The 1,066,574-nt window shown below is 42.1% G+C and overlaps 2 protein-coding genes and 1 long non-coding RNA gene across 27 annotated transcripts; 2 read left to right on the forward strand and 1 right to left on the reverse strand.

Annotated features, from left to right (window-relative positions):
- Positions 1-93,260: 93,260 nt before the first annotated feature.
- ZBTB20 (zinc finger and BTB domain containing 20) lies at positions 93,261-945,648 on the forward strand. Of its 20 annotated transcripts, none has more exons than XM_053309297.1 (14): positions 151,657-151,973; positions 253,694-253,753; positions 287,575-287,697; positions 295,937-296,022; positions 389,361-389,437; positions 489,018-489,100; positions 545,130-545,212; positions 574,250-574,349; positions 697,880-697,940; positions 796,451-796,586; positions 885,642-885,743; positions 904,917-905,104; positions 933,241-934,833; positions 937,405-945,648. In XM_053309297.1, the coding sequence occupies exons 11-14, from the start codon at positions 885,679-885,681 to the stop codon at positions 937,821-937,823; spliced, it is 2,265 nt and encodes a 754-aa protein (XP_053165272.1). In that variant the 5' UTR covers positions 151,657-151,973; positions 253,694-253,753; positions 287,575-287,697; positions 295,937-296,022; positions 389,361-389,437; positions 489,018-489,100; positions 545,130-545,212; positions 574,250-574,349; positions 697,880-697,940; positions 796,451-796,586; positions 885,642-885,678; the 3' UTR covers positions 937,824-945,648. The 20 variants fall into 20 exon arrangements, 19 of the variants coding, with proteins under 19 accessions (XP_053165270.1, XP_053165274.1, XP_053165272.1 ...); XM_053309291.1 differs by lacking the exon at positions 287,575-287,697 and adding an exon at positions 511,805-511,874; XM_053309290.1 differs by lacking the exon at positions 287,575-287,697 and adding an exon at positions 605,650-605,782.
- LOC128350718 (uncharacterized) lies at positions 464,142-667,557 on the reverse strand. 5 transcript variants are annotated; one of them, XR_008319420.1, is made up of 9 exons: positions 667,486-667,557; positions 631,396-631,780; positions 629,136-629,368; positions 624,976-625,055; positions 602,337-602,413; positions 598,732-598,872; positions 596,784-596,926; positions 574,261-574,318; positions 566,608-567,209 (listed from the first exon to the last, which is right to left on the reverse strand). It is a non-coding gene; the product is annotated as an uncharacterized LOC128350718 (long non-coding RNA). The 5 variants fall into 5 exon arrangements; XR_008319421.1 differs by lacking the exons at positions 566,608-567,209; positions 574,261-574,318; positions 596,784-596,926; positions 598,732-598,872; positions 602,337-602,413 and adding exons at positions 602,459-602,695; positions 603,835-603,930; positions 618,972-619,098; XR_008319423.1 differs by lacking the exons at positions 566,608-567,209; positions 574,261-574,318; positions 596,784-596,926; positions 598,732-598,872; positions 602,337-602,413 and adding exons at positions 464,142-465,443; positions 466,196-466,284.
- A 69,288-nt stretch (positions 945,649-1,014,936) lies between the features above and the next one.
- Positions 1,014,937-1,063,414, forward strand: DRD3 (dopamine receptor D3). Of its 2 annotated transcripts, XM_053304543.1 has the most exons (7): positions 1,014,937-1,015,262; positions 1,022,957-1,023,256; positions 1,047,139-1,047,251; positions 1,051,743-1,051,885; positions 1,053,155-1,053,345; positions 1,057,397-1,057,739; positions 1,058,427-1,063,414. In XM_053304543.1, the coding sequence occupies exons 2-7, from the start codon at positions 1,022,975-1,022,977 to the stop codon at positions 1,058,621-1,058,623; spliced, it is 1,269 nt and encodes a 422-aa protein (XP_053160518.1). In that variant the 5' UTR covers positions 1,014,937-1,015,262; positions 1,022,957-1,022,974; the 3' UTR covers positions 1,058,624-1,063,414. The 2 variants fall into 2 exon arrangements, with proteins under 2 accessions (XP_053160518.1, XP_053160519.1); XM_053304544.1 differs by lacking the exon at positions 1,022,957-1,023,256.
- The last annotated feature ends 3,160 nt before the right edge of the window (positions 1,063,415-1,066,574 follow it).

Consider the following 1,066,574-nt stretch of genomic DNA (forward strand, 5'->3'; position numbering starts at 1 on the left):
GGGAAGAGCAAATGGCCCTATCCAGCCCCAGCACAGCATCCTTCCAGTGACTGGTGTCTATCTTATGTTTTTTGTTCGATTGTGAGCCCTTTTCATCTTTATTTATTTGTATTTCTTTATATAATCTGCTTTGTGAACCTTTGTTGAAAAGCAGTCTATAAATATTCATCATCGTCATCAGTTATTAACTCTTTTTGTGGCCTCTTTGGGTAACTCATTTGGGTGTCGCATGATAGAAAGTGTGGTCTTGGTCTGATCTAGTGTTCTCCAAATATGGATAAATTTTATTGCAGCTTCCTGTTCTTATGCTACCCCTACACACATACCAAGAACACTACTACACTACTCAGATGAATGTGGCCACTTACATACGCACCAAGAAGAGACCTGCTCCAACATCATTTAACAGGGTTTTAAAATGTGTGCAGAGGGTATCTTGGATGATCACCCATGATTAAAGGACATGCCTAGAACACATCAGCATGTCCTCAAGTGACATTGGGAAAGCTGAGGGTGTGCTCTTGCCGAGGCCACAATGCTAATGCATGTGCTCATCGGAACCAGCCCATTGTTAACTGTTTAATGAATTGGTTTTTAGTGACTTGTTGCATTTAGGGATTATGTTTTCTTTCTTTTTTGTTGCTGTAAACCATTTTGCATATAATTGTTTACAAAATAAACTTGACGGCATTACTTAGCACTTTCCTTTCCTGTCATGGTCCCAACAGGAATCCACTCCGCCCCCCGCCCCCCAGATATGCATATTCACACACAACTGCTATTTATTCCAGGAAGAAACCTGGTATTTCCACCAATTGGACAACAGTTTAAAAAAAATCTGAGAAATCCAAGCAGATCTTGCAGATATTACAATCCATTTTTTAAATTCAAATATTTTTGAGATTATAAAAGAACTAACTGTTAGCAGAGTCACTTTGGAGTGCAGTGCATGGCTCCCTGGAGATTTTCTAGGGGGCTCTCTGGGGCAGGGGCTCTCTTCCCTCCCCATCTCCTTAAAGCCAGCACCTAGAGACCTCAGAGAGAAGTTGCAGATCAGGGGCAAAACCCCATTGGGAGGAAGGGAGAGAGCAAAGAGGAGTGAGAGTTCCCAAGCCAACGCAAAAGGAAGCAGCAGCATGGGGCCCCAAATGAAAGCCCCCAGGAGCCCCTCAACTCACCATGTGGCGGCTCCACTTGCAAGGACTCCCTCGCTCTCTCTGCCCCCCTCTCGCTCACTCACTTACTCGCCACTCACTGTCCCATCTCTGTGGCTTCCCATCGACCAAAGTGCAGCGCTGCAGATTGGAAGGGCTGCAAATCACACAGCACAGAAGGTAGCAATGCTCCAGTCACTGGAGGCTAGACTACTTTCAGCTTCAAGCAGCCACTCAAGCTCCACACAATCCAAGCAATCCAAGCAGGCCGGCAAGATCAGCATGCAAAGACATGGAGGCCAGTGCACTGCCTTCCTTCACTTGGGCCGCCCATGCAGAGGCGTATCTAGGGAAAATAGTGCCTAGGGCAAGCACTGAAATTGCGCCCCCTGTCCAAACATCTGACACCCATCTGATTCTCTGTACATAGTGCCAAACTGAATATGTGTACAGTGACTTATATTATATTAATTTTTTTAAAAAAATCTAAATTTTATTTTTATTTTTATTTTTTTAAATTAATTTTTTAAAAAAATTACCTGTAGCCCCTTCGGGGGGCTTCCTAAAGGCTGTGGGGGGGTGTCTGCAAAGGTTTCCCCTCCCCTCTCTGGCCTCGCAGGGACCATTTCAGCATGTGCGGTGGCCATTGTTTTTTTTTTAAAAAATTTTTTAATGGCCACTGAAAACAAAATGGCGACTGCACATGCTCAAATGGCCTCTGCGAGGCCTGGCATGGCCTAGGGCCTCACAGAGGCCATTTGAGCATGCGCGGTGGCCATTTTGTTTTCAGCAGCCATTTTAATTTTTTTAATTTTAGAAAAATGGCGCCCCCCTTTAAGTGGCGCCCGGGGCACATGCCCTGCCTGCCCTACCCATAGATACGCCCCTGCGCCCATGCCTCCCTCTCCCTGCTGCTGCTCTGCAGCTGCCAGTCAGCCACCGGTTCATACAACTTTAATAATCGTGAGAGTAGACTTCCAAATCCCAGTGTTTTCCTTTATAAATAGGGAGACTGTTCTGCCTCACAATAAAATAAAAAAAAATTACCACAGTCCTTGCACAAGGATGCCATCTTATGGACCAATAACACTTTTTTTATAGACTGCAGGAGGGCAGTGAGTCCATCCAGATGGTGTCCTTCAGCAAGGATGGTGGTAAATTAATTTTTTTAAATAGCCAGGCAGAACAGCCTCCCTCTCTGTAAAAGATAATATTGTATTCTAAGCAGTATCTTTTATGTTTTGTTGTTTAGATCCCAGTGGGGATCCTGTAGAGAGTGTGGGGGTGGAGTCAGAAAGGAAAAGGGAGGGAAAGGAGAAGGAGAAAATGGAATTGTTTCTGAATAAACTCTTAGTTAAATCTATATAAGAATACTTTGTGTTTGTGAGAGAAGTAGCTCTAAAGCAGATAACACTGGGATTAGAAAGTCTGCTCTCATTATTATTTAAGTTATATGAAGCAGTGGCCAGTGGGAGTGGCCCAGCCAAGGGAAGGCAATGCACTGGCTGCTGCATCTGGGCTTGATGATCTCACCTGCCCACTTAGATCATGTAGGGCTCAAGTGACTGCTGTAAGCTGGAAGGAGCCTGGCATTTTTTTAAAAAAAAAATTATATCTGCTGCAAACCACGGGCCAAAAGGCCCAGGGGGACCTCCAAGGTCCAGAGGGGCATCTTGCCTGCTGCTGCCCTGCTGCAACTTCAAAAATTCAAGCTGCGCCATGTACACGGCTGTGGGGTGGGGGGTGAGCTGAGCAGGCCTCTCCCACCCCCATGGACCTGGTGGCACTGGTGGGCAGAGTAGGACTCGAGAGCGGTCGCTGGGCTTGACCTCTTGGCCCAGCGGCCCTTGAGAACTGCGAGGAGCTTCCTTGCCATTCTCGGAGGCTCCAGCGCACTGTTCCTCACAAGAACTGCAAGGAAGCTGCTCGCAGTTCTCAAGGGCTGCTGGGCCAAGAGGTTGAGCCAAGTGGTCATGCTATGCACACAGCATGGCTACTAGCAGCGGCATGCCCCCATCCCCACTGAGACCCCTGCCTGGCCCCCATTCAAGCACTGCTACGGCAGCAGCCTGCGCAGATAGCCTCCACCAGCAGCACTGAGGGGAGCATTCGGAGGGCCCCCCAAGAGGTGGCGGACTGGGCCAGATCCCTGTGGCCCGGTCCTAAGAGTGCTCTGAGGGGAGGGTGGCAGAGGTGGGGCAGGGTGGTAAATGACTGGCTGTCCTGAGAAGGAAGAGGCTCCAGTGGGACAGGGAAGCAGCTGCCAAGGAGTGCCAGGGGGACCGCAGATCTGGAAAAGGTCCTCCATATCCCCTCACAGGCCTTGCCCTCTGCATTCTGTGTACAATAAATGGTACACAGAACACATTTTTCAGGGTTTGCTCTTCTGAGGGGTGGATGAGAGCAAGAGTGAGTTATGCCACCTTTCAAAAAGTTTGAATCAAGCCAAAACTAGGCAGAGAAGAGAGAAGAGACCCGATTGCTACTACTACTAATGCTACTACTGATATTTATATAGTGCTTTTCAACAAAAGTTTCCAAAGTGGTTTATAGGAAGGAAGATGGATCCCTTTCCCCAAAGGACTTACAATCTAAAAAGAAACATACACCAGCAACAGTCACTGGAGGGGTACTGTGTTGTGGGTGGATATGGCCAGTAGCTATCTCCCTGCTAAATAAAGAGAATCACCACTATTAAAAGGTGCATCTTTGCCCAGTTAGCAAGGACACTAAAAGTACACCCTATTGGCTGTGCTCCACTGTCCATTTCTCAGCAGTGTTGTACCTTTGCATTGTTCTAATAGATTATTACAGTGTTTGACCAGTACAGAAACATGAAGCAACATAATATCACATCTGTTACAGCAGAAACAATATATTTTTAATGAATATATAACAACATAATTGATTATTCAACTACATTCATCATTAACTGTTGATGTATATTCATTGCTATTAGGCAAAGCTTATGCACTGCTAGCAATGAACTCTGGGAATATCCCATGCTGTCATGAAAAAACCCGAATAATGCAGCTGGCTTTATGAACAGCTTTTTGCTGTTGCCATATTGAAGTCACTGTAAATCCCTCCCTCATATGAACTCCCTCGGACCCTAAGCATAGTGAAGCAGGAGTAAACTGCCACTTGGAAAAGCTCCAGGGTCATTCCCAGACAAGTTTACTTTGAAGTACACTTTTCCCTATGCATTGGAGCTTAGCCCAAATTACAGCCATGTTAAAAAGTTTCACTTTCTACATGGATTTTTGGGATACTTCAAAGTACTCCAGTGTTTCTTCTGAGATGTACGAAGAGGCCATAGTGCCAGAGTGACTTTTCTTAAAGCCTCAGGGTTTTTTGCATTTTTTAAAATTAAAGAAAAATTGCTGGGTGATCTTGTGGAACATCCAGCAAGACCACCATCTTTGCCAGGTCAGTGGTCTTGTGGGACTCAAGATGAAAAAATATATAAATAAAAGAGAAATAAATAAGGATCCACCTGCCTGCCTCCTTGCTTCTCCACCTGCCCAGCTGGCTTGGCTTGCTCTCCTCACTTCTTCTGCAACTACTTTCTGGCCAGGAGGGTGGGGCAGGGTGGGGAGGGATGGACGGAGGCTGCCTTCCCTGGTCAGAGCTCGTTCAACTCCTAGCCTTTCTCCGAGCCCACCCTCAAGAACTAGCTGGGCCACGGAGGCAGAGCCCTCCCTCCCTCCAAGAAAGGCCACTACATGCTCCAGCAGGGAAGCAGCAAGAAGCAAGCCTTGCCTTGGGCTATATTGTGTATGCCCCTAGTGAAAGCGTGTCCTTAGCAAGCACTTTGCTCCTCCAGTAACTTGATTTGCCTTATAGTAAATTGATACGTGGTCCTGGTCACAGAGTTTTTAAATCTTTCTTAATGTGGTTTCGAGCTTTCTAATGTGGGGTTTGGGGAGTAAGCTCATGTGGGATACCCTCCCACCTTTAACACTCAGTGGTCCTAAAGAGGCTGTTGCACCCATTTTCTTCTTCCTTTCCCTTCAATAGCTGCTGTATCCTAGCTGCCATCTTGAATTTGAGCCCTGGCTCAGCTCAAATTCAAGTTGGTACAGGGGGGTTCTAAAGTTAAAAAAAAAAAGTAAGCACTCACTGCCGGGTCTGGCAGCCTCAGGGGGTGCTGCAGGGGCCATTTTGGTTGCAGGGGGCCTCTGCTGTTTATCCCTCCCCCTGCTGGCCTCCTTCTGTTCTTCCAAGGGCTGCTTCAGCCTGTTTGGGGGCTGTTCCGGACCTTTATCCAGTTGCAGCAGCCATTTTGGAGGCCACCATGCATGCTCTCTGGCTATTTGCATGGCCTGGGTCATGACCCAGCTCGAGGCTTGCTCAAGGTGAGCCCTCACGCCAGACTAGTTCAATGGCAAACTGGCTCGACCTCAAGCTGGTTTGCACATCCCTACTTCAGGCTGCAGCTTCTATGAGACTAAATGATTAGTCCTGTAATCATTCTATGCAACTAATGATTAGCCATGTAATCATTTACCTGGATTAAGCCTGCCATCTGGGAAAGACCCAGGTAATCAGCCACACCCACTTTCTCTTTCACCGTTGTCAAAAGTTGTTGGGATACCTGAGTTATCTATATACACACACTCTCTCTCAAGACTCTTTTAAACTCATCATCATGCCTCATCCTCAAATACACTATTCCCCACAGTTATTGGAACCAACACCCTTTTCCATCACTTACCTTTTTTCACATACTCTTTTGTTGTTGTTGTTGTTATACAGAAAAAGTACAGTTTCCCAAATACATACTCAAATACATATTGTGGCTCTTACCCTCAAGTGTCTCATATATATTATAAATTCATTTATATAATAATTCAAATTCATTCTTTAAGATAAAGAAATAATATAATTTTTAAAATATTAAATTATTCTGGCTCTATATTGTATTTTAAAATTTGATAGAAGAAAGGTCACTGTGTTTTTTTCCTTAAAAATTATTTTTAGCTGTTTCAGGTAAGTCTTGTATCTTTAATACTCCGGTAGTCCAATAACCTCATAATTTCTTCATATGCATTGAACATCGTGATCAGAAGGAAGAATCCAAGTGTCTGTTTTTTGAAGCTAAGTAAGTGTTATTCTCTTCTTTTTAAAAAAATAATTAAATACTAGTAGAGAAAACTAGTAGAGAAAAATTAACAGTGGGAACAACAGATGTATTAATGTGCCTGTGGTGAGTTTGATGTGTAAGAAAAATATTTATGTTGTCAAGTAACAAGTCTGTTTCTTCAGTGCAGGATCAAAAAGGACTATCCCTCAGTCTGTGAATAATGAAACAGCCTTGAAAGCTCAGTCACTGCAGTGCAGCAAGTAGCAAGTGGGATGGAGCTTTAGAGCCTTTTTCTGCTGGTAGAAAAAAAGGAGCCCAACCACCTCCCAGGAGCTACGAATGCAGTTTCCATGACAACCCTACATCTGAGTCAGAACTATTAAGTATCACCATGGCAACAAGTGTCTCACTTGCCATTTCCAGAAAGCGGATGGTGTTTGGACTGGAATCATCACACCATATCTAACGGGGCAGGGTTGAGGCTGCACCGGGAACCACAGCATGGATCAAATCAGTTCTGGGTATGTTTCTCACACGATAAATGGGCCAAAGCTACTCCAGGTGTAATTACACTGGATAAAACCATCATGTTTGATAGTGCTGTGGCCAGGAAGAATTTCTTGAAAACCTGAAGTCCCTCTTTATCTCTTGTACCTCTTATATTGTGGGTGGGTGTGACAGGACTGTGATGACCGGATTATTGATGCACACATTCATTAACTTCAAGCCAGAGCAAGAAGAAGGGACATAATCAGCTTCGTAGGTTTCCTCCCATCTACCTGTGTTACTCTTTATACCTTTATTCATAAGTAACAGCAGAATTGATTTTTATCTCGTCATACTTTTTCTGCAAATAAAAATATGGAGAAATTGAACAAACAAAAAATAAAAACAAAAACAACACACACACACACACACACACACACACAAGACCTCTGTCTGAAACCCTGGAGAGATGTTGTAAATCGCACCAGGGCTGATGACACAAGTGGGCCAAGTTGGGTCCAAGAGTTTACACACCCAACCACCTGGGTCCTGGCTAACCACTTTGTAATGGTAGATAGAAGTGGATGCAATTGTGTGGGTCAACTCATGCCACTGTTGCATTAGGAACATAGGAAGCTGCCATATACTGAGTCAGACCATAGGTTCATATAGCTCAGTATTGTCTACATAGACTGGCAGTGGCTTTGCCAAGGTTGCAGGCTGGAGTCTCTCTCAGCCCTATTTTAGAGATGCCAGGGTGGAAACTTGGAACCTTCTGCATGCAGATGCTCTTCCCAGAGCGACTCCATCCCCTAAGGGGGATATCTTACAGTGTTCACACATCATGTCTCCCATTCATATGCAATCAGGGTAGGCCCTGCTTAGCTAAGGGGACAAGTCATGCTTGCTACCACCAGACCAGCTCTCCTGCTTCACTTGACCAATTGACCACTATCTAATTGGCAAATGGAAGCCTTCCCCAGAAAAGGGAGAGACTCCTATTGCCAGATCACCAATGGGGAAGGTGGGAGAAGGAGTTGTCCTGCAACTTTTTAAAGACAACAGGCTTACTCCCAGGCACCTGCAGCATCATGGGAGCCTGTGAAAAAGCCCATTGGCTGGAGGGAGCAGGGAGTTCACCTCCAAAGACCTCAGTATGGCTCTAACTTCTCTTCATTCTCATCCACCAACGGCAGGAGGAGAGAGTGGAGTTGCCACCCAAGTGACCTGAGTTGTTCTAGATTTTATGGGAAAGCAGAGATTGCACAAATGGTAGGCGAGAAAGGCAGCTGCCTAGGGCTCAACACACATAGAGGCACAACAAATGACAATTTTAACTATTAAGTGATATACTTTATAAACCTATTTTTAATATCAGAAAATTCCTTCCTTCACATTACATGTTTTGTGATGCTTTAAGTTTCAGGAGTTAAAATAAAGGCCCAAAGAATTTCAGTGTACAATACTGCATAGATATTTTGTGATTTGCTGTGGGGTGGAGGGAGGGGCAACCCGAACCATTACAAAAGGTGGATATGTGTGTTTACAATGCAAAGTAAGCATCCCACCCCGCTTTCAATAGCAATTAACTAATCCTACAGCCAGAAATATACACACAGTCCAACTGCTTCTCAAGAAAGCTATAAATATGTTAGGGCAGGAAGAGATAGCAGCATCCTGTTGTATATAGGGCTGTATCATATGACTGCCAAAAAGTAAGTAAGAGGGGAACTGGAAGTTACAATCCTAAACAGAAAATCAATAAGTACCTAACTGATAATGAAACAAGTTATATTATCAATGCAATAGGAATATACACAAACATGATACAATAGGTGATCCTTTAGATCAGGGATTCTCAAACTTGGGTCCTCAGGTGTTATTGGACTTCAACTCCCATAATCCCCAGCCTCAGTGGCCTTGGGTTGGGGGTTATGGGAGTTGAAGTCCAATAACACCTGAGGACCCAAGTTTGAGAATCACTGCTTTAGATGGTAATACAAATAACAAAAGGCTGATATTATATAATACATTAAACAATGTGAAACTTGTAGCACTAAAATCAAGATTTGAAATCTTCCTCAGTCAATGAATCAATCAATAATCAATAATCAACATTCAATAATCAATCCAGCCACTTACTTTGTAAATTATAAGCACATTCCAAAGTCCTCCTTAAATCGAAAGGGAGCAAATATTTTTGAACTTTTACTCAATAGATTGACAAAGTATTTTTCAGTCTTCAGATAAGTGATACTTTCAAACTGTGGACTCTTAAAAATAAAAGGCACAAATCTAAAATACCAATTCAATATTTTTGAAGTCAAAAATTACAAAGAAAACTAATAATCCAAAACTTCTTTCATAATATTCCTATTCAATTGGAGTATTCCACAACTTATTATGTCAGTTAGGTACTTATTGATTGCTTGTTCAGGATTGTGTCTTGGTTTGGTACTTTTTGATTGATGGATGGATGGATGAAGTGCCGTCAAGTCGGTGTTGACTCTTAGCAACCACATAGATAGATTATCTCCAGGATGATCTGTCTTCAATTTGGCCTTTAAGATCTCTCAGTGGTGCATTCATTGCTGTCATAATTGAGACCATCCACCTTGCTGCTGGTCATCCTCTTCTCTTTCCTTCAACTTTTCTCAGCATTATGGATTTCTCAAGGGAGCTGGGTTTTCACATAATGTGTCCGAAGTATGATAGTTGAGCCTGTTCATTTTTGCTTTGAGTGAAAATTCTGGATTGATTTGTTCTATGATCCATTTGTTTGTTTTGCTGGCTGTTTTCTTGGTATCTTCAAGAGTATTCTCCAGCACCAAAGTTCAAAAGTGTCAATGTTTTTTCTTTCTTGCATCTTCAAAGTCCAGCTTTCGCATCCATAGAGTATCATAAGAAAAACCATTATCCAAATGATTCTAATCTTTGTAGGTATAGATACGTCCTCGCATCTAAATATCCTTTCCAAGGCCTTCATTGCAACCCTACCAAGTGCTAGTCTATGGCACATTTCTTGACTGCTGGATCCTTTACTGTTGATGGTTGATCCTAAAAGGCAGAAGCTATCCACCTCTTCAATGTCTTCATTATCAGTTCTAAGGCTGGTTGCTATACCCATTGTCATTAGTTTAGTCTTCGTTACATTTAGTCGTAGTCCCATTTTTTCACTGTGCTCCTTGGTACCTACCCCCTTCTTAAACTGGAAGTTCCCAGGAATTGTACGCTTCATGCAGTTGTGTCATCTAAACCTATCAACCTCTGGTTCCTGACTTCTGCCCAAGATTCTCTGTCCAACATCTAATGTTGGTGACAAGTTGGGTAGAGTATCTTGAATGGAAGTCACGAACCAGCATGGGAACTGGTTTTGAGAGGCAAAATTGTGTACTTCATACTTTCATTTGGGGCGTAATTTTCAAACATTGCCTGGGCACCCAAATGCCTTGTGTCTGCTCTGTAAGTAGGGTTGAAGATATTTTATATGATGTACACATAGCCAGCTATGCACACATAATTTAAATGACTTAATCACCCCACTGGAATTTTTAACTGTATATGCTTTTGACTAAATATGCCAATATGCTTTTGAACTAAATAAGTAAAACAAAACTGCTAACTTTACTGGGCTGTTGAAAAGTTGTATATATAGGGGATTTCTTTGAGGGATTACAAAGATGTTGGGAATTCAAAAAATGATGTGGAACAAAAGTGGATGAAAGATTACTATATTTGCACACATGGACTAACCAGTATGGGACATTATTGTAGTTAGGTTAGTGGCATTTTTAGGTTTTTCTCCTCTCTACCCCCTCAAAAAAAAAAAAAAAAAAAAAAGCTCTACTGAGAACAGGATACAGATTTAAGAGCAGACTGTAGCCCTTTTCAGATAATTGTTTGGGGTGCATACTCCTACAGAAGGAGTAGCAGGACCTGCCCCTGATGTAACATATTCATTTGAAGGGCAGAGCAGATCCTATAGGCATAAAACTATAGGCATGTAGGCTTTCTTCAAGTGGCCAGGTGTGGGTGTTAATTCTCCCCAAATGCTTATTTGAAAAGAGCTTGTGTACAAGTGGTGCAGCAGGGAAATGCTTGACTAACAGGCAGAAGGTTGCCTGTTCAAATCCCTGTTGGTACTATATCAGGCAGCATCGATATATGAAGATGCTGAAAGGCATCATCTCATACTGCTCAGGAGGAGGCAATAGTAAGCCCCTCCTGTATTCTACCAAAGAAAACCACAGGGCTCTGTGGGCGCTAATAGTCGAAATAGACTTGACGGCACACTTTACTTTATATTTTGTCTACATGTAAAAATTGCTTGTCATAGACAATAACTGTATTCACAAATAAGATTTCCCTCTCTGCTTTTAATTTCCAAAGTCAAAGAGAATGAAACGTGCATTTTGTCCAAATGAATGTCTGACAGGATTAACTGATTGGTTCCCTTAGGAGCCTTTGAAACTATTCTGTTTCTAAGCAGGAATAATCATAGTGCAAACAATCTTTTCTTTCCCCCCACTGTATTTAAATATTCCTATCTGATATGAGCATGAATTCAAATATAAACAGTATCTACAAACACAACTCCATAAAAACAGTTGTATTAAAATATGTGTAGAATCATGACATTGATAGCCTGGTTGCAGCTAAGATCAAAAGCCAAATTTATTCTAAATTCACTGGCCTTTATTGTTATTCTATTTTACCCTTCATATAAAGAGTTTACAGTGGAATATAGGAAATTATCCTAATAACAATGCAATGTAGCCTTTTCAGAGAGATAAATCCTACTCATGTCTTCTAAACCATGTTCATCAAATGTTTTGGGGGTCAAGGTCACATCTATTGGCCCCACCCTCTTACCCCATGTCCCGGATATTTTCAGTGGAAAGTGTGTATAGGGTCTATGTGTGTTAGAAAATATAGATATAGGCTCTTGCACATGATTGAGAAACTTGTGTGATCAGGGGACTTGTTTGAATGGACAGAGGCTACACATCTATAGTTGTGCATGTGTAAAGCCCTACTCACACTTTCCACTGAATGCACAAAAGGGAGGGGAGGACCAGTGGAGGATTTATATGCTGCCCATCCAAAACTGCTCAGAGCTGTTCACAATAAGGCAGTTGACAGGCCACACTCCCTGATCCATATAATCCATAGGCTGGATTCAGATGAAACACAAAACCAGAGGTCCGTTCACCTCCAGTTTTGCGAGCCAAATGTACAGACCCAGGGAACTAGAGTTAAAATTGTAAAATGGACCCACAGTTTCCCTCTCTTAACTCCATTTGTTACCTTTGGTTTTCATTAAGTTGCGCCACCATAAACTGCATTTCAGTAGTGACTGAGGTACCTCATCCTGGCACTGCAGTTAGCCATTGCCTCAAACCAGAGTTGAGGGAGAAATCTCCTCCCTCACTCTGACTGCTATTGGCTGTATGGGCTGTCCTTCAGGAAAGAAGGAGGCCCACACAGCCATATCCCCCGCCTCTCTGCAGCATCGCTGAGTGCAGATAGCCCTCTCTCCGGTACGTCTGAATGCAGACAGGAGAGCAGGAGGAGGGGGTGTGGAACTGCAGGTCCACTAGACCTACAGTTCCATATTTCGACTGAACCAGGCCATAATTATAATCCATGCAACTAAACTGTGTTTATTGAGGGCATAGAAGGGGACCTCCATACATTAAGTGAACACAGTTTAGAAGGTGGGAACAGGGCTATAGTGATTGGCCCAAGTTCTTCCACTGAACTTCATAAGGGGAATTTGAACCCATGTCTCCCTGCTCTGAGATAAATGTGATAACCTTATTCTTACATTCCTCTCCATCCCCTGTGTGCATTGAACATGGGGGGGGGCAATATTTTGTATTGTTGTATTGTTGTATTGTTTTTATGCTAGTATTTTATAGATTTTAAATTTGGTCTGTTTTTATATATTTTTAGCTTAATATTTTTATTGTCTTTTATTGTATGTTTTAACTTTTGTAAACCGCCTTGGGGTTGTCTTTAAATGAAAGGCACTATATAAATGCAACAATAAATAAATAAATAAATAAAATAGTGTCGGCCAGCTATGCCGCCTGATCCATGTATTCAGCATGTGCATAAAAGGGGTCCTGTGCCCACACAGGCATAAACACATATGGCCTTTTCACACAAACACTGAACACACAATCTCCAGAGGCATGCCACCAGTGGATGCACTGGCATGCAAGAGGAGGTGGATAGGATTTGACCAGCAGACCCAGCTCTCCTTCCCCATTATACATATGCAGGGATATGCATGGGTGGGGGGACCGAAAAAATGAGGATACCATACTGACTCACTCAATAATCAGCCTTATCTCCAAATAAATACATTTATTATTGGAGTATAAAATGCCTTTTTGACTTCCTCACACAGCAGCTGAGGGGAATGATTTGGCCATGCTGCTAGGCAAGCAACAATGACCACAGACTTGACAACAAAGCTCAGGAGGTTGGAGCTGTAAAAGCCAGAGCACAAATTGCAAGCAAACTAAGGCAGCTTCATCTGATTTCTCCTGATGCCAGATATCCCCTGCTTTCCACTCTCTTCTTAGTAATTTTACTGCCCAGAAAACGACAATGATTGACGGAAGAAAAAGTCAGGCAGTCCAGAGTCACAGGTGCCGAGTGTTCTCAGCACCTGCTGAATCAGTGACAGTCATGGGAGCTTAGCCTCATCGGCAGTCAGGCCCCAACAGCTTGGCACTGACTGCACATTTTACTATTAGAGTCATTCTAGGCAGAGATAAGCAGCGAGGAAGATATAATAGTGTTGTTCCTATCTCTCCAGACATCTACCCTATTGTAAATTCACCAGCATTGGTCAGTCACGTGGTATCTCATCCACTACGGAGCCTCAAGGCAGCCAGGCTGGCAGGCTAAACTCTGACTTCTGCTGCAGTTCTCCTTCTATCCAGCCTCTCCAACATTAAATCCTTCAGGAGGACAAGACAGCACAGCAAGGGGAGGAAAAAAATGAGAGAAGTAGAGTATGCCACAGAAATACATTCCCTGACACCTCACAGCCGTCACTGTGACCCTTAAGAGCTATGTATTCAGTAAGGACCATTCATGCACTGCAAAATGCCTAGATGGAAACTAATTCTGTTTAGGAACTAACATGGCACCTGCATGCAGATTATCACATGTGACACTTGTATATGAGGATAAAGTGCTGGGAAATACACAATAACCAAATTCATTCTTCTTGCCCATACGTCCTCCCCCAGGGAAAGTACTTTCTAGGAAATATGCAAGATAACAGCAGATAGGGAGAATGTTTGGGGAGAATATCTCAATCTCCTTGACTGCCTAAACAAAATATAGAAGCTGGATTCAGATTTTGTCGCACTAGCCTGTGTTGTGTTGAGGCAGAGTGAATTAACTGTGCACTGTCTCTTTGAGTACAGTATACAGTGTGCCTCCAGGCTCCACCCCCTTCTCTTGGACTAGGAGACTGATTTGCACTATCACATGACACTGTGAGCTCAAGAGGACTGGGAGAGTTCTACAAGGGCTCCTGGCGCATCCCCACGGACCCTACTAATATGCACACTTCAGTGGTCAGGATGTTAGCCAAAGTCCACAGATTGTACATGCCTCGAACATAATGTGCGAATAGGGCTAGATTGTATGTGTATTTAACATAACGTGTGGGGTTACAGTCACTAGTACTGTTCCTTCTAACAGGGATACCAAGATGTTGTTGACTACAACTCCCAGCAACCCCAGGTACAGGGGCCTTTGGCTGGGGATTCTGAGGGTTGTAGTCAACAACATCTGGGAATCTCTGTTAGAGGGAACACTGGTCACTAACTGTTCAATGGGAAAGCATGTGTTCAAGGCACTCCTGTAATTTGCAAGAGAAAGTCATGTTTGCATCCAAAATGATTTAAGGACATCATATGCCTGCAGGAGGGGAACAGAATCAGAAAGAGTGTTTATGGACCCTCTTCATTATATGAAGCTGCCTTATACAAAGTCAGACTATTGGTTTATCTAGCTTGGTATTATGTACCCTGACCAGAAACAGCTCTTCAGGTTTCAGACATAGGTCTTTCCCTGTCCTACCTGGAGATGCCAGGGACTGAACCTAAGATCTTCTGAATGCAACGCATGTGCTGTACCACTGGGGTACATCTTCATTCCCTTTTTATGCAACAAGTCACAGTAACAAATTACTCCTCTCTGACACTATTTTTGCCTTATGAACCATCTGGCTTTAATAGTACTTGTGGGGTTTCTTTTTATGGTGGATAAATAATCACACACCTGTTATCTGACAAAGTTTAGTGTCTCACAATCACATCCTGGCAGCAATGCCAGCTAACGCTAGGAAGAAATACTACCACCACTAATGTACAGCTAAGTTCTTTCAATCATTTGAACTGCACCCAGATACTTTTTGTGCACCTGGAAATATTCGGGAAAACTTTAGCAGAGTTATCTCACACCATATAGAACTGAATCCATATTTCAAACTTTCCAGAGCAGTTTTGATTTTACAACCATGATTTTGATCTATTGCTTGCCTTGTCCTTGTTTCATCAGAGCACAGCTGAATTTCCATCAGAAGAGTTCTGAATTCTCTTACACTGAAAGCTTAAGAACAGCTTTGCTATATGAGGCCAAAGGCCTAGTCCATCATCCTGTTTCCCACAGTGGCCAACTAGATGCCTCTGAGAAGCCCATAAGCAGGAGATGAAGATATGCCTCCCTCTCATGATAGCAATAGCAATAGCAATAGCACTTACATTTATATACCGCTTTATAGCCGGAGCTCTCTAAGCGGTTTACAATGATTTAGCATATTGCCCCCAACATTCTGGGTACTCATTTTACCGACCTCGGAAGGATGGAAGGCTGAGTCAACCTTGAGCCCCTGGACAGGATCGAACTTGTAACCTTCTGGTTACAGGGCGGCAGTTTTACCACTGCGCCACCAGGGGCTCCTGGTGCTTGCAAGTGATGTTGCTTGCAAGTGATATTCAGAGGCATACTGTCTCCGAACCTGGAGGTAGAATGTAGCCACCATTATTTATAGTCATTGGTAAATTGTCCTCTGTAAATTTGTCTATTTTCTTTTTAAAGCCATTTAAGTTAGTAGCCAATACCAGAACTTGAGGCAGCAAATTCCATAGATTATGTGCTTTGTGAGAATACTTGCTTTTGTCCATGCAAAATCTCTGCCAATTAATGTCATTTAATGGTTTTAGTGCTGCAAGAAGAGAAAAACTTCTCTCTATTCACATTCTCAACACTATACATAATTTTATAAAACTTGGCCATGCCCCCTTAATCACTGTTGTAGTTTTTCCTAGTAAGGAAGGTGTTTCATCTTTTTCACTCATCTTTTTTGGTGCCTTCCTCTGCATTTTTTCATGCTCTCCAATATCCTTTTTGACATGTGGTGGCCAGGACTCTATGCAGTATTCCAAATGTGATCAGACCATAGATTTGTACAAGGGCATTATAATATTAGCATTTTGCAGTTATATTTTCAATCTTTTTCTTAATGACCCCTAGTAATTCCATTTGCCTTTTTTATATTTGCCACACACTAAGTTGATGTTGTTATTGAACTATTCACCAGTAAAACGGCTAGTGCAGGTACCACCAATGTGGTGAGGGTGGAGGGTGAGAGGAACCTTTAAGCATAAATTAGTAGGTGCTTACCTCTGCTCCGAAACCACCTGACACAATGGTGAAATGGCTTGACTATCAAGCCAGAGGTTGCCAGTTCAAATTCCCACTAGTACTATATCGGGCAGTAGTGAAATAGGAAGATGCTGAAAGGCATCATCTCATACTGCATGGGAAAAGGCAATAGTAAACTCCTCCTGTAGTCTACCAAAGATAACCGCAGGGCTCTGTGGGCGCCAGGAGTCAAAATCGACTTGACAGCACACTTTACCTTTACCTTTACCTCTGCTCCAAACACACCTGCAAGCTGCTCTGAGCAGCACTCCCTGCAGTGGGGGATCAGCTCTGCCACTCACCTGGCTTCTACTGAGCCGATCCTCCACGGGCGGCCAGGTGAGTGGCAGAGCTGATTCCCCACTGCAGAGAGTGCTGGGTGGAGCACTGTTGCTCGGGACAGCTTGCAGGTGCGATCAGAGTGGAGGTTATGCTTAAAGGTGCCTCTTGCCACACTGGCCACTACTGCTTTTCACCATGGCCCCAATATTTTTATTAGTCACCAACAGCTCAGTCCTCATCAATATGTTTTATTGATTAAGTCATATTAATCTTATTGGTCACCAACAGCTCAGACCTCATCAATATATTTTTGAATGTTGGGGAGAAAATTCTGCACTTGCACATCTTTTCACTCTTACTTACACTGAATTACATTTGCCATTTAGTTGCCCATTCAACTAGTTTCAAGAGAGCCTTTTGAAACTCTTCATAATCTGTTTTGGTTTTCACCATCCTTAATAGATTGGTGTTGTATATAGACTTGGCCACCTTGCTGCTTACCCCTAACTCTAGGTCATCTATGAACAAATTAAAACACACCCATTCCAATATAGATCTTTTGGGGACCCCACTTTTTACTCACCTCCACTGTGAAAATTGTTTCTTTATTCCTACTCTCTGTTTCCTGTTCTTTAACTAGTTACTATTCAAAATAAAGAGACATCCTTCTATTCCATGACTGCTAAATTTAATCAAGTTCCTTTAATGAGAGACTTTTTCAAAAGCTTTTTGAAGTATACGGTGTCAGCTATATCACCTTTATCCATATACCTGTGGACACTCTAAAAGAACTCTAAAAGGTTACTGAGGCAGGACTTACTTTTGCAGTAGTCATGATGATTCTCCTTCAGCAAGGCTTGTTTTATATGCTTAATAATTATATATTTTAGGGATGTGCAAATCGATTTGGGTACAATCTACCTGTTTGGGTGGTTTGTGGACAAAGCAAATCACCCCTATGCTAGCTGGCCAGATTCGGGTCCAAAACAAATCACCCGGATTTCAGACTTGAAAAATTCATAGATTCGGACCTCCGTTTGGTGGCAATCTCTCTTTCTGTATCCATTTCGTCAGGAATCTTTTTTGAAAATCCCGCTCTCCCAAGCTTCAGATTGGTGATTTACAGTGTGCAAAGACTGGCTGGCGATTCTCCCCTGGGTCCAGAATGGCTCATTTCCATTCAAATCTTGTGTTGCCAGGTGTGACTGAGCCTGCATTGGCTAGGGGAAGGGTCAAAGAAGGGACAACGGTAGAGGGAGTTCAAAGGAGAGATTTTCAAATGTACTTAATGAGGCAGCCAGCCACCATTCTGCCTTCCTCTCTCGTGGGAGAAACAAGAGAGAGAGCCAGAGGAGCTTTGCTTTGCCTTGCCTGCTTGCTGCCTGGAGTGGATTCTCTGCTTTTTGTTCCTGCTTTCCTGATTGACGAAAAGAGAAGAGAATTTTTTTCCATGCCTTTCCTGCTGCTGAGAGAATCATTGCCTGCGCCTGCTGTCTGTGAGAATGAATTTGGGTACAAAACGATTTGTACCCAAATCTACCTGTTCCAGGCGATTTGTGAACAAAACAAATCGCCCCTGTGCTAGCTGGCCAGATTCAGACCCAAAACAAATCGGGGGTGATTCAATGCGGGTACAAATGGAATCGAAAAAATCAATGTGTGCACATCCCTAATATATTTAATTATGGTTTCTACCAGTTTACCTGGAACAGATTTTAAAGTAACTGGCCTATAATTTCCTAGATCCTTGTTTAAAAGTTTAAAAGTTAATGTTACATTGGCTACCTTCCATTTCTCTGGCATGAAGGGACAAACTAAGTATTATGTGCCTCCTTCTCTAAGAAGCCTCTTTCTCTTGCCCACCTGGGAACTTGCACAATTAGGACTTTAAGCTAAAACACTTCATTGCAGTTAAATGTATTTTTGATAGTAATATTGCTTTAATCGCACATTCCTCTCCTCGATTTTTGCGTATTCGCCAATCACCCCAGAGCACTTTCACTAACAAGTGCTCATGATTCCCAGGCAAGAACTAGGTTTGTGATTTCCAGGATGGGGCCTTCTGTGGGTGCATTCTTGGTGGTGTGTTTCACAGCACCATGAGGGGTAAGGTTAGGCAACAGATGGACCTCTGGCTCCAGATTGAGGGTCCTGCTCGTCATTGGCTTCTCCTCTGAGAACTCTTTGGGATCCCAAACAAGGGGCTCTCTGACAGTGGTGTAAGTTAAACTACTTCAGTTGAACAATAATATTGGATTCAATTTTAAATAATAATCAGTGTCAAAGGAGAACAGAAATCACTGGCTGATATACTGCTGACATACTCAAGCCGACCAGCTGACATACTGGTCGGCTTGAGCACTTCCCACACCTCTGTGCATGTCTAAATATGAATGATGAGACTATGCCACAGAGCAGCAGTGTTCAGCAGTAAGTGCTCCATGTACGTAGTTACATGACACTGTGCCCATTGGAAATAATGGGTATCACACCACGCAACTGTGTGCATGCAGCCCTTTCCTCAGAACAGTGCTGCCCTGTGGCACACCCCCATCAGAAGTATTTAGACATGCACAGAGGTGTGGGTAGTGCTCAAGCCGACTGCATCCTCCTGCACAGTATGTCAGCCAGTGGCTTTTGCTCTTCTTGATGTATTTGTTATTTAAAATTGAGTTCAAGCCACCCCCACATCCCCTTGCACAGTATGCCAGCCACATCTCCCACTCTGCCTACACAGCCATGACGGCGCATAAGATCCCAAGACTGTGCTGATGTTATATAGCAACAGGGCTCCAGTGCAGTGCAACCATTGGATGCTTCTGTCTGTCTCTCATTTTCCCCACAAATAAATTAAATACTATATTGCACTAAAATAATGCAAAAAATCATGATAACACCCACTATGTCATTGCAAAGTGTGTAAAGTAGAGTGGTAAGCTGCTGAATTCGTTCTGCATTAGAGTGCAGCTTACAATACTGCCCAGTCAGGAGCGGCCGGTGAGAGCAGCACTGGCAGGGTGGGGTGACAAGAGGCACCTTTAAGGAGACAATAAGCAGGTGCTTACCATTGTGTGAACGGCACCTGCAAGCTGCAGTACTCCGCCTGCAATCCCACACGGGGTCAGCGGCACTCTGCCTAGCATCCAGAGGGGCCCCAGCGTACCCCTAGCCTCTGTGCATGTGTGGAGCCTTCGCATATTCGCAGAGACCAGGGCCATGCCACGACCACACCGGATGCCAGGTGGAGCACTGTCGCCCCGCGTGGGATTGCTAGCAGCTGAGTGCCACAGCTTGCAGGTGCTACGTACACAATGGTAAGCATCTGCTTATTATTACCTCCTTAAAGGTGCCTCTCACCTGCTACACACACACACACACACACTGCTCTCACTGGCCACTCTTGTGCCCAATATTTTACCACTTTGCTGGTATCCCACCCTTTCTTCAGTGGTGTGGGCAACCGGGCTGTCAGATAGTCTGGAGCCTGTGCCATTTCCCTGGAAAGACTGCATTAGGGTGACTTTATTTTCATAGCTGCTATATCAGAAGTTCTTAATATCCACTGATGAATACTTGGCACTCCCATATCTTTCCATTTTTGTGTAAGACCAGATTTAACTGTCATCAATAAGTAGATTATAATATCTTTGTGGCTCTTAAGGAGCTTTTCACTGTTGTCCACATTCAGCAGCATTGATACAAGGCTAAATGGTAAGCATTTTACTTTTTAAAAAATGATCGGAAAATGGTCAGGTAGTGAGAACCTGCCAGTCTTTCAGTGTTTACTGATTATATTTCTCATAAGCACAGATATTATGGAGATTTATCCAACAAAAAAACTGACCAAGTTTGAATGGATTTTAGCTGGTTTATCTTAATCTACATTGTTCCAACACTACAAAACCAGTGGCTGACATTCTGTGCAGTGAAACCTCAGTGTCAGTAAGCTGCTGGGGCTACAGCACACACAAAAGGCCGTCCTGGGGCTTTTGTGGAGGCGGTCTTGGCAGAATTCAGGCATTTCTGCAGCGCTGCTTCCACTGGAAACAATGGACACAGCATGACACGAATGTCCATGCACTGCTTTATGGCACTCTACAACAGCCCACCTCCACAAAAGCTTTGAGGCTGCCTTTTACATATGCCGCTTGCTAACCTGGCAGCTTGCTAACGCCAAGGTTTCACTGTGCAAAATGTTAGCCAGTGTTGTTGTTTTTAATTTCTGAGTCTTACATTTGAGTATCAATTGCATTAGGGATTATAAATAATAATTTTGGAATTTAGAAAAAGATTTGAGCACCTCAACAAAATCGGGGGATGGGTAGGAAATCTGTTGATTGTTCACATAATAACTCTGCCATGCTTTCATCTTCTAGTTGTCTGGCTTCCCAAGGTATCTGGTGGGCCACTGTGGGAAAGAGGATGCTGAACTAGATAGGCTGGACACAGCAAGATTCTTCTTAGGTTCTTATGAAAAACAGAAAGTAGGATGGGCAGAAATGGTCATTGCATATGGCTGTGCATCCCTTGAAAGATTGGAACTGGATCTAATCCAAACTGATTTCAATCAGCTGCATTCGTTCATTGATTCAGCAGTGGGTGCCTGCATTTAACTGAGCCAATACCATAGCATGCTATTGGTGCAAGCTGAAGTATCAGGGGCCTTTTCTGGTGGCAGCATAGTGGGATCTCCTTAAAAAACAAACCCTGAAATTTTTGGATGTGTCGATAGCAAACGGCAGCAGAGTTTTAAAGGTCTGCTTTCCTCCCCAATGGCTAGCTCATTATTTATTATTTTATTTTATTTTATTTTATTTATCCAAAAATGGCACAGGGTGGTTTACAACAAATAATAACAATTAAAATCAATTAACAGTTAAAACCAAAACTAAATCAATTAAACAATTAAAATCATTTAAGCATTAAAAACATTAACATTAAAATCATTTAAAACCCGCATTAAAAATTTAAACCATAAATCTAATTAAAAGCCTGGTTGAATAAATGTCTCTTCAGTGCCTTTTAAAAAGTTGCCAGAGATGGAGAGGCTCTTCCAACAAGGAGTGCATTCCAAAGGCCAGGGGCAGCAATGGAGAATGAGTTGGCGGCAACTACAGGCGAACCTTTCTAGATGATCTCAATAGGCAGTGGGACTCATGGTGAAGCAGACGTTCTCTTAAATACCCAGGGCCTACACTGTTTAGGGCTTTATAGGTAATAACCAGCACCATGTATTTTGACCAGAAATATATCAGCAGCCAGTATAATTCTTTCAACACGGGAGTGATATGGTCTCTACTAGATGACCCAGAGACCAATCCAGCCACCACATTCTGGACCAACTGCAGTTTCTGGACTATGTACACAGGCAGCCCCACATAGAGTGCATTGCAAATCCAGCCTAGAGGTTACCAGCATATGTACCACTGTTTTGAGGTTGTTCATCTCAAGAAATGGACGCAGCTGGCATATCAGCCAAAGCTTATAAAAAGCACCTCTGTCCATCACCTCAACCTGGGACACCAGGGAAAGGTTCGGATCCAGAAGCACCCCCCGAATGTGAACCTGTTTCTTCCAGGGGAGCGTGACCCCATCCAGAACCAACAGGTCAATATCTTCTCCCGTGTTCCAATCCCACACAATATGTCCCTCTGTCTTATCTGGATTCAGCCTCAGTTTCTCATCCAGCCTATTACTGCCTCCAGGCAGGTATTTAGGGAGGTTATGCCTTCTCCCGATGAGATAGACATGAAGAAGTATATTAGGGTGTTATCAGCATACTGATAACACCCTGCACCAAATCTCCTGATGATCTTTCACAGGGGTTTCATGTAGATGTTAAACAACATTGGAGACAATACGGAGCCCTGAGGGACACCATAGGAAAATTCAAGTTTGGAGGAACAACACTGGAATCTGTCCATGAGGTAGGAGCGGAACCACTACAAAGCAGTGCCTCCCACCCCCAATCCCCTCAGACGTTCCAGAAGGCTACTATGGCCAATACTATTGAAAGCCATCGAGGAATCCAAAAGGATCAACAGAGTCACATTCCCTCTGTCAATTCCCAATTGGAGATCATCCATCAGGCCAACCAAGGCAGTCTCCACCCCATAGCCCGACCGAAAGCTAGTTTGAAATGGGTCTAGATAATCCGTTTCCTCCAAGACCGCCTGGAGCTTGGAGGCCACCACCTTCTCAATCACCTTGCCCAACCATGGAAGTTTGGAGACAGGCCTGTAGTTGCTTAACTTTGAGGGATTCAAAGCAGGCTTCTTCAGAAGCAGTCTAATAATTGCCTCCTTCAGATAAGGGGGCATCCTGCCCTCCCTCAGAGAAGCATTTATAATCTCTACCAGGCCCTCTACAACAGCCTCCCTGCCAGATAGTATAAGCCATGTTGGGCAAGGATCAAGAGGACAGGTGGTAGGCCACACCATTCCAAGCAGGGAAGGAAGCAATGCCATGGTGTTATATCCTAACTGGCACATTATGTGTCAGCAACCACAGAGGAAAGCAAAGTGCTTAAATGCCACTGCTGCTGCCTATTGAGGAAGTATGTTTTCCGTATTAAAAGAATGGGGAGCCCATAGTGCCAGGTAAAGCCCGCTTTCCCCACCAATCTGCTCTGATACAGGGCATATCAGACACCCTTGCATTGGATCCAATAGGGTCCACATAAAATTGGGCCTGATTCAGTGCACAGCCCTAATGAATATACTGTGTATACTGGTTTTATATGTCTAACTAAGGTAGGAGAGGGGACAGCAGAAAGATTTGAAGAGATATGGAGACCTTTGCAAATAATTGTAACAGGGAAGACAATGTGCTGCCATGTATAGTTAAATATCTTTTTAAAAGGAATGCATAACTATAATCTTACTTGGAAATCAGGCCTTTAATTAATAAAGGTTCTAAAGAAATTACTAAATGATTTTGTAGGTTACGTAAGAAATAGAAACTATCCAAGCAGTTCAGAACAGCAATTTCACAACAACCCAGATTCTCAAGACACACTGTAGCTCCTCGGGAATATGAGAGGTTTTCCTTTTAGCAGGAAATCCAACACAGTTGTTATGATTGCTTTTTCAGAAATCCTTAGCATGTGCAATTTCCATTAACTTTAGCTGAACTGCTAATGTCCAGAAGCTCTGATATCTGGCTACTTAATGTTCAAAGTGGTTTTAGACTTCCCTGAGCCATCCACACCAACAGTCAGGTAACTAGGATAATCCCGCAAACATTAAGTGCTCTTCTGTAGACCAGAGCAGTTATGTGTTTGGGGGCTTATACATCTGAAACATCTACCAGCAGCTAGAGGAAAGGAGCTACATGCAGAGATGAAACAAAGCAAAACTGCAGGGGATGTAGCAAACACTGGGGAGGGTAAGGGTTGGGAGGAAGCTACTGCAGGCAGCTGGTGTAGCTAAATGAAAGGCTCTGGGGACCCTCAAGATACCGGAAGAGTTGAGGCAGGCAACTGAGGAATGTGAGCAGGGGAAAATAAGAGATGCTGAGAGGGGCTGCAAAAGCTAATAAACTCTGCCTGTCAAGGGATCTATATGACAGGCAGCCTGCCAGAGTAAAAACGCTCTCTTGAATCCATAGACTCATAACTAGGTTATATAGCTATGTAATCCACTTAAGCATTAAAACTATCCTGCCGGGTCCCCTCCTACTATGCCCTACAAACTCCATTCCCTCCAACCCAATAGCAGAAAAAAGATTCCTCAAAGCTTCACAGGATGTCTTGATAATAGTTCAGTTTGGCTGAATTCCTGTCAAGTTCTTCCAAATGGTTTTGGAAAACAGAAACACACAGAAGGGCTAGGTCCACACAATCACAAGGATCCTGGTTAAAAAGTTAATCAGGATTAGTGATCCCTGTGGAGCTGAATGTGAGAGCTCAAAATTTCAGGATAATCCTGGTCTTTGATGAACTAGTAGTGAAACCTTGGTTTAACAAGGATCCTAGCAGTTAACTAGGGGTGTGCATGAAACATGATTCAGATGCCGAATCGCAACATATCCCTTTAACATGGATGGGTTACACATATCCTTTAACGTGGAGAAGAGCAGGTCCACACCTACTCTTCCACTGTTCACCACCACTTCCTTAATTGTGACACACACACACACACACACCCAGCTATCTTTCTCCCAGCTGCCCCTGTGCGATGCTGGCATGCAGGGGCAGCTGGGTGAGAATGCTGCAAGCACATGATGATAGCTGGTGGGTGGGAATGCAGCAATTAAGGAAGTGGTGGTGAGTAGCAGAGGAGCAGATATGAGCCTGCTCTCCTCCATGTTAAAGGGATATGCTGCAATTCAGCATCTGAATCATGTTTCGTGCACATCCTTACAGTTAATCAGACAGATAGCCTAGTTATCTATCTGAGACAGACCCAGGGACAGAATATAGTGACACAATAGCAAAGGTTCGAAAAAAGTAGGGTCGTTCGTTTTGGTTTTTTTCTGTTTTGGTTTTGGCCTGAATCCGAAACACACCCATTTTGGTCTATGTTTTGTTCTTTGTTCGAAAACAGCCAATCCAAAACAACCAAATTTTGTTCTTTGTTCGAAATTGCAAAATCCAAATCTGAAACGTTTTGGATTTAAAAAAACAGCCCTGGGGCAAAACTAGTGGGTGGGGTGATAGTGCCCAATGGGTGGAAGCTACCACCCAAATTTCAGAGGAATTGGGCAAATGGCTGATTTTTGGTGAATTTTTGACGTTTTAAGATTTTTCCCATAGGGAATAATGGAGGTTTCAGCAAAAGTATAGCTTCACATCAGGGGAAAAGGGGTGGCCTAGAGCAGAATAGGGTGGGTGGTAGTGCCCAGTAGGTGCAAGGAAGCTGCCAGAATTATTTCAAAGGAATTGGGCAGAGAGCTGATTTTTAAAGATTTAATGGAGTTTACATGTCTTTAAAGTTCTTCCCCATAGTGAATGATGGAGGTTTCAGCAGCCCCATAACTGCACTTGGGGGAAACCAGGGTGGCCGAGTGGTGGTGTAGAGCACATCGTGTGCCCATCACCCCCATGGGTTGCTAACCCATGGGGTACTGGGTTCTGTTGTTTCTGAGATGCTTTGAATGTAGATTCTCTGGTAGCATATGAGAGTGGATTCATGGTTTGTCATTGACAATCTCATATGCTACCAGAGAATCTACACTCAGAACACCTCAGAAACAACAGAACCCAGCACCCCTTGGGTTAGCAACCCATGGGGGTGGTTGGCACCCTATGTGCACTTGCTCCCAACCACCCCAGTGCCCCCCAGGTGGAGTTATGGGTCTGCTGAAACCTCCATTATTCCCTAGGGGGGAAACCTTAAAGATGCGTAAATTTCAACAGTTCCTAAGAAATCAGCCCTTTGCCCTATTCCTTTGGAATCTGGGTTGTGGCAGGCACCCCATGGGGCACTGCCACCCAACCCACAGTTTTGCCCCTCAGGCCCCCTTTCTGCCCCAAATATGCCCCAAAGACATGTAAGCTTTAGAAATTCTTTAAAAATCAGCCTTTTTCCCAATTCCTTTAGAATCTGGGTGGCAGCAGGCACCCATTGGGGCACTACCACCTACCACTTCTGGCCCCAAAGCCCCCTTTCTGCCCCAAATCCACCCCAAATAACACAAACATCACACATCAACAACAACAGCATAGCTTTGCAAAGAACCAGGCAGATTTCCAAAGGTCATGCACTTCCACATCCCCCCCCCCGAAATGCAATTTATCTACACACAACAGTGTGAAAAAACAACAATGAAATGCACACTGCCCCATGCAGTGTGCACACTGCCCCACTGGCCAATGAGGGTAAATTTTATCCTTAAATTTGCTTAAAAGGAATAAGGAGGCAATTGCCAGCAGATCAGCCCATGCTTTCACTGGCCAATCTGCAGGCTGGAAGGGCCGGAAATTCAAACATATGTCAAAACTCAAAATGGAGACTGAAAGAGAAGTACTTCTCATGACTTCAAAATGGAGTTCCAAAACAGTCAAAACAGCAAAACGTTTTGTATCCAAAACAGGGACATTTTGTTTCAGCGCTACAAAATTTTCTGTTTTGAGCATTGGGTGTTTTGTTTCTGCTACAAAACAGCTGACATGGTCTGTTTTGGGCACAAGACATTTTGTATCCGAAACAAAACACACACCCCCTAAAAAACAGAGCCTTGAGGAGCTGCAGCAGAGATTCCCTCCAAGAAGGAGCACAGCTATGCTAAGAAAGAATAGTGTGAACTGGGATGTAGACACAGTTCACAAGCTTTCTCCAGACATTATTTTAAAAGCTGCTGTAATCGTATACAGTGCAAAAGCAGGTTCCACTCCAGCCTGTCACTCACCCCATTCCCTACACTACTCATGGTTATGGCAGTGTTCATCTGAAGAGGTGAGCGCCATAACTGTGATGGTGGGTGTTTCCAGTATTGGGAGGCAGGGGCACCCCAACTTTCTAATCATGGACATGTCCACCATCAGTTATAGAGTTTGCCTCTTCAGATGAACACTGCCAATACTGTGAGAAATGCATTGAGTGGGGTGAACGATACACCAGACAGGACTTCCAGACCAGCTTTTGGTGCTGTACACAATTAAGTGGCTTTTTAAATATCATCTGAAGAGGGCTTGTGTCTAGTCACACTGTTCTTTCTCAAGATAGCTGTATTCCTGGCTTTGCCCTAAGGGAACTCTTTCTCTGCCAGCCCAATTTCAGTGTAAACTCCTCACGGCTCCTCCTCCTCCTCCTCCTCTGAACCCTTTCTGTTGTATCACTACACTCTGTTCCTGGATGACCTGCCATAACCTTAAATGCCACCTACATATTAATGATGCTCAGATAGACCTCTCTATCCTAGACCTTTCACCCTCCATGTAAGTGAAATCATTTAATGTAATGAATGTAAGTGAAATCATTTTAAAAGTGAACTTGGGTACAGGCCCCTCAAATGCTGGGTCGAGATAGGAACTGAGCTACTAGTCGTGTATGCTATTAGGAGTGTTGAACTTAATGTGTGAATAACTATGTGTGTACAGATATGTATATGCATACAGATCTGTATGTGCAGACACTGTACACAAATCATGTGTTCACTGAACATAAAATGTGAATGGGGCTTTTGTCTGAACTATCATCATATCAAGGGCTTCTGTTTCAAATTATTCTAGAAGTTAGAAAGCTGCTGTTTTCCAACCATAAAGACTGTAGAACAGCTATTGACATCTGGCAGAAAGCCAAGAACGGCTGAGGAGCATCTCTTCCCAGACTTATCCCTTAGAGATGATGTTCTGAATATTCCATGTCTTTGGTGTTGGGTATAGAATGACAATGAGCACCAAAAAAAAAAAAAAAAGATGAAGTCACAGGAAAAAGTACACACCTGCACACACAAATAAGGAATAAAATCTGGATGTGCTTATATGCACTGACTTGCATATATAAGCCCGAATTTTCAAAAAAAGAATCTTAGTCCAATCTTGTGTTCAACAAGCCAGGAAAGAATATAGATTGGATCCTAACCACCATTTGCACGAGTGGAGCAGCCCTTCTTCTCACACAAGTGGTGTGGTATTTCCACTGACTCTCCTTTTCATCAACAGCCTCCTGTGCCATACCCCACACTATTCACTAGGATCCACTGGCCCCCTGGACTGGGTTTTCGGGAAGTGCTGGGAACTGCAGGATGGAAGTGGGTGCAGGAAAGTTTCTTTCTGCAAGCAGCACATTCCTCACAGTTTTTCTGGATCCAGGCCTTTGCCTTTAGCTACACTTATTTCATGGAATGAAAAATGAAGAGTTGCAGAAGATGAGTGAAACGATTAGATGCACACCAACAGTTGCTAATTATCCTCAATAACTAATTTTTCAGTCACTTTGTGATGTCAAGCAGAGCATTCCCAAAGATGCCCTGAAGCCAGACTACAAGGGAAAGAGCACAGAATCTTATGTTGCAAAATAGGGTGAGGGTACTTTTCAGCATACTAAAAACTTCTGCCAGAACCAATGTTTATCAATCTGCCAGAACCAATGTCTATAGCCTTGGTTGAAGTTAATTTCTAATGTGTCTGGATTTGTCTAGAGATGGGGAGACAGGGGGCGCCTTCATTGACTGTGGGGCAGCTATACCGGGCAGTCAGACTTTTAATATCTGTCTTCCCCTCTGGTTGTCCTGCCAGCTCTTTGACCACAGAGAGCACTGCCAACAACCCACATAACCTCACCCTCCTCCTTTGCAATGCCAGGACAGTCCAGAATAAACCTGAACTCATCCATGATTTGATTGTGGATGAAGGGGCCAACCGAGTGTGTATTACTGAGACTTGGTTGGGGGAGGCTAGTGGCCTAGTCTGATCACAGCTTCTCCCTCCAGGATATTCTGTGGAGGAGCAGGTGAGGGGACACGGGCGGGGAGGTGGAGTGGCTGTGGTCTATAAGGATAACATCTCCCTTACCAGGATCCCTGTCGGGGTATCTGACCATATTGAATGTGTATACATAAGTTTGGGGACCAGGGATAGATTGGGACTTCTGTTGGGGTACCGATCACCCCACTGCCCAACAGAGTCCCTTACTGAGCTCACAGACTTGGTCACAGAACTTGCATTGGTGTTTCCAAGACTTTTGGTGCTGGGGACTTCAATGTTCATTTTGGGATCAACTTGTCTGGGGCAGCTCAGGAGTTCATAGCGGCCATGACAACTATGGGCCTATCCCAAGTGATCTCTGGACCGATGGACGTTGCAGGTTACACGCTTGATTTGGTCTTTATTCTGATCAGGGTGGTATTCTGTGGGTGGGGACTCCTGTGATTCCACCATTGTTAGGGACGGACAAACATCTGGTTAAGGTTAGGCTTACAACCACTTCCCACCTCCGCAGGGGTGAGGGACCTATTAGAATGGTCCACCTAAATTGGTTATTGGACCCAACAGGATTCCAAAACGCCTTGGAGGAATTTAATTCCGCTCAGGAGTTCATTGGAGTTTGGCTCTGCCGGTGATCCTGTTGATGCCCTGGTGGAGTACTGGAACAACATACTCACCAGGGCAGGAAAAATGATTGGTCCCAAGCATCCTCCCCGCCCAACTTCAAAATTGGCCCCTTGTTATACGGAAGATCTACAGGGGCAGAAGCGACAAGGTAGGTGACTGGAACACAAGTAGAGAAGTACTCAACTAGAATCTGACAGATTACAACATAGAGCACATTTAAAGATCTATGCTCAGGCAATATGTGTGGCAAAGAAACAGTTATTTTCTGCCCATATTGCATCTGCAAGTTCACATCCAGTGAAGTTGTCCAGGGTTGTGAGGGGACTAGTATGTGCCCCCACTTCCTTGAATCAGAATTTGGAGCCATCAGTTTCCCGCTGTGATGTGTTTAATGAATTCTTTGCAGATAAAAACTCTCATTTCCGGGTAGATGGAGACTCCACAATTACTGTGATGTCTGAATTGGAGGTGTTCAGCAACTCCTCTTATGTGGGTTGACTGGATCAGTTTCACTTTGTGACTTCTGAGGATGTGGACAAGCTGTTTGGAGCGGTGAGGCCTACCACTTGTTCTCTTGACCCTTGTCCAACATGGCTTGTTCTATCTAGCAAGGAGGCTGTTGTAGGGGGCCTGGAAGAAATCATAAATGCTTCTTTGAGGGGGGGCAGGATGCCTCCTTGTCTTGAGGCAATTATTTGACCTATTCTAAAGAAGCCTGCACTAGATCCCTCAGAGTTGAGCAATTATAAGCCCGTCTCTAACCTCCCATGGTTGGGCAAGGTAATTGAGAGGGTGGTGACTTCGTAGCTCCAGATGGTATTGGAGGAAATTGATTATTGAAACCCATTTCAAACTGGCTTTGGGGTGCATTCTACAAGCTAATAACCCACAGTCAATGCATTTTTTTCTTGGTTTTTTGTCAGCTGTCCTGGGCACACCCTTCCTGGGTACACATAATTCCTGGGTACACCCTTCCTGGGTACACAGCTCCAGGTGGTCTTGGAGGAAACTGATTATCTAGACCCATTTCAAACTGGCTTTTGGGCAGGCTATGGGGTAGAGACTGCTTTGGTTAGCCTGATGGATGATCTCCAATTGGGAATTGACAGAGGAAGTGTGACTCTGTTGGTCCTTTTGGATCTCTCGGCGGCTTTCGATACTATCGACCATAGTATCCTTCTGAAGAGTGCTGTGGGTGGGAGGCACTGTTTTACAGTGGTTCTGCTTCTATCTCTCAGACAGATTCCAGATGGTGTCGATTGGAGACTGTTGCTCTTCAAAATCTGAGCTTATGTATGGGATCCCTCAGGGCTCCATACTGTCTCCAATGCTTTTTAACATCTACATGAAACTTCTGGGAGAGATCATCGGGGGATTTTGTGCAGGATGTTATCAGTATGCTGATGACACCCAGATCAACTTCTCCATGTCAACATCATCAGGAGATGGCATAACCTCCCTAAATGTTTGCCTGGAAGCAGTAATGGGCTGGCTGAGGGAGAATAAAGACTGAATCCGGATAAGACAGAGGTACTTATTGTGCGGGGTCAGAACTCCAGAGACGATTTTGATCTACCTGTTCTAGATGGGGTCACACTTCCCCAAAAGGAACAGGTACGCAGTCTGGGGGTACTTCTGGATCCACACCTCTCCCTGGTCTCAGGTTGAGGCAGTGACCATAGGGGCTTTCTATCAGCTCCGGCTTTCTATCAGTTCCAGCATCCGTTTTTTGAGATGAACAACCTCAAAACAGTGGTACATATGCTGGTAATCTCCAGTCTTGACTTCTGCAATGCACTTTATGTGAAGCTGCCTTTGTACATAGTCCGGAAACTTCAGTTGGTACAGAATGCAGTGGCCAGGTTGGTCTCTGGGTTGTCTCGGAGAGAGCACATTACTCCTTTGCTGATAGAGCTACATTGGCTGCCAATAGGTTTCCGGGCAAAATACAAGGTGCTGGTTCTAATCTATAAAGCCGTAAATGGCTTGGGCCCTGGGTATTTAAGAGAATGTCTTCTTCATTATGAGCTCCACTGCCCATTGAGGTAATCTGGAGAGGTCTGTCTCCAGTTACCACCAGCTTTCCCAGTGGCCACACGGGGGCGGGACTTTTTGGTTGCTGCCCCGAGATTGTGGAATGCGCTCCCTACTGAAATACAATCCTCCCCACCTCTGACCATTTTTAAAAAGCATTTGAAAACCCACCTCTTCACCCAAGCTTTTTCAGCTTTTTAAATTGTTTAGGTTTTAATCTGCATTTGATTTTAAATTGTTTTAAATTGTTTCAAGTTTTTGTGTATGTTTTTAACTTGTTTTTATGTTATTGTTAACTGCCCAGAGACGGAAGTTTGGGGCGGTGTACAAATCTGATCAATATAAACAAACAAACAAACGAACAAACAAAATATAATATTTATACCTTCGACACAACTTTCAGCCTGCAGTTTCCCCAGTGCACTACATAAAGACATTAATCATCAAGTCACAAACAAAACATGCATTGAACCAAGAAGAGTAGACCTGCCTACTCATTCATTCAATCAATCAAAATGGAACGTATAAGAAAACACAGTCTTGGGTTGGTCATTGTGGTTGAGGATGATGGGAACTGTAGTCTAAAAACAACAAATTATCCAATACTTTGAAAATATAGAGGTAGGAGGGACATTGGTGCCCTCTGTGTTATTCTGGCTGGTGGTGGCTTTCCTATCCATTTTCATGGCTGGTAGACAGTTTTTGCCCTAATGCAGCATTGTCTCAAAGTGCATCACTTTACTTTCCCCCATCTGAGTGAATGGTAGGCATCAATTTATATGGGAGAATGTTAAAATGTGCAGTCAGCTCAGGGATACCGCTGGGGTGGATACTAAAACTATTCCTGGCCAAAGTCATTACGAATCAAACCCACTCCTATCCACATTGTCTCTAGGGATGGGCAGATCACTCCAATAACATTCCATCCAAACCATACATATTTTCATTTGATTTCCTTTCTGCTCTCTTCTGCTAAAAATCCCCAGATCTGCTTTCATCACCAAAAAAACATGTCTACATATTAAAAGTATTTTCATGCATTTCCTACCTGAAGCATTTCCTTACCACACATTGCAAAGTACTCATTTAAATACATACTTAAACAAATGTATGGAATGCATAGAATCCATAATTTAAAAAAAAAAAATCCAATACAATGGGTAGCTGGAATGGCCTGGAGCCATAAGTTCCATTCTGAATTTTGGCAAGAGAGGAATTAAGTGCTAGAATGCTGGGCTTCTATATACTACTACAATGACGGATATTTATATACTGCTCTTCAACCAAAGTTCTCAAAGCGGTTTACATAGAAAAATAAATACATGAAGAAGATTGTTGCCTCCTGTACCCAAAGAAATCTAAAAACACAAGGTAGACACCAGCAACAGCCACTAGAGGGATGCTGTGCTAGGGTGGGATAGGACCAGTTGCTCTCCCCCTGCTAAATAGAAGAGAACCACCACTTTAATGGGTGTCTCTTTGCTCTTTGCTTAGCAGGGAACTAACACAGATATATACAGATGATCAAAACATGTTGAACAGAGAGTAATAAATCTGCCCGACTATTGCAAAATTTTATATATTTGATGTAAGTATGAATGTGTGTGTGTGATGTGTGTGTATATTAAGCTCTATTTACTGCCTTTCACTCAGCCTTGAAGGGAGTGTACAACATCATAATAAATAATAAAATATCATATAAAAATAATTAAAACACAATCACAAGAACAATAAGCAGCAAAAGCAATCCATACCAAATAACAGACTCAAAACACCCACAACAGGCCATAAGAGGACAGGCAATTAGTGATAATATGGCATAATTAGTCACAACAATTAAAATACCATGCGATTGCTTGGTTGTTTTTCTCAGTTGGCATAAGAACTCTATTCATATAGGGCAATAACTTAAGGCAAATATGTCTAGGAACAGTGCCAGGGGACCATGCTATTAATATTTGTATCTTATTTTTCATACTTTTGTTAAGGTGTTCATGTTTCTTTTTTCTTCATTTGCTGTGTGTTTGAAAAATAGAATAATTAACCAAAAATGCCATTTTGAATTCAAAATTATTGAATTCTTGTTCATGATATTGCAAGCTACAAAAATGCTGGCAACATATGAAGAAATCCTTTGGGTGAAGACAGAAATATAGGCAATACATCATCATGCATCTGTCTGGAAGAGGAGTTCACATTGACTTGGGGGCTTAATTCTCTGAACAGCAAGCCTAAATAAAATGTGTTTGGACTTCAGTCTCCTGAGCCCATTTATTATTACTGCCTCTTACTGATTCAGTGGCAGATTGGTACATCGTGCAATGCTATCTCTGTCATCATCCCTATGTCCCAGGGTTAGGCACAATTTTCTTTCATTGGCTTTTAATGGAAAGCAGTTTATCATGTGCAATAATTTAAAGAAATATCTATCTCATGCTAGCTGTATGCTAGACAATGAATTAGAGGGAGTATCTATTTCAGTCTCTCCCATCACATAGTTGTCACAGACCAATCCATCTCTGATTTTGACACTAGTTTCTTAGTTTAGTAAGGGTTTGCCCTGGGACAGAGGAGGAGTAGGAAGAAGAAGTGGAGTGCACATATTACACTGTGAAAGATGCTTAGAAAACACTGCCAAGCTAGAAAGGGTTAATAAATCTCTCTGTTCATGGGTCAAGCTCGAAAGTACGTTTTTGTGAGCACAGGGCTACAAGCCACAACTGCTCTTCCACAATCTTGTCCTGAGGACCTTACAGATACGCATGGGCATTTTGCTCCATTCTTGGTAGTTGTGATGCTTACTTTTGATAGGTAGAACAGAGATTTACTATGGTTTGGGAATCTAGGAAGCAGGGCTTCTGACAGGATGCTTTTTGTTATGTACTGTAATGTATTAATATCACACCTTTTACATTTAACTCAAGGTGGCTTACAGAACATGAAAAAATATTTAAAACTCGATCAACAATTTTAAAAAACCATGAAAAAACAGAATATAACAATAAGAAAACAACAATGAACTGCTGGTTAAAATGGTTTGTTTGTTTGTTTGTTTGTTTGTTTAAAAGTGTTTCTAACCTGCCCCTCCAGTGCAATATTGCTTGGGGTTGCTCACAAATGGTAAAACAATCATAAAACATAAAAACATTAATGAAAATAAGTAAAATAACTAAAAACAGGACTCAATTGAAACCAGATTTAAAACTGAAAGGTTTTTTTAAAATCCAGAAGAAAACAGCAGTCAGTCCATTTAAAAGGGACCAAAATTTAAAAGGGACCCTTTGGGGACAGGGATCCGTCCTATCTATTTGTTATTTCTCTGTGTAAACTGCCCTGAGCCATTTTTGGAAGGTCGGTATAGAAATCAAACAAACAAACAAACAAACAAACAAACAAATAAACAAACACTCTCTCTCTCTCTCTCTCTCTCTCTCTCTCTCTCTCTCTCTCTATATATATATATATATATATATATATAAAATGCTGCTAAAGGGTCTGGAGGACCACATAGAGCTTGCCAGGCATGACCAGGTGACTAAACAAGATGCCAAGCAATATGTCTAGGAAAAGAGTTGCAAACTCTGTGTTGGATGCCAACACAGAGAAGGCCCTCTCTGTGGTAGCAACACACCTAATCACCAAAGGCAGAAGCACCTGGAGAATGCCTTCTGTCAAATATTTTGATTGGTAGGTAGGTCCATCTGAGAGACCAGCCCACTGTGGGAATGCAAGCTCTGAAGTTTCTCAGAGCTCTATGCTTCCTCCCACACAATGCCCCTCTTTCTATAACCATGGCAAGGACTGTCCAGTTTTTCTGACCATGACTGGTATATCATCCAAATGATACTGTGGCTACTCCCAGGCCAGTCAGGCTTTGTGCGCATTGCACCAGGCAATTGCTTTCTAAAAGAGGATTATTTTGGACTTGAGCAATAGTTGTTACATTGCTCTCTGTATAAATATGCAGAGCAATGTGAGGTAAATACATATGTGTGAGATTAGCTGTCATCTGCTTCTCTGCTTTCTCTCTTTCTAAAGACGTGACTCACATCTACTCTACCCTTGGCATTACCATTTCACATCAGAGCATACAACCATAATTATGTCCGCTACATTATCTTCTTTTGTATAGGAATCAAAGGCATGACATGCATAAGATGGTAAGTAATACACAATGGCTATTTAGCACATAACAATGTGGGCCCATTCACATAACACTGAGCTTATGACAGCCATGTTTTTTCATCAGCCATGTTGACTTTCAGCCTCTCTTCAATAGGCTGAGCCAATACATATTACTGTGTACAATATATGCTGAACTTAGTGTAACCCCTCTTACTCAGGAAATGGGTTTTTTGGGTTCAAGGAGAGAGAGAGAGAGAGAGAGAGAGAGAGAGAGAGAGAGAGAGAGAGAGTATTTCCCAGTGGCTGCAAGAAAGAGAAAGAGAACAAAAAACATCATTTCCTATGCCACACTCTAGGGTTTATAAACGTTTACTTTTTTTTTCCTTTGTAGAACCAAATTTGCCAAGCATTTATAGAGGTAAACTTAAAATACCCAATTACAAATTAAAAGAAAATCATAAAACTGAGCAAAGAGACACCTTTTAAAGTGATGATTCTCTTATATTTAGCAGGGGGAGAGCAACTGGCCCTATCCAACCCCAGCACAGCATCCCTCAAGGGGCTGTTTCTGGTATCTGCCTTATGTTTATTGTTAGACTGTGAGCCCTTTGGGGACTGGGGACCATCTTATTTATGTATTTTTCTATGTAAAGCACTTTAAGAACTTTGGTTGAAGAGTGGTATATAAATAATCATAGTAGGAGTAGTAGTAAAACATACATACAATATAATCATAAGGCCACTAAATAAAACCCAAACCAATCCCCAGTCTCTTTCTTCTAAGGGAACTATCCCAACAGTACTCCTGCATAGTCCATACTGAAAGTGCCATGGGTGAGCAGCCGAAATGATGAAGACCTGGTGCAACGATGTCAGGTCGGCCCATCCAGAATCTCAAACCAGTGTGCAAATCTTGGCCAAAAAAAAACTGCAATATATAAGCAAGTTCATAAAAGAATAGATCTCCAAATCTCTCTTTCCTCCTCTGCTCAGGAGCTTTCTGCTGGGCTTGAAAACTCTAGAAGATTGTAAGGACCTTTTGAGCATGCTCCACAATCCATTAAGAAGGGGGAGGGGAGATCATGCACCCTTTAGTTGCCAGTTAATGGAACTTACCAATAGTACTGGTAGTAATGGTGGGAGTTACATTAGCACCAATCAGGAGGTGGTCACAACATAAATAACAGTTAACCAGTTTTCTCTACTACACTGGCTGGGGGAAAGGACAGTTGGCATTACCATTCAAGTCATATATAACACTGGAAGGCATCATTTACATTTCCTCTGGCAACTGTCAAAATATTGGGAACGCTCTTCAATTTTTTAGAATTACTGATCTAACCTAACATGTATTGACAAGAAGGCAGTAAAAGGGGCATAACATGTTCAAAGGACATGGACTGCCCCAGGCCCCCCTGAGAAGAGAGACCACTGGGCGCACCTTACCTATTCCCCCCATCACTCATCCACTGCAAAACCCTCTCTGCTTTGCCAAGCACCCACTTTCCACCATTCCAATGTGGGGGGCAGGCACTAGCCCCCTCAGTACTGTCCCCTGCTTTGCCACTTCTTGCCACCACCCCTCCTCCTGCCACCACCATATTCCAACCAGCTTGCATTTAGCTGTGTTTAGAGATGGCACAAAAATCACCCCTTTGTGTGCATGGGACTGTGGGAACATATTCTCCATTGTGGATGTTTCAGTTCATGGGCTCATGAACTTTTCACCTGTTGGGTTTAGCAAGATGCAAAGCTGGTCACTCTGCATGAGTATAGCATGGGGGGATGTGCCCCCAGGTTAAGTAGGTGTCCCCATGTGTCCCTACAGCTGTAGCAGATTTGTTTCACATAGGTTAAGTTGTTCACAAGTTAGCCCACTTGTGCCTCCTAAGTGTATGTGTCTGCCATCTTGGATCGGGTTGGATGGCATCATCACAAACTATGCCGTTGAGGTGTCCCTGTGTGTCACTCACTGCAACTGTACCCAATTTGGTTTAAATTGGTTAGACAGTCCACAAATTAGCCTGCTTGTGCCTTGAATGTTCACATGGTTGCCATCTTGAATTGGAATGGATGACATCACACCATTTGGGCATCCCTATGTGTCCCTACAGATGTAGCAAATTTGGTTCAAATTAGTTAAGCGGTTCACGTTAGCCCACTTGCACCTCCAAACATTACACATCTGCCATCTTGGATCGGGGTGGATGGCATCATCACAAACTATGCCGTTGAGGTGTCCCTGTGTGTCACTCACTGCAACTGTATGCAATTTGGTTTAAATCGATTAGACAGTCCACAAATTAGCCTGCTTGCGCCTCAGATGTTCACATGGTTGCCATCTTGAATTGGAGTGGATGACATCATCACACACCAACATTTGGGCATCCCTATGTGTCCCTACAGCTGTAGCAAATTTGGTTCAAATCGGTTAAGCGGTTCATGAGTTAGCCCACTTGAGCCTCCAAAGTTTACACATCTGCCATCTTGGATCGGGGTGAATGGCATCATCACAAACTATGCCGTTGAGGTGTCCCTATGTGTCCCTACAACTGTACCCAACTTGGTTAATATTGGTCCAGGCGTTGTGAAGTTGATTGGGGGGACATATGGACACACGGGCACACACACACAGAATGCCAGGTGATCTCATAAGCCTACTGGAAAGTAGGCTAAAAAGGTTAAAACATTACAACTTAAAATTTAAAACAACATTAAAATTATTAAAAACTTTCAAACTATTAAAACAGTATCTAATTAAAAGCCTGGGTGAACAAAAGTGTCTTGACTGCCTTTTTAAAAGCTCTAAGAGATGGAGGAGCTCTTAGCAGGAAGTGTGTTCCGAAGCCTCGGGGCAGCAGTGGAGAAGGCTCATCCCTGAGTAGCCACCAGATGAGCTGGTGGCAACTTCCGACGAACCTCTCCTCACGATATCAGTTGGTGGTGTGGTTCATAGCGAAGAAGACATTCTCTTAAATACCCAGGGCCTAAGCTATAGTTTATAACCAAGACCTTATATTTTGCCTGAAAACCTATTGGCAGCCAGTGCAGATCTTTTAAGATTGGAGTGATATGATCTCTGCGAGATGACCCAGAGACCAACCTGGCTGCCACATGCTGGACCAACTGCAGCTTCCACACTACATAAAAGGCAGCCCCATATAGAGCACATTTCAGTAGTCGTCTGGACATGATCAGCAGATGTATTACTGTTCTGAGGTCATTTATCTCAAGAAACAGTCACAGCTGGCACCTCAGAGAGCGCCTTCTTCTGCATGATCTCCACCATATGTTAAGGTCATCTGAAGAGGTCCGTCTCCAGTTGCCACCGGTGCGTCTCGTGGTGACTCAGAGGTGGGCCTTCTCTGTAGCTGCTCTTGGACTGTGGAATGCACTCCCAGTAGAAATCTGCAATTTGAATTCTTTATTGGCCTTCAGGAGAGCCCTCAGAACCTATCTGTTTGGCCTGGCCTTCCAGGGTTTTTAAAAGTTTTCAGTGGTTTTAATGTTGTAAGCTGCTTTTTCAGGGTTTTAAAACTCTTCTGATTGTTTAATTGTTGTTTTATGCTGTTTTATCATTTTTGTTTTAGTTGTTAATTGATTGTAATGGTTTTGTTTTAATTGTAAACCACCCTGAGCCTTTTTGGAAGGGCGGTATAAAAATTAATTTAATAAATAATAAATAAAATAAATAAATCAGCCGAAGCTGATAGAAGGCACTTCTGGCCACTTCCTCTTCCTGGAACACCAGGGAGAGGTTTGTGCCCAGAAGCACCCCCAGACTATGTAACTGTTCCTTCTGGGGAAGTGTGACCCCATCCAGAACAGGCAGATCAAAATCGTCTTCTGAGTTCCAACCCTGCACAATAAGTACCTCTGTCTTATCTGGATTCAGTTTGTTATATCTCATCCAGCCCATCACTGCCTCCAGGCAGGCATTTAGGAAGGTTATGCCTTCTCCTGATGAGGGTGACATGGAGAAAAAGATTTGGGTGTAATCAGCATACTGATAACACCCTGCACCAAATCTCCTGATGATCTCTCCCAGTGGTCTCATGTAGACGTTAAACAACATCAGAGACAATATAGAGCCCTGAGGAACACCATACCAAAGTTCAGATTTTTAAGAACAAAGGTCCTTGAGGGACACCACCTGGAATCTGCCAGAGAGGTAGGAGGGGAACCACTGCAAAGAAGTGCCTCTCACTCCCCACCCCCACCCCCTCAGATGCTCCAGAAAGATACTATGGTCGATAATATTGAAAGTTGCCAAGAGGTCCAAAAGGACCAACAGGGTCACACTTCCTCTGTCAATTCCCAATTGGAGATCATCCATCAGGCTGACCAAGCCTGATCCATCAGCCTGATCCATCAGGCTGTCCAAGCCTGCTCCAAGCCTGATCCATCAGGTCGTCTTCACCCCATAGCTTGCCTGAAAGCCAGCGTGAAATGGGATGTAGATAATCAATTTCATCCAAAACTGCCTGGAGTTGGGAGGCCACCACTCTCTCAATCACCATGGATGGTTGGAGACAGGCCTATAGTTGCTTAACTCGGAGGGATCCAACGCAGGCATCTTCAAAAGAGGTCTAATAATTGCCTCCCTAAGTCAAGGAGGCATCCTACCCTCCCTCAGAGAAGCATTTATGATCTCTACTAGGCCCTCTACAACAACTTCCCTTCCAAATAGTATTAGCCATGTTGGGCAAGGGTCAAGAGAACCGGTGTGGTAGGCCTCACCACTCCAAGCAGTTTGTCCATATCCTCAAGAGTAACAAACTTGAACTGATTCAGTTATCATTTCTATAATCTTTACAAGTTGGATTATCTTCTTTCCTTTAAATGAAGAAAGCATCTTGTGGAACATTACACTAAAAAATACGAAAGTAGGGTGGCACAAACCTTCGTAGGCATAATCCACCTTCATCAGATGCAATATTTATCTTTATATTGAAAAAACAAGAGGACACACAGGCATCAGGTTTGCAGGAACTGCTATGGTGGCAGTTAATGTCCCTGATTGTTTCTGACCACAGACTATTTTACCAATGCTAAGGAAGGGGAAAGAAAACCTACTCTGGCATCAAGACACAAGGCACCAAGAGGAGAAACATGGCAAAGGGACATCTCTGTACCACAAAGACAGGAGGGCACATCTAGAGGTGAAACCACATCTAGAGGTGGAATGTGTTTATCTCTACATGGATGGCACAAGTGTAACTAAAGTGACCCTCTAATAATACTGGCAATAACTGAAGAGTTCAGAGTGGGCTTCCAAGGGAGCTTTTAGGAATATGACAGAGAATGAGACAAGTGTTTTTCCTCTCCAGTATTTCCCCCCCCCCATGGCTTGGTCCAGTCACCCATTATTCCAGGCATCAATGGAAATCCAAATAAAAGGCTTTATAGTATGTGCCCCAGCATCCCTTCAATTTACTAATCTCTCACTGAGCTTTTGAATTTATGGTCTGCCTTCCTACTTGCCTCTCCTAGATGCCCATCTTTCTCATCCTATAGATCTGGCTAGTCTGTTGCCTACCTCCCTGCTTGGCTTTCTGTTCCCTGTAATGTCACTTTGATTCATCAGTTTTTACTTTAGCTGTCATGGTCATTGATCAGTCTGGAAGTTCTGCATCTCCATTAAAACTCTTTCATTCAGCTTTACAAGGGAATGGTCCTTTAGCACTTGTAGAGATACACTAAAGCATTTTTTACATTGTAAGATTTCCACGCACTTCATAAACATGGCTATCATCTTTGCATCTCACACGCCTTTGAAGTTTGAGAGGGCCCTGGCCAAGGTGTCCTCTGGTGAGCCCCACCTATAATGGTGAGCCCTGGATGATTTACTGAGACCTGAGAGCAGCAACAGCAGCAGTTGTGCTTCCCTCAGTGCTGGGGTGGTGGGCCCCAACATGCCTCTCAGGAAGCGAGCAATGGCAGGTAGGGTTGCCAACCTTCCAGAACTGACCTGGAGTCTCCAGGAATCAGCATCAATCTCCAGGTGACTCCTTTAAGCAAACCTGAATATCAAAGCAATGGTTTGATATTCTGACCAAAAACGGGGGGGGGGGGATATTGGGCGGGGGGGGGAGATTCAGATACAGTTTAAGTCAGAGTCAACAAATCAAACAGCAAATAGCAGCAGCAGTAGGAGCATTCCTCTCAGCACCAGCATACCTGGAGCTGCCATTTTAATTTCCTCCCAAAGTACTCCCAAGGTAGCATTGCTCCAGATATTGTGGGCGTGGGGAGGGACTAAAATGGCAACTCCAGTGCACTTGTAGGAAGGAGGAGAAATAATTTAATGGACCCAGTAGCAATGCAGGCACCTCACAGTAGTGTGGCCCCTAACATTTGCCCCCAAACACCATAAGCTGATTAAATAATGATACCTGTTGCTGGTAGCTCAGTTGCCAAGTTCAGACTCTGAAAAGGCTCCTGTGCCTTTAAGATTTGCACAGAATGAAAAAATCCACCACTGGCAACTTTGTAATGGACAAACCAATACATAGTGAAATTTATGGTTCTATGCAACTTTTAAAGGCACAGCAGCCTTCTCAGCCTCTGGACCTGGCACTAGGGATGTACACAGAACCGGCTGGCCTGGTTCGGTTCGAGGCTGGACCAGCCTCAAACCCATCAGGGCCAGTTCAGTCTAGCACCCCCCGAACACCCTCCCCGGTCCAGTCCAGGGGGGGGGGTCACAAGCTTTAAGTGTGTGTGTGTGTGTGTGTGTGTGTGTGTGTGTGTGTGTGTGTGTATATATATATATATATATATATATATATATATATATATATATATATATATATATATAATTTATTTATTTATTACCTTTTACTCCCCTCAGGGGAGTTCCTTGAGGCGGTGGGGGTCCATGGAGGTCTCCCCTCCCCCCGCCAGACTTCAAAATGACACCCTCGCCTGGTTCGGGTGCTCTTCGGCTGGTTTTTCGCCTTCACCCAGCAGCCCAGCAGCCATTATGCAGGCCGTGTGCCTGCGCACATGGCCTCAGAGGTCATGTGTGCAGGCGCGTGACCTGCATAATGGCTTCCGGGCCACTGGGTGAAGGCCAAAAACCGGCTGAAGAGCACCTGAACCTCCATGGACCCCCCGCCACCCGCCACCTCCAGGAACTCAATTTTTTAAAAAGAATTTAAAGCTCGCAACCTCCCAAACTTCAGGGGGTGTTCAGTCCCACGTCAGACCGAATGGGGGGTTCGGTTCAACCCCGAACTCTCAAACTGAACCGGTTCAACCTCAAACAGGTTCGTGGTCAAACCTGTTTGCACATCCCTACCTGGCACCTTGCCCTAGAGCTACAGAGCCCTTTTACTTGTTACCCAATTATTATGATAACTTAATGTTATTGGTATCTCAAACAGAGATATTAAAGCAATTACGTTCATCAGGCAGGCAGCTACTATAATAGTAAAGTCGTGCCGTTGAGTTGGGGTCGACTTTTGGTGACTATGGAGCCATGTGGTTTTCTTTGGTAGAATGGTTTACCGTTGCCATCTCCTGCACAGTATGAGATGATACTTTTCAGCATCTTCCTGTACCGCTGCTGCTCAATATAGATGTTCCCCCATAGTCTGGGGAAAATACCAGCGGGGATTTGAACTCTTGCTCCCTAGGCAAGCTACTTCCCCGCTGCACTATTAGGTGGCTATACTATAATAGTACATTCTAATAAATGGTGGTTGCAGTATTAAATGAGTTATCCTCTCTTGTTCCTTGTACAACAGGCCCTAAACATTTTCTAAGCTTCTGACCCACACTTATGATTTTAAATTTTTAATAAAATGTGATTGATTAATGTTTAAATGCAAACACAAAAGCCTCTATCGACCTACACTTACACTAATCAATGTTTCCAAGAAACCAAAAGTCCCAGCCCATTGAAGATGGAGCCTTGTAATGCTTATAGCCAATAACTATCTCATGCTTACATTCTGATTTGCTTAGCTTCAGGCCTTCAAGTGAGTGAACTGTACAGTACAACAGAGTCCAAGAGGAAGTATTATCTTCCGTATCATGTGCACTCCCATCCAGAGCAAGTGTAACAATGGTAACATTTTGGTTGGCACTAGTGAGTTCCCTTTGAGAGGGAGCTGAACAAGGTCCCTTCCAAAGATATCTCACTTTATTTTATTCTATTATTATTTTATTATTTTATTTTATTATTTTATCTATCTATCTATCTATCTATCTATCTATCTATCTATCTATCTATCTATCATTTTTTTACTCCCTGATATATGCATCTCTAAGCAGTTTACAAACTTTAAAAACACAGTGAATATAACACAATATAAAACCAGTTAAAATGCACAAAACAAAGCAACCTCAATAGCAAAATAGCAAATGCTATTTTAAGTTGCACTAACAGAACAGTTCACAATGGAACCAGTTATCTAGGGGATGGTTTTCCCTTGCTGGAGGTCTTAGAGCAAAGACTGAACAATAATATGGGCACTTTCCAGATTGCACGCTATCACAGTGTTGCAATGGGTCCCTTAAGCATGCTTCCGTATTGCCTGTGTTGTGACATCGCAGCCCCTGAGTGGTAGAGAAGGTGCTGTTCATATTTCCGATGCTTTCGTTGGGGTTTTATTGATGTTTCACAGCACTATAACATCGTATCTGCGTTGAAAAAAAAAAGTATTTGCCCATTGTAGGAGGCTTGCCCCCTTACAACAGATCTCTAATGTCGTTTGAATTGGGCACCACAAAACACTGCTTTTTGTGGTGTAAGGCTGGCAATCTGGAAAGCGCCCTGAAGAGAATGTCATAGCTCTGAATTTCCTGCATTAAGGATGGGGTTGGACTACATAGCCTGCAAGCCCCCACCCCAACTCCTTGATTCTATCAGCCTGTTTACACAATCCTCAAAATTAGGGTATGAGGCAGACTCCCCTGGTTTGCATAATTGTGTGAATCATAAAAATCCTTCAAAACCTAGGTTGCTCAAAGCAGAGTAACTAAGCTTTTGTGCCCTGCTCTTAGCCAAGGCAGTAAGAGATGTGAGCTCTCCTACTTTGCTTTTCTGGTCATGTGAATCTGCTTACCTCTTCTATCCAGCCACCAAGACACAGGAGCCTGGAAACAAAAGAGAGCTGTGACTACAGGGGCTGCCATCCATGGATGTGCCACTCTGCAAAGCACATTCTATGATCCTGTAGCTTCCTGTAGCTGAAGCCACTTCAGTGGGGCTGGCTCCACCCCCTGCTCCTACATGACTAATCAGAGGACAGCTGCTGATGTAATGAGGTTTTCCAATCTACTGGCCGCACAATGCATGCTTGGAATGCATGGTGGCCTTGAAGAACTATCAACTCCTGTTTAGAACAATGGATGCCTGGCCTGGCTTAATGATGTGTTTCATGGGTTTGCTGACCCAAATGGAGGTTCTGTTGTGTGCTGCTAATGTGGAAGGAGCTCTGCAACCCTCCAACTCATCCCCCAAATGGTAGGGATGTGTGAGGTGCCCATTTCACCAGATCAGTTCAAAACCAGCCCGGATTTGAACCGACCCAGCCCAGTCTGGTCTTGGGTTCAGCCAAGCCGGATCCAGTCCAGTTCAGCCATCAGATTATGGTGAACCGGTTCATGGGCTGGTAAAGGGGTATCAGGTGAGGATTTCGCTTTATAAGTAAATGGCATTCACTATAATGATGTGAGGAGGCAAGAGAAAGGGTAATGTTTACCTTTAATTTTGAGGCAGCAGGTACAGCAGAGATGGCCGTGGCAACGGCAGTGGCAGGGGCTCCTCCAACCCCACCACCAGCTTCCCAAAGAGCAGCTGAGGTTGGCTGTGGCCTGGACTGCTCTTTGAGAGGCTGGCAGGGGGTTGGAGGAGCCTCCACCACCATCCCTGTTGCCTCAAAATGAAAGGTTACAAGTACCCTTTCTCTTTGCCCCCGCCCCACATTACTATAGAGAATGCCCTTTACTTGTAAAGGTGACTCCTCACTGGATTCCCCTTTACAAGTATACCCCTGAACCAGCCTGAAAACCAGTTCTAGAATCGGGGTCAGTCCCGTTTGAATTCGGACTGGCACCCCCCTTTTGGGAGGCTGGTCCAGTTTGAACTCAGAATTCCCGAACTGGGCTGGTTAGATTCAAACCACAATTTGAATCAAACTGGTTCACACTTCCCTACCAAATGGTTTTGTAAACTGGTATTATGTCTATTAGTGACTATTGGCTACAAGAGCTAAAAATGGAACCCTCATAATCAAAGGCCCCTGATGGCCAGATGTTATGAACAAACCAGTGGTGGCTGTCTTCTGCCTATTATGTAATCTCATAGTGCTTCTTCTTCTTCTTCAGCCATCTTACTTAAACAATCCCACTGTTGGGGAATAGCAGTTTCTATCTCTATGTACTATCTCTATGATGATTTAAAAACAGACTATTGTAGCGATACTACTTTTATTTTATTTATTTAACATATTTATATACCACCCACTACCAAAGTCTCTAAGCAGTTCACAATAACGAAACAAACCAAAAAGATTTAAGACATACAGTATATAAAATTTAAAATTAAAAGTGTCAATAAAATTCAACTAAAAACATCAACTAAAACTTCAAAAGCTTGGCTGAAGAGATTTATCTTAAATTGTTTCCTAAAAGCCATCAGGGATGGAACAGCTCTAATCTCAGCAGAAAGTGCATCCCACAGCCCTGGAGCAACTACAGAGAAGGCATGCCCTTGAGTTGCTGCTACAGACGAACCTCCCTGATAACCTTAAAAGGCAGCAGGGTTCATGACAGAGAATTAAGTCAAAGCTATGGAAAACATAAACAAAAAAGAGAAAGAAATGATGGTCAATACCATCAAACATGGTTTCCTTCTGGGGCACCTAAACCGGTTGGGAGTGGGAGGCATGGCTTTGCAGTGGTTCAACTCCTACCTCTCTGGCATATTCCAGATGGTGTTGTTTGGAGACTGTTGCTCTTCAAAACAAGAACTCTGGTATGGAGTCCCACAAGGCTGCATACTGTCTCCATTGATTTTTAACATCTGCATGAAACCCCTGGAAGAGATCATCAGGGGATTTGGTGCAGGGTGTATGCTGATGATACCCAAATCTATTTCTCCATGTCAACATCAGGAATTGCCTAACTTCCTTAAATGCCTGGTTGGAGGTGGTAATGGAACATAGGTGTTGGAAGTTAAAGGGTGTTTGCGCTGTCTCTTGTCTCAGACAGTGGAGGACAGACTAGTGAGTCAGAGGGCTAGAGGGTCAAGACATTGGTCATCCCTTCTCCACTGCTCTGATACTATCCCTTTGATATGTAGATTGCTAATCTCAGGGACTAACTTCCTTCCTCTCTCTCTCTTCCCTACCTGCCCTTCTACCTTGCAACATGGCAAGCCTCTCTCCCTGAACCATATGTGCAGAGAAGATGCAGAATCCATCTGCATCCAGCTAGATAGATAGATTAGAGATCCTAACTCCTCACTTTCCTATCTAGAATGGAGTTCCTTAATAAATGCCTTATATATTGATTTGAAACTATGAATTGGCTACAAGTTACTTTACTCTCAGGATACATGCATGCCTAACTAAACTACCGCTGTGTTGTGCCTCTGTGCACTCTGCTATAATGAGAAAGGGATTCTCTCACCACAGAGAATTTCCAGCTATAGGAACATTGGAAGTTGCCATATACTGTCAGAACATAGGTCCATCTAGCTCAGTATTGTCTACACAGACTGGCAGTGGCTTCTCCAAGGTTGCAGGCAGGAATCTCTCAGCCCTGTCTTGGAGAAGCCAGGGAGGCAACTTGAAACCTTCTGCTCATACCAGAGCGACTCCATCCCCTAAAGGGAATATCTTACACTGCTCATATATCAAGTCTTCCATTCATATGCAACCAGGGCAGACCCTGCTTAGCTAAGGGGATGCTTGCTACCACAAGACAGCTCTCCTTTCCAGACCAGTTCTCCTCCCCTCTGGATAAGGGAGAACAAACTGAGGATGAATCCAAGCAAGACAGAAGTACTCATTGCGGGAGGTCAAGACTTAGGAAGTGGTTTAGATCTGCCTGTTTTGGAGGGGATTGCACTGTCACGGAAAGAGCAGGTACATAGTCTGGGAGTACTTCTGGACTCAAACCTCTCCCTGATTTCTCAGACTGAGGCAGTGGCCAGGAGTGTTTTCTATCAGCTTCAACTGATTTGCCATCTATGTCCCTTTCTAGAGATAAACGACCTTAAAACATTGGTAGATACTGTATGCTGTTAACATCCAGGCTTGACTGCTGCAATGCGCTCTATGTTGGGCTGCATTTGTATGTAGCTCAGAAATTGCAGTTAGTACAGAATGCAGCAGCCAGGTTGGTCTCTGGGCTTGCCTGAAGAGATCATATTACACACATTTTAAAAGAACTACACTGGCTGCCAATAACCGCCCTGAGACGCTTTGGAAGGGTGGTATAAAAATCAATCAATCAAATAAATAAATAAATAGTTTCTGGGCAAAATACTAAGTGCTGGTCATTAACTATAAAGCCCTAAATGGCTTGAGTCCAAGATATTTAAGAGAACGCCTTCTTCCAATCAACCCTACTACCTGTTAAGACTAGGTTCCAATCAACCCTACTACCTGTTGCCACTGGCTTGGTTGGTGGAGATTCAAAAATGGGCCTTTTCTAGGGTTGCCGTGGGACTCTAGAACACCCCAAGACTCTCCCCCGGGACTCAGGAACCTAATGAAATTAAAGTTTCCCTTTCTCTGAATGTTTTTAAGAAGGACCTAAAAACATACCTGTTTAGTCAGGCTTTTAGTATATAGTTTTAAAGCTTCAGTTTTTAGAGTTTTATTGTCTGTAAATTGTTTTAATTATGTTAATGTTTTAATGGTTTTATATTGTGAACCACCCAGGGATGTTTTGTGGGGGGCGGTATACACATGTACTAAATAAATAAATAACACATATCTCCTATAACAAACATGGTGTTTCCTAACAAACATAACATTTTGCATCAGGACCGAGTGCACTGAATATTTTTGATAAAAAGAAAAATAACATGACCTGTGAAGGCAAGCACCGAGAGTACAAAATGGAGCAGAACTAATATATTTACTGTACTATCCTCTTTTATTATTCCTCATAGTTATATTACTTTAACAGGTTTATTTATGGTACTTGACAAGATAAATATTCTTTTGTCCTTGCTATTCAAACAAACTGGTACAGAATGAATTTCAGAGCTCTTTATCAAGCACTTGCCAGGCAGTCTTATTATCAATGCCTTTATAACTTAAAGGCCAGATGGAGATATTTCACTATAAAGGTCTGCTCAAATCAGAAGCCATTTTTGTGGCTTGTAGCATTCTATGGATAATGCACATATGCCAACACATAACTTTGTACATTTCTGATTTGTACTTCTGAATAGTCAAAGGGAGAGAGCTATCCCAGATTATCAACTGAAATCAATTGAACTCTGTGCGTATCAGAGAGATATTTGAAGTTAACCTGTTAGGCTGCAGTTTCAAAATTCATTCTACAATAAACAAAAGTCAACAAATCAATTCCAACATTGTCTTGAAATCTGCAGGATGAACCTCTCCATGGAGCAACGAATATTGCTTCCAGAACCTAATAATTTGCATCAAGTCTGGTAAATCTCATTAAAACAAAAAGCAAATCGGGTTTCTTGTCCTAGGCCAATGTTTCTCAAGCTCGTCTTTAGCTGTAGTCATACTACAGCTGCAAAGCATGCACCATCATGTCTGTAGTCATGGCCTGGCCCATCTGTTATTCTCCCTTTTCCTCACTGGAGTCCCTTTCCCTTTCTTCATATGTATCAGTGGAGTGAACATAAGTGTAGCATATCCACCAGTCACATCTTGCTATTAATTTTGCAACAGCGGCTGCTCTTTATGCAACCAGAGGTTTCCTTGCTGCTTCTGTACCCATGCATCAGCAGGGAGGGAAACAATTTTCAGCAATCTTCTCTGCCTCTGGAAGTGCTGTATGCCTTCCAAAAATATGTCCCTGATGGCTGTGCAACCCTTGGGCACATATTTCAGACATAGAGCACTTCTAGTGTCTGAGAAAATTGCTTATCCCCCACTGGTCATGTGCAGGCGCAGCACCAGTGAAGAAGCTCTATATGCAACAGAGACATACTCTTTCAGGCATGTCCATGCTGCCTTAGTCAGGATGTCAGCCATTAAGAGTAAGAGTCTAGCTTTAAAGACCTTTTGCACATGTGCCAACAAAGCAGACTGCTCTGCTTGAATGCTGACTGTGCATTTGCAGAGGCCTGTTTTAGATCTATAGCCAGAGAAGAGCTGGGAGAAGTGATGCTCAATTCATAACATATCTGATCATTACAAGCTGGGCAAATTCATATTCCAAACCAGGTAATTGTGAACTTCAGCAATCTGGCTTGTCAAAAGATATTAGAAGAATGCTCTCAGGTCAATCTTTCAAATGAGGCAATGGCTGCCATACCTAATTTCTGAGTCAGGCTGGAATACACTGTCATGCCATCCGAAGTAACACAGTGCCAAAAACAAATGGCTGATACTAGACAACTGGGATTTTATTTACTGTAGGGCCCCTAATGGCTCCTAAAAGATTCTCTTAATTTTTAATGTTACATTTTATTTTAGAGTAAGAGAATGAGTGAGGCTTCCTGAACTTTAATAAACACTCTCAGATTGGCTCTTTAAATTACAGAGTACACTACTGGCTTTAAATTGCAGCATACCATTCATTATTTATAACCACTTATAAATTTTAAGTAATCCACTGAGTCATTATCTAACACTTGCTCTTCAGTGTCCAAAATCTATTTGCTGCATACTCTCACATGCATGTGTGAGCGCGCGCACAAGCGCACACACACCTGTCCCATTCAGTCTGGAACCTTGCTGGTGACAAGTTATTGCCAACACCAGGATCTTGACTAACCTGCATGGATTTGTGGTTCTTTACCATGCCACCAGATGGCTCGCCAGGATTAAGAACAAAGGAAAATAGGAAGCTGACTTATCTCGAGCAGAGATGCTCTTACCCCTGGACTTTGGGGCCAAGGTTCAGGGCCTCCACACACCCTGGGTGCTCCCAAATCCTCTAATCTGCCCTGGGTGGAGTGGTTGCTGCACCACACCACTGGCCTGTGCTGTGCCAGGCAGTCAAGTGCAATTGTGACCTGTGCTGGGTCCTTTAAAGACAGAGTGGGGAAAGAAATGTGTTGGACGGGCATGTTAAGATGCATGTTGAAATGTTTCTGCTAATGCATATTTGCATAAATACACCTCTTTTATATTCTTACATTCTTGTGAGTTCAGTTGCTGTTTGTGCCCTCAAGAACCCACTACATGTATTACGCAGAAAATTGTGTGTGTGTGTGTGTGTGTGTGTGTGTGTGTGTGTGTGTGTGTGTGTAGGGGATGATGCTTAAAATGAAGTTGGGGGGAGGGCCTCTGAAGGCCTTTAGGTCCAGACTCCAAAATTACCTAGGTGCACCTCTGATACTGAATCAGACCATTGGTCCATCTAGCTCAGTATTGTCTACACAGACTGGACTGGCTTCTCCAAGGTTGCAGGCAGGAGTCTCTCTCAGCCCTATCTTGGCGATGCCAGGGAATGAGCTTGGAACCATCTGCATTCAAGCAAGTAGATGCTCTTCCCAGAGTAGATCCATCCCCTAAGGGGAATATCTTACAGTGCTCATATGCAAACCAGGGCAGGACCTGCTTAGCAAAGGGGGCAATTCATGCTTGCTACCACAAGACTAGCTCTCAGTTTAATGGTATAATTAAATTAGCTTGTTCACTTATACAAATTCAGAAGATTTCCTTGATGACAATTGAAACAGTGCCAAAGAGTTGTGGGTCCATATGCTGTCTTCAGCTTTACACAATCGGTCCAGAGGTGTCCTTATCTTTAATACGGAGGCCAATAGTGACCAAAAATTATAGATGAGACTTTTGTCACAGGAGGTCCAACACTCAAAAGGCCATGGTACATGTTATCTAATGGTGGGGAGAAAATAAATTCAACTGGCTGATCTGGCACACAGCATCTGCACCCCTAGTTCTCCCTGTCTCTGCTCCCCATCTTCATCCCTCCCAGTCTGCTTTCCTTCGCCGCCTGGCCTGGCCAGCACTTTCCCTCCCCGCCCGCTGGCAGCGCTTTCCTTCCCTGCCCACCAGTGGCACTTTCCCTCGCTGGCCTCTGGCTGGCCGGCCACCACCGCCATTTTCTATCCCGTCCCCATCACTATCCAGGCCGCTACTTATGAACTCTCTCAAGAGCTGCCACACATGGGATGACAAGTAAGCCTTGGAGAAAGAAAGAAAGAAAGAAAGAAAGAAAGAAAGAAAGAAAGAAAGAAAGAAAGAAGGAAGGAAGGAAGGAAGGAAGGAAGGAAGGAAGGAAGGAAGGAAGGAAGGAAAGAAAGAAAGAAAGAAAGAAAGAAAGAAAGAAAGAAAGAAAGAAAGAAAATGTATGGTCTAAGCCTGGACCCAGTCACCTTAAGTGACGCAGTGGGGAAATGCTTTACTAACAAGCACAAGGTTGCTGGTTCATAGGAACATAGGATACTGCCATATACTGAGTCAGACCATTGGTCTATCTAGCTCAGTATTGTCTTCACAGACTGGCAGCGGCTTCTCTAAGCAGGCAGGAATCTCTCTCAGCGCTATCTTGGAGAAGCCAGGGAGGGAACTTGAAACCTTCTGCTCTTCCCAGAGTGGCTTCATCCCCTGAGGGGAATATCTTGTAGTGTTCACACATCAAGTCTCCCATTCATATGCAACCAGGGCAGACTCTGCTTAGCTATGGGAACAAGTCATGCTTGCTACCACAAGACCAGCTCTCCTCTCCTAGACCAGCGCTGGTACTATATTGGGCAGCAGCAATATAGGAAGATACTGAAAGGCGTCATCTCATACTGCGTGCAAGGAGACAATGGTAAACCCCTCCTGTATTCTACAAAAGAAAACCACAAGGCTCTGTGGGCACCAGGAGTCGAAATCAACTTGACAGCACACTTTACTTTACTTTAAGCCTGACCCACCTTAAAAAGCTAATAGTCATTCTGAACAGAGAAGAATGTATGTTATGATTAATCAGTGCTTAGATGGAACAGAAGCTAACCTGAATGGAGCAGTTGGTGCTATGGGTCATACAGAGTGTGCAGTTTCTGCCATTTACAATATTTGTTTACAATGTTAAATAAGGAGATTCCTGTCAAGTGTCACAATAGCACTGTAGGACTTTTCAAAATATTTCTTCCTGAAAGGTTCATTTTGTGTTTCATTCAGTCAGACTTGCCTTCTCTATAATGACAGCTCTGTGAATTTGTTCATGGAGGGAAGCCGTTCTGAGAACACCAGCAGAGAACTGCAGAGAACTGAAAGTGTGTGTGTGTGTGTATGATTTTACAACAGCAATTTGAAATCTAGAACATTTCAAATTCCCACCATTATTTTATTACCAGACACGTCAATTATAAATGCAATGAAATTCTAAAATACCTGCACAAAGCACTCTGAAACTGAAATTAATGATGACATTTGAATAGAAAAAATTCTCAATAAACTTGAGAATAAATTTGAAGTTTTAGCATTCCAAATGTTAACATTCTAATACAGAAATATTGGATTCTAATGCTTTTCCTATTTCAGTTTTTTAAAAGATGGTTTTAAAAAAGCTTTCCCGCTATTATTAAAACCTAGCCGATTCGGTGCAGACCGTCTGCGCCCCTAGTTTGCTGCCACCAATTTCTCCGCCCACCCCACCCGCCCCCACTTTTTTGTCTGCCAGCCATTTTCTTCTTCTCCCCCTGGCCTCCCACCCACAGCAGCCTTCTTCTTCTTCTTCTTCTTCTTCTTACCCACCCACCACCTCCATCTTCTTTTGCGCCACCCGCCCTGCTGCTGCCGTTTTCTGGCTGCCCACCAGCCAGCCAGCTGCCAGTCACAGCCGGCAACCTATATATTTAATTCTCCCAGCCCGATATAGTACCAGCAGGGATTCGAACAGGCAACCTTCTGCTTGTCAGTCAAGCATTTCTCCTGCTGCGCCATTAGGTGGCTGTGAGCTGTAGCAGACTAATATTGTTCAAAAAGGTTAACTGGAACATACACAGAGGTTTTGTGACTGAAGCCTTCAAAGAGCTTGCTGCCTGAAAACTGGTTTTTCCACTCTTTGCATCCGCAAGGCAGCTTCTATTTGCATTTCTACAGAGTGCTTTGCTCTTATCATGTTAATAATTATGTGAAGACATAATTATTTAATTAGTGCCTCTTCCAGGCAGCTGCTCCAGTGGATCCAGAAAATCTTTGTAAAATAGAAGATTTTTTAAACTCGCACATAAATTGAGATGAGTTGAAATTCAGAAGGGAAAGCCTGATCTGTTTGTGGGGTGCTTCCAAAGGTCTCGCATGGACTTCGGGGTAAATCTGGCCGATGTGTGAATGCACACACTCTCTTGTGGCGGAGATTCATGGTATCAACAGCTCTGTCTGTTAATGCTCCTGGGGGGTTGTCTTAAATTCAGAGTCCTCTTGCTTTGGGGTAAATAAGGGTATAACGTGCATTTAATCTCTATTTTTAAAGGGGCTCATCTTAAATTCAAAGTCATATTGTATTCGGGTAAATTTGGTGTTTATACTGGGACAGAAGCTTCCATTTGTCCCTCCATACCACTTTCTCTATTCCCAATAGGTGTGGAAGAGACTGAACATCATTCCTAACCTGACAGAATAACTATGTACAAAAAGGCAAAGCCAACAGCTGTGGGTGTTAGGACGTTTCCTTCTTCTGCAGCATCTTTACTGTTCATCATATCCTGTCCAGTATTTCCAGTGCTTCTGAAGAGTTATGAGCTTTTGCTCATCTCAAGACCCTTGCCTGCTTCTCATCTTCAGACACCATGCAGTGAATTTTCATCACATTTCAGGGTACACTCACTTAACTTCTTGCTCTCACATCTCTCAGTCATGCCTGGCTGAAGCACAAATGAGGACTGTCACAGCATTTCAGAAATTCAAATGCAAATAAAACAAACCGTGGGAAACTAGCTGCTTCCAAGGCACTGAAATCTGCTGCAGGTTTTCAGTGCTGTTTGAGGCTCTCCTCCCTGTATTATGTGATGCATGGTGGTCTGGGGAACCTTTCCTGTCAAAATCATGGCCTAGTGGGAGGTGTAGACTTATGTGAGAGGAGACATAAGCTTCTTCTTTTTGACTTTCTTCCAGCCTAGGTACATCATTCCTAACCAACAACTTTCCCCATGCAATTCTTATTTATCAGTAAGAATAGTAAATAGTCTTCCCCTGCTGCTGCTTTCCCCTATAAGTAAATGGCATTTCTCTTTCCCTACAATCAAGACTCTCTCATGCTTGAAGGAAAGAAAGTGGCAGAGGTCTTCTTTGTTGAACCTTAATTATTCATATAGACTCCACACAGATGTTGGTAACATAACAGGATTATATACAGCTCCCTGGCAGGACTTGTAATGTGTGGCAACTCAATCTGGACTGCGACTGCAATGTGGAGAGGGCTTTAACCCTTCCCTTGTGAGGCTGAGTTCCAGCAGAAGGGCCAGGCAGACTGGCTGAAGAAGCAAGCAGCTAAGCGAAGTGATCTGAAGGCAGGACCCAGCCGAGCCATAATGCTGCAACCTGCTACAGGTATAGGAAGAGGCTTAGGAGGAATTTACTTGGAGAGAAGCAGAGCAAATGAAGAAAGGGCGTGGCTAGAGGAGGGAGAGAAAGAGAAAAAGGTCCGATAAAAGATGAGAGGAAGTTGGCAGAAGCACATTGGGAGACCTGAACTCCAACCAGGGATTCTGCCAAGGAGATATATGTTGGACATGCAGGCAGTTGTGCTAAGAACCCGGGTGAAACCTGGACCAGCGGAAGGGTGTGACTTTGGAACATTCCTGCCAAAAGAGTCTGGAGAAGCACTTCCCTGGATTTTCCTCAGAACAGAGAGTCTGGATTTGGTAAACAAAACAGAGAGGCTTTAAAGACTGTGAAATGAAGGAAATCACTTGTCAGTTGTGAAACCTCTGGTTAATAAAGAGCTTTAAGTTACTTATATGTGCCTGATAGTGATCTTTTGTTATGTACCAACCAACTGCTCCTAACCCAATTGATGTTGCCCTCCCCCCTTGGGAGGAAGGAGATGTCACACTCTCCTTCTGTGGTCCCCAGCTGAAGCAGAAGGGGACTAATTAAGCTCAGGAGCAGGATTTCTCCAAGACCACAGGAAGGGAAGGGGGAGTCCAGAATCTGGACTGCATGGAAATGGGTATTGAATGCTGGGCCTAACTTGTTACCCAGAGACAGAGTACATGCCAGGCACAGCCTTCTGTTAGAAACTCCAGTTTAGTAATATATAACTCTGCCCCCATCAGCCTACCAGATCTCCAGCACTGCAGGAGATTAATCCTTGGCCTACCACAATGGGACAGTGCACAGTTAATTCACTGTGCTTGCATACAACACAGTCTCCACTCAACAGCCAAAATATGTGTCAGACTGAGAACTGGGGATTGGTATGCCTGGCACTGAGTGGTAAGTGGACTTTTAACAAAAACTCACTGTGGCAGGGAACCCTTGCAGTGGACTAACCCTAGGATTTACACTTTTCATTTTACACTGATTTTTTTTTTTAAATCATCTTATTGGCAGATGCCTTCCATAACATCTTAGGACCTTATAACACCTTATGATTTTCAGGTTTTCACTAAAGATGTCTTAAGTACAGGAAGTCCACAACTTACTAATGGGTTGTGTTCCAATATAGGTGACTACAAATTTATATTTACTAGGCACAGTCTGGGAAGCACCCCAGCAGGGATTCAAACCAACAGCCTCTTGCTCCCTAAGTAAGATGCTTCCCTGCTGCACCAAGGCAGCTGATTGTATTCCCAAAACCTGTTTGTAAATTGGATGTTCATAACTCAGAACACATATACTGTATTTACCTGAATCCAAGATTATTCTTTTTTCCAAGTGTTTTGATACTAGAAACTGGGACGTCATCTTTATCTTAAATTCAAAGTCCAGTTCCTTTTGAGTAAATGGAGATATAACCTGTATTTAACCTCTTTTTTAAAAAAGGGGGTCATCTTAAATACAGTGTTGTCTTTGATTATAAATATGGTAGTTCCTAAGAGTGATGACTTGTTTGTATGTGTGGGCTGGCCTTTTAAACTTGGGGCTTCCTTAATGTAATATGTTATGGAGCTTTTGTATGTACAGATGTTTGTAAGTCCGTTGTTTGTAACTCAGGGAGTACCTGTATCTAAAAATTTAAAGTGGAAATTTGACAAATGCCTGCCTGCAGACCTATGTCTTGTGCAGGTAATGCTCTGTCCCAGAATCAGGAACACCATGAAGTGAGGTAAGGAGAAGAAAGGGGTCAAAGCAAGGCAGGGCAGTCAGGATTGCAGCACCCTGGATAGCTCCCAGTGTGCAACTTCCTCCAAGGGCCAGAGCATGAGGTCTTAAATACTGCCAGGTTCAGACTAACCCACTCACGTTCTGTGTACGGTTCTGGTTATCATATCTCAAAAAGGCCATTATAGAACTGGAGAAGGTGCTGAAGAAGGCAACCAAGATGATCAGGGGCCTAGAGCACTTTCCTTATTAGGCAAGGCTACAACGCCTTCCACTTGAGGTAGTCTTTGGCAGAGAGTGATATGGCAGTGGGAGTAGGACATGCCAGGTGAGGGGAAGGTGCACTGGTTATATGAAAGCCCTCACACCCTCTAGTCCTTCCCCCATCCAAGGAGACTCAGTAATTCTCCCAGCAGCCCACCTTGCTGGTGCTATTAAATGCCAGATCCATAAATGCAGACCACAGCCATCCAGGAGGTTATCCTGGATGAGCACGCTGACCGGGCATGCATTACAGAGACCTGGTTGGATGGGCAGGTGAGATGTAAATCTCTCGCAGCTGAACCCACCAGGTTTCTGGGTGCAGCATCAGCCAAGGCAGGGTGGGCAGGGAGGTGGGGTTGCCTTGGTTCATAGGGAAACCATCTCCTCACCAGTCCGCCATTCTGACCAGTTTGAATGCCTGTATGCAGTGATGGGATCACGAGACAAAGTTTGGATTCTGTTGGTATACCGTCCACCCTGCTGTCTAATAGACCCTGCTTGAGCTTCTTGAGGTGGTGTCAGATGTGGCCTTGAGGACTCCAAGGCTGTTAGTCTTGGGGATCTTTAATGTCCATGCTGAGGCCATCTTGTCTGGTGCAGTTCGGGACTTCATGTCCTCCATAACAACCATGGGCTTGTCCCAACTGATGTCTGGTCCAACACATGTGGATGCCATATGCTTGGCTTGGCCTTTGGGTCAATGACTTTTAGTTTGGGACAGTGGTGCTCCATGGATAGTCCAGGAGGCCTTAATACCATTGCCATGGGCAGATCACTATCTGGTGATGACTGGACAGAGTAGACCCAATACACCTCTGTAGGGGTAGGGGACCAGTTAGTATGGTCTGCCCTTGGAGGCTTATGGATTCTAATGGATTCCTGATGGCTCTGGGGGATTTTGCTGCTGAGAGAGTGTATGATCCTGTTGACACTCTGGTCTACCTTTGGTATGAGGAGATGGATTGGGCGATTGACACGGTCACAACTAGGCGTCCTCTCCCAACCCACCAAGTCCAAGCAACTGCCTTGTTTACAGGTGAGTTGCAGACAGTGAAGCAGGCTGGTAGATGGCTTGAGTGTCAGCAGAAAACTCAGAATGAATGTGACTGAACACAAGCGAGAGCCCATATTAGGGCCTATTCTATGGCAGTGATAGCGGACAAATCCTACTTTTCCGCCATCATTGCGTCTGCTCAGTGTCATCCAGTGGAGCTATTTCGAGTGGTTCAGGGCCTCCTAGGCAAGGGCCTCAAAGACAGAACCCTTGGCAGCCCACTGTGACCAATTTGTGTTGCATTTTGCAGATAAAATGGCTTATATCCATTCTGACTTGGATGCTAAGGTTTTTGTGGCACCAGAATTGGATGATGTCAATGTACCATCTGGTCTTGTTATATTGGATGGTTTTCATACTGTGTTGCCTGAGGAGGTAATCAGGCTGCTTGGAAGTCTGAGGCCTACCACATGCATACTCTACCATTTCCCTTCATGGTTGGTGAACGCTGCTAGGGAGGGACTGGGTCCATGGGTGGCAGGGTGGTTAATGCCTCAGCTGAAGGAGGCAGTCATTAGGCCCCTTCTTTAAAAGCCCAGATTGGACTCAGGTGATTTAAATAACTTTCAACCAGTTTCTAACATCCCCTTCTTGGGCAAGGTGTTGGAGAGCACAGAGTATGGTGGCATCTCAGCTCCAGGCAGTCCTGGATGAATCTGATTACTTAGATCATTTCCAGTTTGGCTTCAGACCTGGATATGAGATGGAAACTGCCTTGATTGCCCTGGTGGATGATGTACTCTGGGAGATAGACAGTGTGACTCTGTTGATTCTCTTGGACCTCTCAGTGGCTTTTGATACCAGAAGGGTATCCTTCTGGGTCATCTTTCAGGGTTTGGACTTGGGGGCACAATTATATGGTGGCTCCACTTCTACCTGGAGGGTTGTACTCAGAAGGTGGTGCTGGGGGATGCCTGCTCCACCTCTTGGCCTTTGGCCTATGAGGTGCCACAGGGATCAATTCTGTCTCCTATGCTGTTTAACAACTACATGAAACCTCTGGGAGTGGTCATCCATGGGCGTGGGCTGCGGTGCCATCAATATGCTGATGACACCCAATGCTGTCTATTAAGTCAGTAGATGCCAGGGAGTCAGTGGATTCTCTGAACTGGGATGTGTAGGCTGCTCTGGACTGGATGGGGGCAAACAAGCTATAACTAAATCCAGATAACATGGAAGTACTCTGGGTTGGTAAAACTGAGTAGTGAGTTGAATCTGGTCTTGGATGGGGTCACACTCCCTCAGAAAGACAAAGTCCACAGCTTGGGGTGTTTCAGGACCTAATGCGGTCCTTGGAGGCACAGGTGGCAGTGATGTGCAGAGGTGCCTTTTACCAGCTACAGTTGGTAAGCCAGCTGCGACCTTATTTGGAGGATGCAGACCTGACCTCAGTCACTCATGCTTTGGTAACATCCAGATTGAGGATGCCCTTGAAGATGGTCTGGAAGCTTCAGCTGGCCCAGAAAGTTGCTGCAAGGATGCTCGTGGGTGAAAGTTGCTTCATGAGTGTCACACCCATCCTGTGGCAGCTTCATTGGTTACTAGTCCGCTTCTGGATTAGATTCAACGTGCTGGTGTTGACCTTTAAAGCTTTCCAAGGCTTGGATCCGCGGTACCTGTCGGACCACATTTGCCCATATGAACCTGCCAGGGCCCTCTGCTCATCATCTCAGGCCCTGCTCATGGCCCCACCACTAACAGAGATCCAGTTGGCAGGGACTAGAGACATGACCTTTTCGGTTGTGGCCCTTCGGCTTTAGACTGCCCTCCCTGAAAAGCTTCACCATGCTCTCTCCCTCAATGTTTTTAAAAAACAATTAACAACACATCTTTTTAAAGAGGCTTTTAAATGTGTTATCTGCTGCTTATATCTGGTAGGTTCTTTTCTTTTTATAGTTCTCTCCCCACTTAGAAGAGTTTTTACCATGGCAAGATGCAATGCCCTGCCTTCAGCCCTGGGGAGAGGCTCTGCCCATGTGGGGAGGGTCAAGTGGAAACAGTCACCCATGTGCTATTGGAATATTTGTTCTATAGAGACCTGCGTCGGGATCTCATTTACCCTTTGATAGCTAAATGCCCAGATCTTGATTCTCCTCAGATGATTGGCAGGCTGTTGGAAGGAAGTAATTCCTGCGCCACCAGACAGGTAGCTAAATTGTGTAGTGCAGCTCTCCGTTTGCGTAAGAACGTAATAACGGGAAAATAGGTGAGGGATTTAAGACCAGAGCAACTTTTGTAGTATAAAGTATAAAGTAGTATAAAGTATAAAGTAGTATGTAGTTTTTGTATAATGTGGCTAACTGCAGGTGGGCACACAGGTATTAGTATCACCTATATATCATCAGTAAATCTAACAATAAAATTTTCCCAAACCCCTGAATTGTTTAACCCCTCTCAGATTTAGGAATCAGTTTTGATTTGTGTGTAATAGGAATCAGTTTTGATTTGTGTGTAATAGGCTCATAAGTATGAAATACTGCTGCCTCCTTTTATTTTTAATTATGTATTTTTAGTATTTTCAGTACCTTGATCTATGCTGAGGAGGAATTTTTAAAATTTATTTGGTTTTTATTGTTTGTAGTAGAAGTTTGATTGTCTTCTCTTCTACATTTGTTTTAATCTCATGCTGGTTGCTGACCGAAACAAAGAAATTTGATTTTATAGTTCTCAGTTTTTAGCATTTAAAATAATGTTCGATTTGAAACTTTTTAAAATGCAATTTTAATTGTGGTTTTATTATTTTTTATTTTTTTGAATTGATTTATATACCGCCCTTCCAAAAATGGCTCAGGGTGGTTTACATCAAAATAAAAACACAATTAAAATAAAAACTAAATCAATTAAAATCATTTAAGCATTAAAATCATTAACATTAAAATAATTTAAAACCAATATTAAAAATTTAAAACCATGAATTTAATTAAAAGCCTTGATGAATAAATGTGTCTTCAGTGCCTTTTTAAAAGCTGCCTGAGATGGGGAGGCTCTTATTTCAACAGGGAGTGCATTCCAAAATCCAGGGGCAGCAACAGAGAAGGCCCATTCCTGAGTAGCCAATGAACGAGTTAGTGGCAACCACAGACGAACCTCTCCAGATGATCTTAACAGGTGGTGATGCTCATGGTGAAAAAGATATTCTCTTAAATACCTAGGACCCAGTGGTTTCATGTAGATGTTAAACAACATCGGAGACAATATGGAGCCCTGAGGGACACCATAGGAAAGTTGAGATTTGGAAGAACAACAGTCTCCAAGGGACACAATCTGTAATCTGCCCATGAGGTAGGAGAGGAACCACTGCAAAGCAGTGCCTCCCACCCCCAGTCCCCTCAGATGTTCCAGAATGATACTATGGTCAATAGTATCAAAACCCACCGAGAGAGCCAAAAGGACCAACAGAGTCACACTCGCTCTGTCAATTTCCAATTGGAGATCATTCATCAGGCCAACCAAGGGAGTTTCCACCCCATAGCCTGCCCAAAAGCCAGTTTGAAATGGGTCTAGATAATCAGGTTCTTCCATGACCGCCTGGACCTGGGAGGCCACCACCTTCTTAATCACCTTGCCCAACCATGGAAGGTTGGAGACAGGCCTGTAATTGCTTAACTCTGAGGGATTCAAGGCAGGCTTCTTCAGAAGCTGTATAATGATTGCCTCCTTAAGACAAGGAGGCATCCTGCCCTCCCTCAGAGAGGGTTTTAGCCTGGGCTTTTAAGCTGTTTTACTTTACTTGTTTAATTTTATTAGTCTCTTATTTTACATTGTATCTATTTTATTAACATTGTGAGCTGCCAGCAGTGTACTGGAGGGGCATGATATGAATATTTTAAATAAATAAATAATAAACAAACACCTGGGGTTTTTTGGTTTAGAAAAAAGATGACTCAGGAGAGACATGATAGAAGTCTATAAAGTTATGCATGGTGCGTAAAAAGTGGATAGAGAGAAATTTTTCTCCCTCTCTCATTAAACAAGGATCAAGGGTCATCCCATGAAACTGATTGCGAAGAAATTTAGGACAGACAAAAGGAAGTACTTTTTCAAACAATGCATAATTAACCTATGGAATTCTCCACCACAAGACATGGTGACAGCCACCAGCCGGGTTGGCTTTAAGAAGGGCTTAGATATGCTTACTAGTCTGGTGGCTCTAGGCAACCTCCAGCCTCAAAGGCAAGATGCTTCTGAATACCAGTTGCAAGGGAGCAACAGCAGGAGAGAGGGCATGCCCTCAGCTCCTGCCAGTGGTCTTCCCAGGGGCATCTGGTGGGCCACTATGCGAAACAGGATGCTGGACTAGATAGGCCTTGGACCTGATCCGGGGGTGGGGGCTGTTCTTATGTTCCCCTTCCTAGCTTGCAGAGGAATTTAAAGGGCCAGTTCAATGGCCTGGGGTCTAGCATTTCACTGCAGCATTAAGTCCCTCCTGGCATTGCCAGCATTGTTGTTCTGGCCGGGGGAAGTGAGAAGTGTGGGATGTGGAAGAGGCCAGTTAATTGTGGAAGTTTGGGCTCAGTCTTTGTGTGTGCTAATTCCAGAGCCTCTAGTTCTGGGGTCTTCAGTTCCAGAGTCTCCCAGATAATAGGCTCAGGCTCCAGACTGGACTTGACTTGGACTTGGGTCCTTCAGCCTGACTGCTCCCCATCTTCGGTGTCAGACTCTGCACTCCATGCTACTGCGCAGGGCTGAGGTCATGGTAGGTAGCCCACCCCTGTAAAACGTACAGTTGCTGATAACCTTAAGCTTGTCAGTGTATAATGAGTAAAACAGCCCTTAGGTGATCTAAACACAAATGCTATTAATAGACGAATAACATGAAATAAAAATTAACAAATACATTACATAATAGCAAGCTTCTGTAAACATTTTCTACAGATATATACAACAAGACCTACAGGGCAAAGTTGGACATTAGACTATGTTCAGCTCCGTCACTGGAACACTGGTGTATTCACCTCTCAGCTAGCAAGCATCAGTTATTTAACAGCCCCATCTCTTCAATGCCACCCAAAAGCATCTGCAGATACTTTCTGTATGCTATTGAAAATGCATAGGGCATGCAGATACTTCCCTGTGGCACTAATGTGCTCATCCCCATGAATAAAGAAACGTGGGGTGGGGGTGGGGAGACACTAGGCTAATTTTCTTCACATCTGGTCTGAAACAGGTCAAAGATATGCAAATCCCCTAATTTCCCAGCTGCAGTAAAGCACTACAAAGAAATCCGTTGGCCTTTGCTCTGACCTTTGCCACGATATTTACAAAAGTTGATTACTGAGTGTGTCAGGTGTGCTCCATCTTTCTGCCGAACACAGTTAGGCTCAAAGCTTTTCAGCGAAGACAAAGAGGTCAATGAATGGCCTCCACCTGCAAGATGCTGTCTAACGGTGCCATAAAATTGCACCCGGAGACTCTTTTCATGATCCATTTTGCTCTGTTTGAAACAAACACTACAGCATTGCTCATGGCACTACACTCTCATGTGAACCTTTCTGTTTTTAAAAGTAGCAATTATTATTAATTAATTAATTAATTAATTAATTTGTGTGTGTGTGTATAATATGTGTGTGATATATATATATAGAGAGAGAGTGTGTGTATGTATGTAGATAGATAGGTAGGTAGGTAGGTAGGTAGGTAGGTATAGTGTGTGTGTGTGTGTGTGTGTGTGTGTGTGTGTGTGTGTACACACACACACATCAGAACACAGGAAGCTGCTGCCATATACAGAGTCAGACCATTGCACTATCTAGCTCAGTATTGTCTACACAGGATGGCAGTGGCTTCTCCAAGGTTGCAGGCAGGAATCTCTCTCAGTCTCAACCCTATCTTGGAGAAGCCAGGGAGGGAACATGAAATGCTCCATCCCCTGAGGGGAATATCTTACAGTGCTCACATGTGGTCTCCCATTCAAATGCAACCAGAGCAGACCCTGCTTAGCTAAGGGGACAAGTCATGCTTGCTATCACAAGACCAGCTCTACTCCCTTTACTATATATAAAACATATAATTTTATATATTAAAAATTAGCTCATCGCATGCGCAAACTCAATTTTATTTAGAGACAGCTTACAAATTAGGTGCTGATGTCCTGTGTTCACGTACTAGATCATATTTCAGCCTGTCCTTGTCCTTTATATGACTGGTTGTGGTGGCTTATTTATGGTTTAGCAAGGCACAGCATTATTGTTCTGCACTGTACTGGAGCATCTCTTCCCCTCTCTCCCCACCGCCTCATTGCTAGAAAAGAGAGACAACAACTGATTTTTTCTAACACTTTCAGGGGGGTTGTCCTTTTAATATACATTTTATAAATTTACTTTATTTTGCAAATGTATGCATTGTGCATGTGTGCGTACTGGACAGAAATTTTTCAGAAGTCAGGGTGTGCATTGCGGCAGCCGCAGGATAAATTTAATCTGTCACTTTCCATATCTCACCTGGTCGATACCCTTCTCCCCATTGCAAGTGGCAGTGAGGAGGAACATGGGTGGCTAACTTGCATGCTTGCTTACAGACTGGCAGTGGAGGAAGAATATGAGCAGTGAAGACAGTGAGATAAAGCCACACTGCACAGAGCTGGGGGAATAGCTCACTAAATTAGAACCAGTCACTTATCACCACAGCCAGCTCTGCACCCACCTGTAAGCCTCCTACAGTCTTCTCATCCTTTTAGGACTGTGGCAGCAGAACGTGCCAATAGCTTTCAGATCTAGGGAGGCTGTGAGTCAGGGCAGAGCTGTAATTGTGCACACATGGGTTCAAAGAACCCATGTGCAGCTGCTGCCAGAGCTGCTATGGCAGCGGTCTCCCTGACAAAGCAACCTTCAATGTGGTGGCCACCTGAGTGGAAGAGGCAGAACAGCCTACCCTGGGCTTCTTCATCAGGGAGGCCACCACCATTGTCACCACGTGCACACACAAGAAAAAAGGGCCAGAGTCGGGGCTGCCACCGCCACTGGATTGAGAAAAATTGTGTCAGTGTGTGTCTGTGTATGAGAGACCGTGTTTCTGGGTTTTTTTAATGCAGAAAAGTGTATAACGGGCAAATGTCTTCTAGATGTTTAATTTATTAACCATATAATAACTATTGTGACTTTACCTGTAATCTGTGGATAAAGTGCCCCTTTCTTTGATACATCTGTTCTGCAAAGGTTTTGAATTATATCCATGGATTTGCTTTCGTTGTCTGTGGCTTGGCTCACTTTTCTTGCTTTTTCAGTCCTCTGTCATGAATACACTGATTATCCTGTGAACTAGAGACTCTCGGTCTTTCCCTTCTGTAAAATATATCCCTTCTGTAAAATGGGTGCATGTTTCTAGAACATTTTCTAAATGCTTAGTTCCTTAATAATATGCTGCATATCTCTGTGCTAGTCAGGTGACTTCACATTTAAACTGCACCTGGGCACACCTGCAGAAGATATGCACTTTTAATTCTTGCTTTGTACTTGTGAGATGGAGTCTAGATTGTGAAATTTATCTTTGCTGGGTGTATATGGATGCCTTCTCTGAAAGGGGAGTTGTAACACGTGGAATTGTTGTACACTTTCGATGAAGAGAGTCAGGGCTGACCCCAAGCTTTTGCTTGCCTGAGGCAAGCTACAAAATGCTGCCTCATTCCCACCCACTCCCAATAATTTAAAGGGAGTGCAGGTTGAGAAAAGGAGACAGCTTGCTGGTTTAAAAGATTGTATGGACATATATAGTCAGTGAAGGAATTCATGGGTTATATTATAGGAGGAAGGACTTATTTTCCGATTTGGTATCTTTCAAATAATGTTTCATCTTATGGGATTTTGGTTGGTTTTTGTCACTTATTCACAAGATGTTTTCTAATTCCAATAATTTTTAGATGTTAATCATATTACTGAATATTAGCCATTTAGAGACATGTAATATTATATGAGTATTGGATTCAGTAAAGGAGTATGAAGAAATTTTATCCATTTTAAAAGTAGTATATCATGTTGTTAGTACTGATCTGATATATAAGGGTGGAAATATGTTTATTTTATAGGATGTGTTGCATCATAAGAGAAGATTTTTAAGTTCCGTGTGAAGAGGATTTATTCCATGTCTTCAAACGTTGTATATAGTTCAGGAGTCACAGTGAAGATATAGTTGATGTTCATGGGAGGCAATATGAAGTTACACATGGACACTTGATAAAGCAGTTTGAAACAGCTGATCACTGGGTTGCAGTCGTTTCGACATATATCATGGACTATACAATTCTCTTTGTATTGGATGTTGTTTAGTGTTATCTCATGTTTTATTAGCATTTTTACTTTGTATGGTCAACTACTATTATTTCTATATGATTCTATTATTTATAATTCACGCCAAGTTTTTATTTATTTATCTATCTATCTATTTATAAAACATTTATGTTCCTTGGTTATGTTGATCCTCACAACAACCCTGTGAGGTAAGTTAGGCTGAGAGATACATGACTGAATCAAAGTCACCCAGTGAGTTTCATGGCTGAATGGAGATTTAAACTCAGGTCTCCCTGGTCCAAGTCCAATGCTCTAACCATCACATCACACTATTTCTTTTCTTATGCATTTTTTGCATTTACTGTATCATTGGATCTGTTTGTGTTGTGATCTGAAGCCCCTTCTTGTCACCACCTTTCAGGGTTGCCAGCAAGCAGTCTTCTCTCCTTAACCCCATGTTCCAAAGCTTTGCAAAGAATGGATGTAAGCATTCCCACCTGATCTTTGCAAGGCTCTCCCTCCATGACACCTTTGCAAAGATTTACAAGGGTCAGGCTGGGAGCTCTCAATACAACTTTTGCAAGCCCTTGAAGAGAATCCCACTTCCACACCTGATCCTCTTCTTCACTGCATCCTCCCACCCTCTGCGAGTTTGAACGGCTGAAGCTGGGGAATTTGAAGCAGGAAGTATGCTTCCCTTCCCTCAATGCTTTGAGCAGCAGGGAGGGAGAGAGGAAGAAAAGAGAGGAGGACAAATTTGGTGGCTTGGAGCACTGCAAGAAAGGATATTTTTGAGTGCATAACCGCATTTGTATGTCTAAGCAGGGTCACGGGCTCGTCGGAACAACCATGGGTGGGGCAGCCACTTGGAGTAAGTAACCACCTCATCATGCCTCATTGGTGAGGCACCCCTGAACAGAGCATCTTCTGTAAGCTCCACCACTTTTCTGTACAGAGCTCTGCCCTCTGAACCTACTGTAACAGGTTCAGCCCTCAAGCCAGAGCCAAATAACAGAACGTTGTATTTCAATACTTGGCAACCCTATGTACAAAAGTGCATAGCAGTCACCCCTAGTTATCTGCATCTGCTTATTTTTACACCCGTAACCAGGCACTTTACAATTAGCATTACCTTATGCCTTGAATCATGTCCCTATTGGGGCATACTATGCCACCAAGGATGAGGGAGACAAGTCTCTACACCCCAAAGAAATGTTCTGGACAGTCAGGCACTAGCATTTCCTGCAGACAAAGTTCCTATAGTTTGCTTTCAGGGAAGATGCTTAGTATTTGAATACACTTCCCTTCTTATTCCAAAAAGCATACTAAATGTATTGACTTTGAGGTATACTGGCTTACATACTGTGCAGTGCCCCACAGATCTAATAATGGGGCATGCATGCCTCTTCCAAGCCAATGGTCCATCCTCATTGCTTATGAATGCAGAGCTGTTTCATGCCTCCTAAGGAGTGTGCTATCATACTTCCATTATTCTCAATGGGTGTAGCAATGCAGCAGCGATGAATATCAATTGCAGGGGAGCCATGGTAGGCGAGGGGGCATACCTTCATCTCCTGCTTCTCTGCTTTTCAGAAGCATCTGGTGGACACTGTGGGAAACAGGATGCAGGACTAGATAGGCCTTGTAGCTGATCCAGCACAGCTTATCTTATGTTCTTATGTTCAGCATGTACATCCTACTCTTTTATCCATAGGGTGCTGTGCAGTATGTAAGCCCTATGTAACTTACCAAAATTCTTTTTGACTGTAAAGCCCTCCATGTGGCTTTTGTCAGAATATTCTCTCATCTAACATGAAACATGTAAACCATCATTGTGATATGTCAGAATTGTCTTTGATTGTTGACTAATACAATTATTATTTCAACACCAAGGATTTTATTTTAGGTTTGGTAAGAAATTTAAAAAGGACATACTGGTGGACATGTTATGCAGTGGTGCTCCTACCCCTGGACCTCTGGGCAAATGTCCAGGGCCTCCACACCCCCTGGGGGTCTCCAAATCCTCTTTAGTCTGTCCCAGGCAGTGTGGTTGGCTCAGCATGACTGTGACCTGTGCCAGGCGGCTGAGCATGAACTCTGCTTTAGAGACAGAGTGGGGAGTAGGCAAAGAAATATGTGAGATGGGAATATGTTAAGTTGCATGTTGAAATGTTTCTGTTAATGCATATTTGCATAAATATACTGGCTTTATGTTCTTACATTTTTGTGAGTTCAGTTGCTGTTTGTGCCCTCAAGAACCCACATGCTTAAAATACTGCATGTGTCACAGTGGGTGGGTGTAGGGGGATGATGCTTAACTTGCGTGGGGTGGCAGTCCAAGGACCTTTAAGTCCAGGCTCCAAAATTACCTAGGTTCACCTCTGATGTTATTCAGGCTTACACCAGCATTTCCAATCAGACCATGCCGCTGCAGGCATCTAAGAAAGCATCAGTGGTTTTGCACAAGAGCACTTTCAGACAAACACACCAGTGCAAACACACTCCAGGAGCACAACTTACATTGTTTCCAATTTAAATTGTGCTTCTGAAGTGCATACGTGCTGGTTTAAAGATTTGCACAAAAGCCTCAACATTTCCTTAGACACCTGCAGGAGCATGGGCCAATTGGAAATACTGGCATAAGCCTGCATAACACGTCAGCCACTATCTATTTTTAGCCTACTTTCCAGTAGGCTTATCAGATCACCCAGCATTTCGTGTGTGTGTGTGTGTGTCCCCGCTATCAACTTTGCAACACCTGGACCAATATGAACCAAATTGGGTGCAATTGTAGGGACACATAGTAACACCTCAACGGCGTAGTTTGTGATGACATCATCCACCCCAATTCAAGTTGGCGGACGCATAAACATTTGAGGTGCAAGTGGGCTAACCTGTGAACTCCCTAACCGATTTGGATCAAATTAGGTACAGTTGTAGTGAGTCACACACAGGGATATTTCAATGGTGTAGTTTGTGTTGATGTCATCCACCCCGATTCAAGATGACGGACACGTAAACATTTGAGGCGCAAATGGGCTAATTTGTGAACCACCTAACTGATTTGAACCATATTTTCTACAGCAGTAAAGTCACATATGGATGCCTCAATGGTGTCATTTGTGAAGATGTCATCCACCCTGATCCAAGATGGTGGACACATGAACTATTGAGGCACAAGTGCACTAACCTGTGGACAATCTAACTAATTTGAACCAAATTTGGTACAGTTGTAGTGAGTGACACATGGACTCCTCAATGGTGTAGTTTGTAATGATGCCATCCTCCCCGATCCAAGATGGTGGACACTTGAACATTTGAGGTGCAAGAGGTTGAAAGTGTGGACCTCGATTTGAACCAAATTTAGTCCAAAAGTGAAAGGAAAGTAGGCAGATTCGTTCTTAAGAGAACATCTTGTTGTTGTTAATATTTTATACTGCTTTCTACAGATGTGTTCATTTGTTCTGAATGCCCAGTTTGAGACAAATCATGTTGAAGCTGATGAGTTTCTAGCATTATCATCTATCTATATCCAGACTATTTGGGAGATGAACCTTTGATTTCAGAGCTTCAGGCTGTTAAAATACACTAATTAGGCCTCCACAGATTATACTAGAACATTATTAAGGAAGAACCGCAGGTAGTTAATCATGAAGGATAGCTCCCCTCAATTAGGCATCAGAAAGTTCCTGTCTTTCGAAGACGGCAAAATACCTTCTCATCAGACAGTCTCAAAGTTGGTCCATTACAGGTCCTAGTCACCCCTTTCTGAGTGTTGCTTGTTCTTTGTTATAGGTTATGGCCATCGGAGGAGCCCTTGCCAGAGAATTCTGAGAAAGGTGCTGGCTGGGAAAGAGGAAGAGACAAAGGAGGGGGCTTAATTCAGGAGGCATTCAGTTTAGTCTGCCCTAGGCTAGAATCAGGGTTAAGCTGGCATGTACTCCTGTCCCTATCCAAGCCCAGCACAGCACACCTCCAGGGGTGGTTGCTGATGTCTATCTTATACTTCCATTTAGATTGTGAGCTCTTTTAGGACAGGGGACTATCTTTCTTTCTTTCTTTTTTATTTATTTATTTATTTATTTATTTATTTATTTATCTATTTATGTAAACCACTTTTAACACTTTTTATTGAAAAGTAGTATATAAATATGTATAGTGTGATGTTTGTTGTACTCTAGGAACACCGATCCCCGCCACAGGGAGTGCTGGGAGGCGCACTGCTGCTTGGAGCAGCTTGCAGGTGCAGCCGGAGCAGAAGTAAGCACTTACTAATTAACGCTTAAATGTGCGTCTCACAGCTACCCCTGTGGCACCCGCACAGGCTGCTACTGCCCCTACACACACACACACACACACACACACACACACACACACCGTGACACATGCAGTATTTTAAGCACGTGGGGTCTTGAGGGCAAAAACAGCAACTGAACAATAATGTAAGAATAAAAAACAGGTATATTTATGCAAATATGCATTAGCAGAAACATTTCCACATGCAACTTAACATATCCCCCTCCCAGATACTTCTTTCCCCACTCTCCCCTCTGTCACTACAACAGAGATCACACTCGGCCGCCCGGCACAGGTCACAGTCATGCTCAGCTGCCTGGCGTAGGGTGAGCCAGCAGCGCAACGACCATACCACCTAGGAAAGACAAAGAGAATTTGCGGGGCCCCAGCAGATGTAGAGCCCCTGGACTTCCAGGTGGAAGTCCTGGTGGAAGTCCAGGTACTTTGGAAGTCCAGGGGTAAGAGCACCTCTGCTTCTGCCAGGTAATCTCTGCATAGCCCTGCAGAAGGAGGGAGGTGGTTGTGTGCAAATAGCCCAGCAAGAACAACCTAGGATTGCTTGCTCCAGGGAAAGCAGCCCTAGACTTGCATCACCACATAGCCTCATATGGAGGGAAGGGAACATAGGAAGATGCCATATACTGAGTCAGACCATTGGTCTATCTAGCTCAGTATTGTCTTCACAGACTGGCAGTGGCTTCTCCAAGGTTGCAGGCAGGAATCTCTTTCAGCCCTATCTTGGAGATGGCAGGGAGGGAACTTGGAACCTTCTGCTCTTCCCAGAGCGGCTCCATCCCCTAAGGGGAGTATCTTACAGTGCTCACACATCAAGTCTCCCTTTCATATGCAACCAGGGCAGACCCCGCTTAGCTAAGGGGACAAGTCATGCTTGCTACCACAAGCTGGACAGACGGGAGCTGCTGGAGAGAGGCATCCAGGCCAACTGTGTTCCTTCCCAGCCTGCAGACCTGGTGAAGGTACTTTGGTGTATTAAAGAGTTTTCTGTATGTCATTTGTAAAGCACTTCAGGGCAAGCTGGCCCTGTCTGCTGCCACAACTTCAAATATGGCCATTTGTGAGGCTTCAGAGAAAGGTGGGGGGGGGGCACACCAATTAATAATGGAAGGAAACTCCTTTCCAGTTCAGTATCAAAGTATCTGTATCAAAGGAAGATTAAAACTCACCCTACGGTATATCTCTCATAAATTTATTTTGCTCTGCTTCAAAGTTAAGGATGTGTTTTTCTTTCCCTTCTTGTCTGATTTCCTATCTGGTAAAAATCACTGAGCTGAATAAACCCCTTTGATGCAGTTTCTTCATGCCCCCTGGTGCAGAAGAGTCACTCACTGGGAAGGCTATAGAAGCCTATAGGGAAATCTATAGGACATTTCCTACTGCATACAGTGCAAATTGTGGATTCTCCTCAGCATCTCCCAAACTGGGCAACTTATGAATTTGCTGCCAGAGTTTCCAAAAGCAGAGCCCCACTGCAGTGCATAGAGTGCTTAACAAACAGGACCATATTTACACAACATTTTGTCTTCTATTTCCATTAACTGATTGCTTTCCCCGCAGCCTTTTTTTTTTTTTTTACATTAATGCATATGTAATTGCAGCAAGAATGAAACTGTGGAGCACCCTTCCACAAGTTCTTCTCTCCCTGCCACCAGTCCCTCCTCACTTGTTCCTCCATCCCCTGTGCATTTGAATATATCCAGCTTCAAAAGAAATGCAGATCCGATGCTTTAGCTTTTGATCCTCCTAGCCATTAACTTAGAGATGCCTGGTCCTTTCTAAAGGGAAGACTGTCACACCCATTGGCTGGTACAAAAGCAGGATGAGGGAGCCATGAGTTGGCACAGAATGAAGGAGCTTTGGGTTTATTTATAGGTGTATGATAAATTGTCCCCAGCAAGTCAAAGGTGTAAATCAGCCTCTATCTCTATAAACAGACACATTAAAAAGGTTTAAAATGAATGCCTGCTCTAAAATGCCATCTGATAATATGTGCCTTTTCCTAGAAAGAAAGGGCTGTGTGATCACCGACTGCCTTTTTTCACCTTAGCTAAGGGAGAATGTTGCCCCCTCTTGACCAAGAACTGAAATGTCACAATCATGAAAAGACTCCTAACAATAAAGACCTTAAGAACCTTCTGGCTCAGCCTCACCCTGATCTTTACACCAAGGTTGTCATTCTCAAATGTGTTGAAAATTCAAATCCATTCCTGGGTGGGTGCCAAGGGGCAGCTACCTACTTTTTGTTAGCAAAAAATGTGAACTCCACCTGAATTTACCACCACCACCACCACTACCATCAAATGGTCTGCATGCATTCCACTCTCATAATGCAGTTCTTTAGATGAAGTTGGAGTGTAGGCAAAAGGAGGACTAAACATGATTAATTTTAGCACTGAAGATGGCTAAATAATTTGGGAGGATGAGGATCACCCTTGCTAAGTGAGCAAGGGCATACCTTTTAGTGGTGATTCTTTTACGTTTAGTAGAGGGAAGGCAACTGTACCTATCCAGCACATCCCTCCCGTGGTTAACATAAGAACAGCCCTGCCGGATCAGGCCCAAGGCCCATCTAGTCCAGCATAGTGTTTCACACAGTGGCCCACCAGATGCTGCTGGAAGCCACAGGCAGGAGTTGAGGGCATGCCCTCTCTCCTGCTGTTATTCCTCTGCCACTGGTATTCCAAGTCATCCTGCCTCTGAGGCTGGAGGTAGCCTGTAGCTCTCTGACTAGTAGCCGTTGATAGACCTCTCCTCCATGAAGTTATCCAAACCCCTCTTAAAGCCATCCAGGTTGTGGCTGTCACCACATCCCGTGGCAGAGAATTCCACAAGTTGATTATTATGGTTTTTCTTAGTGTCTCCTTTGTGTTTCTTTTTAGATTGTGAGCCCTTTTGGGACATGGACCATCTTATTCCTTTATAATTTATCTTCCTATGTAAACTGCTTTTGTTGGAAAGCGGTATATAAATACTTGTAATATAAATACTTGTAAAATAGTCATAATCGAGATGCTATGGGCTACATTGGGGACCTTTTAAGGCTCTCAAGTCTTATGTCTGAAGTCCCTGCTTTACATTATATTCCTGCATGCCTCTTTTGTTCGAGTTTGGAGGGAGTAGATTATTTATCTGTCCTACCTGCAGCGAAAGCAGAAGTGCACAAGTGAGGAAAGCACTGCTAATTAAGATTGTTAAGGTTCAAAGTAAAGTCATTTATATAGGAAATACATCTGATAGAAAGCCTACATTATTATTATTATTATTATTATTATTATTATTACATTTATATCCCACTCTTCCTCCAAGGAGCCCAGAGCAGTGTACTACATACTTAAGTTTCTCCTCACAACAACCCTGTGAAGTAGGTTAGGCTGAGAGAGAAGTGACTTGCCCAGAGTCACCCAGCTAGCATCATGGCTAGCTGGGTGAATGGGGATTTGAACTCCGGACTCCCCGGTCCTAGTCCAGCACTCTAACTACTACACTACGCTGAGAAAACAGAAGTCTGTCTCTCAGGTGAGAGAATGAACCTGAGACTATCAGTCTAACAAAGGGGAATCAGGACAGAGGTCAGAGGGGATTCCCTGACACATTTCTGGGCTAGTCTTGACACCTGTGCAAATTGTCTAGGAAATGCTATTACAGTAGATGAACATTAGTAACGCCATTTTGAATCCTAAGCACAGAGCCAAAGTCTTCTGTGTACTCTGTGATCAGAGACAGGGAAGTATATTGATTAAACTAACTATGTCAGGCTCCGGAATTTAGGGCAATTAAAATGTCAGTATTGTCGCTTCAAAGAACCTATAGATGCCTGGTATTTTGATGTATCACTGGACTGTTTTCTAACCCTTTGATTTGCTGGATGTGTGAAAATTGTATCTTTTTTTTGTATAAAAACCTCGGGCAGATGCCATTTTGGGCTGCCCTGTCTTTTTGGAAAGCTATTTCCCAGGGACCAGGGTTTTTCTTGCTCTGCAGAATCAAATAAGGTTTTTTGAAACAGTCTCCCTTGGTTTGTGGGCCTATTGGCTTAACACGCACCAGGTAACATCCCGGCTTTATGGTTATCAGTCTTAGCCACCCTCTCTATGGTTTCAGGACAGAACCCAGGTTATGATAACAGCAGAATTCAGATGACACAATGACACCTTCTAACCTTAGGTTTTGGCAGAAAAACTCACTACAAACTGAAGGTTCAACTTATGGTTTGGGGTCGGAAAGCTCAGGTCGGTTGGGTGGCAAAACCACGGTTTCATGCATCTGAACTACCACAAAATTTAACCTCTGGCACAGTTGCCTCCAGTTTGGGTCGTGTCCGAAGGCCACCTGTCAGGAACCCACCCTGATGCCCCTCCCAAATCCAGGGAGGTGATTTGTTTTATATGATTTTTATATCAATCTGGTCTCCACATTCAAGGAATTTAATTAGTTATTACTTTATTTCGCTGCCACCATATGATTATTTATTACCCTGCTCTCAATAATTAACTCCTCAGTCACACAGCCTCGCAAGTGCAGGACAGGCATATATGTTCAGTGCATAAAAATAAACAAAAGTAGAAGTATATAAACAAATAAGAACAAGTTTATTATTTTCAAAAGATGGAAATAAGGATTTCTGCAAAGCAGGGCACATCAACTTCACTAAAATGTTGCTAAATAAGTCAGCTGTTGGACTCTCTCAAAGTGTTCGGACCTTCTTTGCAAATGTAGCTCTTAGGGATGTTGAATAACTTAGGGCAGATGTGTTTTAGTTTTGTTTGTGTAACTTGGCGTAATGACCCAGATCTTTTAGTCTGTTCTACGAGGAGTTTTTGCCTCTGGGCACCTTTCACTCACAGGATTCCCCCCAAGGCTTGATTACTTCAGACTCCCAGAGTACTGTACCAGTGACCTACCTGCTATTCATTCTCTGTACATCCACTGACCAAGAACTCTCACAAACCCTGAACAATTTCCCTTGTTCAATCACCACACAGAAACACTCACTCTGAGCTGTTTAACTCTCCAACTGTCACCAGCTGACTCCTAGTCAAACCCTTCTCCCATCATTGCATTCGTGGTCTTCTTCTTCTTCTTCTCTCGCTCTCTCTCTCTCTCTCTCTCTCTCTCTCTAGCACTTTGCATGTACATTTCTTCACACCACCATTGTCTCAGTTCTTGTATGGGACATGTTTGTCTATGTTTGAATGCGCCTGTGTACTGACTTGGGGGTGGAGTTGCAGTTTATTTGTCTGCTCTTCACTTGCTGACTTAAATTCAAACTGAGATGTTCTCCCTCTCTCTGCATAAGAGAGACTGTTAGCCTGTTTAGTGTTTTCTTAGCCTATTTTTAGTAAGTAATAAATATCAACAACAATCAATATTTATATACCACTTTTCAACAAAAGTTTCCAAAGCGGTTTGCATAGAGAATTTAATTAATTAATTAATTAATTAATTTAATAAGATGGAACCCTGCCCCCAAAGGCCTCACAATCTAAAAAGAAACATGATAGACACCAGCAACAATCACTGGAGGTGCTGTGCTGGTTGTGGATAGGGCCAGTTACTCTCCCCCATGCTAAATAAAGAGAATCACCATGTTAAAAGGTGCCTCTTTGCCCAGTTAGCAGGAGTTGGGATTAGAGTCTGAGAACCAAACTCTTGTTTCTCAGTTGGCATCCTGTTCAATTACTACCAGATGGTCATGTGGAGGAATATAAGAACTCTCTTCCCTCCCCTCCCCCTGTCCTCCTCGCCCCCAGGATTTACAGTCATGTGCATCACCTCATTATATGGATTAGAAATGTATTCAGTTTTAAAGGACAGCTCCAATTTCCAGAGGACTGTATATTCCACCTGATTCCACCTGATAGATAAAGATATAGATATAGATATAGATATAGATATAGATATAGATATAGATATATAGATATATAGGGTGTGTGTATGTGTGTCATAAATTAACCACAGTTTTTATATAGATATAGAGCAGGGCTATGCAGCTTTGGCCCTCCTGCAGATATTGGCCTACAATTCCCATAATCCCTGACTATTGGCCACTGTTGCTGGGGATTATGGGAGTTGTAGTCCAAAAACAGCTGGGTGGCCTAAGATGAGCAGGCCTGATATAGAGTGATTAAACATATGATGCTTTGCAACATTTCAATTCAACATTTCAGCTCCTGCCTTCCTCACTAACACACACCTGTGACTGAAGAGAGTCAGTCTGGGTGATGCCACCATCCAGCTCCCCATGCTGGATGGTGGCATCTCCCCATAGCTGAGGTGGCTCCTCAGCCATCTTGTTCTGAGGGGAGAAGAAAAGAGAAAGATTACGACATAGGAGCTGCCATTATCCAGCTCCGCATGTAGGGCCAATTTGACACTGGTTGACACCTGAGGCGTACAAAAATCAACCGCTTCCCCTCCCCCCCCCACACACTGTCCCTTTCCCCAAGCAGGAGCAAATGTCATCCCACCTCCTCACTGCACACACACACACCCATCATACAGATGCCACCTTCCTTCTTCCTCTTTGCCACCAAGGTTTTGGGTGCACCACAGTGTGGAACTTGCTTCCATCTGGCAATGGTGGTGGCAGCTCTTTTGCCAGCTGGACTCTCATTGTCTCAGTGCTATGCTTTCCAAGCACCAGAGTGCAGCCCGCCCCATCTCTTGCTCTAGTACCATCAAGTTGGGTGTTGGAGGGAGCTGGGAGAGAAAGAAAACAAGAGAGAGCTGCCACTGCTGGAGAAACACGTGTATCCAGCAGCAGTGGGAGCTCCTTCACCCACTGGTCTCTCATTCCTGCCGTCTGTGATGCCTTGCAAATACCAGCACTAAGAGTGCGGTGGTTTCTCTTCCCCCACTCCCTCCAACACCTAACTCGTTGGTACTGGAGGGAAGAAATAGAGAAAAAAAGCAAGTGAGAGGAAATGTGCTGGTGTTTACAAAGCATTGCAGTGAAGCAATGAGAGGCCAGCTGACAAAGGCTGCCACCACGGCATGCCCCAGAGGGCCAGTGATGAGGAGGAAGAAGAAGACTCCTAGAAAGTGAGGCAGGGGATGGGCCCAGAAGGCAAAGGGCCTGAAAAAAAACAAGGGCAGAGAAAGAGGCAGTGAAGCAGGGAAGCAGGTCCAGGCAGGTGAGTGATGTCTAGTTCAGGGGGTGGGGTCTCCACACATCACCCTGTGGCACATTCCTACTGCTTCAGACCATTGCTTTACTTTGCCTCATGGATGAGCTGCTGCTGTGTAGATACTTACAGTTTTAATTATTTTATATGTACCACTTTAGGAGGTTTGACAGAAAACAGGAATATAAATGCCAAAAATAAGGTGACAGTTTTAAGAACGCTGACAGTAGTAGGCAGTAGTAAAATTCTCAACCTACTTGCCCTCACCTACCAAGACATTGAAGGTTTTGAACTGGCAGACACTCCATGCCCATACACAAAACGAGCCCTTCCAATTAATTTACTTTAATCAGCCTTAAGTTAAGTGTCATTGTTACAGTGGAACAACAGCTCTCAGAAAGTTCACACAGTGAATGTTCTCTGTTTGAAGAGCAGGGAAAGTAGCTGAAGAAGGGGTGAAAGGGTAAACAGCACGGTGTGGGGAAAGAAAAGACGGCAGATGAAAAATAGGGTGTTGGGATGGAGGACGAGGCAAAGGGAATGCAGGTAAGAAATAAGTACTAGGAAATAAAGTAGGTGGAAGGAAAGAAAGAAAGAAGAATGGAAGAAGGAATTTATTTATTTTATTATTTATTTATTTGTTCAATTTCTAGACCACACTTACAGAATAGCTCAGGGCGGTTCACAAATATCACAAAACAGTTAAAATCAATCAATGATGGGGGACAAAGATTGAAAGGAAACTCTGAAGAAATGGAGATGTAGAGGAGAGGAACAGCAGGAGGGATGCAGAGAAAGAGGAAAAGCAGGGAGATAAATTGGAGAAGGAAAAGAGGGATGGAGGAGGAGGACTTCTGCAAACACAAAGTACAAAGAGAGAGAAAATTGTTGCTCTTTCTCAGCATAACAGAGCCTTGTGTACTATTATTATTATTATTATTATTATTATTATTATTATTATTTCTTGTTTACACAGTCAGACAGGTGTTATTAACTGGTTTGTTTTATCCAGACATCGAGTCCTTCCCAAGGACCTGGGATGGCTAAATTTTATGGTCAGTTGTTATAGATATCGTCGCAGAATATAGGCTGTTCCCAGTAAAGCTGCTTTTTGTAATTGGCTGATGGTGATTTCTGTGGCCCCTATGGTGTTGAGGTGCTCTTATTATTATTATTATATTATTATTACTTGTTTACACAGTCAGACAGGTGTTTTGACTGGTTTGTTTTATCCAGACATCGAGTCCTTCCCAAGGACCTGGGATGGCTGAATTTTATTGTCAGTTGTTATAGATATCGTCGCAGAATATAGGCTGTTCCCAGTAAAGCTGCTTTTTGTAATTGACTGATGGTGATTTCTGTGGCCCCTGTGGTGTTGAGGTGCTCTTCAAGGTCTTTTGGAACTGCACCCAGGGCGCCAATTACCACTGGGATTATTTTGGTCTTTTTCTGCCACAGCCTTTCAATTTCAATTTGTAGATCTTTGTATTTGGTGATTTTTTCTATTTCTTTTTCTTCTATTCTGCTATCCCCTGGTATTGCTATGTCGATTATTTTGACTTGTTTTTCTTTCTTCTCGACTACAGTTATATCTGGTGTATTGTGTGGCAGATGTTTGTCTGTTTGTAGTTGGAAGTCCCATAATATTTTTACATCTTCATTTTCGACCCCTTTTTCAATTTGATGGTGCCACCAATTTTTGGCTACAGGTAGCTTGTATTTTTTGCAGATGTTCCAGTGTATCATCCCGGCTACCTTGTCATGCCTTTGTTTGTAGTCAGTCTGTGTGATCTTTTTACAACAGCTGATTAGGTGGTCCACAGTTTCATCTGCTTCTTTACAAAGGCGGCACTTGCTGTTTGTTGTTGACTTTTCTACTTTTGCTCTTATTGCATTTGTTCTTAGTGCCTGTTCTTGTGCAGCCATTATTAAACCCTCTGTTTCTTTCTTCAAGTTGCCATTCTTAAGCCATTGCCAGGTCTTGGTGATGTCTGATTTTCCACTTATATTGTGCAAATATTGACCATGCAGGGGCTTATTTTTCCATTTTTCTGCTTGGTTCTTGACTTGTTCTTTTTTGTAGGCCTGCTTTGTTTCATTGGTGTTGAATAGTTTCGCGTTATTGACCATTTGAAGTGCATCTTCTTCACTGTGCTTGATATATTCTTCAAGGCCTCTTTTCTCCTCCTCTACTGTTTGATGGACTTGCAGCATTCCTCTTCCACCTGAGCTGCGAGGGAGGTATAGCCTATCTACATCACTGCGGGGGTGCAGAGCATGATTGATGGTCATGATTTTCCTGGTCTTATGATCCAGCGTCTCTAGCTCTGCCTGAGTCCAGTCTATTATCCCTGCAGTGTATCTGATAACAGGTATAGCCCAGGTGTTTATGGCTTGTATGGTGTTCCCGCCATTGAGTTTGGACTTGAGGATTTTTCTAACTCTCCTGATGTATTCACTTCCAATTTTTCTTTTAACTTCAGTGTGTGCAATGTTATCAGCCTGGAGAATGCCCAAGTATTTGTAATGTTCTTTCTCTTCCAGGTTCTTGATCTTGCTTCCATTGGGCAGTTCTATTCCTTCTGTTTTTCTTATTTTTCCTCTGTTCATTATTAATGCAGCACACTCATCTAGTCCAAACTTCATTGCTATATCACTACTGAATATACGGACAGTGCTTAGCAGTGATTCAATTTCTGACTGGGACTTTCCATACAACTTCAGATCGTCCATGTACAGCAGATGGTTGATTTTAATTGATGTTTTAGATGTTTGGTATCCGAGGCCTGTTTTGTTTAGTAGTTGTGAAAGTGGGGTCATGGCGATTACAAACAACAGAGGGGATAGTAAGTCCCCTTGGAAAATGCCTCTTCTAATGCTAACTTGTCCATGTGTCTCGCCATTGATTATTAACTGTGTACTCCACATGCTCATTTTTTTAAATAAATATCTGAATGTTTTTGCTGACACCAGTTGTTTCTAAAAATTTTAGTATCCATGTGTGAGGCAATGAATCGAAGGCTTTCTTGTAGGCAATCCATGCAACACTTAGATTTGTTTTTCTTCTCTTGCAATTTTCTAAAATCATTTTGTCAATCAGCAGCTGGTCTTTTGTGCCTCTGGTGTTCGGGCAATTTCCTTTCTGTTCAACTGGAAGCTGTTTGTTAGTTAATTAGTGTTGCATCACTTCATCTGCTATTATTCCAGTTAATAATTTGAACATGGTTGGCAGGCAGGTTATCGGTCTATAATTACTTGGAACTGCACCTTTTGCTGGGTCTTTCATGATGAGATGAGTTTTCCCAGTTGTTAGCCATTGTTCAATATCACCTCCTTGCAAAATGTGATTGAACTGTTTTGATAGTTGTTTATGAAGGCTTGTTAGGTGTTTTAGACAAAAGCCATGCAGTTCATCGTCGCCTGGCGCAGTCCAATTTTTAATTTTCTTTGCTCTTTCACTTATTAATTCTGGTGTTATTATTAGATCTTGCATTTGTTGGTTACATTTTTTGACCTCTTTCATCCAGCCTGCTTTTTTTTTTTTTAATAATCTATTGGATTGTCCCATAATTTCCCCCAGAATTGCACTGTTTCTTCTTTATTTGGTGTTTCTAGGTTTCTTGCAGTTTCTCCTTCTATGCTTTGGTAGAAACGTCTCTGATTCGACTGGAATTGGAGATTCTGCCTGTGTTGTGTAATTCTGGCTTCATACCTGCTAATCTTCTTTGACACTGCTGTTATTTGCTGCTTTATTATTTCCAGGACTTCTCTAATTTTCCTTGAATCTAGGTGGTATTTTTGGATCAGATACTGTTTGGTGTTTTCATTCTTCAGCTTCTTGTCTTTCATATCTTTCAATTTACTAGCATCTGATCTAAGCCTGGAGATTTTATTTTCTAATCTAATCTTCCATTTAGGTGATGTACTGCTTTCTTTTTTTACAGGTCCGCTGATCTTATATCCAAGCTCTTGTGTTGTTATTGTTGCTGCACTGTACATTAGTTAGTTTGTTTCTTGCAAATTATTGGTTGTTATCTCTGCAAGTGCAGCACTGACATCTTTTAATGCCTGAGCCAGTTGTTTTTTGGCAACTGTTTTTAGAGCTGGAAGTCGAACCCTTGTGGTTGTTTGGTTCATGTGCTCAGTTATTTTTTTCTTTAGTTCTTGTTGCTTTTCTGTTAAACGGTATTTGGGTTTTTGAGGTGAAGGCAAAGGGGTGGTTGCCTGGTTTTGATTTTGAAACAGTTCAGCAACAGTGGCATCCTCAATTTCCAACACCTCCTCCACCTGCGCCTGAGCAGCTTCTTCAATTGGTGGCAATTCTTCTTCCATATCTTGAGCCTGTGTTGCTCTTTGCAGTTCTTCCAGCTCAACTCCTGTGAATACTTTATTTCTTATTATGTATCTTCTCTGGTCTGCTAGCCTTTGTTCTGTTATTTCTGTATCTGAATGCTTCTCTTTCCAAATTTGGTACATTCTTTTTAAATAACCTCTTCTAGTTGGACTAGACTTGTAATAGCAGATCATTATTTCCTTGTTGGCATTTTTCGTATATTTTTTTTTTGGTTAAGTGACGTTTCTTCCAGTAACTTTGCTGTCTTCAGCCCTGGTTGCTCAACTGAAGATCCTGAGCCCTGTTGCCCACTTGCCACCAGATGTCCAGGGACTATAGCACCTGGCGCGGTCCTTGTTGACCCGGGCAATGACCGATCCGGTATAGATTTATTAAAGTTACATCTCACCATATTGTGATTGGAGAGGCACTCTTTGTCTGGCTCCTCTGGTGAGACCTGTCCAGTATGGTTGGACCTCTGGCATAGCTCTCACCTTCCTCAGAGCACACAAGCCCCACAACCACGCCAAGGTAGTGCCTCACTGGGGGATTATTATTATTATTATTATTATTATTATTATTATTATTATTATTTCAATTTCTACACTGCCCTTCCAAAAATAGCAGTTTACAAAGAGAAAGAATAAATAAATAAGATGGCTCCCTGTCCCCAAAGGGCTCACATTCTAAAATGAAACAAAAGATAGACACCAGCAACAGTCACTGGAGGTCCTCTGCTGGGGGTGGATAGGGCCAGTTACTCTCCCCCTGCTAAATAAAGAGAATCACCACGGTAAAAGGTGCCTCTTTGCCCAGTTAGCCGGGGCACTTACTTAACAGTTTTAACAGTTACTTGACAGTTTGCATTTACTTTGCTGCTGAACACCACTTCCCCTCCCCTCCAAAATACTGTTATTTAGATATATTATTTACTCCTCATATATTTGGGTCTGCCGTGATGCCCCTTTTCATGCTTGTATTCTTTTATTTCTATCTACCATTAGTTTAGATAATTTAGACTGTGTTTGTCCTTTTAAATGTCCTCTAAGATTGGTTCCTTTGGTGCTATCTGCCTGAAATTTGTCAGGAACAATCCCATGATTAATGCCTCCAATTTTTATATAAACTTGGTGGATAACAACTAAGGAAGAAGACATGAAACTGATTCAGCCTGTGTATCCAATGGGAAGGAAAACAGGCAAATCGACAAATGAAAAGAGGTGGCTTTTATGATGACATTAATGTCATAGACATAGGCAAAAAATTTAAGCACAAAAATGAACAGAATCTGGAAACTATGACTTTTTCTTGCACACCCCTACCATAAATCAAATACATCCTAATGGATTGTTAGTAATTAGAATATGTCAAAATCAGACCAGATGTGTCTTGTACTTTGAAAACACCCACATAATGTAATTTTAAGATATCTATTTATGATAATATGGGAAAGTGAGGTTGATAGGGAGACCCTACAATTCAGACACTTTTCTTAGTATTCAGTCCTTGACCTGCTGCGCCCAATTAATAACGTTTACTTCCTTTGAAATCAACAGACGTAATATACACTTAACTAGATGCAAGACTGCAACCATAGGATCTTCAATTTCCTATGTTTTCTGCTGTGGTGCTGCCTATATGTATGCATTTATTATTATTATTTTCAATTGTATGTTATTTTATTGCGAGCACCATGAGCAACATAATTAAACCAAATAAATAATTCATATTCCCTATACACTCCTGATCAAAGCAGCTATTTTTCTATGAAAAATATGAACACTTCCTTCTTGAGATCAAGCAGAAACTGTATCAGAATCCTAATTACTAAATAAGGCTTCTTGTTTGAGTTTCACTCCATAAAACACAGGCACCATACTATCTAAACATTTGGTCTGGTTAATGTCTAACGTAAGGTATTTTTTAATATTTGTGATTATTACATTCTTCAGGGAGCAGCTCCTGATCTTGAGCCAAACCCTGATCTCAGTGGCACCAGCAAGGCCTGTACGTGCATTGCGCAATTTGTTCAAGGGTTGTGAGTGTATGATGTGCTGTTTCCATTATTTGACAGTAGGTGGAGCTCTACGGTTTATTTTGTGATTGCAGTTTAAAATGAAATCCACTTTAAAGATTCTAATTTCCCCCACTCTGCAAACAAGATTATATGTTTCCCTTTCACTTAGTTTGTGTCTTTCAACCAAATGATTATGACAAAGTAAAAGAGAAAGCGTTCCTTTATAAATGACGGAAATATATGAGTAGATTTCATATTCAACAGATTGGATTGTGTAACAGGCACCACGTAACAAGTTTTCATGTGAAATGCACTTTTGTTTTGAAGGAGAAATTAACACTTGAAAGCTAGGCAATGGCTAAGAGGGCATGATTTATTTACTCATAACTCTTTGGGACTGAAATATCCTTAGCAATGGTAAAATGTATTACACTCTACATATGTGAGCATTCAGGATCTGCCCAGTACTAGGACACTTGGAATAATTGTGTTAAAGCAGGGTTGTTGTATCCCAGCAATGTAGTTGTTAAAACTTGGGTACTGCTGCCATTGCTGTCCCACAAGGAGAATTCAAGACCTAGTTATCTGGCAAGGAAAAGAGAATTTAGGGATGAGTCACATTACTGTCAGCTCATTACTTCCAACAGAAAACACTCAGCCCATGATTAATTCCATGCAAGCTGGGGCTTAATTTAATTTGATTTATTTAAACACAGTTGTGCTGCACTTAGGTCTCTGGGCAGTTTACAACAAAACCGCCATTGGCACCTATAGTTATGTGACAGTAACTGGCACCGACTGGCCTCTATGCAGACTGGCTTTCAGCATGTCACTGCAACCACCTCTGGTTGCAGTGGTGTGCTAATAGGGCGATGCCATTGAGGAGAGGACAGAATTCCTTTTATATTCTATTATTAGTGGGAGAAGGCAGGTCAGACAACTCTGTAGACTTTGGTCCATGGACACTTAACTCCATAATGACAAACACAGAAATATCCAAGTGATAGATAGATAGATAGATAGATAGATAGATAGATAGATAGATAGATAGATAGATAGATGTTTTACCAGGACATAGGGGTGCAAGGCTCCATTCTCTTGACCCATCCATCTTTGCTCTAGTCTAAATCTCCATAAGATAAACCCTGTGGGTTGATTTTAGCCCCTTCCTTAAATATCTGTGGCCTCCTTGGAGAATTCCAAATATCCACAGAATGCAATCCTTTCCCACTACTTTGTGGGAATATATAAACCACCCCTAAGTAGTGGTAGGGATGGGTGAATGCCTGCATCACTACACATCTGCATTTCTGTTCCTTTGCAAGTATGGTGGAGCTGGCATCTGTGTTTCCTGCCAGCTATATTGCATATCCCACATTAAGGACAGAAAAAATTCAGTTACCTGGATTTATTTTGCATTTCTATTTAATGTGTTGCTGCAGAAATATCCTATTTGTGCTGATGGATTTTTTAATCATGACTTAGCATGACTCAAATCAATGAGTAAGGTTAGTTGGGACTCATTTAAGTCCCATTAATTTCAATGGGGCTTAGTCTTGACTAACTTAGTCTGGATGTTGTTCTGAAACTTTTATACTCATGCCCTTTCAACCATCATACTTTCTGCAGGCTATAATTTGGAAAATCATTGGTGGTATTACTTTATTACTCCGGATAATTATTAAGAATAATCAGAGCAGGAGGTTAAGGTGTGGCCTCTTACAGTTCTACTATAAAATGTTGGGATAGGATTCCCCTACAATACAGGATGGTAGAGTAATTAATATGTGAATACATAAGGCACTATATTGATGCTAATATTGTGAAGTGATGGCAGGTTTGCAAACCAGCTTCTGGGCATGGAAAGTTTCTTTTGCACTTGGCTTCTTGGCTGAAACTTACAGCACACAGCACACACTGTAATAAAATTAGAGATGAGTTCATAGCCTCAGTTCCAGCATGTCACGCTGCCCTTCTTAAAGAAGGAAACAATTATATGTCCTTCCTGCCCATAGATTTACTGGAATCTTGATGGTCACTAGGAGAGCAAATCAGACACCAGCTTGGCCAATGCCTGGCAGGTGCTCTGAGGAATGGTTTGGCCTTATATGACACAATATGAAGTATCAGTTTTCCTCTCACTTTGAATTCAACATGTTGAGTTTGGCTCTCACTTTTTGCAAACGTAAACAGCTTTGGCTTCATACTGTATATCGTAGGAAACTGCACCTTCAGTACATTCTGTATCTAATTGTACAGCTTGCCTGGGGGACTTTTGCTAATGTGTAGCAAATTAGGGCAAGAAAGACCCCTAAGGAGGTGTTGCTCCCAAGTTTGAGGAGTTTCCACCAGACATTCAACAGATCCCAGGCATGAGAATATTTTGGAAGTGCTGCAGGATCTTTCTGTTCAGGCCAAAAATTATTATTTAACCCTGTTAACTAGGAAAAAAGGCACTGTTTAAAGAGTGACAGAGTCTGTCCTGATGGGTAATGTTTTGCACTGATTTCTATGGGAAATGTTGTTGGGGGTTCATACAGCCCTTCCCAAAATGTTTTTGCTCACATTTAACCAACCTGTTTAGGGGCGGGGGGGGGAAATAGTAATTTTTAAATATTATTTTAAATTTAAGTTGAATATGTAGTGCAAAATTTTGCAGCAGGAGGGAAAGGTGTGAACAGCCATAGCACAAACTGCAGAGTGGTTACCTGCATAGGTGGTGACATATTGGAGCTTTGGCTCCCAAGTGTATGCCTTTGCTCACACACCCATATGTGAGCATGCTTTTCTTCCTTTGTGCAGTCCATTTTTCCCCACCTCTACCCCGTCCAGTTGATCAATATTACACTTTTGGTCACTTCTGGCAGAAACCAGGCTAAGCATGGCAGACATGAATGGATGAGTGTGTTGAGTGCTGGACTCAGTAGTGTGTTGAGTGGGGACCTTGGATTCAAATCCCTGCTCAGCCATGAAGCTCACTAGATGACCACTTTCTCTCAGCCTAATCTACCTTACAGGGTTATTGTGAAGGTAAAATGAAGAGAATAATTATGTACTTATCTCTGAGCTCTTTGAAGGGAGGATGCAATAGGAATCAACCTATACAAATACAAGGACAGCTCCATTATATGCTGGGAAGTTGGAGAGTCACAAAATTGTGAATATCAAAGATATAGTTAACTTATAACACTGAACACTGTGTTCCAAAACAAAATTCCTCTGTAGAATTCTCTACTGGCACACCAAATGCCCATAAATTGGACTTTATCTCCAGTATCTTTTCAACACAAAAAAGATTATTTCCCCCCACTATGACTTGTGTTTTATATTAAATACTAGTTTTGCCCACCATAAGTCTTTATCACATATGGAGTGTTTTTGTTCTCAGGTTCTTTTCACACAAAAGGCCCTATAATTTACCACGATCTACTCTTCACATGTGAGCAAAGTACCTTCCTATAAAACCCTTAAAGCTTCCATAGATATTGGGCATTGACCTTCAACTCCATTTCCAGCTAAGGTACTTATCACTGCTCATTCTACTCCTCCTCCAAAGCAAAGAATGTTAATTAGCTACCATCTTGTCCTAGAACACTAAGTAAAAACCTTAAATTCAAAGTACAGGATGTATTCTCCTCAAGTACAAAGCGTAGAGCCTGCAATGAACCAGAATGGCCTTTTAACCAAAACAGAAAATGTTTTCTTAAAAAACAGTAGGCACTATTTGTGGCCAAATACATGACCCAGAATGAGAGGGTTCAAGTAAGGCCTAAGCCCTGCTCAGTCATTTTTGTACCTGGGTAGACGGGAAAAGGAACACACAGGCTAGTCCTTGTACGTCATGCTCTCAGCACTTCCTGAATATAGAATTTATTCGCAGAGGCAATCCTGTACCTGGGGAGAGTTTATCCCCATAATCTGGAGGGCAGAAATTCTCTGAGTACAGAGTTTGGCTCTGTGGACAAATGCATTTGAGGAGGGCAGGCGGCCCTGACTATAGAGCACAATGACAATAGAGTGAGGGTGGGGTAGCCTGTGTGTTCCCGTTTCCCCTGCATCTAGGTATAATACAGGGCCTTCTTTGTTGTTGCCCCCAGGTTCTAGAATGCTCTCCCAGTGACTATCCACTCTTTGACATATGTGGCTACTTTTAAAATACAACCGAGGACCTTTTTATTTGTTCAGGCTTTTACCGCTTAGGGGTTGCCGGGTCTCTCAGCTTTCTTGATTCTGTGTGATGAACGAAGACCACCCAGAAGAATTGATATTTGCTCTCTTGGTCTAGAACTAGTCTTCGTCTCATTCTATCCCCTTTCCATCTCCTTGCATTCTGTCACTGAGTTAATTAATCTATCCCCCTGCCATTTATCTTGTTCATAAATGTTGCTTTACATGATATACACAAAGGTCAGTGTTCTATTTGTGTTTACTGTTGTGTGCACGTAATGGCTGTTTGTACTTATTATTTATTTTTGGATGCATTATATAAACCTAATAAAATCTCAGGAATTAAAATAAACTCTATTGTTCCTATGAGAGTTAATGAACAGGCTGGGAAAGAAAAGTCAAGCAAGGATGCAATTTTTAGGGCAGGCAATTGGAGTGAGTTCTGGAGAAGATTTCTGATGCACAGAATAAGTGTCAGCTAGACATGTTGAACTGTCCTGTATGTCTGATTTTGCCAAGCCTAATTTGAACCACAGCTTAACAGAAATCAATCCTGGACCTATTTATGTTGGCATTAACCCTGAACTACTTCAAGCAGTTAGTAAACAACACACACACACACACACACACACACACACACACACAAGCTAAAGAAAGGCTTTCAGCACAGAGCAATCACAACCAGCCTCTATGCATCCAGAATTGCAGTAGAATTTTTAGGCAGGATTGAGCCTTTGGAAGTGTGCAAAATTGCAAAAAAAAAGTGTGCAAAAAAGTGTTGCATGGTGTGGAGAAAGTGGAGAGAGAGAAATTATTTTCCGTCTCACACAACACTAGAACCAGGGGTCACTCCATGAAATTAATTGCCAGGAGGTCTAGGACCAACAAACGGAAGTACTTTTTCACACAACGTGCGATCCACTTGTGGAACTCTCTGCCACAGGATGTGGTGACAGCCAACAGCCTGGATGGCTTTGAAAGAGGTTTGGATGACTTCATGGAGGAGAGGTCTATCGATGGCTACCAGTCGGAGGGCTGTGGGCCACCTCCAGCCTCAAAGGCAGGATGCCTCTGAGTACCAGTTGCAGGGGAGTACTGGCAGGAGGGCACACCCTCAACTCCTGCCTGTGGCTTCCAGCAGCATCTGGAGGGCCACTGTGCGAAACAGGATGCTGGACTAGATGGGCCTTGGGCCTGATCCAGCAAGGCTGTTCTTATGTTCTTAATTCAACTTTTTGGTAATTAACTACTCACTTTGGTCACTGGGAGTGTTTGTGAACCAGGAACTCCAGAAGATTATATTTAACACTATGAGGATAAACATGCTTATTTATGCCTGGCTAAAACAGACTCCTGGTGATAATTTTGGAGAGATTTTCCATTGAGTAGCAAAATCATCTCTGAACAGACATTTTCTTTGGGCAATTTTGGCCATGGAAATTGTCTCAGAATCAGGTATCCCAGGAACATTTTGGTTATTCTGTACCATAGCATCGTTGTGGTTATTCTGTACCATAGCATCAAGTTTGTGTCCACATTTGGTTTTGATTCCTTCCTCATTGTCTTTCTTGGTCCTGGTTTCTCAGTCTGTTCAATACAGAGTGCACAGAAGAACAAGGGGCAAATTAACATGATTTCCTTGCAAGCAGGCATTCCAGCTTTCCATTTTAGACATCAGTTGTCAATACATAATATCAACCAATCTTTATTGATACAATCACAGACTAGCATACAATACATAATATACATGCAGCACTGTTGACAAGTTTTCAACAAACTTGTCATTTATATACTATTCAATGTATATGTAAAGTGTTACAAGAAGGCAGAAATTTGTGAATCGGTAAAGTGTTAGGAGAGCACAGAAATCTATGTGTGTTGTGTGTATGTTGCATCTGTCTGCACACTCATATTGGTTTGCTCTCTCAATGCTTCTCAAGTATCACTGTGCACATAGAAAATAAGATGATTTTACAAAGAGAATGAATGAGCTTGAGAGAAAATGAGAGGAAATGGCATTCTGCAAATATTCAGAATCAACCCCCGCCCCAACATATTTCTAATCTACCGTACCCTGAACTGAGCTGCCTTATGTAAAAGTGAAGTGTGGTATATTTGGTGAGAGGTAACGGAAAATCACTTTGTACAGGCTCAGAGGCACTCTTATTTATGATGAGCAATAACAAATTCTGGGACTGGGAGCACTTGGCTCAGATCCCATTAACACAATGTACAATACTCATTTTGTAGCCTAATATAAGTAATTTGTATCTTGGTTCAGTCTTGGCAGCTCACCATGTGTAAAATGTGTGTGTGTTGCTGAGTTTACTGATGTTGCTTTTAGAAGATTTTCAGCAGTATAGTATGAATGCTTCTAAGGTGTGGTATTTAGCTTTCGGTATCTGACACTGCCTAGAATTTCCTAGTCCAACTCAATAGAAAGATGGCATTCTGCCCAAGGGTTCTTGTGAGGTTTTCAGCTGTTTACGGGCATGAGCGACATCCAGGTTGTATTTTATGTTCAATTTGAGTAACCAATTTCTGAATTATATATTCCTGGTCATTTACTAGGTTTCAAAACAGTTAAGAACAGAATAAGGGGGTGGCAAAGGAAACCCCTGCTAACTTGGCAAAGAGACACCTTTTAACATGGTGATTCTCTTTATTTAGCACGGGAAGAGTAAATGGCCCTATCCACCTCCAGCACAGTACCTCCAGTGACTGTTGCTGGTGTCTATCTTATGTTTCTTTTAGATTGTGAGCCCTATGGAGAAAGGGATCCTTGTTTATTTATTATTTCTCTGTGTAAACTGCCCTGACCCATTTTTGGAGGGGCAGTATAGACATTGAATAAAATTAATAATAATAATAATAATAATAATAATAATAATAATAATAATAATAATAATATGTTTGCCACCTACTTTCTGTCTCAGAAATATTTTGATATTTTTAAATGTATTCTCTCATATTAGTTTTTTGCTCTTTATGACATATACACAGAATGCCAAGCTCTGTATAGGTATGGATGTCAAATTATTTACATAACATTTAAGTTGTGTAAATTATATGCTTGTGGCTTATTATTTTAGCCATAGGCTTATTTTATTATTAAGCCATAAACTTATTTTATTTTAGCTTATGACTAAAAACAAGACTAATACCATTTAAAGTACATAAGTATAAGTATTCATCGTCCAAAGTATAATTGCTTTCCTCATAAATGGAGATCACACTACTAATAGGTTGCTCTCTCAGATACATACATGCATGCATACATACACATTCCTTGTTCTAAAGCATATGCATTATTCTACGTCCGAGTTCACCCTATCTCCCTCACAATATGGTGAATTATCACAACTTTTGTAAATCATGCCCGTGTTTATTACAATTGACCAAACTTCGGAGATTCCCACCCGTCGCCGTCGGGATTATGTGGTAGGTGCAAAAGCCATGATTATTCAAGAGAGGGAGGGAGGGAGGGAGGGAGAAATGTGCAGCCCAGCCCTGCTCAAAAAGAAGTCACAATGAGTTCAATGGAGCTTACTTCTACGTAAGCGCGCACCAGGACTGGAGCCTAGATTCAGCAGGGGAGGAAGCTGCCTGTTAATGGATACTGTACGTGAGGGGCAGAAGCGTCCTTAAAACAGACGAAAAACTCAGTTCAGCCAAGCAGCGTCTCCCTACGCCACACCCTATACTACCAGCGGTATTTTTGCATGTTTTCAAATATACAACCCCAACCCCCATCATTTGGGTTAAAAGAGTCTAAAACTCTTGTCGCCCCTCCTTTAGTTTTCAATGGTACGATCCTATTCCTCGCCAAACCCAGACGGTGATTAACGCCCGTCGCCGCCACCCGCTGGTGCCGGGAGCTGCGTAACCTGATTGGCTGGCAAATTGCTAACTGCTTAGACTATAGTCTTTTGCCATTGGTCAACTCTTCTCTCAACTCCTCCCCTGGCCTATCTGTTATTGGTCATCGGGCCTCAGCTAGCTTCCTTTCTCCCTCCTCTCCGAGGTCATTTAAGTTTATGAAGGAAATAAATAAATAAAGGAAGAAATAGAAATGCGTAGAAAGGGGGAGGGGGGGGTTGGAAGGTTCGCAACCTAACATGCTATGCAGCGTGAGGAGTATCACTTTTAGCCAATCACTGGGAAGACTGGGTCACCCTGGCCGTTAGCCCGAACAAATAAAACGAGAGTTATTGAGCGGGTCAGCCTTAATCATACAGATACTCGCCAATGACAGCATTGATGTTATTTGATTGACCAATGTCAAGACCAATACACGGGGGACATAGCGGATTTTTATTTTTTTTACCCAAAGGCTGGAGCTACTCCAATGAGAAGACAGCACATATAGGCGGATGGGAAAGGAGGATTCTCTGCCTGTTTGTTGAAGGGGGGCTCACTTTGGAGTGGCAGGGCCATCCGCCAACAGGGAAGGCGAGCGGAGCGGGTGGGCGGGACTAAGAGCCAATGAGAGAACCGCCTGCGGGGAGGGTGGTGGCTCGTCTAACATTAAAGTGTTGAATAGGCGCGGGAGGCTAACAGAAGATGAGAGAGGTATCGCGCTTCCGGGGTCAGTGGGGGGTGAGGAGGTGTGGTTGGGTGTAACCCCGCCCTCCTAAGGGACGGTGAGTGGGGAGTTCTGGGGGGGATTAAGTTGGGGAACAGAAAGGAGGGCAAAAGTTCTCTCGGGGATCAGAGGGGGAACTCTTAGCATAATCTAGAAAGGAGCGGGACGTCTGGTCCCATCTGAAAGACTTGACATGAATAGGCTGCAATCCTGTGCACGCTTGACTTGGAATTAAGTCCTACTTAACCGCATGTGACTTACTTGCGAGTAGATGTGTTTAGGGTTGCGCTGTTTCTTGGAACTCAGCGCACTTTGCCGGATGCATGAAATATTATCGTTAGTTGGCACGTTATGTATCAATACACACGCACGAGTATAAAGAAAAATAAGTTGTAAAAAGAACAAGGTCTCGGCGTTGCTGTAGGCATCCTAGGATTTCTCTCTCCCCCCCCCCCGTCCCGTTCTTTCGTCTAACAGGTACTTTTATCTCAAGAAAGATCTGCGAACTCCCTCCCCCCCCCGCCTTTTTTTTTTTGTTTCAACTATGTTCTCCGTCTACATCTCACTGGTGCTTTTGAGGGAGTGCTGATTTCAGTACGCTGCCTCGTTTCAGGGAAATGCTTTAAATCTAGGTCGTAAGCATGTAGTCCGGTTGCAAATTGTTGATGGACGAGCATCGGCGGAACGGATTTCTACGGTCCTCGAAACAAACTCCCGACGACTAAACAGTACAATCCTGGTCACGGTTACTCTGAGGCAAGCCCCACGGCACGAAGTTCAGTGGGGTTTGCTCTCCGGTAAGTGCATCCTTACCTGGGAGTAAGCCTCGCTGAACACAGTAGGTCTCCTTCTGAACAAATATACATAGGCGGCGATGCAACTTGTAAAAACTTTTTTTAAAGTAAAAAGCAGAAGGTGAAAGACTGCTGTGGTTTTCAGATGAAGTTTAGCTGCAATAGTCTAAACTACACCAATTGTTGCATGGAAGGCGCATGTTCCGTGCTGGGAAGGAGCGGCAAAAGCCGGTGTGTGTCTGTGTGATCCCACTCGCACCGCAGCAACCTTTTGCCAATAATCGCCCATGCACCTCTTCCTCTTTGAGGTTCGAGAGCCTTAGCAAACCTGGAAAGAGTTAAGGCGGCAGTGTGGAAATTCCATTCTTGTCACCTGATTGGGTGCGTGCTTTCAGCGAGCTTCCTTCTGCTGTTTTTCTATAGGCCACCTGGGCTGTTGATCTGAGTTCTATGCAGGTTTGCTGTTCAAGGCGGTGGAATTAGGTTGTATTTGAAAAACAGTACCCTGTTTCCCCGAAAGTAAGACCTAGCAGTAATTTCTGATGTACTGCTAATTGCCCTAGTGCATTTTGGGGGGCTAAAATTAATATAAGACACTGTCTTATTTTCGGGGAAATACGGTAGGACTATGATGGTGAGTTTAGGCAGGGCTAGAAGCTATGTTGAGTGGGAAATGCACTCTCTTCATGCTTTGGTTACCACCCTTCTTACCGATTATGAGAAAAAGATTTTAAAAATTGAAAGCTGAAAGGGCAGCTGATATTCATTAGCACAGAAATATTTTTATAAAAGATTCCAAAAGGAACTGAAAATTCCTGTCAAACTATTTCTCCTGTACTAATGCAGGAAGGTTTCTCCCTATGATACAGGAAGCTCTTTGATGACCTCATACATCTGGGTTAGCAAAAAATGGTGTTATGCTGATTCCCTGCTTTTCAACAAAATAATTCTCAAGGTGGTTTACAAAGTACAGTTTAATCATAGTCTTCCTTTAAGATATGCTAAACAACCTAACTCAAAATTCAGTGGGCTTTCTAAAATCAAATTAAAATGAGTTTACTAACTCTGACTTGTTGAGTTGCCTTGAAGGACAAATCTCTAGCTGTATGCTTGAATACCAGCCAATATTTGACCAAAGGGGCCCCTATATTGCTATGATTTTCATCAGTCTTTTTTGTTTGCCAACATACAGCAGCAGCCTGCAAAGCCACCTGATACACATAATCAGAATTGCAGGTGGTAAAATTCCACAGAATATATTGTATTTATGTTGTCAGTGGGATTAACAGAGTCTCTGTATCTATCTATGTAACAGCAGTATCTAGAATGATTATATGAATAATAGCCCTAAGGGGGAATAGAGCCAGGTTTGCTACTGTTTTTTGTGGGTGGCTGACGTTTTTGTTTCTTGTTTTAACTACCCGGTTGCTGGTGTTTTTAATATGACTATATGACATGATGGGGATCTACCAAGACAGGTGCTTATACTACTAAACAGAAGGCTAAGGGCCAATCTCTTTATTAGACCTACATCTGATTTCAAGTAAATCCTCTCCATGATGATGTACAGCTTGAGTTCTGGAATTCTGTGATACATAGGAGAATAACCCTTATTTCTCAAGTCATATTGTAGTCTGAGTCTTTAGAAAAGTCCTCATAGATAAGCAGTTATATAAGCAGTTTCCTGGTTCTTAGGAAATGATAGTAAGGAAAATTAAGTCTAATATTTAGGATGTGAGCTTTCAAATTCTAAACTTTTTGAAACAAAGATGTCTATTTGACAGCAATATTTTAAAAAATGAAAACATCCAAATAATGGATGCAGTGTAGATTAGTTTAATGTCAAAATGGATGTGTAAATTTCTAGTATTAGTCTTCTTTAATTTTATAAATGGGTTATCTAAACTGCCAGTCTATGTATCTACACCAAAGTTTAAGGAAAGAATGAAAAGAATTCAAGGTGTGAGTGGGATATAAATTTAATAATAATAAATAAATAAGAGGATCTTCAAAAGAGCCTTTATATAAGTTAGCCATCTCTGGGATCATAGAAGAACCTGTAGCAACAACATTGATTTGCTAATATAATTTCTGATTGAAGATAAAGTATTTATAAAGAGCAGTTTAAGCCTATGAAATAACAAAGTGTGTAAGAGGCTTCAGAGAATTAGCTCTACAATTTAGGTTGCTAAATTAGGTTTAGCCATGTTTGCGAAAACATCCTTTATGAAAATATTAGTATACAAAAATGTAACTAACTGCCAGTATAACAAAGATGACTGTCTCAGAAATATGATGTCTTTTCTTATTAATAAAATCAACATATGACATATGATAACTGACAAATTATCTTTAAAAAAGAATCCACATATTTGGACAAAGGTTCCAGAACAGAATTGCATCCTGATACAATGGGTCCTCCTGGTGGAACTTGTATATACTTTATTTATTTTAGGCAATACATAGGAAATAGGTACCCAAGGTTCATGGTGAAATAACAAGTTACATTCCTGTTGAGACATATCCCATAGACATAGAGACTGGACTGTTTGTTCTATATACATGGTAGAGGGGCACTGTTGACAGATAATAGCATATATCATACTGGAGGATGAGCAAGTGCATGAGTCCCTGAGGACAAAAAGGTCAGTCTATAAAATGGACATGAATCTGACCATGAACCTGAACCTGCAATATTCAGAAACCAGTGACATAGTGCTGCAGTCCTTAAAGTAACAAAATTTCAACAGAAACTTTTCAAAGAGATTAGTGTGTGAATCAGAGGTCTAGGTAAGAATTTATGGCTTGACACCATCACTACAGGCCTCAATACACACACAGATTTTTTAAAAGTCACATTATAGGGTTAGTTTAGCATTGCTATTAGGATAGTATTGCAAACTGAGCTTTCACCATGTTTGACTTGAATACTAGCCATAAATCAAGACCTTTCACATTTCCTCTTGCGTCTGACTGTTGCATTCATTCCCACCCCACCACATTCCTAAGTTATTTTTTTAATTGTTAAATTTCTGTACCACCTCTCATTAAAACAATCTCAAGTATATATGCCTGCCACTTGGAGATTTAACTTCATGCATCTTATGAAGCGTTTTAGCCCATGGGTTCTAAATGGGTTAGTCTTTAAAGTGCCACATGATTCTTCTTGTTGCTACAACATACCCACACTCCTCTGGAAGTTGTTTTGCATACATTGGACAACATACAGGCTAAATTAGTCATAACTAAGTCCCATTGAACTTAGTGGCTGACAGTCAGACTAATTTACTGAATAGTCTAAAGGACTACTGAATTTTAATAGGAATTCCTCTAGTAAATTTAGTCAGCATGTCAGCCAATTTACTTTAAGCTTGTCACTACTAACATGTCTCACTGATTTCGCTGGAGCTTAGTCATGACTAACTCGTTTACATGTTGCCTATTTTTAATTAGTTTGTTTAAAAGAAAAAATTGGCAGTATTTAAACAAAATTTCACCATGAATACTGTAGTCGGATAGCTCCACAGGAAAAAAATGACTATTATAAAGATGGTTATATACTGCATCACTTACCTCTCTATGTACTTTTATTATAAAGAGTGCATGTTAACGTAGTCACTGTTTTACTTAAACCTCTGCATAGATATAGATATTGCATTTACTGGCTGACATCCTGACAACCAGTGCAATGGGAGAAGCACCAGTGTATCACCAGAGCTTTTGAAGAATTCATGATTAACACTGGTCTGATTCTAATGTGTCTTTGGGGATTTCTGCAACCTGCCCTGCCCCAGAAGCCCTCTGTGTCAGTAAAAAATATGTCCTTGAGGGCTGTAGGGCCCTGAGGGATGCACAAAAATGTTTCTTTTCATTTCTTGTTATAGGGTCTAACAAGAATCAGAGAAGTCTCCAAAATTGGACAGATGTGTCCTTAACACTCACTAAAAATTGTCCCCATCAAATAAAGCTGATTAATTTACTTATTTAAAAAACCATTAGAGAGGCAATCTACCAGAAAGTTCTCTCGAGCTTTTTTTTAGTTTCATTTGAGCTTTCTCTCCTAAGGGAGGGGACGTAGCTCAGTGGTAGTGTGCATGATTTGCATGCTGTGGAGGATCCCAGGTTCAGTCTTGGCTTTCTCCAGTTAGGGATGGGAGGGATCCCTGCAGTGGTCCCTGTAATTTTTTTTCATCTGTGTGCAGAATGAATTTTCTCCTGGGCAGTAGTATCAAGGCAGTGTGTGCGCACATAAATTCAGAGTGGGACATTCCTGATTCAACCTGAGCGGGATCTAAAATTAACTGAGTGAACATCAAAAAACTTGTGAGTGCACATGCACACTCCTTAGAGGAAACACTGGATCCCTGTCTACAAAATGGTTGTCAGTCAATGTAGACAATACTGAGCTAGATGGACCAATGGTTTGAGTTGGTATAAGGCATCTTAATATGATCAAACCCATTGATTTGAATGGGAGTTGCACAAGAGTAGTAGAGTTGGTCTTGTTCAGCTCCCATTCAAGTCCATGAGGCTTGCACAGGATAATTTTCTGATCATGCAGTGTCCATTCTGAATTACTCTCCTTGCTAAAGTTGGGAAGCATTCTTTTCTTACAAAAGGAAAACTGAGGCACTTAACTCTTTAGTGCTTTGTGATGTAGCTCCCTTTGCAGGCTGTCTTTCATATTTAGTTGAAGTGTTTGTGATAGAGACAACTCTTGTAAAATTAAGCTTATCTCTTTTGTTACCTTGAAACAATGTAAGCATTTTTAGACATAATAGAAGTTGTAAGCTGGTAAAATGGACCAGGACTAAAAAAAAACCCCAGAAGCTAAATTTTTAGATCAAAGGAACAGCTATGGGAAGAGGAAAAACCCTTTATTTCAGAAATGTGATTATTTACAGTAGGATCTGCACATTTCAATGGCCTCTCTGAATTTCTGAAGTGTGTTTTTATATACAAATCATATCTTGAAATTAAGAGGATAAGACTCTGCATTTCAAAAGTGATTTATGTCTTTAGGTCTCAATTGGCTTTGCAAACATTAATAAATTAAGGTAAAAAAGCCCTTTGTGGAATAAAATACCCTCCATTTTAATAGATGAGAAAGCTGAAATATCAAGAGGTTGATGGTATTATAGTCTATGGATCTTCAGTATCTTTTGAAATTTGGAGATAGATTCCAACTTGGGGGAAATTACATCAACATTTTGACAGATACGTAGCTGTATTCTGCAAATGAAGTCAGCAAACAGCTTTAAAGAGGATCTAATGATATAAAATCCCTGGAAATCATTGTAGAATGTCCTTCAAAGTATGCAGCATTTTGGTTACTTAGAAAGCCCACCTTGATATTTAGATAGCACAAATATTTAACTGGATCTCTTGAAATGTTCTGAAAAAGGAAAACAAAGTCAAAGTTCAGTAATTATTAGCAAGGTTGTGAGATATAACGAAGTGGTATTACACTCTCCTTGCTTGTAAATAGTCACTTACCTGGTTACCTGTGTGGATTGCCTACAAGCAGTCAGACAGGGCAACTTGAAATGCCATTTATTTGTTTATTTATTTATTGTTAAATGTATATGCTGCCTTTTATTAAAAACAATCCCAAGGCAGTTTACAAAATTTAAAAAACATATAATAAAAATGACAATAAAAATATTAAGCTAAAAGTATAAAACCAATTTAATTTAAAATCTATAAAATACAAACATAAAAACTATACGTGAGTAAAACACATAGAAGCAGCAATAAAAACAATCATGTAAAGGCCTGGATAAAAAACCAAGATTTAACAATCTTTCTAAAAATTGTGATGGAGTCAGAGGAGCGAATGGCCACTGGGAGAGCATTCCAAAGTCTGAGGGCAGCAACAGAGAAGGCCTTGTCCTGAGTGCACGACAGCCGAGTCTCCATCATTGTTGGCACTTGGAGCAGAGCCCCCTCAGATGACCTTGTCAAGCGGGCAGCAACCCTTGGGAATAGGCGGCTCCTCAAGTACCCCGGGCCCAAACCTTTAAGGGCTTTAAAGGTCAAAACCAGCACCTTGAGTTGGACCCGGAAACGAACTGGCAGCCAGTGCAACTCTTTCAGAATGGGTGTGATGTACTCCCATTGGGCAGCTCCAGATAAAACCCTAGCTACTGCGTTTTGCACTAGCTGCAGTTTCTGGATATTCTTCAAGGGCAGCCCCACGTAGAGCGCATTACAGTAATCCAGCCATGACGTGACTAAGGCATGGGTAACTGTGGCCAGATCTGCCTTCTCGAGAAAGGGACGCAGCTGGCATACATGCCCAGATGACTAAGATATGCATCTGTGGGCAGGCAGGTCTTTTAAATGGGCAATTATTAGATTAGCAATAGCAGCTTAGTTGGGCTTTAAATGGCTATTAACCCACATCTTCCCCATTTCCAGAGCAGTCTTTTTATTTATTTTTAAGGTGAAACACATGCATACCTGAATAAGAAGTGTGGGGGTGGGGGAGGCTTCTGCTCCTTTAAATGAATGGTCTAATCTAGTGAGAAAACTTGTACACTAGCAGCTGTGTCCTTTCCATTAGCTAAAATGAATAGGAAAGAATACCTACTAGGATCCACAATAACAAGTCAAAACTTTTCGATTCACTAAAATAAACAATAATGCAGTTGTACATACCAACCAGTGGTCCCTCTAATTTTTCACATCTCTGTGCGGAATGAGTTTTGTTCTGGGTGGCAGTATCAAGATAGTGTTTGTGCACCTTCAATCAGAATGGGGCCTTCCTGATTCAACCTGAGCGGGATCTAAAATTAACTGAGCGGACATCCCAAAACTTGTGAGCGTGCACACATGCACAAACCTTAGAGAAAACAGTGATGCCAGCACATGCTAAAAATACATGCAGCAATCAAGAAAGGAACAGAAACTCTGGCAAAAGAAATGCAAGGTGACAATAATAATAATAAGAAATTCAATTTCTATACTGCCCTTCCAAAAATGGCTCAGGGCGGTTTACAAAGAGAAATAACAAACAAATAAGATGGCTCCCTGTCCCCAAAGGGCTCACATTCTAAAAAGAAACTTAAGACACACACCAGCAACAGTCACTGGAAGTACTGTGCTGGGGGTGAATAGGGCCAGTCACTCTCCCCCTTCTAAATAAAGAGAATCACCACGGTAAAAGGTGCCTCTTTGCCCAGTTAGCAGGGGAGGCAATAAGGGAGGCAAAAAGAGAGTCAGAGGAACATTTAGCTAAAAGCATCAAGGGGAATAACAAAGGCTTCTTTAAATACATCAGAAGCAGGAAACCTGCCAGGGAGACAGTTGGATCATTAGATGATGAGGGAGTGAAAGGGTTTGTTTGTTTACTTGATTTCTATACCGCCCTTCCAAAAGTGGCTCAGGGTGGTTTACATTAAAATTATTAATTATTAAAAGATTATTAAAGAGGATATGGAGATATGGTCTCAGTTTGAAGCCTACTCTGAGAAGAGCAGATACGGATTCAGGAGGTAAGCAAGCTTTTCTAAACAAAATAACATCAAGCCTTTCCCCTTCAAACTAACTAACAGGAGGATGGGAGAGTTTGAGGGGCTGGTTTCTCTTTAAGGGAGAAGTCCTAGTGTGTTTGTCTGTGTTGGTTTCTTGCCAGGGCTAGCATTGGGGGCTCTGTGGCATTTAGTTGTTTTTCCCTGCCTGGAGAGGGACAGAAGGAGGAGTCAGCTAGGGCTGTAGTGAGTCACACCTGGTGGAAGGGCCCACATTCCTGTGAGCGACATTCCTGTGTCTCAGTTTTAAGCCTACCTTATATATAAGAGGTGAAGGCCGGAGAACTTAGCAAACAGGGATAGCAAACAGGGCATCGGAGTTTTGTGTGGCGTTTAGCGAGGAAGTGTGCGGAGGAGCCTGAAATGAGTCCCACTGATCACAAGGAGCCCAATGAGAGGAGATGGTAAGTACTACTCCCTCCTTCATATTCTTGAGAAAGGTAGTTTGAACGGTTAAATAGCTGACCAATACAGATAAGACTTAACTTTCTAATCTCTAAATACTGTAAACAGCTAACAAAACCAGTTATGAAGGCAGAAAGCCAGCAGGGAAGGGGGACTTCCCAGTGTATTGCACAGTGTTACATGTATGACTGTTTGCTCCATGGGAAGCTGTCATGGGTATGTACTCGGTGCAAGGAGCTCCTGGCTCTCAGGTAACAAGTTCTTGCCCTCAAGACCAAGGTGGTGAATCTGGAGAAGTTCAGAGAGACAGAGAGGCATGCGGATGAGATCAGGGATGTGGTAGAGGCATCCCACTCCAAGGCTTATAGCTCCTCTGGTGTCAGGGAGAACAATGGTTTCGGGGAAGGACGACATCAGTCTGAGGAAGAGGGAAATGCTGCTTTAGAAAGGACCCCTTCCGTGGATGATGAGCCCATATCCTGTCTCACAGGCAATGCTCCCCTGGGGGGGGGGGCTCCTTGTAGTGGGCAAGACATATAGAGATGGGTTTGTGACCCGAGTGTTGACCGCATGGTGACTTGCCTGCCTGGTGAGAAGTTTGCGGACATCACGTAGTGTCTAGATAGGCTGTTGGGCAGTGCTGAGGAGGAGCCAGCCAATGTGGTGCACATCAGCACCAACGATGTGGGAAAATGTGGTCTGGAGGTCCTGGAAACCAAATTTCGGCAGCTAGGTAGCATATTGGTCCAGACCCCCACGGTAGCGTTCTCAGAAATGCTATATTTTCCAAACACAGGTACAGTGAGACAGGCAGAACTGAGGGGTCTCAATGTGTGGATGAGACATAGGAACATAGGAAGCTGCCATATACTGAGTCAGACCATTGGTCCATCTAGCTCAGTATTGTCTTCACAGACTGGCAGCGGCTTCTCCAAGGCTGCAGGCAGGAATCTCTCTCAGCCCTATCTTGGAGATGCCAGGGAGGGAACTTGGAACCTAGATGCTCTTCTCAGAGCAGTTCCATCCCCTGAAGGGAATATCTTACAGTGCTCACACTTCTAGACTCCCTTTCATATGCAACCAGGGCAGACCTTGCTTAGCTAAGGGGACAAGTCATGTGTGCTACCACAAGACCAGCTCTCCTCTGAGTAGTGTAGAAGCTGTAAGTTCTATCTTAGCCAAGTGGTGATCCATCCATGACAATGGGGAGATGTTGCCAGGAGGAGGGGTTTAGATTTGTTAGGCACTAGGATACATTTTGGGGCAAACAGCCTGTACAAAAGGGATGGGCTGCACTTGAAACAGGATGGAACAGGAACAGGACTGCTGGCGCTTAAAATCAAAAAGGTCAGAGAGCAGCTTTTAAAATGATGCCTGGGAAATAGCTGACAGGTGCTGGACAGTATCTGGTTCGGCAGATGCCATCCCTTAAGGTGCGAGGGTGTAAAAGATTCAGATAAAACAGAAAGGGACAGAACTGAATCAAATAAAGAACAGGCAGAAGGCTGTGCTAGCTAGTCAAAGAGTCAAAAGAAAGATTGTATACACCAGGTAAGAGATTCAGCATATAGGTTCTTATATGCCAATGCCAGAAGCCTCCGAGCCAAGGTGAGTGAGCTGGAGAGCTTGGTTGCTAACAAAGAAATAGATATAGTGGGCATAACAGAAACATGATGGAAGAGTGAGAACCAGTGAGACACTGTTATCCCTAAATATAAACTCTATAGTTAGGACAGGGAAGGGTGCCTTGGAGATGGAGTAGTACTCTATATTAAAGAAGGGATAGAATCTACCAAGCTAGAAAACCTCACAGAGGACTGTGAGTTCATCATTCCATGTTTGCACCAGAGCATCAACAGAATCAATACCAGAGCCAAACCTAAACCCTTCCAAGGCTTATTTGAATCCTATTGGATCCAATAACCTCCTTGGGTGGACCAATTTAGTAGTTCCTTTACCCCTGGAGAGGTGAGTAGAAGCTGTAAGTTCTATCTTAGCCAAGTGGTGATCCATCCATGACAATGGGGTGATGACAGGAGTCCCCACCCACAGAACACCACCCTAATCAGAGCAGAAGACCAAATCGAGTGTGTGATGAGTATAATGTGTGAGTCCAGAGATCAGTTGGGATAGACCCAAAGTCGTCATGGCCACTATTAACTCTTGAGGTGCTCCCGACAACCCAGTCCCAAAATGATCATTGAAGTCCCCCACCACCAATAACCTGGGCCAATCCAATGCCAACTCAGCAACCAGGTCTGTCAGCTCAATTAGGGACTCCACTGGGCAGCAGGTTGATCGGTACACCAGCAGAAGTCCCAATCTATCCCTGGTCCCTAGACTTAGGTACACACATTCAATATAGGCCAAATCCCTGACAGGGATCCTGGTAAAGGAGATGGTATTCTTATAGACCACAGCCACTCCACCTCCTCACCCACATCCTCTCACCTGCTCCACCATGGAGTAAACCTCTGGGAGAAGCTGGGACCAAACCAGACCACTAGCTTCTCCTTGAGTGATTATTACTGCCTTGCCTCTCCTTGGTGCCTCCCTGATTTCCTTCTACAGTTCCCAGTGAGGGTGATAGCATGTACCCGGTAGCACATTTCCTTTCAGGCCTTGTATTGTCACCCACAAGGTCTCTGTGGAGGACTCAAGTCTTCCTAGGTTTTTCTGTCTACGGCTTTTGATACCATCGACCATGGTATCCTTCTGGACTGCCTGAGGTAGGTGGGATTGGGTGGCACTGTCTTACAGTGGTTCTGCTCCTACCACTCTGGTAAATTCCAGATGGTGTCGCTTGGAGACTGTTGCTCAGCAAAATGAGAACTGGAGTTCCACAAGGCTCCATACTGTCTACAATGCTCTCTAACATCTACATGAAACTGCTGGGAGAGATAATCAGGAGATTTGGTGCTGGGTGTTATCAATATGCTGATGGAGACATGGAGAAGTAAATACCCAGATTTACTTCTCCATGTCTACCTCTTCAGGGAATGGCATATCTTCCCTAAATGCCTGCCTGGAGTCAGTAATGAGCTGGATGAGGGATAATAAATTGAGGTTGAATCCAAATAAGACAGAGGTACTGTGTGTGGGACCTGAGAGATGGTTTATATCTGCCTGTTCTGGATGGAGTTACACTTCCCCTGAAAGATCAGGTATGTAGCTTGGGAGTGCTCCTGGATCCAAAGTTTTCCCTGGTTTCTCAGGTTGAGGCAGTGGCCAGGAACGCTTTTTATCAGCTTCAGCTGATATGTCAGCTACATCCATTTCAAAAGGTGAATGACCTTAAAACAGTGGTACATATGCTGGTAGCCTCCAGACCTGACTGCAGTAATGCACTCCACGTGCGGCCTTCCTTTGTACGTAGTCCGGAAACTACAATTGGTACAGAATATGGCAGCCAGATTGGTCTCTGAGACAACACAAAGGGACCATATAACACCAGTTCTGAAAGAACTGCACGGGCAGTTTCCGGGTGAAATACAAAGTGCTGGTTATTACCTATAAAGACCTTCATGGCTTGGGTCCAGGCTATATAAGAGTGTACCTCTTTTGTCATGAATCCTGTTGCCTTTTGCGATCTTCTGGAGAGGTCTGCTTATGGCCCATCTGGTGGCAACTCAGGACTGGGCTTTTTCTGTGGCTGCCCAAGGGCTTTGGAATATGCTCCATGAATAAGAGCTTCTCCTTCTCTTTGTTTTCAGGAAGACCCTCAAAACTCTCCTGTTCTTGCAAGCTTTAATTATAATTGATTTTAATGATTCTAATCACTTGTTTTATATTGTTTTTATTGTGTTTTGTATTTTAAGCTGTGATTATTAATATTAAAAATTTTACACCACCTAGAAATGTACACAACAGGCGATATAAAAATATGATAGATAAATAAATAATAGTGGGTGACTTCAATTACCCACACATAGACTGCGTAAATTAATAGGTAATGACAAAAAGATCAAATTTCTAGATATGCTGAATGACTGTGCCCTAGAACAGTTGGTCATGGAACCAACCAGAGAGAAGGCAACCTTGGACTTAATTCTGAGTGGCACCCAGGACCTGGTGCGTGATGTCAGTTTCATGAATCCTTTAGGGAACACTGACCATAGTGCAATCAAATTCCGCATACATGCTGGGAGAGAATAACCAAGGAAGTATAACAAGACACTTTGAATTTCAGAAAAGCAAACTTCTCCAAAATGACGAGTATGGTGAAAAGAAAACTGAACGGGAAAATCAGGAGTCACATTAATTAATTAATTAATTAATTCGATCACCACTTCTCATGGAGTTTACTCAAAACCACAATACTAGAAGCCCAGTTAGAATGAATACCAAAAAGGCAGAAAGGTACCACTAAATCTAGGAGGATGCCAGCATGGCTAACAGGTAAAGTCAAGAAGTCATAAAAGATAAGACTTCCTTCTGAAACTGGAAGGTCTGCTCAAATGAAGAGAACACAAACTCTGGAAAAAGAAATGCAAGGTGACAATAAGGGAGGCAAAAAGAGAGTTTGAGGAACTTTACTAAAAGTATCAAGGAGAATAACAAAAACTTCTTTGAATACATCAGAAGCAGGAAACTTGCCAGGGAGGCAGTTGTACTGTTAGATGATGAGAGGGTGAAAGGGATTATTAAGGAGGATATGGAGGTTGCGGAAAAGCTAAATGAGTTCCTTGCATCTGTCTTCACGGCAGAGGATACAGAGCATATACCTGTTCCTGAACCTGGCTTTTCAGGAATAGAAGCTAAAGAACTGAGTCATATAGAAGTGACAAGAGATGATGTTCTAAACAGTCTGGAAAAACTGAAAATTAGCAAGCTGCCAGGGCCAGACGGCATCCATCCTTAAACAACTCAAATGTGATATTGCCGACCACCTTGCTAAAATATATAACTTATCCCTACAATCAAGTTCTGTAACTGAGGACTGGAGAGTAGCAAATGTAACACCGATTTTCAAAAAGGGATCCAGGGGCAATCTGGGAAGTTACAGTCTGGTTAGCTTAATGTCTGTTCCAGGCAAATTGATGGAAAGCATCAGTTTTCTCAAGGATAAAGTTGTAAAGCACATGGAAGAACTGGAAGAGAACCTGCTGGAGGAGAACCAGCATGGCTTCTGCAAAGGTAAATCTTGCCTCACCAAGCTTTTGGAGTTCTTTGAAAGTGTCAGCAGGTGTGTGGATAAAGTTGATCTGGTTGACATAGCTTTCGACAAAGTTCCTTAGCAAAGGCTCTTGAAAAAACTAAGCAGGCATGGCATAACGGGACAAGTACATGTGTGGATTGGTAACTGGTTGAAGGACAGGAAACAGAGAGTAGGTATAAATGGAGAGTATTCACAGTGAAGGGAAGTAAGAAGTGTGGTCCCCCAAGGATCTGTACTGGGACCAGTGCTTTTTAATGTGTTCATAAATGATCGAATAGTGTGGGTAAGCAGCGAGGTGGCCAAATTTGCAGATGACACCAAACTATTTAGGGTAGTGAAATCCAAAACAGATTGTGAGGAGCTCCAATAGGATCTCTCCATACTGGGGGAGTGGGCGACAAAATGGCAAATGTGGTGCAATGTTGGCAAGTGAAAAGTGATGCACATTGGGATGAAAAACCCCAAGTTCATGTATATGCTGATGGGATCTGAGCTGTCAGGATCTTGGGGTCGTGGTGGGCAGCTCATTGAAAGTGTCGACTCAATGTGCGGCAGCTGTGAAAAAGGCCAGTTCTATGCTAGGGATCATTAGGAAGTGGATTGAAAATAAAACTGCTAATATTATAATTTCCTTATGCAAAACTATGGAGTGGCCACAATTGGACTACTTCGTACAATTCTGGGCACCGCATCTAAAAAAGGACATTGTAGAACTGGAAAAGGTGCAGAAGAGGGCAACCAAGATGATCACATACCTAGAGCACCTTCTTTGTGAGGCCAGGATACAACACCTGCGACTTTTTAGTTTAGAAAAAAGATGACTGCAGGGAGACATGATAGAGGTCTATAAAATCTTGCATGGTGTGGAGAAAGTGGATAGAGACAAATGGTCCTCCCTCTCGCATAACACTAGAACCAGGGGTCATCCCATGAAACTGATTGTGAAGAAATGTAGGACTGACAAAAGGAAGTACATTTTCACACAATGCATAATCAACTTCTGGAATTCTCTGTCACAAGATGTGGTGTAGGGATGTGCACGGAACCGCGGAGGTGCAGTCCAGCACCAGCGGGGGTCTCACTATAAGGGCGGAGGTGTTGCACTTACCCCTCCCACCGCTTTCCCTCCGCTGGTGCTCCATTATCTTGAAATGTTTTTGGGGTGGCAGTGTTCCTCCCTGCCTCCCCTGCCCCCATTGTTTTCCGGAAATAATGGAAGTAGCGATCTCGCACTCCGCCACCACACATGCCTGCCGCCACCAGTTCATGCACATCCTTAATGTGGTGACAGCCATCAACCTGGGTGGCTTTAAGAGGGGTTTAGATAAATTCATGGAGGAGAGGTCTATCAATGGTAATTTGTCTGAGGGCTATAGGCAACCTCCAGCCTCAGAGGCATGATGCCTCTAAATACCAGTTGTGGGGATGTAATAGCAAGAGAGAGGGCATGCCTGTGGCGTTCCCAGGAGCATCTGGTGGGCCAGTGTGTGAAACAGGATGCTGGACTACATGGGCCTTGGGCCTGATCCAGCAGGGCTGTTCTTATGTCTGTAAGAGTGTCATAGTTTTAATAACAGAATTGCTCATGTGCATAGTTTACCTTAAAGGTGGGGGAACCGTAGGAACAAAAGGAACAGTAAGTGCTACAAGCTCAAACTGTACCCACACTGTTCCAAAATGCTTTTTAGAAATTCTGCATGCAAAATCGGAAGACAGAATGTGGAGATAAATATGAAGAAGAACCAATATGTGGATGAATTGCTGAACAAACCTATGGAAGAAGGATGGAACTCTATTCATCCCTAGCTTGATAGTGCCACATCATACATGAGTATGATTAAATTGTACAGCAGTGAAGTGAATCCGGAGCTCCAATGTGTCATTTCTCTGTTGCAATCGTTAAACACATTCACTCCTCTTGTTACAACAAAACATTCATATAAAAGGTTGCTTAGGCACATTAGATGTCCTTAGACATTTTAATAAAGCCCCGAATATGTGGGATGCTCTGATTATGATTTTTTTTTAAAGGTGGGGGCAGAATCCTATTCTTTTCAATTTGGAGCTGATCTTACTACAAAAATACATTGCAATTATCATATATAGGTGACACTGACTATAGCGCGAAAAGGAGAGGCCTGCAAAAATGCTTTTGTTAAACCTTTTTCAGCATTCAAAAGCACTTGATTGGCACTTCACTGATTTAATGGCCTATTTGTAATGCAGAAAGAACATTACTGAAGATTTTAGCATTATCCTAAATCTAATGATTCAGTTTGTAGGTGTGAAAATCGAAGATGTCTAACACACAGGAAATTTTGGAGAACATGAATGAGAGAAGTTGTGATTTTAATGTCTAGTCTTTTGTCCGTATCCTTCCAAATTTGTAGCAAACTAGGATAAAATTATATTATTGCATAGTTCTCTGGTGTCTGAAGCAAAACTCTCTTACCCTAACACTTTGGGTCCCCATCAAACCAGTTTTTAATTGTCTTTACTTTGTTTTAATCACAGCCCAGACCTAGTTGGAAAATTACTTCAAATATATTAAGATCTGTCAATTTTTGAAATTATAGTTATGGTGTGAAATGAGACATTTTGGGGTAGGATGGTCATCCTATATAAAGTCACCGTTCACCATTTGAACTTTTAAGATATAATATTGCAACTGCTTACATTGGATATATTTGGTGGTTTTATTTAGTATGCCATTTGTGCTAGCCACAATCAGGTAAGAAAGTGATGTACTTGTATATGAGTACCTCTATGGGCTATGTACATCATGGAGATGTGCTGCTATCCATAACCTAGCAGCGCAGGGAGCACCATCTCTGTGCTGTGATAGAGAGCCCTTCCCTGCCTGCATCTTCCCAGTTCTCTTTCTACAGGGGAGACACTGGGGGGACAGGACAGAAGGAAGTCGAAAAGTGCAGCTTTAGCTTTCTTAAAGCCACAGGCATGCTGTGTTCTGCTTGAGTTCTGAAAATGATTGGGAGGGGGATGTCCCACCTAAAAAGAGAGGAAAGTGGGAATAGAAATGTGCCTCCTCCATTTCCTATCACATATATAAAATTAATTTTACATATCCTACTAGCCTGTAGAGAGGTTGTGACAGTAGCCAATACATGCCCATGACATTTGAGCTTTCCACATGGCAACGACACTTGCAATGGCTGTCTGTGGAGTGTGGGAGAGAGTTGCTTCACCCCAGCAACTGTATATTGTAGGTTGGGTGCTGGGAAAATGCAATTTCTCTGCAGCAGTTGCAGAGGGAATGTCATCTCAGTTAAGCACAACAGCTTAACAACTGCACATTTCTTGCACTGATAGATCTCATTTTGGAAAGGCACCAAGATTGGGATGCCAGGGCAGTTATTTTAAATGGAATTTTAATTGTAAGGATATTTCTATGTTTGTTTTTTCTGAGAGGCAGCTGGTGGTCCACTGTGTGACACAGGATGCTGGACCAGATAGGCCTTGAGCCTGTCCAGCAGGGCTGTTCTTATGTTCTTATGACCCACTATTGGTAACTACAGACATGCTAGGTATTCATGTCATTTATGTAGGTAAAAAATAAGGAGGCATAGACATCATCTACTTCTGGAGCAGCTGGATCCCCTTTTCTACTATAGTGGTTGTAGTGATGGGAAGGATTTGAGGGAGGACTAGGCCTCACTTAGAGCAACTGTTGGGAGAGTGGGCCTTTACTAATAAGGGAAAAGCCCAGAAAATTAAAGCAGAAGGACTAATCCAAAGGACTGGGTGGGAACTACACACACAGCCACCAGCAGAAGAGAATAAATGGGAGGCCACAGCCTGGAGGCTGGAGACAGCAGGAAGATCCCTGCCTTTAAATAATAAGATAGGGACCAGTTCAGTTAAGGCGTGTGAGGGAAGTTACTTTCCTTTATTGTATTAATAAAAACTTTCTCTCTTACAATCTTCTTTATGAAGAGACGATTATTCTAATTGCATATCCCCTGCTAACTGGGCAAAGAGGCACCCTTTACCGTGGTGATTCTCTTTATATAGCAGGAGGAGAGTAACTGGCCCTACTCACCCCCAGCACAGTACCTCCAGTGACTGTTGCTGGTGTCTATCTTGTGTTTTTTTAAAGAATGTGAGCCTTTTGGGGACAGGGAGCCATCTTATTTATTTAATATTTATATGTGTAAACCGCCCTGAGCCATTTTTGGAAGGGCGGTATAGAAATTGAATTAATAATCATACCTACTCTTCATTTTGTTTCTGCCTTAGTCACATGCCTCTGAAGGTCTAGGAATGCTCAGCTCCTTCTAGGGAGGGTTTTGCCACCACCCCAATTTTATATGGAGAGCAGGGGCATAACTATAATAGGGCAAGGGGAGACAGTTGTCTCCCCCCCCCCAAGGCAAGTCACACGACTGACCCCCCCCCCCCGCCACGCACCCACCCAGGCTTCCTTCAGTTGTATTCATCCTCCGAAATTGATGTGAGTGTTAAGACCTGTAACTATCAGAACAGCATGTCTTTCTCTAGTACCATTAAATGACTTGCATCGTCCACAATTTACAAAAATAATTTAGGATGATGTTCTGTTGTGGCACATAGGTGTTATGTATATAAATTTTACTATGCTTTTTGTTATCACTATTCAGCCTTATTTAAGATTTCTTTAGTTCATAAGCTGAGCTTCAGTGAGGGGGGCGGGCATTTTAAAATCTTGTCTCTGGGCCCGCACCAACCTTGCTACGCCCCTGATGGAGAGAGTGGTTTGTCCCACATTAAAATAAAGTGGATAGTGGCAGCCTACTGTGAATCTTTTACAGTCAAGGATTCACCCGACTGAAAGAAAGGAGCGGGGGGGCGGGACGGCAGAAGAAAAGAATGGAGGCACCCAGGTGAGTGAGCTCTTGTCCTCAGCTCATGAAAAGACCAACAGCCTGAGATAATGTTTCATTAATTTTATGTGACTTCCTTGTTTTTAATTACCTGTTTTTTAAATTTTCATTGTTTTTTTTTTTAACTGGTCCTATCCACCCCCAGCACAGTACCTCCAGTGACTGTTGCTGGTGTCTATCTTATGTTTCTTTTTAAAATGTAAACCCTTTGGGGACAGGGTTCCATCTTATTTGTTTGTTGTTTCTCTGTGTAAACCGCCCTGAGCCATTTTTGGAAGGGCAGTATAGAAATCGAGTTGATGAGGATGAGGATGATAATAATAATAATAATATTGTAAACTGCTTTGGGTGCCTTTGTCAAGGCAGAAAGGCGGTATAAAAATCTAATTAATAAATAAACTTCCTCCTCCCCCTCTGGCTCTGGTAGAAGCTATGACAGTGGTGATGTGGCTAATTCTTAAATGTTTATTTTGTCTTTCCACCAGGGAGCACAATGTTGCAAACATAGTCCTACTTTTATTGTCACAACAACTATATGCAGTAGGTTAGATTCAGAGAGTGTGAATGGCCCAAAGTCGCCCAGTAAGCTGTGTGTAACTGAGCAGGAGTTTGAACTCAAGTCTCTATAGCCATAGACCATAAACTCTAGCCATTATGCCACCAACTGTCCTGTGTGAGTGAGCTGGGAGAAGGGAGGCAAGTGCAGACAAATCTTTGTGTTTGTTTCTGGATTAGCTGAGAGTTGCCTCTTCTGCTGCTCCCTCCTTGTCTGTTCAGAATAACGGATCATGCTCTGTGTGGATAGGACTAGATAGAAACAAAAGTAAATAATAAAAATAGACCTACTTATAATACATGTTGAAAGTGCCACAGATGTGAGAAACTTTTGTCTCGCACATGTATCCTAATTCTTCGGGGTTTTTAAGAAGATTCTCTTTTTCCTGTAAAGAGCCTTGCATATTGAGGTATCAACTTTTAATTGGGCCACTAAAATTGGAAACCTGACTGAGTCTAGTCTGTTGCCAGGGTACTTGACAAAGATAGATTTTTCACAAGGGCGTATAGGTTATATGAGTTTATTGTGATGTTAGTTGTATATTATTTTTATTAATTTTGTTAAGTGTCCATATCTATCCCTGATTTTATCAGCTTAGTTTCTTCAAAGTAAGCTGTCGGCTATTTTGTTCTGTGGCTGACATCCTAACAAAGCATGTCCATAAGGAGGGGCTGCGGGAAGCGCTCTGTAAGATTGTAAACATATCACTGAGGGTCAGTAATATGTTTCTGATCTTACAGAGGAGGAGAGCTGGCCATGTGGCTACAAGTATGAATTGTCACCTTTGTTAAGCAGGGCCCACCCTAATTGCATTTGAATGGGAGACCACATATAAGTACTGTAAGATATTCTCCTTAGGGGATGGGACCACTCTGGGAAGAGCATCTGAGGTTCCAAGTTCCCTCCCTGGCATCTCCAAGATAGGGCTGAGAGAGATTCCTGCCTGCAACCTTGGAGAAGCCACTGCCGGTCTGTGTAGACAATACTGAGCTAGATAGACCCATGGTCTGACTCAGTGTATGGCAGTTGCAAATGTTCCTAGAGTGCTTCTGGAGCATGAGCGGTGTTCTGAGCTCTCATGGTTCTTGCACAACTGCATGCACAGGGGGACTGGGGGAGTTGCAGGTGTCCCTGCAGTCTCTCCTTAGGTGTGTGCTTTGCTAGTTATGATGTCAGCCACTATATGTTGTAGATGGATCCTAAATGAATTTTAGTTATCAACAACATTGGGTCACACCCACTAGGGCAGACAATATGGTTTAAGGTAGAGGTTTCCATTTGAATGGTGGTGTCTTCTTATATTATTTCTATTACTATCACTATTATCATTTCATCTTTTTGCAGGGGCCGTAACTCAGTGGTAGAGTATCTCCTATGCATGCAGAATGTCCTCCCCATGTCAATCTCTGACGTCTTCAGAGATGGCAGAGAAAGGCTCTTGCCTGAAAATTGGGAGGGCCGCTGCTGGTCAATGTAGACATTACTGAGCTAGATGGACCAATGGTCTGACATAGTATAAGGCAGTTTCCTTTGCTCCTGCTTTTGTCACAGTGGATGCACTTCGTTAAGTTTATGTGAGTTGCTCTTTCATTTCTGCAGGTAAAATGTTTGTGACAAGGATGAAACACACTGGAACAGGATTTTGTGGGGAAAGTCAACTGTGAAACACACTTCTTTATTTCTGTGGTGAGGTTGCTTAGAAAAAAGGCAAAAATGTTTGCCCAATTAAAATGAGGGCAAGGAGCATTATCTTCACTTTGGTTTAGCAGTGTTAGGCTATTATATAGCCACATTTGATTGCTACATAATGACGTTATGCTGTCTACAAGATCTCTTATTGGCTGAAATAATCTAATCTAATCCATATCACCAAAGCTTGAGATCAGGTAAGAAAGAGCTGGTGAACAGCATGCAAACATTAAAATAACGTAAATAAGCCAGGGTGTTTGAAATCCTCCCCAATCACTGCCTTTCTCGTGTGTGTGTGTATGTGTACGGAGGGCGGGGTTGATACAGCCCTGGTTGGTGAATATTTTGTGATGTGACAGAGTAGTTGGCAAGTGATTTGTAGGAAATAGGCAAGAATGTTTTAGCCTAACATACATGATACAGCTGAAAATGTACATGATTTGCATGCCTTACAAGACCTCCATTGCCTATATCCTGGGCCGAAATTAATCTTGGTATTGAAGCCTCCTAGGTGGTTTGCTTTTGGAAAGAACCAAAAACTTGGTGGTTTGATTCAGAATTCTAGTTTCGATTAAATTCTGGGTTAGATCTTTATTTTCCTATTTTTATTGCTGGCCCACCCATTGATAAATCTTCGCAGATGTTTTTTAAAATAACCATAACATATGCCCTTTCCCCTCCTCTGTACTATCTTCATAAATCATGTTAATACAAAATCAAATAAAACTAAAAGGAAAAGGAAAATGTACAGGGCTGACTTCCAGGTTGCTTTTTTAACGTTTAAAATAGGGCTGATTTTTCCTCTGGTAGCTCTTGCTACTTGTGCCCACCTCTTGTGACAGTATTTTAGACTGGCTTCCCACAAGAGCTTACAAATCAAGCAGGTTAATGTCTTCATTAAAACTGAATTGCAGTTTACTTTGGGAAAAAACATATTTAATATTTCAAGATATTGAACACTAAACTACTATTAAGCTTTAACTAATGCATTTACTTTGCTGACACTTACTCTCCGATGGGACATGTAGCTCAAGTTAATGTCACTAGAAGTGATGTTTAGGGCTTCAGGAGAGTGTTTCAAACCCACTCTTAGATGATTTTACTTTCAAACCCACTCTTTGCACTTGAGAAAAAGTTTTAAATAAGTGATCCAGCTTGCTCACCAAGATTACTTTAGAAATAGATTGAATATAGATGTCCTCCTTATTGCCAACACAATACTTGAAGTGCACTAGAAGTGTAGAGTACGTAGGCAAGAATCGGGGCGGAGGGGAAGGCATTGTTAGCTTTTGGATGTGGGAGGAATCATCTCTCTCTCTCTCACACACGCACACACACACACGTAAAAAATGATTCCACAAACTTGATAATGCTAGGTTTGTTCATTGTCTGAGATGCAATGTACATCTGTAAAACTGACACTTGCCTGCTAGGGACCAGCTTGTGTGGAAAGCCTGGATGGAACCCAGAAGAAAGTTAGCTCTCCCATTGCTGTGTCCTAGCTCCATGCAACTAAAATGTTGCTGCTGTTTAAAGAGATGGATTTTGAACTCATTCCAGTTTTACATCCCTACCTTTTCCTCCTTAGCTCCATGTGGTGTCAGGGGCCTGATTTGACTCTGTACAATAACAATAGGGATATAACCCATAAAGGTGCAGAAGAGGGCAACCAAGATGATCAGGGGCCTAGAGCACCTTCCTTATGAGGCCAGGCTACAACACGTGGGGCTTTTTAGCTTAGAAAAAAAACAACTATAGGGAGACATGATAAGGGTCTAGAAAATCCTGCATGGTATGCAGAAAGTGGGTAGAGATAATTTTTTTCCATCTCACATAACACTAGTACCAAGGGTCATCCCATGAAACTGATTGCCTGGAAATTTAGGACCAACAAATGGAAGTACTTTTTCACACAATGCATAATCAACTTGTAGAATTCTCTGCCACAAGATGTGATGACAGCCAACAACCTGGATGGCTTTAAGAGGGGTTTGGATGGATAACTTCATGGAGGAGAGGTCTATCAATGGCTACTAATTGGAGGGCTATAGGCCACCTCCAGCCTCAGAGACAGGATGCCTCTTCTTACCAGCTGCAGGGGAGTAACAGTAGGAGGGAGGGCATGCCCTCAACTCCTGCCTGTAGGCTTCCAGAGGCATCTGGTAGGCCACTGTGTGAAACAGGATGCTGGATTAGATGGGCCTTGGGCTTGATCCAGCAGGGCTGTTCTATGTTCTTAGCCCAGGAAAGTCTAGTGGGACTGGAGAGTGGTCGTTGTACACTGGCCAGAGATGCTTACCTGTTGAATCTAACTAAGGGAGATGGACTTTGCCTCTTCTTCTGTCCCAGTTCATCAACAAAGAATTATTGTGATATCAGAACTGGGCCTCAAAAATGGAAAATTGGAATATGCCAGTTTTAGCAGGTTAGTGGTAGCCAGCTCAGGATATTGTTCAACAACTTGTTCCTTTACAATTTATGTATGAATTTATGGTCAAAACGCTTAGGTCCTAATCCATAGGCTTTCATGGGGTATTGTTTCCCATGCTTGAGGCTGTATGTCTGTTCAACAATCTAATGTTGGGACATTTTTGTAGATTCAGATAAACCCCACATCAATCTTATCTATTAGTATGCTCCCTTTCTTCTCTCCAACCTTCCATTGGACGGGAAAGGAGCAACAGATGATCTTGCAGCATATAGAGACCTTGAGTAATTTGATATCTGCATCTCCTGTGTGGCTCCTTTGTGTGCAGCACTGAGAACAATCCTTAATTCATGGTAGTATTCATGTGGGTGGTGGAGCATATGGTCTGGGACACATTCTTACCTTATATCCTAGCTCATATGTTTGCAGTAACTAGATAAATCTGTGACCCCTGTTGCACCTGCTTTTATATCTAGGTGCTGCTTGTTTATAGATTAGTGTATGGGATGGTGTAGGGACCTTTTAAACCTTTTTACAACACCTGTGTGGAGCACCAACATAGGCAAGGCCCTTTCAGGAAAAGTTTTGTACTGTCCCCTTCTTTAATTGGTGTATACATTTGTCATTTTTTCATCTATTGAACATCATGTATACCTGAATCTTTGGGCAGCAAATCCAAATGCCTGAACTTCTACACATTACTTTCATCAGGAAATGTATGCTGAACTTAATTGAAACTGTTGCATGCCTAAATAAGAATAAAATGAAATTTATGGAAGATACATAGCTGTGTACTTTTACATTTTAAAGTCGGATTTTGGTCTTTAAAGATAGAGATGAGTTTTAGGAAAAACCCATGAATTAAAAAATTTTTTTTTATTGCATCAGCTTTGCCAAGAATGCCCTCTGCTTAATCCTCATGGACTTTGTGAAAAAATTGGTTATAGCACACTCCCATATAGCTTGACTACTGTTTTCTACACTGCTTACTTGATGAGCAAAATTTCCAAAATTGGCAAGAAATTTGACTGTTTTTTAGAACAATCTACTCTATTTCTTGGCAAAATTTAGTTTGTGCTAATATGTCTAATATAAGAAGAATGCTGGGTAATATATTTGCTAAGCTGTCAATTCTAGGCAGGAAAAGAGGCATCCCTCAATACTGTTGCTGTGTTTGGCCTACCTTCTTGATTGGGAATGGATTTACCATTATGCTAAACATGCTGTGTGAGGATGCAGCTATTGTGCAAATAAGTATGAGAATCTTTCCTCACCTGCTGAGACTCTTTGCAGTCACCCAGAATGTAACTGGTTGCTTAGCCGCATAGAAGTGTAACATATGGAAGTCCCCAGTTGTGGGAAAACTTGAAATCATTTTAGTCATAAGGAGATGAATGACCATGTTGCCTATAATGGGTTGTTCCACACTTAGGGCAGGTTCAAATGACACACACAAAAACTGAACAGCTGGTTCCCAGAGTTCAACAGTGCTCCCAACTTTCAATGAGAGAGGGGATATTGCTGACATTGGTCGTATAGTCCGAACAAATTGTGGCATATTCTGCCCTACTTGCAGTTCCAAACACAACATCTGGAGCCAACTTCAAAGCTTGGTTATAGATGGCAGGTTCAGAACTGCAAGTAGGGCAGAATTTGTCAGTATTGGCAGGTTTAGACAACACAACCAAAGTTGGCATATCGCCTACCCCCAGAAACCAGGCTTGCAGTCCAACTCTGGGAAACAGTAGTTCTGTTTCTTATGCGTCATCTACCCACATTATTAAAATCCAAGAAGTACCTTCCACCAAGTTCCATTTTCATACATTATAGAAGTAATCTTCATATTTGAAAAGCATCTTGTACCTTGTAATGTATGAATGGCTGTAAGTCATTGTGACTTTTCTGCCTTGACTGCTCTCATGGTAAACTAACATGATAGCATACCTGAGGAATGAAAAATACCGGTAATTCTGTTCATGTGTTATAGAGGTGCAAAGGATTTCAGTGTAACATGGTCCTGAGTATCTAGAATGTAGGAAAAAACTAGCCATGATACACTGGTCGCAGGGGTGTGGTTTCTTATGATATGGTTCAACGCAGGGATTCTGTCAATAGTTCTTGGTTTCTGATACCTATTTGTCCATTGTCTGCTTTTGAGGAAATAATTGTTTTGTCAATTTATTGTATTTCAACATTTGTAAACTGCTTTGGGATGCCTTATGAAATGCAGTATAAAAAGTGAGAGAGAGAGAGAGATGATGGGACTGTACCTGTACCTGTACAAAGTTTTGGTCTGGTATTTTTGAACATAGGAAGCTGCAATATACCAAGTCAGACTATTGGTCTATTTAGCTCAGTATTGTTGTCACAGATTGGCAGCAGCTTCTCCAAGGTTGCAGGCAGGAATCTCTCTCAGCCCAATCTTGGACAAGCCAGAGAGGAAACGTGGAACCTTCTGCTCTTCCCAGAGCGGCTCCATCCCCTAAGGGGAATATTTTACAGTGCTCACACTTTTAGTCTCCCATTCATATGCAACCAAGGTGGACCCTGCTTAGCTATTTAGCATGCATTTAAATGCATAGCCATTTAGCCAAGTAATGCTTGCTAACACAAGACGGCTCAATTGTATTGTATATGCATTTAAAAATTGCTTAAAGCATTTATAGCAAAAATAAGTCAAGTTGTTGCTGATGATGATTCACAGAGCTTACTCCAAAGATTCAAAACAATGTCCTTCAGGGACCAGATATGCCCTTGTTTTTTGGTGGAGATTTTTTTGTAATCATAGATTGATTAAGTAGTGTTAAGGTTTCTATCCATCATTTTCTTGTATTAGAAAATGCTATTTATTTGACTGAGATAGTCTACCTAAACTTTGCTTCTTGTCAGAAACCAACCACTTCATGAAAGGTATGTTAAGTCTAATAATACTTTAGTTATGGACCTTGTATAATTAGTTTCTTTATGTTGCAATATATGTTTGTTTTGAAAACAGTGCCAAAATCCTATTTTCAGGATGGCATTGTCAGACCACTAGCTGACTGGGAATGAAGCAGGTTATTATCTTAGTGCTACAGAACTGCTTAGATCTTATTTAGACAATGCTAGGTTAGAATACATTAAAGTTTATTTCAAACTCAGCATATTTGACCTCAGGCATTCTAAAAGTCGCCTAGAACTTGGCCAAAGCTATTATAGTCCTCCAGTGATCTCCATAATATTGATTAATTTCTTTCATAACTCTCTTCATAATTAATACAGGTTTCATTGTGGCCACTACTATCCTCTTATTTATCATCTCAGCCATTTAAATTGGGACTAGTAAAGCTGTCTCTGTTTACTCTGCTGAGCAGACGTTTATTTTATTTGGATAGCTTTCATAATTTGTAAATTATGTTGGGAATATTGACTGTCATGGAAACTACAGGTATTTCAGTGCTCTTGTCATGCAAGAGCCAGAGCCTTTTTAGCATTTGAGGTTAATGTTCTTCTCTGGTGCATTTTGCACAAAGATTTGGAAGTGCTTTATGAACTCTAATTAGTCAGGCTTTACAGAGAAGCATTAGGAGCTTTGTCTTATGCATAGCTAAGGCTATATCAGTTTTCCATCATCATCATCACAGTTATTGCTGAATGTTGCCTGAGTTTGGGATTATACATATACAAACACATATTGTGCCCACATGTATACCTTACATCTATGCATACTTTGACCATATGATGTAAACAATTACTTTATGTGTAGATGCACCCTACACCTCCCAGTTCTTGAATTCTTGTCCTGTAGTAAAACGGCTACATGCTGGGCTTCATGTTAAGCCATATACAAACAATAGTGAATATTGCAGTAGGGGAGATTTCCCCTATGTTTGTGTGTTTTTAGCAGTGGCATGTTTTTATTAGTTGTACTTCTTTTAAAGAAGGTAGGGCTTCAGTTTTTCCAATTGATTAGTCAGATTAATTTTATTTTTAAACTTTTGATTGACTAAAAAGATGTCCCCAATGAACTGGGTAGCAATTTAAAAATAGACTATTTTTAATACAAATGCCAATACAAGTGCTATCAGTACATCAGTACAAGCATCACAAAAAGCAAGCATTGTCTTCTAAGAGGCATCCCCTCTACATAGGAGGCAATTTCTCTTTTAAGATGGTGCCTGCAATGACACACATCATCTAGAAACAAAGTATACTTTTTGCTTCAGAACTATTTGCCAGTATCCAGACAAGCACTGTGTGGGTGCAGCCAATATATCGATGAGCCAATATCGAGCACTCTGTGGGTGCAGCAGTGCTGAGTTCCAGACTACTAACCGCTATGCTGTTGTGCAAGTGGAAAAAGCTGTAATTCTGCTGGTCTCCCCTCTGAAGCCCAAGGCACATCACACAAATATGTTCCTGATGGTCAAATGTTCAGGGCACTCAACGGACTTCAGAGGGAAGGAGAGGTCAGCAAAAATCGCCCCTTCCACTGCTTGTGCAACACTGCAGCAGTAGTCTGGAACTCAGCACTGTTGCAGCTGTGCAGTGCTAGTCTGGATGTTGGCCATTATTTTACTCATATGCAAAGTTAAGCAAGTAATTAACTGATTAATTTACTAGATTTAATATGATTGACTAAGGTTATTTTAATTGGGTGACAGTCGTACATCACATATGTCTGCTGATTGTATGTTTCAGCTTTTTGATCATCAAATGGCTTAGTATTGCACCATCATCGTTACATTCCTGGATTTAGTCCAGCCTTTTATTTCATGGTGATAATGTAAATAATTACTTATTTTGAGATTAGCAATCCAGACTTCTTAATGTGGAAAGTGGAGCATTGTGAAATGTCAAAATGTGTATTAGTAGAGCCCTTCCAAGATTCTACTCTTAACAACTTGGCTTGCCACAAGCTGTTGTTTTGGACAGATATCCACTGCATCTGTGACAGAAGTGATATTGTCTTCATTTTTTAAAATATAGGCAGCATCTACAGGGCCTGATAATTTTTCTGTGTGCAAAATCTTGGGTAGTCCAAGATTATGATATCAAATAGTTGTGACAGTGAAGGTTCCCACAGCATTTCTACATTGCCTGCATCTTCAGGGACCTACAGAATCTCCAAAGTCTGAGGAATATTATATCTTTTAATATGTACTTTAGTTAGCTTTAATTGATACAGTGGAAAATATATTCTTACACAACTACGAGGGAAGCTATTTAATGTTCCTTAAGGGGAGATTTTTTGCTTTGTTATGCTCTACATGCTCTGTTTTCTTATTCTGTTCACTCTATTACCTATCTCCTTGATAATGGCTTTTATTCTTTGATATAAGCTATCAATTTTAATGTAAGTGTTTTCTGCTTCCCTCTCTGGTGATGTAAAAGATATTTGCATTTTTGAACAAAATGGTAAGGATTTCCAAAGTCATTTAGGCATATAAGACTAGCAAAGATGGCTATGAAGATAACTGCCATTGGCTCTTGCTATTTATTGATTTATGTGTCATGTTTATATACTGCCTGATAGGTGTATCCCTAGGCAGGGTACATCATTAAAAATACAACAAATATGAAGCAGGATGAAACAATTTTAAAAGTATGATATAGAACAAGCAATTCAAAATTAATTAATTAAAAACCTAAGAAAACAGGTGTGTCTTAGTAGCTTTTTAAAAACAGCCAGAGATGGAGAAGCTCTTATTTTAATGGGGAGTGCATTCCAGAGACCTGGGGCAGCCACAGAGAAGGCTCAGTCCCAAGTAGTCATCAAACGAGGTGGTGGGAACCATAACTGGACCTCCCCAAATGATCTTAATAGGCAGGAGGGTTCATGACAAAGGAGGCGCTCTCTTAACTAATATGCTATGCCTTGTGTTGAAAGGATGGAGTGGTCAAAAGTACTCAAAGCAGTTCTGTTTGGCAATTTCTAACTCACTTCTCAACACAGGAAATGGTCTGTGAATCTTTAAGCATGATCACATTTTTCAAAAGCCTAAAACATACTTTGCATTGTGTCTTAACAATAATAAACACATTGAGATTTCTCTATAAACAGATGCATTTGATGATTTTCACAGTTAAAGTATTCTGGACTTGAGCTGGCCTTTTGAAGCTATTTTCTGCTTCAGACTTTCATCTGTCACTTATAAAATAGGATTTATTCTGTTTTCACAGTTTACACCTGAAATTATTTAACTTCAGGGGAGTCTTAGGGGAGCATTGTTGCAAACATCTACTCATGATCACTGCTGAATATCTGTCTGCAAATAACTCAAATGTGAACACCACAATGGAATTAAAATTCTCAATTTTATGATATGAAATTATCACTAGTGGAGCCAGATCACGGGCGGCCCATATCCGGCCACCGCTGTGGTCCTGGTTGCCCCACCTTTAAGGCAGGGAAGAGCTGCTCCTGGCTGCGCTGCAAATGCAGCCCCGGCCATTTAACTCCCAAACGGGGCTGCGCGGCCCCGATCGGGAGCTTAACCGGCACCTCCCGTGTCTGATGTCATATGCGGGGGGAGTATCAGGACTGCCAGGCGCGGCCCCTGAGAGGTGGTGGCCTGGGCTCTTTGAACCCGGTCAGCCAATGGTGACTACACCCCTGGAAATTATTTTATATAAGTTTAATGATGTTTTGTTTGGTGCTTACTCAAGAATATAATTCCTTATCTCTCAGGTGTTAATCCATTTTAACCCCTTTTAAAAGAGGAACTGCTTATTCTGTTGAAGAAGCAGTTGGTAGTTACTTTTGTAACAGAGTCATATCTAGTTAATGTTCTTCTGATAACAGCATAAAATGGTACTTTTTACTATTGTTAAGAACTGGCAGCAATCATGCTGGAGCTTGGAAGGACCTGTCCAAGCCACACAGTTAGTTAGTTAGTTTTGATACTGCCCATCCAAAAGTGGCTCAGGGTGATTCACAATTAAAAAAAAAACAATTTAAAATATTAATAACATAAAATAAAACTATTAAAATATTAACAAAACTTATTTAATAGCCATTTAAACCACTTAAAACTTATTAAAAGACAAGCTGAAAAGGTGGGTCTTTATGGTTCTCTTGAATGCTTCCAGGGATGACAAGGCTCTTATTTCCACAAGGAGTCTGTTCCACAACCTAGGAGTGGCAACTGAAAAGGCCCAATCCTTGTTAAAATCAGCACAATTGGTAAGATAGTGCTTTTGAAGATATGATATGGTGAAGGGCCAGATATTAGACTTTTAGTGAGTTTACATAGTTTGTTTCACAGTGAAACATTCTATCTGTTGAAAGAGTTTTTGTTCCTATAAATGTACTTCAGTTTGGTGAAAAATAGATTATGTTAAGTCATTTGATTGAAAATAACTCTACCTTTTTGTGACTCATCATGTGGAAGTTCCTTTAGAATAACAAATTACCATGTAGGGATGTGCAAAACCTGTCTCTTTATTTCAATAGAATTTTCTGTTCTGTCACCCCAGCTCTTAGATATCCATAGAAAGTTATATTCTAGTTTTTCTGCAAGTGTGTTCTTCGTCCCGCTCCCTTCTCAATCCTCTTAGCTTGTGAAAGAGTTGCACATTTTTATTTATTTATTTACATCCCACAATATATTTATTTATTTATTTATCAATTAAACTTCTATTCCACCCAAACCTTCGTCTCTGAGTGGTTAACATAAAACAGTTAAAACAAATATAAAAAGTTAAAACAATTCAACAATTTAAAATCAACCATAAAATTAAAACAGACAATTTTTAAAAGCTGGGAAAGCTTAGGTGAAAAGATGGGTTTTCAGATGTTTTTTGAAAATTGCCAGAGATGGGGAGGATCATATCTCAACAGGGAGCGCATTCCACAACCTCGGGGCAGTAACTGAGAAGGCCCATCTCTATGTAGCCACCAGACAAGTTGGCGGTAACAGGAGACAGACCTCCTCAGATGACCTCAATGGGTGGTGTGGCTCATAGTGAAGAAGACGCTCTCTTAAAAACACAGGGCCTAAGCCGTTTAGGGCTTTATAACTATATAAAGCCTTATATAGGGGGGCTTTATATAGCACTACATAGTGTTATAACTAGCACTTTGTATTTTGCCTGTAAACCTATTGGCAGCCAGTGAAGCTCCATCAGCAAAGGAATACTGTGGTGCCTCCAAGATGACCCAGAGACCAACCTGGCTGCCGCATTCTGAACCAACTGAAGTTTCTAGACTATGTTCAAAGGCAGCCCCATGTAGAACGCATTACAGAAGTCAAGTATGGAGGTTACCAACAAATGTACCACTGTTTTGAGGTAATTGATCTTGAGTAATGGGCACAGCTGGCCTATCAGCCAAAGCTGATAGCACCCCTGGCTACCGCCTCAACCTGAAAAACCAAGGAGAGGTGTGTATCCAGAAGTACTCCCAGACTGCATACTTGTTCCTTTTGGGGAAGTGTGACCCCATCTAGAACAGGTAGATCAAGATTGTCTCTGGAGTTCTGACCCCGCACAATAAGTACCTCCATCTTATCTGGATTCAGCTTCAGTTTATTCTCCCTCATCCAGCCCATTACTGCTTCCAGGCAAGCATTTAGGGAGGATATGCCAGCTCCTGAAGAAGTTGACATGGAGAAGCAGATCTGGGTGTCATCAGCATACTGGTAACACACAGCTTGAAATCCGCTGATGATCTCTCTCAGCGGTTTCATGTAGATATTAAAAAGCATTGGAGAAAGTATGGAGCCTTGAGGGACACCGTACTTAAGCTCAGATTTTGAAGAGCAACAGTCTACAATTGACATCATCTGGAATCTATCTGAGAGGCAGGAGTGGAACCACTGAAAAACAGTGCCTCCCACCCCTAAGACTCTCAGATGTTCCAGAAGGATACTATGGTCAATAGTATTGAAAGCCGCCAAGAGATCCAAAAGGACCAACAGAGTCACACTTCCTCTGTCCATTCCCAATTGGAAATCATCCACCAGGCTGACCAAGGCAGTCTCCACCCCTTAGCCCACCCGAAAACCAGTTTGAAATGGGTCTAGATAATCAGTTTCCTCAAGACCGTCTGGAGCTGAGAGGCCACCACCCTCTCAGTTACCTTGCCCAGCCATGGGAGGTTGGAAACAGGTTTGTTCAACTCTGAGGGATCTAAGGCAGGCTTCTTTAGAAGAGGTCTAATAATTGCCTCCTTAAGACAAGGAGGCTTCATGCCCTCCCTCAGAGAAGCATTTATGATTTCTACCAGGCCTCCTACAACAGCCTCCCTGCTAGATAGAACAAGCCATGTTGGATAAGGGTCAAGAGAACGGGTGGTAGGCCTCACCAAGCAGCTTGTCCACATCCTCAGGAGTCACAAACTGAAACCGATCCAGTCGAATCGCATAAGAGGAGTTGTTCGACACCTCCATTTCAGACATCAAATTAATTGTGGAGTCTCCATCTAGGTTGGCCCGAATCTGAGAGATTTTATCTGCGAAAAACTCACAGCGGGTAACTGATGACTCCAAATCTGGTTCAAGGGAGTGGGGGCGTATACTAGTTCCCTCACAACTCTGAACAACTCCACTAGGCGTGAATTCGCAGAGGAAATACGGGTAGAAAAGAACCGCTTCTTTGCCGCACTTTTTGCCTGAGCATAGATCTTTAAATGTGCTCTATGTTGTAATCTGTCGGATTTGAGTCGAGTCTTTCTCCACTTGCGCTCCAGTAGCCTACCTTGCCGCCTCAGCCACCATAGATCATCTTTATACCAAGGGGCCAATTTTGAAGCTAGTCTGAGGGGATGCTTGGGAGCAATCATGTCTACTGCCCTGGTGAGCAAGTTGTTCCAATTCTCAACCAGGACATCAACAGGATCACCAGCAAAGCCAACACTGAATCTCTCCAAGGCTTCTTGGAATCCTACTGGATCCAATAACCTCTCTGAGCGGACCATTCTAATAGGCCCCTCACTCCTGTGGAGATGAGAAGTGGTTGTAAGTCCAACCTTAACCAGATGGTGGTCCATCCATGAAAATGGGGAGATCGCAAGAGTCCCCACCCAAGGAACACCACCCTGATCAGAGTAGAAGACCAAATCAAGCATGTGATCTGCAATATGCTTCAGTCCAGAGACCGCTTGGGATAGGCCCATAGTTGTCACGGCTGCTATGAAATCCTGAGCTGCCCCGGACAAATTGGTACTGAAATGAACATTGAAGTCCCCCAGTACCCCCAGTCTGGCAGGCTGCAACGCGAGTTCTGCGACCAAGTCCATGAGCTCAGTAAGGAATTCCGTTGGGCAGCAGGTCAATCAGTACACCAACAGAAGTCCCAATCTATCCCTGGTCCCCAAACCTAAGTACACACATTCAATATGGTCCGATACCCTAACAGGGACCCTGGTGAGAGAGATGTTATCCTTATAGACCACAGCCACGCCACCTCCCCGCCCACGTCCCCTCACCTGCTCCTCTGCAGAATATCCTGGAGGGAGAAGTTGGGACCAGACTGGACCACTAGCTTCCTCCAACCAAGTCTCGGTAATACATACCAGGTCGGCCCCTTAATCCATAATCAAATCATGGATGAATGTGGGTTTATTTTAGACCGAACTGGCATTGCAGAGGAGCAAGGTAAGGCTGTGTGGGTTTTTGGCAGTGTTCCCCGAAGTCAAATAGCTGGCAGGACAGCCAGAAGGAGAGCTGGTCTTGTGGTAGCAAGTATGACTTGTCCCCATAGCTAAGCAGGGTCTGGCCTGGTTGCATATGAATGGGAGACTTGATGTGTGAGCAGTGCAAGATATTCCCCTCAGCGGATGAAGCCACTCTGGGAAGAGCAGAAGGTTCCAAGTTCCCTCCCTGGCTTCTCCAAGATAGGGCTGAGAGAGATTCCTGCCTGCAACCTTGGAGAAGCCGCTGCCAGTCTGTGAAGACAATACTGAGCTAGATAGACCAATGGTCTGACTCAGTATATGGCAGTTTCCTATGTTCCTAAGGGGAGAGAACTAATAAATTTCTGACTACTCTTCCCCTGGAACGGTTTGCTGACCTTCCAACTTTTCTTCTTCTATTCCCCACCACCACCGGGATAGCTTCCTCATAGTCAATGAAGGTGCCCCCTGTCTCACCATCTCCAGACGAACCCCATCTCCTTATGAATATGGGTTCACATAAAGAACAGGCTTGCTACTGTATGCTGCTGACAACATTTATCCCCTTTTAACATTTACTTGTAAGTTTAAATTCCACAGTTTGGTAATTTGTTTCTAATGAATCAACACAGATACCTTTAACTTTATTTTTGGTAGTATTTGTCTTGGTACCAGTATCAAGCAGGAAGTGTGCCTTCCTCTCTGAGGGCACACTTCCTGGTTTGTCCTGATTGTCCACAAGAATCTTTGCTTAAGAAAACATGCAGTTTGACCTTTAGCAGTAAAGGAGTTGTGTGTTTTTTTAGGGCAGGGGAGTGACATCCTAAGTAAACATGTGCCTGTGCAACAGAGTACTTTGCTTAGTTGCACGGCATTAGGTGCACTGGAGGGGATCAATTTCACCAATAGCTCCTTCCCCCATATGCACCCTGTATAGCACAGAAATATGTCCCTGAGGGCTGCACAGACATCAGGGACATATTTTTGTGACATATATAGGCAAACAGCATTAGTTAAACATCCCCTTTCCCAGAACTGCTTCTCCTTCCAATCAGTAGGCCCCCTGCCCAGCTGCTTTGAAAAAGAAAAGACCAGTAGAGTTATCTGATCATACTGGGTTTTTCTCAGTCATAGTGATGTCCTTTTCATTTATGCTGTTTCACTTATTTTTATTTATTAATTTAAAATATTCATATCCCACCCCTCCAGCACATTGCTGCTTGGGGAGGCTTACAATAAAATAGTAAAAACATAATATGCCATTCCATGATTCAAATCCATCCTTTCAACTATTAGCCCCATTTAGGTGAAAATATAAAGGCACTATACTTCTCCCTGTTCAGTGAGACCATATAACAGCTTTGGTAAATCTCACTTTGTATTTTAAAAAGGTGAGGGGGCAGTTAGATCAGGAAAACTGGGTTGGGAACAGAGTTTGTAATTAGTGCTGTTTCCCCAATCAAGTTATCTTTGCTGTGGTTGCTGCGAAGCAATGTTGAGAGATCTGATTATAGATCTCTCACATCACATCTATTTTGGACTTACTAAGGATCACAAATAGTTCAAGAGTTCAGTAAGTAGATTCCCTTCTTTATTTAAAATTGTCTGCACTAAGTCTGTAAACACTGCACCCAATTCTCCTTTCATCAATGGAGAAGTGAGGCCAAGTTCAAGCATTTGAAAAATATGTATCTGCTGTGTGTGTGTGTGTGTGTGTGTGAGAGAGAGAGAGAGAGAGAGAGAGAGAGAGAGAAGCAACTTGCATTCCACTTGAGGGGAAGAGCTGAGATTGCTATTACTCCCTGCAATTGGTATTGAGAGGCATCATGGCTCTGAGGATGTATGTAAAACTTAAGTTTCTCCCATTGGCATTGGTTCCTGGGACTGTGGGGTGAGGAGAGGTGTTAGGCAAGGCAAGTGATGGGTGGAGCCACAAGTAGTGAGAGGTGAACCCAATTGTGGGCAGCTGCGGAGGTGGAGCCAAGACTAGGCAGGTGTCTTAGCAATAACTGGCAAAGTGTAGTTTTTAAACTAAAGAGTGGGATCAAAATACAAACACACACACAAGCACACGAATTTCAATTGCTCATCAGCAGAAATACAGAGAAATATGGAAAACACCAGTTGTTTTATAGTGCTTAACAGTAGGTATGTGCATGGATCGCGATTCGAAGTGTGATTTGCAGCACATCCACGTCACCTTTAAAATGGAGGAGAGCAGGTGCACTGGCTTCTTACGCAAGTTTCTAATCTAATTAATCCAATCTTATGGCTTGCTGTTCCTCCCAATGTTTTATGGCATGTCATTTTGGGAATGGACCATAATGCTTTGCATACACATCAGATCAGAGATCAAGGTAGAGAAGGCAGAGGTTGCATTCCTCCCCTCCAAACAACACAAAGAAGCCAACAAAAGATCAGACTTACCAACCACCAGCCAGCCTAACTGCTCTCTAACCAAAATGGTGATTGTATTCTTCTGAGTAGCTAGAACAAAAAGAGTTCCCCACCAATTTAACTGGCTGTCTAGTCCATCTCTGGTTTATAGGGGAGCCCTAGGACTGCCCATTTTGCAAAACAAAAGTGACCATGCCTATTGGCTCCTGCCTTATTAATTTAATATTTTTAATTATCTCGGGTTTTTCGCTGGTTCTTTGAGGTTGGTACTACCCACCTCACAACTCTTAAAGCAGTACCTGGCTGCCGGCAAGAGCAGCAGGAACAACACAGGAAAGCAGTAGGCACACAAAATGGAGGCAGAGACAACATGGCTGACTGAGAAATTTAAGGTAAGCACTGCCTACTTTGCCCATAGGTAAGATAGGATCCTGGTTTCTCCCCACTTGGAGTTTATGGTGCCTACACTTCCTATTGTCAACAGAAAGGGTGGGACACACACAGACACAGTGTGTGTGTGTGTGTAGGATGACATACAATGTTGCACTACAAAACAGGGGTTTGTGGAATTGCACAAATGAAGCAGGCCACAGGTCCTGCAACTTTTGCAAGTTCTGCAACTGTTGTGCAAGTACTCTTGCTATAGTGTAGCATCATTGCAAGTAGCTAGCACAACAGCTTTGTGCTAGTAGAACACCCTTCTGAAATTGCTTTTGTTAATCGGGATGTCAGCCAGAGATTTTTTCCAAAGTTTGCCATAAATCCTCTTGATAGCAGCATCAGTAGGGAAATATTGAGGAATTTTGTAGAGGTCCCTACTAAAGACTGAAAGGAAAGATTATTAGACGTGGTAGGACAGATTTCTCTTTTGCTCCACTGGTTGTAACGTCTTCCAATTATGGCCCTGCACTAAGAGGTTAGCAACTTTTCCTCTGAGATGAATGAAGAGTATATACCCTGATGCTTCACTGTGAACAGATGCCAGTTTTCAAGATGGTATACAAAACCAATATCACGAATATGAGATTGTTACAGTTACATGGATTGCTTCTGCATCATCAATAAGAAGTTTTCTTAGCTTGTATCCTCTGCATTTGGTTTTGAATACTGCTTGGATAAGATCTTTTCTCTTATCAACCTCTCTGCTGCTTTGGTACAACATCTAATCTACCTTCTTGCTTCTCTACTTGTCTTATCAGTGAAATGTTTTTCTTTTACAGATCAGTACAGCAGTGGAGCTGTAATTGTGTGCATGAGTTCCAAAAACCTATGCACAGCGGCCATCAGGGCCACTGTGCTCACTGCGACAGAAATACAGCAACAGCCCCTGCTCCCCCCCCCCCATTGCCTTTTTTTCTCCCTGCTGTGTGTGGCAGTAGCAGCCTCCCTGAGGGAACAGCCTGCCACTCAGCCACCATGCTCAGCAGGGAGAGAAGCCCCCGCCCCGTGTAGTAGAAAGAGAAGGGGCGCTGTGGGGAGGAGAGGGCCACTACCGCTACCAGCGAGTTAGGAGAGCAGCTGGTCGAACACAGGCAGCCTATATCCTGCATATGCTAAGAGTTTTATGGATTAGATATTTGGTCAAGCCTCTCATCTACTTACCCTCCCTATCCATCCATTCCTTCTTCTGGCAATGTCCTTTAGTCATCTAATAATTCCTTGCATAGGCATTTTTTTCTTTGATGAATTGTAATTGCCTTATTGCTCAGGATTAATCCAACTCCGTTTCTCGAGCAGCGGAGTGTGTGTGTGTGTGTGTGTGTGTGTGAGAGAGAGAGAGAGAGTGAGAGAGAGAGTGATCGTAGAGTGATTTAAATAATGATTCAAATAAAGTTTCTCCATTTTAAATTTTATATTTTTCCTGAACTAGCATGCATACTAACTGGCTGCTTATAACAAACAAAACATAGTGGTTTTCAACTAAATAGAGCTTCTATACAACCAAGGAACATAATCCAAAACCTTTGGTCATGCAGCCCACATGCCTTTTACATTGCAGAGTTATATCTGCTGAGACAAGAGATGGGCTTCTTTCTGCTTGGCTCTCTTTATGCATATGAAAAGATATTAAGAAAATGCATTGAAGGCTAAATCAGCAATCCTATGCACACTGATTTAGAAGCAAGTCCTGTTGATCAAAGTGGGATTTACCTTGAAGTAAACATAGGACTGGGCTTTAAGCATCCAAAACTTCCTGTAAGAAAAGATTGGTAGTCAATATAGGGCAAAATAGCATTTCTCCATAAGATGCAACGTTAATGTCCATTCAGTTAGGTTGGTAGACTAATAAATGTTCATAATTTAAAATGGAACACATTGCAGAGTTCAGGCAGTTAGAGGTGATAAAATAAGAGTACAGCATTACACATGGGTTGTTTTATAGCTGCTTCCCTCATAAACATGAAGTAGTCTTAACTTGGTTCAACTAAGACTTTTTCAGAAACAACTCCATCCCCCTCTTCTCCTTTTCCTCCCTTTTCTTTCTGTTTGTGCGCGCACACACACACACACACACACACACACACACACACACACTCTCTCTCTCTCTACAGGATCCCCACTGGGACAAATTTCTAAAATCACAAAACATAAAAGACTACTAGATAGAATACAACATAGGGGTTAAGCAGATGATCCTGGAATAACACAGGATGGCACCACATCAATCCCCACATTTTAATGATTTGCTAGTATCTAGGCCCTGTAAGGAGCCCACAATAATAAAAGCTGTTCACAACATTTGTCATGTTGAAGTGCTTAACCTCAGAAGTTGAATTCTTTAACCTATGGACTTTTACTTATGGTTCTCTTTTGGACAGAAAAGCAGCTTTTAGCTCAATTTATTTGATAGTCACAATTAAAATTTGAAATATAATATGCAGGTTGTAACATGTTTGTTTTTTATTACCTTTAGATTTCCTAAAGGTAAATCAGGTTATTTTTTTTTTAAATATACCGTTTCTGTGAGTATTTTTTAAAAAAATCCATTGTGTGTGTGCATGTATATTTGTGTTTTAGTCCATCTTGGTTTAAGAAAAACCCTTGCTTCTTTTCAAAACTGAAAAATGGTGGGTTGTAGAAATCCTTGTCCTTGAAGTTATTTATTTATTTTACATTTATATTCCGCTCTTCCTTCAAGGAGCCCAGAGCAGTGTACATAGTTAAGTTTCTCCTCACAACAACCCTGTGAAGTAGGTTAGGCTGAGAGAGAAGTGACTGGACCAGAGTCACCTAGCAAGTATCATGGCTGAATGGGGATTTGAACTCGAGTCTCCCCAGTCCAGCACTCTAACCACTATACCACCCTGGTGTTCAATCCATGTATCTCTTCTCCACAGCTTGTATCCTAAATTATTCTGCAAGTTGCAAGCACTTCTGTTCACAAAGGAGGATGCTTGTTGCTAATCTTCTCTCCTTGCTGAAGTGCCCCATGCTGTCCTGTTCCAGAGGGCCCCCCTCCCCAGTCCTCAGGAGCAGATTTTCAGGACCACAGTGGGCCTCCAAAAGTCAGGAAGGGATTTCCCCTTGCATGAAGATAATGCCTTCCATTCATGGAACTCCAGCTTATGATACAGCTCTAAGTATTTGTGATTAGAGCTGCTCGTCATTCATCATGGTGCTGGTGGACCTTTTAAAATTTGCTCCTTTGTGGATTTTGTTAAATAGTGTTTTCTATGCCAGACCTTTTCAATTGCTTTCAAGATTACCCAGGTGTAAATATCCAGGATTGTACTGAACAGTAAGTGTCTCCATTCTAGGGAAAGAGATACTAATTGTGAACCCCAGTTGCATAACTAAAATCCATTATTTAATCTGCTGCAATATGAATTTGGTCTGTCTCCACATTTTAAATAGGGACATTGCACTATATTTACTGTACTTATAAACTGAGACCCCTGTACAGCTAAGTGGTAGTGATTCAGTCTATTATAGGCTATTTTGCACCATTCTACAAGACAAAGTATTACTTTTTATTTTTAAATAATACATACTTTTACTCTGTGTAAAAACAATCTCCTAACTACTCTTTAGAAGTATTCAGAACTGAATCAAGGAATGATTCATTTTTTCTGTTAGGTGACAAGGAGTTGACTGTTTTAAGTTTTATAGTCCTTCAAAGGTTTGCTTGAAAAGCCACAAGAAAACAAATAATCAGTGGCAGGAAACCTCTGGGGTAAACATGTAATTATGTATAGGGTGGCTTGCTGAATTTGGAATGGATTATAAAATGATCATGCCTCTATAACAGCACGATTTGGGAGTGAGTATTTGATAGCACAGCTCAGCTTTTTTTTCATTATTTTTTCATTTCCCCCCCCAATTATTCACAATTGATCATAATGGTATGCCCACTGATGCACAATAAATGTGAGAAGGATAATAGCAATAGCAATAGCAATAGCACTTACATTTATATACCGCTTTATAGCCGGAGCTCTCTAAGCGGTTTACAGTGATTTAGCATATTGCCCCCAACATTCTGGGTACTCATTTTACCGACCTCGGAAGGATGGAAGGCTGAGTCAACCTTGAGCCCCTGGTCAGGATCGAACTTGCAACCTTCTGGTTACAGGGCAGCAGTTTTACCACTGCGCCACCAGGGGATAATAACCTAGTGCTGAATTTAGTCTGACTTTCTTCTTGCAGAAGAGATAAGTCCTCAAGCTTCTGGTTTCCACAGAAAGAGCTGGTATAGTATTATATTTTGTGAAACAGATCCCATCTTCAGAACCCTCTGGGGGAGGGGCTCTGTTTTACATATGTTGGGTCATATCAGGCCATGCCCACTGCTCAAATTATGGTGGGGGGGAGTTGGGAGACTTAATAAATCTACAAGCCCCGCCCCCTCACTCTCTCCAGTTTTAGCCAAATCATGCCCCCTTTTAAATTAGAAAACCAATAGGTAAGGGAGCCATCACAAAAGGCCATCGGGCTGACTCCCCTTGCCACCATCCCAGTAATTCAAACACTGCAAACACCAGCTGTTTCTTGATTTTAAAAGATGCTGTGGCAGCTGGCCCAGCTTCTGGGGGAAAATGGACAGACCAGTTAAAAACAGTTGGAGAACAACCAACAATTTGCTTAAGGGTAGAATGGAGCACCTCTTCTGTCAGAGGCAGCAAATCCTTTTCTAGCTTCAAAGGAGGGAAGGGTTGATCTCCAAAAGCAACAGAAGCTAGTATGGTAATGGAGCACTTCTTCAAGCTATACTTGTTGAAACTTCCCTAATTTAGGCAACATTATTTGGCTTTTGTAGCAATATGAAAAGAGCCACTGGAAGTTGAGTGGTTAAGTTATGTTTTCTGGGCGGAACCTGGAACACGTTAAGGGCAATTCCTACTTCCTGCCCAACTGGAGAGAGGAGAGGCCACAGACTGAGAGCTCTGTAAACAATGTTGAGATATATATAAATATATATATATATATATATATATATATATATATATATATATATACACACACACACACACACACACACACACACACACACACATACATACACATATACATACATACATGTATGTATGTATATATATATATATATAAAGTTTAGTGTCTCTTTGCTGATTTAAGCAAGATAAATCAAACTGTTATGACAGCTTATTGATATGACACTATTATTTCACAGCAGTATTACTTTTAAAACAAGGTAAAAGCTGATAATCTGCAGAAAGCAAATTGTATTATCAATATGCAGTCTCATTGCATAGTGATTCTGTCATGGTTTGAGTCTTTTGAGCCAGTAAAAATCATGGAGGCTATTCACACGATGGGGTGAACCACAGGGCTCGGCTGCAAGCCCGGTGGTTCCTAGGCGGGTAACCCGCCTAACTCCCCCTGCCCTAAAACCAGGTTTGCGGAGTGAGCGCCTAACTACCCCGCCCTAAAACCAGGTTTGTGGTGCGGCTCCGCGCCATGGTTACTCACAAGTAGACCCCCGAAGGGGAGGTGAAAAGCTGCCTCCCGGCTCCGGGGGTCTCCCCAGTATGCCCTGCGCATTCATGTGGCCCCCGAGCTCCCCAGCCCCCGCCGGCTCTGTCACAGAGCCAGCAATCGTGTGGGTGGCCAATCCAGCCGCCCAGGGCTCACGCTCAGATTGTCTGCGGGGACAGTGGGCTTAGCCCGCTCTCCCCGCTGTGCTTCCCAAACCGGGTTTCACTGATTCTGAGACCCGGCTCATGGTTTGTTAGGGCTAGTCTTTCCTAGGGTTTGATTTCTGGCTTGCTAGGGGTTTGTTTTTGACAGGGCAGTTTTAGTTGTGCTTCCAGAGACAGTGGGCGAGGATTAGCTGCAGGTGAGTCACACAGCATATGATAGGGGCCACATTCTTGAGGAGCCTCAGTTTGGAACCAGCTCTTGAGAAGACAAGGCTCAGACCAGGGGAGGAAGCAAACATTTGTTTTGTTACCTAAAGGAGCAAGCAAGCAAGCGAATAAAAAAACTGATAAGAAAGCAAGGGGAGTAGGACAAGGAGAGTTTGGTAGGGCTAGTCTTTTGTAGGGTTTGATTTCTGGCTGGCTGAGGATTTGTTTTTGACAAGGCAGTTTCAGTTATGCCTTGGGAATCAGTTGGTGACAATTAGCTGCAGGCGGGTCACACAACTTGTGGGAGGGGCAACATTTCTGCGGACGTTCATTTTGGAAGCAGTTCTTGAAAAGATAAGGCTTATATTAGGGGAACTTTGCGATCGGGAGCTTGCTAACAGCTCTCAAAAGGAGTTTTGTGTGGAGTTTAATGGGGAAGTGTGCAGGGAGGTGAACAAGCAATCCCCCTTTATCGCAAAGGAGAAATCCAGTATGAGGAATAGGTGAGGAATCCACTTTTGTCATTTTTCTTGGAAGATGGAGCTTAAAACCTTTAATTAGCTGACAACTTCAGGTAAGACCTAGCTTTCAAGTAAACATGCTCTATATGTTGGTATACGGTATACGGAAGAACTAAGGGGGCTGAAGCAGCAAGGTAGACGACTGGAGCGCAGGTGGAGAAAGATTCGGCTTGAATCCAACAGATTGCAACATAGAGCTCGTCTTGAAGATCTATGCTCAGGCGATACGTGCGGCAAAGAAGCAATTCTTTTCTGCCCGTATTGCATCCGCAAGTTCACATCTAGTGGAGTTGTTCAGGGTTGTGAGAGGGCTAGTATGTGCTCCTTATCCCTTGAATCGGAATCTGGAACCATCGATTATCCACTGTGATGTGTTTAACGAATTCTTTGTGGGGGAAATCTTTCGTATTCGGGCCGACTTAGATTCCATCTCCACAATTACTTCAGTGTCTGATATGAAGGTGTCCAGTGACTCCTCTTATGTGGTTAGGTTGGATCAGTTCCAGTCTGTGACTCCTGAGGATGTGGACAAGCTGATTGGAACGGTGCGGCCCACCACCTGTCCTCTTGACCCTTGTCCCACATGGCTTATATTATCTGGCAGGGTGGTTGTTGTAGAAGGCCTGGGAGAGATTATAAATGTGTCTTTGAGGGAAGGTAGGATGCCTCCTAGTCTTAAAGAGACAATTATTAGACTGCTTCTGAAGAAGCCTACCTTTGATCCCTCAGAACTGAGTAACTACAGGCCTGTCTCCACCCTTCCATGGCTGGGCAAAGTAATTGAGAGGGTTCTGACCCCCCCAGCTCCAGACAGTCTTGGAGGAAACTGATTATCTTGACCCATTTCAAACTGGCTTCCAGGCTGGCTATGGTGTGGAGACTACCTTGGTCGGCCTGACGGATGATCTCCAATTGGGAATGAAGTGTGACTCTGTTGGTCCTTTTGGACCTCTCGGCGGCTTTCAATACTATAGACCATATTATCCTTCTGGAGCGTCTGAGGGGGTTGGGAGTGAGAGGCACTGCTCTGTAGTAGTTCCGCTCCTACCTCACGGGCAGGTTCCAGATGGTGTCCCATGGATACTGGATATTCAAAATCTGAACTTTTGTATGGTGTCCTTCAGGGCTCCATATTGTCTCCGATGTTGTTTAACATCTACATGAAAACGCTGGGAGAGATCATCAGGAGATTTGGTGCAGGGTGCTATCAGTATGCTGATGACACCCAAATCTATTTCTCCATGACAGCATCATCGGGAGAGGGCATAACCTCCCTAAATGCCTGCCTGGAGTCGGCAATTGTCATGGCCCAGACCTCAGAGTCAGAAGAGTCAGAGGAGGAGTGGGAGGATTGGTTGGGAGAGCAGGCTCAGAAGCACAGCAGGATGATTTGGCTGTGAGAACATGTTCTGAACCGGAGGTGGAACGGCAGGAAGGGGAATCTGAACAGCTGGCAGAGATGAGGGCTGAGGAGACTGATCAGGAGGAAGCTGGAATTTCACCATGTTAAGAAGATGTCTCGAGAAAGGCTCAGTGGGAGACATGCAGGCATAAGATCTCGCGGGAGAGGGAATAGAAATGGTGAGTCAGGACAGCCTGATTGGCTGCTGGTTATCTTGAGCCCTATATCAAGCAAATGCTGTTCCTGAGATGGTACTGTCAGCAATGTTGCCTCCTGCAGACAGTGTTCCTCGTGCTTATAATTGTTCAACCTTTTTTGTTTCAGCCTGTCCTTGTTCTGTTCCTTCCTTGCTCCTTTATTTCAATTATTGCTCAGATATCGTAGAGGGGGGTACCTAGTTTAGTTTCAAGGGGACTTTATTTTGTTTCTACTACTTTATCTTTGAGAGTCATCCTTCGCTTTCGTCCGTGCAGCTAAGCTGCTACTTCCTTATCTACAGAATTGCTATCTTGACTCACAGAAGTGGAGCTGGAGGGACCATAAATCCTGTCGGGTCAGCCCTGCCAACATATTTACAACAGTAATGGGCTGGATGAGGGATAACAGACTGAGACTGAATCCAGATAAGACGGAGGTACTCATTGTGCGGGGTCGAAACTTGGGAGACAATTTTGATCTGCCTGTTCCGCATGTAGACTCATTGGTGACTTGTCTTCCTTGTGAGAAGGTTGCAGAAGTCACACAGTGTCTATATAGGTTGTTGGGCAGTGATGGGTCAGAGTCATCTGTCAGCATCAATGATGTTGGGACATCGATGCCATGTTGGAAAATGTAGTCAGAAGGTCCTGGAAGCCCAATTTAGGCTGCTAGGTAGCATATTGAAGTCCAGGACCCCCAGGGTAGCATTCTCTGAAGTGCTACCTGTTCCATGCACACGGCCAGTGCGGCAGGCGGTGCTGAGGGCTCTCAATTCATGGATGAGACAGTGGTGCCAGGAGGAGGAGTTTAGATTTGTTGGGCACTGGGATACATTTTGGGGCAAGCAAAGCCTGTACAAAAGGAACAGGTTCCACTTGAACCAAGATGGAATCAGACTCCTGGCACTTAAAATCAAAGAGGTTGCTGAGTAGCTTTTAAAATTATGCTGAGAGATTGCCAGCAGGAACTGGGTGGAATACTATCCAGCAAGCTAGAAAACCTAGGAGGACCAGAGTCCTCCACTGAATCATTATGGGTTCTTATGGTTTTCAGCTGTCCCATTTTGGTTTGAGAAGACAGAGAATTGAATTTGCTAATTGAGCAAAGAGGCATCTTTTAAAAGTGGTGATTCTCTTTATTTAGCAGGGGGAGAGCATCTGGCCCTATCCAGCCCCTGCATAACGTCCCTCCAGTGGCTGTTGCTGGGGTCAATCTTATGTTTCATTTTAGACTGTGAGCCCTTTGGGGACAGTGGACCATCTTATTTATGTGTTGTTTATTTTTCTATGTAAACTGCTTTGAGAACTTTGGTTGAAGAGCGATATATAAATATCCGTAGTAGTTAATCAGTATCAACCTGATTAAGCCCTTTTCCACTTCCCCACTCCTTTTGGAGGGAAGAAGCTGAGAGGAACCATGGTTCTGGAGTCAGTTTAGTTAGTTGCTGCAAACTCAGATTGGTTGGAGAGTTCTGATTCTTTTTCCAAATTCAATTTTTATTGATTTTAACAATAATATTATTATCATTCATAACAAACAGAATAAATGAAAATGGACTTCCTGCACACCTCTCTTCATGAAAGATTAACTATAAAATTTACCCTTGCTATAATAATAATTCAAAACATAAATTTAAACCCTTAAAAACACAGTTAATCTTCCCAACCTGCATTTTTTTTCTAAATTTCGAATCCTGCTGTAAGATCCATAGTAGGAAAATAATTTTTAAGATACAACAAAAATGGTTTCCAATCTTCTTTAAAACATTCTAAGTTTTGGTCTCTTATCAGTGTTGTAAGTTTTGCCATCTCCGCATATTCCAAAATTTTTATCAGCCAATCTTCTTTTGAAGGCAGTTCATCACTCTTCCATTTCTGTGCATATGTTATTCTGGCCACCATGGAAGCATACATAAAGAGTATTAAGTTATTTATAGAAATTACTCCTTGTGTTATTCCCAGTAGGAAGGATTCTGGCTTCTTAGGAAATGTCATTTTAAATATTTTCTTTAACTCATTATATATCATATCCCAGTAGGCCTTAGCCTTCCCATAGGTCCACCGCATATGAAAAAAGGTGCCTTCAGAATGTCCACACTTCCAACATTTGTTTGAAACATTTTTGTACATTAATGCCAATTTTTTTGGTGTCAAGTACCATCTATACATCATTTTATAATAGTTTTCTTTTAAAGCATAACATGCAGTGAATTTTAAATCATTTTTCCATAACTTTTCCCAGGCTGCCATTTCTATATTGTGCCCCACATCTTGAGCCCACTTTATCATGGTCGTTTTAACCACTTCCTCTCTTGTCTCCTCCAGAAGCAGCAATTTGTACATTTTAGAAGCTAATTTTTCATCGTTTTGACATAATTCCTTCTCAAAATTTGAAATCTGATCCTCAAATCCAACTTTAAAGTCTTTCTTATAAATCTCATTTAACTGATGATACTGAAACCAATCTCAAATCAAATGGAGAGTTCTGATTCAGCAGTTAACTTTGGCCATCTGAGTTTGGCACCCATTAGAAAAGTCAGGATGGTCTAAATTTGGCCCCAAGTCATAGATCCAGCCTCAGTGAGATAGTAATTAAACACTAAGAACTCATCTACTGAGCCTTCATGCTGTATGCTGGAACTACTCAGCACTGCTCCTCCACACACCATACCAAACCCACACACCATGCCAAACCAGAACCACAGGCCAGAACCACTGTACCCATTTTGTTCTTCTCCATGGTTTCAAATGCAAAAGACATTTTCAAATGCAAAAGACATCAAATGCAAAAGAAAACAATAAAACAGGTAAGTAAGACAATAAAATAGATGACACCATACAACATGAATACAATAAAACTTTTATTAACAAATCCAAATAAGCATCTGCTAAAACTTGTTGCCAGAGCAGTGTCACCATAAAAACATCAGCACTACAGGAACATTAAAACATGAGGATCAAACAGGAGAAAACTTCAGAGATACTAAAAATCTGGCAAAGATGGAATTCCTTAACATGGCAACAAAATGTTACCTGTGAGGGGGCCAGATGTGCCTCTCTTGGGAGGAAATTCTATAATCTGGATTCAACAATATAGAAGCCCTGCTTCCACATCCCCACCAGACATCCATCAGATATTGGTGGAATGTGGAGGAGAGCCTCTCCAGCAGATCTTAATGTTTGGGTAGGATTGTATGGGGGAAGGTTGTCCTTTGGGATATCCTGGCCCTAGGTCATTTGGTGCTTTAAACAGCATGGCCAGCCATTTGAATTGGGCCCAGAATTTGACTGGAAGCTAGTGAGGCTGTTTCAACATGGGAGTTACATGCTTCCTGTTCCTGACATTCTGCTCCACTGTATTCTTATTCACAAGTCATGACACTTCTTGATGCCTGTACTGCTAATTTGAATAGAGAAAGTGGCAGAGGAATGGACATAGTGGCAAATGGTAACAATCACTGATGCATGAGGCTGTTTATGCATCCTTCCTGAAGGGCTTAATAATCCTCCTGATATGTGTGAGACTCTTGGTATCTGTTGTGTGAGTTGGACTTTCAAAAATTATTTTCCTGGTTAAATTAAAATTCCCCCTTCTGATTAAATGTGTGTGGCTAGTGCGCGGGGGGGGGGGGGGAGCTAGCTTCATTAAGGCATCTAAAAATGTCTGAGATAAAAACATTAGAATTGTGCAAAATTCTGTTTTATTGTACTGCCTGACACTGAAGTAATGATTGCTGAGGTGAGGGAAGTGGTAAAATATTGCACATGCTGCAATGCAACAAAGCACATTGTATTTCTATCTTTCAATCCTCATTGTATCTTAACTAGTGATTCTATAGGGATATGGAGCATTTGCATGGTCCTTTTACATGTTGGTTGGCCCCTGCTGATCTAAATCAAACACGCTGTCCTCTTGTTATTTGTCAGGTTTAAAACCCCCAATTTTAATCACTTCATAAAGGTATCTAATTTGAATCAGGCTGGCAAGCTGCAGGGCTCTTGTGCTTGTTTAATTGGCATCTTTCTCATCACATTTGAAAGCAGTTGCACACGCACTACAGGACATCAGTAGAGACAACTGAATAGCCAAGGCTGTCACTTTGGAAACAGGATTGTGAGATGCAGCCAAGCTAAAGAGAGAACTGGGGTCAGATATACTTTTTATTATTTCTGTCTATTTAAGCAGGGTAGATAGGTAATGTACATGAAAGAAGAAACCTGTTCAGTCATTAGTAAATCTGTCCTGTCATTATAGTATCATGTACAGCATCCCTGAGAGAGCATCTGTAAGCCTCAGTAGAGTGCTGATGTGCTCTGAAACTTTGCCCCTGCTCTCCACGGTTACAGTTCTTTGTCTGCAGAGACAAACTCATGGACAGATTCTTCCTGTTATAGGAATGCTGGGGCTCTTCTGCATCCTGCATCGTGGAAATAATCTCTCTACATGTACAGCTTTTGTCTTTGCAAACAAACGCTGAAACAATGGAGAGTGGGGGTAGGGTTTTAAGAACATGTCAGCATGGATGCTGTGGATGAGTACAATGTTCACAGGTACAATAATTTTATTTTATTATCATATTTATATACCGCCTGATATGTGTATCTCTAGGCAGTGTGCACAGTTTAAAACACAACAAAATAAACACAGTGAAAACAATTAAAATAATTTCACAAGATCCAAACAATCAAACAGTTTAAAAATAATTTCAGTTAAAAGCCTGAGAAAACAGATGAACCTTGAGGGTATTTTAAAAAGCAATAGGAGATGGAGATACTCTTATTTTGACAGGGAACATATTCCAAAGCCTTGGGGCAGCCACAGATAAGGCCTGGTCCTGAGTCGCCACCAAATGAGGCAGTCAATAATGACTGAACAGGGCTTAGGCTGACATGGCTGGTGCCATTTTCAATGTATGGAGTTGATCATGATTGTAGGATGCTGCTGTAATGTGCAGTGTATGCGTGAGATCTGTGCAACTAGTACATGTAGCAACAATAAAACTATTAAAGTGTAGATTGATAATCCATCAGTCTAGTTTTAACAATTTGGTCAAGACCACTAGTCTGAATGTCAAGATAGACAGTCTGATTGCAACCTTCAGTATACAAGAAAATGAAGTATGTTCCTAGCTACTACTAGAAGTGCCTCCTTCCCCAATTCCAAGTATGAAGATGCAGTGGTACTCACACAGCCTGCTGTTCCATCTAGTATGCCGTTTGGCTTGGTTTGTGCTGGAATGCTGGTTAGGGGTGTGCACGGAACATCTGGCCCAGTTGGGTTCGAGGCTGGACCAGCCTTGAACGGAACTGGGCCAGTTTGATCCGGCCCCCAGCGGAAACCCCCCCCCCCGGTCCGGGACTGGTCCGTGAACTTTTTTAAAAAAAATTTAAATTAAAAGTAAGTACCTGTAGCTCCTTTGTTGTTACCCCGTGTGTGTGTGTGTCTGCAAGGGTTCCCTCTCCCCCCGCTGGCCTCCCTCATCACTGCTGCGGCCGGGTCAATGTAGCCTTTTTGGCCCTTTTGGGCCTCCGTAAAGGCGAGCGGCCGCCTTTTTGGCTGCCAACATGCATGCGCAAATGCCCTCTGCGAGGCCGTAGGTGTAGGCCATGCCCAGCCTTGCAGAGGGCATTTGCCCATGTGCAGCGGCAGCCAAAATGGTGCCCGCTCACTTTTATGTAGGCCCGTAAGGGCCAAAAAGGCTACATTGACCCAGCCACAGCAGTGATGAGGGAGGCCAGTGGGGGGAAAGGGAACCCTCGCGGACACACACACACACACACACACACGTGGCTACAACAAGCCCCCCCAAAGGGGCTACAGATACTTATTTTTAATTTAATTTTAAAAAAAAAAAAAAAAAGTTTGCGGACCTACCGGACCGGCTGTTCGGTCCCAGTCCAGACAGAACTGGGGTGGGTGGGAGGGTTTGGTTCGATCACAAACCCTTGGACTGTGGACCACTGGACCGTTTCTGCACATCCCTAATGCTAGTCTGAGATAAGCTTCAGGCACCACATTTTGTTTGTCACATGCAAAATTGCCCATTTCTGGATTCCTGGTTATCAGTTTCTTGGATGACATATGCACCAGATTTCAGCTTCTTGGTGGCTTGGAAATATCTAACCATTTTGGACGCATGTTGCATTCCCCAGTTTTCATTGGAAAATATATAAATTTTCAGATTTTTCTAGTAATTGAGGTATGTTGGGATCCAGGGCTGACCCTAGGATACCCCAGGCAAGGAGTGCCTTTGGTCTGCATAGTTTATTTTATTACTGTTGCCAAGTTGTGTCGCTTGTGCAAGCTCAATTTGGCAGCCCATTCAGGTAGGTGCCCTGGGTACCTGCCCAGTCCATCAACTCCTAAGGCCAGCCTGCACAGGGGCGGCTCAATGGAGGCTGGGTTCATCATCATGCTGTGTTCATCTCCAAGTTCCCAGAGAATGCTTAATGCTTTCTAGAGGATGTTTAATACTTTATGTGTGGGGTTATAGAATCACCATAGTCTCATCTTGTGGTTGGGCGCTGGCTCACTTCTTCATGGTTGGGCCACCCTTTCTTCTGTATCTCACAGGAATGTTCAAAGTCTGGTGTTTCAGATGTAGTAGCTTCCTGATATCTTTCTGAACTGATGAGCAACACCCATTGCATCTCTGCCATGGGTCCCACAGGTGTCACTCACCACCACCCAGAGTCTCTGCCTACATAGGAAAACCAGACCCCTCCTCCCAGGTAGAGCCCTGCCCTTCTAGTCTTGTGGTAGCAAACATGAATTGTACCTTTGCTAAGCAGTGTCCACACTGGTTTGCATTTGAATGGGACACGTGTGAGCACTGTAAGATATTCCCATCAGAAGATGGGACTGCTCTGTTAAGCATCTGCATGCGTGTATGCAGAGAGTTCCAACTTCCCTCTTTGACATCTCCAAGACAGGGCTGAGAGAGACTTCTACCTGCTACCTTGGAGAAGCCACTGCCAGTCTGTCTAGGTCAGGGCTGCTCAACTTCGGCCCTCCTGCAGATGTTGGCCTACAACTCCCATAATTCCTGGCTATTGTCCACTGTGACTGGGGATTATGGGAGTTGTAGTCCAAAAATAGCTGGGGGGCCTAAGTTGAGCAGGCCTGGTCTAGGTAGACATACTGAGCTAGATGGACCTATGGTCTGACTCAGTATATGGCAGCTTCATATGTTCCTATCCCACTACGATTATGCTGCCAGGATGCTAGTTGGTCTATTGTCTCAGTGCTGGCTGGGGTTTTGGGGATTGCAACATTCCATGCAGGACTCACAAGGTGACTTAAATTATGCATATGACTGAGTGGATCGGAAAAATTCAGTGTCTTATATTTTTGGGCTCTGTTTCATGTGGAAGGACACTGGCAACTTCAGTAGAGCCTAGGTCTTGATTATCTCAGGGAATGTCTTTTCTCAGATGAACTTCCTTGAGACTGAAGATCTACTAATAGAGCCCTGCTAAAATTACCCTTTATATGGGGACCGGATTGGGCTTCATGAGATGTAGGGTGTTTTCTGTTGGAAATGCCAGTCTGGCTCCGTTTTGTAACCTTTCTGGAAAGATTAAGTTAAGACGGCCTTCTTTCTGTGTTGTGTGTTCAGATGCTGAGTTAGCTAAAAAAAAAATCTGTTTTATATGTTGGCTTTTACCTTTATTATTTTGGTTTTTTGAATTGTTTCATGATACTTTATTATTTATGATGTGATTGTTTCAGTTTTTATTTTATAAACTGCTTTGGAACTTTACACTGAAAGGCAATTTTTATCTCATAATTAAATAAAAAAAAAACTAGCTGATCCCGCATAGAGCATCTGTGCAGCAGTACACTCCCCCCTTCTGCCCTACTCCCCTCCCCCCAGCCTTCAGCCCCAGTCTGCTCTCCCCCCAAGCCTTCTGCCCTAGTCCCCTCCCACCCAAGCCTTCTGCCCCAGCTTGCTCCCTCCTCCGTTTCCCCCTCTTTCTCTTTCTCTCTCTCTCATTCGTGCTTCCCCCACCCCTCTGCTTTTTAGCCTGCGCTTGTGTTTTCCCTGCTGGCCATTGCCGCCTCCAGTCCCTGGTGTCGGGCGGCCAAGCCTTCAGCCGGCTCCTTCCTGCACGGTCCTCCCTCTAGAGAGCATCTGCAAAGCAACCAGCCGTTTGTCTCTGCCCAGCCAGCTTCCACCGCTTTCTCTCCCCTTAGCTTCCCCCCTCCCTTCTGCCCCAGTCCGTTCAGTTCTCCTCTCCACTTGTCCGCTTTCCTTCCTTTCCTCCCCAAATGGCCACTTCCTATGCGGCCAACTGCTGCCTAGCCAATCCAGCACCTCCACTGCCCAGCCAATCCACTGGGTTGCTGGGACGCTTCCCCACAGAAGCACGTCTACGAGAATTAATATAATAGATACTCCCATCAGTAACTGGGCCCGGTTGTCTTATTTAATTTAATATATCATACTGACTGGGTAGCATGTAGGACATTAGGAGACTTATAAAGGCAACTTCTGAATAATAAACGTTATGGTTCTTTCAGTGTTGCTGAACCCAGTGCAGAGTTGGTAGCTAAATGCTAGACTGTGACTCTGTTCAAAAGTTACAGTTGCAGCATTGCTGCCGTGAAGAAACACTTGACAAACTGGGGAACATTTCTTATCACACTTGAATGAAGTTGCATGGACATTGCAGTGTGTCAGAGACTGTATCTGTAATCAGTTACCATGTGGGTCTACTAGGTTGTATGGTAACAATCCATGCTAATTCTTTGTATGCCTTTGGAAGCTGATGGTGCTGGCATACGTACTTGCCATGAAATCAGTTTAACTCGTATGGGACTTGATTACAGGCCTGAGTGAAGCATGGAAGCCATATAGCAGTAGTGTGTGTTTGGTGGCAGTCATGCAGGGCTTGTAACTTTAAACTGGGTGCAAGAGTTGGTATTTGGGAGGGTCTTCTCCAAAGACCTGCACTGGTATGAGCTCATGATTATTCCTTACACTTTTGTCTTAAGAACCTAAATCTAACTACAACTAATAATGATTGATATTCTTGCTCATCTTGTTCCCAAACCACAGGCACATAGTTCTGTTAGTGGTGGTTGCACCAGTGGTTGTAATGTATGAGAATGTTGTTAGCCTGAAACTGATTGAACTAGTAAATTCCAGAAAGGTTGAACTAAAGGCCAAAGCCAAAATATATTCATGTGGAAAATGACTTCTACGGTACTTTTTAAATCTGCGTTCAGCCTATAGATGATTCTTTCTATTGGCAATAATATATATGTGTACCTTGAGGTGAAGGTTTGGGAACCATTACTAGATTAATTACTGTAGACCCATTTTGTGACTGTTCAGGCACACAAGGTAGTTATTTATATCATACCCTTAGAAAGTAGACCAGAATCTGAACCAAATTGCAGCTAAATTGCCTATCCCACTGGATAATTTATTCTATGATTACTTGGAGATGGGCTGTGTTAATCTGCTAGACCTCTCTAACCTTAGCCATTGACTTAAAGAAATCAGAGTTTCCTTCTGAGTTCAGTTATTTTGTGGTGCAATAGGACTGTTACTGTAAAATAGGTCATTGAAAAAAATAGTAATCTCTCTGTATTTGTTTCTGCATCACTGTTTAAAGGGAATGTTGTCTACCTCAGTATCATAATATATGCCTGTCTCCATAACTGGGAGAAAATAATTCCCAGCAACAGATTAGTTAAAATTATGAGATCTCTGTGTGAAGCATGTGGACTTGGAGCTGATTCACATGTTAGTCTCTTAATGCAGGAATGTGTGGAATCTATCCCACTGCTGCCTGGTTGGCCTCCTGAAAAGGGAGAAGGCTTTTGCCTTCTCCTAAGGTGAGTGAGCAGTGCTGGGAGATATTTCTTCAGCTGTGGATGCTGCTTTACACCAACCTCACAAGCTGTTCTTCCCACCTGCTCTGGCAGCAATTGCTACTCTTCTCGGGTTGGTCTCCTCTCTCATTCAGAAGGAGGTGGAACAAAGTCTTGCCTTAAGTCTTTGTCATAGTTGGGGGGAATATAGGGGTTTCTGGCAAACAGAACCACCACAAAGCTTTACTTCTCTTCCCTTCCTAATAAAAGGATTGCAGCTCTAGCATACTAGCTCAAGCTGCTCTGTCGGATGAGGGTGTGGCTTGTTCAAGCATAGCAATGCCATGAATGTACCAAGATTTGAATGTATGCCTACGGTGGCTCAGTCCCATGTAATATCTTGTAGTTGTTCTCTCTGAAAGTACTATTCTAATGTAATTTGCAACAATTCTTTGTAGTAAATTTACTTGCAGTGCAACTGAAGAGTTTTTTGTAACTCAATCTTGTAATTATTTGCAGATAAAACAAGAAACAAAACCAGTAGTCCGATCCTTAAATACTTGAGCCACAATGAAGTTAATGGAGCTTGGTTCAGGGGAAACACTCTAAAGATCAGTGAAGGTTATGCACTACGTGTATTAGCCCTTGCACAAGTTGTTGCGACTTTTGTTTCTCAAGATTGCTTCCAATGATGTAGGGGCCATAGCTAAGTGGTAAAGCAGATGCTTTGCATAGACAAATTCCTAGGTTTAATTCATAGTATCTCTGCTTAAAAGACCTTGGGTAGCAGGGCTGGCATATAGTTAGAGAGCAACTGCTAGTTAGAGTAGTCAGTACTAGGGTAGGTGGGCCCAATTATCTGATGGTATAAAGCTGTACCATATGTTTGGTACACAGGAGTGACTGTAAGTCATTCTCATCATGAAAACTATAACATGTGAAGGATTTACAGCTGCATCTACTTTTAGTGTCTACTCGTGTCAGACTTGGATAGGTTACAACACTGAATATCTGTACTGGACTTGTGCGGTTGTAGTTAGATTAGTTATTTATTTTATTTATTTATTGTTATATATACCGCCTTTCATTAAAACAATCCCAAGGTGGTTTACAGCAAAAATTTAAACACAAGATGGTAAAAAAGACACAATTAAAATATTAAGTGAAAAATATTAAACAAATCTGACTAAAAATTTAAAACAAAAGCACAAAAGCAATACAGAGTATAAAGAACAGCAGCAGAGAATCAAATAAATGCCTGGGCAAAAAGCCAAGATTTTACACCCTTTCTAAAAGAGTGAATAGCCACCGGGAGAGCATTCCAGAGTCTGGGGGCAGCAACAGAGAAGGCCTTGTCCCGCGTGCATGACAACCGAGCCTCCCTCATTGTCGGCACCGGGAGCAGAGCCCCCTCAGATGACCTGAATGCTAGACTGTGACTGTGATTATAAGGTGTATGCAAAATCTTCAGTATTGGAAATTTGGAATAACATGAATGTGCCCTTCCATATCTGAGGTGGTTAATTGAGTTTTCAGCCAAAATATTAAAATAAGCTAAGAACCTCAACATGTTGCAGAATACCATTAGTCTAAGCCTCCTTCAGATGTTGGTGAACACAGTGGTGCTCATGGTTACAGCAGGGAAAGTGGGGAGGAAGTCCAGCCCTGGAGCTGTCACTCACCCCCTTCTGCCAGGCGCTCATGGTTAGGTCCCATTTGTGTGAAGGGGGAAGTGTCATAACTGTGAGGACTGGTGCTTCCATAAGCAGCAGGCTGGATTGCCTAAGGCTGTGGTGCATGGAAGCACTGGCCATCATAGTTAAAGCACTTCCCCCTTCGCACAACCATGAGCGCCCAGTGGTAAGGAGTGAGGGGAAACTCCAGGGCTGGACTTCCTGCCCACTTTCCCAACTGTAACCATGAACGCTGCTGTGCTCACTAGCACCTGAAGAAGGCTTATGTTTATTTCCCTATGCAGTCATAACTCTCACCCTCACCCTCAGGGGTAGTTCTGCAGGACATCCACTTTTTCCCCCATAATGGCAGACTGTGTAGTGGATGCACTATTAGAAGTTGTCTACCTTGTTTTCATAAGATGTGAGAGGCTTCCACATGAGTAGATAAATGCAGAAGTCACCTTCCCCCTGGGGCTGGGGCTGTATCTGTATCTTTATTTTCAATGGTCATTCCCTGTTTGTGGCTGTAACTATTCTCGCTTGCTGGTGTTAGAATATTGGGCTTACACTGAAGCAGATCACGTCCCATGTGTTCTCGAAGGCAGGTCACATACGTTGCAGGGACCTATATTTTGAGTAAGAGACTCTTTTGATCCTGATATTTGTCTGAAAACTGGAGGCCCTGAATGGCCAGAATGTAACTTGGGAAGTAGCCTAGCTGCATGTGTTTGTGGTACTGGCAACTTCACTAATAGTATATAAATAGGAAATTTAGTCGTTTCCACATGTGAAATGCTTATTGATGAGGGGATGGAAAATGTTATGATAGAGCAACTTGTTTTGTATTTTTCTGCTCTTGAAGCATGGAAATAGGAACATAGAAATTTATGTCACTGAATGTTTTTCAGATAAGAATACAGGACCAAACTAAACATGATGTTAAATACATCACTGTCTAGTTTGGGTTAAAAAAAACCCCACCCTTAAAATAGTCACATGGGGTCAGGACCATAGCACATTTCCCTGGCAAAAACTGCTACCACCACTGAGAGGCTGCTGTGTGCCCCCAGAGGTGCAATTGCAACAAATGCCTGTCTTGCATCTGGGGCAAAAGAGGAAAGTATGTACATTAGTTTAGAGCAGTATGCAGATATTATACAATATAGATTTAGATGTTGCAAAACCTTCAAAATTTTTATTTTTGTACAACAGTGATAGTGGTTATTGCTTTCCTTTCCATATAGCAAATTGCTGGCTGATAGTGCTGCTTCTGAGACCTTATGGTTTAAATAACCATGTCCTGTTTGCCATTTGAAAAAAGAGTTTATTTCTGTCCTTGCTACAGTATGTACTATATGTGTTACTCTATGTACTATAGTACGTTGCACCTGTTCAGAGATGAGTAAAGGATATTATTTAGCTGTTGTGGAGAGAAGGACACACACACACAAACATATATATATTTGGGGGAAGGGGATGCTGGGACAATGGCGCTCTCTTAATTTGTTTACTGGCAACCTATTCTCGAGCCTTCCTCCTCAGCAAGATCAGTTTTCTCCTCCACTATTGTTTGGGGAAATCTATCTTCAGGAGTTGCTTTCTTAAAAAAGATCTCATGCCCAATCATCAGTGGGCTTTGTGTAGTTTGCCTGTCAAAAGAGATATGTTTACACCTCCCATGCATGTGTTAAAGCTATCAGGTTACAAAGCAGAGTGGTTGGTGCATTTCAGCCCTTCGTGCTAATATGCACAAAAAATGTATTTATGATAATTACATGGACTGCCTGGAACAATGCATTCCAACATCCTGTAACATAAATAAGGAAGGTGGGGCCAGCTGACATTAAACGGTTTGTTTGCCAGCAATCCTGATCTCCACTATATATACCCTTCCTATTACACGGTCTCAGTCTGGCAGCGTTGAACCTGTTGCTGCATTAGCCGAGTTGTATTTTGCTAGATAGGAGAAGGAGGGTTGTCTGCTGTCTGGTAGGAGGGCTTTGTCTGTGTGTGCCTTTCTCTCTCTCTCTCTGTCTCTCACACTCTCGCTTGCTCTCTCTCTCTTGCTCTCTCTCCCTTTCCCGTCTCTGTGGTTTGTAAGGTAGGTTGCAGTGTGTGTATATACACAACATCAAGAGCAGGAAAATGGACTCATTAGGGAGGCAGGCAGTCATTACCATTCACACTGCACTTCCAGGGAGACAGCGACTATGAGGAGACAAACTGAGGACTGGGGAGCAAGGTAGGCCAGTCAACTTTTATGAAAAGAGAGAGAGAGAGAGAAAATTCTGCTTTCCTCCCCCCCCAATACCCTCCCTCCCTGACATTTCTCTATTATCTCATCTCCTCTTGCTTTTTTTATTTTAGAGATGTAAGTTTGTGAGACCTATATGTCAGCTTAGAATTTGGCACATCTATATAAGGCCTTCCCCTCCACAAATGCATTTTCCCTCCTTCCACTTAAGGATGTGCTCCTTTACAATAATTCACTTTAATTACTTTTTTATTTTAAATCAGCGAAAGAAACAAATATGTTTGTTTTTCCAACAGAGTTCCAAGTAAATCAATATCTTTCACTCCTTTAAAACAACCCTCTCCGTATGTTATTGGGTCTCTGCTTTATTTCTTTCTGTTTATGCAGTTCCATCTGTCTGTCCATATATCATGTTCTCCTTGTTTACTGTGATTTTTGTTGTTGTTGTTCGTATTTGCCAGCGAGTTTTTTAACTGTAATGCCGGTAACCAGAGCTTACAATGACTGTTCTTTGTTTGATATCTGTTATTAAGTTAAAAGTCCATATTTACTATACATGAAAATAAATTGCGACCTGGGAAATAGACTGTACTATTCTGAAAGGGATTTAGGAAAAAAATATTTGGGGGATGGATGTTTTTGAATGTAATAGTGTACTTGTCTCTGCCACTTAAAACATTTTGTTGTTGTTGCTTGTTTGTCAGAAAGAAAAGAGAGAGTGTTGCTTTTTTAAGGTGCTTATTTAATATACTATGGGGTCATCTATTGAGGAATAAGAAATCAAACTTTCTAAGAGGTAGCTGGTATCCCTGATTTCTCTTCCCCCCACAACACTCCCCATCCACTTTCTCCCTTGAAGTGGTTTTCTCCTTGTGTTTTTGCTTTACACTGATGAAGGGAAATAATCTTTTTAACAGTGTATCCAACTGTCTTACACAGATTTTTTTTTTAACCATTTCTTAACCCACACCCACCCCGAATAAGCTGTGTGTTGTTTTAAGCACTGAAGATGGCTGTGAGATTATTTTTATTTTGTCAGGGAAGGGGCTGTGATACATGCCGTAGCCCATTTTAAATTGTTTGAGGAGCTTTTCAAGCTAGTCTCCTCCTTCATGGGTTTAAAGGCTGGTTAAACTGATCCATTTAGAAGGGCTTTTAAACCTGAACTTGTGTCAGGGCTGCCACAGAGTAAAACTGCTACTTTGCTGGCTATATGAAAAAAGAGAGTGAGTGAAAGTGGGAGTTACATAAAATGTTCTAGAGAATCCAAGAGTAATTACTATACTATAGAAAATGGATGCTAATCAGTGGAGATCTTTTAACAATAACAATCCATTAAAAAAGCAAGATTATTAAATAACAAGAGACGGCCTTTATTTTAAATTGCATTAGACCTTTCTTGATAGCACAAAGGAGGCCTTAAAGCTACTTACCTAACCCACCTAACACTGTGGACGAGATTGTTCAGCACATGCACCTCATTCATTTTAATCCATTCTTTAAAGATGATCAAAGTTTTTGATGCTGTCGGTGTTGTGTTCTTTTAAAAAAAAAATCCCTTAAGCCCATAAAAAACCCACAAAACTTAAAAGCTTCCCACCTAACTGAGAGTACTTCTTGCTGGACAAGCCAAATTAATTTAAACTAGTGCAAGGAATGATCTGGCAGACATGGCAAATCGAGGTCCCTCCTGCTTTATTACATTGTGTCTAGCCCTTAACACTTTGATCCTAAGCATATTTGGAAGAAAATTTCATTGGAAGCAGTTTGGTTTCCTTCAAAGTAAATGTTTTGGGATTGGTGTTTTTTAAGTAAAACTTTTTACAGCACCCTCTCGTCCCCCAGCTCAAATTATGTCACCTCATATAGTAGTTCAGCTGCCCATGTTCTCTTTTCTCTCACTTGTCATTTAAGCCAAGTATATCAACAGTGGCTGGTCATGCTTCATATGTCGTTCACTATAAACACATATGTATGGATCTTTAGATTTAAAAGTGTGTGTGGTTCTTATGCCATGAATCTTAAACCTTGAAAGTTCAGCATGAGAAGGACAGTGGGGAAGACTATGTGAGAAATCCTAAGTGCCTAGAGCAGTTTGCTGGGCAAACTTGTTGGGTTTCAGCCACAGTGTTCAGCAGCCATTCATCCCATGTGAGGTGAGTGTGCATTTCGAACACCTGATGCTTCCTTTTAAGCCCGTATAAGATATATGCTCTCTCATACAGGATAGCTTTTTCCTCCACTTGCGAGAATTCTTGTAGTCCTGTTTTATTTAAATTTTAAGATTTACTAGATTTATGTGGTGAAAGATGCCATGTTAGCTGTTGTACATCTCCTTTTTAAAAGGATTAAAATAAATTGTTTAATTTTATGAAAGCCTAAGGCAAACAGAGCATAGTGTTGCAGGAAGCAAAGCTATATGTGAAATAATCTTGCTCATTTTTCAGTCAGAAGGAAAATGTAGCATTACAAAAGATAAGTTGCAGTTCAGAATATTATCTGTGCAGAGTGTTTTGTTTTTTAAGCTCTCTTGTTGAGCGAAGTTCGATAGCAAGATGTACTGAGCAGTAGAGAATAAACTTAAGAAGGCAATGTTTTGGTGTAGGCAGTAGAACTGGAATATTAGCCGGCCTTGCTGGACATAACAGTGTACTTTGCTGTTCATTGAAGCCCCTTTCCACCTACCAGTAGAACATCCTACAGCTGGGTTAGTTCGGTCACAGTATGCTTTATTTTAACATTTGAACAGACAGTTATCTAACACACCCACATGAGGAAGTGCTCTGAAGCAGTTATTTCATGCTTTGCCATGCCCTGTAGCTAAAATAATTTGGACTGGCTATGTGTATTCTTCTTTAACTCCTTTGAGAGTTTAGGTAGTAGCTGCTTCTTAATGGGACCAGAATACCAGGCTGTCACATTTGGTCAACAAACTGCTACTAAACTAAAATTTGCTTTGGGGGTTTGTTTTTTGCTGTATTTGGCTTTAGGGTCCCAACCCAAAGTTCACTGACTTCAGTGGACTTTGACTAAAGCTTTTATAGGAGAGAGAAAATCAATCTGGTTTATTTTAATGAAGTCATTTGTAGCAGTTTTCTGATATTTTGATTGTAAATAAATATTAAATTTTCTATATTTCCTCCATAGGGGCAACTTGAATATATGGGTGAATAGCTACGTAGCATTTTAAAAATATTGATAATAGAAGTAAGAACCTACAGAAGCTTTTTAAACCACTGTTTTGTATTCAGTTCTGTAGGATTTTAAAATAACTCTATAACATCTGTATACGCTATAGCAGCATTGTTTGTTTTTAAGGAGAACTTTTCCAAGAAACCTTATTTATAGAAAAAGATGAGAAAATGGTCTGCTTTTATCCTTATGCAATTTTATAGGATTTTTATCTACCGTAATACAGCAGCAATAATTCCCATTGTCAGGAGCTTAAGGAAACAAAGAATTGATATTTTACTCCAAGTTATGTAGGTTTATTTAAAACATTTAAACAAACATTTTTAATGATTTCTTTAAAAAAAGAATTTCAGTGGAAACTGTTCACTTTTAAACAGCTCTTCTCTGCACAGAGTTGGCAATACTGCTCCTGCAGCAACAGGGAAACTGCCAGTAAACAAAAGTGAAACTGGCTTCATATTAAATGTTTGTCCAGCCCAAATAAACACAAAGTAAACAACCAACCAATAAATTCAGTTTTAATACTCTCTCACGTCTAATAGGCTAAGGAATTGTTAAAGAACAATCTTGCTGTATTTTGATGAGCCACGAAATCTTGGGGCCTTTGTGCCGTGTTCACTAATGTCATACCGAGGCAAAAGTTTGTTTCTTCTCAGGCTTGGGACCAATTCAGCTTAATTGCAACGTGTCCTGGCTACTCTTATTTATTTTTAGGTGTTCTGAAAATTCATGCTGAGAACTAATGCTGGTGGTGGTGGCTGTTTTTAAAGTATAAAAGACATGGATACAAATATTAAAAAGTATAAAACTTTGCTGTCCTGCACCCCTAGGGCTTGATCATTTGTTCCCTCAATGTGATCGTCTTCAAAGTAATGAACAGAAGCGCTTATGTTCATGAGGATTCAAAGAGGGCCATCAGGGCCTAAGAGTACCAGAAAATATCAATTTAGATTACCACAGTCATCTTGGAATAGAAAGATGAAATTATGGAATAGATAGGCATGTTCAGTCACTTGCATCAGTCACGGGATGAAGGGTATCTACCTTAGAAGTTTTAGGAGCCTAGTTAAGACATCAGCAACTTCAGAAGTTAGTAGGTACAAACTATAATGCCATTAAAGTCAAGACACTTGACGTAAATTGTATGAATCTTGCAAATTGTTTTATCTAGATTGCATCCATCTATATATGTGTGTTTGTGTGTTTAAAAACAGTGACCATCAAACAAGTATATGACTGATTAAATGAGTCTGGAGGGGGTCTGTCTTCACCCACTCCATTTTGAATCTGCTGTCTCTTTCTTCGTAGTACATTATATGTATAGTGTCATTGGCAAAAAGTTTTTACTGATGCTGCCTCTACCTGTTCTGTAAATATCATAGAATGACAAACTAGTATAAGAAAAGAAGGTGGAGTTACTAACATTTTAATGCTGCTTGTGAAAGTGCGGACATAATGAAATGAGTTCCCACTTTTCTTTACTGGGTGTCCTCTTAGAATTAAGTTGCAGTTGTCTAATTTGGGTTTTAAAAATTTGACTGTTATGAATTCCTCTGGATGTTAAACCATGTAGCAGTATTCAGTACAGTGACAGTTTCCCAACATAGTGGCTTAATTCAGATATTTCTGATTTCCAAACCATGATTTGAAGAGATTGGAAGCATGTTCACAGGCCTCATCCTCCCATCTCCCCTCTCCTCCTCCCTTGTACATGAATTTCTTCCTCTCTTCCATGATTTACTATAGTTGTGGTTTTGGGTTAGGTCTGCATCAGAACAAACCTTGATTGCATTCAAAACATGATTTTGACACAACTCTGGTTATCTATAATAATATATATCTTAAGTAATTGTTTAGTGTTACACTTAAACAATGGCTACAGCAAACCATGAAACAGAGGAGAGAATCTGCATGCAAGAGAAGAGGACACCATCTTTCATACACCATCTGCTTGCTGTGTGTGCTATTGCCAATAGTGAACTCAAATGACCACATTCTTTACTTACTTCAAGTTCTTATAGGAAATTATTTCCATTCTAGTAAAAAAATTTTTTTTGTTAGATTGCAGTCCTTTGCACACCTACCTGGGGAAAGGTCCAACTTAATATAATAGGATTTACTTCTGAATGAATATGCATGGGACTAACCCTAGAGAGAAGTTTTTTATGCATTGAAATTCAGAGCAAATTTGCACCCATAACTTAGTGTAATATAACTAGGGCAGAGAGTTCTGAGTACAGGGCCCTTGCCTTTCACAATGTCCTCGTCGGACACCAAGCTAGTTGCAACCCCTGAAACAAATTGGTTTAAAACCAAAATAAGACACATTGGCTTCAGAGATCATCTCTGTGCCCTGGACCCAATCTAGTTCTCTTTGCTCTGTGAACAACACTTAGCATAGTTGTGATGCAGTAGGAGCACTCAGGAGCAGTTTTGATGTGGGTGCATTCTATTCCATATCACAATTTAAATCTGGAAAAGACAGAGGTGATCTTGGTCAGTAGGGAAACTAATCCTGGGTTAGTGAAAAACCTGTTGTGGACGGGGTAGTAATCCTCTGAAGGATCCGGTTCATAGTCTTGGGTGTAGTAGGCTACAAGAGGAAGTAGTCTTGGGGTGTAAGAGGGAACCCATCTTTCCTCTTGGATGCCTGAGTGTGGGCGATGGTCAGGAGGACCTACACACTCTCTTGCTTGTGCTCTTTTTCTGGAGACTGCAGTTCTGGGTATGATCACCCATGCCTCTGTCACACCTAGCCTATTGAGACTCATTCTACGTGGGATTGCCCTCGAAAAGCATTTGGAAAGTGCAGATAGTTCAAAATGTAGTCGTTAGACTGCTTTTGGGAACCTGATATAGAAACCATGTGATACCTTTTCATCTGCATTGGCTCAATTAATTTCCGAACACTGTTCAATGTGCTGTTTGTTACCTTGAAAGCTCAAAATGGCTTGGACTAGGATGTTTGAAGAACTGCCTCCTACCACATGCACCTCTCCAGATGAACCTTAAAATCATCATCAGGGCCATTGTCAGAATGGCACAGGGTAAGGCCTTTTTGGTAGTGGTCCCTGGATTATGGAAGTCCCTCTTCTGGGGGCCCATTTTGCCCTTTCACTGATGGTGTTTTGTCAGCTTGCAGCTTTTGTCAACTTTCCTGTTTAGACGGGAACTCTTTTATAATGCTGTCCTGGTCCACTGCTGAGTGTTGCTGCTGTATATTGTGGTTTTAGTTGACCATTCATTCATTCATTCATTCCTAATCAAAAATGGCTCAGGGTGGTTTACATTAAAACAAAACAATTAAAATCAATTAATAATTAAAAGCAAAGATTATAAAACACAATAGATTATGAAACATGATAGAATCAGTTAAAATATTCAAAACAGTTAAAAAGCCCTGGGAAATCAGGTAACAACAGATTAAAAACATTTACAACAATTTTAAAACCCTCGAAGGCCAGGCCAAACGGATAGGTTTTTGGGGCTCTTCTGAAGGCCAATGATGAATTCAAATTGTGTATTTCTACAGGGAGTGCATCCCACAACCCAGGAGCAGCTTGATCTTTGCATTTTAAAGAATGAATTATTGTAGGATTGTGCGTTTTGTGTTTTTTTCTGTTTTGTTTTTGGCCCGAATCCGAAACACCCCCATTTTGTTCTTTGTTCGAAACCAGCCAATCCGAAACACCCCAATTTTGTTCTTTGTTCGAAATTGCAAAATACGAATCTGAAACATTTTGGATTATAAAAAATGCCCCCAGAGAAAAATAGTGGGTGGGTGTGGTAGTGCCCAATGGGTGGAAACTACCACCCAAATTTCAGAGAAATTGGGCAAAGGGCTGATCTTTGGTGAATTTTTGAAGTATAGGATTTTTCCCATAGGGAATAATGGAGGTTTCAACAAAAGTATAGCTTCATGTTGGGGGGAAGGGGTGGCCCAGAGCAGGGTAGGGTGGGTGGTAGTGCCCAGTGGGGGCAAAGAAACTGCCAGAATTATTTCAACGGAATTGGGCAGAGGGCTGATTTTTAAAGATTTAATGGAGTTTACACATCTTTCAAGTTCTTCCCCATAGGGAATGATGGAGGTTTCAGCAGCCCCATAACTGCACTTGTGGGGCACCGGGGTGGCCCAGAGCAAGTGGTGGTGTAGAGCACATAGGGTGCCAACCACCTCCATGGGTTGCTAACCCATGTTTTGAGTGTAGATTCAGATTCTCTGGTAGCATGTGAAAGTGGATTCATGGCTTCTCATTTAAAATCTCATATGCTACCAGAGAATCTACACTCAGAACATCTCAGAAACAACAGAACCCAGCACCCCATGGGTTAGCAACCCATGTGGGTGGTTGGCACCCTATGTGCACTACACCACCACTCGCTCCCAGCCACCCCAGTGCCCCCCAGGTGGAGTTATGGGTATGCTGAAACCTCCATTATTCCCTAGGGGTGGGAACTTTAAAGAAGCGTAAACTCCAACAATTTCTAAGAAATCAGCCCTTTGCCCTATTCCTTTGGAATCTGGGTTGTGGCAGGCACCCCTTGGGGCACTGCCACCCAACCCACTGTTTTGCCACTCAGGTCCCCTTTCTGCCCCGAATCTGCCCCAAAGACATGTCAACTTCAGAAATTCTTTAAAAATCAGTCCTTTTCCCAATTCCTTTGGAATCTGGTTGGCAGCAGGCCCCCATTGGGGCAATACCACCTGAACCACTCTTCTGCCCCCAAAGCCCCCTTTCTGCCCCAAATACACCCCAAATAACATCAGTAACACACATCACACATCAACAACAGCAGAGCTTTGCAAAGAACCAGGCAGATTTCCAAAGGTCATGCACATCCACATCCCCCCCGCCCGAAATGCAATTGATCTACATACAACAGTGTGAAACAACAACAATGAAATGCACACTGCCCCACTGGCCAGTGAGGGTAAATGCACACTGCCCCACTAGCCAATGAGGGTAAAATTTTACCCTTAAATTTGCTTAAAAGGAATAAGGAGGCAGTTGCCAGCAGATCAGCCGATGCTTTTGCTAGCCAATCTGTGGGCTGGAAGGTCTGGAAATTCAAACAGATCTCAAAACTCAAAATGGAGACTGAAGGAGAAAGACTTTTTGCGATTGCAAAATGGAGTTCCAGAACAGCCGAAACAACAAAATGTTTTGTATCCGAAACAGAGATGTTTTGCTTTGGCTGCAAAATGTTCTGTTTTGAGCACTGGGTGTTTTGTTTTGGCTACAAAACAGCCGAAATGGCCTGTTTTGTGCACAAAACGTTTTGTATCCGGAACGAAACGCACATCCCTAAATTATTGGCCAATATCCAGACATACCCTTGGCAGATTCACCAAAATTTTCCATTGTGGAGGTGGGGTGTGCATGCAATTTCCTTCTATTTCACTGTAGCTGCCTGTGCCACCTAAAACTATGTCCATGAATTTGGGGGGCCCCATCATTTATTTTAAAGGGAACTTTTGTGTAAGAGTGCTATAGTACAAGAGCACAATTCTGCAAATCCCTGGTTTTTAGTGCAAGTATGTGATCTTCTTGTACTAGTGCAACTTTGTTAATTATGCAAGTGCTTTGTTAGGATGTGAGTCACTGTTATATGTGCAAAACATCTTTTAAAATATAAGGTTATGCAAATATCTAGCATGTTAGAAACATTAAAGTTACGTATACTTAGTAGGGATGTGCACAAATAGATTTTTTTTATTCAATTTGTTCCTGAATCGAATCACTCCTGATTTGTTTTGTGTCCAAACCTGTCCGCCCCCCCCCCCAAATCACCCCAGTTTTGATTTGGAATGGATTTGATTCAAACTGGATTCAGATTGATTCGGACCTCTTATAAATGACCTAGAGGCACCAGATTTGGGTGGCGGGTAGGTCCCCATGGGTGCCACATATCACCCAAATGTCAGGGGCACTTGGTTGATTTTTGAATGATTTTTATTTTAGTTTTTATTGATTTTGTATATATCTAACCTAGGAAATAATGGGGATTCAAAGTTGCCCTATCCTAACCCTAACATGGATCACCAGCTTTAATAAAAAAGAAGAAGAAGACGCTAAGCTCTATCCCTTGTAGAAGTGGAGTTATGGAGCAAAATGTGTGGACACTATTTTTCAAGTGTTTGGATTCTTTGGTGTCTAATAACCTTTCCGCATAATAAATCCCTATGAGGATTCATTGCATACCTTCATTGATTCAGTTCATTTTGACTGTCATTGGACAGTGTCAACTGCCATGTGTCAACTACCCCCCCCCCATTCCTGATAGAATCAGTTAATCATGTTGGAGTATGTTTAGATTCTTTGGTGTCCTCATTACATATCTTCATTTCTTCTGTTCATTTTGACCCCACTGCTTTGCGAGTGGGAGTGGGTTAGAATTAGTGGCATCACATGTGCCAACTATCCTCCAACCAGCAAGCCACTGGGTAATCAGTTTATATTTTAGGGATGTTTGAAGTGTTTAGACTCTTTGGTGTGTAATGATTCCTTATAGAGATTCATTATGAGGAAAGGTTATTGGAAACCACAGAGTCTAAACACTCGAAAAAGCTCCTAGAACATAAACTGAGTAGTAGCCCACTGCATTGAGGTGAGAAAGGGGTGTAGTTGGCACATGGCAGTTGACAGTTGGCACTGTCCAAAGACGGTCAAAATGAATAGAAGAAATGAAGGTATGTAATGAATCATCATAGAGATTCATTGAGGAAAAGTTATTATACACTAGGGATGTGCGAACCAGTTTGGGGTTCCAATGGTTTGGGGTTGAACTGAACCCCATCCCAGTTTGATCTGGACCTGGACTGAACACACACCCCTCCGAAGTTCAGGGGGTTCGCGATCTTTAAATTATTATTTTATTTTATTTTATTTTATTTTATTTTAAAAAGCTTTTACTCCCCTAGGGGGAGTTCATCGAGGTGTGTGGGGGTGTCCGCGGAGGTTCCCCCGCCCCCTGCCTGCCTTGTAAGCCACCCCCTCGCTCGCTTCAGGTGCTCTTTGGCCAGGTTTTGGCATTCACCTGGTGGCCCTGCGGCCATGTTGGGGGCTGGTTGCCTTCGCACATGGCCTCTGCTTTGTGCACAGGTTCAAGCCCCCAACATGGCCGCTGGTGAAGGCCGAAAACCAGCAGAAAAGCGCACAAAGTGGGCGAGGGAGTGACTTACAAGGCTGGTGGGGGGAGGGGGAACCTCCATGGAAACCACCCCCTGCCGCTTCCAGGAACTTCCCCAAGGGGAGTAAAAGGTTAATAAAATAAAACAATTTTTTTTAAAAAAAAAGGATTTAAAGATCACAGATCCCCCAAACTGAACTGGGGGGGCATTGAGGGGCTGCTAGATGGAACTGGCCTGGTTGGGTTCGAGGTCGGTCCAGCCTTGAACCGAACTGGGTCAGCCGGTTGTGTGCACGTCCCTACTATACACCAAAGAATCCAAACACTTGGAAAATAGTGGCCACACATTTTGCTCCATAACCCCACTTCTTCAAGGGCTATTGCTTAGCTTTTTTTTTTTTTTTTTAAATGAAATCTGGGAATCTGGGGGAAATGATAGGAGGAATCCAAATCTTGAAGCGATTCAAATCAAATCCGTCGCGATTAGATTTGAACCTGAATCTTGCCAATGGACCACAAGGGTGATTTGTTCTGTTTCCAAATCACCCGAATCAGCTAGATTTCATCACAAATCAATTCTCACATTTATTTATTTATTTATTTATTTATTTATTTATTTATTTATTTAACATATTTTTATACTGCCCCAAACTTATGTCTCTGGGAGGTTTACAGCCAGATAAAAACAAAGGTAAAACGTTAGTTAAAAACAAAAACATTTTAAAATTTAAAACACATTTTAATTTTTTTTAAATAAAAAAACCCTAAAAATAACTTTAAAACATAACATTAAAACAACATTACTTGATTTACAGATCCCTAATACTTAGCAGAGAAAATCTAGTTCAGCATCCTGTTTCACACAGTGGCCCACCAGATGCTGCTGGAAGCCTACAGACAGGAGTTGAGGGCATGCCTTTTTTCCTGCTGTTACTCCCCTGCAGATGATAGAGGAATCCTGCCTTTGAGGCTGGAGGTGGCCTATAGCCCTCCGATTAGTAGTTGTTGATAGACCTCTCCTCCATGAAGTTATCCAAATCCCTCTTAAAGCATGTTGTTGGCTGTCACCACATCCTGTGGCAGAGAATTCCACATGTTGATTATGTGTAGTGTGAAAAAATATTTCCATTTGTTGATCCTCAATTTCCTGACAGTCAATTTCATGGGATGACCCCTGGTTCTAGTATTATGTGAGAGGGAGAAGAATTTCTCTCTATCCACTTTCTCCACACCATGCATGATTTTATAGACCTCTATCATGTCTCCCTGCAGTCATCTCTTTTCTAAACTAAAAAGCCCCAGGTGTTGTAGCCTTGCCTCATAAGGAAGGTGCTCTAGGCCCCTGATCATCTTGGTTGCCCTCTTCTGCACCTTTTCCAGTTCTACAATGTCCTTTTTTAGAAGTGGTGACCAGAATTGTGTGCAGTACTCCAGGTGTGGCCACGCCATCATTTTGTATAAGGGCATTATGATATTAGCCATTTTATTTTCAACCCCCTTCCTAATGATCCCTAGCAGCTGGCACGTATTGAGTTGACATTTTCAACGAGCTGTCCACCACGACCCCAAGATCCCTCTCCTGGTCAGTCACCGACAGGAAGTTGAAGTTGGGGTTTTTCATCCCAATGTGCAGCACTTTACATTTGCCAACACTGATCCGCATTTGCCATTTTGTTGCCCACTCACCCAGTTTGGAGAGATCCTTTTGGAGCTCCTCACAATCTGTTTTGGATTTCAAGAGCTGAAAGAGTTTAGTATCATCTGCAGATTTGGCCACCTTGCTGCTTACCCCTACTTCTAGATCATTTATGAATAAATTTAAGAGCACCGGTCCCAGTACAGATCCCTGGGGGACCCCACTTCTTACTTCCCTCCATTGTGAGAACTCTCCATTTATACCTACCCTCTGTTTCCTGCCCTTCAACCAGTTAGCAATCCACACATGTACTTGTCCCCTTTTCCTATGACTGCTAAGCTTCCTCAGGAGTCTTTGATGAGCAACTTTGTCAAAAGATTTTTGGAAGTCCAGGTATACTATACCAACTGGATGACCTTGATCTGCACACTTGTTGACACTCTCAAAGAACTCCAAAAGGTTTATGAGGCAAGATTTACCTTTGCAGAAGCCATGCAGGTTCACTCCGAGCAGGGCCTGTTGTTCTATGTGCTTTACAATTTAGTCCTTGGGGATGCTTTCCATCAACACACCTAAAGAAATACTCTGAAGAGATAAACTTTGCGTATTAGGTAATACTAGTGGACCCAGGCACAGAACACCTCTAGTTGTGCCCAGCCGTCCCACCCCCCATGCCTCTGCCATCTCACCCCGGGGGGCCAGGGCCAGGCTGTCCCGCCTCTGCCGCCTTTCTCCACCTCGCCATCCTCCTTCTTGGGGCTGCAGGGCTTCGCCTGCCATTTGTCGTCCTCCTGTCATCCTCTCGCTGTCGTCCTCAGTGCGGCACCGTTGCCTCTCTCCGCCTCACCATCCTCCTCCTTGGGACGGCGGGGCTTCGCCCTCCACCCACCCTCCTTCCTCCACCCATCATCCTCTTGCCCACCACCCCTACCATCTCCTGGTGTGCGCCACACCAACCAGCTCCTGGTGCACATTCCTCTCTCCCGGCACGTGTCACCCCCTCTGGGTCTGCCATTGGTTGTGGCTGCAGTGGAGGCTCAGCTTGCCACATTCTCACACATCCCCTCTATAGGAATTAACTAGATTCTTTTAAAAATGTCCTTCCTCAGGGTCTACAATTTAAATAACATAAAAGAGTGCTATGAAAAATCTGCTGAATGCAATCTTTTCACCTTTGAACCTTTCTCTATAACAGCCCAGATCGATGGTAGAACAATAAAAGGATGATTTGTTAATTGTTGGAATGAATCCACTTGCCCAAAAACCTTCTTAAAATCATTTAACAAAGATATTTTCATATATAATAAAATTTTAAAAGCTATATTTAATACACAGGCTAGCCTCACACACCACAGAGGACTGGAGCCACGACCTAGTTGCTGATTCCTGGAGTGCACCTGTGAGACAGCTTCCAGTGTTGAGAAGGATATGCTGATAATGGGTGTGTCGTCCGAACCCAATAATGTCAGCGCATTCTACCCTTATTGCAATTCCAAACTAGAAAATTTCTAACTTAGATTTGAAGTAGGTTACAGATGTTCTGAACTGCAAGTAGGGTAGAATATGCTGACGTGTCAACATTAGTGGGTTTGGGTGGCATGTCAATGTTGCCATGTATTTCCTGATACTATAAGTCATTGTTTCTGATACTGGAAGACTCCCACATGCATTTATGATTCTCTGTGATGTCTGAATCCAGCTACAGGTAGCAGGTTCTGCAGGTAGCTTCAAATCCAGGTTGCCTCACATGAGTGGCCATTTTGTTTCTTCTATAAGAACTTCATCAAAACATGCATAAAATATAGTCTTTGTAAAAGTAAAGTGTTGTAAATATTGAGAGAGAGATCCATTTACATTCAATGACTGGCATCCAGACTGAGTTACTCAATGGTACTACTCAGGACTACTCATTTTCAATAGGAGTTCTATTCATGTCAGCCAGTATTCTTATTGCCCAGCCTAGCATTTATAGTGAAGGCATGATTCTCCAGATTGCTCCAGCTAGAAAGAATGGCTTAGTAATAGTTCTCATTTGTCCGCAAAAGTATTTTATAAATATATTGATTCACTCTTTGCATTTTTATGGATGAGAGCTTGTAGTTTAAAAATAATGTTCATGATAATTAATCAGTGGGGATATTGACTGTTAATTAGTTTATCAGGGTTTACAATAACTTATAAAGATCAATTTTGTTTTGAGATGAGAGTAAAAATTGAGGAATATTGATTTAATACTTGCTATGTTACTCTCATCTTCATAATAAGCAAGTTACAAGCCTGCTTTGCACCTTGATTCCATTTCCTGCAGTGCACCACCATAAGATGTAATGGTCACCTAAAGAATATATAGTATATATCCACTGCTACTAATGGTGATATCTTCGGATTCCACTAGTAGTATTGCCACTAGTAGAACTGTGTATATCACCAAATTGGAAAAAAGAATATTGATAATATTCCCTTTCTAGGAAGTGATAAGTAGCCACCTAATAGTGCAGTGGGGAAATGACTTGATTATCAAGCCAGAAGTTGTCGGTTCGGATCCCTGCTGGTATGTGAAACACCTATATCGGGCAGCAGTGATATTGGAAGATGCTGAAAGGCATCATCTCATACTGTACGGGAGGAGGCAATGGTAAACCCCTCCTGCATTCTACCAAAGACAACCACAGGGCTCTGTGGTCTCCAGGAGTCGAAACTGACTCGACGGCACACTTTACCTTTTAGGGAGTGATATTTGGTCATATAATAATAAACATTATTTGTTAGCCAACCCATAACAAATTGTTCTCTGTGGTGTGCTGTCATTATTGTGTGTAATTGGATACAGAATTGTTTCCTGATTTTAGTAGATTAGCAAGGGAAAAATTATTGTTTGAGAGTTTGCTTTTAATGCTCTTTTTGTAAACTGCTTCAAGGACACTGGTCAGTTGAGCTGTATGTAAATAATAAGTTAATTAAATATTGTAGAAGTAATAAAAGCACTTACCTAGACAGAGTAATATGTAACTGAGTAACTGGCTTCCGGAACACTTGGCAGTGATAATGCTGGAAGCTGTTGCAATCTTGTACACACTAGGGTTTTTTGCACACTAACCCTTTTCTCTGGAATTGCTATCCTTTGTTCAGTCACTTTTTACAAAAGATCAACATGACATTTCCAAAAAGATGACTACCAATGTTTTCTGTATTCCTCTTTCATGGTTTTTTGAGCCCCAGTTTGTGGTGGTTTTCTTTGTAATGCAATTGCAGGTTCAGCCTCTCCAGTACTAGTAAGGATTTTCCGGGCTCCTGTGCCTTTAAATTGAACATTTCCTCTTCACAACTTCAGCCCATTTTATTACTTCCTATTGATCTTGGCTAAGAAATTTTGCTTTAAATAACTTGTCTGTAATTTGCACCATGTCAGTTTCTACTCCTGTTTAAAAACTAAGCTCTAGCCCTTGTAGAAGTGGAGATAGGGAGCAAAATGTGTGGTCACTATTTTCCAAGTGTTTGGATTCTTTGATGTATAATAACTGAGTACACAGTGGCCTGTGGGTTGTGGGCGGTAGTTGGCAAATGGGATGCCACTAATTCCCCACCCCCACCTGCAAAGCAGTGGGGCCAAAATGAAAAGAAGAATTGAAGGTGTGTAATGAAGACACCAAAGAATCTGAATAGTTCAAACATTCCTAAACAATAAACTGAGTATGCCTGTGTGTCTCTCTCTGTGTGTGTGTGTGTGTGTGTGTGTGTAGGGGTGTAGTTGACACATGGCAGTTGACATCTGAAACTGTCCAGTGACAGTCAAAATGAACAGAAGAAATGCAGGTGTGCAGTGAATCCTCATTAGGGATTCATTATGAGGAAATGTTATTAGACACCAAAGAATCCAAACATTTGAAAAATAGTGAGCGCACATTTTGCTCCATAACTCTGCTTCTACAAGGACTAGAGCTTAGCTTCTTCTTCTTCTTTTAATTAAAGCTGGTGATCCATGTTAGGGTTAGGATAGGCAACTTTGAATCCCCGTTATTTCCTAGGGTGGAAATATACAAAATCAGTAAAACTAAAAAAAAATCATTAAAAATCAGCTGTGCCCCATTGCTTTGAAATTTGGGTGGTAGATGGCACCCATCGGGACCTACTCACCACACAAATTTGGTGCCCCAGGACCTTTATAAGTGATCTGAATCAATCCGAATGGAATTGAATAAAATATGGGTTGTTTCAGGGGGACAGATTCAGACACAAAACAAATCGGGTGATTCAGTTCAGGAAAAAAAAAATAGAAAAAATCGATTAGTGCTAGGGACTTTTGCTGAATGGAATTTGCATGTGAGTAGAGATTATAGAAGGATCTTGGTCATAGGGTAGGCTACTCCTAGTCTATAGTGCTATCTTAAATGCTATGTTGAACTCTATTTTAATTTCATTTCCAGCTAATGGTGGAAAAGCAATTCTCCAGTGTAGCTTCATTTTCAGTGGTTCCTGGGTCTTCCTGAGTTGCTTTGGAGCAGGGAACTATCTTTTCATTTCTTCTGCTATGTAAACTGGTCTGAGAATGTTGAAAGGCAGTGTATAAATATTTGTAGTAATAATAATATAAAATATAAAGAATAAAGAGCTATGGTGTGAAAGCACTATAGGAGTCATATACTGCCATAGGATTCATACATTGCCACTTGGGAAGCCAGGATTAATCACAATACAGGGAGTCCCCAACTTACAAATGGGTTGTGTTCAAAAAGCTTGCTTGTAAATTGAATGTTCATAATCTGGATTGTTTTGGACTCCTGAAGTGATATGCTATGCCTTTCTTGTGTCTACTGAATATTTGACTTTGCAGCCATAGTTAATGTTCATAACTTGAAAGCATAGAGTTCCTACGAGGGACATTATTGTTTGTGTGTGCAGATTGGTGTTTGTAAATTGGGGACTTCATTAATTTAATATGTTATGGAGATTTGTAAGTACAGGTTGTTTGTAAGTCGGGGAATGCTTTTACACTAGTAAGAAGTGGCATGACTCAAAAGGATAGTAAAGGTTAATAACGAATGCTTAAATGTTTTGTATGGTTGGCAGTAGTGAACAGCATGAGGGTTCCCTTAAATGTTGTTTTCAGAGATTCTTGTGTAGCCTATATTGTGATTATGCAAGTGCTCATCACTCCATTTGATGCAGGAACGTTGGGCTGTGATTCATTCAGTTTTGATATCACACCTCCCATCCATAGCTAATGGTATACTGTACAGTCACACACAAAATAATTTATTAAGCAGACATCTAGGCTGGCTGACCGTACCAAAATGCTACAGGATAAACAAAGGCAAAAAGATAATAAAAGTAATTTAGTTAATTAGACTTCTGATGGAATGATAAGATTTTAAGTTTCTGATATACAGATATGATGAAAGTTGCCAAACATAAATTTAAAGAACCAACCAGGAATTTTACTTTCTATGTTGGCTGCTGAAGTTGGACAACACAGAGCAAGGAAGAAGAAAATCCTGTTTTGCTTTTGAATTTTTTTCCAGTGGATCTGTTTTGCTTCTAATTCAGATATATACAGTGTCATGACACATGCATGTGCACTAGGATGACTCATTGAACACTCATGTAGAAGTGTTCTACATTTGTAGTACAGAGCACATGCATTGATCGTGCATGTTGGACAGTCACCTGGAAGCCTTCTGGTTAAGTTTGCAGAGGTGGCTGGTGCCATTTTGCAGAGTGCATTTCTTTTTAAAAACGTGTTCTGCGGTGGTGGTGGGGAAGAAACTTTGCACATGCTCAGATAATCAGATGGTGATGCCAGAATTTCTGAAATCAGAAATTCTAAATTATATTCATTCTAAATTATATTTCATATCTTCAGCTACAAATGGTGTATATCTAAATTATATTCATACATATACAAATGGTGTATATCTAAATTATATTCATTCTAAATTATATTTCATATCTTCAGCTACAAATGGTGTATATCTAAATTATATTCATTCTAAATTATATTTCATATCTTCAGCTACAAATGGTGCTCACTAAAAACTAAAGATCCACCCCCACTTGCATACCTTTTAATTACGACCACTTATTATTTTAAAAATTGGATGATATTAGCAGCCTAGTAGGTTCGTATGATAGAAGACATTCCTTCAGGTACCCTGGTTCCACATGGTTTTTTGCTTCATAGGACAAAGCTATCATTTTGGAACTGGAAATCTGCCTCTATTGTTGCTTCAAGGTTCTGAGCAAAATGGCTTGTGAGAATGCTGCTCCCTCTAAAGAACCCCCTTTTCTTAATGTGCTTTTCGTCTTGCTGCTCACACTCCCTTTTCTTAGTTTGAGTTCTGCATTAGAGTATAGCAGACGCTGTCATCCTGAGCCTTGAAGTCATCAAATTTTATTTCTTCTGCTGGATTTGTCATGCTTATAGGCTTAGATATGCTGGTAGAGATACTTGATTCTGACCTGGGGCATACCTATAATGGGATGCGGGGCAGGGGGAGAGAGCTCCTGGGTCCACGAAAGAAGGGTGTCTTCTGGCTGAGAACAGCCTGATTTCATTCTGTCCTGCTTCTCCAACTCATGGCAAGCAGCTGGCTCCTGACTGAAGTGTGGAGAGTCTGCTATATTGTTTACTTAGGAGCAAGAGAAAGGCCATGCTGAGAACATTCTGGTTTTCACCATGTCCATATAGTTCTTCTGAAGGAAAGACATGGGGCAGGGACGTGGGGGGTGGGGGGGAGAAGGCAAAGGGCCCATCTTCACTTCTTGTCCCAGGGCTCAGGTCAATCTTGCTACAACCTGATCCTTGTAGTCATACAGATTCGGGTATTTCCTCCACCAACCCCTGTTCTATTGCATATGATCCAAGGGATCAAAACCCTGCTGCTTTTTGCATTTGGAGAATTGTTTTGGACTCCTGAAGTCATAAAAGGATGCTATGCCTTTCTTGTGTCTACTGAATATTTGACTTTGCAGCCATAGTTAATGCAAAGGATCTATAGGAACTGATCTAAATTGTTCAAGTTAGTTGCTAAAATATTGTCACAGTTGGGCAATATAATCTCACTTCTTTCCCATTTGCAGATCTGACATCACAGAGATGTCATATTCCAAGCTATTGATGTATTCTGCAGGCTCTCAAACTTGCATCCTGAGATGCTGTTGGACTTCAACTCCCATAATCCCCTGCAACATCTAGGGACCCAAGTTTGAAAACCCCCTGATGTATGTAATTGGCCCATTCCTGTAGCAGATTTCCCAAAATAAATGGGTATTTGAGAATGAATCACTTTCCTGACTCTTTTTTTGCTTCAGTGTCTCTGCAGGTCACAATTAGAATTTGGTGTGTGTTTGGCCAGCTGCTGTTTCTGTCTGGAAATAGAGGGTTTGGCATCAGAAATCTTTAACCTGGCACCTGCACCAGAATTAAGCTGACATGTACTGCTAGAACCAATAGAAACCTGTTTCAAAAGTCCATTTGGTGCTGACTCACGGATGAACTGTTTGAAGTCCAAGCAGCTTGTTTCGTAACTTCCAGCATTTCATTAAAAAAACAAACAAAAAAAACCCTCCTCTTTCCCACCCAATTACTGCCAAGTTTCTAAGGTTTCAAAACCCACTCCAATTGGACACAGAGAGTGTTGGTTGTTGTTTTGTTTTTTAACGATACTGACATTTCCTAAATAAGCTGGTTCTTTCTGCACCATACAGACTTTAAACATTTGTCCTATGAGCCAGTACAGTTCGGCCTGAAATGTTTCACTGCTGTGAAAGCAGCTGCTCCTGCCTGGTTCAGAACATTGCAGTGGTTTTTTCCCTTCTTCTTCACATTATGTTCAGCTAATCGGTACTGATTATTTAAGAATGTGCGTAGAGGAAATCTAGACCTCCCCGCTCCCCATTGTAAGGATTTATTAAAATTTCACTCAAGTCATTGCTTCCATTGAAGCATGTTTTCTCCTTGCCACAAAGTTTTATTTTTATTGATCTGATCTGATTTTTTTTTTTCTGGATAGTTTTCTTTGCAAATAGGTATATTTGTATCTGTAGCAGCACATAGATAACTCTCTTGCTCAACCGATACCCCGGTCTTTAACACTGTACATGGAAATAAGACTGGTTGATAAAAATTCTGGAATATGCCGAGATGGCAAAGCTTACAGCACTTATATGAGACGAAAATTTGGAATGTTTTAAAGAAGATTGGGAACCATTTTTGCTTTACCTAAAGAATTACTTTTCTAATATGGACTTTTCAGTAGGGTTTGAAATATAGTAGTAGGTTGGGTTGGGTAAAATTGAGTAGTATTGTGGACTATGTATGTTTTGAACTATTATAGCAATGGTTTATATATACAGTTATTGTGAACTGCGCAGATAGGCAAGTGGGAAGACAAATTTACTTATGTGTAGAATTAGATAAATGAATGCAATTTGAATGCAAAAGCTATTGTAAAATCCAATAAAAATTTAAAATGCAAAACAACAACAACAATGTACATGGAAATAAACAAAGACTCAGTGAATGAGTGTTCCCTGTAACTTACAAATAGTTGTACTTAAGATCAAGGCAGAACCTGTAGTTAAATATATGTGGTGAGGATGAGGTTGGTAAGGCTTAACTGTAACAAGACCAGACTGGTGGTTCATCTAAAGCAGGACAACTTTGGCCCCTCAGTCATGTTGGACTGCAACTCCCATTATTTCTAGCCACAGTGGCCAGTAGTCAAATATGATGGGACTTGTAATTCAACTGAAGTTGTGCAACCCTGATCTAGTGAGTATCTTTCCATGCTTACAACCTATAACTGATTGTGCAAAGATTGTTGAAGAGATAGGGACCTTTCCTTCCAGGACAGGCTCTGGTGGTCATGGAAAGTCTCCTGAATGCATTGCACAACTTGAAATGATCGATGACAATCCCTATATACTGTTTGAGGTTAGTCATGCCAGTTCCCACATCTGTACTGCGGGGAAATGAGAATGTTGAGCCAGAGATGGTGATTCCCAAAATGAGAACTGTCTGGATGGGCCTGGAAGACAGGAGACATAACCTATTTCCTGTGGAACATGAAACAAGTCTTTGGGCTGGTTCAAACAATCATGGTTGACCATGAACACAGCAGGGAACAGCGCCAAGCCAACATGCTTGTTTCTTCCCCTTCCTCTTTCCTCCTTGTCTCAGATATAGAGCTGTGATGCAAGAATCCTTAAACCACAGTGCTGCATTAGTCTGAACATGGGAGCTGTATTTCAACTGTGGTTTACAAAGCCGGGTATGAAACCAAGATCTTGCTTTGTAAACTGCAATTTAAAAAGTGCTTAGTTATTTAAACATTTCTAATAATAATTAAATATTAAAAAATAGGTGCAAGATAAATGAAAATAGAATATAATTTCTATTTATAGAAATTATAAATAGGGAAAATAGAATTCCCTGATAATTTACGTTATCTTTTCTATACATTTCCCAGCTTTATATTTTTCTTGTTGAAAACTGCACATGCATTTACATCTCTATTAATCTGTATTTTGTAGTAGACTTCTAGTAGACTTCTCTACTATTTTGTTGGCCATTTATCCAGCTTGGAGAGATCCTTTTGGAACTCTTCACAGTTGCTTAGGATCTTATGGCACTGAATAGCTCCCTTTAATACACAAAGGTGACTATCTCACTATATACCCAACTGTAGAACAATAAGTAGGAAACAATACAAAAAGTTGGAGGGCCTCACTGTTTCCTTCCTTGCACTGAGAACATTGGTCATTTATTCCTGTCTTGTACTTACAGAAACTGACATCCAGACTAAGTTACTTAAAGTACTACTCAGGAGTTACTCTAAAGGACTAGTCCGTTTCAGTAGGATACGCAGGAATAATTTAGTCGGGATGACATTCAGTGTTTTCAATTTATTATATTCTGATCTATAAGACTGCCGAGGAGCCTTGGGAGTCTTTTGATATGAGACTTGAACAGAAATTGTTTCAACATGCAAATATAGACAGTCCCCTTACGCTAGTAATAACGTATAAAGCCCTAAACGGCTTAGGCCCTGGGTATTTGAGAGAACATCTTTTTCATTATGAGCCTCACTGTCCATTATGGGTGTCCGTGGAGGTCCGTCTCCAGTTGCTGCCAGTTCGTCTGGTGGTCACGCAGAGACAGGCCTTCTCAGTTGCTGCCCCAGGACAATGGAATGCGCTCCCTATTGAGATACGATCCTCCCCATCTCTGACAATTTTTAAAAAATATTTTAAAACCCATCTTTTTACACAGGCTTTTTCAGCTTCTTGATAATGTATAGGTTTTAATTCTGTGATTGATTTTTAAATTGTTAGGTTTAATTGTTTTATGTGTTTTTATATGTGTTTTTAACTGTTTTATCGCCCAGAGACACAAGTTTGGGGTGGTATAAAAGTTAAATAAATAAATAAATAAATAAATAAACTATATGCTTGTTGATGCACTGAAAGAGTTCTAAAAAGCTATTGATATAAGATTTCCATTTGCAGAAGCCATACTGATACTTTTACAGCAAGGCTTGCTCTTCTAAATGTTTAGCAGTTACATGTTTAATGATACCTCTTTTTCAGTGTAACTGGTGGTGTTAGGTTGACAGATAAATGGTTTCCTGCATCTCTTTGATCCTTTTCCCAATTTTTGATTCTCCTAAAATGCACATCAGCTATCTTTTTAAACAATAGTGTTACATTGGCTTTCTTCCAGTTATATTGCAAAAGAGCAGATTTTAGTGACAAGTTACATATTTTGCTGTAATATTCTAGTAATTTCACATTTTAGTTTTATAAAAACTCGTTGGTGACTGCCAGCTGGTCTGAGTAATTTTGTTAATTCATTTTCAAATGTAATCCTTTTTCTTTCAAAAACCCTGTGCAACATTATACTTTATTTTTTCCAAACACCATGTTAAGTTTTGCTATTGAACCACAAGCACAAGGAGCTTCTCTGTGGACATGCCTTATCTATATGCATCTGATTGCCTCCCATATACATTTATCCCCTCCAAACTATGGTTTTGAGTATCTGCAAATAGGAAATTGTGACAGGTCTTGCCAACCACAATGTGAGTATCTGTGGTTGGCGAGGTTTTTTAGTGATAGTTTTTTTGGGTTTTTTAGCAGTTTGAGGGGGATTCAGAGGTTTGACCTGCTTATTCCTCCTAGTGACTCTTGGTAATATTACAGGATTTTTAATGATTTTTTTAAATTTAGCTTTTTTTTTGTATCCCCCCCCTTTATTTTTAGTCTTTTTGTTGTGCTTCCCCTAACCCCCTGTTTCCCATAGACATTAATGCCTCACCAACCGCAAATCTGACAACAGCGAGGTTTTGCCAGAACCGAACCCTAGTAGTTGCTGAGGGATGACTGTACTTAAAATGTTTTTGTTCAGCTACAATACTGACATGGTGAATATGGCAGTGATTCTCAAATTTGTTTCAAGAGGAGACTAACAGTGTTCCCTCTAACAGGGATTCCCAGATCATGTTGACTACAGCTCCCAGAATCCCCAGCTGCAATTGCTTTTTCTTGGGGATTATGGGAGTTGTAGTCAACAGCATCTGGGAATCCCTGTTAGAGGGACTATGTTCACCTGCCACCAGCTGATTTGTGTCCTGTTTGTAGATTACAGTGTAAATGTTCAAAGAACAAAATGTCTAAGAGCACAACTAGAAATGTAATTTCACTATGTTTTGAATTCTGCTTGGAAGACTTTGGCCAAGAATGTAAGGCAAAACAAAATATTTACAAAATCTTCTTAAAAATCATCCTCCCCTGCACCAGCGTGGAGGACGTCAAAACATGCCAAACAACATGGAGGCATACTTTGTAATAACTTGAGTGGGTTTTGAATACTCCAGAACAAGCTAATTGATCAAAGTCTGGTTTTAAAAGTAATTGCAAGTTTGAAAGCAATTGAAAAATGTTATTTGTTGTGAGGAAAACTGTGCATTTAAATAGAAAGTTGGAAATACTCTCAGTGATAGTAGAAGAGGGAACTGGAAGCTTAACTTGTTGTGTGAAGTAGAGACAAGCAGATTTCCAAGAATTTCAACAATAGTGATCTAAATGGAGTGATGGTAAAACAAGGACATAAGTTATTTTCCTAAATATGAATTAGAATTCTCATTTTACAAATGAGAGAACTATGTGTTGTAATGAGGATGGCAAAGATTGAATCAGTTTAATCAGTAATGGAAGCATTAATTGCAGATTAAAATTCACCCACCGATTAATCAGTAGGGTTGAGGTTGACAGGCGTATTGCCATACAGCTTGTACAGAAGCAATGACTCCTTCTCCTTGTGCCAATTTGATTGGAGGGGGTGGGGAACTAGATGGCTTTTCCTTGTAAAGCTAGCAGAAATTTGCCTGTTTGCGTGAAACCTCTATTACTTCTCTTCCGGCAATAAGTACTGCTGGCAGCTGAAACTGATACTGCTCATTTGAAATCGGTGTGAATATATCTTTTAAACTCAAATCCCCCCCCCACCAAGTAATGATATGATTTGTACTTTTTTGTTTTTAAGCCATTTTTGTCTCTGGTACTTTACTTACATAGGGGAACTTCCATATTGCAATTCCCATATCAATGAAAAGAGGTAAAGTTTTTTAACACTGGTAGATTCTGTTTATTAAATTGTAAACTCTCAAACTTCAAAAGAACTTTTTCAGTTTCTTCATATATTGAGATTTTGGTAATATGCAAATATATTTATTTAAGTTACTGAGTGAAAGTCAGATAATCAACTAAACATTAGCCCTAGGTTTAATCAAACTCTGTTTTACTAAATGCTAGCTTGACTCTGATTAGATTCTTCTTTATCCTTTTGGATTTGCAAATTCTACTTTTTCTTCTGCCTTTAGGGTGCTTTCCAGATTACGCACTGCAATGTACTTGCAGCGTGTTCTCTAAGTGTCCACCCATATTGCCCGTGTCTCCACATTGGTATTGCTGTGTTGTCAGAAGGGTGCAATCCACATTTCCCATGCCTGGATTTGAATTATAATGATGTGATTTTGCCCTACAACGTTGTAAATGTGGTGCAGGAAAGTAGCTGTATTTTTCCATAGTAGGGAGGCTTGAAACTGATTTTATGCATTGCAGCGTGTGGCAGTATGGACAGTTCTCTCTATTTCTTTTAAATATGACTTTTTCTGATTCTTTCTGCCTCTTCAAATGTTTAGCTATCATGACGTGGGGGGGGGGAGTCAATGGGCGCGGCATATGGTGGGGAGGGCGATGGTCTCCCTTCCCTTCCACCCCCACTGGAGGCGGGGAAACGGCGGGTGCTGCTTATGGTGGTAAGGGGGAATAGTCTCCTTACTGCCCCTCTTCTCACCCTCCCTGACCCCTTCCTGCCTCTTCAAATGTTTAGCTCTCATGACGGGGGGAGGAGTCAGTGGGTGCTGCATATGGTGGGGAGGGTGATAGTCTTCCTTCCCTTCCACCTACCCCCGCTGGAGGTGGGGGAGGCGGTAGGCATTGCTTACGGTGGCAAGGAAGAATAGTCTCCCTTCCACCTCCCGATTTATTTTGCTCTTTCTACCCCTCTCTAACCCCTTCTTTTAATTTTTTTAAAAAAATGTTTATAAACTGGTTTTTGCACAAAAGTGCAAGCCCATTCACCGATTCTGTTGGCTGCTGATCCGAAAGCATCTGCTGTTATTTAGTGGAGGAATGGGATTTGTAGAAAAGGGACTGTATTGCTCTTTTAGAACTTCTAAATGAACAGAATTTCCAAATGGCAGTTCTTCCCTACTTTAATATTTTTCATTGGCCTGCCCCTTAATAACAGTGCAGTTTCTCCTCTTTGCTCCACCCCCCATCTTCTGATTGCTCACCCTCACTGTAGGAGCACTCACCTTCCCTTCACCATCTCCCTCCTTCTCAACCATTGGATTTTTTAAAAAAAGTTATTTTTGCTTGCCTTTTGCAAGCCTGCAATGACAAAAAGGCATTGTTTTGGAATGGCGCTCCCCCCTGCCGGCGGATTTGCACAAGTGCACCGAGAATTGTTTTCTAAAAGTTCTGTTGCATCAGCAATCCCTCTCTCCCTCCGCATCCCCATTGGGCTGAAATTGAGGCATAGGAGGGGCCAGTGGATACGCTCCAGAGGTGGAATCTGGAAGCTCCCTGCCTGAAAAAAATGCTGCAGTGACAGGCAATATGGACAGGCAAAACCCTGTCACGTTGCATATGGTACTGCTTGAGAATTGCTGCCCATGTGGGTTCAAACTACAGTGCTGCCTCATTCCGTAACACTTTAAGCATTGCAAATCTCGTAGTCTGGAAAACGACCAGATGAGAGAGGATCAGAGTAGTGGTTTAAAACTGAGAGAAGTTGTGAATGGAGTTCAACTAGAGGGTGGAACACCCTGTCATTGTACAGATCTGTGTGATGTAACTGTTAGTAATTATTGAACTTGTACTTCTACAACAAGTTTTATCCTGGAATCTCAGAATACTTTATGAATAACAATGGGTGTAGCTTTTCCCCATTTTTCTGCTGAATGAAAAGATATAATCTCATAAGTGAAAAGCCCAGGCACACTATGTAGAAATAATAGTTTATCATATAGCAGTTCACTAAGGGAGTAGGGATAGATTATTTACGTTGGAATTACAGAAACTGTGGTATGCATGTTGCGATGTTGTTGTTGTTTTTAAATCAAATGCATATAGATATCCAAGTACAGGTAGCCCTAGTTATTTGTAGGGGTTTCATTCCTGCCAATTTCCACAGATAACAGAACCACAGATAAAAAAACCTTAACCCTTTGTGGGTTGGGGTTGTTAGGTTCCTAAGCAATGTGCTGAAAATAACAAGAAAAAGCAGAGGGGAGCAGAAATAAGTGCAGTACCTTGCTCTCCAGCAATGCCCCCCAAACTTCAAAATTATCCGATTTTTGTTCCTTTTTGAGTTTTTGAAGAGCCACAAAATGGCTCAGCACTACAAAATGGCGGCAGGAAATGACATCAGAAGTCATTTCCGGCCATTCAAGAAGCTTGGATAGATGAAAATAGCCCTATTTTTGTCCCTTGAGAACTGGGTTCCTGTGACCCAATCACAAATATGAGGAACCATGTGTGCCGAGACCTTGGGTAACAAGGGCCACCTATAACTATGCTTAGTCTGTAACCTTTAATAACTTGCTAGAATGTTCAGGGTTTTTTAAAAAGAGTGCTGATATTCTTCAGGTTGTTTTTCTATTTGTAGTGTTCACATGCGCGCACACACACACGATTTGAATGTATTTAGTATAACCTTTTCAACCATCCTTTGAAGCTATTTGTTTGGCCTTTGTACAATCATAACTACCTAATGAACTACAGAGTAGGTTTTGAGCTCTTTGTGCCAAGAAAAACGTTCTACAGAGTTGGTCCAACTGTTGGCTTCTTTTACTGTTCTTTGAATACAAAACATAGAAAGTCTGACTGAATTGTGGTGGTGGGGAACACACCGAGTGGCTGTACTTTTGCTGATTGGAAAAAAAGTAGCACTGTGATGGCTCCTTGCATTTACAATATGGGACTTTCCATTCACTAGGTGGTTCATCTGAATGGAATTTCACACTTGTGCATGAAAATAAGTGCCATTTCTCCTTCTTCAGCAGCAACACCTGCTGCCAGTCATAGCTGCTGAAAAAGGTTATGAGTGGACTGGACTCCATTGGCCAGTGCTCATCTCACTTTAAAGATGATTCAGAATCTGAGGTTTTGCCCAGGACTGAGGCAGATGTTCACTTACAACTCCTAGAATATATCGAGCTGCTCTAATTGTCCTTTTATTGGTCTCCATGAAATATGTAGCTCTTAACTTAGACCAGTTACCAAAGAATCTCTCCTGACTTTTGGTCTGTTTTGGCTTTCTGCTGTGATAACTAGGGATGTGTGAATTGGGTGATTCACACACCCTAATCCAAATCTAGCTGATTTGCGTGACTTGGACACAGAACAAATTACCCTTGTGTTCCATTGGCAAGATTCGGGTCCAAATTGAATTGCACCTGATTTGATTCAAATCGCTTCAAGAGTCAGATTCCTCCTATTAATTTCCCCAGATTGGCAGCATACACTGGGGGGAAAAAAGCTGCGATCAAGCCCTTGTAGAGGTGGAGTTATGGAGCAAAATGTGTAGTCGCTGTTTTCCAAGTGTTTGGATTCTTTGGTGTATAATAACTTTACCTCAGTGAATCCCTATGAGGGTCATTTCTTCTATTAATTTTGATTGTTTTTGGACAGTGCCAACTGTCAATTGCCATGTGCCAGCTACACCCCCCTCCCACCTGCAAGGCAGTGGGGTACTACTCAGTTTATGTTCTAGGAATTTTTTCAAGTGTTTAGACTCTTCGATGTCTAATACCCTGAAGATGTACCTGTTTTCCCAGGCCTTCAACTGAGACTCATTAAAAAAAATTTTAATGTGTTATTAATGTGTTTTTATCTATTATAACTTTATTTTTAATGAATTTTAAATGTGTTCTGTTTATGTTTTTAATTCTGTACAGCGCCTAGAGATTTTTATACAAATTATAAATAATTTGTATAAATTATTTATACAAATCATAAATAATTTGTATAAATTATTTATACAAATTATAAATTCAATAAATAATAATTAATAATAACCTTTCCTCATAATGAATCCCTATGAGGATTCATTACACACCAAAGAGTATAAACATCTCAAATATTCCTAAAATATAAACTGAGTACCCAGTGGCTTGTGGGTTGGGGGGTAGGTGGCACATGGGATGCCACTAATTCCCCACTCCCACCCACAAAGCAGTGGGGTCAAAATGAACAGAAGAAATGAAGGTGTGTAATGAAGACACCAAAGAATCTAAACACTTCAAAAATCCCTCAAAAAAAAAAAAAACAAAACTGAGTACCCCAGGGTTTGTGTGTGTGTGTAGTTGAGACATGGCAGTTGACAGTTTGCACTCTCCAATGACAGTAAAAATGAACAGAAGAAATGAAGGCGCATAATGAATCCTCATAGGGATTCATTATGAGGAAAAGTTATTAGACAGCAACTAATCCAAACACTTCGATATTGCTAAAAATATATTAGTTTTTGTTTTTTTCATGAAAGCTGGGGATCCATGTTAGTGTTAGGACAGGGTAACTTTGAATCCCCATTATTTCCCATGGTGGAAATATACAAAATCAATAAAAACTAAAAAGAAAATAAATAAAAACCAAGTAAGCCACTGCCTTGAAATTTGGGTGGTAGGTGGCACTCATGGAGACCTACCCACCACCCAAATTTGATGCCCCTTGGACCTTCATAAGTGGTCCAAATCAGTCTGAATTGAATCAAATCAAAATCAAATCTGAGGTGATTCGATGGGACACTAAATCAGGGGTGACTTGATTCGGGCACAAATCAAATTCAAAAAATCGATTTGTGCACATCCCTAGTGATAACTTTGAACTGCCTTTATTCAACAATATGGCTTCTAGGAAAATAAAAAGAAAACTAATATTACTGAGTAGCGAAGTTATTAAATTTTTTTATCCTTTGGATTTCGGATATTTTCTCTGGGCCATTTCAAGTAAGGATGGAGATGCATCCTGTGCATTTTTACATATTGTGGACTACTGCTGAGACAGTAAGCCAATTTGTATGGCACTGTCCTACCTGTCTCAATTCCATCAAATTAGGGTCGTGAGTGTGCATTTGTTCCTCTCTCTGTACAGCACAGCACCACTGCCTAATCACATTTGCAAGTGCTTTAGCCCTTCCATCTTTCCAATGTGATTTAGATACTACTCCAAGTAGTATTTAAATCTCACATGGAGAGGTAGTTTGGTCTACTTCTGCATGCAGTTTGGTAATGTTGAAATGAGGTGGGACATGCATATTCAGGATGTGCCTAATCACATGGAAGTAGGGCCTGTCAGACAGTATTATCCAAAGCAGCCGGTAGTGTCTAATTTAGACTAGCAAATTGACTGCTGTGAGCTGAGTTTTGAACCCAGGTTTCTGGATCCAAGTATAGCACTCAGTCTGTTGAACCACAGTGGTTCTATCAATGAAATCAGGGATCAAATTCTTGTATGCTAGCAGGAGATATTTGGTTGCAAGAATACTATTTTAGGCAGTCCTGCAACTAATTGCATCAGAATTTTCCAACTGTACCTTGAACAATGTTGGAAAAAAGAATCAGTAAATCTGATTAATGGCTGCTATACTAAGAAAATTAAACGAGATAACCAGGCCTTGATCCTTTGCCTGCAACAGAGCATTGCAGTTTCTTTGTTGCATTTCATGTTTCAGCTTTTTGAGCTCCCGGTTCAGGTTGCTGACCTTAGGGACTGGGAGAGTGTGCTCTCCAGAACTGGATGGGTGTGGCAACCCTATCCAGACTAAATAAAAATCGACTTTCTTGTGGGTAAAGTTTGTTTCATTTCACTCTCACATTTTGGACTGAAAAAGCTATCTTAAGGTTACAGATCTGAAGGCCTTTGTTATAGCCTATCTTCAAAATAAACATTGATGTCATATGTCTGTGACGGGTCCAAATGAAGTCCTAGAGTGTAGGTCCCCTCAAGAGGAGGCAATATTGAGGTAGATGGCCTGACTCAATATAAGGCAGCTTCAAGGTTGACTCAGCCTTCCATCCTTCCGAGGTTGGTAAAATGTGTACCCAGAATGTTGGGGGCAATATGCTAAAATCATTGTAAACCGCTTAGAGAGCTCCGGCTATAAAGCGTTATATAAATGTAAGTGCTATTGCTATATGTTTATATAATAATCCTAAACTTTAATCTGTACAATTGAGCTAACAGAACTTCTTCAAAGATGCAGAGATCCAATTGATTATTTTCCTTTCTTCCTATGGCTATGTATCTCTGTGTGGTGCTGCGTAATGTTTTGTGGGGAGTTATTTATTGAATATGGTTGCATTTAATAAAAGAACCAAGTGTGTCAGAGCTAGTATGCTATCAAAATGTGGGCTGGCTGAGGGTGCTATTATGATATAGATGCAGTCCACTTTTGAGACCATACGAATCTGTAGAATTGGGGAGGGGGGGAAGTTCTGAAATACAAAATTTTCATTGATGTCTGTGGAAATTCTGCTTTCCAAAGAAGATGTCCTTAACCTCTTTGGATAGAGTATAGACTTGTATTTTGTTGAACTAAGTATCATAGAAGTGGTGGATAGCATCTGCCTTTTAGGATTAGTGATGTGCATGGAGTGGTCTGGAGGCCATTCTACGGGCCTTCGGACTGGTTTGGACATGGGCAGTTCGGGGTTTGGGTGGACTGGGGTGGGGGTTCCTTTAAGGGTGGGGGGAGGGTGTACTTACCCCTCCCGCAGCTTCCCCCCCTCCGGTGCACATATTTTTGTCAGCAATTTGGGGGGCAGGTTACCTCCCTGCCACCCCTTCCCCCGCTCGGTTGCAAAAGGCTTCAGGAAGCCTTTTGCGTGTGTGCACGTTACGTCTCTGCGACGTGCGCGCGGCCACTAGGAGTGTGCACGGACTGGTTCGGAGACCATTCTACTGGCCTCCGAACTGGTCCGGACATGGGGTGGTTTTGATTCGGGAGGGATAGGGTGGGGGGTTCCACTAAGGGTGGGGTGGGGCTTTACTTACCCCTCCCGCCCTTTCCACTTTTTGCGCCGTAAATATTCCAAAAAATCCGGGCGGCAGGATTCCTCGCCGCCCGCTTTTATCCACTACGATGGCTCCACTTGTGCAGAAGGCTTCACTTTCGCAGATGGCAGGGAAGGGGGCGGGTGGGAGTACGTCTCGCTGTCGCCCGCGCCCTTATAGAGAGCGCGGCCGGTCCGGGCGAGATTTAAGGGGGCTTCAGCAGCAGCAGCAGGGGGCTTCAAGGGGGCGGCAGGGAAGTACCCTGCCGCCCGATTGTTTACACATGGAGGAGCGGCGCTGGCAGAGCCATCGTAGTGGATAGAAGCGGGCGGCGAGGAATCCTGCCGCCCGGATTTTTTGGAATATTTACGGCGCAAAAAGTGGAAAGGGCGGGAGGGGTAAGTAAATCCCCCCGCCCTTAGTGGAACCCCCCACCCCAGTGCCGGACCACAGTTCCGCGGTTCCGTGCACAACCCTAGCAGCCACACACGCACAAAAGGCTTCCTTAAGCCTTTTGCAGCCAAGCGGGGGAAGGGGCGGCAGGGAGGTATCCTGCCGCCCCAATTGCTGACTAAAATACGTGCGCCGGAGGGGGAAAAGTGGTGGGAGGGGTAAATACACCCTCTCCCCACCCTTAAAGGAACCCCCACCCCAGTGCCGGACCGCAGCTCTGCGATTCCGTTCACACCTCTATTTAGGATCTATCATCAACAGTAAAGGATCCAGCAGTCAAGAAATACGCCACTGACTAGCACTTGGTAGGGTTGCAATGACGTCCTTGGAAAGGATATTTAGATGCTGTGACGTGTCTACACCTACAAAGATTAGAATCGTTTGGACCATGTTTTTTCCCCATGACACTCTATGGATGCGAAAGCTGGACTTTGAAGAAGCAAGATAGAAAAAGTATTGACGCTTTTGAACTTTGGCGCTGGAGAAGACTTTTGAGGATACCATGGACAGCCAGGAAACCAAGCAAATGGATCATAGAACAAATCAATCCAGAATTTTCACTCAAAGCACAAATGACCAGGCTCAAACTATTATACTTTGGACACATTATACAAAAACCCAGCTGCCTTGAGAAGTCCATCATGCTTGGAAAAGTTGAAGGAAAGAGAAGAAGACGCTGACCAGCAGCAAGGTGGATGGACTCGATTACGACAGCAATGAATGCACCACTGAGAGACCTTAAAGGCCAAGTTGAAGACAGATCATTCTGGAGAGAATCTATGTGGTCACTAAGTGTCAACACCAACTTGATGGCACTTCAATCAATCAATCAATCAATCAATCAATCAATCAATCAATCATAGCTTGGGGCAAAAATAACAAGGCTGCTTTCCAGGACAACCTAGCCCAGGCTAGGCTGCTTATGTAGAATGCTGGGATCCACATGGATCCCGGCACCCTTGCCCAGCCTAACCCCACTCCTAAACCCAGCTCTTAGCCAAGGTTAAGAGAGCAAGCGCTTCCTTAACCCAGCTGCCAGGCTTGTGTGACAGAGACAAGCTCCTAGAGTCCCCATCGGACAGGGGAATCCCTCAAGGCACCATACTCATTGTGCAGTGCCTTGTGGGATATTTGGAGGCCGGGAAAACAAGTGCCAGCATCTGTTGATCTGTGCTGCTGGGAGCAGCAGGTGTCCTGTGGGTGTGCCGCTCATGTACTGAATAGACCGAATGTACCAAATAGAGATCAATCGTCTGGGAGAAGGTAGGTTGAAACCTGTCCCTTTTGATCTGTCTTCACAGTCGTGTGAATAGCCCCAGTGTCTACTTGGATTATAAGTAGAGAGGTCGAGTGGCTAAAGGTTAATGGAACTTCACATGTTACAGTTGATGCACATTAATCGCCTTGCCAGTGTGTGTGTGTGTGTGTGTGTGTGTTCATACCCTCTTACATGTGAGGTAAGATGTCCCTCTCAGGTTCATGCAGTCAGAGTGGTGAGCCATATGTTTCAACAGTATACAGTGTTGTGTGTTTGAATGTGCCCAAGTGGAAATACTATATGTGTCTTTCTCTGTGATGTAAAAGTGGATCCATACTAAATTTATAACACATACTTAACTGCTTTACTGCGTGAAGTGTTTGATAGGTTCGGGGGGAAAGGTACTGTATTTACCTGAATCCAAGACTAGGTTTCCCCCAAGATGTATTTGATATTGGAATTCAGGAGGGCATCTTAAATTCAGAGTGCTGTTCTTTTTGAGTAAATGCAGGTATAACCCACATTTAATCTTTACTTCTTAAGGGGGTTGTCTTAAATTCAGAGTTTGTCTTCTAGCTGAGTAAATATGGTATATAGTGTATCTTCTGCCCAAAAGCACAGCTTTTAGGCTTATTTTGAAGATCGTCTCAGGAAAACATGATTAAAAGAACACTAATAAGCAATAATAGTGCATTTAAGAACATGATGTTGAGATATAAGTGAGCTGAGAAACGGTAGTTCATTAAAAATAAATAGCCAGATTGTTTTTAGGGATTGGTAACCACCCCCGTCTTAATTCCTCTCTAGTTTGGGGGGTTCTGAATGACCTGATCTTGTTTGTGGAATGATGATGATACAAATCCCCCGCTCCTTTTTTAGCCCAGCTGTATACTTTTCTTTTGCTAGTGCAACTTCATTTGTTATTAAAGTGCTTCATTAGCCAGGTTGTCAGCCAATATCCCCGCCCCCCATTACAGGTTTTAAGTTAGCACATTCACTGGTGTGTGCATTGGAAACCAGGGTGGAGGTGGGTGGATAACATACATTGAAAACTTGTAGGATACTGTATAAACCCATTCAAAAGTTAATTTTAGAATGTCTCCTAATTAAGCTGGAAGGCAGGCGGAATAGAGCCAACCCACAGAACAATAATGGAACAATGGACATCTGCTCATCCTAGTTGTGTTCTTGACTTTCTGTGGTGTAGGGATGTCAGAAGAATCTATTGTACTATTCCCTCTAATACCCTTTACTTAAAAAGAAAGTTTTGTGGGATTTAAAAAATAACTTCACTCCTTTTGGTTTGGCCTCTTTTCCATATTGCCAACTGGTAAGATTTTCATCACTTACTCTGCCATGTTTTTTCTCTGTGTGTGTGTGTGTGTGTGTGTGTGTGTGTGTGTGTGTGTGCGCCTGCCTGCCTGCCTGCCTGCTGCTTTCTATACACCAGAATTTTCTTGTCTTTATCAATTTATCATGCCACTCATTTGTGAGAAAACAGGATATTGGCTGTGTTGAGGTTTTTAATACTTTAAAAAAAATGTGTGCCTTTTTCAGATTTTGGCGGCTTAAATTTGCACTCCTGGAGGTGTCAAGCCTTTTTTTCTTTTCTAGCTTTTGCATCAGGAAGTGCCGTGATGCTTTTTGTGTCTGTTTGTCTGTCCATCTGTCTGCTGGTCTTTATTAAGCTGTGCAGTGAGACAGCAGGTTACTATCTGTGTGTGCGTGAAATTAGCTAATTGGTGTTAGCAGCAATATTTTCACATGTTTTATAAGCAAAGTGCAGCAAGGTATATAAATGTAGATATGATCCAGACACACACACACGCACACACACACAAGCCTGTCGCTGCTCATGCATAGATGCTCAGAAGTAATTAATGTTAATAAGATTTTAATGTGCTTGTGAGATCATAATGAGGAGAAATGAATGCTCTGATTAGAAAAAGGTAACTGCGAGTGTGTTTTGGATTAGAACAAGATTTCCTTTTTTTCTTTTTAATAAACTGCAATTTTAGAACTTGTTTGTGATTGCATCAATCGGTTTTTATTTTCAAATTAGAGGTCTGTTTAGCCATTTGAATGATTAGCCAAATAAATGGGTAAACCCATGATCATAAGGAACCATGCAGATTTCTTCATTTGCAAAACAGTGCTTATATAGGTCTGGGCAGGGCTGCCTTGTTGTTTTTGCATTAAATTTCTCCTTTTGCCTTTAAAGCCTCTTCATAAGCTGCTACCAGAAACAATGCTCATTTTAATAAATCTATATATCTTGCAGAGCAAGTAATCAGCTCATGAAACTATTGGGCAAAGATGGATTCTTGTCCCTCTGTCAAGTGTCTTGTATGTGGAATTATTTTCTTTGGTTAAATAACCAATTAGGCACTGATTGTTTTCTTACTAATTAGAATATTTCTAGGAAATCTGAGGCTACTTGCATAATGGTGTTTTAGAAGGTAAGCTTCTCCCTTGTCTTCCTGGACTCGGATACTTATGGTTGAGAGGCATACATCTAGCTAAATATCCAGGCAAACTCTAGGGGTCTTTTCCCAGCCAATTGGTTTGCTGTATTATCTGCCTTAGATTGTTTTCCATTTCTGTGGTGATTGTTTAACAGAAAGAAAGTGAATGTAACGCTTTGATTATCACAGAACACCCCTAGTTTAATAACAAGAAGAATATAGGTTAGAAATAAAGGGATCGCAATATGCAAAGAAACAAAATGCACATTTGTTAAAATGTTAATAACATACATTTTGAATTGTACTTGTTTTGTAGTAGTACTTTTATATAGTATTTGACATTTGTAACATGGCTGCGGTCTTTCTGAGTGGTTCCTTCTAACATTTTCAGTTGGGCTTTTGGCCGGACTTTGGAACAAAGAATGATTTAGTCTCTGTGGTGAGCAATTGCTGGGAAATAGGTCAAGCAAAGGGTGGTACTACTACCTTCATCCGTCAGTGACTAGATAGAGTGGACCACTGAACATTTAGGAGCTAGACCTGACAGCAATACAACTGACCATCCTGAACTGAATAAAGAGCTTTTTGGATTAGTCATGTTCTTGTGGTGCTGGGGGGATATTTTTCTGGTCCCTAGAAGCTATATTGTGGTCTTCCTCAAAAATCTGTATGTTTACTGCTTTGTTTTGTTTAATATCAATATAATGCCACGATGCGAGATTATCTGCAGATTTTGAATTGGGCTTTGCTGCTGTTCTGGTGGCACTTTGCTCTGTTTCTCACTCCCCACTGATCTCATTGCTGTAGGCTACTTACTTTATGACTGCCTGCCTGCCTGCCAGGTTGAGTGGATAAGGTTAAGCTGACTGGTACAATTCAGAGGTAGTGTTGGAGAAATTTCTCAACCAGGTGGTGGCTCTAGCTCTCCTTTGGTTGGAAGCTTCTTGGTATGAGACTTGAAGCATATGAATGATAGTTGAAAAATGGCAACACTCATGCTACTCGCATATGGTTCCTATTTCTCCTGTCGTGGTCTGGGATGAAAAAGATAAGGGAGTTAGTTACCAAGCAGTAAAACTGGAAACTGTACACTTTCATTCAGAAGTATTCCAGAATATTTCTCATACAGTACAAACTGAATGCATATGCATGCCAATAATGCATATGCATGGCCAGGTATGTATTACAGAGACTTGGTTGGGGGAGGCCAGTGGCTCAGTCTGGTTCCAGCTTCTCTTTCCAGAGTACTCTGTTGAGAAACAGGTGAGGGGATGTGGGCAGGGGAGTGGGTGGCTGTGGTTTATGGGAATCGCATCTCACTTACCAGGATCCCTGTTGGAAGTATCTCACCATATTGAATGTGTGTACTTAAGTTTGGGGACCAGAGATAGACTGGTATTTCTGTTGGTGTATTGATCACCCTGCTGCCCATTCTGAATCAGAATGTGGAACCATCAGTTACTCACTGTGATATTTTTAATGGGTTGTTTGTGGGCAAAATTTCTCGTATTCAGGCCGACTTAGATACAGACCCCACAATAACTACAGTGTCTGACGCAGAAGTGTCCAGCAACTCCGCTTATGTGGTTAAGCTGTATCAGTTCCAGATGTGGACAAGCTGCTTGGAACCAGAGATGTGGACTAATCAATTTTTTTGATTTGATTTGTACGCAAATTGAATCATCCCCAATTTGTTTTGAGTCTGAATCTGCCCCCGCCCCCGAATCACTCCAGAGTTGATTTGTACCCAAGGCAACACCTCAGACACTGAAAACAACAAAACCCAGTGCCCCAGGGGCTGGTCATTTTGGAGGTGGTTGGCACCCTAAGTGCACTACAACACAACCTGCTCTGGGCCACTCTGGTGCCCCCCAAGTGGAGCACCAGAGTGGGAATAATCTCCCATTATTCCCTATGGGGGGAATGCTTAAAGACGCACAAACTTCAAGGGGGGGGGAATAAAAAGAATCACCCTTTTCACCAATTTATTTGAAATCCGGGTGGTAGCAGGCGTCTATTGGGGCACTACCATCTGATGCACTATTCTGCCCCTGAAACCCCCTTTCTACCCCAAATCTGCCACACAGCCAACTTCAATTTTTTTAAAAAACAACACCACCCCTTTGCCCAATTTCTTTGAAATCCAGGTGGTAGCTTCCTTACACCCATTGGGCACTACCACCCACCACAACCTGCTCTGGGCCACCGTGGTACCACCCTCCCCTGGGGAGTTATAACTAAGGCTGATGAAATCCCCATTATTTTGTATGGGAAAAAGCTTAAAGATGCACCAGCTTTAAAAATTCTTTAAAAACCACCACTTTGCCCAACTTCTTTGAAACTTGGGTGGTAGCTTCTACCCATTTAGTGCTACTACCCAACCCACTTTGGCCACAAAATGGAGATCCAAATTTCTGAATTTTTCGGTTCTGAATCTGGTGTGATTTGTTTTGTACCTGAGTCTCGGCAATTGAGCACAGGGATTATTTGTTTTATCTGCAAATCACCTGAATCAGCCAGATTCGGGTACAAATCATTTTGTACCCAAATCAATTCACACATCCCTACTTGGAACAGTTTGGACTCCCACCTGTTTTCTTGACTCTTGCCCGACATGGCTCATACTATTGGGGAGGGGATTGTTGAAGAAGGTCTGGTAGAGATTATAAATGCTTCGCTGAGGGAGGGTAGGATGCCTCCTTGTCTTAAGGAGGCAATTATTAGATCTCTTTTGAAGAAGCCTGTGTTGGATAATCAAGTCAAGCAATTATAGGCCTGTCTCCAACCTTCTGTGGTTGGCCAAGGTGATTGAGAGGGTGGTGGCCTCTCAACTCTTGGCAGACTTGGAGGGAAATGATTATTTATATCCATTTCAGAGTGTCTTTTGGACAGGCTGTGGGGTGAAGACTGCCTTGATCGGCCTGATGAATGATCTCAAACTGGGAATTGACAGAGTAAGTGTGACTCTGTCGGACCTCTCGGCGGCTTCCAATACTATTGTCCATAGTATTCTTCTGGAGTGTCTGAGGGGGTTGGGAGTGAGAGGCACTGCTTTGCAGTGGTTCCGCTCCTACCTCTCAAGACAAATCTAGATGGTGTCCCTTGGGGACTGTCATTCTTTAAAATCCGAACTTCGTTATGTTGTCCCTCGGGGCTCTGTATTGTGTCCTATGTTGTTTAACATCTACATCAAAATGCTGGGCGAGATCATCAGGAGACTTGGTGCAGGGTACTGTCAGTATGCTGATGATACCCAAATCTTTTTCTTCATGTCAACATCATCAAGAGAAGGAATAACCTCCCTAAATGCCTGCCTGGAGGCTGTGATGGGCTAGATGAGGGATAACAAACTGAGACTGAATCCAGATAAGATGGAGGTACTTATTGTGTAGGGTTGGAATTCTGCCTGTTCTGGATGGGGTCGCACTTCCCCAGAAGGAACAGGTACACAGTCTGGGGGTGCTTCTGGATCCAGACCTCTCCCTGCTGCCCAAGGTTGAAGCTGTGGCCAGAGGTGCTATCAGCTTCGGCTGATACACTAGCTGTGTCCATTTCTTGAGATAAACTACCTCAAAACAGTGGTACATATGCTGGTAACCTCCAGACTTGACAACTGCATGTGGTCTATGTGGGGCTGCCTTTATACGTAGTCCGGAAACTGCAGTTGGTACACAATGCGGCAGCTAGGTTGGTCTCTGGGTAATGTCGGAGAGACCATATTGTAAGAGATCAGTATTGAAAGAGCTACACTGGCTACCGAATAAGTTCCTGGACAAAATACACGGTGCTGGTTATAACCTATAATGCCCCTGGATATTTAAGAGAATGTCATCTTCTCCATGAACTCTACCACCCATTGAGATAATCAGGAGACGTTCGTCTGCAGTTGCCACCAGCTTGTCTGGTGGCTCAGGGAAGGGCCATATCCGTTGCTGCCCTGAGGCTTTGGCGTGCACTTCTGTTAAAAGAAGAGCCTCCCCATCTCTGACAACTTTTAAAAGGGCAGGTAAGACAAATCTGTTCACCCAGGCTTTTAATTGGATACTGTTTTAATAGTTTTTAACATTGTTTTAAAAGTGAAATTATTGTAATATTTTTAACCTTTTTGATTTTGTTTTGTTTGTATTGCTTTATTGTAAACTGCCCAGAGACTTACGTTTTGGGTGGTACACAAATATGTGAAATAAAAAAAATTATAAACATTTCTAGATTGAAGCCCTCTAAGGAGAACCTTGGAGTGTGTGACATCCTCATTACTAGGGTGTTGTTGTTGTTACGTAGTTGAATAAAGTAACCGTCACACATTCTCTCCGGTGATGGTGTTGGCAAGGGGAGTGAGGCAGGTCTTTGCTGTTCCGTACAAATGGCATTGTTACATGTTACTATATCAGTTATGAACGTTTGTGCTGGCTTGAATACATTTCTTCAGAATTTTGTGTAGTTAAATTGTCTAGATTCGTCCTCTTATCCTGCCTCTACATATTTTTGTGCCACATGACATTTTTGCTTGGTGCCACGACTACATATCTAGCAATACTGACTGTCTCTGAATCATGGGACTGAACTATCCTGCTGTACTGGCATGACATCCTGAATTGGCTTGCAGTGCTGGCACGAGGCAACCAGTTCTGCTACTCTGCTGGTGCAGCATTAATTTTGCTCCATCCTGAATATTTTTCTGCTCAATCGGGTCTTTAGACATTGGAATAAACAAATAATAATATTCAGTTGCCATGCATAGTCTCTTATATTCAGGTAAATCACTGTCTTGGAAATTTTTCAAGACAAGACTGTGTTTGAGGTCATATATTAGAATCACTGGAAGTTTGTGGAGAAAGGCTAATTGCTTCCTTTTGTATGTTTTATTGCCTTTAACCGATTCCCGCCCCCCCCTTATGGAAATCTGTTGTTTTTGAAAACTGGCTAACAGGATGCCTGGGAGGTAGAGTGGGAAGGAACAAAGTAATGCAAAACCCAATGCAGCTAGCTATTGATCTGGAAATGTAAAATGGCTAAATAATTCACAGACATTCTTGTTCATTCCTCCTCCTCTCCTAGAGTTAAACCTTTGCTTTGAAGAATGCTAGCCAGGGGAAGGGAGGAAGAGTTCCTAGGAACTGGCAGTTTAAATCCTGAAAGCACTAGATAAACTTTGCACTTTTCCTAAGGGCAAACAACCATTTTGAGCTAGACATTTCTAAGTAAATGTATGTCCCATTGACAACCTGACCTCATGCTAGTCTTTATGCTTCTGAAGTGTGGGTGCTCTTGCTCTAGAGTGTAATTATTTTGGAACTTTCCTGTGATCTGGAAGCACTCAGAGTGGGAACACTTCCCTGACCCTGTTGAGTTCTTTAATTGAGTGACAAGATTTTTTATTTTCTCTGGGCAACCAAGACACTGGACTGGTTCAGCTGTAATATGGAGTTGGAATAAAATCCTGATTTTGTGTTACATCCCTGTAATAGGGTGCATGGAACTGGTGGGGGGGGGATACCTTGTTAAGGTGGGGGAGGGTGTCCTTACCCCTTCCACTGCATTTCACCCACCGGCACTCCATTTTAAAAATCTCTGCCAGGGCAGCAGCGTACCTCCTTGCTGCCCCATGTCCTCTTTGGATGGAAGTCACAGGAAGTACCAGAATTCTGGTTCATGCACAAATGGATGAGTGGACTGCACAGTTCTGAGGCTCAGATATACTGTACAAAGCCCTAATTTAATCTTGGCTTGTGAAGCAGAGGGGAGAGCACACGCTCCTAACACACATCGATTAGGGATGTGCCTGAACCTGTTTGGAGGACCGGGGTGGCATACCCTTTTAAGGGCAGGGGAGGATGCCCTTACCCCTCCTGCCACGTTTCTCCTGCCTGCACCCGTTTTAAAATTGTCGATCAGGGTGGCAGCTGGGTACTTCCGGTTACTTCCTGCTGAAGGGGACACAGGGACGCAGGGAGGTACGCTGCTGCTCCAACGGACACTTTTAAAATGGAGCACCGGCAGGGGAAACATGGTGGGAGCGATAAGAGCACCCTCCCCTGCCCTTAAAGGTATTCCCCCCTGCCTTTGAACCGGACGATCCTGGCTTATTCTAACCCAAGTTCCAAATTAAACTAGGATCTGAACTCAATATATCTGAACCCAATGGGGGTTCAGATCCTGGTTTAATTTAGAACTTTGGTTAGAATAAGCCATGATCTCTCAGTTCAGATGTAACAGGTTATCATGGCTTTTTCTTATTGAGAATCACAAAGGGGTGAGTAGAGTGCACCGTTCTGAGGCTCAGGAATATTGTACAAAATCATAATTTAATCTTGGCTCCACATTATATCTGAAGTTGTGTTTGTGCGTATGTAAATTTTTCAAGCTGAGATGTTGCCGACTATCCTGATCCTTTGGGAAAGGCTTAGTTTAAATGAATGGATACATTCAATTGAAATACAAATGGAATTTTAAAAAAGTGTTGTCAATCAAGGAAAATCTTCATCTTCTGGACACCAAATATGTGTGCATGATTGGATATGGAATGAAAGGTCCATATTAGTAAGATAACATGTATCTAAAGATCTGGGCAAAGGAAACTCTTCTTCTGACACTCAGAAAAATGAACATACAATAAAATATTATTTAGGACAGTCTGTTGGACTAAGTGATTTTCTGATTGAGTGCTCCAAGGGGGGTACTCAGGGCTCTTACCTCCCCACAGTGCATCTGTGCTATTTGTACCCTACATCAGGATTAGAAAATTAGTATTTAGAAAACTGAATACTTCCATTGAGATGAATAGACTCATTAATTTCAATAACACTGCTTAAGAATAGTTTAGACTGGATGTAAGTAAGTGACTGGAGTAGCAATAACTATAACATTTAAGAGTGTGTGTGTGTGTGTTCTGTCTCTTTCTCTCTCACCTGAGCTGAAGGTTTGCAACAGAAAGAGTATGTTTGTTAAAAAGGGTTGGGAACTCCTGTTCTAATCTGTTCTGTTAAGATTAATTATTGCTAATTAATTATTACTTCCATCAATCATGGGAAGTGAAAAGAAGAGTCCAACTAAAACAAAAAGATGGCTGCATTACTGCAAGTTCATCGGTATACTGCAGAATAACTTGTTGCCTGTAAATGATCTTTACTTGTACACAAATACGTTGTTTATATCATTTGGGATGTGGCCAGTAAGGAATGGTTACTGAGAACAGTATGGATTGTGGTCTGAGTTTAGCATAGTGTTTGTGCTATGATTGAAAAGAAGCATATCCTTCATGATTAGTCTGTGTTTTGTGTAGAATTCTAGCTTGTGCCCAGACACCTTCTTTAAGCATGCTTTTGAAAATTTGCATTACAGAGACCCAGTTATTCACCTTCTGTTTCAGAAGAATGCTTCTCTTACTTACTAAGGATGTCGGGCTATGTGTACCAGCCAGTCTTTTGAGAAGAATCTTTCCCATACTTGCTGGCACACCCCTCTGGCACGCATGGGCAACTGTAGGCTAAACTCTGTAGAATAAGGATTCTTTTATCCCTTTGTCTAACACATTTCATTTTATGAGTTTGGATAATCCTGTTCTGCAAAAGCAAGCAATGTTATTTTCAAAAAAACAGGCTGGATTCGCCAGAGTTTTGTAGGTAGAGATACAAGGTTTTAGAGTTAGTCCTTCTGTGCTGTGTTGCTACAGATCCGGTCATCTTGTTGGCTGAACAGAGTAAAAATAAAAAGAGCAAACTATTCAAAACAAAATGCAGATATAATTTTACATCTCAGTTCCGACTTTTATATGCATTAGATTTAGTAGTGTTTGTGTTTTCTAACTAGGCCAGATTAAGTTAGTCTGTACCAGTTGTATCAGAGGTCCATGGTTCTGTATGTTGTTAACGTACAGGTGGACCTCCAGGCAGTTGACATGCGACCTCAGTATACGTGGTTTTAAAAAAGTGTTAAAAACTGCGTATCCGTGGTTCCTAAGTGGTCACCATTTTGCGTAACAGAGCCATTTGGAGGCTTAACACACACACACACCACAATTTTTCCACAGAAAAATGACAGATTTGTGGCTGGGGGGGGGGGCACTGCTGGACAGCTGGAGACCCGCAGAGCATGGTACAGCACTTTCCCTTATTTCTGCAATTTTTAGCCTCCAGGAACTAAATCCCCCATGCCCATTTTCTCAATGCGTCGTTATCCGTGGTTTTTCTAAACCCCTGAGGATAACAATGTCCACCTGTAGTAAGAATGCCATATTTTATTTTTATTTGCCCATAATAAGAGAAAAAAATTATGACATGAATAATAGTATCTTAATACTGTAATCAATTTCTACCTTCCCTCAAGGGAAACCAGTGCTAACAGCAGGTACTATTGTAACTACTAGTAGCTTGAGTAAACTAGTTAACCATTTTTTACATTTCGAAACTACTCTGTGGTCAACACTGATCCTCAGAATAGCTTATAATGGTAAAGCAAGGTAGAAATAGCTAAATATTTTTATATTTAGGGAAATACTTGCTCTCCATCTGCAGAAAAAGAGAGTAGAGCTGGTCTTGTGGTAGCAAGCATGACTTGTCATCTTAGCTAAGCAGGGTCTGCCCTGCTTGCATATGAATGGAAGACTAGAATTGTGAGCACTGTAAGATATTCCCCTCAGGGGATGAAGCCACTCTGGGAAGAGCAGAAGGTTTCAAGTTCCCTCCCTGGCTTCTCCAAGATAGAGCTGAGAGAGATTCTGCCTGCAATCTTGGAGAAGCCACTGCCTGTCTGTGAATACAGTACTGAGCTACACAGGTCTGATTCAGTAGAAGGTAGCTTCCTATGTTCCTATGATAAAGCAATAAAAAGGTTTCAAAACATTTAAAGCAATAAGTCTAAAACAGGTTTAATGTGTAGCCACATGCAATATTTAAAGTGAACAATCCTTGTAGACCTAGGAATGGAGTTTAATGAAGGCATTACTCCTAAGCCCTGTTTGTTCTGGCCATCAGACTTCTCTGTAAATGATAGAATGGGACCTTAGCTGACTGTGTAGGCAGGGATGGAAGGGACCTCATTACAAGACTAAGTATTCCTTGAGATACCTTGGATCTGAAGAATTTAGGGCTTTAAATGTTCAGTGATTTAAATTGGAAATTGGAAATTGATTGGTGACCAATGCAGATGTGTGAAGATACACTTCCCTCAGCTAAACAATGCTGCAATTTTGTGTTTCACTATTTATTTATTTATTTATTTAATCAGATTTGTACATCGTACCAAACATTTGTCTCTGGGTGGTTAACAATAACATAAAAAGTTTAAAACACACAAAAACTTAAAACAATTTAGATAATTTAAAATCAAACACAGATTAACACCTAAAAATTTAAAAAGCTGAAAAAGCTTGGGTGAAGTTGGTTTTCAAATGCTTTTTAAAAATTCTGAACCATCCTGCAAGGACACTGCCATGTAGAGCGCATGACAGAATTTAAAGGGCATGATTGATATTAGCAGAGTCCTTAGTACAGTGGTCCCTCGACTTACAAACTACTCGACATAAGTATTTTTCGAGTTACAAACGGCAGTTTTAGATCCGGTTTTAGATGCGGTTTTTTCGACTTACAAATTTTTAGATGGGGTTTCCTCGACTTACGAATTTTACATGCGGTTTTCTTGACTTACAAATTTTGCATGCAGTTTCCTTGACTTGCCTGCCTGTTTACTGCCTGTTTATTCTTGAAAAGAAATGTTCCTGTGCAGTTTGCAAGCCTTACTGGGGGTCTGGGTCTTTTTTTTAGGCTCCGGAACGCATTAATCCGTTCCCAATGCATTCCTATGGGAAACCGCTTTTGGACTTATGAACTTTTCGACTTACAAATGTGCATTCAGAACGGATTAATTTCGTAAGTAGAGGGACCACTGTATCTGGGAAGGATTGACATGACCACCTACCAACAACAACTACCATCTTACTGGAATTGAGTTTAACACATTGCCACTTCCAGACCCTTGTCTCGAGTTTCCACCACCTTTCCTGAACCAGGAGAAAAAGAGAAAGATGATACCATTACCCTACACAGGTGTTTCATGTAGATTTTGAAAAGCATGGAAGATAAGAGAAAACCAGAAGTTCAGCAACACCTGTTAGGAGAAAAATTACTGTAAGATGTTGCCTTCAGACCAGCTAGTACTGTTTAGGACTTTTCCAAGTGTCCATTCCCCTATTGAATAGGGGACACTTGTGGGGGGGGGGGAAGAGAACACCCCTGCTTGAATGCTTGCAACCAGTTTGTTGGCCCCTAGAAACTTGTTTTTAGGGCAGGGGGAAATAGTGGCTTCAGCAACAGCAGTGGCAAGCCCTTCAGGTCCTGGTGGAACATCTTTTTTCCTGCTTGGGAACTGGCCTGGAACTGCAAGTTCCAGGATCTCTAGTGGGGGAAATTATGCTCTGTGTGCCACTTTCGTGCCAGGGATACTGGGATTTATAGGCTGAGGCAAGTTCCTGCCTGGGAAAAGATGCTCTGCCGCAGCCTGGAGGTCCTGCTGCCGCCGCTACTGCTAGCTCTTCTTCCCTCTGACCCAAAGTTTCACAGAAATTTAACTTGGGGCAAGAGGCAGTCACAGAGGGGAACTGCAGCAATCCTAGCCAGCCCTTTTCCCTACTCCAGGCTATGTTTCTGGAGACTTTGGGGCAGAGGGATGATGAGACAGTGATGGTGGAAGTGAGCATTTTGTGAGTATTCACATCCTCAAGGATTTGCCCACATTCACTTGGAATGCATACCAATCTTCAGGCTCCTTGTTTGATAGGCAGGAGTGATCATTGTGCATCAGAGGGTGAGGAATTGGGTTTAATTTGTCCTCTTCAGTCCTTGTTCTGTCTTTTGGGAAAAGGCAGCATGGATACACTTGTGCAACACACAAAATCGGGCTGCCTTCTAGCAACCAGGACAGCTAAGGGATTGGCTTCTGGGAGAAGACAACCTGCTGACTATGATGCAGCTAAAAGAAATCCTCCCAGCCATTTGTTCTGGGCAACCTGAAAGAGGCAGTGGGCTATACTTTTTCACATCTCCATCCAGAGAGGACCTGATCACCTAGACAGATGCTCAGCAACTTTTGGATGAAACTTCCTTGCAGCTTGATGATTTATTGTGGGCTTTAAAGCAGGCTGTGAGGTTGTACAGTATGTGCCCCATAACAGAGAGATCACAGATCTTTAAATTAATGTGAAAGTTCACCCCAGCAGTTTAAAGTGGTCTGGGGAATAGTTTACTATGACACATGTGCAAATGTACCCAAAGCAGAAAGACTTATCATGAATCTGCTGGTGCTTGAAATCTGATCCTGAAGTTTTTCCTTTGGACCATTACTAGAATTCTTATACTGGGTGCTACAAACTAGTGATGTGCATGGAACCGTGCCTGCTGGTTCGAAGGTGGGGGAGAGCTCTTTAAGGATGGGGGAGGGTGCTCTTACCCCTCCCACCACATTTCCACCACTGGCGCTGCCTTTTAAAACAGTCTGGCATGGTGGCAGCATACCTCCTTGCTGCGCTGGTGCCTTCTCGGACCAGACGTGACCGCTGCGCTTGTGCACGTCACGCTCGCTTGCATTTTGCAGTGTGTGCATGTGCAGCGGCAACTTCCGGACACTTCTGGTCTTCTGGACTGTTTCTTAAAAGTCAGCATCAGAAGGGGAAATGTGGCAGAGTGCCTCCCCCGTCCTTAAAGAGATCCCCCCACTACCGAACCACGGGTGTTTCGAAACAGTTTGGAGGCCCATAAAGGGCATCTGAATCGGTTCAGTGCACATCCCTACTATAAACCACTGCATAAGCAGTGATGCTTAAAGGTTCAAGCTGTTAGATTGACATGTATTTGATCAATGACTCAGCTGGACTTCAGAATAATTCAGTGGATCTCTTTTGTCATATTTTTATCTCCTTGAGCCTTGGTTAATGAACAGAACAAGCACTGAACAACCACTAAGGCCCTAATTCACTTCCATTGGTTCATATTACTTATGGTGCATATTGTGGTCTTGCTTCATTGCTCCCGCTATAGAAAAGCATCCATTGGCTGACATTCAGACTTAGCAAACACTGGTGCTGCTGGAGAAGTATTTGTGTAGGCATCAGTGCTTCTGAAGAGTCCCAGACCAACGCTGTACTGGTGTGTGTGCACTTGCATGTGTGTGCAATTTTTGACAACCTCCCCTTTTTCTGGAAGTACTCTGTGGAACCTGAAAATACATCTCTGAGGGCTGCACAACCCCCAGGGGCATCTTTTTGGTTGACACAGAGTGTTTCCAGGAGAAGGGGTAGTTGTCGAACCCCCAGCCACCCACCACCCCATATGAATAGTGGAGCTTAGTAGTTTAACTTTTCAGAAGCACTGGAGCTTCCTCAGTACTACCAGTGCATCATTAGACTGGATGTCAGCCATTGTCTGTACATTCTGGTTGTTCTGTGGTGATTGAGATATCCCTGGGAATGCATTTAGTTGGTGTTATCTTCCTAAATTTCCCCCCTTTCAAACACTACATGGCAAAAATTGCTCACTCATGCTGGTCCAGTAAAAACTAAACATCTTGTTAATTTCTTACTTTGGACCCTAGTGGTCTCTAATGTCTCTTCATGGAGCCCTACCTCGCTTTCCCTTTCCAGACCTCATTTTCAAATTAGGAAAGTGGATTTCAAAGAAATAGGCAATGCAGATAAGAAGAATAAAACAAGCTTGCTGCACAGGCAGTAACTAAAATGTCGAGTTCACAAAATATTCTTTCCACATACATACAATTCACTGTGTTAACGGAAATAGATAATCAAAACAGGATTGTTTTAGTACAGTAGTGTGGTGCCACATAGGTCCGCAGGAGTTGTCACTGCAAATTACAAAAGTTGTTTTTGTGTTCCTTTTTGTCCTGCTCTTCTACTTTGAGGTTAACTCAAATTATGTGCTATTTTAAAAAAAGTTTAATTGTTTTAAAAAACCAGTTTGCTTCCTGTTTTCTGAATTAACAAGGAGCAATAAAATAAGTGTCAGGTTGCCAGGGCTGATCCGACTGGGCTTCCGGAAATGACACCACTGTTGCGAGACCTGGGGAGAGAGGATGCAAGGAGCAAGATTCAGGCTGGGGTTGGGGCTTAGAAATGAATGTGAGTCCTGTCCTCTCTGTACAGGTTCATTGAAAGTTGAAGTGCAGATGATGCTTCCTCAAGAATTGGGGTCAGATTTCCCCAGAAAGGGTACTGACCAGAAGCGGCAGGACAGGTTGAGGACCAGGGTAAAAAGTCAGCCTCCTCTTCTGTATCACTCTGAGGCACCTCCAAGCCAGACGGGGCAGAGATGAGACTGGAAGAGGTGTGGTGACTCCTCCACAGGTCACTGCATTTTATAATAAGATAAAAGCTGTTCAAGCATAATTAATAATCAAATGCCTGCCTGAATAGAAAGGTCTTGAAGTCCCATCTTAATGGAGAAGAGAGAAAGTCTGCTAGATCTGGAACTTTCTTGGGCATGTATTCCACAACTGAGAATGTTGTGACCATTGTGCCTGCCAGCTGTAAGTCTTAACACTGATCGGCCAGAAGGCAAGGCCTCTAAAGCTAATCTTGAAACTTGAACAGTTTTTGTATGAAAGAAGTGATCCCAGGCCTTTAGTGATCTTCGATATTAGTAGCAGCATTTTAAATTAAGGTGATGCACTTGGTGAAATATCAAAGAATGTGTTCGGAAAAGCATGTACCATCCAGTTTTCTGGTGGCCACATGTTGTAGGAGTTGCAATTTTTGAACTATCTTTAAAGGCAACCCTACTTAGAGGAGTCAAGCCTGGATGTAACTAAGGTATGTGTAATGAGTCCAGTTTCACTTAGATAAGATAAACTAGAATAAAATGTTTTTTTAAAATACTTCTAGCTGTCAACATCAACTGGGTGTCCAGTAACAGTACTGGTTCAAGGAAATCCTCTCTAATAAAACGCTTGGTGTCCGTCCGTGGACGGACACCAAGCGTGTGTCCGTGCCTCCCTGCCCTGTTCTGCGCCTGCGCAAAGCGCAGGCGCAGAACAGGGCAAGGGAGACACACTCGCCGGCACCCGGCAGCCATCTTGGGCGGCCAGAAGCGGCCGCCCCGAAGAAGCCGGAGAGGAGGCGGCGGGAAAGTGACCGAGGCGGCGGCGGAGCCGCCGCCTCGGCCAAAATAGATGGAGGCCGGGGGCGGAGCGGAGGCCATGTAACCTTTAAAAAAAATTTACTCCCGCCGCCGCCGACCGCCCACCCTCCCTCCCAGCTGCCGAGTCCCCCTTACCCTGGCCGACTGCTATCGGCCGAAGACAGCCCTTAATTTAAGAGGCAGAGAGGAGCTCGCAAGCAGAGCTCCTCTCTGTGCAAAGCCTCTTGCCGAACTGCCGCTTTGGGCGCTTGCGTCCCTTGCGCCCAAAGCGGGCGCTTGCGAGCTCCTCTCTGCTTGCGAGCTCCTCTCTGCCTCTTGCGAGCTTGCGAGCTCCTCTTGCGAGCTTGCGAGCTCCTCTCTGCCTCTTAAATTATGGGCTGTCTTCGGCCGACAGCAGTCGGCCAGGGTAAGGGGGACTCGGCAGCTGGGAGGGAGGGTGGGCGGTCGGCGGCGGCGGCCGCGGGAGTAAATTTTTTTTTAAGGTTACATGGCCTCCGCTCCGCCCCCGGCCTCCATCTATTTTGGCCGAGGCGGCGGCTCCGCCGCCGCCTCGGTCACTTTCCCGCCGCCTCCTCTCCGGCTTCTTCGGGGCGGCCGCTTCTGGCCGCCCAAGATGGCTGCCGGGTGCCGGCGAGTGTGTCTCCCTTGCCCTGTTCTGCGCCTGCGCTTCGGCCGCGGGAGTAAAATTTTTTTTTAAAGTTACATGGCCTCCGCTCCGCCCCCGGTCTCTGTCTCCCCGGCCTGGCGGGGGCAAGTGCCTGGGCCGATTTGGCCCTTAAAGGTAGGGGGGGAATGGCGGAGGGAGGGGGAATGGCGGCGGGGGGCCAGGAGCGCCGTTACTAGCGCCTGTTATTCAACGGGCCAAAATTCACTTGTATATATATAAATCTTCATTGCTGGAAACAGTAGGCCCTAACATGAGATGTAGCCTGTGTTTAATTGGATTCATAATGAATTTTCCATCATTTGCACTCTAGTTTTTGGCTCCTACGTTTCATTGTCTTTGGTTCCTTGATTAAATAAGGAACTGGATGCGCTCTACAGTTTGGCGAGGGTATTAACACTGAGCATATTGACTTTCTGGGCCATCTCCCTATGCCTGAATCTGGCCAAGAAATCAGCACACCTACCAGACATATCGGAAGGATGCTCCCCTAGAGGCACTGAGGAGCTATCAAGATCCATAAGCTTCTGGAGTGGACTACCTTAATAAGCCCCCCCACCCCCGCACCTTATTAAGTTTAAGAAAAGCTGTAAGCCCAATGCTAATCAATCCATGACAAGTGAAGCATTGTATGCTCCTCCACCACAATCACCTTCCTCCGGTCCAATAACAAATACTAAATCAAATGTATCCCCTTCCATTTATGTATTTATTTATCATATTTTTATACTGCCTGATATGTCCATCTCTAGGTGGTGTACGAAATTTAAAATACACAGATTAAAATGCACAAGGCACAATAAAAAGTATGAAACAGTTACTCAAATTATTGTTCGACTACACGTCCCTGTCCCCTTTACCAAGCCTGGCTAGGCTTACCGAGTCTGGCCTCAGAGCAGGGAGGGGGAGGGGGTTGAGTGTCACCCTGTGCCTCCTCCATCCTAGGCTGCTTGTGTCTGCCCCTCTCTGGGGGCCCCTGACACTTTCCACCAGCCAGCCTCTTATCCCTGGCCGGTTCCTTATATGCCTCCTCACAGGCTATGCATCACCTGCTCCCAATTATGGGGCCAGTGCTCCTCTTTATTCCCTGTAATTGACTGCCCTTTACAGCTGTTGACAATGCCTCTCCCCTTCTCTTCCCTCCTGCTCAGACCCCTTCCCTTCAGGAGGCGTGTTGCTGATGTTATCTTCGCACACCTCTCCTTCACACTTTTCAGGGCTCTACTCCGCCTCCACTGGAGCTGAGTCCCTTCCGGTTGGCAGTCTTTGCTCCACTTCTCCCCAGCTGCCACCTGTTCCTTCCACCTTGGACCCACTCACCACCCTGCTCTCTGAGGTAAGGACAGCCGGCCTCGCCAGACAATTATTAAAATTAGTTCTAATTAAGAGCTTGGGAGAACAGGAGAGTCTTGAGGGTCTTCCTGAAAACAAACAGAGGAGATGCTCTTATTTCAGCAGGGAGCATATTCTAAAACCCTGGGGCAGCCACAGAGAAAACCTGGTCCTGAGTCACCATCAAACGAGCCGGTGGCAGCCCTAACTGGACCGCTCCAGAAGTTCATAACAGGCAGTAGGATTCATGACAAAGGAGGCACTCTCTTAAATAGGGATCCAAGCCATTAAGGGCTTTATAGGTAATAAACAGCACTTGTTAATTTTACCCAGAAACATATTGGCAGCCAGTGCAGTTCTTTCAAAACCAGTGTTATATGGTCCCTTCGTGTTGTCCCAAAGACCAATGTGGTTGCCCCATTCTATACCAATTGTAGTTTCTAGACTACTTACAAAGGCAGCCCCACATAGAGCACATTACGTACAATACTGAAGCCTGGAGGTTACCAGCATATGTACCACTGTTTTAAGCTCATTTACCGTTAGGAATGGACGTATCAGCCGAAGCTGATAAAAAGCATTTCTGGCCACTGCCCCAACCTGAGAAACCAGGGAGAGCTTTGCGTCCAGAAATACTCCCTTTTGTGTTCAGGAGTACTCCCACTTGTGTTTGTCAAGATATAATTTGAGAGAAACCCATGCTTGTCATGCCAGCAGTGGCATCCAGATGTGCACCACACATGGCCACAGTATGGGTACTGAAGTATTCCAAGGAAAGAAACTTTGAGGTCCCAAGCACCATCTCCAGGAGCACATGGCATTAACACATGATACATTATTGGTGCAAGACAAATCCTAAATTAGGGATGTTCAGAACCGGTTTGATCATGAACTGCACTTCTGTGAACTGGGCCAGTTTTAAGTGGTTTGATCACAAACTGGTTCAAGCTGGTTTGTCAAACTGACCAGCCCAGCTGGTTGCTTTGACCAAACCAATTCACATACCCAAAGTTTGGTCCTAGTTTGGTTTTAATTTGGACCAAACTGTGCCAAACGGTTCATGCACACCCCTGTCCTAAATACTTAGGTGCAATATAAAGACAGTGGATGGCATTCAGACTAATGCAGCACTGGTGTTATTGGGGGACGGATTTTCATGGATTTCCCCCTACCCTCTGTGTCTCCTGAAGATGTGTTGCTGAGGGTTACATGTTTTCAGGAGGCACAGTGGACTTCAGAGTAAAGGGGAAATTGGTCAAAATAATTCTCCCCTCTCATAGTGCCAGCATTGCATTAATCTGGATATCAGCCAGTATTATCTACGTTTCTCTACATTTTCTTCTGTTGCTGGATGGCATGCAGCAGATAACTATGCAGAATACCCAGTTTTTATTTTATGGCCTAGCTTTTTCATAATTTTAGGTGGTAGTTTTTATCCTCCATTCTTTAAAGATATTTGCTAGCAGTATCTTAAAGGTTTCTGGCTGTCCCTCTAAATTTTCAGATTTTAGGCAAGGATGCTATTCTTGTTAGTGTCATATAGAAGTTTGGATGGAATTCACAACCATTGTAAATTTTTTATTTTAAAAATGAATCTAAAATATAAACATCTTTATATATTTTATAACTTTATATTTTTATATAAAGATTTATAAAAATCTTTATTAATAAATATTCAATTTATTGTCTAGATTAGAAAAATGTTCTATTCTGCATTCTCTATATTACCACATAAAGAGATCACTTACAGTCCTCTTCCAGCATAATCTTATCTAGATTTCTAGCTTTAAAAACTCAGCTATCCAACCTTTATTTTTATAAGTATTCACTGACTCATCTATTGTTAATATAAGGTACTTTTGCTATGGTTTGCTAAAATATAGTGGTTATGTGAGTCAGATGTAGTTTAGAACATCTTTAAATAATCAAAAACATGTTCTGTTAAACACAAAAATATGTACAGTATGTACAATATTAAATGTCTTAATTTGTTTCAGGTGCATTATTAAAATAAGTTATATAAGTATAAAGGCCTGCCCTTTACATCCTTTTTAGGTGTTCAGACCTTCCTCAATTTATGCAAAAAATAAAAATAAAAAAAACCCACCTGCTTAATTATACTTTATAAAGATAATTTTAGCTTAAAGGCATTTGGGGGAGTATTTTTTTCTCTTTAAAACACATTTTAGGAAGGAAGCTTATAAGTGAGGCTGCCAGAACGACATTATCCCAACTGTTGCAACTGCTAGGAATGTTTTGGGGTTTTAAAAATTATTATTATTTTGCATTCCTTCTTGGATCATAAATGATTTTAAAATCCAAAAGAAAAATAGTAGCACATTTAGCTACTAATGAAGTATGTGAATCAGTTTACTTTGAGTGTTGAGATCAGAGGAATTAAAATTGAATACAGCATCGCAGTTTGCAAGAATTATTGTTGATATGCAGAAAGAAATGTTGATAATACTAAAAGTTTGAGAAGAATGCTTAAGGCATTCACTTTTCTATTCTTTCTTTTTTTTTATTGTGTAATAGCAGCATAATTTAATACTGCTGGATTGTAAGAAAATGTCAGACTCTCAAGCCAGATTATGCAACACATTTCCACTATAAAACTGCATTGTCATATGCTTTTTAAAATGCAAATACTTTTGGTTTAATTTTTAAAATAACTGTCCTAATTTATAATTTTTGGACAACACATTAAAATAACTTTTATTTTCAACTGAAATTATTCCACCATATTGATCTATTTATTAATTTAATACCCAAAGGTTTAAATGTATCTTTGGTTTTGCTTTTTAACCTGGTTCTTGGTCTACCTGCTGACCTCCAGACTGCATGGTACTATTTGAAAATAGGTAATTGTGGCAGTTACATTTGCTAGTGTAAATATTTATTTATTTAATTATTTAATTAACAAACCTACGTTTCTGGGTAGTTTACAACAAAATGAAAACAAAGGTAAAACGTTAGTTAAAAACAAAAACAAGAAATTTAAAACACAACAATTTAAATTTCTTTTAATAAACAATATTCTAAAAACAACATTAAAACAATCAAAACAATATCAGTTAAATGCCTGGGTGAACAGATGTGCCTTTAAAGATTTTTTTAAAATTGTCAGAGATGGGGAGGCTCTTATTTGACTAGGGAGCCCATTCCAAAGCCTTGGGGCAGCAACGGAGAAGGCCCACCCCAGAGTAGCCGCCAGACATGACAAATGCAGACAAATCTCTCCTGATGATCTCAATGGGTGGTGGGGTTCATGACGAAGAAGACGTTCTCTTAAATACCCAGGGCCCAAGCTGTTTAGGGCTTTATAGGACCAGCACTTTGTATTTTGCCCGGAAACATATCAGCAGCCAGGGTAACTCCTTCAATACGGGAGTAATATGGTCTCTCCTAGATGACCCAGAGACCAGCCTGGCTGCCGCATTCTGGACCAACTGTAGTTTGCGGACTACGTACAAGTGCAGGCCCACATAGAGTGCATTGTCAGTAATCCAGTCTGGAGGTTACCAGCAGATGTACTACTGTTTTGAGGGCATCTGTCTCAAGAAACGGGCGCAGCTGGCGTATCAGCTGAAGCTGATAGAAGGCACCTCTGGCCACTGCCTCAACCTGGGACACCAGGGAGAGACTTAGATCCAGAAGTACCCTTAGACTGAGTACCTGTTCCTTCTGGGGAAGTGTGACCCCATCCAGAACAGGCAGATCAAGATCGTCTCTCAAGTTTCAACCCCGCACAATGAGTACCTCCATCTTATCTGGATTCAGTCTCAGTTTGTTATCCCTCATCCAGACCATTACTGCCTCCAGGCAGGCATTTAGGGAGGTTATGCCCTCTCATGATGAGGCTAACATGGAGAAATAGATTTGGGTGTCATCAGCATACTGATAGCACCCTGCACCAAATCTCCTGGTGCAGACATATAAGTATACATATTGTGTGCTTATGACAAGAAAGTTTCAATATACATGCAGGAGAACCTTGTTACTCAAGGAACCGCTATTCGTGGTACCACGTATTCTTGGGTGTCTCATTGACACACATTTTCTGTATCCATGGATACTAAAGGGTTGAAACCCGGCTATTCATGGTCCCTAGAGAGACAGAAGTGACTGTGGAGGTCACGTCTGCCCACCATTCTGTCTTCAGGAGCCATTTTGTGGCTGTCCTGTTTTTTAACTGATTATTTTTGGGTGGGGGCAATTTATTTATTTATTTATTTTGCCGTTTGGGTGGGCATTTGTGCTTTTGAGGGCATTCCTGGGAACATGTAGGTCCCAAAGAGCACATCACAGTAATCAATTTCATGTTTTAAAGCTAACCTCCCTTTCTCATAGGCATAATGCCTCATTACTCGCGGTTTCATTACTTGCAGCAGTAGGCGAGGAATGGAACCCCTACGAATATTTAGGTTTGCCTGTATAGCTGGAACGAATTTCATATTCTTGGAATATTTGACTGCGACATGTATTTTTCTGGTTCATGACTCGCTTTTTATCTGTGTATTTGAAGCACATGGCCTGAAGATTTCAGAAGCAGATAGATAAGTCAATGCAAAAGTCACAAATTACACGTTAATAATGAAATGTAGATTTAGGACAAATACAGGCAGTGATCCCAAGAATGCTTTTTTGGATATGTTATTGTCTATCTATTTCCAAGAAAACAAATTTAGGATTTTATGCAGTATGCAAACAAAAGAGCATGTAAATTATTTTGTCATCAGAGATGTGGAATACTTCACCTTATTTTGTTGTTCTTTAGTCCCAGAAAACCTTGAGACAAGCTGAAAAATGTGCTCAAAGATATAGATGGCATAAATAGAGATAAAGTAAGTGTGCCATCAAGTTGATTTCAACTTCTGGTGCCCACAGAGCCCTGTGGTATTCTTTTGGTAGAATACAGGAGGGGTTGACCATTGCCGCCTCCCGCGTAGTGTCTTTCTATATTGCTGCTGCCCAATATAGGTGTTTCCCATAGTCTGGGAAACATACCAGCAGGGATTCTAACCAGCAGCCTTCTGCTTGTTTGTCAAGCATTTCCCCACTGTGCCACTTAAGGTGACATAAATGGAGACAGGGACTAAGGAAGGAAGGAAGAATGGCACTTGCCAACTGCCAGTCTCTGACCTATCACCCCAAGATTCTACTGAATTTCTCCACCCAATGTCAAATCTTGGTTGCAAGTGGGCAGCGAAAGTTGGTAGGATCTCGAGCAGATTGGTTGGTAACCAGTAGTTAGTAGGTTCATCTGACGCTCTCACTGGGAGCCTCTGGTTCCTGGCTTACTGACTTGGCAGCGATCATACAATCACATCCACTGTCCCCAGCACGCGAGGGTCAATATCATGTTCTTGGCAAACTGCCCTGCTCCTACCTGATGGGCCTGAGACAGTTGCCTTGTTTCTTCCACATGAAGGCTATGGACATAGAGGATCAATAGTCGGTCCTTGGCAGTCTGGCCCTTGACACTGGCTGGCAGCAAGGATTCGACCTCTGTTACCTATACCCCACTTCACATTTGCTTTAGAGGAAATAGAGGACACCAACTACCAGTTCTGAAGTCTTAAGGAACTGAAGAAGATTTTATTTTTAAGAAGAAAAATAGAAATACATGTAATGTTTTAATTATTGTAGCTGGTTTGGACATGGAGTGAACCAAGTATGGGTGTGCACAAACCATGGTTCGAACCATAGTTTGAGCACTGTTTGGGAGTGGGGACCGGGAACTTAAAGATAGAGGAGAGGAGGTACTTACCACTCACCACTGCCCCATGCAGCTTCCTGCTGGGGTGGCATGTGTCCCAAGTACCCCCACGTGATGTTAGCATACACATGGTGCCTGCACATGTGCGGATGCTATGTGCTGGCACAGTGTGGTGATATTTGGGATGTGTGCTGCTCCAGCAGGAAGCTGCATGAGGTGGCGGAGAACAGTTAAGGACCTGCTTTCCTCTTTCTTTTAGCTCCTGGTCCCTACTCTCAAACAGTGCTCGAACCGTGATTCATGCACACCCCTAGAGCCAAGAATGATTAGGTTCTGCTCTTGGGTTTAATCATGCTAGCTCCTTCTTCTGTTGACCTGGAGTAAATGAGCCACATTTTCTACTTGGATTCTCCATTAGGATTAGATTCTATTATTTGTATTTGTTATATAAAAATGAAACATTTTTACTAGCTGTTGACGGTATATGCAAAGAGTCCTTTGAAAAACTGAAAAATTCTGTACAAGTACTTGGGAGTCAAACTAAATACGAATGGGCAGCCCCATCTCTCTGTTCATGCATTTGGACTGGGTTACCTGAGAGAGTACCTTGCCCCATATGTCCCAACCTGTACCCTAAGATCTTCAAGGTCTTTCTCCAAGTGCCCCTGCCAAACGAGGTGAGGTGGGTGGCTACTAGGGAAAGGGCCTTTTCAGTGGTTGCACCCCGTTTATGAAATAGCCTCCCCAGTGAGAGTCGCCTGGCTTCATAACTTTGTTCTTTTAGATGCAGGTGAAGAGCTTTTTGTTCACTCAGGCCTTCTAAATTTTGATTTTTAAATTTGATTCTTAACAGATTATATATATCAATCAGATATAATTGCTTTTTATATTATTTTGTATTGTTTTCCCCTTTTGGTCTGTTATGACTAGTGTTGTGTGTTTTTATTTAATGTTTTAATGTTGTGTTGTGAGCCACCCAGAGAACAATTTGTTAAGGGGCGGTTAAAAAAGTTTATTTCTCATTATTATTAATCACCTGCCAAATTCATATATGGATGGGGGTACCTAATCTTTTACCATAAAAGGTGTAATTGTGGGTGGTGGAAGCTAAACTTTCCCCATCTTAGGTCTGTGCTCTGTTGGTGCAGATAAGATCACATTATTATTATTGTTTACACAGGATAGGTGTTATTGATTGGTTTGTTTTATCCAGACATCGAGTCCTTCCCAAGGACTGGGATGGCTGAATTTCATTATCAATGTTCTTGCTGTTATAGATATCGTCGCAGAATATAGGCTGATGGTGATTTCTGTGGCCCCTATGGTGTTGAGGTGCTCTTCAAGGTCTTTTGGAATTGCACCCAGGGTGCCAATTACCACTGGGATTATTTTGGTCTTTTTCTGTCACAGCCTTTCAATTTCAATTTGTAGATCTTTGTATTTTGTGATTTTTTTCTGTTTCTTTTTCTTCTATTCTGCTACCCCCTGGTATTGCTATGTTGATTATTTTGACTTGTTTTTCTTTCTTCTCAACTACAGTTATATCTGGTGTATTGTGTGGCAGATGTTTGTTTGTAGTCGGAAGTCCCATAATATTTTTGCATCTTCATATTCTACAACTTTTTCAGTTTTATGGTCCCACCAATTTTTGGCTACAGGTAGCTTGTATTTTTTTTGCAGATGTTCCAGTGTATCATTCCTGCTACCTTGTCATGCCTTTGTTTGTAGTCACTCTGTGCGATCTTTTTACAACAGCTGATTAGGTGGTCCACGGTTTCATCTGCTTCTTTACAAAGGCGGCACTTGCTGTTTGTGGTGGATTTTTCAACTTTTGCTCTTATTGCATTTGTTCTTAGTGCCTGTTCTTGTGCAGCCAATATTAGACCCTCTGTTTCTTTCTTCAAGTTGCCATTCTTAAGCCATTGCCAGGTCTTGGTGATGTCTGATTTTCCACTTATATTGTGCAAATATTGACCATGCAGGGGCTTATTTTTCTGCTCGGTTCTTGACTTGTTCTTTCTTGTAGGCCTACTTTGTTTCATTAGTGTTGAATAGTTTCTCGTTATTGACCATTTGAAGTGCATCTTCTTCACTGTCCTTGATATATCCTTCAAGGCCTCTTTTCTCCTCCTCCTACTGTTTGATGGACTTGCAGCATTCCTCTTCCACCTGAGCTGTGAGGGAGGTATAGCCTATCTACGTCACTGCGGGGGTGCAGAGCATGATTGATGGTCATTATTTTCCTTGTCTTACTATCTATTATATTATTATTATTATTATTATTATTAGACCTAAGATGGGGAAAGTTTAGCTTCCACCACCCACAATTACACCTTTTATGGTAAAAGATTAGGCACCCCCATCCATATAATAATAATTCGATTTCTATACCACCCTTCCAAAAATGGCTCAGGATAATTTACACAGAGAAATAACAAACAAATAAGATGGAACCCTGTCCCCAAAGGCTCACAATCTAAAAAGAAACATAAGATAAGACACCAGCAACAGCCACTGGAGGTACTGTGCTGGGGGTGGATAGAGCCAGTTACTCTCCCCCTGCTAAATAAAGAGAATCACCAAATTAAAACATGCATCTTTGCCAAGTTAGCAGGGGTTAACTTAGCTGAGTTGGAGAGAAGTGGCTGAATGTAAGGTGGTAACAGGAGACTTCATCTTCCCTCACACACATGCCAATTTTGTGGTAAAAATTCAAAACCCCTGCTCTATTTGTCAGTAGGGTTGATGTGTGAACAGCAAAATTTCCTATCCCCATAAAATCTACTTTGGCTGCTAGTATAATCATTTGACATTCCTATTTTATTGAGGATAAATATTAAATCAAACACTGTAAAATTAATATTTCTTTGATTTATAGAAAAATAATAATAAGCTGAAACAAACAATGAAAAAGTCTCATAAAAATTGATATCCATGTTAAAATGTGTAGTCAAATAATGTACTGTTCCTGTCATTCTGAGGACATCAGAAGTCCCAGAAGACTGGGACGTCTGTTGGTGTACTGATCACCCCGCCTCCCAGCTAAGTCCCTAACTGAGCTGACGTACTTGGTCTCAGTCTTGTTGTTGGAGTCCCCCAGGCTTGTGGTGCTGGGGGACTTCAATGTTCATTTTGGGAGCAAATTGTCCAGGACAGCTCAGGAGTTCATAGCGGCCATGACAACTATTGGCCTATCCCAAGCGGACTAAGGACTGACGGACACTGCAGGTCATACTCTTGATTTGATCTTTCACTCTGATCAGGGTGGTGTTCCATGGGTGGGGAATCCTGTGATTTCTCCATTGTCATGGATGGATCACCATCTGGTTAAGGTTGGATTTACAGTCACTTCCCACCTTCACAGGGGTGAGGAACCTATTAGGATGGTCCACCCAAGAAGGTTATTGGATCCAATAGGATTTCAAAACGCCTTGGAGGGATTTAGTGTTGGCTCTGCCAGTGATCCTGTTGATGCCCTGGTGGAAAACTGGAACAGCAAACTCACCGGGACAGTAGTTATGATCACTCCTAAGCATCCTCTCCGACCCACTTCAAAATTGGCCCCTTGGTATATGGAAGAACTACAGGGGCTGAAGCAGCGAGGTAGATGACTGGAGTGCAAGTGGAGAAAGAAGTGACTCTAATACGACAGATTACAACATAGAGCGCATTTGAAGTTCTATGCTCAGGCGATACATGCAGCAAAGAAGTGACCGTAATTTCATCCGGAAGTTCACGTCCAGCAGAGCTGTTTAGGGGTGTGAGAAGGTTAGTATGTGCCCCTCCTTCCTTGAATCAGAATCTGGAACCATTGATTACCCATTGTGACGTGTTTAATGAATTATTTGTGGGGGAAATCTCTTTTATTCAGGCTGACTTAGATTCCGTCTCCACAATTACTTCAGTGTCCGATGTGGAGGTGTCCAATGACTCCTCTTGTATGGTTAAGTTGAATCAGTTCCAGGTTGTGACTCCTGAGCATGTGGATGAGCTGATTGGAACTGTGCAACCTACCACCTGTTCTTTTGACCCTTGCCCAACATGGCTTATACTATCTGGCAGGGGTGGTGTTGTAGAAGGCCTGGTAGAGTTTATAAATGCATCTCTGAGGGAAGGCAGGATGCCTCCTTGTCTTAGGGAGGCAAATATTAGACTGCTTTTGAAGAAGCCTACCTTGGATCCCTCAGAGTTGAGCAACTACAGGCCTGTTTCAAACCTTCCGTGGCTGGGCAAGGTAATTGAGAGGGTGGTGGCCTCCCAGCTCCAGACAGTCTTGGAGGAAACTGATTATCTAGACCCATTTCAGACTGGCCTTTGGGTGGGCTATGTGGTAGAGACTGCCTTGGTAGGCCTGATGGATGATCTCCAGTTGGGAATTGTCAGAGGAAGTGTGACTCTGATGGTCCTTTTGAACCTCTCAGCGGCTTTCAATACTATTGACCATAGTAACCTTCTGGAGCATTGGATGGGGTTGGGAGTGAGAGGCACTGCTTTGCAGTGGTTCTGCTCCTATCTCTCGGGCAGTTTCCAGATGGTGTCCCTTGAACACTGCTCTTCTTCAAAATCTGAACTTTTGTATGGTGTTCCCCAGGGCTCCGTATTGTCTCCGATGTTGTTTAACATCTACATAAAAGTGCTAGGAGAAATCATCAGGAGATTTGGTGCAGGGTGCTATCAGTATGATGATGACCCCCAAATCTTTTTCTCCATGTCAGCATCTTTGGGAGGGGACATAACCTCCCTAAATGCCTGTCTGGATGAGGTAATGGGCTGGATGAGGGATAACAAACTGAGACTAAATCTAGATAAGACAGAGGTACTCATTGTGTGGGGTTGAAACTCGGGAGTTGAAAATGATCTGCCTGTTCTGGATAGGGGTCACACTTCCCCAGAAGGAACAGATACGCAGTCTGGGGGTGCTTTTGGACACAAACTTCTTGTCTGTTTCTTGAGGTAAATGACCTCAGAACAGTGGTACATATACTGGTAACCTCCAGACTGGATTACTGTAATGCGCTCTATGTGGGGCTACCCTTGTGTGTAGAACTACAGCAGGTTCAGAATGTGGCAGCCAGGTTGGTCTCTGGGTTATCTAGGAGACACCATATTACTCCTGTATTGAAAGATCTACACTGGCTGCCGATAAGTTTCTGGGCAAAATAAAAGGTGCTGTTTATAACCTATAAAGCCCTTAGCAGCTTGGGCCCTGGGTATTTAAGATAACGTCTTCCTCATTATGAACCCCACTGCCCATTGAGATCATCAGGAGAGGTCTGTCTACAGTTGCCATCAGCTCGTCTGGTGGCTACTTGGGGACGGGCCTTCTCTGCTGCTGCCCCAGAGCTTTGGAACATGCTCCCTGCTGAAATAAGAGCCTTCCCCATAAGAATATAAGAACAGCCCTGCTGGATCAGGCCCAAGGCCATCCAGTCCAGCATCCTGTTTCACACAGTGGCCCACCAGATGCCGCTGGAAGCCACAGGCAGGAGTTGAGGGCATGCCCTCTCTCCTGCTGTCACTCCCCTGCAACTGGTACTCAAGGACATCCTGCCTTTGAGGCTGGAGGTGGCCTTTAGCCCTCCAACTAGTAGCCGATGATAGACGTCTCCTCCATGAAATTATCCAAACCCCTCTTAAAGCCATCCAGGTTGTTGGCTGTCACCACAGCCCCCTTCCTAATGATCCCCAGCATGGAACTGGCCTTTTTCACAGCTGCTGCACATTGAGTCGACACTTTCAACAAGCTGTCCACCACGACCCCAAGATCCCTCTCCTGGTCAGTCACCAACAGCTCAGATCCCATCAGAGTATACTTGAAGTTGGGTTTTTTTGTCCCAATGTGTATCACTTTACACTTGCCAACATTGAACTGCATTTGCCATTTTGTCACCCACTCACCCAGCTTGGAGAGACCCTTTTGGAGCTCCTCACAATCTGTTTTGGATTTCAAGAGCTGAAAGAGTTTAGTATCATCTGCAGATTTGGCCACCTCGCTGCTTACCCCTACTTCTAGTTCATTTATAAATAAATTTAAGAGCACCGGTCCCAGTACAGATCCCTGGGGGACCCCACTTCTTACTTCCCTCCATTGTGAGAACTCTCTATTTATACCTACCCTCTGTTTCCTGCCCTTCAACCAGTTACGAATCCACACACGTACTTTCCCCATTATCCCATGACTGCTAAGCTTCCTCAGGAGTCTTTGATGAGCAACTTTGTCAAAAGATTTTTGGAAGTCCAGGTAGACTATGTCAATTGGATCACTTTGATCCACACATTTGTTGACACTCTCAAAGAACTCCAAAAGGTTTGTGAGGCAAGATTTACCTTTGCATAAGCCATGCAGGTTTACTCCCAGCAGGGCCTGTTCTTCTATATGCTTTACAATTTTATCCTTGAGGAAGCTTTCTATCAATTTTCCTGGAACGGACGTTAAGCTAACTGGCCTGTAATTTCCTGGATCACCCCTGGATCCCTTTTTGAAAATCGGTGTTATATTTGCTGCTTTCCAGTCCTCCGGTACAGAGCCCGATTGCAGGGACATCTCTGACAACTTTTAAAAAGTCTTTAAAGATGCACCTATTTACCCAGGCTTTTAATTAAATATTGTTTAAATGGTTTTAGCATTGTTTTAAAATGTTGTTTTAAAAATTTAAATTGAAATGTTTTAACTTTTAATATGTCATTTATTTTGTGTTAACTACTGTTTTAAGTTTTTTGTTATTTATTTTAACTTTTGTATTTTGTTTGTTGTAAACCGTCCAGAGACGTGAGTTTTGGGTAGTATAGAAGTTTGTTAAATAAAAAATAAAATAAATCTTTTTACATTTATATCCCGCTCTTCCTCCAAGGAGCCCAGAGCGGTGTACTACATACTTTAGTTTCTTTTTACAACAACCCTGTGAAGTAGGTTAGGCTGAGAGAGTAGTGACTGGCCCAGAGTCACCCAGCTAGTTTCATGGCTGAATGGGGATTTGAACTCTGGTCTCCCCGGTCCTAGTCCAGCACTCTAATCACTACACCACTCTGGCTCTCTAATAATAATAATAAATACAATAAATATAAATGATAATAAATATATTATCAAATACTTTTATCTTCTTAATCCAGCACACATGTTGTTTGTCCTCATTTATGTTCTTAAAAAGTGGGGTGTGTTGTTTTTCAGAGAGAAAGAACATGATGTGCAAAAGAAACAGAATTCTAAATCTTTGTAGATGTAAAGGACAACAATTTAACTAGCATCTTAAATAAATCATTGCTTTTCTTACATCCCAGTTTTTCATACTTTCCACTTTTAAGATAGCTATAAAACTAATATGTAAGCCTTTTAAAAACTTAGTTTTCTAAATCGGAGCTTCACAGGTAGAGACACGGGATCTGCTCTCTGTAACTTTGCCGTCTAAATGATCCAAAGTAAATTAGTCTAAATTGTTTTATTCTACTACTACTACCACCACCACTACTATCAATATACTGCTTAAAAAAAAAAAAGCAAAGCAGTTTACATAGAAAAATAATTTTAAAAGTGGGGTTTTTTTGGGGGGGGGAAGTGTGGGGGGGGATGTTATCCAGAGGGATCACAATCTAAAAAGTAATACAAGATCTCTTTTTAGAAATCAACACAAGAGCTGTGCTGGGGTTGAAGAGGGCCAGAAGAGGAATCACCACTCTGAAAGGTGCCCCTTAGCAGGGGTAATATTCTGAAACAGATGTGGTGAAAAAGCATATCTGCTGCTGTCTTCAAATATATAAAGAGCAGGGCAGAAAAGGCTGGTCACTAAGTGCAGCTGAGTCACTGCTCTACCAACAATTCACTCCACCAACACACAATCTATTCTCCTCTCTCTCCCTCTCTCTGGAGGGCTGGGCATCTTGCCTTGCCTTTTTAAAAAGCCAAGCCTCTGTGGCCAAAGGTAGAACAGAAGGGGGCTGCTACCTGAGTGAGTAGGTGCTCCCAGTTGGTAGTGCCTTACTCACGTAATGCCCTCCCTCAGCCACCTGCCCTACCCTCCACCCCACCAGCCCCAGTGGGCATCAGGTGCCACTGGAGGAGGAAACCCCATTTCCCCCCAACATTACATCAGGCTTTAACTTTCAGCAAACCTTTTCTTTTAGTAAAGTAGAGGTGAGGAAAGTGAGAGTACAGTATTCCTTATAGGTTCAAGTATTGAAGATGCTCACTTTATACTGACATAGCTGAAAACATAGCTAAATATGATTTTTTAAAAAATGTCTTTGTGTGCCTAACATAGCTTTAAATAGTGAAATTAAACAAAACAAATTAAGAGCACGATCCATGGCTCCGTTGCATCTTTTATCAAGTAATTTAGCCTGCTACATTGCCCTTTATGTAGAGATTACTCTTATTCAAGCGGCTGGTGAGTGCCAGACTGGGTCTGAGAGAACTATCTTGAGTGGCAGCCAGGGGAACCCCATATTGAGTAGGGGTTCTGCACCCCTTTCCAGGCTCCTGGCACTTGTGGCTATGTACAAGCAGAAGCTCACACAGCTAGCCCTTTGCTGTTCTTTCCTTGTTCCTGTAACATGGCATTGTAAGTGTTCCATTCCCCTGTAAAGTCTGGGGCTAGGTACATGGGGTAATTCTGTGGCCTGTGACTATGCACAGACCATAGCAGGCAGTGATTAACCTGGACTTCCTGGCCTGAATGTGGATAGACTGGATTGTGCCATAGAGGGGATTGATTAATATTTAATTTGTTTAACACAGTGTGGCTCACATCTCATCACTGGCAGAGTTATTAAATTGTGGCATGTAGGCCTTGTGGGTGTATCCCACAGAGGAAGTTGGGATAAAACTGTTGCTTATAAAGAGATTAAGGGATTTATGACAGCCTCTCTGGGTTGTAATTCAAAGGAAATAGTACCCAATTCTAGCACATTTGTGTCTTGTATTTTAAATTAGCTTCAGGTTTTAACTCTTTGGCTTAGGTGTTTCATCTTAACCAGTCTGTGTAGAGTTCCTATGTTCCATTGTCTTATGGAAAGATCTCGACCTTTTTGGCCTGGTCTTGTTAATACGCTTGAATTTCTGTGCAAATAAGGGATTGATAGGCTTTGAGCAAGAGGAAAAGAGAATAATTTGGCAAACTAAAGCTATGCATTTTTAATTTGGCACAGGAGTAGTCCTAAAGAATAAACAACAACAAAAGATTCAGACCTGCCAGGATAGTAAGAATTTAGTACTGGACACAAGCCAACATTCTTTGATAGAAAAAGCTCTCTAAATACTATTTAGAAAAATATTAGTTTGCAAGTACTGCATGCTATTTAAAGGAAGATTGTTGAAACATGCCTTCCCAGCATGGCAGATAACATTTGCTGACAAATGTGTGTGATATGTATACTAGAAAGATCCACTTTGTCACTTGTATTTGATCAGTGCCATTGGTTTATTCCTGTGTTTTTCAAATGAAAACCATCCCACTTTCCAAAATGTATTAGTTTGCTGATAGCTGGGTATACCCTTACAGCTCCTACCCCACTGCCTGCTGCTGCTTTGCATAATTCCGTGCCAGATGCAGTATCTCTGCTTATACTACTTTGAGGTAACTGGCCCACAGCAGTTGGGGAGTTGGTTCTTCCCTGAAGGCCAAATGACAGACTGTTATAGCAGAACTAAACCTACAGAACAGAAAAAAGTGATATGGCTCTCCTGTGACTGAACTACTTTAACATGCAACTAGGGGATTAAATGTATAGATTTCCCCCTCTGCACACAGAATATTTGAATATTTGGAAGAAGGTTAGACAAGCTCTTCTTTCTGACATGCTAGCTTTCCATTTGCAAATAAGTTTTGTTTTATTTAATACTCAGACATGCAACTGTTAATTTGTACAGTCCGATGAATATACATTTCATTGCTTCTCAATATAGAATGCAATAGGACTTAACTATAATTTGGTACCTCCCTCCAAGTCCACTCTGGAAATAATCTGGAATAACAGCATTCATTTCCTGAGAATAATAAAATAAGAGTTCTCATATTTTCCAGCTTTCCTTGCTTTCATCATGGTGTTTTTCACTCAGCAGGCTTTACCATGCGTTTACTGCAAGTTTGAAGTTTGAGAACTGATGCAAAAAGTTGATTGTTTTACCCTGGATATAAATCGGGCTGCACTTTTAACGTGCAGTGAAAAACCCAAATAGTGTGTGAAGTGCTCCCCAATAGCTTGCAGGGACTTTGGGGTAAATCTGGCTGATATGTGAATGCAATTGTGCCGTTGAGTCAGTGTTGACTCCTGGCAACCACTGAGCCATGCAATTTTCTTGGTAGTATACAGGAGTGGTTTATGATTGCCTTCCTCCCATGCAGCATGAGATGATGCCTTTGCCATTTTCACTGAAGTGAGCATTCGTCTCCAGCACTTTCCTATATTGCTGCTGCCCAATATAGGTGACTACAAATAAATATTTACTAGGCACAGTCTGGGAAGCACAACGGCAGGGATTCAAGCTAGCAGCCACTTGTTCCCTAGACAAGCTGCTTCCCCGCTGCTCCACCATGAGCTAAAGGCCCTATGTGAAAAATGGAGTGGTGGCAGTGGTGAGGGTCCTATTTGTAGTGTAAATGATGCAGCAATACCTGGAGAGCTGAAAAAACCAATCCAGACTATCAGACCTTCTGGAGTCTGGTCCAAAGAAGAGTGTTAGGGATAGATTGCACAGATCTTGATTTAAAATGTAAGTTTGGTGAGTCTGCCAGCATCTGTTCATCTTTAGATGATAGATACAGAAATAGAAAAAGTTTTAAAACTTGCAGGAGCTTCAAAAGTGTTTTGTAGTTTTCTGTGATGTGTATGTGTTCATGTACTCTGGGAACAATGAATTTAAAACTCTTGGCATGTGCGTGTAAGTGGTTTTGCTAGATTATGGTCTTTGGCTTTAGTATTCTTGACATGGTTTCTTTTTCTGTGTAAGAAACCATTTCTCTTTTCTATTAAGAGTAGAAGAGTTTTTCATGACAGTAAGCTTATATGAATGGGAATCCTTCAACATTTTAGGGTAGATTTGACTGATTGTCTCTTTCTCTTGCCCTCCCTAACACTCCCTTAATCTGGAAGAGATGCAAATGGTTTGGAACCTATTTGTTCAACATAATGTAGACTCCAGTGTAAAACTGCAATGTGGATTTCTTTTGACCTAAAAATTGTGTAAAATGTCCTGGCATGGACAGTTGTACGGAAAACCTCATTAAAGGGATTCGAATATTGGAGGCTTTGGGGTTTCCCCCTCTCATTCCAGTTATAGTTGGAATCTCTGTAGGAGCATTGTGTAATAAGTAGGGATGTACATGGAACTGTTTGGCGCTCAATTATAGGAGCGCCGAACTTGTGCTGTCAACCGGTGTTTGGGTGGTTCGGAGGGTGGGGGTGGGGGGTTCTTTAAGGGGCAGGGAAGCCATTGCCTACCTGCCAGCCCTCGCCCCGCTGCTTTCCCTCTGCCGGCCCCCTAAGAAAGTGCTTCTTTGCCCAGTTAGCAGGGGTTACAGGACAGCTGCTGAAAATGTTACCTCCCTGTAACCTTTAGTACAACTTACTAGGGATCTGCAAATTGATTCAAGTACAAATTGATTTTTACCTGTATCTAGCTGATTTGGATGATTTGGGGACAAAACAAATAATCCCTCTGGTGCATTGGCTAGATTCAGGTACAAATCGAATCATACCTGATTTGATTTGAATCGATTCGGGATTTGGATCCCTCTTATTAATTCCCCTGGATTCCCAGCTTTCATCTTAAAAAAAAAAAAAAAAAAGGTAAGCTCTAGCCCTTGTAGAAGTGGAGTTATGGAGAAAAATGTGTGGTCACTATTTTTCCAGTGTTTGAATTCTTTGGTGTATAATAACTTTCCCTCAATAAATCTCTATGAGGATTCATTACACGCCTTCATTTATTCTATTCATTTTGACTGTCTTTTCGACAGTGCCTACTGCCAACTGCCATGTGCCAATGATACCCCACTCCCACCCGCAAGGCAGTGGGGTACTACTCAATTTATGATCTAGGATTTTTTTCAAGTGTTTAGGCTCTTTGGTGTCTAATAACCTTTCCTCATAATGAATCCCTATGAGGATTAATTACACACCAAAGAGTCTAAACACCTCAAAAATTCCTAAAATATAAACTGAGTACCCCAGTGTGTGTGTGTTGGGTGGGGGTGTAATTGACACATAGCAGTTGACAGTTGGCACTATCCAATAATAGTCAAAATGAACAGAAGAAACAAAGGCATATAATGAATCCTCATAGGGATTCGTTATGAGGAAAGGTTATTATACACTGAAGAATCCAAACACTTGAAAAATAACTGCACATTTTGCTCCATAACTCCACTTCTACAAGGGCTAGAGCTTAGCTGTTGTTGTTTTTTAATGAAAGCTGATGATCCGTTTTAGTGTTAGGATATGGCAACTTCAAATTCCCATTGTATACTATGGCGGAAATGCTAAAAATCATTAAAAATCAATGAGGTGTCCCATTGCCTTGAGATTTGGATGGTAGGTGGCACCCATGGGGACCTACCCACCACTCAAATGTACTGCCCCTAGGACCTTGTTAAGTGGTCAAAACAAATCACGAGTCATTTGTTTTGGGCACAAATTGAATCAAAAAAATCAATTTGTGCACATCCCTACAACTTACGTCACATCATGATGTCACAATATTGTGCATTTCCAACCAGCAGGGAATCAAATTTGTGATATGAGGTATGTTTTACATTCCACTCTCCAGCATGGAGCCAGCGTGGTGTAGTGGTTAGAGTTCTGGACTAGGACCGGGGAGACCTGAGTTCAAATTCCCATTCAGCCATGAAACTAGCTGGGTGACTCTGGGCCAGTCACTTCTCTCTCAGCCTAACCTACTTCACAGGGTTGTTGTGAAAGAGAAACTCAGTTATGTAGTACACTGCTCTGGGCTCCTTGGAGGAAGAGCGGGATATAAATGTAATAATAATAATAATAATAATAATACGGAGATGAGGGGAGAACAAGGGATGTAGCTTCTGTTTTCAGGGGCATGTGTATGTTTTAGACAAAGTTTAGTTCCAGCCCCTGTGTTTCAGAAGCTGAGCACTTTCCTAGGTCTGCTCCTATGTTACATTGTTTGCATATACTGGTGTCTGTACATGTGTACACATTTGTGTGAATGACTGTACATGTGTTCATCTTAAAAGCCCACATGGAGACTGGAATCTCTAAGAATGTACAGTAAATCACTTTGAGTATTGAGCCTTCCCATTCATTACAGATCCCAACTACTGCTATACATGTGTGAATGTACTTGTGAACTACTGTACAATTTACAGAGAGATCAACAAGCATCTGAACACAGATTGTACATGACTGGGAAGGCACACCCATAGTGCAGTTTTTGGGAGCGCTTCTAGAAGTAAGGAAGATCAGCAAAAAATCCTCCCCCTACTCGCCACCTAATGGTGCAATGGGGAAATGACTTGATTAGCAAGCCTGAGGTTGCTGGTTTGGATCCCACCTGTATTGGGCAGCAGTGATATAGGAAGATGCTGAAAGGCATAATCTCATACTGTGAGGGAGTAGGCAATGGTAAACACCCCCTGTATTCTACCAAAGACAAACAAAGGGCTCTGTGGTCACCAGGAGTCGACACCGACTGGACAACACACTTTACCTTTCCCCACCCATCATGCATGCCAAGGAAGCAAAGACGTCTCCAGCTGCAAGGACACAGCCTCTCAATGTGTTATTGGTTGATTAGTCAGGATATCATCTGTTATATGCAAAAAGTAAAGTAAAATTTCCAAGAAATAAAAAAGCTGCTATATGCTTTATTAGGCAAATGGTAATGGGTCTTGAAAAGGATTTTCAGACATAGGTTTGTTGAGCTTTCTTAGCTCGATATTGGCTGTCATCCAGACTAATGCTGCACTGTCATATGAGGGATAATTCCAGAGGACTGTGCAACCTTCAGTGACGTATTTTTGGGAGGCATAGTGGGCATTGGAGGGAAGGGAGATCATTGAAAATTGCTCTCCCCACCCCCCAGTCACGTGTTAGTCTGGATGACAACCACTATTTCACCACTGCAGTGCTAGTCTGGATGATAGCCATTGGATACTGAATTATGGGCCCTATGTGTGTGCAAAGCCTTCAGTTTTTCACAGAGGAGCGGGAGGGAACAATATTTAGATGCACCAAAAGTATATGGCACTTTTCAAAGTACAGTAGGACAGCTCCCTGTGCCAAGGGGCTTACAGTCCAAAATTCAATGTGAGACACAACAGAGGAAGGAACCCTTCTCTTCTAACTTGCCTCTTGTAAGTAGCCCACCAAGAGGTTTTTGTAACTTTTCCATTCTAATGGAATATAGGCTGTCAGGTCATATTAAAATCTATCTTCAACTGTTCCATCCTGGTGGAGCTGTCTCTGAAAAATAATAATAGAACTGTGTGTGGGCAAAAAGGATCAGCTACACATAAATTGCATTATATTATTAGGGACTGAGGTTTTTGATGGACTGCTGGTAGTATTTTGCTGTCTTTGGCAGCAATACTTGAGTCTCACTGGCAGACATCTTGGCTAATGAAGCACTGGTGTTTCTGAAGAACTGCAGACTAATGCCGCATTGGTACTAGTGGGTGGGTGGGGCAATATCATAAGAACATAAGAACAGCCCTGCTGGATCAGGCCCAAGGCCCATCTAGTCCAGCATCCTGTTTCGCACAGTGGCCCACCAGATGCCGCTGGAAGCCACAGGCAGGAGTTGAGGGCATGCCCTCTCTCCTGCTGTGACTCCCCTGCAACTGGTAATCAAACCCCGCTTCCCCTGAAACCCCACTGTGTCACTCAAAAATATATCCCTGAAGATTGTGTGACCTGGTACAGAGCACTTCCTGGGGAGAGAGAGGTTGTTAGAATTTGCCCTCTCTCCTAACTAAGCCCAGTGGAGCTGAATTAGTTGAACTTTTTAGAAGCGCCGACGCCTCTCCAGTTGCACCAGTGCTTCATTAATCAGTATGTCAGTCACTATCTACATCTAAATAACAGCTGCCAATGGAAACAAACTTTTCACCTTGGCTTCTGTGTCCTTTCAGACAATGTGGCTTCCCTGGGAAGTGGGGTGGTATAAGTTTTATTAAGTTGTTGCACATGCTTCAGACAATGTTCCCTGCAGCAAGAATGTTTGTTGGAGAAATGCATTCTCCTTATGCTGAAGTAGCTCCACTGACTTGCTTAGAAAATGGGAAAGTACTGCATGAAAAGTCATTGTGTGTGTCATGGAATCTATTGGTTAGTATTTTTGGCATTATGAGTGATAACTGTGGTGCATCTCCATCATAACTTATATTCTTCTGTGTACTGTTTAATGTTGATAAATTAATAAAAAATATTAACTTTTTATAAGTTCAAGAGGCTGACATACAGCTGTTCATATAGCTTTTTAAAACTTCAAAAGTAGACAGGCATGAGCAAAGCTATGTGATACCCTTGAAATACTCTACCATTGCATGCATCTCTCCATTTTTATTCCTTTCTTTTAGCTTTGTATACTTGTCTGCTAAGCACCAGCATTGTCACCTGATTTAACAAGTGAGCGAGATTCGCTTATCCATCACCCCTGTAGTAAGACTCCTTTACATGATGCGGGGTGGCAAATAATTTTGTTGATGTTGGAATGGGGCCCATGCCAATCATCCTGCTAAAAAGGTTTGAACAGTTTGTTTGGCTGTCTGGAAAGGTGTTGTGTTGGGAGAATATCTAGAAATGTTTTAGTTCAGTGTGAGGTTTTTCGTTTTTTTAATAGTCATGGGAGAAGGTGTTTGGGTTTGCTTATTTACATTTATCTATCTTATCTGTCCACATTTCAAGGATTTCCATGGTACTGACATTTCCATTTGAGGAATTTGAAGAATGTTCAATTATATACATGCCATGAAACATATTTACTCTTTTCATGTTGTGTTCTGCCAACTTTTTCCTGCCTGCCAAAGTGTAAACAGAGCTGTTATAGCAAGAATTTATCTCTCCCCACCCCCCACCTCACCATCCCTTGGTTTTATCTGGTGATTATTTCTTGCCCGCCTATAATATATATAACATTTTTGTTGATGGTGATGCCTATTTAAAACAGAGTTATGTTAATTTAAATAGAAGTTTTAACAGAATAGCATTAAATAAGAAGAAAAAATAGAGTAGCATTAGTTTAAATAGAAATTCCAGGCTTTTTCCATTCCTCTCCCATTGTAGCAGGTCAGGCTTTTAACAGATGCTTTGCTAGTTGTAGGAATTTCTCCGACCTCTTTGTTACATATTGAAATGACCTATATATACAACAGATGGAGAGCAATTTCATTTACCCCAGTGCTGGAAGTTAGAATGTGTCTCCGTTGTGAGACTGTTGTGTTGTATTGTAGTCCATTTTTATTAACACTTCCCTTGTCAGTAAAATTATTTTCAGCCTGTTGTGCAGAGGAAATATCTCAGACTTGTTTTATACCTTGAGTGTACCTTTACGTGTGTGTGTGTGTAGTATATATGTGAACAGTAACAGGCCATAAGTGGAAGGTAGCAATAATCCATGCGCAAAAGTCCATTGTTGTCTGGAAGCTCCTCTTAGGGTTTTAAAGTTGCACCACTTTGTATTTTGGGATGCAGCATTTTTCTTCCTGAGCATTCCCCCCTCCTCTCACCATCCTCAGGGATATGTGTTTTGGGGAAAGAAATTCAGCATTGTGCTATAAGTTTCACTAAAACAACTTATTGACACATCAAGTCATGCCAGCTTTTGTTACTGCCTTCTTGCAAGAGTCAAAAGGGACCCATTTCTCTGAAAACCTTATTGGCTGCTGTGATGTCAGCAAAGCCTAGGGCCCCGCTGTGAAATTGCAAAGTATGAAGAGAGATTTAGTTGTAGATTCTGTTTAGTTGCTGCAAAATGACTCCCAGGTGTTCTGTGTATCAGCACAGGTAGAAATTACTGCTTATTGCTTTTAATGGAAGTTTGATTGGAATGTAACTAATTACACACAAGGTAAAATAACACAGCAACAATGCATAAGCATGGCTATTTAAAAAGCAATACACTACACGTCCATTAATCAAGAGATTATAGAAAAAACACAGTGGACTTGATTGGAGCTACCTCGGGGATGCATTAGTTACATTTTCTCACCCATAAGTAAAGGGACTCATCCAAAATTGTTCCAAGAACCAGTGTGGCTCACTATCTTCAATGCCTTGGTTACCAGGATTGCAATCTTTGAAACTAATTTTACAAACTGTATTTAATCAGATAAGTTTGTCCAATCCTCAATAATGTATTCAAGAAAATCTTGCTGTTAAAGAAATTGTTCTGCAAATTGTGGTGGTGTGTAGTTTCAGGACACACAAACATTATACCTGATTATAGAGAAGTGGATTTCTTCAGCCTATGAATAAATGTGGATGAGTATGCCAGATTTTTCCCTTGCTTCAAAATGAAATTATGAACTCAGAAAAATGTGTTGCCAGTGCAATTTTGTTCCTTTCCCCAGGACGGCTCTCCTTCCAGATTGAGTTGGAGTATGTGCATGTGTGGAGGTTATGTAATGGGGAGGCGAGAGCACTTAGTGATTCACAACTATTAACTTATTATTTATTTATTGTAATATGGACAAATATTCACTAGGGATTAGGCTGAGAACATCAACCCCATTTTCTGTCTGACTTAACCCAAACTGAATTTGAATCTCTACCTTATGGAGAAAATGGATGGTTTGGTTTAACTCTTTAGTGCTGAGAGTTCATTTAAATTTTAAAAAAAAAATCCCCACAATTTAGACCCCTAAATTAGAGCAATTTGGCTTTGAGATTATATATAATAAAATGGAGCTTACATCCACATACAGTATCATTAAAGTATGCTTTAGCATATACCCTCCGTTCTAGGAGTTTCTTGTTGGAAGTGAGAGCATTAGCTGACTGAGTTTATCACTGAATTGTTCATGAGTCTCTTTTAAATGAACTAGGAATTTGTGTGGATTTAAGTTTTTATCCAAGTGGAATTAATTAGAATGAAACCCAACTTGGTAATAGACATTATTCATACATTTAAACTTTTAACATGTTTTATCCCACACACTCATCCATATTTAAATGTGTTGGGTAAAATTCCTTGTCCATCCCTAGCTACTTTCAGTACTTTTATGGGAGTCAACCACTCCCAAACACTCAAATGTTCCTACTGAGCATATTCTTTTAATTTGTAAAGATTTCATGTTCTCTTTGTTTACACAGAAAGATATTAGCGAGGAAATCAAACCAGTACAATGAGTACATCCTGTGCTTGCAAAACGATGTTGGATATATAGATATACATATGGGGTGTGTGTGTGTGTGTGTGTGTGTGCGTGCGCACACAGTTTGGCTAACAAACAGTGAAGATGTAGCAAGAGAACTAACTAACCTGGGGGGAGAGAGCAAAGGCACATAGCCATTTCAAAAAGCTAATGTTTTTGAAAATATTAGTAGATGATGGCTCTTTCATCATAAATGAAATGCCCTGAGGACTTATTAATGCTTCAGTAGCGTTGCAGTGAGGACATCAGTGCAGTCCTCTTTAATAGCTTGCTGGCTTGAACCCCAATACATAATGTTCTTGTAATAGTTTATGGGTGACTGCAGTAAATTGGTAGTGAATGTATCTCCCCCCCCCCTTTTTTTTTTTGGCTTTGGCTCTTATCTGATCAGCTGGTGGAACATTTTGTCCTTAGAATTTTGCATTGTAAAGGCAATTGATTTACTTTTGGATGTAAGCTTACTTTTTGTGTGTGTTAATTTTTTTAATACAGAGCTGCATACTGCGAGATTATGATTTGTAGAAAAGCAGAACATCACCAAAACCCGACAAGAAACCCAAGCAGTTGGTTAAATCCCGTTCCGATCCACCCACTTATACTAATGTTCTTCAAACACTGCCAAATAGGCACACATTTTCTTTCCCCAGTGTTGTAACACTTTCAGTTGTTCAGACAATACTTGGGAAATTGTTTTTGTCCATAACAGGGCATAGTTGTTTCACATAAGTTAATTTTGAACCCATATGGCTTCTTTAATGCCAATACTGCTAAACTGTGTTGTGCTTTGCTGATATTTCTGCTTAAGAATGTGGATATTGAGTAACACTGCTAGAATGTTAAGAGGACTTAACAGAAAGATGGGACTGATTTGGTCCATTAGCATAGATCTGCTCTTCTCTGAATGGAGTATACAGAATTTTTCACAAAGACAGGTTAAGTAACCCATCTTTGCATCATAGAATTTTGCATTTTGCAGACTTTGCATAATAGAATTTGGAGCTGAATCCCACTATAGATAGATAAAATAGATAAGTCCAAGTACTTTAAAATTTCAGAACGTAAATAGTACAGAAAATAACCTATTACAATAGTGTTTTGTCATCCTAATTATTCTGCTCTCATCTTTGTGTGAGAAGCTTACCAGTGCTTCTGAAAAGTTCAACTAATTCAACTCCACTGCTGGCTCAGTGGTTGGGTCAAACTTTAATGTCTCCACCCAAAAATTGGGATGTAGGGCTGTTCTCCCCGCACCACACACACACACCAACTCTAGCACTAGAATTTAAAGGTATTTAAGAGAACTCCTTCTTTGTAATGAACCCACCATCAATTATGACCATCTGAGGAGGTTCATTTACAATTACCACTGGCTTGTTCGGTGGTGACTCAGTGGCGAGCCTTTTCTGTAGTTGTCCCAGGGCTGTGGAATATACTAACTATCCATGTTAGAGCTGCACCATCTCTCATGGCCTTCAGAAGAGTATCAAAGACCAACCTGTTCAGTCAGGCTTTTAGCTGAATTTTAAAATTGTTTTAAATTTTAATAACCTGTTTTAGTTGTTGATTCTATAATTTATAGTGGTTTATAGTCAATTACCCTAGAGAGGGCCTTCTTTTACATGATCCCCACCACACGTTAAGGTCATCTGAAGAGGTCCATCTCCAGTTACCACTGGTATGTGTGGTGGTGACTCAGAGGCGGGCCTTCTCTGTAACTGCTCCTGGGCTGTGAAATGCACTCCCTGCAAAAATCCATAATTTGAATTTGTTATTGGCTTTTAGGAGAGTCCTCCAAACCCATCTGTTTGGCCGGGCCTTCCAGGGTTTTTTAATTGTTGTAAAGGGTTTTAATGTTATAACCCAGTTTTTCAGGGTTTTTAAACTGATTTGAAGGTTTAATTGTTGTCTTATGGTGTTATAACCTCTGTTTTAACTGTTAACTTATTTTAATGGTTCTGTTTTAATTTTAAACTGCCCTGAGCCATTTTGGAAGGGTGGTATAAAAATTGAATGAATGAATACATAAATTGTAAACCTCCATAAGATGTTTGTGTTTTGGCAGTATATAAAAGCTCTAAATAAATAAATAAAAATATATAAATAGAACTTTTCAGAACCACTGGTGCTATTCAGGTGCTTCTCCCAAAGTATTATCCCGTGCATTGTTAGCCAGGATGTTACTCATTGGTCATTAAGCATTGCTGGAACAAAAAGTACTTTAGTAATCTTCATATCGAGTTACATTATCCCAAAGAAATAAAAGAAACAACAAGTTGCATTGGGGATTCGAACTGGCAACCTTCTACTTGTTACTCAAGCATTTTCCTGCTTAGTAGGGTCTAAAATAATAATGTGTCCTATTCAGTGCAACAGGGGAAAAAATGAACCCAACACAGTCAGAGTGTACCCTTTAATTTGCCAATAATTGCAAAGTGATGGGGGTATGAAATGTCATAGGGCAATTGATCTCCCGGAGACTGAAGAGTAAATGTGACTGGTTAGCTCAGTTAGTTAGAGTGTGGTGCTAATAAAGCCACAGATGTCCACATGATTTCCCCACATGCCAGCTGTTTGGGAAAGGTGCCATTGCTTAGTGGTAGAGCATCTACTTTGCATACAGAAAGTCTGAACTTCAATCCATGCATCCCCAGGTAGGGCTGGAACAGATGCCTGTCTGAAACCTTAGAGAGCTGCTGCAGTCACTGTAGACAGTATTAGTTAAATGGCCTGATTCATGGTCAATGGCCTGACTCATTATAAGGCAGCGTCCCATGTTCCTATGAATATTTGGATTATGGACATATAGAAGATTTAAATAAAAGGTTAATTCCCCCCCTCCCATTTTTTTCTGGTCAGTTTGGCCCTACTACTCTGCTGGTTCAAATCCCCGTGGTATGTTTCCCAGAAGCACCTATATCGGGAAGCAGCAATATAGGAAGGTGCTGAAAGGCATCATCTCACACTGCACAGGAGGAGGCAATGATAAACTGCTCCTGTAGTCTTCCAAAGAAAACCACATGGATCTGTGGTCACCAGGAGTTGACATTGACTCAACCGCACAACTTTACCTTTACTTTGCAGAAGGTTAAGAAGGTAGAAAATGGAAGCCCTACTAATAAAGAGTAGGTAGAATTCCAGCAAGGTTTGTCTAAAAGTGTAGGCAAACTCCGACTGTATCATCCTGTCTTTTATAAGTAATAAAATCACACAATCTATTAAATGTAGCTATCATCTTACCTTCACAGGTGTTCAGGTACTTTTCACAGAAAGTACCTGAACTGAAGTGTGCATTGTTAACAGCAGGGTATACAAAACAGATGTCTGATGCTTTGCAGTCAAACGTCTGAAGAAAATAAGATCATCTTTTAAATCTATATTTAAAAAGGTGGCACAAGATAGCCACAGGAGAATTTTCCTGATTATAAAATGAAATGCAGGCACAAAGTTAGGCATTGCTTTTCAGTGCATTATTCCTATTAGCCTGAGCAGCACATAGAGGCAGACATGTTTATACTTCTTCAAACTTTTATTAAGCAGTGTGTTAATATCTTGGTTAGGATCCATAGTGACAAATAGTAAAATGAGTAGATAGTATATTGATTTATGACCCTAACCATGCTGTGATCCATAGTCATAATAGCTTTAATCAACACAGTTAGACTGGTTTTACTGGCTAGTATGAACTAATTTTATTTGCAATATTAAATTATCTTTAAAAGATAATGCTAAACACTACCCTTAGGCCTAGCCTACGGCATACTGGTTATTAGTCTCTTTATCCTCCTCTTACAAATTGTATACTCAGTTATATTACAGGACTATGATACTGCTATATAAAGCACAGGATTTTCATGGTGATGCTTTTTATAATAGTAGCAGCCTTGGAACTGGCTGCTGAAGAAACTCAGCTTTTTTATGTCACTTCAGGAGTTGATGAAGAAAAACAGATTGACAGCCATAGCCCTCTCCTGCTTCAGTAACTGATATTTGGGAGTATAAAGCCTCTGAACATAGATAGTCTATATAGATCTGTCACTGGTGATTAGTCATGATGGCTATCTTCCATGAATTTGTCTAATCCCTTTTCAAAGCCATGCAAGTTAGTAGCCACCACTAACTTCCTGTGACAGTAGACTCCAATTATACGTTCCTTCAAGAATGATCCTATCTTACAGTATAGAGGTTAAAATTGCATATGAGTTTTGTAAATATTTTCACAAGCTCAGTTCAGTCTGTAACCTGGGGGTGGGTGGGTGGTATAAATATATGTTTGTACTCTATGTTGATACTCTTCTATGAAACGATGCAGTCAACTGCTTTTTGCAATTGAAATTGTAGTATTGGACCTTCCCTCCAGAAATGTGTGACGTTATTAAAACTAATGGTTTAGTGTAATCTATGGCCTTATTTGCTGGGATTCCTCATTCAGTTCTAGCACCAAAGTTATACTTCTGAAAATTGCTTGCTTAGGGCTTTCTGATTGTGATTCATTTCCTTAACGCAGCTTTGGCAGTTCCGTTCTAGGATCCTCTTCATCCTCAAAACTTTAGCCTATCGCTGCATGTAAGCCTACAGTTCTGTCACTTCACCTCATGGGAAGATTCCCTGGATTTGATCACCCTGCCTGAGCAGGCACAGTGATCTGCCTCATTCCTCCAATGTGGCTAATAGTTTGTGCTGGGAAAACACTCAGAAAGTGTATTTAAACAGGTAATTTTCTTTTTGGCCTTGCTGATGTTTTTGCAGGACTTGGCTATTGCATAAGTGTAAAAGAAGTCGTGTACTGCTAATTCAGTTAATAAGTCTTTTTATGTTGACTGAGTTGAAAGTCCAGATAACTGCTCTTCTCATGGTGTGTTTCTCATTCATAAAGTCCTGTGCCCTGAACCCAAGCAGTAATGGTACCAGGCACATGGTACATGGTAGCATTCGTGCCTCTGCTGCTATTTCACATGTTCCTGAGCTCTGCCATTGCAAACGTTTGTTTTTTGATCGAAATAAAGATTAGTGGTGATGATGGCATTGCAAACAAGTTCACCTGTTCAGTATTTTTAAATGATCTTTAGCAGTATTTCACAGGTTCTAGAGCAGGATGACTTGGCTTAGACCCTCCTGAAGATGTTGGCCTACAACTCCCCATCACTGTTGGTGGGGATGCTGGGAGCTGTCATCCAAAAGGGTGAGGATGGCCTCAAAACAGTGGTGCATCAGCTGGTAACCTCCCGGCGTGACTATTGCAATGCACTCTACGTGGGGCTGCCTTTGTACGTAGTCTGGAAACCTCAGTTAGTTCAGAATGCAGCAGCCAGATTGTTCTCTGGGGCAACCCGGAGAGACCATATGATGCCTGTCTTGAAACAATTACACTGGCTGCCGATATGTTTCCGGGCAAAATACAAAGTGCTGGTTATTACCTTTAAAGCCCTGAATGTCTTGGGTCCGAGATATCTTAGAGAGTGCCTTCTTTTACATGATCCCCACCACATGTTAAGGTAATCTGATGAGGTCCATCTCCAGTTACCACCGGTTCGTTTGGTGGCAACTCAGAGGCGGGCCTTCTCTGTGGCTGCTCCCGGGCTGTGGAATGCACTCCCAGCAGAAATTCGTAAAGAATTTCCTGTTCTTCTTTACTGACCTTCAAGAGAGTCCTAAAAACCGATCTATTTGGCCTGGCCTTTCTTTTTCCCCAAATTCAATTTTTATTAATTTTAACAATAATAATATTGTCATTGATTACAAATAAACAAAAGTGGACTTCCCGCACACATCTCTTCGTGAATCATCAGCTATAAAGTTTACCCTTGCTATAATAATAGTTCAAAACATAAATTTAAACCCTTACAAACACAGCTAATCTACCCAACCTGCAGTTTTTTACTAAATTTCGAACCCTGCTGTAAAGTCCATAGTAGGAAAATAGTTCTTTAGATACAACAAGAATGGTTTCCAATCTTCTTTGAAGCATTCCAAATTTTGGTCTCTTATTAGTGTTGTAAGTTTTGCCATCTCCGCATATTCCAAATTTTTTATCAGCCAATCTTCTCTTGAAGGCAGTTCATTACTCTTCAGTTTCTGTGCATATATAATTCTAGCCGCCGTAGAAGCGTACATAAAAAAACGTTGAATTAGTTGTAGAAATTGCACCTTGTATTATTCCCAGCAGGAAGGATTCTGGCCTCTTAGGAAATGTCATTTTAAATATTTTCTTTAACTCATTATATATCACATCCCAATATGCTTTAGCCTTCCCACAGGTCCACCACATATGAAAAAAAGTGCCTTCAGACTGTCCACACTTCCAACATTTGTTTGAAACATTTTTATACATTAATGCCATTTTTTTGGGTGTCAGATATCATCTATACATCATTTTGTAATAATTTTCTTTTAAAGCATAACATGCAGTAAATTTTAAATCAGTTTTCCATAATTTTTCCCAGGCTGCCATTTCTATATTATGACCCACATCTTGAGCCCACTTTATCATGGTCGTTTTAACCACTTCCTCTCTTGTCTCCTCCAAAAGTAACAGTTTATACATTTTAGAAACTAAATTTTCATCATTTTCACATAATTCCTTCTCAAAGCTCGAAACCTGATCCTCAAATCCAACTTTAAAATCTTTCTTATATGTCTCATTTAACTGATGATACTGGAACCAATCTCTAACCAAGTTTTGTATTTCAGTTAAACTTTTAAACTTACAATCCTTTTCCTGAAAATGTAACAAATCCCTATAGGTACCCCAGTGCATTTGCATGTTTACTTCTTTACGTGATAAAGCTTCAATCGGAGATACCCATAACGGAGTTTTAGGTTCCAACCAATTTTTATATTTTAGCCACACCCTATTTGGCCTGGCCTTTCAGGGTTTTTAATTAGTTTTAATTGTTTTAATGCCAACCTGATTTCCAGAGTTTTAATTGTTATGCTAGTTTAATTGTTTTTTAAGATGTTTTTAAATTGGTGTTAATATTTATATTTCTGTTTTAATTGTTATTGGTTTTAATGGTTTCTGTTTTTAAATTGTAAACCACCCTGAGCCTTTTCGGAAGGGCGGTATAAACAACAAACAAACAAACAAACAAACAAACAAAAATCCAAAAACAGCTGGAGGGCTGCAGTTGAGTAGCCCTCTTCTAGGGCTTAGCTTTGGCTCAAATTAAATCCTGGACTCCACTCTACACCTGTTACAAAACAGTCATAGAAATTTCCTTCATAAAAACATAAGAAGGACTTTGCTGAATCAGACCCAAGTCCAGCATCCTGTTTCTCACAGTGGCCAATAAGATGCTTCTAGGAAGAGCTACATGTGCACAAATAGACCTACTCCACTGTTTCTTACCAGTAAATGGTTTTTAAGAGACATACTTTGAAACATATTGAAGGCTAAAAAGCCCTTCAATTAGGAAGTAATCAAATAAGTAGTTCTTGACGTAGGCCTTTGAGCTACCAATACCATTTATGTGCAGAGATGGGGATTGTCTTGCTTTTCCTCTACCTTGTAATGTTTGGTTTACAGATGCACTGCATACTAGTCCGCTTAAAAATTGCTAGGTCTGAAAAAAATCCTTATATTGAATACAGCCTTGGGATTTGAATGAATTGTTTTATGGATTATAACTGTTCGATATGGATTTTATATTTGTTATGTTTTAGCTTGTATACCGCCTGGAGATTTCTTTAACAGGCGGTATAGAAATATGATTGATAAATAAAAACAGTAGTCATTTGAAAATCATGTACTTTGAGAAGGAGAAGTACTTGCTTCCCTGCTCCCTAAACCTCCAAGTACTTGCTTCCAAGCCTCAGTTGTTTATGTTGTCACAGGGGCCTAAGGAACTATAAAGCTGCATGGTTGAAAGGAGGTAGAAATAAGCTGATACACTACTCTGAATGAAAGAGCCACTGCTAGATTTACTAGGAATCTCAAGCAGCAATGCACACACAGTGGGAAATTCTTCCTATGAAGGAAATTCTATTCTTAGTTAAGAGGAGCAGTAGGGAGAACAAGAGGAACTGATTCCAGGGGTAATAAGACATGCAGCATTCCTCCAAGCAAGGTTCCACCAAGAAGCTGAATCTTGTGGGGTTTGACCCTCTGGTGTGCACTGACATTTCAGTTAGGTACCTTTATATGTGCCTGCTACAAATTTTACATCTGTTCTGGAGGGCATAAAGATGACATATGCCTCGGTCTCAGTGGAAAGCGGTGTTTTTAAGCAAACCTGCTTTCTGACCGCCTGTTTACTTAAAAGTATAAGAACAGCCCTGCTGGATCATGCCCAAGCAGTGTACCCTCTATTTTTTTTCCCATCTGTGCATGGAATGAGTTTTGTCCTGGGCGGCAGGCAGTGTGTGCACACATGCAGTCAGAACAAGGTTTTCTTGACTCAGCCTGAGTGGGATCTAAAATTAACTGAGCGGACATCAAAAACCTTGTGTGCGCACGCATATGTGCACCCCTTAGAGGGAACACTGAGCCCAAGGCCTATGTAGTCCAGCATCGTGTTTCACACAGTGGCCCACCAGATGCCTCTGGGAAGCCCACAGGCAAGAATTGATGACATGTCCTTTCTCCTGCTGTTGCTCTCCTGCAACTGGCATTTAGAGGTGTCTTATCTCTTAGGCTGGAGTTGGCCTATAGCCACCAGACTAGTGGCCATTGATAGATGTCCTCCATTAATTTATCTAAGACCTTCTTAAAGCTATCCAGGCTGGTGGGTGTCACTACATCTTGTGTGAGAGAATTCCATTGGTTAATTATTCATTGTGTGGAAAAGTACTTACTTTTGTCGGTCCTAAATTTCTTTACAATCAGTTTCATGGAATGACCCCTGGTTCTGCTGTTATGCGAGAGGGAGAAATATTTTTCTCTCTCCACTCTCTCCACACCATGCATAATTACTTCAGTAAACAAGCCCCATCTGTTACATTAAACATGTTAATACAGGTTTACAAAGTACAATGACATTGAGTGCTTAAAATATCCAAATGAAATGTCAGAGTCCAATTGCATATACAGAGTTCAAAAGTGGCAGTGTCCTGAATCCACCTCTGCTACTAAAAGGCCATTTAATAATCCATGTAAGTATCTCACAGACCTCCTTAAGTAATTGGCATGTGTGGGACCAGATGTAGAGATACAGTTACAGCATTAAATCTCAGCAAAAGCTTTTTAACCACACACTATCACAACCACATTTCAGCTGCGGGCTGTTAGGTTTCCTCTCGCGCAACTGCGTCCTGAGATTTACAGAGGCATGTGACTTGCTATGAAGAATATCTGACATGGTTATTTGTAGCCATTGAAGTAAACCGTAAAATCCTCATTGATGAAAGTAGGAACTGTTCTTCTGGTTAAACCAAAACATTTCAATTTACTGTTACTACAATATTGCAGTTTTACAATATTGTACCCAAATAAGCTAAAGCTATCTACAACTTTCCTATGGATCATTGTGTTTAATAATAAAGATGAATGCTCCTATTCATTTAGATCCTGGTAATGACAAAAAAGTTGAATAAAAGTTTTTGTATACCTCATTTCTTTTGTTTTCCTCTCTTTTGTATCCATGAGTTTTTAATTTGCATTGTATTGTGAACGAAAGCCCTTATCTTACATTTGTGGTTTACTCTCCCATTCAAATTTTGCATCAGCACAAAAAGTTTGTTCCTCATATGGTGTTCAATGTTTTGGTCACGTTTGCTGTGAAGTTTATGTGCAAAACACTGAACACAAATGTGTATATTGAATATAATTTATCTTTGTTCCTTCCCCTGATGTTATCTGATTTCTGAGGGCTAGTAGAGAGAACATAATTCTGTGTTCAAAAATGGACTGTTGTTTAACAAGAAGTGCTCTAACATTTGTAAAATATTTTATATATTATTTTCCAAATTTAGGACAGTTATCTTTAAAGAGCTGTTGTCTTGGATAAGATAAGTGTGTGTATTCAATTGTGCCACACAAACATGGAATTTGGTATTGTGCTTGGAATTTGGGGCTGGCTTATCCTGTATGCATTTGTTTGATCAATTTGGTCATGCAGGGAGGCTGCTCTCAGTGTCCCTACATCCTCAGGGATGAGCTGGATAGGAATGTGAGAGCAAGTCTTCTCTGTAGTAGCCCCCACCTGTGGAACACTTTCCCCTGGGAGGTACGTTTTGGCCCTGTCACTGCGTTGAAAAGGAGACTGAAGACCATCTTATTTACTTGGGCCTTTTGGATACACTCTGTCTCTAAATCTCTATTAGTTTTTTGGTCTGCTCTAGATCCTGACGGATGTGCAGCTCAGCATTAGGAGGGCAGAGAAGGAATTGCATCCTCACAGAAAGACTGCTTTGGAGTTCAGCCAGCATGTTGCTGAGCTGCACATCCGTCAGTATCTAGAGCAGACCAAAAAACTAATAGAGATTTAGAGACAGAGTGTATCCAAAAGGCCCAAGTAAATAAGATGGTCTTCAGTCCCGTTTCGGATACAAAACGGTTTGTGCCCAAAACAGACCATTTGGGCTGTTTTGTAACTGAAACAAAACACCCAGTGCTCAAAACAGAACATTTTGTAGCCAAAACAAAACATCCCTGTTTCAGATACAAAACATTTTGTTGTTTTGGCTATTTCGGAACTCCATTTTGAAATAGCGAAAAGTCTTTCTCCTTCAGTCTCCATTTTGAGTTTTGACATCTGTTTGAATTTCCAGTCCTTCCAGCCTGCAGATTGGCCAGCGAAAGCATGGGCTGATCTGCTGGAAATTGGCTCCTTATTCCTCTTAAGGAAATTTAAGAGTAAAATTTACCCTCATTGGCCAGTGGGGCAGTGTGCATTTACCCTCATTGGCCAGTGGGGCAGTGTGCACACTGCATGGGGCAGTGTGCATTTCATTGTTGTTGTTTCACACTGTTGTGCATAGATCAGTTGCATTTCTGGGGGGTGGGATGTATATGTGCATGACCTTTGGAAATCTGCCTGGTTCTTTGCAAAGCTCTGCTGTTGTTGATGTGTGATGTTGATGTTATTTGGGGTGGATTCAGGGCAGAAAGAGTGATTCAGGTGGTAGTGCCCCAATGGGTGCCTGCTGCCACCTAGATTCCAAAGGAATTGGGAAAAGGGCTGATTTTTAAAAAGAATTTCTGAAGTTTACATGTCTTTGGGGCAGATTTGGGGCAGAAAGGGGGTCTGAGGAGCAAAACAGTGGGTTGGGTTGCCCCAAGGGGTGCCTGCCACAACCCAGATTCCAAAGGAATAGGGCAAAGGGCTGATTTCTTAGGAATTGTTGAAGTTTACGCATTTTTAAGGTTTTCACCCATAGGGAATAATGGAGGTTTCAGCAGACCCATAACTCCACCTGGGGGGGGGGGCACTGGGGTGGCTGGAAGCGAATGGTGTTGTAATGCACATAGGGTGCCAACCACTGCATTGGGTTGCTAACCCATGGGGTGCTGGGTACTGTTGTTTCTGAGGTGTAGATTCTCTGGTAGCATATGAGATTTTCAACAACAAACCATGAATCCATTCTCATATGCTACCAGAGAATCTAGACTCAAAACATCTCAGAAACAACAGAACCCAGTACCCCATGGGTTAGCAACCCATGGAGGTGGCGGGCACACTATGTGCTCTACACCACCACTCACTCTGGGCTACCCCGGTTTCCCCCAAGTGCAGTTATGTGACTGCTGAGACCTCCATCATTCCCTATGGGGAAGAACTTTAAAGATGCGTAAACTCCATTAAATGTTTACAAATCAGCCCTCTGCCCAATTCCCTTGAAATAATTCTGGCAGCTTCCTTACCCCCACTGGGCACTACCACCCACCCAACTCTGCTCTGGGCCACCCCTTCCCCCCCCAATATTAAACTATACTTTTGCTGACACCTCCATTATTCCCTATGGGAAAAATCTTAAACTTCAAAAATTCACCAAAACCCAGCCCTTTGCCCAGTTCCTCTGAAATCTGGGTGGTAGTTTCCACCCATTGGGCGCTACCACCCACACCCACTAGTTTTGCCCTGGGGCCGTTTTTTAAAATCCAAAACATTTTGGATTCGGATTTTACAATTTCGAACAAAGAACAAATTGGGGTGTTTCGGATTGGCTGATTTCAAACAAAGGACAAAATGGGGGTGTTCCAGATTCGGGCCAAAAACAAAATAGAAAAGCAAAACAAAACGCACAACCCTAAGCACAAGTGCAATGGGAGGGGCAAACAATTTTTTGCTGCTGTCCCTCTTTCCAAAGGTACATTCTGATTTTGGGAATATGTACCTGAAGGTCACACAGGCATTGGGGCATATTCCTGGAAGCCAGAAGGTACTTTTGCATGGAGGGGAGAGCAGCAAAAATTGGTTTCCACCTCTGATGTGCACTCTCTGCTGCTCGGCAACATGATGGCTAGCCCATCTGTGATTGTGCAGCTTATACTCCACCCACTGAATGCTGTGCTGGATTTCAGGCACTTTGGGTTTTGGTTTTTGATGATGATGATATAAAGGTTGTTGATAGCTGCTTTGAGCTCCTTTGGGAGGATTTAGTGGAATATAACACTTTTTGATGAATAACCATTTAAGAAAAAGATTCTCAAGCCAAGCTTCTAGTCCTTACGATTGAGGATAAGGTTCTAAACCTATGCACAATACCTGGTACATCGTAGATTTTCAGTGTTTGTAGGCTATGGCTTCAGTGCTATACATAGCACTATTCTCCAAACAGAATTTAATTTATTCACATTGGAAAGTCCTTGCAGTGTAATTTGGGTTATCTTGATGTAGATTTCTTTTTAAAATACACAGGTCCGAATAAGCAGAAAAAAGCAAACTAAGTTTATCATTTTTAGTTCAATATGAAGCAACTGCGTTTGTTAACTTCCAACAGGAAGCCTAACCTGCCTCTTGCCACTTGCACTTGAAGTCTTAGCAGAGCATATCTTTCCTTTCTCCCACCTCTTTCTTTCTGTGAATCAAATCCAGAAAGGCAGGAGATATACAAAAGCATACCAATTTGATCTTCACAAATGTATAAGAGGAAATGTGTCATTGCTATACATTACTTTACTTTGCATATTGTTCTGCTTTAAGTTAATGTGTGTGTAATAATTTTCTAGCATGTCCAACATTTTATTTTTATTTGAATGTCCCCTCCCCCATATCATCACATTATGTTAAAATGCACAATTGAGCATGTGACAGGAAAGAAGCTTGCTAACTAATATGCTATCCTTTAAAAAAAAAATCACTCTACCAATGTACATAAGGTCATTCTTTTTGCAGCAGTCTGTTTTAAGTATTCAGTAGAAAATAAAATGTGTCCCATGGGTAGTAGAGAAAGATGAAATCTTCCTACATAAACCATGGAGGTTATCCTTCTATACTTTGCCGTGGTAATGTATGTGGAGCCACTAGTTCTAACCCTGGACATAAAATAAATAGATTGAATAGAAGAGAAGAATGCAAGGTAGCTCCAAGTGGCCTTTCTACCAGCTTGCTCAACTCCAGTTACTAACAGGCTTGTGACAAGAACATGAAGTTCAAGTTAAAGCAGAGCGCTCAATGGCTTTTCTGTAATCCCTGACCTGAATGCTTTGAGCATGTACCTAACCATTGCTTTTTGCCAACAATTGAGTGGAAGAGAGAGCTTTGCACATGCACTCAGAGTTTGGCACTTCAGGAATAATAGTTGGCTCATGTCTAGAAGGACAAATAGATCCCCTTTAGAAGTGAGAAAATGGCTTATTGTGAGTGAAAGCTGCAGTATACCATTGTGTGTTCTTCAGTGAACTGTTTCCCATGACGTATGTGGCAAGAGTACTAAAATGTATTATCCAGCTCTATATTTGTTGAAGTGAAGTATCAGGAATAGCAGAGCCTTGAGTTCATACTTAACAAGAAATAAATACATGAAACATATTCACAAAATTAAATTGCTTTAATGTGTTATTAGACAAGTTGTTTGAAGGCTGAGTGTTCACTGTTCCTAATTTTTATTATGCAATTTATTCATATATATTTTTCTCTGACTATGTGTCATTCGAGGTTTTTTTTAACCTTTTGTCTTTTGTCTCATGCAATGTGCATGCGGTTTCAGAGTCTTCCCATTATTTTAAAGTTTACATTTGATGATACCAGCATACATGCAAAAAACACACACAAAAAAAAACACCACCCAATCCTCCAGCTCCTTTAAAATCTGATTGATACATAAGTGAATTAATTAAGGGACAGCCCACTCATATGCATATTAAGCAAGTCCCACTGATGTCAAAGGGGCTTGTTCCCAAGCAGGTGTGTATTGGATGGCAAACTTAATAACTATTGCGAAACTCTTCCTGCAAAATGTAAACACCATCACAATCAACTACTTTCACAGCAGTAATAGTGTGTGTTTGTTGCAGCAAAAGCTAAGTAATTTTACATCTTAAAGGCTAAGTCATGTAGTGATGTTTATAGTACGATAAGGGATGTGAGATTTTTCTCTGTTCCATTCTCAGTGTGATTGTATATATGGTTGTATCAGGGGTCCTTCTTTTTCAGTGTTTTAAGCTCTACTCATATGTTACATTCAACATTCAGAACAGTCTGTATATAGTGTACATACACATAAATCTTTACACATATACAGTCGTTTGCACATTATTTTCAGTGCACAAATGGTAGTACAATTCCTATCTGTAATCTGCCTTTGAGGGAAGGTTCACTTTTAAAATTTATATATGTAGTCATTTATACAAAAACATGTCCATGTGTACATACACCTATACATGTACAGGTTAATGTCTGAATAGAGCTAGAGCTGTGGGTAGAGTTGTGTGTATTGATAAGATACAGTGGTAAGTACAGTCATATCAATTGCATTTGCCCCCACCCCCGTGCTTTATCCATGCACAAGATATGCATTGCTAATAGAGAGGAGGAAAAAACAATGGTTTGAAGAAAATGAAAGCTGTGGCAGAATGCACATGCTCAGTGTCCTGTACAAAATTTGGAAATTTAAAAAATGGATCTGTAATGCATTTCACTCCTGAAATGGGAAAGGGTAATTTGGATCTGCAAATTCTGAGGATAAATTTTAGGTAAGAAGAACTTCTAAAAGCACTCCTAGCCATAGTAAATCTTAGTTTTTAAGGTGCCAAAAACCTCTTTGTGGTAACTTATGACAAGTTTTCTTGCTTCATTAAGAACTGCTGATGGCTGCACATCTTGCTCAGAGATAAGATAGGTAGATGTCAGTGTAAAAACCATTTTGGTATTATACCCTTTAAGAGGAATTTGTTCATATGTTGAAGTTCATTTTTCACTAGGTTTTCATAATAAATTAATGCAACTCTTTTGAGGTGAAAGGTGGGTATTGAAGTGAGTTTTGCTGAATTGGCATATCGTCACATATTTGGACACTAGGGTCAAGTTGTTGTTAAGATCTGACTTTTGAAGGCACTGAGAATCTGATTCCCTCCTTCCCCACCAAAAAGGTTTCAGTATTTTTGTGTGTGTGTTCATACATTTATTTTATAATCGCTTTATGAACTTTGATTGAAGAGCGGTATATTAATATTCATAGTAGTATCTATCTATCTATCACATTTTATATCCCGCTGTTCCTCCGAAGAGCTCAAATCGGGCGGTGTACATGCTTATTTTTATCCTCACAATAACCCTGTGAGGTAGGTTAGGCTGAGACATACATGACTGGTACATGACTAGAGATACATGACTAGTAGTAATCACCATGGTAAGCTACCTCACAGGGAAAGGACATGCAAATATATATTTTTAGAAATAGGTTATCGTAGTGGGTGCTTTAACAAAAATACTAAACTAAATGATGAGAAGAAAATTAGTTTGGTTAATATTTTTACCCCAGACTGACTCCTTGAGTAAGCATTTTGACGTTTAAGTAATTGTATATTGGGGATGTGCAAATTGATTTGGGTACAAATCGATTTGTACCCGAATCTAACTGATTCGGGTGATTTGGAGACAAAACAAATCACCCCTGTGGTCCATTGGCTAGATTTGATCCAAATCGAATTGCGCCTGACTCAATTCAAATCGATTCAGGGTTCGGATCCCTCCAATTATTTTCCCCAGATTTCCTGCTTTCATTTTTTAAAAAAAGCTAAGCCCTTGTAGAAGTGGAGTTATGGAGCAAAATGTGTGGTCACTATATTTCAAGTGTTTGTATTCTTTGGTGTATTATAATTTTCCCTCAATGAATCCCTATGAGGATTCATTACACATCTTCCTTTCTTCTATTCATTTTGACTGTCTTTTGGACAGTGGGACATAGGAACATAGGAAGCTGCCATATACTATGTCAGACCATTGGTCTATCTAGCTCAGTATTATCTTCACTGACTGGCAGCGGCTTCTCCAAGGTTGCAGACAGGAATCTCTCTCAGCCCTATCTTGGAGATGCCAGGGAGGGAACTTGGAATCTTCTGATGCTCTTCCCAGAGCGGCTCCATCCCCTGAGTGGAATATCTTCCAGTGCTCACACTTCTAGTCTCCCATTCATTTGTAACCAGTGTGGACCCTGCTTAGCTAAGGGGACAAGTCACACTTGTTACCACAAGACCAACTCTCCTCCCATGACGGTGTCAACTGTCAACTGCCATGTGCCAACTACACCCCACTCCCACCCGCAAGACCGTGGGATACTACTCAGTTTATGTCCTACAATTTTTTTCCCAAGTGTTTAGACTCTTTTGTGTCTAATAATCTTTCATCCTAATGAATCCCTATGAGGATTCATTATTCACCAAAGAGTCTAAACACCTCAAAAATTCCTAAAATATAAACTGAGTACCCAGCGGCTTGTGGGTTGACGGGTAGTTGTAACATGGGATGCCACTAATTCCCCACCCCCACCTGCAAAGCAGTGGGATCAAAATGAACAGAAGAAATGAAGGTGTGTAATGAAGACACCAAATAATCTAAACACTTCAAAAATACCTTTTTAAAAAAAAGAGTACCCCAGTGTGTGTGTGTGTGGGGGGGGCGTGTAGTTGACATATGGCAGTTGATAGTTGGCACTGTCCAGTGATAGTCAAAATGAACAGATGAAACGAAGTTCATTTGTAACCAGGGCAGACCCTGCTTAGCTAATGGGACAAGTCATGCTTGCTACCACAATACTAGAGATGAAGGTATATAATCAATCCTCATAGGGATTCATTATGAGGAAAAGTTATTAGACACCAAATAATCTGAACACTTGAAAAATAATGACTGCACATTTTGCTCCATAACTCCACTTCTACAAGAACCTGAGATTAGCTTTCTTGCTTTCTTTTTAAATGAAAGCTGGAGATGCGTGTTAGGGATAGGATATGGCGACGTCAAATCCCCATTATTTCCTATGGTGGAAATGTTCAAAATCAGTAAAAACTAAAATAATTTATTAAAAGTCAACCAAATGTCCCATTGCCTTGAAACCTGGGTAGTAGGTGGCAACAATTGGGACCTACCTACCACCCAAATATGTTGCCCCTAGGACCTTGTTAAGTGGTCTGAATTGACCTGAATCTGAATTGGATCAAAGCAAATACAAATTGAATCAATTTGCGGGGATAGATTTGGACACAAAACAAATCGGGTGATTTATTTTGGGCACAAATCAAATTAAAAATCTATTTGTGCACATCCCTGTTGTATATGCACCCCATCATATGACTGAAAATATGTGCATTGGAATAGCACTTCTTGTCTGGAATTGGTTTTAAATAATTCTAATGGTGCCACATCTCACAGTACCATCAGGGCTTCTTTTCAAGTTGTGCAGCTGCCAGGTGAGTCCCTAATGCTGACGTTCTGTTGCACATTATGTCAGCCACCTTTCTTAGGAGTGTGTGCATAAGGTGCGTATAACAGTGAAAGCAAAAGAGGAAAGAAATGCATCTCCCACCCCAGTTTAAATGTATTTATTTTATAACATTATCAAGAAAAGTAATGGAAACCCTTATGGCTTGTCACATATGTGCTGAGATGGCTAAAGTGGGACTTGGATATGGAAAACCCAGGTTTGAATCCTTGCTTAGAGAAAAACTACATGGTATGTGTAATTCTGTGATACCAGCCCTGCAGTGTGTGTGTCTGTGTAGTGAATCAGATGTGGATAGTTTTGAGCTTGAGCAGTGGATTGGAGGGGCAAAGTGGAGCTAACCCTTAGCTTTCCTGCCATGTCTCTACTTGAAATCGTGCCCCCAAGCTGCTGTTTCCACTACAGAGGGAAAGAAATGCCGCCGCCCCCTGGATGTGCAAAAGAAAAACCTTTTCTTCTTCTGGAAACAACAATAACATTTTATTGACTAGTTTGTCATATTGTTCAACATTTCATAGATGAAAACAAGGACAACTGAATATTTGTAGCACTTCTCACACCTGAGTCCTCACCCCAGTTACATATTGCTATAGCTCATCATCCACTGCACATTGTATTTAGTGACACTGCAGTGAGCTGTTGGACACAGCCTTCCATAGCAGTTTGTGTGAGTAAACTGACCATAACTGTTCACCGCTTTTTTGCAAGCATGTTTAGTCTTACAATCATCTGATTGGATTTGCTATTATATAACAGCTGAAACCCTCATGCAGATAAGTTTACTGAATTGGGGATGCCAGTAAAACAGTGTTCATTTTGCATCTGTGTTGTGCATTTTCATGTATGTGTGCTAGAAGCAGAGTGCATTTGCCTGTCACACTGAGATTTAACTTGAGGAAAGGAGCTGAAACCTGAAGAATAGCAACTCACACTAATTTTTAAAGTCTTGAACCCACCCACCCCCAATAATCTTCTTAAAAGGCAAAATGGTGACAACTATTTATTAGGGACAGGTACCAGAAACTGCCTTGTTCTCAATTATAGTATCCCTACCAACTTCTTCTTCATGGGTTTCTAAAACCTCTGCAGTGGATGTGTCAGCACGAAATACTTTCACCTTATTTCTGCATCACTTATATTAAAAAGGATGCTTGCTGTTGATGAGCTGGCAAATGCTTTTGTGGATCACTGCCCAAATATTTTCTAGATAGCAAAGTAACTCACACACAAACACTGGACAGAATTAGTAACTATTTTGCAGAAACAATCAAACATTGACTTACTCTTGCTGAGCTCCATCAGTCTGACATCAGCTTCAGCTCTCCACTGCAGTCTTCACGAAGAAAGCTCTTGAATGGGTCAGGGAGCCCCAGATATTCTGCTAAATGTGTAATGAGGGATGTCAATCTTGGCCATAGAAAATGTTCTGATTTCTGTTTCCCAGTATATAAGCAATGGGTTGTGAATCTAAAGATCTGAGTAGAAGTTAGCACTGTACTGCAAGTACTTGTGCAAAGGTCTGCACAAGAGTTCTCGCAGAGCTGCAACAGGTAGACTCTATAGTAATTTTCGTTATTTCTCTTGGACAAGCAGAAGAGCATCTTTCAATTTAGCTTTATTTTTCTTGTGCAGCATTATTTTAAGTGTAAAGTGGCCCTTCCATGAGCTGAAGATAGCTTCTGCATGTGGAAGAGAAATTACTAAGAGAGAAAAAGACATCATATACAATGTAGCTTGTATATTAATGAAATAGCTAGATGATTTCCTGTAACAAATATTATATGACTGACTAAAAACAGTTCTATAAAAACAATATATCCTAAAGCATATCTCCTTCAGTACAAAATTGTCTCCTGCTCCAATACAGCTCACAAACATTCTGCAACAAGCTTTACTATGCCCAGCCACTCTCTTTCCATCCTGCAAATGTTTCCCATCAGTTCTGCTCCATGCAGTCATGTCCACTTTTCTGATTTTGGGCTGAAAGTTGGGTTTCTCCATTTATTCCTTTGCCTTGCCTATTGGCTGCCTTGCTCTGTCTCAGTATGGCTGGAAAATAAAAATATATATATAGCCAAGCTGTCAGGAATGGATTGAATCAACATTTCTTGGGCATAACAGTAAATAGGATTTCCCAGTATGTATTTTAGAGTATTCATTTTTATAAGCCTTTTTTTTTTACTACCTTACCTTCAGAAATAGCTGCACTGATCAACCACAAAAACAAGAGGAAAATGTCCAAAAGTACTACAGAATGTTTATTTCAATAGAAAAAGATCATACATTTCAAACCTTCTCAGCTATCTTTCCAAAGAATACATGCTTTCCCAAAGAAATCTTCCTTTCTTATATCTTCTTTTCCCAGTTCTATGAAGAGAGTAGGCCTCCTTCCATTTACCTTTCTTTCTCTTTGGTAGAGTGAGGGGGGCGGTTCTTTCTCTCTGGTGAAGAAAATTTCCCTGCTGCCTTTTCAGATTTTTTTTTGAGGTTTTGCCCCTTCTCTAGTAGAGAGAGAAAACTGAAAAGAAGGCGACCTCTTTTGAAAGAGTTATAATAGGCAAAGAGCTGAAAAAACTCAAAACACATCAGGTCATTTTTAAGAACAAAAGTGTCCCATGAGGGCCCCAACACTTTTTCCAGTTGTACAATTTTTTTTTTTTTACTGTACTGGAATAATTAATTCAGCATTGCCCTATCAGAGCTTATGTCTCCTTGAGCCTTTATTCTACAGTGTCTCTCCTTGGTCTTTATAGCTTTCCTCCTACATGGCTTCCTAAAGAAAAATTACTTTTTCACAACTCACTTTGCATTCAGAAGAAATCTGATGTAAGAGGTGCACTGAAAGAATTACGCACTTGCAAAACAAGTTTGGTGTGCAAAGCAAATGGCCCTTGCAAACATTCGATTCTGAACAATGCTTACTACTGTGCTTCAACTCTCCCCCCTCCCATAGTACAACGGGCAATGGCAGCATGGGGGTTAACTAAAACTTTGTATTCTTTCTAAAAAGGCTTTCCAAAGGAATTGTTTTGCATTCTTAAAGAAAGCACGTATTTCATGCTCTAAAAGTCTGAGGTTTGTAGTTGAAAAAGATTAAGTAAATAATTCAGGATGCGACGTGTTTACCTGTTAATAATTAAGCAGGTTGGTCTGTGTACTTTTTATAGACTTTAGAGTTACGTTATTTTATTTATTTATTTTTGGTTTCTGTGTGCTGACTTTTAAGATGATAAAGCTTCTTCCATGAAGGAATAGAGACTCAGAGTGAAAAGGGGGGATGTAAAGACTAAACCTTGCTAGATGAGTATTTTTAGGGTTTTACACGTAAATTTTTTTGCTTAATGCAATTAATATGAAAATAAACCTCATGAAGGAAATTTTACAGTGAGAAGTATTTGCAACTTTTATAGGTAAAAGGACAACATAAAACACATTTAAAAATTTAGAAGATATTGGTAGACATCTAGCCTAAGGAAGCACTCAGTGGTACTACAGGGGATGGGTGATCTTAGTTTGTCTCCCCTTCCTTCTGAAACCCACTGTGACTCCTGAAGATATTCCTTGAGCACTGCACAGTGCAAATACAATTTCCCCTCCCCCGTAGCATGTGCTTCCTTAGTCTGGATGTTGGTTGCTGTTGTTGTTATAATATGTAATATGTTTCAACAAATAAAAAATGCTCAAAGCGGTTTACATATCAAAAGGTATGAGAAAATGGTTCCCTATACCGAAGGTGCTTACAAACGTAAAAATATAAGAGAAAGTAGAACTACAGCAGATGCCTTCCACTTGAAGCTAAACAGGACTAAGCCTCATTAGTATCTGGATGAGGGGACTGCCAGGAACTCAATGTACACTACATAAAGTCTCTAGGATGGAGCACAGGATGCTAATGTAACAAATAAATGAAATACTATATCCCACTGCAAGAAAAAAAAAAACCTGTTCGTTTTAATAGAGTTAGAATTGTGTGTCTTTATCACATTGGTATTTAGATAGTGGATTAAGATTTCAAGCAGGCAGTGGTGTAACAGAATATTCGCTCTTTGTTCCTTCTTGGCATACTGAAGTAATCCTGGACTGATAGCTTGGGTGAGTGATATCCCCTCATGAACAGAACTTGTAGCATGTGCTTTCCTTCAGTGGCAGTTTGGCACTTCTTATTAAGAGGATGGAGAAAAGGTAGTTTGTTCCTTTTCCAGCCACTCTTTCCATCCTGTGAATGCTTCTTATCAATTCTGCTCCATGCAGTCACTTTGTGGATCTTGGGCTGGAAGTTGGGTTTTTCAGTTTCTTCTTTTGCCTTGCCTGTTGGATGCCTTGCTCTGTCTCAGCATGGCTGCTCCTCCCCATGGGAATTAACTAGTAGAGTGCAGTACACAGAATTTAGTCTTGTCTTCTATACTGTTTTATTTCTACATGAAAGTACCTTGAAAGATCTTCAGATGCTTGAAGTTCAGTGTTGTTGGCATGATAGAGACTCACATTTGTATCCACCCCCCGCTCCAATTCCTTCAATCCAAGTGTGGTTAAAAAAAAATCTCAATATGTGTCTGGAGCAGTGGTGGATTGGATGCTCAGTTTTAAAAGATGATGTTGGTGTGGATAATTTTGACTCTTGAGAGTGGTTTACCTGTTTTAAATGGGGATCCTACTCCAAGGATTGGGTATGCAGTTTGGGATACTCTTCAGTGTGGTTTTGCTCTTGAACTGCTAGGTTGTGACCATGTCTATCCATGTCTATCCTTCTTCTGGATAACAAAGCTCTAGCCATTGTCATAATATGCCATGGTACTTCCAGGCTCGATTATGATTACTGATATACTCATCATATAAATAGTAGCCTTTAGAAGGCTTCAGTTGAATTTGATTTGTTCAGCATAGGGGTGTGCAAAATGTTCCATTGGCAGAATGTTACAACTCGAAATGGGGTGTTTTGGGTGTTCCAAGCTCAGAAAAAAACCACTTCAAATGAAGAGCCTGTTCCAAGTTGGGAACAGAACAACTCCATTCCAAGCGCCATTCCAAAATGGTGGTCTTCTGGCCTCTGCACACACTCATTTGCGTGGTCAGCACCGCCACACAAATGGCTGCAGCGTGTGTGCAGAGGCCAGAAGAGCACAACTTTTGAGTCCAAAATGGCACCCCAAATGTTCCAACTTGGAAAAGTGTTGTTCCATTGGAACAACCAACTAGACTGGTTGTTCTGATGGAACGTTTCGGATATTTGCATTCTGTTCCCAGCTCAGAATGGAATGCAAATACCATTCCATTCACATCCCTAGTTCAGCATGGTAGAGTAGTACAGTCAGAAGACTACGCAAATAGTTAAACTAACTGACATTTCGTGCAGTGGAATATTTGCATTAAGGACTTGCCGGGACTGATGCACAATGTGAAAGGCAGCCCCTATGGTACTGCATGACAGGGAAGCTGTAGAAATATTTAAAACAGCTTCCAGGCCATTGAACAGTGCTACTTCAATTGCAAACAATGTAGAAGTGCTGTATAATTACCTGGAAGCAGTGCTCTCTAACAGAAAATCCCAGATGATCTTGACTACAACTCCCAGCATTCTCAGCTAAAGCCCACTGCAGCTAAGCATTCTGGGAGCGGTAGCCAACAACATCTGGGATTTCCTCTTACAGGGAATACTGCCTGGAAGCTGGTTTAATTAATTCTTCAACTGCCTTGTTGCACTCCACCATCATTATTATCTTTCATGTTGTACAGCAGCCCCAGCGGGTCCATTCTGTGCAGCATATTGGCCACTGAATTTCTCTGAAAAGTTGCAGTTCTTGTGTCCACCGTCCAAATAACCTCGCAGCTAGTTCCATGCCCATGGGAGGTTTGTTCTTGTATTTCTCAGATCACAGCTTCCCATGCTGCATCGCAAACACCCTTGGATACTGAGGGAATTTCCATAAGAAGTTTATATGCCTGTATCATGCCCTTTAAATAAACAAACAAACAAATATTATGTGAGTCCTTGAGCATGCTTGTGTTGCCCTTGTTCAGCCCGGCAGGCAGGGCTGCACAAGCCCGGCAGGCAGGGCTGCACAAGTTCGACCTGTCAGTTGTTTTTGGTCTACAACTCCCATCATTCCCAGCCATGGTGTCTAATAGTAAGGTATGATAGGAATTGTAGTACAACATCTTCAGGAAGGCTGAAGCTGTGCAGCCCTGGTCTTAAAGGCACATGGTACAGTCAACTTGCTGCAACTAAGCAGGTCTTGGTGTGGTCAGTGCCTGGATAAGTGGCCCAGGTATGCCTTCTTTGAAGATGGGCCATAGCTGAGTGGTAGAGCATCTGTTTTGCATGCAGAATGTGCCAGGTTCAATCCCTGGAATCTCGAGATAGGGCTGGGAGAGACGCCTGCCTGAAAGCTGCTGCTGGTCAGTGCAGACTAGGGATGTGCCCGAACCGGTTCGGAGGCCATGCTGGAGGCCTCAGAACTGGTCCGGTTCCGAGTCGGTTCGGCATGGAGGGGGGTTGTACCTTTAAGGGCGGGGGGTAGTACTCCCCCCCCCGCCGCTCTTCCCCCTCCGGCGCTGTGGTTTTCCTTAAAGTTTCTGGGGCGGCAGCGTTCCTCCCTGCCGCCCCTGCCCCCGCTGTTAGCCTTCCAGAGACGAAGTCTGTAACACGCATGCGCCGCGTGCGCTCTGCAGACGTCACACGTCAACGGTCCAGTAGGGCATGGGGGTAATTATACAGCACTTCAATACCAACGGGCGCATGCGTGTTACGGACTTCGTCTCTGGAAGGCTAACGACGGGGGCAGGGGCGGCAGGGAGGAACGCTGCCGCCCCAGAAACTTTAAGGAAAACCACAGCGCCGGAGGGGGAAGAGCGGCGGTCAGGGGTAAGTACTACCCCCCGCCATTAAAAGTACAACCCCCCTGTGCCCTACCGGACTGGTTCAGAGGCCATGCACATCCCTAGTGCAGACAGTACTGAGCTAGATGGACAACGGTCTGATGCAATGTAAGACAGATTGCCATATTCCTATGTTCAGTTTGAGTTGGCATGGGGGTCTTCTGTTCAAAGAAAAGCATTATAAATATAACCGTGCACACTCAAGACTTTGCTCACATATTAAGCAGCTTTTTAAAATCCTGGCTTTTGAGTATTTCAGAGCAATTTTGAGTTTCTGGTTGCAATGTCTTGTTTTAATGGAGATAATTTAGGACTTCAAAATTCCAACCAAAAATATGTATTAGTATCACATTGATTTTTTTTTCCCTGGGAAGCGAGGTAAAGATCTTTTTCTTTTGTTTTTAAAGAAGATTTTGCCTTTTTCATTTTGGCTGCATGCTTTTAAAATAATCTTCCCTTTGGGGGAAAAAAAAGCCCACATCAACTTTTAATAACTTCTTAACTCACAGTTGAGATGCTCATGATTTTTCACTGGTTAATACAAAGCTGTTTGTAACTTGAGGAGATTCTAAAAGCATTAGTTTTTCACATTTTTTAAAAAATGCAGTTTTTAGCTCCTAAATTATTAAAAGTATTGTAACTTCCTCATAAATGCATCTTTAGGCTAAGAAAGAGTGGTATAATTTTCATTATTGCAAGCAATTTCTTTTGTTGTTAATAGAGAAAGAAACTTCACTTTTACTGAAAAATAAGTGGCAATTTTAACTAGGGGTTTATTGACACTTCCATAACGGTGCTGATGTATGTCACCTCTTTGTTCTTTCTAAACTACATAGCTAGTACAATGACTGCTAGTCTTTTAAACTTACCTGTTGATCACCTCCACGTAAAATGTTAATGAGTAGGTTTTTTGTGTGTGTGTTATTCAAACAGATTGATATATTTTTATGTATATATACACAATGAGACATCTAGTTCTAGGCAATGCCCAGTAATTTGAATATTATGAAAACGAAAGACATTGTGTGAGAAGATCCCTAAACACAAACATTTCTTTTCTTTACAGCAGCACAGAAAAGAAGTGTTAAGATCTGCTTTTTACCCTTTTGGAATCCGAAGAAGAAAGGTAACATGAATTGGGATACTGAAAATATTTAATGGTATAGTAAAGCTTAGAAATGTTATGTACCATATTTAAGCAAATAGAAGGTGACTTTGAATGTAAGATGATGCCTTTACCTCTATTTATCCGAAAGAAAGGGGATGCTGAATCTTAGATAAGCTCCCCATATTTATCCAGAAAGAACTGGGGGAAATCTCATCTTAGATTTGGGTAAATATTGGAGTTATATTGCAGTAAGACTTGAAGAACATAAGAACAGCTCTGCTAGATCAGTCCCAAGGCCTATCTAGTCCAGCATCCTGTTTCACACAGTGGTCTACCAGATAAAGTTAGTTTATTTTTAAAGACCGTGCACAGAGACATCTAAAACTCCAAAAGAACATTCTGGGAATTTCGGCAAACCACTGAAACAGTCTTACAAATAAGACATAATAAATAACAAACCAGCAACATGCGTATTGGATTTTAGTTCTTAACATTCTGATATCAAAATATGAGACAAATGCAGTTTATTAAATATAGGTTCTTTAAAATGGCTTCTTCAGAAATCAAGTTGGGGGGAAAATGCTAAGTTCATACAGGCAAATCTTGTTATCCATGGTTTCACGTATCTGCAGTTGGATAATTGATACCCGAACTTGGCATATGTGAAAAAGGGGTCAACGAAGGTTTAGTTCCGCATATCCATGGGTTCAGGATGGCTGGAAAGGACCTCTGAGCACGTTTCTGGCCACCATTTTAGGAAGAGGAGCCATTTTGTGGCTCACTTGTGGAAAAAAGAAAACAAATTTTTCCTCACATTTGGAACTTTTGGGGGCATTGCTGGACATCTAGAGACCCATAGAGCGTAGTAGGGCCCTTATTTCTCAGTTTCCAGGGCCCTTTTTCTCTCTTTTTGCCCATTTTTTGTGACTTCAGGAACCTAACCTCCCGAGTCCCATTGACTCAATACCTGGTTATCCACAGTTTCGTTATCCATGGTAAACTGCAAGAATGGAACCTCTGCTGATAATGAGGTACACCTGTATTTTCAAAAATCTAGTTCAGGTTACTGAAATGATACCTGCAATGACATACAGTCATCCCTCACCAATTGTGGTTTTTCCAGTTGTAGTTTTGAGTATCCGCGACAAGGAAATTGTGGACGGTCTTGCCTAATGTGACCTGAGTATCCACGATTTCTGCCAGGATTTTGCTTGCAAGAGGCTGGAAAAAAGGAGAGAAAGACATGGTGGCGGGGAGGATACTTCCATCTCAACATGCCTCCTTCTCATACCTTCGTTACCTTGCTGCTGCTGGGCTGCTTGCATTTTGCAACCACCACTGCTGTGAGAGCTTCTCCTGTTTATGGTACCCCCTCCCTTTCAGTCTCTTCTTTTCCCATTGGTGTTGCAAGGAAGGGGCTGACAGGGAGAATGGCACAAAAAAAGCAGCCAGTGCCAAGAAGCAGATCTGCTTCTGCCCCCTCCCCGTGTGTGTGTGTGTGTGTGTGTGTGTGTGTGTGTGGTGTTTTGGCAAGGAAATCTCTGGCCAAGCGTGCCACTGGACTGAAGGAAGGAGGCAGGGGTTACAGACAGAGAGCTTGCTTCTCTCTGCTCAGCTTGTTGCTTTTCCCTTCAGCACACTGCCACCCTCCTCCTTCCTCTGCTGCCCCCAGAATGTTTCTGTACAGGACTCTCTTCCGTGCACAGACACACATAGGAGCGGAGGGGGGCAGAAAGCGATCCACTTCTTGGTGCTTGGCGTCCTGTGTGGAAACTCTCCGTCCTCTTTCTCCTTCTTGACCTCCTCCTCCCTTTGTTGCCGCTGGAGAGTTTCTGCACACTTAAATATAAAACATCTTTATATTTTTGCTTCAGCTCCAAAAACATGGGGATTGCATGTTAAGGTAGTCACCTAAGCTTCCACATGATGTAAGCAATAAAGACTTTCTTTTTGGACACATCCTTCCCAGTTCTTAGTTGAGGTGAACAGCTAAACTTATATATAGCCTTGTATATTATGCTGATTTTATAATTAGGTTCTATGCATCCACACTTAGCTTGGGTTGTTCACAACAAAAGGCTGGGGAGGTATGTGTCCAGAAAGAAATTTAACAGGTGCAGGTTCCTCAATTGCTTGCTAGAAATGCACCTGGCAAATTTTTGTCTAATGCATCTGTACAAGGCATAGTGTTTCTCCAGAATTCACCTTCCTATAGTAACTGGTTAGGCAGAAATGTAATAAGTGTGGCATCCCCAGTCATTTGTTACAAGTGCACCTGATGCATTTCTATCTGGACACACTCCTCCCCAGTTCAGTGTCAAGCTGAAAGACCAAGGCAGAGTGTGGATGTGTAGAGATTTGTACTACATACTCATTTGTGATTTGTACTTCAGGGTAAGTTTTCAAACTGCTGTGTCCTGGGCACTTCTCAAAGGAACTGCACCAAATATGAAAAGGTGGTGGCATTTTCTGTCTAGCAACTCCATGGCAACTCCATTTTATTAGTAATACAATGTTCAGCTTAGGCTGCCTTCTCCACATTTGGCTGGCCAGGCGGCCGTCATTGATTAGCATCCAGATTATTATTATTTTTTAGTTTTATTTTTTACATTTTATATTCTGCTCTTCCTCCAAGTAGCCCAGAAAGGTGGACATAGTTGAGTTTCTCCTCACAACAACCCTGTGAAGTAAGTTAGGCTGAGAGAGAAGTGACTGGCCCAGAGACACCCGGCAAGTATCATGGCTGAATGGGGATTTGAACTTGGGTCTCCCCGGTCCTAGTCCAGCACTCTAACCACTACACTGGCTCCTTTACATCACGGTGGCGCCACAGGTTTGCGACAATCTCTCTCAATTGTGCAGGCATGCCTCGCCGTTAGTAATAGTCACTGGGCTGAATGGACAGGCCTAGCACTTGCTCCGTCTGCTGCCGGGGTAGGGGGGTGGGGAGGACTTCTCGGCTCACCCCCTTGCAGCCATCCCTTGGCCACACAGCAGCTGAAATTTTTTTGGCTATCCCCCCCCCGCCAACCTTGGAGGCCATGGACCCCAGTCTAGGAGTAAGAGTGTCTGGGGGTAAGAGTGCCTCTGTGTGCAACCATTGGTGATCTTCTGAACATATACAAGGTTGCATAATGTGCTGCAAAAGGTCTGCATCTACTAGCACAAGAACTAGCCTGGAACAGATATTCCTGACTTTGTGCAGGGCTGTTGTGCTATGTCCTTACTCTTGCCATGCTAGAGTAACACTAGGGTGGGTGTAAGCATTATTTTTGTGGGAAACCTTCTATCATACAATCATCAAAGCTTGCTTCTCTCGTGTTGTTTTAATATTTATACTATTTATATTGGTTTTATTGTAACCCGCTCTGAGACCTTTGGGTATAGGGTGGGCCAGAAATGTAAATAAATAAATAAATAAATAGCTATTAAAAGAATAGCAATATCAAAGGAAAATGGCTCCAGAAATTGCCAACACATTTTTCTTTGAAAAACCCAAGGAATATATACCTCTAAGGTAAAGTGTGCCGTCAAGTCGATTTCGACTCCTGGTGCCCACAGAACCATGTGGTTTTCTTTGGTAGAATACAGGAAGGGTGTACCATTGCCTCCTCCCTCACAGTATGAGATGATGCCTTTCAGCATCTTCCTATATCACTGCTTCCTGATATAGTACCAGAGGGGATTCAAACCGACAACCTTCTGCTTGTTAGTCAAGCATTTCCCCGCTTTGCCATTTAAGGTAGTCTTATATACCTCTACTGACCTGAATTTTTTGGCACGGTTAAAGGAACATGAAAAATATTAAGTTTTCCTTAAAAAAACCCCTCGAACACATGAAATCGTCTTCAGGGTCAATTTTTCAAACTGCCCTGTCTTTCAAACAGCACATGTGATTTGCATGAAATTTTATGCGGTGGTTGTACTTCTCACCTTATTACTCTGTGCCGAATTTTAGGCAGATTGGACGAATGATTGGGATTTTATTACTGATAGAATATTCAGCACTTAAAATAGTATGATGTTGCTGTTATTCTTCTCATTTACATGTACTGCTGTGCCTGTATAATTATTCTGATTTAACTGTTCACATAAGAAATCCAAATTGTTCTGAAGACACCATCAGTACTTTCAAGTACCAGATGTCAAAACTGGCAGTGATCTTTAATGCAAACTCTGACAGTAACAAGCAATTGAACAACCTGCTCACAAATTTGGCAGCAAATTGGCTCAAGACAATGAAGAACTGTTAATCTGCTTTTTAACATCTTTCATTCCCCTTCCTTTATTTGCTTGTTATTATTGGATTGGGGCTGTGGTACTTATATTGTTTTGTAAGTAGTGTATGGATGCTGGAAGAAGCAAAGGGAGGAAACTGCAGGATAAGTATAAATTCATGCATCAGCAATATATGCTGAATACTAGGAGATAGCTATCATGTGAGTACTTAGGGAAGAAGGCTTCTAGTTTTCCAGACTCTTCTAATCAACCTTTTCCATGACTTTCAAGCTCTATATGCCTGCAGGGATGGAAAATGCAAACTCCTAATTCCACATGCCTTTTCAGTTTAATTTTTATGGGGCTTACTTTATGTTTAATTTCCTATACAGTTAATTAAAGGAGCCTTGATGAGTAGAATCAAATGGTCAGACAAGAGATTTTTACAGTTCTATTTTCAAAATATAGGGAGTATTTTAAAAGTTTGGAGTTATGCTTCAGATGCACCTTTTGGGGGTTCTTTAGGGACATTTGTTAAAATTTTAAACAAAGGCATCCTCAGTTCCTTTTCTTTTAGTTTTTAAACATTTATATTTCTGCCTAAAGTTTTATAAGGGTGACTTGACAATTTGTGCACCTGTAAATTAATACACAAGCCAAATGCAGAAGACAAGTATAACAAACTAGCTGGGCTGGGCGCAGAGCATCTGCTCCTCTGGCCGGTCTACCCACTGCCGCTGTTCCCCACCACTACCATGTCGGCATGCCCGGCTTTCTGGCTGCTCCCCCTACACTGCGCACTTCTCCCCGCCACCTTCTGGCTTTCGGGCTGCCCAAAAAGCTAGCCAGCCCGCCACCTCCTCCCACCCCCTCCTCCCGGCGGCCAGGCTGGCCCGCCTCCTCCTCCAGCGTCCAGGCCAGGGCCATGCCAGCCCGCCCCCGCCTTCTCTGGCCAACCGGCAGCCAGGTCAGCCCGCTGACCTGGCTGCCCCCGTCGCTATATTCCAGGCTGCTCCCGTCGCTATATTCCAGGCAGCTGCTCTCGCTAGAACTGCCACACATGGGATTAGCGATGGGTACGTTTAGGAGAATTAGATATAGATAGATATCTAGGTGGGGCAGTAGGTAAGACTGAAAGAAGGACAGAAATAACAAAAACTAATTGACCTTAAAAATGTATTTTAAAGTTGTTTGTTCTGTTTTTAGCTTCATTTAGTCTGGTCACTCAAGAATCTCTGCCACAGGAGTTCCTAGTTATATTTTGTATTATTTTACTAGTTTTAATCTGCTTCTTCCTATGCTTCAGTAATGTACAATTTCTTTTTCTGGCATGCATAGTTTCTGCTGGAGTTATCTAACTGGCTCTGAGCTTTTGGATGTATTGGTAGGGTTTCATACTTCTCATTATGCTAGATCAATCCAACTGCCAAGCCAAGAATGAAATCCTTGATGCAGGGAATATTTCGTACGACGTTGATTTGTACCATGACCTGAAACATTGATTATTTTCTATAACTTGTATAATGCTTATACAAGTTACAGAAAATAATCAACGTTTCAGGCCATGGTACGGCAACCCTGTGAAGTAGGTTAGGCTGAGAGAGAAGTGACTGGCCCAGAGTCACCCAGTAAGTATTTGGCTGAATGAGGATTTGAACTCAGGTCTCCCTGGTCCTAATCCAGCGCTGGACTAGTACCAGGGAGACCCAAGTTCAAATCCCCATTCAGCCGTGAGACTTGCTGGGTGACTCTGGGCCAGTCACTTCTCTCTCAGCCTAACCTACTTCACAGGGTTGTTGTGAGGAGAAACCTAAGTATGCAGTATACCGCTTTGGGCTCCTTGCAGGAAGAGTGGGATAGAAAATGTAAGTGAATGAATGAATGAATGAATAAAATATCTGTAACTTGTACATACTCACTATTGCATTATTCAGGCAAAGGTAAGCACTTCTAAGTGCTTCTGATTTTAATGGAAGATATTGCAGTACTTACTCAACTTTCTTATTGAGCTCTGTAGGATTTAAAAGTTTTACTTTTGGGAAAATATTATATATTTTATTTTATTTAAGTTAGTATTACTGTGTGGATCAGAAAATACTGGCTGACATCCAGACTAACCTTGCACTTGCCCACCAAGAGGGTTTTTTAAAAAATCATATGAGGGTGGTGCATGATTTTCTGCAGCTACTTGGGGACATTGTGAGACACATGTAGCTGCAGAAAGAAGGGGAGATTGCCAAAACTTCTGTGCCTCCTCTCATACAATGGAAAACCCTGGTGCATTGGCACAGGGATGTCTGGATGTTCTGCCACCAAACTGAGGTTTATATGAACTAGTGTTCAACAATGTAACTGTTCAGATTTCCAAAGGCTTCCTAAAATCACAATTGCTTCCAGAAAACAGTGGAATGGTATGTATAACATGCTTTTTAAAAGGGTGGGAGGTGGGGGCAGAAATTGAACATCCAGTTAGGCTTAGCAGGGCTGCTTGATAGGAAGAGGCTACCAATGTTGTTGCTGTGGCTTCTGTTGTTCTACCTGTCATGCATAATAGCTCAGTAGGCTAGTCAATCATTATGTTAAGGAAATAGGAAAAAGTTACAAAACTGACTGTTGCTCAGGGACTTGCAGTCTGTTGTCACAAAGGCATGGTATTAATATATTTGTATTTATTCATATGCTTATAAACAGCATTTTTCAGCTTATGTTCCAGTAAAGTTAACAGAAAGAAGACAATGACTCTCTGTTAACTTAAAAAAAATAAAATACAAAAAAACCCTGCTACTCATGTGCAAAACTATCTACTTATAAAACTGCCATGGTGATGCTCTTTGTCAAACTATAATGGAGTTACAGCAGGCAACTGAAAAAATAAAATAATGAAGTTCCTCCTATCATGGCAACCAAACTTGTGGCTTGTGCCTCTGCTGTGGTGTTCAGCAAGGATTCCTTCCTTCCTTCCTTCCTTCCTTTCTCTTTCCTGCAAATTGTTCTGAACTATTATCCTAACCTGGCAGAAGGCTTACAACTGGGATTCAAGAAAATAGTTAGCATTTACTTGAATATCAGTGTAATCATGGGATGTGTATGAAATTTGATATTTAAATGCAGTTATCTCTGCTTATATACAGAGGACTGAAACAGTTAAAAACTTAAAAAATGAGAAGATTTCAGATATATCAAGCAGATAAATAGTTATTGGGATATTTCTTCAATAATAATGAAGCTGTCTTTGGGTCTTCCATGAACCCTTAAAATTAAGCAGCACTTGTGTTGAGGCACAGCACAGACATCTTACTTGCCTGGCTATTGCCATGACTGTATTTCCTTAAGCCAATCGAGGTTGCATATGACAGGCTGGGGTAAGGATCATGAATACTGTAGCAAAGAATCAGAAGTTACTTGACATTGGTTTGCAACTGTGAAATAACCCATCCAGAATATTTGGGACCTTTGTTTGTTCATTTTATTATAAAGATGTATATCCCTCGTTTCTGTCAAGACAGCTAACCAGGAGTGGCCGGTGCAGGGGCTGCTGGGGGTCGGGGTGGCAAGAGAGGCACCTTTAAGCACAAATTAATAGGTGCTTCCCTCTGCTCCTGCTGCAGCTGCAAACTACTCCGAACAGTAGTGTGCTGCCCAGCACTCCCTGAGGTGGCGGATCAGCTCTGCCACTCACTTGGCTTCCATGGAGCCCATCTCCCACCGGTGGCCAGGTGAGGGGTAGAGCCAATCCACTGCTACAGGGAGTGCTGGGCAGCAGGCTGCTGCTTGGAGTAGTTTTCAGCTGGGGCAGAGGGAAGCACCGATTAATTTGTGCTTAAAGGTGCCTCTAGCCACCCCTCTGGCAGCGCCTGCACTGGCCACTCCTGCTGTATACAATTTTTTCAGCAAAAAAAGTTCTGAAAGCAGTTTACAGAGCAAAACAAAATAGAAGCTGGTTCCCTGTCCCAAAGGGGCTTACAATCTAAAACAACAAGACACACAACTCAGAGGATGCACCAGTAATAGTTACAAGAGTAGAGATGCTGATAGAGACAGCAGCTTCCTTCCCCAACTGCTAAATATGAGAGCCATGACTTTAAAATGTGCCTCTTCACCTAGTTAATATCTCTTAAAGGCCTTCCAGAAAGCCATCTTTTGTCATGTTATGGAAAAGAACTTAGACTGAGCTCGGCAGTCTTATCTTGGCTGAAAAGGATGTGTGCATATGTGTGCATAAACAGTAAAATCAATTTTAAAATAATATTGCAGAAAAAAATGAAGCAGCAGCACTAGCAAAACCAAAATATTGGATGAAATAGGCTCACTTTACAAAAGTGAAGAAGCCTTGGTTTCCTTGAAGGAGGAGATTCTATAACTATGGTAAAGGTAAAGTGTGCCGTCGAGTCGGTGTCGACTCCTGGTGTCCACAGAGCCCCGTGGTTGTCTTTGGTAGAATACAGGAGGGATTTACCATTGCTAAAAAACCACCTAATGGCGCAACAGGGAAATGCTTGACTAACAAGCAGAAGCTTGCCAGTTCGAATCCCCGCTGGTATGTTTCCCAGACTATGGGAGACACCTGTATCAGGTAGCAGCGATATAGGAAGATGCTGAAAGGCATCATCTCATACTGCACGGGAGGAGGCAATGGTAAACCCCTCCTATATTCTATCAAAGAAAACCACAGGGCTCTGTGGGCGCCAGGAGTTGAAATCAACTTGACAGCACTTTTTACCTTACCATTGCCATCTTGCCATTACCTTACCTTACCATTGCCATCTCCCACACAGTATGAGATGATGCCTTTCAGAATCTTTCTATATTGCTATAGGAATATAGGTGCCCGTTATAGGTGTTTCCCATAGTCTGGGAAACATACCAGCGGGGATTTGAACTGGCAACGTCTGGCTTGCTAGTCAAGTCATTTCTCCACTGCACCATTAGGCTGTATAACTATGGTACTGCAGCTCAGAATAAGTTCACTGAACTTCCTACCCCCTGTCCCCTAGTTCATTTCTCCCTCTGCTTAGACATTCATTGACTGTATATATGCAATTAATACACACTTTACTTAGTGCTCTGTTTTTTCAGTTTGAATATAGCAGCCTCATATAAATATTTGTTGTATTCATCGTATTATGTAAATCAAGCAATCTATCTTCACCACAGTTGATCGTTCCTATTTCCTTCCCTCCTGTTTTTTCCCCTTCTATACTCCAGTGATGCAGTCTTGGGATTTCTCAGACAAGCTACTCAATAGCCGCTCAGCTTTTAAGTTTTTGGTCTGCCTCCCTGCACCATGTTACTGCACCATGCACAGCCAGGGGTGCTAGGTTCAGAAACTGGAAGGGCACCCTAGCCATGAGTGAGTTCAGTGGTAGGGAAATTACTGCACTTTTCATTAAGTTCATATGGTAGTTGAAGCTGTTGGCAGACAGACCGTTAGCAAACTACTTAGGAATATGAATACTTTACTGCTTAAGGCCACAGTACTTCTCTCTTATTCATGTACGTTCCCTACGCTTAATGACTACAGAAGTTGTGTCCATGACAGGCAGAGTGAATGGGCATTGTGGCATGAAGAAATTATGACAGTGTAGAAAGCATTGTAAATAGCATCCGCTCTTTATCCACTCTCTGGCATATTATGTGTGTAAGACTGAAGGATAGATTGGATTGCATGAAAAATGGCAATAACTGGCCTGACATACTAAAAGAAAGATCAAACACCTCTCATGTAAGTAATATTTTGTTTTGTAGGTCCTTTCTGTTCTTTTTCAGTGCGTGCCTGGAGAATCAACAGGTATATCTTGTACTATGCAGAGAAGTTAACATTTTCTCTCCTCCAGTCTCTGTTTAAATTTAAACAGGTTTTCTTCTTCTTCTTGGACTAGATTCAAGGATATGCATAGCTTAGTTTTTAGTGCTGCCCAGAGTACCTTCCTAGCAGCCAATTAATCTGTAAGCCTTCCAGCTGAGGAATGTAGTATAGCAATAGTGCTACTATTCTATAGTATGACTATTGAAAGGTCCAAAAGAATAAGTGAGGAATTCGATTGGGCCTCCCCACAAATGCTCTCTCTGCTGTCAGTGATATAAAGTATACTGATATACATGATATAAAGGCAAATCAATTGGTAGGGATCAATGCAACTGCTCCCCTGTCTTGGAACTGGTTGTGGTGAAAGCTAGTGATTAGGATGTAACTTAGTGATCCAACAAGGCCAATATCTTTGTTTGTTGTTCTTTAACTCAGGGAAAGGGAAATTTGTGGTTGTGAATCTGTACATAAATCTTGGATTATGAAAGGTACCCAGGCTCAGACTGGCCCAACCAAAGTCTTAACTTATTATTCTTTTGAACCTTTCAGTAGTCATACAATAGAATAGTAGCACTATTGCTATACGACATTCCTCAGCTGGAAAGCTTACCAATTATTTGGCTGGTAGGAAGGTACTCTGGGTATAAGTATAGTATACTTGTGCTCTTGGTGGTCAGTGACCAGGAAACCTGGTGAAATCTGTGTTCATCCTTGCCGTTCTGCAACATACACCTTGCCAAAATGTTATATTTAGATTATTTTCTCTCATTTTGACAATCAGTCCTTTACTAGATAGAAGTCAACCTGGACCAATATGTCCTTCTGTTCACTAGTATAAAATTCTATAATATTGTAGAGTAGAAAACTTCAAATCCAGTTGAGAGAGTTTACTTGTACTGTATAATACTACAAAATATAATGGTAAATATATTTCAGAGTTTGAGTTTCAGCCTGTTTCTCACATTAGGTTTCTGAGAAAAATGACACTATGCATACCTCACTTTAGCATTTAAAAATATATTCAAACATTGCACCTAGATAGAGTTTGATATTTGGGAGAATTGAACTCTAATCCCCTGCTCTGTGTTTCCTGTGTCCAATAGAATGCGGACTACAAGATGTTTTACTCATTCAGATGAGATGGCTGCCTCATCACTTGAATCCTCTAATCCATAGAGTAAGATTCTTTAGCAAATGATACATTTAAAAATAATCATAATGCGGATATCCTGACTGAGTTACTTAACAAGAAATTATATTGAAATTAAGTGGTCCTTAGAATAACTTCTGAGTTGTACTATTGAGTAACCTAGTCTGGATGTCAGCCACTATTCGTCACTACAAATACTTCTACAGTAAAGATTCTGCTTAAATACAAGCATAATGGCAGCATTTTAATTTTTTTAAGGAGTTCTTTTTATTGCCAATAGCAGAAGTAAAAAGGGAGAGGAATATATAGACTGGATACAGAAATCTCCCAAGGCATAGAATATCCTGAGCTTAAGCAACTATCACACTTTTTCTCTTTAATTAAAGGCATATTTCATTCTCCATTGTACTTTAAAATATCAAAATTTCAGACAACCTTGCAGACAACCTCCTTAAATCCTATTGGTTTTAGAGTATTTTTTGATCAATTTAAGACTGGGAACCAGGATGTCAAAATAATTAAGAAATTATTATTTTGATGATGATGATAATAATAATAATAATAATAAATTATTAAATTGATCAAACAACACTTTAAGACCAATAGAGTTTAAGGAGACAACACTTATATATTTAGTGTTTATACCAAAGGCACATAACAAAAGCAGATTCATAGAAACTTAAAAATACTAAAGAGAAAATACAACACATGATTACAGAATTTGATATAATGGTATCCAGCTCATAAGCCTACTGTGGTAAACATGACATAATTTAAAATATAGTCCTCAAATGATGGAGACAGTTTGTCTTGTGTTTTGTTCTAGGTTTTTATCTAGGCTCCTAATCTGAGGAGAAGATGAGGAAGGATCTTACATTTTAATGTATTACTTGCCAAAAGCTAAGGTCTATAACAACACTATACAAATACAATGGTTTGGATCCTAAATTTCCTTCTATGAATGGAAGGAGGCTTTCTCATCTCCACCTTCAGTTTTCAGCTTCCTGCACCTCCTGAAAATACTCTTTTGAAGTTTGGAGGAATCGCCAAAATAGATGGCATGTACAGAATCATAGGGGGCTGCAGCAGAAATGGAGAGATTAGTGAAAACTCTTCTGCCTTGGCAAGAGCAAAATTGCTTCTACTTTTGGAAGAGCTCCTAAAGAATGAAGTCTGTATAAGTGTTTTGTTCGAAAGACTTGCAACATAAGTAGAAAAAATGTGGAGAGACAGAGTATACAGGGAAAGACGAAAAATGGACTTTCCTGCTACTCATTGAATCTTGCCCACCTCACCAAACTTCCATTTCCTTCATTTTTACCCAGGGAGTAGCCAACCATCCCTCTGCATTACATAAACTTTCAGTTCAGGTGTTGAAATTAATTGCTTTGTATCCAATTTGTCCTCCAGTACATTTTAAAATATAAGTAAGATTTTCTTTCTTTTCACTCTTTCAGTTAGCTGGAATATAATGCTTTAGTGTGGTTGTAACAAGTGTGGAGACAATCCTAGGTGGAATGAACTGTTTTAAGGATGATGGATCTTTGGTGTCATATGTTTCTAAAAGAGTTTTAATTGAGAAAGATATTGGATCAGATTTATAAGTCTCACATTACTTCAACTGCTAGTCCTAAGACTACTTGCATCAGCAAAAGAATGCGAAGAATGAGGACATGCTATCTGTTGCATCACTGTAATGTGCCAGATTCCAATACTATGTCTTGGTGTTGCAGGGATATTACTCTGGTGTTACATGCATAAATGCTGGTAAACCTAAATTTTGCTTAACATAGCGGTACAGAGAGGCAGGGTGAGAAGCATTATTGTATACTGGTGGAATTCACTAAACTGAATGGGCGGGTTATCTCTTACAGGAGATTTTCTTAGGGAGTATCTGCACAGGCTGGAAGGACACATTTTTCTTAGTAACACTGTGTACAGGAATGTGCTAGATAAGAAAGCTCTCTCCTACACACAAGGATGCCATTGTTTAAGATTATGCTGGTTGTACAGCATCTCTGCTGAACAGGTGTTTTACTTATTTGCTGCACCTGAAGAAATGTTATAAACTAAAAACTGCACACACAGTGCTCTGTGGCACTATTACGGTAACTGAATGAGGTTGGAAGGGAAACTCATCTAGGAGTTGCACTCCTAGGTACAGTTAGTAAAGAGAGGCAGTAACTCTCATTAAGCATAATTAAACCTAATATTGACTGTAAACTGTTACTTACCCTTAACTTCTTTGTATATAATGTTGGAAAGGGATTAACCCAGCAGATAGACACACTAATTACAGTCTCCTTTACATTAAAGGTATGATCAGGAAGGTCGGTATTCATAAATAAAACATACTATGGGATGAGAGGCTGAGGAATATGTAAATGTGATGTAGGAAAAAAAGACCAAAGGTAAAAACACACACAGAGAGAGAATAGAGAGTGATGCTAGTGGAAGCAAAATGGCACTCTGGCTAATTACCATGAAAAGCATGATAAATCATGGACATGTATCCTTGACTTCTGACTGATAGAACCTGCTGAGTGCGGTCTCTCATGCATAGCTGCCTTTCCACCTAATTTAAACCAGCATCACTATCGATATAGAAAATGGAGCACATAGAGAAAAAGAGCACAAAAATATTCTTAGGTGTTTTGTTTCTTAAAGCATAAAACATTATACTTCCAGAAATAAATTATAATCACTATGAAGTAATCTCTGGTTTTTGTTTTTGTCTGGAAGGAAGCTTCAGTTTTTCAGGCTGTCTGCAAAGAAAAGGACTTCATAGTTGGTCCTTTGATGAGTTACATTGTGTAAGTGCTGAGTTAGTGATGACTTCAAAGGGGATATGTGTATTGTAAATAGTTTCACTCCCCATGATATTTGGTGATCCCCCCACCCACATCTTTGTGAAAGCATGTGTAACTGTTGACAATGGGGCAGGTGGGATGAGGCTGCCTCTCCATTGGTGAAGCAGCTGGGATGATGTTCCCTCACTCCTATCCAATCTTAGTGAGTTGGCTAGTTAGGATAAAGTGTAGATGGGGCATGCATTTGGATATGTGTCAGCTTGCAGATCATTGAAAGCAGTGCAGATGAGCAGCACCTGGAAAAGAATGTACATACACATGCAGATACAGTCCATCCAAATCACCTTACTTTCAGTAGAATGCATATTTGAGTGCACAGCCAAATGCATGTCGCCACCCACATTGTGGCCCAACTAGTCATATATATCTAGGTGCAACTAGAGTTTGGGTCAAGGTGAAAGTTTTGTTCTGCAGTACTTTTGGGTAATGAAATTGCACAGCATGGCAAATTACAGCCTGATTGCCTAGAGAAATTCCTTCCTTCCCTCTCTTGCAGTTAGCATCTAATTGGAAGAACAATGTCTGCAAATAGGCAAGAAGAAATGCACACAATAATGAAAGTTATGGAGCTTTGTAAATGTTTTTGCACCCCTGGAATGGAAATTTTGTAGCAAAAATGAAATCTAATGAAAATCCATCCATCTAGTGTTCGTAGTACAGACCTCATTACACACCGTCCCGCCATCCCAACAACCACAGTTTCGCTTATCTGCAGTCGGGCAATAGACAGTAGAAAAAAGGGTTAATACTCGCCTATCTGCAGTTCCTATATGGCCAGAAATTGCCTCCAAGGCCACCATTTTGCGGGCTACCTTTTTGCTAAGAGAAGCCATTTTGTGGTGTTCAGCCCAAAAAAAGGTTTTACCCATTATTTTTCATGAAAAATAGGCGGATGTTGACATTTGGTGGGGGGGGGGCATTGCTGGTACAGTATTACAGCACGGTACAGTACTTTTAATTCACTTATTTTGGGGGTTTTATTGCTTTTTTTAACCTTTTTTTGATCTCAAGGAACCTAATGCCCCAATTCCCATTGACCTCAGGTCTTGTTATCCGCGGTTGTAGCCCAGAATGGAACCCCCATGGATAGCGAGGTCTACCTGTAGATATGTATCTGAAGACTGAGCATTGACCACACTTTAGTTATGAAAATAGCTTTTCAGGGACTGAAGTACAGGATTTTAAGGGTAGCTTTTCCAGAGAGTCCATGTATCAAGAATAAATCCCTCTGCCAATGTCCTTATAGGTAAAATTAAGTTGATAAAATGCTTCATAAATATTCCTATTGTTCACATGGCTAATTTAATAATGAACAAATCTAATTCAGAATGATTACACTGCTTAAGCCCATCATTTTCCACACATCTCCTTGAAACCAGTGTCACCAAAATCAATTGAGCCTATGTCCAAAAAATGTTTGTGCGATTAGTTAAAGCATTCAGATCTGGATGAAGAATAGAACCTTGGCCTGAGTAAGCATTTTCCAATGTGGCGATGTTGGACCTTTTCAAAATTTCATCACAGTGTTGCATGTCTTTTTACAATGTTTAACAGACTTGTGCAATAAACTTACCTAAATAAGTTGTCCAATAAACTTACCTGTGTATCACCTGCCTTCTATTGGACTCAGTCATAGCATTGGAAAGGATTTTGGGGCGGTCATCTAGTCCAGGGATTCTCAACGTGTGGGTCCCCAGATGTAGTTGGACTTCAACTCCCATAATTCCCAACCAAAGGTCACTGGGACTGGGGATTATGCGAGTTGAAGTCCAATAACATCTGGAGACCCACATGTTGAGAAACCCTGATCTAGTCTAACCCCTTTCAGTAGAATAACAGCTAACTAACTAACCCTGCTAGATGCTCATGTTATCTTTTACTGAATAAGAAGATTGCGTGACTTCCCTGGTTCAAATTATTCCCTTCATAGTTAGGCAGTACCAAGCCTAATTTGTTTTCTGTGGCTTGAGCCCAGACATCTTGCCTTCCAGTGATCTTGATGGATGTCTGTTCTCCCTCTTCTTTGTTGTATACATTGAAAATGGTTGCCAAATATTCAGCCTTTGTAATGTGCCATTTGCTTAAAATATTTCATTACTTTGTTGCTTCCCTATCAATCCTCTCATTTGATCTTGTCTTTAAAAGCTGTGACCAAAACTGAAATGCAAACACAATATTTTAGCTGAGGCTTGTGCAAAGTAAAGAGGTTGAATCTTGTATGATGTATACATTATTTCTAGTAAAACAAATCTACATGACATTTACTTTTCTTGTAATGGCAATGGCTAATCCATATCAAGACTTTGATATATTGTAATTTCTAGATCCTTCTCAGCTACCTAATTTGGAGTCTAGTCAGTGGCTTTTTTATTGCTTAAAGCTTTGTAATCAATTTATCAACACTATTTTGATTTTTAATCTTCTTAACTCATAGCTTCTCTCAGATTCGTATCATCTGATGATTTGATAATAGTCTTCCTTCTTCTAAGTCTCTTAAAATACAACTACTTCTATTTGACTGCAGTCATACCAATATGCTTCATTTTTTCTTGTGTAAATTTAAAAGGGAATATTTGGAAATGTCGCATTTAAGTCCCTAGTCAGATAGCTGACAGTGACTTAATGCTAAGTGTTTTTGTCTTAGGTTTACCAGTGATATAGCCATGTGGTACTATTTTTGTTAATTCAGATAGATTTTTACAAAATTAATGTTGACTTGTGCCCTATATATTTTTGAATTTATAAGAAACATTTCTAAAGAACATCAATGATACCTGTTGAATGAACAAAATAAGCCCTAATATGAGATGAGTTATCTGACATTGTGGGAAGTTCTTTTTATATATTCTGTGATTTCCTGTATGAGAAGAAGGGTGTCGTTAATTATAATAATGCAGGCATTATACAGGTGAAACTCAGAAAATTAGAATATCGTGCAAAAGTCCATTAATTTCAGTAATGCAAATTAAAAGGTGAAACTGATATATGAGACAGACGCATTACATGCAAAGCGAGATAAGTCAAGCCTTAATTTGTTATAATTGTGATGATCATGGCGTACAGCTCATGAAAACCCCAAATCCACAATCTCAGAAAATTAGAATATTACATGGAACCAAGAAGACAAGGATTGAAGAATAGAACAATATCGGACCTCTGAAAAGTATACAGTGTACTGTGCTTGATTGGCCAGCAAACTCGCCTGACCTGACCCCATAGAGAATCTATGGGGCATTGCCAAGAGAAGGATGAGAGACATGAGACCAAACAATGCAGAATTGCTGAAGGCCGCTAATGAAGCATCCTGGTCTTCCATAATACCTCATCAGTGCCACAGGCTGATATCATCCATGCCATGAGGCAGTAATTGCTGCAAAAGGGGTCCAAACCAAGTACTGAATGCTTATACTTTTCAGAGGTCCGATATTGTTCTATTCTTCAATCCTTGTCTTCTTGGTTCCATGTAATATTCTAATTTTCTGAGATTGTGGATTTGGGGTTTTCATGAGCTGTACTCCATGATCATCACAATTATAACAAATTAAGGCTTGACTTATCTCGCTTTGCACGTAAAGCGTCTCTCTCATATATCAGTTTCACCTTTTAATTTGCATTACTGAAATTAATGGACTTTTGCACGATATTCTAATTTTCCGAGTTTCACCTGTACTGTGCTTTAAAAATGTAATTATTGTACTATGCCCAGTAGGAACACCTACCTAAAACGAGGAGAGAGTTAAAATAATCTTTAAAAGTAGCAAACAGGACTCGCTATCTTCTGAGGGCAACAGTAAAAATATAAATCTGTCAAAATATCCATGTACTATGCAGTCTTCTTTTTCTGATTATCATCTGATTATTTATGCATTTCACTTCATGGCGGTATTCACAATAATAAAATGTATATCCCCAGCACAGCATCCTTCCAGTGGCTGATGCTGGTGTCTGTCTTATCTATCTTTTTTAGATTGTGAGCCCTTTGGGGACAGGGAGCCATTTTTATTTATTTATTTATATCTATGTAAACCGCTTTGAGAACTTTTGTTGAAAGAGGTATATAAATATTCATCGTATATATGAACTTATGTGACTATCTTACACTGAGTCAGAGCATTTGTCCATCTACACTGTCTTACACTGAGTCAGAGCATTTGTCCATCCCAGTACTGTCTACTCTGGCTTAGATTGGCTATCCAGGATCTCGGGCCGTGGTCTTTACAAGAGATGCTTCTTGAGGTCCTTATTTAATCTGGAGTTGCCAGGGACTGAATCAGTCCTCTTACATGCAATACATGTTCTTTGCTACTGAGCTATGGTTTCGAGCATCATAATAAAAAGTGCTTGACTTTCCACCAAAGTTCTTATGTTCTGAGGGGGGTTGGCCTGGTGGCTTTCCAAATGGTGGTAGTTGATGACCTCTTTTGATGACATCTGCCAGACTGATGAAAAATGGAAGCATTCTATAGAGCTCTCAGTAGCTTATGCAACTCTCTTCTTTGTCTCCCATGCATCCTATATAATTATGCAGCAGGGAATTGTAGAGAGCTTTTGACCCCAAATTCATACATTCACCTCACCATGTGGAAATAAACTTCAGAATGACTTTCATGCTCATTGGTTTCCAAAGCTGCTACAAGCAGCAGTGTCTTGAGAGATATCTTTCTAGCAATCTTCTTACCCTGCTCTCTGAGCAAGGAAAGACCTGGTGCTGCTGCTACTGCAACTATCACTGATCCTACAGTGCTTCACTGCCAGAGGGAATGAAGACCCTGTTGTGCTCACCCCTTGCCCCAGCTTTTCCTTTTCTTTGAAATGGACTATTCTTGCTTGCAGTGTAGGGAGAAACAATGCCAGAAGAACAGGGGGAGGAAGAGCAAAGATAGGGATTTCCTTGGATTTTTGTCAGACAAATACAAACACCACAGTGTGACATTGCACTGATGTAAGAGGGAGTGAAAGGTGGCAGTGGCATTCATTGATGGCACTCAGAACACAGTGTGAAGAGAAATCTGGATGGGGAATTTATCAGCATGACCAGTGTTCTCTTTAGTTTTTTTCATCTGTGCGTAGAATGAGTTTTGTTCTGGGCAGGAGTATCAAGGCAGTGTGAGCACACATGCATTCAGAATAGGGCCTTCCTGATTCAACCTGAGCGGGATCTAAAATTAACTGAGCGGACATCAAAAAACCTGTGAGTGCAGGCATGTGTGCACTCTTTAGAGGGAAGCATGTCAAGTCTGAAGCATGACAGTCTGCAGTGGCTCATCCCCCATGTGCAGCCTAAATTGGTACAGTTCATTCCACCGCTTCATTCTACTGCACGTGTAAATCTATCCTCAAGTCCTATTCAAACGTTATTCACCCCAGTGGCGCTCACAGTTACAGTGCTAAAAGTGGGTAGTAGGTTCCACCCTGGCACTGTCACTCATCCCCTCTTTCCAATTTCTCGTGGTTACAGCAGCATTTGTGTGAAAAGGGAAGTGCTATAATTGCGATGGCTACCACTTCCGTTACAGTGGCAGCTGTAACGATGAGCAGCTGGAGAGATGAGGTGAGTGACAGCGCTGGGGTGGGACTTCCTACCCATTTTCAGTGCTGTAGCCATGAGTGCTGCTGGGGTGAACAATGTCTGAACAGGGCTACAATTCAGTTTCAAACAGAACTTTCAAAAGCAGGTTATGATACTGCATGGGGAATTAATTTTTTTTAAAGGCAGAAATCCCACTAGGTGCCTAAGGCAACCTTTTAGATAATGACCTGAAATTATTTTGTGCTGAATCCGCTTCCCATTTTACAAATGGAAACAAGTAAGACTATGAAATAAAGTAACACAGATGCCTGGTGTGATGGTACTAGAACAACATCGGGGTTTTCCATCGCTTGAAACTTTGCTTAGTTTTTCTGACCAAATAATATCTCAGTAGCTGTTTCTTACTTATTAACTGAGTGTGCAAGGTACTAAAGAAGTGGATCGGAAATAGAACTAATGGAATAGATCTTTAAATGATTCAGATTATTTTTAGAATTCTAATTAGAATTCAGATTTTGAACTACAAATACAATTCATGTTTATATACTGCTTTTCAACAAAAGTTTCCAAAGCAGTTTACATAGATGTAATGAAATGGCTCCCTTTCCCAAAGGGCTTACAATCTAAAAAAGAAACATAAGCAACAGCCACTGGAGGGATGCTATTCTAGGGATGGATAGGGTCAGTTTCTCTTCCCCTGTTATAAAATGAGAATCACAATTTTTAAAACATGCCTCTTTGCTCAGTTAGTAGGGGATTGTACCAATTGTACCAATGGCATGATTTTGAATAAGACAACTTCATATGTTCCAGTTATTTTGAACAAAAATAATGTATCTTAAAATTCCCTGAGATCAGGATTAATACATCAAAATCTGTAAACCCTTGTTCCGCCCCTGCAATAAAGTTCTGAGAGAGCTTCCCTTTTCCAGATTAATTCCTGTCATATATAGAGTTTGTTTTTATGATCCACATGATTGTAGTTCGTGTGTTGCACTGAGGCAACACACGATGAAAGGACGCAACGTCCTTTGCGTCCATAGCGGCAGTTTGGGCAGCAGCATAGCACAGAGAGGAGCTCTGTTCCTGAGCTCCTCACTTCCACTGTGCAAATATTTTTTTTTTCTTCGCCCGACTATTGCGGGCTGGAGCGGGTAAGGTGGGCTCGGGCAGCTGGGTGGGCAGGTGGGCGATAGGCGGGGGCGACGGCCTTCTCATGGGCCCTTTTGGCCCGTAATCAATTAGGGGGAGGAGCGGGGAAGGGGATTTTGGAAAGCTGGGAGGGCGGGTGAGCGGGCGGCAGGAGGACAGAGGGAGGAGGGGATAATGGGGGGGGGAAACAGAGAGAGAGACAAAGGGAAAAAAAACACTTTAAAAAAACCACTTAAAGGCGGGAGAGAAAGCTAGCGCCCGTTATCATAACGGGCTTAAAAATACTAGTTATTGAATAAAGCCCCTTACTGTTCTTTTTATCAGGGTTTAAAACTAATATATTTAAACCTTGAATGATCTAGTTATATACTGCCTATCCAAATTATTATCTTTAACTGCCAAGTCAAAGGTTGTTCTCAGTTATTGTTCTGTATTCCATAATCTATCCATTCTTATTCCATTCTTATCGTATTCCATTCTTATCTATCTATCTATATCTTAAGTGTACCTGTCACTAATCCCATGTGTGGCAGCTCTCGCACGAGTTGGCAAGCAGTGTCCAGATAGCAACAGGGATGGGTGGGAGAGAAGAAAATGGTGGTGGCAGCCAGGCCAAGGGCCCTGCGTGTGTGGGGTGTGTGAAGACAGCACCGAATGGCGCCAGCCAGCCAACTGATGGGTGGAGAAAATGGTGGCGGGTGGAAGAAGGTGGAGGGGGCCAGGCAGGAAAAAAACTGGTGGGCGGGTGGGATGCTGGTGGGCAGGGGGGGAATGGTGGCAAGGGAAGTGGCAGCGAACAAAAGGTGCAGATGCTCTGTGCCCAGCCCAGCTAGTATTTAATCTAAAAAGTCTAAATGTCCTAACTATAATAGAATCAGAGTAAGATTACCAGCTGATGCATCTGGAAACAGAGTCTTGCAATGTTTTAATTGTAGGACTTGTGTAATTTCCCTTGAGAGCCAGTCCTGTGGTCCAGTTTCCTTTGGTCTTGTATATATTATGAGTACTCAAAATGCTAAAAAAACTTCTTGTGTTTTTAAGGTAAGTGATTCGGGACTAGAGATGTGCAAATTAATTTGGGTACAAATTGATTTGTACCTGAATCTAGCTGATTCGGGTGATTTGGAGACAAAACAAATAACCCCTGGTGTCCATTGGCTAGATTTGGGTACAAATCGAATCACACCTGATTCGATTTGAATCAATTCAAGATTCGGGTCCCTCCTATTAATTTCCCCAGATTGCCAGCTTTCATCTTAAAAAACAAACAAACAAAAAAACCCTCCTAAGCTCTAGCCATTGTAGAAGTGGAGTTATGGAGCAAAATGTGTGGTCACTATTTTTCAAGTGTTTGGATTCTTTGATGTATAACAATTTTCCCTCAATGAATCCCTATGAGCATTCATTACACACCTTCATTTCTTCTATTCATTTTGACTGTCTTTTCAAGTAGTGGTTAGAGTGCTGGACTAGGACCGGGAAGACCCGAGTTCAAATCCCTATTCAGCCATGATACTAGCTGGGTGACACCTCTCTCAGCCTAACCTACTTCACACGGTTGTTGTGAGGAGAAACTTAAGTATGTAGTACACCGCTCTGGGCTCCTTGGAGGAAGAGCGGGATATAAATGTAAAAATAAATAAATAAAATAAACTATACCTCACTCCCACCTGCAAGGCAGTGGAGTACTACTCAGTTTATGTTCTCAGTTTATGTTCTTATGTTTTTAGAATGTGAGCAATCTTTGGGGACAGGGAGCCATCTTATTTGTTTGTTATTTCCCTTTGTAAACCGCCCTGAGCCTTTTTTGGAAGAGCGGTATAGAAATTGAATTATTATTATTATTATTATTATTATTATTATTATTATTATTATTTATTTATTTTTCCAAGTGTTTAGGCTCTTTGGTCTCTAATAACTTTTCCTCATAATGAATCCCTAATGAGAATTCATTACAATCCAAAGAGTCTAAACACCTCAACAATTCCTAAAATATAAACTGAGTACCCTTTGTCTTGTGAGTGTGTGGGGGGAGTAGTTGTAACATGGGATGTCACTAATTCCCCATCCCCACCTGCAAAGCAGTGGGGTCAAAATGAACAGAATAAATGAAGGTGTGTAATGAAGACACCAAAGAATCTAAGCACTTCAAAAATACCTAAAAAATAAACTGAGTACCACAGTGTGTGTGTGGGATATAGTTGACACATGACAGTTGTCAGCTGGCACTGTTCAATGATAGTCAAAATGAAGAGAAGAAATGAAGGCGTATAATGAATCCTCATAGGAATTCATTATGAGGAAAAGATATTAGACACCAAAGAATCAAAACATTTCAATATTCCTAAAATTTAAAATGAGTACCCCACTGTCTTGCAAGTGTGTGTGTGTTTGTGTGTGGCGGGGGGGTGTAGTTGGCACATGGCAGTTGACAGTCAAAATGAACAGAAGAAATTTAGGTTTCCAGGCTTCTGGGCAAAATAAACAGCTTAGGCCCATGATATTTAAGAGAACGTCTTCTTCTGCATATCCCCATCATCCACTGCATTTGTCAGGGGAGGCCCATCTGTGCTACCTTCAAGTCATCTGGTAGCCACTCAGGGACGGGCCTTCTCAGTTGTTGCTCCGAGATTTTTGAATGCGCTTCCCACTGACATAAGACTCTCCCCATCTCTAGCAGTTTTTAAAAGATCTTTGAAGACTCATCTTTTTGACCAGGCCTTTTAGCTTTTGTAATTTTAAATATTGTAAATTTTTCTTTTTAAGCAGCTTTTTTGGAGTCTGAATTGATTTTAATGTTTTATTTATTTGTATTGTTGTTTTATGATTGTGAACCGCCCCAAGATTTTGGTTTGGGGCGGTATATAAATGTATTTAATAAAATAAATAAATAAAATAAGAAATGAAGGTGTGCAATGAATCCTCATAGGGATTCATTATGAGGAAAAGTTATTATACACCAAAGAATACAAACACTTGAAAAATAATTACTGCACATTTTGCTCCATATCTCCACTTCAACAAGGGCTAGGGCATAGCTTTTTTAAAAAACGAACGCTGGATGTCCGTATTATGGTTAGGATATGGCAACTTCAAATCCCCATTGTTTCCTATGGCGGAAATGCTCAAAATCAGTAAAAACAAAAAAAAAAATTTAAAATATTAAAAATCAGCCAAGTGTCCCACTGCCTCGAAACTTGGATGGTAGGTGGCACCCATGGGGACCTACCCACCACTCAAATGTGGTGCCCCCAGGGCTTTGTTAAGTGGTCCGAATCAGTCTGAATCCAAATAGAAGCAAAGCAAATACAAATTGAATCTGGGATGATTTGGAGGGAGTAGATTTGGATACAAAACAAATCAGGGGTGATTTGTTTGGGGCACAAATCGAATTGTACACATCCCTATTCAGGACATTACCCCGAAATCTCAACAGATTTCCTGTCTATGAGAATTCCAAGATGCGTATATATCTTGTTGCTCTTTTCTCATAGTGTACCTCACCTGAATTGTGAACTCAGTGCAACCATGATATAAAAAATAGTTTTGTAAATGATAATTTGTCAGTGGATTAGGAGCTTTATCTTTGTTCCCATTTCAGTTATTTCTCATTTACTTCTATGCATATTATAAGATCATGTTGAAATATCATGGTTCTTGGTTCTTTAATGTACTCTGCACTCCTGTATACATTCATGGAAATCTCTTTGCATTGCTTGATCATGCAAATTTATGAAACCATCTAATACTGGATCATATCACTCGCCTCTGTAGCTCAGCACTGTCTATGGCTGCTAGTGGCTCTCCAGAAATGTAGGCAGGGAGTGAAATTTCCAGCCCTGGTAACAAGTTGGATTATGTAAGGGCTACACTTCCACTCAGGCAAAGTGAATTTTTGCCTGCCTACAGCCATTTTGTCTGACCAGTCCAGGTCAACAGATTGTGGGAAAGCTGTGTTTGGGTTAACTACCTGCTTGCTTACACAGTGGATCTTTCTACGTGTGTGTGTGTGTGTGTGTGTGTGTGTGTGTGTGTGTGTGTGTGTGTAAAAATCCCAAATTCATAATTTTAGTGGATTTAAGTGTCTGTAATGGGGGCGGGGATAAAAAAGGGCATCCGTGAACTCCAGAAAAAGCAAGTCCTTATATACAGTCAATATAAACTGACATATATACTGTGACATTAGCTGATTTATGCTACCTGAGGGTTTGGACAATGAAAGGTACAGACGGCAGCAAAACTCAGTGGTATAGCCTGAGAATTATGTGAAACAGTAATTTAAGTAATTATACTCTTTTTATCTGTAGTCCAGAAAAGTACTTTAAAATATCCATAGTTTAAACTACATGAATAATCCTGCTGATTTTAGTGAGACTACCATATGCTACAGTTTATATGCTGTAAAGTATTTTGCTACTATGAAGTGTATATCAATGCTGAATTTGATGTGAGAACCAAATTATAATTCCAAGCATAATTCTTTTCCATGATCTTATTTATTCTGTTTGCTGTCGGCATATTCACTCCAAGACCACATAAGTGGTCTCCTGGTGGGTGTGTTATGGTAGTGTTTTTGGCAAATGCTACTTGTAAATACTTGTATAATTCTCAGTAAATGTAACTTGCATAAAAATTTGCCTGTACATATATTTTGGTATGTATTAGTTAAATAAGGACAAACTTTGTAATGAACTCTGTTGCCCTTATATTCAAATACGTAGCTAATTTTTAACTAGAAACTTTTCTATTACAATACAGGAACAAAAGAAGACTTCTTCTGAAGTACATGTAGCTCTTGCAAAATTCTCTTAACTGTTACCTAAGTGAAGTAATGATTTGTAAATAATTTTCCTTGTACATTTTCAAGGTTACTGAGTTCAATTCTTCCCTAAGGAAAGAGTTTTAATATATACTACTACATATACTAGACACTTGCAACAACAACAAAAAATAGTCTGGCTGATTCAAATCCATATGTGAAACTCAGCCAACCCCCACCATTTATTGATCCTTGATGCCCCCTTAGGGTTGCTAGAAAAGTCACAGCTAGCAGAATTCCCCTGTCAGGGTCTAAACTGCATACTAAAAAAAAAACCCCAATGCCGCCTTCTTTTCTCAGCGTGTGTTTTGAGTTTCTTCTTGCCAGTGGTGTACAGCCTATTTTGCCCCAGTCCTGCCTTGCCTTCACTAGGTTTTCAGGTTGCTGCCAACTTTGTATCCTTTTTCAATCTACACTGGCCGACATGTTGTGCAATGCAATGCGGGTGTTTCCAGCCTACCAAGGCTGGTACACACGTAAAAGGCAGCCCCGACAGTATGGCAAAAAACAGCACTTGTTCAGCTACCTAAAGCAGCATGAAGGCACATACATTTACCTACTCCCATTTTCCCCCCAGTGAAAGTATTGTTACACAAGTGCACATGCTGTCTTAGGTAAGTGCACTCTTGCATAACACCGGGCTTAACTTTTACATGTGAAACAGCCCTGTTGGGTTGGAAACATCGAGGTTGCATTGTACAGCATGTTGGGCCTGGTTCCTTGAGCATCTTATTATTTCTCCCTTCTTCCCAGAGCACAAGCTTCTCATGTATGTTGTGTACAGGTTTTTCAGAGGTGCATCTCTAATTACAGTGGTTCTGCCTCAGTTCTCTACCTTTTCTGCCCTTTTCTTCAAGTTTAATTTATTATCTGTTCTTCCTTCAGCCTGTTTCTCAGTACCTTTCCTTCTTCCAAAACAGGCAAGGAAATGCAGAAATACCATGAAGAATGGGCGGCGGGGGGAGGCATTCTGCTGGTTATGTAAAGTGCATTATAATGCTTTAGAAACTCACTGCAGTGTGTGTGTGTGTGAGAGAGAGACAGACAGACAGACAGACAGACAGACTCTTCAATTTTGCATGACGGAGTGTGTGATGTGTGTGATGTTATAAGATCTTACAGTGTGTTCCTTATTTTAGTGCTCTTCAGGTAGCAAGCCTAGTGGACACTTGCAGGAAGTCTTCTGCACATGTAACCCCAGCTGGGTGAAGAATTGTACACACAAGTGTGCAGCTGTACACACTGTGTGCAGCTTTCGTTCCCCTGATCCCTCTGCAGAGTGAAAAAGGGAAGAAATGCAATAAAAAAAAGTTTCTCAACCAACAGAGTATGACTGATTCTGGTTATGAATAAATTTTGAAGAAACAAAATACAAGCAAAAGCAATTGAAAAAGTTATGTTGGTAGGTTAATCTTTAAAGCAGGTTTCTAAAAACTGTCTAAGGGTACTGAAATAGTTTAGTTCCCCTTGTATCATTTTATTTGCATGGGCCAAAGGTTATAGCTGGCATTTTATAAATAATAATGACAATAAATCTAAGATTAAATTTAGGAAATGCAGGAAGAAGTTTTGACAGGCAATTTAGTCTTTATCAGACTTTACTATGCTCTGCAGTCATTAATTCACATTTGTGACTATTCTTTTAGTGTTAAAATACCATAATACACTGAGAGTTATAGTGACAAGAGGTTGGATGAAACAAAGCATTAAAAAAAAATCCCTATCATATGTTTCATAAAAATGAAGTGGTATTGTCTGTGATTAAACCACACAGGCTCAATCTAGCTTCCATCAATGGAAAATACTCCCATTGACTGGATTGAAATGAAAAAGGAACGTAGTTCTCACCAAACTCTGAAATTCCATAATAATATCATACACTTTCTTCACATCCTCCTTGGAAATACAGTGGACAGAATAATAATTACTTTTGAAGACAATACATATAATGACTTCAGAGATTTCAGTTACAGCCACAGAGAATACAAATTCTATTAAAACTACAATAGCAGTGTTGTAGCCCTATTTATCTGTATCTTAAAATCAATCATATTATCTGGTTCTATTCAAGTATATTAGTTCTATTCAAGATTTTAATACTGCTCTCACCCCCATACTATCTGATCACTTTAATCAAATAACAAGACTAGTCTCCATCATGTGCAGCTCATTTTCTCTTCCTTCTCTCTCTTCTTCCCCTCCAAGAGAGGTTTGAAATTGTTTTATGCCTTTTGCCATATGTGTATTTATTAACAAAGTCAAGGTCCAAAGAAATGTGCTTTGTTTTTGAAGAAGAAATGTCGAATTTTGCGGTGGCTCTCTGAGCCTTTTGCGATTTAATGCCACAACCTTATTCCAAGTTGGATGAGCCTTGCACAACCTGTCATCTATGTGTTTCGTCTTGGTGCTTCAAGCAGTCAGTTAGATATCTTGGACTCATACCACTGCATGGCTTGAAGATACAGGGAGGGAAACAGAGTGTTCTTGAATTGGTGTCAATATCTGTAGTGAAATAACTAAAGGACCAGTGTAATGTAGTTATGATAGCTTGTATAGCTGAGCAGATGGGTTCTTCATGAAAGTTTGAATGTAAGAATCTGGAATAATATGCCAGCCAATGGATCTTGTATGGAAAAAAAACAGTAACTTAAAGAGGTTACAACAAAATGAATACCCAGGACTCTTAACATAATTTCCATTATTTTACTACTTCTTTAGGATTGCAACATTTCATCAATGTTAGATTAATAGATTCAAAGTTCTCTTGCTTGATGAAAAAGGTGGATGAAAGGCACCATCTACCTTTTTATGTTTTCGTGTTTAGATGGTAAGCCCCTTCCTAGAAAAGGCATTCTTCCTCCTACCCCATCTCCTCCCTCTTTTAAGATACTTGTTTGAATAATTTATATTATTCTACAGTACTTGTGTGAATAATAATCTATATTATTCTGCAATACTTGTGTGAATAATCTATAAGCACAGTAAGCTTCCCACCCTGCTTCAGAACTGTTGGGTGGGATCCAGACTAGTGCAAGCTGCTGCACTTGTGCATGGGGGTATTTTAGCTCCCCCTGTCAAATGAAACCTGCAAAGCTCCCTGAAAAATTCTATTTCCAGGTCCTTCAGAGTGGCACCTCATAAGGTATGAGTGCTGCCACTGGAATAAGTTGATGCTCCTCCTTCATTCACAATCAGAAACATTTGATACTCACACGCAGAGGAGTGACAATTAATTGTCTGTTTTCTTTGATTGGGTAGGAGTCCTAATCTTTCCCCCCCGGTTATGCTAGCTCTCTAATTATGCTATAGTGAGAGCAAGCAATTTGATTGACACATTTTCCCCTCCCAGGAGCAATTCTTAATTTATTTTTATGTTGCCTTTCTTGATGTGTGTGACCAGGCCAAGAAGACTAGAATTATGTGAAGTTGCACACCAGGGTTGTACAGTTTCTGCAGGGAGAGCTGCATTGAAAGTATATTATAAATTGAAGGATTGCACCTAATCTGCATTTTTGTTGTATGTAATTAACATAATTTATGTATCATTTTCAGGAACATGATAGATGACTGCTTATATTATAATGTTATTGTTCAAATACTGTTGTCAAATGTCAAAAATTGGAGTAAGACCTGCCTTGAAAAGTTATGACGTGTGTATAGAAATCAGAGTTTTCTCCTTTAAATTCTCTTGGACTTTTTGCTTGTCTTACCTTTCTTAGACCTCCACTATTTTTATCTGGGTCTATCCATTTAAGCTCTAATAGGGAAACAGTTGTTCCTATTGCAATGCATTAACTTAGCATAGCCAGGAAAATAGAGACTTTCATTACAACCAGGGGACATGCCTCACCTAACCTGCCCTTGACCAGGCTCTGTATATCCTTGCTAACTGAGGATAACACTTCATGTATCAGATGAATTGGATTCTAGTCCACAAAAGCTGATACTGAAATACATTTGTTAGTATTTAAGGTGCCACACGACTCTTTATTGTGTTTGCTGCAACAAACTAATATAGCTACCTCTCTGAAAGCATTTTTGCTATTTTAAAAAAATCCTACATTTGCAACTATGAGATATTGAAATCTGCTGTTTTTTCCTGCTTACTCATGAGTATATGCCATTGCATTTAGTGGAACCTACTCTCAAGAAAATGTGCATATGATAGTAGTCAGTGTTCAGCTGTACCTCTGCTATTTACTTACCCATAGCCATATATTCTTCCATAACAACCCAAACCACTGCATATGTGATTTGTCTGGGAATAGACAGTAGCTTAGATGTAACATTTGATTATTAATGAGGTCCTGTTTTTACTGAGTACTGACTGTTTACTAAAAGTGAAAACTTTACACATTTCAGCTCAAGCTGCATTCTGCTAAGCTCCCACATTTATACCCATCTTTCTGGCAGTCATCCCAAAATATGTTTGGGTTAAGGTATTACACATTACATTTGATGAGGCTTTAGCGTTCCCTCTTGCTCACATCAATCCTTATTTCTGTTTGCTCTTATAATTTACAGTTAATGAAAGTTCTAAGTTTACCTTTGTTTTCATTGGCTTCTGTACAAGAGACTCTCAGACTTTACAGTCTTCCATCGAAATAGAAAACAGAATTAGGGAAAGCAAAACCTAACTGAATAGTGGCATTTTTAGAAAGGATTTTTTATGTTAACCACTACTGATGTAGTGCTATTGGAGAAACAGTATGGGCCTTGCTTTACTAAGCTTGTATGCTGCATAATTGTATCCTCTGGCCAGATTCATATCAGCAGGATATTGGCCTACATGTGCCACCTGCCAGATCTAATCAATACCTTCATACAAATGTATTCTACCATGCAGGCGTTCTGCACAGCACCCTGCTACCGTTGCTTTCCTGAGTTCGGTTACAAAGCATCTCCGCCTGATTGTGGTTGATTTCGAAGATGCAACCATGGAACTGATTCCTGGCATCTCAACCAGTTGAATGGCTGGTTTCATAGACAAGGAACTGCTAACTGGAAAGAATCCCAAATCTCCCTTATCTTGGCAACTTTTCCCCTGGGATGTGTGCCTGACCTCAAAGGATGAATAACATCTACAACTTCCAAACATCTGCACATTTTTTTTTGATGGAGTTGACAAGTTATGAAATGCTGTGCCATCAGTAAGCTGATGATGCCCAGATGGCACAGATGATGTCTAGCTCAGTTTCTCCTTTCATCAGTTTCTGGTGCAGTAATGGCTTCTCTGAACAAGAGTTGGAAATCAGGAATGTACTGATTAGGGTGAATCTCACTTTAAATTCAATTTGGACTGGCCAGAGATGTCAATAGGAAGGACTAAGTGAACCAGCTAGTTAGGGACATATTCATCCTGGGTGAATGTACAGCCCAGGATGTACTTTTCACTGCTCCTGAAAGGTTATACGTTTCACTTCTCTTGAACCAACAAACTTTTGGTTCACTAACGACACTTGCTGCTGACTACTGTCATTCATGATTTGGATTTTATTGTCTATGTTGATTGGCAGTAGCTCACCAGGATTTCAAACAGAGTCTGCCCCAGCCCTACCTAGAAATGCCATTAATTGACACTAGGAACTTCTGTGCTCTGTGAGTGAATCACAACCATGCTAAGCAAGGAGGGAAGTCTCTCCCCCCCTGCACCCGGCAGAGCAGAGAACATTGCTGGGAGCGAGTGGTGAGTCTGCTCAACTGAGACAACTGTCTCCTTTTTGGAAGCATATAAATATGTTCTTATTCGGCTGCACTTTGAGGTTTTTTTTTTGCAATTGTTTTAAAACTTTTTATGTGGAATGCTGTGGGAAATTTTTGTTGAAAGATGGTAAGTAAAAATTAAAATTAAAAATAAATATAAGTGATGATCAAACCCTGTGGTTTGGATGCCACATCACTTGTGTGCAGTTCGAGACAGTCCTTTTTGGGTGCTACATTTGGCAATATGTTTTAACATGTGCCACAGAAGAGAAAAACATGCTTATAAATAAGTAGCAGGCAAGATAAAAAAAGGGAGCTCAGGAAAATGGCCAGAATTCACAGCAAACTCTTCTCACAGAACTCAGGAATTTAATTTATGCATAAATATATTGTTTATTTTTTTGGAACAGACCAAGGAATTTCCCTGATGTATGCAGTTATCCAATCCCAATGCCCAGGAAGACTAGTAGCAGGTGTTTTTTTCACTGCTGGATATTCTTTACAGCAAGATATTCTTTACACATCACTGGAGATCTAATACAGCTTTACAGTTTGGTGCCTATGGTTTTGTGGCATCTGTTCAATGCAACAGCTTCAGTAAAGTACCTTTCAAAGTGCATTGTATGTCCTTACAGTTTGTTATAAATCAGCAGCACTGTCTTTAAAGAGCACAGCATCCAAACACACTGCTTTCAAGCATTTAAGATGTTAATGGGTTTTGAGGACTGGAACTGATCTTGTATAGCAGCAGCTTTTAATGCCAGGATGAAATGGTCTGTGTATAGCAACTTCTGCTGTGTTTTCTCTTGCATGGAAGTGATCAGAATGATTCTACACATTGAAGTGTTTTTATATGGAATCAATAGTTTCAGAAACCAAATTTTCAAATAAAATGTGTGTGAGGGAGTCAGTTCTGGTAAATACTGTCTCTTATCTTGAAGAATAATATATTTTATTAGTATATCATTTCTTTCACTGTCTTCCTCTTGTGGCACTGAGGCTTGTGGGAAAAATTGGTCACTGAAAGGTTCAAGGAAGTCATTCTCTGGCATTCCCCATGCTTCTGTCCTGTGATTTATTTTTAAACTTCTAATATTGCTCCAAGTCTCTTCCCATCTCTGCCTCTTTCATTGTCCCAGCTTCCTGAACATGACTAGGGCGCTGAAATGTATCATCCCTACTGCAAGAAAAAACAAATACTCAAGTCATCAGTACTATTGAGATATTCTACTTTTTTCCTTTCACCCCATTCCTTAGTTAAATTTTGAGAACAGGGCTGCAGGACCCAGTGGCAGTAATTGACTGATGTAGGATATATTTCTTTTCCTTTTTTGTCCCTGAGATAGCAGAGACTCATATGGGATCCAGGGATCACTTGCTCCCCCATTCATTTTTATGGCATCAGTCGCATCAAGAGAATTGCAGGCAAGTGTTCTTATTCTCGTAAGGTGAAAGAGATTCTCCAACAGACTATTTTGAGTTCAGAAAATATTTCACATTTGAAAAGCTAAAATGTGGAGAAGAATGACAGTGGGTGTATAATCGGTAAATATGTCATTTTACCAGTCCTTTGAAGCAACTATGTGTGCCATCCCTGTGGAACTACCTCCGTTGAGTTACTTCATGTTGCCTTGGTTATTTTCCTTCTTTGACTTAATGGTTTATAAGAGTCATTGAGCAACGTTGGGGCCAGGGACTTCATATTTGTAGTATGTCCCATATTCTGTCATATCTAAAGTGACAGCCCTCTGGAAGGTTTCAGTGAGGAATGTAAATATATTCCACACTCTTCTTCACTATTTTGTTTAGATTTATTATAGTGTAATGGCATTTCCACCAACAAAGTCTTTTCTTTTTTTTTTAAGTTTGGAGGTAGACGATATCTCAAGCAAACATTTTATCAGCACCAAACTACCTGGGATGGCAGCAGACCCATTTATTTAAATCTGGGTTTGACCTAATCACATATAAATTTAATGTGTGAATGCATGCACTAAGAACAGGAATTGTGGGTGGGTGATGAGAGCTGAATCTTCCCAATGTTGTAGCTAGCCTCCCTTCAGCCCATCCTTCCCAGGTATTTTTCTCTCAGCTGTGCTCACATCTAGAAGTGGAGCCCAGCTGGGGAGGGGAAATGCATTTTGAGGATAGACTACAGGGAGGAGAGCCTCAGTGGGGGAACTCTGTACTTTTCCCCTTTGCTCTTTAAATTAAACTTCCCATCTGCCATTTTAAACATGATTGCAGCAAAACCTGGTTTAAACAAACAGTTTTGCCACAATCATATATAGTTTGAGCTTAGCTTGATGATTGTGATTTCCCCCCCCTCATTTCTCTGTTACCTTATCCCAGTAGCTGTCATGAGAGACTTGTTCTGGCTCTCTTGAATCTGATTGGGATTGTAAGCAGGATGGTTGCTAAATGTCGGTTTAGATGTTAGATGTTGGCCCAGTTTATGGATAGAATACTGAGCCAATTCATATCCCAAGTGTCTGTTCAGTTTACTACTTACAGAACTCTGTTCCCCTGTCTTTTAATTTGTTGCCAGCAAGCTGGTGATTTTTCTTTTTCTTTTCCAAATCTTGACCTAGGAAGAAAAAGAACAGCGATTCTATCATTTTCTACGCTACCTTTTGAGCATTATTGTAATAGCGTATTGCTTTTCTTTTTTCATCACATCTTTCAAGTTAAAGAAAATCAATCTATGGAAGAAGGTCGGTATTAATAGCAAATTGTTATATCATGAAGGAGATATGGCTGCCATGCTGTTACTGTAGCCTGACTGTGTTTCTCTGATATATACTCACCTAACATAATACATTTACAACCAGATAAGCATAATACATTTACAACCAGAGGAAGCAAGTCCCATTTATTTCAATGTGACTTATTTCCAAACAATTTATTTAGAATCATGGTGCCCATCCCTTAAGTATGTTTTACTTGTTACTCATACTTTTAATATGAGTGAACATTGCTTTTGTAGAGTTATCAAGACACTCTGTCAGTGTTATGTGATAGGGTATGCTTTTTTAGAGCTGCTGTGGATGTGGATGATACTTCTCCAGCCAGCTCAATCTCATGCGATAAGGATGTGTGGATGCTGTGAACACACACATCCTTCCTCCGACCCACCTAATCACATGCTGGAGTGCCTTTTTCCTAATTGTGTGGGGAGTGTGGGGGCTCAGCCAAACCGCTCCTCTATACTTTGCAGTATTTGTAGTATGTGTAATTGGATGGTTCAGATGGAACCTCCCACATGTGATTAGGAAAGGTGCCCCAGCATGCTGGAAGGAGGAGAAGAATGTTCACACAGCATGTGCATACCCTTATTGTATGTGGTTAGTAGGGCAGAGAAGTGTCGTCCGAATCAGCCCTTAATCTTTAGGTTTGTTGATTAGGTTGACAAAGTTCTCATTTGGACTGAGCAAGTTCTAACTCTTAAGTGTAGTCGCCTTATTTCTTTTTGTATTTCCTTTAATCATGCATTTAAGCAACTAAGTTAGCCTGTTTTGGTCCATTGTAGCCTAATGTGGGAATTGTGATTTTAAAAGCAAGTATTCTTGTAGCCAACTAATTCCTATTCCTGTTATTGAATATTAACACCACCACTAACAACAAATATTTATATAACACTTTTCAACAAAAGTTTTCAAACTGGTTTATGTAGAGAAATAACAAATAAATAAGATAGCTCCCTGTCCCTGAAGGACTCACAATCTAAAAAGAAACATAATATAGACACTAGCAACAGTCACTGGAGGTACTGAGCTGGGAGTGGATAGGGCCAGTTACTCTCCCCCCTGCTAAATAAAGAGAATCATCACATTAAAAGGTGCCTCTTTGCCCAGTTAGCAGGGGTATTAAGTCTTTCTAGATTATATTTGATTTTGTTGTTAATACGCTAACTAGGCATGTGCAATTTGATTCAAGGTCAAATCTATTCGCGTCAAATTGGGCAATTTGCAGCTTTGACCTTGAATCAAATCACCATCAAGATAGCTGGTTTGATTCGGGGTTGAAAGGAATCATTCCTCGATTTGAGCACCATTTTGAGGCCCATTTTGCTGGAAAAATGGGCCTCAAAATGAGTCTATTTTTCCAGGGAGAGCTGGTCTACCAATAAAGGTTGGCAGTTAAACTAGTCCTGAGGTGGGCAGATGCGTTATGTCCAGAATGGAGGGCTGATCTACCTGCTGACCCCAATTGGTAGACCAGCTGTCCTTGAGAAAAAGCACCAATTTTGAGGCTCATTTTTTCAGCAAAATGGGCCTCAAGATGGTACTCAAATCACCTAAATGGATTCAGGTGATTCAAGGGTGATACATCAAGAAAGCTAGCCAAACTGGCTGTTCTTGACAAATCAATTTGATGGTTCTGCCATCTAATTTGATTCGACCTCAAACCACAGAATTTGATTCGTGCACAACCCTACTGCTAACTTCTTGTGTAAACAAAAATCAGTGCACAGAAAACTGTGGAGTGGTGCATCTTCTGAGGCAATCAATCAGTTTGTGTTCAATCCCCAAGTCCCCAGTGACTTCAGCTGATCAGTAGTTCCAGCAACTGATCAGCTGAAGTGACTGGGGCTTGGGATGATAGCCCTGGAGCAATGGGGATCCAGTGCCCTTCATCAAAGTTCTGTCTTGTCTCATCCTCCGAATCCACTCCACTGTCCCCAGTCACTTCAGCTGATCAGTTGCTGGAACTGCTAATCAGCTGAAGTCACTGGGGACTTGGGGACAGTGGAGGGGATTCTGAGGATGGGACAAGACAAGAACTTTGGTGAGGGGCACTGAATCCCCATTGCTGCAGGGCTACTGAGGGCTATCATTTGAAATGGGTATTCAGGCTGAAGCAGAGTTCCCTTTCTCCTAGATTTGGAGTCCGGATGGTCTCAACAGACTCAGAGATCTGACAGTCTTCAGGAATGTTGTTGGGTATGATCTAAGCACATCAGATGGGCAAAAGAATTTACCCATGTGACAGTGCACTCATTTGGCATCTCATTTAAACATGGTCCTCAGCCCCTTCATGTGCAGCATTAGCAAGGCTGTGTTGCTGCCACCTGGCCTACAGATCCATGGGGTGCTAACACAGCATGTACAAGCATAATGACCTAGTTTAAACCAAATGCCAAGCTTGTGCAGCATTGTATAAGTAAGTTCTTGCCCAAACAGCATCATGATTAAATTGAACTCTATTAATGCATGATAGACTTGCACATGAGTGTTCTGACATTACGAAATCTCATGCGTTTGGCCATTCTCCAGCTCCCTATTCATGTGTCTTTTGTCTTTAACTCAAAGTAATAATAATTATAAAATAAGTAACCAGGTGTGTCTCAATAATTCAGGTTGACATGAAGAGCAAGAAGAGTTGTGTACATCTTACACTTCAGTTTCTCTGCCTTATAAATGAAGAGATTCCTCCCTCTCTTTTCTTTTGAAGTTTTAAGGCAGAACTGCTAGTGACCCACTTTTGTTAACAGTTCTCTTAACTAACCCCTGTACTCAATCATACATTTTCCCCTTCTTCCACCCACTGTCTGTCTAGCCTGGTTTAAAATTTTTATATATGTACTTTTAAAAAATTGATTAGTTGGAGAGCTGCCCGTTCTTCTGTGCTGTATAATAAGGATTAAAAAAAACTGCACATTGAATTCTGTATAGTGTAATTAAAACTGACCCAGATTTGGACCTGAGAACACCAGGACTTAGCCAAAGTTGCCATGAGCTGAGTTCTGATGGCAGATGGGAACTAATGAGGACACACTATACTCCAGAATTTCCCAGCTGCTTGGCTGCTTTTTTGTACAAACAAGGTTTGGAGTGAAGTCCTGATCCCAAGAGTATGTTCAGCAAATGTGCTGCACCCAGCATTTTGGGAAGCAAGGCAACACTGACAGCCTGTTTCAAAGTATTTCTAAGGCCTGAGTTCCAACGGGCTTTTTCAATATAATTGAACATTAATGCAGGCACATTACAGGCTAGCTTTCTTCTTTCCCCCCAAGGTCGGAAAAGATTACTGCTCCCAGCTCTCCTTTGGTTTCCTGTTCCTGTTCCTACAGTCACTGGAGAGGTTCAGGCTTTATTTAATAGGGTACACTAACCTCAGGATGTATGGGCTCCTTAACCTATAGGTTTCTTCATCTGGTTCAGCATCCTGGGACTCTTCAGGCAGATGTAATTGAATCGTGCTGAAGCAGCTGTAGCTGGCATGCGGTCTCTCGGATTGCTAGCACCTGCTTATTTTTTTGTAACTCACTAGAGCAAAAGTAGTGCCAAAACCAGCATTGGTCTTGGAGCGGATAAAGCACTCCACATCTTATATCCCATTCCCCTTCCAACCAAGCCACGTAATTACTGGTGCCTGCATTAATAATTCCGGTAGTGAGCAGGGATAGGCTTATGCTGTTTCTTGTCCAAGGCTCCCTTTAACAAGAGCTTTGCCAATACTGGCTTTCCTCTTCATAAGCAATAACTGACAGGCTTAATACTGATCAGGTGCTCTGGATTGCTCTGCCCTCCTTAGAAAACTGGGCAATCCAGGCCTTACTATATCCAATTTGAATTACAGGCATCACATTTATTTGCTGCTTGAACAATTCTTGCTGGCACTGTCAGGTGGGTCTTAATGTGCAGCAAATGAATGTATGCTCCTGAGGTGTTCAAAGCTCTATTCATGTTTCTCTATGCTAAGGAGGCTGTAAATTTGACTCGACTGTATTGTTTCCACAATATAAGTGTTACTGTGTACATTTTGAAAAGTAATATGAGATAAAATAGTATAGTGGCTAACTGGGTGATCCTAAACACTAGTGTTAGGCCAATGTCCTTGCTAGTTGGCCTAAGATAGCTGGGATCCTATACTGGTTCTGTACAAGATGGGAGGAGAAAAGAAGAGTGGAAAAGAACTGCAGACCTGCCATTCATCCCCCTAGCATCTAGGGCAACGCCATCTCACTGGGGCAGTCTTTTCATAAGGCAAAATGAGGTAGTTGCCTCAGTTTGAACCCAGCTGGGAAACTAGCATAACCAAGGCCAAGTTCACGTTTTGCATATCTGCTCAACAATGCCTATGTCAGAGCCAAAATGGGAAGAGGAGCAGGTATTGAAAACATACTACCCAATCTACATGGTGATGTCTTACTATGCAGCCATATGAAGGATACATCAGGAGGCATTTTTCATCATGCAGTCCCACCCCCCCTCCAGCATTACCTAGCATGTATACCAGAGTCACAGAGGCTACATGTGGAGCTCTAGCCCTGTGGAACAGTACAGGTCCCAGGCACAAGATAGCATAGGTTCAAGCCTGATATGTGATCTTTCAGCAGTGGGGTGGGGATTGTACTCCATTTATTTCAATTGCTTATTTTTCACTTACACCATTGCTGCAGTTGGTGGAACAGGCAGTCTGGAGCGGGCTATAGGATTTGTATAGTTGGTTTCCTCTCTCCGCCTGCACGAAAAGCATCAGTGTGGAGGCTCCAATCTGTATTGGGATTGGAGGGGAGAAGCTTTAACCCTTTCTCTTGAGCTACTTTCCTGCTGAAAATTGGTTCCCAGATGCTCTTTGCTCCTGAAGGTACTGTTTGTAGCAAACAGAAGTTATGCGGGGGGGGGATACAGTGAGAAAATGGGTGGTGAAAGGTTTAAAAAACCATACCTAGTCTTCAGCATATATTGAAGGGGCCCACTTCTGCTTTTGGTAGAAAAGCCCCCACCACATAGAGAATCTCAAACACGGGATTCAACAACATGTTTAATTTAATTTAATGTCCAGTTTGACTCTGAGATATGAATCAGAAAATCCCTGGTTGGAATGACCTCAGTCATAAACTTGCTAGGTGGTATTGTGTGAACCAGTTTTGTTGAAGATAATATACGTGAAATGCTATATAAATGCGAAGTATTGCGTTGTGCTTTTATTTACACCATGATTGTTTTTTATTTACAACCGTATTGCCAAAATGTATCCATCAGGATTTAGTTTTTAAAATTATCCTCAATTGAGCTTATGCTATTACCAACAATAGTAAGAGCTGGAGATGAAATTCTGCAGTAGTATAGTATTCGTACTGTTAGAATTTGCATGTGGGCTATTTGAAGAATCAGTTTTATTACTTCACAGATATGGGACTAGTCCAGATAAGCTGCTTCTAACTACTTTTTTCCTCTGCCTATTCCTTTCACAAAGTCCACAGAACACAGATTTTATTCTTTATTTCCATTTCTAATGTTTCCAATTCTGTATGTATATAGCAAACAATCCAAAATAAAATATGTTAAAATAAAATAAATAAAACTAGATTTAAAAACTCGATTTTTTTAAAAAAAAGTTTGTACACATTACCATTTTGAGGTGGGTAAGGATCCAGGCAAGATGTTACCATATAAAGTAGCACACAGCTACTGTCAACCTAGTCAGCACATGATCACAGTTGGTGGCAGGTCCACTGCTGAAATCTGCAGCTTCAAGTCCCAGTCCTCATGGAAGATTTTTTAGGGGCCCACGTGCATTCCCAGCATCCTCTTCCCTTCCAACAGACTGGAAAAGCTCTGCTCTCCCACTGATCAGGGGTGGATTCAAACTGTGCCAAAGCTGCTCTGGTTTCAGGAGCATAGAGTGTGTTTTGAAGGCTAGCACATCCATGAACAGTGGCTGCTGTAGGTGCATTTCTCAGTGGTTGCAATGTAGGTAAGGGCATGCCAAGTGCCTGTAGCCCAGATAAGAGTGTTTTGGGGGTACTCACAACTGAGATAGGAGGCCTCTGCTCTCCTCCACTTTCAGTAGAAAGCTGGGTACAGAAGCAAGCAATGGGCTCACTGGTTCTTATGATCATGCAATCTGGGTAGCCTACCTCCTACCCCTGTTTTAACCTGCATAATATATTTTGCATAGCTAGACTTGCACATCATTGGACTTCTTGATGAGGGGAATTTGGTAATATAGGAGCAGCTGTAGAATTATCCCCTGTGTGAAACTTCACCATTCATGTCTGGGACTCAGAGCTCTAATCAGAGGTGTCTGTGTTGTGTATCATCTTAAGTTGAGAGTCGCTCCAGTTTCTAAAACATGTAGGACATTTGGGAATTTTGAGGTAAAAATTCTCTAGAATTAATGAACCTGTTATAGTTGGTACATAAACACAAAAATCCTGCCAATGGCTGACATGACACCCACTGTAGTACTGGCTTTCCCAATGTATCAAGGCTGCTGCACTTGTAAAGAGCAACACCAGGTGTGCTAAAGGGTGGGCACGTGCACAACTATTTAAAACAGCAGTAGGCACTTACATTGCATTATTTCCATTGTTTCAAATGGCATTGTTTCCAGTGACGAGAGGGCTTTTTATCTTCTAGGTTTGACAGTCCCATCACTAATCACACACACACACACACACACACACACACACACACACACACACACACATCCAACAACAAGCAATTTAAGAACAGAGTACTTTGCTATACGTACAGTCAATAAACAAAACTTGGTATGTCAACCAAATAGGGAAAGTTCCTCGCATCAGTAAAGAATATGGAATTGAAAAGACTTCAGAATGGTATTGTGTTAGTCCCTGCTCAGTTCAGAGAGGGATACTAGTCTATCATTGCTCTAGGCCAGGCTTGTTGCTTCCCAGAAGGACCAGCCCTGCTAGATAATTTAGCTTATTAGGATTAAGATGATGTTTCCAGAATTCCAGGCTTGGCCTGATAATGAAACAGATGGGATAGGATTTTAAATTACTAGGAGCCTTCATGAGTTATATGAAAATGTAGAATATTCTCTAGTTGTGCTTAATCAGGAAATGTGTTATATTGGGTTGTTCTCCCAGGAAACCCATTTAGCTTAATGGCACACTGAAAGACAGTGTGTAACTGGATAATCACAACAATGATGCCAATGCTTTAGTTTTGGCTAATGTCACTGGGTTAAGTGATGTGTAGCCAGTTGTTTAATGACTGAGAAAGTCTTAAATCTAGTATTTTAAATGCAGCCATGATAAATATTTTGTTAGGGTATTTAGTTTCCTATAGAAATCTTTCTCGGTCTCTCTTGTTTTTATACACATATCTTGAATTTCGCCTTAGATTGCCAATGGCCTTGGAATGTATTGGTTGTACATAATCTTTTCTAGTCAAACGTGCTATGATGCCTATCACTTGTAGTTAATTCCACCTGAACTGTGGTAGCTATACTGTGGCAGTATAACAAAGAGTTTATTTTCCCATAATCTGTATTGTCTGCTGTTTGATTTCCGTTGAACGTTTAGCCAGCAGTTGTGGCTGATATACTATTTTACACAATAGGATTATTTAGATTTCAGTGTCAGACACTGCCTTTGTATTCTTACATTCCATTTCCTTGTGTGGAAAATGTGATGAGGTGGTTACTTAGATGGCCTCAGTTCTGTCACATGAGGTTATTAAAAGCTAAGTCACCTCAATGATTGTTGAATATTACTTTCTACTGTGAGTGGTTTGTTTCTTCCTTACAGCCGTGAATGTCAAGGGTGGCACTGTAGTTCTCTATGATCAACCTCCTCCTTATATGGATCTGTTGGCCCCAAATTGAGTGATACTTTTTTCAATAACATGCAAAATGTTTATTGCAAGAATGTACTGTGACTGTGCTTTCCCAAGGTACTATAATAACTGAGAAAACAAAACATATTAATTCCATGTTCTGACAATTGAACTTATAGGTGCCCGTCTCTAAAATTGTGTTGCAATCCCTATTGTTCCAAATGCTATCAAATAGCTTTAATGGCATTTCTGTTAGGAATCTTTGAGAAAGTATTGAGGGTCTGTCACTAACCTTAAACAGTTGAAAGCTGAAAATGGACACACTGGCCATATCTGAATTCCCCCACCCCTTGTTATTTAAAGGAAAGGTTTCATCAACATGTGGCTTTAAGTGTCTTACTTCATCATCTTCTAGGGAATTGCTGCTTCTTCTCTGACAACAATCCGAAGAATTCAACCCTGCATCCCATCCCATCTTGTTGATTCCCATTTGGCTATGTGGTAAGCTTGTATTTGCAGTACATTTTGCTGTAAGGTAAGGTCCTCATAGACTTAGTATACACCTGATAACAACATTGTGCACTGAAATCAATATACTTCAAGCCCACCCAAAATCGTTCAATCATTTCCCAGTTCTCATGGTAGGAAAAGGGTGGGCGTACTGAATTAGCATTGAAGTTGAGCTTTTGCATGAATGTGTATACGAATAAAATATGAACTGAAATATGTGGCAGAATTAAATCCATCAGATCTAATAAAAGAAATAGAGGAAAGCAAAGAAAGCTTGGACCTTAAATCCCATTAACCAGGCCAGAGAGAAAATGTGTTAAAAGGGAGCTGCACTGTATCTTTTCGCATTGTCTGTTGGAATAATCTTTTTCACCCTTTAAGTGGAGTGTTTAAAAATCCTGGTATTTCTGAAACAAAAAGAATACACAGCCACTGAGCTAGCTGGTTTTTATACCTTCCTTTTCTGAGTATTGTCCTTCAGTACAATACGGAGCCATTTCTTTGTTCTCAGAAGCAAGCAGTTAAATTGTATGTAAATGTATGCAAATTAGATGCTGTCTAATAAAGAGAGTCATTAGATGGAAAAAATATTTAGTTTGGCAAAAGAAGAGAAAAGAGAGGAAAAGAAAGCAGGTGTATTTTGGAAGAGATAAATGTACGATTGCTAAAAGCCCTCTAACTTCGGATGAGGATTTCTAAAAAAGGCTATTTAAATTTTGTGTAGGAGGCTTATTTCTTTGTTCTTCCATTTTGTGTATATGTGTGAGAGAGGGATTGAGAGTGTGTGTGTGTGCATGCATATGTGCGTGGAAAATTATATACACATAGTTGTAATATAAATGTGACATTTATGTAAAATTCAGTATAAATCTTTGACATGCTGTGCCTTGTTTTATGTAACTACTTAAATACAGACTGTGTGTGTGTGTGTGTGAAGGCCTGTGTGAAGGCCTGTGTGAAAGATGGTCGGTCTGTCTATCTATCTGTCAGGTTATGTACATTTTGTGTTCAGTCATTGAGATAAATCACACAATCCTCCTATTAATGTGCGCACTAAGGACCTTAGATGGTTTTGCACCTATTTTGCTCATTAATATATTTTATTAGGACTAGGAGCCTGATGCCATGCTGTCTTGTTCAAGCTACACACAGCATAGACTTGGGCTCAAGGTTCCTAATCTCCATTAAGTTCTGAAACTGTCCCTGTGTCAAACAGCAGCAATCATTGGGATATCAGTGAAGCATTGTAGCCATCAACTCCTTACATGCAGTTCTAAGGTTTGCTGAATAAGTCCACAGCTCTAATTCCAGCACATCCTTAAACAATCGGGAGTTGTAGCATTTCTCCATGGTTTTAGACCAAAGCGAAATGGCACTGCCCATCTCTACCCTGTTTGCCTTGTAGGGTGTTCCATGCCACCTATTGTGACGTAAGCTTCGATTTGCTCCACAAAAGCTGCAACGGGCATCAGTTATTTTTATTTATTACATTTATATTCCAGCTTTCTTCCATCATAGAACTCAGGCTTACATGGAGCTTAGGACATCATAGAACTTACAGACAGAGATGCGTCCAGGAACTGACCGGCTCAAGACCTTCTTAGCTGTGCCCTGTGAACATCCAATCAGTTTCAAACTCTTTTATTTGATTTCAGTTTGTTTCTTGCCATTTCTTAGGGAACAAAATAGTCTCACATTGAGACACTTAAATAACAACCTACAGCTTTTATTATTGTTGAGCTTCTTAGATAGCTATAAAAATTGGGGCTCTCAAAAGCAGGGAAATTTTAACACTTCATTAGTTCATATTGATTATATTGTCTTAGAAGGTTTTAAATTCTGGTTAATTTAACATCTACAATGTTTCCATTAAGGTTTAGCATCTCCTTCTGTTCTACTGACTTTTTAAAAAAACATTTATTTCCTGCTCTTCCTCCAAGGAGCCCAGAGCAGAATACATGGTTATGTGTCTCCTCACAACAACCCTGTGAGGTAGGTTAGGCTAAGAGATACATGGCTGGCCCAGAGTCACCCAGTGAGCTTCTAGAATCCTTTAGCTCAGGTTTAGCTGTGGTGTTCTGCCTAAATTGACCCTTGAATTATTTGAAAATTTAAAAAAAGATGAGCTTTTAACTGAGGCACCTTCTTGTGTGTGTATGTTGATGTTATCTTTTAAAAATGTTTTCAATCAGATGTGTGAGTTTTCTCTTAACTGTTAGCTTGTTGCCATGGCAGTTCTGTAGCAATGTATGCATGTAGACATATATGTGTTTAAAATACATATATATTAAAATAGTGTTTTGAAAATATTTACATATATAGCTCAGGAATTGGCATAATTCCCAGAATTACTGGAACTACCTTCCCCAGGAACATTTGGACTTGAATAATCTTGCAAGCAGCACTTTCCTCCTCCAGAACATAACAGTTTATAAAACTGGTTCTTCAATCGGGACTTTTTTTATGGTGATGGGGTCTTTGGAGATATAATGTATTATTTAATTACTTTAAAATGCCATATTTGCTCAATATATGAAACATTGACAAATCTCTGGATTCCCCAATATGTGAAACACTCAGAAAATAAGTTTTTGAAAGTTCTAGAGGGGCTTTTGGCTCTCTTGTCAAACTTTAATCTTTTTAAGATTTAGACAAACTGCAGAACTCTAAGTAGCTATAGATAATTGGGAACCAGTCTAGGCAAAGTACTAAGATATCTCTTGAGTTTTGAAACTTTACTGAAGTCTGAATTCCAATGCAGCAGGCAGCTGCAGGAAAACTGAATTTCAGTATAGTAGCAAGAAGTTGGTCTGTTTCGTTCAGATGTCCATTTCAACAAAGTTCAAAAGGTGGAGATGATCTGTGACATCTAACTTCCAAAGTTGGTTTGTCTTCTGAGTGAGAGCAGATGTTACACCAGTGAAAATGGAACAGGAAGTGTGTGTCTGCCATCCTTCCTGTTCCTATAATTCCATATTTTTGTAATGCATTAAATAGATTTTTTACATCTCACCTGTTGGATGAGATGCAGGTTCCTACTGGCATTGTTGCAAAAAGATTTATTTCATGTGTGTTGATAATGGAGAGGAACAAGCAGCAGGAAGGGATTTGTGTGTATGCCCTGTGTACTCACCATGTGAATTGCTAATTTTCATGTTCACGAAGTTGAAACATGGCATAGTGATGTTCAAACTTGTCAAGTGGTAAGACAGTTGAGATAACTGATATTTGTTTTTGAATAACTCAACAACAGTTATATGACATAATCATTCTGAGCATTTATCAATTTCTGGGTGGTCCCTAAATTATTGATATTATTTCCACAATTAATTCAGAGTTTTGAGATACTTACCCTCTAAAATAGCTTTCAAATAATAAAATATTCTGCACTAAAGTAATCCTAGTGCTAGCAAATTGCCAGTCGGACTAGCAGCTTTTGCTATTGCCTAGTTATTGTTGTTGTTGCTGTTATTTCTTTTTAATTATGCAAAGTGCTAATCAGTTTGATTATGCACCGTGCTAATCAGGTTAATTATGCAAAGTGCTAATCAGTTGTTCTCTAAGCACACGGGGAGTGCAGAGGTGCTGATGGTGAATAGTACTGCTACATGGGGGTAGTCACGGCAGTCGTTTTCTATTAAGAAAGAGGAGCACAGAATGAGATGGCATAGAAAATTTTACCTCTTAAAATTATAAAAGAGATTAAGAAAACTGTGGGGTGAGGAAGTCCGTAGTATGATACGTTCTGCTTGAAATGCCCCCCCCCCCCGCAACTGTTGGATGTTTTTGAACAAAGCTGGTTTGAATTGAGTTCACGGACCTTGTATATTTGAGTGTTCTTTGTCTTGATCAAAGTGTTTTATGATATGCCAGAAAATTAATGGCCACAATCTAGTGCAGAGTTAAGCATGCTTAAGCCCATTGATTTCAGTGGTCTTAAGTGCACATGTCTGTGTTGGATTGTGGGTCTTGTAGGATTTTTTGCAGCTGGTATGCCAATTGTTCTTAGAACAGTGATGGTTGTCATTTCTTAGTGAAGTAGTGACACGTGTTTATATCATTTCTTAATGGAGTAATAAAAAACACCTCAGTATGTACATAAGAACAGCCCTGCTGAATCAGGCCCAAGGCCCATCTAGTCCAGCATCCTGTTTCGCACAGTGGCCCACCAGATGCCTCTGGAAGCCACAGGCAGGAGTTGAGGGCATGCCCTCTCTCCTGCGGTTACTTCCCTGCAACTGATACTCAGAGGCATCCTGCCTTTCAGACTGGAGGTGGCCTATAGCCCTCCGACTAGTAGCTGTTGATAGACCTCTCCTCCATGAAGTTATTCAAACTCCTCTTAAAGCCATCCAGGTTGTTGGCTGTCACCACATCTCATGGCAGAGAATTCCACAAGTTGATTATGTGTTGTGTGGAAAAAATCTAGGACCGTTTGCTGGTCCTAGATTTCCTGGCAATCAATTTCATGGGATGACCCCTGGTTCTAGTGTTATGTGAGAGGGAGAAGAATTTCTCTCTATCCACTCTCTCCACGCCATGCATGATTTTATAAACCTTTATCATGTCTCCCCACAGTAGTCTAAAATAAGATTAGGTAGATAGCACCCATTTTTAATAGAATGCTGCACTTTGCTCTTGCTGTATTTCTTGCTGTAAATTAAGTTTTTATTAACTACTAGTAATTTTTAGCCCGTTGTAATAACGGGCGCTAGCCTTAAGGGGAGCTACTGCCACCTCTTGCTGAGGCCGCGGCCGCCATCGGGGCTAGTCGCCCCGCCACCGCCTCACCCGCACTCTCGGTGGCGTCGCAGCCGCCGCCAACGGGGCCAGTCGCCCCACCGCGGCCACAACTACCTTTGGCCGAGGCCGCGGCTCCGCCGCCGCCTCGGCCACACTCTCCTCCTGCCGTTGGCGGCGGCCGCTTCTCCTTGGCCCGCCGCTTCTGCTCCTCCCGGCCCTCTCGCCGTAACGGCGGCGGCCGCCATCGGAGCCAGTCGCTCCGCCGCGGCCACCGCCTGGTCCAACATGGCCGCCCGTCTCTGGGCGGCCGTATCTTTTTCGCCCGATCTGGGCATGCGCTCCGCGCATGCCCAGATCGGGCGAAAAAGACACGGGCGGCACGGACGCACGCCCAAGGCTTTTATGGGTAAGGATTTAGGATTAAGAAACATATGAAATAGAATAAATTTGAAGATTGGTGGCCAGGAGATTTTGAGGGATCTTCTTGAGGGAGACGTGGCATATGGAGCTACCTAGTTGTATGAAAATGCTAATAATTTTCCATTTAAAATAAAAAGGTCTGTAACCTATTTCAACTTGGGCAAAAAATTAACTGAATTGTAGCACTCTACCAGTCAGAGAGTGGGGCATGTGCACTTGTTCCATGCCTCTTCAAACGGCATCCATGCTATTAATGAGCTGCGAGAGGCTCTGTTGCTGCTAACTATTTTGTCATCACTGTAGCAACAAGACTCCCATTGAGAATAATGGGAGACTCATTGCTACAGCGAGGACACATTAGTTATTAGCAATGGAGACTGTATGAGCTTATTAGCAGCCTGGATATGGTTTGGGGAGACACAGAATGAATGCCCCATGCATGGATCAGTGGGCCACTGTGCTGTATGTAAGCCACTACCATTTATAGGCTTTTTAAAATAATAACAATTCTGACTTTAAGTCATTGTTCTAAGCATGTGAAAAGAAAGTGACTGAGGGAAATTAGAAATGCTTTGCACCAATCTGGGAGATCCATACAATACTTTAGCTGCTTCCTCAGAAAAGTTAATATGTTTTGGTCCTGACTCTTCAGTAGCCTAGCCTCAGGTTTTTACATTTCCACAGACTGCAAGCAAAAGCTGATTCATCTGTTATTAAATGATAATGCAAGGGTTTTCCTAATAAAGATATAAATGAAGGAACAATACAAGTTCTATTTGTATTGCTCTGGTTTTGCTCTGATTTAATTTTGCTTTAAGATTTATGGAGTTGAAGGTTAGGTTGGCACAGGCCCTGATGGAAAAGGGCACCTAAAGACTGCCCTGAATACAGTGGAAATTAGTTCTGAGAAACATGCTTAGGTCTGTGCTGCAGGTCTCATTGAAATGTACAGATCTCTGGTTTTGCTCTGATTTCAGTTTCCAGTGGCTGTTGCTGGTGTCTATCTGATGTTTCCTTTTTAGATTGTGAGCCCTTTGGGGACAGGGAGCCGTTTGATTGTTTATATCTATGTAAACCGCTTTGAAAACTTCTGTTGAAAAGTGGCATGTAAATATGCGTTGTATTGGTAACTCAAGTCAGCTGTCTAGCTTGCAAATAATCTGAGCTGTGTCACGTTGTGTTCTGGTATGATTCTGAATGCTCAGCTTTTGGATAGGCTTTTGCCAACAACATTGCATAACAAACCTGGGGAAAGGAAACTCACCAGTACAAAGGCAAAAGTGGGAGATCAGATTTCAAAATAGGAGGGAGGAACATAGTTGGACCTTTCCAAGAAATTCCAGCCCATGTTTTGTCAGTTCTGCCCCTAAGTATGCACTGAGATCCTTCTTGCTTAATGTGACGTTTCAGAATGTGAAGTTTCAGAACTTCACCTATCTTTGTGGAGGTGAGCGGTGGAGAATGCTCTTTCAGTAATGTTCCAGGCCACTTCCTTGAATTTTCATCTTTAATTTAAAAATAAAGTGTGTACAATTACCTTCCCAACATGGTTACAGACTTGTAGGCACAATTTGACAGAATGATCATGAAGGTACAAACCATCTCCTGCCCTCCATTGTTTTCATAAAGAATTCAGATGATTGAGCAGCTACAGAGAAGGCCAGGCTCTGAGTCACCACCGGTTGTGCTGGTGGTAACTGAGGATGGACCTTTCCAGATGACCTCAATGTGCAATAGGGATCATACAGAAGAGGGAGATCTCTAAGGTAACCCAAACCTAAGCCGTTTAGGGCTTTAAAGGAGATAACCAGCACTTTGTATTTTGCCCAGAAACATATTTGCAGCCAATGCAAATGTTTGAGAACTGGCATAATATGGTCTCTCCAGATTACCCCAGAGACCAGTCTGGCTGGCGCGTTTTGAAGTAACTAAAGTTTCCAAACTACGTACAAAGGCAGCTCCATATAGATCACATTGGAATAAAGCTTGAAGGTTACCAGCTGATGCACTACTGTTTTGAGATCATTCTCTTCAAGGAATGGACCAGCTGTCGAATCAGCCAAAGTTGATGGAAAACACTCCTGGCCATAGCCTCTACCTGGGATACCAGGGTGAATCCTGGATACAAGAGCATTCCCAAGCTGTGCACCTGTTCCTTCTGGGGGAGTGTAACCTCATCCAGCACAGGAAGATCCTTCAAATTCTGAGCCCCCACAAATGAGCACCTCCGTCTTGCTTGGATTCAGCTTCAATTTGTTGTCCCTCATCCAGCCCATAACTGCCTGTAGGCAGGCATTTGGGGAGTGAATGCCATTTCCTGATGATGGTGATGATGATAAGGAGAAATAGGTTTGGGTGCCATCAGCATACTGATAACACCTAGCACCAAATCTCCTGATGACCTCATCCAGCGGTTTCATGTAGATGTTAAAAAGCATTCATTACAGAATGGAGCCCTGTTGGACTCCATATGATAGTTACGATTTCGAAGAGCAACTGTCACCAAGCTCCACCATCTGTAATCTGCCTGAGAGAGAGAAGTGGAACCACTGCAAAGTAGTGCCTCTTATCACCAACTCCCCCAGGTGATCCAGAAGGATACCATGGTCAATGGTATTGAATGCTGCTGAGAGATCCAAAAGAACCAACAGAATCACACTGTTAATTCCCTTGTAAAGGTCATCCACCAGGCTGATCAAGGCAGTCTCAACCCCATAGCCTTATCTAAAGCCAGTTTGAAATAATCATTTTTCTCCAAAACTGCCTGGAGCTGGTTAGCCACCACTCTCTCAGTCACCTTGCCCAACCGTGGGAGATTGGAGACTGGCTTCTAACTTTCTTCCCTGAGGGAACTAGGGAAGACTTCTTAAGAAGTGGTCTAATCATTGCCTCCTTCAAACAAGGAGGCATCCTACCCTACCTCAGCAGTGAGTTAATGATATTAACTAGGCCACCTCCAACAATTTCCCTGCTAGATAGAAGTAGCCAAGTCTGGCAAGGAACCAGAAAGCATGTGGTAGTCCACACCGCCCCAAGCAGCTTGTCTACGTCCTCAGGCATCACAGATTGAAACTGATCCAATCTAATACTGAAAGGGAGATTTCTGGACACCACCTTAATAGACTCTGCAAAAACAATGGAGTCCAAGCTGGCCCGAATACAAGAGATTTTGTCTGCAAAGAACCCATTAAAGGCATTACAGCAGAACATAGTTTCCAGGGACTGGTTCAAAATGGAAGGAGCCTGAATCAAACTCCTCACAACCCGGGACAACTCTGCTGAATGCAAACCTGCAGAAGCAATGCACGCAGACCAGAATTGTTGTTGGGTTGTGATTTTTACTGCATGCACCACTTCTGCATAAACCTCCAAATGGGTTCTATGCTTTGTCCTGTCAGATTTGAGCTGAGTTCTCCTCCACTTGTGTTCCAGTTGCCTACTGTACTGCTTCAGACCTTCAATTCCTCTGTATACCAAGGGGCCACTTTTTAAAGCAGGTCAGAAGGTATGCTTAAGAGCAATTAAAATTAATTATAATCATTTTAATTAAAATTATTTTACATATAATTCAGTTTTAAACTACTTATAATTTTGTTTTGTTGCTTATGGTGCTGCAGGCTTATGGTGCTGCCTACTCTGTCCGTAGGCTGCACCATTATAACCCCAAAATATCTGGCTCTATGGGCATCATGTTTCCTATACTGTAAATGCTAATGTTCTAGCCTTGAAAAAAATATTAGTAATTGAAACTATGCTTCATCAGGTCTGGAATCTTTTATCCAAAGGTGATTTTTCTGAAGTTGCGACACTCCACAATTGCCCAGTACTTTGGTGTGACTTCAGTTACCCTCGCATAGATTGAGTAAATTCACATTCAGGTAATGACAAAGTGCAAATTCCTAGATATACTAAATGTCTGTGCGTTAGTACAGGCAACCTTGGACTTAATCTTGATTGGTGCTCAGGACTGGTGCAAGATGTCAATGCTGTGGAAACATTAGGGAACAGTGACCATAGTGTGATCAAATTCAGCATATATGGAATTAGAGAATTCTCAAGGAAATCTAAAAAAGACACTGAATTTCAGAAGAGGAAACTTCTCTAAAATGAGTTTGGTGGGAAAAAATCTGAAAGGGAAAATCAGGGGGGTCAAAATTCAAAATGCAAACTCCAAAATGCATGGAGTTTATTTAAAACCACAGTAATATAAGCCTAGTTAGAATGTATCTCAAAAAAGAAGTAAAGGTACCACCAAGTCCAGGTAGAGTCAAGGAAGCAAAAAAAAAAAAAAAATCCTGCCCAAATGAAGAGAACAGAAAGGAACACAAATGCTTGCAAAAGAAATGCAAGAAGGCAATAAGAAATGAGAAAAGAGAGTTTGAGGAACATTTAACTAAAAGTATAAAGGGGGATTTAAAAAACAAACACCACTTCTTTAAATACATCAGAAGCAGGAAACTTGCCAAGGAGATGGTTGGACAATTAGACAGCGAAGGAGTGAAAGGGATTATTAAGGAGGATATGGAGACTGCAGGGAACCTGAAATATTATTTGCATCTGTCGTCTTGGCGGAAGATACTGAGCATATACCTGCAACTGAGTGAGCTTCTCAGGGACAGAGGCTGAAGAACTGAATCAAACTGAGGTTATGAAAGATGATGTTCTAACTGTCGAAAAGTTAAAGGTCCAGATGGGATCTACCCAAGAGTTCTTAAAGAAATACCGTATTTTATGGACTATAAGACTCACTTTTTTCCTCAAAAAATATCCGCCAAAATTCAGGAGCATCTTATATGTTTTAACAGTTTAATATGTTAAAACTCTGAAAAACTGGATTAAAATTAAGGTGCGTCTTATAGTCCGTAGCGTCTTATAGTCCGTAAAATACGGTAACTCAAATGTGAAACTGCTGATCTTCTAGCAAAAAATATATAACTTATTCCTACAATAAGGCTCTGTTCTAGACGACCAGAAAGTAGCCAATATAACACTGATTTTCAAAACGGGATCCAGGGGGGATCCAGGAAATTACAGGCCAGTTAGCTTAACATCTGTTCCAGATAAATTGATGGAAAGCATACCTACAGATAATATTGTTAAACATATAGAAGAACAGACCTTGCTGAAGGAGAACCAGCATGTGTCATGAGAGCTCAGAGGAAGGCTAAGATTAGACATTATAGGCTAAGACTAGACAATAAAGTAGTCTTAGCCTATAATGGCTGCCGAAAGCACAGAGGAAGGCAGCCATTATATCATGGCTTCTGCAAAGGTAAATCTTGCCACACTAATCTCTTGGAGTTCTTTGAGAGTGTCAACAGGCATGTGGATGAAGATGATCCAATTGACACCGTATACTTGGGCCTCCAAAAAGCTTTTGACAAAGTTCCTCATCAAAGGCTTTGAGTAAACTTAGCAGTAATGGGATAAGGGGACAGGTTCATGTGTGGATTGATAACTGGTTAATGGACAGGAAACCAAGGATAGAAATAAATGGACAGTTTTCAAATGGAGGAAAGTAAGAAGTGGGGTCCCCCAGGCATCTGTACTAGGACCGGTGCTTTTTAATGTATGAATAAATGATCTAGAAGTACGGGTAAGCAGCAAAGTGGCTAACTAGCACTGTGTTAGCAATGTGGTTGGGAGATGCTCTCCCAAGGAGAGAGCAGCTCCTGGCCACACTGAGAGTGCAGCACTGGCCAGTATTTGCTCTGAAATGGGGCACATGGCCCCGTTTCAGAGAGAGGGCCACACTCCCTGCTGCGTCTGACAGACATCAGACGCAGGGGGTGGGCCCTTTCGCTCCGCACCCCCCATGGATGGCGCTGGAGAGGGATCTTTGGATTGTGGTGGATAGCTCATTGAAAGTGTCAACTTAGTCTGTGGCAGCTGTGAAAAAGCCAAATTCCATGCTAGGGATAACTAGGAAGTGGACTGAAAACAAAATTGCTAACATCATAATGCCTTTATAAAATCTGTGGTGCAGCCACATTTTGAGTACTGTGTACAGTTTTGGTCACCGTATCTTAAGAAGGACATTGTGGAACTGGAAATGGTACAGAAGAGGGCAACCAAGATGATCAGGGGCTTGGAGCACCTTCCATATGAGGCAAGGCTGCATTATTTGAGGCTTTTTAGTTTAGGAAAAAGGTGACTGTGACTATAGATGATAAGGATCTATAAAATTGTTCATGGTGTGGATCTCTCTCTCTCTCTCTCTCTCTCTCTCTCTCTCTCTCTCTCTCTCTCTCTCTCTCTCTCATAACTCTAGACCCCAGGGCCATCTCATGAAATTGATGGCCAGGAAATTTAGGACTGACAAAAGGAAGCACTTTTTCACATGGTACATAATTAATGTATGGAAATTTTTGCCACTGGATATAGTGATGGCCACCAGTGGATGGCTTTATTTGGATGGCTTTAAAAAGGATGGCTTTTTAGACAAATCCATAGAGGTTATGGGCTGCCTTTAGGCTAAGAGGCAGGATGCCCTTGAGTACCAGTTGCAGGGGAGCAACAGCAGGAGAGAGGGCATGTCTTAATCTTTTGCCTGTGGGCGTCCCAGAAGCATCTAGTGGGCTTTTCTTATTTGAAGGCAAATTTGTACTTTCAATACAGTTTGCTCAGTTGCATCCAGGTTTAGGTTATGGTTCTTCTCACAGTATACAACTTATAGTACAATGCTATGTAAGGAGTATCTCAGTTCTAACTACTGTCTCAACACCAATTATCCAACTAAATTGGTACTATACTTAACACAAATGAATCTTTCACTGTTTCTTAAAGTGCAGATAAAGCATAAAATATGCTTATTTTCTGCTAAGATCAGAAGTCTGCTCTTAAAAGGTATTCTCCAGTCTGTATAACTCATCCATGCTAAGGAATCTGTGTTCACTGGGTGTGAAATGAGTTAAGTGAACTTGTCAGCATGCTATTGATGCATGGTTACTGTGATGTGGCATGATACTGACTGTTGCCCCAAGAGTTTCAATTGTTCTCCGTTGCACATATGTCCAGCACATATGTAATGAACTGTCCAGCACATATGTAATGAACATTAATGTTAAAGTTGGAGACAGTTCTAAAGAGTACTTACCATTATGCCCATGTTCTTGAATCAACATCTTAGGTTTCTACCTAGAACTTTGTTAGTTTTTCTGTTGTTTTTAAAAAACAATCTTAAGTTCTACAGTTTTGAGTGTGTAGTCCTATTTTCCTATGGCATTTGTGTTTACTGTATTTTAGAAATAAAATTCCCACTTGGATTATATAATGCTAAAAAATACTCAGAAAACAGCAATATCATACTCACTCATCAATACTCAGAAAACAGCAATATCATAGTTGTCAAGCTTACATACAGGTGGCATTTGTTATTCGTGGGGGTTCCGTTCTTGCCTATAGGTGCAAAATGGCTCTGTGCTGTAAAATTGCAGTCAAAAATAACGTCGGAAGTCATTTCCAGCCACTCAAAACCATGAATAGGTGAATTTTGCCTATTTTAAATACCACGGATAAAGTAACCAGGTCTCCATGACCTGTCCATGGATATGCAAAACTGTGGTTGCTGAAATGAAGGCCACTGTATTAGTACCTTGATGATACTGTGTCCAAATTGACAGAGCATTAGCAATGACATAGAAGAAATAAGGAATTTGGTTCATCCTTAGGAAAAAAGAAATGGCAGTAATAGGTCTATAGACATAGTGAATCTTAAATTTTGCTTCTTGCACAAACAAATTTCCTTCCCAATTCTGAGTTTTTCTAGTATTTTTAGCATAGTGTAATCCACTGATTACACAATGTAGTTGCTTCAGAACAGAAGCAACATTCTGGCTGGGAATTAACTGACAATTACTGGTTGACTGGGTTAGAGATATGAAGCGCCAGAGGCACTGTAAGGTAAAGTCAGACTGGTCAGGAAACAGTAGTCTCAGTTCACTGCTATCTTTGAACTCCATATTTTACATGCCTAAAAGGTTTAACCTTCCCTTAGATTTCTAGGTAGCTGAGTTTCCTCCAAGCACTGGAGATTTACTAAGTCACACTACTCCTCTCTCAATGGGCCTTTGATATAATTCACATATACATTGGCAAGAAAGAAAGGCAGAAATGCTGATTTTACGTGAAATTGTTGGAACAGTTTCATAGCTTCAGAACCAGCAACGTCACTTAGGGACACTGTTTTAAAAACGGGCCTGACAATGAGGACTGGGCATCCTAGGGTATTTCTGTCTCTTAAATTGGCTTTATGGGCTATTTGGTAAAGAATTTGTATAAAAATTGTTCTGCGGTTTCATAGTGAATTAATTTACATGATCTTTTTTAAGCATGGATATCTCACCATAAGATGATATATTCATAAAATTCTTCTTTAGTAAAAGAGATTCATGTAACTCTTGTAATTCCTCTTATGAAGCAGACACAAATTGAAACAAGTTGTTCTAGTAAGAACTAATCTGCCTACTTGGCTTTCACTATTCCTACAACTGGACTAAATTTGGTCCAGATTGGTTAGGCAGTTCAAGATTTACCCCTTTTGTGCCTCAAATGTTCATGCATCTGCCATCTTGAATTAGGGTGGATGACATCATCACAAACTGCATTTGAGGTGTCTCTAAATGTTCATTCAACAGTAACAAATTTGGTCCAAATCAGTTCCCACTTGCACCTGAAATGTTCATGTGTCCACCATCTTGAATCCAGCTAGATGACATCATTACAAACTACATCCTTGAGGTATCCATATGTGCCAATCTCTACAGCTGTAGCAAACTTGTTTCAAATCAGTTAGGCTGTTCACAAGTTAGCCCAATTGCACCTCAAATGTTCCCGCATCTGCCATCTTGAATCAGGGTGGATGACTTCATCACAAATGAAGCCATTGAGGTGTCCCTGTGTGTCACTCAGTATAACTGTAGCACATTAGGTTCAAATTGATTAGACAGCCAACATGTTAGCTCCCTTGCACCTCAAGTGTTCATGCATCTGCCATCTTGAATTGGGGTGTATGACATCACAAACTATGCCGTTGAGGCATCTCTGTGTGGCCCTACAGCTGTAGCAAATTTGGTTCAAATAGATTAGGAGGTTCACAACTTAGCTCACTTGCGCCTCAAAGGTTTACACATCCACCATCTTGAATTGGGCTGGATGGCATCACAAACTATGCTGTTGAGGTGTCCCTCTGTGTCCCTACAGCTATACCTGATTTGATTCATATTTATTGGTCAAGGCATTGCAAAGTTGATGGGGACACACACACAGACACAGACACACAGAATGCTGGGTGATCTCTTAAGCCTACTCGAAAGTAGGCTAAAATGTACTAACTTTCTGTGAAAGGATTTTGTGTAGTTCGATGTCTACACAAGTGTAGTTCTATCTCTGTACATAGACTATTATCTTTGGGGAGCCAAAGATGTGACTTCTCCCATCCTGCTACCATGGCACTAGCGGTGGTGTCTAGCATTGACAGCTTGGTAAATGTGCACATGTAATTGGGAATGGGGAGGAGAACAAAGCTTCCTTGCAGCTGAAAAGGCCTGTTTGCTGTTTTCCTAATATACAAGCTGCTTCCATTAATCCTAAAGTAAATTAAGTAAATTAAGTAGAACAGATTGCAAGCAAATTCACTGGTGTCGTCAATTTTACTTATGCACCCATTTTGAAAAGGAAACATCATGGTAAGTCACTGCTGAAAGCCATGGCAATATTACAATTTAAAGAGGCCATACGTGGCCTTCTCATTATGCATACTAAATTTCTCGGCTTCTCCCACAACTGTGGCAGAACTCCCCAAGATATTTGTGTTTTGCACACGTTGCTCATCATGGTCACTATCTAGTGTGTTTCTTTTGAGCATTACTTTAAAACACAGCACATGTAGCAGGGCTGATCATGGTTTTGGCAGCTAGCTTTAGCTTCTCCATGGTAGAGTTTGAAGGTCTATAGAATTTGAAGGTGGCTTGACCAGAGATGAATTTGTGTATCCTGGGCAATAGCACCTCTGCAAAACTGCCTCCATGACTATATTTAGCTATCATGAGTACAAAGCCAGGCCTGTGTGTTCCCACATTGGGGTGCATTTAGCCAGCAACTGCATTAGGGATTTGTTGCTGCATGGTAAGATTTTCATGTAAAAAGAATTCTGGGAAATCACTTGCCCCTGCCCTTGGGCCAAATGAGATGTAATGTGGGAGTTCTGTGCCTAGAACTTGTGGCATCTTTTTCTTTTTCAAAAAGCAGTTGTGTACCTTCTCTCTCTCTCTCTCTCTCTCTCTCTCTCTCTCTCTCTCTCTCTCTCTCTCTCTCTCTCTCTCATAAAGAGCATGGCTACTCCCTAAAAGCAGAGCGATGTGTACCGTGTTTCTTTTATATTAATATGGATTTTCACACTGTTTGGAAAAGGGGCTATAGGAGTTTTTGCAAAAGGCCAAAATGCAGTTGGCAAATGTTTCAACTGATCATACATCGAGGCCCTGATAGTAGATTATTACTCAGGAGTTACCCATGTTCTATGACCAAATGTTCTGCACTGTTGATGGCACCCCCCAAAAAAGAAAGCACCCTAGAAATACTGACCCACATGATGTGCAAGGCAATGCTGGCGACCAGTATTTCTGCACTCATGGAAGCCAGCCCTGGTGGTGTTGTGCAAGGGCACAGTTGTGCAGCTGCTTAAAACAATGTGTGTGGAGGGGAATTTACATTGGGAAAATGTAAATGTAACATTGGAATTTACTTTGTGTATATTGATTCAATTAAGTGCCCTCTGCCCAGGTCACATCAGCATGACGAGGGTTAAAGAAGCATTTCAGTTGAGCTCTAACTATGGGTTAATAGGGGAAAGGCTCAGTTTATGTAACTGAGTATTTGTGCGTATCAAGCAAGCATTCTGATTAAAATTGTATGGCTCGTATGGCTGCAGAGATGGAAAGCAGAAATGAATGCTAGGTTGCTAGGACTGATCTTTGTCTTCCTGCCATGACAGACGTAAAATAAGAAAGCTCTCTAAACACATACATATCTTATTATGACACACACTTTTGGAAGAAGCCCCATTGGCAAAAACTAACATAAAGTGACACGTTGTTTAAAAAGTTGTTTTGAATGTCGTCTCCTGTTGATCATATGCAACGGGAATAAATAAACATCCAGTGTGTGGTGTAACCAGGCTGAGCATTCATGCTCCAGCAAATGTTTATGTCTTCGGTTGGCTGTGTTGCTCTTTGTTTACTGTAAATATCATACCTGTGTATGTTTGCAATATATACATTAGCAGTTGTGGTATGATTTTGGCTGTATGCTTGTGAGGAGATTTTTCCTAGATATGACCAGATGGGTTTTCCCCTCCCTTCTAATGCAGTGAATTAGTCTTTGTACTTCTTGTGAAACAGAGGGACTGCTTATTCAAGGAGGACATGCTGTGCCCTGCTTAAATTAATGCAGGTGGATATGCAAGAAAAGCCACATAGGATTTGTCTGGTAGGAATCAAGCTAGTTTAGCTTTTTGTCTAATTAAAAAACAAGTCTTTGGGGTCTTGGTTTATTCACTGATGATAGGTATGATACACGTTTCCCCTCAAGGTGAAATGACAATAGTTGTTACAGACACCATGGAAGGCACCCCTCCAGCCACTTTGTCAGTGTTCTTCTTAATTCTTTAAAACAGTACCTTGAAATTCCTTTCAGTGATAATGCTGACTTGGCCAGAATTTCTCTACTGAATTTCTCTACTGTTGGGACTCTGCCTCTTCTTCCATTGGTGTATTTCAGCTCTTCCCTCTTCACACTAATGTTTTCTAATTGATTTTGCACATGTACTCCCCCCCCCCCATTCCTCTTCCCTAAAGTATGTGATATTTCTTACTTCGATTGAAATTGAAAAGGCCGAACCTGTGTCTTTAAAAAATAAATAAATCTAAAATTCCTTGTCCTAGTAGGTGCCCTAGAAATAGTCATAAGCAATACAAAAATAATATCCTTTGCTTATATCCTCATATTATTGGATCAAGGTCTGAACACTTCTTTTAATGTGGAGCTTGTGTAGAAAGGCATTGCACAAGTACTAGTAGTCTGGCTTAGTCACTCCTAGTGCCAAGGGTTTTCCATGTGCTGTCTCTTGTCGGGTTGGTTCTGATGTTTATTAAGGTTGCAACCCAGCTCAATTAGCAGCAGTATGTGGCTTTCCATTGAAGTAAATGAGAGGTGGATTGCATCCTAAATCACATTAATAGCTTTTACAGTAAGTGTTTGTTATATAGTTCCAAAACATGTGATGTATACTATGAGGGAATGCATTCCTTTGGCTTAAAAACAGATTAGAAAATGAGAGACTACTTTCACAAATGGATCTTAAGCAAAAATTTGAAGAAATTCCAGCCCTGTGCATGAAGTTGTCATCTTTTAACATTCACAGTAGAAAAATGGAGTGAAAGGGTGGACCTGTCTCTTTGTACATGCTTTGTTACATATGGTTGTGGCTGCTGTCAGGCCCAAGTTAGTGGAGCTAGTTACACGACCTACCGGGTGGGGGATGGGAGTGGGGGGAAGGCTGCACAAACCTGACCATCCCCTCCGATTTTCAGTAAAAGTGTGCTGGGATTGGGCCTGATCCTGGCGGTTCTCATGCACAGCCTAACCTAGGCCGGGCTAGGCTGGGCTAGGCTGTGCGTGAGAACAGCTTCAGTGGGTCATTCTGGCCATGTAGATCAATGTGGGCAAATTGTAACATTGGTGTCTCTGGCCAGAATGGCAGTTTGTATCATCTTAACCCCTCTTCGGTTAATGACCATTATCAATTAAGTAATGTCTACTTTGGTGAATCCACTGATACAGCCAAAATTTCTCAGGAGCTGTTCTCATGAATACTATAAGTGTCACACTTCCACAATTCCCGTTCGGGACCATTGACTGTGCCAATGGATGCATCAGGTCAGGTGTTACCTTTCCACCTTACTGTGTAATGGGCTTGCTTCAACGGAAGCAATTACATAAATCTGAACCAGCTCTGAGGTGCACTTAACTTTTGTGAAAATTATGTTGAATTACTTCTACGTTGTTTATTTCATTATGATTAGAAACATTTTTAGAAAACTATTTTTAAACGGTGTTACACTGTTTTGAGTTAGGAGTAAACCCAGCTTTTCCCCCCTCTGTGAACATGTAGTGATATAATTGTGCCTCTCTTATTTCCCCCTGTGGAATTGGCATATGCCAAACAGTTTGCTTTTATTATAAAGTCTTGTGACCTGAAACGGTGAGAAACTCAGTGTCAGACCCTTAATAAGATCTTCATTCTCTGTGCATGTTATCAGACATAACTGCTAGGCTGAGCTGATGAGATAGCCATGATGCAGCAAGGGTCAGCCTTACTGTGAAATGAAATGAAGCACATATTTCAGGTAGCAAATTCTAGAGAGAACACCTTTTAAGGCGAGAAAAATAAAAAAAAGTAAGAAAAACAAAATGCACAGGAATAGGACAGAAGAGGCTGGGAGTACATATAAAAAGGGTCTAGTTGGCTTAGTGGATCACAAGAACCACTATGTTGAACATCAGCAAGCAGTATGATGCAGTTGCTAAGAAAGCTAATGCAAAATGAATTAATCACAAGAAGTAATAAGCCTTGTACAGACATTAGGTTTTACATGCGCTCAGGTGTGTATGCATGTACACAACTGTTTATACGTTCATTTGAAAGTGTATCTGCGGACAGTCCACCTCAAATGCAGGACACAGACAGGAAGTGTACTACTGTGCATGCTCTGAACATAAGTACACTGAACATAATTATGTAAATAACTGTACATGCATACAATTCTGTAGAGTTATATTCTATTCTGTACTGGTCAGACCTCACTTTGAATGCTAGCTGACATCCAGAGCATTGTGCACAGCACTTGCCCCTTCACCAATGATTTTCTGGAATCATGAGCACTTTTGCACATGATCACAAATACTTTTCGGAGCTTGCCCATGCTCCAGAATTGCTCTATTAGTGTGGGAACACGCCACTTGACCTCAGCTAGTTGTTCCTGCTCTAGTAGAGCACTTCCAGAACACAGGCAAGTTTCAGAAAGTATTTGCACTTGCAGAATCAAAGGCCTCATGCTAGTGTGGGGGCTAGTGCTACATGCCACTGGATGTTAGGAGCAGCTGTGATATGCTGCTCTGGTTGTCAGCCACTATGTACAATCCTTGGCATCACATTTGAAGAATGTCATTGATTAAATGGAACAGGTTTAGAGGATGACTGCGAAGATGAGGGGCCTGGAAACTAAATCCTATGAAAGACTGGTTTAAGGAGCTGGGTATGTTTAGCTTGGAGAAGAGAAGACTAAGGGGAGATGTGATAGCCATTTTTAAATGGCTTTGAAAGGCTGTCATGTAAAGGAAGAAGTGGACTTGTTTTCTGCTGCTCCTGCAGGGAGGACAATGGGTTGAGATTACAAGTGAGCAGAGTTAAGCAAATCTTTTGGAGGCATTTCCTAACTGTAAGAACTTTCTGGCAGTGGAACAGCCCAGTGGTACATTCTCCTTTCTAGACTTTTCAGATAGGGGCTGGTCAGCCATCTGTCAGGGATGTTGTAACTGTTTCCTTTACTGAGTAGGGGGTTGGATTAGAAGACCTCCAGGGTCCCTTCCAACTCTACAGTTATGACACCTAGAATAAGTACATTAAAAATTTCTAAGCACCATGTGTGGGGAAAAATTTGGTCCCAGTTTGAGCCATAGAAAAAGGATTTTCAGAAAGAATGAATTGAAATGGCTGCAAAGTCACTCCAGGGCCAGTCTGAAACTCAGAAGAAGATAAGATTCCCTCCACCACATCTGTTCCTGAGAATAGCACCACAAGCACTTTCTGTGGTCTTTCATTTCAGACTCTACTCTTTGGAAAAGATCTTCCCTGTTGGAATAACTTACGAACTAAATGTAGGAGGATGGTGTGCTGAATATTTCTAGTTGTGACTGAGATAGAGAAGCTGAAATTCCTTAGCCTGCACTTTGGATCATTCTGGCTTGGGGAGGGAGGCTTTTTCAAAAGCATCAGTTTCTAGTTAAGTAGAAACAGTTGGTTCAGCTACTGAATTAGAGGGCCATCTTCCTTTTATTCTGAAAACAAACTCCCTCTTCTCAGGCAAGTGAATAATAAAATATGACTGTGCCTCCTTGTTCCAGTAAGATTCCTCTGGGAAAGCTTACCTGTACTGTGAGGGGGATCATAGGATGTGGAGTCAGTCCTACACTTGAGGCCTTGGGAGCCTTTGAAAGAATGTGAAAGCTGCCTCAGATCTACAAACTTAAAATACTAACTGGAAGAGTTTTGTCTCAGAGTATAGCCATTGTGTTCCTTTTAAACTACAACATAGGAACACAGGAAGCTGCCATATACTGATTCAGACCATTGCTCTATCTAGCTCAGTAGCTTCACAGACTGGCAGCGGCTTCTTAAAGGTTACAGGCAGGAATCTCTCTCAGCCCTGTCTTGGAGATGCCAGGAAGGGAACTTGAAACCTTCTGCTCTTCCCAGAGCAGCTCCATACCCTGAGGGGAATATCTTACAGTGCTCACACATGAGGTCTCCCATTCATATGCAACCAGGGTGGACCCTGCTTAGCTAAGGGGACAAGTCATGCTTGCTACCACAAGACCAGCTCTCTTCTCTGTAGCAAAATATGTTTTGCTATAACAACAAATGTTCTAAATTTTGCCTATTGATATGTAAAATGCCCATAACTCATTATTCTTCAGATAGTTTGTTCCTCCCTCTCCCCCATATAGTCTCAAATACAACTTTAAAATTGTCTGCTTGACAGTAAGAAGCTTTAAATGAATCCAGTCTGCATCTTTAATAAAAGTATTATAAATTTCGTGCAAAATCACACAAGTCCTCCAGTGTAATTAAAGTTATGGGATTTTTATGCACTTCAGATGCCTACGATCTGCAGTTAATAGTATTTTTCAGACAAGTATTTGGGTACCCCAAAATGATACCAATGTGGGCTGGTGTCTATCACTCTGCAGACACCACAAAGTGGTGGAAATTGCAATGCACTCTGCTATAATTTGTCTTAAAAATATGTATGACAGCAGTGGTTGTCTTACCTACATTTTCAAAGAAAGAAAGCTATTTGAGTTTCATAACTGAATAAGAATGTAAAACAATCTGTCTGGGTTGAGGGGCATAGTTCTTTATTTCCATGTTAGTTAGATGGTAAACTATTGCGCTTCAAATGTGATTGAAGCACAAGTTACGATTAGATTACAGTACTAAGTTTCTGGTGTAAGTGCATTAGACCAGATTCAGCAGACTAGTTAGTAAGTATCTATCCTGTGAGTAGCTTGTGTAGCTCCTGAGAAAGTCTTGTACGTTGTTGGTTTTTTTTGCAGTTGTACAGCATCTAGCTATTTAGGTGCTTAATATATTATTTTTATTTTATTTTATTAATATTTTTATTACCACTGCAGGGGGTAGTATTTAGTTTCTCATACCGTGCTCATTAATTCTGACTTCCCTTCATTGCTGTCCCCAAATTAAGGAATGTGGAATTTATTTGGAAGCTTAGGCCACTATGGGTCTTTAATGTAAAGAAAGGCAGGGTATAAAACTGATCAGCCCTGTCTTAAGCAAATGTGTTGTTGCATTGTAATGAATTCCTGTGCAAAAGGTTGAATGACTTCTGTTAATGTAATGGGATGGCTATTTATTGGCCTATTTCAATGTGAGTCCAAGCTCAAACTGAGCGTGTGGGTAACTGAGGACTCAATTTGGCATCTCATCCAGGGCAGTCTTGTATCAGTACAGATTTAGAACCTTTACTGATAGTAGCAGTGAACAGTTTGTGTGGTAGTTCACAGATAAAGTCGCTCACATTCATTTCAACTTGGACTTCAGATGTTTAACATCTACACAGGAAGCTGCCATATACAATCTATCTAGCTCAGTATTGTCTTCACAGACTGGCAGCGGCTTCTCCAAGGTTACAGGCAGGAATCTCTCTCAGCCCTATCTTGGAGAAACCATGGAGGGAAATTGAAACCTTCTGCTCTTCCCAGAGTGGCTCCATCCCCTAAGGGGAATATCTTACAGTGCTAACACATCAAGTCTCCCTTTCATATGCAACCAGGGTGGACCCTGCTTAGCTAAGGGGACACCTCATGCTTGCTACCACAAGACCAGCTCTCCTCTCTAAGGTAAAGTGTGCCCTCAAGTCGGTGTTGACTCCTGGCGACCACAGAGTACTGTGGGTTGTTGTTGTTGTTGTTGTTGTTAGCTCTATCTCTCTGTGATATCAGATCCTAGGCGATGATGTCCTGAACTGAGGACTGGGGACTGTGAAGGGCTGGATGTGGGCCAACAAGCTGAGACTAAATCTGGACAAAACAGAGGTGCTTGTGGTTAGTAGGAGAACTGAGCAGGGAAAAAGAATCCATCCTGTTCTAGATGGGGTTGAACTCCCTCTGAAGAATACACAGCTTGTGCATTTTCCTGGACCCAGCCTTGCTCCTAGGAGGTCAGGTCATGGATGTGGCTAGGAGTGCCTTTGTACAGCTTCAGCTAGTGTGCTATCTGTGGCCTTTTATTGAGATTTGGCCACAGTTACCGATGCCTTGATCATGTCTCAGTTATAGTGTGTGTTTGTTTGTTCAATTTATATACTGCTTTTCATTAAAATAATCTCAAAGCGGTTTACCATAAAATTAAAACAAAGCACAATAAAAATACAAATATACAAATATATTACTGTGACATGCTCTGCATGGGTCCACTGTTAAAAAACATTTGGAAACTGTAAATTGTGCAGAATGCAGCAACCAGAGTACTACTCTGATGTGCATTACAGCAATCCTGAGAGGCTTGCATTGGCTGTCAATTTGTTTCCAGGTGCAACTTAATTTGCTGGTTATCTATCTATCTATCTATCTATCTATCTATCTATCTATCTATCTATTTCTCTTAGACGTACCTGTTGCTAATCCCATGCATGGCAGCTCTCATGAGAGTTTGGAGAGCTGCTGGATAGTGACGGGGATGGGCAGCTGGTGGGTGGCCTGGGAGTTAACGGCAGCGGGTGGGGAAACAATGGCGCCAGTAGGCGGGAGGGCAATGGTGGAGGTGGGTAGGGAGGAGGAGGCGGGTGAGGGCTGGGAGTAAACTGTGATGGGGGCAGGTGGGGAGGAAACTGTGGCGGAGGCGGGTAGGTGAAGAGGAAGGAAAACAGCAAAGGGGGCAGGTGGGAGGAGGGAGATGGTGCGTGGGAGAAAGTTGCAATGGCGATGGGTGGCGTGGAGGAAAGAAACGGCCAGGCAGGGAGAACTAGAGGCACAGATGCTCTGCACTCGGCTAAGCTAGTTACCTTTAATATCCTTTATTAAGGTTTGGGCCCTGGTTACTTGAAGGTCTGCCTTTTCCCATGAATCTACTCACCAGACAAGATATCTTGGAAGAGCTGTGCTCCATGTACACCCTCAGGGGCTCTGTTATTTTGCATGCAGTTATCATGCAGAGCATGATTGTCCCCAGACTGTGGAATTCCCTCCTTGAGTTCTGGAAATTATTGAAGACTACCCCCTTTAGCCAGGCCGGGGAGCTTAAAGTTTTGACTGGGGAGCTTAAAGTTCTCTTTCTGCACTGTTTCAGCTGTGGTTTTATGGCTGCTGTCTAAGTTTTTTGATATTTTAAAAGTGATTAATATGTTGTGCACTGCCCTGGGGTTCTGAACAAAGGGGTGTTTATAAGTGTAAATTGACAAATAGTAGAGATCTGTGTCTCAAAAATATATATAGTGTACAACCTTACTACACTACACACAATAAGTGTCTGTTGCTGTGTATCCACACTAGCCTCGACTGCCGGGATTTCCCAGTAACTGAAGTTAGCAAGCATGTGTTCTTGTAACAGGCAGGTAAAGGCTGTGAGGAAGCAAGAAAATCAGTGCTCTGTGAGTACTGTTTCTGCAAACCAAGATCACTACTACTTCTTATTAAAAAAAGAAAACCCAAACACCACTGATCTGTTAGACACATGAAGCTTGCTGTGTCCTGAGCTAAAGTGTTTGGGAGAAGAGGAGCTGTCTGGTTCATGAGCGATATCAAACATGTATTAAAATATTATAAACATTTATTGTCATGGTTCTCATCCCAATGTCAATGTACTTGTGGATGCAAGAGCGAAAGCAATTTCGCTCATTTGGTCAGTTCAAATATATATATATATACACATACTTCATTTTATTTAATTATTTAATTTAACATATTTATGTACTGCAAAAACTTGTGTCTCTGGGAGGTTTACAATAAGACAATACAAATTAAAACAATATTAAAATGTTAAAACATTAAAATTTAATGCAATGTTAAACATTGTAAGTCTAATTAAAAGCCTGGGCGAACAAATGCATCTTAATTACCTTCTTAAATGTTATCAGAGATGGGGAGGCTCTTATCTCAGCACGGAGCACATTCTAAAGCCTTGGAGCAGCAACGGAGAAGGCCCATCCCTGAATAGGGATGTGAACAAAACCAGCTTGGCCTGTTTGGTTCATATTTGAACCAGCTTCGAACCAGGGTGGATAGGTTTGGTTTTGGTTTTGCTTGAAACCCCCTCCCCCCGGTTCAATTCGAATTTGAGACCAATTTGAACTGGTTCTAAAAGGTTCTACATAGGATATAATAGGGACTCAAACCAGCCCATTACTCCCTATATAGAGCACCTAGGGGCACAAAACCTGGGCTGGTGGTAGGCACCCAGGCGTGCTTACCACCCACCAAACCCCAAAGCAATCAGACGCTTCTGTGATTATTGATGAATTTCTGAAGAGTTTTCCGATTTTTATATTCCTCCCATAGAGAATAATGGGGATCTGAGGCAGCCCAATTCCCCCCTTTGGGGGTGCCAGAGCACCCCAAAGTGGGTCTGGTGCATGGCAGGTCTGGCCTCAACTCTCCCTAGGCAGCCCCAAGTTTCTAGGATTTAGTGTTTGTTTTTTAAAAAATATTTTTTAAAAAGAATTTTCCCTCTTCATTGCAATGCATAGGAAGAGTATCTCCATTCATAAGTAGAACTGTGTGTGGCCTTAATTGCTGTGAACTCTGAGTTCAGAGTTCACAGCAATTAGGTCACACACAGTTCTACTTATGAATGGGGTGAGAACCCAGAATAAAATAAAATATAATAAAAACAATTGGCAGTGGCTGCTGAGCTGAGGAGGAGGCTCTCAACTCAGCCAACAGATTTTAAAGCTGCAGCCAGCCACCAAAAGCAAAAAAGGTGGGGGAAAGTTGGGACTGGGTTAGGGAAATGGATGGGCCAGAGAAAGGCCTCAGGCAAAAGGGCCTGGGTCCCCCTGGCCCAGAGGAGATGGGGGCGGGGGAGAGACACACAACCAAACACTCACTCAGGGACAAAAAAATTAAAGCAGCAGAACAAACACACAACAGAACAGACACATAGTGGGGGGAAAAGGTTTAAAGCAGGGGCAGAGAGAAGCAGGCAGAAGGGAACAGGGGATTGGGAGCAAAAACACAGCAGCAGTCTGCCAAGCAGACTTTCAATGCACAAGCAGAACCAGCAGCAGCAGGCCAGAGGAAGACAAGCAGCAAGGAGAGGGAGAGGAAGAGGGAGAGGATGGGAAGAGGAAGAGAGGGAGAGGAAGGGAAAAACATTCTACGGGGCAGTCGGAGCTGCCTGAAATAATTGGCAGAGAGTTTGCCCGGGCTCTCAGCGGCCCGGGCGTAGTAGGGAGAAGTTCACTCTGGGCTCCTATGGAGCCCGAGCCACGCCCCGTGCATGTGATGTCATGGGCATATTGGAAGGGGCCGCCAAGCAGGGCTGGATGCGGGCCGCCGCTCAGTTGGCTCCGCATCTGGTGGAGCTCATGGTGAAGGAGACATTCTTTTAAATGCCAAGGGCCTAAGCTATTTAGGGCTTTATAGTTTATAACCAACACCCTGTATTTTGCCCGGAAACCAGTATCAGTAGCAAGTGTACCTCATTTAGTATGGGAGTAATATGGTCTCTCTGAGATGACCCAGTGACCAACCTGGCTGCTCCATTCTGTATCAACTGCAGTTTCCGGATTATGTACAAGGGCAGCCCCATGTAGAGCGCATTGCACTAGTCAAGTCTAGAGGTTACCAGCATATGTACCATTGTTCTCAGGTCGTTTATCTGAAGAAATTGATGCAGCTGGTTTATCAGCCGAAGCTGATAGCACCTCTGGCCACCACCCCAACCTGGGGCACCAGGGAGAGGTTTCCAGAAGCATCTGCAGACTGCGTACCTGTTTGCCTTTCCTTCCTTTCTGAAACTACATAGGAATAGCAAGGTATCTTTCACAAGCATCATTCAGCATGCACAGAGCAGCCAGAGAACCCTGAAAGCTGCAGAAAGCAGAGGCCAAACAGTTAAAAAACAAAGTACAGTATGAACATTGTATAGGTATGGGGTGGTTTTTAACATTGCTCGCTAGCAAGAACTCTAGCCTCATTATTCTGCCTTAGTGTACCTTGAGGCTACAGTAATGTCCTCTGCCTGGGCTGCCTTTGATAGTAGGATCCAGAAGCTTCACCTTGTACACAGTATCACCCACCTCCTGATGACTGTGGGCTGCTAGCAGCATGTTAATCTAGAGCTCTGCCATCTGCTCTGATGTTGCATTGCCTTCTGAGCAAGTCAAAGTACTGTTTCTGACTTTAAAAGGCCTAAGTGGCTAGGGCCCAAAAGAAGAACTTGACTAGTTTAAAACTAAACATAAGTGCCAGGCCTCAGGGGCAGCACAGACTTTTCATATGGAACCTCCTTCCTGAAGGAGAGTTGATGTACCTTATTAAATGCACATTCTTTTAAATTATGATTTTCAGATTTGATTTGATTTGTAACTAATTATAAAATGCATTTCATTTTGCATTTTCTTCTCTCTCATTTTGCCTGTGATGTTTTAATGTGTTATGTGTTTTTATTGTATGTATTACAAATTGTTATGGGGTGGCTAACAAATAAAGTTTTTAGTAGTAGTAGTAGTAGTAGTAATAATAATAATTTAATAATAATAATAATAATAATAATAATAATTTTTCTCAAGCTTTTCTATGTGGTCTTTTCTCTGAGATGTTGACAATCCTCTCTAATAAAACGCTTGGTGTCCGTCCGTGGACGGACACCAAGCGTGCGTTCGTGCCTGGCCTGTTCTGGGCATGCCCAGAACAGGGCAAGGGAGGCACGAACGGCAGGACCCGGCGGCCATGTTGGGGCCGGGAGAAGGAGAAGTGGCCGCCGCCTACGCCAGGAGGAGAGTGCGGGAGAGGCGGCGGCGCAGCCGCGGCCACGGCCAGAGGTGGCGGTGGCCGCGACGGGGCAACTGGCGGCGGGAGTGCGGGTGAGGTGGCGGCGGGGCCAGAAGTGGCCGCCGCAAATAAAGGAGAGAGGCGCCGAGGGAAGAGGCGGCGGGGAAGGTGGCCGAGGCGGTGGCGGAGCCGCCGCCGAGGCCTGGCGCCGCCAGTAAAGCCGGGCGGGGGGGGGGAACCTTGGGGCCCGATCCCACCATTCCCGTCCCCCCGCCAAATTACTAAGGGCCAAATTGGCCCTGAAAAATGCCACCGCCGAACCGCCCTCCCGCCGCCAGTTGCCCCGTCGCGGCCACCGCCACCTCTGGCCGTGGCCGCGGCTGCGCCGCCGCCTCTCCCGCACTCTCCTCCTGGCGTAGGCGGCGGCCACTTCTCCTTCTCCCGGCCCCAACATGGCCGCCGGGTCCTGCCGTTCGTGCCTCCCTTTCCTGTACAAATGGTGGGATCGGGCAGCTGGGAGGGCGGTTCGGCGGCGGGGCCGAAAGCATTACTAGCGCCCGTTTTTCAACGGGCTAAAATTCACTTGTTGTATAATAAATTACACTGGTATTTTTTTGTCTTCTGTTTGCTGTATTTCTGCCCTCACACTTCCCTCGCCCCCGGCTGCCACTCTTTAATCAAGCTGTACTTCCTTTGACTTCAGTGAGATTCTTGCCTTAGTAGAAACTGCAGGACTTTGCTCATCCAGTACTGGTTTATTAAACTCTGTGGGGGATTGTTCTCTTGGTTCTCTTTTGTTTTAGAACTTAGGATGAACTTGGAGAGGGAGGGAGAAACAAGGGAAGAAATAGCTGTGATGGCATGACTATTTCAGCACTGGCAAAGGGCTGTAAGATTACATTTGAGGGAATGTACTATATTCGAGAAAATGACAAGGGAATTGAAATTAAAACAAAGAGACTGGAAATAGACCAGTAATCAATCTAGCCTCCTATCTCAATAAATGAGGACATTTTTTTTCATAGCAAATTCAGGGCAGATATCTCAGTAGTACCACGACAACAAGCCTCTCCCCCTTCTATTAAATCTACATTTGGAAGGTGGATGGTGCTAACTCATAAATTAAATTGGAGTAATACATACAGTGTATATATATTTCTGTCACTTTGTCTCAAATTAAACATGAACCTTCTCCCCTGACAAGATGATAGAAAAGTTAATTGCTCGCCCTGGCTTTAAATTGGAATTTGAATTTGCAAAATGCTAAAGGTTTATGAGATCTAAATCATGAGGAGCTTAAATTACATTCCTGTGATAAAATATTAATAAATCAATTAAAACATAAGCCGAGTATAATATTACTTTTCGTAGGAACCTTGAACACAATAATTCATTAAAATGTGCAGTAGCAATTATTGTATCTTTTTAATATTAGGTTTTAGTAGTTTTTGAATGTGGCCAAGACAACACCAGATAATAACCGGTCGCATAGAAGGTACACTGGAATTATGCCAGAAGAGAATCTCAAAGCCCTTTGACCACATAGCTTGAATAATGGGGAGCATTTTCACAGTGTTGAATCCAAACACTTCTCCTCAGGGGTATAGCAAGACATTTTTCATTGCAATGTTCATTGGAGAGACAAATACGGGGGAGACAGGAGGGTTGGGGAAAGGCCACCATAAAGGAGGTTTCTGCTAAAATGTTTTGATAGGTAATGATAACCAAAAAACCCCCACCCAATTGGTGCATTTTAATTAGGACATTTAAATACAAACGGACACGCTCTCTGATATCCACAGAGATATCCACACACTGTGCAACCATTTATTATATGCAGAACCAGTATATAATTTTATATCTTATTCTATTAATTCTGTTTTCCTACTTTCCAGAAAATAGGAACTGGCTCATTCCATCTAGTCCTGTATTCTGTTGTCCTCAGTGCAAGTGCATCACATGCAAGAGTCTGCCTCTATACATGGAGAGAGTCTGTAAGGTAGAATTTGTGAGCAGTGCAAATTCTGGCTCTGTTCACTTCACCTTTATTTACTAAGTCCCAACTGCCTCACAGCTTTGAGTTGTCCTGAAGCAACTGCTTCTGAACCAATAACTGCCCTGGTGCCACCCTTTGCCCTGCCAGGAAATCATTTAAGAAGTTTCACTTTAAAATTAAATGAATTGCTATAAACCTTTCTTTGCACAGGCAAATGGTCTATAGCATGTCGCATAAGAACTGTACATCTCTCTGAACTACAAGTCCTAGAATTAACTGTACATTCTCTGTTATACGGAAGGGCCCTGGGCCAGCCAGTGAACACTACTTCTGATCGGCTCAACTAGCAAATCACACACATCCTGTTTGGTAATAGATAAATTTGCTTAAGAAAAGTTAAAGGAGGTGAATTATTTCAAACTGTTTCCACTTCAAAACTGTTTTTAAAAATTGCAGTATGTTGGCTAGAGCCTGTATGCCATGGGCTGCGGGAAAGACAGGAGCTCACCTGCTTTCCCCTGTAGACAAGCAGCGACCATCCCTTCCTCCACCATGCTGCACACCCACATGACCAGCGGCACAGAGGAGGACAAAGCTGGGATGATGAGGAGGAAGTCCTCCCGCATCACAGAGAGACCCACACAAGCAGCACAGTGGCTATTCTCACTAGATCAGCCTCTGTGCTCAGCATGGCTACTCATTTCTCCCAGCTCACTGCCCAAGATGGTGGTGGGCCAGGGGGAAGCCTTCTACCAGGCGGTGATTGTCGAGATGATGAAAACCCACGATTTGTTCTACCTCAGTAAAAAGCTGAGTAGAAGTATTGGGCTACCCTTGGCTGAAGCAGCCAGGAGCAGAGGGCAATCGGCATGCCAAACGACATGAGCTGCCTGGGTTACCCCAGGCGGTTTGTGTTGCGAGAAAAGCCTTAGTACTTAACAAATACATTTTTAAATACTGCTTAATTTTAATTGTACAGTCAGAGGCACGTGTAATAAGTGAAGAAGCTAATTGCTAACTGAGCAAAGAGACACCTGTTAAAGTGGTGATTCTCTTATATTTAGCACAGGGAGAACAATTGGCCCTATCCAACCCCAGCACAGCATCCCTTCAGTGGCTGTCTCTGGTGTTACCTTATGTTTCTTTTTAGATTGTGAGCCCTTTGGGGTCAGGGGACCATCTTATTTATGTGTTTGTTTTTTTCTGTGTAAACTGCTTGCAGAACTTTGGTTGAAGAGCAGTATATAAATATCCGTAGTAGCAGTAGTAGTAACAAATAAAGAAAGGAGGACTAAATAAAATAAATTATCATTGGCACTGTAATGGTTAACTGGTCAAGGTTATGGCTGAAATCCTGACTTGACAAGCTAACCATCATGATGAGTCTGCTCCACGTAGGGCTAAGTCAGGATCCTGACATATATTTTTCAGTTGATTTAATAAACTGAGAAAGAAATATCCCTGCCACCTCACAGTCAGACAAACACACAGCATTCCAACTCCTCATTGCCTAAGCTATGTAAGGGCTCCTTCAGGCTTCCTGGGCCTTGAAGAACTTGACCACACTCACCTCTCTGCTTCTGCCCTGTGCTGGGCTCCCCTGACACTGTGCACTCTCTGCGTAAGGCTGTGAAGGGTTAGCCACTCCTGCTGCACTATACCACCTACAGAGGCTGGCTGAGCACGGCAGGGTGAGATAGCAGTTTCTCCAGTGCATAGCAGTAGTGTGTTCTCCACCTTTCCTTTCTCCAATGGCAAAGCCCTAGTTTCGTCAACTCTTCCCTATCCATCAAATTTTGTTTTAACACCTATTCTTTTGAATGGGTCCAGTTCTTTTCTCTTCTTCTGGCTTCCCTTGCTTTTTGTAATCAACTTCCTACCCCAATTTTGGGTGCATGCATTAGCCCTATTTCTCCAAACATCTTTGTACTTTATTTTATAGTTATATGTTGCTCTCCTTATACTGTGTTGTACAGTAAAGGGTATTTGATACAAACACCAAATATGTCTGGCGTTGTCCCATCTTTTAATGTTGTCATAGGTGCACTATAGGGGTGCTAATGGTGCTTATCAAGCATGCATGCATGTGTGCACACACAGATACACAAGCGCTCAAGGCATCAGCAACAATAGCCAATGTGGAAGCTGCAGTATTCTGACTGTGCAAATTACAATTTAAATTTTTTTTATATACATCCAGTATACTGCTGCTCAAGGTGGCTCATAATTGTATAAAAAGATACAATGTAAAATAAGACTAATAAAGTTAACCAAATTTAAGTTAAACAAGTTAAAAGACCAGGCTAAAACAACATTTAGAATTACAATTTTAAAAAAAGTTTCAAATAAAGTTATTTTAAAAGCTAAAAATGGAGAACTATAAAAACTAAAGAATCTACCAGGTATAAACAGAGATGAAACATTTAAAAGCCTCTTTAAAAAGATGTGTTTTCAATTTCTTTTTTAAAACGATGAAGGAGGGAGTATGGCAAAGCTCTTCGGGGAGGGTGTTCCAAAGCTTAGTGGCCACAACCAAAAAGGCCTAAAGTTTTGGGTGTTCTTCCTTGTTCAGGGCACCGCGTATGTATTGGAATTCTTCTGACTGCAAAGTGAGACATATAAGATCAATCACACCTTTTTGTTCATATTTGTTATAATGTTCACATTTTCTTTGCCCCACCCCAACCCCCTTTGTTTGTCCAAACTGTATTTCTAAAAGCTGAAATTCTAAGTTACTGAAATGTTAGAAATGTGAGGACTGAAAGACAATTTCATTTGGGGAGGCAGAATTTTTATTGGAGAGGTATTGTCTCAGTTTGCCTCCCTGGTGCTACACCTGTGTCCCTTTGTATTGTGCAGTACCTGCAACGCAGAGGTTGGCTTTTTAATTAAAGAGTTCGGACATTCTCTAGCTGTGGATGCTGCAGAAGGGTGAATATTGCTCCCTTTTAGGAAATGCCATTGACATCAGTGGGAGCATTTCCACTGGCTTCAATGGCCTCTGGATCAAGCTGACAGAATCCAGCCATTTCATAATTGCCCACATCACACTTAAGGGATACTTTTAGAACCCATGATGCCAGAAAGTCAATTCTATAGCAGATGTCATAGTATTGGTGCTGTATCACAAGTAGGCTCTCTGTGGCAGAGAGGCATGCATTAACCCCATTTTATGGGAAAACTCAGAAGGCAGTTTTCCTGTTCTGGAAAAATAAAATGCTACTGAATTTGAGAAAAATGAAGTATGATTATAGTGGCCTATTTTTTTCCTATCCTCGTATACCCCTCCCTTTTGTTTTCTTCATTGTCAATGAAATCCCTGCATTCCATTATGAATATATACATCACCATAGATTTGGGTTAGTAGTATGATCCCATGCTCTCAGTTTTTACCAGATTTTGGTTTGCTGTGAACAGTTCTCACTTATCTCTAATCTCTATAACATTTGTTTTTAGCACCGTATAATGAGCTCTTGAAGGCACAGTATGAGGTGCAGTTATTATTTGAAGGCGGTATACAAGATCAGTATGCATTTCTCTATATGCAAACCTTAGGGATATCCTACATATTTGCTCACCTTTGATGTCTGTCAAATTGGGTATTGATGTCAAGTATCAATTAGCGTGTTTGTTTATATATTTGTGAAATATGCCACATAAATATGCCACATAAACAATCAGGGAGATTGAAGGTCCCTTGTTTTATCCATATGATATTATATAGCAAGATCAGTAATGTGACGGTCATTTCCTTACAGATAGAATAGCCCCAAAACTGATTGTTACTTGTTAGTTGTCTTCAAGTTCCCTAATAACTGGCTGAGTTGCTCTGTTGTCATGGAATGTTCAGACAATAGTGCAAAAATAAAATAAAAGAGGTTTAGGGCTTAAACCCCAAACAGTTTTGAAGCCTTCAGTTATGACTTTATACCTCAGTTTCAAATGGGAATCTGGGTATCTGAGATTTATCCTCATGAAAATGAACAGTGTTACTACATAATTAAAACAGTGGAGACAAAATCAGTGTTTCTGAACATATTTATTTGGTATTTAAGCATTTGCAATATTTATATTTATACACATTTACATTATTTACATGAGAGTTAGGGCAAGGTAAATCGTACTGATTCTAGTTACACTTATAGAAGATGTGATGTAGTAGGTGTTGAGTAGATAAAAGTTTAAGTAATTAAAAGTGTGTGTGTGTGTGGGCACAAATTTGTTTGTTTGTATATATAAAAAAATCTTCCCTAAAGCAGTGTTTCTGACAAAACAGGCAGGCTTGGACTAGGGTTGGGAGGGGGCCCAGGCAGTGGTGGGAGGGTGGTTATAGCAAATAGAGTTACTGCTGAGGTTAGGAACTGGACCCTAAAGGAGAAATTATAGGTTCTGTTTTGACCACGTTATGTAAAATTCAGTTGTTGAATGATACAGCTCAACTTAAAGACTAGGGATGTCCATGACTGCGATTTGAACAGTGATTCAGCGCGCATCCCCGCACCATAAAAAAGGGAGGAGAGCAGGTCCATACCTGCTCTTCCACCACTCACTGCCACTTCCTATTTCAACAGCGCTCCCCGCAGCTATCCTCGTACACTGGTGGTATGGTTGCTGACCATGCAAATGGCCACCATGCATGCATGGAGAGAATAATAAATTAAGGAGAGTTTAGTTTATGTGCTTGCCATGTGCTTGCTGGCAGTGTGTAAGGGCAGCTGGGGGTAGCACCGCAGGCATGCAATGATAGCTGGACGGAATGCCACTGAACTGGGAAGTGGCAGCAAGCGGAAGAGGAGCAGGTATGGATCTGCTCTTCTCCCTTTTAAAGGTACGTGGGTGCGTGCTGCGAATCGTGAATCTCAGTTGTGTTAGTTGCAACATGAAGCTTCATATGGGAGGGGTTTTTTTCACATGATTGGTCAATAGAAGATAGTCGGCTGTTTTAACATCAAATGGCATATTATACACTGAGCCACTATTGCTGCTTCTGTCTAGAGAGTTTCTGAAACCAAGTTGGTTTGTATATAAAGAATTGGTCAGTGTGAATGCACTGTAGATGTGCAGATCGGGGCATGTTGTTAATAGGGAGCCTTCTTAGGATTTTGGGACTAATGGGATCAGATTTCAGTTCTTTGGTTCCCTCCCAGGGCAGCCTGCATCAGTGAAGACATAGATTAGAACATAAGAAAAGCCCTGCTGGATCAGGCCCAAGCCCCATCTAGTCGAGCATCCTGTTTCACACAGTGGCCCACCAAATGCCGCTGGAAGCCTACAGGCAGGAGTTGAGGGCATGCCCTTTTTCCTGCTGTTACTCCCTTGCAACTGGTATTCAAAGGCATCCTGCCTCTGAGATGGAGGTGGCCTATAGCCCTCCAACTAGTAGCCATTGATAGACCTCTCCTCCATGAAGTTATCCAAACCCCTCTTAAAGCCATCCAGGTTGTTGGCTGTCACCATATCTTGTGGCAGAGAATTCCACAAGTTGATTATGCATTGTGTGAAAAAGTACCTCTGTTTGTTGGTCCTAAATTTTGGGGCAATCAGTTTCATGGGATGACCCCTGGTTCTAGTGTAATGTGAAAGGGAGAAGAATTTCTCTCTATCTACTTTCTCCACACCTTGAATGATTTTATAGACCTCTATCATGTCTCCCTGCAGTCAACTTTTTCCCCCAAACTAAAAAGCCCCAGGTGTTGTAGTCTTGCCTCATAAGGAAGGTACTCTAGGCCCCGATCACCTTGGTTGCCCTCTTCTGCACCTTTTCTAGTTCTACAATATCCTTCTTTAGATGTGGTGACAAGAATTGTACGCAGGACTCCAAGTGTGTCCGCATCATAGTTTTGTAAAAGGGCGTTATAATATTAGCAGCTTAATTTGCTGCTAATTAGCAGCTTTATTTTATAGCAGGTCAGCAGGCCATTCCAGGGGAAAGGTAGTCAGAAATTTAATAGCTGTCTACCCTTCCAGCTGTCCTGCCAGCTCTTTGACCTGCCAGCTCTTTGACCCGGGAAGCACTGCCAACAACCCACATAGCTTTTCTCTGCTCCTCTGTAATGCCAGGTCAGTCCAAAATAAATCTGAACTCATCCATGATCTGATCATGGATGAAGGGGCCGACCTGGTATGTATTACTGAGACTTGGTTGGGGGACGCTAGTGGTCCAGTTTGGTCCCAGCTTCTCCCTCCAGGATATTCTGTAGAGGAGCAGGTGAGGGGAGGTGGGGTGGCTGTGGTCTAGAAGGATAACATCTCCCTTACCAGGGTCCCTGTCAGGGTATTGGACCATATTGAATGTGTTTCCTTGAGTTTGGGGACCAGGGATAGATTGGGACTTCTGTTGGTGTAACGATCGCCCCGCTGCCCAGCGGAATCCCTTACTGAGCTCATGGACTTGGTCGCAGAACTCGCGTTGGAGTCTCCCAGACTCTTTGTGCTGGGGGACTTCAATGTTCATTTTGGGACCAATTTGTCCGGGGTAGCTCGGGAGTTCATAGCGGCCATGAAAACTAGGGGCCTATCCAAAGTGGTCTATTCCAAGTGGACGCATACTGCAGGTCACACACTTGATTTGGTATTTTACTCTGATCAGGGTGGTGTTCCGTGGGTGGGGACTCCTGTGATTTCCCCATTGTCATGGACGGACCACCATCTGGTTAAGATTGGACTCACAACCACTTCCCACCTCCTTAGGGGTGAGAGGCCCATTAGAATGGTCCGCCTGAAGAGGTTATTGCATCCATTAAGATTCCAAGAAGGCTTGGAGGGATTTAATGTTGGTTTTGCTGTTGATCCTGTTGATGCCCTGGCTGAGAATTGGAACAACCTGCTCACCAGGGCAGTAGACACGATTGTTCCCAAGCGTCCCCTCTGACCCGCTTCAAAATTGGTCTTTTGGTATACGGAAGATCTACAGGCACTGAAACGGCAAGGTAGGCGACTGGAGTGCAAGTAGGGAAGACTCGACTCGAATCTGACAGATTGTGACATAGAGCACATCTAAAGATCTATGCTCAGGCAATACGTGCGGCAAAGAGGTGGTTCTTTTTTGCCCGAGTTGCCTCTGTGAGTTCATGTCCAGCAGAAATGTTCAGGGTTGTGAGGGGATTAGTATCTGTCCCCCCTCCCTTGAACCAGAATTTGGAGTCATCAGTTACCCGATGTGATGTGTTTAAAGAGCTTTTTGCAGATAAAATCTCTTGGATTCGGGCCGACCTAGATGGAGATTCCACAATTAATTTGCTGTCTGAGCTGGAGGTGCCCAACGACTCTTATGTGATTCGACTGGATCGGTTTCATTTTGTGGCTTCTGAGGATGTGGACAAGCTGCTTGGATTGGTGAGGCCTACCACTTGTTCTCTTGACCCTTGTCCAACATGGCTTGTTCAATCTAGCAGGGAGGTTGTTGTAAACAGCCTGGTGGAAATCATAAATGCTTCTCTGAGGAAGGGCAGGATGCCTCCTTGTCTTAAGGAGGCAATCATTACACCTCTTCTAAAGAAGCCTGCACTAGATCCCTCAGAGTTGAGCAATTATAGGCCTGTTTCCAACCTCCCATGGCTGGGCAAGGTAATTGAGAGGGTGGTGGCCTCTCAGCTCCAGGTGGTCTTGGAGGAAACTGATTATCTAGACCCATTTCAAACTGGTTTTCAGCCGGGCTTTGGGGTGGAGACTGCGTTGGTCGGCTTGATGGATGACCCCCAATTGGCAATTGACAGAGGAAGTGTGACTCTGTTGGTCCTTTTGGATCTCTCGGCGGCTTTCAATACTGTCAACCATAGTATCCTTCTGGAATGTCTGAGAGTGTTGGGGGGTGGGAGGCACTGCTTTACAGTGGTTCCGCTCCTACCTCTCGGATATTCCAGATGGTGTCGAATGGAGACTGTTGCTCTTCAAAATCTGAGCTTAAGTATGGTGTCCCTCAAGGCTCCGTACTTTCTTCAATGCTTTTTAACACCTACATGAAACTGCTGGGAGAGATCATCAGGGGATTTGGAGCTGGGTGTTACCAGTACGCTGATGAAACCCAGATCTACTTCTCCATGTCAACTTCTTCAGGAGCTGGCATATCCTCCCTAAATGCCTGCCTGGAAGCAGTAAAGGGCTGGATGGGGGAGAATAAACTGAAGCTGGATCCAGATAAGACGAAGGTACTTATTGTGTGGAGTCAGAACTCTAGAGACGATTTTGATCTGCCTGTTCTAGATGGGGTCACACTTCCCCAAAAGGAACAGGTTCGCAGTCTGGGAATACTTCTGGATTCACACCTCTCCCTGGTTTCTCAGGTTGAGGCTGTGGCCAGGGGTGCTTTCTATTAGCTCCGGCTGATAGGCCAGCTGCGTCCGTTTCTCGAGATCAATTACTTCAAAACAGTGGTACCTCCAGACTTGATTTTTGTAATGCGCTTTACGTGGGGCTGCCGTTGTATGTAGTCCGGAAACTTCAGTTGGTTCAGAATGCGGCAGCCCAGTAGGTCTCTTGGTCATCTCGGAGAGACCATGTTACTCCTTTATTGATGGAGTTACACTGGCTGCCAATAGGTTTCCGGACAAAATACAAAGTGCTAGTCATATCTTACAAAACCCTAAACGGCTTAGGTCCTGGGTATCTAAGAGAGCGTCTTCTTCATTATGAGCCCCACCGCCCATTGAGGTCATCTGAGGAGGTCCATTTCCAGTTACCGCCAACTCGTTTGGTGGCTACACAGAGACGGGCCTTCTTGATCGCTGCCCCAAGATTGTGGAATGCGCTCCCTGCTAAGATACCATCCTCCCCATCTCTGGCAATTTTCAAAAAACACTTGAAAACCCATCTTTTCACCCAAGCTTTCTCAGCTTCTTAAATTTTGGGGGATTTAATTTTTGGTTTATTTTAAAATTTAAAACGATTTTGGGGTTTTTAATCACTGTAATTGTTTAATTGTTTTAAAATGTTTTTAAATTGTTAATTGTTATATTGTTTTTTAATTTGTTTTAGCTCTTTACTGTTTTAGTGGGTTGTTTTAATTGTAAACCGCCCTGAGCCATTTTGGAAGGGCGGTATGCAAATCAAATCAAATCAATCTATCATCATCATCATCATCATCATCATCATTTTGAACCCCCTTCCTAATGATCCCTAGCATAGAATTGGCCTTTTTCACAGCTGCCACATATTGAGTCAACACTTTTAACAAGCTGTCCACCACGACCCCAAGATCCCTCTCCTGGTTAGTCACTGACAGCTCAGATCCCATCAGCGTATACGTGAAATTGGGATTTTTCATCCCAATGTGCATCACTTTACAATTGCCAACACTGAATTGCATTTGCCATATTGTCACGCACACCCCCAGTTTGGAGAGATCCTTTTGGAGCTCCTCACAATCCGTTTTAGATTTCACTACCCGAAAGAGTTTGGTATCATCTGCAAATTTGACCACCTCACTGCTTACCACAAATTCTAGATCATTTATGAATACATTAAAAAACACCAGTCCAAGTACTGATCCACTTTTCCATTGTGAAAACTCTTCATGTATACTTACCCTCTGTTTCCTGTTGTTCAACCAGTTAACAATCCACACATGTAAAGGTAAAGTGTGCCAACAAGTTGATTTCTACTCTTGGCGCCCACAAAGCCCTGTGCTTTTCTTTAGTAGAATACAGTACCTGTGCCTCATCCCATGACTGCTATGTTTTCTCAAGAGTCTTTGATGAGGAACTTTGTCTAAAGCTTTTTGGAAGTCCAGGTATACTATGTCAACCAGATCACCTTTATCCACACACCTGGGACGCTCTCAAAGAAATCCAAAAGGTTCATGAGGCAAGATTTCCCCTTTCAGAAGCCATACTGGTTCTCCCCCAGCAGGATCTGTTCTTCTATTTGCTTAACAATTTTATTCTTGAGAATGCTTTCCATTAATTTGCCTGGAATAGACATTAAGCTAACTGGGCTGTAATTTCCCAGATGGCCCCTGGATCCCTTTTTTAAAATCGATGTTACATTTGCTACTCTCCAGTCCTCTGGTACAGAGCCTGATTTTAGGAAAAGTTATATATTTTAGCAAGGAGGTCATCAATTTCACATTTGAGTTCTTGGATGGATGCCATCTGGCCCTGGCGATTTGCTAGTTTTTAATTTTTTTTGACAGTTTAGAATATCATCTCCTGTCACTTCTATCTGACTCAGTTCTATAGCCTCCATCCCCAAAAAGCCTGGTTCAGGAACAGGTATATGCTCAGTATCCTCTGCTGTAAAGACAAATGTAAAGAACTCATTTAGTTTCTCTGCAACCTCCATAGCCTCCTTAATAATCCCTTTCACTCCCTCATTGTCTAATGGTCCAACTGCCTCCCTGGCAGGTTTCCTGCTTCTGATCTATTTAAAGAGGTTTTTATTATTCCCCCTGATTCTTTTAGCTAAATTTTCCTCAAATTCTCTGTTCGCCTCCATTATTATCACCTTGCATTTCTTTTGCCAGAGTTTGTGTTCCTTTCTGTTCTCTTCATTTAGGCAGGATTTCCAGTTGCGGAAGAAAGTTGTCTTCTCCTTTATGGCTTCCTTGACTTTACCTGTTAGCCATGCTCGTATTCTCCTGGACTTAGTGGTACCCTTCCTCCTTTTTGGTATACAATCTAACTGGGCTTCTACTATTGTGGTTTTGAGTAAACTCCATGCATCCTGGAGTGAAGTGACTATCCTGATTTTCCCTTTCAGGTTTCTTTTCACCATACTCCTCATTTTGGATAAGTTTCCTCTTCTGAAATTCAAAGTGTCTGTTTTAGACTTCCTTGGTGATTCTCTCCACTCAGGTATGCTGAATTTGATCTCTGTATGGTCACTGTTCCCTAAAGCGTCCATGACACTGACATTATGCATCAGGTCCTGGGTGCCACTCAGGATTAAGTCCAAGGTTGCCTTCTCTCTGGTTGATTCCATGACCAACTGTTCTAGGGCACAGTCATTCAGCATATCCAGAAATTTGACCTCTTTGGCACTACCTGACTGTGAATTTACCCAGTCTATGTGTGGGAAATTAAAGTCACCCATTATTACTGCCATACCTCTCCTTGACGCCTCCCTTCTTGATGTTTCCTTCTGCAACTCTCAGTCACTGTCAGCATTTTGATTCAGAGGGCGATAGTACATCCCCAGTAGCACATTTCCTTTCAGGCCTTGTATTGTCACCCACAAGGTTTCTGTGGAGGTCTCCAGTCCTCCTAGGTTTTCCAGCTTGTTAGATTCTATCCTTTCTTTAACATTCAGTGCTACTCCACCCCCAAGGTGCCTGTCCCTGTCCTTTCTATAGAGTTTATATCCAGGGATAACATTGTCCCACTGGTTTTCACTGTTCCACCATGTTTCTGTTATGCCCACTATAGCTATTTCTGTGTTAGCAACCAAGTACTCCAGCTCACCCATCTTGGCTCAGAGGCTTCTGGCATTGGCATATAAGCACCTATACGCTGAATCTCTTCCCTGTTGTATGCTATCTTTCTTTTGGCCTTTTGATATCTTTGATCAGATAGCACAGCCTTCTGTGTGCTCTTTATGTGTTTCTGCTCTGTCCCCTTCTGTTTTATCTGAATCTTTTACACCCTCGCACCTTAAGGGATGGCATTTAGATGACAGATTGATTTAGATGACATAATGCTTTCATTGTACCAAATAATATATTATTTGTTTGTAATTCATTTGATCTGTCCCCTTTATACCAGAAACTATTACCTATTATTAATTGTGTAGTTTTGGTTTATTATACTAATTTAAATACACTTGGTTTTTCTGTTTTATTACCTTCTGGGTTTTTTTGGTTCTAAGCACTTCAAATATAAGTACTAGTGTTTTGCTAATATTCATGTTCCTAATTTTCAGTTTGCATGTATGGAAATTACTGTATTTTCATTCATTGGCCCCACCACCCACGTGGAATCCACACCTGCCGAAAGCACACAGTTCGTTAGGATCTTTGTTATACCTTTTTCTGCTTCAGAGGCAGGTTTGGAGTACAAGGTGGGCAGCAAGCAGGAGGAATGCTGCACCAAGGGTGCATATGAAAGGGATAGAAGTGGTGAAAGAAATGGGAGCAGTGGTGACAACACGGGAGAGAAACAGGGAGGTAGGGAGAGAAATGGGATGATGGAGAGAGAAATGTGGTGGTCTGTGTTAATGTCTTGCGGGAAAGCCTGCCCTCGATAAGTCTCCACACCTCCCTTCCATTTGCAAAAAAACAGGATAACCCACAGGAACTATGTGTGAAAATACGTAGACAATGTGAACAATGCTTTGGTGTGTCCTGGTCAGCATACCCGATACATAAGAACAGCCCTTCTGGATCAGGTCCAAGGCCCATCTAGTCCAGCATCCTGTTTCACACAGTTGCCCACCAGATGCCCCTGGAAACCTACAGGCAGGAGTTGAGGGCTTGCCCACTCTTCTGCTGTTACTCCCCTGCAACTGGTACTCAGAGGTATCCTGCCTTTGAGGCTGGAGGTGCTCTGTAGCCCTTCCAACTAGTAGCCATTGATAAACCTCTTTTCCATGTAGTTATCCAAACCTTTCTTAAAGACATCCAGGTTGTTGGCTGTCACCACATCTTGTGGCAGCAAATTCTACAAGTTGATTATGCATTGTTTGAAAAAGTACTTCTGTTTGTTGGTCCTAAATGTTGTGGCAATACATTTCATGGGATGACCCCTGGTTCTAGTATTATTTATTTATTTATTTATTTATTTATTTATTTATTTATTTATCAAATTTGTACACTACCCCAACTTTTGTCTCTGGGCGGTTGACAATAGCATATTGTTATTATTATGTGAGAGGGAGAAGAATTTCTCTTTATCAACTTTCTCCACACCATGCATGATTTTATAGATCCCTGTCATGTCTCCCCAAAGTTGAAAAGCCCAAGGTGTTGTAGCCTCGCCTCATAAGGAAGGTACGCCAGGCCTTTAGTTTTGTAAAAGGTCATTATAATATTAGCAGGTTGTGGTTTTTTCAAACCCTTTTGAAATTGAAGTTTTTCACAGCTGCCACACATTGAATCGACATTTTCAACGAGCTGTCCATCACAACCCCAGGAACATGGTGTGCTTCCCCTCCTGCCTCCTAGGAAAGTATCCTGGAATACGTTTTGTCCCTTTTGTTATTTTTTGCAGCATCTCAAGAGATGGGTATATCATGATGTGGATGTTAGTGCCACTGGAATATGAGCATGTTTGCATAGTGTCTTCATGTATGCAACTGAATTGCTTTTAGATAAGAGTAATTACTGATCACTTCACTGTCAGTATGGGATTATGGTGCGCAAGGGGTTAACAGACTTTGGCCCTGGTTGCTAGGGTAGATGACATATGGTCAGACCACACACCAAACTCTGTAGTTGGCTGCAGTCTCCCCTATGAGAACCAAATATATCAGTTGGCTTATTTCTCTCTTTTTGGGAGGAGGGGTTTAGCTTCTTATGTGTGTCTCAGAAAGGGTTGAGAGTCAGGTGTGGGGAAGGAGAGAAGAGAAGGTGGAAATGTTCTTCTCTGTCTCTCTCCCTGAGGCCTTGCTCAGCATAAGCAGGGGGCGTTATATTGCCTGTGCAGTATAACAGCCCCAAGGGCACAGGACAAAGGATATTGTAGGGACAGTGCTTGTAATCAGTTTGCGTTAGGTTGTTTTTTATTTTCTGTGTCGCCTGAGTGTATTGATAAGGCTGAGGCCTTAAAAAAAATTTTTCCCCCATTTTCTCCAATTCATATCCTATTGTATCCAATTCACATCCCAGTTCATATCCCATTGTAACAATAAAGCTTTCTGGGTGAATACTGCTTCCTGAGTGCTTAGTGGTGAAACGGGGCCTCCGGTCACATGTCTCCCAAGGCCAAAGGAACCACAGTTTTCTATTATTATTTCCCAAGTGATCAGGAGAGGAGAGCTGGTCCTGTGGTAGCAAGCATGACTTGTCCCCAGAGCTAAGCAGGGTCTGCCCTGGTTGCATCTGAATTGGAGACTAGAAGTGCGAGCACTGGAAGATATTCCCCTCAGGAGATGAAGCTGCTCTGGGAAGAGCAGAAGGTTTCAAGTTCCCTCCCTGGCTTCTCCAAGATAGGGCTGAGAGAGATTCCTGCCTGCAACCTTAGAGAAGCCACTGCCAGTCTGTGAAGACAATACTGAGCTAGATGGACCAATGGTCTGACTCAGTATATGGCAGTTTCCTATGTTCCTATGTTCCTACTTTACAGTTTCAGGTATTTGGAGAAACGGTGAGGTAGACTGGGTATCCTGTTTGATCCAGTCTGGTGAACTGTAGGGGTAACCACAGCAATAAATATTTATATACCGCTTTTCAACAAAATGTCCCAAAGCAGTTTGCATAGAGAAATAATAAATAAATAAGATTGATCACTGTCCCCAAAGGGTTCACAATCTAAAAAGAAATGTAAGATAGACACCAGCAAGAGTCACTGGAGGCATTGTGCTGGGGGGTGGATAGGGCCAGTTACTTTCCCCCTGCTAAATAAAGAGAATCACCACGTTAAACATGTGACTCTTTGCCCAGTTAGCAGAGGTAAGGGGTCAATAAACTTTTTCCAGGTTATGAACAGGTGGTGCAGCAGTATACCAGTCAGGGCCAGCCCAGAACGTTCTGGAGAGTTTGAAGAACAGCCAAAATCCATTGCTACAGGGATAGTCTAAGAATGTGATGTAATGTAACTGACAGCCTCTTGTACACAAAGACTATCCATATTGTTCAGTGAAAGAAAAAGTTCATATGTGTTTGGAGTTCCTTGCCATAGTACTCGGGGACTTGTAGAAGGCGACTCCCCCCATTTTTTGAGTTCCAGTGAATCACTAGCCCCTCCTGCCCTGTCAGTCCTTGTACTAGTAGCCAGTATTCTGGATACCACCAGAAAGGAAAACAGCAGTCCTTTTGTGGCTCCTCCTTCTTAGTGTTTCTAAACACTGGCTGTTGAGAATGTGCCTATAATTTCAATTTTAGTGCAAAAGATAGCTTTACCAGTTCACTATATTCCATTATGTATGGTATGTAGTTGGATTAATTTAAAGCCGCAAGCCTGTAAATTATTTAGCACATGGGATTGTCTAGAATGTTTCTTTCTGTAGTTTCGTAAATTTAACAGAGTCGGGGTGATGGTCGTGCTGAAACAGTCTGCTGCAATTACAATGTCTGTTTCTGTTGATCCACTCTTTTGATAGTAGTGCTTTTGCAGCTAATACGCTGCCTATCAGATGCTGCAGATAATGCAAAGGAAGTCACCGTGCATAGGCAAGTTCTTTGATCTAGAATGAGAATATGGAGTGAGTGTGTGTGTGTAGGCTTTGTGCTTTAGATAGCATAAATAAATGGTTCGTGAAGGGAGTGGGCTTGAGATCAGACTCCTTATTTTCCATAGTTTGATAGGGAGGATCCCTATAATGGAGCAGAGAGATCAGCTTTCTCAGTTGTTCTTGTGTACCTGCTTCCTTTCCTGGTTCTAATAGGAAGCACACTTATTTCTTACCTCTGTCTCGGGAAGCTTCCTCTCCATTTGGACAAGAGCTATTGTAAGAATTTCCAAGTCTGTTGAGGGCACAGAAGTTCTTCCAGACTATGGTAAACAGGATTTGGCTTGTATGCTTTCATAATCAGGCTTACTTGCACTGAAACAGAGATTGCTCTATTGCGGTGCCAGGCTTCTAGCAATACCAACTGTTAAATAATAAACAGGCCCTGGTTGTTGGCAGCCTCTTCTCCCCATCCTGACAACATGGAATACCCATTTTCTGGGTTTACCTGCCTGTATGTCTGCCTGTATGTCTTCTGAAACACCGAACTGTCTGCATGGAGGTAGAAGTGACACAGAGGCATCAGTCTAAGTCTAATCTGCTTAGTTTATTATTCTCTCAGGACCTCGGGTGATATAGCAAACATGCAGTGCCTTGGCAGCACTAACAATGGCTGTGCTGTCATTGTAGATAATGTTACAGACTTTTGCCTAATGCCTAGGATAATAGTTTTTGCTCTCCTCATTTCCCCCCTCTTCTTGTATGGGGATTTCCCCCCCTTCTGTTTGTTTTTCTTTGTCAGGTTGTTCCATAATCAGCTGTGTGTGTTTTTTCCTTCTATTTTCCCTATGAATTAAAAATAATTTCTAAAGAGATTTAGCTTGCTTGTTGCCTGTTGGTGAAATTAGTTTTGCTGTCTTGTTGCATTAGCAAGCTTTATTGTGTCTTGATGTTCCATTGCTTCATTGGTGAAGCAAGTGTGGCATGAATGGGATGTGGAAGGAGGAAAGTGGGTTGTGGGGTGGGGGGAACGTGTGTGTGTGTTGTGCTTATTCCCTCCTAAGATTCCAAGTACCAGGTAACAGAAAGGATTGTGTGTTCTTAGCACAAAACATAAGCCATACTCTAGCCTACGCATTTAGTGCAGTACATGATAAATTATCCTTCTAGCCAGCATACATGCGCTTTAATTTTTAAATAGGTAAATTAAGTTTAAAATGTCAGAAAATTAAAAACCTCTTTTCCAAAAATTGCTCTCAACCCAAAAGATAATTTTCACAATATACTTATATTTTTATTACCCCTATATCCATGCACTGAAGTGGAGGATCATAAGATGTGGGCTTTGATGGAAATAAAACAGAATGTAAAGGAGAAAATATCAATAACAGAAATTGGTTTTATTACAACAAGATTATTCCTTTCATAGGAATTCTACTGAAGCTTTATGATCAGGTTGAAGAATATGTGGATTCCATTTTTATCTAGTTTCTTGGACTCCACCCATTTCAAGCTCTAGTGACAAACATATAATCACAATAAAATCCGAATGCCAGATAACTCCTTGTGGGCCTATTATCAGCTTCCTCTGGAAATTGCAGCCTTAGAAAATTAGCTCTTTAATAGGTGAGTTTGTGTATGGCAGCCAGATTGAATTATTGATTTAAAAGATCACCATTCCTTAGAAAGGGCTGATAGTTACCAGTTTTCAAACTCACTGTAATGTATACATTATTGTAAGAATCAATTAAGAATGGAAGAAAGTTTTAAATTATCTACCACATATTTGGGCCCAATATTGAACCCCTTTACCTCGAAAAAGCTATACACAATGCATAAGGAGACATACGGTATATCTACGTGTAGACATTTTGTCCCCAGGAGATCTCAGTAAAGGAAAGTCAGAGGTTTACATGCTACTCAGGGCTCCTCCTCCCTGTTGATCTGCTTCACGTGGTCAACCCCTTATTAGGGAGCATGATCACCAGCTACCTTTTTGGTCTGCTTCACAAATATCTTTCCACCATCCCCACAGTCTTGTGAGAGCTCTCCTCATTCCTGCTCTCATGAGAGTTTCCATATGAATTCATAACTTGTCATTCTGATTGTTGCTTTGGCAACACATCTTTGATGCGTCTTTCAGACCTTCTGGCCTATGCTGGGTGTGGACCCTGCAAGTAGATCTAGTTTCTCTGCTGGCGGCAAATGAAGAGGTAAGTAATAGGGATGTGCACAAACTGGTTCGGCAGTCTATTCACTGACCACCGAACCAATTTAAAAGACTGGTGTCCGAGCCAGTTCGAAGGTGTGTGTGTGCGGGGGTAGCTTTAAGGCATAGGGAGCCGTGCTTCCCACTCTGGCACTGCTTCAAAAACCGCTGGCACGGGGCGGCTGTATGCCCTCTTGCTGCCCCAGTCAGCTTAATTCTGGAAGTAGCCAGCACGCATCATGCACATGCACTGGCCACCGGTATGATGCTGACCAGGGCAGAAAGAGGGTTTACAGTCGCCACGTGGCAACAATTTTTGAAGCAGCACCAGAGGGAGAAGTCTGGCAGGGGAGGTAAGGACACCCTCCCCACACCTTAAAGGAGCCCCCCTGCCCACCCTCCCCACACCTTAAAGGAGCCCCCCCGCCTCCCAGGTGTGCATGGAGCCAGTTCCCTGAATATGAATTGGGTTAATTATATCCCTAAGTTGTAGTAAAAATAGAACAAACAAGGGTTTGATTTTCTGCTAGGAGAAATTGGAGTATATTTATGTATTTCTCTTAGGCTTATACTTGCTTCTGAAAATTTTCAGAATAAAAGAATTGTAAATTCAGTCTTAATATCAGGAAGTCTTAGACCTAAACCTGTCCCTGTGGCAGCTTGTAAATATGGCTGTCATAAGATTTTCAGCTGAGACTAAATCTTTTTGGAATTACTTTTCATAGAAAGCCCTTTGTAATAAATTCTCTTTTGATGTTTTATGTTTTCTATATGTTGTGTGTTTTATAGTGCTTTCCTAGGAATTATATAAGTAAATTGGAATCTTTATTTATTTATTTGTTTGTTTGTTTTTAGTACTACTTTATACTGCTTTTCAGCAAAAGGAAAAGAATGAGAAGATGCTTTCCTGTTCCCAAAGGGCTCACAGTTAGGCACCAGCAACAGCCACAGTTCTGAGACCATTGCTAATCTAGAGCAGAATTAAGCTAGGTAATCTCTTAAATGCAAATGAGAACTCTGATTAAATCTGAGCATGCTTGGTATTTTTTTAAAAACTTGGGTAGGCAATGGTTGCATTTAATATTGAACCCCCAAGTAGAGGTTTTTCAAGGTAGGGTAAGGCGTGGCTGATCCTACACCCTAATATATACTGGATATTAATGTGGTCTAACTGTCAAATGGTTTAAAATTACCTATTCCCTAGTTCCATTATTTGCATCTCATTCTGCACTTCTCCAAATCTTATCACTATCAAGTTCTGATTTTGGTAGAGGTCCCATCTTTTTAAAAGTAGCAACATTTATCTCACTTCTTGGTCTGTTCTTGCACTGAGATTGATTTGGTGTCAGAAGATAATGCTCAAAAGGTTAGAATATGGCAGCTACAGGTATTTAAGAAGAGACAATGCTCCTGTATGAGGTTAATGAGCCACTTTTGCAGCTTCTACTTTAGAAACTAAAACTCATATTCCCTGAAGCTGAAAAACGAATTCTAGAAACAGAAGACACCGCCTTCTCTCTACAAACATTTCCTTTCATAAAATGCTTATTTTAATCAAGTGGAAAGAAGCTTTCCTTAACGGCTGACACATTCTTCATATTGTTTCTAGAAAGTAAGAAGTCTGTACAGATGAGTGACATTTGCCAGCAACTGTAACAACCATATAACTTTCCTGACATTAAACATCTTTTGTATCACCAAACACATTTATAAAAATATATAAAGAACATCAGAAACTAATACTTCAACCCTGGGAATGGGCGGGGCTGGGAGGGGAAACCCATCCAGTGTTATGATAATACTAGCCCAGATCCTATTCTATTAGTATGACATATTATCCTGATAATGTGTAGTGCTGCTGAGTGTGGTGTTGGGGACAAGGGTGTTCACACTTTCTTTTTGAAAGAGCGGGGAAGTATATTTGGGACTACAGCAAGCGCCTTAAATGCATCCCAACTCCTTAGGAAAGGAATACTGTATTCCTGGATTTCACACCTAATGTGGAAACTCGGGGCTTGGAATGCAGAATAGATTTGGGTGTGTTATTGATTGAATGTGGATGTCAGTTTTTGTGCTGATGTTTTTATACAGATTTGTAAACTCTGAGCTTTCAGACAATAGAGGAATTGGGGTTTGTCAGAACTTGTTAAGTGCCTCAAATCGCACCCATACACAGTAGATGGAGTCTGGCAATAGTATCTTTAGATTGCTTGCCTCAAAGTTTTTAATTGGGGAATTAAACTTGCTTATGTTCTCAAGTTCAAGAGTTTAAACACTGGACAAGATGTGAGACCCAGATGTTTTCTTACCTTTGTTTACTGTGAAGAAAAACAGTTGTAATAATTAAGGGAATCTTATGTTAAATAATGAAAGATCAGTAACCTTTTGGATCCTGAATGCCCACTGAAATGTTTTTAAAATAGTGCTAAAAGACAGTGCTTTAAGTAATGGCATGCTCAGATAATAACAGGACACCCCCACCCCCCGCAATCTAATCCACAGGCATTTCTAAGGAATTCTAAGCAAAAGCTGAAATCTGTTCTGAAAATGAGTCCTCCGTCATCTGTTCCACTTAGTAGTGATTGTTGTGTCTTCAGCCACCACAAAACAAAGCTATAAACTCTATTAATCATATCTGTCCTGCATGGTTATGCTTATAAAAGGTGCATGAAATTTTGGGATGTTCTCACAGCCTTCACACTTCTGTGATGCTAATGGTTGCTCTTGCTTCTCAAACGTATAAATTTTAAAAAAGAGAGATTGTGTGATTACATTAAAGTCTAGCAAAGTTTTAAAATTTTGATTTTGTATCAAATAGTTGTTTTTTTCTTTGACTTCAAGGGTACAAAAGATGCCAAAGCTGGGCTGAGTATAAGCTGATTTTTTAAATAAAAACAAAAAACTCGGAATGATGATATATAAGGCTGACCTACTTACAAATAATTCAGAACAGAACTTTAATTGATGTTATTTACAGACGATGAATTTTAGGAGCTAGTGGTTGCAGCTAAACATTTTGCTGGTTTTGCGACCTGTGGCACTACTCGTGTGAAATTCTGCTTGTTCTTAGTTGGAAGTCCAGAGCATGATGCTTGTTCATAGAATTTCCCTGTGATAGTACATATGGATCTAACAGTGAGGGCACCATCATATGGAGTTATTGTTAGGTTGCATCAATACATCAGTAACACACAATTATGCTTCACTTTTTAATCTGAACGGGATAAAAGTTCCTGCTGTTGCCAAACGCCACACACTTGATGTTAAATATTGGTGCTGAAATACTTAAGTTTTGTTTTCTAAACAGCAATTGCTTGAGTAAACAATGCAGAGGTACCATGTCATGGGGAAGAGGGCTTTAACCATTTGCCTCCTTGATGGTCCATCCAAGTCAGGATTGGGAGCTATTATTTGCTCCCATTGACACCAGTTTGTAGTTTGACCCTACCTACTGGTAGGGATGTGCATGAACAGGTTTGGTGCTCCCTTTCTGGAGCGCCGAACCTGTTCAAATGCTGGCATTCTAGCTGGTGCAACGGTCGGAACCTTTTAAAAAACAGGTAAGGAGCTCCTTACCTGCTCGCCCTTTCCCTGTCATTTCCCCTCCAGCCCTCATTTTAGAAACAGCCGTGTGGGGCTCCAGCTTTTCTTCCTGCAGCCCCGTTTGGCATCGGCATGCACATCGCTGGAGCGCACATGTGCCAGCCATTTGTATGGTCAGCATTGTGTTGCTGACCATGCAAATGGCCAAAGTGTGTGCGTACCAGTCATGTGTGTGCTAATGCTGATTGGGGCTGCAGGAAGAAACACTGCAGTGCTGTGTGGCTGTTTCTAGAATGAGCACCCATGGGGGGGGGAGTGGCAGGGAGGGGGTGAACTCTTTACCTAGTTTTTAAAGGCACGCCTCCCTGCCGCAAGGGAGTACACAAACAACTCATGCACTTTCCTATCCACTGGCTTTGGTGGAAAACTAAGTGTGAAGGATCCAACTGACACTGAATTCTAATAAAATGCTAGTAGTTGTGGCCAGCAGCTGGTGACAGAATTGGACTCCCATAGATAAGGGTCACTTCACCAGTCAGCCAAGTCATAATTTGATAGTGACTTCAGAGTTTAGTCTTTGATAGTGGGTACATAAGAACAGCCCTGCTGGATCAGGCCCCCGGCCCATCTAGTCCAGCATCCTGTTTCACACAGTGGCCCACCAGATGCCGCTGGAAGCCACAGACAGGAGTTGAGGGCGTGCCCTCTCTCCTGCCATTACTCCCCTGCAACTGGTAATCAGAGCACCCTGCCCTTGAGGCTGGAGGTGGCCCACAGCCCTCTGACTAGTAGCCATTGATAGACCTCTCCTCCATGAATTCATCCAAACCTCTCTTAAAGCCATCCAGGTTGTTGGCTGTCACCACATCCTGTGGCAGAGAGTTCCACAAGTGGATCACGCGTTGTGTGAAAAAGTACTTCCGTTTGTTGGTCCTAGACCTCCTGGCAATCAATTTCATGGAGTGACCCCTGGTTCTAGTGTTGTGTGAGAGGGAAAAGAATATCTCTCTCTCCACTTTCTCCATGCCATGATTTTATAGACCTCTATCATGTCTCCCCGCAGACGTCTTTTTTCTAAACTAAAAAGCCCCAGGTGTTGTAGTCTTGCCTCATAAGAAAGGTGCTCTAGGCCCCTGATCATCTTGGTTGCCCTCTTCTGTACCTTCTCCAGTTCAACAATGTCCTTTTTAAGATGTGGTGACCAGAATTGTGCGCAGTACTCCAAGTGTGGTCGCACTATAGTTTTGTATAAGGGCATTATAATGTTAGCCGTTTTATTTTCAATCCCCTTTCTAATGATCCCTAGCATGGAATTTGCCTTTTTCACAGCTGCCGCACATTGAGTCGACACTTTCAACAAGCTGTCAACCACAACCCCAAGATCCCTCTCCTGGTCCGTCACCGACAGCTCGGATCCCATCAGCGTATACTTGAAGTTGTGGGTTTTTGTCCCAATGTGCATCACTTTACACTTGCTAACATTGAACCGCATTTGCCATTTTGTCGCCCATTCCCCCAGTTTGGAGAGATCCTTTTGGAGCTGCTCACAATCCATTTCGGATTTCACTACCCGGAAGAGTTTGGTATCATTGGCAAATTTGGCCACATCGCTGCTTACCCCTGCTTCTAGATCATTTATGAATAAATTAAAAAGCACCGGTCCCAGTACAGATCCCTGGGGGACCCCACTTCTTACTACTCTCCATTGTGAAGACTCTCCATTTATACCTACCCTCTGTTTCCTGTCTTTCAACCAGTTAGCAATCCACACATGTACTTGTCCCCTTATCCCATGACCGCTAAGTTTCCTCAGGAGTCTTTGATGAGGAATTTGTCAAAAGCTTTTTGGAAGTCCAGGTAGACTATGTCAACTGGATCACCTTGATCCACACACTCGTTGACATTCTCAAAGAAGTCCAAAAGGTTGGCGAGGCAAGATTTACCTTTGCGGAAGCCATGCTGGCTCACTCCCAGCAGGGCCTGTTCTTCTAGGTGCTTTACAATTTTATCCTTGAGGATGCTTTCCATCAATTTGCCCGGAACGGACGTTAGGCTAACCGGCCTGTAATTTCCCGGATCGCCACTGGATCCCTTTTTGAAAATCGGTGTTACATTTGCTACTCTCCAGTCCTCTGGTACAGAGCCCGATTTCAGGGATAAGTTAAATATTTTAGCAAGGAGGTCGGCAATTTCACATTTGAGTTCTTTGAGGACTCTTGGATGGATGCCATCCGGCCCTGGTGATTTGTTAGCTTTCAGTTTTTCCAGACAGTTTAGAACATCATCCCTTGTCACTTCTATCTGACTCAGCTCTCTAGCTTCCATCCCTAAAAAGCCTGGTTCAGGAACAGGAACAGGTATATGCTCATGGATGGTATGTCCCATCCATTCTGCTCAAAGAGAAAGTTGCATACTTTTTTTAATCAGAAGGGGACCTAGCAACTTACGATGTTGCTCTTCCTGAATTGTTAGCCCTTTACAAGAAAATTCTATGTGAATGCATGAAAAAGCCCTTCCTATATTAAAATGAATTGAAACTAGAAAATAATAAATTGTAATATTCTTTGCCTCTTTTATTCTGATTCTTACAGTTTTTTGTTATCAAAGTTTAAAGTATAATGTTGATGGCAAAGATGTCATATAACCCAAATTTACATCTTGCATGAAGAACACAGTGAAATAATCTCCAAGAGTGAATTCATATACTCTTCCCACCCCACTTTTTGAAGGGAATTATAATCATGACGTTTAAGAGCCCTGTGTATGCTTCCTTGTTATAATTGCTATAATACTCTTATAATTCACTAGCATGTGGTATAATAGAGGTACAACCATAGAGTCTTCCACCTAGAAAAATTCAGTCATTCATGGTTTGACCTCAGTTTCACCATGTGGAGGTGGATTTACAGGCGCATTAGCCAGGGAAGGACCCGGATTTCAAACCTTACAAATTAGGGTTCCCTTAAAAAGGAAGGAAGGAAGAAATAACGGCAGGGTTCATGACAAAGACGATCTCTTAAGTATCCTGGACCCAAGCTGTTGAGGGCTTTATAGGTAATAACCAGCACTTTGTATTTCACTTGCAAACAAATAACAAAAATAGATTTCCAGTTTTGAGCTTGTTTCTTAATGATAAATCCATCATAATGTGCAGTTTGACCCTGAGAGTAAGGATTTTTTGTTTGTTGAATAAAAAAGAGGGTGTGGTGTTGAAGAGCCTGGTGTTGCATGCTATTGGTCTAATAGCTAGTATTATACTAGTAGTATATGTGAGTCTGTATTTAGAGGTTCCATGCAGCCAAGTGTAAAATCCATCGAAAAAGCATTAGTATGTAAAGGATTCACTAGCTTAGAACTATGCTTTCATATTTTATGCAACAGCAACCTTAGTCTTTTGGACCTTGCAATGAAGAAATACTGCTAATTAGGAATACTCCTTTATAAAATGCTTTTGGTTTGTTCAAACCATGTATAATTAGCAAATATTGATCACTGTTGGGCCAGGGACAATTTCTCTCTGAACTTTCACCAACTTGAGGAAAGATACAACACACTAAGTGGGAAGCTAGGAGGATGGTGGTAACTGACTTGAAATTTCAGGAAGACTCCAGCCGCTCGCCACCCCATCTGGAGTGGCGTGGCCCGTTTGCCCCAGTCTCATTTCCCAGGGAGCACGTGGCACTGGGAGAGAGCTCTGATTGGCTCTCCGGGCACTCCTGGGGCAGGGCTAGGGTGGCAAGCATCTGAACATGCATGTGCCCGCTCAGTCCGACTCTGGTCGCAAACCCACCTCCCCATTCCTCAGATATAGGCTGGGCTTTGCTGGTCACCGTTTGGGGCCAGGCAGGAATTTTTTGGGCCTACACTTGATTGGCTGGCAGTGTGCACCTTTTTTCACCTGCCTCAATCTATATCTGTATGCCCGGTTGTCATTTTGCTTCACAACTTCATGGTCACATTTGGCAGGTACAGTGCGGAGGGAAAAACAGTTTAAAATGGGTGATGCACCTTAGGTAAGCGTTTGGCTGCAAGAAGGGCGAGGGGATCCCTTGAGGCTTGAAAGATCAGGGATGCTGCTCACCCCTTCTTATCTGTAAAAAGCAACTTCCTTCTGTATGGCTGTGCAGTGTCAGAAGGGTGTCGGGATCTGACCTTAGGTCGGCTAGGAGGGGTGGCCCCCGCTTTTGAGTGATGGCGCCATCCAGAGCCAAGGTGCTAACGCCACTGTCTCTAGGCCTAGGCAGCCACGCCATGGCCGGCCTTCTGGGAACCGCACTGTGGTGGGAGGAGCGCCAATCCCACCTGAGTGCCATGTGGGTACATAATAAATTATGTTCAATATACGTGGCCAATTTCAGCAAAGAATCATGTGTCTGTGTCTCCTTGGGTCTGGGAGCAAATGGGTTAGTGATCCTGGATAACACAGGCTGAGTAGGGTTTCAATTTGGTGTAGTCTCAGGCAGCCAAGTTTAATGATGCTTCTTCGTGCTAGTTAAGCAGGGCAGATTAAGACATCACTTCTTAAGTTGCTATTTGCACAGGCTGACATGCCCTGCAGCCTAACGTGGGTGATTCAGGGGAAGAAGAAGAAAAGAACTTCTCATTCTGCTGCAGGGCTCTAAAACTCACACCCATGGTGCTGCACAAGAGGGCTGTTCTGGTACGACTCACTCTTGTGCAGTTGCAGGTCATGTGCTACATGAATTACTCCCATGCAAGTAATGTGTGACCTGTGGAGGGTGAGTTATGCCAGAACAGCAATCTTGCACAGGACTATGGCCATGTGTGTTAAGAGACCTGCAGTGGTGTGGGCAGTTCAGCCCCAGCCTCAGACTTTTCACCCATTCCATTGCTATTATAACATGCTAGTAGGCTTGACTCTCCAATCTGGGCAATTTGTCCTTGGGAGAAGAAATTAACAGACTCTTGCCTCACCTTGTCCTGCTTCAGTTCCTTGTCTGACTGCTCTGGAATCTGACCACACTCTATCCTCAATAATGTCATATGCCTCTGACCCTCGGATCTCTGGAGCCTGACCACCAGCTCGCCTTCAACCATCTTTGACTGTTTGGATCTTCATATCCCTGTACTGGAACCTGATCCCCAGCCTGTTTGACTGTGCTGTTTGTTTGGACCCCACTGAACCCTGACACCCACACAATGAGCCAGTGCTGAGGCAGAGACACAACTTCTTTGAAACATCTGTGAAATGTGTGTGTGAAGCCACCTCCCTCCTTTGCTCTTGCAGAATTCCATTGTGCAGCTGAATTGTGCCATCTTGGAACTTAATGGAATTATACTGGCACACTGTGCCAGTGGTTCCTGTTAGATTTTCATAGGAGATAAACAAGGAGAGAAGTTGCTCCTCTGTATTGGCACTGGACTATATTTTGGTAAATCCTTATGCTGCAGCTTCAGTGCAGACTGGGGTCTTTGTAATTTAAGTGCCATCTGTATCTGAAGTTTGGATTCAAATTCTTGTAATGACTTGCCAGGGTTAAGATATTTGCTTCCATGTCATTCTATATGAATCAAAAACATGCAAAACGGCAATTGAGGACCAATCAAGACAGCAACCATGGTGGAGAGGCTCCCCATACATAAACTCTATAAGGCTCTGAAATCTTCTTTCAGGCAATCCAGCCCCAGGGAAATATGTATATAGATATATTCTGCAGAATATTTTTTTATAATGTATTCATTCTTAGTTATCATTATACTTAATTATTATCAGTTTATCTCTTGCTACTGTCATTATAACCTTTTTGCCTTAAAAGTTATTCCAGATCTGACATAGTATTTTTTCTGTCTTGAGCTAGAGAGATTCATTAAATCCCCACCCCTTCCTTCATTGCTTCCTTCCTTCCTTCCTTCCAAAAATGGCAGTGAGAATAAAATGTGAGAATAATTATGGCTATACAGTTATAGCATCCCTGAAAGACAGGGTAATTTTAAGACTCCAGAGGAACTGCTAACAATACAAGTAGTGTTTGATAAAAGTATGAGGTACTGTCAAACCAGAAATTAAAACAAAGAATAAATAAAGAGTTTAATGCCACCCAAGGCCAGCTGAAAAAGCAATTACCTGTGTGAACAGCCAGGAATGATATTTGAATATATTTCAGTGCCATCAAAAGAAGTACCTAGTGTGTTCTTGGAAAATTGGTGTTGGGCCTCACGTGTTCAAAAGCATAATGTTCCTACCTCTTTAGTGAAATAAGTGTGACAAATTCTGTAGGAACTAACTGCAAAGGGGCAAGTAGGATCTCCACTGTGTACAAGAAGAAATGCCAGATTTATACAAATTATACATATTATACTATGCCTCCATCAGGTTTATTTGATAGCCTTACTTTAAATAATTTATGGAGAGAACTGATCACTTCATAATGCCACAAACTCACAGCAGGCAAAACTAATTTTACACAATATGAAAACAGATTTTATTTATTTAAGAGTAATATTTAAAAACAACAACTTTTTTGACACCAGCTGCTGAGAAATAAATAGAATATTTTATGACAAAAAAATCTAAATGTGTTAAAAGCTGTTCTGAACAGACTGATCATTTTCAATTGACAGATATCCTTTTTTTTTTTTTTAAATGGTCAATGCTAACGTTTTAACTCTTAAAAGGAATGATTACGCTAGGGATAATATTAAAAGGACTATGTTGTGAGGAGGAGCTGTTCAAGGCAAGCTTGCTTTAATGTGTCTATATGAGGTGACTGGTGTATGTGAAGAAATGAGAAGTAGGCTTGATTTTCCAAATATAATATCCCATCTATGTTTTACACACACACACACACACACACACACACACACACACACACACACACACACACACACACTATACTGTGCCCACTTTACCCTAATCAGAATGCAATTATTTATTAGAAAAAATAATTAAGGAATACACACTTTAAACATCGAATCCCAACAGTGTGTTTGATATGGTTTTAAAGGGGTTGCAAGGAATACGTTGAAATTTTTTGGCAATACTGTGCATTATGGCAATACTGTCACAATTATGGCAATGTTTTTCTCCTCCCTGAAGCAATAAGACTGAGAGTCTCCCAGCAATGTGTGCTGTGGCACGGGGTAAACTGAAGTGTGATATGTGTTATCATTTTGCATTGCAGGAATCCCCGCATTGGCACTAGACTTAGGTTTGGCCTGGCTCCCTAGTTGGGCCAGAGTTTAATATCAGTGGTCTGAAACTCTCAGGATTCAGTAGGTTTGTAGGCAATGTTGGGAGACAAGAACAGAAGAATTGTATAGTGTTATAGTAAAAGGCCAGTAGGAGGAAATTCCATTGCTAATATAGATAGTTGTTTGTTTCGTGTGTGTTTTAGTTTTACATACAGTTCTTTAAAAAAAACTTGTTGTGACATTAGGAGTGCTAATCTGTGTTTGAGAGCTTGAGTCACCAGCAGAAGTTTATTCTCATTTTTCTAAAAGCCAAATTTCTTAGGGTTCTTGAAAATGATGAGGCAGTTTTGTCTAATGTTGGTCTTTGTCCCATAAGTACCTTCACAGTTTATGGGCTCCATTTATCACTAACAACAACAACAACCTTCAAGATGAAACATTGTGTCACAATTTAGATATCAAGTCAAGCCATAGTTTGTACTGCTGTAGTTTAGAACAAAAACCTTTATTTATATATTATTCATACCATGTTATATTTGGCTTGAGATAATCTTCCAAATTAATAAGGAGACTGTGGTTTAAAGATATAGGTTGACTTCCAGTTTCCATTAGCTCAGACTGCAGCTGCTAAATGCAGTGGCCCGCGTGTTGCCCAGAATTACACAGGCGTTTCTGATTGGCCTCCGCTGCTGCAGGCATCTAAGGAAGCACCAGTAATCTTGCGCAAGAGCACAGCTGCACAAATACTTGCATGCTGGCATTTTGGGAGCACAACTTACATTGTTTCCAATGATTTACATGTCCTGAAATATAACACAGGTGGTGCAGACGTGCCCATACCACTCTAGGACTCTAAATTGTTCAGTGCTGCTGCTGTGCAACAGGGCAGTACCGGCACTGCTGATTCTTGAGTAATTGTGCATTGTGTTGCAATGGAAATAACATGCAGTGCGCGATCATGCAGTAGTCAACAGTGTCGATGCTTCCCTCTTGTGCAGCAGTTTTGCTGGGTAATTTAGAGCCCCACAACAACCTGAGTGGAGCTGCACCACCCATGTTATGCTGTGGGACATGTAAGCCAGTGTAATTTGGATTCCTGAGATGTGGGGACATAACTTTTCTGCACTTGTGCAAGATTGCCTGTGCTTCCTTAGATTTCCACAATGTCATGACCCAATCTAAATACCCATGTGACACAACACCAATGTGAATCTATGACCTCTAGAGGTTGGGAAGTGATTGTATGTATGTATTGTCATTATGCCGAACCATGGGTAGCACACAACATGGTTTGCAAATCCACTTCAGACTATGAGGCTATTCTCATGAGCAGCAGGAACTGGGCTAAGGGAACCCAGCCCTGTTCCTGATGCTTGTGTGATGCAACAGGGGCTGTGCGGCTCCCAGCAGCAAACCTCTGTTAATGCCCCCACCCTTAAACCAGGTTTGCGGAATGAACGCTCCACTAACCCCATTTACCTGATTGTGAGTCGCCACAGTGTGTCTCCGTGCTGTGGCGACTCATGAAGAGACCTCCGACCAGGAGGCTAAAAGAAGCCTCCCAGAATGCCCCACACACTTGCACAGCGCATGCTGGGAATTCTGGGGGCCAGGCAGCCCTCAATCCTCACCACCCCTACCAGTTCCATGACAGAGCCAGTAATTGTGTGGGTGGCCAATCTAACTGCCTAGGGCGGGCTAGCTGCTTGTGTGCAGGGAGAGCGGGCTTGACCTGCTCTCCCTGCCAAACCCCATACAGCTCTCTACGTTGCTCATGTGGAGAGCCTCTATATGTTTTTGTTTTTTAAAAAATGAGGGTTTGCCAGCTGATCACAAAGCATGGTTTGTCAATTCAGGCATCAGATCACTGCACCACTGTGTATATTGAGGCTTAATTTCAACATATAATCCTGGTCTAACATCTTGGTGTTAAAAGTTTCAGTGGTAGGCAAGGATGGTGAGAATATTGCATAGAATGTAACCTTAGGCATCTGGTTATTTATTATTTATTAAAAATTTCTTGTATACCGCCTCCTCCAAATTCTCTAGGCAGTGAACAATAACAATAACAATATTTTTTTTAAATTAAAGGACAAAAGCCTGGCGAAAAATGTAGGTCTTAAGAAGGACCTTAAAAGCCACTAAGGAGGGGGCTGAACAAATGGGGGGGTGTATTTCAAAGAAGAGGGGCAGCCACAGAGAAGACCCTCCTACGGGCCCAGGTGTGGGCCCAAGCACCATATACTACACCAGGGCACTAAGGAGGGCCAACTGAGAGGATCTCACAGGATGGGATACAACCGGCTGAAAGAAGATATATAGGTGCTAAGCCCGTAAGTAGGTGAGAACCAGCACTTTAAATTGGACCCGGAAGCGAACAGGTAACCAGTGCAGCAACCATAAAAGAGGTGTAACTATCAAATCTGTTGCCACCCATGAGGAGGTAGGCCGCTGCATTCTGGATTAGTTGAAGCTTCAGAATAATTTTCAAAGGCGACCCTAGGTAGAATGTGTTAAAAGTAATCCAAATATGAGGTTTACTGAGTTAAGGCATGAGTTACTGTTGCCAGGGCCTGCTGGTTAAAAAAAGGCCACAACTGGCAAACCAACCAAAGCTGGCCAAATGCATCCCTGGTCATGGCCTCCACCTGGTTATAGCAGGTACTTATTTAGTTGGTTTCCTAATTTTTATTTTTAAATACCATGTTTAACCGAGTGGCATCTTTGTGAAATAAGGTGCATTTGAATATCTTTTCCTTTATTTAATTTTTTTAACATTAGATAACCATTGTTGTTACTCCATCTTCCATATTAGTACATCTTGAACCTGTCTATAACATGCTTCAGTAAATGCTCCCCATTCCCCCTGCTCACCTCGTGACTGGGTTATCCTATTGGCAGAACTTGACGGCTGGAGTGGCCCTGTTTGAGCAGTCTATTTGCATTTGGTGACTTCCTGACTGTTCTCATGCCAGTCACAAAATACTGCTGGTGGGGAAGGATATGGCAGCAGCTGCAAGAAACAGGAGACCCAGTGGGCTGGGGGGATTATGTATCCCTGGACATTATTAATAAGCCTGAACACTGATGTTTGTGATTTTTCATGGTACCTTCCTTCTTTTTCCTAAGCAGTTACAGAGGCAAGATGTCAAAGCTAGCAAAGCAGAATGTCCCACACTACTACTACTACTACTTCTTTTTACTTCCAACCATTTCTACTGTTTACCTCTAAATTCTCTTGTGTCAGCATAGTATGGCACACCTACAAGTATTTGCTGAAATGCCTCTGTAATACATACAGAAAATACAGTGGCTGACATCCAGACTATTGCTGTTTTAAGCAATAAACAAAGTTGCACTCAAAGTTGCACCTTGGGATTGTTTTAATTAAAGGTGGTATATAAATTTAACAGTAAATAAATAAAATGCAAGAAGATCATGTAACTTTGTGGGTGCTCAAAGTTGCACAATTCCTTGAGCTCTCAGTCTGCTTGCGCAAGCTTTGTACATGTGGAACAAGGATAGCAGAACATGCACTGACAGCCAGACTAATAATGCGCTAGTAAGAAATAGATTAGCCACACTTAAGAATTTTATGTAATTTACTAAGGGTGTGCATGAATTGATTTTTGCAATTTGATTAGACCTTGAATCAAATTGCAAAAATTTGTATTGGTTCATCAAATGAGCCAATTTCTGACAAGTTCAATGAATCAAATCAGAAATTCATGGAAAAAAATCACGATTCAATATGAATCACTCCATTGTTCCCTATGAATAAGTCCTAGGGACACCAAAGTGGGTTGGGTGGTAGGGCATGATGGTGCCCACCCAACCCACAAAAGAAATAGCTCTGGGAGAAACAATTTTGTTATATCTGCCCAATGCTCCAATGTGTTTAAAAGGTATAGAGTGTATTATTTGGTTGATACATCCAGGAGGATGACTGGATGATAATTAGAAGGCTCCTGCCTGTTGCCCTTTTTGTATATTGGATAAATAATACTTTGTTTCCAGTTTGAAGGGACCACACAGGCGTTATCCATTTTTGAGAAAAGCCTCTCTGAAATGGGAGTCTACCAGTGGGCTTTCAATTTAAATACCACAGGATGCACCATGTCCTCTCCAGAGGCTTTTCCCAGGGTTCGCAATAATATACTTAGTGCTGAGAAAATAAAACCACACCTTCCTTGCCACTTCTGATATAAGGGCTCTCTTTGTCTCTCACGCCCTTTGAATACATTTTAAAATTCCCTCCTTTTTGTCCCCCCTTTGTCAATTGGAGATCCAGCAAAACAGTTATTGCAGCAATAATATACTCAGTGCTAAGGGGAAAAACCCCACAAAATTAAAACTTTCTTCCTCCTGATGTATCCTCTTTTTGTATAAGTGCTATTTCTCTGCCTCCGTCCCTTTGAATACATGTTGAAATTCCCTCCAAAAGTGGTCCCCTCCTCTTCCCTCCTCCCAGCCAATGGGGACACAGTTGCCCATGCCAACACTTTATTTTAATAACAAGCTAACCAAGAAACAAGAAGATCTCAAGCCAATCAGAAGCCGGAGCCAGAAAACCAATCAGCAAGGGGGAAAGCCCGCCAAAATGGCCACACGAATCAATTCACACCAAATCTGGGCTGATTTGATATGACCTTGAATCAGCCCCTTCTTTTAAGGAGCAATTTGATTCAGGGTTGAATCCGTGAATCACCCCCAATTTGGCATGAATCGATTTGCACACTAATTGAATTGCATATCCCTGTAATTTACCTAGCTTGCTATGCTGTTTCACTTTGTATTTCTTTAGTTTGAAGCTACTCTTGCACATCCTCGTGAGAGAGTTGCAGAGGGCTTGCTTAGAATCTTCTTTGTTTGGAAACACCCCCAAAAAGACTTCAAAAAGGCTTGCCAACACAAAACTAATATCTTGATAATGAACTGTGTACCTGACTGCTCAGCTGTAGAAATTCAGTTTTGCATTTCTTAATTAGTTTCAGGATTCACTCTGAAAACATGATTAATATGTGAGATTTGGGGTCTTCCCCTCTCCATTTGAAGCTTGTTTATCCGTATTCAATGGAGGCTGCTTTATTTTTTACTTTTATTTTTCTGTTATATAATACACATGTGAAGTGGCTAGTGGTGGCAAGGCAGGTCATTAGACAGCCTCAAGTATTTAACAAATGTCATGATTATAGTTGTCTGAGGCAACTTTTTTCCCTCTTTGGTTGTATTTTATAATCCTGATTCCAGTGCTTTCACATTTTTGCAGAGGGTGACAAGATAAAATTTATATTTGTTTCCTGTATGTAATGAAATGTTCCCTTAGTTTTATCTACATGCATTTGAAAAACATGTAGTTAGTTAATTAAGGTTTCAATTACCTCCCATTAATCAGTTAAAGCATCTTCTGTGTAACTTTTTGAACATTATTCTCCATGTATATTTTAAGTATAGTATTATTATTTCAGAACAATAATGATACAATCAGTACTTTGAAGCCCATGGTACTTGTGCATGGTTGTGGTTTATTTATTTATTTATTATTTATTTATTTAGCATATTTCTATGCTATGCCATATTTCTGTTTCTATGCCAAAACGCAAGTTCTCAGTTATGCAACCTATGGCCTGATCCTTTCAAAGCCAAAATTTCAAAAGCATTCTGTAATCATTTTGAAAGACTGGCGCTGATGTGTGTTTGATATTAAATGAAAATACAAGAATTACAAATTTTATGAAGGAACATTCATGTCTTAGTCACAGTTTGTCATTTTTGTCTCCATTTCATGTAATGCCAGCAAGATCATCATATAAAACATTTTAACCTAGTCTTAAAATGCTCTAGTTATTAAACAATACATATTCCCATGTGTCCTGCAAACATAATAGGCACATTTCTAACAGTCCAGGTGGGTTGTAAAAGTTATCAGTTGTGACTTAGCACAATACCAAGTGAATGGGTTTTGCACTAAAATAAAAGGCTGGCCTGAAAAATGAATCTTTGTCCACATCAGTGGCAGATGTATGTATAACTGTCTAGCAAATATACAAGCCACTGAATTCTAGCTAGGATTGTAGATGGGATCAAATATATGCGTATTTTTGTGAAGCACGTATGACAGAGATATTTACTACCATTAATTCTGTGTATTTGTTAAGATACATTCAGGTTGCCTATATTTAAAAATTGGACTGACTGGACAATATTATTTATTGCTATAAATTAGAAGGCGCGAAAGGAATTTTTCCAGGGTTGGGTGTAATCTCAACTAATTCTCTGCAATGAAGGGTCTTGACAATTGGTAGTGACAGATCTGGAAAGAAACAATCTCTTTCTTCTTGTATTAATATTTTATTATAATCACCCTATGTTTTAAAAAGTGTTTTGTATGTTGCTGATTTTTACATCCTATTGAATCATACAAATGACAAAACTTATAATTCCTGTTCCTTGGAAATTATGGGAAATAATTTTTCTCTCCCTCATTTTCCAAACACAATGTAGCATTCCTTGTTTGTGAAATACTAGTAATTTTATTTTTAGTATATATATTTGCACTTAGCTACTTTAGACATGTTATAAGAAATAAACTATGATTTTATTATTTAGTATTAGTATTTACTGCTGCTTTTATTTTATACTATTATTTTATTATTCATTTTCCCTGTTAAATACTTAATGTAACTTGAAAATATTTTCAGAGAACCTTGTATACATTAACCAACAGAGAAATTTATAATCCTCTGAAATGTATTTCAAAGGGTTTCCAGTAAAATAAATAGGTAATAACTACAGATGTGTTTGAAATCACAATCTTAAAAGCCAAACATTTTTCAAATGTTTGGTTGTTTATATCCAGGTTTTTAGTTCAAGCTGGTTATATAGTTACTGTGACCTGGAAGTAATTTCTTGTTTCGGCCCTAAACTTTCATTCTTTCTTTTTTTGGTGTTTCCAAGAAATGATATGCCGAGATTACAGACAATCTTTGGAGTACTTTAACTATAATAATGTTTAGTGTTTTCATTTCATTCACTTGGTGGTAATGATGGCAAAATAAATGAAAGTGACTGAGTTTAGGAAGCTGTATAAGGTGGAATTTCACGAACTGATATTGAGTCCTTAGTTTAAAAAGCGTCATTAACTCAGTGTTACCTTCAATTCATTTCTAAAATCTTTCATTTTAGATGAGAAGCCCATCTGCAAAACCTAAGAGGCTTACTCTTTTACATAGAAATAAGGCTGCTAAGCTGCTAAAAATCTCAGCAGCTTAATATAAATGTTCAAATAAAAATTAGTGGTTTTAACTGTATAACCTTCAAATATAATGAAAATAAGGAATAATGAAAGCCTAAGCAGAAGCCTAGGGGGAAAGCATTTGTATCCTTTTGGAAAGTAGAATAGGTGCAAATTTCTTGTGTGTAGAAGGAAGAGTTTGGATGGGAATATGTGAGAGATGGGTATGTGGGGCAAGGGTTCCCAACAGGGGATACTAGCACCCCTAGGGGTATTTGAAGGGCTCCCAGGGAGTGCTTAGAGCCCTCCTGCCTCCCCATGCAGCAGCTGTGTTATTTGTTGTTCCCCATCTGAGAATCGCCCACTTGAAGCCGACATGTCCTCAGTGATGTGTCCACTACAAAAGGGAAGAGGCTGAAGACCCTCCTCCCCTGCTCCCTATTGGCTGGCTACATGCTGATGCATAGTGTTCCCCTTCTGAGATTGACTGGCAGGCTTCAGAAAATTTTCACTGAGTATTTAAGTAGACATCCTATTAATTTCAATAAGACTGTTTATGAGTAACTTGGTCAGGATTGAAGTGTTATCCAGTCAGCAACTGGAGTAGCCTGTCTCATAACTGGTGTGTGTATTTGTGTGTACACATGGATCTCTATGGGCATAAGAGCTGAAGGTTTGCTACGGAAGGGGTACACTTGTGAAAAAAACTGGGAACCCCTGGTCTAGTAGATAATTCATGTCAAAATTCCAGCCACAGAACAATCTTGCAAATATTATTTTATAGCATATGTAAGGTGCATATCAGGGGTGACCTCTCCATGAAGCAAACTGAGGCAATCACTTCAGACAATGCCTCTGGGAGCCTCTTCTGGGGCAGCAGAATGTACCCCCACTACCTTTCCTGCAACCCCCCCCCATCCCACTGCTAACCACCATATGCCTCCAGCAGTCCCTGTCCCCACCTCCCATTCTGGGGTTCCACCTTTGTCCTCTTCACTGCCAGTGTCAGCATCTGGGGCTTGACCCAAGGGAGGGCAGCATGGGAGTTCCCTTAGGCAGTGGGAGGAACAGTTTGGGCTCTCTTTCTCATTGCATCCCCTTTCCTCCAGCACATTCTGGAAGTAAGGGGAAATAGAGAAAGAGAGCTGTTCTTGACCAATTTAGCAAAATTCCAGTGAAAAGGAGAAGCCAGGACCATCTCTTTCTCTCTTTCTCTCTTGCTATCCCTGCTTCCTTCCAGCACTGTATTGTGGAGGCTGGGGCAAGTGCACCACAGAGGAGGCAGTGTGGAACTTGCCTTCAGCACAGGCAGTGGAAGCTGTCTCCCCTTACTTCAAGCACCATGCTGGCAGGAAATAGTGAGAGAGGAGGAGAAAACATACTGTTAGGGATGTGCAAAAAATTTCGGGCACAGATCGATCTGTGCCCGAAACGAGCAATTTCAGGTGATTCGGGTCTGAACCGAATCACCCCCGATGTCCCCCGATATTTTTCGGGGCCGAGCCGAATCACCCCTGATTCGTGCCCAAAAAATTTGGGTGATTCCGGATGACGTCTCTTTGAATTTCCCGCCTTTTTGCATCCATTGATTTGAATGCAAAAAGGTCTGATGTGACGTCAGCTTGAATTTTGGGTCCCGGGGCAAAATAGTGGGGTGGGGTGGGGTGGTAGTGCCTAATGGGTGGAAGCTACCACCCAAATTTCAGGGGAATTGGGCAAAGGGCTGATGTTTGGGGAATTTTTGAAGTTTTAGTGTCTTTGGGGCAGTTCAGGGGCATAGCGTGGGATCTGGGCAAAAAGAGTGGGGTGGGGTGGTAGTGCCACTTCAAAAATTCCCCCAAAATCAGCCCTTTGCCCAATTCCCCTGAAATTTGGGTGGTAGCCTCCAACCATTGGGCACTATCTCCCCACCCCACTATTTTGCCCCTGGGACCCATTTTTCTTACCCGAATGGATTCAGATTCAAATTTAATCCGAATCCGAACCGAATCAGGGGTGATTCGGGTAGCCCAGATTCGGGCACAGAACAGAACGGGGGTGATTCAGTTCAGGTCCTGAACCGAATCACTGAAAACCTGAATTGCACACCCCTACATACTGTTCTTCTATCCATTGCTGGTTTCACTAAGGTGGCCAATAGGAGAAGATGCTGCAAGTTATCTCTGCCTCCCCTCATCTTCTTTTCCCTAACCTTTTTGTGAAAAGCAGTCTTGGGTGTTGGGAGACAATAATCCTTTCCTATCCAGCTGCTTTTCTGCTAAAAATAATTCACCTAGTTTTTTTCTTCCTGCAGGGGAAAAAATACAGGGTTCCTGTATTTCCCCTCCTATGGATGAGAAAGAATCTGGGGGATTTTTAGCACATAATCTGTGGGTGGGAAGGGCTTTTCTTCTCCTGATCAGAATCTTCCGTAGCTGCTTTGCATTATATTATATTATATTTTATTATATATTGCTATTGCAGAGCTATTGCAGAACCAATGATTTTGTCTGTGTACAAACTGTTGCTTTCCAAAGAGTTTAATGTGGAGCTGCATACAGTGTATGCAATTGTTTTTTTATGTCCCTCTAGTTAAACTCCTTTTTCAGTTTTCTGTTGTGCTTCAAGAAATAACTAGGAAAGCTCAAGCTGGATGATTAGCAATGTTATTTTTTTATTATTATTTCTTGTTTACACAGTCAGACGGGTGTTATTGACTGGTTTGTTTTATCCAGACATCAAGTCCTTCCCAAGGACCTGGGATGCCAGAATTTTATTGTCAATTGTTATAGATATCGTCGCAGAATATAGGGTGTTCCCAGTAAAGCTGCTTTTTGTAATTGGCTGATGGTGATTTCTGTGGCCCCTATGGTGTTGAGGTGCTCTTCAAGGTCTTTTGGAACTGCACCCAGGGCGCCAATTACCACTGGGATTATTTGGGTCTTTTTCTGCCACAGCCTTTCAATTTCAATTTGTAGATCTTTGTATTTTGTGATTTTTTTCTATTTCTTTTTCTTCTATTCTGCTATCCCCTGGTATTGCTATGTCGATTATTTTGACTTCTTTTTCTTTCTTCTTGACTACAGTTATATCTGGTGTATTGTGTGGCAGATGTTTGTCTGTTTGTAGTCGGAAGTCCCATAATATTTTTACATCTTCATTTTCTTAATCTTCAACTTTTCCAATTTTATGGTCCCACCAATGTTTGGCTACAGGTAGCTTGTATTTTTTGCAGATGTTCCAGTGTATCATCCCTGCTACTTTGTCATGCCTTTGTTTGTAGTCAGTCTGTGCGATCTTTTTACAACAGCTGATTAGGTGGTCCACGGTTTCATGTGCTTCTTTACAAAGGTGGCACTTGCTGTTTGTGGTGGATTTTTCAACTTTTGCTCTTATTGCATTTGTTCTTAGTGCCTGTTCTTGTGCAGCCAGTATTAAACCCTCTGTTTCTTTCTTCAAGTTGCCATTCTTAAGCCATTGCCAGGTATTGGTGATGTCTGATTTTCCACTTATATGATGCAAATATTGGCCGTGCAGTGGCTTCTTTTTCCATTTTTCTGCTCGGTTCTTGACTTGTTCTTTCTTGTAGGCCTGCTTTGTTTTATTGGTGTTGAATAGTTTCGCATTATTGACCATTTGAAGTGCATCTTCTTCACTGCCCTTTATGTATTCTTCAAGGCCTCTTTTCTCCTCCTCTACTGTTTGATGGACTTGCAGCATTCCTCTTCCACCTGAGCTGCGCGGGAGGTATAGCCTATCGACATCACTGCGGGGGTGCAGAGCATGATTGATGGTCATGATTTTCCTGGTCTTACGATCTAGCGTCTCTAGCTCTGCCTGGGTCCAGTCTATTATTCCGGCAGTGTATCTGATAACAGGTATAGCCCAGGTGTTTATGGCTTGTATGGTGTTCCCGCCATTGAGTTTGGACTTGAGGATTTTTCTAACTCTCCTGATGTATTCACTTCCAATTTTTCTGTGTGCAATGTTCTCAGCCTGGAGAATGCCCAAGTATTTGTAATGTTCTTTCTCTTCCAGGTTCTTGATCTTGCTTCCACTGGGCAGTTCTGTTCCTTCTGTTTTTGTTATTTTCCCTCTATTCATTATTAATGCAGCACACTTGTCTAGTCCAAACTCCATTGCTATATCGCTACTGAATATACAGACAGTGTTTAGCAGTGATTCGATTTCTGACTGGGACTTTCCATACAACTTTAGATCGTCTATGTACAGCAGATGGTTGATTTTACTTGATGTTTTAGATGTTTGGTATCCGAGGCCTGTTTTGTTTAGTATTTGTGAAAGTGGGGTCATGGCGATTACAAACAACAGAGGGGATAGTGAGTCCCCTTGGAAAATGCCTCTTCTAATGCTAATCTGTCCAAGTGTCTCGCCATTGATTGTTAACTGTGTACTCCACACTCTCATTGCTTTTTTAAATAAATATCTGAATGTTTTTGCTGACACCAGTTGTTTCTAAACATTTTAGTATCCATGTGTGAGGCAATGAATCAAAGGCTTTCTTGTAGTCAATCCATGCAACACTTAGATTTGTTTTTCTTCTCTTGCAATTTTCTAAAATCATTTTGTCAATCAGCAGCTGGTCTTTTGTGCCTCTGGTGTTCGGGCAATTTCCTTTCTGTTCAACTGGAAGCTGTTTGTTAGTTAATAAGTGTTGCATCACTTCATCTGCTATTATTCCAGTTAATAATTTGAACATGGTTGGCAGACAGGTTATCTGGTCTATAATTACTTGGAACTGCACCTTTTGCTGGGTCTTTCATGATGAGATGAGTTTTCCCAGTTGTTAGCCATTGTTCAATATCACCTCCTTGCAAAATGTGATTGAACTGTTTTGATAGTTGTTTATGAAGGCTTGTTAGGTGTTTAAGCCAAAAGCCATGCAGTTCATCGTCGCCTGGAGCAGTCCAATTTTTAATATTTTTTGCTCTTTCACTTATTAATTCTGGTGTTATTATTAGATCTTGCATCTGTTGGTTACATTTTTTGACCTCTTTCATCCAGCCTGCTTTTTTATTATAATCTATTGGATTGTCCCATAATTTCCCCCAGAATTGCACTGTTTCTTCTTTATTTGGTGTTTCTACGTTTTTTGCAGTTTCTCCTTCTATGCTTTGGTAGAAACGTCTCTGATTCGACTGGAATTGGAGATTCTGCCTGTGTTGTGTAGTTCTGGCTTCATATGTGCTAATCTTCTTTGACACTGCTGTTATTTGCTGCTTTATTATTTCCAGGACTTCCCTAATTTTCCTTGAATCTAGGTGGTATTTTTGGATCAGATACTGTTTGGTGTTTTCATTCGTCAGCTTCTTGTCTTTCATATCTTTCAGTTTACTAGTATCTGATCTAAGCCTGGAGATTTTATTTTCTAATCTAATCTTCCATTTAGGTGATGTACTACTTTCTTTTTTTACAGGTCCACTGATCTTATATCCGAGCTCTTGTGTTGTTATTGTTGCTGCACTGTACATTAGTTGGTTTGTTTCTTGCAAATTATTGGTTGTTATCTCTGCAAGTGCAGCATTGACATCTTTTAATGCCTGAGCAAGTTGTTTCTTGGCCACTGTTTTTAGAGCTGGAAGTCGAACCCTGGTGGTTGTTTGTTTCATGTGCTCAGTTATTTTTTGCTTTAGTTCTTGTTGCTTTTCTGTTAAACGGTATTTGGGTTTTTGAGGTGAAGGCAAAGGGGAGGTTGCCTGGTTTTGATTTTGAAACAGTTCAGCAACAGTGGCATCCTCTATTTCGAACACCTCCTCCACCTGCGCCTGAGCAACTGCTTCAGTTGGTGGTAATTCTTCTTCCATGTCTTGAGCCTGTGTTGCTCTTTGCAGTTCTTCCAGCTCAACTCCTGTGAATACTTTATTTCTTATTATGAATCTTCTCAGGTCTGCTAGCCTTTGTTCTGTTATTTCTGTATCTGGATGCTTCTCTTTCCAAATTTGGTACATTCTTTTAAAATAACCTCTTCTAGTTGGACTAGACATGTAATAGCAGATCATTATTTCCTTGTTGGCATTTTTCGTATATATTTTTTGGTTAAGCGACGTTTCTATCAGTAACTTTGCTGTCTTCAGCCCTGGTTGCTCAACTGAAGATCCTGAGTCCTGTAGCCCACTTGCCACCAGATGTCCAGGGACTCCAGCACCTGGCGCGGTCTTTGTTGACCCGGGCGACGACCGATCTGGTATAGATTTATTAAAGTTATGTCTCACCATATTGTTGATGGGAGAGGCACTCTTTGTCTGGCTCCTCTGGTGAGACCTGTCCAGTATGGTTGGACCTCTGGCATAGCTCTCACCTTCCTCAGAGCACGCAAGCCCCACAACCACGCCAAGGTAGTGCCTCACTGGGGGTATTATTATTATTATTATTATTATTATTATTATTATTATTAATAATTCAATTTCTATACCGCCCTTAGAAAAATGGCCCAGGGCGGTTTACACAGAGAAATAATAAATAAATAAGTTGGATCCCTGTCCCCAAAGGGCTCACAATCTAAAAAGAAACATAAGACAGACACCAGCAACAGTCACTGGAGGTACTGTGCTGAGGGTGGATAGCGCCAGTTATTCTCCCCCTGCTCAATAAAGGGAATCACCACGTTAAAAGGTGCCTCTTTGCCAAGTTTCACAATGTTGCAACTTGTGATATACTGGTATACTGTGACTGTAACGGGCAGCTTTTTTATGTTGCTTGTAGTTGTTTACATGTACATTCCATGCTCAGAACACTTTTGGAAATGTTCTTAAACTCTCTTTTTTAAAGTTTTCTTGAAGGGATAACTGGTTATCCATATATCTGTGGCAAAACAGTGGAAGGCTACCCTGTTTTAACAGTGCTTTCCAATTCAAGAACATTTGCTTGTTTGATTTTTAACTTTCCTTTTGGAGTGAAATTAACTATTTCAGAAGCTGCTTCCAATTAGAGTTGGCACTGAAATGTCAAAAAACTAAAAAGAAGAAGAAGAAGAATTTCAGGATTTCTCCCAAGGTGAAACATAATAATTTTCAAGGGAAGCCAAATGAGTTTCTGTAAGCTAGTAAAATTCTTCAGGACAATTTTGCACACCCCTGCTTCCAATATGTATAAGTTAATTTCACCATTCTACTGACGTTATTAAAAGGAAAATGGAGTGAACAGGCTTCACCCATCCCCATTTAAACCATTTAAATCATTTAATCTGCATCACATTTCCAACCCAATGCTGGTTCAGGATCCATACCACTATAACAGTAATTATAAAGTTGCTGCTGCAACTTTATAACTTCAGAAGTTATCATTTGCACTCAATCTTTGTAACTTTTTTGTGGGTGGAAGGTTCCTCAGTTCATAAATAAAGGTGTGTATTAATACCCAAAGTTAGTATTTTTTATTCATTTGGCATACATCAGGAAACAGAGTTGACTGCATTACTTATTTTCTAAACTCAGCAATTTGAGTAATAATACTTGGTAAAGAAGGGAAAGTATAAGTAATCAAAATAATAAAATCGAAATCAAATTTAAAGTGATGAGAAAGCTGCAATCTTATTAGATCCCTCTAGCCATCCAGAATTTCTTTTCCCCCTCTTAACTTATTTCTGTCAATAAATGATAGCAACAACTTATAGAGCTCTGCCAGTGTTGAATTAATTTGTGAAAACTCAAGGTGGATAATTAAAAATGCATCATTTGTCTTCCCTTCCTACAATGAAAGACTGTTGCCCAAAATATCAGGTGCATTTTATTTGTATAAGTGCAGTGGTTTACAGCTATGTGGAATACTGGACTATAATGAACAACTTAGTTTGTTGTTTTGCACAGGTAGGGGTGTGCAAAATTTAAACCAAATCAATCTGAGTTTGAATCAAATTTGAATTGATTTGACTGGAATCTGCTAGTACAAAATGGGATTCATTCAAATTGAGCCATTTTTGAGCCATTTTTGGAAGGGCGGTATAGAAACCGAATGAATGAATCAATGAAATTTACCTGAATTTAGATTGAATTCGCTCAAATTTGATGTGAGTTCAGTTTGAATTCATCTGAATTTGAATCGATTCACACAAATCCTATTCTGTGCAAGCAGTTTTAAGTTGAATAAATTCAATTCTAATTTGAATTGACTTGGTTGAAATTTTGCACATCCCTACTTACAATGGAGGGAGATGTCTGAAAGATGTACAAAGCAGGAGAGGCCAGTCAGGAATCTTTAATTTCAGGACAAAATTTCCATTCCTTCCTATATTTCAGACACATTGTAGAATGCTTGAGAAGCAAAAAGAGACCACCCCACCCCATGCTTTATCATATTTTAAATGCCCACAATTTCATCACTACTTCTGTCTTCTCATTAGTTGGTCTACTGACATTTTACAGGGGGAGAAAATGCAATATGTAATTACTCTGTAGATCGATGGGTGTGCTTCATTTTTACGTAAATTTTATTAGAAATAACATAAGACGTTGAACTAAGAAAACATGTCTTCATTTAAATTGTTTTAGTTTTTGATTATTTTATTGGTTTTAATTAGGTTTCTATTTCGCTCATTGTGAACCACTCAGAGCTGACAGATGGGGCAGTATAGAACTATAACAAATGAATACTTTAAAAATAAGTAACACACAATGAGATAAAACAAAACCATGTTTTAGACACTTCAAATATTTGTCACATTACCACAACTCTTTCCACTGCCACATATTTATTGGCAGTGCTGTATTAGGTGTTGTACAGATTAAAAAGTGACTTGCTTCCAGCCCACAGGGCTTACTTTGGGTTAGCAGCTGTAAATGTGAAGGTTCATGAGCAAAAGATAGGAACATAGGAATCTGCACTATAGGTACCAACTCAGGCTGTTGGGCCATCTAGTTTGAGATTTTGTACGCTGATTGGCGGTGGATCTCCAAGATTTCACATAGGGGTCTTCTCCAGCCTTACCCGGAGATGCCAAGGATTGCATTTGAGACATTCTGCATTCACTACCACTGAGCCGTGGCCCTTTCCCTAGGACAACAAATACAGGAACAGCAAAAAAATAAAGCTGGAAATGCTTGTCTGGTAGCTCATGGAGCACTCTAATTTTAAAGTGCTGTCACTTTAAGAGAAATATTTTTAGCATATTGCTTTTCTAAAGTACTCTAGTATAAACACTACAGTGGAACATTTCATTAGCATTTGGAGAACAATAAAGAAACCAGAGTTTAATAGGCTAATATGTTTTAGTGGCCTTAGTAGAACCCTACTTAACACAGTGGGATTTTCTACAGCACACAGAGGTAGGAAACTGTTCTGTATACATTTACTGTGTGGGACTTCCTTCTTCTGGGCTGCATGTGGTTTAGAGCAAAGAGAAATAACTTTCTTCCTGCAGTTCACCAATGAAAGAAGCATTTTTAAATACAGTGTTTTGAGAATTAGATCTAAATTTGTCCCTGTGAGGGTCAGGGGCCAAGCAGCCCTGCTATCTTTTGTAAAGAACACTTCTAGGTATCAAAGAGAGGCTAAGAAGAGTTAGTTTAAAATCTTGCATTGGATTTGATCAATATAGATTTGGTTATGCCAATTACAGTAGTCTTTCAATATTTAAAGATTTAAGTCCAGAAGATCTTTACCTCTGAATTCCAGAAACTACAAACAGAGGTTGTGCTCATGCCTTGGTTATAAACTCACTAGTGACCACTTTTGAAAAACGACTCTAGGATTAAATTGAGACTGGCATGATCCAGCAAGGTTCTTACGTTCTTAAATTAAAATATAATATTGGGTATTGTGTGTGAAGCAGAAAAATGTGGAAGTTGCTACCTATGGCAATGAGCTTCCCTATTTTTTTTAGGTGGGGGCCACTTTGACAAAAAATCTATGTGAGAGCCATTTCCCACTGTGCTGACCTCCGTACAGTACTGCACTTTTCTCATTGCTGGGTGAGTAAGAGAGACTGAGCCCTCTCTTAAGCGTCTTGTGGGGAAAGTGCTGGGAAGGGCTCCACTTGCCAGCACTCTGGGTTCACCTTCCAAGATAGTGCAGGGCTCAAGATGGCTCTGTTTCCCTTAAAAGAGCCCCTTCCCAGCACTAGGCACAGCACTGCATGGTGGGAATGGTCACCTCTGCATGGTGTCAAGGGAACCATGCAAAGTATTCAGCTTCAGCCTTTTCATAGCCCCTATAAACAATTAGTCAGCTGCATTTAGAGTTGATGGCTGCCATAGCTGGCTTTTATAATATCACCTAAGATCTGTAAACAAGTTGTTATAGTAAGAACTAATCTGCCTACTTTCCTTCCACTATATCTACAACTGGACTAAATTTGGTCCAAATCAGTTAGGCAGTTAACAAATTAGCCCACTTGCACCAAAAACCATGCATGCGTCCACCATCTATAACTGAGGTAGATGACATCATCACAGACTATCTGTTTGAGGCATGCCTCTGTTTCCCTCCAGCTGTACCAAATTTGGTCCAAATAGGTTCACACTTGCACCTCATTCACATGCCCACCGTCTTGAATCAGGGTGGCTATAATTACAAACTACACACTTGAGATGTTCCTATGTGTCCCTACACCTATAGCAAATTTGGTTCAAATTGGTTAGGCTAATTGTGCCTCAAATGTTCATGCATTCTCCATCTTGAATTGGGGTGGATGACATCATCACAAGCAACACTGTTGAGGTAGTGTCACGCCCTCGATCTCCGACAGCGAGGAGGAAGGGGAAGCTGTCAACTTTCCAGGCGATGCAGGAGTGTCTGAGGGGCAGAGCTCGGCTGTCAGTATTCATGAAACAGCTGTGGATAATGACTCTAAGCAGGCACAACAACCTGAGGCAGCAGAAATCATGAAAGACCAATCGGAAGAAGAGCTATGTAACCAACCCCCGCCGACCCCCCCCAACAGTGGCGTGTCACGAGACGCAGGGATCAATTAGAGACTCTTAGGAAAAGCAAACGCCTATTGCAGAGGGCTGATAAGCCTTAAATCCCTGCCAGCTGGGAGCTCTCGTGGCTTGCACTATATATCACGTCGTCAGTCGGCTACTCCCTGCTGAAAAACAACATTCGTCACTATATGTTGACAGCGTGCAGCCAAGTCCGGTCAAGACCCTGACAGGTGTCCCTGTGTGTCATTCACGACAACTTTAGCAAATTAGGTTCAAATTGGTTAGGCAGTCCTCAGGTTAGCCCTCTTGTACCTCAAATGTTTAAGCATCTGCCATCTTGGATCAAGGTGGATATCATCTTTACAAATGACACCACTGAGGTGTCCCTATGTGTCGTCACTCACCACAACTGTACCAAATTTAGTTCAGATCAGTTAGATAGTTCACAAGTTAGCCCACTTGCACCTCAAACATTCACACGTCTGCCATTTTGAATTGGGGTGGATGACATCATCACGGACCACACCATCAAGGTGGCTTATGTGTCCCTACAGCTGCTGTAGCAAATTTGGTTCAAATCGGTTAGGCAACTTAAAAGTTAGCACACTTGTGCCTCAAATGTTTATGCATCCACCATCTTGAATTGGGGTGGATGACATCATCACAAACTACACTGTTGAGTTGTCCCTATGTGTGCCTGTACTCAGTTTGGTTCATATTGTGTCAACTGTACTTAATTTGGTTCATATTGGTTCAGGCATTTAAAAGTTTATGGGGAGGACACACACACACGGACACAGAGGCAAACAGACAAATGGAATGCCAGGCGTATGATCTCAGTAGGCTTATGATCTCATAAGCCTACTGGAAATTAGGGTAAAAAACTATAAAAATAGTTAAGATTAGGATTACATTTTTAATTAAAATTAAGATAAAAACTGTAGGACTTAGGAGCCGGCCCTTAGAGGCATTGGTATAGGTATGAGCCATGTCAAGCCTGATTAACTCTTGTTGGCAGTCAGATCCCGATGCATTTTGAACACTGCTGTGCAGAACTTGGCAACATTATGTGTTATGAGGGGATTTAAGTCAGAGAGTAGTAATAATACATAGAACTGGTCTATGCAGCCTGGCAACCTTGTAAGTAGTACGAGGATGAAAATATTGCGGCGGTGTCTCTAACAAAAATCAGTGGAGGACATGTTTGGTGGTTTCAGCTTGCCCAGCCTCATAGGGGCATAAGTGTTCTGGGAAGGGGATTTTCCTATATCTTCCATCTAACATGGCTGAAGGGAGGGTGCTGCAGTTGGCCAGGGTGAAAGTTCTTCTGTGGTTAGGGACCACAGTGGATGACACTATGTACCTTAGGTTTTTAGTGATGGGGAGGTTGGGGCCCTGCCTAAGACAGTTTGGTGCTCTGGGTCCATTATGTGCTGTTCAAGAAGTGTCCTGGCCTGCTCCTATCCCAGAGAAAGTAGGTGGGGTGGGGAGAGCCCAAGTGGTGATAGCTTTGCCCAACAGAATTCAATTCTGTGTGGATTGGTATTCATCCTCCAGCATTAGAGGGACTAGCCTTAGGAGGGTAGTCTTAGCCAGAAATTGAGTATGGACAGCCATACTTTGACCTCTGCTTTCACCAGGCCTGTCTCCAGTTGTAGACTGGCATTGAAGACACAGTGGGGTACCTGGAATACTGCTTTTAGGAATTTGGACTGGATAAGCTCCAAGGGGGACAGTGTTGGAGAATGGGCCAACTAGGCTTTGTAGAGAAGTTGTCTCAGTGACTTGGTCTTAAATAGTTTAAGGGCTGCAGGTATATAGTAGCCTCCTTTTGACTGGAAGAATTTTAGTATGGCTGCGTTTTGGGCAGCATAGCTGCTGTGGGCCTTCCTAGTGCCAGATGTATGAAAGACCACCCCCAGGTATTTAAAGCAGGAGACCTGCTCGGTTGTGTTCCCGTTTATGCGCCAGGAGTGTGTCTTTGGTCTCCTGGCAAAGGCCATGATTTTGGTTTTGTGATAGTTTGTTTCCAGTGGTGGTTGGTCCTCCTTACAGTAATGTGCAATAGGCCCCAGAGCTCTTCTAAGTCCTCTTGGGGTCCTGGAGAGCATTGTCTTCATAAAGCAGAATGGAGATGTGGTTCTCTGCCAGTTTGGAGGGGTGGGGGTGAAAGTCCAGATTACTTAAGTGAACCACCATGGCGTTTATATAGAAGTTTAATAGGAGCAGGTTGAGTATGAAGCCTTCTTTGATGCCCTTATAAGTGGGGATGGTGCTTGACAGATTACCTTTGGGGTTGCATCTGACTTTCAGGGACGTGCTATCGTGGAGGGTACGAATGAGAGATAGAAGGTGCTGATCGATCAAAGAGGCTTTCAGCTTTCCCCACAATTTGGCTCCGGAGGTGGAGTCAAATTCAGACTTGAAGTCTATGGAGTCTGCATACAGGGAGACTGTGCTGTGAATTGATTATTTCTCAAGTGCTGCAGAACTAGGGATGTGCAAAAAATTTCGGGCACAGAACGATCTGTGCCCAAAATGAACAATTTCGGGTGATTCGGGGCCGAACCGAATCACCCCCGATGTCCCCTGATATTTTTCGGGCACGAGCCGAATCACCCGAATTTCAGACACGAAAAATTCGGGTGATTCGGTTCATGGTTGATTTTTGGCGCTTCTGAGGTGTGAATTCTCATTGTATCATAGCAAATGAGATTTTTTTTCAATTAGACAACTCTCATGACCCCACTTTCACTTTTTCACACTCTCTATTACTATGAATAATATGAGGAAGTAATCAATTTAGCACACTTCACCTTATGAAGACAAACCTCATAAAAATAAATTCACCAAAATTCACCCCTCTGCCCAGTCACTCTTAAATTGGGGGTGGGTGGTAGCCTCCACCCATTAGGCACTATCTACCAGCCCACCCCACTCCTTTGGGGCAGATCCACTTTCTGCCCCCAATCTGCCCCAAAGACACCCAAACTTCAAATATTCCCAAAAAATCAGCCCTCTGCCCAATCCCCCTGAAATTGGGATGGTAGCCTCCACCCATTAGGCACTACCACCCCACCCCACTATTCTGCCCCAGGCCCCACTTTCTGCCTCAATCTGCCCCAAAGACATGAAAATTTCAGAAATTTACAAAAAATCAGCCCTTTGCCCAATCCCCCTGAAATTGGGGTGGTAGCCTGCACCCATTAGGCACTACCACCCCACCCCACCCCTTTTGCCCAGATCCCATGCTATGCCCCCGAACTGCCCCAAAGTCACTAAAACTTCAAAAATTCACCAAAAATCAGGACTTTGCCCAATCCCCCTGAAATTGGGGTGGTAGACTCTACCCATTGGGCACTACCACCCCACCCCAAAATTTTGCCCCTGGGCCCCTTTTTACCCCCCCAATCGATTCGGATTCAGATTAAATCCAAATCCGAACCGAATCAACGGTGATTCGGGTGACCCAGATTCGGGCACAAAACAGAACAGGGGTGATTCAGTTCGGGTCCGAGCCGAATCACCCGAAAACCCAAATTGCACACCCCTATGCAGAACTAGGCACTGGTCAATGGTGGATCATCCCTCCCTGAAACTGACTTGCTTCTCTTGTTCCAATAGGACATCTTGGCTGATTTTCTTGCTCTATTTAGGGCCCAATACCTAGAGCCCACCATGAAGAGTTAGTTTTGATTATCTCAGGGGGAGACTAGGGTTGTCACCACGGGCTTTCCCAGGTCTTAGCTGAGAGATCAGATCCATGACCTCTGCTGATGTTACTGGCGGGCAGGTGGGCAGGTCTTCTGTGTCTTGCCAGGGACATCTGAGGTCCCCTGCTTTGTCAGTGTACAGTTCACAAAAGTGCCTTTCCCAGACCTCTGGTGGAGTATAGCTGTCCAGGTGTGTCAGGCTGTAGCTGGGGTGATCTGCAGTGATGCGCCAGAATATTAATTTATTATTTTATTATTGATTTATTCAATTTTTATACCACCCTTCCAAAATGGCTCAGGGCGGTTTACAATTAATAACAGAAACCATTAAAACTAATAACAATTAAAACAGAAATATCAACATGAACACCAATTAAAAACATCTTAAAAAGCAATTAAACTATCAGAACAATTAAAACCCTGAAAACCAGGTTAGCATTAAAACAATTAAAACTAATTTAAAACCCTGAAAGGCCAGGCCAAACAGATGGGTTTTAAGGGCTCTCTTGAAGGTCAGTAAGGTATTAAGATTGCAAATTTCTGCTGGGAGTGCATTCCACAGCCTGGGAGCAGCTACAGAGAAGGCTCGCCTCTGAATTGCCACCAAACGAACCAGTGGTAACTGGAGATGGACCTCCTCAGATGACCTTAACATGCGGTGGGGATCATGTAAAAGAAGGCGCTCTCTAAGATATCTCGGACCCAAGAATAGGGCTGAGTCATTGGTTCTGACTGCTTGGATGAGACGTGACCAAGAGTCTTTCATGTCGTCCCTTTTCTTGTGTTTGAGTAGTTGTTTGTATTGCCTCTTTTCCTTAAGAATATCATGTGCAGTAGGTTTTATAGGCATTATAATTAGCAGTGAGCTTTATTTTGTTTTGGCTTAAACTCATTCTAGGTCACACCATGGTTTGGAGCTGTGCAGGTGTCATTTGGGGCAAGCCGTGTTTTCTTGGGTTGGGTGCTTTTGTCGTTCCTGCACTAAGTTGCTGTAGCCCTCTAGAATTGAAGTGGAGGGCTCTGCAGAGAGCAGGGAAATGTGGATGCATTGAAAATGTTCAGAGGTGAGTTGTTCTGTCATTGCTTTGTCCAGTTGGGGAGACCATTTAATGCGACAGGCTATTCCTGATGGTAGAATTTGTGGTTGATATAGTGCCTCAGCGTCGGGCTGCTGGACAAAGGGTTTTAGGCATAGGGAGACTATGCCTAAAGTGACCACTGCCAAATTGGGGGATGACCTCAAAGTGGGTCTGCAAATTGGAACAGTTTTCCAGAGACAATTACATAGTCAATTGCCTATGTTGCCAATATCCTATGTTGACACAAACAATTGTCTATGTTGTCGTTGTTATTAATAATTACATTTCTAGACTGCCCCATCCAAAGGCTATGGATGGTGCACAAGTTTTAAAAAACATAAAACCAAACACCATTTAAAACACACTGCTTAAAACAATATAAAAACAATTTTAAAACAATTCAGAATCATTTAAAACCAATTACATATACTTTAAAACAATTTTAAAACCTTTGATGGCCCGGCCAAACAAGTAAGTTTTTAGGGCTCTCTTTTTAAAAACCAACAATGAGCCTAAATTGTGTATATCTGGCGGGAGTGCATTCCTCTAAAACTGCCCGGAGCTGGTTAACTACCACTCTTTCAGTCACCTTGCCCAGCCATGGGAGATTGAAGACTGGCCTATAACTATCCATCACTGAGAGATCTAGGGAAGTCTTCTTAAGAAGTGGTCAAACAAGGAGGCATCCTACCTTTCCTCAGTGATGAGTTAATGATGAGTTAAAAGAGCTGTAACAGTCTCATTAGAGAATACAAAGAACAATCAAAAGGAAGAGCTATAGCATTGGGACAAAGAAATGGTTACAGATTTCCTTTTAAGAAGAATGGCAAGAATTAAATTTGTACCTGGTTTACCTGTTTTGAAAATTCCTTTTGTATGTGACAATTTCATTAGACAGTGTCACAAAACATTACATAAGTATGACATTAAGGATTAATGTAGTGGTTCAGTCAGCTAAGACCTTAAAACAACAACTGGTGAGAAAGAGGTTATACGATAGATGTGACAAGACAGACTGCCCAGTATGCGAACTGGAGGAGGGGAGTTGTATCTTAAAAGGAGTAGTGTACATAATAACTTGTAAAGAGTGTGGGGAATTTTATATTGGAGAAGCAGGAAGAGAGTTAATCACTAGATTTAAAGAACACTTGGCAGATACAAAGTATGTGAAGAGAGAGAGGCCATGGTCAGGATGTATGACCAAATATCATGAAGAAATAACAATGTCTATTAAGGTGGATGTATTGGAGGTGGAGTGTTGCCTAGTACAAAGAAAGATTAGAGAGGGAATATATATAGATAATCTCAAACCAAGTGTAAATGGCAGGGAAGAGTTAAAGGAAAATGTTAAGTATGTTGGCTACTAAGGAGTATGTAATGTAGGAACACAGACACACAGCTGTATGACCTTGGTTCCCTTTGTCTCTTGTCTTCTAACCCCTCCACTTTTTACCTCACTTGTTGATTGAAATTACTGCCAGAGTGTATGTAATTAAAGTTGTGAATAATATAAGCTGGTGATCCACAGAGGATGGAGGAACAACACTGAGGTTGGCGTTTGGCGCTGAAATATTTATTTTGTTTTTCACTATGTTTTTAACAACATTTTAAATAACTTTTTACAAGGTATTGTTATCTGTTTTTACGTAACAAATTTGAAGGTCTTAAAAGAATACTTGGGAGTTAATGAGATTAACCAGGGCACCTCCAACAATTTCCCTGCTAGATAGAAGCAGCCAAGTTGGGCAAGGATCCAGAGAACAGTGGTAGGCCGCAACACCCCATACAGCTTCTCCACGTCCTCAGGCATCACAGATTGAAACTGATCCAGTCTAATACTGCAAGAAGGATTTCTGGACACCACCATAATTGACTTAATCTGCAAAAACAGTGGAGTCCAAGTCCACCCGAATACAACATATTTTGTCTGCAAAGAACCCATTAAAAGCATCACAGCAGAACATACTAGTCTCCGGGGACTGGTTCGAAATGGAAGGAGCCTGCATCAAACTCCTCACAACCTGGGACAGCTCTGCTGTATGCGAACCTACAGAAGCAATGCATACAGACCAGAATTTGTTTTTTGCCACATGCACCGCTTCCGCATAAACCTTCAAATGAGCTCTATGCGGTGCCCTGGCCATTTCGAGCCAAATTCTCCTCCACTTGAGTTCCAGTCGCCTACCTTGCTGCTTCAGACCCTGCAACTCCTCTGAATACCAAGGGGCCACTTTTAAAGCAGGTCAGACTGGATGTTTAGGAGCGTGTCTACTGCCCTGGTGAGTTCCCTATTCCAGGTTCCCACCCGGGGATTGACAGAATCACTGGAAGCACCAACATTAAAATCCTCCAAGGCTTTTTGGAATTCTACTTCTCAGGCGGACCATCTTAATAGGCCCACCACCCTTGCAGGGCTGGGTTGTGGCCGTGAAACCAACCTTAACCAGGTAGTGGTCTGTCCATGACAATGGGGAAACTACGGGACACTCCACTGATCTGAACAAAAGGCCACAGAAATCGAGTGTGTGGCTGGAAACATGACATGGACCTGAAACAAGTTTGGATAGGCCCGTAGTTGTCATGGCTGCTATGAACTCTTGACCAGATGAGTCAGTCTCACAATGGATATTGAAGTTCCCAGCACTAAGAGTCTGGGTGACTCCAGCACTAACTCTGAGACCACCTCCGTCAGTTCAGTTAGGGAGTCAGTTGCAAGTGGGGTGGATGGTACACCAACAGTGACTGTTGCTGGTGTCTATTTTATGTTTCTTTTAGATTGTGAGCCCTTTGGGGACAGGGATCCATCTTATTTATTTGTTGTTTCTCTGTGTAAACTGCCCTGAGCCATTTTTGGAAGGGCAGTATAGAAATCAAATTATTAATAACAATAACAACAACAACAATAATAACAGAATCCCCAATCTGTCCCTAGTTCCCAATCTAAAAAATACACGCTCAGTATAAGACAACTGTTTCACAGGGGCCCTGGTAAGAGAGATGGTATTCTTTTAGACCACAGCCACTATACTCCCCCCCACGCCCCCACTTTGCCAAGCCTGCTCCACAGCAGAGTAGCCTGGTGGGAGAAGCTAGCCCTAAACTGGGCCACTAGCCTCTCCCATCCAGGTCTGTTATACAAGCAAGGTCGGCTCCCTCATCCATGATCAAGTCATGGATGATTTCGGTCTTACTTTGAACCGGTCTGGCATTGCAGAAAAGCAAGGCTAGGTTCTGTGGGTAGCTGGAACTGCTCCCTGAGGCCTGAGAGCTGACAGGGCAGCCAGAAGTGGAAACAGGTACTAAATTACTGGTTTCCTTTCCCATGTAAGAGCCAGCTGCTCTGGCCACGCCAATTCTTCTGTTCTCCACCACAGCAGTAATAGCTACCCCAGAGCTGCCAGACGCAACCCCCCGCCCCACATCACCCTGCCTAGGAGAACCCAAGCACATGGCAGCAAAAGGCCTGACATCACCCAATAAATGGAGGACCATGTTACTATGCTGACAACCCTTTTGTTCCCCGCCCAGAAGGTGAATGGTTTTATTAATATATTTTTATTAAACCATTAATTTATTAATGGTTTTATTAATAGCAATAAATATTTTAAGGGGCAATAAATATTTTAAATAAATGCCCCTTCCACCCAAAAATATATCACATAGCCCTGGGGACATCTTTCTTGAGTGGCACATTAGATGTATAAACCTGCATGCAGTGTATAAGCTGCATGGAGGTAAATTTTGCATCGTTACACACTAGGTATAAATTCTAGGGATGTGCAATTTTATTTGCGTGCAAATTGGGGGTGATTAATTGATTTGACCATGAATTGAACTGCCCCTTAAATAAAATGAAGGGGCTGATTCGAGGTCAAATTGAATCAGACCCAGTTCGATGTGAATCAATTTACGGGATTCGAACAGCCATTTTGCAGGCTTTCCCATAAACCCTTGCTGATTGGTTTGCCAACAGTGGCTCCCGATTGGCTTAAGATCTCCTTGCTGCTTGGTTGGCTTGATATTAAAATCGTGTTGGCATGGGTGACTGTGCCCCCATTGACTTGGGGGGACACTTTCGGAGGGAATTTAACAACTTATTCAGAGAGACGGCAGCAGAGAGGGAGAGCCCTCATGATAAAGAGGAAACAGTACAGGAGGAAGGAACTAAGGTTTGAGCTTTATTTGATTTTCTTTGCCAGGCTTCATATGCTCTGTTACCAATTGCTGCTATAACTCCCCCCCCCCCCCGCCCTTTAACTTAAACCCCATAGGATCTATGGATTTTTTGGGGAAAGTTTTTTTAAAAAAAACTTTTTTAAAAAATTGCCCACTTGCCCGTTTCTTTTGTGGGTTGGGTGGTAGGTAGCACCCATCATACCTACCAACCAACCCACTTTGGTGTCCCTTGGACCTACCATGGAGAACAATGCGAGTTCACCATTTTCCCCTATGGGCGAATCACCATTTTTTTGTGTGAATTTTCAATTCAGTTCATTGAACCATCCAGCAGTTGCCCCCCCCCCCACACAGTGCAGCTCTGGATTACTAAACACTGTGGAGGTACATTGTTTGGTGTGCCTCAGCAATTGCCAGTCGGTTCAACAAATCAATTTGAATTTTTGCTTTTCGATTTGAGGTAGAATCAAATTGCAAAAAAACGATTTGTGCACACCTCTAGTAAGATTCCTATTTGGATTCAGGAACACTAACTGCTTTCCTCACTTATTTCCCTATTGTAAAATTATTGTTCCTTCTGGTATTTGTACAACATTATGTATGTACATATATTTGGGCAAAGATCACTCTTCAACAGGCTCTTAAGGACCATGCATATGAGTTCCTTCCCCCTTGCAATGCTGTCATTACTTTTGTCTTTGCAGATCATTGGATAGAGAGCTTTTCTTCTGCTCTCAGCTTGGGTTCAACTGTTGAAAATGATTGTCAAGAGATTCAGAGCAGACAAGAAAAAGTACTTCTTCATTTGAATACATAATTAATTTATCCCTAGATCTTGTAAATCTATCTCCTATCGGTGCTGATAGTCCTTGTGTGCTTCTCTGAACTTAGCTTAGTGGTCTTTGTATTCTGTTTATCAGTTGTAACAATAGAGTTCAAAGCAATGTCAAATGAAGAATTAACAAAGGACTTCTCACAGTCCTTTAAAATCTTCCCAAAGACTCTCCTTTGCTGAAGATTAATTATTTGGTCCAGTTCATGCAATACATATTTTGTCTACATTGGCAGTGTTGACCATTCCTAGGAACATGTTACTATTGACAAATGTAACCTGTGAATAGGACAATCACAGATATGCCTGGCAGCAATTCTAGTGGCTGTGTTACCTAGAAAAAAACTGTACCAAGATAATAATTTCCAGGATTGTTTGGTTCACATATTAAATTTTTCCATGTGAACATGTGCCTAAAGAAGGGCAAGTCCTATGAATGGAAATGAATTGGTCATTTATCCTAATTATTTCTGAGATAATAGCTCCCTCTTTTAATCTGAGCATATCATCAACAGAGTCCACATCATCACTTTATTAGGCTTGTTCTCAGCATAGAGGTACTCCTAAAATTAATAAAATCAATACTAATATACTGGATGTCAGCCAAAGGTATGTCTCTGAGGGCTACATGACCTTCAGGGACATATTTTTTGGTGGCACAAATTGCTTTCTGGGGATGGGAAGTCATCAAAATTTGCCCTCACCTCTGAGCCATCATGGAGCTGAGTTAGTTTAACTTTTCAGAAGCTCTAGTGCTTCTCATGTTGCATCGTACTTTCTTAGGATGATCAGTTCTATTGAGAAACCATTACCAGTCTGAGGTAAAGTTATGCTTATGCTAGGAAGCAAGGAGAATTGTATTTTCTGCTCTGATGAACTTGAGTCTTTGGGAAAACTCCATGAGCTGGACACCTCACCACCCTTACACACCATCCTCTGGGCCTTTGTAGGATCTAAAAGCAGACCTACTTTTCTAAACTGTAGAAAGCTAGATAATATTGCTAGTGTTGTCACTGTTGAATTGTGTTGCTGGAGGAATAGAGAAAGTCATTCTATATATAAATCATCCATGACATTTGGCTGACCCAGCCTTCTTGAGCAAAACTATAGGGAAGTAGGTTCCTTAGTTTTCCTTGCAGAATGTTATCTTATGTACTTAATCCCCATTGGTATCATTTTCTTGGGTTCTTAATAGCCTCTTCCTCTTTTCTTTCTTTCTTATAATTGAAATACACTATTCTCTGATACGGCAGTGCTTACCAGTTAGAAGAAACATATAAGTATGCTGCATAGAAGAGTGAAACATTATTTTTTAGCCTACTTTCAGGTAGGCTTATGAGATCCCTCAGCATTCTCTGTTTATATTTATTTATTTATATTCATCATATTTTTATACCACTTGATATGTAAATCTCAGGTGTGTGTCCGTGTTTCCTCCCACCCACCCAACTTCTCAATGCATGGACCAATATGAATCAAATCGGGTACACTTGTAGGGACACCACAACGGTGTAGTTTGTGATTATGTCATCCACCCCGATCCAAGATGGCGGACACATAAACCTTTGAGGCTTAAGTGGGCTAACTTGTGAACCACTTAACCAATTTGAACCAAATTTGCTACAGCTGTAGGGACACATGGGGATGCCCTAATGGCGTGGTATGTGATGATGTCATTCACTCCAAGATGGCAGCCACATGAACATCTGAGGTGCAAGCGGGCTAATTTGTGGACTGCCTAACTCATTTTAACCAAATTGGGTGCAATTGCAGTGAGTGACGCACAGGGACACTTAAATGGCATAGTTTGTGATTATGTAATTCACACCGATTCAAGATGGCAGACGCATAAGCTTTTGAGGCGCAAGTGGGCTAACTTGTGAACCGCTTAACCATTTTGAACCAAATTAGCTGCAGCTGTAGGGACACATAGCCTCAATGGCATAGTTTGTGATGATGTCATCTACCCCAATGCAAGATGGCAGATGTGTGAACATTTGAGGCACAAGTAGGCTAACTTGTGGACTGTCTAACTGATTTGAACCAAATTAGGTACAGTTGTAGTGAGTGACACACAGGGACATCTCAGTGCTGTAGTTTGTAATGATGTCATCCACCATGAATCAAGATGGCAGAACCATAAACTTTGGACACGCAAGTGAGCTTATAACTTGGCAAAGAGGCACCTTTTAATATGGTGATTCTCTTTATTTAGCAGGGGGAGAGTAACTGGCCCTATCCACCCCCAGCACAGTACCTCTAGTGACTGTTGCTGGTGTCTTATATTTCTTTTTAGATTGCAAGCCCTTTGGGGACAAGGATCCATCTTATTTATTGATTATTTTTCTGTGTAAACTGCCCTGAGCCATTTTTGGAAGGGTAATATAGAAATCAAATAAATACATTTGTGAACCATTTAAAACCAATTTGAACCAAATTTGTTACAGCTGTAGGGACACATAGGGACATTTCAACAGTGAAGATTGTGACAATGTCATCTATCCCTATTCAAGAAGCTGGGCACATAAAAGTTTAGTGCACAAGTACACTAAATTGTGGACAGTCTAACTTATTTGTACCAAATTTGCTACAGCTGAATGGACACATAAGGATTCCCCAATGTGTAGTTTGTGATGTGTTTGTCACCCCGATCCAAGATGGGGGATGCATAAACTTTTGAGGCACAAGTGCATTAACTTGAGGACTGTCTAATTTAAACCAAATTTGGAACAGCTGTAGTGACTGACACACAGGGCCAACTCAGTAGTGCAGTTTATAATGATGATATCCATCCCGATCCAAGATGGCAGACACATGAACATTTGAGGCGCAAGAGATCTAACTTGTGGACCTTGATTTGCACCAAATTTAGTCCAGATGTAGACACAGTGGAAGGAAAGTAGGCTGATTAGTTCTTACTTGAACAACCTTTTATTTTGTAATTGAGTTACAGTGTTGTTGCTTGATATTAAGAAAAGATGAGAGAACAGAACACCACTTCATAGCATATTATAGTTATCATGTTAATTATGAGCATGTAGCTCATAGATGATGGGCAGATATTGTTCAAGAACATAAGAAGTGCCTTCTTGGATCAGCCAACTTGCTTATTAAAGCATCTGATTTCTCTCTCTCTCTCTCTCTCTCTCTCTCTCTCTCTAGGCTTTTCATGAAATATACTGTCCTCCTCTGCAGTATTTTAGTTTTCTGTGTTCTTAGACTTTCAGTGGTTCTTTTGTATTTTGTAGAAGTTCCCCAATTGAGTAATGTACCAAATTTCAATAGTGAAAATGTGTCTTCTCTTTATTATGTTTAATAATAATGATCTGTGCACCCAGACTGGTGATTCCCAATTAGATATTTTTCTTGGCTCCCTTCTGGCACAATCAATTTTCATCTGTCAGGCAATTTGTGTCTACATTATTTTATTATTATTTAGACCATAATTTTCCATTCACTTCCTTTGTTGGAGTTGTGTGGAAGGCTAAAATTCAAACAATTTATATCCAGAACATTTCCTTTATCCGTCCAGTTTCTCACTACAGTATAGTACACCACTGATCACACTGAAATATTTCTTCGTATATGTTTATGTTGCATCAGAGCAAACATAAAGGTGCTGCTGTGGCTTTATGATGGAACCTTCTTATTAACTGGTATTATTATTTTATGCATTGGAAATAATTTAAGGCATGGGAGACAATATTATCCAGTATAAGCAATGGGGTTGTAAAGATCATGGCATTATGAATCTTGGAAAGAAATAGGAGAGCCTTATATGCTGTTATGACGTGAAGAGCATATGCAGACCTTGCAAGCGGCATTCAAGAATCTCAGAATGTCAGCTTCAGATCTGCCATAGCTAAGAATTATATATTTAGCAGAAGAATTATTTGGGCAAGACCTCGCCAAAGCTGCATGCTGTCAACTGTTCCTGTTCTTTGGGAACATAAACAGGATCTAGGGACAGCTTGTGCAAGAAAACAGTTGGAATACAGAATATTATAGTTTTTCTGAAGCCAGCTTGATTATCATCATCACCCTGTGTACAAGGAAAGTGTCAAGAGGTATTGTGAAGAGTACTCAGACCCACCACATCAGCAGCCATAAGTATGGTTTAGCATATTTCACAAGGGCAGTCCAGGTTTTCTACAAAGCCAGCAAATTTAAGAAGGTTGGCTACTGCTTTGTTTCAGTAGTTGGACTTCTAAAGAGACATAAGTTTTGGGCAGTATAAAAATATGTTAAATAAATAAATAAATAGTTCTTAGAAAAATCTGAATGTCTTGAAAATATGAGATTGATTTCAATGTCGTTCTGACAATGCAGGTATTCTAATAGACACACTTTTTGTGAAGCAGCCATATACATTATGGTTCCATATCTGTTTGGTGTAAAAATAAAACAAAAATAATTTTGAAAGAGGTAATGTTTGACAGTGGAACCTGGACTACACCACCAAGCAATGAAAGACATTTATATTAAGTTGGTCCCGTGCTAACTGAGCAAAGAGGCACCTTTTAAAAGTGGTTATTCTCTTTATTTGACAGAGGGAGAGCAACTGGCCTTATCCAACCCCAGCACAGCATCCCTCCAGTGGCTGTTGCTGGTGTCTATCTTATGTTTCTAGTTTATATTGTGAGCCCTTTGGAGACAGGGACCCATTTTATTTATTTGTTTATATCTATGTAAACCGCTTTGGAAACTTTTGTTGAAAAGCGGTATATAAATATTTGTTGTATTTGTATATTTACAACTCTGGCTGATTGTGTGTTTATGTTTTCAGAATGCCATTCTAGAAGAGTTTGTAAGTAATCAAACTACAGCCTTTTCTCGGCTTCTGACATTGACATGGGATCCATTAGGACTTTTTCCCCCTAGACATAAACAATCTTAAATCTTTAGCCCTCTGGTAAATAATTATAATACAGAGATTTTTATAATTAAAGATCCATTGAGATCAAGCTGTTTTGTCAGAAATGCAATAAGAGCAAACTTCCAGAAAATGATACACTGATTATATTATACATTTTCCACATGTGAATTCCTAAATATTGATTGGAAAATAAAACAGTAATTTATAGTTCAGAATATCTGTGAGATTTATTAAACTTTTTCTAAAAATTTCACAAATTAACTCCAACAGATTCCTGTCTGCAACCTTGGAGAAGCCGCTGCCAGTTTGTGTAGACAATACTGAGATAGATGGACTTATGGGCTGACTCAGTATATGGCAGTTGCCTATGTTTCCTATGTAACTACCACTGCTATTGTACTGAGAGAATGGAGCCCATTGGATACTGAATCAATAGGTGGTCTTAGAGTAGTTAACTTTTTTCTTAATCTGTATTCTTCATCTATGTTTAATTAAGACACCCGTCTTAGGTTGGAGAAATAAATATTCTTATTTCAATGCAATTCAGGAATAAAAATGAGAAATATAACAACCTGCTTCAAAAGATGCTGCATATATATATATATTTAAAAATATTGACTGTATTATTAAATTCAGACAGCCTTCATGCTTTTCATTAAATTCATTTTAAAATGCTTGTTAAGTAGATTTTGGACTTGTGTTCCTCAGATTGCAGCTTTCTTCATGACATGTGGCCAATATTTTCTTTAAAACCAGGGGACTACCAAAGCATGTAATATAACACAGGGGAAGGGGGAGGGCAGAGAGTCAGTCAAGGCCTTGCTAAGAGTAGCTTTGTGGAATGGATCTCAGTCAATGTAACCAAACTAAGTGCTGCAAGAAAATCATATACAAGGAACATATCTTGCAATGAGTGCTTAGAATGAAACAGGCAAGACACTTGGTACAAATTGTTTCACCATGATTTGTGTGTCACACAAAGGTTATGTGACTGTCCATCCTATGGCGCTTGCATGGCAGTTAAGAGAAATCAGTGTGCTTATTCTATCAGTGTGCTTATTGACAAGTTGTCAATACAGAGCAAATCATAAATAAAAGGGAAGAACTTCTCAAAAATATAGATATTCTTAGCCTAAACCAAAATGCAGGACTGAAAACAACAACAGACTTTGGATGTTGAAGGCAGGATATGAAACTGCTTCAGACTGCATTCTGGCTCGCAGACACAAATGTTTACATTGAAGTCAGTGGGACCTAAGTGCACATGATTGCATGCAAGATTTTCAGCTTTAACATTTTGGATTCATGTGATTCTGGGCTCATGGTATGTGACGCTATGAGGACTGCCTTTATGTACTCAAGAGAGTGGTGCACATACATTATGCAATACTTATCAACATTTTAGTGCCCCATCAGTAGCTTTATTTAAGAAGCTTTTGCTGTAGAGTAGAAAATGTATGCACTATTGCAAACTCTGCAGCTGGCCACACCAATATGTTATCTCATCAGCAGGAGGAACACTTTCAGGCCAACTTGCACATATTTAAGGCTGTGGTTGTGTGAATTGGCTTTGTGTAATGTGTACTGTTGCTTGTGTAGGCAGCCCAATGGACAAAACTTTCCCCTGGAAATTTAACACCATTCCATTTGTGCATATTAAAAAAAATGTTTTTAAAATTTGGTTTCCTGTCCTGAGGTAAATAGCACTAGCACTAGCAATAGCACTTACATTTATATACCGCTCTATAGCTGGAGCTCTCTAAGCGGTTTACAATGATTTAGCATATTGCCCCCAACATTCTGGGTACTCATTTTACCGACCTCGGAAGGATGGAAGGCTGAGTCAACCTTGAGCCCCTGGTCAGGATCAAACTTGTAACCTTCTGGTTACAGGGCGACAGTTTTACCACTGCGCCACCAGGGGCTCTGTAAAAACAAACAAACTAGCTAATCAGCTGTTTCATCTTTATTTAGTCTCCTGCTAACTGAGCAAAGAGGCACCCTTTTAAAGTGATGATTCTCTCTCTCTCTCTCTCTCTCTCTCTCTCTTTTTAGCAAGGAGAGAGCAACTGGACATATCCAACCCCAGCACAGCATCTCTCCAGTGGCTGTTGCTGGTATCTATTTTATCTTTATGTTTAGATTGTGAGCCCTTTGGGGACAGGGAGCTATCTTTATTTATTTATTATTTCTCTATGTAAACTGCTTTGGGAACTTTTGTTGAAAAGTGGTATATAAATATTTGTAGCAGTTATCTACCATTTTCAGAACTCTGTTATAATTTTGCATGACAAAGGAGATTTGCAACTAGCTGTCTTGAACAACATTGTAGGCTACTGATGCCGATGGCTCCTTTTTGTGCAATTGTTTGAAAGTGAAGTATTTTACTTCTTTTTTTTTTTTTTAAGATTGTGGGGGGGATGTGAGTGTTAATTGGCATCAGTATTAAGGGTCAGCAGCAAGTCTATAAAGCAAAGATTTCTTGCAGATTGCCTGGCCCTATTGAAAAGTACAAATTCTCTTTCATTACAGCTTTGTCCTAAAATGTCCCTAAGTTTCTTTTCTTTTCTTTTTCTTTTTTTGTTATTGCTCATTCCTCCCACAATCATGGGTATGTAATTTCATCTGTCTTTTTAAATTGTTATCCCTGGTTCTTTTAATAAGTTAGGTTGTTGATATAAAGGTGCAGGGATTTTTTTTAAAAAAAAATTTGCCGCACTATTTGGAATCCTTTAATGCATAGCTGTATTTTTCTATTCTGAATTGCCTTCTTTATTTCCTTTCTTCATTACAAACTACTCTGGAAAGAGCTTTTCTAACTAAAAAAAAAAGCTATGCTTGACTGATAATGCATTGCTTTGGATGGTGAAACATTATGAAAGTTTAATTTTTAATTAAATCTGAAATAGCAATTATAACTGAAAGAGATTTTAACCTGCTTCTTTTCAGAGTGCCTGAAGTTACATTTTAGATGCTGAAATCACTGCACCTTAAAAACAAAAAAGATTGAGCTGCACTGCATTCCTGTAAGTAAAAGCTTTTCAGGGTACCTTTTGTCAGTCATTTTGTAATACAAAAGTGTTAGCATAGTAGCAGGACATGGGGAAGGGTGGGGGAAGGTCAGACTGTCTTTGAATAGGGTTTAGAGATATTGTATATCTAAAGCATATATTTTGGCAACTCCAAGTTGTGCTAGATTTTTAGCGTGGTTTATGTCAGACCCTAAATTGCTAATCTTTTCTGCTGGCTGTTTCAAATTTTATTAGGAACGGTGTAGAGCTTTGCTTCCATTGACATACACTTTCTGTCATCCTGTCACCAGCAATTCCTGAACTTTGGTACAATAAAAGATAATATAAAGTATCAGAAGGTTCCTGATGGCATCATAAATAGTATTCTTTCCCCATGGTGAAATCATTGGAAATGTTTGTCCCTCATTGTAATGAAAATAGAAAGGAAGAAAGAGCCTCTTCAATTTTGATGCCTCAAGACAATGGAAGATACATAATTCCTTCTGTGTGCATCGGTGCCCATCTGATTTCTGTTGTGGCACAAAACCGTCAAAATACCATATTTCTCACTCTTTGATGAGACAAGCATAGTTGTTTGTAGGAGTCCTATTACCCTTTAGGTGCATGATAATTTACATTTTTTTGATTTAAATTGGGAAGATGTTTTCAGCAGTACCTGGAAGAGCTATCAAACTGCCTCCATAGTTGCTAGGCTGTGCAAAACATTTTGATGTTGAAATATTCTATGGATCTTATGGGAGTTTTGGGGAAAGGTTAAAAGTTTGTTAAAAATTGCCCACTTACCCATTTATTTTGTGGGTTGGGTGGTAGGTAGCACCTTCATGCCTTACCATCCAACCCACTTTGGTGTCTCTAGGAGCTACCCATCGGGGACATTGTGGTGTTTCAAATTTCCCCATTGTACCCTATGGGCGAAACTCTTGAAATGTTTTGAGTTTTGTATTGTCAAAACAACTGGTTCAAGTGCTGTTTTGATGAAATGTTTCAGCCATCTGCATTTTGTTTCAAGCTTGAATAGTTGCCTCTAACTTGATGTACGTATTCAGTAAGTAGGTAGGTAAAGACTGGAGGTGTTCCCCAGCAAAAGTGGTTGTCTTGTCCCTTGCGTTCATCACTGCATGGTGACAATGTACCAGAGTTTCGGGATTCATGGCCAATAGAATCCCCCTTACAAAAAACTGCATGCTTTTCCTCAGCTGCTAACATGCCTTTAAGGAGGGAGGGCTATTTAGCCAGTAGATAATTTAGCCCTGATTGCAAGGGGTGGGTGGGCTTTTGAGCACTTAGGGGGAAGGGATGAAGAATGCACATTTTCATATGGGTTCAGTATGGGTTTTCCTCTACCTGTTCAGACCTCTCTTTCTTGCTTCTGTGGGAACCTTGTAAGTCTAGTGCAAGGTTCCTGATGAGCATTGGCATCTGGAGTCCCAAGGCAGGACATCTGTAAGGATTCTGAGAAGACAAGTGTTGGGAATATTCCCTTCACTTCCACTGTTGCTGCTGCCATTAACGGTTGTTTGCAGAGTGCCCCAAGTTGCCGCTTGTGTACATGGGGGCAGAGGGATATAGTCCCATGTTGCATGACTTCATATGAGTTCAGTATTCCCTTGCTTGGGTTTTATGTTTTCCTGATATTGTGCCAAGATTGTCTGCAGAGTTGGTCAGAATCTTATTCTCCATGGTGACTGTGGCGAGAGAGTGAGAGAGAAGCATGGGGGCAATTCTTGAGGCCCTCAATTATTTGTATCTGCAAAAGAGGTGGTGTAACATCAGTGGAGATGGGACATGCCCTGAGTGAGCAAAGAATTCCATCACATTTCTATTTCTATTCCTCTCCTACCTTACCTTCTAGTCTGCCCATTTGTTGTCCTTTGCACTGGATTACCACCAAAGCAAGGGTTACACTGCTGGGAGGGTACCATTATGCTGGTTTTTTTTTTTTACACGAGAATAGCAATATGCTGTCTGTTCAGAGGGTTTAGGGTGCCATCTTATCTAGCCCAATTGGCACAGTTCAAAGATAGGATTGGATTGTAAATGTCTTCCAGTACAGTGAGACAGTATTGTGTCTTTGTAGCTGTATTGTTGTCATTCTATGGAAGATCACAGATCTCTTGACACTTAATTTAGATCCTGCAGTTACTTGAGCAGTTTCTTGTAACAAGTGACAAATAGTTCTTCCAAGAAGATGAGATGTGCATATTTTATTGTTTCTAAGGCACAGAGATCACAAGTGTGAAATGAAATATTGCAGGAGGCATAAAAGTGCAGGGATGGAGGTAAAATTTGCATTGGCTTCACTTCAGCACAGATGGTGAAAAACTTGAAACTACTTTTGGGTCCTGAGACCTTGCCCCCTCAGGCTAATAAATAATGGAAGAAATGGGAAAAATTAATTCTGCAGAGATCTAATGATTCATACTCCTTAAAATACGAGCCATGGGAAATCTGCCTGAGTTTCACTGTGTTCTTGTATGCTTTGGGATATTTATTCAGTGTGGTAGCATTTCTAATCAACTGTTAATCAGTTAATCAAGGCATAATAAAATGAAATATACTCTAAGTGCAGCATAAGCTTCCCATGTTTACTGTAGTTAGTAATACCAGAACCACTGTACTTTTACCACACTTTAGTATGCTGAAGAATATTTGTCTGAAATATTTCATCTACAGATACTGATTGATTTTATTTAACAAATTTATATACCACCAAATACTTACTCTCATGGTGGTTTACACACAAGTAAGAACAATAAACTCACAATTAAAACTAAACAGTTGAAACAGTTAAAATTTAAAAGCAAAAAAAAAACCACAGCAAAGTAAACTATGGGTAGCTGAAAACTTGATAAAATAAATGCATATTGAGAGCTCTTCTAAAGGCTGCTGGAGATCATGGATATTGTCAGGATCAGACCAGGGCTGTGGGGGGAGCAAGTATTTCCATCTGGGTGTCAAAACCCAGCTATACCCAGACTTTGATGGGATCCTCTCCTCTCAGAAGGGGAAGGATCAGGCCCCTACAGGAGCCTCTAGCACTAACCAGGATCCTGTCGTAATTGCAACTCTTGATAGCTGGAGTTCATCCTTTCCATGGAGTTTTCTCCTTAGGAGCCTAAGATTTTACACACACCCGTCAGGGCTTCTGGTCCTGCACTATGCCCTTCAATGCCAAGAACCCCAAGGATAGCAACAGCATTAGGCCAGCTCCAGAAAAGGTTAGGGCTTCTTGTTACCTCCATTTCAGCCAGGTATTTACTGGTGCAGCTGAGAGATCCTCTAGAGTCAGCTCCAAAGCCTCTGCTTCTGTTACCTGCTTTGGCTTCCTATCCAGTCCCCTGTTCCTTCCATCTATGCTTTCAAGTTCCAGCCTCCTGCTCAGCCACATTGCTCTAGCTCATTGAACTGGGCCAGCTCGATGGCTCAGCCCCCACCCCACCCCCCCAGACCAGCTCTGAGTTCTAAAGGAGGAGATGTTTTTTTTAGAAACTTACACTGGGTCCAGCCGCCTCCAGAGGGTGCTGACATGGGGGGTCTCTGAAGGTTCCCCCTCCCTCTGGCATTTTTGGGGCCTTTTAGTGCCTCTCCCTACTTGTGGAGAACATTTTGAAGACTACTGTGCATTCATATGGGCCATCTGCATGCCTGGGTCATGACCCAGGCATGCAAACAGCCCATACACACACGCGGCAGCCTTCAAAATGGCACTGCAAGCAGGGAGAGGGTTGAAAAGACCTGAAAATGGGCCTTAATGGCCCAAAAAGGTCTAGAGGGAGGAAACCTTCAGAGACCACCCCCGTAGACACAGCACCCCCACCCCAAGATTGCTGGACCTGGTGGTGTGTGTGTGTGTGTGTAATAATAATTATTATTTTTCGTTAGAACCCCGGACCAGCTCAAGTTTGAGCCAAGCTGGGGTTCTAGTTTGGAGGTGGCAAAACTGAACATGCCCAGTCTGGTAAGAGTCCAGTCTGGACTCGAACTGAACTGGACAAACCAGTTTTGGGCAAACCAGTTTTGTGCACACCCCTACTCAGATGACCCGGTGGGCCCAAATGGTGTATGGGTGCCGTTGCCACCCACCTCCCAGGCCTGATGGAAATATAATGGGTGAGTGGCAGGAGTGGTGCTGAGGTGGTGCACTACTGTGGAGGCTCTGCTTCTTCCCCTGACCTGAGCCCTTCTGCTTCTGTTAGGACTGGGAGCCTTCTAGGAATGAGGATGTGCATGTGCTCGGTATCTCTATCAGGTTGCATGCATACTCTTATCCCCAGAAAGCTCCCAGCTCTGATTGCAGCAGAGGGGCTCAGTATCCAGGGTTGATGGTGCACGGTAGCAGGCCCCCCCACCCCCTGCAGTAGTGCCCCACCTCACCACTCCTGAGGTGCTCCTGCTGCCCAGTCACCACGGTTAGTGGTGGTGGAGGCAGATGACATCATGTGGTGACACACCCGCAGTAGCACACTGCTTCGCCACCGCTCCTGCCACCTGCTTGCCCACCAGCTTACTCACCCACCAGGGCCAGCAAAAATGCTGGCTCCATTGCAGTCTAGGAAGCACGGGCTTGCAGGCTGTTTGATGTGTAATGTTGCTCTAGCCTCTCGTCCTAGCTCCCAACTCCAATTTCAACCTCCAGCCTTGACTCACATCCTGAACTGCATCAGTGGTCAGTGGCTAGAACTTCCAACCTTCACAGTACAGCAAACAGAAAATACTGCAAATAGCAGCACAACAAACAGAAAATACTGCTTTTGTTGACCAAAGGCAGACATCCAAGTTCCTGTTATTTATACCAAGCTTGTCCAGTCCAGAGGCCTTCAGATATTTCACTACCACATCTCCCCTTAGACTTCTTTTATCCAGGCAAAACATACAACCATTCTTCATAGGACTTGGTTTCCAGACCCCTTACCATCTTTGTTACCCTCATCTGAATATCTTCCAGTTTATCAATGCAGTGTCCAGAGCTGGACAAAATATTCCCAGTGAGGTCTAATGTGTGCAGAATAGAGTAGAGGTGTGCATGAAACTGGCTGGCCTGGTTCAGTTTGAGTGTGAACTGGGCCAGTTCGATTAGGGCCCCCCTCAACCCCCCCCCCGGTTTGCTTTTGTTTGGGGGGCAGGGTTCGTGAGATTTTTTGGTTAAAATCTTTTTAAACATATATATTTGTATTTGTCTCCTCCAGGGGTTTCTCCAAGATTCCCCTCCCCCGCAGGCCCACATTATGGCTCAAATCCGCCTTGGGATTTTCGTAATGAAGGGCAGGGTATCAATTTAACAACAAAACAAAATAAATCTCCCTGTTCTTTGCCTCACTTCCATCGTGGTGGCCATTTTGGAAGCCGCTGCATATGCCCAGTGGGCCTCTGTGTGGCCTGGGTCATGACCTGGCCATGCAGAAGCTGATTGGGCATGCATGGCGGCCTCCACAATGGCCACTGGGATTGAGGTGAGGCCCAGAACAGGCCAACACCCGCCCAAATAGAGTGATTTGAGCCATAATGGAGGCCAGTGGGGGTAGGGGGAACCTCCATAGACCACCCCCCAGCCTTGGAGAAGCCCCCCCCCGAGGGGGTAAGTACCAAAAAATTCCCCAGAAAAAGCTCGCAACTACGCCTGAACAGCTGGGCGGGGTACAATGTTGAGCCAAACCAGGGGGGTTCAGCTCAACATCAAGCCATCGAACTAGTTTGCACATCCCTAGAACAAAGACGAGCTATTATTACTTGTCATCTGGATGCAATGCCTCTGTTAATGCAGTCCAAAATTGCATTCACTTTTTTAGCAACTGTATCATCCTGCTGGCTCATAGTCAACCTGCAGTCTAGGAAGACATCTAAATCCTTTCTATGTGCACTGCTGTCAAGCCAGGTCTATTCCATCCTATTGTGTATTTGATTTTTTCTTATCTACATTCAGGACTTTATATTATCTCTGTTCAGCGTCATCTTGTTGATTTTGGCCCATTGTTCCAAGCCTGTCCAGAAAGTTTTGAACCTTGATCTGCCTTTTAATGTGTTAAAAATTAACACATTAATTCATAACACATTATGAATTAATTCACTCAGCTTTGTGTCATCTGCATTTATTTCCTCATCCGAATCATTCATAAAAACATTGAGTAACATAGAATTAGGCTTAGATGAATCTTTGAGGTATGAATGACTCTAAAGAAAGGCTGATAAATAATGTTGAAGATAAATGTGCTTGAAACACATAAGGCACTTTTGAATATCTTAATAAAAATACTATATTAGCACCTTGAGTTATTCTCTCCCTTGTTGGCATATTGGTGCTTTTCTTCTTCTCCCCTTTTCTTTCTTCAGCAGCACAGGGCTTAGGACTTAATACCCCCCCTTCAGGCTGATGTGAAGCTATTAAAAAGCAGATATGGTGCTTCAAACAGCAGTGAATCCACTCAACACAGTAATATAATTCAACCTGCATTTTGTGATCTTGTTATCAAGAATATCATGGGAGATTTTTATCAAATGCTTTGCTGATATCAAGATATACCATGTCCACAGCATTTCCCACTATGTACCAATTCAGTGCCTTTGCCTTGAAGAGAAAAGAGGAGTGTGACATCATCTGTTAAAGATGATGGCTTAATGTGTACATTCAACTTCACCCTGAGTCATCAGATGTCAGATTTCACTGTCATGAAACAGGGCACCCTTCTCCTCAGAACCAGAGTGCTCAAGGTGAATTTTGAATTGAATAGGATTAAGTTACAGGAGTAGAAGATGACTACAGCTTGCTCGAGAAAATAGCCCCAGAACTCCACAGACCTCCAGAAGACAATATAAGTTCTCTTGATGGGGGTGGGGGAGATGGTACTGCTATGTTGGAACAGTTAAGCGCTTTTAAAAAGAGAGATGAAAACAGTGTGGGTGGTTGTGTGATCTTCACTCATACAACACCTTGATCAAGTTCTTCCAAAATCAACAATATAATGGCAATAATTGAAACAGCTTTTGGACTGGGAGTCTGAAACTAACCTGAAATAGAAATGAAGGAAAAGGAAGACATACTGTTTAAGACAAATTTAAAATTAAAGAAATGTGTAAGTGTGTCACTTCAAAAATAGACTTTTCGGAACACTTAACTCTCCAACTACCTTTCACTGAAGATTGCATGGCTTAGGTCACTCTTGTGCAATGTATGCCTCTAAAAAGCATTCCTTTACAAATCAATCATTACTGAGGGTTAACAGTGATTGATTCAGGAAATTATTTTTAATCTAGTATGATAATTTCTAATGTAACTTTTTATAGATCTGATATGCTTCATAAAATATGCAGAATAATTATTCTTTGGCAAATTGCACAAGTCACTTGTACAACCTGCAGCCATATTTGCCCTTTCTGCTGGTACATTTCCCTCTTGTATGATTTCTCTCCAGCATGAGCATTTCCTTGTTTATATCAGTTTTCTTACTCATCCTGACTGTAGCATCTGACTTTTCCATATGATGGGACTTCATGTTCAATTTCCACCATGTTAAGTTGATTTTCAATTACTGTTTACCATGTCACTGTTTGCTTAAAATACTTTGTAGCTTTAAAGTGATGCAATCCTTTAATAAATTTAAAGGATTTATTTACATTGGTCATAGCTTTCTCAATTCTATGAAAATAATCATGCTAATTAGTATGTGCCTAGATTAATCCAAAAGTTTGAATTTCCTTCGTACCTCTTATCATCCCTGCAACCATTAGTTTAGTATGAAGTGTTGGGAATACCACCATCTTACTTCCCATAGAACTATATTCTTCAAATAAAAAGAGAATGTATGTACCAGTTTACATGATCAGCAAACCATGGTTCATTGTGGTCACGAACATAAATAAATAAAACTTCTGATCCTCTGTAAAATCATTTTCTTATATCTTGAACTCTCAGAGTTACAGTATTAAAAATGTTCATGTCCCTTTGGGATATGTCTCCAAAGTATGGAACTTACCTATATATCAAGAACAATGGGTTTATTCGAGCATGGGGAATTGCCAAAAGGATTGTGGAGTATAATTAGAAGTACATAAATAAATACTAAAAAAAATTAAAAAATTGGAAGGAGAACTTTACTCCTGATAAACAGTTGTGGATTATGGATATGTGTTCCCTAGCAACGTTTGAACAAGTTTTTGCCCCTGGCAGAATGGAAAAGAAGAGGAATTTGTTACTACAGTGGTCCCTCGACTTACGTAAATAATCCATTCCGAACGCACGTTCGGAGGTTGAAATTTTCGTAAGTCGAGGAGCGCACCACGGAAGTCTCAAAGCACTCGTAATTCGAGGAAGCCGCATCTAAACATTCGTAGGTTGAGTAAGCAACTACTTCCGGTAAGCAACTACTTCTGGTCTTTTTTGTCGCTCGTAACTCGAAAAAAAGTAAGTTGAGTAGTTCGTAGGTCGAGGGATTACTGTATTTGATCTAAATTTGATGAACTATATGGATTTTGAATATATATATATATAAAATTCTCTAAGATGCACCTGTGGCTAATCCCTTTTGTGGCAGCTCTTGTGAGAGTTCGTGAGGAGCTGCCAGATAGCCATGGGTACAGGCAAGAAAGTGGTGGCGGCAGCAGCTGGCTGGCCAGTGGGGAAAGAATGGCAGTGAATGGATGCTGCCACCAGACAGATAAAGCGGGTAATAGCAGGTGAGAAAACTAAGGCGGCAGAGATGGCAGTGCACATCCTCTCCAGCTGGCCTGCCGGCCAAAAGGAAAGATGGCCCAGCCCGCCAGGTGGAAGAAGGCGGCTGGCAGGCGGGCAGCCAAAACCGCCAGGCGGGTGGCAGAGAGGGCAGTGCACTCCCTCTCTGACCCGCCTGCCAGCCAAAATGAAGGATGGCCTGGTCACCAGGAAAAGCAGCAGGGAAATAAGGTGTGGAGGGCAGAATGAAATGGGGCTGAAGGGGGAGGATGAATTTATTTATTTATTTACATTTTATATCCTACTCTTTCTCCAAGGAGCCCAGGGTGGTGTACTACATACTTACATTTCTCCTCACAACAACCCTGTGAAGTCGGTTAGGCTGAGAGAGAAGTGACTGCCCCAGAGTCACCCAGCAAGTATTACGGCTGAATGGGGCTGAAGGGGGAAGAACAAAATGGGGCTGGGGAGTAGAATGAAATGGGGATGGTGGGGGGAGAGACATGGACAACTAGGTGTGGCCACAGCATAGTTTTGTAAAAGGTCATTATAATATTAGCAGGTTGTGGTTTTTTCAAACCCTTTTGAAATTGAAGTTTTTCACAGCTGCCGCACATTGAGTCAACACTTTCAACCAACAATCCACCATAACCCCAGGAACATGGTGTGCTTCCCCTCCTGCGTCCTAGGAAAGCATCCTAGAATACGTTTTGTCCCTTTTGTTATTGTGATGATAGACCTCTCCTCCATCAAAACAGATCCCAAACAGAAAAGTTACAGAATAGTTTAGATGAATTGTGTGGGGAAAAGAACAATGGACAAAACAAATAGTGAAATTAAAAAAAAATTGCAAGGAGTTCCAAAAGGATATCTTCAAACCGGGGGAGTGGACAACAAAATGGCAGATGAGGTTCAATGTTAGCAAATGTAAATAGATGCATATTGGGGCAAACCCCCCAACTTTGCATATATGCTGATGGGGTCTGAGCTGTCGGTGAATGATCAGGAGAGAGATCTTGGGTTTGTGGTGGGCAACCTGTTGAAACTGTTGACTCAATGTGTGGCAGCTGTGAAAAAGGCCAATTGCATATTTGGAATCATTAGGAAAGTGAAAATAAAACTGCTAATATCATAATCCCCTTATACAAATCTATGGTGCAGCCACATTTGGAGTACTGTGTACAGTTCTGGTCACCATATCTTAAGAAGGACATTGTAGAACTGGAAAATGTGCAGAAAGGGCAACCAAGATGATCAGGGGCTAGAGCACCTTCCTTATGAGGGCATGCCCTCACTTCTTGCCTGTGGTCTTCCCAGAAGCATTTTGTGGGCCACTGTGTGAAACAAGATACTGGACTAGATAGGCCTTGAGCTGATCCAACAGGACTGTTCTTATGTTAGTACTAGGGATGGAAAACTAAGGATAGTAACGTTGCTAGTGAGGGTGTATATAATATTAAAAGAGTTAAGGAAGAGGAAAAGAAGAGGAGAGATGTTACTTATGAATCCGTTCAACGGTGCTTTGTTCTGCATGAGTGTTTTAATAGAGCAAGTATAATATAAGAATCAGATGGGCTCATGGGAATGAAACAAAAGGTTTTGTAAAATTAAAGCAAAAATAATTATAGCTCTAGGTAGAATGTGAGCATGCTCACAACTATTGATCGAGGAGACCAGCTCAATTTGTACAAGAGAGGAGGGAGATAGAAATGTGTGTCTGTGTGGAGTAGTGGTGTGCATAAAACTGGTTTACTCGGTTCAAACTCGGACTGAACTGGGCATGTTCAGTTTTGCCTTCCCCAAACTAGAAGCCCGGCTTGGTTCGAATTTGAGCCGGTTTGGGGTTCAAAAGGGAAAACCCAGGTTTTTTAAAATCTTACCCCTGAGTATGGTGGCCTCTGGGAGGTGCTACTGCCCGGGGGGGGGGTGTCTCCAAACATTACCACTCCTCTTGCTGACCTCTCCCCCAGCTTTTTGGGGGCCATTTAGGCCCATTTTGGGGCTTTTTTACTCTCTCCCTGCTTGTGGTGGCCATTTTGAAGGCCACTATGTGTGCTCATGGGTTATTTGAGTGCCTGGGTTGCTGATTTTTGCAGGGTGTGTGTGTGTGTGCGCATTTGTATATACATGAGTCACAAAATGGCTCCGCACTGCCACCGGACAGGAAATGTGATCAGAAGTGATTTCCAGTTGCCCAGGAACCATGGATAGGTTAAAATAGTCTTTTTTTAATACGGCGTATAATAAAACGGAGTCTCTTAAGACCCATGCACTGATATGCGATAACGCATTTGCCGTAACCATTAATAATGAGGTCCACCTGTTTATCATATGTAAAAGAGGCAATCCTGTTAAAAATTAAATTAGAACTATCCCACTAAAGTCAATGGAATAGTCATGTTTTCAAAGTTAAAATGGAAATCTTGACAGAGAGGCTCAGAGACTAGAAGGCATAAAATGTTCCCTAAACATAAGCTTTCTCGTTTGTTTATTATGTTTGTACATCACCCCAAACTTCTGTCTCTGAATGAATTTGATACATTATTCAGTGTACCAAATTCATGGATACGATTTAGTAGTTTGACAAAAGATCTCAGAGATTTTTCGTATTAAATCTAATAAGATTACCTAGAGAGCAATTTTATGTTTGTTTACTGTACCACTGAGTTTGATGGGACTTAGTTCCAATTAAGTGTTCATAAAATTATAGCCAATAGCTTTTCAGGTTAAAAACAGTTAAAACATGCTGGGGGAAATTGAAAATCTCCCCCAGACTAAATTATTAGTCTGTCATAGTTCACTTTGAAATGCATTTAGTGCAACTGGAGTGTAGATCTTCTACTAGTTTACATGTTACAACTGTTGATTCAATACCACTGATTGAACCAAATGAGTACAATTGAGGATAGCCATGGAGAGCCCATGGAACTTTTTGAATTTCTCCTGTGATGTGTTCACAAAAAACAATCAGGAAACCATCTCTTGAGAATGTCTCAGTTATGATGTGCTAAAAATGACCTTGAATATTCCCCACTTCAGTATTCTCTCTAATCTTTTTCATCTTTGTCTGGAATGAATTTTGTTCTGAGTAGCAGTATCAAGTGCATGTGTTTTCAAAGTGGGGCCTTTCTGAGCAGATCCTTTAGATCCTGAGCAGGATCTAAAATTAACTGAGTAGACATCAAAAACTGTGTGAGCACATGCACGCTCTAGAGAGAACACTGCCCACATGATTGCCAGATGAAACTTTACATCTTAAAAATCTGTTCTACCTAACCACTAGGTTCTGTTTACTTGCCCTAAGCTCCAAATTTCCATATATCTGTGCTAACTCAAATTGTGCTGTTTCTTTCTTTGGTGTTATTCCAAAGGAACAAATAACAACAAACCCTTAACTGAATGTAGAGCCGTGCAAAGTACACTTTCCAGCTCCAAGATTAGAGTTCAGCAGCAAGTATAGCAGGAATAGTATAGCAAGTGCAGCACTGAACATTTATAATGAGTTACAGGTCAGTGCTAATTTGCATATTTTATTGACACAAATTCACATAATTAATATAACAAGCATAAATTACATGCTATGTCCCATTTTGCTTACAGGAAGCATTTTCTAGCATTTTTAGAAGTGTCCCATCTCACCAGCTGAATCTTTCAGGTAGCATGGAGATTAAACAATGTGGTATTTAGAACAGCAAAACAAATGGATGTCAAGCCCTCAAGACCAACAAGATAAGCTTAGAAGTAATGCGATTAGAAGCATGTGTTTTAAAAAAAATTCTTATGTATTTTGAGCTTTTAAGTAATTTCTAGTGTACATCCATATTTAAATGTTGACCTTAGTGGGAATGCTTTAAAGGACTATGGAATCAATTGACAATGGAATCACATCCATATTTCACAAGATTCCACAGACTCCTTTTTCTAAGTGCTTTCCTCTTCTAGTATCTCCTCTTACTAGTTTTCATATTTTCCATAATTCATTCACTTTGCTCAAGATGTGATAATTTAGTTCTGATACAGTTTGAATCTGTGATCCTAGGATGTTCAAAGAGGGGAACATTTCATTTTACACAAAGCAAGTACATTCTTCTTTTTCAACCCCTAACCTTGCTTTTCTGCAACCTTTAGTTGGCTGTTATCTCATTTTCTTAAATGTAATCCTTCAGATGTAATCCTCAAAACCCAAGCATTAGGGATGTGCACGAATCAAGATCTGTGTACAGATTTGAAGCACTGATTCCGCACCTTTAAAAGTGAGGAAAGCAGCAACCATGCTGATCACACAAATGGCCTCCACACATCATGTGTGTCCTACCACTGTGCTCTGGTGGGTGTCTTGCTGCCCCAGGAAGCTTCATGGAGCAGTGGAGAAATAGATAAAGACATGCTTTTCTTACTTCTAAAGGTGCCAAATCTATGCATTAATCTTGATTCGTACACATCTCCCTACTGAGCATATATGTTTTCTCTCTCCTAGCTTTTCCTTATAACTAATTTTCTCCCTTAACTCTATTAATTATCCATAGGTTTGCAAATTCTCTTTTCCATGCAGATTCATTTTCTCTCTTCTTTTTTCCTTCTTAAGCTCATGATTGAGCCAGGCGCTAGTGGGACAGCTGCAGGGACTTGTAAGTTATGTTCTTTGCTCTGGGTCCATACCCATCGGGTTTCAGGCCAGGGTTCACAACTGAAGTCATCCTAGTTGTTCTGATAACTGATCTTCATGTAGAGTTAAAAAGGGTGTGCATGACCCTCTTAGTTTGTCTGGAACTGTTGGCAGTTTTATAAATATATACTACTAATACTATGAATACTAATACTAATATTTATATACTACTCTTCAACTAAAGTTCACAAGGCTGTTTACAACGAAAAAATAATAATACAAAAATAAAATGTCCCCAAAGGGCTCACAAAGAGCTCACAACTGAAGTCATTCTAGTTGTGCAGATAATTGATCTTCATCTAGAGATCAAAAGAGTGGGCATGACCCTCTTAGTTTGTCTGGAACTGTTGGCAGTTTTATAAAAATATACTACTAATACTACAAACACTAATATTAATATTTATATACTGCTCCTCAACTAAAATTCACAAAGCTGTTTACAAACAAAAATTAAATAAAATGATTTAAGGCACCCTTTAACGTGGTGATTCTCTTTATTTAGCAGGGGGAGAGTAACTGGCCCTATCCACCCTAAGCATAGTACCTCCAGTGACTGTTGCTGGTGTCTATCTGATGTTTCTTTTTAGATTGTGAGCCCTTTGGGGACAGGGAGCCATCTTATTTATTTGTTATTTTTCTGTGTAAACCGCCCTGAGCCATTTTTAGAAGGGCGGTATAGAAATCGAATGAATGAATGAATGAATGAATGAAAATGGTTCCATGCCCCCAAAGGCCTCACAGTCTAAAAGAAACATAAGGCAGATACCAGCAACAGCAACTGTAGGGATGCTGTGCTGGGGCTGTATAGGGCCAGTTGTTCTCCTCCTGCTAAATATAAGGGAATTACCACTTTAAAAGGTGTATCTTTGCTCAGTTTCCAGGGATTATTTATAATATATAATCGATCATCAACTTCTCAGCCATCTGGAATGGTTGGGAGTTGCAGAATTGCATTCTGACCTAACCAGATATACTTACAGAACTGCTAATATTATGAGAAAGGAAGAATGTTCTCTCCACAACATACATAATATTACAAAACTCCGTGATGTCTCCCTCAGTCAACTTTTTTTCTAAGCTAACACTTTGAACACTTAACACCTAAACACTTTAGCCTTTTATCATATCATTTTGTTACCCATTTTTGAAAAGTTTTTTTGGAACTGTTCACAGTCTGCCTGAGCTTCCACCGTCCTGAATCAGAACATAAGAACAGCCCTGCTGGATCAGGCCCAAGGCCCATCTAGTCCAGCATCCTGTTTCACACAATGGACCACCAGTTGCCGCTGGAAGCCTACAGGCAGGAGTTGAGGGCATGCCCTCTTTCCTGCTGTTACTCCCCTGCAACTGGTACTCAGAGGCATCCTGCCTTTGAGGCTGGAGGTGGCCTGGAGCCCTCTGACTAGTAGTCGTTGATAGACCTCTCCACCATGAAGTTATCCAAACCCCTCTTAAAGCCATCCAGGTTGTTGGCTGTCACCACATCTTGTGGCATAGAATTTCACAAGCTGATTATGCATTGTGTGAAAAAGTACTTCCGTTTGTTGGAGCTAAATTTCCTGGCAATCAATTTAATAGGATGACCCCAGGTTCTAGTGTTATGTGGAGAGAGAGAAGAATTTCTCTCTGGCCACTTTCTCCACACTATGCATTGATTTTATAGACCTCTATCATGTCTCCCTGCAGTTGTCTTTTTTTCTAAACGAAAAAGCCCCAGGTGTTGTAGCCTTGCCTCGTAAGAAAGGTGCTCTAGGCCCCTGATCATCTTGGTTGCCCTCTTCTGCACCTTTTCCAGTTCTACAATGTCCTTCTTAAGATATGGTGGCCAGAATTGTATGCAGTACTCCAGATGTGGCCGCACCATCGTTTTGTATAAGGGCATTATAATATTAGCAGTTTTCTTTTCAATCCCCTTCCTAATGATCCATGGTATGGAATTGGCCTTTTTCACAGCTTCTGCACATTGTGTCAACGCTCTCAACAAGCTGTCCACCACAAACCCAAGATCCCTCTCCTGGTCAGTCACCAACAGCTCAGATCCCATCAGCATATACTTGAAGTTGGCGTTTTTTGTTCCAGTGTGCATCACTTTACGCTTGCAAACATTGAACCGCATTTGCCATTTTGTCACCCACTCACCCAGTTTGGAGAGATCCTTTTGGCGCTCCTCACAATCTGTTTTGGATTTCATACTTTAAATAGTTTGGTATCATCTGCAAATTTGGCCACCTCACTGTTTACCCCTACTTCTAGATCATTTATATTTATAAATAAATTAAAAAGCACTGGTCCGAGTACAGATCCCTGGGGGACCCCACTTCTTACTTCCCTCCATTGTGAAAACTCTCCATTTATCCCTACCCTCTGTTTCCTGTCTTTCAACCAGTTAGCAGTCCACACATGTACTTGTCCCCTTATCCCAAGACTGCTGAGTTTCCTCAGGAGTCTTTGATGAGGAATTTTGTCGAAAGCTTTTTGAATTCCAGGTATACTATGTCAACTGGATCACCTTTATCCACACACTTGTTGACACTCTCAAAGAAGTCGAAAAGGTTGGTTAGGCAAGATTTAACTTTGCAGAAGCCATGCTGGTTCTTTCCCGGCAGGGCCTGTTCTTCTGTGTGCTTTACAATTTCACCCTTGAGGATGCTTTCCATCAATTTGCATGGAATGGCAATTTGGTTTAATTTGTAATTTGGAATAATTTGATGTAATCTGCAAGCTTGGACACCTTGCTGTTTACCCCAGCTCCAGATCATTTATGAATAAATTAAATGGCATTATACCCAGGACTTATCCTATCAGTGCCAGTACAGTTCCCTGGAAGATCCTACTACTCACTTCCCTCCATTGTGAGAATTCCACCCCTACCTCCTGCAATTATTTGATTCCTGTTGTTTAACTAGTTACCAGTCCATAAAAGAACCTGCCTTCATTCCATGACTTAGGTTTGCTCAGGAGCCTCTGGAGAGATACTTTGTCAAAAGTGTTTTGAGGCCAAATTTGTACAAGATTGCTATATCTACCTGTTTGTAGACACACTTAAATAATTCTAATTATTTTAGAATTCTAAATAATTCTAAAAGATTTATGATGCCACCCTTTGCAGAAAACATGCTGCTTCTTTGTCAATAAGACTTGTTCTATATGTTTTACAATGCTGACTTTAATAATGCTTCCAATCAGTCCATAGATGAGCTTGTAATTTCCTGGCCAAAAATTGGTAATGTGTGGGCTACCTTCCAGTGTTTAAAATCTTATCTTAAAAATTTATCTCTGAAAGCTGTGATTTCTCTCATTTGCTATGAGAAGAGACTAACTTTTTTTGGCTCCAACCATATTGAGCAAGTTCTTGCGAACTGCAATTTAGGTTTGTAGCAAACAAGCCATTTGTTGTAAGAAGACATGTGCCACAGTCACATAGTCCTTAGGTGAATCTTAATCCTTACTTCACATTTTAAAGTATATTCTATTCTATGGGTCCGTGTATGTTTCAGCCACCCATGTAGAGGCTGTTGAAAACTGTTTTTGTGTGGCAGAGGTCCATCTGGTGCAGTAACACTGGTAAGCCTTTTTTGTATGTGCTGGCTCAACTGAGTGGGAAGTCTCCATGCCAGTATCAGTGGCCGCCAGGAACAAGGCACTTCATCTGTTTTTAAGTATTTAATGAAGCTATATGGGGCCTTTATCAAGTATGTTCTTTGTTGTCACGCAGTACGAATGTCAAGACTGCATAATTAATTAGTCATTTTGGAGTAAAGATACCATATCCCCTATCTTTAATATTTATCTTTCCTCAGGACTTGCTTAGATTTTTTAAAAAAACTTATAAGAAATATAATTTTGGGCACCCAGAATATGTGAGACTATTCGACTTGGAGGGACTAATATCTTAGGTTGCAGATTCTGCCAGAATGTGGAGGCTGATATCATACTGAAGCTTTGAGCTCCATTTGGTGCCTTTTACTTCTGTCTTGTTTCTATCTGTGCAGGGGATGTGAAAACTAGATTTGTCCTGTTTCCACAGCAGGGTTTTAGTTTATTTTGTTTTTCATAGCATTTTATTCCATGGCCCAACTCCAGAGGAGAGCGTATTGCAAAGATGGATTTGAATGTCAGATTTAACAAAATGACTTGAGTATGAGACAACCTTTACTGCTATAAAATTTAATAGCTGATTAATTAAGGGTACAGTGTATTATTATAATTATTATTATTATGTTGGCTAATACATTATTGTCCTTAGTTAAATAATCTTCCAGATTAAAAAATGCTGGTTCTTTGTAGTTATAGAAAACTCCTGTTTCTATAAGAAATTTCCACACAACATCTTATCATTGAGAGGTTTCTACTGTTAAAAAAACCTTACTTTTGAAGAGCAACCATCTACCATTATTACTAAATACTTCCCTCTCTCCACAATTTTGAAAATAAAGTGTTGCTTCTGCTGCTAGACGGGAATATTGTTTTTAGAAAATATTGGTTCCCTTCAGCAAATGGGAAATATCTGGTGGAATCTTAGAATGCTTATTTCATATAATCTAGAGGAGAAATAAGGGAAATGCACAGTGGTGTCTTGTTCATCAAGAAACCAACAGTGACCTTCAGTGACACAGTTATAGCTGCCTGGGATACTGGAAAAGATTTTTTAAAATGGCCAAAAGTTCAAGTTTATGCAAGAATGCATGAGACTATCCAAAGGACTGAGTGAAATATAATAATATACCAAAAACAGAACACATGAGTAAGGCTAATCAATGCTAAAATAGAAGGTTGTTACAAAAGATGTTTCTTGGGTTTTTAAAATTTGATTCCTCAGTGGCATGTTTATTATTATTATTATTTCTTGTTTACACAGACAGACAGGTGTTATTGACTGTTTTGTTTTATCCAGACATCGAGTCCTTCCCAAGGACCTGGGATGGCTGAATTTTATTGTCAATTGTTATAGATATCGTTGCAGAATATAGGCTGTTCCCAGTAAAGCTGCTTTTTGTAATTCGCTGATGGTAATTTCTGTGGCCCCTATGGTGTTGAGATGCTCTTCAAGGTCTTTTGGAACTGCACCCAGGGCGCCAATTACCACTGGGATTACTTTGGTCTTTTTCTGCCACAGCCTTTCAATTTCAATTTGTAGATCTTTGTATTTGGTGATTTTTTCTATTTCTTTTTCTTCTATTCTGCTATCCCCTGGTATTGCTATGTCGATTATTTTGACTTGTTTTTCTTTCTTCTGGACTACAGTTATATCTGGTGTATTGTGTGGCAGATGTTTGTCTGTTTGTAGTCGGAAGTCCCATAATATTTTTACATCTTCATTTTCTTCAACTTTTTCAATTTGATGGTGCCACCAATTATTGGCTACAGGTAGCTTGTATTTTTTGCAGATGTTCCAGTGTATCATCCCTGCTACCTTGTCATGCCTGTGTTTGTAGTCAGTCTGTGCGATCTTTTTACAACAGCTGATTAGGTGGTCCACAGTTTCATCTGCTTCTTTACAAAGGCGGCACTTACTGTTTGTGGTGGATTTTTCAACTTTTGCTCTTATTGCATTTGTTCTTAGTGCCTGTTCTTGTGCAGCCAGTATTAAACCCTCTGTTTCTTTCTTCAAGTTGCCATTCTTAAGCCATTGCCAGGTCTTGGTGATGTCTGATTTTCCACTTATATTGTGCAAATATTGACCATGCAGTGGCTTCTTTTTCTGCTCGGTTCTTGACTTGTTCTTTCTTGTAGGCCTGCTTTGTTTCATTGGTGTTGAATAGTTTCGCATTATTGACCATTGGGATTATTATTATTATTATTATTATTACTATTTAGATTTCTATACCGCCCTTCCAAAAATCGCTCAGGGCGGTTTACACAGAGAAATAATAAATAAATAAGATGGATCCCTGTCCCCAAAGGGTTCACAATCTAAAATGAAACACAAGACAGACACCAGCAACAGTCACTGGACGTACTGTGCTGGTGGTGGATAGGGCCAGTTACTCTCCCCCTGCTTAATAAAGAGGATCACCACATTAAAAGGTGCCTCTTTGCCAAGTTAGCAGGGGTTTAGTGTACTAAATTCCATTTTCTACAATTCCATCATGTTGAATTATATTTTCAAGGTTTCAAGTTCCCTCCCTGGCTTCTCCAAGATAGGGCTGAGAGAGATTCCTGCCTGCAACCTTGGAGAAGCCGCTGCCAGTTTGTGAAGACAATACTGAGCTAGATAGACCAATGGTCTGACTCAGTATATGGCAGTTTCCTATGTTCCTATATTGCAAGCAGATTACAAATATGGGGACTTTGAGACCTGATGTCCAGTATGAGATATTATACTGGCTTACAAAATCATAACCATGGAAACAGTTTGGCTCGGTCCTCAGTGCCCCAGTCCACTACCTGTGTAGGCTGGTGGCAATAGAAACATCTGTGGAATAGTGTGACAGTAAAGTTTAAGAAGAATTTGGTAACATGTACCTCTGAGCATATAGTGAGTACTGTACTGTTACCTAATACACAGTCTATGCAGGTAGTGGGCTGCTCTGGCCAAGGCAGGTCCAGAGCAGGCCCCGTGGCCAAAGCAGGCCTGGCAGTGTCAGCCAGAGCGGGGACAACGGTGGCACTAGTGTCCAGGAGCAGGGCCGGTGGTGGCAATGGTGGTTGGAGCGGGGCAAACAGAGTGGGAGCAGTGCCAGCAGCCAGAGCAGAGCCATTGCTTTGGTTCTGGCTGTCAAGCAGCTGAAGTACAGGCAGAGAATATCAAGAGGTGCTGCTTGCATCCTCATATGTTAGTCAAAGTTGCACGTTTCAAGTTTCTGCCTGTCATGCAGCTGTTAAATGTCCTGGCCTTCTGGCCCTTACAAGGCACTCAGCAGCCCTCCCCACTTACTGTATGAGGAACAAGGCTGGAAGATAGTAACAGCCGTTCAGGAACATTGAGACATATCCGTTCTGAGGTTAAATGAACTAAAAAGAAGCACTCAGAGGTAAGAAGTGAGGCTTGTTCTCCTGTTGACCTCAGAGACACAAGTAAAACCGTTCAGTTGTAATGGTTACCCTTTCAAGTCCTTTATTTATTTTATTTATAAACTGCCTGACTCTGGAGGCACTAGGCAGTTGACAAAAATGAATACAATACAAACTGTTAAAACAACATTTTAACACAATTTAAAACCTTCAACGATTACCAAAAGCCAGGCTAAAAGATGAGTCTTAAGGGTGCTTTTAAAGGCTGATAAAGATGTTAGGCCGCGAATGTCTATAGAGAGTGCATTCCACAACCTCGGAGTGACTACAGAGAAGGCCCGCTCCCAAGTCGCTGCCAGACGAGCTGGTGGCATCTGGAGACAGACCTCTTTTGATAACCTTTGTGTTCTGATCATGTAGAAGAAGGCTTCACTGGTCTGTGACCATATCAATAAAGATTGACTGATGCAGAAGAAGGCACTTTCCCAGGTAACCAGGTCCTAAGCCCTTTAGGGCTTAGAAGGTAATTACCAGCATTTCTCCTTCTTTGGGAGTGTGGAAATATTTCCCCAGCCAACCATGGCAGAGCCCCTTTCAGAGGGCAGCCAGAGCAGAAGCTGTTTACTCCCTCCTCCCTCATAGGAAGGAACATAGGAAGCTGCCATATACTGAGTCAGACCATTGGTCTATCTAGCTCAGTATTGTCCTCACAGACAGGCAGTAGCTTCTCCAAGGTTGCAGGCAGGAGTCTCTCTTAGCCCTATATTGGAGGTGCTGCCAGGGAGGGAACTTGGAACATAGATGCTCTTCCCAGAGCGGCTCCATCCCCTAAGGGGAATATCTTCCAGAGCTCACACTGCTAGTCTCCCTTTCATATGCAACCAGGGTAGACCCTGCTTAGCTAAGGGGACAAATCATGCTTGCTACCACAAGACCAGCTCTCCTCTCCTCCTCCTCTGTCCATTCACCCACCCCCCTTTTCACGAACGTTCCAACTGATTAAGCATTTATTTATTTATTTTATTTTAACATTTAAATCCCGCTCTTCCTCTGAGGAGCTCAGAGTGGTGATGTACATGGTTATTTTTATCCTCACAACAACCCTGTGAAGTAGGTTAGGCTGTTGTGGGGGCTTTTTTGTCCTTAATTTGTAGAAATTCATATTTATTTATGTAGAAAAACATATTTATTTCAACTAACCTATAAAAGCATGTTGTATGGAAGACAGACCATCTAAATAAACCTTTCCTGAAGCAATTGAGTCAGTTTGTGCTTCCCTATTTGAACTCAAAAAATCCCATTATAAAGATAGAAGGGGAGGAAAGACCCAACTGTGGTCTTGAGGTTTCATGCAGGGGCAGAGCCACCACTGGGCGAACGGGTTCAAAGAACTCATGGCCCCAGACATGCCCCCCACATCTGATGCCCCAGACACGCCCCCCAATCTAATGCAGGGGGCATTATTTCGCTCCCAAATAGGGCCACGCAGCCCCGTTTGAGACCAAAATCGGCCCACACTGTTATAGCAGTGTGACCAGAGTCACTTTCCCTGCCTTTTAAAGGCAGAGAGACCTGCTCCTGGCGTCGCTGCCAACACAGTGGGGCCAATCTCCCTCCCAAACGAGGCTGCGCGGCCCCATTTTAGAGGGAGATCGGCCCGCGCTACATTGGCAGCATGACCGGAATGGCTCTCCCTGCCTTTAAAATGCCCCTTTTAGGATGGAGACCACGCCCGCATGGACCCATTTTGGATGGAGACCATGCCCCCGTGTCTGATGCCAGACGCAGGGGTGTGGCTAGCTGGGCCCCTGCATCTGACATCAGATGCGGGGGGTGGGGCCAGGGGGGTCACAGCTGTGGCTGAACACGGGCCACTGCCAGCCTCTCTTCACGCCTGGTTTCATGTCTGCTTTTCAACTTTTAGTCCTCATATCGTAATTGTTTTTTTCACAGATTCGATTAAAAATAAACCTGAATTGCCTGTTGAGTCTAACAAGGCCCATTCTAGTGCAAATAGTGCAAACAGAAAACTTTGAGAAGCCATAGAAGGTTGGATGGAGGGATCCGGTAAAATAACATGGCGGAATGTTGTTTTTACCTCTCCACCCATACTACACAGTCACTCTCATGCCTGTGTAATCTATCTATTTATTTCTTGTAGACGGGCCATGCGCGGCGACATGGTAGGAAGGAGGCGATTGGCTGAGTTTGCAAGCAGAAGCACCTGATAACTGGGCAAAGAGGCACCTTTTACCATGGTGATTCTTTTTATTTAGCAGGGGGAGAGTAACTGGCCCTATCTACCCCCAGCACAGTATTTCCAGTGACTGTTGCTGGTGTGTGTCTTATGTTTCTTTTTAGAATGTGAGCCCTTTGGGGACAGGGAGCCATCTTATTTGTTTGTTATTTCTCTTTGTAAACCGCCCTGAGCCATTTTTGGAAGGGCGGTATAGAAATTGAATTTATTATTATTATTATTATTATTATTATTATTATTATTATTATTATTATTAGGCAGTGGGGATTCCATATGCAGATAAGGAGGAGGGGCCTGTGATGGTTAAGGTCAGTTGGAATGAAGCTGTTACTGGTCGGAAGATGTTCTTGATATAAAAGGATAGCAGGCAGGGGTCTGCAACAATGACAGGTCGTGAGGGAGGAAAGAGCCCCTTCAGGAGAAGGAGGATGCCGTTGTGTAAATGAACAGGGAGGGAAGAAGAAAAAACATGAAGGGAGGGGGAAGGAAGAGTGGAGAAGAGCGAGTGGAGGAGAGAGAAAGAGAAAAAGAAGGGAGGGGGAAGAGAGACAGAAGGAAGGGCAAGGGACGGGCCTGAGCCTGTCAGCAGCCTGAGGGGAAAGAGTGGCCATGGGGCACTGGCAGCAAGGAAGGGTCCAGGCAACCACTGCTGCTGTTTGGGGCTACTGAGGCCATTGTAAGATGGAGGCAGTCAGGAAAGGGATGGGCCTGAGCCTGTCAGCGGTCTGAGGAGAACGAGCAGCCATGGTGATGGTGGCAGCGAGGAATGGCCCGGTCAACCACTGCTGCTGCTCTTGAAGGGAGGAACACGAGTGGGGCTCGGGTGAGGATGGGGAGGTCTCTGGTGATAGGGGGCTGCAGCTTGGCCAATAGGCAGCAGCAATGCTGTGGCCATGACCAAGAAGGGTGAGGAGGATGGAAGCAATGGGATAGAGGAGGAGCAGGAGTGCAGACCAGGTGAGGGTGGGAAGATCTCTGAGGTGAGGGGAGCAATCAAGTACTAACGCGCAGATGCTCTAGAGCGTGCAAGAGTTCCAGCATTGAAGTGGAGAGAAATAATGGCAGTGGTCAGGATGCAAAGGTGGAGGGCCGGCAGGCGAAGCCCCTCTGCCCAGAAGAGGTGGGTGGATGGCGGGCGAAGCCCCGCCGGCCAGGAAGAGGAGGCGGTGGTGGGGAGAAATGATGGCAGTGGTGAGGAGGTGGGCAGACAGCAGGCAAAGCCTTAGCAATCAGGAGGAGAAGGTGGGAGGCGGTGGTGGGATTGGATTACAGCTGGATGGCCTGGCCCTGGCCCACCTAATGGGGAGAGCTGCGGGGGGGAAAGCGAGCGAGCTGCGGGGGGGAGAGAGCGAGCGAGTGAGCTGTGGGGGGGGAGAGAGAGCAGGTGAGTGAGCTGCGGGGGAAGAGAGCAAGCAAGCTGTGGGGGGAGAGAGCGAGCGAGCTGTGGGGGGAGAGAGTGAGCGAGTGAGCTGAGGGGGGAGAGAGCGAGCGAGCGAGCTGAGGTGGGGAGAGCGAGTGAGCTGCGGGGGATCTCACAGGCTCAGTACACAACTGCACAGATGCTCTGCGGGGTCAGCTAGTAATAATCTAAAAGCCAGTTTTAAGAATATGAAGAGATTATACTGTGGTTATTTTCATATGTCCAGCACAGAACAAGATACTTGCAAACAATTATTATAATACATACAGATGTTGTACTATTCATAAATATGAGGGACATGGCTTAATTTTGTATTATTCATTAATGTTTAATGAAACTGGCCAGTGAATAGAGATGCACTAGATCCAATTCTGCGCTCCTTTTCTGGAGTGTTGAACTGGTTCAGAATTCCGAAGTTTGAGCCAGTTTGGACGAGGGGGGCCTTTAAGGGGCAGGGAGGGTGCCCTTACCTGCCCTGCCGCTTTCCCCCTGCTCGCGCTCTCCCCAAAAGTGTTGGTGCTGGACTACAGCGTACCTGCTTGCAGTCCTGGTGAACCCCCCCCCCCCACATCCTGGGAGTGCATGAACCAGGTCATGCACATCCCTACTAGTGAATAAGATTTGCTGATTGAGGGAATGGCAATTCTTGCTCTAACTACAAAATGTCTATATATTTATAAGTTTCTGTCCTATGCCTCCACAAAATCACCAAAATGACAAAATTATTCCCGATGGAATGATTTTGAAATTTCAAACATGTCCCTTAAATTATCTGGCCATAATTTCAGCAGAGGAATTCTTGATCTTTTCTTATGATTTTTAGCTGCTACTAACAAAAAGATACAAGGTTTTCATTTTGCATTAAGTGGGTGTCCATAAAGGGAAGAGTATTGAATAAGCAGATAAACAGCACCAGTACAATGTTACTAATGGAGATTGATCTATTAACATCCTTCCAAAATAGGAGCCACCACAACATATGGGAAAAGAGCCCTTTATGCGCAGCTTCTCCAACATACTGCCATATTATTAGAAACAATGTGTTGGATTCTGACTGGAGACAGAGACCATCTGTGGGATATTTTGTAGACTTTTCCATGTGATAAACTCATATGGATGACAAATAATCCTATCCCATGTATATTTTACCACTACATCAGCATTTCTTTTCTGAAGCACCTTTTCATTTCTAGTGGCTAGCTCAGAGTTATGCATGTTTACTCTGAAGTTCCACTGAGTTCACTGGGATTTTTTCCTACCTGTAATTTTTTAGGCTCACATAACATCAATTCCCAATGTCTAGTGAAAATATTTAGCCATTAATATGAAGTTGCTAAGAAGAAAAATGCTGACATAAGGATTGTCCCAATTATACTGGGAAGATTAAATATCCATGCAAAAATAGTAATCTTTTGAACAATCTTTGCCCTTAAAAAGCACTATAATTAATCTCTGTTGTGTGTGTTGTGGGTGGGATTATACCATAGGAGAGAATGACAGCACTTGATGGAATGCTAGATTGAATTAGTATCCCACTTCTTAGTAGGAATTTGAAGATCGAAGGCTCACACAAACCCATCAAAAGTGAAAGATGGAGGCGGGGGTGGGTGGGTTATACCTGATTCACTACATCTGCATTGCTACTTCTCTCACTGGATTCAGATGAGTTGGTAGCAGGTTTTTTTTCCAGCTTATAGTCACACCTTTACCCAAGACTTCCTTGAGCTTATTCTAGATGATATGTTAAATCATCTCCCCCATGCTTTTTTTTCTCTGGAAATGGCCACTGCACAGGAACACACACCCAAACTGGATCAGGACCATAGCACATAGGGAAGGGAGTTTCACTTTTTCCTTTTGTGCCATTTCCCCTCCTAAAATCTTTTGAAGCTGCTGTTTGCCACCAAAGATGCCACTGCAGCAAATAATGGCTGACATCCAGACTAGCACTGTGCTGGTGCATGACTCTCGGGGGCTTACTTTCGGAAGGCACAGTGAGCTTCAGATGGAAAGGAAAGGAGATAGTTGAAAATTGCCCATCCCTCCTTGCACAATAGTGCAATGTTAGTCTGGATGTCAGCCACTGTTGCACCAGCATAGTACTAGTCAGGATGCTAGCCAGTGTCTTCAGGGGAAACAGCAACTGAGAGGCCTTTTCTAGTGGGAAAACAGCTTAGAATGAGCTGTGGTATGTGGGCTACTCTAATGTATTCTATGCACGGCTGCCCTTGAAATACATTCAGGAACTTCAGCTAGTGCAGAATATAGCTGCCAGACTATCACCTTGGGTTATTCATGTTACAGGCCAAGAGGGACCACTGGTTGATGGCACACTTGTGCTGATCAACTGGAAGGTCCTTCTTTGCCTTACATGCTGTCAATTTGTAGTGTCTCTTCCCTCTAGCTGGCTAGCTCAGTCCTCTCTCCCTAGCCATACCAAGGAGGGGGCACCTGGAGAGCCAAGCTAGACAACTTGTTGGATTGTAACGTCACCTGAAGGGTCAGAAGGAGGCTCTCCCCCTTTCTCACAATTAAGACTTTTCTGGTCTCAACTGAAGTGCCAAGAGGGCTTAGTCCTGCACAACTGAGATGTCTTCAAGCCTCAACCAAAGTGCCAGAAGGGGCTCCCAGATCTCCTGCACAACTGAGGCTTCTTCAAGCCTCAACTGACTTCAGTTGAGGCCTGTGACTGTTGTGGCTTTACCAACCAGCCTTCATTCCTTATGCTCCTTCCCCCTGGGCGGCACAGGGCTACCTCCCCTTGGGAGTTCTTACCTACCCAGCATCTTATCCCAGGAAAGAAGAGAAGCATGTTTTTTGCTCCCTTCAGGTAGGCTATGCTTATGGGACATCACAGACAGATGTTTGGGCAGTTGCCTTTTAAACTTGAGTGGGGGAGTTATTTTCAGTCGATGTGTGAGGCGAGAGACAAAAATCAAACCAGAAATTGTCTTTTGGTACTTCTACTGAAGGAAAACAGGAATCACACAGAAAAGAGGCTAGGCAAGCAGGCTAAAGTCCCCAGCCTATCAGATTTAATTCTGAAGGGAGGGGAAGGGGAAAGGATGAGGAATTTGGGAAACTGGAGAAATGTCCAATTCAGTGTGTTGCATGAGTCAGTCAATTGGCCAGATTGATTTAATCATCCTGGGCTTAGCAATGGTGCTGCATGCAGGTTGTAGAGATGAGGCGAAGAGATGTACAGAGTAGCTGGGAAGCAACACAAGTGTTGGAGACAAGCGATCGAGGCAGATTGCCTCAGTTTACTCCTCTCGGCTCAAGATCCAGAATGGTTATACCTTCAGTCCTCCTTTGATGAGTCAGTCAGCACTCAGGCCATCAGGTCAGTCCAATGCAAGCTGGCCATGTCCATTCAGATGTGCTCAGATGCCCAAATTCATGATTCCACCCCAGGTGTTGTTATTCCTCTAAGCAAAAAAGGAGACAAAATCTCGCAGTGCTGTGAAGGATTTATTGAAGCCCAACATGTTTCTGCCTCAGTGGCCTTCTTCAGGGGCAATACTAAAATAACATTTTTTAAAATTACAATTAATCCACTTCATAGAAACAACTTTGGAACAATATAAAATGAAGTCAGTAACATGTCAAGCTCATGGTTACTGGCGTTTGTAATATTTCAAAGTAATTATATTTTATTCTCAGGAATTGTCCAAATGGTAAGTTTTCCCTGAGAGACTTGCAATGAGAACTATCAAACCTCAGGTAGTATTCCTATCCATAGGTTTCCTGTATAATGATGTGCAAATAGCCATTTACATTCCTGATCGACAGATCCAGAAAATTGATCCCTACACTATTAAATTGTGTGTCATATTTGATATTCAGATTCCTGGAACTGACCCAGTAACAAAAGGAATGTAACTGCTGCTCCAAATGAAAAAGACTTCATCAATAAATCTGTACCACGTAACCAAATTAGAATGAAAATCGTTATCAGAGGAAAAATATAGTTCTGTTCATAAGCATCCATAATACGGACTTGTTATTTCGGGGGCCATGGGTCATCCCATGGCCACTCCCTTCACCTGCCAAAAAAGTGACCATTGAATTGGAAATAGTTCTTTGTGGCTGAAATGCGTTGGGCTTCAGTATATGTTCCACAGCACCATGACACTTTGTCTTTTTTGCTTGTCTGGTTGGGTGTTTCCTGGGTTTTTTTCTCTGTGTTATCATTCCTCTGCCACCTTGACTCCAACATGTCTTGGACCCTGGTTCCTTATCAACCACATTATGTTGTTGTTTCAGTAATGTCAAAACAGCATTGTCAGTCTTCTGGCATCTTGGTCCATCTTAGCCATTGTCCGTTGAAGGGAGTAACTGTGAGGAAGGGGGCTAGGGTAGGAATTTTGTGGGGAGCTAAGCCATATAACTTCTCTTACATACAATTAAAGCATGTCATAGCCTTGAAAATTGCAGCAATAATACAGAAAGTGTCAGTTCTGCTCTAATCTATAGGCCTTAATTGCAATGATTGTTGCTCTTACAAAATGTTCCTTCTACAAGTTGTTTAACATCTGCCATCCTGCCTAATCTGAATGTACAGGAGATATAAACCACAATCTGGCAGAAAACAAGGTCATTCCTAAATACTTCACAAGCCCATTATACAAAAATGTTGAAGACGGCACTTTCCCTCTTTCTTCCCATGGTGCTTTACATGAACCCGAGTCTTGCAGCTTCTACTTTAAGAGAATAAATGAGAATAAAGAACTGAACAATTAATACAGTATCAAAATTTGAATATAGTGGTCTATAAGGCATATAGTTACATTAAAAGGCATAGGAATACAGCTTTCAATGTAGAAACATAGAAAAGGACTCAGTCCCATGGTGATATGAGAGAAGAGCCGTGGTTTGTGGTTTTAATGTAACTATAACACGCAGATCATATCTCTCCAGTTCTGAAGGAACTGTACTGACACCCACGTTTTCTTTCTGGTTCAATTCAAAGTGCTGATTTTGACCTTTAAAGCCCTGAATTCTTGGATCCCAAATATATTAAGGGTTGCCTACTCCCAAATGAATCTACCTGCCTCTGGTGAGGACTCTGCTCCGCATGCTAACAGCAGCTAAGGCCTGGTTGTTGTGGATGCAAGACAGGTCCTTCTCGATTGTTGCCCCTAGATAAGAGAGCCAGTGTGGTGTAGTGGTTAGAGTGCTGGACTAGGACCAGGGAGACCCGAGTTCAAATCCCCATTCAGCCATGAAACTAGCTGGGTGACTCTGGGCCAGTCACTTCTCCCTCAGCCTAACCTACTTCACAGGGTTGTTGTGAAAGAGAAACTCAAGTATGTAGTACACCGTTCTGGGCTCCTTGGAGGAAGAGTGGGATATAAATGTAATAATAATAATAATAATGAAGTGAAAGAGTGACGGCTTCTCTTTTTATCCAAACCTTTGGGCTAGATAAGGATCCTGGTGGCCTTGCTTAGTTATCACTGCTGCAGTGTGTATTCCCTGCTCTTGCACTTCTGTTTTCTTTTGCTTCCTCATGTCTGCACACCAGCATTGACAACAGGCCAGGAGGGACTTAATAGGAGGAGTGTTAGACTCCAGGCCAAAAGATTGCTTCTTTAAATCTATGTGCTCTCCAGACAAGATGGTGGAGCCTAGGAGAAGTAGTCTGAGTCTGGAGGTATTTAAGACTTCATTCCACCTTTGGCCTTTGTTGGAGCAAGTTGCTCTTGTAAGCTATCCAGGATTTTCCTTCTGCCTGGCATTGCCTTACTTCACTTTGCTTTGCCTTGTCTTGCCTTGCCTCACTGGTTTTTGATTACAAAACAGGATACGTCCCTTGTAATACACTGAGTCACTGAGGTTCTCCACACTACCCATGTGGAGAGCCTGCTCTCCCTGCACATGATCAAACACCTAGGCCTGGCAGCCAGATCGACTGCCCACACAACTACTGGTTCAGTGATGGAGCCGGTAGGGACTGCAGGGATCAGGGGCCGCCCGGGACCGGGAGACCCTCAATACCGGGAGGCTTGTTTAAGCCTCTCATCATGAGTCGCCAGAGTGTGGAGCTGTGCCATGGCGACTCACAGTCGCCAAAATGAGCCCTCCGCTAACCTCATTAAATGGGAAGACTACTTTGGCAGGCTACTTTGGCCAGAGAACCACAAGGCTCGCCCACAAGCCTGGTGGTTCTCATAATGGGGGGAAACTGGGCTGGACTCCTGTAGCCCGGTTTCCCCCCATCATGAGAATAGCCTCACTGTCTTTAATGCGGGAGGGTGCACACCTAGTTCACACAAAAAATGCGGCTCCTCATAGAGACTGGCTAGTATACTGCATGAACTGCATTCATGGAGTTGTAGCCAGGGTGTGGCCAGGGATTTCCCACCCCATCCGGTTTGCCCTACATAAGAATTGTTAAAAGTAGGTTTTTTTCATTTGTTTCCCCCCATCCCTGCCTCAGGTATTTTAATTTGTGCCGCGCACAGACACGAGCTTTTGGCACTCGCTGAAGGGCAAGAGCTTAAAGGGCTCTCTTCCTGTGGTTCTCAGCCTGAGGCACCAAGACTGTGGTCTTGAAAGTCTTATGCTCTGCAGCAGGGGTAGGCAACATGTGACTCTCCAGATGTTGCTGAACTACAACTCCCCATCATCTCCAGCTGTAATGCATTTTGGCAGGGGTGATGGGAATTGTAGTTCAGCAACATCTGGAGAGCCACAAGTTACCACACATGGCATGCTTGCTGAAGAAGAAAAAAGGATAAAATTTGAAATCTTCTTTGCAATATATTTGAGTCACACACACACACAAAAGCAAGTCTACAACATATTTAACAAGAACCAGGTGTTCCTGCCCCTCCCTTTTTCAAAAACAGTGGCTTTGGGTTTGGCACCTTCCGAAAAGATTTACATTTAAAAGAGAAGCTGAATTCAGCATTGCTGGTGAAAAACATTGTGCTACTTTGACACTTTCTCTCCCAGTCATACAGAAAGGAAGGGACTGCTTTACATTACTGTCATTCCTAAGGGGAAGAATGAGAAAGAACTAAGCACTTCAAAGAGTAAGAAGTCTGAGAAGTGACAGCTTTTTTCACTGAATACAGCTGTATGAGGTTACCTGAGGACAGTCTGCTCTACTGTCTGTTTATGGTGTTTAACTAATTATAGGTGCAGTATAGATGTTTTTAAAGGCTGTCCTTTCCATGTAGTTCTCTCTTGAGAATTGCTTGCAGTGTCCATTCAACAATTCCTTTTTAGGTCTATTAATTTCAATTAGCAAGATTTATTTATTTCAAATTGTCATACAGTAATCTCTGCCTAGCACATCTGTAGCACCTGAAATGGTATACAACATAGATGAAACAATATGAATCACAACAGCAGAATTTTAAGATCAGAAATCCCAATTTAAAATCCAGACTACAGAACAGGCCATTTATTGTCATTTGAAATTTTAATAACAACAACAACAACAACAACAACAACAAAATAATAATAATAATAATAATAATAATAATAATAATAATAATAATAATAATAATAAATACATTGCATGCATTTTAGATATCTAAATTAAAGCAACAAATGAAAGGGGACACTTGGGTTTAAGTGTGGCATTAAATGCATTTTAAAACAAATACTCCTACAAATGGTCTTGAGTATTTGTGCAAATTAATATTTTTTAGTTTGATTTTCAGTCTTTGATTCTTGCTTTAATTCCTTGAATGTTGGGCAAGGGAAACAGACATTTAGAGCTGGGCTTGTAGCCTGGGACAATCCCATCTGTCTGATGGGCAAGCCAGCCCTGCAGACATTGTAGCTTTATCTTGGTTTAGTTTTTTTTTAAAGTTGTGATATGATTTCATTCTTAGTCACATTAATAATTTCATTATCTATATTAAAGCATGGGGGGTGGGGTGAGAAACATGTACAGATCCAATAAAGAGTTTCTAAAGCACTTCAGAGCTCTTCAACATGACACAAAACTAGATTTCAACACTCCAGTGCAAATACTTCACTTTGCACTTCTTATGGTAACCTTGTTTATAATCAAAGTGCTAGTAATAGGGTTTAGACACTGACATCTCACAGAGATTGTCTGGGCTGTACTGCAGGCTGCCAGTGGAAGTCACATAACGGAGTGCTTTTTTGTACAAAAACAAACAACTCACCACACATAGGAAGCTAGATGACAGCAGAATACAAAAAAAGCATTCTGTTTGACATGTACTAAGAAAACAATTCATACATATAGAAAATTTGCTCATCAGGGAGACTAGATGAGAATGCTTCTCCCTAACATCTAGTTTTTCTTTTGTGTGTGTGTGTGTGTGTGTGTTTAGGAGCACTCTGTTTCTGTATGTTAGCCCCCAGCTGCAACTAAATGGTACAGTCCAGCCACAAGTTTACTGTCTCAGTGAGAACTAGGCCATTAACAAGTGTAAAGAGTTGGCAGTGTTTGGTTGCTTATCCTTAAGTGATAGAACCACATCTGGGAATGGTTGCTATAAGTCTGTCATCCCAGGCCCTTCTTTGGATCAATGGTTTGATATAATAGTTCTGCTCTCAATCAGCCAAATATCCTAATATTTCCTTTGAACATTGTTTCTTTTTAGCCTTTCTCCAGTCAGAGGTCCATGTGCAGCACAAGTATATACCATGTAGGCAAGCTCTAACAATGCTAGGGAAAGCCCAGGAGTGCAAGATGAGAGAGAGCGCCCCCAACAGCAGTCAGCTGCCATGCAAAGCTTGACCTAGAGGCCGTGTGTGTGTGTGTGTGTGTGCACATACGAACACGCACACATGCAGGTTTAGGGCCTGGGAGCAAGTTCTGAACTGGAGATTATCACCATCATTTACAGGTGTAAGGATGCACCACACCAAGCAACTTATTCATATACTCAGGGCGGAGTTTCCTGCTTAAGCTGTGTGTACTTCCCCACTCCCTTAGATCTGAAAGGAAGGTGCTGCTCTGTGTCTCACCTCTTCCACAAGTAAGAATTGGAGGAGTCCAGAACAATTACTAAAAATGCAAGCAAGGGTGGATGGGAGAGTTCATGAATCAAAGGGGGCCTGATCCTTCAGTCCAGTTCTGATCTCTACACTATGGTGTATGTTGCAGATTCACTGACCCAGGGAGATTGTTTAGATGGCAACAATCCCCTTGAATTGCTGGTAATTGCATATAAAGCCTGCTGAGATGTGTCTATTTCTGCTTTTATTAAACTGACATAGCATGTATATTAGCAGGAAATTAGTTGCAGTGTTTCCTGGCTCATGATCACCGTACACAAAGTGATAAGGAAAACATGGAGAAACAAGATGGTATATTTTTCAAGGTAGAAATTAGTTTTAATCTCGTTTGTTCCATTAACTATAGGATCATAGATTGCTCTAGACTGGTGTTCCTTATCATTATCTGTGTCCTTTGTTTGCAAAGATTCAGTTGCTTAGCTACAGTCTTGTGAAACTATTTTTATTTTTAATTGTTTTATTTCAAATTAATATATTGCATTCTCTGCCATCATGATGGCACCCAAAGTAGAGTACAGTCATAATAAAAAAGCAGCAAAAAATAACAATAAAAACAGTTTAAAACCTAATACCACAGTTTTAAACTGATATCAAAACAAACACAGCCTAATTAAAACACAGCCAAAAAGATGTCAACATAAGACCCAGCAGAAGAAAAACCATCTCCAACAATTATTAGCTAGCATAAAATGTCTTCTGAACAGACCATTTTCCAAGGAAATATTTAAAAGCTAGCAGAGCAATAGTCAGACGTGTTTATGCTGAGAGAGTATTTCACAGTGTGGGCACCACTACAGAGAAGGCACAGTTCTGGACCCTTACAGGTCTTACTTGTGGAAGAGATGAGACACAGAGCAGTGCCTCCCCTAGAGATCTGAGGGAGTGGGGAAGTACACACAGCTCTAGAATGAGACTACGTCCTGAGAAAATGAATAAGTTGCTTGGAGCAGTGCTCCCTTCCACCTGTTCTCTTAACCCTTGCCCAGCTTGGCTTATACTATCAAGCAGGGAGACAATTGGAGAGAGTCTGAGATTATAAATGCTTCTCTGAGGGGAATTATAAATGCTTCTCTTTTGTTTCAAGGAGGCAATTATTAGACCTCTTTTTAAAAAAGCCTACATTGGATCCCTCAGTGTTAGGTAAGTATAGGCCCGTCTCCAATCTCTCATAGTTGGCCAAGGTGATTGAGAGGGTTTGTGAGGGAAACAGATTATCTAGACCCATTTCAAACTGATTTTGGGGCAGGCTCTGGCATGGAGACTGCCTTGGTTGGCCTCATTCCAACTGGGAATCGCCAGAGGGAGGTGACTTTGTTAGTCCTTTTGGATTTCTTGGTGGCTTTTGATACCATTGACCATGGTATCCTGCTAGACCACCTGAGGGGGTTGGATGTAGTAGGCACTGTTTTATAGTGGTTCCACTAGGGATGTTCATAGGGTCGGTTTTGCTAGTTCGGTTTGAATCTGGATCAGATTCAAGCCAGCTCGCGGGCTGGCTCTGGGGGTAAACTTGTAAAGAGGAATCTGACCTTTACAAGTAAAGCAGGATTCTCTAGCCCAAGGGGGTTGTGAAAGGAGAATCTTTTACCTTTAAAATGGGGGTGGCAGGCGGCGGAGGCAGCTGCGGTAGCTACAGCCACACCAGGGGCACCTCTCACCCCTTACTGGCCTCCCAGATAACAGCCTGGGCTGCCTGTGGCCTGATTTGAGCCTCTGTGCATGCGCGGAGGACCAAACCATGCTGCAGTCAGCCGAAACTGTCATTTGGGAGGCCAGTGGGGGTGGAGGAACCGCCGCCGCCTCCTCAGATGTCTCCGCTGCTTCTGCCATCCCCACCGCCCCTGGTGCCTTTATTTTAAATGTAAAAGATTCCCTTTCACTCACCCCTCCCCAGCTAGGGAATCCTACTTTTCTTTTGGCTGTCATTGGCTGGATTCCCTTTTACAAGTATACCCCACCCACAAGCCAGTCCGTGAACCGGTTCTTTGAACTGGGGGAGGGGAGTTGTCTGGTTCAAACTTGGACCAGCACCCCCCTTTGGGGGCCGGGCCAGTTCAATCCTAGACCACCCGAACTGGACCACCTGAAATGCATAAGTTCCACTCATACCTCTTGGGTAGATTTCAGATGATGTTGCTTGGAGACAGAGTAAAAACAATTTCACAGAATAAAAAGTTAAAACAATTTCATGGGATAAAAACAATTTAAACAGTTTCAAATTAATTTCAGTTAAAAGCCTGACGAAACAGGTGTGTCCTGAGATGGAGAAGCTCTTATTTTGATAGGGAGCATATTCCAAAGCCCCAGCGCAGCCACAGAGAAGAATAAACTTATTCATATATTTAGATGAATAAATAAAATAAGCATGAATCATTATAGCTGCAACCATTGAGTGCAGATACTCAGACATTGTTAGTTACTCCTTGTCCTGGCCCCTTCAATTCTATTAAACAATCAAAGTTCCATGATTAGAATGTGCTAGATATTCCAAATATAGTTTTTCTGAAACCAAGGTTGGGAAGTTTGTTACCTGCCTTCATAGTATTTCTTAGGCTGTACGTTTTTCACATTGAGGTGTGAAGCTAGGCCCGCTCTTCCTGTTGTTGCATGGTGCTAATCTAGCTCTATGTTGCTTCCTCCACAGATTTGATACTGTCTTCAAAGTGGAAGTCATTGATTTTTATTCTTTAACTTCCTCAATGTGATTACCTAAACAGTGTATATTTCATGGTATGCTTACAGCAATTTGAATATTTATTCCATATATTTACCATAAAGCGGTTTGCCTGGCTACTTCTCATTTTTAAAAACTGATTCAGTATGGATTAAATTAGTCACATCCATCAATTTCTGTTTTATAAGAAATACATTATTTTTCATAACCATTTTTAAAAGCAAAATCATAAAAATATGGTCCCCTCATTTCACATACTGTAAATGTTTAATTTTTTGTATTTATTGGGAATGGGCATTGTTAGAGGAACACTATCGTGTCTTCATTGTACTGGTACTTTTGCTTTGGTACCATGGTGAGCATATACATTCCCGTCCACACTTCTCTTAACCTGAATGCAAATAGGGTGTAAAGCTGTGACACAGCTGAGATGCCCTTAATGCTGTAAGGAAGGAAATTAGCAGAAATCTCCTGTGCTAGCTTGCAGTATTCAGTTTTTCTATGCTTGGGGTGTAGTTTGAGAGCATCATTGTAGGAAGGAACCCATGTCAGCCTAGATCTTGAAATTCGAACCGTATAAAGAAGCATGTCAGTTAGATAAGCTAAATTTAATTCCATCCTAATTTCATTTAATAAGAGGCATAAACTAATACAAATAGGTCAGTGGTAAATAAAAGTCAGATTAGTGTAACAGAAATGGGGACAATCAAGCATTGTAGATTCTTAACTTATAATGTTTTCAGGATCACAGTCCTGCAGTGGTTTAATGATGACCTGACCTGTTGCTTCTGTTGGAGATTCATATTCCTTCTTTTACCGTAGACAGCCCAATATCCTGGAGTAGGTGGGAGCCTTGTAGGCCATCTTGATACAACTTACCTTGAAGTCACAAGATCCATTTGCAGCAAAGTAAATATTCAGTGGAACACCTTTCTGCTTTATCTTTCCATGTATTCTTTTCTTTATACAGAATATTTTGAGTTTCTTTCTGAACTTAGTGCTTTCCGTCTTAGACCAACTGGAACACACCCTTCTGGCAGACTATTCTGAGGGTCAGATATATTTTTGGGAGGCACAGTGGGCTTCAGGGGAGAAATTGCCCCTCCCTGCTCACATGACTGTTCAGTGTTGGTGTGGATATTAATACTGTTGCACCAACGCAGTGCAAGTGCAGATGTCTGCAATTATTCCAGATATAGATGACTTTTTTTAAAGGATTAGACAAAGATATGACTTTTAAAAGGATTAGACAAAGATATGGAGGATGTCTATTAATTGTTATTAGCCCTGATATCTAAAATTAGAACCTTCCTGTTAAGAGGCAGTATACCTGTGATGCTGTGGACAAATGACGGGAGAAAAAGAATACTGGAACAGATGAATCTTTTGTCAGATCCAACAAGGCAGTTCTTATTTTCTTAGATGCTTGTAGATCAAGCAGATTGAATAACTTGGCAAAAAATTGCTCTCCTAAGCTGTGGCTCTTGACTTAAATCTTTCTCATTCCTAGCAACCAAAGATACGGGGGTGGGGGGGAATGATTGTTACAAAAGGTAGATTAAAATGCCAATGTCACAGGCTTCTTCAGGTCTGAAAACTTTTGCAAGTGCATGAATGAGTCATGTTTTCCAGTTTTAGATTAGGGAGTTGTTTACTATAACATTGTGCCTTCTGTTTCCAAGGGAATTGGGAAGTACTTTGAAGTAGAAGTTTGGAAATTAAGTTGAAGTCACATCAGCTTTGCATATCACCATTATTGTTATGTATTAATACCTTTTTTTTAAAAAGCCAGAACACCTATGCACTTTTTGTGCATAGGCACACTTTTCTTACACGTTTGTGTTTGTTTATTTATTCATGCTCCTGTCATCTGCCTTTCAGTTCTTTATCAAAAATATAAAACTGAACATGAACTTGCTCCCAAGCCCATATATTATGTGTTAATGTGAAAAACAATCTCATGTTTCATAATCTACCAGAAGTTTCATGTGTTTCTACAACTATGACCAAGTATTCATTCACTTTTTGTTGGTTGTATACATAACTTACTGATTGGCTGAAGAATTCACAGCCAACTTAGTGGATCTATGCATATATGTTTGTGATTTCTCTTCAGTTCAGTTCAGTATACTTCTTTATCTATAGAAAGACAACCAGTGCCCATTTCAAGCAGAGGCGTATCTAGGGAAAATAGTGCCTAGGGCAAGTCCTGAAATTGCGCCCCCCCCCAAACATAGTTTAGAGAACACTAATACTATTAATAATATTCTGGAGATGGAGATTTATCTCATTTAGAAAAAGGAAAGATATACTTTAAACCCTGCAAAACAAAAGCAAACCCACACCACAGATGTTATGGCTAGTAGTGGGTGCGAAAAATGCCTTGCCTTCAAATAATCCATCTGCAACTGGGCAGTGTCTTGGGGCTCATCTCCGCTTTAGGCTGTGCAGAAGGTCCTCAACTGGGCCTTCAAGACAGTATTCTCTACCCATGTCTGCTACCCAAGTCTCCTTGGCAGCTCCAAAGGCATGGAGTTCTATGGCATTTTTGGTATATCTGTTATATTTACAAAAATAAACATGGAGCATGGAGTAGCAGCCAAACACTCAGGCAGGCAATGATGGTCTTTCAAGCAGCATCAGTCCCCATTCTATTCCAAATCCAGCAGTGCGTATTAGCCCCCCCCCCCCCGGCTGCTATCTGCCAGCAAGCAGCAACATTCATACATTTATTTATTTAGTTATTTAACTTTTTTAAAAAATATCCCGCTCTTCCTCCTCCTCCAAGGAGCCCAGAGCGGCGTACTACATACTTAAGTTTCTCCTCACAACAACCCTCTGAAGTAGGTTAGGCTGAGAGAGAAGTGACTGGCCCAGAGTCACCCAGCAAGTCTCATGGCTGAATGGGGATTTGAACTCAGGTCTCTCCGGTCCTAGTCCAGCACTCTAACCACTACACCATGCTGGCTCTAGTCCATGAAAGCCTGTGCTACAACAAATGAGTTAATCTTTAAAATGCCACAAGACTGCTTGTGTTCTTACTGCATCAGACAGCATGGCCCCTCTGGAAACTGTTACTACAGAAGAGCAGCAGCCCAACTTTTTAAAGTGTGATCATCTTGATTGCAGTCAAGATTCAGAAGACTCTTATCTTGACTTAACAATTTGATGGATTTTGTGTTTGCAATCAAGATGATCACACTTTAAAAAGTTAGGTTGCTGCTCTTCTGTAGTAACAGTTTCCAGAGGGGCCATGCTATTAAGCAGTCTTGTGGCATTTTAAAGATTAACTCATTTGTTGTAGCACAGGCTTTCATGGACTAGATGAAGTGAGCTCAAGTCCACAAAAAGAATAGATGGAACTCTTTGGGGACAGAGGAAGCCAAGTAGATGTTATCTTTGCTTTTCTGTAGCACTGAACTAAAAAGCTAATCAAATCATTCAAAAAGAAAAAAGATCCTTACGAATACCCCAAACCAGAAACCAGCACTCCACTTCTGTGTTGTGTGACCCCCCACCCCTTGCTTTACTTTTTAAACTCTTCTTCTCCATCCCAGTATCACTATGCAAGAAGAGAAAGAGATCAGTCCATCTTACAGATTTACATATTTAAGTACTGCGGCCAAAGCAGCACTTTGTCTTTGAATGGTTTTAAATGGTTTATTCTTCTGTTGGCTTTGGGGTTAAGATTTTGTAAGCTGCCTGCCTCAAATAGTTTTGAAGAGTTGAAACAACAACAACATTAGGCAAAAGGGGAGCAGGGGAGGAAGAGGAAGAGGTCTAAAACATACCAAACCCCAGAGACTGGAAGCCAAGGATCACCAAAACACACCCAAGGCAGGGAGGGCTTGCTTGCTGGGGGAAGCACTGAAGAAAAGAAGAAACCCCTCCCCACACCTTCTGTTCCGAGCGAGGCAAGAACTGAAATGTGTGTGTGCGTGCGCTACCCAGGCAGGGGACAGACACACGCCGGACTGATTGGGGAGGGGGGTGGAATTGGGAAAAGCGAGCAAGGGAACAAAAAGTAACACGCTTGCCTCCTAGCAATGCAATAGCTCTGGCCAGCAGATCCAAAAGAAAGGGCAATCGCACGCACCGCTCCCCCTTCCCACCTCCATACAACCCACTATCACCTCCTCCTCCTCCAAGTGGAGGGAGGCGAGAAGAGCAGATTTACAGTGAATCAGTGTGATGGCAGCAGAAGCAGGCATTAGGCAACATTTCCATAACAGAGAAAAAGAGAGTCTGACACAAAAGTTCCTGCCTTGGGCTGAAGTAACCATTGCACTGCACGACTGTGCTCCGAATATAAATGAAGCAGCATATAGAATAGAGAATCAAAACGCTGCAGAAACACACCCACGAGAGAGATAGTAGATTATTTTGAGAGCAGTTTACTTACTTGTATGCATCTAGGTATGCAAATACAAGAATCAATAACGAACAGTCAGCAGGCTGGCAGGAGGCAGCACACGAGGAAGTATCTACAGCAGCACGGGAACACCCAGCAGTTGCTGCTCTCTCCCCAACCTAGTCCACGTGGTCGTGGTGCCGGCATGCTCTGATTGAACTGGCGCAGCTGGGACGCGCACGCTCTCCGCCAGCCAATGAGAGCCCGCAAGTCGCCCCATCACCCACCCAGATTCAGAGCTGCTGCTGCTCCTGTGTGAGCGGGGTGACTGGGGGGCGGCAGGGGCGCCGCACTGAGCCAGAGGCGGCAGCGGTAATGCAGTGAGCCTGCTGGGCGGCAGCACAGCACAGCAGCACTCAAACGGCCAGCATTTGCTGCTAGTCCCACGTGGTCATGTAGGCATGCGCTCTTTGCGCAGCAGTGCGGGGGGGCGCTTTTCCCACCATCCAGTGGGAGCACCCACAAGCCACCCTCCGCTGCCCGGAATTTGGGGAGAAATGTTTTTTTTGGGGAAAATTTTTTTGGGGGAAATTTTTTTTTTGGTGGTGGAGCTTTTGTGGGGTGTCATGCTGTGCCCCCTCCCAGAGTTGTGCCTAGGGCACGTGCCCTGCCTGCCCCACCCTAGTTCTGCCTCTGATTTCAAGATGTATGTCAAATAGTTCAGGGAAATGATAGAATGAATAATGGTTGAGCCACCTGTGACTGTAAGGAATCCCCCCACCCCACAGTTAATCAACTGCTTCATTTAGCAGCTGTCTTTTTATTAAGACCTAAATAGCACTTCTATTTGTAATCCATATATTAAAAAAATTATTTGCCCAGGAAGAAGGCTCAGGATGCTGACTTCGGGTTAAATAAGGTCACAACTTTCTTTAGTAGCAGTTTTAACATTAAGATAGAAAAGGCTAGGCAAATATTGTATCCAGGGGAGCTGTAAGCACATTGCTGTGTAGGAGCTATGCTAGATGTAGCTACCATCCATTGGATTCCCCAAGTTGGTGGCTTATCATGGAAACTCCAGTGAGTTTCCAGTGCCTCATCCCCTGAATTGACACCAAGAAGGATCCTAAAGGGGTATGACACAGAGCCACTGCCCTGTGTGACTTGCAGATGGATAGTTGCTCAGCTACATAAGGCAGTGCCTACCCAGTGGGAAGTACAGTCTGCTCTGAGAAGACTAGTAATAATGTTAACCGATGTGCAAATCACTGGTGGCTGTACTTTTCTGGACAACTCTTCTTCTGCAGGTAATTTGCACACAGGTGACTGCAAAGAAAATGAAATTACCGTTCATGATTCTCTCTAGGTGGAGATTAAGCTTAGTAATTGACTCCCTAACTAACAAAGCACTGGTACAACAGGAGAAGCACCAGTGTAGCACTAGTGCTTCTAATTAATGCTGCACTGGAGCTAGTGTGTGTGGGTTGGGGAGGAATTTCATCAGATCTGCCTTCCCCCAGAAGCCTCTATGTCATCTGAAAATACGTCCTCGGGGAAGGGGAAGTCTTTGGAATTGGCTTCCACCACTAAGCCAGCAGTGGAGCTGCATTAGTTGATCTTTTCACAAGCACTGGTGCTTCTTCATTGCATCATTAGTCAGGATGTTATTCATTAGTCAGGATGTTATTATTTTAAAATTTTATTTATTTATTTATTCGATTTTTATACCACCCTTCCAAAAATGACTCAGGGCAGTTTACACAGCGAAATAATAAATAAGTAAGAGAAGATGGCTCCTTGTCCCCAAAGGGCTCACAATCTAAAACAAATATTTTCTTTTACAATCACAATCTAAAAGAAAAGAATATTAGCCACTGTAAGGAATATAATGTATGGAGTGGCCCTTTGTCGAATTCTTTTTAGCTCAAGTGCTGCATCTTATAAATGGACTTTATCCTTTTAATAGAAATTTTCAATGCTATTCTTAAAAGTTTATTTGTTATACATCTGTGCTAAAATTTGGCTTACTAAAACTGACTGCAGTCTTCACTGTAAAGGTATAAGCTTATGACTCCTCAAGTTTTTCTACTCCTTTCTTTGAGAAATATTAAAAAAACCTCATCAGCAATTTCTACTCAGCTGATTGTAGTGAGTCTCATTTATTTTTTGCCTTTATAGTATATTAATAATCTCCCAATATATGAGTTATTCAGACTTAGAGGCAGCAAGGAAGAGTGGCATCTCTTTGCAGTATTCAAAATAAATAAGTAGAAAGCTCATGAAGTGCACTGAAAATTAAAAGTTTGTGGGAAACTTGCTGTGCCTTGTGGTGAGAGGGACATATTCCATAAAATGGTGATGGCTGGAACTAGTATGAAGTACAGTTTGTTCTGTGGCTTTTGGACCATCTGCAAATGTCTTGTAAGAGACACAAGGATACCAAACAAAAGTATAATTGTGATATAATGGAAGTATGAATCAGACATTCGGACACTCCAACTGGAAAAAACAGGCAGAGTCTGTGAGTATTTCTGGGGTGACATTATAATTATTATTGACTGGAAATATGTGAATTTTCAACACTAAGCCGAATACTCATGATGTTTGTAATACCTATGTTGATAATGCTAAGTCCATGTTGATAAGTCCATGTTGATAAGCTGATTGATATAATTCAGATCATTGGTGATTAATGAAGTGATATGGAGGAGATTTTTTTTTAATGGATGCCCATTTGGACTGATATAAACTGCATAATACATAATACAGCATAATAAACAGCGTAATAAGAGATAGGAATGGATTTCTGTTTCTCTCTTTGATCATGAAGACCAGGGTTTGGAAGAATCACAGGTCAATATGTGGATGAAGAATGAAACTGGAACTTAAGGGAGAGTAGGATATGTTAGCCGAGCAATTAATACCCTTACTATTCTTATCGTGATTTTGCTTACATATGTAGGTGAGCATACAAAAACTGCCTTATACTTGCTGATAGCCAGACTAATGTGAGTGCAATGAACAAAGATCTACGCAGACACAATAAGGTAACATACCTGAGCAGATGCTTCAAATTGTCCTATCTCGTGCTCTCTGTCCACTCATAGTTTTGCACAATTCCCTGCAACATATATAGAATGAGAAGGAGATTTCACAGCAGGTGACATGCCACAGGTTGAAGAAGCACACCCGATTGCATCGGTGCAACATTAATCTGTAATGCAAGCCCCCGACTTAATGGAAGTAGCTAGTGAAACATCCTTGCACAAGTGCAGCATTTTCACACTAGTGCTACATTATTTATTTGTTCCATTTTTATACCACCTTTCTGCTTCAACAAAGGCACCCAAAGTGGTTTACAATACTAGAACATACTAAACATACTAAAACAATACTAAAACAAGGAAATTACATAAGATTGATAAAACATTGTCTCAGACTGTTGGTCTTTCCAGGAGCTGAGGACAAGAGTTCCTGGCCTGGGTGCCTGCTTTCAGTACTCCTGGGGAGGGGCTGCCCCAACCATCCTCACAACCCAGAGCTGGTCTCTACGAGAGCCGATGTTATGCTCTCCCCTGGCCTGAGCGTCTCTCTTCTTGCCTTTCTTTCAGGGCACACAGGACTTTCAGTACTCCTGGGAAGGTGTGGGAAGGGCAATGATGAACAACCTTAGTTTGAATACCAGCCAATGAGTCAGATCATCGGTCTTTTCAGCTCAGTTTTGTCTACACTGACAGGCGGCAGCTCTCCAGGATTTCAGACAGATGTTTCTCAGTCCTATCTGGAGATGTTGAGGATCGAAACTGGGGCCTCCTGTATTCAAAGCATGTGCTTCGAACTATGCTCCCCTCCCCATGCTTATTTTAGTTTCTTTCTTTGTGCCCATTATCTCGATCTTCTGAATGATCATTGGGCAGTATCCAGACAAGTTAGTCATGATTAAGCACCATTGAAATAAATGTGAAAAGTCAGTCATGTATAAGGCAAGTCTCATTAATTTCAGTGGAATTTATTCTGCATGCTGCCCAACATGTTCTGTGCATGATCAGAGTGCTATTAGGACTGTTTTGATCCTCTTTCCCATTCAGTGACATATTTCTGATCTTGCAGTGCCCTTCTGGAGCTGAGGAAGCACTCCAAAATCTAGGGGCTCTTGAGCAACAACACGATCAGGGAGTTCCAGGGGAAAGGGGGCGTTGCATGAGGGCGCCCATGCATTACTGCAGTCCTTCAAAGTGCACATACTTCATTGGCCAGTTTGTAAGCCACTGTTTCGCAAGTTTTGTACAAGGATTTGGGCAGTAATAGTATGATGATAAAAAATGATTATCTTCCACTTGATTATGTAGTACTTTCATGTGCAGTACTCCAGCCAGCAGAATATGGGGGCTTTATACTCCTTTTTATGACGATTTCCCATCTTTTTAACTTAGCTTGCTCCAGAGTTTATTGTTTCCTGCATGTGTATGTATAACTAGAATAACTTCATTCCATTTCATGTTTCTGATGAAGTTAGCTATTGCATACAAGAGCTTATGCCACAATAAAGCTTCAGCATTGTGTACTTTTTTCTGTTGCTTGAGAAATGTAACTATTCTGACATTATATGAGGTGGAAAGAGTGAATCATTTTAAACGGTACATCACAGAACCATTATTCAATTTATGGTTCCTGAACTCTATTCTTGAACATCACCTAAAATTTTGGCTTGCCTAGCATTTGGGCTTAGATTATTTGCAATACACTGATGCTGAGTTGTGTTTGGCTTGCTTATTAAAAGGCTGTTGCTTTCCCCATCATACTATATTCTAGACGTTGAAATTTATTTTTTAAATTAGGATTTTAACAAACTCAGTGTTGGTAACCTGAGGAAATTTGCAAGGATTCAAGCAGATGGAAGCTATGGAGACAAAATTAGTTCATCTCCTCCTCTGAATTCAGAGTAATAAATCACAATATATTTTTCATCCTCAAAATATGTCTTTTTTTTAATTTTATTGGTTGTCATTTCTTCATTTTTAATTATTACACACCATATGACAACATCCTGCCCAATGTGCAAATATTATGTAGTCCAGAGTTCTACTAAGTCATCCTTTTGGACCTGAAAATATTGTCTTCTCCCTCATGATTCCACCAGTGCAATCATGTATGCTAAAATTTTATTCCTCTCAAATGATGGCATGGGAGAAATAAAAAAAGCGAACTACCAGGTTCTGAAATAGTTACATTTAAATGCACTCCCCTTCTAATTCCAGGTTAACTACACTAGAATAAATACAGTTCACTACTTTACTTTTCATAATCCCTTTAAGTTGATCTGTATGAGCAATTTACTAGTGGTGGTCACTTCTTTCCTCAGCCTTTGGCAGCTTTGTGCTTATTCATCTGTCTGCTTCATTACTTGAGCCACATTGAGAAGATCAGTGTAACTTTTTATTGTGGACCTGTACTTTGCATATTTCACTTATGGAACTATCTTCTACAGAATGTAGTAATGGCCACCAACTTGGATGGCTTTAAAAGGGTCTATGAATTTTTCATCAGGTCTATCAAGGGCTACTAGTCTGGTGGCTACAAACCACCTCCAGCCTCAGAGGAAAGATTCAGGGGGGAATACCAGTTGCAGGGGAGCAGTAGCAGGAGAGGGGACAAGCCCTCACCCTCTGCCTGTGAGCTTCTTGAAGGCATCTTGTGGACCACTCTGTGAAACAGGATGTTGGGCTAGATGTGCCTTGAGCCTGATCCAGCAGGGCTATTCTTATGGTCCATGCCCACACCTGCTTAGTATCAGTGGAATTGCTCTTATCGTTTACTGTGTCAGGCCATGTCCTTAGTTTTTCTCTTACTTTTCATGAACTTGTAGGTCCTCTTTATTGTATCTAATATTGTTTTAACATGCTACATAACTTTACCTTCCTGATATGTCCTATCCACAGTTAGGAACATAGGAAGCTGCCATATATTGAGTCAGACCATCTGTCTGTCTAGCTCAGTATTGTCTACACAGACTGACAGCAGCTTCTCCAAGGTTGCAGGCAGGAATCTCTCTCAGCCCTATCTTGGAGAAGCCAGGGAGGGAACTTGATACCTTCTGCTCTTCCCAGAGCAACTCCATCCCCTGAGGGGAATATTTTACAGTGCTCACACTTCTAGTCTCCCATTCATATGCAACCAGGGCAGACCCTGCTTAGCTAAGGGGACAAGTCATGCTTGCTAGCACAAGACCAGCTCTCCTCTTCCGAAAAGAGTTGTCTCTTTTCTGCATATGGTTCTATAATGATGTAGCTTTCCTTCCTTTTTTGTTTCTATTTTGGTTTGCAGGGAATCCAGATGTTTATTAATGTAATCCAGTCTCTTGTAAGCCATTTTATTTTTATTTTGCATCATCCTTACTTCCAGCTGAGTTGCCTACCCTTTTCTCTTTAGCACCTGCCCCCCCCCCAACTTGTTTCTGGCCAGGGTCAAAATATATCCCCCCCCCCACAAAAAAATGATTAACATCCAGATTAGCACTGTGCTGTTGTAGCAATACCTACATACAAACTAACTTTGCACTATCATGTGAGGGGGAAAGGGAGAGGAGATCCTCTTCCCTCTGAAGCCCACTGTGCCTCCTGAAAATATATCCTTGAGAGTCATGCAGTTAGGACACATAGAGGTCATTCACACAATCAAGAACTGTGTTCTACCCGGGTTTGGGAGCGGTGTGTGCTTCCAATTTTCTATTGTGTAGAAGCTAGGTAGGAGGAAACCCTGGATAGATGTGGAAGACAAACCTGTGTAGCTTTTCCTCTAACCTTGCTTCCACACAGTCACCTCTACCCAGGTTTTCTTCCTACTGTGATTCCACACAACTGAAAATTGGGAGCCCACACAGCTCCCAAGCTTGGGTAGAACACAGTCCTAGATCATGTGAATGACCGCATAGTGAGCTTCAGAAGGGAGGGAAGATTTTCAAAATTCGCTCCTCCCTCCTCACGTGATGGTGCAGCATTCGTCTGGATGTCAGGAAGTGCTGCATCAGTGCAGTGCAGTGCTAGCTTGGATATTTATTAACCACTACGTTAACGGAGTTCAAATCAATGCTTAAAAATGCAAATATGATCAAATTAAAACATCACAAAAATTTCTACTTTCATCATCTATATTCATCAGCAATTACTATATGTTCAAATAGTGTGCAAAAGCAGCCCCCATAGTACTTTGCAAAAGCAGTCCCCTCAGTACAATGCAATGGGCCAGTTGCAGAATGACTTAAAACCGCTTTCAGGCATTTGTTCAGCGCTACTTCCACTGCTTCCAGCCAAAGAATATTCTGTTGTCTTCTAAGAAAAAAGATGAGTAACTCACTTGCTTCAAGAGACTAGGCAGTTTATTACTGCATATAAACGTAAGTGTTATTTGCTGCCAAAATAGTGGTGATTTTTTTTTAAAGTAATGACTATCAAACCTAGATAGCTGATGTCACGTTGGAAGTATCTACAGTTTTATGTCAAAGGGCATGAAAAGGGTAATTCTGTCAGATAAAAGGTTTCTATGAAAGATTTAAGGGAGTTATGCCTTCTCTCACGTTTGTCATCCCTGTTTCACCAAATATCTTCAGAGACCAGTAACGTCCAACGTTTTGAAAATTATTTAAGAGAGAGTGGAAAAGAAAGTTTAAGAGATAAGTGTGATGCTGTCATTTCCTAGTCTACTCCCCCCCCCCTTCAGTTTAGGTTCAGGAATTTTCTGAGTCACTAGCAATAGTCTAATGTTTTGTCCCCAAGCAACAAGTTGAATATTTACTTTAGCTGACTAATATGCTGTTCTAAGTGTATTAATATCTAGGTGTCTCTAGTAAGATAGTATTACTACTTACAGTAATATTGGATCTGCTATTAAGAGTTAGTTTTACATTTCCGGAATACTCTTTTTTGTATTACCAGTTTTCCGGTATTCAGCTCAGTTTAAGCAAACCCAGATTTAGTAAAGGCAAATGTCAGTATTCAGATATCTTATATGTACTGCAGATCTGAAGCAGAATACTCCCTATTTATTTCACATAAAGGTTTAATAACATATGTTTTGATATGCTTAAGAGAAGAAAAATGGTCTCTAGGAGAGAATTAAATGTGACATGGGAGACTCATATAGTGACTGACATTCAGACTAGCACTGTCATATGATGGGGTGGAGGAAGTTTTTACCATCTCCCCTTCTCACTGTGCCTCCTGAAAATATGTCCCTGAGGGTCACACAGCATACAGGGGCATATTTTTGGAAATCACAGTGGGCTTTTGAGGGGAGAGAGTGCTGAAAATCACCGCCCAACCAATCATATTACAGCATAGCATTAGGCATTGCTGCACCAGCACAGTACTCTACATGTCAGCCACTTTTTCCTGGTATTTTTACTTTGCTGCAAATGTGAGGGTGCAATACTTGAATTTACTTGGTGCAGAAATATAAGGGGAAGGGGGTACCTAACCTTTCCAATGGCAAAACTGATCAAATCTGATCAAAAACCTGAATATGATCAAACCATCCCTTAAATTGCTTTTCTCTGTGTAGTGGCAAACATGGATAGTCGGGTAGCTTGAGGGTGGGGTTTTGATCAGCAGAATGGCCTGTTTGGAAATGATTGACTACTCTTCTTCTCCATGCTACTGTGTCACCCCTCTGCTCAAACCTACAGCTGCAATAAAGCAGTTTTAAAAACATCAGTTCAGAGACACTCTGCATGTCTCCCATGTCACATCTGATTTGGCTCTAGATCTGCTTTAATTGTGATAAAGCAGATTAGTTTTCTGTTTTCCCAGCTGGAGATTTAAAATAAGGTATATTTCTTAAGATATATTATAAAAAGTAACTGAATGCAGCAAGTGATTTAAGATATCTATTGTGATTTGAGCAGACTGAGTTGTAGGTGGATAGAAACCACTTTCATGGCATGGATAAACAGACTCTGTTTTCTTGTTGTTGTTGTTGTTGTTGTTGTTGTTGTTGTTGCTGCTGCTGCTGCTGTTTTAGTTTAGTTGGTCAATGAGTTTTCATCAGTGTAACCAAGATGTCATGTGATTTTGTGCCTGCTGTTAGTTTATTTTGCACAGCAAAGTCAAATTCAGTACACTTGGCATTGGCAATACGTGTTGATTATTTACAACCATAATTTTATGCAGGTTTCCGTATTGTAATCTTTTGCCATGATAAAAAAAAGATTGCATTTGAAATTGCTCTGGACTTAGAAGAGTTAATTAAAAATCAGTGCAGAGGTGGAAATATATAATCAAGACGCAGATTTCTTAACAATATGGACACCGAGTGCAGAAACATGATGATATACAGTGATATGAGAACTGGCACATGATTTGTTGATTATACCACTCATTTGACAGAGCATCTCATAGTTAATGTTAGCAAGCATTATCAGAATCTTTTTAGCTCTTTATTTAAATTGCTTAACTTGAGCTAAACAGAGATCCTCAGCTGGTGTCAATCAGCACAAGTTTGCTGAAGTCAATGGAATGATGCCAGTTTATATAAGAAAAGGATCTGAGCTAAGCTCTTTATTATGAATTACTAGAACACACTGTACTCTTTGCTGGGCACTTGTATGCTAGGAGTTCAAAGTACATAGAATACATGAAACAATTCTCTCATTTTCAATGCTAGGCTTCGTGAACTAGAAGATACAGCTTGTGAAGTTCAAGCTACAAATGAGGTGCATTACTTTTAAAGTTTCAGCCTGTCATTTGAAGTAACTTGTTTGCTTGTAGTTCTGCTTGATTGAAACAAATTTATTTATTTATTTTGTTTAAAATATTTAGAGCCCACTCTTTAGGACAAATTCTCTCAGGGTGGCTGAAAACAATTAAAACAACTCAAGTAAAATTACAGTATGAAAACAGCAAAATGGAAGAATAGCCAGTTGAAAAGCGCTAGCTAAAATCGGTAATTAAAGGCTTTCCAGAAAAGAGGAGTTTTCACAGCCCAAGTGAAAGTAGAGAGAAAAGAGCCTTGAGGGACAGTGGGTCCCAAATATGAGGTGCTACAACTGGATTTGCATCAGGTGAGGCAAAGATCATAGTTTGAGAGGCCAATTACAAGGTCTGGGTAGGTCCATAGAGGCAAAGGCAACCAGGTCCCAGGTGTGAGCATCAGCCCTTTAAATTTGACCCTGAAACAAACTAGCACTCAGAATAGTTGGTACAAAATCAGAGATACCTTACTCCTATGAGCACATGTGTGAAAGTTCCCAAACCATCTTTAAAGGCAGCGCCATATAGGTCACATAGTCCAGCCTGGATGTGAACAATATACAGTATGTGTAATTGAAGCCAGATCCACCTTTTCAAGCAAGGGTCACATCGGGTAAACTAGCTGAAGCTGGTAAAAAACACTCTTGGCAATGGCTGTCACTTGAATATCTATTATAGCACTGGATTCAGGAGAACTCTTATGTTACAGGTGTGATTGTTTGTTGACTGGGGGAGTGCAGTGCTAGGTTGCACATCACTTGCCAGATCAATGGAATTTCCAACTACAATACTTCATTTTGTCTGGATTAAGTTTCAACGTGATTTCCCTCATCCAAACCAGAACTGTCTGGGGGGGGGGCGCATTTTAAAACCTTGTCTCTGGGCCCACTCCAACCTTGCTATGCTCCTGGATTTGCATGCATACTTTTGTAATTTGCAAGTTTTATATGACGCCTCAGGTAACTTATATTAGCCCCACGATTCACTAGATTTTGAAATGCCAGTGACATTGTTTGTGAGATACAGTCACATAGTGATTAATCTTTGTGGTTAAAGCAAAATATTTGAAATATAATAAGAGGTTTAGGATCTGTCTCTGATGCTTTCTGTGGCCTTGAACAATTTTATTCATAAGTATAATTGAGCATTAATGTAACATCTACATTATATTAATAACAGATTAAATATCTTTAAAGGGGTGATATTTTCTGTAAAGGACTCCTTTTACAGAAAATACCTGTGACTCATTGGAAAGTAATGAAGGCTATATCTTTAACTTAGAAAAACAGAATTTTAATCAGTGAATCACAGTCCCTACAATTTTTTTTGTTCCTAAGAACATAACATAAGAACAGCCCTGCTGGATCAAGCCTAAGACCCATCAAGTCCAGCATTCCTTCTCACACAATGGCCCACCAGATGCCTCTGGAAAGCCCACAGGCAAGAGCTGAGGGCATGCCCTCTCTCCTGCTGTGCTCCCCTGCAACTGGTATTTAGAAGCATCTTGCCTCTTAGACTGGAGGTGGCCTTTAGCCCTTAGACTAGTAACCATTGATAGACTCGTCTTCCATGAATTTATCTAAGCCCTTCTTAAAGCCATCCAGGCTGGTGGCTGTCACCACAACTTGTGGCAGATAATTTCACACAGTAGGTTAATTATGCATTGTGTGAAAAAGTACTTCCCTTTGTTGATCCTAATTTCTTGGCAATCAGTTTCATGGGATGACCCCTGGTTCTAGTTTTATAAGAGAGGGAGAAAAAAAATTATCTTTATCAGTTCTCTACACATCATGCATAATTTTATAGACCTCTATCATGTCACTCCTCAGTCTTTTCCTCCCTAAACAATAAAGCCCCAGGTGTTGTAGCCTTAACGTTTAAAGAAGATGGTCTACGCCCCTGATCACCTTGGTTGCCTTCTACTGCACCTTCTTTCCCAGGGAAATCTGGTGGGTCACTGTGTGATGCACTGGATGGACCTTGGGCCTGATCCAGCAGGGCTGTTCTTTTATTCTTATGTTATGTTCTTATGAACCAAAAATATTGTGGGGACTGATTCACTGATTAATGGATTAATCTTACAGGTAATCTTATTTCATTCATCCAAAGGGCTAACAGATGGGCTAAAAACTAAATGCTGACAGCTTCTTCTGAGTCTTAGGAGAATAATGGACACACTTTGGTGTAAATGTGTGGAAATTTCTCTTCCTTGCTGGTGGTGGGGGACCTGACTGAGATGCATTAACTCTTTTTTAACCCTTAAAGACATCATTTATTTTCACAGAGTTACAGATATTTTCTGGTAAGGATTTACCCTTTAGATGCAAAATGTGCTAGGTTTTGTTGTTTTCTTTTTTGCTGGAAGGCATATTGGACTTGCTTACTCCAGACTGTTAGTAAAAAAGAAAGTAGGAAAAATAGGACTCCTTATATATCATTATGCAGATTTACAAACAAATCTCTGTATCTTAGATTGATCTCAATTCCCTTACATAATTTATGCTGGGTAGAGATGTGCACGAATCATGATTTGTCACAGAAGACATCCCCAGCCCCTTTAAAATGGAAGCGAGCAAGTACATACTTGCTCTTCCGCCACTTGCCGCCACTTCCTGAATCAGCGGCATTCCTCCCAGCTATTTTTGTGCAACCTTGCTGACCACACAAATGGCTTGTGTGCATTTGTGGAGGCCATGTGCGTACTGGAGTTGCATGAGGGCAGCTGTCATGCAAAAATACCTGGAGGAGCACTGCCGATTCAGGAAGTGGTGGTGAGCGATGGAGGGACAGGTATGCACCAGCTCTCCTCTGTTTTAAAGGGGCTGGGGAGATGTTCCAAATCACTTGTCGAATCATGATTCATGCACATCCCTAATGTCAGGAATTTCCCATTGATTATAATTATGTGGGTGGAAATGCCTGTAAGTTGGGACCTAATCTTGGAATGTTTTTGTATAACTAATGGACAATTCTGCTTGTCATGTGCATGTGCTGCATGCACAGAGCTTCTCATATGACCCATTGGATAATTGATAACAGTTGTGCTAGACTTTCAAATCAGAAGTTTTATTTTAATTTCTCTGTGTTTCTCAGGATGACAGAGAAACACACTTAGGCTATCTAAATTTTTCTTATTATCTTTATATATTTTGGGTGATCCTGATTTTGTGTCTACAAAAGTAATATAAAAATTTACACTCATTGTAAATCTGTTTTATAATATATATTCCCATTACAGATTTTGTAAAAATTAACAGACTTAATGGGGTTTTGAATGAATTATACAGTTATTGGTTATTTTAATGATTGTCCATTATTTGAGGGTTCAGTTAGAAGTGATGATTAACTTGAAGGATATTGGGGTGGGTGGTAGGTGAAAACAGACTATAATTTGCCCTGCATTTTTTAAACTTTACATCTCCACAAGGCTCTAATCCTGTACTGGTATTAGTGGCCATGATCCAAAGAGCCATATGAGAAGCTCTGTGTGTGCAGCAGGTGTTCAAGGCCTTTCCCTTCTGAAAACAAAAAGCGATAATTTGAGATCAGCTTTATGCAGGATAGTTAGCAGTAATTGGAATAAAATAATTATGGGAAGCTAAAGTGATTTGCATGGCGAAAGTGCTTTTGCACAAAGTAATTTCTTTGGATCATGAAACCATTTCACTGTCCAACTTGCAGATTTAGATTTGAATTAGAAGTAATCCTACTTGCATTTTGTCTCTTTCAGTGTGTTAAGCCAGAAGCAGACATTTCATAGCCCAGGAGCTACTGGTCGCTCCCGGGCTTATCTGAAGTATTTCTCCAGGCCCTTGGGCTTTCCTTACCAATGCTGCAAATCTGATTGGTGGGCTGAGTGGCGGCATGGCCACACCATTTTCAATTTCTCTCTCTATCCAGGTGCTCATGGTTGTTTCTACAAAAGGACATAGGAAGCTGCCTTATACCGTCAGACCATTGGTCTATCTAGCTCAGTATTGTCTACACTGACTGGCAACAGCTATTCAAGTTTTTGAGCAGGAGTCTCTCCTTGCCTACCTGGAGATGCCAGGGAGTAAACCTGGGATCGTCTGCATGTAAGCAGATGCTCTTCCACTGAGCTACATCCTTTAAGGGAAATATGTTACAGCAGACAGTGGCCATAAATAGTTTGCCACCCAAATGCAAACTAAGGCAGCTCCTGTTTAGCACAGGGGGCAATTCATGCTTGCTACCACAAGATCAGTTCTCCTCCCAAATGTGTATTTACTTATTGTTAAATTTGTATACCACCTTTCATTAAAACATTCCCAAGGCAGTTCACACAGAAATATTAAAACAAGACTATAAACATTACACAATAAAAATATTAAACTAGAATATAAAAACATAGATCTCACTAAAAAGATTTAAAATACAAGCACAATATAACCATACAAAATGCAAAGAAGCAGCAGTAGAGCCTGGGTATATAAAAGCCTGGGTAAAAAGTCAAGATTTCACATGCTTCCTAAAAACTATTATGAAGTCTGAGGAGCAAATAGCCACCGGGAAAGCATTGCAGAGTCTGGGGGTAGCAACAAGAAGGCCCTGTCCTGCGTGCACAACAGCCAAGCCTTCCTCATTGTAAGCACCTGGAGCAGAGCCCCTCAGATGACCTCATCGAGCAGGCAGCAACCCTTAGGAGCAGGGGGTCCCTCAGGTATCCAGGACCCAAACCATTAAGGTCTTTAAAGGTCAAAACCAGCACCTAGAATTGGACCCAGAAACAAAATGGCAGCCAGTGCGCTCTTTCAAAATGGGTGCGATGTGTTCCCACCAGGCAGCTACAGATAAAATCCTAGCTGCCACATTTTGCACTAGCTGCAGTTTCCGAATATTCTTCAAGGGCAGCCCCACGTAGAGTACGTTGCAGTAATCCAGCTGTGACGTGACTAAGGCATGGGTAACTGTGGCCAGATCTGCCTCCGCAAGAAAGGGATTCAGCTGGCACACTAGCCGAAGCCGTGCAAAGGTACCCCTGCCCACCGCCTCCACCTGAACTTCCAAAAGCAGAGTCGGGTCTAGCAATACCCCCAAGCTGTGTACGTGCTCCTTCAAGGGGAGTGCAACCCCATCCAGAACCGGTAGAAACTCCTCATCCTGTTTGGCTCTCTTACTGACCAACATTACCTCCATCTTGTCCAGATTCAGTCTCAGTTATCTATCTATCTATCTATCTATCTATCTATCTATCTATCTATCTATCTATTTATCTATCTATCTATCTATCTATCTATCTATCTATCTATCTATCTATCTATCTATCTAATTTTTATACTGCCTCAAACTTTCATCTCTGGGCAGTTAACAATAGCATAAAACAAGTTTAAAACATTTACAAAAACTTAAAACAATTTAACAATTTAAAAATAAACCAGAGATTAAAACCTAAACAAATTAGGAAGCTGAGAAAGCTTGGGTGAAAAGATGGGTTTTCAGCTGTTTTTTGAAAATTGCCAGATATGGGGAGAATTGTATCTCAGCAGGGAGCGCATTCCACAATCTCCGGGCAGCCACCGAGAAGGCCCATCTCTGTGTAGCCACCAAACGGGTTGGCGGTAACTGGAGATGGTCCTCCCACAGCTCACCCATCACGGCCTCCAGCTCCCGATTCAGGACATCCACCACCTCCCTAGGATCAGGTGACAAGGAGAGATAGAGCTGAGTGTCATCTGCATATTGCTGACAACTCAGTCCAAGTCTCCAGATGACCACTCCCAGTGGTTCCATGTAGATGTTAAACAGCATGGGTGACAAAAACTAATCCTGTGGGACCCCATAGGCCAATGGGACCCCATAGGCCAATGGCTATTGTACCCCATAGGCCAATGGCCATGGAGCTAAGCAATAGTCCCCAGAGCCACCTTCTGGACCCCCCCCCCCAAGAAAGGACCAGAGCTACTCCAAAGCAGTACCTGCGATTCCTGTACTTGAGAGATGGTCCCGAAGGATTCCATGGTCAATGGTATCAAATGCCGCTGAGAGGTCCAGCAGAACCAACAGGGAAACACTCCCCCTGTCTAGCTCCTGGCATAGGTCATCCACTAGAGTGACCAAGGTAGTTTCAGTCCCATATCCAGGGCAGAAGCCAGTTTGAAAAGGGTCTAGATAATCCGTATCATCCAAGACCCTCTTCATCTGGGACGCCACCATAGCTCCATCACCTTGCCCAAAAAGGGAAGGTTAGATACAGGTCTGTAGTAGTCTGGGTTGACGGGATCAATGGAGGGCTTTTAAAATAATGTTCCACTAATGTTCCACTCTTTCATTTTCTTACTTTCGTACCTCAGCCATCTTTGCATACTTTCTTTAAGTAATTATATTTTTCATTAAAGCAATGAACTTTTTATCTTATCTGCCGTCTTTTAAAACTCTGGTTCTCCCAGAACCCCAAAGTCTATTGCCTGAATTTCTATATTGGATTACATGTAATTGAGTTACACAACTTCATGCCTAATCTTCTGCATGGTTGGTCTTTGTGTGTGCCTTGCCTTACATTTTCAACTTAGTGACAGCATAATCTATTGTCAGAATGAGCTAGTATTAAAGCTTTGATTCAATCTCTGTTTTGTCATGAGCTATCAGAACCTCTCTAAACAAGCTCTAGAATGTTGTTTTCAAAACACTGTGATATGAAAACCACAGGAGTATCTTTAATATCGGAATACCTACTCTTGTCTTCCTTCTGAGCTCTTGGTATCCAACCTTTCCTCATCAGTTATGATTCCTCAGGATTCTTCATGTTAGCTACTAATGAAGGGTTTGACAAACCCCAGGTGCCAGTAGTCATGTGCACCGGACCGCGGAGCTGCGGTTCGGTGCTGGGTTGGGGGGTTCCATTAAGGGCGGGGGGGGCTTTACTTACCCCTCCCGCCCTTTCCCGCGTTGGCGCCGTAAATATTGTAAGAAATCCGGGTGGCAGGATCCCTCGCTGCCAGCTTCTATTACCGATTATGGCTCTGCTCCTCTGAATTTTAAACATTGGGGGCGGCGGCAGGGTGCTTCCCTGCCGCCCCCTCGAAGCCCCCTGCTGCCGCTGAAGCCCCTTTAAATCTCGCCCAGACCAGAGATTCCGGCGGAGAAATGGCGCTCGGGCGGGCGGCAGCGAGACGTCCGTCCGCCCGCCCGCTCCCTGCCTTGCCAAGTGCAAAGTGCAGGGAGCCTTCTGCGCATGCACGAAGAAGGCTTCCTAGTTCCTTCTTCGCGCGTGCGCAGAAGGCTCCCTGCACTTTGCACTCGGCAGGGCAGGGAGCAGGCGGGTGGACGGATGTCTCACTGCCGCCCGCCCGAGCGCCGTTTCTCCGCCGGAATCTCCGGTCCGGGTGAGATTTAAAGGGGCTTCAGCGGCAGCAGGGGGCTTCGAGGGGGCGGCAGGGAAGCACCCTGCTGCCCCCCGATGTTTAAAATTCAGAGGAGCAGAGCCATAATCGGTAATAGAAGCGGGCGGCGAGGGATCCTGCCACCCGGATTTCTTACAATATTTACGACGCCAACGCGGGAAAGGGCGGGAGGGGTAAGTAAAGCCCCCCCCCGCCCTTAATGGAACCCCCCACCCTAACCCTCCCGAACCAAAACCACCCCTTCTCCAGACCGGTTCGGAGGCCAGTAGAATGGCCTCCGAACCGATCCGTGCACACCCCTAGGTGCCAGGAAGCCACCACAACACCTAGAAATTTACTGTGACACATTGGCACCTTGACTTGGATATTCAGAAGTAAAGTTACCTAATAAAATTTGTATTTCTTCCGGGCAGTCCTGTTTGTGTTCCAAGTACATTAGACAATCCCTCCATAATGTCTGTCACTAAGTCTGGTAATTTTGCCATGTATCCATTGTCTAGCTCCTACATTTTTCAATTGGATCCTAAATCCAAAGGAAGATTGTCGAGGCCTGTATTAGTGAGAAGTAAACTAATCACGATAAAGTGTGTGTGTGCGCATGCATGTGTGTGTGTATATATACCGACACCAACTTGACAACACTTTGTCTATCTATCTATCTATACACACACACAGAGTAATACTTTGCAGCTCCAGCGAATGAAAGAGTGTAAGCAACACTTATATTCATTCTTGAAGAAATGGCTCTTTTACAAAACACATTACCTCGTTACAACATTGACTAGCCTGCAGATTTTCTGATAAATTCCAGAGTTGGTCAGCAAAATGGCAAACATTGTGAAGATGTGAACTCTGCAATCTGTCAGAAAGCCCTGTACGCAATTCTTATGTGGTTTTACAGTCTGGAAAATATTCCTTAACTGTATACGCCGACACAGCCATCATTGTATAGCAGAAACAATGTGTTATTTCTTTTGTGAAACAGAAGAAAATTTAAAGATGAGAGAAGTTGCTTTTCAGATAATTTCTGTTGCCATTTGTGTTGCAAGCATACCTAAGTACCTAAAAATAAAATCTATGACAGGGACTATGCAAAGTGAAAGAGGATACCCAACTTTCTGTATGGAAGGTTTTACTTTAAATAGTGAATGAAGAGAAGAGTCATATAGAATGAAAAGAAAAGCCATATGATTAGTAGTACTGCTTGTCATGTGAAGGCAACTTAAGCTGGAGACAGTCTATAAAGAGATCTGGAAGTGGTGTAAGAGAGGGATGACTTCATTCATGTTGCCTCTGGTCAAAAAGGCTTTGCAGTTTTGCAAAACCAACATAGTGTCCTCCCAGGGTTTATTTTCAAATTGTGAGCCCCTTTAGGACAGGGAAATGTTCTCCTTTCTTTTGTTCTGTAAATTTCTTTAAGAGTTTTGTTTTTGAAAAGCGGCATATAAACCTAATAATAATAGAAGTAGATGCTGGATTCCATGAAACCATGAGCAGCAGCCCCTCCTTCAGTCTTCATATGGTTCCCATGGTCCATGTACAGGGACAAAATAGACATTATGATAAGTCTTTTAGGACTGATGGGTTTTATCCCTCCCCCCAACATGGCACCTGGGGGTGGGATCCAGATCAATCATATGGTGAAGGGAGGGGCCTTTGTTCTCACCACATTTGGAGTGATTCTTCTGATTCTGGGAGAAAGCTCCTATTGACACCAGTATTAGCACCATTAATTCCCAACAAATCCAGTTGTGCAGAAATAGTGCTTTCTGAACACTAAGCAGCAGTTTGAGTGAGTACTTGGAAAATACTGGTTTTCCCCCTACAACTGGACTTCCTTGCTTGGGTAAAGACACTTGGATGTTCCAAACTCAGATGTGCTACCACAGTAGGCAGATCTGGACTCCTCCTCCTTGCAACTGTGAAATTACTAGTATGCTCAGTGATACAATCATCAAGTAAGTAAGACCAAACAGGACCATAGCACCATCTTTCAGCACTGCCATCTTGATGCTCACTCTGCTTAGAATTGAGGTTTAGCCACTGCAGCACATACAGTACTACTGTTTGTAATACAGCAGCTAAAGTGTCTGTGTGTGATTATCAAGGTGCCCATTAGTGCTGGAAGATAATATTTTCAGTTGTCATTCTACTGATGTTTGGTAAAGCAGTCAGTAGAAATTGAAACTCTAAAAATGTAGGAAGACAATTAGTCTGTCTAGCTATCTATCTAATTTCTGTACCGCCTGATATGTACATCTCTAGGCGGTGTACAAAATTTAAAATATTTAAAAGTTGTAGATTAAAACACATGACAATAAAAACAATAGAATACAAATTATTAAAAGAAGTTTTTGGAATTATTAAAATTCTAATTAAAAACCTTCGAAAACAGGAGAGTCTTGAAGTTCTTTCTGAAAACAAACTGTGAAGGAGATGCTCTTATTTCAGTAGGGAGCATATTCCATAGCTATGGGGTCACCACAGAAAAAGCGAGCTGGTGTCATCACCACCAAACGAGCTGGTGTCATCCATAACTGGAGCTCTCCAGAAGATCATAACAGGCAGCAGGGTTTATGACAAAGGAGGCGCTCTCTTAAATAACCTGGAGCTAAGCCGTTAAGGGCTTTATAGGTAAAAACCAGCACTTTGTATTTCACCCAGAAACATATTGGCAGCCAGTGGTCCCTTCGTGTTGTTCCAGAGACCAATCTGGCTGCCCCATTCTGAACCAATTGTAGTTTCCGGACTATGTACAAAGGCAGCCCCACGTAGAGCGAATTACATTAGTCAAGCCTACTCTTTGTATACTCTTTGTAGTTAGCATTTGCACACAAAAGTATGAAAAACTGCTATATTTGTCACTAGTGCATTGTTGATTATAGTTTCCCATAACAAAAGAGAAACTCAAGTATGTAGTACACCGCTCTGGGCTCCTTGGAGGAAGAGTGGGATATAAATGTAAAAAATAATAAATGTTAAAAAAATCTCAAACCACTATATCCTCAAAATCTAGAATATAGTCCTAGAAATCAAGGATCTAATCCTAAATTAGTGTACATGATGGATTTAGTGACTTGGCTCTTAATTTATTTAATGTGGCAACAACAGGGAAACATGTATTTACAGCAACCATGTTCTCGTTTGTGATTTTAATGAAAGGGAGAACTCTTGAATATGTTCTGTAGATACTGTGGATTGTAGGACAGGGGTGCAATTTTGCATTACAAGACTGTCAAAGTGCCATGACTAGCAACCAGTGAGAAAGACACTGCATATGTAATTCTCTGAAAACCAAAGGGACGAGTAAAACCTTGCAAATGCATGTTGATATTATGTTATTTTTTCAAGTTAGACAAATGTGCAACCACCCATCAGCTATTGCTCAAGACTAGCTATCAAATCAGGAATCTGCAGACTTTCTCTTCAAATCCCAGCACTAATCGTAATGATAAAGAGCTACCTTTGATTAATCCTGCTCTAGACTTCAGCTGAAAGATACTGCAGTTTAATTACTGAGTGAAATCTACTTTGACTGATCTGCTCGTCTGCACTGTAATTTTATAGTATAATCAGCATTGTTCCTGTCTGAAGCTGTAAGGCTTTAGAGTCCAAGGACCTGTTGGACTGGATGAACAAGATGATGTTCAAACAAGTGTTTTAATTACCAAAACATTTTTTCTACTTTTCTAGCAAATCTTGCTACCGGTTTTTGACATCAAAACAGAGACATCATTATGTAGAAGGAAATAGGGCAACTTTTGCAATTGTTTAAAACTGAAGAACCTCCTTGGACCATATTGCAATTTTTAAAATGGTCAGTGGACTGCACCAAAAAATTGGGAATCTGACTGCCGCTCAGTGGTGGACCATATGTTTTGCATGAAGGAAGTCCCAGGTTCTATCCCTTGCATACACAGGTAGGACTGGGAAAGACCCTTCTGGAAAAATGGAGAGCCACTGCGAGCCTTTATCAACAATACTAAACAAGATGGATCAGTGATATGAATCAGTATAAGGCATCTTCATGTGTACAAGCTCATCCATCATACATCCAGATATGCATGTGCACAGGGGCAAGTCCTCCATGAGGCAAGGTGAGGAAAGGGCCTTGGTGGTGAGTGTGACCACTCTGACCCTCCACACACACACACCCCTCTGCATCATCTACCTGCCTGGGGCCACTCCCTCCCCATTCTCCTTCACTGCCCTTGACTGCAGGCTTTTCTGGTCCTCTCAATAGCCTCACCTCTGCCTTCCTTGAGAGCCCACTTTGCAGGCCAGATGTCACCCTTTATTCATTCATTCATGCAATTTATATACCACGTTTGATTAAAATTATCTCAAAGTGGTTTACAATATTTTACAATTAAAATACACAATTAAAATACAAAAAGTCGAGCTAGTAATATAAATATAAATATAATCACTTTATTTTTAAAAAATGCTATAGAACAATAATACATAAAACACAGAGCAATAGCAACAAAAATGTTTGTAAAAAAAGAACTAATCTCATATAAAAGCCTGTGTGAAGAGCCACATCTTTACTTGTTTTCTAAAAACTGTGGTGGAAGCTGAGGAGTGCATGCCAGCAGGGAGAGCTGTCCAAAGCCTGGGGGCAGTGAGTGAGAAGGCCCTGTCCTGCGTGCTTGACAGCTGAGCCTCTTCCACCAGAGAAAGAGCAGAGCCCCCTCTGATGATCTTGTCCAACAGTCAGAAACCTTGGGAGCAGGCAGTCCTTCAGGTATCAAGGGCCCAAACCGTTTAGGGCTTTATAAGTCAAAAACCAGAACCTTGAATTGGACCTGGAAACAAACAAACAATTGGACCTGGTAGCCAATGCAGCTCTTTCAGGATAGGTGTAATATTCTCCGAGTGAGCAGTTCCAAGAGAACCGTGGCAGCTGCATTCTGCACCAACTGAAGTTTCAGAATATTCTTCAAGGGCAGCCCCACATAGAGTGCATTGCAGTAATCCTGACATGATGTGACTAAGGCAGGGGTAACTGTCGCCAGATCTGCCTCTTGTGCAAAAAAGGGCCGAAACTGTACAAAAGCACTTCTGGCCAATGTCTCCACTTGAGCATCCAAAATTAAATTATATATATATATATTTGTAAACTGCCCAGAGATGCAAGTTTGGGGCGGTATAGAAATATTTTAAATAAATATTTAAGCAGTCTTTCAAGGGGAGTGAAATCCCATCCACAGGGGACAAGACTGAACCCTGTGGGAACCCACAAGCCAAGGATCCAAGCAGTAGTCCCCCAGCAACACCTTCTGGACACTCCCTCTGAGAAGGGACAAAAGGTACTCTAGAGCAGTGCCTCCAATCCCCATATTTGAGAGGCAATCCAGAAGGATACTGTGTTTGATGGTATTGAACGCCACTAAGAAGTCCAGCAGAACCAACAGGCACACACTCCCCTTGTCAAGCCCCTGGCATAGGTCATCCCCTAGGGTGGCCAAGGCAGTTTCAGTCCCTTATCTAGGACAGAAGCCAGATGGAAAGGGATGTAGAAAATCCGTATCTTCCAAGACCCTTGGCAGCTGAGACACCACCACGCACCCTATCACCTTGCCCCCAAAGGGAAGGTTAGAAACAGGCCTGTAATTGTTCCGGTTGGATGGATCAAGGGAGGGCTTTTTTAGTAGTGGTCTCACCACCACCTCCTTAGGGCACGATGGTATCCTGCCCTCCCTTAATGAGCCATTAATCCAACCACCTGCCTTTAATTTCCCTGACAGATTTTATTAGCCATGAAGGGCAAGGGTCTAGAGTGCACGACATTGCCCACACACTGCCCATGATCTTGTCCATATGCTCAGGCTGCATCAACTGAAACGATTCCAATACAATAGGACCAGATGGTCTCTGAGGCATATCTGCTGGAACTGTCAAAACCCTGGGGTCCAAATCGGCATGGATATGAGCAACTTTATCTGCAAAGTGGCATGCAAACAGGTCACAATGGGCTATAGATAGTTCCTCCCCCATTACCTGGGGGGATGTGTGGAGTAATGCCTTTGCTACAGAAAAAAGCTCCGTTGGCCTGCACTGAGCAGATGCAAGGGAGGTGGACAAATAAATGTTTCTTCCCTGCGCCACCACCAGCACCACGGAGTAGTCCCAAAAATGGGCTCTAGCCTATGTTTGGTCAGATTCGTCATTGTTCCAGCCATCATCCGAGTTGTTTCATTGCCCTAAGCTCCTCAGAAAACCAAGGAGCAGGCTCCACCAAGCCGGAGAGAGCATTTAGGAGCAACTGCCCGGGTTGTCTCCGCATTCCAGAGATTCACCAGGGCCTCGACAGAGTCACCAGCCCTGGACACTGGAAACTCCCCAAGAGCTATTTGGAAACTGAGCAACCCCATAAGCTTCGGGGAATGGACCATTCTAATTGGTCCACCACCCCTGTAGAGGGTAGATGGAGCAATCAAACTAAACCCCACAATATAATGATCTGTCCATGACAAGGGAGTTATTTCAAGCTCCCCCACATCCAGATCATTTATTCCCTGGTCAGCAATAAACAGATCCAGAGTATGTCCTGCCATATGGGTAGGGTCTGATACCAATTGAGATAGGCCTATGGTTGCTGCCCCTAGAAGGAAGTACTGAGCTGCCCCAGGGGCCCCCCAGCATGGACATTAAAGTCCCCCAAGACAATTAGGGAGAACCCAATGCCACCTCCAAGACCACCCCTGCCAACTTAGGTAGGGAGACTGAAGTGCAGAGGTGTGGTTGGTACACCAACAAAATCCCCAGCCTATCTTGGAGGCCCACCCTTGAAATCAGGAGATTGCCTAACTGGGCACCTGGAAACGGGCAAGGTCTCATAATATATGACCACCATGCCCCCTCTTTGACCCTGAGGGCGAGGCAGCTACAGGATCAGAGAACCTGGAGGACAGAGATGAAAGAGGCCAACCCCATCCAGCTCATCCAACCTACTCTCCGTCACACATACCAAGTCCACAATCAAATCATGGATGAGAGATGTTTTTCCATTTACTGACAGAGTCACCAGCCCTAGACACTGGAAACTCCCCAAGAGCTATTTGGAAACTGAGTAACCCCATAAGCTTCGGGGAATGGACCATTCTAATTGGTCCACCCCCCCTGTAGAGGGTAGATGGAGCAATCAAACTAAACCCCACAAGATAATGATCTCTCCATGGCAAGGGAGTTATTTCAAGCTCCCCCACATCCAGATCATTTATTTCCTGGTCAGCAAAAAACAGAGTATGTCCTGCCATATGGGTAGGGTCTGATACCAATTGAGATAGGCCTATGGTTGCCACCCCTAGAAGTACTGAGCTGCCCCAGGGGCCCCCCAGCATGGAAATTAAAGTCCCCCAAGACAATCAGGGAGAACCCAATGCCATCTCCAAGACCACCCCTGCCAACTTAGGTAGGGAGACTGAAGTGCAGAGGGGTGGTTAGTAAACCAACAAAATCCCCAGCCTATCTTGGAGGCCCGTGCTTGAAATCAGGAGATTGCCTAACTGGGCACCTGGAAACGGGCAAGGTCTCATAATATATGACCACCATGCCCCCTCTTTGACCCTGAGGGCGAGGCAGCTACAGGATCGGAGAACCTGGAGGAAAGAGATGAAAGAGGCCAACCCCATCCAGCACATCCAACCTACACTCCGTCACACATACCAAGTCCTCATGCTCATCCACAATCAAATCATGGATGAGAAATGTTTTTCCATTTACTGATCTGGCATTCAGCAGCAGCACCCTAATCTTTGAGAGAGTGTTCCCAGAGCTCCCTGGAGCAGCAGGCTTGGGATAAGAGCCAGAAAAAGGAACATACCTCAGTTATCAGGACTGTTTCCCCCTGTAACGGCCTGCCCAGCTCCCACTGCCATATCTCTCTCTGCCTGTTACCCAAGACCCTCCCCAATCTTCCGATCTCCCAGACCTATCCCCCAACCTTTCCACCTCAGCTCCTATGGGTCCTCAACACCAGGCCCAAACTCCCTTGGTCATGCATGAAGTGCCCAGGCCATGCAGCAAGCCCTCCCCCACCCAGGAATGCTCACACCAATCCCGGGCTGAGTAAAGCACTATAACTGCCCACCCAAACACCACCCTATGAGCTGGAGGAAGGATACTTTAAATAAGGCTTCCAAAATGAGGCAAGCCCAGAATGAGAACCCATCTCACCAATCCTCACCCTGCTGTCTCCCCACACTCGAAGTGATAATAGATCCCCTCCCATGACAACCTAGAGGGGATGCCCACATAGATCTCAAGCCACTCATAATGATCCTGACCCACATTTCCAACTAGCCACTCCATGTGTCTGGTCTTAAAGCCCTTCCACAGCGTGCTCTGTGTTATTCCGTGTTGCTGAATTTGCCCGGATTAGCCTGATGATCTTCCTACCGGCAGGACCTCAGTCTTCTCACCTCAAGACTGAGAGCCACAAGGACGAGAGCCCTTGTTCTCTCGCCCTTGGCTTGTACCAGAAGGCTTGTGCCCCTCCCTCTGGGAGGTCTTATATAGATGTTACCTGCAGAGGGGGTGGAGCAGAACAAACACACACTTCAGGGCCCCACCCAGACAATCTCCAACAGCACCCTTAAGCCACTCACTGCCAGCCTTCTGCAGTGCACTGGTGCAGCAACATGGGACTTAAAACTGGCAGTGGTGGTTGTGGGGGGACTCCTTCATCATCTGGCCTCTTATCACTGCCCATTGAACTGATTTGCTAGCACCAGTACTGCACATGCTGTCTCTCCTCTCCCCACAGCACTAGGAGCTGCCTCCACCACTGCCGCCAGATGTAAGCTCTACACTGCCACAGCACACCCCAGAAGGTCAATGGTGAGGGGGAATAGGCAGCAGTGGAGCGGCGAGACAGGCAGGGAGTGGAACTGTGACATGGAGGAAGCTGACACTGAAAGAATTGTAAACCAAAATGCAGTTTAGAATGCTGTTCTCGTTTGGGATTTGAATAACGTTCATGCAGAAAGACTGAAGACAATTAAAGATTGTTTCCAGGGGCAGCCGATATAAACTGATCTATAACGAACTCTTTAAAAAGTTTTGGGTGGTATAAAAATATCTATCTATCTATCTATCTATCTATCTATCTATCTATCTATCTAAATAAATAAATAAATAAATAAATAAACGGCCAAGTTGAAGACAGCTCATCCTGGAGAGAATCTATCTATGTGGTTGTTAAGAGTCTACACCTACTTGACTGATCTTAATCAATCAATCAATCAACGAGCTCTAGGTACACACATTTAAATAAGAGGAAGAGTAATGATGTTCCAGATTTGATTGAATCTTAGTTTGAATGTGATCATTTTTTTGGGTTGGTTTAATTTTTTTAAAATCGAAAAATAAGCTTCATTCATGATAGGATGGTATGGATATTTTGTTTGCCAATACTAAATGAGTGATATTTAATGATTACACACACACACACACTGTATATACATGCTGGCAACTGACTTGAAGGCCATTCAGATGTCATAGACCCAAGGATGTGCGTGTGACTCACGTGTCTGAGCACGAATATAGGATACTGGACTGAGGGCTTTGGGGCATCAGTATACCACATAGCCAGCTGTGGCACAGTAGATTTGAACATTTGTTTATTATTTTCATGTATATGCTAATTTTTAGCCATTCAGTTGCCATGCAAAACCCAGGTTCCAATCCTCTGTAGATTACTGGGCCAATCACTGTCTTGCAGCCTGACTTACTTAATGAGCACTTTTGTGAAGCTAAAATGAGATTCTGGGAAGAAAGATGGGATATAATTGTCACTAGTAAAATAAACTTGGCTTATACACAGCAGCAATGTGTGATTCTCCCACTCACTAATGTCAGTGAATCAGACCTGAAGAGGTCATCTTGGTGAAGAGAGGAATGTTAATTCACTAAGGACATTTCAGTCTTTGGTCTCTATAGTAAATGCATTAGGAACAGAGGTACTGATTGCCAGGTTATCATCTGCAATGTAAAACTATTAGAATAAGATTATTAATGGACCTCTGAAACACATGAGACAGTAGCAACTATTGACTGCCTCTAATTTTTCCTGGTTTGATTGAAAAAGAAATATGTTCAATCTGAAACTCTTCCACATTTCTCCTAAAACTTAGCATTTATATAAAGTAGGAAACATTGAATAAAATAGAAAAATAAAAAAATAAAAATTCGGTGGCATTACACAAACAAAAAGACTAGAGTTTGTTAGTATCTTATGGAAGCACTTACACTGGTATCTTTTACACATGCACAGATTGTTTTGTATTTGTTTTAATGTTGAAATGTTATTTATTTTCATTGAAAGCTGCTTTGTGTGGTTTTGGTACAGCTAAGGGGAGGGAGGCCAGGGAGGGACTGTTCCACTGTGAGGGTTACCACTGGCAGGCAAGGGGATGGTATCCCCCTCAGGGACCCATTGCTCTCCACCTGACATAGCAAGGATGTATATGACCAATCTTCAGTTTTCCCCTTCCCATCAACTTGGCATCTCCTCCCAGCTCCAGCACCAATCAACTGGTCTTCTAACTGATTTGCACCATTCCCAGTGTCTTCCATGGGAGTACAATTTTTGGAGTGGGCTTTGTATCCCAACTTCCACTGGTCAAAGATAGAACCATAAAAGGAAAGCCCCTTCTGACCAAGGGCACCCTTGGTGAAGGGCTGTTCTGGGGCCACCTATGCAACCCTTCCCATTCCAGCCACTCCCTGTTCACGTGTTGCACATGCACACATTCTCTTCTGTCTCCCCAAGTGGGCAAGCATCATTCGATACATACACAGGATTGTAAAGAAAAAAACATTGTGAACCATGGGGCCAAACATTCATCACGTTCAGCAGATGGGGCAACTGATCACATATGTTTTTCTCCTTTGTACTAATGTGTATATATACCTTTACACTCCTAAAGAATACAATTTCATGCATCTGACAAAATGGACTCTAGTCCATGAAGACGGATGACACAGTAACTTCTTTAGTCTCTAAGGTGCCACAGGTCCTTTTGTTTTCGAAGGATTAGAAAGTACCTTGGACTTAAAAAATATTCACAACCACTTTCATTAAATGTTTGCACAGTTGTCACCATAATTTGAAATACCCTTCACCATTGCAAGCATGAAGAAAAATGTTTATACTGTTGCTTTCCTTTCCTAGCACTGTTTCCCTCTGTAAGTGTTTCTGAGGTTCTTGTAGTCATCTTTCTTGTGATAGCGGGAACTTTGGGGTGGGTGGGTGTGCCTATGGACAAAAATGTAGCACTGGGAGTATTAGAAGAGGTACTAGGAGGACACATAGCCTCATACAATGCTTCTAGGAACTATTTTTTGGTAGAGAATTAACATTGGGGCATCACTGGCAGAGGATAACAACTTCCTAAGGGTTGACATTTGAGTTCTCATCTCTGGTTTATTTTCTCATAAATACATTAATTTAAGGAGGGGATGTAGAACAGAGAGGAATGAACAGTGCTTACTGAAGACACTGCAGCCTGAGAATTTCTCTTTCTAAGGCTATTGATTTTTGCAGCAGCTGATATTTCAATCTGGGTGCAGCATGTCTGTGCCTCTACGCACACTGTCAAGAAGAAATATGATAGTGTCTTAAAAGATTAATAATATCGCTGGTCCTCAGGAGGCCTGTCTTAATTCACTGGCCTGTTCCTTGACATGTACTGTAATTTATCTAGTCTGATTTGAATAGCAAATGGCAATCGGCTGCCATTAGGGAAATAGGCATCATTCTTATTGATCCACCATAGGCTGGATTTTATTTAAGGGGAACTGCAAAATGTTATTAACTTCAGGATGAGAAGCTAGAACAGTTCCTTCCCCATGCACCCAAGTATAAGGGGTAGAACAGCATCTTAAAATAACAATGAAATGGGTGATAGAGAAAAGAGGAGATTTCTCCCAATATATTTGCAAGGACAGGAAATACTTTAATCTCACTTATTGGCAAATATATATTCTTCAGCACTGAGAAATATTTCAAGATAGATGGAGGTAGTGGGACAGAGATGTACATGGATTTTAAGATGGTTATATGACATTTATTCACTTTGGATGCAACTACAGATTTTTTAATTTTGATCCATGTTCATGACAGTTCATCTCTCAGTGTGCTAAACTATAACAAGGCCCCAAGCAGTTACATTACCAGTGTATATGCACCATTGTGGACAGTGGAGAAAAATCAGTGGAAATTTCATGCATATTTTGACTTTTGGAGGAAGAACTACTACCAGTAACTCAACAATTGGTGTTGTGAGATCCCAAGTACTATATGAGCAAAACCACATTGGAGTAGTTTGTGCGAAGTGGCTTCCATGCGGGTTGGGTTAATTGTGGCCACATCAATGGAACAATTCTGGCATACTTAAAATTGCTCCACTCCATGTAAGAGGCACTTCCTATTATTCTGTTATCCAGCTGTTTGGGAGCTCAATCACACTATTGCAATACGTGTGAATTGGGCCCAGAAATAAACACAGTGGCTAACATCTTGACTCATGCTACATCTGTGCAATGAAGAAAGTTGAGTTTGTGCAAGACGATCATGTAGTTATGCAAAGACTTGGGGATGTCTGTAGTTGTGGTCTTGCACAAATGTTCTCTGCAAAACATATGAAGTAGTTTCACAGCAGGAGGTGCACTACTTTTTGCACGAGTGCAAATGTGTTTACACTAGCGTGTTAATGAACCTGTTCCGGAGTGCTAAATAAACACTCAAATCGGGTTTGGGGGCTAACATGGGAAATCAGCATGACTATATGGAACAATTTGTTACAGAATAAATTTGATTATCAGGGTACAGGAGGAGAAAAAGATTGATTAGGCAAGGTGAGGAGACAGTACATTCCTAAATAACGGTATTAACTTGAGTCTCACATAGAGGAATTTTAGCTTAAGGTCCAAATTGTCAATTGAATCAGCTTAAGGCTTTACTTGAGAAAGGACCAAGAATATAGGCTTAAAGAGGAGAAGTGAGTGAGGAGATTTAAAGAGATAAGCAGTTAGTATTACTTATCCCAATTCATTGGTGTGCTGGATACACTTGCAGGTTGGAGTGCGCAGTAGATTTCCTCTTGGGTAAGGCAGCAGAAAAGCAGGAAGAAGAAAGGGTGAAGAGTAAACAGCTAGAACTTGAATCCTTGAGAATCAGCAGGGCAGAGATCCATGTAGAATCTGATTCCAATTCTGATCCCACTTCTGATCCTGAGGCCATGTGGTTGGGCCAGGGGTACTTGTACTCAGAAACACATCCTGAGGCAATGCATAAGTCAGGCGCCCTGACTGCAGGGGCTGAAACACACGTGAAACAAAGTAGTTCATGTTTACATGGACCGATCAAGTGGTTGTGATCTTTAAGAAACAAAAGGTATGATGACTGATCAAGATGTGTATGTAGGGTACTGGATGGATGAATTCAAAAGCTTTATCGGAGACCAGAATATCTCTTCTTGAGAGAAAGAGAGAGGTTTCTTTTTCTGTTAATGATTCTGCTCCTGGGCCCACTCCAGCTCATTAACACAGTGATAGGAGACTGGGTGTGTTTCATGCTTATCTAAGTAGTTGTGAAAGTGATTGGCTAAACTAATCCCATTGCAAAGGGAGTTAGGTATTTCACTTGTGAAGGTCTCTTTGACCTGAGGCTGCTTGCTAGCTTCCTCTCTTTTTGCAAGAGAGGCCATGGGGTCTTCCTTCAGTCAGGGGAGAGCTGATCTTGTGGCAGCAAGCGTGACTTGTCCTCTTAGCTAAGCAGGGTCCAACCTGCTTGCATTTGAATGGGAGATATTCTCCTTAGGGGATGGAGCCGCTCTGGGAAAAGCAGAAGGTTCCAAGTTCCCTCCCTAGCATCTCCAAGATAGGGCTGAGAGAGATTCCTGCCTACGACCTTGGAAAAGCTGCTGCCAGTCTGTGTAGACAATACTGAGCTAGATGGACCAATGGTCTGACTCAGTATATGGCAGCTTCCTATTTGTTCTCCTGATTTTGGGCAGTGTTGCTCCCTGTTTGCTTGTGCCAAATGACCAACCTGCAGAGTTTGTGAAATATGAGCATGTGAAGAGCTCACAGTTTAATGAGCTCAGGTAGCCAAGATGGAGATTGCAAGCCTGCAACTCCGAATCACATAGAGGGGTGCTGTTTGCAGTCCCAAGACAAGCTGTTTCATTAACAAGCGCAACACTAGTCTTACTGCTACTGCTGCTACTATTTTTATTTTACAAGTGCAGCATTAGTCTGGATGTTGGCCACTGTCAGTTCTATGCTATTGTTCATGTAGTTCTAACTTTTCCAATAGGGAGGACTGCAGAAGAAGGGAAGGAATCCTTCCATACTTGTATTTCAATCCTTTCCTTGAGTGTTATGTGAAATATTTATGGATTATTTGAAGGGAAATCTATAAGGAATTGAAAGAAGGGAAGAGGGGAAGAAATCAGAAAAAAATCTGGAAGAGTATCTTGACACACAAACTAATCTGTAAAATAATATGTAAAGTAGTTTGTAGCATGCATACAACGCATTGTTATGAAAATGGCTTTATGAACCATAGTTTACTTTATATACCATAGAATCACATATCTGTATGATGATTTTCCATCCACTTATATGGTAGAGTACAGTAAGCTAGATTGGGAAAGACAGGGTATACAGTACTGTGGTGAGGAACCACCATCTCCTTCTATCACAGCTGTGAGGGACAAGGAGCTCTTGATTCCCTCCACTTGGCTCTCCCTTTATGCTGTTTCCTCATCTCACTTCCCTGACATACCTGTAATAGGCCCTCTCAGGCAGTGCTGCTGCACAGCGGGGAGGGGGGGAGGGATGGAAGGAGTGTGAAGTAAACTAAAGCTGAATCAGTATGTAGACAGAAGCCTAAACCACAACATGTCTTTGCTTCCCTCTTTCATCCACAGCAATAGCCTTTAGATTATGCTGTCCCTGCTGAGGGGCAGGAGTTAACAGTGGCTTTCAAGAGTAAGCAGTAGGCCTAGGAATCTTTTTGCCCTTACTCATCTGCAAGAGTACACTCATGAGTACACTGAAGTGTGACCATAGGACACTCCTGCTTTTATCTATCTAATAAAAGGGGTCATGCATGAATGATGCACATCCGTCATTCCTAAACTGGCAATATCTGCCCAACGAAGATGCTATATTGTCAAGGCTAGAGTGGTAACCACGAAAAACCTATTACAGGACAAACCTAGAAGAGAAAGTTACAGAACTAGTTGTCACCTACAGTTCCCCACGAAAACTACTCCAGTCTGTCATCGGTGACCAACATCCCATTCTTGACAATGATACTTTCCTCTAAGAGACCTTGGGTGGTAGGCCTGTTCTTGATTACAGGCAGCCTCCCAACCCGAAGCAGCTGCTCACCAGAAACAATAGACAACATAACAGAAACATGGAAATAGAGACAGGACCCAGCAGCAAGCTCAGATGCCAAATTTGTCCTTAATATTATTTGTTATTATTTGATTCCTATACTTATATCCACGAAGACAACTTTATTATACAAGATCAAATAGCATCAGCCATCCCATTAGAAGGTATAAGTGGCATATAGTATGGTCCCAGAGCACAACAAAAAGCACATTGGGGGGATATTGTGCATGTACCTATGGAAAAGAAGCGATGGAAAGCTTAGGTGGATGCAGTGAGAAGAGAAAAGGTGTTCAGTGAGAAATCCATCTTGTTTGTGTGTCAAGACCATTTCATATAAATAAATAAATAAATAAGTAAGTAAGTTCATTACTCTCCAATATTGTATTTTTATTTGTCGCCCCCCCCCGCCTTTTTTTTTTAAAGGAAGCTATTGTGTGGAGAAGGGCAGGGAGTGAACAGTTTCATAGGAGTGGAAATGAGGGGAATGAAGACCACAGGGTTAGTATTAGAGCTAGTTTTATAACTCAGAAAACCTCCCCTCCTCCTGTTCCTTCATTTTATTTCAATTTGTCATCCTCATATGGTAGATAAAGTTATATCAGTTGGCTGTCTGCCTATTGTGCCTAAAGGTCCTGGGCCCTCTGGCCCTTGCAAGGAACTTAGCATCTCACTTATATTTAGGAGGTACAAGGGTGGAGGGTTGTAAAAGCCAAGTAGGAGCACTGAAACCTAGCAGTTCTGAGGTAAAATAAAGGAAGAGGCCAGTGTCAGGTAGAAGGAATGGAGGAAGAGACCATTGTTGAAGAGACCACTCTGAAGAGACCGCTCCTTCAGGATGCCAAGGCCTATGTAGTTGAGCGGTTTCCCTATTTACTTCAGATACCTGGGTTAAATCATTCAATTGTAATAAATGTTGCCCATTATTTTCAAGAGATTGCTCATCCCCTGAGAGTGTATTTCACCAGATTTCAGCAGCCCTGACCGAAGCAGACCTTGTGGTCTTCACTCTCCTCATCTCCATTCCAACATTATCTTCATTGCCAGTGAAGAAATCTTCGATCATGCAGGACTCTACAAAATGGCAGATTTCCTGAACTTCCTTTCTCAAGTCTTTTCCCAGTCATTTTCAGTAATCAACACAAAACAAATCCACACAACTCAGCACCCCGCCCCACACACATATCAGAAGACTGCAGGGATGTTGCGCAGCGTGGATGTCATAATCATCTCAGCCAATGAGAGAGTGTTTTTGCTCTGCCAGGAAAATGTGAATCTTCAAACAGAATTTTTAAATAAACTACTTCATATAGGACAAAATCTTCTTGCAGCATTACTTAACGGTGAGCTGCTTAATGGATTAAAACTACTAAAACGGTTATATGAGAGTTAGGAGACATCCCCATTGCCACAAAAGCAGATCTTGGTTGGTTGGTTTGTTTCTTTTCTCTTGCACTGAAAGCTATTTTTGAATAAGACAATGTAATGCTAGGCAAAAAAAAAAAAAGGCAAAGTACAAAGGAATAAAATAGACTGAAAATGACTTTGTTATTTTGAGCGGCAGTAATTGCTATACATTGTGATGCTTGCATAAGAAATTAGTTAATGTGTAGGAGAATGACATGTGATCCTTTTTATTTGCCTGATGACTTTCGTCTCTGAGTGAATGACTTATTAAGGTTAATAAAGAAAAATTTGCTTGTGACTTGCAATAAACTAGAATTTAAAATACCCTTATGCATCCTTGCCTAATGAATGGAAGAATAAACCAAATATAGGTTCTAATGCTTGGCTGTCTATGATTTTATTTATTTTCTAATAGAGACCCAAGAACAAACAATGTATTCCAAATTGTTTGTCTGTCTTTTGCCTGCCTGCCTAGGCAGGAATGCTATGGCTTTCTTAATTCTCCCGTGTGATTTATCATCCCCAATTCATTGTTTTGCATAACTCTGCTCAAAATGAAGAAATGTCATTATTTTGCAGTGAAAAAGTTGTCATTTACATAATGCCTGCCATTAATTATTGTGAGACTAATGCAGCTGTTGATATTTTTAGGGCACAGTGGTACAGCCTGCACCTTGTATAATGTCATTCTGAAAACATTGGTAGTTAATAGGTGCCACAACATTGCACAAATGCAAGAAAGAAAAAGAAAAAGAAGCGGACATAATAGAACAGGCTGTGATCTTTATTTAGCATTTTTCCCTGAAATATTTGGTGAGAGACAGTTCTAAAAGGAAATCAAGAGAACAGGAAGGTGCAAAATAGAAAAGGAAAAAAAGAATGTAACTGCAGAAATGTTTCTACTCCTTAGCAGGGAAATGTGGATCTAATAATCTAAAACAACCCTCTGAATAAGTCCTTGAAAAAGGAAGGATGCCCCCAAATTTAACTACAGGCAGTGCTGTTTAAACTTTCTGCAACTCTGCATGGAACAATGGCTATGTTATTTAGTAGTTCTTTGAATGTGTAGACTAGAGACATTTTTTGATTTGATTTGATTTGATTTGTATACCGCCCTTCCAAAATGGCTCAGGGTAGTGTGATCATTTTGTGATCATTATTAGTTTAATGTGTGCTTGTTCTCTGATGACTTAACTTTTCTTCCTGTTTCACCCCCTAGCCCATAGGGGAGACAGTGTATTTTATCCAGGTGTTTCATAAATGGACACTTCTAATTTTTCTCCAGGGGGGCAGTGTTTAGTTGATTAATTGGCTAATTTTTCAATTAAACCCCCTTTGAGAGACAAAAAATGACATCCAGATTAATCGGAGAGCAGATTTTTTAAATACCTGTGACTATTTAGCAATTGCTATAACTTTGTTTTAGTGCAACTACTTACAAAAACTGCTGGTGGCCAATATCATTTTAACAGAGCCATTCCTCCATTTCTTTCTCTCACACAAACCCAGACACACACACACATGGAATGCCTCTTATTTGATTGTAAAGTAAAGTGTGCCATCAAGTTGATTTCATCTCCAGGCGCCCACAGACCTGCTATGAAATGCATCGATGTCATATACAAACAAAATAATGCTGTTTTATTCAGATGCACATATATGCAGATTTAATCAATTAATCAGTTAAAACTGGTACATTTATTCAAAGAAACTTTGTTTAATTGACCCAACTTACCTGACTGTCAGGTTAACCAGCAGCCCCTAAACCTGTACCTAGATTTCACAGAGATTTGCCTACAAAAGAAGGGTATCTTAAAAGTTAAGATTTGCTTTTCAGACTCTTGATGTATGTTAACAGCTTAGAATGTTGGTTGATGTTCCTTTCTTTTCTTTGCTATGAACATTAAAACAACAAAGGAAATTAAACCACAAACCCTGAAATAATAATTTTAGAAGTCCACTTGAATTCTGCAAAGGGCAGGAAATACAACTTCAGAGCTGCCAGTCTGTCCTCAGATCACCCTGTTGTAAGCTGGAGTCTTAAAAGTTGTCTGCTGAATATAAGAAGCATCTGGTTGGCTAATATAAAAGTAAAGGGGAAAGATGTATTGAGTGAGTCTTACTGCAATGTAGCTTAATGTTAAGAACTATTTTTAAACATATGTTTCCATATGAAAATCTGATGGGAAACTATTAAAAAAAAGATAGCTAGCTTTTTTTCTGGAGTTCTAAAAAGTGTCCATACAGTTGTGATGCCAGAATGTATGTAAACCACATTGAGAACTTTGGTTGAAGGGCAGTATATTATCCGTAGTAGTCGTAGTAGTAGTAATAGTAGTAGTAGAATGAAATCAGGAGATCTAGATCTAATTTTTGTTGTTCAACATACTTGTCATTAGAGTGTTAGCACAGGATCTTTCAGTCTTTATGGCTGTACTGCAAAGATAGAAAAATGCCAGGCTTCAGCAAGGTTTGCTTAGGATAAATTGATGAAACCTTGTGAGATTCTGACATTAAGTGCTGAGCAAGGCAGCAAGCATGTGCACACGCACATGGGGAGATGTCTGTGTGTGCTTGTGCACATACAAGCATATAGCAAAGATATTTGTTTGATGCCGAACCATCTTAGAGTTTTCTTTACTATGACACTGGCCTTTTCATAGACTAATATGATCAGTTATTCTGTATGCCAAGCATAGCATAGAACTGGCAATAGGTGATATCATGGTCCTACTAAAAGCTATTACAAATTTCATGTATTCTTCAATGATGCAAGGCTTTACTGCTCATCATAGTGTATAGAATAATTTTGTTGAATGGCCTTTGCTCACCTTTGCCTTCAGTTTTTTACTTTGTAGTCCTGGTCTTTGAAAGCTGTGCAGGATCTCATTATCAGTGCGCGTTCCGTTTTCTACTGAACCTGTGGATAGTGAAGTCACAGATAACAAGGCATTGAGGCAATAGGAATCGGGGGGTTAGGTTCCTCAAGGCTAAAAACAAAGGCTAAAAATGGCTAAAAACAGAATAAAGTTTCGTACTGTGATCTGCAGGTCTTCAGCTGTCCAGCAATGCCCCTGAAATGCCACAATTCCACCATTTTGCCATGAAAAATCACAGGCCTCCCCCCCCCAAAAAAGAGCCACAAAATGTATCTGTGCAGCAAAATGGTGGCCAGAAATAACCTCAGAGGTCACTTCCAACACCTAGGAGCTACAGATATGCAGTTTTTAACCCCTTTATTTACCATGCACACCGAAGTTGGGTGTAAATTGCCCAACCACAGATACATGGAACCATGAGTAATTAGGTCCACCTGTATATGCATTTAATGGTTAATGGTGGTCTAATCTGCTCCAATTGAAGTTGATACAAATTCTTTCATTCATCAGGTACAGCTAATAAGAGATAGTGGACCTGAAAAGGTATGAGCATTTGCAGCTCTCACTGAAATTACTGCTAGGCCCAGGCATTCAGCGCTTTTCAGTATAAGATTGTATCATCGATAGTAGCTGTCCGAGTTGCATTATTTAGTTTTACAATTATGGTGTGGCACATTAATAATTCCATACTGGAAAACATGATTATCACATTGGAATCTATGTGTTTAGAAGGACTTATTCTCATAGGCACCAAACCTGGTTAAAAAAAATGCTGTTGTAAGCGCATAGTAATCATAGTATTTATATTTCATTATATTACACACATATTCACAGACTGCACACAGATTGTGTTAGGGCTGGACAAAAGGCTACCATGCTGATCTTTATGTGTGGGGTGAGGCTAATGGTCTTTAATCAATACCCAGCATGTTATCAGCACAGTAGTAAATCAGGAAGCCACTGTACACAGTCTGTAAATTCATTTTAAAATGGACTCTTCTCTCAGAAATAGAACACAAGCCTGCATTTTAGATGTTGTAACTGAGTTTTGTTTGGTAGAAGTTGAAGGCTTGCCTTTCCTGAAACAAAGAGATCTGTAGGCAGATTTCCCCATTCCTCATTTCCCATGCATGCTTTCTCTGAGCACAAAGAGATAAAATTGTAGAGGTGATACAAACAGTGCACAAGGAGTCTGTGCAGTATTTATTGGCACCATGCATAGGAACTAGAAGCCATCATCTTTCTAACTGTGTAGACATAAAGATTTATCTTGGTTATTTTTCTGGAAGGTAAGCTAGCCATGGCTTCTGAACCCCACTATAGCATGTATTGAAAGCAATAGGGTAGTTGTTTTCTCCTCATTTTCCTTTTTATTTGATTCCTCTATTTTGGGCACATTTTGATCTGGTATTAAAATCCAAATGCTGCATTTAAATAGTCAGATTTATTAAAACAAACACCTAAACATGCTATATGTCTCACTCCTGTGTAGAAAAGTTGGCTGCCTTAATGAGTTTTCTGGGTATAAAGCAAGCCATGAGTATCTGCCTTGTGAAATCTCGCACGGTAATGATAACATTAACACAGTAAAAAATAGAATTTCACATAACACCACCGTCAGGATCTGATTCTGATCTCATGTACCTGGGTGCATATAATTGCTTTCTGTAGAGTTAATTTGGGACTTCACAACAGCTGTGATCAGAGCTTTGTATGACTATTTGGAACACTTTGTGACAGATACTGTCTTTTTGCATGGTCCACAAGATAGGAAATAACACAAACATCAGCATGCTTTGTCTGGCAGATCTTTGGGGTCTGCATCAAAATGGAATTTTAAAAAAGGAAGGTGATACCTCTTGGTGGACCAATTTCTAGTGAAATGGACTGCTTATTTCTGGGATAAATACAAAAGCAGTTTTGCAGTGTGTGTGTGTGTGTGATATTGTAAGAAGTATATCCTCTACTGCATGTCTGTATATGTTTCTGATATCAAATCCATAATAAATGTTTCCTTCTCAGATATGAACTTGTAATTCTGTATTGACTGAGACTTGATTAGTAACTTAGAGGCAATGGTGTTTTGTTCATTTATTTAAAAGATTTATATGCTACCCTTCATTTCAGCAATCTTACAAGACTTCATTTTGGCAATCTTATAGATACATTTTTTAAAATCCTAAAAAAACCCAGCATATTTTCATGATGCCAGCATAGCATAATGGTTAGAGTGTTGGCCTAGGACTGGGAAGAGCCAAGTTTGAATCCCCATTCAACCATGAAACTCACTGGGTGATCCTGGGCCAGTCACGTATCTCTCAGCCTAACCGACCTCACAGGATTGTTGTAAGGATAAAAAATAAATCATGAGCTCCTCGGAGAAAGAGCAGGCTATAAATGTAAAAATAAAATAAATTAAAATAAAATATAAATTAAAACTGTAGAAACAAACAAAAACCACTAATGGAACAATACAATGCATGCAGTAAAAGCCCAGCAGAATCAAGTAAAACAATTGTCAGTAACATTAAAATTAGCTGCATGCTGGACATGCTGGAAAGTATGGGGTATAAAAAAATGCCTTAATCTGGCACCAAAAAAGCATCATGCTCTGTGCCAGGTGAGCCTCCCCGGGGTGATCATTCTACATGCAGGGTGCATAACTGAAAAGATCATTTTTCCAGTCACAAACCACCTTACTTCAGGGTCCAACAGGAACTGGTCCAACAGTAGGCCCTCTGAAAATGACCTTAATACTCAGGCAGGCTTGTGTGGAAGCAGGTGGTCTTTTAGATTGGTGGTCATTTAAGGGTTTGCACATAAGCACCAAGACTTTGAATTTTGTTTGAAAATAGACTAATAGCCAGTGCAGTTAAGGACTGACAATGTGTATTCCATTTGGCCAGTTCCAGATAGCAACTTAGCAGCTGTATTTTGAATAAATAAACTTTCTGAGAAGTCTTCAAAGGCAGCCCCAGGTATAAGGCATTGCATAGTCTAATCCAGAAGTAATCAGAGCAGACCCACCAATGAGCAAATGAGTTCAAAGAACCCAGGTGCTGCGCCTTGTGCCCCAGACATGACCCCGCATCTGATGTCAGATGCAGGGGGCATGGTTTAACTCCCAAATGATGCCCCATTTGGGAGCTGGATTGGCCTGCGCTGCATTTTCAGCATGGTTGGAGCGGCTTTCCCTGTCTTTTAAAGCTAGAGGAAGAGGGTGAGGAGAGCTGGTCTTGTGGTAGCAAGCATGACTTGTGTCCTTACTTAAGCAGAGTCCACCCTGGTTGCATTTGAATGGGAGACCACATGGGAGCAATGTAAGATATTCCCCTCAAGGGATGGAACCGCTCTGGGAAGAGTAGAAGGTTTCAAGTTCCCTCCCTGGCTTCTCCAAGATAGTACTGAGAGAGATTCCTGCCTGAAACCTTGCAGAAGCCACTGCCAGTCTGTGTAGACAATACTGAGATAGATAGATCAATGGTCTGACTCAGTATATGGCAGCTTCCTTTGCTCCCCCATCTGATGTCAGATGCAGGGGGCATGGCTAACCGCTCCCTGCATCCGACATCCAGCAATGAAGCAGGGAATGGGTCTGGGGGGCTGCGGCAGTGGGTTGAGCCCGGGCTGCCGCTGGCCTCCCTCCACACCTTTGTGTGTTCCCAATTTTTGGTTGTGTGGAAGCAAAGTAGGAGAAAAACCTGGGGAGAAGTGATTGTGTGGAAACAAAGTAGGAAGAAAACCTGGATAGCTTTTCCTCCTATCTTGCTTCCACACAATCACTTCTACCCATGTTTTCCTTTTACATTGCTTCCACACAACACAAAATTGGGAGCACACAGAGCTTGCATGCCTGGGTTGAATACAGTGAGCCCATTCACACAACCAGGCAGGGTGGGAAGGGGGCAGGCTTTGCTCCACTTACATTCCCCCTGAGATGATCAAGAGATTGTTGTTGGGAGCACCGTCTGCACTCCCACATGATCCATCCCCCAGAGAGCTGGGACAATGCATCCCAGTCACCTCAGCCTCCGCCCATCTCTGTGTCAGTGCAAGCAAGAAGTAGTTTACACTGACACAAAATCCTGGAAGCCAGGTTAAGCCGAAACCTCAGCTAAGTGCCAGGCTTTGGCTCTGGGTTTGGTGCCACAGCGCTGCCAGGATCCACACAGATTTTGGCAGTTCTCATGGGCAGCCAAGCCCAGGTTTGACTGCCTAAACCTGGGCATGGCTGCTTGTGAGAACAGCCTCAGTTTTTGATTGTGTGGCTGAGTGCATAGATTATCTTTTAAACTACTGGAACTGTGTGAAGCCTCAGAGGCCAAAGTGGATCCAAAACAAGGCCAGATCAGGATGATGAATAAATTCTGAACTGGTTTGGCCTCCCATATTCCCCACTGCCCTCCGCTCCTTGTACTTGCATTACTAGGCTGGAGTAGAGGGAGCAGTGGCCACAGTGGTGTCTTTGGTTAATCCATTCCTTGATCCAGGCCAGCTTTTGAATGGGGCTTTAGTTACTTGTATTACAGTCCTGGAATAGAGGCCGGGCAAAAAAAACCAAAAAAACAGCCAGCAGCAAGAGCACTGAAAAGCAGTCTGCACTTGCCTCTCTCGTCCATAATATCTACTTCATGAAACTATTAATATTCCTGATTACACTCCACTGCCTTGTCCTTGCATACCACAACTCTTTCCCTTGGCTTCTATAGCTACAATGAGTACCTTCTGTTTAAAATCAATCCAGGAACAGCAACTCCCCCCACCAGCCTAGAACCTTGGAAAATACATGAGGTTTTGGGAAACTGTAGATTTTTCAGAGGTTTTGGCAATTGCAGATTGCTGAAGGGGTTAAAATCTTTCCAGGACTACAAATGAAAACAACAGCAACCTTCATCTGGATTTGTTTGAAATAGTTGTGTGCATCACAACCACTGCTCTCTCACTGGAGTGTCCTGACTCTACTCCAACTTGGTAAGGAAACTACTGAGGAAGGGAGATGAGAGGAGAAGCCTCACCTATGATTCATTGCTTCATATTGGATGAGGTCAAATTGGCCTGGCCCCTTGAAGCACTGTTTTGAATCAGAGTCCCTTTTGAAGCACTAAGGTGGTCTCCGAATCAGTTTCCCTCCTGATGCATTGTACATTTCTGCTCATTGCATTGAACATAATGTGTACAGGAATTGATGATTCACATAACTAAGCATATGAGAGAGATCAACTGACATAGTTTGATCATCTGTATGGGCTAATTCTCAGTTTTTAGTGTGGGGTTTGTGATTTCCAGGTGCCCAACAAGGGCCTCATTCTTCTTATATAAATGACTAGTGATTTTAAGCCCGTTAAATTAACGGGCGCTAGTTGGGTTACGTTTTCCCCCTCTCCTCCACCCGGCTGGGCCCACCGCCTCCTCTGGCCCCACACTCTTGCCTCTCTTCCCCTCCCTCCCACCCCAATCTCTTGCCCCTCCCCCCTGCATTTTTAATTTTTTTTCTTACCGGCCCGCCGCTCCTCCTCCCGGGCAGCAAACAGTTTACTTGGGAAGCGGCGGCGAAGCAGCAGGAGGAGGCGGCGACTGATTCCAATGCTGGCCGCGGCGGGCCCGCCACGCCACGCGGCCTGCTGTGGCCGCTGCCGCCGCTTGTTCATCGTTGCGGGCGGCTGCCGAACAGCCACCGCTCCCCCCATTCCCACCTTCAGCCCCTGGTATCGGGGCCCACTGCGGGCTGCCCTTCTGCTGCTGGGCCTGCCCCGCAACCACCAACTGCCGCCGCCGCCATGGGCCCCACTCGCCGCCGCCGCCATCCAAACCTCAGCCATCTTTTGGACTCTGCTCCCTCATGGCCGCCAGGCTCCATACGGCCGCTTCAGCGGCAGGGCCAGCCCCGCTGCTGCCGCCTCCACCCTCCCCGGTCCCCGCTTCTCCTCCTTTCGCTTTGGGAGCCAACATGGCCGCCTGGTGCCTGCGGCCGTATCTTTCTCGGACGTTCTGGGCATGCGCTCCGCGCATGCCCAGAACAGCCAAGAAAGACACGGGCAGACACGGGATTACACTTTAGCCTTTTATTATAGAGGATGGTAACCCACTATTGGAATTTTCAATATTAGAGGAAACCTTACTAACCTAAACCTAACTGCATGTAAGTGAGTGTATCCTTGGCTGTATATCAAGCTATTTTCTTTTCTTTTCCAGCATTTCCTGGACTATAGATAGACTTTCATGTTGTCTAATCATTTCAGGTGATAGAATATATCCGATAGAAATCAGGCTGAGAAAAGAGAGGAATATGCTTCTTTTGTGACTTGCCATGTGGGGCTGTCCTTGCACAATGTAGCCAGTTCCAAATATATCAAATTACAGCTGCCCAGTTATAGAATTTCCAGTTCTGACGGTTTATAATTTATTTCTGTCTTTGGAATCTCAGTGCTCTTTATTCTTGGTATCATTCCATGCTATATACAATTGTCCCATGTTTCAATTTAGAATTCATAATTTAATTGGATGAGCTCTGTACCCCTAGCTATTTGAACTTCTCATAGTACTGCTGACATGGAAAATTTGACTGTCACTTCCTAGATTATCATCATCTCGTTTAGTCATATTTACATTAAAACTAAATATAGTGCTGTAGACCTCTAAGGTATTTTAGTCCACTGAATGGCCCTTTACTGAGCAGTGAAGAATTTTTGTGTACAAAACAAGCTGGCTTTTCTTACTGAATTACAACATTGCTGAAGCCATGGATGCTCTTTTACACTGTGTCTTATACACATGGGGTGAGGGAGCACACAGAGGATGTCACAACTTTTTATAGTGCTTTTTGAGGCCTGTTTCAAAAAAGAATTGAAATCAATGGCTGGCTTTGAGTTCACAACAGCAGTCCTTGTATAACAGCATGCATATCTGGTTGGGAGTCTTGGGAATAAAGGAATACTAATTGAAAATTGTGAAACCGTTTAGATAACTTCATTTGTTTTTCTTAAAATTTTAAAATAGAATCTTCATCTTATAGCATACTCTGCACTATATGTGACATTAGGAAAACATGTGTCTACATGTACTTCGGTAAATTATTTATGTCTGTGCCTCTATATTTTATGGTTCTTGTTAAGTAAATTGGCTGACATCCTGACTAACATTGCACATGTGCAAGCAAAAGAAACACATATGCAGTGGCTATACATCCTGCCTCAGCAGTGTGGATGCTTGGGTGAAATAAAACATAACAAGATCAATAAAATATAGAGTCATATAATATTGTATTGATTTCCATATATATGTTATTATTATTATTATTATTTATATATACTGTGTTTGTGTGTCTCTGTGTGTGCAGATGGATAGATAGATTAGATTAAGTGCAGTCAAGTCAGTGTCAACTCAGTGACCACATAGATAGATTCTCTCCAGGATGAACTGTCCTCAGCTTGGCCTTGAAGGTCTCTCAGTGGTGCATTTATTGCTGTCGTAATCGAGACCACCCACCTTGCCGCTGGTTGTCCTCTTCTTCTCTTTCCTTCAACTTTTCCCAGCATGTTGGACTTCTCATGGGACCTGGGTTTTTGCATAATGTGTCCAAAGTATGATAGTTTGAGCCTGTTCATTTGTGCCTTGAGTGAAAATTCTGGATTGATTTGTTCTATGATCCATTGGTTTGTTTTCCTGACTGTCCATGGTATCCTCAAAAGTCTTCTCCAGCACCAAAGTTCAAAAGCATCAATACTTTTTCATCTTGCTTCTTCAAAATCCAGCTTTCGCATTCATAGAGTGTCACAGGAAAAACCATTGTCTGAACGATTCTAATCTTTGAAGGTACAGACACGTCATGGCATCTAAATATCCTTTCCAAGGCCTTCATTGCAACCCTACCAAGTGCTAGTCTGCAGTGTATTTCTTGATGGTCAATCCTATAAGGCAGAAGCTATCCACCACTTCAATGTCTTCATTATCACTTCTGAGGCTGGTTGCTGTTCTCAGCAACCAGCTAAAAGAAGAAGACTAAAAGAAGTTTTAGTCTTCTTTACATTTAGTCATAGTCCCATTTTTTCACTGTGCTCCTTGACTTTCATTACTAGAGCTTGCAGATTACCCGCATTCTCAGCCATCAGAGTGGTGTCATCAGCATAGCACAGGTTATTGATGTATCTTCCCCCAACTGTAAAACCACGCTCATCTTCTTCCAATCCAGCTTCTCTTAGTATAAGTTTCGCATATAGGTTGAATAAATAAGGAGAAGTTATACAGCCTTGTCTTACTCCTTTGTTGATCTGGAATCAGTCTGTTTCACCATGTTCTGTCTGGACCGTGGCTTCCTGTCCTGTGTATAGGTTTCTCATGAAAACAATGAGATGTTCTGGGACGCCCATTTTCCCATGGATATTCCACAACTTGACATGGTCAATGCAATTGAAGGCTTTTCTGTAGTCAATAAAGCATATATTGACCTCTTTTTGGTATTCTTTGGCTTTCTTAATGTGTGCATCAGCAGTGTGCATCAGCAATGATGTCACTTGTTCCTTGCCCTTTCTGAAACCAGCTTGAACATCTGGCATTTCCCTTTCCCCATAAGGCTCTAATCTGCATTGGATGATCCTGAGCATTATTTAGCTAGCATGTGGAATTAAGGATATTGTGTGATGGTTTGCACAATCTGTTAAATCTCATTTCTTTGGTATGGGTATTTAGACTGACCTCTTCCAATCTGTTGGACACGTGTCGTTCTTCAGATTTGCTGGCATAGTTTGGTTAGAGCCTTGACTGATTCTTCTTCTGTTGCGTGCCATATTTCTGTAGCTATTCCATCAATTCCTGTAGCCTTCTGACTTGGTAATGACCAGAGTGCTGATCTAACTTCATCTTCCTGTACTAGAGGTACTTGCAAGTAGGAAATATCTCCTAGAGTATCTTGAATGTTGACGTCCCTGCTGTACAGATTTTCAGTATACTCTTTCCATCTCTGTTTGATCTTCTCTGAATCAGTTACTATCTGTCCTTTGGCATCCCTTAACATACCAGTTGGAGGTTGGAACCTCCTCCTTAGTTTAGAGATATTTTGGGAAACTTCCCTTGTTTTTCCATTTCTGTTTCCATCCTCAAGGTCTTTACAGATGTCATTGTAGTACTGCTCCTTGTCCCTTCTTAACAGCTTTCAGAAACTCCCTATTAAATTCCTTTTTGAGGTCTTTATCTTTCTTGACTTTGGCTTCTCTCCTCTTCTTGGCAATTTCCACCGTCTGTTCTGACATCCATTTTGCTTTCTTCTGTTTCTTGGTCTTTGGCAGTCTCTGTTCACATTCATCCTTAACGACTTCTTTAATTTCATTCCACAGTTCTTCTGGTTCCCTATCAATGAAGTTCAGAACTTCAAAGCAATTCCTTATGTTCTCCTTGAAAATGGTGGGTACATTCTCAAGATCATATCATGGAAACTGGATAGCTTTGTTTTTCTGCTTTAGCTTGACTTGGAACTTGCACACACAAAATGGCCATGTTTTTGCTATTATAACTGAGTTCTTCCACCTCCTTGTGGAAATAATGTAATCAATTTGATTTCTGTGTACTCCATCTGGTGATGTCCATGTGTATAGGCATCACTTTGGTTGTTTGAAGAATGTGTTTGCAATGAAGAAATCATTGGCTTGGCAGAAACTAATAAGTCATTCTCCTGCTTCATTTCTGTTTCCTAGGCCATACAGTCCAACTGTGTTTTCCTCCTTATCATTCCAACATTGGCATTCCAGTCTCCAACCACCAGCATCACATCTTGCTTGCATGTTCTGTCAATTTCAGACTGAACTTGAACATAAAACTCATCATCTTCCTCTTCTTCTATATCTGTCATTGGGGCATAGATTTGAAAAAATGTCATGTTAAAGGGTTGACCACGAAATCTAATTTATATTAGTCAGTCACTGACCACATTGTACCCAAGTACTGTCATTGCTATATCCTTCCTGACTGTTAAAGCAACACCATTCCTCCTTTGTTTTTCTTGTCTTGAGTAGTAAACGGTATGATTTCTGACTGTCTTATTCCAGTCCATTTTAATTCACTGATGCCCAAGATGTCAGTCTGTAGTTGATTCATTTCATCTTTCACTGTGTTGAGCTTTCCCATATTCTCGTTTCTTACATTCCACGTCCCCATTGTAATTGTGTCTTTGAAGCTTTGGATTTTCTTTTCCCGCATGGCAACATCAGCCGCTAGACATCCAAAAGGTTTTAATCTAACCGCGTCATAAACACCATCAGTACTCTGAGATATCCTCAGCTCTTCATCAGTAGCATGTTGAGTAGCATCTAACCTGAGGGGCCCATCATCTGTCATTACATCAACAATCATTCTATTTTGCCTATCCATGTAGTTTTCTTGGTAAAATATAGGTGTGGTTTACTATTGCCTCATACTGTTGTATGAAATGATGGTGATGTCGTTGTCACTGAAGTGATCATCTGTCTGCAGCACCTTCCTATGTTGCTGCTGCCCAATATAGGTGCCTGCTTGCTTTAGCTGGGCAGCTAAGATGACTTTTGCGCTTTGGGCACTTACAAGTATACCAAGTAGGTATACTACCAAAGTATACCAAGTAGGTATATGTACCCTACTGGGAGTATACCTCCTGGCATACTTCGTTCATCCCTCCCAGGAACAACCCCACCCCCATGATGAGGCAGCCTAGTAGGACGTGTGTGCTCTCTCTCTCTCTCTCTCTCTCTCTCTCTATCTCTCTCTCTCTCTCTCAAATGTTATGATAAATATTTCTGTGGAATAATGCCAAGTTCATCAGTTGCCATGATAGCATGAACTACTATGTTTGAATGCACTGGCCAGCATATTGTCATTTTTGTTAATGCTGACAAATATAACATAGATTTCAATCATTTTATAGTGGTTTCCAGTAGGAATGGATTTAGTGAAGCTTTTTTCCTTTTCAAAATAGTGAAAAAACATTTGAAGTATTCAAAGCACAGGAAGCTCCTGAAAAGATTTATAGAATTCATTGCAAAAGCCCGGGAGATTTGCCATTTGGACGGTCCTTTATACCATTTTGAACTTCATCTGTCGATATTTCTGTTTCAAATAGAACTTTTTGTTCTATAATCTGTAGGGGTTTTAGTTTTTCCAAAAAGCTATGCATTCAAAGCTATGAATTTCTGTCATCATAGAGATTCCTGAGGGTGAAAACTTTGTTGTTGGTGTTGACAAATGTTTCTTTTACTGCTTCCTTATAATTAATTGCTTCTCTACAGTTGAGGGTGTAATGGGTGGGGCATTAGTGGGATAGCTTATTTTTGAAAGCATACAGTTGGCTTTCTTTCCAAATTAAAAAAAAAATCATTGGGCACATGAGAGAGCTGCTAGTGCCTAGAGATGTGATAATGTGCCAAGTTGCACATGAATATCTTCAGCTTAAGCTTTTCTTTCTTGGGAAGTACCAATGATCAGTTGTTGAAGAGATTTTAGCATCTTTTCCAGGATGATCTTCTGAAAGTGCTGCTTTGGTTTTCATCTTCTAGGTAATGGCCTTCATCTAATAATATGCTTTAAATGACCTGGGGGAAATGCTGTCCTCTTGTCATTTATTTCAAACCTTTGCTATATATGTTCTCTGATAAATTAGGAAGAGGTCTCCTTTTTTAGCTGTTCAGAAAAGATATCCAGATGAGTTCACTCATGCTGACATCTTGAACTTTGTAGATAGGAGGGAAATGTTTGGTAGCAGGTAGACAGGGATGGATCGTGGGACATGATGTGACATAAATATCATTTGTCTAGGAAGTTCTAGACCTTGATATTCTTATTGCAAATCAGTTCAGGGCTATTTCTCTTCCAGCATTACAAAACAATGCAAAGTAAAATCTTAACCATTTATGTTTGATCAAATGTGAATTTTTTCATTCTTAGCAAAATGGTAAATTTAACAGTTATTTAGATATTACATCAATGTGTGATTAGGTTCAGTTAACATTTGGTTTTATGTTATGTGTGCAGCTCAATGCTATACATAAATCAGAAGTGAGTTTAGTGGGACTTACTCCTAAGTAAGTGGGCACAGGATCGCAGTCGAGAATGTCAAATAAATAAATAAATAAATAAATAAATTTGATTTCTATACCGCCCTAACAAAAGTGGCCCGGGGCAGTTTACGTGTGTACACACACACACACACACACACACACACACACACACACACACACACAGTATGGATATATACATTCAATATCTCACTCATTGCTGACTGCTTTTTATAACTCTGTGTGTGTGTGTGTGTGTGTGTGTGTGTGTGTGTGTGTGTGTATACACACACTTATAAAAAGCAGTCAGCAATGAGTGAGATGTGGAAAACATAGAGGTTCTTTTAAAAATACCTATATTTTCAGGACATGAAAATAAGCTGCCAATAATGTAGGAAAAATCAAAAGGAATTGTGTATTAACACAATCCAACTCTTGAAGTAATGCAAGATGCTTCTGATTTCTTGTCTATGCCAAATATTTATTCAGTATTATTTGTATGAGGATTCATATTTGCTTCCTGAGCTTGAATGATAGTCATCATCTTTTTCTAAAATAGATAAAAGGGGAAATTTTGTGCGCATTTTATCTAGTTGTAAATGGCATTTTGTTATTTACAGACTTTTAAAATAATGAGAATAGTAATATGAGATCTCTTGAAGTAGCTATATCTGGAGAATACTTTTTGATAGTGCTATTCTGTCCAGGATATTTGTGCCACTATCTGCTAATAAACAATTGGATCATTACATTCATGATCATATATACTCTTCTTAATTTTTGTTTAAATCAGATTCATATAGTTAATGATAAATCAAACTTCATCCTATATCCTGTTTTTTTTTAAATTAGTTTTCCAATGTGTGTTTGTATTTGTTTATTGTGTTTAGAATTAGCCTATGTCAAAAACTAGGTAATATCACTCAGATTTATGTAAATGTATATTATAGTTACAGATCAGTGAAATTCAATAACTTTCTTATATTGGAATTAGTAATCTTGGACTTCCTTCTGTTAGATTTAGCTGTTTTCATCTACACACAAGGGCCCCAATCCAGGTAAATTTCATGGTGAAGAAGTCCCACTGAAAGCAATAAGGCTTATGTTACTTGCAACTAGTTTTATTCCATTTGTTTCAAAGAGTCTCGGTCACAATGAACTTTAACTGAATTGGGAGCCATTGAACATATTGCCTACCACATATCATAGATGCAGATATGCAGCTTTCCAAATCCACCCTAAACACATTTACTTGGAAACAAGTCCCACTGAGTTAAGTGGTGCATACTCCCAAGGGTGCCTAGAATTGTAGTTTTGACAATGCATATTGATGAGGTGGTGAGAGGTTGAAGGCCCTAAATATGTATCATGAAAGTGTTAACAGGTATTGGCAAAATGCAGAAAGAGTAGTGTGTTTATAAAGCTTTTATTTAATAGTCACTAGCCAATAGGGGGGAACCCTTTGAAAATAAAGGTTTAAACCCGAGTACATTTAATATGCAGTCAGCAAGTTACTGTGTACTAATGGAAAGTAAATACCCTATAATGGGGGGAGGGGAGAGAGACTGTACAAATATATTTTATGTATCCCTTGACAAATCTTTATGTATAAACTTCGAAAGCATGATAATAGTATAACATAATTGCTCATTTCCAATCCCTTAGTACTTTTTGCAATCTCAATTCCAGATATATCTATATAAATGTAAGGGCTATACATCTACAATATAGTTTCTGGTAAAAGCTGAAATTCTGTAGGTTCTAATAAGATTGTTAAAGTAGGGCTTTGAAGACTCCATCAAACCTGAATATTGTTTGTTCCATTCATATTTTGAAATTTTATAGAAATGTTTTCCTGAAGGTCTTGTAGTAGCAGACCTTCCTACCAGCCACCAAGAAACCAATCATGGGTTTGGATAATGGTGTAATTTACTCAATTAACCAGAAGTACCTTAAAGGGGATGTTATGTTTAAATATTTGGGATGGTCCTGACATTAAAACACAGACTAGAAGAAGAAAGAATTAGATTCCACTTTGAGTTATGGGCCTGACATACATAATGGATTGTCCTGCATTGGTGGCTTGATGATTTCTCATGATATGGCAGATTAAATAATAACAGCACTGAATCCACTTCTTTCTCGTTCTTCTCGTAACAAATGTTTTAGTTACATCTGATTATTAAGGATGGTCTGGATGTTTTAGGTAAAGATTCATGTGGTAATTGAATAAGTTTTGTTCTTTAATATAAACCAATGGATATATATCAGTGGTTGTTTACTTCAGGTCCATGAGATCAGTCCAGGTGGCCTGTGGTAAATCTTTGCTGCACTCAATTTAATGTGCTTCCTGGAGCCAGAATAAAGTTCTCTCTTGAGTACTTGTTTTTAATGCAAATTTTACTTTTATATTTCCATATATAAATGAGGTGGGATTCATGGGTAATACTTGAGGATATGGGGGATGTAGGTGCAAGAAGGTTAAGAAACCCTGGTTTATAGTATTAGATTAGCATTCCTAATGATAAGGAGATCATGCATGCCTTATTTCAATATATTTGGTTGATTAAGAATGTTTACCCACGGTGGGTTAATTAGGTCTTTGGCCCATTATACTTTGCCTATAATGAAGAGACCATTTGAGGGTTGCACCACAGACTGAGATCACACTTGGCAATGCTGCCATAGACCTTTGAAAAATGGCACAACCATTTGCAAAATGGTTGTGAAAAATGACTCTTAGTTTTTGGCATCGCTCTGCTAATGGTTCAATTCAGAGGCAAAAGTGCAGGCAGTTTGCCAGTGTTTCCAGCACGGTGTCAGTGAGACTCATTCATAGTAACCCTACAACATAGCTGTAAAAGAATAGACAGCTGTTGCCTTGCATCAATGCATAATTGCAATAGAGAATAAATTTAAGGTAAGAACAATTAGCCTATAGCTCAGTAATGAACAATACTTTCAAATCCTACCTTACAAGACAGCTCATTTAGATTGTGTCATTTAGACACAATCTTCTTCATTGCTCAGCTGGTGTGTGTGTGTGTGTGTGTGTGTGTGAGAGAGAGAGAGAGAGAGAGAGAGAGAATGTATGTCTATGCCATTATATAGTAATATGCATATTTTCACTTCTCTTGCTCATGTTTCCATTCTTGGAAGCATGGCATGATGTACATTCATGCAGATTCTTAAGTGCAGTGGAGTGCGTGTGTGTGTATTTGTAAGTGTGTGTATATATATTATCTGTGTGTATGAGAAACAGATGTACTGTAGGCAGATAAAGTTGATAAATATAGATTCAAATAGAAGCATAAGTGTATAAATATAGACAGTATATGAAGTGAAAGCAGGCAGATCCGCATAGTTTCGTTATTACTTGTATTCTGTATAATAAAAGGGTAGCTGACATTAAAATGACTGACTGAATGACACTGTCAGATTGCAGAAGACGTAGTGTAAGGTAAGAAAATAACCTTTCTAGCAGTTTGAAGAGCAATTAAGCAGGAAGATTTAGTGCCTTTCACGTATTTGCTTAATACATTTTTGTTGGAATTTATGTTTGCAATTGAAGGGTGGAAGCAAAGTGTGAAGTCTTATTCTATCCTAAAATAAATTACTAAATAAACGTAATAGCTAATAATAATCTCAGCTCTTGTAACATTATGAGGTGCAGCTATCCCATCTATTAAATCTGACTCTCCATTTCTTTAATTATGATGAGTCTCGTCTGTGGTGATTTTTGACTTTTTGCTTCTACTCTGACCAGATACGCCAGAGTTTTAGATGGCATTTTAGGTGGAAGTGGAAGAAAATTTGAAAATAAGGGATTGGTTTACTAGAGACTGTTGTTAGATATGTGTCAAAGTCTTTGTGTTGTAAGACTTGTCATCATGGTGCCTATTATATTTTGATCCTGTCACATCTGCTTTTACTAGGAAAATACTTTTTTATATAGTTAGACCTCAAATATAAATGTAATTCAGTAATCGAGATGGTTTAAACCAATAACTAATGCTTTATGTTAACTTTAACATAAAGTTAAAGAGTTAACATTTTATGTTAACTTTAAAGTTACATTAACTTTAATGACTGGGGAAGCTGCAACTATTTATTTATTTATTTATTTATTTAATGCATTTTTATACCGCCCTAACCCAAGGTCTCAGGTCTTCAACCCAACTGTTGAATTTCTGCCTGGATGCAGCCATCTCCATCCCAAGATTATGCTAAAAGGCTAAGGCAAAGTGTTGGTTCATAGAACCTCTTTTGTAAAGCCAACATAATATACAAGTCTCTACAAAGTCTTTACAGCTTATATAGCGCAGAAGTTAAAATGGGCACCTCAACTTCTAATTTCAATGCTTTTTAGAGCACACGTGAACATTGAAAATGTTTTAACTCTAATCTGAAACAGAAGGTTTTTGGATGACAAGATTTCCAGGCTTTTAAAAAAGGATAATCTGACTGGCTGCTGTGTACAAAGAGAAAATGTAACTGTGGCTCTTATCCATGGTGACTAAGTGGAATCTCCATATTCCTTTGAAGTAGAAATTTCATGATTAAAGGCATAATTATTTGTGCCCATAGGAGGCAGTATATTTCTGATGTAGAATCCCTATGTACAAAAGCAGCCCTCCACCACTTTGTGTGGCCTTGAAATGCTCACTGCCATGTTGATGCTGCCTCATATTCCCTCAGAGTTCCATTTGCCACTTCACATCACCTTGTGTACCCTCTGCCTTCTTACCATCATCTCAGTGGACGGAGAAAATAAAAGCCTGGAAAAGGGAAGGGAAGGAAATATTTGTTTAACTATAGAAGTTCTAGCATGCTCTTCTATAGATTCAGCTATGTTCAGAACCAGGAAGTCACTCTCCAGAACTTGCCAGGACTTACTTTTCCTACTCTGGCGTCAGTCCCCTCGGTGGGAAAAATGGCTGATCTGTGCTCTTAGTGGATTTCACGCTGTTACTCTTGGGACTTCAGAGGTTAATAATTCAGGAAATAATTGAAACACCCCCCCCCCCAAAATATTCCAGCAACAACACTGAATTATACTTCAGCATATGCCTGCATTATTAAAAACAGTTAAAAACCATTGTAAAAATTATGAGATCTGATAGCAAATAAAACCAACACATATACACAGAGCCAACACTTGTTTTCTGAGTTTAAGGATCAATCTTTAAACTGCTGCATGCCAACTATTTTACATCTGATTTGCACCAGATATGGAGGGGTGGTGTCACTTGTCACCTGGTTGAGGTCTGCAAATGTCCACACAGATTGGACAAGTAGTTTCAATATGACCAATAGAATATTTAGGGCATATAATGATAGAATATTGAAACAGTTCATCTTAACTCAACTGATACTACTGTGCTTGTATATTTTACAGTTGGTTAATGAAATATGGCATTGGATTCTAACAACTAACTTAACCAGTCTTTACTGGACTAAATTACTTTCCCAAGATATCACACTTTACCTCTCACATTGCTAACAAATTATTAAACCCAAAAGAAACACACACACACACCCCCCAAAAAAGGGGGAAACAGAGAGAGCCTGGGAAGGCTGGGCACCAGGCAAAAGTCACAACACAGCAGCATAAATAAATAAATAAATAAATAAATATCCAGTCCAGAGTGTAGCAGCAAATAAAAGCGGAAGCTTAGGGCTACAGGAGGGGGTGAAAACAGCACAGCGGCACCCCAGTTATTAAGGCCATCGGAGTTTGGGACTGGCTAGAAGCAAGGATAAGAAGATAAATTTCCAAGCAACACCCAGTTAAAGCCACTGGTGCTGCTGGTACAATTAAAAAATAAATCAGTTGTGGCACTGCAAATTAAAAGGTTTTAAAAAGTGAAAAAGAGATAAGCCTAGGGGGCAGGCACTCTCTGGCCACATTCACACGTAAGTGATACTGGAGATTGATGAGCCTGTGGTTTCAGTTTGAAACAATGAATCGCATTGCAGACATTTGCCCAGCCACTGTCCGACAACCTCCAGTTTCAGGAGAGGGGAGCCCCTACCTGCTCCTCAGCCCCCAAAGCTGATCCAATCCATGGCCAGACTGTGGGCAGAGCATCAGCACATAAGCAGGGTGGCTGTTATTGCCAAAATTTTGATGGAGGGGAGGGGGTGCCTGCCAAGTGTGATCCAAGAGGAAAGGGAAGAGAACATGATGTCTTCCTAGGAGCAGATATGTATTTGAGGGAGGCAAAGGATCTTGGGCGGGTCTGTCCTGCGGTGACCTAGGATGCTCTTGTGACAGCTCACCCCGGCAAAGCAGTCCATGCAGACCAAACCACATTCCTGCTCTGCTGGCAGGTTGCTTCTGATGGGCTTGCACTGTCTAGAGAGCACCAGCTACTGGGGATGACCATAAGGGTAAAGACCCTCCATCTTCTGAGGACTGTGTGCTCGTGAGTTGAGCTAACCCACTAAGGCCCCCCCCCCCCAACACTCTCCATCGTAAAAGATAGATCTTTTGCACTGCCTCTCTCTCCTCCCCTAGGAAACCTTGCATGCACCCAAAAGAGATTTTGACGCTTTTGGCTGCATTTGCAGACGGGGGAACACAGGTGTGGGGATGGATCTTTACTCCTATTCAGAATTCCCGGGTTCAGGTCAGTGTTATCCTGTATGCAGATTTCCCACCATGGGGGATTGTGGGAGAGGGGAGCACCAATTTCCAGTGACCCCAAGGGAGCAGTGTCACCACTTTGTGGCACAGGCAAAGACGCAAGTTCACATAGCAGACGGGCTGGCAGGGAGTACGCTTTAATAGCTACTTGGCAGACGTCACCAAGACAGGGAGAGCAGTTGCCAGGGTACCCATCCCCACTTCTTTCCTCCAGAGAGCAAAGTGGCTTGATATAGAGCCCCAGTGGCCTGACAGTCTTGTGAGTGAGCGTTCCATAGGAGAAGGAGTTATTTTATCATTGTGCATTATTAATTATTCTGCCTGGCAACCTCATCTCCACAGTCAGTTTATCTCTTAAGTTGTAAGGGAGTGTCCCCATGGCCTGACACTCTTGTGAAAGAGCTGTCAGTGGGAGAAGGGGTTGTTTTGTCATCACACATGATTAGAGAGTGTAACTGACACCCCTGTCCAGTCCCTGCTGACAGTTCTTCTCATAAGTTTTCAAGGGGTGTCCCAATGGCCTTACACTCTCATGAGTGAACTGTTCGCTCGGGATCAGCATCTGTCGTCAACACATATGAAGAATCTTCCTTCTCAGTGTTGGCAATGCTGTTCCTGCTGCCCTGCAATTTTCATGAGTAAGTGTAGGACCTGCACAGGGTTGGACCCCCTTCCCCAAATCTTTTGTGATGGGGGAAAAATAAATTGGCTGCTCAAGAATCCCAGTTTGGGGCACCTTTTAAACCTGACTCCAGGTACCTCCCCCAGCCATATGTCCCCATCCCAGTGCTGGGATGGGGGTGCCCTGCTTATGTTTTCATCTGCAGTGTTTGTGCTTGTGAAAATAAATCATTGTCACAAAATTGTCACATTGTCACAAAATACCTTTGTTCTCGGGGAGCTAAGCACTTTATGTCCATCCTGTCATCTCATCCCCTTTCCCTCCTTGAAAGGAGTGGGGAGCAACGGACAGAGTGGGAAGAGGGATGCCCTTGTGTCACTCTGCTGCTTGACAGGTGGACAAGCTTGGATGGGATGTGGCACCATGCAACTGCATTGCTGGATCAGTGACAAGAAGGGAGGGGCTGGTGCTCAGACAGGCAGCCACCAAGAAGCACAACAGACATGGAGCAGTCGCAATCCTGGTCTGGTCTGCGCCACATCTCGATGGTTGCAGTTTAAAAAAACAGCACAAAACTACAGTAATGGCGGCAACCAGGTTCTGATGTAACACTTTGGCAGCCAAACCTTAGGTCTTGGTGGCTAACTTCACTTCAAACTGAAGATTCAAACTGGAGTTTGGAGAGACAAACCAAAGGTTGCTTTCAGCTTGAAAACAATGATGCACAAATTCAGATGTAATGAAGTTCCAACCTCTTCCCCGTTTAACTCCGAATTTGTGTTACATCTGGATTTGCCCCCCATCTCTCCACTCACTGGCGGCCAGGTAGGCCAGCCCAGACCACCAGCACCACTCTGCTCTCAGTGTTGCTGCAGTCTCTCTCTCTGATCCTTCTCTCATAAGAACAGCCCTGCTGGATTAGGCTCAAGGTGTATCTAGTCTAAAATCCTGTTTCACACAGTGGCCCACCAGATGCCTCTGGGGATCCCACAGGCAAGAGGTATGTGCATGCCCACTGCTCCCCTGCAACTGATATTCAGAGGCATTGTGTGCCAGCCACTTCCAGAATTATGCTGACTGAGACAGCAAGAGGGTATACAGCCACCGCATGCCAGCAGTTTTGACAGCAGCCCTGGCAGGGGAAACGTGGTGGGGGAGGTAAGGGACACCCTCCCCACCTCTGAACCAGCTCAAACACTTGTCTTTTGAACCAGTTCAGTGGTCTGTGAATAGACCTCCGAACCAGTTCATGCACATCCCTACTGCCACTACTATTAAACAAAACATTGTTATACTGCTTCTCAACAAACATATCTTAAACCTGGATCATGCAGCAAAAAGGCATGAGAAACCATGCGACAAAAAGGCATGAGAAAATGATTCCCTTTCCTAAAAAGGTTCACAACAACAGCAACAAAACACAAGACAGACGACAGCAACAACCCCTGGAAAGATGCTATTCTTTCGGAATAGGTCTGAATAGGACAGTGACTGATATCCAGAGCAACAAATTGCTTGTAGGGGTGTGCACAGATGGTTTGTTGCTGAATCAATTCACCTCAAACTGGGCTAGTTTGGAGGTTCAATCACTGACCAAATCGGTGGGTGGCTCTGCCCATGGTCGATCCGAACCAGGCCTGGTTTGGTTGAACCGGTTCAGCAGCAACAAATGTGGGGGAGGGGGGGAGAGACAGCAAAAGAGGTAGTTAAATATAAATGCATAGCTGGCCAACACAGCTGCCGGTGCTCACCTCTACTCCCCCCAACCCTGGTGTGGTCCCAAGCACGCACTCTCTTCCTTCTGAAGCTGCCTGTGGTGGAGAGGTTCCAGCATGTAAATGGCCTCCATACATCCATGGAGGCTAGAACTGCTATGCTGCCACCTGGGTGGCTTCCTAAAGAGGACAGACTGTGCACTTGGGGCCACGTCAGGGGGGAGCACCAGTGTGTGCCGATAGCTGCTGTGGCCAGGTAAGCATCAGGTGTCCCTGCCTGGCTGCCCCTTCATTGCTAGGGTCCCCCACCCCTGTACTTGTAAAGGGGAATCCTCATTGGATTTCCCTTTACAAGTTTTAGCCACCAGAATCACAGAACTGGTTTGGTAAAACAGACCGAACCAGTTTAGTAGCAAACCATTATGGCTCGAACTTGAGTCAGATTCGAGCCAAACCATGATTTTTGGTTCGTACACAATCCTAATCACTTGTAAGTGAACAAATTTATACTAGTGCTTTTGTGCTTAAAATGAATTTCCAGAATTGTGCTACAACACTCTTGCAAATATGTCCCCATTAAAACAAATAAGCCATGCTGCATTTGCACAATTGTTTGTGCAAGTATGCTTGCAGTGTTGACTAGTGCAACTAGCTAGCACAAATATTTTCCACTAGTTCAGTGTTCTCCTACAAGCAGTTTGTTGCTCTGAATGTCAGCCAGTTGCTTTCCCTCTGCGAAAACTAAGAGAATCATCACTTTAAAAGATGCCTCTTTGCCCAGTTTCAGGAGTTAAGTCATGGTGTGGAAATGTGGGAGCCCGGTATAACCATTGGATTTTCATGAATTTTTTTTTATTATTTTTAACTTTATTTCTTATTTTTTCTGACCAGCATTGATATCACACTAGTATTTCATGTTGGATAAAACAATGCAAATAGATGTATATCACCCTCATTTCCAGCCACACGCTAAAGCCTAAATGGTTTGGAGCTCGGAATTAAGGATGATCTTTTCCTGTATTTTTCTACCTGATGTCAGCTGAGGAGACTTTAAAGGGTCCCACCACTGACCAAGTTGTGGTCTATGGAAATGAGAAAGGGCCTTCTCTGTGGTGGCAGCAGATTTTGGAACTTAAGCCACTTGCATTTTTAAAAAACATTGTTGCTAGACAAGAAATTGGCTTACATGTATTTGAGTGTGTCTCTTTTTTTCTGGGTTTCGTTTTGTTGGATTCCCCACCCCCCGTGGCTCTGCTGGTGTCTTACTCTGACTGATTTTTTTAAAATTGATTGTATTTGTAGTTTGTGTTTTGTTTTGTATTGTATTGATTGTTGTAATTGATCTAAACTGCCTTAAGAGTTTTTCATAATGGAAAGGTCAGGGTACAAATAATGAAAATAAATTTAAACCTTGACATTTCTCATTGCATTATTTTACAAACGTTCACCTTCTTTTCCACTGATTCTTTCTTTAAGTTAATGAATACATACAACATGATTTATTTTGCTTTATATTTAGTGCTCTACATACAAAATGATGTGCTCATTATGGAGTTATCCTGGGCTGAATAAGATTTATACTAGAATCAGAGAGAGTGGTGTGTGTGTGTGGGGGGATAACCTCAAAGTTCTGCTCTACTTACTGCGGATGTTCTTTCTGACCTTTTCCTAAGCATAATGGAATTGGGTTTAGTTACCATCCTATTTATATAATTTTCTATGTATGATGATGCAACATCAAGGTCCACTCTAATTCACTGTTTTCCTTTAATAGCTTCCATCATGTTATGATGAATTCCAGAATGATGGAGTTTCGGATGTCCCTGTGACTAATAAAAACCATACAAGAAAGCAAAGGTAAGTTGCAAAATTAAGGGCCAAACTAGACATTATAAGACATGGAGCTGCAGTAATTCTCTCTCTATTCTCAGTTTGCTATTGCTCTTGTAATATTGCGTTATTAAGCTTGTACTTTTTTCTCTGTCACCTTATATTATTGGCAGCATTGGAGATACACAGCGGAAAAATGTCACAAAATACATTATTTGGTATTAGACATTACAAGGCAGTGTATATATTTCTGTAATAGAAAGATTTACTGTTTGTCTGCATGGCTTTGGTTACTTGATGGATTGCAGAAATGATTATACATATCCTTTCTTTTCTGGGAGTATAATTTTGTTGCTCTGTAGCAGGAAATTCCATAATGCAAGGAACTATAGTTCTTTCCTTTTAAGGTGGATGCCTTATGAAACTTTCCATTTTAATGGATCAGAATTTTCTCCTTCAAGTACAGTACGGTGGTCTAGATGTTGCACAGCATTACATTGATGTTTCCAATAGTCCCAGAAAAGTGTTGCTGTAAATGCTACTGATTGTATCAACTAGTCCTGATTCTTAACTCCTTGCATGCTTTCCAATTGCTGAGGGGGTGAATGTAGTGATGGAAGAGATCTTGCGGAAACCTGCTTTGTTCAGCTCTTGTTTGCTTAATTCAATTTGTTTCATGAAAGTCCCCGTTTTGTTCCCTTTGATGTCAATAGAAAATGGTCTGTTGGTTTGTGGAAGGACAAAAATCCTGCCTACATTTGAAAATCCCACTTAAAATTTTCACGGTCAATGGAAAGCTTTCTGCTCTGGGGCCTCATAAAATTTGTCAGCGGGTGAGACAATGCACAGTGAATGAAACAAGACTCCTGCCAGATTTAATCTTTCTGCCTTCCTGACCGAGTTGATTCAGTATTACAGCTATTCAAAAGAAATGGTGCAAATAAGTGTTTATATATATATATATATATATATATATATATAAATGTTTTATTATACTCAAGCTTATTTATTTATTATTTCTCTGTATAAACCACCCTGAGCCATTTTTGGAAGGGCGGTATAGAAATCCAATAAATAAATAATAAATAAGCCTAAATTAATGCTTTTTTATTTTCATATTCTCCCCAACATTTCACCCTTGGTGGTTGGAATTAAGTTTAAAATGCATTTATAGCCCCACAAAAAAATTTACCATTAGTAGTTTGAATGCCTTTCAGTTTTTGAGGGAATAGGCACTGGGCAGGCAGTCTTAGTAAGGACTGTAAATTGCAAATGCATGGCCTATACTACTGAATAATCTCAGGGGTTGGAGGGAGAATTACAGTATAGAAACATTAATAGCATATCTTAATAGTTTGCATTTGAAATAACTGTGCTGTCTTCAGTGATGGAGTAGAAAGGGGAAAATTGTGTGTCTGGATTATTGGATCTGTCATATGACCGGAGCTGGTTCCTATCTGTGAACCTGGACCACATGTTGAGCCAAAGAGAAACCCAGATGAGCTGCTGTGAAATATTGTACATTAGTATAGTAAAGTACTTTTTTGTGAAATCTGATTGCAGGCACCATTATTTATACCATTATATACTAACATACATGCATTTCCTGCACCCACATGTTTTTTAGGTATTGGTCTACACTAAATATATCCAAATTCAGTGACCACAAACCCTTAAAGACATAAATTGTACTAAGGAGTCTAATGAGCATAACTTTATTTCTGGGGTGCAAGCACATTACAAAATTTACGAACCCATGAGATTCTCTGGCAGTCAGATTAGAGGGAAAGAGAGGTAGAAATCTGAGCACACCAGTGAATGGAGAAACCATGTCCTCATTAGCATGTTCTAGCACCCTCCCTCCTGCTGCTTTCCTTCCAGGTAGTAGATAAATGAAAGGTGTAGAGATTCAACCCTACCTGGAAATGAAAGCCACTAACTTGCAAGCTCTTCTTTCAATGAGTGGCTTCTAATTGAGATTACTCAGAGGTGGAGAAAAGTACTCTGCATCTGCTGTTAGTTACTCTTATTAATAATAGTACTGCTCTGGAAATCCTTGGTTCAAACTAAGCCTTTCTTAAAATGAGGAAAATTGAAGCTGAAAAGGATAATGCCAACAGGCCTTACAAATGGCAGCATACAGGCGAACAGAAGAGAGCTGCTTCTTGCCTTCTTCATCAATGATCATCATGGTATCAATTTTCAGGCCAAATGTGTAAGCCCCACCACTATTGGGCACTTGGATTTTTGCTCACTGCCAAGTAAAAGGTGTTCTTTAAATATACCCATGAATGACATTTCTTGCTTAGACATTAATGAATTGCATGAGGAAAACTCCCCAACAAGCATAGGTTATTAAAAAACAAAAAAAAAGTTCTGGCACAAATTGCTATGTTTGGCCATGAACATAGACTAAAGGTTTATATCAGGGGGCGTGCCATGGTGGTAAAGGCTGTAGCCCTCATCCAACAGCACAGCTAAATACTCAGAGCTGATGCAATTTACAGTAATCAGATAGTCTTCTTCAGCTGCGTATGGAGAAGGAAAACCAATTTCTGCCACTTCAGCTTTTTGTTTGTTTTTAAAAAGGCACTGCAGGTATACATCCTGATATATCCTTTTGCCTCTTCTCAAACACTGATACATAGTACTTTAGAAAATTCAGATTTATGTAAGCAGAAATATCTTTTGTATCACACCCAGTTCCAATCTTGTTTAAGGGCTTTAAATATGTTGTAAAATAAAAATTACATTTTTCATTCTTACTGTTATTGACAACATTATTATATGTTTGTTTACTAGCTCAGCTTAGATTATATCAATAAGTTAAGGGATCCAAAAGTAATTTGATCTAATTTTATAGAGACTTGGTTTTCCCCCCCTTTTCAAATCATGGGATATGTGGAATGAAAATATCACCTTATCCCAGCCTACCCATCCACACACATAATTATTTTCCACATGATGATTACAGGATCACAGTGAAATTTGTATGCTAAGTTTTTGTATCTTGGTGAGGACCTTTTTATTTCAGCTACATGCCCATTAGAATAGAATAGAATAGAATAGAATAGGGTTTTCAGAAGGGGTTCCTGCTTGTTTTGTACAAGGGATGTCAAATATATGTTTTGCTCTACAGTTTTTGTTTAAAATGTAATAGTAATATCAATAAGAATAATATGTCCAGTAGGGATGTTCATGGAACCGGCTGGCCCAGTTTGGTTCGAGTCTGGACCGGATTCGAACCTGAACGGGCCAGTTTGGTCTGGCACCCCCTCAAACCCAACCCCAGCTCGGTCCGGTCCAGGGGGGTTCGTGGACCATTTTAGTTAAAAGAATTTTTTTAACCTTATTCCCCCTTGGGGGAGTTCCTGGAGGTGGTGGGGGTTTGTGTCCGTGGAGGTTCCCCCTCCCCCTGCCAGCCTTCCTCATTTGGCCACTCTTCAGCCAGTTTTCGGCCTTCACCCAGCGGCCATTATGGAGGCCATGTGCCTATGCACTTGGCCTCTGTGTGGCCCAGGCCTCTCAGAGGCCAAGTGCGCAGGTGTGCATAATGGTCGCCAGGGTGCTGGGTGAACGCCGAAAACTGGCTGAAGAGTGGCCGAACTGGCTGATTGTACTATTTTCATGTCTTCTGAATGTATGAGATTAAAGCTACGTTACAATGCACACTTTCCTGATACTGATAGTGCTTACTTAACTTGCCTTTTAGCAGATCAAAATGAAGTTAAGTTATATAAGGTTGCGAAGTTCTGTTATATTGCTAGTAGGATTCGATTAGAAGTTACAAACAGTTAATAGATTGTTATCTGTGGTTTTAATATTACAAATTGCTATTATAACTATCTGACAATTTAAATTTTTATCTGTGATTTTAATATTACAAATTGCTATTATAACTATCTGACAATTTAGATTTTTTTATTATCTTGTTAGCTTAGTTTACTATTATTACTCTCTGTATGTATTTAAATGCTTATACTTATTTCTTGGTCAGTAATAAAGACTGACTGACTGACACTTTCCTGAAGTATTTCTGTGTAAATACGCATAAGATTGTGCTGTCAGTCATGTTCAACATTTGTATTTTGCCTCTGGTCTTTTTCTTGGGCTGCAGACTCCTATGGGCCCAATATGGGCCACAGACTCCTCCCCCACACCTTAAGTATAAATGAAATTTGTTTTCATTTGAAGATCCAGTGAATTTTAGTGGTATTTCTAGGTATCACTAAAGGGATAATGTAGGGGTTTTAACAGAACAGTTCAATTAAGTTTTAAAAAAACCCTACCAACTTCAATCATCTTGGTGGTCTACTTTCCTGTATCACATGAAAAATCAGTTGGTCTGGCAACTTGCTCATGTAGAAGGAATTTTCTTGCCACAGGCAGGTAACCAGCTGAAAGACATACACTTACGCTGTATTTATCTAGTGTGACTGCTGTTTTAAAGAGTGACTGTTATTGCTATGAATAGCACAGAAATTAGACACGAGCATTGCTTTTATCAGTAATCCAAAAATCTTTGGTTTGAGATGAGAGTTAAGATGCTTTACATTTTCACGCATGCTCTAAAAAGAATGGAAATTGCAAGATAAGGTGCCCATCTTAACTTCTGCAAAATATAAGCCATAAAGACTTTGTACAGTCTAGTATATGATTATAGCTCTAGAAATAAGGTTCCATGCACCCACACTTTGCCTTGATCAGAGATGCATCAGGCAGAAATTCATCAGGGGCATCTCTAGGAAGTGATTGGGGAAGCTGCACCTGTTAACTGTCTACCTGGATGCATCCCAGCCCAATTCCCAACTGAAAGACTAAGGTAAAACATGGGTGCATGGAGTCTCATTTCTAAATCCATCACCATATGCCATGCCAGTACAAAGTATTTAAAGCTTATATAGTGTGGAAGTTAAGATAGGCACCTTAACTTGCACTTTCGATTCTTTTTAGAGCATGAGTGAAAATGTAAAGCATCTTAACTCTCATCTTAAAATGAAGGTTTTTGGATTACTGAATTTCAGTGTATTTTAAAAAGGGAAATCTGATTAGACCCTATGGGGAAGAGCTTACCCGTGTTGGTTAAGTGGAGCCTTTCTGTTCTTATGCAGTATACCTCTGAAGTAAAACCTGTGTTCAAAAGCAGTCTGTCACCACCTTAAATGCCACACAAGGCCCAGCCATCTTGCTTCTGCCTTGCATTGCCTGGTAAATACAATTGCCACCTCATTGCTACCTTACATGCCTTCTCAAGTCAATTCGTCACCCTGTCCCCACTGCCTATATTGCTGGTAAGGACCCCTGTTACGTTGCCATCAGCTTGTGCTTCCTCATAAGCATTCACCTTAGCTTGAGTTCTCTTCCACAATCTTGTAATCCCTCACAAGTTCATACACCACTCCACCACAGCCATGGAAATAGCACTGGGAGGTAGTATACTTCCCAGATGTCCCCATGTGCTTTCCCAGTGTCCCTGTGTGAATACTTAGCCCCATGGGCTCTGCTTCTTGCAGAAGAGGCCCTCCCAGTACCAGGAATATGATGAACTGCACCAGAGATGGCCATGGTGGAAGCAGCCCTAGTAGCCAACTCTAGTTTTCTAGAGTTTAAGGATCAGTTTTTTTAACTGCTACATCTTAGCCATTTTCTGCACCGGATCTGAAAGGGTGGTTTCCCCTAGTTGATGCCTGAAAGCTTTCAGTTAGATATGGCAGAAAAATTAGATTTTATCACCAAGAAAATATTAAGGGCTTATAATGTTAAAATGCTGAAACAACTCTTAATTATATTGATGGAACTGTGACATAAGGAAAGGTTATCTGGTAGGAGTTTTCTGGTAGGAGTATTTCTTTGATGATAGCTCCAACAACCTCCCTGCAAGATGAAATAAGCCATGTTGGGCAAGGATCCAAAGAACAGGTGGTAGGCTGTACCGCTCCAAGCATTTTTTCCACATCTTCAGGAGTCACAAACTGAAACTGATCCAATCTAATCTTTCAAGAGGGATTGCAAGGGATTGCTAGTCATTCCCCTAACTGGACATGCAGAAATACTGGAGTCCAGATCAGCCCGAATGCGAGAGATCTTATCTGCAAAGAACTCGTTGAATGTGTCACAGTGATACATTGTTTCCAGAAGCAGATTTGGAACAGAAGAGGTTTGAGTTAGTTCTATAACAACTCTGCTGGAAGATAACTTGCAGATGCAATATGCACAGAATAAAACCGCTTCCTTGCTGCACATGTTGCCACAGCATATGCCTTCACATGGGCTTTGTGCTGTGTCTTATTGAATTCAAGATGAGTCCTCTTCCGTTTTCACTCCAGTTGTCTACCTTGCCACTTCAGCTCCTGTAACTCTTCCATATACCATAGAACTAATTTCGAAGCGGATCAGAGAGGACACTTAGGACTAATAGCATTGCAGACCTCAATAACTGGACTGGGTACATAATTGACCTTCAAACTCACAGAATACCACCCCCACTTTAGTAGCCCCCATATTTTCTTTCTTTCTTTCTTTGACAACACACAGTTATTAAGGGATATTTTAAGTCTGCACACTTGGCAACACTCCATTCAGCCCAACAGAGAGATAAGGATCAAAATGATAAGATTTTCAAAGTTCTATTTTGACTGAAGTTCCATAAATTACCTACCAAATAATATAATCATGTGAGTTTAAACCACAAGGTAGAACTTCCTGGTGATGTTTTGGTGACACCAAAACCTTTGTAAAACCAAATTACACTCCCTCCACCCCTCCTGAAAGAACACAATTAAATGAAATTAGTGGATTCAGTAATAGTGGCAGTGTGATCCCACTTCATGATTATTTAGCAGTGAATAAGGACATAGGCAATTTGTTAACTTTAGTCTGTAGTTCATTTTTTTCATTAAAGAACACACACACACACAAACAACAATGATCATTAGAAATAACAAATGCTTTAACAATTGTGTCCAAAACTACAGATTCCCTCTCAATAATTTCCCATAAACCTCACCATTCTCCTGCTTGATTTAATTTCCTTCAGGATAGTGTTATCAACAAAATAGTGCTGATTGCCTTAAGCCAATCTGACTGAAATGCATAGGAACATAGAACATAAGAAGCTGCCATATACTGAGTCCGACCATTGGTCCATCTAGCTCAGTACAGACTCACTACAGACTAGCTCTATAGACTGGTAGCAGCATTCTCAAGGTTACAAGCAGGAGTCTCTCTGAGCTTTATCTTGGAGATGCCCGGGAGGGAACTTGGAACCTTCTGCATGCAATCATGAAGATGCTCTTCCCAGAGCAGCTCCATCCCCTAAGGGGAATATCTTCCAATGCTTACATGTAGTCTCCCATTCAAATGCAAACCAGGACATACCCTGATTAGCAAAGGGGACAATTCATGCTTCCTACCACAAGACCAAGTCACATTTGGAACTTTTTCATATGTGGTGGTCTTGCGGGAAGCAAAGGCCTTTTGGGATATGTTATATAATGAGTTGAAGAAAATTTTTAAAATGACATTTCCTAAGAGGCCAGAATCCTTCCTGCTGGGAATAACGCAAGGAGAGTTTTCCAGAATAAACTTAACATTTTTTATGTATGCAACCACGGCAGCCAGAATAGTATATGCGCAGAAATGGAAGGACAATGAAATGCCCTCAAAAGAAGATTGGTAGATAAAAATTTTGGAATATGCTGAGATGGCTAAACTTACAGTATTGATAAGGGATGAAAACTTGGAATGTTTTAAAGAAGATTGGAAACCATTCTTACTATACTTAAAGAACTATTTTTCTAATATCGATTTTTCAGCAGGGTTTGAAATTTAGTAATAAATAGCAGGTTGGGTAGAGTAAAATCGAGTTTGCAATGTGTAGGATATATGTTACTATAGCAATGGTTGACTTGTATAGTTAATGAATCGTGCTGATTGGTGAGCGGGAAGTTAATATTTACTCAGTTAGATGTAATGGGATTGTTAAGATATTGTAAAAACCAATAAAATTTTAAAAAGCAAAAAACAAACACAAGACCAAGTCACATTTCTTTAAAGGAAAACAGAGAAAAGATCAACAGTGAAAAATAGTAGGCCTTAACCTCTGAATTGCACCTTTTTACCATATATAGTGACTCATATGCTGCTTTATGAGCCCCCTAGAAAACAAAAGCCAATATGGGTACATGATCCATATTGTGTATTCAAGACATTATCATAATTTATTCCTAGAACATGAACTGTTACACAAAGTCCTTTATTTATCAAGTGATGAAAATAAAGTTCAGATGAGGCCACAGATACTTATGGTGCACAGTGTGTTGATTTATTTTGTAAACACACCATAGGTAATTAATCACAAAATTAAACTTTGTTTTAAATCTCACATAATGTCATTAGTTTCTTTACATGCAATGTAAAGTTTCTTTACATGCATTCTTAGTTTCTTAATTAGTTTCTTTACATGCATTCAGGATAAACAGTCGTTCATGGCCAGATACAACTAGCTAAACCAAAGAAAGCCAAATTCAAGTTTAGCCTGAGAAATATATCACTGAGGTGCTAAATTCAGAAACAAAAGACATAGGTATAGCATCTGCCCAGTAAGAGGAAGTGTATATTGCATCTGGTGTCTTTATAATATCATGGTTTTATCATTTTAATGAGTGAACCCTGAATGCACCTGTTTCTTTCAAAGAAATTATATGGTTGAATTGACTTCCTGAGTTTGTCCATAGTGGTGCTAAGCTGCTTTTTATGAAGAGACTCTTGATCTCCATTAGATGCATAGGTCAAATATCTCCAAAGCTTTGAGACAGTGGGGTATAAACCCACCTGACTGCATTCCAGGTTGTTGCCTATAGCTGCAAACCAGAAGAGATGGTTTGTGCTCAGAGTGGAGAAAGAGACCAGATTTTGTTTTTACTTGGCTGCAAAAGAGTATTATGTATGCAGCCCTGGAGTTATACTTTGTATTGGCCCCAGCCTAGTTTAAAATCTATTGCAGACATTTAGATCTTAAGAATCTGTAAGAGAACAATCTATACAGATTGTACAAGAATCAGTACGAGAACAATCTTACAGATGTCCCCAGCAAAAACACAGCCTAACCAGCAGTGTAACCAGTCCTCAAAATGCTACCCAAGTTAATACTTTCCAACTTTTGGTTGGTCAGATCATCACACATTTTAAGGCTCTCAGTTTTTGTTGCTCAACTTAGCTAGAAGCAATATACGGTATTTCCACCTTTATTTCCTGTTATAAAATCCTACATAGCACCCCATGTGGTTAAATGAGTACAGCCATTTAATCTCATTCATAGTAGCACTTATCTGAAAAGTGTAAATGTGGTTGGTATCAATCTAATTTTGTGAAGCATGTTGGGATGCATTTAATTTAAACAAGGTCCATAAACTGAAATTAGATTAAATAGGTCAAAGTTCTCTTATGCTCAAGGGTACTTTATGGAAAAGTTGCATTGAGGTCAACCATTTAAATAAATTGAATTGCATACAGGTCGGTATCCACCAGGGTTCTATTCTCTGCTACTACCGTGGATACCGAAACCGCAGGTCCTAAGGCATTAAGTCAATGGGATGGGGGGCATAGGTTCCTGGAGGCTTGAAAATTGCAGAGAAAAGTTAAAAGGCAAAGTAAAGTGCCCTACTATGTTGCATAGGCCTTCAGTAGTCCAATTATGCTCTTCCCAGTCTCAAATCCCCTGTTTTCCCATGAAAAATCATGGGGAAAATGCTGGTTTTAGTTCAAATGAGCCACAAAATGACTACTCATCATAAAATGGTGGCTGAAACTGGCCTCCAAGGTCATTTCCGTCCACCCCAAAACTGTGGTTATGTGGGTTTTGACTCTTTTGTATCCACAGATAATGAGGTCAGATAACAATTGGTGGACTGCGGATATGTGAAACCACGATTACCGGAACTGCATATAGTGAGATCCACCTGTATAAGTAAGGTGCTAATTAGTAAAAAGGGGAAAGGAGAGAGCGAGAGAGAGAGAGAGAGAGAGAGAGAGAGTGTGTGAGATAACCTGGCACTGCTTAAATTAGTCAAAAGTAACATCGAAGTGTCAGATCAGGGAACGTCTCAGAATGAAGGCCATTTGTGTTATCTGACTTGTGTCTAGTAGCAAAAACTAAACCTATATAGCCAAGATTAAATGATTAAATTGTCAGGCATTCATTCATTTTATTTCAATATTATTACGGGGATAAACTGTAACACAGAGGAGCATATCTGCTATATACCATGAGGCATAAAGTACTTCACCAGGAGTATGGTGAAAAGAAAGCTGAAAAGAAAAATCAGGAGAGTCACTTTGCTCCAGAATGCATGGAGTTTACTCAAAACCACAATACTAGAAGCCCAGTTAGATTGTATACCCAAAAGAAGGAAAGGTACCACTAAGTCCAGGACGATGCCAGCATGGCTAACAGGTACCGTCAACGAAACCATAAAAGGGAAGAAGACTTCCTTCTGAAATTGGAAGGCCTGTCCAAATGAAGAGAACAGAAAGGAACACAAACTCTGGCAAAAGAAATGCAAGGTGACAATAAGGGAGGCAAAAAGAGAGTTTGAGGAACATTTAGCTAAAAGCATCAAGGAGAATAACAAGAACCTCTTTAAATTGATCAGAAGCAGGAAACCTGCCAGGGAGGTAGTTGGACCATAAGACAATGAGGGAGTGCAAGATATGATTAAGGAGGATATGGAGGTTGCAGAGAAGCTAAATAAGTTCTTTGAATCCGTCTTGATGACAGAGGATACTGAGCCAAGATACTGTTCATGAACCAGGCTTTTGGAGGATGGAGGCTAAAGAACTGAGTAAGATAGAAGAGACAAGAGATGATGTTCTAAATTGTCTGGAAAAACTGAAAATTAGCAAATTGCCAGGGCCGGATGGAATCCATCCAAGAGTCCTCAAAGAACTCAAATGTGAAATTGCTGACCTCCTTGCTAAAATATATAACTTATCCCTGCAATCAGGCTCTGTACCAGAGGACTGGAAAGTAGCCAGTGTAACACCGATTTTCAAAAAGGGATCCAGGGGCAATCCAGGAAATTACAGGCTGGTTAGCTTAACGTCCGTTCCAGGTAAATTGATGGAAAACATCCTCAAGGATAAAATTGTAAAGCACATAGAAGAACAGGCCCTGCTGGGAGTGAACCTGCATGGCTTCTGCAAAGGTAAATCTTGCCTCACAAACCTTTTGGAATTATTTGAGAGTGTCAACAAGTGTGTGGATCAGGATGATCCAGTTGACATAGTATACCTGGACTTCAAAAATCTTTTGACTTTGATGAGTTCATCATCAAAGACTCCTGAGGAAACTTAGCAGTCATGGGATGAGGGGACAAGTATATGTGTGAATTTCTAACTGGTTGAAGGATAGGAAACAGAGGGTAGGTATAAATTGAGAGTTTTCACAATGGAGGGAAGAAAAAAGTGGGGTCCCCCAGGGATCTGTACTGGGACCGGTGCTTTTTAATTTATTCATAAATGATCTAGAAGTAGGGGTAAGCAGCAAGGTGGCCAAATTTGCAGATGATAAAAAACTCTTTCAGGTAGTGAAATCCAAAATGGATTGTGAGGAGCGCCAAAAGGATTTATCCGAACTGGGTGAGTGGGTGACAAAATAGCAAATGTGGTTCAGTGTTGGCAAGTGTAAATTGGGATGAAAAACCCCAACTTCAAGTAGACGCTGATGGGATCTGAGCTGTCAGTGACTGACCAGGAGAGGGATCTTGGGGTCATGGTGGACAGCTCGTTGAAAGTGTCTACTCAATGTGTGGCAACTGTGAAAAAGGCCAATTCCATGCTAGGGATCATTAGGAAGGGGATTGAAAATAAAACTGCTAATATTATAATGCCCTTATACAAAACTATGGTACAGCCACACCTGGAGTACTGTGTACAATTTTGGTCCCCATATCTAAAGAAGGACATTGTAGAACTGGAAAAGGTGCGGAAGAGGGCAACCAAGATGATCGGGGCCTCGAGCACCTTTCTTATGAGGCGAGGTTACAATACCTGGGACTTTTTAGTTTAGAAAAAAGATGACTGCGGGGACACATGATAGAGGTCTATAAAATCATGCATGGTGTGGAGAAAGTGGATAGAGAGAAATTCTTCTTCCTCTCACATAACGCTAGAACCAAGGGTCATCCCATGAAATTGATTGCCAGGTAATTTAGGACAAACAAACGGAAGTACTTTTTCACACAACACATAATCAACTTGTGGAATTCTCTGCCACGAGATGTGGTGACAGCCAGCACCCTGGAAGGCTTTAAGAGGGGTTTGGATAAATTCATGGAGCAGAGGTCTAAAGGTCTACTAGCTGGAGGGCTCTAGGCCACCTCCAGCCTCAAGGCAGGTTTCCTCTGAGTACCAGTTGCAGGAGAGTAACAGCAGGAGAGAGGGCATGCCCTCAACTCCTGCCTGTAGGCTTCCAGCAGCATCTGGTGGGTCACTGTGTGAATCCGGATGCTTGACTAGATGGGCCTTGGGCCTGATCCAGCAAGGCTGTCCTTAAGTTCTTATGAGGATACAAGCCTTGGTTAGAACCTGCCCTTATTTGGTACAAGTTCAAGATATTTTGACGCCTGTAGCAGTGCACCCCTGCCCTCCCACCCTGATACTTGTTGTTGCATTGGTAATATGTTTTGCCCTACCAGTAGGCAGGAGAATACCATCTCCTTCACCTTCCATGGTGAATTTCAAAAGCAGGGGGGGAAGAAGCAGAAGAGGAGATTGCTGGGCTAGAGCATTGACTCTGCTCTTCTTAGGAGCACTGGCACCCAGTAGCAACAGGCAGAGGGTGGTGGAATACCCCAAAATTTGCTAGCCCTCACAATTCACCACCCTGTATCACTAACCTCAGGTTGCTTCAGGTTGCACAGACCGGATTGCTCTGCCCTTAGTTTTAAAAAGCTGCTTGAAATTTACTGAATTCTCACAAGAGATCAGAGGGCAAAAACCTTCCTCCTTTATCACTCTGGAAGGCTCTCCACATGAGCAGTGGGAAGAACCTGAATGGGGTTTGGGGGGAGAGCGAGCTTGACCCTCTCTCCCTGCTGATGGAGAAATTCCGGGAATTCTGGGTTCATTTAATGGGTGGAGGCCCTCACTACCCATTAGGTTCAAGCTTTATTGATCACGGCATGCCAGGTGTCTCTCTTCCAAAAGCAACGCCCAGGCTTTTGGCAAGATTCTTTTATACTATTTACATACAGGCTATAGGATTGAGTACAGAGCCTATGAGAGGCCAAGGTTTCATGATATACACCAATCATACTAGTACAAACAGAACCAATTACAAGTCATAAACCAGCAATAATGCATCAATCAGCTTTAGAGATGCTTATGCCTCGTCAAGACAGGGCAAGCTGTGGTCAACAGGTGTCTGTCTCTACTCAGGCGGGGCAGAGTATGGTTTCCAAGAAAAGAGGCCCTTGTAACAGCAGGGTGCAGAAATTTGAGACCTGTAGGTTACTCACAGGTGAAAGGGGATAGTGGAATTTTCCTTCATCACCGCACACGAGTAGGAAGCCCTTCCCGGGGGGCTGTATCGGACGCCCAGACGATTACAGGCTCTGTCACAGAGCCAGTTGGAGTGTGACCTTTGGGAGTGTGTGTGGCATTCTGGGGAGCTCCCCCCAGCACCGGGAGGCTTGTTATAGCCTCCCCGTCAGGGACTCTCATGAGCTGCTGTGGCATGGAACTGGCTGCAGCAACACATGAACAGTTAACTCCCCTTTTGAGTGCTCCTGCACCTGAAACCTGGGTTAAGTGATGGGCTACCCAAGAGGGTTTGCCGCCGCATAACCACCAGGAGCTACACAGCTCCCAGCTCTTGCCTGGCTCCCTTTGCCCAGTTCCCACTGCACATGAGAATAGCCTCTGGGTTTAATAAGAACATAAGAACAGCTCTGCTGGATCAAGCCCAAGGATCAGGCCCAAGTCCAGCATCTTGTTTCACAGAGTGGCCCACAAGATGCCTCTGAGAAGCCCACAGGCAAGAAGTATATGCATGCCCTCTCTCCTGCTGTTGCTCCCCGCAACTGGTATTGAGAGGCATCATGCTTCTGAGCCTGGAGGTGGCCCACAGCCACCAGACTAGTAGCCATTGATAGACCTGTTCTCCATGAATTTGTCTAAGCCCCTTTTGAAGCCATCCAAGCTGGTGGCCATCACCACATCCCATGGCAAAGAATTCCATAGATTAACCATGTGCTGTGTGAAAAAGTGCTTCCTCTTTTCGGTTAGTCATGTGCACGGACCGGTTCGGAGGCCATTCTAAAGGCCTCCAGACCGGTCCGGCACGGGGTGGTTTTGGTTCGGGTGGGGGGTTCTAAAAAGAATAGGGGGGGGGCTTTACTCACCCCTTCCAAGAAAGTCCGTATTCTCTGTAGTAATCGGGCGGCAGGGTGCCGCCCACTTCAATCTCCGGCGCGGGCTCCTTTTTGTAAACATAATCGGGCGGCAGGGTCGCTCCCAGTCCCTGCCGCCCGCCCTCCTCAACTTTAAACTTCAAGCCGAGGAGGCCTCCCTCGGCTGGCGGCCGCCCCCTGTAGGTATCAGGGGGTTCCCCCCTCCCCGCCGCCCCCTTCTTGAAAGATGGTCCCCAATTACCAGGGGACGGCAGGAGAACTCCCTGCCGTCCCCTTCCCCCTTGCCGGCTGGGCTGCAACTGGCTTCTAGGAAGCCTTTCGCGCGCCTGCGCGAAAGGCTTCCTAGAAGCCAGTTGCAGCCCAGCCGACAAGGCAAGCGGACGGCAGGGAGCTCTCCCACTGCCCGCTCGCTAAAGTAAAGTAAAGTAGCGAGCGGGCGGCGGGAGAGCTCCCTGCCGTCCGCTTGCCTTGCCGGCTGGGCTGCAACTGGCTTCTAGGAAGCCTTTCGCGCAGGCGTGCGAAAGGCTTCCTAGAAGCCAGTTGCAGCCCAGCCGGCAAGGGGGAAGGGGACGGCAGGGAGTTCTCCTGCCGTCCCCTGGTAATTGGGGACCATCTTTCAAGAAGGGGGCGGCGGGGAGGGGGGAACCCCCTGATATCTACAGGGGGCGGCCGCCAGCCGAGGGAGGCCTGCTCGGCTTGAAGTTTAAAGTTGAGGAGGGCGGGCGGCAGGGACTGGGAGCGACCCTGCCGCCCAATTATGTTTACAAAAAGGAGCCCGCGCCGGAGATTGAAGCGGGTGGCACCCTGCCGCCCGATTACTACAGAGAATACGGACTTTCTTGGAAGGGGTGAGTAAAGCCCCCCCCTATTCTTTTTAGAACCCCCCACCCCAGTGCCGGACCGGTTCCGTGCACACCCCTATTTTCGGTCCTAACTTTCCCAACCTTCAGTTTAATGGGATGACCCCTGGTTCTAGTGTTGCTCCCCAGAATGCCCCACACACTCGCATAGGTCATCTGGGACTTCTGGGGGCCAGGAGGCCCCCAAACTCTGACGGGCTCCATGACTCTGTAGAGAGAAATTTCTCTCTGCCCATCCTCTCCACTCCATGCGTAATTGTATACTCCTCGATCATGTCTCCCCTTAGTCACCTCTTTTCCAAGGTAAAGAGCCCCAGATGCTGTAGCCTAGACTCATAAGGAAGGTGCTCAAGGCCCCTGATCATCTTGCCCTCTTCTGCACCTTTTCTAGTTCTGCAATATCCTTCTTAAGATACAGTAATCAAAGCTGTACGCAGTACTCCAGATGTGGCCACACCATAGATTTGTATAAGGACATTATAATATATAATATTTCTACCATGTTCCGTAATGACTCCTAGCATGGAATTTGCCTTTTTCATAGCTGAGCTCTCCACTACAACCCCAAGATTTCCCTCCTGTTCAATCACCAACAGCTCAGTTCCCATCAGAGAATGTGAATGTGTATGTGAAGTTGGGGTTTTTGGCCCCAATATGCATCACGTTACACTTGTTTACATTGAACTGCATTTGCCATTCCCGCCCCCTCTCCCCCAGTTTGAATAGATCTTTTTGCAGCTCCTCACAATCTGTTTTGGATTTCACTACCCTAAATAGTTTAGTGTTGTCTGCAAATTTGCCTACTTTGTTGTTTACCTCAACTTCTAGATCATTTATGAACAAGTTAAAGAGCACTGGTCGCAGTACAGTTCCCTGGGGGACCCCACTTTCCATCTAATGTATATTATCCTTTCCAGTTCTTGTTTAATGGATAGTCATTTCATAATTTGAAAAGCATGTTATAATTGTCAAGTGCCTGTGAAAAAAAATAGACCAGTTTATCGTTTCATCTATTTGCTTGTATCTGTGAAAAGCTGTAGCACGTGAATAATCATGTGGCGTGCAATCTTTGTGTAAATGTATGGTTAAGCACTTGATTTCCTCTCTAGAATATGTTTTATAGTAACCTTGAAATGCAGTAGTTCAGATACTGATGTGCTAAGACCATATTTAAAGGTTCTCCCATTTTAAAAACCTTAAAATACACAGAAATAAATATTGACTTATCAGTAGTGTTGCCATGTATTCTGCATACTGCTGGTGTATGCACATTAAAAAAAGTAATTCAATAAATCATCCTAAGCTGCAGAAAGATTTTTCTTCACTGGCTAGTATAAACAATAAGAAGTCTAATTCTATTTTTTAAAAAAAAATCTCTTCCCTCACACACCCCACTTCCAAAGCTATAGCCTTTAAGAGTTGAATTCATCTTTACTCCCCTGATTCTAGGGCAATAGCTCTTGCCTTGTTGTTGCTTAGTCTGCAGAAAGCCAAAACGTTTTGTACTCAGGACATGGGTACGGTTCAGTGAATGTGTAAATATATATAAATAAAATATGTGGGTTTGTGCCTATGTAGCAGTTTTAGTTTTTAACACTTTTGTCTTTCTGCGATTCATGGATTGTAAAATTAATACCTTGTAGAGCTAGTCCAGTGATTAAGAGTATGAGCTGGAGTTTCCCAGTTCAAGTCTCAATTGAACTTTTAACTTGCAGATATCCTTTGGCAAACCTCTGTGTCTTGGTCTCCCACAATCTTTCTCCCACTGTATAATTCAGGGATTACTATTTCAACCTGCCTAACAGTATTTGTGAGGAATTTTGAAAATGTATGTCAACTGCTTTGGATATTGAAGAAAGAGCACTGTATAAATAGTGATGCTGATTAGAATGCAGATGGTGCCACTCCATAGAAAAGAAGTGCATTGCTACAGAAAGGAGATGCATGTCGAGACTTGTCCAGATCTGTCAATGACAGGAATTGATTCTGGATTAAGTTTGTTGTGAATATGAATAATTCAGAGAGTTAAATTTAGGGCACATATATCTGTCTGTTGGGTTTAACAACAGTGATTACGTATCTGCCATCATCTCCATGGTGCTAGGATCTTTCAGGAATAACTGCTGATCACATTATCACACTTTAACTCTTTACTTTTAATGTAGTTGTGGACATGCCTCCAAGTCTTACAGTGTGATTGGACTGGCCTCTAGGCTCAAGATTAGTTTGGAATCCTGATGGATAAATTTCAACAAATTAGATAACATTTACTTCTGTTCTGCTGGAGTTTTGATTTTATTTGTATTACACATCCCAAGACTTCAGGGGAGTGGCCTATAAATCTAAATAAATAAATAAATAGGTAGTTGATTTCATGATGATTCTGATAATAAAAGAATGTCACTGATTGCTTTTATGCCACCAGTTGAACTCCATCAAGAAAATGCTACCTCTGCAGTTTCCATTATCCAGTCACATGAAGACACTAGTTCATGAATTACTGATTTATCTGGTCAATGAACTTTAACCACACTGATATGCTACAGATGATCGATGGTTTTTTGGATTAAGGATGAGATCAAGCATTCCTTCCTCCCCTCTTCTTTTTTCTCCGTCCCTTCTACCCAGCTGAATTGAAAACTTCCTGGTGTATTAAACCACAATTCCTATGACATCCAGACTGGAAACTGTGTTTTAATACTGTTTGTAGGTTGCAGTACTCAAAGGACAGTTTCCTGGTTTGGAATATGATGACAAACTGTGGTCTAAGAAGCCAAGATGCTTTCAGTTTGGTCAGGCACTGTTCATCCTCACTCATGATTCAACAAATCATGGTTTGTTGAATCATTTGTAACAAGCCCTCCATCAGGGCTCATACATACTTAGAAGCCAGCACACTAAGGTTATTTCAGTTGCTTCTGTGGTGTGTTTCCATTGTATGAAGTGGTTTGCTGAGGTGGCTCATGCTCAGATCTGCCATAGCCAGAACCACAGCTGTCGTAGCCACCACACCACTGTTGACCTATCTCCCTGTCCCCCAGCTCACCTGCCAGCACTGCTTCTCCTCCTGGACCCTGCGTCGCTTTCCCACTTCCCTGCTGCCCCTGTGGTAACTCCAACAAGCATGTAGTAGCCACAGGGTGTGGCTTGCTTGCTTAGAGTTACAAGCAATGGCTCTGTATTCTGGTGGTGACTCTGTATAATGATGTAAGACCATTACATCATTATACAGAGACATGGGTTGTAAACCTTAGCAAGCAAGCCATGCCTCATAGCTAATGTATACTCATTGGAGTCTCCTCAGAGGCGGCTGGAAAGCAGGCAGTGGGGAGAGGTAGCAATGAAGCTCAGGAGGGAGAGGTGGCCTCATTTCTTGTCTGGGCCTGTGTACTTGGAATGTCAGTCCAATTGTAGTTAAAACACTCGTTTGCCATATACATCAGGATAACTTTAATCTTCAAGAACAGGCTTGCTATAGCATAGAGACAGTCCAATTTGAAAGCCACTGTTGCACAAATAACTCATATGGAGACAGTCCTTAAAGGGAATTTAATGTGGTAGCAATTTGATGCACACTAGCCCTGACCTTTGACTTGAAATGCTTCCCTTGTGTTGGAAAACTAGATATCCCAGAAGTGTTTCTTATTTGCTCCTCTTGGAATTTTGTGTAATTTCTCATTACCTTTGGGGGGAAACTGGCCATTTTGTAGATGCTATGATTCTTCCCCTCTCGTTAGGATCTCCTGGGATTAGAAATGTTGAATTGTAGACACTTTAGTTGAACACTTAGCTGTGGGAGGAACTACTTTGTGAGGCAGCACTGTCCCCCTCTCTCTTTGTGCAAGGATTCTTCAAAGAGAACATTGGCTGACATTTCTCACAGACTGACGTGGGCAGTTCTCAGTTGACCATACTACAACAGGTGTCTAAAACAAATGCCTGTAGTGTTGAGCAAGAGAACTTTCCCATGTTGCTCTGTGCCTTGAGATGTATATGTGTCTTCAGAATTTGTATTATAGCTTGTGAGTTGTGCAAACGAAGGTGTGAAATGCCTCCTGCTATTTTTGCCCTATGGCCTTCCCCATGGAAGTCATTTGAATTTCAGCCACTTTCTGATACTGGAAGCAAGGAGAAGAACATTTGGGGATAAAGGGAGAGGGGATTGGGGGAAATGTGAGGGGCAGGAGAGAAGGTCCTTCCACTCAAATACCCCTAATGTATTTTAAACCAGAAAATCTTTACTATTCACCGTATACCACTTTTAAAGAAGTAGGGCACCTGCTGTCACAACTAGTTTGAGAGAGAGAGAGAGAGAGAGAGAGAGAGAGAGAGAGAGAGAGAGAGCGAGAGCGCACTAGTTAAGAGTTTAGGTGAGTTAAGAGCAAATCATTCCTTCCAAGATAACACTGGCTACAGAAAAAAAATAAACCTATTCAAATGAGAAATACACAAAATGTATTGGATAAATTAAGTTTTGCTGTTTCACCCAGGATGGACATGGTGAGATTATTTTTCTTTAAATTTTCACTGGCATTTCAAATTAATGTACTGAGTGGGCCACTCAGCAATTTTGATTGTTTTGCTGTTGAGCACTTGCAGCATAATAAATCTGTCACCCAGCCCTGCATACGTACTTTAAAGTAGTATGTAGTCTCTACTACATACTCACCTGTAGGCTCCTAGCTCTGTAGGAGGAGTATGGGCAAATCTCCCACTGAAGAAAATGACTGGGGAAATTGCTTTAAGCACAAACAAGAGAGAGAGGAAAAGGAAGAGAACTAAATAGTATCCCAATAAGACTTTAATAGTATGATGGTCTCCCATAGGTCTGTGTTTGTGAGTTGGGTAGGGGAATAGATCATGGCCTGTTTCCCTAGGGGAGTTGTGACCCATGCCTAATATACAATGAACATTTGTGGTCCGATCCACTTCTATTGTTTTTGTGCAGGAAACCTTTGTTGAATTCAGTATGTTGTCTGCACAGGTTAAAATGATTTATATTCAGAATAGCCTCAAATTTAATAATTTTCAATGGAAAAGCCCAATTTGGGCTAATTTGATTTCAAAATTGAAGAAAAGTCCTAAAATATATGTGCAGAAACAATGAAAGATTGTTTATGACGTTACAGGTTGGGCAAATGTCATAATAAAAGCATTGTAGTAGCTATAGGAATAAACTTTAATGAATAATTTGCATCAAATTATTTATTTAATGCAGTTAGAATGTTATTTTTACTCATGCAATATTCATAATTAGATGGTAGTCTCCTTGAGCTATGGCTGCATTTGAATCGGGATTTGTATCCTATGGGAAATGTGAACATTGCAAATATTACTTTTTAAAAATCAACATGGTTTTCCAGATAAAAGTTTGACCACTACATTTCCCCAAGCCAAGTCATTTGAACCAATTCATTGTTTCTGTACTTTCTTTGGAAAAATATTCATTTAAAACCTATTGCAAATTAAACAATTACAATTTATTTGACCAGCATTTCTTTTCTGTTTTATGCATTCTTAATGAAAGTGGAAAGCTATGATATTGTACTTCATCGAGCATGGACTTTTTATTTTATTAAAGTTTAATTTTATTAAAAGCATATAATAAATAAACATGCTAGAGTATTTTATGTAGTTTTTTGTTGTTTTGATGGTTTGAGACACCTTTCAAGTAAACCCTTTTAAATCTTGATCTTATACATATGTACTTGGAAAGAAATATGGATTGCCTTCTTTGGTATGATCCCCACCTCACTTTAAGGCCGTCAGGAGAGGCCCATCTTTGGCTGCCTCCTGCTCACCTGGCAGCAACTCGGGATTAGCCCTTCTTTGCAGCTATTCCTGGGCTCTGGCATGTGCTCCCTAGGGATATGAGAACCCCAAAACATATATTTTTAGTCTGGCCTTTAGTGAGTACTGAAATGGTTTTTAATTGGTTTTTATTTTGTTTTAATGAGTTAGTTTTTTATCTGTTTTTATATTTGCGAACTGCTTACAGCCATCTTGGTGAGGCGGTATAAAAATGCAATAAATAGATAAGCAAATCCCACTTGTGTTCAGTGAGATGTTTTTTAATCCCAAGAGGGTGTGCATAGAATTATACACTTGGGCTTATATATAAATTTATTTATTTGTTTGATAAGACTGCCCTTACAGAATAGCTCAGGGCGGTTCAAAAATATCACAAAACAGTTAAAATCAATCAATGATTGGGAGCAAAGATTTTAAAATACAATAAAACGGAAAAAAAATCAAAACCTTATAAAAACCCGTTACGTTAAGAACTCTTTAAAACAATTTAAAAACCCTGGAAGGCCAGGCCGAACAGGTAGATATAGAAATATAAAAATTTCTGTATATGGGTTGGTTCTCATTCTGAAGTTCTGTAGAGACTGCACTATTTCATAGAAATGGCATAGAATAACAAAAAAGCCGACCTTTGTATCTGATGAAATGGCCTCTAGGGTTAACAGTAGTAACAGTAGTTAATTATTAGTAACAGTAATTTGTTTGTTTTCCAAATGTGAAGGCCGCCCCAAACTACTGTCTCTGGGTAATTTACAACAACATATAACAGATTAAAAATGAAAACTGTAAAACAATTTAAAACCACAGTCAAGTTAAAAAGCTTGGGTTAAAAAATATATCTTTAAAACTTTTAAAAAGTTGTCAGAGAAGGAGAGACTCTTATCTCAGCAGTACTGAGCGCATTCCAGAATCTTGGGGCAGCAACAGAGAAGGCCAACCCTGTGTAGCCAACAGAGTAGCTTAGTAACAGTAGTTAGTGTGCTAGTAAATGTCAGTCTTTAAGATGCCACAGCATTCCTAGTGATTTTTGCCGCTACTGACTAATACTGCTACCCTCTGAAAGTTGTTCTCACAATGACTGGCAGATCTTTGTGCATTCCTTTATTCCTCATTGTCCAATGGAAGTGTGAAATTAAATTATTTGACTGACATCCAGACTAAGGAAGCACATGCACAGCAAAGGAAGCACACGTGCTGTGCTCCAAACTAAAGCCAGGTCAGTGACGAAAATATTTTCGGCTGGCACAGAGCACTTCAGAAAGAAGGGGAAATTGAAGGACCCTCCCTCCCCCGGTACCTGAGTGTCTGCACTTTTTTATTCTGGAACACTGCAGGTGTGCTTCCTTAGTCTAGATGTTGTCTGTGGTAGACAAAGAAGCAGATTTTGTTCATTTCAGAAGCAGAATGAATTTGTGTGTGTTTTGATGGAGTGTGGAGTTTTTCCTGTTAATCATAACTAATAATCTTAATTTTGTTTAATTTTTGTGAGTTGATTTCTTGTTACATAACTGTATTTTTCAATGATCTTTGATTCCAATGAATCAGCAATCCAGTATTTCATAGTGAAATTAAAAAATATATATTTGTGGACTTTAGTTTGGTTTTAATTTTAATGGGAGTGGACTTTAAGATCTTCATGGTCCACTGTGCAGGCCCACAGCTGGGATTGGACCTACATAGTCAGTCTGCTGGGGAAGACTGCTGGAAGTCCATCAGTTATAGGTGAGCAACCTATATTTGTTCATTTTGTCATGTACATTTCCCCTGAATTTCCTAACTAGTAACTAAGGCGGGTGTCTGCAACCTTTCAAAGGAGAGCCTTTATTGGCATCTTCTATTAAAATACTTCAAGAACTGTGAGGCCACTCTTGGCCTTGTGGGGTGTGTGTGCTTTGCCTACCCCCTCTGGCAGGCAGCACAGTGGGCTTCCTGATGGGGTGGGACTGGGAGGGGGTGGGGCAGCCACGAGGTCAACTTCCCCTCCCTCCCTCGTTACAGAGCAGGCTTCGGCTGGTTTACCTTATTTATTTATTTATTTATTTATTTGCTTGATTAACATATTTTTATACTGCTGAAACACACATCTTTGGGCAGTTTACAACAAAAAATGGCAACAGAAAAGTTAAAACATTAGTTAAAACAAATAAATGACAACAGAGAAATTAAAACATTGGTTAAAATAAATGACAGCCAAAAGTTAAAACATTACAACAATTTAAAATTTTAAAACAATATTTTAAAACAATGTTAAAACAATTAAAACAGTATTTAATTCAAAGCCTGGGTGAACAGATGTGTCTTTGAAGATTTTTGTTAATTGTCAGAGATGGGAAGGCTCTTATTTCAGCAGGGAGCATGTTCCAAAGCTTTCAGGCAGCAGCACGAGAAGACCCATTCCTGAATAGCCACCAGACAAGCCGGTGGCAACTGCAGACGAACCTCTCGAGATGATCTCAATGGGCAGTGGGATTCATTACAAAGAAGACGTTCTCTTAAATACCCAGGGCCCAAACCGTTTAGGGTTTTATAGGTTATAACCAGTACCTTTTATTTTGCCTGGAAACTTATCGGCAGCCAGTGTAGCTCTTTCTATACAGGAGTAATATGGTTCTCCGAGATGATCCAGAGACCAACCTGGCTGCCGCATTCTGAACCAGCTGTAGTTTCCGGACTACATACAAAGGCAGCCCCACATAGAGCACATTGCAGTAATCCAGTCTGGAGGTTACCAGCATATATACCACTGTTCTGAGGTCGTTTATCTCAAGAAATGGACACAGCTGGCGTATCAGTCAAAGCTGATAGAAGGCAACTCCGGCCACTGCCTCAACCTGGGAGACCAGGGAGAGGCTCGGATCTAGAAGCACCCCCAGACTGCATACCTGTTCCTTCCGGGGAAGTGTGACCCCATCCTGAACAGGCAGATCAAACTCATCTCCCAAGTTTTGACCCTGAACAATAAGTACCTCCATCTTATCTGGATTCAGTCTGTTTGTTATCCCTCATCCAGCCCATCACCACCTTGCGGGAGCCGAGTAGAAATTTTTCCATTTCACCTGATTGGCCTTGTGTGATTTGGGGTTTGTTGTTGTTGTTTGGGGTTTTGTTTTTGTTTTTGTTTTGCTTACTCTGTTCTGTAGCTGGTTGGGGTGGTTAGCTAGTTAGACAGGTCTCGACAGGCAGGGCCAGTGTGGGGTGGGTGTTCAGCGGGGGTGGGAATTTACATCAGTGAACTTCCTGGGGCTAGCTAAATCAGGGGAGAGTGCAGTGTGTCCTTAGATGCTTCATGGCTCAAGGGCTACATTGCACACTCTTACCTGCTTCTAGGATGTTGCAACTTCAAAGGCTGTGTGGCCTTGGGAGTGGGAAGTCCAAGAAAGAGCCCTGTCCCTATGGGGTTGGCCATGATGGAAACATATCAGCACTGTTATGTTGACTAATTCGGAGTCAGGGTGTGTCTCCTTTCAGGCATTGTCCGTCCAACTCCGGCATATGTTTGGCCCACACTGACTCAGGTAGATTCTCTTGCAAAAATCTAATCTGAATTAATTTAATAAAGTTGTGGCCCTTTCTCCCTAGCAGAGGGAGGGTATCTAGGTGAGGGTAGCAGGGTATCTAGGGAAAATAGCGCCTATGGCAAGCACTGAAATTGCGCCCCCTGTCCAAACATCTGACACCCATCTTTCAGATAACCTTACCATAATATCAGCTGAAAAATACAAGTCAAGCTCGTCAATCTTTTAATATTTCAAAAACTATTTAGCAGTGGACGTAGTCAGACCAAAAAATGCTGCAAAACTACAAATTTGAGTATGCTCAGGCTCATTAAAAAACCCAAATACTATGTGGAGGTGTAGCAATAGCAATAGCACTTACATTTATATACCGCTTTATAGCCGGAGCTCTCTAAGCGGTTTACAATGATTTAGCATATTGCCCCCAACATTCTGGGTACTCATTTTACTGACCTCGGAAGGATGGAAGGCTGAGTCAACCTTGAGCCCCGGTCAGGATCGAACTTGTAACCTTCTGGTTACAGGGCGGCAGTTTTTTACCACTGCGCCACCAGGGGCCAGAGGTGTACTTGGAAAACTAAACAGAGGTGCCTGTCTAATTCTATACTATGCATTGTAGCATCACTATTACATAAGTTTTAAAAATAAATGTAGAATTTTTGACTTTTCCCAGATAATCTGAAAATAATTAAAGGATATGCAGAGTAAACTGTGTCACTGTATACATATTCATTTTGGCACTATGTACAGAGAATCAGGGCTTGTGAATATTGAGCTGAAGCTTATGAGCTAGGATTGTATTCATTTGCTCTTACTTTGCTTCTTGTTATAAGTGAGTTAAATGTGATGTCTTAATAATATGGCTATTAACGATGAGTTTGTCTTTGGATCAGTGTGAAATCCTTAGTATTAAGGCCCACTGGGAGTTTCTTCAGGACAAGGGTGCACTGGGTCCTGGAGCAAAGTCCTGTTCTGAGCATCTCCCTATTGCATGATGGTCCCTGCACCACACACACACACACCCCACCGCATCAAGCTCACTGGGCAGCAGTGTATGATGTACAATGGCAGCTGCTTCCCTCTCCACCTTTGCAAGTTGAAGAGAAGAGGAGCTTCCACCTTGTTGAGTCCTTTGGCTGCTTCAGTAGCAAATCTCCTCCCATACATGCAGGATGGGAAGAGGAGGACCTGTTGCTGTTACCAAGTCGCAACTTCTTCCACTAGCCAATGGGCTTTCTCTGAAAGGTACAGAGTAATCATACTGGGAATGTTTCATTGGTAGGAGGCAGAAATTGAAATCCAGGCCAAAACAAAGGGGTTCTTGTATTTCTTATCTATGGATAGCTTTTTTGATTTGGCTTTTTAATTTTAATGTGTCACACAACTAAGTGTGAATACATTTGAACTTTTATTGAGCAGAGGAAACTATATATAACACATCCTCCCAAGCTGATTGCTTAGCTTACCATAACAAATATGCTGCTGTCAAGAGGGCAAAATATGGCAGACATTTGCATTGGTACAACAGGTAGTTCCTGAGCCATATTATTCCCTTTCTGATATACAATGGAAACTAGGAATATATTGCCCTGGTGTTTTCAAAAGCATTAGTTCTAGGTGGGGTGGTCAGTAGAAGGAGCTGGAGTCTAGAAGACTCCTAAGAATGTCATCATTTCGTTTTATGAGAAACCTTTGCTCTCTCATAGCAAAATAAAACTATATGACTCCCCTCATACAGGGTAGAGCCCATAAATTTCATGTACAGTAGAAAGCCACTCACTAAGAACTGTTGATTTGCCTGTGCCTCTGAGAAATTTTCTCACAGTTCTGCCTGTGGAGCCTGTCACTAGCAGTCAAATAAGGACAATTTTACCATTCTCTCCTGCTGCTCTAATTTTTTTCCAGTGCCAGTACATGTATTTGTTATTCTTTATAACTCCCTTTGAAGTTGGGAATCCAAGGGGAATCTAAAACCGACCAGATGTTTCTGCTGCTGGAGATGCAGAAGACGGCAAGTATTCCAGTTTGACGGAGACTTAGTACTGTATGAATGCTGTTGCAACTAACAGCTTCTTCTTAAAAGATTTATTTATTATTTATTTTTATTTGCACTTGCCTTCCAGAAGAGGTGATGCCTCATGTCACTAACTTAGGAGAGGAAAATGGGTGGATTATCCAAGTAAACAGCACATCAGCAGCTGCCTGTGTTGATTTCCCTTTTGGGGTTTTAGTTCCACTACACTGCATCTTTCCCACCCACCCTCTTTTATACTACATTTCTAGCTAGGAGAAAATAAGTTCTATGTTGCATTGGGTCTGAAGAGCAGATACAGAGAGCAGTCCAGTTGGGTGGTCAGTGTGTAGCAAATGCTTTGGGGGTGGGGGGTGAAGTGAGAAATTTAAAAAAACTGAATTGGGTTTAACTTTCATGCAGAACCCTCCACTGTGATGTGTATGTGTAAGGGGGAGGAACCGACTGTTGTTTTTAATATATGAGCTGAAAAAGGCATGTTAACATTAGATTTGAGAGAGGCTGCAGAGTATAAGTGCTCTGACTGATGGAAAAGGCCATAGTCAGAGGTGAAACTAGGTAATTTTGGAGCCTGGGCCTAAAGGCCTTTGGAGACCCCCCCGCTGGCTGGAGGCCACCACCACCCCTGCTGTACGTTAAGCATCATCCCCCTACACACACACACACATACCGTGACACAAAGAGTATTTTTAACACATGGGTTCTGAGAGCACAAACAGCAACCTAACTCACAAGAATGTAAGAATATAAAACAGGTATATTTAGGCAAATATGCATTAGCAGAAACATATTAACATGCAACAACTTATTCCTATCCCACATATTTATTTCTCCATTCCCCCCTCTGTTTCTAAAGCACCCAGCACAGATCACAATCACACTCCGCTGCCTGGTGCAGTGCAGGCCAGCAGCGACCACAGCACCCAGGACAGACTAAAGAAGATTTGGGGTCTCCCACGGGGTGCTGAGGCCCTTACTTTGGCCCCGAAGTCCAGGGGTAAGACCACCACTGGCCACAGTTATTTAGGAAAGGATCTACATCACAGCGAAGAGTGCAAAATAAACTCAAAAGCAGTTCATATTGTTTCATTTTCTCTCCTCCCCGCTCCCCTCCATAATTCAATATGGTACTGAATTACTTTCGACAAAAGTTCCTTATCAAAGACTCCTGAAGAAACTTAGCATTCATGTGATAAAGGGACAAGTACGGATTGCTAACTGGTTGAAGAACAGGAAACAGAGGGTAGGTACAGTATAAATGGAGAGTTTTCAAAATGGAGGGAAGTAAGAAGTGAGGTCCCCCAGGGATCTGTACTCGGACTGGTGCTTTTTAATTTATTCATAAATGATCTAGAAGCAGGGGTAAGCAGCGTGGTGGCCAAAGTTGCAGATGATAAAAAACTATTTAGGGTAGTGAAATCCAAATAGATTGTGAGGCGCTCCAAAAGGATCTCTCCGAACTGGGTGAGTGGGTGACAAAATAGCAAATGCGCTTCAGTGTTGGCAAGTGTAAATAAAGTGATGCACATTGGGACGAAAACCCCCAACTTCAAGCATACACTGATGGGATCTGAGCTGTCGGTGACTGACCAGGAGAGGGATCTTAGTGTCATGGTGGACAGCTCATTGAAAGTGTCGACTCAATGTGTGGCAACTGTGAAAAAGGCCAATTCCATGCTAGGGACCATTAGGAAGGGGATTGAAAATAAAACTGCTAATATTATAATGCCCTTATACAAAACTATGGTGCGGCCACACATCGAATACTGCATACAATTCTGGTCACCACATCTAAAGAAGGACATTGTAGAACTGGAAAAGGTGCAGAAGAGGGCAATCAAGATGATCAGGGTCCTAGAGCACCTTCCTTATGAGGCAAGACTACAACACCTGGGGCTTTTTAGTTTACAAAAAAGACGATTACGGGGAGACATGATAGAGGTTTATAAAATCATGCATGGAGTGGAGAAAGTGGATAGAGAGAAATTCTTCTCTCTCACACATAACACTAGAACCAGGGGTCATACCATAAAATAGATTGCCAGGAAATTTAGGATCAACAAACGGAAGTACTTTTTCACACAACACATAATCAACTTGTGGAATTTTCTGCCACAAAATGTGGTGACACCCAACAACCTGGAAGGCTTTAAGAGGGGTTTGGATAACTTTATGGAGGAGAGGTCTATCAGTAGCTGCTAGTTGGAGATCTTTAGGCTACCTCCAGACTCAGAGGCAGGATGCCTCTGAATACCAGTTGCAGGGGAGTAACAGCAGAAGAGAGGGCATGCCCTCAACTCCTGCCCATAGGCTCCCAGTGGCATCTGGAGGGGCACTGTGTGAGACAGGATGCTGGCCTAGATGGGCCTTGGGCCTGATCCAGCAGGGCTGTTCTTATGTTCTTATGAACTGTTTATCATAAGAGTACAAATATATTAGGGTGTCTTTGCTTTCCTATCTGTTTTGAAATGAAGAACATGTTGCCTAATTTATTTAACTCTGCCTGGAAAAGAACAACACAATATGAAAATTCACAGGAGACATATGCAAGGAAGGACTATAAATTAAACATAACACTTCCTTTGGCGGATATGTATCGAAACCACAGAATTCTGATCTTAATCCTGACCTGAAACTCCTCCAACCTTTCGCAACAATTTATTCCAGAGTAATTTAGTAAAATCTCTTTTATTGATGGATAAATAGATTTCTGATGCTTTAAAGTGTGCTTGTGCACACACAGACACATCTCAGTTGTAGGCATAGCAGAAACACCCCTGTGTGTTTGCTTATACAGCAGTTCCCTTTTGTTTCCCTACTAAAAGTTAAAGTCAGAATTCAAAGGTCTTTGTCACAGTCATCATTCTGTCTTCAGACTCTGGTGTCCTCTGGGTGCACTCAAACCATTTTAAGATCTCTGAGGGATTAACTGTTTTGCCATATAAGACTTTATATCTTCTCGTCTGAAAATAGATGTGTTGCTTCTGCAGTCCATTTAACTTGTACCCGCTTCCAACATGTTTTCAGTTTTCAGTAGGGGAGAAAAAGCATCATAAAGAATTACATGGACACTTTGTAAGCATTGAATATACAGTGCGCGCGCGCGCACACACACACACACACACACACACCTTTACAAATATTTTGGTTATTGAATCACATACTTCAAGCACACAGCAGTATATGTTTGCTCAGTTCCTGGAAAACCTGATATTGTTATTCTACAGCAATATGGAAAAATGTTTTATGAAGTGTTCTTTACTGTAATATTCAAATCCCTAGATCTTAACTGAAGGGAGAAACAGGTGAAATCAAAGTATTTCCCCAAATAATGATTTCTTATTCTTTTAATTTGTTTGAGAGGAGTTTTAGTTTTTTGTCAAAACACATGGTATGCAAAGCATTTATATTGCTCTTGCTGCTGCTGAGCTTAGCAAGATTTGGAACTTTGGAATTGAATCAAGAAAATGTTCTTTAGAGCCCCTCTTCCCCACTTCAGCATGCTGTCAGAGGTTTTTGTTGACACCATCAGAAATTAATGTCCTGACAAGACAGAGATTTTCATGACCCTATTACCAGAAAATGACAAAAGTAGCTCCCATTCTGTTTGAATAATGTAGCTGCTATTGTTATCTATAAACATCCTAGATATACAGTAAGTAGTCCTCAAAACTTTCCATGTTGCATATTAGAATTAGATATAGCAATAGCACTTACATTTATATACCGCTCTATAGCCGGAGCTCTCTAAGCGGTTTACAATGATTTAGCATATTGCCCCCAACATTCTGGGTACTCATTTTACCGACCTCGGAAGGATGGAAGGCTGAGTCAACCTTGAGCCCCTGGTCAGGATCGAACTTGTAACCTTCTGGTTACAGGGCGGCAGTTTTACCACTGCGCCACCAGGGGCTCAGATATAAAACTGGGTTATCTTCTTTAGCATGATGGTTGATTAATTTAAATCAGTAATGCTTCCCTTATTGGGACATCCACATTCCAACCAACATGGAATATCTGAAATAAGATTTAACAAGTATGTTGCTGGTGCTACTACTGAAACACTGCAAGTCACCTATGTAGATATGGAGTACACAGGGATTCAGAGCCCTGAGTGTCTGTGCTTTCTTTAAAATCTAAGCAGACAGCCTACTACCCCCCCCCCATTTCTCTTTCTGTGCCTCCTGTTGGGACCAAGACTTGCCGTGGAAGCAGAGCCAGCAGTGTGAGCTGACATTTTAATGCCTAAGAAACGGTGTTTTGCAAAGGTTTAAAATGGCCACCAGAGCAAGGAATGTGCAGGGGAAAGCCACCTGGGAAAAGGAGGTTCCAATCTCTGAGTTATCTGCTTCCTGGAGGAAGTATGAAGTTCCATGGGACAAAATAAATGTGGATGTTTCAGAGAGCATTTAGGCCATGCGAAGTGCAGCGCATTTCTTAATATAACGAGGAACCCCTTTTAAGTATGCAAATTAGCATACTTAATAGCACCTTGTTGTCCTGGGCATCCATGGTATGAGTACCATACCAGGGCCCACACCTCCTCCAGCCCCATCACTTGAATAGGGGAATGTTTCCTCAAACTTTCCTACTACTAGATTTGCACCAACAGATTAAATAAAACCTATCCTTCTCCCTCCCCATTTGATTTTTGGAATAGGATTCCAAACCCTGAAGAAGCCACTGGGTTATTTTTCCTGCCTGTAACCCTGGAGAAGTCTCTGCAGACAATCCTGAGCTAGATGGATCAATGGTCTGGCTCAGCATATGGCAGCTTCCTGTCTTCCAAAGGGATGTGCTGGCTGGATTGCTGGAGCTCTGATCAAACTTCCTTTAGGACACGCCTCTTTAGGCCTGCTTTTGTGGGAGTTTAGTGGCATACGCTGCTAGCTACTTCACAAGAGCTCCACCAGCCATGTTCCTTTTCCCAGAGAGCTGGAATCTCTAGGTTTCTGAGCCCTGCTGGAAAACTGGATCATGGAATCCAGAACCCTTAGCCTGAAGTGTGAAGTGTGCACTGTGTGGGACATCCATACTGCCTTGGCTGTTTCAGACCCCTGAGTTGTTGGGAACCTTCTCAATAGTGGGTACCCATGGGGTCTTATGGGTTGACTGCCTGAGAAGAACACAGAGAGAGAGAGAGACCCTTTTGAGGCTGAGATCCTCCTAGTGTGGGCTTGTTGTGAGTCCAGTACTCTCACACCAGACTGCCCAAGGCTCTCAGTGCTCTTCCCAGTTGACATGAGCTTGCACAGAGCTACAGTCTTGGGTGCTATGCTTGCACCTCATTGCCTGTCCTCAGCTTCTGCTGGGAAGACTTAAAGGACAGCCAGCATCTCTAAGGATCATACATTAAATTAGCACAATAAGAAAGGTATACAGTCTGTCTCTTTACCTTGAATTCTGTGTTCTGTTCTGTATTACTCTCTCCCCCTTCCCTGCTCATGTAATTGTTCCCCCTCCCCTTTGGTTATTCATTTAGCAGTTTTAATTGCATTTGTACCCTTAGCTATTTACCTGCAGAACTGGTCTGTGCTTTGGCCCTAGTTGCCAAATACTTCTGATTTGCATTGTGTTTCTGTTTCAATAAACTTTGTTCCTGTTTTTCACATGCCTTATGTCTAAGTCCATTGCTTCTCTAGGCATATTCTAATGTTGCCTTTGCCCAGTCCAACAGTCCTATGTTATTTATTTCTGTTATTGCACACTTGCAAATTGGTTTTGTAGCTAATTCTCCCAACTAAAAAAACCAACATAATTATAGATTGTGGTAACATAACTTGTTAGAGCAACATGGTGACAACAGTAAGGACTAAGGCAGGGGTTCTCAAACTTGGGCCCCCAAATGTTGTTGGTATTCAATTTCCATAATCCCCAGCCACAATGGCCTTCAGTTGTTTTGGTTGCTGATTATGGGAGTTGAAGTCCAACATATCTGGGCACCCAAATTTGATAATCCCTGGCCTAAGATGAACGTAAATGGGCACACAGCTCTGCCATGCTTATTTAGCTTAGGATGCTACTCAAAATGTAATATGTTCAAGCCAGTGTTTGCACCTGAAATGGCAATTTTGTTGTTGTTTGTTTTTAAGGGGTAGCACTATAATGGTTAGCAACTTTTGCCGCACGTTTTCACACATGATTCCTGTCATTAATCATTGTAAAAGGTTCAGTTGGCTCCTTGGATAATTGAGTTTTTCCACATTCGTGCTTACCTTTCCTGACTGATTAAAAGTTGCCAGTGAGATGTAACTCTGTCCTATCAGTCAAAGTGGGCAGATGATCTCAATGCAAACATACCGGAAGACATATGGTAAAAGATTTGGTCATCATACTCTCTCTCTCACACACTTCTCCTTGAATATCAAAGAACTTGCTCTTATCTTCTTACAAGGTGGCATATGAACCTGGTAGACTCGTAGCAGTTTCTCCCAATGCATCATCTACTTGCTGGAACTGCGGCCAGAAAGGTTCCTTTTTGCTTGCTTATTTATTTATTTATTTATTTATTTGTCGTATTTCTATACCGCCTGATATAGAAATCTCCAGGTGGTGTACAAGTGAAAGCATAATATAAAAACAATATAAAAGAGTTAAAATTCATAAAACGGATGAAAAATCTCAATGAATAAAAACAAATTAAAATTTTGATTTCAATTAAAAGCCTGGGAAAACAGGTACATCTTCAGGGTCCTTCTACAAGCAAAAAGGGGAGGAGATGTTTTTATTTCAGCAGGGAGTGCATTGCAAAGCCCCAGGGCAGTCACAGAGAAGACTTGGTTGCGGGTTGCCACCAACCGCATTGGCAACCACTGTAATCAGGCCTCATATATGGTGGTCATGTCCCATCATACAGAAAATCTGGCCACAGGTCCAATTTCACATCTCTGGCATCCTTCCAATTTGTTTTCCTGTGCTACCTATCTATCTCTTACTTGATCTAATTTCACCGGAGTTAATGCCTAGAGGACCGAAAGAATTCTTCTCCCTGCTTGTTACTGCTGGTAGGCTCTCTATTCATCACTGTTGGAACAAGAAAGGACATATTCCTATCAATACCTGGTTTTCTAAGATCTGGCAACTGATGTTACAGGACAAAATATCAACAAATTTAAAATATGATAAAATACATGCTGGTGAACAGAGTTATTCCAGATGACAGCCATTAGTGATGCTTGAAGCATTTTAGCACCTCTATTTCAAGGCACCAAAATGCTTTAAGCTGCCCCAGCTGAATCGTTTCAGTGGGGACAAGCTGATCATTTTAATTGGAGGGAAGCAGGTCTTACTTGCCCCTCCGTTGCTCCTCCGCCTCCCCTGCCGCCCCAGCATGACACTGTTTGTATTAAGCAGCTGGGTTGTCTATTTGAAAAAGGCATGCTGCTCCAGCTGCATCAGTTACCTGTTCCCAGCAGCCTTTGGGCAGTGTCTGGAAGGAAATAGCATCTGGGCATCTGTGGACACCATCTTGAGTGGTCTGCAATACCATGTCACTGATGTAGCCGGAGCAGCATGGTAAATTGCTCTCTATTTTAGGTTATAGTTTATATTATTTGTATGAATCTTTATACATTTAGCAGTTGGTGAATTATGGTACTTGAATTTGATTGGGGATGCGCTCCCAGCAACATTGGAGCAGTCATCTTCGGGGAAGGTGAGTTAAACTAGCCTTTTCCCCCACCTGCCCAGTCGTGTGAATTACCTCCTTATGTATTATTATTCTTTTAATTCTTTTTAGCTGCCTTGAGACTACGAAAAAAGGCAGGGTGTAGAATTTTAACTATATAAAATAAATTATACTGCTTTCAAACACAATGTAGCTGTCAGGTTCCTCCTTGCTTAAAACTGGTTTCTACTGTTGCTAACTGGAATTCTGTACATATGGCGGACATCAGGATTGTCCATACCATTTCCATTCTGTATACAAAATCACAGTTACCTAAGCATATATAAGTACTTACATGCTATTTCTACAGTTCACACTGTCACACAGTGGGAGGTTTGTGCATAGTACTGATACCACACTATAATATGAGTCTACAGAGCCAGCAATATCACAAACTAGTACAGCACTAAGAACAAGCAAGAAAAACTCAGGACAGTTGAGGACCACCTTTAAATTCCCATTATGTCTAAGAGCTTCCATTGCAGCTGATATTCCTGGGATCCATAGCTTCATTAATAGTGTCTCCTAAACAGTGGAAACTTAAAGCTGTGTCCTCTCTTCCTCTGTTTTCCTTAGACTTTGCTGCCACTTGCTATTCTCCACAAGGTACATTTAAGAAAGGGGGAAGGAAAATTGAAACCTGTGACAGAGAAGATTGGGGATGAATGCATCGTGAGCTAGTTAAAAACCAAGCTGGATGTCAGAATGAGATTTGGCTTGTCTCATAACTAGTCCAGTTTTTCCAAATGGGGGCCAGAATTTGCTTCCAACCCACCATTCCAAAATTCGGCATCATCCCTACTTGGACACACTATTGAGCCATGGCCCCTCCTCAATTGCTTGGGAGACTAAAGAAAAAATAATTTCTAAATTGACAGCATGTTCCGATTGAGGATATCATTTTGCATTTAGTAGCATGTATCATCTGGAAATACTTATCTACAGTTTGCATATGGCATTAGCATTGATGATTCAACAGTAAAACAACAACAACAAAAACCATTTAGACCAAAAGTTAGGACAACTTAAATGCCAAAATCAAGGCAGTCCAAAATTGTGCAATTGCTCCTTTCAGCATGGCAACTCTGTGGCATCAGATAGCAAAAAGAAATGAATCCCCTAAAAAATGGAGAAGGTAACTGTGTAACGGCCATTGAAAATGCGGATGTAAAACATGTGGTCAAGTTGGATTTTTGATGGTATTTGAGCAAAAATACATGCACATAATGGGAGGTGGGTTGAAAATACATTTGAAGACAACATAGACTCCTGTTGCTTCTTAAAAGGCTAGCAAGTTTCTTATGCCATAACCTTTTGTGGGTCAGAGCCCACTTCATCAGATGAGAATGTACTTTGTCAGATTCCTTAAAGCTGCCACAAGAGTGTTATTTTGCTACAGCAGACTAACTTGGCTGTCCTATGGCATTTTATACAAATGGGGCATCCAGTTAACACATTTTATTGGTCTTTTACTTCTCATATGCAAACAGAAAGTTAGGGTTATCTTGCCTACCATCAAAAGGAAGACTTTATCACTTTTTTGGCATTTATGTTAACTATCTTAAAGCCTTAACTTAGTTTAGGGTGGTCAAGTGTTTAATAGCTGCTTGCCTCGTAAATACAAAGTAACCTTATGGTTGTCTAACTAAGACTTTATTCCAGGAACAACTCCATTTTTTCCCTCTCCTTTCCCTCCCTTTTCTTTTTGATTCCATCCCCTACACTACAGGATCTCCACTGGGACTACTAGAACATCAAGTTCTCTTCTCCCCTAAACAGATCCAGGGCCTTCTGTCCATTCCATGTTTTGAATGCTTTTCTCTAGCTATCTGCATGCTTTAGTAGTCATCTAGCTGTCCAGCACATGATTAGTATTTTGCAGAATGGTGAGAGTCTCTCCCCCACCCGCCCCCAAAAGAAACTTGAATCAAAGCTCACAAGTGAACTTTTCTACTCCCTATGAATTAGATTCTCTATGAATTGGATCCAAATTTTTCAGCTGTTTTTTGTCAAACATAAAGCATTTCCAAATGCACATAAAATTTTGACAAAATTGGCTTGAGAATATATGCCTAAGTATAGTAGCTATTTATTTTTCTAAATTTCTTGAACTCTGATAATAGTGTTAAGTGACAATAGTTCAAGGGCTTGGGGAAAGAAGAAAGAAAATTTAGCTTGGTGATTCTGCACTGTAACACCCTCTAGAATACTTTCCCCCCCTCTCCATAAAAGCCTACTAGTCTTCTGCCACTTAGCATAGATCTGCACAAGTTCTTCTTGTCGGATTTTATTTACATTCAGTTTTCTTCCCATTCTAATATTAATCTCTGTGGGATTATGGATTTGGGGCTTCCATCCCCTAAAGACCTTGCACAGTTTCAATCTTATTGTGATGTAGCATTCCAGAAAAAGTAAGGGTCCACAAAGTAGCCAGGCTTGTGCAAAGTGACTCTCTCGCACACACGCACGTGCTCTCTCACGCTCTCTCTCTCTCTCTCTCTCTCTCTCACACACACACACACACACACACACCCTGCCTGGCCCGCCAAAATAAATTGGCAGTAATATTATCAAGGTGTCTGTGGCAAGTGCACATATTTGTGGAAATCTAATGTAATGGCTGGAAGAGCAACATTTTAAGATGTCTAGATTCTGTCTAGACAACTTATTTTCATTTTATCTTCTATTGACAACATTGCTAAGAACTGTTCTGCACCTAGAGATCACTGCAATAACTGTAAAAGTGACCACAGAAAACAGAATAAGCATTTCAAATGCACACTACAAATGGCCTCAGTGTTCATTATACATCTGAGCTGACCCACTGACTGCATGTTTAGGGACACTCAGGAGCATGCCCCACTCACACTTCTAATGCCTGTTCTCCTCCCCATCATTGCTTGGGGGATTTCATCCAAACCTCTCCATCACACACAATCTAAATACTACATTAAATCACATGTGAGGCAGACAAACCTACCATTAGTTCGTGATTAGAAGAATGGAGAATGAATGTTGGGAGGGGAAATGGGAGATGTGTTAGGCAAGTCAACTCAAATATATCATCCAAACCAGCCCCAAGTTTATAGACTCATGATAATAAATCACATGGTTCTTATATTTGTTGTAGACATTTCAGTGCAACAGTTAATCAACTGAACTTGCACTAGCAGTTAAAAGCAACGTTTGTTCTTGTCTTGAGTCCTAGATTTCCCTTTCACAATTACCCAGTGATCTTCCCCAGAAGCAATGTGGATTTTTAAAAACCTTATAAACCTTTATTATCTATATATATAATTCTCTAAGGCGTATCTGTGTGTGACAGCTCTCGAGAGAGAGTTCGTGAGCAGAAGCACCAAGGTGATTGGGCAGTGGGGATTCCATATGCAGATAGGGGGGAGTAGCCTGTGGCACCATGGTGATTGGGCAGTGGGGATTCCACATGCAGATAGGGAGGAGGAGCCTGTGATGGTTATGGACAGTTGGAATGCAACTGTTACTGGTCAGAAGATGTTCTTGATTGTAGAGGAGAGGAATCTATCTATATAAAAGGATAGTGGGCAGGGGTCTGCGAAGATAGGGGTCGTGAAGGAGGAAAGAGCCCCTTCAGAAGAAGGAGGCTGCCATTGTGTTGATTAGATGATGAAACAAGATGAACAAGATCTGTTAACTCAGGAAGGGAGAGAGAAAGGAGGCAGGGAGGGGAAGAAAGACAGAGGGGAAGAAGGAGTGGAGGAGAGAGAAAGAAAGAAACAGAAGGGAGGGGAAGAGAGAAAGAAGAAAAGGTGAGGGATGGGCCTGAGCCTGTCAGTGGCCTGAGGGAAACAAGTGGCCATGGTGGCACCTATTGGCAGTAAGGAAGGGCCCAGTCAACCACTGCTGTTGTTTGGGGCTACCAAGGCCATTGGTGAAAGCAGGCAGGCAGGCAAGGGATGGGCCTGGGCCTGTCAGTGGCCTGAGAGGAACAAGCGGCCATGGCGGTGGCGGAAGCAAGGAAGGGCCTGGTCATACGCTGCTGCTGCTGCTCCTGTGGGGAGGAGCAGGAGTGGGGCTCGGATGAGGGTGGTGAAGTCTTTGGGGGTAGGGGTTGCAGCTTGGCCAATAGGCATCAGCAACACTGCAGCCGCGACCAAGAGGGGTGAGAGGGGATGGAAGCAATGGGATTGAGGAGGAGGAGCAGGAGTGTGGTTCAGGTGAGGTGGAGATATCTCTGAGGTGAGGGGGGCTGAAGCAGGGGGTATGGGGAACAATCAAGTACTAGCACGCAGATACTCTGCGTGGGTTAAGCTCGTTTATTTATTCTTTATGTTTCTATGTAAACTGCTTTGAATGTTTTTCTTGAGAAGTAGTATATAAATATATAAATCACAGTGACTGAAGTCATCTCTCTAAGTACCGTGATAACCTTGCTAGGGTGACTTTCTTCACTAACTCATTGTTCTCAATTGACCAGCTGAAGAACGCTCCTATTCCCTTCTTGCCAAGTCTGCCATTTTATAACCAAACTGTTGATGTAACTAGTATTATATATTTTGTCCTCTGCCATTTTCACCAGTAAATGACCAGACCAAGATTATTTTTGAGCCTGATTCACATATGTGTGCATCACTTGATTCTTTTTAACCTTAATTTTATAAACTTAATGATAGGCAGCTGGATGTGTTCAATGACTCAATTGTAGATTGCGTCAGTGAACGTAGATCTTTGGGATACATTTGAGCTTGTGGAGGCTGATGATGTGGATAGGGTTCTTTGTGGTATGAGTATGGCATATTTTTCGCTTGATCCTTGCCCCTCCTGGTTGATTCGTTTGGCCAGACGAAAAGTGGGGTAAGGTCCTGGCAAGGAGCTAGATAATTCATCACTCAGGGAGACGGAGGTTCCTCTAGCTTTGAAAGAAGCAGTGGTCCACCCTCTCCTGAAGTCTTCTTCCCTGGACCCAGAGATATTAAATAATTTGAGACCTATTTCCAATCTTCCTTTTATAGGGAAGGTTTTGGAGAAAGTCGTTGCAGCTCAGCTACAGAGAATCCTAAATGAAGTAGATTTTCTTGACCCTTTTCAGTCTGGGTTTAGGCCACGGCTCAGCACGGAAATGGCATTTGGTGGATGACTTCTATCGGAGCCTCGATGAGGAGAGTGTGCCTTTCTTGATTCTATTAGATCTCTCAGCGGCTTTTGATACCATCGACCATGGTATTCTTCTGGATTGTCTGTGGGGGTTGGGAATCGGGGGCACAAGTTTGAGCTGGTTCCATTCCAACTTTACTGGACCGTTTCAGACAGTTTGCATTGGAAGTGAGTGTTTTAGCCCATGGCCTCTCTCTTGTGGAGTGCCACAGGGCTCAGTCCTTGCTCCAATGCTTTTTAACATCTATATGAAGTTGCTGGGTGAGGTCATCCATTGGTTTGGGGTGAGGTATCATCAATATGCTGATGATACACAAGTGGTACATCACCACCCCAGGCCAATCCGGGGATGCCATGAATGTGTTGGCCCAGTGTCTGGAGGCTGTAAGGATTTGTATGGGCCAAAACAAGCTCAGGCTTAATCCCTCCAAGACAGAGTTGCTCTTGTTCAGTTCTCGATCTGGCCAGGTTCTGGTTTTGAGTGTTTCCATTGATGGGGTCGCACTCCCCTTGAAAGAGCAGGCTTGCAATTTGGGGGTCATCCTGGATTAACAGCTCCTGCAGGAACATCAGGTGGAAGCTGTGGCCAGGAGAGCCTTTGCCCAGCTTCATCTGGTGCGCCAACTGCGGCCTTACCTCAACCGGCAGGCCCTGACAACCATAACTCATGCCCTTGTCAACTCTCGGTTGGACTGTTGCAATGCTCTCTACCTGGGGTTACCTTTGAAGATAACTCGGAAGCTTCAGCTGGCCCAAAATGCTGCAGACTGGCTGCTTATGGAGAGCAGAAACTATTACCATGTTTCACCTTTGTTGAGGTCCCTGCATTGGCTGCCAGTTCACTTCTGGGTCCAATTCAATTGCTGGTTATCCCCTATAAAACTCTTCAGGGCTTGGCTCCTGTGTACCTTCAGGACTGCCTCTCCCATCCAACTTTGACCCTCCCTTTAAGGTCATGTCAGGTGGGTCTTCTCAGAGTTCTGGGCCCAGGGAAGGTATGTGGGGCCTGGGTGTGTGGGAGGGCCTTCTCTGTTGCAGCCCCCTCCATATGGAACACCTTGCCTCCTGAGATTCATAATGCCCCCTCTCTTCTGTCCTTTAAGAACTTCTGAAAACTTATCTATTCTGCCAGGCATTTAGTTTTTTGTGTGTGAGTGGGTTTTCCCTCCCTTTCCCCGCTGCTGTTTTAATTTATGTAAACCGTCTTGAGTCTGAGGAAGTCAGGTGGTCAATAAATTTGCTAAATAAATTAAAATTAACCTTGAGCTGATATGAGGAAATACAGGAGTTCTGTCTCTGCTGTTACATCTGTGATTGCCCATTCACACAGACAAGCCATCACTTGATATTGCAGTCATCATATGTGACTTAGCCAAGATGGTTTTCAGGTTCAAAGATAAATGTAGATCTAATTTTTCTTTCTTGCTTTTATTGTCACATACAAATACAAATACGAACTAATGTTGAGTCATTATTCTCTTTGAAGAACAGTAGATTGTCAAGGGAGAAATGTTTTCTTTTGTGGATTAGCTAAGAAGTTCTATTCCTTCTTTCTTTACCACACCATGTGATTCTCCAGTTGTCCCTTTACAAAACTCCTGACATTCCTTTATACTTATAAATTGTTTGCACATACCATCTTTTTTGTTTGTTGCAGAGCATCCAAAACTTGTATCCAAAACATAAAAGTTATCCTATATTTATACAATATGTGTTTATATTTTATATGCTATCAGCTTGTTTAGTTTTATTTAAAAAATGTAAGCAAGGAATAAGGGGCAACATCCATACTACGTGAATTTTTAATTTAATTTAAATTTAAAAAATTTAAATTTAAAACATTTTTATACCGCCCAAAACTTAAGTCTCTGGGCGGTTTGCAACAGAATAAAAACAAAGTAAAACATTCGTTAAGACAAAAATGGGGGGACGGACATTACAACATTTAAAAAATTTTTAAATAATACTTTAAAACAGCATTAAACCATTAAAACAACATTAATTAAAAGCTTGGTGAAGAAATGTGTTTTTAACTGTCAGAGATGGAGAGTCCAGGGGCGTAGCAAGGTTGGAGTGGGCCCAGAGACAAGATTTTAAAATGGGTCCCTGTCACTGAAGCTCAGCTCATGAAGTAAAGAAATCGTAAATGAAGCTGAATAGTGGTAACCAAAAGCAGAGTAAAATTTATATATCTCTCTCTCCTATGTGCCACAATAGAACATCATCCTAAATTATTTTTTTAAAGGTTTTGTAAATTGTAGACGATGCAAGTCATTTAATGGTACTAGAGAAAGACATGCTGTTCTGGTAGCTCCAGGTCTTAACACTCACATCAATTTTGGAGGATGAATACAACTGAAGGAAGCCCGGGTGGGTGTGTGGCTGGGGGATTCAGTCATGTGACTTCCCTCTGGGGGGCCCCTCAAGGCAGTGGGCCCCCAGACAACTGTCTCCCTTTGCCCTATTATAGTTACGCCCCTGGGAGAGGCTCTTATTTCACTAGGGAGCGCATTCCAAAGCCTCGGGGCAGCAGCGGAGAAGGCCCATCCCTGAGTGGCCACCAGACGGGCCGGTGGCAGTCTCAGACGGACCTCTCCAGCAGATCTTAGTGGGCAGTGTGGTTCATGACGAAGAAGGAGTTCTCTTAACTACCCAGGGCCCAAACTGTTTAGGGCTTTATAGGTTATAACCAGCACCTTGTATTTTGCCTGGAAACGTATTGGCAGCCAGTGTGACTCCTTCAATGCAGGAGTTATTTGGTCTCTCTGAGATGACCCAGAGACCAGCCTGGCTGCCACATTCTGGACCAGCTGTAGTTTCCAGACTACATACAAGGGCAGCCCCACATAGAGTGCATTACAGTAATCCAGTCTGGAGGTTACCAGCAGATGTACCACTGTTTTGAGGTCGTTCACCTCAAGAAACAGACACAGCTGGCGTATCAGCCGAAGCTCATAGAAGGCACTTCTGGCCACTGCCTCAACCTGGGAGACCAGGGAGAGGCTCGGATCCAGAAGCACCCCAGACTGCATACCTGTTCTTTCTGGGGAAGTGTGACCCCATCCAGAACAGGCAGATTAAAATCATCTCTCGAGTTCCAACCCCACACAATGAGTACCTCTGTCTTAGCCAGATTCAGTCTCAGCTTGTTATCCCTCATCCAGCCCATCACCGACTCCGGACAGGCATTTAGGGAGGTTATGCCCTTTCCCGATGATGCTGACATGGAGAAATAAATTTGTGTGTCATCAGCATACTGATAGCACCCTGCACCAAATCTCCTGATGATCTCTCCCAGCGGTTTCATGTAGATGTTAAACAACATAGGAGGCAATATGGAGCGCTGGGGCACACCATATAAAAGTTCAGATTTTGAAGAACAGCAGTCTCCAAGGGACACCATCTGGAACCCGCCCAAGAAGTAGGAGCAGAACCACTGCAAAGCAGTGCCTCCAACTCCCAACCCCCTCAGACGCTCCAGAAGGATACTATGGTCGATAGTATCGAAAGCCGCCAAGAGGTCCCGAAGGACCAACAGAGTCACACTTCCTCTGTCAATTGCCAATTGGAGATCATCCATCAGGCCGACCAAGGCAGTCTCCACCCCATAGCCAGCCCGAAAGCCAGTTTGAAATGGGTCAAGATAATCAGTTTCATCCAAGACTGTCTGGAACTGGGAGGCCACCGCCCTCTCAATTACCTTGCCCAACCACGGAAGATTGGAGACAGGCCTGTAGTTGTTCAAGTCCGAGGGATCCAGGGTAGGCTTCTTCAGAAGTGGTCTAATAATTGTCTCCTTAAGACAAGGAGGCATCCTACCTTCCCTCAGAGACGCATTTATAATCTCTACCAGGCCTTCTACAACAACTCCCCTGCCAGATAATATAAGCCATGTGAAACAAGGGTCAAGAGAACAGGTGGTAGGCCTCACCATTCCAATCAGCTTGTCCATATCCTCAGGAGTCATAAACTGGAACTGATCCAACCTAATCACACAAGAGGAGTCGCTGGATACCTCCACATCAGACACTGAAGTAATTGTGGAGATGGAGTCTAAGTCGGCCCGAATACGAGAAATTTCCCCCACAAAGAATTCATTAAACACATCACAGTGGGTAATCGATGGTTCAAGATTCTGATTCAAGGGAGGAGGGGCACTTACTAGGCCTCTCACAACCCTGAACAATTCCGCCGGATGTAAACTTGCAGATGCAATACAGGCAGAAAAGAATCGCTTCTTTGCCGCACGTATGGCCTGAGCATTGGTCTTCAAATGAGCTCTATGTTGCAATCTGTCAGATTCAAGCCCAGTCTTTCTCCACTTGCGCTCCAGTCGTCTACCTCGCCGCTTCAACCCCTGTAGTTCTTCCGTATACCAAGGAGCCAATTTTGAAGCAGGTCGGAGAGGACACTTAGGAGCAATCACGTCTACTGCCCCAGTGAGTTGGCTGTTCCAATTCTCCACCAGGGCATCAACAGGATCACCAGCAGAGCCAACACTAAATCCCTTCAAGGCTTCTTGAAATCTTATTGGATCCAATAACCTTCTCGAGCGGGTCATCCTAATAGGTCCCTCACCCCTGCGAAGGTGGGAAGTGATTGTGAGTCCAACCTTAACCAGATGGTGGTCCGTCCATGACAATGGGGAAATCACAGGATTCCCCACCCACGGAACACCACCCTGATCAGAGTGAAAGACCAAATCAATCGTGTGACCAGCAATGTGCGTCGGCCCCGAAACCACTTGGGATAGGCCCATAGTCGTCATGGCCACTATGAACTCCTGAGCCGCCCCGGACAAATTGATCCCAAAGTGAACATTGAAGTCCCCCAGCACCACAAGCCTGGGGGACTCCAACACCGAGACCAAGTCTGTCAGCTCAGTTAGGGACTCCGTTGAGCATCGTGGCGATCGGTATCCCAACAGAAATCCCAGTCTATCCCTGGTCCCCAGACTTAAGTACACATATTCGATATGGTCCGACACCCTAACAGGGATCCTGGTAAGGGAAAGGTTATTCTTATAGACCACAGCCACTCCACATCCCCACCCACGTTCCCTCACCCGCTCCTCAACAGAGTAGCCTGTAGGAAGAAGCTGGGACCACACTGGGCCCCCAGCCTCCCCCAGCCAGGTCTCTGTAATACATACCAGGTCAGCACCTTCATCCAGAATCAAATCATGGATGGTTTCTAATTTGTTCTGGACCAACCTGGCATTACAGAGGAGCAAAGTGAGGTTCCATGGATGATCGGCACTGCTCCCCAAGGTCAAAGAGCTGTCAGGGCAGCCAGAAGGGGAAACAGCTATTAGATTTCCACATCCCCTTCCCCTGTAACAGCCCACTGACCTGCCAACATTACTTCTGTTCCCCACCATGACCGGAATGGCTGCCCCACAGTCAGTGGACATGCCCCCTGTCTCCCCATCTCCAGTTAAGCCCAGACACATTCTAAGAGTATCTCACCCAGAACAAATTAAAACAAAAGCTCCACTATTTATTTATTTTATTTTATTTATTTTATTTATATACCGCCCTTCCAAAATGCCCCCCATATACAAATACCTAGGCCAAGAGACCTGGCCCTTGCCCTTGCTGTCCCCTGAAGGGGCTCCCTCAAAGGGGCGACCCCCTTTGGTGTCACCCCTTTGGTGGCGGGCCCACCGCCACTGGCCTATATAGCCCTGAGCAGGTGGCTCTAGGCAGATGCAGGAAACTGCCAAGTCACCCTCCTCCCCAGCCCCAATCCTGCAAGGCCTCACCTCAGCACAGCAGCCAGTCCTGGGGGACAGATAACAGGCAGAGGGGCAGTAGAATAAGCAAACAGGGAGGCACCCAGTCTCTCACCCTGGGATCTACCTAGGAGCAGATGTTGTCTCTCCTCTTCTCTCTCATGACTAACTAGTCAGAAGCTTGCAGGAGAGAGAAGAGGAGAGACAACATCTGCTCCTACGTAGACCCCTATGAATAAATATTAATTTATTGGGCGTAGTCATGACTAACTAGTCAGAAGCTTGCAGGACTACGCCCAATAAATTAATGGGATTTAAGTTAGCAATGACTAATTTGTCTCATTGATTCCAGTGGTTCTAGTCATGACTAACGAACCTGGATATTGCCCAGCAAGTGTTCATATTATATGTTTTAGGGTAAATTTGAGTGGTTTGGGGGCTTTGTGGCAGTGGGGGAGTTTTCTTTCATGCTTGAAATTCACTGTTCAGTGAAATTCACTGTTCAGGTGAACAGTGAAGAGAGACAGTTGTTTCCAAGGTGATAAATGTTGCTTCTGTTGAAATGTATTGCTTTTGTGTAATATGGAAACAAATATTATTAGAAGTAACTATGAAATTTTACTGACAATGAAAACCTTAGACCACATAAGGACTCAAAAACATAAGCCATTTTGGAAGGGCGGTATAGAAATTGAATTAATAATAATAATAATAAGAAGAAGAAGTGAAAATGGCAAAGGAAACATAACTCAGTGGATAGAGTAAGTGTTTGCCATAAATGAGTCTCCAGGATCAAATCCTGACATGTACAGTAAATGAATCTGAGGTAATAGAGCAGAGAAAGATCTTTCCTGAGACACCGTTAAGAGCTATTTTCAGGAACTACAGAAAGTTTATCAGTACCATGCTAGAGCAGCAATTAGGCCCTAGCTGTATAAGGCAACTCTGCCTGTGTTTGACAATAGCTTTGGGTTTGAGCTTACTTTGCCTATGGTGCACATGTTCATTTTTGGTGTCCCACCAGCTAGTCTTGTAAAACTAGTTGCAAAGGTTGTTGTTTCAGGATGTACCCTGGAGATGTAGGGAAAATATCCCTGAAGGCTAGGACTATTTGAATAGGTGTGCTAATTTGGGTTCTTTCACAGTGGGTGCCTGTTGTGATGTTCCCCACATCCCTGCTTTCAATCCTCCCAAACAACCTGGTAAGTTCTCCTCCCTACCCAGCTCCACTTCATTGTATTTGAATAGTTGTCAAGCATCTGATGATAGATTAGGGCTAGAGGAAGTCATGCTTTTTGCTCCAGAAAAAAATGTTAGGGCTTTACCTTTCCAGAGTTTAGATCATGAGATTAGCTGGAAGGCAATGTTGTGTAGTGGTTAAAGGGTTGTATTTGGCCATAAAAATCAGAATTCAAATCCCCACTCAGCCATGAAGCTCACTGGCTGATCTGGGCCGAGTAATTCTCCTTCAGCCTAACCTTCTTATAGAGTTGTGAGGATAGAGAGAGGTAGCCATATTCATGCATGCCATCTTTCATTACAGTTTTGCCACCCTAAAATTACCTACTTTCCCCAGCTACACTTCACAGGTTTTTTTGCCACCATGCATGTGAATAATAATTATAAAATATTAACATTTTATAAATTGACAAACAATTAAAAATATTGAGTCTGGTGTGTATGTATGTATGCATGCATGCATGCATGCATATTTACTCCTCAGTTTTCATACAGTAAAGAATATAATTAAGGAAGACAATTGTGAATATTAAGTTAAAGCTTTGGAACAGATGTTTCTTCTCAAACTAGTCCCCTATATTGTGATCCATTACATACAGTTCCATAAGGGAAAATAAATGTTGTCTGTGATTAAACCTTTAGGAATATGGAAAGGTGCAGTATCTTTGTCACAGGAAAGAGTATGATAATATTAATTGAAAGAGAAATTACAAGGAGCAATTACCTCATGCTGTGCCTTTCATGCAATGCTGTCAGTTTTTCCACTTTGATAAGAAAAGCCGAGCATGTGGTGTCACTAGCAAGCATTCCCAGTGGTTGGAAGCCTGGTGGATTGGGTGCAGGCCTGTCTTTGAGTAGTGGCAGCCAGGAATTTAAAAAGAAGAAAAGAAAGGCTCCACAATAGAAGCTGTATACTTCTGTTGTAGCAAAAAGACAAAGAAGGCTACAACATCTTAAGGAGTAATACGTTAGTCGGGGCAAGAGGCTACTTAATCTGTTGTGCTAGTGGAAAGTAAAGGTGTTGGACAATATACACACAGACACAGCTCTAAGGAGGAGAGAGGGGCTGCAATGCAAGGTGAGATTAAAATTTAGTAGAATATATCTTGAGAGTATGAGATGCCATACCCAATTCAATCAATTGAAGTTAATAAGTTTCTCTCAGTAGGCATCAGCAAGCTGAGGTATTGGTAGGCTCGGGAACCTGCAGCCTTTGCAGGTTCTTAAATCTACTGAGATAACACCTACGGTGTGTGCGGATACACACTCACATGCACATACGCACATATTCTACATTTCTGTATCTCTCTGCTAATGCACTCAGGGTGGTTTGTGATGTTATATAGAGATACTAGCTGAACTGGCGCACAGCATCTGCGCCGCTAGTCTCTCCTCGCTGCTTCCCCCACCTTCCGCCCCAATCTATTCCAAGTCATTTTCACCCGCTGGCCGCCTCCTTTGCCAGGGCCCGCCACCTCCTCCACCACTCTTCTCCCTCCCAGCTCCCATGCCCGCCACAACAGCCCCAGTTGCTGCGCCAGCCTCCTCCCGGCCATTTTCAGGAGCCCGCCGCCGCCCGCCCAACCAGTCTCCTCTTGGCGGCGTGGCTCAGCCGCCCGCCGCCTCTTCTTCTCTCGCCACCCCTCGCTAGCCTCCCCCAGCCGCCGGAGCACCCCCCCGCCTCTTCCTCTGGGCTCCTCCAACCGACGTTCCCCTCAGCTCCGAACTCTCGCAGCGTGTCACGAGAGTTCCGCTGCTAAATCCTGGGCACGAATGGTCCCAAGAGAATTAAATAAATAGATGGCATGTCTAATATACATGATATGGGAAAAGCAAAATAAGCAAATACAAGCACCATTTCTTACACAGTGTTACATCATGATATAATGACCAGTGGAATGCCATTGAGGGGAGGCAGTTCTAGAAGGAAAGGAGCCAAATGGCAGTTGGTTCCAGCCTAGCTGGCTCACTGTGCCACCTCTATTTAAGAACCAGCAGGTAGAAAGTCTGTTAATATATATGTCTGAGTTAATCACCATTCATAGTAATGTTTGTTTGTTTGTTATATACCGCCCAGATACATGCGTTTTGGGCAGTATATAAGTATGTCAAATAAATAAAATAAAATATAGTGAATCCCAAGCCTGTTAATTTGTAAAAATGGGCCTGTGCACTGCAAACATAATGTTTTGGGGCATATTAACTGAGCTTAAGAGGTTTGAACATTTAATTTTTACTAATCTTGCATCTTTAGGAAAGGTGGCACAGGAATTTCCACTTCATTACATTGGAACTGATAATTCATCACAGTTAAGAGACTGGAATTTGGGAACACAACATGGAAACACAGATGCCCTCCCCCAGTTGCTCTTCCCTTTGGAGCCAGCTCCTTGATACAGCCAATCTTCCACTATGGAACACTAGTTTTAAGAACAATTGTCGCTAGCAGTTAAGATGTATGAACAATATATTGTATGTAAAAAAAATTGTAACAGAATCCTAATAGTCTGGAGTTTTGTTTTAATGAAGAACACTTTTGGGAGGGAGTACATAAACCTTTGTACTTTCTTAAACATGTTTGGAACTAGTCAGAAGAGTCAGAGGAAGAGCAGGAGGATTTGGTTGGGAGAGCAGGCTCGGAAGCACAGCAGGAGGATTTGGCTGTGAGAACAGACTCTGAAGCAGAGGTGGAACGGCAGCAGACAGGGGAATCTGAACAGCTGGCAGAGATGAGGGCTGAGGAGACTGATCAGGAGGAACATGGAATTTCACCTGTGTGAAGAAGATGTCTCAAGAGAAAGGCTCAGTGGGAGACACACAGGCGTAAGATCTCGTGGGAGAGGGAATAGAAATGCTGAGTCAGGACAGCCTGATTGGCTGCCGGTTATCTCGAGCCCAATATCAAGCAAACGCTGTTCCTGAGACGGTACTGTCAGCAATGTTGCCTACTGCAGACAGTGTTCCTCGTGCTTATAATTGTTCAACCTTTCTTGTTTCAGCCTGTCCTGTTCTGTTCCTTCCTTGCTCCTTTATTTCAGTTATTGCTCAGATATCGTAGAGAGTGGTACCTAGTTAGTTTCAAAGGAACTTTATTTTGTTTCTTCTGCTTTATTTTTTAGAGTCATCCTTCACTTTCGTCCGTGCAGCTAAGCTGCTACTTTCTTATCTACAGAATTTCTGTCTTGACTCACAGAAGTGGAGCTGGAAGGACCATAAATCCTTCCAGGTCAGCCGTGCCAACATATTTACAACAGAACTAGGTGCTGCTGGAATATATTTCCTGAATATAATTTGCAAATATATGAGCAGTGGTGGGTGGGGTTCAGGTGTGGAATGGTGAAACTTGGATACCCATAAAACTTGGGATGTCCACAAAACTTGGACAAACTATTGGTGTGGGGGTGGCTTTTCTTTCTTTCTTTCTTTCTTTCTTTCTTTCTTTCTTTCTTTCTTTCTTTCTTTCTTTCTTTCTTATGCTAAACTTTCAAGCAGCCCACACATACATACCTTTGGATTTAAAGCTGATAGCTTTACATCCAAATGGAAAACAGCATTAAAAATAAAGTTGCATCATCTTCGTACATCCCAGGAAGAACGTATAGGGTGGGGATTCGATCAGGCTATTCAATTTATCAAACAACAAGCTCTAGATATAGAACTGCAAGAGGAATCTGCATGCATGACAAGAGGGCTATATATAGGCCCTCAAAGTTTTAATCTTAAAACCTCCAATTATCTAGATAACATTTTAGTATCTAAATTTAGGAGAGCATTGACTCTGGCCAGCCACAATGTACTTGGAGGGGAAATACAAGCGGGTACCTTATGTGGCCCACCTTTGACCCTGTGGTGGATGTGAAATAGAGACTACTGCCAATGTAATTCTTTATTGTGAATTTTATAGGGATAGTCGTTCTAAGTTTATTTTACCTTTGCTAAAGAATTGTCCTGGCTACACCAATCATTTCTACTTGGAGTATCTACTGTCTGTTTTTAAACCTGGGATGTCAGTTAACATGGCCAAATTTTATTATTATTGTTTACACAGTCAGACAGGTGTTATTGATTGGTTTGTTTTATCCAGACATCGAGTCCTTCCCAAGGACCTGGGATGGCTGAAGTTTATTACCAATATTGTTGATTTATTATAGATATTGTCGCAAAATATAGGCTGTACCCAATCCCAATAAAGTTGCTTTTTGTAATTGGGTGATGGTGATTTCTGTGGCCCTTATGGTGTTGAGGTGCTCTTCAAGTTGTTTTGGAATTGCACCTAGGGTGCCAATTAGTACTGGGATTATTTTGGTCTTCTTCTACCACAGCCTTTCAATTTCAATTTGTAGATCTCTGTACCTTGTCATTTTCTCTATTTCTTTTTCTTCTATTCTGTTATCACTTGGTATTGCTATGTCGATTATTTGAACTTGTTTTTCTTTCTTCTCGACTACAGTTATATCTGGTGTATTGTGTGGCAGATGTTTGTCTGTTTGTAGTCGGAAGTCCCATAATATTTTTACATCTTCATTTTCTTCAACTTTTTCAATTTTATGGTCCCACCAACTTTTGGCTACAGGTAGCTTGTATTTTTTGCAGATGTTCCAGTGTATCATCCCTGCTACCTTGTCATGCCTTTGTTTGTAGTCAGTCTGTGTGATCTTTTTACAGCAGCTGATTAGGTGGTCCACAGTTTGATCTGCTTCTTTACAAAGGTGGCACTTGCTGTTTGTTGTTGATTTTTCTACTTTTGCTCTTATTATTATTATTAATTAATAAATAATAATAATAATAATAATAATTTGATTCCTATCTCTATTTCTATATCATTTTTGATTCCTATATCAATTTCTATATAATTTCTATATTTTACTGTATGTAAGCTTCGTAAAGCCTGTATTACTTAATCGAATATTTTGTAAAATGTAAAGATTAGCTGGTCTAAGACCGTAATAAACTCTATCTATCTATCTATCTATCTCTCTATCTATCTATCTATCTAACTATGATTCAAGCACTCCTGCTCTTCCTGGTGGCCAGCTCTTCCTAGTCACATTCCCCCTGCCAAAAAAAATGCATCGGGAAATGCCACTACTAGCATTTGTCAAAATCTTGTGGGCCTGGCCCCACAAAACTAAAGTCCCTCCATGTTTGCTGCCAATGAAAAGGGTAGTTAAAATGGGGGAACATTTTGAGTTAGCGGTAGTTGGATATACTACCATATATACTATATGGTAAAATGATATACAGAGGGGGAAACAGCTTGAGGAGATTATTTCAAGAGAAGTGGTGTCAAGTGGGGGAAACGGAACACAACCCATTTTTCTCTGCTTCTCTTATTTGAAGTGGAGAATTGACAGGTGAGGAGAAAGTATGGCAACTTTTATACTCCAGAAAACATCAACCCCATGCTGTTTTTTCAATAACAATGAAACAAGAAGGAAGAAAAGTAGCAGTCAGATTTCTGTCACATACCCTTGTGTTTAACATGTAGTTTGGCCTAATAAAGAAAGCAAAACATCCTTGAAATTTATTGTTATTCAGAAATGTTACTTCTCCTAGGCACCATCTGTTAGCTCTTCCCTTGCGCTGCTCTTTTCATAGAAAAAGGTCTGAAGGGTTTGGTGGTTGTTTTGTCATGCAAAATTTACACAAATAGCAGCATATCTGATATGCAACATAAATAAGATTGAATCTGAATCCAAAATTCAGAATTAGGTTTATGGTTGGGCTTCTGAGGTTTTTCTTTCCAGGGGGGTGGGGGCGGGGAGACAAAGCACAAACTCACTGGGCAGCAGCTGTAGGAAATCCCTCACTTTCCCTTTGTTCTCAACCAGGTGCAGAGTCTTGTCTGAAATAGTACCCAGGGGCAGGGGCGTAACGACGCTGGAGTGGGCCCAGAGACAAAATTTTAAAATGTGCCCCTCGCTGATACACACACACTCACTTCACATGCGACTTGCCTCTGGGGGGGGGGCCTCGAGGTGTGGGGGGCCCCAGGCAGCCGCCTCCCCTTGCCTAATGGTAGTTATGCCCCTGCCTAGGGGGTGGGGGGACAAAGCACAATCTCTTGATTGTAGGAGATTCTCCACTTTTCCCCTGGTCTCAGCAACACCAGAGTGGCTAACAGGCATAGTGAATCAAGAAGATCTTTTTCCATAGATGCATGGGTTACCCTTGGAATCAGTTTTACACATCCTGAATGTTAAAGCTACTAAATTTGCTTACATGCGAATTATACTGAAATAAAAAAGTTCAGCCATGATATGATGGCTTTTCTCTTGGGTGGCTATTGCATCGTTTTATATGTTGAGAAGATTTCAAACTCTGGTTTGTGATTACTTATTTCAGCCTTATTTTTTGTTACATTGACACATTGTCAGAAGGGATGCCTTTTGACCAGCACATCTAATTACTTTGGCTTTAATGTGCTCCTTATCCTTAATGAGCAGAATAAAGCGTCCCTATTCTTATCTCAGTTTTTCAAGACAGCCCTTCAAAGACTTGGCTTTTAATGTTTTATGGTTTCTCCCTTGATTGCTCCAAGGTTCTGAGTAAATCACTAATCAGTTAAATAGTTCACATAATGGACCCCCCAAAATGTAGGTTGTTAATTATTTTTTCATTTCAATGGCAATTTAATGTACCTCAACAGAGCATCTTGGTAATACCTGAAATAGCTTTGGACCTACTTTAAAACTCTAACAATTATTTTGGCTTACATAGCACCAGACTTTTGAGGATACTGATGCACTTTGAAGTCACTAATGGATAAAGTTTTATGTACATCCTGGGGAGGTACTTAAGTAGTATTAGTATCACTTTCCGGTAAGGAAACTAGTGCATGGAGAGGACAAGTGACTTTTTCAGTGTCTTAAGTCGTATTAGTTGTACTGCTGGGAAATCAAATCTTATTAGGTTTGGTAGCGGAATGCAACAAAATTTGAGATGTACACCTAGTTCTTCCAAATAGTAGATAAGGTGGCAAACCTATGTCTCAACTCTACCACTTCAGACTACAGGTGGGGCGGGGGTCCTCACCCACAAAAATGTCCATGCGCATAGGGTTGGTTTACATGCAATGTTTTCAGTCCTTCAAACTATATTTTACAATTATTGTTTCACAGGCCTACAACTCCCATAATCCCTAGCTATTGACCAGAGCTGGGGATTATGGGAGTTGTAGTCCAACTCTAGGAGGAGGTGTCTAAGTTGAGCAGGCCTGGTTTAGATAGGGAATGTTGCCTTTGAACCAGCGCATAAAGCAGTGTGTCAGGATGATGGTTAGGTTAGAATTATTTTTCACCTTTACATCAAGCTTTCTATGTGCAAGGATTTATTTTATATTGACAGTCTGGAATGGCATCGTTTGGACAATGTTTACTCCTTCATCTGTGGTTTGTAAGAACTAGGCCTGACACATGTCAGGCTGGCACTTGGCTCCTAAATTACCATTTCCCTGCCATATTTCCCCCCTTCCTTCATGCAGTGGTAACCTGAGCGTTTTTGCAAGAGTGACTTGCCTGACATAGCTGCACTGAGTCTTGTACACAGCACAAATAAGTACAATATGGAATGCAGAGATGTCTGCTTTCAAAGCAAACAAAATAATCAAAGGAAAGGAGAATGTTCCTTATTAACAAAGGCATGTTCCACTTACTACAAAATGTGTGATAGGGAGCATGATGGAGGTTTATAAAATTATGAACAGTGCGGAGAGTGTAAATGGAGAGAAACCATTCTGTCTCTTCAAATACTTGAACTTGGGATCATCTACTGAAGCTGATAAGCAGTCAGTTCAGGGCAAACTAAAGGAAGTACTTTGTGCAATGCATAATTGTTTTAATAGAATTCATTGTCACAGGATATTGTGATGTTCACTAGGATTGTTGGCTTTAGTAAATATGTAGACAAACTGATGGAGGATAGTTCCATGATAGCTAAGAATAGACATTGGATCTTTAGAGTCAGAATACCTTTATTTACTAGCTGCTGGCAATGACTCTGTCCATCATGACAGAGTCTATCATGACTGACACATTCATCATTGTGAGAAGGGCCGGCATCAAAGGTAAGTTTTGTTGGGCAGATGCCAAGGACCCAGGGCTCTCAAAACGGCCCACAGTTGATTCATTCCTGAGACCACCACTGTGCCCACAGCCTTCGTGTCATGGTGCTAGAGCAGGCCTACACAACATAAGGCCTGATTTGGCCCACAGAGACTATTTTACTGGCCCCCAGGTATCCTGCAGCAACACAGGAGCTGGAAACTTTTTTATAGTGCCATCCTATGCATGTTTTCTCAGAAATATTTTCCATGGTGTACTACCCAGTGAGGCTTACTCCCATGTCAACATGCCTAGGATTGCAGCCTAAAAGCAACAACAATTTAGGGAGAGGAGAGGACTTGGCATTTGTTTGGGGCTGGTGTGCACTCCAGGCAGAGGTGTAGGGAGGCTGGTGGTGGCCCGTGTGTGGCTGCCGTGGCTGGACCTGCCCCCTGCATCTGACATCAGATTCAGTGGGGCGGCTAGCCGTGCAGCCTCATTTGGTAGAGAGATCTATTGGCCCCGCTTCATTGGCAGTGAGACCAGGAGCAGCTCTCCGTGCCTTTAAGGCAGGGAGAGTTACTCTGGCTGCGCTGACAACACAGCACGCACTGATTTTGGTTCCAAACGGGGCTGCGCGGCCCTGTTTGGGACCAAAATAATGCCCCCGCGTGTGACGTCAGATGCGGGGTGTGTGTGTCTGGGTCCATGTTTGTGGCCCCTGATTGGTGGCGGCCTGGGTTCTTTGAACTCATTTGCCCAATGGTGGCTCGCCCCTGACTTCAGGGGCCCCACTGATTGAGCAGGGACAGGACCTATTTTCTGGCCACTATCCTTGAGTTCATTGATAGGGGGAATAGATCCACAAGTAACTAATACTATTTTTAATTTTAATGTAATAATGTGCTAAAAATTGACCTCGGCCCCTGCATGCCAAGCTGTGGATGGTTGCAACCCACTAGGGCATTTGAGTTGTGCAGCCCTGTGCTAGAGTGACTCAGATAGGAAGGGGCCCATGGAAGGCAGTCTGTAGAGAGCCCCTTGAAGCCTGAAGCTGGCCCTGCATGTGAACTTTCCTGGGAGCGTCTTATTGATCTCTGTTGGATACTGTGCTGTGAAGTTTCTTCAGTACTCCCGCTCTCATTTATGCCATCTTATCTCCTCTGTTCTCTACGTCTTCTCTTCTGTGTACCTTTTCCTCTTGTTGGTCTTTCTTTGTTCATGGCTTACTTTTCATTTCTTCACCCACTTCCTGGTCTGTCTAGACTTGTATTATCTCCTCTGTTGAACAGCAGCTATCTAGCCCTCCTTTCTTTCTTTTTTTTAATTTGAGATTGTACCAGGTTTTGAAACATGGAACCACATGCATGCAAAGCATGGAGTCTGCCAATAATCTACCAGCCTTTCCCCCAAAATATGTAGGCTTTTGCTAGAATCAGGCAGGTCAGTCACACATTATAGTGCTTCAAACTAGTAATGATCCACTGTCAACTGTTAGGGCGCACATACCTATAGAGTTAATATATTGTTCGGATCCTTACAGAATGAATTTGTTGTTTCACTTAAGGTAAGGCAGAGTCTTCCTGGAAACAGTTGTAATTAATTTCCTTTTTGTGCAGATTTGTCCATTTTGTGAAAGAGAGTTTCAGCATTTGAGACATATTATTTCTCCATCTTAAGGGAAGAGAGAAAGCATCTAAAGGTAAACTACCATCAGCATTTTAATTCTTCTTGAATGTAATATTGGCTTTGTGGCTAATGTGGTGTAGTCTTAATGGATTAGCTCCTAAGAGCTCCAGACAATATGTGGTGTGTTTAGCATATGCAGACAAAAGATGAAGGGATCAATATTTATTCAGTTGCATTGAAATCCAGAGACAACAGACAGCTATAGATGTAGGCCATAGTGCACAAACTATTTCCTCAGCAGTTCTGTGTTACTAACTGTAAATGTTATGACCAGTTTGTGAACTCTTGCTGAATGTGGTGGATATGTCTGTAGTCTCAAAAGACTCATGTCAGAAAGAAAATCCACAAAGAAAATTAATTACACCTTGCTTTTCAGCAGATGAGTCTATAAGCTGCTACTAAAAATAATCAAGGCTAAATTGTGAATAGCCTAGAGTGGGTGTTGAGCGAAGGAGAAAGGCCAAGAAAGAATGCTCTGCTTTTCCACCCCATCCTCAGTTTTACTAGCATGCAGATTTTCGTCAACAAAGCTTTGAACTTTAGGTCATCTGCAATAGGCAAACGTCTCTGACTCATTGCAGGATGGGGGAAGGGGGCAACACTTTGCCTATAGCAGAATATGGATAAAATTGTTAATTTCCAGAGCCAGGATACTGTGCTCTGAAAATAATAGGGAACAAATAATATAAAGGTGGCCTAATGCTGCATGAGGGAATGGGCCAGATCTCAATGGAGCACATGCTCAGCATGCAAGAAGGTTTGAAGTTCATTCCCCAGCATCTCCATTTAAAGGTGGGCAAGTCCTCTGCCTGAGACAGGGAGAGCCACTGTAACTCAGAGTAGATAATAAAGGTAGCAACTGGTAGACGCTAAAGAGGCATGGATATGTCAAGGCAAACTAGATAGCATATTTGTGGAAACAGAATGGGAGGTGTAGTGAAGGGATGGAATGAAGCATGTGCTCCATTGCATTCTGACTCCCTTGACATTCAACAAGTTCAAGAGATGGTAAGATGGATTTGACTGATAGGGAGACTGTTTCAGTATTTACCCTAGGGTACCAGAGTGCCTGCTGTTCATTGTCTGTGTCTGAGCTTTTACAGCATTAGATTTGCTCAGAAATAAGCACTAAGAATCGAAGACAGGATAGCAGCAGACCCAAATTTGGTCCTGTGGAAACTATAACAATTGGGGTGTGTGTGGAAAATGTGATTGAAATCATAGCATTGGTAGGCAGGAGGGGGGAACTGAACCCTTTCCCTGTCCCAGGCCTCAGGCAAATGTTGGGACCCAATGATCACTACTGATGGCTACCCTGGACCACATAACTGATGCTGCTTCCCTCCCAAAATGGAAACTCCAAGACTGTGTTTCATCCCTGTCACCTCCTCCTCTCCTCCCCAAATGGAAGCTTGCCCATTGTCATCACCTCCTGATGTCCCTCCCATTTGAAAGTCCCCTGTATCACCACATGGTTTTTGAGTAAACTCTCATTTCTGGGGTGGGGGGAAATCAGGAGAGGAGGAAGTGGAGGTGGAGGATGATGGAGCATGAGTTTGGGAACTGCCATTTTGGAAAGGGAAGGCAGAGATGAGGTAATGATGCAGTATGAATCCTTTGCATTTCTTTTAGCCCCACCAGTGCTGGGGGGAAGAACTGAGGTCACAGAGGGGAGAAAAGGAAATAAATATTTCTAAGAAAATGGCATAAGGATAAAGAAAGAAGGAAAATTCTATCATCAGACTGGGAGATTGCTTACTCTGACAAGCCCCCAAGGACCGTATGATGCATTTCACCATTGGCAATATTTGCAGCAGGAGCTCCTTCAATCACTGTACTCCAGATTCATGGAGGAGGAGCTCATCAAATCAGTGAAGCCCATCTCTTTCCCCTAACAGAAGTTACTTCAGAGTCCTATCAGGAAAAACAGCTGGAGTCACAGTTATGGGGGAAACTGTGGACTGGAAGAGGGTTCTGTTCCCCTCTCCTGCACACCTGTGCTGCACATTCAATACTCTTTCCCCATTTAATACAGATTCAGAAGCTTGCCTCATCTGAACAAATCTGTCTGCTGACATAATATCTGGATTGGCCATGAAGAGCAAGAGAGCTTCTCAAGAGAAAGAGAGAGAGAAGTCTGTATTTCTCAAGGAACAAGTTCACCACTAGGAAAGTGATGTGTAGTGTTTTAAAGCCATGTCTTAACTTATAAGATTGGTGGATCTGCATTACACTACTGATGCTTTATGTCAAGGTTGCTTCACACACCTAGCGATTAATCTCCTTTAGGAGAGCCAGTGCCTCACAATGTCTGAATGCAATATTTTTCTATCCATAAATACATGCATCCCTATCTTGCTGCAAGTACTGCCAGTGTTGAAGTCCTTATGTGGCTTGTCAGAATAAGCAACATAATGCAGTCCTTAGTGGCTTGTCAGAATAAGCAACATGCACACGTGTGTGTCTTCATCTCTTTCAAAAACGTGAATCCACCTTCCTTATGCCATTTTCTTAAAAAATTAAAATGGCACATGCATATTTCTGTAGAAATTTTGCTGAATTTTTAGATCAGTCTCCATAGGAGCCAGTGCAAGTTTTCTAGTGCAAGTTCTGTTTTCTTGTTTTTGCTTCTTTATCTGTCTCTGAACCTAGTATGGATTTCTGCCTTTCTCCTCATGCTGTGGGCAGGCTTCTGACATTTTTGTTTTAAAAATGACATTAATTTAAAAGACTTGGGTCAGGGAGTACCCAGAGTGTTTATTCGGTTAAATGTTTGTTTATTTATTATTTATTTATTCAAAATATGTATACCCTGCCCCTCCAGTACACTACTGCTCAGGGCGGCTCACAACAATAAAATAGATACAATATACAATAAAAGTAATACAATTAACCAAATTAAGTAAACAAGTTAAAAGTCAGGTTAAAAACCACAACCAAGATTAAGTTTCTCATTAAAAGTGACTTTAAAAGCTAAAAATTGAGAATTATAAAAACGAAAGAACCTACCAGATATAACCAAAGATGGAGCATTAAAAAGCCTCTTTAAAAAGATGTGTGTTTAGTTGGTTTTTTAAAACACTGAGGGAGGGAGCATGGTGAAGCTCTTCAAGGAGGGCGTTCCAATGCCGAGGAGCCACAACCGAATAGGCCCTGTCTCTAGTCCCTGCCAACCAGATCTCTGTTAGTGGCAGGGCCATGAACAGGGCCTGAGACAATGAGCAGTGTTATTCAGTACCTTTGGTTAATAATGCTAATAAATTTTTAAAATTTGAAATATGTATCAGGGTAGGGTGGATAGTGGCTTTGTGATCATCGCAAGGGGCAGCTCATCAGCACTCTGCACAATCTGCTGGGGAGCGGGAGGAAGGTGGAGTCATGCTTGTCAAAAGGGTCAGCCAGCCAGTATTCTACATAGCCAACTTCTGCTGGAAACATGGTTAACCTGTTGCTCTTGAATTTGGTTTTCTTCAGGTTGTACATTTGTCCAAAACAAGGTGAATGCAGATCCACAGCAGGAATCCAGAACCTCCCACACCATAGCATTTAAAGACCACAGGAAGCTGTCTTATACTGAGTTAGACCATTGGTCCACTTAGCTGAGTATTGTCTCCACTGACTGGCAGTGACTTCTCCAATATTCTCTGCCCAAAATATCTTTCCTTCCCTTCTCTCCACATTTTATTGATTATTGAACTTTCCCTCTCTCTTTACGCCTGATCCATGGCAGTCTCACCATGTGCCTGTATGCAGTGTGTTTATGTCTGCTGACCACTATGTATTTGAATATCCTTGTCTCATGTCACCAGCTAAAATGATCTCCTGGTTTTCAATACTCATCTTAACTCATGAGAAAGCACATTCTTGAGTCCTCTAGTAATCAGACTACACGTGGAATCAGTTATACGTTTACTGAAGTTTACAGTGTAGGGTGTGGAATAATGTGGAGTTAAGTGTTTTTACTATTTCCTTTCCATCTTCGCAGAGTAACGTGTGTGTGTGTGTGTGTGTGTGTGTGTGTGAGTGACATATGTAACTGGGTGCACATAATAAATGTCACTATGCAGTATTATAATAGGATTAGTTTAGGATAATAGCCAACTTGCAACTCCTGCCTTTTATGTTAAAAGAAATGTGGACACTGGATGGAAATTGTGTTCAGACTAATCTTTTTAGCAAAACAGGTTACAGTGAAGTGAGTATCTTCACTGTGTGCTAAGGCTATCCATGAGATAAGGAAATCAGACCTCAGAGAATATGCTAAATTCTTTTGTAAACTGGTTTTGATAGCTTTGGATTTTTTTTCAATCACTGCAATGAAAATGTTATTGCTTGAGCATTACTTCTAAATTATTCACTCCCAAGTCCCTTCTTCTGCTCTTGCTTTCCTCCCACCTCCCTTTTGGTAGAAAGGAGCCTTGTTTTTCAGCATGCTAGTAAAAACCCTGTTATAGACCCCATAAACAGCAAGTGCTTGCAGATGTGGTAGCTTCAGTGTTCACACCAATTAAATAAATAAGGCAGATAGCAAGATGCCAATTAGCAAAAATATGTCCGCAGACTTCACAGTATGAAGGGCGGGGGCGGGGTGAGCAAGGTCAGCCACAGTAAGCTTTTAAGCAACCTCTAGTAGCCTTCCAAATACAGTGTACGACTCCAGTATGGAGTCATTCATAGTTTACATACCCGCTTTGTAGGGCTCTAGGCTTTTCTTAGGTTAAATTAAGAAATGTCACCTCCTTTGGAAATGCTGTAACTTACAATTGCACGGCACATGCCATGTTTATACTAGATAGCTTTTTTATTTATCACTAAATGACTTTAGCTAAAATGAACCATTATAACTATTCTTTACTTTGTTTCTTCTCTTTTTTTTCCTTTTTGTTGTTTTGCTTGAAACCTTTTAACCCCAATAGTTATTTGGCATAATTTGTTTTGATTTTCACTTCTAGCCCATTTGTTTCCACATTTTCTTTGACACAGAGCAGTGCAACACTTCCATAACCTATTTTGCTTTTTTCCATAGGTTTTGTACCTTGGGATGTGCCCTAGTTCTGAATGGATGCACTAAGTTTCTGTTCTGCCTTCTTGCTGTGATTCACATGTACACAAAAGTTTAGTCATATTTAGAATTATCCTCCCCTGGAATTGTTCCCAGAAATGCTTTATATGCTTTGGGAAATAGATCAATTAAAAAGGCAACAAGAAAGAGAAAGACAGTTTTTCTCATGAAAAGCTTTGGATTACATAACAATGGCCTGGTTCTTGCTGGGATGGTAAACCCATGGCTCAGCTCTGCCACTTTAGACGGCAGATGGGGACTTGCATGACTGAAAGCTCCTCCATAGACAAACATTTCTGGGACAGATAAGTAGCATAAAAAAGAGAAGGCTAGGCTATACTTTCCCCATTGACATCTAAAGGTCATTCTCACAACCTTTGCTATGTGGCTGGGGAGTGTTGTGGGGTGTGTGTGTGAGGCAGTCCCTGCCTTCCCCCCACATGAGCAGTGACCGACTTGGATGTTGCCATGCCACACGTCCACACAGTCAGCTCGGATACAGAGTCCCGAGCTCGGATCATGAGGAGGAAGTCCTCCCACATCCCATTGTGCACCACACAAGCAGTGGAGTGGCTGCTCTCAGTTGAGCAGCCACTCCGCTCTGTGTGGCCACTCCTTTGTCCTGAGTCGCTGTCCAAAATGGTGGCAGGATTGTGGCGGGGGGTACATACACACAATCGCCTGCCAAAGTAAAACAAACATTTGGTTTGTTCTACCTCAGCAAAAGGTGGGTAGAGAAGTCAGGCTACCCAGGACTGGAGCAGCCGGGACCACAGGGCTCCCAGCACTCCATACGGCATGAGCTGCCATCATGAGAACAACGATATAGTGTTCTATGTGGAGCGTTGCATCTGAAGTGATCTTGCTCATTCTCTTTCCTCAGTGAGGATTAGGCCTATGTCTGTACAGTATAATCTTAGAGGCTTCCACCAATCTCCTTCTCTCTCTCTCTCCACACACACACACACATTTCGGTTTTTGCTTTCATTTTGCATTTTTTTCATGTAACACATGGATTGATTGGATTTCTTCTTATTGGTGTCCATGTGTATATTGTCAACTTTAATTCTGTTCTCATTTTGAAGACTTCAGGTGTTTATAACATTGTCCCTTAGGAGTAAGTCATTCTGATAAGGATGTTTCTCATCACCAGTCAGCATTTCCCCAGGTGTTAGTCTATAAGTTACTGTCTTGTTTTAATTTTAAGTGCCAGCAGTTGGGTCTCATCAGGGTTCACATAGGGCTCATCTTTTCTATACAGATTACTCTTGATGAAAGATGTTCCCTCAGTGTCTAACAAATCTAACTAATGCTTGACTAATTTCTGTTGAAGTCCATAGAAAACAAGCCTTTCCATCTGAAATGATTCTTTATAATGGTTATGCTGGCCTCTAATGTGAACATTATGGCATGTCACCATTCTTCAATACTGAACATTTGAAGCTGCCTTATACTAAGTCTGACCACTGATCCTTCTATCTTAGTGTTGACTGTAATGCTGAGCAGTGACTCTGTAGGTTTTCATGGAGAGATCTTTCCCTGCCCTACCTGGAGGTGCTGAGACTGAATGTGGGACTTTGTTCGTGCAAAACACGTGATCTGCAACTAGCCCCCCAAGCTGTTACTTGTTCACCTAAGTTCCATCACACATGTATCTTGAAAATATTTGTATGGTTATTATTGCAATTATTAGTGGACATATACTGAATCAGACCACAAGTGGACATATACTGGACATATACTGGACATATATATAAGTGGACATATACTGAATCAGACCACAGCTCCATCTAGCTCAGTATTGTCTTCACAGACTGGCAGTGGCTTCTCCAAGGTTGCAGGCAGGAATCTTTCTCAGCCCTGTCTTGGAGATGCCAGGGAGGGAACTTGGAACCTCCTGCTCTTCCCAGAGCGGCTCCATCCCCTGAGGGGAATATCTTACAGTGCTCACACTTCTAGTCTCCCATTCATAATCAAACAGGGCGGTCCCTGCTGAGCTAAGGGGGCAAGTCATACTTGCAACCACAAGACCAGCTCTCCACTTTATCAAAGTACAGGTTACTTTGATAAAAAACTGAACTTACTGCTGTTATTTCCATGATGCTTTCCATTTTCAGCTTCCAGTTGCTCAGAAATGAAGTGGTATGTGTCTCCATCCATCTTGGCACTGTTGACTGGCAGTGCCATCTGCTCTTGGGGGAAGAATAGTTGGGACTTGTCTGCCCCCCCCCCTTTTTTTGCTCCTTTCCTGCTTGGATTTGCCATCTTTCAGCCATGAAGAAGTGTACAGTACCACCAGCTCATCTGTCCTTGTTTTGTCTAAGTTGTATCTTAGATTGATCTAAACATCCCCTCCGCACTTGTCCTAGGGAGGCTTATTATGATAGAGATAGCCTGGAATACAGTAGAGAATTTGACTGCTCTTAAATCATCACTTCTGTCATCACTCCTTGACAGATCACAACATTTAACAGATTATTTCTTGTAGTTAAATGTGTTCTGGTTGATTGGTTGTTTAGTTCCAGATAGAAGCTAAATGCTTACTATAAACAAATGATTTGATCCAGGCTCCTGTGGGTTCAGTAAATGCATGTGGATAGATTCCCCAGAGGGCACAACAGGGCCCTGCCATCACCCCTACCCCCATCCTGCTGTATAAGTGTACCATGGTGGGAGTAGTTAAATGGGGCTATTTTACTGTATGGAGATTTATTTACACATGAGTGCTATGTCCACAGTGGACTGGGTCCTGCCCACAATATTTTGATTTTCCTGCTAAATGAAAGAATAATCTTTCATTGAATTGGCAAACGGAGGTTTGAAGGACTTGGGGGAGGGGATGTTTTTCGGGCTCAGATAAAGGTTTCCTTTAAATACAGAAGGCTTTTGAAAATCTTAGGCTTTTAAAAAACCCTCAGAATTCTAACACAAATTGTGTGTTGTGTTTTGGAATTGCATGCTATTTTATGAAGTCCAAAATCAAGAATGCAGTTCTGGGATATGGAAAACTTACAAAACAGATAATGAACAGATATGGAAACTGACAACCCTATTTTCATTTCCCTAGATGCTTTAAAAAAGCCAATTGCCTAAATGCATAAAGTAGTAAATTAGATTTAAAAAATTGTTTCTGCTTAATAACCCAAAGTGTTATTAGTAATACAGGTAAGGAAATTACTTAATTAAAAAAAACCTATGGTTTTTAACCTGGCAGTGTCCCTTTTAATTAAGTCATAAGAAGTCTTCAGATGAAAGATATTATAAAAGTGCAGTGTGTAACTTCTATTATTTATAACAGTATGCTAAAGGTCTACCTGAAATCGATTAAGCCTAGAGCAGCAGCAGCAAAAGCACACATACATGCTCATCTCTCTCTCTCTCCTCCTTTCTTTCTTTCTTTTGTCTATTTTTCAGAAGTTTTTCACAATAGTGTGGTCAAAACAGTTGCTGTGTAGGCTTCTGTGTTCCAGTTACTTAAACTGGAGAGTTCCAACTTTTGCCGAAATTTTACCTGTATTTAAAGTATAATTACATGCATATCAAATCATTTCAAAGCTGGCTATTGTTATACAGTAGAGCTTGAAAACTATGTAGGCTAAAAGGTGCAGTAGGGAGAGAAATTAAATTTGAAAAAGTCAAATGCATAATGTTTTTTAAACCTGTAAAATTCTGAGATCCTTGTTACTGTGCTGAAGGCTAAACCATGCATGATGCTGAACGTGTCATTAGAAAATGTGCTTAACTTGGAAGTGGACCTGAAGTCAGCCTCTGATCTGGGTTGGAAATGTGGCATATGATGAAGAGGGTTAGTATTTTTGCCCTCCAAATCCTCCCCAAAGCAATGATTTGTCCCTAAAGCAGCAATTTGCTGCTAATTTCCTCTTTGTCATTTAGGTTAGGGACATAGGAAGCTTCCATATACTGAGTCAGACCATTGGTCCATCTAGCTCAGTATTGTCTACACAGACTGGCAGTGGCTTCTCCAAGGTTGCAGACAGGAGTCTTTCTTAGTCTTATCTTGGAGATGCCAGGGAGGGAACTTGGGACTTTCTGCTCTTCCCAGAGTGGCTCCACCCCCTAAGGGGAATATCTTACAGTGCTCACACTTCTAGTCTCCCATTCATAATCAACCAGGATGGACCCTGCTGAGCTAAGGAGACAAGTCATGCTTGCTACCACAAGACCAGCTCTCCTCCAGGACTGCTGAGGTTGGGTGGGTTCTTGGGGTGAATGTGGTGCAGGGAGAAAGTACTAACAGCTCCTCACTGCATGACACAGTACTGGTGTAGATCAGCATCCCATTTGGCTTATTTTTAAAGATCACTGTTGGAAGTCTCACTTCTAGTCCACTTCTGGGTTACACATGTCTTCTAAAGATACATTCATCATCATATGTAGTTTGACCCTGAGAAAACAGCCTGTAGGATTTGATACTAAAATACTCTACAAGGGCAGTCACAGATTCTGGCATGTGCCCTCTCTCAATCTCCTTGTGAAGTATATGGTTAGGAGTTAAGTTGAGCCACAGTCTTTCAGTGTCCTGTTGTGTCTGGGCTCATTCCTGGAAATATGAAGGAATAATGGGGTAGCTTTTGGTGTCTTCCTTTCAACATTACCTATCCATAGCTAGTTCCTCTTCATCTTGGTTTAGGGATTTTGGTTTCTAAACAAGCTTCTGCCCTCTCATTGTTATTTTTAGGGAAATTTGTCCCTACTTGTGGTCCATGGAGCCTGACACAAAATCTGCTTCTGACCATATTCAATGGTTAAGAGAGAATGAGGGAGGGAAATCTCTTGCCAGATTGAGCAGAGTTTTCTGTTTTGCTGAGTTAAGCTGCAGTGACCTACATTGCTTGTGTTACACAAGTTACTACTTGTGTTAATCTAAATTTGTTGCTTGTGTTACACAAGTTACTACTACCATAGTTTAGCTGGAGCAGGGTGTTATCAATATGCTGGTGACACCCAAATATATTTATCCATGGATCAGGAAATGGCATAATCACCCTAAATGCCTGCCTAAAGGCAGTAATGGTCTGGATGAGGGATAATAAATTGAAGCTGAATCCAAACAAGATGGAGGTTCTCAAGATGGAGGTACTCATTGTAAGTGGTCATAATTCAAGAGACATGATGTAACTCCTGTTCTAGATGGCATTGCACTCCCCCAGAAGAAACAGGTACATACTTTGAGCGTGCTCCCTGGACACAAACCTCATTCTGGTTACTCGTTGGCTATGGCCAGGAGCACTTTCAATCAACTTTGGTTGATATTATAGCTCCATCCGTTCCTTCAAGAGAATGATCTCAAAACTGCAGTGCATTCACTGGCAACCTGTAGATTTGCAACTCTCTCTACATAGGGTTGCCCTTTTGTGTAGTTTGGAAACTTCAGATAGTCTAAAATACAGCAGCAGATTGGTCTCTAGGAGTTCCCAGAGAGACCATATTATCCCTGTTTTAAAATAGCTGCACTGGGTGCCAATATATTGCCAGAAAGAATACAACGTGCTGATAATTACCTTTAAAATCATTGAGTCCTGGAAACACATTTTTTTAGCCTGGCCTCCAGTGATTTTTAAATGGTTTTAATTTCTACTTTTAAAAATTGTTTGGTTTTGTTTATGCTTCCTAGAGCCATTTGGGTTAGGAGGTATAAAAATTAAACAAATAACTTGCCTATCTATTAAATTTTTCAAGTTTTCACATTTAAGATTAACAATATCAATATAACCAAATTATAAACAAGTATAATGTATAGCTTTAGTTGCTGCTGCTGCTGTTTGGCTTCCCAGGGGCATCTGGATGGCTACTGTGTGAAGCAGTTTGGACTCTTAGTCTAATCCAGCAGGTCTGCTCTTAGTTTTTTATGTTTATGACTGTGCCTTTGCAAGCTATCAATCTAGTTTCAAAGCCAGTACAATGCCCTGCTGCCATACAAGACCCCCAAACTACAAAGATTGCACGTGAACATTTCTACCATGCCACTGAGGAATATTCCTGGCATCTGAACTTGCAGGTACTCAACTTTGACTGCTGGGGGCCTGCAGCAGAGAAGCATTTGCAAGGGGAGAGGAAATTGTGTTCTGAAAATTCACAACCTGTGGCAAGTCCAGGCCAATTCCCCCTCATCCCTAAAGGATCATTTTGGCATTGAGGGGATATGCCCCTTCACTACCAAAATGATCAGCAAGGGAGAAGGAATTTGGTTTCCCTGTGAATTTTAATGGGTTTCCACATTATTGTCATGATTGAGGCGGCCAAAGTTATACTTAGTAGCCATAAAGTGGTCACCCTCCATCTACTATTAGAAGGCACTAACTTTAGGAACAGCTGAATGGTACAACAATGGTACAATAGTTTCTTTTGCTATAACAGGTGTATGAAGCTCCATTGTGTGCAGCTGTTTTCTCTTTTGCGACCTGCAGAACCTGAGATTATAGTGGTGATGATGATCATAACAACATCAACAAAAATATACTTTGGATATGAACCTTTTGAACAGCTGTATGTGATGTGAAGAGTTGTAGAATTCCTCTTCATATATTTGGTGTTCTGAAAATTTTGCTTTTCTACCTTTAATTTCTAAAACATGAACAAACCAATTTTATGTTAAATTGTTTACTCTGTCAAATACCGCTGATGCCATCAAAACATATTATGCATTCATCTTGTTTTCAGGAAGATGCATTAATATTTTAATATGGTTCTTTTAGGCTAATTTTTCTATTGTGGGTCAATCTACAATTCTTAGATTGTAATCATGTTTTATGACAGTCATTGATGAAATGACAAATTAATGGGAAGGAAACTTTTGCTTCTCAAGTAAGGGATGCTGCTGGCACATTAGGCTAAGCTGTGCAAAGGTACCCCTGGCCACCAGCTCTCCCTGAGCATCCAAAAGCAGAACCGGGCCCAGCAGCACCCCCAAGCTGTAAGTCGATCTTTCAGGGGGAGTACAACCCCTCCAGAGTCGGTTGAATCACCCTGTCCCAATTGGCTTTTCTACTCACCAACAGCACCTCCATCATTTCTGGATTTAACCTCAGTTTACTAGCCCACATCCAACCCATCCCAGCCTTCAGCCCCCAGTTCAGTACATCCACTGCTTCCTTAGGATATGAGTCAAGTCAAGTCAAGCTTATTTACGGTCAAAGGCCAGGAATCAAACATATGTACAAAAAAAATCAACAGTGCTTAGAGTATTTAAAGTATGTCTCAGCATAACAAATAAACCCCAAGATACATGATATACCTTAGGATTTTATGTCAGGAAAAGATAGAGCTGAGTGTCATCTGCATATTTTATTGATTTTGATTTGATTTGATTTTTATACCACCCTTCCAAAATGGCTCAGGGCGGTTTACAATTAAAACAAACTGTTAAAACAGTAAAGAGCAAAAACAAAATTTAAAGAACAATATAACAAGTAACAATTTAAAAACATTTTAAAACAACAATTAAACAATTGCAGTAATTAAAAACCCTGAAACTGGGTTAAACAGATACGTTTTAAGGGCTCTCCTGAAGGCTAATAGAGAATTCAAATTACGGATTTCCGCAGGGAGCGCATTCCACAGCCCCGGAGCAGCTATAGAGAAGGCCCGCCTCTGAGTCGCCACAAGACAAGCTGGTGGTGACTGGAAACGAACCTCCTCAGATGACCTTAATGTGCGGTGGGGATCACGCAGAAGAAGGAGCTCTCTGAGGTAACTCGGGCCTCTTGATTGATGACACTTCAGTCCAAACCTCCTGATGACATCTCCCAGTGACAGGGGCATGGCAAGGTTGGAGTGGGCCCAGAGACAAGGTTTTAAAATGCGCCCCCCCCCAAAGCTCAGCTCATGAAGTAAAGAAATCTTAAATGAGGCTGAATAGTGGTAACAAAAAGTATAGTAAAATTTACCTTTTACTATATTTATATCGTAAATATAAATAAAAGTATATTTATATTTTATTTATATATAATTAGATAGATAGTCCCCTGCTAACTTGGCAAAAGAGGCACCTTTTAAAATGGTGATTCTCTTTATTTAGCAGGGGGAGAGTAACTGGCCCTATCCACCCCCAGCACAGTACCTCCAGTGACTGTTGCTGGTGTCTATCTTATTTTTCTTTTTAGATTGTGAGCCCTTGGGGACAGGGATCCATCTTATTTATTTATTATTTCTCTGTGTTAACTGCCCTGAGCCAAGAAATCTCTCATATAGATAGATAGATAGATAGATAGATAGATAGATAGATAGATCTGTAAATTGTGGATGAGGTTCTGTAAATTGTGGATGATGCAAGTCATTTAATGGAACTAGAGAAAGACATGCTGTTCTGGTAGCTCCAGGTCTTAACACTCACATCCATTTTGGAGGATGAATACAATTGAATACAGGGATACAGGATGAATACAACTGAAGGAAGCCCGGGCAGGTGTGCAGCTGGCGGAGTCAGTCATGTGACTTGCCTCTGGGGGCCCCCCAAGGCAGTGGGCCCCCCAGACAACTGTCTCCTCTTGCCCTGTTATAGTTACGCCCCTGCCCAGTGGCTTCATGTAGATGTTAAGCAGCATGAGGGACAATACTCAGCCATGTGGGACCCCAGAGGCTATGGAGTCAAGAAGAAGTCGCCCAGCACACCTTTTGGAACCTCCCCTTAAGGGAGGCAGTCCAGAAGAATACTGTGGTCAGTGGTATTGAACACTGTTGAGAGATCCAGTAGAACCAATTCAAGGTGGTGGTTATTATCTTTAAAGCCCTTAACTATTTGGGTCCTGGATACCTGAAGGACTGCCTGTTCCCAAGGGTTTCTGCCTGCCCAAAAGGATCATCAGAGGGGCCTTTGCTCCATGTGCCGTTGTTGTTGTTGTTGTTTCGATTTCTATACCGCCCTTCCAAAAATAGCTCAGGGCGGTTTACACAGAGAAATAATAAATAAATAAAATGCTCCCTGTCCCCAAAGGGCTCACATTCTAAAACGAAACATAAGATAGACACCAGCAACAGTCTCTCTGTTGAGAGAGTCTAAATTGTCATGCACACAGGAAAGGGCCTTCTCTGTTGTCCCCAGGCTCTGGAATGCTCTCCCAGGGAATATCCTCTCCTTGACATCTGTGGTTGTTTTTGAAAAACAACTAAAGACACTCTTATTTGTTCAGGCTTTTACTCCTTAGTGGCTGCCAGGTCTCACAGTTCTCTTGCTTCAGTTGTCTTTTTAATGGGTTGTTTTTGTGTGTGTGTGTGTGTGTTTGGTTTTTATTGTTTTACTGATTTTAAGGTTTTAAATGTAACTTTTATGGAATTTTATTGTTTTTTAGCTTTTATAAACCGCCTTGAGTTGCATTATGAAAGGCTGTATAAAATGGAACAATAAATACATAAATATATGGATATGGAAGCTGACAGGGTAAAAGCAGCACGGAATGGTGCGGGGGAGAGTAACTGGCAGGAGAAGGATTAATCACTTCATTCCTCTCATCCCTTCTGCAATTCAAATTGCCTTCATACCAGGGGCTTTTTGCAGTTGAGAAGGGTCCTTTGTGGGCTTCATTATATGTGGCTGCAGTATAACATGTAGTCTGTTCCTGTGATTTGAAGAAAAATTTGATTAGGCTGCGCTTGTTTGTTGAGTTATACTTCCTTAGTTATAAAGATAAATCTGAAGAACTGGATCAAAAATCTCTGTAGCCCTGTGTTTGTAACATGGGCATTCATTATATAACATTTAACATACAGGACTTTTTGTGTTTTTGTACAATTTAAACAAGAGTATAAGACCTCCAAATGCACATACAGTCCTGCTCCTCTCTTTCTCTTCCCTTTTTCTTTTCTACCAATCAGTAACCATTTGCCACAGTTGCAGCTGTCACTGAACCCTTCCCTTTATTTATTAAAAGCATTATACCATCCCAAAAACAAACTGCTCAAGGCAGATACTATCTTTCAGAGATGATAACCTGGTTGATAGCAAAAGGGAACAGTAGTTGAACTTTCCCACTTCCAGTAACACTTTTTTGATTTGTTCTATTGGATGGAGCTAAATTCTTCCGCATAGTCAGGAGTTTTATTTTGAGCAGTAGAGGAGACATCTTCTTTTGGCAGTGACTTATTTTGAGAAGCACCTTAGAATATCTTTGATATCACCTTCAGGTGGACCTGGTCATTTCCTTGGCTGTCTCAGAAAGGATCTAGTTATGAGTGAGTGATTCAGCGCAGTGAGAAAACAATCTCCCAGAAATGTGTGTGTGGGGGGGAAGGGATTTAAAGTGTCTGCTTGTTCTCCTTTTAAGACTTTGGGGATTAATGAGACCTGCTTGTTGACAAACGAGAGCTTATGTTAGAACAGAAGGGAAACAGAGTCAATTGTTAAAATATGCTCCAGTTTGGGCCATAATAGGCCTATCTGCTCTGTACAATAAAACCCCTTATATACCTATCCACCTACCTACCTACCTAAGGACCTTTAGGTAGGAGTGGTATGGCAACAGATCCATCACATGAGCCTGCTAATAGTGTTTCAGCTTACAGAGGAGGAGGTGGAGGAGTGAATTTTTGTTTTATTATTCAGAAGTGCTGAGCTGTTAATGCTCACTGAGGTTGATATTTAAGCTGAAAATACTCGGACATTCTCTCGTGATATCATTACACTGAATGAATAAATCCTTTGTCTTAGGCAGTTGATTTGCGAGCAAGGCACCTATGAGAGCTACAATCCAGAAAATATGCATAACTATGACAGTACACAGATTAGTTTGCCCTGACATAATTGCAGCTAGATTCTTTCTTAAGCAAGTGGCTACATGCATTCTGAAAGAAAGTTCCAAACCCATTTTTGTACTGTGCTCCAAGAAGCTAATCGTGTGTGTGGTTGTGTCAGTGTTGGTGGGTCTGTGGTAACTGAGATGTTCTCCTTTAGGGCCAGACTACATGTGATGTGGAAGATCCATCATCAGCTCTCAATACAATTCCTTTTTTACTTTAAAAAACCAAGGGATGGAGCTGCCAATTTGATCAGGGTTGGGAGAGGAGCTGTTTAACTCTTCTCCCCAGTACTGTTTTGATAATCTAAATGACTCCCCCCTGAAGCTGGTTTGCTCCACTGGATAAAATAATAATACCAGTAGATATATCTTTCCCCAGCAGGACAAACAGCAGTCATGGTGGGGAAGGATTCCTACTGGGAAAATGGTATGTGCATGATGGTATGTCCCTGATGGTAGAAGGGATCTCCTGCATCTTGTGGAGTTTAGGCGCAGCCAGTTTGTTTGTGTTATTCCTGATCCCATCCCTGTTCTGCCCATGGTATACCTTGCAGAGATGTGCACAAATCAAACTTTATGATTTGATTCAAGCTCAAATTGAATTGCAATATACTCCAATTGAATAGTCAAAACAGTGGCCATTGCTGGCTGTTTTGGTGAATCAACTCAAATCAATCGTAGTGATTTGGCCATAGGGAACAATGGGAAATTTGAATCACCTCATCATTCCCCATGGATAGCTCCTAGGACACCAAAGTGGGTTGGGTGGTGCTGGGTGCTACCTACCACCCCACAAAAGAAATGGGCAAATGGTATATATATATATATACACACACACACACAAAACTGTTTAAAATCACCCATTTGCCCATTGCTTTTGTGGGTGGGGCGGTAGGTAGTACCTTTCATGACGTACCACCCAACCCACTGGTGTCGCTAGGAGCTACACATAGGGAACAATGGGGTGTTTTGAGTTCTCCATTGTGCACTCTGCAGAAACAAGCAGAGTGCACAAATTTTGCAATCCTTCCTTGAAAAACACTGCAGAAATGAAGCACACAGTCTCTCCCAACACAGGACACCACATCTTGCTAAACACATAGTCCAAAAATGGCCAAAATAGAATCACTGACCCAGAATCCACTCACAGTCATAGTGCCTGCAATGCAGCAATGTCATTGGCACAAGTTGCTTTCTCACACACAATTATGACTATTTACATTAGCATTGCCACAGCAGCACCCTTAGCAGCCAGCCAGCAAGCATAGACAAAAGTTCAACTAGAATGTCTTCATCCACATTTTGACAGAGTATACCTTGCAATGCAGATGGTAGAGCAGACCAGAGCAGTGAGTGAAGCATAAGTTAGTATCAAGGCCAGACATGGATCTCATCTCACAGTAATTACCAAGAAATATTACACACACACACGAAATGTCAATTTCTCACCACAACACCATCTCACAAACAGACCAAACCACAACGCAAGGAAGGAAGGCAAGCACCCAAGTTCTGCCTTTGTCAATCTGAGATCCAGCAAAACCAGATAGCTAATAATACAGCAGCAATAGCACAACATATCATACTCCATGCTGAGAAAAGAAAACCACTAAGAGCTCTCTCTACCTCCCCTCTCCAGGCCCAGCATTCCCTCTAACAGGGAATTTCAGATGTTGTTGACTACAGCTCCTAGCATCCCCAGCTGTGATGGCTTTTGGCTGGAAATTATGGGAGTTGTACTCAAGAACATCTGGGATTCCCTGTTAGAGGGAACATTGTCCAGGCCTTTTGAGAACATTTTGAAATTCCCTCCTTTTTTGTCCCCCCTCCCTTATCCTTCCACCCAGCCAATGGGGGCGCAGTTCCCCATGGCAATTCTTGATTTTTATCATAACAAGCTAACCAAGAAGCAAGGAGATCTTAAGCCAATTGGATTCCAGTGCCAGAAAACCAATCAGCAAGGGGAGAAAGCCTGCCAGAATGGCTTTCAAATATCACTTGAATAAATTCAAGCTCAAATAAGGGTTGATTCAATTCAAAATCAAATCAGGGCCTTTATTCTAAAGGTGGTTCAATTTGAGTTTGAATCACTCGAATTGGCCCAATTTGAGCTCAAATCGGTTTGAGTCGAATCGATTTGCACATTTCTAAGCCTTGTGTCCTCTTTGCTCTGTCCATAGAACTGTTTCCTTTCATTTTGGGCTCTGTCATCACAGGAGCTCGAAAACTGTAGTGGCTTTTGAGTCTTCTCTGAGTCTTTTGTGCCTCATCCTAATCATTACTTCATCGGAGCAGAAATGCATAATGGAATGCAACAGAATGTGCATGCAGTTCAAGAGGATTCTTGTGCAAAACACAAGAATTGTGCAAACACAGTTCAATCGTGTTTTGCACAAGTGTGCAGACATTCTGTTGCAACATGTGCAGAACATTATGCAGTATGTGAGCCAGTATTCCTGGGCTGAAGGTAGCAACACTTCTCTCATGCTTTAAGGTAATGTGTGAAGGTAGAATTTCTACATCTCCCCGTCTAGCTAGATAGGTGTGTTGCCAGTGTGGTTGGGTCCTGCATATCCTGGTATAGAGAATACATTTAAGCTCTCTCTTCACACACTCCTCAGGGTAAAAAGTGGAAGTGCAAGTCAGATATCCATCCATGTTTTGCTGTTTCTCTAAATGTGCAAAGCAGCTCTGTACAATGAAAGGATTATTGCTTAATGCTGATTTTAATCTAATAAAGTACCATTGCTTTTAGTGGAACTATTCCCAGCTTATAGCAAGCCAAAGAAGGTCAGAATCAGGCCCTTGAGTAAGAACTTTAAGATTTAGCCCCATGACTCTAATCCTTCTGTGTTTTAATTATTTAATTTTTTTAAACACAACTATGCTTAGTGTTAATAGCCTTTGCCTCAAAGTTCACTTAAAAGCAAACTAATAAGATTTTTCCCCCTATAAAATGCCAAAAAAACTAAAAATAAAAGTTGTGCTGTGCTCAGCCAGGGTGGGAAATTCCATTGTGGCTTCATGCCCATGGCAGGTAGAGTGGAATTTAATGAAGGAAACTGCTGTGTTTTTGTGTCTTTCTGTATGTTTTTCCTTTAAAACCGAGAGCTGGGCAGCCTTCCCATTTGACCTGATATGACCCAAACAAATTGCTTCTTATATAAAAACAACTGCAGACTTAGAGAATGTGAAAATGCACACTGTATCCCTTTTCTCCAACTCTTGAAAAAATGAAAGCCTGAGAAACAGGATAGCCCTTTCAGGATTTGTTGAGTGCAGCTATCACTCAAGTTTGATAAGGGAAAACTTGAACAGATTTCCTTACACCAGAGGGTTTATGTAGAAGTGAGATTTTCTTGCAGGTTTTTGGTGGGGTTTTTGGTTTTTGGTTTTTTGGTTTGGTTTTGCTTTTTTAATGAGTGAGGGTTGGTTTTTAAGCCAAGGCTTTTTACTGTTTTTCTTTTCTTTTTAATGACATGTCATCATAAGGAGAAAATGTGAATCTGAAGAAGGGAAATATTTTTCCATTATTCCAAGGCTACTTTTTTTAAAAAGAGAGATGACAAAGAAAGTGATGGTGGGACAGAGAGAGTGTTTATAGTTTGTGCTTCAGATGTAGATGATTTAGGGTGTGTCAACTGATATTGTATTCAGATGTGTTGCCTTGGCATGTGTACTGCCAGATTTATTTTAAAAACAAAGCAAAGGGGGCATTGTGTGCTCATGAAATCATTTAATAAATCCCTTCCCTTTATGAATTATTTTGATCACAAGTCCTGTTGTTTAAATTTTCTAAAGTACTATGCTTAAAAAAAAAAAAAGTCCTCCTCTACAGAACTGTCTGTTCTGAAGTTGGCACCTTCCACATAACAGCATGCAGAGATTAAAGGCGGGGGAGTAGAGAGGCTTTAATCAGACCAGAGGGCTAATGTAATGCATACTGAAGCTCAAATCTGCTATGAGTAACAAATGAAATGAATTTCAAGGTCTTGGCTGATCTTACAGCATGTAGATAAATATAAACAGGGGAATATCTCTCCCCTCCCATCATAAATAGTTGCTCTTTGACCTCAGTAGAACTTTTATATAAGTGCTGCTTGGAATGCAGGATGACATCCTTTCTTATGAAAGCACTGACTGTAAAAGTATTTTTAAAGCTCTTGAAAGAAACTTGAAGAAACAGTTCCTTTAAGAAGTTTGTAGCACCTATATTGATAGATGTATTGCATAACAAAGGAAATATCCAAAATGTGGGAAAGCACACAATCATGTTAGTGGAGGCTTCAGTTATGATATATGTTTAGATATAAACACAGCAACTTCGGGCAAGCAGGGTCTGCTCCTGAAAAACCAATCGCTTTCCTTTCCAGAAAAGGACCATACCATCTATAAGTGTCCTAATGTGAGGTGTTTAAATCTGATATATCGCTTGCTAAGTTCAGAATCATGTTAATATGTTAACATAAATCACTCCTCAGAATGGAAAGCCATTTAGCAGTACCAAAACATACATATAAAATGAGCACAAAGTGCAAACATGAAGTACTATGTCGGAGAAGGCTCAAAATAAGTCTTCAGTCCAGGCATGGCTTTGCAAGAAGGGAGAAAACAGCTTTTCTAAAACAGCAAAGGCCACGTTCAGATATCCTGGGAAACTGGAGGTCCCTTCACCTTTAGTTTCCAAAGCCACACATCCAAACCCAGCAAACCAGAGTAAAGGGTGAAAAGGAACCTGCAGTTTCCCTCGCCAAACTCCACTCTGTACCTTTGGTCAGCATTGAGTTTTGCTGCCCTTAACTGTGGTTTAGCAGTGCAAGTGCTACATTTGAATTGATTTGCTGGGTGGGCTGTTCTTCTGTCAAGAAGGAAGCCAGCACAGCCAGCTCCCCGCCTCTCTGTAGTCTTGCTGACTGCAAAGAGGCCCCTCTCCACAATGTTTGAACGTGGACGGGAGAGCACAGGGAGGGGACGTAGAACCACTGGTCTGTTGGACCTGTGGTTGCGTGCTGTGTCTGAACCTGGCCAAAGAGAAGCATTCTTTAGCATTTGGTCCCTGTTCTTTTATTGCTTTGTTAACAACAGACACTCTACCTATCCTACCCACAAACATAAATATCTTCTTTCCCACCTTCCTTAACTATTTATGCTAGTGAAATCCACAACGGAGTGTGAGGAACTCCACAAAGATCTCTCTAAACTGGGGGACTGGGCGACAGAATGGCAAATGTGGTTTAATGCAAGCAAGTGTAAAGTGATGCATGTTGGGGCAAAAAACACCAACTTCACATATACGCTGATGGGATCAACAGCAGGAGAGAGGGCATGCATATCCCTCTTGCCTGTGGGCTCCCAGAGGCATCTGGTGGGCCACTGTGTGAAACAGGATGCTGGACTAGATGGGCCTTTTGCCTGATCCAGCAGAGCTGTTCTTATGTTTTTATCCCATTGTGAAGGAATAGCGGTCTATCCCACCGCTTTGCCACTATGTGTGAAGAATCCATCCTGTTGCTAAGATGAGATATGGATCTTCCTGGCAATTACTAGTTGAACTGCTGCCACCAAGTAGACTTTTGTGCTCTAGGCTGAGTCTACCACAAAAGCCTTTCAAACTTCTGTTGCAAAAACAAACTTTGGTAGAGTGGTAAGGCCTATAGGCATAGGGTTGAGTACACAGAAGCTTAAAAAAAACTTTTAAAGATAAGTAATTTTACTTTGCAAATAGTTCAATTTTAAATCAAACGTTCCTCCATAAGTTTAGTACAAAAAGATTATTAATTAACCAAAAGAGCATAAAGAATAAACAAAATGTGGTCAAACTCTCACTGAGCCCTTACTTAGAATCCTTGATGATCCACCTTAAGCAACTATGGCTTTTCCTCAATTCAGCCTCAGGTTCTGTTCTTTCCGGTTCTTAGTGATTTCCTTCTGTAGACATTTCATCGCTCTGCCACTGATTTTAACAGCAGTTCTTTAGTTCTGCAGTCTCTCTCAGACTGTCTTTCTCCAAGTTTTCTGCTTTGACTGCAAGCTGAACTCTTCTCTGATTCTGCAAGGCACACTTCTTTTTCTTTTGACTCCAACTTAAACTCTTTCCAACTCTTTCCAACTCTTTCCAACTTAAACTCTGACTTCCATCTTGCAACTATTGGACTCTGACTTTCCTCAGGACTCTAACTCTCTGCTAAAGCCGCCTCCTATATATACACAAATTGTTCCAACAGCTTTTCAAACTATCCAATCTATATAACACAAAGTTCCCTCCATTTTCCAAAACATCTCTTCCCTCCCAAACCAAACTGTTATACTGACATTCTCAAAATGAAACGGAGATACACCAGGCATGAACTCTTGACCTTGCCAGTTTTTTCATACATAGGGACTTCTAAGCATATTAAAACAGCAATCCTATTTACAATAATGAAGAGATTTTAAGAATATCAATGCAATAACAACAACAACAACAACAATAATAATACATTTCATTTACAAGGGCTTATTTTTAAAAACCAAGAGGTCTAGGCCTCGTTCCGCCACACCCTTATTTCATTCTTTTGTTCCTACATCAATGAGTACATTCCTCATGATACTCTAATTGCATAATAATGAATCTACAAATGCATGCTGTTCTCTTGGGAAGGTAGGGGAGAGAAATATACAGGAAATCACTAAATAAATGGTATATATTTGTATATAGGCATAGGTTTGTAAATTGCATAGGATCCAATTGTCCCTATTCATCAGGGACTGTCCCTATCATCTGGAACTGGTTCCTGATAAATAACTTCCTGCTTTGCTCCTATTTTTGTTGCTTGAAGGTGCCTTGCTGATTTCAGCTCCCTCCTCAGAGTCTATAAAAATTACGTGGGTGGGTGGATGGATGCATTGCCTGTGCGACCCTCAAGGACATATTTCCAGGAAGCACACTGGGCTTCAGAGTAAAGGAAGACTGTCAAAAATTGCTCCTGCCTCGGTAGATGTCAGCACTGCTCTAGATATTAGCACTACTGCACCAGTGAAGTGCTAGTCTGGATATCAGCCATTGTGTTTCTATTGCAATTGCCTGTAAATGAGTGCACAGAACTAAGGCACGATGCAGTGCACAACATATAGTGGATGGAAATATTCCTCTGTGTAATAGTGATTGGGGGTCTTAGGCAGTAATCCTTGATATAAAGGATTAGATGTGTAGCTTGGGAGTGTTTCTGGACCGAGGCCTCATTCTGGGTTCTCAGGTTGAGGCTGTTGCAATGAGCGTCTTCTATCAACTCCGATTGATACAACAGCATGTCCATTCCTTGAAGATAATGATCTCAGAACTGTGGTGCAGTCTCTGGTAACCTCTAGGCTTGACTACTGCAGTGCTCTCTATATGGAGCTGCCTTTGTATATAGTTCGGAAACAACTACAAAATGCACTGGATAGATTGGTCTCCAGGGTTTCTCGGAGAGACCATATTATGTCTATCTTAAAACAATTGCATTGGCTTCCAAAAGGTTTCTGAGCAAAATACAAATACTGGTAATTACCTTTAAAGCTCTAAATGGTTTAGATGCAGTGCACAACATATAGTGGATGGAAATTTACCTGAGAGAGCGTCTTCTTCTTCATGATCCCCACCACATATTAAGGTCATCAAGAGAGGTCCATCTCTCAGTGCCCCCAGCTTGTCTGGCAGCGACATTCTCTGTAGTCGCTCCTGGGCTATGAAATGCACTCCCTATAGAGGTTGGTGGTTTAACATTTTTACCAGCCTTTAAAAGAGACCTTTGTTTTGGCTGGCTTTTAGTAATCTTTGAATGTTTTAATTGTTTTAACAGTTTGTCTTATTTTGTTTTGTTGAGTTTATATTCGTGAACCACCTAGAACCTTTGGAGTCAGGTGGTATATAAATCAAATACATAAATAAAATATAAGAACAGCTGTGCTGGATCAGACCCTAGGCCTATCTAGTTCAGCATCCTGTTTCACACAGTGGCCCACCAGATGCCTCTGAGAAGCCCACAGGCAGGAGGTAAGGGCATGCCCTCTTTATTGCTTTTGCTTCCATGCAACTGGTATTTAGAGACATCTTGCCTCTGAGGCTGGAGGTGGCCTATAAATAGACTAGTAGCCAGTGATAGACCTGTCCTCCATTAGGCCTGTCTAAGCCACTTTTAAAGCCATCCAAGCTATTGGCCATCGCCACATCCCGTGGCAGAGAATTCCATAAATTAATTATGTGCTGTGTGAAAAAGTACTTTCTTTTGTGGGCCCTAAATGTCCTGGCCTTCAATGTCATAGAGTGACCCCTGATTCTAGTGTTTTGAGAAAGGGAGAAAATTTTCTTTCTACTCTGTCTACTCCATGCATAATTTTATATACCTCTATCATGCCCCCGCATAGTTGCCTCTTTTCCAAACTAAACAGCCCCAGATGCTGCAGCTCTGCCACATAAGGAAGGTGCTCCAGGTCCCTGATCATCTTGGTTGCTCTCTTCTGCACCTTTACCAGTTCTACACTGTCCTTCTTAAGATATGGTGACCAGAACTGTATGCAGTACTCCAAATGTGGCTGCACCATAGATTTGTATAATAATTTTATCATTCTTATTTTTAATCTCCTTCGTAATGAAGCCTAGCATGGAATTTGCCTTTTTCACAGCTGCCATGCACTGAGTCGACACTTTAAATGAGCTGTCCACTACAACCCCAATGTTTCTCTCCTTGTCAGTCGCTTTTTGTAGCATTTGTATCCAGGAATAACAGTATCCCACTGCTTCTCACCGTCCTACCAGGTTTTTGTTATGCCCACTATATCTATGTTTTCATTAGCAACCAAACACTCTATTTCACCCATCTTGGCTCAGAGGCTTCTTGCATAGCCAGAAATCAAATCCTAGAAAAGACTAGCCCTGACAAACCTACCTTGTCCTTTCCCACTTTTTTACTGTTGGTTTAGTTATTTAGTAGTTGGTTATTTATTATCTGTTCATTTATTTTGTTTATTAGATACAAAAATTAGTCATTAATTTTGTGTATCCTTATTTTTCCCCTGCTAGACATTGGAGGGTATGAAATTGTCTACTTTTTTTAAAAAAAAGTCTCCATAGAAATGCATGAGGCATTCCTATTATTTCTTGTTTACACAGTCAGACAGGTGTTATTGACTGGTTTGTTTTATCCAGACATCGAGTCCTTCCCAAGGACCTGGGATGGCTCAATTTTATTGTCAATGTTGTTGCTGTTGTTATAGATATTGTCGCTGAATATAGGCTGTTCCCAGTAAAGCTGCTTTTTGTAATTGGCTGATGGTGATTTCTGTGGCCCCTATGGTGTTGAGGTGCTCTTCAAGGTCTTTTGGAACTGCACCCAGGGCGCCAATTACCACTGGGATTATTTTGGTCTTTTTCTGCCACAGCCTTTCAATTTCAATTTGTGGATCTTTGTATTTTGCAATTTTTTCTATTTCTTTTTCTTCTATTCTGCTATACTTAGGTATTGCTATGTCGATTATTTGAACTTGTTTTTATTTCTTCACGACTACTGTTATATCTGGTGTATTGTGTGGCAGATGTTTGTCTATTTGTAGTCGGAAGTCCCATAATATTTTTACATCTTCATTTTCTTCAACTTTTTCAATTTTATGGTCCCACCAATTTTTGGCTACAGGTAGCTTGTATTTTTTGCAGATGTTCCAGTGTATCATCCCTGCTACCTTGTCATGCCTTTGTTTGTAGTCAGTCTGTGTGATCTTTTTACAACAGCTGATTAGGTGGTCCACAGTTTGATCTGCTTCTTTACAAAGGTGGCACTTGCTGTTTGTGGTTGACTTTTCGACTTTTGCTCTTATTGCATTTGTTCTTAGTGCCTGTTCTTGTGCAGCCAGTATTAAACCCTCTGTTTCTTTCTTCAAGTTGCCATTCTTGAGCCATTGCCAGGTCTTGGTGATGTCTGATTTTCCACTTATATGGTGCAAATATTGACCATGCAGTGGCTTCTTTTTCCATTTTTCTGCTCAGTTCTTGACTTGTTCTTTCTTGTAGGCCTGCTTTCTTTCATTGGTGTGGAATAGTTTCTCGTTATTGACCATTTGAAGTGCATCTTCTTCACTGTCCTTTATGTATTCTTCAAGGCCTCTTTTCTCCTCCTCTACTGTTTTTTTGGACTTGCAGCATTCCTCTTCCACCTAAGCTGCGAGGGAGGTATAGCCTATCTACATCACTGCGGGGGTGCAGAGCATGATTGATGGTCATGATTTTCCTGGTCTTACGATCTAGCGTCTCTAGCTCTGCCTGGGTCCAGTCTATTATTCCTGCAGTGTATCTGATAACAGGTATAGCCCAGGTGTTTATGGCTTGTATGGTGTTCCCACCATTGAGTTTGGACTTGAGGATTTTTCTAATTCTCCTGATGTATTCACTTCCAATTTTTCTTTTAACTTCAGTGTGTGCAATGTTATCAGCCTGGAGAATACCTAAGTATTTGTAATGTTCTTTCTCTTCCAGGTTCTTGATCTTGCTTCCATTGGGCAGTTCTATTCCTTCTTTTTTTGTTATTTTTCCTCTGTTCATTATTAATGCAGCACACTTGTCTAGTCCAAACTCCATTGCTATATCACTACTGAATATATGGACAGTGTTTAGCAGTGATTCGATTTCTGACTGGGGCTCTCCATACAACTTCAGATCGTCCATGTACAGCAGATGGTTGATTTTAATTGATGTTTTAGATGTTTGGTATCCAAGGCCTGTTTTGTTTAGTATTTGTGAAAGTGGAGTCATGGCGATTACAAACAACAGAAGGGATAGTGAGTCCCCTTGGAAAATGCCTCTTCTAATGCTAATCTGTCCAAGTGTCTCGCCATTGATTGTTAACTGTGTACTCCACATGCTCACTGCTTTTTAAATAAATATCTGAATGTTTTTACTGACACCAGTTGTTTCTAAACATTTTAGTATCCATGTGTGAGGCAATGAATCGAAGGCTTTCTTGTAGTCAATCCATGCAACACTTAGATTGGTGTTTCTTCTCTTGCAATTTTCTAAAATCATTTTGTCAATCAGCAGCTGGTCTTTTGTGCCTCTGGTGTTCGGGCAATTTCCTTTCTGTTCAACTGGAAGCTGTTTATTAGTTAATAAGTGTTGCATCACTTCATCTGCTATTATTCCAGTTAATAATTTGAACATGTTTGGCAGACAGGTTATCCGGTCTATAATTACTTGGAACTGCAGCTTTTGCTGGGTCTTTCATGATGAGATGAGTTTTCCCAGTTGTTAGCCATTGTTCAATATCACCTCCTTGCAAAATGTGATTGAACTGTTTTGATAGTTGTTTATGAAGGCTTGTTAGGTGTTTAAGCCAAAAGCCATGCAGTTCATCGTCGCCTGGAGCAGTCCAATTTTTAATATTTTTTGCTCTTTCACTTATTAATTCTGGTGTTATTATTAGATCTTGCATTTGTTGGTTACATTTTTTGACCTCTTTCATCCAGCCTGCTTTTTTATTATAATCTATTGGATTGTCCCATAATTTTCCCCAGAATTGAACTGTTTCTTCTTTATTTGGTGTTTCTATGTTTCTTGCAGTTTCTCCTTCTGTGCTTTGGTAGAAACGTCTCTGATTCAACAGGAATTGGAGATTCTGCCTGTGTTGTGTAATTCTGGCTTCGTATCTGCTAATCTTCTTTGACACTGCTGTTATCTGCTGCTTTATTATTTCCAGGACTTCTCTAATTTTCCTTGAATCTAGGTGGTATTTTTATTATCATCATCGTTGTTGTTGTTGTTGTTGTTATTATTATTATTATTATTTCAATTTTTATTAAAAAAAACCCCACTTCCAAAAATGGCTTAGGGCAATTTACACAGAGAAATAATTAATAAATAAGATGGATCCCTGTCCCCAAAAGGCTCACAGTCTAAAAAGAAACACAAGATAGACACCAGCAACAGTCACTGGAGGTACTGTGCTGGCCAGTTACTCTCCCCCTGCTAAATAAAGAGAATCACCACGTTAAAAGGTGCCTCTTTTAAGTTAGCAGGGGTGGGATCACATCTAACATCAGTGTCTCCTATATTCTAAACACTTGGGTTCTAAGTGATAATGATATCAGGACCTAAGTCACTGTAAACTGCCCAGAGATGAAATTTTGGGGCAGTGTACAAATTTGATAAATAAATATTCATATTGTTGTATGACATTGTTATATTTTTCAGCTTCTAATTTATGTGTTTAAGGGGGACAATGTAAGATTAGAGAGATTCTTTGCTATAGTCTGAATTTTCTTCATTCCCTCATCTTCTCCCCTCCCCACCCAAGATTATTATATTTTGGAATGTAGAGCTTTGACTAACTCTAGAACTTTGTGGTTTTACTACAAGTTTTTTCTTCCTGCAGAATGCACACATTTCCACTTTTGCTCTTTAAAGTTGCATTAAGTTTCATGTAGTGCAGTGGGTTGAGGAGAAATGAACATGCTTTCTGTGATGCTTTTGAAGTTCATGCCCTCACTTAGCATATACAAGGAGACGATAAAGACAAATGTTAACTTTTATGTATTTCCTTTTTTTATATTCTCTTATGTGAAAAAATCAGTATTATATGATACAAAAGTGAGCTTATAAGGAAAATAACTTCAAATAAGATATGAATGGTTTCTACTCAACTTGATGGAATTTACTGGATGCTTAGATGTTTAAAATTGTGAATGAGGATGTAAAACGACAACAGTATCCTCCACATAATGCAAGTGTTTCTAAGATAGAATTCAGACCTGGAAGTGGGTCCCTTAGGACTGCACAACAATGTGCGCAAAGCACCAGCACTTCATTAGTTAAAATGTCAGCAAATCATAATGATATATCAAAGAAAGTAAAATTCCATAATGGAAATTAATGAGGAGACACTGAATTTTTTTTAAAAGCCAAAATGCTTCTTTAGGCAGATTTTGGAACTGATCCCGATTGCCAAATACACACTCAGTTTTAATTATTGATACACATTGAAGACAAATGTCTTCAATATGTATCTCTTATCACTTCTACATTTAGCAGTGTGCACTGGTGTTTATTCTGCTGGTAGAAGATCAGTCATTTCACAAAACTTTATTTTTGTGATATATATGGAGAAAACCAAGTGCTACCTAAATGACCATTTTTACTGCTCTTCAAAGAGACTTGGCTTTTTCAAATAAGATATCCTACTCATATGAACATATTATTCTGCTTTATACTGAATCAGATCATTAATCTATCTAGGTCAGTATTACCTGCACAGACTGGCAGCCGATCTCCAGGGTTTCAGAAAGGAGGCGTGCCCCATCCTACCTGGAAGGAGAGAAACTCCTGAGAAGCTAAGGTATTATATGTTCTACAGTTTTAATAGTTTTCACTTTAGGATCTAGCCTGAGCTGAATGATGTTTGAATTTAAAGTCTAATGTCCAAATCCAGAGTTGAAAATATATTACTGTGTATAGGTACTGCTGCATACAAACTACCTTTTTGTTTTCCATGGAGATAGCATATCCTCTTGTGCAAAGTAACTCATCAGTTATACATAGAAACATGGAAATGTTAGACTTTGTAGGTCTTGTGTTCCAATTCCCTGCTTAGTGCTAGGGTCTGCTACAGCATTCCTGACAGATGGCCATCTGTCAGATGGCTGTTTGAAAATGTCTAGAAAAGGAGAGCCCACCACTATACTAGACAATGGGGACACTGTCAAAACAGCTAATCTGCATCCCTGTAATTTCAACACATTGGTTCTAATCCTACTCTCAGGAGCCACAGAGGACCTGTCTGTTTCTTCTTCTTATGAAGTCTGCTCCTTCAGATTGTTGAATCTGAAGGACTCTATTCTTCTCTTCTCCAGGCTAAACATACCCACATTCTTCAGCCGTTCCTCTGTACTTGGTTTCCAGACTCCTCATCATCTAAGTTGCCCTCAGTTTGTTTATCAGTATTGTTCTTAAAATGTCATGCCCAGAATTTCATGCACACAGTGCTGACTAACAAATCACTGGTGCAGCAAGAGAAGTACTTGTGCTTCTGAAAAGTTCAACCTCCTTAGCTCCACTGTTAGCCCCGTGTGGGGTGGGGGTGGATTTCAGTGGCCTCCCCTTTCCCAGGATGTGCTCTCATGTCCTTGAGAGTTACACAGTCCTCAGGGACATACTTTCAGGTGACACAGAGAGATTCCAGGGAAGGGGAGATAATCTAAATTCCCGCATGCATACACAAGCACTGATGCAATGTTAGGTTGGACCTCTTCAGAAGCACTGATACTACACTGGTGCTTCTTCCATTGCACCAGTGCTTTATTAATCAGGATGTCAGCCATTATTCCATATGAGATCTGACCTACACAGAACAGAGTGAAAGAGTTGCTACTTATGATCCAGACAGTATGCTTCTGTTAATGTATCCTCAGATTGAATTAGAATTTTTAGCAGCTATGTCACATTGTTTGCTCATGTCAACTTATGGTCCACTAAAACATTTAGATTCTCTTCACATGCTGAGTATGTAAGGATTGTATATAAGAGTATATAGGATTGTGACCCAAGAGTGTTTCTGTGGGAGGCATTGCTTGGAATTTAGCAGAACTTACTTCCAGGTAAATAGAGTTTGTAGTCTAGCTTTTGATACATTTTTCTAAATAATGAGAGTTATAAATATAGTGTTTCTTGGCACAGAACCTTCATGTTGTTTAATTTTCCAGGACTGAGAAATTGTTATCATAATTTTACTAGGCATGCAATCATATTATTAGGGATATGCAGAATGTTTCAACTTGCAATGGGCCGTATTGAGTGTTTCAAGCTTGAAATAGAATGCCCTCTTTTAAAAGGGCCTGTTTCGAGCTTGGATCAGAACAACCCTGTTTTGATCGAAACAGTTCGAGCACCATTTGGGAGGCCTATTTTTCCAATGCTGTTTTGATTTCTGCCACTGGCTTCTGATTGGCTTGTGATCTCCTTGCTTTTTGGTTGGCTTATTATAGAAATCAAGTGTTGTCATGGGCAACTGTGCCCTCATTGACTGCAGGTGCCCTCATTGGCTGTGGGGAGAGAAGGAAGGGGGAAACAAAAAAGAAAGGAATTTCAAAATGTATACAAAGGGACTGGGAGACAGAGAAAGCCCTTATAGTATGCCTTTCTTGAAGAGGATATATCATGAGCGGAGGAGGAAGGTTTGATTTTGTGGTTTTATTTTCTCAGCACTGAGTATAATATTCTGTGCACTGCTATAACTATCTGGTTTTGATGAATCTCAGATTGACAAAGGCAGAACGTGGGTGCCTTCCTTCCTTGTATTGTGGTTTGGTTTGCTCATGAGATAGTGTTGTGGCAAAAAATGGACAGTGGCAGCTCTGTCTGTCTGTGTAGTAATTCTTAGTGACTGCTGTGATGTGGTGACTGGACTTGTGACTAACTTATTGATTGATTGATTGATTGATTGATTTTATTTTATTATATTTGATTTTATTTATATACCACCATTCCAAAAATGTGCGTCACTCACTGCTCTGGTCTGGTCTGCAATCTGAATTGCAGTGTGTAAGTCAAAATGTGACTGAAGTTGCTCTAGTTGAGCTTATGGCAATGCTTGCTGCTAATGGTTCTGCTGCAGCAGATCTTGCAATGCTAGGAAGTAAGGAGTCATAATTGTGTGAGACAGAACAACATGCCAATGATGTTACTGCATGCAGGCACTGTGGCTGGCAGTGGATTCTGGGTCAGTGATTCTTTTTTGGCCATTTGAACGGTGTTTGAAATGTGTGTTCTGTAAATAGAGTAAATAGAGTTTAAATAGAGTAAATAGAGTTGTGTTCTGTGTTGGGAGAGTCCTCCCCAACCCTTTTACTGTGTGTTTCTGCAGTGTTTTTCAAGGCAGGGCTGCAGGGGCGTACCAAGGTTGGAGTGGGCCCAGAGACAAGATTTTAAAATGGGCCCCTTGCTGCCTTCCTCTCCTTCTCCTGGCCCCACGTCTCTGCTGCAAGCATGCAGTTGCTTCCCCCCATCCCCTTAGGGGTATATCTTACAGTGCTCACAAATGTAGTCTGCCATTCAAATATAAACCAGGGTGGATCCTGCTTAGCAGACAATTCATGCTTGCTGCCAAAAGATCAGCTGTCCTCCCCAACTCAGGACTCCAGGAAGAGGAATGTAAGTTGGGCTGAACCATAGGGAAATGAAATGGGGCAAATCTTCTTCTCTTAAGTCCAAAATATAAGAAATGCTAGAAAAGTCTGCAAAGGGGATTTTTTAATACCTTTTGGGGGGAAAGGCTACTTCAGGACAGAGGCTACTTTATAATAGTGACCAGCACTCCAGTAAAACACACTTTCAAGCAAACTACATGTGTAAAACACACTCTCTCTCTCTCTCTCTCTCTCCCCACACACACAGAGATATTATTTCTATTTATTTAAGACACACACACTGGCTAAGCAAGGGTTAGGATTCTTGGTTTTACTTTCCTGGGGGGGGGGGACTCCTACAAGTCGAACAGCCAACTTCTGACACATCCCAACTCACTAAGCAGCAACTCCGTCGTACAAAATGCCAGCCAGAGCAGGAGTGGGGAAGAAGGAGCATAAGAGCCCAGGAGAACCAATCAGGAAGTTCCTTCTGGGAGAGGGCGGGACTAGCAGAAAGAGTATTGACCCTTTCTTGACTCTGCCGCTGCCCAGGAAATGCTGGTCGGGGTCGAAATTCACAGGGAGTGCAACTGCCCTTGCACACACACCACGACCCACCCCCAGAATGGTGAGCTGAGCTTCTGCCTCTCTGCATGTTGCTCCTGCAGCTGCAGTGACTTCAGAGAGAGACAGCAGCACAACAGCACAGCAGCAGGCAGGGGCAGACTGCTCAGACTCTTGGAGGCTCTCGGGACGGAGGCTCAGTCAGCTTGGCCATTTGCTCCCCTGCCAGTGCAGGGCCTCTTGCAGCACAGGGCCTGAGGTGACCATCCCTGTTGGGGGCCAGAAGACATTTGTCTCCTTTTATCTTATTAATGGTATGCCCATGCAGGGTTGCAAAATGTATTGCACTCTGTGATGTAGCTTTTTCTGGCCATAGGGAGCAATAGGGAAACTCAAAACACCCCATTGTTCCCCATCGGTAGCTCCTAGAACACCAAAGTGGGTTATATGGTAGGACATGATGGGTGCTACCTACCACCCAACCCACAAAAGAAATGGGCAAGCTTATGGTTTTTAACAAACATTTAACTTTTCCCCAAACCCCACTCAGAGGCCCATTAGGCATGTGTGTCCAGGCCACGCAAAGGCCCATTAGGCATGTGCGGCAGCCTCCAAAATGGCCACCGCGATAGGGGTGAGGCTCAGAATGGGCCAAAGAGTTCTGAACTGGGTGAGGGGGGCAATTTTGGAGGCCAGTGGGGGGAGGAGGCACCTCCAGAGGTCCCCCCATGACCACGCTAGTGACCCCCTGAAGGTGACCCCGCAAAACTGAACCAAATGGGTGGTTCAAGGGCATGCCAGACCAAACTGGCCCAGTCTGGTCCAGGTCCAGTTTGGATTTGAACCGAACTAGGCCAGCCGGTTTTGTGCACACCCTTAGTTGTATGGAAAGAGGGTGATGAAAATGAAATATTTTCTGAGTTGTTCCTAGTGCTTTCAAAAGATATGTCTGCAATGTAAAAATAATTTCAGAGCTCCTTCAAAAAAATACCCAGAAGTGTTATCTAGATAGATAGATAGATAGATAGATAGATAGATAGATAGATAGATAGATAGATAGACTGCTATAACCTTTCTGAAGTGTTGAACACATCACCTTAGTGGCAACAATCCCTGCTAAAGTGAATAAAAATTAATTAGCAGCATCTCAGATAATGCATATTATTCTTGCAAATGAACTAAAAGAGGACGTGTTGCATTTTTTCTTCTATCCTTCATGTTGTACATCATGCCCTGCAGGTCATTTATATTGCATGAAGAAAATTCTGAACAATGCATCTTCAGGGACCTGGAAATCAAGAGATATTTGCCTTGTCCTTGTGTTGTTTTATGGAGGCTTCCTTTTTGTTATTGTTGTTTCTGGCAAGTTAAAAACTTTCGCAACATGCAGGTTCATTTTTACAAATCTAGAGAGGGAAAAATAATAATCCTTCCAGTGCTTAGAGCAGACACACTGCCATTCCAGTCCTTTGGGCGGGTCCAATATTTCCATGCTGGAGTGTAAAAATAATTCCAAGCACTAGAAATAGCTGTTACCTTATGATACTACCTTTCAGAAGCCAAGTGACTTAACAGAAACAGTGATTTTATTGACTTCAGACCCAAAAAGAGGAAAAAACTGTCTATAGTAAAAACTTTGCCTATGCTTAGTCATTTATTTGCTTTAAAAAGTAATATTATTTCCCAGTGACTCAACTCCTCCTTGCAGTCATTGGGAATTTTAAGGAGAGAAAAAGCCACATAAATTCCTGTAGTATAACAGTATCATCCATTGTAAATGTGTGCCAACCAGGAAGCAATGCATTAGTTCAAATATGTAGGTATTTGTTCAAATATATTTGTCAATTCCCAGGATGTTTCAGGGTTTTGAGGGTAGTTCCGTGATGATGTTGATGTCTAGTGTGCTTGAAGAGGCATAATGAAAATTTCCATTTGGAGCTGCTGGACTTGAATATCAGGTACACTTGGGAAGGGGAGCTCAGTGACAGGTTGCCTGTTTCGCAAGTTTGATTGGTAACTTCTCCAGTTAAAGAAGCTTGAGTTCAAAAGATATTTGCCTGAAAGATCCTGGGGAACCAGTCATGATGACAATATAGGACTAAGTGAGCAATTGTATGAAAGTTACTCTTACCTTAACTCTTATTTTATTTCTCTTCAGATGATTATGCCTATCACATAGTTAGTTAGTTAGTTTAACATATTTTTATACCACCCAAAACTTACGTCTCTGGGCGGTTTACTTAGTTCGTTAGTTATGAAGGTACAAAAACAGTCTGGAAAATTCTTAAGAGTTGAAAATGGTCTGTCCATCTTATCTGTGATAATTACTTTTGTGTAAAACAAGGATGCAGACATGGACTTTCTAGTCAGTATAATCTTTCTTGGATTTGCTTTGTTAATGTTATATGACTAGTATTTATTTTATACCCTTGCTCTTAATTGTATTCCTGCTCTAATGCTCTGGTAACCACAGGTACAGATTTAACTGTTCTTCTGTCGATTGATTCAGTAAGCAGTTGTTCCAGCTGATTACCTGTTCATCATGTCAGCATGTCCTTCATATCTTCTTTCCTTTCAGCTTGGTTCAAAAAACACTTATTGCTGACTTAAAAGGAGCCCCTGGTGGCGCAGTGGTAAAACTGCCGCCCTGTAACCAGAAGGTTACAAGTTCGATCCTGACCAGGGGCTCAAGGTTGACTCAGCCTTCCATCCTTCCGAGGTCGGTAAAATGAGTACCCAGAATGTTGGGGGCAATATGCTAAATCATTGTAAACTGCTTAGAGAGCTCTGGCTATAAAGCGGTATATAAATGTAAGTGCTATTGCTATTGCTATTAAGTCCTATTCACTTGAACTTCTGGTTATCTTGATATGATTCTGGATTTCTGCCGAACAGTGCACTTGTAATGTTAACAGCTTCATTTCAAGAGGGAAGCCCCAGCAGAAATCTTAGGTAGTGCTTGAATTGCAGGGGTTCAGAGAGGGCCCAACTCCTGAATGTCTGTGTCAACCTTCTAAGCTATTGCTTTAGAAGTCTCTGGGGGCATAATTTGGCTTAAATTTGTGAAGAGGCATGGGATAGGCCTTGTAGATTTTATTAACACCAACACCACCCACTACCTTTTCCTCCATAATTCAGACACTGACCTCAGGTGCCTCAGCAGCCAGCTTAGGGTAGCACAATACAAGTTAAATATGTTCCAAGCTTGAATGCTCTGAGCACTTACGAAAAAGTGCTGGGGAGTGGGGGACAGAATGGGATAATCCTTCTTTATTATAGGCTTGTGCATTTCGATTCGGGTACAAAATGTTTTGTGCCCGAAAATGGCAATTTCAGAGGTTTTGTAACCAAAACAAAATCAAAAATTAATAAACAGATATTTTTGTTTCCAAATCAAAATGACTGTGTTTCAGACAGAATGCTTTGTTCTTCGGAAAAGCATTGCAATTCAAATTGACTTTTCTGATTCTCTTCACTCCAGCTGAGGCACTGAGTGATTAGCAGAAGATAAGATATGCAAAAACTGTTGAGCATGAATGATTTAGTTAAGTATGTGTTGTATTCAGTGTGACTGAAATACAAACTGACCTTGCAAAGGGATTTGGAAGACAGCATTTTGAGACAGAAATACCCAAATATCTTTGGGAGCTCAATGCAATTCCAAAGCTCTTGCTAAAAGCCGTGGTATAAGTTTTGTGGAGAAGCTTTTTGAGAAGCTGGTTAGGAAAGTTCTGAAATTATACAGGTTTTTCTTTCGAAAGGTTTAGAAAGAATCTCTTGACTTGTTCAGGGGTCTTTTGAAGACTATTTTGTTTTTCTTCTGATTTTTATGACTTATAGTGGTATCTAAGTTTTGTTGCCCAAGTTGAGCAGTCTAATGTAATTTAGGCCACAATGTAATTTGGTGGGACATGATGTCTAAGCCAGTGGTTCACAACTTTTGCCATTGCAGGGACAGGTCATCCACATTGGACTACAGGAGACAAAAGGAAGGGAGTGGGGAATATCCCTGTCAATCTATTGACATCCCCAGGAATCTTAGTTGCTTCTCTCTTTCTTGTAACCATGATCCATGGTTTTGCACTTTCTTAAATGCAGTGATGATAAATCTCAACAATTCTGAACAGTAGGCTGATTCGTTTGGGCTACAGCTCACTCCACTTCAGTTAAATGAACATTTGAAGCTGTTCCATAGTACCAAGGCAGTTTTATTTTATTTTTATTTATTTTTTTACATTTTATATCCCGCTCTTTCTCCAAGGAGCCCAGAGCGGTGTACTACATACTTAGGTTTCTCCTCACAACAACCCTGTGAAGTAGGTTAGGCTGAGAGAAGTGACTGGCCAGAGTCACCCAGCTAGTATCATGGCTGAATGGGGATTTGATCTTGGGTTTCCCCGGTCCTAGTCCAGCACTCTAACCACTACACCACGCTGGCTCATTGGTCTATCTTGCTATCTCAAATGACCTGTGGTCACTGTTCCATGGGGAGGGAGTGTTTTTATTGAAAGATTGCTTGAATCCACAAATGGGTTGTGCTGCTGTGCTAGTGCCACAGGGACAGGCTGCCACCCGCTGCAAAGTTCTCAAATAAAAGTGCCAAAAAATTAAGTGTCGCTGTTGTTCATCATTCTCTTCACTCTTTCAACTTGTTTATGTGGGGCTTCAGGGGCAAAACAGTGGGTTGGGTGGCAGTGCCCCAAGGGTGGTGCACCCAGATTCCAAATAGGGCAAAGGGCTGATTTCTAAGGAATATTTGAGGTTTACTCATCTTTAAGATTTTTCCCCTATAGGGATTAATGGAGGTTTCAGCAGCCCCATAACTCCACCTGGGGGGCACTGGGATGGCTTGAGTGAGTGGTGGTGTAGTGCACAGAGGATGCCAACCACATCCCTGGATTGCTAACCCATTGGGGTACTGGGCTTTGATGTTTCTGAGGTGTTGAGTTTAAATTCTCTGGTAGCAAATGAGATTTTTAATGAAAAACCATGAATCCACTCTATATGCTACTAGAGAATCTACTCAAAATCCTGTACTTAATGGATTGGCAACCCATGTGGGTGGTTGGCACCCTATGTGCACTACACCGCCACTTGCTCTGGGCCACCCCAGTGTCCCTCAAGTGGAGTTATGGGACTCCAGAAACCTCCATTATACCCTACAAGGAAAATCTGAAAGGCTCATAACTTCATTAATTCTTCAAAAATCAGCCCTTTACCAAATTCCTCTGAAAAAATTGTGGTCGCTTCTTTGTACCAGCTGGGCACTACCACAAACCACACTCCACACTGGGCCACCCCTCCCCCTCCCCTGCATGAAGCTATACTTTTCCTGAAACCTCCATCATACCCTATGGGGAAAATCTGAAAGACATGCAAACTTCAAAAATCAGCAGTTTGCCCAGTTCCTTTGAAATTTTTGTGGTAGCTTCCACTCATTCGGCAATATAACCCCCACCCACTCTTTTGGGCACATATCCCATTTTTTAATCTGAATTAATTCGGATTCAGATTCGGATTAATTCGGATACAAAACAAAACTGGGGTGCTTTGGAAGGCTTAATTTCGGACAGAATACAAAATGGGGTTGATTCGGATTTGGTACAAATCAAAACAGAAAAAATACAAAATGCGCAACCCTACTTTATTATAAAATTGAGCCAAGTTTTTGCTGACATAATGAAACAAATAAAAGCAGGTGATACCTCTACAAAATGCAGAGATGATAGTTTATTGTCCAGTGTGATTTCAGTATTGCAGCTCTTTGGCTCTAATAAACAAGATCCATGTACAAAAAATGCACTAAAACTCAGTGTTTTTAAGAAACAACTGAAGACGCATCTTTTTAGAGAGGCTTTTAAATATCTTCTGCTTTTATCTGGTAGGGTTTTTTTTAGTGTTTAGCTTTTTATTGATAACTTCTAATTTTAATTTTTAAAATTTTTTATTTTAATTGTGGTTTTAGTCTGGTCTTTTAACTTTTAACCTTATTCATATTTACTAGTGGGCCCGGGTGCAGAACATCTGCATCTCTAGTTGTGCTGCCGTGGCCGCGGCCGGGCTGAGTGCTGCCGCTGCAGCTGGACCTGTCATCCATGACCCGCGGCTGGGCCCACCGCCACGACCACCATGCTGCCGGTCCGGGCCGCCGCTGCCGCACCACCACCACCGCACCACCACCACCACACTGTCGGGCCGGGCCGCCACCAAACATATTCTTACATGTTTATTAGAAGACAGGGACCCAACAATATCCTTGGCGGTTGCCAAATTCTGTTATACATTGATCAAACTAAGAGAGGCTAGAGCACAGCAAACACACACACACAATGTGCAATTCTTTTCAACCTTGAATCAATTCGGTTTGAAGCAGGGACAATTCAGTGATTCGACCTTGAATCAAATTGCCTTCAAAATAAATGGTTTCATTTGGTCAAGGAGAAACACCCCAGATTTGACTCAAGTCAATTGGGTTATTTGATGGCCATTTGGAGGCCCATTTTTCCGGGACAAGCTGGTCTACCAGTTGTGGTTGGCGGGTAGACAAGCCCTCCTCTCCAGACTTAGCACATATGCCTGCCTCAGAGGACTGGTCTTCTACCAGGTAGACCAGTCCGCCGAGGTGGGCTGATGGAGTGGAGGGCTCGCCTACCCACTGACACCAATTGGTAGGCCAGCTTTACCTGGGGCAATAGGCCTCAAAATGGCACTGTTTTTCTGGGAAGAGCTACTCTACCAATTGGGGTTGGCTTAGTGGATTTGTCCATCTCAGAGAACTGGTCTACCTCCAAGCTGGGCTGATGCGTTAAAAGTGGAGGGTTGGTCTACCCACTGACCCCAATTGGTAGACCAGCTATCCCCAGAAAAATGGCATCATTTTGTGGCCCATTTTTCGAGCTCTCCCCAGAAAAGCAGGCCTCAGAATGGTGCTCGAATCCCTTGAATCAATTAAAGTGATTCGAGGTTGATTCATTGGGACAGCCAGCCAAGCTGGCTGTTTCCTACGAATCAATTTGAGTTTTTGTGATTCTATTCAAGCTCGAATCGAATAGCAAAATTTGATTCCAACACACCTCTAATATATACCACAAACATGCTCTCATTATCATTTATATGAATGGTTAGTAAATGAGCAACATAAGTTCTAACTGCTTACATAATCTCTGTTTTTATGGTGTGATCCATGTTGACACGACAGCTCATAATAACACCTTACACTGAGAATCATCCTACTCCAATTTCATTTCTGATGCTGCAGCAGCCATCATCAGCATCCAAAGAGTTTAGAGGCCCAGGAGCTATGATCACTGGGGCACTCTTAGGAACATAGGAAACATAGGAAACTGCCATATACTGAGTCAGGCCATTGGTCTATCTAGCTCAGTATTGTCATCACAGACTGGCAGCGGCTTCTCCAAGGCTGCAGGCAGGAATCTCTCTCAGCCCTATCTTGGAGAAGCCAGGGAGGGAACTTGAAACCTTCTGCTCTTCCCAGAGCAGCTTTACCCCCTGAGGGGAAGATCTTGCAGTGCTCACACATCAAGTCTCCCATTCAGATGCAACCAGTGCAGACCCTGCTTAGCTATGGGGACAAGTCATGCTTGCTACCACAAGACCAGCTCTCCTCTCTTGCATCATTACCTCTTTTATTTATAGTACAACTTTATTTTGGGAAGAGGTAAGTTATAAGCAGCTAAGTTAAGTTTCATGAAGCAAAAACAAGTGTTTTGTGGTACTTTGAAGACTTATTATGGAAAGAGTTTTCATTAGCAAAAACATGAAGTGAACAGCTCAGGAATATGTTTGTAAGTTGTGTGAGCTTATGCTGAAATCAAAGCTAGCATATATTAGCAACAGTCACAAGTTGTCATTAGATGAATGCAGGCAAACCCAAAGATTATGTGTTGGGGCTCAATTTGTATAACACTACATCTGAAATTATTCCTGCTTGTAGTGAGGTAAGCAGCTTAAGTCACAAGTAATGAAATTATGTCAAACTTACAGATGCACTCCAGTTCAACGTTCTCATGTTCATTGTTTTTGTGACCTTGAAGTCAGAAACTGATTGCCCTGGAAGACTGAAATATTCACTCACTGGTTTTCCTAAAATGTATGATTTCTTTCTGCTCATACTGTGACACTGGCAAAAGGAGTAATCATTCCAGCCTTAGTTTTTATGTCCAGATCCCAGCTGGCTGCTTATTCCTCTCTAGTGTGAACTACAGTTCTCACTCTGAATGACTTCTAAATGTCAGTCCTATGTGATTGATATGACAAATCTGTGTTCAGTTCCTTGAGCTTTATAAAGTTCATGTTTTCATTCTAATGTGCAGCATACAGGTGGAGGCAAAAGCATATTTTTAAAAAATCTGTTCAGACAAAAGCTGTAAACTGTGGAAAGGAAGACAGCAAAAAAACCCTAAACACATTTTGTGCAATAAGTAGAACTATTTCATGAGTTAAAAACAAGATTGTTCAAAACATATGTTTTCCATGCACCAAAAAAGGCTGTTTAATAGCTTTCGAATGCATTTGACAGTGGAAAGTCTAAAATTAATTTTCCAAGGAAACATAAATTTTAAGTAACAGAGATTGCCAGTAAAATTTTCAGTTAGCAGAATTTTTCTTTTAAAGTTTAGATCCAGTTAAAAAATTAAGGTATTCTGTCTAGTGAATGAATGCATGTAGGCCTTTCAGAGCCAATAGGTAATTTTGGATGAAACTTTGACTTCAGCTATGAGGGAATTTTCTTATTTATTTAACAGTGTATTCCCTTTCCTCTCCACTTTCAGCTGACTTCTACATTTAAAACAATTATCATTTGAGTCTAAGATTAATAGCGAAGTTGTAGAAATCCTCAAATGTCACGGTTTCAGTCTGACAACCTCTGGAGTCCTTTTGAAAATGGGACAAAATTAATTTCAAAGCTTTGTGAAAATCAGTAAATCGTTTGACCATTATTTTAAAATATGCATTTTCACTGAATCTTGATTTTATCTGTATGCAAAGTTTTCTTGAATTGTGTCACAAGACCTTCTTGATTGCTTAAATTACATACTGTGATACTTAAATTCAAGGTTATTGTTCTCCATTTTCAATTTAGTCTTCAGCTCCTCTCTGATGGGCAATACACTGCATCTGAGTTTTATTTTTGCTGCATATGTGATCTTGTTTGTAGAATGTTCTTAAAGAATTCTGACTTGTTATTGGCCACTCAACTTTCTTCAGGTGTTCTGATAGATCAAGCCTCTGAGTTAAATTATGAGACAGAATTGCCTGAAAGGTCCTGTTATAAGATTTATTGTGGTTTGTGTAAACAATCGAAATGAATAGCAATCTTGATCTTGTCAGTTGGCCTAAATTATTATTTTATTTTATTTTATTTTATTTTATTTTATTTCTATACTCCCCTTCCAAAAATGGCTCAGGGTGCTTTACATTAAAGGAACCGAGGGACATGATTTGGCTCCTGAGTTGCCAGTTGCCTATTCCTACTTCAACCTTTCCCTTTCTCTCAGGTTTTCAGTGTGCATTTGTCCAGCCAGAAAGCAGAATGTTCGTTCTCAGTCAGTTGCAATATGGACAGCTGTGTGACAGCTGCAGGTGATTCAATCCATCTTCAATCCCAGCTTGATTCCATTGACAATCTGTGGCTGCTGGACAAAAGGGAAGGTTGCTTCCCCTTCCTGTCTCCCTGGGTTGGAACAAGGACCAGCCTGCAACCACCCAAGAAGTACTGTTACACTTGTTGAAGCTCAAGCAAATTTTTAAATTGTCTGAAGAAGGTTTGCTGAGCAGAGAGATGGGATTTTGAGAGCTGCTTCCCTAGCATGAAATTCTCCCCACTTCTGTTACAACATCTGTCAGGGTCTTGTGGGACAGAGGAAAATGACAGAGTTGAAACCTTTTGGGGTTTCGGGTTCTAGAGCAGGCAGAAGTAGTAGTTGGAGATGAGCTGGTGGTCAGATACTGTATCAAATAGATGAAGCAGGATGAGGTACAATACAGCAGAGGATGAATCTGTGTAGTTACTTGACTCAGACTGCGGAGCCAAGCCCAGGAGATTTGTGATAGAAGGCCAGTAGGGTCCCAGTTGTTTTCCCGGGTGACCTTTTTGTTTTTGTTTTGTTTTGTTGAGACTGGCTGACTGACTGCAGTGTTCCTTCCTGCCCTGATAAGGGGGTGCTGTGGAGCAGCAAGTTTCGGGCCAGCCAGTCCCTCTCTCTATAAGCTTGCTTGGTGGCATGGGGAATAAGGAGCCTGCTGTCAGATTCCCTCCCATATCTCCCATAATAAAACAACAGCATACTACTATTCAGTATCTGGCATATATGTGAGTACGATGCTTGGAAAATGCTTGGCTGCATAAGAAAACACAACTGGTAGACTAGTGTTTGCCTAGACTCCTTGTGTCTGTGTCTGTGTCACCTCTCAGCTTTATGTTTTAGGTATCAGGATTAGCCCCACATCTCCCCAAAACAGCAGCATTTTCCCACTGCAACTTCTATAGTCAACAAAAAGAGTAATTTCTACAAGCTTTCAAGCAGTGCTATTACTGCTTTGCAAAAACAAAAGTGATATAGGGTCACTTTAAGCCTAATGTGTGATAAGCATTCAGTGACTGAAGAGTTTATCTTGGCATGAATTTTTGTAGGCAACACAGAACATTTTGTCTTGTTGTTCCAGACTAACATGGATATTTTTTCTGGAGTCTGTGCCCAGAAACATTCTAATCATCAATAATTTCAAACTGAAGATTTCGTCTTCACACTTGTTCTGGCTTCATACTTAAAAATCTACTATATTATAGTCTATTCTCAGGTCTAGTTCAGCTACCACTGAAGATAAAGAGGTAGATATATATGAGACTTGGTCTGAAACACAATTTAGTTACAGAGTACTGGCTTCAGGTCCCAGAAGACCCATAGCTCTAATGCCGGGGGACTAAACTTGGCAGGTGGGGGGGATTAAAGGGGTTGTGGGGAGAGGAGGAGGAGATCCTCCTCTTACCTTGTGCCCCTTCAGATCAAGAGCTCCCCAAACAACCTTTGCAGGCTTTAAACTAGTTGTGGGGTGAGAAGAGGAAGTTGCCTGCAGCTCCTTAACTCCTTTCAGAGCCTGCAAGGGTCAGATTGGAAGCTGGGAGTTCACAATCTGACCCTTGCAGGCCTTAAAGCGGGGGATGGAATGCGGTGTTGAGGATTGGAGACTTCTGGCAGCTTCCAGTCCGACCCTTCCAAGCTTTAAAGGAATCATGGGGTGAGGAGAGGAGACTGCAAGAGCCCTTGCATGCTTTAAAGGAAGTGAAGAGTGGAGGCTGCTGGCAGATCCTTCCTCACCCACCACCCCTTTTAAAGCCTGCATTTTAAAGCCTGCCGATTGGGAGCGGAGAGTTCTGAATCCAACCCTTGCAGGTTTTGAAAGGTACATAGAGGGGGCTTGATCCAAACCTAGCAAGGCTCTGATATAGATGCGGTATGAGGAAGAAGGCTGCTCCTTCTCATCCCAAATATTTGAAATATCTTATTTGTTTGACCCTGGTTCGATAAGGACTACATAGACGCAAACAAAGCCCTTACATCCACTTACCTCTCCTACAGTGCTGACATTGGGGCAGACACCCTAGATGGACTCTTACATCTCAAGAAACAATATAAACACCTATTGATAAACAAGAAGAGAGAGGCCACGAGGGCCACTTGGTCACAACTCATCCAGGCAGCCAAGGATAAGGACTCGTCCACATTTTGGTGCATCACGGCCAATTCCTCCTACAAGAGCATGACCACAATATATTCCCACATCTCTCCAACAACCTGGGAATTGCACTTCCAGAGCCTATATGAGGATGCGATGGCAAACATAGGTCCCCCTCCAGAGGATATAAAAGACTTGCCTAGCTGGCCACTGGTCACTGCAGTGGAGGTTGAGTCCCTTGTCGCACAGTCTAAGGTGGAAAGGCCCCAGGAGAAAACCTCATCCCTACAGATCTTATAAAAAGTAACCTGGAGTGGTGGGCCCCAGTCCTGGCCTCGCTATTTACCTATATTGACTGCTAGGGCTGCATCCCCAAGGCCTGGGGGCAGGTGACCATCATCCCCATATTCAAAAAGGGCCAAAGGGATGACCCTGTCAATTATAGGCCCATTAGCCTGCTCAGCACCATCAGCAAGCTGTATGCCAGGCACATACATGGAAAATTCAAAGACTGGCTAGAGCAAGAAGAGATACTGGCAGATGAACAAGCGGGATTTAGGGAGGGCAGATCTACTACTGATCAGTGCCTGGTGCTTCAACATCTCATTGAAAGATACTCTTCTAACAAATCTATCTCCCTCTATGCTGCCTTCATAGACCTTAAGGCTGCATTTGACTCAATTTCCCGAGTCAAGCTTTGGCGAAAGCTTGAATCCTCCTCTATTGATTGATGCCTGCTGTATCTGATCCACACGTTTCACACAGAAACATCACTTAAGGTGAGATGTAGCCCCCAAGGATACCTTACGAATCCTATTTCAACCCAGAAGGGAGTTAAACAAGGATGTATCCTGGCCCCGCTATTGTTCAACTTCTATATCAATGCCATGGTGAGCTGCCTCAGCAACCCTGACTTCCATCCCCCCAGAAGACCCATCTCCATCCTACTCTATGCAGATGCTGCTGCTATCCTCTCGAGGACCCCTGTAGGTCTCAGAAGGGCACCAGCAACACTATCTCAGCATTGCAAGAGTGACCAATTTGAAATAAATTATCAAAAACCCAAGGTCATGGTCTTTCCTAGAAGACCGGAGATCCACCGTCGGACTATTGATGGGCACAGAATTGAGCAGGTTGCCTGCTTTACGTACTTGGGAGTGGTCCTTCATGCCTCTGACTCAAGAAGGGCCCACTGTGAACACATTGCCCTAGCAGCACAGAGGAGCTCCTCTGCCATCGTGAAGTTCCTACGTACTAGAGGCAGCCATTACGTATCTGCAGTGCTCAGACTATATGAAGCCAAGTTGTTGGCACAGTTACTATATGGCACCCACCCAGGATCTCCATCCAAACTTGCCATACTGGAATGTGTTCAATCTACATTCCTGAGAGGGACCTTACAAGTGCCTTGCTGTGTCTCCAATACCACTCTACGGCTGGAAACTGGCATGATAAAAGTGGAAGCAAAGGTTTGGATGACAGTTCTCAACCACTGGCTCAAACTAGCCCTTTGCCCATGGGTCCTGGCCCTGCTAACCTTGCAAGACAACTTTCAGTCCTCATGGAAACGAGTAGTCGCCAGCAAAGTGGCACAGCTGGGCTTCTCTCCGTCCATTTCGCTTACAATGGGCTGGGGCAAGGTAAAAATGGCCATCAAACAGAGGATTCACACACAATGCCAGGCTGATTTAAGTAAGGCGACAGGCTTTCTGGACCCAGACAGTCGTAGGTTTACTGTCTCCCCCTCTGCATATCTGGCACAATTGGAAGTAGCAAGCCACAGAAGGACATTCACCCTTGCCCTGTGTCATGCCCTTCCCTCTGCCGTTCTGCAAGGCAAATACAAGAAGATCCTATTCACGGAAAGGCTCTGTCCTTGTGACTCCGGCGAGGTGGAAACCATAGACCATGTGCTCCTGTTGTGTCCTTTTATAAAGATGGTCAGGACAGACTCATATCTCCCCTGCTTCTTAAATACCTCAGCGACTCTAGTCAAGTCTATACCAAGATGCTGCTCTCAGATGAAAATCAGTCCTTCACATACAAAGTTGCCAGGTTCTGTTGGGAAGCGTGCAAGATCCGCAGGGTCCTGACCACCAGTTAATATCTGGCAGCAGATGTTTGACCTTTGAGCATATGATTTGCTTGATTGTATAATAATTTTAATTTGCCTTTTACTTCACTGCTTCTATATTGCTTTTATGTAGCTTGTATATATTATTTTTACCATTTTTTACTTTCAGTTGCCCTACTTTTAAAGATAGCTATTCATTTACTCTATTAATCCTCCTACAGGTTTTAGGCTTGGCTGGTAGAATTTAGGGTCGTGGTTTTTGTGTGTGTGTTTTTCTGTTTTGTTTTTGGCCCAAATCCGAAACACCCACATTTTGTTCTTTGTTCAAAATCAGCCAATCCAAAACACCCCAATTTTGTTCTTTGTTCGAAATTACAAAATCTGAATCCAAAACATTTTGGATTTAAAAAAACAGCCCCAGGGCTGTACTAGTGGGTGGGGGTGGTAGTAGCCCAATGGGTGGAAGCTACCACCCAAATTTCAGAGGTATTGGGCAAAGGACTGATTGTTGGTGAATTTTTGAAGTTTAAGATTTTTCCCATAGGGAATAATGGAGGTTTCAGCAAAAATATAGCTTCACGTTGGGGGAAGGGGGGTGGCCCAAAGCAGAGTAGGGTGGGTGGTAGTGCCCAGAGGGGGCAAGGAAGCTGCCAGAATTATTTCAAAGGAATTGGGCAGAGGGCTGATTTTTAAGATTTTTAATGGAGTTTACGCGTCTAAGGTTCTTCCCCATAGGAAATGATGGAGGTTTCAGCAGCCCCATAACTGCACTTGGGGGGCACGGGGATGGCCTAGAGTGAGTGGTGGTGTAGAGCACATAGGGTGCCAACCACCCCCATGGGTTGCTAACCCATGGGGTACTGGGTTCTGTTGTTTCGAGGTGTTTTGAATGTAGATTATCTGGTAGCATGAGAGTGGATTCATAGTTTGTTGTTGAAAATCTCATATGCTACCAGAGAATCTACAGGCTGGGCACAGGCTGGCAACAAGGCAGGCATAGGCAATGTCATGGCATCTCTCAAGGGGGTGAAAAAAATTCTTCTGGAACAAAAAAGCAATGCAATAGATAAATCCATTCCCAGGCTGGCATGTAGTAGCCATAGCAGGCTGTGCTCAGGCTGGCAACAAGGCAGGCAAGCATAGGCAATGGCATGGCATCATCATGGCAACTTGAGGCATGCCATGCAATGCAAGCTACTTCTCTCTCTCTCTCTTCAATGAGGAAGAAAGGCAGAATGGTGAATGAGTAACTAAGTTGTTAAATGAATTGAAAACACCTCCTTGAACTTCCCCCACCCTTGCCCCTTCTTCAACCCTTCCCCTGGCCAGTGTGGGGTCAGTAAAGAGTGGCAAGAGACAAAAGAGCCAATGGGGAACAAGGAGGGAATCGTCAACAGGTCAGACCATGCTTTAGGTCACCGATCGGAAGGCTGGAAGGGTGGGAAATTCAAAGAGATGTCAAACACAAAATGGAGACTGACTCAGAGATCACTACAAAATGTCCAAAACAACAAAACATTTTGTAGCCGAAACAGGGATTTGTTTTGTGTACAAAACTTTCGGATTTGGAAAATGGGCATTTTGTTTTATCTACAAAACACCCAAAATGGCCCGTTTTGAGTACAAAATGTTTTGTACCTGAAACATTCCGCACATCCTAGTAGAATTTTACTTCACTAATTCCATACAGTTTTTAGAGTTGTTTTTTACTATTATAATCATCCTTAGCTTTTAGAGTTATATTTCATTTAGCATGTGTTTTATTATATTGCATCTATATCGTATCCTGTGCTGGTCTTTGACCATAATTATGATGATTGATTGATTGTTTAATTGATTTATATACCGCCTGACTCCAGAGGCTCCATGCAGTTCACAAAGACAAACAACACCAGCTATTAAAACAGGAATTTAAAAATCTAACATCTTCAGACATTACAGCAATATAAAAATCTAAACAGCAATTAAAAATTTTAAAACATTCAAAAATCACAGCAATTTAAAAAATCTAAACAGCAATTAAAAATTCAAAACTCAGAAATTACTAAAAGCCTAGCTAAAAACAAATGTGTCTTAAGGGCTCTTTTGAAGGCTGTAAAGACGTTAAACCACAAATGTCTATAGGGAACGCATTCCACAGCCTAGGAGCTACTACAGAGAAGGCCTTTTGCCTCCTTCCTCTGTTCCTCCACTCAAATGGAAATGGATATATCAAGACAAATGGATGGAAGCATTCAGAGTTAATCTTTGGAAAGAAGTTTGTGTTTATTGCTTTTGAACTCATGCATACTGAAATTCTATATTGCTCAATTGCAAAAAGAATCTGCGCTGCTGGCAGATTAACAACTCCTTTTGCTGGTCCAAGTTTGAGTCTACTTCATTAAGAGATTTAACTAAGGATTTGAAGAAAAATGATAGTAAACATCTATGTCCCTTATGGGAGCCCCAGAGACCCAGAGATTTCATTCTTGGGACTGAAATCTACTCCAACCATTCCAGACCATTCAGCACCTTTTTCCAAGTGCCACCATTCTGCTGGAGGAGCAGAAAGAACATTCCAGTTGTGAATGAAAATCTTCTTAGTTTTTTAGCAGAGTTAGAGAAAGCCCACCATCACCCCACCTTGGGACTCATCTGTTCTTCATCTTCTTTGTTGTCTTCTTCAAGAATGTGAGTTCTTTGGGGACTGGCTATGAGCTTTTAGAAAAATGCTGTAAGCCACTCCACTCCAAGCCTCTCAGATAGAGCAAAAATATCAAATAACCCTTCTGGTGACATTTGAGAGAAAATACTAGTAGTGGTGATAGAAAGGACAGGATATGTTCTCCAGTCTATATAGGGTTGTTGGGGTTTTTTTAAAGATTGAAATAATTTTATTCAGAATATTTTAGCTATTCAGATTTTTAAAGCAAATTCAGTTGAAGAAGCAATCATTTTCTTTTGATCTGAATTATTGACTTGATAATCTGAGTTGCTGCTAGCATAAGCAACTCATGGGATCATCTGATGTGCCTGATAAAATGCTCTTTGGAATTATTTGTGCAAGGGTTTTGCTCCTATTTAGCTCAGGGAAATTGCTGTTTTTAGGGCTGAGAAGGAATCCTCCCCACGTCCCCAGACTAGTAGTGTTGCTTTTGCAGTTTCTGTGTTGTATAGATTGGTTTGTGATGGATGGATGGCCCTGTTGCAGCAGGTGGTGGAGTTGCCTTGGTGCCATTACAATTCTGTTAACATAATATGCCTTTATACAGTGCTGGGAGGAGTCCCAGTACCATCCTCACCACTGATTTAGCATTACCTATCAGTGCTTCTGAGCCCCAAAATGGTTTTGGTCCCAGGTAACTCCATGGCATCTCTAGGTAGGGCTGGGAAACATTCCTGTCTTTAATATTGGATAGCTGCTTTCAGTCAGTGTAGACAATACTGAGCAAGATGGACCAATGGTCTGACTCAGTATAAGGCAAATTCCTATGTTCCTAATGGGAGTGACATTGCAACTGTGCTTATGCAGTGGAAGTAGCCAGGGAGCAGCCCCACATCTACAAGCAATGTGGGTGTGCTTAGAGTGGCTTTCAAGAGGCACACACACACACACACACACACACACACTCTTGGACCTTCACGTCTCTGTGTGGTTGGTATGTCAGCCCACATCTGTAACTACGGTCAAAGAATACTTGTGCAAGACTGGTGGGTATCAAAGGTTGGGCAACATCCTAAAGGGGGTAGGAGTAGCTTTGAATAGAATCAGGGCAAACCTGTGCAGTATGGTAGTTTAGCTGCTTAGGTGCAAGTTATTGTTTTCTCTGCAGCAAATATAGTACCAGGTGGGCTAGTCACAATCCCAAGTATATTTGTTTGGAACAATGTTATACTGAACTCATTATGATTTAGTCCTAAACTTCTTTACTTGAAAGTAATCATTATGCCACTTTAACCATTACATTTTCCCTACAAGAGTGCTGCCAGCCATAGCTTCCCAGGGAGTATACACACATGGAAAAATGGACAGATCTTTACAATTTATGATCTGTGCTACCTGCCCCCCACCCTTCTTTCTATGACTGTTTTTCAGATCACCTTTTGGCCACCATTGCAAGCTCAAGACTTCTTAACAAATGGCAGCTCGCAATATCTTTTAAAAGCAGAGAGATAATGTTGAGCTGGATGCACTTCTTAGCTCTCCAAAGAGAAATTGTTTAAATAATGTAGATTTGTAGGGGAATGGGGGTTGCCTGAAGCCTGCTTATTAGTTAATAATCTCCTCCTACCTCCCAGCACTAATCTTGTAAAGAACCTGATTTAATAAATCCCAGAAATTATTAAATAAACTAAGTATTTTATATTACTTGTCCTCTTTGAATCCAAATTGCAATACAACAGAATTACATTTTATAAATAACACCTTTCGTACTAGCACCACAGGGCATGGTACAAAAGAATCTAAATAGAACATGAATGCTGTAATCAAATGCAGACCCCAGGAAAGCAGATTGAAAAGGCATGTCGCTGGTTAGAGGAACAGACAGGGTAAGTATAGAGGGTCACAGCAGAGAAGTTGGTTTCTAATACAAGGGCACAATAGAAGGAAAATTGTTTGCTTGCCTATTCCAAAACATGACTGATGCCTCTTGTGTAAATGACCCCATTTTTTAAAAAATGGGGGAGGGAGTCTATAGATGTAGTACCCCTTGTATTTCCTTTGCTTAGCTTTCAATTGTCATGGTAGATGGCCTCTTTTGTATTTTATTTATTTCAATGATATGCTGCTTTTCTTCTGTGAAACTCAAGACAATGCACATGTGCACATGCACACACTGTTTGTACCTATCCTGCTTAGCCTCAGCATGTCCCTTCAGACCACTGATCATGGACATTTTTTTATCATGGATGTTGATCCTGCTGTGAATGTTTTTTATTTTAACCATGAAAGTTGCCATTGGGGAGCAAAGGTTTATGAGTATCTTTCTCTGTTTTGTGCATTTATCACACCTGTTTGAAGTGTTCCCCACTCTGATTATTTACTTATTACACCAATCATTAAATCTCAAGGCAGTTTACAAGACAAATGATGCTGCTTTGTTGCTTTAAAAAAAATTGAAATAGCTTTTTCACCGCATGATCCCAACCAATCAAGTTTCAGATAGTGGACATAACATGTGACTATGCCACATAGTTAGACTGACTACATGAAGACATCATTCAGGACAAAGAAAACCATCCTATGGCCCTCACCCTGGATCATTGGGAGCAAAGAAGAAGCTACACAGAACTAGTTGGAACAGAACGTGGATGGAAATGCACATTCAGATACCTGTCTAAGGCTGCATGTCCATCTGCATTCTCCCTCGAATGAGCAATAAGGGATGAAAGTACCACAGTTGCCTCAGCAACGGGAACACATTCCTTTGTCCTTCCTCATTTCCTTTACCTACTTCCTTGCAAACAGTTTCACACCTATTCATGAAGAGCAAAAAGAAATAAAGAAAATCCCTGCAAAAGGGGACACATTTCACTGCAAGCAAAAATATTTTCAGAATGCAGCCTTCTCGTGTCCTGGTTTCATCGCATCACAGTAAATTATAATAGCTTATTGTATTGATGATAATAATAGAGATCTCTTTAATGGTTTTATATATTTACAAAGACCTACTTCTTAAGTCTGGAAGGTGAATGTATGAAGTGAGTTAGACCATTGGTCCATCTAGTTCAATATCGCCTGTTCCAGGAATACTTAAACATATTACACTCACAAAGCCTGCTTCACCTGATCCACAAGAGTTACCCATCAGCCCCCCACATCATTTATATAATATATTATCATTGGTAAAAATTAGAGGGGGAAATAAGTATTCAGGATAGTTTTCAAAAACTTTATTCTGGCTCACCAGGAAGCAAATTAAATTCAGTGAAGCAAACAAGTTGCATAAAAAAGCTCTGAGCCCATTTCATATGCATTGTTGGGAACGGCTGGGAACAGTAGAGCCTTTTATGCTCTAGTGTCTCTTGTCAACAATGTCAATAGTGTCAACAGTGAAGGTATAATTAAAATTCAAGAAAAGTAAAGATGCACCATATTTGATGTTTCTGGGAAGCTAACTTTAATTATATATATAATTTTTTGCAGACCACTGAACCTATCCCATGGACTCCAGGCTAAGAATCTCTGGTCTGTTCTGATTAGCAGAGGCTCTCCAAGGTCTCATATAAATAATTCCCAGCCATGCTACCCAAGATCCTTTGAGATGCCATGGGTCAGGGATGATCTGCATTCAAAGCATATGCTCTATCAGAGAGCTGTGACCTCATTATATAGCATGTGTAAACCACTTCCCCCTCATACCTGGTTCTATTTCAGTAGATGATACTAATAAAAGAAAGCTTACTGTCAAAGCCTTCATGTTGCATATTTTGTAAAGCTAAGTTTAAAAATAGTAGACAGGGCAGGTCTAAATTTCTACTGTTCTTTGGAAAACATGTATCTAGGAAACCTTAACCATTTAGTTCTACCCACTAATGCAACAATGTCAAAATGCAGCCTGCCAGCTATTGTTGGCCTACAACTCCCATCATCTCCAGTCACAGTGGACAGTAGCCAAGGACAAGAGTGTAGGGAAGCCTCCGCTGGCCCCGGTTGAGCTCGCTGGTGGCAGGCCCCACCCCACCCCTGCCACGTCCCCTGCGTCTGACATCAGACACAGGGGGGCGTGGTGCACTCGCAAACTGAGCTGCACACCTGGTTTCAAGCATATTCTGCCCAGTGCCGCGTATGCAATGAGGTTGGGAGAGGCTCTCCTTGCTTTAAAAGGCAGGGAGCCATGTTCCCAGCCAGCCAGCAGCTTCCCAGCCTGGCTGGGAACACAGCTTCCTACTTTTTGCCCTTGCTGCGCAAACATGGCGCTGGGCAGCATGTGCTTGAAAACAGGGTGTGCAGCTCCATTTGCAAGCATGCCAAGCCCCCTGTGTCTGATGTCAAGATGCAGGGGAAATGGCTGGAGCACAAGCCACAGCCCCCGAGCGTGGCAGCCCAAGTTCTTTTAACCCGTTCGTGCAATGGTAGCTCCATCCCTGGCCAAGGATGATGGGCAGAAAGGCCAGTAGCCAGGGATGATGGGAAGCCAGCATCTGCAGGAGGGCCACAGTTTGACACACCTGCACTAATGACTTTGTTCTCGTTCCTATGGAAGATTGCTGTACCCACCACCACCACTTGTGGCAATATTAGTTGTCAATCAGTTATGGAATGAAGAAAGAGTGCTTACCATCACAAACATGTAGATCTGAATATCAATGTGGATATAACTGGATTATGAGTTAGCTCAGTGCTTGAGGTTCGTGATACGGTCTTTCACTAAAAATCCACCATGAACAGAAATGTGGATGGTAGTTATCAGAGATAAGTCCTTGGAATTTTAAATGAAAAGCAGGGTTAGGGGTATACATTTAGAAAATGAATATTTCTTTTGGACCAGATTACAGCCTGCTCAATGCAAAATGTCTCCCACATGGTGGCTGCACATTAGTGTGCAGAAGTGTGCCAAATTTATTATTTGTTTTTATTTGTTGCATTTGCACCCCACCTCTTAACCCCAACATTTTATGAAGCAGTTCAGACTGATAACGTGCGTGCTTCAAGCACTAGCAAACAAACAGTACTAGCTCCCACGTTAGTCCCGCATCATGGGGACTAGTGCTGCATGTGGGCTGGTGTTTGGAGCATGCATGTAGTCAGGATGCAGTTTGGAGCCCTACACTAGTCAGGATGCCAGTCAGTGCAAGGGTGTTCCACAGCCAAGGTGCTGCAGCCAAAAGGGCCCTGTTCCTTGTTTTACTCTGTATCTCACTTTACCCTTTGCTCCTGAAAAAGATTTTAAAGGCTGGATTGGCTATTGCCACATGGCTACCTCCCTGGCACTGTAAACCAGCAACAGGAATATTTTGCAGTGATACGAAGATTAACTATGGTGGCAGTGGCTGTTCTGCATAGTAATCTGATGCAAAAGAACAGCTTGCAGCATGCCATTTCAAGCAGGCTCCACATGCTGACCATTTTGTGTGAAGTGAACATATGTGGATCTTTTTACCTTGCACTTATTAAGGTGCCTTCTCTGGAAAGGGTGAATTATAGGCAACTAACTGAAGAGATCTCAGGTAGCAGAATTTGCACAGCAGCTTAAGACATAAGTACAGTCAGTGCATCTCATATATTTAAATGACAAACAATTGTCAGTTCTTTAATAGAACAGATCCGTCAGGTATAGTAAACATTTATGAAAATGAATTATGCTGCAGGTGAATATTAAACTATTAACAGTAGTTTCCAAAAAGGTGTACATTTTACAAAGGGCAGAATTTTCCACCTAGTTATTTGTATGCTTGCAGTCGCCATTGTCTGTGACTATTAATGTATAATTGTGAGCCCCTGGTGGTGCAGTGGTAAAACTGCCGCCCTGTAACTAGAAGGTTACAAGTTCGATCCTGACCAGGAGCTCAAGGTTGACTCAGCCTTCCATCCTTCCGAGGTCGGTAAAATGAGTACCCAGAATGTTGGGGGCAATATGTTAAATCATTGTAAACCGCTTAGAGAGCTCTGGCTATAGAGCGGTATATAAATGTAAGTGCTATTGCTATTGCTAATCATATTAAGAAGGGAAATACAGTAGGTCTCATTTTGTAAATGAGGAACTGGAGGACAATATTAAACTCTGTTTGGAAAACTTTCATTCTGGGATAATTGTGATCCTTTTTATACCAATGGAACTTCCTTCAGGAGATGTGGCGGTAGTTCAGTATGCAGAAGATTGCAGGTTCAATCTCTGTTATCTCCAGGAAGGGCTGGGGAGAGACCTTTCTGAAACTCTGGAGAACTGCTGATGGTCATCTAGCTCTCCACAAGCTAGATGAATCAATAGTCTGACTTGGTATAATGCAGCTTCATATATTCAGCCTAAGAAGCCAGAGGCGCTCTTACCCCTGAACTTTTGGGCTGATGTCTAGAGCCTACACAACTCCTGCCCCCCCCCCCCATCCTCTTTAGTCTATCCCAGGTGGTGTGGTCGCTGTGCCATGTTACTGGCCCATGCTGTGGGCACACATTACCTGTGCTTTAGAGTTGGGGGAATGGTGAAAGAAATATGTGGGGTGGGAATATGTTAAGTTGCATGTTAATTCATATTTGCATAAATATATCTGTTTTATATTCTTACATTCTTGTGAGTTCAGTTACTGTTGGTGCCCTCAAAAAACTACATGTTGACAATACTGTATGTATCACTCTGTGTGTGCATGTAGAGGGATGATGCTTAACTTATAGGGGAGCAAGCTAAACATCAAAGGCCTTTAGGTCCAGGCTTCGAAAGGTGCACCCCTGTAAGTATCTTCAGGATGGCAAACCAAAAAATTTATTTGAGGACCCTGGAAAACTGCAGAGAAGAGAACGAGTCTCCAGTAATTGAAATCATTTTTGCATTGGCTATAAAACAGTTGAGAAATATTGAATAAGCATTTGAAAAAGCATAATGTATTTCTGAGTAAGAGTACTCCAAAATACTATAACCTGAAACGGAAGAATGAAAAGTATTTTCACCATATATACAGGGGGCTCTGTATAGTAAAATATTATTTCGGTAGTCCCACATTAACACATATAACTTGCATACATTTTAAAAAACTGTCCCTAAAAGGAGTCTCTCTGGACACATCACAAGAACATACAGGACCAGTGTTGTGCTGTCTCTGTGGCTGACTGATTACTTTTGCTTAATTAGGTATGAACGAACTGGTCTAATGTTGAAGAACAAATCCCCAGAACCAGTGTGCAAACAATGTCAGTGAGGGGGGAAATATAGAGGCTTCTGAAGCAGCCTGCTGTTTTAAAGGTAGATAAAATATTTAGCGGCACCAGCAGGAGAAAATGAAATATGAGATCTTGCATCCCAAGTTATTTGTGACCTGTTAAAAGACAAGCTGCAAAGAACCTTTACCAAATTAAAACTTTGAAGATGAGCACAAATGGGAAATGTCACAACACTGGAGGAACATGATTGCCCTCCTGTCTCTTATTGTTTTGTGAATTGGAGCTGTGGCCACAGCAAGGGAAGTGATAGCAGAAATTTCATGATTCCATTTTTCTTTTATTATACTGAAACCTAGAAGAGGAGCTACAAGATCTGCCTATTGGGTCAGGTATCTCCCCTTTAGTTGTCTTCTTGGGTTGCTCTTTAGGTTTTCTTAAGGGAAATTTAATTTTAATTCCTTTCTGTTCCCTGTGTGTACAAGAACAGTGACTGACATCCTGACTAACGCTGCATGCATGCTTCAGACAACACCAAACATACTATGCAATTGCCCACACTAATCCCCGTGGTTCCAAAGGACAGTGCTCTTGTGCAAGAGCCCAACCATTTCACAATTCTCTCCATACTCCAGAAGCACTCTGTTACAGCGGAAACATGTCCCCAACCCTCAGAGGATGTGCTTCTGCTATAAGAGAGCACTTCCGGAGCACGGGGAGAGCTCCAAAATAGCTGCTCTTGCTATCATAGCTGATCCCCACTGATATCTGGAAATGCAGATTATGTGCATAGGGTCACATTTTCCACTATTATGCTGGTTCCACAGTAAGTTGACAATGCCCTCCGTTGGGCCTGCTTGTCTGAAAATATCAGAAGCAAGTGTTTGACTTCTTTTTTCAGACTGAGGTAATCAGAGCAGTAGTGGGGGAAAGACATTTCATGCTTTCTGTGATTTTAACCTAACTACCTTAAGAACAAACAGGGTGCAAGTGAACATAATCTGTTAATAAAAAGTATGGGTAGTTAGGCACTGAAGCCTGAAGAAGGGTTGTGAAAAACTCAAAACTGCTTACATTTTTTAAAAGCCTGGATGACCCAATAATTGCTGGTATCTCACTACTTGGTGTTCTTCTTTCTGTTTATACAAGCACTGTGGTAGTAAATAATAAGAATGTCAATGCTGTTAATTTAATTTTTTAGTATTTATGTGTTTTATACACAAAACACCAAATTATAGTATATTTATACCTATACAGTTCTATTATTACAGGCATTATAGATTCAAAATCCACTTATCCTAATGTGAACTTTCATTAGATAAAGTTGGCTCTGAGTTCTGAGGCTATTTCAAAATTGAATTGCTGACTCCTCAGGTGCTAATTCATTGTTCTGTTCATTGCTGTTTGAAGAACTTATCTTCATGAATCTTCATCTGTTTATATTTCAGGAAAGTAAAAATAGACATTTGCTTACAATGTATATGAATCATCCTCTAAAATCACAAAAGTAATGACCTCAATTCAACTCAAACTAGTCATAATTAAGCCCTGTTGAAATCAGTGGGACTGAAGTTGGTCACAACTCACTTGTTCCATTGGTTTCTGTGGAATGGGTTGTTACTAACTTTAGCTAATTGAGGAATGTTGTGTGGTATAAAATAAAGGGTGAAAAATAAGTCTTCACTGAGTGAAGACTTAATTCACCTGAGTTGCTTATAGCAAAGCTTGATACAGCGATGTATAAATTAACACCAGCTAAATAAAGGAGGAAGGTTTTCCATCTCACCACACAGTGACCATCATCCAGACTAACCAAGTGCTGCTACAGATATTGCAGATGCTATGAGAGAAGAGTGATTTTCATCAATCTCCACTTCCCCCTGAAGCCTTCTGTCCTAAAATATGTCCCTGGTGATTGTGCTTCATTAGTCTGGATGTTGGCCAGTGATTTTGCACTCTGAACAAACTTTGATTTGAGCATCTTTGACCTTCAATTTGTTTTCTGACAAAAGTTTGAGCAGTGTTAATGGTATACCTTTTTGTTAATTAATGCATTTGAATCAGTTTAAAACATGATGATGATTATACTAAGTTAACAATGGCAATTCCAGTCAGAGAGATTTCCGTTTAAAGCACACAATGACCAAGGAAAGTGGCAGGGGAGTAAAAGCAAAACATTAAGAGCAGTGTTCTTAGTCAACAACATCTGGGAATCCCTGTTAGAGGGAACACTGATTCAGAGTCTTATTTTTCTAGGCCCCGGACAATGGCTGCTAGATCCCAGGTCCGGCCAGGATTTTGTCTTCCCCATGGTGTGAGGCAGGTCTGGGACCATCTCTCTTCCCAACAAATACATAGCAAAACAGTTTATTCTTTTCTTTAAAAATTGAGTTTGACCAAGTGTGCAGAATGTTTGTGGGCTGTCCAAAGATACCTGTACCCCCAAACTATTTATATTCACAAATACAATTAATTATATTAAATTGTGAATTATATTCGCAAATACAGTTAAGAATGCTGCAGTACAGGGTAGGATAAAATAATAACTTTGAGAAGATTAGCTCTTATTGACCTTGGTCAGACAAGAATTCTCCATTTACATCTAAAGAGTTTGGATAGCAGTCTGGTGGCCTACCCTTAGGTCAGGACGGTCATTACAATGGACAGTCTGGAAGAAAGGATTTGGACTCACATTACAAATAAATAACTACTTAGTGTATATCATATATAAGCCAGATGGTCACATCTAGAATTAATCAATTAGTCTGGTGTGATCGATTGGAGTAAGATTTTCCATTACTGTATGTCACCATATATTTTGTTTCCAGTGCCACTGTGTTTATGCTATATTCTAAGAAGTTTTATAATTTTCAACAATTGTTTTTAAGGTCAATAATCTCAAGCCAGAATATGCTTTGCGAAGATAATTTCTGCAATTGAGCAAAACTGAAACTCCCTGAGTTTTGCTTGTTTTGTTACTCACACTTTGATCAGACCTTTCCTCTCTCTTTTGGTGCAACTGAACCCATAAAGGATTTTTCTGGCAGCTGGTCAACTGGCCAGTGGTTTGGCAGTTTCACACAGGTCTTTCAGGCAGTCTGTAACAGTTCAGCCTGTACCAACTGACAAGTTGCTCAGTCTGGTGACAACCATTATGTAAGACCACATGTTGGTCTTTCAGGTCCTGAAAGGTCCTGATCCTGCTGGACTTGAATCCTGTAATACAGGTTTTTGAAATCTCCTGCTATCTACAAAGGTGGCAGCAGAGATCAGACCAACAATTGCCTCTGTCTGCAAACTGCCTTGGTGAAACACAGAGTAAGGTACCTGTGCCCCATTAGCAGAGTTCCCAGCTTGAGACCGCCAGAGCTTTTTAGCATCTGGCCCTGTGTTCTCCAGATGAATGTCTGCGCTTTCTGCTTTCTCTGTATACCCTGTCATGTGTTCTGGAACCACCTGCATAGCTCTGCTAAGCTTTTTTCTGAAACCTGTTAAACTGTTACCCCAGTCACATAATCTGAAACTTCGATATCCAGGCTATATAGTCTTGGATAGTGCTCAAACTATCCTGAAGAATGACTGAACAACTGGTACATTAAGACTTGTGCTAAACTATGGAGTAGTTTTATATGTACAGCAATCACCAAATGAACCACTTTGTAGCCTGTGATATGGCATAGGAACATGGGAATCCCATGTTCCTTTTCCTTATCACAGGCTACAAAGTAAAGTACAGACTGACTCCATGATAGGAGTCAGACCATTGGTCCATCTAGCGCCATCTAGGTCCATCTTGCAAGTAGATGCTCTACCACTGAGCTAAAATTCCTAAGAGCCAGTTCTGTTAGTGTCAGTGGTTTGGAGAAGAATTAATATTTTTTTCCTAGGCTATCAGTGCCTCTGTATATAATTGATTTATTCTCTTCTCGTTCCCCTGCCTTGAAATCCACAACTTCTGAATTGGCAGAACCTGTTTCTGTTTCACAAAATCACTACCAATGAAGCTCAAATATATCTATCCATTGATTAAGTGGTGATTAGTGCTGAAAAAATGTAGTTGGTAGGCTACTATTCTGGGACAGCGACATCTGTTGAATTCAGTTTGTTTTTCTACTGGGAAACTGCATGAACGTCCCAACAATTTTTGTTCTCTCTCTCTCTCTCTCTCAATTTCAGAGAAGCAGTTCCAAGATCCATGGCTGCTTCTCTGATGTTGTGTAAAATGCTCCATCAAGAGGCAATAATGTACATTCCTCTGGCAGGACGAGATGGATTTTGTTTTGTTTTTCTTTCTGTTTATTTATAAGACATTTCCTCTTAGTTAGTGGAAGTTTGATCATTAAGAGGCTCCAGTGATTTTCCTTCCCACTTCTCTCTCCTCCCTAAGTTCTCTGCCTCGGCACTCCCTGTGGATCCTTGTGAACTCAAAAAGCTGAGGCAGGCATAGCAGCCAAGCCTTGTCACTCTCGAGAGGGAGAGAGGCTCCTTCGTCATCACTTGGAACAGGAACTACAACCCTGGTGAGTGCTGAGGATTTAGAAGTTGTTATATGGAGGATGCTGTTGGTGCTTCTGAGGCAAAGCAGGACATTTTGTTGTTGTTGTTTTCTTATCACACTTAGGGGAGGAAGATGTTAGCAGTTTCGATGAGAAAGCTTTATTGTATATTCATTGTTAGTGAAAGACCAATCAATAGTGTTTAGGTTGATTTCAGCTTGCAATGGTGGGGTTTCCTGCTGTCACCAGTGGGTGTCAGCCTTGGCAGTAGCTAACAAGGTGCTTGTAGGAGACGAGAGTGTGCTGCTAGAGGGGGTCGGGAAGGGGGGAAATGTTAATCTTTCACTTGGATTCTTTGTCTGGCAACTTTTCATGCCTGTGTTTCTGAGCATTTACATTATGCTCTGAATACCTGATTGCCCAGCCAAGCAGAAAAGAAACTCTCCAGTGAATGCATAGTAAAAGAAAATGCTTCTATAAAAGCAACCTCTGGGAATAGGAAAAAGTAATTCATTTATAGATTGGAGGTCCATGTTTTTTGCATTGGAGGATTTTTTTTAACTCTCCCCTTCTGTTCTTTTTCCTTGTGAGATGATATGAATAATTCACACAAGATAAATATACTTAGAGAAAACCTTGTATGCATATGTTTGATGGGTATATATATCCCTTTCCTATGGAAGGACTAGAGGAAGTTATTTTAAAAGGCAAAATGGCCAGACAGGGGAACACCCTTTGCCCCCCACTGCTCCTCCAATCACATTCACAACCTCTCACTGATGCTTTTTTAAAAAATTGAGGGACTGTTACACATCTGTTATGTAACATCTAATTTGGCCTTTGAAGGCATTAAAAAGTTAAAACCCATGAATAATTAAGACAATTAAGTTAGATATACCCTTTTAAAAAGGGAAATCTATGAAGTGATTCCATTAAAACCAGATTTATTCAGAACTGAAACCCTGTTGCCAAATAATACATTCACATACGATTGTGCAAATGTGGAACAGGGGTTAAAAAATTCACATTAATTTTTGGCGAGAAGAATAATCCAGCTCTAAACTTTAAAGTTTAATTCTTTAGTTAGCAGAATGGCAACACCATTATTTAAAAGAAAAAAACCCCAAACCAATGAGAGGAATTATGTTAATTCTAAACACATATCCTGTATTGTTTGTTTTGAAATGGAACAGCTCTTCTACAACTTTAAAAGATTTTTGAAAAAAATATTTTTATTGTGTTTGTGAGACACCTTTAGCATTTGAAGAAGGAAAATTATGTATATGTTAAATAAGACCAATGAAAGAGAGGTGATTGTCAAGAGGAAAGGCCATAGATCAGTGGTAAAATAGCTATCTATCTATCTATCTATCTATCTATCTATCTATCTATCATATTTTTATACCACCTGATATGTACATCTCTAGGCAGTGTACAAAATTTAAAGCAGAGTAAAAACAGTTAAAGTTCCACAAAATACAGTAAAAACGATCTGATAAAATAAAAACAATTTAAAGTTGAATTTCAGTTAAAAGCCTACGAAAACAGGTGCATCTTGAGTGTCTGTCTAAAAGCAAGCAAAGAAGGAGATGCTCTCATATTCCAAAGCCCTGGGGCAGCCACAGAGAAGGCTCGTTCCCGAGTCACCATCTAATGAGTCGGCAGCAACCTTAATGAGATCTCTGCAGAAGGTCATTGAAGGCAACAGGGTTCATGACAAAGAAGGTGCTCTTTTAAAACCCTGGACCCAAGCTGTTAAGCCTTGTGGAACTCCATACTTTAATTCTCGCTTTGCAGAGCAATAGTCTCCAAGTGACACCATCTGGAATCTACCAGAGGTAGGAAACACTGTAAAACAGTGCCACCCAATCCCACCCTCCTCAGGTGATCCAGAAGGACACAATGGCTAATGGTACTGAAAGCCTCCAAAAGATCCAAGAGGATCAGCAGAGTCACACTCCCTCTGTCAATAGCCAATTAGAGATCATCCATCAGGCTGACCAAGGCAGTGTCAACCCCATAGCCCACTCAAAAGCCAGCTTGAAATGGGTCTAGATAAACTATATCATCCAAAACTTCCTGGAGCTGAGAGAATACCACCCGCTCAATCACCTTGCCCAACCACGGAAGATTAGAAACAGGTCTGTAATTAGCTAACTCAAGAGGAACTCCATGCATGTAGAACAAATAAGTTCTAATTATTTAGAACAAATAAGAACAAATAAGATAATATTTGTTAAATAAGATAAAATAACAAATAATTATTAGAACAAATAAGTTTTAATAATAGCCTCCTTAAGACAAGGAGGCATCCTGCCCTCTCTCAGAGAAGCAATTATATTTTTCAGACCCTCTCTGATAATATGATTAACAGATGAGATAAACCAGGTTGGGCAAGGGTCAAGAGAACAGGTTATAGGATGCACAGTCTGAAGCAGTTTGTCCATGTCTTCAGGAGTCACAAACTGAAAGTGATCCAATCTAATAGTATAAGAGGAGTTGCTGGACACCTCCACAGTAGACTCTCCAGTAACTGTGGACAGAGGCGCTCTTCTCAGGGCCGAAGTCCAGGGCCTCCACACCCCCTGGGGGCTCCCAAATCCTTTTGAGTCTGTCCCGGCTGGTGTGGTTGCTGCACTGTGCCGGGTGGCCTTGCCTGACATCTGCTTTAGAAACAGAGGGGGCAGTGTGGAAATAAATAATTAGGATGGGAATATTTTAAATTGCATGTTAAAATGTTTCTGCTGATGCATGTTTGCATAAATATACCTGGTTTATATTCTTGCATTCTTGTGAGTTCAGTTGCTGTTTGTGCCCTCAAGAACCCACATGTTTAAAATACTGTATGTGTCACAGTAGGTGGGTGTAGGGGGATGATGCAAAATTTGCAGTGTGGGTGGGTGGGGGTCTCAAAAGTCCTTTAGGTCCAGGCTCCAAAATTACCTAGGTGCACCTCTGACTGTGGAATTGAGCTCGGCCCAAATATGAGAGATTTTATCCTCAAAAACATTGTTGAAGACGTCACAGCAAGTGACTGATGGTTCCAAGTTCAAATTCAAGGGGAAGGGGTACATACTAACTCCCTCATGACCGTAGACTACTCAGCTAGATTGAATTTGCAGAAGCAATGCAGACAGAAAAGAACCAGTTCTTTGTCGCCCACACTGAGCATAGATCTTCAAATGTGCACACATTTGCTCAGATTCACACCAAGTTCTCCTCCACTTGCACTCTAGTTCTCTACCCTGCCGCTTCAGCTCCCATAGTGCTTCCAAATACCACAAGGCTGACTCTGAAGCTGGTTGGAGAGGATGCTTAGGCGCGATTGTCTTTACTGCTCTGGTGAGTTCATTATTCCAAATTTTTACCAGAGCATCAACAGAATCACTTGCAGAGCCAACTCTAGACCCTTCCAAGTCTTCTTGGAATCCTATTGGATCCAATAACCTCCTTGAGCAGACCAACCCAATAGGTCCTTCACTCCTGAAGAGGTGGCTTGTGGTTACAAGTCCTACCTTAACCAGATGGTGATCCATCCATGACAATGGGGAGATTACAGGAGTCCCCACCCACAGGGCACCAGAGCAAAAGATCAAATTAAGAGTGTGACCAGGATCCTGTGTCGGTCCAGAAACCAGTTGGGATAGGCCCATAGCCGTCATGGCCGCTATGAACTCCTGAGCTGCTCCTGACAACCTTGTCAAGAAATAACATTGCAGTCCCCCAACCAACAACAACCTGGACCATTCCAATGCCAACTCCACTACCAGGTCCGTCTACTCAGTTACTCCATTAGGCAGCAGGGTGATTGGTACACCAACAGAAGTCCCAGTTTATCCTTGGTCCCTAGACTTAGATACACATATTCAATTTAGGCCAATCCCCTGACAAGGATCCTGGTAAGGCAGATGTGGTTCTAAGAATATAGACCACAGCCACCCCACTTCCCCACCCACATCCTCTTACCTGCTCCAACATACATACTTGCTTGCATAAAATTCCATATTAAATCCTTGATATGTCTGGTTAAAAGGACTACATGTTACAGGGCTGCAGGAAATTTCATACTGAGAATATCAAGAGTTACTACATATTAGATAGACTACTGTCTGACTCTAAACATAAGGGAAGTCCTTATATCTTAAAGCTGTGTTTTTGAAAGAAACACTTCCATAGGCACTGTTCCACATCATGCTGACATTCTTGAAAAGTGCATTCTAGGAAAATACAGAGCCACACAAATTTAAAAACATAATTATCAAATATAGACAATATATAATTAATCTGATCATATATAAAATAATACTTTTACTATGTAGTTCTTAAATATATGCCTCCCAGTAGTTGAATACAAAGTGTTTATAAATGTTACCTCTTTCTGACCTGGGTTATGCTCTGTTGTGCTACAGAATATAGAAAGTTAATTGGAATAGTATATAAACATTTTCTTGATGTGAAGTTTTCCAAACTGGATATTCCAAATTGTATGGTTTTTTTTAAAAGGCTGTGGGTGTGGCAAGAGAGGCTCTGAGACATTTCAAGGGATTCTCCTCTGGCATACAGAGACATATTAGATAATGGAAGTGATATATGTTTCCTAGTTAATAACATACCTGGGTTTTTAAAATGTGAATAGGTAGGGAGTGTTTTGGATTTTCATAATGATTTATATATTTTTTGCCTTCAGTATTACACTATTTGTGGGAGCAAACAGATGTGATATTTTAAGTGTGATAGAAGTGATTTGAATACCCTGAAAATTAAACCATTTAATGTATTTGTGCCACTTTTTTGCCCTATGAAGGGTCCCTAAGGCAGCTTCCAACAGTGAAATTAATAAATAAATAAGCCACTAAATATTTTGGGATGCAGTTAATGTGTGTTCATGCCATTTCCACCACACTTAAAATGCAACATTTGTCTTCCCTTAAGTTATTTCTGAGCATAGGAACTATTGATGCTGAATTTGCACTATTATGCACATAAGCCATTGTTGTGATATTTTGTTCAATCATCTCAGCACTACTGTTTATTTGTGTATTTATGTAGCGAATTAGCCCAGATACATTCACTTAAAATTTAGTTCTTCGTTTCTTTTAGTTTCTTTAGTTCTTCGGGGCACACTGGTAATACAGGCCTCCAATTACACACACTTCGCATCTTGCTATAGATTATATAAGCTATAATAATTTCAATAGTGTTTCACAATTTGAGTCCAACATTGCTCAAGATTGTTGGAATAGATCCTAATTATTAGTTCAAATAATTAGGTAATCATGACTAGGCAGGACCAATGGGGGGACAGGAAAGTGATTGTAATATTTACAAAAACTGCTAATTGTTAATGCAAAATCATTTAGGGCAAATGTTTCAATGTTTTAAGAGGGCTGGGGCATAGCAACTTTGGAGTGGACCCTGGGACAAAAAGTGGAGGTCGACCACTTCTTTTTCAGAGAGGTGTAAGGGGGAGAGCAAAGAGCAGGCTGTCACATAGCCAGTGGGCCTCCCTCCCTCAAAGACCCAAGGACATTCCCCCCAGTTCAATTATAGCTGTGCTCCTGAATTGTATTGTATTGTATTGTATTGTATTTCACCTCTCCTGTTCTTGTGAGAAAATAGTGTTGCCGTAGAGAGTTCGGAATACAACATGTTAAATTATAGAACTTTCATATATGGGTCTGTATCTGAACTGGCCAAACCTGCCTTCATTCCCCTGCGATAAGGCTGGATGTAGCTGCCATTTACAGCTTTGTTTCTCCCCAAAACTGAATGGACAAACTGAGACTTTGTCCTGCCCCTATGTCCTATATCATGGAACCATTCCTGCATCAGGTTATGCATCAATCTGAAAGTGAAATTTCATATAAATATATAGTATTTTGTGAAGTGGACATCACTCTGGAGCTAGCAGAAGCTGTGTCTCCTTGAACCAATCTGTGTCAGGGCTAGGGACTAGGGACTTTTATAGAGGATATGTGATTGTTTTGGGACCCAAACAACTTTTTTTGTGTAGCGTCCGAACTTTTGGAGAGCACCTGGAACATTTTGTTGGGTCAGAACACTTTGCTCTCATGAGTAGCTTCTCTTCCTCTGTCTCCTTCTCCTTCCTACTGACCATCCATCTAATACGGATACTAGGGCAGGGGGGAGGTTTGCTTCATTGGCAGATTGTAGAGCCACATGATTCAGGAGCACAGATAGGTGGACCCGACAGGTGCAGCTTGCTTCTTTCATGTGTGGTGGCGGTGAGAAGTTACCTGACTAATTTTACTTAATTAGCAGCTGCCCCTGCTAACAGAGTTTTTAAAATATAGAATCACATTTTAAAGTGGCGAATCTCTTCTATTTATTATGGGGAGAACAGCTGGCCTTTGTTCAGTGACTGATACTGGTATTACTTTGTGTTTCTTTTTCGCTTGTGAGCCCTTTGGGGACAGAAGAGCATCATATTATTTATCTTTCTCTGAAAACCACTGTGAAACCTTCTGCTGAAAAGCAGTCTATAAATGTGTGTAGTTGTAGAGAACAGCAAGCAAGTGGGAGACTGTGCACGCACCACTGTGCCAGCATGCAAAGAGGCTGTCCCGGTAGCTAGCTGGCTGCCCTGCCTCAAGCCAACAGGTGAAGTTGCTGGCCTGGCTGGGGAGAGCAGGCTGAGTGACCCATCGGGGAGGAAGACAGAGGACTTGGTGTGTGGTAAACCTAACCAAGAGATGACTTTACAGTTGAGAAGCAGGGGCCTTGAGAACTCAGCATCGAGACAGCAGACTGAGCAGACATACAGCTCACCTGGTCATCAGCTTCACAGTGGTGAGCTGTATTTATTCTCAAATTATACAATTTTAATCAAAATATGCATATATAATACCAATAAACATATGTAAATCTTATGCAAAGTGGATACTTTTTTTGTAAAAAGCGTCTTCTAGTTCCACTTCATTGGTGATGGGTATTGACTTTTTTCACCATCTGGACCTGGCAACCATAGTCAAGACTCAGCTAGGTTGAGGACAGGGGCATAGCAAGGTTGGAGTGGCTGTGGGGACAATAGTGAAGATGCCCCCGTGTCTTTGCTGCAAAAGAAGTGCAAGGGCCTGATGAAAAACAAAACATCTTCAGCACACCCTTTCTCTGGCTCCTATGCAGATAATATAACATGCACTTCCCATGCAGCGGATTCTCTCTCTCTCTCTCTCTCTCTCTCTCTCTCTCTCTCTCTCACACACACACACACACACACACACACACACACATATGTGCATTCCCCTGACTCAGGAATATCGGTATTAACATATATATCTACTACCTACCTACCTCCTGGAAATGGGTTGTCTTTTTTTGGAAGCTGAGATCAGGGGTGTAACTATAATAGGGCAAGGGGAGACAGTTGTCTGAGGGCCCACTGCCTTGGAGGGGCCTCCAGAGGGAGGTCACATGACTGACTCCCCCAGCCACGCACCCACCGAGGCTTCCTTCAGTTGTATTCATCCTCCGAAACTGATGTGAGCGTTAAGACCTGGAGCTACCAGAACAGCATGTCTTTCTCTAGATTTCTTTACTTCATGAGCTGAGCTTCGGTGATGGGGGCGTGGGGCGTGGCATTTTAAAATCTTGTCTTTGGGCCCACTCCAACCTTGCTATGCCCCTGGCTGAGATGCATCCTCTGATCAGGAGCCAACAGCCCAGTCTGTGGGCCCCCTTCCCTCAGGAACCCAGGGACAGATCCCTCCTGTTTGTTCAATTATAGCTACACCCCTGGTTGAGCTCAGTACAAATCAGGCTCCAGAGCAGGCAGGCAGAGTTCTGGGGATGTTTGTGTGTGTGCTAAAGGCAGGCACTTAGGTAAGGGCAGATGCTGAGTTCCCCAAACTGGCAGTTCAGGAGTAAGGATGGGGAAAGAAGGCAAAATAAGACACAAGAGACTGTGTGACTATTGACAGAGATGAATAAGTGAAACTGAGAAACCAGGTTTAAAGCACCAGTTGTATAGGACCAGCTAGACCCTACTGGTTCCCCAGATCACCTGGTCATTACTTTCTTGCCATACACTGTATGGCACTGCAGTTCAGTCAAGATAGTGGTACAGGGAGCAAGACACCTGAACATAGCTGCTGACAGCCCTGGTTTGAGAACTTTCCCCAGCACTCTAGACTTTGCACCTTGTACCAGTCTAAATGGTGAGCAAAACGTCCTGTCTCAAAATGACTGCTTTTTTCAATGGATCTTCTGTAGCCACATAAGATACAACATACTTGCCTGCCTATTATACCGTCTAGAGGTTTTGAAATTTTATTTTCTTGATTTCAGTTCTGTATTCTTCATGTGTTAATGAACCTAATTTATTGGTTATAAACTGGTATGTTCTGAAGAAGGTGGGGATCCTAAAAAATCTTGTCTCACCTCATGTTAATGCCTTTGTCCTTCTGGCACAGTTATTGCAAAGTGTATACTTGCTTTTTAGAGGAGTTGGGTGGTTAGAGATTGAAAGCTGGCAAAGGTTTACTTGGTACCTAGTTGGGTGTCTCCCCCTTAATATGTGAGAGTTCCACTGATCTTTGACTCAGTAGGTGGAGCCAGCCAGTGAATGTTGTGTGTTTGGGGGTAACTTCAATCCAAGCCATAATGCTGGTGTAACAAGACATCCATCCAATCCAGTATATTAAGTAACTCCCTGGAATGTCACGGTAAGGAGAAGGGTTGAGAACTCTCCAAAGGATCAGTGGGACAAAACTCTGTCCTCCTTAGTGGCAACTTGAAGAAAATGTACATATTGCTAAATGCTTGTAAAACTGCTAAATGCTTGTAAAACTGTCCATTCAACAATCAGAGGGCCAATTTGGACAGTGCTGCACAACAGATCCTGCTTCCACTCAGTTAGGAATGTGAGCACACATATCCCACCTCCCTCCTATTGGGCTTTTGCCTAATTGCATAAGAAGGGTGGTTTATCCAAACTGACCCGCCACCTGTGATTTAAATACTTCTTTAATACAGTATTTAAATTATGTATCGAGGGGCAGTTCAGGTGCATCACCCTCCAGGTAAATAGGCAACGATGCTGTAGCATGCCAGGTGGAGGTGAGACATGCATGTTCACTGTGTGCTCACATCCCTAATTACATAAGAGTGGGGCCAGTTAGACAGTATTTTTAGAACCAGCCCTTAAAAGTTATTTGTTGGAAGTGATTTTTTTTTAAGTTCCGAAAAAGGAACAACAAGCACTATATCCCCTACATTCACATGGTGTCTTGCCCAAAAGTAGTCACAACCCAATGAGCTTCTCTGGCCACAACCCGGAGAGCTTCTTTAGAAATGCAATTGTGCTTGTGTACACCCAGCACTACTACTAATACAAATCCGATGATGATGGCGACAACATTAGGAACAATCCTCCATACTGCATTACAAGCTACATTTAAAGTTTCACAGAGTTTCCATACTGTTCAGAAGATGCTTGGATGCTTTAATGACCAGTGTCATAAAATAAGACTGAGAAATGCATATAATCAGATATCCCCACATATTATTTGGTTTTATTTTCCTCTCTGCATGTTCCAGGATTTGTTTTTTATTATGTGTATAGGTTCCTGTGCCTTGCGTGGGTTTTTGCTGCTGGCAAAACAAAGTCAGTGCAAATTACAGAGGAACTGTATTGTTGAAAGCTTGTGGCAGTAGATTGCCCAGTGTACTTCAGGGCACATGTCTGAGTTCACTAAAATATGGGTATCATGCACACCCTGAGTCATTAGATGCGTTATCCAGCAAACAACAAGCCTAATCACATAGTAGGGGAAACACGCTTATGATAAAGTCTGCTTTAGTGAACTGCCATACATAGAGCAATTTCTCCTAGCCGTGTATATTACACAGTGCAGAAAAGATACCCTGCTGCATATCAGAAGGTTGTAATTTCATTTAGGTGTTCTATTGACATGGTAAACTGCAAGAGCAGAGCTCAAGTGGCTATTTAAATCATAGGAGTTTTAAGCTGAAAACACTGCCTGGCAGTAATTGCCCCACTCCTCAGACTTGCATGCCTGTATGTCTCTGTTTAAAGTTTTCTCTCTCTTCCTATAAGCAATAAACGGATCTGGTAGGAAGAAAGGCGTGATGTTCCAAAACATAACAGGCAAATGCCAGTCATACAAACAGAGCGAAATCCAAAGTGGGGGAAGGGAGCATAAAAAAGAGTGAGACCAATACAACACATTGTCATGCACAAATACATCTGAAACTTGGTCAGAAGGAGTTTCATCTTAGAAAATGAAGTACATGTCTATGCTTAATGAGAAACTTTGCCACATTTTATGCTTGTAAGTTATAGATATGCAGCCTTTTCAGAGCGTGGATACTATGTCATCCCATGCTGTGCAATGGTAGGACACATCTCCTCTTGTCTGATGCCCTGCCCAGAATTATCACCCAGTAGAAGAATACTGCTGAGTCACCTGAAGTGGTGCAGCGGAGAAATGCTTGACTAACCAGCAGAAGGTTGCTGGTTTGAATCCCCGCTGCTACTATATCGGGCAGCAGAGATATAGGAAGATGCTGAAAGGCATCATCTCTTACTGCACGGGAGGAGGCAATGGCTCTGTGGGCACCAGGAGTCGAAATCGACTTGACGGCACACTTTACCTTACCTTAGAAGAATACTATTTTGAAAAATGACTATTAGAAATAAGGGTGAGGAAGGAGAATGTACTCAAGAGAACTTTAAAAAACAACAACGTATCAGCTTGCCATGGGGAGTGTGACCTGGTTAATACAAATTGAAAACTAAGTTGTTAAAAGTTCAATTGTTGAAAAGATGCTTAGGATCAGAATTCAACTTAAGCTGCAATGCTATGTACATGTATTTTGGAATAAGCTCCATTGAATTCATGAGTGATAGAGCTGTAACTGAATCTAGGATTTCCTACATTTCAGTGAAGTTAGGGTCATACATCAAAATCGAAACTTAAAAGCTGGGAGTCATATCATTTGAGTACATTTAGTTGTGAACTAGTCCACATGGAGGGCCAAATTACTTCAAATAATTCATTTTCCCTTGTGATTTATTCTCTAAATAGCAGCTGTGAAGGCCCTGATCAATGGCAGGAGTGTAGCATTGAGAGAGGGAGATTTATCTAACCCTTTGCTCCTGCCACTGTCCTCCATGACTGCTGTTTACCTGGGAGGGAATCTGCGATGGCACCAGTGGCAAATAGCAGCTGGGGAGGAAAACCCATGCATGAAAAGACCAGTGATATGCTTGACGTAACATGTAGTTTGGGCCTGAATCACTCTATTAACTGCAGGAGTGGTCTTTTCTGTTTATGGAGGGGAGATACATTCCTTTATGAGCCTCAATTCAAAAACCTTCCTTTTGATAATGGGAGTGCATATATCGTTCCCTCAATTAAACCTACTGTTTAGTAGTTGGGTTTTTGAAACCTGCAGTACCATGGCCCCAAATGCTTGTCAGAATCTGGCAGCCAAAAGAGAAAGGCAGAATCTACATTGATACCAAATTCAGGATTTTCTTCAAGTATCTGATTCTAGTGAATCTGTCATCCCACTTTGAGATTTTGAAATATCTTCCACTGAGCCCTTCCACCACACCCACGCTTCCCTCCCAGCACACCATTCCACTTTTTCTGGTCATGAGAGAGGAGTGTTTGTCTGAACTACACCTTCACACACCAGTTAAATACTAAGTAATATTTAAATGGTGTGTAAGTAGTAGTTCGAATGAACTGTCACCTCCTCAGTTGTCAAGAGTGGAATGGTGCTCCAGGAGGGAGAATGCGCCTACATGCCTAACCATGTGGTGAGTGGGGTTGGTTTGACATTTTGCCCAAACTAGCTCTGTATACATTAGGATTGAATTGAAATGGCATTATGTTTGGTGAAATTTTTCTCCCCAGACAAAAAATGCCCTCCTTTTTGTATGACTGGGGGATTGGGGGCATTATTTCACAAGAGGATGCTATGAATATAAGGCCCTCAGCACACATCTAGATGTCACACACACACCCCCCACCCCCATGAACATCCAGACAACCCCTCCATGCCATACTTAGTATTCAGGGGCTGGCACTGTCTGTTATACCCTTCTTTGCAACTTCAGTGCCAGGTTTTTTCTTCAGATCACTCATCTACTTCCTACTAGCAATGACATTATTACATGGCCTATCAAACATTACTGGTTCTATAAAGAATGACAAGAATAAAAAGCAAACAAAATAGGCACCAAAACACCAGTTGATTGGATCTGAAAGCAGCAGCAAGCATGTAATGTAAACATTTGTGGGCTTTCAGGAAATTTCCCCTCATTTCCCCACCCCACTTTTCATGTCAGAAATGTTTGTTACAGAATGTTCCGCTGTAATAAACAAAGTATGGTCTACACATACTTCTACCATCACATGGAACCGAGTCATTTCACTCTTGTCACTGGTGAGTTTCCTGTGACTCAGTAATCAAGAAAAGTTGTGACCAGATATAGGCCACCTTGTGTCCAAAACAGAATATCTTGGAATTGAAAAGATGCCTTACCAAAGCATTTACAAGAGTAGTAGCTTGACTAAGATCACTCATTGTCCAGGTGTTCCAGGAGTACTCACTGGTTAGAATCCTCTTCTCCTCCAGGCCAAGAAGATTAATGGAGAAGATTAGGTTTATCTGTTATATCTTTTACACAATAACTGCCTTCTAAGCTTGGGCATGCATGCATTGGATTGTATTTTTAGGCAATGCTAGAGGGCAGGATAAATCAAAGCCATACTATCACCTTTTATTTTCTTGGCCTTTGTCCTGGAACAAGTACTCTTGTGGCAAAGACATAAATTAATTCTGCGATGAATTTGTAGTTTCCATTAACAATATTTGTGTGTTGGTGAAGAAACTAGGTACTGTTTTATGCAAAGCAATTGTCTTACCCTCTGCAGTATTTAGCTCCTCCTCAAAGGCTTTGTATTGCTTAACACTTCTTCCCTTGTGCTCCCTAACATTCTAGTGCAACCCTCTGTCATTTGAGTTCCTTAGACAAAATGCTATGCTATTTGATTGGTATCTTTCCAAGAGTGATATGTGTTCTGCTTGTACCATGTGGAAAAATGAATAAAATATCTAAATGTTAAAAGACAGTTTATAAACACCATATGCACATACACACCGTGCAAAAGAAAACTTTTCACTGAAAATATCATAATCAGATCGTTCTTCTACTTACCCCAGTGAAAGGCTAAAGAGCTGTACCTTCCCTTAGCTACAAATTTTCGGTTAGGATAGAGGTTGACAAAGACTGTTTTTCTCTGGATTCACATGAAATTGTGATTAGTGTAAACTGTTCTTAGTTTCTGAAAAAAATCCAAAGAGTTTGCTGCTTGTTTCAAGGCACTTGCTGTGTGGCTATAGCAAGACACTTTACTTATTGGTGTCTCCGTTGAAGTTCTTTATAGGAAGTATAATGTTAATGAGGCATTGCACTAGGCGAGGTGAGACTGAATTTAATGTTTGCAGTGTGTTTGTATGTAGACGATCAAAAGAAAAATTACTTTCCTGTGGCTATACTGCCAGTCTGCACCAGTCAGAAATATAAACATACCAGCCAGATTTCTGCCCTGATAATTATATCCTGTAATTCTATAGCATTAAGAGAAAACCAGTAACTGATTACAATAGTGCATTCATTTTAAAGATACATTTATTTTATTATTTATTTATCATATTTCTATACCACTTGATATAGACATCTCTAGGCAGTGTCTAGATACATATCATGTATCTTCAAACTTCTATAGGGAATAAAGTTACATGAGCACAGTTTGTTTGTTTGTTTAATCTCTGCTTTTTTTCCTTCTGAGCTATTGAGTGTTCCAGGGCAGGGCTGAATTATGTGTACAGAACTAGCCTGTTGGTTGGGAAACCAACCCTATAAACAAGAAAGGTATAATAAAAATTCGAGCAAGAGAGGGTTGTGACAGGGTGTTTCAGAGCCAAAACATTATATAATAAGGCTGAAAGTAGAAATTGATCTTTGTGTAATACACGGCAAACTGTTTTAGAGGAGTATGCATGACCCTTTGCTAAGCAGGGTATGCCCTGGTTTGCATTTGAATAGGAGACTACATGTGAGCACTCTAAGATATCCCCCTCAGGGAATGAGGCCACTCTGGAAAGAGCACCTGCATGCTTGCATGGAAAAGGTTCCAAGTTTCCTCCCTGGCATCGCCAAGATAGGGCTGAGAGAGACTCCTGCCTGCAACCTTGGAGAAGCTGCTGCCAGTCTGTGTAGACAGTACTGAGCTAGATGGACCAATGGTGGCCTCCTATGTTCTTGGTTAATGCTGAAACCCCACAATATGGTTTAGACCATGATGGACCAATAGTCTGGCCCCGTTCTGACATAACACCAAACCGGAGGTAAATGTGCCAGAGGTTTGAGTTTGTGATCATCCGGAACTGTGAAGCCCTGGTTTCATCATCCAACCATGACTCAGTTTTCACTCCCAAACTCAAATTTGAGTGCTTGGTTTGTAGTGAGTTTCACTGTTGAAATTTGAGGTTAGAAGGCAGCATTATATCAAATGGATTCTATCACCACTATAACTTGGGTTTCATGTGCAAGCTCCTCCTGCCATCACAGAGAGGCTGGCTCAGAGCAGCCTATAAATGTATAAGTTCTAGAGTGGCTGCATTTCTCTCTGGCCACTTCTTGGAGCTGATGCTACACCCTCTGCTGTCTCCTTGCTCCTCCTGCCTCTGCTTGGCAACAGGGATGCTACGTCCCTGTAGTTCCTGCCTTTAAAGGGATGGAACAACATTGGGGAAAGCACACTTTAAATAAAAGGAGAATAGAGACACATGCAAGGAGCCCTTTCATTGACCTAACACCAAATCTAGCCCCATTCCTGGGACTTTCTGATGTTATCAATGGTATGTAGTGGCTTTGGTTTTAATATACACAAAAGATGTGAGTTGGGGGGCAGGGGGAACCAGACCGAAGGACATGCCTGAGAATCCCGGTTGCCGGACCACAGAAGGGCCAAGGCTGCTCATCTGGTACTCCAGGAACATATCTTATTGACTTCCTAGGAGGGGATATCTATATTAAGGCAGGCAAAGGACCCTGGTGTTTGGTTCACTGTAACCAAGGGTACCACTAGGGTAGCAGACCTGGTCAAAGCAATGATAAAGACCCCACTCATTCATCCTCGTGTCAGCATGTTTGCTGGGGTGTGTTTGTTAGTGTGTGTGTTTAGGAATGGGGCTAGATTTGCGTGCTCATGAGAGGGCCAGTCTACCAGAGTAAACAGAAACACCAATGTTTTTCAGCTCTCTGATTGACTGCACTCTCATGAGATAAACTTTCCAATTATAGATAAACTTTCCCCACTGTTATGGGGCTCCCAAAAGCACTGATTAACAACAGAACTCACACTCTAGACCTTCCCCCTTGCACCCAACCCTTCCAGATTTCAAAGTAGTCTGGGCTGCTTCAGGTGTCTGGGCAGTTTCAGGTTGGGTGGACAGACAAGGAGAGATAGGATGAATCCCATGTTCCAGGCTAATCTGTACTGGCAGAGCCCAATGTGGTGAATGTAAAGAACCCACCACGGGGCACTCTGGAATGGGTGCCCCCATCCCGCCACGCATTGGCCTTTTCAAAGGTAAAAGGGGGGGAACTCTCCTCTCCTCACCCCCACCCTCCCTCCCTGCAGCCACTGCACTCTATCCCAGTGTTTTTTACAGGGCAAAGGGTGAACTTGCCACTTGCCCCCCCACCCTGCAGCTATTCACAACGACGCACAGCGACACTTTTATTAAGGTTAAAGGGTGGGTTTAAAATGGTCCATGGATTAGAATGGTCCATGGCTAGCCAGGTGACTGTGAGAAGATAAACTGAGCATGGAGATGTGCTGTGTGGAGACCAGGCTCTTTTAAGGTAATATAAAGGAACGCTTTATGTTCTCAGTTCCCTGCAGTCTCCAGATCCGGGAGGGATGTTGCTGAGGGACTCTTCCCGGGGCTTTGGTGGAACTGTCAACCAGGCCATGTGGTAAAAGCCCTCCAGCCTGCATGCATGCTTCTATGGCCAGGCACTCTCATGAGAGAGTTGTCCACTCCAGAGCAGGATCCATTTTCATTGCAAAAGTAGAATATCTTATGCGATTTAATCCTGCTCTAGATGGACAGTTCTTCTCTTGAGGTTTGGCCAAGAACAAGCATGCTTGCACCCAGGAGAAGGGGCTGGGCCCCCCTTCCTCTACCAACTTGTACAAAAAATAGAATGGGTCCATCGTTTTGGTATAAGGAAGTTACCATTGCCTGTCAGCTATAGGCTATTTTTAAAAGGTTTAAAACTGCTTGCTTACATGGTGGTTCACAAAAGCATAAAGGAATTCCGCATAAGGTCTGAATCAAGGAAAAGACTGGGAACCACTGGTTTAAAGAAAGTTTTAGACTATTATCTGTTGCGGAAAGAAGAAAGTGGTAAAACATACAGGCAAATGAGACACATATTTCTTACTCATCCACAACAAATGTCCTGAATCCCAGACTAACCATATGTGCTGCTGTGACCTCATGTAAATGAATTTACAAATGTACATTTTTCATAAATGTCCTTTTCTAGCTCTTCATATGCTCAGCCTCCCACTTTCAAATGTCTGTGTAGCTCTTCTCTTTCATTCCTAAATCAGTATTACCCACAATGTCTGCCTGTTGAAAACCTCATTGCTCCCCCTATCCCTTGGCACATACTTGGGCCTTCACAATCATTGCTTAATCTTCATGTGCCACGTAAAATTAAGGAGGAGATTCTTGTGATGCCAGCAAAAAATGTCCTGTTTTCCCATGTAAAACTTTTAGCTTTTGAGGACCGTGACAAGCCAGGTGGGATTTTGCATGCCTGATTTAAAGACTCTTGTAAAATTTTCTTTCAAGGCGTGAGAGAACTATAAATAGCTTTAAAGCATGAAAGCCAAAGATTTGACATGCCACATAGCCATATTTGGAGCACAAAAAGAGGATGGCAGCTAGAAAAAAAGCTTTGCAACAACAACAACCACCCTAGGCTATCTCATTGGTGTTTCCTTGACTTCAGTGACACTGTGCTGGTGTGCCTTTAACTCACATATTTTCTGAAAGCTAGGCCATTGATATTCCCATTTTACAGGTGGGTTCATAAGGCTGAGAAGTAGTGATGACTCAGAGCAATTGTTGAGCTAATCTTGTTGCTGTGCCAAAGCCAGTTGTTGAACTGGTAGACCACTATCCATCAATTTTTCTAGCCCCTTTTAAATCCATCTAAGCCAGTGACTATCACTATTACCTTGTGGCAGCGAATTCATACATTCATTAGCTATTATGGAACTAAATTTAGTAGCTGACATCCAAACAATGCTACTCATAAGTAGACTAACTGGCCCATTAATGGCAGTGGGACTACTCATGAGTAACTGAAACATGTCAGCCAATATATTTAGTTTAAAGTATTTATTTTAAACTTATTGACCCACATGTTGCACAGCCTAATATGGTCAACGCCAATCCGCCTGCACTTTTGTGGGCTCCTAGCAACTGCCAGCAGTAACTTAAGTAACTAGGTTATTTAACTTAGCAACTTGCATTTTTGTGCAGGCTTGCAAATACTTACAATAGTGCGCCCACACTCCGAAAGTACTTCTTAGATTAGAAACACGTTGCTTGACCATCAAAAGTGTAAGATTGCTAACACCTCAATAGCAGCCTGGAGCAGTGTGGGTGGATTGGCACTGCCCATGATAGGCTGCATATGTGAACCAACAAATGTTTTAAAATATATACTTCAGTTCTATACAGTGTCAAAAAAAACAACCCCTAATGACCATCTCAATATATTGGCATAAAAGGTGTAATCCTGCTACCTGTTAGGTATTGGTAAGTCTCATTTGACATGCTCAGGATTTAACAAATGAATAGGTATAGGACTGCAGCCAAAACAGTAGGTCACACTGACATTAAAACCCATAGTTTCCTGTTAAGGCACAGGGGTGGTGGAGATGCTATTTTGGTTTAAGACAAAACAAAAACAAATCTGAAAGCACCCTTTAAAAGCTTGAAATTGGTAATCTAGACTGTCTAAAAGGAAAAACATAGACTAACAAAACTGATAAATAATATACATATCTGAATGCTCCATAATAAGTATCCTGATAACCTCAGTGGCGCAGGGCACATAAAGCTAGAAACTAAACATTTTTATATTAGCAGTAATCAATAATACAATACTTCTAAGATACAGCATACTAAAAAGACAATTCTGCAAAAACTAAAGGACAAATAGCCCCAGTCACAATGCCCAATCAAAATAGTTCTAGACTTTGTGTGAACTGGGATCTGGAACTGAATTTTGTTCCTAAATCTCAGTTTAATAGAAGCAGCATTTCTGGTAGAGGCAAGCAGTTCATATGCTCTTTAAAACTACAGAAAGGATCCTGCTTTCCTTTTTTCCCTCCTCTTTAGCAGTGGGCAGCCCTTAAAACTTTTGATCATCCCGACTTTGTACATTGCACGACTGAACTCAGCTATGCCAAACATCCTCTTAGGAAGTTGACATTTGTGTCGTTTCTCAAAAAAGGGGAAGAATGAATCCTAACTGTTTCCTCTTGCCCTTTTGATTGAGAGAGCAGTAAGTCAGCAGGAGAGGTGCAGCTTTTAACAAGGAGGGGTGTGTAGAAGCTGATTCCAGTCCTTCCACAGGCAAAACAGAAAAGAAAAGGGAAGAGACTGATGTGAAGCAACACTAATCAGAGCTGATTATGGGGGAATGAATGGGCTCATTGATGAGGACAGACACAACAAAGAGATTAGGCAGTAGAAGAGAAAATCTTGCACTAGGGTAAAGGAAGTTGGTTTTATGACTTAGGAGGCTCTTTTGAAATCTAATTTGTATTATTCTGCAACTGTTTCTTTTTCTGCTTCTCTATGCACAGATAACTGTAAATATCCCAAGCTGAAACACTCCTTGATTTATGCTTACGTGTAGTTCTATCTGACCTCCCAGTGTTGGGAGGCTACAGACTCTACCTGTGGAAGCTGTTAGTAAGCATAATGTTGAAAATAAATTTTAAGATATTAGCACTGTTGTAGAATGGCTTTGTTAATTGTGAATAGCAATGAAGGATCCATCATGGTGACAGTTACTATAAGCCACCATTTCTTACAGTTTGGGGAATGGGACAGTTGCTTACCATGGGCTTCTCTTGGTAGCACTTCCATCTGGAAATCTCTTCCTGAGCAACTTCTCCTTTTAGTCTAACAGATCTGTTACCTAGGGATACATTAAACATTTGTGATGCTAGAGATCATTATAGATGGCCTCTGTGATAGATCTTTCTTGCTGCTGTTGCAATAGATCTGGGAAATGAAGTGCTGCGTCTAACTGCAAGACAGCACCAAACACAGCACAGCTCGGCAATGTTATACCAGAAAAGCTCTGGCTCACTTTGATGGCAACATTTTGAAAATACATTTCAGTTAAGTTGTTGGAAGCAAAAATAAAAGAGAGGAAATGAAAGAAAAGGGAGCAAAAGGTGTTTAAGCAATGCATTCGGAATCTAAAAAGCCTTAATGACCCATTTATTGTCAAAAAGCACACCATTATTGAGCATTTGGCAAAATGATTCCCTCTTATGAAATCCTGAATTTTAAAATCTTGTGAGCTACTTTAGACATTGGTTATATTGCTGTGGTGTTGCAAAATCATGCCAAACATTCTGATTGCTTAAGAGGAAGGGCCTGCCATGAATGTTCAGCACAACTCTTCTGAGGCAATGGCTGAGGGAAAGGCCCTTTGTGATATGGCATAGGGACAGGAGAAGCTGAGATGTCAGAAATTGGGGAGCAGGAGAAGCAAGAGTACTGGCGAAGTTTTGCTAGGGATGGGTGGGTCTTAAGCTATAGAGCTGAATGGGAAGGGGTTCTAGGAATCAGGGAGCCTGGGGTGGCAGCGGGGAGCAGTAGACAGACTTGCCTATGTGCTGTTGATGGGAAGGAGTACAAAGAGGATGAAACTGGAGTGAGGTCAAGGAGGTGAGGGGCCAGTGCAGGAGGCTGAATTTCATATTTTGTTCTGTAATAACAGGACATTTATTTGTATGCAGGTTTCTAAACCAGACATAATTTTAGAGAAAAATATATCCTACTGCTAAAAAACCCATTTGTGCTACCTAACATCGAGGCATCATGTGCATATGTCAGCTGCAAAAGTAAACCCCTCTTTCTCATGCCTACCCACTAATTGCAGATAATTTGTTAATACTCTAAAGTAGAGCCTATAAACTGCAGTCCTGCGTTATTAGCAATATATGACAGCAAATTTGGGCAGGATTTTTATCCTTTTTTTTTAGCTCCAGTCATAGTCATCTTAGCAGGACTAAAATTCTGCTTTTAAATCTTGATGATGACCAATGGAGGAAGAAGCTTACCTTATCCATCAGATCTCTTTGAAATTTGACAGTAACATCTATACTTCTTAAATCACCTTTTACAATTTGATTCCATTCAGAACCTCACCCCTTTTACTAGACATTGCATCGCTGTTGAAGTGTCTCTCAGGAGCTCACTGGAATTAATCCTGAGAAATGTGTATTAAGTTGTGAAGAAAACATTTGCTGCCATATTTGTGAATTCTAAGCTGTTGAAAAGACAGCTGTAACACCGCAACACTGTACATAAGAGAAGCCCTTTTGGATCAGGTCCAAGGTGTATCTCATCCAGCATCCTGTTTCACATAGTGGCCCACCAGATGCCTCTGGGGAACCCATGGGCAAGAGGTATGAGCATGCCCTCTCTCCTGCTGTTGCTCCCCTTGTATCAACTGGTATTGAGAGGCATCATGCCTCTGAGGCTGAAGGTGACCCACAGCTACCAGACTAGTCACCGTTGATAGACCTGTCCACCATGAATTTGTCTAAGCCCCTTTTAAAGCCATCCAAGCTGGTTGCCATCACCACATCCCATTGCAAAGAATCTATAAATTATGCACTGTGTGAAAAAGTACTTCTTGTCAGTCCTAAATTTCACAACCTTCAGTTTCATGAGATGACCCCTGGTTCTAGTGTTGTGTGTGTGAGAGAAAAAACTTTCTCTGTCCATCCTCTCCACTCCATGCATAATTTTATACACCTCAATCATGTCTCCCCTTTAGTTTCCTCTTTAGTTGCATGGCATGCACATGTGATTTTAGAGGCATGGCATGCATGTGCCTCTTTAGTCGCCTCTAAGTTGCCGTTCCTTAGTCGCCTCTCTGTAGTAGCAGAGAGGTGCAAAGAATGTTTCAGAAATGGGTAAGGGTGCTGTAACAGTAAAACCTTGTGAGCTTTTAATGGATATTAAAACACCAACAAAAGGGTACTGTGCGACTGCAGTAGTAGCTATATTACTGGTACTTAGAGCCCGAGACCAAAAAAGAAGAATGAGTTTGCTTCTGCCTTAACATTCAAATAGAGCTCTCATGCTAGCTCCTAATGTAAGAAGGGGAAAGTCAATTTTCACAGACTATCCAGCCAAAGAGATAATCTGGACAAGCAGACTCTGTTGAATGTCACCCATGATACCTTTTATCTTTAAAATTAAAGTCAGTGGCAGCCATTGAATCGAGCAATGCCCAAGGGCCACCGAAGTAGATTTATGCAGTTATTATTCCCCAGAGGAGAGGCTTTCTTGTCTTGTAGGCACTTCTTATGGCTGCACACTTGATGTAAACATTTACAGTATATAGAAAGAAAAAATATTCATTTAACTTGTGCAACTATATAATTGCTGGGTATTAACTGTTCACAGCTGGCAGCATGACCAACTGAACCTATAGTCTCCCTCAGTGTGCAAGATGCAGTTACTTTTAGTGCCATTGTACACCAGGGTCAGTTGAAATTTTCCTTCATGGATGGGTAGCTTTCAAGATAGATCTTTATTTTATTTTGAAATACATTCAGAGCATTCCCAGGTCTCTATTCAGATGCTCAGTTAGCCTGGATGAAATTTGTCATTCCTGGTGCTAAGAATCAAGTGATGCTTTTCAGAGGGGTTTTAAGAGTATAGAAGTGAAACAATCATTTGAAGAACTCTACTTACACTCCACTAGATGTCACCACATTCAGTTAAAATGTAGGACGGAGTCACGTGATTACATGACCTTAAACTTTTCCTGCACCCAGGAAACACTCCTGTTTAGGAAAACACATGAAACCTGCACTTCACATGAATGGATGAGGAGTTTACTGAATGTTCAAATAGTTTATATGCATTGGAAAACTGTGGTCAATTGCAGCTGCCCAGTAAGTGTATTTGCAGCAGTATATACAAGTGTGTGTGTGCGCGCGCACGCATGTGCATGCAGTTATGAGATGTGGCAATATGTAATTATAAGGGATGGTTCATTCAACTACTTGCATTTGATTCCTTGACTGTATTTTCCATGATTTCATTCTAAAGACGCTTGATAATTTTCTGCACACTCAAATTGAGTGCTGGCAGTGAGAGTGATAGCTTTACTCAGCATCTGAAGTAAAAATCCAACAACAATATCTCTAAAATTGGAACTCTACCATAAAAGTCATTTTAACCTAATGCTTAAAGGTGTTCCCATTTAAGAAGGTTTTGGACAGTTCTCCAGTACAGATTTGAATTGTTTTGGTTTGCTTTGGTTTGTTTCTTCAAATCCAAAAAGCAAATGTCTCAAAAACATTATTGTCTACAGCTCTCCCCATAAATAGAAATGAACTAGGTTATCTAATAGTCCTCATGCTCATAATATTTAAGTGTATAAGTGTTGTTGGTTTGGTGTTTTGTTGTTGTTGTTGTTGTTGTTTGCAAGTCTGTTAAGTTGTGCAAGAGGATGAAGGATACTTACGATAGTTATTGTTTTGAATCGCTCTCTCTCTCTCTCTCTCTCTCTCTCACACACACACACACACACACACACACACACACACACACACACTCACACTCCGTTTCATGAAAATTCATTAATCTGTGACATTTAAAGATTCTGTCTGATAGGTGTCTGGAGCAGAGGCTGGCTGCGTACATCAATAGTTTCTTAGAGTCTGGCACTCTGTCAATATTTGGGGGCCTCAGTAACAGCACTTAAATGCAGCGCCTGCTAGACGTCATGCTCTTAGCATGTCTGTAAGTGTCTGAAAGAACAGATATTAGCACGTCAAGTCCCTTTATGACTGGCAACACTTCAGAAACAAAACACTTAGAAGATAGCTTCACCTTTCTGCCTTCAGTTTCCTTTCTGTCTTTTGGTTTGTTGTTTATCTGATGGAGTTCAAGTATTTCAACCAAATATCTATCCCTCAAAGAGTCTATTATCAAACAGGATGGCAAAGATGACGTTACGTACCCATTTATTTAACTTTATAACTTGGCTAAGTCTCTGTTTCAACACAGAACTACACTATGTTTAGAGAGAAGTTGAGGCCAGTTGTTTCAGATAGAAGGCCTGGTTTCTTGTCTCTGATTGCAGACTGGGGATATACTCAGTTGTTGAATGGATTCTGCCCATATAGTTGGCGGAGGACGGGGATAAAATGCACTCCTCCACACGCTGCGTTTCCCTGGAGGTGTGTTTGAATCCTGCAGCAGGGAGGGAAAATATCTTCACAAGGCAATTCAGAATGGGGAAATGGTAGAGAAAGAGTTAAGCACCACTGTCCTCACGGCATCTCTGCTCTAAATTCCGCCCTTCCAAAGCTACTTTTTAAAAAAGACAACATAGTGCTGGAATTCTAATACATGTTAGCTCCTGAAATTCTGTGATACATGTTATATTTACAGACATTCATACTTCTGAAGAGAAATATATGAAATATTAGCAGACAGTAGGTTGTGTGAGGAAACTGAAAGATTAGTTTAGTAGCAGAGAAACCTTACACAAGATACTGGAATGGGAGAGTGATTTCATGCAGTAATTTTGATCAGAGGCTGTCTTCCTGTACAGATGGGGGTGGGCTACTGGATGGGAAATCTGCTGGGATGTGTTCCCAGAAATTGACAACTGAAGGAAAACGGAAAGAGTAGGCCTCAGGTTTAGAAGTAGGGACTGATAACCAAAATAATGCAGTGCCAATGCTACGGTAGAAGCTTCTGAAGAGTTCAACTGGTTCTGGTTCTACACTGGTACTTCATTTGTCTGGATATTAGCCAGGAATTTGAGATGATAGGTCAAAGACGCAGGGAAATAGTTATAAAGGATACACAAAGCTGAATAAGGAAGAGGCCAAGAACGAAAACAAGGGAAATCTCATTTGAGGCCTAGGGACTGGAGGGCTATATGCTGTTTGTGGAGATGGAAGTAAAGTGATAAAAAAAGGTAAAGGGATGGGATTTACTTTCACATTTTATTTATTTATATCTATCAATCCAATATTTATTTCCCACCTTTTGGCCCCCAAAGGCAAGGCAGAGACACCTCTTTAAAACACAGATCTGAGCATGCAATTTTTGCTTTCCAAAATGACAAGTATTCATTCCAATCGTATACTTACTGCCTCTGTTTTTTTTCTTTTATAAAACTACCATTTGGACTATTTGGGGGTATACCTAACTTTCCTGGAGCAGCCTTAAACCCTTGAGGTAATATGACACCTCCAAAGGTCAAGACATATTTTAAAGCCTATGGTTCACTCCGATAAAGATGGTGTGAGAGGGCCCTTACAGTATCTTTTACGTGGGAAGGGAGAATGGAGGGCAACAACTGGATTGCAACAACTAATAAACAGCAGGCCTGAAGAACTCGAAAAGTTGTGGGTCTTAAATTTTGATAAATTTAAAGCCCTGCCAATAATAGAGGTGATACCTAGAAGCAAGTAGTAATTTGTCTTGAACTTATAATTTTTCTTGTCACCGTTCCTAGTTCTAGAGAAATAGGACCAGTCACTCCATCTTGCTATGTTGTGTGCTGAAATCAGCAAGCTTGCACTCATGTAATGTAAGGTAATGTAATGTCCCTCTCATATTTATTTATGTATCCGTCTGTTTATTTATTTGCACACACACACACCCCAATTATCTTCTAAAGACATTTTCCTGGAAACAGTAGGGATCCTGTGTTATATTGGAACTGCTAAGCAAGGAGAAGAAAACCTCTGTTCCAATTGCACCAACTTTTGCTTCCACTTAAGAGACATTTAGTGTCATATTGGTAACTGAATGGGCAGTAATTTAGCTACAGTTCTCATTATCACTAATGAAGCTTTCATCAACTTATTTAAAATTAGTTAATGATAAAGAAAGAGGAAATATGTTCAGGCTAGAACACAATGGCTAATATAATCACTAAAGGTGTGGTGGTACTACATGCAAATCATCACCACAGCGTTTGGTAATCCAGAGTCCAGGGCATGATTTGTACTTATTTCTCCTTCCCTCAGAGGCACTTTTTAATTGTGAGGGAAATTCTCTCTGTGAGCAGGAACTCTTTTCACTGCTCCACTCAGATTTCCAAATAACTGAGATCAGTATTCCCTTCCCCTTTCCTTTGCAGTAGGGTTCTTCCCTTCAGATAACATGAAGGAGGAATTATCAACAGCACTTCATGAAATCAAACAACAAGGTTTTCATTTGTTTCATCATAGTACTTCAAGCTTGATGGTTACACTTACAAGAGATGCTCATGCATAACGGCTTTGTTGAATCTGGTTACACATACGTTAGTAGAAACAGTTGTTTTCTATCTTCTCCTTCTGTATTCTTGTGGGAATGATGTCTAGCTTGTTCCTTTATTTTCCCCCATTCCTCTGATCATCTTCAGAGTTCACCTTGAACTAAGATCCAGCTTTTCTTCAGAGGGCAGTCTGGACCACCTGCCACTCTTTTGGCCAGCTCCTCCACATCTGTTTCTTCATATCTGAGAAGTTCAAGCTTGCAGCTCCTTATTCCCTCTCTCAGTCTTCCTTCTCCTTCTCCAACCACCAGCTGGCCTTAACTGTTCCTCTCCTGTCATCAACATTCTGAGATTTCCCTTTTCCACCAGCAGAGGTCTCTCCACTGCAGGTGTCAATCAAACACAGATTACACTATAAAATAACTACCAAACTTCTGTACAATTAACCCACTTTACAACTATTATAAAAATGTCATACAATCTATTACATAGCTGAGCAGGCTGTGCAACCCTCAGGAACACATGTATGAGAGTTAAAAACCAGGTGAAAGAGTGATCACCAAAAACCACCCACACAGTGGGGCATCTCTGCACAATTAATAAGGAAGTCGGCCATTGTTTATATTTTGTAGTTATAGTAGGAAATGTTTTTCAAATATTGCTTTGTTAAATTAAATTAAACAGCAATTCCTTGTGATGATGTAGGGTCACATTTCTAAATTCTAATTGTCCTCTGTATAATGTAGAAAGACAAACTTGGTACATTAACAGTTTTCCATAGTAAAGATAATACTGGGTTCCCAGAATTTTAAATGTGAAAAGTACAAAGATAACACCATACCATTGCCATGCCCTACTTGCTTCACAACTCTAATGAGATTTTCATTGCTGGAGGTTTTAGAGGTGTGTGTTCAACCCTAAAAAACCCAAAGATACTTCTCTTGCTCAGAGGATACTTCTCAGTTGGTTGGGGACCTCCTAGTAGTGGATGATTAAATCGTTAGGGGCATAGAGAGATGGGTTTGTAACCAGTGTATAGACCTCATAATGACTTGCCTGCTTGGTGCAAAGGTTGCGGGCGTCATGTGGTGTCTAGATAGGCAGTGCTGGGGAGGAGTCAGCTGCTGTGGTGCACATCAGCACCAACAATGTTGGGAAATGCAGTCAGGAGGTCCTGGAAGCCAAATTTAGGCTCATAGGTAGCATATTGAAGTCCAGAACCTCCAAGGTAGCATTCTCAGAAATGATCCCTGTTTCATGTGCGAGACAAGTGGAGTTGAGGGTTCTCAAAGCATAAATGTGATAGTAGTGCCCAGAGGAGGGGTTTATATTTGTTAGGCACTGGAATACATTTGAGATGGGCTCCACTTGAACTGGTATAGAACCAGACTGCTGGTACTTAAAATCAAAAAGGCCTCGGAGCAGGTTTTAAAATGTCACCTCGGCAATAGTTGGCAGAAGCTGGGCAGTATACAATTCAGCAAATGTAATCCCTTAAGGTGTGAGGGTGTAAATACTTCAGGTAAACCAGAAGGAGACAGAGTAGAACCAGGTAAAGAGCAGACAGGTTTTGCTTGCTGGTCAAAAAGGTCAAATGACACTAAGAAAGATAGTACATGCCAACGCCAGGTAAGAGATTCGGTATATAGATGTTTATATACCAATTCCTGTAACCTTTGAGCTAAGATGGGAGGATGAGTTCTTGGTTGCTAATGAAAATATAGATATGGTGGGCATAATGGAACACCTGGTGGAATGGTGAGAACCATTAAGACACTGTTATTCCTGGATACAAACTCCACAGAAAGGATAGGGAAGGGCGGATTGGGGGTGTCAGTAGCACTCTGTATTTAGAATCCAACAAGCTAGAAAACCTAGGAGGATTGGAGTCCTCCACAGAATTATTATGGGTGACAATATGAGAGACAGATGTGTAATAATGGGTGACTTCAATTACCCTCACAAGACTTGGCAAATTCATGTGTGGGTATTGACAGAGAGGCCAGATTTCTAGACATGCTAAATGACTGTACCTTAAAACAGGTGGTCACAGAACCAACGAGAAAGAAGGCAACCTTGGACTTAATCCTGAGTGGTGCCCAGGAGTGTGAGATGTCAGCATTATAGAGCCATTGGGGAACAGTGACCCTAGTGTGATCCAATTCAGCTTATATGCACGTGGAGCATTGCAACGGAAGTCCAACAGATGTGTGGGACTTCAGAAGAGGATAAAGTTTAGAATATCCTCTATCATCACCTCAAATTGGGCCAGTTCTTCAGCCTCCAAGGCTGAGAAGCTCAGTTCTGGAGCAGATATATGATCAGTATCCTCTGCCATGAATGCAGATGCAGATAACTCAGTCAGCTTCTCTGCAATCTGCTTATCCTTCTTAATAATCCTTTTAATGCCCTCATCATACAAAGGTCCAACCACCTCCCTGGCAGGTTTTGTACTTCTGATATATTTAAATAATTTTATGTTATTCCCCTTTACATTTCTAACTATATGCTCCTCAAACTCTCTTTTCAGGAGAGTGCTAAACTGTCTTAAAAAACTAAAAATTAACAAATTGCCAGGGTCAGGCGGCATCCACCCAAGACTTCTGAAGGAACTAAAATGTGATGTTGCTGATCTCCTAGCAAAAAATATGTAACTTGTTTCTACAATCAGGCTATGTACCAGAAGACTGGAAAATAGCTAATGCAACTCCAATTATGGAGAGACAGAGCTGTAATAATAGGTGACTTCAATTACCCACACATAGACTGGGTAAATTCACAGTCAGGTAATAACAAAAAGGCCACATTTCTAGACACACTGAATGACTGTGCCCTAGAACAGTTGATCATGGAACCAACCAGAGAGAAGGCAAACCAACCAGAGAGAAGGCATATACTTAATCCTGAGTGGTGTACAAGATCTGGTACAGGATGTCAATGTGGTGGAGTCTTTAGGGAACAGTGACCATAGTGTGATCAAATTCAGCATACATGCGAGGAAGGATTGCCAAGAAAGTCTAACACATATACTTTTAATTTCAGAAAAGCAAACTTCTCCAAAATGAGGAGTATGGTGAAAAGAAAACTGAAAGGGAAAATCAGCAAAGTCACTTTGCTCCAGAATGCATGGAGTTTATTTAAAGTCACAATAATAGAAGCAGGGCTGTCCCTAGGGAGGTGCCGGGCTGGGGGCAAATCAGCATGTGTGGGGCCTCTTTAACATTTCCAGCCAGCCACTCGCCACCTGCCTTAGCCAAAGTTCGCTCCCCCGCCCCATGGGCCCACTACCAAGTATGCATTTTGAAGACTGAAATCCCATTGATAGATTTATTCCCTTTCTTCCCTCTCCCCTCAAGAAAAGGTTGGGGGGAAGGGAAAGGCCAGGCACCGATTGGCCAAGCAAGCTGCAAGCAAGCAAAAGACGCCCCTCTCCAGCCAGCTAGGTGGGCTGGGGTTGCTGTGCATTGCTGGGGGACCGTCTAGGGAAGGAATGATGTGATGGCTGGCTGCAAACTCGCAGCTACAGTGCACTGGCAGTCCAAAAGGTTCCTCATCATAGACACAAGAAAACTTAGAAGTCATGGGATAATTTATTTATTTATTATTTATTCTATTTCTATACCGCCCTTCCAAAAGTGGCTATGGGTGATTTACACAGAGAAACAACAAACAAATAAGATGGCTCCCTGTCCCCAAAGGGCTCACAATCTAAAAAGAAATATAAGATAGACCAGGGTTTCTTAACCTTGGGCCCCCAGATGTTGTTGGACTACAACTCCCATCATCCTCAGCCACAAAGGTACTTTTTTTACACAACACATGGTTAGTCAGTGGGATTCTCTGACACAAGATGTGGTGATAGCCAACAGTGTGGATGGTTTTAAGAGGGGTTTAAATAAATTCATGGTTTATCAATGACTACTAGTCTGAGGGCTATAGGCCACTTCCAGCCTCAAAGGCAAGATGCGTCTAAATACTGCAGAGGAATAAAGGCTTCTAAAGACCAGTTGCAGGGAGATAACAGTAGGAGAGAGGGTGTGCCCTCAGCTCTTGCCTGTGGGCTTCCCAGAGGCATATGGTTGGCCACTGTGTGAAACAGGATGCTAGACTAGATCAGACCTTGCGCCTGATCCAGCAGGGCTCATCTTATGTTCTTAGGTTGAAGGACAGGAAACAGGGTAGGAATAAATGGACAGTTTTCACAATGGAGGGAAGTAAGAAGTGTGGTCCCCACTGGGACCAGTGCGCTTTAACTTGTTCATAAATGATCTAGGAGTTGGGATAAGCAGCGAAGTGGCTAAATTTGCAGATCACACTAAACCATTTAGGGTAGTGAAATTCACAGCAGTTTGTGAGGAGCTCCAAAGGGATCTCTGCAAACTGGCTGAGTGGGTGACAAAATGGCAAATGTGGTTCAATGTAAGCAAGTGTAAAGTGATGCATATTCGGACAACCCCCCCCCCAGCTATATAAACTGATGGGGTCTGAGCTGTTGGGGACTGACAGGAGCGAGATCTTTGGGTCATGATGGATAGTTTGTTGAAAATGTTGTCTCAGTGTGTGGCATCTGTGAAAAAGGCATATCCCATGCTAGGGATCATTAGGAAGGGGATTGAAAATAAAAATGTGAATATTATGTGCCCATATACAAATCTGTGGTGCAGCCACGTTTGGAGTACTGCATACAGTTCTGGTTACCATATCTTAAGAAGGACATTATAACAGTGGAAAAGGCGCAGAAGAGGTGTAAGAACCAAGATGATCAGGGGCCTGGAGCATCTTCCAAATGATACTAGGTTACAGCATCTAGGCTTTTTATTTTGGATAAGAGGTGATTACAGGGAGACATGATAGAGGTGTATAAAATTATGCACGGAGTAGAGAGAGTAGGCAGAGAGAAATTTTTCTCCCTTTCTCACAACACTAAAACCAGGCATCAACACATGAAACTGAAGGCCATGAAATTTAGGACCAACAAAAGGAAGTACTTTTTCACACTGCACATAATTAATCTATTGAATTCTCTGTCATGGGATATGGTGATGGCCATTAGCTTGGGTGGCTTTAAAAGGGGCTTAGACAAATTCACGGAGGACAGGTCTATCAAGGGTTACTAGTCTGGTGACTATAGGCCACCCAGGGCTGAACTGGGGGCACTGAGAGGGTGGTGGAATTATGTGGGGAGGGCACCGGGTTTTGAGCAGAATGGGTGGGTATATAGGTTGCTTGATGGAGGTGGGAGAAATCAGCCCTGTCTTGCTCCCTGACCCATACAGACCCCCCACTCAAAGGATGAGATTCCTTTGGCAGAACAGCCCCCAGTCAGTGGGGAGCAACAGAGCAGCCCCCAGTCCCTCATTGGCACCTGGCTTCTTCTCACTCACTTATGCAGCAGGAGCCCTCCTCCGACTCTTCCTCATGGTCGTCCTTGGGAGCGGCACAGACATGCAGCACAGCTAATAGCAGCAGCAAGGAGAGCCCCAGCCAGTGGTCTGCAGGGCCATCTTGGCTGCGGCCGCTCTGCACATGCTCCCTCCTAGCAGGGCTGAGCGGCAAGTGAGCGAGGTCATGAGCAGCGCTGCCACAGGGGAGGGCCTGAGCAGCATAGGGTAATGCCCGATGGGTCAGAGTGGCTGCTCTGGGTGGCTGCCGCTGCCGACCTTTCATTGCCATGGAAATGAGCCTCCCTTGCGGCAGCAGAAATAAGAAGCCCACTCACAGGTTGCACCAGGAATCGGCCCAGCGGCCCAGTCCAGCCCTGAGGCCACCTCCAGCCTCAGAGGCAAGATGCCTCTAAATACCAGTTGCACGGGAGCAAGAACAAGAGAAAGGACATGCCCTCACCTCTAGCCTCCTATTCCCAACTTAATATCTATTGTCCTTATGGAAAGGAGGAGGACCAAGGGGAAAATAAACTATAAAAACTCATGACATCTCTAGGCAAACCTTTTATCCTTTTGAGGAAAGTGCATCCTTTTAAGTTCTATATAACTTGTTGATACAAAGCTTTTGTTGTACACTGAAAAAGAACAACCTCAGAAAGAGCCTCTACTTTGGATCTTCATTTTAAGGTGGCAAATATTGTGCTATTAGTGGAGGCGGGTGCTTGGGGAACTATTACTTACAGCAAATTTGGATTTGCATTTATTGGAGCTGTCAACAAATAGGATCCAACGCAAGATATCATTAAAGAGAAACAAAGCAAGGAGGAAAAACAAAGCGCATTTTGCCTGTACAATTTAGAAATGTAGATATTTCCAGTGTTCCTTTTCACCGCAAGCCTGCTCCCTACCCCCTTTCCAACTACAGTATCCTCCCCCTACTCCAAAAAGGTAGTATATATTCCTTCTGTGAGGATAAGATGGTGCATTTCTAACTGAATCTTCAATAATAAATTTCCCATGGTTGCCATACATATGAAAACTACAGTTGATCTCATGAAATAGGCCCATCTAGCCTAAGAGAGCTCATATTACAATAGGTTTGTTAACTTTTAAGGTGCCAGAGTACTCTTTGTTGTTTCCAGGTTAAAAGTGTATCTTAGGACTTCTTACTTTATGATTATTAACTTCAATTAAAAACAATGGCTGTTTATGAACCTGTTTATGAATGGTCCCATACAACGTCTGCCAGCAGTCAAACAAGATCATAAGAACAGCCCTGCTGGATCAGGCCCAAGGCCCATCTAGTCCAGCATCCTATTTCGCACAGTGGCCCACCAGATGCCGCTGGAAGCCACAGTGGCCCACCAGATGCCGCTGGAAGCCAGAGTTGAGGGCGTGCCCTCTCACCTGCTGTTACTTCCCTACAATTGGTACTCAGAGGCATCCTGCCTTTGAGGCTGGAGGTGGCCCACAGCCCTCCAACTAGTAGCCAATGATAGACCTCTCCTCCATGAAGTTATCCAAACCCCTCTTAAAGCCATCCAGGTTGTTGGCTGTCACAATATCTCATGGCAGAGAATTCCACAAGTTGATTATGTGTTGTGTGAAAAAGTACTTCCGTTTGTTGGTCCTAGATTTCCTGGCAATACATTTCATGGGATGACCCCTGGTTCTAGTGTTATGGGAGAGGGAGAAAAATTTCTCTCTATCCACTTTCTCGACACCATGCATGATTTTATAGACCTCTATCATGTCTCCCCGCAGTCGTCTTTTTTCTAAACTAAATAGCCTCAGGTGTTGTAGCCTTGCCTCATAAGAAAGGTGCTCTAGGCCCCTTATCATTTTGGTTGCCCACTTCTGCACCTTCTCCTGTTCAACAATGTCCTTTTTTAGATGTGGCGACCAGAATTGTACGCAGTACTCCAGGTGTGGCAGCACCATAGTTTTGTATAATAATATTAGCAGGTTTATTTTCAATCCCCTTCCTAATGATCTTTACCGTGGAATTGGCCTTTTTCACAGTTGCCGCACATTGAGTCAACACTTTAAACAAACTGTCGACCACAACCCCAAGATCCCTCTCCTGGTCAGTCACTGACAGCTCAGATCCCACCAGCGTATACTTGAACTTGGGGTTTTTCATCCCAATGTGCATCACTTTACGCTTTCAAACATTGAACCCCATTTGCCACTTTGTCTCCCACTCCCCCAGTTTGGAGAGATCCTTTTGGAGCTCCTCACAATCTGTTTTGGATTTCACTACCCAAAAGAGTTTGGTATCATCTGCAAATTTGGCCACCTTGCTGCTTACCCCTACTTCTAGATAATTTAAGAATAAATTAAAAAGCACCGGTCTCAGTACAGATCCCTGGGGCACCTCACTTCTTACTTCCCTCCACTTGAAAACTCTCCATTTATACCTATCCTCTGTTTCCTGTCTTTCAACCAGTTAGTAATCCACATATGTACATGTCCCCTTATCCGATAACTGCTACGTTTCCTCCGGGGTCTTTGATGATCAACTTTGTCAAAAGCTTTTTGGAAGTCCAGGTAGACTATGTCAACTGGATCACCTTTATCCACTCACCTGTTGACACTCTCAAGAACTAATAAAGGTTTGTAAGGCAAGATTTACCTTTGCAGAAGCCATCCTGGTTCTCTCCCAGCAGGGCCTGTCCCTCTATGTGCTTTACAGTTTTATCCTTGAGGATGCTTTCCATCAATTTGCCTGGAACGGACGTTAAGGTAACCGGCCTGTTATTTCCTGGATCGCCCCTGGATCCCTTTTTGAAAATTGGTGTTACATTTGCTATTCCCCAGTCCCCCGGTACAGAGCCCGATTTCAGAGATAAGTTATATATTTTAGCAAGGAGGTTGGCAATTTCACATTTGAGTTCTTTGAGGACTCTTAGATGGATGCCATCCGGCCCTGGTGATTTGTTAGTTTTCAGATTTTCCAGACAGTTTAGAACATCATCTCTTGTCACTTCTGTCTGACTCAGTACTTTAGCCTCCATCCCTAAAAAGCCTGGTTCAGGAACAGGTATATGCTCAGTATCCTCTGCCGTGAAGACAGACGCAAAGAACTCATTTAGCTTCTCTGCAACCTCTAAATCCCCCTTAATAATCCCTTTCACTCCCTCATTGTCTAATGGTCCATCCGCCTCCCTGGCAGGTTTCCTGCTTCTGATGTACTTAAATAATTTTTTGTTATTCCCCTTGATAGTTTTCGCTAAGTGTTCCTCAAACTCTCTTTTTGCCTCCCTTATTGTCACCTTGCATTTCTTTTGCCACAGTTTGTGTTCCTTTGTGTTCTCTCCATTTGGGCAGTCCTTCCAGTTTCGGAAGGAAGTCTTCGTCCTTTTATGGCTTCCTTGATGGTACCTGTTAGCCATGCTAGAATCCTCCTGGACTTAGTGGTACCTTTCCTCCTTTTGGGTATACAATCTAACTGAGCTTCTAGTATTGTGGTTTTGAGTAAACTCCATGCACTCTGGAGCGAAGTGACTCTCCTGATTTTCCCTTTCTTTCATCATATTCCTCATTTTGGAGGTTTCCTTTTCTGAAATTCAAAATGCCTGTGTTAGACTTCCTTGGTGATTCTCTCCCCGCATGTATGCTGAATTTTATCACACTATGGTCACTGTTCCCTAAAGGGTCAATGACACTGACATCGTGCACCAGGTTCTGGGTGCCACTCAGAATTAAGTCCAAGGTTGCCTTCTCTCTGGTTGGTTCCAAGATTCTATGCCTTCTTTGATTCTGTGCCTTCTTTGACATACAGTGCTACTCCACCTCCAAGGTGCCCCTCTCTGTCCTTTCTATAGAGTTTATATCCAGGGAGAACAGTGTCCCACTGTTTCTCACTTTTCCACCATGTTTCTGTTATGCCCACTATATCTTTTTCTGCATTAGCAACCAAGCATTCTAGCTCACCCATCTTGGCTCGGAGGCTTCTGGCATTGGCATATTAGCACCTATATACGGAATCTCTCACCTGATTTGTGCTATCTTTCTTTTGACTCTTTGACCAGCTGGTACAGGCTCCCATCTTCTCTTTATGCGGTTCTGCTCTGTCCCCTTCTGTTTTATCTGAATCCTTTGCACCCTCACACTTTAAAAGATGGCTTTTGCCGAATGGGATACTGCCCAGCTCCCATTGGCTGTTCCCCGGGCTTCATTTTAAAAGCTACTCTGCAACCTTTTTGATTTTAAGCGCCAGCAGTCTGATTCCATCTTGGTTCAAGTGCAGCCTGTCCCTTTTGTACAGGCCTTGCTTGCTCCAAAATGTATCCCCTTACCTAACAAATCTAAACCCCTCCTCCCAACACCAACGTCTCATCCATGCATTGAAACCGCTCAGCTCTGCCTGTCTCACTATACCTGCGTGTGGAACAGGTAGCATTTCCGAGAATGCTACCTTGGGGGTCCTGGACTTCAATACACTACCTATCAGCCTAAATTTTGCTTCCAGGACTTCCTAATTACATTTCCCCATATCGTTGGTGCTGACGTGCACCACCCAAAGACCCAAACCCAACAAGTTGTTCTAGTAAGAGCTAATCAGCCTACTTTCCTTTCATTATCTCTACATCTGGTACAAATCAAGGTCCACAAGTTAGATCTCTTGCACCTCAAATGTTCATGTGTCTACCATCTTGGATCGGGATAGATGTCATTATTACAAACTGCACCATTGAGGTGTCCCCGTGTGTCACTCACTACAGCTGTTCCAAATTTGGTTCAAATCGGTTAAACAGTCCTCAGGTTAGTGCACTTGTGCCTCAAACATTTATGCATCTGCCATCTTGGATTGGGGTGGGTGACATAATCACAAACTACACTATTGGGGCATCCCTATGTGTTCATTCAGCTGTAGCAAATTTGATTCAAATTGGTTACACTGTCCACAAGTAATTGCACTTGTGCCTCCAGGGTTTACGTGTCCACCTTCTTGAACTGGGGTGGATGACATTGTCACAATCTTCACCATTGAGGTGTCCCTATGTCTCCCTACACCTGTAGCAAACTTGGTTCAAATTGGTTAGGCAGTTCACAAGTTAACTCACTTGCACCTGAATAGTTTATGGTCCCACCATCTTGAATCAGAGTAGATGACATCATCACAAACAACACCACTGAGGTGTCCCTGTGCGTCACTCACTACAACTGTACCTAATTTGGTTCAAATCAGTTAGATCAGGGATTCTCAACGTTGGGTCCCCAGATGTTATTGGACTTCAACTCCCATAATCCCCAGTCCCAGTGGCCTTTGGTTGAGGATTATGGCAGTTGAATTCCAATAACATCTGAAGATCCAACACTGAGAATCCCTGAGTTAGATAGTCCACAAGTTAGCCCACTTGCACCTCAAACGTTCACACATCCGCCATCTTGGATTGGGAAGACCACATCATCACAAACTACGCCATTGAGTTGTCCCTATGTGTCCCTACAGCTGCAACAAATTTGGTTAAAATTGATTAAGCAGTTCACAAGTTAGCCCACTTGTGCCTCAAAAGATTATGCATCCACCATCTTTAATCGGTGTGGATGACCTCATCACAAACTACGCCATTGAGGTGTCCCTGTGTTTCATTCAGTAGAGCTGTACTCAATTTGGTTCAAATCGGTTGGACAGTCCACATATTTGCTTGCTTGCACCTCAGAAGTTCACATGGCCACCATCTTGAATTGGAGTGGATGACATCATCACACAACACGCCATTTGGGCATCTGTATGTGTCTCTACAGCCATAGTAAATTTAGTTCAAATTGGTTAGGCGATTCATAAGTTAGCCCACTTGTGCCTCAAATGTTTACACATCTGCCATCTTGGCTTGGGGTGGATGACATCATCACAAAGTATGCCATTGAGGTGTCCCTATGTGTCACTCACTGCTAATGTACCTAATTTGGTTCAAATTGGTTAGACAGTCCACAGATTAGCCCACTTGCACCTCAGATGTTCATGTGGCCACCATCTTGAACTGAAGTATATGACATCATCACCCACCATGCCATTTGGGCATCCCTATGTGTCCCTACATCTGTAGCAAATTTGGTTCAAATTGGTTAGATGGTTTACAAGTTAGTCCACTTGTGCCTCAAGTGCTTACACGTCCACCATCTTGGATCGGGGTGGATGACATCATCACAAACTATGCCATTGAGGTGCCCCTATGTGTCCTTACAGTTGTACCCAATTTGGTTCATATTGGTCCAGGCATTGCGAAGTTGATGGGTGGTGGGACACACGGAGGGACACACACACACGGGGACACACACACAGAATGCCGGGTGATCTCATAAGCCTACTGGAAAGTAGGCTAACAGATTCAGAGAGGATTTTTTGAAAAGTGATAACTGGTTCAAAACCTGTTCAGTAATAAGACACTCGGAAGATTCTTTTGAGGGGTGGTAATGTGCTTCTCTTTATTCCAGCTATATTCAGAAAAATTGTATTTTCCAGTAAATCATTTGAGAGGGAGGAAGAGGAGGAGGAGTGATTGGTAGGCAGGGCCTAGAATTAAATGACCATTCTTCTGGATGCTTTCCAGATTATACCCTGCAACGCAGTTACGTTGTATCTTGGAAGTGTGCTTCCACACTTCCTGCGTTGTGAGACTGCAGTCCTTATGCAGACAGCAGAGTGCCGTTCACATTAACAATGCCTTGTTTCAAATTTAATCCCTGTGATATAGAACTAGGACGTCATATATCTGGCATTAAAAAGTTACTGGGTTTTTTTGGGGGGGCGGTTTAGTTTCCTCTGCAGTTCCTCCTGATGTTTACGTTTTGAATGCGACTTGCCTGAACAGAGGCATTTTGCTGCTGTTGAGCAGCTAGGCTGGAAAGCGCCCTGATTCTCAAGTAGAGGCTAGCCCACCTACAGGCTACTCTCCCAGAAACAGTAAACAGGATGTTTGATTATTATTATACCACTTTTCAACAAAAAAGGGTTCAACATAGTGATTTACACAGAAGAAAAAAATAAGATAGTTTCCTGTCCTAAAGGGGACTCACATGCTTCTTGTGTCTTTGGCACTACAGTTCTTCCTCGCTGCTATTTTACTATTCATCATAAACCGGACATTTTCCTGGTTTTTATCCTGTTGTATGCATTTTGTGTGTAAAAACCTTTACTGTATTAAAAATAAACAGTAAAAATAATAGTATTTTTCTCAAGTGAAACATTTTATACCTGCATTGCAGGCAAAGGAGGTAGGTGTTGTTACTCTGCATGAAGTTTAGCTATAAACTAGTTCAAAACCAATTCAAAGTTCCCAAAGTAGTTACAGAACCCCTTTTTAAATTTAGTGACTGAACCAGAATTGAAATGAAGGGTGGAAAAAGACTGATGAACCTGAATCAGAACTGCACCCAGATTTTTGAGGGTTCATCTCTCTGACCAGAAGACACATTTAAATAGTCAGTGCTAGTCTTGTGTTGGGCTTTTCAGAGTCATGCAGCTATAAACAGATTTTAAAAGTTTAAAACTGGAAAAGATCCTTCAGATCTGAGAGTCTAAGATCTTCAAGTTAATTCCATAAGTTTTGTGTTACATGTATTTGCTCTGTTAACAGCTGTTAGTTCCTATGGTGTGTCTTGTAGATTCATGTAGTTTGTTTCCCCAAAAAGATTTCCACTGACATTTATAAGAGATTTGAGATTTTACATTTATTTTAAAGAGTACATCGTTTGTCTGGAGGGTATAACTGGGTACTTTCTAAAGACCTGAAATAATTTCAGACATTAGAAAAATGCAATCAAGTAATCAGAATCTTGTCAAATATTTAGGTTTCTGAGAAGGTTAAGATATTTATAATATGAATACAAATCCCACCCCCCAACTTCAAAAATTAAGATCAGAGAGGAAAGACATGATATCCTCTTTCCCCTAAGAGAGACTTTAACTGACATACTGACAAAATTTACTATAGGAAGTCCTTTTGAAACTTAGTCCTTTAGAGTAACTCCTGAGTAGTAGACGTATTAAGTGATGTAGTTGTTAGCCAATGAATTTCATATCATTACAACACACTGTTTTCAGGTATCAGATCACTCTTGGTTATCTTTCCATGTTATTATTTTCAGTCATCTTTGTATGGTTTATTCCACAGTCTGGTGTGGAACCTGAAAATCATATTTTATACACATTTGCTCTTATGTGTATAAGTTTGCTGTGGGTGTATGTTATTCATTATGTAAAACAAATATTTTATATTTTGATGTGAACAAAGACCTTTTCATCAATTGGATAAGAATTTGAAATATTGATTGCATTGCAATCATGCAAAAATACAAGCAATTTTAAATTTGTTTTGCAGTGAGTCGTGTAATATATTTACTTTTCTCACCAGATGTAGCAATTGTACATACTGCTGCATTGTATTTGTCATTTGTATTTGTCATTTGTGAAAAATGACAAATTTTGCACAAATCGTATTTCTCATTTGTGCAAAAGAAATTGTCTTCCATAATATCTCTTCCTCTTCTATTCTATTCCCCCCCCCCCCCCGCAAAAAAACACACAACAACATCTACCTTCTGGCTTGATGGGGACAGTAGCATCGACTGGAATATTTTCTTCTGTGTTGAAAGAGACAGAGCAAGTTGGCTGGAATGAAACCTTCCTTTCCATACAGTTGGCTTGAAAGAAACTATTGAAGAGGCATTGTCCTTATCCCCTCCTCATCGCATGGAACCAAAAATGAAAACCCACAAGGAAGTAATAGTCTTGTTGCCAAACCACCTGTTAATTCATAACAGAAAAGCCTTTGGCAAGACCCATGCTTTACTTTATCCAGTTGGAGACAGTTGAATAGCTGACATTTGTATAGCTTTAGAACCTCTTAGCACCCTAAACCCCCAGACCACAGCAAAATATAGTCGTTATTCAACTGAAGAAAGCTGGGTTCAAGCTGAGTTTAAATCAATAACTAAAAAGTGTTTATCAGGATAAGAACTTTCTGTCATTAACATTTATCTGCTTCCCATAATCACCTTATGAAATTTAGCATGTCATTTAGACACTCTCTTTATCTAGGGTGTTACAGACAATTTGATATGTGGCACAGCAATATTTGGAGCTTTTGCAAAAATATTGAACCAGCAATGGTTGAAGTGCTTGGATTAATGGACTTTAGATAGTAAAATATAAGCAAAAAGATGTCTCCACCAAGGAATATACAGTCTACATGATGGCAAAAGGCAAGGTGATATAGGGAAGGGAGGAAAGGACAACATAGTAGCAGGGCAAAACATATGCATCAACTAGCCAACCCCGCACAGAGCATCTGTGCGGCGCTTTGGGGCTGGCTGTTTCCCCCTCCTTCTTCCTCCTGCCCCGTCTCTCCTTTCTTCCCCTTCCCTCTGGCCTGCGCTCTCCAGCCCTTCTCCCCTCCCGCTGCTCCCCCCACACAGAGCCGTGGCAGGTGGCCAAGAAGGGCCCCTTCGCCGCCTTTCTCTCCCCCCCCCGGTGGCCCACCGCCGCCTTTCTATCCCCCCCCCGTGGCCCGCCGCCTCCTTTTTCTCCCCCCTTCTCTGCCAGCCAGCCAGTCAGCCACTGCTGGCACTTCCTTCCCCCTCTCCTCCTCAGTCCTCACTTCGGAACTCTCGCAGCGCGTCACAAGAGTTCCGCCACCAAATCCTGGGCACACATGTCCCAAGAAAATTAAATATATAGATGTTATTTCAGTGTTTGTTTCAGGAGGACATAAGGACTAAGAGGTTGACTGTACAGAGAAGTATTAAGACTGCGTCCTTGAATCTCCAAACTAATCTGTGTAACTAATTTGCTGTGTAGGCACACTCTAAATAGAATGAAGTGCCAGAGATATAGGAAGTTCATGGTGGAAGGAGTTATTCTACAGCCTGCAACAGAGGGATAAATCTGTCTTTCTGTACTGAACATATGAGCTAGCCAATTGCATTTCAGTTTTGAGTTTTGTTTTGTTGGTTTTTCTGCATTCAATTTGTGATTCATATAAGGATATGTTGCTTTCGATTTTGAAATTTCAATATTACTGCGTCCTTGAGAGCAACCAGTATAATTTCCTTCAAGTTGATAAGGCCAGGAAATTTCTCTGTATGAGAATGTTAGCCTCAAGGGAATGGAAGAAGTATTTTGACTGATCTTGTTGATGCTGTTCTGTCTAGAACCTGTATTTGTTGCAGCTTTGAGAAGTTTTTGATTTGTTTTCCCCCTGTCTCTGGCCTAATTAATTTTATGAGAGTTCCCTATGGACATAATTTATATGACAAATGAATTATAGTAGCACTCACTGATGTGGTATGAAACTCCTTGTTTATGGTAAATTTAATATGCTACTGCATTTTTTCCCTCTATAAACTCTGATCTACAGTGATAATCTGTTTTGTTTCTCTTCCTGCACTTCTACTTGCCCCCCAATAATTGCAAATATGTAATGGTGTTATTGTTGGGGGTGGGGGAAAGCTCAGCATTTAAAAACAATTAATTATCACATCTATAATTGATGATGTTTCGTTCCCCATACCTGAACCATTTATGTTGCAAACAAAAACGAATTCTCTTTGCAGATCATATCCAAAGTAGTCAATCTTCAATTTAATGCATTGTGAATGGGTAATCTTGCTTTGTGTTATTGAAGTTGGTGGCTAGTGTACAGAATGCACTGAGTGCAGGGGAAGGGCTGTAGTGGGTCACCGTGGCTGGAAGCAATCCTGAGGTATATGGGAAAATCAAAGCCTCCCGCAAACCAGCACAGACTGAGAGCCGCACATGCATGCTTTCCCTTATAGTGCCAGCCTGGGACTCAAAGGGAGGAGAGATTTGCCCTTGCTGTGCATGTATCTGTGGGTGGATGTCTTCTGAACCCTATTTTCTCCCCCAGTAGAGTGGTTTAGTAGCCTGCTTGCAAGTCCCCTGAGGAAATTCTCCCTGGAGAATACATGCCTTTAGGTTTACATCCTCTGGAGCCAATTCTCTTCCCTTTTATAGAACAACACAGGCTCCACAATGGTTTTGGACCTTAATAAAGGGAGAGGATGGAAGTTCTGTCTCCTATTGATGCTATTGTGGTAGTTTGAGCCCTTGAGCACAGATAGGTTTGCCATGTGCATTTCTGTACCCAAGAACTTAGCGAACAGGGGGAGCAAACAGGGCATTGAAGTTTTGCATGGAGTTTTGCAGGGAAGTGTGCAGGGGAGGCTGAAACGAGTCCCCTTGATCACAAGTAGCCCAGTGGGAATAGAGGGTAAGTACTACTCCATATTTCTGAGAAAGGAAGTTTGAACAGTTAAATACTTGACCAATACAGCTAAGACCTATCTTTCTAATAAACCATCTCTCAATACTGTAAACAGCCAACCAAACCAGTTATGAAGATAGAAAGCCAGCAGGGGAGGGGGCACTTCCCAGTGTATTGCACAGATTGTGGCATATATGACTATTTGCTCCATGGTCAGAAGTCATGGGTGTGTGCTCAGGGCAAAGAGCTCCTGGCTCTCAGGGAACAGAGAGGCATGCGGACGAGACATTCAAGGATGTGGTAGAGGCATCCAACTCCAAGGCTGATAGCTCCTCCGCTGTCAGGGAGAATGAAGGTCTCAGGGAAGGAGGACATCAGTCTGAGGAAAATGGAAATGCTCCTATAGAAGGGACCCTTTCCATGGATGATGAGCCCATATTCTCTCGCACAGGGGATATTCGGGGGGGGCTCCTTGTAGTGGGTTATTCAGTCATTAGAGGCATAGAGAGATGTTTGTGACCCATGTATTGACTGCACAGTGACTTGCCTGCCTGGTTCGAAGGTTGCGGACATCATGCAGCATCTAGATAGACTCTTAGGCAGTGCTGGGGAGGAGACAGCTGTTGTGGTGCACATCGACACCAACAATTTGTGGAAATGTAGTCGGGAGATCCTGGGAGCCAAATTTAGGCTGATAGGTAGCATATTGAAGTCCAGGACCCCCAAAGTACAGGTTCCACGTACAGGTTCAGCAAGACAGGCAGAGCTGAGGGGTCTCCATGTGTGGATGAGACCTTGGTGCCAGGAGGAGGGGTTTAGATTTGTTAGGCACTGGGTTACATTTTGGGGCAAGCAAAGTCTGTACAAAAGGGAAGGGCTGCACTTATACCAAGTTGGAACCAGACTACTGGGGCTTAAATCAAAAAGGTCTCAGAGCAGCTTTTAAAATTACGCCTGGGGAATAGCAGACTGGAGCTGGGCAGTATCCGATTTGGCAAATGCCACCCCTTAAAATGCGAGGGTGTAAAGGATTCAGATAAAACAGAAGGGGACAGAGTAGAACCACATAAATTAAATTTTAATTGTTAACTGGTTTTAATTGTTTTTATTTTGTTTTAAACTGCCCTGAGCCATTTTTGGAAGGGTGGTATATCAATCAATCAAACAAATAAAAATAGCAGACAGGAGGCAGTGCTAGCTGGTCAAAGAGATCAAAGAGCCAAAAGAAAGATATCTCACACCAGGTAAGAGATTCAGCATATAGGTACTTATATGCCAATACCAGAAGCCTCCCAGCCAAGATGGGTGAACTGGAGTGCTTGGTTGCTAATGAAGAAATAGACACCGTGGGCATAACAGAAACATGGTGAAACAGTGAGAACCAGTGGGACACTGTTATCCCTGGATATAAACTCTATAGAAAGGACAGAAGGGAGCCTTGGAGGTGGAGTAGCACTGTATGTCAAAGAAGGGATAGAATCTAACAAGCTAGAAAACCTAGGAGGACCAGAGTCCTCAGCATAAGCCCTGTGGGTGACAATATAAGGCCTGTAAGCAAACGTGCTACTGGGGATCTGCAGGCACCATCTGGATCATAACGCTTACAGTGACTGGAAATTGCAGGAGTAAATCAGGGAAGTGTCAAAGGAGAGGCAGGGCAGTAATAGTGGGAGACTTTAATTACCCACACACAGACTGGGTAAATTCACAGTCAGGTAATAACAAAGAGGTCAGATTTCTAGATACGTTGAATGACTGTTCCCTAGAACAGTTGGTCATAAAACCAACCGGAGAGAAGGCAACCTTAGATTTAATCTTGAGTGGTGTGATGTCAGTGTTATGGACAACTATAGGGAATGGTGACCATAGTGTGATCAAATTCAGCATACATGCGGGGAGAGAATCACCAAAGAAGTCTAACACAAACACTTCTGTGGATTTCAGAAGAGTAAACTTCGACAAAATGAGGAGTATGGTGAAAAGAAAGCTGAAAGGGAAAATCAGGAGAGTCACTTCGCTCCAGAATGCATGGAGTTTACTCAAAACCACAATACTAGAAGCCCAGTTAGATTGTATACCCAAAAGGAGGAAAGGTAACAGTAAGTCCAGGAGGATGCCAGCATAGATAACAGGTAAAGTCAAGGAAGCCATAAAGGGGAAGAAGACTTCCTTCCAAAATTGGAAGGCCTGTCCAAATGGAGAGAACAGAAAGGAACACAAATTCTGGCAAAAGAAATGCAAGGTGACAATAAGGGAGGCAAAAAGAGAGTTTGACGAACATTTAGCTAAAAGTATTGAGGGGAACAACAAAAACTTCTTTAAATACATCAGAAGCAGGAAACCTGCCAGGGAGGCGGTTGGACCTTTGGATAATTAGGGAGTGAAAGGGATTAAGGAGGATTTGGACGTTGCAGAGAAGCTAAATGAGTTCTTTGCGTCCGTCTTCACAGCAGAGGATACTGAGCATATACCTGTTCCTGAACCAGGCTTTTTAGGGATGGAGGCTAGAGAGCTGAGTCAGATAGAAGTGACAAGAGATGATGTTCTAAACTGTCTGGAAAAGCTGAAAGCTAACAAATCACCAGGGCCGGATGGCATCCATCCGAGTCCTCAAAGAACTCAAATGTGAAATTGCCGACCTCCTAGCAAAAATATATAACTTATCCCTACAATCAGGCTCTGTGCCGGAGGACCGGAAAGTAGCAAATGTAACACCAATTTTCAAATAGGGATCCGGGGGCAATCTAGAAAATTACAGGCTGGTTAGCTTAACTTCTGTTCCAGGCAGATTGATGGAAAGCATTCTTAAGGATAAAATTGTAAAGCACATAGAGGGACAGGCCCTGCTGGGAGAGAACCAGGATGGCTTCTGCAAAGGTAAATCTTGCCTTACAAACCTTTATTAGTTCTTGAGAGTGTCAACAAGTATGCGGATAAAGGTGATCTAGTTAACATAGTATACCTGGACTTCCAAAAAGCTTTCAACAAAGTTTCTCATCAAAGACTCTTGAAAAAACTTAGCAGTCATGGGATAAGGGGACAAGTACATGTGTGGATTGGTAACTGGTTGAAGGACAGGAAACAGAGGGTAGGGATAAATGGAGAGTTTTCAAATGGCGGGAAATAAGAAATGGGGTCCCCCAGGGTTCTGTACTGGGACTGGTGCTTTTTAATTTATTTGTAAATGATCTAGAAGTTGGGGTAAACAGCAAGATGGCAAGATTTTCAGATGACACCAAACTGTTTCGGATAGTGAAATCCAAATCAGATTGTGAGGAGCTCCAAAAGGATCTCTCCAAACTGGGGTAGTGGGCGGTTCAATGTTGGCAAGTGTAACATGATGCACATTGGGACGAAAAACCCCAACTTCACGTATATGCTGATGGGATCTGAACTGTCGGTGACTGACCAGGAGAAGAATTTTGGTTTTATGGTGGACAGCTCATTGAGAGTGCCGACTCAAGCATGGTGTAGTGGGAGCCAGCGTCGTATAGTGGTTAGCGTGCTGGACTAGTTCAATCCCCATTCATCCATGATACTTGCTGGGGGACTCTGTGCCAGTCACTTCTCTCTCAGCCTAACAAGGTTGTTGTGAGGAGAAACTTAAGTATGTAGTACACTGCTCTAGGTTCCTTGGAGGAAGAGTGGGATATAAAATGTGCTAAAAAGAAAGAAAGAAAGAATGTGCGGCAGCTGTGAAAAAGGCCAGTTCCATGCTAGGGATCATTAGGAAGGGGACTGAAAACAAAACTGCTAATATTATAATGCAGCGGGGAAGTAACTTGGGAGCAAGATGTTGCTGGTTCGAATCCCCGTTGTTATGTTTCCCAGACTATGGGAAACACCTACATCGGGCAGCCGCGATAGAGGAAGGTGCTGAAAGGCATCATCTCATACTGTGTGGGAGATGGCAATAGTAAACCCTTCCTGTATTCTACCAAAGGAAAAAAATGTGGCTCTTGGGTCGCCAGAAGTCGACACTGACTTGATAGCACAACTGTACATTACTTTATACAAAACTATAGTTCAGCCACACCTCGAGTACTACGTACAATTCTGGTCACATGTAAAGAAGGACATTGTAGAACTGGAAGAGGTGTAGAAAAGGACAACCAAGATGATCAGGGGCCTACAACACCTTCCTTATGAAGCAAGACTACAACACCTGGGGCTTTTTAGTTTAGAAAAAAGACAACTGCGGGGAGACATGATAGAGGTCTGTAAAATCATGCATGGTGTGGGGAAAGTGGATAGAGAAAAATATTTCTCCCTCTCACATAACACTAGAACCAGAGGTCATCCCATGAAATTAGTTGCCAAGAAATTTATATCCGAAAAACTGAAGTACTTTTTCATACAAAAAAGTATGAATATACATATCAGACGGTATAAAAATATGATTGATTGATTGATAAATAAATAACCAACCAACCTTGTGGAATTCTCTCCCACAAGATATGGTGACAGCCAACAACCTGGATGGCTTTAAGAGGGGTATGGATAACTTTATGGAGGAGAGGTCTATCATCGGCTACTAGTTGGAGGGCTAAAGGCCACCTCCAGCCTCCAGAGGCTGGATGCCTCTGAGTACCAGTTGCAGGGGAGTAACAGCAGGAGGGAGGGCATGCCCTCAAATCCTGCCTGTAGGCTTCCAGCGCATCTGGTGGGCCACTGTGTGAAACAGGATGCTGGACTAGATGGTCCTTGGGCCTGATCCAGCAGGACTGTTCTTATGTTAAAGTAAGCCTCTCTCTCTCTCTCTCTCTCTCTCTCTCTCTCTCACACACACACACACACACACACACACACACACACACACACACCATCTCCAGTTCCTGTACTGGCCAGCCATTGCAACCCCTCTGTTCAAGCCAGGAGAACCAGCTGCAAGTCACACTTGATGAGGAGAGGAGAACTGGTCTTTGGTAGGAAGCATGACTTTTCCACTTAGCTAAGTAGGGTCCACACTGGTTTCATATGAATGGGAGACTTGATGTGTGAGTACTCTTAAGATATTCTCTTTAGGGAATGGGGCCATCTGGCAATAGCATCTAGGTTTCACGTTCCCACCTTGGCATCTTCAAGATAGGGCTGACAGAGATTCCTGCCTGCAACCTTGGAGAAGCTGCTGCGAGTCTGTGTAGACAATACTGAGCTAGATGGACCTATGGTTTGACTCAGTATATGGCAGCTTCCTATGTTCCTATGATATTACTTTGGAAGTTCCAGCCTTAAATGAGGAGCTTCTCAGCTGGAGCAGATTTTATTATTTGTTTATTTATTTATTTTTACATTTTTATACTGCCTTTCGTTAAAAGAAAACCCCAAGGCAGTTTACAAAAATTAAAAACATACAATAAAAAGCAGTAAAAACAACAAGCTAAAAACAAGCATAAAAACAGACAACAGATTTAAAAAATGTGCTACTACTACAGATGTGCTACTACTACTATTTATCTACAGCTTTTCAACAAAAGTTCTCCAAGCAGTTTACATAGGTTGTGCTATGAAGTTTGCCCAGATGTGGCTCCATTGAGCTGATCAGCCATTGCCCCTTGGTTGGACCTAGATGTTTCCCTTGGTTGAGCAATGGGACTGCAGATTATATTCCCAGGGCATGTTCCATGGAACCAGGAAGCATGGATGGAGAGGCAGTGAGGAGCAGGATAAAGGTGGTGGAGGGAAAAGGTTATGCCTGTCCTTCCCCCCCTTCAAAAAATTGTCCGTAGGTTTGTGGGATTTTCAACCTAGAGCCAGGATTGTAAAGGAATGCCTTAATCAGGGATTTCAGTCATTTTGTTTTTCTACTTCAGAAATCACGTTTATAGAATAAACATTATTGTTCTTCAACTTTTGGAGCTTGGAGTTCTTGGGTAGAACTCAGGGTTTTCTGCACAGCTCAGCTGTGGATTTTGTTTTCAGAAGCAGAATACAGTATATACAATTGGGTATTTTGTGCATTTGTATTTTTTTTCTGAAAGGGGCAATCTCCTGCATCTTGAAAGCACTTGATAGCTGTTGTTGTTTTTTAAATTATGTTCCGTGACTGAAATCATATATTAATATAGCCTAAACTGTATTTTAGCTTAAAGAAGGGTGCCCACTCAACAGACGAAAACCTCTGGCTAGGTGTATTATGTGACCGGGTTGCAGTTACAGCTAGTGCAAAAGAACTCTTCTGTGCATAATTACAACCAGGTGTGGTGATGTTGAACCCCAGAATATGTCTCACCAGCTGGTTTCCAAACCCTGAATCCAGAGCCTACTTTAATAACATATTGTGCTTCCCACCAGGGCGTAGCTATAATTGAGTGAAATGGTTCAAAGAACATGGGCCCCCAGTTCCTGAGGGACCTACAGCTCCACCCCTCTCTATTTTCTTCATTATCTCCCTCACTCTGGGTGGCCTCCAGAGAGAGGGATGAACACGGGCCCCCTCTCCCCTAGCTACACCTCTGCTTCCCACTTCCCTGAGTACTGAGAAGTTCCAAGGGCAACACTATCTGTGTGTGTTTGGTTTCCTTTGGAGGAGAGCTTACTGGAGATTACTGGATGTTTCTGTAATATCTTGTTTATTTCCACGTCTACAAGTTGAGTAGGTGGAGGCAAACAGCATGTATAGTCCTTCAAAGCAGCAGATCCTCTGCCCAAATTAAAGAGAACCTGCACACCAAGGTGCCTTCCAGCCTTCAGGTTTCTCTCGTTACCATACCATTCAGTGGCCCGGTTCATACATAATGCCAAACCAGAGGTAGGCGAACCCTTGGTTTCTATCTTCAACTCCAAATAGCACTGCAAACATTTGGCAAAATGTGGCCTGCCAAAGAGAGCACCTCCCTGCTGCTTGGCCTCCAAAGCAGATCTCAGCAAGCTATACAGCCAGACTGTGGGCAAGCGTCACCATGTTAGTGGGGTGGCTGAGACTGGCCACGATCTTGAAGGAGGCATGCCAAGCGTGATCATGCATTTTCAAAGCACTCTGCCTGCCCTCAGCAGGGGAAAGGCTTTTATATCAGTTTAAATGGCCTGCAATGCCCTTCCATGCCATGCCAGGTCAGTGCTGCTTCTGCAAATGATGGTACCGCCACCCCCCAAGGAGCCCTGCACCCTTGTAGTCCCATATGAGCAAAAATTCTGGGTGGGGTAGTCCAGGTGAGTGTTTAGTGTTCCGCTCTTACTAAGGGAGGAACATGGAACATGGAGACTTCCTAAGCAGAGAAAGTTAGATGAGGGAGGGCAAAATATGTCGGTGGGGTGGAGGATGTCCTGTCCCACCATTACCTGGGAAGATGTTGTGAGGGATAGTCCATGCAGACTCAGCTGAAATCCTGCTGACAGGCAGCTTCCTGCCAAGCGGGCTTGCCCTCTCATGAGAGGGCCAGTCTTCTGACCCAGCCCACGCACCCAAGGGGCTGCCTCTTGTGTGGGGCCTAGGGACTGATAAGCCCCAAGGGAGAGGGGAAGGGTCCCCTTCCCCAGTGTTTCTGGGGGGGGGGGGGATAGAACTTGGCTGCTTGAGAATCTCTGCCTGCTGCTGCCTTTTGGAGCTAATCCCGGTCATCCCCCCTTGACCTATGCTCCCCTGCTTATGTAGCCACAAATGTATACCACTATTGCTTCCTTATCAGGGAGCAAAGAACTTAGTGCCCATCCTGTCATATCATCTCCCTTCCCTCCTGCTTGCCTGGTGGAGGGAACAAGGGACAGTGTGGGAAGAGGGGAATCACCTGACTGACTCTGCAGCTTGATAGGTCGACAAGTCCAGGATGGGGCATGGCGGTATCCCTGTTGTCTGCATAGCTGCCAGGAGGGGTGGGGCTGGTTCTCCGAGAGGCAGCCAGCGAGAAGCGCCGAAGGCCTGGATCAGCCACATTCTCTGGTGGGTCTGCTATGATTGTGGTTTGGAAATTGGCGCAGAACTGTTGTTATGGCTGCATCCTGAGTAATACATAACACCTCAATGGCCAAACCTCGGCTCTCAACAGTGAACCTTTGTGCTAACCAAAGGTTCAATTGGGAGTTTGGCGAGGCAAAGTGGAGGTTGCTTTCAGTCCAAAGCTACAATTTTGCGTGTTTGGACATACAGTACTGCAGTTCCAACCTCTACCCCATTTAACTCCAGTTTGGTGTTCCATATGAACCAGGCCACTGTCTCTATTGCAAGACTGCAAACTGCTATTACTTTACACTCTTACATCTGCCCCTCTCTTTAGCTTGGGAATAATCTCTTCCCAACTGTGGTGTCGTTTTCTCATTTCAAGCATTCCAGAAAGATCCCTGGATATATCTCAACCAGCCACACCTACGGACCATTAAGGGGCATTACAAAAGTAACGTCTAGACAGTAGCATTCCAATAAGGTTATAGACAAGTGCATAACCAGTGATTCAGAAGAGGTTAGCCTTCCAGACCTTCTGCCTGACTATCCTTGCATACTGCCTTTCCTGCTACAGTATTATTTATTAGGATGTCAGATAATAATATGAACTGGCCTTACATTTCCATCTTTTCATGGTTACTGGCTGACATCCAGAGCAGCATCCAGAGGACATGATGTCCTCACAAGGAGAAGCTGTTCTTAATTCAGGCAGAATCTTTCCAATCTTTGTCGCTCTCCCCTGCCTCCATAAATGTTCTTTGCCTTCCAGAAATGTGTCCTTGAGGGCTGTAAAACCCTCAGGGACATATTTCTGGAAAGCAAGGAGCACACAGGGAGGCAGAGGAGAGGCAGAGTTTGTTATCCTGATGCACGCACTCTGCTGCTTGGAAAGATTCTTCCTGCATGTTTACAGCCTCTTGCTGCATCCTCTAAATGCTGCTCTGAATGAAAGCCACTGACTCTCAACACTAATCTCCATTTCTGTATCCTCCTTACAGTTCTCCCAGACCCCATTGCGTTGCTTCTAACCACTGAATAATTTGGTAAACTGACATTTGGAAGCTGAATACTTTGTGTTCTGTAAGGAAACATAGGAAAATGTGCTTGCTTTGCATAGTTTTTTGTGATCATAGAATTTTGGTTTCCTTGGTTGCAAAATTGGACTTTTTTTCGTACAGTAAACAATACTGCTTATAGTCTTATAATGAAATCCACAATAGTGTATTAGAGACAAAGATCTGGTTTTAAGGAAAGAAGATAAAAGGTGAAATATCAAGCTTTTTTTGTTCTGAAAATGGACATGTGATGAGATGAAGTCATTTTCTATGGCTGCCTTCATTGAGAAGTTTGCAAAATATTTTAACACCCATTCACAGCCTAGGAGGATGGCTGAAAGTTTCATATTTCAAAATCATTAAAAGCACAGTTACTCTACCATTATATAAGTTTCAATTTCATCATTCAGGCTTTTCAGTTCACAGCAGAACTCTTCTTATTTACTTGATGTCCCCAAACTTTCATCAACAATGAGTGAAACATTTGTTGTACCCAGTAAATACAGATTGTTCAGTCAAAATGCAGGTTTAAGGGTGCACAGCTCCAAATTAGACAGCTTTAACATGTTTCTTTATGCAGTGGAAGTCCTTTTCGGCTCCATGCTTTGCAGCTGAGCTCATCTCTGTCGGACATTAACTCCAGTATATCCTTTAATCCTGGACTGCAGCCTCTTGGCATTTCATCTATGAAAGGGGATATTACCTATGTACCTCTCCATGTACATTTTGAGGCTTAATTAATGAATGTTTGCCAAGAGCCTAGAGCTCCTTGAATGAACGTCCCTATATAAGGGCATAGAATTATTATTGCTGTTATTATTAACAGTATGCCAAAACCTAGACAATGGTGTTTGTGCATGTAAGTAATTACAATGCACTTCAAGGCATTCTGTTTTGTAATGCTTTTCTCTCCATTTCCTACAAATCAAATTACTGAGGGGTAGATTTGATTTCCACATCATTTTGAAAATATTTTCTTTTTGTTTTTTTAATTTCCTTTGTATTAATTTTTTTCAAAGTTCAAAACACAAGCAACCATGACTAAATGCTTGAAACCAAGCAACCCCCTCCCCCAAGCATAACAAAATTAAGAACATCATAAGATGATATGCCACTACACAGTGTAAATCATACATAAGAAACATGGTTGTAATAATATACTTCATTCATATCTGATCCACTAATAACAAATGCTTATTCAAATAACAAATAGCTTGCTCATTTTTCTTAGAAAAGACGTGATGGAGGAAGAGATACAGAAATGAGTTTTTAATTGAAACTGAATTGTGTAATGTTCTAGATCTGTGGCATGCTATAAGTTCATATAGCAGCATATTGACTGCTCCTCTACTCCCTAAGACTATTAGCAATATTAAAGAACAAAGAAATTACATAAGATTAAAAACATTGTTGTCTCCTGCTGTTGGTCTTTTCAGGAGCAGAAGACAAGAGCTCCCTGGCCTGGGCACCTCCTTTCTTGCCTTCCTCTCAGGGTACATTGCTCTTTCAGTACTTCTAGGAATGTCAGCGGGGGGGCTGCCCCAACTGTCCTCATAGACCAGTGCTGGTCTCTGTGGGAGCCAATGTTATGCTTTCCCCTGGCCTGGGCATTGCATGGAACTAGAGGTGCACCTAGGTAACTTTGCAGCCTGGACCTAAAGGCCTTTGGAGGCCTGCCCCCTGCAAATTAAGCATCATTTTTTAACACGTAGGTTCTTGAGGGCACATACCACACCACCCAGGAGAAACTAAAGAGGATTTGGGGGCCTCCAAGGGGTGTGGAGACCCTGGGCTTCGACCCCAAAGTCCAGGGGTAAGAGCACCTCTGCATGGAACCATTATTTAAACATGGTTTTGTGTGACATATAGCAGAATAACCCAAAATTGAGTGGTTTGGATGTCACTGCTGATTTTGGTTTGTTTTTAACATAATTTGAAAGTAGATTTCTGGTGAGGCTTGCAGGGAAGGGGGGGGGGAATGCATGCAGCCAAGGCTTCTTTTGGGAATGTCATGAGGAATCAAGATTTAACTTTGGTTTCACATTACATCTGAATCGATTTTACCAGGAATAGCAGGAGATGAATTATGCCAGTCTCCTTTTGGCTTGACTTGCAATTGGATCATTGTAATCCAAGAACAGTTGAAAAAAATCATATCATTTTGAGAGTTCTAGTTGGTGCATATGTTGTTCCTTTCTGAGAAGTATATGCATTGTCACAATGCCACATTGGGACTTCAGCAGAGGGATGGGAGAATAGAGCTCTGGTGGCCTTTGGGGCATAAGCAGCTAAATTAGAGTAGATGTGTGGTGGCTGCCACCTGAGATAAGTTGCCTGTTGCTGCAGTATGACTTGTTCAGTTTTCTCCCAGGGTGCAAGTAGATCCAAATCCCATTAAGTGACACTGTGGTGTTTCTTTAACAAGGTATTTCCCCCTTAACGGTCAAACTGAGGAGTTGCTTTAAAGGTCATGTTTTCAGTGCTGCATGCCCATGAGGTGTACTTGACTTTTCCAAATGTGGAAATTTCCAGGCCAATTGGTTGCTCAGTAGCCAAAGTATTGTTCAGTAAATCACATTTTCATTTTTAAACGTTCTAGTCGATCGCAGCAAATAACTGTTCATCAAGAGCAAGGGATTAAAGTGATCATATTCTGAGCATGCGCTGAAAGTGGCTCCAGGCTTTGAGCACCTAGTCTGATGAATGCAGGCTGCGCGGGCACAAAATTGGCACAGAAACCCATAATAGTCTCATTTTGTATTCTAGGCACAATAGGAATTTCAGGGCAACAAAGCTTGCTTCAGAATATAGCCTGTTCCGAACACATTACATTCCTATTCTGGGTTTATGATTTCCCAACTTTGGCAGCATTCTTATGTGAGTTTAAATCTCCAGTTTTGACATGGGTGACCCCACTGTCTTAATGTGATGTTGCATTCATCAGGATATAGATTTGGCTCAAGTTCTAGAAAAAAGAAAGTATTAGTATTTACCTGCCCCCCCCCGCCCACCACCAAATACAGTCAATTTTTACTGTGACATCAGCAAGTACCTCATGTATTTGTCATCTTACTACAAGATTTAAAGGAAAATGTTACTGTGTCTGTATGTTCTTCAGGGTTCCTGTACCCTGATGTGTGGATGGGGAAATATAACAGCAACAACTCAGTTCTAGTAACTGTACTGTTCTTTTAACTCAACCAATGAGCCAGCGTGGTGTAGTGGTTAGAGTGCTGGACTAGGAGCGGGGAAACACGAGTTCAAATCCCCATTCAGCCATAAAACTAGCTGGGTGACTCTGGCCCAGTCACTTCTCTCTCAGCTTAACCTACCTAACAGGGTTGTTGTGAAAGAGAAACTCAAGTATGTAGTACACCTCTCTGGGCTCCTTGGAGGAAGAGTGGGATATAAATGTAATAATGATGATGATGATGATGATGATGATGATGATGACGGCGACATTTATGGAATGCCTCTACAGCAAAAGTACGTTCCTCATCCACACTGAGACTAAACTGGTGGTTTGCAAGAGGGTTGAGGAGATACCAGAGGTATCCTCAGACAGTGTTGATTCTCTGCACCTCTCCTCAGATAATTCAGACTCACTCTGAAATTTTTTCTCAGATGTCAAGCATACAGTCTTGCTTTATCTGTAAAGCCAGCCTCTACTTGGCTCTGACTTTTGTACTCTGCACTACATTGAAACCAGACGCCATTTATCATTTCTTCCAAAACCAACAAGGAAGAAATGACAAATGGAAAATCACTGTCTCTTGGTGGGTATCTATGTGATATATGGCAAAAGAAGCCATTCAGAGCCACCTCCAGCCTCAGAAGCAAGATGCCTCTGAATACCAGTTTCAGGGGAACAACAGCAAGAGATAGGGCATGCCCTCACCTCTTACCTGTGAGTTTCTCAGAGGCATCTGGTGGGCCACTGTGTGAAATAGGATGCTGGACTGGATGGGCTTTGGGCCTGAACTAGCAGGGCTGTCCTTATGTCTCCAATCTCCCAGTTTACTTCTCCCTAAGTTCTCACCATTTATCACATAGATACTGATGAAGGAAAATTCTACTATCCCCTTTCACCTAGTTGTGTCACCTACTTAAGCCCTAAAGGTCACAGGTTTCTTCACCCTGCTGTTACAGGGCCCCCTTTTCTGGAAACAATACTCTGCCCCTCCTGACTAGAGATAAACACCTGTTGACTAGGGATGTGTGAAACGTTTCGGATACAAAACGTTTTGTACCCAAAACAGCCTGTTTCGGGTGTTTTGTAGATAAAACAAAACACCCATTTTCCAGATCCAAAAGTTTTGTATACAAAACAAAACGTCCCTGTTTCAGCTACAAAATGTTTTGTTGTTTCAGACCTCCATTTTGTGGTGATCTCTGAGTCAGTCTGCATTTTGTGTTTGACATCTCTTTGAATTTCCTACCCTTCTGATTGGTGACCTAAATCATGGGCTGGCCTGCTGACAATTCCCTCCTTGTTCCCCATTGGCTCTTTTGCTTCTGCCACTCTTTACTGATCCCACATTGGCCAGGGGAAGGGTTGCTAACCCATGGGGTGCTGGGTTCTGTTGATTCTGTGGTGTTCTGAGTGTAGATTTTCTGGTAGCATATGAGAGTGGATTCTTGTTTTTCACTGAAAATCTCATATGCTATCAGAGAATCTACAAGGAACACATCAGAAACAACAAAATCCAGTACCCCACGGGCTTGTGGGTATGGGGGTGGTTGGCACCCTATGTGCACTACACGACCCCTCACTCTGGGCAACCCCAGTGCCTCCCAAGTGGAATTATGAGGCTGCTGAAACCTAAACCTCCATTATTCTCTATGGGAGAAATCTTAGACACGTAAACTTCATCAAATCACAAAAGATCAGCCCTTTGCCCAATTTCTTTGAAATAATTCTGGAAGTTTCCTTGCCCACATTGGGCACTAACACCCACCACATTCTGCTCTGGGTCATCCCTTTCCCCTTGATTTGAAGCAATACATTTGCTGGAATCTCCATTATTCCCTATGGGAAAATTCTTAAAGATGTGTAAACTTTAAAAATTCACAAAAAATCAGCCCTTTGCCTAATTCCTTTGAAATTTGGCTGCTAAGCTTCCACCCATTGGACGCTACCACCACCACCCACTCTTTTTGCCCTGGGACCCTTTTTAAAAATCCAAATCGATTCAGATTCAGAAAATTCGGCTACAAAACAATACAGGGCTGATTTGGATTCAGAAAATTTGGGTACAAAACAAAACAGGGGTGTTTCGATTCAGATACAAATCGAAACAAGAAAATTCCAAAATGCACACCCCTACTGTTGACCATACCTTGCCCTGCCTGACTAGGGATAAGCACAGCTAGATGTGCTTATTTAGCACATTTAAATAATGTACTAAATTATTTTTAATAATATTAAAATATTAATTTTTAATATTGATATTTAAATCAATAGATTTAATTTTATTAAATTAAAATTAATTTTAATTAATTGAAAATTAATTAATTTTAAATAATTATTAAATCAATTGGTGCATTATTGCTGGTTTCTGCCTTGAAATGTGTCACCTTGTCTACCAATGGCTAAGCTTTCTTCTGCTTGTACTATTATGATTGATGTATACTATGAAACATTGGCCTCTGATGGGCTCTGTACTCCTATAGCCTGTATGTAAACAGTATTAGAGACTCTTGCCAAAAGCCTGAGTGTGTGCTCTTGGAAGAGAGACACCCGGCATATTGTGATCAATAAATGCTTGGACCTGATGGATGGTTTGGCCTCTGCTCTTTAAACGAACCCAGAATTCCCAGAATTTCTCCATCAGTACCCACCAGGAGAGAGAGACTTCCCATTTGTCATTTTTTCCTTGTTGGTTTTGGAGTTGAATGCTGTCTGTCACAATAGCTGTATTTTGTTTTACAATGTTACAGAAACCTTGTTTATGATTAGAGTGAAGAAATAACTTTATTTAATTAGTAATATGGCCTGGTCAGATTATACATCCTGTCTCCTAAGATTGTACCCTAGGTTGAGACCAGGAGTGATTGAGCTGAAGCTTCCTCACTCCTGCCTCTACAGGCCACGTTCAAATAAACATGGCACGTTCCCTGTTCACAAGATATTTTCATCCCATGGTAAGGGGAATGAAGAAGGGAATTATTTGAGTCTGGAGCCTGCTCCCAATTTTACCCTGGGTGCCACCCATAGTACTGTCTGAACAAGATATCAGTTGCTGAATATAAAGAATCCCAGATCTGAATAGTGATAACAGACATATTCGAACTCGAGGATATGGTCTTGCCCTCGGCTAGCATCTTCTACTTGGCTGAGAAGTCAACATGTATAATATGACACTTTGACATGGAGATGAACAGCAGTAACTGCACCAGCCTTTTACTGATGTTCTCCTCATTCTTCAAGTGTCAAACTGAGGAGTGGTCTTTCTGTTCTGCTCTGATCTCAATTTCCTTGCATGTCTTTCTGATAATGTTAGCAAACAGGTAATAATTGTGGTCTTGTTTCCCTGGTCCTGGTCTAAACCTTTTTAAGCCCACTTTCCTTAAGAAAAGTAAGCTTATGAAATCACCCGGGAGTGTGTGTGTGTGTGTGTGTGTGTGTGTGTGTGTTTCCCGACCAATTATGCAATCCCTGGACCAATATGAAGCAAATTTGATACAGTTGTAGGGACACATAGGGACGATTCAACGGCATCGTTTGTCATTATGTCATCCACTCCAATTCAAGAAGGCAGACATGTGAACGTTAAAGGCTGAAGTGGGCTAACCTGTGAGGATGGAAATTATCAATTAAGATTATAGTGAAGGGTAGATTAGTTCTTACCAGAACAACCTGTTACCATTTGAGATGGCAAAGGAAAAGGGACTCGGCATGTGAATGCATTCTCTGTGTAAGTGGTTCCTCTATGGGTCAAGTTAGATTATATGCTGATTGTTTGATTTGAGCCTGCATGTCTGTTTTTTAAATGTAAATAGCAGGTGTAAGGGGTCCTAATCTGGACTGGGACTAGGAGAGGGAGGTTAAATCTTTGCCTCTTATACTGCTCCAATCCAGATCCCTCACCAGTGCACTTATTTTTTTGTTTTTGTTTTGTTTGATATACCACATGACTCCAAAGGTTCTAGGCGGTTCACAAAGATGAATATAATAAACACAAAATAAAACAAACTGTTAAAACAACAAGTTAAAACATTAAAAATTACTAAAATGTGTCTTAAGGGCTCCATTAAAGATGTTCAGCCACAAATATCTATAGGGGGCGCATTCTCAGGAGTGTCTACAGAGAAGGCCGCTCCTGAGTTGCCACCAGATGAGGTGGTGGCATCCAGAGATGGACCTCTCTCAATAATCTTTATGTGTGGTGCAGATCATACAGAAGAAGGCTCTCTCTCAGGTAACCCAGTCCTAAGCTGTTTAGAGCTTTAAAGGTAATTACCAGCACTTTGTATGTTGCCTGGAAGCCTATTGGCAGCCATTGCAGTTGTTTTAAAACACGCTTTATATAGTCTCTCCGAGAAACCCTGGAAACCAATCTAGCGGCTGCATTTTGGACTAACTGATGTTTCTGAAGCGCATATAAATGCAGCCCCCTGTAGAGTGCATTGCAGTAGTCAAGCCTAGAGGCTACCAGAGAGTGCATCACATTTCTGAGATCACTTGCTATTTGGTTCAGGATCGGAGCTTTCCTCCTTGCCCATATAGCATCCATAGGAGTGCAACTGATCTGGATCAAGATTATGGTGGGACAAAGCATTAAAGCCTCCCCCACCCCCATGATTCCAATCCAGATCAGGGCCATGCATGGTTGCTATTTACATTTACATTTTAAAAACCTAGCACACAGCCCCTAATCTCAAAATCTGTGTATTGTCTATGCGTACTGAGGTTCACTATAGGATTGCTGTGTAGGGAAGCAGAAAAAGCCATAGTGTTTACTATAATATTCCTATTTACCTATTTTTTTAGCATCACAGTTCTTGTTTTGTTTATTTTTGTTTTACTAGATGATTGATTCAGTTTGTCTGCAGTCTTAGTTATAGCTACATTTTGTACATACCTTCAACACATTTCCTGAATTGACACAAATATGTCCCTGAGAATCATGTAGCCCTCAGGGACACATTTGCGTGCATCTGGGGGAATTGGAGACTGATGAAAATTGCTCGCCTTCCACATGTGTGAGCAGCACCCACAATTCAGAAGACCATCTGCTACACACATGCTTGTTTTGGTTGCTTACACACAGTATTTGTTAGTGTAGAATCCAGAGGAAAGAGTTGTGGCACACAAGGACCAGGCAGTGGAGTAGAATCATGAATATTAATAATTTAATGAAATAGATATTATTTACAGACAAGCAAGTGCAAACTGCTTTCCTTTTTGTTAGCCCCACCTCTAGTCCAGGACTGGACTAAAAGTAACTAAAACACCATTCAAGAGCTGGTCTGGAACACAGAATGTATTAACCAACAACACCATATCCCTTCTTTCCCCCCAAATAAAAGACCAGTCCCATCAATGTACTAACGGAATTTGAAACACTAAACTAATCACATACAACAAGAACACAGATTGGAAGTTGGTCTACAGATGCATGACCAGCTACTGCTTTGTAGTGTAGTCCTGCAGATAGTTTGGAGGTCGACAGTTGATCCTTTGCAGGTAACATGGTTAGCACTGCTCAGGAGCACATGGGGCTCATGGGACGACATTGTCACTAGGTATGGAGTTATCATCATCTGAACTTGAATCTTGATATGTGCTCTGCACTAGTTTGAAGTGAGATAAATTTCTTTATGATTACTCCGCCGGGCTACGATCATGGTACCTTTAATCTGCGTTATTTGATGTGGTGCAGAATAAAAAAGCAGTGGCAGTTTGTTCCAAAGCCAAAGATTTTTCACTAGAGCCAGGTCACTCACTTTCAATGATAGTACGTGGCTTGCCTGCGTTGATCAGTGTACTCTTTGCATGTTTATCATATTGACATAAAACAGTGTCCTGACATGGAAGGTCAAGTTGAGGCAGTTTTATCCTAACTTGTCTGCCAAACATAAGGGAAGCTGGTGCCACACCAGTAGAGCTGTTGGGAGTGGACCTGTTGCTGCGGAGGGAACAAAACATTTCTTGTTTCAGATGAGCACTCTCTGCTGTGACAATCTGGAGAACTTTACTGCCTGCAAAATGTAACAGCAATACCCACTTGGTGGTGGGGTCATTTCCTTTTATCACAAACAATAGACTTTCCAGTCTTTCAAGCCACTGGTCCCATCTAGGTCCCAGTGTAAAGTGGGAGTCATGAATAGCAAATTCAGGCAAAGCAGGAGGCATATTGATAACAACCGAGGCAGAAGCTCATAAAACTGGAAGAGGAACCAGTCACTGCTGGAGAAGTATGCTGTGCTAACAAATAAAAGAAGCACTCAAAATGGCTGCTACTCCACTCCTTCAGGAAGAGCTGGGAGACTATACAGTAGATAAGATGGCTGCTGCACTCCCAAACAGGCTACTACAAAAGGCTTATGTTACACAGTATGTTATGTCTATGAAGAAAAAGTCAGAATTCCAATTGAGGCAGGGACAGAAATACCTGGTTAGAAGAATGGTGTGTCTTTGTTTCTGTCCCTTGCCTTCCTTTTGTCCTCTCTATGTCTTGTAGACCCAGGGGCGTAGCAAGGTTGGAGTGGGCCCAGAGACAAGATTTTAAAATGGGGGCCCCCCACTCAAAGTCCAGGGCCTCCGCACACCCCAGGGCCCCAAGGATTTAAGTCTGATATTCCAAAATAAGTATGCTGCCTGGAAATACATTTCACTGAATACACACACGCACACGTCACAATATATAGTGATATACATTGAGTACTATACATTTGTTTTATTTTTAATGCCTAGAACACACTAGAAAGATGAATGATTAAAATGGGCCCCTCGCTGCAGATTAGCCAAGGAGACTTTCAACCATGCAGGGTGAGCCTATGTTTGTTTTCTCAGAATTCTGAACAAATTCAGTCAAGTTTGATTCCAGGAGGTTTTTCACAGGAGGCTTTTAAAGCCCTTTAACACACATCTCCTCTGGAAGGGAGGTGCTGCATTCACATGTTGGCCAGATTTACCCTGAAGTCCCTGCAAGTTATTGGGGAGCAGTTCATACACAAGAAAAATAAAATAAAATAAAAGCAGAAGGCATGCTTCACAGTTCTCACTCAGACCTTCTGGGTTGCAAAACAACTTGAACATAAGTGCATTTATAAATGAATGAATAAAATAAATATAATACTGTTTCTTCCAGAAGTTTTTGTAATTTTCTGCCATGAAACAAGCCACTTATAGGACTTTTTAGATAGTTTTTTTTAAGCCAGCAAATTTTCCAAGCTGTTTAAAAATAAATATTCAGAGACTTCTCAGTCCCCCCCCCCCCCATATCAAAGCCCTATGGCAAGCAGATCCCTATATATCCGGGTGGGGGTGGGGGTGGGGAAGGTAACCACAAAAAGGAGTTCACACTCTACCTGGCAGCAGGGGGTCTTCTGCTGCAGAGAACAGTGGAGGCCTCTCTGGCTGCCTCCTCCTTCCTGGCTGGCTTGGGCCCTACTCGAGTTCAGGCTTCACTGCGGCCTACACGGAGGCCTCCGTGGAAGCCCCGCCCACCCGCCGATCAGCTGAGAGGCGGGAGAAAAGGAGCTCTTTGCAGCTTGTCTGCTCCCTCGATTGCCGGCCAGGAGAACAAGCTGGAGAGACGGCGAACAGGGCAAGTGGCTGAGGAGCCTTGGGGCTGGGCAGGGGGCAATGGGGAGTCACGTGAGGTGCCTCTGGGGGGCCCCTCCAGGCAGTGGGGCCCCCAGACAACTGTCTCCCCTTGCCCTATCGTTGTTACGCGCCTGTGTAGACCTTTCCCTCTCTCTTTTGCTTCATGTTATTGTGAAAGTTTTGTTGGTTTATGGAGGGGTTCTTAGCCACTCTCGTCGCCAATGTAAAATCCAGACACACAAGGACCAGGCAGTAGCGTAAAATCAGGAATATTAATAGTTTTATGAAATAGATATTTTTTACAGAGAGGCAAGCGTAGATTGCTTTCTATGCTCTTGCTGCTGGTTGTTTGTTAGCCCCACTTCTAGTCCAGGACTGGACTAAAAGTAGCTGAAGCACCATGCAAGAGCTGGCCTCGATCATGGAATGGATTTACCCAAAACACCACAGTTAGAATGTCAGCCAGAGTCCTGTTCATTCAAAAATATACACATTTCTTTTTAAAATAAATTTTAAAATGGCTGCTTTAGTGTACAAGGTTGCCCCAATTCATATTTTATTTATTTATTTATTTATTTAAAATATTTTTATACCGGCCAAAACATGCGTCTCTGGGCGGTTTACAATTAAAATCATATGATGGGAAGCTAGTAACTGCACTACTTTTACATTAACTTTATACACCTTTTTTGCACAGCAATATTTAACAGTAATGTGAGGATCAGCCCAATATTTCTGATCGAAGAGATTATACTACTAAGGCCATAGTGTATACTGGTATTCCTTGCAATTTTATCATTGGGGAAAAGTCTAAAAGTTGGCATGAAAGTTCAACCTGTGATGTTCTGGCCTAAAGCCAAGTCCTTTGATCGGAGCTGAACTGACACCTCCAGTTTCTCTTCCCAGATCAAGAGAGTAATTTACTTGTCTTTCATGGTCCCATGTGTTTTGTATTGTTCCCAGATGCCGCCCAGCTTATTCATATAATACTTGTTTAAATAGTCTTGGGCTTTAACCTTCCCAGATATTTCTTGTTTAAGTTACATTATCTTATTCAGGTTGGATGTGGTGCCTTCAGTGTTGTGTCATATTGTTTGTGTTGTTACTGTGCTCCCCACTTCCCTGAATTGTGAGAAATTCCAAGGGCAGGACTATTTGGATTCTGGCTTCATTTGGAGGAAAGATCACTGGATGCTATTGATGTCTTTGTAATGTTCAGGTTATGTGCAAGTTGAGCATTAGGATGAGTTGAAATAGCAGAGCACTCCTACAAGCAGCAACAGGTTACGTCAGATCCCCAAATGGAAAACCCTGCATCCTAAGAAGATTCATTTCTCTGCCCAGCATTTTTCCCCATTCTCTTCAAAACTCAGTCTTTGTGTCTCATTAATCCCCATTCAGAATATTCCAGGTCAGTTCCAACCATTAGCTCACCTTAAGGAACATCCACTGGCCTCCTGAGCTGTTAGCCTAACAACATAATGACCAGCCAGCATTTGTGACTGCAAATTGTAACGGTACGAACCTCTGCATTTGTATTTCCAGATGGGCAGCAGCTGATTGCATAGGGATTATTTAAAGAAATATTCCTTTTCTGGTAGCATAGTCAAAGACTTCAGAGCCAAATGACTAATTATGGAACACATTGAGTCCTTTCTCACAACCAGTGAGAAAGGGATCGAATCTGCAGGGGAGGAAGCCTTAAAATGCTTACCGCCCCAGCAGATGATTGAGAGCTCCTTCCTGGGTGGCAAAAATAGAAACACAAAAGGGACACCCTTAGTGAAAGGGTATCCAGGGGCCACCTGTGCAACCCTTCCCATCCCTGTCTCTCCCTGTTCACATGTCACAAATCACACACACACACATACCCCCTGTCACCCCAAGTGGGCAAGCAGCATCCCATTTAGTCTCATAGGCGGTGGCTGTCGCATGAGCAGTCAAGGTTCCCTGCTGGCATCTTTCAGTGGAGTGTGGGGCTGCTGTCCATGCATTTATGGCCATAGCATGCTGTGCTGCAGCTTGAAGGAGTGGGAGTGTGGGTATTGGGGCAGATGTGGGCATGTCATGCAGGTATGGATGACATGGTGTGTTGCCAGACAGAGTGCAGCTGAAGATATTCTGGAGTGCAGATGGGAAACTAGAGTGTTAGGGGCATGGCCTACTCTGGGTGCAGGCATCTATCTCCAGTGCACAGGTGAGAATAGGGCACATACAGGTAGCCAGGATTAGGAAGAGGCACAGGCTCACATGATCAGTGGATCCTGGTCAGGGTTCTGACTAATCTAGAACTGATCCTAGAGCATAAATCTTTGTTAACTCTGCAGAAGTTAGCTGGGATTGCTGCCGTACATGGCTTCACAATCACATAATCACACTCAAGTTGGTCAACCTAATCTAATCAGTATTAACATGAACATGGGTACCCGGCCTAAGACAAGGAGGCTGTTCATACAACTGGAAGCTGGGTAGGACAAGTGCTCTACCCAGGTTTAAGAGCTGTGCGTGCTCCCAATTCTTGGTTGTATGGGAGCAAACAACTAGGTAGGAGGAAGAAGAAGTGGTTGTGTGAGAAACAGGAGCTGGGTAGGACAGTGTCATCCTACCCAGCTTTCATACCCAGCATTTGACCAAGGTAGGAGTCAAAGCACACATCTCCCAAACTTGGGTAGGACAGTTGTCCTATCCAGTTTTCTGGTTGTGTGAACAACCTCAAGGTGTTTGGAATTGTGCTTGATAACTTTTGCATTTCCTAACTTGGTGTTTTGGGTATCCTTGAACAGTTGTGCTGACTCTTAGTCATTGTAAATTTAAGTGGGATTTGACTAAATCTGTGACTGCTGAGATCTTTCCCTAATTATGCTGCCTCCATGATATCAACTAGAGATGGCATTGCGTGTTTATATCTTGCAAGATTTTACACTTTAACAGTCCTATTGAATGCTGCAATAGAATTCCTACAGGTAGGTCTGCAACTTTAAAAGTGCCTTCAGATGTTGTCGTCCTCTGTGCTTCTAGATTTCATCCACATGGGTGAGGGTTGGGCATGGGGAAATGATACATGGTCTCCTTATACATCTCACTTTGACATGATGTGTCTTTGCACTTATTTCATTAGTCTGGAGAATGTCTCAAGTGATGCTGATATAGAAGAAGACTAAGTCCTTTCCCTATAAACTTTCTATTTGCCTCCAGCAACAATTATTCTCAGGTATTAATAATAATTGTAGCATTTGTATAGTGTCTTCAAATGCTCAAAGCACTTCACACCAATTATCTTGTTGTAGTTCTTACAACAACCCTATAAATTAAATTACTATTACTATCATCCCCATATTGCAGCAGGGGAGCTGAGGATAAGCGACATACCTAAGGCTGACTAGTGAGTAAGGCAGATGCAAGATTCAAACCAAAGAAGTCCTAATTAGTAGTTCGTTATCATGGCTATTCTGAAACACCAGTTCTAAGGTCTCTCTTTATAACTCCAGAGTGTCTCTTCAGAGATTAGTGGATGTGGCAATACACATGAATTGTCTCCTTTGCTAAGCAGGTTCCACCCTGGTTTGCATTTGAATGGGATACTACATTTGAGCATTGTAAGATATTACCGCTTAGGGGATGGGGCCACTCCAGGAAGAGCAAGAAGGTTGCAAGTTCCTTCCCTGTAATCTCCAAGATAGGGCTGAGAGAGACTCCTGCCTGCAACCTTGGAAAAGCCCCTGCCAATCTGTATAGACAGTACTGAGCTAGATGGACCAATGGTCTGACTCCGTATATGGCAGCTTCCTATGTTCCTGTGTACTCTCTGGCATGATTAAAAAGGGTGAACATTCACTTCACCCTTCACTCAGGAGAACGTTCATTTTGGCCATAGGCACTCACAAGGTCATAAGATTCAAATAAATGCAAAGCTCACCTTTATGAGTGAGTAATTACCTCAAAAACAAACCAAAAGAATCATCTGTCTATCTATCTATCTATCTAGATTGTGTTGCCCCTGCTAACTGAGCAGAGAGACATCTTTTAAAGTGGTGATTCTCTTATTTAGCAGGGGGAGAGCAACTGGCCCTATCCAACCCCATTACAGGATCCCTCCAGTGGCTGTTGCTGGTGTCTACCTTATGTTTCTTTTTAGATTGTGAGCCATTTGGTGACAGGGGACTATCTTATTTATGTCTTATTTATTTCTCTATGTAAACCTCTTTGATAATTTTGTTGAAGAGCGGTATATAAATATTAGTAGTAGTTGCAGTAGTAGTAGTAGGTGGTTCGCAAATATAAAAACAGATAAAAAACAAACAATTCATTAAAACAAAATTAACACCAGTTTAAAATCATTTCAGTATTCACAATAGTCCAGGCTAAAAAGACACGTTTTTAGGGCTCTTTTAAAGGCTACTAAAACTCTGAAGCCTCTCATATCCATAGGGAGCACATTCCAGAGCCCAGTAGCAGCTACAGAGAAAACCCGATCCTGTGTCACCACGAGCCAAGCTGGCAGCAGACTTCTCCTGATTACTTTAAAGTGTGGTGGGGATCATACCAAAAAAAGCGCTCACCCAGGTCCTTAGCCTGGTCCTAAGCCATTTAAGGCTTTAAGTGTAATTACCATCACACTGTATTTTGCCTAGAAACATATCAGCAGCCAGTGCAGCTGTTTTAAAACAGGCATAATATGATCTCTCTGAGAAACCTCCGAGAGCATTCTGGTTGCTACATTTTGAACTAAATGAAGTTTATGAATTGTCATTCATAAAGGCAGCCCCACATACAGTACGTTGCAGTATTCAAGCCAAGAAGTTACAGTTAGTGCACCACAGTTTTGAGATCCTTATCTTCAAAAATGGACTGAAATGGATAGAAATTGCCCCTTGCCATAGACTCCACCTGAAACACCAGGGTGAGACCTGGGTTCATAAGCACCCTCAAGCTACATACATGTTTCTTTAGGGGGCGTGCAACCCCATCCAGAACAGGAAGTGCTATCGCATCCCTTGAATTGTGACCCTTCACCATTAGTACCTCCATCTTGTTTGGACTCTGCTTCAATTTTTTATCCCTCATCCAACCCATTACTGCCTGAAGGCAGGCATTTAGTGGTGCTATGCCATTTCCTGATGATGATGTCATGAAGAAATAGATTTGGGTGTCGTCAGCATATTTTATTTATTTATTTATTTATCAAATTTGTACACTTTCCCAAACTTTCACCTCTGGTGGTTAACAATAGCATAAAACAAGTTAAAACATATACAAAAACTTAAAACAATTTAAAAATTTAAAAATCACCCACAAATTAAAACCTTAAAATTTTAAAGAACTGAAAAAACTTGGGTGAAGAGGTGGGATTTCAAATGCTTCTTAAAAATGGTCAGAGATGGAGAGAATCGTATCTCAATAAGGAGCGCATTCCACAGTCTCGGGGCAGGAACTGAGAAAGCCCGTCCCTGTGTGGCCACCAGCTGAACTGGCGGCAACTGGAGACGGATCTCTTGTATGACCTCAATGGATGGTGTTCTCTTAGATACCCAGGGCCTAAGCCATTTAGGGCTTTATAAGTTATAACTAGCACTTTGTATTTTGCCCGGAAGCCTATTGGCAGCCAGTGTAACTCTATCAGCAAAGGAGTGATATGGTCTCTCCGAGAAGACCCAGAGACCAACCTGGCCACCACATTCTGTACCAACTGAAGCTTCCGGACTACATACAAAGGCAGCCCCACATAAAGTGCATTGCAGAAGTCAAGTCTGGAGGTTACCAACATATGTACCACTGTTTTGAGGTACTCAAAAAATCTCAAAAAACAGACGCAGCTGGCATATAAGCCGAAGCTGATAGAAAGCCCCTCCTGCCACCTTCTCAACCTGAGAAACCAGGGAGAGGTGTTCATCCAGAAGTACTCCCAGACTGTGAACCTGTTCCTCATATAGAACAGGGAGATCGAAATCGTCTCTGGAATTCTGACCACGCACTATAAGTACTTCCGTCTTACTGTATCTGGATTCAGTCTCAGTTTATTCTTCCTCATCCAACCCATTACTGCTTCCAGGCAAGCATTTTGGGAAGTTATGTCATCTCCTGAAGAAGTTGACATGGAGAAGTAGATCTGGGTGTCATCAGCATACTGATAACACCCAGCTCCAAATCCCCTGATGATATCTCCCAGTGGTTTCATGTAGATGTTAAAGAGCATTGGAGAGGCCTATAGTTGCTCAGCTCTGAGGTATCAACTGTCTTAAGAAGTGGTCTAATAATTGCCTCCTTAAGAAAAGGAAGCATCCTGCCCTCCCTCAGAGAAGCATTTATGATTTCTACCCGGCCTCCTACAACAGCCTCCCTGCTAAACAGAACAAGCCATGTTGGACAAGGGTCAAGAGAACGTCTCACCATTCCGAGCAGCTTGTGCACGTCCTCAGGAGTCACAAACTGAAACCAATCCAGTCGAACCTCATAAGAGGAGTTGCTGGACACCTCCAGTTCAGATCTCAAATTAATTGTGGAGTCTCCATCTAAGTCAGCCCAAATCTGAGAGATTTCATCTGCAAAAAATTATTTATCAAAAAATATTAATAATACTCTCCTCCAAATCCCTTGATGATCTCACCCAGCAGTTTCATGTAGATCTTAAAAAGCATTACAGTACAATTGATTACAGTACAATCAGTTGAGCACTCATTGGGAAAGTACACACATGCACAGTACCTAAAGTAGCCATTACTTTGGGGAAAATATTATTTCACATACTCTCATTAGGTAGTTACCAAATGACTACCCTGACTATAAAATAATGATGAAACCATTTTTCCTCTTTTCCACTCCCTGGCTTTCTCTCTTACACACTCTCTGTCTTTATTGTACCTGATCTCAAACTAAAACATATTTCATATGTGCATGTAAATAAATATTCCTGTATTCCTGTACATTGATAAACAATGTTCTTTTCATTCAGTGGGAAAATGCAAGCACTCAGTTAACTTTGAGCAACAAACTCAGTAGGAAAAATATATTCACTTGTTTTTGCAGATATTCCCATATTGTGAAAATACATGCATAAATGACGTATCACACATCAGGGAAAAACACTGAGTACACCCGGTGCAGTCATCACACCTTGAAAATTGACATAAAAATTTAAGTCAATATGAATACAGCACTCCTAAAAGCCTAATAGAATAGATCACACCACATCCAGGTACATCTGTTCTCAGCACTAACCGTTATCATTAACATAAAACACTTAAAATCACTAAGCTTCAAGTCTGGGGACAGATTATTCCAAGAAGAATCTGCTAAATAGATTTTAGCAGTGCAGCAAATGGGGACCTTGGCTACATTAGAGTTATACGATTTTGCATCTCAAAGGCCTGTGAACTGTTTTCAGAGGAACAGTCTGAATGAAGAATAACACTCACACTGTATAGCAATTTCTCTTTCACTGTTTAAACGTGGAAGCAAATGTCTTCGAGCTGAACGATTTACACTTTCAGACCAGAAGGAAACAGATATTGGGAGAAGCAAGGATTTAAAAAATGCATTTTGTTAAAAGTCACCAAATCAAATCTTCATGTTTAATATAAGACAAAAATCTTACTAAGGTTCTACTTTGGAGTCTTTCGGTTGAGACTGAGAAGACATTATAGTGTTTGTTTGTGAAACAAACTGGCTTCAAAGTGTTGCGGGAAAATCCTCTGGAACTTTGCCCTCCTCTTTAATTCAGCTCCTTGCGATCATCCTTCCATCAAATTGACAGAGAATGGGGTGTCTAACTGAACTAAAGAGGATTAGACAAGGTTCTGGCAATAGAACTTGTTGCCTGATGGAGACAAGTCAACACAACAAGGGTGTGTGCTCAAGTTAGCTTTTATTCATGATCATGAAGGCAGAGTACAAGTCAGAAGTCTGACAAGCACTGCGCCCCGGGATATGCTGTTGCCAGTTTATATGGGTTAAAAATAAGCAAGCAAATCGGTAAATCTATCAATACATGTCATTTGTGATTAAACATATGTTTCCCTGTGGTGAAAATTAGAGCCTTGGACATGAGTTACTGCTTGGCCTTTCTGCTGACTCTACTCCTTATCCTGGTGCCAGCTATTTTTCTTTCTTGTGAGTGGGGGATTTGTCTCATGACCCTGATTACTGTAAGCTGAAGGAGGAAATCAGGGAGGCATCAAAGAGAGGCAGGGCTGTAATAATGGGTTACTTCAATTACCCACACATAGACTGGGTAAATTCACAGTCAGGTAATGACAAAGAGGTAAGATTTCTAGATACGCTGAATGACTGTGCCTTAGAACAGTTGGTCTTGGAACCAACCAGAGAGAAAGCAACCTTGGACTTAATTCTGACTGGCACCCAGGACCTGGTGCGTGATATCAGTGTCATGGACCCTATAGGGAATAGTAACCATAGTGTGATAAAATTCAGCATACGTGCAAGGAGAGAATCACCAAAGAAGTCTAACACAGACACTTCTGTGAATTTCAGAAGAGGAAACTTCGACAAAATGAGGAGTATGGTGAAAAGAAAGCTGAAAGGGAAAATCAGGAGAGTCACTTTGCTCCAGAGTGCATGGAGTTTACTCAAAGCCACAATACTAGAAGCCCAGTTAGACTGTATACCCAAAAGGAGGAAAGGTACCACTAAGTGCAGGAGGATACCACCATGGCTAACGGGTACTGTCAAGGAAGCCATAAAAGGGAAGACTTCCTTCTGAAATTGGAAGGCCTGCCCAAATGGAGAGAACAGAAAGGAACACAAATTCTGGCAAAAGAAATGCAAGGTGACAATAAGGGAGGCAAAAAGAGAGTTTGAGGAACATTTAGCTAAAAGTATCAAGGGGAATAACAAAAACTTCTTTAAATACATCAGAAGCAGGAAGCCTGCCAGGGAGGCGGATGGACCATTAGACAATGAGGGAGGGAAAGGGATGATTAAGGAGGATATGGAGGTTGCAGAGAAGCTAAATGGGTCCTTTGCAACCGCCTTCATGGCAGAGGATACTGAGCATATACCTGTTCCTGAACCAGGCTTTTTAGGGATGGAGGCTAAAGAACTGAGTTAGATAGAAGTGACAAGAGATGATGTTCTAAACTGTCTGGAAAAATGGAAAACTAGCAAATCGCCAGGGCCGGATGGCATCCATCCAAGAGTACTCAATTTGCCGACCTCCTTGAAAAAATATATAACTTATCCCTGCAATTGGTGTACACTGGCTACTTTCCATTCCTCTGGTACAGATACCAGAGGAATGGAAAGTAGCCAGTGTACACCGCTTTTCAAAAAGGGATCCAGGGGCGATCTGGAAATTACAGGCCGGTTAGCTTAATGTCCGCTCCAGGCAAATTAATGGAAAGCATCCTCAAGGATAAAATTGTAAAGCACATAGAAGAACAGGCCCTGCTGGGTCTGAACCAGGATGGCTTCTGCAAAGGTAAATTTTGCCTCACCAACCTTTTGGAGTTCTTTGAGAGTGTCAACAAATATGTGGATCATGGTGATCCAGTTGACAGAGTATACCTGGACTTCCAAAAAGCTTTTGACAATGTTCCTCATCAAAGGAACACTGAGGAAACTTAGCAGTCATGGGATAAGGGGACAAGTACATGTGTGGATTGCTAAGTTGAAAGACAGGAAACAGAGGGTAAGTATAAATGGAGAGTTTTCAAATGGAGAGAAGCAAGAAGTGAAGTCCCCCAGGGATCTGTACTGGGACCGGTGCTTCTTAATTTATTCATAAATTATCTAGCAGTAGGGGTAAGCAGCAAGGTGGCCAAATTTGCAGATGATACCAAACTCTTTTGGGTAGTGAAATCCAAAACGGATTGTGAAGAGCTCCGAAAGGATCTCTCCAAACTGGGGGAGTGGGCGACAAAGTGGCAAATGCGCTTCAGTGTTGGCAAGTGTAAAGTGATGCACATTGGGATGAAAAACCCCAACTTCAAGTATATGCTGCTGGGATCTGAGCTGTTGGTGACTGACCAGGAGAGGGATCTTGGGGTCATGCTGGACAGCTCATTGAAAGTGTCGACTCAATGTGCGGCAGCTGTGAAAAAGGCCAATTCCATGCTAGGGATCATTAGGAAGGGCATTGAAAATAAAACGGCTAATATTATAATGCCCTTATACAAAACTATGGTGCGGCCACGCTTGTAGTACTGTGTACAATTCTGGTCACCACATCTAAACAAGGACATTGCAGAACTGGAAAAGGTGGAGAAGAGGGCAACCAAGATGATCAGTGGCCTAGAGCACCTTTCTTATGAGGCAAGGCTACAACACCTGGGGCTATTTAATTTAGAAAAAAGATGACTGCGGGGAGACATGATAGAGGTCTATAAAATCATTCATGGTGTGGAGAAAGTGGATAGAGAGAAATTTTTCTCCCTCTCCCATAACACTAGAACCAGGGGTCATCCCATGAAATTGATTGTCAGGAAATCTAGGACCAGTAAACAGAAATACTTTTTCACACAATGCATAATCAACTTGTGGAATTCTCTGCCACGAGATGTGGTGACAGCCAACAACCTGGATGGCTTTAAGTGGGGTTTGGACAACTTATGGAGGAGAGGTCTATCAAAGGCTACTAGTCAGAGGGCTATAGTCCACCTCCATTCTCAAAGGCATGATGCCTCTGAGTGCCAGTTGCAGGGGAGTAACAGCAGGAGAGAGGGCATGCCCTCAACTCCTGCCTGTGGCTTCCAGCGGCATCTGGTGGGCCACTGTGCGAAACATGATGCTGGACTAGATGGGGCTTGGGCCTTTTCCAGCAGGGCTGTTCTTATTTTCTTATGTTCTTACATACATTGTCTCCTGTCAGGCTCTGGGGTTTTTTTACCTCTTGGCCGATAGGCCTCACATCCTTGACTTGAACAATTTTGTTCTGGCCTACTGGCCTTACACTCTGTTTAGGAGCCCTGAACCAAACTTTTATACACCTATTTGTGGGCCTGGATTAAACATTTCCTTATCAAAAGGAGAATTTGACAAATTGCTAACCTCTTTCAGTTTCTACGTGGTGGTGTGTGCTAAAGGGAATAGGGCTGCAGTTTATGTTACTGAAATCAAAAATGGCTGATCATCCCCAACTCTCCTCAAAAACATGTAGGCTTACACTTTAACTCTCTGACAAAGGAGGTAAAGAAAAGAAATAATGCTGTTACTTTCTTGTTTCATTTATGTCCATTTGCAATTCTGGTATGTCTGTGCCATTCTAAGGCTTGTGGAAAGGAATGTATAGTCAGTCTCATAGTAGCAGAATGAGGTGTTGTCTGGACTGCATAGTTCTGGTGGAAATTGAGTAATTAAAATATTCTTATCATCTGTGTGTTAATATTCTAATAAGAGGATAAGTCTAGTTTGCCAGTTCAAATTATTTCATAAATTAACAAGAGGATTTATTACAGGTTTGGTTTGGGATCACAAAAGTAACCAAATCTAAATGGCAAAGAATGCTGAGGCATCTTGGCTGTTCTCTTGCAACTAATAACTGATCAAAAGATATAGGGAACTGAGGGTTTCGCAGCTCCTCAAGATCTGTAGGTTTTAATGGCACTAAGCCTTCCTTTACCATCAAGTAAGTCTCATTGGATTCAGAGGGACATATTCCTGAATCTGACATTCAACCATTTTTCAGGTGAAGTAGTATGGAGATAAAGTGAAGGGCCAGTTAAAGAGTTGGCAGCTTTAGCTAACATTGCCAGTGCCATGCTCTATCACTGTAAGTGTAATGGAGAATCAAGTATTTCCCATTAAAGCCTTTCATGGGGTGGGGAAGGGGGTGCATGCACATGTGTCAGGAAGAGAAACAGAGAGAAATTGATCACCGTTTAGCAGATTGCAGCAGGATAAGCCAATCTTATAGCTGATACAATTGCAATGAGCTTCTATATGCCTGATCCACGATTTCTGATGTGGGGATAAGAGAAATAAACTTTTGCAAGGAAAAAAAAAATAGCTGATAAAGTTGCCAAGAACAGATATTTTGTAATCTGTGCTAAATCTTTGCTGGAAAAACATGAACAGCAATGAAGCTGAGAAGACACTAAAAGAAATTCAGGGCAAAGTGCCAGACGCCCAGACGGAAGCAAAATGTGGACCAAAAAGATTGCGACAATCGGGTAATTATGGTTTATGAATTTCAGCTTTAATCTGTAGTTCAGTGAATCCTGATTAAATATCTGTTAAACACAATTAAAGTTTGTTTTTGTATTTCACCGTCTTGATCAGAATAATTAGAGACTGCGTGTTTCATGTCAAAAGTAGCAAGAGGAATTTAGTGAATGAACATCGTTTTTAAAAGCCATTTGTAGCACCAGCTGTTGGCATTATTTTATATTTTAGTGTTATCAGCATAAAGATGGGCCTTCTCAGTGCTGAATGTTTTCCAGCAGGCCAAGGATATTCTTGCTCAACTATGAGCCTATGGCAAAGTGGCAGGGGGAAATGGCAACCATGCTGGCCAGAGACCAGTCCTGGAAAAGTGTGAGAGAAGTCATTAGTCCTCATTCAGAGGTAGCTACGTGGACCTATAGGGAGCTATCAGCCTATCTTCTTGTCATTCCAGATAAGCAGTGTTTGCAACCCTCATAATCACACCAGTATTTCAACTACCTGCTAATGAAGACCTGCATCCTGAACAGAACCTTACAATCTCTATATCTCAGACATCTACTATAGATTCCCTGGTAGCAAATGAGAGTGGATTCATGGTTTGCATTGAAAATCTCATATGCTACCAGAGAATCTACACTCAGAACACCTCAGGAAAAAAAAACCCAGTACCCCTTGGGTTAGCAACCCATGGGGGTGGTTGGCACCCTCTGTGCACTACACCACCACCCAATCTGGGCCACCCCAGCACCCCCACAAAGCAGTTGTGGGGTTGCTGAAACCTCCATTCTTCCCTATGGAGAAAAACCTGAAAGACGTGTCAAAAATCACTGGAAAATTAGCCCTTTGGCCAATTCCTTTCAAATAATTCTGGTAGCTTCCTTGCCCCCCCCCCCACCTTGGGCACTACCACCCACCACACTCTGCTCTAGCCACCTCTTTATCCCCGATGTGAAGCTATAAATTTGCTGAAACCTCCATTCTTCTCTATGGAGAAAAACCTTAAAGATCCTAAACTTCATAAATCACTTAAAAATCAGCCCTTTGCCCAATTACTTTCAAATAATTCTGCTAGCTTCCTTGCCCACCTTGGGAACTACCACCCACCACACTCCACTTTAGGCCACCCCTTTCCCCCGGACGTGAAGCTATACATTTGCTGGAAGCCTCATTATTCCCTATGAGGAAATAAAAAATACTTTAAAAATTCACCAATAATTGGAGGAGTGTCTGATTGCCTTGGGGTTTTGTGGGTGGCAGGCACCCCTGGGTGCCTACCACCTACCCCACTTTTGTGCCCCTAGGTGCTCTGCAATAGGGGATAATGGGCTGGTTAAAGTCCCATTATAACCTATGAGAAAAATAATTAAAAATATTTCAAATATTCATTAAAAAATCATAGGAGTGTCCAATTGCTTTGGGGTTTGGGTGGTTGTTGGCACCCATGGGTGCTCCACAATAGGGAATCGACTGGTTTTAGTCCCATTATACCCTATATGGGGGGTAAATTCAAAAATTCACAAAAAATTGTACGTGTGTCTGATTGCTTTGGGGGTTGGGTGGTAGGTACCCATGGGTGCCAGCTACCACCCCACCAACCTTTGGAGGTTCAAACCAGTTCAAATAAAGCCCCCCAGTTTGATTTAAATTCAAACCTGCAGCTCTAACCAGATGGCTGGTTTGGTTCGAATTCAAACTATCGAACTGAATTGGTTCGAATTCGAACCAGTTTGCACATCCCTAGCGTATTTATGAAATATGTACTAGCAGAAAACATGCAAATTAACATATTCCTATGCCACATATTTCTTAACATATTTCCATCCCCACCCCACTCCTCTGTCTCTAAAGTACCCAACACAGGTCACAATCACACTCGGGGGGCCCAGTGCAGTGCAGGCCAGCGGCGACCACACAACCCAGGACAGACTAAAGAGGATTTGGGGGCCCCAGGGGGTGTGGAGGCTCTGGACTTTGGCCCTGAAGTCCAGAGGTAAGAGTGCCACTGCACCCAAGCAGGTTCCTGTGCTGAAACCAAACCAAATGTGAGAGCAGCAGCATATTTTAAATGTAAGTCTACTCCAAACGTATATAAAGCAGAGGATGAAGCTCCCAATTTTAAGAGGAAAGGGAATACAGGGGTAAGTAATGCTCTCAAACTTTCCTCCCTGCAGCTTCTTCTTCTCTTGCTCTGCTGTGCTGCAATAACAGAAGTGAGCCCAGCTGCTAGAAAAGTGCCCAGCTGGGAGACATAGACTGTGGGGGGTAGAAACTACAAAAAAGGGGGGAAGGTTCCATGTCTGACCCCCATGAGCCCCTGTTGGTTTTGAAACTTGGTTTGCATCTCCTGCTTGTGTGTGATTAGGGTGGATTTGCATTAAAGAGATAAGTCTGCCACTGCCACATTTTGTCCTGATTGAGGATTTGAATCTGGGTCTCCCTGGTCCATGCCTACCACTCTGTGCACTGCACTACAACAGGGAGCTTGATTGATTGATTGATTGAGTGCCATCAAACTCTTAGCGACCACATAGGTAGATTCTCTCCAGGATGATCTGTCTTCAAACTGGCCTTTAAGGTCTCTCAATGGTGCATTCATTATTGTTGTAATTGAGTCCATCCACCTTGCTGCTGGCCATCCTCTTCTTCTCTTTCCTTCAACTTTTCCCAGCATTATGGACTTCTCAAGGGAGCTGGGTCTTCGCATAATGTGTCGGAAGCATGATAGTTTGAGCCTGTTCATTTGTGCCCCGAGTGAAAATTCTGGATTGCTTTGTTCTATGATCCATTTGTTTGTTTTCCTGGCTGTCCATGGTATCCTCAGAAGTCTTCTCCAGCACCTAAGTTCAAAAGCATCAATACTTTTTCTGTCTTGCTTCTTCAAAGTCCAGCTTTCGCATCCATAGAGTGTCACAGGAAAAACCATTGTCTGAACGATTCTAACTTTGTAGGTGTAGACATATCATGGCATCTAAATATCCTTTCCAAGGCCTTGCAACCCTACCTAGCTTAGAAACTATTAAAAGGGCTCTTCTGAATTATTTCATTTCATTGTAAATAGTTTGGTTGCTTTCAGACTGTTTCCAGGGAACTATGGGGCTTGTCAGTGAGAAGATCAGTGATGGTGTCCTTGTAAGGCAGCTTACCCACCAGTACCCATCTCCTCCAGCTGTGTGCAGTTACGAAGGGTTTTTTTAAAACCAGTAGCCATGATAAGACTCAATAGGACCGATAAGCACTCTGCGTTAACTGTATGCTTTAGAATGTTCCCAAGAATTCTGTGTAGCATCTATGGATCCCTTAGCAGAAAGTCAATGTGAAAAGTGTTCCATGGAGGAATATAGTTTGAAAGCCTCACTGAGGGGAGACCATTAAGGCAGCAAGCCTATCCTGGGGCAGGATAGTTGAGCTGAGCTGAAGGTTATCCAGCTATCTCCAAAAAATGGGGGAGGGAGTGTATAGATAGTGAAGCCCCTGCCAATTTTTAGGGTCAGTAGGGTGGAAGTTGGGGTGGTGGTGCTGGTGCTCCTACCACCTCGCAGCAGCATATTTTTCACCAAAGCACCAAGGTGATACAGGTCAAGGTGATACAGTTTTTGTCTGGCAGGATCTCCCTCTGAGATAAAGAAATAGTGTTCACCAGTGGAGGTGGCAGCTCCCTGTCAGAGCCAGTGTTCTCTCTATTTTTTCCCCCCTCACCTATGTGCAGAATAAGTTTTGTTCTGGGCAGCAGTATCAAGGCAGTGTGTGTGTACATGCATTCAGGCTGGGGCCTTCCTGACTCAACCTGAGCGGGATCTAAAATTAACTGAGTGGACATAAAAAACATGTGAGTGTGCGCACACATGCACACCTTAAAGGGAACACTGGTCAGAGCAATAGTACATTATCATATAGTACATCATCATATAGTGTTGTTCTGTTGGCTTTGGGTTAGTAATGGCTGTGGGTGAGTAATGGCTGTGAGTTCCCTCACACACCTTTGTGGCCTGTAAATGGAGTCCACATAGAGGGAGAGAGAGGGGGAGGGAGAGGGAGAGGGAGGGAGGACGCAGTTTTGGCCAGCCCTTACCACTCTTACTTTGCCACTGAACACTGTAACATGATTGCATGTTACCTAGGAACATTAATAGTTTTCTCAAAGTAGTACTATTCCAGTAACAGAATGGTGAAATGTATATTCAGAATGATGACATTTATATTAACCCTTTAACATTCCTATACAAAGAGAGGCAATGAAGAAAAAGTAGTCAGCTATGTGAGTGCAGATTTCGCAACTAGCCTTTTGGGAGAACCACAGTCGTTCTAATTCTAAAATGAAATCAAGGTTAATGAAGAAAGTGTTGAATACAACTTTAAAATCAAAGCTATGTTTAAAGATAACATCAAAGGCATATAAAATATGGTTGCCTTTTTATAAACTACAGGCCCTGCAGATATGGTGCCCCTAACAGAGCAGAGAGAGAAAGGATCAAAGCAGAGGCTATCATTTGAGTCTGTTTATGCAAGAAATTATATCTAAGTCGTCTGTGAAGACACATGTTAAGAGTTGGAACTTCCATAGCAATGACATTATTTACTAAAATTTGCAGGCTTCGATTTAGGACAAACAATCCTATCTCATTGGGGGAAAGGAAGAGGACATTATCTTTGGAAGAGGAAAATGAAGGGCAGCTTTGGCTGGTTGGTAGCAGAAAGAGGCTAACACATCCACACAAACATTTTGTTATTGAAATGCCAGAAAGCTGAATGTCACTGGTTTTTATGAATGTATGCTCCTAATACCATATTTTAGAACTCATTGTCCAGGTATTATGAAATTACAGAGTCTTTACATGATTTTATTAGAGTGTTGCCTTTGAAATACGTGGAAGCTTTCCCGTCTTTTGGGAATAGATAGATATAGTTATAGATACAGATATAGATAGTATAAGACAAAAGCTTAGAATACAGTGTTTAAATAAGGGGTGTCAGTTCGGTAGTGGGTGGCATATAGATTTATTAAATAAATAAATAAGAAAGGACCTACAGCCTTACCAAGATCATTGCAGGTCCCTACTGTGGCCTTTCCACACACTACACAATTATTGCATCATCACTGAGATAAGGAACCACATTCTCTTAGAATTAGCCTCAACTCCCCATCCCATAACTCATATTCAGGCTGCTGGCCATTCGAATAATCCCTCAAATGATTGCTGTCATTTGTTTCCCCCCACTAACAATATTATATTAAGGCAGTTGCTTGCCTTAAGGGCTTCCAAGACTTAACTACCCTGAGCCAATTTTGGAAGGGCAGTATAAAAATTGAATAAATAATAATATAATAATAACCGGCAAAAGAGAGGTAGTGGTTGAGCATTATTGGGTCAAAATATCTACAATAGGCCCCTTTGTGCTTAGGTGATCCAGTCCAGGTGGGGCAGGCATGCATAATCTCAGGAGCATAACATAAGAACATAAGAAGTTGCTTTATACCAAATCAGGCCATTGGTCCATCTAATTTAGTGTTGTCCGCAATGACTGGCAGTGGCTCTCCAGGTTTTCAGACAATGGTCTTTCCCCGCTCTGCCTGGAGGTGTCAGGGATGGCACCTAGGAACATTTGTATGCAAGCATCAGATATGTCTAAGTGACAACTTTCAGAGACAGGTCAGGGGTGCAACTGTTGTATCCAGACGTTTGAGTAACAGCCCTTTAAACCCAATAATCCAACAAACATTTTCACAGCAGGACAGATATTAATGATCCCACTGTTCTACCATGGGTTAAGTTTATGCAGGTGAGAATACAGTGATGAGACATTGATTCAGTTCATTCGTGCATGTATGAACCAGACCTCATGCAGATCTTTCTATGGACCTAGAGCTTTGTGTTTGTGCTTTTCATATGCTGCATATTGCCACTCAGAAATTAACTAGGGCAAAAATCCAGCCTACTATTATGTATGGCAGCACATCACGTATTTGGTTTCTCTAAATCAAGGAGACTTCTGCTTTGGGGAGAAGAATTGAAGGCTACTGCAGAATATGTAAAGGAATAATATCTACTAAGTGATCAGTTTATAGACTACCAATAAAGTGATTTTTTTTAAAGGCTTAATAAGAAGAGAGGCATGTTACTTCCTACAGGATGAAATAAAGCATTGGAAATGTGTGTTGCAAAGAATCCCAGAACACCACATTCATTGTGTGTAGAGAGGAAATCATTCGGAAGAACAGCAGCCTTGTTTGGTGTCATGTTTATTGTACAAACAAATCAACCACAGTTAGTACTTTGGCCAGACAGCAGTCAGCATGGCTTGGCTTGATAAACTAATATGCAATAGTAGATCCTATCCACATTACCAGACCAGTTAGAGGGAGCCACTGATTATACAGTATATTCTGTACCAAGCATAAACTGGTAGCAAAGGCACTAAGGCTGCCAGAACATTCACACCCTTGAAAGATGGTTCAAATGTTACATAGGAATAGGGAAATTTTAAAAACGGAGATTTCAGTCAGTGCCGTCAAGAATCCTAGAAGTTCACTACTCTTCATTAAGCTATGAATTTCATCTGTTGTGATAAGAAGCTGGAAGAAGCTCTTCTTTAATTGTTCTTCAGAATGAAATGTCTGCAGATATTTTTCGAGAGCTTCCTCTGTTGGTTTGCAAATCTCCCCCTCTCCTCTACAATGAATGAATGAATGAATGTCGTTTGTTTGACAAGCTACTTAATGTTATCAAGAGAATTGTTTGGGAAGAGCCAGTGTGGTGTAGTGGTTAGAGTGCTGGACTAGGACCGGGGAGACCTGAGTTCCAATCCCCATTCAGCCATGAAACTAGCTGGGTGACTCTGGGCCAGTCACTTCTCTCTCAGCCTAACCTACTTCACAGGGTTGTTGTGAGGAGAAACTCAAGTATGTAGTACACTGCTCTGGGCTTCTTGGAGGAAGAGTGGGATATAAATGTTTTTTTTTAAATTACCAAATGGTTTCCTCAGGGGTGTTTCAATCCATTTCAACCATGCCATATCGTTTTTCAAAATGGGTGAACTCAAGACTTTTTAAAAGGGATTCAAGCTGATTATCACATAGGGCAGATATTTCAAATGAGTGTGTTGGTTGGACCTTTCAGACTATTACAGACAAGATTTTTGTCTTGAAATATATTGACATATCTGAGTGTATATTAGATTTTGGTGCTTGAAATCTTCATATCATTGCCCATCTATCTGTGAAACTACCATTGGGAAAATATGCTATATACTGTATCACAAGACTTTTTATTATTTCTTAATTATTTCTTGTATGTTCAGAACATAGCTCTTTGCTGTTTCTGATCTCTAAGCATCTTTGTCAATATATTTTAATTGATTTCAACAACCAGAATATTAGCATTTTTTTAAAAAAACCTAAGACTGAGATTTTCAAGGATTGTTTAAGAATTATCAGGAATCTAGCTTTACGTAATTTGGTCAAAGTAATACTGAGTCTGACCATTAGTCCTTCTAGTTCAGTCTACTCTTACTGGCAACAGCTCATCATCAGACAGTGGCCTTTCCCATCCTTGTTACCTGAGATCCTTTATAGCTGATGATGCAAGGAATTGAACCCAGGACCTTGTGCATACAAGGTATCTGCTCCACTTCTGTACTGCAAACCTTATACTTATACTGCTCCATACCACAAATGAAAAAACATATGTTGTGCCCGAGTCTATTGTGGTGCAAGTACTAGTATGGAAAGTAAAGCAGAGCAGGATCCTGGCCTAAATTAGAGGGCAAACATTATTTAGCACTGAAATAACATGCATCCTCCTCCTGTGGCTATATAAGCCTACATCAGTTATGATGGAAAATTATATTTCTTTAGCTCTTAGTGGTTATTGATGCTCTGTAGATGCACAGAACCAGCAATGAAGTTCTGTTTGGAATGGACTCCTCTGAAACAGGACAATCTTTCATGTGACATTTTGTCACTTGGTTACCTTCCTGTACTTTATAGGGCACATCAGTGTTGCAAATTTTATTTAGTCTTTCAAGAATGCACTTCTAATTCATTAGCTATGTTTGTTGTAGTTATAGATGAGACACTTTCATTCTGAGCTCTCTGTCTACAGTGGTTCATAACTTCTGAAACAATAACCTTTTTGGCTGAAATTTCCCATTCTTTATTCTAAGCTCAAAGTTAATGTTGTTTTGGAAAGTCTGAAAAACGGAATCCATTAATCCATTTGTGAGGCCTAGACATTACAATAAGGGTATGTACAGTTATTTTTAATGACCTACTTATTTCAATAAAACTACATAATTTTCTTGTCCTTTAAATTTTCTCTCTTAAAAATATCAAGGGCATTTTTACTTTAATTTTCAAACAGTCCAACTTAATTTATCTGTATGTAACTGTGTGCCAGTTACATTTGGCAGCTAACCCTTTGGTGAAAAAAATTGGAGATTACAGGAATATTCTGTGATTTTGTGTGGTAGTGGACTGGAACTTCACAAAGCTAATGTGTTCATAGAAATACTATTTTTGAGGTCCAATATTGATATTTTAAAAACATGTATTTGCAATGTTGCAAATGCAATTTTAAGTCTGCCCAGTAGTTTGACTTTATATATTAAAAACACCATTACTATTTTCCATTGTTGACCTGATTGTCTAGCCTTCCCACATGTTAGAAAGCATTGAGGAATATAGGATTTATTTGGCAAATAAACCAACATATTACTCCTGTTGTAGAGCTCCCTGAGCTCCCTGATGCATACACAGAGCTCCAGAATGGGTGTTTTTACCATTCAATTTGGCAGTGGGGCAACTCTGCTTCTACATTCCGTTCCCCATGTAGATCTGCTTTCTCCACTGGTGTGAAAGAAAGAAGCATTTGTAGGCTGGAGAGTACTACTGGCACAGAATTGATCTTGCCTTTGCGATTAAGTATTTCAACAGATTGTAGTAATGTGTGCATTTTAAATATCTACATAAAATATAGGTACTGTTCTATATCTTGGTTTACATGAGGGGCAAGCAGATTCAAGGCTTCTGGGAGTTCCTTTTTTCTTTTGTCAGAGCCTTGGGAGCTAACACCATGAAATAGCAGCTTGGGAGTTAGAGCCAATCACAAAATGGTGGCTTTGGGAGGTGGAGCTAGTCACAGAATAGACTCTTGTACAAAATTTTACATGGACACAATAAGGGATTTTAACATCAAAATTCCCGAATTCTAGGATAATTTTGCTGCAGGACAGGAGGAGAGCAAGAGAAACTGTTTTGTGAGAGAAGAAATGAGAGTGAAATTAATAGAAGAGGAAGGAGAGCAACCCTGAGCACCCAGAGAGAGAGAGAGAGAGAGAGAGAGAGATTAAAAGTGGTACAGCCATGCCCCCACTCAGCCTGATTTACAGTATTGGCTGGAAGGGAAGGGGAGCTTAAAGTCCTAGTGAAATACTTCTGAGAAATCCAGGAACTACCAGTAGCTCCCAAGTTACCTAATGTCCACCCATACTTTACATGAAACTTCTAGATTTCTCTTGTATCCATACCCACAGACTTTATTGGTTCTTGGGTTGCAATAAATACAATGAAATTAGTACATATTATTTTCATCAGCGCAACCCCAGCGTGGGATCTATTGGGTAAACTTTAACCCCAAATTTCTTTGACTTCTGCACAACCAAAAACATAATTGATAAACCTGTGTTGACCTAGCTTTTTGTGTTTAATTATACATATTGAGCTAAAAGCTCTAAAAGTTGTTAATGTTTTAAGTCTCTGCTACTTTTGGCAATTGAAAGTTGTTGTTGGTTTTTGTATGATTATTTTCTACAGTAATCAAAAGGACATTAACATGGACAGGAAATTAATCTTGCACTCTAGAGATTAATATTAATCTGGTAATGTACTGTTCTCATGATTTCGGGAATCCTTTCTCTTATGGTGCATTATGGCAGTGTATTTATAAGCTGTTGAGGTAAAGGTTCTTCATGCTTAAAATATGTCAACATGTCTCTTTTCTTTTTGGCTTTGTGGAGGAATGATGTTTGCTTTCTTCCAAATAATGTTGCATGTACAGTTAATTTTGTATACAGTTAAGCATATTGGAAAGCCTCTTAAAGATTATGATTTGTGGAAATTAACCATATGTTACATTTTTTCTATAATATGTACCACTTTATGCTGCTTTTAATTCTACTTCCAAAGTACTTTCATTTGGTGTTATTAAGTTCTCTAGCTGTAGTATATGTGGGAACTGTAGCCAGTTGTGTTACTTTGCCCATATCTTTTGGTATAGACACTGGCCATGTTGTTACTGGAGAATACGATAACATGTTGCCTTATTTATTTATTTATTTATTTATTTGCAATATTTCTTTACCACCCAAAACTTGCGTCTCTGGGCGGTTTACAATTAAAATAATTTAAAACACTAAATCAATTAACAATCAAAATAATTTAAAAGATTAAAAACATTTAAAACCCAGTATTAAAATTATTTAAAACTATAAATCTAATTAAAAGCCTGGGTGAATAAATGTGTCTTCAGTGCCTTTATGGCTGTGGCATTGTTGTCTGCTAACAATGAACTTTTGTTTCATTCTGCAGTTGCACTTTATGAAAGGAGACACAAAAGCACGTATGGAAGATCATACCATTAATTGGGGCATGTTGAAATTCCTTGCCATCTGAATGTTCTGTGTAGGGATGTGCATGAACCTGTTCAGAGGTCCTTAAAAGGGCCTCCGAACCAATTCAAATGGCCGGCTGTTTGGCCGGTTTGAAGGTGGAAGGAGCACCTCTAAGGGTGGGGGAGGGTGCCCCTACCCCTTCCGCCACGTTTTCCCCATCAGTGCTCAATTTTAAAAGTGTCCATCGGGTGGCAGTGTACCTCCCTGCTGCCCCGTGTCCTTTTGGCCGGAGGTAACAGGAAGTACCTGGTACATGTGTGTATGCTGGGCGCATGCATGTGCACCAGGTACTTCCTGTTACTTCTGGTCAAAGAGGACACAGGGCAACAGGGAGGCACGCTGCTGCCCCGATGGACACTTTTAAAATGGAGAGTCGGTGGGGAAAACACAGCAGGAGGGGTAAGGGCACCAACCCCGCCCTTTAAGGTATGCCACTACCATGCCCGGCAGTTCCGTGCACATCCCTAGTTCTGTGTTGACTGCTTTATGTGTAGTAGTCATGAATATGCTTAGGTTATACAGGTTACTAGTCTAAAGAAGCAATGCAGATACTATGAATTTGATAATCAGTGCAAAGTGAAATTGAGTGTCAGTTCCGAGAAACTCCACTGTTGGCCTGAGGGGGCAATTTTTAAAAGTCTGGTGTTTTGATATGAGGAAGCCCATGTAATCAGGCAATCAAGAGGAAAAGAAATGTCAAAATCCAAACTCAGGAATATTCATTGATGTTACCATTTTGTGTAGGGATGTATGGGTAATACTGTACTGGTCCTGGATTGAGTTACTGTGATTATAGAACTAAGAATATTCCCAAGCCTGGTATGGGGCCATAGCTCAGTTGAAGAGCATCTGCTTTGCATGTAAAAGGCCCCAGATTCACTCCCTGGCGCCTCTGGGTAGGGCTGGGAAAGACTGGAAAAGCCATTGGCAACTTCCCGTGTTTCTGTGTAATAAAATCCAGGTTTATAGAGTTAAATAAATAAATAAAAATAGACTGGATGTGGAACCTTCATGTTTACCAGATGCAGGATACGTCTGATTTTCAGGTGCTGAGGGCAAAAAAGAGGGGGGAGACATTATCTTTATGTCCTGCTTTGGACCACCAGAAACACCTAGTTGGTCAGTGTTGGAAGCTGAATGATTTACTGATTGCTTCTTGGTTTGATCCAGCAAGGCAAATCTTAAGTTGTTACAACAGATCAACCACATTTTCTCCAGGGTGCTACATAATTCTGGGTCAAGCAGCAGCAGCTCCTTTCTTCTGATGTGATGCATTTCCAGCATGAACTACCCGCAGTCATTCCTGCCTTACTAACATTTAGATTATACTGCAGTAATGTGCTATGCTTACTGGTCTTTTTGAAACTGGTTCAAAATGTGATTGTCAGGATATTAACCATGTCAGGCCATTTAAGATTGCATAATGCCATTTCTTCAGCAACTATATTGGTTCCCAGTTTGTTTCCAGCCCATTCAAAAGTGCTAGTGATTATGTGTAAAGCCTTAAATGTTCTGGGGCCCAGGATACTTAAAGGATACTGATTTAGGAGTGGATGGCTACTGAAGTCAAGGCCTTCTCAGTGATGGCACCAACATTATGGAACTCCCTCCATGCAGAAGATCACCTCGCAAAGGGGGCACCAGGGGCCAAGAGGAGTGAGCCAAATAGTTTGCCCCCCCAGCTGCCCCCAATTTTCTTTTTAGAAATCTAGCTTGTGAGACATTGCTTGCCCATCCAGAAATGCATTTTGCTCCTTCTTTGCCTCCCCCACCCCCCCAGTTTTTCCCCTAATGCGGCTACTGTCACTTTGCCATTCCCCTGGTAGTTTTTAGGTGCCTAGCAAAGGCAATATTACTTGAGAGGACTTTTGGACCTCTCTGGTTGTTTAATGCTGTAGTATTGATTTGATGGAATTATCCTGGTTCTCTCTAGGTTTTCCACAGGAAGTAAAACCTAGAGAGAGAAAAATCCACAGGATTTTTGTTGCTAAGGTTTTGCTCTTTCATGTTGTTGGGCTTTTTATTATGGGTTTTATTATGGGCTTTTAATTGGCATCAAGCCACTGTTTGTATTAATTAAATAAAAAGGTGAGGATTCAGTGTTACAAATAAATGAAAGACTTGGCATCAAATTACAAACAAATCATAAAGTTCTTGTGGGGTGGGTTTAGTTCCAAGGTATCTTAGAGCCTCTCGGTTGTGCTCCATTATATTCTCTAAGGTCAACAGAGTTTGCTATATGAAAGGTACTATATTTGTGTCAGGTGACAATCCTCTCTTTCCTTGGAAACCTATCAAGGCTCAGCATTTTTCAGAAACATTGTCAAGTTTGGCCTGTTTGGGTTATGTTTGGAGCTCCGATTTAAGCGGGGTAGGGACTTTTCATCACGTTAAAATATCACTAGATTTGATTTTGTTTCATTGAATTGTTATGCTTTTTCTTTGTTACCTGCACTGAGCCATCAGAATGATAGACTATAAATCTAAAGAAATAAGCAAACTGTAGAGCAAAAGAAAACTGATGTTTCATTTGCATTATGAAGGGAACTTGCTAAGGTTAAAAAAGTACATTATGAGCAGGGCTTTGTAAAATCTGTAGGGGAGAAACCAGATAACAGAAGAACAAAAAACCCAAAACTATTCTTGGTAGGTTTTTTTTACTTTGAAATTGTTCAGTCATATCCCGTATAGACCATAAGTGTTCAAAAGCCATTGTCATGCAACAGCTGTTGTGTGGCCTCTGTGAAATTATTTAGAGAACCTGTACTTGGTGAGCAGGTGTCCACAATGCACAAAACCATCTGTACTAATTTTGCCCTTTGCCCCAGCGTCCTCTCGCTTGGCCAGCTTAAGCAGCACAGAAAGCTACATAGACCATCTTCTCTTGGAGATGGAAAATTTCCATCCATGGAAGTGAAATAGCTGGAGTTGATTTTCAAGGGTAGGTTAGGAAGAAGATATGTCCTACCATTCCACTGATAAACTTGAGCCATCAGTTTTCAGGACTGTAGAAGTCTCACTAGCAAGGAAATTATTTTTAAAAAGAAAGCTCCACAAAGAACATTGTTTGTGCCTGACAGCTCGTATATACCGTTTGGGATATACATCCATGGGTTTTAACTTTAGGAAGATTTAAGGAAGATTTAATGAATTAAAAATCTAGCTTTCCTGTTTGTTTGTTTGTTTGTTTGTTTGTTTAAACAGGAAAGCTATATTTTTAATTCATTAAATCTTCCTGCACTGTTTATGAAAGATAAAAAAGAGTCTAGGTTTTTGTGTGAGAAGAGGATTGATTGGTGTCATGTACATATTCGTTCACTTCTGTTTATGCAAGATAATAAGAGTATTAACATGGAGGTGGAATAATGGTGTTTATAATTCCATCACCACTGTTTATATAAGATAAAAACAGTGCTTTTTAAAAATAAAATGGTGAGAGAACATTTACTGTTATGTACATACATTCATTTCTTCCTACTTCTGTTTATAAAGAATGAGGATGAAAAAGTTTAACAAGTTGAAGTGAAGTCAATGCTGTTTATAACATGGTCCTTGCTGTTTACCTAAGATAAATTAATTTAGAGTTCGTAATTTTTGCTCTTCAGAGAGGGGAATTGGGGTGACAGCTATTGGGGCCATGTTGTGTACTTTTAGCAGCCTCAGAATTCTTTCCCTTATTAGGGAATATGCAAGATGTATGCTAAATCATGCCAGTCTGAATATGATATGGTTTCTTAAAGCTGGGGAGACATGGAAGTGGCTTGCAAGGCAGTAGAACATACATTGCCTGAGGGTTTCTGAAAAGGCAACAACAGACAACAAAGAGAAGATGGTGAAGATGTCTAAAAAATGACCTCATGAAAATAAACTCCCTTGTATTCATGAACTTTATTCTGTAATTGTTTTGGCCCCCCCCCCCCATGATCCTGTTCAATACCAGAAAAATTAACACATTCAATTAGACTCATAACTGGACTGTCAAACCTAATGATTATTATGAGACTTGATGCAATTTCATTAAATTTACTAATCAGAATAATTTTTGTCGACTGCCACCCAGTCAGTAGGTTTCTGTTTGGAAGGACTTGGGACATTGACATGTCAATGCTGAACAATGCCACTAGACATCAACTATGGGGGAAAATAAACAGATATTCACGCTATTTGCAGCCTCATCCTGACTACCATGCTGTTGAGTTTACTGCTTGCATATTTTCAGTTATATAATATGCACTCAGTTCCGTAAAGATTGAATCTTCGATATATTTAATTCTTGTAGACATGCCGCTGTGGATGCGTGGGGATGCATAGCGCAACTCTTGTGAGAGTGGCAGCACCACTCACGAGAGTTCCTGACTTTGGGCAGGCGGTGAGGAGGTGGCCAGAGGCAGCCAGCGGGAGGAGGTGGTGGCAGGCCGGCTGGAAGAAAATGAAATGGAGCTGAAGAGGGGGAAGAGGTGTGAGGAGGTGGCCGGCCAGTGAAGCTACGCCAGCCAACTGGAGGAGGAGAAGGCCGGCTAGCAGCTGACATGCATCCGGGCCAAACTAGGGGCGCAGATGTTCTGCGACTGGGCCAACTAGTTGTTTATTAATACACTAATACAATTACAAATAAAGAGGAACAAACAACAAAAGGCCTGCTCTGGTTTCCAAGTCTCAACATCATTTTGAGACTTGGGCATCAGGGCGCTTCTCTTTATTGTGCTAAGCTGAGTTCCTTGCATTTTCTGAGGGAGAGAGAGAGAGAGTACTTGTCTTGTTTTCTAGACATGTGTATTCCCAAATGTTCTTTTCTAGAGTGAAAATGATGGGGTAGCTCAAGTGGGGCAGTAGTTCAGTGCTAGAGCATCTGCTTTGCTTGCAGACGATCCCAGGTTCAATCCGTGGCACCCCCAGTAGGGCTGGGGAAAACTTCTGTCTGAAAGATTGGAGAGCCATTGCCAGTCAATCAATCAGTCCTTATTACGGTCATAGACCAACATAAATTCTAAGGGTGATTACATGTTAAAAGTGAGAGTAGATAAAAAGTGATTACATATAAAATGGTACATATTAATACTAAAAGGACTAAAAATACTAAAAGTAGTAGATAAAGCATGAAAAAGCATGAAAAGTAATGAGTCATAAAAATGCATAAAAGGCATAAAAGGTGGGGGGACATAAAAATGGATGTAAAAAAGGTTAAAAGACATGATAAGATAGAAATACATAAAAGCCTGACTAATAAAACTGGATAACAGCCAGACTAAAGGCTATAAGGAGCAGTAAAAAAGGGAGGAGTGTAAGTCTTTCTATTGAATCAGTACTGATTGAGCAATTGTAGAGCCCGCCCCGGCTGTTAGGACTCACTGCCTACCATCTGCCAATGAATGCTGATCACAGTCGCACGGTACCTGGTGAAGCTGTATGTGATGGCAGTCAGAGAGCAGCAAGGAGCTGTAGAATTGGTTCAGATGACCTGGATACTTGCGCATAGTCACTCTGCAAATGGAGTCCTTCTATAACGGCCTTCTAGCACTGCTGAAGGGAGGCCATGACAGTGAGCCAAAGTGAACGCCCTTCTGTATTTTGGAACTTCCAGTTGGGGCCATTGCCAGTCAGTGCTGATAATACTGAGCTAGATGGACCAATGGTCTGACTTGACATAAGACTGCTTCCTATGACAAAGAAATATTTGTGGCACCCTGATCTTAAATATCTTGTCTGACATCCAGACTAGCACTACACAAGTGTAGCACTCCAGAGTTCCAGACTACTGCTGCACAATTGTATGAGCAGGGGAAGGGGCAATTTTCAACAATTTTCCTTTCCCTCTGAAGCCCATTGCATGTCACCAAAATATGTCTCTGAGGGCCGTGTGACTCTTAGGGGCAATTTTGATGTTGCACAGTGGGCTTCAGAGGGAAGGGGTGGTTGTTCCCTGCTCTTATGGAGTAGTAGAAAGGAACTCAGCAGTGCTGCTCCCTCACAGTGCTAGTCTGGATGTCAGTCATAATGTAGAAATTAGTCCAATTTAATTGAAATTATTTCAATGTAAGTATGGTTGGTTAGGATCGTGGCCTGCAAGAGATAAAATGTCCCTCTAGTGTTATCTCTTGCAGGCCATCTTTTAAAAGAGAAATTATTCAGATTTTTTAGATAAGCGTTTCAGAAGGGTGTGTGCACATCAGGTGATTCTATGGCTGCTCTTTGCAGGGCTGTAACTGTCATGGTCTGAGGGCACATGTTACAGTCACTTAGTTGAAAATAAGCAGGTCTAGCTCTGGTCAGTGCCTCAATGCGTGACCACTTGAGAACCTCATGCAAACCACCTTTCAGAACTGCGTCTGTGAAGGACCCAAGTTGCCATCCTCTCCATCTCTTAATCAATTCAAGAATATGGATGGACTTGAACTGATAGTATGGTACTGACTTCTTGCACTGATCATTTAAACAGTCTTCCTTTGTATTTATTCTGATGGCTTTGTCTACTGCTGAAGCTAAACTAAGAGATCTGTAGTCCTCTGGGGCATTGTTATTTTCTTATTTGATTCTAAATATATAATTAACTTACTTCTGTGTTAGTACTTCTCCCTATCTCAGTGGATTGACTGAGTTTGAATATTTTCTATGTGGCTTATTATTTATTTATCATCAAAAGGTGTGAAAACGCTGTTGCACTGCTCAAATGTCAGACATGAATAATAGTTTGGGGAAGGAATAATCAAAACCTGGGGGGGGGAGGGGGAGACCATGATGAGTTACAGGTGTTTTAGTGACCTTTAGTGAGGAGCCTAGCACTGGAAATGAAAGAGGCATTATGGTATGAATGATCAGACCAAAAATGTATAGTGCATGAAGGAAGCAGAGCATTCTTTGTAACTCATTTGCTTGTGCCAAGGCTTTCATGTGAGGTCTAAATTTGAAGAAAGTAATAAGAGTAGGATCTGTTTAAGAGGTAGCTTTATTGGATCTTATTTTCCATCCTGAGCAGATGTATCCTTCAATAAGATTGTAGTTAGCTGCTGAAAACAGCCCAACCCCTTTCTTATCATGTACCAGAGATGACAGACTGCAGAAACCCAATGGCATTTTATAAAGCATCTAACAAGAACGGGGACTTGCCAGGTTCCATTTATCTGGCCAAGAATATATTTCTATGATTTATCCCAAGAAAGATTTTCAGCAGAGCCTTACACTTAGTGTCTAAATTAATGATACTACTTTTTCCCCCTTAGCCATGACAAAAGCCACTCTGCACTTTTATACATTATGCTAAAGTTTTTGTCGTGAACATATTCTGTAAAAGCTTTTTATGCTTCATCATTCTGACAAGCCAATTCCACTAAATCTTCCATGATCATAATGTTCTCTTTTTAACTTTTCCAATTGCAGAAAACAGTGAATGCTGTGGAGTTATACAACACCAAACAGTAACAGGATCATTTGTTATAAGGTAAGTCATCTGTGTATAATCTGTGTATCTGCATCTATAATATAAAATGTAAAATCAAGTGCATTTCCAGTGATCAGTCATAAACTCAGCTTTTTAAATTATGGGGTATCCATGATTATTCAATGAACCCTGACTCCTCAATATAGCAGGCATACCTTGGAAATGGCATACTGTGGAACAGTTAACCTCAGTAGCTTTGGATCTGTCAAAATGTTTGTCTTGTTGAATTTATCTCTGATATTGGGTTGTGGACTCAAAGCGCTTGTGTTTTATGTTACTTTTCATAAGTCAGGTTTGGTTTTCCTGCTGCTTTCTTGGCTCTTGTAATTTGGAAGGCAGAAACTGTCCTCTTGCCATTCTCCCCCGCCCCCGCCCTTTTTTAAGATCATCAGTCTTAACTATGGTTTTAGTAGCAAAGGGTTCCAGGGTGTTTACTCCTTGGATATTTCCAGATGGAAATGTCAGCTGACAGAGAATCACAACTTGGGCTTTCAAATAGTTAAACCTCCCCCGCTTGCATCAGCTTGGCTTCAGAAATGAGCTGAGTGATTTACCTCAACTCATTTCTGAGCCAATCTCATTTCATTGGTTTGCAGAAAGGAGAGAGAAAGAGAGAGAACAATTGGAGAGCAAAAAACAACACCAAACCCCCTCCACTGAAGAGTTGTGTTCCTCTGCCATGACGAGGAGAGGGGGAGGAGGGCTTGAACAAAAAGAGTGGGGAATTTCTCAGCTTGAATACTCCTTCAAGACAGTCACAACCCCTTCTGCTTCCAAGGCGGAAGGTGAAAGAAAACTTTCACTGTGTCAAACATGGGCTCAAGTAACACATGAACACAAGAGATATATCGCAACATTTTGTAACAGGTCCATATTTGTTTTTCTAACATTCCTTCAAACCTCTGTTACGTCCCCTTGACAGTGAGGCAGTACTTAAAATGATACTCAGTAGTCATGGATAATGTCTATTTAATGTAGGGGATTCTGTCCGGATTCAACATCTTGGTAATGCCAGCTTTAATTTGTGTCTGGCATTTTGTAAAATCCACACTGTATATTTTATATTCTTTTTTTGATATTGACGATATTTATTGATTTTCACACTGGAAAAAGTAACCCAAACCTTAGTGCTTGAGGTATGTCTACCGTAACGTCTGTCTGTTACTGTGTTTTCAGTTTGTTTAGCTTGTACCTTGTTGCCTGACATCCTGACTAAGGAAGCACCAGCACATCTCACAAATCACTGGTGCTGCTGTGCTTGCAGACCTATGCAACTCTGCTGTTTGCACAGATCAGGGCAATGTCCACCAATCTCCCCTGTCCCCAGAAGTGCTCCCTGTGACCTGGAAGGAGGACCCTGAAGATTGTATGGCCTTCAGAAACCTAATTCTGGGTTGCAAGGATCACTTCCAGAGCCAGGGAAAATAAGTAAAAATTCCACCACCACTCTACATGTTACCTTAATGCGGAATACAGCACTACTTGTGAAGCACTTCTGAAAAGTGCTTGTGCTTCCTTAGTCAGGATGTCAGCCAATGTCTTAGAGTGCCCCTTATTGTCTCTCTACTGCTTTTCAAAAAACTGAATTTCTCGTATATGTGGACTTCCTTGACTGCATTTCCATGTCACAACAATCCTTTGGGATTTAAGTAGCATGCTGCTGCACCTCCTCTAAAGAAAATTGATGTGAAAGGAGGCATAGCAGTATGCCATTTGAATTCTCAGTGTGCTGCTCTGTCTCAAATAAATTGAGAAGAGGTTTGACTGCATGCCTTAAAGGATGTGTTACATTCTCTACCATTTCTACAAACATTGTAAAGTATTATATAGGAAATTATTACCTCCTGAATGGGGGAGGCTTACTTCCCCATGAAGAATCTCAGAATTTGACAATCAGAAGCTGCATCAACTTTTCATGGTATGTCTTGGGACATTTTGTAGAAAACCCAGATTGTCTGTGCTTTTAGACAGCTGAATAAGTAGAGCTGGACTCACAGGAATGTATTATTCTGCTTCTAAAGGTAGCCAGTTTCCAGGTATACCAATGAAAAGTATTATATAGTCCCATCTTAGTTTTTCTGAAACAGCTGTACTGATAATTGTTTTCTTATGCTATAAAGCATAAGAATATAAAGCATACAATTTATGCTATAAATTGTTTTCTTATGCTATAAAGAGTAGGGGTGTGCACGGAACTGCCAAACTGTGGTCCATCACTGGGGTGGGGGTTTGCTTTAAGAGCGGGGGGAGGGTTTACTTACCCCTCCCGCTGCTTTCCCGCTCTGGCGCCCGTAATTTTAGTAGTTTCCTTCCCCACTTTCGCTATGAAAAGCTCCCAGGAGTCCTCTGTGTGCACACAATGTGCGCGCACTTCACGTCTCTGTGACGTGTGCACAAGCGCAGAGGACTCCTGGGAGCTTTTCATAGTGAAAGCGGAGAAGGGGCAGCAGGGAGGTATCCTGCCACCCCAATTACTACTAAAATTACGGGCGCCAGAGCGGGAAAGCGACGGTAGGGGTAAGTAAACCCTCCCCCCGCTCTTAAAGCAACCCCCCGAACCGAACCACCCAGGTCCGGATCGGTCCGGGCACATCCCTACAAAAGAGATGAATATCCTATGTAGTAACAGTGCCATATAGGTACGTTATTTCCAATTCTTAATTAAAAAAAACAAACACTGTTAAAGCTTTGAATGGTCTCATGATTCACTGAGGCTGTCCACACATGCAGCCTAACCCAGGCTAGGGAAGACCAGCCTGCGTTAGGCTGTGCATGAGAACCACCAGGATTGGGGCCAATCTGCCGCCTAGCATGGTTTTTTAGCTTTGTTTTTAGTTGAGGTTAAGGGAGCAAGCTCTCTCTTAACCTGGGCTTCCTGCTCGTGTGCAAGCTCAGGCTGCTTCCATCCTGGCCACACACAGAGATGGGTGCCTAGAGCGCTCGTCTCTTGGGGCAATCCCCCAATGCACTACGCATGTCATGCGGTGCATTGTGGGATATCCTGATGCGTCCTGGTCTCCAGAGCTGCGTGCTGCATCACACAGCACTGCTCATCCGGGAGTGCTATCCACGCTCCCAGAAACATGTGATCGCTCGTCTAGGGGGAAGGTGAGTTTAACCAGCCTTCCCCCATCCCATCTACTGCCCTGCCCTCCCAGTTGTATGAATGAGCTCATTGTGATCTTACTGTGTGATGTATTGTTTGCTTGTGCTGTTTTTATACCACCCTTGTTTCCCTGCCATGACTCCTGCAAAACCAATTAACAAGGAATTTTTTTTAAATGCCGAGGTCATGTACACAATCAAAACACAGTTTCACAAAATTTCCACACAATTTATGGTTGTGTGGAAGCTTTCCCTCCTACCTTGCTTCCACATAATCACTTATACCCAGGTTTTCTTCCTACCTTGCTTTCACACAACTGAAAATTAGGAGGATGCACAGCTCCCAAACCTGGGTAGAACAGTTTTTGATTGTGTGAATAACCTCATTATTTATTTGCATTTGCAGATAAATGTTGTGAATAAAGCAACAGGTTTGTGAAGTTAATCCCCATTACACAGAATTAGGAAAAATGTAGAATAACCAGTTCTGTTCTTACAGGCCTATGCTTTCTAACAGGTGACCATAAACAATTAAGTTGAGTCTCCATGTCTTTAAATGGCAAATGGTGTAAATTAACATATCAAATAATCATTTGGAACAAACTAACTTTGCAAATCAAACACCTGCTTTGGTGGATAATGATCCCAAGCCTGCACTGTCACTGTTTGCTACGTGGAAATAACCACAAATAACAGAAGAGTTTTGCACATCCCCACATGTGGTCATTTTCATCACCTGACATAGATAATTTTGCTTGAATATGAGAGGTTTGCATTGTGTCACAATGTAATTTACTGTCAAGGTAGAGTGAGGATAAGGTGAAAAGTGAGTGAAGTCAGAGGCATAGCCATCATTGTGCAAATGGGTTCAAAGAACCCGGGCCGCCAATAGTTGGGGCCGAACGAACCCCCCCCCATGCCTGGGCTACTAAGAGCCCCGAGCAAGGGCTTGCCCATCCTTTTCAGGCAGTGTTTGCTGCCTGAAAGCATCTATTCCCCTTTCTCTCCCTCCAGAGAGGGAGAGAAGGGGAGAAAAGATGCTTTCAGGCAGCAAGCACAGCCTGAAATGACAGGTAAAGGCTCGCTCGGGGTCTTTGGAGCTCGAGGCTACGCCCCCTTGCACGTGATGTCATGCACAAAGGAGGCATGGCCTCAAGCTCCAAAGAGCCCGAGCGAGCCCTTCCTCTCTGGAGCTATTTCTCTCTGGAAGGAGAAAAAGGGGAATAGATGCTTTCAGGCAGCAAATAGTGAAGTTAATCTACAGCATTTACTTTTCATAGATTTAATGGCTTATTGATTTGCGGAACCAAAGACCTAGTTGGCCCACCTCTTCAGCTTCTGCTCAGTTTATTTGAATTATTTAAAACAGCAAAAGCACTGACTGTGCACACAAACCATTATCTTGGTTGAGTTGTATTAATGCTGACTTTCTCTACTGAGATACTACAGAATATATCCTTCCAGCTTCTAATCACTGCAGTAACTAACCTCAAGGAAGGTTCAGACAAGATCCTATAATAAGTCGATTCTGAAGAAACTGGAATAAACTAAATCTCCTTGATTTATGTTCTTGTGAAAATAATGGGTTGCAAAATAACATTGTGCTTTACAAAATCTTTACAAGCTATGTTGATATTTTCCCCTAACAACTGTTGGACAGAATTACATAAAATCCTTTAATAGACAGATTCTACCTACAACTTTGCATATTCCTAGAAATGGTGGCCAAGTTGTTGTATTGAGAAACTAACAGTGACTAGCCAAAATCCTCTAGTGGCTATAAATGGTTGTATTTCTTACTGGAGCTACACAAATAATTTTAAATTCAAATTCAGTTCATATGAAAACAGTTTTCAATCCTTCACCATAATGCACATGGTAGGATAAAGTGAGTGGTATGTTTGTAACTGTGGGAACTCCTGCCTTCCGGTTGCAAAAATAATCTCTCCACAGTTACAATGTTTGTCTTTGTTGACAAATGCTGTAACCGTGGACAACAGGCGAGTAGGGCTTCTGAGTATATCAGTGTAGGGGCCGAGGCTACAGGGTGCACCCTTGGATGCTGTACACAAGTACAGCTTCCCTGCTTTAAAAAGAAAAAAAATGAAGAGGGTTTGGTTGTGTTTATGTTCCTGTACTAGAGTTAATTCCAAATGTGATGAATTACTAGTGGTAAATATGATGCATATAGTGCTATATATGAACACTTTTTATTATAGATACCCTATCTCATGAGAGAGCAATCCTGATCAGTTATAATGCATATTATAAACAAATCTGCAAGGCCAAATTAGTGGTACTGCTGGACAGGACCAGCAGGAAAGGCCCAGAACTGAAGAACATTTCTCACTAATGTTTCTCTGCTAAAAAATTTCCAGTGTATCATCAAAGTAATATAGCCCATCCTGACAGATTCCCTCTCATAGACCTTGGGTAGTAGACCTATCTTTGCTTATAATTCAGGGCTGCTCAACTTTGACCGTCCTGCAGATGTTGGCCTACAATAATCCCTGGCTATGGCCACTGTGACTGGGGATTATGGGAGTTGTAGTTCAAAAACAGCTGTGGGACCTAAGTTGAGCAGACATTCTATAAATAGTGTCCTCTCTTCAGCAATGACAGACTACCTAATGGAGATAGAAATTCAGGAACAATCTGTTGGAGACGATTGTTGGAGACGATTGATTCCAGTGCATCGACCTTTTGCACCAACTATCCTAATGACCACTAGGGACATTGGGAGTAGAGGTAGTTAAGGAGGGTCTCCTTACCTGTCCGAAATGTCTCTCTCTCTCTTCCTATTCATTATGTAGCCGATAGATAGGACTAGGTCTTTCCTATCTTAAATGTACTTCACCAATAAACCTATTGAGTTTAGATTGTACAACAATTTCCATGCATATTCTTTAAATAACTGGAACAACTAAACTCTGCACTCTACTCTGTAACTTGAGTGGGTAGCTTCTTTTGGTGCTTTGCTTAATAATCACAAACTGCAAAACAAGCTACCTGAGATAACTCTATCATGGGGCCAAGAAACATGTCCATGAGAGTGTTTATTTCTGATTTAAGTTAGAATAAACTAAGATTAATCATGATCTCTGAACCAACCAACTTAGATTTATTCTAACATCAAAGGAATGTTGCGTGGAGCTAGACTTTGACTGAGGTTCTATGTGACATCTGAACCAACCCATAGTGACACATAGCAGCCACCCAAATCCTAGTACACTGTTCTTAACTCTGCTATGTTAGCTAAATCCTGTCTGCAGTCTTTCCAAATTAAGGCAGATAAGAGCAACACTGTATTAAACAGGTTTTGGTTAATACAAACCAAGTTAACAGCCAAGTTTTGTTGGGTCTTTCCTGTGGCAAATATTATGCATTATGGAATATTTATATCAAATGTTTTACTGGAAATGTTAGACAAGTTGGAAATACACTTTTCTTACTAAATGATGCAAAGTTAGGTCTCTATGTTGTGACCATGTAAACCTATCCCTTTTTCTTCAGTACAGTTACTTGGGGGTAAATGAAAAAGGGTTCTTATCAGAAAATTATCACAGAACACTGAATTTACTGATTCACCCACAGATAATCTTTACGATCCCAAAGGAGGGTATAATTACCAATAAGAACCAATCAACTAATGACTTAATTCATCTTCTAGGGTCATTTCCTCACATTAGTAACCTATTTATATGAATTACTGGACCTTTAAAGTAATTACCTCATTATTAATAATAAATAACAAGCAAAATTTCAATAATTGCTTTTATTAACTGTCAGCAAATGTGCTCATTAGTACAATGTGTGCCAACTTCTCAATATTTAGTGCTTCTATTATTCATGTATTCAGTTTTCTTTAAAACTTCAATTCTAAATTTCATTAACTTCAACACATGTTCAGAGTTAAAGCATGTTTCTGGAGTGATGTCCTGAAATAGAGCCTTAAGATGCTTGAGCCATCTGGAATGGATTTACTTGCTAAACTGCTTCCTGAACTGTAATGGTTTCTTTGGTGAAACTTGATGCAAGGAAGAACAGTAAATTGGTTATAGGACTAATTGGTTTGGATTAATGGGTCCATAGGTCCCTTTATTTTATTTATATTTTATTACATGTATCCCACTCTTCCTCCAGTGAGCTCATGGCAGTCACATGATGTCCCCCTACCAATTCATTCTCACAGCAACTCTGTAAGGTAGGTTAGATAGACAAATAGGAACTGTCCCAAGGCCACTCACTTTGCTCCATGGCTGAGTAGGAATCTGAACCCAGATCTTTCCACTCAGGTCCAGTCTAAAGGTAAAGGTAAAGTGTGCCGTTGAGTCGGTGTTGACTCCTGGGAACCACAGAGCCCTGTGGTTGTCTTTGGTAGAATACATGAGGGGTTTGCCATTGCCTCCTCCCGTGCAGTATGAGATGATGCCTTTCAGCATCTTCCTATATTGCTGCTGCCCAATATAGGTGTCTCCCATAGTCTGGGAAACATACCAGCAGGGATTCAAACTGGAAACCTCTGGCTTGATAATCAAGTCATTTCCCTGCTGCCCCGCTGGTGGCTACCAGGTCCAGTTTGCTCCACTCTAAACACCCTAATCGCTTCACCACACTTGCTCTCTCTTACAAAGTATGGCTGTCTTTTTTCAGTGTTTCCAAGGTAATCCCATGTTGTGAAACTTGTTTATTTGAGCAGAATTTTGCTGTATAGGGTGCCAAATTTTATTAGTTTTATAGGGATTTTAGGGGATTGTTTGTATGAATAGTTATCTTTTTAAAATATAACTATTGTAACCCTTTTTAAAAGTGTAATTTGTACCAATTGATCTAGCAGCAGCAAAAGAAGGATATTGTAAGTTTTAATAAATAAAATGTTGTATCTTTCTACCAAATGTTTTTACAGAGGGATTTTTTGGGAGGTGAGATTGCAGCTAGTGCCATTACAAATGATAATTAATAATGCATCTTGTCACTGCTAAGTCAAAACACCTGTGCCAGCTGCAGGTAGCTTACATGGGTAAAGATAAACTTAACTCTTTGTGGTACATTCTTCAAACTTTTCTCATCACACAGTTATTTCAACTCCTTGCCTATAGAAGTAATGAATATACTCTCATACAGGAGTATTCTCCAGCTCTTTGAAGATTCTTTTCTCAAAGGTGCTTTGCATAGAGACTTGCTCTTGATTGAGGATTCTTTTTAGACAGCTGGAAATTCCTGATGGATGTTAATTGGAGTTCAGTTTGAAGATACAAAACTGCTTTTATTGCATCTGTCTTTCATTTATTTCTGTGAAAACCATAATTAGACTTTTTTGTGGGTGGAGATATCCAAGGAATGTTTCAGTTCGGTGCCTTCATCCATTTAAAAGATGGACTCTCTCTTCCTTTACTTTTCTTAAAGCTACTTTAGCTAATCTTTACTAACAGTGAGATTTTTATTTCCCCCAAATTTCTCCCAATATATAGTGTTGTGTACACAATAATACACTATATCCTCATCAAATGTATTTGAATTGTTGATAAGTATTGTGCATTTATTAAGAATATTAATATGCATCCATGTATGCATGCGCATGCGTGTGTGCGCGCACGCACACGCACACACAGAGCTGAAGATCACTTTTGCTGTCTGCAAACAGAAATTACCGGTGGAGTTTTGCTGTGAGGAGCAGGGCATGGCTTTTTTCAGTCCCTCAATTGATGGGAGCAATTGCAATAAGAGCCCTTGAATAAAGACTTTGCCAAAATACATTAGGCCATAAATAAAATCTACTTGGAGGTATTTGGGGACTGCCCTCTCTTTTTGGCTTACAATTTCCAGGAGCAAACTTTTTCACTGACCCAGGAAACAAATTAGATCATAAATTCAAGGGCACTGGACAGTCATTCCTTGTTTGAAAACTAGGACATTGAGGTATGCATTACTCACACTGCAGAAATAATATTTCTGTTTGTAATAATAAGGGTTCAGATTATCTGTAATAAAGATAAGAGAAACAATAGGGTACAGAAAGGTTGACTTGTATATCCTTTTCCTAACTGATCCTACTTAAATGGAAATTAATATAATATAAAAACTTCATTAAGTTCTACAAGAGAATGATTGGTCTCTTAGAAAATGTCCAGATTGTTTAAAAGGTTAAATCATTCCTGCTCACATACTTCATTAGCCTATTTAGTACAGATTATTATTAATACACAGGGGAAATGTAATAGCACAGTGACATGTTAACAGCAGTCAACAACAGAACACCAGATTTTTACTCTGCGGTTGCATGGGAAATCCCTTAATTGCTATGTGGAACAAAAAGTATTTCTGACTAGCTTTTGTGTTATATAGGTTTTCCATATGTGTTCTCGCATCAAAGGTCCAATGCGTACTGACAAAGTATGAAGTTCTGGTTAAAATTGGAAACACTTTCTTTTTCATTCCTGAAACCAACTCCAAATCCTAAAACTAATGTCCTGTGTGTATTGGTTGTGATGCCCTTTATCACACATTTAGGTAAGTCACTGAGTTAAGATGTAATGGGTTGAGCTGACTATGCAATTTATTGTTGTTGAACAGGGCTGCACAACTAGGGCCCTTCTATAGATGTTGGCCTACAACTCCCATAATTCCTGGCTATTGACCACTGTGGCGAGAGATTATGGCAGTTTTAAAAAAGTTTTTTAAAAACGATTTCACACATTTCTGTGCTCTTTGATGATTCTGGTTGAAAGGAACATTTAGGGGAAAGCACAAATAATCAAATACAGTGTAACCTTTAGAATTATAAACCTATGTAAATAAATCCTTGCTTCCTAAATTGTATGTTAGGTTATAATTCATTCATGGGAGTAATGGAAAATATGACTTTTATGAAGATTTATGGATAGCAAGAGAGCTCAGATTAAATGTTAGCCCACATGGCCAATTCAGAATCATACATTATTATTGTTCATTAGTCCATGAAGGTAACAATTGCATCCACTAAAATCCTCAATTTAATTTTTTTGTAATTGTTACTGGCTGTGTCAGACATGAAATGACCTTTTTTCTTCCTCATAATCAGAATATTTGGGGGGCTTGGCTGGATTTAAGTTTAAAAATATCTAATTTCAGAATTAGTTTTTAAAAAGATCCAAGCGTGGCTTGTTCATCATCTCCCTGCTGCCCTTGATAATTGAGTTTTTTCTTTTGGAGTGGTTTCCTGTGCCTTTTTTTTTTGTTTGAGATGAAGTTGTGAAATAATATATACTAATAGGCGAGGCTCGCTGTTGACTGGACAAAGTCATTTTGTGTAGGTTCAGATTGTGTAGAGTCAGATTGTGTAGGAAAGTTCAAGAAATTAAATATTTGTAATAGAATGTTTAATTAATATGCTTGTGAAACATAAGTAAAAGAACAGTTTGAAATCTGTAGGATTTCAACTTCAAACATTCATTTTAGTGAATAATTACCATATATGGTAAATTTGATTTTGAGAAAGATCTCAATTTGAATCTGCAAAAATATCTTCTGCTTCTCTTGGGCATGATGTTGTTTTGAAATTTTTGATCTGATTATTTGAGCTTAAAAATCTGTTGAGAAAAATAACAATTAACATGATTATTGTATTCTGATTTTCTTCTTTAAAATACAGGAAAAGGTTATTTAAAGCTTTAGCAGCATATTCTAGTATAAAAAGTAGTGCATTCAGCTAATTTAAGTGGCAGGATTGTTCATGCAAACTTTTATCTGTAGCTAACTGGGAAATATGATATTCAGAATTTCTTCTAAAAATACAACAAAACTTATTTAAAATTTCACTGAGCATATTCTGGTGTAAACAGTAGTGCATTCAGCTAATTTAAATGGTAGGATTATATACGCAAGATTCAGTATCTGTAGGTCTGACTTTATCTCACACAAGCTAACCAGTTCTTCAAAATATGTAATAGATGTAATAGCAGCTGTTCTCTCTGCTCTGTGGCTTTCCTATACCCCGTACTTGTGACTTTCAGTCTTTCTACCTACCTTCAAATAACCCTTTCCAAATCCTTTCCTTGTTGGCTTGTCTACCATGAATCCCTTGGACTCTTCTATAGAAGCCTTGGGAATTGCAAAGAATTCTGGAGCAGGCCCTAGGGCATAGTCTCAGATTATGTAGGGAAATTGTTCAGGCTGCTGGCCTTTATCTTTGCCTATGAACTGTGAATACACTCTAGAAAGCACCAAACATTGTCCCCAGACCCCGGCCCAAGAAGACACAGAGACGTTAAATGGATGAAATGGGCCACGTTTATTAATAAACAAATAGGCATAGGCGGACTGTAAACCAGGTGATTAATCACCAACATAGAACAGTGCGGGCCCCTAGGCGTGAGCTAGGATGCTACCATCCTATTCATCACCTGACATGGGCGACACACCCTGGCTCAGGAAACAAGCGGGTATACCCCACCTGTCTCCTTCAAAGCCAACCGCCCTCCAGAGAAGAGGGGATCTGGACAGCTCAAGGTCTTCACCCACCCCGGACCGCACAGCCCAAAGGTTGATGAAATCCTTAAGCAGGTTTCCTGGCAATCAATTTCTCCCCGTGCCGCACAGGCTACAAAGGAGCGATTGACCATTCCACCTTACAATATCCAAGGGTGCTCACCATACTCTAACCAACCACTTACCCCTTAGCCCGCACTGTTACTGCCCACGTGGCCAACCTAAAACTAACTAACAACTGAGTACAGAACGGAGTAGGCGAAAAAACCCCCAACAAAGGCCAATACGTTGGGAGCAAAAAATTCCTACTCGGCCCCAAAGCGACCAGTCACTGAACCCGCTCTGCATCAGGGAGGGAGGGAGGGAGATCCTGAAAAGAACTGAAGAGTAGAGGCGTGGATCGACCGTGCTGCAGCCGAAACCACGCCCCTTTTTGCAAATTGGCCAATCAGGCCACTTCTAGGGCCTCATGTCCAGGGTGGCTGAGACAAACTCCCTCCCCCCCCGCACAAGGCGAAGGGGAGGGGAATTGTCCCCAGACCCCGGCCCAAGAAGACACAGAGACATTAAATGGATGAAATGGGCCACGTTTATTAATAAACAAATAGGCATAGGCGGACTGTAAACCAGGTGATTAATCACCAACATAGAACAGTGCGGGCCCCTAGGCGTGAGCTAGGATGCTACCATCCTATTCATCACCTGACATGGGCGACACACCCTGGCTCAGGAAACAAGCGGGTATACCCCACCTGTCTCCTTCAAAGCCAACCGCCCTCCAGAGAAGAGGGGATCTGGACAGCTCAAGGTCTTCACCCACCCCGGACCGCACAGCCCAAAGGTTGATGAAATCCTTAAGCAGGTTTCCTGGCAATCAATTTCTCCCCGTGCCGCACAGGCTACAAAGGAGCGATTGACCATTCCACCTTACAATATCCAAGGGTGCTCACCATACTCTAACCAACCACTTACCCCTTAGCCCGCACTGTTACTGCCACCCAGGGAGGTCAGCCCTTGCTTGGCCTCCCTGCCCCATGCCATCCAACAGTGCAGCAAGCCCATTCCGAATATTACGTAAATACAAATCGCATCCAGCCTCAGAAAGGTGAACACCATCTGGGCGATATAGCTCGTGGAAGCGAGCTGCTAAATCAGGTTGCCTAATGATGTCCCCCCCAGCCGCCAAAACTAACTTACCTATGGCGGCCGAAACCTTGCGCCCGGCCTTTTCTAACTTAAACCCGTCAAACGCAGCGCGCCAAACCCTGCGCTGAAGCCAATTGACCCAGAGGATACGAACCCCGGGCATCCACCTGCACAGTATGGTCAAATCGGAGGCGGCTTGCTGCACCATGGACAGGCCAGTCCGCCTGCCTAAGTCATTCTCACCCAAGTGAAGGACAAGAACGGTGGGCACAGGGAATCTAGCTAAGTGATCCTTAATGGCCGGGAGCAGCTGACTCCACAGCATGCCCCGCATGCCCAACCAATACACCAGGGCTCTTCGTCCAAACCCCAGCTGTGAACCCCAGTGGGAGGTGCTGGTTCGCTTGAAGGCCCAAAAGACCAACGAATGGCCACAGATCAGGACCCATACAGGAGCCGCTGCCCCACCAGCACCTGCCAAAAAGAAAATTCGATCAATCCAGATAATATAGTCCGCTGTCAGTGCACATAACGCCTGACCGCCACGGACTTCCACCGGCCGATCCGCCGTACCACGGCCTCTTGTAGGCCCAACCGGGAAGCTGTAGTTACCGCCCCAATCCTGAAGGAGTGTAATGTGAGCCCTTCAGGCAGCACCCCAGCTGCAATGAATGCCCTTCTTACCACTGCCAGGAACTGGTATTGGGTAAGAGGTGCTTGATCCGCATGGACAAACAGGCACCCCGCTGAGGCAGGCCCAAGGGCCGCGTAGTGCTGCAAGGCGATCACCGGGCAAATGCCAGGGTCAGAGGCAGCCGCCAAGCGCACCAACTGCCCTTTACTGTGTTGATCCGTCTTAGAACGGCGTAGAAAAAGCTGTGCCACCCCGCCACTGAGTGACAAATCAGAAAATTGCAAACAACGGTCCCTCAGGGAGCCCCTGTTCCATGGTAGCAACTCACCTGGACGAAAGGCGCCGAAAAAGGCGACTAAAACAGCTGCCCGAAAAAGAGTTACCTCCCACTGATTAGCGCAGCAGGCCTCAAGTTGCTGCAGCACTGCGGCAACCAAATCTATGGTGAAAGGACGTCTAGAGTCGAGGCTGCCCGGGTTCTCCCTGGACCAGCCCTCGAGCATGCGCCGTACCCGAGGATCCGCTGAAAAATCACTAACCCCTTTTACCTGTGCTGTAAAGGCCAGAGCAGCTAAGTAGCCGCCAAGCATGGACACAGCCCGCCCCGCCCTACGTAACATAACGAGGAACTGTTGCAGCTGGCACACTGGAACAGGCCAAACCTCCTCCAAAGCTTCAGAACCTCAAAACAAGGAAAAGGCCTGAAGCTTAGCCGCATAACTGGCTCTGGTGCTGGGCGCCAGAGACGCTGCTATGGCCTGTTGTGCCTCCAACTGCCAAGCTGCCACAGAAAGGTGGGCATGAGATCCAGTCGCAGTGCCGCCTCGGGAGCTAACTGTCTGAACCTGTGCAACTGAAAACGAGACAGAGCATCAGCTATGTCGTTGCGCACGCCCGGAACATGCCGGGACCGGAACAAGATGTTAGCCCGGAGGCACTGCAACACCAGGGCCCCTACCAGCCCCATAACCCTCCGGGAGCGAGAGGTTTGTGAGTTGATGACCTGCACTACTGCCTGGTAGTCACACCAGAACCGGACCAACGAGTTAGAAGACTCGTCGGCCCAAATGTGCACTGCAACTACGATAGGAAAAAGGATCTTACGCCAGAAACGTAAGATCCCTACCTAACCCTTGTCTCACCCACTCGACGGGCCAGAGGGCCGCACACCAGCGACCCCTAAAATAGACCCCAAAACCCACTCCACCTGCTGCTTTGGAATGGACTTGTAGGTCAGCCTCCACTAACAGTTCATTTCTCCAAAAGGCTACCCCATTGAAACCCACAGAAAGGATTCCCAAAGGGAGAGGTCAGCTCTAGCACCCTCAGTAATCCTGACCCCATGATGGGGGGCCCAAAGGCCAGCCATCATATCACACAGCTACCGCAAAAATGCCCGACTTGGGGCCACCACCCTACATGCAAAATTAAGATGGCCCACTAACACTTGTAAATCCCTCAGGGTAATTTTTTGGGCTCGGCCAGCTGCCCTAACTAGGTCCAGAAGGGCCAACAATTTTTCCTGGGGTAACCTTGAACAACCGCAACTGAGTCAAGTTCAATCCGCAAAAAGGAGAGCCTCGTGATGGGGCCTTCCATTTTGTCCCTTGCCAAAGGGACCCCCAGCTCGTCCGCCAGCTCCATAAAGGAGCGAAGCAAATGCTGGCATTCCTCAGAATAGCCCTGCCCTACAAAAAGAAAATCAGCTAGGTAATGCGAGGTGGATATAAGCCCCGCCCTCCGCTGCACTGCCCATTTCAGAAATGTACTGAAAGCCTCAAAAGCTGCGCAAGAAATGGAGCAGCCCATGGGCAGGGCACGGTCAAAATAAAATCACCCGGCAAAGGTGAAGCCCAGCAGCTCAAAATCACTGGGGTGAACAGGCAGCAAGCGGAAGGCGGACTTGATATCACACTCGGCCATAAGGGCCCCTGGTCCCAGGCCCCTAACCACCCAGACAGCAGCATCAAAAGATGCGTATCGTACTGAGCACAAACTATCCGGGATGCCATCATTCACTGATGACCCCCGAGGGTGAGATAGATGGTGAATTAACCCAAATTCACCAGGTACCTTCTTAGGGACCACCCCCAGGGGCGAGACCCTCAAACCCGGGAAGGGAGTGCTCTCGAACGGGCCCCAAACCCTACCAGCTGCCCCCTGCTTATCGATTTTCTTGAGAACCACCTGTTCCTTACCTATGACAGACCTCAAGTTACGAGAGCTACTAAGCCCACGACGGGCCGAAGACGGTATCCTAAAACCTTCCCAGAAACCTTGGTTCAAATAGGCAGCCACAACCCGATCCGGATAGTCCCGGAGCAAAAGCTCCAGTACATCAAGCTTGATGGGGCTGGGGCCCTTTCCCTGCAGGGGGTGGAGGAGGGGCACCCTTCTTGTTGTTGCTGCTGGGCCGGAACTTGGACCCTGAGCTACTGAACTTGGCCCTAGGGCAGGCAGAGCTAGGATGCTTGGCCCCACACACGCTGCATGCGCGTTTGAAGCGGCAGGGGGACCGGGTACACTTACCGTGGGTATTGTACTCCCAGCAGACCAGGTGGGGTTGAACCCACTGCTGGCCAGCCCCGCCCGATGTCGATGGGACCGCTGCCCTAGATAACAGGTGGCCACTGTCTAACCGATCCCCTTCTACGAGGCGGGGCGGGGACATAATAACTAACCACAATTCCTGTAAAGGGGTGTCCCACGGTAGGGAAGGGTCCAAGGCAGCCCTCATGCAAAAACTCTCATCATACTGGATCCAAGAGGCGCCGGCAAAATCGGACACTGCCCTATGGATCATATCTATGTATTTTAAAAGTGCCAGGCCACGGGCAGGCTGCGCCTGAACTATGACGCCCATATAAATGGTAAATCCTGACAACCAGTTATTCCACATCTTCTCAACTGGCTTACGCTTAGTGGCCTCGTGGTCCTTAAAGGATTCCCCTTCTTTATGTTTTACTCCTGTCTCGCGAAAAAGGAGACTAAAAATGTCAATATACTCTCCCTTCAAAATCTTTTCCTTGGTAGCAGGCAGTAAGTGGTCACCAAGCAGCAGCCCCATGCCACCGTATGGGGCATGATAACCGGCGGGGAGAATCCCCATGGGATAGTGACCGGTGGTACCAGAAATCGCTAGAACCGGGCTAGGGATCACACCTGCAGGTGGGGCAACCGGAGTACCCGGGGGCACAGCGCCCGTCCATACCCGCTCAGCCGCCCCTTGCAGCCCAGCAGTAACCCCCGGTATACTAACAGGGGGACCTAAACCCCAAGGATGTGTATAAGGAGGCCAATATGAGTGTACTCCCCAACTCCCGCTCGCTGGCATCGGCCAGGGTACATAGGGCCACTGGCCAGTGCCGCTGGGAGGTGTAGGTGCTGCTGGCTCACCCGGGGCCACCGGTACTTGAGGGTCCACAGGCGGAGGTTCAACCGGCGCAGCAGGCAGTGGAAGCGACGGAGCAGGCAGCACAGGAGCCGGGTCCTCAGGCGACGGCAATGGAGCCACAGGCGCAGGCCTTCCAGGAACCAGGTCATCAGGCATGGATGGATCTTGCGGACCTTAGGGAGGAGCCGGGCCGGCTGGCCCCCCCCCCCTTTTCCAACGCCTCCAACCTACTAGAGAGTGATTTTAAAAGCTGATTCCGGGCAGCCCCCCTGGTCCTGCGAAGCACCTTGGGAGGAGGGACACCACCACCCCGCCAGAAGGACCAGCACCCTTATCAGAAGGAGCGCTGCGAGACTTCTCCAAGGCCTCCATCCTACCAATCAAGCCCCTAATAAGGGCCATTCCTTCATCATCCTCATCCGAGGAAGAAGGGGGGGGGGGCTTTGGGCTGCCTAACAGGCTTCCCACCCTATTTCTCCTTAGCTTTCCTGGGCATCGTGAAAACACCCACAAGCCCTCAACCAATATTAGAAGGAGAAGCCAACCCCCAATTCTTGCTCTACAGAGCAACCCTATGGATGTGGGAGAGGTTTGCATGAAGGGAAAAAACCTTAGCCACCCCCAGGGAATACCAAAGCTCAAGGAAAAAACCCCAGAAGCCAACTCGAAAGCCCAGCAACAACCCCTCACAACAAGGCCCCCAAAAGCAGCCAGAAACCCCTTCCAAAGATCAGGAGAGCAAAGAAAGCTGTAGAAAAACTTGCAAAATGCCCCACCCCACGGCCCTCCCAGGCCTGCAACAAACCAAAGGGCCAAAGCCCTGTCGTGATGCAGATGCCGGAACGGGACTCTGGAGAAGGCTGCGATCGGGCCCACAGGCCACAGAGCCCCGCTGGTATTCTGCAAAGCCTGGAGACTTGTCTACCTAATGCCCTGCACAGCGGGACCTGAAGGAACCCGCTGGAGAACTGCCACGCCCGCTCCTGGGCGAACCCTCCCCAGGCCTAAGTGGAAGGAGCCCAAGTAAAGAGCTCCTTCCTCATGCAGATCCTGAAAAGAACTGAAGAGTAGAGGCGTGGATCGACCGTGCTGCAGCCGAAACCACGCCCCTTTTTGCAAATTGGCCAATCAGGCCACTTCTAGGGCCTCATGTCCAGGGTGGCTGAGACAAACTCCCTCCCCCCCCCCGCACAAGGCGAAGGGGAGGGGAATTCTTCAACATTTGAATATTGCAGGGAGACCTAAGTAGTGGTGAGCAATCTGTCCCTTGGGGAAGCTTGTTCACCATTAAGAATGTTTCATTGAGGAATTTCTTATAGGCTTCTGAGAAACCACCTTGGGGGTCCTTGAAATGTAGTTTGAACCATGGTCCAATACAGAAAACATCTCTGTCTCACCATTTATAAAAGCAGAAAGTAAGCACATAACCTAGGCATATTACTATGTTTAATCGAAGTCTGTTAAAAATGTAATTCATTCTAGAAAATGTATTGTTCATGACTTATATGGACAACAGCTATTTCCTCTGTTTTTTCTGGCGCGTTTCAGGAGGCAATGAGGTCTTAATCTGCACTGATCAGGTTGCAGGAAGCACAAAAACCTCCATCATATCAGTGATAATTTTGGTAGAAGACAGCACCTAGAGACCTCAGAAGTCTGACCTTCAGGCTTTGGTACAATGTGGTAGCAATTCTGCCTTTGTCACCATGTTTGTTTGCATACAGAATGTCCATATTTGTTTCATACTGGCTTTGTCAGAGTAATCCATATCCGGGTGTTCACAAGGCTTAATTTTCAAAATTCAATTTTAAGTGGGTTTCTAAAAGGTGTTTCATAGCTGCTTCCCTCATACACATATAGAAATATTATGTAGATTTAACTAATAGTTTATTCAGCAACAACTCCATTTTCTTCTTCTCCTTTCCCTCCCTTTCCCTTTCTGACTCCATCTCCCACATTCGCTACAGGATCCCCCACTGGGACAAACATCCAAACAACTAAATACAAAAGATTACTGGATATAATACAACAGAAGGGCTTTCTCATATCTTGTAACTAGTTCAGAAAGTTGGATTACTTACTAGTTTAGGCAACCATTATTATATTATGCTCACTCTGTTATGTTGTATAGTAGAGAAGCAGACCAAATTTAACATGGTGGGCCAAACTGTTACTGTGACAGATGTGTGTCAGAATTTGGTCAATGCTGAATCTCTATAAAGTGGGGGAGATTTGAAGTACAGCAAGCAAGGTGGAAACTGAGTTCTCCTCTCCCCCATGCTTCACCCGGCGCCCCACCAAAATAGTTTCTCTCCAACTATTTTTCTTCCAGTGGGGCTCTATAATACAAAGTAATCCCCACTAGAAGGAAAATGACTGAACAGGAGAAGTTTTTTGGGTGAGGGCATAAGCAGGGGAATGATGCAGCTTTTCCCTCTCACCCTTCCCTCTTGAGCTTTAAATCTCTCCCCCAGTTTTGGTTTATCTAGTTTCAGCACAACATATTTCAGACTGTGTTGTCATCACATCTCCTACTTTTCAGATTGTGTTGTCATCATGCCCCTCTGGTTTGGTTGTGTTTGAGACATAAACTTGGAACCTCCTCCTGGTGGCTGTTGTCAGATCCCATTGTATGGGAAGCCAGCCATTATACCATAAGTTGATGCTTAGTCAGTTATGTTTGTTTATATATTACAAGACCTATCTGGCCCCAGAAAGGTTTACAGAGGCAGTTTGTATCACAAACAGAGCATGCGAGTCCAAGAAAGAGTTTCTTGTATAATCAGAGTTTCAGAGGTTTTTGTAGTGAATAGAGCATTAGCAGTAGCAAATGATTACTTTGAGCGCATATTTAACTAAAATAGTTGTTTAGGTAGAATTAAAAAGAAAAATGAATTAATAATAGTTCAAAGCTTAAAATTTATGCATTGGAGGGATCTATGTGCATGTATTTTATTTTATTTTATTTTTAAATGAAGTGAGTTGAGACAAAGTGCCTGAAATCTTCCAGGTCTTTGTACTAGAGTAAGTAGTAGGGCTTTCAGTATATTTCATAAAGAGTCATGATACTGTACTGAAGCCGAGGAATGTTGTTGACTCCTGCCTCCTGTAACTTAATGTATTTTTTTCCTCATTCATATGATTTCCTATGGTGTGTGTTTTAAGCCATTGTTTTATGGAAAGTTGGCAAAGGTTTTTATTTGTGGAACACAGTTATTCCAACAGATAACAAGGATTCTTCTGAATTAGCTCCTTGTCCTTGTGAACTGAGTGACTTAGATGTAGCTCCAGGTAACTATTGTTTTGTAATATGATCATGGCTTGCGGAGAGAAACGGAAATCATATGAATGAGGGAAAATGATGATTTTTGAATAATTTATTTAAATAAATAATAATAAATAACAACAACAGCAACATATTTGCATTCCTTTCGAGTTTTGCATCAGCTCTAGACTAGCAATATCCCCTTGTTCCACTAATTCATTTATAAAATATTTAAACCACATTGCTTGAAAACTGAGTACTATGGGATCCCTGGTGAGTCTTTCCAGTCTGAGGCCACTCCTTCAGCTTGTTTTTTGGTGGTTCTATTCGTCTGCATTTCTCAAGCTTTCTTAGGGATGTGTCACACCTTGCTAAAGTCAAAACACACCAACTGCATCTCGTCTGTGTACTAAATAACCTGCCTTATCAAAGAAAGCAGTTGGATGCTCATATATTATTGGTTATAAACAAATCCACATGTCCTACTACTAATCATCATATTTCCTCACATTACTGCTTTTAATTTTATCTAGTCTCCTCTCATGGATGAATGGATTGATGAATGTATTAATGGACAAACATATATTTGTAGCATTTTTATTGAGGATCTAATGTACTGAAATCCTTTTAGCCAATTTTACCATTGGTTGTGTTTATCCAAAGTTAGAAACATTACCTGTGTTCTGGTATTATGTTAGTTCCCAACAATTTCTCAAGTTGTAGTATTTGTTTCCAAGATTTTTCTAGCTTGTTCCTTAATATTGGTTGAATATTAGTATCTGGTTGATTTGAATTTATTCAAACTGCCCAAACATTTCTTGATGTGCTTCTTTTTATCCCTATATACGTTTTTATGCTTTTTATCTCAAAGTAAGTATCATGTGTCAGCATTCTTTCAAGATCTGTCACCATGAAAGTCCTTTTTGGTATATCTAATATCCTTTGTTAGTTACAGACTTTGTGTCCTTACTCTTCCAATTTTATTTCAACACAATCCTGCTGTACTAGAAAACTAATTTCAGCCGTCTGTTCCTCCTCCTACTTCCTGTACTATTCCCTTTCTGTTTTCAAAGGGCTAATAAAGGCCTATGTTGTGATTTCCCCCATTATTCACAGTATCTTCACTGCTGTTACTATCTGACTGTGGTATCTAAAACTTCTTTTTCATTTTGTTTATTTCTGAAGAATGTTGCTTTCTTTCTCTTCGACCATGCCATCCTGCAGGTCAGAACTATACAACTATATTGCAAACAGATAGGAATGGGCCAGATTCTTGAAGAAGTTACAAATGAATTTGAATTTTGCCTGTCTTGATGCCTGAACTCAAGCAATCAACTTTACTTGGCAAAAGATCCAACAGGATGGAAATAGCAGTGTGTTCTTTCAGTTTGTAACTCCGCTTACCCCATCTTGTTGGATCTCTTTTTAAGAAAAGGCCAGAACATAACAACATAACAACAGCCCAGCTGGATCAGGCCCGAGGCCCATCTAGTCCAGCATCCTGTTTCACACAGTGGCCCACAAAATGCCGCTGGAAGCCTACAGGCAGGAGTTGAGGGCATGCCATGCCTCCTGCTGTTACTCCCCTGCAACTGGTACTCAAAAGCATCCTGCCTGAGGCTGGAGGTGGCCTATGGCCCTCTGACTAGTAGCCATTGATAGACCTACCCATTGATAGACCATGAAGTTATCCAAACCCCTCTTAAAGCCATCCAAGTTGTTGGCTTTAAGAAGACCTACCTTGTCTTGATTTGCAAGACTGATGCCATTGATAGGAGTCACTGGACTGGTTCAAATGATGCCGGAGAAGAAGGGGTGCACCAAGAGCGCACCCATCAATGTGTCTTCTACGGACAGCCTGATGCCCTCCCAGCATATTTAAACAAATACTTGTTTAAAGAAATATTTGGACTGCATGCTTAGTGGCCATTGAGATTAACAGCCCCTGCATGCAATCAAGGGATGTGGTGAGTGAGTGTTGGGACATCTGTGGAGAGCAACCCACCAGGCACATTCCCAATGTGCTCACTCCTTCAAGTGTGGTGGGGCTGGTATCATTTGTATCGGCTTGTTGGCTTGCATATAGAAGAACAGATACATACATTCCAACATTTAACAGTTGATAATAGAAAATTTGTGTACTAACTTGTAACATCCTTATTCTCACTGCCTGAGTTCCCCTACCTCACCCCCAGTTACACATAGCTGAAGGCTATCCCCTACACTGTATTCACTGACAAATAACCTGTCTTCCACTGGTTTCTGAAGCAACAAGTGTAATAGATGGTGAGGTCATTTACACAATCAAAAACTGTGTTCTACCTTGGTTTGGGAGCTGTATGTGCTCCCAATTTTTAGTTGTGTGGAGGCAAGGTAAGAGGAAACCCTGGGTAGAGGTGATTGTGGAAGTAAGATAGGAGGAAAAGCCACCCAGTGGTTCCCTGGGAAACAACCTTGCTTCCACACAACAAAAAATTGGGAGAACACAGAGCTCCCAAACTCAGGTAGAACAGTTTTTGATGGTTTGAATGACCTCGGTGGGTTCAAAAAACAACTAAGTATGTTTAATTTAATTTTAGAAATGGTTAATCCCACAGTCAATCTGATTGTAATTTGTAATCTGTCCAGACAAATTCAGCAACATTTGCTATCATGATAGACAATTATGGGGAGAGGGGCAGATGGAAAGAATGCAGTATCCTGACTTTTTGTGTCCATGTGCATACATTTGCACATTTGTGCATCAAAGTCAAGATATATCTGTCCTCACCAAAGATGTAACTTCTAAAGATTCAGGGAAGGGTGCTGACATCTTAAGAAATCTAGTGCATTTCTGTGTGTTTTTTTTAAACTTTATAATTCTCAAAAATCTCCTGAAGGAGCAAAAAAAGGCAAAAGCATACAAAAAATCAGGGACTAGTACCAGAAGTAAATAGGTATAATTGAAATTTATGAAAAAACCATAATCTTGTTGAAACACCGCAAATGAAACACATAGTAAGTGTTGCAATAGCACATATACCACTGGAGAAAACAACATGTTTGAGGCACGTAACAGGTATTCAGCATCACAACAATTCTGTGAGGCGTTTTCATTAGTCCCAGTTGACGGATGAAATCTGAATGAGAAATTGTGAATTGCCTAAGGCTACCATTTAATTCATAGCCCACCTGACATTTGAACAGAAGTTTTCTGGACCATACTAGCTCTTAATAGATTTTACTACTATCTGGCTTTCCCAAATTGAAGAAACTCAGTAAATTAGCAACCTCTGCTAACTTGGCAAAGAGGCACCTTTTAATGTGGTGGTTCTCTTTAATTAGCAGGGAGAGTAACTGGCCCTATCCACCCCCAGCACAGTACTTCCAGTGACTGTTGCTGGTGTCTATCTTATGTTTCTTTTATATTGTGAGCCCTTTGGGGACAGGGATCCATCTTATTTATTTATTATTTCTCCATGTAAACTGAGCCATTTTTGGAAGGGCGGTATAGAAATAGAATTGATGATGATGATAATTAGTTAATTAAAAATCTAGTCTCTCTGCTCCAGTGTAAGCCAGGTTAATATTTCAGTACTTTTCTTGTTCACTTCAGCATACTTCTTAAAGTAGTTTTCAAAGATGGGTGTCATTATTCCATCATATAGGTTGGGAAACAGGTGATGAGAAATTAAGTGTTTTGAAGTGCTTTGACGGTTCTGCAAAGAGAAGTGCCAAGAAAAGAGGGCTGTATTTTGGTGTCTTCACTTCTATTAACGATTGTCTAACTCAAGGTCAACCCTACTGTAAGATCTGAGGTGACTCTCTCAGGTGGCAGACTTAGCAAGCCATTACATGGCAGCAAATTGTCACTTATTTAATATATTATATTTCTTTACTGCAGGGAACAGCACTATTTGGGTGTTGTTTTTTACTCCTAGAGTAGTCTTGTTGAACTGAAGAACTATACTGGAAAATGTATTATAAGAATAAGGTACAGCCACTGCCAATAAGTTTGACAAACATACTTATAGAGAGTAAAAGATAGGTGATGGATTCATTTATCTGACATGCAAGCCAGTAACGTGTACTAAACTGTTATGCCCCTTCATATAATCTGCAACATCTGAGGTCCTGTCTTATGTGACTTTACTGAATGACGCTTGGCAGATGTCTACTAGGAGCAGGGCCTTTCAGTGGTGAATCCGTCTTAGTTGAGTGTCCTCCCCAAGTTGGCCCACCAGGTCGCAACACTGTATGCCTTCAGACACCAAGCCAAAGCTGTCTTTAGCAGGCTTTTGGACCAAATGTGTATGCCTCATGCAAACATCAGTCTCTTGTTTGTTACATGCTGTTTTATCCTCTTCTTTAAAAAAATTTCTTTTTAATCGCATTCTTAGTTTTTCCTAGTTGTATTCTTGTATCTGTTTTCTTGTGTGTTTTGATTTTATTATTATTATTATTATTATTATTATTATTATTATTATTTTAGCTGTAAGCAACTTTGAGTTATTTTTTATAAAATTAAATTGGGATATAAGTTTTCAAATAAGTTATCGGCCAGCAATCTACTTGCAATTGAAGAATTACGACGTTTTCACTCTGCTCATTTTTTAGGCTGAATTTGATCATTCTAGCCGCCCTGAGCAGTGATGTACTGGAGGTATTTTAAATAAATAAATAAATAAATAAAATCGTGTAGATTTGCTATATGGTAAAAACTAAACAACCCTAGGCTTTATCGTTCTAAATACTATTGTTTAGATGAAATTCTGTTCATACCGAAAGATGCTTAGGAAAAGTAAACAACATTGTCAAGTTTAATCGGATCATATTTTTTGTCTTTACCAAGCATATTAATTTTACATTGACAACACATGACTGAAAAGTAACAGCAGCCATATCATACAAGTAAGATGATTATTCTACTTCTTGCATGAAGTATTGGAAAGATGTTCAATTGTCATAGATTTTAATTTTTGTACATGTTATACAATAGCAGTGTGTTCTGGAATTATCTACCATGTTAATGTAATGTAATTAGGTTAAGTGTGTCTCTAGTGGAAGCAGTGCTATGTGATTTTTTAAAAAAAATAAAGTTAGATCCTAGCATTTTAATGGGTCAGATTTTATTCTTTGTCAAAATAAAGCCCATAATATTGCAGAAGAATAGGAGTATAGAATTTGCACTAGATTCTCAGTCTATTACCTGTTTTTAATGCTCAGCTGAATCACACTTTTTTGCCACTTAAATATACCTGTTTATAAGTGCAAAGTTTTATGTTACTTTCCCCCTTTTTAATGCAACTTTTATACTACCTGTGACTTTTAGAAGCATTGGCCAACATCCTGTTATGAGGCATGTAGCACAGGAAGCAAGTGCACATTTGCTGTGTTCCATAGTAAATCATCTGGGCATTTCATGGGGGAGGTGATTTTTGCCAATCTCCATTTCGCTCTGAAGTTCTTTGTGACCCTGAAAATATGTCCCTGGAGGTCATGCAGCCCTCAAGGACATCTATTTTGGAGTCACCAAGTGCTTCAGAGAGAATACGAGATTGGCAAAAATTGCCCGGCGTGTCATGCAACCGCTTATGCTGCTGTACTCTGGAATGTAGAAAAACGGCCATAGTTCAGTGGTAGAGCATCTCTTTGCATGTAGATGGTCCCAGGTTCAATCCTGGCATCTCCAGGTGTGAATGGAAATACCCATCCAAAACCCTGGAGGGCTAATGCCAGTCAGTGTAGACAATACTGAGCTACATAGATCAGTGGTCTGTCTTGGTATAAGGCAGCTTCCTGTGTAAATGTGGCCCTGTGTAAATGTCCACATGCTTATTTTGCTGCATGCACACTTCATAAGTCAGAATGTCAGTCATTAATTTTATTGCTTGTGCATTTCCCACATTTTAGTATATTTAATAGTATAAAACAGGCACTTGTTCATAAAACTGTTTGGAATGTTTGTTCAGGCTGTTATCTTTTTGTGGGTTCTCATCCATTCATAAAGGTTTCCGCTACAATCTTAACAGTCAGGAATGACTGTCTGTAAAGGATTGAATGACAGTCCAAAAGGAAAGGGGCAGATGCCAGCATTGTATTGTAATAGACTGTACAGTACAGCATCTCTCAAGTTTTCTACCCATTGTAACAATGTGATACCTGTCAAGGGGTTATGGGCCACAGTAAACTTGACTTTAAACACATTTTTTTGCCTTGTGTGCTTTTATTTTTGAAGATAATAATTATGGCCAGCCCAATACAGATTGAGACAATGGTATGAGGTGGGGTGTGTGTGTTAATGGTTTCCCCCACTGCAGTCCTGGTCCAGATCATAACTGCATCCAGGAAAAGGACTAATCACCTTTGCCCCATGCCATGGTCCTGATGCAGTTGCTCCCCGCCCGCATGGGTGCTATTAAAGAAAAAATCCATGGAATGCCAAACAACGTGTTTAAAATAATATATAATTTGTCCCAATGACAGAACAACTTCCACTCCCCAGATCAACAAATATAGTAAGGTTTTTCTCTTCTCACCTTGTATCCTATTTGAATGGTTCTCTGTCTAGTCTTTACAGTTTCATTCTTCTGAATATATGATGAATGATCATAGAAGCCTTCTATGATCATTCTGTGTGTAATGACTTCTATGATTGCACATACCATATTGCAATCTAAAACTTCATTTTTAATATAGGCTTGGAAGCAGAGTTGTGTGTAGCAAGAGTGTACAACAAATTATGTGATTAACAAGGAGGTATTTCACTTATGGTTTTATAGCACTAAGATAGTGTACACTATAATACAATACATTGTATGTGCAATTTAATTTTCCATGAAAATCTTTATTTATTAAAAGCAAGAAATCACGGTCATTTCAATATATTATATCCACTTTACGTGGTAAATATGGATGCTATTCCAAAACTCTTCCATCTTGAACTACCAGTTAAAGATTCCTTACTTGTTACACTGGCATTGGTAGGGGTGCAGTTTATGGCCTGATTTGACCCTATCATTATGCTGTCACTTTCTTCATGAAGATGATTCATAGGTCAGTCTCACAGGCTGATATTTTCCTCCTTTGTGTAGATACCTGCAAAATTTTCCTCCTTTGTGTAGATACCTGCCCCATCCTAGTATTGAAACCTTCTAGATACCATGCAATGAGGCTATAGTGTGGCTGCCTGTGTGCACCGCCGGGACTGAGCCTGATTCCGCCGCTGCCTCGGCCCCAAGCCCAGGGACTTACCACAGGCTTTAACCCATTTCAAACTAGCTTTCAGGCAAGCTATGGGGTGGAGACCGCCTTGGTCAGCTGGCCTGATGCATGATTTCCAATTAGGAATTGACTGAGGTAGTCAATTGGCAACATTCGATACTATCAACCATAGTATCCTTCCGGAGGGGTTTGGGGACTGCTTTGCAGTGGTTGTGCTCCAGCCTCTGGGACAGCTCTGGACTGTTGCTCTTCTAAATCTGAACTTTTATATGCCATTCCTCAGGGCTCCATATTGTCTCCAATGCTTTTTAACATCTACATGAAACTGATGGGAGAGATCATCAGGAGATTTGATTCACAGTGTTATCAGTATGCTGATAACACCCAAATCTATTTCTCCATGTCAACATCATCAGAACAAAGCATAACCTCCCTAAATGCCTGCCTCAGTGATGGGCTGGATGAGAGATAGCAAACTGATAACTTGGGAGATGATTTTTATCTGCCGGTTCTGGGTTGGGTCACACTTCCCCAGAAGGAACAGTTGTGCAGCCTAGGAGTGCTTCTAGATGCAAACCTCTCCCTGGTGTCCTGGGTTGAGGCAGTCATCAGAGGTGCTTTCTATCATCTATGGCTGATACAACAGCTGTGTCTGTTTCTTGAGATAACCTGAGAACAGTGATACATATGCTGGTAACCTCCACACTTGATTACTGCTATGCACTTTACATCGGGCTGCCTTTGTACATAGTCAGGAAACTGTCTTTGGTACAGAATGCAGCAGCTAGGTCATCTCAGAGATACTATATTATTCCTGTAGGGAAAGAGCTACACTGGCTGCTGATAAGTTTCTGGGCAAAATACAAGGTGCTGGTTATAACCTATGAAGCCCTAAACAGCTTAGGTCCTGGATATTTAAGAGAATTTTGCCTTCACCATGAGCCCCAACCCTCCTCTGAGATCATCTGGAGAGGTTCATCTGCAGTTGGGTAGAAAATGGAGATAGTTGTGGCAAAGATTGTGCCAGTCCTACCATGAACCAGAGTGAAGCGGGCAACTTCAGGTGACAGGTTTTGGGCCAGTTCTTAGAGACAGCAGAGCGTCCTACCCAACACCCACCAAGGCTTTCCTCTTCCCTTCTCAATAAAAAAGTGAAGGAAAGAACTGGAATTGTGGTTTTAATAGATTGATTTATTACAATCTTGGACCAGCAGAACATACAAATATAAAGATTTTAACAGGAAACAAGAGATTGCATGGGGGCATGATTTGGCGCTCTGCTTCAGAAAGCAAAATGTCAAGGGCCAATACTGGGGAAAGGAACACTAAATTAGGGAGAATTATTTAAATTAAGAGTAATAAGCTCCCACCTGCCTGTGTGTGTGTGTGTGTGTGTGTGTGTGTGTGTGTGTGTGTGTGAGTTGACAGGAGAGAAGGGAAAATATTAGGTTTACCCTTTGATATTACTGCTCTGTTCCTAAGAAATACCACTGTGAAAAAGGAGGCTAAAGTCTAAAAGAATGATAACTTGCCCCCAAAGCACAGCCAGAAGAAGTCAGGTCAGGACCAATACAAGAAAGGGAATGGATAGAAGTGAAGAAGAGACACAGCTTTTGCCTTTTCCCCTCCATGATCTGAAGCAAAAAAAAAAAAACTATTCCATTGGAAAGCATGGGGAATTATACCTCATAGAGATAGAAACATAAGAAGCTGCCATATACAGAGTCAGACTATTGGTCCATCTAGCTCAGTATTCGCTACACAGACTGGCAACGGCTTCTCCAAGATTGCAGGCAGGAGTCTCAGCTCTATCTTGGAGATGCCAGGGAGGGAACCTGGAACCTTCTACATGCAGCTGCTCTCTCACAGGTAGTCTCCTATTTAAATACAAACCAGGGCAGACCCTGTTTAGCAAAGGGGACAATTCTTGCTCGCTACCACAAAACAGCTCTCCTCCCTCTAGCAAAAGACTAGAGTCACAGAGCAAATATGTTAATATGCTTGCAAACAGCACGTTCTGACTCACTAACTGACCGACATGACACTCCCAGACCAAACCATGAAAGACAGAAAAAAATTAAAATCCCAGAAAAATTAATTAATGTCCCGGAAAAACTCTCCCGTTGAAACGCATGGGGACTGAGACCTCATAAAGCTAAAAGAAAGACTAGTGAGAAAAGATGTTCACACACTAGCAAACGACAATCCCTTACTGATTCACTGCCTGCCTGACATAAAACTCCGGACCAAACCATGAAAGATAGAAACATGCAATTTTCGCACATAGGTTCCAGACCTTGGCCACACTACAACAACAATCCAAACCCTTGAAAAATTTCTAAGGGACCCCCCCACCACCACCATTGGAAAGAATGGGGAATGCCACCTCATAGACAGAGAAAAAGACTAGAGTCACAGAGATAAGACATTCATATGCTTGCAAACTGCAAGCCCGCATGTGTGTGTGTATAAACTCTGCAAACACAACATTCTTAACTGCCACCATTTGAGTTGTATGTGCTCACATAACCTTGTTTTGTAGTCGATAAGTTGCTGATGAAGGCACAAGCCAAAATTTAAAACTCTTTTCTTCTAATTGATTTATATCTCTGTGATTGATCATCTTTTTGTTATCTCTACACACACACACACGCACACACACACACACAGAGCTACAATTCATCAAGTGGGGAAAGATGTCCCTGGGCACCGCCAGCTGAGTGATGGTTTGCTCTTTGCTCTCTCCCTTGTACCTCTCTGAAGAAGGGGTACAGGGGTGTACTCCCACATTGCTACACCCCTGCATGCATACATAAATATCAGCGAGATTTCTAGGAAATCTTGGATTTTCCCCAAGGAATCTTGGGGGTGCTTCAGGATTCCATGCTGTCCATGGAGTCACAGGTGGCAGCAGTGTGCAGGACCTTTTACCAGCTATGGCTGGTATGCCTCCTGCTATCCTACTTGGAGAAGTCAGACTTGACTTCAGACACTTCAATCACGGATGCACTGATAACATCCAGATTGGATTACTGCAAGACACTTTACGTGGTGCTGCCCTTCAAGGCAGTTCAAAGGCTTCAGATGGTCCAGAATGCTCATGGGCGCTAGTTGCTTCTCGAATATTACACCCATCCTGCAGCAGGTTCACTGGCTGTCAGATTGCTTCCAGGCTAGATTCAAAGTGTTGGTTTTGATTGTTAACGCCCTACATGGCTTAGGGCCAGATATCTGCCAGATATCTGTCGGACCATATTTGCCCATATGAATCTGCCAGGGCCCTTCAAGCATCATCTCAAACCCTGATCACAGTCTCATCATTGACTGAGATTTGGTTGGTGGGAACAAGAGACATATTCCATACCATACTCCTTCCCTTAGATCTTAAAACATACTTATTTAGAGAGACTTATTTAGGAGAGGAGAGCTGGTCTTGTGGTAGCAAGCATGACTTGTCCTCATAGCTAAGCAAGGTCTGCCCTGGTTGTATCTGAATGGGAGACTTGGTGTGTGAGCACTGCAAGATATTCCCCTCAGGGGTTGAAGCCGCTCTGGGAAGAGCAGAAGGTTTCAAGTTCCCTCCCTGGCATCTCCAAGATAGGGCTCAGAGAGATTCCTGCCTGCAGCATTGGAGAAGCCACTGCCAGTCTGTGAAGACAATACTGAGCTAGATAGACCAATGGTCTGACTTAGTATATGGCAGTTTCCTATGTTCCTATGACTTTTAAATGTATTTTGTTACAGCCTAATGGGTTATTAATTTTTAATTGGGTTTGTTTAAATTGTTTTTATTCTACATTGTATTATTGTTTTAAATTTTATATTACTTTTATTGTTTTACTGTTGTGAGCTGCCCTGAACAGTATTGTATGGGAGGGTAGGATATAACTATTTTTAAACAAACAAATAGTAATAAAGGCCTAGTTTAGAAACCTTCCCTTTCACATATAGAGGCGGGTCTCATGTGAGACCCGCTTTTCCCCAAACTGAGTGAGACCCACTTTTCCCCAAACTGCGGGGAGAGCAGGCTAAGCCTGCACTCCCCGCAGACGACTGGGCAGGCAGCCCTGGGCAGTGGGATCGGCCGCCCACACAGTTGCCGCTCCGTGACAGAGCCGGTGGAGTCTGGGAATCTCCCCTGCGAGCGCACAGGGCATACTGGGGAGACCCCCGGAGCCAGGAGGCGGCTTTTCGCCTCCCAGTCGATAGCCCGGGTTTGTGGAGCGTTCGCTCCGCAAACCCGGACTAAGGGCAGGGGTTCTTGAGCAGGTTACCCTCTCTAGAACCACCGGGCTCACAGCCGAGCCCGGTGGTTCTGACAATCCACAAAAATCGGGCTAGGCTTTCCTAGCCTGGTTTTTGTGATCGTCAGAATAGCCCCATAGTTTTCTAGGTGGATAAACTTTTTTGGAGGAGCATTTAATCATGTAAACCCCACTTGCAGGTTGCAGTGGCCTGGACAAAGGTTTTACTACCTTAGTGAGGATGAGGCCTCAGTTACCATAGCTAATCCTTACATGCCAGAGATTAGGGAATAGACATTCCAGTCATGTTTTAGACCATTATCCACTGTTTTCTTTCAGCTTTCTTTTGCTTTCTGATATGGTTATATTTACATCACCTTCCATTTTCTTTCTGTGCCTGACGTATGTACATGTTTCTGTTGGTGTGAAGGGCTGTACAGACGTAAATAATAATTAGTTCTGCACAAGTTTCGCAGATTCTTATATCTTTTACTAAATCATTTCCTGCTGCGGTACGTGTGATATTTCTGGGCTCAGCTCCTAGAAGAGGAGTTGAGCCTTTTCTCTTTTCTTGTTTGCCTCCTCCTCCTCCTCCTCCTCCTCCTCCTCCTCCCCCTCCCCCTCCTCCCCCTCACTACATTGGTGCATTCTTCATCTTAGTCTGGAACATTTGTAGGCACACAGAAAGTTAACTTCACATCTAAAATTGCATTTCTGTTTCAGACCTATGTATCAATGGGAGCTGAGGCCTACATTCAGTGTAGAATGCTTTACATCTAATGTGACATTTATTTGAAGGTGGATGGAAATTGATTCAAGTCCCACCAGACCTTTGCCATCATGTTTTATGTATTTATCCAGCCGTGGTGGTTCACAGTGTCCCTTGACAAATCCTATTATTCTGTTGGCAATAAAGTGATTGAAAGTGTTCAGCATCTTCAAATATGCATGTTTAGTAACCCTTTCTGAAACATGCCAAAAAGGGGGGGTGTCTTTGTGTGTCCACCCACATATATATTTTTGAAAAACTAGATATTTGGAAAGCTATTTTTAACAATTTCTGGAAACCAGTGTTTAAGCTGTGCTAGTTTGACTTGGATATTAAAATTTTCCATTAATCTGTATAATAGTTATTGTTGTAGCCTGTCCTTTAAAAATGTACTGTACTGATAAGTGATCTTAAGGTAATGGCAGTGATAGAGGAAATTCACTATTTTTTCTCTTTCATTGTTTCAGTCTTGCTGCTAAATCAGCCAATCTTGGCATCCACTGCCACGGTTTTGAGCATTTATTGGGACATAGCGCTAAAATGCAGATACTGTATATCAAGACTGAAAGCATTTTTATAGATGTTGGGAATTATCAATGGTCTGAACTCTTCCAAACATCAGTGCAAATATTTGTTGAGGTCAAATGAAACCTTTACATTAGTGCTATGTTTAATTTTCATGAAGTTTGCTTTTCGCTGAAAAAGTTTGCCATTTCAGAGGGTACAGAAATATTTGCAAAACAAACATCAGCTCTTTCATGCACTTTTGATGTCTGCTTATAGCCACTTCCCCTGTTCTGTTGTTGCTTAGCAGAAGGGGAAGTCGAAGTGGGAATACACCCCACTGATCTGCCAGCCGGACCAACACTCTCTGCCTTGCTATACTATGCTGGCAGTTTCATTGCCCACCAGTGCTGTGCAGCAAAACATTTGCATTGATCCAACTCTAGTCAGCAGGATGTAGATAGATGGAGATTGCATGTTCAGATGCGTAGCTGAATATGCATGCCACTGAAAGTGATGTAGTGTAGATAGACAGCATCCATATTAGGTTGTACAGTGGGGTGTGTATTTTGGTTTTTGCCCCAACTAGTCACTCAGTGTGACTGGACTGGGGCATTGAAATGTTGGCCCGGTTGCCTTGGCAATGATGGAAAGGAGACTCTTTCTTTCTTTCTCTTGTCACTTGTCCACTTACACCATATGAACTGTGGAAAATAGCTGAAAGTGGGCAACACATATTTTGTGGGGGACAACAGTGTTCATGAAACCTACATGACTTAGCACGACAAGTTCAAATGTCATGAGCTTCACTGCTCAGGCATCTGAAGAAAACTTTTAGTCTGTATAATGGATACATCCATAGGAACATAAGAATTTGCCATAGGTTCATCTAGCTCAATAATGTCTACACAGACTGGCAGCGGCTTCTCCAAGGTTGCAGGCAGGGATCTCTCTCAGCCCTATCTTGGAGATGCCAGGGAACCTAGATGGAATGGAACCAAGATGCTCTTCCCAGAGCGGCTCCATCCCCTAAGGGAAATATCTTGCAGTGCTCACACTGTATGTCTCCCATTCATATGCAACCAGGGCAGACCCTGCATAGCTAAGGGGACAAGTCACACTTGCTACCACAAGACCAGCTCTCCTCTGATTCCTCAAAGGTATCTTTTCTTCAGTACCTTCCTACACGGACACACCAATTAAAAATATTACAAGAAACGCATTCCTATGGCAATTATAAAAGGCAGTTTTTAATGTTTTCATAGGCTACAGTTCAATGAGGAGTAATTTAAAAGCCTTCTCTTGTATTTCATTCAGGCTGTTCCAGAGTGGCTTCTGGATAACATAGTGAGACAAAGCAACCCCTCCAGTGCCCCCTTCCGTATGCATTCATACTGTTCTGTAGTCTAGAATATGAAGGATTGGAGCCAAAGTGTTGAAATACAGTTCACGTGACAGCAGTTTATATGCTCATGAATTGTGATTAGATTTGGCTTGTGTACAAATACCTAGGAGATGTATATGCCAAGCCAACCATTGCTATGAATGAATTAATTGAGATACATCCCAGTAGCCTTGGAATTTTGTTTTTCTTCTAAAAGCAAAATACTCTGTGGAGTGCATTTTACCTCAGATGTAATAATGATAGTGTTCCTCCTCTTGGCACTGTTTAGGCACTGCCTGAAATAATGTGCACCATTTTGGATACTGTATTTTAATACAGATGTTGTCAAAGTGGAGCAGGGTTCACAGAGAAGCTATGCATGTCATTAAGCCTTTAGAATGCAAAATATGTGAAGAAAGGTTGGAAAACATTAAATTATAACTTTAAGAAAAGATTAAGTGGGAGTTTATAACAGGTTTAAATGCTCAAAATGTTACAGTTAAAAAGATATTGAATTGATATTGTCCATAAAAAATAGGACAAAAATGTGTTAAGCTACAGAGATATGTATTAAGTTGAAAAATATTGTCCTATAAAATAGAAATCGCTGTGGTCAATTCTCGGTATAAAACCAGGTTGTATGTTCCCCATTTGAGAATTTAAAAAACCATAAAAGCTTATGTTCAGTGTTCTGAACATCCATCTTCTAGGTCAGGATCAACGTTAATGAGGTTAAATGTTCTGTGGTGTTTCATCCAGAATAAAATTGCACTTTTTACTAATATGGATATGACAATCCCAGTTGCACTGCATGACAAAATGAAAGTACTATGCAGTTATGGCACTAAGGGTTGAATAGACCCCACAAAATGCTGTCATCATACTGTAAGCTTTTTAGAAGCACAACCAGAAGCACACTTTTTAGATGCATAACTAGAAGCTGTTCTTCCATACTTTGTAGGGGAAATGCTTAGAGGCTGAAAACAGAGATCAGATCTTCCCTAGATTCCTAACAGTGTATGTGTTTTCTCTTCTCATGCTTGTCTACAAATGTTTTTTTCCTTCACAAATGAGGTATGATCTACCCTGATATCAACTGTTCTCTGTATTGCAATCCCAAACCATGACACAAGAGGTAAAGTTAATGAAAACAAATTAAATTGATGCTATCCTTATTATTCCTTGCTCAATTATTTTGAATTGTTTTATGTACTATTTATTTATTTATTTATTTATTTATTTTACATATTTCTGTACTGTCCTAAACTCATATCTCTAGGTGCTTCAGACTAACAATATAGCATGAATTAAAACAACAATTAAAACATTTTAAAACTATTTGAAATGTAACTAAAAGCTTGATTGAATAGGTGTGTTCTTAGAGTCTTCATTTTACTATCATTCTTCATACTGTCATTCTTTGGGCTCTCGGCCTTGCACACTCAGGTCAGTAACACAAAGAACATGTTTGCAAAACAGGAACCATAGAAGAAGAAGAAGAAGAAGAAGAAGAAGAAGAAGAAGAAGAAGAAGAAGAAGTGCCCAGTGAGGCACTACCTTGTCGTGGTTGTGGGGCTTGCGTGCTCTGAGGAAGGTGAGAGCTATGCCACAGGTCCAACCATACTGGACAGGTCTCACCAGAGGAGCCAGACAAAGAGTGCCTCACCCATCAACAATATGGTGAGACGTAACTTTAATAAATCTATACCGGATAGGTCGTCGCCCGGGTCAACAAGGACCGCGCCAGGTGCTGGAGTCCCTGGACATCTGGTGGCAAGTGGCTGGAGACTGCAGGGTTACTGGAAGAAACGTCACTTAACCAGAAAAAATATATGAAAAATGCCAACAAGGAAATAATGATCTGCTATTACAAGTCTAGTCCAGCTAGAAGAGGTTATTTAAAAAGAATGTACCAAATTTGGAAAGAGAAGCATCCAGATACAGAAATAACAGAACAAAGGCTAGGAGACCAGATAAGATTCATAATAAGAAATAAAGTATTCACAGAAGTTGAGTTGGAAGAACTGCAAAGAGCAACACAGGCTCAAGATATGGAAGAAGAATTGCCACCAACTGAAGAAGTTGCTAAGCGCAGGTAGAGAAGGAAGTGTTGGAAATAGAGGATGCCACTGTTGCTGAACTGTTTCAAAATCAAAACCAGGCAACCTCCCCTTTGCCTCCACTTCGAAAACCCGAATGCCATTTAACAGAAAAGCAACAAGAACTAAAGCAAAAAATAACTGAGCACATGAAGCAAACAACCACCAGGGTTCGACTTCCAGCTCTAAAAACAGTTGCCAAAAAACAACTTACTCAGGCATTAAAAGATGTCAATGCTGCACTTGCAGAAATAACAACCAATAATTTGCAAGAAACAAACCAGCTAATGTACAGTGCAGCAACAATAACAGTGCAAGAGCTCAGATATAAGATCAGTGGGCTTGTAAAAAAAGAAAGTAGTACATACCCTAAATGGAAGATTAGAAAATAAAATCACCAGGCTTAGAATGGATGCTAGTAAATAGAAAGATATGAAAGACAAGAAGCTGAAGAATGAAAACACCAAACAGTATCTGATCCAAAATTACCATCGAGATTCAAGGAAAATTAGAGAAGTCCTGGAAATAATAAAGCAGCAAATAACAGCAATGTCAAAGAAGATTAGCAGATACGAAGCTAGAATTACACAGCACAGGCAGAATCTCCAGTTCCAGTCGAATCAGAGACGTTTCTACCAAAGCATAGAAGGAAAAACTGCAAGAAACATAGAAACACCAAATAAAGAAGAAACAGTGCAATTCTGGGGGAAACTATGGGACAATCCAATAGATTATAATAAAAAAGCAGGCTGGGTGAAAGAGGTCAAAAAATGTAACCAACAAATGCAAGATCTAATAATAACACCAGAATTAATAAGTGAAAGAGCAAAGAAAACTCATCTCATCATGAAAGACCCAGCAAAAGGTGCGGTTGCAAGTAATTATAGACCGATAACCTGCCTGCCAACCATGTTCAAATTATTAACTGGAATAATAGTAGATGAAGTAATGCAACACTTATTAACTAATAAGCAGCTTCAGTTGAACAGAAAGGAAATTGCCCGAACACCAGAGGCACAAAAGACCAGCTGCTGATTGACAAAATGATTTTAGAAAATTGCAAGAGAAGAAAAACAAATCTAAGTGTTGCATGGATTGAATACAAGAAAGCCTTCGACTCATTGCCTCACACATGGATACTAAAATGTTTAGAAACAACTGGTGTCAGCAAAAACATTCAGATATTTATTTAAAAAGCAATGAGCATGTGGAATACACAGTTAACAATCAATGGTGAGACACTTGGACGGGTTAGCATTAGAAGAGGTATTTTCCAAGGGGAGTCACTATCCCCTCTGTTGTTTGTAATCGCCATGACTCCACTTTCACAAATACTAAACAAAACAGACCTCAGATACCAAACATCTAAAATATCAAGTAAAATCAACCATCGGCTGTACATGGACGATCTCAAGTTGTATGGAAAGTCCCAGTCAGAAATCGAATCACTGCTAAACACTGTCCATATATTCAGTAACGATATAGCTATGGAGTTTGGACTAGACAAGTGTGCTGCATTAATAATGAACAGAGGAAAAAATAAGAAAAACAGAAGGAATCGAAGTGCCCAATGGAAGCAACATCAAGAACCTGGAAGAGAAAAAACATTACAAATACTTGGGCATTATCCAGGCCAGGCCTGCTCAACTTCGGCCCTCCTGCAGATGTTGGCCTACAATTCCCATAATCCCTGGCTATTGGCTGCTGTGGCTGAGAATTATGGGAGTTGTAGTCCAAAAACAGCTGGGGGGGCCTAAGTTGAGCAGGCCTGATCCAGGCTGATAACATCACACACACTGAAGTTAAAAGAAAAATTGGAAGTGAATACATCAGGAGAGTTAGAAAAATCCTCAAGTCCAAACTCAATGGCGGGAACACTATACAAGCCATAAACATCTGGGCTATACTTGTTATCAGATACACTGCAGCAATAATAGACTGGACCCAGGCAGAGCTAGAGATGCTAGATAGTAAGACGAGGAAAATAGTGACCATCAATCATGCTCTGCACCCCCGCAGTGATATAGATAGGCTATACCTCCTTCGCAGCTTAGGTGGAAGAGGAATGCTGCAAGTCCATCAAACAGCAGAGGAGGAGAAAAGAGGCCTTGAAGAATATATAAAGGACAGTGAAGAAGATGAACTTAAAATGGTTAATAACGAGAAACTATTCCACACCAATGAAAGAAAGCAGGCCTACAAGAAAGAACAAGTCAAGAACCGAGCAGAAAAATGTAAAAAGAAGCCATTGCATGGTCAATATTTACACAATATAACTGGAAAATCAGACATCACCAATACCTGGCAATGGCTTAAGAATGGCAACTTGAAGGAAGAAACAGAGGGTCTAATATTGGCTGCACAAGAAAAGGCACTAAGAACAAATGCAATAAGAGCAAAAGTCGAAAAATCAACAACAAACAGCAAGTGCCGCCTTTGTAAAGAAGCAGAGGAAACCATGGACCACCTAATCAGGTGTTGTAAAAAGATTGCACAGACTGACTACAAACACAGGCATGACAAGGTAGCAGGGATGATACACTGGAACATCTGCAAAAAATACAAGCTACCTATAGCCAAAGATTGGTGGGACCATAAAATTGAAAAAGTTGTAGAAAATGAAGATGCAGACATATTATGGGACTTCCGACTACAAACAGACAAACATCTGCCACACAATACACCAGATATAACTGTAGTTGAGAAGAAAGAAAAACAAGTTCAAATAATCGACATAGCAATACCAGGTGATAACAGAATAGAAGAAAAAGAAATAGAGAAAATGACAAGGTACAGAGATCTACAAATTGAAAGGCTGTGGCAGAAAAAGACCAAAATAATCCCAGTACTAATTGGCGCCCTAGGTGCAATTCCAAAACAACTTGAAGAGCACCTCAACACCATAAGGGCCACAGAAATCACCATCACCCAATTACAAAAAGCAACTTTACTGGGATTGGGAACAGCCTATATTTTGCGACGATATCTATAATAAATCAACAATATTGGTAATAAAATTCAGCCATCCCAGGTCCTTGGGAAGGACTCGATGTCTGGATAAAACAAACCAGTCAATAACACCTGTCTGACTGAGTAAACAAGGAATAATAATAATAATAATAATAATAATAATAATAATAATAATAACTTTATTTTGTAACCACCCCATAACAAATTGTTCTCTGGGCAGCTCATGACAACATGGAAGGACATGGGGACAGTGTCTCAGTAATGAATGTATCGTTTCCTGTACCTTGTTAATGAAACTGCTCTTGGGGTATTGGCAAACCACCCCTGACTAACCTATGGGCTTGTATGGGGAACCAGCAAATCCAGAGTGAGCAACTCATTACAGAATAAATTTGTGCAAAGCTTCAGTCTTGTAAACGACTGGCAAAGAGTTGAAGTCAAATACAATCAGGTTTGTTTGTTTGATTTATATACCACCCTTCCAAAAATGGTTCAGGGTGGTTTACATCAAAATAAAAACAAAATAATTAACAATTAAAATCAAAACTAAATCAATTAAACAATTAACATCATTTAAGCCTTAATCATTAATATTATAATCATTTAAAGCCAACATTAAAAATTTAACACCATAAATCTAATTAAAAGCCTGAGTAAATAAATGTGTCTTCAATGCCTTTTTAAAAGTTGCTGGGGAGGCTCTTATTTAAACAGCGGTGGGGGTAGGGGTACAGAAAGGAAATCTTGATTAGCAAATAACACAATATTAACTAGCAAAACTAACCAGGCTAATAATATCAATAGTACTAAACTGAAACTAACTAAGAGACTTTTTAGTTTGAGATCAGAATTAAATCCACTCAAGGATTGAATGGGCCGGTTATGGCTTATCTTGTGGCCAGGAAGACCTTGATGTGTGCTTGTAATGTTTTAATGAGAGCTCTTCCTGAGCCTCAAGCCAGCCATTAGTTCTTCTGTTAGAGGGATGAGCCTGATCAGAGAAACAGTCTTAGAGAACAGCTTTAGACTTTAAAGAGAGCAGGAAGAGCGGGGGGCTAGAGATTTCAGAGCAGAGATTTGTATACCTAGTTCCTTCCGATGTGTGTGTGAACACTTCAAACACACCAACTTGTAGCTTGGCCAATGCCATGGGACCTACAAGCAGGGAAGCAGCTTGAAAAAGTGGAGACCCATTTGCCACATGTGGGTCAGGAAGCCAGGAAAACTCCAAAGAAGGCCTGATCTCAGCATACCAGTTCCCTGATGCAGACAAGTATGCTGCTCAGCTTAGGCCTGGAAGCAGGACCGATCTTGAGGTGAAAAGCGGGACAGGCGCAAGAGCCAAGGCATGGCGGGGTGGTATAGCTGGTGCCCAGATGCACACACATGAAACAAGTGAATTTAGAGAAGAGATGCACTGCTTGGTGGTCTCGATGACAGAAATAGACAACATCTTGCCTTGTACCCAAATGTTTACCACACCTTTCTGTTGCAAGGGGTGAAATCCGTGATAGATAAAAGAATACATTTTGTCCTGTTCAAACATTGATAGGTATGCTCTAAAAGCACAATGAAGTAAACAGGTTTGAGAAACCTGTGTGGGGTGGAATGAATGGGCCCATTACAGCTTATCTTGTGGCCAGGAAGACCTTGATGGGTTCTTGGAATGTTTTAATGAGTTCTCCTCCTGAGCCTCAAGCCAGCCATTAATACTTCTGTTAGAGGAATGAGCCAGTTATACCTTATCTGTTGTTCTTGTGATAAGCTGGGAGGCTACTCCAATGTGCCAACATAGAGGGGGATTCTTGGCTGTTCCTGTTAGAAGTATAGCACTTAATTAACGTGTTAATTGATTAATTAATTGTCTGTCTTCATGGCAGAGGATACTGAGCATATACCTGTTCCTGAACTAGACGTTTTGGGGATGGAGGCTAAAGAGCTGAGTCAGATAGTAGTGATAAGAGATGTTGTTCTAAACTGTCTGGAAAAACTGAAAACTAGCAAATCTCCAGGGTAGGACTGCATCCATCCTATAGTCCTCAAAGAACTCAAATGTGAAATTGCCAGCTTCCTTCATAAAATATACAACTTATCCCTGCAATCAGCCTCTGTACTGGAGGACTAGAAAGTTTGAAAAAGGGATCTAGGGGCGATCTGGGAAATTACAGGCCAGTTAGCTTGAAGTCCGTTCCAGGCAAATTGATGGAAAGCATCCTCAAGGATAAAATTGTAAAGCACATAGAAGAACGGGCCCTGCTGGGAGAGAACCAGCATGGCTTCTGCAAAGGTAAATCTTGCCTCACCAACCTTTTGGAGTACTTTGAGAGTGTCAACAAGTGTGTGGATAAGGGTGATCCAGTTGACATAGTTTACCTGGACTTCCAAAAAGCTCTGGACAAAGTTCCTCATCAAAGACTCCTGAGAAAACTTAGCAGCTATTGGATAAGGGGATAAGTACATATGTGGATTGCTAACTGGTTGAAAGACAGGAAACAGAGGGTAGGGATAAATGGAGAGTTTTCAGATGGAGGAAAGAAAGAAGTGGGGTCCCCCAGGGATCTGTTCTGGGACCAGTGCTTTTAAATTTATTCTTAAATGATCTCAAAGTAGGGGTAAGCAGCAAGGTGGCCAAATTTGCAGATGATACCAAACTCTTTAGGGTAGTGAAATTCAAAAGAGGTTGTGAGGAGCTCTAAAAGGATATCTCCGAACTGGGGGAGTGGGCAACAAAATGGCAAATGGGCTTCAATGTTGGCAAGTGTAAAGTGATGCACATTGGGACGAAAAAACCCCACTTCAAGTATACGTTGATGGGACCTGAGCTGTCAATGACTGATCAAGAGAGGGATCTTGGGGTCATGGTGGACAGCTCATTGAAACTGTCGATTCAATGTGCAGCAGATGTGAAAAAGTCCAATTCCATGCTAGGAATCATTTAGAAGGGGATTGAAAATAAAACGGCTAATACAATAATGCCCTTATACAAAACTATGGTGCGGCCACACCTGGAGTACTGTGTACAGTTCTGGTCACCACATTAAAAAGGGACATTGTAGAACTGGAAAAGGTGCAGAAGAGGGCAACCAAGATGATCAGGGGCCTAGAGCACCTTTCTTACAAGGCAAGGCTAAAACACCTGTGGCTATTTAGTTTAGAAAAAAGGCAACTACGGGGACACATGATAGAGGTCTATAAAATCATGCACCATGTGGAAAAAGTTGATAGAGAGAAATTCTTCTCCGTCTCCCATAACACTAGAACCAGAGGTCATCCCATGAAATTGATTGCTGGGAAATTTAGGACCAATAAATGGAAGTATTTTTTACACAATGCTGCATAATCAACTTGTGGAATACTCTGCCACAAGATGTGGTGACAGCCAACAATCTGGATGGCTTTAAGAAGGGCTTGGATAACTTCATGGAGCAGAGGTCTAACAACGGCTACTAGTTGGAGGACCACCTCCAGCCTCAAAGGCAGGATGCCTCTGAATACCAGTTGCAGGGGAGTAACAGCAGGAGAGAGGGCATGCCCTCAACTCCTCTGTAGGCTTCAAGTGGCATCTGGTGGGCCACTGTGTGAAACAGGATGCTGGACTAGATGTCCCTTGGGCCCGATCCTTCAGGCCTGTTCTTATGTTCTTATGTGTCTACTTTAGCTTCCTCATCTGTTCTGGAACCAGAGAGAAGAGCACAAGGAATAGTCCTCTTTCGGCCATGGGTTAGGCTTGACCCGGAGTTACCTTTCCCCATGCTGCCTGCCAAGCAACGTACCCTTGGGTGTAAGGCTATATAAGCAAATGGTAAGCACGCTGAGTTCAGAGAGTCCAAAATGGAGACTACAAGCCCGTAGTACCAAATCATGTGTATGGGTACTGCTGGGAACCCCCGAACAGGCTATCCTCGTAACAACTTTGAAACAGGAAAGTCAGTTGTGCACACTGTACAATAGGTATTAGGAACAGAAGTGAGGCTAGCAGTACCAGCACCTTCGCAAACAATACAGCTTCAAACCTTTTCATAACTTGCCAACCCATTCTTAGTCCAAGTGTTTTTACTTCATGTGGGCATGGCTTTGGGCTATAGCTTTTATCAGGCAGAAATTATGGCAAGAAGTTTTCAATAAGAAGCAGAATTATTTAGGTTAAGTATAATTAATCCATTATTACAAGAAGCCAGAGTAAGGGATTTTTAGTTGTCTATAGCACTATTGTATTTATATGGAAGCAATGATGGATTGTTTGCAGGCTCAGACCTAGGTGGCCAGATTTGGCTTTCTTAAGCCAAATTCTGGCTTATGGCCCATTTGACCCATGAGTACACACCTTAGGTTCTGGCCACCCTGGAGCCTCAGACACCTTTTAGCTGTTGTATCTACAAATGATGAAAGGCTGAAAGAGATGATGGCTAATCATGTGGTGACTGGTTAGAATTTAGTTCTGTAATAATATGGAATGGCAGTTATCTGTGTCTGATGATAAGTCCAGTTGTTTCAACTATTCATAAATCCAGAGATGTCATAATGCTAGGTTGACCATATGGCCACAGAATACAGATTTCTCCCCGCTTTCTGCAGTTAGATACTTCCTTTCATCTCCACCTACAAGTGGTAGATCAGCAACATCTGGAGTACCACAGGTTGGGAATAGGGATGTGCATGGATCGCAGTGCATGAACCTCATGTGCGGATGCCATGTGCATGCTGACACCACATGGGGCTTCTTGGGATGCACAGCGGGGATGCACAGCAGGAAGCTGCATGGGGTGGCGGAGAGCAGGTAAGGACCTGCTCTCCTCTTTCTTAAAGTTCCTGGGCCCCACTCCTGAAATGTGCTTGAACTGCACATTCCTAGTTAGGAACCCCTGTACTACTGCATATACTCCTGTTTCATTCAGAGTGTAATGTTTATTACACTCTATTTTTATTTACAAATATACATATTGAGCAGGCAGACACCCAGTGCAAAGATTTAAAGCAGTATCATAAGAACATAAGAACAGCCCTGCTGGATCAGGCCCAAGGCCCATCTAGTCCAGCACCCTGTTTCACATAGTGGCCCACCAGATGCATACTGTCTCTGAGGCTGGAGGTGGCTTATAGCTCTCAGGCTAGTAGCCGTTGATAGACCTCTCCTCCATGAAGTTATCCAATCCCCTCTTAAAGCCATCCAAACTAGTAGCCAACACCACATCTTGTGGCACAGAATTCCACAAGTAGATTATGTATTGTGTGAAAAAGTACTTCCATTTGTTGGTCCTAAATTTCATGGTAACCAATTTCATGGGATGACCCCTGGTTCTAGTGTTATGTGTGAGAGATAAAAATTTCTCTCTATCCACTTTCTCCACACCATGCATGATTTTATAGACCTCTATGTCTCCCCGCAGTCGTCTTTTTTCTAAACTAAATAGCCCCAGGCCTTGCCTCGTAAGAAAGGTGCTCTAAGCCCCTGATCATCTTGGTTGCCCTCTTCTCCACCTTCTCCAGTTCTACAGTGGCTTTTTTTAGATGTGGTGACCAGAATGTGGTGACCAGGGAGTCAGGCAAGAGTCAATTTCTGGTCACTAGATCATAACTACAGATGTTACCAATTGGATACGTGGTTTTGAGCATGAACAAGTATTTATTCTCAGCAAGGTACAATTGCTAGAGCAAGCAACCTTATGATCAACTGTAAAAATACTTTATATGGGACACCAAATGTAGCTGTACTGTAAGCTTTCTCTTATTTTAGAATAAGTTATGCAAACAATATGTTATTCAAAGAATTTTTGTATTGTATTCAAAAACTTTGAAATGTGGCCCAGAACATATTGTTGACTTTTCTCTTTCATGGTATACCAGTAAAAACCAAGTTGCGGGATGGGTGGTGGGGGAATGTAATAAAGTCAGTGGAGGGGCTTCAATATAGGACAGGTGTGAGATCAGAATAGAATTTATCATTTGCTGCCTTTCAGAAATACTACCTCCTGTAAGGGTTTACTGTCTTTGTCAACATACAGTTTTAAAATAATATTTTTGTCCTATGTTAGCAAAGGACAGACAAGCAGATTTTGCTTCTTGGATGGTGAATATCTGGTGATTTTGCAATGCTGAAATCTATATTTAAGGCAGAATCAGAAATATCTACCTGCACATGAGAGAGTATTTGAACACATACATTTGTAAAATCTTAATGCATGTATCAGTAATGAAAATCTTAATTAAGGAAGCTGAATCATTGTCCATGAACATTCTTTCTTCTCCCGTGAAGTCCTTTGTGTATTGCAGCATCTACCTGGCCAGACAGACAGAGCTCTCCAAGAGCTTGTCTGGCAGATCTTCTCTTGATTATTAACAGCTAGCAAATAACAAAGTCTCCCTCTTCTTTTGTCTTGTTGCTGAGACTGGGAACAACAGAGCACACAGTGTTCTGTAGGGTTTGTTTATTTTTGGAGCTTTAAAAAAAATCTTGCTTTTTTATTATGCCAGTAGGTTTTAAATAAAGCAATGTTGATCAGAACTAATTTAGACAGTTATATAGATGTTGAAATTTGTTCAGATGTATACATAGCTCTACACTATAGAAAGAATGAACTTCTGTTGACTGATTCTTGTGTAAGGAAAACGATGCTTGTGATCTGAGAGTTATTTTTAATGTTGGAGATTTGAGGTTGGTTTGTTATTTTAAATGTGCCTTGAGTTTTAACCCTTCTTCCCTTTAAAATTCATTTAGCAAAGAAATAAGGCCTTCCAGTACATCAAGTGTTATCAGATTTGGGTCCCCAGCAGTGGTGAAGCTAATCAGGTGGAACTGGGGATGCTGAAAATTAAAATTATTTAGGAAAAACATATAGCAGCCTCATCATCATCTGGCAAATGGGATGGGAAAGGGGCACAAATTGATCCTGCTAGCTGCTTTTTTAGTGCTGTCATTTACCCCTGCCTAGCAGAATCTGCATGAGAGCGGATACGGAAGTGATGACTAAGTCTTCACTGTCAGGGTTTTGCGCCTAGAGGCTAGCCTCAGATCATGACATGTTAAGCTAAAGTACTAGCCCCTCTTTACAACACGCCCTCACGTTTTTTCCAATGCATGCCAGCCATGCTGCTGATAGGGATGTGCACATACCTGTTCGGAGGCCCATTTACGAGCCTCTGAACAGGTTCAAACACCGGGGGGGGGGGATGTTTCAAAGTTTGACGCAGGGGGTGCCGCTTTAAGGGCGGGGGGAGGGTGCACTTACCCCTCCCTCCGCTTTTCCGTTGCTGGTAAAAATCTTTGGGGCGGCAGCATACCTCCCTACCGCCCCTTCCCCCTCCTCAGCCAGAAGTGGCCAGAAGTACTGGGTGCACCCCGATGGTTTTTACTGACAACGAGCGCTGGCGGGGGGGAAGCGGTGGGAGAGGTAAGTGCAGCATCCCCCGCCCTTAAAGCAGCACCTTCGCCGGAATCAAACTGCCCCGCCGCGCTTCTGTGCACATCCCTAACTGCTGATTCTATATGGAGTCTCCCAGTAGAGGCTGGATTTCATTAGCCTCTCATCAGCACACAGCGGTGTTGCAACTGGAATTGGGAAATACAAATACAATGAATGAACAATATATTTTTGTGATTGGTTGTTGGCTTCTGGTAGATGATTTATTTATTGTATTGCATTTCTTTTTGGGTTGGCTCAGCCTCAAAGCCTCATAGGACGCTTCGCCACTGAGATGTTGTTGGACTACAACTACAACATCCCCAGCCACAATGTTTTTGACTATTGTGGCTGGGGATGATGGGTTATAGTCCAACAACGTCTGGGCCCCAGGTTTGAGAACCCCTGCACGCACGTCGGGGAGATGTAAAGCTCGCGCGCGACGTGCACGTGTGCAAAAGGCTCCGTGAAGCCTTTTGCACTGAAGAGGGAGAAGGGGCGGCAGGGAGGTATCCTGCTGCCCCAATTATTACATACAATACGCGCGCGAGGGGGGAAAGTGGCGGGAGAGGTAAGTAAACCCTCCCCCGCCCTTAAAGGAGCCCCCGACAAAGTGCCGGACCGCAGCGCTGCGGTTCCGTGCACACCCCTACCCCTCACATCATTCTTCAGACATGAGAGGGGCAAAACATTCGTTGAAAAAACTCCACCTAGACATGTGGCTGTGCCACGTAACAAGAAAGACTGGCTACAGGGCTGCCTGACATGCTAATTCTGCATGCATAGGTACCAGATATATGAATTAAAAGAGATGTTCAGCACATGCAACCCTGCAAGAGTAATTGTTTTATACACCCAGCATCACATTTCAATCTGGGTGACTCTCTACCCACTTCATTTTCTTTAAACCAGGAGTCAACACATTCTGGCTGACTTTGGTGACCAACCAAACATTTGTGGTGGCCAGGCCCCTTCTCAAAAGGATGGGGTCTTCCCGCTGAGATTGTGCTGAATCTCTAAATTGCAGAGGCAGTTCAGAGACCATCCCCATTCTTCTACCATTCGAGCCTTCCATTCTCACTTGGAACTAGAAACCCCGTGGTCAGTTTTCCATAAATATAGACTTTTAGAGCTGCTGTAATTTTACATTGCATATAATTCTGGAGATCATTAGCAAAGTGAGCACTTCTTTCCAAAAAGAGAAAAAAGAGAAACCCAACAAACTTTGAGATGATATTGAGATGGCAGTTACTATTTGAAAATGCTAATTTATTTATTTTTCTAAAGAGTTTTCAAACACAGTAGAGCCACTGCTATTGCTTCTTCTTCATGACTATGTATATGTCATACCTGACATTTTAAAACACAGCCGTTTCTTAATTAACTGAGCATGTTCAAGGAGCAAAAAAAAAAGATTATGGAAAACTTAACAGCTGGAAACAGTTCTACATAGCTGGATGACTTTTAAAAAGCTGAATTAATTTTATTGTAAATTTTTCCCCCAAAATGACATTTTGGGATTGAGAGAAGACAGAAGAAACTTCTTGCTCACTTAAGGCAACACTTTTTGAATGTTAATAATTGGAAATTCCTCAGTTTCTACATTTGTAAGACAGAAATAGTAATGACCCAGCTCATCAATATTATGCAAGATGCTGTTATTAATAAGCATATTTACATAGCACATTTGGGTGTTCAGAGCACGTCACATACATGAGGCTCATTCACATGACTGCCGACAGCATAGGAGAAGCACCCAGCCTAAGTAAGAGAGCTGGGTGCACTCCCAATCAGCAAGGAGCGTGACCGTGTGAGTGGTAGCAGCTGGGTAGGACGGACATGCCCTACCCAGGTTCTGACCCCAATATTTTACCAAAGTAGTAGGCAAAGCCATCCTCCCTAGCTGCCACCTTGCACATGGTCATGCTCCCTGCCTCCTAGCTTAATGTTTGGGTTCACACGACTGCCCATTAGGAGTGTGCCTGACTCTTCTATCCAGGCAAGGCACTTCTCCTACCCAGCCAGTGGTTGTGTGAACGAGCCTATTATTTCAGTAATGCATGCAACAGTGTAGGTTCATATTTTAATCACTATACTGCACACATTGGGGTTCCACCTGAGAGAATAGCAGCTTACCTAAGGTCACTTTTTAGTAATTGACTATTAAATGTATATTCTTCCTTTTCAGCAGGGAAGATTTGAACCTTCATGGTTCATACAGTTCAGTCTCTCTCTCTATATATATTTATTAAAATATCATTTTGAAATGTGCAAAAAAAATCTACTCTACAAATATGCTCCCACTATGTATAATAAAGTCTGTTTTCTTTTATTTACTAAAATAAGATTTGACTGCAGCTGTTCACACTTGTCAAATCTGTAGAGCCATTAGCTGTATAGGAGGGACTGGGCATTCATTTTGGTTTCTGAATGATCAAAAAGGCGTATAATGCATTTTTTAATTGACTGATGGGTATGCATATTACTATTCAGAAGTGAAAAACATCTTTTAAAAATTCTGTTGAATCAATGTTTTTATCAACTATCAGCGAGACCCATAAATCTAAAGCTTCATTTTCATTCTGTTATCTTACATAAGTTGCTTTTTATACTAAACTAGATTCTGACTTTAAATTATTAAAATCTCAGTATGGAAATAGGTCATAGTTCCTTATTGTCAGTAATGGTGCTAAGTCACACCTCATAGAGTTAGAAGATCTTGGAGCATCCTGCACAGAAACATCAGCAGCAAGGTATCTTCTCTTCCTTTAGAGAGCTCTATGAAAGAGAGAGGGAGAAAGGATTTAACCATTTCTCTGTAGCTAATTGTATGTGTCTAACTAGATGTTATGTGGGGAAGCACGACTGTTTCTCCCCCATGCATTGTGTGTGTGTGGGGGGGTGTCGGAGGTTGTAGTTCATTATGCAATTTGAAAACTTGACATGATACTGCTATTCCCACTATCAACATGCGTTGCGGGGGTGGTGTTGAATTCGGAAGTTGACTTATATTCCCTCTTGAGCTTAGGCTGGAGTCTCTAGCTCAATCTGGGCTCCTGTGCCTCTCCCAGTTCATTTGTTTCACTGACATTAGCTGAACCTTTTGTTTCATTTTGGAAGAAAGCCCTGTTCCGGAAAATTTTAACTCTGGGTTCTTCCCCTGCCACATTGCTTGGGATGAATTGTGCCCACGCCAGAGTGATAACTAAACAAGGGATCTTAGATATTGACAGACATGACATGTTAGCCTTAGTCTGAGTTCGCTCCCCACTGACTTTTGAGTTAAGTTTTCCTAATCCAAGTGAATCTGTATTCTATTTGAATTGTCTGTCAGTTCATAAGTATAGAAGGGCTAAGTTTGATGTTATGCCATCCATGTATCTTGAAGGTCGTTTCGTTATTTTTTATTGTAGATTTTATTCTGATGCAAGGGCAAATTTGGTTTTTCCACTTATGGAAGCATTGCCTGGGAGGTCCAATGAGCATTTAAATCTTGTGATCAATATCAGACCAGTACTAGTTGATCAATAATGTTATGGGGTCCTGATCCTGGTTTTGCTTATGTGTTCTTTTTCTTTCTCTCCTGGACTGTGGATATGGTCAATGGACTAATAACATTTGATTGGAACTTACCCTGTGCCATGACATGATTGTTTTGTTAATTTCTTCCCCTTTATTCATGTTATTGGCTAGCAAGGTCCAGGAAACTAACACTTGATATAAGGACATGGGGCTAATTATACCATGAAGCCTGACTCACGATTGGTGAGAAGGGCTACATTCTTTTGCGGGGGGAAGCCCAGAAGCGCTTACCTCCCCTCAGACAATCACAGAGACTCTCTGAGTGGGCGAATTGCCCACCCAGACAAGTGGCAGCTCTCCTGCAGGCCACCTGCGCCTCGCCGTGCCTCAACCAGCCACTCCATGGGTTGGGCATAGTGAAGCACTGCCATGAGGTGCTCTGCCCCCCAGAGCCTCCATGTGAGTGTGCAGTGCATTACCGGGAGCCCCCCTCCCCCCACCGAGAGTGTCCGCTACATGATAGTGGACATGGGGCGCCTTCATTGACTGTGGGGCAGCTATACTGGTAGTGGTGGGGAATAGAAGAAGTAACGTTGGCAGGTCAGCAGGCCATTCCAGGGGAAAGGTAGTCAGAAATTTAATAGCTGTCTCCCCTTCTGGCTGTCCTGACAGCTCTTTGACCTCAGGGAGCACTGCCAACAACCCACATAGCCTTACCTTGCTCCTCTGCAATACCAGGTCAGTCCAAAATAAGGCTGAACTCATACATGATCTGATTATCGATGAAGGGGCCAACCTGGTATGTATAACTGAGACTTGGTTGGGGGAGGCTAGTGGTCTAGTCTGGTCCCAGCTTCTCCTGCCAGGATACTCTGTAGAGGAGCAGGTATGGGGATGTGAGCAGGGAGTTGGAGTGGCTGTGGTCTATAAGGATAACATCTCCCTTACCAGGGTCCCTGTTAGGGTATCAGACCATATTGAATGTGTGTACTTAAGTTTGGGCACCAGGGATAGATTGGGACTTCTGTTGGTCACCCCGCTGCCCAACGGAATTCCTTAATGAGCTCACAGACTTGGTTGCAAAACTCGCTTTGGAGTCTCCCAGACTTTTGGTACTGGGGGATTTCAATGTTCATTTCGGTACCAATTTGTCCGGGGCAGCTCAGAAGTTCATAGCAGCCATGACAACTATGGGCTTATCCCAAGTGGTCTCTGGATCAACACAAATTGCAGTTCACACACTTGATTTGGTCTTTTACTCTGATCAGAGTGGTGTTCCGTGGGTGGGGACTCCTGTGATTTCCCCATTGTCATGGACGGACCACCATCTGGTTAAGGTTGGACTTACAATTACTTCCCACCTCCGCAGGGGCAAGGGGCCTATTAGAATGGTCCGCTGGAAGAGGTTATTGGATCTGGTAGGATTCCAAGAAACCTTGGAGGGATTCAGTGTTGACTTTGCTGGTAATCCTGTTGATGCCTGGTTGAGAATTGGAACAACTTGCTCACCAGGGCAGTAGACACGATTGCTCCTAAGCGTAGGGTTGTGAAAAAAGTTTCGGGCACAGAACGATCTGTGCCCGAAACGAACAATTTTGGGTGATTCGGGGCTGAACCGAATCACCCCCGATGTCCCCCGATATTTTTCGGGCACGAGCCAAATCACCCGAATTTCGGACCCGAAAAATTCGGGTGATTCGGTTCATGGTTGATTTTTGGTGAATTTTTGAAGTTTTAGTGACTTTGGGGCAGTTCGGGGGCATAGCATGGGATCTGGGCAAAAGGAGTGGGGTGGGGTGGTAGTGCCTAATGGGTGCAGGCTACCACCCCAATTTCAGGGGGATTGGGCAAAGGGCTGATTTTTGGCAAATTTCTGAAATTTTCATGTCTTTGGGGCAGATTGGGGCAGAAAGTGGGGCCTGGGGCAGAATAGTGGGGTGGGGTGGTAGTGCCTAATGGGTGGAGGCTACCACCCCAATTTCAGGGGGTTTGGACAAAGGGGTGATTTTTTGAGAATTTTTGAAGTTTTAGTGACTTTGGGGCAGTTTGGGGACAGAAAGTGGATCTGCCCCAAAAGAATGGGGTGGGGTGGTAGTGCCTAATGGGTGGAGGCTGCCACCCCAATTTCAGGGGGATTGGGCAGAGGGCTGATTTGTATTATAGCAAATGAGATTTTTTTCAATTAGACAACTCTCATGACCCCACTTTCACTTTTTCACACTCTCTATTACTATGAATAATATGAGGAAGTAATCAATTTAGCACACTTCACCTTATGAAGACAAACCTCATAAAAATAAATTCACCAAAATTTACCCCTCTGCCCAATCACTCTTAAATTGGGGATGGGTTGTAGCCTCCACCCATTAGGCACTATCTACCAGCCCACCCCACTCCTTTGGGGCAGATCCACTTTCTGCCCCCAATCTGCCCCAAAGACACCCAAACTTCAAATATTCCCAAAAAATCAGCCCTCTGCCCAATCCCCCTGAAATTGGGGTGGCAGCCTCCACCCATTAGGCACTACCACCCCACCCCACTCTTTTGGGGCAGATCCACTTTCTGTCCCCAAACTGCCCCAAAGTCACTAAAACTTCAAAAATTCTCAAAAAATCACCCCTTTGTCCAAACCCCCTGAAATTGGGGTGGTAGCCTCCACCCATTAGGCACTACCACCCCACCCCACTATTCTGCCCCAGGCCCCACTTTCTGCCCCAATCTGCCCCAAAGACATGAAAATTTCAGAAATTTGCCAAAAATCAGCCCTTTGCCCAATCCCCCTGAAATTGGGGTGGTAGCCTGCACCCATTAGGCACTACCACCCCACCCCACTCCTTTTGCCCAGATCCCATGCTATGCCCCCAAACTGCCCCAAAGTCACTAAAACTTCAAAAATTCACCAAAAATCAGGACTTTGTCCAATCCCCCTGAAATTGGGGTGGTAGACTCTACCCATTGGGCACTACCACCGCACCCCAAAATTTTGCCCCTGGGCCCCTTTTTACCCCCTGAATCGATTCAGATTCGGATTAAATCCGAATCCGAACCGAATCAAGGGTGATTCGGGTGACCCAGATTCGGGCACAAAACAGAACAGGGGTGATTCGGTTCGGGTCCGAGCCGAATCACCCGAAAACCCGAATTGCACACCCCTACCTAAGCGTCCCCTCCGACCCGCTTCAAAATTGGCCCCTTGGTATACGGAAGATCTACGGGGGCTGAAGTGGCAAGGTTGGTGACTGGAGCGCAAGTGGAGAAAGACTCGATTCGAATCTGACAGATTACAGCATAGAGCACATTTAAAGATCTATGCTCAGGCAATGCATGTGGCAAAGAAGCGGTTCTTTTCTGCCCGTATTGCCTCTGCGAGTTCACGTCCAGCAGAGTTGTTCAGGGTTGTGAGGGTACTAGTATCTGCCCCACCTCCCTTCAACCAGAATTTGGAGTCATCGGTTACCTGCTGCAATGTGTTTAAAGAGTTTTTCGCAGATAAAATCTCTCGGATTCGGGCCGACTTAGATGGAGACTCCACAATTAATTTGATGTCTAACTGGAGGTGTCAAACAACTCCTCTTATGCGATTCAACTGGGTTGGGTTCAGTTTGTGACTCCTGAGGATGTGGACCAGCTGCTTGGAGCGATGAGGCCTACCACTTGTTCTCTTGTCCCTTGTCCAACATGGCTTGTTCTATCTAACAGGGAGTCTGTTGTAGGCGGCCTGGTGGAAATCATAAATGCTTCTCTGAGGGAGGTCAGGAGGCCTCCTTGTCTTAAGAAGGCAATTATTAGACCTCTTCTAAAGGAGCCTGCATTAGATCCCTCAGAGTTGAGCAATTATAGGCCTGTTTCCAACCTCCCACACCTGGACAATTGAGAGGGTGGTGGCCTCTCAGCTCCAGGTGGTCTTGGAGGAAACTGATTATCTATACTCATTTCAAACTGGTTTTCGGGCAGGCTATGGGGGTGGAGACTGCCTTGTTCGGCCTGATGGATGATCTGCAGTTGGGAATTGACAGAGGAAGTGTGACTCTGTTCGTCCTTTTGGATCTCTCGGCAGCTTTCGATACTATCAACCATAGTATCCTTCTGGAACGTCTGAGAGTGTTGGGGGTTGGAGGCATTGTTTTACAGTGGTTCAGCTCCTACCTCTCAGATAGATTCCAGATGTTGTCGATTGGAGATTATTGCTCTTTTAATCTGAATTTATGAATGGTGTTCCTCAAGGCTCCATACTCTCTTGAATGCTTTTTACCATCTACATGAAACCGCTGGGAGAGATCATCAGGGGATTTGGAGCTGGGTGTTATCAGTATGCTGATGACACCCAAATCTACTTCTCCATGTCAACTTCTTCAGGAGCTGGCATATCCTCCCTAAATGCCTGCCTGGAAGCAGTAATGGGCTGGATGAGGGAGAATAAACTGAAGCTGAATCCAGATAAGACGGAGGTACTTATTGTGCGGTGTCAGAACTCCAGAGACGATTTTGATCTACCTGTTCTAGGTGAGGTCACACTTCCCCAAAAGGAACAGGTTCGCAGTCTGGGAGTACTTCTGGATTCACACCTCTCCCTGGTTTCTCAGGTTGAGGCGGTGGCCAGAGGGGCTTTCTATCAGCTTCGGCTGATACTCCAGCTGTGCCCGTTTCTTGAGATCAGTTGACTTCAAAACAGTGGTACATCTGTTGGTGACTTCTGCAATGCGCTCTACGTGGGGCTGCCTTTGTACGTAGTCTGGAAACTTTAGTTGGTATAGAATGCAGCAGCCAGGTTGGTCTCTGGGTCATCTCAGAGAGACCACATCACTTCTTTGCTGATGGAGTTACACTGGCTACCAATAGGTTTACGGGCAAAATACAAAGTGCTAAAGCCCTAAACGGCTTAGGCCCTGGGTATTTAAGAGAGTGTCTTCTTCACTACAAGCCTCATCGCCCATTGAGGTCCTCTGAGGAGGTCCATCTCCAGTTACTGCCAACTCATCTGATGGCTACACAGAGACGGGCCTTCTTGGTTGCTGCCATGAGATTGTGGAATGCGCACCCTACTAAGATATGATCCTCCCCATCTCTGGCAATTTTTTTTAAAAAAATCTGAAAACCCATTGTTTTAACCAAGCTTTCTCAGCCTCTTAAAACTTTTTGGTTTTAATTTTGTGATTGATTTTAAATTGTTGAATTGTTTTAACTTTTTATATGTGTTTTAATTGTTTTATGTTAACCTCCCAGAGACGAAAGTTTGGGCAGTATATACATGTGATAAATAAATAAATAAACAATTATCAAAACCTGGGTTAAGCAGCAGACTACAACAGAGGGCTCGCTGCTGAGCCGCCACCAGGAGCCACGCAGCTCCCAGTGGTTCTCACGAGCGAGCAAAACCAGGCTTGGCTCCCTTAGCCCTGTTTTGCTCGCTCATGATATTAGCTTCCATGTATTACAAGAGACCTGGAGAAATCAATATGGAGTTGATATTTTGGTAGCATTGTTTCTTGTAATGTGTAGTTCTGTTCTCCGTTTTGGTTCTTAGTTAGCTGGTTTCTTGCTTCCTCTGAAAGAACTGGACTTCCCTATTTTCTGCCAACCATTCTTCATTGTTCTTGGAGTGGTCATCTTCACTGCCTGATTTCCCAAACTGATTGCAGATGAATGGCCCAGAATTCTTCTCTCATTATTAGCCTTCTCAATCTGTCTATTATGTTTACCCAGAATCCTTTGAGTATTTATATCTACAGTCACATTTTCAAAGTGTGCAAATGTACATGTCAGTGCTCAACCGTTGGGCCAACTTAGCTATTCTGGTAGCTCATAACCACCCATTTTACATTCCATGTTTCTCATGTGGCCTGCCAGCATATTACTGGGAAACCATAGCTTCAGCACATGAAAGTTTCTGTTACAGTGATCATCAGAAGACATCGTCTGATGACACATGATGCAACCATCTTACTGAAGCTAAGCAAGTCTAGGCCTGATTTGTGCCAGTATGGGTGACCACTTGGGAAACCCCTTGTATGCTTCCTTGAGTTCCATGATAGAAGAAGGGCAAGATATACATGCAATAAAATAAATAATAAAATCAGCTTTGTGATAGGATATCACCCTCTGATGTGATGGGGAGAGTTTGTTTATCCACATCTGAATTAGCCCCCTGCTAACTGAGCAAAGAGGAACCTTTTAAAGTGGTGATTCTCTTTATTTTTCAGGGAAAGAGCAACTGGCCTTATCTAGCCCAGTACAGCATCCCTCCAGTGTCTGTTGCTGACGTCTATCTTGTGTTTCTTTTGTAGATTGTGAGCCCTGTATGGGACAGGAAGCCATTTTATTTATTTGATTGTTTATTAATATCTATGTGAACTACTGTGGGAACATTTGTTGAAAAGTGGTATATAAATATACGTAGTAGTTGCAGTAATCAAAATAGGGCCTTTTCTTTTGAATGTGGTTGTCCATCCTTGGTCTAATGTTAAACCACAGAGAAACAGGATCGTCAGCATATCTTGCATTCCATGTGTGGGTGGAATAAAGAAAAGGTTATAATATTTTCTTTGATCAGTGCTTACATTATCAAATAGTTTAACTGGATAGGATCATTCTAATCTGCAAGAGCTCTATTGATGAGTGCTAGAGACTTTTGTTTCGTGATAATTAGGAATAAGAACTGTTGTCAACACAAAGCCCACAGGAGGCCCTTTCCCCAAAAACGTTAAATGTAGCTTGAATATCTGTGGTCATCTGAAAACCAAGGGCTTCAAGTGCTATTAGGTGTTTACGTGATAATATCCATATTCAGCTGGAATTGCTTCTTGCACTGCCTGAAGGGGGAACTTGTAGGGAGTAAATGCATGGACTGCAGGATGCAGCTTTTGCAATATCCCATTTGAACATTATATGAAACTCTACTAACTGAATGCAGAAATGACCATTCATTTGGCTTATGGTGCATCATCTGAAGCCATTCTCAGTAAAGGATTTTTCAGGTTGGAACAGTTTTGATTATGGAGACTTAAAAGTTCAAATCCTCAGCATTTTTAAATTGTCAAAGAGTTCTGCTCAAGAAATTTCTCCTGCTGTGTGGTGATACTTTGTGTATTTAATTATGTCCCTACACTTTTATATATAGGATACTTTTTTTTTTTAACCCACACAGTTAAATTGTGTGGATCCATATCTGGGATGTATCATGACCCAAGTAAATTTCAGATGACAGAGGATGAGGATCTCAGGAGTTCCTAAAGAGAGAGACAAGATTTTGCATGCATTCCCAGAGTACTGAGATCAAGAGTCCCTGGACCTCTGCAGATTCTACCCAGAGATTTCAGCGCTTTCAGACAGTGGGAGAATGGGATCTTCTGACCTCTTAAAGAAGCAGAGTCTTTTCATGTTCCCATCCAGCAATGTCTAAGGTCTGTCCTGTCAACTCCTACAGATGCAGTGCCTAGAAGCCTAAGCAAAATCGCCAAGTAAGCCTAGGCTGAAATGTCACAGTGATGCTGAATTGCTGCTAAGATCATGGTCTGGCTTCTTTCTTTCTTTCTTTCTTTCTTTCTTTCTTTCTTTCTTTCTTTCTTTCTTTCTTTCTTTCTCTAAGTTCTCTTGTTGCAGCATTTGCTTAGCTGATCATACTGTTCAGCCTAAACTCCAATTCAGATGCTGTAGTGCAGGTTGGGACAGTTCAAGCTCAGAGTTCAGTTAGATATAGCTAGTCTGACAAGTCAGCCCTCTGTGAATAGGAGAGTGTGTTTGTGTGGGTCTTATCCTATGCACAGGTGAAAGGAAACATGTTTCTCTCTGTACGTTCCTTGTCTAGGCTCTGTATGTGTGTATCATGAGTATGCCTGTGCTTGTTTTTGTGTCTTTGTTTTGGGAGAGTGAGAATGGCCCACTGCTGTTTTGTTGTATAAAGCCTACAAAATAGGGGTGCACATGAATCTAATTCTGCAGTTTGATTCAAGGTTGAATAGAATTGCAGAGCTCTCAAACTGATTTGTTGAAAACAGCCGGCTTGACTGGCTGCCTCAACTAATTACCCTAAAATCACCCAAATCAATCTCGGTGATTTGAGTGCCATTTTGAGGCCCATTTTGCTGGAAAAACAGGCCTCAAGATGGTACTTTTTCCCCAGGGAGAGCTGGTCTACCAACTGGTCAACCAAGACATATAGACCTGTCTTCCAAGGCGGGCTGCTGTCATAGCTCAGACTTCTGACTCAGAAGAGTCAGAGCAGGAGGATTCGCCTGCTAGTGAGGGCTTAGAGGGACACCAACAGGATTTGGCAGGGAGACCAGACTCTGGAGCTGAGGATTCGCAACAGCTGCCAGACATGATTTCTGATGGGGAGGAGCCTGGGATTTCACCTGTCTTGAGAAGACATCTCAAGAGGCAAGCTCAGTGGGAGTTACGCAGGCGCAGGAGATCACAAGAAAGGAAGCCGAAGTGTTGACTTAGGGAAGCCTGATTGGCTGCTGGTTCTCTTGAACCATATATATTTAGCAGTCGCTCACTTGCTCAGATGCTGTTTGCAACTCTCGCTGGCCACAGACAGTGTGTTATTTAAATTCCAGACTTTTCCGAGTTCCAGTTTGCCTTGTTTATGCTTTCCTGCTTTGTTCAATTAATCCCTTATTCTCGTGTCCTTTGCTCATTTCATTCCTTGCTTTGTATTTTCTTTTCACTTATTACTCAGTTATTGTTACAGTGGGGTACCTAGTTCAGTTCAGGGGACTTAATTCATTTACTATTTTCTTTGTGAGCCTTTTCTTTTCTTTTCCTTCTTGCAGTTTCGCTGCTGCTTTCTGTTATCTCACAGGGGGAGTGCTGAAGGGGGTTGTAAATCCTATTGGGTTAGCTGAGCTAACAGATTTACGGCAGCTGCTGTTCTAAGTCTGAAGTGGAGGGCTGGTCTGCCTGCCAACCCCAATTGGTAGACCAGAAAACCGGGAGAGCTGATCTACCAGTTCGGGTTGGTGGGTATACCAGCCCTCTGCTCCAGACTTGGTGCATCTGCCCACTTCAGATAGACCAGTCCTCCAAGGCAGGCTGACACACTAAGTCCAGAGTAGAGGGCTGGTCTACCCGCTGACCTCAATTGGTAGACAAGCTCTCCCCAGAAAAAAGTGCCATTTTAAGGCCCTTTTTCTCAGCAAAAAGAGCCTCAAAATGGCATTCAAATCACCTGAATCGATTCAGGTCAAATTGGGGGGTGATTCTCTTTGCCCCAAATTGGGCCCTCTATTTGATGGCAATTCGATTTGGGGTTGAATATGCAAATTACCCTTATTCGACCAAGTCGATTCAAGGTTGAATTGAATTGCACGCCCCTATTACAAATAACTAAATCTGACCCTGTATAGCCTTTTAGGAAGCCAAGAGGAAAGCATAAAACTGACTTTCCATTAATCACTACAACTTAAAGCACTGGTTAATTTCTTATTCTACTTTGACTTTAACTTTGTTTCAGCTCAACTTGGCTCTCTGAGCCTTAATATTTACTGCTCTGTGATTAACTCTGTTACTTTGACCCATGGCTCCTTCTGTTTTGATACCCTGCCTGTTCATGATTAGTCCTTTTGTGTCAGTTTTTGTTTGCCTGGAGCTTATCCCTTGCCTGTCAATGATCCATTCCAGTGTTGCAGTCCTGGCTATCTTGCATCTGAAGCCTCTTGCAACTCTATGGAAGTCAGGCGTAGAAGACAGATGGTGTGGAAAAGGAAAGAGAGCTATTAGCCCATGTAGCCATCTCTTCTGCTTGTGAAAGAAAGGATGCCATTCATTTCAGTGGCAGCTGAAGGAAAAGAAAATAATTAACCTTTAACCAAGCTGCAAGCTCGTTTCCATAATGTACATCCAGTTCAATTGTTGACTCCCCCACTCCCTGCCTGATGTGTTACAACACATATTCTTAATAGCAAACCATATATATTTAGAACTTTTAGAATATGCCAAAGCTAAACACTTTTCTTGTTTGGGGGTGAGGGCATGCACGGAAAGTGCCGTGAGAGGAGCCCCTCTCTCTCTAGTGGCAACTCTGCCGTGGCGACAGCAGTCAGGGCAGGGCTTGCCCACTCAGGACCAGGGCACGTGTCGCATTTGCACATGCAGCATGAAGTTGGGTTCATGGGGCAAGTCCGAGGCTGGCAGCTGTGGCGGCAACTGCATGGCTTCTCCTGGCTCCTCACCTGCACACAGCATGGCTGGGGGAAGCGAGCAGCTCCTTTCCCTGGCAGGCTGGTATCATCTTTATGGTGCTTAATCTTGTAGAAGAAAGACACTCTTTATTTAACTTGAAATACTTGCCACTTAAGGTTTGGTTGTATTCTGTGCTGACTGTCATGAGCCAGCTTTTGTTCAGTGCCCCAGCAACCCATCTAAAGATAGAAAGGATCCTGGGGATGCTCATGTAGAATCCAAAATTTTCTCTGTGATGTAGTGGTTCACTTCAGAGGATGTGCTGCACTTTCCAGAACCTTCAGCAGGCCCTACAATTGCTCCAGCTATGCAACCCAGATCTTTCCAGATGATAGGCTATCCATCCTAAACCCTGCATAGCTCCTCTTGCCTCCAAGAAAAGACCCCTCCACATCTCCATCTTCATTAAAGTCACTACCCGCAAGGCATCATCCAAAGCAAACTCTTACAATGACATTGCAGTACCAGATGAGCTGCCCAAACTGTAGCCCTTTAAGAACCTCTAGGAAATTGGAGAAAGGAGGCATAGAGCTTAGGAAGTGTTCTGGTAGTTCCCAGCTAAACATGTTAATCGACAGGTGCTAGAATAACAGCTCACTCTGGGCTTCTTTTCCAATTTATTGCTTGGTCCAACTCCTGCACTGTGCTGTACCATGTGCTGCCTTCCCCTCCTGATCTCAGTGCTGCTTGTTACCTCGTCACTCCCTTGCCGTCCTGCAGATTCTCATCCAGACCACTCAGGGAAGCATTTACTTCCCATTTCTTGAGCATTTCTGAACATACATTAAAAAGAAAACATAGAATTGTGTTTCTTTTGTTAATCTTTGCAGCTAACAAATACCAATAAAATGCTTGTAATAGTATGATAGTCCAAGACAAGAATTTGCAAATTTCTCTCCTTCACTGGATAATAATCTGACTATCATTTGGCTTCCCTCTTCAAACTTCTTTATGAGAGAAATGTTAAAAGTGTGACGACTCAGTTAAATGTGAAAATTGACCACATGAAACTTATTTTTCAGATTGCTGAAACTGATACGTATTGAGGTTAAACGACTTGAAAGTCTAATCCTAAAATTTGCTGCACCAGAATATAAGTGTTTAGGATATCTGTATCTGCACTAATGAAGCAATAGAAAAGGCCTGTAATATTCCAAAACTGGAATTCACAATCCTCATCATAATTGTTTTTGTAGTCCACCATCCATATACAGGGTGCTTTACAAAGAATGAAAAGACAGATCCCAAGGAACTACAATCTAGTTGCTGTTATGCTTTTAACAGGTCTTCAACTTAATTGGTTCTTTATTTACTTTGCTCCTGTTCCTGAGGTGTTTGTGTTTTGCAGCTGTGTAATTTAATGTATTTTTATAGTTGCTATTTTATTACAGTTCTATTTTGTTGCTTCAATCAATGTATTTTGTAATGTGCACCACTTTGGGATGATGAAGAAGAATTATTAATTATTATTATTATTATTTTACATTTATATCCCACTCTTCCTCCAAGGAGCCCAGAGAGGTGTACTACATACTTGAGTTTCTCTTTCACAACAACACTGTGAAGTAGGTTAGGCTGAGAGACAAGTGACTGGCCCAGAGTCACCCGGCTAGTATCATGGCTGAATGGGGATTTGAACTTGGGTCTCCCCGGTTCTAGTCCAGCACTCTAACCACTACACCACGCTGGCTCTCTTCTTCTTCTTCTTCTTCTTCTTATTATTATTATTATTATTAGTAGTAGTAGTAGTAGTAGTGGCCAACATCCAGGCTAAGAAAGCACTGGTGTAGCAAATGTGTACCATAGCACTACGGGAAAGGACAACTTCTGTTGATTTCCCCTTCCTTCTGAAGGCCATTGTGACTAGAGATGTGCATAACATTTTGAGCGCAAAATGGTCCTTTCGAGTGTTTCTGGTTCAAAACAAATCACCCTTAAAAGGGCCCTGTTTCAAGCTCAAAACAGTTTGAGTTTCAAGCACTATTTGGATGAGCTGTTTTTCCCTTGCTGATTGTTTTTCTGGCACTGGCTTTCAATTTACTTTAGAGCTCCTTGCCTGGCTTGTTATCATACAGATCAAGTGTTTTCATGGTCAACTATGCTCCAGTTGGCTGTGGGGAGGGAAGGGAAACAAAAAAGGAGGGAATTTAAAAATGTATTTAAAGGGATGTGCAGAGAGAGACCTTAGTGTGCCCTTGAAGAGAAGGGAGGAAGGAAGGAATTGAGGAAGGTTTGATTTTATGGTTTTCTTTTCTCAGCACTGAGTATAATATGCTTTGCTATTGTTGCTGATTTTGCTGGATCTCAGATTTACAAAGGCAGAACTTGGGTGCCTGCCTGAGTTGTGGTTTGTTTTATTTGTGAGATAGTGTTGCGGTGAGAAGTGGAGATTGGCAGGGGTGTGTGTGTGTGTGTGTGTGTGTGTGTGTGTGTGTGTGTGTAATATTTTCTTGGTGATTACTGTGATATGAGCTCCATGTCTGGCCTTGAGATTAACTTGTGCTTTACGCACTGCTCTGGTCTGCTCTTCAATATGCATTCTATATTGCAAGGTTTACGTCAAAATGTGGCTGAAGACATTGTTTGCTCTATCTATCTATCTATCTATCTATCTATCTATCTATCTATCTATCTATAATATTTTTATACCGCCTGATATGTACATCTCTAGGCGGTGTGCAAAATTTAAAATATTTTAAAATCACACATTAAAATGCATGGCACAATAAAAAAACAGAATAAAATAGTTATTAAAACAAGTTTTTAAAATTATTAAACCGTAACCAGACCTTTCCAGAAGATTGTAACAGGCAGCAGGGTTTATAAAAAAGGAGTTTTCTTAAATAGCCTGGACCCAAGCCATTAAGGCCTTTATAGGTAATAACCAGCACTTTGTATTTCACCGGGAAACGTATTGACAGACAGTGCAGTTCTTTTAAAACCGGTGTTATGTGATCCCTTCTTGTTGTCCCAGAGATCACTCTGGCTGCCTCATTCTGTAAAAATTGTACTTTCTGGACTACATACAAAGGCAGCCCCATGCAGAGCGCATTACAGTAGACAAGCCTAGAGGTTACTACCATATGTACCACTGTTTTAAGGTCATCCACCTCTAGAAATGAACATAGCTGATGTATCAGCCGAAGCTGATAAAAAGCACTCCTGGCCACTGCCTCAACCTGAGAAACCAGGGAGAGCTTTGGGTCTAGTTGATTTTGCTCTAGTTGATATTAGGGCTATGCTTGCTGCTAAGGGTGCTGCTGTGGTAGCTGTTGCAATGCTGAAGTAAGGAGTTATAATTGTGAGAGAGAGAGCAACTTGTGCCAATGATGTTACTTTAGCGCAGGCATTGTGGCTGGCAGTGGACTGGATTCTGGGTCAGTGATTCGTTTTTGGCCATTGTTGGACTGTGTTTGAAAAATGTGTGGTGTTCTATGTCAGGAGGGACAGGTTCCCTTTTGTATGCTTCTAATCTGCAGTGTTTTGCAAGTCAGGGCTGCAAAATGAATAGTAAATTGCATGGGGAATTCAAAACACCCCATTGTTCCCCATGGGTAGCTCCTAGTGTTACCAGAACTGCTCTAGAGTGCTGGCTATAGGTTACAACTGTGCTTTTTGGCATAAAGTGATGAAAGGTTAGCTGGCGGAGCAATTAGTTCCAGTATTACTTTAAGCAGGTTTTGTGTTTTGGAAATGATGAGGAGGCATGAATACAGTTTAAAGATTTATTTGTGGAATAAGAGGTACAGAGAATGAAAAACTGGTTAGGCAAAGCAATAGAATATTAACTAACAGTCTTAAGAATCTCATGAAGAGGAATTTTAGCTTAAAATTCAATTTAGTTCAAATTGTAGATCAGTCAGCTTAAGGCTTGCAGTAGAAAGGGCTAAAATGCAGAAATACGGAAGAAAAGAGAGGGGGCAAGGAGATTTAGAGGGATGGAAGGTTAATATTACTTATCCCAATCCGTGAGCACGTCCGGTGCACTTGTAGATGGTGCATGTGGGCAGGTCTCCTCACAGGGAGAGAAACAGCAGAAAAGCAGGGAGAAAGAAAGAGCAAGTAACAGAGTTACCACTCACAAACTTGAGAACCATTATGGTGTAAGTCCAAGTAGACTTTCAGGCAGATTTTGATTCCAGTTCCGATTCTGATTCCAATTCTGAGGCCACGTGGCTGAGCCAAGAGTACTTGTACTTCAAAACACGGCTGGGGGCAATGCATGGGTCACACTCTCTGCCTGGAGGGGTTGAAACTTGTGCTGAACAATAAAGTTCATAATTGCAGGAGTTGGTCAACTTGGGTGTAAACACACTGAACAAAAAGCTGGAATGGCTTTGGAGAAGTGTACGTGGAGGTCTGAATGGGTGACCTTAAAGCTTATCTGGAAAAGGAGATTTCTCTCCAGTTGCAAAGATAAATTTCCCTAAGTCTGAGGAGTTCTCTCCTTCTAATCCTTGCCAGTTCATTAGCTGTTGATGGTGTGGTGGAGAGCTGCCACGCTTATCTGAGTTACTGCGGAGAGGAAGGATTAGTTGAGCAATTTATTTTGTGAAAAGGGAGTTTGTTACTCTCCTCTGGGTGAATGCCTTTGACCTTTCTCCTCTTTGACAAGGGGACAAATAGAATTCCCTTTTTTAGGGATGACTCCCTTTCAGTCTTTGTGTTATGACCTTGGAGTAGCATTGCCCCATGCCTTGCTTATGCTAAGCAGCCATTTGCAAGTCTTTCCACATATGAGCATGTGCTGACTTCACAATCCTGTGAGTTTAGGTATCCAGAATGGAAGCAGTGGTCCCATAGTTCCAAGAATGTGGTAAGGTGCTGTCCTAATAAAGCTGTTTTGGCAACACTAGGCACACCAAAGTGGGTTGTGTGGCAGAGCATGATAGGTGCTACCTACCACCCAACCCACAAAAGAAATGGACAAGCGGATGATTTTTAACCTTTCCCCCAAACCCCCATAGGATCCATTTCTTTTGTGGGTTGGGTGGTAAGTAGCACCTATCATGCCCTGCCACCAGTGTTCCCTCTAAGAGAGATTTCCAGATTTTGTGGACTATACTCCCATAATTCCTAAACAAAAGCTACTGCAGCTGGAGATTCTGGGAGTTGTATTCAACAACATCTGGGAATCCCTGTTAGAGGGAACACTGCCTACCACACAACCCATTTGGTGTCACTAGGAACTACCCACGGAGAACAATGGGGTGTTTTGAGTTCCCCGTTGTTCCCTATGTGGCCGAAACACCTGAAACACTCAAAACGTTTCAAGTTTGTTTCATCAAAACAGCCAGCTTGGTGGCTGTTTCGACAAATCATTTTGCATTTAGTTTCAAGCTTGAAACAAAATGCAAGATCCATTTCATGCATCCCTAATTGTGACCCCTCAAAATATATCCCTGAGAGCAGTGCAGTCCTCAGGGATGTGTTGTAGGAGGTCATAGTGGCTTCAACAGAAAAGGGAGATTGACAAAAATTATCCCTCCTCCATAGTGTGTGCTGTGTGTTCCCTGCACCAGAAATTCATTTGTCTAGATACCGATTAATAATAATAATAGTACTGGCACTCCAGAGGCAATATAGTAATGTTATGAGCAGAAGTTTTCCTTAACCAGGTAAAGTTGGTCCTGCTGCTGCTGCAACAAACACAAATCAAAACAAACCACAAAAACATCATATCAGAACTGTACCAGCACAGGGGAGAAAAGAATCACACCAGCTTCAAGAAAGCACACTGAAAAATAAGAGGACGCAGGAGCCTTTGGAAGCAAGCTAATTGACCAGTGAGAGGGGAAGAAGCAGTGTCCATGGGCAGAAAACATAGGAAGAAATATATTTCTCCTCAATAAATTTTAAAGAATTGTAAAGAGGAGAATTTATTCAATGTTGCTAAATTTTGTTATATTTGTGGTGTTATTCGGAATGAAGTTCTTAATTCTAAATGATTTTATTCTTGTAATTTTGGCCATTGGCTGTACTAATAAAGACTAGACTGTGGGAAGAAGACAAGTTGCTGCAACTGCTGCCAGTTCTTTCAGCAGCCACTCATCCCCTCCCATCTTTGGAGAGTGGGAATCCTATGCTTCAAGAGGGAGAGGGAGAGGGAGAGGGAGAGGGAGACCTGCCACCCACCACCACTGTAAACTGGGGAAGGGTGGCAAGCTGGGGGGGGGTGTCTGGGGGCCCAGCTGGCACTAGCCCTATTCCCTTAATTTAAATAATATTAGGTCAAGGCCTAATATTCAGGTAAAGCAAACATCCCAAATCAAATTGATGCTCTCTTTGGAGATTATTGTCATCTGAATTCTTTGCTGAATTCTCAGCATGAGCTGCTAGAAGAGTAGGTAAAATTGAGAGAACACTCCACCCAACTGCTATGAAAATGTGAATGTGAGGTATGCATACTTAATTGAGCTTGAATCCAATATTTTATGGAGAAAATAAATTAAAAGAAAGTCTATACTTTTGAAACATTATTTTATTTAATATTTCAAATGTTATATTTAATAAATGATTTTCCCATGAGAACAGCTGTAAGACCTCTTTTTATTATCTCACATCTCCAACACCACTCAGTTTCTAAGCACAAGAAAGGAATCTCTGCTGTACAGGAGTGTTTTGTTTTCTTTTTGAGGAAGAGAGTAGAGTACTCTTACTTGTTGCTTCTTCCTTTCCTCTAATGGCTATCATCACACCTCCCAAATTCTACAATTAACTGCAAGGAAGTGGCCATAGTCTTGTAATGGAAATTAACTATAGGACTTCTGGACAGAGTTGTTCTCTCTCCCTATACGTCATTTGTATTAATCTATTCTTGCTTCATAGATCAAATAATGTGCACTCTTCCTGTTGAGATGTAAACATCGGCATTTAAGGAGCATCAGCACTGAAGCTGTTTCAGTCCAAGATCCCTCAAATTGCCTGACTCACAAGCCAATAGGTTCCCTGTGAAAGGCAGGCACATATTCATATAGACAAAGACTTCAGATGGAAGTAATAAACTTGGCTGGTTTATCACGAAGACTTCATCTGAGAGAAAACAACCCAAGAGCAAATATTTTGCTGCTACTTACAGATGTATGTGTCCCAGGATATCACAAAATCACACACATCAGCTTTCAGGTTACATATTCAAATTACATGTGTGTCTCCAGGAAACAAATTAGGAACATAGGAAGCTGCCTTATACCGAGTCAGACCATATGTCCATCTAGCACAGTATTGAGAGAGCCAGTGTGGTGTAGTGGTTAGAGTGCTGGACTAGGACTGGGGAGACCCAAGTTCAAATCCCCATTCAGCCATGAAAACTAGCTGGGTGATTCTGGGCCAGTCACTTCTCTCTCAGCCTAACCTACTTCACAGGGTTGTTGTGAGGAGAAACTCAAGTATGTAGTACACTGCTCTGGGCTCCTTGGAGGAAGAGCAGGATATAAATGTAAAATAAAATAATAATAATAATTGTGTACACTGACTGACAGTGCCACTGTCAGTCAGTGTACACAATTATTATTATTATTTTACACAGTCAGTCAATAACACCTGTCTGACTGTGTAAAATAATAATAATAATAATAATTGTGTACACTGACTGACAGTGGCTTCTCTAAGGTTACAGGCAGGAGACTCTCTCAATCCTATCTGGAGATGCCAGGGAGGGAACTTGGAACTCTCTGCATGCAGATGCTGTTCATAGAGTGGCCCCATCCCTAAGGGATATGACAGTGCTCACATGTAGTCTCCCATTCAAATTCAAACCAGAGCAAACCCTCCTTAGCAAAGGGGTCACTTCATGCTTGCTGCCACAAGACCAGATCTCCTCCCACTGTGTGGCAGTGTTCAGAAGCTTCATTGTGAAGTAACCTTTAGCCAAATAACCTTTAGCGGTGAAAAATTGCCAAGGAGTAGCAGGGATTGTTACAGCAAATTAAAAGAGTCTTGGGGCATCTATTGTAAATCTATGTCACAATAAATCTGTTAGCTTTTAGGTTGCCATATCATTTGTGGGGAGGTATCCTTTATAAGCTTTTGTTATTAGAGTTAAGGAAACAACAAATAACCAATACAATGCATATTATTCAGCTAGAAACCTGAGCAATGCTTTCTGCTGACCAGCATCTTTGCATATTTTTATTTTATTTAACAAATTTCTATACCGCCCAAAAGCTGCATCTCTGGGTGGTTTCAGATGTTAACTCCTAACTCATTAACTCATGGATGTAGTGTTAAAGTTTTCAAATCTTTAACTAGCTGAAAAGCTACTGTCAGGGGAATAATCCTGTCATTCCCAAATATACAGTACCTGCCCAAGGAAAGCTTTCTAGTTTCCTCACAACATCTTCTGCAAGAATAGCTAGAATAATCTCTCTTTTATCCCCCAGCTAAGTAAACTGTGGTTATACAGACAACAGTGTCTTGTGTGCTGACAGAAACTCCAGCTTGAGCATCCTGTAAGTCTTTTCTTAACAGACTTATGCTAGCTTTTAGGTCAAACTCAGGACAGGCAGGCCAAGAGATCACAAGCCTTTAATATCAAGTACAATATGAATATATGGCAAGGGAATATAAATCCAGATCCACACTGCATCAAAGTCTTACCTGTCTGTAGAAATTACTGAGATAGTTTGAAAAGTTAATCCTTGTTCCTGTCAAAACATTTGACTCTTGGAAATAGAGATCAGAAATGGAAGATCCCTACCTCCTTGCTCTGTGTTCAGTACTCTGCTAGTAACACTGTGATATGGCACTTAAAGCCCTAGGGGGCCTGGAGCTACTATTAGAGATGCAACCAAAATGCTCATGGAAATTAGCTGTATAGTAGCCTATGAGCTGGTCTGCAATGGCCTCAGGATATCCCCCTGGCTGTGCTGCTCCTTTTTATCAGCTACATAACTCAGGCCCAAAGGAAAACCCCATGTCACCTTCCTGACCAGAATTGATCATACCTTATGTCTGAGATGTAATGTGTTATCATCTCATTTCCAAGCAATTATATCTCTCACTTTCCTCCTGTAGGAAACATGACACATTCCTTGCTGTTCTCATGACTTTAAGTATCTAGGACCCACATTTTGCTCAAGATTCTTGAGTCTTGAAACAGGACTGGCATCAGTGGGAGTGTGGTATTTGTGATAGTAATACAACTAATGTCCTTGTAGATGTTTGTTAAAAGGGGTGGTCAAAATAAAGAGTTAGTTGAATTTTGATAGTTTCCTCTTATTGACTTGGGTCCGGGCTACCTTAGAGAGCGCCTTCTGTATGATTCTCAACGCTTGTTGAGGTCATCTGGAGAGGTCCGTCTCCAGTTACCACCGGTACTTCCGGTGGTGACTCGGAACCGGGCCTTTTCTGTAGCTGCTCCTGGTCTATGGAATGCACTCCCGGCAGATATCTGCAGTTTAGGCTCGCTGTTGGTCTTTAAGAGAGCCCTAAAAACTTATTTGTTTTGCCTGGCCTTCCAAGGTTTGTAAAGTGTTATTTAAAGTTTTTTAATTGGTTTTAAATGGTTCTAATTGTTTTGAATTGTTTTTATATTGTTTTTAGGACTGTTTTTTTAGGATTGTGTGTTTTTATGTCTTTTTAAAGTTGTTGTACACCGCCCAGAGCCTTTGGATGTGGTGGTTTATAAACGTAGATAATTATTATTATTATTATTATTATTAATTAAATATTTATTATTATTATTAGTCAAGTTATTATTATTAGTCTGACTGTAAATAAATAATAATTATTAATAAGAATAAGAATAAGAATTCTACTTGGAAATCCATATTGCTTTGGAGGTATGGATACATTTTGACACAATTGGTTGCATGTCTTACCATTTCTGGCATGTTTGAAATTGTGATGATTTTGTATCAGTCTGTTTGCCTATTCCTATCACAAACAAGAATAAAAAGCAGCACATTTCAGGACCCACCCAGACTCTGACCCAGAGGAGCTCCTATAAGAAGAGGAGGAGCCCATCCCAACTGAGGCCTTGGCCCCAATGAAAGCCCCCTACGTATATCAGATGCAGAGCAGCCAGAGCTTGTTATCTCTTTTCCAGTTGTCCCATTGGAGGAGCCTTGGAGACCCCCATTGGGTCTCCTGTCCTATCCCTACCATCTCCTTTGTTGCTCCCAAGACCACAGGAGCACCTCTCCACACTGCGCACTTGACACAGTTGAAAATACCAAGCCTCAGAAGGGCCTTCACCCTTGCCTGTTGTCATGCACCCCCCCCCCACCCCTGTTTTAGAAGGCAAATACAGAAAGATTCCAATCATGGATAGACTTTGCCCCTGTGGCACTGGGGAGGTAGAAACCACATAGCAGGTACTCCCCTCTTGCCCCTTTTTATAGAGACAGTCATACCAAGCTTATACTTCCACTTCTCTTCAAGAACCCTAGTCTTCCAAGCCAATCCTACACCTGGATGTTGCTATCAAAGACCGGGCCTTCACGTATAGCACTGCCAAGTTCTGCACAGCAGCATGTAGGATCTGGCGGGCCCTGACTCCCAGTCCTTAATCATTTATCAGCCTTGTATTGCTTTTAACTACTGACTATTTTACTTGCCTGCTCAGTCCTCCCAGTTAGCTAGCCTATTTTACACATCTTGGTTTAGCCACATCATTTTATGTATTTTTATATATTCTATGTTCTTATCCTTTTAAATATAGATAATTATGACCATCATTTTAGTGATTTTATTCTTCATAATCTTAGAATAGTAATTTTAAAGTAATATGATTCTACTGTCTGATAACTTGTTATTGATTCATGCTCTACTGTTTTATCTTATTCTGGTCTTGGACTGTAATAAAGAGGATTGATTGATTGACCCCAGGAGCAGAGGTGACACTGTAATGGCCGCGCTCCAGCTGCAGAGGTGGAGCACTTGCTTGACTGCTCAGGATCTTCTACTCAGTGGGTCTACTTGGGAGGGCAGCTCTGGCATCTGCTTTTTTTCTTTTTTCAAATTTTTAATTAACTTTTAACAATAATAATAACCATAACAATCATGATAAACACAATTACAAGTTGACTTCCTGCACACCTCTCTTCATGATACCAACTATAAGTTTTACCCTTATTGTAATATTAATTAAAAAAGAAAAACACAAATTTAAACCTTTCACCACCATTAATCTGCCCAACCTGCATTTCAAATTTCAAATCCTGCTGTAAGATCCATAGTAGGAAAATAATTCTTTAAGTAAACCAAAAAAGGTTTCCAGTCTTCCTTGAAACGTTCTAAACTTTGGTCTCTGATCAGTGTTGTAAGTTTTGCCATTTCTGCATATTCTAAAGTTTTTATCAGCCAATCTTCTTTTGAAGGCAGTTCATTAGTCTTCCATTTCTGTGCATATAATATTCTAGCCGCCGTAGAAGCATACATAAAAAAAGTTAAATTATTTGTAGAAATTGCTCCTTGTGTTATTCCTAGCAGGAAGGATTCTGGGTTCTTAGGAAATGTCACTTTAAATATCTTCTTCAATTCATTATATATCATGTCCCAATAGGCCTTAGCCCTCCCACAGGTCCACCACATATGAAAAAAGTACCTTCAATATGCCCACACTTCCAACATTTGTTTGAAAAATTTTTATACATTAATGCCAGTTTTTTAGGCGTTAAATACCATCTATACATCATTTTGTAATAATTTTCCTTCAAAGCATAACAAGCAGTAAATTTTAAATCACTTTTCCATAACTTCTCCCACGCTGCCATTTCTATATTATGTCCAACATCTTGAGCCCATTTTATCACAGTTGTTTTAACCAATTCCTCTCTTGTCTCCTCCAAAAGTAATAGTTTATACATTTTGGAAATTAATTTTTCATCATCTTGACATAATTCCTTCTCAAAGTTCAAAATCTGATCTTCAAATCCAACTTTAAGGTCTTTCTTATGCATCTCATTTAATTGATAGTACTGAAACCAATCTCTGACCACATTTTGTAATCCAGTTAAAGATTTTAACTTACAATCCTTTCCATGAAAATACAACAGATCTCTATACGTACCCCCAGACATCTGCATATTTACTTCTTTACGTGATAAAGAGCTCCGGCATCTGCTTTTGATCAGGGCTGGCCAAATGAGTTCCAGGAAGGGGCAAGGCTCCTGACTACTATAGAATACCTTCTTTTAGAGCCAGCCTTTTCTGGATCAATGCTTTTTCTTTTGAGCTCTGCCTCCGGTAGTCTCATTAGTCCTGCATGTGGACACATATCTCCCACTGGGCACCTTCATTGAGGACCACTATGGATACTTCTAGACAAACAAGAATAATGAGTGGCTAGTGCTTTCTTTATTTCTCTGTACTTGTGCTTTAAGTCACAGCAGGTGTTGGGGTCAGCATCACTAGGCAACTGCCAAAATCCCTCAGGAGAGCCCATTGCTGGTTGGGAAGACCACCTCTCTACCTATATCCTCCATGTGGAGGTGCATGAATTACTTCTTGGGTGTCCATGGAGGGCCGTTTGCTGAAGACCCCCTGAAACCTGAAGCAGGTTCTGTCTGAAGATAATGTCTTCACACCTCTTTCTACCCTGTACTAGATGGGAAGAGAGCTGGTCTTGCGGTAGCAAGCATGACTTGTCCCCTTAGCTAAGCAGGGTCCTCCCTGGTTGCATGTGAAAGGGAGACTAGAAGTGTGAGCACTGCAAGATATTCCCCCTCAGAAGATGGAGCCGCTCTGGGAAGAGCAGAAGGTTCCAGGTTCTCTCCCTGGCTTCTCCAAGATAGGGCTGAGAGAGTTTCCTGCCTGAAACCTTGGAGAAGCTGCTGCCAGTCTGGGTAGACATTACTGAGTTAGATAGACCAATGGTCTGACTCAGTATGTGGCAGCTTCCTATGTTTGTGTGTGTGTGTGTGTGTGTGTGTGTGTGTGTGTGTGTGTGTGTGTGTGTGTGTGTGTGTGAGAGAGAGAGAGAGAGAGAGAGAGAGAGAGAGAGAGAGAGAGAGAGAGAGAGATCCCTGATACAAGAACAGCTTGCATGAATTACCACCCATGGGATGCTCATGGATTAAAAAGAAACACAGAGAACAGGGAAGCACAACTCGCTCACACTTTCTGGTTGATCTGCATTCCATAATGTCTGAAGCTGATCTATAGCTTATATTAGTCTACTAGTATATGCTCCATCGTTGCTGAAAGACAGAGTAGGGTGTGGGATCACCCTACTCAGCATCAGTATTTACATAATTTATTTTACAACCTGTTCTTTTGAGATCTCCTGGTAATTTCTAGTTGAATGTTCCTTTCTGATTCTTTGTTTAGAGTCTTCAACCCAGAATCAGTCAGCTTCAATAAATGTGCTTTGAACATTGAAATTGTGTAATTGTTGGCAAAACTGGTGAAATGTGAAACTTCTTCCAGAAGTTTCATGGTCATCTTTAGCAATGCTGCCTCTTTTCATATGAGAAATAGATCCTTGACAATTTAAGGTGGAAGTCACCTCAGTTACATCATTCTTTTTGCTTTTTTGTTACATTTACTGTTACACATCTATTTAGCTACAACCTTGCTCTAGGTGCATTCAAATACTCAAAGGCTTGTTTCGTTTATTCCCAGGGAGCAATCCTCTAGTTACTTTGCTTTACATGCATATTGCTGGGGGTCCTCAAAGCTTTGCAAAAGAACCTAAAAAGTAGAACTGAAAGGGGGGGAAATCATATAAACATCTCCTGGTACTTGTATTTACATAAGATGGTGCTTCAGCAACTGTGATTTAATCTTTTCTGACATACATAAGGATTCCCTGAATTACCATCCTCCATTATAACATCCTGTTTTCAGTGGCTTATAACATTGTCAAATTTTAACAATTCATTGAATTTCTGCCTTGGGCTGATTTCTTTTATTTGGAAAGTTTCAGCAAACATGGCTCAGAATGTTTAGAGTACAGGGAGATGGAAGAATATTCTTTTTTTGCCAATGAAATAAAAACCTTGCACCTGTTCCTGTGCAGTGCTCTGAAGCAGGAGTGTCAAACTTGCTCTTTGGGGAGGGTGAAATAATTCATTCATTTAGGGGTTGTTGATAGGGAGTATTAAAAACTCAGTGTTTCTGAGCTGGTGATTTCATTACTAACAGCATAAATTAGCGTTCAGCACCAGGTGATGGCTTTAGTCTGCCTATAATGTTCCTCTTTCTGATTGGCTCCCTTCTCGATTCTGCCTTTGGCAGGGGCTGGGTGGGTGGGTGAAGGACACAGCTACTGTGATGTGATCATCAAATCACGATATTTTAGGCCCCAAAGGGCAGGATGTATATCTAGTTTGATCCCCATCTCCTCATAGGGAGCAATAAGGTGAAGTAATCTTTTTGACCGTAAGCAAGAGATACTGCTTAGAGGGAATTAGTTTTCACATCAGTCCATATGTCGTACCTTACTTTTGTCACCCCCTCATTCCTGATTCTGGTCCCATCCTGACAAAATTGCAAATTTTCTAAACAAATTTTTCTAAACAAATAGCAAAAGAGATGGGAGATGGAAATTCCAAACAACATCTGTCTTTCTCAAAAGCAGCCATGGGGGGCAATTTGGATTGGGCCATAGTGCAGAGGAGATGATCTCACCTCCCCACCCCCACCCCGGAACATGACTCTGATCCAAATCACACCTTCCCTCAAAGCTGTTGAACAGCACTCTGCTATTACCTTTGAAATTCCTCTGAGTCTCAGAAGAGGTTTGCCATGTATCATTGGGGCTTCTGATGAATAAACACATGTCTGTAATGCCTCTGGGCATGTGCAACTAGTTACACAGCTATTCAGATCCAGGCAGCATCAGGATTTCATTCAATTTTGGGTTTCAAAAGTAATAGTAGACAGTTTTGAATTTTATTTTGAAGATTTTTACACTGAAATTTCACTTTACCATTTGTTTTGAAATGTGAAGAAATGTTCTTTTGCAGATTTTTACACTGAGATGTGATTCAGAATAGCAAAAACTGATAATTTTTATACCTTGTTATCGTTGGGAAAGGTCAAGAGGTGCTGTAGTCCAGGACTTATGCAGCTTTTCTATGCCCATACCAGGCTGGCAACCAAAGGTAAAGCAGGGAGTGACAAGGCAAGGCATTGCCAGGAGTTGGGCAGACGTGGAACTCTGGGATTGCATTCAGAAGGACTGGGGAAAGGGAGGGGTCAAAAAATCACCAGCAGCCAAAACAGCAAATCTCTGCTTGTTTTTAGAAGCTTGGTTAAAATAAAATTTGGCTCTGTATTGCATCTTGTAAGTCCTTAAGTGTAAGATATATTCATATCTATAAGAATATGACTAGATGCATGATTGTGGCTTAAAATAATCATAGTGAGGTCATTAACACAATCAAAAACGGTGTTCTACCCCGGTATGGGAGCGCTGTGTACTCTCAGTGTTAAGTTGTGTGGAAGCAACGTAAGAGGAAAACCTGGGTAGAAGTGATACCTGTGTAGTTTTTCCTCCTACCATGCTTCCATACAATCACTTCTACCCAGGGTTTCCTTCTACATTGCTTCCACACAACTGAAAATTGGGAGCACGCACAGCTCCCAAGACTGGGTAGAACACAGTTTTTAATTGTGTGAATGACCTCAGTATATGCAAGTAGTCATAATTATTTAAAAGGAAAGATCTGTACCAAGAATCTCATATGTGAGATTCCAATGACATATCTGTATATAATCAATGGCTCAGATCCTAACAAAGCATGGATACTTTAAGCAGCTGTGGGGACACAGTGAGAGTGCCTTTGCCATTCTGTTGAATTTGACATTTTAGCACCATTGCACAAGAGCACTAATATTTGGGTCACTCTCACGTGCCCCAGAAGCACTCTACAAACGCAGAAACACATACCTGCCTTAAGGGATGTGTTTCTAGTTTTACAGAGCTGTTCCAGAGCGTGGAGGAGTGCCCCAGACTATTAGCGCTCTGGCACAATTGTGCTAAAATGCAGAATACAATGGAACAGCATGAGCATTTTTGCTGTGTCGCCACAGTTGCAGCTGCTTGAACCATCCATGCTTCATTTAATGAAGCTATGAGTCAATGTCTTGTGGAGGGAAGTGGTATTATGTCCTCTGGTCTTGCCTCCAATCTTCAATACAGTCCTATTTGTAATTTATCTTATTGAGGTAAGATATATTATGCATTTGCTAATTTCTGGCATCTTAACTAGGGATGTGCACAGAACCGGGTGGGGGTGGCTCAAAGTGGGGGGGTTAGGACTTTAAGGGCGGGGGAGGGTGCACTTACTCCTTCCCCCACTTTCCCCCCGCTGGCGCTGCAGTTAGGTAAAATCCCTCGGGGTGGCAGCATACCTCCCTGCTGCCCCTTCTGCTTCTTTGGCTGGAAGTGGCTGGAAGTACCAGGCGCGCAGGCACATGCCGGCCACACACTCATGCACAGCAGACGGCTGCGCACAGTCATGATGTGCGTGCACACAGCTGGTGTGCACACGTGCACCTGGTACTTCCAGCCACTTCCAGCCGAAGAAGCAGAAGGGGCAGCAGGGAGATACATTGCTACCCCGAGGGATTTTACCTAACTCCAGCGCTAGCAGGGGGAGGAGTAAGTGCGCTTTCCCATGCCCTTAAAGTCCTACCCACCAAACGTTCGAACCGGCCAGTGTTCGAACCTGTTTGGAGGCTCATAAAAGGGCCTCTGAACAGGTTCGTGCACATCCCTAGTCTTAACCCTTTCTGTTATAACCCTTTATATTGTTTTTATGTTCTATAACAGCTCGGTATCATTTAAATCATTTACATTAGGACTGAATACAAATCAATTAATTGCTGTAAATTAACTAATCCATTAGTTAATTAATGTATTTACTGATCAAAAGTCCAGCACAGATAAAACATGCTGCAAATAAAGGGAGTCTGTGCCTGCTACATACTCTGTGAGAAAATGTTTTGTTCTGCCAACCCTGTTGTTTTGTATGTCTCTTGATTGCTCCAGCCATAAAAATTGGTGTGCTTAGAATGTTGGCTGAAGAACACAAGAAAGTGAAGTAAGCGAGACCTAATAGGTTGTGTCTACTGTTGTGCTTTTAAATTTAAATTATAATTTTGTTCACTTGCTGAGTGGGTTAATTCATAAATATTACATTTGTATTATTTGCTTCCTCCAAGGAGCTCAGAATGGCCTTACAACCTTCTGAGATAGATCAGGTTGAGAGAGAGTAATATTTTCAAAGTCCTCTAAGTTTAGAACCTGGTGAGGTTCTCATCAGTAAGGTTTCACAGTTGAACTGGGCTTTGAAGTTCACTTACCTACATCCAAACACAGCACTCTAGCTAGTGCAGGGTACTAGCTCATTTGAGTAATGTAACCTGAACTGTTTGCTTAAAAATAGAGAAAACACAAGCTTACTAATAAATAACCAAGGTTGGGTTCAGATTTAATGTGGAACCAGAGCTTTGTGCGAAGCCCCTCAACCCCAGTGCATGCTCCCCCCATCCCATCCCATCCCACCCCTTCCCTGTGTTTGTGCCTACTTCCTTTATAGCTTAGGATATGCTGAGATTAGTAGGTTTGGACGTATAGTTTAGGATATGCTGAGATTAGTAGGTTTGGACATTGCAACCAAACTCAGCATTTTCTAACTTACTTGCGTCAAGGAACCTGAGATCTGAACCCAAGAGTTGAAGTTAGTTTTGGATCTCAGGTTTCCTGAAGCAAGTAGTTTAGAATAAGCCAAGACTGATGGATTTGGACATCATGACCAATCTCAGCATTTGCTAACCTACAAAGGAAGTAGGCATTTGTGTGGGGATGGATAGGGAGAACATGCACTCTTGGGGCTGAGGGAGGTCATGCAAACCTCAAGTTCTGCATTAAATCTGAACCCGCCCAAAGTATGTAAAGGTAAAGTGTGCTGTCAAGTCAATTTTGACTCCTGGCGCCCACAGAGCCCGATAGTTTTCTTTGGTAGAATACAGGTGGGGTTTACTATTGCCTCCTCCCGCACAGTATGAGATGATAGCTTTCAGCATCTTCCTATACCCAATATAGGTGTTTCCCAGTCTGGGAAACATGCCAGTGGGGATTTGAACTGGCAACCTTCTGCTTGTTAGTCAAGCATTTCCCCGCTGCACCAATTTAATGCAGTAATTTAAGTTACCCTATGTTAAGTAACTTTCTTAGACATTGGACCTCTCATGTAGATGATATTAGGAGTTTTCATGCTTCTGAAAAAGTATCCTATTTAATTAAGAAAAAAGGGTATTGTACAATCGGAAGAATTTTACTTGAGTTGGTAAAAAGAAACCTCTCTTCTCTTGAAGTTCTCAAAATTTATTTTGATTGACTCAATTATTGCAATTTTTATCAATGATCTGGTTTATTAATTATAGTTAATCAATAATTGGTTCAATACACACTTGAGCTGGTCCAAAAAAGTTGAACTTTTAATTAAGTTGGATTGAGTTGGTTTAAATCCAAGTACTACAATTTAAATGGGCTCTAGTTTGAGCTACATACATAGAATGTTTCACAAACACATTTTTTTTTGCAAATCCTACTCTTTCCTCTGCTACCCCAAATGTATGTCCCTGAGGACACACACACACACACACACACACAATCCTCAGGAAAATATTTTCAGGGAGCACCAGAGGGATGGGGAGATCAACAATCCGTTGAATATGCAAAACATTCTAATTGAGCAAGGAGGCACCTTTTTAAAGTGGTGATTCTCTTTGTTTAGCAGGGGGAAAGCAACTGGCCCTATCCATGTCCAGCACAGCATCCCTCCAGCAGCTGTTGCTGGTGTCTATCTTACATTTCTTGTTTAGACTGGGGACAGGAAGCCATTTTACTTATTTATGTATATCTGTGTAAACCGTTTTGGGAACTTTTGTTGAAAAGTGGTATATAAATATTCATTGTTGTAATGGAACATCAGTGTTAGTTTGAATGTTGCTTATCAATGATTATGGCATAATAATATAATTGTGTTATATGTATTTGCAAATTTGGTAGGTTTTTATTCTAAACTATGAGATAGGATTGTGCTATAAGGTATTAAAGAAGGGCTGCATCTGAAGTTGGACATGGGAAGTATGACACTTCTGTTTCTTCCCTAGACCTCTTAGCAGCATTTGATATGTTGATCATCAAATCCTTCTAAGATGTTTGAGATTATTGGGAGGTGAAGACACTGCTTTGTATGGGTTCTATCTGACAGGTCAATTCTGGAGAACAACATTGGGTGATTGCTAGTCTATGCCAGGGGCGTATCTAGGGTGGGGCAGGCAGGGCACGTGCCCCAGGCGCCACTTGAAGGGGGCGCCATTTCTTAAAATTAATTTAAAAAAAAAAAAAAAGGCTGCCAAAAACAAAATGGCCACCACGCATGCTCAAATGGCCTCTGTGAGGCCCTAGGCCATACCAGGCCTCACAGAGGCCATTTGAGCATTCGTGGTGGCCATTTTGTTTTCAGCTGCAATTTTTTTGAAAAAACATTATTTTAAAAAATGGCCACCGCACATGCTTAAATGGTCCCTGTGAGGCCCTAGAGGCCAGCAGGGGGGAGGGGGAACCTTTGCAGACCCCCCCCCAGTCTTTAAGAAGCCCCCCGAAGGGGCTACAGGTAATTTTTTTAAAAAAAAATAATATAATATAAGTCACTGTACATGTATTCAGATATGTGACTTGTATGTGACCTTCAGACTTGTATTTTTCCGCTGATATTATGGTAAAGTTATCTGAAAGATGGGTGTCAGATGTTTGGACAGGGGGCGCAATTTCAATGCTTGCCCTAGGCACTATTTTCCCTAGATACGCCTCTGCTCTATGCCATAGCATCTGACCTGCAGAGTCCCTCAAAGTTTGTCTTGTCTCCAGTGCTTTCTAACATTTATATGCAGTTGTTGAAGAGATCATTTAGGCAGTGTAGAGTGTGGTGCTATCAATTTGGTGATGGCACTCTGCTCTGTTGCTCTTTCCCATCAACATTAGGAGCAGTAGTGGATTCCCTAAGAAAATGCTGGCTGAGTATTAACAAACTGAAGTTTAATCTGAACAAGATGACGGTGGACCAATGCAAAACATGGATGTTTTATTTTTTATTTGCTAGTCATAGAGGTCATTCACAAAATCAAAAACTGTGTTCAGCCTAGGTTTGGGAACTGTGTATGGTCCAAATTTTTTGGTTGTGTGGAAGCAAGGTAGGAGGAAAACCTCGGTAGAAGTGACTCCTGCTGTTGCTCCCCTGCAACTGGTATTGAGAAGCATTGTGCCTCTGAGGCTGGAGGTGGCCCACAGCCACCATACTAGTAGCTATTGATAGACCTGTCCACCATGAATCTGTCTAAGCCACTTTTAAAGCCACCAAGCTCGTGGCCATCATCACATACCATGGCAAAGAATTCCATAGATTAATTATGCGCTGTGTGGAAAAGTACTGGACTTCATACTGTGTTTGAATTCTCAGGTGCAGCAGTGGCTAGGAGTGCTTTTAGGCTGCTAAGATCACTGTGGTCACTCCCCCCCATACGGGTTTTTTGTAGTGGGTACTAACATTATGGGATGACCTGCCTACTAAGGGTTGTCTGGCCCCTATATAGTTGACCTTTTGGTGAATAATAAAAACCTGGCTATTCCCTGGCTCATAAGGATGATTGAATGTTTGAATTATGGTCTGTTTTAATTCTGAAATGTGGATTCCTGTATCTGGTTGAGTTGCATAGTAGTTTATTATTTTTATTATATCTTGTTTGCACAGTCAAACAGGTGTTGTTGACTGGTTTGTTTTATCCAGACATTGAGAACTTCCCAAGGACCTGGGATGGCTGAATTTTATTATCAGTGTTGTTGCTGTTATTATAGATATCGTCACAGAATATAGGCTGTTCCCAGTAAAGTTGCTTTTTGTAATTGGCTGATGGTGATTTCTGTGGCCCCTATGGTGTTGAGGTGCTCTTCAAGTTGTTTTGGAATTGCACCTAGGGCGCCAATGACCACTGGGATTATTTTGGTCTTTTTCTGCCACAGCCTTTCAATTTCAATTTGTAGATCTTTGTATTTTGTTATTTTTTCTATTTCTTTTTCTTCTATTCTGCTATCCCCTGGTATTGCTATGTCGACTATTTTAACTTGTTTTTCTTTCTTCTCGACTACAGTTATATCTGGTGTATTGTGTGGCAGATATTTGTCTGTTGTAGTCGGAAGTCCCATAATATTTTTGCATCTTCATTTTCGACAACTTTTTCAATTTTATGGTCCCACCAATCTTTGGCTACAGGTAGCTTGTATTTTTTGCAGATGTTCCAGTGTATCGTCCCTGCTACCTTGCCATTCCTTTGTTTGTAGTCAGTCTGTGCAATCTATTCACAACAGATGATTAGGTGGTCCACGGTTTCCTCTGCTTCTTTACAAAGGCGGCACTTGCTGTTGGTTGTTGATTTTTCTACTTTTGCTCTTATTGCATTTTTTCTTAGTGCCTGTTCTTGTGCAGCCAGTATTAAACCCTCTGTTTCTTTCTTCAAGTTGCCATTCTTAAGCCATTGCCAGGTCTTTGTGATGTCTGATTTTCCACTTATATTGTGCAAATATTGACCATGCAGTGGCTTACTTTTCCATTTTTCTGCTCGGTTCTTGACTTGTTCTTTCTTGTAGGCCTGCTTTCTTTCATTGGTGTGGAATAATTTCTTGTTATTGACCATTTGAAGTGCATCTTCTTCACTGTCCTTGATATATTCTTCAAGGCCTCTTTTCTCCTCCTCTACTGTTTGATGGACTTGCAGCATTCCTCTTCCACCTGAGCTACAAGGGAGGTCTAGCCCAGAGTTTCTCAACCACCGGTCCGGGGACCGCTGCCGGTCCCCGAAGGGTTGAGCGCCGGTCCCTGACTGGGAGTCAACACCCCCCCCCCAACAACTGCAATCAAGGCACTCGCTTCCTCAATTTTGCACATGGTACGGAAGAGGAAGAGTATCACCTTCTTGTCCCTTGCCTCCACGTGCTGCTGTGATCTTCCTACAGCTATTTTATTCCCTATCTTTACAGCTTCAAACTGTATGCGGTGTGGGGGCATGAAAAGGTATGCCACCTGAAGGGCTGCCACTTGAAGGGCTGCTGGTTCTTGCATGCTCATTGTTTGCAGCCAAAGGTTGATTGATTGAAACCCAGCTGCCTATTGTGGTCGAGGCGCCTTGAGAGGGAACGCTGTTTCCCTCTTGCATCGGTGGGGTGTTGTGGTCCCTCTGCCCCCTGTAACCCCCTGGTCTGCACCGCCGGTGGAGGACGGCGGTCCCCTTTATGACCTCGCCGGGTGCGGGGGACAATCTCTGGCCGGGATCATGCCGCGGTGAGGGCTAAGCAGAGGAGGGAGGGAGGAGGGCCGCCTTGGCTCACCTCACAGGTATGCGCGGGCAGCATGTGGGACCACGTGAGCTGCGTGGCCCCAAAGGCAGGCTGGTGTGATTGGCTCCCGCAGGGGAGTTGGGAGGGGGGCACAGAAGTGCACATTGTGAGAGAGGATGGGGAACACTTGCTACACTCTGGTGCGCAAGCACAGTGGCGGCAGCTCTTGGACCCAGGCGACCTTCCGAGTGCAGTCCGGTGCACCATTGCCTCACCCACCCTGAACAGTGCCTCGTCTCCCCAGCGAGGAAAATGAGGCATCTACCACTACAACGCCCCACACCCTCCGCCATCTCAGAATCACCCCCTTTCTTTTAATGCCAGGTCTCCACCGCTCTTCTTCACATTTTCTTTCACCATTAAAAAAACCCCAATTCCCAGCACCTGCCATGTAACGAATTTAACGAGTTTTGGAGGAGCTGCACGGGTTTCATTAGGTCCACCTCACAAAGTGCACATCTAAGAGCAGGATCCAGATCAAGTCAGGTGATCATGACCAAGCAGCATTGACACAAATGAGAGACGATTAAATTAATTTCAGTGGGTGGGCGTGACTAACGTTGTCTGGATCCTGCCCTGCGACTACACAACTCCTGCTAAAACTCCACCTCCATCATGAGAGGGTTAAACTGTAGATTTCCGGCTCTACTGAGCTTGCCCTGCTCTCCTCTCCTCACCTCCTTTTTGCTTTGCTTGACATCCAGCCTGATGAAGCATTTTGGGGGATTCAAAAGCTTGCTTGTGTGTTGTTTTCATTGCCCCCATGTAGCTTTTGAATTTTTCTAATGGCCCAACATCCCCTCTCCATTGAGTAATCACAAGCACCTCCACCCCCACCCCACACATACTGAAGACATACTGGTGACAAATTTGTTCACCCAGGCTTTTAGATTCAGGGGTTCTCAACCTTGGGTATCCAGACATTGGTGGACTTCTACTCCCATAATCCCCAGCCATAATGGCCAAATGCCACTGTGGTTGGGGGTTATGGGAGTTTAACTGAGGGACCCAAGGTTGAGAACCCCTAATATTCCATGTTTGCAAAAGATTCCAAATTTAATTATTTTAATGCTTATATTATTTTAATTGTAAACTGCCCAGAGATGCAAGTTTTGGGCAGTATAGAAGTCTGATAGATAGATAGATAGATAGATAGATAGATAGATAGATAGATAGATAGATAGATAGATAGATTTGAAACCCCTTTACTAACTGCCGGTCCGGGAAACTGCGCATGAAGAATGTAGCAGTCCTTGAAACTCTGCACGAAGAATTTAGCGGTCCTTGACTCCAAAAAGGTTGAGAAACACTGGTCTAGCCTATCTACATCACTGCGGGGGTGCAGAGCATGATTGATGGTCATCATTTTCCTGGTCTTGCAATCTAGCGTCTCTAGCTCTGCCTGGGTCCAGTCTAATATTGCTGTAGTGTATCTGATAACAGGTATAGCCCAGGTGTTTATGGCTTGTATGGTGTTCCCGCCATTGAGTTTGGACTTTTAGGATTTTTCTAACTCTCCTGATGTATTCACTTCCAATTTTTCTTTTAACTTCAGTGTCTGCAGTGTTATCAGCCTGGAGAATACCCAAGTATTTGTAATGTTCTTTCTCTTTGTAAATTTGTAATGTTCTTTCTCTTAATAATAATAATAATAATAATAATAATAATAATTTTTTTAATATACACATTTCAACAAAAAAGTTATCAGAGTAGTTTACATAGCAAAAGGTTTGAGAGCATGAGTCTCTGTCCCCAAGGGGCTCACCATCTAAAAATACACACAAAGTAAACATCAGAGGACAGTGGAGGGACACTGTCCTGGGATAAATAGTGATCGTTGTTCACCCTACTTCATATTGGAGTCACCTCATTGCCCAGTTGGCAGAGTGATGTTTTTAATGTTGGGCACCGCTTTTGGGTACAGAACTGTGGTTTACAATAGCTTAAACAAATAAATCAAATTATATTGTATGGTTGATGTTAACAAAATGGAATAGTAATTTTATGGAATGAATGCTATACTCCTAATCCTCTTTAAAATATATAGAGAAAACATATTATACCTCTTGTGGGTAATCTATTCTCCCTTTCTTGTTTCTTGACATCAGAGATGTAATAATAGAGCTCTGTCTGTATACTAAACTGGGTTATTGCTTGCAGCCCCTCATATCACCATCATACTGACACCAGTGTGCTAAATGGATACCTTGCCAATACAATGTTAGACAGTCAAATGTGACACACTTTGTAATAGCAACAAAAACATTATGTTTCCCTATTTGAGGTACCAATTATGGCAGGTTTTCAGAAGTGTCATAAATATCTCACCTGCCTGCTGTACAGCACTTCAGTGTGATGTCTATCACTAGGATTAATCCATTTGTACCTCAGATTGCATCCAAGGTCTGAATGAATAAATTACTCTGCACCTGTTTTTTTTAGTGAGATTTCCCCCCGTTTTCTTAAATACTTTCTTCAGTGCAATGAATTGCTTATTCATAGTACCTAGCATCGCCTTACTGTCTATAAGACTCATGAACCTCTATCTATTGCCAATGCCAACTTTGCCAATGGATTGCTTGGGTTTTTAAAATCTATTTTTGTTTTGCTTTGCATAAGTTGAGGGGTAGTTAGTGACCAATATAAAATATCCATAAACTTAAATGAGTTAACATTTACAAATAAGCAGTAGATCTACTGCTAGGGCTTTCTATTACTTAATATTTATTAAGTGCCAGCAGTTTCCAAAGCTCTATAAAGAGCACATAGTCTTGTTCAGAAAGCTCTATGGGCTTGTCCAGGAATCAACTTCTGATATGCCCATGAAGTTTTTCACATGGGGCTTTTAAAGCCCTTTAACATGTATCTGCTCCGGAATGGAGGGGGTGCATTCATATATTGGCCAGCTTTACCCTGAAGTTCCTGCGAGTTATCGGGGAGCAGTTCACACACAATTCAGGGTTTTCACTGTGCGTTACAGTGTAGCCCAATTTGTATCCGGGGTACAAAAATCCACTATTTGCATCGGTTTGGGAGTACAACTTCGAGTTCTCAATAAAGCCTCCCAGTAAATTCACGGTAAAGCCTGCTGTGTGTAAAAGTCCAAGTATATCACTAAAAAGCAGGGAGTATCCTGCTGAAAAACAGATTCTGATTCTCTGGAATGCCATTTAACTCACAGTGGGAGTCTGATGTGGTTCATTATGTGTCCTGAACCAGTTCCTCTGACCAATGCAGACCATCAGGAACTAACACAAATTGAACCATCTTGCACATCTAGATTGTGTGGATTGGAATTACTGAAGTAGGCATTGCTTCCACTCTCTGTAGTTTCAGCCCTAGGGAAGTGCCTAAGTAATGCCCATTGCTTATCACTGGAAAATATGGTGGCCCTATTATCTTTCTGTTCTAGCTGTCCTCCACACACATGTAGGTCTGACCATATTAAACTCCACCTGTTCTGTAATGGGAATTGCAATAAAGTTTTTGCAGTTGTAAAAATGCGCCTGCTAGATAGAGCTCCCCTTTCTGCCAGAATTACAGGGTGTGCGTGTGTGTGTGTGGTGGGGTTTTTTTGGGGAGGGGGCATTCTGAAAGCAATATATCTAATTGGAACCTTCTAATCAGAACCTTCTTCTAATCAGAACCTTCTATTAGAAAAAGAGAGGAAAAAAGATTGGCATCTCTCCACTATTTAGGAAATGTTTTATTGTACAATGCCATTTGCATTTGTACTTTTTGTTTGGTGGCAAGTTTTAATAGTTACCCTTTGAGGATTTCCAGTCTAGCTTATCAGAATCCACCAACAGTCTTTTTTGTAATATTCGCGTTTCCCTTTTGGTTCAGCCGAGCCCACTGACAGATCATTCAAATTCAATTGTTTTATGTCTAAGCTGAACAGCTAATTAAAGTAGGGATGATTAACCTGACTGGCAGTGTCGCTCTCTCACTCTCTCTTGCTTTCTCTCTCCCTCCCTCCTGTTCCAATCAGTCTCTCTCTCTCTCTCTCTCTCTCTCACACACACACACAACACACACGTACGTTCTCTCTCTGTGTCTTTTGCTCTACCGTGTGTGTGTGTGTGTGTGTGTGTGTGGGTTTTTCCCCCCTTCCTCTCTCCTAAACGTGGTCTGCTTGCTGATGGCAGAATGGCACTCGGAGATTTGTGCATTGTGTCTGGTTTCCTACGGGCAGGCTGACCCAGTGCCTCTAGGGACTTATCAATAGACCACTCAGAAGAGACAGAGACAGGAGAAAGGAGGAGGGGTGGGGGGAGACAGAGAGAGAGGGAGAGAGAGAATCAATATCAAGAATAGAAGGAGCTCCGAAGCCATTTTTTTTATTTAAAAAAAAAGTGTATCAGGACTTGGGAAGAGGGTGACAAAGAAGGTTTTTCAAAGAGGCAGTGGAGGAGGTTCTAATAAATTTGGAAGGATACAGTTCCCTGTCTTGGGGAAAAGGAGAACTCCTGGCTGATTAACATTCACACCAGGTATGAGATGTTCGCTACCCCTTATCACTGTGTCGCAACCGAGAGGGAAAGGCGCCTTTTTTTCGCTTTTTTTTTTTTTTTAAGGAGATGGAGCGAGCGTGTATTTTGGTGTGTTTGTTGTTGCTTTGAGGGGGGAAAGAGGAGCTGTGGGCATGGTGTGACGGGAGCAGGAAGAATGAAAGCAGGGCAGCAGCGGCTGAAGGGGGAGAAGAGTCTAGAGTAGGTTCTTCTCCTCAGGCACCCCGAGGGGTTACCCAAGTTCATTCCGAGCAGGTGGATTTAGGCGGGGAGTTACTTAACGCTTGACCGCCAGTTTTGAAAAAAAAAATCCCGCTTCCTATGTCTATTAAAGGAAGCGCCAATGCCCCCCCCCCTCTCTCGCGCACTGCTTCTGTCTCTCTCCCGCTCTCTTTTTTCCTCTTTTCCTAACCAGACAGCGGGAGGGTTTCTGGCTCCCAGCCAGCCCAAAAGCCTCTAAGTGTTTTGCACTTGTTTCAGGGAGTCGCTGCCCGGGGATTTTTTCTCTCTCTCCAGCATTTTCACTAGAGAACAAAGAGTTCTTTACAAAGGAAGGGGGGGGGGAGTGCAAGCTTAACGCCTGAGATAGGTTTCCCCCTCAGTTTAAGGGCTTTTTTTCCCCTAAAAGAAAGGAAGCAATGGCAGCAACACCCGCCCCCCCAGGGGAAAAAAAACACCATAAAAAATAAAAGGGATGTTCTTTCCCCCCCACTCCTAAAATATATTTTCGTACTAATAATTGAAGGGATAAAACTAGCTTGTTCTTTTTTAATCCATTGAAAAATACAGATTTAAAAAATATTTAGTTATTGCTTTGCTAACTTTTACCTTGTGGGGTCCCCCGACATAGAAGTTAGGCTCCGAAGAAGTTCTCTCTCTCTCCCCCCCCCCTTTTTTTGTGTCTTTCTCTTCCTCTCGACACATTTCACCAGGGGCATGATAGGGGGAAGAAGTGGAAGGGATACAGTGAAGGAACAGTAGGGAAAACTTACTTTTTTCACTTATACTTCCCCACCCCCAACAAAAGTTGGTAAAGACAGGTGTGTGTGTGTGTGTGTGTGTGTGTGTGTGTGTGTGTGTGTGTGTGTGTGTGAGAAAAAGATGAAGCAGTGGTGCACTCATCCAGAGGGGCACATTTTTCTTGGATGGTATCAAAATATGTGTGTCCATCTGAGGTTAGAGGTTTGCAATTTTTGTCTCTCCTGTAGATGGAACCATACATATAGTACCTATCTGTCACCTATGCACCCTGTGTAGCCATATTTCTATTCAGGATTTCTCCCCATGTATCTATATTTTATGTGCACAGATACATTATTGTGTGTATTTCAACTCATGTGTATATGCAGCATTGCACAATATATAGTTTCTTTAGTATCATAGTGTGATAAAATAAAAGTTGGACCAAAATTCAATAACATATGGTATATGAAATATGATAAAGTCTACAATTCTTCCTGTTGTTAAATATATCGGAGTATATAGATTTAAACATTTTACAAGCACAAAGAAGAGGTTCTTTTCATTAAAGTAATCCCCATTAATTAATTACTACTTTTAATAAAAACATTATTTAAAAACAGTGCATCTACGAGCAGGTGTGGGAAATCTGTTCACCATCACTTGTGTGTGTGTGTACACATATGTATATCACACAAATGTGTGGAACTAGGTTGGCAGTAATTATAGCAATTGTTTGGGGACACAAAGGCTGATTATCATTACCACTACTGCTTTTCTTTTCTTTTAATTCTATCTTCTCCTTGAAGAGATGATCCATTACAGTAATGTATATGCTGCATGTATTTATATAAGACAGATTTTGGCAGCCCCACATACTTACGAGATATTATTTCAGAAGGAATGTGTTTATGTTTACTCAGGAGATACAAAGACAAGTTTGTTCTACAGTTAACTGCTGTAATTCTGGAGTAATTTAACTGTAGCAATTGGAGTGAAACCAGCTTCATGGTGTAAATGCAGAGCATTTTTTGGTCCAGCCTTACCCTCAAGGGCTCCATAGTTGAGCATGAAATGTCTCAATAAAGAAAATAAGATATAGAACATGCTGATACCTCTAATGTTTCTTTCAGTCTCCTTCCTGACAGTAGAAATTAAATAACTTTTGGCAAATTCTTTTCTTTTCTTTTTTAAAGTTAATATTTACTTCCTTTATCCCAAGCACAGAAATACCTTTGCATTTTTGTTATTTTGTAATTTGTTTAGTAATCTAATATTAAAATAGAAACAAACAAGTAATGAACACACGATTTGTCATTTTTGTAGAAAAACCCACTTGTCTATATCTCCTGTATGTATCTCAGTTCTTAAGATATCCTTTTTGTTTTTGTTCTATAACATGGTATGTGTCCATGTTGTGTTTGTAATCCCAGAGGTGGCAACAGGAGGGAGGGGTAGTCCATGCCAAAATCTACATAAGTCCCTTCAGTCTCAACTAAGAGGCATCATCCACCAGCTCTCTTTGCATCCAGAAGTACGGTGAAAGATGATAGTTCTTTTTCAGAGATTCTTCATGGACCTGATCTAAGACCAAGGCATTCACAGTAGAGGAGAAAAGAGAGAGAAAGAGACGAAGGGGGGAAAAAGAAAAGAAAACAGGGAAAGAAAAGCTCTTTGAGCAAGAAGACACTGGCTCTTTCTTCCTGCAGGCAATCCGCTCCAGCTCCTGGCGACGTGTCCTGCACTATCAGATATCATATGACTCTTTAGTTGGACTCCTGTTAGCAGAGTGGGCCTGTTAGAACTCTGTTTGTTTTCTTTTACTTTCATTTCCTTCTCCCCGTTCCCTCCTGTTTTTTTGTCTCTGTCTCTGTGTGTATTCTTTTTATTTTATCTGCTTTTTGTTCACATGCTTTACATAAAGACAAAGCATTAATTAATCCATAGTCTGTTTTAAGTTATCTACCCAGATTTAATTGTGTGTGTGTGTGTGTGTGTGAGATCCTTTCCCCCAATCCAATGCTGTTTCTTATGTACGCATGTTTACTTCTGCACATGTGTACCTTTTAATATTGTTTATTTTCTTCCTTTTTTGGAAAATGGTAGGTAGGAATCACATTTCCAGATCTGTGTAAGAATTCCTATCATTATTTCATCTAGATATTTGTGGTCATTTACATCTTTGTAGACTTGTTTATATGAACATATATTTAACAATAAGTTTTCACTACTTGAACTATACTGACAGTTCATGCAGGCCTGGTAGGAAAGTTTTGCTAAAAGATGTCAATTATAAACTCTAGAATTCAAGTTAAGATGAAAGGTGTATGTTTCCATTACAGCCTTTAGCAATAAATTGATGTTTGCTAATATAAGAGAAAAGAAAATAGTCAAGATGAATGTTCTTACTAACAATTTTTACAAGGTCTCTCATTATTATAGAGCACTGCCTGTGGGAAGTAAAATGTCTCTCACCTTTCTTCTTCCTCTTTTTTCATCTCCCATTCCCAAGCTCCCCAGCAAAATTGTTTAATGGTTTACCTGTAACATATTGCATTTAGGTAGAAATCAGAAGTCAGATGCTCCAGTATCTGTTTTTCTTGTAGACCTGCCTAATTATCTCCCCTGACTTAGACATGTGATCTGATACCACTGATAAAATAGGAGCTTGGAGCACTCTCTTTGAAAACACCTTCCTGCTTTAGCCTGCATAGTGTTCCTTACTTGGACCAAGTATTGTGTCAAGTAAGTAGCACTGAATTTGGCCAGACTTGGTTTAATGTAAAGATGAACAGGACTGGGCTGTAAACTGTGTACGTGGTAGCAACTGGAAATCATTGCATGTCTTGGCCTCTTTGAGACATGTTGTATCAATATGTTCCATATTAATTAGTAAAGTTAGTCTAGTTTTTATATTAACTCCCCCAGACTTAATATCTTTCTACAATTAGTATCTTTCTACAAAATACACTGGCTGACATCTTTGCTTAAATTACTTTACAGAGGTCTTTTTAGAACTAAGCAGTCCTCTAGAGTAACTCCTGCATAGTACTACTGAGTAACTTAGCCTGGATGTCAGCCATTGTTTACATGTGAGAATACATTGCTTTTAATTTTCTGTAGTTTGGTGTGTGGCTTTTACAAAACAAAACATTCAATTTTTCATTTTATGAAACAATAGTTTGTCTTTCTGCTGTGAGTCAGTGTATGAACATATATAATGTCAGTGTTTCATTATTATTTTTTGTAGTTATTCCTTTTTGTCTTAAAGTGTAACATTTTTAACATTTCCCCCTGATTTGGGCAAACTGTAATTAAGCGTTTCTGAATTTGTCTGATTAAGGACTATGAACAGAATAGTTACTTTGGGATGAAACTTGCAGCATGTTTGTGTAGTGGCTAATGCTATGATCGGGAAGGTCTTCATTCTAAATTTCACTCTTGTCACAAACTCACTGGGTGTCCTCACGCAACACACTTCACAGCCTTAGCCTTCCATTTTTAATACAGCAATAATCATATTTCTGGCCTATCCCGCTGTGGTATTGTAAGGATTACTGAGATAATGTAAGAAAGAACTTCATTGCTTGAAATGTCCCATTTTAAATGCTATATTTATTATCTATTACATTGTCAACTAGACACTGTCTAGAAATGCAGCATTCAGCAATTGTAGTAGAACAGTCATGGTAAACATTCTCTTGTCTCCTGTTATTTAGCTGAAGCACACTTCCTTATGAAATTACCAACTCTTGTTCTTAACAGTTTTTGGAAACCTGTTTCCCTTCGTTTCCATCCCTGTGTCATTTCAACATGACTGCAGAAACTCTCTAATCACAGAAGACATTTTAAAGGCTTTTTGCACTCTAGCTTCATTTTAAATATTTCATACATTGGCATGTACACAATCTAAACCAAAGAACTTTCATTGTCATCCTTCTGGGAAAACAGTTGGTTTGGAAAAGTGTTATCAACATTTAAAAATTGTGCACACCTAATATGCATAATGTATGTTTTCCCTACTAGTTTTTACAAATATTAGGGCTCTGAACAGTCATAGCTATTGGTTGGAAACGTTGGAGACAGCTGGTTTCCTGGGTTCCTAGCAATTTGACAGTGGCGCCTGTTTGGGGCTGGCACCTAATACATTTCATGCTGGATCCCGAAAAACTGAGGCTGGCACTTTGGAATTAAGGATATTTTTACAGCCCTGCAGGCAAGTGTTAATCAAGTTGATTTGGCAGTCAGGACAAAGATGCAGGGAAGAGCTAAAATTTTAGAGCTTTACCATATATGGGGGTGTGGAGACATGTTCCTGTTAATAGGGTTTTGACCAGGTGACTTTTTAAAATTATCTATGTTCTCAGAATAATTATCCTCTCCCCCACCCCCAACATTGGAGTCTTGGTAGCACTTTTTAAATGAGTTCAGCAAATCTTACACAATGGCCCAAATGATGTTCAGTTGCCACAGCTGATGAACATGCCATGGAAGTTGCAGAAGTTATAGCTGTCAAAGAATAGCAGCTGGTTTGCAGAAGTAATTTGCTTTAAATAGGGCCAAATACATTGCTGTTGTAAATATTAGTGAAATCTAGGACTATGTCTAGGTAATGTGTACTCCCATGTTATTTTTAAGAACCAAGCATAGAAGAATCTGATGAACATTTGTGGATGTTTGCCAAGGGGAAAACCAGCTTGTGTAACACGAGTGTCATTGGTGCAACAGAGTGTTGCTTAAAGGCCACTAACAGGATAACTACTGAGAAGAGAAGCAGATTTTCCTTTAGCATGATAAGCTGCCCTGCTGCTCTCAGATGCCAGAGACTTCTAGTTTAATTTATTGCTGAAATTGAGGTTTTGTATATAAGAAGAATCTTTCATTCAGCATTTGTTCACTTGGTTACTTTCTTGTATTCAAGACCCGACCAGTCACAACAAGCTTTGCAGTTTTAGTTTAGTGTTGCTAGTTTTATTAGTACTGTATGTGATAGTATTTCTTCATCCTATTTTCAGTGATTTATAATTTTAATAATTATGATTATGCTCAATAGATATGCAACTAACATGTGCAGTGGAATTTTCACATGCTTGTTTTGCTTGTCCAATCAGAAGTAAATCAGAAGTGGAAATCAGAGAGTACAAATAAGCATAGGTGTCTGTATTAAATAATAATGAACACTTCACTATATAATTTGAGATTAAAGATAAGATTCTATGCAGGGTTTTTTTCTCCTACTATAGCAATTGTACTTTTGTTACATTGTACACTGCTGTTTATTAAAATCAGGTGTATGTTCCTAAATCCATACTAGCTATGTTTCAGCATTAATATATTCGATCTTTTCAGGACTGCTTGAGCCTTAAGATCACTGAAAACCCAGTTCCAAATCTTAAAGTTTTATCTTGTCTCTGGGTTGCATATGACACAGGTGATTTTTCTTATTTTTTCTGCAGTTAAGGATCTTAATTGTAGTAAATATATATATTACATAAGAGTTTGTGCTGACTGTTGTTCTCAGTGAAATCAGAACTTAACTGAATTGGGTCCTTCCATTAAGAATTCTCTTGGCATTTCTCAAAGACTTGTTTTATGCTCAGGCAGCCTTTTAAAGTTCTGACCATATTAAGAGTAAAAAAGGAGCTACTCTGTTAATGCAGTCTTTTCATTACCCTAGATAATAAAATTTCTCTGTGACCTGTTAATCTCTACTATGTATCCCAGATCTAGCGTGAGAAACAATTTCTACTCCTTCCCTGCAGAAAATAAGTTCTGTGATTATTTTTCTGGCCAAAGAATCAGGAAATACCAAAGAAAATTATGTGTATTTAGAAAGTTGCCAAAGTCTTTGCCTGTGAGGAGATCAGCTGTTGGTTTATTTTTTAATTTTTTGCCCTTTGCTTTATGAGTCTTCAACATATCCTTAACATTTCAGAGACTATACAAAATTCCCCTGTGCTACAACATACAAAAGGCAAGAGCTAGCAAAATAGGGCAGATCTGCTGCAGGTTTTTCTGCTGTTGGAGGTACCTAGTAAGTTACCCATGTTATGTACACATTTTTGCCTGGGCTAATTGCCCAGTACCAAGATTTCCGTTTTTAAAATATTTATTTATTATACTTCTATCCTGCTCTTAGGTGTAAATTGCCCATTATACACACATGGGTAATAAAATCTCATTTTTAAATGAAATTGAGCTTTGGGAGGTTGTAATTTTGATGAGAGGTAGTACACGAAACAGGGATGCTTAACAAGTCTTTTCATCTTTTCAAAATCTTCCCCACCCTAAGGTGCTCTTCTCCCCATGTAAACACATGTAAAAACACTGCAACTTCCTGGCACAGAATAGTTTGACCCTTGCAGAAGACTTTCATCCAAGGGACAGAACAGGACCATGAGCACTTCATTTCACGGCCCTTAAGCAGCGTTGGGTATTCCCAGACTGCCCACTCAGGTGACCATTCACTCAGCTCAAGGTTCTTGCTTTATAATCATTAGTAGCTTCAGGATCTGATTCTATAAACATTCCATTTTCAGATTCCAATGTATGTGAAAAGGTATAGCAGAAATAGGCTTTAACTTCACTACTTAGTAAAGTCTTAAAGTATCTAGTGGCCCAGTGCCAAATCCCATGCTTGCATTGTACAATCATGTGTCCATCCTGTTCTTACATGCTTTTCCTGGCACTTGATGGCCTTTTGGATTTTAGTCCTGGGTCCTTTAAAAAAACACACAACATGTTTTAAAACTTAGTTTTATTAAGTGTGGTTTTATTTGTTTTTACCTAATGGCTTTGCGTAATTTTGTTTTAATGTGGTTTGTTGATTGTTAACTGTTGATTGATATTTTGAAGCTTTGTGATAAGGTGAAGTATACATCCCTTACATAAAGTAAATGCATATTTATCCTTCAACCCTCTTCCATACCAAAATATTTCCACAATGTTCAGCGCATTATAAATAGATGCAGATTGTAACCTGCTACCATATCACCTTGCTTTGAATTCACACCAATTGATCATTCTAGGCTAGAACCTGGATTGAGTGATATCTCTGAAATGTCGAGAGTTACACTCACTTGGAGCTGTTTTACGCACTACATGCTAATAAACTTATTTTCTGAGGTCCACTTGACAGGGAATAAGTGTGTCTGGATTATTTGTGGTTACTTGTATTTGCAGATTATATTTTTCAGGAAATTGTCAAACCTGTTTTTAGTGTATATCTAAAACATATACTGGGGCCATGCACGTGATCTACCAGGTGGGCAGGAGGAAGGCTTCCCAAGCTTGGCTCTCCCCCCCCCCCATTATTATTATCCTGGTGGGAGTGTGCTCCATGCTTCCACATGACCAGCTCTGCTCCATGCAATGCGGAGCAGGGCTGATCACTCTGAGGCTGGGACATGTCATCCTGGCCCCCAGAAATCCAAGTGTGTGGTGCATTGTTGCGATCCCCCCAGCGACGGGCAGGTGCCCATCAATGCTTCAGTGGCTGAAAGCAGCCGATGCTGACACACGATCAGTTGAATGAGGTTAAGGGAGCACTTGCTCCCTTAACCTCATTTACATGCCCAGCTTTTTAGCCGGGTTTGATGCCGAGGTGCCACTGGGATCCACGTGTCTCCTGGTGGTTCCCACAGGCAGCCAAGCCGGGACTTAGATGCCCTAGCCCAGTCTTAGCTGCTTGTGAGAACATCTTCAGTGAGTGATATGGTAGAAATCCTTAAGTGGGATACAAAATGTTTAAAAAATTTAGTCAGAAATGCAATTTATGAAGGTCAATCTGTACCATTATCTGTGACCTCCATAAATTATTTCTGAAGATTCAGTTGAATAAAACTTTCTTTTCCTTTCCTAAATTGTGATGAAGTATGATTGGATACTGTTAGAATCCTACCCATTCCAGAATTAACTGTGTTTCATTGAGAAACACAGATGTATATGTATGTAGGGAGAGATGGCTAAATTATGGAAAATCTAGATCTTATACAGATTATGGAAAACATTTTGACAAGACACTTCTATCATTAACGGTAATATTCACTTTTATAGCACCATCCACCAATCAGACAGTGTCAGGATGTTTAATAAATATTAACCATTAGCCAGAGACATACTACATCATTGTGCTGCTAGCATTATTTTGTTCTTTTAAACGTGTATATGCAACCACTGGGAGAGATCATTTGTCATTTTGGAGTGCAATGTCATCAATATGCTGATGACACCCACTTTTGTTTTTCTTTTCCATTAAGTCCAGAAGCAGTGGTGGATTCCCTGAGCAATTGCCTGAATACAGTTATGGTCTGGATGAGGGCTGATGCATTGAAGCTTAATTCATGATGGGGCAGCCTAGAGATTGTAGGACTATGATTTTGCCTATCTTTGATGGTTACAGTCCCCATAAAGGACAAGGGTTGTAGCCTGGAAGTACCTCTTGATTCTGTATGGGTGCTGGATTATCAAGTAGCAGCGGTGAATGATATAGGGGTGTTAAGAACTGGTTTGACTCAAACTGGGTTCTATTCGAACCGGTCCGGTTTGATCAGTTTGAACTCAAACTGAACCAGCTTTAAGAAAAGGTGGCCAGCCTGAGTTAGAACCGAACCAGGCCCAGTCATTTAAGGACCATTTCAACCCATTTCAAGGGATGAACCTTGTAAAGGGGAATCTAGTGAGGATTCCCCTTTACAAGCAAAGGGAAATCATGCCTTTGTAAGGGAGGCCGGGGGGGGGAGGGGGCGGCAGAGGACACCTTACTGGCACCAGCACTGGGTCCTCTAAACCCCAGCACATTCCCCAGCAGCACAGGCCCCATCCAAAGAGGCCATTTGCAGGACCACCCAAATGGCTTCCGTGTATCTATGGAGGCCGGAACTGTGCCGCTGGGGGGGGGGAGTGCCGGGGTTTAGAGGAGCTGCCGCTGGCAAGGTGCCCTCTTGCTGCCACCAATTGCCACCCTTAGAAACCTTTTAAAGGCAGGATTCCCCTTTGCTTGTAAAGGAGAATCCTCACTGGATTCCCCTTTACAAGCATTGCCTCTCGGACCAGTTTGACTTGGTTCAGTTGAATGGAACGGACTGCTGGCTGGTTCGATTGAACTGGTTTGTGGACTGGCAGTTGAGTTATAATTCAGTTCTAATTTGAACTGAACTGCCAAAAAAGGTTCTGTGCACACCCCTAGAGAGCGAGAATGTCGTTTAGCCTGGTAAGCAGGCTGCAGTTACTCCTGTCAGGCTAGGAAGTTGCCCAAAGTCATCTATGCTTTAGTAACCTTCAGTTTAGATTGCTGCAATCTGCTCTGGAAGTTAGTTGAAAGCTGTAGTCAATATGGAATGCTGCAGGCATTAAGGCAGTGTTAAGTCACAGGGTGCATTTTGCTCCTGTCTTAGCTTACCTGAATTATTTGCTTCTAAGCCCAGTTCAAAGTGCTGGTGAAAGTGCTACTGATTATCTTTAAATATCTGAACAGTCTAAATCCTATGCAACTGAAGAAGCATCTCCTCCCATATTAAATTCTCTCTGCCCTTACATCTGTGAGGAGACCATACTTTGCATTGTACACTTTGCAGTCATCCATCTTATTTATTTATTTCTCTGTGTAAACTGCCCTGAGCCATTTTTGGAAGGGTGGTATAGAAATCAAATAAATAATAATAATAAATAATGAGGACTGCAAGGAGAGAGAAACAGGATTTCTCTGTAGTGGTACCTACGCTCCAGAATGCTCCATTTGTCACGGTGTGCCAGGATCCCTCACTGTTGATTTTTTTTCACTGCCAGGTGGAATATTGACTTTTCCAGAAAGCATTCTCTGAAGATCAACTTGTTGTGTTTTAAATGCTGCATTGTTTTTATTTTAACTAAAATGACTCACATTCTAACTGACTAACCAAGGATGCAACAGGAGGCTGCACTTTGAAGGCTTCTGCACTTTCTCAGTATGAGAAAAGTAGAGCCCCTTTTGCTCAGTAGAGCACTTTTTGCTGATCTTCCCTCACCTGGAAGTGCTCTGTGCCTTCCAAAAACAAGTTCCTGAGGGCTATGCAATCCTCAGGGACATATTTTTGAAAGGGACAGAGCACTTTCCAGATACTTTAAAGGCAGGAAAGATCGACAAAAATCACTCTCTCACGTGCACGCACTCACACCACACACTGAGAAAGTGGGGAAGCTACTGTCTGCAAGGAAACAGCTGCCATTGCATCCTCGGTTGGTTAGTCAGAATGTCAGCCAGTTCTTTGCTGGCTGTTTTATTACTATTTTACAATAAAGTGATTTTTATTGTGACTGTTTTGCTTGGAGTGAGCTGCTTTGGGTGCTATGTGAATGGCAGCAGGTAGGATATAAATAATTTAAATCAATAATTTGTAAAGTTAATCAATAATTTGTCTTTTACAGACAAGCAAGCACCTTCACACAATTTTGCTGAAGGCCCATGCATGACCAAGTTTGCGTAAGAGCCAGCAAGCAGACTTTGCAAATCCCACATCCTGGACTCTTGCTCTCATAAAAAGCCCACGCTGCTTCATCAAATGTAAGTTGATGTTAATACATTGGTTTTTGTTTTGGGGGAAAATGATAACCTTTTTGCATTAGTTTTTATTACAGCTCAGAAAAGAACATTGATTTTATGCAGTTAAATATAGATTAGCTGATGCTAATGTAATATCTGTGTTTCATGCATTTCTTGTCATTTATTTTTAAACAATAAGACTGGGGTGATAATGCCTACCTGTGGAATTCCAAAGCATAGCGGACACCAGTAATAATTTTTCACACACTGCAGACTGCCATTTGTCTCTGCCTAAATCACTGGAAGATGATTTAGCCAAGGTAGAACCAAGGCCAAACTGCATTTAAAAATATTACTTTCATCTTCCAACTGTGCCCAAGAATTTAGCAATATGTGAAACAGCTCTTTATTTTACAGAAAAAATAAAGTGACTGTTTAGAATACCCAAAAGCGTGTTCACCCACAGTAAATTTTATTTGTGGTATTGAGGGCATTTCCATGTAGGAGACATCACTACTTCTTCGTCTCTGTACATCACATGCATGGGATTTGCCCCTGCGTAGTAGGGATGTGTGAATAAATTCGGGCACAAATTGATTTGTACCCAAATCGAGCTGATTTGGGCAATTTGGAGACAGAACAAATTGCCCCTGTGGTCTATTGGCTAGATTCGGGTCCAAATCGAATCGTACCAGATACGATTTGAATCACTTTGATATTCGGATTCCTCCTATCATTTCCCCCAGATTCCCAGCTTAAAAAAAAAAAAAAAGCTAAGTTCTAGCCCTTGTAGAAGTGGAGTTGTGGAGTAAAATGTGTGGTCACTATTTTTCAAGTGTTTGGATTCTTTGATGTATAATAACTTTTCCTCAACAAATCCCTATGAGGATTAATTACACACCTTCATTTCTTCTATTCATTTTGACTGTCTTTGGACACTGGCAACTGCCATCTGCCAATTACACCCCCCTCCAACCCACCAGGCAGTGGGGTACTACTCAGTTTATGTTCTAGGAATTTTTTCAAGTATTTAGACTCTTTGGTGTCTAATAAACTTTCCTCATAATGAATCCCTATGAGGATTCATTACACACCAAAGTGTCTAAACACCACAAAAATTCCTAAAATATAAACTGAGTACCCAGTGGCTTGCTGGTTGGAGGGTAGTTGGCACATGGAATGCCACTAATTCCCCACCCCCACCTACAAAGCAGTGGGGTCAAAATGAACCAAAGAAATGAAGGTGTGTAATGAAGACACCAAATAATCTAAACACAAATTCCTAAAAAATTGAGTACCCCTGTGTATGTGTGTGTGTGGTGGGGGAGTGAAGTTGACCCATGGCAGTTGACAGTTGGCACTGTCCAATGGCAGTCAAAATGAACAGAAGAAATGAAGGCATATAATGAATCCCCATAGATATTAATTATGAAGAAAGGTTATTAGACACCAAAGAGTCTAAATTCCTAAAAAAATAAACTGCCTTGCAAGTGGGGGCGGCGGTGTAGTTGGCACATGGCAGTTGGCACTTTCCAAAGACAGTCAAAATGAACAGAAGAAATGAAGGTATGCAATGAATCCTCATAGGAATTCATTATGAGGAAAAGGTATTATACACCAAAGAATCCAAACACTTGAAAAATAGTGGCAACACATTTTGCTCCAGAATTTCACTTCTACAATGGCTAGAGCTTTGCTAGAAGAAGAAAAAAATTAAGCTGGCGGTCCATGTTAGAGTTAGGATAGAGCAACTGTGTATCCCCATTATTTCCTATGGCAGGAATATACAAAATCAGTAAAAACTAAAAGAAATCATTAAAAATCAACCAAGTGTCCCACTGCCTTGAAAACTGGATGGTAGATGGCACCCATGGGGATTTACCCAAATCTACCCATCACCTAGATTTGGTGTCCCGAAAACCTTTATAAGTGGTCAAAATTGATCTGAATCCGAATAAAATAGAATCAAATCCAAATCAAACCTGGGGTGATTTGGGGGTACAGATTCGGACACAAAACAAAAATTGGGTGATTCGATTTGGGCACAAAACAAATAGAAAAAAATTGATTAGTGCACATCCCTGCTATGCAGAGACCAGGCAATCATGCCTGATTAGCACAAGCAAAGCCACACAGGGCTGTATCAGTGAGTTGCGGGAATTACATAATCTCTTCAAATGCTTGAATCAAACTTGGAATAAAAGAGAAGATATTTGCAGTAGCAGCTAGGTGTTTGTATCTAGGCTTGCAGAATGCAAGCTCTGTGTGTGTGTGTGTGTGTGTGTGTGTGTGTGTGTGTGTGTGTGTGCGCATTGTAAGGCTCAGGAGGCAGCTGTGACTCCCATCGACCAAAGATCTGTGTGAAGCTTCAGCCAAAGCTGAATACTCCACAAAACCCTCCCCCCGGCACTACATGAAGGTGATTGTTCCCTTCACATGATGTTGTGCTTTCTCCAACATTAGTGTGGCTCGTTTCAGTAAAATAGAGGCCTCTCAAGCCCCAGTGCCATCTTGAACGATGTGCATAGAGCACTGGGAAGTGTAGTTCTTCCCATTGCTCCGCACATAGAGCTCTGGGAAGGACTACACTTCCCAATACCCTAAGAAAATGCTGGGGATTGACAGGGCTCTGTTTGGCAAAAAACATGACACGCAATTTTCCACTGTGCTGACCTCTGCAAGTGCTACACTTTCCCCAGTGCTGTGGGTGCAAATGGAGAAACAAATGGAGGCCACATTGGCAAAAACAAACAAAAACGTATAGTATGATAAGCCATTTCCAACTGTGCTGACCTCTGCAAATGCTGCACTGTTTTTCAGCAGCGAAGATCATTTCTCTACAGTATATATAAACATACATATACACCAACTGGTTTTACTATACAAGCACTCACATAGCCTTTTAAAAATAAAATCTGTTTCCACTTATAACACTAATAAAAACATTTTAAAAAATAAAAATATAACGTGCAATTCTTCCCCTTACCCCAGATCAGTTCTCCTTTTTAAATTAAATTATGTAAAACTTTTAAAATATATATTTGAACAATATTATATACCATCCTTCCCTCCAGCACTAGAATGACCATCTTCTGTTTTGGTAAAGAAGCAAAAATGCTTTTCTTCTGTTGAAAACCTGCTCCCCTCTATTGTAAAATTACTTTCCATAGTGATATAGAAAATGAAAGTACTATTAATTACTTTTCTGCAGAGAACATGCCACAAGTGAATGCTTAATTTAATGCAGTTAATGCTAAGGGCGAATCCTCACATTATACCCCCAAATGGATAGTCTGTGCAAGGCCCATAGACTGACTGCTTTTTTTAAAATGACTTTTATCAAAGAGTTGGGAAATGGTGATTGCTTTCTAAATACACTGGCATCTTGATTACAAATGTGCAATGATGAGCAATGAAAGAGCAATAGACAGTATCTCTAGCTGGATATATGTTAACCAGGGTTTGCTGATGACAGAATGGGACCAACACTAGTGGATAGAATCTGCTCATTTTACATGTAAGAATGGTAATGGTCAAGTCTGGTGATCATTATGCCACTATAGTTCACATGCAGTTTGTTGTGTTGATTTGCATTCTAATTGGGGACTCTTAGACATAGTATTGCATGGGTAGTAGACCATCTCCTCCCATATGAAACTAACTGCTTTCTCTGAGGCCCTTTCCCATATTGTGCTGCTGTTGGGTGTAGATATGCAGGATACCCTGCGAAGCTCATTTGGCACCTGTAGGTATTTAAAAGCCAGGTAAAAACTTCAGTATGCTCTTTGGATGTGCCTTTAGCATGAAGAGCTGTTGAAAAATGATCTCCTTCCCCCTCCCTTTTCTTTTCTTTTCTTTTCTTTTCTTTTCTTTTTTTTTGAGTTGGCTCTCTTATGCTGTTCGTTCATGTTTGTTATGAAATTCCTAGTTGTAGGTTGGAAAAGTGATATAAAATATTTTAAAATAATGCAGGGCTGCTCCAATTCTAAGCTTGATTTTATACAGACACCACAACTGAAATGCATACATTCTTGTAACAGTAGTGCAGGCAAGTCTTGGGATTATTGTACAAAACATGTAGACTATTCATATTAGATGCAAAGTCAGTGATGCAAATAGTTCATCCAATGGCAATGATTATTATTACAGTACTTTTAAAAAATAAGCTTTTCTGCTTTTTCACTTCTACTTCTTTATGTTCCTAAGGCAAATATACAGCTAGATTTTGCAAACATGGCAGGAAACACGGAAAACTTTAACATGAAAAACTTTTAAATTTAATACCCTGGTACAAATGTAACTCTGTCAATTTCTTACCATGGCAAAGAGATCAAGAATGAGCAGCAGGCTCACAGGCTTTCCATTAAAAATAGTATGACATTATTCCTGCACCAACATTAATCAGGGTTAACTGTTATTAATACTAATAACTTTACTTATATGGCTGCCCCATAACAAATCATTCTGTGGGCAGCTCACTGAAACCTGTTCTCAGGCTTGAAGCTAGGGTAGAACCTGCAGTCTGCTTTCAATCTGTTAACTGTGATTAAGACGGTGGCACTGTTAAGTCTGTGCCAGACTAATATGTATACTTATTTTCTTATATGGCGTATTTATCATTGCAACAGATAGCTCAGTACCAGATCACTATATAGTCAGAGTTTCAGAACATATGTGATTTTAGGCTCTCTCCCCCTTTAAAAAAAAATAGTGAAATCTCACAGTAAAAAAATGGTTTAGAAACCTTTCCTAGTCCTTTTAACCTTGCCCTAGTCCTTTCTCCACTTTGTGAATTGCTGTTATATTCAGTATGTTTGCTGTTGCCAAGTTTTCATCACAGTTAAGTTTACAAATTTAAAATAACTGACAAAGGAAATAGAGGGGAAGAAGAGTGGTAGGTGTGTTGTTTGAAATGTAACATGTCATATTAACCTTATTTATTTCTAATATTTAAGAGTCACCACTCTCCCAATTTATTCAAGGCAACTTACAACTGTAATGTAAATACAAAGTAAACCAGAACAAAAGGAGATCTGGTCTGGGTTACTTGCATCTATCAGGAAGCATGCTGCTTGAGAAGTACCAGATGCTTTCATTGTTGGCAGTAGGAGTTCATAAATCACCTGGCACTGATCCACCCACTAAAATTTCAAAGTTGCTAACGCTTATTTTTTTTAACAAAATTAAGAATACAAGCTGCATGTTTTAACCTATGTGAATCAACTACAGCCAGAAAATAACAGTTGTTGATAATGGAGACTTAAGTGTGTGGTGTCTGAGATGGAGAGTTTTAAGCTTTACAAGTGTTGCAGGCAGTTGGCATTTTGGAGGGGAAGGTGAGATGCCTTTTGCAAAGAAAAGTAAAAGAAGTAATCGTGAAATGTTGCTAAGGATATGTATTTCTGGATGTAGTTTACATACACAGCATACTGTAGAAAGGTGGCTTATAACTTGAAGGAGGTAGGGGCCTTGCTTTTCCCTTCAAATGATGGCATTTTATTATATTTTTAATAATGTAATCAAGTTTAGACTGTATCAGAATAACATCACAAAAGCCAAAAAGTTTTTCAGAAATCAATTTGAGTGTACTTGCTACTACTAGTATTTCTGGTAGGTGGCTGAATCATCCTGATGGCATTCAACAGGAACCAGCTGCTGAGAATATTAAAATGCATGCATTTATTCCTCTAGAGAGACAGTAACATCTGCAAAGTTTTCCTGTCTTCATAATCCCATAGAGCATTCTCTAGTAGTTTTAACTTTTCTCCCTTTCTTTCTGCATTTTCTTTGGAATCTTTGTTGCCTTTGGGATCTGCATCGGGGTCTGTTATACTTAGGCATGCAGCTGAGCCCCAAATTTAAGGTTAAACTGTTTTAGAACAGTTGGAAGTTCAAATCTATTTTAGGTGGTCTCCTGTCATGCACACTTCTCCTAATCCTTGCATTTTCTGGCACAGGAGCTGTTAATGATGTTTTTTCTAGTACCAGGGATTATCCATCATTTTCATCAGCCTCATCTGTGAGGTCCAAACTGGAGGCAAAAGTCCTCTCCAGTTCCTCTCTCAAGATTAGACTCCCTTCTGTCTTTTCTCGTAGTATGCATGCTGGACAGTATCTCAAATTGTTGCATTTCTTTCCATCGTCCAATATGACAATCCCCTCGGATTTCGATTAGTTGTTTTGGCCCAGAAAATCGGGAACATCCCTTTCTCATCTGTATTTAAACAAAATCCCCAACCTGAAATGTTTGGTGTTCTGCGCCCCATTTCTGATCTACATACAATTGGTATGTTTGTTGCTCCTCCCTTACCCGATCTCAGATCTCTGCATCTTTTGAGTGAGATGGCATGGAAAGCCCTATCAGTTGTTGCCATTGGTAAGTTTGATGGTACCTTTGAGTCCTCTCGGCACATCAAAAGGTGATTTTCCTGTAGTAGAATGAGGAATAGTTAAATAAGAAAATAGAGTTTCACAGATTGCCTCTTTCCAGGATTGTTGTTACATAGTAGTCAGTTTTAAACTTCCTTTCACTAATCTGTTCATTCTTTCCACTAAGCCATTCCCTCAAGGATGGTACAAGGAAAGAGTCTTGTGTTTTATCCCATAGCTATGCAAATATTGCTCCATTTCATATGAGGTAAGCTGTGTCCCATTGTCAGTCACTAGTTCTTTAGGAAGACCTTCTCTCGCAAAAACAGCACCAGTTCACCTTGTTGTCAGCAAATGAAACTTCTGGCTACCTGGATAGTAACCCATTATCACTATAACAAATGTTTGTTTTGTGAGTTGGTTATCAAAAGGCCCCATTATATCCAAAGCGAGTTTTCTCAGGGACCATTGGGATACTCTGTTGGAATCAAGAGGGTGCCAAAAGCTTTCTGTGACTTGTCAGATACAGCACAAGCCATACAATGCCTGAACACATCTTGAATGTGTTTGTCCATACCTGGCCTCCAAAAACTTCCACCTTTTAGTCAAGCTCATGCCCAGGTGACCTTCATGGATAATTTTGATCACTTTTGATTGAAAGGAGGTTGGCACCAATCAGCCCTCAGCACCAGCCCATTGAGAAAGGACCTCTCACTTGCTACATGTATATATGGTTGAAGATGTTCAGGTACATTGTTCTTGAATGACCATCCATTGGTTATGTAAGGTTTAAGTTCAGTAGGCACTTGAACAGCACTGAGGGCTGCTTTCCATTCAGAAGATGAGCTCACTCCATGAGTGGATGAAGCTATTTCTACAATTCCTACTCCTTCATCTTTTGGGATCTCCTTTTGGCCTGGAATTGGAAGTCGAGATAAACAATCTGCAGTTGTATTCCGAAGACCTGGGAGATATTTCACCTGGCAATCAAAATCTATAAGTCTGGTGATCCATTTGGCCATTCCTGGAGTTGTTTGACTTAATCTCCGTGTAGTAAATAAAGCAGATAGGGGTGTGTGGTCTGACTGTAAAGTGAATTTTCTTCCCTACAAGAAAGTCCTGAAGTGCCTCACTGCCCAGAAACTTGCTAGAGCTTCTTTTTCAATGACAGAATACATCTTCTCCTAAGCAGTAAGCACTCTGGAAGCAAAAGCAACTTTATCTTCCCTGTCCCCTTTTTGCTGGGTCAAGACAGCACCCAAACCATATTCAGAAGCATCAGTGGTTACAACAGTATGATTGTTGGTGTCAAATGAAGTGAGAGCAGGGCTTTCAACAATCGCCAATTTGATAATCTGAAAACTAGCTTTGCAGAATTTTATTTATTTATTCATTAACATTTATATCCTGCTCCCACTCAAATGCTACATTCTTTTTTAAAAAAAATACGCAATGGAGTAACTTTTGAGGCAAATTGTCTGACAAATTTAGAGTAATACAGAGTCATAAAAATGAGTGAAATGCATCCTTGTTGTATGGCTCTGGTGCTTCTCGAATATATTTCACCAAGTCTGTTTTGGAATGTATGCCACTCTGAGATATTGTGTGTCCCAAGTATGTCACCGAGTATGTGCAAAACTGACATTTACTTGCAGAGATAGTAATTTCATGTTGTCAATGTTTTCTTAAGACTTCTGTCAGTTTAGCATCATGCTCTTCGATAGTTTTGCCATAAACTAATCCTGAAAGTAAGTGATGGGACTAATTTTAGTCCCAAAAATTACATGCATCATTCTTTGAAATACTGAAGCTGCAGAGGCTAATCCAAAGGGCAGTGTTTTGTATTGAAAAAGACCCTCTGGGGTAATGAAGGCTGTGTATTTTTGAGAACTTTTGAGCAGAGAAGTTTGATGAGATGCCGAAGACAAATCCAAAGTTGTGAACACTGAGGCCTCTTTCAGAGTAAGTAGCATTTCCTTGATACTGGGTAATGGAGGACAGTCCACTACCACATTGGAGTTCACATCTCTTACATGTACTCACATTTGAAGTGTACCATTTTATTTCTGCACAAGAACAATGGGAGAGACCCATTCTGATGAATTAACAGGCTCTATGTACAGTATGTGTAGTCTTAAGAGCTCCTCTAAGTGGTTAGCACAATGCTATGGGTACATTCCTCACTTTGTATTTTACAGGTATTGCATTTTCCTTCATCTGAATTTTATGTTTGAAATGTATTACAGTGCCAGGAGTATCAGCAAAAACGTTTGAGAAATCAGCAATCATATCAGTCTATGGATGTTCCGTAATCTGTAATATGAGTTCCGTGATATTTGGGTCTAACACTACCCATAGATCTTTTATGATGTTTCCATCCCAATATTGAGACTCCTCTTTGTGACACACACACTTTCCCTTCTGCAGTACGTCCTTTATACTCAAGGACAGCAGTGAAATATAGGACCGGGTCTCACGATCCGTGAGGCCCGGTTTAGGGAAGTGAGCGGGAAGAGCAGGCTAAGCCCGCTCTCCCCACTCACGAGCGGGGAGGGAGCCCTGAGTGGCCAGATTGGCCGCCCACACGATGGCCAGCTCCAAGACGGAGCCAGTGGGGGCTGGGGAGCTCGGGGGCCACGCAGCCCCCGGAAGCCCCAGTATGCCCTGCGCGAGTGCGCAGGGCATACTGGGGAGACCCCCAAGCCGGGAGGCTGCTTTTAAGCCTCCCGGCCGGGTGTCTACTCACAAGGAACCACGCCGCGTAGCCGTGCCACGGCTACTCACAAGCAGATAGCCCGGGTTTGCGGAGCTAGAGGGTGGGCTACAGAAGCGGATTAGCCACTCCAGAACCACCGGGCTCGGCTGCAAGCCCGGTGGTTCTTACGATCACAAAAATCGGGCTAGGATTTTCCTAGCCCGATTTTTGTGATCGTAAGAATAGCCCCATAAATTTATAGTAATAGGGGAACCTCCATATCCTCATGTGTGGATATCTGAAGGCTACAGGTGCAGATCTGATGTAGTGAGGAGTTTCTTGTAAAGCAGGTGGGAAATGATAGTGTACAGAGGAACAGCCAGCACCTGCTATTAAGTTTAACTTGACAATGTAGAGAAGCAGGCTCTGATTCTGTCACACTTAAAATGCCATCAGGAAGTGGTTTGTCTGCTTCATCCTCATCATATGGTAAATCAGTAATAGAGTGGACAGCAGATTTGCAAACCTTAGCAAAGTGTCCCCTTTTTTGCACCTGTTGCAAGCGACCTTCTGTGCAGGACAGTGAGCACAAAATTGGCTTTGTGGGCAGAGTCTCCACATCAGTAGCATTGGTAGCGCTTCTTTTCTTGTGCTTCCACTTTCTCAGGCAGTGCCACATGAGAAGATTGGGTTTGGAATTTAGACTGAACAGCCTGGATATCAGGAGGTGGGTTTTGGGGTACCGAAGAGAGCAATTTGGCACAGTGAAGAGCATTTTCCATCCTCCTAGCCATCTCTATAATTTTATCCAATAGCAGTTTTTCACACAGTTTGGAGCAGTTTGCTTTCATCACAATGTGATCCCTGATCAGTTTATCAGTAAAACTGGCAAACTCGCAGGTTACATTCAAGGGTTTAAATGATCATTTAAGGCTTGAAGAGCAGCTTCATAAGAACTGGCATCCCCTTCCAAGTTGACAGGAAAGGGCAAATTGTTATATATTATTTGGCGTTCAGGTCCTAAGCAGTGAAGCAATATAGGCTTCCGCTTTGCTGGAGTAAAATCAGAGGTCTGTATACTGAGGAGGTAATTGCAGAAATAGGACCTCCATTGTTTCGGAGAAGAGGAGCTTCTCCTGGAGTGGACAAGAAAAATGATGGTGGTGGGATCTGAGCCATGCTGCAGTGAACAACAGAGTCCAGGTCTGATGAAGAAGTACCACTTTCAGGGGTTGTGCAGATCAGGAAACGGGAGAACAACCACCAGCAGCGATAGTAGAAAGCAGTTCCAGAATGTAGGCCCAGTAATGCAAAGAAATGAAGTTTGAAAACAATGAAAACAATGAAATGAAGACTTTGCAGCCTCACACAGCCTTAGCTAGTTCAAAATCTGTTCGCCAAATGTGTTATAGCTGCTTCCCTCACACAGAGAAAGTAATATTATGTAGATTTACCTAATAGTTTATTCAGAAACATCTTCATTTTCTCCTTCTCCTTCCCATCCCTTTTCCTTTCTGACTCCATCCCCCACACTCTACAGGATCCCCACTGCGACATACTTCTAAACAACAAACCATACAAGATTACTGGATAGAATACAACTGTCCTTTATTGGAGGAAAGAGACCAGGAGAATTGCTTGAATTACCAGAATGCAGAGTAGGAGAAATGAAAGGGATTAATGGGTGAAGGATTGGATGTGGGTCATGACAGGGCTACACAGACTATTAAGGTCAGGAGGAGGCCTGCAAATCTGATGCTACAAGGGACTGAAAACTAATTCAGGAACTGCAAAATAAATTTAGTGTTCTTATCCTTTAACATACTAACAGTGCAATTAGAGGCGGAAGTTTAGAGTGGTATACAAATGTGATAAATACATTTTAAAAATCTTATGCATATTTACTCAGAAGTAAGGCACTGGGTTCTGTGTGGCTTACTTCTAGGTAAGACTGCAGATGATTGCAGCTTGAAATACTTCTTTAACATGTTTACAGTTAAGCATACATTAGTTGGAATTTCAGCATGGAAGATAAATAATAAAAATTGAAGGCTAGGGAAGGGGAAAAAATTTGTGGCCAACATCCATACTCAGGAAGAACCTATGCTATGTGATGTTGGCAATTACATTTCCTCTTCATAATGGTATGGAAATTTGGTACCATATTGGTCTGAGAAAATAAGCAACATTAAAAAAAATTGGCATACTCTTTTATTTGATCAGATGACCTGATGTAAGACTAGACAAGTTTTAAAATTACTCAGACTTTGCAGCAGGCAGGCTGAAAAGGAGCTCTAATTTTCTGTCAGAGCAAATGAATCAAATCTATATATTTAATCCTCCTGGGTGCGCCTTTAGAATGTGTGTCCCAGCGCTTAGCTGATTGGCTGGGCGGCAGAGGCGCCTGATAGGCTGAGGCGCACCCAGGAGGATTGGTCATTGCGTTGGCCAGACTGTCCCAGGTAAGGGGGAGGAGGAGGTGGTGCCAAAGCCCGGCCTGGCCACTGGAGGTGGGAAAGGGGCTGAGTGGGAAACGGGTGGCATTGGAGCCTGGGGCGAGAGGGAGATGGGCGGCAAGACTTCCCTGTTTGCCGGCCAGGAAGAGGAATGGCGGTGGCAGAGCCCTTTTCGGCCGCCGTTAAGGAGGGCCTGTGGTGGCGGTGAGGTCCAGATGAAAATGGCCACCTGCTGCCCGGTGAGGTAAAATGCTCAGTGTGGGTGGTGGGGGAGGGACGGCGGGCAGGAGGGAGGGGGAGGGAGGGCAAGAGAGTGTGGCAGGAGGGTAAGAGAGAGTGAGGCAGGAGGGAGGGGGAGCGAGGGCAAGAGAGGGGAGTGCAAGAGAGTGGGGCAGGAGGGAAGGGGAGGGAAAGTAAGAGAGAGTGGGGCAGGAGGGGGAAGGAGGGTGAGAGAGGGGTGGGAGGTGGAGGGAGGGCAAGAGAGAGTAGGGAGGGAGGGGAGGGGGGCAAGAGAGAGTGGGGCAGGAGGGAGGGGGAACAGCCGGTGTGGGTTGGCTAGTATGCAAATATTTGTGATCAGTTCAGACACATAGCCTAATTCACAATGAGCCTGGCGACAAATATCTTAGAGCAACTGCCCCCTTGAAACTAGCCCATCTGAAAGAAAAACTATTCAAGGACAGTTGGTCTCGAGTTTTTTTCAATGGGAAAGCAGAGGTAGATAAAGTAAGAAAGGGAAGAACTTGCCAGACTATTCATCCTTTGAGGCGGATGGTCTTAAACAACTATGAGTCTACCTATGATTTGCATAAGACATCAGGGGAAAACAGATAAGTCGCTGCTTCCTGTGTTTATTGAAACTTTATCCTGGGTGTCCTGATCTTTTTATGGATGTTTTTTTACCTCCTCAAGACCCCCAGGGCCTAGAGGAGGTACTAAAACTGCTGGTTTTACCAAGTCATTCTGCCACAGATTTGTCCAGTTATTGCACTGCTAGCCTTCATAATTGGTTGTAAAACGGCTAGAGACGTGAGTTTTGGGTGGTATAAAAATGTGTTAAATAAATAAGCAGGGCCTGGCTTGATATATTCTGGGACCATGTGGGATCCCACTTTTCTGTTGATATTACATGATTTATTTATTTTATTTATTACATTTATATATTGCCCCATCCAAACGGCTCTGGGTGGTGCAAAACAACAAAATTTGGGAGCCAGCATTGTATAGTGGTTAGAGTGCTGAACTAGAACCGGAGAGACCTGAGTTCAAATCTCCATTCAGCCTTGATACTTGCTGGGGAGGCTCTGGGCTAGTCACTTCTCTCTCAGACTAACCTACTGCACAGAGTGGTTGTGAGGAGAAACTTAACTATGTACACTGCTGTGGGCTTCTTGGAGGAAGAGCGGAATATAAATGTAAAAAAATAAAATAAAAACTAAAACCCACAAATAAATCCTTTAAAAAACAATCATTACTGATCAATTTTAAAACAGCATAAACCCATTAACAATTAAAACATTTAAAACAGTTTAAAAACCCTGGAAGGCCAGGCCAAACAGATAGATTTTAAAGGCTCTCCTGAAAGCCAACAATGAACTCAAACTACGGATTTCATCTTGTTCAAATGACCAATAGTCATGATAATATGGAGTACATTTGTGTTTGAGCTAGGGTGTTCTGCCTTAGTCTAGCAGCTGAGGAATTCTCCTGGTCACCTGTCAAGACTAATCCCTAGTCCAACTCTGTTATACTTACTCTGGGAAGCATCAAGCAAATCAAACCTGCTGCTTGGCCACATTTCCCTATTTTCCCCTACTGTCAAACTACTGGCAAGCAGGCCAATAACTGCTTCAGCTCTTGTACTTCACATCTTTACTCTGCTGGCCTTTGACTGCTTCTTTGGACCGAATTCTTCCTCCCTTTGGAACTGGATTATTGTTGGCTTCTTTGGGGCATTTGCTTCTGATTGCCTGCTCTGCTGGCCTTCACCCCTAGCCTGTTTCTGTTTGATCTGGATGCTGTACAGACTTAAAAACGTTGAGGGAATACCAGTCCTGAAAGAAAAAGAAGTTAGTTCAGTACCAAATACTTCCATACTAAAATTGCAGTTGAGATGGCCTCCTCTTGATCTAGAATAGTTATAGGCAACTGCAGGCCACCAGACTCAAATACAAATAAAACAATGCATTGGCCATCAGACAATTACAAACTTTTTAAACAATTCACTAATGTAATGTTTGACATAACTAGAAAGTTGTATAGAAAGAAAGAGAGAATAAATGATGCACTTTATTTTGGAGTTAATCCTTTTCTCTTGCTGTTTTGCATCAATTACATTTCTAGGATGTTTTGTGGATTGTTTCTGATTTATTTCATTGTACATTGAGAATTACACCCCAGCTTTAATAGAGAATTTTTGCAAATTTACATGGCACCTGCTTTGCTTATTTTACTGATACAGGTTTTGGAGCTTGCATTTTTAGTAGACCCATTCTTGTTTCTACCTTAGTTGATTCATAGGCATCTTACTCCATGCTTGTTATTTTGCAACAACCGTTGTAACTGATAGGATGTCAGCTAGTCAAGGTTTTGACAGCATTTTAAATACTCAAAGACAGAGCTGCAATCCTCCCTTTACAAAATTTATTGATAGCCTCTCTAAGCATGTGACAGACTAGGAAAGTTGTTGTAGAACATTTTGGTTCTAACCAGCAGTGACTTTAATGTCATTCTTGATTGCTGTCTATCTTTATTTAAAAAATACCAAACACCTGTCAGCAACTCTATTGTAGGCCTAGAGAGAAGAGTTTCTTTGGTAGGGTTATTTTGCAAGACATAAAATTTGTAAATTAAATCTAAGGCCCCCTAAGAAATTGGTTTATTTATATTACACACATGTTAAAAGATATGGCTGGGGTGGTGTGGACCCAGAAATCCTAGAAGTTCTTTCCTGGTGCCTGGTTCTTTGAAACAACCCTGCTAAGAAAAACTAAAAGAGTCTAGGAACATAGGAAGCTGCCTTATATCGAGTCAGACTATTGGTCCATCTAAATCAGTATTGTCTATTCAGGCTGGCAGTGGCTTCTGCAAAGTTGCAGGCAATGGCTTAGAACATAACTGCCCTACTGGATCAGGCCCAAGGCCCAGTTAGTCCAGCATCCTGTTTCACACAGTGGCCCACCAGATGCTGCTGGAAGCCTACAGGCAGGAGTTGAGGGCATGCCCTCTGTCCTGCTGATACTCCCCTGCAACTGGTACTTAGAGGCATCCTGCCTCTGAGGCTGGAAGTGGCCCACAGCCCTCCGACTAGTAGCTGTTGATAGACCTCTCCTCCATGAAGTTATCCAAACCCCTCTCAAAGCCATCCAGGATATTGGCTGTCACCACATCTTGTGGCAAAGAATTCTACAAGTTGATAATGAGTTGTGTGAAAAAGTACTTCCTTTTGTTGGTCCTAAATTTCCTGGCAATCAGTTTCATGGGATGACCAATATTATGGGAGAGGGAGAAGAATTTATCTCTATCCACTTTCTCCACACCATGCATGATTTTATAGACCTTTATCATGTCTCCCAACAGTCGTCTTTTTCTAAACTAAAAAGCCTTGCCTCATAAGGAAGGTGCTCCTGGCACCTGATCATCTTGGTTGCCCTCTTCTGTACCTTCTCCAGTTCTACAGTGTCCTTCATTAGATGTGGTGACCAGAATTGTACGCAGTACTCCAAGTGTGGCCTCACCATAGATTTGTATAAGGGCATTATAATATTAGCAGTTTTATTTTGAATCCCCTTCCTAAGGATCCCTAGCATGGAATTGGTCTTTTTCACAGCTGCCGCACATTCAGTCGACACTTTCAATGAACTGTCCACCACGACCCCAGGATCACTCTTCTGATCAGTCACCGACAGCTCAGATCCCATCAGCATATACTTGAAGTTGGGTGGTTTCATCCCAGTGTTCATCACTTGCCAACATTGAACCGCATTTGCCATTTTGTCGCCCACTCCCCCAGTTTAGAGAGATCCTTTTGGAGCTCCTCACAATCTCTTTTGGATTGCACTACCGAAAATAGTTTGGTATCATCTGCAAATTTGGCCACCTCACTGCTTACCCCAACTTCTAGATCTATGGTCACTGTTCCCTAAATGGTCCATGATCTTGCTTCTGCAAGGTTGCAGGCATTGGTCCATCTCAGGCATATCTTGGAGATGCCAGGGAGAGAACTTGGAACCTTCTGCATGCAAACATGAAGGTGTTCTCAGCCGCTCCATCCCCTAAGGGGAATATCTTACAGTTCTCACATATAGTCTACCATTCAAATGCAAACTGGGGTGGACCCTGCTTAGCAAATGGTACAATTTATGATCTTGATGGGGTTTTGATTTCGAGAAAGGTTTGACTATGCTAGAGGACGGTAATTTGGGCATGGAGGCAAACCTGTGCCTTTAGATTATAATGGAACCTATAGACAAGTATGGAGGAATATGTGCTGCCTATCTGTACTTGTGATTTCTTACTCACAGGAGAAATGCTGGTCCAGGTATGTGTACATTAGTATGGGCAGTTTTTTTGTAGCGATGGTGGCAGAGTTCTTAATTACCTGGTCTGGTATATGAGTGCTTTTAACGCTCAGCTATATTATGAACTGAGCAGCAGAAATTCTTCTCCAGCTTCAGATATGCAGTAACCCTTCACCAATTGCGAAGGTTCCCTTCTGGCAAAACCTCACTATTGGCAAATTTGCGGTTGACGAGCAATTGAAATCATTGGGAATCGGGGGTTAGGGGTTGCAAAAAGACTGGGGGGAAAAAACTTTTTGCGGTTGCAAAAAGACTGAAAAATCAAAGAAAAAATACAAAAATATTGCCCCAAATCACCCGGAATCCCTTAAAATCACTAAATAATAAGCAAGAAGAGTGAGCAAATTTAACCTCTGAAAAATTTTGAATCCCCCACAATTGCTTGCATGAACTTTTGAACCCCCCAAAACACTCAAAATCATTGTAAATTGTGAGGAGTTTGCAGGGTCCACAAGAGGAATGAGTGGAATTAACCTCTGAAACCCCCAAAATTGCAGAACACCCCCCCCAAGAAATCACTAAAAAATCTCATCAAACCATTGATACTTGGGTTGCAGTTGGTGAGACCAGTCACAATTTCACAGTTGCGCATACTCAAAACCACAATTAGGAAAACTGTCATTCGTGAGGGATGACTGTAAAATGAGATGCTGCATATTTGTGTTAGCAGATCAGGTGTTCCAACTCTAGGCAAATGTGCGAAGTTAATGCTAACTCCTTACTCCCACTAAAATGCCCATTGATTGCAGTGTATTGTGTGACTGTACTACCCAACCAAACAACCTTTTGTTTTGTGAATAGCTTCTCTGGTTGGTCAGTTCTCTTGATTGTTTCATGTAAACTTTATGTATGCTGGTTGTCCCAGACAAATCCTGATCTGAAACCCTCTTGCATCTACTCCAAGTGTTTGGCAAGTGGTTTCTCACCAAGGCGGTGTTGTGCAATAGATGCAGGACTGATGAAACCAAACTACATTACCCTCGGGCAAATATTTGCATGCACATTATTATTATTATTTCACTTTGCAACAGAAAGTTCTGAAAGCGGTTTGCAAAGAAAAAGGAATTTGGCACCATCAGCACACATACACGAACTTTATGAACTGGAGGGAAACTCTGGGGAAACAAATCAGCTCTTTCTGAACACTCTCTGAGAAAGCTCAAAATTTACTGGCTGATTCTGAATTGAGCCGAGGGAGATCATTCCCCACCCTCTGCAAAAACAGCAGCAGCAGCAGCAGATCTCATCATCCCCAGCCACAGTGGCCTATAGTCAGGGATGATAGGAGTTGTAGTCCAAAAAGAGGTCCTTTTTAAGAATGTTCAATCCCCACAAACTGTGTGGCATGCATCTTCAGCCTGTTCTAGTCTTTCCATCTGTCTATACCACAGCTGCAGAACTTCGACCCTCCTACAGATGTTGAACTACAACTCCCATCATCCCTGACTACTGGCCACTGTGGCTGGGGATGGTGGGAGTTGTAATCCAGAAACAGCTTGAGGAAGCTGTGTAGCCCTGGTCTACACTGAGATGTGCAGATCACAGTGCCAGTGCAACAGGAGCTGTCTGCAAGAACAGCAAACTTCTGCATCACAATGTACTTCTCTATTTAAGTTCACCATCCCACAATTCCCATTTGAATTATATTAATTCTCCTGGGAGTGCCTTGGAATGTGTGTCCCAGAGCTCAGCTGATTGGCTGGGCGGTGGACGTGCCTAATTGGCTGAGGCTCACCCAGGAGGATTGGTTGCTACCGTGGCGGCCCAGCCATGGAGGCCAGAGGTGGCAGACCCAGCCTGGCCGCAGAGGCAAGGCCCAGGAGGGGGGAAAGAAGGGGGGCAGAAGTGGCAATGGGGAGGAGAGGTGGTTGGGCCCGGAAGCAGAGACTGGGGCAGAAGCGGGTGGGGGGGGAGAGGTAACTGCCTACCCCAAAGAGCACACAGATGCTCTGTGCGGGGTCAGCTAGTGTGATGCTAAAGTGCCAAATCCAGAATATGGGAAGATCCTGTGTAGACTTTGCCTATGTTAAACGCATAGTTTTTTCTGCATGTTTGTGTTTTTGTAAGGTAAATAGCCACAGGGGGACCTAATCAGGTTCTGAATGGCCCTCTGTGATTGCCATTTGGTCCAGGAAGAAAGCTCCAATTTAAATCTCCCATCATGCAATGGACCCTGTTCTGGAACACTTACTTTACCAGGTTATTATTAGGATTACAAGATAAATGTGAAACACTTTGAACATTCGAAAGCTCTATACAAATGCTAAGTATTATTATTTATTGATTCCCCACCTCGCAGCTGCTATTTACCTTAGACAAACAAGCATGCAGAGGCCAAACTAAGCATTTTAATATAAATTCTAGTTTGGTCCTGATGGAATAGGAAGAGGCAGTGAAGCTGTTGTAGAAAGCAATATCTGAGTGTGCCAAATGTTCTCTCATTCTGCAGAATCAGCAAATTAATATCCAGAATCTTCTAATGAGGTACCTGACTTTTTCTCACATTCCTTATACTTCTGGTATTGGAGTGAGAATCCTTCCCTTCTTTACTGCCTTAAATGGAAACATGTCTATTTGGGGGCTGTAAAATTTAGGTTGTTAATTCAAGTAAAATAACAAATACCTTTGATGACAAATATTTACATCCTGCTTTTCAACAAAAAGTTCCCGAAGTGGTTTACATGGAAATAAAAAAATAAATAGATAGATAAATAAATAAAGTGGCTCCCTGTCCCCAAAGGGCTCACAATTTAAAAACAAAACAAAACACATTAGACACCAGCAACAGCCACTGGAGGGATGCTGTTCTGGGATTGGATAGGGCCAGTTGCTCTTCTGCTAAATAAAATAAATAAAATCGCCACTTTAAAAAGTAGGGGCCTTTTTAACAATATAAATTGAATATAAATATAAATCTCTGTTTGCTAGATGTCCTTTAGTATCCAGAGATGCACACACCGCTCACTCCCTTATTCAGGACCAAGCTACGTGTTATTCTAAACACATAATTGGCCTGTGTATTCTTTTTTCCTTTACAAAAGAAACCACAGGGGCCATCAGAACTGGGACTGTAGTGTGGGAGGAGATCTGGCTGCGACATCTGTCACCCCATTGATCGCCAGGGTTGATTCAGCTGATCTGGCTGGCTAGGCGGGTGTCCCCTTCCTCCCTCACCGCTCCATGTGCGTCCCTCCCGAAGCTGCACGCTCGGTGGAGGAGGACAACCATCCCAGATAGAAGGAGTGTACCGTTCTTCGGTCAAGGGGAGAGGGGTTCCTCCCACCTTTCATGGCCCTGATCTCATCTGTGTCCTCTCCTATGACTTCTATTTGTTTACGAGAGAAACTGCTATTCCAACGACTGTGGTAAGGGTAAAGGGTTGCATCCACTCCCTCCACATACATATCGCAGTGCCAGTCCTGATCCTCTCCTACCTCTAACACCTGCTTTGTAGGAGAGCTGGTATGGTGGTAGCGAGCCTGAATTGTCCCCTTTTGCTAACCAGGGTCTGCCCTGGTTTGCATTTGAATGGAAGACTACATATGAGCATGGCCAGAGATTCCCCTCAGGATGGGGCCACTCTGGGAAGAGCAACTGCAGGCTTGCATGCAGAAGGTTCCAAGTTCCCTCCCAGGCATCTTCAAGATAGGATTGAGAGAAACTCCTGCCTGCAACCTTGGAGAAGCCGTTGCCAGTTTGGGTAGGCAATACTGACCTAGATGGACCAATGTTCTGACTCTGTATATGGCAGCTGCTTATGTTCCTATGAAACAATCAATTTGATCTGATATATTGATTGATTGAGTGAGTGAGTGTATATACCACCTAGTATAAAAATCTCTAGGCAGTGTACAGAATTATCACAAAATATAACATTTAAAATTCATAAAAACCATAGAGAAACACATTAAAAACACATTAAAATTTAAAAATCAAATTTCATTTGAAGGCCTGGGAAAACAGGTACGTCTTCAGGGTCCTCCTAAAAGCAAACAGAGAAGGAGATGCTCTTATTTCAGCAGGGAGTATGAAAATAAGCCCTGGGGCAGCCACAGAAAAGGCCCAGTCCTGAGTTGCCAGCAAACAGGTTTGCAGCACCCGTAGTCAGACCTCTCCAGATGATCTTAATAGGCAACAGGGTTCACGACAGAGAAGGCTCTCTCTTAAATACCCTGTACCTAAGCCGTTAAGGCCTTAGTAATAACTAGCACTTTGTATTTTGTTCGGAAATCTATCAGCAGCCAGTACAATTCTTTTAGAATTGTTATATGGTCCCTTTGGGTAAACCCAGACACCAGTCTGGCTGCCTTATTCTGTACCAATTGTAGTTTCCGAACTACGTACAAAGGCAGCCCCACATAGTGTGCATTGCAGTAGTCAAGCCTAGAGGTTGCCAGCATATGTACCACCGTTTTAAGATCACTAGTCTCCAAGAACTGACATATCTAGCGTATCGACTGAAGCTAATAAAAAGCACTCCCGGTTACAGCCTCAACCTGAGAAACCAGGGAGAGTTTGGGATCCAGGAGCACTCCCAGACTACGAACCTGGTCTTTTAGGGGGAGTGTAACCCCATCCAGAACAGGCAGATCTAAACCATCTCTCGGGGTCCTGACCCCCTAAAGACAGTACCTTCGTCTTGTTTGGATTCAACTTCAGTCTGTTATCCCTCATCCAGGCCAATATTGCCTCCAGACAGGCACTTAGTGGGGGTCATGCCATTTCCTGATGAAGTTGGTATAGAAAAATAGATCTGGGTGTCATTAGCATATTGGCAGCATCCAATATGGCAGTATCCAACAAGTCATCTTGCCCAACCAAGGAAGATTAGAGACCGGCCAGTAATTAGCTAACTCTGAGGGATCCAAAGCCTCTTCAGATAAGTTCTAATAAGAGCCTCCTTAAGACAAGGAGGCATCATGCCCTCCCTCGGTGAATCATTTATTATATTTACCAGACCCACTCTTATAATATGACTATCAGGTGAAATAAGCCAAGTTGGACAAGGGTCAAGAGAGCAGGTGGTGGGGCGTAGAGTCTGAATCAGTTTGTCCACATCTTCAGAAGTAACAAACTGATAATGAGCCAATTCAGTCCTACAAGAGGAGTCGCTGGGCACCTCTACGATAGACTATGCAGTAACTGTGGATTCTAGTTCAGCGCAAATACAATATATTTTATCTGCAAAAAAGTTGTTAAACACATCACAGTGAGTGACAGATGGTTCCAAATTCAAATTCAAGGCAGAGGGGCCATGAACTAGCCCCTTCACAACCCTAGACTACTCAGCTGGATGTGAATTTGCAGAAGCAATGCAAACAGACAGAGAAGAACCTCTTATTTGCCGTCTGCACTGCCCAAACATAGAAACGCAAATGAGCTCTGTGTTGCAATCTATCAAATTCACACTGAGACTTCCTCCCTGTGCTTTCTAGTCATCTACCTCTCCGCTTCAGCTCCCACAGTTCATCTGAATACCATGAGGAAGACTTTAAAGCAGGTCGGAGAGGACGCTTAGGTGCAATTGTGTCTACCACTCTAGTAAGTTCATTACTCCATGTTTGCACCAGAGCATCGACAGAATCACTAGCAGAGCCAGCTGGAAACCCTTTCAAGGCTTCTTCGAATCTTATTGGAGCCAATAATCTTCTCGGGCAGACCAACCTAATGGGTCCTTCACCCCTACAGAGGTGGGTTGTGGCTGCAAATCTTACCTTAACCAGATAGTGATCTGTCCATGACAGTGGGGAGATAACAAAGGCCCCCACCCATGGAACACCACCCTGATGAGAGCAAAAGACCAAGTCGAGCATGTGACCTGCATCATGCGTTGGTCCAGAAACTACTTGGGATAGGCCCATAGTTGTCATGGCCACTGTGAACGCCTAAACCCACCTGACAACTTGGTCCCAAAATGGACACTGAAGTCCCTCACCAACAACAACCTGGTCCACTCCAATGCCAACTCAGCAACCAGGTCCATCAGCTCAGTTAGGGACTCTGTTGGACAACGGGGTGATGCGTATACCAACAGAAGTCCCAATCTATCCTTTGTCCCTAGACTTAGGAACACACATTCAATATTGGCCAACTCCCTGACAGGGATCCTAGTAAGGGAGATAGTATTCTTATAGACCACAGCCACCTGACCTCTCTGCCAGCATCCTCTCACCTTCTCCACCACATAGTAACCCACTGGGAGAAGCTGGAACCAAACCAGGCCACTAGCCTCTCCCAACCAGGTGTATGTAATGCACACCAGATCGGCACCTTAATGCAACATCAAATCATGGATGATCTCAGGCTTGTTTTGGACTGACCTGGCATTACAGATCAATAAGGTGTGGTTATGTGGGTTGAAGGGACTGCCTCTTTAGGTAGTAGGCCTGATTGAGGGGGAAACCACAATTAAGTTACTAAATTCTCTCCCCCTGTTATGACCTGCTGATCTGTCAGCACCGAATATTGGTCAATTCCCCATCACAACTGGAATAGCTGCCCCAGAGACACACCCCCTCCCCATCTTCCAGTGGCCCAAGATGCATACTTACACCAGGCTCAACTAATCACAGGGCAACGACAAAACAGGACTGTCCCTACCAGGAGTCTAAAACAATGCATAGACCCCACCCCTCAGTCCCATCCCCAAAGGCCACCACCAAAGGCTTGCCCCCTTTGGTGGCTGGCTTCGGTGGCCTCCTGCAGGCAGCCTTGCTGCCAGCAACCTGCACTGGAGGCTTCCTTCTTTTAAAGGCCACAGAGTTGGAACCACCCAATCAGCTGTCTCTCACACAGCAATGAGCTGAGGTGGCCAGCTGCTCAATGTCAGAGCAGTCAGGAAAGACAAGCACCAGCCAGGTAATTGTGCAAGTAAGGAGGGACTGTGGGGACATGCATGCTCTTATTTGTTTTTAAGTAGCAATGTAGACCGGGGGACTTCTGGCCTGTCCACACAGTCCCTCCATACACATGCACTTCGTTAAGATGTCAGCCACTGAACTTTGATGGGATATGTCTTATTATTGGAATATAGCACTTAAAGGGTATACCTGGTTCAAAAGGAATTTAGACACAACAGAAATGGAGGGGAACTTGCATTATATTTTTTTAAAATGTATACACCTGCACAGGAGTATTGAACCTGAGCATGGAAGCCCTGTTAAAAGTATCTGAGTTAAAATAAAAGGAGAGAGAAATAAATGTGATACAATTATGGGAGCTGACTATGGACTACCTGGCCAAGCAGAAGATGTGTATGATGAAGTGAAGTGCTGGATGACTTGAGAGGAGCAAATGTCCCTGTCTTCAGGGCAGGGGGAGAGGGGGGGAACCACAGTCCGACTAGTTTAATACTGATATCTGGCAAGATCCTGGAAGAGATTATTAAGTTATTTATGAGCACTTAGAAAAGAATTTGGTGATTAGTAGGAGCCAGCATGGGTTTGTCAAGAACAAAATACCACACTAATCTTATCTCTTTTGTTGATGAAGTCACTAATTTGGTAGATCATGGGAATTTTATTGACTTATTGTATCTTGATTTCAGCAAAGCATTTCATACATTATCTCATCCTTATTGATGAAAAGGAAGAATGTGGGCTGATACTGTTAGGTGGACTCACAGCCCTGCTGGTTCAGGCCAGAGACACATAAGGGCATTATAATATTAGCATTTTTATTTTCAATCCCCCGCTTAGCATGGAATTTGCCTTTTTTCACAGCTTCTGTGCACTGAGTTGACACTTTCAATGAACTGTCCACGATGACTCCAAAACCTCTCTCCTGGTTAGTCACCGATAGCTCAGACCCCATCAGTGTATATGTGAAACTGGGTTTTTTTGCCCCAATATGCATCACTTGACACTTGCTTATAGTGAAACACATATTTCATTTTGTCGCCCACTACCCAGTTTGGAGAGATCCTTTTGGAGCTCCTCACAATCTGTTTTGGATTTCACCACCCGGAATTGTTTAGTGTCTAAACAATCTACTTCACTGATTACCACAACGTCTAGATCATTTATGAACAAGTTAAAGAGCACTGTCCCAGAATAGATCCTTGGGTACCCAACTTCTTACTTCCCTCCATTGTGAAAACTGTCCATTTATTCCTACCCTTGATTTCCTGTCCTTCAACCAGTTACCAATCCACACATGAACCTGGCCCCTTATCCCATGACTGCTAAGTTTACTCAAGAGCCTTTGGTGGGGAACTTTGTTGAAAGCTTTTTGGAAATCCAAGTATACTATGACAACCGGATCACCTTGATCCTCATGCCTGTTGACACACTCAAAGAACTCCAAAACTTTAGTGAGGCATGACTTTCCCTTACAGAAGCCATGCTGATTCTTCTTAAGCAAGACCTGTTGTTCTACATGTTTGACAATTTTGCATGCTTTCCATCAATTTTCCAGGCACAGAAGTTGAGCTAACCAGCCTGTAATTCCTGGATCCCCTCTGGATCCCTTTTGGAAAGTTGGAGTTAGATTAGCTACTTTCCTGTCCTCTAGTACAGAGCCTGATTGTCAAGACAAATTACAAATTTTTGCTAGGAGACCAGCAATTTCACATTTGATTTCCTTCAAAACTCTTGGGTGGATGCCATCTGGCCCTGGCTGTTAATTTTTAGTTTTTCAAGACAGTATCGTCACCTCAAATTGGTACAGTTCTTCAGCCTCCAAGGCTGAGAAGATGAGTTCTAGAGCGGGTATATGGTTAGTATTTTCCACTGTGAAGACAGATGCAAAGAACTCATTCAGTTTCTCTTCCATCTCCTTATCCTCCTTAATAATCCCTTTCACACCCTCATCATCTAAGGGTCCAGCTGCCTCCCTGGTAAGTTTTCTGCTTCTGATATATTTAAAGGGGTTTTTTTAATTCCCCTTGATACTTCTAGCTATATGTTCTCTTTCTTCATTATATCTTAAGAAACATCAGTTGGCCTCCTGAATTATTGATCTGCCTAACAAAAGAGTAGACCAGCTAGCATTCATGATGTCAGATTCATTATATTCTCCTAATGGGAATAATATTATCTGAAGCCTATTTATGATTTGTGCTAGAAGCTAGGGTCACACAGTTAATCCAAAGGATTATTCCATGAAGTGATGTTGTTCTAATCAGAATTTTCTCAAATAGTATAGTCACGTAGAAGGTCATGCCACTTCTTATAGATCCTCAATTAAGCCATATTCTATTGCCAATATCAGAATAGGTTTCCAAATAAGGTAAATGGGGTAACAGAATTGAGTGACATGTGGTAGGCATGTTAGTAAAGTAAACTGTATGCCATGCACCTGCTTTTTGGCTGTGCCATGCTACAAGTTAGCATTTTGGATGAGCAATTTCCGTTCTGTTGTTTTCTCTCAACACATGGTGTTCAAAACAGTTAAAAGAAAACTGTGTCCATTTGCTCATCCCAGAAGCCTGCAATTTCTGAGGATGCTGCCAGATTAATTTTTTATATATATACAGCATTTTTAGTTGATACTTGGAAAATGAGGTACAGCTTTTCCTTTTGAAGTGAAAGCGTAATAGCTGTAAGAAAATAGCTGGGGTTCTATTTAACTTCCTCAGAACACATATGAAAAAGTTTAAATCTTGTGGAAACAGGATTTTTAATTGTAATTAATGTTTTGTCTCAGATGCATAGAAAATACTGTATTATTACCATTTCCAGTTACACTTGTTCAGCTACTAAACACATGTACAAATATGCCTTTTCATTTTTCAGCAGGCTGAACTTTTTCAATTCTGTTTGAATCAGAGTTCATTTACATTCTGGAACAGTGGTACGTTTTGTCAAGTTACTTTTTCATTGTCTGTGGGTATTCATGAACAGTAATACAGAAGTTTGCTGCTCTGATACTAGGCATTTTTCTAGAAGATTAGATAATTGGAGTGACAAGGTCAGATAGGAACTGTCCAGTTCTTCTCTAATTTGTACTGCTATGAGCCTAATGGAATTCTGAAGCTAATGAAATGTGTGAACCAGTGTAAAACCCATGTGAAAAATAAGAACCAGACCTGCTTGTTCTACTAAAACCTTTTACCTGAGATCAAGTTCATAGATCTTATAGTACACTTTTGCTCTTTGAAATTTGTTGGTTTATAGAGAGGGTCAATAATTTTATAATTTTGAAAATGAAGGGCTTCCCCTCATCATGTCTACACTAATGCTTGCTCACTACCATTAAGAGAGGTAAAAATACAAGTAATGTAATATCTAGCTGTACTTGACAGTCTGATTACAAACACCTTCTATTGTACTCAGTGGCTGCAACCCAGGAATCATTAAAGTGAGTAAGAACACCATTGATAATAATGGAGATGGACTGTACCCCATGTTGGAATATTTTCATCTGAAAACTATTCTTGCTATTCAAGAATACTAGAAACTTGCTCAGCCAGCAGCAACTTCATTTCCATTCACCCATGTAAAGTTCTTTCTTTAAAAGTAATATGCACTTTAACTGTATATGTATAAGTACTGCTATCTGTGTTATAGCAGCTATGTTTTCAAGCCATAGCGAAACAGATTAGTTAATGCACTGGGTGGATATGTAAAAAAAAAAAGGATGCTGCTGGTTTGCTCTGCTGCCATAGTCCCTAGAATGAAATACCAACCTTATCTGGAGGGGATGTTCCCTGTCATTGTCCAGTGGTATTAGTGGCTAACAATGCGGAGGTGCAGTGTTTAGTAATCCAGTGCCATGCTGCACTCACAGGGACACATTTTTTGCTGATTCTCCCTCCCCCTGCAAGTGTTCAAGAAGTAGGTCCCTGAGGGTCATGCAACTCTGCACAAAAATTGTTATCCCTTTGCACACAGCACAGCTCTGGATTACTAAATGCTGCAGAGGCATTCTGCATGTTGTGCCGCTGTTCCATTGGTCAGGATGTCAGCCAGTAGAGAGAATGTGGCTAAATCTTTCATGCTTCACTTATTCTTGTGAATGTATGGATGTATGAAGAATATTTGCTGCTTTTCTACAACAAGTACCCAAACTCTCATACAAAAGCATTAACCACACTAAATTCAGTATAATTTTTTTACATTCAGTGTTGAGATAGGTGTACAGGCAGCAAATTGAATTAACAACAATGGTGATGGTATCAGTCAGGCCACAATCTCTCTCTCTTCTCTTTTTTAATTTATTTGCTATGCAAACCATTTTGAGAACTTTTTTGTTGAAAAGCAGAATATAAATTGTTTACAGTAATTATAGTAATGAATATTATTGTTTTTCATCCTAGTGCTAAAGTCTGTTATAGTATTGATCTCTCTGGCAGTGGTCCAGCATAGTGAACTCCTGTACAATCAGAAAGATTAAGCTTCAGGCTAGTGGTGCAATAGATTATCATTAGGTTGCTGAAAGTTGTATCATCCATAGGAATGGGATCACTGATTGACTTTGATCTGTGAGGCGTGCTCATGGGTCTAAGGAACTTGATTTCAAGTTGCATCTCATTGCTGTATTTGTTCTTATTTTATTTTTAATTTTAGTTGCCTTGGAAATTTTACTGAAAGGTGAAGTGTAAGTGTTTTAAATGAAATAAATAAAATATATATTACTTGACTTAACCTAGTAAATATCTTTATATCTTTATAAAGATATAAATTCTTTATAGGATTCTTTATAGTCCTGCACCATATACTTTATAGAGATACATAGGATTATAGAAGTCTTCTCTCAGTGAGGGGAAGAAAAAAAACATTTGGAGACTTTTTGTTAATAATTACTTTGCCAATAGAAGCAAATTCTTAAAGATTTCTGTGAATGCAATTTTGCCCTTGCCAATAGTATTCCCTAAAATAGGTTGCAGGTGCACCTATATTTTAATATCATATTGTGATCATTAAAGCAGGTGGCATTTGTGCCCACTGTATGTATGTAAGTATGTATATTAATTAATTAATTAATTAATTAATTAATGTATTTGTATACCACTGAAAACATGTGTCTCTGGGCAGTTTATAATTAAAATCATTTAAAAATTAAATCAATTAAACAATTAAAATCAATTAAACAATTAAAACATTAAAATTGTTAACATTAAAATAATTTAAAACCCCACATTAAAATATTAAAACTATATAGCTAATTAAAAGCATGGTTGAATAAATATGTCTTGAGTGCCTTTTTAAAAGTTGCCAGAGCTCTTATTTCAACAGGGAGTGTATTCCAAAGTCCAGGGGCAGCAACAGAGAAGGCCTGTTCCCTAGTAGCTGCCAGACGGGTTGGCAGCAACTGCAGATGAACGTCTCCAGATGATTTTAACAGGCAACGGGCCTCATGGTAAAGAAGATGTTCTCTTAAATACCCAGGGCCTAAGCTGTTTAGGGCTTTATAGGTAATCACCAGCACCTTGTATTTTGCCCGGAAACATATCAGCAGCCAGTGTAGTTGTTTCAACACTGGAGTAATATGGTCTTTCTAGATGACCCATTCTGGACCAACTGCAGTTTCCAGACTACATACAAAGGCAGACCCACATACAGTGCATTGCAGTAATCCAGCCTGGAGGTTACAAGCATATGTACCACTGCTTTGAGATCATTAATCTCAAAAAACGGACACAGCCGGTATACCAGCCAAAGCTGATAAAAAGCACCTCTGGCCACTGCCTCAACCTGGGAGACCAGAGAGAGGTTCAGATCCAGAAGCACCCCAGACTGTGTACCTGTTCCTTCTTGGGGAGCATGACCCCATCCAGAAATGGCAGATCAAAATCGCCTCCCAGGTTCCGACCACGCACAATAAATACCTCTGTCTTATCTGGATTCAGCCTCAGTTTCTTATTCCTAAACCAGCTCCTTACTGCCTCCAGGCAGGCATTTAGGGAGGTTATGCCTTCTGATGATGTTGACATGGAGGAATAGATTTGGGTGTCATCAGCATATTGATAACATCCCGCCCCAAATCTCCTGATGGTCTTTCCCAGTGGTTTCATGTAGATGTTAAACAACATCGGAGACAGTATGGAGCCCTGAGGGACACCATAAGAAAGTTCAGATTTTGAAGAAGAGTCTCCAAGAGATATAATCTGGAATCTTCCCATGAGGTTGGAACAGAACCACTGCAAAGCAGTACCTCCCACCCCCAACTCCCTCAGACGTCCCAGAAGGATACTATGGTCAATAATATCAAAGGCCACCGAGAGATCCAAGAGGACCAACAGAGTCACACTCCCTCTGTCTATTCCGAATTAGAAATCATCCCAGGCCAACCAAGGCAGTCCCGAAAGCCAGTTTGAAATGGGTCTAGATAATCAGTTTCCTCCAAGACCTCCTAGAGCAGGGGGGCCACCACCTTCTCAATCACCTTGCCCAGCCATGGAAGGTTGGAGATGGGCCTGTAGTTGCTTAACTCTGAGGGATCCAAGGCAGGCTTCTTCAAAAGCGGTCTAATGATTGCCTCCTTAAGATAAAGAGGCATCCTTCCCTCCCTCAGAGATGCATTTATAATCACGACCAGACCCTCTACAACAGCCTCCCTGCCCGATAGTATAAGCCATCTCGGAGAAGGATCAAGAGGGCAGGTGGTAGGCCTCACCATTCCAAGCAACTTGTCCACCCTGGGGTTCCTACAGACTTCAAAGCAAGCTGTAGTGATCAGTCACTGACCAGCCACTTCTCTCCCCCAAAGAGTAACCGGAAGTGAACCCTGTCCTGACTGACAGGCTGGTAAACTCCAGGGATCAGCCAACCAGCACACCAAGTGGGAGAGACTTAGAGATCCATGAGGAGGAAGAGAAGGTCTCTTTGTTTGTTGAAGCTGGCTAGGATGGTAGAGAGGAGAACATGTGCCATAAGCTGCAAGAAAATCTTTTGGCAGGTCTGGGGGAAGCCAAAAGGGCAGCAAACTTTAATTCTCTACCATGGTTTTGCTGAGTTCAAGAAGGAAGCCAAGACTTTTGGGCATCTGGAAGTTAATCTAGGGGAAAGTTTGTTGAGTCAGACTGTGCTTTATACTTTTGTTTGCTTTCGTGTGCTCTGCATATCTCTGAAACCATTCTGTTGTTGTTTACCTGTAATATAACTAAGCTAAGCCTGCACCCATCCACCAGGGCATTGCAAAAGACTCTGCAAGCTTTTTAAAGGTGCTTTTCTCTTTTCTTACATCCATGTTCTTGGCAACTGGGTAACCACAATTTTTAAAGTGTGCTGCCCCAATATCATCTGGCGTGCTTTTTGAAGTATTCCTGTAACCACTGATTATTGCTTTTATTTACCTGTTACAAAGAGCTGAGAGAGACTCAGTCAGAAGCTGTCTGTAGTATTTTGAATTGATTGATTGATTGATTGATTGTGCTGTCAAGTCGGTGTCGACTCTTAGCGACCACATAGATACATTCTCTTCAGGATGATCTGTCTTCAGCTTGGCCTTTAAGGTCTCTCAGTGGTGGATTCATTGCTGTCGTAATCAAGTCCATGCACCTTGCTTCTGGTCGTCTTCTTCTTCTCTTTCCTTCAACTTTCCCCAGCATTATGGACTTCTCAAGGGAGCTGGGCTTCTGTATAACGTGTCCAAAGTATGATAGTTTGAGCCTGTTCATTTGTGCTTTGAGTGAAAATTCTGGATAGATTTGTTCTATGATCCATTGGTTTTTTTCCTGGCTGTCCATGGTATCATCAAAAGTCTTCTCCAGCACCAAAGTTCAAAAGTGTCAATTCTTTTTCTGTCTTGCTTCTTCAAAGCCCAGCTTTCGCATCCACAGAGTGTCATGGGAAAAACCATTGTCTGAATGATTCTAATCTTTATAGGTGTAGACATGTCACGGCATCTAAATATCCTTTCCAAGGCCTTCATTGCAACCCTACCAAGTGCTAGTCTGTGGCGTATTTGACTGCTGGATCTTTTACTGTTGATGGTCGATCCTAAAAGGCAGAAGCTATCCATCACTTCAGTGTCTTCATTGTCAGTTCTGAGGCTGGTTGCTGTACCCGTTGTCATTAGTTTAGTCTTCTTTACAGTTAGTCGTAGCCCCATTTTTTCACTGTGCTCCTTGACTTTCATTACTAGAGCTTGCAGATAATCTGCATTTTCGGCTATCAGAGTGGTGTCATCAGCATAGCGCAGGTTCATAGCGCACGCTCATCTTCCAATCCAGCTTCTCGCAGTATATGATAGATAGATAGATACTTTATTTCGGTCATTGACCAGCAAGATATCTCAGCATATAAATTGAATAAATAAGGAGAAAGAATACAGCTTCTTCTTTGCCAATCTGGAACCAGTCTGTTTCACCATGTTCCATCTGGACTGTGGCTTCCTGCCCTGTGTATAGGTTTCTCATGAGAGCAATGAGATGTTCTGGGATGCCCATTTTCCTAAGGATATTCCACGACTTGACATGGTTGATCTAATTGAAGGCTTTTCTGTAGTCAATAAAGCACATATGACTTCTTTTTTGTATTCTTTGTCTTTCTCAGTTATCCAGAGTGCATCCTCAATGATGTCTCTTGTTCCTCAACCTTTTCTGAAACCAGCTTAAACATCCGGCATCTCCCTGTCCATGTAGGGCTCTAATCTGCATTGGATGATCTTGAGCATTATTTTGCTAGCCTATGAAATTAAGGATATTGTGCGATGGTTTGGTCTGTTAAGTCTCCTTTCTTTGGTATCTGTATTTAGACTGACCTTTTCCAATCTGTTGGCCATTGTGTCATTCTCCAAATTTGCTGGCATAGTTTGGTTAGAGCCTTCACTGTAGCATGCCATATTTCTGTAGCTATTACATCAATTCCTGTAGCCTTCCGACTTGGTAATGATCAGAGTGCTAACCTAACTTCATCTTCCCGTACAAGAGGTTCTTGTAAGTAGGGAATATCTTCTAGAGTATCTTGGATTTTGATGTCCCTGCTGTACAGATATTCAGTATACTCCTTCCATCTCTGTTTGATCTTCTCAGAATCAGTTACTATCTGTCCTTTGGCATCCCCCTAACATACCAATTCGAGGTTGGAACCTCCTTCTAAGTTCAGAGATCTTTTGGAAAATTTCCCTTGTTTTTCCGTGTCTATTTCCATCCTCAAGGTCTTTACAGATGTCATTGTAGTATGGATCCTTGTCTCTTCTAACAGCTTTCTAAAATTCCCCATTAAGTTCCTTCCTGAGGTCTTTATCTTTCTTGACTTTGGCTTCTCTCCTCTTCTTGGCAGTTTCCACCATCTGTTCTGACATCCATTTTGCTTTCTTCTGTTTCTTGGTCTTTGGCAGTCTCTTTTCACATTTGTCCTTAACAACTTCTTTGATTTAATCCCACAGTTCTTTTGGTTCCCTATCAATGAAGTTCATAACTTCAAAGCGGTTCCTGATGTTCTCCTTAAAAATGGTGGGTACATTGTCAAGAACATATTGTGGAAATTGGATAGCTTCCCCACCCCACCCACCCCGCTTTAGCTTGATTTGGAACTTGCACATGAGGAATTCGTTATCTGTTCCACAATCAGCCCCTGGCCAAATCCTTGCTGTTATAACTGAGCTCTTCCACCTCCTTGCACCAATAATGTAATCAGTTTGATTTCTGTGTAGTCCATCTGGTGATGTCCATGTGTATAGGCAACACTTTGGTTGTTTGAAGAATGTGTTTGCAATGAAGAGATCATTGGCTTGGCAGAAACTAATAAGTTGTTTTCCTGCTTCATTTCTGTTTCCAAGGCCATACAGTCCAACTGCGTTTTCCTCCTTACCATTTCCAACTTTGGCATTCCAATCTCCAACCATCACCAGCACAACTTGCTTGTGGGTTCTGACAATTTCAGATTGAACTTGAGCACAAAACTCATCAGCTTCCTCTTCTGCATCAGTTGTTGGGCCATAGACATGAAAAACTTTTGAATAAAGCTTCCCCCTCCCCCTTTCCCCCCTTTGTATTTTAAAAGTCTATCTGAGTGGATTTTTGACTCAAAAGAAAGGGTGCTGGGAGGGGTTCTCACTCTGGTGCACACACATGCCTCAGGAGCTTGGCATCTGTTAGTTTTCTCATCACGTGGAAGCTTGCACGTGGAAGCTTTTTGCATACTTTTCCACATTGGATGTCCAGTGTGTTGGAACCAAAGCCTTCAACAATCTATATTCTGAACTTAATTTTGAGAGCATATAAAATAGCTTTTTGAGGCTATAGAGGCCACATTGTATTTGTCAATATGTTTTTAAGCCCCTATTAAAATCATTTAAAGCAAAACATTTGACAGCCTCCTATATTTCACATGCTTTTCATCTTCACTGAAGGATGGGAATTATAGTGTGGTTGCCTGCATTCATGTGGTACTGTTAAAACTCCCAAGTAAAAGACTAGTATACTATGATTATGGCTCTTTGCCTAAGCTCTCCAGTTCCTGTGGGGGACAACTGTTGTGAATGTCCTAGATTATCTCTTCTTCTTCAATTGGATAGTTTAGGGGCAGCCATATAGTTTGTGGGAAAGAGGAGAACTGAATTCCATAAGTTTCTAGCAGAGGCGTAACTAGGGAAAATGGCGCCCGGGGCAAGCACTGAAATGGCGCCCCCCGCGCCACAACATACTACATTATACTTAGGTTTTTTCCTCACAAGCGCCCGCCGCCGCCGCCAAGCCAGGCCACTGACTGGCCGCCAGGCGCCAGCAAAGCAATGGGGGGGGTGTGGGTGGCACGGAAGGGACCGCTCATGGGGGATGGGCTGCCTACGCGCTCCCTTGACTGCTGCAGCGCTGCTGCACTGAGCAGGAAACATTTGTATTAACAAAAAATTTTTAAAAAATTAAAAAAAAATTTTAAAAAATTAAAAAAAAAATTTTGTCATGTCGGCGCCCCCCATGTGACCAGAAAAGATGGCGCCCGGGGCACGTGCCCCCCCTGCCCCCCTATAGTTACGCCTCTGGTTTCTAGGTGCTTTCATTCAGCTGCCATACAGCCTCATAACAGACATTCCCAAAGGGTTCCTTACATTCAGGTATCTGTTGAATGTTGCTAGAAGCTTGCACAAAAATATTTAGAATGGTACATATTATGGTTGAACTTGGAATAGTAAGGCTTGTTCCTGGAAGGCAAATAATTTTAGCATTCTTGGCTGCTAGCATTCTAGTTCGTCTAACTGGAAAAAATATATAATACCAGCAACAGTCTAAAGAGCAGAAGAAGCCTAAAGTAACACAGAGCATGAATCTTGTGTTCCAGTTACTATTGATAATCTCCAGAAATGTAACATTAGGAACATAGGAAGCTGCCATATACTGAGTCAGACCATTGGTCTATCTAGCTCAGTGTTGTCTTCACAGATTGGCAGCGGCTTCTCCAAGGTTCCAGGCAGGAATCTCCTTTAGCCCTATCTTGGAGAAGCCAGAGAGGGAACTTGAAACCTTCTGCTCTTCCCGGAGTGGCTCCATCCCCTGAAGGGAATATCTTACAGTGCTCACACTTCTAGACTCCCATTCATATGCAACCAGAGTAGACCCTGCTTCGCTAAGGGGAGGGGACATGCTTGCTACCAGAAGACCAGCTCTCTTCTCTAAAATGAAGGCTGTAAAAATTTATGAACACTCTCAGAAAACGCATATATTTATGCCTTCATTTAATAGTTAATATTGCTACCTGTGGCAAGTGTTGCACCTCTATACTACAGCCCTAGAACACCTGCCCAATTCTCTTATGAAAGTATGTTCCATGTACCCTTGCCTCCATGTTCATTGGTCCTGCTGCTTCTGACTTGTAGCTTGTCCCATCTTGCAGGGCTCCAATTCCTGTCCTTACCTTTGGTTTGGGGATTGAAAGGATTGGATTGGAAGTGGATATAAGGGAGGACTGAGACTAACCTCGGACAACAAGAATTGTAGCCCGGAGCAGTAGCACTTGAGCTTTACTCATGATGACAAACCTCACAGTGAGAGAGCATAATTCCTGCTTTGGTCATATCTATTAACCTTTCTTATCACTGTTCTCATCTTCCTTGCTATGGATGGTTGTTCCTGGTGGTCATATCATACCCAGAACAAAACTGATATTATGTTGATTCTATTCATTTGTTTGCTGTTGTGTATTTTAAAAATTGTTTTATCTGTATTTTATATTGTTTTATTTGTTTTTGTAAGATGCTTTGGAATTCTTAAATGAAAAGTGGGGAATATGTTTTGAAAATAAAATTTATTCAGCAAGCTGCATGCCTCAGGCCATAACAGAGCCACCTGCAGCACCTTGAGATGAGCCCATCTTCTACACTGAGTGGCACTTATTTCCATAGGATTTTTCATATATTTTTAATAAGCCAGTGCTTGAGAGTCATTAGCTCATCCTGTCACAATTAATTTCTAATAATGCACTAAATGAAATAAATATTTTGTTCTTCTTTATATTAATTCTGTAGGGTAAGTTGAGGGTAAAAGTAGGCACATGCTTTTTATTCAGTTTCTATAAACTGTTCGTGTTTGCATCACGTGCCTCCTTAGCCATCTATTTTTTTACTCCTGTCGAAGCTCTAGTTGCTCTCTGGAGTTGAGAGATAGTTTGGGCAGTTGACATGATCACTCCCAAGTGCCCTCTCCCACAGTGCCTTGGTATGCACCTGAGCTGAGGGTGATGAAGCAAGCTGGGAGATGGCTGGAACACAGGTGGAGGAAAACTCGGGGTGAGTCTGAGCAAACACAAGTTAGAGCTCATTATCAAGCCTATTCTGTGGCAGTGCTGCAACAGGTCCCCTCCCCCCATCATTGCATCCTCTTAATGCCATCCATTGCTGGAAGAGTTTCAATTATAGATGCCGAAGAATGTGGACAAGGTCTTCAGTCAAGCTTGGGTGACCACGTGCATGTTTGAACTTTGCCCATCATGGCTTATTAAATCTAGTAGAGAGGGAATTTTTGTCTGGGTCCAGCAGGTTCTAAATGCCTCATTGAAAGAGGGAGTGGCCCCACCTTTGTTGAAGAAAGCTAAAGAAACCTTATCTGGACCCAGAGGGTAACAACTATAGTCCTGTGGCCAATATTTCCTTTTGGGCAAGGTGCTTGAGCGTATAGTGGCTGACCAGCTCCAGACACTCTTGGAGTCAGGCTTCAGGCCTGGCTTTGGAACAGAAACTGCTTTGGTTGTCCTGTGAAATGACCTATGTAGAGAGTGGGGCGGAGGGAAGAGTGTAACACTGTTAATTCATTTGGACATCTCAGCGGTTTTCGATACCATTGACCATGGTATCATTTTGGATAGGCTGGCTGAGTTTCGTTTGGGAGGCATTGCTTGGACATGGTTCCGCTCCCACTTCAAGGCCCGTTTCCAAAAGGTGGTGCTGGGGGGTTACTGCTCAACCCTTGGAAATTGTGCTTTGGGGTTTTGCAGGGTTCAGTTCTTTCCCCTATGCTGTTTGACATCTACATGAAATTTCTGCGAGATGTCAGTCAGAGATTTGGCCTAAGATGTGTCATCAATATGCAGATGACACTCAGTTGTATCTCTATTTTTCATCAGATGCGGATGAGGTGGTGACTCTTCTGAATTGGTGCCTGTATGCAATAATGGTGAACACATTACTGTATGTAGTAATGGTGAGGATGAGGGTGAACAAGTTGAGACTCAATCCAGAAAAGACCAAAGGAGTACAATGTCCTTCTTTAGATGTGGTGACCAAAATTGTACGGAGTACTCCAGGTGTGGCTGCACCATAGTTTTGTATGGTGTATATAATCAACATTTTTGAGTGGTGCAAGGCAGTTCTAGGGGAAATGAGCTTGGCAGAAATTACATACACACCAACATAGCTGCAGCAGAGCTCCAGATGATCTCAGCAACAGGGATGCTTCTTCCTCGTGCACAGTTAGTGAGGATGTTAGCAACCCCTTTTTATTGGGAGGATGACTTGGTTTATTAGGAGGAAATTGGGGGGAACAGATTTTAATCATGAACATAAATGATTGTTATGTTGCAGGTAGGAATTAAGACTTGTAAAAATGTACGTATCTATATGACCGTTTAAGGTAATGAAACTTTTTGTGCAAATTCGTATTGCAACAGCATTAAATACACAGCATATGATAACAAGGACTGTTTGGTTATTCTTTGCAGAAACCAGGATAAATTCCTTACTTTCATTTTGTAAAGCTTGGCAAGGATAAAATATAATGTTTGCCAAATTATGTATACAACTATAAACTTATGAACCTCAGTCCATCTATGCCAAGATGAAAAGAAGAAGGCTAGTAGAAGAAAGGGAACAGAAAAAAATGTTTCTAGGGAGCAAGTGAATTATCATTCACCTAGAATTTTAGAGTTTGTCCCTGAAAAGAAAAAATAAGGTGCTCTCTAGATGTGACTTCTGGATGTTAGGGGTTTTGGTGATCAGGTTGGCATCCTGTGATAATTATGTTTTATTTAGACCTAAGGGGTTACTCCTGGTATCTCCCTGGTGTTGGATGGAGCTGGATCCCTAATTACCAGATCTAGAATATGGATTTGTGCTGCTCCCAACACACAGTTGGTTTCTAAATCAATTTCCTCTCCATAGCTCTTCAGCAGGCTGGAATGTAATTGTTAGTGTTAATGGCAGCAAGGAAATTGTTTTGTTTTTGTTTTATTAAACTGAAATTAAATCTCAGCTTTGGATATGTTGCCTTGATAGAATAGTGAGAAAGAGGTATTGGAAGAAATGTTCATGCTTCCTCAAAAATAATGAAGTAGAATGCACTTGCATGACGTTATGTGAGAATTAAAAAAGCTAGAATCCTGAGATATTTTTTGTTAATATTTTGTAGCAGAAAGACAGAGAGTGAAACAGAAAACAGAGAGTGAAAATTAAGTAGGCACCAGTGGCATAGCCACCATTAGACATGGGGGGACAAATGCCCCCTGGGCCGTGGGAGTCCAAGGGTACCCCTTTCCCCCACAAGGCACTTCCTTTCCTCCACCAGTGCACCCTCTGCCATTGAGCACACTACCACACACCAGCCATGCTCCTTCCCCCTGTGTCAGCCTGCTGATGTATGCTGGCCTTGGCCCGAAATAAACAAATACATACAACATGCTGACGTTAGATGCGTTGCCAGTGCTGGGCATGGATGCATGGCCTCTTCAGCTAGCAAGCACCTTTTTTGCCAGCCTGGCTAGGTGCTTCAGGAAGGAAGCACGCAGCCAAGCCAGTGAAGAAAATGCTCACTGGCTGAACAGGCCACGTATCCATGACCAGCACTGGCAATGGTCCCCGTGTCAGCATGCCGGCGCAGCCAAAAGGGGCATGGTTGGCGCGGGGTAGTGTGTCTGGCAGCAATTCTGATGGTGCCAATGCTCACACCCTGTCCTGGGGCCACCACCAACCTTCCTATGCCCCTGACACATTTTCCAGAAATCGACACCAGAACTCTGATTAGTGCAGAATTGTGGCTATATACAGTCAGCCACCTCCAGCCTCAGTTGGCCACCTCTAGCCTCAGAGTCAAGATGCCTTTAAATACCAGTTGCAGGGGAGCAATAGCAGGAGAGAGGTCAGGTCATGCCCTCACCTCTTGCCTGTGGGCTTCTCAGAGGCATTTGGTTGGCCACTGTATGAAACAGGATGTTGGACTAGATAGGTCTTGGGCCTGATCCAGCAGGGCTGTTCTTATGTTCTTATGTACACACCTTGAATAAGAAGAAAAATTCCTGAACTGGTTTTTGTGGATTTAAACAGGGACAGTGAATAGTGCCATTTGACTACACACATTTTCATTCTTATAATGTGCACAACTGTACTGTATTAGCACTGATCTAATGACTTGGGTGGGATCTGGAGAGGAGCTCTTTGTTGATGATGTGGATCAGACCTAAGCACAATAGATCTATCATCAAAAGCTGGTTCCCTCCCATATGCTATCATATAAAAACAAGGGCATGAAGCAGTCTACCTCAAACAGTGCAGTAAGCTCTTGTCATCAGCTCCTCTAAAGACCAGCAGTGAAAGACCTGTTTGCCCTGAGGGGAAGGCAAGAAAGGAAATATCCAGGCTAAGGAGCTCTTGTCCTCAGCTCCTGGAAAAAAAAACACCAATGGCCTGAGACCGCACTGCTTTTTAAATCTTCTCTGACATGTTTATTTTTAATAATGTAAACTGCTTTGATTGTCTTGGTCAAGGCCAAAAGGCAGTATATAAAAGCAACAAGTAAATAATTTGTGGTTCACAGTCCTCTTCACTTGTGGCAGGCTTCCTATAACATGTATACCTAAACTATATGCTGTCTTTATTTAAAAACAAAAAAACAAAAAAACACCAAACCCAGTAATGTTTCTCTTCTCAATTTTTAGGCCACTTTATGACCCACTGGACACATTTCCCAAATGTCTTTCCATTTTACAAACCACTAGTTCACTGCTGTAGCCAGGACTGAAGTTGTTTACAGCTTCGTGCTAAGTAGAAAGTTCAAATCAATTATTGTCCATTAGAGTTAGGTATAACTGATGGAATATCCCCAGAGGAGCACTGTAAATGTATCAAGACGTCTTTACCCATTATAGAAATGGGAAGGTATGGTGAATTACTTACCTTCTCTTTTACACTTAATGCCTCTGAAGTGCTGCCAGGCAGAAAAAGCTTATGTTGTCTCACTGGGATTTACGAGAGGTCAGTGTAGTACCCTGGGTATGGAAATCCAGAAAAGCTCAAAGTGTCCATCTATTTCAGCTTCATTCACAGATAGGCCAAAGTGCAAAAGATGGAAAGCACACTTAACAATTGGCAATGGATTTTTATTCAAAATTGAAATAAAATATATCTAGCCCTAACCTTAGTACTCGGTGTTATAGGATTTTTCATAGCAGCAAGCTGAATAATAAATTCAAGCACTGAAAGATTCACACACCCCAAATTATATTGCAGATGGAACACAGGAGTAATAGCAAGATGACATCCATGATTATAGCCACTAATGCTGAGCATGCCAGAGCATCAAATATGCTCTTTGACGAACATCATTTATTAAATCCTCCTTTTATTGGACTTGTACAAACATGCTGAATAATAATGTCTTCCCCACACGATCATTGCTTTGATCGTAGCATTATTATGTATTTTAATGTTGTTTTAGCAAGTAGTTGCCTTCACTTCATAATTTTATGTTAGTTTCATTATTATGTAGACATACAATTTTTAACTCTGTGGCTTTGTTTGCAACCTCCTGTGGAAGGGAAGGGACAGGTTTGCTGTGGTTCCGATTGCACAGAGTTTATTGTTTTCTCTTAGATGTTGGTCTACAGTTCTTATAACAAAGAGATATTTTGCGATTGCAGGGATTTCTCAGCTGCTCTGTAGTAAACTGTTCCTCTGTTTTGAGTATCAGTTACCTGTAGAATAACTGTACAATAGCTTCTACAGTGCATTTATGTTTTTGGTTTCATATCAGTAAGTCAGCATTTATTTAGTATGCAAGTGCTTCTTTGTGTGAAAGCCAGGCAGTAGTTGGCTGTAAATTAATAAAGGAAGAAGAATGTTGTCCATACCTTCCTTTTTTGTTATCACAGTGAAACAGAGTTAAGCAACAGGAGGTGATTGTCCAGGGAATTGTGACAAAGAGAAGGAATTTGCCATGTACTTACTCTTGAACAGTGTAAGGCTCAGGATCCAGTGGTGGTTCCCATCAACTCTAAGTATGGCTTCCTGACTAATTGTTTATTGGGCCTGTGTGAGGCTTCAGCTAAAACTGAATAATCTGCACAGTTTTCCTGACCCCATGTGTAGACGACCATTCCCAACGTGAAGTGCTGTACTTTACTGAGTGCCAGGTAGAGATGCTCCTTTAAGGGGAAGAGAGCTTAAAGTTCTGTTTAAGGCATAGAAGGCATGCACATAATGCTAGGAAGTATAATCCTTGCTAGGATTTCCTTATAGACTGCTTAAGAGAGGGCTTACTCTCTCTTAAAAGGTACTTTCAGCACTGAGAAAAATGCACTACAGAAGGCCCTCTTTATTCGCGGGGGCAATGTTCTCACCAGTAAACATGACTATGGAAAGCACAAATGAAGAAACTAAGGGTATACACAAAACTGGTATGCCCGGTTAGGCTCAAGTCCAATCCGGACTCAAACACTACCGGCATGTTCAGTCCCCCCCCCCAACAGACCCCCCTGCTTTGGCTCAAATTTGAGCTAATCCAGGGGTTCTAATATTTTAAAACCCCACTTTTTTTAGAGCTCACTGCTTCCAGCCTCCCCCAGTCTCAAAACGGCCTGGTACAGGCAGTTTCGGCCCATTCTGGGCCTCTTCACACTGGCAGTGGCCATTTAGGAGGCCACTGTGCATGCACACTGGCCATCTGCATTAGGGATGTGCACTAATTGATTTTTTGTTTGTTTCAATTTGAATTGAATCACCCCCAATTTGTTTTGGGTCCAAATCCCCCCATACCCCATTTTTATTTGTACCCAAATTTTCTGAATCCGAATCAATTCAGGGCAAAAAATGGGTCCCAGGGGCAAAAGAGTGGGGTGGGAGGTAGTGCCCAATGGGTGGAAGCTACCACCCAAATTTCAAAGAAATTGGGCAAAGGAGTGATTTCTAAAGAATTTTCCCCATGGGGGGGTTTCAGCAGCCTTAGTTATAACTCTCCGGGGGGGGGGGTACCAGGGTGGTGCAGAGCAGGTTGTGGTGGGTGGTAGTGCCCAATGAGTGCAAGGAAGCTACCACCCCAATTTCAAAGGAATTGGACAAAGGGATGATTTTTAAAAGATTTTTGAAGTTGGCATGTCTTTGGGGCAGATCCGGGGCAAAAAAGTTGTTTGGGGGCAGAAGAGTGGGTTAGATGGTTGTGCCCCTATGGGTGCCTGCTAACACCCTGATTTCAAATAAATCGGTGAAAGGCGTGATTCTTTATTAAGAAATAAAGAATTTCTGAAGTTTGCGTGTCTTTAAGCTTTTCCCCCATTGGGAATAATGGGGAATTTCAGCATCCCCATTACTCCATTTGGGGGGCACCAGGGTGGCCCAGAGCGGGGTGTGGTGTAGTGCACATAGGGTGCCAACCGCTCCCAAAATGACAAGCCCATGGGGCACTGGGTTTTGTTGTTTCTGAGATAGTCTTCTGAAAGTAGATTCTCTGGTAGGAAATGAGAGTGGATTCAATGACAAATCTTGCCGCAAAATATGGAGTGGATTCAGTGACAAACATTGCCGCAAAGTACGGTAAGTATTTCCCTAAAACTAAAGCAAGTGGTTTTAAAGCCTGGATGGCTTTAAGAGGGCTTAGATAAATTCATGGAGGACAAGTCTATCAATGTATACTAGTCTGAGGGCTATAGACCACCTCCAACCTAAGGGGTAAGATACCTCTAAATACCAGTTTATTTATTATTATTATTTATTTATTATTAAAACTTGTATACCGCCCTTCCAAAAGGCTCAGGGCGGTTTACATTAAAATACCATTAAAATCAATTAATAATTAAACAAAAATTATAAAACATAAAACAAAAACATCATAAAACAACAATTAAATAATCAAAACAATTTAAAAACAAGTTTTAAAAAGCTGAGAAAGCCTGGTTGAAGAGATGTGTTTTCAGGTGTTTTCTGAAAATTGCCAGAGATGGGGAGGGTTGTATCTCAGCAAGGAGCGCATTCCACAATCTCGGGGCAGCAGTCGAGAAGGCCCGTCTCTGTGTAGCCACCAAACGAGTTGGTGGCAACTGGAGACGGACCTCCTCAAGTGACCTCAGCGGCCGGTGGGGCTCATAGCGAAGAAGACACTCTCTTAAATACAGGGAAGGGAAGCAACAGCAGGAGAGAGGGCATGCCCTCACCTCTTGCCTGTGGACTTCCCAGAGGCATTTGGTGGGCCATTATGTGAAACAGGATGCTGGACTAGATGGGCCTTGGGCCTGATCCAGCAGAGCTGTTCTTATAAGTATCGTATAACCATACCCAAAATGGTTTCTAAAAGCATTCCAAAATGGTTTCTACTTCTTGGTCACTGGAAAGCTGAAATGTGGCATATACATATTTTACTTTTAACCTTTCTGCTGAAAGGTTTCAGCAGAAACTTCAAGATGCTCTGATTAATAGAAGTGTGTGTGCACACTCACATATATATGTAGAGAGATATTTTATGTCATGTGGGTGTGTGTCAAACTTTACTGCAGCAGATGAACAGTAACTATGGATTCAGCTCAGAAAACACATTTGCATTAATGCTAATGTAATATAGATATATAAGAATAATAAATGAATGAACATGAAGAATTCAATGGCTATTAATAATATATGTATTTAATCAATATTATATGCAAGAGGTGAGGGCACTATTTTTGTTTTCTCAACAAAATGTTTTTATTGTTGCTAACTTCTCTGTCCATGGTGCTAACAAACTGCTGTATTTCTTTGCAATTCTTGCCTTGTAATCAGCACAATAGACCAGAAGTCTGAAGAGAATGAGCATTTTTGTAAGCAATAATTATTTTATTCAGTTTATCCTAGCTTGGGTCCACATGGACTATAAGTGAAGAAGAAGAAGAGGAAGATGACAATAATTTTTTGTGGAAGAAAAATTAAACCATTGAATATCGTGAACTTGTATAATAGGGACAGATGGAAGTAGAAACAATTCATAGATTTTCCCCAACTCAAGGAAGGAAAAACCATTTTTATATCAACTTCTCAAAATGCCCACTGATAGCAGTAAAGAATTCCAGCTTCAGGCATAGCTGTAGGACTTTTTATTGACATGTTCCCAACCTATGAGAATAGACTTTATTCCCACTCTCCACAGTTCTAATGAATGCATATATATCAGAGTATTTATGTGATTAAAGAGAAGAATAAAATGCCTTTCCATTTCTGGAACAAAATGGCCAACATTCTCACTAACCATGCAGGGATGTTGCATACAAAACTCATCTGCAGCATTTTGTATTCCGCAGTCCTGCTGTGCAACCCTCAGGCACACCTCTATGGGTGTTAAAGAGCACTTCTGAGGAAAAGAGAGATCGGCAAAAATCCCACCCACCCTATTCGCAATGGGACTCGGGGACAGGAAGACAATGTCAGCTATTGTCTTCCCTCAGTCAAATGGCAATCTTTGTAAATAAATCTATCCCAGATTGTGATGAACATCTGGACAAATCATAAATCAGCATTATTCTTCATCTGGGAAATGCCACAGCAGACCAAAATAGTTCAGAAATTATGGCTAGACTTTCTCAGATCAATGCAATCAAAGACCCCATAATCAGAGAACTGATCTGGTGTGGATTGGGAACCCCAAGGGCTGAAGAATTAGAAAAGGTTTTATGGTAAAATTATTAGTGGTTAGTGCTAGGAGATTTACATGCCTCAGGAAAGGAAATGTCCTATGTGGAGGTTTTGTGTGTGTTTTGATACAATGCTAATTTCCACAGTCCACCATGTAAATAGTACTGTCAAAACCGTTTTTCCAATCCACCACTTAAACTGTAGATGCCTTAATTTCAGAATAACTATTTAAAAAGGGAATTTGGACATTATCTATCTATCTACATACCATGTTATGAGTATAGTAGTGCAGAACAGTGGCGTGTATACAGAATCTTCAGTACAGAAGTACTGAAACCATAAGCATAAAAGAAGCTACAAAAACATTAATGTTTTGTTTTCTTTATTCTGGAATTTATCTTCTCCATTGGGATGATGCTCTGTGTTGTATAATACTAGCATTTAAGACAATGTCATAAGTACATTCAGAATGCAAGCTAAGGGTGCAATCCTATGCATGTTTTCTCAGAATTGAATCCTCCATACAGCGGGATAAATATGCATATGATTACAGCCTAAATATTTAAAAGTAGCAATGGTTGTTAAACTGCATATGAGAATTGTACGAATTTTAACAACCTAGAAATGTTAAAAGAACATTACAAACCCTAGCATTTCAGGGAGACTTTTGGATGTCAAATGTTAATCATTGCTTGTCAATTTAATAATCTCTTATCATGGCTCAGGGAAGGTGTTCAAAAATACTGAGCAGAAAAAAATGAACATTTTATGAGTCTCCCACTATATCATGAGTTAAATTTGAGCAAAACTGTCTAAAAATCCTATGTATGTAAGCAGATCCTATGCAAGTTTGCTCAGATGTTAGTTCCACTGAATTCAATTGGATTTTCTTTCAATACACAGAATTTGTATTTGTTCCACATGCCAAATGATAGGACTATCATTTGGCATGTGGAACAAATACAAATTCATTTTAAGTCCAGAATTTTCTCCCTCATTGTCAACAGCCACCATCCAGACAATAAAGTGCTAGTGCAGCAAGGTTGTGTTGGTGCTACAAGGGAAGGAGTGATTTTCATCAATCTATCCTTCTCTCTGAAACCCACTGTGACTCCTGAAAATATGTACCTTTGAAAATCACCCTTCCCCTGTAGCACCAACACAACATTGCTACACTAACACTGTTGTTGTTGTTGTTGTTGGCCAACATATTATAATAAACTAAAGTTTAATAGTTTTGTTGAGTAGGAAGTTGCAGATGTAACTATGTATGAGGCAAAAATGAAGAGGGGGAAAACCTTTCATAGAAAATACAAATGTACACATATATACTGCTTATCTATGTGTATACATACTAGACATTCCCTTAAATGTATCTAGTATATGCTGTGTACCATTATACTACAGTACATGCCAGCTGTTTGCAAATGTGAGTCTATATCTGCTGTAATGGCATGTATTTCCTTATGTGCAAATGCACATGTGAAGATGTACACCCCATATTCCCGATATAAGTCCTCTTGTAGCTGTATCCAAGGATTCCAAGACGTTTATCTAAGCATCTCCATATGCATGCCAGGTTTCAGCATTTCTTCTGACTGCATCTTCTCATGCTTTGTTGGAGACTGCTCCACCTAAGAGGAGGTGGCTGTTAGCCATTTTGGAGAGATTATGGTAGGTGAGAAAGTCTCTGTGTGTGAGCAGGGACTTCATCTGTGTCCTTTTGGATTCCAGGTTTATTTCTGTTGTGAAGTGATAGACTGTGAGCATTATATTCACTATGAGAAATATGCACATTTTGGAAGATGAAGTTAGAGCCAGTCTGCTGGACTTCCCTGGGAAAGGAATTCCAAAGAATGGGTGCTACAGCTGAGAAAGTCCTGTTCCAATCTGACAGGAAAGGGTCCTAATTCAGAAAGGGTCTCTCATTCAGAAAGAATTAGAGCAGGGTCTCTTTGGAAGCTCTTGGTGTATGGGGATGGTATATAGCCAGGCCTGTCCTTTGGTGGGGTATGCATGGTGATCGCCCCTAGCTCTGCACTCTCCCAGGCCCCGCAGCTGGGCCCAACCACCCCTACCTGCCCCGTCAGCTGCTGCTCCTCACCCTCCCGCTTAGTATCCAACACGCATAGTGCTAAAGAGTTCCATCTCTTCTCTCTTAATTTGAGCAAAGAGAAAGGTGATCGAACTTCCCAGCCCTGTGCAAGCGGGATACTAAATGAGAGGCCCACGTGTGCCCTGATTAAGCATCGGGGCACATGCACACTGCTTATTAGACACCTCTCTCCACACTGGAGGGGAGAGGTGAGCTTCCCAGTGTCACACGAGCTGGATACTAAATGAGAGGCCCATGTGCATCAGAGTGCACATGGGCCTCTCATTTAATATCCAACTAACGTGGTGCTGGGAATTTTGGTTGCCGCTTTCCTCACTGGAACACCTACTGGATACTCAGCAGGGCGAGGGTAAGGAGGAAAGAGGAATGTGGCTGAGGGGAAGTGCCACTTGCCCCCAGCCTGACACCCTCCTAGGGCAGGCCCTGTCACCAGCTGGAACTACAACTCCCATCATCCCCACCTATAGTTTATTGTGGCTGGCTATGATGGTAGTTCACTATCATCTGGAGAGCCAAGGTTGCCTACCCCTGTGTTAGACTAGCACTTGGTATTGCACTATTGTTGCTTTTGGGTTACTTAAATACATTCTGTTTTTATTTTCACTGTTCCTTAACTCAAAATCAACTTAAAATCCAAATGAGTTCATGCAGATTATCCCTTACCCTGGTGTACTATGCTGGATGCTAGTTTGATACATTTCGGAAACACAGCTACAGGATAGCTCTCTAAGCATGTTTTGAGCAGCTGTGGTGGTCCTTGCAACTACAGGGAGCAAGCATCCATGGAAACATGTGATAAGGGGAAGGATAGTTTCACTCTTTTATAAGGAGTATAAAAGCCCTGTTACAGTGTCTGAGGGAGGGAAAGCCTATGTGTTCATGGGCCAAGGCTGAAACGGCACTATAAATGAACTATTGTGAACATCAGGACAAATTGCTCTGGTTTGCCATAGATAGATATACTGTACGTGCAATTTATCAGGCAGCACTCTGTCTGTATGCAAAATATCTTTCCCATGAGACCTTGCAAAAAGAAAAGAAAAAAGCAATTCTTTGTAAGTGCAGTAATTGTGATCTACTGAGCTATGTAAACTAAAACTTCTCATAAATTTGCCAATAAAGCAAAAAAAAAGTTTCTGCCTCTGTTGTCTGCCTTTTAACTGATAGCTAGGCACTGTAATTCCTAAGAGGTTTGTACAGTGTACATCCTGCCTTATCACTGACTGAGATACAGAGCAAGAATGCACTGATATAGCAAGAGAGCAACGTAACAGAATTTCTCAATCAACTACACCTGTGCAGCAGAGAAGTGGCAATATTGATACCCTTACCTTCCCCATGAAGCCCTTTATGCCACCTCAAAATATGTTCTTGAATGCTACAAAACCTTATGCCCTTAAGGACGTATTTTCAGGTGGAACAGGAGATTTCCCAGGGAAGGGGAGAAAGTCAAAAATTGCAGCTTCCTGGCTGCACCAGTGCAGTTAGTTAGTTTGTTAGTTAGTTAGTTAGTTTGTTTGTTTAACATAGTTTTATACTGCCCCAAACTTACATTTCTGGGCGGTTTACAACAAAAAATGACAACAGAAAAGTTAAAACATTAGTTAAAATAAATGGCAACAAAAGGTTAACATATTACAACAATTTAAAACCTTAAAACAATATTTTAAAACAGTGTTAAAAACTATTAGAACGGTATTTAATTAAAAGCCTGGGTGAACAGATGTGTCTTTAAAGATTTTTTTTAAAATTGTCAGAGATGGGGAGGACCTTATTTCAGCAGGGAGTGTGTTCCAAAGCTTCGAGACAGCAGCAGGGAAGGCCCGTCCCCAAGTAGCCACCAGACAAGCCGGTGGCAACTGCAGACAGACCTCTCCTGATGATCTAAATGGGTGGTGGGGTTCATGACAAAGAAGAAGTTGGCAAATTGTGTTATGCTTGCTCTCTCACTATACTGGTGCATCCTTGCTCTGTATGTTAGCCACTGAGTTGCCTAGTGGCGTCTATAATAAGCACTTCACTTAGCTGAATTGGCCTGGATTAATTATTATACTGGCACTACTTTTGCTATTATATGCCCTAGATGTTCTATTGGTCATAAAATAAATCCCAACTCTCCAATCTGCCTAAACAGTTGCAGACATCAGCTAGGTAACAAGTGACACCACCCTTCCAAATTTGATGTAGAACTGAGATGTAGATGTAAATCTGATGTAGGTAGCTGAGATCAGTGTTCCCTGTAAGAGAGATTCCCAGATGTTGACTACTATTCCACAGCCAAAGGCCACTGCTGCTAGGGATTGTGGGAGTTGTAGTCAACAACATCTGTGAATCCCTCTTACAGGGAACACTGGCTGAGACGCAACAGTTTAAAAACAAATTCTAGAAAACAACTTTTGGCTACCTTTTTTGCCATCAGATAACACAACTTACATCCATTTAAATGTGGTTTGTTTTTTTAAAAAAATTCAGGTATATTCTGAAGCATAACCTTGTGTTGTCGGGGACGGTGGGGAGATCCATCCAGTATTTCCTGAGTTACTGGCCTCCGAAGTTCCAATAATAGCAGGGTAAATCAACTAATGGCACAGATGAGCAATATTGCCCACTGAGGCTTCTGAAGCCATTGTTGGGAGGGGCAATTCCTGGCATGTAGCTTCAGTAGAATCTTCTTGCCTGATCATTCTAAAATTAAGGGTTTTTTGTCCACCCTCACATGTAATTCCCCAGCTTTCTCCCATTTCACCATTTCATCCTCTATCCCTGTACCAGATTCACCCCATAAAATACATTTTTTAATTTGCATATGTATTTATTTCACTAATTGATATACCACCTTTCATCCAATTATACTAGGGCACTATTTTTTTAAAAGCAGCGTAGGATATATACAGCATCACAGATCGAAGGTATGTTGTTACTTGAGGCATAAATAAATAAATATTTTTAATCAGTAAAAGGAGCAGGAGAAAGTTTAGTCAGAGGGAAGCAAGTATGGTTGCATACCCTGGATAATATACTTCTCATATTCATTATTCGTTTTTAGCATTTTCAAGTGTATGGGCACCAATTGGAAAAGCTGTAGTTTCTCTTGCTAGTCTGACAGCCTGAGAGGAAGAAATGAGGAGGATGGAAGGAGGCTCTGGGCTAGCCATGATCAGCAGTCATACTGTAAATGCCTATCCAATCAAGAAGGGCATAACAAGCACAGAGGTCTCACTTTGCTCTGCAAATCGTAGCGTCTCGGTGCTTACAGGCGGCATGCTTCCTGTCAATCAGTCTGTGACAGATAACACTTGGCTCCACGAGTACTTAATTCCCTCTGTGCTCAATGTGAACTGAACAGAGTAGAAAATCAGTGTCAAGTTAAGGTGAGAAAGTGAGGCTGAGATAATTTATCATAATAAATGAAAAGCTAGATGTAAACATAAACACTCTGGCCAAATGCTTAGATGCTGCAGCGATGTGTGACACAGAAGCGCCTATGATTGACTTAAGGACTGACAAAAATAAAATGACATGATGACAAATTACAATGAGTAGATATTCTTGTAAGGAAAACAAATTTGACCCTGGAAACTAGAGCGGAGTTAAGTTTTGAAACTTGTAAAAGATAAGAAAGAACAAGAGAAAGTGAGTGCTAAATAGCAACTTCTGGCTGAGCATTCTGGTTGAGCTCAATTAGGGCTAAACTATACATTACATTCAGCATATGTTTGGTCTTTAAATGCTTATTGCACGCCCAGGCCCCCAATGAAGACAGGACATGCTTAGTTGGCGTAAATAAGGGCCACTTTTATTATTGTACAGAGGTAACGACACTTGCAATGGGGTCCCAATTAACCAGAGTGCAGGTACTCATCTCCCGTGGTGGCCCTTCCTAGTGAAGGCACCCCACACCAGGGCAAAGGGCCGGGTCCTGATTTGGTCAGGCTCCAAGTCCTGACCTTCTCTCACCATGGGGCTCCACCCTGCTTGGGGGGGGGGTCCGACACCCCCCCAACCCAAGCCGTCAAAGCTCTGAGCCGGTGAGTCACGCCCACCCCCCGAGTGGGGGCCATTCCCAACCTTACAGTCCGCCAAAGCCCTGAAAGGCTGTTCCTTAACCCCACCCCACCCAACTGGCTCTCCAGCCAAACACCGATCCCTGAATATACCTACCCAACACCCGCACTCTCCTGACACAGAAATGGGGCAAACCTCTGTTTAGCCCCACTTTCCCCACCCCGCTAGTACCTCTTGAAGACCACGTTGCAAGTCCCGGAGGAGCACCTCATTCCCCCGGTCGGAGAGATGCACTCCGTCTCCACTATACAGGGTCGCATCCTGCACTTGTATGTCAGGGTGCTGTATTACTGTCCCCCCTAAGGCGGTGATCGCTGTCCCGACCACCTTATTTACTTTCTTCCGTGCCCTAATGAAGCACAGGGCGGGGGCCTGGCCCCTCCAGCATGTCCTTGGGAGCAGGTTGGACCAGACCAACCGCATCTCAGGCCATCGGGCCACCAGGCCCCGAAAATCCTTGATTCCCTGCAGACTCAGGGCCCTGCCTTGTAACAAACCCAAGTCGTTGCCTACCAGGTGAACAACCAAGATGTGTGGTGCCCCCTTTGCAGCGATGTACTCATCTAGAAGCGGAAGGAAAAGGTTCCACAGCATTCCTCGGCGGCCCATCCACTCCACTCCCACCGCTCCTGCCAGTCCCAACTGGGTACCCAAGCTGGTCTGCCGAGCTTGCCGACTGGCCCAAAACACATAGCTGTGCCCATAGATGAGTATCTGCAAAGGGAAAGGAGGCGCCCGACCATCTGCAAGACAAAATTGGGTGTTACTTCTGCCGGCCATCACTGCGGCAGCGGGCGTATGTAGTGGTGACATGTGGATGAACGCCACCTCCCTAAGTCCTGGATGCAGTTTTCAGGCAGCCTCACCAGCGCCTCTGAAAATGCTGCCCCTATCCGAAAGGAGTGGGTGCCATAAACCTGCGGGTCTAGACCTGCTCTCCTCAGAGCCTCCTTAACCAGAGCCCAGAACTGGAAGCACGTCAAGGGCGTAGCATCCACATGACAGAACAACTGGCCTTCTCCCTCCCCACGCACCGCCATGTAATCCTTCATGGCCCACACCGGGCAAAGGACCTCGTCAGACCCCTCTGCCAGGGTGATAGTGGCTCCCTTGCCCTTCTGGTCGGTCTTAGCCCACCTCAGGTGCAACACCACCTTGTCCCTCTCCACCCGGGCATCCCTGCACTGCAGGGCCCACGCCGACATATCAGACCTGGAGGAGGCAACCAGCTCACTGGTTCGCAGCGCACCGAAGGGGGCCACAGGGCAGGAAGCCCTAAGGAGCCGTACCTCAAAGTTGGAAAAACAAATTTCATTAAAAAGTGGGAGCACCTGTTGCAGGGTTGTTGGCGCCAGAGGAACCTTGTATCTGGACGAGGGGGGTGTTCCTGCGCCCATCCCTTGAGCATTCTGCGCACCCGGTATTCAGCCGTGGAGTCTGCAAACCCCTTCATTTTTGCCTGGAAAGCAAGTGCTGACAACCTACCCCCAATAGACCCCAGGGCCAAGCCCCTCCCATGTAAATGTGTGCTATAGCGCATTACATGTTCGACTGGGATAGGCCATAGGTCCTCCAGCCCTGTAGCAACCCTGAATGCATGGAACTCACGGACAGCCGACGCATAGCGCCCTCTTGTGCTAGGTGCTAGGGATAGGTGAATGGCTTCCTCTGCCTCTAGAATCCAAGGTTCCACAGGTGGGGTGGAAAAACTTCGGGAAGCTCCCTGGCTGCTGGGGCGAGAGTTCGAAAGCGCTCCTCCTGCATAAGAGAGCGCATCCGCAATGCTGTTATCCCAGCCCAGGCACATGCCGTGCAGCGAAAAGAATGTTGTGGCGCAGGCATTGCAGCATGAAGCAGCGAACCAAGCGCATTACCCGGGGACTCCTGGAAGTCCCCAAGTTGATCACCTGCACCGTGGCCATGTTATCACACCAAAACTCAACAACCCTGTCTTCAAAATCCCTGGCCCAGATGTGCACCGCGACCACTATCGGGAAGAACTCCAGGAACATCATATCTCGCGTCACTCCCCTTTCTTCCCAGTCTGTGGGCCACCTGGATGCGCACCACCGGTCCCTGAAGAAAAGCCCAAAACCACCACCCACCCACCCCGCGCTGCATCAGACTGAATTTGGAGTTCTGCTTCTAGCAAGAATTTGGAGCGCCACAGGGAAATGCCATTGAAGCCCCTCAGGAACTCCACCCACATCCTGGCGTCCTCCCTAAGCTCATGGGTCACCCGCACCCGGTGATGCGGGGCAAGTGTCCCACTATAACCTGTAAGTCCCTCAAGGTGATCTTCTTGGCGTCCAGCAGCTGCCCTGGCACCACTCAAAAGCAAGGACCTTCTCCAGTGGCAAGCGGCAGCACTGAGCCACTGTATCTATTTCAATTCCGAGGAAGGCCAGCCGGGTGGTTGAACCCTCCATTTTTTCCGGTGCCAATGGCACACCCAGTTCCTTTGCCAGCTCATGAAATGTGTCCATTAGATCCTTGCAGGTCGATAAAGACCCTGGGCCCGAAAAAAGAAAGTCATCTGGCTAATGTACCACGGAGACGAGCCCTGCCCTCTCCCGCACTGCCCACTCCAGAAAGGAACTGAAACACTCAAAGGCAGAACAGGAGATGGAACAGCCCATGGGCAGGGCCCTATCGATGTAGTAACCACCCCCAAATGCAAAACCCAAGAGGTCAAAGTCATCTGGATGGACGGGAAGGAGCCTGAAGGCTGACTTGATATTGCACTTCTCCATCAACACGCCCCTCCCCTGCACTCAAACCATCTCCACTGCTGCCTCAAAAGTCGTGTACTTAACAGAACATAGCTGTTGAGGTATGGCATCATTTACCGATCCGCCAGCCGGGAAGGATGGATCAAACGGTATTCCCCTTTTGCCTTCTTAGGCACCACCCCAGAGGGGAAACCCTAAAGCTGGGTAAGGGCGGCTCAGGGAAGGGGCCCAGCACCCACCCTTCCTGTACTTCTTCATCAATTTTTGCCCTTACAATCTGCTCCAACCCCTTAACCGAACGCAAATTTTCTGCCCAGGAACTAACCCTGGGACCCTGATAAGAGATCCTGAAATCCCTTTGAAACCCTTCCCCCAGATAACCCCTACCCCACACTACCGGGTACTCCTGCAGAAGTTGTAACAGAGGACTCAGCCTTATGGGGTTAGGTCCCTTTTGCCAGAGCGGGGCTACCCCCTTTTCTGGGAGCATACCTATCTCTGGGGCAGGTCCAGGGCCAGTGGCCCTTCGGACAGGAGTTGAATGAGTGGGGGCCTCTGCAAATAGTGCATATGTGCCGAAAACGACACGGGCGGCTCGAGCACGTCCCTGCTGATACAAATTCCCAGCAAGGCTGGTGAAACTGGCCCGCAGCACCAGGCAGCTGGCACTTGGTGGGTGTAGCAGCAGATTTTACTATTAAGTGTCCACTGTCAGAGAATTCCCCACCCCCGGGCCGGTTGGGGCCCATGATCCTCATACAGAGTTGTTGGTGGTGACAATCCCAAGGGAGCTCTGGGTTAATGGCTGAGTGTCTCCTAAAGGCCTCATCGTAGCGGGCCCAAGCGGGCCCACTGTATTCTGAGAAAGCATGATATATGATGTCCAAATACTTCACTATAGATGCTCCCCATGCTGGCTTTTTCTGTGCACCATGTACCACCCCCATGTACACCATGTAACCGACCAGCCAGTTGGACCAGTTTCGGTCAACTGTTTTGTATCTGATTCTTTCTTTGTCCCTCAGGTCCCCCTTTCCCCCCTCTCTGGGTTCTGTTTCCTGGAACAATAATGAGAACATATCAACGAATTCATTCCTCCATATCTTTTCCTTGGTGGCAAGCAACAAGTGATTGCCCAGGGGCAGGGACACCTCACCCTTGGGGTAGTGCTCAATCTTATCATTAGTGGCCACTGGTCCCTTGCCCTCGGCCACCTGCCCTGGGTCTGCACCGGCCACCTTACCGCTCTGCCACTTCTGCTCCCAGGGTGTGAGCTGCTGCTGTCATGCAGCTGGTTCTGGTTTTGCCTTCTTTTCAGGTGCCCCAGCAGTCCCTGAAACTGGGGGGGGGGAGTAGCCTAGTCCTGCCGGCCATGCCGGCATCCCCCCCCCACACATGCTGGCCAGGTGCCCCACCCAAGGTGGATAGGCCATCCCCAATCAGACTCACCAAAGGACCCGACATCTGCATCCAAGGTGTTCCGGTTGGCATTTTCCGTTGATCCAGATGCCTTCTCTTTGTCACGCTCCAGCTCATCCAGCCTCGCCTCAATGGACTGTAAAAGTTGCAGCTGCTTATTAGGTCGATTCCCTGCCTTCCTTGACCCCTGTTTCCCAACCGTCTTGGACCCCTCCCCCCGAGTGGCCTTCTTCCTGGACTCCAATGCATCTAAGCGAGACAAAATCCTCGCCATTACCAGCTGCCCTTCATCCTCTGACCCCGAGGAGGGGTCGGATTCCCTGGGCCATGCTGGAGGCCACTTAGGGGCGGGGGCCTTCCCCTTGCCCTTCTCCTTGCCGGGCCCTTTCCTTGTTGGCATGACTCAGCAGGCCTGGCAGAACCCCTTAAAGAGGCTGCACTAATTCCCAACTCGCTTACGTGGCCAAAGGAGGGAACGGGACTGGGGGTGGGGCGGTTGAGATAGCTGTAATTTATTATTATTATTATTATTATTATTATTATTATTATTATTATTATTATTATTATAAATTCGATTTCAATACCGCCCTTCCAAAATTGGCTGAGGGTGGTTGAAACTTAAACGAAAAGAAATAAATGATTAAGGCCTCTCCCTCTCTCTCCTTTTTATTTTATTTTATTTTTATTTTGTTTTATTTTAATGGGAACAAATATAACGCAACTGAAGTACCATTAAAGGGGAAAAAAACCCTGCCTTAGTGCTTACATGTAGGCACCCATTCAAATACAAACCAGGGCAGACCCTGCTTAGCAAAGGGGAAATTCCTGCTTGCTACCGCAAGACCAGCTCTTCTAAATGCTCAACTGGCGTAGAATGCCTCGCGCTGCTCTGGCAAATTGTGGGCCAGGCTCCCTGAACTGGCAACCTTCTGCTTGTTAGTCAAGCTTTCCCACCTCAGTCCTTCTCCAAGTTAACTGAATCTGGTAACAATCAATCGGCTCCCCAATTAATCAAACAATCCAATATAACAATGCTCCCACATCAAATCCCTCAACGCTCCCCAAGCAATGAAATGACCTCAAAAGAGCATTCCCCAATGAAAGAAGCCCCCTTCAACGTTCCCCAAGCAATGAAAGAAGCCCCATACAGGGGCTCTAATATCATCCCAGGCCCCTGAAAAGGTCTTTGTCTGCTTGGTCCCTCGGCGCTCTGACTGCTGCGAAGGGCCGCAGCTCCCTTCTTGCTGCAAAGTGCGCCGCTGCTCCCTTCTTGCTGCAAAGCGCGCCGCTGCTCCCGTCCTGCTGCAAAGTGCGCCATTGCTCCCTTCCTGCTGCAAAGCGCACTGCTGTTGCCTTCCAAGTCAGGTCCGTCAGGCCGTGAGGAAAGGCCCAACTAGCGATCAGCCTGCGCACGTGGCTGATCGCTTCTCTAATCCCCTCACCGGCAGGCTGCAAGGAAATCTGGCCGGAAGCTTGGGGGGGGGGCCCTCGCGATCAGCCTGCGCACGTGGTTGATCCCTGCCACCCCCAGGAGTGAGAAGTAACCGCTTGCGATCGGCCTGCTCCTGTGGCCGATCGTGGCTGCCGCTCCCACTGCCAACCAAGAGGAAGAGCCCCGTTCGTGACCAGCCTGCACGTGGCCGATCGCTTCTCGCTTCCTTGCAGCAGAGAGACTCTCCGACCGTCCCTGTGAGGAGTCTGCCGGGCTAGCTCTTTTCCCCGGCCCCCTCTCCTGATTGGCCAGGCCCCCTGGCCACGTGGAGGGGGCCAAGATGGCGCTGCCCTGCCTGCTTCTCAGGCTGGGCGCTAGGGGTGTGCACGGAACCGCACAGCTGCGGTCCGGCACTGTGGAGGGGGTTCCTTTAAGGGCGGGGAGGGTTTACTTACCCCTCCCGCCGCTTTGCCCCCTCCAGCGCTCGTATTTACTGTAGAAATTGGGGCGGCAGGATACCTCCCTGCCGCCCCTTGCCCCTCCGCAATGCAAAAGGCATTTTTCTTTCCAAAATTTTCTTTCCACGACTATGGTGCACAAGAGAGAGCTTTTGCCCCAGCACAATCCTAATGCAAACCACCTTGTCACCTGTGGCTATTGCCTTTTCTTCACATGCACATCGCGCGCGAGCTTCATGTCTCCCCGATGCCAGAGGCCTGGTCTACCCGGCCTCGGACCCTGCCGGCAGGTAGACTGGGCCTCCGGTGGCCGGAGGCCCGGTCTACCCGGCCTCGTCCTGGCGGGTAGATCGGGCCCTCCGGCGTCGGGGAGACGTAAAGCTCGTGCGCAACGTGCACGTGCGCAAAAGGCTTGCCGGAGCCTTTTGCATTGCGGAAGGGCAAGGGGCGGCAGGGAGGTATCCTGCCGCCCCAATTTCTACAGTAAATACGAGCGCTGGAGGGGGCAAAGCGGCGGGAGGGGTAAGTAAACCCTCCCCGCCCTTAAAGGAACCCCTTATACCCGGACCCAACTGTCCAGGTCCGGACGGTCCGGACCCATCCCTACTGGGCACACAACTCCGCTCCACCGCTCTGGCGCGGAGGCAGGAAGCGACATTTTTCTTTCCAAAATTTTCTTTCCACGACTATGGTGCACAAGAGAGGGCTTTTGCCCCAACACAATCCTAATGCAAACCACCTTGTCACCTGTAGCTATTGCTGATGTCTTCCTTGTGTTTCTTTTAAGACTTTCAGCCCTTTGTGGCCAGGGGACCATATTATTATTATTATTATTATTATTATTATTATTATTATTATTATTAACATAGTGTGTAAACCACTTATATAATGTTTTTTGGTTGAAAACTGGTGCATAAATAAATTAATATATCCGCTATGTGCATTAGGTGGCAGGGGTCATGATACAGATTGGGATCATGGTAGGAACAAAGGGACAAAGTCCCCTTCTCCCACATGGTCCTAATCCATATCCCTCCCACAAGCTGCTATTTAAGGAAGAAAAGCATATCAGATTCAAGCATGTGCTTAACATAACATATAGTTTGGCCCTTAGAGAAAGATGGGAAGCTGGAAAGACTCTTTTAAAGGGAGCAACTTTACAAGTAAGGAAAAGCCAGGGTGACAACACATAGGAAACTGCCCAAGGTTGATTTGATGTCATAATGTGCCCCCAGCCTCATCCTAAAGGGTTATTCCACTGCTGCAGTACTTGATGATTGACACATTTGCCATGTGTGGGGCAACAAGACTTGGTGACAGGAAGTAACCACCAAAGGTAAACTTTAGAGAACAAGCAGTAGCAGCTAGGAGTGGCAGGGATCTATTGAAGATTCTTGTTGCAGATTTTCTAGGAAATCTTCAGGCCAGAAGAAAATCATTTGACTTGTTGAGCCAATGGAAAAATTAGACAGACAAACACTGCTTAGTGCTGCTAAAATAGTTCTCTTATTTGTCACTCACTAGTAAGTAAAACTTTATTTCAGTCGTAGACCAGCAATACAACAATATAAAACAAATAAGAAATAATAATAATAATAATAATAATAATAATAATAATAATAATAATAATAATGAGGAGGAGGAGGAGGAGAAGAAGAAGAAGAAGAAGAAGAAGAAGAAGAAGAAGAAGAAGAAGAAGAAGAAGAAGAAGAAGATATAAAATCAGACTACATTTATATGCATTTGGCATATTATATAACAATATTTGGCCACAATATGAATAACATCCGAATTAAGATTAGTGAGCAAATAGTTTAAATAAAAATCATCTCCACAACCCGGAAAATTAATTAAAAGTGGGGCAATTATTTGGCATCTTATGTCTCTGTAATAATCACAATACAGAAGAACATGAGCAGTTGTTTCAATGTTACTAGATCTACAAGGGCATATTCTTGATGCATATGATATACCACTCACTACTGATGTATTATTTGCAGAGATAGATAAAAGCTTGGCTAGCACCTGTGTTGCATACACTTCAGATAAGTCCTGCAAGTTCTGATTCAAAGGCAATGATGTAAGATCCAGTCCACAGATGATAATGAGGGAGTGGCCTTGATGCAAAATGACTAGACTTTCGGGCCATGGATAGCCATGCTGCTACCATCTTTTAAAAAGATGTTAGAGAGACATACACAGCCTGCAAAAAGAGGATCCACATGGGAGTTCTGAGAACATCTGAAGAATCCATAGCTATCTCAGCAGATTCCTGTCAACTTAACTTCCCACAGTCCTGAGGTTTGAAACTTTGCCTTCAAATTAGGCAGTTTGAGCTCCTGTGCAAGTTGTCTCTTTGTAAGCAGGTCACTAACACTAGGGGCACAACATAGCATGAACATGGATGCTCATGTACTCTGCTCCATGACCATCATTCATTAGTGCAGGTACTTTAAACAGAATTAATCTGTGTATCTGGACGACCAAGCTACTAGCCCTTTTTGCTCAGATTTGTTCATCAGAGTTCTATATAGCAGTTCAAAACTGCTATGGTTTTGAACTGCTATATTCAAAACCCACATACCTGATTGGTCCGCATGGTGTAGTGGTTAGAGTGCTGGACTAGGACCGGGGAGACCCGAGTTCAAATCCTCATTCAGCCATGAAACTTGCTGGGTGACTCTGGGCCAAGCACTCCTCTCTCAGCCTAACCTACTTCACAGGGTTGTTGTGAGGAGAAACTCATACACCGCTCTGGGCTCCTTGGAGGAAGAGCGGGATGTAAAAATAAAAATAATAATAAATAATTATTATTATAATACATGGAATTAGTACCAAGAGACACAGGCAGACATCCAGATTAATGTTGAATGTGTGCAACAAGGAAAGAGCATTTTTCGCAGATTTCCACTCCGGAGTCTCTGTGCCTCCCAGAAATATGTCCCTGAGGGTCCCAAGTGGGCTCTAGAGAGAATGGATGATAAATGAAAATCATGCCTCACTTATTGTGTGTTTTTCAGTGATGGCAGTGTTTTTCAGTAAGCGCAACATTAGTCCGGATGCCCTGATGGGCAGAAATCAGTTAACAGAGCTGCCTGTTCTGTTCAAGCCTTCAGAGTAGTTGCCCAGCAGGCTTGATAGGCAAGGCAGCATGTGGGAAGGGAGATCGGGGAGCTATTTTTGTTTTTCTCCCCTCCCTCTCCCTCCCCGCAAAAAGTCAGTTCACTGCCAGAAATATGTCAGTGAAGACTGTACACTACCCCTACCTTGTTTTTTGTGGCCCTCTTTCCAAACAAATATTATTTACACAATAATGAACCTGAGTTCACTATTAGAAGGAATGCTCATCCTTTCTGGGTTATCATGCTGTCATATGAGGCTTTTTCAACTTTCCCAGGGCTAGTTGGAATTCTAGTGGTATTTTATGTAAGGCTACTGAAGAAAGCTTGTATTTCCAAAGCACGAAATATGTAGAGTGCAGTAGTCTTCTTCACAATATGAAAGAGGAAGGAAATGTACAGGCATGTCTGGTCTATAACATTGATTTGTAACCAACAAAGGAAATGTCTACTTCTGAGACACAAATCAATGGAACCATGCTGTGAAAGTGCAAACAGAGATATGAGAAAATTATTTGATCATTAGTCTTCCTTGGAAAGGAAAGGGGGCCAAATTTTAATCTCATTTTCACTGACTACAATTCCTACTAAAATCAATCAGAGATGCACCCAAGTAATTGAGAAGAAAATTTCAGCCTTTTTCTATGAGATTACTGGTTGATACACATTAGACCAGGAATGGAGTGCCTTTAATCTTGTATGTTCTACTTTACATTCTGTATATAAACTAGAATGCCCATAGTCTATCCATGTAATTTGAGCTGCATACATACGCAGGATGCACACTTACTGTTAGCAATTGTTGTGTAACTTATCTGTGTTAACTGATACTGAGTGTGCACTCTTGTTTAACAACAGAAGAAATTTCTTACCTTATAAAAGCTAGGTCTACCTAATCCAGCATTATTTGCAAGAACCCAGCAACCAAGTAAAGGTAAAGTGTGCCATCGAATCGGTGTCGACTCCTGGTGACCACAAAGCCCTGTGGTTGTCTTTGGAAGAATACAGGAGGGGTTTACCATTGCCATTTCCCGCGCAGTATTAGATGATGCCTTTCAGCATCTTCCTATATCGCTGCTGCCCGATATAGGTGTTTCGCATCGTCCGGGAAACATACCAGTGGGGATTCGAACCGGCAACTTCTGGTTTGCTAATCAAGTCATCTCCCTGCTGTGCCAATAGGTGGCTTAGTAGTCTACTGGCAATTGGCCACTGATGCACCAATGAACCTCCACCCACATTCTCTCCACCCCTGTATAAGAATAAAGGCTAGGTTGACTAGACAGGATGATAACTGAATGAAAAATTCAGCAGATATATGAGGCCTTGGTTCTAGGGAAGTGTGAAACATTTCAATTCAAAATGGTCCATTTCAGGTGTGCTGAGCTCAAAACAAAATGCCATTTAAATAAAGGGCCTGTTTCAAGCTCGTAATAAAATAAACTCCTTTTCATGTTTTGATGTTTTGAACTCCATTTTGGAGGCTTGTTTTTCCCTTGCTGATTAGCTTCCTGGCACTGGCTTCCGATTGGCTTGCAATCTCCTTGCTTTTTGGTTGGCTTGTTATCATATAAATCAAGTGTTGACATGGGCAACTGTGCCCCCATTGGCTGGCAGGAAGGAACCCAAAAAGAGGGAGTTTCAAAATGTATTCAAAGGGACTGGGAGGCAGAGAGAGCACTTTAGTGTGTCCCTCTTGAAGAGGATACATCTGGAGAGGAGGAAGGAAAGTTAGATTTTGTGGCTTTCTCAGCACCGAGTATAATATGCTGCTATAACTATCTGGTTTTGCTGGATCTCAGATTGACAAAGGCAGAACTTGGGTACTTACTTGCCTTCTTGAATTGTAGTTTGGTTCGTTAGTGAGATAGTTTTGTGGCAAGAAGTAGAGAGTGGCAGGTGTGTGTGTGTGTGTGTAATATTTCTTGATTATTGCTGTGAGATGAGCTCCATGTCTGGCTTTGAGGCTAACTTATGCTTCACTCGCTGCTCTTGTCTGCTCTGCAATCTGCATTGCAAGGTATACTTGGTCAAAATGTGGCTGAAGGTGCTCTAGTTGAGTGTACGGCTGTGCTTGCTGCTAAGTAAGGGTGCGGCTGTGGCAGCTGTTACAAGTGAGGATGGAGTCATAATTTTGTGTGAGAGAGAGAAACTTGTGCCAATGGTGTTACTGCAGCACAGGTGCTGTGGCTGGCAGTGAATTCTGGGTCAGTTATTCATTTTTGGACTGTGTTTGAAATGTGTGTTCTATGTTGGGAGGAACACATTCCATTTTACTGTGTGCTTCTGCAGTATTTTTCAAGGCAGGTTTGCAAAATGAGTGTAGTTTGCTCCGGCCATAGGGCACACTGGGGTAACTTGAAGCACCCCATTGATCCCCATAGATAGCTCCTCGAGACCAGTGGCGTATCTAGTGTGGGGCAGGCAGGGCACATGCCCCGGGTGCCACTAGAAGGGGGCGCTTTTTCCTAAAATTAAAAAATATGGCAGCCAAAAACAAAATGGCCACTGCACATGCTCAAATGTCCTCTGTGAGGCTGTAGACCAGACCAGGCCTCGCAGAGGCCATTTGAGCATGTGCAGTGGCCATTTTTTTTAGCAGCCATTATATATAGATATAGATATATAAATGGCCATGGCGCATGCTCAAATGGTCCCTGTGAGGCCCTAGAGGCCAGCACGGGGAGGGGGGACCTTTGCAGACACCCTCCCAGCCTTTAGGAAGCCCCCCAAAGGGGCTACGGGTCAAAAAAAATAATATAATATAAGTCACTGTACACATATTCAGTTTGGAACTATGTACAGAGAATCAGGGCTTGTGAATACTGAGCTGAAGCTTATGAGCTAGGATTGTATTAATTTGCTCTTACTTTGCTTCTTGTGATAAGTGAGTTAAATGTGATGTCTTAATAATATGGCTATTAATGGTGAGTTTGTCTTTGAATCAGTGTGAAATCCTTAGTATTAAGGCCCACTGGGAGTTTTTTGCTCTCTTTCTATGTCTTTCTGAAATACTAGAATATATCCCAAGCAGTGACACCGTTTACTCTGCATATCCTTTAATTATTTTCAGAGTATCTGGGAAAAGCCAAATTCTCCATTTATTTTTAAAACTTATCTAATAGTGATGCTACAATGCATAGTAGAGAATTAGACAGGCAATTCTGTTTAGTTTTCCAAGTACACGTCCACGTAGTATTTGGGTATTTCATGAGCCCCAGCATACTGAAATTTGTAGTTTTCCAGCATTTATTGGTCTGACTATGTCCACTGCTAAATAGTTTTTGAAATATTAAAAGATTGAGCCTGACTTGTATTTTTCAGCTGATATTATGGTAAGGTTATCTGAAAGATGGGTGTCGGATGTTTGGACAGGGGGCGCAATTTCAGTGCTTGCCCTAGGCAAGCTAACTGGGCAAAGAGGCACCTTTTACCATGGTGATTCTCTTTATTTAGCAGGGGGAGAGTAACTGGCCCTATCCACCCCCAGCACAGTACTTCCATTGACTGTTGCTGGTGTCTATCTTATGTTTCTTTTTAGAATGTGACCCCTTTGGGGAGAGGGTTCCATCTTATTTGTTTGTTATTTCTCTGTGTAAACCACCCTGAGCCATTTTTGGAAGGGCAGTATAGAAATCAAATTATTATTATTATTATTATTATTATTATTATTATTATTATTATTATTATTATTATTATTTTCCCTCAATACGCCTCTGCTAGAGACACCAAAGTGGGTTGTGTGGTAGGACATGATGGGTGCTACTTACTACCCAACTCACACAAGAAATGGGCAAGCGGGCAATTTTTAATACATTTTTAACCTTTTCCCCAAACTCCCATAGGATCCCCATGAGAACTGTCATTCAGCAACAACTGGAGAGCCAAAGTTGCCTATCCCTGACTTAGGACATGCCTATTCTCTAAATATGGAATAATTTTCAAGTAATAAACTATGGCTACAAATTCTAGCAAATAAAAAAGAGATAATGCTCTAAGAAGACTTAATTAACAAAGTAGGGGGGGAAGTATCATTTTCTCTGGAATTCTGAAGATCTCACTTGTTCATACATAACTCTTTTAACTGTTGATGCTAAAGAGTGCATATAAGCCTCTCTCTCCTACATCCACTTAGCTATGGTTTTTTAAAAACTCCTGGACATATTCAAGTTCTGAATATATAGACAAACCATGATTATATTCCACAGTCTTCCAATTAAGGAACAAATTTTCCTTTAACTTGCAGGGATGTCTCAGAAAAGCAGAATATATTATTTTATATGAGCAGAATCATCCACTTAATGCTAGCCTTCCATTTAGCCTTGTATACAACAATTCCCATGATACAATTTGTTTCATTGTGCTTTGTCCACATTACTTGGTTTTGATCTAATCTAATCTGGTGAATTAGTTAAGAGAGACAGATTTATGTGACCTAATTTTTCTTTCATATTTAGTTAGAGAGAAGAGTTTTACACTGATGCAACTCAGTTCAGTTGTGCTGAGTTTATTCCTCTTCTGCACCAGTCTCAGTCTGTGGATCATTGTATTCACTATATAAGTAGATTAGACAAAACCAGCAAAACCAAGCTGTCCTATGGGAGAATTTGAATCAGTATTGAACCTAGATGTATTAAAAACAACAATTTCTTAAAGAAATATGGCTGACATGCAGCTCAATTAAAATTTCTGCTGTACTTTATCATAGTCGTATTGTTTCAGTTATCCCCCCCCCCATGTGTTGTTTTTTTTAAAGGAATAGTTTTGGAATGTAATAACAGTTAAGTCGAAGCTTTAGGAACATAGGAAGCTGCCATATACTGAGTCAAACCATAGGTCCATCTAGCTCAGTATTGTCTACACAGACTGACAGCAGCTTCTCCAAGGTTTTAGGCAGGAGTTTCTCTCAGCCCTATCTTGGAGATGCCAGGGAGGGAACTTGGAACATAGATGCTCTTCCCAGAGCGGCTCCATCCCCTGAGGGGAATACTTTACAGTGCTCACACATCAAGTCTCCCATTCATTTGCAACCAGGGCAGACCTTGCTTAGCTAAGGGGACAAGTCATGCTTGCTACCACAAGACCAACTCTCCTCTCCCAAGTTGCTCCCAAGTTTCAGACACAGAGGATATTTACTCCTGGGTCAACTTTATGTCATAATCTTTTTTGTTCAGAGTCTTTGTATCATGAATTGTTATATAATGCATGCTGTGAACTAGAGTGATGCACAGTTGTGCATGTTTAGGTGGTTTATTTTGCAGTGCATCATTTCAAGTGACCAAAATGTAGTACAGGAAGTTGTATTCTTTTTTCTTTTCTTTTCATGGTTTATACAACTCCCAGGCAGAATATGTTCTTGACACCAGATGGTAAAGCACATCCAGTTGCAAGTTCCATTTTCCAGATGCATTGATGTTTCTTGTGTACTTGAAACCAGTTCAATTGTCTTGTAAACTTTCATCCAAGTTTTTGTTTTAACTCATCACTGTGCAACTTTCAGGAGAATTTGTAGAAATCATCACTGAACAGAACACCCTAAGTTGTGGTTGAATTAAAGATTACATATGCTGTACTGTAGAGCTGTAGTCAAACTGGGGTACCTCATGTCATGTAACTATTTAGTATAATTAATTAGAGTGCTGCCATGGAAAGATCTCTGGGCTTCATTATAATTTCCCCAGAGCTCAGAACACGTATTCCAAACATGATGGCATTTCCCTTATCATGTGACAGGAAAGCTATATTCCTGTTCTCTTTTATAGGAAACTTTTTAAAATAGTAATTGGAACAGTATAACTGCATATTAGCAGTGTGGGATTTCAGCAAATGGGAAAGGATATATTCTGCCTCATTCAGCTTCTGTGATTTTACGTACACGGAGGAGTGTCTGTGTTGTATAGTTAAAAGAGGTATGTGACTCCAAAATGTAATTCAACAAAGCCCTCCAGCTCTGTGGGGAACAAAAGTGCATGTTAGTGTAGAGGAGAAACATTTTGAACAAAACAGTGCTATTCTCAATTGTTCTGCACACGTTTTAGAGGCTTGCAGCACAATCCTGTGTATTTCTGCTTTGTAGTAAGCCCTAATGAGTTATATGAGATTATATAACAGTTTAGAAATGCAGCCTTACAAATCTATATCCATATTAATATTTCAGTGGCTTTTCCTGCTTTGCTTCTCAAACCACCAAACAGAGAGATGTCTGGAAACTATGGAATTGTACAATTTTATACTTATGTTTCAAATCTAGCACTGTCTTAATATTTTGACTCTAAAGATAAATCAAGTGAATCTCTGATTTTAATAAAAGGACATTCCTAGCACTTTGGGGATGGAGAACAATTTGAAAATGAGGAACTAGTATTATATTTTCAAAATCAGAATATGATGGCCCAGTCCTTTGCTACAGCAGAGAGCAGAGTTTTTGTTTTTTTAAATTGCTTCCGTCTACCCTTCCCTACCCTTCCCTTCCCTTCCTTTCTTCCTTTCGTGAGGCACTAGGAATCACATGAGACAGCATATATGTATGTCTAGAAGGTAGACAGATTTCATACCTGAAAATGACTTGCTATTATTAGGTGTTCAGTTACCAGGGGTTATGTAAGACAACTGAAGCTCTGTTTTTAACAGAGACATTATTCATGTTAGTTGTAACAGTAACCTCCTCCAAATAAAACACAGACAAAAGTCTGAAGAAATCATTGTCGTCAGAGTACAACCAATCTCCTGATACCTTCTAGCTCTCATATGGAGCACAGGTTATCGAGAGTGGAGATTACTTCTAATTCTGGATCTCTTGAAGTCTTCCATATTCACTGTGGTGATGCATCTGTCAGTGGTATTCTGTTGGAGAGGTTGAGCCTGCAGGAGCTGTAGCTATGGACAGAAACCAGCTCTTATTGCATTATTCCTAACACTTGCTTGTTGCATAGAGTAGGACTGAAGTAGCTGAGAGCCCTGGAGAATTAGCACAACTGTGTTTTCTCAGTTACTGCTGCTGTGAGAGAATGTAACCTGAATAACTCGTGATTCTCTTATAATTAATATATCATACATAATTTTCTTAGCAGTGTTGAGATCTAGAGTAGCTTTCAACCTCACTTTTTATTGTCCTTCATAACAAATTGTGAACTGATTGCTTTGAGAGCAATGAGTTCCTGTAGACAGTACCTTTGCATAATTTCCTACAGTGAATAAAATCAAAATGTGAGAATTAGAATGATCTGTAAGATTCATACAGCAGCAGTCTTTGCACCTAACTTGGTGATGTTTAGAAGGAAAAGCTGTGGAGTCTGGCACAACAAACTCTTCTGTGTCATCCTTAGCAGTTAACAGACCATTCTCAGCAGGTGACTACTACTCTTCTGCAGTAATGTATATATAGTCTTTCTAAAGCCAGTGTTCTTTCTCCAGTCCCAAACATTTGTGAACTGCCTAGAGCCATTTGGGTGAGGCAGTATAAAACTCAACCGCAAATGCCGGGTTGACCTGGCCTCCGCCACAGAGGACTGGTCTACCCACCGGCCCCAATCGGTAAACCAGAAATGGTGCTCAAAACACTAGAAATGTTTCAAGTCGAGGCAGGGTTATTTTGTTTCGAGCTCAAGCCTCTTTATTTGAAAGGCAATTTGTTTCGAGCTCAAAACACTCGAATTGGTTTATTTGTTATGTATTTATCAAATTTGTACACCGCCCCAAACTTTAGTCTCTGGGTGGTTAACAATAGTACTTAACCGCAAATGGCACTTGGAACACTTGAAACATTTTGTGTTTGTTTCGTCGAAACAGCTGACTTGGCTGCTGTTTCGATGAAACGTTTTGAACATTTTGCATTTCGTTTCAGTCTCAAAAAGAAACACAAAATCTGTTTCGTGTACACTTCTAGTCACAAAATATGTTGGGCATGTTCTCCAATAGTTCTCATGCATGATTCAATTCTTTTCACAAAGCTTTTCAATATTTTTTACAAAATCTGAGGAGTAATTTTACATATAATTTCACATGACAAGAGCCAGCATGGTGTAGTGGTTAGAGTGCTGGACTAGGACTGGGGAGACCCGAGTTCAAATCCCCATTCAGCCATGAGATACAGTGGAGTTCATTTGGCTTTTCAGCACTCATAGTAATGATTGTTTGTGGAATTAACATAGCCCGATAAATGGAACCAAACTTCATTGGTGAAGAATGTCATACAAGTGCAAAGTTGTTGTGCTGGCTACTTGTGCTAAGTCTGGAGCTTGCATTCCAGACTAGTTTTGCACCACTGCATAAATGCTTGGGCAGCAGTGTGCTACTGTGGAATCTTTCATTTGTTTTAAATGGGTTTTTGTGTAGTTGTGCAGCTGGATAAATCCCTGTGGCTTTTTAAAGCACAACTATGCTAGTGCAGCTTTGCTTATTACGCAAACACTTTGTTAGGATGTCGGGAATGCTAAAGCGCAGAGTGAGATGAAGTTGCTTAGGGATGATAAGAGCAACAAAAAGGACTTTTCCAGGTATGTTCAAAGTAAAAGGAATAGGAATACAATGGTAAACCCATTGCCTAGGTCTAGTGAGATTGGTGAAATGTTAGAGTGACAAAGAGAAAGTAGAATTGCTCAACTCTGATTTTTGCCTTCAGTTTGCTTTCAACTCCCCAAAGGGAAGCTATGTTCAGTCTCACAAAAGCAGCATGAATTGTAAGGATTGCATTTCAAGATTGAAAGGAGTTGGTCAGGAAACACCTTTCTACCTTAAATAAATTCAGATCTTCTGGGCTGGATGAATTACATCCTTGAGGACTTAGAGACTTGCTGATGCACTCTCAGAAACTTGGTCATTTTTTTAGAAATTCTAGAGGATGGGTGAGGCGCAACAAGACTTGAGATTGACTAATTTCATCCCAGTTTCAAAAAGAGGAAAAGGGAAGCTCTGGGAAGCTACAGATCCACCATTATGTTTTGGTAGCAGGGCAGATACTAGAACAGATTATAAAGTAGTCATTCTGCAATCATCTTCAAAATAATGCAATGATTAGAAGTCCGCATGGATTTGTCATGTACACATCCTGCCAGAATAATCTTACCTCTTTTTTCGATCAGGTTATTAGCTTGCAGGATTGTGAGAATTCTGTGGATGAAATTTATCTTGATTTCAGCAAAATTCCTCCTGATATTTTGGTTAGCAAACTAGTTGAATGTGAACTAGGTAATACCATCAGGTACATTCACAGAGGTTGGAAAAACATATTTTTAAAGTGCTAATCAATGGCTCCTCATCAAACTGGAGGAGATTTCAAGTGAGGTGCTACAGGGCTCTGTTCCTAGGCCAGTACACTACAACATGTTTCTCAGTGACTTCAATGAAGGGGTGAAAGAATTCCTTATCAAATTTGCTGATGATACAGAGCTAAAACCTCAGATGAATGAAATAAAATTAGAAATGGCCTTGATAGAATGGAAATCTGGTCTGAAATGAACACAATGCAGTTTGACAGAAACAAATGCAAAGTTCTTCATTTATGGAAAGAAAGAAAGAAAATCACATGCATATGTATAAGTATAGGTTGGAGATAACTGGTTTGGCAGTAGTATGCATGAAAAGGATTTCAAGATTGCAGTCAATCACAAGCTGAACATGAGTCAGCAGTGTGATCCAGTTGCAAAAAGGCAAATGCGATATCAGATAGATTAATAGAACTATTGTTTCCAAATCACAATAAGTAAAAAATTACATGTTATTCCACACTAGTCGATTCTCATCTGGAGTAGTGTGTCCAATTCTGGGCACGACACTTTAAGAAGGATGTAGTCAAACTGGAATGAGCTCAAAGGGAGGTAACAATAATGGTCAGGGACCTGCAAAACAAACCTCATGAGAAAAGATTGAAGGAACTGGGTATGTTTAGGTTTAAAGAAGATTAGACTGAGGGGGGTGGCATTATAGTAGTCTTCAAAGACCTAAAGGGATATCACATGGTAGAGGTGTTCTTGGTTACCTCAAGGGGAAGGACAATTTCTAATGGACTTAAGTTGCAGGAGAGTAGATTTTGATTGAACATAAGGAGAAACTTCTTAACAGCAAGAGCAGTTTAACAACTGCACCAATGCATGTGTATGACGTGGAGTGTTTTTCCCTTACTGGAGGCTGTCAAGCAGTGGCTGAACAGCTCTCTGTTGGGAATGTTCTAGCTCTGGATTTCTTATATCAAGCAGGGGGTAGACTAGATGGCCTAGAAGACACCCTTCAACTCTGTTGTTGGAAGTTGAAACAGCAGCCAAGTATCAGTAAATTGAACTAGTTTGAAGAAAATAGGCTAGTCGTTCTTTTCTAATGTTTTTGTTTTTGTGCTTCCTGAAAAATAATGTCCTCCTCTCAGACTTCAGTTGACATCTCTGTGATTTTGAACAGATTTGGAAAAATCACCAATATTTTGACAGGGTTCCTTGGCAATTAAATGTTCCTAAAACTCATTTGTGATAACTAGCCAAAGCAATGGATTGGATGGATACATTGTTGTGACGCAGCCAATTTCTACTCATTTTTGCATTTCTGGTGATTTTAGGTGGCGGAAATTCTCTTTCAAATAGTGAAAATCGTGCTCTCTCTGAATGAAGAAGTTTCAGTCTCTGCCTCAGGACTCTGTTTACCAAAGTATTTTCTTGAGCGATAAAGCAGTTGCTCTTGGATTACAGTTCTGAAGTAAATAATTACTGCAATCTATTGTCTGTTTGCTCAACCAGAGATACTGTAAAATTGTTTCTCAGCTCATTTGAAGTACCAGTAAACACTTTTATTGAAGAACAATTAGCTGATCATTAATTGGGATGCATTTTTATGTAAGCGGGACAAATATGGGACCTGAGTCTTAAACCAGGACTTTTCTGTGATCAGCCAAACTCATTGAATAATGATACCAAATATATAACATCACATGCTCCCATGAGTTCCTTCAAACCTATTGGTTGGTCCATAGTAACCCCTTGTGCTAACTGATCTGTTTGCTTTGGACCTAGCTCTCTACTTTAAGGACTCCTTCTGATCATGCCTCATGGATGATCCATGAGGCATGATCTTCAAGTATCAAAGATTTCCCACAACTCTCCAAGTATCATATTTTTTAAAAAACATAAAATTAAAAAATGTATTACATAACTCGGCATCAGTTTTCTTCCACTTGCATATGAGGTTATTTAGGGCTCTTTTATCCCGTCTCCTCACTCTTTCCAATCACATCTTCTGAGGAATTTTCTGATTTTTGTCATTTTTTGTTTGACTCCAAACTTGGATCCAGCGCCTCACACTTCTATCGCTTCTATTGCATTCTTACTCGCTGCTACTAGAAATTTCAGACTTTCTTAACAAAGATATTTCCCCAGTTCTAGAAGTATAAGTTGCTCAGTTGTGACATGTAGATTCAAGTTTTGTAGATTTATCCAGGACATGGAAAGACTGCTAGTCAAGACCATTTGTAGTCATCTAGTCCAATGATAGTTTTGTCAGTTTCTTCAGGTAGAATGATCAGTTTGGGGTAATGAATGTGCTTTGGTCAAGAAAATGATATATTATGTTCCTTCCTCAGACCCTGAGAGGTGGTCGTTTTGTGCCAATTCTCAAAACGAAGTGGATACATGGGAAATAAAATTTACCCAGTCCGAAGCAGTATTGTGGGTCTATCATAGGAACTTAGGAAACTGCCATATACTGCCATATATAGACCATTGGTCTATCTAGCTCAGTAATGTCTTCACAGACTGGCAGCGACTTCTTTATGGTTGCAAGCAGGAATCTCTCTCAGTCCTATCTTGGAGAAGCCAGGGAGGGAACTTGAAACCTTCTGCTTTTTCCAGAGCAGCTCCATCCCCTAAGGGAATATCTTACAGTACTCACACTTCTAGTCTCTTTTTCATATGCAACCAGGATGGACTCTGCTTAGCTAAGGGAACAAGTCATGCTTGCTACCACAAGACCAGCTCTCCTCTCCACTCTGTCTGTGGCATGTAGTAAATATCCCTACTTTCCATTTGGGGCCTTGAGCTCTGGAAATAGCTTAGGCTGCTAAAATTGTTGGATTACCTCAGCTGTACCCATAGATTACAGAGCGGAGTTTCCTGGGCTGCTCTTTCTGTCAGGTATGCTTTTCAACTCGGGTATAAGCAGCTGTCCAGCATGGGAATTCCTGGACCTACAGTAGCTCCCTACCTTCCTGGACATCTGCTCAGAGTATAACAGATCCACAATGGTCTAGGTTATGCCTGATTCTAAATCTCCAGTGCCAGAGAGCAGTGCTAAGGATACTGGTGCTTTCACTACTTTTGAAATTCAGAGTACTCAGTGTAAAGATCTATAAATTTTTGACCTAAATAGCACAAGTCTTCAAAATCAATTTTATCAGTGAGTGGAAGGAAGGAAGGAAGGAAGGAAGGAAGGAAGGAAGGAAGGAAGGAAGGAAGGAGTTTTAAAATAAACGTTCTCCCCTTGTCCTTGCCTAGCAAGCATGAGGTTGCTGGTTCGGATCCCCACTGGTATGTTTCCCAGACTATGGGAAACCCCTATATCGGGCAGCACTGATATAGAAAGATGCTGAAAGGTATCATCTCATATTGTGCAGGAGGAGGCAATGGTAAACCCCTCCTGTATTCTACCAAAGAAAAACCACAGGGCTCTGTGCTTGCCAGGAGTCGACACCGACTCGACAGCACACTTACCTTGTCCTTGCTTAACCGCTAGGAACTAAAATTTCATTTGATCGAGTTGCAAGCTTGTGTTTCTAAGTGCCAAATCCGAGCTGCAGTTAGTTAAGCAAGAACTGTAGCTTGAGCAAAGTGAAATTTTATAGGGTGTCGGATGAAAATGCAACAGAAAACTAGTTACAAATAAGAGGGACTGTGTGACAAACACTAGGAATGTAATGTGGACTTTTACTGTATAAACATTCATTGCATTTCCAGATTTCAGTAGAAGAGCTTGTGAATAGAAATGAAGCATTTCTCTTCACTTTTTGTAAACGCTTCCAGGAAACTGGCCCATCCTTTAGCAAACTGTAGTAGTAGCCCGTTCTATTGGAACAGTCCACCAACAAATAATTGAAATTTTTGATTTTCAGATGTATACTCTTTTCTGAATGGTAGAGAAATAGTGGCAAATGCTCAGCTTCTTTTTTTCATATGCAATTTTGCATTCACTGTGATGGGTGTGTTGTGTGTGGCATTGTCAGTAAAGCACTAAAAATATCTTCCTCGATGCAAATAACATAGCTGGTGGTTTATCCTCTTCAAGGCCACCTTCTGCCCTAAAAATCACAATATGTTGGCTATGACACAGAGCACAGTATGCAAGCTGTACTAGTCAATGTATTAGTCAAGGGTATAGGAAACCTTTCCATTAATGATCAGGAAATACCATCTTACTTTTTTTCATTCTCTGAGTTTGATGTGCAGTTGGATGTTGTCTAGAGCTTTTTATGAGCCTGAATTTGCTCTTCTTTCCCAACACAAGCTATCTAGAAATAAGCAGCAACCTATCCAAACCTCAAATATATATTTAGGAGAGCTCATTCTATATATGCACTTTAGATGCAGCTTAAGCCTTTTACTAGGCATAACAGCACCTTAATATTTATAGTAGAATAGTGGATTTGTACCAAGGCTGGCTCCATGTTTTGGCAGGGTAGGAATCAGCAAGCACAGAGGGGTGGAGCATGTGAGTGAGTAGAGGCTGCTGCTCCAAGCCACTGTGGTTGCACAGGTGAGCAGTCAGTGGTGCCAGGAGCCACAGCCACTATCAACCTTCTTCTTCTGTGTAGTGGCCAGGGAGAATAAGCTGCTGCACAGGGGGCTACAGAAACAGGCCCAGACTTCTCTCTCTTTCTCTCTCTCTCTCTCTCTCTCTCTCTCTCTCTCTCTCTCTCTCTATATATATATATATATATGCGCTTTTTCAACTCTGTTCGAGAATACCTTCAAGAAAAGCAATTTATTTATTTATTTAAAATATTTATACCCTGCCACTCCATTAATAAAAAGATACAATGTAAAATAAGACTAATAAAATTAACCAAATTTCAGTTAAATAAGTTAAAAGACCAGCTAAAACCACATTTAAAATTACATTTTTAAAGTTTCAAATTTAAAGTTATTTTAAAAGCTAAAAACAGAACTATAAGAACTATAGAACCTTCCAGATACAAACATATATGAAACATTAAAAAGCTTCTTTTAAAAGATGTGTTTTCAATTTAAAAACACACAGACACTGAGGGAGGGAGCATGGTGAAGCTCTTCAGGGAGGGTGTTCGAAAGCCGAGGGGCCACAACTGAAAAGACCCTGTCTCTAGACTCCACCAACCAATTCTCTGTTAGTGGCAGGGCCATGAGCAGGACCTGAGATGATGAGTGGAGGGCCCTGGCAGGTTCGTATGGGTGAATGTGGTCGGACAGGTACACCAGCCCCAAGCTGTGTAGAGCTTTAAAGGTCAAAACCAGCACCTTGAATCTAGTCTGGAAGTGGACTGGTAACCAATGAAGCTTCTGCAGGATGGGTGTGACACTCATGTGACACTCAAAAGCAATACATTTCTTCCATTATGGGTTGTATTTGATCCTGTCTGCTCTCTTTCCTTTGCAAGTATCTCTGTTGTAAAACTGCAGTTCCTATAGGCAAGCATGGATACTTTGCTTGCAAGCAACAACATGCAAACTTGGGCAATAGCTTGAAGCCAGATTCAAATCTGCCTGAGTTGTATTTTATAATCTGCTCCAGACCAGTTGAGTTCAATTTAGGGCTCTAATTAGTCTTTTCAGCTCCTATTTCTCACCCAAATTTCCTAGAAAATGTAAGTTTTTCATAACACGATTGTTACTTCCCAAATAATATTTGTAAGTAGGTTCTTGCACCCAGATTCATGGAGACACGGACACACTCAGCTTTGGTGAAATTGGCCACTTTATTGGGGGTTACAGATGAACCAGTGCCCGCAAGGCACTAGAGTTGGGATTGGCACTGCACCCAGTAACAGTGCGGTCCCTAGTGGGTCGGCCACACCAAAGGCCGCCCTAGCCTACAAAACCCATGGCGCTAGCACCTTGGCTCCAGGCGGCCCACCGCTCACAAGCGGAGGGCGCCCTTCTTCACTGACCTAAGGTTAGGTCTCTGTTATTAACGCCACCCCTCCGATGCAGTCTAGCAATACGAAAGGATGCCGTTTTGCAGAGAGGTAGGAGTTAAGCAGCATCCCTGATCTGCCAAGCCTCAAGGGATCTGCCCCTCCTCCTTAAAGCCAAATGCTTACCTAAGGTGCTGCACAGCTTTTCTCCCTGTTCACTGCCGCACTGCACTTGCCACGGCGGGCATTAGCCTCACTTAACACACCGCACACCCCACAAACCTTCCAGAACCAGAGCCAATCTCAGACGCAGGCCATCAACAAATAGCTTCATGCCCGTGGGCGACAGATGAACCCCGTCACCTGGATACAGGAGGGGTAGTGAGAACCTGATGTCGTCATGCGGTATGCAGCCGCCGCCTTTAGTGGACAAGAAGCATGCAATCGCTGCATTAACCACCCATCTGGCCCTATCCACCTTGTTCTGTTTACCTGCTCCCCTCCATACTCTGCGTTGGGTGATATCAGACCAAATTAAAATCAGACCAGGGCACCAATCTAATATAACCCCCAGGTCCTGTATTATCTGCTGAGAAAGTGAAATACCGGATTGACTAACTAGGTCATTCCCCCCGAAATGTAGCAGTAGGATATCCGGTGCTGGATTTTCCTCCAGGAATTCACGCAGCATGGGCAATAGCTGGGCTCTTCTCATGCTCCGCTGTCTGCGCCAATCCATTGAGGCCCAATGGCCTAGGCCCAGTTGTGTTCCAGGCTCTGCGCCCTGCGCCCACTTGAGTGCCCAGAAAACGAAAGAGTGGCCCAGTACGAGGACTCTGGTGCATCCAGCCGTCAACTGTGCCCCTGTGCGAGAGAAGAAACGTGGTGAGAGAGATGAGAAGGGAATAGCGGTGAGGAAGTGGTGGGTGGGGGCTCGCCCCAACCCACACCTATCGCACATATTTGCGGTAAACCCCGGACAACCACCTATCCAGACATTGAATTGATGCACCACGGCTGAAGGCCGCAAGGTGAGGTCACCCAGCTGCAGAGCTCTGCCAGCTGGACTGCGGGTGCCCTTGGGGAACATCTCACCAACACTGAAGGCCCCGAAAAAGGCAACTAAGGTCGCAGCCCAAAACAGGGCCTCCTCGTAGGGGGACGAACAAACCTGTCCCAGATCTTGGAGGGCGCGCTGCAGCGCCCCCGGTGTGATTGGCTGGTGCTGATCGGATTGAGCTGGTGTCTCTCTAGCCCAGCCCTCCAGCATGTGTCTCACCCTAAAGTCAGCCGAGTGGTCTGGAAGCCCCCTGGCCTTCCCAAAGAAAGCCAGTGCCGCCAGATGGCCAGCCATGGTTCTTACCGCCAATCCCTTCGCCCTGAGATGCACCAGGTACTGCATAAGCTGCTCAGGCGGGACAGGCCACGCGTGTTCAATTCCTACCTGATACCTAAAGTGGAGAAAGGCCCTAACCCTTTTGTCGTAGGCTAACCATGTCCTGGGTGCTATCGAAGCCTCGATGGCCCTGAAAGCCTCTACACTCCAAGGCTCCACAGCCATTTGGGCACCTTTTCGGGCAGATTGGCAGCTTCGGGGGCCTGTTGCCAGAAGCACTGCATCTGAAAACGAGACAGGGTGTCCACCACTTCGTTCTGCACCCCTGGCACGTGCTGGGCAGCAAACAGTATGTTATGGTGTAAGCAGGTTAATACCAGTGCCCGGACCAGCCCTATGACACACTGTGACCTGGAGGTCTGATTGTTGATGATCTGAACAACTGCCAGATTATCGCACCAGAAGCGTACCACGGAGTTCCTGAAAAGCTCCGCCCAGATGTGTGCTGCAACGACTATAGGGAAGAGCTCGAGAAATGTGAGGTCCCTCATGATTCCCTTCTCAGCCCAACCGCTTGGCCAGCGCTCAGCACACCATCGCCCCCTCAGGTATAGGATGAAGCCTAGGCCACCGGCCGCGTCAGACTGGACCTGGAAATCAGACTGGACCTGGACCTCTAACATCTGCTGTGAACGCCAGAATGATACCCCATTAAATGAGTCCAGGAAGGTCTGCCAGAGCCTCATGTCTTCCCTCATGGCAGTGGTCACCCTGATCAAGAAATGGCGCTGCCTGCACCCGACAGCGGTGTCGCAGAGACGCCTCAGGAAGGGGCGGCAAGGGGCCACTGCCCGGCAGGCGAAGTTGAGGTTGCCAATCAGTGACTGCAGCTGGTGTAGAGAGACCTTCTTGGCCCCAGAGCACAGCCTCAATCACTCCCTCAGGGCATTGAGTTTGCTGTCAGGGAGGCATGAAAGTTGGCCTACTGTGTCTAGTTCAATACCCAAAAAGGTTAACCTGGTGGCCGGCCCCTCAGTTTTGCCTTTTGCCAGTGGCACTCCCAGATCGCTACAGAGGGCCATAAAAGTGTGCAGCAAGTGTGTGCATTGGTTAGATCCGGCCCTTTCTCCGAAAAGGAAGTCATCTAGAAATGAGCCGAGGAGCTGAGCTGGGCCTTGCGGCGCGGCACACATTCCAGCATTGTGCTAAAGGCCTCGAACGCTGTGCCTGAAATAGAGAACCCCATGGGTAAGGCCCTATCGATGTAATACCCCCCCCCCTGAATGCAGAGCCTAAAAGATCGAAGTCAGCAGGGTGGACAGGTAGCAGACGAAAGGCTGACTCAATGTTGCACCACCAATAGAGCCCCCAGTCCGCACGCCCGGACCATTGCCACTGCTTTGTCAAAGGAGGTATACCAGACCGAGCAGAGCTCAGTTGGTATGCCATCGTTGACCGAGCTGCCCTTGGGGTAGGACAGATGGTGAATGAGCCTGAACTCCCCAGGAGCCTTCTTGGGTACCACTCCCAATGGGGATGCCCTCAGGGTTGGCAGCGGGAGCTGGGCAAAAGGGCCTAACACCCTGCCCAGCGCCACCTCTTTAGCAATTTTCTTAGCCACTATATGTTCCAAACCAGCTACCGATTTTAAATTGTGAGCAATACTATGGGTGCGTGTGAATTGACATGGTATCCTAAACCCCTTTGTGAAACCGGCCTCTATGTAGCGTTCCCTGTCAGGGTAGTTGCGCAACAGGAACCGGAGTACCGGAATCCTAATTGGGCTGGGGCCCTTTTCCCACACCGCCCCCTTGGGCAGTCGCGGGTCCTCTCCCCCGCCCCGGATGTTGGTAGCCCCCCCCTCGCTCTGAAGGTTTTTGCCCGCGGGCAGTTGAGGCCTGCATGCCGGCCTCCACAGAAGCCACAATCGTGCCTGTATTTGCATGGGGAGCACGCGCACTTCCCGCTTCTATTGAACTCCCAGCAGACCAGGGGACTTTGAACTCCCTGGGTGCCTGCAGCAGAGGCCGCCGATGCTGCTGGAGTCCTGGAAATCAAATGCCTGCTATCCACGCGCTCCCCGACCAAAGGCCTGGCATTTGGATGCTGCTTCTCCCAAGAAATAGCCATGTTATTTGAGACACATTCCCTGAAAGCCTGGTCGCAGTGCTCCCAGGCATTGCCTGCAAAGTCCATGAAAGCCCTATGAATGATGTCAAAGTACTTGATGAGTGCAGGGCCCTTCTCAGGGTACTTCTGCATGACCAGTCCCCTGTATACTGTGAACCCTGACACCCAATTGGCCCAGTTATGCTCAATGGGTTTCCTCTTAGTCTTCTCCTTGTCCTTCCCCTGTGCCCCATCTTTTTCTACCGGCTCAGGCTCTTTGAAAAGCAACTGGAATATATCCATGCATTCGCCCTTCCAAATGCGTTCCTTGACCACTGGCAGCAGGTGATCGCCCAGTGGTACTGGCACATTGCCTGCGTGACCACTGGGACATGCCCATGAAACTACCCCATAGGGGGCAGCACCCTCAGGGGCCGCCCCGTGGCCCACCCCGCCTTGCCAGACCTGATTGCAGGTGGCGTGTGGTGACACCCAGTTCATAGGGCCAGGATACCACCCATATGGCCCACAGGGGGGACTGTATGGCATACCCCAAGGCCAGACCCCTTGTGCTGACTCACCTGTGCCAGATCCTTCGCCACTGGGGTCCTCACCACTGCCGCCTAGTGCGGGCTCAGGTTGGGGGGTCCCGGTTCTGGTTCCTCCAGGGCCACTGCCTGGTGTGGGCTCAGGTTGGGGGTTCCCGGTTCCTCCTGGGCCAGATGCAGGTGTCCCGGCTGCCTCGAGTGCTGCCAAATGTTCAGCAAAACCTTGCATTAGTTTTGCTTTTTTGGCCACCCTGGATGCTCTATAATGGTGTGTCGGAGCCCCAGACGGGCCACCCTCTGCCCCGTCCCCCACGGGAGCTGCGCATTGCTTCTCTAGGGCCTGGAGGTGTGCGATAAGCGCCCTGATGGCCCCCAGTTCAAGGTCCCCGTCATCATCGGAAAAAGAATCTAGTGGAATGTGCGGCCTCTTAGGAGGCTGCACGGGCCTACTGCCCTTCTTAACTGGGACCTTCTTTGGGCCCATGCCGCTAAGAGACCACCCCATGTGCCCAAAATTACGTTCAAGGGCATGCCTGTGACTCCTCCCTGGTGCCAAGTCCTGCCTTTTTGCGACACTCCCCGCTACCGCCCCCCCCACGGGGTATTTCTGCCCCCCGCCCTTGACCGTACTCCAAAACTCGGGCCGGGCCAACCTGGCCTGCCACGTCCTTGAGGCGCGCTGATCCAGCAGAGCGAGTAGTGTGGCCAGGGAACCAAGGCGCCACCATATCCAGGACCCGCCTAGGGCCCCTCAGGCCCTTGAGGCCACAGGCAGGTGCAGTCCATTCAGGCCCATGCTGGGCCCAGTGACTGGGGGTGCAATGTCCCAAATAGGGGGCCTTCAGCATCCCTGCTGGCCTGCACGATTAAGCAAAGATAGAGAGGGGGGTTGCCAGGAACAGCCAAAGCTGCGAGCCTCATCCTCAAATGTGGGGGGACTTAAACACCTCCCCGAGATCCCGGGCACTCCCCGGGGCTTCCCCTTCCTGCCTGAAACCTGCAAGGTTGGGGGGTGAAGGGGGTGAGGGGACAAGACCTGCTCGGTCCAAGGCCGAGCAACAAGGCCCGCTCAGGTAGCAAGGCCTGTTCCGGCCTGTCCGCAGCTGGCAGCAATGGCGCCGCATCTGCGGCAATGGAAAGGAGGCAGCCATGGGTGGAGCTTAAAAGCCCGTCCGCCTAGAGGCTAGCCGCCTGATATGGCCCTCCGGGGGCTTGCTCCGGTGCGGCCCGTGCCACCAGGTGGCCCACAAGGCCCACGCAGGCCTCGCCACAGCCCAGAATGGCGCCGCGACCAAAAGAGGCAGGCGGCCAAGGGCCGGGCTTAGAAGCCCGCCCTTGGGGCGGCCGGCCATCCAAATGCCTCCCTCAGCAGTGGGGCTCAAAAGCCCTCAGCCGCCGATACAGCCCCCGGCGCAGCCCGCTCCCACCAGGCCCGGCCTCCCTATGGTTCATGCCTCCTGAGCTAAACAATTTGAAATTTCTACTTCTTGAAGATAACACAGGAATGAAAGAGTTTTTAACCTCAGATTGCACTAGGTGTTTCTAATTTGGTTTAGTTTTTGGTTTAAAAAACTAAATCAATCAAAAATCAATCCAGACTGAAGCAGCGCTCAAGCTGCTAACAGCCCGAGTGGTAGGGAAGAGGGACGGTTTTTATCAGTTTCCTCTTTGCTCTAAGATCCTCTGAACTGCTATATGTACTGTGCAACCCTCAGGAATATATCTTTGGCAGGCACTGTGAGCTTCAGATCTAAGGGGAGATTGACAGAGATTCCACCCCCCCTACACACTGCTGGTACAGACACAGCATTAGAGCCATTCTCTTTATTCTCACTGCCAGTTAGGCAAGGTGAAGGATAACTTCAGCTGGAAAAAGCATGTTCCGTGGGTAGACAGTTGTGCATAAACTATCCAGGAAGGGAAACAGTTGGCTAGATGTTGGTTACAATTTACATCCTTGGGGAAAGGAAACTCTGAAAAAATGAATGTAGATACTTTCCAGGGTGTGTGCGTGTGCATGTGTACTCTGTTAAGTACTACAGGGCAGATGCACCTTCTGCTTATATGCATTGTAAGTAATAGGATATGACAGACCATATCACAGAAGTGGTACTGATTAATGAGCAGCTCAGGAAAGGAGACCAACAAGTGATGAAGGGTCACAATCCAATTTATGGAAAAAGGAAAGAGGAGTATCAGAGCATTAGCATGAAGAGTTATGTAGAAAGCCCATTAATCAGCATTGCCATATCAAATACCAAAATATTTTTGCCTACTTGATTCCCCTTGCAATTCTATTGAAGTCAACACTGTACATAACTTAAAAATAAGCAATTTAAAAAACAGCTTTAAGGACCTGACTGCTATAACAAAATGGGACATCCTTTACTGAACAATGGAGGAATTATTATTGGCTCTGACATCCTGAGTAGCACAACGTGGACATGCCCAGAAAACACATCCATCCTGGGGAGACCTTCCCCCACTATTGCAGTCTGCATGGAAGGGAGACATTTTTGCTAATCTCTCCTGCCTTTAGAAGTACGCCTTCTGAAGATACATTGTTATGGTTGCACACAGAGCACTTTTGAAGGCAGGGAAGATCAACAAAAACTGCTCTTCCTCAAATGGTGTGTGTGCTCTGGTAGTGGGAAAAACTCCCACTCTGAAGATGCAACTCCTGCTATATCTCCACTTCAAGATGTCAGCCACTGTATTTATTAATAGTTATCATTCATAAATTGTAAATGAGTGACTGTGTGCCTCTTGGGCAAGACCTGAGTAATTTACACAGCAGTGTCTATGTATGTCTTTCTCTTTTGTGTTAAGCCATGATTTCTTTGGTGTCAGAAGTTCTTCATGATTCTTTAAAGGCATGAGAGGTAACTAGACACATATATATTCCACAATCCCATGCCAGCACAAAATTTGATATTGGGGACAGAATTCAGCATCCTAAGAATCTCTGCCTCCATTTTTTTCAAGCAAAGTTCAAGGCCTTATGGTTGTAAAAAAAGGCTTTAAAATATGTAGCTATCTGGTGAGGTGCCCAAAACCAGAGAAGACTGGCAACCGTAGTAGACATAACAGCAGCAGCCACACCTGTTTAATCAGTTTTCCTTGTCCATCCATAAAGTCGGGGATGGGTGGAGTCTAATCTGACCATCTTAATGTGCTGATGGGTGAGGAGTACTGAACCCACAGTCATTTGCCCTGGACACTTTTTTCCCAACCCAACTCACTTCCAGTACCGAGTAGGCCTTGTGGGGCAGGGGCGGGTAGCAGTTTGGGTGATGGACTGCAGGGAGGGAGAGGAGGAGGAGTTCAGCAGCTTTCACCTACATCCTTCTTTATTTAATATTTCTATCTGCTCTTCCTCCAAGGAGCCCGGAACAGTATACATGATTATGTTTATTCCCATAACATGCCTGTGAGGAATGTTAGGCTGAGAGATATGTGACTGGTCCAGGGTCATCCAGTGAGTTTTATGGCTGTATGGGGATTTGAACTTGGACCTCCTTGGTGGTCTTAAGGGCAGACAGCCTTGGTGCTACCCACGTAACAACTGCTAGCATGTTATTATAGACCAGGCATTTCACTTCCAGTTAAAAGCTTCAGAACTTTGTCTCTACCAAAGGTATTTGAGCAGGTCATTTGTAATTCTTTTATGCATGGATAGATTATTATTATTCAAAAATATGTACAGTGGTCCCTCTACTTACGAAATTAATCCGTTCCGAATGCACATTTGTAAGTAGAAAAATTCGTAAGTCGAAAAGCGGTTTCCCATAGGAATGCATTGGGAACGGATTAATGCGTTCCGGAGCCTAGAAAAAAGACCCAGACCCCCAGTAAGGCTTGCAAACTGCACAGGAACATTTCTTTTCAAGAATAAACAGGCAGTAAACAGGCAGGCAAGTCAAGGAAACCGCATGTAAAATTCGTAAGTCGAGGAAACCCCATCTAAAAATTTGTAAGTCGAGGAAACCCCATCTAAAAATTTGTAAGTCGGAAAAACCGCATCTAAAACCGGATCTAAAACTGCCGTTTGTAACTCGAAAAATACTTATGTCGAGTAGTTTGTAAGTCGAGGGACCACTGTATATCCTGCTCCTCCAGTACATTACTGCTCGGGGCGGCTCACAACATTAATTAAATAGATACAATATATAACAATATTAAAAAAGTTATTATATTGTTATATAAGTTAAAAGATCAGATTAGAACCCCATTTAAAAGTTACAAAGTTGTATTTATTATTTAAAATATTTATACCTTAGATTACGTTTTAACGCAGGCATCTACAAATCATAAGATAAGTAGTGCCTTGCTGGATCATGGCCAAGGCCTATCAAGTCCAGCATCTTGTTTCCCCACAGTGGCCCACCAGATGCCTCTCAAAAGCCTACGGGCAAGAGATCAAGGCATCTCATCTCTCCTGCTGTTGCTCCCCTGCAACTGGTATTAAGAGGCATCCTACCTCTGAGTAGAGGTGTGCACTGAACCACGGAGCTGCGGTCCGGCACTGGGGTGGGGGTTCCTTTTAGGGTGGGGGGAGGGTGTACTTACGCCTCCTTCCGCTTTCCCCCCTCCTGCGCAAATGTTTTAGTCAACAATTGGGGTGGCAGGATACTTCCCTGCCACCCCTTCCCCCGCTCTGCTGCAAAAGGCTTCAGGAAGCCTTTTGCGCGTGCGCATCATGTCTCCTCAATGTGCGCGTGTGTGGCCACCCGCACGTCGCGGAGATGTGACGCACGCACGCGCAAAAGTCTCCCTGAAGCCTTTTGCAGCCGAGCCAGGGAAGAGGCGGCAGAGAGGTAACCTGCCACCCCAACTGTTGACTAAAATACGTGTGCAGGAGGGGGGAAAGTGGCGGGAGGGATCGGTCCTCCCTCCCCCCACCCTTAAAGGAACCTCTACCCCAGTCTGTCCGAACCCCGAACCGCCCATGTCCGGACCGGTCCGGAGGCTTGTAGAATGGCCTCCGGACTGGTCCGTGCACATCACTACATCTAAGCCTGGAAGCAAGGGCGCTCTTACCCCTGGACTTCAGGGCCAAAGTCCAGGGCCTCCACAGCTCCTGGGGGCCCCCAAATCCTCTTTAGTCTGTCCCAGGTGGTGTGTTTGCCCAGTGGAGCATGATGATGCTTAATTTGCAGGGGAAGGAGCCCTCCAAAGGCCTTTAGGTCCAGGCTCCAAAATGACCTAGGTGCACCTCTGCCTGGAGGCAGCCTATAGCCATCAGACTAGTGCCATTGATAGATCTGCCCTCTATTAATTTGTCCAAGACCCTTTTAAAGCCATCCACACTGATGGCCATCACCACATCCTGTGGCAGATAGTTCCATAGATTAATTATGTGCTGTGTGAAAAAGTACTTTCTTTTGTTGATCCTAAATTTCTTGGTATTTAGTTTCATGAAATGACCCCTGGTTCTAGTGTGGTGAAAGAGGGAGAAAAATTATCTCTCTCCATGCTTTCCGCACCATATTATAGATCTCTATCATGTCTCCCTTAGTCACCTTTTTTTGGAACTAAAAAGCCCAGATAAGAACGTAAGTTTAGACCTGCTGGTTCAGGCCCAAGGCAGGGCTGTGGTCCACCTCCAGCCTCAAAGGCAGGATGACCCTGAGTACCAGTTGCAGGGGAGTAATGGAAGGAGAGAGGGCACGCCCTCAACTCCTGCCTGTGGCTTCCAGCGGCATCTGGTGGGCCACTGTGTGAAACAGGATGCTGGACTAGATGGGCCTTGGGCCTGATCCAGAAGGGCTAAACTTATGTTCTTATCTGGGGCCAGAGGCATAACTATATGGGGGCAGGGGGGGCATGTGCCCCGGGCGCCATCTTTTCTGGTCACATGGGGGGCGCCGCCATGACAAAAAAAATTTTAAAAATTGTTAATACAAATGTTTCCTGCTCAGTGCAGCAGCACTGCAGCAGTCAAGGGAGCGCATCGATGCCCCCTTCCCCACGAGCGGTCCCTTCCACGCTGCCCGCGCCCCCCCCCCCATTGCTTTGCTGGCACCTGGCGGACAGTCAGTGGCCTGGCTTGGCGGCAGCGGCGGGCGCTTGTGAGGAAAAACCTAAGTATAATGTAGTATGTTGGGGGGGCGGGGGCGCATGGGGGGGTGCCATTTCAGTGCTTGCCCCGGGCCCCGTTTTCCCTAGTTACGCCTCTGTCTGGGGCTTTTTATGTTCCTATGTAAGGCTAATAGCACACACACCCTTCCCTGAGCTCTCATCACACTGTGGTTTTTAAAAGGTAAGAATGCACCACTGAGAGACCTTAAAGGCCAAGTTGAAGACAGATCATCCTGGAGAGAATCTATCTATGTGGTTGCTAAGAGTCGACACCGACTTGACGGCACTTAATCAATCAATCAACAATCACAGGAGTCTCTCCCACTATCTCTCCATTCCCCACTATATGTGAAAGATGTCCCTCCCTCTTCCTCCTGAAGTTGCAAATGAGAGCAGACCTGCCTCTTCCTGCCTCTCCTGGTATGTTTGGCAGGGTCTTACCTCACTTGCCCAGAGGTTTGGGTAAGGTCATATAGAGTGAGAACCTCCTGCTGTTTCTCACGTTTTCCAGACACCAGCACAAATGAGATAAATCTCTAATTCCTCCACAATTCCTTGGTTCTTACAAGAGTAGTCAGGAATAGAGAGGCTTAGTGGCAAGCATAAATAGAGCCTGGTAAATCAAGCCAGCACTCTCCCCAACGCACACACGTACACACACATCTTAGTGCCATAGATAGATCAGTCAGTGGTTATAAAAATAATACAAATTAGGCAAATATTTATATACCGCTTTTCAACAGAAGTTCCCAAAATGGTTTACATAGATACAAATAAATAAATAAAATGGTTCCCTATCCCCAAAGGGCTCACAATCTTAAAAAGAAACATAAGATAGACACCAGCCATAGCCACTGGTGGGATGCTGTGCTGGAGATAGATAGGGCCAGTTGCTCTCCCCCTGCTAAATAAATAGAATTGCCACTTTAAAAAGGTTTCTCTTTGCTCAGTTAGCAGGTGATTGCTAACAATATTTATAAAAATAAATATTGGCTGACATGATGTGCAGCCTCAGTGGGGATGGGCTGTGAGCGCAGAAGCAGTGGTGCCACTAGGGAGAACAGTGCTTGTGCTACCAGTGTGACCAACTACAGTAACACTGGTAGTGCTGCAGTGCAACCCCCATCCTCCCCAGCATTATCACTGCTTCTCCACCCAGAGCTGCATTGCCCCAATACCCTCCAATCCTCATTGAGGCTGAGCATGTCAGCAACTATTTTCAGCAATATAATTTTAACATTGAATAAAAATAACAGATGCACATATGAGCTGATTCCTTTTTCCTTCCTATATATTTTATGTACATGTACACTCTCCCAAGTTTAATGTTTTCCATCACACTCTTCCCTTTCTTACAAGCCTTTGGGAAAAAATTCACTCTGAATAGTCTTTGATGTTCAAGTTTTTATATTATATTTGAAATGCCGGCTGACATGATTGTTCACTTGGCGTTTAGAGAGCATGTTGAGAATTATTACTGTCAAGGACAGACTGCATTGAGGATCGTAAGAACTTGATTTCATCTAACATGTGAAAGGTGACAGAATATACAAACACCTGGGGGGATTTTCACCTAACTTGAATATCTTCTAAAACAGCCAAACACAGATTGTAGCTGAATGCTTTCCAGCACTGTATATTATCTGGGGGGGAAGCATGTACTTGTATGTCTTAAAACATAGGAGTCCAATTTAAGAACATAAGAATCACCTTCTTGGATCTTTGAACACGGTTCATCTTGTCCAGAATTTTCTCTCAGTGGCCATCGAAATGGAATTTTCTCTCAGTGGCCAACCAAATGCCTCTGGGGAACTCATTAGCAGGGCATCATAAGGATGCCTATCCCCTGTTGTCAGCAGTTCCTTGTGCTGTAATGAATTCCTGAATTCTAGTACTTAGGACCATCTTAATTATGTATTATTTATTTTTCTATGTAAGCAGATTTGAGAACTTTGGTTGAAGAGCAGTAGATAAATGTTCTTCTTCATCGTACTATGTACACCAGCTAAAAACAACATTTGGTATGCATAGTCAAAAATACCATGATTACTAGAAAGGTCTCAGAGAGGGTTATTTCTACATCTAATGGCAAAATACAAGCTATGGAGGTCTGCTCGTGGTCAAACCCAAACTTCAGCTCAAAAAGAGCCAATTCAAGCCATAGACGGGCAGTGTATGATCCATTGCTCCTTCACTTGAATAAGCCTTGGAGGGATTTCTAATAATAGGAACATATATCTCTGCTTGCAGAATGTAATTTTATAAAATGCATACTGTTCTGCTCTATGGGAGGAGAGCTGATCTTGTAGAAGCAAGCATCAATTGTCCTCTTTGCTAAGTAGGGTCTGCCCTGGTTTGCACTTGAATGGGAGACTATATGTGAGCACTGTAAGATATTCCCCTTAGGGGATGGGTCCGCTCTGGGAAGAGCTCTTGCATGCAGAAGGTTTCAAGTTTCCCTCCCTGGCATCTCCAGATAAGGCTGAGATACTCCTGCCTGTAACCTTGAAGAAGACACTGTGCCAGTCTGTATAGACCAGGGATTCTCAACGTTGGGTCCCCAGATGTTATTGGACTTCAACTCCCATAATCCCCAGCCAAAGGCCACTAGGGCTAGGGATTATGGGAGTTGAAGTCCAATAACATCTGGGGACCCAACGTTGAGAATCCCTGGTGTAGACAATACTGAGCTATTAGATGGACCAATGGTCTGACTCAGTTTAAGGCAGCTTCCTATATCACTAGTCATTTTTAATCAACTAAAAACCTTCAACTTGTTCAGGCTTTTGCTCATAGCAAAGATGCTTCAACCAGTGTTCTCTCTAATTTTTTTCTTCTGTGTGTGGAATGAGTTTTGTTCTTGGTGGCAGTATTAAGACAGTGTAAGCACACATGCATTCAGAGTGGGACCTTCCTGATTAAACCTGAGCGGGATCTAAAATTAACTGAGCGGACATCAACAAATGTGTGAGAGCATGCACACCTTGGAGGGAACACTGGCTTCAACCCTTTGTTCATTGTAGTTGTTTGCTTCTGTACCTTCTTTTGCTCTATGGCATCCAGTTGGAGATTGGGCAACCAGAAGAGTGCATATACTAGAAATGTGAGCACATCATAGATTTATATATTGGTATTATCATACTTGCTTTTATTTGCAATCACTTCCTAATCATTCGTAACATTGAATTTGCCTTTTCACAGCATTTTGTGATGACGTTTTCTATGAGCTTTCCACAGTGACTGCCAAAATCTCTTTTCTGGTTTTTCACAGCCAGTTTAGATCTCTTCAGCATATATATGAGAAGTTAGGATTTTTTGCCACCAAACGTATCACTTTGCACTTACATTGAACCTTATCTGTCGTCTACAGGTGAAACTCGGAAAATTAGAATATCGTGCAAAAGTCCATTAATTTCAGTAATGCAAATTAAAAGGTGAAACTGATATATGAGACAGACGCATTACATGCAAAGCGAGATAAATCAAGCCTTAGTTTGTTATAATTGTGATGATCATGGCGTACAGCTCATGAAAACCCCAATTCCACAATCTCAGAAAATTAGAATATTACATGGAACCAATAAGACAAGGATTGAAGAATAGAACAATATCGGACCTCTGAAAAGTATAAGCATGCATATGTATTCAGTACTTGGTTTGGGCCCCTTTTGCAGCAATTACTGCCTCAGTGCGGCGTGGCATGGATGCTATCAGCCTGTGGCACTGATGAGGTATTATGGAAGACCAGGATGCTTCATTAGCGGCCTTCAGCAATTCTGCATTGTTTGGTCTCATGTCTCTCATCCTTCTCTTGGCAATGCCCCATAGATTCTCTATGGGGTCAGATCAGGCGAGTTTGCTGGCCAATCAAGCACAGTACACTGTATACTTTTCAGAGGTCCGATATTGTTCTATTCTTCAATCCTTGTCTTCTTGGTTCCATGTAATATTCTAATTTTCTGAGATTGTGGATTTGGGGTTTTCATGAGCTGTACGCCATGATCCACACAATTATAACAAATTAAGGCTTGACTTATCTTGCTTTGCATGTAATGCGTCTGTCTCATATATCAGTTTCACCTTTTAATTTGCATTACTGAAATTAATGGACTTTTGCACGATATTCTAATTTTCCGAGTTTCACCTGTAGTTGCCCAGTCACCCAGTTTGGACAGCTTTTCATAGTTTCCTGGGGACTTCCCCATCTAGTGTCATCTGCAGGTCTGTCTACCTCACTGTTTATCCTGATTCCCTATCTTGTATGAACAATGCCCTCATACTTCATTTTGTTGATTCTTTCCAGTACAGGCACAGCTTTTCTCCATTCTCTGCCCCAATGAATGTCTGCACTAGGCCCAAAGCTTCGAGTGATTTTCCTGAAGAGTGATACCATTCAGAAACCACTGTGAGTAGATTATGTAAAAAAATTAATTTTGGTACAAAAAACAAATAAATAATGGCCATGGAGCAGCCCTGCTGTTGGAAGCAGCATTGGTGGACTGCAGAGTCCTGTCTCTTGGATCAGTGGCTCACTGCACAGTGTATGGGCCAGCTGATGTAATGAATATTTGTTGTCATTAGAAATAATGAAGGATTGGTTGTTGATCCTCCAAATTATGGTTTAATGGATTGGAATTGAGCTCTCACATCTATTACATCTAAATGAATAAACTATGGTTTCCAATCCTGGTTTTAAGGCCAAGCAGAAAGTGTGCCAATTTGACATAACAGGAAACTATGTTTTGCCTGAACCAGGACATAAATAATTGACCCTGGATGTAGGAGGAGAGAGGAAAAGAGAGAATATGGAAGCAGAAGGCAAAGTTGATATGCACCAATTCTGAAATTTAATTTTAGAAATTCTCGAAGTCAAACTGAAAGGCAAGCAGGCATATTGGAATGTAGGAAAGAGGCAACCCATGGAACAAGAGAAAACTGTTCATCCCTAGTTTCTACAGCAGCAGATATATATAGATGAAGAGTGAAAACAACATTCTTCCGTTATAAAACCTGAAGCTTCATAAAATCCATTCAATCCACCTGAAATTTAACACAGAACAACTAGGTAACAAGCAACACATCTTGAAATTTGGTGCACATATGTTGATAAATACCAAGATGAAATAAGAAGCAGTCTCTAAAAGTTGATTACTTGTATTTGGCCAAGGAAACTTATTCCCACCACCTAAATATGTCCATTATTGACTCATTTGGTAGGATGTGTTATTTTGTTGTTGTTGTTCTGGTGGGGCGGAATCTGTTTAAGTATTTATTGAGTTATTAGTCTTTAAAATCCCCATTATAATAGGTTAAGTAACTGAAAATGCATATCACAGCCTGTGTGGTGTAGTGGTTAGAGTGCTGGACTAGGACCGGGGAGACCTGAGTTCAGATCCCCAGTCAGCCATGATACTAGCTGGGGGACTCTGGGCCAGTCACTTCTCTCTCAGCCTAACCTACTTCACAGGGTTGTTATGAGGAGAAACTTAAGTATGTAGTACACCACTCTGGGCTCCTTGGAGGAAGAGCGGGATATAAAAAATGCTTTTTTTTAAATGGTATGATTAACTCTTTCTTTATATAAAGATGGTTTGTGCCTCCACTAGTGTGTAGTAAGCTGTGTAAACCAGCTGAGGACAGTACGAAGCTTAGCTGTGTGGCTTAAATTGCCTTTTTTTCAGAGTGGAGCCTACTGGTTTGCTGAGCTTCTTTTATATCTGTAACAGTTGTCTAACAGTACATTCCTTTGCATGTTTACCCCAGAATAAATCTTAATTAATAAGGGGGATGGGAGGAGTATTGGAAAGATCCCTGTAGAAATGGAATAATGAAAAGGCTTTTTAAAAACAGGGTGTGCCAGGATATTGAAAATATCCTTTCAAAATGGGTGAGGACTAAGGAAATGATCTTTGTGAAAAATGGGGGGGGGGATGATGGAGCAATCCCTGTAAAATTTGTGGAGAATAGAAAGATCCTTTTTAAACATGTGGATTAACTCTTATATGGAAATAATGGAAAGATTTTTCCCCATAATGGAAATATTGGAATAATGGAAAGGTTCCTTTATAAATGGGTGTGGGGTGGTATAATGGAACAATAGTGGGAAAGGGGAAATAATGGGGGGAAGTCCCTGTAAAAGCTGGAGGGTAAACAATAATGGAATGACCCCTATTAACAAGTGGGAAGATACCCTCTTAACCAGTACACAGACTGCTTTCAGGTAATTGTGACATCTACAACCTCTCTCGGAGAATAGAATCTGTTTGTATATTTAGAAAAATAATGCCAAGAACTTCTCTCCTACTTTGTACAGCAAGAAAGTCACTAATGAGTGGAAACCTATGATTTAAAGGAGGCAAATTCACTTTAGAAAGTTTTACACTGTGTAGTACTTTCTGTTTTACTTTCTGTGCCATCTAGAGACATGAGTAAGTGGCAGCCTCTTTGGACCTTGTCCCCCTTAGGGTTTAAGGAAGAAAAATGCATTTTGTGTATGCCCAGAAGTTGTGCCTTGTGCTTTTAAAATGTACTACTTTGTAGAAAGCAGGGAAAGAAAGACATACTGATAAATGTGATTAAACATGCCACAACTTTATTAAAATAGCATCAGCTTAGCAACCCAAGACCAGTGTGAATGGGTAGCTAACATTCTTTCTTTATAAGTTAGTAATGCATGTTAGCATTGATAGTTTTCTACAATGCACCTGACACTAATTCTTTGAACTCAAATTATGCCTTTTGAATTGTTAATCTATTTTCCTTCTAGGGGAAGAATATATGGAAGTAGGTTTTCAATATTACTGGTATAGAAACTGTGTTGACTCTTTAGTGAACAGCATCACAGGGTTGTTGTAAATATCACTGTACTTATGTTGGTAGAGTGCTTACACACACACACACACACACACACACACACACATATACACACACACATCCTTGTGTTCACTTATTCTGAACACCCATTTCCAAAATTGTGACAATCATTCTATTACATATTTTTAGATGACAGATTTTCCAGATTTTGAAATTAATACACTGGATAGATATTAATACACTAAATGTTTCACTTTATTAGTACTTTTTAAAATTGCTTCCTAAATATCGAATATTACATGTACACTTTATTTGGAATGGATTGTTCTACCATTGGTATAGGAGACGTTCTTTATGAGGCTGTCATATGATCAGGCAGGATTCCTGCCATTCATTGAAGTTCTCTGATTGTGAACTGTCTTTGTTGCTTTCAGTTTTGAGATCTGTGACTGGATTTCTGCACTTTTCATTTAAATTTCAAATGATCCTGAGTAGCGCTCTTGCGTTTTCCTCCAAAATGGTGATTCTTAACATTTCTTGTATTGCAGACCATTATTTGTGGACCATTACATTTTATCAGGAATGCCATGTGGGAGGCTGCTTTAAAGGCTTCTGAATTAAAAACCCAGGGTAGTAGTGTGGAACATGTGGGGCGAAGGCAAAGGGGACTTTAATCAATCCTGAATAACAATCTTGACTGGACTGCTAGAAGTCTTAGAGATGTAAAGCATGTACAAACAGAGCAATGTCTAACCCAGTACCTAGCAACGCTCCCCCCTTCGCCTTTGAAACCACATGCTGCATCAGGGTGAAGACAGAACGGAGTTTTAATTCATTATTTTTCACTATTTGATCTGAAAAGAGCCTTTAGCCTTCTCTTTTATTTTTGCTATGCTCTCAGGGACCACCTGTAAGTGCACCACATACCACCAGTGGCCTGCAAACTACCAGTTATGAATCACTGCTTTTAATACACTCTTCAAGGACGTATTGTTTGCAAAGCCACTTTATTGGAGTCTCTTAATTTTTCTGCTGTGAGCATGAGATCTTGATCCCCGGGATTGGCTCCTTTGATCAAGTATTTGGTGTCTGTTTAGTTTTGACCTTTATAATTCTTTGGTCATGGAGTAGATTCTGGTGTTCATCTTTACTGCGTTTGTGGCTTTTCTGCACTAACAAATAATGTATATATAGATAGATAAATACATAAAGTGTTTTTCCTTGCTTATAGCAATAGCAATAGCAATAACATTTATATACCGCTCTATAGCCGGAGCTCTCTAAGCGGTTTACAATGATTTAGCATACTGCCCCCAACATTCTGGGTACTCATTTTACTGACCTCGGAAGGATGGAAGGCTGAGTCAGCCTTGAGCCCCTGGTCAGGATTGAACTTGTAACCTTCTGGTTACAGGCGGCAGTTGTACCACTGCGCCACCATAGTCAAGGTTGTGTGTCTTCTCATTTTTGAAGCAGATTAAAATATTCATTTATATTTGTATAGGGCAGATGAACTGTCATATCAGCCGATAAAATGAAACTGAATGTTTGTGGGACAGCAAAGCTAGCTTTTATTTTGTGTGTGTGTGGCATGATGATACATATACAGAAAAATAACTTCACAACCCCATAGTCACTAGGAAGGGAAATCGGGGCTATAGGTATATCTGCTTTAAAAATCCAAATTTTGTGTCAAGGTAACCCAAGCCCTATGTCAGTATAAACTAAATTAGGCAAGCAGGGCAGAGTTACATATATTTTCTACTACCACTACTACTACTAGTAGTAGTAGTAGTAGTATGAATATTTATATACTGCTCTTCAACCAAAGTTCTCAAAACGGATTACATAGAGAAATAATGAATGAATAAAGAAAGAAAGAAAGAAAGAAAGAAAGAAAGATGGCTCCCTGTCCGTGAAGGGCTCACAAGCTAAAAAGAAAGGCAGATACCAGCAACAGCCACTGGAGGGATGCTGTGCTGGGGCTGGACAAGGCCAGTTGCTCTCCCCCTGCTAAATAAAGAGAATCACTACTTGAAAAGGTGTCTCTTTGCTCATTTAGCAAATTATTTTGCATAATTTATTCTGCTTTTGCTGCCAGTCATCATAAGGAATGGCAAGGAATTGTGATGGACCCTGAAATTCTGGTTCCTGATCACTGGGGACTCTATGGAGCTCCCCTCTTATCTGGAGATTTCACCAATGCTTCCCACACACTGCAGCCATCGGGGCTAGATAGTTACTTTTTTGTGGGGCCAGGGGGAGAGACAATGTGCTAGTTAGGAGGGCAATGTGAGGCAGACCAGCTTCAATTCGGGACTGACTCGTTATTTCAGCCCCTCCCCTTTATTTGATTCAGGGCTTTGGAATATAAAGGAATATCTCCCCCGCCCCCGCGGCAAGTCATCCCCCTACACACACACTGACACACACAGTATTTTTAACACATGGGTACTTGAGGGCAAAACAGCAACTGAATTAACAAGAAGGTAAGAATATAAACAGGTATAGTTATGCAAATGTGCATTCACAGAAACATTTCAACACGCAACTTAACATATTCCCATCCCACATATTTCTTTCCCACTCCCTCCTCTGTCTTTAAAGCAGAGGTCACGGCTCAGGTCACAGTCATGCTTGGCCGCACAGCACAGTGCAGGCTGGCGGGACGGCAACCGCCCCACCCAGGACAGACTAAAGGGGATTGGAGGGTCCCAGGGGCTGTGGAGGCCCTGGCCTTCAGCCCAGAAGTCCAGGGGTCAGAGTGCCACAGCCAACACCTACCACCACCACCACCACCACCACCACTCTTTGCAGGAAACTTTGACAAATGTCCGTCCAGCCTTTGTTTGAAAACCTCCAGCAAAGGAGAGCCCATCACTGCACAAGGCAGACTGTTCGACTGTCAAAAAGCTCTTATAGTTAGGGATTTTTCCTTCTTTCTAGTCTAAGAGGTCATGCACACAACCTCTCTGAGGAGGGCTCTTCGCACACAATCTCCCTCCCAGGATCACTCTGCCGCCCACCATGGCACATGAGCGGCACCACTGCCAACGGCAGAGCAGGGAGCCAGAGGAGGAACTCAGTGCTTTGTGCTCCTGGCATGGCTCATTGAACAGCTTAGGCCCTGGGTGTTTAAGAGAACGTCCTCTTCACCATGAGCCCCACCACGTTTTAAGATCATCGGGAGAGGTTCATCTGCTCGTCTTCTCTGCAGCTGCCCCTGGACTTTGGAATGCGCTCCCTGTTGAAATAAGAGCCTCCCCATCTCTGGCAACTTTTTAAAAGGCACTGGAGACACATTTATTCACCCAGGCTTTTAATTAGATCTATGGTTTTAAATTTTTAATGTTGGTTTTAAATGATTTAAATGTTTAAAATATTTAGTTTTGATTTTAATTGTTTTGTTTTGTTTTGATGGCCCTGAGCCATTTTTAGAAGGGCAGTATATAAATCAAATAATGAAATAAATAAAAATAAATGAAATGGAGGGATCCCAGAGGACTTCCTCCCACCCGCCTCCCACCCTCCATACATCCCCAGAGGTTTGCACGGCCTCTTAGACAAGAAAGAGGTCTAGAAAGAGCCCCCTCCGCAAGCCAGGTGCTCTAGCTGCCCAGTTCTGTGTGTGCTCGGGCTGCAGGCCAGGGAGAAGGGTGCACTTGTGCCCTTCTGCCTGGGGAAAAGCCTGGAGGGGAGATCTTGGGCTACCCGGCGCAAGCCCAGGTAGACTGCTCATGTGAACAGTCTTTAAATCTGTTTCTTTTTCATTCCAAACTACCACTCCTAGTCCAGCCCTCAGAAGCAACAGGGGGCAAGTCCACTCCTCCTTCTAGCTGCACTTCAGTTTGAAAATGGCCTTCATATCTCCTCTTCTCTTCTCCAGGCTCCTTCAACTGGCCCTATCGACCCCCAGCACAGTACTTCCAGTGGCTGTTGCTGGTGTCTATCTTGTGGTGTGTTTTTTTTAGAATGTGAGCCCTTTGGGGACAGGGAGCCATCTTATTTATTTATTATTTCTCTGTGTAAACTGCCCTGAGCCATTTTTGGAAGGGCGGTATAGAAATCGAATTGATAATAATAATAATACCGCCTTTGTAAAGAAGCAGATGAAACCGTGGACCACCTAATCAGCTGTTGTAAAAAGATCGCACAGACTGACTACAAACAAAGGCATGACAAAGTAGCAGGGATGATACACTGGAACATCTGCAAAAAATACAAGCTACCTGTAGCCAAAAATTGGTGGGACCATCAAATTGAAAAAGTTGAAGAAAATGAAGATGTAAAAATATTATGGGACTTCCGACTACAAACAGACAAACATCTGCCACACAATACACCAGATATCACTGTAGTTGAGAAGAAAGAAAAACAAGTCAAAATAATCGACATAGCAATACCAGGGGATAGCAGAATAGAAGAAAAAGAAATCGAAAAAATCACCAAATACAAAGATCTACAAATTGAAATTGAAAGGCTGTGGCAGAAAAAGACCAAAATAATCCCAGTGGTCATTGGCGCCCTGGGTGCAGTTCCAAAAGACCTTGAAGAGCACCTCAACACCATAGGGGCCACAGAAATCACCATCAGCCAATTACAAAAAGCAGCTTTACTGGGAACAGCCTATATTCTGCGACGATATCTATAACAACCGACAATAAAATTCAGCCATCCCAGGTCCTTGGGAAGGACTCGATGTCTGGATAAAACAAACCAGTCAATAACACCTGTCTGACTGTGTAAACAAGAAATAATAACCGTTCCTCATAGGGCTTGGTTTCCAGACCCCTCACCATCTTTGTTGCTCTCCTTGGAATCCATACCAGCTGATCAATCTCCTCCTTAAAATGTGGGATCCAGAAATAGACACATTATTCCAAGTGAGACCTGACCAGCACAAAATAGAATCACATGATTATTTCTCATTATCTTAAAACATGCCCATGCCCATACTACAACTTCCCCCAAAAGCAAGTGTGCCTGCAGAAATAGCAGCACATCAAATAACAAAAAGGAGCACCAGTATTCCAGATAATTATGTAGGTTTATTGCATTATTGCGTAGTTGTCTAAATTTATTTATAACTACTAGCCAACCCGCACAGAGCATCTGGGCGCTCTTTGGGGGCATGCTGTTCCCTTCCTCCAGCCCCACTCTCTCTTGCCCCCTCCCCTCCCCCCTGCCCCACTCTCTCTTGCCCGACCCCCTCCTGCCCCACTCTCTCTTGCCCCTCCCTCCTGCCCCACTCTTTCTTGCCCCCTCCCCTCCCTCCTGCCCCTCTCTCTTGCCCCCTCCCCTCCCTCCTGCCCCACTATCTCCTGCCCCCTCCCCCTCCCTCCTGCCCCCTCTCTCTTGCCCCCTCCCCTCCCCTCCTCCCCCACTCTCTCTGCCCCCTCCCCTCCCTCCTGCCCCACTCTCTTTGTCCACCTCCCTTCTGCCCCACTCTCTTTGCCCCCTCCCCCTCCCTCCAGTCCCCTCCCCCACTCTCTTCTTCCCTGGGTTGCAGCGGACCGAAAAGTTTCCCTCTCATCCCGGACTCTGTTGCCTCCTGCCTCCGGCAGCTCTTCCATATCTGGGATGGCCAGGTCAGGCTGTCCCGCTGCCTCCCGCTTGGTCGGGCTGCCGCCACCACCGCCTCTCATATTTGGGATGGCCTGGCCACTCCAGGCCATCCTGCCGCCTCCGCCTCCTGCTCGGTCACACCGCCGCCACCTCTCATACTTGGGACGGCCTGGCCAGGCCAGGCTGTCCCGCTGCCTCCGCCTCCCACTCGGTCACGCTGCCGCCTCTCATACCTGCGACAGCCTGGCCAGGCCAAGCCGCCTCGCCACCTCCCACCACCAGGTTGGGCCGCCGCCACCGCCTCTTCCATACCTGGGATGGCCTGGCCTGGACAGGCCAGGCCATCCTGCCGCCACCGCCTCTCAGCAGTCAGCTGAGTCAAGGCCACCTCCTCTGGCCGATTTGCGGCCCGCTCACACCACCGCAATTTTTTCTTCCCCCTCTCAACTCTCGCAACTTGTCAGGCCCAGGAACTCTTGCAATGTGTCACGAGAGTTCCGCTGCCAAATTCCTCAGGACACGCTCTGGCTAAAAGAATTAATTATATAGATAGCTGCCTGTCTACATCAACCCAAGAACAGTCAACACTCCATATAATCAAATAGGTCATTATAATATAATCAAATAAGTCCAGGGATTGAATCAAGGCTTACAATGGCAGAAATGCAAGGAATCTTCCCCATCTCTTTCTCCCATTGCAGCCCCCTCAAGAAATTCTCCCAAAAAGCCACCTCTGAGAGTCAAGTGGCCCTTAGGAACAGTGTAAGATATAGCATGGGTGCTACAAGAGGAAGGGGGGAATCTTCAAAAACCAGACAGGCACCTTCTGTGAGCAGAGAAGTAAATAAAATTAGTATCTACAATGTTTTTTATTTCATCACATTACATCTTTTAGGTCTCTGATGATCCTTGTACCTCTCCTGTGATGGTTCCTAATTCCATTTTCTCTCTAAGTGTGATGCCTGAAGTGAATACTGTACTCCAAATATGGTCTTGCCCATGCTAAGTAGAGCAATATTGTTTAATCAATTCATTTGATTTCTGAGCCACTTCTCATACAACCAAGTTAAAATTATCCAGTCCTAAGCCAGAGACTAGGCTTGACTTCAGAAAATAAAAGAAATTTCATATTTATATCTGATTGTGGAGAAACCCTGTTCATGCAATTTATTTCTCTCCACAAAAGAAGAGAGAAATAATGTCTATGGTCCTTCCATATGATCAGGTGCCAGCATGGAATGCCAAGTGTGGTGTAGTGGAAGGGTGTGCTTTTTCCACCCCAAAGCAGAGAGGATGCAGGTATAATATAAACCAAGGCACCTTTTCTGGATTGAGCCTGAAATTCATCCACTTGACAAGACAAAGAATTCAAGGATAGAATTAAGAACATGTGTGAAAGAAGAGAGAGCCAGCGTGGTGTAGTGGTTAGAGTGCTGGACTAGGACCAGGGAGACCCGAGTTCAAATCCCCATTCAGCCATGATACTAGCTGGGTGACTCTGGGCCCGTCACTTCTCTCTCAGCCTAACCTACTTCACAGGGTTCTTGTGATGAGAAACTCAAGTATGTAAGTACACCGCGCTGGGCTCCTTGGAGGAAGAGCGGGATATACATGTAAAAATAAATAAATAAATCTTCCTATACTCTACATGTGACACTTTGGCACAAACCAGGAAGTACATCAGGCCTCTAGAAAAATGGGCCTAGGGTTTTTTTAATACCCATATCCATTCCTCATAATTCCTTGTTTGTCATATGGATAGACTGGAGTCAATTGAGCTAGATAATGGTGCCCATATGATTCAATACACTGAACAATTGCTTTTGAGACCCCCCAGAATCCCTGCCCAGATGTATCCTCGGAGTTCAGAATTGTTATACAGGACTGCAACCAGAAAAACAAGAGCAGCCTCGTGATTCAATCAGCAACGTATACTTCAAAATCAAATCAGAATGAACCAAGATGCCTGACTGGACATGATACAGGGTGGATGTGGTTTGGAAAACACTCAGTCTAAGGAGGCGTGGGTCAAAGGCAGAGTGTTTGATCTAAAGTGTGTGTGTGCACTCACTTTGATGTCCACTCAGTTAATTTTAGATCTCGCGCAGGTTGAATCAGACAAGCCCCACTCTGAATGCACATGTGCACATACTGCCTGGAACAAAACTCATTCCACACATAGATGGAAAAAAATTAGAGGGAACATTGATCAAAGGACAGCAAAATTTATCATATGGAGACTTCATGAAAAGCTTTAAGAATCACACATGCAAGGGAAGATTCCAAGGTCAAGACGTGAACGAATAGGACCCATGTTTAACATCTACATGAAACCTCTGGGAGAGAGCATCAGGAGATTTGGTGCAGGGTGTTATCAGTATGCTGATGATACCCAAATCTTTTTCTCCATGTTAACATCATCCGGAGAAGGCATAACCTCCCTAAATGCCTGTCTGAAGGCAGAGATGGGCTGAATGAGAGATAACTAATTGAGACTGAATCCAGATAAGACGGAGGTACTTATTGTACGGGGTTGGGACTCAGGAGATGATTTTGATCTGCCTGTTCTGGGTGCGGTCATACTTCCCCAGAAGGAACAGGTAAGCAGTCTGTGAGTGCTTTTGGACACAAACCTCTCCCTGGTGTCCCAGGTTGAGTCAGTGGCCAGAGGTGCCTTTTATCATCTTCAGATGATACACCAACTGAGTCCGTTTCTTGAGGTAAATGACTTCACAACAGTAGTACATCTGCAATTCTCGCTCTTTGTGGGGCTGCCTTTGTATGTCGTCCGGAAACTGCAGTTGGTCGAGAATGCGGCAGCCAAGTTGGTCTCTGGGTCATCTCAGGGAGACCATATCACTCCTATCTTAAAAGATCTACACTGGTTGACAATAAGTTTCCGGGGAAAATAAAAAGTCTTAGTTATAACCTATAAAGCCCTAAACAGCTTGGGCCCTGGATATTTAAGAGAACGTCTTCTTCGCTACGAACTACACCACCCATTGAGATAATCAAGAGAGGTTTGTCTGCAGTTGCCACTGGCTCGTCTGGTGGCTACTCTGGGACGGGTCTTCTCCGTTGCTGCCCCAAGGCTTTGGAACGTGCTCCCTGCTGAAATAAGAGTCTCCTCATCTCTTACAACTTTAAAAAGGCAGTCAAGAAACATTTGTTCACCCAGGCCTTTAATTAGATATTGTTTTAATAGTTTTATAATTTTTAATAGTTTTAACATCTTAAGATTTAGATTGTTGTAATGTTTTAAACTTTTTATTTGTTGTTTTTATTGTTTTGTTGTGAACCGCCCAGAGACTTGAGTTTTTGGTGTTATCCAAATATAAAAAATTAAAAATAATAATACATAATAATTTTTAAATGAGGAAGAACTCAGACAGAGTGAGGAACAAGTTGTTACCATCAGAACAACTGATGAGAAGCTGCCTTCTAAGCTTCCAGAAGACTCTCATGTATTCCTAGTAACAAATTCGGTTGCTATAACTTTCTTACAAAACTTTCTCATATTAAACAAAAACTTTTGCTTAGAATCTGCATCATATTACCCTTCTAAAATAAATGTGGTGTATGCTTATTGATAACACTGTTTCTATAATATTTCTAGAGAGAGCATAATGATAGGAATAAAATGTGAGATTAGATCAGTGTGGACTGAAGGTATAACATTGGTCTTTGTTTTGGTTGCTTTTAGATGTAAAAATAAAAATAAAATGATAGATCCATTCTTGAACTGTACCACTTCAGAATGGAGGGAGTCTTTGGAAAGTTGCCAGTCAAAGGGGAACCATATTCTTAGCTTCTCTTACTCCTCTCCCTGATATGCTAGTTTTCTGTATGTCAGACATTTTGGGAAATAGGATTCAACATGTAATCCATCATTTGGAATCTGAAGTGACACAGTCATCTGACTCACTTGGACTTGATACATTTTGCTTTGGAGGTATTTATTCCTTTCCATGTGAAACCTGAGATGATAGTACACTCCTGGGCAGAGAGACTACCATATCATCATCTATCTTTCAATGCATTCTACATGTTTTGCTTTCCATCATGATAAATTCCAGAGGGGTTAGGCAGGCAGCTGGGTTAAATCTGTTGCAGAAAAAAACAACCAAGAGCCCTGTGGCACCTGACAGACTTATTGGACATAAGCTATTGGGTAGACTAGAACTGATTAAGTGGGCTCTATCCCACCATCGTTAATTCCACCATAAGTCTGTTAGTCTCTTAGGTGCCACATGACTCTGTGTTGTTATTGTTTTGTTTTGTTACATTTATATCCCTTCTCTTCTCCAAAGAGCTCAGAAAGACATTTTATCCTCAAAATAACAAAATTTGACACCTTGAGGATTCACAGGCAATTTTGGCATGAGAAAAGTCATTATCTGGCCCACATTCCTCTTGACTGTATGGATGCTATGGAGGGATTTTGTTTAGTCAAGCAACATGTTTATTTACTTCATTTGTTTACCCAGTCCATTTTAATATGAATTTTAGAGGAAGAGAGAAGAAGGGAAGCTAGGGATATTTCCCCCCTCTTTGTTCTACCAATTTGTTTTACTTGAGCTTCATTTTCCGGCTGAGCAGAAGCTTCATTGGGCTGTATAATTTTAACACTTATGGCTGCTGCTTCTTTTTTTTAAAGGGGAGCTTAGCAGACTAACCTCTGGCATGATGACCAGGAAGAAGTCTAATGGAAGTTCTCTGTATTTGTAATGTAGCTACAATGTAGCCAGGAGTCAGCTGGTCCTCTGCTGCCCTCTGAAGGCTACGTGCTGTAACTGGCAGCCACCAAGGTTTCACAAGAACTTTCACATGCTGTTCTCTCAAACATACCAAGTGTATATAATCCCTTTATGTAATCAGAGACAATGTTCTTGATTAACAGCAAAGTGGCTTTTCTGTTGTGTGATAAGGTGCTTTCTTGCATATTTCTCCGTTTCTGGTTCCTTTAGATACAATCTTTTCTCTCTCGCTCTCTCTTTCTTTCTCTTTCTGATTTTTGTGAGTGGGGGGAACTTTTGGGGGGGTGGGGACCCAAAGGGGCAGAAAATTATATGAATAATTGTTCTTACGAAGTTTTGTTTTTCTGGTTGGAATTTTATTTCCTTGCACTCCAAATTTCTTTGGTGGTTTCTGCAGAGAACTATTCCAGGCTGTCATATTTGGCTTTTATGTAATGTAAACATCTCATGCAGCACAACAAATATTTTAGGTGTGTTTTACGCAAACAACTCAAAACCCAAATTCCTGCCTTACAACATCCCTCTGTTAATAAATGTCTGTTATGTAGCACACTCCATGATTACTCAGAAGTAAGATTTACAGTGTTCAGTGGTGTTTACTCTCAGGTAAATGTGCACAGGATTGTGGCCTTAATGATATGTATAAAGCATAGTTACTAACATTTCTCATCACACTATTCATTGTTTGGGGGGTGAGGGTAGAAATAGTTCATGCTGTTAACCAGAAGACATTCAATAAGATTCTCTTAACCAGACTTCTCTGTTTTTGCTAACATGTTTTCTCTGCCTTTGGAAACAACTTCCAAAGGGGCAGTCCTAAATCTCATCATATTGAACATTCTTGTTGAATTCATTTTCTTGGTTTGTCGCGCTAACTCAAGGCATTACCTGTCTTGATTTTTCACTGCTTTCTCCTTATCAGCATGAAACAAAAACCACCCATTTTCATAGAACCATTTACTTTGAAACCTGCACCTCCTTCCATTATATGGCATTAATTTTTTTTCTGATTCCTACTTCATCTTTCCCCATCTTCAAAATATACCTCATACGTTGTACTCCTTCAAGCCCTATTTTTTGAAATGTTGGTTGTCCTTTTAGAATTCTACAGACTCCTCAAAATCTTCATACACACTCCACAAGCTTAAAATTGATCATTATTCTTTGATGTATTAGCATATGCCATAGGTTTCTGATGAAATTATTGCTCTGGACACTTTAGGAACATGCTCTGGAACATTCTTCCCAGCCAGATTCGTTCAGCCCCCTCCCTGGCTGCTTTTAAGGCCCTTCTTAAGACCCACCTGTTTCACCAGGTGTTGGCCCTTTAATAATTTTTTTAAAATTGATAGTTGTTGATATTTCTGTTGTTCACCGCCTAGAGTCTTTGGAGGAGGTGGTATAGAAGAAGTTTCAATAAACTAAATAAATAAATAAAATGGCATTCCCCAGCATGTGGTTCTGTCATTTCCAGTGCCTCAGTTTTAACTATCAATTCTTCTCTGTCACTTATGAAATGTGGAGTGGTTGGCTGACATACCGCACAATGTGCCTTTTAACATGTGCCTTTTAACAAAATGTGTATGCAGTTGCACAAAATGCAACATCTTGTACTTGTGCAATGTTTTGTTCTTGCAAGAATTGCGCAAACACAGTTGTGCAATGGATGGCTATTATTTCCAGTGTTTCGCTTAAAGGCATGCAGAATATTATGCAGTGTGTCAGCCAGTGTTTTTATTTTTCTGTTTGCTATATTCCTGTTGTTTGTAAAATATAAAATTACAAATAAATTTTTTAAAGGAGCTTGTTTTTATATTAACTATCGTAGTCCCATCCAGAGCCAATAGCACCTTTTTCCATCTTCACTTAATAGAAAAGGATAGGGATAGCCTTGCTGTGGGAAGAAAAAAAAGTGATGTAGGGGATCTCCAGGTATGTTGGAGGATGTGCACTCTGAACAGCAGGACTCTCCATAGTTCTGAGGGGGGAATTATATCCATCGATTTTTTAACACTGTTTGTGTTTAGGATAAACATATCCATGCTCTGGGCTCCATGGAGAAAAAGCAAGATATAAATGTTAAGATAAAATTAATGTGATATGTATAACATTACATGTTTTAAAACTTCAAAGTGGCATAGGAACAGAGGTTTGTCACACCTTAATGTGATCATAGGTATCACCCAACCAGTGTCTGTGACACCAACACAAGTGTAGTAGGCACCATTGTTATCAACAGGTAATAACCCACTTCAGAGATTTAAAAGGGGGCCCGTACTTGCTCACAGTGTCCCAAGAGTGCACCTGTAAGCCCCGCCCTAGCACTAAGCCCAGAAGTCTCACCCCTGCACTAAACATGTTTACAACATTTGTCTGCAGAGAGATTCTTTCCATGATCAGAAGGCTGGTTGCTGCCCCCAATTCTGTTTATTTTATGAAGCTAGAGGAGCAGGTGCCTCTGCAGGAGCACATCAGCTGGCAAATCGGTGGGGAACCATTGGACAGTGCACCAACATGTTGGAGATCCCATCAGAGAATACCTGAGTGATGCTGAGTGAACTCCAAGAAGTTGCTGCAAGTGTTGGGCCTGGCCACCGGTATCTACACTGCTACACCAAGCCAAAGCAATAGTAATCACCCAGGCAGTCCCTGATGTTGCCACCCACATGGTGGAGTTGTACAAGTAGGCAGCGGACCTGAGAGACTTGCAGTACCCATATGCCTCCACCTCTTCAAGGAAGACCAGGGCGGGTGGACTGATGTGCAATGAGAGTGCAGCAGGGAAGAGAAGAAGAGCAGACCCAACCTAAAAGCAAGGGGAGGCACTTTACTCCAAAGCCCCTTACTCCACAGTAGACCCATAAAGAAGACATTGTCTGAAAAGTACTGAGAAATACTTCTGGCCGTCGTTTCTGATAAGCATTTCAGTTAAAGAATGAAATTATATCACAAATCCAATAGTATAGCTCTAGAGTTTCCGGAATAAAAATATGTATCCTCTTTGTTATAAAAAATATCTATGTGATGCACAAACCACTGAATTAATAGCAATGTTCCCATAGATTATTTACTTGAATTGCTTCCTGTATTTATAAGAAAGTTCTTTCTGTAACTGTAACTTTGGAACTATGGCCATACTAGTTGATAAAGAGCTGATTTTTCAATAGGTTGCACTGAAAATAAAATATACACATCAAGAATTAAGTTGTATCAATGAATGCGGTTGAAGAGCAAGGGTCTATCATGCTATACCAGAATAACTACCTTTGTTCCATCTCTTCATATAGCCTCATAGTTTGTCGATTGCCATGGAAACTGCTCAGACTCTCTGAGGTCTTTTTCCTTACATAAACATGTCAAGTGTGTCAAATAAGGAGGACTAGCTCTTGGAGGGATGTATTCAAACCCCTATTCTATGTATTTCTCTTTAAAATGACCTAGTGTTTAAGATTTAGCGACAACAATGTGCAGTACACTTTTCATAATTTTGTAGAAGAGGAAATGTTGGCAGGTACTACAGCTTGTCATACTGTATGGAGAAAATAATGATCTTAAAAGTTCTACACAAGTACAGTACTGCATGTACAAACACCTTGCTCCCCATCTGGTTGCCCTGGCGTGCAATATGCTCCTCTCTTCTAGATCCATATTACTTATTCTCCATTTACTTCCTAAATTTGCAAAAGTAATTTTGCAATTAAAGTAAATTTCCCCTTTACTTTTGTGACCTATGGTGGCTGGCTATTTATTTAGATTTATATACCACCTTTCATAAAATCATCCCAAAGCAGTTTGACCAGTTCCAAAGAGGGAACAAGCAATGATTGCTTAGCACCTTCTAGCACAGAATAGAGAGCATGTCTGAAGTGGGAGGGGCACTCCCTGAAATTCAAAGGCAACTAATCAGGTGTTCAAACGCTGGAGTACAGTAGAGTATATGGGGGCAGAAGTGATGTGAATGGCAGGAACTAGGCAATAGACAGTTTTTGTAACTGTCCAGGGAGGAGATCTGTTCTGAAAGCAAGAATTAAAGCAGAGCTGCTGTTTTGCTGACTAAGAGTAACAAGTAGCTTCTGCTTCAGCATAGCTGTGTTTTTTCAAATAGACTTAAAGAACCACTTGCATCCTTATATAATACAGAAATTGAGAAACTTCAGCTCTCTTCTGGCTAGTTCATAATTGTTTTTTATATTACATGCAAATTTCCCTGCTAGTAAAAGACACCTAAAACTACCTGAATCAAACTTTTATTGAGCTAATTATTAATTAATAATATCATTACGTATTTAGTTATTCTGGATCATGAGTGCAAAGTCAACAGAGTGCAAAGCATTATGAATAATAGTAAGGGACTCCATTTTTGTTGTTGTAAGGCTATATAAAATCTATATACTGTATAGATGACAATAATGATCTAATTTGAAAGCCAGTGTGATATCGTAGTTAGAGGGTTGACAGAGTAGTCTGACAGGGTACACTTGTATTTAAATAAATACAAAAATCATTTAAATAAATGATTAGTCAAGTGACACACTGGGTGGCTGAGTGGCAGATTGCCGTCTATCAGGCTAATCTAGTTGTAAGGGTTTTGTGAGAATAAAATGACCCCACTCCACATGTTCCATTGTAAGCTCCTTAGAGGAAAGATAGGCTATATATTTCATAAACTGTAATTTATTATTTAATATTTTATTTATTTTGTGTATTTCTGTACTGCCCAATATACACTAGAGATGTACATGAATTGTTTTTTGCCATTCAATTTGAGGTCAAATTGAATCAGTCAGATTCTATTCGAACTCCCCTCGAATCAGCTCAGATTCTATTTGAATTAAGTTCTATTTGGATTCAAATCAATCCAGGAAAAATTTAAAGGGCCAGGGGGCACCAGAGTGGGTAGGGTGGTAGTATTGGGCAACTACTACCCAAATCCCAAAGGGCAAAGTGGTGATTTTTTAGGAGTTTTTGAATTTGAAGTGGTTTTATTTTTTCTGCCAAAGGGAATATAGGGATATAAAGTGGCCTAATTACTCCCCATGAGTAGTGCCAAGGTGGTCCAAAGTGGGTTGAGGGTAGGGCACATTGGTGCCAACCACCCCCAACCCACAAGCCAGTGGGCAACTCAGGGTTTTTAAAGGAATTTTTGAAGTGTTTCGACTCTTTGGTATGTTGTGACCTTTTCTCCCTTTGAGAATCCTCCCTATGAGGATTCATTGCACACCAAAGAGTCTAAACACTTCAAAAATTCCTAAAAACTGAACTGAGTACCCCCAACCTTGTAGGTTGGCGGTAGTTGGCACATGAGTTAGGGGTAGATGGCACATGGCCACTATTTCTTCGCAACCCCAAATCCTATTTTTTGGATTTTTTTGGAGAGTTTAGACTCTTTGGTGTATAATGAATCCTCATAGGGATTCATTATGAGGAAAAGTCATAACACACTAAAGACTAAAGACGTCAAAAATCCCTTTTTAAAAAACTGAGTACCCCACTGGTTTGCAGGTTTGGAGGGTAGTGGCACCCAATGTGCCCTACCCAATCCTACTTCGGACCACCTTGGCAGTACCCACAGGGAGTAACAGGGCTTCTTTGATCCCCATTTTTCCCTATAACAGACAAAACCAAACCACTTCAAATGGGAAAAATCAAATCTCAAATCAATTCAAATTGGATCTGGGGTGATTCGATTCAAGTTTTATTTTGGCCAGGGGTGACAGGGCAGATTCGTTTCAAGCTCAAATTACTTGAATCAACCAGATTTGAGTTGAATCAATTTGACCTCGAAAAAATTTGCACATATCTAATATACGCATCTTGGGGCAGTTTATATAATGTATATCAAAATTTTAAAACACAAACAGCAATTAAAACATTAAAATAGTTAAAACAGTTTATAGATTAACTATAAACTTTAAAACTTTTTGACTAAAAGCCTGATTAAACAGGTATGTCTTCAGCTGTTTCTTAAAAGCAACCAGAGATGGGGAAGCTCTCGTTCTATTATGGAGCATGTTCCACCTATTCATGTGTAAAACTACAAAATATGTTTGTTGCCTGTATTGGTTTATAGAGCGTGCAGATTTGCCTCTGTCGTCTTAATCGAGATAGATTTGAGGGTGTGTTTTTTTAATCTGTTTTCCTTAATTGGCTATGGCTGGTATCTGTTGCATAGAATTTGAACTGTCCACCGGCTTTGCCTTCTGTGAACTCTTCAGAAATAGAATGGAGTTGTTTTTGTCTTCCATATGCTTTAAAATGATCCCGAGACTATTGTCTCAGTGTACATACAAGGACTGGAATATTTCCAAATTAAAAGTATGCAAAAGAAGATTTCTCCCTTTGAACAAAAAAGAAAAAAGAAAGTTTTCTTTTAACAGATTCTAAAAATGCCCTTTCCTGCATTTGCAGCCAGTTTCTTCAAAGGTCTCTTTGTTTGTTTTCAGGAAGAAACCCAAGACAGCTGAAAAACAGAAGGAGTCTGAGGAGAATGAGATTACGCAGACGGGTGCATACAGCGCCAAGTTGGGCCTTCCCTGCCTGAACTTTGAAACTGTCCCATCTCTTAGCCCAGCTTTCATCCATTCATCACATTCACCAACAACTCTGCAGGCACACACAGGGTCACCTGATTGTGAGTACAGTAGTGCAATTATGGGCTATAATTTCAGCATGTATGCTGAAACCTGTTCTTCTTCCCACTTGACTGTTTTCCTGTGTCATCAGAAAGACCTCTTCATTTCTTCACTCATTTGTTCTTACTGTTAGATAAGATCATATCATTGGGTTTTCAGGACATATGACTACTTCATGCAGATGGACTCTAATATTTTAAGAAGTAACTTTTCATGAATTCATTCTCACCTCCACTCTTTATTATTCATATCCTCTATTATTCATGTCAATTATTATTCATTAATTTATATAGTCCACCTCACCCTGATAGCTTTGAGCAAGTACTATATAGTGGAAAAATAGCAGCATTGCCAGTTGAAGTGAGTAGGTAAAATACAGCACATTATAAAAGCCTTTTGCCATTGGCTGAAATGTTTTAATTGAGCCAACTAAAAGCCAGTTCCACAACTACAGAGCAACCACAATTAACACTGTGGAACTCTCCTCACTTCATGGGCAGGTGGAAAATGAAGACTGCACATTTTCGATATCATGGAATGATATTGGGAAGGAGGCAATCCCTTATGTGTGTTGGTTTTCTGACATTAAGGTCCAACTATTATTTATTTATTTATTTATTTATTTATTTAACATATTTCTATACCACCCAAAACTCTGGGCGGTTTACAAAAGCAAACAAACAAAAAGTTAAAACATTAGTTAAAATAAATGACAACAGAAAACTTAAAACACTAGTTGAAACAAAACAAATGATATATTAAAAGTTAAAACATTACAATTTAAATTTTAAAACAACATTTTAAAACAATATTAAAATTGTTAAAAGAATATTTAATTTAAAGCCTGGGTGAATGGGTGCATTTTTAAAGACTTTTAAAAAGTTGTCAGAGATGGGGAGGCTCTTATTTCCGCAGGGAGCATGTTCCAAAGCTTTGAAGCAGCAGCGGAGAAGGCCCGTCCCTGATTGGCCCCAGACAAGCTAGTGGCAACTGTAGATGGACCTCTCCTGATGATCTCAGTGGGCGGTGAGGTTCATAACGGGCCTTCTCCGCTTCTGCACCTAGGCTTTGGAATGCACTCCCTTGTGAAATAAGAGCCTCCCCATCTCTGACAGCTTTTAAAAAGTCTTTAAAAATACAATTCTTCACCCAGGCTTTTAATTAATGTTGTTTCAGTGGTTTAATGCTGTTTTAAAGTATTTTTAAAATTTTAAAATGTTGTAATGTTTCTCCCCGCCCCCCATTTTTGTCTTAACAAATGTTTTATTTTGTTCTGTTGTAAACAGCCCAGAGACGTAAGTTTTGGGCGGTACAAAATTTTTTAAATAAATAAATAAATAATGAAGGGCGGTGGAGTTCATAATGAAGAAAACGTTATCTTAAATACCCAGGACCCAAGCCGTTTAGGGCTTTATAGGGTTATAACCAGCATCTTGTATTTTGCCCGGAAACTTCTTGGCAGCCAGTGTGAATCTTTCAATATGGAAGTACTATGGTCTCTCCGAGATGACTCAGAGACCAGCCTGGATGCCACATTCTGAACCAGTTGTAATTTATGGACTACACACAAGGGCAGCCCCACATAGAGCACATTGCAGTAATCCAGTCTGGAGGTTACCAGCAGATGTACCACTGTTCTGAGGTCGTTTATCTCAAGAAATGTATGCAGCTGACGTATCAGCCGAAGCTGATAGAAGGCACATCTGGCCACCATCTTAACCTGGGAGACCAGGGAGAGGCTTGGATCCAGAAGCACAGCCAGACTGTGCACTTGTTCCTTCTGGAGAAGTGTGACCTCATCCAGAACAGGCAGATCAAACTCATCTCCTGAGTTTCGACCCCACACAATTAGTACCTCCATTTTTATCTGGATTGAGTCTCAGTTTGTTATCCCTCATCCAGCCCATTACTGCCTCCAGGCAGGCATTTAGGGAGGTTATGCCCTCTCCTGATGATGTTGACATTGAGCAGTAGATTTGAGTGTCATCAGCATACTGATAGCACCCTGCACCAAATCTCCTGATGATCTCTCCCAGCAGTTTCATGTAGATGTTAAATAACATCAGAGACACTACGGAGCCCTGAGGGACACCATTAAAAAGTTCAGATTTTGAAGAACACAGCAGTCTCCAAGGGACGCCATCTGGAACCTGCCCGAAAGGTGGGAGTGGAACCACTGCAAAGCAGTACCTCCCACTCCCAAACCCCTCAGACTCTTCAGAAGGATACAATGGTCAATAGTCTTGAAAGCTGCCGAGAGGTCCCAAAGGTCTAACTTCCTCTGTCAATTCCCAATTGGAGATCATCCATCAGGCCGACAAAGGCAGTCTCCACCCCGTAGCCCGCCTGAAAGCCAGTTTGAAATGTGTCCAGGTAATCAGTTTCCTCCAAGACTGTCTGGAGCTGGGAGGCCACCACCCTCTCAATTACCTTGCCCAGCCACAGAAGGGTAGAAACAGGCCTGTAGTTGCTCAACTCTGAGGGATCCAAGGTAGGCTTCTTCAGAAGCAGTCTAATAATTGGCTCCTTAAGACAATGAGGCATCCTGCCTTCCCTCAAAGACTCATTTATTATCTCTACCAGGCCTTCTACCACAACCCCCCTGCCAGATAGTAGAAGCCATGTCAGGCAAGGGTCAAGAGAACAGGTGGTAGGTCGCACCGTTCCTAGCAGCTCACCCACATCCTCAGTATTTTGAATCAGCTCATCCAAACCACTATCTTGAATTGGGCCTCAGAAGAGTATAGTGACTGAGTGCAGACATCAGAACTTTGTGCTATCAAAAACCTATCCTGTCCCAGTCAATCATTGGCCAAGCCAGGGTTTAGCCAAGGCAGGGATCTGAGTGTAGGCAAGAGCCCCAGGCAGGCCCCAGGCTTCAGTTCCAAGAGAGAATGGGGTCATACATTTAATTATGTGACTGTAATCAATTATATAACTGTAATCTTTCTCTTCTGTTTTGGCTTGTGGCTGTAACATTAAAGAACTTGAACTTAAACTTGAATGGGGTCAGGGTTTAGAACCTTGGGCAGCTCCAAGCAGACAAGTGAGCTGGGTAGTTGTATCAAAAGCAGGAAATAATGTTGCACCAGCAAAGATCTGGATCTGAATATAGACTTTTGCAGGTAATTGAGTTGGTAGAGTGATGAATGTGGGGGGCTTTTCTGAGGCCACCAGGGGGCCACCCTCCCCCCGCTAGCCTTCCTTGTGGCAAAAATCGCCTGGTTTGGGCGTTCTTCAGCCCTTTACAGGCCTTTCCCCTGCCATGGTGGCCATTTTGGAGGCTGCCGCGCATGCACAAAGGGCCCCTGTGTGGCCGGGTCAAGACCCAGGCCATGCAGAGGCCCAGTGTGCATGTGCAGCGGTCTCCAAAATAGCCAATGTGAGGGGGGAAGGCCCAGAAAGGGCCAAAGAATGCCCGTACTGGGCAATTTTTGCTGCAAAGAAGGCCAGCAGATGAACTTCCATTGACAAACCATGCCCCCCTCCCCATGGCCTTAGAGAAGCCACCCCGAGGGTATAAGTCCTAAAAAAAAAATTAATTTGACTCACAAACCCCACTGAACTGAACTTGGGTGGGGGGGTTAATGGAGGGCAAAACCGAACTGGCTCAATCCTGTTCAGGTCCAGTTTGGACTCAAACTGAACTGGGCCAGCCGGTTTCGTTCACACCCCTAATCCAAACTTCTGCTGTTTCACTAAGGGCACATACTGTTCTTCTGCAATACTGTTTCTGGTCAGCAGGTGGCTGTTGAACTCTTTCTCTTGTGCAAGAGGAAAGAGAAGTTATAGTCATAAGTTTGCATTCACAACTAAGCCTTTTTTGTGGCGGGTGCCGGGGGGGATTGGCTTGAAATCAAGATATGCAATTAAATTTAGCTTCCCACAAAAATTGTCCATTTGGAGATTCTTTTCCTCAACCTGGCCACCATGGAGAAATTGTCCAGGAGATTTCAAATAAGACCATCTGATCTTACAAAACCGTAAAACATAGCACAAACTAATATATCATTGAACAATCTCTGCAGCTGTGATAAGGGACAGTGCAGCTCCCAAAAAGTCTTCAAAAGCAACCACACTTAAAATTTATTGTAGTATTTGATCCCTAGAACCCCAATCAAAATAATTTCCACTTTGAAGTCAGTTTGATCTGTTTGAATTTAATAACTTAGTTACTGCCCAACAGACATTGGTTCTGACCTATGATTTCTAGATTGTGATATAATGCAATTGTGTCATCCACACAACATCCACACAACATTATTAAAAGGTGCAAAAAGATCAAATAAAATCAGTCAAATAAAATTCCCTTGGCACAGTTGCAATCTCAGTGCCATCCCCAAACTGAATGTCTATAGGAAGAGAGGCTGGGTCTTGTTCTGACCTCAGTTTTGAACTACACCATAGATAAATGACACCAAACTGGATGTTATAGACCTGTTATAGGCAGTCAGGTGGATCTCCTTGCATGTTTAATTCAAAGATGAATCAACACAAGCTCTTCTACTTTTATGTAACTGTACTTTTCCCATTTTATTTTCAGTTCAAAAACTGAAATTGGATCACAAATGGATTGTCCACTTTATGAATTAAGTATACATAGGGCTATGCAAACTCTCACTTTGATTGAGGATGTCATAATTTCCTTCTTCAGTAGGACTCAGAAGCCAGCCAGACTTTATGGAAGCAAAAAAAAAAGAAGAAGAAGAAGAAGGTTGCTGCAATAAAAATAACTAGTGGGCCCAGGCACAGAGCATCTGTGCCTCTAGTTGGGCTCTGCCCGGGCCCACCACCACCGCCCGCGGCTCCGGCCGGGCCCTCCACCGCCTTGCCCGGCTTCCCCCGCCGCCTCCTCCCGCTTCCCCCGGGCTCCGGCTTCCCCCGGGCCCGCCGCCTCCTCCCGGCCGGGCCCGCCACCTCCTCCCGGCTTCCTCCGCCGCCTCCTCCCAGCCAGGCCCGGCGCCTCGGCTCCTCGGCCTGTCCCCGTCGCTGCCAGGCCAGGCCCACCAGAGGCCATGGCCGCCGCCACCGTTCTCCTGGGTGTGCTGCCAGGACCAATCAAGCGCCCCCGCAGCCCAGCCAATCCGCTGGGCTGCCGGGACGCATTTTTCCTGGGCACACCCAGGAGAATTATATATATAGATGGTATTGATTTCTTTTTTAATTTAAGGAAAACCTGCCTAAGTTTGAAAGTAATTATATTATTGGGATTTTTGTTCCTGAAATCAGTTTTGCTACCATTCATTCTTCATTCCTTCTTTCCAAATAATGTGCATGGAACCGGTTTGGCCGGTTTGGCTGTAATCTGGACCAGATTTGAGCTGACCCAGCCCGGTCCAGTTATACTTGTAAAGGGGACTCCAGCAAGGATTCCCTTTTACAAGTAAAAGGCATCCCCTACAGTAAATGTGGGTGGGGGGAGAAAAGGTAGTCTTTACCTTTAAAATTAAGGTGCCGGGGGTGGCGATAGCAGCTATGGTGGAGACATCAGAGGCAGTGGTTTGGGACTCTGCACACGCGCAGAGGCCATTAAAGTGACCTCCATGCATGTGCAGAGGTCATTTTCATCACCATGGCACAAATGGCTTCTGTGCATGCATGAAGGCTCCTGCTAACTTGGCAAAGAGACACCTTTTAACGTGGTGATTCTCTTTTTTTAGCAGGGGGAGAGTAATTGGCCCTATCCACCCGCAGCACAGTACCTCCAGTGACTGTTGCTGGTGTCTATCTGATGTTTCTTTTTAGATTGTGAGCCCTTTGGGGACAGGGATTCATCTTATTTATTTATTATTTCTCTGTGTAAACTGCTCTGAGCCATTTTTGGAAGGGCAGTATAGAAATCAATCAAATAAATAAATAAATAAATAGTCTCCGTCTTTGCACAGAGGCTTGAACTGGGCTGCAATTGGCCCAGACTGGCATTTGGGAGCCTGGCGGGGTGGGGGTTGAAGGAACCACACACACACACACACACACACACACACACACACACACACCCAGCACCTTAATTTTAAAGTTAAAGGCTACCTTTTTTCTCAAACCCCCTCCCCCATTTACTGTAGGGAATGCCCTTTTACTTGTAAAGAGGTCCTGGATTCCCCTTTACAAGTATACCCCCCAAGCCAATTCTTTGGACTGGAGGTCAGTCCAATTCTAACTCGGACCGGCACACACACCCCTTTGGGGGCCAGGCTGGTTTGAACTCTGACTGCCCGAACTGGGCCAGCACATTCTTAGTGCATGCCACACACACTTTCAAATCTAATATCCATCTTCTCAGCAAACTAAAATTGTAGTTTTCTTTAATGTTCTCTATGATAAATCACTAAATGAACCTAAGAATGGGAAATTGTGGACCTAGAACAAACAATTTCAACTTTCAAACAGGCATAACCTCCCTAAATGCCTGCCTGGAGGCAGTGATGGGCTCGATAAGAGATAACAAGCTAAGACTGAATCCAGATAACACGGAGGTACTTATTGTGCGAGGTCGGAACTCAGAAGATGATTTTGATCTGCCAGTTCTGGATGGGGTCACAGTTCCCCAGAAGGAACAGGTACGCAGTCTGGGGTGCTTCTGGACACAAACCTCTCCTTAGTGTCCCAGGTTGAGGCACTGGCCAGAGGTGCCTTTTATCAGCTTCAGCTGATATGCCAGCTGCGTCAGTTTCTTGAGATAAAGGACTTCAGAACAACAGTACATCTGTGGTTGCCACTGACCCATCTGGTGGCTATTCGTGGATGGGCCTTCTCCACTGAGGCTTTGGAACATGCTTCCTGCTGAAATAAGAGCCTCCTCACCTCTTATAACTTTTAAGAAGGCAGTCAAGACACATTTGTTCACCCAGGCTTTTCATTAGATCCTGTTTTAATTGTTAGATTTTTAATAGTTTTAACATTTTAAATTTTAAATTGTTGTAATGTTTTAACCTCTTTATTTGTTGTTTTTATTGTGTTGTAAACTGCCCAGAAACTTGCGTTTTGGGCGGTATACAGATATGATAGATAGATAAATAGTTTAGTGTAATCTGCAAATTTGGCAACTTCGCTGCTTTCTCGACCATTTCTCGACCATTTATGAACAAGTTACTGTCCCAGTATAGATCCCTGGGGACCCCACTTCTTACTTCCCTCCATAGTGATAACTATTTATTCCTACCCTCTGATTCCTGTTCCTTAATGAGTTACCAATCCACACATGAACCTGTCCCCTTATCCTGTGACTGCTAAGTTACTCAAGAGCCTTTGGTGGGGAACTTTGTCAAAAGCTTTTTGTATAAGGGCATTATAATATTAGCATTTTTATTTTCAACCCCCTTCCTATTGATTCCTAGCATGGAATTAGCCTTTTTCACAGCTTCCGTGCACTGATTCATCACTTTCAATGAGCTGTCCAGCAGGACCCGAAGATCTCTCTTGGTTTGGATCATCAGGCCATCCAAGACTGAACCTCATAGCCCACTCTAAAGCCAGTCTGTAATGGGTATTGATAATCAGTACCTTCCAAAACTATCTGGAGTTGGTCAGCCACCACCCTCTCAATCACCTTGCCCAACCTAAGGAGGTTGGAGACTGGCCTATAATTATCCATCACTGAGGACTCTAGGGCAGGCTTCTTAAGTAAAGGTCTCAAAATTGCCTTCTCCAATCATGGAGGCATCCTGCCCTTCCCCAGTGAGGAATTTATGATGTCAACTAGCCCAATAGCCTCCCTACTAGATGATATAAGCCAGAAAATAGGTAGAAGCCCTAACAGCTCCAAGAAGTTTTGTCCACATGCTCAGGAGTCACAAATTGAATCTGATGCATTCTAATCAAACAATGGGATACTGGACACCCCTACCATTAACCCTGCAGTAATGGTAGAGCCCAGGTTGGCCTAAATCCAAGAGATATTATCCACACACAAAAGTTATTAATGGCATCACTTGAGGATGCAATACGGGCAGAATAGAATTTCTTCTTTGCTGCATGCTTTGCCACAGTATAAGCCTCTAAATGAGCTTTGTGTTGTATCTTGTCAGATTCGAGTCAAGTTCTCCTCCACTTGTGTTCCATTCTTCTCCCTGGCTGCTTCAGCTTCCATAACTGTTCTGTATACCATAGGGCCGATTTCCAGTTGATGGTGAATGGCAATTATCCCTCCCCCGCCCCCATCCTACTATTGCAGGGGTTCCCAACCTGTGGTACTCCAGATGTGGCTGAACGATGACTTCCTCTCATCCCCAGCTACAAATGGTAGATCAGCAACATCTAGAGTACCACAGGTTGGGAATGGGCATGTGCATGGACCGCAGTGCATGAACCTCATGTGCGGATGCCATGTGCATGCTGACGCCACATGGGACTTCTTGGGATAAACACCCAGCAGGAAGCTGCATGGGGTGGCGGAGAGCAGGTAAGGACCTGCTCTCCTCTTTCTTAAAGCTCCTGGGCCCCGCTCCTGAAATGTGCTTGAACCGCAAATCCCTAGTTAGGAACCCCTGTACTACTGCATATACTACTGTCTCATTCAGAGTGTAATTTTTATTACACTCTATTTTTATTTACAAATATACATGTTCAGCAGGCAGACACTCAGTGCAAAGATTTAAAGCAGTATCATAAGAACATAAGAACAGCCCGGCTGGATCAGGCCCAAGGCCCATCTAGTCCATCATCCTGTTTCACATAGTGGCCCACCAGATGCATCCTGCCTCTGAGGCTGGAGGTAGCCTGTAGCCCTCAGGCTAGTAGCCGTTGATAGACCTCTCCTCCATGAAGTTATCCAAACCCCTCTTAAAGCCATCCAAACTGGTAGCCAACACCACATCTTGTGGCACAGAATTCCACAAGTAGATTATGTACTGTGTGAAAAAGTACTTCCATTTGTTGGTCCTAAATTTCCTGGTAACCAATTTCATGGGATGACCCCTGGTTCTAGTGTTATGTGAGAGAGATAAAAATTTCTCTCTATCCACTTTCTCTACACCATGCATAATTTTGTAGACCTCTATCATGTCTCCACACAGTCGTCTTTTTTCTAAACTAAAAAGCCCCAGGTGTTGTAGCCTTGCCTCATAGGAAGGTATTCTAGGCCCCTGATCATCTTGGTTGCCCTCTTCTCCACCTTTTCCAGTTCTGCAATGTCCTATTTTAGATGTGGTGACCAGATTTGTATGCAGTACTCCAGGTGTGGCCGTACCATAGTTTTCTGTAAGGGCATTATAATATTAGCAGTTTTATTTTCAACTCCCTAATGATTCTGTCATGGAATTAGCCTTTTTCACAGCTGCCGCACATTGAGTCGACACTTTCAGTGACCTGTCCACCACGATCCCAAGATCCCTTTCCTGGCCAGTCACTGACAGCTCACGTCCCATCAGCGTATACTTGAAGTTGGGGCTTTTCGTCCCAATGTGCATCATTTTACACTTGCCAACATTGAACTGCATTTGCCATTTGGTTGCCCACTCACCCAGTTTGGAGCTCCTCACAATCTGTTTTGGATTTCACTACCCTAAATTGGTATCATCTGCAAATTTGGCCATCTAGCTGCTTATCCTAACTTCTAGATCATTTAGTTTAATGAATAAATTAAAAAGCACTGGTCCCCGTACAGATCCCTGGGGGACCCCACTTCTTACTCTCCTCCATTGTGAAAACTCTCCATTTATACCTACCCTCTGTTTCCTGTCCTTCAACCAGTTAGCAATCCACACTTGTACTTGTCCCCTTATCCCATGACTGCTAAGTCATGGGATCAGTTCCCCAAAAGGCAACTATTTGATATAAAGCTATAAAACCTGATGGCCACATTTCAGACTGAAAAACTGTTTCTTCCAGTTCTGCCTTGGCAAGAAAGTATGACCTGCATTATTAATCCTATGTATCTCCACTGACTGTTAATATTAATTAACAAAGAACCATTTTAAAGCTATACCAAAGGCTTTACAAAAGTTGTCCCTTCACTTGATACAACACATTTACTCTCCCCCTGCTAGATAAAGAGAATTACCACATTAAAAAGGTGCCTCTTTGCCCAGTTAGCAGGGGGCATCTAGGTAAATATGGCTTCTTAAGAAGGCTTTAGGGAAGTTGGCAAATTGATTATTGGTGGAGCCTGTTGGTGTTTTCCCCTGCTGCTTGGTGGATCAAGTTTGGTAGAGGGAATACCTGTCAGACAGAGCAGTTCTTACCTTTAGGTAAGAGAACCCTTTAGGGTTCTCTGATGTAAGCTAATTTGATGTGGGGAAGTGTTCTAAGTTTTAATTGGGCTGGACAAAAAGCATTTACCGATTTTGTGATTTTAGACTAAATTAGTATGAATTGCACTTGCCATTTTTATACAGGGGATGATATATGAGATAATGTGAGTTTTAAAATTAAGCCTTCAATTTATTCATATACTTGTGATACCACACAGGGACACATCTTAGACTAGACTGTTGTGTCTTATAAATGACCTTGGCTATCTGAAGGGTAATGGTAGAAATTCATCATGGTATGGCTCATTTAGTACTTGGAATTTGTGCTGAGCAGCTTTCTTTTCTTTTTCTTTTTTTAATATGTATTTTATTTATTTATTTATTTATTTATTTATTTATTTATTTATTTATTCGATTTCAATTATTGTAAATAAATATCAGGGTAGTACCTAAAGCTCCACTTAATGAATGTTCTCATCTTGTGACTAGATCAAGGGAGGGAACTTGAAGCCTTCTGCCCTTCCCAGAATGGCTCCATCCCCTGAGGGGAATATCTTACAGTGCTCACACATCAAGTCTCCTATTCTTATGCAGCTAGGATGGACCCTGCTTAGCTAAGGGCACAAGTTATTCTTGCTACCACAGGACCAGCTCTCCTCTCCCAAGTCCGGCTCTCCTCTGGTCCCCTTTCCTCCACATGCTTCTTTACAACATCCATGTGTTAATATGGACACGCCCTATGTTTATTACCACACTCATGCTCTGCTTCCATGCTCAACTAGTTTTGAAATCTGACCTCAGACATACTAGGTAGCCTTACTACCCACCAGCCCTTTGTAATAAGGCGTAATAATATTGACCTGTCTTACAGAGATGTTTGAGGGTTACTGGCTGACATCCTCACTAACTGTGTGGCTGCATATTGGGAAGAAACACCCCACAGCAAAACCCTGTGCTACCCGAAAATATATTCCTGAGGGTCACACAGCCCTTAGAAACATAAGGGTGAGCGGGACATTTCTGAGGAAAGCAGGGATTGGCAAAATCTCCCCTGCCTTGCATGATCAGCTTTGTGGAGCTAAGGAAATTATTTGCTGCAGGGACATTTCTCGGCAACTGAGATTATGTAGGTGAAGTGTTTAGGCACTTAAGAAAAGTTCTACATAAATATATGTTAAGGTTATTTCATAAAGACAGATTTTGTCACTTTCTTGCTCTGTCTTGACATTTAATTCACATTTAGGACCTTTGTAACCTCTTTATCTACAAGTTTTTGTGCATTCAGTGCCTAAAGATGCAGCCCTATGCACACTTCCCTGTGAGTAATTCCCACATAAAATAATAGTTGACAGCTACACTGAGAGCCCCCTAATGATGCAGCAGGAAAGTAACTTGCCTAAGGAGCAATGGGTTGCTGGTTCGAATCCCCACCAGTATGTTTTTGTTTCCCAGACGATGGGAAACACTTATATCAGGCAGCAGCGATATAGGAAGATGCTGAAAGGCATAATCTCATACTGTGCAGGAGATGGCAATGGTAAACCCCTCCTGTATTCTACCAAAAACAACCACAGAGCTCTGTGATTGCCAGGAGTCGACATCAACTCGATGGCACAACTTTACCTTGACTTTACACTAACAGTGAGCACATGCAATGGGGGAAAGGTTTTTTGACAATCTGCCCTTTCTTCTGAAACCCACTGTGGCTTCCAAACAAATTGTGGGGCCTTCCTTGAGGCTGCACAACCCTCAAGGGACATATTTTGGGGACGCACAGTGGGCAGCATGGGAAAGGGGATATCAGCAAAAATCACCTCTCCTCCATTGCACATGTTAGTCTGATGTCAGATGCTGGGATTACTTTCAAGTCAATCATGCATTGGATTGGATTGTAAATTACTTCGCTCAGTAGGTAAATTCTGTAGTTTGGCACTTGTATTGGACCAGTGCCCAAGCACAAAGCAAAAAACACAGCAGTGATGAGACTAAAATAATTAATGAACAGTTGAATTTATAGTCCTGAGTAAGAAAGATAAAAACCAAAATTGTTTAAGTGATACCTTTTATTAAAGCAAAATGTTTTGGAAATATAAGGTAGCAAGCTTTCATTTTGTACAGATTTTGCTCAACTAATGAGTTCCATTCAGCCCAAATGTCTACAGCCTTACCAGTATGTTTCCTCTAATAAAAACAACATCTGAGACAATACGGAGCCCTGAGGGACACCATACTGAAGTTCCGATTTTGAAGAACAGTCCCCGAGGGACACCATCTGGAATCTGCCAAAGAGGTAAGAGTGAAACACTGCAAAGCAGTGCCTGCCTCCCACCCCCAATCCCCTCAGATGCTCCAGAAGGATATTATGGTCAATAGTATTGAAAACCGCCGAGAGGTCCAAAAGGACCAACAGAGTCACACGTCCTCTGCCAATTCACAATTGGAGTGACCAAGGCAGTCTCCACCCCATAGCCCGCTCGAAAGCCAATCTGAAACGGATCTTGCTAATCAGTTTCATCCAAGACTGCCTGGAGTTGAGAGGCCATCACACTTTCGATTACCTTGCCCAGCCATGGAAGGTTGGAGACAGGCCTATAGTTGCTTAGCTCTGAGGGATCCAACGGTCTCATAATTGCCTGCTTAAGGCAAGGAGGCATCATGCCCTCCCTCAGATAAGTATTTATGATCTCTACTAGGCTTTCTATAACAACTTCCCTGCGAGATAGTAGAAGCCATGTCGGGCAAGGGTCAAGAGAAACTATTCATAGTAGTGAAATCCCAAACAGATTGTGAGGAACACCGCAAGGATCTCTCCAAACTGGGGGAATGGGCAACAACATGGCAAATGCAGTTCAGTGTAAGCAAGTGTAAAGTGATGCCTATTGGGGCAAAAAAAAAAAAACCAGCTTCACAATTACACTGATGGTGTTTGAACTGTCAGTGAATGACCAGGAAAGAAATCTTGGGGCCGTGGTGGACAGTTCATTGAAAGTATCTACTCAGTGCGCAGCAAATGTGAAAAAGGCAAATTCCATGCTAGAGATCATTAGGAAGGGGATTGAAAAGAAAAATGCAAATATTATAATGCCCTCATACAAATATAAAAAGTATTGATGCTTTTGAACTTTGGTGCTGGAGAAGACTTTTGAGGATACCATGGACAGCCAGGAAAACACACAAATGGATCATAGAACCATTCAGTCCATAATTTTCACTCATAGCACAAATGATCAGGCTCAAACTATCATACTTTGGACACATTATGCAAAGACCCAGCTCCCTTGAGAAGTCCATAATGCTGGGAAAAGTTGAAGAGAATGACCAGCAGCAAGGTGGATGGACTTGATTACGACAGCATGAATGCATCATACCTTAAAGGTCAAGTTGAAGACAGATCATCCTGGAGAGAATCTGTCTATGTGGTTGCTAAGAGGTGACACCGACTTGAACGCACTTAATCAATCAATCAATAATCGATCATGCAAATCTATGGTGCAGCCACACTTGAAGTACTGTGTACAGTTCTGGTCACCGTATCTTAAGAAGGACATTGTAGAACTGGAAAAGGTGCAGAAGAGGTGCAAGAACCAAGATGATCGGGCCTGGAGCACTTTCCTTATGAGTCAAGGCTACAGCATCTGGGGCATTTCAGTTTGAAAAAGAGGCAACTACGGGAGACATGATAGAGGTGTATAAAAATATGCATGGAATAGAGAGAGTGGACAGAGAAATTTTTATCCTTCTCTCACTACACTAGAAACATGGGTCATCCCATGAAACTAAAAGGTGGGAAATATAGGACCAACAAAAGGAAGTACTTTTTCACATCATTCATAATTAATCTATGGAATTTTCTGCCATGGGATGTGGTGATGGTCACTAGCTTGTATGGCTTCAAAAGAGGTTTAGACAAATTCATGGAGGACATGTCTATTAACGGCTATTAGTCCGGTGGTTATAGGCCACCTCCAGCGTCAGAGGCAAGGTGCCTCAAAATACCAGGGGAGCAACAGCAAGGGCATTCCCTCACCTCTTGCCTGTGGGCTTCTCAGATTAATCTGGTGGGCTACTGCGTGAAACATGTTTCTGTGTTAGACAGGCCTTGGACCTGATCCAGAAGGACGGTTCTTATGAATAAATTGACAGAGGGAATGTGACTCTGCTGGTTCTCTGAGGTTTTTGATACTATGGTATTCTTCTGAATCATCTGGGGGATTTGGGAATAATGGGTACTGCTTTGCAGTGGTTCCGTTCCTATCTCTCAGGCAAATCTCTCAGGTGTCCCTTGTGAATAGATATCTGAAACAAAAGCTATTGTACAGTGTCCCTTAGGGCCCCATCTTATTCCCAATGTTTTTTTAACCTCTACATAAAACCGCTGGGTGAGATCATCAGGGGATTTGGAGAAGGGTGTTAGCCATATGCTGATCAAACCCAAATCTATTTCTCCATTATAGCATAATCAGGAAATGGCATAGCTCCCCTAAATGCCTTCCTTCAGGCTCTAGTGGGATGGATGAGGGATAATAAATTGAAGCGGAATCCAAACAAGATGATGGTGAGGGGTCATAATTTGAGGGATGTGATAGAACGTCATGTTCTAGATGAGGTTTTACTCCCCCTAAAGGAACAGGTACATAGCTTGGGAGTGCTTCTGGACCCAGGCCTCAAACTGGGGTCTCAGTGGAGATTTTGGCCGGAACAGTATTCCCTCTAACAGGGATTCCCAGATGTTGTTGACTACAACTCCCATAATCCCCAAGCAAAAGCCATTGCCGCTGGAGATTCTGGGAGTTGTAGTCAACAACATCTGGGATTAGAGAGAACACTGGCCAGGAGTACTTTCTATCAACTTCAGATGATACAACAGCTATATCCATTCCTTGATGATAATGCTCTCAAAACTGTGGTACACTCACTAATAACTTCAGCTTGACTACTACAATGCGCTGTACATGGGGCTGCCTTTGTATGTTGTTCGGAAACTTCAGTTAGTTCAAAACACAGCAGGTAGATTGGTCTCAGGGTTTTCTTGGAAAGACTATATTATGCTTGTCTTAAAACAGCTGTACTTCCGCCGAAATGTTTCTGGGCAAAATACAAAGTGCTGGCAATTACCTTTAAAGCCCTAAACAGTTTAGGATTGGGTTACCTGGGACAGTGCCTTCCTCATTACGATCCCCACCACACTTTAAGTTCATCAGGAGATGTCGGCCGATTGGGCCTTTTCTGTAGCTGCTCAAGCACTCTGGAATGTGCTCCCTATGGATATATATGGCAGCCTTTTAAAAAGCCCTAAAAACATATCTTCTTAGCCTGGCCTTTAGTGAGTACTGAAATGTTTTTAAACTGGTTTTAATTTTATTTTAATGAGTTTTTTAAAATCTGTTTTTATATTTCTGAACTGCCTAGAGTCATCTGGGGGAGGCAGTATAAACATTTAATAAATAAATAATAAATAAACTTGAAATGGCAGCTTGAGCACTTTCAAACTCACTTTTCTCCACAACAGAAATACCTGTTTGAAAAAAGATGTCTGACCCAATGACAGGAGTTGTGAAAAAACTTCTGGCTCTCTTCCCTGTGTGTGCAATGTCTTTGCATGTATTGCCCGGTGGGAGAAACAATGTAAATTGCATCGTGCTTTTAATGACAAACCATTCTGATAGCATTGCTAGCCTCAGCTGTCATCCATATTTAAAGTTATTGTCCCACACATTTCTTCCCTATTGAAACTAAGTGATAGGCTAATTTACACTACAGGTGACACTCGCTCATCTCATGCAAGTATCTCAGGAACACGTTTGGCCACCACTGAGTTTGCAATGCGTGGGTGCTCATATTGATGTGTCATTGGGGACGATCATGATTTGTAGAGTCATGTGGCCTTTTATCAAGCTACAACAATTGCATAATCATAGTGGATAAATGTGCATGAAGGTGCTAATTCATACAAACAGTGCCTCCACATGAACACCAAACATTCACTTTCTTATTTTGTTTTTATTGCTGTAAGCCGCTTTGTGGGCCCTGTGAAAAATCTGAAGTAAATCTGAAAATCTGAAGTAAAATGAAATAACCAAAGACATGCAAACAAATTATACCGAACAGAAATTCAGTAACAGCACTGAGCATCAAGTACTTGTGTGTGAGCTTATAAGTAGTACCTCTGTGTTTGTGGTCATGAGCCTGGGCTGTTCTTGAGGAGTTTTCTCCCTCCATGCCTCCTCTCTCTTTCATACCTTCTGACTCAAATCCTGGGTATGTCAAGTTACAAAAGCACAGGAAAAAGTAAATTGAGATTATCTCAACCCAGTTTTTTCATCTGTGCCATGGCTCCTATTTTAGTACTGCTGAGAAGGGACCAGAGTTAAAGCAAAATAGCTACAGCTGGATTGAAGTTTGAATTGAATTCTATGGGTCTGTGTCCAAACTGCTTTCCTGATCTATTTAAGAAAATGAGTAGGGGATGTGACATTGCTGATGGCCCTCAAACAGATATTTTTCAGCACTCTTAAGAAAAGATAATGGGGAATCAAGCCCCATACCTGTAAAACCATTCCTTTTCCAGGGATATAAACCATGAAGCGCTTCACACGATTGGTGTGAAGCGCCGGAGGGGGTTCTGCAGGGAGAGCGGCCTGTGAGCCCGGTGCTCCCAAGGCGGCTAGCCCACCTAACTACTCCTCCCCTTAGATGAGGTTAACGGAGTGAGCGCTCCGTTAACCTCATCTTTGTTCCGTGTGTTGTCATGGCACGCGGCGACACATGAGCAGACCCCCAACCGGGAGGCCGCAAGCAGCCTCCCGGGCTTGGGGGTCTCCAGGATGACCCGCGCACTCGTGGCACTCAAGCCCAGTGGTTCCCACGATCCCTGGAAAGTGGGCTAAGCTCCCTTAGCCCGCTTTTCAGTGATCGTGAGAATTGCTTCCATGTTTTGTTAGTTTGTTTCTTTTTGCTACAGAGGCTGTCATGGTAGAAGTTCAACAGGTATCAATTTCTCCTGGCATGAAGATGTAATGATGGGGGAATCTTTGTGTTGAATTTCTGTCTATGATACATCTGTTCAAATGAACTAGAAAAAGATAACATTAGAGTTTTAATATCTTCCAGATGATTTGAGTTCATTCAAACTGATTAGTGAAACTGTATGCATGTACTAACTTTTCTTAAGAAATGATGCCATCATGTGGCCAGTTTTTACATTTATACAAAAGTCACTTTTAGAATAGTGTTTTCTCCCTATTAGTTTGTTTGTAACCCATCAATCTGTTAACCACATAAACTGAACAGCATTTTTATTCGGTGCAGGTGATATTGTAAGGATATTTGATTTGTTCTCAGATAAACAATATTCTTTGAAAAATCATCTTAAATGCTTGCCTGAATCAAGAGATGTATATGGACTGTTAACAACACTGCACCGAGTATTGAAATTGTTTCACGGGAAGTTTTGATAAAACCATGTTGAAAATCCATACAATTAAACCTTCCATAACTTCCATAATACTTAAAACAGAGCTCTAGCTCAGAGTTCTTTTTCCTAGGGATGTGCAAAAAAATTGAACAAACCAAATCGGATTCAATTCAAAACAGCTTCTCCATGGATGGGATTTGTTCAAATTGATTCAAATTCACCTAAACTTGAATCACATTTGCTCAAATTAAATGTGAATTTGATTTGAATTTACCTGGGATTGAAATATATCCCATTCTGTGAAAACAGTTTTGAAGCGCCCCGAGACTTTATTGTGAACTGCCCCGAGACTTTGGTTTGGGGCGGTATAGACATGTATTAAATAAATAAATAAATAAATAAATAAATAAATATCAAATCGATTTGAATTTGATTCAAATTAGAATTGATTCAGTTGGAAATTTTGCACATCTCTAATTTTAATGCTGTTTTGGCATATCAAGAGTTTTGGATTCTCTAGTTGATTATTAGAGTTTAGCCTAATAATTAGAGATGCAACTATATTAAGTTATATGTTTGGTTAGTTAATCTATAAAGAGAAGACAGTAAGGCAGATTTATTTCATACAATTCCTTTTAAAAAAAACATTTTCCACTTCCCCACCTTACATAGTCTTTGTGTCTTACCAGCTGCATAACCGTGAGAGGATCAACTGTGGGACACATTTTAATGTGTGATTAAAACTTTTTTTGGTTGATTACAATAATTAGAACTTGCTACCTAAATTTGAATTCCACCTTGTTTGTCTTTATGCCACAGCTGAACTCACAAACTTTCATTTGTGAGTATAGTAATCAGCTGATGTAAAAAAAACTTTTTATGGTTTGTTTCTCTGGGTGGATTCAGACAACCATGTTTTTTTCCACACCATGGAGAAATTATGTGGAAAGACAGGTTACTATTGCATATCATATAGGTTGCTTACTTGTAATTAATAAAGTAGTCATCTATGCAGGCATACATGTGGTTCTGTGCTTGCTGAGAGCAAATTCAGAAATATTATAGGGGAACATTCTGTAGCCAGAGAACTGACATTTGTATCCCCTGCCCTGGAAAGACTTTTTAGCATCTGTGTAAACCATGAAGGGATGTGGTGATTACCTTCTTGCTTGGTTCCTTCAAAACAGCTATGCAACGTGTCTCACAACTGTGAGACACACAGCAGTCATGGAGAAGGAAGGGAGACTCTGTTGTCAAAGAACATTATTTATACATCAGTAATCTGTCTTTCTTCTTTATTTCTTTTTTATTGATACATCAGCAATCTATCTGTCTTCTTTATGGTTCTTGGATAGCTCTTCATATGGGTGACTAGTCCATTTCCTGCCAGGAGGGACTATTTGTGTCCTCAGGAAAACAAAGCATGAAAAATTGCTCTACCAAAAGCTCTCACATGCATGCCTAACGAATCTGACAGTCTTGACAGCATTTACTAGGTTGTAGCTTTTAAAAAGTGAAGTAGGAAAACACGTATTTAAATAGCAGGAAAAGTGACCATTGGCCTGGTGAAGTCACCTTAACGCCTTCAGGTTTTTGCTTAGAGAGTAATCACAGAAACTGTACAGTATGAATGTCACTGTGGAGACCAACAGAACCTTCACTGAGAACCCAGCCTAGAAGAAGAATATATTGTTATTTTGTCAATTCTATGTATTATATTTAGAAGGCCCAGGCCCTCCGTTTATCAAGTATTTAAAGCCCCTTTCTTGTCATTCTTTTGAAAGAAGACAAGAAAGAAAATATCCAGAATGAGATAGAACTCTGATACTACTTTGGTGGAGAAGGCTATATCATTCATGCCACCTTGTCTTTATGTACATAGAAAAAGCAAACCTCATGCCTCAGGATGCAGAGTTCTGCTTAGTTCTTGTAACAGAGATGACTTATACAAAAATATATGTATTAAGATACAAAAAGTGTACAGTCAATGAAGCCATGAGCTCAAAAGGTTTTTGTATCCACTAAGAGAGCACAAGAGAGAGGCTCCATTCTATAGTGGGGAAGGCATTTAATTGATTGGTATTTATTTATTTATTTATTTATTTATTTATTTATACATTTTATATCCTGCTCTTCCTCCAAGGAGCCCAGAGCGGTGTACTACATACTTAAGTGTCTCCTCACAACCACCCCTGTGAAGTAGGTTAGGCTGAGAGAGAAGTGACTGGCCCAATTCTTTCTTAAGCAAAGACAGTAAAATGTGTCAATTTGTTTGCATAAGATTTTAGCTGAGGGTTTCTTGGAATTCAGCAAGAGTTCTTGAAGTAACTGAGAAACACCTATGAGAGCTGGATTGTCCAAGCTGACAGTTTCAGTGTCAGACCACTATGTTGGAGAATTCACCCATGACACAATGGCAGCAGTTCCCAGTACAGTCTATAAGCAAACATACTGAGGTGATTCTCACGAGCGAGCAAAACCGGGCTGGGCTCCCTTAGCCTGGTTTTGCTCGCTCATGAGAACCACCGGGTGAGCCTGCCCATGTCAGCAAGCCCGCCTAAAATACCCTTCCCCTTAAATGAGGTTAACGAAGTGAGCACTGTGTTAACCCCGTTTTAACCCGCAAGGCATACTTGAGGAGGGGGATCCCAGGAATGCACTGTGCATTACTGGAACTCGGGGTGGGGGTGGCGGCGCACGGTGGTGCTTCCCTTCGCCTGACCCCTAGAGCTTCCGGAAATGCCACGGCCAGGCACGGAAGCACTGGAGCCAAGCCACCACATCTGCCTGCCCGAGGAGGGGTGTGTGATCATCTGCAAAACCCCTTTTGGCTCTGCACACTGATTGTGTGTAGAGCTTTGCTGTCTCCTTGTGATATGGGGAAACCAATCAAACAACAACTGGTGGGGCCACCATGAGGCTATTGGTCTTGGTCTCTGCAGATTTTGTGGGCTTCATCATTAAGGGAAGGAGGAAACACATACATGGGGGTACCTTGCCACATACTTTGTCTGTGCAGGGGGGAAACCCAGAATTATGCACTAACAAAGGAATGCCACAATTCCCACACACTTTGCAAAAATCCTTGGTGCAGTGAAGAAGCGAAAAGGGAGAATGCAATACTGAAAGTAGTCCATTCCAACCTCATACCCGTGAAACTTCCCGTGCTGTGACTGAATGGAAATATATATCCTTTAAATCTATTGACACAAACCAAATTGCTGTCATGAAGTGGGATAATGTCTCCAACACAAGGAATTTCCTAAAAACATTTATTCCTTAAAGGCTGGGGACTGAGCAGAGATCTGTATCCTCTGGGGCACAGTAAAACAGCAGGTATAAAAGCCCAAGCTGTTGAGGTTCCATAGTTGCTTTCTGAAACAGAATGGCTTCTTGGCACTGATGTAGTGACACAAAAATCTCCTATAGGTGGAAGGATTTTGAATTTGACCACTCTCATGATAAGTTAGAACACAATTTTTGGATTCCTGGATGGAGAAAAAACATGAGCCAATGTGACATCTTGATTAATGTACTGGACTTATATCAGAGGGTTCCAGTCCTTGCTCACCTAATGAAGCTTACTGGGCCAATTACTGAGGTCATTCACACAGTCAAAAACTCTGTTCTACCTGGGTTTTGGAGCTATGTGTGCTCCCAGTTTTCAGTTGTGCAGAAGCAAGGTCAGAGGAAAACCTGATCCAGGTAGGAGGAAAAGCTACCCAGCTTTTCCTCCTACCTTGCTGCCACACAACCAGAAATTGGGAGCACACACAATTCCCAAACCTGGGTTGAACTAGGGATGTGCACAAAACTGGTTTTTGCCAGTTTGGCTCAAATCCAAAGTGAATTCGACCTGTTCTGGAACTGGCCCCAGTTAGAGTTTGAACTGAGCTGGTTCGAGCCTGCTAGGAGCTCTACTGGTAATGGGGAATCTGGTGAGGATTCCCCTTTTCCAGTAAAGAGGCAGCGGGGCGGCTTGCCTAAGGGTAGAGCAGGCAGGAAGGGAGTAAGTAACTACTTACAAGTGCCACCAGTGGGACACCGCCAGTGGTGGCTCCGCACCCACCAGCCTCCCCCAGAGTAGGTAGGGCCAGCAGCAGCCTGGTTTGGGCCTCTGCACATGCATGGAGGTCATTTTAGTTACCTCTGTGCATGTGCAGAAGCCATTTGCGTGACCATGGTTCAGTTCGAACTCGGACTGGCTGAGGCCGGCCCAGTTCAATCCCAAACCTGTCGAACAAAGCCAGCCTGAACACCCCTAGGTAGAACACAGTTTTTGATTGTGTGAATGTCCTCACTGCCTCAGCCTAATCTAGAATTGTTCTCAGAATTATTGTGAAGAAAAAATCTATGCTGCCTTGAGCTGTCTAGAGGAAGGGTGGTATTAAGATGTAATAAAACAAATAATAAATTAATAATTAAACATGTATACTGTTTTTTCATAATTTTATTTCTTATTTTATTATACATTGCTCTTAATGTTTATAGATGGAAAGGTGATAAATGCATCCTATATACAAGGATATTAAACCAACTTAACATTTGTGAACCAAAATTTTACTTCTGTTGAAATGCTATTTAGGAGTATTCTCCTAGAATCCCATATTCCTTTATACGGCTATACAGAATGTAGTTATCCTCAGAAGATCCTTTGAGATTTGAAAATACCATTATCACTGTCTTATGTTTGGGAACAGAGATATTATGTTAATTGCTTGTTAAGTATGGTATATCAAAGAATCTTTGATATTAAGATTGCAAGGCACAGATAGGCAATCAATGGCATGTGTTGCTAGGTAGCCTAGTTAAGAGAACCTAAAAAAAAATGAATGCATCATTTGTCAGTCCACATTCAGAATATATTTGAAACACTAATGTTAAATAAGTACAAAATACATTATGTTTTGTTGGATGTAGTCTACTACATATTTGGTTCAAGTAACAATCTGGTAGGGTTAAGGGTATTTCATACAGTGTTTGTTTTATCTAGTTTGCTTTAGATGGTTATTACATGTTTCAAGATGTTCAAACAGATGATTATGTGGAAATTCCAGCAAATCTCTAAAATGAACAAAATAAAAGTATGAGAAAAGTATCAGCCTTTCTTGAGAGAATGTAAATATTTCTTTCCTCCTGAAGAATCTTCACAGGAGGCCTTATGTTCATGAGAGTCAACCTGAAGAGAGAGGATCGTAATGAGTCTTAGTAGAACAGAACCTGTCTGAAATCAGGGCATGAGTGCACTGCTAATAATCCAAGTATCTACATGCTCCTTTTGTGAACAATGTTCCTGGAAGGAGTAGTGTGAGAAATATGCACATGGGCACATGGAACTCTGCGCTAATATCACTTCTACTGTGTATAAACTGTATATATTGTTAGCATTCATCTGCAGTGCAAAACTGGTACAGGATTCTGTGCAGACAAACAGATTGTTCTGTGATGGGTGGTGGCTATGGCCAGGAGCACTTTCTATCAGCTTTGGCTGATTCGACAGCTGCGTCCATTCCTTGAAGAGAATTATCTCAAAACAGTGGTGCATCAGCTGGTAACCTCCAGGCTCAACTACTGTAATGCACTCTACGTGGGGCTGCCTTTGTATATAGTTCAGAAACTTCAGATAGTTCAAAATGCAGCAGGCAGATTGGTCTCTGGGGTAACCCGGAGAGACCATATTATGCCTGTCTTAAAACAGCTGCACTGGTTGCCGATAGTGATGTGCCCGGACCGATCCGGAAGCCATTCTACAGGCCTCCAGACCGGTCCGGACACGGGGCGGTTCGTTTTGGAAGGATTGGGGTGGGGGTTCCATTAAGGGCAGGGGAGAGTTTACTTACCCCTCCCGCGCTTTCCCAACTCCGGCGCAGTATTTACTGTAGAAATCGGGCAGCAGGATACCTCCCTGCCTCCCGTTTCCCTGCTTGGCTGGAGGGAAGATGGGGGGGGCAGACTTTTGCAGAGCTACCTAGGAGCAGCAGAGCAGGCTTTTGCGGGGCAGGCAGAAGAAGCAGCACGCGGTGTGTGCGCGTGGGGTGGGTTTGTGTGTGGGTGCACAGAGAGAGCTTCTTCCTCCTTGCAACGGCTCTTCAAAGTGCTTTGGCCGCCTCCCCTCCTCCGGCCCCCGATCCCGCCGCCAAGGCATTGCAACCACTCCTTCTCCTCCTGCGCGCCTTCTCCTGACAGGAGATCTCTCGGCACTCACATGGAGTTCAACGAGAGATCTCCTGTCAGGGGAAGGCGCGCAGGAGGAGAAGGAGTGGTCGCAGTGCCTTGGCGGCGGGATCGGGGGCCGGAGGAGGGGAAAGGGGAAAGGGGCGGCAGGGAGGTATCCTGCTGCCTGATTTCTACAGTAAATACGGCGCCGGAGTTGGGAAAGCGCGGGAGGGGTAAGTAAACTCTCCCCTGCCCTTAATTGAACCCCCCACCACAGTGCCGGACCGCAGCTCTGCAGTTCCGTGCACACCCCTAGTTGCCAATATGTTTCCGGGCAAAATACAAAGTGCTGGTTATTACCTTTAAAGCTCTGAACAGCTTCGGTCCGGGCTACCTTAGGGAGCGCCTAATGTAGTAATGGCTGGGTGAGGTATAATAAACTAAAGCTGAATCCAAGCAAGATGGAGGTGCTCATTGTTGGCGGCCATAATCTGCAAGATGAGATAGAACATCCTGTTCTAGACAAGGTTACACTCCCCCAGAAAGAACAAGTTCGGAGCTTGAGAGTGCTTTTGGACCCAGATCTCACCCTGGTACCTCAAGTTGAGGCTGTGTCCAGGAGCACTTTTTACCAGCTGCGATTGATTCGACAACTTCGCCCATTCCTTGAGGAGAATGACCTGAAAATAATGGTGCATGAGCTGGTAACCGGACTGCTGCAATGCACTCTATGTAGGGCTGCCTATTATGTAGCTCAGAAACTTCAGTTAGTTCAAAACGTGGCAGCCAGATTATTGTTTGTTTGTTTGTTTGTTTGTTTATAAACTGCCCCATCCAAAGGCTCTGGGCAGTGTACAACCAGTTTTAAAAGACATAAAAACATACACCATTTAAAACACAATGCTCAAAACAACAAAAACAGTTTGAAAACAATTCAAAACCCTTTAAAACCAATTAAAATACTTTAAGAACAATTTTAAAACCTTGGAAGGCCAGGCCAAACAAGTACGTTTTTAGGGCTCTCTTAAAGGCCCACAGTGAGCCTAAATTGTGGATATCTGCTGGAAGTGCCAGGAGCAACTACAGAAAAGGCCTGGTTCCGAGTCGCCATCAGATGACTCAGACAGTTGGTAACTGGAGACGGACCTCTCCAGATGACCTCAGCCTGCGATGGGGATCATACAGAAGAAGGTAGCCTGCTCTCTAAGGTAGCCCAGCCCCAAGCTGTTCAGGGCTTTAAAGATAATAACCAGCACTTTGTATTTTGCCCAGAAACATATCAGCAGCCAGTGCAACTGTTTTAAAACAAGCATAATATGGTCTCTCAGGGTTACCCCAGAGACTAGTCTGGCTGCCACATTTTGAAGTTTCTGAACTACGTACAAACATTATTGCAAACCTTATGCCTTTTCTTAAGCAGTTGCATGAGCTGCCGATATGTTTCCGGGCAAGGTACAAAGTGCTGGTTATTGCCTTTAAAGTCCTCAATGACTTAGGTCTGGATTACCTGAGAGAATGCCTTTCTCAACAAGATCCCCACCATTCATTAAGATCATCAGGAGAAGTATATCTTGGTGTGCCACCAGTTCAGTTCTCAGTTGTCACCCCCCTGGGTTGTGGAACACGCTCCCCATGGATATAAGAGGATTCTCTTCCTTGGAGGTCTTCAGGAGAGCCTTGAAGACACATCTTTGTAGCCTGGCTTTTAATGATATCTAGTTTTAGTTTTAATTTTAATCTGGTTTAAATTCTTTTTTAAAAATTTAATTGTTTTATGTGGTTTTGGTTTTGTTTAACTGTGTGTGTTTTATTTTAATGTAAACCACCCTGGGCCACTTTGGGAAGGGTGGTATATAAATTGATTGAATGAATGAATGGTGTGCCATGAAACATCTTACCATGGCACCACTGTATTTCACATGTCAGTAGTTATTTGATAGCATGGAAACATTGAGGGGGGAAATGTTGTGCTAATGTAATGTTCTCCACAGGTTATGATATTGGCTTGGTATGGCAGTCCATCCCATTTATGTAACTGCTTTTTAAGTATCTGGAACTATATGGGCTATAAGCAGTTTTTAAAAAATAAATCCTGGACTGTAAGAATCCAACACAACGCAGACATTAGCCAGAGTTGAATCATACTTCTGTGGCTTACTAATGGCAGGCAAGTGTCTCTATCCCTACCTTTAAAAGACAAGGATGGTCCACTATGAACATTGGTTAACCTCAAGCCAGAAGGACCCAGTTAACTGAAATAAAGTCTTCCATCTTAATAGGGTCATGGATCTACAGCCTGAGTCACCCTTGTAAATCATAATTACTATGCTCTCAGCAGCTCTCAGCAACATTGCATGCACACTTGAAAGACTACAATTAACTGTTCCACTATTCAAAACTCAATACCTGCTTCTTCTTTTATAGTAGTTGTGTAATATAAAAGATCTGCCATGTCCTGATGTTTCTTTCCAAAACAGAATAGTCCATGTATATTCCTGATTCTTTAGAAGCAAGCTTTAAAAGGAGAACAAAACCCACTTCCAGACCCTCACAAACACGATAAAATACCCTTATCCCACATCAATCTGAAAGTATGGCACATGTGCACAATCTGTGTTGTCCCCGCCTCCCTCCATGGACTATATGCCCATTCATTGCCTGCCTCGGTAAGAATAGCCTTTGCATTTTCACACCCTTTCACTCCTGTTCCATTTCTGAATACACCTTCAATCAGGACCTGCGCTCACAAAAAAGAACAAGGCCTCCTACAGTAGTTTCTCATGCAGAGTCCATTGGGATTTCTGTGTTGATATTCACTGGGCAAAAGAGGATTGCTTAACAAAGAATGCTTCAATTCCACAAAAACATTTCCCACTGTATTAACTTAAAAGAGAGTGGCAGGTCTGGGAACAGAATGAAACAGAGGCCCTCTCCGAGTTCTGGATTTTCTGTACAATGACAATTAGGTGAGTGAGTGAGTGAGTGAGTGAGTGAATAAGAATGTGTAATTGATTTAATAATCAAAACATATTTTTCATATGGTTATTTAAAGTGTGTTGGGTATAAAGATAATTTTTGGATTTTCTCATTAGCTATTGATGCATTTTATTTCCTTAACTATCAAAACTAAAAAACAGTGTGACTCCACAGGAATATAAGGTTTGTCATTGCTTGTCGCTGAGCTACTTAAGCCTGATTCTTGCATTAATGTTTGACAAGGTGACGTTTTACATGTTGTTTTCCGCGACAAGCTTTCTTCTGTATGTACCCCATCTGGTAATATATGGATCCATGAACTTGATCTCCTTGTATATTTCTTATATAGTGGAGAATAAGAGAAAATTACAATTCATGCATTTGAAGCCTTGCAAAGGAGTACAATTTGGAATGGGGAAATTATTGGCAGGGAAAGATTTAAGTGCCCCTTAATATAATCACCTCTCTGATCTCACTTGCCCCTCTGAAGCTGCTTTTTTAAAAAAAAAAACAAACCATGCTGATGATCTAATATGCAAATGTGTTTTACCATATTCCAAAAGCCTATATTCCAGCCAATATGAGTTGCACAGCTACCATTCTTCTTTGTGGGCTTTGACCTATGAGACACCTATGAGAACTGCATATGCAGCAAGCTTCATACAGAACCTTCTAGAACTTACCCCCAAGTTTTTTGATGTGAGCCCTGCCTTTATGAGTTATAGTGCATATCTAACTAAGTATGTGTGGTCTGTGTTTCCTCCCTCAGTTCTTTGACCACCATACAATAGTGTGGAGAAGAACCTCCTCTTTGCTGGTTTCTTCCTTCCAAATGAGCTTAGCTTCAAACATCCTTTTTCCTCATTTTATTTTATTTTATTTTATTTTATTTTATTCATCTATTCTGTTTTTCTTGCCATTACCAGCTTATCTGTCTTTTCATTTGTGTTTTATTTCTCCCACCATGCACCCTTCTCGCTGCCACTTTCTTCAGCAAATAGAAAATTAGAGATTTGCTTATGATACAGACCTTAGAAGGGATTTTCAATACCTCTTATACTCAACAAAACAGAGTGCACATGTTTACATCTTTCAGAGTGTGCATATTTACTGCAGGTTCTTATTGAAGGTATATTCAGAAAAGGAATAGGAATAACATGTGTGAAGAAACGCAATGATTTTTCTTACATACGCAGGCAGTAGTTGGGCACATACTGTAGTGGAGGTAGAGTGGGAATTTAACACAGATTAAGCTGAAAATTGTTTTCTCATTAATAAAAATGCATTTACAACTAAATATAGTTAATCTTTTATCTGTGTGTGGTAGTGGGAGGGGAGAAAATCAGCTTGCAGCTGCCAAACTCTAATCTGTCCTTCTGTTTTGTCTTCGCTGTAACTGCAGGTAACATTAGTTGCAAGGGGATGACAGAGCGCATTCACAGCATCAACCTCCACAACTTCAGCAATTCTGTGCTCGAGACCCTCAACGAGCAACGCAACCGTGGCCACTTCTGTGATGTGACGGTCCGCATCCACGGAAGCATGCTGCGCGCCCACCGTTGTGTGCTGGCGGCTGGCAGCCCCTTCTTCCAGGACAAGCTGTTACTGGGCTACAGCGACATTGAAATTCCCTCTGTGGTGTCAGTCCAGTCAGTGCAAAAGCTCATTGACTTCATGTACAGTGGGGTGCTGCGAGTCTCACAGTCTGAGGCCTTGCAGATCCTCACAGCAGCCAGCATCCTGCAGATCAAGACTGTGATTGATGAGTGCACACGGATTGTCTCACAAAATGTGAGTGACATCTATCCAGTGATCCAGGATTCTGCCCAGGAGACACCCCGAGGGACTCCTGAATCAGCCACTTCGGGGCAGAGCAGTGACACAGAGTCTGGCTATCTGCAGACCCATTCACAGCACAGCGTAGACAGGATCTACTCAGCTCTGTATGCCTGTTCTATGCAGAATGGCAGCGGAGAGCGTTCATTCTACAGTGGTGCAGTGGTCAGCCACCATGAAACAGCACTGGGGCTTTCCAGAGACCATCACATGGAAGACCCAAGCTGGATTACACGGATCCATGAGCGTTCACAGCAAATGGAGCGGTATCTCTCCACCACACCAGAAACAACACACTGCCGGAAGCAACCACGTCCAGTTCGAATCCAGACCCTGGTGGGCAATATTCATATTAAGCAAGAGATGGAGGATGACTATGACTACTATGGACAGCAGAGAGTGCAAATCCTTGAGCGCAATGAGTCTGAGGAATGCACTGAGGACACTGATCAAGCAGAAGGCACTGAGAGTGAGCCCAAGGGGGAGAGCTTTGATTCTGGAGTCAGTTCCTCTATTGGCACTGAACCAGATTCTGTTGAGCAGCAATTTATGGCTGGTCTCAGCCGAGAAGGTCAGCAAGAGCCTTCTCAAGCAGAACAAAATGATGCTTCTGCTGAAGGCACTCAACAGCAGCAACTAGTAGCCAACTCTTCCTCACCAGAGAGAGGCAATGACATTGAAAGGGACAGCACAGTGCTTACCATTACTAACAGTACTGAAAAGGGGACTTTGCAGCCTTCTATCACTACAACTGTTGCCCAACCATTGCCAAGTACCCAGCTCTACTTACGCCAGACAGAAACCCTCACCAGCAATCTGAGGATGCCGCTGACCCTGACCAGCAACACACAAGTCATTGGCACAGCTGGCAATACCTACCTGCCCGCACTCTTTACTACACAGTCTGCTGGCAGTGGCCCTAAACCTTTCCTCTTCAGCCTGCCCCAGCCCTTAGGTCAACAGACACAGTTTGTGACTGTGTCGCAGCCTGGCCTGTCTACATTTACTGCCCAACTGCCAGCCCCACAACCCCTGGCTCCTTCTGCAGGCCACAGCACAGCAGGTGGACAGGGTGAAAAAAAGCCTTATGAGTGTACCCTCTGCAACAAGACTTTTACCGCCAAACAGAATTATGTCAAGCACATGTTTGTACATACAGGTGAGTGTATGGCCTGATGGCTTATGTGTCTGAGACCAGGGAGGAAACACATTTTTGAGCATGCAGATCATTTGGAGAAGTATTTTTCTGTTACTCTAAAATAGGCAAAAAGATCCCGATGTTAAATACTTAGTCTAGTTGTTATACATAAGATGCTGAAATATTCATAGTAAAATAGATAATCTAGTTCAACATCCTATCACAAAGAAAAAATAAAAATCCTCTTGAAAACTTGTAATAATTAGGATGATTAAAGATATATCTATACATTTTAAACAGCTGCTTCTTATTCTACTTGAAAGTGAGAACAGTTGTCCCTCTTTTATCAAAGATATATTTGAAGACCTTCAGCCTATCTTTCCACAATCATCCCCCCTACCCACACACACCACTGTCCAACAAGGCTAAATATAGCCAGAAGTATCTGATTGGCCACTACCAGAAGCAGGATGCTGGACTAGACCTTTATTCCAATCCATCAGGGTTCTTCTTATATTCTCTTAACAGTCCTTAAAGGTTTGTCTTCCAGGCCCTATATTATTTATTTATTTCCAATATTTAAATCCCACATTTCTATACAAGTAGAATAAAAGTAGTTCATAGGAGCTCTCCTCTGACTCTTTTCCAGTGTGTCAACATCCTTTTGGAGCTCTGGAGCGCAGAACAGAATACAAGACTACTGATGTGGTTATGCAGTTTAAAATTTAATGCATCCAAGTCTTGTGAATAGTGCCCTGTTTGAACTAAAATGACATTCTGAGAAAAATTACTCAAACTAGTCTCATTGAAATTAAAAGTTTAGAATTAACTTGTCTTTTTAATTTCAATGGGACTACTTTTGGAAATTTTCCTCAGTAAGTCAGCCACACCACTAACATTATATGCCCTTGTGTCATATTATGGAGCCACATTCAGTTTGTTAGGCTATAACCCCCAATTTATCTTGGAAGTGTTTGTACATTGCCAGTTTTCCCCCATGTTATGTTTCTGCATTTGGTTCTTCATTCCTTTTTATAGGAATAATCTAACTCTTGAGTGTATTAAGACCATTCTGAATGTCCAGTCTAATCTGTAGAGTTTTTAAAATTTCTCCCAATTTTTTATAAAGACATTTTAAATCTATAGGGCCCACTCCTTTATCACAGTCATTAAAATAGCACCAGGTCCCTCACCTCTGGAATTTCTAGTTACCTTTTTTCAGTTAGGTACCAGTCTATTTAATATCTTTTATTTGCAGTTTTTAAGCTAGTTCTATATCCCTCATATGATAGTTTATTCACTTATGTGTATACCACTCCAAACCTGCTTCTCTTGGCACTGGAGGGAGATTAACCTCCTAGGCTGAAGAAACTGCCATTATTTGTTGACTAAAAATAAAAACTCTTCTAGTTACTGGAAATAAATTAATAGTTCTGTAATTGCCCAGATATTCTCCATTTTTAAAGCAATATATTTGCTCTCCTTCAGTCTTCTGAGACCACAGTAGTTTTCCATGAATTCTGGTAGCTAGTGATTCTGTGATAATGGTCAATCTACCTCCTTCAAGGTCTTCTTGAATATGCTCCCACCGCACCGCCCCCATCAAAGTCTCTACCTTTTGCTATTTATAGTAAAGAGTAACCCCCTTTCTTGTTTCTAACATTTCTCAGCAAGGCAGAGGAAAAAGGGTCATGATTCATAATACTGTACTAGAGAATTTAGACTGTCATTTCATAGATTTAATTGTTGAGGCTACAAAGACAAAAATGTCCCTCCTAACTTCCAAATAAGTATATCTACAACAAAAGTACTTCAGACAATTTCTTCTTAAAACTCTCAAGAGGTGAAGCATAACCCAATGGGTTGGGAAGATGAAGGCTTAGGTGGAAGAGTTATAGGGAGGCTTATGGGGGGAGACTAAATTCAGAGATCATTCTGCACCCTTTCTCCATTGCTTGCAATACAGCTGCCCCATGCTTCACTATGAGTATGGCTAAAGCCAAGGCACTATCTTTTTTTCCCTATGCCTTGCTAGAACTCTCCCAGCTACCATTTACTGGTCACTGTTACACAGTATGGGTGGAACTGTTAGCCGAGGAACTTTATGGATTTACAGAAAATTTGAGTTTGTGTTCCTGAATATTATGTCCCCTATAATATAACTAGAATTAGTATTGTATTGGCACTCATTCAATAATGCAACCAAACAAAATACAGTGATATCACCTCTGCTCAACTATATTTTCTAATTGGTGTCATTCATGGCATAATAACAATAATTTTTTAAAAGGGCTCAGATAAAAACCACTATACAAAGACACCCAACTCTGTACTTTGGTCAACTTAGTTCATCTTTTTGTTCTCCTGTTTGAGGAAATAAATATTCACTTTTAGTTGAGACAAAAGAAAAACATATATAATAAAAGCAGACATTAATTTCTAAGAAAGCAATCCTCCCCTAAACATTGTTCAACAGTTAGAACAGCTAGAGCTAGCCTGTTCATTGGAGAATTTCAATCAGTTGGTGTTAACTCTTTTTTCTGGTTCCTTCTTCCTCCCTATCTCTTTCCTCTCCCTTATGCCAATATGCAGGAGAGAAGCCTCACCAATGCAGCATTTGTTGGCGATCTTTCTCCCTAAAGGATTACCTAATCAAACACATGGTAACACACACCGGTGTCCGAGCCTACCAATGCAGCATCTGTAACAAGCGTTTTACCCAGAAGAGCTCCCTAAATGTACACATGCGTCTCCATCGCGGAGAGAAATCCTATGAATGCTACATCTGCAAGAAAAAATTTTCACACAAGACCCTGCTCGAAAGACATGTGGCTCTGCACAGTGCCACCAATGGAACACCTAGCACAACAGGCACTGGAGCAAGGGCTCTCCCTGCTGGAGTGATGGCCTGCACAGAGGGAACCACGTATGTCTGCTCTGTTTGTCCAGCTAAGTTTGACCAAATTGAGCATTTCAATGACCACATGAGGATGCATGTTTCAGATGGATAAGTATTCTCTGTTATGAACAAAACCCAACCAGAGAAACAACAAAAAGCTATGGCACTAGAATTTAAGATTTTATTTTTTTTTTCATTTTTACTTTTGGTTTATTTCATTTCATTTTTGTATTACATGAAGAACTGTTTTTTGCCTGCTGGTACATTACATTTCTGGAAGCTGGGTGAATAGTAATTATTCCAGCCTTCCTTTGATGGTGGCCTTAAGGCCAGATAGTGCTTCAGGAGATCTACTGGTTGGATCTCTAGCTACTGGCCTCTAAATACAACCCTTCTTTACTACAAAAAAAAAAAAAACTTTAAAAAAAATCTTTTTTGTCACTTGTGAAGAGCACTACAAAAAAAAAATCGACAAAAGCAGAAGTATATAATGAAATCTACAAGGCCTACTGTCGTAAGTACACCACTTGCAGTGTTTCAGTGGACAGATTCACAATTCTGACCGCTTTGGACTTCACAGTATCCAGTTAAATCTGTGGAATAGAACTGTATGGTTGAGCAACAACCACAGAAAACAGGCCCTACTGGATTCCAACATTAGTCTTGCTATCATAAAAAGGGCTGTGGAGAAGGGCAAGGGAGTTTGGGTTGGTTGGATGGTGTGGAGTCCCTGCAGGATGGGGAAGGCGAATCATAGGTTCCTCTTGTGGATTCGGTTCCATTCCACACATTCTGATTTATGATCCCCAACTTCTTTCCCCCCACTAACACCAACTCCATCTTTAATCAAAACCTAGGAATAAGAAGGTAAGAATGAGGTGAGAAAAGGTGGCTTTTTGTAATTTATTCAGTGTCTTTGCTGAGCCTAGGGCCTCAGCACAATCAATGGGACTTTGTCAACTATCAGAAAGAAACATCAAAAGGAAAAGATTTCAAGTGTTTTTTCACCTAGTGTTCTAGGTACAAGAGAAGGATTAGCTCCCACACCTTAGGGGTAAAATCAAAAAGGCTGCATCAAGATTTACTCTTGTGGAGGGAAGTAAAGTAGAAGTGAGTGGGGAGTAACTAAAAAAGAGTTCTCAAGATTTTTTTTTAATTCAAAATTTTATAGAGGGACAGAAGTGGTGTTTACCAGATAGAGTGCTGATTTTTTAAAAAAAAATATATTTACCACAGTATTTGTGTAAAAAAACAAAAAAAAACAAAAGTGTAACCTTGTTAAAGTAATTTTTGTTTTCTCTTTTGTTTTGCATACACTGCCACTAATACCTGCTCAATTTGCTCCATGTAACTGAATATATATGTGTGTGTGTATGTTTATATATTATTTATATATACATACCTACACACACACACACACACTCACACACATATTTTATTTTAGATAAGGACTGTTAAGATTAGGTATCCTGCTTCCAAATAGCAAGAGGGAAAAGAAGGGAGAGGTGATCGCAATGTGTTGTTTCAAAGAAGACAAAACTTATGCCAACTTTTTCTATTGTTTATTGTTTTATTAATTTGAAAATAATAGCCTGGGAGTAGAATGTGATTTCAGTTATATGTGATTTCATCCACCATATTCTGTCCACCTTGGAGTGTCATTTGAAAAGCCATTCTGAATTTGGATTTACAATGTTCTTAGGCTTTTAGTGGAGTTCCATCCAAAAATATGATGAAAGGAGGTTAGTTTTCAGAAGCAAGATTTTTAACACTCAGCCCTTGGAATTTGATTTTGCTCATAAATTCTGGAAGCCCCTAGAATAAAAGCATTCTTTTACTTAAATGATCACATGTACAGACAAATGTAGATTTGTCTGTTTTATTGTTCTTATACATCCATCTGTAATCTTCCATAATTATATGAGAAATGGATCCCAGCTCTCTAGTTTACATAAATGCAAAAAAAAAAAACAACCCTTTGCCCTTACAGTTAAACTTCCCTCTTTTTCACCTGCAAAAATTTAAGCCTAAAGGCCACACCTTGCATTCTCTGTTTATCCAAAGCAGCATAAGGCATGCAAGATATACATTAAAGGTTCCTTTAATTTTGTGTTTTTATTGATGAACTCCTCCCCTTCCTAGAGGAGTTTTAAAGAATTTATCACCCAAGATTGATTCTCATACTTTTTGGGTGCTACATAAAACTGGACCAATGTCTAATAATTATCTAAGTAAGCATTTTTCCTGTGCCCAGGCACAGCAATTTCTAGTGCAGGCAGAAAAGTATCTAATAATTATATGCAAAAAGAGGGACAAAGAGAAAATGCTTATAATGATTTTAAATGTATCTCTGTTTCAACCAAACTTTCTGAGACTGGATTTCTAAGCATGCTAATCTGGAAATAAGTTTCATGGAAATTCATGGGACTGATTCCATGTAAAGTATTCAGGAGCGGCATGCCAGGTTTATGCCAGTCTATGGTTTTCATGAAACACTCCTCCATTCTAGATGTCTTTTTCATTATTTATTCAATACTTAAAATTTTGATTATTCCATGTGTAAAATCTTCCTTTGCAGTAGCTGACATTCTTAATAACCTTGTGGAGATGCAGTGTACAAACTACCTCCACAGCATTTAGTAATGCAAAACATCACAGTAGCAATTTTTGCCAATCTCCCTTTCTCATGGAAGCGCTCCCTGAAACCCAAAAGTAGGTTCCTGAGTGTCATTCACCCTTCAGGGACCTACTTCCAGGTCACAGGGAGTGCTTCTGGGGCGAGAGGGATCAGCTAAAATTGTACCTCCCACACACACAACACGTGCAGTGCAACACTGTATTACTAAATGCTGTAAGGGCACTTTGCATGCAGTGCCTCTGCACCATTAGTCAGGATGTCAACCACTGTATCTATAATTTAGCTGAGATAAAATAATTATCAGGTATGCCATATATCACTAAAAGCTGTCATTCCTCCAACACCAATATTTTAAAATGATCAAGCATGCACTGTTCTAACAAATGATTCTAATAATATTTATTCTGTTTCACTCACCAATCAGGAAGTATAACACCTCAGTCACAGATAAATTAAATCTATCCCACAGATTTCAGTATAAATTAATTCCACATATAATTGTGGATCAAGCAAAGGATCCACACATAGAATTGGTGTTCTGTTGAATAAATGAGGAAGCCCACCTACACAGCAACTGCTTCCCCATGGGGCTCTGAATGGTGGAAAATTTGTTTACGATATAGATGTAAAATACTGATTCTCAGTATGATTCCCAGGCCATGGACAAATAATAGCTGCATCAGGAAATGAAAAAAATGAGAGCAAGGGACAAGAACTTGACAAAAGTATATGACAGTGTATTTTGGAAGAGCAGCATCTTTGAGTGCAAAGATTAGACAGTAGTGTATCTTTTTCATTATATTTTAAACAGTATTTCAATTAGTCCTATATATCCTGCATGCCACATTAAGCCTGGTGATGGGGCAGCTGTCAACATTATTAGATATCCTAGCAATTTTGGTCCATATGTTAACTTTAGAGGGACATTTTGTGACGTGCACACATTAACTACAGAAGTCTTTGGAAAGAGAGAAAAAGGTTTTTCTTTCTTTCACAGGATATATAGAACTAGTTGAGATACTGTTTAAAATATAATGAAAAAGTCTCACCTTCAACTGATGCAAATATTCTCTCTAAAATGGAAATCTATATTACAATAGAATCAATAGGTTCTAGTCATATCCACTTTTTCATATTCAGTGCACTCAGAGTGGCTCAAAAGTAAAATGAGAATTACACAAAAATAGCAACATGAATGCATATTCTAGTAATCTGATGTTCAATTGCAAATGAATAACACCCATCAAAAACTAAGAGCTGCTCCAGACATTTGCTGGGCAACAAAAGGCTTTGCTTGGTGAAGGAGTTGTAAAGGTGCCCCTTTCTTCCATCTTGCACCTGAAGTAATGCATAATTTGGGTATTCTATGCATAAGCTTATATGTGCAGCTGCCCCATTAATGCAATCTTATCAGCATCCTGTGAAGAACCATATAGAATTGGGTGTTTACATGATACATGCTCAGGGTTGCCTTTGCCACTCAGTTTAGAGATGCAGCCTAAAGCTCTGTGGAGTATCTGTGTGGACATAAAGCTCCACTTGTGCAGAGCATCCCCAAGTACAAAAGAGAACAAAGCATCCCCTGCAGTGTCCTTACCAGAACCACTTGATCAGGACATGATCTTGCACTCAGATTGCTCCTACAGAGTCAGCCGAATACTTTTGCTGCTCAAGAGGCAAACTGATCTTTTCGTTCCACTGTTTTCTCACAGGGGTCAGTTTACAATGTTTTAAGAAATATAGCAAATTCTCTATAAACAACAAATACAAACGAATCTGACTTTATGAAAAAGTTCTTCTAACTCAAGCATTTTAGCTCTGGGTTTATAACACCACACAATATATAACCTTGTCATAATCAAACACATAAGCAAATGCCAAATGGTTTCAACTGCATTAAGCAGACCTAACCTTATGTTGGCTTATGGATTCTTAATCTGAAGCTCTTCTCATATAAGTACAGATTGTTTACTAGTTTTTCTGAATCAATATAATTTCATGGTCTCAGTGATTATTTTGGCATTGAATTCTACTGGACAATTAGTACTGTGTAAAAAAATATTGTTTTCTGCTTTAAATATATTTGCACTGAACTTAATTGAACTTCCATTAGTTTAATTATTGAAGGGCTGAATAACAGCGCCAGCATAATCTTCCATTTTATAATGAATTTTTTAAATCCTCACTAAAAGCTTTGTAAAGAATAGAAGATCAATACTGTGCCTCATTGTCTTTGCTGAGAAATGGGGAGAAAGCACTAATTTGCCTGTAAGTAATTTTTGCTGCTATTCTCTGATTAAAGGAGTTAATTCACCTACTGGCAGCATTGTATACCAGAAGGTACTCAGACTATAGAAAGATTATTTAAGAATAATGTAAAGTTTATGTCCCCATAAGAGCTTCCTGTGTTCAGTGACATGCAGCACAAATATATGTATGCACAAGCCTCAGAAGCTCTATTACTGCCAAGTAAATATACATAGAATTGGAGCCTTAGCACTTAGTTTGCATATTACAATATGCAGGGGGAAATAGTGGAGGTATTAAAACGTAGAAATGGAATCCAGTCATGGAATCCTTTTCTGCCTCATAACATATTGTGCAAAAGAGTTTTGGGGTTGCCCCCAAATTACAGAAGACTAGTAGAGGCGAGTGGTGGGAGCGGATCCTATGGCTTGTGGACTTCTTTCTGCCCCTAGAGAGCCTTTGGTTCACTATATAGAGTCAGCAAAAGTGGTTTGAGGAGATCACTCAATTAACCAGGGACCTAATATTGACATGCCTTTAAGATGGGCATTAGACTGAATTTATAGCTTCACATTTCAGATGCATTGCATAACTGGTAGGACTGTTGGAGCTTAGAGAGTACATCCACTTTACATCTGAACCCACATCCTCTAGGGGCCACTTCATATATATCTATTTCCCTGTAAAGGTAAAGTGTGCCGTCAAGTTGATTCTGACTCCTGGCGCCCACAGAACCCTGTAGTTTTCTTTGGTAGAATACAGGTGGGGTTTACCATTGCCACCTCCCGCGCAGTATGAGATGATGCCTTTCAGCATTGTCCTATCTATATTGCTGCTGCCCAATATAGGTGTTACCAGCGGGGATTCAAACCGGCAGCCTTCTGCTTGTTAGTCAAGCATTTCCCCGCTGAGCCACTTAAGTCAGTAGTTGCTGCCAAAAACCACAGACAGCAACCACAGACTCCCACTCAGTGAGTCAGTTGCTCATTCTGGTAATCTGTGGATACAAAATAATATTTCAACTCCCCTATTCCATCCATAGAGTGTTAACATTAATGATGGACATGCCTTCTCAGTCTCGATTCAGACTGGGTCACCTAAAACAAGCAAATTTGTCCAGATCTGAGTTCCAGATGCTTCTGATGTCACTGGGAAAACAATAACTGGAGGCTCACAGGCCCCCCACTACTGCCCCCTTCCCTCCAAATGTATCTGTTGGTGATGAGAAGAACCGCTGCTGTGGTCTTGATTAAGCCTAGAATGCAGCATCAGTGTCCCGTGTGCCAAGATTCTGGGGCACCATTGTTGCCCAGGGCTTTTGGGCCCTTTATACGTACCCAGATACATTTCCGCTAGAAAGGCTGACAGGTGGTGGTGGGAGTTCTGAGGAGTGCTGGGGCCCAAAACTGAGCTAATTAGCTGAAACTGGACATCAAAAAAGTTTGGGTTCAGTTCATAAGTAGCTCAGGAATTCTGAACTTGAATAAAGCCTAAATCGTTTGCACTATAAACTCCCCAATACTGCACTTCAGTAGTTCATTACGGCATGTCTCAAGGTAGTGGCTCTGGTAGTTGCATAATGATGGTGCATGCAACTGGAACAAAACTATAGCGGGTAAGAACTTCATATCCTATTGCTTGTGGGTAGATCACCAGTACTAGCAAAGATATACGTAGGTGAATAGCCCTAAAAAGAACTTGGATTATATTTGGCACACATGAAAATGAAAACTTTAGTGAACATTACGTCTGGCTTTTTAAATAGGACACTGTCATATACTTTTGTTGCAGAATTTTAGGTTATTCATTTCACAAAAACATTTTAGAATGGCTAATATTGTTTTGAATGCCCAATGATTTCAGTTTGGATATCAAACTATTTTTATATGAATTTAAACCTTTCCAGGCAGTGCTGTTTATCCAGGAATGTTGCCCCTTCTCTAATATATGAAAGCTAAAAATCAAAGTAGTTTGTTTTCACTTCCACATTAGTTTCCTACTTTACCAATTATAGGAAGTGGCAAATGGCAGTCACAACAGATGAGAATAATGCAGCACTGGGGGGTGTGTGTGTGTGTGTGTGTGTGTGTGTGAGAGAGAGAGAGAGAGAGAATGAATTTCAACTACCTTTCCTTTCCACTCAACTCCTCTGCCACTCAAAAATATGTTGCTGAGGATCACTGAGTCCTCAGAGGCATATTTCTGGTGGCACAGATGCTTCCAGGGGAAGGAAAGTCGTTGAAATTCCCCACCCTGCTGCTCTGTGAGCATGGGTGCTGCTTTAGGCAGGAACTCAGTAGCAGCTCTGGTAATACTCACATAGCACCCATGCTTTGTTAGTCTAGGTGTCAGCCAATGCTTCTGGCAACTAAATAACTTAAAATAAAAATAGTTAATAAAAATAGTTATTATTACCAGAATTCAGTAAAACTGTAACATCTTAAAAGCTAGATTTTCAGTTGCACAGATATAGTGTGTGTGTGGCAATGCCATCTGAAAAATATCCCAATTGACTGTAAAAGCAGTAAAATAAAGGCTGGTTTTTCATCTGTTAAAACACTTTGATTATGCAGCAGGATGACAGACAAGCAATGTTAACTACCCACCTTTTGAACATAAAATGCACTCCCTTTTTTGAATGGCTGGCATTAATGCTGTTCCTTGGTTCTGTTTTCCTTCCCACATCAATAAAACAAATCTCTATTCATAATCAAAAAGGCATCCTGAAAGCTCCTGACTTCTTTTTTTAAGTAAAATTTTAAAATCACCTGTGTATTATTTCCCCATCCCACTCTCTGATTGCTACTTCTTGGAGTAGCACCTACATGAAACAACCAGGTATTTTAAAGCAAGGAAGGAAAAGATTTACAGAATTAGATCCTTGGAGAAAGGGAGAGTACTGCTGACCTTGCTATCCCTGAAAAAGTACTTATCCCAAATCTGATGGGAGTCTTACGTTTAACTTCACAAAATAGTCCTAGAATAACAAGACACAGTCACATAATCCTGGTTAAAAGGTTAACCAGGGTTTTTGAGCCCTGCAGAGCTGATTGTGAGAACCCAGAATTTCCAAGCAATCCTGGTCAAACTGCTGTGGTTAAACTGCATTTAACCAAGATAGATAACCAGGATCTGATCCTGCTTGGAAAATCTGGGTTCTCACAATCAGCTCTATGGGGTTCAATGATCCTGGTTAACTCTTTAATCAGGATTGCCTTGATTGTGTGAATGCAACCTAAATAAAACACTCCCTAATACTGTAATAGAACACTGAAGAAGGTGGTGAGATGAAATGGAAATTCCATTGGGAAGAAAAATATATTGCAGCCTTTTGTAGGATTGCTGCCTTAAAAAAAAACACCCTTTAAAGAGGGAGGAGTGTATTATTTTTTATACCTACATGAATATATATGATTTTAAAATGTACATCTGTGTGAAATGCTGCATATTTGTTTTAAAACTGTGTGATAGCACGTGGGTAGGAAGTGTTAAGTGAGCTGTGAAGAGTCCACTAGCTGGGAAGTATTTGTGCTACTGTCAAGGTAGCGCTTAATCTATTTGCACTGTACTGTGCCTGTTGGGTGTCAGTTAAATAACTTAAAACGTTTTGGATTCATCATGGGCAACTTCTTTTATAATAATAACTTTGCAACCCATGTCCCTAAGTTAGTCAAATGGCTTATCAGTGGAGTTAACCTAATGTAAGCTTCATGGTTTGGGCAATGGCATTAAGGGTGGTAAAACTAGATGTAACAGTGGTGGATATGTGTTTAATCATGGGGAAAGAGACTTGGGGAGGGAGTAAACTGTAGGCAGGAGGAGGGCTCTGCACTCCTCATGCACACACCCCTTATCTCTGTTGAAAATTGAATTCACCCCTCTGCATGATGGGGCAAATCTGTGTTTAATCACACAGATCTACCACTGTCATATCAAGTTTGGCTGTAGCTAATTACCATTTGCAATACATTTGAAGAAGATCCAGTTTGCCTACATTTTCATTCTTATTCCTTCTGATTATTTCTTCTGATATTTCTGTACAAGTATTGTGCAGTAACACTTTTCCTTTTACAATGGAATTGCTACAGCAAATATATACAACTAGACTACCACATTATTTTTCTAATACAGTTCTCCAAGACCCAAAGCTTGAATTTTATTCACATTACTGGAACTTTATTATGGTGGTGAAAGCAGGAAGATGGTACTAGGGACAGAATGCAGTTTGCTGTAACATCTAATTATTGCCATGCTATAACTGCCCTACTATATCAAGGAGCTGCTATATGCAAAGTTGTACCATGGCAATGATTAGACATTACAGCAAGTTATAGGTCATACCTGAATTCAGATGAAAAATCAAGAATTGATTCTGGAGTCAGTTATTGCTGCTAGTACTAGTGCAACTGAGTCAAGCAATTTTCTAATGTAATTGTACTTTTTGGAAAAGCATTGTGATAATATTCAGCCTCTTATCTGGCTAGTGCATTTGGTAATTTCCACCTAATCCAGTATTACAAAAGTGCTTTCACAGACTGTTAATTACTGACAAAATATTAATTAAATAAGCATAGTGCTTTGTACAGTTAACTCCCTGCTCTTTAGTAAAAGCCAGGTGTTTTACAGATTACTGTACTACTTTTAACTAGACCATCTAATATTGCTCTATGTTATCAAGTAAGTGGTATTTATACCATCATTGTCATTTCAAATGTTCAGTTATTTAAAGATCTTTGAGATATAGCATTATATAGTGTTTGACAGGAAACTCTGCTTCATGGAAAATTACAACAAATGTGCATGTTGTCAAAAGCTGATGATAATCCTTTCCCAAATCCCTTTTGTAAATTGACTAGTTCTATTTTAATGGAACTTGTGACTGAAAAAGGACCTTTATATTTAAGGGAAACTAATTGCAACCTTGATTGTGGAGGTATTGACATCCTTAATTGTAACGCACTTGTGGCTATGAAACTGCACCATGAATAGTGCAAGTGTGGCCAGTATCAGCTGCCACCCTGTCCACCACTTCTTCCTCTGGCTAGGAATGGGAAGAAGAAATCTCCCTGTATGATGATTTCACTTTGTGCTGGGCACATAAGAAAGAAGGAAGCTATGCCATATTCTGCCTTCCAGGGACCCCCTGAACAAAATGAAAGAATAAGGATTGGCACCTTCTTTCCCCCTGTATGTCACAGAGGAGGAGAGGGAGCTTGGTTGTCTTTTCCTTTGTGGAGAGCTTAAAGCAAGCAGCACAATGAAAAGATTGTTGCTCCCCCACCTCACCCTCTCGCTCCTTTGCATCACACAGGGTAAGAGTGCTCATCCGGGGACACTTTCTTAGCCTTTCCCCTGCTGCAGAGGGCACAGGGGCAGCAGTGGTAGGCAGGAGCAGAGTCAGGCAAATTGAACGGTGAGAACTTGTACCCAGATTCCACACAGGCAGGAGCAACACTTGTGCACTGATTGTGACACTTCATCCTCCTTCACCCCATCCCCCACACACAGCTGCTTTGTTCCCTTCTCCGCCCTCCTTTTAGATTCACATGAGATGCTGATGGCTGTATTCATCAAGGAAGGAGGGAACAATGAGTCAGCATATCCAAAGCCGCAGGTCCCATTTACCCCACTTCTCTACCTAGTGGTGTGTCCTGATGCTTTGCCCCACACACTTCTTGCAGCCTTTTTCTTAGCATCTGTATCAGGAAGTAAGTCCTTCTGAGTTCAGTGGTAATTACTTCCAAGTAAGTGTGAACAGGCTTGTAGGCTTAGCTTGCAATCCTATCCAAATTTATTTGGGAGTAAGTCCTATTGAATTTAGTGAGACTTTGAATTGAATTTAGAATTGAATTTAGTGTGTTATTTGCCCTGGGACTAAAGAACAACACATGACTTCCGCCTTGCTATGGACCTCTGTGACTAGGGATGATGGGAGTTGTAAGCCAACAACTGCTGGAGGGCCACAGTCCGACAGCCCTGCTCTAGGCAGTGTCTCACCACAGAGTTCCCTTTCACACTCCTACCAATAAGAAGTTGTTTTATTTTGGCATCAATACCCAGATGTTTGGCACACAAAGGAGAATTTAAAAATTTTTGGAGCCAGGAAACCCAAACAAGTGGGCTACAGCTGGAGGGGGCTGGGTCTCACACACTGATTGTAAGTCAGGCAGCCAAATCTTTGGCTGCAGGTCTCTACTGACTGCATACGGCACAATGGATACACACTTTTAGAGCAACAAATCCATCTTTATGGGACAGTGTCAAATGGGTGTTTATCCAAATATAGTCTAGGTAAATGCTAAGAATTGGCCTCAGATTTGGTCTGCTGTGCTGTATCATGTGTTGACATGCCAGTGTTGCAGGAGTGGATGAAGCATGCCTCCCAGAGCCTTTAATCTGGCCTTAAAGCAACACTAAGAATAATGGGCATATTTCCTTCAGTAACAGACATATTTTACATGTTAATATCTGGTAACTTTCCTCTACTGATTTTGGTAGTTTCAAACAATTGGTCATAGCATGTGCAGGACTTAAAGCACAGAAGTAGCAATAGTATGTTTCCAGTGTCACATTCAACAAGGATGAGAGTTGTTGTTAGTAAACTATCAGAATGAGCAGCCTAATGCTGCCAACAGAATAAGTAACTTTGGGACACAGCCATCTGTGGCCCACTTTGACTAGGTCTTTCCCTGTTTCATGTAATATAAATTGAATAGATATGCGTGTGCACATTTATATCTTGTCCTATCTATCAGTAACTAAAGCTCCTGAAACCAATGTGGCCTTTGGCAATGTCTTTCCAAGAATGAATGTTCTTATTTAATCTAGCAGACCAATATATAATCAGGTGAAGAAAGAAATGGTTTCTCTGTATATTTGAGAACTCACTCCTCAAACTTAAACTACGCTTGGTTTAGTAAGTGGATTAGGTGAGCCAATTAGTCTACAGCAGCCTATTTTAGGAGCATAGTGGGTCTAAGAATGTCTCAAGTAGTTTCTTTGCTCCAGAATTCTTTTATTTCATTGAAGATTTTGTGACATACATTTTTTTCTTCCAAAACGTTTTCTTTTGTTAGTGGCATTTTGCCTCCCTCTTCAAATATGACAATGAATGCAACAAGATTGCTTATTCATTTGGGGAGGAGGGTTTTTTTGTTGTTGTTAATAATTGTATGTTGTCTTTTTATAATCAAAAGTGTCAGTGATTGTAAACGTATTTTTTCCCTGGAAGGTTTTAAAATAAAATAGTACTAGTGGCTTAGTGGAAAAGGATAAATTGCTATTTAGCGCTGCTTAGTTAAGTTCAATACACTACAATAAACTACAGTACAGTATTTCTGCAGACTAGAACATACATACACAATATATACATCTGTATCAATATATAACACATCCGTGTGTGTGTGTGTATATATATATATACACACACACACACTACACTTACAGTATAGTCATTTGTACTTTTGAATCTGCTTGTTATAGAGTAACAAGAATTTTCACATTTATCCATCATTCACCTGCAGCAGTTAATGAGATTTAATGATTAACACACTAAAATTAGATTGCTTTTATATTAACAATTTCTGTATTATCTGTTTGGGTTTTCCCAATTTTTCAAATTAATGCTTAGCGAAAGAGAGTGAGACTGAAGGGGGGGGGAAGCAACAGTATTTTTATGAAAAGCCAACATTTATTCTTATCATGTATCAGAAGGTCAAGAAAGCAAAAAGAAATAAATTCTATAATTTATCTCTGCAAATATTAAATCAAGGGTTGTATAAGCCAAATATATGGATAGGTTTCCTTCTACTATAGATGCTGACCATGTCATTTCTTTTTCCTCTTTAAAAAAATATTCTGAGTGGCTCACCTGCACCCTATTGAACTTTTCCTTTGAGTGTGCCAGACTGGAATCAGAGGCACAGTTTATCAGTAGCCCAGTTTAGACATAATGCTGAACCATAGTTCATTGCAATGATTGTGAGCTCTGGGCTCATGCTCTTCCCTCCTCTTCACGTGTGAGGGGAGAAATTTTTCTACTTATACTGTAGGTTTCACACAAGGGAAATTTGTTATTACATCCAAACCCAACAAATCCCAGTTTGCTCTAACTTGTAAAGCCATGATTTTCAATTCCCGTTTATAATCTGGTTTGTTTTCAAACAGTGGTTAGAACAAACTGGGATTACCAAATTTGGCATCATTACAATTCCTGGCTTGTTCAAAGCTAGCAAAAAATCAAAAACATCCTCCCATCACACAAATGGGAGAGGAGAGTACACAAGCCAAAAACGTATTATTTTCATGCTAAACCATGATGAAACGCTGGCTTAATGTGGCACCTGAACCAGGATAAACTTTATTTTATGAGTAAATCAGAGGAATAAGTTCAAGAATGATGCCATCACAGGAAATTGCACAAAACCTTTCAAACCCTTTAACAAATTTTATCCTTCTGGCTCAGTGGTCAGTTCAACAAAAGCACTCAAAATTCATGGCCTAATTTAGTGATCTGAAAAGTTCTAAAGTATCTGGATTTGAGACAAGACCTCTGTATTTTGCTTGGGCCATTTCTGATTAACTTTACTCCATTGCCTATTGTTTATTATTCACCAATCAAGTTAATTTAGCCTTCTAAATAGCTACATAACTGGTTGCCTTTGACAAGTAAGACTCATCTCAAACCCTTGGTATTTTTGTTTCTTTTAGGCCATAAATGACAACAGAGGTACTTCTGGTGTTATAGGCTAGAACACTTTTTATAGGCGAATTAGTTTTGTTGACTTAATTAAAAAGCTGGTACAAGTCATTAAAGCCAAGTAAATAGAGATAATTATCCCCTTATATATACAAGTGATGGTACTGGTGTGTTATTGACAAGTCATGCCCCATTTCAAACCACTGTTTCTTGGATAATACATTCTCTATTATCCATTTAACATCTTAGCTTTGCAACTATGATCATATCTCCTACAGTTTTTAGCTCATTGTTAACAAAAACTTGCAATTTCAGTCACACATATCTAATTTGATCAAGTTAGAGGAAGGGGAGGAAAAAAATTTTGGCAAGGTATCTTATCTAATCAGATTAAGATAGGATTGATCGCCATATTTATAATATTATTTCTATATAGCTTAGAATGTTGAATCAGACCTTGATATTTCCACACAAACATTATCCAGGCCTTCTGTTGGCTTCTAATATACTCTCACAGAGTGTTTTCTGGTTGACTTCTGGTTACTTGCTTAAAGAACTACATTCCCTCCCTTCCTCTGTCACCTTTGCATTGTAATCAGTTGACTGTTGTAAAGGGACTGCACCTGATGCTGTGTCTCTTGGCCTCATTGTTGCCTTTGAAAATGCATAATTTTTCTGCAGGGCCATGGTGCCTATTTTACACATGTACATAGTTTGCTGCTTGCATATCTTAAGTAAGGATTGGTCTCACAAACCAGATGGTACCAAATTTGTACATACTCTCCATGCATTTTCACATTGCAGTGTGTTCAGGGGGCAATTCTTTAGCAGAAAGTGAAACTAACAAAATCACTGGCTGGTGAAAACTACTTTTATAAACATGTCCAACATAGTCAATGGTTAATGAACAGTTTTGCTTTTCACACCAGTATTTTGAGGTTTATTATTTCTCTTTAATTCTGAATAGAAACATGTACAGATAGAGAATGTATGATAATCTAGGAAACCATTTAAACCAACTGCCCTCTATTCATTTCTGCCCTTAATAGAATGCAGGTTTAGGGATTTATTTACTTCCTGATTTGATGCTTTTATTTGTATATCAACAGGTCTACAGACAGACAGCTCTTGCTTCTTTTATATTAGTACATCACACATTATTGATTTCCTTTCCATCATAATTGATTCATTCTGGTTATTGAATGAAATGTATATTGTGGGCTCACATTCCTATAAAACATTGCCTTGAATTCAGTGGACATATTTGTTCATTCCTCTTCAAAAAGGTTAGATATATATAACTTCTTGGACTTGAGTCTAGAAAAAGACATCCAGACTAACTAAGCATTTGAATAGACATGTTGCACTAGCTACTAACGTTAAGTCTAGAGCTTGTGTCGCAGCATTGTGCTAGGGGGAAAGCTGTGAAACCTGTGGCACACTTCATATGTTTTCCAGGGAACTTTATGCAGTAGTGCAATTTTGAGCATCACCATGACTTCACACAGTTATACAATCTAGCACTTGTGCAATTTTGTTGTGGAAGTACTTCATTAGACTGGATGCCAGCCAGTCGAAATCAGTTGGCGTTCTTGAATTGAACCAGTGTTGTTCTCTCTAGCATTAGATAGTCCTGAAAGCACCCAGAATATATTCAAGCTTTTCACATGCAAGGCTGAAGATCTAGTTCATTTTAGGTGATGACATACATGAGATTTATCCACCAAAAAATAATAACAACAATAATAATAATAATAATTGGAGGGACCCTAGCAAGTTGTCTGCCTGTCTGATGATGTACACATTGTAGTGGAAGCATACAAGCTGAAGCCACACACCCCACCACGTATAAACCCATAATCCCAAGAGCCTGTGTGAGCCACCTTCACTAAAACTCAGACAGTTTTTTGTTGAAACTCCTTCACCAAAATGAGGCACTTCACCAAAGAATGAGAGCAATAAAAGTTTGCACGGAACACAAGGGATTTCTATGCTTTGTTACCAGTAAAGGCTAAGGGTGAAAGACTTTTGATGAGATGTAGGTGCTTCTTTAACCGTTTTAGTGTCGTCATGCTTTCTCTTTAAACAGAAAAGTATCTGTTTAGAACATCTTTTACATTCTTAAATCTTGTATTTGCTGCAGTGAGCTTCAGATTCTTTTTTTCTTTTTAGCATAGAGCAGAATGAGAATTATTCAGATATCATGAAACCACAATGGACAGATGTAGTTTAGTTACATGAAATCGGAAGGCATTTGATAACTATGAAGTAGTGGCATAAAGGTACTCAATTTCCAGACTTCTCTGCCTTTGCATGTAAACCTTTATTCTGTGGCCAGGTTCTGTTGGAAAATACTCTAGTGTGTAAGAAAAGTGCTCTGTAGAAAAGACCAATGGTTCTTCAAAAATAATTTTGCTGCCTTGTTCTATACAGCAAGTCATAAAAACAACAGTAGTTCTATTGAGATTTTCAACACAAGCACACACACCACCAACAAAACTAGGCCTTAACTTTTTAATCTTGGATTTGTTTACATAATCAAGGGATTGAGACAAAATACAAGAGTTCAATGAGGCATAATTTGGACCCTTTGATCCAGCATGTAATTGATATTTTGCTCCTAATGCATGCAGCAGTGCCCTGATGTCTTTTTAAAGAACAAAAATCCATGCCAGATGAGGGTGCTGTAGAGCAGATAACTAGCAGGGGAGAGGGGAAACACAGAGCCCTTCTCACACACACACACACAACATTTCAAATGAGTGTTTGTCCTCATGCATTATTGATATAGAGAAACAGGCTGGAAAAGTATCCTCTCTCCTGTTACTTCTCCATTTTAAATCCACTCCTGACACATACAAGCAGCTTTGCTTTTTTATTAAAGGCACTGGAGCTCTGTAGCACATGTTAATGTGTAATCTTTCATTTCCCCATTGCTTCCATTTCATTTGTCATTGATGACCCTGTAAGCAATACCATGATCATTATTCCTGGTATATTAAAGTTAGGCTCACTGCAAGCAGGCTATGAGCTGAAAGCAAGTTTACATATTAAGGGTGTGTAGCTAAAATTTCTGATTCCCAACCTGTGTGTTGTTTAATCAAATCAGATTTGTTGTTTAATCAAAATTCACATAGCATATAATAACTGGTTATTAATCCATTATTAAAGTTATTAAGAAAAAATGCTTATTATTATTTGATTGAATCCAAGCCATCCCATCAAAAGGCTTATACAGCTAAACAAGCATCTTTCCACTAGTTTATGATTTTGTTATTAAAATCTAGAGTGGTATGTCATCCATAAATTTCTTTAAAGATCTGCTGGGGGCAAGGGAAAAATGGAGGAATTTGTACAGCTTCATCATCACCTAAATCCTTCATTAATCCCGTAGCATTTAATTTTAATATTTTAATCATTACTTAATCATAATAGGGAAATAACCCAGATATCCTAAATTTTGGACTCTTATGTCACCTGATATTGTTTTACATAAAGAAATTCAGTATGCAATGTCACAATTTTAAAAAGTATTAAAACAGGCACTATAAGATGCTTTAAAAATACAACCTATCAGTCAATAAACAATTTTCTGAGTGAATTGATCTTGATGCTAAGGAGGCTAGCACAATTTTTGTCATAAAATAAAATATAATTATGATAGTACTGTATATCCCATCATAAAAAGCTAACAGAGTAAAGGCATGATATATCCCAGTGCACACATTGTGCCTATTCTAGGATCAATCAGGTTCCTGGAGTTCCACATGAGTGGAATATGAAAGCCTGCACTCCTGAAGGCTGGAGAACCTGATGGAGGACCTGTAGCTGAATGTGAAAATTGGCAGAGCACCTGTGCACTCATGAAAGCACTTTAAGCATGCATATTTGATCCCATGGTTATACTAACTGAATTCATGGTTATTGAATTCATGGTTATACTAACTGAAAGGTGAAAAGCACATTTCAACAAAATATGGCAGTCCTGAAATTATTGCTGCCAAATCAATTAACTCAGAAAGATGTTAGAGAATAGGCTCATGGTTAAACATTTCCATTTCCATCTTTACTTAACTAGTCTACAGATGCTTAGAACCTAAAATCTCCAATACCTTACAGGTTTTATCATAATAAGGGCTTGTCTTCCCCCCCACCCCACCCCGTAACAGGACAGGTTTAGAGCTGTTTCCCAGTATCCCACAGCGAGGCGTTATTGTTTCTGCTCACATCTGTTTTCATTATTTCTGAACCAATGAATCTCTCTTAAATCTTTCGAAATAGAACAAAGTATGTAAAATGCTTCTGTCTTCTTGAGGGAAAGAGAGATAGACAAGGTTTGGTTTATTTCAAACTCAGGAAAAAATGAGGTTGATAACAGTATCCTGCAATAATTCTTCTCTTCCTATACATATTTCTTTTCAAGTACTTATCTATTTGTTCATTGCTCACAAATACAACCAGTTCTGCTTTACAATTTTCATGCCGTCTTGTTTGATTATGTGGCCAACATCATGGTTAGGTGTGTTGCCATGCGCTGGGAAGCAGTATCCCTCCTGCTTAGAGCTTCTTAGCTCTGCAGTGCCTATCACACAAGGGACAGGTGATTGTTGCCAATCTCTGCTTCTTCTGGGAGTACCGTGTGCCACCTGAAAATATGTCCTTGAGGGATATACAGCCCTAAATGGCATATTTTTGGGGTGACACGGTACTTTCAGGGGAAGGAGAGGTCAGCAGAAATCATCCTTCTCTTGCTAATGAACTCTAGGAACACTTCTTCATCGCATGTGGCGACATAAGTAGTCAGGATATTGGCCTATGAGTTTAGAAATTTGTTGCTGAAGGCTGTAAAATGATGGAAACAGTCTCCAGTTATAGGTCTTTTCTGTGCTTTTTGAAATAATGCGCTACTGATAATTAACAAAGTAGAAAATCTCACAAGATTCTAATTTCTTTTCATGAAAAAAGAACGGGGAGAAATAAGAACAGGACATGTAATTAGGGCCTTCTAATCCACTGGTACACTTTAATGTAAGTTGTATTATAGTTTTATTTTAGATTTTTGTTTTCTTGTATAATAAATTAATTACACTCCTGGCATGATCATCCTGAGAAGGGCCTTGGAGGGGGGAATGCACGTGTAAGAGAGATCCATAAGCAAGGTTCATGTTAACCTGTTTGTTTTAGGATATCTACTGAGAGTTGCTACTTTAAAGAGTTGTTTGCACTGTAGAACCTTAGAATGGGCACTGCTAAAAATGTGCTTTGGGAACAGAAAAGCTATATATTTTATCTACAATCATATGCCCATTCATTGGAGCCATCTGACAACTTAGAACCACTACTGACCTTTGCTTTATCCACTTAACTCTCCCATCCATGAGGCACTCCTTTATGATGTCTTCCTAGGCTTTATATATTTTCAATCTTTGAAATGAAAGGCTTTATTGTAAAACACTAGAGAAGGAAGATGGAATGATGACCATGTATTGAGTAGAAATAAATAAATAGGAATTGAGATGAGGGGTATGATGGTGTGACTGGGAGGCTGCAACTCCTGCTTTAGTTTTGGATGTTTGTAATACCCAGAATGGTATGGGAATCATTTTCCTTACTTTTGGAAAAGGCTTTTTTATTTTTGCACTAAGACTGCATTGTATTGCACTACTGAAATGTATTTATGGGATCAGAATGCCTGTGCATGGGTCATGTAAAGGAGAAAGGAGTAAAAACAGATAAATGGGTAGGAGCAATTCTCTGCAACCAGTTCAGATCCAGTCTCATCTGTCATGGTAGAAAAAAAGATCTAAGCAATCTATACTTACAGACACTGATATCTTACCTGAGAGTCTTCTTTCTAGCACAGAAGTTGGGGGGGGGGGGGGCCTCTGGCTATCATTAATTTAACAAGATAGTATTGCCACAAAAACAGAAGGAATAGTCTGCAGAAAGTAGCCTCCAAGTTAAGCATTTTTGTTGAGCATTTTTAACAAAATTACCAGATTAAATGAATTTAATTTAACCTCAATTTAATTGAGCATTTAATTGTATAGTTAGCATCGCAGAGTTGGAAGAAGACCAAAAGTCTATCATCCACCTTCCAGCCCCAAAGGCAGAACTATCCAACAATCAGCATCTCACAAATCTTCCTATGCAATGTAAACCATGCTGTGCCACAAGCAGAGATAAGATGCTTGCAGAGCAGATAGCTTCAGGATACAAGAAATCAAACCAAGTCACACTCTGCGGCGGGGGGGCGGGGGGGGGATGAACATCCCAGGATCACTGATTAGTCTGTCCTGGGTAAAATTTCCTTTCCAACTTCAAATGAAATAGGGTGAATTCAGATGACCATATACCCAGTGGTAACATGTCACACAAGCACAGGTAACAACTTGGTAAGCCAATCACATGTAATGCCCTTCCAAGCAATGGAAATTTTTACTACACATCCGCACCCAAATAGAAGCACAGAGAAACAGGAATTATCCTCCCCAACTCTCAGGGTGCTAAGGATAGCTGTCTTCGCTACTGGAAGTTACTTCTTGGCAGTTACTTAATAAATGGTCATCTGCGTTCACCCTCAGACTTTTAGTAAAAGCCAATCCACTATGTCATTCCAACTAATGTCATTAGGAGTTGATCCCATAGCAACTACCATTCCATCTCTAGCTTGGACATCTGATGACCCAGAAAAAGGAGGACCCGTAAGATCCTTCCTGACTCAGTGACACAACTGCAAAGTAGCCATCACAAAATGGGGAAAAAGGAAAAAAACCACCACCATAACATATCGCCTCATTAGAAGTTTGCAAAGTAAGAGCCCATGTTAGGATCAGTCAGTTGGAACTAGTTCAAGTCACTTTGCACCTAGTTATGTTCTTTGTTCTTTTCATCAGAAGCAAGGCATTTGGAATACAAAATTTATCAGATATGCTTACCAAATGAGAAGATAATCAATGAAAAATATTAACAATTTTAAAGTTACATTATAACATATTCCAAGAAGTGGAGGAAGGAAATAGTCTGGATCTTTATGACAACTTTCAGTATCCTTCAGACAATCAACAGAGGCAATCCTTTAAATCTCTTTGGGAGTAGAAGAGTGAACCATTGTTCAGATTATGAGATTTTGCAGGAGGCATCACCTGGCTTTTAGGTTTAATGGGATTATTGGGCTGAAATCAACAATATACTATTTAGTATCATTGCTGTTGTTTTTAATCATTCTTTTGGAAGAATTACATTTCTCTTTGCAACTATTGTTTTATGACTCTATAAGTGCTCATTTTATCTAGTTTAATTAGGAAAGGATTGCAACTTTTGGCAAATGGTGAATAATAATAACTTACATTATTGAGAAAGGGAGCACTGGGTCATTTTTGATGAAGTTGCCTTGTTCCCATCATCCTCCTGTATTTTTTTTTTTTAATCCTTCCTCACCAGTGAACAGTTTTCGCTCAGCTCCAAGATTGCTGATCAGGGAATTAGATTTAAACCAGACACATAGATTTAAGCTAGCTAGACACCTACACACTAACTGTACAGTTCTGTTTGAAACTCATTGATGCATTATTTGGAAGTAGCTTTCCATCCTGAACTGTGTGGTGCAGTTTTGTTCTCATTCTGCATGTATTAATTTGATAGCTTAATTGTCAGGGAACATGTGAAGACAAAAATGTCATTTTCCAGACATTTCAGAACAAAAACTGCACCGGAAATACAGGAGGGAAGGAGACATAAATAAAGAGCTCTATCTAGTTTTCTAAGGAAATACTTTCCCACTGATCAGTTATTCTAGAATCTGTTGAACACCTGCAGTGCTGTCTTAGCAGCAATAGAAAAGTAAGTAAAGTGAGCTGATGCTTTCAGTAAGTAAAGTTCTTCTTTTCAAAAATAGAGAGATGGTGCTAGTCAAACAGCATTACATCTCAATGCAAAATATTCCCATGCACTGATTATTTGTACTTCCTTAAAGGAGGAGGTTTGGAAATCTTATCTGCTCACAGTATCCAGTTCAAATTCAGCTTGAATACTGAGCCTGGAGGAATTTTTCTTTTTGTAGTCTTGTACAAGAATTCTCCTTAATTGGCCCAAGATGCAGAATGTATTATGAAATCTAAAACTCTCTTGGGCTCCAAATACATATCTTGTTCCATTTCGATTTTCCGTTAGAGTGACACTGTTTAAGAAGTCAGTAGTTGACACTTGTTGATGTTCTAAAGTAAAGAAATGGCCATATGAGTTGTGTTTGTACATTCAGAATATTTTAACATGGTAGCAAAATCCAGAAGCCAGGTTCAGTTTTACCAGGAATTTAAAACAAATCTATGGCTTTTGTGCCAAGGTGGTTTTGCCCTTCAATATATTTAATGTCCATTCTAGTTCCACATAGGTAGGGTCTCATAAATATGCTACTAAAAAGTTTCCTATGTTTTTGTTATAGTTGTGAATATGTAATTCTACTGTAGACCAAAAAAGATCTTTATTAAATTTCAAAAGCTAAAAGGCCAGTAAAGAAAAAGGAAACATCCGAAACAATAAAGAAGCAGAAAGCAGGGGAGCAGTGATTAACTATATTGAGATATAAATAATCAAATAGCCTTACCCATTTCTTACCAATGCTTATAAATCATCTGGTTATGGAGGGTTAGATAGCTTTCTGAGCACATTCTTGCTAATAGTCTATGTTTGTATGGTTGTTTGTTTTTTTTTTGTTTTGGCTTTGCATTTGCACATTGTGTTCTCTTTATAAATGCCCAATTTTATAGTATTGTACCTTTATAAATCTGGGGGTTTGGTTTTTTTTAAGGAGGAGTGAAATAGTCTTTATTTGTGAGGGGGGCTGGGAAAGATGCACTGGAAGTAAAATTTGGAAAAACGTTTTATTTTAACAAGGAGAATGCACACTTACTGACAAGCAGGCTAAGCAAGGTACCTTTTTCCATTATTTTCAGGTTTCTTTTGTAAAGCATCTAAAGCACTAGAGTCTAGAAATAGAAACCCTCAAATTTTGGGCAGCCTTATTGGTCCTGACCCTACCTAGTTGGAGCACCACCTCTCAGAGGTTTGCAGAGTCAGAGCGAAGATATGCATAAACCAAGAGTTGTGTTTTGTTTTCATTTGTGAACAAAACAAATCAGCTATAAAAAGACCAAGTACGACAACATGTGGTTCACATGAGGTGCAAAACTTAGTTATATATATATATATTAGTTTGCAATCAGACATCTCAGTTTACCAGTGTCATCACAGCCATTTCAATTACTGTAGGGTAAAAGTGCAGTATTATATAGTATCCACTAGAGAGATTCTTGGGCTAGGTAAAACCCATTGTAGAAATCGCTTCAATCTTTTGTGTCCCACTTTTGCTTAAGTATCAGATATGCTACCAAATAATATGACTTGACTTTAATTTGATATTCTGTCCTGAATATAAAATGGACTTCCTCGTATTTGACTACTGTGATTTAAAAAAAAAAGATCCCAGGCCTCTTGCACTTTGAGGGTATATGAAAACACCTTCTACGCCATAGAAAAATGGCTACAAAGTTTAATAATAAATGAAATATTTAAGATCAGCTTGTTGTGCCCCTAGACTTTTCAACAATTAATGCCCTTTTTCTTTCCTGTTTCTCTCAGTCAAGTACAGTGGAGTTGATAGACTTGTTGAAATATAATTCACAAACCACCTATTTTAAAAGACAGACAGTTTTCCCCTCATGTCACTGTATCTGGACACTACTATCACAATATTTTCAAAGCCCATTAGCTCAGAAATCTCTTATTTAATCATGGCTTTGTTTTGTTTTGTTTTGTTTTACTTTGTTCTAGGAATATATGGAACAGAGTGGGGAAGTTGGCTGTTTTTTAACTTCAAAATCTTAATAGTTGGTTTATATCTTCCATATTTTATGCAAAAATTAAATCAATAAATATTTGTGCCCTACGTTGAAGGTTACATGTTTAGGAAAGCAACAAAATGGTTGGAATTTTTTCTACATTTTTTTGTGAAGACACTTTTGGAAAGGAAGGGTACATATTTTTGTTGTGTAATATTTTCTATTTTTGAATGCATTTTCTTGGTACAAGACTGTTTTGTGGATTTTTTTGGTGAAAACATTATTTAAAAAAAGAAAAGAAAGAAAAAATAATTGAAAAGTTTGCCCTTAAGGATATGCTGCAGTCTTGAATTTAAAAAACAAAAAAGATGTTAAGGTTGGGGGATTGTATTGTTGTTTTCTTTTGTAATTGTTACAAGAAGTTTGTATCCACTGCTGTTTATTTTGTTTCAGATGAGTAAGTAAAGGGATTGTTTTTTTTTGGTTTTTTTTAAGTATTTATGAAATGTCTAAAACACTGGACTGTGAGTTTGTGTACTACCCCTGTGTCTTCATAGAGCTGTTGGTAATCCCATTTCTCCTCCTTCCACCTTAAGTCTGACTAAGTTAGGTGCATACAGTAGTAGATTTAGAGCAAACATGAACTTTCAATTCAACGTCTGGAGAAAAAAACAACCAAAGGTCAAAAATGTGTTTTTATTATTTATACATTTAATGTACATACTGATCATCTAGATAGATCTCTCCTCCTTCCTAGTTTATTGTTTCTAATGAGAAGAGGGGCACCATGACAAGTTAACAGCATTGCATGGACCATATATTCTGAAAAGGTTTACTGAGTCATTGTGACCAGATAAACCATTTGAGTTTCTTGGTATATATGGATTTCATCGGCATAAATATTGGATTATTTCAGATACCGGGCCAACTTTGACTGGCAGCCCTATGACTGATGGGGCAATAAGAAAGTACTGCTTTAAACACGTTTTTTGAAAATGAAAGAAGGTGGAGAGGTAGTGGAGCCTGAGGGTTGCCAAATAGTTTCTTCATACATAGCCAATGTTTGAAGAAAGGGATGGGAATGCTTAAACTAGGAAGACTATAACTGTGATCTAAATGTTCCTTTGGTGAGAAGGAAGGGAACAGGGAGACACCAACAGCCATACCACCATAAACTGGAGATATGTAACTGGGCTATGTTCAGGGCCAGGCAAAATCTTTTCCATTCTTGACATAACACTGCCAAATCCTAAGCATGTCAAGCAAACAGAAATCTGAAGAATGGTCTTCATTTCTCCTTCACTTTCTTCTCCCATCATTGACTCCTTCAGTCTTTTTCCTTTGTTCTCTGCTCCAGTATTCTCTGCTATCTGCTCCCATGAGCACTTTTTCACCTCCCAGAAAAACTTTCCTTGTTTTCTCAACCTGAGTTCAGTCAAGACTAAGTAAAATCATGTGCCTTCTTTTCCTGTTTTATAATAAAACTAACCTCTTGCCCTTCCTTTAAGCTATATATAAAAGACACAGGTGGTTGTCAAAAATGCTACTTGTCTAACAATGTCCAGCAAAATGATTGGTAAAAGCTGTGACAGTCAACTCCCTGTTCATATCCATGTCTAGGTCTTCCCAGAGAAACATCTTCCCTAACCCCTGTGCAGGCTACTCAACTCACCCGAACTAACACTAAAGGGCTTGAGGCATTTTACTCCCATTTCCACTGTAGCCCAGTGAAAATTTCCTACTTGGAGTTCACACCTTTTGCAAAGGTATACAGCAAAGACAACACCCAGTGTGGCCTTATAACTTATACCACTAAAAGTGGCAGACCTGCTGCTGCCCATATTTTGTGGTGTCCATTCAAATGTTTATTAACCCTCAAGCTATTCTGAGGTCTAAGCTTGATAGCCTAAAGATCAAATATATTTAGACTTCATGATTTTGTGCTTCCCTTCCTACAGCCCAATCCAGTTCAGTTCAGAGCCTTGCTGCCTATTTGTTTTCCTCTCATACTTTTCTGCTATACTCTTTGCTTAGTCATCTCATGTATTTGTGTGAATGGGTAAGGGAAGCCAAAGGGAAGTCCCTGGCGATCAATAAATGGTTTGAGAGAATATCTCATACGAGTATGGGCCTCTGGAGGTGGAAGGGTATCTTAGCTGCCTCAACAACGATGAGCTAAGTGCAGCAAACTTGGCTTATGGTCCCAAAATCAGAAACGGGGGGTGAAAAATAACTTAATTTGGGCCTAAGAGAGACTCTGATGTTGTACAGCTGCTCCTGTGCAATAATATAAGAACTCACAAAGTTTTCCAATATCAATAAAAATTACTTTTACCCCCATATTATTTTAATAATTAGAAGTATTCACATATTTCCTATCTGACCGTATGTGTGCATGTGTGTATTAAAAAGGGTGCTGATCTAGATAGAGGTCTTTGGTGCTGATAAAACTAAAGATTAAATCCTTTTTCCAAGACCTCATTTTGACACACACAATAATACAAGAATAAACAGTATCACATGCAATATCTTAACATGTGGAGGGCAAGACAATGATGAGATTTCTACAGTGCCTTATACCTTATAGATGTTGGCACGCAAACACATACACATGCCTTTCTTGCAGTATGCATTCTCCTTCAAAACTGAATGTGGCCCCAAGTATGCCACAGTGGCAAAAGTTGAGGAGAAATCACTAAAGCTCTGTACAAATTGTTCCAAATTTTAGAGTTCAGCTTTTTTAAGAAAGAGATTCAAAACAAATCCCTTCCACCTTTTTTGTGTCTCAAATTTTTGCTAAATTATAAAGAAAATATTTGTCTGAGAACAGCTGCTTATTTGATCCTGCTATTACCCATTTGCTGTTGGCATTGCAAAATAAGAACAGCCCTGCTGGATCAAGCCCAAGGCCTATTTACATCTACATGAGTCAGACATTTTCTCTTCTGAAGTGTTTTCCAAAGGGCAATTGTATGCCCAGTTTATTTCATGTTTAATGCACTTTAAAAAACGTTGAAGACTGTTTCAAATGCACAGGGGAAAGATAGTGCACTAATGTCTGAACCCAGTTTCACTTTATCTCCAGTTAAAATAAACTCTTGTATGTGATGTGGTTACTGATATGTATTCACATGCACACACAAAGTCTGAAATGTGGAAAGAGATTATCTGCTTTTTCCACAACTACAAAACCAGATCTTACGCAAACATAGAAGCAGCAGAGGAATTAATTGTTCAACTCTTGAAACAGATCACAAATACAAACAGCTAATTGCAAGTGACTTTGGTCCTTTCTGTATGTTCAATAACTACAGTAGGAGTGGATTGTAACCAGAAGAAAAAGGAACGGTGCTAAACGAAAGCAACTGAATGATTGGGCAAAACTATTACAGTCTGACACAATTCAGGTTCTGCACCTTGGATTTGTTTTTTGTTCATTGACCACCCAACACAAAATAATAAAAGAACTGTAACAAAAAGTCCTTGTTCATGGAAGATGTCAAAAATCTCTTAACTTTTGGCCTTGCTCTCAATCACCACGTGCAAAAATCTGTACTTTTATAAACAAAATGTGTTTTTTTCCTCTCCAAAAACAAAAAAAACAAAAACCCTTTTTGAAGCACCTTAATGTGGCCTCCCATTCCAAGAGTGGTAGCCACCTTTTTTCCTTTGAGCACCTTATTGATGTGTTAGGCTATCTGCTGTCTTTTTATTACCTGTTGGCTGAATGGCTGGCTGTTAACATGTACAATGTGTGCAGGAACAAGGTATGGCTCTGTGTGTGCTCAATGCATTCCACACGCACAAGCCATCATATGAGACAATGCATATACACTTGCACACGTGCAAACACACACTAGTGATATCTTTCTGTGCGTGGAGTTCCATACATGTTTTCCCACTCCTCAGTGCATCATTTTGAGGGGTTTGACTACATAATCCAGGAGGTACCTTCCAGTGCTATGATACTTACCCTGTCTCTTTCCTTTCTAATATATTTTTTAAAATCCTACATGTCTGAGGACCTTAAAATTTCACACGTTGGGCAAATCACACACACACCCCGCAAAATCATTAATAACTGAGCGAGTGGGAAAAACTACATTCTAAACTAAATCCTGCAGTCTTTGCACAAATAAAGGCATTTCAAGCATAAAGGCTTCAGGATACGTTTCCCTTTGGGCAAAGATGCTTCTCTGAGCAGACTAGTTTCTGCCTAATCCAAAGTGTGTTGTAGTGGCTGTAAGTGTACTTATACATACACACAAAAACACACCCCTATACAGTGCAACATAGTTTGAGAAAATGAGACGAGCAGGTCAAAAGTTTTGAGGGAATATCTAGTTCCTTTTTTTTCCTCTCATTTTACTCTGTAAATGATATGTCAGTTATAAAGCAAGTAAACTGAAAATTGTTTTTAAAAACCTTGCATACGCCTTTTCTATCAAGTGCTTTAAAATATAGAATAACTACACACATCCTGCCAGTTTTTTCTTACAGTGAGAGTATCCTTACCTGCCATTTAATATTAGCCTCGTATTTTTCTCACGTATATTTACCTGTGACTTGTATTTGTTATTTAAAACAGAAAAAAGGAAAAAAAGAAAATTAACTGTAGCGCTTCATTATACTATATTATTATTATTGTGACATTTTGGAATACTGTGAAGTTTTATCTCTTGCATATACTTTATACGGAAGTATTACGCCTTAAAGATACGGAAATAAATTTTACAAGGTTTCTGTTTTGTGTGGAAGAGTAATCGATGTTGCTAAGAATGATGTTTGTTATTTTGGGTTTTTCTTTTTCTTTTCTTTTTTTAATGTTACCAGCACTTTTTTTGTAAGTTTCACTTTCTGAGGTATTGTACAAGTTCACACTGTTTGTGAAGTTTGAATATGAAGGAATAATTAAAAAAAAGAAAGAAAGAAACTGCTGTCTCTGTTGGTTTATTATTCCACTGTCTTACAGCAAAGTTGGAAGCACAATCCACATGAAACCTCTCCTTCAGGACATACAGTGAGACCATTCACCCAATCAAAAACTGTGTTCAACCTGGGTTTGGGAGCTGTGTGTGCTCCCAATTTTCAGTTGTGTGGAAGCAAAGTAGGTGGACAACCTGGGTAGAAGTAATTGTGTGGAAGCAAGATAGGAGGAGAACCTGGGTAGCTCTTCCTCCTACCTTGCTTCCACACAACCAGTTCTACCCAGGTTTTCCTCTAACTTTGCTTCCACACAACCGAAAATTGGGAACACACACAGCTCCCAAACCCAAGTTGAACACAGTTTTTGATTGTGTGAATGACCTCAGTGTGGTGCAAGAACATGTGTATCCTCTTCAGTGGGTGCCCAATGTGTATCCTCTTCATGCCCAATATTCAACCCCAAAGTTACCATCTTCATTTAAACTGAGACAACTGATTCAACCTAACTTGCTCCTTATGGCACAAGAAGCTTCTGTCATATGCAGAGCATGCAGGCACATTGCTCTTTAGAGCAGCGAATTTGTACTGAGACAATGATAACTGAGATAGTGATAAAAGGATTAAATGTTATCACTGGCAATGCATGACTATCACAAAGAATTACTAAAGTCGTATACCTAAACAACTAAATGCTACGCTAGTAATAGGGATATTATATCCATTTAGTCAATTTGATATTCAGTTCAGACTGAGGAAGAGTTATTCCCCCCTCACCACCCAGATGGGACATGCCAACGCTGCTTGCACACTATGTGGCAGCAGTTAGTATGAGTCCAAGCACCACCAGTTTTGTGCGCTGGACTCTTCTTCACTGCTGCTTTTTTTTTTTTTAATTTATTTAATTTATCAAATTTCTATACCGCCTAGTACAGAAATCTCTAGGTGGTATACAGAATTAAAACATAATATAAAACATTTAAAATTCATAAAAAGATAAAAATCATGATAGATAAAAACACATTAAAATGACTTCAGGGTCCTCCTAAAAACAAACAGAGAAGGAGATGCTCTTATTTCAGCAGGGAGCGCATTCCAAAGCCCTGGGGCAGCCACAGAGAAGGCCCAGTCTCAAGTTGCCACTAAACAAGTTGGTGGCGACCGCAGCCGGACTGCTCCAGATGACCTTGATAGGTGACAGGGTTCACGACAGAGAAGGCACGCTCTTAAATACCTTGGAACTAAGCTGTTAAGGGTTTCATAGATAATAACCAGTACTTTGTATTTCGTTCAGAAACATATTGGCAGCCAATGCAGTTCTTTTAGAATCGGTGTTATATGGTCCCTTTTGGCAAACCCAGAGACTAATCTGGCTGCCGCATTCTGTACCAATTGTAATTTCTGAGCTACGTACAAGGGCAGCCCCATGTAGAGTGCACTACAGTAGTCATATGTACCACCATTTTAAGGTCATTTGTCTCCAGAAATGGACATATCTGGCATATCAGCCAAAGCTGATAAAAAGCACTCCGCCACAGCCTCAACCTGAGAAACCCGGGAGAGTTTGGGATGCAGGAGCACTCCCAGACTATGAACCTGATCTTTTAGGGGGAGTGTAACAGGCAGATCTAAACCATCTCTCAGATCTCAACCCCCTACAGACAGTACCTCCATCTTGTTTGGATTCAACTTCAGCTGGTTATCCCTCATCTAGCCCAATATCACCTCCAGGCAAGCACTTAGAGGGGGTCATGCCATTTCCTAATGAAGCTGGTATGGAGAAATAGATCTGGGTGTCATCAGCATATTGATAGCATCCCAGACCCAACTTCCTGACAATCTCTCCCAGCGATTTCATGTAGATATTAAAAAGCATTAGCATCAGCACTCCCCACCCCGCCTCTACAAGCACCAAACTAATTTACCTTTTCTCTCTGGAAAAATTTGGTGCTGTAGAGAGAAGAGAGAGCAGGAGAAAAAAGAGAGCTCTGGCACTCACATAGCAACGAAGAAGACAGCAGGTAAGATTGCAAGTGCTTGGATGCACCTAAGTGCTGCCTTGGCATGTGCAAGCCACCACAGTACCCACCGCCTCCCCCCCATCCAACCCCAAGGAGGGTAATGTCTGGGTCAGTGACAGACAGGGCTGGAGAGGGCAGTGGTATTAGTGCTTGATTCTGACCCAGGGGTGGGGCAAAAGGTGGGCAAGATGGCTTACTGCCCTCCGCTTCAAGCAGCAAATGGCAACGACCAACACTGTTTACCACTGGTTATAAAAATGCACTTCCCACTGCCAAGCTATCAGTGGCAGACTGTAACACTTTACTTACATTTCTCGTTGTTGAATATGGAAGACTATTTCTGTACAGTATCACAACTTTTCAGATTCAGGTTAATACCTGCTGTCAGGAAGAAATAATTTTATCTAGACTCCCGGGGCGGGGGGAGAGTCACCCAAAGAGTCATATCTCTTTGGGTTTTCTTTGTAATATTCTGGCAGATGATGGCTATCTGGAGAAGCAATGGAACACTATGCTTTTCCCATAATGTTTATTGCATTGCTAGTTCCTTCAGCTATGTTCTCAAAAGAGAAGGCCACTGCCATTCTAGCACTTGAGAGACCTTATGAAAAGTTAATTAATGTTTCACCCACTCACTACCATTAGTACTCAGTAAAAATGTTATTTTAATGAAATTTTATTGTATTTTAACTTTTCTAAACTGCCTTGGAATGTGTTATGAAAGGCAGTATAAAAATTGAACAACAATAAATAAAATAAATCCTATACCAGTTGTTTACATCTGCTCCATAGCTCTGCAATTCTTTTTTAGTACATTGTATGATCACGCATTTCCCTTCTGAAGAATTGAGTGAGAGACAAGAATACACAAGTTGCGTGTTCTTGGTTTAGGCATTCATTTGCTTAGAAACAATACTCCTGTAAAAATCAGGACATTTCTCTTCTGGAAGAGGAAGTTTCACCATTTTACACAGGGTATTTACAAGATGAAATTCCAAAGTATACTGTTTATGCACTAAATCTATATGACGAGGGCACATAAGTGTTCATTCTGCAGTTGTGAAAATTATTTTTCTTACAAACCTTGCCAGTACCCAATTCTATGCATGTTCTGGATGGCAGTGGCCTTCAACTACCCACACTTAGATTGGGTAAATTTTCATTCACATTCAGGTAATGACAGAGGTGCCAAATTTATAGATGTGCTAAATGACTGTGCCTTAAAACAGTGCCTGTGCCTTAGAACAATGACTGTGCCTTAGAGCAGTTAGCAATAGCAATAGCAATAGCACTTACATTTATATACCGCTCTATAGCCGGAGCTCTCTAAGCGGTTTACAATGATTTTAGCGTATTGCCCCCAACATTCTGGGTACTCATTTTACTGACCTCGGAAGGATGGAAGACTGAGTCAACCTTGAGCCCCCGGTCAGGATCGAACTTGAACAGTTAGTTGCGGAACTAATATGCAGGTTGCAGCGACACCCTGTCTCTACCGGGACAGCACTGCAACACATCCGCCCCAGGCACCTCATGGATCCTGTCGGATTCCAGGAGGCTCTTGGGGACATTCCTTGCAATCTGGTAGGCTTTTCTCCATCACAGCTCGTGGAATCTTGGACCATCGAGGCCATGAGGGCGTTAGATGAAATTGCTCCCAAGCGTCCTCTTATGGTTCGTGGATCTCGGCTCCCTTGGTTTTCTGAGGAGCTTAGGGAGATGAAACAGACCTTGGAACGCCGTTGGAGGAAAACTGGTGTTGAAGATGACCGAATGCAACTACTTGCTCATAGTCAGGAATATTCTAGGACGATAAGAGTGGCGAAATCCCACTACTTCTCCACTCTTATCGCATCAGCTGACTCTCGTCCAGCAGCCTTATTTCGGATTACCCGCTCCCTTCTTAGGAGAGAGGAGCCGGTATATGTTCAATCTGGCTGCAGTGATCAATTTGCTCAATTCTTTGCTGATAAAGTCACCCGCCTTTGGCTAGAGTTGGACTCTACTTCTGTAGGATCTGATCAGATAGAGGAGATTCTGCCCTGTGATTTATATGGGACACCTTTGAGTTGGTCAAGGATATGACATGATTCTCTCGGGTATGGGTGTGGCAACATGTTGCTTGGACCCTTGTCCCTCCTTGCTGGTTAGAACAGCTAGTGGGAATGTTAAATCTTGGCTACAGGAGTTGGTTAACTCTTTGCTACATGAGGGTTTCATACCAGCAGCCCTTAAAGAGGCGATAGTTTGCCCTCACTTGAAGAAACCTTCCCTGGACCCTAAGGTCCTTGACAACTATAGGCCGATCTCCAACCTCCCTTTTGTAGCGAAGGTGTTAGAGAGGGTTGTATGTGCCCAGCTTGAGAGGGTCTTAGAGGAAACTGGCTACCTTAATTCGTATCAGTTGGGTTTCAGGCCTCGGCATAGCACAGAGACAGCATTGCTCGCTCTGGTAGATGACCTTCTTCAGGAGCTTGATGAGGGTAGTGTCCCTCTCTTGGTCCTTTTAGATTTGTCAGTGGCTTTTGAGACTATCGATCATGCTATCCTCCTTGACCGCCTGTGTGGGTTGGGTATTGGGGGCACTGTCTTACAGTGGTTCCATTCTTACCTTAGCAGGCGTGTCCAGCCGGTATGCACTGAGGACAGATGCTCTGACCCATGGCCACTCCTTTATGGAGTTCCCCAGGGTTCAGTTCTTGCCCCTGTCCTCTTTAACGTCTATATGGAGCTGCTGGATCAGGTCATTTCCCAGTTTGGGGTGAGATTTCATCAATACTCTGATGATACTCAGCTGTATATTGCCATCCCAGATCATTCTAGAGCTGTTTCTGTGCTTACTCGATGCCTGGAAGCTGTTAAGGTCTGGATGAATCAAAAGAAGCTCAGACTGAATCCCACCAAGACTGAACTACTCTTACTCAGCCCTCATACCGGCCAACAGCTGGATGTGGACCTTGTTTTAGATGGGATGGAACTGCCCCCGAAGGAGCTTGTACGTGATTTGGGGGTCCTTTTGGACTTACACCTCCTGCTTGAACAGCAGGTGGAGGCTGCAGCCAGAAGTGCCTTTGCCTAGCTCCATCTGATTCGTCAATTCCACCCTTACCTTTATCGGCAAGCCTTAATGAGAGTGACCCATGCCCATGTTATCTCCCGCCTAGATTATTGTAATGCCCTCTATCTAGGGTTACCTTTGAGGATGATCGGAAAGCTACAACAGGTCCAGAATGCAGTGGCTCATTTACTTATGGGTGCCAGAAAATATGACAGGGTAACACCTCTCCTACAGTCATTGCACTGGTTGCGTATTCGCTACTGAGTTCAATTTAAGGTCCTGGTTTTGACCTTCAAAGCCTTGCGGGGTTTGGCACCTATTTACCTACAGACCCGCCTCTCCCATCCAGTAACATCCCGTCTGGTCAGATCTGCTCATGTGGCCCTTTTGTCGGTCCCCGATTTCTGAGAGGTTTGGGATGCTAGGACCCGTGAAAGGGGCTTCTCGGTTGCTGCTCCACTTCTCTGGAATTCCCTTCCCATACAGATTTGTTTAGCTCCTTCCTTGTCAATTTTTAAATCTCCATTGAAGACTTTTCTTTTTTGCCAGGCTTTTACCCTGTAGTTTACCATTTTCCCCCCGTTAGTTACTTTAGTTTTATTTAGAATGTAATTTTAATGCTGTCTTGTTTTGCATGTTTTTGTACACCGCCCAGAGACTTCGGAGTGGGCGGTATATCAAATGTTTCTAATAAACAAACAAAAAACCAGAGAGATGGTGACTTTGGATTTAATCCTGAGTGGTGCCTAGGACCTGGTGCAAGATGTTAGAGTTGCAGAACCATTGGGTAGCAGTGACCATAGTGTGATCCAGTTCAGGATATAAGCAAGTGGAGAATTATCAAGGAAGTCCAACACAGATGCATTGGACTTCAGAAAAGGAAACTTCTCAAAAATGAAGGGACTAGTAAGAACGAAGTTGAAAGGGAAAGTCAGGTAGGTCAAATCACTCCAGAAAGCATGGAATTTATTTAAAACCACAGTACTAGAAGCACAGTTGGAATGTATACCAAGGAGGAGGAAAGATACCACCAAGTCCAGGTACCACCAAGTCCAGGAGGACAAAGGTGATCCGGTTGACATAGTATACTTGGACTTCCAAAAAGCTTTTGATAAAGTTCCCCATCAAAGGCTCTTGAGTAAACTTAGCAGTCACAGGATAAAGGGACAGGTTCATGTGTGGTTCAGTAACTGGTTGAAGGACAGGAAAGAGAGTAGGAATAAATGGACAGTTCTCACAATGGAGAGAGGGAGGCGGTGGGGTCCCCCAGGGATTGGTACTAGAAAGAGTGCTCTTTAACTTGTTCATAAACGATCTAGAAGATGGAGTGACCAGTGAAGGGGCCAAATTTGCCCATGACACTAAACTATTTAGGGTAGTGAAATCCAAAAGAGATTGTGAGGAACTCCAAAAAGACTTCTCTAAACTGGGTGAGTTGGTGACAAAATGGCAAATGCAGTTCAATGCAAGCAAGTATAAGGTGCTGCACATTGGGGCAAAAAACACCAACTTCACATATACGCTAATGGAAACTGAGCTGCCGGTGACTGACCAGGAGAGAGATTGTGGTGTCATAGTGGACAGGTGATTGAAAGTGTTGTCTCTATGAGCGGCAGCTGTGAAAAAGGCTAATTCCATGTTAGGAATCATTAGGAAGGGGATTGAAAATAAAAATGCTAATATTATAATGCCCTTATACAAATCTATGGTGTGACTGGAGTACTGCATACACTGGGTGACTTGGCAGTTTCCTGCATTCCAGCTGCCTCAGAGCTGCCTGCCAGTGACTTCAGCCCCCAGAAGCTTGCAGGAGAGACAACATCTGCTCCCAGGTAGACCCCAGGGTGTGAGACTGGGTGCCTGCCTGTTTGCTTGTCCTGCTGCCCCCCTGTCTGTCTGCCCCCCAGGACTGGTTGCTGTGCTGAGGTGAGACCTTGCAGGATTAGGGCCAGGGAGAAGGGTGACTTGGCAGTTTCCTGCATTCCAGCTGTCTGCTCAAGGCTATGTAGGCTTCTGCCAGTGGCAGTGGACCCGCCACCAGCAGGGTCACCACCAAAGGTTCTCCACCAAAGGGGGTCACCACTTCAGGGGACAGCGAAGTCGAGGGCCAGGTCTCTTGGCCTAGGTATTTGTATTGGGGGGGGGGCATTTAATAGTGGAGCTTCTGTTTTAATTTGTCCTGGGTGAGACATTCTTAAAATGTGTCTGGGCTTAACTGGAGATAAGGAGACAGGGGGCGTGTCCACTGACTGTGGGGCAGCCATTCCGGTTGTGGTGGGGAACAGAAGTAATGTTGGCAGGTCAGCGGGGAAGGGGGCTTGGAAATCTAATAGCTGTTTCCCCTTCTGGCTGTCCTGCCAGCTCTTTGACCTTGGGGAGCAGTGCCGATCATCCTTGGAACCTCACCTTGCTCCTCTGTAATGCCAGGTTGGTCCAGAACAAATCAGAAACCATCCATGATTTGATTCTGGATGAAGGTGCCGACCTGGTATGTATTACAGAGACCTGGCTGGGGGAGGCTGGGGGCCCAGTGTGGTCCCGGCTTCTTCCTCCAGGCTACACTGTTGAGGAGCGAGTGAGGGACCATGGGCGGGGAGGTGGAGTGGCTGTGGTCTATAAGAATAACCTTTCCCTTACCAGGATTCCTGTTAGAGTGTCGGTACATCGAATGTGTCGGTACATCGAATGTGTCGGTACAGAGTGTCGGTACATCGAATGTGTGTACTTAAGTCTGGAGACCAGGGATAGACTGGGACTTCTGTTGGTGTACCGATCGCCCCGCTGCTCAACAGAGTCCCTAAATGAGCTGACGGACTTGGTCTCGAACTTGGTGTTGGAGTCCCCCAGGCTTGTGGTGCTGGGGCACTTCAATGTTCACTTTGGGACCAATTTATGCGGGGCGGCTCGGGAGTTCATAGCGGCCATGACGACTATGGGCCTATCCCAAGTGGTCTTAGGGCCAGCGCACATTGCTGGTCACACGCTTGATTTGGTCTTTCACTCTGATCAGGGTGATGTTCTGTGGGTTTCGAATCCTGTGATTTCCCCATTGTCATGAATGGACCACCATCTGGTTAAGGGTGGACTCACAATTGCTTCCCACCTTCAGAGGGGCAAGGGACCTATTAGGATGATTCACCCGAGAAGGTTATTGGATCCAATAGGATTTTAAGAAGCCTTGGAGGGATTTAGTGTTGGCTCTGCTGGTGATCCTGTTGATGCCCTGATGGAGAACTGGAACAGCCAACTCACTGGGGCAGTAGACATGATTGCTCCTAAGTGTCCTCTCCGACCTGCTTCAAAATTGGCCCCTTGGTATACAGAAGAACTACGAGGGCTGAAGCGGCGAGGTAGACGACTGGAGCGCAAGTGGAGAAAGACTCGGCTTGAATCTGACAGATTGCAACATAGAGCTCATTTGAAGACCTATGCTCAGGCGATACGTGCGGCAAAGAAGCAATTCTTTTCTGCCCGTATTGCATCTGCAAGTTCACGTCCAGCGGAATTGTTCAGGGTTGTGAGAGGGCTAGTGAGTGCCCCTCCTCCCTTGAATCAGAATCTGGAACCATCGATTATCCGCTATGATGTGTTTAATGAATTCTTTGTGGGGAAAATCTCTTGTATTCGGGCCGACTTAGACTCCGTCTCCACAATTACCTCAGTATCTGATGTGGAGGTGTCCAGCGACTCCTCTTGTGTGATTAGGTTGGATCGGTTCCATTTTGTGACTCCTGAGGATGTGGACAAGCTGATTGGAATGGTGCAGCCTACCACCTGTTCTCTTGACCCTTGTCCGACATAGCTTATATTATCTGGCAGGAAGGTTGTTGTAGAAGGCCTGGTAGAGATTGTAAATTTAATTTTTTTATTTTTTTATTGTTGCATTTCTATACCGCCTTTCGTTAAAAGACAACCCCAAGGCGGTTTACAAAAGTTAAAAACACACAATAAAAAGGCAATTAAAACATCAAGCTAAAAAATATAAAAACATATAAAAAACAGGCATAAAAACAATACAAGTAAAAACACACAGAAGCAGCAGTAAAAACGATTATGTAAAAGCCTGGGTAAAAAGCCAAGTCTTTACAACCTTTCTAAAAGCTGTGATGGAGTCCAAGGAGCGAATGGCCACTGGGAGAGCATTCCAAAGTCTGGGAGCAGCAACAGTGAAGGCCCTGTCCTGAGTGCACGACAGCCAGGCCTCTCTCATTGTCGGCACCCGGAGCAGGGCCCCCGCAGATGTCCTCGTCAAGCGGGCAGCAACCCTTGGGAGCAGGCGGTCCCTCAGATACCCTGGGCCCAAACCATTAAGGGCTTTAAAGGTCAAAACCAGCACCTTGAATTGGACCTGGAAATGAACTGGCAGACAGTGCAACTCTTTCAGAATGGGGGTGATGTGCTCCCAACGGGCAGCTCCGGATAAAACCCTAGCTGCCGTGTTTTGCACAAGCTGCAGTTTCCGTATATTCTTCAAGGGCAGCCCCACGTAGAGTGCATTACAGTAATTCAGCCGCGACGTGACTAAGGCATGGGTAACCGTGGCCAGATCTGCCTTCTCGAGAAAGGGACGCAGATGGCGAACTAGCCAAAGCTGTGCAAAGGCACCCCTGGCCACCGCCTCCACCTGAGCTTCCAAAAGCAGAGCCGAGTCCAGTAGTACCCCCAAGCTGCGTACTTACTCCTTCAAGGGGAGTGCAACCCCATCCAGAACCAATAAAATCTCCTCATCCCGATTGGCTCTCCCACTGACCAACAGTACCTTCATCTTATCCGGATTCAATTTCAGTTTATTAGCCCACATCCAACCCATCACGGCCTCCAGCCCCCGATTCAGGACATCCACCGCCTCCCTAGGATCAGATGACAAGGAGAGATAGAGCTGAGTGTCATCTGCATATTGCTGACAACTCAGTCCAAGTCCCCGGATGACCTCTCCCAGCGGCTTCATGTAAATGTTAAACAGCATGGGGGACAAGACCGATCCCTACAGGACCCCACAGGCCAACGGCCATTGGGCTGAGCAGTAGTCCCCCAGCACCACCCTCTAGACCCTCCCCCCAAGAAAGGAGCGGAACCACTGCAACGCAGTGCCTCCGACTCCCATACTCAAGAGGCGGCCCAGAAGGATACCATGGTCGATGGTATCAAACGCCGCTGAGAGGTCCAGCAGAACCAACAGGGACGCACTCCCCCTGTCTAGTTCCCGGCCTAGGTCATCCACTAGAGCGACCTAGGCAGTCTCAGTCCCATACCTGGGGCGGAAGCCAGATTGAAAAGGGTCCAGATAATCCGTATCATCCAAGACCCTCTGCAGCGGGGACGCCACCACACGCTCCATCACCTTGCCCCAAAAGGGAAGGTTAGACACAGGTCTATAGTTATCCAGGTTGGAGGGATCAAGGGAGGGCTTTTTTAATAGTGGTCTTACCGCCGCCTCCTTGAGGCACGATGGCATCCTGCCCTCCCTTAATGAAACATTAACAATCACCTCCAGCCATCTGCCTGTCCCCTCCCTGGCAGCTTTTATTAGCCATGAAGGGCAAGGGTCAAGAGCGCACGAAGTCGCCCGCACACTGCCCAGGATCTTGTCTACATCCTCAGGCCGCATCAACTGAAAAGAATCCAACACAACGGGACCAGATGGTACCAGAGGCACGTCTGCCGGAACTGCCAAAACTCTGGAGTCCAGGTCAGCACGGATGCGAGCAACTTTATCTGCAAAGTGGCAGGCAAACTGATTACAAAGAGCTGTAGATGACTCCTCCCCCATTGTCTGGGGGGATGTGTGGAGCAAGGTTTTTACCACACGAAACAGCTCTGTTTTGTCTGCTTAAATGTGTCTCTGGGGGAAGGTAGGATGCCTCCTTGTCTTAAGGAGGCAATTGTTAGACCGCTTCTGAAGAAGCCTACCCTGGATCCCTCAGACTTGAACAAATACAGGCCTGACTCCAACCTACCATGGCTGGGCAAGGTAATTGAGAGGGTGGTGGCCTCACAGCTCTAGACAGTCTTGGATGAAACTGATTATCTTGACCCATTTCAAACTGGCTTTCGGGTGGCTATGGGGTGGAGACTGCCTTGGTCGGCCTGATGGATGATCTCCAATTGGCAATTGACAGAGGAACTGTGACTCTGATGGTCCTTCTGGACCTCTCGGCGGCTTTTGATACTATCGACCATAGTATCCTTCTGGAGCGTCTGAGGGGGTTGGAAGTTGGAGGCACTGCTTTGCAGTGGTTCCACTCCTACCTCTCGGGCAGGTTCCAGATGGTGTCCCTTGGAGACTGCTGCTCTTCAAAATCAGAACTCTTGTATGGTGTTCCCCAGGGCTCCATTTTGTCTCCAGTGTTGTTTAATATCTACATGAAACCGCTGGGAGAGATCATCAGGAGATTTGGTGCAAGGTGCCATCAGTATGCTGATGACACCCAAATATATTTCTCCATGTCAGCATCATCGGGAGAGGGCATAACCTCCCTAAATGCCTGCCTGGAGTCGGTGATGGGCTGGATGAGGGATAACAAACTGAGACTGAATCTGGCTAAGACGGAGGTACTCATTGTGTGGGGTCGGAACTTGAGAGATGATTTTGATAGGGGTGTGCAATTCGGATTTTCGGTGTTTCGATTCGGATCCAAACCGAAACACCCCTGTTCTGTTTTGTACCCGAATAGGGCCCGTCCGAATCACCCCGATTCGATTCGGATCCGAATCTAAATCGATTCGGATTAAAAACCGGGTCCTGGGGCCAAAAGAGTGGGGTGGGGTGGTAGTGACCAATGGGTGGAGGCTACCACCCAAATTTCAGGGGGATTGGGCAGAGGGCTGATTTTTGGTGATTTTTTGAAGTTTTAGTGTCTTTGGGGCAGATTGGGGGTATAACGTGGGATCTGGGGCAGAAGAGTGGGGTGGGGTGGTAGTGCCCAATGGGTGGAGGCTACCACCCCAATTGCAGTGTGATTGGGCAGAGGGCTGGTTTTTGGTGAATTTCTGAAGTTTACGCGTTTTAAAGGTTTTCCCCCATTAGGTATAATGGAGGGTGTATTGCTTCACGTCGGGGGGAAGGGGTGGCCTAGAGAGGTGTGGGTTTGGTGGTCGTGCAGGGTAGGGGCAAGGAAGCTACCTGAATTTTTTTCAAAGGATTTGGGCAGAGGGCTGATTTTTGGTGAATTTCTGAAGTTTACACGTCTTTTGGGCTTTTCCTCATAAGGTGTAATGGAGTATAGATTCTATGATAGCAGATGAGAGTGGATTCATGGTGTGTCATTGAAAATCTCATTTGCTATCACAGAATCCACACTCAGAACACCTCAGAAGCAACAAAACTCCAACAAATGAAATCACCAAAAATCACCCCTCTGCCCAAATCCTTTGAAAAAATTCAGGTAGCTTCCTTGCCCCTACCCCGCACCACCACCAACCCCACACCACTCTAGGCCACCCCTTTCCCCCCAGCGTGAAGCGATTATACCTAAAGGGGGAAAACCTTAAAACACTTAAACTTCAGAAATTCACCAAAAATCAGCCCTCTGCCCAATCCCCCTGAAATTCTGGTGGTAGCCTCCACCCATTGGGCACTACCACCCCACCCCACTCTTCTGCCCCATATCCCACTTTCTGCCCCCAATCTGCCCCAAAGACACTAAAACTCTCAAAAAATCACCAAAAATCAGCCCTCTGCCCAATCACTCTGCAATTGGGGTGGTAGCCTCCACCCATTGGACACTACCACCCCACCCCACTCTTCTGCCCCAGATCCCACTTTCTGCCCCCAATCTTCCCCAAAGACACTAAAACCCTCAAAAAATCACCAAAAATCAGCCCTCTGCCCAATCACTCTGCAATTGGGGTGGTAGCCTCCACCCATTGGGCACTACCACCCCACCCCACTCTTCTGCCCCAGATCCCACTTTCTGCCACCAAGACACACACCAACACTTCAGGAATTCACCAAAAAGTAGAGCAGAAGATGAGCTAGGCCGGCCCTAAGTCCAACAACAGTGCCCTGCCTCTTCCAAACTTTTTTTGTCCACCACAGACAACAGAAAGGCACAGCCAGGAACACGCATTCAGTGAGGAGGACGCAAAACAACATTCTGCAAGTGGAGCAGCAAGGCTTGGCATGTTGCCCCCTCCCAGCACCCACACAACTTTGAAGAGTGATGCATTGATGATGATGGCAGACAACAATGGCAGCGCGCATGTTTTTGGCACATTTCTTTTCCGCAACCTGTGGCATGTGATCACTGTGCAGTGCAGTGCACAACTATGTAGCGGCAAGCAATCTTTGAATTAAAATGCTGACAACTCACAATATGACCCGATCTTCATTGCAAAAAAAAAAAAAAATCCCCCACACACGGAAAGACACAGTGAATTGCACCTGTCCTGTCCTTTGCCTGGCCCCACACCACACCATGAGAAGAGGTCTCTCCAACAAAGCCAACTAGAATTGGCAGGCATTTTCGGATTGCATTCCAATGCATACTGCTGGGACTGGGGAGAAAGACTGTGCAGTCACATGACACATTACTACTAGTATACCATTATTACCTGTGTGTGCGGGCATGCTCGCTTGTGAGAGGGTTAGTGGATTCAGGGCTGAAAAATTGGCTGTGTCACCTCAGGTTGCAATGTGTGCTCTCTCTGTCTGCGTGAGACAGACATTTGTGAGGGCTGCACCAGCATCAAGCTCATCATTGGCGACACAGCTTTTGGGGGGTGTGGGGGGTGCATGTGTGTATGTGCTGCTGCTTCAGTCACAGTACTCCTCATGGGCAGAAAAAACAAGCAAAACATATAAGAAATTAAAGTCTCAGACAGCAGCAGAGCAGACAATGTTACTGACAACTTTAGTTAAGTAATCCAAGCCACATTTTTGAATTTGAACAGAGAAAAGCATGAAGAACACCAGCAAATCAAAATCAGAATCACATTACATTGAGAAATGCATCAGACAGACATTTAGAATTCAACTTCAATTCAATTGTTCATGGGAGGAGGCAATTGACAGTTTGGGGACAAGCACAAGAAGCAGGCAAGCAAAGCTAGCAATTGGCAAACCCTCTCTGTGACAGTGTTCCCCCCCCCACCCATATGTGTTTGTGAGTGTGTGTGTGTGTGATGTAATCCACACATATGAGTGCATGCCATTGCACAGAGGTACTCTCCCAGGGATGTTCCTGACTGTGCCCCCTACACACGCAGCAGCAGCCTGTCTCTGAGGTGGATGGTGTGCTGCCTTCTGGCCCTCATCAGGACCGGGCAAGTGGGTGCTCCTGCCAAAGGGAGGGATCCACCACAGATTTCTTCTGCTGAGACAGCGACTATAGCTCCAATTGTCCCTAGTCTCGATGGTGGCCAGCCGTCGCAACAATGGGAAATGGGAGTTGTAGTCTCTCTCAGCAACATCTGTGAGAACCCATCCCTGATGCAGGGAGCACTCACTTGCCCTAGCCCTGATTGCCAGCACAGAAGCAGTCCACCATCCCAGGCTGACAGTGCAGCGGTGCCTGTGTGTGCATGCGTGTCTGGATGTGCCAGCAGCACTAAGGGGCAGGGAGGGATGGACTGTGACACATCTTTTGGCCGGGATGAACCGCCGTGGCGTGGGAGGCGCTGCATAGGGGGGGTGACGCGAGTCACTCGCCCTCCACGGCCAGCTCGGGGTAGCCCAGCAGGGGGAGGTTCGCCTTCAAGAAGATGAGCTGCTCGACCAAATCAGCATCCAGGCATGTGCGCAGAGGAGTCACCACGTCCCCAGCCATGGAGAACAACCTCTCGCTTGAGACGCTGGTTAGTGGCACAGCACAGCAATGGTCGCCAAGTCCGGCCAGACTTTGTGACGCGTTGCCCAAAAGAGGAACGGCTCACTCTCCTCGTCTTCCACCGCCTCCTCCAGGTACTGCAGAACACTCTGCTCAGCACAGCTGGAGCGAGGGGCAGGCTCCTCCCACCTCCCCGGCAAGATACCAGAAAAAACTCTGAACTATTGGGTGGTGGTTCGAGGTTTCACTGGCTACTCCGCTGGTGCCACTGCCAGAGAAACCACGCCGCTGGACTGGGAAGAAGTGGGGGTGGTGGCAGTGCTGCTGGGGGTGGGATGCGCACTGCCAGGCTGCGACCCATTCCCCCTCCTCCTGGCCACCTGCTGCATCACCTAGCCCTATCCTCCTATCCTCTTCACGCTTCACGTGTTCAACCAGGAGGCCCCTCCACTTGGGCAGCTCGCCAGGAGGCACAGTGTTGCCCTTCATCCTTGCGTCGCAGATGCATGCCAGGACATGCCATGCAGATGCACCCAAGGGTTTCTTGAGCCGCTCCACTACCCCAGTCCTCAACCGACCTGCCAGGGCAATTGCGTCCCCAGTGGTCAGAGTGGTCTGGAGATCACTCATTGCCTTCTCCAGGAGAAGAGCAGCGGGCAAAGCCTGTCTCAGCGTGGCTGTCTGAGTACACAAGTCGCTCGTTGCATAATAGAACGGCTCAAGTACTGAGACCAGCTCAGAAATGATCTGCCAGTCATCATAGAGCGGCTTGCACATTTCCAAGCAACCATGCCTTGCCAGGCTGTGGAGAGCTCCCTCTTGCTCATGCATGCGCCGGAGCAAGAGAAAAGTGGAGTTCCACCGGGTAGGAACATCCTGGGGGGTAGGTGTTCAGGCAGGCCCAGCTCAATCTGCTTGGCCTTGAGCAGGCGCCTTGCCTTTTCACTCCGGTGAAAGTGGCCTGCTAACTTGTGGCACCGCTCTACAAGAGCGGCCATGGGAGCAGCAGGATCCTGAGCTGAACTAACACCCTGCACACGCAGCTTGGACTTCGACGCCTCCTTGAGCCCAAGCGCATCCTGCACCACCAGGTTCAAGGTGTGCACAATGCAAGCAATGTTCACACCGTAAACCTGCCTAGCTGCCTTGCTGATGTTAGCTGCGTTGTCTGTCACCATGAAGCCTCGGCGGAGGCTTGGCTTCCCGGCCAGCCAACCCCCCACCTGGCGGTCCATGATGGCAGCCAACTCATCTGACCTGTGGCCTGTATCCATCGCCTCCACATGCAACACTGCCCAAGAAGGCGTGCATGCATGGGAGGAGCTGGATACAGCACCAGCAGAACCAGATGTCCCCTCACCCCCATGCCCCCACCAGTGGGCTGTCAGGGACATGAAGGCAGTGTGCAGCCCACTGCGGCTAGTCCAGATATCCGCAGTGAAATGCACACTGGTGCTGGGCCCAGCTGCACCCAACTGGGCCAACACAGCCTCCCTGCACACACGGTACAAGGAGGGGACCACCCTCCTGCTGAAGGTGGTCCTTGAGGGGATCTTGTAATCTGGAGAAAGCAGCTGGAGCAGACGGCAGAAGCCGACATTTTCAACAATGGAAAACAGTTGGTCATCCAAAGCGATCATCTCAGTAATGGCCCAAGTCACGAGATGTGGTTTTAGGCGATCAGACTGCTTTCCAAGAGATTGCACCCACTGGTGACGATTGGTCAGTTTTTCCTGCCTAGGAGCAGGAGCCACTGGCTGCTTGCTGCTGCTGTCACTACTACTGCTAGTTGAGGCACTGGGCCTACTGCCAGTGCCAGCAGAGGTCTCCACACCTGGGTGCCGCCGGCACAGGTGCGACAACAGACCCGAGGTAGTGAAGTGCTTAGGGTCCTTGCCTCTGCTGACCAGCGCCTTGCAGTGGGTGCACTCAGCATGGGTGGGATCACCAGGGCGAAGCTCAAAGTGATCCCAGACCACACTGCTGGACTCCCCTGCGACACGAGGTCGCTTGATTGGTGGCAGCTTTGCTGGTTCCTTCTCGGGCATACCACCACCACCGCCCTCAGAGCTGGCCTGGGAAGGCCCAGGGACAGATCTTCCCTCCTCCTGAGCCTCCTCAGATGCAACCCTGGGCCCCCCACCCCCCACATGGACCGGTGGGGAGGGCGGCAAGGTGGATCTGGCTGGACTGCCAGCCTCCTCCACCAGCACCACCTCCTCAGCTGCCCCAGGAAGATCTTCTTCCCTGGCAAGCTGGGAGGTCCCCCCCCCCAAATTCTGCCCGGCCGCAGGCCCTGGCATAGGGCCAGGTTGACTCGAGAAGTCTAGCCTGCGTGCCGAAGCAGGGCCGGGGGTGACTCAGGGAGTAAGCCCCTCTGGCCGCCCCCTGCCACAACCAGCAGGGAAGAAAAGCCTCCCCCATCCTTGCACCCTCCCTCTTTCTGCTGCTCTACCAGCCCTCCCAGCCATCGTTTTGGGGCTTCTTTTTAAAACGTAAAAAAGGGGGGTGGAGTTGTCTCAGGGGGCAAGTAGAAGGCCAAAAACAGGGGCTGCTTTGCTGTGATGACTTGTGGGATGTGGACTGGAGTGGAGTGCCTCCTTGCTTAAGGCTTGTTGGCACAAATATACTGTGGCTGGCTAAATCTCAGAAGTTGCTGTGTAATGTATCACACAGAGGGACTGGGAGTTAGATGTGTGTGTGATACAACAGAAGCAGGCTGTGCCACAGAACAAGAAATAAAAAAATAATGCCACTTAGCTTGTGGCGCTGCTGTGCGCACAGCCACACACAGTGCAGTGACTGTGTGGAGGAGTGAAGGCTGGCACAGTGCACTCACCAAGAATAACAGGGAATTACAGTTATTCTCTGTCTGTGGTTCTTGGAATGGAAGTTAGTTACACAAATGTATCAAAATCTAATTACACAATTCTCTGGATGTGGTTCTTGGAATGGAAGTTAGTTAGTTACAAATGTATCAAAACCTAATTATGTCTGTCAATATCACAGGCACAGAAGATGAAAAACTAAGTAACTGAATTGTACAAGTCAATCAAAAAATGTGTGTTTCAACTCACAAATGTTGGGCAAAGAAATGACTGGGTGGGCACTGGGCAGGCTAGGGGCTTTAAATATTTTTGAAAAAGCAGCAACACAAAAGTGTAATATGCGCAGGACTCAGGATAGGAGGAGTCAGTGCTGAGACAGCTGAATATAATATCCTATCCTTTATTAGTGCAAGCACCAGAATAGGCTCAGGCTCCTTTCCTCTTTAAAAAAAAAATTCTTGGGAGGGGGAAAAAGAATTATTTATTTAAAGCACTACTAGGCTACGCTTCCAGTCTACTCTACAGTTGAACCACCACCTACTACCTAGCTAATGGGGATCCAGCCTATAGACTCTAAGGCTACACACACTGAAGAACCCCTATTTAAAACCCAATCTTCCAAATATCACAAAACTTTTCGAGAACAGTTAAACCCCAAAACCTTAACCTCCCTCCAAACAGAGATAAAATAATAAACCCCAAATACACAATTCAAGGGGGACTAGAGAAAGCCGTGTGTGATGTGCGTGCATGTGTGTGTGATGGTGTGGTGTGTGCATGTGTGTATGTGTGTAAAATATAAATGGCTGGGCCACTCTCACTCAGTTGAAGGCTTCTCCAACGCTGGGTCTCTGTAGTCCACCTCTGAGGGTCTGGTCACAGGAGGATGGAACACTGGGCCTGGAGTGCAGGCAGGCAGGCAGTGCAGGCACAGGACGCAGTGATGATGAAGAATGATTTTCTCTCACCACAGCAGGAAGAAGTTGCAAAAAATCGGGGGGGGGATTTTAAAAGGAGAAAAAAAACCCTCCTTTTCTACCAATATTCTCTCTTGCTCAATTTTTTAAAAGGCAGAAAATGCAGGAGAGAGAGAATGGCTGCAGGCTGGCGTTGTAGCAAGGCAGATGTTTGTTGTTTTTTTAAAAAAAATTCCTCCTCCTCTTCTCTTTTTCTTAAAAAAAGGATGAAAAAGGCAAGGCTGGGAAGGCAGATTTTTTTTTCAAAGAAAAAATTCCTCCTCCTCTTCTCTTTTTCTCAAAAAAAAAAAAAAGGATGAAAAAGACAAGGCTGGCAAGGCAGAGGTTTTTTGTTTTTTTTAAATTCTCCTCCTCTTCTCTTTTTCTCAAAAAAAAAAAAAAAGGCTGAAATCAAGCAGGAAAGGCAGGCAACCGGCAAGGCAGAGCAATGGTGTAAATGCTGAACAATAGCACCCACACGAATCACTGAGCAAAATGGAGGCAAGGCTGAGTAAGCAGGGCAATAGAGCTCTCTCTTCTCCCACACAAGGCAGCAGAAAGGAAGAAAATGGCTACTGGTAGCCCTTTAAATACCCTACTGCAAAGCCCTCCAAAAATTGCCCCCACCCTTGACCCTTCCTCCACCTCCCCCTGGCCAATTGGAGGGTGTTATTTACTAATCAACACCCTATATGGTCATTTCTCTGCAGGTCGGACCTTTTCAATTAAAGTGAATGGGAAGCAATTTCTGCATTGAAATCAATGGAGGCAAAAAGGCGGGAAATTCAAAGAGACGTCATTCTGAAAATGGAGGGGGAAGAAGAAGGCAAGGCTGGCACTTTCTGGGGCACAAAATGGAGGTCTGAAACACCCAAAAATTTCAGATCCGAAACAGGGGTGATTCGTTTCGGACCCGAAATTTTTTGGGGATCATCGGGGGTGATTCGGTTTGGCTCTGAATCACCCGAAATTGGCCATTTCGGGTACAGATCGTTCTGTACCCGAAACGTTTCACACATCCCTAGATTTTGATCTGCCTGTTCTGGATGGGGTCACACTTCCCCAGAAGGAACAGGTACGCAGTCTAGGGGTGCTTCTGGATCCGAGCCTCTCCCTGGTCTCCCAAGTTGAGGCGGTGGCCAGAAGTGCCTTCTATCAGCTTAGGCTGATACGTCAGCTGCGTCCGTTTCTTGAGGTGAATGACCTCAAAACAGTGGTACATCTGCTGGTAACCTCCAGACTGGATTACTGTAATGTGCTCTATGTGGGGCTGCCCTTGTACATAGTCCGGAAACTACAGCTGGTCCAGAATGCGGCAGCCAGACTGGTCTCTGGGTCATCTCGGAGAGACCATATAACTCCTGTATTGAAGGAGCTACACTGGCTGCCAATATGTTTCCAGGCAAAATACAAGGTGCTGGTTATAACCTATAAAGCCCTAAACAGTTTGGGCCCTGGGTATTTAAGGGAACGCCGCCTTCTGCATGAACCCCACCATCCACTGAGATCTGCTGGAGAGGTCCGACTGCAGTTGCCACAGGCTCATCTGGTGGCCACTCAGGGACGGGCCTTCTCCTCTGCTGCCCCGAGGCTTTGGAATGCGCTCCCTAGTGAAATAACGGCCTCCCCATCTCTGACAGCTTTTTAAAAGTCTTTTAAAAACACATTTCTTCACCCAGGCTTTTAATTAATGTTGTTTTAATGGTTTTAATGGTTTTAATGCTATTTTAAAATATTATTTTTAAATTTTTAAATTGTTGTATAGTGTGTGTCCCCCCATTTTTGTCTTAACGAATGTTTTACTTTGTTTTTATTCTGTTGTAAACTGCCAATAAACGTAAGTTTTGGGCGGTATAAAAATGTTTTAATAAATAATAAAAATAATAAATAAATAAATACAGCTTTGATCACTGTATCTTAAGAAGGATATTGTAGAACTTGAAAAGGTGCACAAGAGGGCAACCAAGATGATCAGGGGCCTGGAGCATCTTCCTTATGAGGCTAGGCTACAGCATCTGGGGCTCTTTACCTTGGAAAAGAGGCAACTAAGGGGGACATGATCAAAGTAGGAGTGGAGAAGGCAGAAAGAGAGAAATTTTTCTCCCTCTCTCACAACACTAGAACCAGTGGTCACCCCATGAAACTGAGTGGTTAGGAAATTTAGGACCGACAAGAGGAAGTACGTTTTCACACAGTGCATAATTAATCTATGGAATTCCTTGCCACACAATATGGTGATGGCTACTAGCTTGGATGGCTTTAAAGGGGGCTTAGACAGATTCATGGTGGACAGGTCTATCCATGGCTACTAGTCTGATGGCTGTGGGCCATCTCCAGCTGAATCTACCCACACAACCAGATCGGCTGGGAGGCCTCTGCTTTGTGTGAAAACACTTGCCGAGGTCCATTTGTTGAGTATGCTTGGCTCCTTCTCTCCCAGCCTTTAGGAGGAAATAGAAGACTGCCCTTTTTATCCAGTCTTTTGGCCAATGAATTGCCCCCTGCTCTCTTTTCAAATTATAGCTGTGCTTGGTTTTTGTTTGGTTTTTTTAGGCTGTGTTTATTGTCTTGTTAACTGCCTTGGGATCTCAGGACGAAGGGTGGTATAAAAATATAAATACAAAAATATAAATAAACATCAGTGTTCTAATTATAAAAATCCTTTCCAAAATGTTGACAAACATGAATATTGCTTCACCTATAATTTTGGTACTTAAAAAGTTAAAAATACTTGTGAAAATACTTTTGAATTTATAATATTATCCCTCTTCTGGACTATCAAGGAAAAACAATACACTATATACCAAACACTGATGCAAAGTATACTGCATATTTCCATCGGGTTTCGTTCTCTCAAAATGTGAATTTTGAGATGGGTTTTCATGTTTTTTACTTTATAAATCACTTCTTGAAAAATGTACATCTACTGAAAACACACATCAATACACAATAATAATTCTTGGAGCTTATAAATAGATTTAAGAACAAAGAGACAATTATACATATTTCAATAGGCACTGTTAGAATACTGCACTCTTGGATAAAAGTAGCTAGTTGTAGCAAAGTATTTATAGCACAACTGAAAGTCACATATGCCTTACACTTGGTAATAAGCATAGTTCCAAAATAAATATTTTCAGTGAATTTCTAAAATTTACAAAAATCGCTATTTTGTTGGTTTCAAAAGGGGGAAAAAGGTCCAGAGGAAATGTACTGGTATGTCTGGGATGAATGGAACTCATTAGTTGAGCAAAATCTGTACAAAATGAAAGCTTGCTACCTTATATTTCCAAAACATTTTGATTTAATAAAAGGTATCATTTGAACCATTTTGGTTTTTATCTTTCTTACTCAGGACTATACATTAAACTGTTCATTAATTATTTTGGTCCCATCATTGCTGTGTTTTTTGCTTTGTGCTTGGGCACTGGTCCAATACAAGTGACAAACTACAGAATTTACCTACTGAGCTAAGTAACTTACAACACAATCCAATGCATGATTGACTTGAAAGTAATCCCAGCATCTGACATCAGACTAATATGTCATGTGCAATGGAGGAGAGGTGATTTTTGCTGATATCCCCTTTCCTATGCTGCCCACTGTGCATCCCCAAAATATGTCCCTTGAGGGTTGTGCAGCCTCAAGGAAGGCCCCACAATTTGTTTGGAAGCCACAGTGGGTTTCAGAAGAAAGGGCAGATTGTCAAAAACCTTTTTCCCATTGCATGTGCTCACTGTTAGTGTAAAGTCAAGGTAAAGTTGTGCCGTCGAGTTGATGTCGACTCCTGGCAATCACAGAGCTCTGTGGTTGTTTTTGGTAGAATACAGGAGAGGTTTACCATTGCCATCTCCCACACAGTATGGGATGATGACTTTCGCATCTTCCTATATTGCTGCTGCCAAGGATAAATACAGTTCAGTTTAGTGCTAAATTGCTTGAAATAAGAATATTGCAAAATTACTAATAATGTGCTGAATCCCACTTATAAGACTTTTCACTAACCTGCATATACAGGCTTCCACATTTTTGCTTGCCACACTCACTGTGATGAGTGAGTTGCCACTATCAGATGTGTGTGACAAGCCATAATCTTCTTCCGAGCTTCTTTTAAGAAATTCAATAAGATGTTGTTTTTTGTTTTTTAATGTATCCTCAGCCCCTGCAATTTGTATGATAATATTCTCCTTAAATTAATTTGCTGTAATTCCCTGAGTGCCCACTTGGTGGCCCAGTGGGACTGTGAGGAAGCAATCCACACAGGATTGAAAGGTAACCCACAAAAGAGAAACTGCATCTTACCTTAAAAGCACCATCAGAGAAAGATGTTCTATTACTCAGCAAGAACATAGCCTGAATATCCAGAAAAGGATAGCAAAACTTGGGGAGCATATGGACAGCAATGTATGTGAAACACCATGAGGGATTTACTAAACATCTAGTCATTTTACAGACACACTGCACAATTCAAATATATTTATACTCACTATAGTCTTGACTTCAGCATCAGAGAGCTATTCCTAATGGGGATCTTCCTTCACTTCTCAGGAAGACTTCTTCAAATCATAGTCCAGAAACTATCAATTTAAAGAAAAGGCTCTGGAAATTCTCAAGAATCGCTTGAATACTCAAAAGGGGGGAAACATAGGAAACTGCCTTATACTGAGACCGTATATCTAGTCAGTAGATATCTAGTCAGTCCATCTAGTCAGTATTGTCTGCACAGACGGGCAGCAGCTTCTCTAAGGTGGCAGGCAGGAGTCTCTATCTTGGAGATGCCAGGGGGGAAACTTGGAACCTTCTGCATGCAAGCATGCAGATGCTCTTCCCAGAGCAGCCCCATCCCCTGAGGTGAATATCTTACAGTGCTCACACATGTAATCTCCCATTCAAACACAAACCAGGGTAGACCCTGATTAGCAAATAGGACAATTCATGCTTGCTACCACAAGCCCAGCTCTTCTGCCACTGGGTTGTGCAACTTCTTCCCATGGAAGTACACAACTCTCTCAGTGGGGGCAGGTGGACAAAAATCAGCTTCTGTGTGTAGGGGGCGGGGAAGTGATTTTCACTTGCATGGGATAAAGGGTTATACACCTGCCTCCCAATATGCCAGGTTCCCATGGCTATTTTTGTTTAAAGGCGGCAAAATATAATGAATGTTTGTCATGTGTAGCTTGATCCCCAGCTCTTCCACTTTGCTATTAAAGGTAAAGGTAAAGTGTGCTGTCCCTGTGGTTTTCTTTGGTAGAATAGAGGAGGGGTTTACCATTGCCTCCTCCCATGCAGTATGAGATGATGCCTTTTAGCATCTTTCTATATCTCTGCTGCCTGATATATGTGTTTCCCATAGTCTGGGAAACATACCAGTGGGGATTTGAACCGGCAACCTCTGGCTTGCTAAGTCAAGCATTTCTCTTTACTACTAATACCATAAGCATATTTGAGACAGCAATCCCAGACTCAGACAATGACTCAAGAAACTGGATACAATGGAAGAAGTAGAAGCAGCTGTTATTAGGCTGCAAGGCAAACCTTTCATATCTCATCTTTTAAAATATAAACACTTTATTCAATTGCTTTATAATTATCGGTAGTACTTATATGCTGTTTAGCCACTGCAAGTCACAACGCTTTGCTGACCTTGCAAACCGAGAGCTCTGCCCGTAGAATGACAGCCACGTTCTGCCTGGCCCCCTCCTAGAATACTCACAGCTGTGCATTGCAGGGGAATATTGGTAAGCGCTGGGTAAGCTGACTTTGAGGGAGGTCAGTCCACCATGAATCATATTCTCACTGAGGAACCTCTGGTAAGCTTCTAAGTTTTTAAAGCTCCCTGCAACATAGTTTGAAAACTGACAGCCTTAGATTACATTCCCCTATAAAATTCAATTTACTTTCTTGGGGAAGGGGGTGAGGTTGCAAGAGCTAAAAGTCAACCTATGATTTGCTTTAACATAAAAATTTCCAGTCTCTTGTTATCTCTCTTCAGCATTAGCAATCAGCCATAGTCATTTGCGACACTTTGATCCACAATGGCACTTACAAGTGCGTGTTTCCTTGACTGTCTTTCCAGTAAGGCATCCCTGCAATTCCTACATTTATGTACATGCTGTGCTAGCCGCTCTGTACGGTGATAAAAGCAGACCCCATTGAACTCTCTTCTCAGGGTAGAGCTGCACGTTAACAGTGAAAAATTCTAGTTAAGTCAGTTCTTTTCACACTGCTCTGGTATTATGGAAAGAAAGAAATTAGCTCCAGACTGCAGTTGGATTCCAAGAATGACTCAGAGGCATCCTGATTAAACTGCCACTAGCGCTCCTGGGAATGGCCCTTTTTTAAAAAAAAAATTAAAAACTGAGCAGAGTGTACATGGGAGCATGTAGATAAAGAATAGAATGCTAAATTGTTTCTCCTCCTTGATGAACTTTTGGAAGAATAGTCATCAGGGGATTTGGTGCAGGATGTTATCAATATGCTGTTAAGAGTGTCACCTATTTGGGGGGTCCCAGAAGCACCACTACATGTGATTTGGAACTACAGGCTTGTAGTTTCCGTTTTTGTCTCGTGGGAGCACAGGCACACCATTGGTTTACATGAGCTAACTCACGAGGGTAAGTCACTTAGCAGGTAGCAGGGGGAAGGTAGCTCCGGGTCAACCTTAACCACAACTCAACGAGGACTATTCCTCATGCTCTCCTCTCTGTTCAAGCACAGATGAGGATGTTGAAATAGGCACGAGTTAACAAAACATTATTTCTCTAAAAGGTGTAGTTGAGAACTCCCCTCAATGTTGGCGTAAAAGATTAGCATTCTGAGCTAATCATCTTCCCAGGAAGGAACTGATAAGATTGTAACAGGCTCATCTCTCAGATTCAAGTGTTAACGACTGGCATGAAGTATGTGAAGCACACTCATTATGGTAAACAAATCAGTTATCTGCCCCTCCACCCAGGTCTTCCTGACCTGAGATAAGCTCTGAGTCCGCCTATTCAGAACTTTTACATTCAGGTAAAAGTTTTCACTTCATTGTGTTCCAGAGCATACCCACCTAGAATTGAAGAGGACAAAATGTATTCTTTTGTCCACCATGGATGTCACCCTCATCACCAACAAGGTGTGGTCAGCATTTGGCTCCAAGACAGGGCTTTGCTTATTTATATCACAGACACCATCAAGAAGTATGTCTCTTCTCTGGATTCACCCATTACATGTACGTGCATCTGGGCACCAGCTATTCCATCTGGCTGTGCCTTAGCCCTCATGCCCACCCCGCTTTCTGCCTCCAGGTTGGCTGTGTCTCCAGGACCAATCTGTGCAGCACGCTTGGCTGCATCAGGGAACTGGTCTCTTGTGTTAGACCACCTTTAGACTATTACTGGCTTCCTGACCCACAAGTGGCACACATGGGTCACGCTTGCAACAACCCGTTTCCCTGCTTGTTCCGGGGAAAATAAGTCCCTTGGCACTGGCTGAGCAACAAGTGTTTAACACACCATCGGAATGGATCCAGGAATACTAACAAACCTCTGCTCCAAACTATTCTACTCCCTCCTTATTCTCTTTAAAGTCTAAAGCTGTTCTCTAAACCTATTTCTCTGGTTAGCCTTGAGCTGATTGTAATACGGACCTCAAACTAAAATGCCTCTTCGGTTTAAGTTTTATTGGTATTATTAGTATTGTTAGTTTTATTAGTTAATAAATCAATATTTCCTTTCTGTACCCCTAAAACCCTAAATAAACCTGATTATATTTGACCAACTCGCTTTAAGTAATTTCCAAGACTGAAGCTTTGCACAAATGTATTCTGTAATGAGCTGCTCACTCTAGATTTGCTGATTCACCACACTCAGATCTATTTCTTCATACCAGCTTCATCAGGAAATGGCAGAACTTCCTTAAATGCCTGCCTGGAGGTGGTAATGGGCTGAATGAAATGGGTTGAATCCAAATAAGGGCTGAGGAAAGGGAGAGAAGCGGAAGGAATCTCTTCCACTTTTTACCTCTTGTTGCTCCTCTCCGCGCACATACGTGCAGTGGCAGCCCCACATGGAGCACATTGCAGTAATCCAGCCTAGAAATTACCAGCATATATACCGCCATTTTGAGGTCTTCATTTCAAGAAACAGATGCAGCTGCCGTATCAGACGAAGCTGATAAAAAGCACCTCTGGCTTCCAACTCAACCTGGGACACCAGAGAGAGGTCTGGATCCAGAAGCACCCCCAGACTGCATACCTGTTCCTTCTGGGGGAGCGTGACCCCATCCAGAACTGGCAGGTCAAAATCATCTCCTGACCCCCCACAATAAGTACCTCTGTCTTATCTGGATTCAGCTTCAGTTTGTTATCTCTCATCCAGTCCATTACTGCCTCCAGGCAGGCATTTAGGGAGGTTATACTTTCTCCCAATGATATTGACACGGAGAAATAGATTTGGGTGTCATCAGCATATTGATAACATCCCACACCATATCTCCTGATGATCTCTCCCACCAGTTTCATGTAGATGTTAAACAACATCAGAGTCAGAATGGAGCCCTGAGGGACACCATACGAAAGTTCAGATTTTGAAGAACAACAGTCTCCAAGAGACATCATCTGGAATCTTCCTGTGAGGTAGGAGCGGAACCACTGCAAAGCAGTTCCTCCCATCCCCAACCCCCGCAGACGTACCAGAAGGATACTATGGTCAACTCCTGCTAACTTGGCAAAGAGGCACCTTTTAACGTGGTGATTCTCTTTATTTAGCAGGGGGAGAGTAACTGGCCTTATCCAGGCAGGCTTCTTCAGAAGCAGTCTAATGATTGTCTCCTTAAGATAAGGGGGGAGAGGGAGGCTCAAAAGTTAAGCCTTCTGGCAAGCTTGTTACAGAGAACCTGTAGTGATCCAGTGAGCAGCAGAGAATCAAATATGTCATGAAGCCAAGTAGTAGCTCAAAACTTGCAGTTGTTACTCCTTCACACCTGAGTGGGATTTCCTGCAATTATAACTGAAGCTATAATTTGTACAGGAAAGTTACAGTAAAAAGCTGTGAACTGATGCAAGTTGGAGTTCAGTTAACACAATAATTAAAGCAGCACAAACAGTTCAGAAAAATTCAGTTACAAATAATTTTGCTGTGCAGTCAAACCAAGTATCAATCAGCAAAAAATCTAGAGAGGCAGAAAGTCATGGAAACAGTACTGGTCACAGTTTTCATGGTTCTTGAAGAAAATAAAAAAACCAAGCCCGTGTCATAAGGCAAAGTATTAATTCTAGTAATCAGCACATATCACATTAATTCCCCTATAAATCAACACACATTATTCAAAGCTGACCCTGGGCCAATGGGAGAGTTACTTGCACAGGAGAGGTATCTCATCCAGGCTTTCAAAGTACAGTGGTCCCTCGACTTATGAACTACTCGACATAAGTATTTTTCGAGTTACAAACGGCAGTTTTAGATCCGGTTTTAGATGCGGTTTTTTCGACTTACAAACTTTTAGATGGGGTTTCCTCGACTTACGAATTTTACATGCGGTTTCCTTGACTTGCCTGCCTGTTTACTGCCTGTTTATTCTTGAAAAGATATGTTCCTGTGCAGTTTGCAAGCCTTACTGGGGGTCTGGGTCTTTTTTCTAGGCTCCGGAACGCATTAATCCGTTCCCAATGCATTCCTATGGAAAACCGCTTTTCGACTTACGAACTTTTCGACTTACAAATGTGCATTCGGAACGGATTAATTTCGTAAGTAGAGGGACCACTGTACACAAGTATTCCATATGTGCATGGAATACTTCAACAAACCTATCTGGGTGCCTTAAAGTCATAGCATACAGGGAAAGGTAAGCCTCTCTCCATCTCATCTACTGGTCAGTATTTATTCTGAGAAGAATTTGTTCCTGTCTCAAAATATAGCACTCATGCTGTTGGATAACCTCAGCTCAGTGGAAGGCCTCAGAAGATCATGAGCATTAGCTTCAAGCTTCAAGGATCTCATGGCTTCTGATTTAGCTGCAGCAGTCTTTGTATTTTATTTTATTTTTGCTGAAGTTTTGTGTTGTGCAATTTGAGTTTGCAAGTGTGAATATATATTTCAGTTCACTTTCATTATACTACAAACTACATGCAACATTAAGCTCATTATAAACTGATGGGCTTAACATCAAAAGTAAGCTGGAACTGCTCCCTTTGATGGAAAAAGCAGCCATGGGGTCCAGTAGCATTCTTCTGGATTAAATGGATGGTGGATTGGTTATAGGTGGTGGATTTTTGGTTTGTTTTTTTTAAACTACACATAGATTTATTTATTTTTTAAGTCCTTCCTTTATGAAGAGCCAGGCACTAGAACAAATTACCTACAGCACGTGAAAGTCTCATCATTTGATAATCATATGTTAGGAAACTTCATCATTAAATAAACATGTTATTACTTTAGCTTTATTCTGTAGGTGCAGAGGTGCACCTAGGTAATTTTGGAGCCTGGACCTAAAGGCATTTGGAGCCTCGCCCCCATCTCCCGTTAAGCATCATCCCCCTCCACATGCAGCATTCTCGTGGGTTCTTGAGGGCACGAACAGCATCTGAACTCACAAGAATGGAAGAATATAAAGTTGTGCCGTCGAGTCGGTATCAGCTTCTGGTGTCCACAGAGCCCTGTGGTTGTCTTGTAGAATACAGGAGGGGTTTACCATTGCCATCTCCTGCACAGTATGAGATGATGCCTTTCAGCATCTTCCTATATTGCTGCTGCCCGATATAGGTGTTTCCCATAGTCTGGGAAACATATCAGCAGGGATTCGAACCAGCAGCAACCTCTTGCTCCCTAGGCAAGTTACTTTCCTGCTGCACCATTAGGTGCTGTTAAGAATATTTTTTAAAGGTATTATTTATTTGTGCAAATAACCATTAGCAGAAACATTACAACACACAACTTAACATATTCCCATCCCACATATTTCTTTCCCCACTCCCCCCTTTGTCTCTAAAGCAGAGATCACACTCGGACGCCCAGCACAGATCACAATCACGCCTAGCACAACATGAGCCGGTGGTGCACCAACCACACCATACAGCACAGACTAAAGAGGATGTGGGGGTGCTCAGTGGGGGTGGAGGCCCTGGACTTTGGCCCGGAAGTCCAGGGGTAAAAGCGCTTCTGTGTCGGTGAACTGGATGATCTACATTTTCCCCCATTCTCTGATGATTATTCATATCATATCTTTTCTCTGGTTATCCAATACTGTGTCTTCACTTTTTCTCCTCATTCTCCTTGAACTTTGTACCTGCACTTGTTTATTATTGTTTATCAGTTAACACTGCAATTTAATTTCTTAGCTTCATAAACCAGTGCACTATGCATTTAGCAGGAAACATGTGGTGCAGTATAAAATCATGTTTCATTGTATTAGAATGACAATTCCAATCAGGGAGTTAGTAGCTTAGCTGTGATGGGGGAAGAAGACAGAGGGAACAGCTTGGGTGGGGCATTGACTGCTTTGCTGTCTCTGCTTCTGCCCCTCCTTTCCTCAGGTGTGTAACATCATCTCCTTGGGCTGTTGCTGTGCTGGGGCTTCTGCTGCTATATAGGGCTAGCTGGCCCAAGGGCTCTCGTCCTTGTGGCTCTCTGCCGTGGGGCAAGCTGCCTGGGGCCCAGAAGATCTCTTTCCTTCTGCCCTGAAGATCCGTCTTCCCACAGTCAAGAAGCCAGCAGAAGATTACGCAAGTCTAGTTCAGGTTTTTTATTAAGCCAAGAAGCCGTGGTGGGTTAGTCGGGGGAGATGTGTCTGGGAGAGCGAAAAACTGGGTATGGAGTGGGGACAGCAATATCATGGGTAGCGGGCAGAGGGAGGTATGGCGGTGGGAGTTGGGCAGGCCGTTACAGGGGGAATCGGTCCAGGCAATTGAGGCCTGTTCCTTTTTCCGGCCCTTCTCCCAACCCTCTGACCCCAGGGAGCTCTGAGAACACTCCCTCAAGGATTAGGGTGCTGCTGCTGAATGCCAGGTCAGTTAACACAAAAACACCTCTTATCCCCGATCTGATTGTGGATGAGCATGCTGACCTGGTATGCGTGACGGAGACCTGGTTGGATGCGCTGGGCGGGGTTGGTCTCTCTCAGCTTTGTCCTCCAGGTTTCCAGATCGTGCAACAGCCCCGCCTTGAGGGTCGGGGAGGAGGCGTTGCAGTCATCTTTCGAGAGACTCTTCCCGTTTCCAGGTGCCCGGTCAGGCAATCTCAGAATTTAGAGTGTTTGTCCTTGAGGGTGGGCCTCCAAGATAGGCTGGGGATTCTGTTGGTGTACCGACCACCCTGCTGCACTTCAGTCTCCCTACCTGAGCTGGCGGGGGTAGTCTCGGAGGTGGCCTTGGGTTCCCCCAGGCTTATTGTTTTGGGGAATTTCAATATCCACGCTGAGGCCCCCCTAGTGGGTGCGGCTCAGGATTTCATGGCCTCCATGGCAACCATGGGCCTGTCTCAATTGGTATCGGGCCCTACCCACGTGGCAGGACACACTCTAGATCTGGCTTTTGCAGACCAGGAAATAAATGATCTGGAGGTGGGGGAATTTAAGATCACTCCTTTGTCATGGACAGATCATCATCTGGTGGGGTTTAGTTTGACTGCTCCGTCTGCCCTCTGCAGGGCTGGTGGGCCAATTAGGATGGTCCGCCCCCGGAGGCTTATGGATCCGCTTGGATTCTAGACGGCCCTCGGGGAGTTTCCAGTGTCCAGAGCTGGTGACCCTGTCGAGGCCCTGGTTGACCTCTGGAATGGAGAGATGGCCCGGGCTGTTGACACGGTTGCTCCTAAACGCCCTCTCCGGCTTGGTGGAGCCCGATCTGCTCCTTGGTTTTCCTCGGAGCTTAGGGCGATGAAGCAACTCGGACGACAGCTTGAACGACGCGGGAGGAAGAGTCATCACAAATCTGACTGAACACGGGCTAGAGCCCATTTTAGGAACTATGCTGTGGCGGTGGGGGTGGCGAAGAAATGCTTTTTCTCTGCCTCCACTGCGTCTGCTCAGTGCAGACAAACAGAGCTGTTTTGTGTGGTAAAAACCTTGCTCCACACATCCCCCCAGAGAATGGGGGAGGAGTCATCTACAGCTCTTTGTGATCGGTTTGCCTGTCGCTTTGCAGATAAAGTTGCTTGCATCCGTGCTGACCTGGACTCCAGAGTTTTGGCAGTTCCGGCAGACGTGCCTCTGGTACCATCTGGTCCGGTTGTGTTGGATTCTTTTCAGTTGGTGTGGCCTGAGGATGTGGACAAGATCCTGGGCAGTGTGCGGGCGACTTCGTGCACTCTTGACCCTTGCCCTTCATGGCTAATAAAAGCTGCCAGGGAGGGGACTGGCAGATGGCTGGAGGTGATTGTTAATGCTTCATTAAGGGAGGGCAAGATGCCATCGTGCCTCAAGGAGGTGGTGGTAAGACCACTATTAAAAAAGCCCTCCCTTGATCCCTCCAACCTGGACAACTATAGACCTGTTTCTAACCTTCCCTTTCTGGGCAAGGTGTTGGAGCGTGTGGTGGCATCCCAGCTGCAGAGGGTCTTGGATGATACAGATTATCTGGACCCTTTTCAATCTGGCTTCCGCCCCGGGTATGGGACTGAGACTGCCTTGGTTGCTCTAGTGGATGACCTACGCTGGAAACTAGACAGGGGGAGTGCGTCCCTGTTGGTTCTGCTGGTATCCTTCTGGGTATCCTTCTGGGCCGCCTCTCGAGTATGGGAGTCGGAGGCACTGCGTTGCAGTGGTTCCGCTCCTTTCTTGGGGGCAGGGTCCAGAAGGTGGTGCTGGGGGACTACTGCTCGGCCCTATGGCCATTGGCCTGTGGGGTCCCGCAGGGATCGGTCTTGTCCCCCATGCTGTTTAACATCTACATGAAGCCGCTGGGAGAGGTCATCCGGGGACTTGGACTGAGTTGTCAGCAATATGCGGATGACTCTCAGCGTCTATCTCTCCTTGTCATCTGATCCTAGGGAGGCGGTGGATGTCCTGAATCGGGGGCTGGAGGCCGTGATGGGTTGGATGTGGGCTAATAAACTGAAATTGAATCCGGATAAGACGGAGGTACTGTTGGTCAGTAGGAGAGCCAGTGGGGATGAGGAGATTTTACTGGTTCTGGATGGGGTTGCACTCCCCTTGAAGGAGCAAGTACGCAGCTTGGGGGTACTACTGGACCCGGCTCTGCTTTTGGAAGCTCAGGTGGAGGCAGTGGCCAGGGGTGCCTTTGCACGGCTTCGGCTAGTGCGCCAGCTGCATCCCTTTCTCGAGAAGGCAGATCTGGCCACGTTTACCCACGCCTTAGTCACGTCGCGGCTGGATTACTGTAATGCGCTCTACGTGGGGCTGCCCTTGAAGAATATCCAGAAACTGCAGCTAGTGCAAAACACGGCAGCGAGGGTTTTATCCGGAGCTGCCCGTTGGGAACATATCACCCCCATTTTGAAAGAACTGCACTGGCTGCCAGTTCATTTCCGGGTCCAACTCAAGGTGCTGGTTTTGACCTTTAAAGCCCTAAACGTTTTGGGCCCAGGGTATTTGAGGGACCGCCTGCTCCCAAGGGTTGCTGCCCGCTTGACAATGACATCTGAGGGGGCCCTGCTCCGGGTGCCGACAATGAGGGAGGCCCGGCTATCGTGCACTCGGGACAGGGCCTTCTCTGTTGCTGCTCCTAGACTCTGGAATGCTCTCCCAGTGGCCATTCGTTCCTCGGACTCCATCACGGCTTTTAGAAAGCTTGTAAAGACTTGGCTTTTTACCCAGGCTTTTACATAATCGTTTTTACTGCTGCTTCAGTGTGTTTTTATCTGTTGTATTGTTTTTATGGCTGTTTTAATATGTTTTTAGCTTGATGTTTTTTATTGCTTTTTTATTGTATGTTTTAATTTTTGTAAACCGCCTTTGGGTTGTTTTTTAACGAAAGGCGGTATAGAAATGTAAAAATAAATAAATGGTTCCACAATCTGAGATATGCAGAGCAATTGATAGTTCAAACGCTCAGTTGTACTCATTTCAAACAGGAGACTCAAGGGATAATGTATTTGAGGGGTTCCCGCCTCTCTTCTATTCCCCTTGATAGTGAAATGATATATATTTTTAAGGAGGTTGCAGTGGCCTTGACTCCATAATGAACATCCACCTTTTCAGTTCATATGCAAATACACTGGATTTATGGCAATTGATTTTTCCTTAGCCAGGAGCACAGCTGCTTCTCATGAATACAAGAGATTTTACCCTTATGAATTGCCAATGGGTGTCTTTATTTGTGGAATAAATGCCAATGGATTGCTGTATTTTCAGTAGGAGCTCTTAAAGAGTCTCACCATTCTCTTTATTACTATCATCACATTAAACAAAGCCAAATTAGGGCAAGGTCTACTTACTATGCATAATAATGTAGAGTTGGTTGTATTGAACACTCAGAAATTTCTTTCAGAATTGAGACTGTTTAAATGCTGTATAGGTTCAGTCTGAATAAGAAAATTCACATAGTGAAAGGCTTTTAATCTAAGAAAAAACTTTAACGTGAACAACCATATAAACTGGGAAAGGCACATGACATGAGATGAATTGTCAGAAGAATGTGTCCTTAAATAGGGCAGCTCCCTATATAGTTTTTTAAAGTCACTTTTTAATAAAACCCAAGATATAAATAAATCAGATAAATATCACAAGTCCCCACAGACCATCTACCTAGCGGTTATCATTTGGCATTTTCCCAATGGCATTTTCCCAATCTTGAGGAGAGTTATAAAGGATAGAGTAGCAGCTTCATGTATAACATAGGAAAGGGTGTTTCAAACAATGGAAACACTATACTGAAACTCTACTCTCTTTAACTAAACAAGCAAAATTTCTGCAACCATTCCATTTCCGCAAACATTTTTTGTGCAGTAAAAAAAAGTTTCTAACACTCACTATTTAAGAAATCCTGAAATTGCAACAGCCGTGTACACTCTAAGGACATTTACTGAATGCAATTGCTGCAGACACATCTGAAGACCATCTAGACTTCTCTGTCATAATAATATGATAAGCATGCCCTTCAGCTATCCAATTATTTGAAAACAAAAAATCATGTGAGCCCTATTCAGACATTATGTTGCACGAGTGTACAGATGTCTGTGCAGCCATACGTTTTGTGTGAATGGCTGCACCTGCTGTCATTTTAGAAGTGAACCTGGATTCAGTTGTTCAAATGCATGGCACAGATAGGAAGTGTACTGCTGTACCTGTGCTCAACGTAACATGTGAATAACTGTACCTGTGTACACTCATTGTACAAGTGTTGAACATAACATGTGAATAGGCCTATGGTCAAAGTTGCCAGTAGAGTAAATTCCAGGAGCTATGGAACTAAAGAGGTAGGAGAAAAGGATTACAGAAAGAGACATAAAGGAAGAAGAGAACCAGCGTAGTCTAGTGGTTAGTGCAGGATCAGGACCAAGGGGACCTGAGTTCAAATCCTCATTCATCTGGGTGACTCTGGGCCAGTCACTTATTTCTCAACCTAATCTACCTCACAGCGTTGATACAAAAACAATCAAACAAAAAACCACCATACAGGAGACCCTCGTTAATTGCGGGTCCAGCACCTGTGGTTTTGCATATCCATAACTGGGTAATGGACACCCGACCGGTATACATGGGGTGGGATGGGGGAGGGGTTAAACCCATGTATCCACAGGTCGGGGTGTTTTGTGTTTGGTCATTTTGTCTTTGGGAGCCATTTATTTTAAAGGGGGGGCACGATTTTCAGTGCCATTTTAGTTAGTTAGTTAGTTAGTTAGTTAGTTGTTAGTTAGTATATTTATATACTGCCCATACAAAAAAAAGTCCCTGGGCAGTTCACAATATAAAACCATTAATACATTAACATAATTAAAAGAGTTTAAAATACAATAAAAACTCTAAAACCAAATCTTTAAAACTATAAACTAAAAAGCCTGACTAAACAGGTATGTTTTTAGGTGCTTCTTAAAAACATTCAGAGAAGAGGAAATTCTAATTAAATTTGGAAGCATGTTCCAGAGTCCTAAGGGAACTCTAGAAAAGGCCCGGTCTTGTGTTGCCACCAAACAAACCTATGGCAAGCTCAGCCAGAAGAAGGTGGCACTCTCTTAAATACCTAGGACCCAAACTGTCTAGGGTTGGGGTTTTGCTTGTGGGTGACTCTAGGGCATGGTAGGGCACTTTATTTGGCTCATTTAGTGGTTTGGGGGCGATTTTGGGCAGTGCAGGAACCTAGTCCCCTGATTCTCATACCCCAAATGCTCCATGGATTCACTATCTGCACCCCCACCACCCCGAAATGGAACCCCCGAGAATAATGGGGTTCTCCCATAACCATGTACTGCGAATAATGGGGTTCTCCCATAACCATGTACACTGCTCTGGGTTTCTTGGAGGAAGAGCAGGATATAAATATACAGTAAATATAGAATAATATAAAGAAGAGGAATGATTAGTGCAAGTGTTACTGTTGTAAGATGCCAACTATAACTTAGAATTTTCCAGTGAAATTGATTGGCAGATATGGACAAAAGAAAGTACTTCTTCACACATTTTATGTATGGAATTTCTTGCCAGAAGATGTGGTGACTATCGCTAGCTTAGATGGTCATAAAGAGAGATTAAAGAAATTCATGAAGACAAGTCTATCAATGGTTGCTATTTATGATGGTTATACATTCCCTTCCTGTTCAGAGATAGTAGGCCACTGAATACCACTTGAGCAACTGTGGGAAGGGCTATTGCCTAAAAACCCTGTTTGTGGTCTTCCTAGAGGCATCTAGTTGGCCTCTGTGAGGAGCATGTTGCTGGACTCGATGGATTTTTTGTTTTGAAGTCTTTAGTGTACACACACACACACACACACATACACACCACCCGCTTCTGCAGTGGTTCTCCTTTGATTCCAGAGAAGCCACCCTGTGTCACAAAGGGAATGAGCCAAGTATCTGCAGTGGCCATGTAGTGTACATGAATAGGTTTCCATTTCCAGTGTGGAGAAAAAGGAATCATCATTGCCTACACGCTTTTTGTGTTTCTGGTTTAGCTGCCATGGTGCAGAAAGGCCCAGGCGCTGGGTCAGGAAAAGAAGTGGAGAAATTAGCAGGTGAATATAGAAGGCTCAAGGGGAATTTGTCTTTCAGAAGGGTGACCAGTTACTGGGACATTTCATGTACAGCACAGCTTTTGCTAAATATATGCTTTAGAAGGCTAGCAAACATAAACATCCCATTTGCACTGAAGGTGCAAAGATGGCTGCAGTTAGAGCATACATTACAGGCTGTTTTTAGTAGAGCAGAGAGGCAGTGAAAATGATCAATAAAGAAAAATGCTGGGAAAGCTGCCTATGGCTTATGCTGGTTATGGAGTAAAGAAAGTTGAAGTTAATTCTTGGCTCTGGCACAGATTTCCTGCTTGACCTAACAGAAACCATTTAGTCACTCTCCATCTCAGCTACTCCATCTGTTACCTAAATATGATGGTGCCCAATTCTGCAAATCCTAGTTTTCAGTATCCTAGTTTTCAGTATCCTGTCTTTTGTAATCAAGAACTGCAGTATCTTCAATAAAAGTTTCCCAATAGGTCCTAAAAGATACAGCCATCACAAGAAGCAGTCTGTGTTTGCAAGATTTTATTAATGTAACTTTACTTCCAACTTTTACTTGTATCATGCCATCACAATCCATGCAACCTATGGCACAGACTGAAATGCCCTTTGGTTTTGTTTAAAGGGACCCATTTCTACACTGAAAATCCTCAGTTCTCTCACATCACCCCAGGATAAAGTTCCTTACAAAATGGAGATTTTCCTAAAAAGGCTTCACTTGTATCACCCATGCCAAACCTTGATGGCACTCAAAAATGATTTCTCGAAAAAAGCAAGCAAAAATATTCAACATTTTCTTCATTTGTTTGGCACAAGGAAGTATATTCTGTGGGAGTATTAGGCTCTTCTCAGCTCCAAGCAGCAAATGTTAAGAATTAAACTGTCTGTTCAGATCTTGTTATTAAAGCTATGGGAAATGGACTGGCATTTTTGACAGTAAAAGTTCCTATTAATTCATGGAGCATATACAAAAGAAGCAATTAAAAACTTCAGCCATGCTATTCACCTTGTACATTGTCCTGGTGGGAGCAACTCGGGAGAGAGGATAGCTCTGGCTTCTTGCTCTAATTGTGCTACTCATTTCAGTGTGAATATTTACAGAAGGAACTATGGCAATAAATACCCCATACAGCTTACTGAATGCTACAGTGGTCATTTGCATTGTAAGCAACCCACTCTTAGAATACCAGTAGGGTAGGAAATAAACACAAAAACATATTCCCAGTTTAATCCGAATTTCAAACTCTTTACTTTAAAGTGTGTGTGGGGGATTCAAATTTATCACTCTACCTTGAACCACACTCTCACCTAAAACTGATTTAACTTACTCCCTATTTGAACATCTGAAGTGACCTTGTACTAAATCAGAGTGGTGGTCCATTTAGCTCACTAGTGTCTATAGTAATTGGTGGCAGCTCTTCAACCAGAGTTCTTTTAGCCTTACCTAGAGATGCCAGGAATTGAACCTTGGACGTTCTGCATACAAATAACATGTTCTACCATTGAGTTACAACAGAATCCCCATTCCCACCAAGCTGTCACTTAACCCCTTTTTGTTATCTTCTCTGAGTTTTCCCAAAGGTATCATCAAATAGCTTCAGGCAGGGCTGTCCTTAGGACAGGGCAAGCAGGGTAACCACTCCAGACCCCGCTCTTTTAACCACCATTAGAATTAACTGGAAGGGGGCCCCACACTGGCTGATTTGCCCCAGGCCCCTGGCCCGCACCCCGCCAGGACTCTCTAAGGACGACCCTGGCTTCAGGCTTCTGACATTGATATTTCTAGGACATACTGCTCATATACATAATTTCTGTAACCTACAAACAGCCACCACATGATTCTCCTACCTTTGATTCCCTAAGCTGTCTCCATGTTGATCAAAAATTCTTGAAGTGTCTGTTGGAGGAACATTGCACATGTCCTTTGTTTTAACCTAGTACGCATAGTACGGCACCCTGAATTCCTATTTTGTCAACAAGTCAGATGGATTTAAAGCCTGCTCATTTATTTAGAAGCATATAATTCTCACATGCAGTCTGGTGTTTTAAGACAGAGGGAAAGTACAAAGATCATATGCAGATAGGTGGCAGCATAGAACACAGGCCCTTTTTCTCTTATCTTCACTATTGAGCCATTTTGGAAGGGCGGCATAAAAATCGAATAAATAAATAAATAAATAAAATTCCTTTATTTATCATCTGCATTCTGTCCTGTTTTCATTTAGAATGTTCTGAATGGGGATCATTCAGTTTGGTATTGATGTTGCTATTCTGAACAACTGAGAACACTACTGGTGAAAAATAAGTGCTAATAATAATGGCTGTAATAGTAACAGAAACATGCCATTTGATTAGGGGAGGAAAATTACAAGGCAAAGCACCACCAAGCCTCAAAGATGGTCTGCTCTTCGGTCTTGTCTTTGTTTCTCAGAGAGCAATATTTTACCTCAGAGATGTCATGGCTTCATTGCTAGGGCCTCATGTCACATTTGGTTGAGAGACACCCAAGTTCAAATCTCAGCTCAACTAACATCACCACCAGCTGGCCATACATAAGTCACTATTTCAGTTTGAATTAGTACATGTGTTATCTGTTGGAGATGCAGCTTCCTAATGGCATAGACTCTTAGCACCAGCAACCCTATTGACTAACAGGGGCATTTGCGGTAGAGATTCCTAGTAAAGGCATTTCCCCTCTGACCATGCTTCCTCTACTCCGATTCCCCTTCCAATTCCCTGATAGTCTCAGGTTTCATACTCTCACCTGAGAGGCTTCCGTCCTCTCCCTTCCCTTCTTCCTGTATCTAGCTAGCAATGAGGCATGATAGGTCTTACCTATCTCCCTGATGGATTTCCTAGCTAAACAACTTTATTTTGACATTAACTCCATGTCCCCAGACAATATTAGTTAGCAGTGCTCCCTTACCTGCACACTCCCACTGTAGCTGGGCTAGATGTAGAAATCTCGCTTCTTGAGCTCTCTAACAAGGATTATGGCCCAGTGAACCCAGAGAAAACAGACAAAGAGGCACAGTAAGTAAGTGGAAAGCCTGCTTGATTGGAAAGGACTTCCAGAGAAATGGCAGGGAGCCTTTTTGCCCTGAAGACTACAGCACAGGGACAGGCAGTGATCCCAAGGCTGGATGGATTTAATTTTGAAATGTGGTTATTCAGGATGGAGTCCTTTCACATGGCTCAGGAACTGGAAAATGTCTTGCAAGAGGACAGACCTTAAGCAGCTGGAGAACAAGCACCATGGGATGCCAAAAACAGAAAAGTCTACGGATTCATCTGCTTGCATGTAAGTGACTCAGTAATTGTGCATCTAAGACAGATAAGGATAGCTAAGGAAGCTTGGGAGATTTTAAAATGTGTAGTGAACACCCTGGTTGAATTGGGACCAGCATTGAGAGCCCAAAGGGCTACGCTTAGGCCTGTATCTGAGATTGTCATTTTGCAGGAAACTGGAGTGTGAACTTTGCTCTGCTGAGCCAAAGTAATTGAATGGAATTGTTTATTCTATATTCAAGGCTTCACAAGAGGGGAAAAGACTCGCCCCTCCCTGCTCTGAAACTTGTTTATGCATTGTGCTATGCCAAGGGAAATCATGGGACCCAGCTTGAAATTTGCAAATGTTAAGAGTAATCGTATTTAGGTGTAGGGATGTGCACGGAACCGCGGTCCGGCAGTCCAGCACTTGTGTGTGGGGCTCTTTAAGGGAGGGGGAGGGGCGGAGATGTGATGTGCGCGCACAACGTGCACACACGCAAAAGGCTTTGTGAAGCCTTTTGCCGACGACTGGGGGAAGGGGCGGCAGGGAGGTATCCTGCTGCTCCAAAAGCTGTACTAAACGAACGTGCCGGCAGGGGAAACAAGGCGGGGGGGTAAGTACACCCTCCCCCACCCTTAATGAGCCCCCCCCCCACAAGTGCCGGACCACCGGACCGCCCTCATGCCCGGACCGGTTCGGAGGCCTTCAGGACCGGTCCGGGCTCATCCCTATTTAGGTGGACTTAGGAAGTAACACATAAATAACAGAACCTACATATTTTATGGATACATTATATACACACAGTTAATTGCTGAAATGCTTTGCATGTTATTTTCTAACACTTTCCTTGGGACCCCAAAAACGGTGCTTTAAGTCTGCTTCAGGCTGACCACAAACCTGTCAATCTGGGCCGAGACAGGAATGTTTTGAGAACATTAAAAGGGAAACATCTCCATCTGATTCAGTAAACAAGTGCTGGATAGGACCCCCCAAATGGCAGGTTCCTTAACCAGATATGGTAAGAGAGTTCCAGGGGGTGGGGCGGAGTTGCTGATATCAGACTGGAGAAACAGAGAGATATGACTGTTTCTGATATGAGATATAGATAACGAGCCTGGGAAAAGGTATAAGAGCCCACCACACAGAGAGACACAAAATGAAGAGAGACAGACAGAGGGGGAGGATAGGGGCTACATTCTACTCCTCCCATGGAGTGAGAGCATGCCTTCCCTTGTTCTCCTTTACTGGGTGCTGGTGGGTGGGTTGAGTGGAATGTAGCCCCTATCCTGAGAAGGCAACTTGTACTTAACAGGACGGCTGCTGAAGTTGCTCCGGTCTTTAAGATCGGAGGGACTTCCGTTTCTTCATATTTGAGTACTCTGCCAAGCCACCTGGACAGGTGGAAACCACTCTGCACACTCAAGCTTTCAATTCCTGAGTCTCACAGCCGTACGTTGACCTGCAGTATCTGCTAAATATATCTGCAAACATTGCCTTCAGCCCAGCATCTTCTAAACTAATATCCCTGCCCAACTCCCCCCCCACCGCCCTATGGATCTCTTTCTCCCCCCCCTTCTGCTTCCCAGAAATCAAATCAAATCTCTTTATTTTGGTCAGTGACCAGCATGAGATTAAAATGAATGTAGAAGAGAAAACAATCAAACTTCTACTACAAACAATAAAATGAAATAAAATTTTAAAAGTCCTCCTGAACGCAGAGATCAAAGTGCTTCCCAGAAAAGTCTCTGTCTCTTCCTCAGCCTGTGCCTGTCAGCTTTCAGTGAGTCAGCTTACCCACTTCAGCCCACTCTCCCCCATCCCTCCTCCCCTTTCTCTATTCTCATCTCATTCACTCTGGACTGTCCGCTCAAGGCCAGAATGGGCATCTCCTCTCTTCTCTGCTCTTTCCTCTTCACCCATTTCCCTCCCCCCTTTTTCCTCAGGCCTGGATCTTTGCTCTCTTTCTCCTCTCTGCTTAAAACCAAAACTGTAAACATTGTGTCTTATCTAAAGAACAGCTGTGAGATAACACAAACACAGAATTCATTGCTAGTGAGAGAAAATGATTTTAACTGCTACTGGAAACACTATACTATGCTGGGGGGAAATCAATTGATTGATTTGCTTGTGTATTTAATTGCTTAGATGTAACCTTAATTTGCCTTAATTTGCCTTAATAAAATTTATAGAACTACAGTTGTGTGTGACATCTTTTCCCCTCCTCACTCCCGATTTGCTCATGATTTCAGAACCAGAGCAGGAGTAGCCTCTGTTGGCTAAGTTGGGAGGGGCTGTGTGCTCCCTCTCTCCCTTGTAGGGAGGGCACTACAGCCTGCTCACAACATATTTGGTGTTTCCACCCAGTTTCTGAGTCTAAAGTCATGGCTTTTTGGAAAAAGAAGGGGAAGAACGTCCTCACAGCTGGAATGGGAGGAAGTTCAACGAAGCATTTCTCGAGTTTAAGACAGATAGATGGAAGCAGACCTTGGAGAGTTTTGGCGCTTCTCCCTTCCCTAACATGACTTTTCTGCAGCAGGAAATACACTGACTTGCAGATTGCAAGACATTCTCTGATGCATTTTGTGACAGACAATCAGGGAAGGCGACTAAGATTACTCTGGGTAAGTGAAAAATGGCCTTGGCCATGCTCTTGATGGTTTGTTTAGACAAACAGGAACAAAAACTGAATAGCAGAGAAATGAAGATCCAAGCACTGATGGATAAAAATGGGGAGCTAATGGCCCAAATTAAGAACATGGCAATAGAGGCAGGTACGAATTTAGCTTTGAGGGAGAGTGATAGAGATGCTGCAATCGAGAGGGCACGCATCTCTGAGACGAAAGAGAGCATGGCTGTGAGACAACTGGAACAAACTACAGCTAGACTACAAGATCAAATTCATAGCATAGATCCAGTGAATCAAAGACTGTTGGAGGAAAATGCAGAGTTAGGAAAAAAATAACATGGCCATCCCAGGATTGAAAGACCTTGTTAAAGAGTTGTCTTTGCCAAAGAAGCACCCCCTGAGAAAGGACAATCCTTGTGGTTGTCATGCACAAGTCCAAGAATTAAAGAGGGCCCTAGAACAGAAAACTTTGCAATTGGCCAGTTTCACTTGGGAACCGACCTCAGCTCTCGAAGGATGAGTCTATGGTGGCAGGAGCTATAGTAGTTACTACCCGCATAGCAGGGGATGGAACAATGGAAGGGATATCTACAACAGTTAAGAACTTGGACATTCTAGAAGCCCAGGAACTGGCCAGATCCACGCCTCCCCTGACCCATGGGACAGTTGTGGAATGGATGTCAGACTTTATTCACCTGCAGGCAGAGTATGAGCTTAACCTAGATCAGAGCAGCTGCCTCCCCAAGTACACAGGCAGAATTGATTGCTAAACTAAATGCCAATGTGAACAACCAGAATGTCCTAAACCTCCTAAACGTCTGGAAGGTCATTAGGGACATGTGTGGAGTTGCAGCCTGCTCACAACAAATGCCTGCATACTAGGAAGACACCTTGGGATTGTAAACTGCCTTGGTATTCTTTTAATGAAAGGCAATATATAAATTTAACAATAAAAATAAATAATTTTTTTAAAAAAAACCCTAATACTAGCATTGATCTGATAGTCAGACTGTGTAATATGAGACTCAGAGAAAGACAGAATTTAACTGAGCATACTGGAAAGCATATTGGAAACTGAGCTGCTTGGAAAGCAAGAGAACCAATAAAGGCCCTCACCAGAAAACAGAATCACAGCGACTCCTAAAGTTTTCACAGTGATGTCTGTGGACTAATGCAGGTTGAATCATCACGAGGAAGTAGATATTTCTTGACTTTCATTGATGACTACTCCAGATACACTTTTACTTATATGCTAAAAGAGAAAAGTCAAGTTCTGGAGAAATTTAAGGAGTATGTTGCAATAGTGAACAAGAAGTTTGGCAGATAATGGGCTTGAGTCCATATCAAAGAAAATGGCCAATTATCTAAAGGAACAAGGTTTTCAACATACATTAACAGTGCCTTACACCCCACAACAGAATGGCATACAAGAAAGAAAGAATAGTTCCCTATTAGAGATGTTGCAAGATGTATGATTGGCAAACAAATTTTGAGGAGATGCCATTATGACTGCCAGTTATCTACAGAACAAACTGCCAACCAAAGCAACAGATGCAACACCTTTTGAATTATGGCATGGGAACAAACACAACTTAGGACATATCAGAATGTTTGGATCAAAAACGTATACATATGTTCCTAAAGAGAAAAGGAATAAACTGAACTGCAGATGTGAGGAAAGAATACTCTCTAGATATACACTAGGAGCAAAATGAATATAGTATCCTTGATGTGGCTACTGGAACAGTGAGAATATGGAATGTAGTGTACTTTGATGAAAGTCAAAGGCCAAACACAAGTGAAGTGCCAGAAATTGTACTAGAGACCCAGATGGAAAATGAATCAAAAGTAGAATTCCCATAAGCCTGGAGCTAACCAGTGAACCAGAACCTGAAGGAGAAGCAGAAGTTGAGCCAGAAATGAGACACTCACAAATACCAAAGGGGTTCCACCCAGGAGAAGGCCAGAAATGAAGAGGCCAACAACAGTGCACATGGGAAGACACTGAAAGACTGCCAAACATGAAGCTAAAAGGGGGCAGAGGGAAGCTGCAGAAGAAATAGAATCTCTACACACACAAATTAAAACTTGGACACTTGTGGGACTACCTGATGGAAGAAAGTCAGTAGGATGCAAATGGGTATTCAAAACCAATACAATACAGAAAGAGACATCAAGCACTACAAAGCCAGATTAGTAGCTAACGGATACTTTCAAAAGTATGGTGAAGACTATGATGAGACATTTGCACCTGTCATGAAGCATATTTCAGTAAGAACACTTCTCAGCATAGCAGCAGCAAGAACGATGCAAGTTGATCACCTAGATGTGAAAACTGCATTTCTGTATGGAGAAATAGAGGAAGACATCTACATGCAGCAGCCACCAAGATTTGAAAAACCTGGAAAAGAAATGCTTGTATGCAAACTCTAGAAAAGCACCCCTATAGCTTGAAGCAAGCTGTTAGAGCATGGAATGACAAGCTGAACCAGATGTTACTTAAGGAGGGGTTCACAAAAGGAAAAGCTGATCATGCCTATACTCAAGGTTCAAGAATGACAGACGGACTTACATTCGGACTTACATTTTGACTTGTGTTGGTGACTTTATTATTTTCTATGAAAGGAGACAAGACAGTGATGAGATTGTGGAACACCTGAACAAAGAAGTACAAGTGAAAGAATGAGGAAGCATTTAATAGAAAGAGAAGGGGGTGGAGGTTACCTTCTCAACCAGAAACAAAAGATAAAAGGATCTCCTAGAATGCCTGAAACTGACAGAAGCCAAAGAGGTCAGTACACCAATGGAGACAAACTTCTTGAAGCAAGATCAGAACAGTGAGTCATTGCCAGACAACAGTCTATACTGTCTATACCAAAGAGCAATACGGAAGAGCTTCTGTACATAGCAACGGTCACGAGGCCAGACAGAGCTACAGCACTTATTCTTCTAAGCAGAAGAGTATGTGTATGAACCAAGAATGACTGGACTACAGTCAAAAGGCTGGGAAGATACTTGAAGGGTTCAGCACACTTGAAACTCTTGATACCAGCAAACAGCAACCCTAGATTAGTGGTTGAACATGGATTAGGCTGAAGACAGAACTGATTGCAAGTCCACAAGCTGACATCTGTTTTCTATGGAGGCAGAGCCATCAGTTGGACTAGCTGAAAGCAGTCAATTGTTGCACTTTCATCCACAGAAGCAGAGTACATATCAGTTGGCCAAGCATGTCAAGAAGTGACATGGCTACACAAGTTACTGTTAGACTTTGGAACTGATGAGCTAAAGCCAACTGAGATGTTTGAGGACAACCAAGGGTGCATCTAACTCTCTCCTATGGAAAGGACTATGGAAAGCTCTTGAACAAAGCACATAGACACAAAGCACCACTATGTTCGAGAAGCACAAGAGAATGGGCTAGTTAAGCTGAAGTACTGCCCAACTCAAGATACAGTAGCAGATGAGCTGACCAAGCCACTACCAAGAAGGGGTGTTGGAGTTGCAGCTCCTGATGGCATCAACTCTTAGCACCAGCAACCCTATTGACCACTAGGGGCATTAGGGGTAGAGATTGCTGGTAAGGGCATTCCACTTCTGACCATGCTTTCTCTACTCCAATTCCCTTTTGTTAGACTCATAATCTCAGGTTTCATTCTCTCACCTGAGAGAAATGCTTCAGTCTTCTCCCTTCCCTTCTTCCTGTATGCAGTTAGCAACAAGGCAGGATAGGTCTTATCTATCTCCCCAATGGATTTCCTAAATAAACAACTTTATCTGGAACATTAACTCCATCTCTCCAGACATTATTAATTAGCAGAGATCCCTTACCTGTGCATTTCCACTGTAGCTGGGGTAGATGTAGAAATCTCCCCACCTGAGTTCTCTAACATTATCCACAGTAATATAACAACTAAAAACATTCTATACATTAAACAGAATGAGGTAGTAAACTGAACTGTTTGAATTATGGACTATATCTCTTCAGACTGCTGGTAAGAGCCACATTTCTTTAATGCTCTTCTCATGTAAAATGCTTCCTGCATGCAGTAAACTGGCACATAAGGAAGACGGCTACACTAAGCCTGCTTTCACCAATGTGATAATTTACTACAAAGGGTCAGTTTAGGTGATATTTTGTCCAACCAGCCTGGCCCACATGATAAAGACATGAGTGCAGACATCTCCCCCACAGTACACCATTCCTCAATCAAATGGTGGAGGCCCTCTACACATGTTCCAAACACTAATAGCATTTGGTGCATGTGTAGGGGTGAGGCTTGGATTAACCACCACCCAAACGATCAAGGATTGATACATTGGGCAGTTGGCAGGGATGGGAACATATAGATCAGGCACGTGGTGAGGACAGATTAAAGCTTCCTTCCTCCCATGCCATGATCCTGATCTCTGGTCATTCTGACCCAGGTTCTATTTAATAATTAAGAATAACCACATTCACATTAAGCGTGTATCTAATATAATGTGCAGTTTGATGGATTGGCCTCTATTGTAACAAATTTTTTTGACAATATATTTTGTACCAGAGAAATGTAGTACTATCCTCAAATACACCCATTGGAATTTTGGATGGCAGTATGAAATATCAAGTGTTCTGAACACTTTCTGAGTTTTGTCAACAACATTATTAGCAACAAGCACTACAGTTCTCTATGTTATTACCATTTTGGGAACTTTTAAAAATGTTTAAAATGCTAATTCCTAAAAGTTTTTCAGTGGCTCCAGGTGCTGGGTGGCAAAGATCAGCAAATTTACCCCACCCCCGCCATCCCAAGATTTTATTAATCTTTATTTTTTGTTTTCCTTTTCCATATTATACTCTGCAGGTTGTCCACTCCCGCTCCCTCATGAACATTTAATAATAGCCACTACCTTAGATATCTTTAAAAGGGAGTCAGGTCACTTCGTGGAGGATTGGTATATCAATGGCTCTTATCCATAATGTCTACAAGAACCTCCATGTACAGGGGCAGCATGTCACTGAATACTAGTTCTGGTGGGGCAACAGTAGAGGAAGGCTATTGTTTCTTATCCTACTTGTGGACTTCCAAGAACAATATGGTTGGATGAATACTGTAGAAAATTGGATGTTGGACTAGATATGCCTTTGGTCTGATCCAGCAGGGCTCTTCCTTTATTCTTATGTTTCTACATCAGCTCTCATTTTAAAAGAAGGAAGAACATCAACACGGCCTACCTGATAGTCAACAAATCTATTTCCACCTTAATTACATGGGGATGAGATGTCATGCTATTAGCACTGAGGATAGGAACTTTCAAGAGTATCACACTAAATATAAAATCTGGTTGTGTTACCTTTTTTGGGTTGTACAAAAGAGGCATGGTTTATTGAAATATAAATATACAGTATGGAATGATTATTGCATGTGGAATGAAGTATCACTTGCCATTCACAAGCAATCTGATGCTGAAACAGAAAGAAGCATGGATTAATGAAATGTGGCATGAATATGATATATGGAATGAAGTATCACTTGCCATTCACATGCAATCTGATGATGGAATGGAGATTTGGGCCAGGCCTCTGCTGTTTCACAAAGTGCTATGGAGGTGTAAAGGAAAGCTTTCCAAACCCAGCAGCCTAAATTTAGATTTTGAAATCCAAATGCAATTATAATCCAGACTTCAGACATGCAAAATTTATCCTGAGTTCACTAGGAAGTGTTTTCATTAACTGCTTCATCATGAATATTTGATCTTTAAATTTGTTATTTGTTGAACTTTCCAGATAGAACTTTTGTTTGTAAGGTTATCTCCCCTTAAAATGTCATTGAAAATAAACTGAATCATACTGGAGAGCATGAAGAACTGATCCAACATTGATCAAAACTCAGCACCCTGATTGGAGCCCACTTTAGCAAGATTTTAACTCTCAAGCAGTCTGTGAAAACCAAACATAATTTTTCACCCACTAGCCTGTTCCATATTGTTATTGTTTTTTCCTCCTAGGTAAACTCACATTCTGAATTTGTATTCTGTATTGCATTTCAGCTAATGGGTTTTTAAAATGTCAACACATGAACAGAGCGAATAAGACAAAGACAACAGACACCCACCTATCAAAATATCTGAGAAGCACAGAACAGCAGAGAGAGCAAGCAGTATGTAAAACAGACTTATAAAGTTAGAGGAAATACAGAGAAAGAGGCAGAGAAGTGATGATGTAGAACTAGAATACAAAGAGTGGGGGAAGAGGAGACAGAAGAACAGCAGCTTATTCTATCAGCACCAAGGACAGAGACACCAAGAGGCTGGTCTATGGTAGCTTATAAAAATCCTCACAGAGCCATCTGGGAAATGTATGGATATCGAAAGTGCACAGCACGATGTAAAGGCATGCCGAAGAAGTTGTGGCACCACTGCCAACACCTTGGAGGCAAATCTGGATGATTTGTTTTTCTGTTTTCACACATAGTTGCTGTGCCCTAGGAAGGGCAAAGTTTGAGTTCCCTAGGGCATGTGGTTTCAGAGCCACACAAATCTAACATGTTCTCCACAGTATCCTTCCAGAGCTGAATCAGACTGACACCGGTAAGTCTTTGTTTTTCTCTTTTGCATCTCTGCCTAAGATTTTCTGCTTTTAACTTATGCTCATTGCAAAAATTAGATATACATTTACAGAAAGAAAAGCTTTATACATAAAAAAGCAACATGTCAAGACTGCATGCTACCTACACTGCAGAACAAATGCTGTCTTCCATCTATCATCATTTAGAGGACAGGATGGCAAGAGTAGCAGATTGGTTTTCTTCTTTACCTCTCTTCTAATTAAGGTGAAATTAGGGTTTGTTTGTTTGTTTTCTGGGCTTGTAACACCTGAAATTAATAGACTTGTGAGAGGAAGGTAGTTGCAGTAAGTTGGTGTTTTCCACTTTCTATAGCTGGCAAAGTGGCTCAGGTAATGTTGAGATGATTTTGCTTTGAATAATGCAGCTGTAAAAGGGACTATTCTATGTTAAAGAATAGTACAAAGTTTCAGCTTTCTGGGCAGAAAATATTACTCCTTGCCCCCAAAGGAAGTTATCTTGAAGAAAAGTATTGTTTTAACATTGGTGCTATAATTAAAATAATTTGGTAGAATTTGAACATCTAGTAACTCAGAATGTTGAAATCCAGTTATTATATGTTATGTTCAGATAGCACTCTCTCTCTCTCTGTGTGTGTGTGTGTGTGTGTGTGTGTGTGTGTACACACACACCTTCAAACAGTACATAAAATTTGAGAAGATCAGACTGATGAGCACTGGACTTTCAGGGAAATCCTTTGAGATCAAGTATTTCCCTTGAGATAAAGGATGAAACATCTATATTTGAAAGGAAGGAAGACACTGGGAAAATGTGACAAGGAGAGGGAATCAGGAGAAGTAATAAAGAGAAGTCAGTGAGACAGATTTATAGTGAAGTAATGGGGCAAGGAAAATAATTGCAAGGTTCAGGAAAGCACAGGTAAAAGCCCAGTTGGTCTTCTTGATAATAACTTGTATTGGTCCAACCACACTGTAGAGCAGTGGTTTTTTAAATTGTAGTTGAGTTGAAGAATTGTGCCTTGCAGTTCTAAAGCTATCTTACCAGAACAATTATCCAAAAAGCATCTTTGAAAGCATATTGGCTGGTTCCTGTCTGTTTTTAGAGCCTGCAAAAGTGCACATGCATGTATAAGCTGGGGTCATGGTAACAGCCAATGTCATTCAGTAGGATTTCCAATATAAAAAGGTAATAGCTAAAGCACACTGGGCTAATTGTTTTACTATATCAGTGAGCAGCATATCAAAGAGCTGAAGAGCTGGAACTTTCATTGAGGGAAACTAGTTTGATCTGAGGTGCTCACTGCAGGGGGGAAATGGGGAGGAAATAAGAGATGTGGATACAAAACAATTTACTGTTGGTGTATTGTTATAGACTGTTGTTTCTAATAAACCATTTCACTCAAGGAACAGGCTACCAACCCCAACCCCATCCCCACTCACACTGAATGTTAACTTGATATCATGTTCCTTTAGCTATTGTAAAGGGAACAGAATGAAGTCATGACTTGCATGTGCGAGACAGCCGCCACAGACCAAACGCTACAAAAAGAGCTCTCATATCACCTCCAAATACAGCATTTTTTCGTGGAGGCAGTTCACACATTCAACTGTGAGCATTAGCTGATGAGATATTGAATGACACATACATATTTATGTGAATCAACCCTTAGAATCATGAAAGGAACCTGAAGGTCACACAGTCTAATTTCTTCAACTGACTTCGGGTCCTCCCTACCAGAGCTGTCCTTTGGGAAGGTGATATTCGGGGCAAGCACCTGAAGTCCCACACCAGCGGTGGTGTGGAGATGCCTGCCAGAAGTCTTCCTGACCTCACCACTGCTGTCCTCTGAGTGTAGCTACTGCCACAGCAGCTGAACTCCAAATCAGATGGACCCCGTGGCATACTCTGCTGCATGCAGTGGTGGATCCAGCTAGGCTGCTCTCCTCTCTGGTTTGCCTGGAGATGAGTGCAGCCCAATTGGAATGCCATTGCACTCAGCCGAGCAGGCACACTGCAGGGCCCTACTAAGTTGGAGCACAGTTTTGGTGGCAGTAGCTATGCTCCAAGGACAGCAGCAGTTGGAACAGGGAGACTTTAGGCAGGAATCTCCATGCCACTGCTTCACCTTGCCAGGGTCCCACATCTCCACACCACTGCTATTTTATCTCGCTGGAGCCCTGCATCTCTGTGCCACTGTCATTTCAGCTTGCCAAGGCCCCATACCCCCAGGGCCAGTGCTACCATTAGGCCAACTAGACAGCTGCCTAGGGCGCAGACCTCAGAGGGGCGCAGAGTGTCGAGTGTCAATGTGTTAAGAGTGTGAGAAACCAGAATAATGAGTAGAAATATGAGAATAAAACCAGTTCATTGTTTTCAACACTAAATAAATTTAGCAGTTTCAAGTTTTGTGCTTTTCATTTTTTCTACAAAACATCTGTTTTTGAAAAAGTTGAAATTTGGGGGGGGGGGAGGTGGTGGTGTAAGTTCTTAGCCTTGCCTAGAGCACAAAGTAGTCTGGCACTGGCCCTGAATACCCCACCATTTGTCCTGACCCAGCATTTCCCTAGGAACAGCCCTGCTCCACACCCAAACCATCAAAGCTTTAATTACATTTAGATTTTACGAATATAGCACACAATTTGGGGCTGCCTCTGATTGAAGACTGTTCAGAAATTTCAAAATGCTGCTACAAGTGTTCTGGTCGGTGTTGTGTCTGGGTGTGTGTCTGTGTGCATGTGTGTCAGGAACAGTTTGTAAGGAGCAAGCAGCAGGTTAGAAACCAAGAAGTCAGTACATAAAGCAAGCAGAGAAAACATATAACAGGCCAGAGGTTAGAAACCAGGGCATCAATGCGAGTCCTCTGCACTTTCCACAGGGCCAGACTCAGGGGTTCACAACAAACAGGGTCAGGTCTCGGGAGCATGCTGCGATATCCACTGCATTAGTTACCAATCTGCTTCCAGGCACAATTTATTAAAGCCATCATCTTTAAAGCCCTAAATGGCTTAGGACCAGGTTTCTTAACGGACCACATGCTCCCATATGACACTGACTGCTCTTTATAATCATCATCCAAGGCCCTCTTACAACATGTTCATTTGCCTTCTACAGTGTGGTTGGTGGGCAAGGATGTAGGAGAGGAACCTTTCTGTTTGTTGTGGCATCTAGAATATGGAGCTCTGTGTTCCAGGAGTTTATTTCCCATTCTGGCAGCATTCTGCTACCACTTAAAGATTGTTTGGGGCAAGCTTATAATTTGTCCGCTACACAGGCTATGTTTATACTTCTACTTTTGGCTCTTCAGTTTTTAAGCATTTTTACTGGGAGTTTTAAAATTTCTGGGATGGTTTTTTGTGTTATTTAGTTATCAACTGAAGATTAACTAAGAATAAAACTGTAATCATATATAGGCTGTCTTGAGTGCACTTCTTTTGAGTACCTCCATTTGGGGGTGAAAAAGAGAGGTACAAATTGTATTTTAAACAAATAAAGCAGAGTCTGGTCTACATAATACAAAAATACAGATGGCAGTGAAGAACAAACCATAAGCAGGAGTGAGCAATATGTTCCAAACTCAGATGACTAAAGTTAACATGTACAGTTAGGGAAGTCATACTGTCATATTTTTCTGTATGTGTTTGAAGCACTGTGCAGTCTGGCATTCATTAAAGAAAATTAAATACAGTTATTTTGTAGAAATAATCCCTAAAATAACACAATGAGCCAGTACAAAAATTCAGTCCACATTTTTCTTTGTAAAGAGGACAGCTGGGAATTCCTTCTTAGCCACATACATTGCTTTCCTCTAAGTGAGCTGCTATGCCATGGTTACATCCCCAAAAGAGATGCCAGTAAGTAGCCAGTGGCTTTCTTGGTCTCCATCACACAAAAGGCTTCCATCTCTTTAGAGATGTCCCTTGGGCAATCTCTAGAAATTCTCAACAGACTGCCCTTTTCTCTTCAAGCCTTCAGCCCAGCTAATAGCATGTGGAAATGATCCCCAAAACTCTCCTCCTTCCTGCCCAGAGGGAGCTAATCTCTAGATGTGTCACTTGTTTACCACCAGTCTTAATTTGAAAAACCACAAAACTTTCACAATTTTTGAAATCTTGCATTTATAGAAACAGATATATTTTGGAGGTTCCTGAACTGGCCCATAGCAGTGAATTATTTTTAAAAAATGACAAACAAAACTAGACCATAACTGCATCATTTGAGCCTTCACGTTTGTTTTTAAATGTAGCCACAGGCCGCCCCCTAATCTAGATTGGGGCCACAGTATGGGGAAAGGGGAGCTTTAGCCATTTATACCTCATGGTCTTGATCCAAATCATGGCTCCCAGTGTGTGCTAGTTGCCCTACTGGCAAACAAACTAACACACACCCCGATTCAGAAAGGGACCATAGTGAGGCAAAGGTTAAAGCCCCCAAACCATGGTCCTGATCTGGAGCTCACCTGCCACTGCTATTTATATTAAAAACAAATGTGGGGACAAACAACATGATTAATGCCACATCTAGTTTGGCCCCAATTCACCTCTGGTAAACTTTTACTTAGTTTCACTATTATATTTTTTTAAAGGATTGAAACTAAAGGAGTTTGGATTTTATTCTTTGTATGGAATATTTGACAATCTCAGAGAATGGATTCTATTTCAAATATGTTCTGTGTTGCTAATAGGGAAGGTATCCAAGTACCTCTAATTATTTCCAGCAGGTACTGTATATGCATTGACAGGTTACGCCTCCTTCACACTCTTTAGTCCATGTGCATCATTCATGCCCTAGAGTGACACCTCATGAGAAGGAGATTCATTCTTTGGCTTGTCTCTTGAGAGTGCCCAGAACAAAGCCAATTAGCATTTCCATGGCAGTCTTAATAAAGGGGATGCTAGCCCCTTACTGATACATTATGAGAAAGGGATACATTGTTTGGCTTATATATTGCTCAGAAATAGAGCAATTACAATCATAGTGGTTTTAATAAAGGGAATGCTAACTCAACTAGCAGACACCCAGCATGCTATGTATGACAAACATTTATCAGAGAGTAAAGCATGCTGAGAATGTTCTTATACATGGTTCTGTAAAACTGTGAACTCAACCTAATGTTCTTACCTATTTTAATAAATCGCATGCCCTCATACAACCATGGTGTTGGATGCAAGTAAAAGGGAGAAAACTTGGTATAAAACAATTGGGTTAAGGTTGCAGCTTAATTCAAGGATACAGAACCTGTCAATAGATTTGGAGTTCAGGCTTGGTAGAACCTCCAGAGAACTGTGGGGAGACTCACTGGATTCTGCATGGATCTAACTCAGGTCCCTCGACTCAACAGGTTACATGAAACTTGCCCTAAACAGAATCTCAGTCTGATACCAATGGTGCACCAATGGTGTCAGCAGCATGTAGTAAATCCTAGAGGCCTTTGCGCCTACATTGACAGACATAGGGCAGACTGACCCCCCTCTGTGGCCTCTATAGAATTGTTTTAAGAAAGGAAGAGAGCTCCATCTGTGCCATGCAGATTTCAGTGGCTTCAATATCCTGTATGCTTCTTGTATATAAAAGGGGCATCTATGGATGCTCTGACGCTGTGGATATTTATATACTACACAGGAATCCACCGGAGCATTCCAGATCTCTATACAGGCTGCACAAAGCAAAGAGGGCCCTTCCCTCTCTCCTGCATCAGTATGCAGGGCAAAAGGGAAGGCCCGGTCTATGTTTTTTACACTGCACAATGCAGACCTAACAGGTAGGTGCTAAGGCTCAGAAGCCTCTGGAGCAGCCTAATGCAGCCTGGCATGACAGGGGACTCATGTACCCCAATTCAGATGTTGCACCTCATGGAAGTTAAATGGGATTCTGACCCAAACCTCGGAGAGGACAGATTATTTTATGGTATTCTCCTGGGACTGAAGTGTTAAAAACAATTCAGTACCTCCTCAAGAAATCACATCAAAGCGAAATGGAACACAATGGCCTGAGAAACTGATTGGGAACAAGAAACTTCAGGCACCCTACAGTGTGCCCCCTGCTGTATCTTAGCTTGGACTGGGATTGTATTAAATGAGTTCAACGGTGCAGGAATTATGCCTCTTTCTCTCCTTGGAAACTGCTCAGCACTGTGCAGGAATACTAATAATCAAGTAGCATTAGATTTCCATCAAGGCTGAAATCAGAATTCTCTCAAGAAGAAGAAGCAGGTACTCTGCAGTTCAGTCCAGAGCCGAGTTTGGCTTTAGAATACCCTGCCCAATGCATGGAAGTTGTTCTTCAGCAAGCCATTATTCACTATAGTCACAATTCACAAATATCAACAAATGTGCAACAGTTTTGCTTAAAAAAAAAAAAGGTAATGACACCGCCATGAATGCTGTCCACAAGTTGTGGGTCAGATTTATTTCCATCAGTTTCCCCCCCCTACAAGAATCGTAATATATGCTTCCACTTTCCCTAATTGCTCGCCTCCTCTGCCAGTGGCCCCAAGATAGCCTGGGTATGACACCGATGATGGTTCTTCATGGTTGATATGTGAAGGCTGCATCTCTGCTTAAGAACTGTTGGAGATGAATGTGGCTACCCCTGTTTGCTCTGGTGTCCGTTCAGTACATGCAGGATGCAGAGCTCAGGAAGCACTGAACTTGAGAGGCAGGGCAGCACAGAACCAGAATGCTGTCTAAAGCAGAGAGCTAGTGTTGTATCAGAGTACTGGATTAGGACTGGGAAGATCTGGGTTAAATTCTCACTCAGTCATGAAGCTCACTTGATGACCATGAGCTAATCACAACTCATGTCACAGGGCTGTTAAGAGGTTAAAAAGAGTAACTGTATGCAAAAGGGTAATCATGCCCTGAGCTCTTTTAAGGAAGAGTAGAACATAAGAGTGAATGAATAAAAAATAATTACTGACATTCTTTGCAGTCTTGGGAGAGAGGAGCAAGAGCTCCACTCTCGAAAGGAGCAGGTAGACTAACTGAGCTCAAGTCGCGCTGAGATCCTCGTAGTGCAGTGCATAGGGAGGGGGTGGAAATGTGTTTTTGCTTCTCTCCTCTTCCCACAAAAGCCCCATTTGCTTGTAGAAATATGTACCTGAGGCTTGAGTGCAATTAATCTACCCGCTCCTTGCTAGGGCAGAGCATGTCAGCCAATAGACAGACAGACAGACCAACTGAATGCCTAAGACACCACTTGCCTCAGGAGTGCATTTCGCTGGTCAATCAAAAGTACAATGGGATAATTAAAATATAAATAATAAGCATTTCTTTAGTGCTTCTGAGTGTTCAAAACACTCCATGTGTGTTACCTTGAGGTAATCCTTGCAACAGTCCAGTAAGTATTATCATAATCTCCAGACAGCAGATGGCGGGTTGGGGCTGAGAAGTATAGTCTGTCATGAATTCATGATAGAGGTCAGATTTGAACCAGGGACTTCCCATCAGTCTCTTAACTACTTTGTTATACCACCTCTTTAGGTATGCCCACACCACCACATGCACGCATGGCTAGATGAGATTTTTCCCAAGCAAAGTGTATTGGTAAGAGCAGGGCTGTTTTTATGTTCTTATTAAGGAAAGAACAGGTGTTTGGAGGTCTAATTTGTATTCAGCGGAATGACTGTGCTACTAAAATGTCAATACGTGCATTATTCTGGTTGCTCTGTATACATTTTTAGGAGATCTCGATCTTTTGCAGATTTCATTGTGTCTTGGGATGGCACCCTTCAGTCGAATCAATAGCTATCCCAATTCCACTGTATCAATTCCACATTGGCAAGGTAACTCTACAGCACCTGGATCACCACAGTCTCATGCCTACTATGCTCTTTGTTACTGTGTCTTGATTTTGGCCATAGTTTTTGGGAATGTCCTGGTCTGCTTGGCAGTTCTGAGGGAACGCAGCTTACAAACCACCACCAACTACCTTGTGGTAAGCCTGGCAGTAGCAGACCTGCTTGTAGCCACTTGTGTGATGCCGTGGGTGGTATACCTTGAGGTGAGTACAATTTAGGCTGCCAGTTCTAAGGCATGTCTTTTTTAATGCATGACTGAGCTACCCTCAGAATTCATGGCCATTCATTTCCCATTGTGATATCTTAGATCCACATGTCAAGTATAAAAATCACTGGTCTACAGGGAGGTGAGTGTTTGCATATATTGTTTTTCAATATGGACAAACCCATCACCAAGCTTTAAGACTGCAATAGGCTAGGGAGCTAATGGAATAAAAATATTGAGATTATAAAAATAGACAAAAATCCAATTATTACAGCAGAACGTAATTCAAACAAGTGTATTTAGGAATGAGCGCTAATACTGTTGCAAGAAACCTGACCCTAGAATTAAGTTGACAGCTCCTGATCTGGTATCATCATTAGTTGCTTTAACTACTCCAAGGAAAGAAGACGTTATTCAGGACTGATTTCTGTCTCACAGCTGCAGAAGTCTAGTCTCACATCTACCTTCCTTGCCTACTTCAGCAACAGCCTGCAAAACTGTCTACTTTAAAAAAAAAAAAAGGTTTACATACATCACCAGGGTCTTTTGTATTGTCCTAAGTGGAAAGGACTTGCAATGAGCTGCCACTCACACTCTTGACCCAGTTAAGATGTCCACAGGGAGGATCCATAGAGGAGCTGACTGGGGATGCCATTTTCTGAGGGAGGCTCCTGCACCCTCAAGAGCTGTATGATAGGGAGAGAGAAATTCAACAGGTGAAACTTTATGGCACAGCAGGACAATTTGCACCTGATGAATTTCTGCATGTTATACACTGGTAAGAGAGAAAGGAGTCTGTAAGGAAAGAACCTTAGAACTCACATCTTCCTAGCATCTGTCCTGTCTCACTATTTATTTTATTTATTTATCTGTTGCATTTATATCCTGCTCTTCCCAAAAAGCTCAGAGAGGCTTATAGCATTCTTTAGAATTAATAATACTGTCCACAAAGGACTCACAATCTCACTAGGGAAGTCCACTTCACACTTTTAGATCCACTAAAATCTGTAAATGAATTGACATATAAGCGAGTTGTAAAATTCTAGAATTGGAAGGGGAAAATATATTCTTTTTGCTCTGTATATGCTGACAGCAGCTTTAGGGAACATTCACATAAGAGCATGGAAATAATCTAAGTTGGACTGCAATCTTGTATACAAGTGAGCTGCTTAGTTTCCATTGATTCCAGTGGGGTTTAAGCATCCTGACTGTGTGTAAGATTGCAGCCTTTCAACTTCGTCCTTGAAACAGGCCTATACAACATAAGGCCTGGGGGATGGACCTGGCCCACATTTTGACTGCCCTCTAAGTAGGAACATCCTGCAGCAACAGCAGGAGCCATGAAGAGCTTGGTGTGTGCTCAGTGCAAGGAGCTCCAGGCTCTCAGGGAACAAGTTCGTTCCCTCGAGACCAAGGTGGCGGATCTGGAGAAGCTTAGAGAGAAAAAGGGATATGTGAACAAGACCTTCAGGGATGTGGTTGAGGCATCCCACTCCAAGGCTGATAGCACATCAGTCTGAGGAAGAGGGAAATGCCCCTTTAGAAGGGACCACCTCTGTGGATGATGAGCCCATATCCTCCCGCACAGGGGATAATCCTCTGGAGGGTAGTGGGGGCCTCCTTGTAGTGGGCAATTCAGTCATTAGAGGTATAGAGAAATGGGTTTGTGACCCGTGTGTTGACTGCACGGTGACTTGCCTGCCTGGTGCGAAGGTTGTGGACATTGCACAGTGTCTAGATAGGCTGTTAGGAAGCACTGGGGAGGAGACAACTGCCATGGGGCATGTCGGCACCAGAAGCCTCCATGCCAAAATGGGTGAGCTGTAGTGCTTGGTTACTAACAAAAAAATAGATATAGTGGGCATAACAGAAACATGGTGGAACAGTGAGAACCAGTGGGACACTGTTATCCATGGATATAAACTCTATAGAAAGGACAGGAAGGGGCGCCTTGGAGGTGGAGTAGCACTGTATGTTAAAGAAGGGATAGAATCTACCAAGTTAGAAAACCTAGGTGGACCAGAGTCCTCCACAGAAACCCTGCAGGTGACTAACAATACAACACTTGAAAGGAAATGTGCTACTGGAGATGTGTTATCACCCTCCAAATCAAAACACTGCTAGTGACTGGGAGTTGCAGAAGGAAATCAGGGAGATGTCAAGGAGAGGCAGGGCAGTAATAATGGGTGACTTCAATTACCCACACAGGATTGATTTGATTAAGTGCCATCAAGTCGGTGTCAACTCTGAGCAACCACAAAGATAGATTCTCTCCTCGTCTGTACCCACTATGTCTTTACATACATAGACTGGATAAATTCACAATCACGTAATGACAAAGAAGTCAAATTTCTAGATACACTGAATGACTGTGCCCTAGAACAATTGGTCTTGGAACCAACCAGAGAGAAGGCAACCTTGGACTTAAATCCTAAGTGGCACCCAGGACCCATGGACCCCTTAGGGAACAATGACCATAATGTGATCAGATTCAGCATACATGTTGGGAGAGAATCACCAAGGAAGTCTACAACAGACACTTTGGAGAAGAAGAAGAAAGAAACTCCTCCAAAATGAGAAGTATGGCGAAAAGAAAACTGAAAGGGAAAATCAGGAGAGTCACTTCACTCCAGAACGCATGGAGTTTACTCAAAACCACAGTACTAGAAGCCCAGTTAGAACGTATACCAAAAAGGATAAAAAGTATCACTATGTCCAGGAGGATGCCAGTATGGCTAACAGGTAAAGTCAAGGAAGCCATAAAGGAGAAGAAGTGCTCCTTCCAAAATTGAAAGGCCTATCAAAATGAAGAGAACAGAAAGGAGCACAAACTCTGGCAAAAGAAATGCAAGGTGACAATAAGGGAGGTAAAAAGAGAGTATGAGGAACATTTAGCTAAAAGCATCAAGGGGAATAACAAAAACTTCTTTAAATACATCAGATGCAGGAAAACTGCCAAGGAGGCGGTTGGATTGTTAGACAATGGGGGAATAAAAGGGATTATTAAGGAGAATATGGAGGTTGCAGAGAAGCTAAATGAATTATTTGCATCTGTCTTCATGGCAGAGGATACAGAGCATATACCTGTTCCTGAACCAGGCTTTTCGGGGACGGAGGCTAAAGAACTTAGTCAGATAGAAGTGAAAAGAATTGATGTTCTAAACTGTCTGGAAAAACTAAAAACTAGCAAATCACTAGGGCCAGAAGGCATCCATCCAAGAATCCTTAAAGAACACAAATGTTAAATTGCCAACCCCCTTGCAAAAATATATAACTTATTCTTGCAGTCAGGCTCTGTACTGGAGGACTGGAAATAGCCAGTGTAACACCAATTTTCAAAAAGCAATCCAGGGGCCAGTTCGCTTACAGACAAGTTAGCTTAACGTCTGTTCCAGGCAAATTGATGGAAAACATCCTCAAGGATAAAACTGTAAAGCACATAGAACAAGCCCTGCTGGGAGAGAACCAGCATGGCTTCTGCAAAGGGAAATCTTGCCTCAAAAACCTTTTGGAATTCTTTGTGTCAACAAGTGTGTGGATAAAGGTGATCCAGTTGACACAGTATACCTGGCCTTCCAAAAAGCTTTTGACAAAGTTCCTCATCAAAGACTCCTGAGAAACTTACCAGTCATGGGATAAGGGGACAAGTACATGTGTGGATTGATAACTGATTGAAGGACAGGAAACAGAGGGTATGTATAAATTGAGAGTTTTCACAATGGGGGAAGTAATAAGTGGGGTCCCCATCTGTACTGGGAACGGTGCTTTTAAATTTATTCATAAATGATCTAGAAGTAGGGGTAAGCAGCGAGGTGGCCAGATTTGCAGATGATACGGTACCAAACTCTTTTCAGTAGTGAAATCCAAATCAGATTGTGAGGAGCTCCAAAAGGATCTCTCCAAAATGGGTGAGGGGATGACATAATGGAAAATGCAGTTCAGTGTTGGCAATTGTGAAGTGATGCACATTGGGACGAAAAAGCCCAACTTCACATATATGCTGATGGGATCTGAGCTGTCGGTGGCAGACCAGGAGAGGGATCTTGGGGTTGTGGTGGACAGCTTGTTGAAAGTGTCGACTCAATGTGTGGCAGCTGTGAATAAGGCTAGTTCTATGCTAGGGATAATTAAGAAGGGGGTTGAAAACAAAACTGCTAATATTATAATGTCCTTATACAAAACTATGGTGCGGCCACACTTGGAGTACTGCGTACAATTCTGGTCACCACTTCTAAAGAAGGACATTGTAGAACTGGGAAAAGGTGCAGAAGAGGGCAACCAAGATGATCAGGGCCTTCAACACCTTCCTTATGAGGCAAGACTACAACACCTGGGGCTTTTTAGTTTAGAAAAAAAGACGACTGCAGGGGAGACATGACAGAGGTCTATAAAATCATGCATGGTGTGGAGAAAGTGGACATTTTTCTCCCTCTCCCATAAAACTAGAATGAGGGGTCATTCCATGAAATTGACTGCCAGGAAATTTAGGACCAACTAACAGATGTACTTTTTCACACAACGCATATTCAACTTGTGAAATTCTCTATCACAAGATGTGGTGACAGCGAACAACCTGAAAGGCATTAAGAGAGGTTTGGATAACTTCATGGAGGAGAGGTCTATCAACGGCTACTAGTCGGAGGGCTATAGACCACCTCCAGCCTCAAAGGCAGGATGCCTCTGAGTACCAGTTGCAGGGGAGTAACAGCAGAAGGGAGGCCATGCCCTCAACTCCTGCCTGTAGGCTTCAAGTGGCATCTGGTGGGCCACTGTGTGAAACAGGATGCTGGACTAGATGGGCCTTGGGCCTGATCCAGCAGGGCTGTTCTTACGTTCTTAAACTAATTCAGTCCAAATAATGGTCAAACAGTAGGCAAGTCAGTTCCCAAATACTACTACTACTACTGCCCACCATCACTCAGTTAGTTTGCCAGGGTTGGGAAGATTCACTGGCTAGAGGTGGGCAACATCAGCACATACTCCTTCACTGCTGCCACCCACAGCAAGAGTGGCTTAGATCCTGCTAACTGAGCAAAGAGGCACCTTTCAAAAAGTGGTGTCACTTTTATTTAGCATGGGGAGAGCAACTGGCCATATTCAGCCTCAGCACAGCATCCATCCAGTGGCTGTTGCTGGTGTCTGTCTTGTATTTATTTTTAGATTGTGAGTCCTTCAGGTACAGGGAATCATTTTATTCATCCATTCGTTCATTCATTCATTCAAAACATGTAAACTGCTTTGGGAACTCTTGTTAAAAAGCAACATACAAATGTTTGTCGTAGTAATAGCAATAGTAGAAGATGAAGAGGAGGAGTGGTGGTGACACTGAAGGAGCATCTAAAGCTAAAGTTTGCTGTCAAGTCGATCTCGACTCCTGGTGCCCACAGAATCCTGTGGGGTTTTTTTTGGTTGAATATGGGGGGGGGGGTTACCATTGCCTCCACCCGCGCAGTATGAGATGATGCCTTTCAGCATCTTCCTATATCGCTGCTGCCCTACTGCCCATTCGCTTTTCTGGCAACCACTAGGGGAGCAGTGTACACCCTGTGGGGAGTGGGGCCACATCATGCCATCAGGGCCCTCAGTGCTGAGCTTGGCCTCAGGGTCCCTTCACAACCTGCCACCAACCCTGCACAGACATGTATTCTGTATACTGGAGACCTGTCGTCTACAGTTATGTTATGTTTGTGCCATTCTTTTTCATCAGTGTCTGCAAAACCACAATGAAGCTGTAATTAAAAGAAATTTAAAAGGTTCAGGCTCATGATAGGCAATCCTAACAGTGACATTGGTGATTAATTATTCATGGCACATCAGAGTAGATCAAACGTGAAAGAAGGAAATATAATGCAGACCCAATTATGCTCACACAATGAAGCTTGTAGCAAAATACAGAATCATTTCTAATGAACTGTTCTCTCTGTGGAATATTTAAGAGCCAAAAAAATGGACTTAGAGTTTAAGGAGGAAAAAAGGACAAGAAAGAAAGGAGTAAGTGACCAAAGAACACATGAGAAGAAGGGATATTAACAAATGAAAAACAGTCAGATATTAAAAATATATAATCTGGTTTTAAGACCACTAACATTTTGTATTCTATATAGGTCTTTTCATTTTTAGGGTTCAAAGCACTTTGCAAACATTAATGGGTTCACCAGTTCTTTACAACCACCCTCTGAATTAAGAAAAGCTATTGCCAGAGATCTGAGAATTGGATTAACAGCAGGAGGCTTGGTTTCAACTAGGAGCATGGTCTGATCTAATCACTGGACGCAGAGAGACATGACGGAAGTCTTGAAAAGGCCCAGAACAAATGAGTTCTGAGAGTTCAGTTAGGATGCCTATCGTATCAGTAGTTCCTGTAACAGCATTATGTAAACTGTTATGGTCAGTAGCAGATGTAGTACCTGATTTACTCAAGAGATAGACAGAAGACAGCCAGTCTTCCTTACTATGTGGGACTGCCATGTTCGAGGTGGGACTTCAAAGAAATAAATGGAAAATCGGCTATTGTATTTACCTGGATCCAAGACTAGGTTCCCCCCCTCCCAAGTTCTTTGGTGTTTGGAATCAGGGGTCATCTTAAATTCAGAGTCCTGCTTTTGTGTCAGTACAGATATAGCATATGTTTTACCTCTATTTTTAAGGGGGTCATCTTAAATTCAGAGTCATCTTCTATTTGGGTAAATACAGTATTTCCACATAGCCATAAGAAACATCTATAATCCTCTCAACAAGCCAAAGTGTCTATGTATATTTCATTGTCTATGAATCAGATAAGTATATAACTTGAAAAAGAACAGTTATTTTTAAGTTCAGAAACTTCAACCTATTTACAAATTAGCGTTTTTCTTAAATAAATACCTAACACTACCTGAAGATGTGGAGTTGGATGAGCCTAGCAGGGGATAGAGCAAACAAAAAATTATAGACAGAGGCCAAGATCCAAAGTACCATGGCAGCAGCAAAAGGCTGTGCACATACAAATGAATCTGCAGACATACATTGACTACCCTATGAGTCCAGTACTCAAAGATGTGTGTGTACTGCATTGATTCTGCTGTTTTGTTGTTGCTGCTGTTGATTTTTAATTGTTGGTCATATTTAATTTTAGAAGAGAAAGAGATAAGCAAATCTAACATACATCATTTCCAAGTGTTCTGATTACTAGCATTCTAAATCCAAAACTTACATTCATCATCCACAACATTTAAGGGTTTAGAAAATTCAGGCCACATTTCAGCCTACAGCTGCCCACAATGGAGTGGGAAGGGGGATTAAAAAAAAAAACCATGACACACAAACCCAAAACCTGTCACCAACAGGCAAAGGAAGAAGTGCTGGGAAAGATAGGGTGGAAGGAAAGAAAAGAGAATGGAAAGTTGGAGGACCAGAAAATCAAGTGCAGAGAGAAAGAAAGGGTTCAAAGAAAGAAAAATAAAGAAAGGAAGTGGGGGGGAGGCACCACCAGGTTCAGGAGGATGCCAGCATGGCTAACAAGCAGAGTCACGGAGGCTATAAAAGGGAAGAAGATTTCCTTCAGAAAATGGAAGTCTTGCCCAAATGAAGAGAGCAGAAAGGAACAAACTCTGGCAGAAGAAATGCAAGGACACAATAAGGGATACAAAAAGAGAGTCTGAGGAGCTTATAGCTAGAAGTGTCAAGAGGAATAACAAACACTTCTCTGAATACATCAGAAGCAGAAAACCTGCCAGGGAGGTGGTTGGACCCTTAGATGATGAGGACATTAAAGGTATTATTAAGGAAGACAAGGAGATTGCAGAGAAATGGAATGAGTTATTTGCATCTGTCTTCATGGCAAAGGATACTGACCATATACCTTCTCTAGAACTGAATTTCTCAGACTTGGAGGCTGAAGAACTGGGACAATTTGAGGTGCTGAGAGAGGATGTTCTCAACTGCCTTGAAAAACTATAACAAATTACCAGGGCCAGATGGCATCCATCCAAATGTTACCAGGGCCGGATAGCATCTACCCAAGAGTTCTGAAGGAACTCAAATGTGAAATTGCTGATCTCCTAGTCCCTACTGTCTTTTGCATCACTATATGATAAATACATAAATGTTCCCTGCTGTTGCTCCCTGCAACAGACAATATCTGTTTCTGATTTTCAAAAAGGGATGTAACTTGTCCCTACGATCAGGCTCTGTACCAGGCGACTAGAATGTAGCTAATGTAACCAATTGATATTATAGCTAATGTAGCCAATTTTCAGAAAGGGATACGGGGGGATCCATAAAATTACAGGCAAATTAGGTTAACTTTGGTGCCAGGTAAATTGGTGGAAAGCATACTTAAGGACAAAAACATATAGAATATAGATGAACAAGCCTTGCTGGCATGGCTTCTGCAAGGGCAAGTTTTGCCTCACTAACCTTTTGGAGTTCTTTGGGAGTGTCAACCATCATGTGGTGGATAAAGGTGTTCCGGCTGACATAGTATATTTGGACTTCCAAAAAGATTTTGACAAAGTTGTCCACCAAAGGCTCTTGAGCAAACTTAACAGTAATGGGATAAGGGGACAGGTTCATATGTGGATTGGTAATGGGTTGAGGGATAAGAAACAGAGGGTAGGAATAAATGAACAATTTTCACAATGGAGGGAAGTGGGGTCCCCCAAGGATCTATACTGGGACCTGTGCTCTTTAGCTTGTTCATAATTGATCAAGAAGTTGGAGTAAGTAGCTAAGTGGCCAGAGTTGGGCGGTGGACAGCTTGTTGAAAGTGTCAACTCAATGTGCAGCAGCTGTGCAAAAGGCAAATTTCATGCGAGGGATCATTAGGAAGGGGATTGAAAGCAAAAATGCTAATACAAGAATCCCCTTATACAAATCTATGGTGCGGTCACATTCAGAGTACTATGTGTAGTTTTGGTAACCATATCTTAAGAAGGACATTGCAGAATCAGAAAAGGTGCAGAAGAGGGCAACCAAGATTATCAGGGGCCTGGAGCAACTCTCTTATGAGGCAAGGCTGCAGCATCTGGGGCTTTTTAGTTTAGAAAAGAGGCAACTGCAGGGAGACATGATAGAGGTGTATAAAATTATCATTGGGTAGACAGAGTGGATAGAGAGAAATGTTTCTCCTCTCTCAACATTAGAACCAGCAGTCATCCCACAAAACTGAAGGCCAGGAAATTTAGGACCAACAAAAGGAAGTACTTTTTCACAAAGCATGTAATCAATCTATGGAATTCTCTGCCATGGGATGTGGTGATGACCACTAGCTTGGATGGCTTTAAAGTCATCAGGTCTATCGTCTATCAGGTCTATCAATGGATACTAGTCTGGTGGCTTTAGGCCATGCATGGAAATGTTATTGTAATATGTCCAGCCAGTAGGAGATACTAGCATTTGCCAGTTAATTGGAGACAGAGTCCTTTCCTGCTTCCTGCCTGTACTTCTTGTTGAACTTGTCTCTTGAACTTGTCTCTTCCACAGTACACACAAAAAAGAAGTCTTACCTTTTAATGGTGCCTTCCTCTTAACATCCATGACAGGCCACCTCCAGCCTCAGCGGCAAGAGGCCTCTAAATACTATTTGCAGGAAGCAACAGCAAGAGAGGGCATGTCCTCGCCTCTTGCCAGTGAGCTTCTCAGGGGCATCTGGTGGGTCACTGTGTGAAAGAGGATGCTGGACTGGATGGGCCTTGAGCATTATCAAGCAGGGGTGTTGAGGGGTGGGGCAGAGGGAGGGAGGGAAGGAAAAGAAACCTAACATAACTAGAGAGGGAATAAGGGAATAAGGTGACACACAAAACCAACAACTCTCCTCTGTCATTGCGCCTGTCATTCTCATTATTTTTGACAGGGCTTTGACTAGTTTTGAATTAAATAAATATGCCTTAGAATTCCACTTGTGCTACCAGGTTGCTGGCTGCATTCTTCCCCAGCCCATGCAGCAGACATTTCTGCACTTGAAAGAGAAGTTCTTTTTACAAAAACAAACACCTGTGTCCTCACACACTGTTGCTGAGTTGGTGTGATAGGATTACGTCCTGGGTGGCAAAGGAGGCAAAAATGCATAGCTGGATCATTACAAATGTTCCCTCCTGAAGGGTTTCCATTTGGCCTCAGATTGTCTATGTGCACTTGATGAAAAAGTCTTCAGTTGATTGCCAAGAGTTTTCCTCCAAACCATGAAATTTCCAGTCCATTAAGTAGTACATTCTGCCCTAAAATCCAAGACACAATACTTATGTGTGCATGTCTGTGGATGAAGGTGGTAGTGTTTTTCCAAAGAACCCATCATATAATAGTTTGAACAATTGAACATGTACATTTGTACATATTAAGTCCCTGTAACCCATAAGTAATAAGGATAGATTTACTCTGATAAATCTCAATTGATCTGTCTTAAGTCAATTATTACTTAGGTTCTGGGATGACAACCATGTTTAACTGTTAACTACAGAAAGAAATGCTTCCCTTAGTAATCTGTAGGATGCTTTTAACAGCAGCTACAGTGTCAAATTGTCTTTCAACTCTCTCTCTCTCTGAATCAGATAAAACACTGAATCAGAACACTGGCTGTGGGACTCCTGACAATATCTCCCAGTAGATACAGACATTTGCTGTTGATTTATATTACGGAATAAAGGCTGCTTTTTCAAATAAGGGATATAGCAAACCTAGAGTTTTGGAGCTAAGTTAAAATCAATTAAGTCAATCTTCATTTCAATTTAGTGTTCAACGCTCCCAACTATATTAGTCCTTTTGCTAAATCTACTGTTACACAGGAAATAAATCAAGTTCAGACATAAGTGTGTTTTCTCCTAAAGGTGGCCCAAACTAAAAATGAAAGGGGCTGTTGTACATTTGATGCAATGTTAAATACAAAATTAATAGTTTTAAGAATTATAAAGATACCTTGTTGGAATCATTAGAGCTGATCTGGGGCCTTCCCTAACAAAACTATATTTTGTTTCTTTACCATCATGTGCCTTTTCCAGAGACTTGATAAATGAATACTCCTAGTGATATGGTTGCCTAAGCAACCTACAGAAATGTAGGTTTATCCTCCAACCCAGGAGGATATGTTGGTCATGCAAGGGCAGAGGGTGATATTAAGGATGATCAGAAAATGTGATAAGCAATTATGTTGAACTGCACAGGCTGGTTATGATTATGATTTATGACCTTGGGTTTTATGGGATACTGAGACTAGGAGTGCTAGAAAATTGTCATTGCAGTATCCATGATAAGTTTATGACAGATCGAATGTGAAAGATCCTGTCAAAGGATTGTGTGTCCATAAAGATTTGGGAGCTTTGGAATCAGTCTGTGCTAGATATACGCTGGTCACTTCATACATCTTGGAAGTGCAGGACATTAAATTAAGTTAAGATGACTAACATCATGGCCCTAACCATATATCTTTGAGAACAGCTTCTTTCTGAAAAAGAAGTCACACCAGGCAGGATTAAACACACAACTTGTTCTTTACTCCTAAATGGATCCTCTTCTCTTCTTTGTTCCCCAGTTCATACTCTTGTCCCCCAACAGCACCTCAGAAGTGTGGTTATTAGAGTTGGACTAGGAAATTGTTTGAGGGACAAGCTTCCAAACACATATGACGAATGACTCTCATCTGCTTGGTTACAACACCCATTTCCAATGGGACTTACTTCCAAGTAAACATGCCTAAGATTTGTCCCTGCACACCAAGAATGGAGTAATAGCTTACATCTATTTACAAATATAAATAAATAAATAAATATTTAGAGGCGTATGAAGAGTCCATTTTATGAGCTCAAACACTGGTTCCTGTATTTCAGGATATTGAGCCAGTTTAATAAATTATCTCTGCCACTGTTATTATTAGTATTTATTAGTATTTATTATTTAATACATTTCTATACCACCTAAAAAAAGTTCTCTGGGCGGTTTACAAAACTGTTCTCCCATGAATGGCACTCAAGATGGCTAACAAGTAATTAAAACAAAATTAAAACAAAGTAACAATATCAGGTGAAAAACCCTTCAATAAGGTGCTAAGTTGCAGATAAAAGAAGTCACTACAAATTAAAGCAGTTCCAGCAGCCTGTCTGCCAAACCAAAAACAGGTACCAATTTGAAAAAACCCAAAAGAACAATAACACATCAAAAACCAGGGTTACTAGAATGGCCTTTGCCTGGAGATTAAATGAAAATAAAGGAAATGCTAAGCAGTGACTTCCACAGACAGGGTACAACAGAAAGCACTCCCCCCATTTCTCTCTGGCAACCAGCTACCTAATCTTTATGGAGAGGACACTCAGAAAAGAGCTTCTGAAGATAATCTCAGCTGCCAGGCAAGTTCATAGGAACCTATGACAATATATCAGTGAAAACACCTGAATGCAAGCATTTTAGTGAATTTCTGCCTATCATCACAAAATATATATATATAAGACTGCTGCACAGAGGTTTGGAGTTCTTTTATCCAGACATCATTCAATCAGTGATGGATCAAGTATGTTCTGTTAGTGATGCACTGACTGATAGTTTTAGTGGACAAAAGACACCATTTAAGCCTCAACAGAAAACAATCTGTTTTAGTAGAGAATCTAGCTGAATGCCTTGGGCTGCAATACTAAACACACATGGAAATAAATTCCACAGAAACCATTATACAGAATGAAGGTGAAAATTACTAAAGAAAAATAAATGAGGTATCTAATCTGATTTCTAGCTGCCAGTAATTGCACTAGTTTCGGTGGAGTTACTTTCAATTTAGAAATGTGCATTGATGTAAATAACAATGGATTTCCACCTATCTTCCAAAATCCAGTGAATTCCTTTTGTGTATGTGCTTGCACTCCACATTTATCTGTTAATTGCATTTTTATCCCACTCTTTCTCTGAAGATCTCAGCTCAGTGTCCAATGGTCTCTCTCTCTCTCTCTCTTCTTCACCACCCACATTCTTCTTGCAACAACAACTCTGTGAGGTCAGTTAGGCTGAGATGGTGGTTGGCCCAAAGTCATTCAGCAAGTTTCATGACGGAGCAGGGAACTGAACCCAGGTCTCCCCAGCCCTAATCTGACACTCTAACCACTAAGTTACACTGGCTGTACATACACTCATCGTAAAGCGAATATGCCATCCTCAGACAAATAAGCCATTTCAGAAGGACAGGTAGACATTGCCTCTTTCAGACAACATGATGCAGCTAATCTTTAGGAGAACCTATACAGTACTTTTGCCCAACTAATTGGTTCTACAAGCTGGGCAACAAATGTTTTGAACAATTCAAAAGGTCTATATACTAGGTATGCATGTCAAGAGGCATAACTCTTTTTACTTAAAGAATGGGAAGGGACTTACTGAGCTGTGTTGATGACACTAGCATGGTTATTATTGTTAGAAGCGAGAATTCTAAAGCATTGCTCTTAGCCAGTGGCGCACCTAGGTAATTTTGGAACCCAGACTTGAAGGGCTTCAGAGGGCCCACACACACACACACTGTGAGCACCCCCCTGCTGCAACCGCTGCAAGGCCCCCTTACAATTTTTTTAAAGGAAACCTGCATCTTGGGGCCTCTGTCGTGGGGGGCATCCCCAGAAGCCTGCTGCCACCCCACTGCTCCCCTGCCATGCTGCTCTTTGCCATTTTTGCCACTGCTGCATGGAGCAGACTGCCAAGTTGCTTTTCGAGAAGTGGAGGGAGCTGTTGACTCTCTGTCTCTGTGCTGCCTTTGGGATGACTGCTGTTGTAGCCCAAGTCATTGCTGGCACTCTGCGCTCTGTAGGCAGCAAAAATGGCAAGGAGCAATGTGGCGGGGCAGGGGCAGGGTGGGCATGGGGTGGCAGTACGCTTCTGGGGAGGCCCCCCAGGACATTTGTAGCACCCCCAAGACAGGAGGCCACAGACCAGAGCCCCAAGGTCTGTGGCAAAAAGCCACAGAATGCCCTATCAGAGAAGAAGAAGACAGACAAGCCCGGGCATTGCACTTGATAAAGCCACTGGAATAATTTGCTTATTGGTGAGTGACTCTATATTGGTGCATTTAAGAAATAAACAGCATGCAAAGGACATGTGAGAGACTCTGCAGAAATTGTTTGAAAGGAAGTCAGCTGTCTCCAGATCCATCAAATTATAAAGATGTGTAATAAGAAACTAAAGGAGGGAGAGGATCTACTAAGCATGTTAATGAGATGTTGGAGACTTCCTAACTGTTGCCAGCACAGGGAGTAATTTTGCCTGATATGGTTCAGATTGGATTGTTATTGAATTGTTTTCCTGAGCATTTTGAGACTATTGTAAAATATTAGAAGCCAAAGATGATTTGAGTTTGTAATGAACTGCTTGGAAAACCTTAAGGTTTGGGGCAATGTTTTAAGGTTTAAGGCAATGGGCAGCAATTATATTCAAGTGAAGAAAATGCTTTTAAACTGATCAAAACATAAGTGTTTTGTCTGCGGGTGTACCAGACACATGAAGGCTCAATGTCCTCAGAACAAAGAATTTGCAACTAAAAAGGTGATACAACATTTCAAGAGGAGTGAGTCACCTAGGCATACAAAGAAAAAAGCATGGAAACAAGGAGAGAATAGGTCTGACAAACATAAAAGATATATTGCTAATACAGAGAAGAATTTAAGAGCTAGTTCTACAAAATGTAATGCTGGAATTCGTATTGATTCAGGCACAACCAACAATTTCATTAAAAGAAATATAAAGATTTACTAAGTTGGACACAAATTATAAGGTTCTCATTTTTTAGTGGATGGGAAGCAGATGTTGGCTGAAGGCAGATTTTCTGCAAGGCTATACTGCAAACCACAAAAATGGAGAAACAGTGAAACTGACTGTAAAGGATGCATTGTTTAGCCAACATAGTGTAGTGCTTAGAGTGCTGGACTAGGACCAGGAAGACCCGAGTTCAAATCCCCACGCAACCATGCAACTCACTGGGTGACTCTGGGCCAGTCATGTATCTCTCAGCCTAACCTACCTCACAGGGTTGTTCTGTGGATAAAAATAAGCATGTACACCACTCTGAGCTCCTCGGAGGAAAAGCGGGTTATAAATGTAAATAAATAAACAAACAAATAAATAAAATTGTTTGTGCCCACATTTGAGTCCAGCCTGATGTTGGTTAAATGCACTGCAGAGAAAGGTTATTAGGTGGAATTCAAAAGAAAACACTTTTTTATTACAGATAAAGGTGAGCTACTTATGAAAGAGACTTTGCAAGAGAGAGAGAGTGGCCTGTTTGAAGTGGATTGTATTAATGAAGAGGCCAAAATTGCAAAGCAATGTTCACATTAAAAATGCTTGCATTTATGGCATTGAAGAATGGGACATAGAGACCCCAATGCAATACTTCAACTGGAGAAGAAGGATTTAGCCAGAGAAAGAAAGTCACAGCAACTTCTTGAGCGGATATTTGATAAATACAGTGATATTTATGGGCACATGTAGATTAATTCATTAGAAGGGAACAAGTAATTGTTAACTTTCATAGATGATTATTCAAGGCACACATTTACTTGATTAGTGAGCCAAATACTTGAAAAATTGAAGGGGTATGTTGCAAGAGTTTGCAGTAAGTCTGAAAGGAAGCATCAGATTTTGAGATCATTCAATGTAAGTGAATACACAGGAAATGAGATAAATGAATATCTGGAAAAGGAGGCCACTGGAAATCAAATGACCATAGCATATGCTCCAGAACAAAATAAAGTTGCAGAAAGAAAGAATTGGTCTTTAATAGAAGTGGTCAGATGCATGCTTAGTGGACTACACTATAAGCTTTTGGGAGAGACAATTATGACAGCTATTTATTTACAAATAGACGGCCTACTAAAGTTATAAATACAACACCATTTGAACTGTGGCATGGAAAGAAGTCTAACATGGAGCATATTAGAGTTTTTGGCTCAAAAGCATATGCCTATGTTCCAAAGCCTAAAAGAACTAAAGCAAGCTGCAGGAGTCTGGAATACAAAGCTAAATCAGTTGCTAGTTAAACAAAGGTTTACCCAAGGAAAAGCTAACTCTTGTCTATATTCAAGGTTTAGATACAATAGATGGACTTATATACTGACATATGTTGATTATTTGTTGTCAAAACAGAGAAAACAGTGATGAAATTGTAAAGTAACTGAATGAAGAAATAGAAGCAAAGTAACTGGGGAACATTTCCTATTATCTTCGAATACAAATAGAAAGAGAACAAGATGGACGCTATCTTCTTAATCAGAAACAAAAGATAAAATGGTTCATAAGCATGTCTAGGTCTTATGCCAAGGAAGTCAGCAATCCAATGGAAGCTAACTTCTTGAAGCAAGGTGCAAAAAGCAAGCTTCTTCCAGACAATGAGCAATATAAGAAAAAAATTGGAAAACTTCTATATATTGCCAGTCACTACTTCAGCTGTGGGAATTTTAAGCAGAAAAGTGAGTACATCGACTACAAATTATTGAATTGTAGTTAAAAGACTGGGTAGGCAGCTTAAATGTACAGCTCATTTAAAACTGAAATCGCCAGCAAGTAGTAATCCTAGACTAGTGAGTTATGTGGATACAGACGGGGAAGAACAAATTGCAAATCCACAAGTGGATACCTGTTGTTTTATGGAAGTGGAACAATTAGTTGTTGCAATTGAAAGCAAAATACTGTTACTCTTTCCTTTATGGACACAGAATGTGTCAGCCACTCAGGCCTTCCAGGAAGTGGCATCGATACCAAATTGTTGCAAAACATTGGAGCTGATGAACCAAAACTAACTGAATTGTTTGAGGACAATCAAAGTTGTATTTGGCTTTCACAAATGGAGAAGACAAAATCCAGAACAAAGCATATTGACACAAAATGCCATTGTGTATGTGGTGTACCAGAGAAGGGTCTTGTAGAGCTAAAATACTGCCCAAGAAGATATTAGCAGATGTACTCACAAAGCCATTGCCAAGAGATCATTTTATTGTATTGCAAGAAATCAGGAATGTTGTTGATCAGTGCTGGAAAAATGAAAAGGAGTGTTAGAAGTAAGAATTCTAAAGTACTAGCTGAACCCGCACAGAGCATCTGTGTGGTAGTTCACTTCCTTTTGGGGGTTAGTTGGGAGAATTTGTTTGGCTGGTCCTCCCACAGCTCTATCACTCGCTCTGTTCCCCCCACAACAGCTCTCTCGCTCACTCTGTCCCCCGACTCCGCCTCTCTTGCTCGCTCTGTCTCTCTCCCCTCCGTGCCTCTCTCGCTCGCTCTGTCTCTCCCCCCGCGCCTCTCTCGCTCACTCTGTCTCTCACCCTAGCGCCTCTCTCGCTCGCTCTGTCTCCCCCCCGCGCACCTCTCTCACTCACTCTGTCTCTCCCCCGTGTGCCTCTCTTGCTTGCTCTCTCTCCCCCCGCGCGCCTCTCTTGCTCGCTCTGTCTCCCCCTCCCCGCGCGCCTCTCTCGCTCACTGTCTCCCCCCCGCTGCGCGCGTCTCTCGCTCACTATGTCTTCCCCCACACCTGCCTCTCTCGCTCGCTAGAGTCTGCGGCCACCACCGGTCGCCAGGCCAGCGTGGGCCAGCCAATTCTCCTTCGCCTGGGTGTGCCAGCCAATCAGCAGGGCTGCCAGGACGCATTTTCCCCAGGCACACCTAGGAGAAATATATATATAGATTGATCTTAGTATTGCAGTAACCTCTTCTGGCCACTAGAAGGAAGAGGAGTTGTGTTAATAGGTCGCTCTTGGTCAGTTAAGTGTCAGAACTGTTCAGTTGTCATTGAAGGCTAGTGCCTGTTTGGTATTTTGTTCTATGTCTCTCTTCGTATGATATGTTTAGTTTGCTAATAAATCTTTGTTGTTTTTTTAACTCAACCTAATGTCTTCAGATAATCTCTTGGGCTAAATTTCTTTACCACGAGAGCATACTCTTCTGTGTGAGGACTTTAATGTTTCTCCTCACACCCCTCAACAATTATAAGGTATAAAAAGTAAATACAACAAATGTTCTTAGATATACTTTTTTTCTTTTGTAGTTTGTAGCAACCCCTGCTAACTTGGCAAAGAGGCACCTTTTAACGTGGTGATTCTCTTTATTGAGCAGGAGAAGAGTAACTGGCCCTATCCACCCCAAGCACAGTACCTCCAGTGACTGCTGCTGGTGTCTATCTTACGTTTCTTTTAGAAACATGATTGTGAGCCCTTTGGGGACAGGGTTCCATCTTATTTATTTATTATTTATCTGTGTAAACCACCCTGAGCCATTTTTGGAAGGGCGGTATAGAAATTTAATTATTATTATTATTATTTTACACACACAGTCAAACAGGTGTTATTGACTGGTTTGTTTTATCCAGACATCAAGTCCTTCCCAAGAACCTGGGATGGCTGAATTTTATTGTCACTGTTGTTGCCGTTGTTATAGACATCGTCACAGAACACAGGCTGTTCTCAGTAAAGTTGCTTTTCGTAATTGGCTGATGGTGATTTCTGTGGCCCCTATGGTGTTGAGGTGCTCTTCAAGGTCTTTTGGAACTGCACCCAGGGCATCAATTACCACTGGGATTATTTTGGGTTTTTTCTGCCACAGCCTTTCCATTTCAATTTGTAGATCTTTGTATTTTGTGGATTTTTTCTATTTCTTTTTCTTCTATTCTGCTATCCCCTGGTATTGCTATGTCAATTATTTTAACTTGTTTTTCTTTCTTCTCGACTACAGTTATATCTGGTGTATTGTGTGGCAGATGTTTGTCTGTTTGTAGTCGGAAGTCCCATAATATTTTTACATCTTCATTTTCTTCCACTTTTTCAATTTTATGGTCCCACCAATTTTTGGCTACAGGTAGCTTGTATTTTTTGCAGATGTTCCAGTGTATCATCCCTGCTACCTTGTCATGCCTGTGTTTGTAGTCAGTCTGTGCGATCTTTTTGCAACAGCTGATTAGGTGGTCCATGGTTTCCTCTGCTTCTTTACAAAGGCGGCACTTGCCGTTTGTTGTTGATTTTTCAGCTTTTGCTCTTATTGCATTTGTTCTTAGTCCCTGTTCTTGTGCAGCCAGTATTAAACCCTCTGTTTCTTTCTTCAAGTTGCCATTCTTAAGCCATTGCCAGGAATTGGTGATGTCTGATTTTCCACTTATATTGTGCAAATATTGACCATGCAGTGGCTTATTTTTCCATTTTTCTGCTCGGTTCTTGACTTGTTCTTTCTTGTAGGCCTGCTTTGTTTCATTGGTGTTTAGTAGTTTCTCGTTCTTGACCATTTGAAGTGCATCTTCTTCACTGTCCTTTATATATTCTTCAAGGCCTCTTTTCTCCTCCTCTACTGTTTGATGGACTTGCAGCATTCCTCTTCCACCTGAGCTGCAAGGGAGGTATAGCCTATCTACATCACTGCGGGGGTGAGAGCATGATTGATGGTTACTATTTTCCTGGTCTTACGATCTAGCGTCTCTAGCTCTGCCTGGGTCCAGTCTATTTTTCCTGCAGTGTATCTGATAACAGATATAGCCCAGGTGTTTATGGCTTGTATGGTGTTCCCGCCATTGAGTTTGGACTTGAGGATTTTTCTAACTCTCCTGATGTATTCACTTCCAATTTTTCTTTTAACTTCAGTGTGTGCAATGTTATCAGCCTGGAAAATGCCCAAGTATTTGTAATGTTCTTTCTCTTCCAGGCTCTTGATGTTGCTTCCATTCGGCAGTTCTATTCCTTCTGTTTTTCTTATTTTTCCTCTGTTCATTATTAATGCAGCACACTTGTCTAGTCCAAACTCCATTGCTATATCGCTACTGAATATACAGGCAGTGTTTAGCAGTGATTCGATTACTGACTGGGACTTTCCATACAACTTCAGATCATCCATGTACAGCAGATGGTTTATTTTACTTGATGTTTTAGATGTTTGGTATCCGAGGCCTGTTTTGTTTAGTATTTGTGAAAGTGGAGTCATGGCTATTACAAACAACAGAGGGGATAGTGAGTCCCCGTGGAAAATACCTCTTCTCATGCTAACTTGTCCAAGTGTCTCACCATTGATTGTTAACTGTGTACTCCACATGCTCATTGCTTTTTAAAAAATAAATATCTGAATGTTTTTGCTGACACCAGTTGTTTCTAAACATTTTAGTATCCATGTGTGAGGCAATGAGTCGAAGGCTTTCTTGTAGTCAATCCATGCAACACTTAGATTTGTTTTTCTTCTCTTGCAGTTTTCTAAAATCATTATTAATTATTATTGTTGTTGTTGTTGTTGTTGAATACCCAAGGATTAAACTGTTCACTGACAGGCATGAGATTAGCACATCCATGCTAATTCCCTTAGCATAAATTGGACCCACAGAGGTCCTCAACCAAACCACGACCATAGCAAGGACAGAGGATAAACCCTGCCTTCCCCCCCCCACCATGGTCAAAATAATCTTCACCCATGGCTACTATTTATGCTACAAAAACCAAGCAAGGAAGCACTAACCATGTACTTCATAATGTGTTGTCTGACCCTAAGATTGGTCCTTTAAACCTTGCTGAGAATCCCTCCCCCAGATCAACACAAATCCCTGAATTCTCATTTGGACAGGACCTTACCCACCACCCCAATCACAGGACCAGTTAATTCTGTTATAAAATGTTGTAGCTACATGATGGCTTAAAAGGTTATTCCTGTGGATGCAGATATGTCAGTGACTGATTCCTGTGAAAGCATTTTATGAGAATGTATTACCCACACAAAATGTTCAAATACAAATCTGTGAGCTGAAGCTAGATTTTTTGAAATATCTGGCTGATGCACTATATTTTAGTATACAGTTCATGAATGACAGATTCTAACGGAGCCCTTTCACATACATGAGTCTGTGAGATCCGTTCCAAAATCCATCCTATGTGGATTTAAAATGATATGCCAGAAATGGCTCTCAAAAGCTTTGTTGGGCTACTTCTCAGGCCATTTGTTTTTGTCTTCTATTCACCTCAAGTCATCTATATTTCCCAAGGTGTATTTAGACATTATACTTAAGTGGTACTTCTAAAGGCCCACACGCAAGGAACTGCCCTGTCTGAAGTATTCACGCATCAAATGTCATTTGGATCCAAAATTACTCTGGCCTTCGCAAAATATTTTAGCGCCTACACTGACATTTTAACAAGATACGTTCTGAATGTTTTTTTGTATCAAAGAAGGAAATCAGAAACCTTTTATGTATTTATGCAACAAATCTCGCTTGTTTATTAACAGGCTTGTGCCTCTCTGTGAGAAAACTGACATGAAACAAAACAATAATGAATAATGATGAGAAAATCAAACCCAGGGCTATAGAACCATGAAGGGCAGCCGAACAGATGTTGCCTGTTTCAATCATTCATTCACATTTAGTGGTGCTTTTTATAAATGAAAATCAGTTAACAGGCACAGTGATCTCTCATTTCAGTGAGGCATTTTCACAGGCCTAAAGCAAGAACCAATGGGAGATATGTTTTACTGAATCATGCCCTCCATTTCTATTAGCATTCTAGTGTTTTAAATTGGTTTTAGTTAGGCCTTCCGTTGCCTCAAAAACTCTCTGTTGGTCACAGTGCAATTTACTAAATGACTTCTCATGAACACGATCAAGGTAGATTAAAATCCCTCAGCACCATGAACTTCGGAAGCCTGTCAGCAATATTGTTGCCCCCTGTTTCCTGTTTTATGGAGTTGCCTCTGTATTGAAGCATGTTAGAATTGCAGGAAAGGACCAATACATGGCCAGGCTAGTGAGAAATTAATGCATCTAGATCGGTGTTAATTTCATTATAAAGGTTCTCTGCTGAGAGACGCCTCCTTGAAGAGCTTGGGTGGAATAGGAATTGTAAGATCCAAGCAACTACTTTTTCAGAAAATTGTAAACAAATACCCACTAACTACCTGGAACACAGAGCCAATGAGATGATGTGGGAGAAGTGAGGAAAATTTCCAAGGCCCATCTTGACAGAATGGCTAGTCATGTATAAGGAAGCTACCCTTGCAAACAAGAACACCACAGGTCTTCCCCCTCAATCTCTTGTACAGTTCAGAGCAAATAAGAGGATGAGTGGGAATGACCTGGGGATTAAAGGTTTCATGTAGAGCTGGTAATATTATTAATTTCATAGCCTAGGTATAACATTTCTTGGTTTAGCACTCAAATGGCTCCAATTGCTTCCATTGCTGAGGGGCAGGTGGCATTTCCCTACTTTCTGCTCCAAATTACTTTTTCCCAGCATACTAAGGCACCTGTGAGTAATACCAAATGATCCTCTTTTGTGTGAGGTTGAACATGTTACTTAGCATGTTCTATGTAAAGTGGACAAGAACCTCTCTTTTGGATACTGCTTAACTTAAGGATGAGCTGTCTCTTCCTGCTCTTTATGATGGCAACTCGTAAATGACAGCCTGCAATAGAAAGTTGTTCTTCCTGTGTTTAGGGAATCTGAATTAGGGGACTCTCCTCCCCCACTTACAAAATAAGAATCATCATGCTTGGCCAGGCAACCACACCACGCGGGACAGACTACAGAAGATTTGGGGACTCCCAGGGGCTGTGGAGGCCTTGGATTTCAGCCCTGAAGTCCAGGGGTAAGAGCATCTGTGGTTCTAGAATCTGACTCCTTTATGTAATAGATTACAAAGAAACTATCAATTTTTAGTGAAGACCAGAAGTGTGAGCACTGCAAGATATTACCCTCAGGGGATGGAGCCACTCTGGGAAGAGTAGAATGTTCCAAGTTCCCTCCCTGGCTTCTCCAAGATAGGGCTGCGAGAGATTCCTGCCTACAACCTTGGAGAAACCGCTGCCAGTCTCTGTAGACAATACTGAGCTAGATAGACCAATGGTCTGACTCAGTATATGGCAGCTTCCTATGTTTCCTATGTTTAGTGCGTCTTATGGAAGATGTAGTCCTGGTGGTAAAACTAGAGTACCTAACTATTATGTATTTTTTCAGTGCCCCTTAAGTTACTGTGACAATGAGAGAACCTCTACAAAAGATCCCTGGTGTATCACAGAGAATTGTTACAGGCTAGCAAGCAGGGCCATTGAGGCCCATGAATGCTAATTTCTCTCCATTCAAAATGTCAGTTAAGACACACTTGGATGATCAATGTGTGCAGTGTTTGACACTTTGAGATTCTTGTGGTGGAATAAGAAAAAAATCCTCGTATGTTGCCTCATCCCCAAAACTTACCGACTTCATAAGTTGTTTCTTGAAGAGCATTTAATCTCCAAGATAAGTTCACTCAGTTTATAGGCAGGAGACTGGACACCTGCCTATCCAAATGATTGGCAGCACAACCTGGGAGAAGAGACATACTGGGAACAAAACCTGAAGAGTGCCACATCATTCCTCTAAGACAAGAACGATTATTACAGCTCAGATACTAAGTTTACACAGACCTTTAGAGTGTATCCTTGACATTCAAAAATATTCTGAGAAGACTTAAAGTCCCAATGGATCTGGAGTTATAGGTATACAACACAAGCATTTCTCTGATCAAAACCCCTATATAAACACATCAAAAACTATGACTTGCATTTTTCATGATTTTGCCATTCCCTATCTATAGTACATGTATTCCATCAGCTGTAATTTATACAACATTTATTTTGTGCTATAGTAGGGGTGTGTGTGTGTGTTTCTTTTCCTACCTCTTTTCATTTTTTAAACCTTTATCAGTGGATGTGAGGCTACATTTCCCTTTCAAGTTTTCATTTTGTGATCTTGTACAAGTAGCCCAAGTACTATGTGGTGCGGTGCTTTCTTCCTTCTGTTGCATGGGCAATAACAATCTTTTCTCGCATGGGAACCATGAGACTTCATTCATTAATGTTCATATAAAACAGTTTAATGACTCTGGTGGTGAAGGTGCACATGCAGTGTATTTGTATTCAGTGCAAAGCAACAGTGACATTTTGTGATTGATACTCAGGTGACGGGAGGAGTTTGGAATTTCAGTCGTGTCTGCTGTGACATATTTGTAACTATGGATGTGATGATGTGCACAGCCAGCATTTTAAATCTCTGTGCTATCAGCATTGACAGGTAAGAACCAAAAGAGCATGACAGTAACCTGGGTGGAAGAGATATTTCTGGATTGGAGAAGGGGGAATTGGACTGAATTTAAATGTGTTAGGGATGGATGCAGTAAAGACAGCTTATCTGAGGATTGTGCCACATACACCATTTTAATTCATATACATCAGCTTCCCAACCTGTCTTTGTAGTAAGGTAAACTCAGGGAATGTGCATGTGGTTGCACTTGCAAAACTACATAGGTCTAAAAGTAAACTAAATCTTACATGCATACAGTATATTCATGTGATGGAGTCCAATCCCGCCCCACCTAAAAAGCAACCTCAGAAGGCTGCAGTTTTGAATGTTCTGGGATGGGGGAGGAGAGCTTAACCCTCTTCCCACTGGCCACTTTTTCTCCAATCAAAGCCACACATAGAAATCCAGAGATGCAGATGTATGTGAATGTTTATGAGCAGAAAAATGTGTAGTAGGGATGTGCATGAAATTGATCCTGCATTCTGTTTTGAGCTCAAAACAAAACACAGATGGCCGAAACGTTCTGTCGAAATAGCAGTCAGCCCAGTTGTTTCAATGAAACAAAGCTCGAAACATTTCAAGTGTTTCGGCTGTAGGGAACAATGGAGAAACTCAAAACAACCCCTTTCCCCCCCATGGATCACCCAACCCACAAATGGGCAAGCGGGCAAAGTTTTTAATCTTTCCTCCAAACCCCCTTAGGATCCTATGTTTCCTCATTGTTCCCTATGGCCAGAACAAGCTGCACTCACAGAGTACATGCACACAAGTTTTGCATCGCAACTTTATTTTTATTATTTATTTATTTATTAAAACATTTTTATACTGCCCACAACTTACGTCTCTGGGCAGTTTACAACAGAATAAAAACAAAGTAAAACATTCGTTAAAACAAAAATGGCGAGGGGGACACACACATTACAACAATTAAAAATTTTCAAAACAATACTTTAAAACAGCATTAAAACCATTAAAACATTAATTAAAAGCCTGGGTGAAGAAATGTGTTTTTAAAAACTTTTTAAAAGCAGTCAGAGATGGGGAGGCTCTTATTTCACCAGGGAGTGCATTCCAAAGTCTTGGGGCAGCAGCAGAGAAGGCCTGTCCCTGAGTGGCCACCAGATGAGCCGGTGGCAGCTGCAGACGGACCTCTCCAGCAGATCTCAGTGGGTGGTGGGGTTCATGCAGAAGAAGGCGTTCCCTTAAATACCCAGGGCCCAAACTGTTTAGGGCTTTATAGGTTATAACCAGCACCTTGTAATTTGCCTGGAAACATATCGGCAGCCAGTGTAGCTCCTTCAATACAGGAGTTATATGGTCTCTCCGAGATGACCCAGAGACCAGCCTGGCTGCCGCATTCTGGACCAGCTGTAGTTTCCGGACTACGTACAAGGGCAGCCCCACATAGAGCGCATTACAGTAATCCAGTCTGGAGGTTACAAGCAGATGTACTACCACTGTTTTGAGGAGGGGCACTCACTAGCCCGCTCACAACCCTGAACAACTCCACCGGACATGAACTTGCAGATGCATTAGGGGCAGAAAAGAATCGCTTCTTTGCCGCACGTATCACCTGAGCATAGGTCTTCAAATGAGCTCTATGTTGCAATCTGTCGGATTCAAGCCGAGTCTTTCTCCACTTGCGCTCCAGTCGTCTACCTCGCCGCTTCAGCCCCCATAGTTCTTCCGTATACCAAGAGGCCAATTTTGAAGCAGGTCAGAGAGGATGCTTAGGAGCAATCATGTCTACTGCCCCAGTGAGTTTGCTGTTCCAATTCTCCACCAGGGCATCAACAGAATCACCAGCAGAGCCAATACAAAATCCCTCCAAGGTTTCTTGAAATCCTATTGGATCCAATAACCCTCTCAGGTGGATCATCCTAATAGGTCCCTCGCCCTTGTGAAGGTGGGAAGTGATTGTGAGTCCGACCTTAACCAGATGGTGGTCTGTCCATGACAATGGGGAAATCACAGGATTCCCCACCCACAGAACACCACCCTGATCAGAGTGAAAGACCAAATCAATCGTGTGACCAGCAATGTGCGTCGGCGCCAAGACCACTTGGGATAGGCCCATAGTCGTCATGGCTGCTATGAACTCCCGAGCTGCCCATGACAAATTGGTCCCTAAATGAACATTGAAGTCCCCCAGCACCACAAGCCTGGGGGACTCCAACACCAAGTCTGAAACCAAGTCTGTCAGCTCGGTTAGGGACCCTGTTGAGCAGCGGGGCGATCGGTACACCAACCCTGGTCCCCAGACTTAAGTACACACATTCAATATGGTCCGACACTCTAACAGGGATCCTTGCAATGTATTTTGCAACACTGCGTTGAAAAACACTGCAGAAGCACATAGTAAAAGGGAATCTGTCCCTCCCAACACAGAAAACAGTCTAGAAATGGCCCCCCAAACAAAACAAAACAAATAACTGACCCAGAATTCACTGGCAGCCACAGTGTCTGCACTGCAGTAACATCATTGGCACAAGATGCTCTCGGACATACAATTATGACTCCTTGTGTTCCTAGCATTGCAACAGTTGCCTTAGCAGCAAGCATAGCCATAAGCTCAACTAGAGCAACTTCAGTCACATTTTACTGAGTACACTTTGCAATGTGTACACTTTGCAAAAAAGAGCCAGCGTGGTGTAGTGGTTAGAGTGCTGGACTAGGACCGGGGAGACCCGAGTTCAAATCCCCATTCAGCCATGATACTAGCTGGGTGACTCTGGGCCAGTCACATATCTCTCAGCCTAACCTACTTCACAGGGTTGTTGTGAGGACAAACCTAAGTATGTAGTACACCGCTCTGGGCTCCTTGGAAGGATATAAAATAGAATAAAATAAAATAAAATAAAATGCAGATTGCAGAGCAGACCAGAGCAGTGAGTGAAACACAAGTTAGTCTCAAAGCCAGACATGGAGCTCTTCACAGCAATCACCAAGAAATATATCTCTCTCTCTCTCTCACACACACACACACACCTGCCACTGTCCATTTCTCACCACAACATTATCTCATGAACAAAACAAACCACAACTTAAGAAAGGCAGGCACCCAAGTTCTGCCTTTGCCAGTCTGAGCAAAATCAGATAGTAATAGCAGGAATAGCACAGCATATTATACTTGGTGCTGAGAAAACCACAACATCAAACTTTCCTTGATTTCTTCCTCCTCTCCTGGTGTATCCTCTTCAAGAGAGGCACACTCTACCTCCCAGTCCCTTTGAATACATTTTTAAACTCCCTCCTTTTCTGTTCCCCCTCCCTCCTCCCCCCCCCCGCTTCCTCCAGCCAATGGGGGTACAGTCACCCATGACAACACCTGATTTGCATGATAACAAGCCAACAAAGAAGCAAGGAGATTGCAAGCCAATCAGAAGCCAATGTCAGAAAACCAAACAGCAAGGGAAAAACAGGCCTCCAAAATGGTGTTCAAAACATCAAACATTTCAAATCAAAACAGGGTTGTTTTGTTCCGAGCTCGAAACAGGCCCTTTATTTAAAGGGCATTTTGTTTTGAGCGCAAAACACTCAAAACTGCCCATTTTGGGTTGAAACATTTTGCACATCCTTAATGTGTAGTCTAAAAAGTGTTATGACATTCTTTCGCCCATACTGCACCTTCATTCATATTCACATCCACAGATGCTGTTTTCATTTATTATTATTTTTTAAGATGAAGGTACTCCATTGTATGCTGTTACTTCTCCTGACATGCAGAGAAGTATATACATAGGGCAGTTTCATATATATTGCAGCACCTGAGGCTGCTGCGACCAGCCTCAGCCCCAGCATGCGTGGGAGCCCCACTCTCAGTCTTGGCAGCAATATGCCAAGATTGGTGGGTTTGTATGACATGCCCAATCTTGGCATATCCTGCCCAACTTGCAGCACAGAACCAGACATCTGAAACTTAGATTTGAAATGAGAGACAGAAGTCCGCTTCCATGCTGAAAGTAGGGCAGGATATGCAGTGTTGGTGGATTCATATGATATACCCAATCTCAGCAAATCACTGCCAAGACCAGAAATAGGGCTTCGCTGGGCTCCCAGGTGGGGCACAGCTGCTTGCAACAACCTCAGGTGCCGTGCTACATTATGTGTGAAGCCATCCATAGAAAGTGTTCCAGAAAAAGCCGCACTTTAGGCGTCTCCTTCTCTCATTATTGGTTATTACTTTTAATCACTGCATCTAAACTTTAATGATAATAAGCAAGTTCCTGCTTCCCTGCTATCCTTTTTAAATATTCTCTTTCACTCTACTTGTTTTATTTGCCTAACTATTTTTACTGTTCAATCCTTAATTCTCCTTTCTGTTCTCTGCTACTTTATTTACTTGTTTTTCCTTTATGTTCTTTTACTCTCTCTCATTATGGACTCAACTTTTGTCTTCCCTTCCTATTTCCCCTCTTTCTCCATATAACACCATCACCGTCATCATCTCCACACTTGTTTTGGAGTTGGTTCACTTTGCAGATACACTGCAGTGGTTATGCCTGTTCATTATCAGTACAGCACAGGGCCCAGCTCTTGCAGGAGGGTGTCCTTTATGATTGCCATGGTCTGGCTGTTGGCATTTGCTGTTTCCTGCCCTCTTCTGTTTGGCTTCAATACTACAGGTAACAGCATGTTGATGTATGCTCTTTATGCAATTATGGCTTGAAATCATTAATCAGTGCTTTAGCAGCTCCCTTTGCTCAGAGAGCGTAGAAGCCTGTCTGTGGAAGACATGAAAACAATAGCTGGAAAATAAATAAATCAACAACAATTTTTAAGGCCCTGAATAACATTTTAGAGCTTCGTTTCTATCAGCAAACCTCTTGATTTATTGTTATACTAGTATTTTTAAGCCCGTTATTATAACGGGCACTAGCTTTCTCTGCCGTGTTTAAGTGTTCGTAAACCTTTTTTTTTTTTTTTTAACCTTTCTGCCTCTCTCTCTCTTTCGGGGGAATGGCCCGATTGCCGCGGGCTGGAGTGGGTAAGGTGGGTTTGGGCAGCTGGTTGGGCGGGTGGGCGATAGGCGGGGGCGGCGCCCTTCTCATGGGCGATTTTGGCCCTTAATCTTTTGGGGGGGAGCGGGGAAGGTGATTTTGGGTAGCTGGGAGGGCGGGTGAGTGGGCGGGGGTGGCGGCTTTCCCTTCCCCCATCTCGGTCTTCCCCCGCCGCCATTGCCCCCGGCTTATTCGGGGCAGCCACTTCTGGCCGTCTCGTCCTCGTCTTCCCCGCGCCGCAGCTAATGGCTGAGGCGCCGGCTCCGCCACCGCCTCAGCCAGTTTTCCCCTCCGCCGCATACCCGGCTTCTTCGGGACGGCCGTTTCTGGCCGCCCAAGATGTCCGCCGGGTGCTGGCGGTCGTTTGTCCCTTGCTCTGTTCTGGGCATGCGCTCTGCGCATGCCCAGAACAGGCCAGGGAGGCACGAACACACGCCTTGGTGTCCATCCACGGACAGACACCAAGGCTTTTATTAGAGAGGATGTTGTATTTGTCCTTAGAATCAGAGCATAGCTGGCCTTTTACTGGCTGCATTTTCACACAATCATGGTGATACTGGTTAAAGAGTTAACCCGATCACTGAGCCCTGTGGAGCCGATTGTGATAACCCAGAATTTCCAGGCAATTCTGGTCAAACCGCTGTGGTCTAACCAAGATCAGATTCTGGTTATCTATCCCATTTAGATGCAGTTTAACCACAATGGTTTGACCTGGCTTGGAAATCCTGGGTTCTCATAATCAGCTTCACAGGATTCAGATATCCTGGCTAATTCTCTAACCAGGATTGCTGTGATTGTTTATACGTAGCCACTGTATATCCAAGAATTCCTATGATTTCTGAAGTTGCTGAAATTTGCTGTACCCTCTCTTCTGAATCTTTCTTATTTTCTCAGGTGATCCTAATATTTGTTCCATATCCGATCCTGACTTTGTTATTTACTCCTCCGTGGTGTCCTTCTATCTTCCATTTTTGTTAACCCTGCTGTTGTATGTCCGGATTTACATTGTGCTGAGGCAAAGACAGAGGAAGCGAATCCTAACCAGGCAAAGCAGCCACCATGTCAAAGCCTGCTACAAACAGCAAGTACGGAACATTAACTAATTCATGAAAGTAGTGTTTGTCAAAAGTCACAACATTGTGTACCGACCTTTCTACACTGGCTTAAACCTTCTGTATTGTTTCCCTCCTAAAAACTCAGTTGGATATACTTGCCTGCCTAGCTTCTATAACTCCTGTTCCATTAACTCCCACTCTGTCCACTACATTGCTTTTGCTCAGCCCAGTTTCTACCAGTTCCTCTTCCCATTGTCTCTAATTATTCTCTATGCACAGTTTCATCTGCAGAGTTAGGTAGCTGAGCCTGCAGAAGTCAGAGATTTGCAATTCCCTGCATTTGCTGCTAGTATGCAGTGCCTCCCCACATGTGGGAGGCACATAATCTAGTGAAGAACTGCTTACTCACCTAACTAAACCCCCAATATTTCATTACTTAATACTTTCCATCACTGTGTAGGAAACTTGAGTCTGAAGAACCTCATTCTGCAGATTTATTTATTTAAAATGCTTAAAGTCCACCTTTTGATCCCATTTTAAGAGACCCTCTAGGCAGCTAACAAACAACATAATACTAGAATATAAACTGTAGCGGATTATAGCCTTTGTCTCAGAGCACTCTCATGTGAAGCAAAGAAATTCTGAATCATCCCTGCTGAGCTGCATGACTAGGCTTTTCCTAAAACTATTCTGTAATTATTGGTACGTTCAAAAGGCTGCCAACAATCACCCAAAAAGTTGCAGGGAACTGAACCAGTGGACTGGGTGCTTTAATCCAAGGACTCTCTGTCACTAGGTATTGGGCAAATATAAAAACAAAAAAACCACTCTTCCACATGTATGCCTGCGAAAAACTGGTAGTTGCTGAATGCTTGAGAACGTGCTTGCACCAGAATAGCCCCCCTTTGCCCCCTCCCTTTTCCTGAGTTAAAAACCAACTCGGAGAGGCTTGTAAAAAATAAAATAACTTTTAAAAAACCCAGCTTTATTCAGTTACTACAGACTGCTTCCACCTGAGACTTCTAGCTTAGATACAGTTAAGCATCTTGGTAGGATTACAAACACAGGTTGTCTTAATCCATGTTTAAATGTTTTTTAGAGACTTTTGCAATGCCCTAGGTGTATTGGGCATTGGCTAGTGTTTCTTAGTTTAATTATGTAACAGGTAAACAATAACAGAATAGTATCAGGGCTATACAAAGCACACACGAAAGAAACAGAAATTCTAAAGCAAAGTCTGACTAAACAAACTTGTCCCTAGACTAAACTTCCTTTCTTTGAACTCACCAAACCTCAGATGAGAATTCAGGTTTCCTGCCCTCCTGTCTTTCCAGGACCAGCAGAGTCATTTTCCTGCAGCCATCCTCCATGGCCACATGTCCTACTCTCCTAACAAAGACTTGCTCTTCTTGTACCCAGAATTCCCCGCAACCGCTCTCTAAGTCCCACCCATCTGGTGTACTGATTGGCTGCCCTAGAGTTCACCAGCGTGTCATTCAAGACAAGAGTTCACTCCCTGTTCACTCTTTAGGGGTTGGGGTGGCTGTTCACTACATAAACGGATGTTCAGGAGATGTTAAGTCAAGACATGTCACATTGGGAATTACAGAAGGAAAGCACCTCCTATTGCTCAACTACTAACTTATTACTTAAAGAGTCCTCAAAGACAGGATATTGCAGATTGTATATTTGTAATTTCATCCTTTGTCACAGCTACATAGAGTCAGGTCCATGTTTATCCAGGGATTTCCCATTAGTCTGCAGATAATAGTATATAGTAAGCCTGTGCACTTCAGTAAAATCAGGGTTTTGATATTGGAATTCCTTGCCCCCACACCAGAGGCAAATAAGTGGCACAAGACTCAGAGTTAAGAGCCAGTTGGGGCTCATGAATCAGGCAGGTAGCCAAAGGCTGAGAAAGCACCAGAGGTTGCACCAAGCAGACAGACAGAAATCAGAGAGTCAAACTGATAGCCAGAGGTCAGGAATATGCCAGAATCCAAGCCAAGCAGACAGGCAGGAGCTAGGGGTTAATCTGATAGTCAAAAGGTCAGGAACATGCCAGAGGTCAAGCCAAGCAGAAAGATCAATGAAATAAGCAAAAGCAAAATGCACCAGAAGCAAGGAGATCTTGATACTGTGGCAAGGCCTTCCTCAGACAGAAAGCCTCTTCTACTGTTCCGGCTACAGGGGTTGCAGCCATGGGGTGGGACTTGTTTAGGGCCTAAGGGCTTAAAAACCTGCTGCAATGCAGCAAGCTGTCATAAGGCGCAGCAACATGCAGAGCCTCAAATTGGCAAAACATGACACAGTCTCCTGAAATGTTTAATTATTAAAAGCAGAGGAATGACAAGTGGGAGAGGATGCTTATTTCCCATCCCCCACCCTCCACTTTTTTACTCAGAGTCACCCCAATACAGGTGTTTTTCCACGCATGGGTGAAAAATTATGGGCACCACCACTCAAACAGATTTTGCAGGTTTTTGAACCATCACAAATACCTGCAAAACATATCTGTTCTTTAATTATCTCTGGTCAAACCAAACAAGTGTGCACACTATGTGCAGTGAGGGCTTTGTTATACTACTTAAAATTTTCTGGAAAAACCTATCAGCTGTCTCCAGCCTTACAGAAATGACCCAGTTCTGCAATAATAAACTCTAACAAAAGAAATTACTTACCTCTGAAGCACTAGTTTTATCTTGCATTTTTGAAAGCAAGCATTTTACTTATTCATTCAGGTTTATACTCCTGTATGATAGCAAGGAAGTATCAGAAATGACTATTGAGAATATTTTCAGTACTTCCATAGCACTCACAGTCAAGTTACTTTATGGAGTAATATAAGAGGTGGTCAGTACCTGAGACTGTAGCAATTAACTTTGGTTATGAATAACGTTTCAAACAGCTAATTTTAATTTAACCACACATGATTAAGCATGCAAGTACTGTATCTAAGTATCAGATGTTCCAGCCCTAACCCAATGACCTATGCAATCTTCAATACTCCCTAGCTCCAATTCTATGATAACTAGCATCCAAATAACTGATTCTGTATAAGAGTACAGTAGTGCATCAACATCAATCATCTTACCCCGCAACATTCTTGCTATGCAAAGAATAACTGGTCCCCTCCTTCCACTATAGTGCATGCAGGGATCCGTTGTCAGGATCCCTGTCGAAGTGTCTGACCATACTGAAAGTTTGTTCTTAAGTTTGGGGGCCAGAAATAGACTGGGACTTCTGTTGGTATGCTGATCACCCCACTGGCCAACAGAATCCTTAACTGAGTGGGCAGACTTGGTCTCAGGCCTGGTGTTGGAGTCTTCCAGGCTTGTGGTGTTGAGAAACTTCAGTGTTCACATTGGGACCAATTTGTCCAGGGCAGCTCAGGATTCATAGTGGCCATGATGACTATGGGCCTATCCCAAGCAGTCTCAGGACCAACACACGATACTGGTCACATGCTTGATCTGGTCTTTCACTCTATACAGGGTGGTGTTCCATGGCTGGCAACTCCTGTGATTTCCCCATTGTCATGGATGGACCACCATCTCACTCGCAGTGAGACGTAATGTGTGCACAATTGCACAAGAGCACGGTTGCACAAGTGTAATTGGCACAGAGTTGTGCAATAGTGCATAGTACTAATAATGGCTGCCATTTCATGCAACAACGTTTGTGCTATTTTTGCATTTGCACAACAGCTTTCTTGCACAACTGCGCAAACATTACATCCCACTACATTCGTAACATTAAGCAGTATGTCAGCCCACGTGTGGCAAATTGCACACCTTCTCTACAAAGGCAGGTTTGTTTCAGGATATAAAATTTCAGGGCGACAGTTCATACCAATAAAACTAGGATAGAATAAGAAGCAAAACACCAGTATTGTTTTTGCTGCATTCCAATAAGTATCAGACCAAAAAACAAAAGTCCAGTTTCAGCTATAGGTTATAAACTTGTTATAACCTTTGGGGATAGGGTTTGGTTTCCTTTTGTTGATTCAAGTCTATTCCCTTTTATGTCAAAAGAAAGCGTTTTCTAACATACTACATGGGTCCTGACTCTTGTTTTTCAGCAAGGTACAGAGAGAAAAGCTGTACACCAGGGGACTCCAGATGCACTTTCATGCTGCTTGCAGCTAAAATGTTTGGGCCAAAGACTGCCTGCAGAAGAGAAGCCCCTGACACCCATTGAACTGCAGCAATATTGCAGTTTCTGTCATGAAGCCTCCTTCTCGAGCACAGGGAATAGAGAGGCTATTGACCTGAAAGTACGGAGGAAAACCAAGGAGCAATGTTTAGAAGTGCACAAACTGAACAATGGCAAAACAACCACCTCCTTGAAGCTACCATCTCAGCAGCATCGGACAATACAGCTCAGAGAAAGGAAGGCCACACAAATGCTAGCTATTGTTCTGGGTAAGTAGAACTAGTTTCTTTCTATTCATTTTAAAAAGCCGTCTGAACAAGAATGAGAGCCACAAAGATATCCCATAGGGGAGACATGTATAACAATCTCCCAACATGTGTTTTTGGTGATGAAACAAATTTGACTGGAAGAGCAGCTGGGAGAAGAGTGCTTAACCCTTTCTTATCTGTCCATTTTTATGCTCAGAATCCACATCCCAGCTCCTTCTCCATGAGAAAAGAAAGATGGGCACACATTTTCCTTGCATGTGGAAAAACAGCTGGGGTGAGGATTTTGTGCAGATATCCTGAGGCTGCAAGAATAAATCCTTTTTGCATTACATCCTAAACCTTAAATGACTGAAATGAGCATTATTATCTTTTAAAACGGCTCTCTACCATTTGCCTTCCTACTTCCACAGGATTCACATGTGCAAATAGCCAAGAGACCCTCAAAGATGCTTTTAAAGCTATGTGTCAAGATGCCCTAAATAACTGACTGAATTGTGGCTTTACCACGATGCTCAATTCTGCACAGATTCATTCTCCACCCTTTTATAACATACCAGTTTGGTCATGTGAATTGGCCCAGAATGCATACATTGGGTTGCATGGTTTGTGTGAAAGAGGATTTATACCCAGGGTTAAGCACTACTGCATAAGAATAATAAGGGTCTCTCATTCTCTTTTCAATCTTAGGAACCTTCATAGTCTGCTGGCTACCATTCTTCTTGACACACATATTGAATACTCACTGTCAAGCCTGCCACATTTCTCCAGAGCTGTACAGTGCTACCACATGGCTTGGCTACGTAAACAGTGCCCTCAACCCTGTAATCTATACCACCTTCAACAATGAGTTCCGTAAAGCTTTTCTCAAGATCCTGTATTGCTGAAAGCTTGAAGAGCAACACAGAATTTTACATGCCATGTAGATAAGGCAGATAAGTGCAACTGAGGTAGTTCTAGACACCTCTAGGTGGAGGGAGGGAGAGAGTGAGAGAGAGAGTAAGTAAACTAGGGACTCACTTTTTTCTTTGGCTGATTCTAGCAATTAACATGGAAAAGATCTCTACAGCAGTAGGATTCCTGTCTTTCATGTTAATTATTGGTACAAAAAGAACCCATTCTCATTGCTGGCATCCCTGAGCAATATATATTATGAGATAGTCCTGACAGTTCCAGGATGGAACATTATTGTTCATGTCCATGCGGCACTTTAAAAGGGCAAAGGTTTTACAAGCTCTTCTGATGTAGATACCTCCATATGACGTGTCTCATACTATCAACAGTTCTAAAGAGACTCCTATAGAGAGTGGTCAGGAAAATCAGATAGATTTTGAGATACAGTATATCAGTTGAGATATAGCACATCCATTAACTGCAATAGCAAGACTTCGGCCAACTGTGAAATGTACAGCAGAATGAAAGTACAGAATTCAAAAGGTTGGGCATTTTGCCCAGTACTACATGTCTAAAGATATCATGCCAACCAGTAGTGCAAATGTAAAGGAAAGTATTTGGAGCCAACTGATTTCATCCACTGAAATATCCTCAGATTTGTAGCTGTTAACTGAAAAACTATAGCAGATGATGCTAAACAGACAAAGCAAAAAAAAAGCAGCTTTACCAGCATACAATGGATTTAACCAATGATCCAGATATATACTAATTCATTAAAACATCAAATATTATTTGACTATTCCCAACAGTCATCTTACCTGGAGCCAACATTAAAGCCAACATTTCAGTGGGACATTTAAGACCAGGGTGCTAGACAAGTATCAAGGGACCATTATATGATTATATCGCTAACTAAAAAGGAGGTTCCCAGATGCAGATGCCATTATCTGGCTGATTGTTTTCAGGATGAAAACAGATACACTCCAGATGGTGAGCTCTACAGAAGGTGATTTTTAGGAAAATCACTGGCAAAGTAACTGGTGAAGTATTATTTTCCAGTATAAGAAATTTTGTAAGTGAAAACCTAGGCAGGGGGAATTGCATACCTTAAGCAGTAAATGTTGTCTATTTCCATCATAAGACTATGAAATAACTCAATTGACTGCAAAAGTCAGTGGCATTTATGAAATATATATATTTACCTAGGGTGTACCCGTCGCTAATCCCATGTGTGGCAGCTCTTGCAAGAGTTCACGAGCGAGCTGCCGGCAGGGGAAGAGGAAAGTGGAGGCAGCAGACAGGCTTGTAGGCAAGGCGGGAAATAAAACAGCAGTGGAGGGAGAAAATGGTGGTGGGGGTGGGAGGGTGAAAAAAACAGTGACGGCGGGCGGGTGGAGAAAACGGCGGCAGCAGGCAAACGAAGAAAACGGCAGCAGCAAGCGAATGATGAAAATGGCAGGGAGCGGGGGGCGGGGAGAACTAGAGGCACAGGTTCTCTGCACCCAGCCAGCCCAGCTAGTTTATGAGATTTAACAAAAGTTTATCATGGGCTTTGGAATTCCAGTTTCAAGTTCTTCAGATTCCACTTTAATATTTATCTACCTGGTCCAAGATTGATCAGTTTTTCTGTGACACCAGAGCAGCTATGACAATAGCAGGCAGGAGACCGTAACATCTCCATTTGCAAAGACAGACATCAAAACAGACATCAGAACTGATCAACCAATGATATCAAGAGGTACAAGACAGGCAGCAAAATCAGAGAGCAAGCAAGGACAGTGCTAGAGTGGGACGGGGGGAATCAAATGAGCCCATGCAAGAGAATGTAAAGACAGTTGCAGGTATGAAATTAACTCATCAATAGCTTGATCTTCCATTGTGTCAATCTACAGAACTGTGTTGAATTCCCTAAATGTGAATCATTCACATTTGGCAAGGATTTGATCCTGGACTGAAATCCAGGTTTTTGAACCTTAATTGTTCTCTCCCTCCATACAGCAAATTAATTTGCATCAGTCAGCAAGTACCCTTTAATCACTTCTAATTAATACAAAGTCAACCATGCCTAAAATTAATGGCTGACATCCAGAATTATGTACAGCTGGTGCTAGGGAAGAAAGCACTGATGTTCCCTGTGACTTTCAGACTAATGCAGGGTGGGTACAGGAGATGGGGCAATTTTCAACTGCTATGTGCCATGCAAAAATATGTTCCTGAGGCCTGTGTGACCTTCAAGGACATATTTTCACATAGCAAAAAGTGCTTCCTGGAGAAGAGGATGTTAGCGAAAATCCCACCCCTGCATGATTATTGGAGCTGCATTAGAATGCTGCTGAGGCACCAGCACTTCATAACCCAGGATGTCAGCCAATATTTTCAAATCAGTGTTCTCTTGCATTTCATTCCATTCTTCTAAAGCCAATAGCTTTACCATGTAATTCAAACAGAGAATGCATTTTTTATTATAGGGCAGGAGCTTTCGCTTAATGTAATCCTTTCTGTAGGTAAATCTGAATGCCAGAAAATCTTTGTCAATTACTTATATCTGACTCTCCTAAAGCTTATATCAGGCTCTCCTAAAGCCAAGGATCAGCAAAACCTTGAAAACACTATACATATTAACAAACTTTAGGAAGAGTATAAGTCAGTGGTGCTCTTACCCCTGGACTTCAGGGCCAAGGTCCAGGGTCTCTACATCCCCTGGGAGACTCCAAATCTTTTTTTGGTCTGTCCTGCATTTAATTTAATTCAGCATTTAATTTAATTCAGCATTTAACCACACAGAGCCCTGTAAAATACAGTGTCTTTGGTAGAATACAGGAGGGGGTTACCATTGCCATCTCCCGCGGAGTATGAAATGATGCCTTTCAGCATTTAATTTATTTATTTAAAGCATCTTCCTGTATTGTTGCTGCCCGATACAGGTGTTTCCCATAGTCTGGGGAACATACCAGCAGGGATTCGAACCGGCAACCTTTGGCTTGCTTGTCATTTCCCCGCTGTGCCATTAGGTGGTGGCTTTCTGAGTATAGTACTATATAGAGTAGAGTAGAGTAGAGTAGAGTAGAGTAGAGTAGAGTAGAGTAGAGTAGAGTAGAGTAGAGTAGAGGTAATCTAGGTTGGGTTTCTGTTAATTATGGATATACATTTCTGGCTTCCTGACTGAATACCTTCCTTGCTGGGACTAAATATAACTATGTACTCTGCTCTGGGCTCCTTGGAGGAAAAGTGGGATATAAACGTAATAAATAAAATAAATAAATGGCTAGAATGGACACTGACACACAGGAAAGGTCACACTACCAAGATAGGATTGATTTGACACCACTCTTTTTAGGGCTTTACTATATGTTATGCACCAATATGTTTAAAAGAATCTTGACTTTTAACTAAAGGAAAAGCAGCTTCAGGAGGGGAAATTTTGGAACAGAGATACAGCAGGGAGCTGCTTGACCCTTCCGCCAAGCTCTGCTTCCCTTCTCTATATTCCTCCCCCCGCTTTCTCCAATATAGGGCTCCCAATGCATGTTTGCCCTCTGATGTCTACATTATACTGTTTATAGTATAAGACTTCCCTTATTGTTAAGGAAACACTTGCAATATACTTCAAGCTGTTTAATTGCAATCAGTGCCAGTTCCTGCTTATTTGAGGGGAGGGAGTCCTCCTCCTCATTGCTGTCACCACTGACCATTTGCTTGCCCTCTGGACCCAATCTGTATGGACGGCTGCCCCAATGGAGAAGTGGAGGTGTTCAAAGGCTGCTGTTCCTTCTCCTTACTCCTCTTACTGCTCACTGTCTCGGAGAACACCAGCAACAGGCACCAATCACAAACAGAAAGAGTCATAGGCTGGCAGGCTGAAGGGGTTGACAGTGAGTCTCATGCAGAGAAATGGCCTGTGCAGATGCCCAATAATGCCAACCCCACTGTTGGCCCTGAAGTTACTCCTTCTCCTTGCTATGCTTTAGTCATTTCCCCATCACATTTTAGGATATAAAGTTTAGATTCCCACCTCCCCCCCCCCAATTTTGGAGTATGTTCTATTTGGAATGGTGATTCTAATTTATGTTGAAGAGCCATAAATATAGAACTAGGGGTGGCATTTATTACAGATTCATTAATTTGGAATAAAATAGCATGATGTTGTGAATGTACTATGGGAGAAAAATGATGGACCTCTCCTTTTGACAATCTCAGTCAAAACTCTGCTATATAGTTTTCTTTAAAAAGAAAGGTACACTTTCTTGTTTGGTCTTCAATCAATATCACTGGACACTGGCCTGGATTCACAGAAAATATTATAGATCACAATCTATTCAGTCTTGATCTTGACTCTAAAGATCACCAAGCCCTTCTAGATCCTAAATGCAACAATATGGTATACTCATACTGGCAGATCGCATTAATCCCGAATGGCTTCTCCAGAGCAGAGAAAATTTGGAGCCTTGCTTGTTTTGCAGAATCTTCTTCCTGGACAGATGTCAATACATTTCACAATACAATAACTGACTAGTGATTCTTCAGGACTCTTGTTCAGGCCCTTTGCTAACTGGACATGTCTATACATTTGCCATCCAAATCTGTCAATCTATGGATGCCCTTGCCCAGACTACAGTTCTTTTGAAAGAAAAAGTGTTTCCTCTGCTTTTAACTTTAAAACTAAGTATTATCTTCACTGCTTTTTCTAGCAGATACTAACAGAGGGCCCTCTGGGAAACAAATGCATGAGGAGAGGCCCTACACAATGTATGTCAACAATGATCCAATAAAAGGGTTAAAACAGGTTTGCATTTGTGGATTATGTATCACTGTGGATTATGTATCATGAGGGTTCTGTATCATAATGGGCACCCCTAAAGGGTTTGACAGGGGAGAGGAAATGACAACAGATTGGATGGGGTAAGGTAGGAAAGAATGGAGGGAAGGAAAAGGCTTGAAAGTTGGCCAAAAAAATGTTGCAGAATCCCCGGCTCTGGATGCTTCCTGAAAAAGACAGAGTCTCTTCAAACAGAATACTTCTAGCCTCACTTCAACGCTACTAGACCATTGCTATCTGTATCAATGATTCCTTGGTTAGCTACTTGCTCGACACTTACATAGCTCTGAGAAACTTTAAAGAATTTTATTTTTCTTTAAAGCAGTTTTTGAATGTAAGGCAAGCAGGAATTGTGTGTAGCTGTTGTTTATTTCAGCAAAGATCTCTCCTAGGTAACTAAGTGGGGTTGGAAGTCGTATTTGTTTACTCTTTATATACTACTTTCCCAAAAAGAGCTCCCAAGGTGATTTATGAAGAAAAGGAATGAGAAGATGAGTCCTTGTCCCAAAGGGGCCCACAATCTAAAAAGAAGCACAAGGAAAGCAGCAGCAGCATAATCACTTGGCAGAGGAAGGGTGGGTTGGTGGGTGGGTGGGGGAGGTGCTATGCTGAGTTGACCCCTGCACAGCTGTTATCCCCCCCCCCGTTAAATGTTAAAAGATGCCCATTGTGGATGAGGGACCAAAAGAAGGAGTGTCCACTAGCCTTTGGAGTCATTCCTGCTTATGACCCTGAAAAGGTGAATTTTAATATTTTTACATTTGTTTTACAAACAACAACTTTATGGTAGATTTATATCAAACAAAATCAAGTTTCAAGCAGTTGCCCTGAATGATATGTATTCCGACTTTTCAAATGAAAACCTGAATGCATATCAACAATGTGTACCAAAGTTCAGAAAACAGAAGACTCGACTGAGCCTCTAGTAATCTGGAAAACAAATTTCTACGCTTTTCAAATTATTTTGAAAAATATCCCTCCCCGCCACCAAATGTTCTAGCTGGAGGAATAATTCCCAGAATACAGACCATGGGAGATTTGCTAGTGTGTCATCCTCTCTAATAAAAGGCTTGGTGTCCGTCCGTGGACGGACACCAAGCGTGTGTCCGTGCCTCCCTCGGCTGTTCTGAGCATGCGCAGAGCGCATGCTCAGAACAGTCCGAGGGAGACACGACCACCAGCACCCGGCGGCCATGTTGAGCGGCCAGAAGCGGCCACCGTGAAAAAGCCAGGGAAGAGGCCTCAGCCGGAGGAGACGGAGACCGGGACGGGGGACAGGGAAGCCGGCTGAGGTGGCGGCGGAGCCGCCGAGGACGGGCGGCTTGAACACTATGGAGCCCTAGCCCGGCCCCAAAATTGACCTTGCCCTTGCCCAAATGCTTCCCGCCTCAGCCGCCACCCGCTCTCCCGCCCTCCCAGCTGCCCAAATTCTCCTTCCCCGCTCCCCCCCCAATGATTAAGGGCCAAAATGGCCCAGGAGAATGCCACCGCGGCCGCCGCCACAGCCGCCAACCGCCCTCCCAGCTGCCCGAGACCTCCTTACCCGAAGCAGCCCGCGACAGTCGGGTGAACTAAAAGCAGTTTTTGTGAAGAAGAGAGGAGCTCCCGAACAGAGCTCCTCTCTGTGCTAAGCCAATGCCCAAACTGCTGCTATGGACGCAAAAGACACAATAGGCGTCCTTTGCGCCCAAAGCACCAGTTCGGGAAGAGGCTTAGCACAGAGAGGAGCTCTGTTCGGGAGCTCCTCTCTTCTTCGCAAAAACTGCTTTTAGTTTGCCCGACTGTCGCGGGCTGCTTCGGGTAAGGAGGTCTCGGGCAGCTGGGAGGGGGGGGGGCAAAGGCCAGAGGGAGTGGGGCAGGGGGGGAAACTCTCCCCTACTAGCGCCCGTTATTACAACGGGCCTGAAAACACTATTAAGAAATAAATGCACTATATAATTCATGGCTTTAGTGAGCCTACATTACCTACCCGTACCCCGAAGAGGCTGTCTCCTACATGTCTGAATGATTTACTGCTTTGGCCTTGCTGCTTCCTTCCAATCAGCCTCCACTGAAGGTGGCGAATTCTGTCCCAACCCTGCTTTGGGATTGGGTCATTCCATCAGTCGAAGCAGGAACACGACAGATTTCCCTGTCCTACGAGGAGGCACACCCAAGAGGCTCATGCTGAAACAGATGGGGCTAGGTTCCTTTTAGGGCCAGAACTTCTTTATAAACAGTACATTGGGAGATCTGCGACTCAATCAATCCCCCCACTTTAAAAAGAGAAAGGAAATGCAGATGGAGGATGATCGGAGGAATGGAATAAGGGGAGCAAGAGGTTTAATTCATTCCTTCTGTACCATGTCCTCAGTCAAAATGGCTGAATATGTAGTAGCCCAAGCTGCTATTTGCTCCAGGGGGGAAGGAATACAGGGGACACTGTATTTTTAATACCCTGTGGAACAGCTTGAGGCAGCAGTTTAGATCAGAAAAACATCATGGAGGAAAGACAAGGTCAGCTTCAGGTTTCAGGGGCCCTTCCATAGTTCCATAGGCTCCCTTTTATGTGAGTGAGCCCTGAGATTTGCTCTACCACCATACAAAAGCTATGGGCACAGAGGCAGTATCCAAGATCAGTAATCGGCCATTCTGAGAGCTCAACAAAAGAGCCCTCTGATGTCAGCTATGAGAAAAGGAATAAGTGCACCTAGTCCCCCCCAGTATTCCCTGAATCAGATTTGAAGCCACCACCACCATTTGCAGTTCCTTTTAGGTAAGAAATATATATCAGGAGATCAAACATATAGCTTGTCCCTGAAAGTAAACTATTTTGGGTGTAGGACTGAAATGTAAGCTAGGATATAGAAAATGGGCACCACCCAAACTTAGGCTACTGAAATCAATGGGACTTTATTAATTGTGTAGCGAGGCCATTGTTGCCACTTATACAGCCCAACACCCACACATGGGGAGAAACAAGTATAGCTCCAGGATGCGTTTTCAGTGCCTTCAGTGGTGAGCCATTTGGGAATATGCAACTTGCACACTTGCACAAGCACTTTTGCTAAGGAAGGACAATGATCTCCCAGCTTCTGCTAACATATGGTTGCACTGGAATGTAAACAAAAAAAACATGTTTCATACAG

Source organism: Hemicordylus capensis, chromosome 3 (assembly GCF_027244095.1).
Source record: "Hemicordylus capensis ecotype Gifberg chromosome 3, rHemCap1.1.pri, whole genome shotgun sequence".
Classification (NCBI taxonomy): domain Eukaryota; kingdom Metazoa; phylum Chordata; class Lepidosauria; order Squamata; family Cordylidae; genus Hemicordylus; species Hemicordylus capensis.

Bases quoted from the DNA above. Each gene is read 5' to 3' on its own strand.
- ZBTB20 (XM_053309295.1), top strand. From the start codon at position 885,679: ATGTCTGCACTAGGCCCAAAGCTTCGAGTGATTTTCCTGAAGAGTGAT. The intron at 885,744-904,916 runs GTGAGTAGATTA...GTTTGTTTTCAG, and splicing joins GATACCATTCAGAAACCACT to GAAGAAACCCAAGACAGCTG. The intron at 905,105-933,240 runs GTGAGTACAGTA...CTGTAACTGCAG, and splicing joins ACACACAGGGTCACCTGATT to GTAACATTAGTTGCAAGGGG.
- DRD3 (XM_053304543.1), top strand. From the start codon at position 1,022,975: ATGGCACCCTTCAGTCGAATCAATAGCTATCCCAATTCCACTGTATCA. The intron at 1,047,252-1,051,742 runs GTAAGAACCAAA...TTCACTTTGCAG, and splicing joins TGTGCTATCAGCATTGACAG to ATACACTGCAGTGGTTATGC. The intron at 1,057,740-1,058,426 runs GTAAGTAGAACT...TTTCAATCTTAG, and splicing joins AATGCTAGCTATTGTTCTGG to GAACCTTCATAGTCTGCTGG.